Genomic DNA, 966,125 nt, shown 5'->3' on the forward strand with positions numbered 1-966,125 from the left:
TGTACAGTGCTATTTAAGTCTAGTAGTGCTATAGAAATTATAAATAGTAGTATTATTTATTTATGGTTCATTTATACCACACATTTTCCCACAAATGCAGGCACAATGTGGCTTACATGAATTATAAAGAAGAAAAGCACAATACATGAAGTTTACAGAAGAATATGGATACAACGCTAACAACAATTAGGGGACTAAACAGCAGAGGTACTAAGGGAGTATGTTTTTTCAAAAAATACATATAAAACACTGAAACATAAAAACACGCGTATTTGTTCAAGCATATACATATGACATATGATTAGGTAGAGTAGGATGATGAGAGACAGTATAGAATATTGACTTCTTATGTTTTAGTAGTAGGATAATCTGAATTAAAGCCCTCACAAAGGTTTGCATTTCCATATTCCTTCTTATTTATTTATTCCATTTATAGTCTGCCTATTAGCTAAGCAGGTACCAATAAAAACATTCGCAATACAGAAACAAAACATAAAAAGTCAATATTCTATACTGCCTCTCATCATCCTACTCTACCTAATCATATGTCATATGTATATGCTTGAACAAATAAGTGTGTTTTTTATGTTTCAGTGTTTTATATGTATTTTTAACCTCCTCTTAAACTCAGTCACAGAAGACAGAAGATGCAATCTGCTTGGTAATATGTTCCACAACAGAGGCCCAACAATGGAAAGAGCAGTGGATGTCTGAGTAATGAATCTTCATCAACGAAGGCATTACTAATTGCTGTGAACCCAAAAATCTAAGACAGCAGACTGGGTCATAAATCTGGAGCACTTGCATCTAGTACAACAGAACAAGGTCTGACAAAGTTTTTAAAAAAGCAGAAGCAATTTAAATTGTATTCTTAAATCGCACTGGGAACCAGTGTAAAGCTTTTATAGAAACAGTAACATGATTGAACTATCAAACGCTTTGCAGCATGCTGTGTAACTTGTAAAGCCTTGCAACATGAGTGTGTAACACCCAGGCATAAACTGTTGCAATAGTCTAATTTATACAAAACCAAACTTTGCACCACAATTCGAAAATCCAATCTAGATAACACTGTCTTAATTTTACTCAGAACATGCAGTTGATAAAAACAAGTTTAACAACTTTAGCTACATGATCGTTCAAATTCAAATGTGAATCCAGTAACACTCCAACTCAGGATCTGATTTTTAATTGCAATTCTACATTCTTGAAATCTCATAGTTTCAAAAACTTTATCATCACCTGGCTATAATAATTTTTGTTTTAGATAAATTCAAGGCAAGCTTGCTTTCATTCAGCCAGTGTTGTATCTGTTCCAAGCAGTAATGTCCTGTTAAAAAATTGTCAGCTGGAAAAAGAATTGAACACCATCTTCAGGTTTTTCCTGTGGCCCTCCATTTCTCATTGTCCTCACTTGCTTACAGATGAGGCACAGGCTCCCTTACCTTCTCTGTCCTCCCATATAAGCAAGTACTGGGAAAGTCAAGGCCAGTGCAAGGGTGGAGGCATAGACTAATGGTTCAAGTTAGAGAAGATAGGGTTTGAATCTCACTAGGGCCCCTTTTGATCTTGGGCAAGTCATTTCACCCTTCATTGTCTCTGGTATAACCATAGGGGCACTTTTACTAAGCTGAGGTATGGTAAAAAGTGACTGGCAGTAGTGTGGACGCATGAAATTGGTGCACGTTGGGCCAATTTTTACCACGGCTATGAAAAAGGGCTTTTTAAAATGGGGGCAGTAAATGGCCATGTGGTAAAATCAAAAGTAGTGCATGGCTATTTACTGCCTCAGCCCTTACCACCATCTATTGACCTAGCGGTAAGGACTCACAAGCTACTCATGAGGTAATCAGGCAGCGCGCACCAATGTAGCTGTGCTGCCGATTAACGTTGGGAATGCCCCCCCCCCCCCCCCGGCAGTAGAAAATAGAAAAATATTTTCTACCATGGGAAACAGTGCATTCAAAACTACTACAGGGCACCAGCACTATCTCTGCGGTAGTGCTGATTTGGCACGTGATACCCACACGTTAGCCCTACTGCTTAGTAAAAGGACCCCTTAGATTGGATTGGATTATATGGAAGGAGGGATAGATCAGAGGGGAGAGGAATCCCAGGAGGGAGGAGAATCATCTATGGAGTAGGAGAGTTCCAAGGCAGGGACGGCCAGCTCCTGAGGGTTTGGAAGGGTGTTGGAGGTGAGAGAAGCCTGCTTTATTGAAACCCTGATGTATTTGGAAACCTACGTTATCTACCTGCCTTATTGAAAGCCTGATGCATTTGGAAACCTGCTTTATTTACCTGCTTTATTGAAAGCCTGATGCATTTGGAAACCTGCTTTATTTACCTGCTTTATTGGAAGCCTGATGTATTTGCAAGCCTGCTTCATGTACTTGCTTTATTGGAAGCCTGACTTATTTGGAAACCTGCTTTATTCCCCTGCTTTATTGGAAGCCTGATTTATTTGGAAGCCTGCTTTATTTACCTGCTTTACTGGAAACCTATGTGGTTGGAACCTGTTTGTTTGGGGATAACCTATGTACTGAAGTTTGTGGCAGCTGTTATTGGCTTGATAATAAAAATCGTTTGACCTAACCACTGTCTGCAATTGTGGTGAGATCTGGAGAATCGGCTGGTGGACGGCTCCACCCTGCTGGGAAGCAGTGGGCCCTTTTCATTATATATATATAATTATTACATTTGTACCCCGCACTTTCCCACTCAAAGCAGGTTCAATGCGGCTTACATAATAATATGGATTACAGAGTATAAGAGAAAATGTAAGTTATTTATAGCAGAATAATAAAAGAGATAGGTGGGTAGAGATGGGCAAGGGTGAAGGAAGTAGGAGAGGTATGAGCAAGGGGCAGGTGAGCATTAGAAGGGGGTAGAGAAGGCGGGAGGGGGGAAGGGACAGACTGAAGATCCATTAAGCCCAGTATCCTGTTTCCAACAGTGGCCAATCCAGGTTATAAGCACCTGGCAAGATCCTAAAACAATAAATAGATTTTATGCTGCTTATTCTAGAAATAAATAAATAAATTCTTTGGCAGGAGATCAATGCGGATGGAGAGAGACTGTACACACTGGTTATTCCCTGGACAAAGCTGCAAATGCGAAACAGGCACCTGTCGGGACTACAGTTATACCTGAGATCACACAAAGATAAGTGACATTAACTTGTCTCATGTCTCTAGCATGAAAATATGTGAAAATTAGTGCAGTCATATTATCTGAATATATGAGAGATATATAGACGTGCAAATTGTTGCGGGGACCATAGCTGTATGAAGTTGCTCCGGCATTGGAAAGCACAAAGATAAGACAATAAGAGTGCAGTCATGTGAAGACGTGCAGCATATACAGAAATTCCTAATATTAACAAAATACCAAAAAAATATTGCAAAAAAAGATTAAAAGGATTAAAAGGATAATAGCAAAGAAAAGAACGCAAGACACAGTTGCACGTTTCACTATATCACGGAAGGTTGGAGGTTGTCGATGTTTATAAATTGTCATGCTCACCTGACTGGTGGTAAAAGCAGTAGCCTAAGTGACTGAATGAGACTTCTCCAATACCACTTAATAATTATTGGCACTGTGAGTCTTATGCTGTATCCATAGGCGCCCAGTATAAGAGGCTTGGGCAGGCTAAGCCTCCCCTACTGTGCTCTGAGGGGTTTAAATTGTTGATTTACCTCCATCCTCACAGCAGGAGCTGCAGTGAAAGCCCTCTAGCCTTGTGTAACCAGTTGTATAAATTGGTTTATAGTTTGTTTACCTTACTGCTGGGAGAGCAGGGGAGGGGGTGTGTGGCTGGAGGTGTCCTATGTTGCCAGGGAGATATTTAAGAAGGATGACTTCCTGACCTGCACTGAGAACAGATAGCAGCAGATACTGGGCCAGCATGATCAGAAAAAAAGTCACCAGACAACAAAGGTAGAAAAGATCATTTTATTTTCATTATAGTGTTTGGAATATGTCCACTTTGAGAATCAGGTGTTCAACATTAAAAGTTTATATTTATTTACTTATTTATGGCATTTTATCCCACATTAAACATGAATTAGGGTGTTTTGTGGCTCTTCATGAGAATTGTGATATTATGATCCCTTGTTTCATATTGTTGACGGTCTGCATTTTCCGTATGGGTGGTATATTGGTGTATTAGGTTCTGCCTAGTGTAATATTTATGGTACAGTAAGGTTCTGAGTGTGTTTTTGCACAAAGTTGTGCATAGTGTTTTGCAGTTGAGCGATTGTGCATAGAATATGCTTTGAGCAACCACCCCACTTATTGTACTCAGATCTGATATATATATATATATATTTTTTTTTTTAATTTGTGTGCACACAATAATGTTACCGGTGTATCAAATCTTCGCTAGCATCACTGCTCTCTTGCGTTGGGTACCTTGGTCTTCTCCACATCCATGTCTCCTCGGTTGGCGAGGTCAGCTCACCGGCTCGGGAAGTCCAGGATACCTACTGCTCTGACTCAAAGAACTAAAAAATATGAAAATCCTGACTCCATGTGCTCGTTGTGTGTGCTAACCTCAATCAGTATTTTCTTTGGCAAGGGACCTTGTGGACTAACTAAATTCAAATAAAAATAAGCAAGGGAAATTCCTATCTAGCCCTCTGAATACATGACCCCTTTCCTTTTATTTTGTTATACACCCTCTACTCAAACTGATGGACTGCTAAACTAAACCTCCTAGAGGCAGGCCCTTAACTGCAGGCACTCACAGGGCTCGAGGCTTAGGCTGGGCAGCTCCTTCCCCAGGGCAGGCTCGCTTAGGTGTGGACACTCAAACTAACAGGCTTCTGTTCTGGATCCTCCTGAGGCAGACACTCACGCTGGCAGACACTCTAAAAAAGTTCCTTTGGAGTCTGGGCACTCAGTGTGGAGTGGGGGGGGGGGGTCTCTCTATCTCTCTCTTTCTGGGGCTTCTTCCCTTTCCGGATAGGCCTCTTCTTTACAGGACAGGCAGTCACATGGCCGGCTTTCTCCTCTCTGGACAGGCAAGCACACACACGGAGGGATGCGCTGGGTGGACTTCTCTGGGATTCAGGGCCCTTGCCACGCTGTTCTCTATTCAGCTCTGCACTGCTCCCAACACGTCTCAGCTCCCCAGTGTGGTCCCTCTTCCTCCTCTGCTTCTCTTCCTGAAGAATGGCCTCTGTGGCTACTGCTACAGCTCCTCTTCTTGGCCCCAGCTCACCTGTTGCCCTGCAGCTCGTCTCCTCTTTTTCTCCCGGCTCGCTCTAGACCCCCTTCTCCTCCTCTGTTCCTGTCTGCTTGGGTGCCCGGCCCCTTACAGGACTCAACCAGTTCTCTCTCTTCATCTGGGGCTTGTCAGTGGGTCCTTCTCTTCCAGCCTGCAGCTCACTCCTGCTTGGGTTTGATCTTCTTCTCCTCCAGCCCGCAGCTGCCTCTTTTTGCCTGAGCTTGCCCTTCTCTGCCCCTGCTTGCAGCACACTCCTGCCTGTATATGATCATCTCCTCTCAGAGCATGCTTTCAGCCTTCTCTCTTTGCCCAGGCTTGCCTTTCTCTTTCCCAGGAGGTTGCCTCTGGGCTGCTATTCTTTTTCTGCTGTTCCACCCCTCCTGTCCCCTGGATTGGCTTGAAATTCACGCCAATCTATGGGTCAGGCTGCCTCCTCATGAAAAACAGTATGAGCTGCTATTCAAAATCAGGTAAACTAATACAGAAAAAAAACCTGAAAAGCAGCAAAACACAATCCAAAGGGTTGTGTAAAATGAATAGTAAAATGAGAAAAGGGGGAAAAAACCCTCAGAAACCCAGGCGCAACCAGGGTCTGATCAGCAAGACACCTTTCAAAGACTGGCTTGAGGGTGAAACGAATCTGGCCACGTTGAACGAATAGAAATAAAATAAAAGTGGGAGGACGACCAAGGATTCCAAAGACTGAAAGGATATATAATAATAAAGATGTTTATTGAGGTATAAAGACTCGACACAACGTTGTGTTTCGGCCGTTAGGCCTGCATCAGGAGTCTTAATGCCGAATGCTTTTGAGAACTATTTGATGAAGGCAAATCCTCAACAAAGGGAGGTCTTTAGAAAGACCGTTGTGAAGGTGAGAGTGCTTCGTTGTCTCCTCTGACACAACGCTTGTATAGAATGCTGCAATAACAAATACCAGCAGTTGACATGAGGGGTTGCCATGCCAGTCTTTGAAAGCTAAGTTTATATATGCTACGCTGCAGTCTGGTGCCCTTATCATTCAGTTATTGTTGATAAAACTTGAGCTCTTATGTATGGGCAGTTTTGAATGAGAATTGGAGGGAACATTAACCCCATGAAAGAAATCAGATCACTGGCACAAAATCTTTTATAGATAATGGTGTCTTGCTGATCAGACCCTGGCTGCGCCTGGGTTTCTGAGGGTTTTTTCCCCCCCTTTTCTCATTTTACTATTCATTTTACACAACCCTTTGGATTGTGTTTTGCTGCTTTTCAGTTTTTTTTCTGTATCAAGCTGCCTCCTGCCACCTCATTGGTCCAAATTCATGCCTTTTACAAGATCCTGGCTCCTATTGGCCACCTTCCACACTGCCCCTCAGGCTTGCCTCACATGCCCCTCAGGCTCCCAGCTTTCCCTGGGGCCTCAGACAGCCAATCAGGAGCCTTGTAACAGATTTCACCGCACATCCCCCCACAGTTACAAACAGTGTTGCCAGGTGGGCGGTTTTACCGCCCAATTGGGCGGTTTTCCGCGACCCGCCGCGGGAAATTTTTGCCCGCGGCGGGTTGCGGTTTTTTGGGCGGTTTTTAGGGCTTCCGGGCGGCTTTTTGGGCGGCTTTTTGATTTTATTCGGCCGCGGGGGGCGGGGTTAGTGACGTTTTTGGGCGGGGTTAGTGACGTTTTGGGCGGGGCCGATGACGTGGGAGGTGGGGCCGATGACGTGGGAGGCGGGGCCGATGATGGGGAGGCGGGCCCGATGACGTGGGAGGCGGGGCCGGTGACGGCGGGGGCGGGGCCGGTGACGCGGGGGTGGGGGTGTCAGGGGCGGGGTTTGTGTTTGGGCGGGTTTTGGGCTGGTTTCTGGCCTGGATTGGGCTGGAAAAAAAATTTCTACCTGGCAACCCTGGTTACAAACTTATAAAATTTAAACACACCTCTAGCATCGATGAGCACCTGATTTCTTAGTTTTATAACAGTGCTGGAGCATTTTAAACACTTTAAACATTTTAACTAAAAGGTGTCAGTGCTGTTACTGGGCTGCCCTGAGCTCTCTGTACCTCCCTGTCCTCTGCAAGGTGACCCCCTCTCTGGGAAAGGGGGGCAAGGTAAAGGCTTCTTTTTTTCTATATTTACATTATATTTACTCAGTCAGTCTAAACTGAGGCTTCCTGTGCCTATTAGCTGTGTTTTGTACCGATACTATAGTAACTGTACAAAAAAAAAAACCCACTAAATACTTGCCCATGGAACTGTAACAGAAATAGGGTTACCATATGTCCGGATTTACCCGGACATGTCCTCTTTTTGAGGATATGTCTGGGCAACCGGATGGGTATTGCCTGTTTGTCCGGATTTCTGGACAAACGGGCAGGCTGGTGGGCGGGACGTCCTATAGGAGATATGCATCTCTATGCATATCCTGGATAATATTCAGTTGGGGCCCATATACCGTATTTTTCGGACTATAAGACGCACTTTTTTCCCCCAAAATTTGGGAGGAAAATGGGGGGTGCATCTTATAGTCTGAAGGCAGCGATTTCCCTCCCTCCCGCCCTCCCCCCGAGTTCGGGATCGCCCTCCCCCGGCCCTGTCACCACTTCTCCCTACTCACATCACGCGATCTTCCCTGGTGGTCTAGTGACGTCGGGGCAGGAAAGAGCCCCCTCTTTCCTGCCCAGCGCACTGCTCTCCGTCCTCCTGTATGCAGCCTGACGGTCTCGGCGACATTCAAAATGGCCGCTGAGACTTCAATTCTCGGCGGCCATTTTGAATCTCGCCGAGACCGTCAGGCAGCATACAGGAGGACGGAGAGCAGCGCGCTGGGCAGGAAAGAGGGGGCTCTTTCCTGCCCCGACGTCACTAGACCACCAGGGAAGATCGCGTGACGTGAGTAGGGAGAAATGGTGACAGGGCCGGGGGGAGGGTGATCCCGAACTCGGACAAGACGCACCGGAGCACCTAGGTTTTAGAGGAGGGAAAAAGGAAAAAAAACTTTTTCCTATTTCCCTCCTCTAAAACCTAGGTGCGTCTTATGGTCCGGTGCGTCTTATAGTCCGAATAATACGGTAACTATCTACTTGGCAATAAGAGAAGGAATGAAACCTGGATGTTGGATTTAGTGTTGAATCACAGAGGAAGATAAAAAGGCCTAAAATGATCTTCTAGTAAATGTGTTTTCTGCCACTTTACACTAGCATTCTATTAAGAAAAGTTGGCAAATCCTTTTCATAATAGAATAAGATTGAAATAGGTACAACCAGTGCTTTTGGTAGGTGCCCTGTCATAAAATGACCCTCTATGTGTGTTTTCCTGATTTTTCAACAGCAACACGTGCAACAGAGATGCTAAGGGTGAATCATCCAAAAGAGTGAGATTTACTACATCAAAGAGTGAGATTGAAGGCCAAAGAGTGACATTTTTCTAGACCAGGGATTCTCAACCCAGTCCTCAGGACACACCTAGCCAGTCAGGTTTTTAGGATACCCACAATGAATATGCATGAAATATATTTGCATATAATGGAAGCACTGCATGCAAATGTCTATCATGCATATTCACTGTGGGTATCTTGAAACCCTGGCTAGGTATGTCCTGAGGACTGGGTTGAGAACCCCTGTTCTAGAGTGATTTAAGTGTATGAATCAAGGCAGCATTAAATGATATTGGCTTTTCTTTGGAGCCTCTGAAAGAATACAGTCATAGTGGGGAGCAATTTAGGTACATTTTCTGAGCTGAAAATTGTCTTCCAAGCAGTAGTTAAAAGTATGTATATTGTTTTCAGAGTACATGGAAAAGAGTCAGGGCAAGTAATTTGGCTGGAAGGTATGCTCAGATTTCTTCTTACTGGTTGGACCAGTAGTGTAGCCAGGAAGTTTTAACAGGGGGTGTGTCTCCTGCACCCCCCATCCCTCCCCTGGTACCTTAAAATCACCTTCGCTTCACTCCTGTCTTCGCTGGCACTTATAGGCTCCCTGCTGCCTGCACTAGGACTTTTTCTCTGAATCAATCCTCCCGCCCTTCACAAAACAGGAAGTTGTGTCAGAAGGGATGGGACTGTTCCAGTGTTGCCAGGTGGGCGGTTTTACCGCCCAATTGGGCGGTTTTCCGCGACCCGCCGCGGGAAATTTTTGCCCGCGGCGGGTTGCGGTTTTTTGGGCTGTTTTTGGGCTTCAGGGCGGTTTTTTCGGCCGCGGGGGGGGCGGGGTTAGTGACGTTTTTGGGCGGGGTTAGTGACGTTTTGGGCGGGGTTAGTGACGTGGGAGGCGGGGCCGATGACGTAGGAGGCGGGGCCGATGACGTGGAGGCGGGGCCGATGACGTGGAGGCGGGGCCGATGACGGGGAGGCGGGGCCGGTGACGTGGGAGGCGGGGCCGATGACGGGGAGGCGGGGCCGGTGACGTGGGAGGCGGGGCCGGTGACGGCGGGGGCGGGGCCGGTGACGGCGGGGTTGATGACGGCGGGGGTGGGGGTGTCAGGGGCGGGGTTTGTGTTTGGGCGGGTTTTGGGCTGTTTTTTGGGCTGGATTGGGCTGGAAAAAAAATTTCCACCTGGCAACCCTGGACTGTTCATAGGAAGTCCCAGTGCATACCACAGGCAGCCTTGAAATGCCAGTGCTGGAGCAGACTGGAGCAGAGATGATTTTAAGGCACGGACAGGGGGCCAGATCTGACAGGGGGTGCATACACAACACAAACACTTTGAATAAATATGCCACTAGGTTAGACAACTTGGTTTACTTCTCTAAGGCTTGCTTCTCATGAAAGCAGCTATCAGGATCAGTGCACTAGTACCAAAGCTCTGCTGAATGAGAAATAGGGCTCAAAGTTTGAGATTGAAAAAGCTTTCAAATGAATGTGACACGCTCCTAATGAGTGAGACTTGGTATCTCTGCATGCATACCTTAAAAAAAACCAACTAGATGTCAGCATTTAATTTGCTCTGAGGGACAAATGTGTCAGCTAATTCTTTGTTTAGATTTGAGGTTCACAGGAGTAATTGAGGGGATAATCAAGGAGTGAGATTGAAGGCCAAAGAGTGAGATTTTTCTAGACCAGGGATTCTCAACACAGTCCTCAGGACACACCTAGCCAGACAGGTTTTCAGGATACCCACAATGAATATGCATGAAATATATTTGCATACAATGGAAGCACTGCATGCAAATGTCTTTCATGCATATTCACTTTGGGTATCCTGAAACCCTGACTTAACATCATATCTAAAATCCACAACCTAGAGGGCCTGGTATGCAAATGATTTACGCTCCTAACTTTGAGAATCATGCTCTTAAATTGGCTTCTTCAAAAATGTTGTAGGACTGAGTGCCTAAATTTATATTCAATGCAGTGGCATACCTAGCATATGTGACACCCGGGGCTGATCATTTTTAACACCCCCCCCCCCTCTCTATATGAAAAAATTATTTTTAATAATAATCCACGAGTCACACAACCTAGGAAAAGGCAACATCTTAAACATTGCAGTGAGCACTAGAACATCAATACACTCACTGCAAAACTAAACAAGACATTAGTAAAAATGATCCTGCCAACACAAAACCATGCTTTTTCACAAAGAACACAGATACATCCTCGCCAAGTATAGAATAAGTAACCACAAACTAAAAACAGAAATATGTAGACAAAAATTAAACAACCCCCAATAAGTCAGATTCTGCATGCAATTCAACACCACAGAAACAGTGATGCATGTCCCCTAGTACTGTGCAATATAAAGACAGCAGGTGTAAATTTGAAAAAACTGACAAATACCAATCACCATTTTACACATTAACAAACAGAAATAAAACAGACAAAAAAATGGAAAATAAGATGATACCATTTTATTGGACTAATACATTTTTCAATTAGCTTTCAGAGGCCAACACCTCCTTCCTCAGGTCAGTATGTTACGGTATCCTGTCCTGAGCTGAGGATGGGGTTTTGGTCTCCAAAAGTTAGTCAAAAATGTATTAAAATTAGTCTAACAGAAAAATCACAGGCTCATTTTCTATTTATCACCACAACTACAATACTACTTTATCTTAAAGCAAAAAAATAAAATAATAATAAATCTTTTTCTACCTTTGTTGTCTCTGGTTTCTGCTTTCCTCATCTTCTCTTCACTCTCTCCCTTCCATCCAGCATCTGCTCCCTCTCTCTCCCCCTCCCTTCTATCCAGCATTTGCCCACTTTCTCTGCCCCACCCAGTGTCTGCCCTTTCTCTCTCCCTTCCATGCAGCATTTGCCTGCTTTCTCTGCCCCTTCCATTCACTGTTGCACTCTCTTCCATTCTGTCTGCCCTGTCCCCCTTTCCACTGGTGTCTGCCTGCTTTCTCTGCCCCCAACCAGCATGTGCCCCCTCTGTCCTTTTTACTTGATGCAGTCCAACATCCTCCCCTCCATCTTTGTCTCTCCTCTCCCCATCCATCTTCTGCTTTCCAGTATGTATCTCCTGTATATTTTACTTTTCTCCTTCCTTCGTGGTATCACTTTCCCTCCTCTTTCCATCCTTCTTCCCCCTTCCTCTGAAGTCTGGAATCACTCTCTGCCTCTCCATCCCCTCTTCCCCTTCGGTCTAACATTGCTTTTCCTGCTCTGTCCACCCTCCTTTTCCCTTCCCTTGAGGTCTGCCTTTACTCTCCCTCCTCTCTCCACCCCTTTGGACTGGCATCGCGTGATCTTCTTCCTCTCTCCACCCCCTTTTCCCTTTCCCTGCGGTCTGGCTGACATCGCGACGCTCTCTTCCACGGTCCACCTCGGCTCTATCCACCCCTACCCCGCTCTGCAGGCCTCCAAGCTTTCTAGCCCCACTGGCACACAGCATCAGCGATGTTAAGAGCTGCCTTTAGCCTGCCCCGGAAGCTTTCTCTGTACAGCTTCCCACATAGGCGGGACGTTGTACAGAGGAGGCTTCCGGGGCTGGCCAAAGGCAGCGCTCATGTCGCTGATGCACGCTGCCGGAGTTGTCAGAGTTTAAAGGCCTACTACTACTACTTAACATTTCTAAAGCGCTACTAGGGTTACGCAGCGCTGTACAATTTAACATAGAGGGACAGTCCCTGCTCAAAAAGCTTACAATCTAAAAGACAAATGAACAGGCCTGCAGAGTGAGGGTGGAGAGAGGAAGGAGAGCATACAATACATCGGAGTAATCGAAGAGGGGCAGTTCTTGGACGGAACCCTTATTTATCGCAGCAGCACCACAGTACATCCCAGCAGCACAGTGGCGTACCAAGGGGGGGCGGTGGGGGCGGTCCGCTCCGGGTGCACGCCGCTGGGGGGGTGCCACGGCGCGCACCTGTCAGCTGAGTTCGCTGACTTCGCTAACTTCGCTGCAACTCACTCTGCCCCGGAACAGGTTACTTCCTGTTCCGGCCGGGGCAGAGGGAGCTGCAGCAAAGTAAGCGAAGTCAGCGAACTCAGCTGACAGGCGCGCGCCGCAGCACCCCCCCCCAGCGGCGTGCACCCGGGGGAGGGTCATTTCGCCGGGGGGGGGGGGGGGCGCTGCACCCCGGGGGGGGGGCACATCGGCGATCCGCCCCGGGTGTCATGCCAGCTAGGATCGCCACTGCAGCAGCATAAGCACCGCATCACTCGGAGGAGGAGGGGAAGATGCCTATGGCTGCCGCAGCACCCCCTTATGACTTGCACCCGGGGCGGACCACCCCCACCGCCCCGCCCTTGGTACGCCACTGATTCAATGGGCCAGATATTCAGCTATGAGCAGTCAGTATTTTGCTGACTGCTACTGGTGTTATGCCTGGAAATTCAGTTCCGAGCCATGTCTGGGCTTCAGCATTGAATTTCCAAATTTGCAGAGTCAGCTAATGCACATCCAATTAAGTGCAATATTCAGCATTTAACCAGCTATGGGTTACTGCATAAAGATAGGACTGACTTTTATGCGATCCTATTTATGTGGTTAACCTGGCCAGTTAAGTTCTGAATATCAACACTTTACCGGCCAAGTGCCGACTCCACTCCCAGAACACCCGAAAAAATAGCCAGTTTTGAGTTTGGCGCTAACTGGTTATTTTCAGAGGCACTAACTGGTTAAGTGCCATTGAAAATTAGCAGTTAGTCCCGAAAAGATGATTTAACCGGCCAGGAGCTGTTTATGGTTGCTTATATTGCTTTGAATATCAACCCGAGTATTTCACTAAACTCTTAAATGTAGGAGCATAAAATGAGGGTGGCAATAGGACGAGGAAAAGAAGTTAGGAGCCTAGCTCTGATTTTTTGCACTAGGCTCATAAATTAGGCTCATAAATCTAGCAAGTTAATGGCAGGCCTAAATTTATGGATGTAGGGTCAACATTCAAAATGACTTCACCAGCCAGAAACGGCTTCTAGCTGGTTAAATCACTTGTGCGGGGCTATCCACTGATATTCGGCATACAGCCCAACTGAAACCAGGCTCTTTGGTTTCTACTGAAAAATATGTGACCGACATTGGCCTCTCAGTTTCAGCAGAAAATGAAAAGGAAAACAAACCTGCTCCCCCAAGCAGACCCCACTCCCTCCCCATCCCGACCAAAAGAGAACCCTCCCAAGCCCACACACCCCTGGAAGCAGACCCTTTCTGAGCCCCCACCTCAGCAGCATCCCCTCCTACCTCATTGTTGGTGTGTAGTGGGCATGGCAGCCTCCTCACTCGCTCCTATGCACAGCTGATTCCAGAAGAAATGGCTGCCGAGACTTCTAGCAGCAGCCTCATGAGACATTAGCTGCCAGGACCTCCCGCAGCAACCTTGTGAGACTGCAACAGGAGAATCTGGCAGCCTTTTTTAGATTGGAACCAGCATAGGCAGAAGACTCGCTCCTGCCCATGCTAGTTTCAATCTCAAAATGGCTGCTGGCATAGCTAAAACTGAATGGGGTCCGGGTAGAAAAACTGAGATGGGTCCCCTATAACACCATCTTTCCCAAGGTGGTGGGGAGCAGGGAGAAGACACCCTTTAAGAGCTCCGGTAAGCAAACCTAGCAAAAAACTCCTATCACAGTACTGGAAATTGAAATGCAATTTCCCAAAGCTGTCATATATTACAATTAATAAGTTTAGAAACAAAAAATATTTTTTCTACTTTTGTTGTCTGAGCATTAGTTTGGTCCCAGTGTCTCCTCTTCTATGTTCCTATCCTACTCTGTCCAGCATCCCCCTCTGTGTCACTGTCCCTCCCCCTGTATCCAGCTTCATCCCTTTGTGTCTATGTTCCCTCCATGTGGAAAATGAGCAAGCAGATCAGTATATTGTCCAAAATATTTTATTGAAGATACTGTATTTAAGACAGCTGCCCGACACAGGCTGTGTTTCGCCTACAAAAGGGCTGTGTCAGGGGCTAGTCTGTATCTCTACGAATAAGAACAATTGCAAATTGCATATCAGGACAAGGAAAAAGGAAATGAAAAAAAACCCAGCACAAACAGCGTGTCCTGTTGTGTTTCCAAATCACCAGCAAGTAGTCTGCTATCAAAGCTGGAAAAAATATTTTGGACAATATACTGATCTGCTTGCTCATTTTCCATGTTGGATTTCGCAGATCGTTTGCCTTGCTGTTTTCTGGGACCTTCTATGTTCCCTCCATGGCTAACATCTCTTCTCTGTCTCCCTCTCCCTTCCCATGTCTTCTCTCTCTTCCCTTCCTTCTGTAACCCCCAGTCCTGACCTCCTCCCTCCATGGTCCAGTGTATCTTCTTTCTTTCCCTTCCTCCTTAGTCCAGGGGCTCTCTCTCTCTCCCTTCCTCCTAGATCCATTCTTTCTTTGTCCTTCTCCCCCCCCCCCCTCCTTGATCCAGGATCTCTCTCTCTCTCTCTCCACCTTCTTCCTTGGTCCAGGGTCTCTCTCTCTCACCCTCCCTAGTCCAGGGTATGAATGTGTGTGTGTTTCTCTCCCTTCCTCCCTCTCCCTCCTTAGTCCAAGGGGTGTGTGTGAGTGTGTGTATGTGTGTCTGTCTGTCTGTCTGTCTCCCTCCCTCCCTCCCTCCTTCCTTGGTCCAGCGTGTCCCTCTCTATCCCTCCCGCCCTCCAGGGTCCAGAATCCAGGGTCTCTCTCTCTCTTCTCTTTGCTTCTTCCCTTCCCCCCCACCCACACCTTCCCTCATGGGTCTAGGGTCTCCCTCTGCAAGACTGGGACACTGGGCATCCAAATGGCAGATGACATGTAATGTGAGCAAGTCCAAAGTGATGTATGTGGGAAAGAGGAACTCAACCTATAACTGCATGATGCAAGGTTCCACATTAGGAGTCACCATGTGTAGCAGCGGCTAAGAAAGCAAACAGAATGTTAGATATTATTAGGAAAGGAATGGAAAACAAAATGAAGACATATTTGTATTCCTCCATGGTGCGACTGCACCTCGAATACTGTGTGCAATTCTGGTCACTGCATCTCAAAAAAGATATAATGGAATTAGAAAAAGTACAGAGAACAGCGACAAAAATGATAAACGGGATGGGACGACTTCTCTATGAGGAAAGGATAAAGTGGCTAGGGCTCTTCAGCTTGGAGAAAAGACAGCTGAGGGGAGATATGATAGAGATCTATAAATCGCTTGTTTACTCTTTCCAAAAATACTAGGACTAAGGGGCACGCAATGAAGCTACAAAGTAGTAAATGTAAAACAAATCAGAAAATATGTCTTCACTCAACATGTAATTAAATCCTGGAATTCGTTGTCAAAGAATGTGATTAAAGCAGTTAGCTTAGCAGGGTTTAAAAAAGATTTGGCTAGCTTCCTAAAAGAAAAGTCCATAAGCCATTATTAAGATGGACTTGGGGAAAATCCACTGTTTATTTCTAGGATATGCAGCATAAAATGTATTGTACTGTTTTAGGATCTTGCCAGGTGCTTGTAACTTGCATTGGCCACTGTTGGGCTTAATGGACCTTCGGTCTGTCCCAGTGTGGCAACCCTTATGTTCCTCCCTCTCCCCTGTGCCCGGGTCCAGCACCTCTCACCTGTCCACCAGTTCTGCAAAGGCCACAGCAGAGAATGCTGAAAGCTGCCCCTCTCTGACCGGTGGGGTCTTTCTTCCGTTGAGTCCCGGCTCTCTAATGCAACTTCCAGTAGGTGGGACCCAGCAGAGGAAAGGCCCAGCCAGTCAGAGAGGGGCACTTTTCAGTTTATAATAGTGGATGGTTGACAGAGTCACTAGGGAATTTGTGTGGAACAGACCTCCAAAGTACACTTGGGTCAATATGCAAAAGCACTTGTCCAGATGCTGACTGGGGGAGTGCTAGATGTGGTGTACTTAGGATTTTAGTAAAGCCTTTGACACATAGGCAACTGATAAATAAACTGAGTTCCCTCAGTCTGGACTGAAAAGTGATTAACTATGTTAGAAACTGGTTATGTGGAAGGAGACAGAGGGTGGTGGTAAATGGTGTTCACTCTGAGGAAAAAATGGTGCACCACAGGGATCGGTCCTTGTCCTGGTTGCTTTTAACATCTTCATGAGTGATATTGTGGAAGGGCTGTCAGGTAAGATTTGTCTCTCTTTGCAGATTGTACAAAAATCTGTAATAGGGTAGACACCCCTGATGGTATGGATAGCATGAGGAGGGATCTAGCAAAGCTTGATGTATGGTCCAGAAATTATATTTATTGGATTCCCAAGTATAAAGATTGAACTAAGGTTTAATACCAAAAAATGCAGGGCCATGCACTTGGGCTACAGAAACCTAAGAGAGCAGTACCATTTAGGTAGGGAAGTACTTCTGTGCTTGAAAAAAAGAGAACCTTAAAAAAAATAAAATTAAATTAAAAAAAAAAAAAAAATATATATATATATATATATATATATAAACAGGCTGAAGACAGTCCAGAGAGTGGCTACTAAAAAGGTCAGTGGTCTTTGTCAGAAAGCATGTGGAGACGCACTCATAGTCCTCAATATGTATACTTTGGAGGAAAGAAAAGAGATAGGAGATATGATTGAGACATTTAAATATCTCTGAAGCATAAATGCACAGGAGACAGATCTCTTTCAACTGACAGGAAGCTCTGGAATGAGAGGGCATAAGATGAAGTTAAAAGGGGATAAACTCAGAAGTAATCTAAGGAAATACTTCTTTATGGAAAGAGTGGTGGATGAGTGGAATGACCTCCCAGAGGAAGTAGGGGAGACAAGGACTATGTCTGATTTCAAGAAAGCATGGGACCAAGTGGGATCTCTTTGAGGGAGAAAGAGATAGTGGATGATATGGATGAGCAGACTAAAGGGCCATATGGCCTTTATCTGCCATCAATCTGTATGTTTCTCAATACATAAAATCAGAAGGTATCTGGGCACCATTCATGGAATATCTGATAGGCATATGACCAAAGGCGCACTAAGCAAATAAGGAAAAAACAGCAATACCATAAGAGAAAGGATAAGATGTACCCTGTGAGGGGAACTCCTAGCAGAAAGGGACCTGACTTGGAGTGCAATGTGAGGAGGACAGAAAGCAAGGAATGGAATTGAATTGAGGGGATAGACAAAATGGAGGAAGGAAAGAAGAAAGGAGGAAGAGAGTTGGAAAATATAGTTATATAAATTGTTAAAACTGAATTGACATGAATGATTTGCTGTAACTTTTCAACTTCACTAATAATGTAAGGTTCTAACCTTTGAACTATAGCAATATTAAATGGGGAAAAAAAGATGAATATGTGATTGCCTAGCTCTGATTTATTGTTTTGTTCCTGGGGGTTATATTTTCCTTTTTTTTTCCATTTTCATTCTCCATATTTGAACCCCTCCTTGCCTAAACAATATCCCAAGTGACTTCAGACAATCCTCAGTGGCTTAAGAGCTGGATGTTGTGCAACTCAGCCCCTTCCTATTGTCGCCTATTCTTATGGATTATACGGGTCATTATGTTCACATCATTTGTTACCACAATCTTTGGAGGTTTGTGTACACTGCCTTGATGTCTGTACGAATGGCAGGTTAATAAATATCGGGCTCTTTTTACAGAGCTGCACTACCGATTAGCAGCGCGCTAAGGGGTCTTTTTATCAAGCCTCCGGAAAAAAGGCCCTGTGCTAGCAGCGGAGGCTGCTTTTCCCGTGCACCAGGGCCCTTTTTACTGCAGAAGGGAAAAAGAGCCCCCAGACACACACGGCCATGCGGCAGAGAGCCCTTACCGTCACCCATTGAGGTGGTAAGGGCTCCCGTGCTAACACAGCAGTAACTAGGCAATGTGCAGCGATGCCTGATTACCGCTGGATTACCACCACACAAGTCATTTCTGGGTGTTTCTTTTTCCCCCAGCAATGGTGCACTTGGGCTAGCGGTACATCCGAAAGAATGAGTGGTAAGCCCATGTTGGGCTTTCTGCTGCTCTGTAAAATGGCCCCTAAATGTGAAGAAGCCCATTCTATTCCCATGGGCTTGTTTGCACTCAGTGCACCACTAATGGTGGCGCAGTTTTGTAAAAGGAGGCCATCGTTAATCACTCGCATTGAGCTACAACTGAAAAAGAGCATGAGTCAAATTCAAGTAAATAAATAAACTCTAGTGCTGCTCTTTGGTCATCTTCCCTCTGAAGGTTTGAATAAACCACCACATCTACTTCATGTCCAGGTGCAACACACAGAATGATCTGAATCTGGCATGTAACACTATGCCCTAAGACGTGTGGATTTTTGAGCATGCATTTGCTGGACTATAGGTTTATTAGATAATTGCTGATTTTATTAATTTCTGTATGTTTCTTTTATTATTATTATTATTTTGTGTTGCAATTATTTTAGTTTTTATTGTTAAGATTTTTGCTTAAGCTCTGTAAACTGCTTTAAAACTCTATTGTATTAAGCGGTATATTAAGTAATCAAATCAAATCAATCTGGCTTGGTCTTTATTATTGCATATTAATCCCTCAGATTTTGTTTTTATGTTTTAATACAAAACAAATGGAAGTTTTGGCTGTCCCAGGTGTTGCTGTAATTGAGGTGTTTATTGTTGCTCTTTGTGTCCAAAGTCCACCCATGCTAATTCCATGATGTAATATTAGCCGATTACATTGAACTGTAAGATGAGTCACATAAGTTAGGAATACTGCCCACAGGATTTCTTTACCTTATCCATGTCTTTATTTGGTCCGCATTACTAAGTGAATTAAACATACAGTAGTAGGAATAGCTTATAATCAGGTTCCCACGCTGCTTTATACTGCAAGTGTTGTTATGTATGTGCTTATGTACACTCTCAATAACAGGGGAAGGTGAGAACTGGGCTGGCATGGCAGAGGCATAGTCATATCTGACAACTTTTTGTTTGTTTATTTGTTCTTATATCCCATATTATCAGAAAATTAATTTCAGTTCAATGTGACTTACATTTAATGGAACTTAATTACATTAACAATATACTAAATAAAGTTACAGTTAACAAGAATCAGTCATAAATATACCAGTCTCCAATTTTACAATCCAATCTTAATTAAAGAATTTCTTAAAAAGATACGTATTCAGGTTTTTGCGAAATAGTAATTATTTATACATCTTATTTCCCCTTATTTATCTATCTGCTTCTTAAGGGGCAGTAAATTTTAAATTTTATATTCTGTTCACCTTGAAACTGATTTGGATTATTGGGGCAGTGGCTGGGAAGGAAGGGAGGGGATGAGAAAGATTGTGCATGAACTTTCTCTCCCTCTCCCCATGCAGATGCTCTCTCTGCGTATCTTTCACACCAAACACATAGAGGGGCATTTTCGACCGGGGACGCTCATCTCTAAGTGCGCCCATCTCCAAGGACGGCGCCGTGAAGGGGCGGGGCCGACCGTATTATCGAACGAGATGGGTGTCCATCTTTCGTTTCGATAATACGGTTGGGGGCGCCCAAATCTCAACATTTAGGTCAACATTAAAGATGGTCGACCTAAATGCTGAGATTGCCGGATTTAGAGATGGGCGCCCTTGGTTTTCGCCGATAATGGAAACCGATGGCGCCCATCTCAAAAACTAACAAATCCAAGGCATTTGGTCATGGGAGGGGCCAGGATTCGTAGTGCACTGGTCCCTCTCACATGCCAGGGCACCAACCGGGCACCCTAGGGGGCACTACAGTGGACTTTGCAAATTGGTCCCAGATGCATAACTCCCTTACCTTGGGTGCTGAGCCCCCCAAAACCCACTCCCCACAACTATACTACTACTACTACTACTATTTATAATTTCTATAGCGCTACTAGATGTACTGTGATAAAGTCACATCCAGGATAGTTGGGTTAAAGCAGTTTCAGTCTGAAATACAAGTCCCAGAAGGCATTGCAGGCAAGGAGCCAGAGGGTGAGATGAAGAACCCGGACTGGACTCCTAGCTGCAATCGGGGAAGACATGGGTATAAGCTGGCAGGTTGTGTAGAGTGACTGCCACTAGGAGGAAAGAGAGTTAGGAAACCCTGTGTGCAGGAGCTCATCATTGGTCTCATTAGTCTAATGTTTAACTCAGCTGGTATGGGTGTGGGGAAGCTAATGGAAGGAGAATGATTGGTTGTGGTAGCTGAAGCCAGGGATTGATTAGGCAGGTGGGAAGGAGTCTCAGGAAGTTCAATTCAAGAGAGAGAAGCATAAGGAGAGAAGCATTTGCAGGCTGAAAACCCTTGGGCAGGGAGGTCCCTAAAGTACTGAAGCAGGCTGAAATTCCTTGGGTGAGAGGAATTCCCAAAAGTATTGAATTTACTGTGAAGCTGATGCAGGGGAAAACCCTTGGGTAGAGGGAGTCCCTAAAATATTGAACTCTCTTGAAGGTAAGGAGGATAGAAGGTAGAAGCTGCTGCTTGGTGACTGAACTGTGATGATGACTTGAAAGAACTGTTTGTCTTGGGAATTGAACTACTGTTTATGGTGCACTGGATAAAGATCCCAGACTGGAGCTGACTGTAAAACCTGTATTGAATCCTGGTATGTGCTGATAGCCTGCTGCTTAAAGGGGACTATTGGCCACACACTTTCAGGTGGCTTATATGTGTTTAAGATTGAAGGTGAATGCTGCTGTTGGAACTGTATACTAGAAATCTGCATGGAATAAAAATCCTTAAGATTAAAGTTACTGGTGGACATCTATTTCTTCACTGTACCGGTAGCCTGTGGCTGGAGGAGATTGTTCTATCCTTGGCTGCACATGAAAGGTACCTGTACAGTACGCAGCGCTGTACACTTGAACATGAAGAAACAGTCCCTGCTCAACAGAGCTTACAATCTAATTAGGACAAACAGGACAAACTACCATAGCCCTAAGGGGTGAAAGGGGGCACCTACATGTGGGTTCTGGGTGGGTTTTGGAGGGCTCCCATTTTCCACCACAAGTGTAACAGGTAGGGGGGGATGGGCCTGGGTCCCCACCATACATGCGCAGGTGCCTTCCCGCCCAATGCTTGAGCATAGGACCAGCAATACAGTACTAAAGCTAAGAAGACAACTCCAAGGGGAGGTGGGAGGGATGTAAGAATATATGCCTGCTGTCCTCAGAGAACACCTGCTACAGGTAAGTAACTTAGGGCCTCTTTTATCAAGCCATGCTAGTGGTGCCTGGTGTGGTAATGCCGACAAAGCCCATTCACTTTCAATGGGTTTCTTCAGCATTGCCACGCAGGAATCGCTAGAGCGGTTTGGTAAAAGAGGCCCTTAGCTTCCTCTGAGGACAAGCGGACGTAATATTCCCACATGTGGGACTCACTAGCTACCAAGCTCACAACATAAATGAATTTTTGGCAACTAAGTGGTTAGTGAGTCTGGTGGGAAAAAAAGATAATATGCTAGAGCACGCTTGAAGTCTAAGGTATGCAGGATTGCTTCTACAGGATGAGAGTGTGGCTTAGGGAAGAAGACAGGAAGTACAATGGATTGATTGAGGTGGAACTCCAATATCACTTTCAGGAGGAATTTGGGGTAGGTTTGGAGTACAATCTGGGAATTTTTTGTGTTAATAATGCACTCTGGGTTCCCATCCCTTGGTCTGATCACAGCAGGCTAGTATTCACACTAAACTGGATGGAATCTGCTAGACCTGATCAGCACTGTTATGATCTTCAGTCCAATTATTCAAGGAGTAAGATTGACATGGTGAAGTTCTGGTTTGCTGTCTTCGATAGACATCAGCTCCCACTGGCTGATTCAAAGGATTTCATGTCCAAGTGGGACGATCTATGCAGGTCTATCTTTGATAATATAGCCATGTTAAAGGTTAAGTTTAGACCAATGCATATGTTGTCACCTTGGTTTAATCAAGATACTCTTCAATTGAAGCAGAAGTGCAGGAGACATGAGAGGAAATGGTCTAAAGTTTGCTCAGATGAGTAGATTACTATGGAGAAAAGCACTCAGAGACTATAAAAATGTTATAAAAGAAGCAAAAACTAACTACTATAGCAACCTGGGTGGTGACTTCTTGAATCTTAGAAAGCTTTTTAATCCAATTGGTAGTCTTTTCAATACCAAAGATCTAGCAGCTGTTATTGAAATAGTTCCTTCTGCTGATCAGCTTGCCACTTACTTTGAGCAGAAAATCTTGAAGATCAGATGTGGTGTATCGACTCTCAAGAGTAATGATGAGGAGCACTTCAGAGAACCTTCAACCTTATGCAGAGGTGCAACATTCTGGGGAAGGGGGAGCCTATTCTGAAAGGATGGGCTCCACCTTAACCAGGGTGGGCCCAGGCTGCTGGCATTGGCATTTAAAAAGGAGATAGAGCAGCTTTTACACCAGAAACTAGGGGAAGGCCAACAGTCACTCTAAAACGCATGGTTTGGAATAAGACATCTTTTAAAGATATCACCAAAACATGGAAGATAGGGTATCTCGATAGTGAGGTTGCAAAAGAGACCATAGTAGATCAGGTGTCCTTAAATAAAGATAAAAATCAGAAAAAAAGACTGTAATTTAATATTGTCAAGTACTGAGCATGATGTAAATAAAAACAACAAACATAGTTTGAAATGTCTATATGCGAATGCCAGAAGCCTTAGAAATAACATGGGAGAGTTAGAATATATTGTACTAAATGAAAAATTAGATATAATAGGCATTTCTGAGACATGGTGAAAGGAGGATAACCAGTGGGACTCTGTCATACCAGGGTACAAATAATATAGTGACAGGGTGGATTAAATTGGTGGAGGGGTAGCATTATATGTTAAGGAGGGCCTTGAATCAAATAGATTGAAAATTCTACATGAAACATAACACATCTTGGAATTCCTGTGGATTGAAATTCCATGTGTAAAGGGGAAAAGGATAGTGATAGGAGTGTACTACCGTCTGCCTGGCCAGGATGATCAGACAGATGTAGAAATGTTATCGGAAATTAGGGAGGCTAACAAACTGGGCAACACAATAATAATGGGTGATTTCAATTACCCCAATATTGATTGGGTAAATGTAACAGGACGTGCTAGGGAGTAAAATTCCTTCACGACATAATGGATTGCTTTGTGGAGCAGCTGGTACAGGAGCCGACAAGAGAGAGAAAAATTCTAGACCTAGTCCTTAGTGAATCGCATGATCTGGTGCGGGAAGTAATGGTGATGGGGCCGCTTGATAACAGTGATCATAATATGATCAGATTTGATATTAGCTTTTGTCACGTCTGTGGCCGTGACCACCCTCAGACTTACCTCATTTCTGGGGGCCAGCAGCTCTGCTGGCTTCTGTCTGTCTTTGTGCTAGTCTTGTCTCTGGCTCTGTGTGCTGATTACTTCACTAGACCTCACCTGTGTGTGCTATGCCTCTCTGGGGAGCCAGCATCTAAGATGGCTGCCACCGGCTCTGTGCCAGCTTCCAAGATGGCTCCTGCTTGTCTTTCCTGTGGGCTCACTTCCTATGTGTGTCAAGCCTCTCTTTGGGGTCTGTGTACTTCCTGCTTCTGCCCTACTGCTGGTGACTCATCAGTGAGAGCCTTCATAAGGAAGTGCTGTGCTTGCAGTCTGGGCCTTTGCAGAAGTGTTATGCTCTTAGGCCAGGTCATAAGTACATAAGTAATGCCATACTGGGAAAAGACCAAGGATCCATCGAGCCCAGCATCCAGTCCACGACAGCGGCCAATCCAGGCCAAGGGCACCTGGCAAGCTTCCCAAACATACAAACATTCTATACATGTTATTCCTGGAATTTTGGAGTTTTCCAAGTCCGTTTAGTAGCGGTTTATGGACTTGTCCTTTAGGAAACCGTCCAACCCCTTTTTAAACTCTGCTAAGCTAACCGCCTTCACCACTTTCTCCGGCAACGAATTCCAGAGTTTAATTACACGTTGGGTGAAGAAAACTTTTCTCCGATTTGTTTTAAATTTACTACACTGTAGTTTCATCGCATGCCCCCTAGTCCTAGTATTTTTGGAAAGCGTGAACAGACGCTTCACATCCACCTGTTCCACTCCACTCATTATTTTATATACCTCTATCATGTCTCCCCTCAGCCGTCTCTTCTCCAAGCTATATAGCCCTAGCCTCCTTAGTCTTTCTTCATAGGGAAGTCGTCTGCTGCACTACTGCTTAGCCTCTCTCTGGGTTCCAGCCCAGCTTCTTTCTGTGTCTGTGTGTCTGTTGTTCTTCCGTGGGGGGTCTTCCCTGCCACTGTCTGTCTGTGGACTGCGGGTCCTTCCTGGCTTACCCTGTGTTGGGGTGAAGCCTGTGTTCCTGGTTTACCCTGGGTTGGGGTGAAGCCTTTGTCCGGGTTTGTTCTCTGTCTGTATACGAAGCCTCGGCCTTTGTGGGTTCCCCAGTCAGTGTGTGGAACGGCTGTGGCTTCAGACCCTTGGCCTGTTCTTCCTGGTTACTCTGTTTGCTGTGCTGCCTGCCCAAGACCCTTGGCCTGTTATTCCTGGTTTGCTCTCTTTACCCTGAACCCTGCCTTGCCTAGCCTGTGTGCCTACCCTGCTTGTATATCCTGAGGGTTTATCCTGAATCCTGTATCTGTCTGGCTAGTGTGTATTTCCTGGGTGTTTATTCCTGTATCCTGTCTCCACCTAGCTAGAGGGTGTACCCTGTGTGTATTCCCGGATCCCTGTTCTGCCTAGTGTGTTGCTGCCCTAGTTCTTGCTCCTGCTAGCTTCTGTACGCCTGGTGTTCCTTGGTTTGTCTTCTGGGTCTTGCTAGTGGCTGTGCAGCAGCACACTGTCTGAGTCTAGTTCCGTGCCCTGTCGCCTTTGTGTATCCCAGACCCAGGGTGGGTCCTCTGGATCTTCAGTTCCTGCCTTATTCTGCAAGTCCTGCCGGCCGCCTGCACTTCGGAGCTCAACTCCGGAGGAACGGTGGCTAGGTGCAGGTGAAGCTGTTCCTGTCTCATCTGTTCTAGTTGCCTGCCTTGTTCTACTCCAGTCCAGAGTTCCAGTACTGCTCTTCTGTGTTTCCAGTCTCGAGGTGGTCTTGCCTGCCGCTGCTGCTCCTCGGCAGTGGCCCAAGGGCTCACGAACTCCAGTCCTGCCTCGAGGACCTGACACAATGCCAAGGCCCTCGAGAATGCAACAGCTTTAGAGTAAGTAAAAAAGGAGACTATGATAAAATGAGAAGAACGGTGAAAAACAAACTTAGAGGAGCGACTGCGAGGGTCAAAAATTTACATCAGGCGTGGATGTTGTTCAAAAACACCATCCTGGAAGCCCAGGCCAAATATATTTTGCGTATTAAAAAAGGAGGATGGAAGACCAAACGTCAGCCAGCATGGTTAAAAAGTGAGGTGAAGGAAGCTACTAGGGCTAAAAGAAAATCCTTCAGAAAATGGAAGAAGGAACCGACTGAAATTAATAAGAAATAGCATAAGGAATGTCAAGTCAAATGCAAAGTGCTGATAAGGAAGGCAAAGAGGGAATTTGAAAAAAAGATTGTGTTGGAGGCAAAAACACATAGTAAAATTTTTTTTAGGTATATTAAAAGTAAGAAGCCAGCAAAAGAATCGGTTGGACCGCTAGATGACCGAGGGGTAAAAGGGGCGATCAGGGAAGATAAAGCCATAGCGGAGAGATTAAATGAATTCTTTGCTTCGGTCTTCATAGTGGTTTTTGTCTCTGCACAGAAGCTGGACGGATTTGGGAGCTCTCAGATAAGACTATTTTCTGATTACCCCTACCTTACAGTTGTGACTCTAGGCAACTCTCTCCCCCCCAATCCTAGTCTGTCACTGTATTTCTATTATTCCAGGAAAAAAAAAAACCAAAAAACCCTATTTTATCTGCTCAGCTAAACTTGTGATCTCATAATCTGTTTCCTAACTAACTGCTTAGTTAGTTGTGTTTCCTAACTAACTGCTATTTCTAATTGATATCTGTATTCTATGTAACTGATTTTAAAACTGCTTATTGGCTATTTGTATTTGATAGTTGATAATCTGAGAACTGGATTTAACAAGTGCTTTAAAATCGGTAGTAGTTTCTCTTGTGTTTTTTTTCCTTCTGCTTCCATAGTGTGTGGAGCCCCTCCCCTCCCCCATCTGCTTTTGTTGTAAGGCATTAGCATAGCACAGGTGGAGCTTCTCTCCACGTGGTTTTTGTCTCTGCACAGAAGCTGGACAGATTTGGGAGCTCTCAGATAAGACTATTTTCTGATTACCCCTACCTTACACTTGTGGCTCTGGGCATTTCAATGCTATTCTAGAGATAGGTTACAGCAAACACATTCCATAGGTCTTAAGGTTAAGCCCACCCACCCCAAGACTGATACTTCCTATATAGCTTTCCCAAATATACTACATATCATAAATTAACCCCACCCTAATTACAACCCCATCGTAGTACACCTGTTCATACCCATTTCAACAAATCAGGATGACTTTTATTCTCTGTAATAATTGTGGTGCTTTAGTTTCAAGGCCAAGCATCTGGAGACTTAAAGCTTGTCCTATCTGTCTTCAGCTCGCTAGTTTAAAACAGGAGCTCAGCAAAGTAAAGCAGGAATTGAATGCACTTAAAGCAACTTCTAGGACAGCACAAAATCATACTGCACAGAATCATACCAAATTCTCACCACTGCCTCAAAGGATAATACCACCTAAGAATAGATGGTTCACAGTAGGCTCAGGCAGGCTTCGTTATGTGACACAGAAGCATCCGCCCTCACAAGTGTTGCCCCTACAGAATTCTTTTGCTCCACTACAGCACTGTGATGTTCCTGAAAATAAAACTGAGGCGGAAGAAAAAGAAAAAGCAAGGAAGGTGGAACAAAAAGATATGAAGGTACCCAAAGAGAAAAGACACCCCCAAATCACTAAAACCGAAACACATACTAGGAAATGTAGATGGAAAGCGATGACCACAAATGCTCGCAGTCTAAGCAATAAAGTTCATGACCTTCAAGCCCTGATGTTGGAGGCAGACTTGGACATTGTTGCAGTCACAGAGACATGGCTCAATGGTTCCCATGAATGGGATGCAAACATACCAGGCTATAATCTTTTTAGGAAGGATAGAGAGGGGCGTAAAGATGGAGGAGTAGCTCTGTATGTGAGAGATGATATCACAGCAACTGAAATGACAGGGAACTGGGGAAAGGAAGAAGCGATATGGATCACCTTAAAAAGAGAGGATAGAACCTCTGTCCACGTGGGTGTTGTTTACAGACCCCTGACACAATTGGAGGAGTTAGATAAAGATCTGATCGCTGATATTCAAAAGTTGGGGAAGAAAAGAGAGGTGCTGTTGTTGGGAGATTTCAATATACCAGATGTAGATTGGAAGGTTCCATCTGCGGAATCGGAAAGAAGTAGAGAGATCGTGGATGCTTTTCAAAGTGCTTAGCTCAGACAAATGGTGATGTAACCCACAAGGGAGGGAGCGACGCTAGATCTGGTACTCACAAATGGAGATAGTGTATCAAATGTCTGAGTGGGTGCCCACCTGGGCAGCAGTGACCATCAAACGGTTTGGTTTGATATGACGGCTGAAGAGGAGGGTGGCCACTCAAAACTGAAAGTCCTGGATTTCAAGTGTGCTGACTTAGTAAAATGGGGGAATACCTGAGGAAGGAGCTGATGGGTTGGGAGGACGTACAAGAAGTGGAAGGGCAGTGGTCCAGGCTGAAAGAAACTATAAATAGGGCCACAAACCTCTATGTAAGGAAAGTAAATAAAAACAAGAGAAAAAGGAAACCGATATGGTTCTCCAAGCAAGTGGCTGAGAAAATAAAGGCTAAAGAGTTGGCGTTCCAGAAATACAGAAAAACTCAAAAAGAGGAACACGGAGAGGAATACCGGATGAAACTGAAGGAAGCCAAGAGAGAGATACATCTGGCAAAAGCGCGTGCGGAAGAACAAATGGCTAGAAATGTAAGAAAAGGTGGCAAAAATTTCTTCAGGTATATTAGTGAAAGGAGAATGACTAAAAAGGGAATTGTGAGACTGAAAGATGCTGCGAACCGCTATGTAGAAAATGATGAAGAAAAGGCAAATTTACTAAATAGATACTTTTGTTCTGTTTTCACAGAAGAAAATCCTGGAGAAAGGACCGAGATGGACTGTGTACATGTGAGAGTGGAGTGGATTTAGCACCGTTCACGGAAGAGAGTGTGTATGAACAACTAGGAAACCTAAAGGTGGACAAGGCCATGGGACCGGACGGGATCCACCCCAGGATATTGAGGGAGCTCAGAGAGGTTCTGGCTGGTCCTTTTAAAGATTTGTTTAATAAATCCTTGGAGACGGGAGAGGTTCCATGTGATTGGAGAACGGCGGAGGTGGTCCTGTAGGAGTGGAACACCGGATACTACCCGAATACTACTGCCTACCAGAACAACCTCATGTTTTGTGCCTATTGATGGACTTATACTTATGTATTCTACCTCTGCTTTTGGCTTTTAGCCATACTTTATCACTGCACTGGACCATTGTGCCTTACTCAGTTTTATTGTTTACTAATGTAAGACAGAATGCAGGGCTATTAGACATATAGCTTGTAACTGTAACTGTAGTAGCAAGGCGTATACGAGATCAGCTTGCACGTAGATGCCCCATGAATAGGTGGCCTTGGAGGGTGCTAACACCCCCCCCCTGCATCTCTGAGCCGACGAGTCTTATCTCCTGTGCTAGAAAGGAGCATTGTGTGTATGTAGAATAAGCTGCTAAGTTTCGTTTCTCTTGCCAGTATCTTTTCAGTATTATGACGTGTGTACGTACTGAGAACTACAATTATGCACTGTATGAACTACAACTGTTTACTGCGCATGCCAAAAGTGACGTGTAAGGGGCCTAGTGCGCAGGCCCAGTAGGGAAGTATAAATGTAAGTGTCAGGTGATTTGCGACACACAGTGTCCTGAGACTACTCGGTACTGTTCACTTGCTAGCAATAAAGTTGCCTTGTTTGGAACCAAATTTGGCCTTTTGTCTTCTGATTTACTAGCCTGTTTCATTGGCGAGCCAGCCAGGAGTGTTATCAAAAGGGAAATCGGATTATATTCTTCCCCTCCCCCACTGCGGTCGGATCGGGTCATCGATCCCCTTCCGAGAAGGTGGTGAGTGGCCACCGCTGATTTCAGCGTCCATCTCCCGGAGGAGGGCCGATCAACTCCGCCCGACTGTAGAGGGGGCTGTGTGGTTCCGGCAAGGCACCTTTTTCTATTTCAGAGAGAAGCGTACGACGGCGCGGCCTGCGACCCCGGCGGACAGGCGAGTATACTCTACGTAGTGACCGGCCCAGTAAGGACCGAAGAAGAGGCGTGATCACCCTCTTTTAGCCAGTGACTAATACGGACTATTGGTATAAGACTAGGTCCCGAAACTCACTAGGCTCCGACGACGAAACCGAGCGGCGAACGGGAGGGTTTCTTGTGGCGTATGAAAGTGTGTGAATGGGCTTGCAGTTCCAGGCCGGGCGACCGCGATCTGGTCAGGCCGAGTGTTGAACCTTTTGCGTCTGGTGGAACGAGACCCCTTACTCCTCCACCACCCCTTTCCCCCTTTGTCCGTCACCTGTCCTTTGGCACTCAGGTTAGGATGGGCGGGGGTGGGTCCACACCGTTAGATTTAATGACGAAACACTTTAGCGAAGTGTTCGATCAAGATAAATGTAGCAGGGCCGGGATGATACAGCGATGTCAATTTATGTGGCCAGGGCTAGGGATTGCTGAATGGCCCCCGGGAGGGTCATTTGAGTATGAAAAGGTGGCGGCGGTCATGAATATTGTCATAGTTGAAGGGAACCCAGGCTGCCCCGAGGACATTCCATACATCCAAGCCTGGTTGGATGTGGTCCGGGATCCGCCGGCTTGGGCCCAACGGAAGGTAGAGAAAGCCGCCCTTATGGTGGTGAAGCAGAGGAAGGGCCGGAAAACTAAACTTAAAGCCCTGCCGACCTATGCCTTCGCTCTCCAAAGCCCGGCAACCGTTGCCGTTCAGAAGGCCGCAGGGACCGCCCCTATACGGCCGACCGCCCCTAGCGTAGAGGCCACTGAGACCACGCCCCCTGCTACCATTGTTAAGGCAGAAACCACGCCCAGTACTACCAACACACTTTCTAGAATGAAAACCCCGAAGGAAACCCGAGGGAAAGTTCAGGGTTTGCCCGAAAAGAAGCCCCCAAAGGCCCCGATACTTGCTACGACGGAAGCATACGAAGACGATATTGCGCCACCGCCATATGCCCCTATGTACCCCGGCTTCGCGGGCCTAGCAGAGGGCCCGGATAACGCCGGAGCCTCCGGGTCAGAGTCGGAGGCCGAAGAGATTCCCCGACCAGCCTCACCTGAACCAACGGGCCACGCGACTACCCGGAAGAGTACACGGGGGGTGAAGAACATTACCCGGTTTCCCCAATTAAGTCCACAGAAGGCCATCCCTCCCGGCCGTAAATGGGGGCCCATCAATATATACCCAGTCCGACTATCTACCACTTTTACCCCAAACCCGACAGAAGAAGGGGGTCAGCCCATTGAATCAACAGTTTATAGCCACGTTCCCTTCTCCAGTGCCGACTTGTACAATTGGAAATTGCATGGGCCATCTTACGACCAGAAGCCCGAGCAGTTGGTAGAATTAGTGGAAGGCATTATATACAGCTATAATCCTACGTGGGGAGACCTTAGACAATTAAGCGCCCATATTCTGACCACGGAAGAACGCCGTCTCTTACAACAGAATATGGAGCAAGCTGTTCGGGATGCAAACCCGACTCATGCTAACTTACAGAATCTAATAGAAACGGAGGCGCCCCTCGCTGCCCCTGCGTGGGATTACCGGACCGTTGAAGGCCAGGCCTTTATCCGCCGGTATCAGCAGGCGTACCTGGCAGCCTTGAAGAAGGGGAAGCAGAAGGTTACAAATATGGGGAAAATCCATAGTGTAGTCCAACTGAAGGACGAGAGCCCGGGGGACTTCCTTGAACGACTTATGGAGGCATTCAGAAGGCACAGTCCAATAAACCCTGAAGATTCCAAGAACCTCCCAACCGTGGTTATGAGTTTTGTTAGTCAGTCAGCACCAGATATCCGAAGAAAGCTGCAGAGAACGGAGGGGTTTGAAGGGATGAGCATCAGCCAACTAAAAGCTATAGCTGATCGCGTATTCGGATATCGCGACCAAGAAGAGAAGACGGAGGCCCGGAAGGAATCGACCAGACGGATGCGGGAGAAGGCGGATGTGTTGGCCACGGTACTGGAAGAGCGCCTGAGGTCTAGACCAAAGGGGAGGGGCAAAAGGGACAAGAGGAACACGGTCCCCCATAGGACGTAACCAGTGTGCAAATTGTCGGCAAGAAGGGCACTGGTGGGCTGACTGCCCAGAGGAGATACGGGACCGCCCGAGAGAGGAGGAACCATGGGACCGCCCGAGAGAGGAGGGGACTAACGACCGCACAGGGGGCCCCAGACGAGGCCGGGGCAGAGGCCGAGGAGGTCGAGGATGGGATGACCAAAGGGAATGGCAGATGGCTGTTGACGCTACCCGGGACAGTACCGCATGAAGAGACCGGGAGGGCAGCGTCCCCACTGACCCTCTGGTGGAAATTCGGGTGGGGACGCAGTTAATGAGAGCTTTACTAGACACGGGGGCCCAACGATCTGTAATCACCACTGCCATAGCCCCGGCCACAAAAGAAACCATACCAATTGTGGGGGCCTCCGGGAAGTCCCTTGCAGCGCCCCTCCTCAAGGAACGCCAAGTTCAGATCGGAGGGACGATGGTGTCTCATCAGTTCATACACATCCCCGGATGCCCAGTCCCCTTGATTGGTCGAGACCTACTCTGTAAGCTCCAGGCCACCTTGAAGTTCAAGACCACGGGGGAGGTGGAAGCTAGCTTTGAAGATCGGCCAGTAACACTTGTCTGCCCAGTGAGAGAAGAATGGAGGCTACACGCCCTCCCAACTGTAGGGGCCGGCGACTGTCGGTATGACCAGAACACCCCTTTTGCCCAGCAGAGGCGGGCCCTAATGGATGAAGTGCCTAATGTATGGGCAGAAGTGAACTCAGGCGGACTGGCCGTAAATGCTATCCCCATATGGATTGAACTCAAACCAAATGCCCAAGTCGTTAACCAAGGACAATACCATATCCCTTATGCGGCCCGGCATAGTATGCAAATTCACTTACACAAACTTCTTCAACAGGGGGTCCTTAAACCGATCAGATCCGCGTGGAACACCCCATTACTGCCCGTTAAGAAGCCAGGCACATCAGAGTACAGACCCGTCCAGGACCTGAGGAAAGTCAACAACCAGGTAGCCGACATAGTTGCCCTCGTACCGAACCCTTACTCCATTCTAGCCCAAGTGCCAGCCCACAGCAAGTGGTATAGTGTCATTGATCTGAAGGACGCCTTCTTCTCCATCCCCCTTGCTGCCGACAGCCAGAAGTTGTTTGCCTTCACGTGGGAAGACTTACAGACTGGAAATAAACAGCAACTCACATGGACCCGGCTCCCCCAGGGGTTCAAGAATTCACCCACCCTCTTTGGTGACCAACTTGCCCAGGACCTGAAAACGTACCAGGACGAATACGGGCCGGTCGTCCAATACGTGGATGACTTATTAGTGGCCCGTGAAACGTACACGGACTGTGCAGAAGCTACCCTTTACCTCTTGAAAACCCTGGAAGCCCAGGAGTACCGGGCCAGTCGCAAGAAGGCACAGATATGCGAGATCGAAGTCGAGTATCTGGGGTTTCGCCTCCGAGAAGGAACCCGAAGGCTCGGTACCCCCCGAACCCAAGCTATCCGCAACCAACCCACTCCTGCAAATAAGAAGGAACTACGGGCACTCCTCGGAGCCGCTGGATACTGCCGGCTCTGGGTCATCAACTTCGCTGTCCTGACCCAAGACTTGTACGCCAAACTGAAAGGACCTGAACTCGAGGGCCAAAATCTCCAGTGGGAGAAACACGAACTGAAAGCCCTTCAGGACCTCAAGGAGGCCCTTGTGGCCCCACCAGCGCTCGGACTGCCAGATGTGACTAAGCCGTTCCACTTGTTCATCGACGAAAAGAAGGGATTGGCACTTGGAGTCCTCACCCAACTGGTCGGCACCTGGCAACGCCCTGTAGCATACCTCTCCAAGGGCATGGACAACGTGGCACGAGGATGGCCGGGCTGCCTCCGAAGCATTGCGGCGGCCTGTCTGTTGATACACGAGGCCAATAAACTCACGTTTGGCCAGACACTCTTTGTGACCACACCCCACGCCATCCGCGGCCTACTCGAGAGTCACGGACCCAGATGGATGACCAACTCCCGATTGGTTAAATACCAAGCCCTCCTGTGCGAAAATCCGGAGGTGCGGATCCTGGACACAACTAACCTCAATCCCGCCACTCTCCTTCCGGCCCCTGAACCACCATTCCACGACTGTGAGGAGGTAATGGCCACTGTGCATTCTAGCAGACCTGACCTCAAGGACCAACCCTGGCAAGGGGGCATTACCCTGTTCACCGATGGAAGCAGCCAAGTAATAGAGGGAAGTCGAAGAGCTGGCTATGCTGTTGTATCTGAGGATCACGTGATCGAGGCTATGGCCCTGCTGCCCGGAACGTCAGCCCAGAAGGCGGAGCTGATCGCCCTCACCAAAGCCCTCCTGTGGGCTGAAGGAAAAGTTGTTAATATCTACACCGACTCCAAATACGCCTTCCTCACCCTCCAGGTGCATGGAGCCCTGTACAAGGAGAGGGGATTTCTGACAGCTGAGGGAAAAGGACTCGCAAATGCCACCGAGATTTGCCAACTACTCGAGTCAGTCTGGAAGCCAAAGAAAGTAGCTGTGATGCATTGTAGGGCCCACACCGGCCGGACGGACCCTATCGCCCGTGGTAACCAACGGGCGGATGATGCCGCAAAAAGGGCAAGTCAGCTCCCTTACTCATCTCATCCTTCTGACCCCGTACTCGTCGTCCAGCTCCCCGCAGAGACCCCTATCTACACCCCCCAAGAAACGGAGTGGGCCCGACAAGAGGGCCTGGAGTCACGCAATGGATGGTGGATACTACAGGACGGGCGCATATGGATACCCGAAGCCCTGGCCTGGGCAGTGACCAAAGAGGCTCATGATCGCACCCACCTGGGCAGGGACGCTCTGGGGCGCCTACTTGAGAAGACCTACTACATCAACAAGCTGTCTCTGTGGACCAAAAACGCTTCCAGTCAATGTGTAACTTGTGCCCGGAATAACCCCCGAACAGGACCCAGTCCTGCGCCAGGACACGTGCTCCGGGGCACTAGCCCTTTTCACGTTTGCCAGATTGACTTCACGCATATGCCCCCGGCCCGGGGCTACAAAGCCATCCTAGTCGCAGTGTGTACGTACACCGGATGGATTGAAGCCCAGCCCACTAGAACGGAAATGGCTAAAGAAGTCACCTCCCTACTGATTCATCATATCCTACCCAGATACGGTCTCCCCAAGCAGATAAACTCCGACAACGGGCCAGCCTTTGCCAGTGAAGTAACTCAACAGCTCAGTACAAGACTGGGCCTCGATTGGAAGTTGCATTGTGCCTGGAGACCCCAGAGCAGTGGAATAGTGGAGAGAGCTAACCGATCCTTGAAGAACCAGCTAGCCAAGCTATGTCAAGAAGCCAAAGCCAAATGGCCCGACCTGCTTCCACTGGCCTTGCTACATCTCAGGTGTACCCCCAAGGCTAGCGGCCTTACCCCTTACGAGATGATGTACGCTAGGCCACCGCCACTACCCTCTTTCCCCGACTCCCTGCAGATACAGGGCGAGAATTCCTTAGTGAGACAGATGAAAGCCTTACACGAGGTAGTGCAGAACATCCAGCAATACACTGAGAGAGTAGCTCCCCTGGTTTTTACCAGTCCTATACACCGGTTCAGGGTAGGAGAGGAGGTGTGGGTGAAAGAGTGGGATGACTCTGACTGTCTGAAACCCAAATGGAAAGGGCCCTCCCTTGTTCTCCTAACGACCCCAACCGCTGTTAAAATTGCAGGAAACCCAGTGTGGATACATTGGACCCGATTGAAGCCTGCTGCTCCTACTAGCAGCGCCCCGAAGCGTTGGACTGCGCATCAACATCCTGACGCTCCACTACGGCTGACCCTAAGAAAGACGTGAACCGACAGATTCATGCCTGCCTCGCAACAGGAGCTCAGCTTTTGGACCCACTGCGTCTTTGGCTCTGTGTTCATTGCAGCCTTCATCGTGGGCCTCATTGTCTTCTTGCTGCAAAGGCTCGGATACCTCCCACCATATATATAATGCTGAGCCTACTCCTCCTCCTTTGCTCAGTCCCGAGCTATCCTACCACCCTGAGCCAGAATTGCACTGAATGCTTGCGCCTGGTGCGCCATCGTATAGAGGGAGGATATCACCTAGTTACCACCCTCATCCACCAGACGCAGCCCCCGGAAGGTAATTGCAAGCTCCTTCCGGCGTGCGCCATCATCACCCCGGATGGCCTCCAACAGTTCCACAGATGTCTCCAAGGCAACCTCACTGTCTGCCATAGTCCCACCAAGCCAAGATACTACAATGTCACCCTCAGTGTAGGACTCCCTGCGTATGTGGCCGGGCCCCCGGGAGTTGAAGGTGATGGCATTCTGTATTACGTAAATTCCACTCGCATCCTTGCTGGCGGTATCCCAACTGTGGCTACACTCACCTTCGACGTTTGCGCCGCCATGGACAAACACCCTTGGTCCCGTAAGTGTGGAAGCCAAAGTTGGCGTCAGGCATATGTGAACGACCACAAGTATGTCTGCCCCTTCAGTCCAGATATGAGATGCTGCTCCCCTTGGGTTTGGCTCCCCTGTGCCGGCGACACTCGAGCCTCGGGCTGGGAACGAGTATGCGCTTATACGGGAGGAGGATATGCCGGATGCACCGGCCTGGGCGAATTTCGTCGAGGTTCTGGTAACTATGTGTCCCTGGACTGGCCCATCCGAGGCCACGACATGCCCTGGAGAGGAACGTGGGGCCTTGGCATTGACGGCGGAGGGATGGATCCGCTGACGTATATTACCATATATCAAAGCCTTGAAACAAAGCCTCCCACGCACTACCAGACTACTGTCGTTGGGTACCAAGAGGTATTCGATGAAATCGCTCGCGCTGAAGAGGCAGCGACTAAGTTCCCCATCTCCACAGAAGCGCGGAATATGTTCCTCAACCTGGCCGAAAACATCGCCTTCTCCCTGGGAATTACCAACTGTTTCGTCTGTGGAGGCACGGACATGGGTGAGCAATGGCCTTGGGAAGCGAAGGAGGTCCGACAGCAAACATGGGATGCGCTCAACACTACTAACATTACCTTTCCCCAGCGCCCGAAGCCGTACGAATGGGCCCTGAGAACCAATATCATCGGTACCCTCTGCGCTAGTCGAGCGCCATCGAAGCGTTATTCTGTACCCGTGGGAGATTCCGCTTGCACGGGGGTCCTTCAGTTTAACGGCAGTCGACATACCTGGTGGCAGACGGACCGCCTGCCCGCCCCGGAGCCCATCTGGACTGAACCCACCTTGAACGCGACGTGGACGCACGGAGGGAATGCCTCTCTTAAATGGGTAGCCCCGGAGGGCTACTACTATATTTGCGGGCGCAGGGCCTATGAACAGCTCCCGGCCCGCTGGTACGGTACCTGTCTCTTAGGCACCGTCCGACCTAGTTTCTTCCTTCTGCCCCTGCGAGTCGGCGAGACGTTAGGCATCCCCCTGTACGTGGAAAAGGGACCTGATAGCATTGCCAGACGCAAACGGTCTCTTCTAAGCACCAAACCTAAAGTCCAAATTGGAGACTGGAAAGACAACGAGTGGCCGCCAGAACGTATCATTCATTACTATGGACCGGCCACCTGGGCTGAAGATGGCACATACGGGTACCGTACTCCTATCTACATGCTGAATCGCATTATCCGCTTGCAGGCAGTGCTCGAGATCCTTACCAACGATTCGGCACTTGCCCTCAACATTTTAGCCCGACAGAACACTAAGCTCATTACCGCAGTTTACCAAAATCGCTTGGCTCTCGACTACCTCTTAGCCCAGGAAGGCGGGGTGTGTGGCAAGTTTAACCTCAGTAATTGCTGCTTACAGATTGATGACCAAAGCCAAGTCATCAGCGAGATAACTGACCGTATGGTCAAATTAGCCCACGTCCCCGTCCAAACCTGGAACAGCGCTTGGGATTGGACTTCCTCCCTTACCAGCTGGTTGCCAACTTCCGGGAGCCTGCAAGGCCTCCTGGTCATGGGTGGCCTATTTCTGCTGTCCTGTTTACTAATTCCTTTGTCTCTTCCCTTAGTTTTCAGGTGTCTCCGCTCCACCATGGAAAGTATCGCTGACCGCCGGGCTGCTGCCCAACTTATGGCTCTCCAGGTGTATTCCCCCATTCCCCAGGCTGACGAAGAAGAACCTTGTGGCTGACGCGGACTTCTGTCCTCCCGAATCAGTTTATGAGCCAATACCCTTGTGCCAGCATAAGACCGGCTACAAAGGGGGGGGGATTCCACTAGGGGCCCTCCGTCTCAACCCCGGCGAAGTAACCAGCGGCTGCACAAAGGCTTAGGGCTCCTTGTGACCTCCTTGCTAATACTTCTTGTCTCTCCTTTCTGTTTTAGGGTTCTGGAAATGATACTCTCCATCAGAATGACTGTCTAGTATCAAAAGGGGGGAATTGTAGGAGTGGAACACCGGATACTACCCGAATACTACTGCCTACCAGAACAACCTCATGTTTTGTGCCTATTGATGGACTTATACTTATGTATTCTACCTCTGCTTTTGGCTTTTAGCCATACTTTATCACTGCACTGGACCATTGTGCCTTACTCAGTTTTATTGTTTACTAATGTAAGACAGAATGCAGGGCTATTAGACATATAGCTTGTAACTGTAACTGTAGTAGCAAGGCGTATACGAGATCAGCTTGCACGTAGATGCCCCATGAATAGGTGGCCTTGGAGGGTGCTAACACCCCCGCCCTGCATCTCTGAGCCGACGAGTCTTATCTCCTGTGCTAGAAAGGAGCATTGTGTGTATGTAGAATAAGCTGCTAAGTTTCGTTTCTCTTGCCAGTATCTTTTCAGTATTATGACGTGTGTACGTACTGAGAACTACAATTATGCACTGTATGAACTACAACTGTTTACTGCGCATGCCAAAAGTGACGTGTAAGGGGCCTAGTGCGCAGGCCCAGTAGGGAAGTATAAATGTAAGTGTCAGGTGATTTGCGACACACAGTGTCCTGAGACTACTCGGTACTGTTCACTTGCTAGCAATAAAGTTGCCTTGTTTGGAACCAAATTTGGCCTTTTGTCTTCTGATTTACTAGCCTGTTTCAGTCCCTCTTCACAAAAGTGGTGATAGGGAAGAAGCTGGAAACTACAGGCCGGTAAGCCTCACTTCGGTTATTGGAAAAGTAATGGAAGCGATGCTAAAGGACAGGATAGTGAATTTCCTGGAAGCCAATATGTTGCAAGATCCGAAACAACATGGTTTTACCAAAGGGAAATTGTGTCAAACGAATCTCATTGAATTCTTTGACTGGGTGACTGGAGAATTGAATCAAGGACGTGCTATGGACGTGATCTACTTAGATTTCAGCAAATCTTTTGACACGGTTCCCCATAGGAGGCTCTTGAATAAACTGAACAGGCTGAAGATAGGACCTGAAGTGGTGAAATGGATTAGGAACTGGTTGACAGACAGAAACCAGAGGGTGGTGGTGAATGGAATTCGCTCGGAGGAGGGGAAGGTGAGTAGTGGAGTGCCTCAGGGATCGGTGCTGGGACCGATTCTGTTCAATATATTTGTGAGTGACATTGCCGAAGGGTTAGAAGGTAAAGTTTGCTTTTTTGCGATGATACTAAGATTTGCAACAGAGTGGACACCGGGGAGGGAGTGGAAAACATGAAAAAGGATCTGCGGAAACTAGAAGAATGGTCTAAGGTTTGGCAATTAAAATTCAATGCGAAGAAATGCAATGTGATGCACTTAGGGAGTAGAAATCCATGGGAGAAGTATGTGTTAGGCGGGGAGAGTCTGATAGTTACGGATGGGAGAGGGATCTTGGGGTGATAGTATCTGAGGATCTGAAGGCGACGAAACAGTGTGAGAAGGCGGTGGCCGTAGCCAGAAGGTTGCTAGGCTGTATAGAGAGAGGTGTGACCAGCAGAAGAAAAGAGGTGTTGATGCCCCTGTATAAGTCGTTGGTGAGGCCCCACCTGGAGTATTGTGTTCAGTTCTGGAGGCCGTACCTTGCTAAGGATGTAAAAAAAATGGAAGCGGTGCAAAAAAGCTACGAGAATGGTATGGGATTTGCGTTACAAGACGTATGAAGAGAGTCTTGTGGACCTGAACATGTATACCCTGGAGGAAAGGAGAAACAGGGGTGATATGATACAGACGTTCAAATATTTGAAAGGTATTAATCCGCAAACGAACCTTTTCCAGAGATGGGAGGGTGGTAGAACGAGAGGACATGATATGAGAGTGAAGGGGGGCAGACTCAAGAAAAATGTCAGGAAGTATTTTTTCACAGAGAGAGTGGTAGATACTTGGAATGCCCTCCCGCGGGAGGTGGTGGAGATGAAAACGGTAGCGGAATTCAAGCATGCGTGGGATAAACATAAAGGAATCCTGTGCAGAAGGAATGGATCCTCAGAAGCTTAGCCGAGATTGGGAGGCGGGGCTGGTGTTTGGGTGGTGGGGCTAGTTCTGTGCAAGAGTTCTACAGTCTGTGTCCTGAAAATGGGGCTAGTTCTGGGCAAGACTTCTACGGTCTGTGTCCTGAAAATGGCAGATACAAATCAAGGTAAGGTATACACAAGAAGTAGCATATATGAGTTTATCTTGTTGGGCAGACTAGATGGACCGTGCAGGTCTTTTTCTGCCGTCATCTACCATGTTACTATGTTACTATGTTTCACCAAGAAAGATTTGGGAGAGATACCGGTGCCAGAAATGGTATTCGAAGCTGACGAGTCGGAGAAACTGAATGAAATCACTATAAACCTAGAGGATGTAATGGCGCAATTTGACAAATTGAAGAGTAGCAAATCTCCTGAACCGGACGGTATTCATCCCAGAGTACTGATAGAATTGAAAAATGAACTTGTGGAACTATTGTTAGTATTATGAAATTTATCTTTAAAATCAAGCATGGTACCAAAAGATTGGAGGGTAGCCCATGTAACGCCGATATTTTAAAATGGTTCCAAAGGGGATCCGGGAAATTATCGACCGGTGAGCCTGATGTCGGTGCCCAGCAAAATGGTAGAGACTATTATAAAGAACAAAATTACAGAGCATATTCAAAAGCATGGATTTGTCAGGTTCTCAGGTTCAGAGCCCGCGGGGCTGGGCTCTGGAGCAAACGTGAGCCCTTGGGCTGCTGATGAGGAGCGACAGCAGCAGGCAAAACCCACCAACCAACACTGGGTAAGCACACCAGCAGGGACTGCAGGCACTGCCCAGCGAACCGGAACACCTGGACTGGAATCCCCCGGACTGGAGGACACAGGACTGGAACACTGGACTGCAATCCCTCGGACTGGAACACACACCGGACCGGAACACACTGGACTGGAGCACACCAGACTGGAACACACACTGGACCAGAACACACTGGACTGGTCCCCCGGACTGGAGGACACAGGACTGGAACATGGGACTGGAGCACACTAGACTGGTCCACACAGCTTCACCTGCACTTAGCTACTAAGCCCCCCAGAAGTTGAGCTCCTGGGTTCGAGTAGCCGACAGGACTTACTGGATACCGGATGACATAGGGACCAGGACTGGAAACAGAAGTGCTCCTAAACCTAAACTGATCTACTTGCTCCCAAGCCCTAAACCAGCAGGAGTGTTCCTAACAGTAAACTGACAAAAGGACTTCCTAAGCCCTATACTAAACAGGAGCTCCTAAGCCCTGCTCAAGAAAGGGACTTCCTAAGCCCTAAACTAACAGAGCAGGGTACTAAATACAAAGCTAACACAGGTGCTACTAAGCACCAAGCTACAAGCAGAGCTTTACACTAATAAGCTAAACACAAAACTAAACCAGCTACCTAAGCACTGCTCTAGCAAGCTAGATACAACTAACAAGGTGCTTCCTAAGCACTACTCTGGCAAGCAACCAGAAGAGCTCCTAGCACTAAAAGGGAAGACAGGGGAGCCACAAGGAGGGAAGCTAACACATAAGCCAAAAGTGCTTCTAAAGCACCAAACACCAACAGCAAAGACTGCAATGCTCCCAATAGCACAATCCCAGAAGTACTTCTAACAGCAAACTCTGCAGTGTTCCTAACAACACCAAACCATGAAGTACTTCTATCAACAACAGAGCTTCCAAAGCCCTACACACAGCAATGCTTCCAAAACCAAGAGGGAAAAGCAGGGGGACCAAACACACAAACACCAGTGCACACTGCACTAACACTAACCTGGACCTTAGCAAAAGCAAGCAGGGAAACTAGACACAACGTCAGAAGTGCACACTGCACCACCCTACCTACAGCAAACACCACTGTTGCGAAGGCCCTGAAGGAAACAACACCACTTCCTTATCAAGGCCCTCCCTGATGATGTCACACTCCCTAGACCTAGGCAAAAGCACACTGACCCAGAGAGGCCCAACCCACACCAATGCAAAACCGTGAAACACTTGAAGCCAGTACACCCAAAGAGAGTTAGAGCAACTCAGACTACCCACACAGGTGCAGTATAATGAAACAATTAGAGCCCTGCTGCTGGAAGCTGCAAGCACAGAGAGACAGAGCCAGCTCAGAAAGGACAGAGAAAGAAACAGAAGCCAGCTAAGAAGCTGACTCCCAGGAAAGAGGTAAGTTTGAGAGGGGTTCAGACCCCAATCATAACAGCCTGATGTCGGTGCCCAGCAAAATGGTAGAGACTATTATAAAGAACAAAATTACAGAGCATATTCAAAAGCATGGATTTGTCAGGTTCTCAGGTTCAGAGCCCGCGGGGCTGGGCTCTGGAGCAAACGTGAGCCCTTGGGCTGCTGATGAGGAGCGACAGCAGCAGGCAAAACCCACCAACCAACACTGGGTAAGCACACCGGCAGGGACTGCAGGCACTGCCCAGCGAACCGGAACACATGGACTGGAATCCCCCGGACTGGAGGACACAGGACTGGAACACTGGACTGCAATCCCCCGGACTGGAACACACTGGACTGGAGCGCACCAGACTGGAACACACACCGGACCGGAACACACTGGACTGGAGCACACTGGACTGGTCCCCCGGACTGGAGGACACAGGACTGGAACACGGGACTGGAGCACACTGGACTGGTCCACACAGCTTCACCTGCACTTAGCTACTAATCCCCCAGGAGTTGAGCTCATGGGTTCGAGTAGCTGGCAGGACTTACTGGACGACACAGGGACCAGGACTAGAACAAGCTGTAACTGAAGTGCACCTAACTCCTAAATTGACCAAAAGTGTTCCTAAGCCCAACACCAACAGAAAAGCTCCTAAGCCCTCCACTAACAGCAGTGCTCCTAACAGAAACTAACAGGGGTGCCCCTATGCCCTACACTAACAGAAGTGCAGGGAAACCACAAGGGAAAAGGAAGGGAAGACAAATGCCAGACCTAACACTGATACTTCCTAAGCACCAAGCTGCAGCAGCTAAACATGGGTTCTCACCCTGGTGCTTCCTAAGCACCCAGCTACAGCAGCTAAACACAGGTCAAGAGGAAAAGCGGGGCAAGCACAAGGAAACAAGCAGGAAAGCCAAATACCCCAACAACAAAAGGTGCTTCCTAAACACTTACTAACAAGGGTGCTCCCAGCCCCAAACTCCAGCACTGCACCAACAGCAGTACTACTCACCGTAACCAAAGGGAAAAACAGGGAAGTCAAACACACAAGTCACAAGTGCACACTGCACTAAACTAACCTGGACCTAAAGCAAGTAGCCAGAAGCAAACGTTGCGAAGGCCCTGAAGGAAAGAACCCACTTCCTTATCAAGGCCCTCCCTGATGATGTCACACTCCCTAGACCTAGGCAAAAGCACACTGACCCAGAGAGGCCCAACCCACACCAATGCAACACTGTGAAGCACTTGAAGCCAGTACACCCAAAGAGAGGTAGAGCAACTCAGGCAACACACACACAGGTGCAGTATAGTGAAACAATTAGAGCCATGCTGCTGGAAGCTGCCAGCACAGAGAGACAGAGCCAGCTCAGAAATGACAGAGAAAAGAAACAGAAGCCAGCTAAGAAGCTGACCCCCAGGAAAGAGGTAAGTTTGAGAGGGGTTCAGACCCCAATCATAACAGGATTAATGAGACAAAGAGGGGCATAATCAAACGGGGCATCCAAGTTTTCCTGACGACGTCCTCGCAGAACGTCCGGCGAAGGGGCGGAGAAACCCATATTATCGAAACAAGATGGGTGTCCATCTTTCGTTTTGATAATACGGTCGGGGACACTCAACATTTAGGTCGGCCTTAGAGATGGTCATCCTTAGAGATGGTCGGCCCCGGTTTTTGGCAATAATGGAAACCAAGGATGCCCATCTCAGAAACGACCAAATCCAAACCATTTGGTCATGGGAGGAGCCAGCATTCGTAGTGCACTGGTCCCCCTCACATGCCAGGACACCAACCGGGCACCCTAGGGGGCACTGCAGTGGACTTCAGAAAAAGCTCCCAGGTACATAGCTCCCTTACCTTGGGTGCTGAGCCCCACAAAACCCACTCCCCACAACTGTACACCACTACCATAGCTCTAAGGGGTGAAGGGGGGCACCTACATGTGGGTACAGTGGGTTTGTGGTGGGTTTTGAAGGGCTCACATTTACCACCACAAGTGTAACAGGTAGGGGGGGATGGGCCTGGGTCCGCCTGCCTGAAGTGCACTGCACCCACTAAAACTGCTCCAGGGACCTGCATACTGCTGTCAGGGAGTTGGGTATGACATTTGAGGCTGGCAAAAAATATTTTTAAAGTTGTTTTTTGAGGGTAGGAGGGGATTAGTGACCACTGGGGGAGTAAGGGGAGGTCATCCCCGATTCCCTCCAGTGGTCATCTGGTCAGTTCGGGCACCTTTTTGAGGCTTGGTCGCAAGAAAAAATGGACCTAGTAAAGTTGGCCAAGTGCTCGTCAGGGATGTCCTTCTTTTTTCCATTATCAGCCAAGGACACCCATGTGTTAAGCAGTGGCGTAGCCACAGGTGGGCCTGAGTGGGCCAGGGCCCACCCACTTAGGGTTCAGGCCCACCCAACAGTAGCACACATTTAGTGGTAGCTGGTGGAGATCCCAAACTATATCAGCTGAAAACTTCCCCCTGATGGTAAGCCAAGATGGAAAGAAGTGTTTTCTCGCCAGCTGAGATATTTTTTTTGTGCTGGTGGGGGAGAACACTTGGTGCCCACCCACTTCTTGCCTAGGCCCACCCAAAATCTATTGTCTGGCTAGGCCCCTGGGGTTAAACATGCCCTAGTCCAGCCTTTGCTATGCTTCCGACACGCCCCAGTGAACTTTGGTCATCCCGGCGACAGAAAGAAGTTGAGGACGCCCAATTATGCCGTTTTGGGCAACCCTGGGAGAAGGACGTTCATCTTGCGATTTGCGTCGAAAGATGGGCGCCCTTCTCTTTCGAAAATAAGTCTGAAAGCCAACATGGATTTATTGAAGGGAAATTTTGCCTTGCCAATCTATTACATTTCTTTGAAGGAGTGAACAAACATGTGGATAAAGGCGAGTTGGTTGATATTGAGGGGCATAATGGAACAGAAACGCCTATCTCCATGGGCGTTTATCTCCGAGAACGGGTCCGTGAAGGGGCGGGGCGGATCGTATTTTTTAAAAGAAAAAGACGCCCATGTTTTATTCGTCAAGGTGTGAGCTGGGCGTTTTTGCTTTTCAGCGATAATGGAAAATGAAATCGCCCAGCTCAAAAACGAATAAATCCAAGGCATTTGTTCGTGGGAGGGGCCAGGATTCATAGTGCACTGGTCCCCCTCACATGGCAGGACACCAACCGGGCACCCTAGGGGGCACTTTTACAAAAACCAAATAAAAGGTAAAAGAGCTCCCAGGTGCATAGCACCCTTCCCTTGGGTGTTGAGCCCCCCAAATCCCCCTCAAAACCCACTGCCCACAAGTCTACATCATTACTATAGCCCTAAGAGGTGAAGGGGGGCACCTACATGTGGGTACAGTGGGTTTGGGGGGGTTGGACGACTAGTAGCATTAAGCAGCACAATTGTAACAGGTAGGGGGGGGGATGGGCCTGGGTCCACCTGCCTGACGTCCACTGCACCCCCTAACAACTGCTCCAGGGACCTGCATACTGCTGCTTGGGAGGAGGGTATGACATTTGAGGGTGAAAGTAAAAAGTTGTGAAACATCATTTGTTGTGGTGGGAGGGGGTTAGTGACCACTGGGGGAGTCAGGGGAGGTCATCCCCGACTCCCTCTGGGGGTCATCTGGTCATTTAGGGCACTTTTGGGGGCCTTATTCGTCAAAAAACAGGGTCCAGGAAAAGTGCCCTAAATTCTAGCTACAAACGCATCCATTATCGGCGAAGGGCGCCCATCTCTGTTCGGGTGATAACCACGCCCCAGTTCCGCCTTCGACACGCCTTCGACACGCCTTCGACACGCCCCCGTCCACTTTGTCCGCATCCGCGACGGAGTGCAGTTGAAAGCGACCCAAATTCGGCTTTTGATTATACCGCGTTATTCGTTTTTGTGAGATAAACGCCCATCTCCCGATTTAGGTCGGAACTTGGGCGTTTTTCTCGTTCGATTATAAGCTGGATTGTGTATCTGGATTTTCAAAAGGCGTTTGACAAAGTACCTCATGAAAGGCTCCAGAAGAAATTGGAGACTCATGGGATAGGAGGTAATGTCCTATTGTAGATTAAAAACTGGTTAAAGGATAGAAAACAGAGAGTAGGGTTAAATAGTCAGTATTCTCAATGGAGAAGGGTAGATAGTGGGGTTCCTCAGGGGTCTGTGCTGGGACCGCTGCTTTTTAACAAATTTATAAATGATCTAGAGATGGGAGTAACTAGTGAGGTAATTAAATTTGCTGACAACACAAAATTATTCTAAGTGGTTAAATCGCGAGAGGATTGTGAAAAATTACAAGAGGATCTTATGAGACTGGGCGTCTAAATGGCTGATGGCATTTAATGTGAGCAAGTGCAAAGTGATGTATGAGGGAAAGAGGAACCCGAACTATAGCTACTTAATGCAAGGTTCCACTTTAGGAATCACCATCGTTGTTGATGATACGTTGAAATCCTCTGCTCAGTGTGCTTAAGCGGCTAAGAAAGCAAATGGAATGTTGGTATTATTAGGAAAGGAATGGAAAACAAAAGTGAGGATGTTATAATACCTTTGTATCGGTCCATGGTGCGACCACACCTTGAATATTGTGTTCAATTATGGTCACCACATCTCAAAAAAGATAGAATGGAATTAGAAAAGGTACAGAGAAGGGCAATGAAAATGATAAAGGGGATGGAATATACTTAATTTATACTTCTTCATCATTACTCTGTAATCCCTGTTACTATGTAAGCCGCATTGAACCTGCTTTGCTCTGGCTTCCCCTCCTTAGGAAGGAAATCGTGTGCAAATGAGCTAACAGCGAGCAGCTCATTTGCATGCGATTTCCTTCATGCATGCCCGTTCCTTTCCGAATCGCTAAGGGATCGGTAAGGGAAGGGCTTTTTCCGTTCAGTTAGTGCATCAGTTAGTCCACTGCAGTGCCCCATAGGGTGCCCAGTTGGTGTCCTGGCATGTAAGGGGGACCAGTGCACTATGAATGCTGGCTCCTCCCACGACCAAATGAGTTGGATTTGGTCATTTTTAAGACGGGCGTCCTCGGTTTCCATTATCGCCAAAAACCGGGGACCACCATCTCTAAGGTTGACTTAAATGTTGAGATTTGGGCGTCCCCAACCTTATTTTCGAAACGAAAGATGGACGCCCATCTTGTTTCGCTAATACAGGTTTCCCCACCCCTTCGTGAGGATGTCCTGTGAGGACACCCTCAGGAAAACTTGGGCGCCCTGTTCCATTATGCCCCTCCACGTAACTGATGCTGTCACTGAGAGTGTCAGAACTGCATACAAGAAGTCCTGCTGGTATATTTGTGGAAAAGAGTGATGCCGGATCCTCAGGGGGAGAAGGAGGGGAGAAGTTGCACTTCCATTACGTCCCAAAGGATCAGTCCAAATGGATTGTGACCATCCATCAGCAGGTGGAGATAGAGAACTCTAATGAGTTGTGCCTCATAAGCTGCTGTGCTTAGCAACCAAGCCAGTATTCTCTATCTCCAGCAGGAGGGATAGCACATAAGCACATCCTATATAATAAAAAGCACCTCCAACGTTCTGAAGCTGACTCCGTAAAAGTGAAGCTTTGAATGGTTCGTGCTCCTGCTGTATCCATCTCCTGAATTACTACTACTACTTATCATTTCTTTAGCGCTACAAGGCATACACAGCGCTGTACACCATACACAAAAAGACAGTCTCTGCTCAAACAGCTTACAGTCTAGATAAGACAGGTAAGCAGACAGTACAATTAAGAGTAAGGGAATAAAGATGTGAGGATAAGAGGACAGGAATAAAGAGGTGAGGATAAAAGGACAGGGCAAGTGAGTAGTGGTTAGGAGTCAAAAGCAGTGGTAAAGAGGTGGGCTTTAAGTTTGAACTTGAAAACGACCAAAGACGGGGCTAGACGTACGGGCTTGGGAAGTCTATTCCAGGCGTGAGGTGCAGCAACATAAAAGGAACGGAGTCTAGAATTAGCAGTAGAGGAGAAGGGGACAGATAAGAGAGATTTATCTACAGAACGGAGTACCCGAGGGGGGGCACAGGGACAGACAACAGTGGAGAGGTACTGGGGAGCGGCAGAGTGAATGCACTTATAGGTCAATAAGAGAAGTTTGAATTGAATGCGGAAACGGATAGGGAGCCAGTGAAGTGAGTTAAGGAGAGGGCTAATGTGAGCATAGCGACTTTGGTTGGAAATAAGTCGCACAGCAGAGTTTTGGACTGATTGAAGAGGAGCGAGGTGGCTAAGAGGGAGGCCGGTGAGAAGCAGGTTACAATAATCAATTGACGTCACGTACTTCCGGGTTCGTCACAAACAGCATTGACCAACCACTGGAAGGGAACGCTGCAGAGTTGCCAGGCAACGGAACGCGACGTCACACGCATGAGGGTGTCATCATCCCTCCCTTCCTCCCTCCCTCCCTTCTAGTTCCAGGCCCCCTCCCTCCAAATTTTAAAAGTCATCTTCACTTACCAAGTCGGGTTTACGGCGGCCATACCATCAGGGACATGCAGGCTCGGCCCTTCTCTCTCTCTCTCAGCTCTGGTCCCGCCCTTGCGAAAACGGGAAATGAGGGCGGGACCAGAGCTGAGAGAGAGAGAAGGGCCGAGCCTGCACGTCCCTGATGGTATTTTCGAAAATACGGGTTTCCCCGCCCCTGGATTTCGTCGTTTTGCAAGGACGTCCAAATCGCAACTTGGACGTCCCTTTTGAAAATGCCCCTCAAATTCTAAAAATTGCACCATCCTCTTAAAACACATGCTGGTAAACTGAATTTTCTCAGGACAGGAATTTAATCAAATAACAAATTGATCTAATTCTTTTTCATCGCCTTGCCAGATTAAAAAAAAATATCATCAATGAACCGTTTCCAAACAGCCATCTTAGAAATGAATGGTGAATTTTTGATCCATTTTTTCTCAAAATTGGTCATAAATAAATTTGCAATAGATGGAGCAAACATTGCCCCCATCACTATTCCTGTAATCTGTAAATACAGCTCATCTTGAAATAAAAAATAATTCTCCATTAATGCTAACAGTTAATTTCAACAAAAATTCTGTCGGAATTCTTGATTCCAATACCCCTGATACTATCTCCAAAGCTTCTAATTGGGGAATGGAGCTATATAATGATGTAGATTTACACATATTCTATATACTGCGCACAGCAATGAAATTTACCCGAATGCTCATACACGTATGCTTGGACTTAGGTGTATTCGCACATAAGTGTGGTAGAACATGCCTAGGTGGAATATTTTACTGTGCACAATATTTAGGCATGATATATAGAATCTAGTCCTGTACAGCGCTGTGTATGCCTTGTAGTGCTATAGAAGTGATAAGTAGTAGTAGTAGTACTGTATATGCCCTTATTTTTGCTTATGAGGACAATAAAGATATTTCTATATAAAAACAATAGCAAACGCTTATGACTGCCTGTGTGGATCTTTGTTATTTGATAGCTTTTTTAAAAAATTTATTTTAAAGGTTCCCATATGCGAAGTCAGCGAACTCAGCTGACAGGTGCGCGCCGTGGCACCCCCCCAGCGGCGTGCACCCGTGGCGGACCGCCCCCACTGCCCCCCCCCCCTTGGTACGCCACTAGTCCTATATGCCTTTATTTTTGCTTATGAGGACAATAAAGATATTTCTATATAAAAACAATAGCAAACGCTTATGACTGCCTGTGTGGATCTTTTTTACTTGATAGCTTTTTTAAAAAATTTATTTTAAAGCTTCCCATATGTACATACATAAAAATGGAAGTCACTAAACCAGCAAAAAAATTATTGTAGCTGGTAGTAACAGTAGTAATAAACTCTCTGTATTTTGTGCTCATTTTTCTACACTGTTCTATACAATCCAGTAATACATGGCCAAATCTCATTGAGGATATCCTGTTTCCTGATGGGTTCATCTTAATTGTTGTTGTAATTTGCCTTGAGAAGCCTGGTGTTATGAAGAAGGAATATATTGAAATTAAATGGAAGTAAAATTAAACTCTCCTTTCTTTGGGGCACATGAAATCATATTGTTGCTTTATTTCTTTTGTAGGAGATCACATTTTAGATGCACAAATGGATTATTCTGTTTTGAGCATATTTCAGGGACAAGTGGTTTTATAAATTAAAATAATAAAAATAAATATTTTGGTTTTAAGCAGATCTAGCATTTGTTTAGACATAACTAAATAGGCTATAAGCCCCTAATGCAATCCATTGGTTTTCTTATATTTTGTTCTTGTGCAGACTTATACTGTACCAAAACTGAAAAATCCTATCCATTCTTTCTGGACAATAATAACATCATGACAGCAAGTCAATGGATAGGTCTGAAACATTTAACAATGTTAAGATTAGCATATCTACACAACCTGGCATTTAAAAGTCTATCCTTTAATGATGCCGCATGTTCAGAAATCACAGCCATAAGTACACACTTACGCAAGCATTATCACATGAACACCAGAACATACTTTGCAAAAGTAAACAGCAACTTCAACAGAGTACATTCAAAATTATTTTTCTTTCCTCTTTTTCATCTTCCAAAATTCCAGACAGTAGATATACAGATCAGTAGGTCCCAAAGCAGTCCAAAACAAAGTCAGACAAAACACTGTTTATATCTAATTGTTCAGAGTCACTTAACCCTCCATTGCCTCAAGTACAAAATTAGATTGTGATCTCTCCAGGGACAGGGAAAATGCCTAGTGTTCCTGAATGTAACTCACCTTGAGCTACTACTGAAAAAGGTATGAGCAAAATCCACATAAATAAATAAAACAGCCCTTAGGTTTTGCCTTTAGTTTAAAAAGCAATACCATGTGCATGTAAGGTCCGGATAAGTTAATTAAAACCATAATAACATAGGGGGCCTTTTACCAAGCCATGGTAGGGTTACTACGGGCTTTGAACTCGACGATTCGGCCCTACCGCCGGGCTAAAGCAGGAGCCAAGTGATTGTGTTGATTCCCACTGCGAAAAAACTATGATCAGTCTCCCAAACACATAATATATTCAAACCAGCTTCTCAATATCTAGCATCATCAATGGACAAATAAACATAAATTTTTTTGATATCCGGGGATCTTCAGATATTTCAAAAGTTTCCACCATACGGGACTTTGCCCCAAGCTGTAAATGGTGTCATTTGCATCTTCATAGATCAACCCGCAAATTTTTATCTTTTTCTTGCGTTTTTACTCTTTATATCTTAAAAACTATATACAGTGGTGGAAATAAGTATTTGATCCCTTGCTGATTTTGTAAGTTTGCCCACTGACAAAGACATGAGCAGCCCATAATTGAAGGGTAGGTTATTGGTAACAGTGAGAGATAGCACATCACAAATTAAATCCGGAAAATCACATTGTGGAAAGTATATGAATTTATTTGCATTCTGCAGAGGGAAATAAGTATTTAATCCCTCTGGCAAACAAGACCTAATACTTGGTGGCAAAACCCTTGTTGGCAAGCACAGCGGTCAGACGTCTTCTGTAGTTGATGATGAGGTTTGCATACATGTCAGGAGGAATTTTGGTCCACTCCTCTTTGCAGATCATCTCTAAATCATTAAGAGTTTTGGGCTGTCGCTTGGCAACTCGCAGCTTCAGCTCCCTCCATAAGTTTTCAATGGGATTAAGGTCTGGTGACTGGCTAGGCCACTCCATGACCCTAATGTGCTTCTTCCTGAGCCACTCCTTTGTTGCCTTGGCTGTATGTTTTGGGTCATTGTCGTGCTGGAAGACCCAGCCACGACCCATTTTTAAGGCCCTGGCGGAGGGAAGGAGGTTGTCACTCAGAATTGTACGGTACATGGCCCCATCCATTCTCCCATTGATGCGGTGAAGTAGTCCTGTGCCCTTAGCAGAGAAACACCCCCAAAACATAACATTTCCACCTCCATGCTTGACAGTGGGGACGGTGTTCTTTGGGTCATAGGCAGCATTTCTCTTCCTCCAAACACGGCGAGTTGAGTTCATGCCAAAGAGCTCAATTTTTGTCTCATCTGACCACAGCACCTTCTCCCAATCACTCTCGGCATCATCCAGGTGTTCACTGGCAAACTTCAGACGGGCCGTCACATGTGCCTTCCGGAGCAGGGGGACCTTGCGGGCACTGCAGGATTGCAATCCGTTATGTCGTAATGTGTTACCAATGGTTTTCGTGGTGACAGTGGTCCCAGCTGCCTTGAGATCATTGACAAGTTCCCCCCTTGTAGTTGTAGGCTGATTTCTAACCTTCCTCATGATCAAGGATACCCCACGAGGTGAGAATTTGCGTGGAGCCCCAGATCTTTGTCGATTGACAGTCATTTTGTACTTCTTCCATTTTCTTACTATGGCACCAACAGTTGTCTCCTTCTCGCCCAGCGTCTTACTGATGGTTTTGTAGCCCATTCCAGCCTTGTGCAGGTGTATGATCTTGTCCCTGACATCCTTAGACAGCTCCTTGCTCTTGGCCATTTTGTAGAGGTTAGAGTCTGACTGATTCACTGAGTCTGTGGACAGGTGTCTTTCATACAGGTGACCATTGCCGACAGCTGTCTGTCATGCAGGTAACGAGTTGATTTGGAGCATCTACCTGGTCTGTAGGGGCCAGATCTCTTACTGGTTGGTGGGGGATCAAATACTTATTTCCCTCTGCAGAATGCAAATAAATTCATATACTTTCCACAATGTGATTTTCCGGATTTAATTTGTGATGTGCTATCTCTCACTGTTACCAATAACCTACCCTTCAATTATGGGCTGCTCATGTCTTTGTCAGTGGGCAAACTTACAAAATCAGCAAGGGATCAAATACTTATTTCCACCACTGTATCTTCAATTAATTTTTCAAAAATATTGCTTAAGCTTAACTTATCTTAAAGCAAGTAGCAGCAGCGATTTCTTCCAGCTCAAACCTCTGCCGACATGGCCAGGTTTCGTTACACTTCGTCAGGGAAGATATTGAGAAGCTGGTTTGAATATATTATGTGTTTGGGAGACTGATCATAGTTTTTTTGAAACATTCCCCACACTAGAAGTTAGGTTTCCTTAATTTGATTCCCACTGCGAGGCATTTCCTGCACCAAAAAATTATTTATCATTTTTTAGCATTGTTCCAATTTCCAGATCATTTATAAATATGTTAAACAGCACCGGTCCCAGTACAGCTCCCTGCAGTACTTCACTATTCACCCTCCTTCACTGCAGGGGTGACCCAACCATTAGGTCACCTGAGGTGGGGGTCTCAAGCGGCACTCGTTCAGGAGTGGCATCTCTCCTTTCCTTCCTCCACCCCCTACCCCAATTTTACCTTCTTTTTATGTTTTTAAAAATCTGGCAGTCTTACTGTGGCCACCTCTCTGATGTAACTTCCTGTTTCCTCAGAGGCAGCCACAGTAGAGAAAAGGCCGGTGCCAGGGCAAGGCAGCGTATGGGAATTGCTGCCGCCACTGGCTTTTTAAAAAATGTAAAAAGAAGGCAAAATCAGAGAACAGGGTGGAGGAAGGAAGGTGGGAGATGCTAGAACTTGGCCTTGGGGGGGGGGGGGGGCAGCATCTCAGCCCTGCCTCAGGCAGCATCTTGTCTTGGGCTGCCCCTACTCCACTGAGACAAATGGCCATTTAACCCTACCCTCTGTTTTCTGTCCAATAACCAATTCTTAATCCACAAAAGGACATTGCCTCCTGTCCCATGTTACACTTACTGGACCGCCATTTCCATTAAAAAAAAAAAGTCCTTTTATCAGCGGTGGTAAAAGGAGGCCTCGGCATGTGGCAAACACATGCGCTGATACCACCTCAGGGGTCCTTTTACCGCCACCTGATAAAATGTCCCCACAGTATATATAGTAACAAAGTAGGTAGATGACGACAGATAAAGATCTGTACGTTCATCAAGTCAAAGTTTAAGGCAAATGCCCAAAATATGTAATACTTGATAGCAATAATGAAACAGTGATGGATTACTCACATTGTTTATCAAATTTTGTATGGCTTATTACCTTGCTACAAAGCCTGATAGAACTGCCTTTACGAAAAGCTTTTCCTACATCTAGGGACAATCTCATCCTTCATTACCCAAGTTGTAAGAAGCTTCATTATAAATCTATTCATAATGCAGGCTTTACCTATCAAGGTATGAAGACATGGAATTCTCTGCCTAATCCATTAAGATACGTTACCGATTACCTCTTATTTCGTAAGCTGTTGAAATATTTTTATTTAGTAAATAAATCCCTTACTCACACTGGTAATTGTTAGCTCTTGGGCATGCTTGGAACCCTGTTCTTTTTATTCAATAGTAGTGAAGTTTATGTATTGTATTATTACTATATATGCTATTACTATTATGTATGTATCCCGTATATGCGGGATGCAAAGAACAGATGTTAAGGAAACTCCAGACTGCGCAGAACACAGCAGCTAGACATTTTCGGAAAGACATGATTCAAAAGTGTTAAACCCCTATGCGAAATACTGCACTGGCTACCAATCAAGGAACGAATAGCCTTCAAAATTTGCACTGTGGTCCACAAAATAATCCATGGTCTGGCTCCAACCTACATGACCGAACTTATCGACATAGGCGCCCGGTATAAGAGGCTTGGACAGGCTAAGCCTCCCCTGCTGTGCTCTGAGAGGTTTAAATTGTTGATTTACCTCCATCCTCACAGCAGGAGCTGCAGTGAAAGCCTTCTAGCCTTGTGTAACCAGTTGTAGAAATTGGTTTATGGTTTGTTTACCTTACTGCTGGGAGAGCAGGGGAAGGGGGGGGGGGGGGTTGGCTGGGTTGCCAGGGAGATATTTAACAAGGATGACTTCCTGACCTGCACTGATAACAGATAGCAGCAGAATCGGACAACCAGACAACAAAGGTAGAAAAGATCATTTTATTTTCATTATAGTGTTTGGAATATGTCCACTTTGAGAATCAGGTGCTCAACATTAAAAGTTTATATTTATTTACTTATTTATGGCATTTTATCCCACATTAAACATGAATTAGGGTGTTTTGTGGCTCTACATGAGAATTGTGATGATATGATCCCTTGTTTCATATTGTTGACAGTCTGCATTTTCCGTATGGGTGGTATATTGATGTATTAGGTTCTGCCCAGTGTAATATTTATGGTACAGTAAGGTTCTGAGTGTGTTTTTGCACAAAGTTGTGCATAGTGTTTTGCAGTTGAGCGATTGTGCTTAGAATATGCTTTGAGCAACCACTTTATTCTTTGACATATGATATATATCTAATATCTAAATTTAATAAAAGGTATTAATTGTGACTTTTATTTTTATTTATTTTTTTCTGTGTGTTATCAGACAATTATGGATTTAAGCCCCACCCCTGGCCCCACCCCTAACCCCGCCCCATTTAGCCTCCCCAAACAGTTGGGCCACCGACCACCTATGCTTATCGACTTACCAACTAGAAACATCATCGAAACATCAAGAACATTTCTAAACCTGCATTACCCAAACTGTAAAGAACTAAAATACAAATCAACATATGCATTCAGCTTTTCCCACATTTGCACCCAGCTCTGGAACACTTTACCTAGAAACATTAGAACTGCGAACACCCATCTAAAATTTCAAAAAGACCTCAAGACTCACCTCTTCCAGAAAGCCTACCCAGTAGACCCGAACTAATTCATGAACAATGCATCATATCTTTTGATCTAAGAAATGGAACAATACCCCTTCCACATAATCCTATTACTTGAAACTGTACGAATTTTACCACTCCAGTTATAATTAAGTGTACTTCTACCCTTATCCTACTCTGTATTGTTCACTAGAAGCTGTAGTCTCATCCCCAGAGACTTATCAGCCTCATTGGGATTACTTTTCTCTATATGCTACTATATATTCGTCCCAGAGTTGTATTCTCTTTTCTGGAAGCTTATCAGCTTCCTTGCACCTACTGTTACTCTATTTTCCACTCTGTATATATTCCCGGAGTTGGTACTCTCCTCTCAGGAACCTGTAAGCCACATTGAGCCTACTGCTATGCGGGAAAATGTAGGATACAAATGTAATAAATAAATAAAAATTACTAATTGTATTGTACTTTTTGCAAATGTTTATTGTTAGCCACATTGAGCACAAACTTGTTTGGGATAATGCGGGATATAAATGTTATAAATAAATAAATAAAATAGCAGGCGACCACCCAATTTATTTTCCACTTAAAATTATTATCTTTGTGTGAACCTGACGGCTAATAGTGTGCTGCTTGCTATTTTGTAGTTTGGTGGTGTATTGTTTGCCTGCATAATATAATCGCACTTGCAAATATTTTAAGCACCTGATTTCCGACCAGATCACATTCATATATGTGACCTGACAAAACAGAGAAGATCACTGTGTAGTGTATCTAGATTTTCAGAAAACTTTTGATAAAGTTCCTCATGACAGACTCCAGAGAAAATTAGGCAAGATTCTGGTGTGGACTAGGAATTGGTTACTGGACAGAAAACAGAGGGTAGGGTTAAATGGTTATTTCTCTCAGTGAAGGAAGGTAAACAGAGGAGTGCCTCAGGGATCAGTACTAGGACTGGTGCTATTATAAATGATATGAAAATCAGAACGACGAGTGAGGTGATTAATTGCAGATGACACAAAACTATTCAAGATTGTGAACACATGTGCAGACTGTGAAATATTGCAGGAAGACCTTAGGAAATTGGAAAACTGGGTATCCAAATGGCAGATGAAATTCAGGGTCCTTTTTAAAAGGGAAGTACTGCCGGGCTACCGCAGCAGCCCAGCGCTAGTTCCCTCCCACAGAGCGCATTTCTAGCACTGCAAAAATATTTCAATTTTTGTAGTGCCTATGTGTATCTGGCGGTAATCGGGCAGTTACGCATGCTGCCCTGTTACCACTGGGTTAGCGTGGGAGCCCTTAGCGCCATCTCAATGGGGTTCATGCAGGAACCCTTACCGCCACCTTAATAAGTGCTCCACCCTGAAATGGCCGCATGACAAGTCATGGTCACTTGCCGCATGGCCATTTCTTTAAGAAAAGGGAAACCTGTCTTTTACCTGCTGTGGTAAAAGCGGGCTTCGGCGCACGTCAAAAACACCTGCTGATGCCGGTATAGACCCCCTTTTGCCGCAGCTTTATAAAAGGGCCCCTTAATGCAAGCTGATGCACATTGGAAAGAATAATCCGAAACACAGTTACCTGATACTAGGGTCCACCTTGGGGGTCAGAACTCAAGAAAAAGATCTAGGTGCCATTGTAGATAATACGCTGAAATCTTCTGTTCAGTGTGCGGTGGTGGCCAAAAAAGCAAACAGGATGCTAGGAAAGGGATGGTGAATAAGACCGGAAATAATATAATGCCTCTGTATCGCTCCATGGTGTGACTGCACCTTCAGTACTGCATTCAGTTCTGGTCGCCGTATCTCAAAAAAGATATAATGGAATTAGAAAAGGTTCAAAGAAGAGTGACCAGAATGATAAAAGGGATGGAACTCCTCTCACATGAGGAAAGGCTGAAGAGGTTAGGGCCCTTCAACTTGGAAAAGAGACGATAAGGGGAGATATGATTGAGATCTACAAAATCCTGAGTAGTGCAGAGCAAGTAGAAGTAAATCAATTTTTTACTCATTCTAAAAGTACAAAGACTATGGGGCATTCAGGGAAGTTACATGGAAATAGTTTTAAAACAAATAGGAGGAAATAATTAACCATCAACCAGCAGGGGGAGATAGAGAGCACTCTTCACAGTGCCTCATGGCCAGCTAGCTCCACTGCCTCTTCAGTATTTGAAGTTTCCAAAGCAGTATGGCAAACCGCAATGGGAATAACATCCTCATTTTTGTTTTCCATTCCTTTCCTAAAAATTCCTAACATTCTATTTGCTTTCTTAGCCACCGCTGTACACTGAGCAGAGGGTCAACATATCAACAATGATACCTAGATCCTTTTCCTGGGTGGTGACTCCTAATGTGGAACCTTGCATCACATAGCTATAGTTTGGGTTCCTCATTCTCACATGTTTCACTTTGCACTTGCTCATATTAAACGTCATCTGCCATTTGGATGCTCAGTCTCCCAGTTTCGTAAGGTCCTCTTGCAATTTTTCACAATCCTCTTGTAATTTTTAACAACTTGGAATAACTTTGTGTCATCAGCAAATTTAATTACCTCACTAGTGATTCCCATCTCTAGGTCATTTGTAAATATGTTAAAAAGTTGCGGTCCCAGCACAGACACCTGGGGAACACCATTATCTACCCTTCTCCATTGAGAATGATGACCATTTAACTCTACTCTCTGCTTTCTATCTTTTAACCAGTTTTTAATCCACAATAGAACATTGCCTCCCCCAAGGCTTTTTAATTTCCTCAGGAGTCTTTCATGAGGTACTTTGTCAAATATCATTTGAAAATCCAGATGCACAATATTGACTGGCTCACCTTTATCCATATGTTTATTCACCCCTTCAAAGAAATGTAGTTATCAGGGGTCCTAAAAGGAAGTATTCTATGTAAATGGCTCTACCCAAACGTAACACAGAATATATCACATTTTTCTGTAAAAAAACTGATAAGCCCAAATGGCGTCTCTCTCACCTTAAAACTCTTTGCTGACAAGCAAAGGATCTTGCAGTTTTCAATTATCAAAGTATTTTGGGTTTTCCCATCAGCTCCTTCGGCATTCTAAAACTTTGCAGAATTGTTTTGTAGTGATGAAAGGAATTTTCAGTTTTCTGTCTTCTTCATGTTATGTTGTCACTACAAGGACTGAAAGGAGGTGGATCTTGAAAGTCTATATTTTAATATATATTTGATTTTCCTTCTGGCTATGTAAATACTGGGTCATCCAGTCCTACTGTAAACAGCTGGAGCTCTGGGAGAGGACTTTTAAGACTCAGCTCAGTTAGTTAGTCTTACAAAGAGGAAAGAAAACACACACAAACACTTTTCCCCTTGTTTTCCCCACATCAGCTGACAGATACATATACACCCCCTTTACATTTATTAGCATGTTTAGAAATATGTGCACACATCTGCAGCCCCCTACACATAGACAGATACACAGATATATCCAGTGGTGTGCTGGAGCCGGCTCGCACCGGCTCGCAAGAGCCGGTTGTTAAATTTTCTTCCGGCTTGCGAGCCGGTTGTTGAAAATAGCGAGCCGTCTCTGGCTCTCCTCCCTCCCTCCTCCCTCCCTCCGGATCCGCCTCACCGCCCGCTTGTTTCGTGAATTCTTCGGGGCAGGCAGTCTTGCCTGCCCACTTCCAGCGCTGACTGTCCTCCCTTGCCGATTCGCCCTTTAAAAATGGCCGCCGAGACTTCCAGAGGCGGCCTCGCAAGACTTCGGCTGAAGTCTCGGCGGCCATTTTGAAGCGCGAGTCGGCAAGGGAGGACAGTCGGCGCTGGAAGCGGACAGGCAAGACTGCCTGCCCCGAAGAATTCAAAAAACAAGCGGGCGGTGAGGGACCGGATCGGGAGGGAGGGTGGGAGGGAGGAGAAGAATTCACGAAACAACTCGGGAGGGGGTGGCAGGGGGGAAAAGGGAGTCGCTGCTGGGCATGGGTGGATGGAGTGGGTCCCTGGGTATGGGTGCATGCAGGGCAGGGGAGAGGAGGGTACACTGCTGGACATGGGTGCATGCAGGGCAGGGGAAAGGAGGATCACTGTTGGACATGGGTGCATGCAGGGGAGAGGAGGGTCACTGCTGGACATCTGGGTGCATGCAGGGCAGAGGAGGGTCGCTGGGTATGGGTGCATGCAGGGCAGGGGAGAGGAGGGTACACTGCTGGACATAGGTGCATGCAGGGCAGGGGAAAGGAGGGTCACTGCTGGACATGGGTGCATGCAGGGGAAAGGAGGGTCACTGCTGGACATGGGAGCATGCAGGGGAGAGGAGGGTCACTGCTGGACATCTGGGTGCATGCAGGGCAGGGGAAAGGAGGGTCACTGCTGGACATGGGTGCATGCAGGGGAGAGGAGTGTCACTGCTGGACATGGGTGCATGCAGGGGAGAGAAGGGTCATTGCTGGACATCTGGGTGCATGCAGGGCAGGGCAGAGGAGGGTCGCTGGGTATGGGTGCATGCAGGGCAGGGGAGAGGAGGGGAGAGAGAAGAAATGCTGGACATGGATGGAGGGGAGAGAAGAGTGAGGAAGGAGATGAGATGAGGGAAAAGGAAGAGAGGAGAAAAACTGCACATGGATGAAGAAAATAGGCAGAAGCTGAGGACCAGAAATGAAGAAGAAAGGAGGAAAGAAATAAATGGAAAGGAAGCCCTGGAAATGGAGTTAAGAGGACAGATAGCAGCAGAATCGGATACTGGGCCAGCATGATCAGAAAAACAGTCACCAGACAACAAAGGTAGAAAAAAAATAATTTTATTTTCATTATAGTGTTTGGAATATGTTCACTTTGAGAATCAGGTGCTCATTAAAAGTTTATATTTATTTACTTATTTATGGCATTTTATCCCACATTAAACATGAATTAGATTGGAACCTGGGATCATTTAAATTTTTTTTCTGGAGAGAGTAATGCATTGCCCCCCCCCCCACCACCCCGGCTATAGCCAGCTCTGCAATTTTGGGGGGGCGCCGAGGTGGACGGGGGGCGCAGTGGTGGACTGGGGAGAGAGCCTGTTGTTAAAAATTTACCAGCACACCACTGGATATATCCCCCTTTCCTCACATCAACACACAGGTGCACATATACACTACACTCACAAATAACCCCACAGCCAGAACATCTACATTCCCGCAACCCCTCACAGACCTACACACACCAAGACAAAGATATGCATGCACACAAACATATTCTTCTCAGATACACAGAATAAGAAAAGCAGTGTTTACTGACTACAGATTGAATCATCTGGGTTTGATTTCTGAGCTACTGATGTTCCCATTGAGTTCCCTAAAAAAAAAAAAAAATCAGAACCACAAGCCAAGCATGTAATGGGGTAAAACCAAGAGTGGATCAACCTACTAGTGGACCATGGAAGAGATAGCAATTCTTTCCTCTACTGGGTCAAGGCTAGGGATGCTGCAGAGAAAACTTTCACAGCTCCTGGGAGGGAGGAAGGTTTACTCAGTTATTTTACAACAGTGATACCTATTGTCCAGACTTGAGGTACTACTGCATTTTGTTATGGAGGAGCCATGGTCTGTGGCTAAGGATTCATTCTAAAATGGCTGGGTTAGGAAAGATCATAGAATAGGGGAAATACTGCAAATGAAGGCCAACAGAGGCCCTGTTTTGATTGAAACTAGAAGTCCAACTCATTTCAAAAATCAGTTGGCAAGGTCTTCTACAGACTAGGACTGGCTACTGATCTGGAATAGAACTAAGGGTGATTTTCAATGTCCTCAGAACCTTCACCAGACTTTTGTCATGAAAGAGAATTTTGATCCACAGGGACCACCCAATGGGCATGTCTTATAGTATTAAACAAGGAGATGCTGGTTGTTACATTTTCGCGAGGAGACTGTGAAAATCTGGAACTGGATGATTTCTCATTGGATGTTCCTTTCAGCATCCCACTCTCAGGAAAGCAGAATATCATTGTAGAGACAACTAGCATTCTGCACCATTGAGGACAACAGAGACCTCTAGTGGCTTTACTAAAGCACTGGACTTGGACTTGTAAATACCCCACAGCTTTTGGAACAGGGAGGGCTCTCCTGACCAGTGGTGGAAAGAGACCCTTCTTGGAGGGAAGCTGTGGCTAGCATATAACCTCAGCAACTTCTGAATTCTTTGTCTTTGGCTTCTATATCCCTGGCCATCTTACCACAAAGGAAAGAAGGTCGTTGGCTAACCCCACCATAGAATGAGGAAGAAAAAGTAACAAATGGCAGCTAAAGGCCAGCATGGAGCATCTCTAGTCTGCCCAGTAAGGTGGCTAGAATCATACCAGCCACTCTATGCAGTACATGCAGGTTTCCTCCTATGCTTTTGTCTAGGGTTATACCTGCCATTCCATGCAGGTTACACTTCTTTGTGTCTTTTCTGAGGTGTGAAGTTACTGTTTTGCTTTAAACCCCTCATCCTACTATATATGGATCCTCTGTGTTTATCCCATGCCTTTTTGAATTCCATCACTGTTTTTGTTCCCACCATCTCCATTTGAAGGGCATTCCAGACATCAGTGACAGAGCAGCAGACGCTTCTCCACTAGCCATTTGTTGTCAGCAGGAATGGGGGACCAGCCCATCACTACTCCTGAAGAAGAAGATAAGGAAAGAGACTGCAGGGGAAACTGAAGGAATACAGAAGATCCGAACCAGAGAAGCAGGAAGGGACAGGGAAGAAGTCCCTGGGATCTGCTGAGTTAAAGAAACTTAAAGAGAAGCTCCTGTCTGGGGAAGAACCCATCCAGGCACATGTACTACAACTGAGAACTTTCTCAGAAGCCTCTAGAGCCCTAAAGAAGCTGACTGGAGACTGTGTTATGATGAAAATTCTGTTTTCTGCCTCTGCCTATAAATATTGTAGCTGTTGAGAAGTTCTCCCTTTTTTGTTTAAAGATTTCCATATAAGTAACCAAATTCTGACCTGGACTGACTTATTGTGTGTTGAGGAGTGTGGAGTGAGTGGGTTGCTAGTGCCAACAGCCTCTCAGGGCAAACTGGTCTTGGCCCTGACCCAACGAAAAACCTTGTAATTTTACCAAAAGTAACCCAAGAAAGTTACATAATCATGGACAAATGCAGCTGATGTCTGGAGCCTCATGAATGGTCCTCACACTAGGAAATGCTAGAGGATTTATCAGATTCACTATGGTGTACTGTAGGGCTTGGTATTAGCTCCCTTACTCTTTAACATCTTCCTGAATCTTCTTATGAAGTTAGTACAGAATCACAGAATTAATGCCTTCAACTATGCCAGTGGTTACCAAACCTGATCCTGGAGGCACCCCAACCAGTCAGGTTTTTGGGATATCCACACTGAATATTCATGAGAGAGATTAGCATGCACTCCACTGACTGGCTGGAATGTCTTCAGGATCAGGTTTGGAAACCACTGCACTAAGCTAATGACATTCTTCTCATCTCATCTCTTATGTTGACTCTCTTTCCCCTACAATCTTACCTGTCTGCTGTTCCAACCTGGCTTAATGAAAATTGTCTTGTACTCAGTTATTCAATAACTATAGCTATATGGCTCACCAGTCAGCTCTCATCCCCTTCTCTCTGCCCATCAATTAATTGGAAGCCTATCGCCTTAGTTGATCATTTCAAATATCTAGGAGTTTATTTTGATAGGTAATTTTCCCTTTGATATGCAAATTTCAATAGTTGCAAAAAAATGCGTTTTTGCCATTGGTGTGCTGGAGTGGGCTTTCATGGGCTTGTGAGAGCCATTTGTTGTGGTCCAACATAGCACTCAAGAAAAAAAAATCTAGGTGTAATTGTAGACAATACGCTGAAATCTTTTGGCCAGTGTGTGGCGGCGGCCAAAAATGCAAACCGGAAAGGGATGCAAAATAAAACTAAGAATATTATAATGCCTCTGTATCGCTCTATGGTGTGACCTCACCTTGAGTATTGTGTTCAATTCTGGTCACCATATCTCAAAAAAGATATGGAGGCGTATTTTCAAAGCACTTAGCCTTACAAAGTTCCATAGGTTACTATGGAACTTTGTAAGGCTAAGTGCTTTGAAAATGAGCCCCATAGTGGAATTAGAAAAGGTTCAAAGAAGAGTGACCAAAATGATAAAGGGGATGGAACTCCTTCCATATGAGTAAAGGCTAAAGAAGTTAGGCCTCTTCAGCTTGGAAAAGAGATGGCTGAGGGGGGATATGATTGAGATCTGCAAAATTCTGAGTGGAGTAGAATAGGTGAAGGTGAATTGATTTTTCACTCTTTCAAAAAGTACAAAGACCTGGGGACACTCATGGAAATACTTTTAAAACAAATAGGAGGAAATATTTTTTCACTCAAAGAATAGTTGAGCTCTAGAACTCGTTGCCGGAGGATATGGTATCAGAGGTTAGCGTATCTGGGTTTAAAAAAGGTTTGCGACAAGTTATTGGAGGAAACATCCATAGTCTGTTATTGAAATGGACATGGGGGAAGTAACTGGTTGCCCTGGGATTGGTAGCATTGAACTGTAGGCACAAAACAAGCACTATATACAGAACTATCCCCTGGATTCTATATAAGGCACTTAAATTTCACTTGTTGATCACCAAATAAATTATGTGATTGCATTACATTTCTTTTGATTATCTGTGCCACCAATTCCTCTCCCGTAGTGAATTGCACTACAAATGTAGTTATCTTATCAAGAGAATCCTCTTGTTGCTCTTTTTTTTGTAATAGTAGTTCTCTATTATTACATTTTGCTCTTCAATAAGCAGATTTAACCACATTTAATGGATATCCTATTTTTTCCAAGTGTTTTCCAAATTGTTTAGCTTGATGTTTAAAATCATTCTCTCACACAAATTCTCCAGAATCTCAAGAATTGTGAAAAGGGCAGGTTGTTTTTCAACTTCCTCGGATGACAGCTTTGATACTGTAGAAATGTATTCCTATCTGTAGATTTGCAGAGTACTTTTGTCAACAGTTCTTGTCATAAGTACATAAGTCCTTCAATTGTTATCTCAATGGGGCTCATTTTCAAAAGAAAAGGACGTCCATCTTTTGACATAAATCGGAAGATGGATGTCCTTCTTCTCCCAGGGACGTCCAAATCGGTATAATCGAAACCCGATTTAGGACGTCTCCAACTGCACTCCATCGCAAAGACGGCCAAAGTTCAAGGGGGCGTGTCGGAGGCGTAGCGAAGGCGGGACTTGGGCATGCCTAACACTTGGACGTCCTTGACCCATAATCGAAAAAAACAAGGACATCCCTGAAGAACACTTGGACGTTTTCACCCGGACCTGTTTTTCTTACGACTATGGCACAAAAAGGTGCCTGAAATGACCAGATGACCACCGGAATCGGGGATGACCTCCCGTTACTCCTCCAGTGGTCACTAACCCCCTCCCACCCTCAAAACACATCTTTCAAAATATGTCGTGCCAGCCTCTATGCCAGCCTCAGATGTCATACTCAGGTCCATGACAGCGCATGCAGGTCCCAGGAGCAGTTTTAGTGGGTACTATTGTGCATTTCAGACAGGCAGACCCAGGCCCATACCCTCCCTACCTGTTACATTTGTGGAGGGAACAGCGAGCCCTCCAAAACCCACCAGAAACCCACTGTACCCATATATAGGTGCCCCCTTCATCCGTAAGGGCTATGTTGGTGGTGTACAGTTGTGGGTAGTGGGTTTTGGGGGGCTCAGCACACAAGGTAAGGGAGCTATGTTCCTGAGAGCAATTTATGAAGTCCACTGCAGTGCCCCCTAGGGTGCCCGGTTGCTGTCCTGGCATGTCAGGGGGACCAGTGCACTACAAATACTGGCACCTCCCATGACTAAATGGCTTGCATTTGGCCGTTTTTGACATGGACATCTTTGGTTTCTAAAATCGCTGACAGTCAGAAATGTCCATGTCTAGGGACGACCAAATCTAGGGACGTCCAAATTTAAGGACTTGGACATCCCTGACGGTATTTTCAAAATGAAAGATGGACATCCATCTTGTTTCAAAAATACGGGTTTCCCCGCCCCTGGATTTCGCCGTTTTGCAAGGACGTCCCTTTTGAAAATGGCCCTCAAAGTCTAAAAATTGCCCCATCCTCTTAAAACACATGCTGGTAAACTGAATTTTCTCATAACAGGAATTTAACCAAATAACAAATTGATCTAATTCTTTTTCATCGCCTTGCCAGATTAAAAAAAATATCATCGTTTAACCGTTTCCAAACAGCCATCTTAGAAATGAACGGTGAATTTTTGATCCATTTTTTCTTAAAATTGGTCATAAATAAATTTGCTATAGATGGCGCAAACATGGCCCCCATCGCTATTCCTGTAATCTGTAAATACAGCTCGTCTTGAAATAAAAAATAATTCTCCATTAATGCTAACAGTTAATTTCAACAAACATTCTGTTGGAATTCTTGATTCCAATACCCCTGATACTATCTCCAAAGCTTCTAATTGGGGAATGGAGCTATATACAGGTAATGATGTAGATTTTCACATCAAACATATAAATGACAAGTGACCGACTCACCCGCAAATGCGCAGTAGAGACTTCCCTCTCTGTCCCGCCCTCGCGTCAAGACGTGATGATGTCAGAGGGCGGAGCAGAGAGGGAAACAGACGCTGCTGCTGCTGCTGGAGCCTGGAGATGAAGCAACATCGCCGGCGCACCAACCTCCACCCCCCCATCCCCGACGTCGCCGCTCCCACCCCCTCCGTATCAGGCCCACTGACATGAAAGCACCTCTCACCTCCATGTGGAAGCGCTGCAGGCAGCAGCAGAGCGATCTGCTGCTGCCTGCAGTGCTTTCACACAGAGGTGAGAGGCGCTCTCATGTCAGTGCAGGGGGCCCGGCATGGAGGGAAGAGGGAGCGGCGACGAGGAGGGTAGCTGGACATGGGGGAGGGCAGGGGGGAGAGAGGAGGGTTGCTGGACATGGGGAGAGAGCAGGACAGAGAGGAGGGTTGCTGGATATGGGGGGAGGGCAGGGGAGAGAGCAGGGTTGCTGGACATGGATCGATGGAGGGGAGGGCAGGGGAGAGAGGAGGGTTGCTGGACATGGGGGAGGGCATGGGAGAGAGCAGGGTTGGTGGATGGGGGGGAGGCCAAGGGAAAGAGGAGGGTTGCTGGATATAGGGGGAGGGCAGGGGAGAGAGGATGGTTGGTGGGCGGGGGGAGGCCAGGGGATACAGGAGGGCTGCGGGACATGGGGGGAGGGCAGGGGAGCAGGGTTGCTGGACATGGATGGATGGAGGTGAGAATTATTACATTTTGCAAAACACAAATCTCGCCCGTTTTAACGGGCTTAACGGCTAGTATTCTATATACTGCGCACAGCAACGAAATTTACCCGTATGCTCATACCACATGTAGGTTTACACGTATGCCTGGACTTAGGTGTATTCGCACATAAGGGTGGTAGAGCATGCCTAGGTGGAATATTTTACTGTGCACAATATTTAGGCATGATATATAGAATCTAGTCCTATACAGTGGCGATCCTAGCCGGCATGACACCCGGGGAGGATCGCCGATGCGCCCCCCCCCCCCCCCCCCGGCGAAATGACTCCCCCTCCCGGGTGCACGCCACTGGGGGGGGGGGGGTGCCGCGGCGCGCGCCTGTCAGCTGAGTTCGCTGACTTCGCTGCAGCTCCCTCTGCCCCAGCCGGAACAGGAAGTAACCTGTTCCGGGGCAGAGGGAGCTGCAGCAAAGTTAGCGAACTCAGCTGACAGGAGCGCGCCGCGGCACCTCCCCAGCGGCGTGCACCCGTGGCGGACCGCCCCCACTGCCCCCCCCTTGGTACGCCACTAGTCCTATATGCCTTTATTTTTGCTTATGAGGACAATAAAGATATTTCTATATAAAAACAATAGCAAACGCTTATGACTGCCTGTGTGGATCTTTTTTACTTGATAGCTTTTTAAAAAAATTTATTTTAAAGCTTCCCATATGTACATACATAAAAATGGAAGTCACTAAACCAGCAAAAAAATTATTGTAGCTGGTAGAAACAGTAGTAATAAACTCTCTGTATTTTGTGCTCATTTTTCTACACTGTTCTATACAATCCAGTAATACATGGCCAAATCTCATTGAGGATATCCTGTTTTCTGATGGGTTCATCTTAATTGTTGTTGTAATTTGCCTTGAGAAGCCTGGTGTTATGAAGAAGGAATATATTGAAATTAAATGGAAGTAAAATTAAACTCTCCTTTCTTTGGGGCACATGAAATCATATTGTTGCTTTATTTCTTTTGTAGGAGATCACATTTTAGATGCACAAATGGATTATTCTGTTTTGAGCATATTTCAGGGACAAGTGGTTTTATAAATTAAAATAATAAAAATAAATATTTTGGTTTTAAGCAGATCTAGCATTTGTTTAGACATAACTAAATAGGCTATAAGCCCCTAATGCAATCCATTGGTTTTCTTATATTTTGTTCTTGTGCAGACTTATACTGTACCAAAACTGAAAAATCCTATCCATTCTTTCTGGACAATAATAATAACATCATGACAGCAAGTCAATGGATAGGTCTGAAACATTTAACAATGTTAAGATTAGCATATCTACACAACCTGGCATTTAAAAGTCTATCCTTTAATGATGCCGCATGTTCAGAAATCACAGCCATAAGTACACACTGAAACTGTACGAATTTTACTCCAGTTATAATTAAGTGTACTTCTACCCTTATCCTACTCTGTATTGTTCACTAGAAGCTGTAGTCTCATCCCCAGAGACTTATCAGCCTCATTGGGATTACTTTTCTCTATATGCTACTATATATTCGTCCCAGAGTTGTATTCTCTTTTCTGGAAGCTTATCAGCTTCCTTGCACCTACTGTTACTCTATTTTCCACTCTGTATATATTCCCGGAGTTGGTACTCTCCTCTCAGGAACCTGTAAGCCACATTGAGCCTACTGCTATGCGGGAAAATGTAGGATACAAATGTAATAAATAAATAAAAATTACTAATTGTATTGTACTTTTTGCAAATGTTTACTGTTAGCCACATTGAGCACAAACTTGTTTGGGATAATGCGGGATATAAATGTTATAAATAAATAAATAAAATAGCAGGCGACCACCCAATTTATTTTCCATTTAAAATTATTATCTTTGTGTGAACCTGACGGCTAATAGTGTGCTGCTTGCTATTTTGTAGTTTGGTGGTGTATTGTTTGCCTGCATAATATAATCGCACTTGCAAATATTTTAAGCACCTGATTTCCGACCAGATCACATTCATATATGTGACCTGACAAAACAGAGAAGATCACTGTGTAGTGTATCTAGATTTTCAGAAAACTTTTGATATAGTTCCTCATGACAGACTCCAGAAAAAATTAGGCAAGATTCTGGAGAGGACTAGGAATTGGTTACTGGACAGAAAACAGAGGGTAGGGTTAAATGGTTATTTCTCTCAATGAAGGAAGGTGAACAGAGGAGTGCCTCAGGGATCAGTACTAGGACTGGTGCTATTATAAATGATATGGAAATCAGAACGACGAGTGAGGTGATTAATTGCAGATGACAGAAAACTATTCAAGATTGTTAACACATGTGTAGACTGTGAAATATTGCAGGAAGACCTTAGGAAATTGGAAAACTGGGTATCCAAATGGCAGATGAAATTCAGGGTCCTTTTTAAAAGGGAAATACTGCCGGGCTACCGCAGCAGCCCAGCGCTAGTTCCCTCCCACAGAGCGCATTTCTAGCACTGCAAAAATATTTCAATTTTTGTAATGCCTATGTGTATCTGGCGGTAATCGGGCAGTTACGCACGCTGCCTGGTTACCACTGGGTTAGCGAGGGAGCCCTTAGCGCCATCTCAATGGGGTTCGCGCAGGAGCCCTTACCGCCACCTTAATGGGTAGCAATAAGTGCTCCACCCTGAAATGGCCGCATGACAAGTCATGGTCACTTGCCGCATGGCCATTTCTTTAAGAAGAGGGAAACCTGTCTTTTACCTGCTGTGGTAAAAGCGGGCTTCGGTGCACGTCAAAAACACCTGCTGATGCCGGTGTAGGCCTCCTTTTGCCGCAGCTTTATAAAAGGGCCCCTTAATGCAAGCTTATGCACATTGGAAAGAATAATCCGAAACACAGTTACCTGATACTAGGGTCCACCTTGGGGGTCAGAACTCAAGAAAAAGATCTAGGTGCCATTGTAGATAATACACTGAAATCTTCTGTTCAGTGTGCGGTGGTAGCCAAAAAAGCAAACAGGATGCTAGGAAAGGGATGGTGAATAAGACCGGAAATAATATAATGCCTCTGTATCGCTCCATGGTGTGACTGCACCTTCAGTACTGCATTCAGTTCTGGTCGCCGTATCTCAAAAAAGATATAATGGAATTAGAAAAGGTTCAAAGAAGAGTGACCAGAATGATAAAAGTGATGGAACTCCTCTCACATGAGGAAAGGCTGAAGAGGTTAGGGCCCTTCAACTTGGAAAAGAGACGGATAAGGGGAGATATGATTGAGATCTACAAAATCCTGAGTGGTGCAGAACAAGTAGAAGTAAATCAATTTTTTACTCATTCCAAAAGTACAAAGACTATGGGGCACTCAGGGAAGTTACATGGAAATAGTTTTAAAACAAATAGGAGGACTATTTTTCCACTCAACGAATAGTCAAGCTCTGGAACTTTTTGCCGGAAGATGTGATAACAATGGTTAGCATATCTGGGTTTTAAAAAGGTTTGGACAAGTTCCCGGAGGAAAAGTCCACAGTCTGCTATTGAGACAGACATAGGGAAGCAACTGCTTACCCTGGGATTTGTAGCATGGAATGCTGCCATGATTTGGATTTCTGCCAGGTACTTGTGACCTGGCTTGGCCACTGCTTGGAAACAGGATACTGTGCTAGATGGACCACTGGTATGACTCAGTATGGCTACTCTTATGTTCTTATGTTATGTGTTCGAATTCGGGTAATTACTGAGTAAATGCTGTTATCTCATGCATATACATTGTGCATATTTGGGGAAAACATTGGTGTTACGGTACTTGAGGTTGGGCAGGCATGTTTCTAAACATAACTGGCTCTGAACAGCCCTCTTCCATGAAGATAGCTCTTCCCTCATTATTCATTAAATAGTAGTAATAAAAAATATCTAGTGAACATTTATAATATACCACTGCATTCCACAACACACAAGGAGCATGTTCTCACTTTCCATCTGTCTCTTTTGATCTAGGCACAAGGGGGGGGGGGGGGGGAGATTTTAAATACTCGACAGCTTTTTAATTTATTTGAAAACTTCCCATATATGTAGATATAAATATCATGAAACCAAAACTGAATATACACTGTTCTATATAATACAGTAATACATGGCCAAATTTTAGTGAAGATATCATGCTTACTTTTGGAGTCATCTGAACTGTTGTTGTAATCTACCTTGGAAAGCCTGGTGCTATAAAGATTGAAAGTAAAATTAAACTCTTCTTATTGGGGCACATGGAATCACATCTTTTTACCTCATCTCTTTTGTACAAATGGATTATTCTGTTTTGAGAATGTTTCAGGGACACGTGGTTTTCATAAGACAAAATAATAAAAATAAATATTTTCTTTCATGCAGATCTCTCATTTGTTTAAACATAACTAAATGGGCTATAAGCCCCTAATGCTGTCCATTGGCTTTCTTATATTTTGTCCTTGTGATGACTTATACTGTGCCAAAACTGGAAATACAGTGAGACAGAATAATAGAATTCAGTAACATCCAAAACATATTCACATAATTGTGTTCTTATTTAGGTAATAACTGAGAAAATGCTGCTGAAAATGACTTGAAGAAGAAATATAAATATATATCACAAAACTGGAAAATGCTGACACATTTAGACTGGACAGTTCTGAACGAAGGAAATCCTTCCCTCATTATTTAATATCTTTCATTAAATAGTAATAATAAACAATATTAAGTGCATTTGTATAATATACCAATGCATTCCACAAAACAAAACGAGCAAGATCCCACAAACTATCTTTCTCTTTTGATCTAGGCACAGGAAATAAAAAGATTTTAAATGCTCCCCTAATTTATGTTTAATGTGGGATATAAATGTCATAAATAAGTAAATAAATAAATAAATAGAAACGCTGAATGTTGAGCACCTGATTCTCATAACATGATGTCTGTTTTAGTGGCCCTTTACCAGGGGAAAAAAATCTCTGCACGAATATAATAACCTGCCCCTCCAACTGACACACTGATTAAGATTTATAACAAACTACTTCCTCTGTGTACATCCGTATGCTGCACAAGCTGGAATGTTTGAAAATATAAATGAGATTAAAAATAAAAATGCTGCAAACAATAAAGAAGAACGTGGATGAAGCAGCTATCGGTTTGCTTTGTTTTGAGCGAACGCAGAACGACAGCTGCACGAAGAAGGGGAAACACAGATTAACCTAAGTGGCTTCTACTATTGACGTCACTTCATCTTCTGTTCTCAATGCATCCTCTTTGCCGGTAGGTGAGCTTGGGAACGTCTTGGTTCCCTATATTCCCCACGCTAATAGGGCTAAAGGAAAGAGGGTGGGGGGGGGGGGAGTTATGTTTTTCGCTTCTGATTGGTCAGAAGTCTTGGAGGGGGCGGGAGAAAGTAAAGTCTTTCTTCCTTGTCAGGCCTTAGCTGGAATGGTCGTGGCGGGAAATTATGAACGGGCGGGTTCAGTTCTGTCTTGGATGAGGAAGCCGAACTAGGCGTTTTTTGCATCATCAAAGTCGGTTTCCATATCGTATTTTTGCTACTGCGGGATTAATTTTCTTTTAGTTTCTAAATCTACCTCGCCCCCTCCGGTTAAGGTACCGCTATGGCGCCGCAGTTGCGGGTGTCTGCCACTGCTATAGCGCAGGAGCTGCAAACGTTTGGCCTGGAGCTGGAAGAGGGGGAAGAGGAACAGACCTTGCTGGAGAGAAGTGAGTGAGCCATCAAAGGGGTAAAGCCCTCCTCCCATAGGTCTTTTAGGGCACTCTTTTAAAATCTCTCTTCCTCCAATCATTCATCTGTTGTGGAAAGCAAGCAGTCTTGTATGTTTGTGAGACACGTTCTTTTCACATTATCACCTTTTCTACATTCTGTGCTATTACTCTTATGCTTGCTGGGTTTGGAGACGAACATTGGGCAAAGAAGACAGGGTGGTAAGGTGTCTATTATTGTCCCATCTCCCATTATTATTTAATCTAGACTTGGAGCCTCTCCTAGCCAAAATTAGACAAGATCTCTGTATTACTGGCATTCAGTTTAATCATTAAAGTTCAAATTATCAGCTTATGCTGATGAGGGTTTGATAAGTATAAAAATATGTCAACAGTCATTATCTACCCTTACTTAAATTGTTTCATTCTTCTCCATCTCAGGCTATATTGAATATTCCTTTTAATGATCTTTGCATCCCATTTACTATTCCCAATTGCCAATTTAAATGAGTTATTTTCTCTATTAAATAACTGGGTATTTACTTTGACAGAGAACTTGCTTCCTCAGCGAAGACCAACATGGACAAAATCCTTTCATGATAGGACCTTTTGGATTCCTTAAAAATGGTTATTGCCCTTAAAATATTATATTGTCTCAATATGTTCCCTATTTTATTTCCAGCTTCCTTTATACCTCATTAGAAAAAATCTTGTCTAAATTGTTGTTACTATCACCTGGTATGGCCTTACCTCATAAGGATATTAAGTATTGCCACACTGGGACAGACCAACGGTCCATCAAGCCCAGCATCCTGTTTCCAACAGTGGCCAGTCCAGGTCACAAATATGTGGCAAGATCCCAAAAAAGCTCAATACATTTTATGCTGCTTATCCCAGAAATAAGCAATGGATTTTCCCCAAGTCCATTTTAATAATGGTCTATGGATTTTTCCTTTAGGAAGCTGTCCAAACCTTTTTAAAACCCTGCTAAACTAACTGCCTTTATCACATTCTCTGGCAATGATTTCAAAAGTCTAATTACACGTTGAGTGAAGAAAAATTTCTCTGATTCGTTTTAAATTTACTACTTTGTAGCTTTACTACATGCCACCTAGTTCTAGTATTTTTGGAAAGAATAAACAAACGATTCACATCTACCCATGCCACTCCACTCATTATTTTATAGACCTCTACCATATCTCCCCTCAGCTGTCTTTTCTCCAAGCTGAAGAGCCCTAGAAGCTTCAGCCTTTCCTCATAGGGAAGTCGTCCCATCCCCTTTATCATTTTTGTCACCCTTCTCTGTACCTTTTCTAATTCCACTATATCTTTTTTGAGATGCGGCGACCAGAATTGAACACAATATTGGAGGTGTGGTCGCACCATGGAGGCATACAAAGGCATTATAACATCCTATTTTTGTTTTCCATTCCTTCCTAATAATACCTAACATTCTGTTTGCTTTCTTAGCTGCCGCAGCATACTAAGCAAATGGTTTCAATGTATTATCAACGATGACGCCTAGATCCCTTTCTTGGTCTGTGACTTCTAACGTGGAACCTTGCATTACGTAGCTAGTTTCATTTCTAATCCGATTGTCAAAATTACTTACAACCTCCTTAAAGAACTGGACAAATGTATGGATATCCTTGTCTCAATCTCTACAATACTCTCTTTAGTTTAATTCCAATATATTGATTTGTGCTCAATATCGTGGCCTCATTGGCAGCATATATTTGGGATATTAATGACGTATTTGACTCTGACTCAGTTGGAAATCATTTGCCACTTTACAATCCCAATTCAGTCTTCCTGACACTGCTGTTTATCAGTGGCTTCAGCTATCACATGCTATTAAATCTGGCATTTCATGCTCCAGTCTCCCTGCCACGCCTTCTTTACTCTCCCACTGTAAGCAGTTTATGGCTACAGGGCATGCAACGTCCTACTTTTATAGGTTGCTACAATCATTAAATTATGTTAAATTGAATAGCTTGAAAAAGATTTGGCAGGAAGATACTGATTTTACATTACATGATAAAGACTGGAACTCCTTTTGGTGTATTAATTTCAATGCATCTTGATCTGCAAATGTTACGCAATCTGTTCTTTTTAATGCATAGAGCTATTTGGACCCCCATAAGATCTCACCTGATTAACCCTTCCCTATCTTAAAAATGCTGGTCTTGTGACAAAGAATTGGGTTCCCTGAAACATCTTTTATTTGAATGTCTTCACCTTCAGATGTAATGGTCCTTGCTATAAAGTGTTATTTACATTTTAAATATGTTATACTGAAATCTCTTTGCTTTCAAGATTTGTTAATACAATCTGAATGCTCTTTACTGTATTCTTTGCAGTCTCTTGCTCTAAAAATTATTTTAAATTTGTGGAAGAATTTATGTATTCCTCAGCGACCCTCCAGACCGGTCAAGACGCTTGGATTATGCACGCCTAGCCAGCAGAGGGAGATTGAGAACAATAACCTTTAACTGTGTACATATAACCTGTGGCCTAACCATATATATCCAGTATATCTCAGTCTCCAGCAGAGGGTAGACATGCAGCCTGTGCAGCTTGTCCGGTCTGCTAGGATTTAGATAATTTCTCAGGAGATTAGTTTAATTTTTTCTTCCCTAGGGAAAAGAGGAAATCCCTGTGCCTGGAATACCTTCGTGTGCTAGGGGTTGCTGGGTCCAGTGGGGCCTGCCATTGTCCCCTTTGGGGTGTCACACCCGGGTGGCCAGGTCCCTCCCCTGGCTGGCTCTCCCTTTTTGGGCAGCTTTGTGCCTCGGCTACAGTGTAGTGCTGCAGCCTTGAGTGCCTGGTAGTCTTTAGCAGTGGGGCTCAAATAAGGTTAAAAAAAAAAAAGAGACAAGTAAGACGAGCTACAGGAGCTGCACCCCGTTTTTTCCGGGGTTGGTCAGATGGCCTCGGAGAGCGAGGCTTGCAAGGTTTCTGGTAAGGTGTTTGTTTGCCTTTACTATTTTTGCGCTTTTAGTTTGGATCAGCTGTTTCTTTTGTGTTCGGGGCATGTTGGGGGAAGCTCCTTCGCTGTCGGTCTTGTGCGCGTCGGGGTTTAGATGCAGTGGGCAGTTTGTGCCGGGTTTGTGGAAAGCCCAAGTCTCAAGCCTCCGCGCCGCCAGTGTTAGCGGCGGAGGTTCCCGTGGCCGGTCTACATGAGGTTGAGGAACCTCATGCGGGAGTTTCAGCGGCGGTTCCGATTTTGGTGGGAACCGCCGCCATCTTGGATTTGGCTCAAGCGGGAGCTGAGCGATCGTGGCACCACAGGGAATCCCGTTTGCGGGGCAATCTGCAGGGGTGGAAGCCTCTGGAAGAATGGGGTTTTCCTATGGATTTTATATGGAGTATGTTTCAAGCCTGGAAGGTGGGCCGTCGCGGAGAGGAGCCCCTTAGTCTAGTACGGGGGGGGGGGGGGGGTGGGCTCGCTAAAAGACCGCATGTGGAGTGGTCTGAGGAGAAGGAGATTTTTTCTTCCTCAGATTCTGAGGGCGATTTTAGTCCACTGGAAGAGGCGAGTGGTCTCTGGAAGGACAAGATAAGGAGCTTGCGTTGCAGGAGAGGACCCTTCGGTTTTCGGATTTTTCACAGGGATGAATTATCTGAACTTATTGATCAGGTGTCTGCTACCTTAAAATTTGATCCTGCGGAGGTCCCGCTGGGGGATGGGAAGTAGGTGGACCCGTTGGTTAAGGGAATCACTACTACTACTACTAATCATACCAGTCGTACAAAGTGCTTCACAACTGAACATGAAGAAAAGACAGTCCCTGCTCAAAAGAGCTTACAATCTAAATCAGGACAGACAGGACAAATAAGGGATAAGGGTAGGACAGACAGACAGGACACATAGGGAAAAGGGACTATTGAAGAGAGGAAGACAAGATAAAGGTTATGAGCAGGTGACAAGTTAGGAATTAAAAGCAGCATCAAACAGGTAGGCCTCTAGCCCGGATTTGAAGGCGGTCAGGGATGGAGCTTGACATAATGGCTCAGGAAGTCTATTCCAGGCATAAGGTGTGGTGAGATGAATGGAGTTTGGAGTTAGCAATGGAGGAGAAGGGTGCAATTAGGAGAGATTTGCCTAGTGAACGGAGTTCCTGGGAATGAGTGTAGGGAGAGATGGGGGGTGGAGAGGTAGTGAGGGCAGCAGAGTGAATGCACCTATAGGTTAATAAGAGGAGCTTGAACTGTATACGAAAACGGATAGGGAGCCAATGAAGTGACTTCAGAAGAGGGCTGATATGGGCATAGCGACTTTGGCTAAATATTAATCGTGCAGCAGAATTTTGAACAGATTGAAGAGGAGAGAGATGACTGAGTGGAAGACCTGTGAGAAGCAAGTTGCAGTAGTCCAAGCGAAAGGTGATGAGAGTGTGGATGAGGGTTCTGGTAGAGTGCTCAGAAAGGACGAGGGCGAATTTTGGCGATATTATAGAGGAAGAAACGACAGGTTTTAGTAATCAGTTGAATATGTGCAGAGAAGGAGAGGGAGGAGTCGAAAATGACCCCAAGGTTACAAGCAGATGACACAGGAAGAATGAGGGTGTTGTCGACAGAAATAGTGGGGGAAGGGGAGAGCTTGGTTTAGGTGGGAAAGATAAGGAGCTCAGTTTTGGACATATTGAGCTTCAGGTGGCGGTGAGACATCCAGGCAGCAATGTCAGACAGGCAGGCAGATATGTTGGCCTGGATTTCTGCCGAGATTTCTGGTGTGGAGAGGTAGATCTGGGAGTCATCAGCGTAAAGGTGATTATTGAAAACTGTGGGCTGAGATTAGAGCAGCAAGGAGGAAGTATAGATGGAGAAAAGGAGAGGTAGAATCAGGCGGGTATCCGCTCTTTACCCATGAACGCAGACCTGAGGGACATGATAAAGCAGGAGGGTATTCCCCGGAGGCTCAGTGTAAAGTGGCTCGGGCCATAGCTAAGCTGTATCCTGTTCCCCAGGAGGACAGAGATTTTTCTTAAGCCCCGGCCGTGGTGACGTCAGTGACTAAGGCTACAGCTATTCCGGTGGATGGTGGGGCTGCGTTGCGGGATCCCCAGGATAGGAAGTTGGAGACCTTTCTGAAGCGGAGTTCGATTTGTCTGCTTGGTGTTACAAGCTTCTATTTGTGGAAGTCTGGTACCTCGTGCATGTTTCCGCTGGGCTGGGAGGCTCCTCGATAGCCCGCCGTCTGATATGGCCTGCTGGATTCAGGATTTGGCAAAGTTGGAGATGGGGGTCATCTTTTTTGGCGGATGCGCTTTATGACTTGTTACGGGCATTGGCAAAGAACATGACCCTAGCGGTGGCAGCTCATCGGGTCCTGTGGTTGCGGGGCTGGGTCACGGATGCGACCTCTAAGTCAAAACTTTGTTCGCTCCCTTTTAAGGTTCTTTGCTTTTGGGGGAGGAGTTGGACAAGTTGGTGAGGGGGCTTGGTGATGCTAAGGTCCCTCGGCTTCCGGAGCCTTCATCCTAAGGCTTCTAGGGGGTCTGCGGTGCGCGGACGGTTTCGAGAAGCTAGGCGGTATCAGCCGGGTAGGTCTGGTGCGGACTAGGGTCATTTTTTTCCAGAGAACTCAGTCCTTTCGGGGTGGCCGCTGTGGAGGGCACGATCCTCTTCGGGAATGGCCGGTACGACCCGTGTTCTCAATGATGGTTTGGGGGCCCAGTCTCTGGTGCGCATGGGTGCTCGGTTACGCTTGTTTTGCCAGAGGTGGGTCCAGATTACGTCAGACCCAGTGGGTGCTGCAGGTAGTGAGAGATGGTTATGCGCTAGAGTTCGAAGGTCCTCTCTCCGATTTCTTCCTCCTGTCTTCTGTGCATTCGAGGTGTCTGATCGATTTAGGAGCTGTAGTTCCCGTTCCTCCAGGGAAAGGGGAACGGGTTGTTATTCCATTTATTTCGTGGTTCCCAAAAAGAGGGCTCATTTCGTCCCATTTTAGACCTCAAGAGAGTCAATGCAGCTCTAAAGGTTCCTCCTTTCGGATGGAGACTTTACGATCAGTAATTGTGGCGAATCAGAAAGGGGAATTTCTTCGTTGGACCTGACAGAGGCTTACTTGCACATTCCCATTCAGGCGGCGCATCAACGTTTTCTGCACTTTGTGGTCTTAGACGTTTCCAGCTTTGTGCGCTTCCCTTCAGTCTGGTGACAGCTCCTCACACCTTTTCCAAATTATGGTGGTTGTGGCCGGCAGCTCTGCGCTTGCAGGGCATTTTGGTTCATCCTTATGTAGACGATTGGTTGATTCGAGCCAAATCAAGGTCGGAGAGCGAGGAGGCCACCTCTCGTGTGGTAACCTTTTGCAGTCACTGGGCTGAGTTGTGAATCTGGCCAAGAGTCAGCTAGTACCTTTGCAGTCCCTAGAATATCTGGGGGTGCGTTTCGATACGAAGAAAGGCCGGGTGTTCTGACAGCTTCCCGCATTTCCAAGTTGCAGAAGCAGATTTCGGCAGCTCTGTGCACAGAGGGTGCCCTCGGCTGTTGTGCGTAAATTCAGGTCTTGGGTCTGATGGCGGCAATAATAGAGGTAGTTCCTTGGGCCAGGGACCATATGAGACAGTTGCAGGGAACTCTGTTGAGTCGTCGGTCTCCTCAGTCCCAGTGTTTGGAGGAGAGATTTCTTCTGCTGGAGGTACTCAATGCAGCTCCACTGGTGGCTTCACTCTCTGAATCTAGCGAAGGGCATGCCGCTAGACAATCCGAATTGGGTAGTGCTTACCACGGATACGAGGTCCGAGGGGCTGGGGGCTCATTGTCTGTCAGGTAACCCTTGGATGTTGGAGGAAGCGTGTTGGTCCATCAATCGCCTAGAGACGTGAGCAATTCGGTTGGCTCTTTGGTCCTTTCAGGGTCTTCTCAAAGGCAAGGCAGTCAGGATTCTTTCCGACAATGTCACAGCCGTTCGCATATGTAAATCGGCAAGGGGGAACGAGGAGTCAAGCACTAGTTGTAGAGGCAGCAGAGTTAGTGTTTTTGGGCAGAAAGAAACTCATCTTCAGGCTCTCTCGGCGGTACACCTAGCAGGGGTAGACAACGTGAGCGTGGACTTTCTGAGCAGGCACACGTTGGATCCCATAGAGTGGTATCTCCATCCCTCAGTCTTGATCGTATGGTGTTGGATCTAATGGTGTCGGCCGATAATGCTCAGGTCCCTCGATTTTTCAGTCATTGAAGGGATCCTCAAGCCGAGGGGATTGACGCATTGGTGCTCCCGTGGCCGGATCAAGAATTGCTCTACGTGTTCCTGCGTGGCTGCTGGTGGGGCGAGTAGTGCAGTGTATCGGGCGTCATTTGGGACCCAGTGATACTGGTAGTACCCAATTGGCCTCGTCGTCCATGGTTCGGAGATCTGCTACATTTGCTAGTGCAGGAACCGATTCCGTTGGGGCCCGGGGTGAGATTGGTTCAGGGTCCGATCGAGATGGCTGACCCCTCTCTAGTCTCGCTTACAGCTTGGCTCTTGAGAGGCACAGATTAAGGAAGAAAGTGTCAATCACCCTGGCAGAAAACCTATGTTGCGGTCTCATAAGAGGTCTACTTCTTTGGCTTATGTGCGTGTGTGGCGGATTTTCAAGAATGGTGCCAAGAGCGGAGTTATCTTCCTTTGCGTGTTTTGATAGCGGAAGTTTTGTTTTTGCAGGACGGTTTAGACAGGGGTCTCTCGCTGTCTTTCCCTGAAGGTACAGGTGGCAGCCTCAGAGGTAAGTTCAGGGAGTATCCTTAGTGGCCTCTCCGGATGTGGGGCAGTTATTGAAGGCAGTGAAGTTGCTTTGGCTGCCACCATCGTCCAGTGGTTCCTCCTTGAGATTTGAATTTAGTTTTAGAGGCACTGGTAGGGCCTCCGTTTGAACCTTTGGCTTCCAGCACTCGTAAGGATCTTACTCTGAAAACAGTTTTTCTGGTGGCCATTTCTTCGGCGCGTAGAATTTCGGAACATCAGGCTTTGTCTTGTAGGGAGCCCTTCTTGTCTTTTGCTAGAGAGAAAGTTACTTTTACGGACGGTTCCTTCCTTCGTTCCTAAGGTGGTGTCCTCTTTTCATATAAATCAGGTAATTTTGTTGCCAGTGTTGGGTGATCGTTCGGGTGATCGTTCTCAACGTCGTTTTAGCTAAGTTGGATGTTTGACGCATTTTGCGTTCTTACTTGAGCAGAACACAGGATTTTCGAGCTTCTGTTAAGTTGTTTGTAGGTCCAAGAAAGGTACAGCGGCCTCCAAGGCAACTCTGGTGCGATGGTTTAAAAGAGACTATTGCTTCGGCATACTTGTTGAAGCGACTTGCGGTGCCTCCGATGCTTAAGGCACATTCTACTCGGGTGGTAGCCGCTTCCTGGGCGGAGAGTAGTTTTATTCCTCCGCAGGACATTTGTAAGGCAGCGACATGGTCTTCCATTCATTCGTGAAGCATTTTAGGATTGATATTCAAGCAAGAGACGATGCTGGCTTTGGAGCTGCAGTGTTGTCTTCTGGGTTTCAAGGTTCCCACCCTTAATTTTATACTGCTTTGGTACTTCCCAAGCGTCTTGACCGGTCTGGAGGGTCGCTGAGGAAGGTGCAGTTAGGCCTTACCTGCTAATTTTCTTTCCTCTAGACCCTCCAGACCGGTCAAGAGCCCGTCCATGTCAGACGTCTTTTTTGAGCCGTGTTCTGCTATGGCTATTTCTTTACTGTTTGAGTAAGTTTGGAGAAGTCTTTTCTCTAATATACTACAGAATGGGGTGCTTTGTTGTTCCGTCTGTTTCGGCACACTGTTGGATTTTATCTGTTGGGTTTCCAGGTACAGGGGTTTTGGGGTTAGATTTTTTTTCTCTGCTTTGCTAAGCGTATACTGGATATTTATGGTTAGGCATAGGTTGTATGTACACAGTTAAAGGTTAGTGTTCTCAGTCTCCCTCTGCTGGTAGGCGTGCTTAACCAAGCGTCTTGACCGGTCTGGAGGGTCTAGAGGAAAAAAAATTAGCTGGTAAGGCCTAATTTCACCATAGTCATTATTATCAATGGTGGTGCTTGTTATGCACCACCTATACATTTGAAGCATTATCTAGCAAAGAAATCAGTAAGATACATAAATACACAATAAATGGTCTCCTATTTCTTCTTTTGTTCAAGATACTGCCTGACTATATTTATGTCTCATGTGCATCACGATTCAAGGCTCTGTTGTTCTGTTTTGCTGTTTCTTGTTTTTCCTTTGTATTTTGCAAAATCTTTGAATAAAGAAACTTAGACTAAAGGGGTCTATATGGTCTATATCAGGGTGTCCCACCTCTGTCCTTTGAAGGCTGCAACCTAGTCAGGTTTTCAGAATTTCCCCAGTGAATATGCATGAGATCATTTGCATGCACAGACTCCATTGTATGCAACTAGAACTTATTAATTGTGGAAATCTTGAAAACTCAGCTAGGAGGGCTGAGGTGGGCCACCCTGGTCTATTCTTGAGCAATGGTTCTCAATGCAGTCCTCGGGACACACTTAAGCAGTCAGGCTTTCAGGATACCACAATGAATATTTATTTGGATTTTGCTCCCACCTTTTTCAGTAGTATTTCAAGGTGAGTTACATTCAGGTACACTGGGCATTTCTCTGTCTCTGGAGGGCTCACAATTTAATTTTGTACCTGAGGCAGTGGAGGGTTAAGTGACTTGACCAAGAACACGAGGAGCAACTGTGGGATTTGATCTGGTCACCTCTGGATGTTAAGGCTGGTGCTGTACCGACTAGGCTACTGCTCCATGGGAGAATTGCATAGGCTGCCTTTATTGTATGTAGATCTATCTCATGCATATTTATTGTGGGCATTCTGAAAACCTGACTGGCAAGGTGTGTATTGAGGACTAGGTTGAGAACCCTTTATTCTAGATTTAGCACATTTGTCCAGTCCAAAAGTCACGACTACATAGCTTTTCTATTAGGTGACGGTACTGCGTTTTGGATTAAGGCTAAAGCCGTAGCCGTAGGAGTTTAGTGGATTAAGTGTCATTAAAAAAAAAAAAAGTGGTGACAAGGCATTTTCCTGAAATGCCTTGCTGAATCTTGATGTTAGGCATGACAAACTGTCCCATCTTCACACTTCAGCTGGAGTGTGGCTACCCACACTTTCATGATGAATTTGATGTACTTAATCAATCCAGAGTTATATATATATATATATATATATATATATATATATATCAAAGCAGTTTATTATCTGTAAGTTGGGATCCTATCAAAAGCCAAAGGAGGGGTGAGAGAGCAAGACAGAAGGCTTCATTTCTCATCTGACCTCAGACAGTTCAAGAGTCAAAAGCCTCAGGCGCAATTTTGAAGAGAGGATGGCCATAGACTAACAGCATACTTTGAGGGGGAGGACGGAGGCCTGTTGATTGCTGCAGGGCTGTGCAGTGGCATGTTAAGGTCCTGATTTACTTAGTAAATCATCTTAATGAGCTTGAGCAAACCTATGCCCTATTGCACTACTAGTGTATAAGGAAAGAGAGTCTTACCTGTCATAAGTTTTGTGCTAGTTTATTTTTTAAAATAATTTTCTCAAGCCTTGGTAGATACTACACTAGAGGTGATCATAAGTAAAATCCCTTTCTGTTGAATGTCTGTCTGTTTCCCATGTGGGGGTCCTTGTGCTATGAGCTGGCGTAGATTGTAGTATGGTATATTTCAGGGATTTGTGCCATTCTCTCCTTCTGAGTTTAAACCCTGGTTTTCACATCTTTATTTGTTTAGGATTAGTTGGTGGTTGGAAAGTTTAGTACTGGTGGAGCAGGGAATACTTTTTTCAGGGACTCAGCTTCTCGGAACGTTGGCTGTAGGTTTTCTCTCATTTTTTTTTCTGTTTTTTTCGATCTCTAGATTGTATAGCATCAGAATGGGGTCTCTGTCTTGCTCTCTCTCTTATTCTCTGTGATTCCTTTGTTCTACAGTAGTAGAAATTCATCAAATATGAGGACCTTCCTTATGCTCCCTAGTGTAGTTCATATTATTCAGTGCAGAAAACGAGGAGAGGGATGCTGCAGTGGTGACACAGGCTGGAAACAGAAGACAGTAACAAATTTGCACAGATATGAGGCTATTGAAGCAAAGCACGGCAGTAGTTCCTTTACTACCTTCTGCAACAATAGCTCTATGATCAGGATACTAAAATGAACATTTAGTACTGTCAAAGACCATAAAAAATTCAAAATTAAAATGATCAGACACTTCAAAAACAAACCTGGAGGGTAACATGACAAGCTCTTTGCATAGATAAAATAGCCCTGATTTCCACAAATGACATGCTTTCTTATTGCCCAGATATACAGCAGTAAAAATACACCACCTTGTTAATCTTTGTGGGTATTTTTTCTGCCGATCAGTATTAAAAGCACTTGGCATCAATGTGCTTAAAAATGTGCAGTTTCACCTGATGAAGCCTGTCTTGGTGAAACAGGTCCCCGTTGGGATCTGAAGAAGAAAACACAAGTTAAAGTACTTTTTTTTTTTTTTATTGCTGTGTGACTGATTGCAGAAATATGAACTGATTAAGAGTTTTGATACAAGACTTTTGGTGTCTGAGGATCTGAAGGTGAAGAACAATGTGACAAGGCGACGGCCGTGGCCAGAAGGATGCTAGGCTGTGTGTAGAGGGGCGTAACCAGCAGAAGAAAGGAGGTGTTGATGCCCCTCTACAAGTCATTGGTGAGGCCCCACTTGGAGATTGTGTTCAGTTTTGGAGGCCGTATCTTGCTAAAGATGTAAAAAGACTGGAAGCAGTGCAAAGAAAAGCTACAAAAATGGTATGGGATTTGCGTTGCAAACCGTTACAAGGAGAGCCTTGCTGACCTGAACATGTATACCTTGGAGGAAAGGAGAAACAGGGGTGACATGATACAGACGTTCAAATATCTGAAAGGTATTCGCAAATGAACCTTTTTCGGAGACGGGAAGTCGGTTAGAACGACATTAATTGAGGTTGAAGGGGGGCAGACTCAGGACTGATGTCAGGAAGTATTTTTCATGGAGAGGGTGGTGGATATGTGGAATGCCCTCCCGCGGGAGGTGGTGGAGATGAAACGGTAATGGAATTCAAACGTGTGGGAATAAACACAAAGGAATCCTGTTTAGAAGGAATAGTTCCGCTGAATCTTAGCGGAGATTGGGTGGCGATGCCGGTAATTGGGAAACAAAATGGGAGCTTGGCAGACTTCTACGGTCTACGCCCTGATCGTGGACTGAATAGATAGGGATGGGCTGGAGTGTAAATTTTAAGGGGCTTTGACGCTAGCTCCAGAACTTAGTACAAGAACAGTGCTGGGCAGACTTCTACGGTCTGTGCCCTGAGAAAGGGAAGGACAAATCAAACTCGGGTATAGATATAAAGTATCTTGTTGGGCAGACTGGATGGACTGTACAGGTCTTTATCTGCAATCATTTACTATGTTACTATTTTAGTGGCATTGCACTGTATGGCATTGAATTTCGTTGGATGATGATGAAGAATTGAGCATGCAAATCTGACTTGCATTTTGAAAAATCAAGGGCCCTGTTTACTAAGTGCACTGTAGGCACACTAAGGGCCCTGTTTACTTAGGCGTGCTAGCGTTTTTAATACGTGTTAACCATGTACATGCATAACTGTGTACACGCCTACACTATTCCTATAGGTGCCTACACAGCGTGCACACTAATTGTAGGCCACGTTAAAAATGCTCATGCGTCTTAGTAAACAGGGCCCTAACTTTTTAGCACGCGCTAATGATGGACACCCATAGATGTCGCTAGCATTAGCGCGCCTAAAAGTTGGGCACCTACAGTGCAGCTTAGTAACAGGGCCCTAAATAAATAGGCTTTATCATAATATTTAAAATTAAAATTGAAGTGAATTTGTTTTGATTATCATCAAATATTTGGGAGGTTAGGGTTTGATTCCATTGATGTTTTAATTTTTTTTTTTGTTTCACAGTAATGAAAACAAACCCACAAGCAAAGTATTTTTTTCATTACTGTGCAAGTCCATAGGTTAAAATTATACATGGGTTCCACTGGAACCTGCAGAGGTTGATTATTGCCTCCAAAAGGACAGAGACATTGGAGGGGCTGATATTCAGAGCAGCTTCTAGTTGTATAAATGGCATTTAAAAAAAAATGTGGGGCGTTTTTATATGCATAAAAGTTGTGTACTTGAGCAGGAAGGGCTAGAGATTTGTGACTCATTTGTATGTTTAGGTAACATCATTCTGTTCCTTTAGCTTTGCATCCCCTGAAAGTTGGTCCAGAAACAAGATGTTCCCTTTAATATACGTATAGATTGTTGTTTTTTTTTACCTTTTTTCAATTTAGCGAGATGCGACTTCCAAAACTGAACACAATACTCCAAGTGGGGCCTCACCAATAACTTGTAGAGGGGCATCAACACCTCCTTCTTCTGCTGGTCACGCCCCTCTCTAAGCAGCCTTTAATATATGTATAGATTTTTTTTTAACCTTTTTTCAATCATATTATTGTAGACTAACCCAGAAACATATTACTTTATCTGAAATGTTATGTTACTACCTAAGTGAAATACATAGATTTAATCGTATCAAGAGATTGAATTCCTAGTTATGGTGCAGGACTCTTTTCTACCCATTTTACAATTTAGCTTAAGGCACGTTTTTGTGATCTCTTTATGGTTAACTTTTGAGTGCTTAACTCAAGCTGTCAGTCTTATCTTATCTTTTTTCTGTTCTTTTTTTTTTCTGCCAGTGGTAGAACTGTGTTCGATGTACAGTTTAAAAGAAGATGACATTGTAAACGAATGGATTGCTTTCAGTACGACTAAAAGGCTTTCCCTCACTGTGGACAATCTAAACGTCTTGGAGCATGAAGTAATTATGGGCAAAATTATATTTTTATTTGCATTGTACTTTTTCCTTTTCCCATTTGGCTTTCATGTGGTTTTCATGGGCAGTCATTGGCAATGACTGCCGTGTTCTTGAAAGCAGGGTTTTTGCTAACCATCAAGCATATGTGGAATTGGCTAGGTAGTCACTTCTGGGAGTTCTTTTACATAGTTGCCGCTTTGGTATATCAAATACAGGAAAACTATATGAAATTTGCTGACGGACTTAAGACCTATTTTGAACAGGCCTTTAATTTGGCCAATTATTAATAGGGGACAGAAGTGGCTCACTTGGGGGCCCTTTTACTAAAGAAATTATTTTCTAGCGCAGGGGCAGCACATAATCATCGCCACGCTCTGCTGATTACCACAGAATTAGCATGTGAGCCCGGTGGGAATAACACACCAATTGTGAAATTAGCACACGGCCATTACTGGTGCAAATTACAATTCCAAATGTCATGCTAGAAAGTGGCCAGAGAGAGTGTGGCTGACCCAAGCGCTAATTGCAACGCTGGCCACTTTCTATTGCAGCTTCGTAAAAGAACCCCTTCTTTTAAATTTGGTATGAATGTGTACTTTTCTTCTTTTACTTGATGTTCTTTTCCTTTATTTTTGTTGCTTGTGAACAGCTGTGACCTGTGTTCACAAATGTTGGTATAGCAAACATAAATAATATAATACTAGCATCCTCCTTTTCCACTGCGCTGGTGTAGCTGCTTTATGACTCATTTTCTGCCATCATAATTTTCACCGTAAAGTAAATGAATAATGAGCTTGGGAATGATCATAGAGGTGGTGAAAGGCTGTGGCATTAGTGTTAATTGCATAGAGTGTTTTATAATTGGCATACTATGAAAACCATCGTTAATACATGCTTGGAGTCACATTAAAATTTTCAATGTTGCATTTATAAGGCTGCAAGGTTCAGTTAGGATGCTTTACAAGTGTTTCCCTTTGTACATAGTTGTACAGTTAGCCAAGTCTATCTGTGTATTTCTTCTAGGTTCTCAGTAAGAAAGCTGCTAAGACTCAGGCTTCAGTCAAGAAAACCCAGAACTTGGGAACTCTGGATTTCAGCACTCTCCAAGAACTGTATCCTTCAAAGCCAAGGCACATACAAAGCATTACACCTTCCAGTACCACAACTCCTAGTAGGTGTTACCTGAAGGCACTGATGACTGCAGAGGAAGAAGGGAATTAATTTTTGTCATCTGGTCACCCTTTTCAGTCTTAAATTGTTGGGCTAGTTGCTGGGCTGCCACACAACCAGTACAGTTTAAAAAAGCACCGTCCTCTTTCTGCAGTGAAGTTATCTCCTTATAGTTGGAATGTGAGGAAGGGAACCTGTACAAGAAGGATTGGAACATGTCATGTGTGTTAGACTTGTATGTCATGTTCCTATGGCAGAGCTTCCTAAACTGTGGTTTGGGACCCCAAATAGGGTCACAAAACCCACATTTGGGGTTACACCTTAGTGAGCTTTCCTATAGATGGATCGTTATTCTTCGGGGGGGGGGGGGGGGGGGGACGGACAGTTTTTTATTTTGTCACAACCACAAAAACATTTAGTACTGTCTAGTGTGTTCTGCTGTTAACACATTCCAAGGCTTGTGGCAAGTGATGTTAGGAGAACTGGATAACCAGTCAGTTTCATGTTATTGAAACAGTAGATAAAGGTAATTTTCTACATGTAAGATGAATCATGTTCAAGGTTCCTTACCCCTTACCACCATAGTACACTATGGGGGTCTTAAAGTGCGCTAGTGTTTTTAGCTCCAGCTAACATCAGCTGGCTCTAAGTGCTGAGACACCCTTATATTCCTATGGGCATCTCTGCGTTTAGCACAGCTTTTTAGTGTGAGCTAAAAACGCTTAGAGCACATTAGGTAAAACAAAACCTATAAATTGCTGCTTTTAAAAAATGATTATTAAATGCCAGCTGCAGAGACTAAATAAAACACAGATAGGTCTGTGGAGTTGGTACACCAAACCTTTGGTTCTGACTCCTCACTTTTTCTACTGTGACTCCTACTATGTACTTTTGAGGGGCATAATCGAACGCGAACGCCATGTGTAAAAACGTCCATCTCCGGAGACGGCTCCACGAAGAGGCGGAGCGAACCGTAAAATCGAAACGAGGTGGCCGTCCATCTTCGGTTTCGATTATATGGTTCGGCCCGCTGAAATCCCATCATTTGTGTCGACTCTAGAGATAGACGACACAAATGGTGAGATCGCTGGACCTAGAGATGGCCATCCGCGGTTTTCAGCGATAATCGAAACCGCTGCCAGCCATCTCAAAACGGACCTAATCCAAGCCATTTGCTCGTGGGAGGGGCCAGCATTCGTAGTGCACTGGTCCCCCTGAGCATGTTTTTTTTTTTTTTTCTTCCGATTTTTTGCTGTCTGCATGGGTCCCGCACAGCACCTACTAAACTAAAATTGCTCGGGGGACCTGCATACTGCTGTCATGGAGCTAGGTATGGTATTTGAGGCTGACATAGAGGCTGGAAAAATATTTAAACAGTTTGTTTTTTAGGGTGGGAGGGGGTTAGTGACCACTGGGGGAGACGGGAGATCATCCCCGATTCCCTCCGGTGGTCATCTGGTCAGTTTGGGCACTTTTTGGAAGCTTGGTTGTGAAAAAACAGGACCAACTTTGTGTGGGCTAAATGCTCGTCGGGGACGTCTTGCTTCTTTCCATTATCAGGCGCGGAGGTCCATCTGTTAACCACGCCCTGAAACGCCCCCTGCCCCGCCTTCACTACCGTTCGGCCACCCCCCGAGAATTTTGCCTGTCCCCGTGACGGAAAGCAGTTGGGGGCCGTCCAAATTCAGCTTTCGAGTATACCTGTTTTGAGACGGACGTCCATCTCCCGATTTGTGTCGGAAGATGGGCGTCCGTCTCTTTCGAAAATAAGCTGGTTTGTATTGTTGTTTGAATATTTTTACTGCTGTAATTGTCTATTGCTCTTGTTTGATTTATTCTTACTATACACCACCCTGAGTGAATTCCTTCAAAAAGGCGGGGAAATAAATCCGAATAAATAAATGCCCTCAAATCTGGTCTAATTATTCTTAGAGCAGAGAGCAACCTCTCAACACTGACTTGGGTTGGTGGTAAAGCACTAACCAGAGCAACATCTCTAACAATTTCAGGATATAATAGAATGGTATTTTGCACTAGTTTTGATAAATGATCACATTTTTCAACTTTTTAGTTTGATCCAAATATCCCTCAGTTGATGTTAAGTAGATACTGTCCCAGCTTATGACTTGATCAATAAATTCCCCTTTTCCGGCACATCCCATCAAAATGGAAACAACTTTGTGTGTTCTGGCAGCAATAACTATATTCCTTACCTTGCCAATGAGGTTTCGTTGCCAGCTGCAGCGTGTGCACAACTGTCTATAAAGTTTTCTGATTCTTATCTGGCTGGAAATAACTGGGCATTGGCTCATTGCTTTTGCTGTCATCTTTCTCACTCGCAGTTTTAAATACTTCTGGATGAAAGTGCTATAAATGTCTTTTGAGATTGGAAGCTCTCATAGGAGCATTTTTATCACTGACTGAATATATCCTGATCTTAGTATGACAACATTTGTCTTCATCTGGGACCTGTGTCATACACTGACACACAAACTATTTTCCATCTTGAATTGTGGTGAAATGTTCAAATACAACTGACTTTATGGAAAGCTTCTTTGATATTATGAATTTATATTTTTAAATTACAAATCTGTCTCCCCTTCCTTTTGGTTACAAACTGAAAAAGCTAATGCCTGACTGAAGCTATCACCAATGGAGAGTGTGTCACTTCGGGTTGGTAAATTCCTGTTGATTAATGGCCCTGGAAAAAGCGAATGGATATTAGGCTTTAACAGGACAAAAAAATATATAGGTATAAAATGATAAATTTAACCATATATTATGTAAGTTTTTATTATGAAGATGAAATCTGAGTTGGTACCTTTTTAATGACTCCCACACAAAATTGTTTCTGACTCCAACTCCACAGCTCTGGTGCTGGTATCTGGATTGAAGCTGGCACCGAATATCCTTTTCGTGTAGTCGACGCTGGTATTATCAGGATAGTGGACAATATTCAGCCGTTTATCCCGCATAGGACATAACTTTATCAAATTAGCTATCTGGATAAAGGGTAAATATTAACACTTCCTGGACAACATCACTGCTGTACCTACACCACCATTGTGGAACTATCCAGGTAATTCTGAGGCAGCTGTAAGGTATTAAACCATACAATTGCATAATGCCTCTAAAGTGGCGTTATCGGATATTACCCTTTGAATATTCATCCTTAAGTTTTCAAAATGTTTTTTCTGCCAGACCATTTTTAGCATAACTAACACACTTAGATGTGTATGTAGTACACTGAGTTTTACTTTTTTTTTTCCTTAACTAATATCTTAAGCATTGAAGCAGAAACAGAAGAGGAGAGCCTATTGGATTCTTATACAACACCGGCAAAAGTATGTTGTGGTGGGGATTAGACATATATAATGAGACAGGCAAGGAAGCCTCGTGGCAAGAGGTTCCTGGCAGAAGCGATGTCTTTGCTGCTGTTTTCTGATACGCCTCCTGGAAAATTTTAGGCATATATAAGTGGTTTCTGTTTATACGTTATGATCTACACCATTCCCCTACCCCTCCCCTCCCCCCCCAAATTATAGTGGTTTAAAAAAATCTATATGAAGCCTACCCACATAGTTACCCCTCTGATTACAAAGAATGCAACAAACTCCCAAAACCTGGGGGAAAATCTTTCAAAAACAAGGGACAACCCCCCCCCCCCCCCCCCCCCCTCTGTTCTTCAAATTTGCCAAAGGATCTAAGTTCCTTAGACCTGGCACCTCTCAGGTCTTCAAATTTCCCAAAGGGGCTAAGTTTCCTCAGAGCTGGCACTTCACATCTACATGCTTTCTTTTGGGGTAGAAGCTGACTGTGGCACCTGGAACAAAGACCACCCAAAGGGCTTGCTGTGACCTTTAGGCACCACAGGTGATCAGGACAAACAGGGTCAGCAAGATAGACTGGATCCAAATTAACTGATGCTTTATACAGCAGGAGCAACAGACAGATGAAGAAATGTTTACAGAGATTAGGAAAGCTGGCAAATTGGGCAACACTATAATAATGGGTGATTTCAGTTGCCCCAATATTGACTGGATAATGTTACATCAGGGAGTGCCAGGGAGATAAATTTCTAGATGTAATAAACGACTGCTGCTTGTAGTAACTGGTCCAGGAACCAATGCGAGGGGGGAGCCATTTTGGATCTGGTCCTTGGTGGCAGGCCAGGGCATACTACTACTACTTATCATTTCTATAGCGCTACTAGACGTACGCAGCGCTGTACACTGAACATGAAGAGACAGTCCCTGCTCAACAGAGCTTACAATCCAATTAGGACAGACAAACAAGAGATAAGGACTATTAAGGTAAGGATGATAAAATAAGGGTTCTGAACAAGTGAATAAGGGTTAGGAGTTAAAAGCAGCAATCAAAAAGGTGGGCTTTTAGCTTAGATTTGAAGACGGCCAGAGATGGAGCTTGACGATAGTGCAAGAGGTGTCTATTGGGTCCCCTGGGAAACAGTAATCGTAAACATATTCAAGTTTGAGCTACTATCTGGGATGAACCCGCAAAGGAAATCTACTGTAGCTGTATTTAATTTTCAAAGGGCGGCTATAGTAAAATGAGGAAAATGGTTAAAAGAAGCTAAAAGGATTGGCTGCTAAGGTTTGGACACTAAATCGGGTGTGGGTGTTATTCAAAAATACTATCTTGGAAGGCCAGACCAGATGCATTCCACGTATTTGCAAAGGTGGAAGAAAACAGCCAGTATGGTTAAAAAACGAAGTGAAAGAGGTTATTAGAGCCAAAAGATTGTCCTTCAAAGAATATAAAAAGGACCCAAATGAAGAAAATAAGAAGCAACATTAAGCACTGGCAAGTTGGATGCAAAGCATTAATAAAGAAGGCTAAAAGAGAATATGAAGAGAACTTGCTGCAGAGGCTAAAACTTGCAGTAATAACTTTTTCAGGTACATCAGAAGCAGAAAGCCGCAAGGGAATCCGTGGGACTGTTAGATCTCGAAGGAGCAAAAGGGGCATTCGGGGGAGGACAAGGCCATAGCAGAGAAACTGAATGAATTCTTTGCTTCGGTCTTTACGGAAGAAGATGTAAGAGATCTGGCAGTACCAGAAATGATTTTCAAGAGTGACGGTGCGGAGGAACCGAAAGAAATCTCGGTGAACCTGGAAGATGTACTGAGACAAATTGAAGAGTAGTAAAACACCTGAACCAGATAGCATACATCCAAGGGTACTCGAAGAACTCGAGCTGTGAAATTGCTGATCATCTGCTATGATCTACTGTTAGTAATATGTAACCCTTCGATAAAATTGTCCGTAGTACCTGAAGATTAGAGGGTGGCCAATGTGACATGGATTTTTTTTTAAAGGGTCCAGGGGTGATCTGGGAAATTCAGACTGGTAAGCCTGATGTCGGTGCCAGGCAAAATAATTACAGAACACATACACAAACATGGTTTAATGGGACAGAGTCCGCATGGGTTCAGCCAAGGGAAGTTTTGCCTGTACCAATTTGATTCATTTCTTTGAAAGTGTGACTAAACATGTGGATAAAGGTGAGCCAGTTGATGTAGTGTATCTAGATGTTCAGAAAGCTTTTGATAAAGTTCCTCATGAGAGACTCCTGAGAAATTAGTCATGGGATAAGAGGCAAGGTTCTGGTGTGGACTAGGATTGGTTATTGGACAAAAATCAGAGGATAGGGTTAAATGGTCATTTCTCTCAATGGAAGAGGGTGGTGTGCCGCAGGGATCAGTACTGGGACCGGGTGCTATTTAATATATTTATAAATGATATGGAAATTGGGATTATGAGTGAGGTGATTAAATTTGCAGGTGACACAAAACTATTCAAGGTTGTTAAAATACATATGGACTGTGAAATATTGCAGGAGGACCTTAGGAAATTGGAAGAGTGGGCATCTGAATGGCAGATGAAATTTAATGTGGATAAATGCAAGGTGATGCACATGGAAAGAATGATCTGAATCATAGTTACCTGATGCTAGGGTCCATCTTGGGGGTCAGTACTCAATAAAATGATCTAGGTGTCATTGTAAATAATATGCTGAAATCTTCTGCTCATTGTGTGAGTTTTGGCCATAAAAGCAAACAGGATGCTAGGAATTATGGGAAAGAGATGTGAATAAAACCGAAAATACTATAATTCCTCTATCGCTCTGTGGTGTGACTGCACCTTAATTATTGCATTGTTCTTTCACTGTATCTCAAAAAAGATATAGCGGAATTAGAAAAGGTTCAGAGAAGAGTGACCCAAAATGATAAAAGGGGATGGAACTCCTCTTGTATGAGGAAAGGCTAAAGAGGTTAGGGCCCTTCAACTTGGAAAGAGCATGGATGAGGGGAAATATGATTGAGGTCTTCAAAATCCTGAGCGCTGTAGAAGTAAATCAATTTGCTTGCTCTGGGATTTGTGGTATGGAGTGTTGCCATGATTTGGGTTTCTGCCAGGTACTTGTGACCTGGCTTGGCACTGGGCTAGATGGACCATTAGTCTGACCCAGTATAGCTGTTCTTATGATTGAACAGATGGGTCCCAACTTTTTTTTTTCTGCCAAAGGTTTAATAGTTCTGTTCTGAAGGGCGGTATAAGTGCTTTACATATCAAGGAGAGAGACCTAAGCACAGTGGATTTGAATTTAGCTTGGTGCCTTTTCAGTAGTAGCTCCAGATGATCTACATTCAGTTACAGTAGATATTTTTCTTTTCCCAGAGGGCTTACAATCTAAGTTCCTTTTCTTCATACTAGGACAGTCCAGACGGAATACTAGCAGATCGCATGGTGCACCCTGGAACTTGTCAGTACTTCTCTTGCTCCAGTAGATGGTGCGGGTGGGATCAGTACAGCAAATTTCTTCTGTGCATGCCTGATTTCCCTGGGCACAGTCCATGGCCTATGCCTCAGTGGTAGTCACTTGGTTGATGTTGGCTTCTGGGGTTAGTCCATGGGCCTTCTCTTGATAGTCTAGAGGAAGCCACCTCTCCTGAGCCGTTAGTCTTAGCTTACAGAATTTCACTTTCGTGTGGTTTGCTGTCAAGGGTTCCATAGAGTGGTGCTTTTTTGTTTTGTTTTGCTTCCTACCCCTCCCTACCACCACCCTCCTTTGGGGGGGAGGGGGAACTATACAAAACATTGAAAAAAAAACCCAAATTTTCTAAGACTTTAGAAGCCTAGCTCCTCAAAGTTAGTTCAGAAATAACTAGAAACCAAAAGTAGTAGAGGAACAGGTCAAGGCAGAAGCTGAGGGACTTCCCAGCCCTGCTAAGGGCTGAGTGGATTCTGTGAGGGGTAATAGCCAGCATTTGCAGTCCTGTTTTGAATATTGAGTGACAAACACTATGGGGCTTGTGGGATCTGTTGGCTTACTACTGCTGCCAGATCTTACTATCCCATCATGGGAGGAGCAGCAGATACAATGGCTAATGGTGCTGGGTGTTCCCAGTAATTGAGATGTCTGCTGTGACAGTGGGATTGGCCTCAGCTGGGCTGGTTTTGATAGGCACAGAGCTATTTTAATGCTGGTCCACTAAAATCTTGTGTCATCTGAAGTGGGACAAACTTAAACTAATTTGGTGCTGCAGAGCCCTGCTGGACCTGAGGCTTTAGTTTTACCATGCTGTCACTGAGTGCCTGTGCAGAGCACATTCAGGGCTCCAGGGTCTGGCTCTGCAATGGGGGGAAGGGAGTGAGGTGGAGGAGGCCCAGGGCCTTTATGGGGGTCTAATCAGGGAATGAAGCATCCCAGAGTCCCTACTGAGGGCTCAGAAGCTGAATAGGGTTTTGCATTTGCTATGGAGAAGGCCTACCTTAAAGAGGATGGCAGAGATGAGGGTGCCTCACCCGAGTTGGGGGAGCTTTCTTGCAGAGGGTGTGAGAGGAATTGCCGTTCCTCATAGATTGGGTGCTATCAATTCTTCATATTTCTGCATCGGTTGCAAGCAGAGGTCTTGGATGGGGGAATCCCGTCTTAGCCTGCGGAAGACTCCTAAAGCCTTTCCTCTTTATAGAGCATCTAATAGATGGTTCCTCTCTTAGGCAGTGGGAGGCTAATTAGCCCAGACTATTATGTACAGCTCCTATGGGTTTCTGCACTTCCTTACATTACTTTTTAAATTCCAAACACAATAGACCATTCTTCTAATTTTTGTACATAACTTCTTATGTTGTGTATTGCCTCCAGGATATCCAATCTGTTGCAAATCTTCATTTCACCCACAAAAAGGCAAAGTTTTCCTTCTAAACCTTGGCAATGTTGAGCTCGGACGTATTCAATAAAATTGTCTGTAGTAATGATCCTGAGACACTTCCAGTACTCTCCTTTTTCCTCTGAGTGAATTCCATTCATCACTACTGTCCATCAGTCAGCCAGTTTCTAATCCAGTTCACCACCTTGGGTCCTAACTTCAGCCTGGCCAATTTATTATGGTTCCTCATAGGAAGCTAATAAATAAAGGCTGTGCTGAAATCTTATCTGTCAGGAAGCAGTTGGCTTGGTGAGACCTTCCTGGTCATCTAAAGGGTGTGTGTCCTTGGATCCCCTCAAACTGGGTGATAGTAACTATTGATGCAAGCCTGGGGGGCCCACTGCCTAAGCCGCATTGAGCAGGGGCAGTGGTTGAAGTTTGAAAGCATTGTGGTCTATCAACTGTTTTGGAGACAAGGGCCATTTGTCTGACCCTAGTACAGTTCATCCTGCTGGCACAGTGAAAGGTGGTGTGAGTGTCCAATAATGCAACTGCAGTGGCATGTATGAAAAAGCGGGGGGAGGGGGGAGTGAGCTGTGCAGCTGGGTGGAGTCTCATCTCTTAGCATTATTGTGGGGGTGGACAATATCAAGGTACACTTCTCAGAAAACTGTTTTTGGATCTAGGGGAGTGGGAGCCGAGTCTGTGGCTTTCCAGCTGGTGGTGGACATGACAGTGGAATTCAAAGTACTCTCACTTCTTGAGCTGCAGGAAAGAGAGAGACTCAACAGATGCATTGTTGTAGCACTGTATGTTTTCTCACTGTGGCCTCTAATCAGTTGGGTCCTTCAAAGGATTTCGAGATATCAATTTCTTGTAATTTTGGTGGCTCTGGGCTGTCCTCGTCTGCCTTGTTACACTGATCTAATGCAGTTAGTGGTGTGCTCTGTGTCTTCTGAGGCAGTGGCTAGTTATAATGGAAGACCTGGATCACTTCAGACTTAGTCTGGCCTTTGACAGAGAGTGTCTCAAACGCAAGGGTTATTCTTCATCCCTCAGCAGGGTATTTATTACAGCCTGCTAAAGTTCTATGTCTTTGGCAATTTATCCAGGAGTGCAGTTCATCCACAAGGTGGGTAGAGTTGCTGTCTGTTTTGGTGTTTCTGCAAGGTGGAGGGTTACGACAAATGACTAACTCTTCTCTCAAGGTCAGGTGGTAGCTTTCTTACTTCAGTGATAAAATGAATGAAGTTTCCCTAGTAGGTCTTGTGTGTTGTCAAATGTATTTGGCCACTGTGCAGTCAGTAGTACTGCAGTGGGATCTTAACTTGATTCTGAGTGCTCTGGTAGGTATTCCCTTTGAGCCTCCTTTGAAGAATCTTTCATTGGCTGTTTGCTCAGCCAGAAGTGTCGGAGTTGCAGACCTTTATTGTACACTGCTGAGATTCTGTGTGTCTTCTCCTAGTGTCTGTCTTGACTAAAGTGGTGTGCTACTTCCACCCTCCTTCCTTCCTTTAATATAGATCAGGTAGTCTTTCCTGGCATTTTTCAAAGGATTCTACTATGGAAAATTCTTCAGCACACTCCATAAACAAAAGTTCTCATTCAGTATCTGGAGCTAATAAACTCCTTCAAGAAGTTTTGATAGGCTCTGTTTTGTTTCATGTGCCAATCAAGAGGGAGGTAGCTGCTATAGATCTTCATTGGTGTACTAGATTAAGGCAGTGATAGAGGTGGCAAACATTCTCAATCAAAAGGTGGTTCTACAAGGCTTCAGCGCTCACTCAATTAAATCTCACGCAACCTTCTGGGTGGAGGCCAAGTATGATATCTGTAGGGTGGTGACGTAGTTGTCTCTAAATTCTTTCATCAAGCAATACAAGATTGATGTCTGGGCCAAGAATGAAGTGCCTTGCCTTTTGGCAGAGCAGTTCTGCAGGGAGCCTTGCGTTTCTCCTGCCCTGTGAGATAAGCTGGACTGGTCTTGTAGGATGAAAAGGTAAAACGTAGTCCCATCATTGCAAATCTTGTGATGCGGTGGGTGGAGGCCTAGAGCATTCTCAGTAGACTCACCAGGGAAATTCAGGCATATTCGCTGTTCATAATCGGTCCTCTTTACCTGCCTTCAAGCAAGCCCTGAAAACCTCTCTGTTCTCGCTGGCGTTTCCTCCCTCCTCCTGATGTCTCTGACCCCTTTTCTTCCTATTCTTGGATTTTCTCCTGCTTTTGGTAGTTTTTATGCTCTAACTGCTTCATGCTTTTTATGTACTGTTTTTATGCATTGTTAACCGCCTCATGCCTTTTTAAGGCCATAGCAGTATATCAAGTATGTTGAAATAAGTAAATGATGTCAACCGACAAAGCCTCAGGTGCTGGATTAGCTCAGTAGCTCAGAGGTCTACAGAAGACGAGGGTTCCTGCGCTACCGCAATCTCCTTCCTCCCCTTGGTTCTTAACATTCACAGACTGCACCTGATGTTCTATTGATCTCTTCAGCGGTTTTGTTTAATATAGAACTTAGTTTCCTTCAGTATCTGGAGTTTATTGTAGGTTAATCTGCTGTGAGTCTTTTTTGAGTGTCTTCAGCATCATGGCAGTACGCAGTACTTGCAGCGGTTTCCCCAACAATCACCTCAGCTTAAGGGTACAGTCCTCACAGAAAATAATTCGAAATATAAAATAACCCCACAGCAAGATAACATTGTGCACATTGTGACCGAGGATACTGAATCTTAAGTCCTGCTTACTCAGGACTCTAAATCTGCCCCCCCCCCCCCCAAATTCCTTCTGCAGCTATGAATCCTTCAGAAAATTATGATATAAATCAACCAGGTAATCATGAGGGGAAAAAAAGAAGCATTCTTCCATCAGTGAATAATCCCGATATAGGAAATGTCGCTGCATTGCTTAGAAACAAGCATGGAAGCAAGGGTAAGCAAACAACTAACATGAGCATTTCTAAAAGTCATGCCCTAATCCTGATGGACCACCCCTAAAACAGCAAAAAACATCTAAGGGCCATGTCACTTCTCATTCCAGCAATTCAGGCTCAACTAGCCCCTTCTCCTCAAGATGCAAAATGCTGTAAAAACTGAATTAGGGCAGAGCTGGTAGTAAGGGACAGTGCTTCCATTTTGCAATTGACTGAGGACCCCCCCCCCCCCCCCCAACCAGTCTTTTCAAATTGAAACAATTCACCTGCTACAGTTGCTTCACTACCTCTCTGGTTTACACAGCGATCACCAGATTATATGAGCTCCATCAATAGCTCTCACTGCTGCCACCACTGGGACATCCCAGTAAATTCCAGTACCTCCGGCTCATTGCGTTCTTTTTCTCGTTGTTCTCCACCACCACAGGAATCTCAACCAGAGCAATCTGCTAAAGAATTTTTATACTTTAAATTTATACAAAGAATTTTTAAAGATCTTGCCTTGTGCAGTTCTCAGCTCCAACGTAACAGCAAAGATATTAAGGGGCTCATTTTCAAAGCACTTAGACTTACAAAGTTCCATAACTTATAGAACTTTGTAAGCCTAAGTGCTTTGAAAATAAACCTCTAAATCTATCCTACAGGCTTGTGCTGTAACTAAAGAAGTGATAGCTCTACAAATTCATGAAGTTCTTCAGGAACTCCAGTTTAAATATATGGGAAAACTCCTTCCTCCATCTCACCAACTTCCAGATATCTAGAACTTTGCTATGAAGTCTCATCGGTGCCTGGTCATGATTAGAATCAACTTTTCTTTTCATTCTTTAGAATATGAGGCAGCTATTGAAAAGCACAAGATAACAGATGCAAATCTATAGTCCTCTAGGGAAAAGCAACAAACTCATAGACTTTATAGAAAAGAAAGTATATCAAAGCTCCATGTTAACCCTTAAAATGATAGCACATCAATTGCAGATATTACATTAGCAGCATCCCAAACTGCAACGTCCACATTTTTCCCTCAGATCCGTTTGTCAGCTTCCAACCAAACCTTCAAGAATCCACTTACCATTCATTTGAGCTACCTATGATATGGTGGCAATAGCAGTTATTTCTGGACATTGCACAGTTTGGCTAAGAGCCTCAGCTCTCAGAGATGATATCCATGATAAATTAGCTGACATGCCATGCTTGGGTGATAGCCATTTTGGAGAAAATTGAGATGAAGAATGGTCTTTAACTTGAGAGACTGCAACAATTGGAGAACTCGCCACTCAACCTCAGGATAACGGAGCCCAATCTAAGAAGGTTTTCAATATTGATACTGTTGTTTCTTATCAGTACCAGTCAACAATTCTATCCCGGACAAATATATAGCCGTATACAAGACAGCCACTTCAAAAGCAACCTCAGCAACTATATTTGGAGATAACGACCAAGAGAGTGTAAATTGCAAGCACTCCCAGAAGTTCAGCCAAACCTTCCCATTCTTTTGACTCTTTCCCAGTGGGTGGCAGGCTTCAGCATTTTTATCAACCAGTGGCCATCACAGTGCACTGTTGAGTTCTTCAAATTATTTCTTAGGATTGCAGACTAAATTTCATTATAATATCTGCTTGTTATACTACTATCATGTTTTACCATTATAATGTTAACCATGATCCTTCTGTAATACTAAATGTCTACTTTCTTATATTTCCACCATTCATGATGTATTGTAAGCCACATTGAGCCTGCAAAGAGGTGGGAAAATGTGGGATACAAATGCAATAAATAAACCACTATTACAAGTTTCTGTATGGACCCCAAACCCATCTTGCCATATTACAAGAGGCGGTCTCGCTGTTGTAAGCAAATGACATTTGTAAAATTCTTCCTCATCCCTAAAAAATCAGGGGGTCTCCACCCATCCTAATTCTACATGACCTCAATTACTTCCTCAAAGAGAAGTTCAAAATTAACTCTCTTGCCACTATCCTTCCTCCGTTAAACCAGAACGAATGACTTGCCGCCCTACCCGTTTCCCAATCCATTCCAGCCACTGACAATACTTAAGATTTGCTTTTCTTCATCTCCACTTCCAGTACAAAGTTCTCCCTGTCTTTTGACCCTTTAGGTTTTTACAAAATGCCTAGCTCTCGTGGCTGCAACTCTTAGAAAACAAGGCCACTGTGTCTTTCTGTATCTAGATGACTGGCTTCTCTCTGCACCTACCCACTTGGTGAAACATGTTATGATAGTGTTGGTGCACTGCAGCATCAGGGATTCCTCATAAATGTTCAGAAGTCAACATTAAACCTCACTCAAACCTTGCAGTTCATCAGAGCCTGTCTGAACACAATGGAAAAAAAGCCTTTATGTCAAAGGACAGGTTAGATACCTTGCAGCATATTACTTCTTCAAATCTACACAGGCATTTGCAACCTCAGCCTGCACACCTCTGTGGTTCTTGGGTCATATGGCAGCCATTGTACACATGGCACCACTAGCCAGAATGCACATTTGTCACTTGCAGTGATATCTGAAATTATAAACTCTCAGCAGATCTGTCCAGCTTCTGTACACTGGTGGCTACATTGGCCCAATCAAATATTGGGATGTTTTTTTTTTTTTTAGACTCGCCTACCTCAGTTGATATTAACAACTGATGCTTTAGAAATTGGTTGGGGGAGCCCACTTACTACAGTAGTGAGTGCAAGGCTACTGGAGCCTTTTCAAGTGAACCTTCCACATCAACCTATTACAAGTCAGAGCTGTGTACAGTGCTAAATGTTTTCACAATGAATTCACCCAAATTCTTATCAAAATAGATAATCAAGTAGCCATGTTCTACATAGGCAAGGAGGATCAAGTTCTTTGTTGATAAGCTTTAAGAATTTGGAACTAGCAGTAGTATTAAACATTAGTCTGGGCAACAAATCTTCTAGGTCAGCTGAACTGTGTTTTTAATCTACCCCTCTATAGACCCCCGTGGGATCCTTCCACACGGAGGTGTACAGAGGGTCTGTTCTTCTATGATCTTGTGGACCGCCTCCCTGAATTCCAGTGACACCCTTTCCCATGGGTATCGCCGCTGGGGAGGCATCAGAAGGCGCAGTTCTAGTCTAATTCCCATGACCACAGCTTTCTGTCTTCTTGGGTCTAAATGAATCTTTGGCCATTTATGTTCCCACATATATTCTATTAAAGATCAACCCCAGTTGGTTCAGTGAGTGAATCTTACTTGTGTGTGGATTACTTTGTAGAATAAATGACAGGTAAAGAATGAATAGAAACGAAGACAGAAATAGTTTACCGAAATAAGGTATTTATTCTTACCAAAATCGGAACATCAATCTGGTACATTCATCGGACAGATTCGAGGCTCAATTGGACAGAGCTTTGCCCTCGGAGAGACGTTGGGAATGTTCCAAAAATCTGTCTAATTCTCATCTCTTTTATAGGAGTTGGTCTCAATACAAGTCTATGGCAAGACACTTTTTTTTCTTAATCTTGCATAACCTCTGAATCATACTCAACTGCCGGTCAGGTGCCCACCTCTCCTTCCGTTTTAGTATTGCAACTTATTGTGCAATTTCCCTTTTTGTAAACAACTCCTTGGAGACTAATATCCAAACATGGGCAAATCTTTCTCATATCATCTTGTGATCTGGGTGCCATCTTCTAAAGACAGACTCCATGTTATGAACCAAACTTCTATCATTTCTGTCTTTAATTTCTTCATTTTAGGTGTTACACTCAATTTAGAAGTTGCACCAGGTTTCTTTAAGACTCACCAAGCAGTCCTGCTCTTGCAGGCTCTCTGCTATAAGGCCATCAACTGCTTATCAGGCCTAGTCAGTGCTTTTCAGCTGGTTAAAGCTATGTAGCTTGGCCCACCACTATTCCAGTAGATAGGCCCCAAGCTTGATCACATATTAACATTCCCCTCTTCACCCTATCTCATAGGGTGATACCAGGGTTAACATACCATGATACCATCCATTCCAGAAGGTATCCTATCGGTTTATTGCATTTGAAGAGTCTAATCGAAAACCTGTATAGTCCAACTTGTTTGAATTGAGATTACCACGCAGACACTATTTCTGTTATTTCAATCCTTCTTGGGACTTACTCTTATCTGCAGTTGAGTGACATACCATAGTTACAACAATAATATTTTTCAACCTATTAATATGCAGGTTCTATCTTATTCTTACCTATGTGTGTATATATTGCTAACAATCATTCATTCTTTGGTTATATACTGATTATATCCTGAGTATACATTTGTGTAGATTACATAATCATATTGAATATTGATTACATTGTTTCATAAAGCTTTACGTTATTGTATTTGTATCCCTGTGTGCTACTACCTGATTATACAGTTGCAGACATTTCTACAGTGTCTCTAGCGTTTGCATAGCGATTGGTCCATCTCATAGGGAGATAGTCCAATGTGTTGTCTCCTGTGGTGTTGGGAAGGAGATTTTCGTACAGGGCATATTGTCCTGCGGTTGTCTTTTTTGTTATTGCAGTTTCAATTAAGCGTTCTACTAAGCCTCTAGCACAAGGGATTATGCAGCATCCTACTAATACAAAAATTGCAACCACTATGATTATGGTGGTAGCTGCAGAAATGATAAATGTCTTCCATTTACCAAAAGCTTTATCCATCCAACCAGTCCAAGATGTGTCAACACCAGAATTCTCTGCCAATTCTTGTGACAGTGAGGTAAGACCTTTCAAAGCTCTGGTGATCGATCCATCTGGAGCAGTATTGTTGGGGATAAAAGTACAACACTGTGTACCTATTTTGTGGCACACTCCGCCATCTGCTGCCAGAATCTGGTCAAGCACTAATCGATTTTCTAACGTCATTCTGCTAGTGGCGTCTAACTGTGCTGCAATTCCTTGAACCGCATCTCTCGTGTAATTTACAAATCTCTGCTGGTTGTAATATATATAGTTGATCCAGTCTACATTTTTGTTAATAGTAGCCCACCAGGAGGGAAGTGACGTCACCAACTAAAATGGACGTCTGAGAGCAGAGCTCCCGCTACCCCGCAAGAAGTTTGATAATAAAATCGAGCGAGCAGCTGCAAACGAAGCTCAGCGGGTCTGGATACCCGCCTCCTCAATCGGCAATTTTGCTAAAATGAGTCAGAAAACGACGGGGGTGGATCTAGCTCGCTTTGCCTACCCGAGCGGAGACGGCGCGCCAAGCTCCAAGATGGCGACGGCCCGTGGAGAGCAAGAGAAATGGGAGGAGAAACACCAGCGCCGAAGCGAGGGATCGCCTGAGCGCCCTGTTTTGGAGGAGGCAGACGGAGAGATCGCTCCAGCGCTAAAAAACTGGCTGCAGGAAATCAGCTCAAACTTGAAAGCGCTACGAGCAGAAGTGGCCACGCTTGGAGCTGACCTTAGAGGTGAAATATGGGAGCTGGGGGCGCGCCTAGAGGAAACAGAGAACCAGGTGGAAGGCCACAGTGAAGCTCTGGGTCAGATGGAACAACAATTTACAGACCTGCACAAAGAACAGCAGCAACTATGGTCCAAAGTTGAGGATTTAGAAAATAGGGGCCGACGGAACAACCTGCGTTTTCGTGGGCTGCCAGAGACGCCCATGTATCAAGACAGCACAGCGGTGACCCAAAAGCTGGTGGCAGAGCTGATGGCAGCGAATAATACGGCTATTGAAGCAGAGGCAATCCAAATAGAAAGGGCCCATAGAGCGCTGGGCCCGAGTCGCAATAACACATCAAAAGATATAATAGCCTGCTTCACGAGCTTTAAGTTCAAAGAACAAGTCCTAAAAGCAGCACGTCAAGTCACAGATTTTAAATGGGACTCATATAGAATCGAAATTTACCAAGACGTGGCAGCAGCGACGTTAAAGAGAAGAAATGAACTGAAACCTTTTACAAGAAGGCTGCGTGACCTAAACATACAATATAGATGGCGATATCCCTTTGCCTTGGCATTCTACAAGGATGGCAAGCTGCATCAAGTGAGATCGCTAGAGGAGGCCAGACTGACCTGCCCGGAAATGGAAATGGAAGCGGACTTGGCTGCTCCCAGCGGGGATAAGAGAAATGCAACGCAATCTGCACCAACAAAATGGAAAAGAGTGGGAAAAGGCCCTCGGAGACTGCAGCGACAACAATCTGCTGCTAAAATCACATGAGACTGTGGGACGAGACGACCCAGAATCAATAGAAGGTGAAAAGCCGCTGGATGCCAGAGTAGCGGCTCGGGACCAAGACGAAAGACATGTTTAAGTACTGTTAGTTTGCTCATGTTACGTTAATTGCTGTTTAAGGGGTATGCGGTAAATGATTGGTGAGTCACTTTCTCTTTACTTGGGTGCCTGTCGATATTGAGAGACACCCAACTTGCAGAGGGGGGGGGGGAAGGGTGGGAAATGGGAGGGAGAGGGGAGAAGGGAGAGGAATGAAGACGATATAGTAAGAGAGGCGCATGGTGTGCATCAGGGTACAGATGAAGTGAAGAGGCGAGGAATGACAACTTGGGGTAATTATGGCTGATATAACATGGCTGTCATTAAATGTAAAGGGGCTAAACATTCCCAGAAAGCGACAATTGTTATTCAGGGAGCTTTGCCGCCTACAGGTGGATGTGGCTTTAATCCAGGAAACCCACCTTAAGCCCAGATATGAGAGACTCTGCACGCATAGACAATACCCTCATATATATTTTGCTTCTTCCAGTGCGAACACAAAAAGCAAAGGGGTTCTGATAGCACTTAGTAATTCCAAGCCCTGGGTGGTGCGGAAAGTAATACGGGACAAAGATGGGCGATACCTGATTGTGAACCTGCAACTAGCTGGAAAGGTTTACACGGTTTTAAACATTTATGGGCCCAATGCCAATCAGGAGCAATTTTTTCTAGAATTAGACCGACAAATCACACAACACATTGAGGGATCCCTATTAATAGGAGGAGACTTCAATATCACTTTGCACCCACATTTAGATAATTCCATAATGGGAGTCACATATGGCCAACAGGGTAGACGCCAATTTAGAGAGCTACTCACAAGGTGGCAGTTAATAGATTTGTGGCGTAGGGATAACCCCTCAACACGCAGCTACACATTTTTCTCCTCAGTACATCACAGCTTTTCTCGAATAGACAGGTGGCTGGGAGACGTAACGATATCGAGTATGGGGACCACATCCCAGATACTACCGCGTATATGGTCGGATCACTCCCCAGTGCTGTTGCGCTTTTCTAACGTGGGGGTGCCACGGAAAGAACGCATATGGTGCCTAGATGACACATTATTAATGAGCCCAGATAATCTACTCTCAATTGAACAATATATTAAAGAGTATCTCACCCATAATGACAATGGGGAGATATCCCCGGCTACACTCTGGGAGGGGCTTAAGGCAGTGCTGCGAGGCCAACTGATAGCGTTGCGCTCACATTGCTGGAAAAAGAGAGTTGCGGAGGAACAGAAATTGCGGGAGGAATTGCTGCGGGTGGAAGGGGAAGTGCAGCAGAGGGGTGCACAGCCCGGTTCAACATTGTTGAAACAGGCACAGGAGATAAGAAACCAGATCCTAGACCTGGAATTGGCAGACTTGTCGGTACAACTGCAGAGGGTGGGTCAAACACATTTTGAATTTGGTAATAAGCCCAGTCGGTTATTAGCATATAAATTAAAGCAAAGAGCTGCTAGAAATGGAGTAGGAAGTTTAATTGATGAACAGGGTGAGCTCCACTCAGATTTGGAATCAGTAAAGTCCATTTTTAGATCCTTTTATCAACAACTGTACACCCCAGAGACGACCCCAAACCTAGAAAATATAACGGAGTTTTTAGCGGGAGTTGAGCTGCCATCTCTGTCTGAGGATGCTCAGCAAATACTATCAAAGCCCATCACGCTAGAGGAGGTCCAATACACAATTAAAGCGCTGGCTCCCCACAAGGCGCCGGGCCCCGATGGATATACAAATCGATTTTATAAAATCTTTGGAGGGTTGTTGGCCCCCATTTTGGTGAGGGTCTTCAACTCTATAGATACAACCACGGGGTTGCCGCCGACTTGGGATCTTGCTACGATAACTGTGATTCCCAAAGCAGGCAAGGACCCACAGAAATGTGGCTCATATAGGCCTATCTCCCTACTAGGGGTGGACTACAAAATATTTAGTAAAACACTGGCAACCAGATTACAAAAGTATCTTCCGAAATTGGTTCATGAAGATCAGGCTGGGTTTGTAGAAGGTCGACAGACTTTTGACAATATCAGAAGAGCCATTTTTATGGTTCAGAATGCACAACTTCATAACAGCACCCTATGTATATTATCCCTGGACGCCGAAAAAGCGTTTGACAGGGTGAGCTGGCCCTTTTTATTTGAAGTATTAAGGCAGGTAGGCATTGGAGGGCGGTTTGGGTCCTGGCTACATACAATATACAAATCCCCAAAGGCGGCTGTGCGGGTTAATGGCCATCTTTCTCAAACATTCCAGCTGTATAGGGGCACCAGGCAGGGCTGCGCGCTATCCCCGCTATTATTCGCCCTAGTAATGGAACCGCTGGCTATTCAAATTAGAGCCCAAAGAGAGATCAGGGGCCCAAGATGGGGAGGAATAGAGACCAAAGTTCTCATGTTTGCTGATGATATATTACTCACACTAGTGGAACCCTTGGTCTCCTTTCCAAAAATAAATGAGATTATACAAAGATATGGGAAGGTGTCCGGGTTTAAAATTAATTTTGACAAATCTGAAGCATTGGAGGTGGGGATCCCTGGAGTACAGCTAACACAGCTCCAACAGCAATTTCAGTATAGGTGGGCGACCAAATACATTCGCTACTTAGGGGTCAATATTCCACGTAGAATAGAAGAAATTTTCAAATACAACTTCCCGGATAAGGTGCAAGATCTCTTTTTGGAGATGGAATGTTGGGAGGGCCTGACTCTGTCATGGATGGGAAGAATCAGTGCAATAAAAATGATAGTTCTCCCCAAACTTCTATATCTTTTCATGGCGCTGCCAATTGCTCTCCCAGAGGGCTTTCTGCGAAATTTGCAGAGGAAGGCATTTGCGTTCATCTGGAAGAAGAAACCTCCGAGAGTGCGGAGAGAGGTGTTATATCAATCGCATAGACGGGGCGGGATGGGGGTCCCCTCTTTTAAGACATATTATCAGGCGGCGCACTTAAAAATATTAGCCGCATGGCAGCAGAATCCGGTAAAGATAGGCATTAAAATGGAACAGAGATGGGTAGATCCCATACCCTTGAGAGCGGTGCCGTGGCTGCCGACACATCAATTAGACGAAATAATTAAGAGAAGCCCCCCAGTGCTGCAGTGGCCCCTTATGACCTGGAGAAAGATACGGAAACAGCACTTCCCAGAAAGGACATACTTTACACACATGTTTCTTAGATTCGCTCCACAATTTGGGCCGGGTCAATTAGACGGGGCATACTTAGAATGGGAAGAGCGAGGCTTGTGTGAACTGGGACAAATGTGGGAACAGGGGGTAGTGGCCTCATACACAGAATTATGCCAAGAACATGGACTCTCCCCCCGGCAAGCTTTCCAATTCTACCAAGTTCGTGACTTTATAAAGAAGAGAGTGGCAGAAGAGCTTAGCCTAACGGAGACACTACTGGAACAAAGTCTGACAAAGGGGGGTACATAAGTACATAAGTAGTGCCATACTGGGAAAGACCAAAGGTCCATCTAGCCCAGCATCCTGTCACCGACAGTGGCCAATCCAGGTCAAGGGCACCTGGCACGCTCCCCAAACGTAAAAACATTCCAGACAAGTTATACCTAAAAATGTGGAATTTTTCCAAGTCCATTTAATAGCGGTCTATGGACTTGTCCTTTAGGAATCTATCTAACCCCTTTTTAAACTCCGTCAAGCTAACCGCCCGTACCATGTTCTCCGGCAACGAATTCCAGAGTCTAATTACACGTTGGGTGAAGAAAAATTTTCTCCGATTCGTTTTAAATTTACCACACTGTAGCTTCAACTCATGCCCTCTAGTCCTAGTATTTTTGGATAGCGTGAACAGTCGCTTCACATCCACCCGATCCATTCCACTCATTATTTTATACACTTCTATCATATCTCCCCTCAGCCGTCTCTTCTCCAAGCTGAAAAGCCCTAGCCTTCTCAGCCTCTCTTCATAGGAAAGTCGTCCCATCCCCACTATCATTTTCGTCGCCCTTCGCTGTACCTTTTCCAATTCTACTATATCTTTTTTGAGATACGGAGACCAGTACTGAACACAATACTCCAGGTGCGGTCGCACCATGGAGCGATACAACGGCATTATAACATCCGCACACCTGGACTCCATACCCTTCCTAATAACACCCAACATTCTATTCGCTTTCCTAGCCGCAGCAGCACACTGAGCAGAAGGTTTCAGCGTATCATCGACGACGACACCCAGATCCCTTTCTTGATCCGTAACTCCTAACGTGGAACCTTGCAAGATGTAGCTATAATTCGGGTTCCTCTTACCCACATGCATCACTTTGCACTTGTCAACATTGAACTTCATCTGCCACTTGCACGCCCATTCTCCCAGTCTCGCAAGGTCCTCCTGTAATCGTTCACATTCCTCCTGCGACTTGACGACCCTGAATAATTTTGTGTCATCGGCGAATTTAATTACCTCACTAGTTATTCCCATCTCTAGGTCATTTATAAATACATTAAAAAGCAACGGACCCAGCACAGACCCCTGCGGGACCCCACTAACTACCCTCCTCCACTGAGAATACTGGCCACGCAATCCTACTCTCTGCTTCCTATCTTTCAACCAGTTCTTAATCCATAATAATACCCTACCTCCGATTCCATGACTCTGCAATTTCTTCAGGAGTCTTTCGTGCGGCACTTTGTCAAACGCCTTCTGAAAATCCAGATATACAATATCAACCGGCTCCCCATTGTCCACATGTTTGCTTACCCCCTCAAAAAAATGCATTAGATTGGTGAGGCAAGACTTCCCTTCACTAAATCCGTGCTGACTTTGTCTCATCAGTCCATGTTTTTGTATATGCTCTGCAATTTTATTCTTAATAATAGCCTCCACCATCTTGCCCGGCACCGACGTCAGACTCACCGGTCTATAATTTCCCGGATCTCCTCTGGAACCCTTCTTAAAAATCGGAGTAACATTGGCTACCCTCCAGTCTTCCGGTATTACACTCGATTTTAGGGACAGATTGCATATTTCTAACAGTAGCTCCGCAAGTTCATTTTTTAGTTCTATTAATACTCTGGGATGAATACCATCAGTAGTAAAGGGGGGATAACTAGAATCTATGGGGCCCTTCTAGCTAAGGATAACCCGATAGAACATTACACTACAAAAGGGGAGACAGCAATGGGTTCCACCTATGACCCCTCTCAATGGGCGCAGGCCTTTCGATCACTACTAAGGGTATCAATCTCTAGTGCCATGATAGAAAACGGGCACAAGATGCTATAGTGGTGGTACTACACCCCTCATCGGCTAGCCACAATGTATAAAAAGGGCTCTGGTAACTGTTGGAGGCAATGTGAGGTAAAAGGGGATATGTTTCACGTGTGGTGGGCCTGTAGACATGCTCAAAAGTTTTGGACCGAGGTGGTGGATTTCCTGTGTGAAGTGACGAATCAGATATATCCCATGGGGGTGGAAAGCTGTCTGCTTCACTTTAAACCTCCAGGGATTAAAAAAATTACACACAGCTTAGCCACTCAGCTTTTTGTGGCAGGCAAATTGGTCATGGCTTCAGCTTGGAAGAAGCCCACGATTCCGGGGGTACACACAGTCCGAGAAAGATTGGATAGAATACAACTAATGTCAAAACTTACAGCCATGAGAAACGGTCGAATCATACATTACCATAAAATATGGGATCCATATATTAAATGGAAAGCAACTACTGTAATATAAGACTTGTTGCACACCCAATATGACAAGGGGTGGGAGGGTTTAAAAGGAGGGGGACATGGTTAATCTAAGCAGAGGTGTATATCAGTTCAGTTGATGTATTTTGATGATGTTTGAAATCTATATGTTGTTTTTTGAAGCCAAACATCTACAGAGCTAATGTATAGTTGTATACTGTGTTTCCAAATGTTAAAACTATAAATAAATATTTGAAAAAAAAAAATAGTAGCCCACCAAAAGAAGGCGGATTCGAACCCTGCAGCAATCTGGTTCCTGGCTTTGAACTCATCAGGGACCCCTCTTGGAACTCCAATTGCATCTATATATACCCGATCATCAAAGGATCCAGGCATTGCATGTCTCTTCACTCGTGAGGAAGAGCTGCTATGAGGAGGAATCAAGGATGCTATAATAATTGGAATTACCAATTTGACTAGGGCACAGCTGCCTGTCCAACTTCTATGAAGTGTATGGTGGATGGTGTGGGTTCCACAATACCACCATACATCTGCTCTAGCCTGTGAGAAGTCTGTGAGGTTCAGACCCCTCAGAGCTCCTTTTGCTAGGGAACTATTGCAATTGGTCAAATTACCCAAAAACCGTGAATTTTTCACTCCATATCGTTCCAGACATATATGATATCTGGTACCAGGATCTGGAATCCTGAATGCAGGAGGTCACAAATTAAACCTACCATGAGGGTTCTAGATTCCAAAGTAGTTCAAGTACAGTGGTTGAACTCCGATGATGGATCTAATTGCATCCTTGGACAACACACGGATGTTCTTTCTTCTGTTCTTTTTATTTAACTGGCAGTCAACCCCTAACAGGATAGCATCAGATGCATCCACAATTTATTGGAATCAAGGTCTTCTCTACACTTTTCCATATTTTCCTCTTCTGTCCAGAGTCCTTTAGAAATTCTATGCAAGCAAGGCACAAGTAATCCTGATTGTACTTCATTGGGCCAGATAAAATTTGGTTTCCACGCCCATTGGGCATGTCTGATCAACCAATCCCTCTTGGTAGTCATCCATTCCTGCTGACACAGAAACAAGGGCAGATCTTGCACCCCAATCTCATCTGCCTGCCCCTCACAGCTTGGAGATTAAGCGGGACGTAATAGGCCTAAACCCTTATCTGAACAAGTGCAGCAAGTGCTCCTAGAGTCCAAGAAGCCAACTTACACACAAGTCATATTATTGTAAATAGCAGTACTTCTCAATTGTACAATGAAGATCCCTTTTCATGTTCTCCAGCCATTATTCTTTCCTACTTAATCTTGCTTATCCACCGCTACCCTAGCTGAGATTGTATTCATGCATCTTTCTGACTTCACATGCAATGTTCATTAAATTACTTCTTTTCTAACTCCTGTTACTCAGTCGTGTGTTTCATCTTTGCTTACACCCTGTGCTGTCTATTAAAATGTTTTCCTGCATATTGTGTTGATATTATAAGTAGTTTTCCATATTATGTACTGTTGTTTACATATATTTACTGCTGTAATTGTCTGTTGCCTATACTAGACTTTATCTTGCTTGGGTGAATTTCTTCAAAAAGGCAGTAAATAAATCTCTCAGAATTGGGTCTTCAGATATTACCAGCCAGCATGCATCATTCACCTGTTCTTCCCTCCATCAAGGGAAAGCCCTGACTGTCTTCCTGTTGTCTCCTGCTTCATGAAAGGCCTCAAATGAAACTACCAGTCAGGTCACTGCCTCTGAGCATGGGAACTCTGTGTTGTCCTAGCCAAATCTTTTAAGCCTTTGGAAGTTGTGAGGAATCTTGGGCATTGTGTCTTGCTTTCACTTCTTTGAATTAAGTTTGGTGCTCTGCAGAGAGGGTTCCCTTCAGTATAGTTCCTTAGTGTTTGTACATATGATTTTTGGTTAATACTAGCTTTGGTATTTACAAGTTTAGGTTGCACTACTTATAGTTAGTTTTACTTAATTTGATATATTGCTTACATTTACATATCAAAGCATTTTACAAAACAAACGGGGGAAGAAGAGAATATTAAGGTGCAGACCTGGCCAGCACCACCAGCCACAACATGGATTCAATTTAATTCTGCCATGACACTCGGCTAGTATGACCCATCATCTTGGAAGGAAGAGCAAACAGCCAGATTTTCAAACCCATTTTGAAATGTTGATAGAATGATTCAGGCTGAAGATAGAGGTGTTGAGTTTCAAATATAACAGTGATGTCACTGGACTGTTCAGCTTGTCTGCCTATCGGGATAGATTGGTCTAACAGTAAGACTAAATTTCACTTTTGTACCTGAGGCAATGGAGGGTTTTAAGGGTCCTTTTACTAAGGTGTGCTGAAAAATGGCCTGCGGTAGTGTAGACGTGTGTTTTGGGTGCACGCAGAATAATTTTTCAGCATACCTACAAAAAGTGCCTTTTCTTTTTCTGAAAACGGACATGTGGCAAAATCAAAATTGCTAAGCGTCCATTTTTGGTCTGAGACCGCCAGCCATTGACCTAGCGTTTAAAGAATCTGGGCGGTAATGACCTACACACATCAAATGCCTCTTGGTGCGCGTCTGTAAATAACAAATATTTTCAGACGAGCGTATTGGACGTGTGCCAAAAATGAAATTACCGTAAGAGCCATGCGGTAGTTGGGCGGTAACTCCATTTTGGCGCATGTTGGGCACGTGTAAACACATGGCTTAGTAAAAGGGCCACTAAGTGATTTGCCTAAAGACACAAGAACATTAGTGGAATTTGAACCCTGGCTTCCCTGGTTCATGGCCAACTGCTGTAACTACTAGGCAGATACTTCACTTCACATTACAATAAGCAATCCTATTTGTGATCAGAGAATGGGTAATAGTAGCCAAATCCTTCCTTTTGCAGTAAAAGGCTGAGATAAAGGGTAAGACACAAACCCCTAAAGGTTGCCTTAAGAACTGATGAAATTTGAGTGTCCAAGATCACATTCATATTTAAGGTAACTCCCAGATAACCACTGTATTTTTCAAAGCAGACTGTGCATAATATAATGCGAAGCAAAAAAAAAAAAAAAAGCCAATGTTCTGTCAGCTTTATTGATCCAAAAGACCTTGAACTTCTTAGAATTCAGTTTGTAGAATATTCCAACCAGGCAGTTGCTGTTAAGCTTTTCAGCCACAGTTGACTGAGTTTTGTCAAAAAAGAAAATGTGCAATGATAACTATTAAGGGGTGCGAATGGATGTTTAAGACAGGTGAAACTACAGACTTCTGCAGCATCCCATGCCCAAGTGCAGCCAGGGCAGCTACCACACTGAGTGTGGTTCTGTCAAAAAATGGCTGATCCCATTTCCAAAATCTTTCATGCGGCTCAGTAACCTGTAGCCCCTCCCAGTAGGAGGCCGAGGTCAATAATAATGGCAGCTGCAGACAGGTCAAGGAGGCCTACTGCATCATTTTCCCCATTATCCAAGATTTGAGCTTGTCCAACAGTGCCATGTGCACCTTCTCAGTACCTTAACCCAAAAAAAGTGGTTGGGGTATTGGACAGTAATGGTCCAGATGCCAAGCGTCAGTTTTAGTTTCTTGAGGAACAGATGTACAATAGCTTTTTTAAGAGCAAATGACAAATAACTTGAAAGAATGGTATTCATCAGTTTTGTCAGCTAAGGTTAACTTTTGAAGTTAGCTGCACAGACCTGAAGGTTTTGAATTTTCCATCCTCGTATGTGCATAAAAAATAGTTGCATAAGTAGAGGCGGGAGTAGAGGTATTCCTGGGTGTGTAATAACTGTATATGTCCAGAGCCAATATCCAGCGTTAACCTCAACATTAGGCACATACGACTAGTTGTAAATGTTTGTCTCAAGTTAACTGAATAATGTTTAAAATGTTATCTGTAGATATTCATAATCATGTATATGTTTGTAAATTCAGGTATGTAAATATCTTTGTCTAGTTAATTTATGCTACTTTTTTTTTTTTTTGAAGAATTGGAGGGTGATGAGGTTTCAAAGGCACTAAGAGCAGGAAAGGCTGTCAAATTCCTTGATTCCTGGGTCAGTAATGCTTATTAGCATCAATGTGCATGATTCTTATGTAAGGAGTGTCCTAATTAATTGGTGGCACCAACAAAAAGGAGTGAGGAAACAAAAAAACAAGAAAGCCAAAGCTGAGTAATTTTTAAAAACTTTGTTTATTCCAACGTGCTGTAGGTGTACATCAAAGGACTCAACACTGCCGTGTTTCAGCAAACGTGCCTTCGTCAAGAGCCCTAAAAATATAAATAAATACAACAAAGAATATGAATAAAATACCAGTGACCAAAATATCAATAAAAGGCAATACAATTGAAGTTAAAATTTAAGTTAAAAAAGATAAATTCATAAATAAATGAATAATGGAGCACAATTAAGTATAACATACTATAAAATACAAAAATACAGAATAAGTAGCTTGAAACATACACCATAGAACTCTATAAAAGGTAAAAACGTATACTAATTATAGCAGTCACAAAGTTGGCAAATATAAATTGCGTCTACAGATCCAAAAAAGAAGCAAAATGGTTACAAATACTGTGAAGATAAGACTTGCTGAAATAGCATGTATAAAAAACAGACTTAAAATGAATGGAATCCAATATGCAAAATTATATAGAAAATGATGAAGCAGCAATGGTATGATGATAATTGAAGTGAAACCAATGCAATATGCTAAAATACGTAATGAGTGATTGAATACAGGTGACTATATGCTCAATAAAATACTGTATATTGTACTACAGGCAAGCGAACAACTAAGGCAGGATTTTATGCGCGTGATGTCAAAATAGATGTGAACTATAGAAACGCTTTCATACGTGGTCCATATGGATTCATACCCTAGGGCTCCATGGAACATCTTTTTCTCCTAGTCCTTTCCCCTTTTTGCTCAATGTATGCACACCTTCATTTAAGAAACAGGTTCTATCTGGAGCAGTAGGATTACTCTAAGGCCCTGGTATAGAGATCCTTTCAAATAATGATTCCTGACAGATATAATCTATTGCTTACTATTGATTTGCTATACTTTATGGGATGCTTCAGTTCTGTTTACTGAAAGTATGTGCAAAATGGTTGTTGCTTTGAAATAGTCTTTTTGTTCTGAGATTGTACAGCATTTCACTAAATTAATACTCATTACATTATAGGGCAAGTAAACTCTCTCTGTTTCTTTGATAACCAAAATAAATAAGGAAAAAGACTTCAGAAACTCCGCGCCAGCTGGTCCTAATGATAACCAGACCACTGATAACACTGCTCAGCGTGGCTCAATATTGAGCTTACGCTGGCGAGAATCCTCATTAGTCTATTTCCTCTAACACACTAGCAGTAATCATTTTACATTTTTCAATTTATTTGTACATGCTGTGTGATATGAGTACTAAAAAAGTACTTAGCTGTGGCTGTGCTTGAATAATAACGAATGTCCGTGCCCAACAGCAAGCTCCTGTTTCGCTCTACGCTTCTTAAGGAGCCAGACCTTGCATCTTTTCACAGCACCTGCAATAATGAAAACATTTTCTTACTAACGGTTATCCTTCCAGAGAGGGGAGCCCTCACCTATCTCTGCCTACATGGAACTGGTACCTTCCAAAGAGCCACCAGCTGCTCCAATCATCACTATTAGCAAGGACAATTTAAACTATTTCCGGATGGTTATCCACCAATCCTGACTGAATCCCCTCTAAATTAAAAACATTTTTTTCTTTCTGGGATCCACTTCTACCCAAATTTTTCCCAGTATGGATGATCTCGTACATAATGCCTTCTCTGGTAGTGCAGCTTTTGAATGGGGCTTCTCTCGCTTGGTTCCTTTGGCTTGAGGGTCAATTTGCTGCTCCACTCCTTAATTAAATACAGGCAGATGGGTGGGTAAAACTGTTATCCTTTACATTTATTTCACACTGGACACAAATTCAAAAGTCAAGGGAGGCTTTGTAAAACATAAACTAGGTGCCACAGCTGAACCTTAGAAACACACTGCTATTGAAAAAATCTACCACACTCTCTCTAGAAGTCTCAGACTTATATAAAGGCAGGCAGAACCATAGTAGCAATCCCAGAAGGGGGAGATATGCTTTAATCAAATGACATGCACCTCTGCTCTAACTATCTATGGACTTGAATGCAGAGCATACTGGGTACAGATCTTTCAGTACTTAAGTAGAAACAAAGGTAGAAAAGTAAACATTATATTTAGTCAGTTGGCATAAACTTAAGGATTCAGAGTCCACATAAGACAACTTTCATCCTCCATTTCCATATCATCAAGCTGATCAATCCATAGACTGGTGGGTTGTGTCCATCTACCAGCAGGTGGAGATAGAGAGCAAACTTTTGCCTCCCTATATGTGGTCATGTGCTGCCGGAAACTCCTCAGTATGTTCTCTATCTCAGCAGGTGGTGGTCACACACAGCAGCAGCTCTGGCTAGGCCTCCAAGCCTAATCCTTAGGTTTTGTTGAGGCCTGGGGTTGAGGGCTCTTTTGAGCAAGTGCAAACCTGGTGGTGCCAGGTCCCTCCTTTTCTCCCCCCTCCCGCTGGCTCCGTTTAAAAAAAAAAAAAAAAAAAAATGTTTAAACGTCTTTAAAGGCGTTTAATTCGACGTTTCTTTAAACGTTCATTGCAGCTACTCACTGGGACACCAGTTCGTTACAGCTCGGAGCGGCAAGCAGGTAATTTTACCTTTTTATAGCGGGCAGGGGGTTCCCAGATTCTTCTCCTCGTGGCAATGGCGTCGGAGGGCGAGGGCGCAAAGGGTCGCTCCCCGGATCGCTGGAGCGCTTCTAGAGGGGATGCGGGGGTTTTACAACCTGATTCGCCCTTGATGGGTGATAGTTTAGTGACCGATGAATGTCCCGGTCGTTCCTCCGGCGTGGCGGTTTTTTCCCGCCATAAACGCCCATCCCCCGCTCCTCGCCTCCGCCATCTTGGCCGGCCACGCGGCTCGGACGGCTTCTTCGGGGCCGCCCTTGAGGTTGGAGACATTAATGCCATGAACGCCCTTAATTTGGGCGACGGCACAAAGCGGCTAAAGTTAAGCGCCGTTCTTCCCGCGCGGCTCCTTCACGGAGTTTCGCGCCGGACGCCATTTTGGATGCGCAGCATGTCTCTCCCCCGCTATTGCGAGCGCCGGTTGAGAGTGCGTCTAGGGCTGTTGCCCAGGCTGCGGAAGTGCACAGTCTGGGGGGTTTCTCCCCCGAGTTTGTTTTGCTGCTGCATCGGGCCTTCCTCATGCAAAACGCTGCCCCTGCTCCCTCTTCGGATAAAGAGGTTGAGGTTCCCAGAGGTAAACGCCCTCGGGTTGATTTCCAGGCCTTGGAGGACTTTTGTCTCCTCCGATGTAGATGAGGGCAGCGTGTCTGAGGTCTCCCAACGATCCTTTGCGGATTCCTTGGAGGAGATAGATCCCCGCTCGGATGGAGCGGATGACCCCTCTGCAGCGCGGCTTTTTAGCCCAGAGGATTTGCCCAACCTGTTGTTACAGGCCATGGACACTTTGAAGATTTCCTCTCCGGAGGACGTCTCTCCCTCAGCCCCTGTTGGCTCTGCCATTATGCTGGGGACGAAGCGCCCGCCTAGAACCTTCCACGTGCATGATGCCATGCACACCTTAATTGCGGCTCAATGGGTTGTCCCGGAAACGAGCCTTTAAGTGGCTAGGGCTATGTCCCGCCTCTATCCTTTGGCTGTGAGTGAACGTGAGGCCTATCTGTGGCCTACCGTGGATTCTTTAATCACTGCGGTGACTAAGAAAACGGCGTTGCCGGTGGAAGGTGGCACGGCCCTAAAGGACGCCCAAGACAGAAGATTGGAGGCGGCCTTAAGGTCGTCCTTTGAGGCAGCTGCTTTAAGTTTGCAGGCCTCAGTTTGCGGCTCCTATGTGGCCAGGGCGTGCCGGACTATGGTGCAGCGGGCTTCCCCCTCGGATCATTCCTTGAGGGCTGATTGGCCGGCCCTGGAATCGGGCTTAGCCTATTTGGCAGACTTGCTGTATGATGTCTGGAGAGCCTCAGCTAAAGGCATGGCTCAGACAGTCTCTGCGCGGCGGTGGCTTTGGCTGAAACATTGGTCTGCTGACCACGCCTCTAAATCCCGCCTGGCTAGATTGCCTTTTAAAGGCAAGCTGCTCTTTGGGGTCGAGCTGGACAAAATCGTGACCGATCTCGGCACGTCTAAGGGCAAGAAATTACCAGAGGTCAGGGCTCGGGTTAGTACTCGTCCCGATACCTCCAGAGGACGGTTGCAGGAAGCCCATCGGTACCGCCCGGGCAAGTCTGGTTCCTCTGCCCCCTCTTCCTTCAAGAGGAATTTCTCCCCCAAGCAGCATTCCTTTCGCAGAGACCGCCGTCCCGGAGGTGCTCCCTCCGGTCCTCCCCCAGGGTCTCGTACCCAATGACGGGGCCTTGGTCCACGCCCCAGTGCAGATTGGAGGACGGCTGTCCTCGTTTCTGGGCGAGTGGACCACTATAACTTCAGACGCGTGGGTGCTGGAAGTCATCAGAGACGGCTACAAGCTAGAGTTCTGCCAACCCTTAAGAGACGGGTTTGTACTCTCTCCCTGCAAGTCTCCGGTCAAGCTGTGGTAGTGCAGCAGACCTTGGACAACCTGATCCGCCTGGGTGCGGTCGTTCCGGTGCCAAAAAATCAGATTGGCAAGGGACGTTACTCCATTTACTTGGTGGTTCCAAAGAAAGGAGGTTCTGTCCGGCCTATCCTCGACCTCAAAGGGGTCAATCGGGCCTGGAAAGTGAGGCACTTTCGCATGGAGACTCTCCGCTCTCTTATAGCGGCAGTGAAGGCAGGAGAGGTCTTGGCTTCCTTGGACATCAAGGAAGCGTACCTGCATATTCCCATCTGGCCTCCTCTCCAACGCTTTCTGCGTTTTACAGTCCTGAGACGACACTTCCAGTTCAGAGCCCTCCCTTTCGGGTTGGCTACTGCTCCGCGGACCTTTTCCAAAGTAATGGGGGTCATAGCGGCCTTCCTGCTAAAGGAAGGAGTACAAGTCCATCCTTATCTGGACGACTGTTTGATCCGAGCCCCCTCTTATGCAGAGTGCGGCAAAGCTATGGACCGGGTAGTTGCTCTTTTGAACTCCCTGGGATGGATCATCAACTGGAAGAAGAGCCAGCTGCGCCCGACTCAGTCCCTGGTGTATCTGGGAGTTCGATTCGACACCCAAGTGGGCAGAGTGTTCCTGCCAGACAATCGGATTGTCAAGCTTCAGGCTCAGGTGGACTAGTTCCTAGTAGCCTCTCCTATTCGGGCTTGGGACTACGGGCAGCTGTTGGGCTCTATGACGGCCACGATGGAAGTAGTGCCCTGGGCCAGGGCTCATATGAGACCACTACAGCTATCTCTGCTGCTGTGCTGGACTCCGATGTCGGAGGATTATGCTGTGCGCCTTCCCGTGGACCCAGCAGTGCGCAAGGCGCTGAGCTGGTGGACGCAGACAGACCAGTTGTCTGCAGGATTGCCTCTGGTGACCCCGGAGTGGATTGTCGTCACGACAGACGCCTCTTTGATGGGCTGGGGAGCCCACTGCTTGGGAAGGACAGCGCAGGGGCTCTAGTCTCCTGCAGAGGCAAGTGGTCTATCAACCTCCTGGAACTCAGAGCCATTCGGTTGGTGTTATTGGAGTTCATCCCGGTACTGGTGTTGAAGCCTGTACGGGTCCTGTCGGACAATGCCACGGCTGTGGCCTATATCAACCGCCAGGGAGGTACCAAGAGCGCCCCTCTAGCCAGGAGGCTATGAGTCTTTGCCAGTGGGCGGAAGCGAACCTGGAGCAGCTTTCAGCGGCCCACATTGCCGGAGTCATGAATGTCAAGGCGGACTTTCTCAGTCGCCATACCTTGGAGCCCGGAGAGTGGCAACTATCTGCTCAGGCGTTCTTGGACATCACGAAGCGCTGGGGCCAGCCGAGCCTAGATCTGATGGCGTCATCGGCCAATGGCCAAGTGCCGCGCTTTTTCAGCAGAGGACGGGACCCTCGATCCCTGGGAGTAGATGCTCTTCTCCAACAGTGGCCGACACAAGAGCTCCTCTATGTGTTCCCGCCCTGGCCCATGTTGGGCAGGGTGCTAGACTGGGTTGCAAAGCATCCCGGCAGGGTAATCCTGGTGGGTCCGGATTGGCCCAGACGTCCCTGGTATGCGGACTTGTTCAGGCTCTCAGTCGACGATCCTCTGCGCCTGTCAGTGGAGCAGGGCCTGTTACCTCAGGGTCCCGTGGTGATGGAGTATCCCTCTCCCTTTGGTCTTACGGCCTGGCTATTGAGCGGCAGCGTCTGAGGAAGAAGGGCTTCTCAGACAAGGTCATCGCCACTATGCTGAGAGCGAGGAAGCGCTCTACTTCTACTGCTTACGCCAGGGTTTGGCGTATCTTTGCAGCATGGTGTGAAGCAGGCTCACTTTCTCCCTTCACTGCTCCAATTTCTTCAGTGTTGGCGTTCCTGCAAGAAGGTCTGGAGAAAGGCCTGTCGCTCAGTTCCCTTAAAGTCCAGGTAGCGGCTCTGGCTTGCTTCAGGGGCCGCCTGAAGGGTGCTTCCCTGGCTTCGCAGCCAGATGTGGTGCGCTTTCTCAAGGGAGTTAATCACCTGCGCCCTCCTCTGCACTCAGTGGTGCCTGCGTGGAATCTCAGCCTGGTGCTAAGAGCATTGCAGAAGCCGCCTTTGGAACCCTTGTCGAGGGCATCTCTGAAAGACCTGACGTTGAAAGCAGTCTTTTTGGTGGCTATCACTTCAGCCAGAAGGGTTTCCGAGCTCCAGGCGCTCTCATGTCGAGAGCCTTTTCTGCAGTTCACTGAGGCAGGAGTGACTATTCGCACAGTGCCTGCCTTCCTGCCCAAGATTGGTTCTCGCTTCCATGTGAATCAGCAGCTCTGTCTCCCTTCCTTTCGTAGGGAGGACTACCCAGAGGAGTACTCCGCTCTTGAATATCTGGATGTGAGACGAGTCATCATCAGATACTTGGAAGTGACCAATGATTTCCGGAAATCGGATCATCTGTTTGTCCTGTTTGCAGGTCCTCGTAAGGGTCTGCAGGATGCTAAGCCTACAGTGGCAAGATGGGTCAAGGAAGCCATTGCAGCGGCTTATGTGGCCGCGGGGAAGGTGCCGCCTATCCAGCTGAAGGCTCACTCCACGAGAGCTCAGGCGGCCTCGATGGCAGAGGCCGGATCCGTCTCCTTGGAAGAGATATGCAAGGCGGCAACGTGGGCTTCGGCTCATACATTCTCCAAGCATTACCGTTTGACTGTGGCTGCACGGGCGGAGGCCCGGTTTGGAGCTTCAGTGTTGAGGTCAGGGATTTCTATGTCCCGCCCTGGGTGAGTACTGCTTCGGTACATCCCACCAGTCTATGGATTGATCAGCTTGATGATATGGAAGGTAAAATTATGTATAATCATACCTGATAATTTTCTTTCCATTAATCATAGCTGATCAATCCATAGCCCCTCCCAGATATCTGTACTGTTTATATTCTGGTTGAATTTTAGGTTCAAGTTTAGCCTTCAGTTACTTCAGGAGGACTTCGTGTTCAAGTTCTTCTTTCACTTGGATTCTTCAAGAGTTGAGACGAGTTTGTGTTACAGTGAGCTGCTGCATTCCTCTCCCCTCCGTTTTACGGGGCTGGATTGAGACATAAATTCTGCCGGCACTCCCTCCCGCTTCGTGCGGCTGTAGGGCAGCTTTGTACCCCTCCCGCTTCGGCGGTGTTAGGGTCAGTCAGCTCCTCCCGCGGTTGCGGTTGCAGGATAAGCCAGATCCCCCCGCATCGGCGGGTGTGGTGTCCCTCCCCCACTCCGCGGGGATGAGCTGGACGGATTCCCCTCCCCCACTTGTGTGGGGATGAGCTGGGTTAATTCCCCTCCCCCGTTTCGGCGGTGGTGAGCTGGGCAGAGTGTCCCTTCGTGGGTGTAATTCTCTAAGTGCTGAGTCCTGCGGATGGAGCTTTGATATCGACATACTGAGGAGTTTCCGGCAGCACATGACCACATATAGGGAGGCAAAAGTTTGCTCTCTATCTCCACCTGCTGGTAGATGGACACAACCCACCAGTCTATGGATTGATCAGCTATGATTAATGGAAAGAAAATTATCAGGTATGATTATACATAATTTTACCTTCTTTTTAGCATATTTCTTCTAATTGTTTGGTTAGCCCTGCCAAACTTTGCTGTACCTTAATAATATTTTCCATGTGATAGCAGTAGAAGCTTGACTATGTTTAGGAGCTCATGCCTCCTCTTTTTTCTCAGCTGGGAAATGTAGCCAGGTCAGCCAGCTTTCTGTGATGTTTTCTTTAAGCTACTCGGAATTAGGTGTTTTAATATTAGAATGTAGTGATTCTAGATTTTTCTTTGTGAGATTCTTCCCAGGCTGAACCTTTCTTTTCCTCTCTTTAGTTGAGGCCCTCTAGGGAAGGCGAATGGAGTGGACTTGCAAGCTTGTCCACCAGTGCAAATTCTAATTTCTCTTTCTGTTTTAATGTGCCGTAGAGCTCCCAGAAGCGAAGTTTGAGCACACCTGAGAATTCCCAGTCAAAAAGAGTCCTGTCTATTTCCCGGAGTCCACACATCTTGTTTTCGCCATCCAGTTTCTCACCGAGGTATTTTGTGACTTGGATGAAGTGGCTTTGTTCAGATTTTCTACTGATAGGTGCAAATTTATGGATCACTGCTGGCCTGTGACTTGAAGTGGAGCTGTGAAGACCTGTTGGTGATATTTATTACAAAGTGTTAAATTCATTACCTTGTCAGTAAATGTAGTAAAATATTTATAAACTCTGCTGCTTTTCAAAGTTAAATTTTATGATTATGCTTTTCTGTGAAGCTTAGGCAGATCAACCAGTTAGACATGGGACAGATTTTGGACAAAATGGTAAAAAAATGTGGTGGACTTGAATGAGACAACACTGTGCTATATACCTGTGCCCCACCTTCTGGAACTTCCAGGCACTGAATGTGGCTTGGATGAATTTATAGGAATCTGTCCTCATCAAAAGAAATGTTGACAGGCACTCACTTGCCTAAGGTTCACAATTTTAGGACTCATTACTGTGAGCAGAAGAGCTGCAAGCCCACACACTGTTTTCCAGGTAAAACCAGGATTGATATTTTGACTACTGAAAGGTACTAGTCAGCCTCCCAGTCTTGATACCAGAAAAATTTCCTGTGGGGAGGAGGAGGGGGGGAATATTTTGCTAACCATTAGTATGTTGTAACTTCAGGCAGTCGAGTTCCTGTATCATAAGGAACAGTTATGTATTCCTTAGTGTCTTGTGGGCTGTACCATCTTGAACAAGTAGGTGTTATCCCTGCCAGCAGATGGAAATTGAGAAACTGCTCTTTTCCCATGACATCACTGCCTGGAAAAATTCAGTATTTCTCTACTTCCAGCATATGGTAGATTTTTCAGGCTGGTGCTCCTGGTCCCTGACCTAGCTCCCAGCAGTGCAAGCAAGTGATGCACTGTTTGCTAGAGCCCAGCAACTGACTCCCAGGTTCCTGGATCTGGTTGAGCATGGAGTGCTGCTCCACTTCCCTAACTTGTCACATACAGCTCGGCCCCTCGGGGCACTGCCATAGAACTGTGTGGGTTTTCATCCCCCCTTGCTGCTTTTGCAACTTTTTGGGTACTCTTCCCCCTCCTTCCCCCCATTCCAATCAAGGAGGACCACAAGCACTCTCTGTTTTTATGTTCTGGGGCACCATCTTCAGTTTCAGACTCTGCCCATTGGGTTGGCTACTGCTCCTCATACCTTCTCCAAGGTGATGGTGGTTTTGGTGGCCCATCTGCACCACCAAGCCATTCAGTTCTATTACCTGGAAGATTGGTTGATTTGTGCCAACTCGGTGGAGGATTCTGTAGGTGCCACTGCTCACCTAGGTTGAATGGTGAACTGTACGAAGAGTCACCTGGCTCTCACTCATTCCCTGGAGAATCTGGGAATCCGCTTGGACACAATGCAAAGAGCAGCTTTCCTTTTGGAGAGGGGCACGATGAAACACCAGGCACAAAAGTGCAGCCTCAGGGGACTATCTTTAGCTCTTGGGCTCCATTGTGGTGACCCTGGAGGTGGTATCTTGGGCATAGGATTTTCATTTTTATTTTTCATGTATCACCATTTATAATCCGCTCTTATCCAGAGCTGAGCATAATATACACACACAATAAAATTGTGTCAGTCAGAAACGTACATAAAAAATAGTTGTCACAGCACTGTCCCCATTACACTGAAATCAGCTCAGAGCCCTCATCAAAAAATGCTGTTTTAATAGTGTCTTAAACAGAACCAAGTTCTTCTGCCTCCTTAGGGTAACTGATAGTTTATTCCACTCCATTTGACCCTCTATGGAATAAATCCTCCCCCTTGTGACTCCATTTGAACCTCTATGGAATAAATCCTCCCCCTTGTGTATTCTAATTGAGAGAGCTAAAACTTGGGCACAAGAGTTCACAGAGCAAAGTGCACATTTTGGCTGATATCTATGAAGGGGGTCTAGATAGATTCCTGAAGGAAAAGTCCATTGATCGTTATTAAATTTGGGGTTTTGCCAGGTTCTTGGGGCCCGGATTGGCGCTGTCGGAGACGGAGTGCTGGGCTTATGTGCCAAGACAGGCCAATAATTATCGAGACGATTCCTGATAAACACTCCAATGCACCATCACTAAAAGTATAAACTTAATCCAATCTTGCACAGATAGCCACTGCAACTTCTGAAGAATAGGAGAAACGTGTTCATGTTTGGACAAACCATATAACAAATGGACTGTATAATTCATCACCATCAGCAAAGAATGAATACGCACAGCAGGCAATTCAACATAACCAATATTATAATAATCAAGGCCTGACAAAATTAAACTCTGCAAAGCTTGTTGAAAGTCACTTTTCGAGGTCAACAGGCACAACTTGCAGAACAGACATAACTTAAAAGGACTTCTTAACCACAAATTGGATTTGGGCCGAAAAGGACATTGTGGAATCCAAAAAGACCCCCAAATTCTTCACCACAGAAGAGATCTTAACAGTATGAGAACACAATTTCACATACACACTCTTCAGATAACTGGCTACCACTTCCATCCATTCTGCAGAGCTCTCTGGACTGCTGGAATAATCCCAGTCACCTTCAGGGAGTCTTATTGGAACTACTAGATTGGGTGGTGGTCACCACAGATGCAAATTTTCTCAGCTGAGGAGCTCACTGTGGGCAAAGTGGTGCAGGGATATTGGTCCTCTCTGGAGGGTGCTTAGTCTATCAACCGCCTGGAGACCCCAGGTGGTCAGGTGAGTTGGTGGAGTTCCTTTCCCTGATTCAGGGGACAGCGGTCCAAATAACAACAGATAATGTCAGAGCAGTGGCCTGTATCAACAAACCGTGGTGGCCCTGGAACCGCCAGCCCTTTGTCATTGGGCAGAGGTGAATCTGCTGGTCTTGTTGATGGTCTACATAGCTGGCAAAGACAACATTCAGATGGACTTCCTTAGTCCATGCCTGCTGGATCCAGGAGAGTGGAAGCTGAAGCAGGCAGCCTTTTATCTTCTCTTGGACCAGTGGAGGCAGCAAGCCGACAGCCTCATGGCCTTGAGTAGCAATGCTAAGGTGGAGCATTTCTTCAGCTGTCAATGAGACAACCTCATAGGGGATAGATGCACTGGTTCAACAGTGGCCCAAGTAAAGGTCCATGTCATGTCTTTCCACCCTGGCCTCTTGTAGGGCAAGTGCTATGCAGGATAACGTGACATCCCTTTCTACTGCTTCTGATGGCCCCAAATTGGCCTTGAAAATTACGGTACTTGGATCTGGTTCATCTGTTGGTAGACGATCAGCAGGGGCTTGCTCAGGCAGGGTCCAATGACCGTGGAGGATCCGGGTTCCTTTTGGGCTATGGTTTAGTCTTTGAAAGACAGCATTGAGCGAGGAGCGGGTTTTCATCTGCAATGATTTCCACCTTGCTTAGGGCCCACAAGTCTTCCATTTCCCTGGCTTATATCCAGATTTGGAAGGTTTTTGAGAGCTTCCATGGTCAGCATTTGCTTTCCTCTCGGAAAGCACAGGTTTCTGAAGTTCTTGGGCTCCTGCAACACGGGTTCTACCAAGGGTTGACGCTGAACTCGCTTATTCTATTCTATCTGCATTATGTATACCGCAATTTCTCCAACAACGGATTCACAGGGGTTAACAGACAAGATGACCCCTACAGTTGAGGGATATACAGTTAAGAATACAATCAATAATTAAGCATCTAAATTATTCAAATAAGTAAATTTTTAAAACTTTCCTAAAAGACAAATATGATGGTAAATGTTTCGTTTTCATTGGTAACATATTCCAGAGCCTAGCCCCTTGGAATGGGAAGGAATGTTCAAAAATGGACTTTAAGCGTATATTTTTAAGAGTTGGGAGCTCTTGTTTTTGAGGCAAAGTCCTGGGCATCACTCAGTTTCTGAAGGGGGAGGGGTCATTCATTTGCATCCTTCTGTATGTCTGTTTCTTCCCTCTTGGGTTTTGAATTTAATGCTGAATGTTCTTTTGGCTCCACCCTTTTAGCCTCACTCTGAAAACAGTTTTCTAGGTAGCAATTTCTTTGGCCAGGAGGGTGTTAGAGTTTCAGGCTTTGTCTTTTCAGGACACTTATCTCGCCTTCTTGGAAGACTGTTCTTCCCAAAATGATATCTCCTTTTCATGTGAACCAGAAGATATGTCTGCCCTAATTTTGTGGATGGTGGATTGGACTGTTCTGCCAGGAGGATGCATAAGCTTGATGTCTGAGGAGTCCAACACTGGTACTCGTGGAAGATGAATGAGTTTCGGCTTGCTCATCATCTTTGTTTTCTTCCATGGCCCTAGGAGGTTCAGGTGACATGCAAAGCCCTCTGTTGCACTTTGGATCAAGGTGACCATTGAGACTGCCTATATTTGCAGCAATAACAAAGTGCCTTCCAAATTGAGAGCTTGCTCGACTCAGAAGCAGGCAACCTCCTGGGTGGAGGCCTGTGCATTTTCTCCAGAACAGCACTATCTAATTCTTTAGTTATTTCTCAGCGTAATGATGCTAAAAAATGGAGGAAAACCTCAAAAGGTATTGGGGTCACTCCATTGTCAACAGCTTCCCAGCTTATCAACCTTAGAGAGCCCCCCCCCCCCCCCCCCCCACTCATCACTGGCATAAAAACTGCCAACTGTTCTTATGAATTACTTATGTTTTAACAAAATTATCCAGACTTTTATTATTTTTCAATCTGAACTTATCACTGCAGTTGCACAGTCTTGTATAGCTATCCACGACCAACTTTGGCCAAGGTTTCGGGTCCTGCTTCAGGGTCCGTGGCGTACTCGACTGTCTTCTGTGATCCTTTCCAGCTCTGTGTTTATATATAGAGCAGTTTCTCCAGAGGACATCTGCCGGGTGGTGACATGGTTGTCACATCATTCTTTTATGAAGCATTATAGACTGGGTATAATAGCCAGAGGCTGTTAGGACTTTGGTAGAGCTGTCATTCAGGGGCCTTCTTTCATCCAGTCTGCTTGGGTACATCCCGTTTGTTCAGGATGGTTTAGCCCCAACATTAAGGAATGTAAAATTTTAATCTTACCCTTTCCTTTCTGTATCACCCTGAGATCCTCCCTCAGAAGACTGTGGTTGTCAAGACTCTTGAGGATCAGTACTGTTCTAAACTGGGGGATCATGCAGGCACTTTATGGGATTTTCCACTGCTTTGGCAGAGGCATACTGAATTTTTCCAGTCAGCACCAGCCCTCCTTATACAGGTGATGTCGCTGGACCAGATCAATTTCTTTACCTCCATCTGCTGGCAGGAGGGGATAATGGCTGCTTGTTCATGATGGTACAACTCAACTAAAGGAAAGGAAATAGCAGGTAAGACTAAATTTCACCTAATGTTTGTTGGTGCTTTGCCTGTTAGCTCACATATAGAGAATTACATTAGTCTCCCTCCACCCCCACCCCCCACCCCCCCCCCAAAAAAAAAAAAAAAAATTGAGCAAATTTCAGATTATTCAACATACTGTGGTTACTCTGTTGCTCATTGGGAGATGGTTACACATCTGTTTCTTGACTGTTCTTGTGGGACCGAATGTGGTTCTTTTCATGGAGATAGACCTAGTTGCCAGAGAGATTTCAAAATGCACCTCAAGTCAGGAGAGTGTTCAAACCAACAGCTTAATTTGGCTTTATTAAAGCTCCTAGGTTTGAAGGAAATAATGTTCTTGAAGGGGTGAGGGTTTCTTTGCTTCTTTTGCCTTGCAGATCTGGCAGCAGAGCCTAGGCAACACTGCTTTCTCTGTGGTAAGCTGTGGGGGCAGTTGCACAGATTCCACTGCTGTGGATCCTGCTATAGGGATGGTGGAAAACATGGTGCTGGCAAGAGCAGGACTTTCCCGCGTGCACTGCCCTCTGCAGGGAGATGTAGCGCCCTCTGTGGCCATTTTGTCAGTGGACCCACCCCCTGCTTCGGGGCGTTTGCCCTCCAGGGGGGCTGTGGATTTGGTTGTTCCCAGATTTTCAGTGGTCTCTTGACGCGGGGGCAGGGGATTTGGGAACTGTCGGAGCAGGGACTCTGTTTTCCCCCTATTTTGTCCTTTTGCTTTATCAGGCATTTCTGATGACGCAGGCTTGGCAGCAAGTGGGGATTCTTGGGCAGGGCAGCCTCGTGGTCCCTGTGCAGCCTTTGTCACTGGACCCCATGGGGAAAAGGTGGCAGCTGGGTTCTCCTGCATCTGAAGTGGGGTCATTGCCCCCCCCTCCCCTCCCCATGATATGGAATTGGCGCTGGCGGTCAGTTTCAACGGGAATGACTTGGAGGAGAGTGACAACTCCTCAGCCATCAAGAATTTTCATATGGAAGAGATGCCCACTTTTATTGTCCAGGTCTTTAATATTTCAGTGGACAACTACCTGCACTGGCTGTGTCAAACCCTAAGATAGCGAGCACCAAGCGCCCGGCTAGATCTTTCCCGGTACATGAGGCTATCAAGGGACTCATGGCACAGTGGGTCACATCAGATGTGGGGCTCAGGGTGTCAAAGGCCATAGCACGCCTGTATCTAGTGTCCCAGACCTACTTGGAGAAGTTGCAGCTCCCATAGATGGGCGCCCCAGTGGTGGCAGTCACCAAGAAGATGATGCTACCGGTGAACAGTGGCATTGCCCTGAAGGTTGTGCAGGACCAGAAACTGGAAGCATCCCTGATGCAGGCCTTCAAGGTCTTGGTTCTTTTGCTCCAGGCCGCCATATGTAGTTCCTGTGCGAGAAGAGCTTGTCTTTCCTTGGTGTAGCAGGCGGTGAACTTGGCTTCCAGGGAGGAGCAGTCGGGGACTGATTTCCCGTCCCTAGAATCGGGCTTAGCCTATTTGGCAGATGTGCTGCACAACCTTGTGTGTTTGTCTGCTAAGCAGATGGGGTTTGCAGTACTACTATTACTACTACTTATCATTTCTATAGTGCTACTAGACCCAGTGGCTGTTAGCAGTGGCTTACCAAGCTCCCCTTCCGGGGCCGTTGTTTTGGGGAAGACCTGGAGAAGCTGGTCAAGGATTTGAGTAATTCAAGACACAGCGCTTGTCGGAGGACCGGAGGAAGCCGGTCTTCAGAGCGGGGGCAGCACAGCCTTACTTTAAGGAGGTCAAGGAGTATTGGCCATGCCAGGGGACTTTAAGTGTCTCCGGTTTCAACAGCAGTCTTCCTTTCTTGGTGGCGAGCATGGTTTGGGGACCGGATCCTGGGCTGACCTTCCAGGACATCTGTCGGGCAGCCACCTAAATCTCCATACACGCTTTAAACATTATAGATTGGATATGGCAGCAGGGGCGTAGCCAGACTTCAGTGGGAGGGGGGTCCAGAGCCTGAGATGAGGGGGCACATTTTAACCCCCCCCCATTGCTGAACCCCACCAACAACAACAACTTTGCCTCCCCCCCTCCCCCCGCTGGCGACCCTCTCAATCCCCCACCGCTAACCCGCCGTCGCCTACCTTTGCTGGCGGGGGACCCCAACCCCCGCCAGCCGAGCCAAGGTCCTCTCTTCCCAATCCTGCGCAAGGCTTCGTTCTAGTCTGAGTGACGTTCTGCATGTTGTATGTGCAGGATGTTAGACTCTCACAGAAACAGGACGAAGCCTTGCAAGGCTTCGCTCTGTTTCTGTGAGTCTGACAATCGTGCAGGACGTCACTCAAACTAGAACAAAGCCTTGTGCGGGAGTGGGAAGAAGAGGATCTCGGCTGGCGGGGGGTTGGAGTCCCCCGCCAGCAAAGGTAGGTTGGCGGCGTGGGGGGGGGCCAGGGGCAAATCTACGGGGGCCCAGGCCCCCGTGGCCCCATACTGGCTACGCCACTGTGTGGCAGTGTGGCGTGAGGCTCCTTTCACAGCGGTGGTTCTGTCCATGGGGTCGTTGGACCCCCCCCCCCCCCCCCCCTTTTGGGGACTGTTTTGTTAAATCCACTTGCTCCTGGATTCATCTGCTGCTGTTGATATGGAAGGGAAAATTTATGTCTTACCTGATTATTTTCTTTCCTTTAGTCGCAGCATATGAATCCAGCATCCTTCCCAATCTGCTGGGTTTTCTTTCTTGGTTTTGGATGTAGGTTTCTGTCATGAGCAAGACAACACAGCTTTCACAGTTTAGTACCAAAAAACAAAACACAGAACACATGACCAGACAAGACAATACTGACAAGAGTACAATTCCGCTTGTGCCCTCTCATGTACAGATGACTGGGGAAAAGTGGTCTATCATTCAGCTTTGGGCCAACGGGCCTAGGCAATGTGTTGTGGCTGAAACAGAGGTTTGTAGCACTGATCATGGACCAAGTAGGCCATCCCAGTGAATGCAGGGAACTTGGAGGCCTAGCTCGGGGGGCTGCTTCAGTAGATGACATACTGAGGAGCTAGCCGTGCTATATCACGGTGTGAAAATCAGTGATCTCTATCTGCACCTGCTGGTAGACGGACACAACCCACTTGTTCCTGGATTCATTTGGTGCGGCTAAAGGAAAGAAAATTATCAGGTAAGACATAATTTTCCCTTCTCTTTTGCAGACCTAATTGTTGAAACTTCTTTCACCACAGGAAAGGAATAGAGCACAAAACAGACTATCACAATACAGCCGGTCCAGTTTGCTAATATATACCAACTGTTAAGCTATAAAATCTCTTTCTATGTTTTAGAGATCCTCTGTGCTTGTCCAGTGCTTTCTTGAATTCAGATACAGACTTGTCTCCACTACCTCCACAAGGAGGCCCTTGCACAAATCAACCATTCTTTCCATAAAGAAGTATTTTCTTAGATTACTTTTGAGTCTGTCCCTTTTCATCTTATACCCCATTCTTCCAGAGCTTCCTTTCATTTGAAAGAAGTCACCTCCTGTGCATTTTGCCACAGAGGTATTTAAATTAGGGCTGCATTTTGATTAACACTTTAATTGTGCAATTAATGGTATGTTATGTTTTTGCCTTGTGACCCTGGGCAAATCACTTAGCCCTCTATTTCCCAGAGTCACATGAAGCTGTAGTGGAGGAAACAAAACTAATAAATGTACCTTTTAATTGCACAATTAATCATGATTACAAATTTTAATGAAAATGCAGCCCTAAAAAATTAAATAAGTAATGAATAACTATGAACAGCTTTATAGTTTTCACAGCCTACTTCAGAAAAGCAAACCTAATTTAAATCCCATCTTTCTTTCAAGTATACCTATTGAGAGCTTTAAGTCTGTCCCCTTATGCTTTATTACAGAAATCACTGACCATTTTAGTAGCCACCGTCTGCACTGACCTGTCCCCTTTTTAAGGTGCAGTCTTCAAACTTGTGTGCGCATTTGATTACCCTGTTTAAACATACCTATGACCATAGTTTGCATAATAAAATAGAAAATGAGGTGTTAGAATAATATAGATTTGTAAACATATTGAATAAAACTGACCTGAAAACCAGCATGGTTCAGTACATGATACGGGAGCCTGCTCAGTGGCAGCACAGCGCAGTTTCATGCAGTTAGTCCTGGCTTTGATCCCAGAATTGGATCCTTTTGCTCCCTAGGTTTGAAAGGGCTGCTGCTGGGGGGGGAGGGGGAAAGTTAGAGCCTATGATTGCAGGGTTCTGGAAGGAGCCCTGGTTCATGGCTCCTGGTCGAAGGCTATCACTGTAATGAGAAAACTAGATGTTCTGTGATGGAGAGGAGGAAGAACTGTTATAAAACAGGAGAAAAGTCTATGGGCATTTGCAAATGAAATCTTGTATACTAAAATCCCTGCTGTGGTTGAGATCTGAACTGGAAACCCAAAGTAACGAGAAGATGAGGTCAGAATCCCCCTAAAAAATGCAGTACATGACATTGAAGTTGCCATTTTAGCTGCATGGGTTTTTGTCCTGTACAGTCTGTCCTTATGATTCTGGTCTCATGTCCCTTATGCAGTGCCACTCCGTCCCAGAAGTACAGCTCACGCTCTAACCGAGGGGAGGTGGTGACATCCTTCAACATGGTACAGGGCACATCCTGGAGCGGGTGTGGCAGCCAGAGTGCCGACGTGGAGCTTTTTGTGTCTGCTGAGGAACCACTATCAAAGACTTACAAATTCATGTTCCAGAAGCTGCTGGATATCAGGGAAGGTAAAACAGATGTGACTAGTGTTCGGCTCTTAAAAGCGCTGGTGTGTAAATCAGATTCTTCAGGTCTAGCTTAGTTTGAATGGAAGGATGACGAGCAGAGGGGAAAAGATTTTGTCGTACTATACCAGGGAAAAGGCAGACTACTTTTCATCTCTAATGCAGCTGCTATTTCAACCACTATTCTTAACTTGTTCATATAGTGCAGATCGGGAACACACATTCTGTTGGCCTAATATTCAAAAACTACTTATCTAGGTAGCAGCACATGCTACCTAGGTAAGTGCTACTGACCAGGGCCGGTTATTGATTTTCAGTGGCATTATCCAGATAGTACTGCTGAAAAGGAATGCATTCCTCCCCAGCATTATCCAGATAGCGTTGTGGTGAATCAGAGAGCTATCCAGATAGTGGTGGCCTTTAGTGCCTTTATATGGATAACTGTCCAGGTAGTGTAGGATGGAAAAATAGCTGTCCTAAGTTGTCTGGATAGTTATCTCGATAGTGGCACTGAATATTGCTGTAATCCAGGTAACTTAGGTGGTCTGTGGCATACCCAGATATTCAGAGATGCAGAGTTTAAAAATTCACCAATATATTTCTAGTAGCTTTAAAAAAAAAAAAATCTTGTTAAGGATGTAAAAAGACTTGAAACTGTTCAGAGAAAAGCAATGACAATGGTAGGGGTTTTAGGCAGCAATGCCATACATGGAGAGATTTGCTGCCCTAAACTGTTCACTTTCTGTCTTGCCTCAGAGACAGAAGTAACCTTCTGGAGATCTCCTGGCCTTGAGTAAATCTTTACTCCCCCAGGCAGAATTCCAGGCAAGAAAAACTCTGGCTACTAAATAAGTGTTAGACATAATAAATGTTTATTCAAATTGTCAAAGAAGCCAATCAGTAATTATTGCAATAGTAACAAATAAACTCCCAATACAGTATAATATGTAGCACATAAAAACAGAGTTTTCCCTGGGAGCTGTCAGTATGTCCACCTGCTAGTGACACACTGAGGCTCGCCATCCTCAGTTCTGTTTCCTCTTAAATACTTTTTTCTTCCTTCATTATCTTAATTATAATTACCCTTCCTACGTAATGAATATGCATCTTTCCAGAATATTCTGTTCCTTTTATGGTAAGATCCTGTTCCAGCACATTCTATCATATTCCAACTTCTATTATTTATTTGACAGTTTAAAACCTGTCATATAAAGCATAAGTTTTCATTTGATATGGGTTGACCTATGTCCTTGGTATTCACAGTCATCATACCTGCCTTCTCCACCCTCTTCCTAAGGCTATAATTTTTACCCACACCCACTTACTTCTCCTTTTGATTGTGTATCTGAATACTGCACATGTCCTTAGTCATAGGAGCCTCTGGCTCTTAGTTGCTGTCCAGCAACTTATCACAAGTTAGCATAGGTCAAATGTCAGACCACAACCTTAGGTATTTTTCAGAAAAAGCACATTTATAACTCTCTTGCAACTCTTAAGTCTGCTCCCAGCTCAAGAAAAGCAAAATAGCTATATAAAATAAAACTAGAAATATGTATGGTTTGCACCTTTTCATGGCCTTTATGATATACAAAACGTGTATACACTGGAGGAAAGGAGAAACAGAGGTGATATGATACAAAGGTATTAATTTGCAAGCAAACCTTTTCCAGAGGCAGGAAGGTGGTAGAACTAGAGGGCATGAATTGAAATTGAATGGGAGCAGACTCAGGAATAATGTCAGGCACTATTTTTTCACTGAGAGGGTGGTAGATAACCGGATTGCTTTCCTGCGCGAGGTGGTGGAGGAGATGAAAATGGTAACAGAATTCAAAAATGCGTGGGACAAACACAATGGAATCCTGTTTAGAAGGATCAGACCCAAAGAAGCGTAGGGGAGATTAGGTAGGAAAACCGGTGCCGGGCTGACTTCTATGGTCTGTGCCCTGATGGAGGCTGAGTTGATTTGGGTGGGCTGGAGTGGAGCTTTTCGGGTGCTTTGACAACCACTTCAGAAATTTAGAACAAGGCCAGTGCTTCTACGTTCTATGCCCTAAAAATGGCAAGGATAAATCAAGAGCAGGTATACATATGATGTAACACTTCATACCATATATAATGAGTTTATGTTGTTGGGTAGACTGGATGGGACTGTACAGGTCTTTATCTGCCGATATCTACTGTGTTACAGTGAGGCTCATTTTCAAAGCACTTAGACTTACAAAGTTCCATAATAACTTATGGAACTTGTAAGTCTAAGTGCTTTGAAAACATGCCTCTGTGTTATTTAGCATTCCCCCCACTCCCAATGAGTACTACTTCTGCCAGTGCCCTGGTGACTTTCTTTTCTGTAGAGTGAAGTGCTTGTGTGTGGTTTTTTTTCTCTCTGGGCCTTATTTAGTTTTGAGCTGTAAAATTGAAGAGCTTGGCTGTGCCCTGAAAGAGCATTTTGGCATCGAGGAGTTTTCTTCTGTCTCATTGCCTGTGCAGGTAAGTGCAATTAGTAATACATTAAAAAAGAATTAGAGAGTAGATGATAAATGTTTTTAGCTGCTGTTCTGGTTTTGTTTTTATGTAAAATCTTTTTATTGACAATATCACATGTACAAACAAATCAATAAATTACCCAAAAACTTTACCATAGCATGTCATATATGAGAAACAGAAAATAGTAGGATTTTTCCCTACCAAACAGTTCTTTTGTTGTTCATTTTCTTCTCCCCCCCCCTCCACTTCCCTCTTCCACCTCAACCTACCCTCAACCAACCAGAACAACCTGGCAGTGAACATATGCTTATATTGCTTTTATAACAACTGAGAATGTGCTGTCTTATGGCATGGGGCGTTGGACTCCTGTACTCCCCTACCCTCTAAATGACCTGCCTGACTGTCCCACCATTTCCAAACCAACCCCCTTACCTTCTATGAATATTAAAGAGACTAGGGGAAAACCAGGATAATGTGGAAGTCCCCCCCCCCCCTAAACCCACACCCAAGTGCTCCATGCTAGATGGAAATGAGAATCAAGCTGCATGCCCTAGTCACCCCTGCTTTCTGAATTAAAAAAAACAAACAAACAGTTGCCCTGTTCTGTATTCTATGTGCCTCATATTTATCCAGAATCAGGCCTGCTGGCAAAAACAGAATAGCTGCCCTACCAACCTTTCCAGATATTGTATTACTGCCTGCCAAAAAATGTTTACTTTTGGGCAATTAAAGAAAGCATGAAGAAAAGAATTGTTGCCTTGCTTGCATTTAAGACAAGCTGGGGTGACAACCCTGCCTGACTTATAGGCCTGTTCCTGAGTAAAATAGGCTCTAAGCATGACACAAAATTAACACATTCTCAAATCCGCACTCACTGAAACCTCCTGGATTCGTTTAATGAATTGGCAAAAATCCAGCGATTTCCTGTTATATTTTTTTATTATTGCTTCTTGCCTGGTCAAGAGACTCCTGGCTTCACTGATTTAAAAAAAAAAAGCCTGGATGTAATGATGTATGACCAGTGATGTAATGATTAACGTTAGTCAGCCTGACATCATCACTGTGTGCAACACAATTATCACAAAGCAACAAAATCTGACGCTTTTGTGCCCGCATTCTAGTGTCTAACTTCTTTAGCCACTGCTTCCAAATTTCCCCAGTCATCCATGAATTTGTATTAGCTTCATATGACTCAAGAAGTCGCTTAACATTCTTGAAGTAACGGGGCTGTTTGCTCTTTCCAATGACAAGTGGTTCCAACTTCTCACTCCTGTCCATATTGCAGCAAAGGAGGATCGTCAGTCGGTCCTTCAACGTTTTACTTCCTGTAGTTTCGGCTTGTTTGAATGCAAGTGTTCCATCAGGAATCACTTGCCAGTAGAGACCGTTTTCGTCAGCATTGAAAATGTCATGAGGTGCAAACTCGTTCAAGATAGCAGGAAGAACTGAAGCAACCCAATTTTCAGCACCAAAGTCATCAGCATCTTGTTTCTCACCATGCTGTTTCTTTGAATTTTATGCTGTTCCTTTCCTTCCATCTTTCTAACCATCCAACAGTGGCTTTGAATTCAGTTAGTCCAAGACTTTCAGCTAGCTGATTAGCTTTCTCCATAAGCAGTGGACCACTGACAGGAAACTGTCTGCTCCTGACTTGAGAAAACCACCAAAGAAGAGCATCTTCTACCTCCTCAGCTTTTCCCGCCAGTTTTCATTTCTGTTGTGGATTTGTATTGTTTTGCCAGTCTTCCAGAAGCTGGTCTTTTTGCTTCAAGATACGTGAAATTTGACTGGGATTGACACCATATTCTTTAGCAATAGATGCTTGACTTTGTTTTCTAATTTTTTAAGAACTTCTATTCGTTCAGCCAGTGTTAGTCTTACAGTTCCGCGACGACGAAGACGACCCCAGTGTACACTCTAACAATATTCTTTCGCTTATTCTGCCTGTGGCAGTTCAAGGGGCGGTAAATTTGAAATCTTGTTGGTTGTCACGCGCCAATCGGCTTCCATACTCGGTGCGTGCGCTTATGCGGAGTCTTACCTGTAGAGGAGCAGTCTTAAACCATGCATAAAAGCAAATCTTGCAATTATCAGTGGTGCGCTAAACCAAAGTTTGTCCCCATAGAAATTGATGGTGCCAAAAATGGGACCGAAGTATGGCATGCAAGTAAACAGAGCATGCGCTTATCCGATGTGCACTTAAGTGGAGTGCACTGCATATATATACACATACATACATACATACATACATCTCATCACTGGTCATGTATAACTACATCCAGGCTCTTGTCATCAGCTGGAGAAGCACCGTGTTTACAGCAATAGCCAGGAGTCTCTTGACCAAGAACGGTCTCTGCGCGATACGTCTACCCACAGATGAGCTTCTGATTTCACTATAAGAGGCCTACCGTTTTATTAGGTTTAGAACTCATTTTCAGAGCTAAGGAAAATTAGACTGTGCGTGAGCATTGTGGTCACATGTTTTTTCTGTCCAGGTGGCCAGCCTGAACTCGAAACATGATCCACCTCCCCTGCACATACCAAATTAATTAGAGCTGTGCCTTATCTTCTTACATTCCAACTTGTTTTTTGAACGAACAGTGAAAAACAAGAAAAAGTTATTTTTGGTCAAATAGAGTGTACTGTTGGCCAAAGCAGAGTTGAAAAACAATCTCCAAAATCTTTCCATTATTGATGATACGTTGAAATCCTCTGCTCAGTGTGCTGTGGCGGCTAAGAAAGCAAATAGAACGTTAGGTATTATTAGGAAAGGAAAACAAAAACGAACACATAATGCCTTTGTATCGGTCCATGGTGCAACCGCACCTCGAATATTGTGTTCAATTCTGGTCACCGCACCTCAAAAAAGATATAGTGGAATTAGAAAAGATACAGAGAAGGGCGGCGAAAATGATAAAGGAGATGTGACGACTTCCCTATGAGGAAAGGCTGAAGTGGCTAGGGCTCTTCAGCTTGGAGAAAAGACGGCTGAGGGGAACTATGATAGAGGTCTATAAAATAATGAGTGGAGTGGAACGGGTAGATGTGAATCTTTTGTTTACTCTTTCCAAAAATACTAGGACAAGGAGGCATGTGATGAAGCTACAAAGTAGTAAATTTAAAATGAATTGGAGAAAATTTTTTCTTCACTCAACATGTAACTAAATTCTGGAATTCGTTGCCAGAGAATGTGTTAAAGGCGGTTTGCTTAGCGGGGTTTATAAAAGGTTTTGGACGGCTTCCCAAAAGGAAAAGTCTATAGACCATTATTAAAATGACTTGGGAAAAATGCACTTCTTATTTCTGGGATAAGCAACACAAAATGTATTGAATTTTTTTTTTTTTAATCTTGCCAGGTATTTGTGACCTGGGTTGGCCACTGTTGGAAACAGGATGCTGGCTGGGCTTGATTGTCTGTCCCAGTGTGGCAATACTTATGTACAAATGCTAGGTAGCTCAAAAAGAATTAATAGACAAATGTTCTTAGCAAAGATTCAGAGAAAATGCATACACTCCCTGTAAATTGGACCACAAGCTTATTACCCCACAACAAGAGCAGAGCTTGTGCTTATACAACCTCAGGATGAAGGTGCAGATCAGCAGGATAGTCATGGCTCCAGGACATGCTCTGAAGTGTTCTGCGATGGAAAGATGAGTAGAGTTGTTCAGTGGAGTGCACAAGCTGATAGGAACACCAGATAATGACAGCTTGGATTTGATAAGAGCACCAGATGACTTTTTGTCCTGGGAATACCTCTTTTTATATAGTTCTGAGAGGGACACTGTGCTCAAAGATAAGGTAAAGAAAAAGTGCTTATCTTTGCACAAGATATTTGATGCAATGGTTGCAAAGTGATTGCATCAGCTAAGTGGGCCACCAGTATTTTCTTGCTGAAATACAGGCCTTTTGTAGATTCAAAGCAAAGTTCATGCTGTGTGAAGCACTGTCTGAAGTATGAATTGTCAGAGGCTTGTTAACCAAGCTCTATTTGAATTTATATAGACAGGGGCCTGTGCCCCTACAGGTTCTCATATTCTTAACCGCTGTGTGGCCCCTAATGAAACCTGCCTGAGCCTCCGCTATCTGTGATGGTAAGACTTGTGCTAATCTGTTAGCTAAAATGTTTGCAAATAATTTCACCTCAGCATTTAATAGGGATATTGGTTGTAGGGGATCTTTCCCTGACTTCAAAAGCACTATGATTTAGAACATAAGAGTAGCCATACTGGGTCAAACCAATGGCCCTTCTAGCCCAGTATTCTGTTTTCCAAACAGTGGCCAAGCCAGGTCACAAGTACCTGACAGAAACCCAAATTGTGGCAACATTCCATACTACAAATCCCAGGGCAAGCAGTTGTTTCCCATGTCTGTCTCAATAGCAGACTATGGACTTTTCCTCCAGGAATTTGTCCAAACATTTTTTAAACCCAGATATGGTAACTGCTGTTACCACATCCTCCGGCAAAGAATTCCAGAGCTTAACTATTCATTGAGTGAAAAAATATTTCCTCCTATTTGTTTTAAAAGTATTGCATGTGGGAGGAAGTGACATCATCAAACAACCCTGCAGCAATCTTCTTCGCAACCTATGTAATCGAGAGTAATTCTCTTCTAACTTTGAATATTTGCTGCAGTTATCGCTGTACAATGCTGACTGGATGAGTGGCAAGCAACGATTGCAAAATTTAACGGAGTTTGCTTACACCAAAAAAACAGGGCCACACCGCATGGTGGAGGTGGGTGTCGCTCCAGCCAGTTCGGTGGAGCTAGATATATCGCGTCTCAGATGGAACTATTTACGTTGCATGAGACAGTTGAAGCGCCTGACCAGGATCCGATTTCAGAAATTCAGGACTGGATGAAGGAAATTAAATCTGGCATAAAAGCAGTGCGGGAGGAGTTGACGGCCCTGGGTGTTGACCTACGCAGTGAGATTAGAGAGAGGTCACAGGGTAGAAGAAGCTGGCTGGAGATCGTGAAGAGACCTTGGGCATGTTGGATATAAAAGTAAAGTCTACTCACACGGAAGTACAGCAAATAAATGAAAAGCTAGAAAACCTCGAGAATCAGAGTCGCCGCTGCAATTTGAGATTTCATGTCATTGCTTCCTGAAACTCCACAGTATAACAGTGACGAGGTGGTAAATGTGAGCCCTCCAAAACCCACCAGAAACCCACTGTACCCACATCTACGTGCCCCCCTTCACCCATAAGGGCTATAGTAGTAGTGTACAGTTGTGGGTTTTGGGGGGCTCAGCACACACGGTAAGGGAGCTATGCACGTGGGAGCAATTTCTGAAGTCTACTGCAGTGCCCGGTTGGTGTCCTGGCATGTGAGGGGGACCAGTGCACTACGAATGCTGGCTCCTCCCACGACCAAAGGGCTTGGATTTGGTTGTTTCTGAGATGGGCATCCTCAATTTCCATTATCGCCGAAAATCAGAACGACCAAGTCTAAGGACGACCATCTCTAAGGTCGACCTAAATTTCCAGATTTGGGCGTCCCCGACTGTATTATCGAAACGAAAGATGGATGTCTATCTTTGATAATATGGGTTTCCCCGCCCCTTCGCCAGGACGTCCCGCGAGGATATTCTCAGGAAATCTTGGACGCCCCTTTCGATTATGCCCCTCCACGGGATCCTGTAAAATTTTTTGGCATAGTTTGCAGCTGGATATATTGCAAGGATGTGTGCCACTCTTTGAGTTTCTATTGGGAGCTTGCTTCTCACTAGTTTGTGTTTTAAGTTGGGTGGCTGTCGGAAGGCGAGCACTAGTGGGGATGGGGATTACTCTTTCTGTAGTTCATCCTCCTGGAGTAGTGGCTGTAGATCTTTTATGATTTTTCTCAATTTTTCTAGCTCTGGGTTTTATGTCATTAAAAAGGGGATTCTGTCTGTGGCTTTCTTTTCCTTGTACTCAGATCAATCCAGATTCTCCCTGAGTGTTTTTGTTTTCCAAAAAGCAATGTATTAAGGCATTACAGCAATAAGGGATTGTGAGATGAAGTCATTTCTCCGGGGGAACCTCACTCGCTCATTTTAAGTGAATGTAGTTTCTGTTTGTGTTACAATTGTGGTCGTGGCCCCTCTCAAATTTACCTTATTTCTGGTGGTCAGCTTCTTAGCTGGCTTCTGTCTGTCCTTCCTAAGTTAGCTCTGTCTCTGTATGCTGGCTGCTCCCAGCATGGTTCTAATTGCTTCACTATGCTGGCTGCTCCCAGCATGGTTCTAATTGCTTCACTATACTGCACTTGTGTGTGTTGCCTGAGTTAGCTCTGCCTCTGTCTTTGTGTGCTGGCTGCTTCCAGCGTGGCTCTAATTACTCCACTATACTGCACCTGTGTGTGTTGAGCCTCTCTGTGCTTCAGTATGCTTTCTGCCTGAGTCCTGTAGCTGTGACATCATCAGTCAGGCCCTTGATAAGGAAGTGGTGTTCTTCCATTCAGGGCCTTTGCAAACGCCAAAGGTCCAGGTTAGTGTTTGGTGCTGTTAGCACTTCTGCCTTGTCTTGCTTGCCTTGAATCCTATCCTGATTCCAGTCCTGTTGGCTCCCTTTCCCTCCTGTCTGAGAAACCTGTATTTTGGTGCTGTTAGCACTTCTGCGTTGTCTTGCTTGCCTTGAATCCTATCCTGATTCCAGTCCTGTTGGCTCCCTTTCCCTCCTGACTGAGAACCCTGTATTCCTGGTGCAGTTAGCACTTCTGCCTTGCTCTTGTCTGGGTGCCTGGTGGCACTTCACTTCTGAATCCTGTCTGCTTTTGGCTTCCCTTCCCTCCTGTCTGAGTACCCTGAACCCCTGTCTGCTTGCTTTTGTCTAGGTGCCTGTGGGCACTTCTGAACCCCTGTCTGCCTTGCTTTTGTCTCTGTGCCTGTGGGCACTTCTGAACCCTGTCTGCCCTGCTTTTGTCTAGGTGCCTGTGCTCACTTCTATCCTGATTCCTGGTGTTCCAGCCTGCTAGTTCCAGTACCAGTTTTCCTCCAAGCCCTGCCGGCTACCTGCACCCGGGGGCTCAACCCCCGGGGAATGGCGGCTAAGTGTAGGTGAAGCCTAGGTTCTGTCCAGTGTTTTCCAGTTCAGTGCGTACCAGTCTGGTGCGTTCCTGTCCAGTATGTTCCAGTTCAGTGCATACCAGTCCGGTGCGTTCCAGTCCAATGTGTTCCAGTTCAGTGTGTACCAGTCCGGTGCGTTCTAGCCCAGTGTTGGTTGGTGGGTTTTGCCTGCTGCTGCCTCTCCTCGTCAGCAGCCCAAGAGCTCAGGATTACTCCAGAGTCCGTGCCTGCATGTTTTGAACCTGAGAACCTAACAGTTTGGATATGGGGTGGGTGGGAGGGAGAGCAGGGATGGATAGGGTGTGAACAATTCATCGTTGACCTCCCATCCGAACATGGTCCACTTTCTGCAGGGCTGGGGGGAGGGGTGTCAAATCTGTTACAGCCTTCTTTGGGGCCCAGCTAGCCACAGTGGGATCTTAACTTGGTCTTGTGGGGGCCTTCAGGTGGCTCCTTTTGAGCCCTTTCAGGGCTATTGGTTGCTATTGTGTCGGCTTTCAGGGTTTTGGATCTTCAAGCTCTCTCTTGTCAGGATCCTTTCTTGGTCTTCACAGAGGGGGCTGTTTCCATGTGGTTCCCTCCTTTCTACCTAAGGCGGTTTCTTCCCTCCACCTCAGTCAGGTGGTGCTTCCTTCCTTTTGTAGGGTAGGTTATGGGTCTGACTTTTCCTGCCTTCGTCTGCTAGACGTTCGGCAGCCTTGTTGCGCTACCTGGCAGTCATGAATGATTTTCAGGTGTCGGACCATCTGTTTGTGCTGTTTTCGGGGCCTCGGAAGGGCCATGCGGCATTCAAGGCCACAGTCTCCTGTTGATGGAGGAGGCGATTGCTTCGGCCTATATTGCTTTGGGAGCTGTCCTTTCGGGGGCTCGTGGCATCTCTTGCAGAGTCCTGAGTGGTGCCACTGGTTGAGATTTACAGATCTGCTACCTGGTTTCGCCGCATTCTTTTGCAAAGCACTACTGCCTGTATGTGGTGGTGTTACAGGACGCTTCTTTTGTAGCATCGGTCTTTCTTACGGGAGTGGCCAAGTCCCACCCTACGTGAGAATTGCTTTTGTGCATCCCACTTGTCCTGGATTGATCTGTTGCCACGCTAAGGAAGGAAAAATTAGTTTCTTACCGGATAATTTTCTTTCTCCTTTAGTGCAACAGATCAATCCTGGAACCCTCCTTTCGAAGATTCTGCTTATTTTGTAGTGTTTTTTTTCTGGCTTCCCCTGACTGTTTAGATGTGGATGGGCAGCCTATTGAGGGCTCTGAAGATAGAGGAAGGAGATCCATCTACAGTAGGGTTACCATATGTCCAGTTTTACCCGGACATGTCCTTTTTTTAAGGACATGGCCGAGCAACTGGGTGGGTTTTGCCAGCCTGCCGACAAACGGGCAGGCGGGCGGGCCTAGTGATGTTCTATCCTCCACTTCCCTTACCTTACTATACTACCCTGGTGGTCTAGTGACCTCTAAGGGGCAGGAAAGAGCCCCCTCTTTCCTTCCCGGAGCGCCTGCATACTACTTCCTTGCTGACGGTCTTGGCGCCAATTCAGCATGGCCGCTTCAACTCTCGGTGGCCATTTTGGATCGGCACTAGGACCGGAGTCAGCAAGGAGCAGTATGCAGGCGCTCCAGGTAGGAAAGAGGGGGCTCTTTCCTGCCCCAAAGAGGTCACTAGACCACCAGGGCAGTATAGAAAGGGGAGGGGAGGATAGGACACACTTAGGGGTGTGTGATGGGGGGAGGGGTTGTGAAAGGGGTGGGGCAGTATGTGACAGGGGGCGGGTGGGGTGTGTGAAGGGGGGTGAGGCATGTGTCCTTTTAGGGTGGGGGAGCAAATATGGTAACCATAATCTACAGGGCTGTTTTGTGGTTTGGCTTCTTTTCCTCTGCTTTGTTACCAGTGTACCGGGAAGTGATGCTGAGCATTGAGGCTTAAGGCACAGTGAAACTATGTCCTCTATCTCCACCTGCTGGTAGACAGGCATAACCCACTTGTCCTGGATTGTTCTGTTGCACTTTAGGAAAGAAACTAATTTTCACAATAACACTTCATGGTGCGCTCACACCTTGAGTATTGTGTGCAATTGTGGTTGCCACTTCTCAGAGATATAGTGGAATTAGAAAAGGTACAGAGATGGGTGATCAAAATGATTTAAGAGGATGTAATAACTCTCATGAAGAAAGGCTTAGGCTTAAGAGGTTAGGGGTCTTCAACTTTGAGAAGAGATGGCTGAGGGGAGATACAGAGGTCTACAAAATCCTGAATGGAGTGGAATAGGTAAGTGCAAATGGATTATTTACTCTTTCAACAAATACAAAGACTAGAGGACACTCCATGAAGTTACATTTGTTTGTTTATTGAAACTTATTATACCACCCTTTCTGTACAGGGAAAGGGAAATGGGACTTGATATACCACCTTTCTGAGGTTTTTGCAACTACATTCAAAGCAATTTACATATATTCAGGTACTTATTTTGTACCCGGGGCAATGGAAGGTTAAGTGACTTGCCCAGAGTCACAAGGAGCTGCAGGTCAAAGTGGTTTACATTGTATAACTAGGAAAAACAAATAAAAACACAGAAAGGAATTCTATTAGTGATAGGAAAGAAGCAAACAATCCAAGAGAAATCATGTTTAAATTTAAATTACAACAGTCAAACTCTGAACACAAGACAGATCACTGTTGTTGGATGCCAAAGGCTCAGGAAAAATAAAAAGATTTAAATAGGCACTTAAAAACCTTAAATGAAGACTCGGACCATATAAACGGTGGAAAGTGATTCCAAATTTTTGGACCCAAAAAATAAAAGGCAGTGTGCTGGGTAGATTCCAAATGAGCCAGTTTGGGAGTAGGAAGAACTAACCGGGTGGGAGTGTAGAGAACACAATTGCCTAGGAGTGTATGGAATAGTCAAGAAAGAAAGAAAAGCAGGAAAACCAGTGTGATAGGCTCTGTGAACCAAACAAAGAACCTTGAAAAATACCCTATAAGGAAAGGGCAACCAATGGAAACGCAGAAATATCAAGGATGTTGATGCTTTTTAATCTGTTTTTGTGCTTGAACATGTGTATTTTTGAGTGGTGATACAATGATATTGTGAATTTTGATTAAATTATAGAAGTTTTCTAAATAGTGGTTTTGAGGCATATTTTCAAAGCAGACTTACAAAGTTTAATAGGTTACCATCCAGCTCATTTTCGAAAGTGATCGCTGGCTATTTTCCGACATAAATCGGGAGATGGCCGGCGATCTCGGAAAAGCAGCCAAATCGATATAATCGAAAGACGCTTTTTTGGCAACATCGCCGATTTCCCGTCACGTCACCAGCCAAAGTTCAAAGGGGCATGTCGGAGGCGAAGCGAAGGCGGGCATGGGCGTGGCTATCAGATGGCCGGCTTTTGGCGATAATGGGAAAAAAAAACGGCGATAAGCAGTATATCGCCGGGTTTACTTGGTCCTTTTATTTTCACGACCAAGCCTCAAAAAGGTGCCCCAAATGACCAGATGACCACTGGAGGGAATGGGAGATGACCTCCCCATATTCCCCCAGTGGTCACCAACCCCCTCCCATACTAAAAAAATAAAACTAAAAACCTTTTTTGCCAGCCTCAAATGCCGTACCCACCTCCATGACAGCAGAATGTGTTCTATCCTCTGACAGCCTTTCCCTGGTTGCGATGCGGCTCTGGGGAGTGTGACACCTTTTCTGTTAGGTGCCCTGCAGAGTCACATCAGCAATGCATTGTGGTGGGTGTAGGGTACTGGGCTGTACTCCCATGGTGCTTTTCCCCCCTGCTAACTGGGTCAGTGTGTGCCCTGTTTTGTTTCCGGTAGTCCATGAGGAAGTGGCCATTTTTGTAAGCCAGTTTTAGATCCCTTTCATGTGTCACCCACGTTAGAGAACGTTATTACCTTGAATGTGGCTGAAAGAGGGCATTGTACACCATTCTGCCAGCTCTGACCTACTGCTAATCTCAGTACCAGGTAGACTCTTTGCCAATGGGGCACAACATCTGATCTGCAGTTAACTGTGAGTAAACGTGCTTATTCAAATAAAGGACTTTTTCAAAGAGATTAGCCTTCAGGTGTCAACTGGTGTGCCAAGGTTATACAGCAGCAACAAATCCTAGAGGCCTGTGTGTATGCAGGTCCCTGGAGCACTTTTAGTGGGTACTGCAGTGCACTTAAGGCAGGCAGACCCAGGCCCACCCCCCCACCTGTAACACTTGTGCTGGTAATGGAAGCCCTCCAGAACCCACTGTACCCACATGTAGTTGCCCCCTTCACCCCTAAGAGCTTTGGTAGCGTTGTACATTTGTGGGTAGTGGGTTTTTGGGGGGGTTGGGGGGCTCAGCACCCAAAGTAAGGAAGCTATGCATGTGGGAGATTTTTCTTAAGTCCACCGCACTGACCCCTAGGGTACCCAGCTAGTTTCCTGGCATGTCAGGGGGACCAGTGCGCTACAAATGCTGGCTCCTCCCACGACCAAATGCCTTGGATTTTGCATTTTTTCCCATTATCGCTGAAAAACAAACCCGGCCATTTCAAACCCGGCGAGCTCCAAGGCATTTGGCCGGGCTAAACCGTATTATCGAAGAAAAAAAAGATGGCTGGCCATCTTTTTCGATAATACGGTTCCCGCCAACATAGATCGCCGGCGATCTTTTTGGCTGGCGACGTTCGATTATGCCCCTCTATGTAACTTTGTAAATCTAAGTGCTTTCAAAATGAGCCCCTTTGTGTGCTTTTTATGGTAGCGCAAATTGGGATCACAGATTAGTGGGCCTTGAATTAAAGGAAACATTGAAACTTCCCTAGATGAGGTTGCTGCTCATATTTATGGGGAAACATGTCTGATAGCTGATATGATTGTTCCCCTCTTCCCCCAGGAGCCAGTCATAGTGCTGGGACAGATTGGGTGTGATAGCAATGGAAAGCTGAATTCCAAGTCTGTTATCCTGGAGGGGGACCTGGAGCACTCGTCAGGAATGCAGGTGCCAGTGGATCTATCAGAACTAAAGGAATACTCGCTCTTCCCAGGACAGGTAACAGCCAGTCATAGCAGTAATTGTTTTGGAGAGATTGTGGACATCTTCCTTCTTGCCTTCCTTCCCTGTATTGGAAAGACAAAACCGCAACCTACCGAACACAGCATAGCCAAGTTGAGGTGCATGGACTTCGGCTGACTATTTCTTATCTAAATTTGATTTCAGGTTGTGGTGATGGAGGGCATTAACAGCACTGGTAGGAAACTGATTGTGTCCAAGCTTTACGAGGTAATAATCTGGCAGTGTGTAAGTCCCCTACTTATTACTAAAATATGCCATGCAGTGCAGGGAGTTTGTAGTGTGTTCTCTGAGGAATCTTAGTTCTGTCTGGGGCAAAGACCAAAAGTTGATGGACTGGTTTTGATAAAGCGGAAACATTTTTTAAAATATTTGTTTATATATTTCTTCTTTTCATAGGATAAGGTGTTAAGTTGGTTAAATATGAGGTATGAAGTATGTTATGCAGAATAATAAATATTCAGGTATAAATACATTAATGACTCAAGAAAACTGTGTAGAATAATTGTGTGTAAAGATGAAAAGTACTCTGGATACAAATATGATGCAAAATATGTTTATATCATAAAAACTAAGCTTCTGATCCTGTCCCACATGGGAGGTTCATGAGTAAACTGAGCAGCCGGAGGATGGAACCCAAGGCAGTAGGTTGGATTAGAACCTGGATGGGTGAGAAAGAGAGGGTAATGATTAATAGATGATCGTGGAACACCTTAGGGTTAGGTCCTAGGGTTGATTCCATTCGGTGTCTTGGACAGTGATATTGTAAAGGAATTGGAAAAAAAAATTTGCTTTTTCTGGCAGGTGCCACAAAGATGTGCAATACAGTGGTTAACTCTGAGGGAATAAACATAATGAGAAGTGGTAAAGACCTGGTAGTTTAGTACAAATAATCTCAAGGTTATTCATTGGGTGTGCAGAAACCCAAGGGCCCAGTACACCAGGTGAAGAGATACTAATGTGCACAAAGATAAGGACCTTAGGGTGATTGTATTAGATGCTGTAAAGATAAAAATGAAGCGGTAGTGATGGCCAGAGCTGGAAGAATGCTAGAGGGCATATGTAGAGGTTTAACTAATAGAGGGGCCCTTTTACTAAGCTGTGTAAGGCTCTACATGCACCCAATGCATGCCAAAATGGAGTTACCACACAGCTACCACATGGCTCTTGCGGTAATTTCATTTTTGGCATGCAGCCGATATGCGAGGCCAAAAAAATAATTTTTATTTTCGGACGCGCGCCAGGTGGCATTTGGCGCACATAGGTCATTACTGCCTGGTTACCGCATGAGACTTTACCGCTAGGTCAACGGCTGGTGGTAAGGTCGCAGACCCAAAATGGACACGTAACAGTTTTGATTTTGCTGCTCATCCATTTTTGGCAAAAATATTTTAAAGGGGCTTTTTTACAGGCACATTGAAAAATGGATCGGCATGCACCCAAAACCCACACCTACACTACTGTAAGCCATTTTCCAGTGCACCTTAGTAAAAGGACCCCGGAAAGAGGTGATGATGCAGTATGTATGAGGTCTCATCTAGAATGTTGTATCCTGTTTTGGAAAAACAAGGGAGGTAGGGTGTCTGATATCTTAGAGGTGTGTTTTACTGCAATAAACCAGACTAGGCACTTCCAGCCCAATGAACAAAACGAGAGGAGTCATCGGACACCCTACTCCCTTGATTTTCCTTGTGACTTTCCATAATGGTGTCCTGGTTCCTCCACCTTTGGTGGTGTTTCTCCAGTTTTGGAAACCATATGGTAAAAGGATATCAGCAGGCTGGAGATGGTCCAAATGCTATAGGATCTGAAGGACCTCAATACATATGTCTGAGAGTAGAGATGAGGAAGAATAAGATGTCTAAGGTATACCTACACAAGTTGCAAACATTTTTTTTTCATAAAATGAATGCTGTTGAACTAAAGGTAGTGGTATGAGGCTTCAAGGAGGCAGACTTAGAGCAAATCAGCAGAAAAATCTTCATGGAAAAGGGGTGTATGGAGACAGTGCGGAATAAGAATTTCTTTTTTCAAAATTTCATCTTTGCAATTCTAGACGTATCACAACAAAACAGAGATAATCTAAAATCACAATACAATTGGAAACAGAGTTCAAGAAAGCCTGAATAAGCATAGATGGATCCCTAGATGCAAAAAGCCAGAGATCCATTGGGCTCTATGAAAACGTACCAGGAGGACATGGACAGACTAAGAAGGGTCTTAATAGTCTTTATCTGCTGCATTTTTTAAATATTTGTGTTACTCCTAGCCCCTATTAACACAGTATAAGTCAAAGAGAATATAGTTGTGTATAATTTGTATAAAAGCACTGTCCTATAATGACTCAGGCACATGATTGCAGGGAAGTCAAAGGGTTACTTATTTGTGTGAAGGTGTTTGGGCAGGTGCAGTTCCTGTACAATTAATTTGAAAAGGAGCTGTGCTGAAGAATTTGACAATAATTTGTCCATATTTTTCTTCTCATTAGGGAGTGCCGTTACCTTTCTACAAGCCCATTGAAGCTCTGGAAGGCAAGTTCTGTTCAACTGTAAAACTGTGGGGGGGTGAGGAAGAGAGTAATCCTTGTTGAATGTGGTGATAGCTGTCGCTGTATATGCTGTTCTTGATTAACAACACTTCTACCTGTCGATATAAAACGTTGATTGTGGTTCCCACTTCCACAGTAAGGCATACTGGCTTCTTTCCAGGCAGCTTTTTCTGCCAGTTCCTCTGGTTGGGCTGTATTTCCTGGAGTGAAAAAAAAAGGGGAGTTACAGTATTATCATACCCTGTCAGTCAAAAAAAAATCAATATTGTGTTTACATTTACTGTATATCTGTTGTAACAAACATTGCCATGTCAAAAGCATGCTACTGTGATACTGATTCATTGCTTCAGCAGCAAGGTTGTATACTTACAGAAATACAGTTATAGCAGTCTACCCATCTGTACCAACTACTAAGCTCTACAATCCTTTTTCTGCTCCCTCAGATTCTCCATTCTTGACTCATGCTTTCTCAATTCATATGCCGTTCTTGTTGTGACCTTATTCAGTGGGAGACTCTGTTCGTGCATCTGCTATCTTTTCTTTAAAAAAATATTTCCTTAGGATGAAGTGAAAGCGGTAGTATCTATGGCCCCCTTGTTCTGGAGTTTCCATTCAATTGTAACAGGCCCGTCTCCTGTTCATTTGTTGTAGATCTTTAAATGTTTCTATCATACTGAGATTTTTAGGTCGTTCCCATATGCTTTGACTGCTGACCATTTGAGTAGCTGCTTTCTGGAACAACTGCACCCTGTTAATATTCTTTCAATGGTGTGGTCTCCAGAATTACATGCTGTCATATTGAGTAGTTAGCTTTTGATTGCCCAGAAATAATGGAGGCATATTTTCAAAGCACTTAGACTGTACAAAGTTCCATAGTAATCTATGGAACTTTGTAAGTCTAAGTGCTTTGAACATAAGCCCCATGGTATACTAGAAAGAACCAATCCTTTAAAAATACTTGAGACCTTACAACTTTTTTAAATTTAATAAATAAATTTTGTAAATGAAGATGGGAATATTCAGTATAAAGAGCTGTAGGTGAGTGGAACTTTCAATGGAACACACCGCTGTATACGGTTCACCATGAACACTTTACATCATTAATTCCCTCCTCTTTAAAGTGGTATATCCAATAAATGGTGTCGTTATTGTCAGTGATTCCTCCTCTGCATGCAAATCTATCTTATGAATCATTCATTGTGGGTATCCTGAAAACCGGACTGTCTGGGGTGCTTCCATTACCAGGTTTGGGAACCACTGTTTTATGTGTTTGCAGTAAATATCTTAAAACTGCCGAAACAGTGAATGTTTAGTCTCCTGGTAGTGTTCAACTACCACAAAAATATTACTATTAAAGCTGCTGTAGAATATAGCATGCCACAACTTCAACAAATCAGCATTGAGAGTACTCATCAGACAATAATAAATGTCGATCAATGCTGTCTGACAGAGTACTTCGTCAGGGACATGAACATGCTTCAAAAAATTTGCTTCTAAACCTTCACAGAAAAAAAAAAGTGCGATATATTCCTAGTACATTGTTCAGCCTGGTGACCATTGCTTCCTGGGTTTCCAGCAGCGGTCAGCAACGTGAGCAGATGTCCTCCATTCAGCCCTGAGGGCTTCATGGACGAAATCCGCTCGCATTTCTGACCGCTTCAGGGGTTGCCATTTGCTGAAGATTGTATGAGGAATATGTTGTTGGTGTTTTCTTTTTTTTTGTTGTTTTTTTTGTGAAAGTTTAGAAACAAATTCATTTGAATCATGTTCGTGTCCCTGAAGAAGGAGGGATTCTCTGAAACAGAGTACTCTGTTGGACAGTAGTGATTAGCATTTGTTTTTAGATAAGTACTCTGCTGATTTTATTGACATTGTTGACATGTATATTCTACAGCGGCATAATATAATTTTTTTTTTGAGGTGATTGGATACTATGGATACTAAATATTTACTGTTTAGGAAGTTTAAGAAATGTATTGCAAACACACAAAGGCACTGTTTATAGATACTAGTGGACCATGCCCGTTTCCTCAACAATGAAACGGGTCCCTAGGAAGGGTTTTTTTTTTTTTTTTTTTTTCTTCTCTTCCCTCCCTTCCCCTCCATGGCGATTCTCCTCTTCCCTGCCCTCCCATCTGTGTCCCGTGATTCTCTCCTCTACTGTCCTCCCATCCCATCCATTGCCCATCAATTCTCCTCTGCCCTGCCCCTCCCTTCCCCTTCCCTTCCCTTTCTCCCTCCCTCTCCTCGATTTCCCGCGTTTCTCTCCTCCCCTTGATTTGTACCTGAATGTCTCTGGCTGGCTGGCTCCGTTCCGTTCGTAACATCCCTCCTGACGTCAGCTCGCCTCCAGTGTCACTCCCTCTCACTGTTCCACCCTATGATGTCATTACGTCTTGACGCGAGGGCGGGACAGTGAGGGGGAATGGAACGCTGGAGGCTGGTTGACGTCAGGAGATGTTACGAACCCAGGCAGCCAGACGTGGAACGTTGGAGGTGCAAATTATTATATAGGATATCACTTAAAGAGGAGGGAATTAATGAGGTAAGAAAGTGTCATGGTGAGCTGTTTACAGTGGCATTTCCACTGAAAATTTCACTCGGCTGCTGGTGCAGCTCTTTATACTGAATATTCCCTCCTTTAGTTACAAATGTATTGATTTTAAATTTAAACATTGTGAGGTTTCTTGAGCTTTTTAAGGGATTGGTTCTTTCTAGTATATTGTTAACTCACCTCTCCCAGTTGGTTGTTTTGTTTGGGGGTCCCCCCCCCCCCCCCTGGAATAATGGTGGCTATTTAGTGTATTGAGCCTGCAAAGAGGTGGGATAATGTGGGATACAAATGTAACAAATAATAAAAATAACTCAATGTATGTTAGGAGCAAGCTAAACTGAAAAATAAACCGTCACATCTATATTCAAAAAGCCACTGAACAGCATCTTAAATGGATTTTTAAAAACTCACAAAAAATAAGAGATGAGATTTTATCCTTATGTTGGCTGAATGTACGTGGCTAGACATGTGGCGATCTTTGTGGATAGATATCCTTAAGCTGCGTCAGCCAAAATCATTCACTGCTAAGCCCAAGTGGCTATGAATTAATGTGTGCCGGTATGCAAAAAAATGTGGTAACTGCACATAGCACTATCTCCTCTGAATTCAATATCTACAGATAGTTGGAAATATCTGGATAATGGCGCTGATAATACGTATATTTAAGCTGCCAACTGATTGGTTCCTTTGTGGGACTAATCCCCTCTGCCAGTAGAATGAACATCTGGCTAAGATGCTTGCTTACTGAAGGCATGAAAATGTTTATGAGGAGGAATTTGAGCAACTAGCCATATTGATGCTGCAACATAAAGAAATGCTGTATTCAACATCATCTGGCAGAGCATCCAAAGGAAGTTCCTGAGATAAGTTTTGTGTGTTTGTTGGGGGGGGGGGAATAGCATGTCTACACACTTCTGCAGGTGATATGTGGGATTACTATAATATATGTGATTTATGTATAGTCCTTCAAAATCGCAATTGGGGCTCATTTTCAAAGCACTTAGACTTACAAAGTTACATATGTTACTGTGTAACTTTGTAAGTCTTAATTGCTTTGAAAATATGTCTCATCTGGTAAGACGGTGTCTATCTTGAGTGAGGCTCCTAATAGTACTGGAGGAGTGGCCTAATGGTTAGTGCAGCGGGCTTTGATCCTGGCAACCTGGGTTTGATTCGCACTGCAGCTTCTTGTGATCTTGGGCAAGTCACTTAACCCTCCATTGCCTCAGGTACAAAAAACTTAGATTGTGAGCCCTCAAGGGACAGAGAAAAGTACCTGCATATAATGTGTACAGTAGTAGTAGTATCTGGCTCCATGGAAGAGATTCTGTATATGCCACCTAAAAAATCAGTGCTGAAATCAGTGCCAACTAAGTATATTCTATAATAAACGCCTAGATTTTAGGTGCCGATTATAGAACACGCTTTGTTGATATCTCGGCACCTAAAACTGTGTGCATCCATTTACACCAACAAAAACGTGGCATAAATCCCGACGCATAGACTTATATTCTATAACTGTGCACATACATTTCGGAACCCATGAACAGCCCATTTCCTCGTCCATAACATGCCCCTTTTTGCCTGCGCGTGTTAGAAGTTCAGCACACTTCGTTACAGAATACGCTTAGAGAGTTGTGCACGTAAAGTCTAATCAGTGCCAATTAGTGCTCATTGATAAGAGCTGTTATGAGCACTGATTAACTTAAGCCAATTAAGTTATGTACGAGAAAAACTACATTGGCTCCCAATCAAAGAGCGAATTGCATTCAAAATTTGCACCCTGGTTCATAAAATTATTCACGGCGAGGCCCCAGTCTGTATGGCAGACCTTATAGACCTACCAACCAGGAACACAAAAAGGTCAGCACGCACATACCTAAATCTCCACAACCCTAGCTGCAAAGGACTAAAATATAAAGCAACATATGAACCCTGCAACACAATTGAAACTGTTACCAGAACTGGACAAAACTTAACTCTCTCTCCTTGAATACTTAATATACTCTGTCATCTATGAACATTAACTCTTGACCACTCTGTATTTCTCTTACTGGAATTGGCGCTCGCCATCGCAGCACTATGTAAGCCACATTGAGCCTGCAAATAGGTGGGAAAATGTGGGATACAAATGCAACAAATAAATAAAATAAATACATTGTTATAGAATCAGCGTGGATCTCTAGGCACGCTATATAGAATCCGGAGGCATATACCCAACTCTCTGTAATTCAACCATTCCTTATAATAAGAGAGCATTTAGCATGTATATTGAACTGTAAAACAAGGGACCAGGTCTTGAACATGACCAGCTGAGTGGTCATTGTGGCATTGCTCTGTGCCTACATCAGAGTACTATGTGCATTTTCAGTGACAGATATTGGTTTGGGGAGGGGGGGGGGGTTCAGAACAAGAGATCTGTGATATTTGAGATGAAGGACCAATGTGACAAGTACCAAGGCACAATGCTATCTATCCTAACAGAAATTGTATGTGTTAAATACACCCACATCAAAACTTTTTGAAATTTGCCTGTGAAGACTTAAGAAAAAAAAACACCTAAAAAACTGAGCCTCAACTGCCCAAAGCTGCTTTTCAAGTATCAACTTGAACAAGTTCATCGGGCTACTGTCATTGGCTCCATGTAATGAATTGCAAAAACTTCAGTGGGAAGCAACTCTCACCAATTGGAAGAAAAAAAACCACTGTGTGACCTTTTGTTAGTCAATTTTCAGCAGCTGATTATGTCGCTCCTCGTTGGCACATAGGAACTATTGCTGTGGAGCGATCTTAGCCCTTTGCTGGTGTGAGCACCATTCAGGCAAGCAGTCGCGTATAACATTTAAAATGTTCAGGTGGTTCCCCCTGAAGAAGGGAAGCAAAATGCGGTCCAGCATTTAAGAGAGAAAAATGTAATGCGGTTCAGCATTGGGGAATCAAGTTGTTTGTAACTACCCTGTGGAGGGCTTGCCCATTGTGAAACCTATGCAATGAAAGCCACAGGACGAACTGTCTGCCTCATCAATGTGATGAAGCAGGATTTTTTTCATGTATAATGGTTTGATATTTAAACTTCTAAAGACATTTTAGATAACTAGTTTATAGGGTGAGAGTGGTGGTTGAAAGATGATGAATGAGTGGTTTAATGTTTAAAGTTTATAGCTGATAAAAGGCCAAAGTATTTATAATAAAGAGAAATTTGCATATATAAGTTGTTTAAATTCCAACTTCCATTGGTTCTTAAACCATCTTGAATTCTCACATTGTTTAGTGGACTATAAACTAATATAATTATGGAATAGTGGTACTATATTTGATGGCAATATTGGTGTATCTAATCAAAGATGATATCTTTGTATATAATGAAAAATTAATAAACAAAGTTAAATATATATAAGTTGTTTAGTGTGGTGTAATGTTGTTTATATACTCTGACTGAATTGGTTTTTCTCCCCCTTTTTTGTAAGATTAAATTTTAACTGGCAGACCTTCGACCATTCTTCTAATTTTTGGAGACCTCTTATCATGGTCTCCGCTTCCTCCGGGATATCCACTCTGTTGGCTGTCTTTATTCCATCCACAAAAGAGCAAACTTTTCCTTCTAACTACAGCTTTATTTTGTGAGTTTGTGTGGCGGGGGGGGGGGGGGGGGGTTAATTTTTTTTTATATCTTTTATATGCTTACTGTTTGGCATTTGGTTTGCTACACAGATGAAAGTTTCTGTTTTAAGAGTTATCTGTATTAGGGTTGATGGTCATTGTTCGTGGATATTATGTATGTGTAATTGTAACCCGCCTTGGTTAAAATAAATAAATAAAAATGTCTTTCACAAATATATTAAACAGAATCAGCCCCAGTACCAACCCCTGAGGCACGCCACTACTCACCTTCCTTTCCTCTGAGTGAAATCCATTTTTCTCCGAGGACAAGCAGGCTGCTTGTTCTCACTGATGGGTGACGTCCACGGCAGCCCCTCCAATCGGAACACTTTCTAGCAAAGTCCTTTGCTAGTCCTTGCGCGCCGATGCGCATGCGCGGCCATCTTCCCGCCCGAACCGGCTCGTACCGGCCAGTATTCTTTTGTCCGCGCTCGGTACAGTCGTGTTTCGCCGTTCGCGCCCCAAAGTTGACCTCGCGCGTCGTTTATCGACTTCGTTCTACAAAAAAAAAAAAACGTGTCGGAAGGAGACCTTTATGGTTTTCTCCCTTCCCGTACTTCTAGTTTTGCCCGGTAAGTTTTCTTTCGTCGTCGGGGTAGGCCCTATTTAGGCCTCGGTCGAAGTTTTTCTTCCCCCTATTTTTGTGGTGCCATTTTCGCCATTTCGAGTTTTGATCTCGCCGGCGCGATTTTTCCGCCCATGACATCGAAGTCTTCCAGCGGCTTCAAGAAGTGCACCTAGTGCACCCGGGTAATCTCGCTCACTGACAGGCACGTGTCGTGTCTTCAGTATCTGGGGGCTGGGCACCGCCCTCAGGCCTGTAGTCTGTGTTCTCTTTTGCAAAAGCGGACTCAGGTAGCAAGATTAGCCCAGTGGAACGTTTTGTTCTCGGGCTCTTCGTCGGCATCGGCACCGGGAGTATCGACTGCTTCGACGTCATCGGCGCCCGGACCTTCCTCCTCGCCCCTGATTGCATCGAGGCATCGGCCCTCTGCATCGGGGCGACATCGGAGGGCTGCGTCGGCGTCGGTGGTATCGAGACCTCCTCGTCTGCTGATGTCGTCGGACGGTGGTTCTTCGTCTGGAGTGCAGGTGAGGGCTGTCCATTCCCCTGCTGGTGGCAGTGAGCCTTCGGGTGGGTCTCCCCCTACCCTGAGGGCTCCTGCGGTACAGCCCCCCCGAGACCGACCTTCTTCGGCCTCGGCCCCGAGGAAGAGACGGCTGGATTCTACGTCCTCCTTGTCGGTGCCGGGAAGCTCCGGTGACGTGCTTCATTCCAAAAAATCGAAGAAGCATCGTCACCGGTCCCCTTCCCGTGTCGGCACCGAGAGCTCTGGGTCGCCGAGGGAGTAAGCATCGGCACCGAGAGGACCGCTCGCCCTCTGTTCAAGAGGTGTCGATGCGCTCCCCTTTGGACAGCCTGGAACAGCCTCCACGCCCGGAACAGGTTCTGATATCGACTCCTGCATCGGCTTCCATGTCTTTTTCCACAGCCGCTCTGCACGAGAGCCTCCGGGCCGTTCTCCCAGAGATCCTGGGAGAGCTGTTGCGCCCTACTCCGGTACCGGGGGTGCTTGCGCCACCGGTACCGTCGAGCGAGGCGCCGGCTGGCCCATTGTCGGGGTGAGGTCTCCGACATCGGTGCCGCTTGCGGTACCGAGTGCGGTAGCCTCCCAGGAAGGCTCCCCGACTACGTCGGCGGAGGGAGCTTCGCCGGTGCGGGCGAGGGAGTCTACCTCTCGACGCTCCCACCGTGGCCGTGGTTCCACGGAGGTCGAGCGGGCTACGGTTGCAGACACAGGTCCGTGAACTTGTGTCTGACACCGATGGTGAGGCCTCGTGGGAAGAGGAAGAGGACATCAGATATTTCTCTGACGAGGAGTCTGAGGGTCTTCCTTCTGATCCCACTCCCTCTCCTGAAGGCAGCTTTCTCCTCCTGAGAGCCTGTCTTTCGCTTCCTTTGTCCGGGAGATGTCTACGGCCATCCCCTTCCCGGTGGTTGTGGAGGACGAGCCCAGGGCTGAAATGTTTGAGCTCCTGGACTATCCTTCTCCACCTAAGGAAGCGTCCACAGTACCCATGCATCATGTCCTCAAAAAGACATTGCTGGCGAACTGGACCAAGCCTCTAAGTAATCCCCACATTCCCAAGAAGATCGAGTCCCAGTACCGGATCCATGGGGACCCAGAGCTGATGCGCACTCAGTTGCCTCATGACTCTGGAGTTGTGGATTTGGCCCTAAAGAAGGCCAAGAGTTCTAGGGAGCATGCTTCGGCGCCCCCGGGCAGGGACTCTAGAACCTTGGACTCCTTTGGGAGGAAGGCCTACCATTCTTCTATGCTCGTGGCCAAGATTCAGTCCTACCAGCTCTACACGAGCATACACATGCGGAACAATGTGCGGCAGTTGGCGGGCTTGGTGGACAAGCTCCCCCCTGAGCAAGCCAAGCCATTTCAGGAGGTGGTCAGGCAGCTGAAGGCGTGCAGAAAATTCCTGGCCAGAGGGGTGTATGACACCTTTGATGTTGCGTCCAGGGCCGCTGCTCAAGGTGTGGTGATGCGCAGACTCTCATGGCTGCGTGCCTCCGACCTGGAGAATAGAATCCAGCAGCGGATTGCGGACTCGCCTTGCCGTGCGGATAATATTTTTGGAGAAAAAGTCGAGCAGGTGGTAGAGCAGCTCCACCAGCGGGACACCGCATTCGACAAGTTCTCCCGCCGGCAGCCTTCAGCCTCTACCTCTACAGGTAGAAGATTTTTTGGGGGAAGGAAGACTGTTCCCTACTCTTCTGGCAAGCGTAGGTACAATCCTCCTTCTCGACAGCCTGCGGCCCAGGCTAAGCCCCAGCGCGCTCGCTCTCGTCAGCAGCGTGCGCCTCAGCAAGGCCCCTCGGCTCCCCAGCAAAAGCAAGGGACGAGCTTTTGACTGGCTCCAGCAGAGCATAGCCGGCATCCAAGTGTCAGTGCCGGGCGACCTGCCAGTCGGAGGGAGGTTGAAAGCTTTTCACCAAAGGTGGCCTCTCATAACCTCCGATCAGTGGGTTCTCCAAATAGTCCGGCAAGGATACACCCTCAATTTGGCCTCAAAACCTCCAAATTGTCCACCGGGAGCTCAATCTTACAGCTTCCAACACAAGCAGGTACTTGCAGAGGAACTCTCCGCCCTTCTCAGCGCCAATGCGGTCGAGCCCGTGCCATCCGGGCAAGAAGGGCTGGGATTCTATTCCAGGTACTTCCTTGTGGAAAAGAAAACAGGGGGGATGCGTCCCATCCTAGACCTAAGGGCCCTGAACAAATATCTGGTCAAAGAAAAGTTCAGGATGCTTTCCCTGGGCACCCTTCTCCCCATGATTCAGGAAAACGATTGGCTATGCTCTCTGGACTTGAAGGATGGAGCTACTGAGGTTTGTGATAAATTATCCAAAGTCCCATCTTCTCCCAGTGCAGAAACTCGAATTCATAGGAGCTCTGCTGGATTCTCGGACGGCTCGCGCCTATCTCCCAGAGACGAGAGCCAACAACTTGTTGTCCCTCGTCTCGCGGGTGCGAGCGTCCCAGCAGATCACAGCTCGGCAGATGTTGAGATTGCTGGGCCACATGGCCTCCACAGTTCATGTGACTCCCATGGCCCGCCTTCACATGAGATCTGCTCAATGGACCCTAGCTTCCCAGTGGTTTCAGGCTGCTGGGGATCTAGAAGACGTGATCCACCTGTCCACGAGTTTTCTCAAATCCCTGTATTGGTGGACGATTTGGTCCAATTTGACTCTGGGATGTCCTTTCCAAATTCCTCAGCCACAAAAAGTGCTGACCACGGATGCGTCTCTCCTGGGGTGGGGAGCTCATGTCGATGGGCTTCACACCCAAGGAAGCTGGTCCCTCCAGGAATGCGATCTGCAGATCAATCTTCTGGTGTTACGAGCGATCTGGAATGCTCTGAAGGCTTTCAGAGATCGGCTGTCCCACCAAATTATCCAAATTCAGACAGACAACCAGGTTGCCATGTATTACGTCAACAAGCAGGGGGGCACCGGATCTCGCCCCCTGTGTCAGGAAGCCGTCAGCATGTAGCTCTGGGCTCGCCGTCACGGCATGGTGCTCCAAGCCACATATCTGGCAGGCGTAAACAACAGTCTGGCCGGCAGGTTGAGCAGGATTATGCAACCTCACGAGTGGTCGCTCAATTCCCGTGTAGTGCGACAGATCTTCCAGGTGTGGGGCACCCCCTTGGTAGATCTCTTCGCATCTCGAGCCAACCACAAAGTCCCTCAGTTCTGTTCCAGGCTTCAGGTCCACGGCAGACTGGCATCGGATGCCTTCCTCCTGGACTGGGGGGAGGGTCTGCTGTATGCTTATCCTCCCATACCTCTGGTGGGGAAGACTTTGTTGAAACTCAAGCAGGACCGAGGCACCATGATTCTGATTGCTCCTTTTTGGCCGCGTCAGATCTGGTTCCCTCTTCTTCTGGAGTTGTCCTCCGAAGAATCGTGGAGATTGGAGTGTTTTCCGACCCTCATCACACAGGACGAAGGGGCGCTTCTGCATCCCAACCTCCGGTCCCTGGCTCTCACGGCCTGGATGTTGAGAGCATAGACTTTGCCTCTTTGGGTCTGTCAGAGGGTGTCTCCCGTATCTTGCTTGCTTCCAGGAAAGATTCCACAAAGAGGAGTTACTTCTTTCTGTGGAGGAGGTTTGCCGTCTGGTGTGACAGCAAGGCCCTAGATCCTCGCTCTTGTCCTACACAGACCCTGCTTGAATACCTTCTGCACTTGTCTGAGTCTGGTCTCAAGACCAACTCTGTAAGGGTTCACCTTAGTGCAATCAGTGCATACCATTACCGTGTGGAAGGTAAGCCGATCTCAGGACAGCCTTTAGTTGTTCGCTTCATGAGAAGTTTGCTTTTGTCAAAGCCCCCTGTGAAGCCTCCTACAGTGTCATGGGATCTCAATGTCGTTCTCACCCAGCTGATGAAACCTCCTTTTGAGCCATTGAATTCCTGCCATCTGAAGTACTTGACCTGGAAGGTCATTTTCTTGGTGGCAGTTATTTCAGCTCGTAGAGTCAGTGAGCTTCAGGCCCTGGTAGCCCAGGCCCCTTACACCAAATTTCATCATAACAGAGTAGTCCTCCGCACTCACCCTAAGTTCTTGCCGAAGGTTGTGTCGGAGTTCCATCTGAACCAGTTAATTGTCTTGCCAACATTCTTTCCCCGTCCTCATTCCTGCCCTGCTGAACGTCAGCTGCACACATTGGACTGCAAGAGAGCATTGGCCTTCTATCTGGAGCGGACACAGCCCAACAGACAGTCCGCCCAATTGTTTGTTTCTTTTGATCCCAACAGGAGGGGAGTGGCTGTGGGAAAACGCACCATATCCAATTGGCTAGCAGATTACATTTCCTTCACTTACGCCCAGGCTGGGCTGGCTCTTGAGGGTCATGTCACGGCTCATAATGTTAGAGCCATGGCAGCGTCGGTAGCCCACTTGAAGTCAGCCACTATTGAAGAGATTTGCAAAGCTGCGACGTGGTCATCTGTCCACACATTCACATCTCATTACTGCCTGCAGCAGGATACCCGACGCGACATTCGGTTCGGGCAGTCAGTGCTTCAGAATCTGTTCGGGGTTTAGAATCCAACTCCACCCCCCTAGGCCCATGTTTGTTCTGTTCCAGGCTGCACTCTCAGTTAGTTGGTAAATTTTTTAGGTCAATCTCAGTTATGTCCTCGCCGTTGCGAAACCCAATTGACCATGGTTGTTGTTTTGAGTGAGCCTGGGGGCTAGGGATACCCATCAGTGAGAACAAGCAGCCTGCTTGTCCTCGGAGAAAGCGAATGCTACATACCTGTAGAAGGTATTCTCCGAGGACAGCAGGCTGATTGTTCTCACAAACCCGCCCGCCTCCCCTTTGGAGTTGTGTCTTCCCTTCTCTTTGTCTTGCTGCATATGAGACTGGCCGGCACGAGCCGGTTCGGGCGGGAAGACGGCCGCGAGGACTAGCAAAGGACTTTGCTAGAAAGTGTTCCGATTGGAGGGGCTGCCGTGGACGTCACCCATCAGTGAGAACAATCAGCCTGCTGCCTCGGAGAATACCTTCTACAGGTATGTAGCATTCGCTACCACCACCCTCTGTCACCTGTCAATCAACTAGTTTACAATCCAGTTCACCACTTTGGGTCTGTCAGGTTCTCAGGTTCAGAGCCCGCGGGGCTGGGCTCTGGAGCAAACGTGAGCCCTTGGGCTGCTGCCGAGGAGCGACAGCAGCAGGCAAAACCCACCAACCAACACTGGGTAAGCACACCAGCAGGGACTGCAGGCACTGCCCAGCGAACCGGAACACCTGGACTGGAATCCCCCGGACTGGAGGACACAGGACTGGAACACTGGACTGCAATCCCTCGGACTGGAACACACACCGGACCGGAACACACTGGACTGGAGCACACCAGACTGGAACACACACCGGACCGGAACACACTGGACTGGAGCACACCAGACTGGAACACACACCGGACCGGAACACACTGGACTGGTCCCCCGGACTGGAGGACACAGGACTGGAACATGGGACTGGAGCACACTGGACTGGTCCACACAGCTTCACCTGCACTTAGCTACTAAGCCCCCCAGAAGTTGAGCTCCTGGGTTCGAGTAGCCGACAGGACTTACTGGATACCGGATGACATAGGGACCAGGACTGGAAACAGAAGTGCTCCTAAACCTAAACTGATCTACTTGCTCCCAAGCCCTAAACCAGCAGGAGTGTTCCTAACAGTAAACTGACAAAAGGACTTCCTAAGCCCTATACTAAACAGGAGCTCCTAAGCCCTGCTCAAGAAAGGGACTTCCTAAGCCCTAAACTAACAGAGCAGGGTACTAAATACAAAGCTAACACAGGTGCTACTAAGCACCAAGCTACAAGCAGAGCTTTACACTAATAAGCTAAACACAAAACTAAACCAGCTACCTAAGCACTGCTCTAGCAAGCTAGATACAACTAACAAGGTGCTTCCTAAGCACTACTCTGGCAAGCAACCAGAAGAGCTCCTAGCACTAAAAGGGAAGACAGGGGAGCCACAAGGAGGGAAGCTAACACATAAGCCAAAAGTGCTTCTAAATCACCAAACACCAACAGCAAAGACTGCAATGCTCCCAATAGCACAAACACCAGAAGTACTTCTAACAGCAAACTCTGCATTGTTCCTAAGAACACCAAACCCTGAAGTACTTCTATCAGCAACAGAGCTTCCAAAGCCCTACACATAGCAATGCTTCCAAAACCAAGAGGGAAAAGCAGGGGAACCAAAGGGAAAAGCAGGAAAGCTAAATACACAGTCACCAATTCACACTGCACTAACACTAACCTGGCCCTTAGCAAAAGCAAGCAGGGAAACTAGACACAACATCAGAAGTGCACACTGCACCACCCTACCTAGAGCAAACACCACTGTTGCAAAGGCCCTGAAGGAAACAACACCACTTCCTTATCAAGGCCCTCCCTGATGATGTCACACTCCCTAGACCTAGGCAAAAGCACACTGACCCAGAGAGGCCCAACCCACACCAATGCAAAACCGTGAAACACTTGAAGCCAGTACACCCAAAGAGAGTTAGAACAACTCAAGACTACCCACACAGGTGCAGTATAGTGAAACAATTAGAGCCCTGCTGCTGGAAGCTGCCAGCACAGAGAGACAGAGCCAGCTCAGAAAGGACAGACAAAGAAACAGAAGCCAGCTAAGAAGCTGACCCCCAGGAAAGAGGTAAGTTTGAGAGGGGTTCAGACCCCAATCATAACAGGGTCCTAAGTTCAGTCCTCTCAGCTTATTCAGGAGTCTTTTGTGAGGAACTGTATTAAAGGCTTTTACTGAAATCCAAGTAGATTACATCTAGCACATGTCCTTTATCCAGTTCTTTGGTCACCAATCAAAGAAATCAATCAGATTTGTTTAGCAAGATTTCCCTTTGGTAAAGACATGTTGCCTCAGATCCTGCAACCTGTGGATTCTAGAAAGTTAACTTATCTTTTCCTTCAGCAATTCTATTATTTTTCCTACCACCAACGTGCAGCTTACCAGCCTGTAGTTTCCCACTTCATCCTTTTGTAAAGAGGGACCACATCTGCTCATCTTCAATCTCATGTAAACTCTTCTATCTCTAAAGATCTATTAAATAAATCCTAAAGAGGTCCTGCCAGGATTTCTCTGTGCTGCTTCAGAAGGGCAATAAGCAAGAAACCAGGCAAATACAAGATTTTTTTTTCTTTTTAAAACCAATGAGCAGTGCACACACTACACAATTAGTATCTCAAATATTGCAATAGAGAAGGCAACAAGAGAGCAAGGCGAGAGTATCTCAAAACAGCAGTAGAGAAGGTTAAGCTGCAAAGAAACAAGGCAGAACATTTTTTATTTCTTTGGGAGAATAAGCAGGGAAAACACAATACAGGTAGCAGATCAACTTATTCCTGGCTTTAGACTTCAAGTTGTGGCTGTAGTGAAATCTTTTTTTTTTTTTTTTTTTTTTTTTGCTTTGCAGCAGATTCCTGCAGTGAGCCCTTTTGCTTTAAGATCTTCATATTCTCTTCTTTGTGCTTCTACTTAATTTGCTGAGCTACTTCAGTTACATACAGGATTAAATTTGGGGTCGCTACTGTCTTCCTTGTTGGGCAGAATAGTTCTATGAACTAAAACAATCATGTAACCCATCTTGTAGTCAGCCAACATTGGCTTTAAGTTGCAGTTCAAGATTCTTCTTTTGCTCATAGCTGTCTCCTCAGGCTGACCTGTTTTTGTTTTGTTTTTTAGCAGCTGGATCACTCTGTTCCAGGGGCTTAGCCAGACACCAACATTTGGGTGGGCCTGGGCCCAAGATGGGTGGGCAGAAGAACTCCGCCCTGTCCCACAAGTGATTTGGTCTCTCACTCTCTTGCCTGCATGCCATATAGTCTCTCAAACATCCCCCTACCCTGCATATCTTTTAAATAGCAGATTTTCACCAGCAGCGAGCAGCAACTAATATACACTGCTCATGCCCCACAGTCTTCCCTCTGATGCAGCTTCCTGTTTCCACATAGGCGGGAATACATCAGAAGGAAGGCTGTTATGCAGGAGGGACAGTTGTTGGGAGTTTTCAGCTGGTGGGGCTTGGGGATCCCTGCCAGCCACATCATAGGTGTGCTGCTACTGGGTGGGCCAGGGCCCACCCTTGGCTACACCACTGCTCTGTTTCCAGTATTTATTATTTGGATTTTGCTCACACCTTTTTCAGTAGTAGCTCAAGGTGAGTTACATTCAGGTACACTGGATATTTCTCTGTCCCAGGAGGGCTCACAATCTAAGTTTGTACCTGAGGCAATGGAGGGTTAAGTGACTTGCCCAAGATCACAAGGAGCAGTAGCGGGATTTGAACCGGCCACCTCTGGATTGCAAGACCGGTGCTCTAACCACTAGGCCACTTCTCCAACTTCCCTTACCAGCTTCTGCTGTAATCCAACTGAAATCTGCCCAAGGGTCTGATTTTAGTTGCCTTACCCCTTCTTATTGGAATGTATTGCCTTCAAGTTAATCTTTTCCTATTTGGATAGGTATTTTGAGAATCATCCTAATGCATCTGCCTGGATTGAGTCCACAGTCTGCAGAATATGTGTCTCTATTTAATGTTTAACTACTTTTGACTATTTTTGATCAAAGGGCAGAGTATCAAATATTTTTTTAATAAAGTAAGATGTCCCAGAACCAGTTGTGAAGCAACAAAACATGGCACCATGTTGAATAGCTGGTTAGATTGATGGATGAACTTTGGTTGTTAGTAGACAATTAAGTTACCTTCTTTTGTTTAAATCATTTTCATTAGGAAGACAAGCCAAAAGCATAAATAATAACTTATCATTTATCATCATTCGAAAATCATGCTACATTCATCACAAAAAATATGTTTAATATGATGTGAATTTTGAAACAAGTGAAATCATACCTTCCCCTGGACACCTTTCGGAACCTAGTACAATCCACAGTACTCACGCACGCAGATTACTGCAACAGTGTTTTCTTAGGATGTAAGACCCTAATGCTGAAGAAACTTCAGACTACCCAAAACACGGCAGCCAGACTTATCTTTGGCAAGTCAAGATTCGATGGTGCAACACCTCTTCGAGAGAAGCTTCATTGGCTCCCCATCAGAGAAAGAATAAATTTTAAAGTCCCACACTCTGATTCATAAGATCATATATGGAGAATCCCCTAACTACTGTGAATAACCTCATCGACCTCCCAACCAGAAATAGATCATCGTCTTCTCGTACTTACCTCAATTACACCTTCCCAACTGCAAAGGTATTAAATACAAGACCTCCTATGCATCCAGTTTCCCATTTTGGGCAGCCAGCTTTAGAACGCTCTGCCAAGATCCATCCTAACAATCAACGACCATCTACCATTTAGAAAAATATTGAAGACCCAGCTCTTCAAGAAAGCTTACTCTAATGACCCAACTTAACTTTTTAAGGCCCACCCACATGATTTCTGCCCCGCCGATTATTATATCTTGACCATGTCTCACAATCTCCTTTATGCTCATTCCTCAATCTATTCCTCTCCATCCTTCCCTACTCCCAATCTCTTCTCCTTTTGCTCATCCTATCTCTTGTTACCTCTCCATGCTCAATTTACATATCCCTCAAAACCCCACTACTACTATGTTTACTACAACTTGTAACATTCTCCTTCAAGACTTTGTAATTCTATTTACTATGTAAGCCACATTGAACCTGCTATGTGTGGGAAAGCGCGATGGTACAAATGCAATTAATAATAATAAGTAATAAAAGCACGTAAGCAACAATATCTAAGAATCATAGTCTTTCCTGAGAGGAAGACAGCCAACAGTAACATGGCATTCCAATTCAAGTCATTCCTTGCATGTCTTCCCACTTTTACTATATCAAAATAACGCTCTCCCCCTCCCACCCACCCCCAATACCCCTGGGATGCTGTCCTGATTACCTAAGAAATCATAGAATGTCCAACAAGTTCAGAGATGCACTATGGGATGTTCAAGATCCGGCTACATGCCCACGGGGGTGAGAGTGACCCAAAAAGGTTCCCAAATCTACTGCAGTGCTGCTACTTTAACCAAAGCAATGTATGCAGTCCTAATACCTCTCCATGGTGAGCAGATATATCATTTGAGCATGCCACAGCAAGTTACTTTTTAGTATGCATAAACAATTTTCTTCAGAAATCAAGATGACCAACAAGCGATGAGGTCAGTATCACAGAGGTATGCTTTTGATATAATGATCTTCATTACAATATAGACATGATTTAGCATGCTGATTTGCAGTAAGTGATAGATGTAAGGTTGATTTTATTGTTTTGATTTTATTCGAATTTTTACCTCAATTTTATGGCCTGTTCTTTTAATATTGTATTTCAGTCCATGGTTTCCTGAAAGTTATGTAGTTCTCCAACAATTACAGACTTTCCACTCTGTTTATCCTGTTCTGTAACATGAGAAACAATATTTGGTTATAGGGAGAGATTGAAGGGAGTAGGGGAGTCTTGGTTCTTATTTTTTATGATGCTTTTTCTCCCTTAGATATAACAAATAAGTGCAGGTTTGTAACCCTCTGCCTTTGAAGTTTAATTTGTTCATTCTGTGCTTCTATTTTACATATACTGAGTAGCCAGGGTGGCTTATTGATAACAATAAGCATAGGAGTGCCATGACACTCATCTAACTAAAACAAGACAGGATATGTAATTGTGAGGTGCTCTGACATTAGAAACCCCTCAGAGAACTATTGGTCTTATTTTGCATTTCCTTATCAGATAGAATTGATTTTCTATAAACTCTTTTCTTCTTTTACCTTTGTCTCTTTCCTACAATCCACACCCTCTGCTACTTTAGATTCAGGTCCTCAAATGGTTCTGGTTGCCTGTGGACCTTACACCACTTCTGACAGTATTGCCTATGAGCCTCTGAGGGACCTGATAGACACATTAACAGAGACAGACCAGATGTCTGTATCCTGGTAAGATATAATACGTTAGAATGTTGAGACATCTCTGTGACATTTATTTATGTATTTATTTATTTATGACATTTATACCCCACATTTTCCCGCATAAATTCGAGTTCAATGTGGTTAGCAAGCTACAAGAAGACAGTAAAAAAATGTGAAATAAAAACCATAATCCCACACACATCAACAAGGAAAAGAATTGTATATACATATCCAATTCTTGGGGAGGGGGGGGGGGGGGAGAAAAAAAAAAACTAGGCATCAGCATCAATTAACAGAAATTTTTTAAAAAGGAAAGATTTAAAAAACTTGCAAAAACCAAGTAATCATGCTGGGACCTTTTGTGTTTCGGCAAGGAATTCCCACCACGTAATACCTTGGTAAGAAAAAGTAGCAAAATAAATTGACTTACAGACTACTTTCTTACAGGTAGGAAAATGAAAACACAGGTAGTCTCTCGCATCATAGGTTGCATTGCAAAAATGCAAAGTGAATCAGCGGTGGGGTAGCCCTTCTAAAGCGTGACACTTGCAGGACTAACCTGGCCACATTATTCTGGGCAGTTTGAAGCTTCCTTAAAACACACTCTTTGCAACCAGCGTAGATAGAATATAATAATCAAATTGGGCCAACACTAGAAACTGGGCAAATAACCTGAAAATATCTATTGAAAAAAGGGGCCTGATTCGCTTCAGCTTCCAAAGTACCTTAGAAGATTCCCCCCCTCCCCTCCCCTGTTTACTAAGCTGTGCAGTAATGCCGACATAGCCATTCACTTGAATGGGCTGTGTCGGCATTGCTGCAAGGCAAACAAGGGGGTTAGTGACTACAGAGGACACCTGAGATTCAAAGGATAAGTGCCAATCAACAGCCACCCCCAATATTTTAAGAGTGGTTTCCAAGGAATAAGTAATGCAGTCAGTGCTAAATTGCTGTAGGATCGTGGTCAAACGGACAGGTTTAATACCAAAAATTTAGTCTTATCCCGATTTAATTTAAGCCTAAAATCAGAGGCCCAGCAATCGGTTAAATCAAGGCCCGATTTAATTCTGTGGAGAATTCCAAGGATGCCACCTCAAAGGGGATGTAAACAGTGACATTGTCAGCATAAATACAAAAATGGAATCCCATAGACTCTAGTCTGCCTCCTCGCCCCCCCCCCCCCCCCCCCCCCCCAAGCAGAGCCATTATGACATTAAATAGTATTGGAGAAAGAGGAGAAGCCTTGTGGTACACCACAGTCAGGAGACCAAGGTAGAGATAAGGAGCTTGACATCTTTACATTGTAAGACCTTGACTTCAGGAAACTCTGGAACCAGGACATGACTTTCCCACAAAGCCCAAATTGGTTTAATAAATTTAACAGAAGATCATGATCCACCACATCAAAGGCACTTGACATGTCGAATTGCATAACCAGAACCTTCTTCCCTAAGCATATTTCTTTCCTAAAGTCAGAGGACTAAAGTGGCTAGGACAGTCTCAGTACTATAGCAAGCCTGAAGCCAGACTGGGAAACATGAAGCGGGGTGAAAGGTGGAGAGGTAGTGAGCTGGAATGCAACAATTCCTTCTGTCACTTTGGCTAATGAGAGTATTGAAGCAGCTGGTCTATAATTGGCAACATCACTTAGCGAGCCCAAAGGATTCTTAGGTATAGGGATTAATATAATTGAACCTTTCTTGGACTGGGAAGAGGCCCCTGAATGAACAGAAAAGAGATATGCTCCCCAAGAAGCTAAAATGAACAAGCAGAGGGCTTCTTCAGCATATAACTTGGACAAGCATCAAGAATACCATAGGACAAGGAATACTTTGAAAGGAAGAGAACTTAACTGTATCTGAGGAGGGCAAACTGAAAAGAAGACAGAGTCTGTTGGCAGGTATTCCAGCCCAATGCTCAACCCCTTGGACACAGGAGGAGCAACACTGTATCAGCAAACTGAGCAAACTGCCTCCTCCCTAATTTTGCTATTTTCAACTCAAATGCCAGGGCTGGGAAAGTTCTTAACCTTCTGCTTTGTTTTACCTGATTGATATTCCCTTCTCCTCAACTTGGTTTTTTGTTTTTCCCGTTGTAGCTTGGACCTTCTAGATGCAAAAGCATGAACAAGTTGAGGTACGGTCAAGCAAGTATCAGTAATTAACAAACTGCATGATAATATGGGCTTCAAAGGAAGGGGTTCGGTGCCTAGATCAGGGATGCTCCTTATTGTACAGAATAACTAGAGTTAATCCTTGAATCTTTTTTTCCTTTTGGGGGGGGGGGAGGGGGGGGTTGAGGTATACAGTGTTTTACTATTGATGTACAGAAGATGCTATTAGCCTACTTGACCAATGCAAAATTCTTTCTTTTTGTAAAAAGGAAACGGTACAATATACAGTTTAAGGATTTTTCAATATGTTAATTTTTCTCCATAAATTATCTTAAATTTCAGGATTTTGCAAGGTAGCTTCATTATTAATGGTGAACTTTTTTTTTCACCTTTTTGCTTAAATCCCTGGGGAATGGGTTTAGAATGAAACCATGTTGTGACTACTAGGCCATAGATGTTGGCTTGTGTTTTGTTAGAGATAACAATATGTTTCAGAGCCCTTTCTGGCCTCCTGGTATTGCTGGAATCCAGATATGTCACCATGTTCATTTGCACTGTGTTGCTGGTTACCAGTGATTGAGGTCCTTACAAGCTTTCCTCTTTCCTTTCAGACCTGTAAGCTTACTGCATCTTTTGAAGATGTTTTCAGACAATGCTTGAAAATGATCATTGAGGGAACAAGAAGGTAGGCTTCCTTCCACCTGCAGTCTTTAGACAGTGGAAACAGATTTTCTTTTTTATTTTAATTGAAATCTTTATATTGCTGTGACTTTCAGATTCCTGGTTTCTTAGTTCTATAAAATGAAAATGATTGCCTATGTAGAATAAAGATGTTAATGTGGTATAAAGAAACTGGGGGGTCCTGTATTACCTAGCCCATAATGCACCTTTAGTACAGGTGCTGCGTGATCTGAAATGATTTTTACTCTTACAAAGATAATTTTTAGTTAGTTTTTGGTCTACAGCCCAATGGTTCAGCAACAGCCTGTGTTTAATTTCCAGTTTAAATGTTTGTTTCCTGGGACAGACAGATTTGGATGTGGATGGATGGACTTCTCTGTTGCGAAAGAAACCCTCAGGCAGTGTAGAGAACAGATGGTGACTAGACTTTTTAGATTGTTAGACGTTTGCCTTACTTTGTCACTGGGGTTTTTCTTTTGCTATGCATTGAACACCCAGGAAAATCCTTAGTTTGGTGCTTTTTGACAAATTTGTAAGCACAGTAAGTTGGAATTGAGCCGTCCTTCACCTGAGATCCATGTATAGCACTCGTAGGAACTTTTCATCTGCTGTTCTAAGAGCACATCCTCAAAGGGGGCCAAAACAATCACTCTCATCTGTAAAAACTACTTCTATTGCAAGATCCTTGTACTGAATGTTTTTTGTATTAATGGCATCATTCCCAGCTACACTGAACTTTGTGTACTGAAAGCAGGTTTGTATTCACTTAAATACTGGCTATCATTCAAGCATTGTGCAGCCTCCTGTTCCATACTGGACTTCAGTTTTGTTTTACTGTGTTGGGTTTTGCTACTTGCTTGTCCTTCTTTAGTGGCATGGTTTAAGTTTCACAAACCTAAATTAGCAATCTAATCTCAATAAGAGGTTTATGAATTCTACTTTGTACAAGAAAAGTTGTTTGTGCTGTGTGTGCATACAGACTCAGAACTGAGTCTGTATGCACACACAGTTTATTTATAAGTTTATTTATGATGATATTAGAAACAAAGTAGTCAAAATAGTATATACAGATACAGAAGAAACAAAATAGAAGAATTCAGATTCAAGTAACAATGATTTTATCTTCTTCTGAAAATGGATTATTGAGCATAGCCTGTGTCCTCAACACTTATTACATTCTAAGACTGTTACTTTATAGTAATTTTGCCATTTTGTTTCTCCTTCATGATAGCTCTGACTCTCAGCTTGTGTTTGTCCCTTCAGTGAGGGATGTGCATCAGGAGTATGTGTATCCGCAGCCGCCGTTTAACTGCTATGAGCCACTGAGGGATGACAAAAAGGTGAGCACTCAAATGAGCTGGGCTATAATCATGGTTGTAGCCTTGGGTACACAGGTGGTTCATAAAGACTCCTTTTAGAGGGATCTTGGGGTGATAGTATCTGAGGATTTGAAGGCGACGAAACAGTGTGACAAGGCGGTGGCCATAGCTAGAAGGTTGTTAGACTGTATAGAGAGAGGTGTGACCAGCAGAAGAAAGGGAGTGTTGATGCCCCTGTATAAGTCGTTGGTGAGGCCCCACCTGGAGTATTGTATTCAGTTTTGGAGGCCGTATCTTGTTAAGGATGTAAAAAGAATTGAAGCGGTGCAAAGAAAAGCTACGAGAATGGTATGGGATTTGCGTTACAAGACGTATGAGGAGAGACTTGCGGACTTGAACATATGTATACTCTGGAGGAAAGGAGAAACAGGGGTGATATGATACAGACGTTCAAATATTTGAAAGGTATTAATCTGCAAATGATCCTTTTCTGGCGATGCGAAGACGGTAGAACGAGAGGACATGAAATGAGATTGAAGGGGGGCAGACTCAAGAAAAATGTCAGGAAGTATTTTTTCACGGAGAGAGTAGTGGATGCTTGGAATGCCCTCCCACGGGAGGTGGTGGAAACGAAAACAGTAACGGAATTCAAATATGCGTGGGATAAACATAAAGGAATCCTGTTCAGAAGGAATGGATCCTAAGGAGCTTAGCCAAGATTGGGTGGCAGAGCCGGTGGCGGGAGGTGGGGATGGTGCTGGGCAGACTTATACGGTCTGTGCCACAGCCGGTGGTGGGAGGCGGGACTGGTGGTTGGGAGGCGGGGATAGTGCTGGGCAGACTTATACGGTCTGTGCCAGAACCGGTGGTGGGAGGCGGGGCTGGTGGTTGGGAGGCGGGGATAGTGCTGGGCAGGCTTATACGGTCTGTGCCCTGAAAAGGACAGGTACAAATCAAGGTAAGGTATACACAAAAAATAGCAAATGTGAGTTTATCTTGTTGGGCAGACTGGATGGACCGTGCAGGTCTTTTTCTGCCGTCATCTACTATGTTACTATGACCCAGTATCTGCACTTGCATGTTTGTTTTTTGAATACTAGGTTAAGTGGACCATTGACCTGATCCAATGTTGAACTTGTGCTTTTATGTTTTGGGGATTTCTTTTTATTCCTCTAATTGTGGTTCTTATTTTGTGGTTTCTTTTTTCTTTTCTTCGATGATTTCTTTTCTTAAAAATGAAACGTGAATCTCATTTGGCTCTTGCTGAGTCTGAAACAGCCTCTACTACATTGTCATTCATAAAAACCCAGGATTTTGCCATAACTTGTTTTTTTGTAAGCCCTAGTTAAGCTCAGCCATCACAGTGAGGCCTTCATTAGGGGCTACAGACTGAGGCTCCTTCAGGAAATCGGTATGCATGCATCATTGACAGTGACTCTGCTGAACAATATCTTCAGAGCTTTCTACAGAAGTGCTTATATGCCTTCTGGACAGTCACAGTAACTTCCATGCTCCCACAGCATGCTCCAGTCTGTGATTTTGTCCATTTGTTTTTAGATATCCCTCATTCTCTGAGGACAAGCAGGCTGCTTGTTTTCACGACTGGGTTGACGTCCACGGCAGCCCCCACCAACCGGAACAAAAACTTTGCGGGCGGTCCCGCACGCAGGGCACGCCCACCGCGCATGCGCGGCCATCTTCCCGCCCGTGCGCGACCGTTCCCGCTCAGTCTTTTCTTTTCCGCGCTGGAGAAAGCCGTGTTTGTCTCTCTGTCAGCCCCGGAAACCGGACCGCGCCTTAGACGCGAGTTTTTTCTTCATTGTTTCTTTGATTGTTTTCTTTTGTTCTGTTTTTAAAAAAAAAAAAAAAGAAAACTTTTTCCCCTCGTATTTTTAGCGGGGGCACCTCGTTGCGGCATTGTGGCCACACGGTCGATTTATTTTTTGAGGTGTGATTTTAACCGCCACCATCGACGACTTTGACTTCGCCGACGCGATTTTTCCGTCGATGTCCTCGAAGGCCTCGAGTGGATTTAAGAAGTGTGGTTGGTGCGGCCGGCATATCTCGCAGACCGACACTCACGCTTGGTGTCTCCAGTGCCTCGGGCCGGAGCACGATACCAAGACGTGCACCTTGTGTCTCGGGTTACGGAAACGGACACAGGTGGCGAGGCAAGTTCTTCGGGACCGTCTTTTCGGAACTTGCGCCGGCCCCTCGACGTCGACTTCGACAGCATCGGTGTCGACAGCCGGATCTTCGGTACCGATGTCCACGAAATCGGCACCGACGGCATCGACCCAGGAGCACAGGTCCCGTTGGACCGCCGGTCTTCCAGAGATGGCAGAGGTGAGCGGCTGCATGGGCAATCGGCCCCGGTCACTCCCTCTACCCAGGGCCCTCGGGACCGAACCCTGTCGGACCCGATCCCTCGAGGCCGAGGGGGATCTACCTCCTCCTCTTCGGTACCGCCGAGCGCCGATGACGGGCACCGGAAGAAGGCTAAAAAGCACCGTCATCGGTCGCCCACGGCGCATGTGGCTACCGGCTCCAGAGATGACTCGACGCGGAGGAAGCGGCAGCGCCGGGAGGAGCGTTCCCCCTCGGTGATAGAGGTATCGCTACATCAGGGAACCAGCACTTCAGTGCCGTCTCCTGGACCTGAGCAGATTCTGGCACCTCTACCGGCCCCCTCGTCTTTCCCGACAGCGGGCCTTGACGAGTGCCTCTGAGCCATCCTTCCGGGGATCCTGGAAGGGCTGATGCGCCAGACTGTGCCGGCGCCGGGGGTGCTTGCGCCTTCGGCGCCGTTGATGGAGGCGCCGGCGTGCTCTAGCCTGGTGCCGAGGCCTTCGACGCCGACGCCGCTTGTGGTGCCGGTCTCGACCGCCACGCAGGTGGAGTCCCCGTCGACGTCGATGGAGGGAGCTTCATCCCCGCCGGCGCGGGAGTCCACCGCTCGACGACGCCACCGAGGACTCGGTGCCTCGATGTCGAGCCGGGCCCGGTTGAGGTCTGAGCTACAGGAGCTCATGTCCGACACCGAGGAAGAGGCCTCGTGGGGGGAGGAGGAGGACCCCAGATATTTCTCCTCAAAGGAGTCTGTGGGCCTTCCCTCCGACACCACTCCTTCACCGGAGAGGAAGCTCTCGCCACCTGAGAGCCTCTCCTTTGCCTCCTTCGTCAGGGATATGTCTATCTGCATTCCCTTCCCCGTGGTCTCTGTGGACGAGCCGAGGGCCGAGATGCTCGAGGTCCTCGACTATCCATCACCACCTAGAGAGTCCTCCACGGTACCGTTGCACAATGTCCTCAAAGAGACACTGCTTCGGAACTGGTTGAGACCTTTATCTAACCCCACCATCCCCAAGAAAGCGGAGTCCCAATACAGGATCCACTCAGACCCAGAGTTAATGCGGCCTCAATTGCCTCATGACTCGGCGGTCGTGGACTCTGCTCTCAAGAGGGCACGGAGTTCGAGGGATACTGCCTCGGCGCCCCCGGGGCGGGAGTCTCGCACTCTGGACTCGTTTGGGAGGAAGGCCTACCAATCTTCAATGCTCGTGACCCGCATCCAATCCTACCAGCTCTACACGAGCATACACGTGCGGAATTATGTGAAGCAACTGGCGGACCTGGTCGACAAGCTCCCCCCGGAGCAGTCCAGGCCTTTTCAGGAGGTGGTCAGGCAGCTGAAGGTGTGCAGAAAGTTCCTGTCCAGGGGTATATATGACACCTGCGACGTGGCATCTCGTGCTGCGGCCCAAGGTATAGTGATGCGCAGGCTCTCATGGCTGCGTGCCTCTGACCTGGACAACCGCACCCAGCAGAGACTGGCTGACGTCCCTTGCCGGGGGGATAATATTTTTGGCGAGAAGGTCGAGCAGCTGATGGACCAACTGCATTAGCGGGAAACCGCCCTCGACAAGCTCTCCCACCGGGCGCCTTCAGCATCCACCTCAGCAGGTGGACGTTTTTTCCCGGGCCCGGCAGGCTGTGCCCTATGCCTTTACCAAGCGTAGGTACACCCAGCCGGCCCGAAGGCCTCGTCAGGCACAGGGACAGTCCCAGCGCGCTCGTTCTCGTCAACAGCGTGCGCCTAAGCAGCCCCCTGTGCCTCCACAGCAAAAGCCGGGGACGGGCTTTTGACTGGATCCATGGGAACGTAGCCGCCCTCAAAGTGTCCGTACCGGACGATCTGCCAGTCGGAGGGAGGTTAAAATTTTTTCACCAAAGGTGGCCTCTCATAACCTCCGACCAGATACGCCCTGAATTTGGCCTCCCCTCCACCAAATTGTCCTCCGGGAGCTCAATCCTTCAGCTCCCATCACAAGCAGGTACTTGCAGAGGAACTCTCCGCCTTTCTCAGCGCCAATGCGGTCGAGCCCGTACCACCCGGGCAGGAAGGGCAGGGATTCTATTCCAGGTACTTCCTTGTGGAAAAGAAAACAGGGGGGATGCGTCCCATCCTAGACCTGAGAGGCCTGAACAAATTCCTGGTCAAAGAAAAGTTCAGGATGCTTTCCTTGGGCACCCTTCTGCCAATGATTCAGAAAAACGATTGGCTATGTTCCCTGGATTTAAAGGACGCATACACTCACATCCCGATACTGCCAGCTCACAGACAGTATCTCAGATTCCGCCTGGGCACACGGCACTTTCAGTATTGTGTGCTGCCCTTTGGGCTCGCCTCTGCCCCACAGGTGTTTACTAAGTGCCTCGTGGTGGTAGCGGCGTATCTACGCAAGCTGGGAGTGCACGTGTTCTCATATCTCGATGATTGGCTGGTCAAGAACACCTCGGAGGCAGGAGCTCTCCAATCCATGCAGTGCACTATTCAACTCCTGGAGCTGCTGGGGTTTGTGATAAATTACCCAAAGTCCCATCTCCAGCCAGCCCAGTCTCTGGAATTCATAGGAGCTCTGCTGAATACCCAGACGGCTCAGGCCTTCCTTCCCGAAGCGAGGGCCAACAACCTCCTGTCCCTGGCTTCACAGACCAGAGCGTCTCAGCAGATCACAGCTCGGCAGATGTTGAGACTTCTGGGTCATATGGCCTCCACAGTTCATGTGACTCCCATGGACCCTAGCTTCCCAGTGGTTTCAAGCCACCGGGAATCTAGAAGATGTCATCCGCCTCTCCACCAGTTGCCACACTTCACTGCACTGGTGGACCATTCAGACCAATTTGACCCTGGGACGTCCATTCCAAATTCCACAGCCCACGAAAGTGCTGACGACGGATGCATCTCGCCTGGGGTGGGGAGCTCATGTCGATGGGCTTCACACCCAGGGACTGTGGTCTCTCCAGGAAAAGGATCTTCAGATCAACCTCCTGGAGCTCCGAGCGATCTGGAACGCACTGAAGGCTTTCAGAGATCGGCTGTCCTGTCAAGTTATCCAAATTCGGACAGACAATCAGGTTGCAATGTTTTACATCAACAAGCAGGGGGGCACCGGATCTCGCCCCCTGTGTCAGGAAGCCATCGGGATGTGGCGTTGGGCTTGCCAGTTCGGCATGCTCCTCCAAGCCACATACCTGGCAGGCGTAAACAACAGTCTGGCCGACAGACTGAGCAGAGTCATGCAACCGCACGAGTGGTCGCTCCATTCCAGAGTGGTACGCAAGATCTTCCGAGAGTGGGAACCCCCTCGGTGGACCTTTTCGCCTCTCAGACCAACCAAAAGCTGCCTCTGTTCTGTTCCAGACTTCAGACACACGGCAGGCTAGCGTCGGATGCCTTTCTCCTTCATTGGGGGACCGGCCTCCTGTATGCTTATCCTCCCATACCTTTGGTGGGGAAGACCTTACTGAAGCTCAAGCAAGACCACGGCACCATGATTCAGATAGCGCCCTTTTGGCCCCGTCAGATCTGGTTCCCTCTTCTTCTGGAGTTGTCCTCCGAAGAACCGTGGAGATTGGAGTGTTTTCCGACTCTCATTTCGCAGAACAACAGGGCGTTGCTGGACCCCAACCTTCAGTCCCTGGCTCTCACGGCCTGGATGTCCGGGCGTAGACTTCGCTTCGTTGGGTCTGTCTGAGGGTGTCTCCCGTGTCTTGCTTGCCTCTAGGAAGGATTCCAATAAAAAGAGTTACTTTTTCAAGTGGAGGAGGTTTGTCGTTTGGTGTGAGAGCAAGGCCCTAGAACCTCGTTCTTGCCCTGCACAGAACCTGCTTGAATACCTTATCTGGCCTCAAGACCAACTCAGTAAGGAATCACCTTAGTGCGATTAGTGCTTACCATTATCGTGTGGAAGGTAAAGCCATCTCTGGAGAGCCTTTAGTCATTCGCTTCATGAGAGGCCTGCTTTTGTCAAAGCCCCCTATCAAGCCTCCTACAGTGTCATGGGATCTCAACGTCGTCCTCACCCAGCTGATGAAACCTCCTTTTGAGCCACTGAATACCTGCCATCTGAAGTACTTGACCTGGAAGGTCATTTTCTTGGTGGCAGTTACTTCAGCTCGTAGGGTCAGTGAGCTTCAAGCCCTGGTAGCTCATGCTCCGTATACCAAATTTCATCACAACAGAGTAGTGCTCCGCACTCACCCAAAGTTCCTGCCGAAGGTGGTGTCGGAGTTCCATCTTAATCAGTCAATTGTCTTGCCAACATTCTTTCCCAGACCGCATACCCGCCCTGCTGAACGTCAGTTGCACACATTGGACTGCAAGAGAGCATTGGCCTTCTACTTGGAGCGGACACAGCCCCACAGACAGTCCGCCCAATTGTTTGTTACTTTTGACCCTAACAGGATAGGGGTCGCTGTCGGGAAACGCACCATCTCCAATTGGCTAGCAGATTGCATTCCTTCACTTATGCCCAGGCTGGGCTGGCTCTTGAGGGTCATGTCACGGCTCATAGTGTCAGAGCCATGGCAGCGTCGGTGGCCCACTTGAAGTCGGCCACTATTGAAGAGATTTGCAAGGCTGCAACGTGGTCATCTGTCCACACATTCACATCACATTACTGCCTCCAGCAGGATACCCGACGCGACAGTCGGTTCGGGCAGTCGGTGCTGCAGAATCTGTTTGGGGTGTAAATCCAACTCCACCCTCCAGGACCCAGATTTATTCTGGTCAGGCTGCACTCTCAGTTAGTTGTTCTTCGTAGGTCAATTTCTGTTATACCTCGCCGTTGCGAGGTTCAATTGACCTGGGTTCTTGTTTTGAGTGAGCCTGAGAGCTAGGGATACCCCAGTCGTGAGAACAAGCAGCCTGCTTGTCCTCGGAGAAAGTGAATGATACATACCTGTAGCAGGTGTTCTCCGAGGACAGCAGGCTGATTGTTCTCACCTACCCTCCCTCCTCCCCTTTGGAGTTGCGTTTCATCATTTTTGCTTGTCATTCAACTGAGCGGGAACGGTCACGCACGGGCGGGAAGACGGCTGCGCATGCGCGGTGGGACCGCCCGCGAAGTTTTGTTCCGGTTGGTGGGGGCTGCCGCGGACGTCACCCAGTCGTGAGAACAATCAGCCTGCTGTCCTCGGAGAACACCTGCTACAGGTATGTATCATTCACTATACTGCCAGCTCACAGACAGTATCTCAGATTCCGCCTGGGGACACGGCACTTTCAGTATTGTGTGCTGCCCTTTGGGCTCACCTCTGCCCCACGGGTGTTCACGAAGTGCCTCGTGGTGGTCGTGGCGTATCTACGCAAGCTGGGAGTGCACGTGTTCCCATATCTCGACGATTGGCTGGTCAAGAACACCTCGGAGGCAGGAGCTCTCCGGTCCATGTAGTGCACTATTCACCTCCTGGAGCTGCTGGGGTTTGTGATAAATTACCCAAAGTCTCATCTCCAACCAGTCCAATCTCTGGAATTCATAGGAGCTCTGCTGAATTCACAGACGGCTCAGACCTTTCTTCCCGAAGCGAGGGCCCACAACCTCCTGTCCCTCGCTTCCCAGACCAGAGCGTCTCAGCAGGTCATAGCTCGGCAGATGTTGAGACTCCTAGGTCATATGGCCTCTACAGTTCATGTGACTCCCATGGCTCGTCTTCACATGAGATCTGCTCAATGGACCCTAGCTTCCCAGTGGTGCCAGGCCACCGGGAATCTAGAAGATGTCATCCGCCTGTCCCCCAGTTGCCGCAATTCGCTGCACTGGTGGACACTTCGGACCAATTTGACCCTGGGACGTCCATTCCAAATTCCGCAGCCCACGAAAGTGCTGATGACGGATGCATCTCACCTGGGGTGGGGAGCTCATGTCGATGGGCTTCACACCCAGGGACTGTGGTCCCTCCAGGAACAAGATCTTTAGATCAACCTCCTGGAGCTCCGAGCGGTCTGGAACGCACTGAAGGCATTCAGAGATCGGCTGTCCTATCAAATTATCCAAATTCGGACAGACAATCAGGTTGCAATGTATTACATCAACAAGCAGGGGGGCACCGGATCTCACCCCCTGTGTCAGGAAGCCGTCAGGATGTGGCGTTGGGCCTGCCAGTTCGGCATGCTTCTTCAAGCCACATACCTGGCAGGTGTAAACAACAGTCTGGCCGACAGACTGAGCAGAGTCATGCAACCTCACGAGTGGTCGCTCCATTCCAGAGTGGTATGCAAGATCTTCCGAGAGTGGGGCACTCCCTCGGTGGACCTTTTAGCCTCTCAGACCAACCACAAGCTGCCTCTGTTCTCTTCCAGACTACAGGCACACGGCAGACTAGCGTCGGATGCCTTTCTCCTCCATTGGGGGACCGGCCTCCTGTATGCTTATCCTCCCATACCTTTGGTGGGGAAGACCTTACTGAAGCTCAAGCAAGACCACGGCACCATGATTCTGATAGCGCCTTTTTGGCCCCGCCAGATCTGGTTCCCTCTTCTTCTGGAGTTGTCCTCCGAAGAACCGTGGAGATTGGAGTGTTTTCCGACTCTCATTTCGCAGAACGACGGAGCTCTTCTGCACCCCAACCTTCAGTCTCTGGCTCTCAAGGCCTGGATGTTGAGGGCGTAGACTTCGCTTCGTTGGGTCTGTCTGAGGGTGTCTCCCGTGTCTTGCTTGCCTCTAGGAAGGATTCCACTAAAAAGAGTTACTTTTTCAAGTGGAGGAGGTTTGTCGTTTGGTGTGAGAGCAAGGCCCTAGAACCTCGTTCTTGTCCTGCACAGAACCTGCTTGAATACCTTCTGCACTTATCAGAGTCTGGCCTCAAGACCAACTCAGTAAGAAATCACCTTAGTGCGATTAGTGCTTACCATCATCGTGTAGAGGGTAAAGCCATCTCTGGAGAGCCTTTAGTCGTTCGATTCATGAGAGGCTTGCTTTTGTCAAAGCCCCCTGTCAAGCCTCCTGCAGTGTCATGGGATCTCAACGTCGTCCTCACCCAGCTGATGAAACCTCCTTTTGAGCCACTGAATTCATGCCATCTGAAGTACTTGCCAACATTCTTTCCCAGACCGCATACCCGCCCTGCTGAACGTCAGTTGCACACATTGGACTGCAAGCAAGCTTTGGCCTTCTATCTGGAGCGGACACAGCCCCACAGACAGTCCGCCCAATTGTTTATTTCTTTCGACCCCAATAGGAAAGGGGTCGCTGTCGGGAAACGCACCATCTCCAATTGGCTAGCAGATTGCATTTCCTTCACTTACGCCCAGGCTGGGCTGACTCTTGAGGGTCATGTCACGGCTCATAGTGTTAGAGCCATGGCAGCGTCGGTGGCCCACTTGAAGTCAGCCACTATTGAAGAGATTTGCAAAGCTGCGACGTGGTCATCTGTCCACACATTCACATCTCATTACTGCCTCCAGCAGGATACCCGACGCGACAGTCGGTTCGGGCAGTCGGTGCTGCAGAATCTGTTTGGGGTTTAAATCCAACTCCACCCTCCAGGACCCGAATTTATTCTGGTCAGGCTGCACTCTCAGTTAGTTGTTCTTCGTAGGTCAATTTCTGTTATACCCTCGCCGTTGCGAGGTTCAATTGACCTGGGTTGTTGTTTGAGTGAGCCTGAGAGCTAGGGATACCCCAGTCGTGAGAACAAGCAGCCTGCTTGTCCTCGGAGAAAGCGAATGATACATACCTGTAGCAGGTTTTCTCTGAGGACAGCAGGCTGATTGTTCTCACCTACCCTCCCTCCTCCCCTTTGGAGTTGTGTTTTTTTCCTCATTCCTTTGCTTGTCATTCAACTGAGCGGGAACGGTCGCGCACGGGCGGGAAGACGGCCGCGCATGCACGGTGGGCGTGCCCTGCGTGCGGGACCGCCCGCAAAGTTTTTGTTCCGGTTGGTGGGGGCTGCTGTGGATGTCAACCCAGTCTTGAGAACAATCAGCCTGCTGTCCTCGGAGAACACCTGCTACAGGTATGTATCATTCGCTGAGCTGCTGGCTCCAATTTTTGATTAAAAACAAAAAAAGAATTATTTGCGTGCCTTAGTGTGGATTTGGATTTGAGAGTTACTCTTCTTTTTTTAAATCCATGCTCAAGGCGAGTTAAATTTAGGTTATTTCCCTGCACAGGTGGATTATTCTGACGCAATAGAGGGTAAAGTGACTTGCCAAGATCACAAGGGGCCATCAGTGGGAGAAGTAGGATTTGATCCCTGGCTTTCCTTTTTAATTACTTTCATTTTCTAGGTTTTGCTTTTGTGTTGGTGCCTCTTTGTAGTGTCTTCATTTCATCTTTTGATTTCAATTCAGTTGTTTTCTGACTTGGTTGAAAAGGTGCCCAGTGGCTTAAGATGGGCCTGTATTGTGGTTAGAGATGTTTGTCATCTTCACTCGACCTGATATAAATGCCTGGGAAAGGTCCATGGTGATGCCAAGTGCAGTCCAACATATCTCCTGAGGGTTCTGTAGGGATACGATTGAAAAAAAATCTGACATTGAAAGGTAAACCCAGTTTCTCGGGACTGGCATCGATGTCCACAGAGCCATGCAAACTGTTTACAAAAGGATCCTTAGACTCTTTTGGCAGTAAGTTCTGCTAGTAGATTCAAAAAATTCAGACTGACAACCTGAGGACTTTGAGCATGGACAATTTACAGAGGAAGACAATCTCAGGACTTCACTATCAGACCCGCTAAAGCATTTGTGCTCAGGAGATGGTCTCATACACTTAAATCTCCTCAGGACTTTCCTAGGAGTAATAAAACAACACACAGGTGTCCATGCGGAAAAAGGTATTATAATCTAGAAAAATAGGGTTATTACAAAAATGTATAGCACTTAGGACAGAACATTGTCACAAAGCTGCTTCTATGTGTATCTCATTGTCTATACCTGTCCCTCTGATTCTGTGTAAGTGAATGAGACTGTTCAGGTCTGAGGAGGAGGTAGTGTGCAGAATGGCTATCCGAGAATGAATTTCTGCATATATGCAGGGGTGTGTAATGTCTGATATGTGTGTATGTCCGGTGTGTGAATGGCTGTCCCTCTCTGGGTTAAATATCTGAATTCTCTTTTTCTATGTATAATTTGGTTTGTTTAATCTGATATTTCATGATTACCAAGGAGGTGTGAATTCCTTTGAAGGCCCTGTTCTTGGAGAACCAGTTGTCTGTTGTTCTTCCTGAGCACTGATCCTAAGACATGTAAACGAAGGCCCAGAAGGGTAGGAGACATCCTACCTGTCTACCCACAGACATCACCCAAGGATCAGACAGTGGGGGGTGGGGGGGGGGGAGCCTGTATCTAACTCTCTGGTTAAGAGCCCTTGAATCCTTAAGTTAACTTCCTTATCGTCTTCTCCAGACCATTCCTACGAGTTGGGTATATGCACTCCTACCAGCAGAGGGATACTGAGAATTATTGAATAGCGCTCCTGTATAAGGGACTGTGCAACACTGAACTGCTCAGTATTTCTCAGTCTCCCAGCAGAGGTTGGTGCTGTACAACCCTGCTCCATGTTTTTTGGTGGGTGCGCTGGTTTTGGCACCTTGTGTTTTAGTTAGGCTTACAGGTTCCCTTAGGGATCTTGCTTAGTGGTTTAGTAAAAGAAAAGGAAAATAAAGAAATCTCCATGGGAGAGAAACAGTTGCATTGGTCTCGGGCTCTTGGCCCCTGTGCCTCTTTCTGGGGGGTGTACACTCCGGGGTACCCTCCCCCTCCCTCTGCCCTTAGCAGTGCACCTCGGCCTTCTCCCCCCTTCTCTGGGGAGAAGTTCCTTCAGGCAAGGCCCCCTGGTAGGAACACAGCACCGTTCTCTTTCAAAAAAAAGACACCAGAACCAAGACAATCTAGGAGGGATGGCAGGGAGTATGGCAGTGGGATGCTATTCCTGGTCCCCACAAGGGTGGCTTTTCTTCCCCGCCCTTCCTCCTCCGATGGCGGTGCAGTCTGAGAAGCCGCGCCATTATGCGGCCTGTTCAGCGTGCCGTGTTGTCTCCATAGCACCGGTTTGTGCAGGGTTTGTTAGGAGGTGAGGCCTGGTTCTGGGGAGGAGCCGGATTTGGGTATTCCTTCCGGTGGCGGTAGGGGCAGCTACGATTCCTGGGCCGACAGCTGAAGGGTTGGAGGTGCAGAGAGCTCCTTCCCATGGCGCGACAGATGCGGTTTTGGCAGGAACGTCCGCCAGGTTGCTTTCTCCGCCACTGGTCCCTTCTTTCTCTGAGGAGCCGCTGGTGATGTCACAGCAGGAGGACTCAGGGGCTTCAGCAGCTCCATTTTTCCCAGAATTTGTGCTGCTACTACATCACTTATTGCCTTGAAGAGAGGAATTTCTCCTGATGTTGCAGAAGGTTCTCCGGCCCCTCTTCCACAGGATGGGCCCTTGGGGTCCTGCAGTTGAGGCACCCGGGTCCAAGAGGCCATGTCTGGCTGGTGTGGAGGATCTGTGGGAGGCTCTCTTCTGGTTCAGACCCTCCAGTAGATGCGGAGGGGGAAGGGGGAGAGTTTTGGAACACAGGATCCCTGGATGAACCATCAGAGGCTCCCATAGGTGAGGATCCTTTGGTAGTACGCATTTTTAGAGTTCAAGAGCTGTCCTCCCTGTTGGCAGAGGTACTTCAGACACTTAAATTGTCAGATGATCCCCCTTAGGTGTCCCGGAAAGGGGACCCGCTCCTTAAACCTCCACAAACCTTTCCTTAACATGAGGATTTGAAGGGAGGTGGAATGACTAGTTCCCGATTCACATTTATGAATCGGTCGTGGCATGGCTCGCCTTTATCAGCTCCCTCAGGCAGATCTGGAGGCCTTTCGGGTCCCCAAGGTGGACCGCGCTGGTTACAGCGGTCACCAAGAAGTCGGCTATCCCTCTTGAGGGTGGTGGCGTCTCTCAAGGGACCCGCAGGATCGCAGGTTGAGGCTTTGTTGAAGTGCTCCAAGGTTTCTGCCTTGGTCTTGCAGGCGGCCATCTGCGGGGGCTATATGGCTCGGGCCTGTTTTGGTTGGGATTAGCGTCTGTCTCATCTTCTCATTCGGGCTGCCGATGCCATTAATCTGAGATGGGCACCACTTTTCTTGCAGATGCCATGTATGACGTGGTTTCTGGCCTCTGCGAGGCATCTGGAACCCGTAGTGTCGGAACGTCGTTTCTTGTGGCTTCCGTCCACTGGGCGGTGGAGTATCATCCAAAGTACATCTGAGTCATCTTCCTTTCCAGGGTAAGCTTCTTTTGGTGATGAGTCAGAGAAACTTGTCCAAGAGTCTGGGCGAGTCCAAAGGGGCTCAGCTTCCAGAGGATAGGTCCTACTTGGCTTCTGGTCTGCGACCCGAGGGCGCGTCAGGGAGGCTCGCAGATACAGGCCAGGTAGATGTGCTGGTTTCTCAACATGCACAATTTCTGGAATAGAGGGTCAGTCCTTTCAGCCCTTTCGGGGTAACCGTAAAGGAGGTCATGACGGAGGCACCGGGGAATCCAGCAGTGCCAGAACCTCCCAATGAAGGTGCGTGGGCCCAGTCTCCGGTTCTGGCCTAGGAGGCAGGCTTCAGCTGTTTTATCGGAGCTGGGTCCGGGTAACTTCATACCAGTGAGTCTTAGATATAGTCAGGTACGGGTATGCCCTACAGTTTCGCCATCCGCTTCCAGATGCCTTTCTCGTTTCTCCTTGCAAGTCACCGCTGAAGGCCAGGGCCGTGCGTCAGACCCTGGATCGTCTTCTGGCTCTGCGGGCCGTGGTTCCCGTTTCTTCAGGCGAGAGAGGTTCTGGCAGATATTCTATTTGTTGTGCCCAAGAAGGAGGGGCTCCTAGCGTCTGATTCTAGACCTAAAAGGGTGAATCGGGCTTTGTGGATGTTGCCCTTCTGCATGGAGAATCTCAAGTCGGTTTATCGTAGCAGTTCAGCCGGGGGAGTTTGTCACGTCCTTAGTTCTTACGGAGGCGTACCTTCACATTCCTATTCTTCATGACCATCAGAAGTTTCTTCGCTTTACAGTCCTGGGAGATTACTTCCAGTTTCGAACAATGCCCTTCAGGCTTGCTACAGCACCACGGACCTTCTCCAAGGTGATGGTGGTGGTAGCGACTCAGTTGCATCGAGGACAGGATCTTGGTGCATCCATACCTGGACAATTGGTTTAATCAGGGCAAAGTCGGCAGAGGAAAGCCGAAGAGCCTCAGGCAAGTGGTTGTCCTCCAGCAGTTGGGGATGGATTGTCAATGCATCCAAGAGCTCGCTGGTTCCCTCTCAGTCTTTGGAATTCCTGGGAGTGCTTTTTCAATACTTGCGAGGGCTTGGCACCTTCTGGCAGTGCACATCCTGAGATCCATTTTCAGGTGCATCGGTTGCTGGCGATCCAGGCTCCGTCAGCGTGGATTTTTGCAGGTGCTGACGTCTATAGCGGTGGTCTATCGAGGTAGAGCCGGTGGTGGGAGGCGGGGCTGGTGGTTGGGAGGCGGGGGATAGTTGCTGGACAGACTTATACGGTCTGTGCCGGAGCCGGTGGTGGGAGGCGGGGCTGGTGGTTGGGAGGCGGGGATAGTGCTGGGCAGACTTATACGGTCTGTGCCAGAGCTGGTGGTGGGAGCGGGACTGGTGGTTGGGAGGCGGGGATAGTGCTGGGCAGACTTATACGGTCTGTGCCCTGAAGAGGGACAGGTACAAATCAAGGTAGGGTATACACAAAAAGTAGCACATATGAGTTTTATCTTGTTGGGCCAGGCTGGATGGACCGTGCAGGTCTTTTTCTGTCGTCATCTACTACGTTACTAGGAGGTGATGCCGTGGGCACAGGGACATATGAGGCCTCTTCAGGCGGTCCTCCTGGCTCGCTGGCCCCCTCAGGTGGACTCTCTCATGCAGAGTTTCTCTCCGTCATCCAGTGCAGCTCAGCCTTCAGTGGTGGCTGGATTAGCATCATCTGAGCCGGGGCATGCCTCTCGACACTCCAGACTGGGTGTTAGTAACAACGGATGTCAGCCTGACTGGGTGGGGAGCCCATTGTCAGGGACAAGTTGCTCAGGGCTCCTGGTCGGCAGAGGAGTCTCACTGGTCCATCAATCGTCTGGAAACCAGGGCAATTCATCTTCCTCTGTTGCATTTTCAGCCGATGGTCCTATTTCACGATGTCTGAGTTCTCTCCAACAATGTGGCAGCAGTTGCTTACGTCAATCATCGGGGGGGGGGGGGGGGGGGGGGGGCCAAAAGCTCTCTCTTAGCACAGGAGGTGGCGTTAATCATGGTCTGGATGGAGCAGAATGTCAGGCTTTTCTTGGCAGCACATGTTGCGGGAGCATCCACCATACAGGCGGATTATCTAAGTCAGCATCATCTGGATCCAGGGGAGTGGGCATTAGCCCCGTTCGCCTTTCAGCTGATTGTTGATTGGTGGGACACCCCAGAAATGGATCTGATGACCATGGCAGAGAATGCCAAGGTTTCACGGTTTTTCAGCCACAGAAGGGAGCTGTTGTCGGAGGGTCTCGATGCTTTGGCACAGCCCTGGCCTCATTGAGTCCTCTTGTTTGTGTTTCCTCCATGGCCACTCTGGTCTGGTTCTTCAGTGTATCCAGGGTCACGTCGGTTGTGTGATTGGTGGCTCCCGATTGGCCGTGTCGGACCGTGGTATGCAGATCTCGTGCGATTACAGGTGGATGCTTTGCTTCCTCTTCCCTTGGAGGAGGGTCTGTTGGTTCAGGGACCCGTCCAGATGCCCGATGTGACTTGATTCTCGCTTACGGCTTGGCTGTTGAGCGGGCACAACTATTGAAGAAGGGCTACTCGGTTTGCAGTGGTGCGTACCCTTCTGAGTTCCAGGAAATGGTCCAGTTCCTTGGCTTATGTTCATGTTTGGCGTGTTTTTTGAGGCTTGGTGCGAAGAGCTGGAGGTGCAGTCATTGAGGGCCTCCGTTGGTCATCTACTAGAATTTTTACAGGGAGGTCTGGAGAAAGGATTGTCGCTGTCCTCCCTTCGGGTTCAGTTGGTGGCACTCGTCTGTTTTTTGGGGTCCGCTTCATGGGAAATCGCTAACCCTTCATCTGGATGTGTCTCGTTTTTTTCCAGGATGTTAAGCGATTGCAGCCTCCCATGCGCCCAGTCGTCCCTCCTTGGGACTTGAATTTGGTGCTGTTGGCTTTGGTTCAAGCCCCGTTTAAGCCCTTAGGGGAGGCTGTGCTTAAGGATCTTACGCTTAAGGTGGTCTTTTTGGTGGCTATCACTTCGGCGCGGTATATTTCTGAGTTGCAGGCTCTGTCCTGTCGTGAGCCATTTCTGGTCCTTACCAAGGAGAAGATGGTGTTACGGACGGTTCCTTCCCTTCTTCCTAAAGTGATGTCTCCATTTCATGTCCAGAACACAGCAGCCAGGCTCATCTTCGGAAAACCTAGATACGAAAGAGCAAAACCACTACGAGAGAAACTACATTGGCTTCCACTCAATGACCGCGTTACTTTTAAAGTCTGCACATTAGTCCATAAGATCATTTACGGCGAAGCCCCAGCGTACATGTCTGATTTAATAGACCTACCACTCAGAAACGCTAAAAGATCATCCCGAACTCACCTCAACCTCCACTACCCAACCTGCAAGGGCCTGAAATACAAGACGCTACACGCGTCAACCTTCTCCTACAAGAGCACGCAATCTTGGAATACACTACCGCGCAACCTAAGAATGATTAACGAACAAGCCTCCTTCCGTAAACTACTGAAGACTCACCTGTTTGAACAACCTACGGAAAGAGCCAAAACACATAGAGACCACACTCACTGTTCACCAATGCAATGCACATCCACTTCTTATCCCTCATCCCGCTATCCAGTCAATCATATATTTATCCACAGAACTATATACACCAAATGTCTTGGTGTCCAACAATGAATGTTTTTTCCCATTGTCTCTTTCCAATGTTTCTAAGTTGATGTCCCATTGTTATATTCCCAATGATATTCGAATGTCTCGCACAACCCTGTTCAATGTAATCCATAACCTAGTTGTAACCAATGTATTTCTATTATTCATATCTTATTGTAAGCCACACTGAGCCCGCAAATAGGTGGGAAAATGTGGGATACAAATGCAATAAATAAATTAAATGTCAACCAGTCTATTTCCTTGCCTTCCTTCCTGGGGGATGAGTCCCCTCGATTGTATAAGTTGGATGTTCGTCGGGCATTACGGTGCTGTTTGTGTCGGAAAGCGGACGTTGGAAGTCTGACCGCCACTGGGTCTTGTTCGGGGGACCTCGAAAAGGGGAGGCGGCTTCCAAGGCTTCCATTGTGTGTTGGATCAAGGAGGCAATTTCTTCCGTGTACCTGCTGTCGGGGAAACAGGTGTCCACGGTTCTTTGGGCGCCTTCTACGCATACGCAGGCTTCTTCCTGGGCAGAACACTCATTCTGGCACAGGACATTTGTAAGGTGGCGATTTGGTCCTCACTGCATTCCTTCAATCAAGCATTGCAGGTTGGACATGCAGGCACAACGGGAGCTTCCTTTGGGCATCCATCTTGCTATGGGGGCATTTCCACCCTCGGTACTTCCCACTTCTAGGGAATGGTCTGGAGAAGACAATAAGGAAGGAGAAATTAGGTCTTACCTGTTAATTTGCTTTCCTTTAGTCTTTCCAGACCATTCCAGAGCCCACCCAGGAACGGTGGGATCATTGTGATTTCTTCCGTCTGGGATTGCAACTGCATCTGTGTTTTTAATTAAAGTTTGTTCCAGTTACTCTTTTTGGTGCTCTTTTCTTTCTGGGAGCTCAATTTCTGGTGGTGTTTTAAGTGTTCAGTTCCTTGTGGTTGAATTTTTTTTTTTTAGGTGTTGCTTGGCTATTCGAACTACTGAGCAGGTCAGGGTTGCACAGTTCCTTATACAGGAGCTCTGTTCAGTAATTCTCAGTCTCCCCCTGCTGGTAGGAGTGCATATTACCCACTTGTATGGAATGGTCTGGAGAGACTCAAGGAAAGCAAATTAGCAGGTAAAACCTAATTTCTCCTTTCAGTTGACAGTGTCGACTCCGAGTGTTCACAAAGTGTTCAGCAGTAGTTGTGACATTGTTCCGCAGACTGACTGAGTCTGCCTTCCCCGATGAGTAAACTTATCAGGAACACATCGAGGAAAGGTGCTCACTTGTCCATACACAGAATTGAGTGTTGGGACTCCTGCAGTTTCTCATCAACTACCCTGAGTCCCACTGGTGCATTGCAGCCCTGGTGGACATAGTGCAAGTTCAGGCCATCTTGCCTCGAGCTAGGATGAATGCCCTCATCACAGTTGTCATTTAGGTCTGCAGCAGCTAGCAGGTTGCAGCTAGACAGATATTTAAGTGGCTAGGCAACAAGATCCCCACATTACATATTACGTGCCTACTCTTCAGAGGCTTCCAATGGACCCTAGCTTCCCAGTTGAAACAAATTAAGGAAAACCTAGAAGAAATCATCCAGATCTCCCCAGAGCTGTCTTAGTCATTCCTTTAGTGCACATTACAGACCACTTTAATCCTGGAATTACCATTCCAAATTTCCACAAATGCATCCAGTCTGGGCTGGGAGGCCCATGTAGAAAGGCTTCACACCCGGGGGACTTGGTCCGCCTGTGAAGCAGAGTACCAATTCAACCTCTTGGAGCTCTGGGCAATTTGAAATGCACTGATAGTTGTAGAGATCAGAAAAGGTTCAAAGAAGAGCAACCAAAATGATAAAAGGGACGAAACTCCTCCCATATTAGGAAAGGTTAAAGTTGTTAAGGCTGTTCAGCTTGGAAAAGAAATGGATGAGGGGAGATATGATTAAGGTCTACAAAATCCTGAGTGGTGTAGAACACGTAGAAGTGAATTTGATTTTTTAACTACTTCCAAAATTACAAAGACTAGGGGACACTCAAGGAAGTTACATGGAAATACTTTTAAAACAAATAGGAGGAAATATTTTTTTCACTCAATGAATAGGTAAACTGTGGAACTCTGCTGGAGGATGTAGTAACAGTGGTTAGCGTATCTGGGTTTAAAAAAGGTTTGGACAAATTCCTGGTGGAAAAGTCCATAATCTGCTTTTGAGACAGACATGGGGAAGCTACTGCTTGCTCTGGGATTTCATGGAATGTTGCAACTATTTGGGTTTCTGCCAGGTACGTGTGACCTTGCTTTGGCCACTGTTTGGAAACAGGATACTGGGCTTCATAGACCATTGGTCTGACCCGGTATGGCTTTTCTTATTTATTTGTTTGTTTGTTTGTTTGTTTGTTTGTTTGTTTGTTGCATTTGTATCCCACATTTTCCCACCTATTTGCAGGCTCAATGTGGCTTACATAGTAACGTAAAGGCATTTGCCAAGTCCGGTAGAGAAACAAATACATGGTGATATTGTGGTCGATTAAGGTTCAGTCTGTTTTCCAACCTTATCTCTCAGAACAAGGGGTCTCTTCTACATTCCACTTTCCACTCGCTGGCCCGGATGGTGGGAGCATATTCTTTGCCTCCTTGCAGCTGCTTGAGAGTATCTTCAAGGTCTTGCTGGCTTCCTGAAAACATTGCAGCAAGAGGTGTAAATTTTCAAATGGATGATGTTTGCCATCTAATGTGGAGACAAGGCCCCTCCTACCTTCCCTGCACAAAGACTACATAAATACCTCAAACACCTCTCTGAGTTTGTTTTGAAGACTAGAGGCAGATGCACTAAAGCTTAATGAGCCTTTAATGACCCTCCAACGAGAAATTTTTGATCCGTTGCATGCATCAAAGGGCTTTTACCGAGGAAGCTAGCAGCTAATGAAAACGGAATGGAGATGAGCAATTAGTGTAAAAACCCCATTGAAACGAGATGCACTAACCTTTTCCGATTGCCTTTACGCAGGAAAAAGGCAGGAAATCTAACGAGAGGTCTGTACCTCTCGTTAGGGCTGTCAGCTACAAGTTTAAAAGTGAAATGTATTTTAAAAAATAACTAGGGGGGCGAAAATGCGCGTCAGGGGCGTCCTTTATTGACGCCCCAGGTCGCTGCTGCTCCCCTCTCCCTCAGCACCAAAGAAAAAAAAAATCGGGAGGGGGCAAAGGCGCTCGTGAGGAGCGTCCTGTATGGCCGTCCTTGCCCCCCCCCCCCCCCCCCAACGAAAAAACTCAAATTTTAGCAGCCCCGGGCCGGCCCTCCTCTGTAAGGTTTCACCTTAATATGAGCAATGCTTATCACTGTCTTGGGGATGGACCCATACAGTGGTGGAAATAAGTATTTGATCCCTTGCTGATTTTGTAAGTTTGCCCACTGACAAAGACATGAGCAGCCCATAATTGAAGGGTAGGTTATTGGTAACAGTGAGTAAGGTTTCACCTTAATATGAGCAATGCTTATCACTGTCTTGGGGATGGACCCATACAGTGGTGGAAATAAGTATTTGATCCCTTGCTGATTTTGTAAGTTTGCCCACTGACAAAGACATGAGCAGCCCATAATTGAAGGGTAGGTTATTGGTAACAGTGAGAGATAGCACATCACAAATTAATCCGGAAAATCACATTGTGGAAAGTATATGAATTTATTTGCATTCTGCAGAGGGAAATAAGTATTTAATCCCTCTGGCAAACAAGACCTAATACTTGGTGGCAAAACCCTTGTTGGCAAGCACAGCGGTCAGACGTCTTCTGTAGTTGATGATGAGGTTTGCACACATGTCAGGAGGAATTTTGGTCCACTCCTCTTTGCAGATCATCTCTAAATCATTAAGAGTTCTGGGCTGTCGCTTGGCAACTCGCAGCTTCAGCTCCCTCCATAAGTTTTCAATGGGATTAAGGTCTGGTGACTGGCTAGGCCACTCCATGACCCTAATGTGCTTCTTCCTGAGCCACTCCTTTGTTGCCTTGGCTGTATGTTTTGGGTCATTGTCGTGCTGGAAGACCCAGCCACGACCCATTTTTAAGGCCCTGGCGGAGGGAAGGAGGTTGTCACTCAGAATTGTATGGTACATGGCTCCATCCATTCTCCCATTGATGCGGTGAAGTAGTCCTGTGCCCTTAGCAGAGAAACACCCCCAAAACATAACATTTCCACCTCCATGCTTGACAGTGGGGACGGTGTTCTTTGGGTCATAGGCAGCATTTCTCTTCCTCCAAACACGGCGAGTTGAGTTCATGCCAAAGAGCTCAACTTTTGTCTCATCTGACCACAGCACCTTCCCCCAATCACTCTCGGCATCATCCAGTGTTCACTGGCAAACTTCAGACGGGCCGTCACATGTGCCTTCCGGAGCAGGGGACCTTGCGGGCACTGCAGGATTGCAATCCGTTATGTCGTAATGTGTTACCAATGGTTTTCGTGGTGACAGTGGTCCCAGCTGCCTTGAGATCATTGACAAGTTCCCCCTTGTAGTTGTAGGCTGATTTCTAACCTTCCTCATGATCAAGGATACCCCACGAGGTGAGATTTTGCGTGGAGCCCCAGATCTTTGTCGATTGACAGTCATTTGTACTTCTTCCATTTTCTTACTATGGCACCAACAGTTGTCTCCTTCTCGCCCAGCGTCTTACTGATGGTTTTGTAGCCCATTCCAGCCTTGTGCAGGTGTATGATCTTGTCCCTGACATCCTTAGACAGCTCCTTGCTCTTGGCCATTTTGTAGAGGTTAGAGTCTGACTGATTCACTGAGTCTGTGGACAGGTGTCTTTCATACAGGTGACCATTGCCGACAGCTGTCTGTCATGCAGGTAACGAGTTGATTTGGAGCATCTACCTGGTCTGTAGGGGCCAGATCTCTTACTGGTTGGTGGGGGATCAAATACTTATTTCCCTCTGCAGAATGCAAATAAATTCATATACTTTCCACAATGTGATTTTCCGGATTTAATTTGTGATGTGCTATCTCTCACTGTTACCAATAACCTACCCTTCAATTATGGGCTGCTCATGTCTTTGTCAGTGGGCAAACTTACAAAATCAGCAAGGGATCAAATACTTATTTCCACCACTGTATCTGTATATCTTTTAATTGTTCTCTTCATGTGACATTTCCTATTACTATTAGTATACTATACACGGCTTCTATACTTCAGTATTTCCATATGGATTCAGTGAGGTTTATAAAAAGAGGAACATCCCAGCCGGATAGAATTACATAGTATAGGTAAAATCGAGGACGTTGCAGCGCTAAAACATAACATATAAACCTTAAAATATATCGTAGGTCAGTCATTATCTATATTTGAGAACAAATAAGTCTTCATTTTTTTCTGTAGTCAACAGATTTCATACAACTCTGTATCCTGTTCCAGACTTTCGCAGCTAAATATTTAAGAGGATTATAAATATCACTTTAGTTTCAGTCCTTTACAAACCGGAACTATCAGAGTATAAGAATGAACTAATCGAGAAGCTCTTCCATTAGATAATAAGACAGTACCTTTTAAACTAACAAAATTTTGAGCTGCAAGTGATTTTAAAAGCCATACAAGCAATCATAAAATTTATATGAAAAGAAGCTAGAAGCCAGTGCAGCTTTTTGAGAAGAGATGCTGTCTCAAATTTATTCAATCTAAAAATCAACCTAGTTGCTGTATTTTGAAGCAGTTATCTATTCAGTAGTTTCACAGTGACTCCCCCATATAAAGAGTTGCAATTGCAGTAATCCAAATAAGATAAAAACTGCCTGTGTCATGGGACCTTAGTGTTGTTCTCATGCTGCTGATGGAAGCGCTTTTTAAGCCACTAGATTCCTGCCATCTGGAGTACCTGGCCTGGAGGGTCTCAATTTTAGTGGCGGGCGCTTCTGCTCATGGAGTCGGTGAACTTTTAGCTCTGGTGGCGGATCCGCCTTAGATGCAATTTCATCACAACAGGGTAGTGAAATTCCTAAATTCCTTCCTAGGTTGTTGTCAGGCATCTAAATGGCAGATGACTTTTAATGTGAGCAAGTGCAAAGTGATGCATGTGGGAAAGAGGAACCCGAATTATAGTTATGTCATGCAAGGTTCCACGTTAGGAGTCACGGACCAAGAAAGGGATCTAGGTGTTGTCATTGATGATACATTGAAACCTGCTCAGTGTGCTGCAGCGGCTAAGAAAGCAAATAGAATGTTAGGTATTAGGAAAGGAATGGAAAACAAAAATGAGGATGTTATAATGCCTTTGTATCGCTCCATGGTGCGACCGCACCTCAATATTGTGTTCAGTTCTGGTCGCTGCATCTCAAAAAGATATAGTGGAATTAGAAAAGATCCAGAGAAGGGCGACAAAAATGATAAAGGGGATGGGACGACTTCCCTTTGAGGAAGGGCTAAAGCGGCTGGGGCTCTTCAGCTTGGAGAAAAGGTGGTTGAGGGGAGATATGATAGAGGTCTATAAAATAATGAATGGAGTTGAACGGGTAGATGTGAAGTATCTGTTTACGCTTTCCAAAAATACTAGGACTAGGGAGCTTGCGATAAAGCTACAATGTAATAAATTTAAAACGAATCGGAGAAAATGTTTCCTCACTCAACGTGTAATTAAACTCTTGAATTCGTTGCCAGAGAATGTGGTAAAGGCGGTTAGCTTAGCGGGGTTTAAAAAAGGTTTGGACGGCTTCCTAAAGGAAAAGTCCATAGATTATTATTAAATGGACTTGGGGAAAATCCACTGTTCTTGGGATAAGCAGTATAAAATGTTTTGTACTTTTTTGGGATCTTGCCAGGTATTTGTGACCTGGATTGGCCACTGTTGGAAACAGGATACTGGGCTTGATGGACCTTTGGTCTTTCCCAGTATGGCAATACTTATGTACTTTATGTACTTCCATCTTAATCAGTTATTCATCCTACCAACATTCTGTTCCAAACCTCATGCCATCCCGGTGAGAATACGCTCCATACTTTTTTTTTTTTTTTTTTTACCTAGGAGGACTAAGGCCTTTTGGCAGTCTACCCAACTTTTTAATCTGTACAGATCAGGGGCAGACATTAGTGAATGCATGCTGTCCAGTTGGCTTCCAGATTACATTTATTTCACTTCTGCACAGGCGGGGATGACTCTTGGAGGGTCATGTCTTGGCTCACATTGTCCTTTTTTGAATGCATTACATCACCGGTGTTCACATAGAGCAGAGCACAGTGACAGGTTTACACATGAGCACTGCAATCGATTTAGCACAGGACCATTCTTTATTACAATATATATGACCAGTATTTCCAACAATATATAATCACAGGTTTGATGACCCCTGAAGCAGGCACACACGCCAACACGGCCATATTGGGTCCTTGAGCTTGGAATCCTCCTTGTATTCGCCTCACTATTTGTTTACTGTCTATACTGCTGTGAGGGTTTGGATTTTCTCGTCCTTTTTTGCTTTTTTTTCACATTGTCGGAGCCATGGCTGCATCACTACACCTATTGAGGTAAAATAAATTAGATTTACGAAGCTAGGATGTGGGCTTCCGTCCACACATTGAATCTCACTTTTGCCTTGAGCAGAGTTCTTGGCATGATAGCTGATTTAGACAGACAGTTCTGCAGAGTTTGGAGTCTAGAATCCAACTCCACCCTCCTAGGCCTGTTTTCTTCTATCCCAGGCTACACCTTCAATGCCAGTACGTATATAGTATTGGGTTATAATCTTTTCCAAAGGTTTGTCTTTGCAAGTTTGTCTTGGCCTAAAGTTATTGCTTTCAGTGAGCCTGGTAGCTAGGGATTCCCACATGTGAAAAACAATGTCCTGCTTGTCCTCTGAGAAAGCGAAGTTACTTACCTATAGCAGGTATTCTCCGAGGACTACAGGACATGAATTCTCACATCCCTCCACCTGCTCTTGGAGTTGTAGTCCTTCAGCTATAGTATTGTATTGCAGGTTCCACACTCGCATGTTGGGCTGGAAGGTACTCACGCATGTGTAGTGGGACATTGCCAAAGGCCTCTTAAAAGAGAGATTATTCTGGGCAGCGTGCCTCATTGGGCTCTGTCGATGATGTCACCCATATGTGAAAATACATATTCTGTCCTCAAAGAATACCTGCTACAGGTAAATAACTTCGCTATAACCAGCATAGCAATTTTCCCATTAATGTAATTATCCACGTATGCAAAAAGTTTGAACAGTCAAGGAAAATTCTCTTCCAAGCATACATGTACCAAAAGATTGCATGTATTTTTATGTAGACTAGGTGTAGTTCCCGGGTGTATAATTTTGGTGGAGCAGAGACACAGTTGCAATGTATGCATCTACTTTCTAAAATATGTGGATACATACACAGTGCATGCATATATTTTATATCCTCTTCAGAGCAGGTGTAAAATTTGCTATTGGGGCTGATTCTTGGATCCTAATTTTATAAAGGCACGTAGGCGCCTCTGTTGCCTTTATAAAATGTGACCATCTCTGGGAAAAGGTAATTAAGTTGCCAGAAAAACACACACAAAAGAGATTTTAATGAAATCTACGAGAGCAAACCCCATCCTCATGTGTGAAAAATAGAAAAGTTACAGAAGTTTAAAAATGTAACTTCTTCAGACTGCTTATGGACTCATGACATGAAAAATCAGCCATTCTCAACATTTTGGATCTTCTACTTTAGTCACCTTTTCCCAGAGATGAGCTTTACATCTAGATACCATATTCTAAAATTACGCTCATTATGGGTCAGCATCTGTGTAGCAGTTTACCACACAGGCTCATAAGCCATCTGGGAAAAGGGGGTTCATTGAGATATATTGCCTTACACGTGTGACTAAATTGTCCTAGGATTACTAACCTGTAAATGGTGGTGGTCTGTCTTTCTGTGAGCCCACTGCCAGTGAGAAGCCAGGCAGACCCTGAGAGCATGACATATCTCATCAGAAGAGAGATCTCTGGATTTGTGCATGTATGTAGGTTTCTAATGGTGGGTGGAAGTAACTTAAAGTAGCTTTCTTGAGCTTCAAGAAACAATCCTAATATTATTGAAAACATTTTGCCAACTTGACAGATTGGTGTTCTTGTGGCAACTGAAGAGAGATTGACACAGATTTATTTTTCGCTCTTCCTCTCAGCGGGTGCATTTCATGTCTGATCCCTGCACACTGAACATCAACAATGTCGTGTTTGGTGTGACAACGACGGACCTGCTTTTCCATATGGGGGCGGAGGAGATTGGCAGGTAACAATGAGATAGATGCACATCAGAGAACTAGGATTAGTTAGAAGCTGGGAGCAGCAACACTGCAGTCCCCATCTATTTACACTACAGCAATGAGACAAGTTAACAGATTTTTTTAAATAAGCTGACAGGTAAAAGCAAAGATAACCTGAAGAAGGACCTGTCTCTTATCACTCACTCACATATGAGTTCCAAACACTTTGTGTGGGGCTGTCTTGTCATTTGGAACCTAGTGTAGGGAAAATTCTTTATTGAGCCTGAAAAGTTTTTGCTTTTTTTTTTCTTCTCCCTTTAATGGGTCTTCTAACTCTGTTGCGTTTGCACGAATGCCTGGCACGCAAATAATTGCAAAACAAAGGTAATTTGGCTACCAAAAAACTGTTTCTTTTCTATTTCCTTAACCCCTTTTGCTCCCCTATAGGGCCAAAAAGAAGAAGAAAAACTGAATTGCAGTGAGTTGTATGGGTTTTTACTCTAGGATATATATTTGAGGATGATGAAATCCGTTGTATCTTCTGTAATAAGTTTAAAATCTGATGAGCCAAACAATTGGAACTGGGTGGGTTTGAGTGGTGCAAATTGCAGTGGACTGCATTTTGTGGATTTTTTTTTTTTTGGGGGGGGGGGGGGGAGAGGTGGACTCCAGTGGTGGGTGATGGTGGGGGTTAGGCTGTGTGTCAGGCACACTGAAGGAAAGGAAAATGTCTGTAAATGTATGTTGGACATAGAGCTGGTGATGTGCCTTCCTTGTTTCAGCATGTGCACCCCCAAGTGTATAAACCCAAAATCTACTGAATTAGAGGACAATGTTGCCTCTGAACATCAGTATGGAGCTGGGCTCGGATACCCTTGTTTTAAGTGTCATAATGGCAGAATTTGAAAGCTAAGACTGTAAGGCACATATATTCTGCCCAATGTAAGTACTTGTTGCAGTGCCATAAAATCTGCCTGATCTGTCATATTCTTTGTAACAGTCAAAGTAGGAGCACACTGAAAACAGTGGAACATCAGTATGTCAAAACTGCATCTATTAATGAAAAGACCTGGCTCAGCCAAGTTTCAGCAGTTGCCTGCATCAGGGTATAATTTCAGCATTGCACACAGAAAGGACTTCCACCCTAAGTGAAAAACAAGACCTCTGTCTTAAAAGTAAATGATCAACAACTCAGTCAACAGCTACACAGACTGGCGGTACAGAGGTTATTGGTTAATAAACACTGTTTTACCATACTGGTGTTCCACTGTTTTTAGCGTGCTCCTAGTTATTGACTGTTCTGGTAATTCTTGCCTTTTCTTTTGCTTATATTCATCATAACTAAAGATCCTTTCTCTTTATCCCAGGTTGCCTTGAGTTCTTTTACTGTCTATATCCACCACTTCCCTGCCTCCTTTCTTTCTGTGACACAGCTTCTGATTTTAACCTATGCCCTTGGAGCCTTGTATCATGTCCTTTTATTCAAGAAATTCCTTTCTCATTTAAGTTTAAAAATGTAGCACCAGATTGGTAGATGAGGTTTAATCCAAGGCAGCAGCAGATATAGTACCACTAAATGAGTAAATAAAATCCATGCTACTGCAATGCCTCTTTTAACACCTTTTTAAAATGGTTCTCACATGGGCCACCCCATTTCCATATTTTGCCTTTAATCCATGCAGAGACAGTGAGGAGCATGTTTGTATCGGCCTTTGGCATTCCAGAGCTCACATTGTAGCAGTCACATATTTTCAGGGCACAGTGAGGTAAAGGAAGCTATTAGAGGTAAAAGAAAATCCTTCAGAAAATGGAAGAAGGAACTGACTGAAATAATAAGAAACGGCATAAGGAATGTCAAGTCAAATGCAAAATGCTGATAAGGAAGGCTAAGAGGGACTTCGAAAAAAAGATTGCGTTGGAGGCCAAAACACATAGTAAAAATTTTTTAGGTATATTAAAAGCAGGAAGCCAGCAAAAGAATCGGTTGTACAGCTAGATGACCAAAGAGGTAAAAGGGGCCAATCAGGGAAGACAAAGCCGTAGCGGAGAGATTAAATGAATTATTTGCTTCGGTCTTCACCGAGAAAGATTTGGGTGGGATACCGGTGCCAGAAATGGTATTCGAAGCTGATGAGTCAGAGAAACTTTATGAATTCTCTGTAAACCTGGAGGATTTAATGGGGCAGCTCTACAAACTGAAGAGTAGCAAATCTGGACAGGATGGTATTCATCCCAGAGTACTGATAGAACTGAAAAATGAACTTGCGGAGTTATTGTTAGTAATATGTAATTTATCCATAAAGTCGAACGTAGTACTGGAAAATTGGAGGGTGACCAATGCAATGCTGATATTTAAAAAAGGTTCCAGAGGAGATCCAGGAAATTATAGACCAGTGAGTCTGACGTCGGTGCCAGACAAAATGGTAGAGACTATTGTAAAGAACAAAATTACGGAGCATATTCAAAAGCATGGATTAATGAGACAAACGGGCATTTTCGAAAGAGAAGGGCGCCCCATCTTCCAGCACAAATCGGGAGATGGGTGTCCTTCTCTCAGGGTCGCCCAAATCTGCATAATCGAAAGCCGATTTTGGGCGTCCTCAACTGCAGTCCGTTGTGGGGATGACCAAAGATCATGGGGGCGTGTTGGAGTCGTAGCAAAAGGCGGGACTGGGGCGTGCTGAAGAGATGGGCGTCCTCGGCCGATAATAGAAAAAAGGGCGTCCCTGACAAGCATTTGGTCGACTTTACTTGGTCCATTTTTTTTCACGACCAAGCCTTAAAAGGTGCCCAAACTGACCAGATGACCACCGGAGGGAATCAGGGATGACCTCCCCTTACTCCCCCAGTGGTCACCAACCCCCTCCCACCCTAAAAAAAAATTTTTTTTGCCAGCCTTAAATGCCATAACCAGCTCCATGACAGCAGTATGCAGGTCCCTGGAGCAGTTTTAGTGGGTGCAGTGCCACTTCAGGCAGGCGGACCTAGGCCCATCCCCCACCCCATCTGTTACACTTGTGTTGGTGAATGTGAGCCCTTCAAAACCACCCCAAAACCCACTGTACCCAATGTTGGTGCCCCCCCCCCTTCACCCCTTAGGGCTATGGTAGTGGTGTACAGTTGTGGGGAGTGGGTTTTGGGGGGGGGGGGGTTGGAGGGCTCAGCATCGAAAGTAAGGGAGCTATGCACCTGGAATCAATTTTTGAAGTCCACTGCAGTGCCCCCTAGGGTGCCCGGTGGGTGTCCTGGCATGTGAGGGGGACCAGTGCACTATGAATGCTGGCTCCTCCCACGACCAAATGGCTTGGATTTGGTCGATTTTGAGATGGGTATCCTCGGTTTCCTTTATCGCCGAAAATCGGGGACGACCATCTCTAAGGTCACCCTAAATGTTGATATTTGGGTGTCCCCGACCATATTATCGAAACGAAAGATGGACGCCCATCTTGTTTTGATAATAGCAGTTTCCCCGCCCCTTCGCCGGGATGTTCCTAGAGATGGGCACCCTTAGAGATGGTTGTCCCCGTTCGATTATGCCCCTCCACATCAACATGGATTTAGTGAAGGGAAATCTTGCCTCACCAATCTACTACATTTCTTTGAAGGGGTGAACAAACATGCGGATAAAGGTGAGCCAGTTGATATTGTGTATCTGGATTTTCAGAAGGTGTTTGACAAAGTACCTCATGAAAGACTCCAGAGGAAATTGGAGAGTCATGGTAGTGTTCTATTGTGGAATCAAAAAGTGGTTAAAAGATAGAAAACGAGAGTAGGGTTAAATGGTCAGTATTCTCAATGGAGAAGGTAGTTAGTGGGGTTCCCCAGGGGTCTGTGCTGGGACCGCTGCTTTATAAACATATTTATAAATGACCTAGAGATGGTGAGTAACTAGTGAGGTAAGTAAATTTGCTGATGACACAAAGTTATTCAAAGTCGTTAAATCGCAGGAGGATGGTGAAAATTACAAGAGGACCTTACGAGACTGGGCGTCTAAATGGCAGATGATGTTTAATGTGAGCAAGTGCAAAGTTGTCATGTCCCCTACCTCAACGCCAGCGGCATCCTCGGGCTGCACGGGGTCCCGTCAACATGCACACTTGACTGGTACAGCCCTGAGCCATGTGTGTGTAGTTCTTCTCTGGCTGCAGGCTCCTTGATTGCTTTGCTTCCACGCACCTGAGTCTACTCTCTCTCTCTCTGCCTGGCTTTCCCTTGCTTCTCTCCTATTGGTCTTCCGGTTCCTCCTCCCCCTGCTCTTGTCCTATGCCTGTGCTCCTTCTCCCTGCTGGTCCCTGCTGATGTCAGACGCCAGCACTTTATCAGCTGAGCTCTTCCTGGACTCCATGCTTCGGCTTCTACTTTGGTAGGTGTTAATTGCTCAGTAGTGTGCTTCTTCTCTATTTTGTCCCTTGTTGCTGACTTTGCCTGTACCTGGATTACTCTCCTGACCTGCTGCCTGCTTATTGACTCACCTGTTCCTGGATTACGCTCTTGCCTGTTGTTTGCCTATGACATTACCTATACCTGGATCACTCCCCTGCCTGCCTGTTGACATTACCTGTTCCTGGATTACTCCCTTGCCTGCTGCCTGCCTATTGACTTGCCTGTACCTGGATCACTTTCTTGCCTGCTGCCTGTCTGGCCGTTATGTTCACCACCCCGCTCCGTCTCTTAAGTCCTGCAGCCCGCACCTAGGGGCTCAACCTCTGGGGACAGCGGTCAGCGCAGGTGAAACTGGGGTGTCCAGCCGCCAAGCGGAACCTGGTCCGAGTACCGGGCTTAGCAGCACTACTTAGTAAAAGAGCTCACAAGTCTGAACAAAAGTGATGTATGTGGGAAAGAGGAACCCGAATTATAGCTACATCATGCAAGGTTCCACATAGGAGCACAGACCAAGAAAGGGATCTAGGTGTGTCGTTCATAAGTTGAAACCTTCTGCTCAGTGTGCTGCTGCGGCTAAGAAAGCAGATAGAAATGTTAGGTATTATTAGGAAAGGAATGGAAAACAAAAATGAAGATGTTATAATGCCTTGTGGTTATCGCAACATGGTGCGACCGCCCTCGAATATTGTGTTCAATTCTGGTCGCGTATCTCAAAAAAGATATAGTGGAATTCGAACAGGGTCCAGAGAAGGGTGACGAAAATGATAAAGGGGATGGGAGACTTCCCTATGAGGAAGTCTAAAGCGGTTGGGGCTCTTCAGCTTTGAGAAAAGGCGGCTGAGGGGGGAGATATGATAGAGGTCTATAAATAATGAGTGGAGTTGAACGGGTAGATGTGAAGCGTTTTTTTTAATGCTTTCCAAAATACTAGACTAGGGGGCATGCAATGAAGCTACAATGTAGTAAATTTAAAATGAATCAGAGAAAATGTTTCCTCACTCAACATGTAATTAAACTCTGGAATTTGTTGCCAGAGAATGTGGTAAAGGCGGTTAGCTTAGCGGAGTTGAAAAAGGTTTGGATGGCTTCCTAAAGAAAAAGTCCATAGACCATTATTAAATGGACTTGGGGAAAATCTACTATTTCTGGGATAAGCAGTATCAAATGTTTTGTACTTTTTTTGGGATCTTGCCAGGTATTTGTGACCTGGATTGGCCGCTGTTGGAACAGGATGCTGGGCTTGATGGACCTTTGGATTTTCCCAGTATGGCAATACTTATGTACTTATGTAGCATTTAAGCATGACTAGTTTACATACAATGCTATATGTACTGTGGCAGTAGTAAATCTTCTGCATCTGAGAATGGCAAAGACAAACATATAAAGTATCACATACCATGTAAAGGAGTTTATCTTGTTAGGCAGACTGCTGGACCATTCAGGTTTATCTGTCATCATTTACTATATATATATAATATATATATATATATATATATATATATATATATATATATATATATATATATAGTCCAGTATTGAAAAGCATTGATGGGTTGGTTGCTGTCAGTAGAAAATGGAGGGAGAGCCCTATGGGGGTTGAAGGTTAGGGGTGTGAATTAAGGATGTATGAGAGCGATAACATGAAGATAATGGGGAGCAGATGAATGTAGATGAGTGAGGAAGGAAAATCTGTGGATGTAAAACAGATTAAGCATGATGAAGAAGACACTGGAGAGGGTTCAAGACTTGAAGAGTGATATTAATAAGGTGAGAGTGGAGGACCTGGAGGAATCTCTGCCATCATCCCCACTACTGGTGCCTGTTCTCTTCACATCTACTGGCCCTGGCAGCGGCAGAGGATGTCAGAAGCAGTGGAATTCTTGTCTGCTACAACAGGTGCTTCCAGTGTTTTTCTAACTCTGTGGCATTATGGGTGAAACTGGGGGATAAGCCTTTTTAGTTGTTGTGATGAAGGGAAAATGTCTCTCTCTCTCTCTACAGTGTGCACTAGAAACACTGCAATTAGTGAACCTATACTGGACCCATTGGCAAGCTTCTCACCAAACTAGACCCTTCACTAACAGGGCTCAAAGAGGAGCCTTCCTTTTCCAGATCTGCCGTAAGCACAGCAGGTGAAGCCGCTGGACACGGGGGAAGGTTGATGTCTGGTGGAGATGATGAAACCTCCAACCCCAGAGCGGAAGACGCTTCTCTGTTGACCGCAGGAACAGAGCTTTCAACAGACGTTCTTGTGGGCATACTGGTCCGAATCTGTGAGGGACCTACCCGGACCAAACCTTTTCTTTTAGTATGCTCTGCAATCTTTCTTACAGAAGAAACCTCAGTAAGCTTGCACAATTGACCCAGAATACCATTTAATACACTCTCCATCTTGTTAACCACAATTAACACATCTTTCAGTGAAGTTTCAGAAACTGTTCCAGCCACAGAAAATATTTGAAGGGTCCCTTTACTGGAACAGGCAGAGGTAATTTATTCCTAGCAAGAGAAACATTTTATAATAGTTGAAGTGACAGGCCCAAAGGATAAACACTTGTGAGCAGAGTTACCAGATGTCTGAAATTTCCCCAGCCCAATTTGTGGCCAAAAATAGCCCAACACTCAAAACAGCTTCCTGAGGAGCAGGGGTGTCCCCCTCGAGGTGACAAGGACAAAAAAAAAAAAAACACCCAAAAGAAGCACCTGCTCATGGTGAATTTAAAAGAGCCACCCAACAGAGTTGGCTACTCTGCTTGGGAGCTAAGCCCATCGTCTTTGATGGTCTCAGACCTATCCTTTAACAAAGCAGGTTGAGGGGTGAGGTTCACTCATCTGACGTGAAAGAGGCCTCGGAGGGAGAGACAGTACTTACAGATGGTCCAACTCCCAACTGTGATTCAAGATGTTGCTCCATAGGTCCTTGCACGGAGGCCATGCTAAATGTCAATTTAGATGTTTTTAATCCTTTTCCCCTGCTTTACCATGATATAAGTATAATGGGCCAAAATCTCCCACTCCTTGCTCCTCTGTAAGTTCCCAAGGGGCATGACATGCCCCTTTGGCCCCACACCCGATTCTGCGGCAGGGCTTCCACAACCTGCAAAGTCATCAGTTGCAAGGATCTGTCAGCACTAAAGAATCTCTTGGCCTTCCCAATTTTCCCAGTTGTCCCCTATCACACATTATCAGATATGGAAAATTTTGGTCTTAAGTGCCAATTTCTTTCCTTGAGTCCAACTAGCATAGTCCAGAACACGTGTTATATCCATCAGCCAGCAGATAGAGACAGACTTAAGAGCTGTGAGCTCTGTGTTATAAAAGTTTTCACATAGACACAGCACACCAGTTAATCTATAACGAGATAAACTAACTGTGATGAAAATTCATACAAAGTTTCAGGATGTTAAGCTCTGGAACTCTTTGCTGGAGGATGTAGTAACAGCGGTTAGCGTATCTGGGTTTAAAAAAAGGTTTTGGACAAGTTCCTGGAGGAAGAGTCCATAGTCTGCTATTGAGACAGACACAGGGAAGCAACTGCTTGCCCTGGGATTGGGTAGCATGGAATGTGCCACAATTTGGGTTTCTGCCAGGTACTTGTGACCTGGCTTGGCCTCTGTTGGAAAGAGGATACTGGGCTAGATGGACCATTGGTCTGACCAATATAGCTACTATGTTTTAAGCCATCAATCACTGACTGAATAAATAAATTCAAAATCAATTACTGGGAAGGGTTGGAAATATTAACACCATCTGACAACACAAGACTCAAATAATAACAAAGCTGCAAGCATCCATCTCAGACCTGTTCATTTTCTAGTTTGAAGCCTGTTAATGAACTGGACTGTTATTTATGTTTAAGTGATGCCTACAAAGATATTTTGATTTTTTGGAAAAACAAGCAAACATACTGGCCACAGCTAGCACAATTTGCATGGGAGATCCTGTACATCCTGCTACCAACACATCTTCTAAGAAGACAATTTCTATTCCAGGAAGGACTGTGGAAGACAGGAGAGCTAGATTGAATCCTGAGATTGTTGATGATTTCTTATCTATCCACAGATTTAAAAAACATAACAGTGCTTTATAGGGCATATTTTTCCCCTCTAGGGCATATAGAACGGGTTGTATTTTATACCCCTGGACATTTTAACAGTGTGAATTAGGATTCCTGGTGTAGTAGAAATCACCTATTGTTGGGGTTGGAAGGGTAGAGGGTGGTGGTGGGAAGGAGGGTTATTATAGCTGCTCATTGTTATTATTGTTCTCTATTTGTAATTTATACACAACAGTTGCACAGCATATGTTCCTTTTTATAGTTTAATAAAAAGATTTAAATCTAAAATCATAAGTGTTCAAGGCTTCTGCAGATGAGGACAGAGCCCCGGGGACAGGAAGGGGACGGGGACTGGGCGGGGATGGAGACAGGGCCTGTGGGGACGGGGACGGAGACAAACTTTGTCCCCGTGTCATTCTCTACGCAATACTCAAGATGAGGTTGCACTATGGAGCGATACAGAGGCATATTATTTTCGGTCATATTCATCATCCCTTTCCTAATGACCCAAGAGCTGTGCTTTCTGCCTCTTTGAAGACAGCTCTTTTGGGGCTTGTGTCTTTGAGATCAGCTCACAGGAATACTTGAAACATTTCATTTGTTTATATACTTCATGTCTTGTTTGAGAACATATTGTACAGTGAACTAACCACACAGTTCCTCTGGTATGTTTGGTAGTCTGCTAGTCTCTGAGGCAGTTTAAAAACTTTTCTATGGTGATTTGCAGGATTTCTTTCTATGTACTCCTGTATTTCACCCTTGGAATGTATTTTGATTCTATTTAGCTCATTTTGGAATCTGCCTGGCTTTTTCCAGGTTTCTCTGCACCCAAACTCGTTCCACCATCTTAACCACTACTGAGTAACCATGCATTAAAACCAGTGAGGGGCACCTTGGTCTTGTTCCCTTTGATGTAATTTTTGCGTTCAGAAATGGGTCCTTTTTTTCACTTCTGAAAGATTTGTTTTGTTACATTTGTACCCCACACTTTCCCACTCATGGCAGGTTCAATGTGGTGGGCAACGGAGGGTTAAGTGACTTGCCCAGAGTCACAAGGAGCTGCCTGTGCCGGGAATCGAACTCAGTTCCTCAGGACCAAAGGCCACCACCCTAACCACTAGGCCACTCCTCCACTTGATTACTTGAGTGACCTTTTTTCTTTTTTAAGTCCCTGAGGCCTGGAAAAGGAAGTCACCTGAGCTTTAATCCACTTTTAGATTGCTATGCAGGTGTTCAGTGAATGTCTAATATTTCACTCCATGTTTACCAGTTAGACTTAACCTTTTTTGTTACTCATTTTCTGCAGAGCAACAGTGGAATAGTAAACTAGGGCTGTGATCTGAATAGAGCTGATGTGATCAGATGACATGGTCTTTGTCAAGCAATCCCCTTTTATCTGGCATTTGGCTCTCTCAGGTTATGGCATACCCACATCTTTAATGATGCATCTCGAGATCCCTTAATATGTGCTTTTTTGCTAAATGGCAAGCATCACTGGATGGTTTCTCTTTCAAGCTTCTGGTTCTGCACCAGTGAATGGCTTGCTCAGTTGGATATACAGTATGAGGAAGCTGGTTGTGGTGGGGGGTTTTCTTTTTTTTTTTTTTGCTTGGTACAGGCCTCTGTCCTCTGGATAATGCTGCCCTTGCCCTGCCAGTGTTGAAGTAGTTGCTCATACTGTTTTGATGCCTCCAATGATTTGGCTTGGGCATGTGGTGAAGTTGGATTACAGTCCCACCAAGTGACAGGAAACCTGCAAGCAGCTGGATCTGAAAGTTCAGCTAGACTTGGGCATCAGAGCAGGAACAGGGTCTTCTAATTTGGGTCTGGCTATTTTGTTAAGATTGGCCAGTGTCGCAGAAAGGATATTAGTCTCCAGAACCGGCAATAGATGGCAACCAGGCAATTGCCGTGGATCCCCATGCTTCAAGCTGAAGGAGACAGCCTGAAGGTGGGCTTTGGGGTGCCCTCCATATTTAACACTGGCTTTCCTGGGCTCAATGGACTATTGATTTGACCTGGTATAGCAGTTCTCATCAGTTCTGCCATTTTGGAGCACAGTGGATTTCATAGTTCGTTCTTCTGGCAGAGACTTTGTTATTGGGTTCCTGAAGGAGTTTTCATCTGAAATAGAGCTCTATAGAACCAAACCTGGAGTTCACATCATAGCAGTATTAATCAGATAAGTTGCCTTTATGTTAGAGAAGTTAACTTTTACTGATTTTTCACCTAGCAGGGCATATATTATGAAAGCTCACCTTATAAAACTATCCTAATCACTCCCTTCCTTCTTCCCTCCTCCCTACCTGATCGCTTCACATTAGTAATTGTATCTGTTATCGTGTTATGACAATGTCAACAAACCTATGTAAGCCACATTGAGCCTGCAAATGGTTGGAGGAATGTGGGATACAAATGCAATAAATAATAATAATATATAGCTGAGACATATCTATAGGACCTAACTTGGTCTGTAGTAAGAATGTTACATGTGAGCACCTGAATATTGGAACATTTTCATATTATTTATTTTCGACACAGTTCGTATGTGGTTTACTTAAGGATGTAAGTTGGCAATTAAATGATAGCTTATTAAGGCTTATTCAATGAAGTCATGCTGCCCTATTACCGGAGTAGTAGTAACTTTCACATTATATATTTTGAATGTTTTACACTCTTTGCTTACCTCGGTTGTTACTTTCAGAAAACTTCATTACTAGCCGTCTGGAATTTCCATATTTATAGGATTTTACCTTTTAAACGATTTGTCCCAGAGTTGTATCTTTCTCACTCACTGCAGGCACCATCTCTGTAGCCCATCCCCAGCAGCAGGCCAGAAACCACTAGCTTCCACCAGATGGTGCTGTTGCATTGGACTCTTCCCTCCTGAAGCGCAGGAATTGGGCTTGTGAGCATGCTTCTGATAAAGCCTGGTAGGGAATTACTGGTTTCTCATCTCAAGCAATAATGGATGGGCAAGAGAACAGCTGGCATAAGGAGAAGGAGAGAAATATGAAGGGCTGTAAATTTTTTTTTTTTTAAGAACAGTTGCATAGCCTGTTTTCACTTCAGTTGACAGGAACACTATTTATTGGGATTTATTAACCGTCTTTATGAAGAGATTTCACCTAAGGCGGTGTACAGCAGGTACAGTTTACATACAACTTACAATTTTGTAACAACATGACAATAGTAAAAATGACCAAATATAAATGTCCTATATAATAATTCTCACCTCCAACGTTCTATCTTGCTGCCTGTGTCCTTGCTTTCTTCGCAGTTGGTCTGCTAGGCTCCGTAGATCAGGCTGACGTCACGTAGAACGCCAGAGCTGGAGGAGGAGGGGCACAGGGTGCGAAGGCGGAGCTTGAAAGAAACAGAAGCGTTGAGGGGCGGAGTAGCCGACAGCGTCGCGACCAATGGCAGGGAAAGAAAGGTCGGAGTCCTGGAAGCACTTTAGAGAAAATGTGGTAGTGTCAAGGAAGAGGAGCCTAGCATCAGCATCCCCACCATGTCGTTGCTGTTGGAGAACAGCCTGGAGTCCACGCTGGCCTGGATCCGGAGCTGTGGACGAACAAGAGAGGCTGTAGAAAAGCAATTGGTGCTCCCTTGGTAGGGGGCGTTGCTGATCTGAGGCTGGCAGGGCCTGTAACCCAAGGACCTTTGGGGCAGCCTGGAGCCACTATCAAGCAGCAGGGAGACCCCCCCAGGAGAGAAATGAGCGGAGGGGGCAGAGCCACGGAGTGTGTGCTGCTGTGCCGAGCCAGTGCGCTCCCGCTTCCCTGCACGGGGTGGGGGGGAGACCTCAGGAGTCGGAGCGGGCGCCAAAGAGGAGGAAAACATGCGACCACTGTGGCTGCCCCTCCGGACCCCATGGGAGGGTGTGTGGGCAGCCGCAACGACTCGGAGGGAGGGAGGACCCTGAAAGTCGGAGGGGGGGAGGGACCCTGAAACTCGGAGGGAGAGGGACCTTGAAACTCGGAGGGAGAGGGGTTCTGAGGGAGGGAGGGGGGACCCTGAAAGTCGAAGGGAGGGAGGAGAAGGTAACGACCCTGAAAGTCGGAGGGAAGGGGGTGAGGGGGCCCTTGGCACACACTCGCACCCAGTCTCTCTCTCACAGACACACTCGCACCCAGTCTCTCTCTCTCACAGACACACTCGCACCCAGTCTCCCTTCCCCTCTCTCTGTCACACCCACAGTCACTCTCACATACACAATCTCAACATACATACTCCGAGGAAAACAATAAATGAGGTAAGCTTGAGAACAGCAAACTAAAACCTAATAGGACTACCACATATACACATTTAACGCACTGAAATTCAAATAACAGCGATATAATGCAGTGTCAACATAATGCTAATGAAGCATCTGATAAGTACATATTTCACTTTTTAGACTTTTAAAAAATATTTAAAAAGATGACAGAGTAAGTCTGTCATAGAGTAGAAATCTTGATACTTCAGCAAAGCTTTTACCAAGGTAACATTTAGCACTACCACATATATTCCTCACTCTCCACAATTGATTCTTGTACCCTAAAAAGTCCCCGTGTTCTGTCTTGCAGTTCCTTTTGGATTTACTGTACTTTCTCTCGAGGACAAGCAGACTGCTTGTTCTCACGAGTGGTTGACGTCCACGGCAGCCCCCACCAACCGGAAGAAAACTTCGCGGGCGGTCCCGCACACAGGGCATGCCCACCACGCATGCGCGGCCGTCTTCCCGACTGTGCGCGACCATTCCCACTCAGTTTTTTTCCATTCCGCGCTGGAGAGAGACGTGTTCCCGTCTCTCTCTTAGTCAGCCCCGGAAACCGGTTTGTGGCCTAGCCGCGTTTTTTTCTTTATTCGGTACGCGTTCGCGTTTACTTTCCTTTCTAAAAAAAAAAAAGAGAAAAAGAGTTTTTCCTCGTTGTTCTTAGCCGCGAGGGCGCTTCTTGTGGCTGTGCAATCGTTTCTTCTTTTTAGGGTGTGTTTTTCACCACCACCATCGACGATTTTGACTTCGCCTACGCGATTTTTCCATCAATGTCCTCGAAGGTCCCGAGCGGATTCAAGAAGTGTGGTTGGTGCGGCCGGCAGATCTCACAGACCACTCATGCTTGGTGCCTCCAGTGCCTTGGCCCGGAGCATAATTCCAAGACGTGCACCTTGTGTCTCGGCTTAAGAAAGCGGACACAGGTGGCGAGGCAAGTTCTGCGGGACCGTCTTTTTGGAACTTGCGCCGGCCCTTTGACGTAGACCTCGACGGCATCGGTGTCGACGGCCGGGTCTTTGGTACCGGTACCGGTGTCGACGACGTCGGCACCGATTATGGCATCGACCCCAGGAGCACAGGTACCTTTGGCCCGCCGGTGACAGCGGTGGTGAGCGGTCACAGCGGGCAGTCTGCCCCGGCCACTCCCGCTGCTCAGGGCCATCGGGACCGAACCCTGTCGGATCCGATACCTCGAGGCCGGGGGGGGCTCCACCTTTTCCTTGTCTCTTCCACGGAGCGCCGATGACGGGCATCGCAAGAAAGCCAAGAAGCACCATCATCAGTCACCCACGGCGCACGGGACTGCCCAGCTCCGGGACATTGAGGGACGACTCGACGCCCAGGAAGCAGCAGTTCCGGGAGGAGCGTTTCCCTCAGTCGAAGAGGTGTCGCTGCGTGGGTCCGCGGGTATCTCGGTACCGTCTCCTGGACCCGAACAGCTTCCGGCACCGGGCACCCACACCGGCCCCCCTGCCTTTCCCGACAGTGTGCCTTGACGAGTGCCTCCAGCCATCCTTCCCGGGATCCTGGAAGGGCTGATGCGCCAGGCTCTGCCGGCACCGGGGGTGCTTGCGCCCCCGGCGCCGTTGATAGAGGCACCGGTGGGCTCTGGCCCGATGTTGAGGCCTCCGACGCCGCTTGCGGCACCGGGTGTCGACCGCCACTCAGGTGGAGTCCCCATCGACGTTGATGGAGGGAGCTTCGTCCCACCGCTCGACGCCATCATCGAGGACGTGGTTCCTCGCAGTCGAGACAGGCCCGGTTGAGGTCTGAGCTGAGAGAGCTCATGTCCGACACCGAGGAGGAGGCCTCGTGGGGGGAGGAGGAGGACCCCAGATATTTCTCCTCAGAGGAGTCTGTGGGCCTTCCCTCCGACCCCACTCCTTCACCGGAGAGGAAGCTCTCGCCTCCTGAGAGCCTCTCCTTTGCCTCTTTTGTCAGGGATATGTCTATCAGCATTCCCTTCCCCGTGGTTACTGTGGATGAGCCGAGGGCGGAGATGCTTGAAGTCCTCGACTATCCATCACCACCTAGAGAGTCTTCCACGGTGCCGTTGCACAATGTCCTTAAGGAGACACTGCTTCGGAACTGGTTGAAGCCACTATCTAATCCCACCGTCCCCAAGAAAGTGGAGTCCCAATACAGGATCCACTCAGACCAGAGTTGATGCGGCCTCATGACTCGGCGGTCGTGGACTCTGCTCTCAAGAGAGCATGGAGTTCGAGGGATACTGCCTCGGCGCCCCCTGGGCGGGAGTCTCGCACTCTGGACTCGTTTGGGAGGAAGGCCTACCAATCTTCCATGCTCGTGACCCGCATCCAATCATACCAGCTCTACACGAGCATTCACATGCAGAATAATGTGCGGCAACTGGCGGACCTGGTTGACAAGCTCCCTCCGGAGCAGTCCAGGCCTTTTCAGGAGGTGGTCAGGCAGCTGAAGGCGTGCAGAAAGTTCCTGTCCAGGGCTATCTATGACACCTGTGATGTGGCATCTCGAGCTGCGGCCCAAGGTATAGTGATGCGCAGGACTCTCCTGGCTGCGTGCCTCTGACCTGGACAACCCGCACACAGCAGCGGCTGGCCGATGTCCCCTGCCGGGGGGATAACATTTTCGGCGAGAAGGGTCGAGCAGTTGGTGGATCAATTACACCAGCGGGAAACCGCTCTTGACAAGCTGTCCCACCGGGCGCCTTCAGCATCCACCTCTGCAGGTGGACGTTTTTCCCGGGCCCGGCAGGCTGCTCCCTACGCCTACAGCAAGCGTAGGTACTCCCAGCCGGCCCAAAGGACTCCTCAGGCACAGGGACAGTCCCAGCGCGCTAGTTCCCGTCAACAGCATGCACCTAAGCAGCCCTCTGCGCCTCCACAGCAAAAGTAGGGGGGCGGGCTTTTGACTGGATCCATGGGAACATAGCTGCCATCAAAGTAGCCGTGCCGGACGACCTGCCGGTCGGGGGGAGGTTGAAAGTTTTTCACCAAAGGTGGCCTCTGATAACCTCCGACCAGTGGGTTCTCCAAATAGTGCGGTGCGGATACACCCTGAATTTGGTCTCCACTCCACCAAATTGCCCACCGGGAGACCAATCCTTCAGCTCCCTTCACAAGCAGGTACTTGCAGAGGAACTCTCCGCCCTTCTCAGTGCCAATGCAGTCAAGCAAGCCCGTACCACCCGGGCAGGAAGGGCTGGGATTCTATTCCAGGTACTTCCTTGTGGAAAAGAAAACAGGGGGATACGCCCCATCCTAGACCTGAGAGGCCTGAACAAATATCTGGTCCGAGAAAAGTTCAGGATGCTTTTCTTGGGCACCCTTCTACCCATGATTCAGAAAGACGATTGGCTATGTTCCCTGGATTTAAAGGACGCTTACACTCACATCCCGATACTGCCAGCTCACAGACAGTATCTCCGATTCCGTCACTTTCAGTATTGTGTGCTGCCCTTTGGGCTCGCCTCTGCACCACGGGTGTTCACGAAGTGTCTCGTGGTGGTTGCGGCATATCTACGCAAGCTGGGAGTGCACGTGTTCCCGTATCTCGACGATTGGCTGGTCAAGAGCACCTCAGAGGCAGGAGCTCTTCGGTCCATGCAGTGCACTATTCACCTTCTGGAGCTGCTGGGGTTTGTGATAAATTACCCGAAGTCCCATCTCCAGCCAGTCCAATCTCTGGAATTCATAGGAGCTCTGCTGAATTCTCAGACGGCTCAGGCCTTCCTTCCCGAGGCGAGGGCGCAGAATCTCCTGTCCCTCGCTTCCCAGACCAGAGCGTCTCAGCAGATCACAGCTCGGCAGATGTTGAGACTCCTGGGCCATATGGCCTCTACGGTCCATGTGACTCCCATGGCTCGTCTTCACATGAGTTCCGCTCAATGGACCCTAGCTTCCCAGTGGTGCCAAGCCACCAGGAATCTAGAAGATGTCATCCACCTGTCCATCAGTTGCTGCAATTCGCTGCACCGGTGGACAGTTTGGACCAATTTGACCCTGGGACGTCCATTCCAAATTCCGCAGCCTACGAAGGTGCTGACGACGGATGCATCTCGCCTGGGGTGGGGAGCTCATGTCGATGGGCTCCACACCCAGGGGGTGTGGTCCCTCCAGGAACAAGATCTTCAGATCAACCTCCTGGAGCTCCGAGCGGTCTGGAACGCACTGAAGGCCTTCAGGGATCGGCTGTCCTACCAAATCATCCAAATTCGGACAGACATTCAGGTTGCAATGTATTACATCAACAAGCAGGGGGCACCGGATCTCACCCCCTGTGTCAGGAAGCCGTCAGGATGTGGCGTTGGCTTGCCAGTTTGGCATGCTTCTCCAAGCCACATACCTGGCAGGCGTAAACAACAGTCTGGCCGACAGGCTGAGCAGAGTCATGCAACCGCACGAGTGGTCCGCTCCATTCCAGAGTGGTACGCAAGATCTTCCGAGAGTGGGGCACCCCCTCGGTGGACCTTTTCGCCTCTCAGACCAACCACAAGCTGCCTCTGTTCTGTTCCAGACTACAGGCACATGGCAGACTGGCGTTGGATGCCTTTCTCCTCCATTGGGGGAACGGCCTCCTGTATGCTTATCTTCCCATACCTTTGGTGGGGAAGACCTTGCTGAAGCTCAAGCAAGACCACGGCACCATGATTCTGATAGCGCCTTTTTGGCCCCGTCAGATCTGGTTCCCTCTACTTCTGGAGTTGTCCTCCGAAGAACCGTGGAGATTGGAGTGTTTCCAACTCTCATATCGCAGAACGACGGAGCGCTTCTGCACCCCAACCTTCAGTCTCTGGCTCTCACGGCCTGGATGTTGAGGGCGTAGATTTTGCTTCGTTGGGTCTGTCTGAGGGTGTCTCCCGCGTCTTGCTTGCCTCCAGGAAAGATTCCACTAAGAAGAGTTACTTTTTTAAGTGGAGGAGGTTTGTCGTCTGGTGTGAGAGCAAGGCCCTAGAACCTCGTTCTTGTCCTGCACAGAACCTGCTTGAATACCTTCTGCACTTATCAGAGTCTGGTCTCAAGACCAACTCACTAAGGAATCACCTTAGTGCGATTAGTGCTTACCATTATCGTGTAGCGGGTAAAGCCATCTCTGGAGAGCCTTTAGTCGTTCGCTTCATGAGAGGCTTGCTTTTGTCAAGGCCCCCAGTCAAGCCTCCTGCAGTGTCATGGGATCTCAACGTCGTCCTCACCCAGCTGATGAAGCCTCCTTTTGAGCCACTGAATTCTTGCCATCTGAAGTATTTGACCTGGAAGGTCATTTTCTTGGTGGCAGTTACTTCAGCTCGTAGAGTCAGTGAGCTGCAGGCCCTGGTAGCTCATGCTCCTTATACCAAATTTCATCATAACAGAGTAGTACTCCGCACTCACCCTAAGTTCCTGCCAAAGGTGGTGTCGGAGTTCCACCTTAACCAGTCAATCGTCTTGCCAACATTCTTTCCCAGACCGCATACCCGCCCTGCTGAACGTCAGTTGCACACATTCGACTGCAAGCGAGCGTTGGCCTTCTATCTGGAGCGGACACAGCCCCATAGACAGTCCGCCCCAATTGTTTATTTCTTTCGACCTTAATAGGAAGGGGGTCGCTGTCGGGAAATGCACCATCTCCAATTGGCTAGCAGATTGCATTTCCTTCACTTACGCCCAGGCTGGGCTGGCTCTTGAGGGTCATGTCACGGCTCATAGTGTTAGAGCCATGGCAGCGTCAGTGGCCCACTTGAAGTCAGCCACTATTGAAGAGATTTGCAAGGCTGCGACGTGGTCTTCGGTCCACACATTCACATCACATTACTGCCTCCAGCAGGATACCCGACACGACATTCGGTTCGGGCAGTCGGTGCTGCAGAATCTGTTTGGGGTTTGAATCCAACTCCACCCTCCAGGACCCGATTTATTCTGTTCAGGCTGCACTCTCAGTTAGTTGTTCTTCGTAGGTCAATTTCTGTTATGCCCTCGCCGTTGCGAGGTTCAATTGACCTGGGTTTTGTTTTGAGTGAGCCTGAGAGCTAGGGATACCCCAGTCGTGAGAACAAGCAGCCTGCTTGTCCTCGGAGAAAGCAACTGATACATACCTGTAGCAGGTGTTCGCCGAGGACAGCAGGCTGATTGTTCTCACCTACCCTCCCTCCTCCCCTTTGGAGTTGCGTTTTACTCATTCCTTTGCTTGTCATTCAACTGAGCGGGAACGGTTGCGCAGAGGCGGGAAGACGGCCTCGCATGCGCGGTGGGCGTGCCCTGCGTGCGGGACCGCCCGCAAAGTTTTCTTCCGGTTAGTGGGGGCTGCCGTGGACTTCAACCCAGTCGTGAGAACAATCAGCCTGCTGTCCTCGGAGAACACCTGCTAGAGGTATGTATCATTCGCTTTACTGTCATTAGTGTGGCATTGTTGATTCCTTGTGGACAAGTTGGATGAACAGTCCCATGTGTGGGTGGACATCAGATGGCACCATATAGAGACAGTGTTATAGCACTGGCTGGAAAAGCCTCAAAGGCTTTTGTGCATGTCCAGGGGGCTTTGCAAAGCCAGCTATGAACAAGATCGCCATTTTTTCTGTGAACCTAACTGGATGTGTTCAGCTTGCAACTTTTTAAACCTCTTCAGTCAGAGAGCACTCTCCAAGTTTTTCTGTCTTCCCTTCTTAGCCTCCTCTTGAAGGAATAGAAGGAAAATGTACCTGCTTCTAAAATTCTTTTAATTTGGAAGAAGCAGGGCTAAAATTTGTGTCACAGAAACATTGTGTTTCACACCCAAGGTAGCATATACATTCAAAGTGTAAAAAAAAAAAAAAAAAGGAAGAAATCTGTTCGGGACGTCCCTTAGTCTCCTGGCTCCAAAGAATTTGCCAAACTATACTGGAGCCCATCTCTTGTCTTTTCCAAATGCAAGCTCCAGCCTCAGGATTTTTCCTTACAGTTCACTTTCTGAAATCTTCCCTGCAAACGAAAACCATGGAAAATATGACACAATAGCTGCTAGATCTGAGTATAGGCTCTGCACCTGCAGTTCAGTCACCATGATTGCAAGAGGTGCTTAAGGGATGATGTCCAGAGCAACTGACCTTTCAGGAAGCCTGAGCAAGACCGCAAGCCTCCATAGGAGGCATCCAGCCAATGAACTGCAGGGTATACTCTATTGATGCCTATGCAGGCTATTGATGCCTATGCAGGAGTACCTCCCCTTGGGTTGGCATCTGTCCACTAAGATCAGCATGGTCGCCTCACCTCAATGTTGGCCACGAGGAAGCATACTGATTTTGTTCCTTTGACCTGTAGCTTCAAAGCTTTGGCTACTAGCATCCAGTTATTCTATCCTTATTTGGGCTCAGGTCTAACTCTGCATATAATTTTTGCATTGACACCCTCCTGGTACATGCTTAGATTGCTTTTCAACCATCTTCTTCAGACATGTTCCTGTTGCAGATCTTGGTGCTGTTTGCAAAAAGCAGATATTTTATAATCTTGCTGCAGTATCCAAAGCTAACTTAAGGGGTGACCCAGTGAAGCACTGGCTTGGGTTATCCAAATTTAAGTGCATCAAATCCTTCCTCACTGACTTTGTCCTCCACAGCAGTGGAAGCTTGGTGCTTTTTGTTGCTGCTGCTCTGCACATCTTTGTTCAGCTCTGCTGGCCACCACAGGAGGATTTTAAATGCAAGAGCAGATGTCTTAACTTCTACAGTGCCGGCAGAGCTGGATGCAAATGTACAGAGTAACGGGAATATAATTCTTCAGGGAGGTGAAAGGTGAGGGGGCTGTGAGTTGCATGCATAAATGGCAGCATCACCCATGCCCTGCCTAAGTGAATGTCCCCCTTGCATTTGTATGTTATGCTGCTTAAAGTGCACCCTTACAGAATAGCGCTTAGTTGCATTGCTGCCACTTTCATCTGTAAGGGGTATAGCCCACTGCCAAGATTTAAAGTGTGTATCATAGAGCTTACCACAGGCCAAAGTTATCAATATTAATTCCATGGTCAGAGGCATTCACTGCTATTCATCAGCCAAGAATGAAGACTCTGATCCTGAACCTGGAATAGAGTATGCTGATTATGTAGTGGCTCAGTACCATGTTGCCCAGACAGAGAAAAGGAGAATTCTACCCTATATCAAGATACCTGAGGCTGATGTAATCCAGTGCCCTGGCCAATATTTATCCTGGGAGTTATTAGACTTTGGTGGCCAAGTAAATGTTCCTTGCACGTCTCTCATGCCTCTGCACCCCTCATGTAGGCCGCTTAATGGTTGGAGAAGTGGCCTAATGGTTAGGGTGGTGGACTTTGGTCCTGAGGAACTGAGTTCGATTCCCAACTTCAGGCACAGGCAGCTCCTTGTGACTCTGGGCAAGTCACTTAACCCTCCATTGCCCCATGTAAGCCGTATTGAGCCTGCCATGAGTGGGAAAGCGCGAGCGCGGGGTACAAATGTAACAAAAAAAAAAAACTTAGTAGTTGACCTGCTCATGAATGAGTCCACTCTACCAGCAAACCCCTTTGGGAGAGAGAGAGGAAAGGGAGCGTCTGTGTTCTGTCAGACTCTGGATCTGGTAGATCCCTGGTGCTTACAAAACCATGACACAACGGTTTATACACATCTATCTAGAGCACATGGCTCCTTTTCCGGCATTGACTAGGTCTTGTTATTGACGCCTTGCTTTGCCAGGGTGTTGGATTCAGGAATTGGGGCCATAGCAGTCTCTGACCATGCACCAGTTCTCACTTTGGATGCAGTCCCCTATTTCCAACAAGTCGGCTTATGTTGCTTCCCCTCCTACTTGGCTAATGATTTAGAGTGTGACCTTTTTGGAGGCCCAGTGGCAGGATTATTGCACTAATAATGAACAACATAAGGATACTCCGATTTTTGCTCTGGGATTCTGCCAAAGGAGTCCTTCAGGGATTTATTTTCCTATGTTAGTGCTGGTAATAATAAACACACTTCTAGTATTAGTATCTTGGAGGAAGCCCTTTGTAAGGTACACAGGGATTATGCCAGAGGTCCTCAAGGCAGCTAATAAGGAACATTTACTTGGCCACCCAGGCAGCCCTTTCATAGTAGATGGACGGCAGACAAAGACCTGTATGTTCCATCCAGTCTGCCCAACAAAATAAACTCATTACAAAAGATATGATGTGGTACTTCATATGTATACTGATCTTGTTTTGCCCTTACCATTTTCAGGGCATAGACCGTAGAAGTCTGTCCAGCACAGTCCTTGTTCTAAAACTTACTACTACTAATCATTTCTGTAGCGGTACTAGATAATGCAACGCTGTACACATTATATACAGTTACTTTCTCTGTTCCTAGAGGGCTCACAATCTAAGTTTTTGTACCTGGGGCAGTGAAAGGGTTAAGTGACTTGCCCAAGGTCACAAGGAGCTGCAGTGGAGTCGAGCCCAGGTTGCGGGATCAAAGCCCGCTGCACTAACCATTGAGCTACTCCTCCACTCAAGAATATTTGTTGTCATCTAAGCTCCTTCTCTGTACCTTTTTCCAGTTCCACTATATTTTTTATGCAATGACCAGCATTCACACAATATTCAAGGTGTGGTCGCACCATGGAGCAATACAGAGACAATTTAATATTCTTTGTTTGATTCTCCATTCCTTTCATACTAATTCCTAACATTCTATTTGCTTTTTTTGGTCATGATGACAGCAGAATATTTCAATGTGTTGTCTATCATGAAACTTAAATTCTTTTCTTCAGTGGTGACTCCTAATGTGGAACCCCCCCCCCCCCCCACCACCAAAAAAAAAAATTATTGTTACATAATGCTAGATTCCAATGTGCATCACTTTGTACTTCTCTGTATTAAAGTTTCATTTGCCATTTGGATACCCAGTCTCCCAAGGTTCTCCTGCATTTTCTGGCAGTCCGCATGCAGCTTGACAATTTTGAATAGTTTTGTGTCATCTGAAAATTTGATCACCTCACTTATCAATTCCATTTCCAGATCATTTATAAATGTTATAAGCATCTATCCCAGTACAGATCTTTGCAACAGTCCACTATTCACTTTCCTCCATTAAGATAGCTGGCCATTTAAACTGGCCCTTGTTTTTGTCTTTTGACAAGTTCTCAATCTGCAACAGAAGATTGCCTCCTATCCCATGGCTTTTTAATTTTCTCAGGAGTCTGTCTGAAAATCTAGATACACTACATCAACTGGGTCACCTTTATCCACATGTTGATTCAATTCTTTCAAAAAATGTAGCAAATTGGTTAGGCAAGAATTCCATTGGTTGAATCCACGTTGACTCTGTCCCATTAATCTCTTTGTGTTTAGTAATTTTATTTTTTATAATAATTTGCCATTTTGCCAGGCACTAACTTCAGGCTTACCGGTCTGTAGGTTTCCAGATTACCCCTGGAAACTTTTTTAAAATTGGCACTCACAAGAGATTAGACTCGTAATTCTGACTCTGCACTGACTTAATGTTTCAGCAAAGACCTCTGCAGCGTCCTCAGAGGCACCTGAGCCCATAGCGCAGCTTAATCGTGGCTGCCATGGACTCCAAGACATGCATGTAATCCAACGCTCAAGGTGCGCATCTCCCAAGAGGGCCCTCATCCTGGCCCCGAATCTTGAACACTTCTGCATGCTCAGAAACCCTTTCCTCTGAGTATTAAAGTGGACTCAAGGTAATTGCAGACACTCTAATGGCTCCAAGTTGCTCTTCTCAGAGTTCATCACCCAGCTGTAAGAACTAAACCACACAAGAAGTGGAACATCTACACTTTGTTTCTGACCGTATTCTAATGAGCCCAGTTGTCCAGATGTGGCTTGTACGCATCAAGATGCTGCCCTTGGCGTAAGGCTGCTATGATAATCACCACTTTGAAAAGACCGGGCTTGGGACTGGAAGTGACATCCTCCCCCCCCCCCCCCCCCACCAATGAGGTCTAAAGATGTGAGAAATTCCTCTGTTGCACCACCACAGTTAATGAATGCAATGTTCCATACAGAAATAGGGAACATGCATCACCAAGTTGATACCCTTTAGATCTGGAATCGGGCGAAAGAAGCTGCCTCTTTGGAACAACAAATAGAGTATCAGCTTTGCCTACTTCGCTTTGGGCATGGAAACTACTGTCCCCAGATGCAACTACTTCTCCACAATGCCCTCTTGGCCGGAGCTTGACAGTGAGAAACTATAAAGGAATGTGCAAGAGCAGGAAACCTGTAGTGCATAACTCTGCCTCACCACATCTAGCCTTCCAGCTATTTCTCATCTTCTGTTTACATGCTGTATTGCCTCATACCTGCTCCTCTTGTCTATCCTGTTGAAAAGTAATTTTATGAGTTCCTTGGGTTTTTTAACACCATTATCTTTGAGTGATGTGGCGACCCACACCTTGATTAGTTTAAACAGTTAGTAAGGTGTGATCTGAATTTCTCAGGAACCAGTTTCCTCTCACAGGGCAGCCTATATCTTTTATTGGTCTGTGTATGGGTACAACTTCCAAATATACCTAAAACCCTCTTTGTGCTATTTTTTGGGTCATATTGAAGTTCATAATACAACATAGCCCTCCTGCTTGTCTTTAAAAGAAGCAGAAAATTCTATGATCTCTGCCTGGTGCCTTTTCTTCTACCGTCTCCCACTTCGCCCCTGCTGAACTACACTGACCCAGTTTTTAGCCAAGTCATTTAGTGCCCAGAAGAGCTGTGGCATCTACTTCTAAGTCCCCTTTTTCCCCGTAGACAGCATTTTTTTTTTTTTTTTTTTTTTAGTTTTTTTATTTATAGTTTTTCCATAACCATATAACATCAACATTAAACAGTTTACTTTTCACAAATTAAATAACTTTTGGAATGATTGCTTTTTACAATTCCATATCTCTTCAGCTATTACATCATTATGCTAATCTCCATCTCCCCCCTCCCTCCCCCCTCTCTCCCCCCCCCCCCCCCCCCCCCCCCGCTTCCTTATTAGCAGTCTCTATGTCCTTGTATGTTCACTGATGATGCCGACCAAGTGAGATATGATTCCCATATCTTTTGGTGTTGGGCCATCGTCCTTATTCATCGCTGTGAGCTTGGACATCAATTGTATGTATTTCAGTTTTTCCTGTACCACTAAAATGTCAGGTAGGCTAGGTTTTTTCCATGATGCCGCCAGCGCTAATTTACCTGCCACAACACTTGTGTGCAAACTGATGCACATGTAGTTGGATTGCCGGCGGTTTGAAGTGAAGTAGGCAACATTCTGCCTTCAGCTGGTAGTGTGCGGCAGTCACTAAATTTAAATAGTCCACCAATTGTCTTCCAGTATCCTCTGTGGTGTACACATGACCACCATATATGATACATATCACCCTCACATCACATTCCCGCCAGCATTGGGAGGAGCCCGACCCAAACATCTTGACCAAGCGACTTGGGGTGTGGTACCAACCATATAGGATCTTATGCCCATTCTCTACCATAGCGCTAGAGATTGATACTCTAAGTAGGGATTGAGCGCCCTTTTCCATTGTGCTGATCATACATGGTCCCTATGCCATCTCCCATTTGTGTGTATATTGTTCTACTGGGTTTTCTCGGGCCAAGAGGGCTTTATATATTCTAGATATACCTCCCTTGTTCCCCCCACTGTCATTCCTTTTTCTAGTGTGTCTCCGGTCAACTCAAGTTCTTCTCTCGCTTACATTAATAAAGTCCTGTACCTGGTGGTAATGAAAGGCCTGTATGGGGGAAAGCCCATGTTCCTGGCATAACTGCGAATAAGAGGGGATCTCGCCCTCTTCACACATTTGTCCTAATGCATACAATCCCATATCCTCCCAGTCCTTATACACATTGTTTAAGTTCCTGGGCCAAATTGGGGGGCATATCTGAGATATGTATGTTGAAGTATTTACGTTCGGGGGAAAAATTGTTCTCTAACCTTATACCAGATTTTTAATGGGCCCCTGCAAAAGAGGGGGACTTTCTCTAATCAGGCCTCGTAAAGTGTGTTTTGGTAGCCATGGTATGGCCCTAAGTGGGTATGGCTCCAGCCAACTTTGTTCTATGTCTGTCCAGATTTTCCCCTGAGTTCTGGGACAACTTGCTAAGATTCGTAAGTGGGCTGCAATGTGGTACTCTTGGAATGATGGAACCCCCATGCCCCCCCCGCTCTCGGAATTGATACATCACTTCCCGCCTTACCCGGGGTGGTCTTTTTTTCCAGATAAAGGAGAATATTCTGCCTTGTAAGCCCCGGAAGAAGGTATCTGGTATTTCGATTGGAAGGGCCGTGAATAAGTACAGCAATTTTGGGAGTATTATCATCTTTATTGCATTGATTCTGCCCACCAAGATATTGTCAGTCCCTCCCATCGTTCTAGTTCCCGGAAGAGTTCCCGCACCTTACCCGGAAAGTTATATTCAAATATTTCTTCCATCTGGCGTGGTACATTGACCCCAAGATATCTGACATACTTAGTAGCCCATCTATATGGAAATTGTTTTCTCAATATATCTAGAGAGGTTTTAGGTAGATTTATATCAAGCGCCTCAGAGTTTTCGAAATTAATCTTGAAGCCTGATAGTGCTCCAATGTTTGTATTTCATCCTCCAGAGCTGGAAAGCAGCCAGGGGATCCTTCAATAGAAGCAGGATGTCATCTGCAAAGAGTAGTATCTTTGTTTCAACACCCCCTCCCATGAGGCCTCTTATTCCCTGGTGTGCTCGTATCCTGATTGCCAATGGTTCCATTACTAGAGTGAACAGCAGGGGCGATAATGCGCACCCCTGTCTGGTGCCTCTATATAGGGGAAAAGGACTGGTCAATGTACCATTAACCCTCACAGCCGCACTGGGAGCCTTATATATTAGATGTAGCCATTCCGCAAAGCGCCCTCCCACACCAGCCTCTTCTAGTACTGCAAAGAGAAACGGCCAGCTGACCCGGTCAAAGGCCTTCTCCGCGTCTAAGGATAATATACATAAAGGTGATTGGAGTGTTCGGGCCCCCTGGATGACCTGCAGGGTCCTTCTAATATTATCAAATGTCTGTCGTTCGTGAACAAAACCTGCCTGGTCTTCATGTATAAGTTGTGGGAGATATCCCTGAAGCCTAGTGGCCATAATTTTGGAAAATATTTTATAATCTACTCCTAACAATGAGATGGGTCTGTAGGAGCTGCACAGCTGGGGGTCTTTGCCTTGTTTATGAAGAACCGTAATCGTAGCCAAGTTCCACGTCGGTGGAGGCCTGTGGTTTCATCCAGTGAGTTAAACACCCGCATCAATAGGGGGGCCAAGTGTTTTCCAAACGTTTTATAAAATTTGTTTGTGAACCCGTCTGGCCCCGGAGCTTTATGCATAGATAACCCCTTGATCGTTTGTTCTACCTCTTCTTGTGTTATAGGTTTCCCTAGTGTTTGATTTGCCGTGTCTGGGAGCCGTGGGAGGTCCACACTCGCTAGAATAGGCCCTGATTTCTTCTATTTCGCTGCTCCCCTCGGTGCTATATAAGTGCTGATAGTATCTGCTAAAGCTGTTTCTAGAAATTCTGATTCAGTATGTATCGTTCCCCCTGCATCTCTAAGGCCACTTATCATGTTTCTGCTAGTGTGTTGTGCTAGTTTATGAGCCAATAGTCTACTAGGTTTGTTCCCAAATTCAAAATATAGTTGACGCACCCGTTGTAATTTTCTGCCACATCTGCTAGCTCTAGGTCCTGTATTTGTGTGCGAATGCTATGTGCCTGTCCCCTGAGTTTCAGTGGGTTCTGATCTTTCCCCTCTTGGAGCAACTGCTCAGTCTGAGTAAGTTGTTGGCGCAATTAATTTCTTTAGCAACATCTCTCCCTCCATCTCTTTGATCGCAAGGCTATCAAGTGTCCTCTCATTACCGCTTTAAATCCCTCCCAGAGCACTATTGGGGAGACCTCCCCGTTATCATTAAACTGGATATATTCCTGAATTTTCATTTCTATCTGGGATATGTTAGATGGGTCCGCCAACAGGGCGTCATCAAGGCGCCACTGTCGTTTATTTTTATTAGGGTCTGGCCCCTTGATTGTAAGTATCACCGGGGAGTGATCCGACCAGGTGTGAGGAAGTATGGATTGCTCTCCCACTGATCCCAACAAGGAGGCATCCCCCAGCCATATGTCTATTCTAGAAGAGGACTGATGTACCATGGAGTAGTATGTGTATGCTCGTTGAGAGGGGGTTATCTTTTCGCCAGTAGTCTATAAGCTGCCAACGTGTTATGAACTCATGAAGTTTTCGCCTATCTTGTTTGGCATAGCTCGCCTTACAGGTTGTGTTGTCTAGCAAAAGGTGTAGAGTAAGATTAAAGTCTCCTCCCACCAACAAGGATCCCTCAACGTGCCTAGTTAGGACTTGGTCCACTTTTTGAAGAAAGTCCCCCTGGTTTGTGTTGGGGCAGTATACATTCACCAGTGTATAAGTTCTCCCCCCTAGTGTAAGTACTATCATCAGATATCTCCCTTCTTATCTTTTATGACCTTTTTTATCTCCCAAGGCTTACCACTACGAAATGCCACCAGTACCCCTTTGCTTTTTGTATTGTCTATACTTGAGGCAAAATGGATGATAGGGTATTTCTTGTTGGTACACAAGTATTCGTATCTAGGTTTTAAGTGGGTCTCTTGTACCAATCCTATGTCTACCCCAAGTCGCTTTAGCTCACGAAACAACAGTTGTCGTTTCTGGGTATATTTAGCCCCCTGACATTAAGCAGCATGCATTTAATATCCCCCATTACCACTTAACGTGTGATCTTCCGCCCCTCTACCTTGCTTTTATTTTGGCCAGCATCATGTGTCTTGTCTATTACTTGTACCATACAAAGTTTGCTTTTGTTTCCGTCTATCCCCCCCCCCCCCAACATTCCCCCTCCCCCCTCCCAACCTCTCCCCATACATTCTAGGCATCACTTTACAACCCTTGTATGTGCCTACTCAGAAGGAAGGAACAGCTGGCGCTTCCTCGGGGCCTCGCCGCAAAAACATATTTCAAAACTACCTCATGTCCAATCTGGAGTGGTGCTCCACACAATCAACTTCAACTTCAACAGCAACTTTAAAGTATTAGCATTCCCTGTGGCATGTCTTGTTTCTCATCAAGTGATCTGCGATGCAGAATGTTGGCGTTGTAGTCTTTTCGGGCCCTTCCCCACCCGCTGCCATTTCGGCGGGAGGGTTCGGGTGCTGGGTCTTTCTCCTGGGCTTGCCTCCCGTCTCTCCTCCAATTCAGCTGTTTCTGGGCAGATTGCTCTGGCTTCTGCGATTGACCGAATTTGGTGCATTTTTCCATCTTTGTAAAAAACCAGGGCAAAAGGGTGCCTCCACCTGTATTGAATTTTAAGTTCTCTGAGGTGTCTCGTAAAGGGTCTCAGATCTCCTCTCCGTCGTAGCGTCGCCGCTGCCAGATCTTGGTAAATTTCAATGGTGTAAGAGTCCCACTTGAAGTCCCGGGTTTGCCACGCCAGTTTCAATATTTGTTCTTTTAGTTTATAGCTAGTGAAGCAGGCTATGATATCTTTGGGTTTATTGCCTCTTATCGGTCCCAGCGCCCGGTGTGCTCTTTCCAGCTGCACTGTCTCATTTCCATCGCGGCCCCGTTCTTAGTAAACAATTCTTGTACAATTTGTTGAACTACTTGCTCGCTATCTTGATAGTGTGGTGTTTCGGCCAAGCTTCGAAACCTCAGATTGCTACGGCGGCCTCGATTCTCCAGATCCTCTATTTTGTCAAATAGCAGTTGTTGATTGCCCCGCATTTCAGCGATGTTCTGATCTAGCGAACCCAGGGCCTCGTTGTGGGCCTCTACTTGCGTCTCTGTTTCCTCCAGCCGTACTCCCAGCTCCCTGATCTCGCTTCGTAGATCAGTGCCCAACTTTGCCACCTCTGTGCGCAGTGCTTTGAGGTCCGCGCTAATGTTTTGCAGCCATATTTGCAGGCCTGGTTGCTCCTCCTCTATTGGGTCTATTACTGATGTTGTTCCACCGGCAGCTCCTGTATTTTAAGCTTCTCCGTGTTCGCCATGTCTTTCACTTTTTGTGCGTCCGCCATTTTGTTTTTTGGCGTTGTCGCGCTTCCCGCGAATGCGAACCGTTGAAAGATCAGCTGCTGTCCGACGATGATTCATACGCTATCGTGGCACCGTTACACAGGTTAGTGCTGCTGATGATTTTAGCTCTCCAGCGCTGTTTAAATTGCGATTGTAGTCGTTTTCGCCGCGGAGGCCACCGGAGCTATCAACTCAAGCGTCCATGCTGCTTGGTGACGTCACTTCCTCCCCGTAGACATGCAATTTTGAGTGATTTTATTCTGATAATATGAGTAAAGCCAGAGGCTGAGAACTTGCCTTCTTCTGCGGGTAAAACAATCCACACTGTTTTCACACCACATCTATCCTTACCTTTGCTGAAAAAGAAGTGAGAAGGGCAGATCCAGTAGGCACAGGGATTTCATTTTCAAAACCTCGTGTGTGGTTTCAGCACACATATTTCCCTACTACAAAATGCATTCAGGCCCAGATGCATCAACCAAACGTTAAAAATAAGAATCGTAAAAGTGCTTAACGATTTTTAAAAAACGAGGCATGCACTACAAAAACACTCCAGAAATGTTCGGATCGGTATTGCAAAGTAGGATGTATCACAGAATCGTTAAACCCGTTGTTAATCAGCGCCTAAAGCATGCGCAAAGCAGCCCAAGCGTTATGCTGGCTGCTCTGCGCATGCCACAAAGGCCCAGCTGTCAAAACAAAACAAAAAACCCACAAACACGTGTGTTTCGGGAGGGGGCAAAGGCACTCGTCATGAGCGTCCTGTATGGACGCCTTGCCCCCCCCCCCCCCCCCCGCATGAAAAATCTCCAATTTTAGCAGCACCGGGCCGGCCCTCCTCCCTTCCTGTATTCTCCCACACTAGCTCCGCCTCCTGCCATGCTCCGGTCCTGTGCCCCGCCTCCACCGCCCCCCCTTTGGTCGTGGCTGCCGCTCCCCCCGTCCAACGACCCACCCTTTGCCTTACCGGCCCGTGCAGCGCCTCTCATCTCTGCTGCACGGGCAAGAACAGCTGATCGGCGAGTCAGAAGGCTTCCTCAGATGTCCCTTCTTTCTTCCTGGGCCCGCCCTCCTCTGACGTAGGTAAACTACGTAGGGGGCGGGGCACAGGACCGGAGCATGGCAGGAGGCGGAGCTAGTGTTGGAGAATACAGGAAGGGAGGAGGGCCGGCCCGGGGCTGCTAAAATTGGAGATTTTTCGTGCGGGGGGGGGGGGGGAAGCGGGGAGCAGCGGGGGGGGGGGGGGGCAAGGCGTCCATACAGGACGCTCATGACGAGTGCCTTTGCCCTCTCCCGATCCTTTTTTTTTTTTTTTTTTGGTGCTGAGGGAGAGGGGAGCAGCGGCGACCTGGGGTGTCAATAAAGGACGTCCCTGACGCGTTTTTGCCCCCCCCCCCCAGTTATTTTTTTTATTGGATTTTGTTAACTTCTAGCAGACAGACAGCCCTAACGAGAGGTACAGACTCTCGTTAGATTTCACGGTGTTCTCCTGCGTTAAATGAATCGGAAACGGTTAGTGCATGTCATTTCAATGGGATTTGTAGAAGAATTGCTCATCTGCATTCAGTTTTCGTTAGCTGCTACTGTCGTCAGAAAATAGGCTTTAGTGCATGGAAAGGATAGGAAATTCTTCCTTGAGGGCTCATTTAACGATGAAAAACGTTTAGTGCATCTAGGCCTCAGTGTCTGCAGGTTCAGCACATTTAACAAAAACATGGGCTAAATCTTTTCCATTGCAGGCCCCACTTTTTGACATTCTATGCCCTGAACTTTGGCAGATTTGACAAACAATTTTTCAGAAAACAGTGAAGACACCCTTATGGAGCCACTTATACTCAAAATTATATACTATTTACTCTTATTCTTTTCAACCCAATGGATGCATGACACACACAGAGTCAACACAATATAAATATACACACACGCACACTTACATGTATATTAACGTGTGCACACATGAACACACATGCAAGCATTCCCACAAGCATGCACTGACACACAAACACATTGGACCTCAAGGTATGTCCTTTGAAGTCCTCAGCTGACATCCCTGTGCTTAACTAGGAGCTAGTTCACCTAGGTCAAGAGCTAGCCCATCTGACTAATCTAAGAGCAGCAGAGCACATCTTCCACCTGCAGGAGATAGAAAAATACTGAATTGTAGGAGCTGCGCACAGAACTAATAGAGCACAGCACAATTCTGTGTTTTCTATGTCCACCTGCTGGATGAGGTGGACATAATACCTGCAAATTCTGGACCATGCATACATGCACTACACATGCATACATATGAACGCCCACAAAGACATACAAAACAGAGAAAACACAATCTACATGTGTGTGCACACAGAGGTCAGAAAGAATTTGAGCCATGCTTTGCATGGTTTTCCCATGTATATTTGTATGTTGAAAGGCCTCATTTGTTTTCCGTTTTTTGTTGTTTTAGAATTTGTATATTGTTACTTTGTGTGTGTGTGTGTGTGTGTGTGATATATTTTATTTTATTTTGGGGCTATGCTGAGTAAGATGTGTTTTTTAGGATTAGTGGAATAAAAATACCCATCAGTGCAGCCAGCCCTGAATTTTCAATGAAACATTTTACAGGTTTCCCTTTTATCTCCCCTTCTATCCAAATGTGCTATCCCCCCCCCCCCCCCCCTCACTTGAATGGCTTTGTTAAGGGATCTTTAACAGTCCCTAAGTTTTTGTATACAGTGGGTGTTCTTTGTTACCACTTCACATGTCCTTGTCTGTTTTTTAGTGCCATTGAGGCAATTTTATATGGATATCACTTGTATGGTGGGAGGGATATGTCTGTGTCACGGGTCTTATTCTACAGATTTCACTGTAACCCAGCTATTCATGGTTCTTCCAATCCTTTGAGGGAGCAAAGAATTCTTTTAAATTTAAAAACAACCTGTTATTCTTGTATCCTTGATATAATTATCAAGGATACAAGAATAACAGGAAAAAAAAGGATTTCAGTACAACAAACAGCACCATAACATGGCATACAAAGTAATAAAATAGAGCCATACCTGAGAAAACAAACTAGGTGCAAACATCCAGCAAGTTGAGTTTACACCTTGGCTCACATTTCTGTGTAAATATTCACAGAGAGCAACCTCTAACTTTACTATTTTTAAACATTAACCCCCCCCCCACCCCCACTTCAAAGAAAACAGTGGGAACAGGTAGGGGAGCAGAGGATGATTGTTATGGAAGGTGTATGTGTTAGCCAGTTCTTCCTTACCCTAAGTTAATTCCTGCACTGCAGAGAGCTGCAGAAAAGAGTATGAGCTCTGAAATCTGGATGGTTTGCCTGAGTACTTGAGTCTCAGTTACTCCACTGTGTCAAATATTCTGTTTCATTGTGAGCCACCTGTATTTTAAGAATCCCTAACCCATTATTTTATGTATTAGGATTTATTTACTGCCTTTTGAAGGAATTCACTCAAGGTGGTGTACAGTAAAAATAAACAAACATGAGCAATATACAATTACAGCAGTAAAAATATTCAAATAACAATACAAAGTATGGCATAGTATACTACTTACAGTATCATTAGATTATCATTTAATTTTGAAAGATTTGAGAGAGGTCTGAACCCTGTCCTTGGAAGACTATAAACAGAGATAAAGTTGAATGGACACTTGGCCCTCAGTCAACCAAAGCAAAGCAGAGATAGTCCAGAGGAAGAAGGAGTCTCAAGTTCAGCTTCAAATAAATTTATTAGAAAATGACCCGACTTGGCCAAGTTTTGGCACAACAGCCTTTGTCAGGGAGCACAAATCTTCATTATCACATAAAAAGCACAATTATGCGTACATCCAGCACTGAAGCAACGGCAAGCATACACCGACGCTGACAGCATAGCGTATACTCACCATTGCTTTAGTGCTGGATGTACGCATAATTGTGCTTTTTATGTGATAAGATTTGTGCTCCCTGACAAAGGTTGGTGTGTTGAAACTTGGCCAAGTCGGGTCATTTTCTATAAATTTATTTGAAGCTGAACTTGAGACTCCTCCTTCTTTTGGTCTATCTCTGCTTTGGTTGATTGTGGTGTTTTGTTGTGCTTCTGTTTTTGTTACTCTTGGCCCTCAAACCATCCTTTTAAAAAGGATGGCCTTATGGACAAGTGGGCAAACCCATTTTTCACACCTGAAGTGGTTAGACCAGTTGTCCATTTGGCCAGAGGGGGATAGCTTGTTCAATAAGGTACAAAAATCTGCTAAATTCATTGGTTTTTTAGCTTAGTCCACTTGTCAGTGGATAAATGTTGATATCTTTATGCATTAGGTCAAAAAGCAGCAAATCGGCAAAATTGAGGGTTTAGCATACTTGTCGGTAAGACTTTCCACCTAATGATCTACTTTTGTATACAAATGCAGTTAAGATGCCTACACACACACAGTCCAGCTTGGAAAACAAGGACAATTTTTTCTAGATATGACACCCAGATATCCTGGAACATAATGGCTACTTCCATGTCAGAAAGAAATGGCTCCCTACATTAACTTTATGGATGGTTACTGAGTTGTTGTTTTTTTACTTTGTAAAAAATTTTTATTAATGCAACAGAAATTACAAAGTCGTGTAGAACAATTCTCCTTCAGAATTCAAAAATAAGGAAAAAACAGTAACATTCAAGCTTTAACAGTCATTTTCCCCCTGGTTACTGAGTTTTGTGGTCTTAAGCCACAGGCACATTTGGTGCATCAGCCAAAGAAACTTATGGAGGACAGAATACTTTATTAATTTCTTTCTCTCTGATTTTGTTCTGTCTTTCAGCTTTTCAGGTGCTTCTGACAGATTTAGTAGAATCCTCAAGCATGTTCTGACACAGAGAAGGTAAGTGACTGTCTGGAATATCCATTTATTGCTAATTGCATTTCTCTTGCAGAACTGAATGGCAAAACTAGAATGAGGTCTAATCTATGATTAGATATGAGATTCTGCACTTGTCCCTTGAGTCCTCCAGCCTATAGGTGGCAGGGTCTCTTCAGACCCCTGGTGCCCTAACAGTGAAGCTGAGTTAATCACTATCTCTGTTTCTCTCTAGTTATTACCCTCTGTACCCACCAGCTGAAGAGATGAACATTGATTATGAGAATTTCTATCAGTACGCACAGATGCCAGTCACGCCTGATATATTTGTTGTCCCATCGGAGCTCCGATATTTCATTAAGGTATTCTATGTACCTGCCATTTCTTTTAATTGTAATTCATCACTATCATTCTTTTGGTTGCAACCTAGCTGGTTTTGGTTAAGGGAGGCTGTTAATGGACAGGATCTATAAATTGTGAAGGTAATTGCTCGTATTCTTTCAGCCACTGCCCTCCGCAGAAGTAGGTCCACATTCCCTTCCTCCTCCTTATCCCCTCAAATCGCCCCTCTCTCTTTCTTCCTGTTGCTGCTAATGCTTAATTCCCCAGTGGAGACCTTTCTCCTATGAAGCAGGGAATGGCCTATGACAACTCTAGTGGCGGCAGTAGTGGCATGTGAAGTGTCAGGGGACAGTCTGTGTTCAGGCCTTACCACCCATCTGGAAACCACAAGAAGTATGGAGTGGACCTGGAAAAAGAATATGCACTGACTGTCCTAAGGGACTACCACAGATCCAAATATACCTGTGGATCCTTTCCAACGTGTTGCTGTTGTCGCCGCCTTAGTTGAATGCTTGGAAAATTTTTATAAAACATTAGTAAGGTCTTGGACCTGTGTTTGATGAAGCAAAGGCTTCATCAAAAGTTCTTGAGGTGAAAGGAAGTGTTTGGAGGAAAGAAAATCCATGGATCGGATTTAAATTTCCAATCTTGGCAACTCTGTTGGGAGAAGGGGTGTCCCACAGTCGTGTGACCCTACTGCCATTTTTTAAGCTTGCATTTCATCCTTCTCTCTTCACCTCTGTCCCAAAATAAAATTTGTATGTAGTGTCATGTTCACACCAGATTTTTAGGACTTTGCAGGGGGCCCAAGGGGATTTGACAGGACTATTTTTTATCTGTACAAATCCCCAAACACACGTGTTCTGGAAAGGCTCCATTAATTCTACTTGGACTTGTTTTAATTGTGCTTTTAGTGTGGCAGTTTCTTCCTATAAGAATATGTAAGGACATAAGAGTTGCCAAAGGCCCATCTAGCCCAGTATACTGTTTCTATCTGCAGCCAATCCAGGTCACAAGTACCTGGCAGAAATCCCCCAAAGTAGCAGGATTCCATTCTATCAACCCCCAGGGATAAGTAGGCTTTCCTCAGGTCTAGGCTAATAAGTTTATTGACTTTGTCCAAATCCTTTTTAAAACCCTGCTCATTTTAAAACCCTGCTATGCTAATTGCTTTTACCACATCCTCTGGCAACAAGTTCTAGAGCTTAACTATGCATTCTGGGAAATAATACTCTTTGTTTTAAAAGTATTACTATGTAACTTCATGGCATATAACCTGTTTTTTGTTTTGTTTTTTATTTTGTTGGGTTTTTTTACTTTAAGCTCAATCACGATCAGTACTGGGCTGTGGTAGTTTGAGCTTTTATTTACAATTAACTAGGTTTTTCCCTTATGTTGTTATAATCCAGATAACTGAACCATTGAAATGACAGCTATTAGTCCAAGGACATGTATCACACCTTTGTTCCAGACCCAATATATATACACCCTAAATTTGGCCAGAGCATGTCACTTTTGAGAGGTGGCTGAGACTCCCTCTCCAGGGAGTAGAATCCATATTGTTCACATGATACCGAGCCAAGCCATCATGTGTTTCTAATGGAAGCCATGTTAGAGTGGAGTGAATTTTAAACCAATTTGTTTTATCCATCCATCTATGAAGACTGAAATTTAGACATGACTGGGACCTCCACATCAAGCTGTGAAAACATTAAGAGTGGGACCGGATTTTTAATCTGCTGGTCTGCCCTGCTCAGTTATGGATAGAGAGTTTTTTAGCAATGGCTTATTGGGCTTTTACAGTTAAACCAGTGTTGGGGAGCTCAAAGTAACTTAAGGACTCGCCTGTCTGAACCATACTTTTGTTCCCATTCAGGACGTCCTTGGCTGTGTCTGCATCAACCCTGGACGGCTCACCAAAGGCCAAGTTGGTGGGACTTATGGACGCCTCCTCATCAAACGTGAAGCACTTAGCATGGAGGAACGAAAAAGCCCTTGCATTTCTGCTCAGGTTGTCAGAATCTGAGAAACCCCTTTCTGCTGTAGAAGAATAAGAGCATTCTTTTAACACTTTCCATGATGCTTGGATTTTGGGTAGTTCCCAAGGGGCAGCTGATAGACTTCTCGCTGCTTGATTTATTAAAAAAAAATAGTTCTAACTTGACTTCTGGCGAAAATGTTTTGGTGGAATTTTTTTCCTTTTTTCATTCAAAATTTCAGATTAAGAGAACACAACGTTTTACCTGTGAGCTGGATCTAAAGAGCCTGCTGGAGGAATAGTGTGCTGTGGTTTTCCATGGACTGCCTTTTGCTTTCTGACAGCTTCATTGGGAAAGACTATTTGCAGTACTGCCTATGATGAAAAAAACAAAGTGTCTTTCTCTAAATTCTGACCAGGATCCCTCTGCTGTGTACATATGAATCGGCATTGGACACTGAGCTCCTACATTTAGTATAGGAGAGGCTAATGCCAAAGGTCCTCAAAATATGATTGGTTTCATTTTGCTTTCCAGCATGGTGCTCAGTGTGTCAGTGGCACTATCTTTACCATGTACTAAGGAACACATCCCAAGCGTTTTATTCTCTTGTTCCCTTGCAGTAACTAAGTGAAAAGAGGGAGAAAGAGCTGCATTTATGTTCAGGTGATTTACAGTTTCATCTTTGCTGAACAGTTTATAATTGGAAAGGGGAGTTTTGAGGATTTGAAAACTGATCAGCCACTCTCATACACCTCCATGGAAGTTGTACTTTCACTCTAGGAGGCCAATATCTTTACACGATTATGAATAAATCAGTTTCCCAATACCAGTGTAATTCCAGTCATTTAATCATTGTCTCAGTGCTCAGACAAGATGTTTGTTTGTTTGGGGTTTTTTTTGGGGGGGGGGGGGAGGGAGTTAGTTGCACCCATAGAAATTCTCAATTTGCAATCAGCAGACCCTTATTGAACCACCAAAGATTTTTCAGAAGGAGCCTTCCCTTCAGCTCAGAGCATCACTGCTATGGAAAACATGACTACCTTCTAGAGCAGCAGTGCCATTTGGTCCCCTTTTTGAGGCACCACAGGGGTCTGTCCTTTATAGCCTGGAGTGCCTAGCTTCCCTTCCCTCTGAGTAGCAGCACCTGCTGTCCATATAATGGCTGATTGTAGATTATATGCACTGTTCCTGGGTTTGGCCACTTCTACTGCATGGATAAAAGGAAGGGCAGACACAAAGCTATATGTGATGTGTCACAGGAATGGCAATCTGAATTACAAATGTGGGAAAGTGTTTGCTCATAATCAGAAATTTAAGGGCAGCTTTACTACATCCTACCCTAAAGGATCTTTATTTTCTCGTTTCAGTGTTTGGAATATTTATTTATTGCACTCCTAATAACCAAATACTCTATGCAATACACTAAGAATAAAAAGTAGTAAATCAAATAATAAACATATGAAAACAAACATTGTAAGTATAATACAAAGCAAATATAAAACATAACTCACATTAAAACGTAACAAACCTCCTACTCATCCTATCTGCCTTCACAGATGTTTAAAGCAACTCAGGTAGCCATTAACTCCATAAGCTTCCCGAAAAAGAAATGTCTTCAGATTATATAGAAATGTCAAATACATTTCCGATAGCTTGATACCTAAAGGCATATGGTTTGTAGTCCTCGACCTTGAAACATCCAGCTTAACATCATGCATAGTAGTGTTGACCGTCAAACAACACTGAGCGCAGTGTGGGGCTCTGCTCAGGGTGTATCTGTGCAAATTGTTTTGCAGATAACACATTCTATCGAACTGAAGGGCTTTATGAACTAAACAGAAATGCTTTGAAATGTATTCTTTATTCTAGTGCACAGTCTCTAGTGAATGATTATGTTTATGAATGCAGCATCCTGTCATCTGTGCTTCAGAATTTTGAGCCAAAAACAAGAAGTGGGAACTGGATCAGGCTCTTCAAAACAGACCACGGACTCACAATGTGGAATTAAAGATCTACTATAATAAAACTCACCCTCAACGTTCTGAAGTCACTCAGTCACTCACTGAAGGGTTCATGGATTCATGGTGGTGAAGCCACAACACTGACCATGTCTCTCTGCCCTGCCCTCGCATGACGGACCAATCAGAAAAAACACCCTCAACATTCTGAAATACAAAGGACCATCACAACACCGTTCCCAGGCAACACTAGGCAACGTAAGACGGACCAATCAGAGGAAACTACGTGACAATAAGGGAGGAGCATTCCCCAGCAGAATGGCTCATTATCTGTGCAGCACGGAGAGCACAGAACCACCGCTGGAACGAGAGAAGAACATTTCTGCTGTGGGTATGTGCAAAAATAGACCGGGGGAGGGGGGGGGAGAAATTTTTAAATGCCTAATGCCAGTACTGAAGAGTGCCACAGGGCCTATAGCACAGACTATATTTGGGATCGCTTGACATGGAGTCAGAGGAGCCGGAAAACAATGTGCCCGTCACCATCTGGGACGTGGGCAAACAGGAGAAGCTGCGGCCCAGCTGGAAGGATTACCCGCGACCCAGCCAGCAGCAAACAGCGACCAAGGAAGGGGGAGGAGTACTCGTTCCCTGCCTAGGAATTGCTGGAGACTGGCTGCCAAACTAACGAAACAACCACACACCGACGCACCACCTCCATCATTCGAAAGGCATCCACTCTTTCTTCAACAGAAATGCAAACTAATAATAAAAAACAAAGAATACATGGTTTCTCAGGCGGCTGCAGGTAACTCCCCACCCCCTTCCTCTTCCCCTTTTGCTGAAGCGGCCAAGGACGTGCTCAACCATCCCCAGCCTCAGGCAAGCTGTCTCCCACCTCGGGGATTCCCCGAGCACCCGGAAAAAGACAGCGCTGATTCCTGCAGCGCATAAATGTTCCAGCATTCTCCTGCAGCCGGCCTGAAATGGACCAAACATACTGGATCACCCCCCCCCCCCCCCGACGGCCCGAGACCGTGCTCTTCTCCCTTCCCCCAACTTAAAACAACCATCCCCGTCCTCAGGCAAGCCGTCACCCACCTCCAGGATGCCCAGAACCCCAGCCCAATGGAAAAAGATGGCGCTGCTTCCAACAGCACATTTCTCTTCCAGCATTCCCCTACAGCAGCCCTGAAACGGCCAAAAAATACCAACAGACAAAGAACGTGCTCCTCTACCTTCCGCCCATCTAAAACAACACTGCTGCCTCAGCACAACACACAAAAAAAAAAAAAAAACGCTTAACAAAGGCTGACCCCCCTACAACCACATTTACATTTCAACAACAGAAAGACCCCCCTCCACAAACCTCCTTGACAGAAAAAACCACACACACACAATACAACAGAAACACACCCTCAAAGCCACACACCAATCCAACCCACTTTGCCAGCACAGCACATCCCCCAACCCCCAAGCAAAAAACAAAACAAAAAAAGACACACCTCAACAACCTGCACACACACCGCACCCTCACACACACACACACACACACACACAAAATAACTCTGTGACACATACACACACACACAAAAAAAAACCACATGCTAGCGCCCGTTTCATTGGTTTCGGAAACGGGCCTTTTTTACTAGTGTTTATATAAGATGACTCGACACAGTACCATGTTTCGGCACACACGTGCCTATCTCAGAGTAAAAATGTGTATAGCATATAAATGCTAGCATTACAGCGACATTTATGTGCTATACACACTTCTTCTCTCATTAACTGTCTTTTTCAAGACCAGCTTATGTTTGTATTGCAAGACATTTTACCAAGGATAGATGTGATTGTCAAATATATGCATCAAGACTCCTGAGGCAGGCACGTGTGTGCCGAAACATGGTGCCATGTCAAGTCAACTTAAATAAACGTCTTTAATTCCACATTGTGAGTCCATGGTCTGTTTGGAAGAGCCTGATCCAGTTACCACTCCTTGTTTTTGGCTCAGAATTTTGAGCAATCTGTAGACTCTTTTTAAATAAACCTTTCTCAGCTCTTGCAGTTAATAAGTTAAAGTAAGAAAATAATCTTTCAGAATTGTGAAGCGCTGCATACGACTGGTAGTGCTATAGAAATGATTTATGGTAGTAGTAGAATATTAGAAATATGATCCAAATACAGTTTGTCATTATAACAAATAAACATTAGCCAAATAAAATATACAACAAGGTATAAAGGTCCATCACCGTGGTCCAGAACATAGAGCCAGTTTCTGTAAACAAGTTTGTTGTCAAAATTATTTTCGCACTCCTGCAGTCTTGACTATGTCAGCAATGTTCCTTTCACTGCTGAATAGGTTTGGGCCTACTAAGCTTTATTGGGGGTGGTAATTGGTAGTCAACTGTGGTCTATGTTCCACCTTACTTAGGGAGAGCTGCATTCTGTAATAGATTTGTGAATGGCCGCTTCTCAGTGGGCAGTCAGCTTGTTCTATGGTGGCTCAGTGATGTCTGATCTTCGGGTATATACCCTGAATGTTAATAGCCTCAACTTGTCGGGTAAAAGACATTCTTTGTTTAGAGAGTTGATTTGTCAGAAGATGCAGATTGCTTGTTTACAGGAGACACACTCCTGTAGAAATTGTGAACATATGCTCCACCATAGAGTGTACCCCCATATTTTGCTTGCCTCTGATCAGCAGAACTCTTTAAAAAAAACGGGGGGGGGGGGGGGGGAATTGCACTTCTGTTTCACAAAGGCTTAAGGTTACAAATTTTGAAAGTGAAGCGAGACTCCGAGAGGAGAGAGATTTTTGCTCAGTTTCTCTTTCATCAAGTTAAATTGATGGTGGCACTCTCCTCCCCCTCCCTCTGATCCTGCAGTCTGGCATTTCTCCATCTGCCCTGCCCCTGCCTCCTTGTAAGTCTGTACTCTCACTCTCTCTCTCTCCCACTCTCCCCCCCCCCCCCCCAAGTGTGGCAATGGTATCCCCCTCTCCCCCCACATGTTTAGCGCTGCTCACCTTCTGCTCCTACCCATGGTCCTTCAAACACGGTAAGGCACCAGCAGTGAGTAAGACACACTGTTTGTTTCTGCCAGCCTTGGAACCTTCTCTGTGCTGCTGTCCCGCTCACAGGAAGTTGCATCACAGGAAGCGAGACAGCAGCAGAGGAAAGCCCCAGGACAGCCGGAAGTAAAGAGTAGTTACTTACCTGTAACAGGTGTTCTCCGAAGACAGCAGGCTGCATATTCTCACAAGTGGGTGACGCCACGTCGGCCCCGGAGGATTTTAAAGCAAAATCTCAAAATCTCTTTACGGCGTTCCGTCGCGCGAGCGATCGTACTGCGCATGTGCGCACACCTATTCCCGCTCGCCGAGCGGACACGCCCCTCAGTTATATCCAAAAGATGGAGGAGACAACTCCAAAAGGGGAAGGTGGGAGGGTTTGTGAGAATATGCAGCCTGCTGTCTTCGGAGAACACCTGTTACAGGTAAGTAACTACTCTTTCTCCAAAGACAAGCAGGCTGATATTCTCACAAGTGGGGTATCCCAAGCTTTCAGGCTTACACAACAAACAGTGGTCAATAGAGTCTCGCAACGGCGAGGCCAGAATAAACATTGACCTGAAATATCTAAATGAGTGTAGCCTGGAACAGAACAAACATGGGCTTAGGAGGGTTGGAGTTGGATTCTAAACCCCAAAGAAGTTCTGCAGCCCCGACTGCCCAAAAACCGACTGACGCGTCGGCTATTCTGCTGAAGGCAGTAGTGAGATGTGAATGTGTGGACTGATGACCACGCCACAGCTTTGTAGATCCCTTCAATAGTGACTGATTTTAGATTAGTCACCGATTCAGCCATGGCTCTAATTTTGTGAGCCGTGACATGGCCTTTTAGAGTCAGTCCAGCTTGGACAAAAATGAAGGAGATGCAATCTGCCAGTTAAGAAGAAATGATGCGGTTTCCGACAGCAACTGGCATTAAAAGAAATAAACAACTGGGCGGACCTTCCGAGGGAGCTCGTCTGCTCCACGCAAAAAGTGCGCAGCTTGCTTTCGCCAGGGCTTGTAAGAAGAGGGAGAAAGCATGTTGGCAAGACAGTTGACTGGATCAGATGGTACTCTGATACCAGCGCCAGTAAGAACCTTGGCTGCATGCGGAGAACTACTCTGTTAAGATGAGAAGTAAGGTAAGGAGCTTGAGCTACTAGAGTCTGAAGCTCACCGACCTTTCGAGTTGAAGGAACAGCCACCAAGGAAAATGACCTTCCAGGTCCAGATGACAGGAATCCAGTGGCCCGAATTGAGCTTGCAGCAGCTGGATGAAAATGACATTGAGACCCCAAGATACTGAATAAGGATTGATAGGGGCTCTGACCGAAGCATAAGAGCCAACTGTAAAAATTATTGGGGGTGCTAAGCCCAACAGAAATAATCCCCCTTAGACACATACAAGGAATTCTCTCAATACTGTGGGAGAAGTAAACGTCATGAAGTGGACAGCTAAAGGCTGACCTTTACACGTTGATGATAAGCTCTTATTGCACGAAGATGAATACTGACCGAGTTGGTCTTGAGACCAGATTCAGACAGGTGTAGAAAGAACTCAAGCAAGGTCTGTAAGAGACTAGAGGCAGGATCTAGGGCCTCGCTGTCACACCAGACGGCAAACCTCTTCCATGAAAAGAATAACACCTCTTTGTGAAATCTTTTTCTGGAAGCAGGCAAGAGTCGGGAGACACTCTTCTGGAAAAGTCAACGAAACCTACACTCTCAACATCCAGACCGTGTGAGCCATAGATTGGAGGTTGGGATGTAGAAGTGCCCCCTCGTTCTGTGTAATGAGAGCTGGAAAACATTCCAACTCCAGAAGAAGAGGGAATCGTATCTGACGTAGCTAGAAAGGAGCAATCAGAATCATGGCTCCACAATCTTGCCTGAGAATCAGCAAAGTCTTTTCCACCAGATGTATGGTAGGATACGCATACAGAAAACTTGTCCTCCAAAGAAGGAGAAAGGCATCCGAAGGTAGTCTGCCGTGAACCTGCAGCCTGGAACAGAACTGAGGGACTTTGTGATTGAACTAAGTTGCTCAGCCTGTCGGCCAGACTGCTGTTTACGCCAATTAGAAAAATGGCTTGGAGAAAACAAGCCGCGTTGGCGAGCCCACCGCTACATCTGCATGGTATCTTGACTCAGAGGACAAGATCCAGTACTCCTTTGTTATCGAGTACATCACAACCCGATTGTGTGGTTGATTAAAATAATTAGGTTGGATAGCCAGGAGGGATGCAACCTTCGTCAGCAGCTTTGACTGAGTAAGGTGGACTGGACACCTCAGAATCAAAATGGAGAGAATTAACCACCTCTGAGGGGAATTCCAAAGACTGGCGAACAGTTGGGTTACATCCTCTAGATGTGCAAAAGTGTCAAGGGAGTGACGTGAACTGTGGAAGCCATGTGTCTAGAAGTCTCAATATTACTGTGCTGTAATCTGTTGAGACGGGCAATCAACGTGTTAAGGGAACACTTGCACTCCCAGTCCATGAAGATACGCTGCAACAACAGCTAGGCACTAGGAAAAACATACTCTGGACGCAAAGTGAGTAGAAGAATCTTGTAAGTCCAGAGAGCATAACCATTCGTCTTCCTGAAGAATGGGAAGAAGGATGCCCAGGGAAATAATCCTGAACGAAATCTGTTGAGGCCCCTTATGTCTATGATGGGACGGAACCCACAAGGAAGGACCTGGGATAGAAACTCAATCCTTCTTACCCTTGTGGAACAGGCTCGACTGCATTGGTACTGAGAAAGGCAGAGAGTTCCTCTGCAAGTACTCACTGTTGATGGAAGCTAAAGGATTAAACTTCCAATGAACAATGTGGAGGGTTTGATTCTAGATTGAGAATGTATCCTAACCGGACTATTTGAAAAAACCCCCCGGTTGGAGGATATAGAAGTCACCTGTGGTGGAGAAAATTTGAACTTCCCCCCGACAGGCAGATTGGCCGGTACGGACATTTGTTGTTTTTTATATACAGTGGCTATGCTGAATTGGAGCCACTCCAAAACCCCTCTCTGGTTCCTGTGGAATAGCTGTAGGAGCCTGATTAGGTGCACGCCGCTGACTAGAACGAGCGTGCTGATCTCTTTAAAGAAGTTCCGAGATGAGGAAGTGTATGCACAGCATATCAGCAATTTTCTGCTGAGTCTCCTCCTCCAGGTGAGAGGCACACAGTCATGAGAGTCTGCGCATCACCATACCTAGAGCAAAAATCTAGGTGTTACAATACAAGTGATGAAAACGCCATTGGACAGGAACTTGCGACACTTGGAAAAAAGATGTAGCCTACTCCGGTGGGAATACTCATAAAGATCTGGCAGGACTTGGTCTTGGACGCGATCATGCCAGCCTGGTACGCCATTCTCCAAAGGAGGCTAAGGAAGTATGCTCTGGCCTCGGGGGCGCCGAAGCAAGTTCTTAGAACTGCTATCAGTTCTAAATTGAAGATGGTAGTCCAGGACCTCAAGCATCTGGGCTGATTGACAATCTCCATTGTAATGTGTCAAGACAAATAGAGGAGCTAGAGGATTCTCAGCGGAGAAACCCCCATGACCTTCATGTTCATCAGATGAACCATCATTGAACTGAGCCAACTACTCAAACAGAGCAGCTCAGATGCAAACATTGACCAGTATAGAGCAACTGTCATACATACAATTCTACAGAACAGCTATGGAAAAATATGTTCTCCTATAGCAAAATGGCTGTTCTTAACATGCATTTCTGGGCCTGGAAGCCAAGGTATGGAGGCGCGGTAAGTTCTACGAGCGAACACCCATACCAGAGGTAGCATCGGTGAAGGAGACTAGTTGAAAAGCTAGATGCCGCGGGAGGCGGTAGCATCCATGGCATCCAATGGTACCCATGGTCTCGAAGCCAAGGACAACATCTGGCAATGCAAGGGAATCGAAACCAGACTGCCAGATGACTTCCATAACAGAGATGTGACCGATGATACTGATAGTACTCATGGCACCGACGGTGCCGATGATACACATGGTACCGATGACCCCCGGTACCCATGGAACCCATGGTACTTGGTACCGACCTAGTACCGAAGGGACCCTTGACATGTGGTACCGATGGTACCCATGATATTCGGCACCAACAGCACCGACGGTACCTATGGTACACATGGTATCGACGGTGCTCAAGACACCTGGTACCAATGGCAGCCATGGCACCGATGGTACCTGGTCATATTTGGTATCGACGATACTCATGTACCGACGGTATGCATGATACCTATCCATGGTTCCGACGATACCCGACACCGATGGTACTCGTGATACTCGGTACCGATGGGCGATGATACCTGTGATCGATGGTGCCCATGATACCTGGTGCCGACGGTGCCCATGCACCGAAGACACTCGGCACCGATGGTACCCATGGTACCGATGATACTCGGTGCCGACGGAATCCATGGTACCGATGGTACCGGCACCGACGGGACCCATGGCACCGACCATGGTACCAATGTTCCCGGTACCGATACTCCTCGGTACCGACGCACCGGTGACATTCGGCACCGACGGCACCCATGGTACCGATGATACTCGGTACCGACGGTACCCACGACACCCGGTACCGATGATACTCGGCACCGACGGTACCCATGACACCCGGTACCGATGATACTCGGTACCGACGGTACCCATGACACCCGGTACCGATGATACTCGGTACCGACGGTACCGATGATGCCCGGTACCGACGGCACCCATGGTACCGATGATACTCGGTACCGACGGCACACATGGTACCGATGATACTCGGTACCGACGGTACCCATGACACCCGGTACCGATGATACTCGGTACCGACGGTACCGATGATGCCCGGTACCGATGCGGTGTATCGACGTCCAATGCCAGGATACCTCCATAATAGAGGGAGCAACGCTCTCGGCACCGACTGATGTCTGAAGCCCAAATACCTCCATAACAGAGGGAGCAAAGCTCTGGGCACCGATGGTACCGACACCCGCTGATGCGCCCGAATGACCTGCCAAGCAGGAGGCGCCGAGGCAGGTGGAGACCTACTTGATGCATAACTATACCCAGCGTGCATCGGTCTCTGTCGGACTCCCTGGCAAGTAGCATAAGTCTCGTCTTTGAGACACTACTTGCGCTTCACAGGGAGATGATCCGGTCCTTTGGGCATCCCTGGCAGAGTAGAATACGTCTCGGTACTTTGAGACACTACTTGCGCTTCACAGGGAGATGATCCGGTCCTTTGGGCATCCCTGGCAGAGTAGAATACGTCTCGGTACTTTGAGACACTACTTGCGCTTCACAGGGAGATGATCCGGCCCAAGACACTTCCGCCGATGCGTCCGAATGACCTGCAGAGCAGGAGACGCCGAGACGGGTGGAGACTCACTTCAAAGGTTACACCACTGATATTGTGTCACCAGGCTGCCCATTCAGTGGCTGACCAGGGATGTACCTGCTTATGTGACATACACCTTCACCACTTGTGAGGCTTAAAGACAGTAGTGTGCTGAAGCAGGCTCTCACAGCTCTCGAGAGCAATTTGTTTAAGTTTTAATAAATGGATCAAAAAATGTGGGCTTGTTTTATTTGCTGGCTAGAGAGAGCCCACAGATAACAATATACCAGCACTTTCAAGAAAAAAGAAAAAGAGAAGCCTATAAGCTTCGTTGAGGCACAGCCCCTTGTGACTCTGGCAATTACTTAAATTTTTTCTTGCCTCAGGTACAAAAAATACCTGTATATATAAGCCACAATGAGCCTGCCATAAAATGAAAAAATAAAAAAGAGATTTACTCCGAAGACCTGAAGAAAACACGAAGCCCTAACGAACTCCGTGTCTCCTCAGACGCGGAAAAAGAAAAACTGAGGGGCGTGTCCGCTCGGCGAGCGGGAATAGGTGTGCGCACATGCGCAGTACGATCGCTCGCGCGACGGAACGCCGTAAAGAGATTTTGAGATTTTGCTTTAAAATCCTCCGGGGCCGACGTGGCGTCACCCACTTGTGAGAATATCAGCCTGCTTGTCTTTGGAGAATGTGTCTTACTGCTAGTGACTCGCTGCTTTGGAGGACCACAGGGAAGAGGAAAGATGAGGTGCTGCTGATTGCTGAACCTACAGAAGCCTGGGATGAGGAGAGAGATACATAGATCTCAGCTACTAGACTCGAAGGAAGAAAGAGAAATAGCTGCCGGACTGCAGGAGACTGAAGGCACAAAAAAGGCTTTTCTCTTGCCGTTTTTAATGCTCTTTTGGCATGGGGCAGAGTCGTGGGTACCCTTGACCCAGAAATGTTCCCATGCCGGTAAAGGAAAGCACTCTGGGGTTTGTGGGACTGGGCTCCGCTAATCCTATTTCCCAACATTTTTCTCACGAGCTCAAAACAAAGGTTTTCCTCGCATCTTTTATCAGGACCTAACTTCTCGAGCTCCAAACCCTTGAAGCTATTAAAACCAAAGATTTTTAACCAATTTCTGCCAAAATCCTCCTACATTCCTAGCTGTACTCTCTCACACCTCTGCTCCTCTACTGATCTCTCATCAACTGCCTTATGGTTGTTTCTTTTAATGACATCACTTTCTCTAAGCAGACTCCTGCATGTGAAGGCATTCTAAGCCCCACACATGCTACAAAGTCCCAGCGCAACTCTTAAACATTACAGAATTAAAAACTTCAACTTCTAATAATCACAAGCTTTAAAAACAGCATTTCCAAATAACATTTTGACCCACACTCACACTCCAGAGCTCTGACACTCATTCTCTGCAATTACACATGACATACACACAAGCAAGAGTCCCAACCCAGTTCTACTTCTCCCATCAATTTTTTCCTCTCCACAACTCCTGCTCCTTTCCAGCAGCTATCAAATCATAGCTCCAACAGCTCACCTCAGCAGCCTCTCATACCAGTCATACTGCAACTGCCCCAATGCAGTCTGCTTCCTCTCTCTTTCAGCCCCATGAATGCGCTCCCTGGTGCGACTGTCATCCGGTGCACTCACTCCTGCTGCCCCCTGAAGTTTCACTAAGAACTGCAAGAGGAAATATAAATATTTTAAAAAAGCAGTTTCTTTGGATTAAGCTTAAGAAGGAACAAATAGATCAAAGCACAAGTTGAACTTATTTGGTGTTAAAGCAGGAGTTATAATAGTTTGGTCTGTAAAAGATATTTTTTAGTTTAATGGAAATGCATTTTAATTGTTAAACGAAGCTATGACTTTCTTTTTTTAAACTGTTATTAACCAAACAAGCACTAGATCCAGTTAATGTTTTTATTATTTAAAGTACACTTGCAATAATGAAATGTGTTAATTTGTAAAGGTTTACAGGATCCCTTCATTGCCTGTCACCTGTATAGTTGTTGCATTTGCTCTATCGTCTGCACAGATCTATTTAAGTGGTTGTAGTGTTCAGGGTGGAAGTGTCATGTTTCAGGCAAAAACAACCTCTACCCCTGATTAATAATTAGGTCTGCCACCTCTGTTGTGCAGCGGAAGCCATAGGCATTCTACTATCCTGCAAAGGATTCCATGTTCCCTCCAAATACTTAATTACCCCAACCTTGTGTCTGCTCATGACAGAGTTACACGGTCTGGGCAGTAGCAGGTTCCTTGATTAGAAAGAAACCCGGTAGTCAGTAGATATAATAATATAGTTTATTAGCATTGGTATCTTACCCAAAGACAATGCAAGCAGTTCAGGCATTCATATGGTGGAACAGCACTTCACGACACGTCTGTCTCCAGCCTTCTGAAGTCTTCTCTGATTCTAATACCCTTCTGACTGCCCTTTTTATACCATTTTGACCCTATTCATTCCAATGGACCCTAGCTTTCTCACCAGAGCTCTTGGCCCTTATCAGTTGATCAGAATGACTTCATATGTTCCTAAAACCTAACTATAAACAAATGATGTGACATCTTTCCAAGTCCCTCTCAGCCCCCACCCCTGTTTGCACCTGACCCACTGCTATCTCCCATTAACCATAACATCTATGCCTGTGACTCTTGTTGGTGCCCTTCTAGCTGTTATGTACAGAGCAGATTCTCCCCTCCCTCTATCTGCTCCCAATTACCTCATTTCAGCATTTGCTGCAGTGAAATGTATTTTGTATCAGAGATGATTTTTGATTTTAAGACGCCTAGCTCTTAGCCTGAGCCATTGGCCTGTATTTCACTGAGAGCAAGTGACAGTATATTTCTACACCCCTGACCATTATAACCAATAGCCAGCTTTGTTATTGCATAGAAACAAGTCAACTCTGAAGCTTAGGGGGTGCTACAGAGCCGTTTTTGGTATCACAGGACAGCATTTTGGGGTCTCAAAGTGGGTGCTCATTCCTGCAGATGAAGGTGACAGGCCCTTGGAACAACACTCGGTTTCACAAAACATCAAAGGTGCAGTAAATTCTAGTGTGAAAATATGGTAAATCAATACTAATATTGAAAAACACTAGTTGGAGTGGAGGAATGGCCTAGTGGTTAGAGCACCAGTCTTGCAATCCAGAGGTGGCCAGTTCAAATCCCACTGCTGTTCCTTGTCATCTTGGGCAAGTCACTTAACCCTCTATTGCCTCAGGTACAAACTTAAGATTGTGAGCCCTCCTGGGAAAGAGAAATATCCATCGTACCTGAGTGTAACTCACCTTGAGCTATTACTGAAAAAGGTGTGAGCAAAATCTAAATAAATAAATAACACCAAGCTTATCCAAAGCTAAGTGCTGTTGTTTCATTGCTTTGGCACTTTTGATCACCTTATTTTTTGTGTATATATAAAAAAAGATTTTTTTTTAAGCACAGTAAATGATAGCACAAAAAAAACTATATAAAACAAGGAGTTCTGACCCCAATGATAGAAACGAGACAATGGCTTAAGTTGATGCCGTTCACAACCTAGGATTTTTATCCAATTGGTTTCTGAGGGAGCTTTCTCCTTTAAATAAATAAGGGGGTCACGTGATGCTAGGCTAGCAGGAGGAAGCCACAGGGAAGAGCTCTGCAGCCCCCATTGTAAAATCTGACAAGCGCCTTGCAGACTATTGCAGTTACCCGTTCTGGATGACAGGATAATCAGAGAAGCATTGCTGAGGGGGACAGTGGTGGCGATACAGATTTGCCAGCGATTTTATGGTGACAAAGTCCCACCAAAGGGAAAGTGCACGGGGCCGCGCCAGGGAGGCTCCGCGGAAGCACCAACAGTAAGCTGTGCTTGGGCAGTGGAGATCGCGGCAGAGGTCTCGGCACTTTTATAATCATCGGTTGACCAGAAACTACAGCGTATCGCTGATAAATTGAAAAAAATAGATGGTACATTGGGGGATCTGAAGACAGACCTCACAGAATACCAACAAAGGCTTTCAGATGTGGAAGATAAAAACTTACAGCATGAGGCCGCATATCAAGCCCTGCAAAAAAACCTGGAGCGCCTTGAATCTAAAGTTGAAGACTTGGAAAATCTTTCTAGACGCAATAACTTACGATTAGTGGGGCTCCCAGAATCGATTAAGGAAACAGAATTACGAAGCTTTTTGGAATCTTGGCTGACTACGGCGCTGGATTTACAATCAGCGGAGGGCCCCATTAAGATTGAGAGAGCCCATCGTTTGGGACCATTGCGTTCGGGGGAATCCAGGCCAAGATTTGTAATTTTCAGACTACTACACTATGCACAGAAGATGGAGATCTTGTGGGCAATCAAATTGGTGGGGTCGCTAAATTGTGAAACGAAGCATATATTATGCTTCCAAGATTTTTCCGCAGCAGTGGCCGCACAGCGGAGGGCTTTTCAGCAACTTGTAAGGTACTATATTCTAAGAAAATCTCCTTTGCTTTGTTGTATCCGGCGCGGCTTCACATTACGCACGGTAATAAAACTCAGCTTTTTATTTACATCACCAGAGATGACTGTGAAGTTTGTGGCTCAGATAATTCCGGAGAATAGCATTGGGACCTCTGGTGAAATGTGAGATGTATTGATGCAGACAACGGAATATTTGTACAAAATCTCAATGAACGGCAGTAGGAACTAAACATAATGGGTAACTACGGCCCAACTATGGACAGCACTGACTAATATACAGGTGATAGTATGTTTCATTTTTTTTTTTCTTTTTCTCTTCACTCCGGGGACTTTTGGCACCACAATGGAGATGGAAATGACTGCCACGTGAGCATATTACTAAGTATGGCTGATTGCAGACAGGGTGGAAATAGAGTCTAAAATCTTTTGGAGACTGTTATGAGGCTCGAGCTACAAGTGGTAGTGAAGCGTTCAAGTGCATTGGGATTACAATAAAGACATATGGAATTGGTACTGCCAGGAGACACACCTTACCACTGCAGAGCATGTTAAATTCCAACAGAGGTGGGTCGGGCAAATAATAGAAGCACCGGCGGTACGGAGAACAGCGGACATAATGATCCTTTTTCATCGAGGCCTAGACGTCATTAAAACGAGATCAGGGGGGACGTTATGTCTTGGCTGAGGTACAGTTGGAGGGGACTCCTCTCGTTTTGTGCAATGTTTATACCCCCAATGTCTTTGATAAACAATTTTTCAGTAGGTTGATTGCTCTATTAGCCCCCTTTCAGGGTGGTAATATATTAGGGGGAGATTTCAATATAGTTTACGATCCACAAATGGATAGATCCTCAGCGGCATCTCAAAGTTCGAGTCACTATGCCCGAGGATTGCCTTTTTTGTGCAATACTCTAGATTTAGCAAATGTATGGCGGGTGTTGAACCCAACTGTTAGAGATTACACACATCTCTCGCGGGCACACTCAGCACAATCACAAATTGATTATTTTTTCTTCTCCAGGCAATTGTTTTCTCGGATACCTCAGGCGGAAATTGACCGTTATGAAATATAAGACCACGCTTTAATTTGGGTTCAGTTAACCGGGGCAGAGGGTCACAACAGAAGGGGTGCTGGAGGTTCCCCTTAGATTTATATTGGGACACCAAGTTTCACTCCTTCCTTTGGGAGAAATGGGAAGACTATGTAAGAAATAGAGTGCATTTACAGCAGTACATTTTCTTCTGGGAAACCACCAAAGTGGTGCTAAGAGGAGAGGTAATTAGTTATTGTGTCCATGCCCCTAAAATGAGAGACAGAGAAATTTTGAGATTGGAAAAGATTATACGACAACAACGCCGAACGATGGGTGCTGGAGAGGCACTTCTGAATTCCCAGAGAGAGTTAAATGGGTTATTACATCAGAGAGCGAGAAAATCACAATTATACTACCAATATCAGCTTTTTCGGCATGGCAATAAGGCAGGAAGCATGTTAGCCAGATTAATCAAAAGGAAGAGGGGCACAACTTGTATAACGCAGCTGCGAGATTCTACAGGTCAAAGGATTCAAAAGGGCACAGAAATTGCAGCTCATTTTTGGGACTATTATAAATTGCTATATCAGGAACCCACAGATGGGATGTCGGATAGTGATCTGTACTTAATCTGACATTACCGACGATTACGGTGGCACAAAAAGAATTTTTAAATGCCCCTTTCACAGAGGGGGACCTTTTACTTGCAATGCAACAAAGTAAGCTTCACCAGGCACCAGGGCCAAATGGGTATGGGGTGGAATTTTACAAATTACTCTATGAACAAATAAAATCTCCCCTGTTGAATCTCTTCAACTCAGTGGTGACATCAGGGGCCTTGCCAGTGTCTTTTAAAGTGGCACAAATGATTGTTTTGTTAAAACCGGGAAGAAACCCAGAGGATGCAGGGTCATACCGCGCTATCTCTTTGCTAAACTGTGATGTTAAAGCATATGCAAAAGTTTTGGCAAATAGATTATCATGCATCCTCCCAGACTTGATTGATTTTCCCCAGGTGGGTTTTGTAAAGGGCAGGTCGGTGGCCAAGAACATTAGAGCAATTTTGGCGTCCTTAGAAGTGGTAAAATGGTCAAAGGTACAGTCCTTGATTAGTTTTGATGCAGAAAAGGCCTTTGACCGGGTTTCCTGGCACTTTGTTTGCAGTGCTGAAGAGGGTGGCATAGAGGGATTCTTTAGTGAGGCGGTAAAGGTGCTATATACGCAGATCCAAAAGCATTTGTTTGGGTGAATGGAGAAAGATCGGCAGCATTTCCAATTCGGCAGGGGTGCCCGCTGTCGCCATTGCTTTTTGTACTTTCATTAGATCCCCTTATTAGAGAAATTGGCTCTCATCTGCAAATTTCGGGAGTGGCTATTTTGGAATTCCTTTTTCAAAATCTCAACATTTGCAGATGACTTGTTGATCCATATCACTAACCCTCGCAAATCTTTGGCGGACGTGCTGGATCTTTTTCAAGAATATGGAGATTTTGCGGGTTTCAAACTAAATCTTTCCAAGTCGCTAGCCCTAGCCTCTATGATGCAGATAAAGCAGGAATGGGACACGGAAATTCCACTCAAATGGGCACAGGAGTCTTTCCAATACCTAGGCATTAAACTTACAATGAAAATTTTATCCCTATACCAGTTGGACATCTCATGTTTGTTAGGACGATGGAGCACCTCACCAGTTGGAGATCTTTGCCTTTGTCCCTACACAGATGAATACATCTATTTAGAATGATTGAATTTCCAAGATGGCTATATGTCCTTCAAATGTTACCACTGAGTATCCTTAAAAAAGATTTAGCATTGTTATACAAACACCTTCGCAAATTTGGGGTGGAGGCAAATCTAGAATGCCCTTTCACCTCTTGTTTGGGTCATGGAAGGAGGGAGGATTGGGGATTCCTAATTTAGGATGCTATAATCAAGCCTGTCTGCTTCAGCATTTAGGAGATTGGATATTAGACAGGCAGGAGTATACCCCAAGGGAGTTAGAAAGGGTTTTCTTTAAGCCCTATCACTTATATTATTTGTTGCAAGCCCCCAGGAAGGATATACCATCCAATATAAGCATGAGCTTGTTGCTACGGCCTTTGAGGGAAACGTGGAAAGATCTGACTAAGTACTGGGGAATTTCACAGGTGGCCTCTGACTTATTGCCCATATGAGGTAACCCAGGCTTTCCCTCCGGGCTCTGACAATCCGGTATTTCGAAGATGGGAGATGTTGGGCATAATGAGATTGGAGCATGTTCTGGACTCAGGGTGCGTTGCTATCCCTGGGAGCTTTGGATATTGGGATTAACTCCAGTAACACGTATGCCTATATTCAATTGGCCCATTATGTTCATACAATTAGTACAGAGTTGCGGGGAGCTGCATATAGTAGGCGTCTGAGAGCTATTTTTCACTCTATTCTGGGTGAGCATTTGTCGGTTTCTGGACTATATAAAGCACTAACATTATTGGCTCCTCGTAAGATATAAGAGCTCTATAGGGATTGATGGGCCTCGGATTTGGGGTGCATAGATCTGACATTGGATTTTGATCAGCTTTCAGCTGCCATTCCATCTCTTACTGTCAATGCGGACTTGCGTACATGTGAGTATCGTATTTTTCACAGAGCATTTCTTACGAAGGTCCAAATTTTGAATATGGGGGGAGCAGAGGAGCCTTTGTGCTCCAAATGCAGACGACAGGTGGGGAGTTTTTTTTCACTCTCTCTGGGAATGTCCGATGATCCATAAGTTCTGGCTGGCAATATTTCACTTTTTGGAAAAACTATTGAGGGTGCCAATTCCTTGCCTCCCTCTTGGAGTTCTTGTAGATAAATACAGACTTTTTGCTCTGCAGAGTAGAGGTGCTCAACTTTTAGCCAGAAAGGCGTGTCTCCTGGGCAAATGGCTTATTATGAGTGCTTGGACTGGGGTTCAGCCACCAGACTTTTGGCACTGGCGCAATCAGCTGCATGAGCTTTTGCTGTTGGAACACAGGTTGGTGGGAATGTCCCCAAAAAAGAAGAAATGTTTTTTGGAGATTTGGGATCCATATATTCATTATGTGTCATTGAGGGCTCGCAGTTTTATCGTGAACTCTCTTTTGGGATGATCTGCGGAGGAGGAGGACCCTTTTTTTTCTCTTGGGGGGGGGGGGAGGGAGCTAGAGTAGGGAAAGGGATAGCTGGTTTAGTGGTTGAGATTGATAAGAGTTTTGAGGTTAAGGAGTTTGCCTCCAGTTTGGTTGGGGTGGTATATTGGGTAGAGCATCAATTGTATTGGGTGTACAGATCTGGAGCTGCTTCAGGTTGGACATTTAAAGTACGGTCCTGCTGAATTAGGGGGGGAGGGGAGTCAAATAAGTCCATACTGGAGTGGAGAATTTAACAACACAAGACATTCAGTGGAATCATGATATGTGTTCTGATATTGAAGGTACCCCTTGGGCTTTAGGACTTTGTGTTCTTTTTGTACAAGGGGCAATAAAGGTTGCAGGAGCTGTTATGGTAATATTTAAACCTCGATATTTTGCAATGGAGGGAGGGATGGGGTAGGGGGGTGCGGGTGGGAAAGAAAATGTTTAAAAGTGGATGATATAAGTGTTTGCACATATTTGGAACAGCAGATATTACGGTTTGTGTTTTAAGATATCACCAATAAAAACGTTGAAACAAGTTTTTAGCTTTGACGTTAACTAGTGTTTTTCAGTATTAGTATTGAACAAAACTCGGTATCCCTGTAGAGTTTGGTGCTCCCCGAAGACAGCATGGAGGATTGGGCCCAGGCTTTGAGAGAGGAATGGCAAGCTTATCGGGAAAGGTTACAACAGCAGGAGGACAGAGGCAATGGAAGCAAAAAGAGCTGTGGTGAAGAGATGAGGAGCCGAGGTGAATTCAAGAGAAGCGGAGAAGAGAACAGCAGCTGATGGAGCAGCTCTTAGAGGGTCCCCGAGCTACAACTGCCATGTATATTCCAAGGGACAAGAAAATTCCAGAGTTTTCTGGAATACCAACTTCACAGTTGAGGAGTTGGATAGAGAGGACCAAAGCTGCTCTTAAAATCCTCCAAATTCCTCCTAAGAATCGGTTGGAGATAGTGAAAGATCACCTGATTGGGCAAGCCAGAGACACCGCCTGATTTGTTGCCCCAGGAACACAAAAAACAGTGGATGACTTGATGTACCGGTGACAGTTCTTGTAAAGGAGTTTCTCCGAGGACAAGCAGGCTGCTTGTTCTCACTGATGGGTGACGTCCACGGCAGCCCCTCCAATCGGAACACTTTACTAGCAAAGGCCTTTGCTAGTCCTTGCGTTCTCATGCGCACCGCGCATGCGCGGCCGTCTTCCCGCCCGAACCGGCTCGTGTTCGTCAGTCTTCTTTTGTCCGCGCTCGGTACGGTCGTGTTTTCGCCGTGTCGTGCCCCGCAAAGTCGACCTCGCACGTTCTTCGTGTTGTTTTAAAAAAAAAAAAAAAAACATTCTGTGTGTGGAAAGAGACTCTTCAGTCTCTTTTCCCCCCGCTATTTCCAGCTTTTTCGCCCCGGTAAGTTTTCTTTCGTTGTCGGGGTAGGCCGCTTTTAGGCCTCGGGTCGAAGTTTTCTTCCCCTTGTTTTTCGGGTGCCTTTTCCGCCATTTCGACTTTTGATCTCGCCGGCGTGATTTTTCCACCCATGACATCGAAGTCTCCCAGCGGCTTCAAGAAGTGCACCCAGTGCGCCCAGGTCATCTCGCTCACTGACAGGCACGCGTCGTGTCTTCAGTGCTTGGGGGCTGGGCACCGCCCGCAGGCCTGTAGTCTGTGTTCCCTTTTGCAAAAGCGGACTCAGGTAGCGAGATTGGCCCAGTGGAACGTTTTGTTCTCGGGCTCTTCGTCGACATCGGCACTGGGGGTATCGAGTGCATCAACGTCTTCAGCGTCCAGACCTTCATCCTCGGCCGCCAGTGCATCGAGTGCATCGAGGCATCGGCCCTCTGCATCGGCGCTGAGACATCGGACATCTGCATCGACGTCGGTGGTACCGGGACCTCGTCGGCTGATGTCGTCGGACGGTGGTGCTTCGTCTGGAGTGCAGGTGAGGGCTGTCCATTCCCCTGCTGGTGGCGGTGAGCCTTTGGGTGGGTCTCCCCCTACCCTGAGGGCTCCTGCGGTACAGCCCCCCCGAGACCGACCTCCTTCGGCTTCGGCCCCGAGGAAGCGACGGTTGGATTCTACGTCCTCCTCGTCGGTGCCGGGAAGCTCCGGTGACATGCTTCGTTCCAAGAAGTCGAAGAAGCATCGTCATCGGTCTTCTTCCCGTGTCGGCACCGAGAGCTCTGGGTCGCCGAGGGAGTCGGCACCCAGTAGGCATCGGCACCGAGAGGACCGCTCACCCTCTGTCCAGGAGGTGTCGATGCGCTCCACTCTGGACGGACCGGAACAGCCTCCACGCCCGGAACAGGTTCTGACGTCGACGCCTGCATCGACATCCATGCCTTTCTCTGCAGCCGCTCTGAATGAGAGCCTCCGGGCCGTTCTCCCAGAGATTCTGGGAGAGCTGTTGCGCCCTACCCCTCCGGTACCGGCGGTGCTTGCGCCACCGGTACCGTCGAGCGTGGCGCCGGCTGGTCCATCGCCCGAGGTGAGGTCTCCGGCGTCGGTGCCGCGTGCGGTAACGGCTGCCGCCGCCTCCCAGGAAGGCTCCCCGACTACGTCGGCGGAGGGAGCTTCGCCGATGCGGGCGAGGGAGTCTACCTCTCGACGCCCCCATCGTGGACGTGGCTCCACGGAGTCGAGTCGGGCGAGGTTGCAGACACAGGTCCGTGAACTTGTGTCTGACACCGAGGGTGAGGCCTCGTGGGAAGAGGAAGAAGACCCCAGATATTTCTCTGACGAGGAGTCTGAAGGTCTTCCTTCCGATCCCACTCCCTCTCCTGAGAGACAGCTTTCTCCTCCCGAGAGTCTGTCTTTTGCTTCCTTTGTCCGGGAGATGTCTACGGCCATCCCCTTCCCGGTGGTTGTGGAGGACGAGCCCAGGGCTGAAATGTTTGAGCTCCTGGACTATCCTTCTCCACCTAAGGAAGCGTCCACTGTACCCATGCACCATGTCCTAAAAAAGACATTGCTGGCGAACTGGACCAAGCCTCTAACTAATCCCCACATTCCCAAGAAGATCGAGTCCCAGTACCGGATCCATGGGGACCCAGAGCTGATGCGCATTCAGTTGCCTCATGACTCTGGAGTTGTGGATTTGGCCCTAAAGAAGGCTAAGAGTTCTAGGGAGCATGCTTCGGCGCCCCCGGGCAAGGACTCTAGAACCTTAGACTCCTTTGGGAGGAAGGCCTACCATTCTTCTATGCTCGTGGCCAAAATTTAGTCCTACCAGCTCTACACGAGCATACACATGCGGAACAATGTGCGGCAGTTGGCGGGCTTGGTGGATGCGCTCCCCCCTGAGCAAGCCAAGCCTTTTCAGGAGGTGGTCAGGCAGCTGAAGGCGTGCAGAAAATTCCTGGCCAGAGGGGTGTATGACACCTTTGATGTTGCGTCCAGGGCCGCTGCTCAAGGTGTGGTGATGCGCAGACTCTCATGGCTGCGTGCCTCCGACCTGGAGAATAGAATCCAGCAGCGGATTGCGGACTCGCCTTGCCGTGCGGATAATATTTTTGGAGAGAAAGTCGAACAGGTGGTAGAGCAGCTCCACCAGCGGGACACCGCATTCGACAAGTTCTCCCGCCGGCAGCCTTCAGCATCTACCTCTACAGGTAGAAGATTTTTCGGGGGAAGGAAGACTGTTCCCTACTCTTCTGGCAAGCGTAGGTACAATCCTCCTTCTCGACAGCCTGCGGCCCAGGCTAAGCCCCAGCGCGCTCGCTCTCGTCAGCAGCGTGCGCCTCAGCAAGGCCCCTCGGCTCCCCAGCAAAAGCAAGCGACGAGCTTTTGACTGGCTCCAGCAGAGCATAGCCGACATCCAAGTGTCAGTGCCGGGCGACCTGCCAGTCGGAGGGAGGTTGAAAGCTTTTCACCAAAGGTAGCCTCTCATAACCTCCGATCAGTGGGTTCTCCAAATAGTCCGGCAAGGATACACCCTCAATTTGGCCTCAAAACCTCCAAATTGTCCACCGGGAGCTCAGTCTTACAGCTTCCAGCACAAGCAGGTACTTGCAGAGGAACTCTCCGCCCTTCTCAGCGCCAATGCGGTCGAGCCCGTGCCATCCGGGCAAGAAGGGCTGGGATTCTATTCCAGGTACTTCCTTGTGGAAAAGAAAACAGGGGGGATGCGTCCCATCCTAGACCTAAGGGCCCTGAACAAATATCTGGTCAAAGAAAAGTTCAGGATGCTTTCCCTGGGCACCCTTCTCCCCATGATTCAGGAAAACGATTGGCTATGCTCTCTGGACTTAAAGGATGCCTACACACACATCCCGATACTGCCAGCTCACAGGCAGTATCTGCGATTTCAGCTGGGCACACGTCCTTTGGGCTCGCCTGTGCGCCCAGGGTGTTCACAAAGTGCTTGGCTGTAGTAGCAGCGGCACTTCGCAGGCTGGGGGTGCACGTGTTCCCATATCTCGACGATTGGCTGGTGAAGAACACATCCGAGGCAGGAGCCCTGCAGTCCATGCAGATGACTATTCGCCTCCTAGAGCTACTGGGGTTTGTGATAAATTATCCAAAGTCCCATCTTCTCCCAGTGCAGAAACTCGAATTCATAGGAGCTCTGCTGGATTCTCGGACGGCTCGCGCCTATCTCCCAGAGGCAAGAGCCAACAACTTGTTGTCCCTCGTCTCGCGGGTGCGAGCGTCACAGCAGATCACAGCTCGGCAGATGTTGAGATTGTTGGGCCACATGGCCTCCACAGTCCATGTGACTCCCATGGCCCGCCTTCACATGAGATCTGCTCAATGGACCCTAGCTTCCCAGTGGTTTCAGGCTGCTGGGGATCTAGAAGACGTGATCCACCTGTCCACGAGTTTTCTCAAATCCCTGTATTGGTGGACGATTTGGTCCAATTTGACTCTGGGACGTCCTTTCCAAATTCCTCAGCCACAAAAAGTGCTGACCACGGATGCGTCTCTCCTGGGATGGGGAGCTCATGTCGATGGGCTTCACACCCAAGGAAGCTGGTCCCTCCAGGAACGCGATCTGCAGATCAATCTTCTGGAGTTGCGAGCGATCTGGAACGCTCTGAAGGCTTTCAGAGATCGGCTGTCCCACCAAATTATCCAAATTCAGACAGACAACCAGGTTGCCATGTACTACGTCAACAAGCAGGGGGGCACCGGATCTCGCCCCCTGTGTCAGGAAGCCGTCAGCATGTGGCTCTGGGCTCGCCGTCACGGCATGGTGCTCCAAGCCACATATCTGGCAGGCGTAAACAACAGTCTGGCTGACAGGTTGAGCAGGATTATGCAACCTCACGAGTGGTCGCTCAATTCCCGTGTAGTGCGACAGATCTTCCAGGTGTGGGGCACCCCCTTGGTAGACCTCTTCGCATCTCGAGCCAACCACAAAGTCCCTCAGTTCTGTTCCAGGCTTCAGGCCCACGGCAGACTGGCATCGGATGCCTTCCTCCTGGACTGGGGGGAGGGTCTGCTGTATGCTTATCCTCCCATACCTCTGGTGGGGAAGACTTTGTTGAAACTCAAGCAAGACCGAGGCACCATGATTCTGATTGCTCCTTTTTGGCCGCGTCAGATCTGGTTCCCTCTTCTTCTGGAGTTGTCCTCAGAAGAACCGTGGAGATTGGAGTGTTTTCCGACCCTCATCACGCAGGACGAAGGGGCGCTTCTGCATCCCAACCTCCAGTCTCTGGCTCTCACGGCCTGGATGTTGAGAGCGTAGACTTTGCCTCTTTGGGTCTGTCAGAGGGTGTCTCCCGCATCTTGCTTGCTTCCAGGAAAGATTCCACTAAGAGGAGTTACTTCTTTCTATGGAGGAGGTTTGCCGTCTGGTGTGACAGCAAGGCCCTAGATCCTCGCTCTTGTCCTACACAGACCCTGCTTGAATACCTTCTGCACTTGTCTGAGTCTGGTCTCAAGACCAACTCTGTAAGGGTTCACCTTAGTGCAATCAGTGCATACCATTACCGTGTGGAAGGTAAGCCGATCTCAGGACAGCCTTTAGTTGTTCGCTTCATGAGAGGTTTGCTTTTGTCAAAGCCCCCTGTCAAGCCTCCTACAGTGTCATGGGATCTCAATGTCGTTCTCACCCAGCTGATGAAACCTCCTTTTGAGCCACTGAATTCCTGCCATCTGAAGTACTTGACCTGGAAGGTCATTTTCTTGGTGGCAGTTACTTCAGCTCGTAGAGTCAGTGAGCTTCAGGCCCTGGTAGCCCAGGCCCCTTACACCAAATTTCATCATAACAGAGTAGTCCTCCGCACTCACCCTAAGTTCTTGCCAAAGGTTGTGTCGGAGTTCCATCTGAACCAGTCAATTGTCTTGCCAACATTCTTTCCCCGTCCTCATTCCTGCCCTGCTGAATGTCAGCTGCACACATTGGACTGCAAGAGAGCATTGGCCTTCTACCTGGAGCGGACACAGCCCAACAGACAGTCCGCCCAATTGTTTGTTTCTTTTGATCCCAATAGGAGGGGAGTGGCTGTGGGGAAACGCACCATATCCAATTGGCTAGCAGATTGCATTTCCTTCACTTACGCCCAGGCTGGGCTGGCTCTTGAGGGTCATGTCACGGCTCATAATGTTAGAGCCATGGCAGCGTCGGTATCCCACTTGAAGTCAGCCTCTATTGAAGAAATTTGCAAAGCTGCGACGTGGTCATCTGTCCACACATTCACATCTCATTACTGCCTGCAGCAGGATACCCGACGCGACAGTCGGTTCGGGCAGTCAGTTCTTCAGAACCTGTTTGGGCTTTAGGATCCAACTCCACCCCCCGAGGGCCCTGTTTGTTCTGTTCCAGGCTGCACTCTCAGTTAGTTGGTAAATTTTTTTAGGTCAATCTCAGTTATGTCCTCGCCGTTGCGAGGCCCAATTGACATGGTTGTTGTTTTGAGTGAGCCTGGGGGCTAGGGATACCCCATCAGTGAGAACAAGCAGCCTGCTTGTCCTCGGAGAAAGCGAATGCTACATACCTGTAGAAGGTATTCTCCGAGGACAGCAGGCTGATTGTTCTCACAAACCCGCCCGCCTCCCCTTTGGAGTTGTGTCTTCCCTTGCTTTGTTTTGCTACTTATGGGACTGACGAACACGAGCCGGTTCGGGCGGGAAGATGGCCGCGCATGCGCGGTGCGCATGAGCGCGCGAGGACTAGCAAAGGCCTTTGCTAGTAAAGTGTTCCGATTGGAGGGGCTGCCGTGGACGTCACCCATCAGTGAGAACAATCAGCCTGCTGTCCTCGGAGAATACCTTCTACAGGTATGTAGCATTCGCTTTATGATCAGAAGCAGGCTCCGGGAGAAGATATCCAGGCCTATGCATACGGATTACAAGAAAAGCTGTCACAAATAGAGGCGATTGATGCTAATTTGCTAGTAATCCCCAGAAAATGCTCAAAGAAAGTTTCATGCTTGGAATCTGGAAAGAAAGTTTGAGACGTGAAATGAAGAAAAGAATTGAACTAGCCCCTGAGTTAATGTTCAATACATTGTTTCAGGAAGCTGTAAAATGGGTGGGAGGAAGATGTCCCACTAGACTGGGAGGAAAGGCCTTCAAGATTGTTTAGAACATGAAGTAAGGTGTCTTTCCGAGGTGCAAGCTTGCACACAAAGGTGGAGACAGAACTTAATGACCTGAGGCAGATGGTGAGGACAGATTACTCTGCTCCACAACATTCCTGGGAGAGGGAGGAGAATTTTGAATGTAGAATGAACAGGGGTAATAGTTGTCAATTCGGCAGAGGAAGTGGCACATTCCCTGACAAACAGATGAGGGAGAGAAGAGCACCCTTACTGAATGAGTAGGGCTAGTTGGCATGCTATAGGTGTTCAGAGCCAGGATGTGGCTCGGGAATGCTGGAGTGAAAAGATTGGGGCTAACGTTCCGAGTGCAGTCTATATCCAGTGCCATACCCAGTATGTTGCCGTGTGCAGTACCTTGTGCAGCACCCACAGTTGTCACTCGAGAAAGGAAAGAGGCTCAAGCAGAGGTGTCGGTAGTTCCAGCCACCTGAAAAACAACCACTACTTCAATGATCAGGGCGCAGCAGAACTGTTACAGAACCTGGGAATAGGTGCAGTAAAACTATTGGTGCCAGTCCAGTGGTAGAAATCCACATGGAGAAGTAACAGTGCAATGCTGTGTGGACACTGGGTCGGAGGTGTCTACCGTAGCTGCTAGCTTCTTTCAGACGTATCTGCAAAATAGTGTGGAACTGGTGAGAAGTGGACCATCTTAATCAACTGTTGCAAATTCAGACGAAGATGATGATGATCAAACTAAGGAATCTCGTATGGACATATGGTTAGAGGTTGTTAATTTAAAAAAAGAACATAGAAATTATCTTCATTTTAGCACTATTTTAAATTATTGCAGGACTAAAAATACCCAGAGACGTTAGGCTTTCTAAGGCGCCCGCAATGTTTCTAGATAACCAAGAGTTTTTAGATAAAGTGGTGTTCACTTCTTAATACATGTAGTTTGGATCTAATGATTTTAATTGCATAAACCTCCAAATGTAAGAGTAGTTGTTACATGAAACACTTGATGTCAAACTCAACACTCTACATATTCAGGCCCAAATTTTGAGACTGTGTTACAGGATATTAATCGCAAATAGACCAATTTAAGAAGGTAAAGGAAAACAAAAGTCTCAAGTTTAAAAGAGACGAAGCAGATTACAGGTGAGGTTCCATTTATCCCTTCTTGAAGGCAAAACCATATCATCCACAGAAGGAAGTATGTAATTTTCTATCCAATGCAAATGAAAATATACATAAAGAGAGAAATACAACTAATTTTAACACCCATGCAACAAAGAAGGAAGAGGGTAAAGCGATTCAGACGACCTGCATACCTCTCCACTGGGCAGTCCAACTGAAATTTCATCTCCACCATTATGTCCTCTAGACTCTTCAGTCCTCCTGGATTACTCCCCTTTATTGCCTCAATGTTGACAAAGGCAAACTGGCCCGTCAGCCCACCCTGATTCTTTTTTAGAACAGCTTTGGCAGAGAGACAACAAGGAGTTACCAGCTCATCACAATCAATATTATCCATATCACCGAGAAAGATATCCTCCACAAGGGAGGGACAGGGGCAGTACTGCAGCAGAGAGCAACACAGAATGAACAGTTGGAGATGAGTATTCCAATTTTTAATCTTTCCAACACTCCACTAACCAAAGCAGAATATGTGGTTCTACAAAAAGGGCTTTCTTTTGTTCCAACAGTTAAATATAACACATTTCAGACCAGAACAGATTTATTCAAATTCAGCCCCATTGCAGATTATCCACATGTTTTCTTATACCTCCATTCCCCACATTGACATATCTATTGTTAAAAACCCTTCATCATGGATTCCTCCTGGACCCATCAATCCACTTATACAGGCTTTCAATTCATGCATTGAAGAAGACCTGAAGAAACTAGAAAAGAAATCCATGTTTCTATAACATGACCAAGATTGAGCAAGAGGCCCTCGAGACTTCAGCCAGTAATCAAGAAATTGTGATCAAGCCTGCAGACAAGGGAGGCAACATAGTAATTATGAATTGTGGAGATTATATTAATGAAATAGAGAGGTAACTTAATGACCGACAGTACTATATTCCACTACACTGTGATCCTACTGAGGCAATACAAAAGGATATTATTGAGATTATCGATATTTCTTCAAAAATAGAATTTCTTACTTCAAAGGAGGAGGATTTTTTTAAAGTACAAAACCCGGTTATTCCCACAATATATGTGCTACCGAAGATAACACAAGTCTCTCATCAATAGTCTTCAGTAACAGTTCCATCTTAGAACCGTTATCAATTTTTGTGGACTTTTTCTGAGGTCATTTGTTCCACTTATCCCATCGTATGTCTGTGATACAACTCATATGATTAATATACTACAGGACTATGACATTTCACTCACAGATACCATCATGGTTAACTTAGACATCAAATCTCTTTACACCAATATTCCCCAACTTGAAGGAACATCTTGATGGTAATCCTTTTTTGCAACACATTAAGATCTATAAGAGGTACACAGATGACTTATTTATTCTGTGGCAAAGTAAGACACCCTTGAATCATTTTACAACTGGCTCAGTACAAAAGATCCTAATCTTTATATGTTTTTTACATAACAAAGGATAATTTTATTCTAGCACATATTGGTTTATCAAGTACTACACTATTTTCAGACAGTAAAATTGTGCATGTTTGTTTCATGTTTCACTTTTTCATCTCTTATACATATAATCATTGCACTCTTAGCATTTATTTACTGTATTGCTGTTCCCGATTTCAGAATATATAGCCTACTATCAATGCATACTCATCCATGTTTTCGTATTATTTTTTATATGCATGTGCGTACTTTTGGTCCTTTTTTCAGCGTCTTTTGAAATATGTCACCAGTGCTGTGCATTACTAGGCATTTTGCTGTTTACTTTTGCAAGAGCGAGTACCTTCAGTTTTGTGGTACTTTTGGAAAGGTCTTTTTCAAGGTAAAGTATGTGTATTTTTTTATTAGTATCTTGGTTGATTGTCATTCTTCCAAAGATACCAGACCACACAGCGGTTGACAACCAGTGCTCTTGTTTTAGAAACTTTAGTTTTATATAGACATTCTTTCTATAAATTATATTCCGCCGCTATAGTTTGTTTTTTACCATACATTTTAGCATCACCTATATCAAGTGAGTTTCATACTCTCCACACTGTTTATTATTCACTGTCAGTCTAAATCTGGCGGTGTTCACTACGCCAATTAAGAATATTCATATTAGACTTGCTCTGCAGACTGGTATTTATATCCCATTGATAGTTTATGTATATGGCGCACCGTCTAATAATTCTTCACTTTGATGGTTCCCATATTACATTCACTCTTTTGAGTTGCTTGAAATTGTTCACATACACTGTTATTTTGTACACACAACACCCCGCTTAGAACATAAGAGTAGCCATACTGGGTCAGATCAATGGTCCATCTAGCCCAGTATCCTGTTTTCCAAAATGTGGCCAAGCCAAGTCACAAGTACCTGGCAGAAACCCAAATCGTGGCAACACTCCATACTACAAATCCCATGGCATGCAGTTGCTTCCCATTTCTGTCTCAATAGCAGACTATGGACATTTCCTCCAGGTATTTATCCAAACCTTTTTTAAACCCAGATACACTAACCACTGTTACCACATCCTCTGGCAAAGAATTCCAGAGCTTAACTATTCATTGAGTGAAAAAAAATATTTCCTCCTATTTGTTTTAAAAGTATTTTTATGCAACTTCCTCAAGTGTCCCCTAGACTTTGTACTTTTGGAATTTATTTATTTATTACATTTGTATCCCACATTTTCCCACCTATTTGCAGGCTCAATGTGGCTTACGTAGTACCATAAAGGCCGTAAAGGAATGAGTAAAAAAAATCAGTTTACTTCAACTCGTTCTACACCACTCACGATTTTGTAGACCTCAATCATATCTCCCCTCAGCCATCTCTTTTCCAAGCTGAAGAGTCCTAACCTCTTTAGCCTTTCCTCATACAAGAGGAGTTCAATCCCCTTTAACATTTTAGTCATTCTCCTTCGAACCTTTTTTAATTCCACTATATCTTTTTTGAGATACTGCGGCCAGAATTGAATGCCAATACTCAAGGTGCGGACGCACCATGGAGCGATACAAAGGCATTATAGTATTTTCGGTTTTATTCACTATCCCTTTCCTAAAAATTCCTAGCATCCTGTTTGCTTTTTTTGGCCACCACTACACACTGAGCAGAAGATTTCAGTGTATTATCTACACGACACCCAGATCTTTTTCTTGAGTTCTGACCCCCAATGTGGACCCTAGCATCAAGTAACTGTGATTCGGATTATTCTTTCCAATGTGCATCACCTTGCATTTGTCCACTTTAAATTTCATCTGCCATTTGGACGCCCAGTCTTCCAAATTTCTAAGGTCTTCCTGCAATACTTCACAGTCCACATATGTTTTAACAACCTTGAATAGTTTTGTATCATCTGCAAATTTGATCACCTCATTCATCGTTCCAATTTCCATATCATTTATAAGCATGTTAAAAGCTGCTCTATCTCCTTTTTAAAAATTAGCACCAGCAGCCTCATTCCATTCCGTTTCGGAACAGTCTCCTCCTTTCCAAGAATGTCACCCAGTTCCTAACAAATGTAAATCCCTCATCCCTGCACCATCGTCTCAACCATGCATTGAGACTTCCGAGCTCTGCCTGGCTTTTGGGTCTTGCACGTGGAACGGGGAGCATTTCTGAAAATGTGACCCTGGAGGATCTGGACTTCAGCTTTCTACCTAAGAGCTTAAATTTGGCTTCCAGAACCTCCCTCCCACATTTTCCTATGTCATTGTTACCCACATGTACCAAGACAGCCTGCTCCTCCCCAGCACTATCTAAGATCCTGTCTACGTGACACGTGAGGTCCGCCACCTTCGCACCAGGCAGGCAAGTCACCAGGCAATCCTCACTTCCACCAGCCACCCAGCTATCTATATGCCTAATGATCGAATCACCAACTACAACAACTGTCCTAGCCCTTCCCTCTTGGGCAGAATTTGGCGACATATCCTCAATGCAAGAGGATAGTACATCCCCTGGTGGGCAGGTCCTGTCTACAGGAGTACTTCTTACTTCACCAGGGTGGTGACCTCGTTCTAGGAGACCTCTCTCCTCCAAGGCAGCACAGGGGCTACCAGACTGGAAGTGGGACTTTTCTACAACATCCCTGTAAGTCTCCTCTATGTATCTCTCTCTCTCCCTCAGCTCCACCAAGTCTGCTACTCTAGCCTCAAGAAAACGGACCCATTCTCTGCGAGCTAGGAGCTCTTTACATCAGGCATGCACATATAACTGCTCACCAACTGGGAGATAATCATACATGTGACACTCAATGCAAAAGACTGGATAGCATCCCTCTCGCTGTTGGACTGCTGACTCCATCTTAGTATTTTTTAGTTTTTCAATAATTTCAAACTTGCCTAAGGTATTAAGGATATTAGCCTAATATAACAATTTAGAGGGGCATTTTCCAACAGGGACGACAATCTCTAAGGGCGCCCATCTCTGAGGATGGCGCCACAAAGGGGCAGGGCAACCCATATTATTGAAACAAGATGGGCGTCCATCTTTTGTTTTGATAATACGGTTGGGGGCGCCCAAATCTCAACATTTAGGTCAACCTAAATGTTGAGATGGTCAAGCTTAGAGATGAGCGACCTCGGTTTTCGCCGATAATGGAAACCGAGGACGCCCATCTCAAAAATGACCAAATCCAAGGCATTTGGTCATGGGAGGAGCCAGCATTCGTAGTGCACTGGTCCCCCTTACATGCCAGGGCACCCTAGTGGGCACTGCAGTGGACATCAGAAAAAGGTCTCAGGTGCATAGCTCCCTTACCTTGTGTGCTGAGCCCCCAACCCCCCACCCCCCCAAAACCCACTCCCCGCAACTGGTACACCACTAGTATTTTAGGGATGAAGGGGGGGCCACCTACATGTGGGTACAGTGGGTTTCTGGTGGGTTTTGGAGGGCTCACATTTACCACCACAAGTGTATCAGATGGGGGGGGGGGGGGGATGGGCCTGGGTCCGCCTGCCTGAAGTGCACTGCATCCACTAAAAACTGCTCCAGAGATCTGCATACTGCTGTGATGGAGCTGGGTATGACATTAGAGGCTAGCAAAAAAATTTTTTTTTTTGGGTGGGAGGGGGTTGGTGACCACTGGGGGAGTAAGGGGAGGTCATCCCCGATTCCCTCCGGTGGTCATCTGGTCAGTTTGAGCACCTTTTTGAGACTTGGTCATGAAAAAAAGGGACCAAGTAAAGTCGGCCAATTGCTTGTCAGGGACGCCCTTCTTTTTTCCATTATCGGCCGAGGACGCCCATCTGTTAACCACACCCCCGTCCCGCCTTCGGTACACTGCCGACATGCCCCCATGAACTTTGGTCGTCACCACGATGGAAAGCAGTTGAGGACGCCCAAAATCGGCTTTCGATTATGCCGATTTGGGCTACCCTGAGAGAAGGACGCCCATCTCCCGATTTGTGTCGAAGGATGGGCGCCCTTCTCTTTCGATTATGCCCCTGATGGTATATTGTTTGATTTATTTAGTATTTTCTTCTTAGATGGTAATGAAATGTATTTAAAACTCTGTAAGAGCACTCCTTGCTTGTTATCCTAATTACAGTACCTGCTGTAAATGAAGTGTTGTGCTAGGGGTGGGCAGGTGTTGGGGACAGTGGGTGGAGCTAGGTCCTGCAGTGCCTTTCTAGAGGCTATCTGCTGTGGTACAAAGTTCAAGTTTTAAAACTAGGGGGAAAATAGTATGGAGATTAGTTGGTAAAGTTTGCTTTTTTAAAATATTTTTATTCTGCCTATCACTAACCTACAATTCCTCCTTTAAACCCCAATCTTTTAGTTCCCAAAGCACAAAGCAAAATAATGTTCACTTACCAATGTCCTCTTCTCTCAGAACTTCTCATGACCCTCCTTTTTTCAGCTGGCTTCTATTAACTATTTGTTCTACTGATAAGTCTTATATATATGTCACTTCCTCCGATATTGTTTTCTTTTTTGATGGTTTTCATATCATATTCATTCTTTGAACTGGCTTTCATTCCAACTGTTGTACTGTGATTTTACATACTCGACACTTTGCTTTATATACTTGTTCTCTGGCTGCACTCTATACACACATTATGATGTTCCTGGCATTGAGTAACTTTTCTTTTCTTTTTTATTATTTATTTATGATAATTTTACAAACTTACAAGTCATACACTTGTCAAACAGAAACACAGCATACAATAAGCAAATAAAGGAAACATTGTATCGCAAAATAAAGTCAGCTTTCTTAGACCACCATTGATTGGGAAACATGGCTGGATCATAGAAGATTTATCGTAAGCAACTTCAAATATAAACATAAAGGCTACGTGTGATTACCTCACCTATATTACTATTTCCAACATTATTGTAACTTTTTTTAAATCAAGAAAAGCTTTTAGTTGCTCTGGGGAATAAAAAATATACTTTGTCTCTCCAAATCAAACCAAGCATTTACATGGGTAAGCATGGAAAAAGTCCCCCCCCCCCCCCCCCCCCCGTTTCAATGTTTCCTGTTTCATAGCCAAAAAACTTTTCTCCGTTCTTGAGTCAATTTGGTGACATCCGGATAAATCCAAATTTTCCCTCCGAACAAAAGCACATTTGGATGTTTAAAGTAAAGTCTTAAAACGGCATTAAGATCTTGTTCAAACACAAAGGAAACTAAGTGTGTCTCTCTCCGTAGCATTTTCTATCGATTGCTCCAAAATAGCAGATATATTGTTCATGTCAATATTTATATTTTCTGCGCCTCCACCTTCTCCTTCTTTCTTCCTTGGACTCTTAGGCAAATAAAATATCTTATTAATAGGGGGAATAGCGTCCTGTGGTGTCTTCAAATTTCCAACCAAATATCTTCTAAATAGGAGTAACTTTTCTAATTTGCATGTTTGATACGTATATAATATATTCTCATTGGAATATCATTCTCTGTACATTCTCCTAACACTAATGCACTTATAGTGAGTTTTTCTACCCTTGTGTGAGTTTATTCTTTTGCTGTGTTCTCTTTTCACGTCTTTCACATGAGTGTTTACTTTCAATATGTTTTTCACAGCACTTATGCACCACATTATTGCTTCTCTGTAAACTGGCATTGATTAGCATGCCTATAAAATATCACCCATTATCTTCCCTCGACCTTAGAGCCGTTCAGGCACTAGCTTTTGAGTCTCTCCTTTTATCCATTCATCTTTATGGGCCTTTTTAAAAATACTTTCCCCGTTCAGTACACTTTTTTTGCCCTTCTGCTTTTAGGCTTAGGTGTTTAAAATTCAAATAATTTTATTATTTTCTCACAGGCTTCTGTCCCCATGTCTGTATATAAATGTAAATGTGTTTTTGTTTTGTTTTTTACTATGTAAACTTTTTTGTTTATGGTTAATTTCACAAATGCCTTTGATACTTTTGCACAGTGTTCTATTCTTTCTCCCCTACTTTTCAACCTCTTCCTAAGTCCTCTAGCCACACTTATTCAGTCATTTGGGATCTCCTGTTATCTGTATGCAGCCTACATTCTGCTGCTTTGGCCTACCCCAACCATAACTCCCCTTCAAAATTGTTTAGCCTCAGTATCAAACTGGCTTGGGGATCACACACTTGTTCTTAATAAACAGAAAACTGTAGGATGCTGGTTTTCAGGAGGCATTCCCCCCACCCCCCAAAAAAAAATTCCATTACTTTTATTTGGAACTCTCATTCACCTTTTCATATCTTTCGCTATCTTGGTGTTCTGGACTCCAAATTGTCTTTCATGGCTCAAATCTCACATATTTGCAAAGCCGGTTCTTTACTCTTAGACAGCTTAGACTTCTTCATTGCTACTTAGACCACGGCTTCTTAATACTTTCATTATCCTTATTCACATCAAAAATAGACTATTGCAATATAGTTTATCTGGGTTGTACCTGCCTCCAATTGTAAAAGATCCAAACCTTACAGAATATTGCTAAAAGACTCCAGTGTAATGCTCATCGTTCAGACCATATTTCTCCTCTTCTCAAATCTCATCACTGGCTTCCCATAGAACAAAGTATTACTTTTAAAGTCCTCCTTGCTTTCAAAGCTTTCCGTATTGGCCTACTTCTATATCTTTCATTTCTCACCATACTTTATTGCCCTTCTTGCACACTCAGCTCCCTCAATGACCACTGTGTCATCCTCCCAAGCCCAAAGCAATATGTTCTTCATTCAGATGCCAGGCATTTTTCTTTGCTGCCCCAGCTCTCTCAGACTCCCTGCTCCTTCCCATTAGAGCAGAAACATCCTTGAAAAGATTCAAATCGCTTATTAAATCTTGGCTTTTTCAACAATCCTTTCCTATTTCTTAACTCTGGCTGCCCCCAGTACTATCTCTATGAGAAAGACCTAGTCAAGACCTAAGGAGATAAATTTTAAAATTTGTCTTGTGACTTTTGCTGCCTCACCTTTTTGTCTCATCTGAATGCATGGTTATCTTATCTTTTCTTTCCTATTATGAATTATAGTTCTTTTCTAACACGTTTTTTATGTTATACATTTCTGAATTGTAAACCGCTATGAACTGCTTGCTAGAAATGGCAGTATAGTAAGCCTCTATAAATAAATACAATAAATAAATATTGGGCTGCATAGAAACTGATGTTACCTGCTTGGGACAAATGGTGAGGCATTGTGGAATACTAATTGTCAGGGAGGATGCTACCTACAACCGGGTGAACTGGGTGCCGGGCATCATAAACATGAATATACTCCAAGAGTTGGAACTGGGTTCTGTTGGCAGAAGACTGGCTCCGTATCCAGAAGGAAGTCCAGAATAATGAGAGGTTGGGTTTGTCAAGCTGGTGGACAGGAGATAGGAAGAAGATAGTCATGCCTCCTCTAACAGAATCTGTGGGTCCCTTACATAAGTGGGCATATACCTGACATCAAAATGTCTTTTGGGAAATATGAACTCTTCCCTGAAATCACAGTTCAGGAACCTTAGAATACAACTAGATTCAACACTTAACTCTGATCCCCCAAATCCAAGCAACCTTGAAGAGCAGCTTCTATCACTTGCGCAACAACGCCTCCTGTCTCCTTCCAGTGAGTGGGCAAGTCTTGTCTCAGTTGTGCATGCCATGATAATATCAAAACTGGATTAATGTAATGCACTCTACACTGGTCTTACAAAGGGTCTGCACCAACTCCAATTGATTCAGAATGCTGCAGCAAGATTAATAGAAGGTGTGACGAAACAATGGGTTTCTGAGCCTATGAACTGTATTGTTTTGCTGATGACATGTATGTCTCCTGGTTGTTTTGCTGATGACATGTATTTCTCCTGGTTGGCCACAGATGGTGATTTGTTTTTTTTTTAAGTTGTAGCAGAAGTGAGAGTTTTCTTTTTCTCACCAAACTGTGAGGTAATTTGTTAGTCTCAGTTTGGAAGTAGAGGGAGAAAGACCTCTCTGCTGAGATTCTGTGATCAGTTATATTCTGTATCTTGTGAGCAGCTATATTTCCTGTACTTCCCAGGCACTATTTAGGTAGTAATAAAATGTTTAGATAGTGTTATAATTGATCTATATTCAGTTACCTGTTCTTATGTGCTGTTTTTGTTCCATCTGTTTTATGGTTCACTGTTCAATATTTTTCATGACAATAAACCTTTGGTTTATTGCCTCTGCTTGTCTGGACTGACTAAGAATCCTGGTGGTTTGTGTGTTGGGTCTGTGAGTGCTTTCTAGGAATTGTGGGACCACTGGGAGTGTGGCCCCAGTGTCCTGGAAATCACAGCAATAATGCAGGTGGCTAGGCGTTTTGTGACAGAAGGTTGTAAACGACATGACCACATTACACCATTTTTACAAAACTTTCACTGGCTACCAAATTTAAAACTGGGCTAAATTTGGCTAAATTTAAAACTGTTCAATCTTCAAGCCCCTTGAAGGAAAAGGCCCAGAGTACTTGAACAGGATTTCCCTCTACACTCTTCCAAGGTCACTAAGGTCCTCCCAAGAAGTATCCCTAACCAATCCCTCTCCAAAGGACATCACACAATGTGATACCTGCAAGCGATCCTTCTCTAGAATAGCCCCCACACTCTGGAATGCACTCCCTGAAAGGCTTTGTCCATCTTAATAATGGCTTATGGGCTTTTCTTTTAGGAAATTATCCAAGCCTTTTTTTTAAACCCTGCTAAGCTAACTGCTTTTACCATATTCTCTTGCAATGAATTCTGGAGTTTAATCACATGCTGAGTGAAGAAATATTTTCTCCGATTTGTTTTAAATTTACTACTTTGTAGTTTCAATGCATGCCCCCTAGTCCTAGTATTTTTGGAAAGAATAAACAAGTGATTCATGTCTACCCGCTCCACTCCACTTATTTTATAGATCTCTATTATATCTCCCCTCAGCCATTCGCCAAGCTGAAGAGCCCTAGCTGCTTTAGCCTTTCCTCATAGGGAAGTCATCCAATCCCTTTTATCATTTTCGTCACCCTTCTCTGTACCTTTTCTGATTTCCACTGTATCTATTTTGAGATGAGGTGCGGGCGCACCATGGAGCAATACAAAGGCATTATAATGTCCTCATTTTTGTTTTCTATTCCTTTTCTAATAATACCTAACATTCTATTTGCTTTCTTAGCTGCTACTGTGTGGGGAAATCTTGCCTGACCAATTTACTTAAATTCTTTGAAGGAGTAAACAAACGTGGACAAAGGGGAGCCGGTTGATATTGTGTATCTGGATTTTCAAAAGGCGTTTGACAAGGTACCTCATGAAAAGCTACAGAGGAAATTGGAGGGTCATGGGATAGGAGGAAATGTCCTATTGTGGATTAAAAACTGGTTGAAGGATAGGAAACAGAGAGTGGGGGTTAAATGGGCAGAATTCACAATGGAGAAGGGTAGTTAGTGGGGTTCCTCAGGGGTCTGTGCTAGGACCGCTGCTTTTTAATATATTTATAAATGATTTAGAGATAGGAGTAACTAGCGAGGTAATTAAATTTGCTGATGACACAAAGTTATTCAAAGTCGTTAGGCAGCTAAATGGCAGATGATGTTTAATGTGAGCAACTGCAAGGTGATGCATGTGGGGAAAAAAGAACCCGAATTATAGCTACGTCTTGCAAGGTTCCACGTTAGGAGTTACAGACCAAGAAAGGGATCTGGGTGTCGTCGATAATACACTGAAACCTTGGCTCAGTGTGGTGCTGCGGCTAGGAAAGCGAATAGAATGTTGGGTATTATTAGGAAAGGTATGGAAAACAGGTGTGAGGATGTTATAATGCCATTGTATCACTCCATGGTGCAACTGCACCTTGAGTATTGTGTTCAATTCTGGTCGCCGCATTTCAAGAAAGATATAGTAGAATTGGAAAAGGTGCAGCGAAGGGCGACTAAAATGATAGCGGGGATGGGATGACTTCCCTATGAAGAAAGACTAAGGAGGCTAGGGCTTTTCAGCTTGGAGAAGAGATGGCTGAGGGGAGACATGATAAAGGTATATAAAATAATGAGTGGAGTGGAACAGGTGGATGTGAAGCATCTGTTCACGCTTTCCAAAAATACTAGAACTAAGGGGCATGCGATGAAACTACAGTGTAGTAAATTTAAAACAAATTGGAGAAAATGTTTCTTCACACAATGCATAATTAAACTCTGGAATTTGGTGCCCCCCTTCACCCATAAGGGCTATGGTAGTGTGTTTTTGGGGGGGGGGGGGGGGCTCGGGCTCAGCACACAAGGTAAGGGAGCAGTGTACCTGGGAGCAATTTATGAAGTCCACTGCAGTGCCCTCTAGGGTGCCCGGTTGGTGTCCTGGCATGTCAGGGGGACCAGTGCACTACAAATGCTGGCTCCTCCCATGACCAAATGGCTTGCATTTGGTCGTCCTTGGTTTCCATTATCGCCGAAAATCAGAAATGACCAAGTCTAGGGATGATCATCTCTAAGGACGACCAAATTTCAGGATTTGGGCATCCCTGACTGTATTATTGAAACGAAAGATGGATGTCCATCATATTTTGAAAATACGGGTTTCCCTGCCCCTGAATGGGGATGTTTTGCGAGGATGTCCAAATCGAAACGAGGACGTCCCTTTTGATTATGCCCCTCATTGTGGGCAGGGCCGTGCCGATGCGGTAAGCGAGGTAAGCGCCGCAGGGGGGCGCCCACCTCTGGAGGGCGCCGCCGCGGTGCTTACCCTCGCCCCGCGCCGCAAAGGCCTTTAAATATTTTACCTGGGTCGCAGCAGCGTCAGTGAAAGCGCTGCCGACCAGCAAGGGCGGGGCGGGGCGGTCCGCCCCGAGTGTCATCAGAAAGGGGGGTGCCGCCGCTCCCGCTGCTCTTCTTCCTGGCAGCCCCTCCCCCGCACCAGCCCTTTAAAAATAAATTGCCGACGCGAATAGCGAGCGCAGCACCTCGTGTGCAAGTAAAAGAAGCGGATCCGATTATCTCATTGGGCCTTCCCTCACTGTCCCGCCCTCCTCTGACGCAACTTCCTATTTCCTCTAGGGCGGGACAGTGAAGGAAGGCCCAATGAGATGATCGGATCCGCTTCTTTTACTTGCACACGAGGTGCTGCGCTCCCTATCGCGTCGGCAATTTATTTTTAAAGACCGGGTGGCAGGGAGAAGACGAGGCAGGGTGAGGGTGGGGGACAGATGGGGTGAGGGTGGGGGGGACTCGGATAGCAGAAGGGACTGGGTGGGAGACAGATGGGGTGAAGGGGACTCGGATGGGCAGAAGGGACTGGGTGGGAGACAGATGGGGTGAGGGTGGGGGGCACTTGGATAGCAGAAGGGACTGGGTGGGAGCCAGATGGGGTGAGGGGGACTCGGATGGGCAGAAGGGACTGGGTGGGAGACAGATGGGGTGAGGGTGGGGGGGCATTTGGATAGCAGAAGGGACTGGGTGGGAGACAGATGAGGTGAGGGGGACTCGGATGGGCAGAAGGGACTGGGTGGGAGACAGGGTGAGGGTGGGGGCACTTGGATAGCAGAAGGGACTGGGTGGGAGACAGATGGGGTGAGGGGGACTCAGATGGGCAGAAGGGACTGGGTGGGAGACAGATGGGGTGAGGGTGGGGGCACTTGGATAGCAGAAGGGACTGGGTGGGAGACAGATGGGGTGAGGGGGACTTGGATGGGCAGAAAGGGACTGGGTGGGAGACAGATGGGAGAAGGGGCATGGATCTGGAACTGGGGTCTGAAAAGTGAGCAGGAGGGAGAATGGGGTCATGCCTGGGGCAGGGGTGGATGGGAAAATCAATGGATCTGGAACTAGGGGCAGCCGCAGGTGGGAACTGGGAGCCGAAAAGAGGGGGCATTGAGAGAGGGGGGATAGATCCTGGATGGAATGGGGAGTGAGAGGGAGGGCAGACCCTGAATGGATGGGAGGGGGAAAGAGAGAGGGCAAATGGTGAATCGAAGGAGCAGAGAGAAAGGGCAGACAGTGGATAGAAGGGAGTGAAAGAGCAGACAGTGGATGGAAGGGGCAGAGATAGAGGGCAAATGCTGGAGGGAAAGGAGAGAGAGAGGGCAGATGGTGGATGGAAGGGGGAGAGAGAGATGGCAGACTGGGGCAGATGGTGGATGGAAGGCACATTAGAGAGGGCAGACACTGGATGGCAGAGAGAGAGCGAAGACAGATGCTGGATGGAAGGAAGACGGTGAAAAGAAGATGAGGAAAGCAGAAACCAAAGACAACAAACTGTAAATATATATTTTTATTATTTTGCTTTAGGATATAGTATTTTAGCTGTGTTAATAAATGTTTATAAATAGAACATGTAAATAAGGTAATCTTTTTATTGGACTAATTTTAATACATTTTGACTTAACTTTCAGAGAACAAAACCCCCTTCCTCAGATCAGGATAGGATACTGTAACAGCACTATACTGTATTGACCTGAGGAAGGAGATTTTGGCCTCTGGAAGTTAAATGTATTAGTCCAATAAAATGGTATTATTTTATTTTCTGTATTTGTTTTATTTCTATTTGTTAATTTGTAAAGTGGTGATTGGTATTTGTTAGTTTTTTCAAATTTACATCTGCTGTCTTTATATTTTGCACAGTACTAGGAGACATTTTCTGTTTCTGTGGCGTTGCATTGTATGCAGAGTCTGGCATTGGGGGTTCAGTTTAATTTTTGTCTAAATAGAAAGTTTATGATTACTTATTCTATAGTGGATTAGGGTGTATCTGTTTGTGAAAAAGACATGGCTTTCAGTTGGCATTGACTGTGCAGGATCGACGATCTGTACTATTCTGTCTGGTTTCGTTTTACAATAGGTGAATTGATGTTCTAGTGCTCACTGTAGTGCTTAAGATGCTTTCCTTTTCCTTGTGTGACTCATAGAAACGACTGCTTATGGTATGGTAAAATTGCTCTATAGGTCGTGTTTTGTATTCTCGGTATGCCTAGTACTGGATTTGGGGGGGGGGGGGGGGTGTTAAAAAAATGACCGGCCCCGGGTGTCAACTACCCTAGCTACGCCACTGCTGCCGACGTCTCCCTTCCCTTGCACTCGTTGGTTCCCTCAGTGTCCCGCCTTCTTCTGACGTCAGAAGAAGGCGGACACTGAGGGAACCAAGAGCGCAAAGGGAAGGGAGATGTCGGCAGCGCTCCGCTTTCACTGACGCTGCTGCGACCAGAAGTAAAAGATTTAAAGGCCCCAGGGCGCGGAGGGAAGGGCAGAGAGGCATGGATGGGAGGGCAGAGAGGCATCGATGGGAGGGCAGGGCCCAGGGAGAGGACAAATTGCTGGAAGGGGAGGGGAGAGAGGATTGCTGGCTATGGATGGAGGAGGGAAGGGCAGAGAGGGACAAGGATGGACATGGGGGCCCAGGGAGAGGACAAATTGCTGGAAATGGAGGGGAGGGGAGAGAGGAGGATTGCTGGCTATGGATGGAGGAGGGAAGGGCAGAGAGGGACAAGAATGGACATGGATGGGAGGGCAGGACCCAGGGAGAGAGGAGAAATTGCTGGAAATGGATATAGAGCAAGAAATGAAGAAGAAAGGAGAAAAGTAAAGAAATAAATGGAAAGGAAGCCCTGGAAATGGAGTTAAGAGGACAGATAGCAGCAGAATCAGATACTGGACCAGCATGATTGAAAAAAGAAAGTCACCAGACAACAAAGGTAGAAAAAAAATCATTTTATTTTCATTTTAGCATTTGGAATATGTCCACTTTGAGAATTTACATCTGCTATCTTATTTTGCAATGTATACCAATTTGTTTCTAAGAATATTGCTGACAATTCCTTTCAGTGTGGCAAGTGGTGAGCGATCATTTTCATGGGGGGGGGGGTGATCATTTTCACGGGGGGGGGGGGGGGGGGCGCCAATTGATAGTCTGCAGGGGGGCGCCAGAGACCCTAGGCACGGCCCTGATTGTGGGCAGGGACATGATGGGGAAAAATACAAAATTGTATTTTTTCAAAAGAAGGACTGCATTTGCTGAGATCTTTACCCTGAGTTCTTGGAGATCTGTTCCAAGCCAACAACATGTGATGTTACCAATGACTCAATCCTGCGGGTCGACTGAATAAAAACTTGTGGGCAATGTTAGCTGCTTTGTTTTTTCTTTAACACCTGAAGAGATGTTATGTATCATCCAGTGTTTTCTGGTGCACTGTTACTCCTTTTGTTGGTACAGATTATCTGTTTTTATTATAGGGTTTTGAATCCCATGTCATTGCATGTGGGCAGGTCTGGTAACTGGTTGCAAGGAGGGGAGGAGATGCCAGTGAAAAAGACAGTGTTGACCACAGAGCAATTTTATTTATTTGGATCATTCACTGACTGTACTGCACTTTGAGAAAGCAGAGCAGTGTACAATCATAAACAAGATATATATATATAAACAGTGACACAAAGAATGTATGTTTTAACACAACAATTACCAACCAGAGACGTTATAAATTATACAAAAGGGTAAACATAAATTATAATAATAATATATATCTCCTACTTAATTAAAATTACCATGTTAAAAAAAAGCTTGCCTAAATAACCAAGCCTTAATCAATACTTTAAATTTCTGAGTGGAAGTTTCCAAATGGGCTTTTAGGGGTAAAGAATTCCACAACTGTGGTGTGTGATGCATTACAGCTAAAAATTATTTTTCTCGATTCATCCAACCAAAGTTGCTTATGCGATGTGGTATGACCAACAGATTAATCTGAGATGATTGTAAGGCACACAAAGATTGATAAGGAATAAACAAATGATGGAGATGCCCTGGACTACCAGTATAAATAACACCCCCCCTGGGTTTACTAAGCTGCGCTAATGCCATTTCGAATGGACTGTGTTGGCATTGCTGCACAGCAGTCACTAGCACAGCTTAGTAAACTGGGGACAGTGAGCAAGTAACAAGATCTTCTATACATTACAAATAAGGAGTGTTGTTCTTGTAACAGAGGCTGAACATGATCACTCCTTTTTTAAATCATAACAATCTTATAGCTGTGTTTTGAATCTGCTTGATTTAACAGAGTGGACAGCCTATAAGCAAAGAGTTGCAGTAATCAATACTTATCACTAAGAATGCAGAAAACATTTGTTGCTTTAATATCCAAGAGCTTTTTGAGAGAACTTATCTTCCTCAAGTAGTAAAAAGACCTCTGAATTATCTGAAATATAAAAGGAAAAGGTCAGTTGCTGACCTAAAATTACTCTCGAAGATGTAATTGCAGACCTAAATGATTATTTATCTTAGGGACAAATGGAGGAGGTGCTCTGAGTTGGGATGGGTTCCACCAAGGAGAGGCTGTGTTATGTATTAGTCCAATGTGTTTCCCTGTAGGGAAACATGCCATACAACTAATTGGCATTACATGCCCGGAGGTGACTCCTTGCAGGGCCGCCAAGAGACTAGGCCGGGGCAAGGCCGCCCTGTCGCCGCTGCAGTCCACGGTCTCACCTGCCTGCCTCCACGGCTCTGGGCCCCCTTCATTCAAAGCGGCAGTCGCAGATCGTGTCTCTTCTGGCCTTCCCTCCCTGTGTCCCGCCCTCGTCTGATGTAACTTCAGGTTTCCGCGAGGGCGGGACACAGGGAGGGAAGGCCAGAAGAGAGGCGATCTGCGACTGCCACTTTGAATGCAGGGGGCCCGGAGCTGAGGAGGCAGGCAGGTGAGACTGGGGACTGCAGCGCTGGCGGCCTGACCCCGGCGCTGGGGAATTCCCCCCCCCCCCCGCCCCCCACCTCTCAGCGGCCCTGACTCCTTGTAAGATTTAACAAAGTTAGACAAACAGTTATTTTAGGGAGTGTGCAAAGGTTAAGGTCTGCATAAACTAATTAGTGATTCTTGCATCAGACTGCATTTCTTACCTTTTCCTGCCCCACTAAAAAAGTAAAACCTGTTTCTTCACATTGAGCACCTGCTGAAATTTGGTCTGATCCTAGTCTTCTACTCCCTAAGAACTGGTGGCTTTTATTTCAAAGGAAAGTGTCCAGCCTTCACATTTAGGGTGCTGCTTGCATATGGAAATTAGGCAAACAGTACAAGTCAAGGCTATATGGACTTTATTATGTTAGTTGCCTAATCTTGACACTTTAAAGGACACATTCCACTAGCACAGGTCAAACAATGGTCTTTAAGTTCCTGTGAGAAAGAGCCTACCTAGAATTAAGGTATCATATGAGTAGAAGGAAGGAGTCTATCTGTTGCTTAGGATCACCTAGCAAGTCATGGGGGAGGAGTGGTGTTGCAAATCATTGTCATGCTTTACCAGGATGAAGGTTTCAACAGGATGAAACCAGGATTAAGTGTCTAAGGAGGTGGAGCATTTTTTTATTTTCTTTAAGTCTGGCAATTCTTTGTGTTCAGTTACCCTACACTACAGGATCCTTTCCTCCAACCCATGTTTGTTTGCTGGTGATTAATCTGGTCTGGCGTCAGCAGCTGGGCACAGCGCCTGGATTCTGTCATATAATTTTGCTAAAAATGCTTGCAATTTAACTCTACAGCGTATAGCATGTTTGTAAGAGAATGGGTGTGGCTTTTGTGCTGTCTAAACGATGCATGGAGATTGTCAAGTCTCTCTCTTGTATTTACTGTTGAGAGAATTTGTAGACATTGTCAGCAGTCTCTTAGGAAATAGGCTCTGCCAATGATGTCTTAGGATGTATAAATCCCAATTACGTATAATGTAAAATAAAAACGTTCAGGCCTACAGCAACAGGCTCTGAGATGATCGTTCCTTCCTGTTTAGAAAGGAAAGGCAACCTTGTGGGAATTGCAAGCTCCCAGAGAGCCGAAGGTTTAATGTTTATATACCACACCCGCTCCCTTTTTTTTGTCCCAAGAAGCTCAGGAGGCATTGGGTTGTGGGAGGAAAGATCACAGTTTTCATGCAAGTGTTACTGTTTTTCATTATATTTTTTTGGGGGGGGGGATGGGGGGGTTGCTTCACTGTATTAGGATAGAATAGAAGCACAAGCCAAACTTTTTCATGTTTAGGAGAGAAAAAAAAAACATTGACCATGACTGCACCCACTTTTTTAATTTAAAAAATCTGAACATAAAATTAAGATGACTGCTAATTTTTAAACAGACAGGATTTGACTTGGTGCCATATAGCAAAGGCAGATGAAGAATATGGAGAGGGAAGGGTGTGTGCTCAGCAGTTCGTTGGGATACCTGAAGAGGCTATGGTGACAGTATAGAAGCCTGAGGCTCATGCCTAGGCTGTTGAGTGTGAGGATCAAGGTGGGGATGAGCAGGCACATTGGAATCTTATTAGTAAGGATGTCTGCTAGGGATGTAGTGATGTCCATAACTGTAACACTCTGATTCTGATAAGACTAAGTCTGAGTAAAAGGCATGAGTATAACAGACTTTTTAAAAGCAGAAATAATTATACTTATTTACATTAAGCTTTTGCTGTAGTTTGTTAAAATATTTGAAAATGTTAGCTTAGCTGCTCTGTTTGCTATGAAACAGTAAAAGCAGAGTGCTGCTGTGCTGATTGTCACCATATTGTCTCCCCCCCTCCCCCTCCCAGCAAGTTTCTATGGAACTTTGGAAGGCTAAGTGCTTTGAAAATATGCCTAATAGAATATGAACATAGTGCATGCAGCTGAAGAGCTGATTTTCCTCAGATCTCCTTGCAAAAGTTAAATAGATATATGTGAATGCAGCAGACAGCTGAAGAAGATACTCTGGAAAACAGCTTTTTCCTCCCCTAACTTAAAAATGTGTTTAGAAAATAAGCATAAGAAAAAACACCGGAGAATAAGATAGTAAGCGTCAGAAGTCAAGAAACCAAGCAAATTGGTACTTTTAACACAACAGCAGAACCATGGTTCTTTAAAAGTGTCTGCTGCTGAGTGGTCTGAAGCACAGGCATGTACAAGTGTACAGATCTATAGTTGAGGGTGACACTTGAGATGATTATAGAAATGAGCAACTGTCTCCACAAGTCCATTTTAAGCAGACTTCGTTCTAATGCCCTTCATCGTACAGGAAGACTTTTGGGGATTCGCTAATATGGAGGCCATGTTATTTGTCATATAAAAGAAGCTGCATATGAGGAACAGAATTATAAATTTCTATTCTGCCATAAAATGTAAGAATGTACTTCTGAGGCATAGATAAATGTTGGATTTTGAGCCTTTGCTGTCCATTACATATAAAATGGTTAGATAGAACTTTAGTTTTCAAACATGTACAAGTCTAAGATTTAACAAACATATAGTTCTTAGCATCTAAATTTTCCAAAGAGTCAGCATTTAGGCCTTTTTTTTGGGGGGGGGGGGGGACCTGGCTGCAGAAGCAGAATAGCATGCTTATGGGAATAGTTGCAGGGGGTGTGGAGAGAGAGGATGCCATAGCTCCCCTTCCCTCCACCCCCTCCCCCCCCCCCAAAGTTATTTTGGGTACTCCCCTCCCTCATAACCAAGTTGTCAGCAAATATCAACTAGACAAGCTCCAGCCACAGAGATCAGTTTCAAAGCTAGAAATTTTAGGAATGAAGCTGAAGAATTGGATTTGTTTCCCTAAGGACTGGGACATGCATTTCATGCCCTTAGCAGTATTTGAAAGGAGAAGCCATGTGCTTTTTAAAAACTACATAATAAATAACTTGTATGTGATAGCAAGAATCATTTTTACTGTTGACTAATAAAGCTACAATGTCAGCCATCCCCTCCAAGAAAGGGAATGGTGTGTCAGGTGCTGATAATGCTTTTGTGGTCAACTGTCGTACTGTACCAAACCATAGTTACTGTCAACTAGGTTCTTGTGTTTCTCTGAAACTGCATACTGATTTGCTTGGTTGTGCTCATCTTCCAGTGTGTTATACGGAGGGATCAGTGAGCATAAAAATAAGTCTTGGCTTTATCCCTGTGTCTTACTGAAAATATAATGCTCTACCACTCTAGATTAGGGCTGCATTTCGATTTTTAAGGTATTGTATTGTATTTACTTTTTTATGTATTTCCCACTGCAGCTCCTTGTGAAACAGGTGGGAAATCAGGAGACGAAAGGCAAATTTTGGTTCCAAACAAGGTAACTTTATTGCTAGCAAGTGAACAGCACCGAGTAGCCTCGGGACACTGTGTGTCATAAATCATCTGACGCTTACATTTATACTTCCCTACTGGGCCTGCGCATTTGGCCCCTTACACGTCACAACTGTCATGCACAGTAAACATTTGTAGTTCTTACAGTACAAAATTGTAGTCCCAGTACGTACACACGTCATAACACTGAAATGATACTGGCAAGAAAAACGAAACTTAGCAGCTTATTCTGTACACACACACAATGCTCCTTTCTAGCACAGGAGATAAGGTGCGGCTCAGGAATGCAGGGGGGTGTCAGCACCCTCCAAGGTCGCCTATTCAGATGGCGTTGCTACGTGCAAGCTGGTCTTGTATAGGCCTTGCAAACTACTGTTACAAGCTATATGTCTAATAGCCCTGCATTCTGTCTGTACATTAGTAAACAGCAAACTTCTTTTGTTAGTAAACAGTAAAACTGGATAAGGCACAAATGTCCAGTGCAGTAATAAGGTGTGGCCAAACAGCCAAAAGCAGAGGTAGAGTGCATAAGTAAAAGTCCATCAGTAGGCACAAAACATGAGGTTGTCCTGTTGCTCAGTAGTATTCAGGTAGTACCGGCGTTCCACTCCTTCATTCCCCCCTTTTGATACTTGAACATCCATTCTGGTGGAGAGTATCACCTCCATGAACCCTGAAAAGGAAAGAAAGGACAAGGATAGTTAGCGAGGGAGGCAACAAGCGAGCCCTAAGCCCTTGCACAGCCGTTGGTTGCTTCGCCGGGGTTGAGACGGAGGGCCCCTAGTGGAATCCCCCCCCCTTTGTAGCCGGTCTTTTGCTGGCACAAGGGTGATGGCCCATTGAGTGACTCAGGGGGTTCGAAGTGCACATCAGCCACAAGGTGCGTCATCGTCAGCTTCATCAGACTGGGGAATGGGGGAGTACATCTGGAGAGCCATAAGCTGGGCAGCAGCACGGCGATCAGCGATGCTTTCCATGGTGGAGCGGAGACACCTGAAAACTAAGGGGAGAGACAAAGGTATTAATAGGCAAGACAGCAAGAACAGGCCACCCATGACGAGGAGGCCTTGCAGGCTCCCGGAGGTTGGGAGCCAGCTGGTGAGGGAGGAAGTCCAATCCCACGCACTGTTCCAGGTCTGGACGGGGACGTGGGCTAGTTTGACCATCCGGTCAGTTATCTCCCTGATGACATGGCTCTGGTCATCAATCTGTAAGCAGCAATTACTGAGGTTAAACTTGCCACACACCCCGCCCTCCTGGGCTAAGAGGTAGTCAAGAGCCAAGCGATTTTGGTAGACGGCGGTAATGAGCTTAGTGTTCTGTCGAGCTAGGATATTGAGGGCCAGGGCCGAATCGTTAGTAAGGATTTCGAGTACGGCCTGTAGGCGAATAATGCGATTCAGCATATAGATAGGGGTACGGTACCCGTATGTACCATCTTCAGCCCACGTGGCCGGTCCATAGTAGTGAATGATGCGTTCAGGCGGCCACTCGTTGTCTTTCCAGTCTCCAATTTGGACTTTGGGCTTGACGGGTGGGAAAGACCGTTTGCGTCTGGGCGAGGTATCAGGCCCCTTTTTCACGTATAGGGGGATACCCAGGGTTTCGCCGACTCGCAGGGGCAGAAGGAAAAAACTAGGGCGGACAGTGCCCAAGAGACAGGTACCGTACCAGCGGGCCGGGAGCTGTTCGTAAGCCCTGCGCCCGCAGATATAGTAGTAGCCCTCCGGGGCTACCCACTTGAGGGAGGCATTACCTCCGTACGTCCATGTCGTGTTCAAGGTGGGTTCTGTCCAGATAGGCTCCGGGGCGGGCAGGTTGTCCGTTTGCCACCAGGTCGTCCGGCTGCCATTATACTGAAGAACCCCCGTACAAGCAGAGTCTCCCACTGGGACAGAGTAACGCTTCGATGGCGCTCGACTAGCGCAGAGGGTACCTATGATATTTGTTCTCAGGGCCCATTCGTACGGCTTCGGCCGTTGGGGAAAGGTAATGTTAGTGGTGTTGAGTGCATCCCATGTGTGTTGTCGGATCTCTCTCGCTTCCCAGGGCCATTGTTCACCCATGTCGGTGCCTCCACAGACGAAACAGTTGGCAATTCCGAGGGAGAGGGCGATGTTTTCAGCCAAATTGAGGAACATATTTCGGGCTTCTGGGGAAATGGGGAATTTAGTCTCGGTCTGCTCAGCACGAGCAATTTCATCAAATACGTCTTGGTAGCCGACAACAGTAGTCTGGTAGTGCGTAGGAGGCTTCGTTTCGAGACTCTGATATATGGTAATATAGGTCAACGGATCCATTCCTCCGCCATCAATGCCGAGGCCCCACGTTCCTCTCCAGGGCATGTCGTGTCCTCGGATGGGCCAGTCTAGGGACACATAGTTACCAGAACCTCGACGAAATTCGCCCAGGCCGGCGCATCCGGCATATCCTCCTCCCGTATAAGCACATACTCGGTCCCAGCCCGAGGCTCGAGTGTCGCCGGCGCATGGGAGCCACACCCACGGGGAGCAGCATCTCATGTCTGGACTGAAGGGGCAGACATACTTGTGGTCCTTAACGTATGCCTCTCGCCAACTCTGGCTACCACACTTGCGAGACCAAGGGTGCTTGTCCATGGCGGCACAGACGTCGAAGGTGAGGGTTGCTACAGTTTGGATGCCACCGACAAGGATACGAGTAGAATTAATGTAATACAGAATGCCATCTCCCTCGACTCCCGGAGGTCCGGCCACATAGCAGGGAGTCCTACGCTGAGGGTGACATTGTAGTATCTTGGTTTGGTAGGGCTGTGGCAGATAGTGAGATTTCCTTGGAGGCATCTGTGGAACTGTTGGAGGCCATTCGGAGTGATGAGGGCACAAGTCGGGAGAAGCTGGCAATCGCCTTCCGGGGGCTGCGTCTGGTGAATGAGGGTAGTGACTAGGTGATATCCTCCCTCTATACGGTGGCGCACGAGGCGCAAACATTCAGTGCAATTCAGGCTCAGGGTGGCAGGATGATAGCTCGGAACTGCACACAGGAGAAGGAAGATGGTCAGCATTATATATGTGGTGGGAGGTATCCGAGCTTTTGCAGCAGGAAGATAATGAGGCCCACGATGAAGGCTGCGATAAAGAGAGAGCCAAAAACGCAGTGGGTCCAGAAACTGAGTTCCTGTTGCTGGGCAGGCATGAATCTGGTGGTTCACGTCTTTCTTAGAGTCAGCCGTAATGGAGCGTCAGGATGTTGGTGCGCAGTCCAACGCTTCAGGGTGCTGCTAGTGGGAGCAGCAGGCTTCAGTCGGGTCCAATGTATCCACACTGGGCTTCCTGCAATTTTAACAGCGGTTGAGGTCGTTAGGAGAACAAGGGAGGGCCCCTTCCATTTGGGCTTTAGGCAATCAGATTCATCCCACTCTTTTACCCAGACCTCGTCTCCCACCCTGAACCTGTGCGTAGGATTGGTGAGGACCAAGGGAGCTACTCTTTCAGTGTACTGCTGGATGTCTTGCACTACCTGGTGTAAGGCTCTCATCTGTTTCACTAAGGAACTCTCACCCTGTATCTGCAAGGAGTCGGGAAAGGAGGGTAGTGGTGGTGGCCTAGCATACATCATCTCGTAGGGAGTAAGGCCGGTAGCCTTGGGGGTACACCTAAGATGCAGCAAGGCCAGTGGAAGCAGGTCGGGCCACTTGGCTTTTGCTTCTTGGCATAGCTTGGCAAGCTGGTTCTTCAGGGATCGGTTAGCCCTCTCTACTACTCCACTGCTTTGGGGTCTCCAGGCACAATGCAACTTCCAATCGAGGCCCAGTCTGGTACTGAGCTGTTGTGTTACTTCACTAGCGAAGGCGGGGCCGTTGTCAGAGTTTATTTGCTTGGGGAGGCCGTATCTGGGTAGGATTTGATGAAGCAGTAGGGAGGTAACTTCTTTAGCCATTTCCGTTCTAGTGGGCTGGGCTTCAATCCATCCGGTGTAGGTACACACGGCGACGAGGATAGCTTTGTAGCCGCGCGCCGGGGGCATGTGTGTGAAGTCAATCTGGCACACGTGGAAAGGGCTGGTGCCTCGGAGAACATGTCCTGGCATAGGGCCGGGCCCCGTTCGAGGGTTGTTCCGGGCACAAGTCGCGCATCGGCTGGAAGCGTTTTTGGTCCACAGGGATAGTTTGTTGATGTAGTAGGTCTTCTCAAGTAAGCGCCCCAGGGCGTCCCTTCCCAGGTGGGTGCGGTCGTGAGCCTCCTTGGCCACCGTCCAGGCCAAGGCTTCGGGTATCCATATGCGCCCATCCTGTAGTATCCACCAGCCATTGCGTGACTGTAGACCCTCTTGTTGGGCCCATTCCGTTTCTTGGGGGGTGTAGATAGGGGTCTCCGTAGGGAGCTGGACGACGAGTACGGGGTCAGGAGGGTGAGAGGAGTAGGGGAGCTGACTTGCCCTTTTTGCAGCGTCGTCTGCCCGCTGATTTCCCCGGGCGATAGGGTCCGTTCTTCCAGTGTGGGCCCTGCAGTGCATCACAGCCACCTTCTTCGGCTTCCATACCGACTCGAGTAATTGGCAGATCTCAGCGGCATTTGCAAGTCCTTTCCCTTCAGCTGTCAGAAATCCCCTCTCCTTGTACAAGGCTCCGTGCACCTGGAGGGTGAGGAAAGCGTATTTGGAGTCGGTGTAAATGTTGACAACTTTCCTTCAGCCCACAGGAGGGCTCTGGTGAGGGCGATCAGCTCCGCCTTCTGGGCTGATGTTCCGGGCGTCAGAGCCATAGCCTCGATCACATGGTCCTCAGACACCACCGCATAGCCAGCTCTTCGAATTCCCTCTATCACCTGGCTGCTTCCATCGGTAAAAAGGGTGATGCCCCCTTGCCAGGGTTGATCCTTCAGGTCAGGTCTGCTCGAGTGCACAGTGGCCATTACCTCTTCACAGTCGTGGAGTGGTGGTTCAGGGGCCGGAAGGAGGGTGGCAGGATTGAGGTTGGTCGTGTCCAGGATCCGCACCTCCGGATTTTCGCACAGGAGGGCTTGGTATTTGACCAATCGGGAGTTGGTCATCCATCTGGGTCCGTGGCTCTCGAGTAGGCCGCGGATGGTGTGGGGTGTGGTCACAAAAAGTGTTTGGCCGAACGTGAGTTTATTGGCCTCGTGTATCAGGAGACAAGCAGCCGCAATGCTTCGTAGGCAGCCCGGCCATCCTCGTGCCACGTTGTCCATGCTCTTGGAGAGGTATGCTACAGGGCGTTGCCAGGTACCGACCAGTTGGGTAAGGACTCCAAGTGCCAATCCCTTCTTCTCGTCGATGAACAAGTGGAACGGCTTAGTCACGTCTGGCAGTCCGAGCGCTGGTGGGGCCGCAAGGGCATCCTTAAGGTCCTGAAGGGCTTTCAGTTCGCTTTTCTCCCACCGGAGATCTTGGCCCTCGAGTTCAGGTCCTTTCAGTTTGGCGTACAAGTCTTGGGTCAGGACAGCAAAATTGATGATCCAAATGCGGCAATATCCAGCGGCTCCGAGGAGTGCCCGTAATTCCTTCTTGTTTGCAGGAGTGGGTTGGTTGCGGATAGCTTGGGTTCGGGGGATACCGAGCCTTCGGGTTCCTTCTCGGAGGCGAAACCCCAGATACTCGACTTCGATCTCGCATATCTGTGCCTTCTTGCGACTGGCCCGGTACCCCTGGGCTTCCAGGGTCTTCAAGAGGTAAAGGGTAGCTTCTGCACAGTCCGTGTACGTTTCACGGGCCACCAACAGGTCATCCACGTATTGGACGACCGGCCCATACTCGTCCTGATACGTCTTCAGGTCCTGGGCGAGTTGGTCGCCGAAGAGGGTAGGCGAGTTCTTGAACCCCTGGGGAAGACGGGTCCATGTATATTGCTGCTTGGTTCCCGTCTGCAAGTCTTCCCACGTGAAGGCAAACAACTTTTGGCTGTCGACAGCAAGAGGGATGGAAAAGAAGGCGTCCTTCAAATCAATGACACTGTACCACTTGGTCTGAGATGGCACTTGGGCTAGGATGGAGTATGGATTTGGTACGAGGGCAACTATGTCGGCTACCTGGTTGTTGACTTTCCTCAGGTCCTGGACGGGTCTGTACTCGGATGTTCCTGGCTTCTTAACGGGCAACAATGGGGTGTTCCATGCGGATCTGATTGGTTTAAGGACTCCCTGTTAAAGGAGTTTCTGTAAATGTGTGTGCATACTATGCCGGGCTGCATAGGGGATGTGGTATTGTCCTTGGTTGACAACTTGAGCATTTGGTTTGAGCTCAATCCAGATGGGGATAGCGTTAACGGCCAGTCCGCCGGGGTTCAATTCTGCCCATACTTCAGGCACTTCATCCATTATGGCTCGCCTCTGCTGGGCGAAAGGGGTGTTCTGGTCGTAACGGCAGTCGCCGGGTCCTACAGTTGGGGGAACGTGTAGTCTCCATTCTTCTCTTACTGGACAGATAAGTGTCACTGGCCGATCTTCAAAGCGAGCTTCCACTTCACCCGTAGTCTTGAACTTCAAGGTGGCCTGGAGCTTACAGAGTAGGTCTCGACCAATCAAGGGGACCGGGCATCCAGGGATGTGTATGAACTGATGGGACACCATCGTCCCTCCGATCTGGACTTGGCGCTCTTTGAGGAGGGGGGCCGCAAGGGATTTCCCGGAGGCTCCCACAATTGGTATAGTTTCTTTCGTGGCTGGGGCTATGGCAGTGGTGATAACAGATCGCTGGGCCCCCGTGTCTAGTAAGGCCTTCATAGATTCTGTCCCCACCCGAATTTCCACCAGAGGGTCAGTGGGGACTCTGCCCTCCCGGTTTCTTCATGCTGTGCTGTCTCGGGTAGCGTCCACAGCCATCTGCCATTCCCTCCGGTCATCCCGTCCTCTCTCTCTTCGGCCCCTTCCACGGCCTCGCCTAGGGGCCCCCGTGCGGTCGCCGGTCTCCTCCTCTCTCTGCCGGTCCCATGATTCCTCTTCTCTCGGGTTGTCCCGTATCTCCTCTGGACAATCAGCCCACCAGTGTCCTTCTTGTCGGCAATTTGCACACTGGTTACGCCCTATGGGGGACCGCGTTCCTCTTGTTCTCCTGCCCCTCCCCTTTGGTCTAGACCTCATTCGTTCTTCCAGCACCGTGGCCAACACATCTGCCTTCTCCCGCATCCGTCTGGTCGATTCCTTCCGGGCCTCCACCTTCTCCTCCTGGTCGCGATATCCGAATACGCGATCAGCTATAGCTTTCAGTTGGCTTAGGCTCATCCCTTCGAACCCCTCCGTTCTCTGTAGCTTTCTTCGTATATCCGGTGCTGACTGGCTAACAAAACTCATAACCACGGTTGGGAGGTTCTTAGGGTCTTCGGGATTTATCGGGCTGTGCCTTCTGAATGCTTCCATAAGTCGTTCAAGGAAGTCCCCTGGGCTCTCGTCCTTTTGTTGGACTACACTGTGGATTTTTCCCATGTTGGTAACCTTCTGCTTCCCCTTCTTTAAGGCGGCCAGGTACGCCTGCTGGTATCGGCGGATAAAGGTTTGGCCTTCGGCGGTTCGGTAGTCCCACGTGGGAGCAGCGATGGGCGCCTCCGTTTCTATTAGGTTCTGTAAATTGGCATGGGCCAGATTCGCATCCCGGATGGCTTGCTCCATATTTTGTTGTAAAAGGCGGCGTTCTTCAGAGGTCAGGATGTGGGCGCTCAACTGCCTAAGGTCTGCCCAAGTTGGATTATAGCTGTATATAATGCCTTCCACCAGCTCTATCAGCTGCTCGGGTTTCTGGTCGTAGGACGGCCCATGGAATTTCCAGTTATACAAATCGGCACTTGAGAAGGGAACGTGGCTATAAACTGTTGATTCGATGGGCTGGCCCCCCCCTTCCGCCGGGTTAGGGGTATAGGTGGTGGACTGTCGAACTGGGAATAAGTGGGAGGTTCCCCCTTTTCGGCTGGACGGAAGGGCCTGTTGCGGACTCGATTGGGGGAACCGAGTAATGTTCTTCACAACCCGTTTACTCTTCCGTGTGGTTGCGAGGCCAGGTGACTCAGGTGAGGCTGGGCGGGACGTCCCCCCGGCATCCGACTCTGACCCGGAAGTCTCGGCGTCAGCGGGGCCTTCTGCTAGGCCCGTAAGGTCAGGGTACATAGGAGCATAGGGCGGCGGCGCAATGTCGTCTTCGTATGCTTCCGCCGTAGCAAGTATCGGGGCTTTTGGAGGCTTCTTCTCGGCCGAACCCTGAACTTTCCCTACGGTTTTCTTTGGGGGTTTTTTCCTAGAAGGTGTGTTGGTAGTACTGGGCGTAGTTCCTGCCTTGACTCTGGTAGCAGGGGGCGTGGTCTCAGTGGCTTCAGTGCTAGGGGCGGTAGGCCGTATGGGGGCGGTCCCTGCGGCCTTCGGGACGGCAGCGGTTGCCGAGCTTTGGAGAGCGAAGGCATGGGTCGGCAGGGTTCTAAGTTTGGTTTTCCGGCCTTTTCTCTGCTTTACCAACATAAGGGCGGCCTTTTCTACCTTCCGTTGGGCCCAAGCCGGCGGATCCCGGACTACATCCAACCACGCTTCTATGTATGGAATGTCCTCGGGACAGCCTGGGTTTCCCTCAATTATAACAATATTCATGACCGCCGCCACTTTTTCATACTCGAATGACCCTTCCGGGGGCCATCCAGCAATTCCTAGCCCTGGCCACATAAATTGACATCTCTGTATCATCCCGGCCCTGCTACATTTATCTAGGTCGAACACTTCGCTAAAGTGTTCCGTCATTAAATCTAACGGTGAGGACCCACCCCCGCCCATCCTAACCTGAGTGCCAAAGGACAGGTGACGGACAAAGGGGGAAAGGGGAGGTGGAGGAGTAAGGGGTCTCGTTCCACCAGACACAGAAGGGTCAACACTCGGCCTGACCAGGACGCGGTCGCCCGGCCTGGAACTGCAAGCCCATTCACACACTTTCATACGCCACAAGAAACCCTCCCGTTCGCCGCTCGGTTTCGTCGTCGGAGCCTAGTGAGTTTCGGGACCTAGTCGGATACCAATAGTCCGTATTAGTCACTGGCTAAAAGAGGGTGATCACGCCTCTTCTTCGGTCCTTACTGGGCCGGTCACTACGTAGAGTATACTCGCCTGTCCGCCGGGGTCGCAGGCTGCGCCGTCGTACGCTTCTCTCTGAAATGGAAAAAGGTGCCTTGTTGGAACCACACAGCCCCCTCCACAGTCAGGCGGAGTGGATCGGCCCTCCTCCGGGAGATGGACGCTGAAATCAGCGGTGGCCACTCACCACCTTCTCAGGTGGGGGTCGATGACCCGATCCGACCGCAGTGGGGGAGGGGAAGAATATAATCCGATTCCCCTTTCTACTTCTGTCCCATCTGGGTCGCCAATGAAACAGGTGGGAAATCAGGAGACGAAAGGCAAATTTTGGTTCCAAACAAGGTAACTTTATTGCTAGCAAGTGAACAGCACCGAGTAGCCTCGGGACACTGTGTGTCATAAATCATCTGACGCTTACATTTATACTTCCCTACTGGGCCTGCGCATTTGGCCCCTTACACGTCACAACTGTCATGCGCAGTAAACATTTGTAGTTCTTACAGTACAAAATTGTAGTCCCAGTACGTACACACGTCATAACACTGAAATGATACTGGCAAGAAAAACGAAACTTAGCAGCTTATTCTGTACACACACACAATGCTCCTTTCTAGCACAGGAGATAAGGTGCGGCTCAGGAATGCAGGGGGGTGTCAGCACCCTCCAAGGTCGCCTATTCAGATGGCGTTGCTACGTGCAAGCTGGTCTTGTATAGGCCTTGCAAACTACTGTTACAAGCTATATGTCTAATAGCCCTGCATTCTGTCTGTACATTAGTAAACAGCAAACTTCTTTTGTTAGTAAACAGTAAAACTGGATAAGGCACAAATGTCCAGTGCAGTAATAAGGTGTGGCCAAACAGCCAAAAGCAGAGGTAGAGTGCATAAGTAAAAGTCCATCAGTAGGCACAAAACATGAGGTTGTCCTGTTGCTCAGTAGTATTCAGGTAGTACCGGCGTTCCACTCCTTCACTTGTGACTCTGGGCAAGTCACTTAACTCTCCATTGCCCCAGTTACAAAATAAATACCTGTATATAATATGTAAACCACTTTGATTGTAACCACAGAAAGTCAGTATATTAAATGCTATCCCCCTTCCCTTCGCTAGATAATCCCACTCCCTGCCATCCGCAGATCCAACATCTCTCCCTTTCTATTCCTTCCCCCAGGTCCGTTATCTCTCTCTCTTTTTCCCTCCCTCCGTCCCCTCTACCCTCATTAGCAGCAATCCAAACTTGCTGGTGAGCAGCACCAAGCTTTTCTTGTGGTTGCTGGAACTCACTGCCTCGGCCATAGCTTCCATTGCTGGCCCCTGCAGTTCTGCTTGCAGGTCTGCAGCTTGCTCCCTTCCTCCACCCAGGGTTTAGCATCTGCCCCCTCCATCCCCCCTCCACCAGTCTACCTTAAAGGTGGTCTTCTGTTTGCCTCCAGCAGTGGCAGTGTTGCACATATGTTGCCTGCAGCCTGCTCTGAAGCTCTCCCTCTGGCTCATCCTATTTCTGCATAGACAGGATGAGTCAAAGGGAAAACTTTGGACCCGGCTGCAGGCAGCATTTGTGCAATGCTGCTTCTAGCAGGGATCAATAGAAAACTACCTTTAAGGTAGATGGGTGCCATGGGAGGGTTGATGTTGAATCGCGGATGGGGGGGAGGGGGAAAGATATCAGATTGCACCATGGACAGGGGTTGGGAGTAGAAGAGAGCAGAAGACATCTTTGTAGAAGATGCTGCAATGTGATCAATTTTTATAATCGTGATTTAATTCTTTTATTACAATTAATGATTAATGCATTAATCACAGAAGTAACTGTGATTAAAATGCAGCCCTACTCTATATAGATAAACATATAAATTCATATGTAAAAACCAACACCATCTCCTTTCCCCAGCCCACCCCCACCATCCATCCCACTATCCGTGTTTCTACTTCTGCCCAGGGATCAGTACTGGGACGGATGATTTATAACATATAAAATGATCTGGAAGTGGAACGAGTGAGGTGATTACATTTGCAGTACATAAGTATTGCCATACTGGGAAAGACCAAAGGTCCATCAAGCCCAGCATCCTGTTTCCAACAGTGGCCAATCCAGGTCACAAATATATGGCAAGATCCCAAAAAAGTGCAAAATATTTTATACTGCTTATCCCACAAATAGTGGATTTTCCCCAAGTTCATTTAATAATGGTCTATGGACTTTTCCTTTAGGAAGCCGTTCAAACCTTTTTTAAACTCCGCTAAGCTAACTGCCTTTACCACATTCTCTGGCAACGAATTCCAGAGTTTAATTACACATTGAGTGAAGAAACATTTTCTTCGATTCGTTTTAAATTTACTACATTGTAGCTTCATTGCATGCCCCCTAGAACTAGTATTTTTGGAAAGCGTAAACAGACGCTTCACATGTACCCGTTCAACTCCTCTCATTATTTTATAGACCTCTATCATATCTCCCCTCAGCCGCCTTTTCTCCAAGCTGAAGAGCCCTAGCCGCTTTAGCCTTTCCTCATAGGGAGGTCGTCCCAACCCCTTTATCATTTTCGTCGCCCTTCTCTGCACCTTTTCTAATTCCACTATATCTTTTTTGAGATGCGGCGACCAGAACTGAACACAATATTCGAGATGCGGTCTCACCATGGAGTGATACAAAGGCTTTATAACATCCTCATTTTTGTTTTCCATTCCTTTCCTAATAATACCTAACATTCTATTTGCTTTCTTAGCCGCAGCAGCACACTGAGCAGAAGGTTTCAATGTATCATCAACAACAACACCTAGATCCCTTTCTTGGTCTGTGACTCCTAACGTGGAACCTTGCATGACGTAGCTATAATTCAGTTTCCTCTTTCCCACATACATCACTTTATTTATTTTATTGCATTTGTATCCCACATTTTCCCACCTTTTTGCGAGCTCAGTGTGGCTTACAATAAGTTGTGAGTGATAGAAATACAGTTTGTTACTACTCGGTTATGGATTACATTGTGAGGAGATAGGCGAGACAAACTCAGAGTATCATTTAGGAATATAACAATGGAAAAGAGCAGTTAAACATTGGGGGAACAACGGGAAACTAAAAGGGCAGTACATACAACAAGAAAGCATAAAGGCATACATTTTCTGTGAGTAGAGGTATGAGTGTGGTGAGAGTACAGGGGATGAGAATTCAGAGTGGCTGTATTGAAGCATTATTGAACCGTGGGTGTGGGCTTTATGTATTTTGGTTCTTTCCATAAGTTTTCTCAAAAAGATGGGTCTTCAATAGTTTGCGGAAGGTGGATTGTTCATAGGTCGTTTTCAGGTTGCGCGGCAGTGAGTTCCAGAATTGCGTGCTCATGTAAGAAAAGGTTGACGCATGCAGCGCCTTGTATTTCAAGCCTTTGCAATTAGGGAAGTGGAGGTCGAGGAAAGTTCGGGATGATCTTTTAGCATTTCTGGGTGGTAGATCTATTAGATTAGATTAGAGCACTTGCTCACACTAAACGTCATCTGCCATTTAGATTCCCAGTCTCGTAAGGTCCTCTTGTAATTGTTCACAATCCTCTCGCGATTTAACGACTGAATAACTTTGTGTCATCAGCAAATTTAATTACCTCACTAGTTACTCCCATCTCTAGGTCATTATAAATATGTTAAAAAGCAGCAGTCCCAGCTAGAGAGTTGCACGGGAACAGAAATCTTACCCATCCCCGCCCGTCCCTGCTGGAATCTTACCCGTCCCCACCCATCCCCACTGGAATCTTACCTATCCCCACCCATCCCCGCAAAAATTTAAACCATCCCAACCCGTCCCCACCCGTCCCCGCAAGAATTTAATCCATCCCCACCCATTCCCGTAAGAATTTAATAGTACATAAAAGAAAGTTCCAGTCAGCTCCCTCAGTCTCTCTCTGGATTTGAGCCACAGCACTGTAGGCAAGGAAGGAACGGAAGTTGGAACTTGGAACACTCTGGTGCGCACATGTAAGATTTGTCTCTGATTCACTGGCAGTGTGTGCTGAGAGGTCGCCACATGCACGCGCCAGTAGGTCAGGTGACATCTGATCCTCGTGCCTGCATCAGAGCTGAGGTCTGTGCACCAGCCTGGGAGCAAAGAGGATTAATAGTAACATAGTAAGTGACAGCAAATAGACCTGAACGGTCCATCCAGTCTGCCCAATAGTAACACTCATGATCAATTCATCATTAAATCAACGAGTGTGATATTATATACTTGATTATGGTCTTTCTTTCGTGTTTCTGGAACAAAGACCACAGAAGTCTATCTGGCCCCATCCTTATGTTCCAACTGCTGGAGTTGCCATCGAAGCCCACTCCAGCCTATTCATGTTCTCATTTGTGGGACACAGACCATAAAAGTCTGTCCAGCACTGTCCTCATGTTCCAGCCACTGAAGTTGCTGTCTAAGCCCTTTCCAGCCCATCCTACACCAGATTGCCATGTATGAGACACAGACCATACAAGTCTGCCAGGTATCAGCTCTAGTTCATCACAGCCAGAGTCGCCATCTAAGTGTCTGTCACTTGACATATCCACACACATGCAGTCATTTAAGGTTAGCACGCCTTTTTGAATTCCGTCATCATTTGTGACTCTACCACCTCCTTAATGGAAGACTTTCCACATTTATGCTGTTAAAGCAAGGAAGAAGAGGAGGAGGAGGAGGAGACAGCACTCAAATAAATTGGTATTCGGTAGATGAGAGGCTGGTGCAGGTGCAGCTTACACTTCCACGGGAAGCCCACAGAACTGGTTCCATCCCCGCGGGAACCCCGCAGGAACTGCCTCCGTCCCTGCGGAAACCCCGCAGGAACTGCCTCCGTCCCCGTGGGAATCCCGCGTGGACGGAAGCCGTGCAGCTCTCTAGTCCCAGCACAGACCCCTGAGGAACCCCACTAACTACCCTTCTCAATTGAGAATAATTACCATTTAACCCTACTCTCTGTTTTCTATCTTTTAACCAGTTTTTAATCCACAATAGAACATTATCTCCTATCCCATGACTCTCCAGTTTCCTCTGGAGTCTTTCATGAGGTACTTTGTCAAACGCCTTCTGAAAATCCAGATACACAATATCGACTGGCTCACCTTTATCCACATGTTTGTTCACCCCTTCAAAGAAATGTAGTAGATTGGTGAGGCAAGATTTCCCTTCACTAAATCCATGTTGACTTTGTCTCATTAATCCATGCTTTTGAATATGCTCTGTAATTTTGTTCTTAATAATAGTCTCTACCATATTGCCCGGCACCAACATCAGACTCACCAGTCTATAATTTCCCGGATCTCCTCTGGAACCTTTTTTAAAAATCGGCATTACATTGGCCACCCTCCAATCTTCCGGTACCACACTCGATTTTAAGGATAAGTTACATATTACTAACAATAGCTCCATAAGCTAATTTTTCAGTTCTATCGGTACTCTGGGATGAATACCACCCGGTCCAGGAGATTTGCTACTCTTCAGTTTGTAGAACTGCCCCATTACATCCTCCAGGTTTACAGAGAATTCATGAAGTTTCTCTGACTCGTCAGCTTCGAATACCATTTCTGGCACCGGTATCCCACCCAAATCTTCCTCGGTGAAGACCAAAGCAAAGAATTCATTTAATCTCTCCGCTACGGCTTTGTCTTCTCTGATCGCCCCTTTTACTCCTTGGTCATCTAGCGGTCCAACCGATTCTTTTGCTGGCTTCCTGCTTTTAATATACTTTAAACAATTCTACTATGTGTTTTTGCCTCCAATGCAATATTTTTTTTCGAAGTTCCTCTTAGCCTTCCTTATCAGGGCTTTGCATTTGACTTGACATTCTTTATGCTGTTTCTTATTATTTTCAGTCGGTTCCTTCTTCCATTTTCTGAAGGATTTTCTTTTAGCTCTAATAGCTTCCTTCCCCTCACTTTTTAACCACACCGGCTGTCGTTTGGTCTTCTGTCCTCCTTTTTTTAATATGCGAAATATATTTGGCTGGGCTTCCAGGATGGTATTTTTGAACAGCATCCATGCCTGATGTACATTTTTGACCCTTGCAGCCAGTCCTCTAAGTTTTTTTTCACTGTTCTTCTCAATTTATCATAGTCTCCGTTTTTAAAGTTAAACGCTAACGTATTTGATTTCTTATGTATACTTACTTCAAAGCTAATATCAAATCCGATCATATTATGATCACTGTTATCAAGTGGCCCCAGCACCATTACCTCCCGCACCAGATCATGCGCTCCAATAAGGACTAGGCCTAGAATTTTTCCTTCTCTCGTCGGCTCCTGTACCAGCTGCTCCATAAAACTGTCCTTGATTTTGTCAAGGAATTTTACCTCCCTAACATGCCCCGATGTTACATTTACCCAGTCAATATCAGGGTAATTGAAATCACCCATTATTATTGTGTTGCCCAGTTTGTTTGAGTCCCTAATTTCCTTTAACATTTCTGCATCCGTCTGTTCATCCTGGCCAGGCGGACGGTAGTACACTCCTATCACTATCCTTTTCCCCTTTACACATGGAATTTCAATCCACAGTGATTCCAAGACGTGTTTTGTTTCCTGCAGAATTTTTAATCTATTTGATTCAAGGCTCTCATTAATATACAATGCTACCTCTCCACCAATTCGATCCACTCTATCACTACAATATCATTTGTACCCCGGTATGACAGTGTCCCAATGGTTATCCTCCTTTCACCAGGTCTCAGAGATGCCTATTATATCTAATTTTTCATTTAGTGCAATATATTCTAACTCTCTCATCTTATTTCTTAGGCTCCTGGCATTCACATATAGACATTTCAAACTATGTTTGTTGTTCCTGTTTACATCATGCTTAGTACTTGACAGTATTAATTTGCAATCTTTTGTCTGATTTTTATTTTTATTTAAGGACACCTGATCTACTACGGTCTCTTTTGCAACCTCACTATCAGGATACCCTATCTTCCCTGTTTTGGTGATATCTTTGAAAGATACATTATCCCGAACCATGCGCTTCTGAGCGGCTGTCAGCCTTCCCCCCGTTTCTAGTTTAAAAGCTGCTCTATCTCCTTTTTCTCCGAGGACAAGCAGGCTGCTTGTTCTCACTGATGGGTGACGTCCACGGCAGCCCCTCCAATCGGAACACTTTACTAGCAAAGGCCTTTGCTAGTTCTCACGCGCTCATGCGCACCGCGCATGCGCGGCCGTCTTCCCGCCCGAACCGGCTCGTGTTCATCAGTCTTCTTTTGTCCGTGCTCGGTACGGTCGTGTTTTCGCCGTGTCGTGCCCCGCAAAGTCGACCTCGCGCGTTCTTCGTGTTGTTTCAAAAAAAAAAAAATCCATTCTGTGTGTGGAAAGAGACTTTCAGTCTTTTTTCCCCCGCTATTTCCAGCTTTTTCGCCCCGGTAAGTTTTCTTTCGTCGTCGGGGTAGGCCGCTTTTAGGCCTCGGGTCGAAGTTTTCTTCCCCTTGTTTTTTCGGGTGCCTTTTCCGCCATTTCGACTTTTGATCTCGCCGGCGTGATTTTTCCGCCCATGACATCGAAGTCTCCCAGCGGCTTCAAGAAGTGCACCCAGTGCGCCCAGGTCATCTCGCTCACTGACAGGCACGCGTCGTGTCTTCAGTGCTTGGGGGCTGGGCACCGCCCGCAGGCCTGTAGTCTGTGTTCCCTTTTGCAAAAGCGGACTCAGGTAGCGAGATTGGCCCAGTGGAACGTTTTGTTCTCGGGCTCTTCGTCGGCATCGGCACCGGGGGTATTGAGTGCATCGACGTCTTCAGCGTCCAGAGCTTCATCCTCGGCCGCCAGTGCATCGAGTGCATCGAGGCATCGGCCCTCTGCATCGGCGCTGAGACATCGGACAGCTGCATCGACGTCGGTGGTACCGGGACCTCGTCGGCTGATGTCGTCGGACGGTGGTGCTTCGTCTGGAGTGCACGTGAGGGCTGTCCATTCCCCTGCTGGTGGCGGTGAGCCTTCGGGTGGGTCTCCCCCTACCCTGAGGGCTCCTGCGGTACAGCCCCCCCGAGACCGACCTCCCTCGGCCTCGGCCCCGAGGAAGCGACGGTTGGATTCTACGTCCTCCTCGTCGGTGCCGGGAAGCTCCGGTGACATGCTTCGTCCCAAGAAGTCGAAGAAGCATCGTCACCGGTCTCCTTCCCGTGTCGGCACCGAGAGCTCTGGGTCGCCGAGGGAGTCGGCACCCAGTAGGCATCGGCACCGAGAGGACCGCTCACCCTCTGTCCAGGAGGTGTCGATGCGCTCCACTCTGGACAGCCCGGAACAGCCTCCACGCCCTGAACAGGTTCTGACGTCGACGCCTGCATCGACATCCATGCCTTTCTCTGCAGCCGCTCTGAACGAGAGCCTCCGGGCTGTTCTCCCAGAGATTCTGGGAGAGCTGTTGCGCCCTACCCCTCCGGTACCGGCGGTGCTTGCGCCACCGGTACCGTCGAGTGTGGCGCCGGCTGGTCCATCGCCCGAGGTGAGGTCTCCGGCGTCGGTGCCGCGTGCGGTACCGGCTGCCGTCGCCTCCCAGGAAGGCTCCCCGACTATGTCGGCGGAGGGAGCTTCGCCGATGTGGGCGAGGGAGTCTACCTCTCGACGCCCCCATCGTGGACGTGGCTCCACGGAGTCGAGTCGGGCGAGGTTGCAGACACAGGTCCGTGAACTTGTGTCTGACACCGAGGGTGAGGCCTCGTGGGAAGAGGAAGAAGACACCAGATATTTCTCTGACGAGGAGTCTGAGGGTCTTCCTTCCGATCCCACTCCCTCTCCTGAGAGGCAGCTTTCTCCTCCCAAGAGTCTTTTTGCTTCCTTTGTCCAGGAGATGTCTACGGCCATCCCCTTCCCGGTGGTTGTGGAGGACGAGCCCAGGGCTGAAATGTTTGAGCTCCTGGACTATCCTTCTCCACCTAAGGAAGCGTCCACAGTACCCATGCATCATGTCCTCAAAAAGACATTGCTGGCGAACTGGACCAAGCCTCTAACTAATCCCCACATTCCCAAGAAGATCGAGTCCCAGTACCGGATCCATGGGGACCCAGAGCTGATGCGCACTCAGTTGCCTCATGACTCTGGAGTTGTGGATTTGGCCCTAAAGAAGGCTAAGAGTTCTAGGGAGCATGCTTCGGCGCCCCCGGGCAAGGACTCTAGAACCTTAGACTCCTTTGGGAGGAAGGCCTACCATTCTTCTATGCTCGTGGCCAAAATTCAGTCCTACCAGCTCTACACGAGCATACACATGCGGAACAATGTGCGGCAGTTGGCGGGCTTGGTGGATGCGCTCCCCCCTGAGCAAGCCAAGCCTTTTCAGGAGGTGGTCAGGCAGCTGAAGGCGTGCAGAAAATTCCTGGCCAGAGGGGTGTATGACACCTTTGATGTTGCGTCCAGGGCCGCTGCTCAAGGTGTGGTGATGCGCAGACTCTCATGGCTGCGTGCCTCCGACCTGGAGAATAGAATCCAGCAGCGGATTGCGGACTCGCCTTGCCGTGCGGATAATATTTTTGGAGAGAAAGTCGAACAGGTGGTAGAGCAGCTCCACCAGCGGGACACCGCATTCGACAAGTTCTCCCGCCGGCAGCCTTCAGCATCTACCTCTACAGGTAGAAGATTTTTCGGGGGAAGGAAGACTGTTCCCTACTCTTCTGGCAAGCGTAGGTACAATCCTCCTTCTCGACAGCCTGCGGCCCAGGCTAAGCCCCAGCGCGCTCGCTCTCGTCAGCAGCGTGCGCCTCAGCAAGGCCCCTCGGCTCCCCAGCAAAAGCAAGGGATGAGCTTTTGACTGGCTCCAGCAGAGCATAGCCGACATCCAAGTGTCAGTGCCGGGCGACCTGCCAGTCGGAGGGAGGTTGAAAGCTTTTCACCAAAGGTGGCCTCTCATAACCTCCGATCAGTGGGTTCTCCAAATAGTCCGGCAAGGATACACCCTCAATTTGGCCTCAAAACCTCCAAATTGTCCACCGGGAGCTCAGTCTTACAGCTTCCAGCACAAGCAGGTACTTGCAGAGGAACTCTCCGCCCTTCTCAGCGCCAATGCGGTCGAGCCCGTGCCATCCGGGCAAGAAGGGCTGGGATTCTATTCCAGGTACTTCCTTGTGGAAAAGAAAACAGGGGGGATGCGTCCCATCCTAGACCTAAGGGCCCTGAACAAATATCTGGTCAAAGAAAAGTTCAGGATGCTTTCCCTGGGCACCCTTCTTCCCATGATTCAGGAAAACGATTGGCTATGCTCTCTGGACTTAAAGGATGCCTACACACACATCCCGATACTGCCAGCTCACAGGCAGTATCTGCGATTTCAGCTGGGCACACGTCACTTCCAGTACTGTGTGCTACCCTTTGGGCTCGCCTGTGCGCCCAGGGTGTTCACAAAGTGCTTGGCTGTAGTAGCAGCGGCACTTCGCAGGCTGGGGGTGCACGTGTTCCCATATCTCGACGATTGGCTGGTGAAGAACACATCCGAGGCAGGAGCCCTGCAGTCCATGCAGATGACTATTCGCCTCCTGGAGCTACTGGGGTTTGTGATAAATTATCCAAAGTCCCATCTTCTCCCAGTGCAGAAACTCGAATTCATAGGAGCTCTGCTGGATTCTCGGACGGCTCGCACCTATCTCCCAGAGGCGAGAGCCAACAACTTGTTGTCCCTCGTCTCGCGGGTGCGAGCGTCACAGCAGATCACAGCTCGGCAGATGTTGAGATTGCTGGGCCACATGGCCTCCACAGTCCATGTGACTCCCATGGCCCGCCTTCACATGAGATCTGCTCAATGGACCCTAGCTGCCCAGTGGTTTCAGGCTGCTGGGGATCTAGAAGACGTGATCCACCTGTCCACGAGTTTTCTCAAATCCCTGTATTGGTGGACGATTTGGTCCAATTTGACTCTGGGACGTCCTTTCCAAATTCCTCAGCCACAAAAAGTGCTGACCACGGATGCGTCTCTCCTGGGATGGGGAGCTCATGTCGATGGGCTTCACACCCAAGGAAGCTGGTCCCTCCAGGAACGCGATCTGCAGATCAATCTTCTGGAGTTGCGAGCGATCTGGAACGCTCTGAAGGCTTTCAGAGATCGGCTGTCCCACCAAATTATCCAAATTCAGACAGACAACCAGGTTGCCATGTACTACGTCAACAAGCAGGGGGGCACCGGATCTCGCCCCCTGTGTCAGGAAGCCGTCAGCATGTGGCTCTGGGCTCGCCGTCACGGCATGGTGCTCCAAGCCACATATCTGGCAGGCGTAAACAACAGTCTGGCCGACAGGTTGAGCAGGATTATGCAACCTCACGAGTGGTGGCTCAATTCCCGTGTAGTGCGACAGATCTTCCAGGTGTGGGGCACCCCCTTGGTAGACCTCTTCGCATCTCGAGCCAACCACAAAGTCCCTCAGTTCTGTTCCAGGCTTCAGGCCCACGGCAGACTGGCATCGGATGCCTTCCTCCTGGACTGGGGGGAGGGTCTGCTGTATGCTTATCCTCCCATACCTCTGGTGGGGAAGACTTTGTTGAAACTCAAGCAAGACCGAGGCACCATGATTCTGATTGCTCCTTTTTGGCAGCGTCAGATCTGGTTCCCTCTTCTTCTGGAGTTGTCCTCCGAAGAACCGTGGAGTGTTTTCCGACCCTCATCACGCAGGACGAAGGGGCGCTTCTGCATCCCAACCTCCAGTCTCTGGCTCTCACGGCCTGGATGTTGAGAGCGTAGACTTTGCCTCTTTGGGTCTGTCAGAGGGTGTCTCCCGCATCTTGCTTGCTTCCAGGAAAGATTCCACTAAGAGGAGTTACTTCTTTCTATGGAGGAGGTTTGCCGTCTGGTGTGACAGCAAGGCCCTAGATCCTCGCTCTTGTCCTACACAGACCCTGCTTGAATACCTTCTGCACTTGTCTGAGTCTGGTCTCAAGACCAACTCTGTAAGGGTTCACCTTAGTGCAATCAGTGCATACCATTACCGTGTGGAAGGTAAGCCGATCTCAGGACAGCCTTTAGTTGTTCGCTTCATGAGAGGTTTGCTTTTGTCAAAGCCCCCTGTCAAGCCTCCTACAGTGTCATGGGATCTCAATGTCGTTCTCACCCAGCTGATGAAACCTCCTTTTGAGCCACTGAATTCCTGCCATCTGAAGTACTTGACCTGGAAGGTCATTTTCTTGGTGGCAGTTACTTCAGCTCGTAGAGTCAGTGAGCTTCAGGCCCCTTACACCAAATTTCATCATAACAGAGTAGTCCTCCGCACTCACCCTAAGTTCTTGCCAAAGGTTGTGTCGGAGTTCCATCTGAACCAGTCAATTGTCTTGCCAACATTCTTTCCCCGTCCTCATTCCTGCCCTGCTGAATGTCAGCTGCACACATTGGACTGCAAGAGAGCATTGGCCTTCTACCTGGAGCGGACACAGCCCAACAGACAGTCCGCCCAATTGTTTGTTTCTTTTGATCCCAATAGGAGGGGAGTGGCTGTGGGGAAACGCACCATATCCAATTGGCTAGCAAATTGCATTTCCTTCAGTTACGCCCAGGCTGGGCTGGCTCTTGAGGGTCATGTCACGGCTCATAATGTTAGAGCCATGGCAGCGTCGGTAGCCCACTTGAAGTCAGCCTCTATTGAAGAAATTTGCAAAGCTGCGACGTGGTCATCTGTCCACACATTCACATTTCATTACTGCCTGCAGCAGGATACCCGACGCGACAGTCGGTTCGGGCAGTCAGTTCTTCAGAACCTGTTTGGGCTTTAGGATCCAACTCCACCCCCCGAGGGCCCTGTTTGTTCTGTTCCAGGCTGCACTCTTAGTTAGTTGGTAAATTTTTTTAGGTCAATCTCAGTTATGTCCTCGCCGTTGCGAGGCCCAATTGACCATGGTTGTTGTTTTGAGTGAGCCTGGGGGCTAGGGATACCCCATCAGTGAGAACAAGCAGCCTGCTTGTCCTCGGAGAAAGCGAATGCTACATACCTGTAGAAGGTATTCTCCGAGGACAGCAGGCTGATTGTTCTCACAAACCCGCCCGCCTCCCCTTTGGAGTTGTGTCTTCCCTTGCTTTGTCTTGCTACTTATGGGACTGACGAACACGAGCCGGTTCGGGCGGGAAGACGGCCGCGCATGCGCGGTGCGCATGAGCGCGCGAGGACTAGCAAAGGCCTTTGCTAGTAAAGTGTTCCGATTGGAGGGGCTGCCGTGGACGTCACCCATCAGTGAGAACAATCAGCCTGCTGTCCTCGGAGAATACCTTCTACAGGTATGTAGCATTCGCTTTAAATGGCAATGCCAGCAGCCTGGTCCCACCCTGGTTAAGGTGGAACCCATCCTTTCAGAATAGGCACCCCCTTCCCCAGAATGTTGTCTAGTTACTAACAAATCTAAAACCCTCCTCCCTGCACCATCGTCTCATCCACTCGAGACTCCAGAGCTCTGCCTGTCTCTTGGGCCCTGCGCATGGAACACGTAGCATTTCAGAAAATGCTACCCTAGAGGATCTGGATTTGAGCTTTCTACCTAAGAGCCTAAATTTGGCTTCCAGAACCTGTCTTCCACATTTTCCTATGTCATTGGTACCCACATGTACCGAGATAGCCGGCTCCTGCCAGCACTATCTAAAATCCTATGTAGGTGACGCGTGAGGTCCGCCACCTTCGCACCAGGCAGGCAAGTCACCAGGCGATCCTCACGTCCACTAGCCACCCAGCTATCTATATGCCTAATGATCGAATCACCCACTACAACAGCTGTCCTAACCTTTCCCTCCCGGGGAGCACTTGGAGACATATCCTCAGTGCGTGAGGATAGTACATCCCCTGGTGGGCAGGTCCTGGCTACAGAAGTACTACCTACTTCACCAGGGTGACACTCTCCTTCTAGGAGACCTCCCTCCTCCAAGGTAGCACAGGGACTACCAGACAGGAGGTGGGACTTCTCTACAACATCCCTGTAGGTCTCCTCTATGTACCTCTCTGTCTCCCTCAGCTCCACCAAGTCTGCTACTCTAGCCTCAAGAGAACGGACACGTTTGAGAGCTAGGAGCTCTTTGCATCGGGCACACACATATGACATCTCACCAACTGGAAGATAATCATACATGTGACACTCAATGCAAAAGACTGGATAGCACCCCTCTCGCTGCTGGACTGCTGACTCTATCTTAGTGTTTTTGAGTTTTTCAATAATTTAAAACTTGCTACAGTATTAAGGATATTAGCCAGTGGTGTGCTGGTAAATGTTTAACAACAGGCTCTCTCCCCGGTCCCCCTCTGCGCCGCCGCCCCCCCCCCCCCCCCAGTTGCAGCGCTGACTATAGCCGGGGAGAGAGGATGGGGGGTGGCAATGCATTATCCAGGAAAAAAAATTAAATGATCCCAGATTCCAATCTAATTCATGTTTAATGTGGGATAAAATGCCATAAATAAGTAAATAAATATAAACTTTTAATGTTGAGCACCTGATTCTCAAAGTGAACATACTCCAAACACTATAATGCAAATAACATGATTTTTTTTCTACCTTTGTTGTCTGGTGACTGTTTTTCTGATCTTGCTGGCCCAGTATCCGATTCTGCTGCTATCTGTCCTCTTAACTCCATTTCCAGGGCTTCATTTCCATTTATTTCTTTCCATTTCTCCTTTCTTCTTCATTTCGGGTCCTCAGCTTCTGCCTATTTTCTTCATCCATGTGCAGTTTTTCTCCTCTCTTCCTTTTCCCTCATCTCATCTCCTTCCTCACTCTTCTCTGCCCTCCATCCATGTCCAGCATTTCTTCTCTCTCCCCTCCTCTCCCCTGCCCTGCATGCACCCATGCCCAGCAGTGACCCTTCTTTCCCCTGCCCTCCATCCACCCATGCCCAGCAGTGACCCTAATCTCCCCTGCCCTCCATCCACCCATGTCCAGCAGTGACTCTAATCTCCCCTGCCCTCCATCCACCCATGCCCAGCAGTGACCCTCCTCTCCCCTGCCCTCCATCCACCCATGCCCAGCAGTGACCCTCCTCTCCCCTGCCCTCCTTCCACCCATGCCCAGCAGTGACCCTCCTCTCCCCTGCCCTCCATCCACCCATGTCCAGCAGTGACCCTAATCTCCCCTGCCCTCCATCCACCCATGCCCAGGGACTCCCTTCTCTCCCCTGCCACCCCTCCCGCGTTGTTCACCGGCGACTTCTCCTCCCTCCCTCCCGATCCGTCCCTCACCGACCTGACTCTTCTAATTCTTCGGCGGGGCAGGCAGTCTTGCCTGCCCGCTACCAGCGCTGACTCACCCCTGCCGGTTCGCGCTTCAGAATGGCCGCCGAGACTAGAAGCCTCGGCAGCCATTTTTAAAGTGCAAACCGGCAGGGGAGAGTCAACGCTGGTAGCGGGCAGGCAAGACTGCCTGCCCCGCCAAAGAATTAGAAGAGTCAGGTGAGGGACCGGATCGGGCGGGAGGGAGGGAGGGAGGAGAGCCGGCTCGCAGTGGGAAACAACCGGCTCGCAAGTCGGTACAAAATGTAACAACCGGCTCTTGTGAGCCGGCTCCGGCACACCACTGATATTAGCCTAATATAAAAGCGTCTTTTAATTTATATAGTATATTGTATGATTTATTTAGTGATTCCTTCTTAGATGGTAATGAAATGTATTTAAAACTCTGTAAGAGCACTCCTTGCTTGTTACCCTAATTACAGTAACTGACTGTAAATGAAGTGTTGTGCTAGGGGTGGGCAGGTGTTGGGGACAGTGGGTGGAGCTACTACTACTAATACTACTTTAACATTTCTAAAGCGCTACTAGGGTCCTGCAGTGCCTTTCTAGAGGCTATCTGCTGTGGGACAAAGTTCAAGTTTTAAAACTAGAGGGAAAATAGTATGGAGATTAGTTGGTAAAGTTTGCTTTTTTAAATATTTTTATTCTGCCTATCACTAACCTACAATTCCTCCTTTAAATCCCAATCTTTAAGTTCCCAAAGCACAAAGCAAAATAGTGTTCACTTACCAGAAAAATGTCCTCTTCTCTCGGAACTTCTCAGAAAGAAAGTTCAGTGGGACCTTTCCTCTTTATTGTTAAATCACATGTAGACTGTGAGAAATTACAATAGGATTTTAAGAAATTGAAAGACTGAGCATTCAAATGGCAGATGAAAAATTTAATGTGGACAAGAACAAAGTGATGTGCATTGTGAAGAATAATCCAAATCATAGCTATTTGAGGCTAGGTTCCATATTAGAAGTCACCAATCAAGGAAAAGATCTAGGTGTCATTGTGGACAATACTTTTAAATCTGCAGGAACAGAAAATATGACAATATTATGCCTCTGTAGTGCTTCATAGTTCAACCTCATCTTGAGTATTGTGTGTAATTCTTGTTGCCCTATCTCAGAGATATAGCGGAATTAGGAAAGATTCAAAGAAGGGTCACAAAATGATTAGGGGGATGGAACTCATATGGCTTATGGGATTAGGGATCTTCAGCTCGTAGACATGCCGGCTGAGGGGAGATATGATAAAGGTCTACAAAATCCTGAGTGGAGTAGAATGAATAAACTTGAATCGATTGTTTGCTCTTTCAAAGCATACAAAGGCGAAGAGACATTCCGTGAAATTACATAGTTTTTTTTTAAATCTTTTTATTAATAACAAGCAGAGCATATTAATACAAACACTAGTAATACTTTAAAAACAAATAGGAGAAAATATTTTGTCACCCAATGAATAGTTAAACTCTGGAACTTGTTGCCAGAGGATGTAGTAAAAGTGGTTAGCGTATCTGGGTTTTAAAAAGGGTCTTGAGCCAGAGTCCAAGATGGCTGCTTAGTTTGTGGCTGCTCTTTTTAGAGTCTTTGTATCACCATTGATCCTTTTTTTTTAAGCATTGCTATCCTTTTTGGTGCCATGGTGGCTGCCTCAACCAGCAAGAGTGTGAAGGGGGGACCAGAATTATATGATCACCTCAACTTTAAAGTGACATAAAACTGACACACACATCCCACCCTCCCCCCACTGCCAGAGAAAAGTGGGCCACAGAAGGAGCATAATGCAACCACTGAGGCAATTACAGAGGAGCTGTGCAATATAAACGTTTTACTACAACAGCAACTAGATGCTTCGTTCTATGTGTGTTATGGTAAAACATACGCTTTTCTTTTTTTGTTGTTTTTTCCTTTGTTGATGGTTGCTTTACTGTTTTTATATGGTGTTTAAGGTATACTTTCTGATTCTTAGCAGTGTTACACTTAGTAACATTATATTTGTTGAGGCAAAAATGTGATCTTTTGTTTTCCTTCTTTAAATGTTGCGCATTATTTTCTTTGAATGTTAATGGTGTGAATCACCCTCTGAAGCATACAAAAATGTTTCAATATCTTAAGGAACATGTGGATATGAGGTTGATACAAGAGCCTCATCTCTCATTATGTGATTCCACTAAATTTATTCCTGGCCTTACATAAAAAGAATGGGGTGATCGCGTTGTTCAAATCTGGTTTATCAGTAAATATTTGTGCTCAACTTTCAGATACAGAAGGCAGATGGATGATATGTGACATTTTGATTACTGACATCAAATATGAAATTTGTAATATATATGCACCGACAGCTAATACTCATTTTTGTAATGATTTGTTTCAAACCTTGGCATCTTACCTTGGATCCTTCTTGATTGTGGGAGGCGACTTTAACCTGTCTCAAGACATTGTGCTTGATGCTCAACACTTAGGCCAGCTACATCTTGAGCATGATTCTTATTGAAGAGCATTATGGTTGATTTTGTGTTGGTGGATATATGGAGATTGAAATTATATGGTTATTTTTGCTCTCCACATTCTTCATATAGTCAAATTGATTATTTTCTTATTTCCAAATCTTTGTCAGCTGATGCTCACTGCTTTCATTAGACCTATTGTTATTTTGGACCATACAGCCATTGGTTTCGATCTGAATATACTCTATCCTGGAACATCCAGTCACCTCGTGCTTGTTGATAGGTGGAACAACCCTATGCTATTCCAGCCTTCTAGAAAGCTTAACTCAGTTGTGCCATCAATGATAGTAACATAGAGGGGCATAATCGAATGGCGCCGGCCATCTTCAGGGCCGGCTCTGCAAAGGGGCGGTGCCAACCGTATTATCGAAAAAGATGGCCGGCCATCTTTTCTTTCGATAATACGATTGGGGCCGGCTAAATTTCAACATTTAGGTCAAATGTTGAGATCGCCGGGTTTGCAGATGGCCGGCTTAAAAAAAAGTGGAAAAAAAATCAAAGTGCTCGTCAGGGACAGCTTTGTCAGTAGTACCAGTGGGATTTGAACCGGCCACCTCTAGATTGCAAGACTGGTGCTCTAACCACTTGGCCACTGCTCCACTTACTTGGATGTTCCTCCCTTTTGATTATGCCCCTTCAGGTCTCTCTCAGCCAATCAGACAGGGGTCTCTCTCAGCCACTGACAGCTAAATGCGCTGTGATTGGCTGAGAGACCCCTGTCTGTGACTGGCTGAGAGAGACCTGAAGGGGCATAATCAAAAGGGAGGGACATCCAAGTAAGTGGAGCTGTGGCCAAGTGGTTAGCGCACCAGTCTTGTAATCCAGAGGTGACCAGTTCAAATCCTACTGGTACTACTGAAAAAGCTAAACAAAAATAGTTTTGATTTAGGACGTCCCTGACTTCGATTTTTGTTTTTTGGGGGGTGGGAGGGGATTGGTGACCACTGGGGGAGTAAGGGGAGGCCATCCCTGATTCCCTCCGGTGGTCATTTGGTCAGTTGGGGCTCCTTTTTGAAGCTTGGTTGTGAAAAAAAAGGGACCAAGTAAAGCCGGCGAAATGCTCGTCAAGCCTGGCTTTTTTTTTCCCATTATCGGGCGAAGCCGGCCATCTCGTGAGCACACCCCCGTCCCGCCCCCATTACCCTACTGACATGCCCTCTTGAAATTTCGCCGGCTCTGCGACGGAAAGCAGTTGAAGCCGGCCAAAATGGGCTTTCGATTATACCGATTTGGCCGGTTTCAGGAGATCGCCGGCAATCTCCCGATTTGTGTCGGAAGATCACCGGCGATCTCTTTCGAAAATAAGCCTGATAGTAACATAGTAAATGACGGCAGATAAAGACCTGAACAATCCATCCAGTCTGCCCAACAAGATAAACTCATTTTACATGGTATGTGATACTTTATATGTACACCCAAGTTTGATTTGGCCTTGCCATTCTCAGGGCACAGACCGTAGAAGTCTGCCCAGCACTGTTCTTGGACTAAAAGTTCTGAAGCTAACATTGAAGTCCCTTCCATATCTATTCAGTTACGATAAGGGTGTAGACCGTAGAAGTCTGCCCAGCACTGGTTTTGCTTCCTAATTGCCGGCAGTGCCATTCAATCTCCGCTAAGATTCCATAGATCCATTCCTTCTAAACAGGATTCCTTTGTACTAATCCCACGCATATTTGAATTCCATTACCGTTTTCATCTCCACCACCTCCCGTGGGAGGGCATTCCACGTATTTACCATCCTTTTCGTTAAAAAATACTTCCTGACATTACTCCTGAGTCTGCCCCCCTTCAACCTCAATTCATGTCCTCTAGTTCTACCACCTTCCCGTCTCCAGAAAAGGTTTGTTTGTGGATTAATACCTTTCAAATATTTGAACGTCTGTATCATGTCACCCCTGTTTCTCCTTTCCTCCAAGGTATACATGTTCAGGTCAGCAAGTCTCTCCTCGTACGGTTTGCAACACAAATCCCATACCATTTTTGTAGCATTTCTTTGCACCACTTCCAGTCTATTTACATCTTTAGCAAAATACAGCCTCCAAAACTGAACACAATACTCCAAGTGGGGCCTCACCAATGACTTGAAGAGGGACATCAACACCTCCTTGCTTCTGCTGGATATACCCCTCTCTATGCAGCCTAGCATCCTTCTGGCCACAGCCGTCGCCTTGTCAAACTTACTAATCTCTTCCCTCCTATTTGGTATCACTCTTTTGGGTTTCTGCACTTGTTGCCATTAAATTTTAACTGCCAGACTCTCGACCATTCTTCTAACTTTTGGAGATCCCTTCTCATTATTTCTACTCTCTCCAGGGTATCCACTCTTGGCTATCTTCATGTCATCCGCAAAAAGACAAACCTTTCCTTCCAGCCCTTCAGCAATATCTCTGACAAATATATTAAACAGAATAGGCCCCAGCACCAACCCCTGAGGAACTCCATTGCTCACCTTCCTTTCCTCTGAGCGAATTCCATCTACCACCACCCTCTGCCACCTGTCGTTCAACCAGTTTCCTATCCAGTTCACCACTTTCTGTCCTAAGTTCAGCCCTTTCAGCTTATTCAAGAGTCTTCTATGGGGGATCGTATCTAAGGCTTTGCTGAAATCCAAGAAGATTACATTTAGCGCATGTCTTTCATCCAGTTCTTTGGTCACCCAGTCAAAGAAGTCAATAAGATTTATTTGGCAGGATTTTCCTTTGGTAAAGCCATGTTGCCTCGGGTCTTGTAACCGTTGGCTTCTAGGAAGCTAACTATCCTTTCAGCAGCGACTCCATTATTTTTCCTACCACCGATGTGAGACTTACCAGTCTGTAGTTTCCCACTTCTTCCCTGTCTCCACTTTTGTGAAGAGGGACCACATCCGCTTGTCTCCAATCTCACGGAATCTCTCCTGTCTCTAAAGATCTAAAGATACTGAGCTTCCTCAATATCCTCGGATATATCCCATCCGGCCCCATAGCTTTGTCCACCTTCAGATTATCCAGCTGTTTATAAACTCTTTCTTCCGTAAACAGCGCAGTATCCACTCCATTCCCAGTTATTCCCTCGGTAGCCAACCGTGGTCCTTCACCAGGATTTTCCACCATGAACACTGAAGAGAAGTAATTGTTCAGCACATTTGCTTTATCCTCCTCACTCTCCACATAGCCATTCTTATTGTCTTTCAGTCTTGCAATTCCATTCCTATCTTTTCTCCTTTCTCTTATATATTTGAAAAAGGTCTTGTCACCTCTCTTTACATCTTTACCCATTTTTTTCTTCCGCTTGTGCTTTCACTAGCCGTATTTCCCTCTTCGCTTGAGTTTAATCCATTAATCTTTTCTGTGATCCTCATTGCGTTTTTTTGCATTTCTTTAACAAAGCCTTTTTTGCTCTTATTTTTTCTGCTACTTGTTTGGAGAACCATAAAGGCTTCCGCTCTTGTTTTTGTTTACTTTCCTTGCGTAAAGATCAGTTGCCATATTTATAGCAGCCTTTAGCTTTGACCACTGATTTTCCACTACTCCTATGCCTGCCCACGCCAACAGCTCTTTCTTCAGGTATTCCCCCATTTTATCAAAATCAGTACGTCTGAAATCCAATACTTTGAGTTTTGTGCATCCACACTCCACCTTTGCCCTTATATCAAACCATATAGTGTGATGATCACTATTACATAGGTGGGAACCCACTCAGATATTGGAAACACTTCCTCCATTCGTGAGCACTAGATCCAACATCAACCCTTCTCTCATGGGTTCTGTCACCATTTGTCTGAGCAAGGTACTTTGACACGCATCCACAGTCTCCCTACTTCTTTCCAGTTCTGCAGACGGGATGTTCCAATCCACATCAGACAAGTGGAAATCTCCCAACAGTAGCTCTTTTATACCAATCTTTTGACTATCTTTCTAGCTTCTCCGTTTGTGCCGGAGGTCTGTAGATAACCCCCGTGTGGATACAGGTTCCATCTTCTCTTTCCAGGATGATCCATAAAGTTTCTTCCTTTCCCCAGGTTCCCCGCATTTCAGCCACTCTGATATTGTCTCTCACATACAGTGCCACTCCTCCACTTCTTCGGCCCTCTCTATGTTTCCTAAAAAGATTATAGCCCGGTATAGTCACATCCCATTCATGGGAATCATCACCGAGGAAGATTTGGGAGAGATACCGGTGCCAGAAATGGTATTCAAAGCTGACGAGTCGGAGAAACTGAATGAAATCTCTATAAACCTAGAGGATGTAATGGAGCAATTTGACAAATTGAAGAGTAGCAAATCTCCTGGACCGGATGGTATTCATCCCAGAGTACTGATAGAATTGAAAAATGAACTGGCGGAACTATTGTTAGTAATATGTAATTTATCTTTAAAATCAAGCATGGTACCGGAAGATTAAAGGGTGGCCAATGTAACACCGATATTTAAAAAAGGTTCCAGAGGGGATCCAGGAAATTATAGACCGGTGAGCCTGATGTTGGTGCTGGGCAAAATGGTAGAGACTATTATAAAGAACAAAATTACAGAGCATATTCAAAAGCATGGATTAACGAAACAAAGCCAACATGGATTTAGTAAAGGGAAATTTTGCCTCACCAATCTATTACATTAATTGAAGGGGTGAACAAACATGTGGATAAAGGCGAGCAGGTTGATATTGTGTATCTGGATTTTCAAAAGGCATTTGACAAAGTACCTCATGAAAGACTCCAGAAGAATTTGGAGAGTCATGGGATAGGAGCAGGGGCGTAGCCAGACACCCAATTTTGGTTGGGCTGGACCCAAGATGGGTGGGCAGAAGAACCCCACTCCATCCCACAGGTGATTTGGTCTCTCCTTCTCACACCTGCATGCCATATGGTCTCTCAAACATCCCCCCTCTCCTGCATACCTTTTAAATAACAGATTTTCACTGGCAGCAAGCAGCAACTAATACACACTGCTCATGTTGGCCCCACAGCCTTCCCACTGATGAAGCTTCTGTTTCCGCATAGGCGGGAATATGTCAGAGGGAAGGATGTGGGGCTGGTGTGAGCAGTATGTATCAGTCGCTACTTGCTGCAGGTGAAGATATGCTGTTTACAAGGTATGCAGGAGGGACAGTTGTTGGGAGTTTTCCGCTGGTGAGGCTTGGGAATCCCTGCCAGTCACATCATAGGTATGCTGCTACTGGGTGGTCCTGAGCATAAAGTGGGTGGGCCTGGGCCCAGCCAAGCCCACCCTTGGCTATGCCACTGGATAGGAGGTAGTGTCCTATTGTGGAATAAAAACTGAATAGAAAACAGACAGTAGGATTAAATGGTCAGTATTCTCAATGGAGAATAGTGGGGTTCCCCAGGGGTCTGTGCTGGGACTGCTGCTTTTTAACATATTTATAAATTATCTAGAGATGGGAGTAACTAGTGAGGTAATTAAATTTGCTGACGACACAAAAAGTTATTCAAAGTCGTTAAATCGCAAGAGGATTGTGAAAAATTACAAGAGGACCTTAGGAGACTGGGAGTCTAAACGGCAGATGATGTTTAATGTGAGCAAGTACAAAGTGATGCATGTGGAAAAGAGGAACCCAAACTATAGCTACATAATGCAAGGTTCCACGACCAAGAAAGGGATCTCGGTGTCATTGTTGATGATACGTTGAAACCCTCTGCTCAGTATGCTGCGGCTGCTAAGAAAGCAAATAGAATGTTAGGTATTATTAGGAAAGGAATGGAAAACAAAAGTAAGGACATTATAATGCCTTTGTATCGGTCCATGGTGCGACCGCACCTCGAATATTGTGTTCAATTATGGTCACCGCATCTCAAAAAAGTTATAGTGGAATTAGAAAAGGTACAGAGAAGGGCAACAAAAATGATAAAGGAGATGGGACCACTTCCCTATGAGGAAAGGCTGAAGCATCTAGGGCTCTTCAGCTTGGAGAAAAGACGGCTGAGGGGAGATATGATAGAGGTCTATAAAATAATGAGTGGAGTGGAACAAGTAGACGTGAATCATTTGTTTACTCTTTCCAAAAATACTAGGACTAGGGGGCATGCGATGAAGCTACAAAGTAGTAAATTTAATAGGAATCGGAGAAACTTTTTCTTCACTCAACATGTAATTAAACTCTGTAATTCGTTGCCAGAGAATGTGGTACAGGCGGTTAGCTTAGTGGGGTTTAAAAAAGGTCTAGACAGCTTCCTAAAGGAAAAGTCCATGGACCATTATTAAACTGACTTGGGGAAAATTAACTGGATGCTGAGCTTGATGGACCTTTGGTCTGTTCCAGTGTGGGCAATACTTATGTAGTTAACAATATCCAAGTTTTCTTCAATGGGATGTAACCATGTTTGCTCTGTGCAAGTTATCCCATACTACTGGGAAGCCTCATAAAACTGAATTGCCACTTTCTGTTTATGAATTTGTATTCTCCCTTCTTTTCCTCTAAAGGTTTATATGATGGAGAAATACTAAAGCATCCTTTCTAATTTTTTCAGTTTTTTATTTCTCTCCTCCCCTTACCACTGTGTTCTTTGTCTGCTCCGTGCAAATTTAAATTCTTTCTCGGTTTTGGTTGTTACCTCTGCCAGAAGGCTCTTCTAGGCATCTGTTCTACTCAATATGGAAGTATTTTCTGATTTATCCTCTGAATCTTTGAAACTTTATTCCTACATCTTCAAACTTTGGAGACGAGACAATTGAGTGAGATTACAATAGAGGGCTATAAAATCATGAGTTGGGTGTAACAAGTAAATAGAAAACATATTTACCCTTTTAAATAGTACAAGGACTAACGGAATGGGATTTGATATACTTCCTTTCTGTGGTTATACACTCAAAGTGGTTTACATATTTACTTATTTTGTACCATGGGCAATGGAGGGTTAAGTGACTTGCCCAGTGTCACTAGGAGCTGCAGTAGGAATCAAACCTGGTTCTCCTGGTTCTCAGGCCACTGCACTAATTTTTAGGCTACTTCTCCATTCTACTTGAAATAGTACAAGAACATGGTGTCATTCCATGAAATAGGTACCAGATTTAAAACAAATTGGAGAAAGTATTCTTGTTTCACTCCATGCACAATTGAGCTGTGGAATTTGTTGCTGGAGGATATGGTCAAGGTATCTAATTTAGTTGAAGTTTGGATAAGTTTTGGAGAAAGTCCATAAGCTATTATTAGCCAGGTAGATTTGGAGAAAGCCACCACTTGGTTGTAGATTTGGATTTTAGATTTATGATGACTTTTTAAAAAACCTGATGTGGAGGCATGGCCTAGTGGTTAGAGCACCAGTCTTGCGAGCCAGAGGTGGCAGGTTCAAATCCCACTGCTGCTCCTTGTGATCCTGGACAAGTCATTTAACCCTCCATTGCCTCTGGGCAAGTCACTTAACCCTTCATTGCCTCAGGTACAAACTTAGATTGTGAGCCCTCCAGGGATAGAGAAATATCCAGTGTACCTGAATGTAACTCACCTTGAGCTACCACTGAAAAAGGTGTGAGCAAAATCTAAATAAATAAAGGTAATTTACATTCAGTTATTCCCTTCCCCAAGTGGGTTGCCAATTTCATGAATCTACTCCTTGGAGTCCACTGGGTACTCCTAGTGACCCAGCTTCTCCACAATGTTTTGAAACCAGATGCTGGTGGGAATCAGCATGGCATGTCTTGTATTCTTATACAGTATCATCTTGTCCTCGCATTTACTTGTCTATGAATGAATATATATATATATATATATATATATATCTTCCAGTATTTATTGAAGTCTGTTAAACACTTGAATGTTTCATTCATATCCTCCAAGTGGCTTTTGAGTATTTTAAGCATTTCTTTATAGGATTTGTTGCAAGCTCTGTGTTTAGTAGCCCCCTCTTCGAAACACTTCAATTCCTTGATGTCCTTATGAAGGTCTGTCCTCCAGAAATGAATAATACTTGGATTGCAGGTCACTAGTGAGAGGCTGTTACCTCTATTTTTCTGCTGTAGATACTTCTGCTTATGCACATGAGCACACTGTTTGCTTTCCCAGTTGCTTTAGTGCACTGACTGGCTATATTTGTGAGACATCTGAGATTATTATGCCTAGACTTGGATTTTAAATGTCATTGTTTACCTTCCCACATCAAGACAAGTTGCAATTAGGTACAGTTGGTAAGTAGTTCCTTTTCCAAGTAAGCGTATAATCCAAGGGCTAGATTTACCAACCTATGTTTGCATTTAATGAGTATTATTGCAATTAACGTGAGTTAGCACACAGACCCCATTTACAATAATGGGGCTTGTGTTACATTGCATTAATGTGCAATAAAACACATAATTAGATTAGTAAATGTTGCCCCAAGTTTGCTCATGAAGCAACAGATTGTAAGTGACTTTCCCAATGTCACAAGAAGTATCTGTGGGGGATGTTTGTTTTGAAATCTAGCTTTTCTTTTCTCAACCTGCTTTAACCACTAGGTCACTTTTCACATTACAATCTTTAGATATGATCGCAGTTCAGATTCTGCTCTTGTTTTGTGTACAGAAGAACTTCACCTCTTTATGGTACTGCTCCTTAGGGTTTTTGCAGTACTAAAGATTTAGTTTGCCTTCTACATACCTTTCAGTCCCCGATGATCCTCTTGAGGAATATCGCTGTCTGTACTCTAGTCAAAAGAAATTGCACGATGTGATACCCGCCAGTGAGCTTTCTAAGTAATAAGCCCCACACTCTGGAACTCGCTTTCAGAGGGCTGCTGAGTTCAAGAAGCTTCAGGTGAAAGTCTGGCTCTTCTCCCAAGCCTTTAATGTATGTGGTGACAGAATATCCACTCATTCAGCACCTTGGCTAGCTTACTTCACACCCTGTAAGTTAGACTAGTTTCGTATGTCTTATTCAACTGTACATATAATTTGCCTTCAGTTTGTCCTGTCTATATATCTCAACTGCACTTGCCACTTGCCTTTCTATTAGGATGTTTCATTGTATTTTACTAACAGTGTTGGCATAATGTTATGTGAATGTTCTTCCATTATTGTATCATTTGTATTTTGATGGCATTTTACAGTGCTGTTAAATGTGTATTGTGAGGAATACGGGGACAGGGAAGGAGAAGAGGTCAGATGGGAAAGGTATAAGGCAGGGCGAGAAGAAGGGGAGTCCGCCTACAGGCAAGGGAGAACCCGTTTCCTCACTGAAAGGGACCAGCCAACCTGGGAGAATAGGGAAGTTCTGTCCCCGAGGTACAGGAGTCGGGGTAAAAACTACCCCTCTCTTCAGCTCTTGAGGGAGACATACATTAAGAACTCAGACCGCGATTCTCAGAGAGACCTGAAGGGGGGCCGCTCACAGGGTTAGGGACTTCCCTTCCCAAGAGCCCCTGGAGGGAGCTCTAGGAAAGGCAACTGAAGGTAGCTTGCAATATAAGGCCCGGAACGGGGAGTGGAAGGAGGATGGGAGCCAAGATAATCAGGGGAACGGAGACCAGCTAGGGAACAGGTGGGGGGAAGAGCCCATGGAGTGGCAAGGGGTGGAGAAAGGGGAATCAGAGGAACTGATGGAGATTGCAGCCCTGGCAAAATCACGGGGGAAGGAATTTGGAAGGGAAGTAATTGCATGGTGTGAAGGTTTGGTGAGAAAAGGAAAGCGATGGTTACTGTAGAGTTTTTGCTTTCACTAGGGTCAAGGAGGGTGGTGGTCAAGGTAGAAGCTGACAGGGAAAGGGTGGGACCCTAGAACTCTCCTTTGGGGGGGGGGGGGAGCATTTCTTATGTTTTGAACTGCTGTACTTTAAAACTGTAGTACTTTTGCCATGCTAGGTTTTGAAATGCTGTGCTTTAACTACAGTGCTTTTTGGCCAGGTTATGTTTGTGAACTGCTGTGCTTTAAAACTGCAGTGCTTTTTGCCATGGTATGTTTTGGGTTGCTGTGCGTTAATCTGCGGTGCTTTTGTTTGAAATATTATGTTTCAAAGTGCTGCGCTATTGAACGGCTAGGTTTTTGAACGGAGATGTTTGAACAGGGGGAGGGTTTTAAAACTGTAGTGCCTGAAAACTGATATATATTAAAACTATGATACTTGTGCACTATCGTGCTGTGGAGAACAGTTCTATTTTTTTCTTCTTTTCTTTTGTCTCCCTTTTGAACTTCCCGATTCTGAGGCAGTAGTTTTGGTGCCCTACCTGGGGGGAGCAGGGAGCGACCGCCTAGAAGATTACAACCCTTTCCTTTGCCATGGTGGGTTACAGTAAGGGACCAAGGTGAGCCTGTGGAGGACCAGAGCTCGTGCAAGAATGCAGGTGGAAAGAAGCCTTCCATGGAGGAGAGCCTTTACAGTATATTCCTGACATTGTATTATGTTATTCCTATTACTAGGATTCAATTTGCTATCTCCAATTGATCATATTTATATTTGGTCATTTTTACTATTTATACTACTAACAAAATTGTAAGTGTTATATTAACCTGTATCTGCTGTTTGCTGCCTTGAATCTGTTCAGAAAGGCGGTTAATAAATCCCAATAAATAAATAACACATGATCCTACATTCTTTATATTAAATCGTAGCTGGCTTAGAACATTTTGCCATCTTGACCGACTTTCTCCTATGTTTCCTCCTTCCATGGAATCTACCCTAAATTTTTCTTGTTTCATAATTTACAGTTTATGGGTCCAAGTAGATTGTTTTACAATTTCTTGGCCATGCTTTTTTTTTTTTTTCCTTTTTAAAAAGAATTTTCTTGGGGTTGGAATTTATGGTGTTTGGCTATACTGTCAACTTGCATTTTAGTGCCTTCTGCTTCCACTGAGTGAAAGCTGCAGTGAGTTGATTTAAGAGCAGTTGTGCCCTGTTATCTGTAGTATGCAGTCATGCAAAGGGAAAGCAGAAGACAACTTTATCCAGTGATGACTTCTCCCCTCCCCCAACAATCTGTTTTCCATCTAAAATATGGGCTGTAGAGCCACGTTGGATTCAGCACTGATCGACTTCTGGGCGCTTTCCCATTATTTTTATGGAGCTTGTAGTTCTGTCTTTCACATGAAAATAACAAAAATTGTTGTACTGTGTCAGCTCAAAGGTCCATAAAGTCCAATAGCCTGTTCCAACAGTGGCCAGGTCATAAGTCTTTATTTATTTTTATTTATTAGGATTTATTTACCGCCTTTTTGAAGGAATTCACTCAAGGCAGTTTACGTTAAGAATAGATCAAACATGAGCAACAGGCAATTACAACAGTAAAAATATTCAAATAACAATACAAAGTATGGCACGGTATACTACTTCGTAACAGAGAGAGGGGGATCCAAGTACAGAAAAAGTCCCAGCAAAAAAAAAACAGCACAAAGAGCCTTTAAAAACAAAAGGGAACAACGTTCTTTCATTAAAAAAAACCTTTTAATAGTGAACTTCCTTCAATCAAAGTTCACTATTAAAAGGATTTTATTTTTATGAAAGAACGTTGTTCCCTTTTGTTTTTAAAGGCCCTTTGTGCTGTTTTTTTTGCACGGTATACTACTTACAATGTCAACACAATACGTAACAGAACATTATAATTGATAGTGAAGGGTAAAGCAAAGATGGAACATATAGGTAAGAGAGTAGGAAGAGGTAGAAAGTAATGTGACTGATTGAAAGAAAGTTGCACATGAGGTAGATGGTTAAATATCTCCGCTAGGGCAGGAGTGGGGCAGGGGGAGGCCTGCACGATGGCAGCATGTAGACCAGAGTGCTGTTGGCTGAAGCAGGTAGGAAAGAGAACTGTTCTTGCCACCGGAGGACCCCTGCAACTGGTGGGGCTTTGGGGATCCTCACTAGCCAATAACGAGTGTGCAAGAATTTTGAGAAGGCCTGAGCCCAAAGTGTGTGGGCCTGGGCCCACCCATGGCTATACCACTGGGTTAGGAGGGACTGTGCTTAAGGCTCTGCAGGACCAGTGGGTGTGGGTCCTGTTAAAGCAAACATTTGAGGGTCTATACCAGCCTTGCAAGCAGCATTCAGTGGTGTCAGTGGCCCACATGTATTGTGGTGGCTCAGAGCCCTCAGATGGTTTCTTGGAGGTGGCACCAGAGCCATGTTTTGGGTGGACCCAGAGTTAACTTGGATGCCTTCACTTCCCCTCTCCCAATTATATAAAATACAAGTTTTTTTTTTAACCATCCCTTTAACACCCTACCCTGTGTATCCAATATCTCTCCCTCTCTCTCCAATCCTCCACCTATGCACTGACAACTCCTCCCCCCCTCTGTCTCTCAAAGACCCCCCCCCCCCCCCCCCCCCCCACTCCATCCCTTCCCAGTGTACCTTAAAGGAGAGGCATCCATTGCGGCTGCAGAAATTCAGTTTTGCTGCCTGTGCTGGCTACCTTCTGCTGTGTCCTGCCCTTGCTCACATCACTTCTGTTTCCTCACTGGTGGAATGTGACACAAAAAGCCTGCAGGGCCAGCACAGACAGCAAAAATGAATAACTGCGGCCACCATGAATGCCTGAGACAGAGGGCACATACCAGGCTGCCAGCGGAGGAGAGGAAGTGTGGTACAGCTGCTGCTGAGTGGGCTTGTGGCCACCGAAACCCACCTGTAGCTATGCCACTTGGTGACATACTTGCAGTCAAGTTCCACATTTTCGGTGGGTGCCTTGTATGATTTGATACGGGTTTCAGCGAAAAATATGGCCACAGTAGTGACAGTGCATTGCCTGCTATAGCTAAAACAGTAGTCAGTGAGTGTGGCTTCAGACATGCTGCTCAGCAAACTCCCTTTTAAAAGTAAAATGCTGGTAACATAGTAACATAGTAGATGACGGCAGAAAAAGACCTGCACGATCCATCCAGTCTGCCCAACCAGATAAACTCATATGTGCTACTTTTTGTGTATAACCTACTTTGATTTGTATCTGTCCTCTTCAGGGCACAGACCATATAAGTCTGCCCAGCACTATCCCCACCTCCCAGCCACCAGCCCCGCCTCCCACCACCGGCTCTGGCACAGACCGTATATGTCTGCCCAGCACTGTCCCCACCTCCCAACCACCAGTCCCGCCTCCCACCACTGGCTCTGGCACAGACAGTATAAGTCTGCCCAGCACTATCCCCACCTCCCAACCACCAGTCCCGCCTCCCACCACCAGCTCTGGCACAGACCGTATAAGTCTGCTCAGCACTATCCCCGCCTCCCAACCACTAGCCCCGCCTCCCACCACCGGCTCTGCCACCCAATCTTGGCTAAGCTCCTGAGGATCCATTCTTTCTGAACAGGATTTCTTTATGTTTATCCCATGCATGTTTGAATTCCGTTACCGTTTTCATTTCCACCACCTCCCACGGGAGGGCATTCCAAGCATCCACTACTCTCTCCGTGAAAAAATACTTCCTGACATTTTTCTTGAGTCTGCCCCCCTTCAATCTCATTTCATGTCCTCTCGTTCTACCGCCTTCGCATCTCTGGAAAAGGTTCGTTTGCGGATTAATACTTTTCAAATATTTGAACGTCTGTATCATATCACCCCTGTTTCTCCTTTCCTCCAGAGTATACATGTTTTGGTACGCAAGTCTCTTCTCATACGTCTTGTAATGCAAATCCCATACCATTCTCATAGCTTTTCTTTGCACCGCTTCAATTCTTTTTACATCCTTAGCAAGATACGGCCTCCAAAACTGAACACAATACTCCAGGTGGGGCCTCAGCAACGACTTATACAGGGGCATCAACACCCCCTTTCTTCTGCTGGTCACATATCTCTCTATACAGCCTAACAACTTTCTAGCTACGGCCACCGCCTTGTCACACTGTTTCGTCGCCTTCAAATCCTCAGATACTCAGATACTATCACCCCAAGATCCCTCTCCCCGTCCATAACTATCAGACTCTCCCCGCCTAACACATACGTCTCCCGTGGATTTCTATTCCCTAAGTGCATCACTTTGCATTTCTTTGCATTGAATTTTAATTGCCAAACCTTAGACCATTCTTCTAGCTTCCTCAGATCCTTTTTCATGTTTTCCACTCCCTCCCGGGTGTCCACTCTGTTACAGATCTTTGTATCATCCACAAATAGGCAAACTTTACCTTCTAACCCTTCAGCAATGTCACTCACAAATATATTGAACAGAATCGGCCCCAGCACCGATCCCTGAGGCACTCCACTACTCACCTTTCCCTCCTCCAAGCGAATTCCATTCACCACCACCCTCTGGCATCTGTCCGTCAACCAGTTCCTAATCCAGTTCACCACTTCGGGTCCTATCTTCAGCCCGTCTAGTTTAAGAGCTTCCTGTGGGGAACCGTGTCAAAAGCTTTGCTGAAATCTTAGGTTATGTCTATAGCTCGTCCCTGATTAAATTCTCCTGTCACCCAATCAAAGAATTCAATGAGATTCGTTTGGCATGATTTCCCTTTCGTAAAACCATGTTGTCTCAGATCTTGCAACTTATTGGCTTCCAGGAAATTCACTATCCTTTCCTTCAGCATCGCTTCCATTACTTTTCCAATAACCGAAGTGAGGCTTACCAGCCTGTAGTTTCCAGCTTCTTCCCTATCACCACTTTTGTGAAGAGGGACCACATCCGCCATTCTCCAATCCCTCAGAACCTCTCCCATCTGCAAAGATATATTAAACAAATCTTTAAGAGGACCCGCCAGAACCTCTCTGAGCTCCCTCAATATCCTGCGGTGGATCCCGTCCGGTCCCATGGCTTTGTCCACCTTTAGCTTTTCAAGTTGTTCATATACACTCTCTTCCGTGAATGGTGCTCTCTATCCACTTCATTCTCATTTGTACTTTTTCCAGTCCATTGCGGTCCTTCTCCAGGATTTTCTTCTGTGAAAACAGAACAAAAGTATCTATTTAGCAAATTTGCTTTTTCTTCATCATTATCCACATAGCGGTTCGCAGTATCTTTTAGTCTCACAATTCCCTTTTTAGTCATTCTCCTATCACTAATATACCTGAAGAAATTTTTGTCACCCCCTTCCTACATTTCTAGCCATTTGTTCTTCCGCTTGCGCTTTCGCCAGACTTATCTCTCTCTTGGCTTCTTTCATTTTCATCCGGTATTCCTCCCCGTGTTCCTTTTCTTGAGTTTTTGTGTATTTCTGGAACGCCAACTCTTTAGCCTTTATTTTCTCAGCCACTTGCTTGGAGAACCATATCGGTTTCCTTTTTCTCTTGCTTTTACTTACTTTCCTTAAATAAAGGTTCGTGGCCCTATTTATAGCTTCTTTCAGCCTGGACCACTTTCCTTCCACTTCTTGTACTTCCTCACAGCCTATCATCTCCTTCCTCAGGTATTCCCCCATTTTACTAAAGTCAGCACGCTTGAAATCCAGGACTTTGAGTTTTGAGTGGCCTCTCTCCACTTTAGCTGTTATATCAAACCAAATTGTTTGATGGTCACTGCTGCCCAGGTGGGCACCCACTCAGATATTTGACACAATCTCTCTACTTCTTTCCGATTCCGCAGATGGAACCTTCCAATCTACATCCGGCAGATTGAAATCTCCCAGCAATAGCACCTCTCTCTTGTTTCCCAACTTTTGAATATCTGCGATCAGGTCTTTATCTAATTCCTCCAATTGTGTCGGAGGTCTATAGACAACACCCACGTGGACAGAGGTTCTATCATCTCTTTTTAAGGTGATCCATATTGCTTCTTCCTTTCCCCAGGTCCCTGTCATTTCGGTCACCGTGATATCATTTCTCACATATAGAGCTACTCCTCCACCTTTACAACCCTCTCTAGCCTTCCTAAATAGATTATAGCCTGGTATGTTTGCATCCCATTCATGGGAACCATTAAGCCACGTCTCCGTGATTGCAACTACGTCTAAGTCTGCCTCCAACATCAGAGCTTGAAGGTCATGAACTTTATTGCTTAGACTGCGAGCATTTGTAGCCATCATTTTCCATGTACATTTCCTGGTATGTGCTTTAACATTTGTGATTTGGGGTTGTCTTTTCTCTTTGGGTACCTTCTTATCCTTTTGCTCCAACTTCATTGCTTTCTCTTCTGCCTCAGTTCTATTTTCAGGATCATCACCATGCTGTAATGGAGCAAAAGAATTCTGTAGGGGCAACACTTGTGAGGGCGGATGCTTTTGTGTCACATAACGAAGTCTGCCTGAGCCTACCGTGAACCATCTATTCTTAGGTAGTTTTATTCTTTGAGGCAGTGGTGGAAAGATGGTATGATTCTGTGCAGGCGTAGAAGTTGCTTTAAGTGCATTCAATTCCTGCTTTACTTTACTGAGCTCCTGGACAAGACTTAAGTTTCCAGATGATTAGCCTTGAAACTAAAGCACCACAATTATTACAGAGAATAAAAGTCATCCTGATTGGTTGAAATGGGTAAGAATAGGTGTACTATGTTGGGGTGAACAGTCTGTAAGATTGCCTGTGATGACTGATGAGTAAAGTTAATGCGTTAATGGTTGGAGACCACCTGATGAAGCTACCAAAGAATCTTGGAAAGTCTAAGGTTCCTAAGCTTCCAGAGGACAGCCCTCAGGGATCTGACCATTTTGCCAGGGTGAGGAAATGCTTTTGGGACGTTCCAAATTATAGTCCAGGGAAGCCATCAGTGCCCCAGTGAACTGGTTCCTTTCCACAGGACAGCCCTTCCAGGATGGTTGCAAAGGAGGCTGGAATGGGGCTGTTTGGAGCACCAGCAGTACCCAAAGTGCCCATTGTTCGGTCTCACTGGTGGGTAGGTATCTCAGGCACTTTAACAAGAGATGGCCACAAATCATGTCATACTAGTGATTGCTCAAGGGTATGCCCTTCAACTAGCATAGCCCTTTTCTGATACTTTTATGGAGTCTCCCTGCTAATCCCTTCAAACAGCAGCAGAGATCAGGTTGAGACTGGTCTTAGAGCCTGTTGTCACAGTCCCTTCATAAGTGGATCTTCAGCAGGAATGCTATTTTTGTGGTTCTCAAAAGGGTGGGAATGTTTCATCCCTCCTTATATTGAAGCAAATCAGGACTTTGAAGGTTCTGAGGCTCTGGATGAAGACTTTGTGGTTGGTGATGATGGCCATCTGTGAGACTTATCTGCGTGTTTCCATTTGGTCAGAGTATAACTACACTTCACTGTCTTGGGGGAGTACTTCCAATTTTGAGCACTTTCTTTTGGGTTAGCCACATCACTGAGAATCTTTTCAAAGATAATGGCACTGGTGGCAACAGTGTGTTGGAAGCAGGGGTTGTTAATGTGCCTTTACTTGGACAACTGCCTAATCTGGATGATGTTATAGAAAAAAATGGCTCAGGTAATATCTTTCCTGAAGGAGTTGGGATGGCTTTTCAGTTTTGCCAAAATCAAGTTGACACCATCCTAGTCTCTGGAGTATTTTGATGTAATTTGACAGATCACTGGGAAAAGTGCTCAAGAATGAGTTGAGACATCAGAAGTTGGTCACAGATACAGGGTGTGCTTTGAGTGAATCAGATCAGGGTCTGGTGTCTGATATTACCTATAGGTCCTGGAATCGATGAAGGCAGCCTTAAATTTGTTACTATCAATGAGGGCCCATATGAGTCCATTGTAGAGATTTATTCTGTCCCAGTGGTCCAACCAGACCTAGAATTTTTGGGTAACATTTTCCCTAAGGGGAGTGGCAAGATTATCATAGCTAGATGATTGCAGAATGTCAACATGAGGAAGGGAGTGGATCTGGAATCTTCAGAGTGGACTATAGTGATAGATGCAAGCTTGCCTGGCCTGCACAATGTGGCTGAGGGTCAGTGGTCCACAGTGTATGGGTGATTGTGTATCAACCATCTGACAACAAGGGCCATTCATCTGGCTTTCCAGGCATATCTACCATTGGTATGACAAAGCAGTATCATGCGTGAATTGCCAAGATGGAACCAGGAGTCTGCATATAGCAGAAGAGGTGAAGCCTCTTCTGAATTATGTGGAATAGCATCTGACAGCTTTAGGCAACTAATGTGTCCAGGGTAGTGAATATACAGGCTGACATCATCAGCAAGAATGAACCAGACCCAGAATAGTGGAGGTTAGTGGACAAGGCCTTCAAATGCATCGTCCAGTGCTTGGGCTTCTTGGTCCTGGATTTGATGGCAATAAGCAAGAATTTGAGTCCCCAGGTTCTTTAGCCATAGCAGTGAGCAGGGCTTGGCTGATATAAATACTGTGGTATGGATGTGGCCTCAGGAAAATCTTCTTTATCTGTTTCCCTGTGGCCCCTGGTAGGCAGAGTGATCCAGAGAATGAAGCATCACCAAGGTCTGGTAGCATTGGTGGCTCTGGATTATTACAGGTAGCTGTGGTATGGGGATCTTATAAGGCTAAAGGTGGGAACTCTGTTGCCATTTCCGGAAGCAAAGGACCTTCTTTTTCAACTCCCGATTCATGTGCCCTTGACAAAATTGCAGGCTTCATTTTGGGTAGAGTTTAGTTTAGTTCTGCTACAGGAGATTTGCAGAGCAGCAATTTAGTCTTCATTGCATGCCATTGTTCAGCATTGCAACTGGATGTTTAGGTTAGGCAGGACATGGTCTTTGGGGCAAGCAATAGTAGAGATAAGCTTGTTTAGGCTCCTCCCTTATTAGATACTGCTTTGGTACTTTTGATGTGTCTATACGGATCTGGAAGAATGAAGAGGAAGGATGAATTAGATCTTACCTGCTAATTTCTTTTCCTTGAATCCCTTCTGACTAGTCCAGAACCCACCCAGCAAATGTCACAGTAGTCCCCTCTAATCCTAGCTCCTGACACCTTTCTTACCATACACAGTGACATTTGTGAGCCCTTGGCCCAGGGGTGGCTGCATGAGAATCACTCAACCACCTCTGGGTAGACGGAGTCCTGTAGAGACAAGAGTATCCGAAAGAACTGGACTGGATTGCAAGTGGAGGTGAACTAAGGTAGCTTTAATGGCAGCAAAAGGAACACAAGGCAAAGGGCAAACAAACGGCTCAGCAATAACGTAAGAGAAGAGAAGACAATAAGCAGCCTAGCTGCACATCCTAACACTAGCTAAAGCAAAACATCAAGCATACAATATTGGCAAAGGGTAAGACAGCCTAGCTGTACAAGGAAAGCAAACACAAGAGACTAAGCAAAGGCCCACCCTGGCAGGCAATGGAAAGCAGTAGCACTTCACTGGAAGCGGTGAGACCGCTGGCAGTCAGATAAAGGTTCATTCTGTCAGGACTCTCACGTAAGCCGCGGGACCTCCATGGCAAGCTGTCTCAGAAGCAGGAGATGAGTAGCAGCAAAGCAAAGGAACTTAAAATAGTCACCGCAGGTAGGGAACTTGAACGGTCCACTCCGCTCACTGAAGGCAAAGAAGAAAACATTCACAGAGGCGCCCGAGCCGAATGCTCCCAGGGCAACCTGGTTTAAACAAAGCAATGCCTGAGCCAATGCTCCCAGGGCAAACAAGGTTTAGCAAACAATGCCCAAGCCAATGCTCCCAGGGCAAAAGGGTTTGAGCAAAGCAATGCCTGAGCCAATGCTCCCAGGGCAGGCAGGTCAGTAATAGTCTCTGAAATGCCCCAGCCAAATGCTCCCAGGGCAAAAGACACACACAGGCACAGCGCAGCAAACAGGAACCAGGAACAGCCCATGAGGATCCCTCCGCGCTTCAAGCACAGCCATGCCGTCCCATCACACACAGTCCAAAACTCAACACAGAGCCTACTCACTGCAGCCAGGGACTCACTGGGGACTCAGCTGAAGGGCAAGAAACTCTCAGGACTCCAAGGCTTGGAAGCAGGCTTCACTGGAATAGAGCAAGAAGAAGAAAGCTGCAGCAATGCTTCAGGCCACAGCCTGACAAAGAAACAGCAGATGGAACTAGCAGAGCATCAGGCAGGACTGAGCTCAATCAGGAATTATTGCCAGAACACTGAGTGTATGCAGAGAGGCCAGTTTAAGAAGGGCTCAGCACTGATTACATCACCAGCTTGGCCTCCACCACCACTCTACAGTGACCCCACAGTTCACTGTCTAGAACTGCAGGTAAATCTAATAATGGGTCTAGATGGAGCAGGGCACTGAAGAGCAAGGCATGGATGTCGACAATCGTGACAACTAGAGACATTTAGTCTTGAGTATTGCATTTACTATATTAGTGTAAATGGTTATAAGTGGGCCAGGATTAACTTTGGTTTCAGTTGATTCTTCACCCTCTAAGTGGGCATTTCTTTTAGGAGCCCCAATTCTGTGCAGTGACATTCTACTCTATAATGACATTTGGAAGATGAAATTTAATGGACAAATGCAAAGTGATGCACATTGGAAAGAATAATCCAAATCATAGTTATATGATGCTAGGGTCCACCTTAGGAGTCAACACTCAAGAAAAAGATCTGAAGAATAGGATGATCCTCCACACACCGCCAAGGACACTAAGGTCCTCCCCAAGGACTTTCACTAACTACACCCTCTCCAAAAGACATTACATGATGTGATACCCGCAAGGGAGCTTTCTCCGGAGTAGCCCCCACACTCTGGAATGCATTGCCTGAAAGGCTCTGCTTAACACAAGACTATCTCTACTTCAGGAAGCAAGTGAAAGCTTGGCTCTTCAACCAAGCCTTTAATGGAAGAAGTAACTAACTTGTTAGTCTCACTCACACACATAAGGAGTGACTCGGGCTGCACATACTGCAGTGGGACATGTTTATCCACTCCTCCATGTGCAACTTTCTTCAAATCAGTCACCTTACTTTCTAATTCTGCCTACTTGCTTACCCATCTATATGTTACAACTTTGCCTTACCCTTCACTACCAATTATAATGTTCTATTACGTATTGTGTTGACATTGCTAGTGTACTATGTCATACTTTGTATTGTTTTCGAATATTTTTTACTGCTGTAATTGCCTATTGCTAATAATAATAATAATCCTCTTCAATAGGGTGATTCAGGCAGTTGGCCTGTGTCTGTGAAATTTTAGGGAGGAGTGGGCTCTCTAAGTATGTACCTGAGTCTAAGCCTTCCAAGTCTTCTGCCGCAAAAAGGTGTTGATAATAATTTTTGAAGATAGCGTCTATTACTGTTTCCCTTGCGGATACAGGAAATTGTGGCGGGACCAGAGCTGAGAGAGAGAGAAGGGCCGAGCCTGCACGCCTTTTACCACTGCTGCCGGCCGCCGTAAACCCGACTTCATAAGTGAAGATGACTTCTAAAATTCAGAGGGAGGGGTGCTGGAACTGGGAGGGAGGGAGGAAGGGAGGGACGACGTCACCCTCATACGTGTGATGTCGCGTTCTGTGGCCTGGCAACTCTGCAGCGTTCCCTTCCAGTGATTGGTCACTGCTGTTTGTGACGAACCTGGAAGTACGTGACGTCAATTCAGGAGATGGATACAGCAGGAGCACGAATGCTTCAAGGCTTCACTTTCACGGAGTCAGCTTCAGAACGTTGGAGGTGCTTTTTATTATATAGGATAGATGTTCTAACTTGTGGGGAATAGATGATTTTGATGTAAAGTTGGAAGTTTTGTTTTATGTACAACTTAATCTTGTGTTATTTAATACTAACAACATTTTATACAGGATATTCATATGTGCTACTTATATGTATGATATTTTTACTTGATTTGATAATTTAATACTGGTTTGTAATCATTCAATGGCTGTTTTAGAGTATTATTTATTGTCTTATGATTAGTTTTTAGTTTTTAAATTTTAAGATCAGTAATTGCTATATAGGTAGATTATGGTTTCAATATGTTACTTATTTATCTATTATATAAATTTCAGTTTAATGTATAAAATTTTAATATTTCAGTTTTTATCAGCCATTGGCTCCTTTAGATTGATATTTATTATTTGTCATCCACTATTTATATTTGTATAACAAGTTGTGGCTTTCATTGCATGTATATTGCTTTAAACATTTTGAGGGTCGCCGCAGTAATGTTTTTAGGTGGTAAATGCCAAGATGCCCATTATATTCCTATGGGTGTCTTAGCATTTTCCAACGCGAGCTAAAAATGCTACTGCAGATTACTAAGGGGTCCTTTTACTAATGTGCACTGAAAAATGGCCTGCGCTGGTTTAGATGCGTGTATTGAACATGCACAGGTCCATTTTTCAGCGCACCTGCAAAAAAGGCCTCTCTTTTTGGCCGAAAATGGACGTGCGGCAAAATAACAATTGGCACATGTCCATTTTGGGCCTGAGACCTTACTGCCACCCATTGACTTAGCAATAAAGTCTCACGTGTTAACCGGGCAGCAATCGTCAGCACGTGTACACTGCAGATTACTGCCCAGTTAGCGCAGCGTGCCAGAAGGACGCCCAGGTCATGCGGTAGCCGGGTGATAGTTCCAAATTGGCGAATGTAGGCGACTACGCAGCTTAGTAAAAGGGCCCCTAAAAGACTCCTTTTATTATGGAAATCAATATTTTTTTTCCCATCAGCTGTTATCATTTTATAGGCTTGCTTATTGAAATCTTGTGTTCAGTGAGTGTTTTGACCATAGAAATAGGTTCCCAGTGGCTTCCTTGATGTGCCCTGATACTGATGACGTCATTGGAATGCACAAAATGGTCACTGGAATACATGGAATTTTCCAGCACTATTAGCGATGTCTGAGCAATTTAAGTGGCAATTAGGCTTACCGCTGCTTAGAAAAAGAAGCCCATACTTTGCTGCTTTCATCACTTGGTCTGCTCTCTATCTGTTCTGCATCTGCAGATCAATGCCTCTCATCTTTTCTGTTCTTATGGACAGCCTGACAAAATAATAGCCATACTGGGTCAGACCAATGGTCTATCTAGCCCAATATCCTGCTTCCAACAGTGACCAAACCAGGTCACAAGCAACATTCCATTCTACAGATCCCAGGGCAAGTTGTGCCTTCCCCATGTCTATCTCAATAGCAGACTATGGACTTTTCCTCTAGGAATTTGTCCAAACTTTTTCTAAAACCCAGATAATGCTAACCCGCTGTTACCACATCCTCTAGCAACAAGTTCCAGAGCTTAACTGTTCATTGAGTGAAAATATATATCCTCCTATTTGTTTTAAAAGTATTTCCATGTAAATTCATTGAGGGTCCCCTAGTCTTTGCACTCTTTGAAAGAGTCAAAAATCAATTCACTTTTACCCATTCTACACCACTCAGAATTTTGTAGACCTCAATCTTATCCCCCCTCAGCCATCTCTTTTCCAAGCTGAATAGCCCTAACCTCTTTAGCCTTTACTCGTATGAAAGGAGTTCCATTCCTTTTATCATTTGGTCACACTTCTTTGAACCTGTTCTAATTCTGGTACATCTTTTTTGAGATATGGTGACCAGAACTGAACACAGTACTCAAGGTGAGTTCGCACCATGGAGCAATAAAGAGGTATTATAATAATATTGGTCTTATTTTCCTTCTTTTCCTCATAATTCATAATATCCTAAAATTTAAAAAATAAAAAATAATTCATAATATCTTGTTTGTTTTTTTACTCACTTCTTTCTCTTTGGTTTTGTAATCACTGTTGAGTTATATGAATTACTACTTGTCCAGTGATTAGATTAGACTGATCCTGTAGTAGATTTTGCAATCATGGCTGTCTCCTTTCTTGAAGATGAGGACTATAATGGCCCCTTCCATGTGCTTGATATTTGCTCAGACATCCAAACCAACTGAATTAGTGAATGCAGTCATAGTAATGTGTCAACTGATTTCATGCTGCTGAGGGATTCTCAAGCATCTTGTTGTGTGGGGAACTTAATGCACTACTGTCAACTTCACTTCCACTGAACTAAAATAAACTTTATCCTGCTTCTTCCCTAATCACACATTTCTCTATTTGCATAGGTAAATACAAGTTTTCTTTGTGAAATCTATCATACAAAGCAGTCGTGTATTATCAACAACTTCAAAGTACTGGCACTTGTACAGATCTGCTGTGCAAAATGTGTGTTGCTCATTGTGACTTGAATCCAATCATCTTGGTATCCTGTGCTTCCAGGGCAGTACTGGCTCTTCAATGCTTAGATTACTTTGCTTGCTCTTTTGTTTTTGATCAGAATATATCAAAATTATTTCTTGGGGGAGGAGCTTGTGAGCCAGCAAAATGGCCACTTAATTCATCCTCTCTCCCTACATTCAGCACATATAAATATACTCTTGTGTAACTGGAATGCGCCTTTTTTTATATTTTTTTTTTCATATGTTATCTTTATTTTTTTTAGAACTCTGTGATTGTTGCACTCAAAAAATTTTTGAAGTTCTTGTGGCCTTTACTTGATAACGGCAGTCTTGAATTGTGTGGGCCAGTTCTGCGTTGTCACCAGAGCTGCAAACGTTTTGTGCCTTATGGTCTAACTACTTTGAAGCACTGCTTTTCTCTGAGGTAGGAACTCAAGCCATCTGACAATCATTTCACACATTAAAGGCTCACTTCTTTAAAACCTGGCTGTGAGTTAATTGCTAAGAGCTACTCCTTTCTGTTTGCTGCATCATTGTTCTCTCCCCCTCCCACCAATGCTCTGAGGGCCTGCTTATTCAGGACTGGTAGTCTCACTGGTGATCATAAGTAACTGATTTGGGCTCCATAGTCATACTAGCCCTCAAAACTCAGCACTACATGGACAAATAGCTGAACAATTACAACCATCTGCATTAAGCAGATTATATCTGTTTCATCTTTTTTGATAGTCATTCAACTATTGTATCTACAGGGTTTTTTTTCTCGTTTGCCTCCTTAAAAAATATGGAAGGGAAAGCTAATTCTGCTTCAGTTGCAAGCAAACTTTCACGCAGTCGCAATTAGCAGAACCAGCTGCTTTTGTATCTTCTCAGAGAGAAATGCGGTCTTCTCAAAATACTTTGCTCCAGTTACTAAAGCTAACATTCTAGACTAATGGGTGAAATAAAATCCTTCAGGTTGGATATGTCATCAGCGATCAAAGATCTTAAGAATGAACATCTATCACTGGATGAGCTGGTCTCCCACAATGAAATCAGTATTGGGGAACAGTGATGGAATCTGTTAATAACGAAATCGCAGAAAAGCAGGATGACATGGAAAACTGACAAAGACATTGTAATGTTAATATTTTGGGCATCCCTGAAAAAGAAAATGAGAACTTGTTTCAACTAATACATGATCACTACATACACTGTTGCTCCAGAAGCCAAATACACTCCTCCATTGATAAATTGAAAGGGTTCATCAGATATCTATCTTCACTGCCAAGAACCTTTTGCATCCTAGAGCAATTATAATTTGCTTTCATTACCTCCAGGATAAACAGATTTCGATGTCACATATTTGCAATCAAGACTCCATTATTTTTCAGGGTGCAGAACTAAAACTTTTCTTTGACTTTTCACAATATACTTTACAAACTTCTAAATGTTTCAGACCACTGACACAGCTCCTGAGGAATTAAATATAACTGGTGATTTCCTTTTGCACTGGTGTTTGAATGGGAAGGTCAATGACATCAAATCACAGACATGGAAGAACATGCACTGTGGATGTTAGAGAAATTCCCACCTCATTCTTCCCCCAAGAATGATGATTTTACTTTGTGTTTAAATACACCCAAAAGAAGGAAAACCTCAAAGAATCATCATTTTGTATATAAATGCTCATCAAGACAACTCTGATGCTATTGTGTATCTGGATTTTCAAAAGGCATTTGACCTGTTCCAGTCACCTTTTAAAATCCGCCCCCGCGCGCTTCGTAACAGATATCACATCCCACATAAACTTCAAGCTCCAACAAGGCCTCTTCCCAAAGGAGAATGGCAACATTCTATTCACCCCCTTACCAAAAGATACCAAAAAGAAAACAAACAACTTCACCAATTACCGCCCAGTAGCATCCATCCCACTAGCAGTCAAGTTGATGCAAAGTATGGTAACCAAACAACTGACCGACTACATACACAATTTCTCAATACTACATGAATCACAATCAGGATTCCGACCCCGCCACAGCACTGAAACAGTGCTAACCACCCTCCTGGCCAAATTCAAACAGGAAATCGCAACAGGCAAAAGTATACTTCTCCTCCAATTCGACATGCCCAGTGCATTCGACATGGTGAACCATAGTATACTGCTCAGACTCCTAGACTACTTCGGGATCGGCGGAACCATACTTAGCTGGATTAAGGGTTTCCTAACCACCAGAACCTACCAAGTGAAAGTGAACTCACCCATATCATCACCCTGGAAGGCAGATTACAGAGTACCTCAAGGATCACCACTATCACAATCCTTTTCAACCTAATGATGACCCCATTAGCCAAGTCCTTATCCACTCAGGGCCTTAACCCATTCATCTATGCAGACGATGTCACAATATACATCCCTTTCAAACATGATCTAACAAAAATCACCAATGAAATTAACCTCGGCTTCCACATCGTGAACTCATGGCCAAACGCATTCCAACTAAAACGCAATACAGAAAAAACACACTGCCTCATCCTTTCATCCCAACACAACACGAATATACCCACAAACTTAGTCACCCCGGACTACGCCCTTCCCGTCTCAGCCTGAAAATCCTTGGTGTCACAATTGACCGTAACCTCACACTCAAGACCTAAGTTAACTCTACGATCAAGAAAATGTTCTACTCAATGTGGAAACTTAAATGCGTGAAACCATTCTTCCCGAGGGTAACTTTCTGCAACCTGATACAATCAATGGTATTAAGCCATGCTGACTATTGCAATGGACTGTATGCAGGATGTAAAGAACTACTCATAAAGAAACTACAGACTGCTCAAAACACAGCAGCCAGGCTTATATTTGGTAAATCCCGATTCAACAGCGCCAAACCCCTACGAGAAAAACTGCATTAGCTCCCAATCAAAGAACGTATTACTTTCAAAATCTGCACCCTGGTCCACAAGATTATCTAGGGCGATGCCCCGAGTTATATGGCTGATCTCATAGACCTACCAACCAGAAACACAATTAGAACATCACGAACATACCTAAATCTTCACTACCCTAGCTGCAAGGGACTCAAGTACAAATCAATTTACGGATCCAGCTTCTCCTATATAAGCATGCAACTATGGAACGAATTACCGAAAGCCATAAAGACAATGCAGGATCACCTCAATTTCCGGAAATCACTAAAGACCGATCTGTTCAAAAAGGCATACCCTACTGATCCAACTTAAGCAACTGAACTCAGCAACACAACGAAGCCATAACCTGCAATGAACAATATATCACTCTTCGTCTCTTGATTCTCTAATGTTCTGTAACAACATCACTCTGTATTTGTTTCATCACTGGAGGTGGCTAACACCTCATGGTACTATGTAAGCCACATTGAGCCTGCAAAGAGGTGGGAAAATGTGGGGTAAAAATGCAACAAATACATAAATAAAGTACCTTGCACATTATTATTGTGTTTCTCAGTTTGCTAGCCTCCCTAATTTCTGTTAACATTCCCACATTGTTGTTCATCCTGGCTAGGTGGACGGTAGTATACTCCTATCACTATCCTTTTCCCCTTTACACTTGAAATTTGTCTGTTTTCAGACTATCCGTAATTGATATATTCATTAGGTTTAATATGCATACTGTTGGGCTGAGTATCATGTTAATTTGCATATTATGGTTACCTTGGAAATAAAACTCAGCTTACTTCAGGGCCAGGGAATTGAGTTTAATACAAGGGAGAGAAATGAGAGACATATGAGGGAGCCTCAGGCAAATAAGTGTGCAAAAAAAAAAAAAAAGATGATCAGTAGCAAGGAGAGATCTGATAAAGGCACAATTTTAAATGTTTTGTTCTACCCTTCAGGAAATTGACCAAAGCCAAATTGCATTCAGCTTCAATATAATCTTAGTTGATATCAGATTGTGATTATTCTTCCTATTGGAAGCTTTAGGTGAACATAGACTTGAAGCATTACTGTTATTACTTTTTTACATATTGAGGTGTAATAGTGCATTTGTTGGACTCTCAACTGTCGATTGAATGGAGATGAAAGCAGTCTAACTGCTGTAGTTTATTTCTCCCTGAAGCCTACAATTCAAACTTGGGCTGCTGTCATATGGAGCCTTTGGTGGGTGCTGAACATCCCAAATTTTAAGCAAGTCCCTTCATTGTACCCAAGCAGGGATAATTTGTGTTTTGTTTAGCATCTCTAATCTTTTTGAAATGTTGGCACCAATGGCTGCTGCAATACAATGGGATGGTAAACAACGCTGGCACTATAGGTGGCATTAGTGAGCACAGAATGCTGAGAGGGCTCTAGCGCCAAAATGGAGTTACCGCCCAACTACTGACTAGGTCTTGCGGTAATTTCATTTTTGGCGCGTGTCCGATACGCACGTCTGAAAAATATTTGTTATTTTCGGGTGTGCGTAACATGCCCGCCAAGTGGCATTTGGCATGTTTAGGTCATTACCACCTAGTTACTGTGTACCGCTAGGTCAATGGCTGGCTGTAAAATCTCAGACCCAAAGTGAATGCGTGGCAATTCTCATTTGGCTGCATATCCATTTTCGGCAAAAATGTTAAAAAGGCCTTTTGTACAGGCAAGCTAAAAAATGGATCGCTGCGTGCCCAAAACCCATGCCTACACTACTGCAATCCATTTTTCAGTGTGCTTTTGTAAAAGGACCCCAATGTGCACACCAAAGATTAGTGCAAATAGCATGTAAATGTAGTCAAACGGATGTTAATCAGGTCATCTCCTATTTTAGAACAAGGACAGTTCCAGGCAGACTTCTATGGTGTATGGCAAGGACAAATCAAGATCAGGTATATATATGAACTATCACATGCCATATGTAATGAGTTTATCTTGAAGCACGCTCACCTTCACAACGGTCTTTCTAAAGACCTCCCTGTGTTGAGGATTTGCCTTCATCAAATAGTTCTCAAAAGCATTCGGCATTAAGTCTTTGGAATCCTTGGTCGTCCTCCCACTTTTATTTCATTTCTTGTTGTTGTCCGTGGGCCGTCTAGAGTTCTCCGCCTTCTGGCGGATATTTTTTCTCTTCTCTTGGGCAGATTGGATGGACCATACGGGTTTTTATCTGCTGTTGTATACTATATGTTACTATACTCAGAGAACAGCCCACAAAACAAAGCCACCCTTACTGCTGAAAACCTAATGCTAGCTCAGAGCATGCGTTGGGTTGTTTGAAGAGAAGATTTCCCACATCCTTTAAAAGCTACCAATTTTTATTTAATTTGAAAGCAGAAGGAAGCCTGGCTGCCGCCGCTGCACACTACAAGCCCCCACGTGGCCCTGGTGGTCTGTCTAGTGGCTGCTGTCACTATTCTTCCTGGTTGCACTGCTGTGTTTGCAAAATGCCTGCCAAGGTGGGAAGTATTGGCAGCCATTTTGTAAACACGGAACTGCGCCGGGTAGAGTAAAGGCAGTGGGTGGGCAGGAAAGAGGGGATTTATTTTCTGCCCCCGAATAAGCCACAGCCGCTAGACCACCACCAGGGCCCTTCAAAGTAGGGAGGGAGGCAGCATGGTGGTTTGGGGGTACTGGTGGTGGTGGCAGCATTATGGGGGGGGGGGGCTTTTGCAGTCGCAGTGCCCCGGGGGGAGGGGGTAGCCCAGAGTACTCTCAGTCTGCCCCTGGTGCATATCATTTGCATCTTTTTACAGTTGAGCATTGGGGAGCTATTTTTCAGCTCTGCTCCCACTATATTGATTGAACGCTGTATCAGATAGTGCCGAGTTCTAAGCATAAGTTTGGTGCCGGTCAGGCTGCTGGGTAGCAGGCTTGCCTTTATTTACCCTGTAGTTACACCTGCATTGGAGCTGACTCTGTGGGTGCTGCGGGTGCTTGAGCACCCCCAATATTGAGAACATTCCTTGTATGCGTCCAGGGAGGGGTTATTTCCATTAGGCTTAGCACCCCCAATAATTTTGAAAAGTTGGCTCCTATAGCCTTTCTTGTACTTCTGATTTCCTCTACTCGCTTTCCAAAGCTGTCGCGTAAAACGTCATGTCTAATTAAGGCTTCCTTCTGAGCATGCTGGCCACACCTCCTTAAAAAAAAAAAAAAAACTCCGCTCCCCCCTCACTCGACTATTTAAAACAAACAAAAAGAGAGGGAGGGGGGAGTGAGTGAGTTGTAAACTGCCTCCGGAATGGCTTAGTGTGGCCGGGAGAAAGATAGTTGGAGGGGGCTGATTGGCTGAGTTGCGGGCGGGGTGGGGCGCTGGGCAGGGCAGGGCAGATGAGGGTTGCGGCGGGAGAGGGGACCCGCTCAGGAGGGGTAATGGTGGTTCTGATGAAGGCTGTGGTTTTTTGGTTCGTTTCTTGGGGTTTGCATGTGTGATGGGTGGACAAGAGGTGCACAATTAGACTCCAAACACACCTTCCTATCCACCTCCACCCGGCGCTGAACTCGGGTGAGTATTAGGAGGTGGGTGCGCCCCACAGCCTGCGCTTAAGCAGTTGAGTCATCTGTAGCAGCAGCAGAGGGGAGTTGGAGGGGGGTAGGGGTTATTGTCTGTTATTTGTCCTCTCCCTAGTTCTGCAGACTCCCTATACCTGTGTTCCGACTTCAGATTCCCTAGAAGCATGGTGTTTTGTGCTCCGTTGTGGGGTCTCATGGTATCTAATTATGAAATGCAGATAGGATGGCGATAAGCGACCTTCCCCCCACTGTGCCCCACCCCTTCATGAATCCCCTTTTGGTTCCTTTCCCATTTGTTGTCATAATACTCCCAGTCATACGTGGTGCTACCAGTATACGGAAGAGACAGTTCTGCTCTGTAGAGCATACAAGCAGGTCAAGATATCGAGGGGGAAATGCATTTAATAACAAAATGGTTAAAATCAACAAGGCTATGATTATGGAGAGCCAGGGTTTAAAAGATAAGAGCAGCGTGAAAAAGGTGAGGTTTAGATTATTTGAACATGACTGATACCGTAGGGCAGCATGGTACACCCCCAGGAAATCTCTTCCCAGTGTAGGATGCAACCAGGTGGAAGCCAAGGATGGAGGACACCAGCACAGATAAAGTGCTTACCCCACGGATGGACGTCACAAGGAGGAGTGGAGGTTAGGCAAGAGAACATAGGTAATTCAGGAGCTGCACAGTGACTTTATTAGTAGGTGGGTAAGAGAAGTGGATGGAGAACTGATCTAGTGCTTGAGGAAAGGGTGATACTGGCACTGGATGAAGATAAATTATACAGATGAATTTCAGATAGATTGCAATAAATGGGGCACTTGTGATCTATGCAGAGAAAGAGTTGAATATGGATTAATGGAGTGAAGGAGCAGCTGGCTGAGAACAAGGGGAACACAGTTCTAATCACCTGCAGCTCCTTATAATTTGGGGCAAGCCACTTAACCCTCTAGTGCCTCAAGTGCAAATTCATGAGCCAATGCTCAAAATGTAATACCGATGCTAGAAGTGATTAGTGCAGGACTAGTGCCGGTGTTAGTGCAGAATGATCAGAGGGCTCTAGCACGGGGAGACAATGTGCACACCAAAAATTAGTGCAAATAGCACACAAATGTAGTCAAACGGATATTAATGAGGCCATTTCCTATTCCCACCCAATGCTCAGAGAACAGTGCACAAAACAAACCCGCGCTTACAACTGAAGAGCTAACACTAGCTCAGAGCAGGCATTAAGGTGTCTGAAGAGGGTTTCTCATGAGCCTTTCTGCAAAATCTGCCTGTTTTTATTTAATTTGGAAGCAGTCGCAGAAGGAAGCCCGTTCAAGCCCTAAGTGCTGGTAATGAGAGACGAATGTATGCAAGTCAGAGTAAACTCAAAAGTAAAAGCACACATTGGCGCCTGTTTCCTACACTTAAATATAAGCCTTCCAAGTATTTAAACAAAAAATGAAAAGCTTATACTGAAAGGTGCAGAAAACAGGAGCTATGTGCTTCACTTTCAGGTTGGCCTGGTGCACACACACAAGAGCTGAGCTTACAGCAAAACTTCTGTGCATGCTCCAAGCACATTCCCCTCCTTGTTTTGGCTTTTACAGTGCGCATATAATTTGAATACCATTTCCTTTGAGCATTGGCGAACTTCATTTCTATGTTGTTCTGGCGATATGGGTTCTGTACTGTCAGCTTTACCACTGGAGTTCTTCTGACCATCAGATTGTGAGCCCTTCCAGGACAGAAAAATACGTACTGTTCCTGAATGCACTTTGATAGCTTTTTGACTAGCAGCCCATATATGAGAAAGAAAGAAAAACATCTTGGTAGAACCCAAAATCCTGCTGTAACACTAAATGTCTATTTTCTGATATATTTCCATTACTCATGATGTACTTGTAAGCCACATTGAGCCTGAAAAGAGGTGGGAAAATGTGGGATTCAAATGCAATAAATAAATAAATAAACCTTCAGAAAGGAAGGGACAGATTTTGGTGATACACAGAAAGAAATAGCATGTCTTCAGCAATGTTTTGGATGTAGAGAAAGATGGTTGAAGATGACCCCAAAATTCCTCGGACTGGGAGGATGATAGTGTAATGTACAGAAAAAGCAAATAGGAAAGAGATGCTCTGCCTAAGATTAGGGACTGATTGTTGTGAAATTTTCAGAGCAGTAGGATGTGGAAGTGATCAGCAATTTGATACTGAAAGCAGGAGGCAACAAGAGGACAAATGGACCAAGTGCAGAGAGGAGAAAGCCCTGAGGTGAACCACAGTCCTGGTGGAAGAGGGTCCACTAAAATTGTGATTGGGGAGGTTGGAAAAGACTAAAGAGACAGCACAGTCCCAAAATGCAAGTGAGGGAAGTGTCACTGAGCAGACAGTGATTAACAGCATAGCAAGCAGTTGATAAGTCCAGGAAGATAAGATGCAGAGATCCCTCCTGATTGTAGTGGTTGTTTTATGAGGACAACAGTTTGCCAGTTGCCTAGTCTCTTTCTCCCCTCCTCCCAATCAAAGCTATTATATAGAGCTGAGGAACACCATGGGTTTTTGGCAGCACAAGTACTGCCAAACTAGTAGGCTGATTCTCAGAAATCCCATGGTAGAGCCAATAGCACACACCCGATACCACCATAACAGTTCCAACAGCACACACCCTATACATAGTAACATAGTAAACATAGTAACATAGTAGATGATGGCAGAAAAAGACCTGCACGGTCCATCCAGTCTGCCCAACAAGATATGCTCTTATGTGCTACTTTTTGTGTATACCCTACCTTGATTTGTACCTGTCCTCTTCAGGGCACAGATCATACAAGTCTGCCCAGCACTATCCCCGCCTCCCAACCACCAGTCCCGCCTCCCACCACCGGCTCTGGCACAGACCTTATAAGTCTGCCCAGCACTATCCCCTTCAAGGGAAAGGAGAATAAGCTCCGGGAGTTCTTCCTTTCTAAACAGTCTAGCTGCCGTGGGGTCATCCCCTTCATCTGGTGGCAATTCCCCCTCTTCCAGAGGATCCACGCCAGCAGAAAGGGAGGCTTCAGAGAGAGAGCCATCCGCAGCCTCCGAATCACCAAAGGCCCTATCAGACTCTTGAAGACATTCCAAGTGCTGCCTCTTAGGTAAATGTGCTGGTGGGGGAGAACGAGATCTCTGAAGATCGATACCCTGTCCTCACTTGGATTCCAGGGCTCTGTCCTTTCCTGGTTCTCTTCCTACCTCTCCCTCCGCACCTTCAGTGTTCACTCTGGTGGATCCTTTTCTACTTCTATCCCTCTGCCTGTCTGCGTACCTCAGGGTTCTGTTCTTGGTCCCCTCCTCTTTTCTATCTACACTTCTTCCCTTGGTTCATTAATCTCATCCCATTGCTTTTTCTATCATCTCTATGCTGATGACTCCCAAATCTACCTTTCTACCCCTGATATCTCGCATCCAAACCAAAGTTTTAGCGTGCTTGCCTGAAATTGCTGTCTGGATGTCTCAACGCCACCTGAAATTAAACATGGCCAAAACCGAGCTTCTCATTTTCCCCCCCAAACCCACCTCCCCGCTCCCCCCATTTTCTATTTCTGTTGATGGCTCTCTCATTCTCCCTGTCTCCTCAGCTCGAAACCTTGGGGTCATCTTTGACTCTTCTCTCTCCTTCTCTGCTCATATCCAGCAGATTGCCAAGACCTGTCGTTTCTTTCTTTACAACATCCGTAAAATCTGACCCTTTCTTTCCGAGCACTCTACCAAAACCCTCATCCACACCCTTGTCACCTCTCGTTTAGACTACTGCAATCTGCTTCTTGCTGGCCTCCCACTTAGTCATTTCTCCCCTCTCCAATTGGTTCAAAACTCTGCTGCCCGTCTCGTCTTCCGCCAGGGTCGCTTTACTCATACTACCCCTCTCCTCAAGTCGCTTCACTGGCTCCCTATCCGTTTTCGCATCCTGTTCAAACTTCTTCTACTAACCTATAAATGTACTCACTCTGCTGCTCCCCAGTATCTCTCCACACTCGTCCTTCCCTACACCCCTTCCCGTGCACTCCGCTCCATGGATAAATCCTTCTTATCTGTTCCCTTCTCCACTACTACCAACTCCAGACTTCGCGCCTTCTGTCTCGCTGCACCCTATGCCTGGAATAAACTTCCTGAGCCCCTACGTCTTGCCCCATCCTTGGCCACCTTTAAATCTAGACTGAAAGTCCACCTCGTTAACATTGCTTTTGACTCGTAACCACTTGTAACCACTCGCCTCCACCTACCCTCCTGTCCTCCTTCCTGTACACATTAATTGATTTGATTTGCTTACTTTATTTTTTGTCTATTAGATTGTAAGCTCTTTGAGCAGGGACTGTCTTTCTTCTATGTTTGTGCAGCGCTGCATACGCCTTGTAGCGCTATAGAAATGCTAAATAGTAGTAGTAGTAGAGCGGGCGGCAGAACCCTGAGGGTTCACTGTTCCTTTCAACAAAAAAGCTTTGTGCATTAAAAGAACAAATTCTGGAGAAAAAGGGAGCCAGTCTGATAATAAAGCTCCTGTAGCATCCCCCAAAGGCTCCAACTTAAAAGAATTTGGCAGACTAATTGGCTTCTGAAAGCCCAAGACAGTCGGTGGTGCTGTATGCTGATAAGGGGAAAAAACCACAGCTGCCGATGCACACATCCCTGAGGAACCTGACTTCCCCACCGAAAAGGACTCCATCACTGCTGCTACTTCAAGAGTGGGCCACTCGGATGACTCAAGTGGCTCGGCCTGTGCTGACCCCTGCGCACAAACGTTGCATGCCCCGGACGCCGCTCTCCGGTTTCCATACTCAGAGGGATTAGACATGAGCTGAGCTGGAGAATGCTAACAAAATCGCAGCAGAGCCCCCCAAAAATAACACTGCCAAGAACCGGTTCCAACTTGACTCACTTTGTTTTTTAAAGGAAAACGCTGCCTCTTACCTCTGGTCCTTTTCTTTTCTTTCAGACAGGAGAGGAAAGAGTAGTAGAAAGAAAAGCAAGCACTCCTCTGAAGCCTCAGAGAATAGTGGGACTGACGCGGGAGGAAAGGGAGGGACCCAGCACCACCGGGTGTACCCAGTAATACGCCTCAACCCCAAAACCAGGTTGCTACTACTCCCGGGGTCCGGGAAAGGATCCGGTCAATTCAGAGCTACACCGTTGTAACCTTCCACCTGCTAGATAGAGAGAATACTGAGATTCTGGCAGCTGCATGTGACCACACATTCCAGAACAGTGCAGAAAAATAGCTCTTCAGTGCTCTAAGGAAATTATATTCAAATCAGTGGAGTGGCCTAGTGGTTAGAGCACTGGTCTTGCAATCCAGAGGTAGCCAGTTCAAATCCCACTGCTGCTCCTTGTGATCTTGGGCAAGTCACTTAACCCTCCATTGCCTCAGGTACAAACTTAGATTGTGAGCCCTCCTGGGACAAAGAAATATCCAGTGTACCTGAATGTAACTCAGCTACTACTAAAAGAGGTGTGAGCAAAATCCAAATAAATAAATAAATATGCACCCTGTAAAAGCAAGGAGAAGGAACATGCTTGGTTCATGAGTAGAAGAGTTTCATGGTAAGTGCAGCTTTTGTGTACATGTGCCACGCAAACCTGACCTTCGAGCACACATCAGCGCCACTGTTCTGCGCCCTTAAATAAATATAACCTTTAAAAAAATTTTTTGTTTTTACTTGGTTTATATTTAAGCACAGAAAACAAGGCGCCAATGTGTGCTTTCACTTTCAGATTGCCTGGGCTAGCGCACATTTCTTTCTCAGTACAGGCGCTTACAGGCTTGCTCGGGCTTTCATCTGCTTCCAAAAGAAATCAAAACTGGCAAATTTTAAACTGGAAATCAAAAGAAATCCTCTCTTCAAACCTTCCAGCGCTGAGATGGTGTAATTTTTCCAGTGATAAGAGCAGGGTTTGTGCGCTGTTCCCAGAGCATCGAGAAAGCATAGCAAATGACATCATAACATACATTTGACTACTTTAAAATGCAATTTGCTGCCATCTCTGCTGCGCACATTTTCCCGTGCTAGAGCCCTTTGTGCATTCCACGCAGATTTATATGCGCACTATTCCCACGCTAACTGGCCTTACTGCCAGAAGTAGGTTTTCAGAATCGGCCTGGTTGATAGTCAAGGACTTCTGGCACCAAATATGGTCACCTAATCCAGTTTTTTTTAATCTTTCAACTTATATCTTCAGAGAACCTGGTTACAGGTAAGCAATTTTGCTTTGTAATGCAAGCCCTCTGCTGTGTTATAAAACGTCTTTCACACGTGCTTCCCTCATCATTTTGCAGGATAGGTTTGCAAAATGTAACAATCATTTCACATTCTCTTCTGTTAATTTTATGGATATTATCTTATTTCACACCCCCCATGAAGAATTTGAGGGTTACATTATCCGGTATAGTAGAGTGACATGAGGTGTGGGGTACAGTTTTATGTAGTGACAGTTTTTGCCCTTGTTAATATCTCTGTGACAGGCAAAAGTGTGTATGTACATATATGTATATGATTTCTCTACAAATACTATTCAAGCAGGGGTGTAGCCAGATGGCCAGTTTTGGGTGGGTCTGAGCCTAAGGTGGGTGGGCATGGAATTTGGCCCCCCTTGGGTTTGCTCCTCTCTGCACCCCTCCCTGCCCACAAACCCCAAATATTAAATACTTGAGCTGGCAGGGATTCCCAAACCGTGCCAGCTGACGATTTCCTCCTCATCGAGCAGCCAGCACTCTTCCAAACGGCAGCTGGCAGCACTTGCTTCAAACTGATGCTGCTGCTGGTAGGCCGTGCATGCTCAGTGTTTTTGCATGTGTGAAAACTGATCATGTGCAGAAGGGCCAGTCTCAGCGTCAGCTCAAGGCAAGTGCTGCTGGCTGACATTTGGAAGAGCACTGGCTGCCCAAGGAAAGAAAATCTTCTGCTGGCAAGGTTTGGTGATCCCCACCAGCCACAGCAAGAGTGTCACAGTTTTGGGTGGGCCTGAGTCCAAAGTAGGTGGGCCTTGGCCCACCCAGGCCCACCTGTGGCTACGCCACTGTATTCAAGCCCTCTTTCCAAAGCTTGGGTGAGTTCACATATTTCCCAGTGTAAAATTATTTATTTATTTATTTATTTGCTGCATTTGTATCCCACATTTTCCCACACATTTGCAGGCTCAATGTGGCTTACATTATGCTGCAATGGCGATACCCATTAACGGAATGACAGTACAGAGAAGAATTACAATTAAGGTATATAAGAATATCAAGCAAATTAGATGTTAAAGATAGAAAATCAAGTGAATTAGAAGAAATAAATAAATAAATCATAACAATATAAGAACAAGGACAAGGTAAAACTTTCAATAATAACAGTGTAATTAAAGTAACCAGTTGTGCTTACTCCTTGGTTTCCAGAATGAGACTATGCAGGGAAAAATTGAAATTGGGTCGGGGGGGGGGGGGGGGGAGTTAAAAGGGTCTGACCTTAAACCACTAAGCATTCAGTTTCTGGATTAATTTATTCTTCTCCACCCCTCCACCCCAATAGCATACAGCTGTGACCAATAATTTAAGGCTGTGGAGGAGTAGCCTAGTGGTTAGGGTGGTGGACTTTGGTCCTGAGGAACTGAGTTCGATTCCAGGCACAGGCAGCTCCTTGTGACTCTGGGCAAGTCACCTAACCCTCCATTGCCTGCTGCATAGAGCCTGCCATGAGTGGGAAAGCGCGGAGTACAAATATAACAAAAATAAAATTTTGTGTGTATGTTGTGTTCAAGGATAGCCAATTAAAAGAGATTAACAGGAATGAGAGAAAAGGACAGGAAAATGAAGTTTTAGTCTTCACTTTTTGGTTTCCAGTTGCAGCATTATCTCACAGCGTCCCACCCAGGTTTTCATAACCTGTGCTGTAGCCAGTTTTCCCAGCTGGGAGCCATCAACAGGCCATTCCTCACTCAGATTTCCTTAGACAAGATAAACTTCAGGGGAAGATGAGAAGTGGAAATGTCTGATGTAATAAACTCAGCTAATCTCGGTGTATCAGTTTATTTCTGGTTACCACTGCGTTATATTGGAAGTAATTGTAAGGTACAAAAAAATCAGTACTAAACTGAAAGTAAACCACCCTGCTGACCCTAGCACAATTAGCATGGAAATGCATGTGGATTGTATTTTGAATTTCTTCTGATGCAGCAAACTGTGTGTTAATGGTTAGCTCAGTTTTTTACTACCCCAGTAGCAGTGCAATTTCACCTCTTGAAAGCAAAGTAAAGTTTCAGGTTCCCACTGACACCAATAAAAGTAAATGGGGAAGTAAAAAAAAAAAAATGAGCTTGGGCTCTCCAAATTAGGATTCCTTAGAACTGAACTGGCTTTCCTATATTGGAGACCCACAGCACTAGAGCCATGGGACCCCTTACACTGGAAGGCCCTCGGATCAGAGAGCCCCCAAATCACCTGCCCCTCCTCCCTCTAAAGGACTAGCAATACTTAGGTGATCTGAGGAAGCTTCCTCCCAGACTCTCCTCCTGCTGCTATCTTGGACTGTGGGAGCAATCTGGCAGCAGAAATAGAGGAGCCTGGGTCTAGGATGACCCACTGGATTGGCCAATATTGCTAATCCTTCACTGAGGACAGGTGATTTGGGGGCTCTCTGGTTCAAGGGCCTCTCTGTCTCAACACAGAGGATTTCCAAAGTCAAAATGGAGACAGTTAACTTCCATTTTTTATGGTGAAGCTAAAATTAACGTAAAGTTTACTTTCCTTTTTGCTATAACGCAGTACTGTGATTTGCTGTTAGTCAAGTTTCACCTTGATATACAGTGGGGGAAATAAGTATTTGATCCCTTGCTGATTTTGTAAGTTTGCCCACTGACAAAGACATGAGCAGCCCATAATTGAAGGGTAGGTTATTGGTAACAGTGAGAGATAGCACATCACAAATTAAATCCGGAAAATCACATTGTGGAAAGTATATGAATTTATTTGCATTCTGCAGAGGGAAATAAGTATTTGATCCCCCACCACCAGTAAGAGATCTGGCCCCTACAGACCAGGTAGATGCTCCAAATCAACTCGTACCTGCATGACAGACAGCTGTCGGCAATGGTCACCTGTATGAAAGACACCTGTCCACAGACTCAGTGAATCAGTCAGACTCTAACCTCTACAAAATGGCCAAGAGCAAGGAGCTGTCTAAGGATGTCAGGGACAAGATCATACACCTGCACAAGGCTGGAATGGGCTACAAAACCATCAGTAAGACGCTGGGCGAGAAGGAGACAACTGTTGGTGCCATAGTAAGAAAATGGAAGAAGTACAAAATGACTGTCAATCGACAAAGATCTGGGGCTCCACGCAAAATCTCACCTCGTGGGTATCCTTGATCATGAGGAAGGTTAGAAATCAGCGTACAACTACAAGGGGGGAACTTGTCAATGATCTCAAGGCAGCTGGGACCACTGTCACCACGAAAACCATTGGTAACACATTACGACATAACGGATTGCAATCCTGCAGTGCCCGCAAGGTCCCCCTGCTCCGGAAGGCACATGTGACGGCCCGTCTGAAGTTTGCCAGTGAACACCTGGATGATGCCGAGAGTGATTGGGAGAAGGTGCTGTGGTCAGATGAGACAAAAATTGAGCTCTTTGGCATGAACTCAACTCGCCGTGTTTGGAGGAAGAGAAATGCTGCCTATGACCCAAAGAACACCGTCCCCACTGTCAAGCGTGGAGGTGGAAATGTTATGTTTTGGGGTGTTTCTCTGCTAAGGGCACAGGACTACTTCACCGCATCAATGGGAGAATGGATGGGGCCATGTACCGTACAATTCTGAGTGACAACCTCCTTCCCTCCGCCAGGGCCTTAAAAATGGGTCGTGGCTGGGTCTTCCAGCACGACAATGACCCAAAACATACAGCCAAGGCAACAAAGGAGTGGCTCAGGAAGAAGCACATTAGGGTCATGGAGTGGCCTAGCCAGTCACCAGACCTTAATCCCATTGAAAACTTATGGAGGGAGCTGAAGCTGCGAGTTGCCAAGCGACAGCCCAGAACTCTTAATGATTTAGAGATGATCTGCAAAGAGGAGTGGACCAAAATTCCTCCTGACATGTGTGCAAACCTCATCATCAACTACAGAAGACGTCTGACCGCTGTGCTTGCCAACAAGGGTTTTGCCACCAAGTATTAGGTCTTGTTTGCCAGAGGGATTAAATACTTATTTCCCTCTGCAGAATGCAAATAAATTCATATACTTTCCACAATGTGATTTTCCGGATTTAATTTGTGATGTGCTATCTCTCACTGTTACCAATAACCTACCCTTCAATTATGGGCTGCTCATGTCTTTGTCAGTGGGCAAACTTACAAAATCAGCAAGGGATCAAATACTTATTTCCCCCACTGTATCACCGATTAAAAGGTTATCTAGGCAGTTTACGAGCTAGTAGAGAAAAGTACATGCTAGAAGTGAATAACAGAATTACAAAGCTGAAAATGAAAGTTTACTTTGAAATTAACTTTGCTTTTTGCTATAATGCAATTCTGTGATTTGTTGTTAGTTTTGTTTGTTTCACTTTGATATATCACCGATTAAAAGATTATCTAGCCAGAGCTAGCAGAGAAAAGTACATGTTAGAAGTGAATAACAGAATTACAAAGCTGAAAATGAAACAAAAGAATTACAATCAACAACAAGAAAGGAGAGAGTCATGCTGCTGTGGGCCCCAGGCCCCAAAAACCATATTCAAGGGGCTGCATTTGAAAAGCAGGTGCTGGTGTCAATGCAAGATGTCCCTGAGGGACTGATAGCACTGATAATAAATGTAATCCTGCTGAGCACAGGGGAAATATCAGTACATATGGCACCAGTACATCTCTAAAGGACTCTTTTTACTAAAGATTAATGCGCTCTAATGGACATTAGTGTTTGCTAAGTGCCAGGTGGCCCATAGATATAAAATAGGACATGCAGTTTTAGAGCACACTAAGCTTTAGTAACAGGGTCCCTAAGATAACTGGAAGAACCATCATGTAGGGTCTTGAAACAAATGTCAGCCACTGACATAATTTTTATTTATTACATTTGTACCCCGCACTTTCCCACTCAAAGTAGGTTCAATGCGGCTTACATAGTAAAAAGGGATTACAGAGCATTCATAGTGAAAATTGATAGAGAAAACTGAGAGTTAAGTATATCAGAATAGTAAAAGATATAGGAAGTAGAGATGTGCAAGTGTTGGGTAAAAAGGTGCATAGGATTAGTTTAGGTCATTTGGGTAGGCTTGCTTGAACAGATGGGTTTTTAGTGATTTCCAGAAGGGTAGGTGGTTCCTGATTGATCGGATAGGTCTGGGGAGGGCATTCCAGACTTGGCTGCCTAAGAAGGAGAAGTTGGATCCATAATAGGTTTTGTACCTGAGTCCCTTGCAATTTGGGTAAGTTTGCGAGGTTTCAGACATGTTTCTGGTGGGAAAGTCAATCAGATTAAGCATATAGTCTGGAGATTCACCGTGAATAATCTTGTGGATCAATGTGTGGACCTTGAAGATGATTCGTTCTCGGATAGGGAGCCAGTGAAGTTTTTGTCGAAGGGGTGTTGCGCATTCAAATCGTGGTTTGCCAAAAATGAGTCTTGCTGCTGTATTTTGGACAGTCTGAAGTATTTTTAGGATATGGGTCTTGCAGCCTAAGAACATGCTATTACAGTAGTCGGCGTGGGTAAGTACCGTGGATTGCACCAGGTTCCAACACTTAAATGAGCCACACGTGTTTTGGGCTAAGGCAGTTTTAAGGGGCGAGATAATTGCTTATACAGTGGCGTAGGATAAGCATGTGGCACGGAGCATACAAAACTTAGAGCTGCAATTACACAGAGCAAAGCAGGTCACACCACTAACCTAAAATATTAATATATTAATTTTTAAAAGTCAACTAAAACAGAGGCAGTGCTTATCCATGGAAATGAGCTATGAGAAAGTGATCGTAAGTATGAGGTTTTACTTCACTGCCCTTTCCTTATGATTAGCTTATTACACTGAAAGTGAAGTAAAAAGTATTAAAAATAAAAAAATAAAATTGTTTTACAATGCGAATGCAGATTTTTAATGTGGTCTTATCGCTCGAGGTTGAAATGGCGTAACTTTGAAGTTTTATGCAATATGTGGTGACTTTTGAAATTAACTTTCCTTTTTGCTATAACGCAATACTGTGATTTGCTGTTAGTTTTGTTCAAGCTTCACCACTGCTGAAACTTAGTTGGTAAGATTTTGTCAAAGTACTTTTTGTTGCTGGTTTTCTGATGTGAATTTGGCAGAAGGAACCGCACTCATTTTGTGTACATGGCGACTTGCTTAGGAAAGGTGCTGTACTGAATGGAAATTGCTTTTCTGATGAGGGATATGAAAGTTTCTCTGGGATTTATGTACCTGGGGGGGAAAGCCTTTTTGTCTGTTCCTTCCTCCACCCAATTTGTATGTTTTGAGGTGTGAGATACAGCAGGAGATGTACGTGCCAAGGAAAGAAATCATGCACGCATGTCCCATCTTATGCCCCAACCCATGCAGTCCTCTCGCTCCCTATTCTGATTCTCCCCTCTCTCCCCACTCCATCGTCTCCTTTGAAACCCCCAGTTGGTGCTAAAGATGCCTCCTTTTGCTTCTTCCATTGCCTAATCAGGACCAAGTTGCTGTTTCCCTGGCTGAGAAAACTGGACAATTGTTACTTTTTGTGCAGATGTAGTAGTTTGGGTGATGCTTAATTAAGTTCAGGCCTGGGCATAGAAATTGGCTCTTTCTGTCTTCTTTCTGTTGTTTTTGTATTTTTTTCGACCTGTTTTATTTCTTGCTGTTTTTGGTAGAATATTTTAATGTTATGGTAGTAACCAGCTGTTGAATTTGGGGCCCTTTTACTAAGCAGTGGTAAGCACTAACACGTGCTTACTGCACGCTAAAGGGCACTACCACAGGATGCTTTCAGGCGTCTTGCAGTAGTTCTGGGATCAGCATGCACCAATCCCACTATAAAATATATAAAGTATTTTTCCTTGTCACTTGCAGCAGATGAATCCAGGAACTAGTGGGTTAAGTCTGCCTACCAGCAGGTGGAGATAGAGATAAACAAACTAAAGGCAGTGATGCCAGATGGCCAGCTCCTTCCTCAGTTAGTATGTCTCTATCTCAGCAGGTGGTGGACTGGACTCACTGCTTTTCTCCAGCTCCTGGGCCCAAGGCCTCTGAGAGTGCTTCTGGGCCGGTGGCCAGTTTGAGCCGGGGGTGGCATCCCCTTTGGCATCATACGCAGTCCCTGCTGCACCTCAAATTCCCTCTGAACAGGTTTTTGTTGTTCCTTTCCTTCCCTGTTTGTTTCTGCCTCCAGAGAACCATAGAATTTAACCACAGGGAAGTGTGTTTTTGCTGGGAGCAGGTTTGTGTTACTGCTGTCTAGTCCTGTTTTCTGTTGCCTGCTTGTCTGAGCCTGCCTTGAAGTGGAGTCAGAGAGTTTTTTTCTTTGGCTCAGCTGTCAGTTCCCGCACTTTCCCGGTCCCGGGTAAGTCCTGCTGGGTTCCTCTTCGGGGACGGGCGATGGCAGCGGAGGTGGTAAAACGCTGTTCCCGATGCGGGAAACGGCGTTCGGCGGCGGGCCTTTGCAGCGTGGGGTGTGCTGATTTGGCGGAACTCGACAGAGTGGTGTCTCCCCCCCTAAGAGCGTGCTTTCCCGACCAGAGCCTGGCGATTCTCGCGCCATTTTGCGATCAGTCGCGGTTTTGGGCAAAGCTTCTTCTCCGCTGGTAGGGGAGTCGGGGGGGGGGGCGTCAGTAGTGGTGCAGGTGCCATGGCTGCGACCTCCATTGTGGGGGAGGGGTTTTCACCAGAGTTTATTTTGCTACTCCATCAGGCGTTTTTGTTGAAAAGGGCCTTGCCCCCCCCTCACGTGGCTGCGCCAGCTTCGGCCTTTGATTTTCTCAGGGGGTGAGGGGGGGGGGGTAACCAAGAGATTTTGGGTCTTCCCCCAGAGAATTTCTCCTCCCTTAAAAAGCCTAGGCTTTCTTTGTGGTCTGAGGAGGGGTCCTGAATACGGTCGCCTGCAGCTTCCTCCGTGGTGGCTCTCTCGGAGCAGATGGGGGTAGAGGACGTGGAGGACGGTGTCCTCACTGACGAACCGGAGGACTCTTCCGCCATGAGGATTTTCCATAAGGAGGAATTGTCCTCCTTTATCTCTCAGGCATTGGAAGCCCTGAATATAGAGGATCCTGAGGTTGCGGCTTCTCGGGCGGTCAACCCCAAGATAGCTAGTACCAGATGACCTTCTAAGGCCTTTCTGGTACATGAAGCGAAGCGTTGATTTCGGCCCAGTGGGCGGATCTGGATGGGGGGCTGAAAGTAGCCAGGGCTATGGCCAGGCTGTATCCGGTTTCAGCAGACTGTTTAGAGCAGTTTGCTCTAACTAGGGTGGATGCTCTGGTGCTGGCAGTCACTAAGAAAACTACTCTTCCAGTGGAAGGTGGTGTGGCACTTAAGGATATGCAAGACAGACAGCTAGAGGCCTCTTTAAAACGTGCCTTTGAGGTGGCCGCTTTGACACTTCAAGCTTCTGTTTGTAGTTCTTATGCGGCTAGAGCTTGTCTCAGTTGGCTACATCATGGATTCGATTTCAGAGTCTGATATGCCGGGAACTCCTCAGATGTCGCTGATGGATATTGGGCTGGCATACTTGGCGGATGCCTTGTATGATTTGGTCCGTGCTTCGGCCAAACTCATGGCCTTGACCGTTTCCTCTCGGCGTCTTCTGTGGCTCCGTCATTGGGCCGCAGATATGGCCTCTAGCAACGGCTCATTAAATTGCCTTTCCGAGGGAAATTGCTTTTTGGGGAAGACCTAGAAAAAATTGTTAAAGATTTGGGGGATTCCAAATCTCAGCGTCTTTCGGAGGATAGACCCAAGTCTACTTCCAGGCAGGGAGCCTCGAGGTCACGTTTCAGAGAGACGCGACGGTATCGCCCGGGGCGGTCCAACGCAGCCTTTCAGCGTCCTCGTTTTGGGTAGCGTTCTTCCTTTCGCAACGAGAAGCATCCGGCTGGACCCCCCTCTCATCAGGGGGCTCCTTCTCGGGCCTCCCAATGATGGGGCGCAGGTCCACTCGGGAGGAGAGCAGATCGGTGGTCGGCTTTCTCTGTTTCTTCCAGAGTGGGCCAGAATTACTTCGGAACAGTGGGTCCTCGATGTGGTGCGAGAAGGTTACAAGCTAGAATTCTTCTCTCCCGTTACAGGCTTTTTTCTGGAGTCCCGCTGTGTATCACGGGCCAAGAAGACAGCGGTTCTGCAGTGTTTGTGAGACCTGCTAAGGATAGGGGCTATCGTGCCTATTCCTTCTCTCGAAAGGCGCACAGGTTGGTACTCCATCTTCTTTGTGGTTCCAAAGAAGGGAGGGGCTTTTCGGCCTATTCTTGATCTCAGAAAAGTAAGCCAGTTTTTGCGGGTTCGTCACATCCGCATGGAGACATTAAGGGCAATTATTGCTGCCGTTCAACCAGGCGAGCTTTTGACGGCTCTCGATTTGAGGGAAGCTTACCTGCACATTCCCATTTGGCAGCCCCATCATAGATTTCTCAGATTTGCGGTGCTGGGTCAGCACTTCCAGTTTCGGGTCCTTCCTTTCGGAATGGCTACTGCCCCACACACTTTTTCCAAGGTCATGGTGGTGGTGGAGGCATTCCTATGGAAGAAGGGGATTTGAGTGCATCCATATCTCGACAACTGGCTGATTCGGCCGACGACAGCAGAGGAGAGTCGAGTGGTCACCGACCGAGTGATTGCGGTGTTGCAATCCTTAGGCTGGGTGGTCAATATGGACAAGTCATCTGGTTCCTACTCAGTCTGGAGTATCTTGGAGTGCAATTCGATACAAAGCGGGGGAAGGTGTTTCTCCCCGAGGGGCGAAGGATCAAATTGCTTTCTCAGGGACTGACCTTATTGAGTCGTTGCGCTCCTCGAGTGTGGGACTATGTTCAGCTCCTCAGTTCCATGACGGCGACCTTGGAGGTCATTCCATGGGCAAAGGCTCACATGCGGCCTCTTCAGAATTTCCTTTTGAGCAGATGGTCGCCGACGTCGCTGGATTATCAACGACACCTTCCTTGGTCGAGCCGGGCCAGGGACAGTCTCGTGTGCTGGCTCCGGTCAGCCAATTTGCAGAAGGGTGTTTCTCTGGCGTCTCCCAATTGGGTGGTAGTCGTGACGGATGCCAGCCTTATGGGCTGGGGAGCCCAGGGATTGTGGACCCCTCTCGAAGCGACTTGGCCGATAAATCATCTGGAGTTGCGAGCAGTTCCACTAGTTCCTGGATTCATCTGCTGCGTTAAAGGAAAGAAAATTATCAGGTAAGACATAATTTTACCTTAGCGCGGGGAACATGTTTGGGGGCGGAGAATAGGCATGCTCTGTGCCAATTGGCAAATTGCCACATGCTGCCAATTAGCGCAGGAGCCTAGTAACTAGGTGGCGGAAAGGGATCTCATGCTAAGGCCACGTGCTAATTGGGAAATTAGCACGTGGCCATGAATTGGAAAAAAAGAAATTGCATCCATTTTACAGCTGCATTAAAAGTGGCATCAGCTTGTGGGAAACCAATCTGCTAAAAATAGCTCAGGCCACTTTAGTGCAACTTAATAAAAAGACCCTTTTGCTGTTTATATGTATTTTAATCTGCATAGTTTTCTGCAGTATATAAGTGCAATAAGTACAATTTTCTGCATCAGCAGCATACTGCAGAACAGTGGCCAATCCAGGTACTTGTGACCTGAATTGGTCACTGTTGGAAACAGGATACTGGGCAAGATGGACCATTGGTCTGGCCCAGTATGGCTATTCTTATGTTCTTATATGATATGGTGTGCTATGTAAGGTCCTGAATTGTTTATAGGGATTTTTTAAAATCAAAAAATAGGTATAGCTCCATGAGCACTAGTGTTTTTGTTAATTTTATATTTTTGAAGATTATATATGTTTCCTGTGTTCTCTGCCTTGGCCCAGGTGGATTATAAATCAATAAACTATAACAAGACTCAGAACCTATATACTAACATTGGTTGTGCTTACTGCAGCAGGACTTGCTTACGGTGCATGCACTTTTTCTGACTCCATGTGCAGCTTTTCCCTATATTAGTCACCCTTATTTCTGTCCAGCTCCTGTTACTCTCTTATGTCTGATTACAACCTATGTTATTTATAAGTAATGCCATACTGAGAAAAGACCAAGGGTTTTAATGTAGCATAATATTTCTCCTTACAAGAACTTTGTAATTCTATTTACTATGTAAGCCGCATTGAACCTGCTATGTGTGGGAAAGCGCGGGGTACAAATGTAATAAATAAATAATAGAGTATGTACTGTTTGAAAAAAATGTGTATGTCAGTGGCGTAGCAAGGGCGGGGCAGTGGGGGTGGGCCGCCCCGGGTGTCCGCGGGTGGGGGGGGGGGGTGCTCCATCGCGTCGCTTCTCCTGCCACCGCCTGCCTTTTTTTTTTTTTTTTTAAATCCGTGCAGCCGTTCGCTTATGCGGACGACCTGCTCTTGACCATAACAGATCCCAATACCTCCTTAACGGAAGTACTAGAAAGGGTGGAGCGATTTGGGGGACTCTCAGGGTTCAAGTTAAACTACACCAAATCCTATGTGCTCCCGGTGGTAGAGTCAGGCTTGGAGCAGCACAGGGGACCCCGGCAGCTGACCTGGACTAAAGGACCGATTAAATACTTGGGAATTTGGCTTCCAGCAGACCTGAACACCATGTATAGTGAAAACATCAAAAGATTGCTGAAAGAGACTGCTGAGAGATTGAACATGTGGAGGGCTCTACCGGTGGCGCTACTGGGACGAATTGCCTTATACAACATGTGCATTGTACCAAAATGGTTGTACGTGTTCCAAACGACGCCATTATACCTGACAAGAAAGGATGAAAGGAAGTTAAATAGACTCTTGCACTCATTCCTGTGGCAGGGTAAGAAGGCGAGACTCTCAATGGCAATTTTGACAACTCCAGTGGAATACGGTGGATTGGGCCTATTAAGTGTGAGATACATGACAGTGGCATGTGGAATGCGCCACATCAATGATTGGTTTCGAGGGACTGAGAATTTTTCTAACACGAAATTAGAACTCCAGATGATACCTGAACTGCACTTTACAAATTATTTACATGCAAGAGGGGGACAGATCCCAGATATTTTGAACTACTCAATGATAATGCCAATGGCAAGAGCGACTTGGTCCTGGGTATGTCGTCTCCATAAATTTTCGACAAAAATAACACCTTTGCTGACCATCTGTGGGAATGCACAGTTTGCGCCTGGGATATTGTATCCAGCATTTCAGAAGTGGAGGCGTAAAGGAATGATATATTTACAACATGCGCTGGATCGGGAAGGCAAGATCAAATCATTTGTGGAATTACAATCTGAGTTTGACCTTCCAGACACAGACAAATTTCACTACATGCAGCTCAAACACTACATTACATCCTTGGGATGGGAATCGTTGGCAGAGGATGTGCAAGAGGAATTGTCATCAGCATTCTCGTTGACAGCTCAGCAGGAGGTTCCACTCACGTATCATCATAGACACATTAGAGACACGAGAGAAGAGCCAAACTTCATTAAATTAGCAGCACAATGGAATAGTGAACTACACACCAATGTCTCAGCCGCGCAAATAAAATCGCACATAGTATCTATTAGACATGTCAGTGCGGCGGCGAGCCATTGGGAAGTTCAGTATAAATATGCAATGAGAATCTATGTGGCTCCCAGACGAGCGTTTCACATGGGAATGTCTCCGTGGGGTGAGTGCCCCAAATGTGGAGAAGCTGGAGCCACATTAGGCCATATGTTTTGGACATGTGTGGTGGTGGAGAAATTCTGGAAATTACTGTTGTTGGTGGTGTCCAAACTGTGGAATACAAAATGGTTCTACGATGCTGGGCTATTGCTTGGAAACCCTAGACTGTTGAAGCCCAGTCCTAAAGGATTTAAAAAATTTGTGACTAAAGCGACAATCATTTCCAAACAAGTCATCTTAGCAGAATGGATTTCGCATAAAGCGCCTAAGCTACAACAATGGCGGACTCGCATGTTACTATTGATGCGCCTAGAACGGGCTGGACTATATGACTTGGAATCGAAAGAAGGGAGGGATTTTCAGCAGTGCTGGGGTCCCTTCTGGATGACGCTCACGCCTAGAGCACGTGGCCATCTGTTGAATCTATAATTGTAGAGAAGTGTATATAACAGTAAGGTTGGTTAAGAGAAGATGTGTCCGGCTGGGGAGACAAAAGGGGGGGGGGGGGGGGGGGAAAGGGGGGGGGGGGAGACAAAGTTGTTGTAAAATGATTGATGGTTGTCTGTGGTGTTGTGCAAATTTACAGTTTGTAATTTCGGAATGTTGTTCATCAATAAAAATGATTTAAACATAAATCCGTGCAGCCACGCAGGCAGCGCTTCGCGTCTGCCCTGCGTGTGCTGTGAAAGAAGTAAATCGCCAGCGCTGGCTTCGGGCCTTCCCTCGATGTCCCGCCCTCATGAGGTAACTTCCTATTTCCTCGAGGGCGGGACATCGAGGGAAGGCCCGAAGCCAGCGCTGGCGATTTACTTCTTTCACAGCACACGCAGGGCAGACGCGAAGCGCTGCCTGCGTGGCTGCACGGATTTTAAAAAAAAGAAAAAGGCAGGCGGTGGCAGGAGAAGAGGGCTCTGTGGCTCTCAATGGAGGGGGGACGGGACTGGGTCAGGGGGGAGCTCAGAGGGGAAAAGGGGATTGGAGAGGGGGTGGGGGAGTTCAGAGGAGGGGTGCTCAGAGGGGAGAAGGGGATTGGAGAGGGGTGGGGGTGCTCAGAGGGGATTGGGGAGGGTGGGGGAGCTCAGAAGGGTACTCAGAGGGGAGAAGGGGATTGGGGAGGGGTGCTCAGAGGGGAGAATGGGGATTGGGGAGGGGTGTGGGTGCTCAGAAGGATACTCAGAGGTGAGAAGGGGATTGGGGAGGGGTGGGGGAGCAGAGGAGGGATGCTCAGAGGTGAGAAGGGGATACTGAATATGTCTAAGACTGAACTTATTGTCTTCTCACCCAAACCCACTTCCCCTCTCCCTTCACTCTCTATCTCAGTTGAGAACACCCTCATCGTCCCCGTCTCATCTGCCCGCAACCTCTGTGTCATCTTCGACTCCTCCCTCTCCTTTTCTGCGCACATCCAGCAGATAGCCAAGACCTGTCGCTTCTTCCTCTATAACATCAGCAAAATTCGCCCCTTCCTCTCCGAGCACACCACCCGAACTATCATCCACTCTCTCATTACCTCTCGCCTTGACTACTGCAACCTACTCCTGACCGGCCTCCCACGTAGCCATCTACTCCCCCTTCAGTCCATCCAGAACTCTGCCGCACGTCTTATCTTCCGCCTTAACCGATATACTCATATCACCCCTCTCCTCAAGTCACTTCACTGGCTCCCAATCAGATACCGCATACAGTTCAAGCTTCTCTTACTCACCTACAAATGCACTCGATCTGCGGCCCCTCCGTACCTCTCTACCCTCATCTCCCCTTACGTCCCTACCCGTAACCTCCACTCTCAAGACAAATCCCTCCTTTCAGTACCCTTCTCCACCACCTCCAACTCCAGGCTCCGTCCCTTCTATCTCGCCTCACCCCATGCCTGGAACAAACTCACTGAGCCCATACGCCGTGCCCCCTCCCTACCCATCTTCAAATCAATGCTCAAAGCCCACCTCTTCAATGTCGCCTTCGGCTCCTAATCACTATACCTCTTCTCAGAAAACTTATCTACCCCAACTTGACATTTCGTCCTTTAGATTGTAAGCTCTTCCGAGCAGGGACCGTCCTTAATTGTTAATTTGTACAGCGCTGCGTAACCCTAGTAGCGCTCTAGAAATGTTAAGTAGTAGTAGTAGTAGATTGGGGAGGGTGGGGGTGCTTAGAGGGGAGATTGGAGAGGGGTGGGGTTGCTCAGAGGGGATAAGGGGACTTGGGAGAGAAGTGCTCATGGGAGAAGGGGTCTGGAACTGGGGGCTGAAAAGGGGCAGGGGCTGAAACTGTGGGGACTGGGGGCTTTAAAGGGGACAGGGAGAACTGGCTGGGGCTGAAGCTCAGGACTGGTGAGAGAAAAGGGCTGGGGTTGAAACTAGGGCTGAAAAGGGGGCAGGGAGAAGTGGCTGGGGGCTGAAGCCCAGGACTGATGGGAGAAAAGGGCTGGGGACTGGTGGGATAGTGGGGCTGAAAAGGGTGGCAGGTGGGAGATGTGGGCTGGAACTAGGTGCAGGTGGAAAGAGGGGGCTGAAAAGAGGGGGCAGAGAGAGGGGACAGACCCCGGATGGAAGGAGGGGGAGCGTGAGGGAGGGCAGACCCTGGATGGATGGGAGAGGGAGGGCAGACGGATCGAAAGGGCAGATGGTGGGTGGAAGGGGGAGAGAGAGAGAGGGCAGATGGTGGATGGAAGGGGCAGAGAGAGAGAGGGCAGACACTGGATTTCAGAGAAAGAGCGAAGACAGATGCTGGATGGAAGGAAGACAGTGAAAAGAAGATGAGGAAAGCAGAAACCAGAGACAACAAACTGTAAATAAAATATATATTTTTTTATTTTTTTGCTTTAGGGTATAGTATTGTGTCTGTGTTAATAAATGTTTATAAATAGAACATATAAATAAGGTAATCATTTTATTGGACTAATTTTTAATACATTTTGACTTAACTTTCAAAGAACAAAACCCCCTTCCTCATGTCAGGATAGGATACTATAACAGTACTATACTGTATTGACCTGAGGAAGGAGGTTTTGGCCTCTGAAAGCTAAATGTATTAGTCCAATAAAATGGTATTTTATTTTCTATATTTGTTTTATTTCTATTTGTTAATTTGTAAAGTGGTGATCGGATTTGTTAGTTTTTTCAAATTTACATCCACTGTCTTTATATTTTGCACAGTACTAGGGGACATTTTCTGTTTCTGTGGTGTTGCATTGTATGCAGAGTCTGGCATCGGGGGTTCAGTTTAATTTTTGTCTAAATAGAAAGTTTATGATTACTTATTCTATAGTGGATTAGGGTGTATCTGTGTTTGTGAAAAAGACATGGCTTTCGGTTGGCATTGACTGTGCAGGATCGACGATCTGTACTAATCTGTCTGTTTTCGTTTTACAATAGGTGAATTGATGTTCTAGTGCTCACTGTAGCGTTTAAGATGCTTGTGTGACTTGTAGAAATGACTGCTTATGGTATGGTAGAATTGCGCTATAGGTCCTGAGTGTTTTGTATTCTCGGTATGCCTAGTACTGGATTTTTTTTTTTTGGGGGGGGGGGGGGTGTTAAAAAATGACCAGCCCCGGGTGTCAACTACCCTAGCTACGCCACTGGTGTATATGTGTGTATATATATATATATATATATATAATTACTACTTAAATGCTCATGTTCAGCTTATTCTTCCTGTACCAAGCCTTGGGTGAGTAACTTATAAAAGGTGGTTGGTAAATAAATAGCTCTGGTAAAATAGCATCATTTAGCTTCTGAGTCTTCAGGCTAAAAGCCAAGTGTAGGGTCTGAGCTGTGAGATGAAGATGGACCCTTTGTGATCTTTTGGCTGAGATTGAGAAACTCTAGTTTAAGAAGAGGAGGGTGCAATTAACACCCTGCCATCTGACCCCCTTTGGGGATATGATGTTGCAATGACCTTTGCCAGATGGGAATGAAACAGCCTGCACCTTTAGCCACATGAAATTCTCTCTGGGTTCATCTCACCGTCATTCTAGGAGATGGGGGATGTACGAGGACACTTGCAAGTATTAAAACACTAAGCTTAAGGCTCTAGAAAAGGGAATTGTTACCACGCAAAGTGTATAGGTTTAGGGGGGTCTATGTAGTAACCTGTTGGTTTTAATGCATCTGATATATATTGTTATATACTACCTTCCTTGTACCACAGATCGATTCAAAACATTTTACATCCGATGAAACCAGTAATTCAGTATGCTATTGTCATCCAGATTTTTTTTCATTACATTTGTACCCGGCACTTTCCCACTCATGGCAGGCTCAATGCCGCTTACAAAGGGCAATGGAGGGTTAAGTGACTTGCCCAGAGTCTGTGCCTGAAGTGGGAATCGAACTCAGTTCCCCAGGACCAAAGTCCACCACCCTAACCACTAGGCCACTCCTCCACTTTATGTTTGAAAGGCACATTCTTCCCCTAATGATTTTGCTGGTATGTTTCTTTCGTACATCATCCATAACATGCATTCAGACATGCAGTCAGTCATCTATTGTTCTCATGAATTCTTCTGCCGATGCAGTAAGTCAGGGTCTGCACCACACAGCAGCATTAGATTGGTGGGGGGATGCATATTGGTCAGCCACACTTTCCTCATTAGAAGCTTGAGGGAACCTCTACTCTTTCCACCATAGATCTCCTCCCAACGAGCCTCAGGAAACTTCAAAACACCTGCTCTCCTAAGAAAATGGTTCTACGATCATCAGTGGCAGGAAGAAGCCACTTTCCCGCTGGTGATGATCACGCCTGATCTAAAGTCTTGCTTGTCTGATATTGACAGAACAAGACACATTTTATTTATTTATTTATTTATTGCATTTGTATCCCACATTTTCCCACCTTTTTGCAGGCTCAATGTGGCTTACAATACATCTTGGGAAATAGAAGACATTTAGTATTACAGAGGAATCTTGGGCAATATGATAATGAAAAAGCAAGATGATAGTATAACAAGCAATATGCTTATAATAAAGCAAGATAATAGCATAACAAGCAGATATTATAAGACAGTACTGAATATATATGGAGGATATGTGGGCACATGACCAAAAAACAAGAAAACTACATCTATTTCAAGGATTTTTATTAAAACAAGTCAACCTATGTTCTCCCTGGCATCCATATTAAAATTCGGCATAATGGCGGAATTCTGTAAAAAGGATTAATCTATTATTTCACAGTTCAGATCTCCTTTAAAACATGTCAGGCATTAGTATTCATGATAGTGTTAGTTTTATTTTTATACTGGTTGGAAGCTGACCTTAACCTGTTTCACCCTTCTGTAAAGTGAAGGTATTCCTAACTACAGTGATCCTTCAACACAGATTATTTCACTTCGTAAATCACAGTGTCACATTTTGTATGTCTTATTCTATAATGAGAGTGGACAACCCTACGTTGATTTTCTTCTGCTACAAATTTGTTCTGCCTCTGTGCTGTTACATATATATGAAAAAAGCATAAGGCGCTGATCTTTTTTAAAAATTTATTTACAGTATCATTACTACTGTCCTGGCACATTTGATGGGGTGAGCTAAGTGTTCAGTATCATGTCACCGTGCTGCATATCTGTCATGTCTATGGTTTGGAAAATGGATGCATACTTAAACTGTTTCCAGTTTTAATTCTGGCTCGACCAGGAAATGTATACTCTGACCCTCCCTGTGAAGTATGTGCTTGTGGTTAGCAGAGACTAACTTAATGGGTCTATCAAAAGTAGTGTGGAAAAATTATATATTTTATCTTATTTTTTGCTTCTAGTAGATAGTTTTTCTGTCTTTTCCTGTGTGCAGATTATAGTGATGGGCTTCTATGTTAGGCTACAAAAATGTTAAAAATGTTGTAAAAGGATCAAGATGGCGGCGCTAACGGTTGTGTGAGCCCTGGGCTCCGCGGTTCCAGCGATCGTAAAAGCAGACAGAAGTTCTCTTTCCGATTAAAAAATGGGAAAGAGAAAGGGGAAAACGCAGACCCCTACCTCCATGGTGCCAACGTCGACTCCAATCTTGAAGCAAACGACGTTGGAGAGCTTCGGAGTCAGGACTCCGGGCGAAAGAATGTCTACTTCGATGAGTTCGACTCCTTCGGGAACCGAACGCAGCGCTGAGGGAGTGACGCTGAGTCCTCCCGATTCCACCCCCCCTCCACAACCCGGAAGTGTGATGGCGCCGGCAGGACCGCAGCAGTTGGTGAATGCAGCCGAGCTGTTTGCGGAAGGAGGATCTTTCGGCGCACAGACTCCTGTGATGGAAACAACGAGTCGGGGACAGACGCTGGACGCTGCCCCTAGAACCCAGGATCTACCTTCCGAGGATATTGGAGGTATGAAGAGACCAATGAGGGTGACAATGGAGACACTGTGGGAGGCAATCCAGGGGGTGAACAAGACATTACTGCAGATGAATGTTTCTCTTTCTGGCGAAATTAAGGACTTAAAACAATCCTATCAAACATTGACTAAAGATGTACAAGAACATAAAGGGCAAATTGAGGTGATTGAAAATGAAGTAAAACAATTAAAGAATTTAACAACTACTTTGATTAAAGATAAAGAAACCCAAGAGAGAAAAATAGAATATCTGGAGAATAATGGGAGAAGAAATAATCTGAGGTTTCTGAATTTCCCCAAGTCACCCTTAATCTCAGCAGTGGATATGCTCAAGAAATATTTCAGTGATATATTGGGGATTCCTATGGAGGGATATCCCCCTATAGTGAGGACCCAATATATTTCAGGGATAGCGAAACACCCGATTGAACAACCACAGATAACCCCAAGTTTAAACTTGACTGAGTTTCTTGAAAACTCTCTGGAGTTCGTAACAGAGAGAACCACGCTGATTGTATCATTTGCTCTTGAACTTGATAGAAATAATATTCTGAGACTTTATTTTCGCCATTTAAATGAAATTTTTCTGGGACAAAAAGTTCAAATTTTTCCTGATATGGCAAGAAGTACACAAAAAAGAAGGAAAGAATTTCTTTCTTATAGATCTAGAGTTGTTAAATTGGGTGCTACTTTCTTGTTAAAGTTTCCCTGTAAATGTTTTGTAACTTTTGAAATGAATAATTATATATTTTTTTCCCCTTTGAAATTGTTAGAATTTATCTCATCTAAAGAAAATGTTAAGTCGCCAACTGTGTTGCTTCCCTAATTACAGTGCTGTTAACGTCGGCTGTAGACATCCATAGCCCCTCCCGTTTTATTTTTGATTAATTATATAGATTTAAATTTCCTAGTGTCTTGATCCACTTATTGGGGACAAATGTAAACTATTTTTTCCTGTATAATTTAACCTGTTTAGGTTATTGTAATTTGATTACCTTTATTTTATTGCTGATATTTCAAGTTTATATTATTGGATGTAAACAAAAAATTATAAATAAAGAAATTAAAAAAAAAAAAATGTTGTAAAAGCTTGCTAGAGGGAAATTTTGATATAAGGAAAGATAAAGAAATAGTTTGAGGTTCTGATTCATGAAGGCTGTTCTTCCGTCCTTTGTCTCTGTACCTCCTCCCCAGTAAACCTTTTTGTCTGGCGTAATGTCCACATCAGATTTTCAGCACATGCTGAGGGGAGAACATGAAGTTCTTTATTTTTTTTTTTAAGGATGCATGCATGTTGCTGATATGTGGTCATGTCAGAAAGAACGTAGTAAACGACAACAGATAAGACCAACTGAAAAATGCTCTTGTTACAGAACAATATTCTGTTAACTAGTAAAAAAGGCCCGTTTCTGACAGAAATGAAACGGGCGCTAGCAAAGTTTTCCTCAGAGTGTGTATGTTTGAGAGAGAGAGTGTGTGTCAGAGATGGAGTGTGTGCGTCAGAGACAGAGTGTGTGTGTATTTGTGTGAGAGACAGAGTGTCTGTGTGAGACTGTGTGTGTGTGACAGAGAGATAGAGTGTGTCAGAGAAGAGTGTATGTGAGAGATAGTGAGTGTGTGCCCCATCCCCACCTCTCCGGTGTCAGGACTCTCTCCCCTCCCCCTCTGCTCCTCCTCCAGCCACCCATGTCCAGCGACCCTCCCCTTCCCCCTTCCCCGGCGCATCAAACCCCCTTGCCACCCACAGCTGCCACTGGTAACGCTGTCTGGCCGCTGCTGCTTCTCCTGTTGAGCAGCAGCGGCCGCTACAAAAAGAAAAAAAGCAATAAATGTGTTTAAACATCAAACGCGGCACCGTAGACAGCGATCAGGCATTGGCTGTCGGCTCTGCAGCCGCTCCTCCTCTCGCCTCTCACGTCGCTGCGCTTCTCCGGGGTCTTACTCCAGGGGCAGTGACGTGTACTGCTACTTTTCAAAGATAAGTGGACTTTTTTGATGAGTGCCCAGTTACGAGAATGCAAAGTTATGAGCAGTGTAATAATTATAAGCATATGCCCAGATAAATTTGTGAAGCACATAATTTTTGCATACGGTTGAAGCACAAATTTTGAAGCACACTAATTCAGAGGGCCCTACAATTGACATAGCGCTATTGAATTCAGCAGCTTAAAAAAAAACAGTAGTTGCAAAAGGGTCTACATTCCTTTCTGAGGATCCTTTACACCTTTTATTATTTGGGGGTCATTTAAATCCCTAGGGCATTATCGCATATGATTTTTAAGTGCTGAATGGTTTTGGGAGAGTCTCACCACCAACGTTCTAAAGTAGCTGCCTGTGTCCGTGGCTCCTGGAGTTGCTGAGCTATGCTCCGTAGCCAGGCTGATGTCACTCACAGCTGATTCCCTGGCAGGTTTCCCTACTCCTCCCCCTGACTGGGAATCAGCTGTGAGTGCGCCCCCCCCAGCACATCAAACACCCCCCCCCCCCCCCAGAAACACATCAACCCCCTCGCCACCTGTACCTGCCACTGGTAACGCTGTCCAGCCGCTGCTGCTTCTGTTGAGCAGCAGCGGCCGCTACAAAAAGAAAAAAAATAATAAATGTTTTTAAACCTCAAACGCAGCACCGTAGACAGCCATCACACATCCGGCTGGCTTTATACAAGAGTGCATCGGCGTCAAGGGTGCTTGCGCCAGCTATGCCTCATGTTGCAGCCCCGCTTGGCCCTCAGCTTGAGGTGAGGTCTCTGATGCCGGTGTCACGTGTGGCCCTGGCATCGACTGCTGCCCACATCGGCATCCCTTTGACATCGGTGGAGGAAGCTTTGCTGGAGTCAATGTGGGAACCGATGACTAGACGCCCCTCACAAGGACATGGCTCTTCTAGGTCGAGGCAGGCTTGGTCTCAGACTTCTCCACAGGAGGTCTTGGATGACATTGATGAGGAGTGCTCTTGGGAGTCAGATGATGACTCTCGATACGTCTCGGAGGAGAAGTCTTATGAGATACCATCTCACCTCTGCAGGAAAGGAGAAAGTCTCCTCCAGAGAGCCTTTTTTTCCCCTCTTTTGTAAAGGAAATGGCGGCTGCCATTCTGTTTCGTTTAGAAGTGGAGGACGAACCTAGGGCTAAGATGCTTGAGCTTCTGGACTACGAATCCCCTCCTAGAGAGGCTGTGACAGTCCCACTTCACGAGACCTTGCAGGATGTTCTTGTGTGGAATTGGGAGTCCCCTCTGTCGGTCCCACTACTCCCCCCAAAAATTGTTACTGTGCATCAGATTCATAGTATCCTTGGGTTTGATAGGCCTCAGCTGCCTCATCATTCCCTAGTGGTCAAATCCACCCTCAAAAGGGCCAACATTTCTAGAGACACTAGGCTTTGGCACCCCTGGGCAGCGAAGCTAGAACCTTTAACTCTTTTGGGCATAAGATGTTCCAGGCCTCTATGCTTGAGTCCTGCATTCAATCATACTAGCTCTTCATGAGCTTATACTTGTGGAACTCGGTGTACACTTGCTAGATTTGACAGACTGTCTCCCACTGGAGCAGGCCAGATCACTTCACCAGTTGGCCAAGCAGCAGAAGGTGTGTCGCTAGATCTTGGGGCACCTACAACTCTTTTGATGTGGTTTCCAGGATCTTTGCTCAAAGTATAGCAATGCGCAGACTCTCATGGCTGCGTGTCTCTGACTTGGAACTGGCTCCAGGAGAGCATAGCTGCAGTATCAGTGACCATCCTACATGACTTACCGGACCCAGGTGGGGGGGGGGGGGGGAGGAGGCTGAAGCTTCTCCAAGAAAGGTGGTCTCTTGTAACCTCCAACCGGTAGGCTCTTCAAATAGTCCATCTCTGTTATGCCCTGCATTGGCAACGAAGACCACCAAATTGCCCACTGAGAGCTGATTACTTCAGCTGTCAGCTTGAGCAGGTACTTGCAGAGGAACTCTGAGACCTTCTGAAGGCCCATGCAGTTGAGCCCGTTCTACCAATGCAGGAGGGGCAGGGATTCTAGTCAGGTACTTCCTTGTGCAAAATAAGACGGGGAGGATTTATTCCATCCTAGACCTAAGTGCTGTGAACAAATTCCTGGTCAAAGAAAAGTTTGTTTCCCAGGGCACTGTTCTCCCCATGATTGAGGAAAACAATTGGCTATACTCTCTGGACTTAAAGGATGCTTACACACACATCCCGATACTTCAGCTCACAGGCAGTATCTCAGATTTCAGCTGGGAACACAACAATTCCAGTACCGCATATTGCCTTTTGGCCTCGTAACAGCTCCCAGGGTATTTACCAAATGTCTAGTGCTAGTCGCAGCATCACTATACAGACTGGGAGTCCATGTGTTCCTGGACGATTGGCTGGTGAGCACATCTCAGAACTGTGCTCAGGAGTCCATGCGGTGAACTATTCAGGTGCTCGAGCTACTAGGGTTATATCCTCGCTGTTGCACAGCCCAATTGACCAGTGCTTGTCAGTGAGCCTGGGTGCTAGGGGAATCCCACTGGTGAGCATTATGGCCTGCTTGTCCTTGGAGTAAGCGAAGATACTTACCTGTAGCAGGTAATCTTCGAGGACAGCAAGCCTTATATCCTCACAAACTCTCCTTCCTCCCCCCTCCCCTTAGAAGTTGTCGTCTCTTCACACTTAGCAGTGGAACGTGACTTGTGCTCCACAAAGCTCTATTAAGCTTATCATAAGCTCTGGACTGGGTAACGTGGGTCGAGTTATTTATTTTGTTACGTTTGTACCCCGCGCTTTCCCATTCATGGCAGGCTCAATGCGGCTTACATGGGGCAATGGAGGGTTAAGTGACTTGCCCAGAGTCATAAGGAGCTGCCTGTGCCTGAAGTGGGAATCGAACTCAGTTCCTCAGTTCCCCAGGACCAAAGTCCACCACCCTAACCACTAGGCCACTCCTCCGCTTGTGAGAATATAAGGCCTGCTGTCCTTAGAGAATACCTGTTACAGATAAGTATCTTCACTTTACAGAATAGCATACTTCCATCTCCTCATGGCCTGCAAAGTGGGAATGTTGGTGTCTGCTTTTGATAACTACGCCAGCACAAATAATCTTTTTCTGCACAGGGGGCTGGGATTGTTTTTTTTTTTTTTTTGGTTATAATTGCTGCCCCCCCTCTCTTTTTGTAAGGGCTGGGGTTAGATGCAACATTGAGGTTTTTTGTTTTGTTTCTGAATGAGTCTGTGGTATATATTTTCCTCCTCCTAGTTGGTCTTGTTTTGTTCAGAACTTTTTTCTTGTATATTTTTTAAAAATGCATAATAAAGCTGCCATTCATAGTAATTTTTAGACCTTAGCTTATTAAGTTCCAAAATCATTGCAAATAAAACATGCCACTCCTAAAGGTTTATATCCTGTAGTGTTTAAAGGTCAAATATCATGCCAGCATAGAGTCAATATCCTTATCTAAGGGTTGGGCTTCCAGTACTTCTGAGACAGCCCTGTTACAGCAATCAACACTGAACTGCAAAGGGAGGGCTTGGCAGGAGGAACTTCCAGAGAATAAAGGAATGACAGTTAAAATTGAAAAGCAAACTGAGTAACCTTGATTTTTGCTTATTCTAATCTATGGTCAAATTAACTAAATGTGTGTGTATGTTAGATAAACCGGGCATGCTCTTGTCCTAGGATATCGCATCACAAGAAGTTTCATGTCTACAGCTGTAGCGTATCATCAACTGTGGCGGATTTTCAGTAGATTTTATTTTCTTGGCTTTCTTTTCCTACCTTTGGCACAAACAAAATGTCTTCTCCCCCCTCCCCCCCAAAGTGTGAAAATTCTTCATGCCTTGCAAAAAATGGGCTGAGATCTTTAGAACAGATGACTAAGCTGGAATGGAATGAATGTTGAAAAGTCATAAAACAATGTGCAAGCTGAGGAAGTGCCTTATTGCAGCTGTAATACAGATGAATGAAGGAGGTGACAGAACAGCACCACCATCTTCAAATGTATGTACTGAAAATGGAATGGTTTTCTGTTTTTATATAGTAACATAGTAAATGACGGCAGATAAAGACTTGTCTAGGTTTGAAAATTTGCAGTTAACCAAGTACTGGTTGCTAATGTGGTATTGCTAATATGAGCTAAATGTCTTCGCTGGTATGCAAAGTGATGCTTGCAGTAAAATACTTATTCTTCAAGGACAAGCAGGCTGCTTGTTCTCACATGTGGGCCAACATCCACGTCGGCCCGGGAAACCGGCAAATTTTGCAAGCAAAATATTTAAAAAATCTTGCCAGAGTCTTCTGGCACGTGCGCACCGCGCATTCATGGCCATCTTCTCGCCCGTTGCGTGAGCGTTCCCGCTCAGTTATTTTTTCTCTGCGGTGAGGTGCGGTCGGGTTTTTTCCCGCTCCTCGCAGGCCCGGGAAAGAGTTTTCTGCGTTCACTTTTTGTCTTTTTCTTTCTTTTTTGTTACTAAAAAGAATTTACAGTTAAAAAAAAAAAAAAAAACACTCCCGTAGTTTTTCTTTATTTTTTTGCCCCTTAGTTTCCTTTGTTTTTCAATGCTTAGGCCACACGGTCGGGTGGCTCCCTTCTTTCGTGCCCTTTTTTCTTTTAACAGGCACGATTGCGTCTTTTTTGATTTCGCCGAAGCCGTTTTTTCTTCCATGTCATCGAAGACACCCAGCGGCTTCAAACGTTGTACTCGGGGCAACCGGACTATCTCGGGTACCGATACCCACGCTTGGTATATCCAGTGCCTTGGAAACGGACCCAAGCGTCTCAAGAGGCCCAACGAGAGAAGCTTTTTGGGGCTCAGTCCGGTCCTTCGACATCGGTACTGAGGTCGGCGGCGTCGACATCAAGGGACGCATCGACGTCGGGAGCGAAGGTAACAACCAACTCGTGCTGGGAGCAGTGAGGCATTGAGTGGGTCTCCACCTGTCTCGAGGCCTCCTATTATGCAGGTCCCCTGGGACCGACCTTCGTCAGACCTGGCCCTGAGGAGACGTGAGGATTCAACGTCTTCCTCATTGGTACCGAGGAGTCTCGATGATGGGCGTCAAGCGAACACGAAGAAGCACTGTCATCATTCTCCTTCGACACACAGTGCCGGGAGCCCCGGGGCGTCGAGGGATTCGGCACCCGAGAAGCGTCGGCACCGAGAGGATCGCTCCCCCTCTATTCAGGAGGTGCCGATGAGTCTGTCTAGCAGCCTGGTACCTGCTCCCGAGCCTCGACAGATTCTGCCACCGGCTCCTATCCCGACCCCGCAGCCTTGTCCGACGGCGGCTCTTGACGATCGCATCAGGGCCTTGTTTCCAGAGCTTCTGGAAGGGTTACTGCGCCAGTCTGCTTCGGTGTCGGGGGTGCTTGCGCCTTCAGTACCGTCGTCTACAGCGGTCTCTGGCCCTTCGCCTGTGGTGAGGTCCCTGACCTCGGTGCCGCCTGCGGTATCTGTGTCGGCTGCCACCCAGGTCGACTCTCCTATCGACGTTGGTGAAGGAAGCTTCACCGGAGTTCAGGCAAGCGTCGACTTCTCGGCACCGCCATCGAGGATGTCGTTCCTCGACGTCGAGGTAGGCTCAGTTTCGGACTGCTCTGAGAGATGTCTTGTCCGATACTGAAGATGAGTGCTCGTGGGAGGAAGAGGAGGATCCCAGGTACTTTTCTTATGACGAGTCCTATGGGATTCCTTCTGAACCTTCCCCTCCACCAGAAAGGAGACTGTCTCCACCGGAGAGTCTGTCCTTTACCTCCGTTGTTCGGGAAATGGCTGCGGCTATTCCCTTCCCTATGGAGGTTGAGGATGAGCCCGGAGCTGAGATGCTCGAGGTCCTGGATTATCCTTCTCCACCTAGAGAGACTGCAATGGTTCCTTTGCATAATGTACTGAAGAAAGTCCTTATGCGAAACTGGTCGTTCCCTCTGTCTAACCCTGTGATCCCGAAAAGAGGGGAACCTGGATTGATGAAGTCTCAGCTACCTCACAATTCCATGGTGGTGGACTCCGCTGTCAAAAGAGCCAAGAGTACTAGGGACTGAGTCTCGGCGCTCCCAGGCAGAGAATCTAGAACCTTGAACTCTTTTGGGAGGAAGGCGTATCAGGCCGCTATGCTTGCTGCCAAAATTCATACCAGCTCTTTACGAGCATCCACTTGCGGAACTCGGTGAGGCAACTGTCTAGCTTGGTTGATGTGCTCCCTCCGGAGCAGGCTGAGCCTTTTCTCCAGGTGGTCAGGCAACAGAAGGCATGTCAAATTCCTGGCCAGGGGTAAGTTCGACACTTTTGATGTAGCATCCAGGATCGCTGCCCAAGGTATAGTGATGCGCAGACTGTCATGGCTGCTGTCTCTGACCTGGATCATTCGGTCCAGCAGCGGCGGATGTTCCTTGCCGGGGGGGGATAACCTTTTTGGTGAGAAAGTAGAGGATCTGGTTGACCAGCTCAAAAAGCACAATGATGCTATGGATTCTCTCTCCCGCCGGGCGTCTTCTGCTACTACCTCCTCATCTAGGAGGTTTTTTGGAGGGAAGAGGAGTGCTCCCTATTCCTATGCTAGGCGTAGGTACACTCCTGCTTCTCGGCAGCCTGTCCAGGGTTGGCCCCAGTGCACTCGTTCTCGTCAGCAGCGTGTGCCTAAGGCCTCTGCGGCTGCCCAGCAAAAGCAAGGGACGGGCTTTTGACTGGCTCAAGTTCAGCATAGCCTCAGAAAAAGTGTCTGTGCCGGACGACTTGCCGGTCGGGGGGAGGTTGATATTTTTTCACCAAAGATGGCCTCTCATAACCTCCAATCGGTGGGCTCTTCAAATAGTCCGGTCAGGATACACTCTCAATCTGGAATCCAAACCTCCAAATTGTCCACCGGGAGCTCATTCTTACAGTTCCCAGCACAAACAGGTACTTTTAGAGGAACTCTCCGCCCTTCTACAGGCCCAAGCGGTCAAACCTGTTCCACCAGGGGAAGAAGGGCTGGATTCTATTCCAGGTACTTCCTTGTGCAAAAGAAAACAGGGGGGATGCGTCCCATCCTAGACCTAAGGGCCCTGAACAGATTTCTAGTCCGAGAAATGTTCAGGATGGTTTCCCTGGGCACCCTTCTTCCCATGATTCAGGAAAACGATTGGCAATGCTCTCTGGACTTAAAGGATGCTTACACCCACATCGTGATACTCCCAGCTCACAGGAAGTATCTTTGATTTTGGCTAGGAACACAGCACTTTCAGTACCATGTACTGCCTTTTGGGCCTGGCATCTGCGCCCAGAGTGTTTACCAAATGCCTAGCTGTAGTTGCAGCGTCGCTACGCAGACTGGGAGTGCATGTATTTCCTTATCTCGACGATTGGCTGGTGAAGAGCATCTCAGAGGAGGGTGCTCTGGAGTTCATGCGAATGACTATTTGGGTGCTAGAGCTACTGAGGTTCATCATAAATTATCCCAAGTTCCATCTCACCCCACTCCCAAAAATTTGAATTCATTGGAGCCCTGTTGAACACTCAGTCAGCTCGAGCTTATCTTCCCGAGGCAAGTGCAAACAATCTTCTGGCCCTAGTGTCCTTGGCTCCGATGTCTCAACAGATCACAGCTTGGCAGATGTTGAGACTTTTAGGGCACATGGCCTCCACAGTGCATGTAACTCCCATGGCACGTTTACATATGAGATCAGCTCAATGGACCCTAGCTTCCCAGTGGTTTCAAGCTGCGGGGGATCTAGAAGATGTAGTTCAACTGTCCACCAGCTTTCGGAATTCTCTTTAGTGGTGGACGATTCGATCCAGTTTGACCATGGGGCGACCATTCCAAGTTCATCAAACACAGAAAGTGCTGATGACGGATGCATCTCTCCTGGGGTGGGGAGCTCGTGTAGGTGGGCTCCACACTCAGGGAGCCTGGTCCTTTCAGGAAAAAGGTCTGCAGATCAACCTCCTGGAATTAAGAGCGATCTGGAATGCTCTCAAGGCTTTCAGAGATTGGCTGTCCAACCAAGTCATCTTAATTCAGACAATCAGGTTGCCATGTACTACACCAACAAGCAGGGGTGCACCGGATCTTGCCCTCTGTGTCAGGCATGTTTCTCCAAGCCACTTATCTGGCAGGTGTAAACAACAGTCTGGCCGACAGACTGGGCAGGATAATGCAACCTCACGAGTGGTCTGTAAACATGGACGTAGTCCGTAACATCTTCCGAGCGTGGGGCACCCCCTCAGTGGATCTTTTTGCCACTCAGATCAATCACAAGGACCCTCAGTTCTGTTCCAAGCTTCAGGCCCACGACAGACTAGCGTCAGATGCCTTTCTCCTGCATTGGCAGACAGGCCTTCTGTATGCGTATCCTCCAATACCTCTAGTAGGGAAGACTTTGCTGAAACTCAAGCAAGACCACGGAACAATGATCCTAGTTGCTCCCTTCTGGCCTCGTCAGATTTGGTTCCCTCTTCTTCTGGAATTGTCCTCCGAAGAACCGTGGAGATTGGAGTGTTTTCCAACACTCAGAACGAGGGGTTGCTTCTACATCCCAACCTCCAGTCTCTGGCTCTCACGGCCTGGATGTTGAGAGCTTAGAATTCGCCTCCTTGGGTCTTTCAGAGGGTGTCTCACGAGTCTTGCTTGCTTCCAGGAAAGATTCCACAAAGAGGTGTTACTCTTTCAAATGGAGGAGATTTGCCGTCTGGTGTGACAGCAAGGCCCTAGATCCTCTTTCTTGTCCTACACAGATCCTGCTTGAATACCTTCTATACTTGTCAGAGTCTGGTCTCAAGACCAACTCCGTAAGGGTTCACCTTAGTGCGATTAGTGCTTATCACCACCGTGTAGAGGGTAAGCCTATCTCTGGACAGCCTTTAGTTGTTTGCTACATGAGAGGTTTGCTTTTGTCAAAGCCCCCTGTCAAACCTCCACCAGTGCCATGGGATCTCAACGTCATTCTCACCCAGCTGATGAAAGCTCCTTTTGAGCCACTGAATTCCTGCCATCTGAAGTACTTGACCTGGAAGGTCGTTTTCTTGGTGGCAGTTACTTCAGCTCGTAGAGTCAGTGAGCTTCAGGCCTTGGTAGTGCATACACCTTATATCAAGTTTCATCACAACAGAGTAGTCCCCCCGCATGCACCCTAAGTTCCTGCCAAAGGTGGTGTCTGAGTTCCATCTGAACCAGTCAGTTGTCTTGCCAACATTCTTTCTCCGTCCTCATACCCTCCCTGGCGAAAGCAGTTTGCACACCTTGGACTGCAAGAGAGCATTGGCCTTTTACGTGGAGTGGACGAAGCCCTTTAGACAGTCCGCCCAGTTGTTTGTCTCTTTTGATCCCCACAAGTCGCCATCGGAAAACGCACAGTCTCCAATTGGCTAGCAGATTGCATATCCTTCACTTATGCCCAAGCTGGGCTGACTCTGGCTACGTCAGTGGCTCACTTAAAGTCAGCCTCCATTGAGATTTGCAAGGCTGCAACGTGGTCATCAGTCCACACATTCACATCTCACTACTGCCTCCAGCAGGATACCCGACGCGATAGTCGGTTTGGGCAGTCGGTGCTGCAGAATCTGTTCAGGGTTTAGAATCCAACTCCACCCCCCAGGCCCATTTTTGTTCTGTTCCAGGCTGCACTCTCAGTTAGTTGTTTATGGTTTCAGGTCAATCTTTGTTATGTCCTCGCTGTTGCGAGGCCCAATTGACCATTGTTCATTGTTTTGAGTGAGCCTGGGTGCTAGGGATACCCCACGTGAGAACAAGCAGCTTGCTTGTCCTCGGAGAAAGCGAAGATACATACCTGTAGCAGGCTGATTGTTCTCACAAATCCGCCCACCTCCCCTTTAGAGTTATTTGCTTTTTGATTAAACTGAGCGGGAACACTCATGTGACGGGCGGGAAGGTGGCTGCGCATGTGCAGTGCGCGCGCGACAGAAGACTCTGGCAAGATTTTTAAATATTTTGCTTGCAAAATTTGCCGGTTTCCTGGGCCAACACGGACGTCAACCCACATGTGAGAACAATCAGCCTGCTGTTGAATATAGCTAGCATGTGTGGGTACTGTTTTAGATGGTTCATTAATACTAGTTCTTGGAAGGACAGGATTACATTTTATTCAGTACGAATCTGTTAGGAGGTCACATGTCCAAATTCCTTCAGAAAGAATCCACAATGAGGTCTTTAATAGTTTTAGACGGAGGAGTTTTTGCTATCAGGTGTGACACTAAGGCTCTGGATCCCTCTCTTTGCCGCTAACCCTCCCCTCCCCAACAACTGCTGAAATACTTTGCTGCCTGGATGTCTCAGCGCCATCTGAAACTAAACATGACCAAGACTGAGCTCATCTTTCCCCCTAAACCAACCTCTCCTCATCCCCCATTCTCTATTTCTGTGGATAGCACTCTCATCCTTCCTGTCTCATCAGCTCGTAACCTTGGGGTCATCTTCGACTCCTCCCTCTCGTTCTCTGCACATATTCCACAGACTGCTAAAACATGTCATTTCTTTCTCTATATGATCACCAAAATTCGCCCTTTCCTTTCTGAGCACACTACAAGAACTCTCATCCACATTCTTCTCACCTCTCGCTTAGACTATTGCAACGTGCTTCTCACAGGTCTCCCACTTAGCCATCTCTCTCCTCTTCAATCTGTTCAAAATTCTGCTGCACGACTAATATTCCGCCAGTGTCGTTATGCTCATATTAGCCCTTTCCTCAAGTCACTTCACTGGCTTCCTATCCGTTTCCGCATACAGTTCAAACTCCTCTTATTGACCTATAAGTTCATTCACTCTGCAGCTCCTCAGTACCTCTCCACTCTCATCTCTCCCTACATTCCTCCCAGGGAACTCCTTTCACTGGGTAAATCTCTCTTATCTGCACCCTTCTCCTCCACTGCTAACGCCAGACTCCGTTCCTTTTCTCTTGCTGCACCATATGCCTGGAATAGACTTCCTGAGCCAGTACGTCAAGCTCCATCTCTGGCCATCTTCAAATCTAAGCTAAAAGCCCATCTTTCTGATGCTACTTTTAACTCCTAACCCTTATTCACTTGTTCAGAACCCTTATTTTATCATCCTCATTTTAATATTCCCTTATCTCGTTTGTCCTGTTTGTCCTAATTAGATTGTAAGCTCTGTCAAGCAGAGACTGTCTCTAAAGGTCCAAGTGTACAGTGCTGCGTACGTCTAGTAGCGCTATAGAAATGATAAGTAGTAGTAGTAGTAAATACTTTCTACATCTTTAGGAGTCTGGCCTGAAACTAAACACTTGCTGAATGAGTACATTATAACAGCAACACAAGTCTATGTGTGTGATTGAAGGGTGACTAGTGCATAAATATGTGTGTATGTCTGTGTCTCTAGTGACAACAATATACTATCATTTCCCTGGGCTGCAGTAGAGAAGTCCAGTGCCATAAATGTATGATCTAAGTGGAGTGGAAGGGGATGGGACTTAATATACCGCCTTTCTGTGGTTGCATATTATATATAGGTACTTATTTTGTACCACAATGGAGGGTTAAGTGACTTGGTTAGCCAGGGAGTCTCAAGTTTTATGAATCGGTTGTTTGTTTTCAGAGAAAGCAAAGTTACTTACCTGTGAAAGTTCTGCCCTGTGAGAGTTCTCTGAAGACAGCAGTGTACAAGTCAGCGTGCGTCCCTTCATCCTCCCCTTCAAACGTGTTGTCCTAATTAAAAAGATGTCATACTAGAGTACAGAAGCTGTGATGTTCCTTTAGAGGAACTGGATCATGTAATCCAGGAATAGCTTGTTGCCTGTTCATAAAACTCTAGAAGAATTTGTCTTTTTGATGCCAGCTGTGGTGACGTGATTTACACGTGTGACTGGTGAACCATCACCAGTGCTTTTTGATAGCTGAAAATAAAAAATGTACTGTGTTTCGATGGCACAGTTTTTGGTAAGCCAGAGGGATACTGTGCTAATTTTTCTACAGAAGAGTGTCAGGTTTCCAAAACAAGACTACCTAGGGAATCTGTCTCTTGCTCTGCGTAGCTGCCTTAGAGAGTTGTGGCAACATTTTTGGGGACCCAACTTTGAGCCAAGTGAGGAATGTTGTGCTCTTGTCTTTTTTATTCAATAATGTAACATGTTATCACAAGATAGGCCCTCATCCCTGCAAGAACAATGTAGGTAGAGAATTTAAATGGTTAATGTGCTGTGAGCAACGACTGCACTCTGACCACCACCTCCTCAGCTGGCTTGTATTCACTCCTGCCCCTCAGTACTGTTCAATTTTAACCCCTCATCTTCAAAGCCACTAAAATATTTAATGATGTTATTAAAACCTTTAATGACGTGCTTTCTGCACAGACAAAATATCTGTGGCTCCTAGTGATTACAGCATCTGATTATCGCAGACTGTAAAAGCTAGCGTGTTCTCGTTCATTTACTACTATTCATTTAAAAGAAACACATTTTTTTGAAACTGGGAGTCACGGCATTTAACCAACCCTTGTATTTGTTAGATATTTCTATTAAAACTTCCAAGTACTGTGCTAATTATGTCTTGTGTTCTTTTTAGATTAAGTGGCATGGTGCAAAGAATGGCTGGCAGAGATGGTCAGCACCACCTTTGTAGCAACTGCTAGAATGAGAAGCAGCTTCGCCCCTCCAGCAGCCTTTGTTTCTGCTTTGGTTTTGGCTTGTACTACTCCAGGGATCTTACGCAACTTGTTTTCTGCTTTTCTTCCTTAAGCTCCAAACTGAAGGACAGAACTGTCTGGACTCTGAAAAACAAAGCTGATCTCTGAAAAACAAAGAAAGCTATCAGTTCTTCAAATGATTATTTATGGCTTTGCAATCTGCACCAAATATTAAGTTTTCCTAGCACTTGGATCAATTTTTAATTCTGCATTACAATCTTGTCTTTATTTTTGGTGCATGGTCGATGGAATTTGACTGCAGACATGTCCACCAAAGTGCCAATCTATCTGAAACGGGGCAGCAGAAAGGGCAAGAAGGAGAAACTAAGGGACATCCTGTCATCTGATATGATCAGCCCTCCTTTGGGTGACTTCAGGCACACAATTCATATTGGCAGCGGAGGGGAGGGTGACATGTTTGGGGATGTGTCCTTCTTGAAAGGGAAGTTCCACCTATTACCCAGGACTAAAGTGAGTCTGAACTCTCAAGAAGGCAGCCAGTACGAGACACCATTTGAATTTTCAAGGACTGTGACTGTCTGCAGCCATAATCAGGTAGTAACGGAGAAATCATCTCCCTTGTTGAAGAATGCCATTTCGCTACCTGTCATTGGTGGGCCACAGGCCCTTATGCTGCCCTCTACCCAGGCACCACCAAAACCTCCCAGGCTGCACTTGGAAGATAAGGTGCCATTGTCTCTGTCCGGACAGTCAGAGGACATGACTGGGCACAAACAGCCGGATAAAGCAGCTTTGTCCACCGACTACAGGATTTCTGGGCAAGAAGCACAAAGCACCAAGTTGGAAGAGGAGCAGACACCCAGCTCACAGAATGGCTTTGCCACTGAGGAAAACACTAATGAGCCGTTCCTCTCCCATGCTGGTTCTCTGCTGTCCCTACACGTGGATTTGGGGCCATCTATCTTGGACGATGTCCTTTGGATAATGAATAAAGGTGAAGATGATGCCAGCAGAAAAGATCTGCTGGTTACAACAGACTTAGGAACATGAAGCTTGCAGAAGGTTTAAAACCTATATCTTGTAGACCGAACTAGTGAGCAATAATGCCCAACACAGAGCGGGTTTAATTGGAAATATGTATTCTCAGGCCCTGAGTGCTTTCTATACACCATTACAAATAATGATGGTAAAGCAGCTATGCATATTAGTTGGAAATGTTTCCACCTGTCCTAAAGTTAGAATAGATGTGTGTATTGCTGTAAAGTGCAAGCGTGGGCACTGATCTGGGATATTTTGGGATACTAAACAGGGTTGGGCCTGACTTGGAGGAGAAACCTCCAGGAAACACTGAAGTGGTACTGGTACCTCAGAAGAGATCACGGTCAGCTTCTGAAGCAATGACCCAACATGGTATTGTGTACTTCTCCCTCTGAGCCAGTACTAACCCAGTGTTTCAGTGTGGTGTTGAGGGATTCTCTTCCCTCTGAGCCAATATTGATCCTAACATCATACTGGGACACTGGACCTGTAGTGGTTCAGAGAAGGTACACCTGTGTCCTAGTATGGTGTTAGGGGATACACCTCTGTACCAGTACTAATCTAGTGTCCCAGCACAGTATTAAGTGGATGCTCCGAGTTCATTCTGAAGGTGTCCCAGTAAGGTGTTAGGGGATGCACTGAGCCAGTATTGACCCATTTTTAGCGGATTCTGGCCCCTCTGAGCCAGTACTGACTCGGTGTCTCAGCATAGTGTTAAATTGATGTTCTGAGTTCATTCTGACCTGGTACTGACTTGGTGTCCCAACATAATGCTAGGGGACGCTATTCTGGCGAGGATACCAAGTGTGAGATTCTGGCTGCTTTGTGAATAGTAAAGATCCCAGGGCTGTTTACACAAGCATAAATGTATTCATTAAACTGTCATACCTGAATTCTAGCCCTGGCAGCACTGCCCTGCATTTGCTGGAATTCCTTTTCAGAGAGAAGTCTGTTCGGTTTAGAAGAATCTCATCTTGGTCTGCTGTCCTTATCCCTTGTAGCCATGTAGTTTTGTGTAAAAAAAAAAAAAACCCCTGGAAATGAGGCAGTACCAATTAAACAATGCTATACTTTATTTTAGAAGCAAATAACTATGTATGCTGTGAAAAGGTGGTTTCAAACCAGTTAGACTGATCGATTTTCCTAATATCTTTATTTCTGAGGTTGAACACTTTGTAAATCCACCCCTTGAGGTTATTGGATAGCATAGTGCATGTTCATTGGGAGGTGGAAGGCATAGCAATGAGCTAAAGCAACTGCTTTAACCACAAAGCACTTCCATCCCTGTTCGATCAACTTGATGCTGTTTATAGAAACTTAATGAAAAGAAAATCAAGCTAAACTGAATTCTGTTTGTAGTGGATTTTGTTTACAGTGGGACTTTGGAAGAGTTTTATGCTAGCTGTATATATAAACACATTGGTTACAGAATGGAGATCTCAGCCATCTGGATGGCTGTGTTCTTGTAATTTCTTACTGGACTTGGGATTCAGTGAGTCAGTCAGAATCTTGGAAGCTAAACTGCTTGGATTTATGGGATAAATAGAAACAACCAATTAATGTGAAAAGCTCAGCAATCCTCTTAATTTTCCTAAACCTTACATTTTTGACATTGGAAAGAAACTTTATTAATAAAGGGCACACTCAAGCCAGTTAGATTTTCAGAATATCCACAATGAGTATGCATGAGAGAGATTTGCACACACTACTGCCTTGTTATTCAAATCTATTCCATGCATAGTAATCATGGATATCCTGAAAACCCAATTGGCTGGGTGCCTCAAGGACTGGGTTGAGAACCACTGTGCTAGTGTACTCACACGCTTGTGTGGGTTATTGCTAAAAATCCATAAAGCCATATGAGAAACTTAATAAATTCCTTTCTGTTTCTCTTTTACCAGTGAAGTGTCAGTACTTAAGGTTGCTTTGAATCACAGGTCATGCAGAAGAGAGAGACTAACTTCTTGCTCCTCTGAGGAGGAAAGCTGCTAGGTAGAAATGGATTCCCTTCAGGAGATGTGTGTCTGCTCTGCGACTCCCATTTCAGATCTGCCTCAGTTTACTAGTTTGCAGGTCACTTTGTTACTGTGTTACTGCAGTGGCACTGGATGAGGAAACACAGAATGAGGTGTTTGTACCAGTGGCGTAGCCAGACTGCCAATTTTGGATGGGCCTGAACCCAAAGTGGGTGGGCACAAAATTTTCTCTCTACCCCCCTCCCCCAGCAAAATTTAGTCACTCTAATCAGATGCATTTGTCACACAGGGTAAAGTGCTGCTTTTCAGTGCATCAGATTTCAGAAAATTTATTTAATAGCCTAACACCCTTTTCAGTGAGCTTTCAGAGGCCAAAACCTCCTGCCTCAGGTCAGTATAATGCTGTTACGGTATCCTCGCCTGACCTAAGGAAGGAAGTATTGGTCTCTGAAACTTCATTAACACAGGTACCATATTACTTTATCCTAAATTAAAAATAAAATTATTTTCTTTACCTTTCTTGTATGGCCATTTACTTTTGCTCATTGTGTCGCTCCCAGTCTCTAGATTCTGCTTTCCTTCGTTTTCACTTAACTCTTCTGACACGGTTTCCTGGCCATTTCTCATTTTTCTCTCCTTTTTCTTTGCTTTCTTCAATATTTTTCTGCCTCTCTCTCTCTCTGTCCTGATTTAATTCATTCTTACTATCCATTCTTTAATTTCCTTCATCTACTTATGGCTTTTCATCTTTTTCTCACCCTTGTTCTCCCCATGCCCCTTCCTCTTATTCTCCAGTCTTTCACTACTCTCCTTTTCCATCCAGCAGCTCTCTTCTTTCTCTCCCCATCCTTCCAGTCTCCCCTCTCTCGCCCCATCCTTCCAGTAGTCTCCCCTCTTTCTTTCTGCATCCTTCTGTCCAGTGTCACCTCTTTCTCCCTACCCTTCCATCCAGCGTCTTCCCTCTTTCTCTCCCCATCCTTCCATCCATCTACCCTCTCTCCTGATCCTTCCATCTAATGTCTCTCTCTCCCTCTTTCTAACCAGTGTCTCTGTATCACTCTACCCTTTTCTGTTCAGTGTCCCTTCTCTCTCCACATCCTTCCAGTCTCTCCCCTTTCTCTCTGCATCCTTCCAGTCTCTCCCCTTTCTCTCCCCATCCTTCCATCCAGAGTCTCTCTCCCCATCCATCCATTTCCCTCTTTCTCTCTCCATCCTTCCATCTGTTTTCCCTCTTTCTCTGCCATCCTTCCATCTGTTTTCCCTCTTTCTCCCCATCCTTCCATGTTTTCCCTCTTTCTCTGCCATCCTTCCATGTTTTCCCTCATTCTCTGCCATCCTTCCATCTGTTTTCCCTCTTTTTCTCCCCATCCTTCCATCTGTTTTCCCTCTTTTTCTCCCCATTCTTCCATGTTTTCCCTCTTTTCTTCGACGAGGCCCGCCCTGCATGCCAGCGTCCGCCCCAGCTCCCATTGCCGGCCACTGCTGCTTTTCCTGTTGAGCAGCAGGGCCGGCGCTACAAAAAGAAGAAGCGCTAACGGCGCTAAGGAAGACGAAAAATGTTTAAAAAAAAAAAGCGCGGCACCGGCAGGCACTGTCTAGGCAGCCTTGAGGCATTGGCTGCTGGCTCGCAGGCTCCTCCCCTCTCTACGTCACTGCAGTGACGTAGGAGACGGGAGGAGCCTGCGAGCCAGCAGCCAATGCCTCTTGGCTGCCTAGACAGTGCCTACCGGTGCCGCGCTTTTTTTTTTTTTTTAAACATTTTTCGTCTTCCTTACGCCGTTAGCGCTTCTTTTTGTAGCGCCGGCCCTGCTGCTCAACAGGAAAAGCAGCAGTGGCCGGCAATGGGTGCTGGGGCGGGCGCTGGGCGGGCCTGGGCCAAAATTGGGTGGGCCTGGGCCCAGCCAGGCCTACTCGTAGCTACGCCCCTGGTTTGTACAAGAAGAGGAAGATTAAATGTGATTTCTCAGGGTGCTTCACGGCATTTGGACATAGGCTGGTGGGGAGGGAGCAAGATCTGAGAGCTCCAAATTCCCATAGTAACATGGTAGATCATGGCAGTTAAAGACCTGTAGGGTCCATCCAGTCTGCTCAAGATAACACATAGCATAAGGTATGATGCGATGCAACATATGCATACTTGATCTTGATTTGTCCTTGCCATTTTCAAGGCATAGATCATAGCAGTCTGCCCAGCACAGGCCTTGTTCCCCAACTGCTGAAGGTGTCATCGAAGCCCTACTCAAGCCCATCCAAATCTGTCTAGCCGTGGTCAGGGCACAGACCATAGAAGTCTGCCTGGTACTGGCTTTGATTCCCAATCTAAACACTGCTAAGTTTGGTTCCATTCTCTTTCCATACAAGATTCCTTTGTTTATCCCATGCGTTTAATCCCATTACCGTTTTCATCTCCACCACCACCTCCTGTGGGAGGGCATTCCAGGTATCTACCTCCCTTTCAATGAATTACCACCAGGAGAGGTTTGACAAGTCAGCTATTGGGGGGAAGGAAACCTCCAGTGGCTGGAGATTGGAAATAGGATTGCATTTTGAAGGGATGCATAGGGTGGTAAAATACAGGGTATTAGCCCTATGTAAAGGGGGAAAGCGAATGGGATGCGATTAGTGTACAGTAAAACTAAACTGGGAAGCTCAGGATATGGGACTTGATATACTGCTTTTCTGTGGTTTTTGCAACTACATTCAAAGTGGTTTACATAGTATATATAGATACTTATTTGTACCTGGGGCAATGGAGGGTTGTGACTTGCCCAGAGTCACAAGGAGCTGTAGTGCTTTTTCTATGTCTGATTTCACAAGTCTTTATTGATATTACCAAAAGACACATGCTGATCTTTGTATTTGTTTCCTATGCAGAATAGTTATAGGCAGACAGAACATTTATGGAATGAGCTACACAGCTGGCTGAAATGCCCAAATTTTACACAGTGAGTTTTATTTTTATTGCTTAACTTTTAAACCTTGTACAGCATGTTTTGGAATAGCAAAGATGTAGGAAATGCTGTAGCTGGTTAATGGGACGACATCATTTGTAAAGATGGGGAAGCTACTTTTGTACTGATCAAGTTTTGAAAATTATTATGAAAGTAAATCTGTTTTTTGACATAATTGATGTGTGACTCAGAGTAGTGTATATACATTGAGGATTATACAGTTTTGGTATAACCTGCACCCATTTAAAATCCCCACCTACCCTACATTGGGAGACAAAAACACTTGCACCTGCCAGAATCAACGGCTGCTGATTGGTCAGCTGGAGGGGGAGAGCTCAGGGGCTGCTAGCCTGGGCCAGAGTAAGGACTTTGGACATGGTTAAAACCTTTAGCAGTGCCTGGGGCACAACTAAGGCTTGGCCTCAGGCAGCGATACTGGTTTGGTCTACAGCATGTTGCTCTTTGTTCTGCCACATACCGTGCACACCTCTGGCCACGGTGGTCCACTCCACTCCAGCATTCTTCTGTACTGCAGCAGCTATTTCTGGTTTCTGACTATATCCCATAAGGAATACAAAGGTGCAGACTATGTAAAACACCTTTTACATAAACGCTGATTTTCCACAGGTGTGGGTTATACCTGTGTGCAGGGTTTATATGCAAAAATAAGGTACTAGTGGAATGGCACAGTACACTGATTTATAGTTACATAGGCTTAATTTGTAGATTAAAACATCTGGAAATATGAAAAGAGTACAGGGAGCAGGGATGGATGTGAACTGTGGGGGGGGGGGGGGGGGGGCAAGGGTGTTGTATCCAGGGCTCCAAATGAGCTGGCTCCCGCAAACACTTGCTCTTGCCTTCTCTTACACAGGTGCATGTTTGTGTGTGTGTGTATCTATCCATCTATCTATCTTAAGGCACAAACAAACTAGGTACATGCCTATGATACACACATTTAAGACAGCCCTATTTCAAGTGCTAATTCAGATCTATGCCCAGGTGTACCATTCCCACAGTCCGCTCCTTTACCTGCATAAATGAGCTCTGCATCAGGTTCAGAGGAATCAGACATGGTGCATGCTGTCACCTTGGCTTTGCTTTGTCAAGGGTTCGAAAAAAGGTGGTGAAATGCTAATACAAGATGATTTATTAAAAATTGCCCTGTGTGTGCTGCCTATTGGGTCAGAAGCTAATAGCTTACAAAAAATGTAGCATAATTACTCATTTGATGCATGTGTGTTTATAAAACATACAGTTCTGACAAAAAAAAGAAAGCCAAAGGAAAGCAGGATGCAGCCACGTCGGGAAGTTGGCCGTACCACCAGCATTCCCGGGATGGACGATGCCTCAGACCTTAGTCACACAGGCGAAGGAGAGCTTGGGGCCTCTAGCGGGGCAGGGGCAGCACGCGATCGCGCCTCCATGGCCATATGGGATAGGATGGGGTTACCCCCCACAGCCACCATACTATGGGGCATGGCCAGGATTTGCCCCCCCCCCCCTTACCAGCCATGGCAAGCGACGGGTGCTGCTCAACACCCGGCGCACACAGGGGCCTCAGGCAAACCAGACCCTAGTCACTGGGGCATGAACCCGGGTAACCCGATATGGGACCCTACTAAGAGGGACGATACACAGACGATGGACACTGCAGGTATGTCCAGTAGCACACTTGAGAATGTAAATGTTGATGTGAAGGAGGGGGAGAGAGCGGGTGTGTCAGAAGGGAGTAATGCAGCGAAGGTAGGGGAGCAGGGCGCACACACGGAAAGAGAGGGCACAAACACAAGTCAAGGTGCGCATGCCAGTGAGGTCAAGACTACAAATGACAAAAAAGCTAAGAAGAAAAAGAAAGGGAAAGGAAAGAAAAAGGCTAGACGAGGAGACTCCGACTCGGAGAGCAGTTCGAGTTCTTCGTCCTCATCTTCCTCTTCATCGGATGGGGACGACGAACCACAGAGCGCGGAGTTAGCGACAGCGGGCGCCAGGGACGAACGCCCACCCCCCCTAGCAGCGTTACCACACATATGGCGGCTAGTGCCCAAGTCCATACTGAAAAAGATAAAGAACAGGAAATACTTTGACATGTTTCAGGTGCTAGAGGGGAGGAAGAAGAGTAAGATAAGGAGCAAAGATGCAAAAGAAAAGACAGTTACACGAGCAACCAGTACACCAAGATCGTACCTTTATTCTACCACAATATCACCTTGTATTTGTTTCTCTACTGGACTTGGTGAATGCCTTTACGGTAGTATGTAAGCCATATTGAACCTGCAAATAGGTGGGAAAATGTGGGATACAAATGTAACAAATAAATAAAATAAATACAAATAATGAAAGGAGAAATTAGGTCTCACCTGATTAATTTTCTTTCCATCAGTCCTTCCCACTATTCTAGAGGCCTGCCCAAGGTTTCTGAGATGTTTAGTTGGTGAAAAGTAATAGATGACATAATGACTATCACCTTATATGATGCTTCCTGTATATCGCTTATTCTCTACAAGTTGTTCAGAGATGAGAGAGATCCACACATATTTGCTTGCCTGGTTAATGTTAGGTTAGAGAGTGTTAAGGTTGTTATGTTTATTCTGAGTTTATCCTTACTTCTTGTATATGAACATACTGAGGAGCTGAACTGGATGCCAAGAGAGATATGTCTTAATTCAGTTTTCTATTTCCACCTGCTGGCTGACAGACACAACTATCCCACAGGTTCTGAAATAGTGGAAAGGACTAATGGAAAGAAAATTCAGGTAAGACCTAATTTCTCCTTTCCCTAGATGTTACGTAATGAAAGCCTTTAGCAAACTAGATCCAGAAGTGCCCTCGAGTCAAGCAGACCCCTTGTAACCCCAAAATGAGGACCTACTCTCATGGTTTGCTTGGCATAATACCGGAGTAGTTTTTTTATATCACTTTACCCCACAGTGTGGAGGTATCATGGTCTTACTGTGACTTCCCATGATTGCCTGAGACCTTGCTCAATGGCCCGGGCGCTCAGTCCGCTGCGCAATGGCGTTCCTCAGAACCAACCGAGCACCTCAGGCACATTCCCAACATCTTCCCCGGGCTGGTGTGCATATGCACTGCGTTGGAGATGACATCATGACAGCGGGACATTTAAACTTCTTCCCAACTGAGGCTTGGCGCCTTTGCATCGTTGGCTTCCGTTCCTGCTCTGGTGATGCTGCCCTGCTTGAGAGGAGGGTTTCTGAGGTGTCTATCTTCTCTGTGTGAGTGAGTTCCTGAGACGCCTATCTTGTCTGTGTGTGTGGGTTCCTGAAATCCCTTTCCAGTAAATTCATAGTTAGCTACTGCCTGAACTGTGATTGGAGGCTGGAGTTGCAAGTGAACCCTGCTATTTGGTACCTTTGTTCCTTGCCTGGAGAGGCAGAACTTGTTCCAGTGGTCATCTCTCTCTCCTTTTCTGGAGACCCATCTTCTGCTTCTGTCCAAGAATTCCCTACCCAGTCCTCACTATCCTGTTCCAGTGCTGCTAACCTGGTGCCTGAGATAGCCATCTCCTGATGCGCTCTGAGGCTACGCCCATGGACTCCACACCTATCGGCCTCCTGTGTAGCTGGTGACTCGTCTACCAGAGCTCCTTATATTCCTGTGGTCCAATGGCTCACAACTTCAATCATAGCAGGAGGGTTAAATATCAGCCATGAGGAACTGCCACAGCATAGGAACTTGAGATTTCCAGTTCTCACCCTGTTGCTCTGACCAGTAGTCTACTCCCCCTACCGCAACAATTCCTGGACCTTTAAATGGGGCAATACTTACCATCTTCTCGATAGAGCTAGCAGGTCTGCAATTAGCTCAATATCCTCCTTATTGCTATTGCTGCCATTCTACCGTGCCTCTCATGGTCTTTGCTGGTGAGGCCACTTCCTCCTATCCCAATATTCTCCCTCTTTACACCACTCAACAATTCTTCCCTCTCTGCTTGACCACCTCGCCACAGTTACCCCACTGGAACCGGCAGCTGCTCGCCCATCACCTTACCAAAACAGGCTCATCCTCCCTTGGTGTCCATAGTTGCAACTTTCAGTGGCATGGTTTGAGTTAATTGCACCTTGGGCCTCCTGCGGTACCTTTGAAAACAAGATATAGCTCTTCTGCCTAGGTGGTGTTAGTAGTTATTAGGTACTAGCAAGTTATGAAAAAGTATGGACCTGGCTCCCATATGTCATCCTGGAACCCTTAGTTCTGCTACCCCCAAAGGACACCTTGCTAGCTGGAGGAACAACAAATCATCTCCTGGACATCCCAGTATACATTCTGGTTGCTGCTGCCACTGGGCACAATATTGGTGAGAAGAATTTCTCTAGGATCCCAAGCTGTGTCAGCTGGGAAGGGTTTAGACCGCTCATCTGCAGTGCTGTGACTGGCTCATTGAGCTTTGACCTGGGCCTCTGGTATTCTCAAAGCATTACACTAACCACTGGGCTGCTCCTACACTCTGATCTTGGGACGCATTTGCAGGGGCCATGTGAATGATAGTTACTCGTAACTTGCCAACCAAGGCCACCAGCACCCAAGGTCAGTAGTCTCCTCATGGGATGTCACTGTTGGGGAAATCTTAGGCCTGCGGGAAATCTTAGGCCTGCGATGCATCTTTATTCCGCACCAAGCTGATTCTCAAATTAAAAAGTGTCTGTACTGTCAGAGAATTCTGGCCGTGGGAGCCGCTGCTGTGAAGTTGGTGTGACAGATGACTGCAGTGGCTGCAGATGAATTTGTAAAGGAAGGCCCCATTGGCAACTTTGAGAACTGCTCCACAAAAGGGAAGCAGCTGTCAAGGAGTCAGAGTGGTGGTGGTGGTGGGGAATGTTGTGGTGCTATGCAACACTGAGTTGATGCAAGATCCAGACAAGGGAACCTGTACTGGCAAGATTTCTCTGGCGTGGTGTGCTGGGCCAGCAGTGAAGGAAAATAGGGCTGAGGGGGAGGGTTCAGAGCAGTGGAAGGTGCACAGACTACAGGGACAGCCTGCAATGGGAAGAGCCACGGCATCACAAAAAAACTGAAGTGGTGCAAAGAAAAGCTACAAGAATGGTATGGGATTTGTGTTACAAGACTTATGAGGAGAGACTTGCTAACCTGAACATGTATACCCTGGAGAAACAGGGGTGATATGATACAGACGTTCAAATATTTGAAAGGTATTAATCCGCAAACGAACCTTTTCCGGAGATGCGAAGGCGGTAGAACTAGAGGACATGAAATAAGATTGAAGGGGGGCAGACTCAAGAAAAATGTCAGGAAGTATTTTTTCACGGAGAGAGTGGTGAATGCTTGGAATGCCCTCCCGCGGGAGGTGGTGGAGATGAAAACGGTAACGAAATTCAAACATGCGTGGGAAAAACATAAAGGAATCCTGCTCGGAAGGAAGGGATCCTCAGGAGCTTAGCGGAGATTGGATGGCAGAGGCGGGGCTGGTGGTTGGGAGGCGGGGTTAGTGCTGGGCAGACTTATACGGTCTGTGCCCTGAAAAAGACAGATACAAATCAAGGTAAGGTATACACAAAAAGTAGCACATATGAGTTATCTTGTTGGGCAGACTGGATGGACAGTGCAGGTCTTTTTCTGCCGTCATCTACTATATTACTATGAGAGGAAAGCAGCTCCTGTGGCACCATAAAGAAATATCAAAGTAAAAGAGGAGGGGGAGATGGGAGGAGGGATAAAGGCAGCAGATGAGCACTGGAACCAGGGGAAGGAGGTGCCAGGAGGCTGGGGGCCTGAACTGAAAGGAAGTCATGTGGGGAAAAGTCTGAACATATGTGTGAGACTTATCTTGCTCCCTTTTAATCCCTACCTGCTGCCCACCTGCTGCCTGGTTGGGTCCACCCTTGTCCTTCCCTGGCCCAATTGCCAAGTGGCAAAGGGGGAGCCACCTTTTCCTTCAGATAAAACCGAGGAAGAAAGGGCGGAGGTCCTCCCCTTCCCCCTCACGGAGGGGCAATGCTACCATGTTACCATCGCCTCTCTGGCCACTCCGGCCCAGGGTCTCCTCTTTCCAGCAGCAGGGGCATACAAACTTGCATACAGTGAAACATAGCAGTTAAAGAATTCCTCCTTCCAAACTACTTCTCTCTGCTGTCTACTGTCCCTGCCCCCAAATGCTAACCACCCTGCAACTGCCCCAACCACAACTACCTCATGCACCTGTTCTTACCCAGTTCTCCAAATCTGCTTCCTCCAACTGTCCTACCACTCTGTAAACTACTCCCACAACCTTATATACCCCCCCCCCCAACTGCTTCCGCCACCCTGTAAACAAACCCACCTCCAAAAACTACTCATAACTTGCTCACCCCCCACCAACTAACCCCCCATGAATGCTTCTAGGTACATATGTAGGGGCATTGGAAAGAATAATGAGCAATGTTCTGTATGCTTTCTTCACTTGTTTCAGTAGGCATATAAGGTCGAGAGTGGTTGTGAAGAATGTAAGCAGAATTAGTGCTGACCAAAGATCGTAAATGATTACTAGCCCCTTCATTTTACAGTGCTTTAGACTAGAGAGTTGCACGGGGACAGAAATCTTACCCATCCCCACCCGTCCCCGCTGGAATCTTACCCGTCCCCACCCATCCCCACTGGAATCTTACCCATCCCCACCCATCCCCGCAAAAATTTAAACCATCCCAACCCGTCCCCACCCGTCCCCGCAATAATTTAACCCATCCCCACCCATCCCCGTAAGAATTTAATGGTACATAAAAGAAAATTCCAGTCAGCTCCCTCAGTCTCTCTCTGGTTTTGAGCCACAGCACTGTAGGCAAGGAAGGAATGGAAGTTGGAACTTGGAACACTCTGGTGCGCACATGTAAGATTTGTCTCTGATTCACTGGCAGTGTGTGCTGAGAGGTCACCACATGCACGCGCCAGTAGGTCAGGTGACATCTGATTCTCGTGCCTTTGTCAGAGCTGAGGTCTGTGCACCAGCCTGGGAGCAGAGGATTAATAGTAACATAGTAAGTGACAGCAAATAGACCTGAACGGTCCATCCACTCTGCCCAATAGTCACACTCATGATCAATTCATCATTAAATCAACAAGTGTGATATTATATACTTGATTATGGTCTTTCTTTCGTGTTTCTGGAACAAAGACCACAGAAGTCTATCTGGCCCCATCCTTATGTTCCAACTGCTGGAGTTGCCATCGAAGCCCACTCCAGCCTATTCATGTTCTCATTTGTGGGACACAGACCATAAAAGTCTGTCCAGCACTGTCCTCATGTTCCAGCCACTGAAGTTGCTGTCTAAGCCCTTTCCAGCCCATCCTACACCAGATTGCCATGTATGAGAAACAGACCATACAAGTCTGCCAGGTATCAGCCCTAGTTCATCACTGCCAGAGTCGCCATCTAAGCGTCACTTGACACATCCACACACATGCAGCCATTTAAGGTTAGGTTTTTTATAACTTCCATTTTCTAATTAGAGATCCTCTGTGTTCATCCCATGCCTTTTTGAATTCCGTCATCATTTGTGACTCTACCACCTCCTTAATGGAAGACTTTCCACATTTATGCTGTTAAAGCAAGGAGGAAGAGGAGGAGGAGACAGCACTCAAAGAAATTGGTATTCGGTAGATGAGAGGCTGGTGCAGGTGGAGCTTACAATTCCATGGGAAGCCCACAGAATTGGTTCCATCCCTGCGGGAACCCCGCAGGAACTGACTCCGTCCCCGCGGGAACCCCGCAGAACAGCTTCCGTCCCCGCGGGAACCCCGCAGGAACTGCCTCCGTCCCTGCGGGAATCCCGCGGGTTTCCCGCGGGGACGGAAGCCGTGCAGCTCTCTACTTTAGACCTTGTATTTTGCTCGAGCAGAAATTACTGAAATGTCCTAAGCCAATTCTTTAGCTATAGCAGTAATGATAAATCTGTAGAGGCCTTGCAATTCTGTGCAAAATTACACAGGATGGAGTGTCTGAGCAATGCCAAGGGGAACATGAGCGAGATATTTATTTTTGGTCCTAGGCTACTTTTGGAATTGCAGCTGAATTGAAACTGGAGCTGTGTGGGGCTAAGCACTTTCACTCACTATTACCCGGGGTTTTCCTTTCATGGTCTCTCATGGGCATTACTCCCTAGCATCCATTGGATGGCGCTCTCTTTGCAATCAGCAGCACGTGTCTGTAGCGATCTCATTATCTTTATAATGGTTGGGACATCGCCATACTGTTTGTCCACTTTTTAATTCTACATCTCTGAAAACAATAATAAGAAAAACACACTATAAGAGACAAATGTGTGCCACCAACACATCAAAGATGATGACATGTGCTTCATCTCAAAGTACCATCTCTATGGGTATTTGTCCGCCCCCAATATTGAGTACACGCTTTCAGCCTGCCTGGCTGCGCAAGGGTGGGTAACTTGGAAAGGAAAATTTGGCTCTTCTGTTTCAGCTAAACATGCTATAGCTTTTGTATGAGGTGATTCCTCAAACAACTGTTTTTATATGCTATTAAATATGTTAAAGTGATAACCACGGGGGAGGGGATGCTCTGACAAACAGCCCTACCGTAAAACACATACTACACAGGATATCAAGCCGCCCGTAACCGAGCGAAATGGAAGTTTGAAATTACACACAGGTCAGAAGAACCACAGCGCCCCCTTCTCGTCCACGCTCTCTTGTGCAAGCGTACTGTGTATATCCAGAGGAACGACACGTCACACGACCAAGGACTGGAGGTTGAAGACAGCAGGAAGGGATGACGTCAAAATGTTGAAGCTAATTTTGTTAGTCGCTGTTTCTATTCCCCATGCGCAGTCGTCATCTAGTACACTCAGAACAAAGCAACCAGCTGCTTCCTCGTTGTCGTTCTTTATTGTTGGTAGCATTTTTATTTAACCTCACTTATATTTTCAAACATCCTGGCTTATGCAGCATATGGACAGGGCCTGCCAAGGGTCTGTGGCGCCCCCCGCAGACGAACAGTTGGCGTGCGCGCGCCCCCTCCCCCCCCCGTGAAAATGATCGCTGCCCTCCCATCCACGCTCCTCTCTCCCCTGCCCTCCCGCTCCCATGTCCCAACTGCCCGCCCTCTTCGCCCCCCCAAGATCCCTTTTAAATTTACCTCCGTCCGGCAGCGAAGGCGCAGCGTCAGTGAAGGAGGTGGCGCTCCCGACGTCTCTACTAGTCTTCGCTCAATGTCCCGCCTTCTGATGTCATTTCCTTGACGTCAGAAGAAGGCGGAACACTGAGCGAAGGGAAGACTAGTAGAGACGTCGGGAGCGCTGCCTCCTTCACTGACGCTGCGCCTTCGCTGCCAGACGGAGGTAAATTTAAAAGGGATCTTGTTGGGGGGGGAGAAGAGGGCGGGCAGTTGGGACATGGGAGCGGGAGGGCGAGGTAAGCATGGTGTGGCGGGGCGCCCCCCAGAAGATGGTGCCCTCCTGCCATGCTTACCTCACTTACCGTGTTGGCACGGCCCTGCATATGGATGTACACAGAGGAAGTGTTAGTTTCATCGGTTAGAGTAGAGAGGTGTGGTAGCCATGTTAGTCCACTCTTAAAGGTTATCAATAGAAATCAAACAAAATAAAACATGGAAAAGAAAATAAGATGTGTTTTTAATTACCCCTCTCTAGACCCCCGCAGGACCCTTGCCCACGGAGGTGGAGAGAGGGTTTCAGAAGGCTCATAATAAGTCTCCTAAATATGACCTCTGTTTTCTGGCTCCTAATTTCCAAGGACATCCTAGGGCATCTATTCTCCCACATGATGTACTAGAGTTTAAAAGATAGTCTATTTATGTGATATAAGGTGTGAAATGAAACAGAGAAATTAACACAGAGACTAGAGAATATTGAGATAGAAATAGTCTTTTATTCTCACCAATCAGGACTTCAAGTTGGTACACACATCAGTCAGATTCTGGGTCCAACCGGCCAAAGCTTCGCCCTCTGAGATTCGTTGGGGAAAGACTCCGAATTCAACTCAGATTTGCATTTCTTATATAGTATTTGGTCCCCATACAAGTCCACCTGTTTCTTAATCTTTTTCCTGTCTTGTAAACAACTCCTAATATGGTCAACTCCTAATATGGACTGTTCCTAATCTTGTGCAACCATCTCTTCTAAGATGAAGAGATCAGTTCCATATCTTGTGACTCTGGCTGCCATTTTACCTGTATCAGCCTCCATTTTGTGAACTTAACTTTTTAGGATTTTAGCCATTAATTCTTTGTTTTTGGCTTTTGTACTGCTTTTGAATGTCACACTAAATTCTAATAAGGCTTACCAAGCAACCCTGCTACTGCAGGGGCTCAGCAACCAGGCCGTCCTAAGTTTTTCAGGCCTAGCCAGTGCCTTTTAGCAGTTTAAGCTGTTTAAGGTATGTAAATTGACCCACCACTATTCCAGTGGATGGATCCCAAGCTGGGACACATATTAACTTGCTGGAAAAGCAAGTCCTTGCTCAGCCAGTCATAGATTTTTAAACCTAGCTGGTATTTTTACAGCCTGAGTCCTAAAATCTGGCCTTCCACCCTTCCGGTGGGCATCCAGTGAGGGCCTCTTGCTGTACTATAATTATACATATGATACCTTTTTTATTGGACATAACTTAATACATTTCTTGATTAGCTTTCGAAGGTTGCCCTTCTTCATCAGATCGGAAATAAGCAAACGTGTTAGCAGATAGTATATATGAGAAACATCAAAGCATACCCCCACCCTCCCACTCCGTCAGACTGTCAAAGTAATGCTTTGATGTTTCTCTTATATATACTATCTGCTAACACGTTTGCTTATTTCCGATCTGACGAAGAAGGGCAACCTTCGAAAGCTAATCAAGAAATGTATTAAGTTATGTCCAATAAAAAAGGTATCATCTTATTTTCTTTTCCATGTTTTATTTTGTTTGACGTCTATTGATATCGGTTAGAGTACTAATTTGTTTCTACATTTTAGATCATTGTGTCATTTGGAGGGGCTGGTTATAGGCACTCCCTGTATTCATGCTGAGATGTTTTCACGCCTAGAAGGCCACCAAAACAGACATCATGTTATGAAAATCAGGTGCTTAACAATCAGACTTACTATTTATAAGTACAATTTTTTTAAAAACCTAATTAGATTGAAACTGGGAGCATTTAACATCTTTTATTTTCCTATTCCTACATCAAAAGAAAAAGATGGCATGTGGGAACTTGCTCCTTTTTTGTTTTGTGGAATGTAGTGGTATATTATAAAAATGCCCTTGCATATTTTTTTTATTACTACCATTTTACAGATATGCATTGAATAATAAGGTAGGGGCTTCCTTCATGCATAAGTTCTGTCTAGAGGCAGTCTAAATGTGCCAGCATTGTCCATTTCAACACACTATTAGCAGCCAAGTTCATACAAAGTTAATTATGTTCAATGGAAAATAAATCTGCTTGCTATGTGAATATTCCTTCACTGTTTCATTATTCATACCAAGTATTACATATTAAGGGCATTTGCTGAAAACTTTGTTTTAATTCGTTTATTCAGTCCTTTCATGCACATAGTTTTGCTTTTTAAACCCAAAGGTTAATCCTAAGGGCGATTGAACAATTAAGTATATACTGTGTTGTTGTTTTTTTTTTTTTCACTTTAACTTGTTTTGAACTGCTTTGGGTCCTGCGGATCTGTACATCTACTCTCTTGAATTTTGGAAGATGGAAAATGAGAAAATAAAAATTACATTTTGGATGTACTCTGTATAAGTTGTTTACTTTTGCAATGTGTGTATGGATGCCTGTTCTGGTGTATGCATGTGATAATATTTGAATAACTGTCTATACTTATGGCTATGATTTTTGAACATGTGGCATTATTAAAGGACAGACTTTTAAATGCCCAGCTGGGTATATATGGAGGCATATTTTCAAAGCACTTTGGGAGGCTAAGTTCCATAGGTTTCTATGGAACTTTGGGAGGCTAAGTGCTTTGAAAATGAGCCTAATGGTAATCTCATCTTTTGTTAATGTTTCAGACATATCCATGTACTTGCTCCCAAGATATAAGAATTCTATTATTCTGTCTCACAGTATTTTCAAATGTAAGCCACATTGAAACCAAGTTTGCTTGGGATAATGAGACAAAATGTAAAAAAAAAAAAAATCCTTTATCATCCACCTTTTAAGACACTGCCTATCTAGCTGGATGGTGATGTCGCAATGAAAGCAAGGGGCCCTGTTGACTAAGCCATGAAAGTTAGCGCACCTATAGCACAGCTTAGTCAACAGTGCCCCAAGTTTGGTCCAGTGAAGACTAACTCAAAATAACCTATTCCTTAGCTGGGATCTAGTATTATCATATTGAAAATGTGACCATACCATGCCGCTGTGGTTATGTTCCATTAATATGTTAAATGATTAACTGGCTATAACCTTTGGATGCATGATTAGGGCCACAAACCTACACTTATTTATTCGATATCACAATTCCTCATGTACAGCCAGAAAACAACCTTTTAGGGTGGATAGTGTTCATAATGAGCGCCTTTTATTATTGACCAGATAGAAGAGATAAGAGTTTTCAGTTCTGGCACAACATAAGTCATCAAAAAACAAAATATAAGAAAACTAATGGACTGCATTAGGCAGTGGCGTACCAAGGGGGGGGGGGGGCAGTCCGCCCCGGGTGCACGCCGCTGGGGGGGTGCCGCGCGCCTGTCGGCTCTTCGTTTTCCTGCTCCCTCTGCCCCGGAACAGGAAGTAACCTGTTCCGGGGCAGAGGGAGCATGAAAACGAAGAGCCGGCAGGCGCGCGGCACCCCCCCCCCCAGCGGCGTGCACCCGGGGGGCATTGCTGTTCCAGGGGCCGCTGCACCCGGGAGCGGGGCGCATCGGCGATCCGCCCCGGGTGTCAGCCCCCGTAGGAACGCCACTGGCATTAGGGGTTTACAGCCCATTTAGTTATATTTAAACAAAAGAGATCTGCATGAAACAAAATATTTATTTTTGAGACTTATAAAACTACTTGTCCCTGAAACATGCCTAAAAACAGAATAATCTATGTGTATATCTAAAATGTAAACTTCTACACAACAGATCAGGTGAAGATGTAATTCCATGTGCCCCAATGAAAGTAGAATTTGATTTTACTTCCATCTAATTGCAGTCTATTCCGTCTTTATAACACAAGGCTTCTCAATGCAGATTACATTTGAAATGAATCAGTCAGGAAACAGGATATCCTCACTCAAATTTGCCCATCTGTATTTGTATAGAACAGTATAGAAAACTGAGCACAAAATACAGAGTTTATAACTGCAGTTTCTACGAGCTACAATAATTTTGTAAGCTCTTTTAGTGATATTCCAATTTTTATTTCACAATATTTATATCTACATATGGGCAGCTTTCAAATAAATTAAAAGGCTGTCAAGTAAAAAAAGAAAAAAAATTCCTTTGTCCTCCACGTTTTAAGGCAGATCAGGTTTAGACTTTTTACAGATTAACCACGCATAAGCAGTCCGTTATTTGTAATAATCTCTTGCTATTGTTTTCAATAGCATTTGATATTGTTTTGAGTGAACTAAAACGGCAGCAAGCTCCTTCCGTAGACTAGATAGGAACAACCCATCTCCTGTCCTCTCCTCTCCTGCTGTTTTCTTCAACCTCCTGAGAGCGTGACTGCTGCGCCGACTCCCGACGAGGAGACGGGAATGCAAACTCCGCATTGGGCACACACACGTACAGCGACGTCATGGTCGGGATGTGCGCGCGCATGCCCAGGGAGCGCGGGACGGGAAGATGGCGGCGGCAGTGGAGAATGTGGTAAAGCTGTGAGTCAGGGTACCGGGAAAGGGAATGGGCAATGCAGGGTGAACAAGGGGCCATGGTGTTCCCCTCATTCTGTTTCTCTGCCTCTTTCCTCCATTTTCCTTTCTTTAACACCCTCTCCCCCGCCTCTTTTGTCTCTTTTTATTATGTTCACCACCGCTTCTTCCTCCGTATCTTAGTCACCCCACTCATTCCTTCTTTCCCTTCTACTTTCTTCTTTTCTTCTCTAGCATATCTGCCTGTTTTCTGCCTGCCACTCCTTTCCACATTTCCAATAACTTTATTTTTTAGTATGTTCTTAAATATCATAACAGAGAGATGATAGTTATAAAGTTTGCACAGATCTTACACCCCCTTCTCCTTTTACATAGTTCTAATTTATCAGTTGAGTTTGGCCTCAGAATTATTATTGTTATATTTGTTATTTTTATTGTAAACTGATAATTATTGATTTACACTAAATGGGGGTAATTCTATGAAGGTGGCCTAAAATTAGGTGCTAAAATGCTGGGCACTAATCACAAATTCTATATTCACAGTTACATGTGTAAGTCTGTATTTCAGCTCCTAACTTTAGTTCATGAGCCCTTATCCCATGGCAAAGGCCTGTGTAAATGCTCGCACCTGACAGTATTCTATAACCTTAGCACCTAAGTGTTGGACATGCTTCTCCACATCTGCACCTAGCACTAAGGGGAGTAACCTATGCATCAGTTAACTCCAATTGTCTTATTGGTGGTGCTAATTTGTACCAAATTTAACAATTAAGATACATAACTGCCATTATTCTCAACATAGTAACATAGTAGATGACGGCAGAAAAAGACCTGCATGGTCCATCCAGTCTGCCCAACAAGATAAACTCATATGTGTATACCTTACCTTGATTTGTACCTGTCTTTTTCAGGGCACAGACCGTACAAGTCTGCCCAGCAGTATTTCACGCCTCCCATCACTGGCTCTGGCACAGACCGTATAAGTCTGCCCTCCACTATCCTCGCCTCCCAACCACCAACCTCTCTTCCCCCACCTGCTCCGCCACCCAATTTCGGCTAAGCTTCTGAGGATCCATTCCTACTGCATAGGATTCCTTTATGCATATCCCACGCATGTTTGAATTCCGTTACCGTTTTCATCTCCACCACCTCCCGCGGGAGGGCATTCCAAGCATCCACCACCCTCTCTGTGAAAAAATACTTCCTGACATCTTTTTTGTGTGCAAGATTGTATAGTTAGGGGGGATTGTTAATAAATAGCATGTAAAAAAAAGAACAAACATCTAAACAAGGATTTGAATCATTGTTGATGTCAATACAAAAATTATGTAATATCAATATAGTAAATCCGTTTATGTTGAAATCTTTTTTATTGAAATTTCAAAATTATAATATTCAACAGAAATAAAGGTACAACTTACCAATCCCCCCCCCCCCCCCCTCAAGTCAGTTCAAAGCTCAGGGTTAAGTATTTATCAAATAACTCCAGGCTTTAGAAGATAACATGAGCCAAAGCGGTTCCCAAGTGTCATGAAACCGGAGACCTGGCCCCGTTCCAGAGATGAAATCCGTTGCCTGTCTATGCACATCTGTACCAATAATAGAGTTCTCCATTGTGACAGCGTTGGTCCAGAGTCTGTCAGCCAATTCAACAAAATAGCTTTGATACTAAATAGAATAGCTTGCTGTGTAAAGCTCTTAAAGCCAGTCAGTGGTGGGTATGTATAGGTATAGCTATTAATATAAATGGATCATATAAATGACAGTACAGTTCCAATATGTATCCACCGCCCCAAGCATTCGTCTCCAAAAATTTTCTATAACGGGGCATGTCCAAAACATGTGTCCAGGAGTTGCTGATGCTGCCCCGCACTTTTTACACCATGAAGTCTGCAACACACCTGCCCTGAACGTACTATTTGTTGCAAAATGAAGTCTTAGAAAAAAATTTGTAGAGCATTTCTCTCGGCTCCACAGACAAATGTCTAGAGTGTAATTGCTGTATGTATCATTTACAATTCTCTATTACCGTGCACCTCATGTCTTGAGACCAGCGAATCGCCAATAGCTTATAATCTAGCTCGGGCGTGGTGTCTTTCAAATGTTTGTGGTGGAATTTTAGTGGCATCGACTGTTGAGACCCCGACGTATAGACCTCCAATAGTGTATCTACGACATCTTCCTTGAGATCAGTCCAAACCAAAGAAGACACGTAATATCGAAGCTGTATATAAGCAAAGTAGTGTGTAGGTAATATCTTATAAGTCTACTGGAAATATTTAAAAGATCTCATACGCCCTTCCTCAGTCACAACTTGTGCTAAATATTGAAGAACATTCAATGCCTACTGTCTAAACGTACTCTTACCCTTTCCCGGGGAGAAGGCAGGGCTATTACAGATAGGTAAATATGGGGTTACCTGCAAAGAAAAATGATTTCTCCTGCGTATCAACTTCAACACTGCTCTTGAGGATTTAAGCATGGTATAATTTTGTAAAACATTTGGAGGTAACCTGCCTGAGGTATGTAGGACATGACTAAAGTGTATCCCAGGGACAATAGTTTCAAGACAGGTAACTGAGAACTCCTCAGTGCCTCTAAACCAGTTGTTAATGTGACACATCCCACAGGCCATCATCAGGTATCTTAAATTCAGGATCCCCATTCTCCCTTGACTTATAGGGGTTTGATTAAGTGTCAGTGGCATTCTAGGCCTCCTCCCTTTCCATAAGTACACTTGTAAGAATTTACTGATCTTCCGCTCTTCCCTCACTTATAAAACAGGGGAAGCTGTTGAAATAGGTATACCCATTTAGCGGCGAGGATCATATTAAAAAGGGCAACTCTTCCCCATAAAGAGAGAGGATAAGCCTGCTAGAGTGCAAGTCTATGCCTCGTTTCTTCTAACAAAGGGGAAATATTTATTGTATATAAAGTAGAAAGATCAGCTGGAATAAGGACCCCCCACCCCAGATATTTCAGTGCTGTCTTCTCCCACGAGAAAGGGAAATCTCCCCTCCAGCCTGCTTGCTTCACCTCTGGGTCCAATGCAAGCACTTTAGACTTCCATAATTTTTATTTATTTATTTGTTACATTTGTATCCCACACTTTCTCACCTATTTGCAGGCTCAATGTGGCTTACATAGTACCGGAGATGCGTTTGCAGACTCCAGTGTAAACAAATACAGAGTGATGTTGAGATAAGATAAAGTTCATGTGGTACAGCCACATTGAGGGAAAACCCTGAGAGGGCACAGAAATGTTGCAGTATGGATCACATGGGAGGAAGTGAATCTTGTGGTGAAGTAAGCACTAGTAATATGTCATCAGCATAAGCGAGCAGATCCTGGATCGTCACGCCTTTCACCTGTGGCGAGTCATTCAGCGTTCATAACAGGGACTCTAGGGAGTGATTAAACAAGTGGGGACAAGGGGCAACCCTGGCGAGTACCTCGCTGTATATCAAAACCCAGAGATTTGCTACCATTTACTAGTATGTGGGAACAAGTATGCCCAATTGACCTGATAAAATGCTTTGGCGGTGTCCAGACTGACCAGCATGGTTGGTATTTTATTTACCTGACAGTGGGAAATGGTCAGAAGAACCTTTCTAATATTTATTACAGAATGCCGTTTTGAGACAAATCCTACCTGAGGAGGTCCAATCAGCTCAGGGGGGAATCTAGCCAGCCTGTACGCCAGTACCTTGGCCAGTATTTTAATGTTGACATTTAGTAGTGAAATCGGCCTATAGGCATCCGGGGATTTCCAGGTTTGGGGGAGCAGTGAGATCAATGCCGTATTTTCGTGCGGTGGGAACGTCCCCTTCTATCACCGATTGATAATAGTCTAACAGGGGACCCAAGAGTGAGATTTGCAAAATCTTATAGAAATCCCCAGAGAACCCATCAGCTCCAGGTGCTGAATGGGACTTGAGACGTTTAATCACGCGTTGAAGTTCCTTAAGATGCAGTGGGGCCCCCAAGGCTTCTACAGCCTCCTCCGACAACCGTGGCATCTGTGCCCCCGCTAACAAGGTGTCCACCTCCCCCTCAGCTGAGGCCGGACATCTCTTGTAAAGATTTTGAAAGTGTTCTCTCAGGATTTGCACCATCTTGTCAGTGTGGTTAGTTATTTGCCCTGTTTTGTCTCATAATGCACTAATTGTATGATTCTCTCCCGCCCCCCCCCCCCCCCCCCCCCCCCCCCAGGATTTCACTACTTGGGCCAACATTCCCCTGGGTTGTTGCCGAACGCGTGAAATCGATATTTTTGATAACGCTACGTTGTGTCTGCTCTTGCAATAGAGAATTTAAAGTCTCAAGTGACAGGTAGGCCTCTTTAGTACTGGCCATGGGATGCCTTACATATGCTTGCTTTGCTCTGTGTAATTGCAGTTCTAAGTTTTGTATGTTCCGCGCCACATGGTTATGCTACGCCACTGTATAAGCAATTAACTTGCCCCTTAAAACTGCCTTAGCCCAAAACAATTGTGGCTCATTTAAGTGTTAGCGATTATGATTTAAAAATGACTCCCACTTAGCAGTCAGATAAGCCTGAAATTCTCTATTGCAGGCTAAATATCTAGGGAACCACCACCCTACGGACACTTGGTCTGCCGGTGTCTCTAAGTCAGTCCACACGGGGGAGTGGCTCAGACCACCTCAATCCCTATCTGCACCTCGGTGACAATGGGAAACAAATTTGAGGAGACCAGAATATAATCTAACCGGGTGTGCGAGTCATGTGCCCTAGATCTATGTATGAAGTCCCTCTCACTGGGATGCACAAGAAGATTCATATTTCCCTTCACTACTAAGGCATTACCTTGATAAGGCAATAACTTATCCAACAAGGGAAAAAACACAGGGTCATAAGGAGTTGGGCCATATAAAGTTAGCAGATATACTTCCCTACCCTGGAGCCACAATTTCAGTAAGAGAAATCTCCCCCGCTCATCTTGTAGCAAAATGTTTGAGGTGCAGGCTAGGTGTTTATGAATTAGTACCTCCACTCCTCTCTTCCACCCACTCGAGGACGCAAAATGCACTGTGCCCACCCAGGACTGTTTAAGTTTCTGGTGCTCACTATCTGAGAGACAGGTTTCTTGAATACAATATCTGCTCTTTGCCATTTTAGTTCAGTTAAAACTTTTTTCCGTTTCATGGGGGAGGTTATCCCCCCAACATTCCAGGTTATAAGCCTATACTGTGGCATTGACATTCCTGTTGCCCATAATGTTAAGTGTCTTGCTACTTTCCATTTGGTCCAGGGAGCCCAGCCTCCCCCCCTCCCCAACCCTCCAGATGACATTCTGCTTCAATAACCCTGCAACCCTTTGGAGCCTGAGAGGCGTCCTTTCCCCCATTGCACCATGAATTCCCTCCCCCCGACAGTCCCGCTTTGAATAGTCGTAGTACCATATGAAACCTTGTATTTAGATATTCATACCCTTGACACCCATAAACTCCCCCCCGCAAAACAAACAAACAAAAAAACTGTAGGACCCCTTAGCGGGGACCAATTATCTAAACACCACCAAGACCTAACACCTCCCCCCCTCCACCTTCACCCAGTCGCCCACAGATAGACAGCGCTCCTCCCCCATCTCTGCTTGGCAGTTGTCGTGACAGAGAATGATCACAAAATGATAGGTCCCTCTCCCCCCCCAGGTCAAAAATGTATTCATCACAGAGGGCAGTCTGATGTTGACTCCACCTGAAATCTCTGGACTCATGGGAAGTGTGGCCGTGCAAAGTACCATAGAATGGGCCAAATCAATTGGAAGAAAATCCTTTTATAATCCAGCATTCGAGATTGTACGTGCCAATCCCTTACTGTAAATCCATCTAAGGCGTGATCACACTTTCCCTTCTTCTGCAAGCATGTTGAGGTAGTCCTGTGAAGCTGACACGGTGTCACAGGAGACCCACTTCCCGGACACATTCACGTTTAGGAGCGCAGGATATAGAAGCATTAATCGGACCTTTTTCTCATATAACATAGTAACATAGTAGATGACAGCAGAAAAAGACCTGCACGGTCCATCTAGTCTGCCCAACAAGATAAACTCATATGTGCTACTTCTTGTGTATACCTTACCTTGATTTGTATCTGCCATTTTCAGGACACAGACCGTAGAAGTCTTGCCCAGAACTAGTCCCACCACCCAAACATCAGCCCTACCTCCCAATCTCGGCTAAGCTTCTGAGGATCCATTCCTTCTGCACAGGATTCCTTTATGTTTATCCCACGCATGCTTGAATTTTGTTACCGTTTTCATCTCCACCACCTCCCGCGGGAGGGCATTCCAAGTATCTACCACTCTCTCTGTGAAAAAATACTTCCTGACATTTTTCTTGAGTCTGCCCTCACTCTTCACGCTGTGCAAATTGGCTAAAAGCACCTCTGGTTCTCCACCACTGCAGTCGAGTAGTCTTGAAAAAGTTTAACTGGATCTCAAAATTCAAAGCGTCCCTTTTAAGTTTATAGCCATTATAAGTTTATAGTCATTATAAAAATTAATAATTGCTTGCACAAAACAGAAATATTACTTCATCTCAGCCATATCCGGGCTCTGCTGTGTCTTCTGTGTCTGAGACCCGTTTCTCTAAAGCAGAGGTTCTTTTGGTAAACTCCGTCAGCATAGCTTCCATTTTGCTGAATTGTTTGGTAAGAAGTGCAAAGCAGGGCTCCAGTGCAACACCCACCGCTGTGTTTATCTGCCCCAGCTGCTGCTCTGAGAACTCTGTGTCCAGTTGTATGAGCCCATCCACCTTCTTGGGCTCCGTGCCTCTTGCTTTTTCTTTTTCTATCTTAGTACCTCTTTTTGATGTTGCAGATGGCATTGGCACCATGTATTCTTCCATAAGATGGTCCCATGGCCTTCATTGCTCAATTCGAGAAGCAGAACGTTAAGCTTTTAGTCAGGAAAAGAGAGAGGACCCCGGAGCAGTACTACAGCTACTGCTCTGAAAGCATCATGTTTCTTGTAAATCCATTTATAAATCTGAACATTTCAAAAACTGACAATGACATAAACCTTTTAAAAGATTTTGGGAATCTGTCAAGCTTTTTAATAAACTTTACAAAAACCTAACAGTGAGAAATATTATTATGTGTTAGTGTGTAGTGTGTATCTCACATTATTTATTGGCTTTTGCTCCCCTCCCTGGACAGTATGCCTCCATTAACATTTTATGTTCGTGTGCGCTAGAAGTGGTCCAGGACTTACTCTTTCATCACCATATACTCCTGGGGGATTTTGTGCACAGTATTTGAAAATTTGGCAAAATTCGGCACATTTTATTTGTAACTTTCTTGTGCAGATTTCCCCAATTATCACTGCTGGCTTCTCCCTCCAGGCATGAAATACCCCCACCACCGCGACAGCAGTGTCCCTCCACAGGTTCCACTTTCTCCATTTCTGTCCTAGTTTGTATCCCTTTCCCTGTTTAGTCCCCAACTTTGTCTATTCTTCTACCTCCAAATTTTCTCCCATTCACTCCTTTTGTGTTCACCTATTCTCTACGCTGTAGCAGCACTCAGCCTTCTAGAGTTTTTTGTTCACTACCCTCCCTATGCGCCGCCCCCCAGCTTCCAGCAAGACCCTTGTTCTGTCCACCCCAAGGTATCTTCCCCAGGCAAACCCCACTCTCTGCCCCAGTCCCCATGGCACACACCTCCCCTATCCACCTTTCTCCATCCCCCATGGCACACACCTCCCCCATCCACCTTTCTCCATCCCCCATGGCACACACCTCCCCAATCCACCTTTCTCCATCCCCCCCATGGCACAGATTACCCCATCCACCTTTCTCCACCCCCTACCCCCGTGGCACAGATTACTCCATAAACCTTATTCTAGCCCTCTCTCCTCCCATGGCACATTGTACTCCATCCACCTTCCTGCACTCCCCCCTCAACATGGCATCCACAACTCCATCCACCTTTTTTCCAGGCACCCCCTACCCTCCCTTCCTCCCTCCCTGCATACACACACTATTCCAGTGTTAGAAGGAGCTGCACATCGGGCTAGAGGCCGATTGAATGTTGGTTTCAGATTCGGCACTGAAATGGGACCGAAATCCAAGTTTGAATTTTGTCTGAAAATAACCTGAGCATTTTCAGCTGAAACCTGAAACTCCTCCCCCCCTTGCGATCACTTCCCTCCTCTCATCCCACCCGTAGGCTTTCCCTGGGCCTACCTTAGGAAGGTCTAGTAGCTTTTGGGGCACGACAACCCCAGTCATTCTTGCCCTGTACTGCACTCCATTGCACTGGCTGCCAAGACTTCCCGTGGCAGGCCTGCGAGGTCCCTGCGGCCATTTTGTGAGTGGAACCAGCACAGACAAGAGTAAGTCTCCTCCCTGTGCTGCTTCTAATATCAAAATGGCTGCCAGGACCTTTTGTGGAGGTCTTGGCAGCCATTATGGTGGAATAGCTGCACGGTCCAGGAACAAACCACCAGGCCTTCCTATGGTAGGCCTGGGGAGGGTCTAATGGTGGGATGGGGGAAGAAGTGATTGGGGAAGAGGAGGGCTGCCGCTGGGAATGGGCCAGGCCAGCTCGTGAGGGGGGACGTTTTTGTTTGGAAGCTGAGAGGTGGAGGGGTTGGTTTATGGTTTCATTTTCAACTGAAACTGAGCAGCCAGTTTTGGTCAGAGATTCGGTTTCAGGCGAAACCAAAGATCCTAGGTTTGGTCAGGCTCTACATTGAGCTGCTTCCTACTCTTCTGCTGTCCCAGGCCCAACTGTTCTTTTGAGCTGTGTGAGCCTTCATACAGCCATGTGGCTTAAAGGAACTGTCGGGGACCAAGTCGGCAGAGAAAGTGGAAGCAGCCCAATATGTAGCTGGGTAGCTCCTCTTACTGCTCTGAAGTGGTGTGTGTGTGCAGAGAGGGAGGTAGGGAGACAACTGGAATTGAAGCATCTATGTTACACTGCATTGCAATAGCAGACCACAGAATATTGTGTGGGAAGGGCAGAATTCTGCCCAGTCTGCGGAGGTGGGGAATAATGCGCAAATTCTGCATTGCGTAGTAGCGCAGGATTCCCCCAGGAGTAATCATAGGCCATCTTCCTTCTCTTTCGTTTCAAGTGAATCATTATTGTGGCTCACCTGGACCATCCCCAGTGCTGTTGGACTAGTTTTGTAAAAACTATAGGATGTCCATTATTGTTTTAATTTTTGCAGGTTTGTTTTTTCTTTTTGGTTTACCAGGTTGCTAAAAATAATAATTTCCCCCCATATAGGGAAGTAAGAGATCCCTCTGAAGTCACCATACCCCTTTTCTCAATCCTCTTTCAAGTAACAATTCTATATAGTTCCTTAATGTTAGCCTTCCTCTTTTTTTTGGTCACAGAGGTACCATATGTTTGGCTCTTATTGTTCCATATCCTTTCTTTTTGTTTTCCAAACTTTTTATAGTTTTGTTCTCCCTTTGGACTGCAAGGTGTATACTTTTTCTTATGAAGCTCAAAGACATGTCAAGTGTGATGGGATAGCTGTGCAAATAGCATTTCCTTTTCGTCCGTACCAGACCAGTCCAGAATGAATGGGTTATGTCTATTCACCAGAGGAAGGAGACGAGAAATAAGTAGTTTCAAGTGATTTACCCTTTAAGGGTGTCATGCAGCATAGAACATTCAGTATTTTTCTCCGGCTTCAACTCCACTCCTTTCCTGTATGGCAGCTATAAGTGGTGAAATGGGGCTACAGTTTGTGGTCTTATTTGACCTCCTGTGTGTGACAGTCTATTTATTGACATATAGAGGTAAGTAGTATTTTGTTACTCATTGTCCATAGTTTTTCATAAAAGAAACAGGGTCTCTGTGGTTTAGCAGGTTAATATTGTTTGTAAGTTCCAACCGTAGTTGAGTGGTGAGAAACATTTGCTTTCTGAGCCCCTTAAGTCCTGGCATGTTCATTTTATTTCCCTTTTCTGAAGAATTACAAAGGAATTTCTAAATATATTAAGCAGAACTGGGGTTTGCATGCTTTATCACCTGCTGGTTTATATTTTCAGCAGGGCCATTATTATGAAAGCCTACCTATTTTGGGGCAGGTGGGCTGTATTTCTCTTTTCTGTTCTGTTGCAAGCTAACTGAACTTTCTTGCCTCCAAATCTCAGTTTATTTTGCTCCTCGCAGCTGAGTTATCTTTGAGTGCTGGATTGACACTCTGGAGTATATATTCCCTAAGCCAGGGGTAGGCAACTCCGGTCCTCGAGAGCCACAGGCAGGTCAGGTTTTCAGGATATCCACAATGAATATGCAGGAGATAGATTTGCAAGCACTGCCTCCTTGGTATGCAAATCTATCTCCTGCATATTCATTGTGGATATCCTGAAAACCTGACCTGCCTGTGGCTCTCGAGGACCGGAGTTGCCTACCCCTGCCCTAAGCCAAACTCCTTTTCTTCTAGTTGACTACCTGGCTCCCATTTCCTGGAATTTAAAAAAATATATATTCCATATCATCAAGCTGATCAATCCATAGACTGGTGGGTTGTGTCCATCTACCAGCAGGTGGAGATAGAGAGCAAACTTTTGCCTCCCTATATGTGGTCATGTGCTGCCGGAAACTCCTCAGTATGTTCTCTATCTCAGCAGGTGGTGGTCACACACAGCAGCAGCTCTGGCTAGGCCTCCAAGCCTAATTTTTAGGTTTTGTTGAGTGCCTGGGGTTGAGGGCTCTTTTGAGCAAGTGCAAACCTGGTGGTGCCAGGTCCCTCCTTTTCTCCCCCCTCCCGCTGGCTCCGTTAAACAAAAAAAAAAAAAAAAAAAAAATTTTAAACGTCTTTAAAGGCGTTTATTTCGACGTTTATTTAAGCGTCTATTGCAGCTACTCACTGGGACACCAGGTCGTTACAACTCGGAGCGGACAGCAGGTAATTTTTACCTTTTTATAGCGGGCGGGGGTTCCCCGATTCTTCTCCTCGTGGCACATGGCGTCGGAGGGCGAGGGCGCAAAGGGTCGCTCCCCGGGTCGCTTGAGCGCTTCTAGAGGGGATGCGGGGGTCTTAAAGCCTGATTCGCCCTTGTTGGGTGACAGTTTCGTGACCGATGAATGTCCCGGTCCTTCCTCCGGCGTGGCGGTTTTTCCCGCCATAAACGCCCATCCCCCGCTCCTCGCCTCCGCCATCTTGGCCGGCCACGCGGCTCGGACGGCTTCTTCTTGGGCCGCCCTTGAGGTTGGAGACATTAATGCCATGAACGCCCTTAATTTGGGCGACGGCACAGAAGCGGCTAAAGTTAAGAGCCGTTCTTCCCGCGCGGCTCCTTCGCGGAGTTTCGCGCCGGACGCCATTTTGGATGCGCAGCATGTCTCTCCCCCGCTGTTGCGAGCGCCGGTTGAGAGCGCGCCTAGGGCTATTGCCCAGGCTGCGGGAGTGCACAGTCTGGGGGGTTTCTCCCCCGAGTTTGTTTTGCTGCTGCATCAGGCCTTCCTCATGCACAACGCTGCCCCCGCTCCCTCGTCTGGTAAAGAGGTTGAGGTTCCCAGAGGTAAACGCCCTCGGGTTGATTCCCAGGCCTTGGAGGAATTAGTCTCCTCCGATGTAGATGAGGGCAGCATGTCTGAGGTCTCCCAACGGTCCTTTGCGGATTCCTTGGAGGAGACGGATCCCCGCTCGGATGGAGCGGATGACCCCTCTGCAGCGCGGCTTTTTCGCCCAGAGGATTTGCCCAACCTGTTGTTACAGGCCATGGACCCTTTGAAGATATCCTCTCCGGAGGACGTCTCTCCCTCAGCCCCTGTTGGCTCTGCCATTATGCTGGGGACGAAGCGCCCGCCTAGAACCTTCCACGTGCATGATGCCATGCACACCTTAATTTCGGCTCAATGGGATGTCCCAGAAGCGAGCCTTAAAGTGGCTAGGGCTATGTCCCGCCTCTATCCTTTGGCTGTGAGTGAACGTGAGGCCTATCTGTGGCCTACCGTGGATTCTTTAATCACTGCGGTGACTAAGAAAACGGCATTGCCGGTGGAAGGTGGCACGGCCCTAAAGGACGCCCAAGACAGGAGATTGGAGGCGGCCTTAAGGTCGTCCTTTGAGGCTGCTGCTTTAAGTTTGCAGGCCTCAGTTTGCGGCTCCTATGTGGCCAGGGCGTGCCTGACTATGGTGCAGCGGGCTTCCCCCTCGGATCATTCCTTGAGGGCTGATTGGCCAGCCCTGGAATCGGGCTTAGCCTATTTGGCAGACTTGCTGTATGATGTCTTGAGAGCCTCAGCTAAAGGCATGGCTCAGACAGTCTCTGCGCGGCGGTGGCTTTGGCTGAAACATTGGTCTGCTGACCACGCCTCTAAATCCCGCCTGGCTAGATTGCCTTTTAAAGGCAAGCTGCTCTTTGGGGTCGAGCTGGACAGAATCGTGACCGATCTCGGCACGTCTAAGGGCAAGAAGTTACCAGAGGTCAGGGCTCGGGCTAGTGCTCGTCCCGGTACCTCCAGAGGACGTTTTCAGGAAGCCCGTCGGTACCGCCCAGGCAGGTCGGGTTCTTCTGCCCCCTCTTCCTTTAAGAGGAATTTCTCCCCCAAGCAGCATTCCTTTCGCAGAGACCGCCGTCCCGGAGGTGCTCCCTCCGGTCCTCCCCCAGGGTCTCGTACCCAATGACGGGGTCTTGGTCCACGCCCCAGTGCAGATTGGAGGACGGCTGTCCTCGTTTCTGGGCGAGTGGACCACAATAACTTCAGACGCTTGGGTGCTGGAAGTCATCAGAGACGGCTACAAGCTAGAGTTCTGCCGACCCTTAAGAGACGGGTTTGTACTCTCTCCCTTCAAGTCTCCGGTCAAAGCTGTGGCAGTGCAGCAGACTTTGGACAATCTGATCCGCCTGGGTGCGGTCGTTCCGGTGCCAGAAAGTCAGCTTGGCAAGGGGCGTTACTCCATTTACTTTGTGGTACCAAAGAAAGGAGGTTCTGTCCGGCCTATCCTCGACCTCAAAGGGGTCAATCGGGCCTTGAAAGTGCGGCACTTTCGCATGGAGACTCTCCGCTCTGTTATAGCGGCAGTGAAGGCAGGGGAGTACCTGGCATCCTTGGACATCAAGGAAGCGTACCTGCATATTCCCATCTGGCCTCCTCATCAACGCTTTCTGCGTTTTGCAGTCCTGGGCCGACACTTCCAGTTCAGAGCCCTCCCGTTCGGGTTGGCTACTGCTCCGCGGACCTTTCCCAAAGTAATGGTGGTCATAGCGGCCTTCCTGCGAAAGGAAGGAGTACAAGTCCATCCTTATCTGGACGACTGGTTGATCCGAGCCCCCTCTTATGCAGAGTGCGGCAAAGCTGTGGACCGGGTAGTTGCTCTTTTGAGCTCCCTGGGATGGATCATCAACTGGGAGAAGAGCCAGCTGCGCCCGACTCAGTCCCTGGAGTATCTGGGAGTTCGATTCGACACCCAAGTGGGCAGAGTGTTCCTGCCAGACAATCGGATTGTCAAACTTCAGGCTCAGGTGGACCAGTTCCTAGTAGCCTCTCCTCTTCGGGCTTGGGACTATGTGCAGCTGTTGGGCTCTATGACGGCCACGATGGAAGTAGTGCCCTGGGCCAGGGCTCATATGAGACCACTACAACACTCCCTGCTGCAGCGCTGGACTCCGATGTCGGAGGATTATGCTGTGCGCCTTCCCTTGGATCCAGCAGTGCGCAAGGCGCTGAGCTGGTGGATGCAGACAGACAAGTTGTCTGCGGGAATGCCTCTGGTGACCCCAGAGTGGATTGTCGTCACGACGGACGCCTCGTTGTCGGGCTGGGGAGCCCACTGCTTGGGAAGGACAGCGCAGGGGCTCTGGTCTCCTGCAGAAGCAAAGTGGTCTATCAACCTCCTGGAACTCAGAGCCATTCGGTTGGCGCTTTTGGAGTTCATCCCGGTACTGGTGTTGAAGCCTGTACGGGCCCTGTCGGACAATGCCACGGCTGTGGCCTATGTCAACCGCCAGGGAGGTACCAAGAGCGCCCCTCGAGCCAAGGAGGCTATGAATCTTTGCCAGTGGGCGGAAGCGAACCTGGAGCAGCTTTCAGCGGCCCACATTGCCGGAGTCATGAATGTCAAGGCGGACTTTCTCAGTCGCCATACCTTGGAGCCCGGAGAGTGGCAGCTATCTGCTCAGGCGTTCTTGGACATCACGAAGCGCTGGGGCCAGCCGAGCCTAGATCTGATGGCGTCATCGGCCAATTGCCAAGTGCCGCGCTTTTTCAGCAGAGGACGGGACCCTCGATCCCTGGGAGTAGATGCTCTCCTCCAACAGTGGCCGACACAAGAGCTCCTCTATGTGTTCCCGCCCTGGCCCATGTTGGGCAGGGTGCTAGACCGGGTGGCAAGGCATCCCGGCAGAGTAATCCTTGTGGGTCCGGATTGGCCCAGACGTCCCTGGTATGCGGACTTGATCAGGCTCTCAGTCGACGATCCTCTGCGGCTGACAGTGGAGCAGGGCCTGTTACATCAGGGTCCCGTGGTGATGGAGGATCCCTCCCCCTTTGGTCTTACGGCCTGGCTATTGAGCGGCAGCGTCTGAGGAAGAAGGGCTTCTCAGACAAGGTTATCGCCACTATGCTAAGAGCGAGGAAGCGCTCTACTTCTACTGCTTACGCCAGGGTTTGGCGTATCTTTGCAGCGTGGTGTGAAGCAGGCTCTCTTTCTCCCTTCACGGCTCCAATTTCTTCAGTGTTGGCGTTCCTGCAAGAAGGTCTGGAGAAAGGCCTGTCGCTCAGTTCCCTTAAAGTCCAGGTAGCGGCTCTGGCTTGCTTCAGGGGCCGCCTGAAGGGTGCTTCCCTGGCTTCGCAGCCAGATGTGGTGCGCTTTCTCAAGGGAGTTAATCACCTGCGCCCTCCTCTGCACTCAGTGGTGCCTGCGTGGAATCTCAACCTGGTGCTAAGAGCATTGCAGAAGCCGCCGTTTGAAACCCTTGTCGAGGGCATCTCTGAAAGACCTGACGTTGAAAGCAGTCTTTTTGGTGGCTATCACTTCAGCCAGAAGAGTTTCCGAGCTCCAGGCGCTCTCATGTCGAGAGCCTTTTCTGCAGTTCACTGAGGCAGGAGTGACTATTCGCACAGTGCCTTCCTTTCTGCCCAAGATTGTTTCTCGCTTCCATGTGAATCAGCAGCTCTGTCTCCCTTCCTTTCGTAGGGAGGACTACCCAGAGGAGTACTCTGCTCTTAAATATCTGGATGTGAGACGAGTCATCATCAGATACTTGGAAGTGACCAATGATTTCCGGAAGTCGGATCATCTGTTTGTCCTGTTTGCAGGTCCTCGTAAGGGTCTGCAGGCTGCTAAGCCTACAGTGGCAAGATGGGTCAAGGAAGCCATTGCAGCGGCTTATGTGGCCGCGGGGAAGGTGCCGCCTATCCAGCTGAAGGCTCACTCCACAAGAGCTCAGGCGGCCTCGATGGCAGAGGCCGGTTCCGTCTCCTTGGAAGAGATATGCAAGGCGGCAACTTGGGCTTCGGCCCATACATTCTCCAAGCATTACCGCTTGACTGTGGCTGCTCGGGCGGAGGCCCGGTTTGGAGCTTCAGTGTTGCGGTCAGGGATTTCTAGGTCCCGCCCTGGGTGAGTACTGCTTCGGTACATCCCACCAGTCTATGGATTGATCAGCTTGATGATATGGAAGGTAAAATTATGTATAATCATACCTGATAATTTTCTTTCCATTAATCATAGCTGATCAATCCATAGCCCCTCCCAGATATCTGTACTGTTTTTGGTTCTGGTTGCATTTCAGGTTCAAGTTTAGTCTTCAGTTACTTCAGAAAGACTTCGTGTTCAAGTTTTTTCACTTGGATTCTTCAAGAGTTAAGACGAGTTTGTGTTACAGTGAGCTGCTGCATTCCTCTCCCCTCCGTTTTACGGGGCTGGATTGAGACTTAAATTCTGCCGGCACTCCCTCCCGCTTCGTGCGGCTGTAGGGCAGCTTTGTACCCCTCCCGCTTCGGCGGTGTTAGGGTCAGTCAGCTCCTCCCGCGGTTGCGGTTGCAGGATAAGCCAGATCCCCCCGCATCGGCGGGTGTGGTGTCCCTCCCCCGCTCCGCGGGGATGAGCTGGACGGATTCCCCTCCCCCACTTGTGTGGGGATGAGCTGGGTTAATTCCCCTCCCCCGTTTCGGCGGTGGTGAGCTGGGCAGAGTGTCCCTTCGTGGGTGTAATTCTCTAAGTGCTGAGTCCTGCGGATGGAGCTTTGATATCGACATACTGAGGAGTTTCCGGCAGCACATGACCACATATAGGGAGGCAAAAGTTTGCTCTCTATCTCCACCTGCTGGTAGATGGACACAACCCACCAGTCTATGGATTGATCAGCTATGATTAATGGAAAGAAAATTATCAGGTATGATTATACATAATTTTACCTTCTTTTCTGTTTCAGTATGTTTCCACAATACAGTAGTAGTTCAGCTAGGTTTTTTCAGCTGCACTGTTGAATGCTAATTTGGAATGTTACTCATTTGTTTTCCTAATGTTGCTTATATTGCTTGCCCTTAAATATTCAGTTCTCAGCTGGAATCAGCTACATCCTAAATTGTTAACCAATGATTTTCCAGTCTTCTGCCCATTTGGGTAGATTTTACATTCAATTCTGGTTCACTACTGATTTAAGACAAATAATTCACAAGAGCAGGAAACTATTAAATTAGAATATCAATAGCTAAATAAGTTTCCAAAAGCAGACCACAGTCACTCCATCTATCATCACACTATATACTGTGGGTCTGCTTTTGGACACTTAGGGGTCTGTTTACTAAGCTGCACAGCATTGCCGACAGCCCATTCAAAGTGATTGAGCTGTGTTGGCACTAGTGCACAGCCAGCCGCACTAGCAGCTTAGTAAACCCGTTATTTAGCTATTGATGTTCAGTCCTGATTTAGCCAGAGTTTATATCCCCTACATTGCTTTCTTGTATTACAGATGATCAATAGAAATAAAATAAAACATAGAAAAGAAAATAAGATGATACCTTTTTTATTGGACTAACTTAGTACATATTTTGATTAGCTTTCGAAGGTAACCCTTCTTCATCAGATCCGAAATAAGCAAATGTTGATAAATAACAGTATATATAAGTGAAACATCAAAGAATTTCAGTGACAGTCTCACAGGATGAGGGTGGGGTGGGTTAGATGAGAGACAGGGAGAGCCGGGTGGATGAGGGACAGGGAGATGTGCATGGTGATAAGAGGGTGACAAAGCAGTAGAATTTTATTTATTTGTTATATTTGTACCCCACATTTTCCCACCTATTTGCAGGCTAAATGTGGCTTACACGGTACCGTACAGGCATTCGCCAGTCAGTTGATGATAAATACAGGTTATATTGTGGTTGAAGTGAGGTAGGTGTGTATCAGGCACCATGAGGATGGAAGGGATGAAGATTGTATATTGTTCAGTACGATCATTGGTTGTGTTGTGTTGCTGGGTGTAGGGATTTACGTTGGATCGGTGGGGTAAGCCTTTTTGAAGAGGGTGGTTTTTAGTGACTTCCTGAAGTTTAGATGGTCATGGATTATTTTCACAGCTTTTGGGAGTCCATTCCATAGTTGTGCGCTTAAGTAGGAGAAGCTGGATGCATAAATTGTTTTGTATTTCAGTCCTTTGTAATTTGGGTAGTGTAGGTTTAGGTATGATCGTGATGATCCGAATCTGTTTCTGGTTGGTAGATCTGTGAGGTCTGTCATGTATTTATTTATTTATTTGTAGCATTTGTATCCCACATTTTCCCACCAATTTGCAGGCTCAATGTGGCTTACATTCGCTGTAATGGCAGTTGCCATTTCTGTATAACAGATTACAAGTGGTAATGCGTTAAGTTGCATACATACATGGTAACATACATTTAGCATAACATATATATCATGTGCATATACATGGTAAGGAAGAATAAATTATGGTAATACATGAAAGTTCCTGAGTAAGAAATTGGGTTGTATCATACTTTAGATCATCTACTATGGAGTGACCATATTCAACATAAAGTTTGAAGTGGTAATGCTTATTAATTAATTGCAGAGAGGTTAATCAGTCAAGTGATAGGATTCCAGTTATGTCTATGTCGTGTAAAGTCTTAGTATCCTGGGACTATGCCGTAGATAATTTTGTGAACCAAGGTGCAGATTTTGAAGATGATCCGTTCTTTGATTGGGAGCCAGTGTAGCTTTTCTCGAATGGGGTTTAGCGCTTTTGAATCGTGTTTTACCAAATATCAAAATACCAAAATATGATTTATAATGGGCTAGAAAACTCAGATCTTTGTTAAGTCCTGTCTGGTGGGTGTCAAAATATTTAATCATTCTGACTTCAAAGGTCTTACGTTCCTGGATTGTCTTAAATTGTATTACAGAAGGGAATTATATCCTTTATTAACATCTATAGCTTTCTCAGATTTATTTTGTTACCTTCAGTGTTATTCTTTACACCAGCTTCCTGTATCCAATCATTGCAGCTGTATCCATGCCCTTACAGCAATTCCCTTTAGCAGTCGTCTGTGAGGCTGTCACAGTCACCTCACCCCTGGAAAAGTGGGGCAGGTACTGAGGGAACATACAAATAATGACAAAATATAGTAAGGTAGCACTCTGCGATTTAGATCATGTAACGAACGTCCCTCCAATTACAGACCCAAATTCATTACAGCCCAAAAATACACACTGAAAAGAATGGGACACAAGGCTCAGATATCTATATAAATAATTCTCACCTCCAATTCTGAAGCTCACTGTGTGCCACGGAAACACTGAAGCCCTGTACTGTTGTAGCCTGTCAGCACCACTCACTCTCACTCATACACCCGCCCTCAGCCACGCCCCATCCAGACATAATTCGCAGCCCCAGCGTTCTAATGAAGACCCCAAGCTCCACCCACTTCCGTGAAGGGTTTGTTACTTCATGGTGGTGAAGCCTCTCCACTGCCCATGTCTCTCTGTCACACCCTCGTGTCGAACGTGATGATGTCCAGGGCGCAACAATTTCCATCAACGACAGAAAGGGAACTACGGAAAGGGAGGCGCTGACAAAAACAAAATGGCGCCGAAAACGAGCGTACACACACGCCACAAAACCGCTTCGGGGGGCAGGCAGCCAGACAGACTCAACGTCGGAGGGTGCGAAGGAGGGACTTACATTCATGCCGTCCCACGAACACCTCAACGACAACGTGGATGCAGCACCTCACAGGTTTGCTTTCTTTTGAGTGTATGCCGATGACGGCTGCACAGGGCAGGGGAAACAGAGATTAACCAAATTCCCTTCCTTGCTTACACTGCACTACATAGCCTTATCTCCACTCCGTCTACAAACAGAGGGGAGGGAGGACCGCATGCAACTCGGAGGGGACACAGGGAGAGACCGGGGAGGGGGGGAACCTTGCTAGCGCCCGTTTCATTTCATACAGAAATGTTTTTTTTTTACTAGTAAAAATATAAAAGCTGATTTATTATATTTGTAGCAGAAGAAATAGTGTAAATCAGAGAATGCACTTATGCAAAATTACCTAAAATGATGGTAAAGCAATGAGTGCTTATGCACTTGTTAAGGCAAGGAAAAGAGAATGCACACTTTACCCTGGTCTCTCAGGCACTATAAAAGACAGTTACAACCTGAATAATGATGAAAGACTCTCCCACTCTTACGGACACCAGAGATAGAAGCAGTCAGGGAACTGATGAGTGCTCTTTCATGGGAAGGACAACAGGTGCAGTAACAGAAAAGTCACATTGCAGGCCGGAGCAGGGAGGAGGTCATCAGGTGCTGTCTCTCTGGCAGAGGCTGGAGACCAGCAAGCAGGACCAGATAACAGGCCATCAGCTGTCAGGGTAACTGCTTCAGATAACACCCAGATAACTTAATAGTTTTTTTAGAGGCTGCTTATACCCTTTTCTTGGGTAAAGCGAGCCTCCCAGTCTAGAACAACAGGTTTGGGAATTTCCAGTTTTGTGATTTGGAGAACCAAAACACCAGGCCATAGGCGGTAGTAGCAAAGTTATTCTGTCCATGAGGTCACAGTTTCTGTGAACAAAGTTATTGTTGAAGTTGTTTTTGCTCAGATACAGCCTTGGCAATATTTAGCAATGCTCTTTTCCCTGCACGCAAGTCTGAGGCCTATACATTCCCTAACACGAGAGCTGAAGTTAGCCCGAGTCTGTATCTTTTAAAATCAGGTTCATAGTGCTGAATAGTGCATCCTGTAGGGTCTTATGCATCCTGTAGGGTCTGCTGTGTTCTTCCAGCATCTTCTGTGATGCCTTGTGGTAAAATTGTTGTAGGATGCTTGGTCAAGCAACTTTCTGACATAGCCTAGTGCTTAGAACAGCCTGTTGAGTCTAGATCAGACATTCAGGGTTGCTGGTTCAAGTCCCACTGCAGTTTTTATAGCAAATTTTTCGGCTGAATACTAACATCAACCTTTCATTCTGCATGGTTACAGTTACCTTTGTACTCAGCAGTGGCGGTAACGTTTATGCGGACAGCAACCGCCTGTCCTGCACAAAAACAGCAACTTCTTGTGGTGCAGTAAGTCAAAAACCTTCTATGCGAAATAGTAGGAGCAGTAACATAGTGCCAGCGTCCTTTTGTGCTGCGTTGTGGCAGTATTCTCCGGTGCTGTGTCACGACAACATACTTCTGGGCTGCTTGGTGGCGACAGCCTCCTCTGCTATATAGCAGCTTCCTATGCCTATAGTGGTGGCATCTTCCTATGTTGCACAGGTGGAACAGCCTCTTGAGCTGAACACTCTCTGTGCTGTGCTGTGGTTGCTCCCTGCTGTGGGGTCATCTAGAAGCAAGGGGATCTTGGATTCTCTACAAGAAGAATTGTTCCAGCAGCTGGTAATGGAACCAACGTGGAACGAAGAGTGTTTCTGATGTTACGGTGGGCTATCATTTGGCATCTAGCAGTCACTGGATGGTGTGGTTCAGTATTAAGACACATGAAGAGAGGGCTTATTTAAGATTGAAGGTTCTAGGCTTCAAAAGAACTAACTATGCCAAGATGGAGGAATACCTCAAGGAAGAGTTAGTTGGATGGGAACAGCTGAAGGAAGTGGAACAGCAGTGGGCAAAACTGAAAGGAGCTCTTTTAAAGGTGACAAAACGTCATGTTAGAAGTACATAAAAGTAAGAGGAAAAGACAACCGTTTTGGTTCTCAAATGTAGTAGCTGTAAAGGTAAGGGAAAAAGGTCAGCCTTTGTAAGTCATAAGACAACGCAGAAAAAGGGAGACAGGCAAAAGAATCTGGAAAAGCTGCCAGGAAAGCAAAGATACAAATGGAAGAAAAGATAGCCAGTACGGTAAAATTTGGGGACAAGACATTTTTTAGATATGTAAGTGCCAAAATAGCACATTAAGGCTCAAGGGTGAGGGGGAGGAATATGTAGAAGCTGATAAGGATAAAGCTGAACTGCTTATCAATTATTTCTGTTCTGTGCTCACGGATGAAAGGCCGGAGGTAGGTCCACAGAAAACAAATGCTAATGGGAATGGATGTTCGGTAGACCAGGACCGTTTCTCAGAAGATTGTGTTCTTGAGGAGCTAGTTAAAATAAAAATAGACAAAGCGATGGGGCCTGATGGGATACATCTGAGGGTACTCAAGGAAGTTCTGGTGGCTCCGTTGTCTGACCTCTTCAGTGCTTCCTTAGAGTCTGGAGTGGTCCCGGAGGACTGGAGAAGGGTGGATGTGTCCCTCTGCACAAGTGTGGAAGCAAGGAGGAGGTTGGGAATTACAGACCTATTAGTCTGACCTCAGTGTTGAGTAAACTAATGGAAACGCTTGTAAAGCGGAGGACTGTGGAGTTTCTAGAGTCGAATGGACTGCAGGACCTGAGGCAGCATGGTTTCACTAGAGGCAGGTCTTGTCAGACAAATCTGATTGATTTTCTTTGACTGGGTGACAAAACAGTTGGATATGGGAGTGGCACCAGTTTTGGTGAGCTTGGATTTTAGCAAAGCCTTTGACACGGTTCCGCACAGGCAACTGATAAATAAACTGAGTGCCCTCGGTATGGGCATTAAAGTGACTGGCTAAAAACTGGTTAAGTGGAAGGAGATTGCTCTGAAGAGAAGAATGTTATCAGTGGTGTACCGCAGGGGTCAGCTCATGGGCTGGCTCTTTAACATATTTGTGAGTGATACTGCAGAAGGACTGTCTGGTAAGGTTTGTCTCTTTGCAGATGATACCAAACTCTGTAATAGGGTAGACACCCTGGAGGGTGTGGATAGCAGATGGAGGGATCTGGCAAAACTTGAAGAATGGTCCAGTAATTGGCAACTCAGATTTATTGCTAAAAAAATGCAGGTTGCAAAATCCAAAGGAACGATGGAGTATAGGGGGTGAAGTACTTTTGTGTATGACAGAAGAGTGGGACTTGGGGGTGATTGTGTCTAACTTCAAGGTGGCCAAACAGGTAGAAAAGGCAACAGTCAAACCCAGAAGGATGCTTGGGTGCATAGGGAGAGGAATGGCCAGCAGGAAAAAAAGAGGTGATAGTGTCTTTGTATAAGTCTCTGGTGAGGCCCCATTTAGAATACTGTGTGTAATTCTGGAGACTGCACATACAGAAAGATATAAACAGGATGGCGTCAGTCCAGAGGGTGGCTACAAAATTGGTCAGTGGTCTCTGTCATAAAACGTATGGGGACAGACTTAAGGATCTCAATATGTACATGGTGGGTGCTAGGTGTTTTGTGACGGTATATTTTGGAAGAAAGATGGGAGAGAGGGGATATAGTATCATAGTAACATAGTAGATGAAGGCAGAAAAAGACCTGCACGGTCCATCCAGTCTGCCCAACAAGATAACTCATATTTGCTAATTTTTGTGTATACCCTACTTTGATCTGTACTTGTGTTCTTCAGGGCACAGACCGTATAAGTCTGCCCAGCACTATCCCCGCCTCCCAACCACCGGCTCTGGCACAGACCGTATAATTCTGCCCAGCACTATCCCCGCCTCCCACCATCGGCTCTGGCACAGACCGTATAATTCTGCCCAGCACTATCCCTGCCTCCCAACCACCGGCTCTGGCACAGACCGTATAAGAATTAACAGTAAGCACAGATTATTAAATCACGCCAAAAAAGACAGATATCATTAACAATTGAATCATATTTTGTCATTATTAAAAGCAGTATTCATCAAAGCACTTAGACTTAATATGGAACTTTGTAAGTCTAAGAGCTTTGAAAACGAGTCTCAGCCTACTAGGAAGTTTAGGTAATGAATTCCATTTCTTAGTGCTTTGATAGGAAAAGCCTACAGTATGAATAGATTTATAGATAACTTTCTCACAAGAATAGTCAAGAGATGATAAGTCTCTAGAAGTAGCTTAAGAGTATTTTGCTTAGGCAATTTAAAGAGGTTTTGCATGTGTGAAGGAGACATACCATAGAAGACCCGGTATACAAATACATATAGTTTAAAGGTAATTCTGGCCTTTAACGGAAGCCAATGTAACTTTCAAATAACAGACAGCAGTATTCTGTGCTGTTTTGAAGTTTTCTAATTTGAAAATACACCCACTGCCTTCGGAAGGAAACTTTTCCTATAGTCTACACTGAAAACAGAATGAGCTGAGAAATGTATATGGGAGAAGAGGATGATCCCACCCTTTTAACAACGCTTCTCCCCCCCTGCCCCAAAGGAGATGTGCTAGAGACAAGGCTACTGCCCACCCCTACAACACAACATCTAAGTGATCCCCAAAGATCAGAAGTCTGCCAGTCTGAGAACAGGTCAGTCGCTGCATTCTCTCACCCGGCTGCATCTTGTCATCCAACATTAAACCCCCGGCAAACTCCAATCTCATATATGATAAAGACGTTTAAATACCTCTGTGGCATTAATGTACAGGAGATGAGCCTCTTTCAAATGAAGAAAAACTCTGGAATGAGAGGGCATATGATGAAGTTAAGAGGTGTTAGGCTCAGAAGTAATCTAAGGAAATACTTTTTCATGGAAAAGGTGGTGGACACGTGGAGGTGGTGGAGATGAGGACTGTGTCTGAATTTAAGAAGGCGTGGGACAGGCACATAGGATCTCTTAGGGAAAGGAGGAGATAGTGGTTGCTGTGGATGAGCAGACTGGATGGGCCATTGGGCTCTTACCTGTTGTCATGTTTCTATGTTTTGTTTTCTAGACTGCACAGTAGCACCATCAATCTGTGTTGCACGATAGTAGTGATTGCAGTGTGACAACTTCCTCAGGTGTGGCATGGGCACACTTCTTCCTGTGTTGTACAGTAGTATCAAATACACGGTGGCTACAACCTTCTGAGTTTTGTGGTTGCAGTTGTTTACTATGTTTCTCAGCTCCTCCACCACCTATATGGCTCGCTTATAGCTTCTCTCTCTATAGCTCTCTTTCTGTGATTCTTGTTTCTTCTTTGAGGTGCTCTTCTATTTTGCTTACCTGCAACATTCACGTTTGCTTTATTGCTGCCATGCTACAGGTATTCTACAGAGGCAAGATTGCAATGTATTCTGCAGCTCAAATACCCACCTGGTGCAGTTGGAGGCATGTCTTAGCTTCCCAAGACGACTTTGTGTCTTATTCCAGGAGTTAGCTTTATAATATGGCAGTTTTGGGGGCAGGTGTGTACTCTGGTTGCAGTGACCTCTAGGGGGACTTTTGCCTATATTAGTGTTTTCGAAGTCTGTCCTGGAGTACTCCTTGCCTGTTTGGTTTTCAGGATTTTCACAATGAATATGCATGAAAGAGATTTGCATACAATCACATACATATTCATTGTGGATATCCAGGACAAACTTGGGAAGCATTGGCCTATAGAACTCGAAAGGCAGTGGCTGTAGTTATTACTCTGAGGTAACAGCTGCCTGTTTGGGTACACATGTAGCATCCACAGGTGTAGCTGCAAATGCAGCGTCCTCAGGTGTGGCTTCAAGATGCTCCATGCTCAGATGTTGATTGGATAAGCATGTTCATGATTGTTCCTTTCACATAGTTGCAGATGCACTATTCACAGATATAGTTTTGAAGGCGGCATTCACAGGCATGACTTAAGATGTAGCATGCATTGGCGTGACTTCAGTTCTGGCAGCCACAGGCGTGGCCTCATCTACTACAGCCTTAGGCATAGCTTCAGATGCAACAGCCACAGGGCAACAGGAGCAACAGCTACAGGCATGCATTCAGATGAGGTGTTTATAAAAGTGTCTTCAGATACAATGGCAACCTGTATGCCGCCGATTGTTATGCAACAGCAGCCGTCTGTATGCTACCTGTTGCTGCAGCCAGCAGTGCACCACCAAGTTCTATGGCCTCCTCTACAGTATCTTCTATTGGGCCCTCCTGTATGGAACACCTACTATGCCAATCTTTATCAAAATTTTGCTTCATATACACTGTGTTCAGCTATGACATTATCTAAATCAAGTACTTCAATTCTATTTCAAAGTTTATAAAAGTGGGGAGGAAAAGCCTCAGACAGCGCAGGACATTTTCCAGTTCAAACTGTATATATGAGTCTGCTGCGTCGATCATCGGCAGAAAAAACATCTCCCATCAAAATGCATAAACATTTATATCGATTGTATTAAATTACTTTTGCAAACTTTTCTTCAAAAAAACATTTTTAACATTTCAACAGCAGCTACTTAGCTTAAAGGCAGCAATTCTTTGCAATTGAAGCATTCACCCCTAGGTGAGATAAATTAGCATGCAGTGGAGGCAGTGCATGCAAATCTATCTCATGAATATTCATTGTGGATATCCTTAAAACCTGACTGGCTGGGGTGCCTCCTGGACCAGGTTTGGGAACCACTGGGTTAATGGATATAAAACAGAGGGTAGGTTTAATTGGCCATTTTTCTCAGTGGAGGAGAATGTATAGTGGAATTCTGCAGGGATATGTACTGGGCTTGGTGCTATTTAACATATTTATCCCCTCCGAAGGGACACCACCTTGTAGTGGTGGAGGGGCTTTTGTGTTTCAATGACTCAGAGGGCTATGCTGAAGGGTTTCCCATATCAGACAGGCCTCTGAGGAGAAACCAGACAAAGAGTGTCCCAAAATAGGGAGAGTGGAAAGATGGTGACGTGAAGCTTGTACGCTCAATGGCCCAGCTGTCCTCTGAAGTTCTGTCTTTGTTTACTTGAAATTTCCTCTTTGCATTTGCAGTTACCTTAACTGAGAGGAAGGGGACAATGGGCGGTCAGCCGTCGATGACCAGCGTTTTGTCCCCTGTGCAGCAAGTGTGGGACCGCTGCGTGACGAGCTGCCCACAGATGACTCCTTTGATGAGTCCTTTGATTAACGTCAGCGCTCTTGGACCTGGAAACAACTTCCATCGCTCCCAAGTCATTTAACCACCATGTCCAGAGGAGTGAGTTAGGAGTGTATGCTGAAACGGAAGTCGTTTACAGCTGAACCCGTGTCGGCGGTGCCACTCCTAAACCCGTAAGAGCTATTAGCTTGGAGTTTTTGGCTCCCGTGGAGGTTACATTGAATATCATCTGGAAGGCGCTCCAGGACCTAACGGTGGTAGTATTAATTTTGCTTCAGATAGAGTGAGCCACATGGATAATCTAATCGAATCCTTTGAGAATGAAAAATTGATACAGCAAATGAAGTGCTACAGGAGTAGGAAACGGTTAAGATTTTGAAAATAATAGACCAGAAAAATTTGAACAAAATGAATATTATTACAGATGATTAATATTGAGATTGTTGTTTTCCTAGAGTTCCGGGTATGACTCCTAAAGTTTTGTCCTCTGAAATGATTCCTCTTAGTATATTAATTCAAAAGGAGTGAAGCCTGTTAAACTGGAATTACCTTAATCAGTGGGAATTGGATTAGAGACTCAAGTGTTTGTATTGTTAAATAATTTCTGGTTTTAAAAGAGAAAAAAATGAAATCAGGTTATTATTTCCACTAATATTGGACAATAAGTATGTTTCCAACGAAATTAGTTGACTATACACCGTCTTGGTTTTGAAGAAGCCAACCAGACGATCAATGTGGAATAATGATTCAGATAAATAATAACTGGGGATAATCAGGTTAATACCACGTTTTCTTTGTTTACTGTTGTTTAATTGATCTCCTTGTCTTGTTTCACTCTCCCTATTTATTTTGTGGTCTAAGAAAGAGAAAGATTGTATATAATCCATTTATCTAGTTGAGATTGTTTTCCTCTAATATTGTATTAATGTACAGTCATCTCTGTATTACTGTTTGCAAGTGACCCTTATAAAATGAAAAATTATAAATAAATGATTAAAAAAACCAAAAAACATATTTATAAATGATCTGGAAGTCAGAACAAGTGAGGTAATTAAATTTTGCAGATGACTCAAAACTATTCAAATTTGTTAAAACGCATGTGGACTGTGAAAAATTGCAGGAAGACTGGGCATCCAAATGACAGATGAAATTTAATGTGGACAAATGCAAAGTGATGCACATTGGGAAGAATAATCCAGATCATAGTTACTTGATGCTAGGGTCCACCTTAGGAGTCAGCACCCAAGAAAAAGATCTAGGTGAAATTGTAGGCAATACACTGAAAATTTTAGAACATAAGAATAGCCTAGTATCCTGCTTCCAACAGTGACCAATCCAGATCAGAAGTACCTTGCAGAAATCTTCTGCCCAACATGCGGCAGCAGCCAAAAAAGCAAATAGTGCTAGGAATTAATTAAGAAAGGGATAGAAAATAAGACAAAGAATATTATAATGTCTGTGTATCATTCCATGTTGTGACCTCACCTTGAGTATTGTGTGTAGTTCTGGTTGCTGTATCTCAAAAAAAGATACAGCGGAATTAGAAAAGGTTCAAAGAAGGGTGACCAAAATGTTAAATGGGGATGGAACTCTGCTCATTGGAAGAACGGCTAAAGAGATTAGGGCTCTTCAGCTTTGAAAAGAGATGACGGGGGGGGGGGGGGGGGTAAAATTAGTTGTTGGGTTTTTTTTTTTTTTTTTTACTCTTTCAGAAATTACAAAGACTAGGGGACACTTGGTAAAGTTACCTGGTAATACTTTTAAAACAAGTAGGAGAAAATATGTTTTCACTCAGTGAATAGGAGTGGAGTAGTGGCCTGGTGGTTAGAGCACTGGTCTTGAAATCCAGAGGTGGCCAGTTCAAATCCCACTGTTGCTCCTTGTGATCTTGGGCAAGTCACTTAACCCTTCATTGCCTCAGGTACATACTTAGATTGTGAGCCCTCCTGGGACAGAGAAATATCCAGTGTAGCTGACTGTAACTCACCTTGAGCTACTACTGAAAAAGGTGTGAGCAAAATCTAAGTAAATAATAATAATAATAAGCTCTGGAACTCGTTGCCGGAGGATGTGGGGGTTAGCATATCTAGATTTTAAAAAGATTGGACAATTTCCAGGAGGAAAAGTTAATAGCCTACTATTGAGATACACATGGGGGAATCTGCTACTTGCCCTGGGATCTGTAGCTTAGAATCTTGCTACTATTGTAATCTTCCTGATCCCTTGCCCATTGGGAGGGGAAGACGCTTCAGCCCTCAGAGATAAACTCCTTGTCTGGAATAAGAGAGACAATCAGAGTTGGATTTTGGCACAACCAAGTAAAATCTTTATTGGTATTTCTCTAAGTCAGTACAAAAAGAATTGTTCCCTCTGGAACAGAGTTGGCACTCAGCCAGCAAGACGTTCAGGCTGAGCTACAAGGCTGCTCAGACTGGCTTTCTTATTCTGCACTTATATACTATTTCATTTCTTCTAAATCATGTGATTTTCTTATATTCTAACTTATTCATATAAGGATATTTCCTGTTCCTGTTTTCTTACCAACCTCTACTGCTCCAATCACATGCACACTTTGTGGTCATTGGCCATTTCCTTATCCTATACACGTGATCTCTAGCAACAGCAAACAAGTTGCATTAAACACCTGGCTTCTCTTTTCCCTAAACACATATTTGTGGAGGAACTTTGAGAGGCCTCAACCTCACTCACCATCAAGGTTATATTGATTTTTGTCTGTCATATATGAGCTGCGTAGCATCAGTTCCTCATGTCCTCCTCCTTGTCATGTGATTTACCAGAAGTGCATAACAATATTTGCTATTTACTGGAAAATAAAGCCTATGCACTCAATGTACAGGCAATAGGGAGAAACGAAAGTTATGCTCATGACAGCAGAGGAAGGAATATATACTATTTGGGATTCTGCCTGGTACTTATGACCTGGAGTGGCCACTGTTGGAAACAGGATACAGGGATAGATGGACCATTGATCTTATCCAGTATGGCTATTTATATTCTTATAATTGTGACAGAACAGTGTGTTTCAAGCCTGTAAAAAACTGCTTGCCTCGAATCACGTGATGCCTGCTGCCTGAGATGACGTGGGGGAGAGTGGCTCCTCAGGAGATCTGCTAATTTCAACTAAAAAAGTCAAATTTACTGGCTGTGACTGACCCCTGAGAGTGCTGGGTGGTTGAGCACGGAGTAGAGCCCAGAAAAAGATAAAAATCTGAGCAGGTCCTTGCGGTATGCCCACAAAATCGCAGCGGGGAGCCAAAGCCTCGGACACCTGGGGGGAAAAAAAATGGCGGCGACACCAGTGCAGTGAGCGCGGAGCGAGATCGAGCTGCTGGCAAGAGAGTGGATTGCGGAAATCACGCGCTCAGTGTCAGAGGCATTAGAAAATCGGTTGGACAAACTACAAACAGTGGTGGATGAAATTAATGGCAAATTTGATGCACAAGCCCATCGCATAGCCGAGGTGGAGAAAAAGGGTAGCATTGGGAGAGGACGACATGCGGAGTATGGCGGCCCAGATTTCAGCGCTCCAAAAAGAAATGGGAGACCTGCGAGAACGCCTGGAAGAGCAAGAAAACAGAGCAAGGAGGAATAACTTGCGAGTTGTCGGTCTTCCTGAGGCGGTGTTGGATAAACAACTATACCATTTTTTTGAATCTTGGCTCCCAGAACAGCTGGGCATCGCAACGGACAAAACTAAAATATGTTGTGACAGGGCACATCGGATTGGGGCGTGCAGAGATGGGAATGCCAGAGCTAGAACTGCAATTGGCCAATTTACCAACTGGCAGGCGAAAGAGGAGATACTGAGGGCTTCCCGCTCAAAGAAAACATTGTCTTATGAAGGCCAAAGATTGCTCATCTTTAATGATTACTCCACGAGAGTAGCAGTGTTAAGGAAAGCCATGGCGCCCACGTGCACTGAACTACATAAAAAAGGAATCAAGTTTGCCCTTCTCTACCTGGCGCAACTAAGGGTGTGGTATGAAAACCGGGCGATTTACGTTAGTGAGCCGGGAGAAGCGAAGGCGCTGCTGGAAAATATCAATGCGGCTGGCGTCCATGAGGAGAGACAGGAGACTTGAATGCAGCGGACCAGCATTGCAGCAGGACTGGAAACCTCAGCTACAAGCAAAAACACGTGCTCCCATTAAGCGACTGGGACTACTCTGAGATATGAGTAACTGGACATGCTATTTGGTGGCAATGAACTTTGAGAATCAGTTGGAACAAGGAATGGAAGGTGGTGTAAATAGCGGGGAGAAATGTTTGTTTCCTTGAGTTGTTTTTGTTTGGTTACAGCCCTATGGTGGGGTTAGCTTTAAGGTTATAGCGGGAATGGGTTTTAGTTGTGAAACTTAATATTAAGTTTACGGATAGATTACTGTTATAATACTCTTGGTAAGAGGAGCTCCTGGGGAGGCACTTGATGCTCTGTGGGTATCGGGTAGGAGAAGGATGGGAGGCATGGAAGGGAAGGGATTGAGCCGGAGGAATGGAGGGAGGGAGGGAGGGGGGAAAGTGAATGGTTGTAAAAGCAAGGGGGTGTGGATGTGGTCGATGCATTTGAGGGGCGGGAGGGAGGAGGGAGAGAGGGGAGCTCGAGGGTTGGGGGGGACAGGAACATGAAAACTACAATAACTGTGACAGTCTGTTTGCCAGAAGGGCAGAAGGCAGATACTCGCTGGTCGGGCTGGGAGGCTGGCAGGATGTACTGCACTTATATCCATGGCACTAACAGCACATACTATGACTATGGTTAATCTGAAAATAATTACTCTAAATGTGGATGGCATGCACTCACCGGTTAAGAGAACTAAATTGCTCTCATGGCTGCGGAGGGAGGGGGCGGACATAGCATTTTTGCAAGAAACCCACCTGTCAGCTATAGAACATCAAAAATTACGAAGGAGCTGTGTGGGGGAGGTGGGATACTCCTCCTTTACATAGTAACATAGTAGATGACGGCAGAAAAAGACCTGCACGGTCCATCCAGTCTGCCCAACAAGATAAACTCATATGTGCTACTTTTTGTGTATACCCTACCTTGATTTGTACCTGTCCTCTTCAGGGCACAGACTGTACAAGTCTGCCCAGCACTATCCCCGCCTCCCACCACCAGCTCTGGGTGAAAATCTTTTAATTTCTAGTCATCATTATACAAAAATACCTTTTTTGTATAATTCTAGACAAAGGGGAGTGGCCGTGCTAATACATAAAAACATACCCTTCAACACCCATAAAGTGGTTCAGGACAAAGAGGGGAGATATGTATTAATTCTGGGCGAACTATGAGGACAACACATACTTTTGTGTAACATATATGGGCCTAATACTTATTCCCCCAAATTCTTTTCGGAAATCGTGGCTAAAGTAGTGGCATTTCCTGACTGCCTAATAATGATGGGGGGAGACTTCAATGTTGTGGCTGACCCTTCAATAGACTGTAAACCCCCGAAGACCAGGGGAGGGACGTGGGAGAATAAGGGGGTGAAGTTTGTGACCTCTCATCTGGGGCTAGTGGACATCTGGCGTCTGATGCACCCACACGATAGAGAATATACGTTTTATTCCCATCCACACATGTATACTCTAGGCTTGATTATATGCTGGTTACCTCTCCCTGGTTGAACAGACTCTCTAAAGTAAGTATACTTGACACGGTACTGAGCGATCACTCTGCAGTCACCTTGAACATATCATTCGCGGCAGAACCAGAAGAGAGGGTGTGGAGATTCTTGCCAACATTATATAACAATAGAGACTTTCATGAGTTTCTAAGAAACAAGTGGCTTGAATACCAGAGGCACAGTCAGACATCAGGAGTGGATGCGGGTACATATTGGGAGGCCTCGAAGGCCGTGCTGAGAGGCGATATCATAGCATGTACAGCAGGGCAGAGGAAAAAACGGGAGGCTGACCTCTTAAGGCTGTCTAAAGAATATCACCAACTACGGAGAGCTCATATGGGGTCACTGTCTGCAGCTGGTAAAACACAGCGCAGATTCGGAAACAAATCGATGACATCTTGACCCAGAAGGCGGAGAGAGAGAACTATTTCCAGCGTTTTAGGTTGTTTAAATGGGGCAATAAAGCAGGGAAGCTACTAGCCAACTTGGTTCGACCGTTCCGGAAAAGGCAGATTATTACCACCATTAAAGATCAGGTGGGGAGGGTGTATACTGAAGAGGTACACATAATGCAGCAATTTGTAAACTTTTATAGCTCCCTATACCAGCTCGGTTATTCGACCCTGAGGCGTGCGAGAGGTTTTTTCAAACAATACACCTCCCACAACTCACTGAGGAACAGCTGCACGTTCTAAATGCACCCATTCTGGGGCAGGAGGTTAAACAGGGCATAAAAGCTTAGAAGCTGACTAAGGCTCCGGGACCGGATGGGTTTGGCCCGGAGTACTATCGCATCTTGGCTGACCTTGTTGTGGAACTGCTGAGAGATTGGTTTAATGGGATAGTAGGAGAGGGGTTGGCACTTCAGCGCAATATGGCCCATGTGGTATTACTGCCAAAACCAGGAAAAGACACTGCGCAGGTAGGATCATATCGCCCCATTTCGCTTTAAAATCAGGACATCAAATTACTGGCGGCCATAATGGCCAAGCGGTTGAATGTGGTAATCCCATCCCTGGTACACGAAGATCAGGTCGGATTTGTCCCGGGGCGATATGCATCCATGAACATTATGCGGTCCACGCTGACAATTCAGGAATACAGAGAGAGAAGGGAAAGGAAGCCATTGTGGGATTGGATATGGAGAAGGCTTTTGATAGCATCTCATGGCGATACCTATTTTGGGTCCTGGACCGGTTTGGGATAATGGAGCCATATTTATCTTGGATTAAAGCCCTCTATACGAAGCCCCTAGCTAGGTTGTTAGTCAACGGGAAACTTACAGAGAATTTCGAGCTACACAGAGGCACCCGACAGGGGTGCCCCCTATCGCCCCTTCTATTTCTACTAGCAATAGAACCGTTTGCCATAAAATTAAGAAGCAGCAGGACGATCCAGGGGCTGTGAGTGGGATGCAGGGAATTCAAACTTAATTTATTTGCCGACGATATCTTATTGTATGTGGCACATGCCCCTACGGACTTGCCAAAGGCCCTGGCCATAGTGGATGGATTTGGGGACTTGTCAGGGTTGCGGGTAAACCGCTCCAAATCGGAATTACTTCTTTTATCAGGGCAAAACGGGGACCCGGGAGTAGAGGGCCTGCCAATTCCATATGCCAAGGGTGCAATGCGCGATTTAGGCATTTTCTTAAGCACCAGTGTGGGGACGTTTTATCGAAAGAATGCACTAGACCCAGTGGAAAAAATTAGACAGCTGTGTGCCCGCTGGAAGGACCTGCCGCTATCCTTAATGGGGAGAATAGCTCTTGTAAAAATGGTCCTACCCATTACAAGTGGCTCCTATCTGGCTCTTACGGAGGGAGGAACGTATGTTCCGATCTATAATCCGCTCTTTTATTTGGTGTGGGAAGGGGGCAAGGATAGGACATCAGAAACTCTCGTATAACAAGGGGGCAGGGGGTCTTGGGTTACCTGACCTGCGAATATACAATGTCGCAGCACTTATGCGTTTCATCTTTGAAGGGTTGGCAGATCACTATCGGTTCTTACCAAACGGAGGGTTGGAAGATTGGTGCCAACTGTGGTCCTTTGTAAACTTAATTCACATGCGGACAAGTATGGACCCTCAGCTAAGTGAGCAAGCTGGCTTTTTTGAGACCATTCAGGAGGGCGTGGTTTTGGTGGAGAGGGCATCAACATAGGTCACCTGATGCGTCCCCTTTTTTTGGGCCTTGTGGGCAATGCGGAGTTCCCAGCGGGTATGGGATACTCGATGCTTACGAAGTGGCAGCAGAATGGTGCAGGATACTGGGCCATCTCTTGGTAGAGGGAGGGGATACTATGGAATCCTTCGATCAAATAAAAGAGAGATGGGATATCCCTAACAATAATTTGCTGCATTATATTCAGGCGAGGCACTACTATTCTTCTCTCAAGGGGGGAAGTATGAGGACCAGTGGCAGTGGGGCCTGCTGGATAAGATTCTGCTCCGAACTCCATTTAAAGTTAACAGCCTTTCCACATGGTATAAGATCTTACAAATACATATCCCCACAGGGGGGATGGAAAGGCTGATAGGGCAGTAGAATAAGGAACTGCACACGAATTACACACTCCAAACATTCAACCGGCTTTTCACCACACTATATGCAATGGTCAAAACAGCAGACTTACAGGAAACACAATATAAGATATTGTATAGAGCCAATATTACCAAAGCCAAAGGGGCAGTTATGGGTTTATGGGGGGATGGACAATGTATTAGATGTCATCGGGGAGGGGGAACTTTTCTCCATTCGTTTCTGGAATGCTCGAGCCTCTCCATCTGGAACGAGGCATTCCAACTAATATACCAGGTCACTCAAAAGCAGATAGAGTGGGACTATATAACGTTGTTGGGGGATCAAACCCTTTTGATAGCGCAGGGACTATTGAAACCATATAGGAGATTTATATACATGACATTACTGCTAGTTAAGACTATCCTACAATTTTGGACCTCCTCTGAGAGCGTACCAATCGAAGCATGGAGGGCCAGGATGTAAGAAGTAGGCAAGCATGAGAGCCAAATCCATAAAATCCATGAACAAACAATACTCGAAGGTGTGGACAGATTGTTTACAGCAGTTAGGCTAAATAGGTAAGGGAGGGGGAGGGGATGGGAAGGGAGGGATGGGAGGAAGGGAGTGTTGGTGAAATGAATGAGAGAAGGAGTGGGAATGACAGGGATGGATGAGATGAATGGATGTGGGGTATTCGAAAAAGCCGATACACACATGGGGTTGTAATGGCTTTGTTATTGGACTTTTTGCTTAGAATCGGATGTTGTTTGGGATACACGTTGTATTGAATTGCATCTGACAGCGTTTGCAACATTGTGAGCATTTGCAACATTGTGGTTGTGATTATATATTGTATTGATGACAATAAAAATTAATTTTAAAAAACTGTCTTTATTAAATCTTGAAGTGCATTTCTCTAGTTTGGCCAACAGGTGGTTTTTGTTATGTTTTAAGCTGTTACAAAGAACCGACCTTTCCGTTCTTCAGTTAATACAGATAAAGGAAATGCCTGTAGTGGTGCAACTAGCTTATTTTTAAATGCTGTTGATTGGATTGGCCCAGGAGCGCCTTCATTTGAACTGTACTGGTTTTTTTCCCCAGTTTCAGCCCGGGAGAAGAGAGAGAGAAAGCTCTTTGCTGAAGCCCTGTAAAACAGTTTTATTTGATAACTGGTGAGCAGCTATATGTCTTGTTCTCCCCAGGTAATTTCTAGGAAGTAAACAAATGTTTAGTTAGTGTTATAATTGATCCCTGGTTAACCTGTTATTGTTTGCTGATTTCACATTTTCTGTCCACTGTTCAATATTTTTTATGAGAATAAACACAGTTGTTTGTCTGGACTGATAAAGAATCCTGGTGGTTTGTGTGTTGGGTCTGTGAGTGCTTTCTGGGAACTGTGGGACCACTGGGAGTGTGGCTCCAGTAACCTAGAAATCACTGGGGATAATTTGAGAGCGGGAGACTCGCCCAGAAGCAGTTGGGACCCAGTTGATGTGAGGAGGGTGCTAGTGTAGAGCACAAGCGGCAGGTGCAGGTGGACCCCAGCTGTGCTGGGGATAGACCCTGTAAGTGACCGTGGAGTAACCCCAGGAGGGTGGCTAGGTGTTTTGTGACAATGATGAAGTTGCTTAGTTGATGCCAGTCATTGCTTTGGTCTCCATGTTTATACCTACCGCATCCACCTCTATAGCACTAGCTACAGCAGCTGCCCCTATGGCACTAGCTACAGCAGCTACCTGAATGGCAATTGTAGCTGCCAGTATGGTTTTGGCTACATGCTTTCTTCTTGTTACCTCCTTCAGTAGTGGCCTGTTTTTTCTCCATTTACAGCTCCCGCTTTTATAGCTCAAATTGTTGTACTCACTATATCTCTGCTCTTTCATTCTCTGAAGGTAACTGGCAGGTCCAGCGATTGTTTGGCTGGATGTCACCATTTGTCTAGATATCTGATTACTCTGGTCTCCTGTTTGTTTGCTTTTCAAGTCTACTATATAGATTCTCTTGCAGAGACCACCTATTCTCTGTGTCTATGGTTAGCTGCCTTGCATAGCTCCTTTCTTTGACATAGTAACATTAGCCATCAAGTTACATGTCTTTAACTGTTCAGATCTGGGCTGTGCCATTTTATTCTGAATCTAGTGGGCTGTCATCTTTATTGTTTCTGTGTCTCTCAGAATTTTGAGGAATGTTTCAGGGCTCTTTCTCTTTTCTTCTTAGTTGGAAGTTAAAGATTTTGTAGTTGCGTATGGCTTGTATGATGATGTCAGTATCTAGCCGTTTTAAACAGTCTGTTCTTCCTTCTCCTCACTTATGGTGAATTCTTCAGTTTGTCTTTTGTAGCTCTTGATTCCTTCTCTTATTTTTTTCCTTTATTTATTTAAACATGTATAGTCTGCCTTAATTCCAAATCGGATTCTGGTAAAATATATATATTATACTTTTTAAAAGTTTCCTTTTCTGTAAGGTCGGTGCCAGCAAGCAGTAAACAGAACAACAAATATTACAACAAACACATATACAAAACAATTATACTTCACCTTGTCCGTGTACCTACAAATACACAATTAAAAGTAGGGTTACTACATTATCACTTCAACCTGAGTGAGCCTGCATAAAATAAAAGATTTTCAAAAGCTTTTCAAACTGTGAGACTGATGCACAAAGCCTCAGATAACCAGGAAGTTTGTTCTACAGCAAAAGTTCCGCCAGGAGAGGGCACGAGTACGAGTTTCTACATAATGGGACTCAGTAGTAGCTGCTGGGATAGCCAGTTGTTTAGACACCTCGGACTGCAATTCCCTTCATGGTTTGTACACTTCTAACACCGAGGAAACATAAACTGGAACCATCCCTTAGATCCTTTGGTTAATCAACAATCCAAGTTTATACTGCAGTCTATAAAATATTGGTAACTCTGCTCTTCTGGCACTTTCTTAAAGGATGCTACATCCATTTTATTAGTTTTCCTTGGTCTTAAGTGGTCACCTTCTGAGGGTCTAGGCATGAGACCTTCAGTTCTAGCTCTAGTTTGATTCTCTCATATCTTGCATATTATCTTCTGAGGGTCTAGGCATGAGACCTTCAGTTCTAGCTCTAGTTTGATTCTCTCATATCTTGCATATTATCACTATTCATTTGTTTCAGAAAGGAAAGTGGAGCTAGGTTTCTTTACAATTAATTTTTAGGCCCACCCAAATAGGGACACTGCTACCTTCCATTTGTTCTAGCCTTGCCTAGTCTGGTATGGATGAAAAGGAAAGAAAAATTACGTCTTACCCGATAATTTTTTTTCCTTTACTCCTACTAGACCAGTCCAGAAACGTTTGTGATTTGTTTTTCATTGTTGCTTCTGCTTTTCCATTTTTCATCATTGCTTCTGGTTTTCTGTTTCTGTAACATAAATGTAACATCTCCAGACTTAGTGAAACACCTTCATGTCAGTGGTATATATGCCTCAATACTTAATCAAGCTAAGGCCCGATTGGCACATTGGATCTCGGGTTTTTTGAATTGGCGAAAATAGAGGTCATAAGCACCACTACTTGGTTACTAGAAATACTGAATATTTTAAGCTGCACAATATATAGTTAAAGGATCAATCACTTGGAACTACTTTGTTTCCTATTTCCTTTCGCTGGTAGATGGACGTAACCCATTCATTCTGAACTGGTCTGATAGGACTAAAGGAAATAAAATTATCAGGTAACACACAATTTTTCCTTTGTGTCTTGGCCTGAGCTCTGCCAAACTAAATTAATGACCAAATATTTGCCAGGCAGTAGCACAAAACACCATGGATAGCCAGACTAAGCAAAACTGTGAACTGTACATTTAAACATGAAACTGAAACTTCAGACTTTTATGCACCTGTTATTATGCACCAAACTGTCCTGTTAAGGAAAGGATGATAATTTTCCATCCTTGATATGTTTATTTTACCCCCATTGCTTCCTCTTCTAGTTTCCTTAATACATCTTGACAATTTTTCAAATTGGAATTTTTCATAAATTCCAACCATTATTTAGTGACTAGCATGCACTTTTCAGGCTGTGCCCCATAAATGAGTCATGTTCTTGAGCCTCTTGTCCTGCAGTGTTGTAGTCATTTCCTTTCTGTAAAGGGCTTTGACATGCATTTGTGTGTAAAGTGTTGTATGAATATGTTTCTCTCCCCTACCTCTTTGATCTCCAGGCTTGGGGAGCAGTACTACAGGGATGCCATGGAACAGTGTCACAATTACAATGCACGTCTTTGTGCAGAGCGGAGTGTGCGCCTACCTTTTCTGGATTCACAGACCGGTGTTGCTCAGAGCAATTGCTACATTTGGATGGAGAAACGCCATCGGGGGCCAGGTAGTGGTTTCTTTTCTCATCTCAACCTGTCTTGGACGTCTTCTCATGCACATGAAATTGCTATACAAGTGAGAAATGATATTTATGACTGATGAAATAGCAGAACTGATTGGTCTGCAGAAATTTTTTTTTTTTTTTTTTTAATGATAGGTGCCTTTGGTATATCCTACCTTCCTAAGGGCTCCTTTTACAAAGCAACACTACAGATTGAAGCCCATGGGAATTGAATGGGATTCTTTGCATTCAGCGCACACTGATCGGTAGCACCACTTTGTAAAAGTAGCCCTGAGTGACCAGCGTGTGAACCTCATTTATTATGCTTTCTGCTGCATAAGTAGCTGATGGATATAGGTCTCGTGCCTGTGACCATTTTTGCTAGCACGTTGAAAATCCGTGAATGTATCGCTTGGAATCCCTGCTCTATCTCTGGCTTCCCCTTATAGGGTGAGCACGAGCTCCAACTTTTTAGCTCCTCTTTTTCAGTCAGCAGTCTACATGGAAAGCAGGCCTTTGGGGCTAGTGAACTTCCAGCTTTCACTAGCCCAAGTCAGAAATGTAATGGGTCTGGGCTACTTCTAGTCTGAATCCCTGATTGAAGAAGTAATCTACCACTGAATGGGGTAATAAGTTTGCCCCAGTGTCAGGGTGGGGGCAGCTGGGATTCCTAGTCAGAGTATGAAGCAAGGTTGTGATAATAACAGACTTCTGTGATAAGGATTTTGATCTACGAAAGAAAATCCTGTTAAATTTTCTTCTAAGTAACATAACATAGCAACATCATAAATGATGGCAAATAAAGTCCTTCACGGTCCATTCAGAGGTGGCTAGAGCTGTACCCACCATTCCATGCTGGTTACACTCCTTCATGATTAAATACTGGCATCATAAATGGGGCAGGTTTTTTTTTGGAGCTGTGCATCTACATTAATTGATCAGTTGCTAATAATTGGTTTATTTTGAAGTGTACCTCCGTGAAAGTTTTGGTTGACTGAGTATGTTGGTTTACAGCTTTATGGCCTTTAATAATAAAAAACCCAAACCCTACAACTTTGTCATTTTGGGGTTTTTTTAGTTGCATACGATTTCCTCTTCTTTATTTTTTTACTGGAAGGTCTTGCGGCTGGTCAGCTCTACTCCTACCCATCTCGTCGCTGGAGGAAGAAACGCAGGGCACACCCACCTGAGGACCCAAGGCTCACTTTCCCATCTGTGAAACCAGGTACATGGATCAAGTAAGCTATTTATAGCTTCTGTTGCATCAAGTTCAGCAGTTGAAAATTCACAGGGACCCATGGCAGACAATGTTGATGAAATGCTGCAGCTATGAAAACATAGGCATATATTGTGACACTGGTGTACAAGAATTCAAGTGGTTTGGAAAAGTGTCTTTCGAGAAGAGAAGTGTTGGAGGAGGGAGGATCAATCCAGAGTCACCAATGTTGCATTGAGGCATTCACATAATACTCGGAATGGAACTGCCTTGTGACCTCTTATTTGTATTTGATGAGTTTATTGGTGAAAATAAGTTTCTGCTCATTTTTGTGCAGCAGAGTACATAATGTTGCTGATACAATGACCTCATACCCCAAAGAGCTTACAGTAGTTCAGTGTATACCCCTAAGTGGCGTGTTCAAGTGCACAGTGAGTACTGGAGCAGATGCAGGATTCGAATGCTCCTTTTTTTTAGCTGCTAGGCTGTCCGTACTCTTTCCAGTAAAAAAGACAATTTGGAAAGAAAATGTTTATTAATTATGGATGACAGTCCTGAAATCATTAACCTGTTCAGTCACTCTCATTTTTACCCAGTTCCCCACTCTTTTTCTCTCTCCAGATACTGAACAAATCTTAAAGAAAGAGGGGATAATCTCTCAGGACAGCAGCAGTCTGGAGACCCTGCTGCGTACAGATACTCTAGAGAAAAGGGGCATCTCAGACCCACGGGATGATGATAGTCTGAGCGAGTTCCCGGCCGTCAGCAACAGTCGTGCACGGAAGGTACAGCTGAGAGAGGGAGCCTGGTCCTATGTGGCTCGGGGGAATTTCATGGTAAAACCCACAATGGTCCTTAGTTGTCATCCTTTCCTGTAGAACATAAGCATGGCCATACTGGAACAGACCGAAGGTCCATCAAACTCAGTTTCCTGTTTCCAACAGTGGCTAATCCAGGTCACAAGTACCTGGCAAGATCCCAGAACAGTAAAACAGATTTTATGCTGCTTATTGTAGAATATGCAGTGGGCTTTCCCAAGTCCATCTTAATGGCTTATGGACTTTCCTTTTAGGAAATTATCCAAACCTTTTTAAAACCCTGCTAAGCTACCTGCTTTTACCACATTCTCTGGCAACAAATTCCAGAGTTTAATTACATGTTGAATGAAGAAATATTTTCTCTCATTTCATTTTAAATTTGCTAGCTTCATTGTGTGCTCCCTAGTCCTAGTATTTTTGGAAAGAGTAAACAAGCGATTCACATCTACTTGTTCCACTCCACTCATTATTTTATAAACCTCTATCATATCGTCTTTTCTCCAAGTTGAAGAGCCCTAGCCGCTTTAGCTTTTCCTCATAGGGAAGTCGGCCCAACTTCTTTATCATTTTCATCGCCCTTCTCTGTACCTTTTCTAATTCCACTATATCTTTTTTGAGATGCGGTGACCAGAATTGAACACACTATTCAAGGTGCGGTCACACCATGAAACGATACAAATGCATTTTAACATTCTCAGTTGTTTTCCATTCCTTTCCTAGCAATTCCTAAATTCTCTTTGCTTTCTTAGCCACCATTGCACATTTTTTTTGTCTCCCGTTGAGTTTTTTTTATTTGCGTTCAATCCTTTCCTTTTCTCCCTTTTCTTTGTAATGTGCATGAAACCGGGTTTGAGCTGCTTCCAATCCGGATCGTGAAAGTGGATGTTGTTCAGGTGCTGAACAACCCCTTATCCACCGCTGGGTTTCAAAGAAAGGTAAAGAGTATTGCAAACCTGTTGTCGTCCATAAAGGACGTCCTTGGCATGCGCAGAGCAGCCAGCATAACGCTTGGCTTCTCTGCGCATGCTCAGCTGGCCGACTGACTTGAAAGGAAATCGCATGCAAATGAGCTAGCAGCGACCAGCTCAATTGCATGCGATTTCCTTGATGCATGCACGTTTCTTACCGATTCGCTAAGGAATCGGTAAAGGAAGGGCTTTAACTTTTTTGTTAGTGCATCAGTCACTTACAGTTGTGCTGAGATGGATTAGGATTCTGTGATCAGCCCCTCTCCAGAAGGGAGAAACATCAGTGACTGGTGCTTGAAATACAGCACTAGCAGTACCACAGTACAGGTAACTGCACAACAGCCACATAGGTAAAAAATCACCGTGAATTGCTACCCTGAGAGGAAAAAACAAGCAGTAGTTCAGAGCTACCATGTCACATGCATTTGGCGTGTGACATGCTTTCAACCCCTGACTCCAGCTCACAACCAAAAGCATCCTCCTCTCACGCATTGAGAGGAGGTGTCGCGTCCCGCGCTTCTACCTGCTCTCCCGCCGCGGGGGACGGGAGCCAGCGTCCTCCGCGGCGCGAGAGGACGGCCTGGGGGTTCCTGCGTGGGGGCCGGCGCTGCCGCGGGACTGGCGGGTCAGACCGGCGGCCGGCGACGGCGAACGCCGGTCTCTTGGTTGCAGGAGGTCAGGACGAGGTTCGCGCCGCCCAAGATGGCGGCGCCGGTATGCGGGGGCCGACTCGCCTACCTAGCACCGGATTGGAGGGCCAAGGCTGTGACTCCGCCTGGGAGATCGGGCAGAGCCAATCCGAGGGGCTCTGCCGACTCCCAGGGCCGGATTGATGGGTTTCTCCCACGAGGGCGGTGTGGCTCGATATTTAAAGATGGAATCTAGCTGACACCCTTGCTTCAGGTTCTGTTCCCGAAGCCTGCGCAGTGGTTCCGTGTTGCGTCTTCTTGGACCTGCCCAGAGACTGTGTTTTGTATTTGACTACTGATTGCTAGCCGCCTATCTAGAGTCTGTGCTTGTACTTGACTACGGATTGCTAGCCGCCTGCCCAGAGACTGTGCTTTGTATTTGACTACTGATTGCTAGCTGCCTATCCAGAGACTGTGCTTGTATTTGACTACTGATTGCTAGCTGCCTATCCAGAGACTGTGCTTGTACTTGACTACGGATTGCTAGCCGCCTGCCCAGAGACTGTGCTTTGTATTTGACTACTGATTGCTAGCCGCCTGCCCAGAGAGTTGCTCTGCGCCTGACTGCTGTTTGCTGATTGCCCGTTACTCCCGACTCTAGCCAGGTCAGTCCGTCAACCCCGCGGTTCCAGCAGTCCTGCTGACCGCCTGCAGCTGGGGGCTCAACCCCTGGTGAATGGCGGTCGCCGCGGGTGAAGATTTGGGGTTGCACGGCTGTCCTCTGAGGTCCTTCGGGGCCTTGCGGGACCTAAGGGCTCACTGACCTTGAAGACAAGACAGGAGGGGATTATGGCATGTCGTTGGGCAAAAGCGATTTCCCAATCGCTGCTTTCTGTGCTAGCTCTGTGGTTTAAAATGGTGACTACAAACTCTTGTAAGACTACTGCGAGAGTTCGCAGCTGCCATTTTTAACTTCAGAGCCAGCACAGGAGCAGCAACCGCAAACTCTCGCGAGTCTACTGCGAGAGTTTGTAGCTGCCATTTTAAACTTCAGAGTCAGCACAGGTAGCAGCTGCCTGAGAGTACCTTAGACCACCAGGACATCGTGATGAGAGAGGGCAAGGAGTGAGATGTCAGCACTACATTGGGTGAAGTGGATAAGGAATGAGAGGTCAGTGCTGCATCGAGGGAGGGGAAGGGCAAGGAATGAGAAGTCTGTTCTGCATTGTGGGGAGGGCAAGGAGAGTTGGGTCCTGCATCGGAGGAGGGTAGGGGGCAAGGATAGAGAGGTCAGTGCTGTTTCGAGTGGGAAGGAGGGGCAAGGAGTGAGAGGTCAGCGCTGCATTGGGCGGGAGGTGGCAAGGAGTGAGAGGTCGGTGCTGCATCTGGAGATGGGGCAAGGAGTGAGAGGTTGGTGCAGTGGAGGAGGGGGTAAGGAGAGGTCAGTGCTGCATTGAGTGGGCAAGAAGGGAGAGAGTTGCCGGACAGGTGGGGAAGAGAGATCCATGGAGAGGGAAAGAAATGTTGGACTTGGGGGAGAGGAGGACAAGGAAAGAGAGAGGTACCAGGATCTGCAGGGGATGAAGAAAGAGAGAACAGGAGCGAGGGAAGAGAGGAACACTTGCTGGACCTCTGGGGTGGGGGGGGGGGGAAGAGAGGGAGAGATGCTGTCAAGGAGAGAGAGGGAGGCTGACACGTGGGGTTGGGGAGAATAGGGACACAGAGAGGGGAGACGCTGAACATGGCGAGAAGACAAGGGTGATACTGGGTCAGATAGATAGGGATGCAGAGAGAAGATGGATGGTGGACATGGAGAGAAAAAAATTACCAAATGGACAAGGAGACTCTGGCAAGACAATTAAAATAAGAAAGCAGAAACCAGAGATTAGGACCAATACAATAAGAAAAATGAAATGACCACACAACAAGGCTCGCGAGAAAAATCTCACTCATTTGGCCGTCAATCTCCAGCATTGCGATGGTAAATCTCCAACATTGGGATGAACCACCCTTGGCATCTCTGGTAGTTTACTGCCTCAGGATGGGAGGGTTCATGCCCTCTACGCACTGGATCTAAGACCTAGGGTACAGCTTCCATCTTTCTTCCTCCTCAAGAGAGCAGTCAGAAGGAGGGGGGAATTCTGTTTGTCCCAGCGTGCCCTGAGGTAAGCAGTAAAAAGAAGTTGCTTACCTGTAACAGTAGTTCTCCTTGGACAGTTTATCATCTAGCCACATAGCCGAAGTGATGTCTGGATGATGTTACTGACCCAGCCTTCCAATAGCACAGAAAACTCAAGAGCTCTCTGCACATGCCCTAACCTTCCCACCTCTGTAATACAGTATAAACATTGTACATGCCCCCTGTCAACTCAGTTAAATACTCAAGCTGGCAGCAACTCAGGGTGGGAGGGTGGGTCTGTGTGGCTAGATGATGAACTATCCAAGGAGAACTGCCGTTACAGGTAACCAACTTTTTTCTCTGTGGACAGTGTGATCATCCAGCCACACAGCTGAAGACTCCCAAGCTAAAGAAAAAATACATAGTAACAGTTAATTACAGAATTATATGTAAGTTATTGAACTGTTACCGGAGTTGGTGGAGGTGGTGCCTCACAATGACGAGGACAGAACCAATTTTCTAAACAAGTCAGCTGCTGATGCATCATCTGTTCAGCAGTGTTTCATAAAGGTGTGCATCGATGACCATGTAGCAGCTTGACATATATCCAGAGGAGTGGCAACTTCTAAAGCACTTTGAAGAAGTGCTGTAGAAGTCACCACAGCCCACAAGTGATGTGCTGTGGTGTCTCCTCGCCGGCTTGCCCTCTCCCACCCCGTCTTAGCGCCTGCATTTAATGCTATTGGCGCTGCCTCCTCCTGTACTTCACAGTCTCCGCCTCCCACCCCTGCGGCAGCGCTTGTAATTTGCTCGGCGCTGCCTGACAGCCGACAGACGCGGCGCGATGTGCTGTTCTGGGGCCTTCCCTCTGCCGCGCTGATTCATCTTCCTGTTTACGCAGGGTGGAATGCACGCGGCAGAGGGAAGGTCCCAGTGCAGTTCATCGGCGCCTTGTCTGTGAGTTGATCAGGCAGCGCCAGTAGCAAATTGCAAGCGCTGGTGGGAGACTGTGAGGTGCAGGAGGAGGCAGCGCTGATAGCGTTGAATACAAGCGCTGCGGCGGGGGGTGGGATAGAGTGAGGAAGACAGTGGTCTCTGCTGGCTCTGCAAGGGGAGGGGGCTGCCCAACAAGATAAACTCATATGTGCTACTTTTTGTGTATACCTTACCCTGATTTGTACCTGTCCTTTTCAGGGCACAGACCGTATAAGTCTGCCCAGCACCATCCCCGCCTCCCGCCACCGGCTCTGCCACCCAATCTCGGCTAAGCTCCTTAGGATCCATTCCTTCTGAACAGGATTCCTTTATGTTTATCCCACGCATGTTTGAATTCCCTTACCGTTTTCATTTCCACCACCTCCCGTGGGAGGGCATTCCAAGCATCCACTGCTCTCTCCGTGAAAAAATACTTCCTGACATTTTTCTTGAGTCTGCCCCCCTTCAATCTCATTTCATGTCCTCTTGTTCTACTGCCTTTGCATCTCCGGAAAAGGTTTCAAATATTTGAATGTCTGTATCATATCACCCCTGTTTCTCCTTTCCTCTAGAGTATACATGTTCAGGTCAGCAAGTCTCTCCTCATATGTCTTGTAACGCAAGTCCCATACCATTCTCGTAGCTTTTCTTTGCACCGCTTCAATTCTTTTTACATTCTTAGCAAGATACGGCCTCCAAAACTGAACACAATACTCTAGGTGGGGCCTCACCAACGATTTATACAGGGGCATCAACACCCCCTTTCTTCTGCTGGTCACACCTCTCTCTATACAGCCTAACAACCTTCTAGCTACGGCCACCGCCTTGTCACACTGTTTCGTCGCCTTCAAATCCTCAAATACTATCACCCCAAGATCCCTCTCCCCGTCCGTATCTATCAGACTCTCCCCGCCTAACACATACGTCTCCCATGGATTTCAATTCCCTAAGTGCATCACTTTGCATTTCTTCGCATTGAATTTTAATTGCCAAACCTTAGACCATTCTTCTAGCTTCCTCAGATCTTTGTTCATGTTTTCCACTCCCTCCAGGGTGTCCACTCTGTTACAGATCTTAGTATCATCCGCAAATAGGCAAACTTTACCTTCTAACCCTTCGGCAATGTCACTCACAAATATATTGAACAGAATCGGCTCCAGCACCGATCCTTGAGGCACTCCACTACTCACCATTCACTCCGAGCGAATTCCATTCACCACCACCCTCTGGCGTCTGTCCATCAACCAGTTCCTAATCCAGTTCACTACTTCGGGTCCTATCTTCAGCCCATCCAGTTTATTTAAGAGCCTCCTGTGGGGAACCTTGTCAAAAACTTTGCTGAAATCTAAGTAGATTACGTCTATAGCTCGTCCCTGATTCAATTCTCCTGTCACCCAATCAAAGAATTCAGTGAGATTCGTTTGGCACGATTTCCCTCTGGTAAAACCATGTTGTCTCGGATCTTGCAACTTATTGGCTTCCAGGAAATTCACTATCCTTTCCTTCAGCATCACTTCCATTACTTTTCCAATAATCGAAGTGAGGCTTACCGGCCTGTAGTTTCCAGCTTCTTCCCTATCACCACTCTTATGAAGAAGGACCACCTCCGCCGTTCTCCAATCCCTCGTTAAACAAATCTTTAAGAGGACCTGCCAGAACCTCTCTGAGCTCCCTCAATATCCTGGGGTGGATCCCATCCGGTCCCATGGCTTTGTCCACCTTTAGCTTTTCAAGTTCATACACACTCTCTTCCGTGAACGGTGCTCTATCCACTTTAATCTCATTAGTACTTTTTCCAGTCCATCGTGGTCCTTCTCCAGGATTTTCTTCTGTGAAAACAGAACAAAAGTATCTATTTAGCAAATTTGCTTTTTCTTCATCATTATCCACATAGCGGTTCGCAGTATCTTTTAGTCTCACAATTCCCTTTTTAGTCATTCTCCTTTCACTAATATACCTGAAGAAATTTTTGCCACCTTTTCTTACATTTCTAGCCATTTGTTCTTGCGCTTTTGCCAGACGTATCTCTCTCTTGGCTTCTTTCAGTTTCATCCGGTATTCCTCCTCGTGTTCCTTTTCTTGAGTTTTTTTGTATTTCTGGAACGCCACCTCTTTAGCCTTTATTTTCTCAGCCACTTGCTTGGAGAACCATATTGGTTTCCTTTTTCTCTTGCTTTTATTTACTTTCCTTAATACTTGGGGTGAGGTTGCACCATGGAGCGATTGAGACATTATAGTATTCTTGATCTTATTTACCATCCCGTTCCTAATAATTCCTAGCATCCTGTTTGCTTTATTGACCGCTGATACACATTGGGCAGAAGATTTCGGCATATTGTCTACAATGACATGTATTTATTTATTAGGATTTATGTACTGCCTTTTTGAAGGAATTCATTCAAGGCGGTGTACAGTAAGAATAGATTAAACATGAGCAATGGGCAAGTACAGCAATAAAAATATTCAACTAACAATACAAAGTATGGCATGGTATACTACTTGCAATGTCAACACAGTACATAATAGAACATTATAATTGGTAGTGAAGGGTAAGGCAAAGTTTTAACATATAGTTGGGTAAGAAAGTAGGAAGGCTTGGTTGCTTTCACCTGCTTCCTGAAGTAGAGATAGTCTTGTGTTAAGCGGAGCCTTTCAGGCAATGCATTCCAGAGTGTGGGGGCTACTCCGGAGAAAGCTTGCTTGCGGGTATCACATCGTGTAATGTCTTTTGGAGAGGGTGTAGTTAGTGAAAGTCCTTGGGAGGACCTTAGTGTCCTTGGTGGTGTGTGTAGGATCATCCTGTTCTTCAGATACTCTTCAGATCTTTTTCTTGAGTGTTGACCCCTAAGGTGGACCCTAGCATCAGATAACTATGGTTTGGATTATTCTTTCCAATGTGCATCACTTTGCATTTGTCTATATTAAATTTCATCTGCCATTTGAATGCCTAGTCTTCTAGTTTCCTAAGTTCTTCGTGCAGTTTTTCCACAATCTTCATGTATTTTGACAAATTTGAATAGTTTTTTGTCATGTGCAGATTTAATCAGCTCACTTGTTCTGATTTCCAGATCATTTATAAATATGTTAAATAGCTCCAGTCCCAGTACAGATCCTTGCAGTACTCCACTATTCACCCTCGTCCATTGAGAAAAATGTCCATTTAACCCAACCCTCTGTTTTCTGTCCAATAACCAATTCCTAATCTACAGAAGTACATTTCCTCCTATCCCATGACTTTTTAATTTTCTGAGTTAAAATTTTTGATGCAAGTTAAGTGGTGTCGTTATCTCTCCCCCACCTGTAACCATCCGGCATTGCACTGTCTACCCCCTCCCAGTATGAGCACTTCAGGTTTCTTGGACAATTCTGTCTTCCTTTTGTTTCTCCCAGCACCTCTTCTTACCTCTCCCTGCACTCCTACAGCCCCTCTCTTCTGCACGCTCCTTCTTTCTTCTTCCTGCTCTTCAGGGCCCTCAGCTTTGATGCTGTAGTGGAAGCACACTGCGCAAACTTCCTGTTACAGGGAGAGACTTCAGTTTAACTGGTTATGTTTTGGTGGCCAAAAATGAAATCAGATGTTCAATGTTGGTTACCGGCATTGAATATCTGGGGTCACGTTGACTGTGGAATTTATGTGGGCGTTCTCCCACTGGCTGAATATTGACCCCTCTATATTTTCTAGCCCTTGGTGACATTCAAGCACATTTAAGGGCCTTTTACTAAGCCGCGTAGGTGCCTGTGTGTGCCCAGTGCGCGTCAGTTTTGAGTTACCAGCCGGCCTTTTTTGGTAATTTCATTTTTGATGTGTGTCTGCTATACGCGCAGGAAAATATTTTTATTTTCTGGAGCGCGGGCAGTAATCAGCATTTTACTGCTTCAATCCGGTTTTCGCCCCCTACACTCGACAGAAACGGCACTATCTAAGGTCTGCAATGACCTGTTCCTTGCCAAATCCAAAGGTCACTACTCCATCCTCATCCTCCTCGACCTATCTGCCGCTTTTGACACTGTCAATCACAACTTACTTCTCGCCACACTGTCCTCTTTTGGGTTCCAGGGCTCTGTCCTCTCCTGGTTCTCCTCTTATCTCTCCCACCGCACCTTCAGAGTACACTCTCATGGCTCTTCCTCCACCCCCATCCCGCTCTCTGTTGGAGTTCCTCAAGGATCTGTACTTGGACCCCTTCTTTTTTCAATCTACACCTCTTCCCTGGGCTCGCTGATCTCATCTCATGGTTTCCAGTACCATCTTTATGCTGATGACACCCAGCTTTACCTCTCCACACCTGACATCACTGCGGAAACCCAGGCCAAAGTATCGGCCTGCTTGTCCGACATTGCTGCATGGATGTCCAACCGCCACCTGAAGCTGAACATGGCCAAGACCGAACTTATTGTCTTCCCACCCAAACCCTCTTCTCCTCTCCCTCCACTCTCTATCTCAGTTGACAACACCCTCATCGTCCCCGTCTCATCTGCCCGCAACCTTGGTGTCATCTTCGACTCCTCCCTCTCCTCTGCGCATATGCAGCAGATAGCCAAGACCTGTCGCTTCTTCCTTTACAACATTAGCAAAATCCGCCCTTTCCTGTCTGAGCACACCACCCGAACTCTCATCCACTCTCTCATTACCTCTCGCCTCGACTACTGCAACCTACTCCTCACTGGCCTCCCACTTTGCCACCTATCCCCCCTTCAGTCCGTTCAGAACTCTTGTGCATGTCTTATCTTCCGCCTGGACCGATATACTCACATCTCCCCTCTCCTCAAATCACTTCACTGGCTTCCGATCAGGTACTGCATACAGTTCAAGCTTCTCCTCCTAACCTACAAATGCACTTGATCTGCAGCCCCTCCCTACCTCTCTACCCTCATCTCCCCTTATGTTCCTACCCGTATCCTCCGCTCTCAAGGCAAATCCCTCCTTTCAGTACCCTTCTCCACCACCGCCAACGCCAGGCCCCTTCCCTGCCCATCTTCAAATCCCTGCTAAAAGCCCATCTCTTCAATGTCGCCTTCTGCACCTAACCACTATTCAAGAAATCCAGACTACCCCAACTTGTCATTTCGTCCTTCAGATTGTAAGCTCCTTTAAGCAGGGACTGCCCCCCTTTTTTGTTAAATTGTACAGCGCTGCGTAACCCTAGTAGCGCTATAGAAATGTCAAGTAGTAGTAGTATGCGAGTAGACCATTACTGCCCGGTTACTGCGTGAGACCTTACTGCTAGGTCAATGGCCGGCGGTAAGGTCTCGGATCCAAAATGGAAGCACGGCAATTTTCATTTTGGCACACGTCCATTTACGGAAAAAATTTTTAAAAGGCATTTTTACAGGTGCACAGCAAATGATTCTGCGCTTTCCCAAAACATGCGTCTACACTACCGCAGGCCATCTTTCAGCGCACCTTTGTAAAAGGGCCCACTTAATTCCATTTTTGTGTTGAGACACTCCCAAGCTATATGGACGGTCGTCACATTTTAAACAGTTGTTTGAATCCTGGTTTTCTTTTCTTTTTTTTTTTTAAAGCTGTTATGTTTTTTTCAATAATACTACAGAAAAATTCAAGTAATAGGAGTACAACAGTATAGGCAGTAGAACAACAAAATGAACAAACTTCAGTCATCAACCCTTCCCCTACCTAACACCCTTCTCTCAGGAATGCAACAATCAAATAAAATCAAAATTCCAAAAGCGATGTGGTTCTCCAGGTTTCGTAAGCACACCAAAATTTTGAGAGAGCCACCACATGGCCATTCCATAATGCTGTCAGTTTAGACATCTGAAAGACAAAATCCAACTTTTGAATAAGATGTGACATCAAGGGCAGTGAGGATTGTTTCCGGGACTGAGCCAGCGCCAACTTGCCAGCTGTAAAGACCTGTGTTGCCATTTTATGCTGGTCCACTGTAATTTCTGGAGGTTTAAGACATAGAAGGCAACACTCCGCTCGCTGGGGGTATGGGGCTTGCAAAATTTGGCAGACCAAATCCATAATGGAAGTCCAATAAAGCTGCACTTTTGGGCAGATCCACCAGATATGGAAAAAAAGTACCTTGATTATCACAGTTTATCCAGCAACGATTAGAAGCTTGTGGGTTCATCTTAAGCAACCGATCAGGAGTGTAATACCAATGATAGAAATTTTTCTGACCCTTTTCAACTAGATTTCTAGCTATGGAGACTTTCAAAAGGTATTTAAAGCCCCTTTCCCAACACTACATATCATAAATGAGATTAAGGTCAGCTTCCCATTTAGAAATATAGTTTTGCAAAGTAGTGGAATAAAACAGCAAAGCCAAATACAAGCGAGACACATTTCCCTTGCCCCTCCACCCCTAATAGCTAATGATAAGTAGTAGTAGTAATAGCTCTTCCATATCATCATGCTGATCAATCCATAGACTGGTGGGTTGTGTCCATCTACCAGCAGGTGGAGATAGAGAGCAATCCTTTTGCCTCCCTATATGTGGTCATGTGCTGCCGGAAACTCCTCAGTATGTTCTCTATCTCAGCAGGTGGTGGTCACACACAGCAGCAGCTCTTGCTAGGTCTCCAAGCCTAATCTTTAGGTTTTGTTGAGTACCTGGGGTTGAGGGCTCTTCTTGAGCAAGTACAAACCTGGTGGTGCCAGGTCCCTCCTTTTCTCCCCCCTCCCGCTGGCTCCGTTTAAAAAAAAAAAAAAAAAAAATTTTGACGTCCTTTAAGGGCGTTTATTTCAACGTTTACTGCTCACTGGGACACCAGTTCATTACAGCTCGGAACGAGAAGCAGGTAATTTTACCTTTTTATAGCGGGCAGGGGGTTCCCCGTTCGGTCTCCACGTGACTTATGGCGTCGGAGGGCGAGGGCGCGAAGATTCGCTCCCCGGACCGCGTGTGTGCGTCTAGCAGGGATGCGGGGGTTTTCAAAGCCTGAATCGCCTTTGTTGGGCATCATTTTGGAGTCCGGTCAGTGTCCCGGTTCTTCCTCCGGTACGGCGTTTTTTCCCGCCATAAGCGCCCATCCCCCGCTGCTCGCCCACTCCTTGTTGGCCGCTTCTTCTTGGGCCGCCCTCGAGCTGGGAGACGTTAATGCTATGGTCGCCCTTGATTCGGGCGACGGCAAGAAAGTGGCGAAAGTTAAGTGCCGTTCTTCCCACGCGGCTCCTCGGAGTTTCGCGCCGGACGCCATTTTGGATGCGCAGCATGTTTCTCCCCCGCTCTTGCGAGTGCCGGTTGAGGGTGCGTCTAGGGCCGTGGCCCAGGCGGCAGAAGTGCACAGTCTAGGGGGTTTCTCCCCTGAGTTCTTTTTGCTGCTGCATCAGGCTTTTCTTATGATAATCGCTGCCCCGGCTCCCCGCTCTGATCAAGGGGCTGAGGCCTCCGGAAGCAAACGCCCTCGGGTGGACTTCCAGGCCCTAGAGGACTCGGTCTCCTCTGATGTAGATGAGGGCAGCGTATCTGAGTTCTCCCAACTGTCCTTTGGGGATTCCTTGGAGGAGACGGATTCCCGCTTGGATGGAGCGGATGAACCCTCTGTAGCACGGATCTTTCGCTCAGAGGATTTGCCCAACCTGTTAGTGCAGGCCATGAGCATTTTGAAGAGTTCCTCTCTGGAGGACGTCTCTCCCTCAGCCTCTGTTGGCTCTGCCATTATGCGGGGGACTAAGCGCCCGCCTAGAACCTTCCACGTGCATGAATGCACACCTTTATTTCGGCTCAATGGGATTTCCCAGAAGCGAGCCTTAAAGTGGCGAGGGCTATGTCCCGCCTCTATCCTCTGCCTGAAGGTGAACGGGAGGCCTTTCTTTGGCCTACTGTGGATTCTTTAATCACTGCGATGACTAAGAAAACGGCGTTGCCAGTGGAAGGTGGCACGGCCCTAAAGGACGCCCAAGACAGGAGTTTGGAGGCGGCTTTAAAGTCCGAGGCGGCTGCTTTAAGTTTATAGGTCTCAATTTGTGGCTCCGATGTGGCCAGGGCGTGCCTGACGCTTGCACAGCGGGCTTCCCCCTCGGATCCTTCCTTGAGGGCTGATTGGCCAGCCCTGGAATCCGGCTTGGCCTACTTGGCAGGTTGGCTGTATGATGTCTTGAGAGCCTCGGCTAAAGGTATGGCTCAGACAGTCTCTGCACGGCGGTGGCTTTGGCTGAAGCATTGGTCTGCTGACCACGCCTCTAAGTCTCGCCTGGCTAAGTTGCCTTTTAAAGGCAAGCTGCTCTTTGGGGTCGAGCTGGACAAGATTGTGACCGATCTCGGCACGTCTAAGGGCAAGAGGTTACCGGAGGTCAGGGATCGGGCCAATGGTGCCCGCCCCGGTTCCTCCAAAGGACGGTTTCAGGAAGCCCGTCGGTATTGCTCGGGCAAGTCGAGCTCCTCTGCCCCCTCTTCCCTCAAAAGGAATTTCTCCCCCAAGCAGCATTCCTTTCGCAGAGACCGCCGTCCCGGAGGTGCCTCCTCCGGTCCTCCCCCAGGGTCTCGTACCCAATGACGGGGCGCTGGTCCATGGCCCAGAGCAGATTGGAGGACGCCTATCCTCGTTTCTGGGCGAGTGGACCAGGGTAACTTCAAACGCTTGAGTGCTGGAAGTCATCAGAGACGGCTACAAGCTAGAGTTCTGCCGACCCTTAAGAATCGGGTTTGTGCACTCTCCCTGCAAGTCTCCAGTCAAGCTGTGGCAGTGCAGCAGACTTTGGACAATCTGATCCGCCTGGGTGCGGTCGTTCCGGTGCCAGAAGATCACCCTGGCAAGGGACGTTACTCCATTTACTTTGTGGTACCTAAGAAAGGAGGTTTTGTCTAGCCTATCCTCGACCTCAAAGGGGTCAATCGGGCTTTGGAAGTTCGGCACTTCCGAATGGAGACTCTCCGCTCTGTTATAGCGGCAGTGCAGGCAGGGGAGTTCCTGGCATCCTTGGACATCAAGGAAGCTTACTGGCATATTCCCATCTGGCCTCCTCATCAACGCTTTCTGCGTTTTGCAGTTCTGAGGACACTCCCAGTTCAGAGCCCTCCCTTTTGGGTTGGCTACTGCTCCACGGACCTTCTCCAAGTTATGGTGGTCATTGCGGCCTTCCTACGCAAGAAAGGAGTACAAGTCCATCCTTATCTGGACGACTGGTTGGTCCGAGCCCCCTCTTATGCAGAGTGCGGCAGAGCTTCAGACCGGGTGATTGGCCTTTTGAGCTCCCTGAGGTGGATCATCAATTGGGAGAAAAGCCAGCTGCGCCCAACTCAGTCCCTGGAGTATCTGGGAGTTCGATTAGACCCCCAAGTGGGCAGAGTGTTCCTGCCAGACAATCGAATTGTTAAGCTTCAGGCTCAGGTGGACAAGTTCCTAGCAGCCTCTTCTCTTCGGGCTCGGGACTATGGGCAGCTGTTGGACTCTATGACGGCCACGATGGAAGTAGTGCCCTGGGTCAGGGCCCATACGAGACCTATACAGCTCTCTCTGCTGCAGCGATGGACTCCAGCTTTGGAGGATTACGCTGTGCGCCTTCCCTTGGATCCAGTGGTGCGCAAGGCGCTGAGCTGGTGGCTGAGGCCAGACAAGCCGTCCGCAGGAATGCCTCTGGTGACCCCGGAGTGGGTTTTCGTCACGGCGGATGCCTCTTTGTGGGGCTGGGGAGCCCACTGCTTGGGAAGGACAGCGCAGAGGCAGAATGGTCTATCAACCTCCCGGAACTCAGAGCCATTTGGTTGGCGCCTTTGGAGTTTCTCCCGGGCCTGGCGCTGAAGCCAGTACGGGTCCTGTCGGACAATGCCACGGCTGTGGCCTATGTCAATCGCCGGGGAGGTACCAGGAGCGCCCCTCTAGCCAAGGAGGCCATGAAGCTATGCCTGTGGGTGGAGGCAAACCTGGAACAGCTGTCGGCGGCCCACTTTGCGGGAGTCATGAATATTGCTCAGGCATTCTTGGACATCACGAAGCGCTGGGGCCAGCCGAGCCTAGATCTGATGGCGTTTTCAGCCAATTGCCAAGTGCCGCACTTTTTCAGCAGAGGACGGGACCCTCGATCTCTGGGAGTAGATGCTCTTCTCCCACAGTGGCCGACACAGGAGCTCCTCTTTGTGTTCCCGCCTTGGCCCATGTTGGGCAGGGTGCTAGGCCGGGTGGCAAAGCATCCGGGCCGGATAATCCTGGTGAGTCCGGATTGGCCCAGGCGTCCCTGGTATGCAGACTTGATCAGGCTCTCAGTGGACAGACCTCTGCAGATGCCAGCAGAGCGGGGCCTGTTGCATCAGGGTCCCATGGTGATGGAGGATCCCTCCCCCTTTGGTCTTACGGCCTGGCTATTGAGCGACAGCGTCGGAGCAAGCAGAGCTTCTCAGACAAGGTCATCTCCACTATGCTGAGAGCGAGGAAGCGCTCTACTTCTGCTGATTACGCAAGGGTTTGGCGTGCCTTTGCATCGTGGTGTGAGGCAGGCTCACTTTCTCCCTTCACTGCTCCAATTTCATCAGTGTTGGCATTCCCGCAAGAAGATCTGGAAAAAGGCCTGTTGCTCAGTTCCCTTAAGGTCCAGGTAGCGGCTCTTGCTTGCTTCAGGGGTCACCTGAAGGGTGTTTCCCTGGCATTGCAGCCAGATGTGGTGCGCTTTCTCAAGAGAGTTATTCACCTGCGCCCTCCTCTGCACGCAGTGGTACCTGCGTGGAATCTCAATCTGGTGCTAAGAGCCTTGCAGAAGCCGCCTTGTGAACTCTTGTCGAGGGCATCTCTGAAAGAATTGACGTTGAAAGCAGTCTTTTGGTGGCTATCACTTCAGCCAGAAGAGTTTCCGAGCTCCAAGCGCTATCATGTCGAGAGCCCTTTCTGCAGTTCTCTGAGGCAGGAGTGTCTATTCGCACAGTGCCTTCCTTCCTGCCCAAGATTGGTCCTCGCTTCCATGTGAATCAGCAGCTCTGTCTACTCTCCTTTCGTAGGGAGGACTACCCAGAGGAGTACTCTGCTCTCAAATATCTAGATGTGAGACGGGTCATCATCAGATACTTGGAAGTGACCAATGATTCCGGAAGTCGGATCATCTGTTTGTGCTGTTCGCAGGTCCTCGTAAGGGTCTGCAGGCTGCCAAGCCTACAGTGGCACGATGGGTCAAGGAACCCATTGCAGCGGCTTATGTGGCCGCAGGGAAGGTGCCGCCTATCCAGCTGAAGGCTCACTCCACTAGAGCACAGGCGGCCTCGATGGCAGAGGCCGGGTCCGTCTCCTTGAGATTTGTAGGGCGGCAACTTGGGCATCGGCTCATACCTTCTCCAGACATTACTGCTTGACTGTGGCTGCTCGGGCGGAGGCCCGGTTTGGAGCTTCAGTGTTGCGGTCAGGGATTTCTGTGTCCCGCTCTGGGTGAGTACTGATTCGGTACATCCCACCAGTCTATGGATTGATCAGCATGATGATATGGAAGGTAAAATTATGTATCATACCTGATAATTTTCTTTCCATTAATCATAGCTGATCAATCCATAGCCCCTCCCAGATATCTGTACTGTTTATATTCTGGTTGCATTTCAGGTTCAAGTTTAGTCTTCAGTTCCTGTTCAGGAGGACTTCGTGTTCAAGTTTTTTCAATTGGATTCTTCAGGAGTTGAGACGATTTTGTGTTACAGTGAGCTGCTGCATTCCTCTCCCCTCCGTTTTACGGGGCTGGATTGAGACTTAAATTCTGCCGGCGCTCCCTCCCGCTTCGTGCGGCTGTAGGGCAGCTTTGTACCCCTCCCGCTTCGGCGGTGTTAGGGTCAGTAAGCTCCTCCCGCGGTTGCGGTTGCAGGATAAGCCAGATCCCCCCGCATCGGCGGGTGTGGTGTCGCTCCCCCGCTCCGCGGGGATGAGCTGGACGGATTCCCCTCCCCCACTTGTGTGGGGATGAGCTGGGTTAATTCCCCTCCCCCGTTTCGGCAGTGGTGAGCTGGGCAGAGTGTCCCTTTGTGGGTGTAATTCTCTAAGTGCTGAGTCCTGCGGATGGAGCTTTGATATCGACATACTGAGGAGTTTCCGGCAGCACATGACCACATATAGGGAGGCAAAAGGATTGCTCTCTATCTCCACCTGCTGGTAGATGGACACAACCCACCAGTCTATGGATTGATCAGCTATGATTAATGGAAAGAAAATTATTAGGTATGATACATAATTTTACCTTTCAATTAAGGTTTCCTTTAGGCTAAGGTCGCCTCAGGCCCTACGTGATATAAAGTTCCGAATTGAAATGGTATTGAAACAGCTCTATTACCTCTGAGCCATATTCATCTTGTAGATCTGAAAAGGAGACAAGCTCTCCCTCCTCCCAGAATTGCCCTGAATTACACAGGTCATTAGATGCCCAATGCCTAGATTGGCTCCCACAGGAAGCCACCCAGGGGTAAAGAGGGAGGCATATTGAAGTGCTGTGTGGACTCTGGAGATGGTATCGAGAATCTGGGAAAAAGGTGGTACAGGCCATGCATCAAGTAGCAAGAGGGTGATCATTCTGAATCCTGATTTTCTAATGTTGAATAGCGCTTTGGCTAAGTCGAACTAAATTTTGTCAAGACCTTGTCAACCTTCACAAAAGATTTCTACAGCTGTCTGTTTTGGCAATTGTAAAAAAACCTGACAGTGTAAGACATGCTCATGCAGAAATAGGATGAGCATGCTCAGGCACAACAACTAGACGTTTCTAAACTCTTAGACAAAGGACCGAAATGGCTTTGTCAGGTAGTGACATCAACCATGTGTGTGGCTGTTGTGAGCCTGCTTGTCCATGATCCATGAAGAATCCGTCTCACCCTGCAGAGAAACAACACTGGTCAGGAGCGCTAATATAACAGAAGTCAACCACATTATGCTCAGCTACCCATTCTACAATCTTCCCGGGCTTTTACTGTACACAGATTTAAAGCAGCAGCATTGAGGGGCAGAAAGGACTAATAGCAGAATATTGATTAAAGATAGAAGCATCTGGGATTGTGAGGAACCTATATACAGACAGTGTTGTAGACCATAGAATGCAGAAAAATATGAGGTCAATATTCAGCAACCACAAAGTCAAAGAAAACCAGCTAACTTTATTCTCTTAATGTTTTCCAGACCTGTTAAGCACACATTTATCTAGTTAGATGCAGATGAATATTTGGCTAAATTTGATCACACAATTTGTACAGCCAGATACAGGTCTCTATTTGGTTGCATTTAGGAAGACAGACTGAGTCAAATTTAATGCTGAATATCTTATTAACAAGCTAAAGAAAAGCATAAACTGAACGTGCCTGATTCCTTTTTGTGCAGCTAAATCTGTGTACATTGTGGACAGTAGAGGGGGATTTTTCACCAGTTACATGATTAAAATTCAATTGTAGCTGCATAAATCTTTTCAATATCAACACTTCATGTCTTTCAGGATTTATTACCTCAATAAAAGTGGTATCTCCATTCAACCACTGGTTTTCTGCTTGCTGCTAATAATTTTGCCAGATTAAGGCCATTTCACCCTCCTGTTATCTTCTAGGTCCATGATCTTTAGCAGAGCACAAAGTAGAAACTGTTATCATTCTTAACCTGTAAAATATGAGTGTGTTTTTATGAGATAGGGAGGGTGGCTGCATGTGGGTGAGATGTCCCCTTCTCTGTATGTTTGCAGTAATGTTTTGTTTTCTTCTAATAGCGCATCTTGGAGCCAGATGACTTCTTCGATGACCTGGATGATGAAGACTATGAAGAAGATACACCCAAGAGGCGAGGAAAGGGAAAGGCCAAGGTGAGAGTGTGAAGATTGAACTGAATTGGCACAGTCTGTAGGTTTCTTTTGGAGGGATATCTCCATTTCTGCTAACTGCTGTATCTGTACTTTGGTGGTGGGGGGGTATGAAATTTGCGCTGCTGCTGCTGCTCTTCCTCTTGCTGTACCTGTTCTGTGCTGACACGTTGTGTGTATATATGTAAGGGAAGTCCACAGTGGTTATGTGGGGGTGTGAATTGAAGGAAGCTTGTAACTGCTATTGCGGCACCTGTATATTGATGAGGCAGTATCTGTATGTGTGAGGAAACTACATAAGTAATTCCATACTGGGAAAAGTCCACAGGCCCATCAAGCCCAGCATCCTGTCCCGACAGTGGCCAATCCAGGTCAAGGGCACCTGGCAGCTTCCCAAACGTACAAACATTCTATACATGTTATTCCTGAAATTGTGGATTTTTCCCAAATCCATTTAGTAGTGGTCTATGGACTTGTCCTTTAGGAAACCGTCCAAACCCTTTTAAAACTCTGCCAAGGTAACCGCCTTCACCACGTTCTCTGGCAACGAATTCCAGAGTTTAATTACGCGTTAGGTGAAGAAAAAATTTCTCCGATTTGTTTTAAATGTACTACACTGAAGTTTCATCGCATGCCCCCTAGTCCTACTATTTTTGGAAAGCGTTCCAGGAAACACACCAATTTAAGACATGGCTTTATAGAAAAGAGCCAGCATGATATTAGCATAAGGAAGTCTTGTCTTTTTGATCTATTAGTGTAAGTGAACACCTGGATAATGGTAGGCTGGTCAGTATGATGTATCTGGATTTTCAGAAGACATATGGTCCTTCCTGAGAGAGTTCCAGTAAATCAAAAAGTCATGGGATAGGAGGCAGTGGACAAGAGTAGGACTGAATGATGAGTCTACAGTGGTGGTGTTTAACATTCATGATTGATCCAGAAAGGGGTAATCAAGTTTGAGATGATACAATTATTTAAAATGGTTAAATCAAAAATGGATTGTGAAGAGCTACAGAAGGATCTTCTTCAATTTTGGTTGCCTTATCTCAAAAAAGATTTAGCAGAACTAAAAAAGGTTCAGAGAAGGGTAACAAAAATGGTAGAGGGGGTAGAACATCTCCCTTATGAAAAAAAAAAGCTAAACAGATTAGGGCTTTCCATCTGTGGAGAAAAAGAGGTGATATGATAGAAGTTCATAAAATCATGAGTGGAACGGGAGAGATTAAATGGAAACAGGAGATTTTTTTTTTTTATTCGGCAAATAATTGAGCTATGGAATTTGTTGTCACAGAATATTGTCAAGGCTAGTAGCATAGCTGAATTTGAAGAGTTTGGACAATCAAGGGCGACCAAAACTGTGTTGTTTTTTTTTGTTTTTGTTTTTTTTTTAGCCAAAACTGAATGTGTGGCAGAATTTCGTTTCCTGGTTTCGGCCTAAGCCAGAACTGAAACCAGCAACTTCCCCCCCCCCCCCCCCCCAAACAGATGCAGGCCCTGCACACATCCCCACAGGCCTGCTTTGCAAGCGATGATAATCTAGTGGTCCTGTTGGGGCAGGAGCAATCCTCAGTTGCTCCTGCCCATGCTGGCTCCGTAGTCAAAATGGTGTTGCAGGAGACTGGATTGGAACCAGAATGGGCAGGAATGACTTGGATCACTTCTGCCCCAATGAGGCCACAAGACCACCGGAATTTAGACCCATTTTTGTTTTGGGGGGGGGGGGGGGGGCAGAGTGGGGCTCTTTTTTGTTCAGACCGGGGGGGGGGGGGGTAGAGTGAAGTGTTGGGAGGGAGGCGTTTTGGTTTCATCCAAAAATGCACTGGCATTTTTGGCCAAAACAGAAACAAGGCCAAATTTGAATTTTGGGCCGGTTTCAACACTGAAGCTTAAAATGAACTTCGGTCGGCTTCTAGTGGAGAAATGTATGGAAAACAGGCCTATAAATATTAGGTATAAATATCTCCACTGCTTACTTCTGAAAGTGAGCAATATGCAAGAAACTTTCCTATTGGGATCTTCTGTCCCACCATGGCTTTACTATACTGCTTCTACCTTTGCTACACCTGTTTTGTGGTGGGACAGTGTGTCTGTGAGAAGCGTGTGCAACTGCTGCAGCTGCCTGGTCTGTGGTGAGACACTTTCTGTGAGCAAGGAAGATTCATGCTATTGCTGCTGCTGTTGCGTTTGCTGTACTTGTTCTGTGGTGTCTGTGAAGGAACCTTAATGCTACTGCTGCTACCTTTTGCTGTACCTGTTCTGTGGCGAGATGTGTCTTTGTGCATAATGCTCATGTTGCACTTGCTAGTCAATGTGGTGAGTATATAAATGTGAAGGAGTTCCATTCTCTTTTTCTCAGCCTATAGAGGAAAAAAGCCTTTAATCAGCCCAGATTTCTGGGGAAATGTTTTTGCAATGGATGCCCACTTGATGGCTGGTGACGTACTTATCACTGGAAGGCCAAGTAGTTTTCACTGCAAGATCACTACTGAAATGTGGATTTTTTTTATTTTTTTTTACTCTTCAGGGAAAAGGTGTGGGCAGCACCCGTAAGAAACTGGATGCTGCTGCGCTGGAAGATCGTGACAAACCATATGCTTGTGACAGTGAGTCTCTTTCCTGTTCCTGTTAAATGGTATCTCTGACTGTGCCCTCCTGCCCCTGAAGGGGGAGCCTTGCACAATCCAAAATCATCTGTATTTTGCAAGCTGTGTGTAGGCAGGACACAGGTGTGCTGTCCTTGTTATCACTGAACGTATTGCCATGCTCCACCTATTGTCTGTGCTGGCTGTCAGAGGTGTATAGTGTCATTGTGTTGCATAGCATTGTCTGAGAAAAGTCATAAGTCTATGTTCTTTGTTTGGAGAGCTCAATCTACATTTCAATTCAGGGAAGACGCGGTTCATTTTAACTATTATAAAAAAAGAAAAGACATTGTCATGCTGATTATCACTTGGTGTGTGTCACATATCCCTGTATGCTTCAAAGCAATTCCAACTAACAGTGTAAAACAGAGAGGATCTTCTCCCCTTTTTAGTGAGCAAGACTGGTTGGTGGCTTCTGACAGATGCTGTGTACCAAATTTTCTCTCTAGTTTTGAATTCAATGTTTTTATTTAACTTCAACATGTTTGGGTCCACCTTTACACAGAGACTGAATGCAGTGCTAAAAACTCTGGAGATAACGTGGACCTCAGTGTTGACCTCAGATCTTAGAGCACTTGAAAGCACATTAGGAGCTGTCTTGGCTAGCAGCCTCGTATCTCTCTGGCCTGTTATTTTGATGTTTCAGTCAGTCTCCCTCCTCCTTCAGTGAGATGTTGCCTCCCTGAATTTTTAGGGCAGTTTGACATGCCCAGCAGTCCTTTGTATAATGGCTGGATAGAGCCAGACTGTTAGATGTAGAAACAGCTTGAGGAGAAGCAATTCCTTCCAGGACTACAGAATTAGTTTCTCAGACCATTTCTTGCTATCTCTTAATTTGAATATTGCTATGTCTAGAGAACATCTAATGTTAAAAGTTGAAACTGTTATAACTAGAGGAAAAATAGATAAGGATCTGTTCTGGCATTCTTTTTCTGAAATTGAATCAAATTATCAAGATGATCCAAGCCAATTGTTCATTAATTGGAAAAGTGCAGGAATTGAAACATTGGATTAGGTTGCTCCTTTAAGGGTGCGAACTAAAGTAGTTAGGAAAAATGCTCCTTGGTATAGTACTGTTTTGCAGAAACAAAAGCAAGAGTGCCATCGATTAGAAAGATCATTGCGTAAGTCTAATGAGGACATTAAACAAGTATGTAAATTAAAGATGGAGCAATATAAGTTTAATGTTTCAAGAGTCTAAAAAATCTTATTATTCTTTAATTCAAACTTCCTTAGCGTCCCTCCAGACCGGCCCAGAATGTAACTGATGGGATGTGCACACCTTCCAGCGGGTGGAGACTGAGAACTGAGACTCTAGAGAGAGAACCAATAAAAGCCCTTGCCAGCTAGAGAAAGATCTAGTATTAATTAGAACAAAGTGCAGTGCGCTGTAGTGAAAACGTATAGAATAATACAAAATAAACACTACAGCCTAGATCATAAATGTTGTGTTAGTGTTGGCAGAGAAAAAGCCCTCAGAAACTGCTGGCCAAAAAGGTCTGCGGTTTAGTGCAAGGTTATGTTTGAATCAGTTCATAACTCTTGCAGCGTTTCTATCATTGGGCAAAAAAACTCTGTAACCACAGGGCTATATTTAAGCCTCAAATGAAATAAGACTGACTAACAGCAATGATTTATAAATCGTCAGGCCCTACTAATGGCCCGAAACACATCAGCAAATCAGCAAAAAAAGAAAACTTAGCTTTTAAAACTGAAATCAAAGCACTCGTCTTTTTCCGTTCGACGGGGATCACCGTTTCACCTAAGAACGCGGCTTCATCAGGAACGGAGTGCTAGTATGCTGAAGTTGAGTTGAAGGCACAAACTCTTTCAAAATGGCGCTTGGTGAAACGGTGATCCCCGTCGAACGGAAAAAGACGAGTGCTTTGATTTCAGTTTTAAAAGCTAAGTTTTCTTTTTTTGCTGATTTGCTGATGTGTTTCGGGCCATTAGTAGGGCCTGACGATTTATAAATCATTGCTGTTAGTCAGTCTTATTTCATTTGAGGCTTAAATATAGCCCTGTGGTTACAGAGTTTTTTTGCCCAATGATAGAAACGCTGCAAGAGTTATGAACTGATTCAAACATAACCTTGCACTAAACCGCAGACCTTTTTGGCCAGCGGTTTCTGAGGGCTTTTTCTCTGCCAACACTAACACAACATTTATGATCTAGGCTGTAGTGTTTATTTTGTAAAGATCTAGTATTCTCAGTCTCCAGCAGGTGGAAGCTGGTGAGCTCTTCAGTCTCATTCCTTATTTTCCTTCCTTTCCTGTTCTTTGCCTTTCTGGTTCTGCTGGTTAATGGAGGCTGAGGCCCGAAGGGGTCTCTGGTAGCGTCGGGGGTGTCACATCTGGGTGGCTGGGTCCCTCCCCCCCCCTTGTCCTCCCTGGCACCGAATTGAGTCCTTGGTGTGCTGTTTTATTCCTCACTCTCTTCAGGGGAAGAGTAGTGCAGGCAGGGAGAGGCAGCCTCTAAAAAAAACCCAAACCCTTAATTAATACCACAGCGATCAGCTGTTTTATTAGTGCAAGCGGGCAAGATAGCTCCCTTCCTATTTGCTGTGGCTGACTTTCTCTGTTCCTTTTGCCATTCTAACTATGGCACAGCGTGTTTAAAAAAAAAAAAAGTGGCAGAATCATGTCAAAGAAACTCCACCGCTGTTCTGTATGTCAGCAGCGGGGTTTTGGAGCAACTGGCTCTTGCAAGTTCTGCATTGCGCTGGATACTGCGTTTGAGGCAGGGAGATCTAATTCGACGGTTCCGGGGGGGGGGGGGGGGGCAATTAGGGCGTGGCAGGTGCAGTTCAGTTGACTCTGGTTTTGGTGGGAACCACCACCATTTTGTCTCTCTCATTGAACTCTGTTTCCCTGCCCGCGGTTTCACCGGTGCTTTTGATGTCAAGTAGTTCCTCAGTAGTGCCGACTGTGTCTGAAGGGGGGGGGGGGGGTGGGATTCCCTCCTGAATTTGTGTTGCAGATGTACCAGGCGTTTTTCTTCCACAAATTTAGCCCTGTTGCAGATTCAGGTAAAAGGCTTCTGGAGAGTCAGTTGGTCTCTGCTAAAAGGGTCAGGCAGTCCTTGTACCTGGAGGAGGATCTAGCCTCTGATCCAGACCGGGACATGCCAGTTCTGGTAGAGCCAGGGTTTCTTTCTGAGGATCAGATGGCTGAGGACTTTGATCTGGGAGAAGGGGGAGCTGAGGCTCTCCCGCCTGGAGAAGACCCTTCTGTAGTCAAAATATTTCACAAGGAGGATTTGCAAGAGTATATCTCCCTGGTGTCTTCTACGCTATGCGTTTTGAGGAGCAGGAGTCCTCTGTGGTGGAGAGTAGGAAGTTGACCTTCTGGTGAAGGGTGTTCGTCGCCTGGGTAAAACCTTTCTGATGCACGAAGATATAAGGAACATTATTCAAGCGCAGTGGAATGTTCCATATGCGGCCTTTCACCCCACTAAGTCCATGGTTTGTCTCTTGTGAGGTCACTGGTGGTGGACACAGTGGTTTTGGCTGTTGCAAAGAGGAACACGGTTCCCGTGGATGGTGGTAAAGAAGCCTTGTTAAAGAGTACCTTTGATGTTTCAGCATTGGTGGTTCTTCTTCCCCCGACTAGTATTCTCAATTTACAGTCTCACATTCGTCTGTTGTTGCAGTCCTCGAAGCCGAGGGTGAAGGATTACCTTCAGGTCCTGGGTTCCATGGCGGTGTTGATAGAAGCAGTGCCCTGGGCGAGGGCTCACATGCCGCCTCTTCAAAGATCTCTACTCTCCAGGTAGTCACCATAGAGGGATTCTGTAGAAGCGAGGTTGTCCCTGCCGATTCAGGTGAGGGGCAGTCTATGCTGGTGGCTCCGAACATCCCGTCTCTCCAAGGGTATGCCCCTGGAACAGCCAAATTGGATAGTGGTCACAGCAGCATACTGAGCAGAAGGTTTCAACGTATCATCAACGACGACACCTAGATCCCTTTCTTGGTCCGTGACTCCTAACATGGAACCTTGCATGATGTAGCTATAGTTCGGATTCCTCTTTCCCTCATGCATCACTTTGCACTTGCTCACATTAAACGTCATCTGCCATTTAGACGCCCAGTCTCGTAAGATCCTCTTGTAATTTTTCACAATCCTCCCACTATTTAACAACTTTGAATAACTTTGTGTGAATAGCAAATTTAATTACCTCACTAGTTACTCTCATCTCTAAGTCATTTATAAATATGTTAAAAAGCAGCGGTTCCAGCACAGACCCATGGGGAACCCCACTAACTACCCTTCTCTATTGAGAATACTGACCATTTAACCCTACTCTCTGTTTTCTATCTTTTAATCAGTTTTTAATCCACAATAGAACACTACCTCCTATCCCATGACTCTCCAATTTTCTCTGGAGTCTTTCAGGAGGTACTTTGTGAAACGCCTTCTGAAAATCCAGATACACAATATCAACCGGCTCCCCTTTATCCACATGTTTGTTCACCCCTTCAAAGAAATGTATTAGATTGGTGAGGCAAGATTTCCCTTCACTAAATCCATGTTGACTTTGTCTCATTAATCCATGCTTTTGAATATTCTCTGTGATTATGTTCTTCATAATAGTTTCTACCATTTTGCCCGGCACCGACGTAAAACTCACCGGTCTATAACTTCCCGGATCTCCTCTGGAACTTTTTTTAAAAAACGGCGTTACATTGGCCACCCTCCAATCTTCCGGTACCACACTCGATTTTAAGGATGAATTACATATTACTAACAATAGCTCTGTAAGTTCATTTTTCAGTTCTGTCAGTACTCTTGGATGAATACCATCCGGTCCAGGAGATTTGCTGCTGTTCAATTTGTAGAACTGCCCCATTATATCCTCCAGGTTTATAGAGAATTCATTCAGTTCCTCCAACTCGTCAGCTTCGAATACCATTTCTGGCACTGGTATCTCACCCAAATCTTCTTTGGTGAAGGCCAAAGCAAAGAATTAATTTAATCTCTCCGCTATGGCTTTGTCTTCCCTGATCGCCCCTTTTACTCCTCTGTCATTTAGCGGTCCAACCGATTCTTTTGCCGGCTTCCTGATTTTATGTTTAAATCTTTTTTATTGATAACAACGAAACTTGTACATTTTACACTGAAAGTAGGTAAATCCAAATATCAACGTGATAACTCAAGTCAGTTTGTTAAGGTTTTAGCTTTATCCCCCTTCCCACCCCCTCTCCCCACCCCCCTCCCCCCTCAAGTTGTGCACACCCCCAACTTCATACAATGCTACCACCCATAGGATATACTGTTCAGGGTATTGATCATAGGAATACTCTTCATTATGAGACAGTAGTTTAAAGGCAAGATCTGCCGCACCGGGCCTTGTTTCTTATAACCCTTCATCTTACTTCTCCGTCTCTTACATGAACCATACAGCTTTATTTCCAACATCAGCACCCATAAAACTAACACATTTCCCTATAGTCAGTTGTCGGTGGTATTTGTCTCAGAAATATCCCCCATCCTCTTCCCTCCCTCTCCACCCTTCCCCCCCCCCCCCCCCAGCACTTCTCCCTTCCTCACCATTCGCTCTATCTCCACAGTCATCCCCATTCACTCCAACTCATTCAACACCTGACTTCTCACTCTGGGCGCTACTACATTCAAATATGCTGTCCAAATTTTTATGAAATGTGTCCTCCTTTTGGGGGTGGAACGAGCACCTCTGGCCTCCCACAGCATAAGCGCATGCAATTTGTTCCTCCAATACCAGTAGGAGGGCGGTATGTCCATTAACCAATGATTCAATATGCATTTCTTCCCTAGAATGCAAGACTTACTCAGGAATAGCTTCTCTTCTTTTGTTCCCCGTGTCCACACTTTTGGCGAGCTAAACATGACTCGCTCGAAAGTGAGCTGTATTCTACACCCCAAGATCCTTGACACAAACCGGGCGAGAGCTGTCCAGAAGCCCCGGATTCGCTGACACTGCCATAATCCATGTGCCAAAGAAGGCATGCCCACTCCACACTTCCGGCATCTATCAGCTTCTACTATCCCTGCATGCCATGCCTGCTTGCCCGAGAAGTATGCTCTATGTATTGTTCTAAAGTGACATTCTTGTAGTTCTGCACTATGCACTACTCCTGTCATCCCTTTTAGTGCTGTCATCACCTTCTCTATAGCAAAAGAACTTCCCATCTCTTGCTCCCATCTCCCCACTACCTCTTTGACATCTTTGGGGGGTTTTAAATCCCTCAGCGCCTTGTGAAACCAGGAGATTGATGTCTGTTCTACTTCATCCCCTTTCAGGAACTCCCGAACCTTCTTCCCAAACTCCAGTGTGAGTGCAGACCTGGGTAAGCTTCTGAAATAGTGTTCCAGTTGTAAATAGGCCAATCTCGCCAGTGGACCTCCCGCACACCTCCTTTCAAATTCCCCATAGGGCAGCAGCGACCCATCCACCTGAAGAAAACTCTCCAGTAGTATCACTCCCTGTCGCTCCATGTCTTTAAAAATTCGGTTCTCCCTACCCGCCTGGAAATCTACATTCCCCACTAGCGTTAGCAGCACACTGGCCTCCGGGTCCTGCCCCCAGATGCCCAACAACAACCTCCAGGCGTAACGTAGAGGTTGTAATAGTACACTATCTTGGAAAGGAGTTGGTATCTTCACTTTCCTAGTGTGTAATAAGCAATTTAAAGACCATGGTCGAAACAAAGCTTGTTCCCATCCTATATCAGTGTAGGTTGTCAACTGCAAGACCCAATCTCGCAAGTGTCTGGCCATACAAGCCCAGTTATATTCTTTTAAATCAGGCATGCCCAACCCACCCTCACGCTGAGTCCCAAACACATATTTCCACTTCATTTTCGATTTTTTCCCCGCCCAGCAGAACCATGCTATGTGCCTCTGCAGAGTTTTCAAATCTCTGACCAACAGCCTGATAGGCAAGATCTGCAACATGTACAGCCATTTCGGGAATATGACCATGCGATATAGATGGATTCTACCTAGAAAAGACAGCGGCAGAGAAACCCAAGCTGTCAGTTGTATTTTAGTTTCCCCAATTAAATGAGGGACATTAATTCTATATAGTTGTGCTGGGTCCATTGACAGTTGCACTCCCAAATACTTAAATTCCGTGTGTGCTTGGCGGATCTGTGACCGACTCCATATCCCTGGGTCTACCCCGGCACTGACTAGGGCTTCTGATTTCTCTAGATTCAATTTGAAGCCCGCAAAGTCCCCGTATTCCCTCATACTTTCCAACAACCGAGTCAACGATTTCTGCGGATCCGTTATTAGTGCCAGTAAATCATCTGCAAATGCTGCAGTTTTAAATTCCTGATCCAGGATCCGAACGCCTTTAATTTCTACGTTGTTGTTAATTTCCCGCAATAGCGGATCCAGTGTCAATACAAATAGTAGCGGCGAGAGCGGGCATCCCTGCCGGGTTCCCCTTCCTATATCAAACCAGTCGGAGAATAACCCATTGACACTAATTCGTGCCTTAGGATTTGTATATAACGTCTTTACAGCTTTTCCAAAAAAACCTTTTATGCCATAGGCCTTTAAGGTCTCAAACATAAAGCCCCAGTCCACTCTGTCAAAGGCCTTTTCGGCGTCAAAGCTTATTAACATGGCTTGCAAACCTTCATCCCTCACTCGTTCCAGTGCCCCAAGTATTCGTCTCAGATTCCTAACCACTTTACGACCTTGCACGAAACCCACCTGTGATTCTTCCAGCAATGTCGGCAAAAACCGGGCCAGTCTATTCGCCAGAATCTTAGCTAAAAACTTCGTCTCCGAATTCAGCAAAGATATAGGTCTGTAAGATTCCGGTAAGTGTGCCTGCTTATGTGGCTTCAGTATTACCGTAATATTAGCCTTATTCATATGTTCAGGCATCTGCCCCCTCCTGACCACCTCATTGAATACCTCCGCTAGTTGTCGTCCAATTCCAGGCCTAAGTAATTTATAAAATTCGTTACTGAGGCCATCCGGCCCAGGTGCCTTCCCCAGGGAGCTCTGCTGTACTACCCAATCTACTTCATCCTCTGTTATTCCTGCATTTAAGATCTTTAATTCTGCAGTTTCCAACTGTGGTAGATCCACACTACCAAGATATGCTGCGCTCGGAGTTACCACCTCTGATTGCAGTTTATACAGTTGTTCATAAAATTGTCTAAAGATCTCAGCTATCGCCCTATCCGTGTGTTTCAGCTCTTTTTGGCTATTTTCCTGATTTTAATATACTATGGGGCTCATTTTCAAAGCACTTAGCCTTTCAAAGTTACACAGGTTTCTATGGAACTTTGGAAGGCTAAGTGCTTTAAAAATATGCCTCTATTTGTTTTTGCCTGCAACGCAATCTTTTTTTCAAAGTCCCTCTTAGCCTTCCTTATCAGCGCTTTGCATTTGACTTGACATTTCTTATGCTGTTTCTTATTATTTTCAGTCGGTTCCTTCTTCCATTTTCTGAAGGATTTTCATTTAGCTCTAATAGCTTCCTTCACCTCTTTTTAACTATGCCGGCTGTCGTTTGGTCTTCCGTCCTCCTTCTTTTTTTTTTAATGTTTCATCATTTTTATTGATGACAGACACAATACAAAGTATGCAATTACTGACCAAGACAAAAATGCCAACATTGTAACTTCCACAAGCGAACTATAAAATGGATTGCGTCATCAAACATTTTAACAATTCCCCCCCCCCCATCCCACCCTCCTTCTCCTCCCTCCCACCCTCCCCCATTGTCTTAAATGGTAAACAGGTGTTGATACTACATCATACTAATCATTACAAAAGACTATTCCACAGAAAGTACATATATCTCGATAAAAATGTTTATCAGCATCTCTTCAACTGTTGCAGGAGGAACTCCCACCCCCATCTACTTGGAGCAACCTAAACATCATCCACATCCCAGAGTTGAATACCACTGCTGAAGCTGCTCACCTCTGGGGTGAGCCTTAGGGCCTGTACTCTGATGACCCTCTCCCCCATCTCCGAACAGCTCATCTCTGGGTGCGGTCAGTTATGTACATGACCAGTATTCAACACCCTCCTCCGACTATTCCGCAACCTAGTAGCGACTATGTACAGTTGGATGTATGCGTAAATCACATGTACTTAGCCATCCTTACTACTACATTAACCTCGATTGATTCCCCTTCCCTCCCTCTCCCCCTCCATCTAGTAGAGAAGGAGTCTGTTCCCTCCCCTACCCCTCTCCCCCCTCCCAACTCCAACATTAGCCATTCTAAAAAAAAAAAAAAAGAAAAAGGAGGAGACCCCCATCTTGTGATGAAGATTACAGATGATTTAAAATAAAGCTACAAGCTTTTGGTGCCAAGGATTGTATGTACGGTTCCCAGATTCCCAAGAACACCTTCCTTCTCTTGAGGGAAGATCCCACCCTTCTCCGCTCCAACATCAACAGCTCATGTAAAGTATTCCTCCAGTGCTGGAGATTCTGTTTTTATCTAAGCATTTAAGATCAGTCTCTTACCCACCATACTCGCTTTCCGTATAAACTGCCGAGCTCCCCGTGTGTGCTGTGCAAATAGTTCATACTTATCCAACAGGAGACCCACTGGGGAAAGCGGAATCCCTTCCTGCAGCACCGTCTCCAAATACCCTACAATTTGTCTCCAAAAGATTTTGATCTTGTAACATTCCCAAAGGGAGTGAAATAGTGTGCCTTCCCTCTGTCCACACTTAGAACACAGAGGATCTACTGTTCCCCCAATTTTAGATATCTGGATTTTTGACATATATGTCCGATGTAGTATTCTGTATTGACATTCTCTCAGGGTAGCATTCCCTGATAAAGAGGGTATCCGAGCCACCAACTTTTGGAAATCCAGTTGAAAATTTGGATGTTTCAGATCATGAGCCCAGTTCCCTAATATTCGCTTTGTGTCTTTTCCCCCACTGTACTCCCCTAAGGCTTTTTGCAACCCTGAAACTGATAAACGCTTTCCTGGCATGGAGTTAAAGAACTCCCTGATGCGACACCCATGCCCACGTCTCAATTTCCCTGATTCCAAGGATCTAATATAATGTGCTAACTGGCAGTGGGCGTATTGATAATTCTGATTAATACCAACCCCCAGGGCCCCTAGATCCAACAGCTGCCCCTGAGAACCCAACACGTGTTCCAGCCTAGTAATCCCCATCTCTGCCCACCTACGGAATACCTTGCTCTCCGTACCAGGCTGGAACTGGGGATTCCCCTGTAGTGGTATAAGGTCCGAGACATCTGATGCCAATCCCCAGGCCCTAGTTAACTCTCTCCATACCTCTCTCAGGGAGCCTGCCAGTACACTATGACTCACCCAGGCCGGAAGTTGGTGACTTGGACACTGCAGTAGAAAGTACAAGTGATATGGGTGGAAGTAGTCCTGTTCTAGCCTACGAGGGGTATAATCCTGTCTATCTAGTAGCCAATCCCCTAAGTGACGCAGCAAACTGGCTTGATTGTAACGACGTAGGTTAGGAAGTCCCATGCCCCCCTCTCTCCAGGACCCCATCAATAGTTTCAAAGGGAGTTTAGGCTTAGAGCCCCTCCATATAAATTTTCTTACATGCTTATAAATCTGTTTCAAGTCCTTGGCCTTTAACCGGATGGGGAGCACCTGAAACATGTAAAGCCATCGAGGGAACTCCACCATTCGGAACAGATGAATTCTCCCATGCAAAGTAAGCGGCAGTATCATCCATTTGTCCAATCTCTCTCTCAAGGCGGAAACCATATTGGTGGTGTTTATGAAGTACAACTCTGATGTTTTCATTGGAATCCGTACCCCCCAGATACTGGAGGGATTCCGAAGCCCAACACAATGGGAATGCGTCTCCCCATTGCCACCTCACTTCCTGGCTAGCTGCGAGCGCTAGAGACTTTGAGTGATTTATCCGTCCTCCTTTTTTAATACGCGAAATATATTTGGCCTGGGCTTCCAGTATGATGTTTTTGAACAGCATCCACGCCTGATGTAAATTTTTGACCCTCACAGTCGCTCTTCTAAGTTTTTTTTTCACCGTTCTTCTCATTTTATCATAGTCTCCTTTTTTAAAGTTAAACCCTAACGTATTTTATGTATTTATTTGTTGCATTTGTATCCCACATTTTCCCACCTATTTGCAAGCTCAATGTGGCTTACATAGTACCGTGAAGGCATTCGCCAAGTCCGGTAGGGGACAAGTACAAAAGATGTTATGGTGGAATAGGGAAGATCAGATTCAGGCACGTGGGGTTAAAGGTAAGGAGGGTTTGATAATGTCCAATACTATCTTTGGTAGTGAAGTGTTGCGGAGTTGAGGCATTTAAGTTGGGTCAGTCGGGTATGCCTTTCCGAATAGATGAGTCTTTAATGATTTTCTGAATTTTAGGTGATCATAGATTGCTTTCACAGCTTGTGGCAGTGCATTCCACAGTCGAGTGCTTATGTAAGAGAAGTTGGACGCATGGGTTGTCTTGTATTTAAGTCCTTTGCAATTTGGGTAGTGGAGATTCAGGTAGGTATACTTATTTCAAAGCTAATATCCAATCCGATCATATTATGATCACTGTTATCAAGCGGCCCCAGCACCATTACCTCCCACACCAGATCATGCGCTCCACTAAGGACTAGGTGTAGAATTTTTCCTTCTCTCGTCGGCTCCTGTACCAGCTGCTCCATAAAGCTGTCCTTGATTTCGTCAAGGAATTTTACTTCCCTAGCGTGCCCTGAAGTTACATTTACCCAGTCAATATCGGGGTAATTGAAATCACCCATTATTATTGTGTTGCTCAGTTTGTTTGTTAATTTCCTCTAACATTTCTGCATCCGTCTGTTCATCCTGGCCAGGTGGACAGTAGTACACTCCTATCACTATCCTTTTCCCCTTTACACATGGAATTTCAATCCATAGTGATTCCAAGACGTGTTTTGTTTCCTGCAGAGTTTTCAATCTATTTGATTCAAGGCTCTCGTTAATATACAATGCTACCCCTCCACCAATTCGATCCACCCTATCACTACGATATAATTTGTACCCTAGAAAGACAATGTCCCACTGGTTATCCTCCTTCCACCAGGTCTCAGAGATGCCTATTATATCTAATTTTTCATTTAGTGCAATATATTCTAACTCTCCCATCTTATTTCTTAGGCTTCTGGTATTCGCATATAGACATTTCAAACTATGTTTATTGTTCCTATTTACATCATGCTCAGTACTTGACAGTATTAATTTGCAATCTTTTGTCTGATTTTTATTTAAGGACACCTGATCTTCTACAGTCTCTTTTGCAGCTTCACTATCGGAATACCCTATCTTTCTCTGATTTGGTGATATCTTTGAAAGATACCTTATTCTGAACCATGCGCTTTTGAGCGATTGTCGGCCTTCCCCCAGTTTCTAGTTTAAAAGCTGCTGTATCTCCTGTAGCATAGTGGTTAGTGCAGTGGACTTTGATCCTGGGGAACTGAATTCGATTTCCACTGCAGCTCCTTGTGACTCTGGGCAAGTCACTTAACCCTCCATTGCCCCTGGTACAAAATAAGTACTTGAATATATGTAAACTGCTTTGAATGTAGTTGCAAAAACCTCAGAAAGGCGGTATATCAAGTCCCATTTCCCTTTTTAAATGCAGATGCCAGCAGCCTGGTCCCACCCTGGTTAAGGTGGAGCCCCTTTCGGAATAGGCTCCCCCTTCCCCAGAATGTTGCCCAGTTCCTAACAAATCTAAAACCCTCCTCCCTGCACCATCGTCTCATCCATGCATTGAGACTCTGGAGCTCTGCCTGTCTCTTGGGCCCTGTGCATGGAACTGGTAGCACTTCAGAAAATGCTACCCTAGAGGTTCTGGATTTGAGCTTTCTACCTAAAAGCCTAAATTTGGCTTCCAGAACTTCTCTCCTACATTTTCCTACATCATTGGTACCCACATGTACCAAGACAGCTGGCTCCTCCCCAGCAATATCTAAAATCCTATCTAGGTGATGCATGAGGTCCGCCACCTTCGCACCAGGCAGGCAAGTCACCAGGCGATCCTCATGTCCACCAGCCACCCGGCTATCTATATGCAGTGCCTGCTAGAGTCTATCTGTTAATGTTGTGGTACAAAGTTTTTAAAACTAAGGGGAAAAGACTATGGAGATTAGTTGATAAAATTTGCTTTTTTATATTTTTATTCTGCCTATCACTAACCTACAATTCCTCCTTTAAACCTTAATTAAGTTCCCAAAGCACAAAGCAAAATAGTGTTCACTTACCAGAGAAATGTCCTATACTTCCCCACACCTTAGTTAACATCTAATTGAGGTCACTGGACGTGCTACCTCTCAAGCAACCAAAGAACAGAAAATAACTGCCTTTTAGAACTAGAGTTTTTGGCTGTTAAGTTTTTACCTCTAGAAAAGGTTTCAGTTTAAAACTATGGGAAAAATGCCTATTTCTAGAGAAAATTTCAGTTTAAAACTATGGGAAAAGAGTTGTACACTATGGCAACTAGTTAATGCTTGCTTTTCTCTCTCTCTCTCTTTTTATTCCCCCCTTAATACTAAACTAGGTCCTGCTTGCTTTTCCCTCTCTCTCTCTCTTTTTTTATTCCCCCTTAATACTAAACTAGATCCTGCAGTGCCTGCTAGATTCTATCTGTTAATACTGTGGTACAAAGTTCAAGTTTTAAAACTGAGGAGTGGCCTAGTGGTTAGAGCACCAGTCTTGCAATCCAGAGGTGGCCGGTTCAAATCCCACTGCTGCTCCTTGTGATCTTGGGCAAGTCACTTAACCCTCCATTGCCTCAGGTACAAACTTAGATTGTGAGCCCTCCTGGGACAGAGAAATATCCAGTGTACCTGAATGTAACTCACCTTGAGCTACTACTGAAAGAGGTGTGTGCAAAATCTAAATTAATACTAAGGGGAGAAGGCTATAGAGATTAGTTGATAAAGTTTGCTTTTTTTATATTTTTATTCCGCCTATCACTAACCTACAATTTCTCCTTTAAACCCCAATCTTTAAGTTCCCAGAGTACAAAGCAAAATAGTGTTCGCTTATCAAAGAAATGTCCTCTTCTCTCAGAACTTCTCAGAAAGGTAGACCATTTCTATTTTGCTTACTAAACTTGCTGATGTGGGTATTTCTGGTAGGGTTTATGCATGGTTTAAAGAGTTTCTGATCAGTCTTAGTTACTTTGTGTTGAAAAATGGAGATTTGAACTCCTGAATGTGGGGGCCGCAGAGGTCACCCCTTTCTCTTACATTATTCAGCATTATTATGTTCATTGAATTCCATTATTTTACTGTCCGGAGCTCGTTCTTTACGGATAATATTTTTATTTGGATACCTGCACAGAACAGTTTAGACCTGACTTATTCTGTCGTTCTTTCTTGCATAGCTGGCATTAAGAACTGGGCTACTAAACATATGTTAAAATGGAACACTGATAGAATGAAAGATTTTGTGGTTTATTTATTTGGATTTTGCTTACACCTTTTCAGTAGTAGCTCAAGGTGATTTACAGTGGTGGAAATAAGTATTTGATCCCTTGCTGATTTTGTAAGTTTGCCCACTGACAAAGACATGAGCAGCCCATAATTGAAGGGTAGGTTATTGGTAACAGTGAGAGATAGCACATCACAAATTAAATCCGGAAAATCACATTGTGGAAAGTATATGAATTTATTTGCATTCTGCAGAGGGAAATAAGTATTTGATCCCCCACCAACCAGTAAGAGATCTGGCCCCTACAGACCAGGTAGATGCTCCAAATCAACTCGTTACCTGCATGACAGACAGCTGTCGGCAATGGTCACCTGTATGAAAGACACCTGTCCACAGACTCAGTGAATCAGTCAGACTCTAACCTCTACAAAATGGCCAAGAGCAAGGAGCTGTCTAAGGATGTCAGGGACAAGATCATACACCTGCACAAGGCTGGAATGGGCTACAAAACCATCAGTAAGACGCTGGGCGAGAAGGAGACAACTGTTGGTGCCATAGTAAGAAAATGGAAGAAGTACAAAATGACTGTCAATCGACAAAGATCTGGGGCTCCACGCAAAATCTCACCTCGTGGGGTATCCTTGATCATGAGGAAGGTTAGAAATCAGCCTACAACTACAAGGGGGGAACTTGTCAATGATCTCAAGGCAGCTGGGACCACTGTCACCACGAAAACCATTGGTAACACATTACGACATAACGGATTGCAATCCTGCAGTGCCCGCAAGGTCCCCCTGCTCCGGAAGGCACATGTGACGGCCCGTCTGAAGTTTGCCAGTGAACACCTGGATGATGCCGAGAGTGATTGGGAGAAGGTGCTGTGGTCAGATGAGACAAAAATTGAGCTCTTTGGCATGAACTCAACTCGCCGTGTTTGGAGGAAGAGAAATGCTGCCTATGACCCAAAGAACACCGTCCCCACTGTCAAGCATGGAGGTGGAAATGTTATGTTTTGGGGGTGTTTCTCTGCTAAGGGCACAGGACTACTTCACCGCATCAATGGGGAGAATGGATGGGGCCATGTACCGTACAATTCTGAGTGACAACCTCCTTCCCTCCGCCAGGGCCTTAAAAATGGGTCGTGGCTGGGTCTTCCAGCACGACAATGACCCAAAACATACAGCCAAGGCAACAAAGGAGTGGCTCAGGAAGAAGCACATTAGGGTCATGGAGTGGCCTAGCCAGTCACCAGACCTTAATCCCATTGAAAACTTATGGAGGGAGCTGAAGCTGCGAGTTGCCAAGCGACAGCCCAGAACTCTTAATGATTTAGAGATGATCTGCAAAGAGGAGTGGACCAAAATTCCTCCTGACATGTGTGCAAACCTCATCATCAACTACAGAAGACGTCTGACCGCTGTGCTTGCCAACAAGGGTTTTGCCACCAAGTATTAGGTCTTGTTTGCCAGAGGGATTAAATACTTATTTCCCTCTGCAGAATGCAAATAAATTCATATACTTTCCACAATGTGATTTTCCGGATTTAATTTGTGATGTGCTATCTCTCACTGTTACCAATAACCTACCCTTCAATTATGGGCTGCTCATGTCTTTGTCAGTGGGCAAACTTACAAAATCAGCAAGGGATCAAATACTTATTTCCACCACTGTTACATTCAAATACACTGGGTGTTTCCCTGTCCCTGGAGGGCTCACAATCTAAGTTGGTACCTGAGGCAATGGAGGGTTAAGTGACTTGTCTAAGATCACAAAGAGCAGCAGTGGGATTTGAACCGGCCACCTCTGGATGTATAGTAATTCTTTGAACACAATTCTACCTGTGGTCCCGTTAGAGAATTTACAATCCTTACCAGTTGTTCAGAGATCACTAGTTTGGGGTATCCTTTTTGATTCACAGTTATTTGAACATCAGATAAATAATTTAATGAAAAAGGTATTTTTTAAGTTAAGACAACTAAGATTGATACAGCCTTACTTCTTTGAGGAGTATTTCGCACTTGTAGTGCAATCATTTGTACAGTTCTATCTTGATTATTGCAACTCTGTTTATTTTGGGTTACCCAAGAAACAATTGGATAGATTGTAATACAATTACTTCAAAATACTGCTGCTAAATTGATTTTTAGGAGCAAAAATACAATAGGGTTACACCTTTCTAAAATTACTTTTTCTCCGAGGACAAGCAGGCTGCTTGTTCTCACTGATGGGTGACGTCCATGGCAGCCCCTCCAATCGGAAACTTCACTAGCAAAGGCCTTTGCTAGTCCTCGCGCGCCCATGCGCACCGCGCATGCGCGGGCCGTCTTCCCGCCCGAACCGGCTCGTGTTCGTCAGTCTTCTTTTGTCCGCGCTCGGTACGGTCGTGTTTTCGCCGTGTCGTTCCCCGCAAAGTCGACCTCGCGCGTTCTCTTCGTGTTTAAAAAAAAAAAAAAAAAAACATTCTGTGTGTGGAAAGGGACTCTTCGGTCTCTTTTCCCCCGATATTTCCAGCTTTTTCCCCCCGGTAAGTTTTCTTTCGTCGTCGGGGTAGGCCACTTTTAGGCCTCGGGTCGAAGTTTTCTTCCCCTTGTTTTTGTGGTGCCTTTTCCGCCATTTCGACTTTTGATCTTGCCGGCGTGATTTTTCCGCCCATGACATCGAAGTCTCCCAGCGGCTTCAAGAAGTGCACCCAGTGCGCCCGGGTCATCTCGCTCACTGACAGGCACGCGTCGTGTCTTCAGTGCTTGGGGGCTGGGCACCGCCCGCAGGCCTGTAGTCTGTGTTCCCTTTTGCAAAAGCGGACTCAGGTAGCGAGATTGGCCCAGTGGAACGTTTTGTTCTCGGGCTCTTCGTCGACATCGGCACCGGGGGTATCGAGTGCATCGACGTCTTCAGTGTCCAGACCTTCATCCTCGGCTGCCAGTGCATCGAGTGCATCGAGGCATCGGCCCTCTGCATCGGCGCTGAGGCATCGGACTGCTGCTTCGACGTCGGTGGTACCGGGACCTCGTCTGCTGATGTCGTCGGACGGTGGTGCTTCGTCTGGAGTGCAGGTGAGGGCTGTCCATTCCCCTGCTGGTGGCGGTGAGCCTTCGGTTGGGTCTCCCCCTACCCTGAGGGCTCCTGCGGTACAGCCCCCCCGAGACCGACCTCCTTCGGCCTCGGCCCCGAGGAAGCGACGGCTGGATTCTACGTCCTCCTCGTCGGTGCCGGGAAGCTCCGGTGACATGCTTCGTTCCAAGAAGTCGAAGAAGCATCGTCATCGGTCTCCTTCCCGTGTCGGCACCGAGAGCTCTGGGTCGCCGAGGGAGTCGGCACCCAGTAGGCATCGGCACCGAGAGGACCGCTCACCCTCTGTTCAGGAGGTGTCGATGCGCTCCACTCTGGACAGCCCGGAACAGCCTCCACGCCCGGAACAGGTTCTGACGTCGACGCCTGCATCGACCTCCATGCCTTTCTCTGCAGCCGCTCTGAACGAGAGCCTCCGGGCCGTTCTCCCAGAGATTCTGGGAGAGCTGTTGCGCCCTACCCCTCCGGTACCGGCGGTGCTTGCGCCACCGGTACCGTCGAGTGTGGCGCCGGCTGGCCCATCGCCCGGGGTGAGGTCTCCGGCGTCGGTGCCGCGTGCGGTACCGGCTGCCATCGCCTCCCCGACTACGTCGGCGGAGGGAGCTTCGCCGATGCGGGCGAGGGAGTCTACCTCTCGACGCCCCCATCGTGGACGTGGCTGCACAGAGTCGAGTCGGGCACGGTTGCAGACACAGGTCCGTGAACTTGTGTCTGACACCGAGGGCGAGGCCTCGTGGGAAGAGGAAGAAGACACCAGATATTTCTCTGACGAGGAGTCTGAAGGTCTTCCTTCCGATCCCACTCCCTCTCCTGAGAGGCAGCTTTCTCCCCCCGAGAGTCTGTCGTTCGCTTCCTTTGTCCGGGAGATGTCTACAGCCATCCCCTTCCCGGTGGTTGTGGAGGACGAGCCCAGGGCTGGAATGTTTGAGCTCCTGGACTATCCTTCTCCACCTAAGGAAGCGTCCACTGTACCTATGCACCATGTCCTAAAAAAGACATTGCTGGCGAACTGGACCAAGCCTCTAACTAATCCCCACATTCCCAAGAAGATTGAGTCCCAGTACCGGATCCATGGGGACCCAGAGCTGATGCGCACACAGTTGCCTCATGACTCTGGAGTTGTGGATTTGGCCCTAAAGAAGGCTAAGAGTTCTAGGGAGCATGCTTCGGCGCCCCCGGGCAAGGACTCTAGAACCTTAGACTCCTTTGGGAGGAAGGCCTACCATTCTTCTATGCTCGTGGCCAAGATTCAGTCCTACCAGCTCTACACGAGCATACACATGCGGAACAATGTGCGGCAGTTGGCGGGCTTGGTGGATGCGCTCCCCCCTGAGCAAGCCAAGCCTTTTCAGGAGGTGGTCAGGCAGCTGAAGGCGTGCAGAAAATTCCTGGCCAGAGGGGTGTATGACACCTTTGATGTTGCGTCCAGGGCCGCTGCTCAAGGTGTGGTGATGCGCAGACTCTCATGGCTGCGTGCCTCCGACCTGGAGAATAGAATCCAGCAGCGGATTGCGGACTCGCCTTGCCGTGCAGATAATATTTTTGGAGAGAAAGTCGAACAGGTGGTAGAGCAGCTCCACCAGCGGGACACCGCATTCGACAAGTTCTCCCGCCGGCAGCCTTCAGCATCTACCTCTACAGGTAGAAGATTTTTCGGGGGAAGGAAGACTGTTCCCTACTCTTCTGGCAAGCGTAGGTACAATCCTCCTTCTTGACAGCCTGCGGCCCAGGCTAAGCCCCAGCGCGCTTGCTCTCGTCAGCAGCGTGCGCCTCAGCAAGGCCCATCGGCTCCCCAGCAAAAGCAAGGGACGAGCTTTTGACTGGCTCCAGCAGAGCATAGCCGACATCCAAGTATCAGTGCCGGGCGACCTACCAGTCGGGGGGAGGTTAAAAGCTTTTCACCAAAGGTGGCCTCTCATAACCTCCGATCAGTGGGTTCTCCAAATAGTCCGGCACGGATACACCCTCAATTTGGCTTCAAAACCTCCAAATTGTCCACCGGGAGCTCAATCCTACAGCTTCCAGCACAAGCAGGTACTTGCAGAGGAACTCTCCGCCCTTCTCAGCGCCAATGCGGTCGAGCCCGTGCCATCCGGGCAAGAAGGGCTTGGCTGTATTAGCAGCGGCACTTCGCAGACTGGGGGTACACGTGTTCCCATATGTCGACGATTGGCTGGTGAAGAACACATCCGAGGCAGGAGCCCTGCAGTCCATGCAGATGACTATTCGCCTCCTGGAGCTACTGGGGTTTGTGATAAATTATCCAAAGTCCCATCTTCTCCCAGTGCAGAAATTCGAATTCATAGGAGCTCTGCTGGATTCTCGGACGGCTCGCGCCTATCTCCCAGAGCCAACAACTTGTTGTCCCTCGTCTCGCGGGTGCGAGCATCCCAGCAGATCACAGCTCGGCAGATGTTGAGATTGCTGGGCCACATGGCCTCCACAGTTCATGTGACTCCCATGGCCCGCATTCACATGCGATCTGCTCAATGGACCCTAGCTTCCCAGTGGTTTCAGGCTGCTGGGGATCTAGAAGACGTGATCCACCTGTCCACGAGTTTTCTCGAATCCCTGTATTGGTGGACGATTTGGTCCAATTTGACTCTGGGACGTCCTTTCCAAATTCCTCAGCCACAAAAAGTGCTGACCACGGATGCGTCTCTCCTGGGATGGGGAGCTCATGTCGATGGGCTTCACACCCAAGGAAGCTGGTCCCTCCAGGAATGCGATCTGCAGATCAATCTTCTGGAGTTACGAGCGATCTGGAACGCTCTGAAGGCTTTCAGAGATTGGCTGTCCCACCAAATTATCCAAATTCAGACAGACAACCAGGTTGCCATGTATTACGTCAACAAGCAGGGGGGCACCGGATCTCGCCCCCTGTGTCAGGAAGCCGTCAGCATGTGGCTCTGGGCTCGCCGTCACGGCATGGTGCTCCAAGCCACATATCTGGCAGGCGTAAACAACAGTCTGGCCGACAGGTTGAGCAGGATTATGCAACCTCACGAATGGTCTCTCAATTCCCGAGTGGTGCGCCAGATCTTCCAAGCGTGGGGCACCCCCTTGGTAGATCTCTTCGCATCTCGAGCCAACCACAAAGTCCCTCAGTTCTGTTCCAGGCTTCAGGCCCACGGCAGACTGGCATCGGATGCCTTCCTCCTGGACTGGGGGGAGGGTCTGCTGTATGCTTATCCTCCCATACCTCTGGTGGGGAAGACTTTGTTGAAACTCAAGCAAGACCGAGGCACCATGATTCTGATTGCTCCTTTTTGGCTGCGTCAGATCTGGTTCCCTCTTCTTCTGGAGTTGTCCTCCGAAGAACCGTGGAGATTGGAGTGTTTTCCGACCCTCATCACGCAGGACGAAGGGGCGCTTCTGCATCCCGACCTCCGGTCCCTGGCTGTCACGGCCTGGATGTTGAGAGCGTAGACTTTGCCTCTTTGGGTCTGTCGGAGGGTGTCTCCCGCATCTTGCTTGCTTCCAGGAAAGATTCCACTAAGAGGAGTTACTTCTTTCTATGGAGGAGGTTTGCCGTCTGGTGTGACAGCAAGGCCCTAGATCCTCGATCTTGTCCTACACAGACCCTGCTTGAATACCTTCTGCACTTGTCTGAGTTTGGTCTCAAGACTAACTCTGTAAGGGTTCACCTTAGTGCAATCAGTGCATACCATTACCGTGTGGAAGGTAAGCCGATCTCAGGACAGCCTTTAGTTGTTCGCTTCATGAGAGGTTTGCTTTTGTCAAAGCCCCCTGTCAAGCCTCCTACAGTGTCATGGGATCTCAATGTCGTTCTCACCCAGCTGATGAAACCTCCTTTTGAGCCACTGAATTCCTGCCATCTGAAGTACTTGACCTGGAAGGTCATTTTCTTGGTGGCTGTTACTTCAGCTCGTAGAGTCAGTGAGCTTCAGGCCCTGGTAGCCCAGGCCCCTTACACCAAATTTCATCATAACAGAGTAGTCCTCCGCACTCACCCTAAGTTCTTGCCAAAGGTTGTGTCGGAGTTCCATCTGAACCAGTCAATTGTCTTGCCAACATTCTTTCCCCGTCCTCATTCCTGCCCTGCTGAACGTCAGCTGCACACATTGGACTGCAAGAGAGCATTGGCCTTCTACCTGGAGCGGACACAGCCCAACAGACAGTCCGCCCAATTGTTTGTTTCTTTTGATCCCAATAGGAGGGTAGTGGCTGTGGGGAAACGCACCATATCCAATTGGCTAGCAGATTGCATTTCCTTCACTTACGCCCAGGCTGGGCTGGCTCTTGAGGGTCATGTCACGGCTCATAATGTTAGAGCCATGGCAGCGTCGGTAGCCCACTTGAAGTCAGCCTCTATTGAAGAAATTTGCAAAGCTGCGACGTGGTCATCTGTCCACACATTCACATCTCATTACTGCCTGCAGCAGGATACCCGACGCGACAGTCGGTTCGGGCAGTCAGTGCTTCAGAACCTGTTTGGGCTTTAGGATCCAACTCCACCCCCCGAGGGCCCTGTTTGTTCTGTTCCAGGCTGCACTCTCAGTTAGTTGGTAAATTTTTTTAGGTCAATCTCAGTTATGTCCTCGCCGTTGCGAGGCCCAATTGACCATGGTTGTTGTTTTGAGTGAGCCTGGGGGCTAGGGATACCCCATCAGTGAGAACAAGCAGCCTGCTTGTCCTCGGAGAAAGCGAATGCTACATACCTGTAGAAGGTATTCTCCGAGGACAGCAGGCTGATTGTTCTCACACACCCGCCCGCCTCCCCTTTGGAGTTGTGTCTTCCCTTGCTTTGTTTGCTACTTATGGGACTGACGAACACGAGCCGGTTCGGGCGGGAAGACGTCCGCGCATGCGCGGTGCGCATGGGCGCGCGAGGACTAGCAAAGGCCTTTGCTAGTGAAGTTTCCGATTGGAGGGGCTGCCGTGGACGTCACCCATCAGTGAGAACAATCAGCCTGCTGTCCTCGGAGAATACCTTCTACAGGTATGTAGCATTCGCTACATTGACTACCTGCCAATGTAAGAATTATTTTTAAGATATCCTGTTATTTAAATCATGCAAGGTCTGGCTTCTGTACATTTGTATAATTTGCTTCATCCTTCCTCTTCTCAATTGACGTTGAAGCTTAAAAATAACATTCTTCTCTATCCTTCTGTACAAAATTTGTCATAAAAAAGGAACTATAATCAACCTTACTCATACTTAGCTGCCTTATATTGGAATTAAGGATTGTGAACTTTTACAGTTTCGTAAAAATCTTAAAACCTGTCTGTTCAACACATATTTAATTGGTTGAGTTGCTTGTATTATTGTTCCTTGATGAAAAATATGTTACTGATGTATTTAATTTAGATTTGGCAATATGGATACTTGTATTACTGTAATTTTGTAAACCGCTTTGAACCTTTATAGGGATTTGGCGGTAAGTAAATCCCAGGATTAGGATCTAAATAGCCTGTGCAGCTGCAAAGTTGTAGCTAATTTTGAAAGAGTATGCACAGGTAGTTTCCTTCTGAAAATTGCTTTTAAGATCCAGGAGCTAGATAAAAACAGAAAAATGAAGGCATATAAAGACCATATGGCCTATCCATTCCATCTACTATTTCTTCCTCTCCCTTAGAGGTCCTATGTACTTGTCTCAAGTTTGCTTGAATTCAAATTCAGTTGTCATCTTCACCTCCTCCACCAGGAAGCCATTCCACAAATTCATCACTCCTGAATCTGTCTCTTTTCACCTTCATCCTATGTCTCCTCATTCCAGCGCTTCCTTTCAATTGAAAGAGACTTGTCTCCTGTTCATTTTTGCTATGGAGGTATTTAAATGTCATAATCTTCCCTCTGATGTGTTTCTTCCAAAGCATGCATTTTGAGATCTGTCCCCACACGCTTTATGACAATTCTGTGCCTTTTTAGGGTTACACTAGTGGTACCATGTCCCTCCTCCCCCTCCCTCCACTGCTTTCCATCTCCTTCCTTATTAACACCCCCCCCCCCCCCCCCCCCAGTGTTTCACAGTGGCTTTACTGTTCCTGTGGGGGTAATTCACTGCATTAGCAGCAGTTTACTGGAGAGTTTTTGTTAGTGAAAAAAGGAAGAATGTAACTTTCTCTATGGTAAACTTTGATTGCAATAGTTCAGTGCCAATGATTACACCTTTACATTTTTACTATTTTTAAATCTGCTTCTCTTAATTACCATGGTTTGTTTCTCTATTCTGCTGTGGTAGCTGAAATTGTGGAGAATGGAGACCAGTGGTGGGGTAATGTTCCAACTGTTTGCTTGCCACTGAAAACTTCATTGGGCATCCCCAGCTCTCTTTCGGCTCACGTGGGTGTAGGAACTTTGAGGTCTTCTCAGTCATTGGTTTCAGTGACTTTGGAGACTGTAGGAACAGTGGCCATTTTGGATTCCCGCACACCTCTCTTGGTGGCAGAAAACCTTGGAGTTCATATTCAAAGTGATGTAACCAATCAGAATTGACTCCTGGTCTGCTAAATCACTTGTTCGAGGCTAGTATTCAATGGCACTTATCCAGGTGGTGCTGCTGAAAATGTCCAGTTAGCACCCAATATGAAACTGGCTATTTTGGGGACGTTTCGGGGGCAGAGTGAGTACTTGGCCGGTTAAATGCTGGTATTCAGCACTTAACTGGCCAAAGTAACTTCATAAATAGGACCAAATAAAAGTTGGTCCTATCTTTATGCGGTTTTCCATAGCCGGTTAAGTGCTGAATATCGCATTTAACTGGCTATGTATTCGCTGGCTCTCGAAACCTGGAAATTTAGTGCTGGAGCCTGGACATGGTGAAGCATTGAATTTCCAGAAATAACCCTGTCAGCAGTCAGCAAAATTCCGATCTCCACCAACTGAATATCGGGCCCATTGTACCTGCACTTCAGCTGGCTCGGAATGTATCAGTAATGACTTCTTTTCCTTCTGTTTCTGCCTCCTCAAGCTCTCTTTCAAATTCTCAGGCCCCCTATTCTCCCAAGTTTGTTCTTCTCTATCAGGCTTATCTGTTGAAAGAGCTCAGTTTCCTGATGTTTCTTACGATTCTCCACAGCAACTTCAGTCTAATTTAACTGCTATGAAAGGTTAGATATTCTTCTAGAATTGGATACTGAGTCTGTTCTTTCAGCTCCAAGGTCTGAAGATGCTCTCTCTACAGTATCTGCTCACTCTGTTTTTCTAGGTTCCTTAGAGGAAGGAGAGAGCTTCCTGCAGATGAAGCTGATGATCTTATTGCGGTTAGGATGTTTTATAAAGAGGAACTATTGTCTTTTATTACTAAAGTCTTGGAAGTTCTCATTTTCTGAGGACAAACAAGCCGTTGTATTCTCACAGCTGAATGACATCATCTGACGGAGCCCAGTGTTGACGCTAACTAGCGAGATTAACTTAGAACTTTCTAGCAGCGTCCCACCACTCATGCGCTGGTGCCTTCCCGCCCAACGTGCAAGCATGGGTTCCTCAGTCTTCATTTTTCCATGGAGCAGGGAGGATGCATCACTGTGTTCTCCTCTCAGTGCATATTTTCTCTCTTGTTCGCAGTGCCTTCCCATGTGGATATTTTTACCCTTTTTTGAGTATTTTTCATTTTTTCTTCATTTGTTTCCCTTTAATTTTAATATTTTTTTCAACTCTTAAGATTTCATTTCCTTTTTGCGAATTGCTAGGACTGTTTAGGCTGGAGCACTGACCTCAGTTTGAACGCTGGCTCTTTTGTCTATTAACAACTGAGGAGTTTAATTTGGCTGCAATTCTTTTCTCGATCTCCCAGTAGACCCCCGGTGGCTTCAAAAGGTGTGCCCAATATAATCGGGTGATTTCCATGACAGACCACACTCTTGATCCATCAGGTGCCTTGGGCCTATTCATGAGTCTAACTCTTGTTCGTTCTGTTTGAAAATGCAATTGAGGACAGAGGTAGCATCAATGTTGGCACTGAAAGCATCAACCTTGATGGCTGCCAAGACTTCGGCCTCCACTGAGAGTTCACCGGTATTGAGAAGGTCTCCACCTCTCTCTACATTGGGCACAGAGTAGGCCCCAGAACTGGTCGACATTGAACCCAACACTGAGGGCATGTAGGGTTTGATGTTGTCCTCTTCGGCATCAAAGGACTGTGATGCAGAGCATCTGGGGAGGCCCAAGAAGCATAGGCATTGGGCCTCTTTGACACACAGTGTTGAGGAGCATCAGGGCATCAGCACCACTGATACCTGAAAAGCGCCAGCAACGGGAGGAGTGCTGTCCCTCTTTAGAAGAGGTGTTGGTGCACAAATTTCCAAGCAGCCAGGCCCCACTACCAGTTCAACACTGACACCGTCTCAAGCTGACTCTTTTGTGGCTTGCTCGCCTACTTTCGATGAGTGGTTCTAAGCTATGTTTGGGGAGGAGCTGGCACAGATGCTGCAGCTGCAAACTGCTCAGGCATTGAGGACGCTTGCGCCAGCTGCAGATCAGCCACAGATTCTTCTTGAGGCTCCATCCATGCCTGTGCAGACATCCTTGACTCTGGCACCTCAAAGGGTGTTGACATAAACACATACAGTACTGCTCCCGACATCTGGGGAGGAAGCGTCCCCAGAATCCGAGGGTAGGGCTGTACCTTGGAGCTCTTCGAGGTTTGGCATGGTTCCTCTGAGCCGAGGCAGGAACAGACTCACTCAGCCCGGCCTGATTATGGTGAAGAGTCTGAATGGGACCGTTCATGGGACATGGAAGAGGACCCTCGTTACTTCTTGGAGGAGGAGTCTTATGTGATACCTTCTGATCCTTCCCCACCTCGAGAGGCATAATTCTCCACCTGAGGGTCTATCTTTCACTGGTTTTGTTAGGGAGATGGCTTCTGCCATCCCATTTAAGTTAGAGACTGAGGAGGAACCCAGGGCAGAAGTGTTAACTGTTGTAGACTATGAATCTCCTTCTAAGGAAGGGGTCACAGTAGCATTGCACTCTATCCTTAAAGGATGCACTGACGAAAAACTAGGAAACTTCCCTCTTACTGCAGGTCATACCTAAGAAGGCGCAGTATTGTATCCAGAAGGCTCCCGGATTCAAGAGAGCTCAACTGCAATACCACTAGTGGTTGAATCCACCTCAAATGATCTAGGAGCTCCAGGGCTCATGCCTTGGCACACCCCAGTTGAGAGGCTTGGACACTAGACAGTTCTTGATGCTCATTGCCAACATCCAGTCCTACCACCTCTATACAAGCCTTTTCTTGCAGTCTTTGGTCTGCAGTACATTAATTCTTGCGGATTCTTTCATACAAGAGCTGGCTGCAGAGCTTCGCCAGTTGGCCAGTAAGCAGCTGGAGTGTAGAAAGTATCAGGCTAAGGGCATGTATGATTCTTTTGACATAGTGTCCATACTCTCCGCCATGGATGTGGGGATGCGCAGACTCTCATGGCTGTGTGTCTCTGACCTAGAACCAACTGTTCAGGAGAAATTGGTGGATGTCCCGGGGAGAAGGGGGGAATGCTGGGTACGAACTGTCCCGATGGCAACTCGTCAGATACCAAAATACTAGGACTATGGGGCATGTGATGAAGCTACAAAGTAGTAAATTTAATATGAATCAGAGAAAATGTTTCTTCACTCAACGTGTAATTAAACTCTGGAATTCATTGCCAGAGAATGTGGTAAATGTGGTTAGCTTAGTGGGGTTTAAAAAAGGTCTGGATGGCTTCCTAAAAGGAAAAGTCCATTGACCATTATTAAATAGACTCGGGGAAAATCCACCTCTTATTTCTCTTATGTGTCCCGCATAGGTTAGAAGAGCATGATGGTGAAACACCCCAGGTACATGGGATCAGATGGCATGAAGAAGTGAGTAAGGGTGGTAAGATTAAAAGAGATCTGTTTCAATAGACCATGGCGTAGACTTCTCCAAACCCTGTACCGAAGCCTGAAGATGCCATAAGAGGCATGCCTGGCTGTATCTCCGAATATCAGGGATCCCCAGTCCACCACTAGCCCGGTTACCTAACATAAGGTCTAGTTTTAGCTTTGACTTCCTCCCCTTCCAGCAGAATTTCTCCAAGGCCCGATACAGGATCCAATGATCCTGTTTTGTTACCTGGAGGAGGAGTTGACGAAGGACTTATAGCCACCTGGGAAAGGCAATCATTCGGAAAAGATTGATGTGGCCATACAATGATACAGTACAATGATACAGGCAAGCTAGACCAGACTGCCAGTTGTTGAGATGTACTACTCAAAAGAGTGGGAATATTAGAAGCATAAATGTCTCTCGGTTTAGATGATAAGATTTTCAAATATCGAAAGCCTGCAGCCACCCCTTTTTAAAGGAAAAACCCCCACCCATCCATTTCGAAAGGACTGAGCAGTAACAGCTCCCTCAGATTTATACATATTAAACTTAAACCCTGAGAATGCTCCAAATTCTGTAAAGCTCTCTAAAAGTACTGGTAAAGATTCTTGAGGTTTAGCAATATAAAGCAGAATGTCATCTGCAAAGACAGATCTTAAATTCGGATTGCCCAATCCGGGATACCCCGAATTTTGGGATTGGCCTGAATCTCCTAGATGAGAGGATCCAACATCGAAGCAAAAAGTAATGGAGAAAGCAGACAGCCCTTCAATGTTCAGTGAAATATTGGGAATGGAGGTGACATGATATTGTTCACTGACACCAGGGCAGAAGGGGGAGCTATATAAAGCCTGAATAGCATCTGCAAAAAAAAACCCCTCCACGCCAGTTAACTCTGTCAAATGCCTTCTCGACATCGAAGATGATAAGCAAGGTTGGGGTATGAGATGTCCAGGCCACCTCCAAAGAAGCTATGATGCTTGCAATATTTTCACCACGTGGCGGTCCCGAATAAACCCCACCTGGTGTGCTGCTATAAGAATAAGAAGAACCCTAGCTAGCCGAGTGGATAAGAGGGTAGCAAGAAGCTTAGTCTAATAATTGATCAAAGATATGGGCCAATAGTATCCCGGAAGGGTGGGATCCTTCCTTGGTGTAGGAAAAACTGTTAACCTTGCGGTTTCTAACAAATGTGGAAGACATTTAGTTTGAACATGGCTATAAGGGGTTGGGTGATGTCTGGTTGAAGTAATTTGTAAAACTCTTCCCTATAACCCAGAACTTTATAAAGAGGGCTGTTCTGAATAGCCCATTTCACCACCTCCCCCTCAATGGTCCAGTTCACTTTAGTGGCTTGGGCCAATGAAAGTTTAGGTAAAGTCAAACTCTAAATATATAGCAGAATCTAAGCCCTCAGAGTCATGAGTAGTGTATGGCTGCTGATGGTACGCTTTAAAAATACAATTAATCCCTTTATCACTATGAACTTTTATCAGTATGAACTCAGTTTCCAGTAGTGTTTTTAATAGTCAAGATCTTAGGATAAGAGACCCTTGGGTTAGCTAACCTAGCCAACAATTCGCCCGCGGTATGGCCATGCTTGTAAAGCTGATATCAGTAGTAAGTCAATGACTTTGTACATAACACGACTTCAACATAACACGAGCAAATTTACCACCATCAACACACCAAAATTAAACTTACCAATTTCGGATACCTTGAAAATCCTTGGAGTTACCATCGATTGGCACCTAACACTTGAGAATCATGCGAAAAACACAACCAAAAAGATGTTCCACTCAATGTGGAAATTAAAAAGAGTAAGACCATTCTTCCCGAGGACTGTCTTCCGTAATCTAGTACAATCATTAGTACTAAGTCATCTAGATTACTGCAACTCACTCTACGCTGGCTGCAAAGAACAAATACTTTAAAAAACTCCAAACAGCCCAGAACACGGCAGCCAGACTCATATTTGGGAAATCAAAATACGAGAGTGCAAAACCCCTACGAGAGAAGCTACACTGGCTCCCATTCAAAGAACGCATCACGTTCAAAGTATGTACCCTAGTACATAAAATCATCCATGGCGATGCCCCAACCTATATGTCAGACCTGATAGACCTACCATCCAGGAATGCTAAAACATCTTCTCGCACATTCCTTAATCTTCATTTCCCCAACTGTAAAGGTCTAAAGTACAAATTAATGCACGCATCAACCTTTTCTTATATGAGCGTGCAATTCTGGAATGCATTGCCACGTAACCTGAAAGCGACCTACGAATTGACCAACTTCCGTAAAGTACTAAAGACCCATCTCTTTGACAAGATATACCACAAAGACCAAAGCATGTGAAACTCTCACATATATCCAGAAATGTAAATTAGTGCCTTCTGTTTTATCATCATCATGTATTCCATTACCATGTAACCCAAAATCCTTCTGTAACACCAAATGTCTACTCTCTTCTCATTTCCAATATCCATGATGTATTGTAAGCCACATTGAGCCTGCAAAGAGGTGGGAAAATGTGGGATACAAATGCAATAAATAAATAAGTTCATTCAATGCGGTTTGGGTGGCCAAAAGTTGTGTTAGTAAGGAAGCAGTAGGAGTAGCACCACAACAATAAGCTGGCGTTCTAAAGTGTAAGATGGCCTGATCCGTTTGTTTCTTTTTTGAGCTGCTATATGAGTAGTAAATTTAAAAAGAACATAGGAACATAAGAGTAGCCATCCTGGGTCAGGCCAGTGGTCCATCTAGCCCAGTAACCTGTTTTCCAAAAAGTGGCCAAGCTAGGTCACAAGTACGTAGCAGAAACCCAATAAGCAGCAGCATTCAATGCTACCAATCCTGGGGCGAGCAGTTGCTTCCCTATGTCTGTCTCAAAGGCAGACTATGGACTTTTCCTCCAGGAATTTGCCCAAACCTTTTTTAAACCCAGATATGCTAACCACTGTTACCACTCCTCCAGCAAAGTGTTCCAGAGCTTGACTATTTTTTGAGTGAAAAAATATTTCCTCATTTGTTTTAAAAGTATTTCCATGTAACTTCCTCGAGTCTCAGTGCCAGGAGGACTACTTCCCCTCCATACCGATGTGTGGGTGCCGATGCATGGGTCTCCACACAGCCAGGACCAGGCACCCGCTTCAACCTCGCAGATTCAGCAGCCAGATTCTACACCAGCACCCCAGCCTTTCCTGATGTCAGTCCTTGATGACCACCTCAGGGCCTTGCTCCCTGAGCTTTTGGCAGGGTCCTTGCAGAGTGGATCAGCGTCTGGGGTGCTTGTGCCAGCCTTGCCTCTTGCTACAGGCCTGCATGGCCACCAGCCTGCGGTGAGGTCTTCGATATCTCTTGTGGTCTCGGCATCGACTACTATTATTACTACTTATTTCTATAGAGCTACTAGACATACACAGCGCTGTACACTTGAACATGAAGAGACAGTCCCTGCTCGACAGAGCTTACAATCTAATTAGGACAGACAATCAGGACAAATAAGAGATAAAGGAGTTACTAAGGTGGGGATGATAAACTAAGGGTACTGAACAAGTGAGTAAGGGTTAGGAGTTAAAAGCAGCATCAAAAAGGTGGGCTTTTATCATAGGTTTGAAGACGGCCAGGGATGGAGCTTGACGTACTGGCTCAGGAAGTCTATTCCAGTCATATGGTGCAGCAAGATTAAAGGAACGAAGTCTGGAGTTAGCAGTGGAGGAGAAGGGTGCAGATAAGAGAGATTTACCCAGTGAGTAGAGTTCTCGGGGAGGAGTGTGTGGAGAGGTACTGAGGAGCTGCATAGTGAATGCACTTATAAGTCAATAAGAGTTGTTTGAACTGTATGCGGAAACGGATAGGGAGCCAGTGAAGTGACAGCCACCCGTGTTGGCACACCCTCAACATTGGTGGAGGAAGCTTCACCAGAGTCAAGGCCGGAGCCAACACCTTTATGCCCTTCTCGATGTCATGGTACCTCTACATTGAGGCGGGCTCGGTCTCAGCCCTCCCACAAAGAAATCTTGGCTGACACCAATGAGCTCTTGGGACTCAGAATAATATCCACGGTACTTCTCGGAGGAGGAGTCCAATAGCATCCCATCTGATCCCTCCCCTTTACAGGAAAGGAAGACGTCTCCACTTGAGAGCCTTTCCTTCCCCTTTTTTGTAAAGGAGATGGCGGCTGCCATCCCAGTTTCTTTGGAAGTGGAGGACAAACCCACGTCTAAGATGTTTGAGGTCCTGGATTACGACTCTCCTTCTAGAGAGGATGTGATGGTTCTGCTTCACAAGATCTTACGGGACGTTCAGGTGAAGAACTGGGAATCCCCTCTGTTGGTCCCTCTTCTTCCCAAGAAGATTGACACCATGTACCGGGTTTAGTCTTCCCCTGGGGTTTGATAGGCCCCAGTTGCCTCATCATTCCTTGGCGGTGGAATCTGTGCTAAAAAGGGCCAGGAGTTCTAGGGACTATGCTTTTGTGTCCCCTGGCAGAGAAGCTAGAACCAGTCGACTGTCTTGCCTGCATTCTTCCCCTGACCTCATGCCCATCCTAGCAAAAGCGCGCTGCACACCTTGGACTTCAAGCGAGCATTGGCCTTTTACTTGGAGCAGACTACACCCTATAGAAAGTCCACCCAATTTTTTATTTCTTTTGATTCTAATAAAGTAGGGGTTGCAATCAGGAAACGCACCATTTCCAGTTGGCTGGCAGATTGCATTTCTTTCACTTAAGTCCAGGTTAGACTGACCCTTGAGGGTCATGTCAGGGCTCACAATGTCAGAGCCGTAGCTGTTTCGGAAGGCCACTTGAGGTCAGCCTCCGTTGAAGAAATTTGCAAGGCTGCAGCATGGTCTTCGGTCCACACATTCACATTACTGCCTTGAGCAGGATACTCGATGTGACAGTTTCAGCAGACACTGCTAAAGAATTTGTTTGGGGTCTAGAGTCCAATTCCACCCTTTTAAGCCCATTTTGTTCTGTTCCAGGCTGCACTTTCACCCAGTTGTATATAGTTTCAGGTTAATTACCTTTTTGCTCTCACCATTGTGAGGTCCAATTGACCACTGGTGGTTGTTTGTGATGAGCCTGGTAGCTAGGGATTCCCATCTGTGAGAATTATAGGCCTACTTTATTCTCCGAGGATAGCAGTCCGTATATTCTCACATACCCTCCCACCTCCCCATAAGAACATAAGAATAGCCATACTGGGTCAGACCAATGGTCCATCTAGCCCAGTATCCTGCTTCCAGCAGTGGCCAATCCAGGCCAGAAACCCAATTAGTAGCATCATTTCATGCTAACAATCCCAGGGCAAGCAGTGGCTTCCCCCATGTCCATCTCATCTCCCCTTGGAGTTGTCTCTTTTTTTATTATGCTTTATATTGTGCTGCTGGTCCCGTGCTCTCATGGTGGGCGGGAAGAGACTGGAGCACATCTCGTGCTCAGAAACCTTTTTTTTTTTTTTATAAAGCTCGTTACAAGTTCTGGACTAGCATTGTGGACCCATGTTACCATCTGTGAGAATATAATGCCCACTGTCTTCGGAGAATACCTGCTACAGGTAAGTACCTTCACTTTTCTTCAGGATGATGCCAATTTACCACTAACCACTGTCACCTTCCACTCAACCAGTTCCTAGCCCAGTCAGTCGCTTTAGGGCACATACTGAGGGCACTCAGTTTATTTATAAGTCATCTATGTGGAACCATGTTAAAGGCTTTGCTAAAAATCTAATTACACTACATCTAGTGCTCTCTGGTGAGCCAGTTCTCTGGTCACCCAGTCAAGGAAATTAATCAGATTTGTCTGACAAGACCTGCTTCTAGTGAAACTGTGCTGCCTCAGATCTGCAATCCATTGGGCTCCACAAACCTTACTATTCTCTGTCCATTAATTTGCTTACTACAGAGGTCAGATTAACTGACCTGTAGTTACCATCTGCCTCCTTACTTACCCTTGGACTTTGCATATGCAATTTATGAGGCAAAAATATACTGTAAAATAGCACAAGAAGATTTGAAAATCAAATTTACACACATTTCCCTAACCTGCTTGCTCTTGCCCCTAGAAATTCCCTGTCTGAAAAGAGTGTGCTATGTGGAAAATGCTGTGTATATTGTTTGGTGGGAGGCAGTTTTCCTGGGTAAAGGACTCTGAAAATAATCACAGAGAGGCAATGTGTGGTCTTTGGGAAGCAAGGGCCCTACCCTGACTGGAATCAGCCTTACTGTATCCCCTACATGATAAGAAAACCTGCAAACCATGCAGTGTTAAATCCAGAGGCCTTCTGCAAGGCAGACTTTGCAACTGCAGCACTATAAAACCAAGGAGCCGGTCTGAATACTTAGTCCAGCTGATTAGTGCCAGATCCTAGCTTGCACACACCTTTTGAGCTAACCAGGCTGCATATGTATGAAGGATTCACCACAGTTTGTCCCTTGCACATTGTAAATTATAAGTTATGAATCTGTTGATTATTGTATATTTTGTTTTATATTACTATTTGATGTATCAGATTGTGAATGTTGAGGTGTAATCCGCCTAGAATCCCAAAGAGAGTGTGGAATAGAAAATTTTAAAATAAATTAAAAATTAAAACTCCCTTGTACAAAGATCCTTTAAGAAGCTATTGATATTCAGGTTTTCATCTGAGGACAATCTGGTAACATTTTATTGAGGTTTCAGAGGGTTCTCCTGTCAGTATGTGGGAATGGTGTTAGCTTACTTTCTTTTGATGATGGAGGAGTTTGACTTTTATGTTTGCAAGATATGGATCATCAGTTTGTATGTAAAGGTGTGATACACATATTAGCAGGACAGTATCTTGTATAGTCTCTGGTTGTTGGGGTCTTCTGGCCTTCATTTGTATGAGTGGTAATTTCCATGTTACCTCATTTTTAAAATGGATTACTGGTCTTTGTCATTTTGAAGCCTGGCTGCAGCAATAGCACATAAGAGGAGGGAAGCATTCTTTCATGAGATGTAGTACCTGAAAGTTGTTGTTTTCTATAAGCAGCAGGTGTGTTCATTTTTTGACAGACTGAGAAATGCTTCTGAAGAGAGATTAAATGTCTTTTCTAACCCATACTCAACATCTGCCCAAACCGTTTCTGACTGGCTGGCACTTTTATGCCAACAGAACATCCTAAATTGTAGTGGCCTAGTGGTTAGGGTGGTGGACTTTGGTCCTGGGGAACTGAGGAACTGAGTTTGATTCCAGGCACAGGCAGCTCCTTGTGACTCTGGGCAAGTCACTTAACCCTCCATTGCCTGCCGCATTGAGCCTGCCATGAGTGGGAAAGCGCGGGGTACAAATGTAACAAAAAAAACCAAAACTTGATTGACTCTAGCTGGATGTTGGAAATTGGAGTATGCCCCATCTTTGGTGAAATGGATGAACAAACTGTGGTACATATGTGAGATGGAGAGGCTTACAGCTAAATATAGGCACTCTTTGCTTAAATGAGAAAAGACCTGGCTATCCTTTTTATCTAAAAATTGGTAATATATATCTGCTTGTGTCTTGCAAGTTTCCTGAGACTTAACACAGTTTAGGTTGACCTGCTGTAGAGGGTAGGAGGGTGGGGCTTTTGGTTAAAACTTAAGAGAGATGTTGCTAATTCTTGCTGTGCTAGCCTGTTTGCTAACTTTCCTAGGTAAGGCATGGAATATTAGCGTTTTCTGTGTATGATTTGTCTGTTTACACTATTATTTATATTTTTAAGAGTGGTTTTACTGTTGACATTGTTTCATGGTATTTGTTTAATAAAGAGTTCAAATAAATAAAAGAACACCCCTAGCTAGATACTAGCCTCTCTGTTGGATCTATTCCACAATCTTTGGTCTGGTTCTTTCAACATTCTCTTTTGTCCTGATGTGTGTTTCTTGTATTGTCAAATATTTACTTAGAATATAAAAGGTATCACTATTATAGGCATGTGCAAACTATTTGTGCTGTATTCATGCTTTATATTTATTAGTGTATTGCCTGCATGGGGTTTTAATCAGCTGTGCTGTCTGTATTCGTGTTTTATATGTGTCAGTATTATGCCTGCATGGAGCTTCAAAGGGCCTTTTCAGGTGTCTCTGCTTAGTCTTGCCTTGTGTATAAGTGTGATGCGTGCATGGGGTGCTGGTCAAGATCCACTCTTCAGCTGTTTGTGTTGTATTCATGCTTAGCGTATGTCAGTGTGACGCCTGCATTTGGGTGGAGAGTTTTCTGATAATGATCAGCACAGCTACATCCCTCTTGATTTGCATAGAATCCTAATAGGTAGACATGGATTCCAAGCCTTTTTCTAAAACTTTGACAAAAAGATACAGTGAGGTCTTGTAATGATCTCGTATTTGACTTGTTAATTAAATAATGAAACTTTTGGGTGACTAGTCCTACTGTTTTAAACCCCATACCTTCTCTGTCTCAATCCTTAATGTCTGTGGTAATGACACTATTCTGTCCTTCCTAGATTAAATGAGAGCAGGCTTTGCACTTTCCTTCTCTCTGACTTCCTCTGCTCTCTTGCTCACTGTGCATGCATGCATGTGACCTTTTACAGTTTTTATATCTCTCTCATTCTTTTTTTTCTGTCTTTCAGATAGTAGCAAACAAAAGCATACCTCGAAACCTTCTGAACGAGGTAGTCCAGCCTTTCTGCTTTTCCTTTTATTTCTGCCTCCTTCTCCTTTACCCTTGTCCCAATGTGTTTTAAGAATCTATAGTCTTGGGAGTGGTTCAGAGATTACACTGATTTCACTGAAGAAACTGTCTCTCATTCATTATGTTTGCTTGAAAGGTGTATGGGATCATGGCCTTTTCAGTTGGGTGGAGGGGAGGGCCGGACAAATGAACTGTTTCACTGCACTAAGGCAGAGGGAGGTCAGGGAGCTTTTGCTGGTAAACAGGGTTTCTTTGTTGGGGGTAGGGAAGACTTTAATAGAATTCTTGGGTCATTCTTAAGGTAACTGGTGCCATGCCTAGATCCTCCTTTGATGTAAGAAGTATTATCGGTCCTTATGGCTGATAGCTGGTATAAACTGGTAGAGATCTTCACCATATAGTAACATAGTAAATGACGGCAGAAAAAGACCTGCACTGTCCATCCAGTCTGCCCAACAAGATAAACTCATATGTGCTACTTTTTGTGTATACCTTACCTTGATTTGTACCTGTCCTTTTCAGGGCACAGACCGTGTAAGTCTGCCCAGCACTGTCCCCGCCTCCCACCACCGGCTCTGGCACAGACCGTATAAGTCTGCCCAGCACTATCCCCGCCTCCCGCCACCAGCTCTGCCACCCAATTTCAGCTAAGCTCCTTAGGATCCATTCTGATCCATATGGTCAGACTGTGTGCTCTGAGAAGCTAATTGTTGGGAGTAGCCTTTAGTATTTGTAGGTAAGGATTTGGGGGGGGGGGGGGGAGAACTCTAGGTATAAGAAGAAGCGTGTGAAGTATGCTTGGGAGAAGGAACTTTGGAGACTGGTTAATATTTTACAGCAGGGGTTAGATGTATAACTTTAAATACCCAAATATCAGAGCCCTGTCCTCAACAGATTGGATGTCTCTTAGGGCACCTGGCATATTTTGATGCACCTCTGGAAGCAGTCAGTCACTTTTAAGCCTGTTCTTAGCTACAGCAGAGTGCCTCACTAGGTAGCTAGGTTTACAGCCAAACATGTTTCTAAATCTTTCCAGCGAAAATCTGGCAACTGAGATTCAGGTCTCCTATTTCTGCAGCTAGTTCTTAGCATTGAAAACCTCTGTTATCTACCAGACCAGTCCAGACAAATGGGTTTTGCCCTCCTACCAGCAGATGGAGACAGAATGAAATTTTGTGAGCCCTGTTCTCTTTTGGGCACTGTGCAGTCAGCTGCTCCTCTGGTTTTGTCTGTCTGTAGCAGATGTTCATCCTTTGCTGCTGAAGTGGACAATTCCCAGGATATACCACTGGGCCCAGTTGGAACTGATCACTGAGTTTTGGTACTGATGAATGGGTTGGGATGAGGGGTATGAACTCTTTTTCTTAGCATCTAGGGTCCCTCTCCTAGCATACCCATTTTTATTAGTCCCCGCCCCCCCCCCCTTCTCTTCTCCCCCTTTCCTTGCTTAGCCTCTGAGGTAATTTGAAAAAGATAAAAAGAAAAAGGATAGCAGTGTAATGAATAGGGATTTGGGAGGGGAGACTTTGAGAGCAAGTGGCAGGTCAGGTTAGGACTGTGCTCACATTGGGGTGGTCTGTTGAGCTGAGAGGCATAGTGTGACAGACAGTGGTGGAGGTGAGTGTAGGAGGGAGCTTCTTCTGGGGGCTGAAGGTGAGGCAGCTGTGCTTGCTGGGAAGTGTTCTCAGTGTGTGTAGTGGCAGACATTCAGAGTGGCACACAGTTGATGTAGCCTTCTAGGAGCATTCAAAGTACTTCTTCTACTATAGCAGCCGTTGAAACAGCTCCAGTTGGTGTGACTCTTGCACAAACTCTGGCAGTGCTTTGAATAGTTCTGGCTGCAAGAGAGTGGTTTTGGATCCACATTTGCTGACAAGTTTTGGGTGATCCAAATGGCTGTGGGTTTCCCACTCAGGGAGTTGCAGGTGAGCATGGCAGCCATTTTGAGCCCAATTTCTCAGGAGGCGCTCCCCCAATCTCCCCCTTCCACTCCAGGGTGGGCCTCAGAGGTGATTACTTGGCCAGTATTTGCAGGTTCAGGGCCCTGGGGGGATTTGTTTTCTGCTGCATTCGTGTTTTTGTTGCACAGTGCTTTCTTGTTGTGCCAATCAGGGGTCTTTAGTTGGTATGGACCTGGGGTTCTTTTCTCTGACCCTGTGGAATCAGGCCCTTCAAAAAGGGCATATTTTGGTAGTCAGAATGTCTGGGAAGCATGATTGGTGGTCTTCATGGGCTCAAGCCACTGGTGTTCTTTCACCCTGGTCCTTCTGCAAGGCATTGGAGGAGGGCAAACTTCATTGGTAGTTCAACTTTTCCAGAGGGAAGAGAGGCCCTTGATAGCCTGTAGTGCAGACTGTAGAGGCACTTATCATTTTGGAAAATCCAGGGAAGCCTCTGGAGATCCTGTTTAGAAGGACTGCAAAACCCCACTGTCTTTCCAGTTCAGCAGGCAGTTGGGGCCCTGATATCGGCAGAGTGGAACACTCCAGAGTTTTGTCTCAGGGTTGGTAGAGCATAGGTGAGCTGTATCTCCTGGCTTCAAAGGAAAAAGAGAGGTACAGCTCTTTAGGGGGAATTCTTGAAGAAATTAAGGTTTTGGGAGAGAGCAGACATCAGAGGCTACCGGAAGACAAACTAGAGGGATGTTTGATTAGTAGTTCTGCTTTCCTGACAGGTCCGTAGTCCTTTCATCCTGACAGGAAAGGAAGCATGATGGGTTTTAAGTCCACCAGCACCTCCAGAAGTGCCCGGTGATGGACAGGGGTCTTCTGGGATGAGCAAATTCAGTTTTCATGAGGTGTACACCTGTGTTATGTTGGGCCAGTAGGTTCTTGATGTTGTAAGGCAATGCTTATGTGTTGGAATTTTCTCTTCATATTGCAGATGCCTCCCTGTTGAGCTTCTGACAAGAGGGCAGTGGTAGAGGCCATTCTGGATTTGCTGAGGAGGATGGCTCTTGTACCGGAGAAAGAGTGGGGTAAAAGCAGATAGTCCACTTTCTTTGGAACTATGAAGTAAAAAGGTTCCTTTCTTCCCATTCTGTACCCGAAGAGCAGGAACTTGATTGTGTTTTGATTTTCAGGATGGAGATCCCGTGTTCATTAATCCTTGCAGTTAGGCAAGGAGCTTTCCTAAAGTCCTTGGATCTAAAAGAGGCTTATCTTCATATTCTGATTTGGCAGGAGCACCAGAGATAGCTGAGAATCTTGACCCTTAGAGGTCATTAGTTCCAAGGCTTGCCTGTCGGCCTCGTAACAACTTCATGCAAATAACATTTTGGTAAACCTATATTTGAGCAACTGGCCCATCAGAGCAAAGTCAAATATGGAAAGTTTTGTGGCCACTGCTCTGATTGTTCAGCTGTTACAGATCCTTGATCCTTGTCTGGGTTGTCAATTTTGGCATGAGCAATTTGGAGCCATCTCAGTTTTTGGAATACCTAGGAACCTGTTTTGGCTCTCAGAAAGGAATGGTTATCTTAAGCAGAGAGTGTACAAAATTTAGGAACAGGTGAGGTCTTTTGGTGAAAAATGCTTATCGTGTATGGGACTGCTTGCAAGTTCTGGGGTCCATGATGATGATCAGGTTGGTTCCATGGGTTTGGGTGCATATGAGGCCGCTTCAGATGTCTCTGTTAAGTGTTAGTCTCCGGAATCCGGGATCAGGCTAGCTTTTTGGCCAAGAGCCCAGAACTTAGAAAAGAGACTAGATCTGGAGCTACCCAACTTGATCAGGATGACAACAGATATCAGTTGTGGAGCCCATTGTCAGGACCAGGTGGCACAAAGACAGTGAATTGCATCCAGTGCCAAGTGGTTGATAAATTATCCATTTGAAAGGTACTGCAGGCCTTTGAGCCATTGGTTTGGAGGAAGGCTGTCAGATTTTTCCAACAATGCAACAGTAGTGGCATATGCACTTTGGCCATAGATTTGTGAAGGTCCCTTGCTTCTTCATCAGAGAAAAGTGTGGAGATCAGCTGGTCTAAATGCTCTGGCAACATTAGCCTTGGTATGTGTCTTTTATGTGTGTTTCCTCATGACCAGTTTTGGATCAAGTCCTGTAACGATTGTGTTACACCTAGGCCTGTTCATTCTGGTGGCTCAGGATTGGCCCTGGAGACTGTAGTACACTGATTTGTTCAGACTCAAGGTGACAAAGAGTCGTCTTGTACAGGGCTTGATTCTGATGGAGAATCCATCTTCCTTGTGTCTTATGGCTTGACCCTCGAGAGAGATCGGCTGAAGCATAAAGAATACTCGGCTGATGTTTTGTGACTCCTCTGTAGGTATGAAAAAGGTCTACAAATTTGGTTTGGTGTATGGTTTATTGAATTTCCTCTACCATCTTTCATGGTAAAATAACAAGGCGGTTTACAAACTAAGATGGAGATAGAAAAGAACTTCACATGTGAAAGGAAATAGAACAGAAGAGAATCATAGAAATCAGTATTACAGGATGTAGCAAAAATGTTCATAGGCTAAATATAAAAGAGAAAAACATATCACAGAATCACAAGATGCTGGGTATCTCAGCCTAATAGTCCATGCCACTCTACCACTGCTCTGAAAGCCTTTGTGAAAAGAGATGTTTGTAGCACAGTCTTAAATTTTTTCAAAGATGGGTCCAAATGGGAAAATGATGGCAGAGCATTTTGGAGCAATAGTGCAATGCATTAGAAAGCACTGTGACGATTGGTATCTAGTTGTGCATAAGAGACAGGAGGAATATGAAGATGGGAATGCAATGAACGTAAAGATCTGGCTTGAAAATACAGTGAGACTGAATAATAGAATTCAGTTATATCATGGGAGCAAGTACATGAATATGTCAGAAACATTTAACAAAGATGAGATTACCATATATCCACAGCTGGACATTGAAAAACCTAACCTTTAATGATGCCACATGTTCAGAAATCATAGCCATAAGTATAGACAGTTGTTCAAATATTATCACATTCATACACCAGAACAGGCATCCATACACACATTGCAAAAGTAAACAACAACTTTACAGACAGCAGATGTACAGATCAGCAGACCCCAAAGCAGTCCAAAACAAGTTAAAGTAGAAAAAAAAACCCAAGCAAACAACAACATAGTTTATACCTAATTGTTCAACCACCCTAAGGATCCCCCTTTAGGCTTAAAAAGCAAAACTATGTGCGTGTAAGGACTGGATAAACGAATTAAAGTTTACAGCAAATGCCCTTAATTTGTAATACTTGTTGTCGATAATGAAACAGTGATGGAATATTCACATAGCAAAAAGCCTGAACCAACAGATTTATTTTCCATTGAACATAATTAACTTTCTATGTACTTAGCTGCTAATAGTGTGCTGAATTGGACACTGCTTCATGAAGGAAGCCCCTATCTCATTATTCAATACATATCTGTGAAACAGTAGTAAAAAAAAAAAAGCAAAGACATTTTTATAATATACCACTTCATTCCACAAAACAAAAAACAGCAAGTTTCCACATGCCATCTTTTTCTTTTGATGTAGGCACAGGAAAATAAGATGTTAAATGCTCCCAGTTTCAATCTAATTAATGGGTTTTTTAAAAAATTGTACTTATAAATAGTAAATCCGATTGTTAAGTACCTGATTCTCATAACATGTCTGTTTTGGAGGCCCTTTATAAGGTGAAAACATCTCTGCATGAATACATGGCGTTCCTATAGCCAACCCCTCCAAATGACACATATCATCTTATAGTGTGGAACGCACTACCAAAAGCCTTGAAAAATACAAACAACCACCTAAACGTTCGGAAAACACTAAAAACTAGCCTGTTTAAAAAGGCATACCCTACCGATCCAACATAAACGCCCGATCTCTGCAACACAACAAAACTAAAGTACGGTATGGACATAACACAATTCTTCCGTTGCACGATTCCCTAATGTGGCTGTGCCACATGAGTTTTATTTTACTGCAACATCACTTTGTATTTGTTTACACCGGAGTCCGCAAGCACTCTCCGGAATTATGTAAGCCACATTGAGCCTACAAATAGGTGGGAAAATGTGGGATACAAATGCAACAAACAAATAAATAAATAGTGACTTTATAACTTTACGATTTTTCAGTTCTCCCAATCCTCTAGTCAGACTACTTCCTTGTGTCTTGCAATCTCACAAGCTTAAATCCTACCTGGTAAAGATGGTCAATCAGTTTTTAGCCTCCTGGATCCCCTGAATGCAGAGTGCTACAGGGTTCACAGTATTACCCATATTATTCAATGTAATGATGGCTCCACTCGGCAGAAAATTAGAAAAAATTGGATTTAACCCATTCATATACGCTGATGATGTCACCATATATGTACTGTTTAATGACAATATTGCAGAAATACTGGATAAAGTTTAAAAATGTCTGGAGATTATGGAAAACTGGACCACAACTTTCAAACTAAAATTAAACAAAGATAAAAACCCACCTGTTCAAGAAGGCATACCCCACAGAACTGACATAATTACCGAATATTGAAATATGGCAATTTAATCAGGAAACTGACAGTAACTCAACCCTGATGCATGATCACCCTGACATTTTGTCTGAATCATCCCAACCTATTTACCAATACTTCTTTACTGTATTTGTCACTGTAATAGTACCCCTACACTGTATTTGTTCACATTGGACCACCTCTCCGGAACTATGTAAGCCACTTTGAGTCTACTAATTGGGAAAAGGTGGGATACAAATGTAACAAATAAAATAAAATTCCTAGTTCTGTCTAGTTCACGCAATCCCACTTCATACCAAAACTTCTGAGTCGACCAACAAACATACCCAATCGAAACACAACTAAAAGTATTAGAAATTATCCTCGACAAACATCTGTCGCTAGAAAATCAAGTCTCAGCAGTCACCTCAAAGTGCTTCAGAATAGGATTACCATATGGCTCCAGTCTGGGTTTTGCGTCCATTGAAAGCAATGGAAGTAAAACCCAAACTGGCTCAATCTGTCCTCCTTTTTCTGGAGCTATATGGTAACTCTACTTCAGAACCCTATGGAAACAGAAGAATCGGAGATTATTTTCCAAGACAATCATTTCGGCTACTAGTACAAATGCTAATAATGTAATGCAGCATACATAGGGTGCAAAGAAAACACTCTAAAATCTCTTCAGACTGTTCAAAACACGGCAGCAAGACTGATATTCAAAAAGTCAAAATATGAAAGAGTAATCCCACTACTCGCAAAGCTGCACTGGCTACCAATTAAGGCCAGACTGTTTTTAAAGCTAGCACGTTGATTTTCAGAATACTGTTTGGCATGTCTCCTGATTACATTCTAGACCTGATTGAACTGTCATTAAGAAATGCAAGCCTAGGAACCAGCAGCTACTTACTGCTACACCTACTCAACTATAAAAACTTAATCTACAAATCCATGAATACAGCTGGATTTAGCTATCTGGGTTCCAAATGGTGGAACTCAATTCCCAAGGTCATAAGAAACATTGCAAACTATCTTCAATTCAGAAAAGAGCTAAAAACATACCTGTTCAATAAATGGTATGCCTAATCACACGAATTACTGGTGTCAACACTTGTTTTTAGATAACTGGGGTACAAGAATAAATAAATACATAAATAAAATAAAGTGATAATCTAATAAAGTTGCTAATACAAGAGTACTCTCTCCTTTGCAGACTTCCTTTCGCCTGAAAACTTCACAGGAAACTTCTAGATTGTCATAAATATCTGGCAAGACAGGCCTTTGATGTTTCTTCATGCATTTCCGCCTTAGAAATAGCAATGCGGCATCTTTCCCGGCTTTAGGGTCTCTGACCTCAAATCTGCTGTCGACGAGCATCTAGCACAGTGATGGCGAACCTATGGCACGCGTGCCAGAGAGGGCACGCAGAGCCCTCTCCCTTGGCACACACGCCGGTCGCTGGTCCGCTCCGCCCACTCTCCCTCTCTCCCTCCGAGTATCAGGCTGGCCTCACTCCCACCAAGCACCACGCCGCTTGCCCTCGCTCCCTTCCTCTTCCAAACAAGCATCAGCCCACCCGTTTTCCCCCCTCCCTCCCAGCACCAGGGCCCCCTCCCCCTCCTCTGAAATTGAAAAAGCGTACCGGGTTAAGGCAGCAGTGGCAACGAAAAACGTGGTCTTCACTCGGGGCGCTTCCCTTCTGTCTCTCATGGGCGGGACCAGAGCTTGAGAGAGAAGGGAAGCGCGCCGAGTGAAGACCACGCTTTTCGCTGCCACTGCCGACGCTGCCTTAACCCGGTACGCTTTTTCAGTTTCAGAGGAGGGGGGCCCTGGTGCTGGGAGGGAGGGGGGGGGAGGACGGGCGGGCTGATGCTTGTTTGGAAGAGGGAGGGAGCGAGGGCAAGCGGCTTGGTGGGAGGGAGGCCGGCCTGGTGCTGGGTGGGAGGGAGGTAGACCTGGTGCTGGGTGGGAGGGAGGCGTGATGCTGGGTGCTGCTGCGTGGGAGGGAGGCCTGATGCTGGCTGGTGCTGCTGCGTGGTGGGAGGGAGGGAGGCCTGATGCTGGGTGCTGCTGGGTGGGTGGGAGGCCTAATGCTTAGTGCTGGAAGGGAGGGAGGCCTGGTGTTGGGTGCCGCTGGGTGGGAGGGAGGGAGGCTTGATGCTGGGTGGGTGGTTGGGAGGGAGGGAGGCCTGATGCTGGGTGCTGAGTGGGTGGGAGGGAGGGAGGCCTGGTGCTGGGTGAGAGGGCGGCCGGCCTGGTGCTGGGTGGGAGGGAGGCCTGGTGCTGGGTGGGAGGCCTGATGCTGGGTGGGAGGGAGGGAGGCTGGGTGCTGGATGGGAGGGCTGGCGGCCTGATGCTGGGTGCTGGGAGGGAGGGCGGGGGAAGAGGAGGGTGGCTGGAGAGGAGGGTGGCTGGACATTTGTGGCTGGAGGGGAGAGGAGGGTTGCTGGACATGGATGGAGGGCAAGAAATGAAGAAGAAAGGAGGAAAGTAAAGAAATGAAGAAGAAAGGAGGAAAGTAAAGAAATAAATGGAAAGGAAGCCCTGGAAACGGAGTTAAGAGAACAGATAGAGAGCAGCAGAATCAGCGACTAGGACCAATATGGATAAAAAACAAAATCACCAGACAACAAAGGTAGAAAAAATCATTTTATTTTCATTTTAGTGTTTGGAATATGTCCAATTTGAGAATTTACATCTGCTGTCTTATTTTGCACTGGGTATACTGGAGCTGTAACAACTTACAGAAATGATTTATAATGAAAGAAAATCATGTTATTTTTTTCTCCTATACTAGTATAATATTTTCAATGATGTCTGTTTATATGCACCGTGGCTGGTGTAAGGGGGTGTGGCTATCATAGGGGTGGAGTCATATATGGTGACCCCGCCTATAATGAGTACCGGCACTTCGCGATAAATAATTAGATTTTGGGTTGCTGTTTGGACACTCGGTCTCTGAAAGGTTCGCCATCACTAGCAGATGTCCCTTGTTGTGGAGATAATTTGTTTGGTGATAAAGTCGAGGAAGTGGCTGACTTAATTAAAAAAGTACAGATAGTATTTTGTGTCCAGACCATAGACTTCTGCTGTCTCTTCTAGAAGATTTGCAGGAGGTTTTCAGCACACCAATTTTATATTTCTAAGAGTTGTTAGACCCCCACTCCTCCATCTGAAAGAACTACGCCCCAAAGCTCATGTCCATGACAGCAACAGGGACAGAAATCACAGAATCCTTCTCAGTCTAAACAACAACCCAATTTTTGACTCCTTCCTATAGAGCATTGTCCACCGTCCAGTTGTCCGTGCCAAGTGACCTGCCAGTAGGAGGCAGACTTAATACTCTTTCAACAGAGGTGGCCCCTCATAACCTCCGACTCTGTGTTGGGGGAAGAAAGACCTCCTGACCATCCACCAAGAGAATCTCGTTTCAAATCCTTCCAAATGATAGTACTTCGGGAGGAGCACTCTGCCGTCCTCCAGCAGAATGCAGTAGAACCAGTTCCTCCCTCAGACAGAGATCGAGGGTTTTACTCCAGGTACTTAAATTTGCTGATGACACAAAGTTATTCAAAGTCGTTAAATCGCGGGATGATTGTGAAAAATTACAAGAGTGCTTTACGAGACTGGGCGTCTAAATGGCAGATGATGTTTAATGTGAGCAAGTGCAAAGTGATGCATGTGGGAAAGAGGAACCCGAATTATAGCTACGTCATGCAAGGTTCCACGTTAGGAGTCACGGATCAAGAAAGGGATCTAGGTGTCGTCGTTGATGATACGTTGAAACCTTCTGCTCAGTGTGCTGCTGCGGCTAAGAAAGCAAATAGAATGTTAGGTATTATTAGGAAAGGAATGGAAAACAAAAATGAGGATGTTATAATGCCTTTGTATCACTCCATGGTGAGACCGCATCTCGAATATTGTGTTCAATTCTGGTCGCCGCATCTCAAAAAAGATATAGTGGAATTAGAAAAGGTGCAGAGAAGGGCGACGAAAATGATAAAGGGGATGGGACGACTTCCCTATGAGGAAAGGCTAAAGCGGCTAGGGCTCTTCAGCTTGGAGAAAAGGTGGCTGAGGGGAGATACGATAGAGGTCTATAAAATGAGTGGAGTTGAACGGGTAGATGTGAAGCGTCTGTTCACGCTTTCCAAAAATACTAGGACTAAGGGGGCATGCGATGAAGCTACAATGTAGTAAATTTAAAACGAATCGGAAAAAATGTTTCTTCACTCAATGTGTAATTAAACTCTGGAATTCGTTGCCATAGAATGTGGTAAAGGCAGTTAGCTTAGCAGGTTTGGACGGCGTCCTAAAGGAAAAGTCCATAGACCGTTATTAAATGGACTTGGGCAAAATCCACTATTTCTGGGATAAGCAGTATAAAATGTTTTGTACATTTTTGGGATCTTGCTGGGTATTTGTGACCTGGATTGGCCACTGTTGGAAACAGGATGCTGGGCTCGATGGACCTTTGGTCTTTCCCAATATGGCAATACTTATGTACTTATGTACTTCCTTATACCAAAAAAGACTGGGGGAGTTTGACCAATTCTTGACATCCGAGATTTAAACAAAATTCCAACTCAATCCATGATTCAAACTTTCCTCCTAAATTGAAGGAGCTGTTTGCAGAATAGATTGCTGGGAAAGTCTTCAAGTTTCCTTGGTGGGACACACATCTGCACTTCAGGTGATTGTTCTCCCCAGACTACTTTGTTTATAGTTATTCCACTATCTGTTCTGAAATCCTTTTTCTTAGCCTTAAAGAAAAAAGCATTTGCATACATTTGGAAATGGAAACTCCCAAGAGTGGGCTGCCGGACTTTTTATATCAGCTAAAGAGCAATGGAGGTATGGGAGTACCTCGTTTTGAACTTTATCACCAAGCGGCATTACTGCAATCTGGCAACATGGCTCCAGTAATCCATGGGCTAGATTAAATCAGCATTTCCCAAGACTGCTCCTTCTATGGGCTCTTTCCTGGCTTCCCTTACCACACTTGAGATAATTGCTGACTAGGCTGGGTTGCTTGATGAGGGCTCCCTTATTAATTTGGTTTAAGATACAATCTCTGTTCTTCCCAAACAGACAATGTCACTGTAATACACCTATTCAGCATGCCCCTTATTTTGTTCCTGGGTTGACAGACAAAATATATGCTCATTGATCTGCCAGATCTTTGCGCACCCTGGAAGAGGTTTGGGTTGAGGGTGAACTTCTGAACTCCAAGATGAGTATGAGCTGCCCAACTCTGACTTTTTTCACTATAGATGGCTAAGAGACTTCCTGCTCCATAGAGCTAAGGATGATCTATCTTTGGCTGAAACCTCTGTAGAATTGGCCAGGTATGGGAAAAGGGGGGTCTCTAAACTGCACAAAGCTCTGTTACAGGATTCTACATGGGTTCAGACATATATTGCTCAATGGGAAACACTTTTGTCATACTTATGACCCCAACCAATAGGAAAAGATTTTTCATTATCTGTTTAAGATTTATATTGCCACCCCTGTGATCAAAAATGGCTATGAGATCTTTTACCAGTGGTATTATACTCCATAGAGGTTATTTCGGATTTACAAAATTGGCTCTCCACTGTCTTGGCTTAATTGTGGGGAGTAAGGGTCGTTCTTTCATATCTGATGTGTATGCCCAGCAGTACAGACTTTCTGGACAGCTTTATTGCAGAAACGTAATACTTTTTTGCCGGTCTCCTACCCACTGCGTGCTGATTGCTGCTTTTTCATTATAAAGTTGTTGGCATTCCGAAAGACATACACTCTCTGGTGACACATGTCTTCACGGTAGTCAAGACCGTATTGGCACGACTTTGGAAGCAATCTGCAGTTCCACCACTTGAGACTGTATTGAAAAAAGTGCATTATTATTGTTTGATGTCCCAACTCACGGCTCACAAATGTAATCGTCTAACATCCTATCACAAGATAATGGACCATTTATATGACTTGGACTGCTGCTGCCTCAACCTCCTAGACTATATTGCCTTTCTTCTGCTTCGCTTTACATTAATGTTCCATGGTCCTAGCTCCACTGTGGACTCTAGTTCCTCATCTGGGAGGGGAGGGGGGTGTTAAACTTTGTTCAACTTTGTTTAATTATGGTAAGCATTCATAGAATGTACATGGTTATGATGTTCTCTGTTTTTATTGTATTGAGTTCCCAATGCGTTAATAATATGTTAAAAAAAATTCCTACTCAAACAAAAATTTTGCATGGTTTCTCTGGGATCACTTCTTCCCATGATCCAACTCGATGACTGGCTTTACTCTCTAGATTGCATACTATCCTCCCTGCCCATAGAAAGTTCCTACACTTCTGCTGTGGAACTCAACATTATCAGTACAAGGTCTGACCATTCGGCTTGGCTTCGGCTCGAGCCTTCACAAAATCCCTGATAGTAGTAGCTGCAGTACTCTACAGGTGGGGAATACACGTCTTCCCCTACCTCGATGACTGCTTAATCAAGGCAGCCTCCCGAGAGGTGGCACAGACTTCAATTCTGTCAGCCATAAGGTTCCTAGAACTTGTGGTAAATTACCCCAAATCACATCTTCAGCCTGTCGAACCTTAGAGTTCTTTGGGGCTCTCCTGGACATCAAGGGTTGAGCCTTTCTCTCTCAACCAAGAGCAGACAACATAATGCATCTCTCTTCTCAGATTTCCAAATCCACCCAGGTATCTGCTCGTCAGATGCTCTGCCTCCTCAGTCACATGATGTCAACAGTATATGTAACACCATTGGCTCGACTCCATTTCCAAATTCCTCAGTGGACACTCTCCTCCCAGTGGTCCCAAGCCATGGTATTACTGTCAGACCGTATTCAAGATACCCCACAACTACGACACTCTACAGTGTTGGATGATTTCCCAGAATCTTACATGGGGACTTCTGTTTCATCCCGTTCCACATCGCAAAGTCCTCACCATGGATGCCTCCATGGTAGGTTGGGGGTACTCACCTCGATAGTTTCCACACACCAGGTTCTTGGTCCCCACAGAAGAAGCTACATCATATCAATCTCATGAAATTGCAAGCAGTCTGGAATGCGCTCAGAACTTTCCAAGACCACATCAGATAATACTCGTTCGCACAGACAACCAGATTGCAATGTATTACCTGAACAAACAGGGAGGAACAGGTTCTTACTACCTCTGTCAACAAACAATCCAGATATGGACTTGGACAGCTTCTCAAAACATCTCCATAAGAGCTATTTACCTAGCTGGCAAACAGCTTTGGCAGACAAATTGAGCAGAGTCCTTTATCCTTACAAATGGTCCCTCAGCATGCCTGTAGCTTGCCAAATAAAACAGAGGGAAACCCCAGCGATAGACCTGTTCGCCTATTTTCAGAATCATAGGCTTCCCCACTTTTGTTCCAGGCTCTGTGTTGCCAATCGTATAGCCTCAAATGCCTTCTTTCTCCACTGGGGTACAGATCTTCTATATGCCTTTCCCCTACTGCCTCTCTTAGGGAAAACTCTTCTCAAACTACATCCCTACTGGCCATGTCAAATTTGGTTCCTTCTTCTCCTAGAATTATCGTCCAAGGAACCATTGAGGTTAGATCCTTTTCCAACTCTGACAGTTGGTTTTTGACGAAGTAGACTTAAGTTTTTTAAACCTTCCAGAAGTCATCTCTAGAATATTGTTAGCCTCTAGGAAACCTTCTACACAGAAATGTTACTGTTTCAAGTGGAGAAGATTTTCCCTCCGCTATACAGCCAGAACACATGACCCAGTTACATGCTCTCTTTCTACCCTTATGGAGTATCTTCTCCACTGCTCTGATTCTGGCCTCTAACTCACTCAGAGTACACTTAAGTGCCATTAGCGCTTTTCACTCTAGAGTTGATAACAAGCCAATTTCCATTCATCCCTTTATAATTAGATTTATGAAAGGTTTATTTCATACCAAACCTCCTATCAAAGCACCTCCGGTGGTGTGGGATCTCAGTGCTATTCTCTCATGAAACCTCCATTTGAGCCACTCATTCCTGTTTTCTGAAGTTCCTCACATATAAGGTAGTGTTCTTAATAGCACTTCTATCTGTAGTACAGCAGAGAGAGGGAGCAGAGTACAAAAGGAAGTCCAAACAACAACAAAAAAACAGCACCAGGGACCTCAAAAAAGGGGACACAATTCTTTAATCATACACTTTAAGAGAATAGTCTTCAAAAAAGCAAGAAAATGTGCAGATAAACTCAGTAGAAATACTGGATGCTATGTGTGGCAGCGATATATATTCCTCCACACGCGTAGTAAGATAGTAATGCTCTCCTAATGCTCTCCTTCAATATTGTTCTACAATATTGAAGGGGAGCATTACTATCTTACTACGCGTGTGGAGGAATACATATCGCTGCCTTACATAGCATCCAGTATTTATACTGAGTTTATCGACACATTTTCTTGCTACCATCTTGACCTCTGACGCAGGCGCTGTGCGCCGAAACACGGCCCGTGTCAGGTCTTTTTTGAAGACTGTTCTCTTAAAGTGTATAATTAAAGAATTGTGTCCCCTTTTTTGAGACCCCTGGTGCTGTTTTTTTTGTTGTTTGGACTTAATAGCACTTCTACCAGAAGAATCAGCGAACTTAAAGCCCTTGGGGAAGATCCTCCAAGTTCTACCGCAACAGGGTTGTGCTCCAAACCTACCCCAAATTTTTCCGTAAAGTGGTATCAGACTTCCACCATAATCAGTCTGTTGTATTTCCTGTCTTCTTCCCTAAGCTATACTCTCATCTCCTGGAGAATCGGCACTGCATACCTTAGACCTCAAGCATACTCTAGCGCATATGATCTAGAGTGTACTAAATTCATAAGAAGTCTTCCTAGCTTTTTATATCCTATGACCCTAACAGATTAGGTATTCCCACCACCAGAAGAACTGTCTCTACTTGGCTGGCTGACCGTATCTCCTACATGTATGCTTAGGCTGGGCTTGACCCTTCATGGCTGTGCTACTGTTCACAGTGTATTTATTTATTTGTTGCATTTGTATCCCACATTTTCCCACCTTTTTGCAGGCTCAATGTGGCTTACATTATGCCATAATGGCGATCGCCATTTCCGGAAAGAGAAATACAAAGTAGTATTACATTTAAAGCTCATAAATGTTAAAATAAATTATAAAGTAAGTTAGATAAACAGTACATTTCAGGCGTGAGAGATAAGGGGGTAATGCATTAACGTTCATTAGTGACAAATTGATTGAAGCAAACAGGTATAGAGGGTTCGATTTTGTCTGGTTCTGGTAGAGTTTTGATGTCAGGTCATTTATGAAGGATCATCATGGTATGTCTTTTTGAACAGTAACATAGTAGATGACGGCAGAAAAAGACCTGCACGGTCCATCTAGTCTGCCCAACAAGATAAACTCATATGTGCTACTTCTTGTGTATACCTTACCTTGATTTGTATCTGCCATTTTCAGGACACAGACCGTAGAAGTCTTGCCCAGAACTAGCCCCATTTTCAGGACACAGACCGTAGAAGTCTTGCCCAGAACTAGCCCCACCACCCAAACACCAGCCCTGCCTCCCAATCTCGGTTGGTCTTTAGTAATTTCCGGGAGGCTGCCAGGTCGTGCGTTGTTTTATGGCATTTGGTAGTGCATTCCATAGTTGCGTGCTGATGTAGGAGAAATGGTGGCTTCAGTAGCCCATTTCTGCGCACCTCCATTGAAGAAATTTGCAAGGTGGCAACATGGTCTTCTATCCACATCTTCACTGCTCACTATTGTGTAGAGCATCATTCTAGGTGGAGTAGCTGGTTTGGTCAAGCAGTCTTGCAGAATATTTTTTACCACTTTAGTGTAAACTCTGCCCTCTGGCTCTTTTTTCTTTCCACCAGGCTAACTTTTTTTTTTAGTTACCAGATTCATTTAAATTGTGAGCCTGGTAGCTGGTGAGCCCCACATGTGAGAATATTATGCCTGCTTGTTTTCGGAGAAAGCAAAGTTACTTACCTGTAGCAGGTGTTGTCTGAGGACAGCAGGCATATATTCTCACATCTATCCTGCTTCCCCTTGGATCTGCCTTTTTAGCTTTAGTATTGTACTGCTGGTCCTGTGCTCGAGCAGGAAGGCACACAAGCATGTGCAGTGGGGGCTCTGCCTTAAAATTTAAAGTGACAGTTCACTATGGCAGTGTCCACACCAAGCTCCATGGATGATGTCACCCACATGTGAGAGTCAGGAATAATGTCTGGAAGTATTTTTTCACTGAGAGGGTGGTAGATACCTGGAATGCCCTCCTATGGGAGGTGGTGGAGATGAAAACTGTAATGAAATTCAAAAATGCATGGGATAAACACAAAGGAATCCTGTTTAGAAGGAATGGATTCACAGAAGCTTAGTGGAGATTGGGTGCTAACACTGGTAATTGGGAAGCAAAGCCAGTGCTGGGCAGACTTCTACAGTCTGTGCCCTGATAATAGCAAGGACAAATCAAGGTCAGGTATACATATGAAGTATCATATACCATGTGTAATGAGTTTGGTCTGTACATGTTTTTATCTGCCGTCGTCTACTATGTTACTATCAGGCTCATTTTCGAAAGAGATGGACATCCAAAAAGAGACATAAATCGGCACTTGGACGTCCATCTCACAGAGACGTCCAAATCAGTTTGTGTTTGAAGGTTTCACAGGCTTCCACTGCTTTGTTTGTGAAGTACTGAAGTCTAAACTACATATAGCCCTTATAGGGCAGTCACATTTCAGAGTTTTTCTATCTCCACCTGCTAGCTATTGGGCCCAACCACCACAAGTTCTAGACTGATTTCATGGGGCTAAAGCAGCGGTTCCCAAACTGTGTGCTGTGTCACCCTAGGGTGCTGCAGCGAACTCGCTTGGGTGCCACAACATGTTTTCTTCACTTTCCTCCCACCGTCAGCCAAGCCGCTGCTAGTGCTTCTCTATGAGCAGCAGCAAAACAAGCTTGTTCTTACCGGTAATCTGGGAATTAACTTTCTTGTTCTGTGTTGCAGGATGGTTTGTTATGCTGTGCTCCAGCTCTTAGTAGCAGTCTTACTGCGGTGCACAGTTTGGGAACTGCTGCATTAGATTGCTACTGAACCACAGCATAATAAACCACCCTGCAACCCGCAACAAGAAGGTTAGTTTCCTGTTAAGGTGGAGGGGAGACACTTTTAAGCTTGCTTTGTTGCTGCTATTGTTCTAGAGAAGCAGCAGGGGTGGGGGGGGGGGGGAGAGAGGGTATAGAGGAGGCAGATGCTGGATTGCCGGGGGGGAGGGATGGGTTTAGGCTGGAGGGAAGAGAAAGAAGACAAGCTGAGCAGAAGGGAGTGAGGAGACAGGCTGGATGGAAGGGGGAGGGAAGGTGGACAGAAGCTGGATGGAGGAGGGAGAGAAGCGGGGCTGAAGCTGGATGGAAGGGGGAGAGGTGGATAGAAGCTGGATGGAGAAGGGGGGGCTGAAGCTGGATGGAAGGGGGAGAGGTGGGTAGAAGCTGGATGGAGGAGGGAGAGAATGTGGGCACAAGCTGGATGGAAGATAGGACTTGGTACCATTGGCTGCAGCAGCAATGGGGGTGGGACTTGAGAAGAAATGTGTAGCCTAGGGGCGCCGTGACCCTAGAAAGTTTGGGAACCGCTAGACTAAATGAAAGAAAATTAGCAGATAAGATCTAATTTCTCCTTTTTTCTGGACTGGTCTGATAGTACTCAAGGAAAAATGAGCAAATGTTGCATTATCTGATTCATTTCTACTCCAACTAAACTCTGCCTCCTCCCTCCCCTGGGATCTCCTACTAATAGAGCAATTAAATATAGTAGCCTTGATTTAGCTGATTTGTGGTTTGAGGGATGGAGAAGGATTTTTACTACTACTACTACTATTTAGCATTTCTATAGCGCTACAAGGCGTACGCAGTGCTGCACAAACATAGAAGAAAGACAGTCCCTGCTCAAAGAGCTTACAGTCTAATAGACAAAAAAATAAAGTAAGCAAATCAATTCATGCGTACGGGAAGGAAGAGAGGAGGGTAGGTGGAGGCGAGTGGTTACAAGTGGTTACGAGTCAAAAGCAATGTTAAAGAGGTGGGCTTTCAGTCTAGATTTAAAGGTGGCCAAGGATGGGTCAAGACGTAGGGGCTCAGGAAGTTTATTCCAGGCGTAGGGTGCAGCGAGACAGAAGGCGCGAAGTCTGGAGTTGGCAGTAGTGGAGAAGGGAACAGATAAGAAGGATTTATCCATGGAGCGGAGTGCACGGGAAGGGGTGTAGGGAAGGACGAGTGTGGAGAGATACTGGGGAGCAGCAGAGTGAGTACATTATAGGTTAGTAGAAGAAGTTTGAACAGGATGCGAAAACGGATAGGGAGCCAGTGAAGCAGCTTGAGGAGAAGGGTAGTGTGAGTAAAGCGACCCTGGCGGAAGACGAGACGGGCAGCAGAATTTTGAACCGACTGGAGAGGGGAGAGGTGACTAAGTGGGAGGCCAGCAAGAAGCAGATTGCAGTAGTCTAAACGAGAGGTGACAAGGGTGTGGATGAGGGTTTTGGTAGAGTGCTCGGAACGAAAGGGGCGGATTTTACGGATGTTGTAAAGAAAGAAACGACAGGTCTTGGCAATCTGCTGGATATGAGCAGAGAAGGAGAGAGAAGAGTCAAAGATGACCCCAAGGTTTCGAGCTGAGGAGACAGGGAGAATGAGAGAGCCATCAACAGAAATAGAAAACGGGGGGAGCGGGGAGGTGGGTTTGGGGGGGGGGGGAAATAAGAAGGATCTAGCCATGTGGGTTCCTCTTAAAAACCATCCTTCTGTAACCGTCCTACATCGAGGTGGTTCCCTGAAGTCCCAGGACTCTCATCCTGTTTTATGTGTGGTTTCCTATTACAGAAGTACAATTGTCTGTCAGGCTTTGAAAATTAAAGCTGGTTAGATTGCCTGACCAGGAATGAGGAACAGACTGAGGAGTCCTACTGAGTTTGGGATGATGAAATGTTAATACAGTCAGGGCTATTCATTAAAGCATGGTGGCCCAGGTAAATGTTTTGAAGTTAAAGAATCACTTATTAAAAAAAAAATGGTCCACAGTGATTGTGTGTTAACCCACTTTATAGTTTGCATGGTTTGCTGTGCTTTAGTGAATAGACCCGAACATAAGAAACACAGACTTTGATGGAATCTCCTCTGGTCAGTTCTTGCATGTATGTGCAAGGAGAGACTCCTTGGTATATGGTCATTTTTTTTGTACCTGTGCAGGGAACTTCCTTCTGGGGTTGTAATCATTTCCTACATATGACAAAGTAGAACTTTCTGTTCTGTGGTAGGTCATTCCTGGGCCTGGGGAGTTGGGACTTTTTCTCATGTTTTATTAAACTATAAATATATAAAACTAGTAAAAAAAAGGCCCGTTTCCGAAACCAATGAAACGGGCGCTAGCCTGTGGTTTTTTTTGTGTGTTTGTGTGTATGTGTCACAGAGTTATTTTGTGTGTGTGTGAGTGTGTGAGGGTGCGGTGTGTGTGCAGGTTGTTGATGTGTGTCTTTTTTTGTTTTGTTTTGTTTTTTGGTTGGGGGTTGGGGGATGTGCTGTGCTGTGCTGGCAAAGTGGGTTGGATTGGTGTGTGGCTTTGAGGGTGTGTTTCTGTTGTATTGTGTGTGTGTGGTTTTGTCTGTCAAGGAGGTTTATGGAGGGGGGTCTTTCTGTTGGTGAAATGTAAATGTGGTTGTAGGGGGGTCAGCCTTTGTTGAGTGTTGTTTTTTTTTTCCATGTTTTTTTTTTTGTGTTGTGCTGAGGCAGCAGTGTTGTTTTAGATGGGCGGAAGGTAGAGGAGCACGTTCTTTGTCTGTTGGTATTTTTTGGCCGTTTCAGGGCTGCTGTAGGGGAATGCTGGAAGAGAAATGTGCTGTTGGAAGCAGCGCCATCTTTTTCCATTGGGCTGGGGTTCTGGGCATCCTGGAGGTGGGTGACGGCTTGCCTGAGGATGGGGGATGGTTGTTTTAAGTTGGCGGAAGGGAGAAGAGCACGGTCTCGGGCCGTCGGGGGTGATCCGGTATGTTTGGTCCATTTCAGGCTGGTTGCAGGGGAATGCTGGAACATTTATGCGCTGCAGGAATCAGCGCCGTCTTTTTCCGGATGCTCGGGGAATCCCCTAGGTGGGAGACAGCTTGCCTGAGGCTGGGGATGGTTGGGCACGTCCTTGGCCGCTTCGGCAAAAGGGGAAGAGGAAGGGGGTGGGGAGTTACCTGCAGCCACCTGAGAAACCATGTATTCTTTGTTTGTTTTGTATTATTAGTTTGCATTTCTGTTGAAGAAAGAGTGGATGCCTTTCGAGTGATAGAGGTGGTGCGTCGGTGTGCGGTTGTTTCGTTAGTTTGGCAGCCAGTCTCCAGCGATTCCTAGGAAGGGAAGGAGTACTCCTCCCCCTTCCTTGGTCACTGTTTGCTGCTGGCTGGGTCGTGGGTAATCCTTCCAGCTGGGCCGCAGCTTGTCCTGTTCGCCCACGTCCCAGATGGTGATGGGCACGTTGTTTTCCGGCTCCTCTGACTCCATGTCAAGCGATCCCAAATATAGTCTGTGCTATAGGCCCTCTGGCACTCTTCAGTACTGGCATTAGGCATTTAAAAATTTCTCCCCCCCCCCCCCTCCCCCCCCCCCCCCCCCCCCGGTCTATTTTTGCACATACCCACAGCAGGAATATTCTTCTCTCATTCCAGCGGTGGTTCTGTGCTCTCCGTGCTGCACAGATAATGAGCCATTCTGCTGGGGAATGCTCCTCCCTTATTGTCACGTAGTTTCCTCTGATTGGTCCGTCTTACGTTGCCTAGTGTTGCCTGGGAACGGTGTTGTGATGGTCCTTTGTGTTTCAGAATGTTGAGGGTGTTTTTTCTGATTGGTCCGTCATACGAGGGCGGGGCAGAGAGACATAGTCAGTGTTGTGGCTTCACCACCATGAATCCATGATGAACCCTTCAGTGAGTGACTGAGTGACTTCAGAACGTTGTCTTCAGAACGTTGAGGGTGAGTTTTATTATAGTAGATTTCAGTTTTGCTGAGAAATATATAAATCCCTATATAATTTATGCTCAAAACATGATTATATCCTAAACCCTAATGAGAGAGAACTATACCCTTTTTGTTTTGTTTTTTTCAGTGGGGTTATATTTTGATTATGCGACAATAAATATCTTTGTGTGAAAAAGTATGCAAAGCCCTTCATCCAATAACTGGTGACAACTCCTTGAATAGCAATAGCTTCAACTGAATGTTTGAAGGCTAGATTAGTGAAAATTGAACAGCTAGTCTTAGAAGAGTTCTTGTAGATTCCCCCTTCCCCCATATAGTGAAATTAAGCCTACTTCAGCTCTCCTATCCTTTAGCTAATAAATTTAAAGAAAACATTTCATACCCACATGTCCAGTTCATCTTTGTGTTCTGTTGCTGGGCATTATGGAGTTTGTTTCATGCTGTATTTTTATTTCCTTTTCCACACAGTTTGCGGAAAGCGCTACAAGAACCGGCCTGGCCTTAGCTACCACTACGCTCACTCACACTTAGCTGAGGAAGAGGGAGAGGACAAGGAGGATTCCCACTCTCCCATACCTGTTTCACATCGATCTGAGGAGCAGAAGTGTGAGTTGACCCCCATCTCCCTTCTATCACAGCAAGTGGATCTGCACCTTGGTTTCATTTCTAGATACTACAGTTCCTGCCAGCCTCACAACTGCTGGCATTACAGTAGCTCTGCAACTTTACTTGTAGGCTAACAGTAAAAGCACTGATCCCTTGCCTCACTGATAACTGGATGTGGAATTTTGTCATGTTACAAAAGAGCTGTAACCCTGTGCCATCCCCCTGGGCATATATTTTAACGTCACCTGACATCTGAAAGAGTAACATCTACTTTTTTGTATTTCTGTTGAATAGCTAAGAAAGGACCTGATGGTTTAGCCCTGCCCAACAATTACTGTGACTTCTGTCTGGGAGACTCCAAAATCAATAAGAAAACAGGGCAGCCAGAGGAGCTGGTCTCCTGTTCAGATTGTGGACGATCAGGTACAGTTTAGTACGGGCAGTGAAATGTCTTTCAGGGCTGTGACTGACACTTGTGGCAAACTGCAAAATAACTCAGTAGGCAGTTTTGAAAAGGGTTTTTGTCTTTTTTAAGGTTCTGTAATGGACTTGTGCTGAAGTGTGATCTAATATCTATCATCTTTTACTTCCTTGATGCTCAACAGTTGCTACCATGTCAGATGGATTGTGGCTTGCATGAGCACAAACCTGGAACATTTATTTTCAAGCCATATTAGCCGATGTGCAGTGCATGTTGCATTGAGATCAGTATTCAAAGAGGCTAAGTAAAGACTTAGCCAACTAGATCAAAGCCTTTAAAAATAGCTCAAGCTAAGCTACATTTACCTGCTTAAATTTTACTTGGTGGCTAACTTTAGCTGGTCAAATTCTGATTAGGCTGGGGGGAAAGCTAGGCAGCTAATGTTGATTTTCAGCACCAGCATCCTAACTTGGACCCAGATGCACAAAACCTAATAAGGCAGCAACTTGGTTTTTAAACCATTTATAGCAGGTTTAGCGAGCATAGAGTTCAGCAAGACATGCACAAAGGGGTTCTGCAGGCTATTCTACTGTCGTAGCAGCTAACGATAATTGCATGCTAAGAAATTAAAATGAGCTACTTACCATTTAAATGTGCATGCGAAACGATGCACAGCCATTTTTACAGCGATGTACAGAAGCAGCCCCTATCTTTACCATAGGAAATTTAACAGGTGGTCAGGAGCTGCCAGTACTGCCTGGAATGACAGCTGAAACAGTGGAGGGATGAATCAGCAGAAGATCAGGACCTTTGCTGAGCAGCTCCTCTTATTTTCCACTTCCTCATCATGCCAGGAGCTGAAAATTGATGTCCACCTCCCCCACTCGTCCCAAACCAAAACAAGGCAAAAGTGGAGCTGCGAAGCTGTTGTTTCCAGTATCCACATTGCTTCCCCAGTATTCCTATGTGCCTTCCCTTCCCTGCACTTTCCCTTCCCAACGGATGGGTGACCTGTTCTCTAGGGTTGCTCCCTCTCCTGTTCCTGCACGCCTATCTGCTTGTTTTGTCGCGTTCAACCAGATAAGAAGCACTCCTTGCATTATGGCATTTTGCAGGCAGCCAGTTTACAGTATGTTTGATGTGTTCTTTTAAGCTGATTTGTACACACATTCTCTAGTTCACAAAGGCATCACACACAGCTGCTGAAATTACATGAATTTAACAGCCATGCCACTAGCTCTCATGACAGACCAGGCACATCAGCTTCTTTCTCTGTTTCTGATCTAGGTAGGACCCCTTCGTGCTCCGATCCCTTGAAAACATCTACACTCTGGACCTTCCAGTGTTCCCTGATGCCCAAGGTCATAAGCAGAGCAGCTTTCTGGAGAAATACTTCTGGACAGCTTGAGCTGCAGAGAGTGGGGTTAGAGAGACGTTACATGAAATGACACAGTGCCTACTGTATCAACCCAGCACTTGTGCTTGCAAAACCAAAAAAAGACTACCTGTACTGCTTTCTTACACGCAGCATGTCTGCATGTATGAAAGTCGTCTGTAGCATACGCAGAGCAGCCGTGCTTAGCGATTGGCTGCGCATGCTCAGTTGACCAACAAATGCAAATGAGCCTGTTCGCAAAAGTATCAAGCAGCTCATTTGCATGCGATTCGCTTTGTGAGTTGCTCTGTATTTCCAAATCAGTAAATTGAGGTGGAAATACAGACGGATTCTTTACGGAGACCTTTGTGCATCTGGGCCTTGGCTGGCTAAATCTAAGCACTCCAGAAGTAGGCCTAAATCTGAACGGTTCCCCTGTCTTCTGGCATTTAAAACTTTTTTTTTTTTTTAAATAGTGTGTTCAGCACACCAGGCACTGTTCCTGATCACCTCCAGGTGTTAAAATAAATGAAAACACAACCCTTCATCTGTTAAAAAAAACAAACAGCAAACAAAGTCTGAACTTTCACTTCCCAGCTAGAAAAGGGCAGTCTTATTTCATCCTGGCTCAGCTGAACATTGGTGTGAGCAGCTAGGAGAACCAGCTGGCACTTAAATATTTAATTTATTCACTGACAAGAAGGGGATTGGTATCTTTTTGACAGCACAGTGAATACACATATACTAAATTTGAGCAGCTAGCTGGATATTCAGTGAAACATTTAACTCTTAAGAACAACCAAAAATCCATGATGCCTGCTGAATCTATGGATAAAAATAGCCAGGTTATCTTTTAACTGCACTAATGCTTCTGAATATTTTCCTCATAGCAAATATGTATTGTCTGTTATGTTTATAAATGGAGCCTCCACCTTTCAGTGCCAGGGGAGCGAGAGGTCTAATGTTTGCAGTCATATGAACATCCAGTACCAAATTTAAAATAAAATCCAACTGAAGAACTTGGAACATGTTATGCAAACAGTAAAAGCCTCTGTCCATGTACAGGGCACCCTTCCTGTCTCCAGTTCACCCCAGTAATGATGGCAGCAGTGAAGACATATCGCTGGCAGTGCATTGAGTGCAAGTGCTGTAACATCTGTGGGACCTCAGAAAATGATGTGAGTACCATTTTGCCTGGACTGGCAATAGGAGAGAGTGCGATGGGATGGAACAGTGAAGGTGGTAACAATACCTAAATCAAGCCTATAGTTCTACTGAACTAGAATAGGATTGCCAACTGACTAGTTCTAATAGAAGGCCAATGGCTGCTCGGGATCTTAAAACAGCAATACTATTGGCATTCCACCACCATCCCCAGGAGTAGACATGTTCCCTTTGTTCATGTTGTCCATTGGTGCCACTGCTTTTCTTATCAGGAAACCAGCAACTTAGTGTGTCAGTGGGGAAAGATGTACTTGAGCCCGGGGCCTGTGAAACCAGCATAACTCTTCCTCCCAACCCTCCCCCACAATTCTTTACAACATGGAGCTTTTATTTATTTATATTTATTTTAGCGCATTTATATCCCACATTTTCCCACAAGCGCAAGCACAATGGTCCTGTGCTCACTTGTTTTCTAATGCTGGCACCTCACATTCCCAGCTGAAGGCAGTACATAAAGCTAAAGTAAAAAGGTGAAGAAGGAGCTGAATTTTCGGGATGGGTTAGTCTTTTTTTTTTTTCAAGGCCTGATTTGAGAGCTGGCAGCTCTGTCAGTGGCATGGTAAGTAATATATTATTGCCACTCACCATCTTCCTAAAGAGAGATGTCCAGGGAAGAAGAAAACAGCACCAACAGCAAATAAGAAAGTACAATACATCATCAGTGGGAAGCATGTATCCTCGACTGGAACCAACCTCTAGTATTCCTAGCCATGGGGAAGTGTATGCACATCACAAGCAGAGGTTACTTGATTGCTGCTACATGGGATGAATGAATAATGCAAAACTGCTCCACGCTCACCCTCCCACCTGTTGTTACCGTGTGCCTTACCAGCCCCCACTACTGTTGAAGCCACTTCCCCTTCCACCCTGAGAGCTTACACTACATTACCATTTGGGAGCGGAGGGTGGAAGAGTTGGGCATGATCCCTGAACACCAGCCCTGGATAGAGCCAAGAGAGCTGGCTTCACTACGTGGTGCCTGATAGGAAAGGAGAGCCCTCCTTTCTGCCTTCATTTTGAGTATTCTAGCCAAACAACACAGGCTGCATGGCTTCTGAGCATGTGCAGTTTTACCAGTTCCTATGACTCCCTTCTCACTCTACTGGTGCACTTCCTATTTCAAAGTGGAAGTGCATGATAGTAGGGTGAGAGGACCACAGGGCTCAGCAGCACTTTGCATCCTTTGAGTCCCTGTGGACCATGCTGTTGGCTGTGCACATAGATGGGGAGAAAGATAGAATGGAGCAGGAGGGTAGAAGGAAGATGGAAAGGAATGAGATTGAAGACAGTGGGAGAGAGTCAGAGGAAGGGAAGGCAGCAGGAAAGAGGTAGTGGGGATGTGAAGGATAAAGAAGAGAGATGAACAGTGATATGGGTGAAGATGAAGCAGGAAAAGCCTGCCAGAAAATAAGTGATGAGGGAGTAGAGAGAGGAGCAGTATTGGCAAGGCAGGGGTAAGAGATTGTGAGGGAAATAGGGCAGGAAGAATCTTCTGGACAATGTTAGCATGGGAAAGGGCAGGGGATACTGATGCTGGATAAGGTGGAGATAGGGTGTGACAGGCAAGAAAGGAGTAAGGATCGGGGGAGGGGTAGAAGAGGGATTGCTGATAGTGGGTGGAAAGGGGTTTAGGGTAGGGGGTAGAAGGGGAGGAGAATGGAGTTGAGGGAACAAGGAGTGGCAAGTCAGGGGGAAGAAGGGAAAGTTACTGGGTGTAGTGTGCTTGGGGGGGGGAGAAGATAAGGGAGATTCTGGGTGGGAACAAAAGGGGTGGAACAGAAAAATAAGAGAGGGGGGAAGCTTCAGGGCACAGTGTTCAGAAGACTTGCAATTCAGGTGATGGGCAGAAGGTAAATGGAGGAGGTACAGGTAATGTTGATGTGAGGGCGGCTCTGTATTGGAGATGCCAAGCCCCTGTTGCTTTTGTGGAGGAAAGGAAGTGGTATGTTGCATCCTTCCACCCACCACAGAAACACTACTATCAGTGGTGGCTGGCAATTTTGTTGGTGGTCAGGAGGTGTTAGGTTAGAGCTGCCAAACCCCTATGTTTTTTATTTATGTTTTGTTTTTGTTTTTTAGAGGGAAGGGAATACTGTGCTGGAGCCTCCCATTATCCCTCCCCCCCCCCCCCCCCCCCACACACACAAAAAAAATCAAAACCACCAGTACTATATTTGTGGGGATGAGATGTTAGGACAGCAGACATACCCTTTTTAGATAAGGCAGCCACAATCTTCCCTCCTCTCAATGGTTACCTCACAGTTTGGGTTCCCACCTGCTTCCATTACTCCTTTCTCTTTCAAAATTATTGGTTAAAAATTAGTTGTGGAATGTTTTGCACAGCACTGGGGTCTTGTTGAGGATACTTGTACAAATTATCGGAAGTCTGGGGTACTTGCTGTTTAAAAAATTGGGAAAGGCTGATGTACATTATGGATACTATCTATTCCATTTCTTTGGACCAAATGCATGTACCAGAATATAGCCCTGAAAGATCTGAGGTATTTCAGATGTGTGCATGTTTTCTTCCTATTTTTCTGGCTAGGGATGTATGAGGAGGGGGAGAAATTCCTTTTTGTACTTGCATGAAATCCCCCTCAGTATTTTCTCAGGAGATGGAGGCAATGGGAGAGCACTGATGTTTTCTCCCTGAGCAGTACTGTCTAACAGAAGCTGTGTGTCTTTTTCTTTCTGTGTGTGTAGGACCAGTTGCTGTTCTGTGATGATTGTGATCGAGGATATCACATGTATTGTCTGACCCCTCCCATGTCTGAGCCCCCAGAAGGTAACCTCTGCTTTTTTTTTTTTTTTTTTTTTAACCTTGTGTTAGTGCTTTGAGAGTAAAGTTTTTCTCTTTCCATGCCTAAGCACTGTATCATAAAGTCCTTGAACAGAAATGGACTGTAAGATAATAGGAGCATGAGAAAGTGGGAGGTCTCTTAATTCAGCACCCTCTAAATTCAGCCTCAGAAAAGGACAGTTTTGTCGTAATACAGAATTATGGGTACAGTTTCTATATTATTTATATACCACCTACAAGCACGAAAACTATTAAAGCAGTGTGAATTCAGATACAGTAGGTATTTTTTCTGACCTTGGAGAGCTCACAGTCTTAAGTTTGTACCTAAGTGACTTGCCTGAAGATCACAAGTTGCCACAGTGGGATTTGAACCAGGCTTCCCTGGTTCTCTGCCTATTGCTCTAACCATTAGGTGGCTACTCCACTCCTTCTTTTAAATTGAAATATATTGGCAGAATAAAATCGTAAATTTCATCCACATGCCAGTTTCCTATTCTTATCCTGCTTGAGGCAGACCCAATTGGTCTTTAGCGTTTCCATCTCCCCCCTCCCCCCATCTTTGTCCTATGCTTAAGAAATCTTAGTCTCTACCATCTCCAGTAGAAGACCACTTCATTATTTATTTATTCATTTGTGTTTATCTCATGCCTTTCCAGTAGTGGTAAATATTTCTGTGATCCCAAGGACTTAGTCTGCTTGTACCTGAAGCAATGAGGGGTTAAGTGACTTGCCCAAGCACACAAGGCATTTCAGTGGGATTTGAACCTGACTTCCCTGGTTCCTAGTCTGCTGTTCTTACCATTTGGCTGCCTTCCTACTCATTGACCAACCACACATTTTGATGGAGGAGCCCTCCCATTTTGGTCTTATGGCCGGGCACTTGAGCGGGCCCCGTTCGGACGGAGGAGATGATTACTATCCTTTTGTATGCGGGTAGATATTCGACGTCAGCAGCATATGCCAGGGTTTGGAAAACTTTTGAGCATTGGTGCGGCAAGCGGGCCATTGCTTTGTTTGATGCTTCCCTGGCTCACGTTTTTCCTTCAAGATGAACTTATGAAGAGATTGGCACTTAATTCTCTTAATGTGCATGTGGCCACTCTGGCATGTTTCCGGGTGCGTCTGGAGAATTTGTTCTTTGCTGCACATCCAGATGTGGTTTGTTTCCTACAGGGAATCCTCCGTGGAAGCCAGTTTGGCCAGAGTGGAGTCTTACCTTGGTGCTGAAGGCAATGCAGAGGCTACCTTTTGAACTGCCATACAAGGCCTTGCTTAATGATCTTACTTTGAAGATCGTGTTTGTGTTTGTTTTTTTGTTGCCATGTCGTCGACCAGACAGGTTTCTGAGCTGCAGGCTTTGTCATGTAGGGTTCCGTTCCTCCAGTTTTTGAAAGCAAGCGTGACCATCCTGGCTGGGCCCTCTTTTCTGCCCAAGGTGATGTCCTTCTTTCATGTCAATCAACTGGTTTTCCTCCCATCCTTTTGCAGGGGTGATTGTAGGGCAGAGTTTGCCTCCTTGCATCTCCTAGATGTTCGACACGCTCTCCTTTGCTAATTGGAGGTTACTAACGATTTTTGCCTTGGATCATCTTTGTCCTTACTGCGGGCATTTGGAAAGGAATGAGGGCCTCTAAGGCTACCATTGCCTGCTGGCTTAAAGAGGCAATCTCCTCCTCCTACCCGTTGTTGAGGAAGAGTATGCCTCAATCTGTGAAAGCGCGCTCGACCAGGGCACTGTCGATGTCGTTTGTGAAAGTGTGGACTGTTTCTGTTGAAGAGATTTGTCGGTCTACCACATGGTCCTCCCGTCATATGTTTTTGAAGCATTATTGCATGGATGTTGTTGCTCGTTCGGACGTGGCCTCAGTGTGGGTTTCTGTGGCCCACCCAACTTGACTGCGTTTTTACATCCCACAGATCTGGACTGATCTTTGAGACATAATGGTAGGTAAAATTAGTTCTTACCTCATATTTTTCTTTCCTGTAGTCTCAAAGGATCAGTCCAGAGCCTGTCCTTCTAGTCTGTACCTGTTGTTTGTATGTTTTGCGGTTTGTAGGCACTAAAGTTGTTCTTTGCATCCCGCATAGATTCCATTGCAATAATCTGCATGGCTTAGGAACATTGATTGTATTAGTTTGCGAAAGGTATCCCTCGGGAAGAAAGGTTTTATTCGTTTGAGTAGAACATTTTCTTTATTACGGCTTTTACTTGGCTCTCGAGAGTGAGGTTGCGGTCGATTGTGACTCCGAGTATTTTTAGGCTGTCTGAAATAAGGAGTGTGTGTTCTGGGGTGTTTATGGTTGTGGGTTTGTGGTTGTTATGTTGAGATGAGAGGATAAGGCAGTGTGTTTTTCAGTGTTCAGTTTCAGTTGGAATGAGTTTGCCCAAGAGTCCATGATGTTCAGGCCATTATTGATTTCATTGGTTATTTCAGTCAAGGCATGTCTGAAGGGAATGTAGATTGTAACATCATCTGCATAGCTGAATGGATTAAGGCCTCGATTGGATAAGGATTTTGCCAGTGGGATCATCATCATGTTGAAGAGTATTGGTGATAATGGTGGCCCTTGAGGTACTCCACAGGCTGCTGTCCGCGGTGGTGATATGTTTGAATTTGATTTTACTTGGTATGTTCTGGTGGTGAGAAAGCCCTTGATCCAGTTGAGTACGTTACCAACAATCCCGAAGTGGCCAAGGAGTCTTAATAGTATATTATGGTTTACCATGTTGAATGCGCTCGACTTGTCAAATTGAACAAGACTTTTTGTTGCTGGGGAAGATTTCCATTCCTGGGGCTGCCATGGACGTCACCCAGTTGTGAGAACAAGAAGCCTGCTTGTCCTCGGAGAAAAAATGTTTTGTACATTTTTGGGATCTTGCTGGGTATTTGTGACCTGGATTGGCCACTGTTGGAAACAGGATGCTGGGCTTGATGGACCTTTGGTCTTTCCCAGTATGGCAATACTTAAGTATGCTTTTACCTATGGCTATTTCCTGTTTGAATTTGGCCAGGAGAGTGACTAGGACATTTTCGGTACTATGGTGGGAGTGGAATCCTGATTGTGAGTTGTGTAGTATTGAGTGCTTGCCCAGGTATTCCGTAAGCTGTTTGGTCACCAAGCTCTCCATCAATTTTACTACTAGAGGGATAGACGCAACTGGGTGGTAGTTGATGAGGTCGTTTTTTTTTCTTAGTGTCTTTTGGTAGTGGGGTAAGTAGGATGTTACCATATTCCTCGGGGAAGAAACCTTGTAGCGTGAAGTTTAGGTGGGATGTGAGGTCTTCTATGAATTGGCTGGGGGCGGATTTAAGTAGATGACTGGGACATATGTCCAGTTTGCAGTGGGTGTTGGCGAATCTATGAGTCGCTTGTGTAACTGATTCAGTGGTGAGTAGATTGAATGTAGACCAGATACGGTCAGCTGGGTATCCGCCCGGGAATAGATCTAGGTCATCGAAGAAGTTTTCTATGTCAGTGTTGTGATGAGGAAGAGTACTGCGTAGTTTTGTTATTTTGTCCTTGAAGTAGGTAGCCAGTTTGTCTGCGGATGGGATGTTTGTGTTGGATGTAGTGACAGGGGTGGTGTCTAGTAACTTATTTACGAGTTGAAATGGTTTCTTTATATCTTTGTTATCCGGTCCTAGTTTAGTCTTGTAGTAGGACCTTTTGGTTTGTCTAATTGCATATTTGTATTTTCTGTGTATTTGTTTCCATGCATTGAGTGTATGTTTTTTGTTTTTTTTCCATGCTTGTTCAAGTTTTTTGGATTGTGTTTTGAGTTTTTTTTAATTCATCAAGGGAAAAGTCTATTGAACATTATTAAATTTTTTTTTCGGGGGGGGGGGGAGGGGTTGCCGGGTTTTTGAAGCCTGGATTGGCCACTGTCGGACACAGGATGCTGGGCTTGATGGACCCTTGGTCTTCCCCAGTATGGTGGTACTTATGTATCATTGAACCATGGTATTGAGTTTTGTCTTTTTGATATTCTTGTCTTTAAGGGTGCTATTTCGTTTAGTAAGCTCCGACTCATAATACCCAGCAATAAAGCAAATTACACAAATATCCTTGAATGTCTGGACCCAAAACCCGGGGAATACCCAGCAGATCGATCATGGACCAACTTCGACACACTTTCATTAAAGGAAATCTCACGCTGGATTGGAAAATATGCCAAATCACAATGTAAATTAGACATCTGCCATAGCAGTCTAATAAGATCAGCACCCAAACAATTCAAAATAGACATCACGAATCACGTAAATTATAGACTTCAAAATGGACTCTTCCCCACGGACAAAGGAAACATCCTACTTACACCGCTACCGAAAGATGCTAAAAAAAGTACAATGGACCTAACCAACTATCGACCAGTAGCATCTATTCCACTCATAACCAAACTCATGGAAGGTATAGTAACAAAACAACTTACTGAATACCTAAATAACCATTCAATTCTCCACGAATCTCAATCAGGATTTTGGTCAAATCACAGTACCAAAACTGTGCTAGTGTCTGCAATGAACTCATTTAAACAAGAAATAGCAAGGGGCAACAACATACTCCTCCTACAATTCGACATGTCCAGTTCCTTTGACATGGTTGACCATGAAATACTATTACATATACTAGAATACTTCGGAATAGGAGGCACAGTTCTCAAATGGTTCAAAGGATTCCTGACCACAAGATCATACCAAGTAACAACGAAAGCGGACAGATCACCCCCATGGACACCTGAATGTGGAGTACCCCAAGGATCCCCCCTCTCACAAACCTTATTCAACCTGATGATGATACCTTTGGCTAAACATCTAGCAACTGAAAACCTCAACCCTTACATATATGCAGATCTCCATTCCGTTCAGACACGATCTAAATGAAATTACTAACGAGATTAACCAAAGCCTCCAAATAATGCATTCCTGGGCAGATGTATTCCAACTGAAACTAAATGCAGAAAAAACACAATGTCTTGTTCTCACCTCACAACATAACACAAAAAGCTTTCCTACCATAACCACACCATACTGTTCTCTGCCTATCTCTGAAAACTTGAAAATTCTAGGAGTAGCCATAGATCGAAACCTCAGTCTCGATGCTCACGTGAAAAACACGATGAAAAAGATGTTCTATTCCATGTGGAAACTCAAAAGAGTAAAACCTTTCTTCCCGAGATACATATTCCGCACCCTGGTACAGTCAATGGTGATAAGTCATCTCGATTACTGCAATGCACTGTACACAGGCTGCAAAGAGCAGAACATCAAAAAACTCCAAACTGCCCAGAATACTGCGGCCAGACTCATATTTGGAAAAACCAAATATGAAAGCGCAAAACCCTTAAGAGAGAAACTCCACTGGCTCCCACTTAAGGAACGTATTGCATTCAAGATCTGCACAATAGTACACAAAATCATTCACGGAGACGCCCCAATCTACATGTTAAACCTTGTGGACTTACCTCCCAGAAACGCCTCAAAATCATCCCGCAAATTTCTCGACCTGCACTTCCCCAACTGCAAAGGATTAAAATACAAGACGATGCATGATACCACCTTCTCCTACATGAGCACAAAGTTATGGAACGCACTACCTAGAGACCTGAAAACAATCAACGAAACAACTATCTTTCGCAAATCCCTCAAGACATATTTCTTCAACAAAGCCTACAATGAAAACCCAGAACCTTACTAATCCACCTCTGAAAACCATCGTCTAATATACCTATTAAATTCTTTCATTCTTCTCTCTACTTCTTCCCTTAATTAATCTCTGCACAACAATAATTGTACCTGACATCCAGGATTAACTGTATGTAAGAAAATTATGTAAGCCACTTTGAGCCTGCAAATAGGTGGGATAAGGTGGGATACAAATGCAATAAATAATAATAATAATAATCTAGCCTCCCAGTGGTTGAGATAGTGTATGGAGTCAGTTCGTGTTGTCCATTCGTTGTCATATATCTGTTGCCAGAATATTTTGGATCTTTTTGCCCTCTCATAGTGTAAGTTGTTTGTTCTAGTGTACGATTTGAGCCCTTCTTTCGCCAATTTAGGGATAGGTTCAGTTTGTGGTGGTTCCAAGGTGCTTCTGACCATTTTATATCTGTTATTGATAGGTTATGATCTGTGGACAGTTTGTGTGATAAGAGGTCCAGTGTGTGTCCCTTGGTGTGGGTAGCTTGCATGTGAGGCCATGTGAGATCCCAAGACTGTAGGAAGTCTTTGCATTCGCGTGCATTGACTGAGTTGGGGTCTTCTAGGTGAAGGTTTATGTCGCCTAGTATTAGTGTATTGGAGTTGTTTGCACAAGTGTTTGAGATAAAATCCGTGAAGATAGGCTGGCTTTTGTTCCAGTTACTGGGCGGTCTGTAAAACAGGATGCAGGTCAGTTGATCAATCAGGGATTTGTTTTGGATTCTGAGTGAAGCAATTTCTAGTTGGGGTGTTACGGACTCGGCGATGGTTTCGGTAGTGAATTGTGCTCGGTAGATTAACGTGATGCCTTCACCTCTCTTATCCAGTCTGGTCCAGTGAGTGATTTTGTAACCTGGGGGGCGCATAGTTCAAGGATTATGGGGTCCTTTTGATTGTGGATCCATGTTTCATTGATGACGATAAGATCGAGATTTTCTGAATTAATCTAGTCTGATATTGTTGTTGTTTTGTTAACTACGGACCTAGCATTAATGTAACCCACTTGGATATTTTGGTATTGGGCTGCTAGGTTTGATGTTGTGTGGATTCTTGTAAGTTGTCGTTTGTTGGATGGTGGTTTGTTGTGCTATTTCCTTCTGTTGCGTTGGTAATGACTGTAATTAGATAATCTTCCTTTACTTTGGTGAGTATCAGATTGGTGGAGTGTGGAGTGTTTGATCAGTCTTTGGTGTTTTTGAAGGATGGGTATGATATTGTATTCTGTAAGTGGGATGGATAGTGTTACGTGGGTCAATGTGAGGGAATAGATTGCTAGGAGTATTTTGATTGTATTCATTTTGGTGGCGATTTGGGATGTTTAGATAACTCACAGTCAAATGCTTGAGAGTGATGTCGTGGGCACAGTGCTCTGTAGCTCTGGACACCGTCGCCTTCCTGTTCCTTCCTATGAGCAGCTTAGTGCCGCAGCGCCGGTCAGAGGTCGTTTGTTCCTCGCACTGCGCCTCGTGGTCGTTGTTGGCCTGCTCCTCGTAGCTATCACCTGTCTCTCTGTGCGCTGCTTCTTTCCGTACACTGTTCCTTGCTCTCCTGTTCTCTTGTGAGCGTGCCAGACCACCTTCCAGGATGTGCAGTGCACAGTTAGAGGATCAGAAATATTGCCCCAGGGCCAATGGCTGCCTGGAAAAGTCCTTTGGCGCCATCTGTATGGCAAGAATCAGCCACGTGGAGTGCACATGGTTTTGCGTTTCAATCCCAGAGATGAAATCCCAGGGGTGGTGGATCAATTAGGCATTAACTGTGTTGTTTTGGACTGTCCTGGGTGCTGCAGGTCTATACATCTGCTGTAATTACGCTAGGAAGAAGGGCTTTCCTCGGATGCCTGCAGTGCCGGTGGACTCCCGAAGTCTGCCGGGTCGCTTTCTCGGTGGGCACGGTCCACTCAGAAATCAGCGGTAGCAGCTGGCGTGTGAAGCACAGGATAGCGTTGTCTGGTCGTGAGTCGTTCAGGCCCCATGCTGCATGCCCCAGGGGTCGCAGGCGCAGCTGGTCCGAGCCTACTCCGCTCTGCAAACCTTTACTGCACCGCAACCTCGCTCTTTGGCCGTGTGTTCGGTGTTCCCGTCTCTCTTCCTCGGTCCACCATCACGTTTATGAAGCCCCTGTACCTCTTCCCCCCCCAGGGGGGGGGGGGCAAAGGGTGAATCACCGATGGTCTGGTAAATAAAATTCTGGACATGCCACAGATGTCATTGGGAGATATTTATTTATTTAGATTTTGCTCACCCCTTTTTCAGTAGTAGCTCGAGGTGAGTTACATTCAGGTACACTGGATATTTCTCTGTCCCAGGAGGGCTCACAATCTAAGTTTGTACCTGAGGCAATGGAGGGTAAGTGACTCGCCCAAGATCACAAGGAGCAGCAGTGGGATTTGAACCGGCCACCTCTGGATTGCAAGACCGGTGCTCTAACCACTAGGCCACTCCTCCACTCCACTACACACAGATTGATGATCAAAAAGCAAGAATATCTGGGAATGTCCAAAACATGTGACCCATATCAGTCTTAGTTTGCACACATTAGGGGCAAGTATCATCCTCCCGCAGGGTTGCTCTAAAGGCTCTGTATGGAGTAAAGTATAATCTCATGATGAATTTATATTGAAATTCCTGGTAAGTGATATTTTTGATGTTAGCACGCGTACCAGTCAGACACCGCTTGAGATGTTTCAAGTACCTCCTGCGATAAGTCAGCTTCCCAAATTTGTGCCAAGTTGTCATAGTCCACTTCAGGCAATTTGCTTTTTAATTATTTGTGGTGGTAGGAGAGCGGCACCTTTAGTTGAGAGTCTAAGTGTAATGCAAGTGTCAGGGCTTCCTGAATCTCCAGGCTTATTGAGGCCCAGTCCAGTGTATTCACATAAAGTTTTAGCTGTATGTAAGAGATGTCTGTTGGTCATAACTGAAATTCATTCTGCAAATCCGAAAACTTATTAAAAACTCCATCTTCGAAAGTGTTTATTAGTGTTCGAGAAAATAGACGAGATCAAACCTGAAAGTTCAATAGAGTTAATCGCTGATATTTGGCTGTGAGTAGTGCGCATGTTGCTGCTCTTAGACTAAAAAAGTATTTCCATGTTTTTCAAAATGTATTCCTTGTGTCTTGCCACAACTTTTATTGTGGTCTAAAAGATTTTGAACTATTTCCTTTGTTAAATAACCTAATGGTCATTTATGTTTTCTTCTTCCTGACATTTAAGTTGTATGACTGAATGTAATATAAACTCAATAAAGAAAAAAACAAACAAAAAAAAAAACTCCATCTTCGGCGAGAGATCATGTGATGCGGTGAGGAGCGTCGGACATGTGTGCCTGGAGCTGCTCATGGATCCCCTCCTCAATCCCTTTCCATCAGCGGATTAAGCATTTAAATTGCACACATTTTTGACATGCAAGGATTTTCTAAGTTATGTGGACAAATTTTTGACTTCCCCAGCCGTGATGGCGTCTAAATCGGCTAAGAAGGGACCAGAACGTAATAGACACGTTGAGGACAAGATGACGGATCCGATACAGGCCCCGCAGTTAACATGCATGGAGGTGGTGATTGCTGAGCTCACCGCGTCCGTGGTACAGGGTTTGGACTTGCACCTTCAACAATTGTCTGAACAAATTGCGGGCATCTCGCAAATTACCTCTGACTTGGCTCTTAGAACGGGAGAGCTGGAGTGTAGAGTATCAGATCTGGAGGGCAGTGCGCAGGCCAGTGGCGCGGAACTCGTGCGGCTGACAGAGTTGGTCAGTTCCCAGCAGATCAGGCTTGAGGACCTGGAGAATCGTGCATGCAGGGATAATTTACAGTTTGTGTGAATGCTTGAACGGTGGCTTGGCTCTTTGTTGACTTCAGCGGAGGAGCTGGCACCAGTGCATCTGGAGAGGGCACACTGATTGGGATCTAAGCAGATTGGTGATCGGAAGCCTAGAGTTGTCATAGCTAAGTTTCATAATTCAGCACAGAAAGACTCTTTTCAATATTATTGGTTGCACAGGGAGGAGGTGCGATACGATGATGCGCAAGTGCGTGTATTTCAGGATTACTCTGCCGCACTCAGCATGACGAAGGCTGTTTTCTCCAGTGTGTGCGCGACTTGTGGAAAGAATCATAAGTATCAGCTGAGGTATCCCACAGTCTTGAGAATTTTTAACAATGGACAATGGCGCTCATATGAATCCCCAGAAAGTGTGTCTAACTGGCTAAATGGTGTGGTCTCGAGTCAGTCTTAGTCAGGCGCTGTGCTGGAGGAACACTATAGTTATTTTGCGACCTCTGTTAGCCGCTCGAGAGACTTCTGTGACTCTTGGAATGGCGCCACGAACCCCTGGTTAATCAGTTTGTGCCTAGTGTTGGTACAAAACAGAGGGGGAGGGGCATTAGACAGAGTGAAATGTGCATGTAGCATACGGTGTGTGTGTGTGCAGGAACTATGTGTAATATCCTAGTTCTGTCTGCTATTGCTGTACTATCAAAATATTAATATATATATATTTTTAAATGAACAATGGCACTCATATGAATCTCCTGAAAGTGTGACTGACTGGTTAAATGGGGCGGCCTTGAGTCAGTTCTAGTCATGCACTGTGAGTGAGGAGCATTACAGATATTTTATAAAATGTCCAATGCCCGAGAGACCTTTACGTGTCTTGGAAGAGAGCCACGATTACTATGACTAACCAGCCTGTGTCTGGTGCTGATACAAGGTTGAGGGGGTTATTGATCATGACAGTGTGTAAAATTCGTGTAACACAAGGTATATGTGCGTGTGGAAGTTGCGTGTGATAACTTAGTTATGTCTAAAATTATCGTATTATTAAATATATTTTTTTAATGCGAGGGGTGGTCTCCTCAAGGCATTGTAGCGTGATCACTTGACCCTTCGCTTAGTAATGTGGAGGGCTGGGTTAAGTCGGTTGGGGAGGGGTGAGGGTGGTGAGGGGGAGAGGGAGGATTTTGTTGGGATGGGGATAAGGTGGGGGGGGGGGGAGAGCTACAGTTTGGGAAGTTCGTGGTATGGATGTTGGTATTGGTTGGGGGACTTGTTGTGCCATACATAGGTTGGAAGCCTTCTGGTCAAGGTCCCATGCATAACGGGTTTACACAGGTGAATTTGGATTTCAGGGTGAGGGCTGGGCACCCGGGAGTTTTTGGGCTTTAAGCTTTATAGTTTACACTGTGTCCTGGGGTTTGGACCCTGGCTAAATTTCCGGTTCCTAGATTAATCTGTTGGAATGTATCGGGTATCACCTCTCCTGTAAAAAGGACAAAAATGTTGTCTGCGCTACAACGTCACAAGTTTTCTCAAGAAACTAAGTTTTCTGATGCAGAACATTTAAAGTTAAGACAGCGGTGGGTGGGGGAGTGCTTTTTTTTTCTCGGTGCAGGGAAGGAAGGGGGGAGTAGCTGTCCTTATTCATAAAAACCTATGCAGAGCCCGGGTGGTAGCTCAGGATGGGAATGGGCGTTATATGCTTTTGCATTTGAATATTATGGGTCAGGAAGTTTTCCTGCTCAGCATCTATGGGCCTTATGTGTATGACCATTCTTTCTTTCAGCACTTGGTGCGTTTGGGTATTCTGCACTCTACCGCCCCTTGGATTATCTTGGGAAATTTCAATCAAGTGATGGATGGGCACCAGGATCGGTCCTTCCCATTGGCAGGGGTGGTAGAGGTCTGCCGTATCTTTGTAAAGCCCTAGATCTGGTAGACACCCGTGCACAAAGAATTGTTCTGGGAATAATACAGTTGGAACACAAGTACAAGTAGGCAAAGCGTGCGTTCTTTGCGGCGCCGTCTCTGCTGGCTTGGGAGGCGATGTTGTCGACTTTGGCAGCCTTAAATTCCCTGATTCTTGAACATACCGAAAAGCAACTTTTTCATTGCTCCTTCTCTTTTCATAGGTTCGGTAATAAGTTGGGCAAGTTGTTGGCAAGGGTCACTAAGACTTGGGGTGGTAATAGATTTATTCCTTCCTTGATAGCGCAAGATGGTACACGGGAGAGTCAATCAGCTGGTATTGCTCAGATCTTACATGATTACCATGCGTCTTTGTATGCTGCGCCGGAGTCTCAGCCTGGGCCTTCTATGGTTGACTATTTGGAGGATTGTGGCCTGCCACGCTTTTCCTCGGAGTCCTTGTCTCAGTTGAATGCCCCCTTGAGAGCCAAGGAGATCCAGAGAAGGTTAAATCCCTTAGGAGGGGCACTGCTCCGAGACCGGACAGATACGCAACGGAATTTTATCAGCTTATGTTTCCACAAATTTGTGACCCATTGACCGCTTTTTTCAAAGCCTCGATTTCTGTGGGCTTTTTCCCTAGGGATTCTAACGAGGCATTGATTACATTAATTCCCAAGCCAGGCAGGCCGCAATATCGCCTGGAATCATACAGGCCGATCTCACTTATTAATGTGGATTTGAAGATTTTATCTAGGGTCTTAGCAGATCGACTTGCTCCACATATTCCATCCTTGGTTGGAGAGGGACAGGTGGGGTTTGTGTGTGGCCATCACTCTTCCATCAATGTGCACAAGGTTTGTTTGGCAATTGCACACAGCCACAATACTAAGGAGCTCCTGCTTTTGGTCAGCCTAGATGCAGAGAAGGCCTTTGATAAGGTGCGCTGGGATTATCTCTCTTTTGTGTTGAAGTATGGGGGAATAGCAAGTTGGTTTTTACAAGCAATTGCTGCACTTTATTCCCAGCCAAGAGCATCACTAATGGTAAATGTGCTGCGCTCCTCTTCGTTCTCGGTGTCTCGTGGAACGCGGCAGGGGTGTCCATTATCTCCATTGCTATTTCTTCTCTATTTGGAACCCTTGTTGCTTAGCATCCAAATGGATTCTGAAATTTCAGGTATTACTCTGTCCTCGCTTTTGGTCAAGACGTTAGCATTCACGGATGATATTTTAGTGACCCTGATGAGGCCTCAGCAGTGGCTACCTAACAATGCAATTGAGGAATTTAGTTATTTTTCTGGTTTTACCTTAAATTTACAGAAATCAGTAGCCCTCCCTATTCAGGCTAGGATCAGAGAGACTTGGGAGGGCAAGTTCCCCCTTTCTTGGATTTCTGGACCTTAGAAATATTTGGGGGTCCTTATTCCTTCTGACCTGTCGCTTCTTTATGAGCTAAATATGGACCCCTTATGATCTAGTACTAGACAAACATTGCTGATTTGGCAGTCGTTGCCTCTATCTATTTTGGGCAGAATAGCTCTTTATAATATGACTAGTAAAAAGACCCGTTTCTCACACAAATGAAACGGGCGCTAGCAAGGTTTTCCTCGGAGTGTGTACGTTTGAGAGAGAGTGTGTATGTTTGAGAGAGAGAGAAAATATGTGTGAGAGATGGAGTGTGTGTGTGTGAGAGAGAGAATGAGTGAGAGAGAGACAGACAGAGTGTGTGTGTGTGTTAGTGTGAGAGAGGGAGAGTGTGAGAGAGACAGAGTGTATGTGTGTGTGTGTGACAGAGATAGAGTGTGATAGAGAGTGTGTCAGAGAGAGTGTATGTGTAGAGTGAGACACAGAGATTGTGAAAGACAGTGGGTATGTTTTAGAGAGTGTGTATGTTTGATAGAGAAAGTTTGTGTCAGAGAGAGTGTATGTGTAGAGTGAGACACAGAGAGTGTGAAAGACAGTGTGTATATTTGATAGAGAAAGTTTGTGTGAGAGAGAGTGTGTGAGTGAGAGAGAGATTGTGTGTGTGTGACATAGAGAGAGTGTGTGTGTGTGTGTGTATGAGAGAAAGACCCCTATTTTTCAGTTGATAGAGTCTGAGAAACTATATCAGAACATGACTGCAGCCTGTCGACATCTGTTCAGTAGTCTTGTAAACCCTGTCAGCTGTATCGGGACGTCAGCGGCGAGTTGTCGTGCGAGATCAGCGCTTGCCCGATGTATTTTGAGGGGCACAGTATTCGGAACGTCAACGGATAGTTGCGGCGCGAGTTGCTGCCTCATGGCCATTCTCAGTTTTACTTAGCGCTTATTATCACGTACATGCTCTGAGTTCCATGACCCCCTCCTTCCCTCCCTCCCTCTCCTCCCCTCCGAGTTCCAAGCCCCCTTTCCGTCTGAGGTCCATGCCCGCCCCCCTCCCTCCCCTGCAAGTTCCATGCCCCCCTCCCTCCCCCCTCCCCTGCAAGTTCCATGCCCCCCTGTCTTCGAAGTTCCACACCCCCGCGCCTCCCTCCCTCTCTCTCTCAGTGGCAGCCCGACCTGCGTTGGCCGCCCTCTTCTTGCAGTCCTGCGCCTGCCCCTCATCTTCCTGCATGCTGGCTGTAATTTAAAAGTTGTTACCTCGCGGTCCGACAGCAGCAGTATAAGTCGAACAGGCACAGCGCTTCAGCCTGCCTTCCCTTCTGTCTCAGCTCTGCCTCTGGTCCCGGCTTCATTTCCTGTTTCTGGAAGGGTGGGACCAGAGGCAGAGCTGAGACAGAAGGGAAGACAGGCTAAAGCGCCGTGCCTGCTCTACTTTCACTGCTGCCGGCGTACACCGAAGCAAGAACTTTTAAATTACAGCCGGCACGCAGAAAGGTGAGGGGCAGGCTCAGGACTGCGAGAAGAGGGCGGCCAACGCAGGTCGGGCTGCCACTGAGAGAGAGAGAAGGAGGGAGGCGCGGGGGTGTGGAACTTCAAAGACAGGGGGGCATGGAACTCGCAGGGGAGGGAGGGCCTGGAATTCGGAGGATAGGGGGGAGGGGCGATTCTCCGTCGATTGAATCCTCACCTCCAATGTTCTTTTGTTGGCTGGTGCTGGTTTCCCTTTCCTCTCATTGATCCGCCCTCTGACGTCATCACGTTCCGATGCGAGGGCGGACCAATGGAAATTGTGTTACGAACCCAGGCATCCAGACGTAGAACGTTGGAGTTGCAAATTATTATATAGGATGTTGGTACCTAAGTGGACATATCTATTACAAATGCTGCTCATATTCCTTAATCATAGAGATGAGCGGCTTGTTACACGTTATCTTAGGCAGGGCAAGAGACCTAGGGTACCTGCTTCTCAACTTTTTCTTCCTCGGCTACAGGGAGGTATAGGGTTGTTGAATATCAAGTTATTGTCAGTGGCAAGCAATATGCGTCACCTCAACGACTGATTTCGGAATACAAATTACTTTTCGTGTACCACGGTGGAAACGGGGCTGTTTGCCCCTTGCCATTTTAGCGCCAGTTACATGCATTGCCGAGGAGGCTGCATATGCCTGTAGCATTTGCCTCTCTGTTGTTACCTCTAAGGAGGACTTGTCATTGGATTTGTCGCTTTTATGGCCTCTCAGCAGTGTCCTCTCCCTTGCTACCTTTGCGAGGTAATGTAGACTTTCCACCAGGATCTACTTCTTTGAACTTTACTATTTGGGTGTCAATAGGGATAATATACCTACATCAGTTATACACAGAGGATGGAACTCTTAAGTTTCTAGAAAACCTGCAACTAGAGTTTAAGTTGGAGGGGAGAGATTTCTTTTCTCTGTTTCAGCTATGCCATTATATCAGGTCTCTCCCTCCTGCTTCTCTAGCGCCAGAGACATGGGAAAAGTTTCTCACTATTTTAGGGCTGGATTCCCAACTGTCAATCCCACTCAAATATTATCATACTGGCCTTCGGGAACAATTGGGGGAATATGATTATGAAAAATTAGCAAATAAATGGAACAGAGAATTGGCAGTCGGTCTTCAGGGAAATAAGCTGAAGACATGTCTTTTGAGCATTCAAAAGTTAACAGAAAATGTGACGTTGAGAGAGACCCACTATAAGTTTTTAATGCGGATGTACATATCCACACACGGTTTTCATGGCAACCATGAGAGAGGATGATATGTGTGCAAAATGTGCCTGTTCTCCTGCAGACTTGGGGCACATGTTTTGGACTTGCTGACCTATTTTAGAGTTTTGGAGGCAAGTGTGTCTGCATGTCTCACACCTTTGGAGGTTTACTTGGCAACCGAGTCCGTCCCAATTGTTTGATGTCTTTAGGGTTTCCCCGTTTTTGCCCAAAGGGTTGAAGCCATTTTTAAAAAGGGCAGTCCTCATTGGTAAGAAGGCCATTCTTCAACCTTGGATAACCGCAGAGCTGCCAATTCTGCAACAATGGCGCTCTAAGTTGATTTTTCTCTGTTCATTAAAACGCAGAGGTGTTGGTGACCTATCCTCCTCCAAGGGAGATCATTTTTGTCAGATCTGGTCCCTGCTCTGGGATTCTTTAACGGCAGTAGCATGCAGCAGAATCCTGAATTCTTAGGCTTTATGGGTATGGCATGCTGGAGGGATGGGGGGGTTGGGTGTAGTCTATTTTGTAGCAAGGTAGAATTATTGTTTTAGCAGTGTGTAGCTAATAAGACTGTTATATGAATGTTGCTAGCAAACTTGGTTTTCATCTAAGAAATGTCAGTTGCAAGTGAACAAAGTATTTGTATTTGTTGTACCTTTTGGTAAGTTGTCATTCTGCAAATAACAATAAAAAGATTGAAACAAAACATTCAAAATAAATTCTTTGTTTCTACAAAAAAAAAAAAAAAAACCAAAAAACCGCCATCTTCGTTGAAGAGCTGATAAAGATAATGCAAGCCTTTGCTTGCTTAGTCTTGAAAAGCTTTAGTGATTGTACCTGGAAGGGAAGCCTTTATTATCTTAGATTGGGAGAAAAGTTGTAAATATACACAAATGTTTATGAATTTTACACAGCCATTTCCAGACTTGATGTATAGGCTCACAGAATACACAGTTTTTAATGTTAGAAGCTAAATGCTCCAAGGGTGCATGAAGCATATAGCCAAAATGTTCTTTAGATACTATGATTTCCAAAGAAGTGAACAAGAACTCTGATGTGCCTCTATACCAGTCATTAATGTGATGCATTCCACAAGCAAAAAATAATTTCACACTCAATAAATAATTTCACACTCAATTTCACACTCCCATATCCCTTGGAGCCCATCACCCTAGAAATAGATATCCTAGGTCTTTCCCCTTGCCAAATTAACCTAGTAAGATATTTATTCAACAGTTTTTCCTCTCAAACAGGAAAATACAAAGGGAGCATTTGATATGTGTATAACCATTTGGGAACCATAATCATATTATAAATATATACCCTACCCATTAAAGATAGGATTGCCACATCTGCATTTTCCTTTTCCTTAGCGTCCCTCCGGACCAGCCCAGAAAAACACTGATGGGTTGGCACTCCTTCTAGCAGGTGGAGACTGAGAATTCTGACTCTCTTGAGAACCAATAAGAGCCCTGGCTTGCTATAGTAAGATCCAGTATTCTCAGTCTCCTGTAGGTGGAAGTTGGTGAGCCCTTCAGTCTCATACTTTTTCTAAATGTCTCATTTACTTAAAAAAAATAATAAAAAAAGGATTTCTATTATTCATTTATTCCTTATTCTGTGCAACTGTGTTAAAAAAAAAAAAGGCTGGGGCCCGTGGGGGTTCTCTTCAAGCCTCGGGAGTGCTACACTCGGATGGCCGGGTCCCTCCTCCCCAACTACCTCACGACTTTGAATTTAAGTGCATGTTAATATTATTGGGTCTTCGTTGCTGCACTAACCTCAGCCCCTTCAAGGGAAGGGTTTCCTGAGGATGGAGGGACAGGGAGAGACAGGGGCTGTTTGGTGCCGAAAATGAAAAAGAAAGAAAAGAAAACTGCCATGTCTGTGCTTCACTGGTGTTTATCTCTCTTAGTTTTTTTTCGGGAGTTTTCTTTCTCTGCCGGTTTTATTAAAAAAGGGTGGGGAGCTTTCTTTCTCTGCTGGTTTTATTGAAAAAAAAAATGGCACAGCATGACTGAGAAGCTACTGTGTTGCATGGTATGTCAGCGCAGGGGCCGCATGGCATCCAGTACTTGTAAATATTGTACTACCAAAGAGGCTCTGGCGCTTAGTTCTGACTCTGGTTGTGATATGGGTGCTCTGTTTTCTTCTCCCGGGCAGTCAGCTATTCTTCCTCAAGCGCCAGTTTTGGTGGAAAGCACCACCATTAAGCAGTCACAAATGGCAAGCACTGCCATTAGGCAATCATAGCCTACCTCATCAGAGCTCAGTTATTTGGCTACAGAAAAAACCCCAGAGGTTTCTTTCTTGCCTGGGTCGGTGCAGGGGGGGGAGAACTTCAAGGGGGCTTTCCTACTGAATTTGTGGTGCAAATGTAAAGGGCATTTTTAATGTATAAGTCGGATCCCTCTCCGGTGCTTCCTTCTGAAAGGTCATGGGATCTTAAAATTCACTCAAAAGACCTAGGGTTGCCTGGGATGTGGAGTCAGATACTGACATGGATTGGGATCCAGAGATGCCTTTCCTTCAAGAAGACCTTGGGATAGGAGAAGCAGACTTTTCTGAGGAAACTATTCCTGGTGGTTCAGTATCAGACACTCACCCTCCTGGGGAGGATCCTTCTGTGGTACAGATTTTTCAGGAGGAAGGCTTGCAGGAGCTCATAGCTTTGGTCTCTTCTACATTAAATTTTGAAGATTCAGTAATCATTCAGGAGCACAAGGTGGATCTTTTGGCTAAAGATATTAGGAAAGCTGGTAAAACCTTTCTTATGCATCAAGATATCAGAGATATTATCTGTGCCAGATGCTGCTTTTCGTTTCTCAAGGTCTATGGTTCGACTTTACCCCATTCCTGATCCAGACAAGGCTATTGTTAAACCTTCGGTAGTTGATGCGGTGGGTTCTGTTGTTACCAAGCGCAATACTGTTACCATGGATGGAGGCACAGCGCTAAAAGATGTACAAGATCGGCAGATGGAATCTGTTTTGAAGTCTTCTTTTGATGTCTCTGCTCTGGCAGTCCAAGCACCTATCTGTGGTTCTCTGGTAGCCAGGGCTTGTTTAAGATAGTCTGAACAGGTTTTGGATAGGTCCGCAGGTGACCTCTCTCTGGTGGACGCTGAAGTGACAAAGATAAAGATAGGATCTGCTTTTTTAGTTGATACCATGTATGATTTATTGTGGGCCTCTTCCAAGTTTGTGGCATTAAGTGTTGCGGCCCATCATTCTCTTTGGCTTCGAGGTTGGTTTGCTGATGTGGTTTCTAAGTATAAACTTAGTAAATTCCCTTTTAAAGGATCTTTTCTGTTTGATGATGAGCTGGATAAATTAGTTAAAATTTAGGGGATACTAAAGTTCCTCGTCTTCCTGAAGATCGTCCCAGGCCTGCCAGTCATGGGTTTCTTTCCAGTAGGGAATGTGGCAGAGATTTTTGACATCTTCGGCTGGGTAGAGTGCCTTCTCTCCAAAAGTCTTGCTATTTTCAACGGTTCCAATGCTTTCGAGGTGCCCACCATAGAAGTAGAGAAGCAGGTCCATCCTTCCAGTCCTCTGGTCGTCCGGCACAATGAAGGTTTCCAGGCCCAACCTCTGCTTCCACTGGGAGCTCACTTAGCTCAGTTTTATGGGAGGTGGGCCCAGATTACCTCTGATCAATGGGTTCTCGAGGTGGTCAGCCCTGTTCCTCCTTCAGAGATAAGAACAGGCTGTTATTTCATTTACTTTGTAGTTCCCAAAAAAGAGAAGTCTTTTCGTCTCATTTTGGATTTCAAGGCCATCAACGGGACGCTCAAGTTCACCAGTTTTCATATGGAAACTCTGCTTTCTGTCATTGTTGCGGTTCATTCAGGGGAGTTTCTGTCAGCTCTAGATTTGACAGCTTACTTGCATGTCCCGATTCGTCCTTTCCATCAGAGGTTTCTTCGCTTTGCAGTTTTAGGCCAGCATTTTCAGTTTCGAGCTCTTCCTTTCGGTCTTGCTGCGGCGCCTCTTACCTTTACAAAGGTCATGGTAGTGTTGGCAGTGGCTCTCAGAAAAGAGGGCACTCTGGTCCATCACCTGGACGATTGGTTGATAAGAGCAAAACTATATCGAGAGTGTACATGCCATGGAGTGAGTGGTTCGGTTTCTTCAATGACTTGGTTGGGTAGTCAACCCACTCAAGAGTTGTCTGGTGCCGTCTCAGACTCTTGTATATCTAGGAGTTTCCTTCGACACTCTGCAAGGTCAAGTAGTTTTGCCTCAGAACAGGATTGTCAAACTTCAGGATCAGATACAATCCTTTCTTTGCAAACCGGTCCCATGTGCGAGAGATTATCTTCTAGTCTTAGGATCCATGGCAGCAACAATTGAGGGAGTTCCTTGGGCCAGAGCACACATGAGGCCTCTTCAGAAATCCCTTTTATCCCATTGGTCTCCGCAGACAGATTCTCGGATGGTCAAACTGATTCTCTGGACTCGAGAGTAAGGGGGTCTCCGTTGGTGGCTTCGGACACAAAATCTGGTCAAGGGAGTTCATTTAGATCTTCCTCAGTGGATCATACTAACAACCGATGCCAGTCTCAGGGGCTGGGGAGCTCACTGTCTGGGTCAGGTTGCTCAGGCTCTTTGGTCTCAGGAGGAGTCACCCTACTCAGTGCTCTATCTTTTCAGGCAATTCTCTGTTGATGGGGATTGCCAATCATGGATCTGATAGCCACAGCACACAACTTCAAAGTGCCCTGATTCTTCAGTCATTGGAAAGATCTCAAAGCCGAGGGAATAGATGCTCTTCTTCAGGCGTGGCCAACAGATCTCCTTTATGTGTTTCCTTCATGGCCTCTTTTGGGGCATCTCATTCAATGGATTGAGACACATCCAGGTCAAGTGATTCTTGTAGTGCCCAGTTGGCCTCGCAGACCTTGGTGTGCACATCTCATATGTCTCGCAGTCTACTCTCCTCTAAAGCACCCCTACTCTCTGGACCTTTTAGTTGAAAGACCAATAGTTCATCCAGATCTGGCTGAATTTTGTCTTATGGCTTGGCTCTTGAAAGGGCTCGGTTGACTAAGAGAGATTATTCTTCTAATGTCATAGTTACGATGCTATGTTCTCGTCGGTCAACTTCTTTGAATTACATTTGCACTTGGCATATTTTTGAAGCTTGGTGTATCGATCAATCTTAGTTGTCATTTCGGTCATTGGTGGTCCACATCTTAGATTTTTTACAGGAAGAATTTGATAAACGCTTGGCAGTTGCTTCCCTTAAAGTGCAGGTTGCAGCATTGTCTTGTTTATGAGGTAAGGTTAAAGAACAGTCTTTGGCTAGTCATCCTGATGATGTTCGTTTCCTTAGAGGTGCAGGATTGCTTCATCCTCCATCTAGGCCAAATTTTCCTGCGTGGGATCTCATTATAGTTCTTTCAGTCCTTACTAGGCCATCTTTTGAACTGTTGTTGGCCTGCTCTCTAAAAGATTTCATGCTAAAAGTGGTATTTTTAGTTGCTAAAGCCTCAACTAGGCGAGTGTCCGAATTGCAGGCATTTTCCTGTAGGTCTCTTTTTTTTTTTAGTTTTCCAAGGAACGCATGATTTTGCACCCTGTTCTTTCTTTTCTTCCTAAGCTTTTATCCAGGATTTATTTGAACCAATTGGTGGTCTTACCAGTGCTAGGCTCTTCTACATGGTCAGTAGAGCGGCACAGTTTGAGGAAACTCAATGTCAGTAGAGTCCTTAAACATTATTTACAGACTACGGAAGATTTCAGGCAATCAGATTGACTTTTTCTGCTCATTGGAGGTGCCCACAAGGGTTTAGCGGCCTATAAGCCTACCATTTAAAGATGGTTAAAAGAAATGATTGCTTCTGCTTACCTTCTATCTGGGAAACCAATTCCAGAAGGGGGTAAAAGCTCATTCTACTAGAGCACAAGCAGCATCATGGGCTGAGTGCTTCTTAGTGCCGCCTTTGGATACATGTAAGGCAGAAATGTGGTCTTCCTTGCATTCTTTTTCTAAGCATTACAGATCGGATGTACAGGGTCGTCGGGATGCAATTTTTGGAGCAAGAGTCCTTACGGTGGGATTACTTGGGTCCCTTCCTTAGGTGTACTGCTTTGTTACTTCCCATCAGTGTTTTTCTGGGCCAGTCCAGAGGGACGCTAAGGAAGGAGAAATTAGAGCTTACCTGCTAATTTGCTTTCCTTTAGTCCCTCTGGACTGGCCCAGAACCCTCCCTGCACTGTGGTCTCTTGACCATTTTATTCTGTCTGTCCTTTTAACACTAATAGAAATGGTATGTTACTTTCAGGAGTATTGAGCTGCTTTGAGCATTTGTAGTCAGAAAAAAGAGAAAAAGAAAAGAAGACCCACATACTTCTATATGTGTGTATCTGTTTAAACCTGTTGCCTATTTGGCTTTACCAGTTGCACAGAACTTCCTTCCTTTCCTGCTTTATGTTAATACTGGATCTTACTATAGCAAGCCAGGGCTCTTGTTGGCTCTAACGAAAGTCAGAATTCTCAGCCTCTACCCGCTGGAAGGAGTGCACAACCCATCAATACTTTTCAGGACCAGTCTGGAGGGACAAAAGGAAATCAAATTAGCAGGTAAGATCTAATTTCTCCTTAGTATCTTCAAATAGGGGTAATATATTAATGATATATAGGGAGGACAGATGCCTGGGAATATAAACCCCCAGATATTTAAGTGCATCAGTTGCCCAGCTTAATGGAAAATCACCTTCCCATGTCGTTCTACTTCCTCTTGTCTTCTGTAAGTTTATCTTAAAACCAGAATGTTTCCTAAAATTGGATATTAGCTCTAAAGATCTTCGGAAAGAGCTTTAGGGGGTGAGTACCAGTAAAATATCATCAGCAAACGCCAGGGCCTTAATTGCAACCCACCCCTTCATAACACCAGATGCTAGCACATCTTAAGAGCATAAGCGTTATCACACTGGGACAGACAGAACATCCATCAAGTCCAGTATCCTGTTTCCAACAGTGGCCAATCCAGTTCACAAGCACATCATGTCAAGATCTCGAAACAGTAAAACCAATTTTATACTACTTATCCTTGAAGTAAGCAGTGGATTTTTCCAAGTCCATCTTAAAAATAGCTTATGGACTTTTCTTTTAGGAAATTATCCAAACCTTTTTTAAACCCCGCTAAGCTAACTGCTTTTACCACATTCTCAGGCATCAAATTCCAGAGTTTAATTACATGTTGAGTGAAGAAATATTTTATATGATGATTTGTTTTAAATTTACTATTTAGTAGCTTCATTGCATGCCCCCTAGTCCTTGTATTTTTGGAAAGTAAACAAGTGATTCACGTCTTTCTGCTTCACTCTACTTATTTTTTAGACCTCTCTCATATCTCCCCTCAGCCATCTCTTCTCCAGGCTGAAGAGCCCTAGCCTCTTTAACCTTTCTTCATAGAGAAATCGTCCCATCCCCTTTATTATTTTCATCATCCTTTTCTGTACCTTTTCTAATTCTGCAATATCTTTTTTGAGATGCGCTGATCAGAATTGCACACGGTATTCGAGTTGCAGTCGCACCATGGAGTGAAACAATGGCATTATAATATTCTCATTTTTGTATTTCGTTCCTTTCCTAATAATTTCTTTTTTTTTAACTAATTTATTTATAATTTTTCATTTTACAAGGGTCACTTGCAAACAGTAATACAGAGATGACTGCACATTAATACAAGATCAGAAGAAAACAATCCCAACTAGATATATGGATTATACACAATCTTTCTCTTTCTTAGACCACAAAGTGAAGAAAAATAGGGAGAGTGAAATAAGACAAGGAGATCAATTAAACAGTAAACAGAAAAAAGAAAACATGGTATTAACCTGATTATCTCCAGATATTACTCAACTAATTCATTATTCCACATTGATCATCTGGTTGGCTTCTTCAAGACCAAATATGGTGTATAGTCAATTCATTTCATTGAGAACATACTTATTGTCCAGATTTTAGTTAGAAATAATACATCTGATTACATTCTCTCTCTTTTAAAAACCAGAAATTATTTAACAATACATATACTTAAATCTCTGATTAAAGCAATCCCAGTTTTCACAGGCTTCACTCCTTTCAAAGTAATAATTAAGGAAATATTTCTGAGGAAAACTTTAGGAGTCATACCTGGAACTCTGGGAAAAACAATAATCTCCACATTAATCATCCACAATAACATCCACCTTATCATTCAAAGTTTCTGGTCCATTATCATTTTCAGGATCATAACCACTTCTAGCTTTTCTAAAATTTTTTGTTTTTGTTTTTTTTGTTACATTTGTACCCCGCGCTTTCCCACTCATGGCAGGCTCAATGCGGTAGGCAGTGGAGGGTTAAGTGACAATTTCTAACATTCTATTTGCTTTCTTAGACTCTCTTGCACACTGAACAGAGGGTTTCAATGTATCATCAATGATATCTAGATCCTTTCCCTGAGCGGTGACTCCTAATATAGAACCTTGCATCACGTAGCTACAGTTTGGGTTCCTCTTTCCTTTATGCATCACTTTGCACTTGCTCACATTAAATGTTACCTGCCATTTGGATGTCCCGTCTCCCATTCTTGTAAGGCTCTATTGCAAGTTTTCACAATCCTCTTGTAATTTAATAACTTTGTGTCATTAGCAAATTTAATTACCTCACCAGTTATTCCTATCTCTAGATCATTTGTAAATATGTTAAAAAGCAGCAGTCCCCCCACAAACCTTGAGAGAACCCACTATCTAGCAATCTTCATTGAGAATATTGACCATTTAACCCTACTCTCTGTTTTCATGAGATACTTTTGTCAAATGCCTTTGACAATCCAGATAGACAATATCGACCAGCTCATCTTTATCCACATATTTATTCAAATAAATATAGTACATTGATGAAGCAAGATTTCCCTTCACTAAATCCATGTTTTCTTTGTCTCATTAATCCATGCCTATGTATATGCGCAGTAATTTTGCCTCTGTTGTTTTGCCTGGCACAAATGTCGAGCTCACAAGTCTATAATTTCCAGGATCACCTCTGGAACCTTTTTTAAAAATTGGCATTACATTGGCCACCCTCCAGTCTTCCAGTACTATCCTTGGTTTTAAAGATAAATTACATATTAGTAACAGTATCTCTGCAAGTTCATTTTTTAGTTCAGTCCATATTCTGGGATGTATCCCATCTGGTCCAGGTGATTTAATTTATCAAATTGCCTCATTACATCTCCCAGGTTTACAGAGATTTGTTTCAGTTTCTCTGATTCATCAGCATTGAGTACTGTTTCTGGCACTGGTATCTCTCCCACGTTTTCCTCAGTGAAGACTGATGCAAAGAATTAATTTAATCTCTCCACCATGGCTTTTCTTCCCTGAGTGCCCCTTTTACCCTCGATCATCTAGTGGTCCAATTGATTCTTTTACCAGCTTTTTGCTTCTAATATACCTAAAAAAAGTTTACTATGTGTTTTTTGCCTCCAGTGCAGTCTTCTTTTCAAAGTCTCTCTCTACCTTCCTTATCAGTGCTTTGCATTTAATTTGCCGTTTATTATGTTGTTTCCTATTATTTTCAGTTGGATTTTCTTCCATTTTCTGAAGAATGTACTTTTAGCTCTAATAGCTTCTTTCACCTCACTTTTTAACCATGCTGGCTGTCCTTTGGCCTTCCTGCCACCTTTTTTAATACATAGAATATATCTGGTTTGGGTTTCTAGGATGGTATTTTTAAATAATACAGAAAAGAAACAGGTGGAAAAAACAACTTCAAGAGATCAATCCAAGGCAAGAGGTGAGATGCTCCAGAAAAACTTTATTAAGGACCCAACACGGTCCGTGTTTCGGTTTTTAAAAAAACCTTCATCAGGGGTCTATAACATAACAACAAAAGAACAGAAAAACAAAACACATATATAATAAAATGAGAAATGAATGGAAACAAATTAAATCGAATGTATTACAACAAATTTCAATATAATATAAAGATTGAAAAATATAACAAAATATTAAAAATATTAAAAATTATTAGAATATTAAAAATATTTAAAAATATTAGTTATGCCTAATATAGATTAAATTTTCTGACATATAATCTGATATATTACCAAAAACAATACTATTACTATACCATCAGACAAACAACCAAGTAGGTAAAAGATAAAAGGTAAATAGACTCTATGTAATTTAATTGGCAGTATAGGGATCTATTTCCAGTAAAATCCAATAGAACAATACATAGTTGTGCATGATATGTGGTGAATTACTTTCAATAGGAAAGGTGATAATAGTTACCATGTTTCAAATAGTAACATATTAAACAAATGACAGAACATCAATAGCAGAAAATTTCTTAATCCATACATATAAAATAGTAATAAAAATAGTAATAAAAATGAATATACAAATAAAGGTAAGATTAGACATGAAATAAAATTAAACATACCAATCAGTAGTTGCACAGAGGATATACTGACAGACAATGGAGCTCATAAAATGTGGTCTCTATTAAAATTGTATAAATGAGAAAATTATTAAATATTGAAAAGATAATAAATAATTAATAAACGAATTATATCAAAACGTATAACGACCAATATCATAAGGGTACAAATAGTTATTACTCAAAAAACTTATTAAATATTAAATTTTCAATAACAGCACAGCATAAAATTTAGAAGAGTCATATTTAATAGGAGATGCATGGTTTAAAATAAGTGGTGAATCTTACATCTATACAAAATCGTAAGATAGAAATCAAATGATAGAGAATGTTTTAGAAAATTTTTAGAAAATTTTTGTGTATCCAAGTATCTATATAGAAATACATATAAATAGATAATTGATTTTAGGCATTACAAAATTTATCAAGAGCCTAGCCATCAGAAAGAACAACAGAACGAAACAAAACAAAAACCGGCCGTCAGATAGGGAAAGGAAAGGGAGTATACATACCATAAAAGACGCTAGAAAAAAGGGGGGAACATGTAAACATGAGTAGTGGTATATCTTATATTCTCCGAGGACAAGCAGGCTGCTTGTTCTCACTGATGGGTGACGTCCACGGCAGCCCCTCCAATCGGAAACTTCACTAGCAAAGTCCTTTGCTAGCCCTCGCGCGCCCGCGCGCACCGCGCATGCGCGGCCGTCTTCCCGCCCGAAACCGGCTCGAGCCGGCCAGTCTTCTTTTGTCCGCACTCGGTACGGTCGTGTTTTCGCCGTGTCGAGCCCCGGAAAGTCGACCTCGCGCGTCCAATTGTTTGAACGTGTTTTTTTCCTTCGGGAAAGCTTTGTCCTAGTCGGGAAGTGCTCCGGAAACCCCCCGCCGGGTTTCGTGTAAATCCTCCCCGTACTTCCAGCTTTTTTGCCCCGGTAAGTTTTCTTTCGTCGTCGGGGTAGGCCTCTTTTCGGCCTCGGTCGAGATTTTTTCTCCCTCTAAATTTGGTGCTTCAAATTTCGCCATTTCGGCTTTTGATTTCGCCGGCGTGATTTTTCCGCCCATGACATCGAAGCCTTCCAGCGGCTTCAAGAAGTGCACCCAGTGCGCCCGGGTTATCTCGCTCACTGATCGACACTCGTCGTGTCTTCAGTGTCTGGGGGCCGAGCACCGCCCTCAGAACTGCAGTCTGTGTTCCCTGCTTCAAAGGCGGACTCAGGTAGCGAGACTAGCCCAGTGGAACGTGTTGTTCTCGGGCTCTTCGTCGGCATCGGCACCGGGATCTTCGAGTGCATCGACGTCGTCAGCGTCCAGACCATCTTCCTCGGCCGCCCCTGCATCGAGTGCATCGAGGCATCGGGCCTCTGCATCGGCGCCGAGACATCGGATAGCTGCATCGACGTCGGTGGTACCAGGACCTCGTCTGCTGATGTCGTCGGACGGTGGTGCATCGGGTGGAGTGCAGGTGAGGGCTGTCCATTCCCCTGCTGGTGGCGGTGAGCCCTCGGGTGGGTCTCCGCCTACCCTGAGGGCTCCTGCGGTACAGCCCCCCCGAGATCGACCTTCTTCAGTCTCGGCCCCGAGGAAGCGACGGATGGATTCGACGTCCTCCTCGTCGGTGCCGGGGAGCTCCGGTGACATGCTTCGGAAGAAATCGAAGAAGCATCGACACCGGTCTCCTCCCCGTGTCGGCACCGAGAGCTCTGGGTCGCCGAGGGATTCGGCACCCAGCAGGCATCGGCACCGAGAGGACCGCTCACCCTCTGTTCAGGAGGTGTCGATGCGCTCCGCTCTGGACAGCCCGGAACAGCCTCCACGCCCGGAACAGGTACTGACGTCGACGCCTGCATCGACCTCTCAGCCTTTCTCTGCAGCCGCTCTAAACGAGAGCCTCCGGGCCGTTCTCCCAGAGATTCTGGGAGAGCTGTTGCGCCCTACCCCTCCGGTACCGGCGGTGCTTGCGCCACCGGTACCGTCGAGCGTGGCGCCGGCTGGCCCATCGCCCAGGTTGAGGTCCCCGACGTCGGTACCGCGTGCGGTACCGACCGCGGCCACCTCCCAGGAAGGCTCCCCGACTACGTCGGCGGAGGGAGCTTCGCCGATGCGGGCGAGGGAGTCTACCTCTCGACGCCCCCATCGTGGACGGGGTTCCACGGAGTCGAGCAGGGCGAGGTTGCAGACACAGGTCCGTGAACTTGTGTCTGACACCGAGGGTGAGGCCTCGTGGGAGGAAGAGGAAGATCCCAGATATTTCTCTGACGAGGAGTCTGAGGGTCTTCCGTCTGATCCCACTCCCTCTCCTGAGAGACAGCTTTCTCCTCCCGAGAGTCTGTCTTTTGCCTCCTTTGTCCGGGAGATGTCTACGGCCATCCCCTTCCCGGTGGTTGTGGAGGACGAGCCCAGGGCTGAAATGTTTGAGCTCCTGGACTATCCTTCTCCACCTAAGGAAGCGTCCACTGTTCCCTTGCACCATGTCCTGAAGAAGACATTGCTTGCGAACTGGACCAAGCCATTAACTAATCCCCACATTCCCAAGAAGATCGAGTCCCAGTACCGGATCCATGGGGACCCAGAGCTGATGCGCACTCAGTTGCCTCATGACTCTGGAGTTGTGGATTTGGCCCTAAAGAAGGCTAAGAGTTCTAGGGAACATGCTTCGGCGCCCCCGGGCAAGGACGCTAGAACCTTAGACTCCTTTGGGAGGAAGGCCTACCATTCCTCTATGCTCGTGTCCAAGATCCAGTCTTACCAGCTCTACACGAGCATACACATGCGGAATAATGTGCGGCAGTTGGCGGGCTTGGTTGATGCTCTTCCCCCTGAGCAAGCCAAGCCTTTTCAGGAGGTGGTCAGGCAGCTGAAGGCGTGCAGAAAATTCCTGGCCAGAGGAGTTTATGACACTTTTGATGTTGCGTCCAGGGCCGCTGCTCAAGGTGTGGTGATGCGCAGGCTCTCATGGCTGCGTGCCGCCGACCTGGAGAATAGAATCCAGCAGCGGATTACGGACTTGCCTTGCCGTGCGGATAACATTTTTGGCGAAAAAGTCGAGCAGGTGGTAGAGTCTCTCCACCAGCGGGACACCGCATTCGACAAGTTCGCCCGCCGGCAGCCTTCAGCTTCTACCTCTACAGGTAGACGATTTTTCGGGGGAAGGAAGACTGTTCCCTATACTTCTGGCAAGCGTAGGTACAATCCTCCTTCCCGACAGCCTGCGGCCCAGGCTAAGCCCCAGCGCGCTCGCTCTCGTCAGCAGCGTGCGAATCAGCAAGGCCCCGCGGCTCCCCAGCAAAAGCAAGGGGCGAGCTTTTGACTGGCTCCAGCAGAGCATAGCCGACATCCAAGTGTCAGTGCCGGGCGACCTGCCTGTCGGAGGGAGGTTGAAAGCTTTTCACCAAAGGTGGCCTCTCATAACCTCCGATCAGTGGGTTCTCCAAATAGTCCGGCAAGGATACACCCTCAATTTGGCCTCTCAACCTCCAAATTGTCCACCGGGAGCTCAGTCCTACAGCTTCCAGCACAAGCAGGTACTTGCAGAGGAACTCTCCGCCCTTCTCAGCGCCAATGCGGTCGAGCCCGTGCCATCCGGGCAAGAAGGGCTGGGGTTCTATTCCAGGTACTTCCTTGTGGAAAAGAAAACAGGGGGGATGCGTCCCATCCTAGACCTAAGGGCCCTGAACAAATATCTCGTAAAAGAAAAGTTCAGGATGCTTTCCCTGGGCACCCTTCTCCCCATGATTCAGCAAAACGATTGGCTATGCTCTCTGGACTTGAAGGATGCCTACACACACATCCCGATACTGCCAGCTCACAGACAGTATCTGCGATTTCAGCTGGGCGCACGCCACTTCCAGTACTGTGTGCTACCCTTTGGGCTCGCCTCTGCGCCCAGGGTGTTCACAAAGTGCCTAGCTGTGGTAGCAGCGGCGCTTCGCAGGCTGGGAGTGCACGTGTTCCCATATCTCGACGATTGGCTGGTGAAGAACACATCCGAGGCAGGAGCCCTGCAGTCCATGCAGATGACTATTCGCCTCCTGGAGCTACTGGGGTTTGTGATAAATTACCCAAAGTCCCATCTTCTCCCAGTGCAGAAACTCGAATTCATCGGAGCCCTGCTGGATTCTCGGACGGCTCGCGCCTATCTCCCAGAGGCGAGGGCCAACAACTTGTTGTCCCTCGTCTCGCGGGTGCGAGCGTCCCAGCAGATCACAGCTCGGCAGATGTTGAGATTGCTGGGCCACATGGCTTCCACAGTTCATGTGACTCCCATGGCCCGCCTTCACATGAGATCTGCTCAATGGACCCTAGCCTCCCAGTGGTATCAGGCCGCCGGGGGTCTAGAGGACGTGATCCACCTGTCCACGAGTTTTCTCGAATCCCTGTATTGGTGGACGATTTGCTCCAATTTGACTCTGGGACGTCCCTTCCAAATTCCTCAGCCTCAAAAAGTGCTGACCACGGATGCGTCTCTCCTGGGATGGGGAGCTCATGTCGATGGGCTTCACACCCAAGGAAGGTGGTCCCTCCAAGAAAGCGATCTACAGATCAATCTTCTGGAGTTGCGAGCGATCTGGAACGCTCTGAAGGCTTTCAGAGATCGGCTGTCCCATCAAATTATCCAAATTCAGACAGACAATCAGGTTGCCATGTACTATGTCAACAAGCAGGGGGGCACCGGATCTCGCCCCCTGTGTCAGGAAGCCGTCAGCATGTGGCTCTGGGCTCGCCGTCAAGGCATGGTGCTCCAAGCCACATATCTGGCAGGCGTAAACAACAGTCTGGCCGACAGGTTGAGCAGGATTATGCAACCTCAAGAGTGGTCGCTCAATTCCCGTGTGGTGCGACAGATCTTCCAGGCGTGGGGCACCCCCCTGGTGGATCTCTTCGCATCTCAAGTGAACCACAAGGTCCCTCAGTTCTGTTCCAGGCTTCAGGCCCACGGCAGACTGGCGTCGGATGCCTTCCTCCTGGATTGGGGGGAAGGTCTGCTGTATGCTTATCCTCCCATTCCTCTGGTGGGGAAGACTTTGTTGAAACTCAAGCAAGACCGAGGCACCATGATTCTGATTGCTCCCTTTTGGCCGCGTCAGATCTGGTTCCCTCTTCTTCTGGAGTTATCCTCCGAAGAACCGTGGAGATTGGAGTGTTTTCCGACCCTCATCACGCAGGACGAAGGGGCTCTTCTGCATCCCAACCTCCAGTCCCTGGCTCTCACGGCCTGGATGTTGAGGGCGTAGACTTTGCCTCTTTGGGTCTGCCAGAGGGTGTCTCCCGCATCTTGCTTGCTTCCAGGAAAGACTCCACTAAGAGAAGTTACTTCTTTCATTGGAGGAGGTTTGCCGTCTGGTGTGACAGCAAGGCCCTAGATCCTCGCTCTTGTCCTACACAGACCCTGCTTGAATACCTTCTCCACTTGTCTGAGTCTGGTCTGAAGACCAACTCCGTAAGGGTTCACCTTAGTGCAATCAGTGCATACCATTACCAAGTGGAAGGTAAGCCGATCTCAGGACAGCCTTTAGTTGTTCGCTTCATGAGAGGTTTGCTTTTGTCAAAGCCCCCTGTCAAGCCTCCTACAGTGTCATGGGATCTCAATGTCGTTCTCACCCAGCTGATGAAACCTCCTTTCGAGCCACTGAATTCCTGCCATCCGAAGTACTTGACCTGGAAGGTCATTTTCTTGGTGGCAGTTACCTCGGCTCGTAGAGTCAGTGAGCTTCAGGCCCTGGTAGCCCAGGCCCCTTACACCAAATTTCATCACAACAGAGTAGTCCTCCGCACTCACCCTAAGTTTCTGCCAAAGGTTGTGTCGGAGTTCCATCTGAACCAGTCAATTGTCTTGCCAACATTCTTTCCCCGTCCTCATTCCTGCCCTGCTGAACGTCAGCTGCACACATTGGACTGCAAGAGAGCATTGGCCTTCTATCTGGAGCGGACACAGCCCCACAGACAGTCCGCCCAATTGTTTGTTTCTTTTGATCCCAACAAGAGGGGAGTGGCTGTAGGGAAACGCACCATATCCAATTGGCTAGCAGATTGCATTTCCTTCACTTACGCCCAGGCTGGGCTGGCTCTTGAGGGTCATGTCACGGCTCATAATGTTAGAGCCATGGCAGCGTCGGTAGCCCACTTGAAGTCAGCCACCATGGAGGAAATTTGCAAAGCTGCGACGTGGTCATCTGTCCACACATTCACATCTCATTACTGCCTGCAGCAGGATACCCGACGTGACAGTCGGTTCGGGCAGTCAGTTCTTCAGAACCTGTTTGGGCTTTAGGATCCAACTCCACCCCCCGAGGGCCCTGTTTGTTCTGTTCCAGGCTACACTCTCAGTTAGTTAGTAAATTTTTTAGGTCAATCTCAGTTATGTCCTCGCCGTTGCGAGGCCCAATTGACCAATGTTGTTGTTTTGAGTGAGCCTGGGGGCTAGGGATACCCCATCAGTGAGAACAAGCAGCCTGCTTGTCCTCGGAGAAAGCGAATGCTACATACCTGTAGAAGGTATTCTCCGAGGACAGCAGGCTGATTGTTCTCACAAACCCGCCCGCCTCCCCTTTGGAGTTGTGTCTTCCCTTGAAGTGTATTGTCTTGCTACATACTGGACTGGCCGGCTCGAGCCGGTTTCGGGCGGGAAGACGGCCGCGCATGCGCGGTGCGCGCGGGCGCGCGAGGGCTAGCAAAGGACTTTGCTAGTGAAGTTTCCGATTGGAGGGGCTGCCGTGGACGTCACCCATCAGTGAGAACAATCAGCCTGCTGTCCTCGGAGAATACCTTCTACAGGTATGTAGCATTCGCTTTCCAAAATGTACGAGCGTATAGGGTATAAATGAATGTATGAATATATATATATCTCTATATATATATGCGCATATCCTTAACGATAGGAGCGCCTGAGGTACTAGTAAAAATAAGGTGGTAGCGCGTATAATAGTCAAATTAATCAAAAAATATTGAAAAATGTATATATTGCTAATACTGTGTCATTAAAAACAATGGCGCCGTGTGAAATATAAATAAATATAAATATATATATCTCTGAGTAAAAACGACGTAGGGACTGACAGAAATAAATGACTGAATGAAAACTAACTAGAAATATATCTATAAAACCATATCGGGCAATCGTGATAAGCTAAATAAGATCAGAAAGTGTTGTCTCGTACCGACAAATTCAATATGGAATAATATCAAAAATGGCGTCAAAATACAATCGATCTCAATAGCGCTGTGGTGAAACGTGGAATCCATTCATAGGATACATCAAATTTCAAAATAAAGATTGACTTATATACTAACTAGTAGAATGCCAGTGACGGTTATATCAGCTGGTAAATGAAGCAGATCCTATAAAAGAGAGGGTGGTGGCGCAAATATTAGTCAAATAAATCAAAAAGAATTGGAAAAATATATATATTGCTAATAATGTGTCAGGCAGTCATAACAGTTTAGTAAAAAAATTTAAAAACAATGACGCTGGGATATACCCAATACTAATATGTAAAATGTGAATAAATATAATTATATATATCTCCCTAACAGAAAACGCCGAAGGTACTAACAGAGATAAATAGCTAAATAAAAACTAACTAAAAATGTATCAATAATGCCATATCAGGCATTCGTGATAAGCTAAGACAAATCAAAAAAAAGGAAAACTACCTTACCTTGAATGAATTAGGAATGGTTGCCTCGTACTGACAAATTCAATATGAGATAGTGTCGAAAAAAACGCCAAAATACAATCGATCTAAATAGCGCTGTGGTGAATCGTGGAATCCATTGATAGGATACATCAAATTACAAAATGAAGATTGACATATATACTAACTAGTAGAATACCGGTGACGGTTATATCAGCTGGTGAGTGAAATAGATCAGATTACTGAGTAATAAAACATCGCACAATAATTTAAAAGGACCAATTGACTGAAGTTAATATGACTTGGATAAAATTAATAAAAATGCTATGTCCTAATTATATCAACCAATTATATAAAAAGACATTGAATAAAATGCTCACAGGTCATAGAAATTAAGACAACCAATTGGAAAAAATTAATCCGACTTCAAAACACTCACCAAAAAATATATGTTTCAGAGGTAGCGATAAATCAAATAATTAAAAAATTATTAAAATGATATAACAGCCCAATATTTGATCTAATGTTTAATCAACCGGTACTTCATTTGATAAATTAAATAAAAGTAATATATAAATATCGAAGCTAATGACCGGCAGAAGATAACACCCGTGAGCTGACTGTTTATATGAAATCTTACAAAAGAGTTTTAAATAAATGACTGGTATATAGTGAAAGAGTCGTTGAAAGACATAAAAAACGTTCAGATTGATAAATAGACTAAAACGTATTATATTACATTAAATGTCTTTCTCAATTGGAAAAGTAAATATAAAAGCTATTAAGGACATGTGAAGAAAAAATAAATAAAAAATAAAAATGAAAAAAGTGAAATAAAAATAAAAATAATGATAATGAGGTGATGCTAGGATTGCCATCTCACTCAAAATTAAAGGTATATTTTGAAAAATATTTTAATACCTAAAACTATAATATGATTACATTATAGGATAAAATAATTTAATAGGAAATAATTATTTTTAAAGAAAAAGGTTTATACTCCATATAAGTATTTAGATACGCATAAACAAAAATAACTAGTCCATCCTAATATAAAAATATTTTAAAAGATATTTGGATACACATAGAACGAAATTGCTACTATAAAATGATGCTAGTAAAAATGATGTCAATAAAAATAATAGAAAATCGATACTGGTCGTTCCGTAAAGATATGGATAATACTACAAATGTAAAGATGTGTATATATATATACCGTCTCAAGACTAAAAACATTTTTAAAATGGAATAGCAGAGAAATTTCTCAGAGAAAATGTAAATATTCAATTTCTTTATTGAGACCTTTTGGGGCTACACATTCGGCTTGGTATATTGCACGTTGTTCTGCTCTTAGCAATGCCTGATCAATATTTCCCCCACGAGGATTTGGTTTAATGAGTCGTAACACAAAAAATTTTAAATCATCAGTGCTGTGTTCAGCATCAATCCAGTGTTCAACTAATGGAGCTGATTTGATCTGCCTTCTGATGCAGCTACGGTGTTCAATAATGCGAGTTTTTATTTTCCTTTTAGTCTTGCCAATATAAATCAGATTGCAAGGACATAAAATTACATAATTTATATTGGCAAGACTAAAAGGAAAATAAAAACTCGCATTATTGAACACCGTAGCTGCATCAGAAGGCAGATCAAATCAGCTCCATTAGTTGAACACTGGATTGATGCTGAACACAGCACTGATGATTTAAAATTTTTTGTGTTACGACTCATTAAACCAAATCCTCGTGGGGGAAATATTGATCAGGCATTGCTAAGAGCAGAACAACGTGCAATATACCAAGCCGAATGTGTAGCCCCAAAAGGTCTCAATAAAGAAATTGAATATTTACATTTTCTCTGAGAAATTTCTCTGCTATTCCATTTTAAAAATGTTTTTAGTCTTGAGACGGTATATATATATACACATCTTTACATTTGTAGTATTATCCATATCTTTACGGAACGACCAGTATCGATTTTCTATTATTTTTATTGACATCATTTTTACTAGCATCATTTTATAGTAGCAATTTCGTTCTATGTGTATCCAAATATCTTTTAAAATATTTTTATATTAGGATGGACTAGTTATTTTTGTTTATGCGTATCTAAATACTTATATGGAGTATAAACCTTTTTCTTTAAAAATAATTATTTCCTATTAAATTATTTTATCCTATAATGTAATCATATTATAGTTTTAGGTATTAAAATATTTTTCAAAATATACCTTTAATTTTGAGTGAGATGGCAATCCTAGCATCACCTCATTATCATTATTTTTATTTTTATTTCACTTTTTTCATTTTTATTTTTTATTTATTTTTTCTTCACATGTCCTTAATAGCTTTTATATTTACTTTTCCAATTGAGAAAGACATTTAATGTAATATAATACGTTTTAGTCTATTTATCAATCTGAACGTTTTTTATGTCTTTCAACGACTCTTTCACTATATACCAGTCATTTATTTAAAACTCTTTTGTAAGATTTCATATAAACAGTCAGCTCACGGGTGTTATCTTCTGCCGGTCATTAGCTTCGATATTTATATATTACTTTTATTTAATTTATCAAATGAAGTACCGGTTGATTAAACATTAGATCAAATATTGGGCTGTTATATCATTTTAATAATTTTTTAATTATTTGATTTATCGCTACCTCTGAAACATATATTTTTTGGTGAGTGTTTTGAAGTCGGATTAATTTTTTCCAATTGGTTGTCTTAATTTCTATGACCTGTGAGCATTTTATTCAATGTCTTTTTATATAATTGGTTGATATAATTAGGACATAGCATTTTTATTAATTTTATCCAAGTCATATTAACTTCAGTCAATTGGTCCTTTTAAATTATTGTGCGATGTTTTCATTACTCAGTAATCTGATCTATTTCACTCACCAGCTGATATAACCGTCACCGGTATTCTACTAGTTAGTATATATGTCAATCTTCATTTTGTAATTTGATGTATCCTATCAATGGATTCCACGATTCACCACAGCGCTATTTAGATCGATTGTATTTTGGCGTTTTTTTCGACACTATCTCATATTGAATTTGTCAGTACGAGGCAACCATTCCTAATTCATTCAAGGTAAGGTAGTTTTCCTTTTTTTTGATTTGTCTTAGCTTATCACGAATGCCTGATATGGCATTATTGATACATTTTTAGTTAGTTTTTATTTAGCTATTTATCTCTGTTAGTACCTTCGGCGTTTTCTGTTAGGGAGATATATATAATTATATTTATTCACATTTTACATATTAGTATTGGGTATATCCCAGCGTCATTGTTTTTAAATTTTTTTACTAAACTGTTATGACTGCCTGACACATTATTAGCAATATATATATTTTTCCAATTCTTTTTGATTTATTTGACTAATATTTGCGCCACCACCCTCTCTTTTATAGGATCTGCTTCATTTACCAGCTGATATAACCGTCACTGGCATTCTACTAGTTAGTATATAAGTCAATCTTTATTTTGAAATTTGATGTATCCTATGAATGGATTCCACGTTTCACCACAGCGCTATTGAGATCGATTGTATTTTGACGCCATTTTTGATATTATTCCATATTGAATTTGTCGGTACGAGACAACACTTTCTGATCTTATTTAGCTTATCACGATTGCCCGATATGGTTTTATAGATATATTTCTAGTTAGTTTTCATTCAGTCATTTATTTCTGTCAGTCCCTACGTCGTTTTTACTCAGAGATATATATATTTATATTTATTTATATTTCACACGGCGCCATTGTTTTTAATGACACAGTATTAGCAATATATACATTTTTCAATATTTTTTGATTAATTTGACTATTATACGCGCTACCACCTTATTTTTACTAGTACCTCAGGCGCTCCTATCGTTAAGGATATGCGCATATATATATAGAGATATATATATATTCATACATTCATTTATACCCCATACGCTCGTACATTTTGGAATATAAGATATACCACTACTCATGTTTACATGTTCCCCCCTTTTTTCTAGCGTCTTTTATGGTATGTATACTCCCTTTCCTTTCCCTATCTGACGGCCGGTTTTTGTTTTGTTTCGTTCTGTTGTTCTTTCTGATGGCTAGGCTCTTGATAAATTTTGTAATGCCTAAAATCAATTATCTATTTATATGTATTTCTATATAGATACTTGGATACACAAAAATTTTCTAAAAATTTTCTAAAACATTCTCTATCATTTGATTTCTATCTTACGATTTTGTATAGATGTAAGATTCACCACTTATTTTAAACCATGCATCTCCTATTAAATATGACTCTTCTAAATTTTATGCTGTGCTGTTATTGAAAATTTAATATTTAATAAGTTTTTTGAGTAATAACTATTTGTACCCTTATGATATTGGTCGTTATACGTTTTGATATAATTCGTTTATTAATTATTTATTATCTTTTCAATATTTAATAATTTTCTCATTTATACAATTTTAATAGAGACCACATTTTATGAGCTCCATTGTCTGTCAGTATATCCTCTGTGCAACTACTGATTGGTATGTTTAATTTTATTTCATGTCTAATCTTACCTTTATTTGTATATTCATTTTTATTACTATTTTTATTACTATTTTATATGTATGGATTAAGAAATTTTCTGCTATTGATGTTCTGTCATTTGTTTAATATGTTACTATTTGAAACATGGTAACTATTATCACCTTTCCTATTGAAAGTAATTCACCACATATCATGCACAACTATGTATTGTTCTATTGGATTTTACTGGAAATAGATCCCTATACTGCCAATTAAATTACATAGAGTCTATTTACCTTTTATCTTTTACCTACTTGGTTGTTTGTCTGATGGTATAGTAATAGTATTGTTTTTGGTAATATATCAGATTATATGTCAGAAAATTTAATCTATATTAGGCATAACTAATATTTTTAAATATTTTTAATATTCTAATAATTTTTAATATTTTTAATATTTTGTTATATTTTTCAATCTTTATATTATATTGAAATTTGTTGTAATACATTCGATTTAATTTGTTTCCATTCATTTCTCATTTTATTATATATGTGTTTTGTTTTTCTGTTCTTTTGTTGTTATGTTATAGACCCCTGATGAAGGTTTTTTTAAAAACCGAAACACGGACCGTGTTGGGTCCTTAATAAAGTTTTTCTGGAGCATCTCACCTCTTGCCTTGGATTGATCTCTTGAAGTTGTTTTTTCCACCTGTTTCTTTTCTGTGTTGGATTTTTGTGGAAATTTTTGGACCTTTTTTGGGGATTTTTAAATAATATCCATGCCTGTTGTAAATTTTTGATCTTTGCAGCTGCTACTCTAAATTTTCTTTTTTTTTTCTTTATCATTATTTTCCTCATTTTATCACAGTCTCCTTTTTGAAAGATTTCCTTTGTGTACTTATTCCAAATATTATATCAAATCTGATCATGTTATGATCACTGTTTTCAAGTGGCCCCAGCAGCATTAGCTCTTGCACTAGATCATATATTCCACTAAGGACTAGGGCTAGAATTGTTCTCCCTCTTGTCGGTAATCTGATTCTAGCCTTAAAATGTCAAGGGCAAGGGTATTCTCTTTCTTTCTGGTGAAACCATAATTAGAGGGAAGCACATCATTCAGGGACCTCCATGGTAGAAAGATTGGCAGTCATACCTCTGACCTGGCGATGGCTGCTTTGCATACTAAGCAGCAGAATAGGGAAGACTTAATACCTGCTGAATGACTTTATAACCCAGCCCGCAGTTTCTCACAGTCTGTGGAGTTGGTGGCCATTTTAGATCCACATTCTGCCTTTGTCTGCACCTTACAACTCACTGAGCTGCCTTGTAGTCCTCCCTTAGAAACTGTGGGTTCAGCAGCAATTTTAGGTGTGTGTACAACGTCTGTCACTGCCTCCGTGGTGTCTGAACTGCCACCTTCTTAACAAGTAGGTGCTTCTGGGTTGCCTTCTACAGAATGCTTTTGTTCTATTTTCTCTCCAGATTTTATTTCATCACTCCACCAAGTTTATTTGCTAAAGAGCAGTGAGCTTCAGACTGCCTCTATGCCTCTCCCAGGGCTCTGTGACACAATGGCTCCAAAAAGGATCTGTTTGGAACAGAGTCCTTACATTTGGAGGTTTCAGTACATGCTCTTTCAGTTACTTCCAGGGCTTCCTTCCTAAGGGACTCTCAGAGGAGTGGCCTAATAGTGCAGCGGGCGTTGACCCTAGCAACCTGGGTTTGATTTCCACTGCTGCTACTTGTGACCTTGGGCAAGTCACTTAACCCTCCATTGCCCCAGGTACAAAAACATAGATTGTGAGCCCTGTAGCAACAGAGAAAATACCTGCATATAATGTGTACAGCGCTGCATACGTCTAGTAGCACTATAGAAATCTTTAGATTATTTAAGAAAGAACTCCTCTTAATTACTCAGTGTTTGGAATCCTTGGATATTTTAATGTCTTCTCAGCCTCCTTTGCTGTAGGGAGTCTATTATGTGAGGTCATGAGGGCCCACCAAAAGCCTTTTCAATTCATGAGACTATTCAGGATCTCATTACAGTGGAATTGAATTTCCCCTGACGCAGGTCTTAAGGTAGGCAGGACTATATCTCAATTGTATTCTTTGCTTTGGGCTGAGAAAAGGAAAGTTTTGGCAGCCAAAAGTGGATGCTTTAGTCACTGCGGTCACTAAGAATACTACAATACCTGTGGAAGGTGGTATTGCCTTGACAGCTCTGCAAGACTAAAGTGAAAGCAGCACTTAAACATTCCTTTGAAATGGATGCCTTAGGGCAGAGGTTTCCAAATCTGGTCCTAGAGGCACCCTAGCCAGTCAGGTTTTCAGGATATCCACAATGAATATTCATGAGAGATTTACATGCACTGCCTCCACTGACTTCACAAAACAAGGGTAGATACATTTCAGTATATTTGTAACCTATTACATATGATATACTACCCAACTATGAATTATTACAAAATCTTTATTCCATACTTCAAAATTTATATTAAAATACTATGAAAATATAAAATCACATTCTTATAGTGCTGTTTTCAACACAATCTAAAAATGTATCACCACTATCCTGTGAATTATAGCAAATGCTACCCGCAACCCTGCTGCTCAACGGGATAGATGCAAATCTTCACAAAAAATAATGTACTTATCTCAACAGTCCTCCAATAGTTTGTTCATATAGGAAGTCCACGTTGCTCCGCAGCATACTGACCCAGTGCAGTGGTTATATATCCAGAACATACTCCATGATCCGTGTATTGATCAGTTGAGTCAACTTTCAAAAATATAACAATCCCCAAAATGTCATAAGCAGTAGGGTGCCATGACATTAAATGTCACCATACAGCAAGAGCAATAGTGCTAGAACTTGAGCCCATCTCCAGAAATTACCAGACCCAACATGTTTCACTCCAAAAGGCATCATCAGGGGTTGGATATCTAAATGCAAAATAACAGGCACTATGAACTATCCCCCATCCCACATATACATTCAATACAATCAAACATTTTTCACATACACTTAAAATACTGTACCTTATATTGTTTTATAGACTAATGGACGGTAGAAGACTCCATTCCAGGATCACACATAACCCTGCGGGTCTACCAAAAGATGCCAACACATGCGTATTCATTGTGGATATTCTTAAAACCTGACTGGCTGTGGTGCCTCCAGGATCAGGTTTGGGAACCACGTCTTAAGGCTTCAAGCTTTTATTTCTTGCAGTTATATGACAAGAGTCTGTCTTTGTTGGATTCAGAAGGCTCGGGATTTAGACAAAGCTCAGTATCCAGATTTGTCTCGAATCAGCAAACCCGTTCGGAATCAGGTCTTGTATATTGGCTGAAGCACTATAGGCCCAGTGGTTCTAATTATGCTCAGAGGCCACATTTTCATAGAAGACAATTTTCCTCTTGTCCTGGCAACAGGTCAGGATCTCAGGGAGTTTGTGCAAACAGTGTATCAAGAGCTAACTAGCAATGGGTCCACTTCTCAAGGTTGGCAAATAGGACTGCATCTAACTGGCTTCCTCTAGGACTGGACCTGGATAACATCAGACCAGTGGATACTGGAAATAATTAGAGACGGTTACAAATTCGAATCTTGCTTTCGAAGAGCTGGGCTATCCTTCTAGAGATTTCATAGATTGTTTGTCATCTTTGGGTAAGATTAAGAAAGGTGAGACAGCACCTAAAGCTACTGTTGCTCATTGGTTAAAGATTTGATTTCTTCAGCATATACAGTGGGGGAAATAAGTATTTGATCCCTTGCTGATTTTGTAAGTTTGCCCACTGACAAAGACATGAGCAGCCCATAATTGAAGGGTAGGTTATTGGTAACAGTGAGAGATAGCACATCACAAATTAAATCCGGAAAATCACATTGTGGAAAGTATATGAATTTATTTGCATTCTGCAGAGGGAAATAAGTATTTGATCCCCCACCAACCAGTAAGAGATCTGGCCCCTACAGACCAGGTAGATGCTCCAAATCAACTCGTTACCTGCATGACAGACAGCTGTCGGCAATGGTCACCTGTATGAAAGACACCTGTCCACAGACTCAGTGAATCAGTCAGACTCTAACCTCTACAAAATGGCCAAGAGCAAGGAGCTGTCTAAGGATGTCAGGGACAAGATCATACACCTGCACAAGGCTGGAATGGGCTACAAAACCATCAGTAAGACGCTGGGCGAGAAGGAGACAACTGTTGGTGCCATAGTAAGAAAATGGAAGAAGTACAAAATGACTGTCAATCGACAAAGATCTGGGGCTCCACGCAAAATCTCACCTCGTGGGGTATCCTTGATCATGAGGAAGGTTAGAAATCAGCCTACAACTACAAGGGGGGAACTTGTCAATGATCTCAAGGCAGCTGGGACCACTGTCACCACGAAAACCATTGGTAACACATTACGACATAACGGATTGCAATCCTGCAGTGCCCGCAAGGTCCCCCTGCTCCGGAAGGCACATGTGACGGCCCGTCTGAAGTTTGCCAGTGAACACCTGGATGATGCCGAGAGTGATTGGGAGAAGGTGCTGTGGTCAGATGAGACAAAAATTGAGCTCTTTGGCATGAACTCAACTCGCCGTGTTTGGAGGAAGAGAAATGCTGCCTATGACCCAAAGAACACCGTCCCCACTGTCAAGCATGGAGGTGGAAATGTTATGTTTTGGGGGTGTTTCTCTGCTAAGGGCACAGGACTACTTCACCGCATCAATGGGAGAATGGATGGGGCCATGTACCGTACAATTCTGAGTGACAACCTCCTTCCCTCCGCCAGGGCCTTAAAAATGGGTCGTGGCTGGGTCTTCCAGCACGACAATGACCCAAAACATACAGCCAAGGCAACAAAGGAGTGGCTCAGGAAGAAGCACATTAGGGTCATGGAGTGGCCTAGCCAGTCACCAGACCTTAATCCCATTGAAAACTTATGGAGGGAGCTGAAGCTGCGAGTTGCCAAGCGACAGCCCAGAACTCTTAATGATTTAGAGATGATCTGCAAAGAGGAGTGGACCAAAATTCCTCCTGACATGTGTGCAAACCTCATCATCAACTACAGAAGACGTCTGACCGCTGTGCTTGCCAACAAGGGTTTTGCCACCAAGTATTAGGTCTTGTTTGCCAGAGGGATTAAATACTTATTTCCCTCTGCAGAATGCAAATAAATTCATATACTTTCCACAATGTGATTTTCCGGATTTAATTTGTGATGTGCTATCTCTCACTGTTACCAATAACCTACCCTTCAATTATGGGCTGCTCATGTCTTTGTCAGTGGGCAAACTTACAAAATCAGCAAGGGATCAAATACTTATTTCCCCCACTGTATGTGGGCAAGTAGACAATTGCTTACACCTGTGAAAGCGCAGTCCCTTAGAGGGTAGTTTCTTTTTGGGCAGGGTGTAGTGCGGATATCCTTCACATATTTGTAAATTAGCAACATTGTCCTCTCTACATACTGTTGTGAAGTGCTGTCGCTTGGATGTGGTAATTAGGGAGGAAGCCACCTTTAGAGTTTCATTTTTCAGAACAGGGCTGACTGATCTCTTTCCTTCTCCGAGGACAAGCAGGCTGCTTGTTCTCACGACTGGGTGACGTCCGCGGCAGCCCCCACCAACCGGAAAAAGCTTCGCGGGCGGTCCGCACGCAGGGCATGCCCACCGCGCATGCGCAGCCGTCTTCCCGCCCGTGCGCGACCGTTCCCGCCAGTCCTTTCTTTTCCGCGCCTGGAGAGAGTCGTGCTACTGCCGCTCTCTCTTAGTCAGCCCCGGAAAACCGTCGCGTTCTTCGCGAATTCGTTTATTTTTGTTTCTATTGCCGCGCGCTCCAGTTTTCCTTTTTTTCTTTACAAAAAAAAAAAAAGAGAGCACGTGCTTTATTTTCCCTCGTTTTCTAGCGAGGGCGTCGCGTTGCGGCCTTTTGGCCGCGCGGTCGATTATTTTTCGAGGTGAGATTTACCGCCACCATCGACGACTTTAACTTCGCCGACGCGATTTTTCCGTCGATGTCCTCGAAGGTCCCGAGTGGATTTAAGAAGTGTGGTCGGTGCGGCCGGCCGATCTCGCAGACCGACACCTACGCTTGGTGCCTCCAGTGCCTCGGGCCGGAGCACAATATCAAGTCGTGTTCTTTGTGTCTTGGTCTCCGGAAACGGACTCAGGTTGCGAGGCAAGTTCTGCGGGATCGTCTTTTTGGAACTTGCGCCGGCCCCTCGACGTCGACCTCGACGGCATCAGTATCGACGGCCGGTTCTTCGGTACCGGTATCGATGCCCGAGAAATCGGCACCGATGGCATCGACCCCAGGAGCACAGGTCCCGTCGGCCCGCCGGTCCTCTGGTGAGGGTAGGGGTGAGAGGCCGCGTGGGCAATCGGCCCCGGTCACTCCCTCGGCCCATGGCCCTCGGGACCGAACCCTGTCTGACCCGGTTCCTCGAGACCGAGGGGGATCGACCTCCTCCTCCTCCATTCCACCCGGCACCGATGACGAGCACCGCAAGAAGTCTAAGAAGCACCGTCATCGGTCGCCTTCGATGCATCCGGCGCTCTGTACCGGCGAGGAGTCGACGCCAAAGCGTCCGCGTCGAGAGGAGAGATCCCCCTCGGTAGTGGAGGTACCGACGCGTCAGGGTCCCAGCACTTCGGTGCAGTCTCCTGGACCCGAGCAGCTTCCGACACCTCTACCGGCCCCCCCGCCTTTCACGGCAGCGGGCCTGGACGAGTGCCTCCGAGCCATCCTTCCGGGGATCCTGGAAGGGCTGATGCGCCAGGCTGTGCCGGCGCCGGGGGTGCTTGCGCCCTCGGCGCCGTTGACTGTGGCGCCGGGGAGCTCTAGCCCGGTGCTGAGGCTGTCGACACCGCCGCCGCTTGCGGCGCCGGTCTCAACCGCCACGCAGGTGGAGTCCCCGTCGACGTCGATGGAGGGAGCTTTGTCCCCGCCGGTGCGGGAATCCACCGCTCGACGACACCGAGGCCTCGGTGCCTCGACGTCGAGCCGGGCCCGGTTAAGGACTCAGCTACATGAGCTTATGTCCGATACCGAGGAAGAGGCCTCGTGGGGGGAAGAGGAAGACCAAAAGAAAAAAGCAACACTGGGCCTTCAAGAATGGGACAACAAGGAGTACTTTATTAGCCAAAGACCCGACACGGGCCGTGTTTCAGCGCCCAAAAGGCGCCTGCCTCAGGGGTCAAATTTGTAAATATGGCGATCGTTCAGAATTGAGGTTGTAAATGCCTTAAAAAAGCCTGGGTGACTTGCATTGATTTCGCTATAGCGCGAAAAAGGGGGCTCCGGCGAGGGAGTCTTTGGACTAAACAGGAGAAGGCTCCCTCGCCGGAGCCCCCTTTTTTCGCGCTATAGCGAAATCAATGCAAGTCACCCAGGCTTTTTTAAGGCATTTACAACCTCAATTCTGAACGATCGCCATATTTACAAATTTGACCCCTGAGGCAGGCGCCTTTTGGGCGCCGAAACATGGCCCGTGTCGGGTCTTTGGCTAATAAAGTACTCCTGTTGTCCCATTCTTGAAGGCCCAGTGTTGCTTTTTTCTTTTGGTTTCTCTGATTGTATACTGTATTACCCTCTCTGTCTGTGGGAAGAGGAAGACCCCAGATATTTCTCCTCAGAGGAGTCTGCGGGTCTTCCCTCGGACCCCACGCCTTCACCAGAGAGGAAGCTCTCGCCTCCTGAGAGCCTCTCCTTTGCCTCCTTTGTAAGGGATATGTCTATTTGCATTCCCTTCCCCGTGGTCTCTGTGGATGAGCCGAGGGCTGAGATGCTCGAGGTCCTCGACTATCCATCACCACCTAGAGAGTCCTCCACGGTGCCGTTGCACAATGTCCTCAAAGAGACACTGCTTCGGAACTGGATGAGACCACTATCTAATCCCATCATTCCCAAGAAAGCAGAGTCCCAGTACAGAATCCACTCGGACCCAGAGTTAATGCGGCCCCAATTGCCCCATGACTCGGCGGTCGTGGATTCTGCTCTCAAGAGGGCACGGAGTTCGAGGGATACCGCCTCGGCGCCCCCGGGGCGGGAGTCTCGCACTCTGGACTCGTTTGGGAGGAAGGCCTACCCAATCCTCCATGCTCGTGACCCGCATCCAGTCGTACCAGCTCTATACGAGCATCCACATGCGGAATAATGTGAAGCAACTGGCGGACCTGGTCGATAAGCTCCCGCCGGAGCAGTCCAGGCCTTATCAGGAGGTGGTCAGGCAGCTGAAGGCGTGCAGAAAGTTCCTGTCCAGGGGTATCTATGACACCTGTGACGTGGCATCTCGTGCTGCGGCCCAAGGTATAGTGATGCGCAGGCTCTCATGGCTGCGTGCCTCTGACCTGGACAACCGCACCCAGCAGAGACTGGCCGACGTCCCTTGCCGGGGGGATAATATTTTTGGTGAGAAGGTCGAGCAGCTGGTGGACCAACTGCATCAGCGGGAAACCGCCCTCGACAAGCTCTCCCACCGGGCGCCTTCAGCATCCACCTCAGCAGGTGGACATTTTTCCCGGGCCCGGCAGGCTGTGCCCTATTCTTTTGCAAAGCGTAGGTACACCCAGCCGGCCCGAAGGCCTCGTCAGGCACAGGGACAGCCCCAGCGCGCTCGCTCTCGTCAACAGCGTGCGCCTAAGCAGCCCCCTGCGCCTCCACAGCAAAAGCCGGGGACGGGCTTTTGACTGGATCCACGGGAACATAGCCGCCCTCAAAGTGTCCGTACCGGACGATCTGCCGGTCGGAGGGAGGTTAAAATTTTTTCACCAAAGGTGGCCTCTCATAACCTCCGACCAGTGGGTTCTCCAAATAGTGCGGTGCGGATACGCCCTGAATTTGGCCTCCCTGCCACCAAATTGTCCTCCGGGAGCTCAATCCTTCAGCTCCCATCACAAGCAGGTACTTGCAGAGGAACTCTCCGCCCTTCTCAGCGCCAATGCGGTCGAGCCCGTACCACCCGGGCAAGAAGGGCAGGGATTCTATTCCAGGTACTTCCTTGTGGAAAAGAAAACAGGGGGGATGCGTCCCATCCTAGACCTGAGAGGCCTGAACAAATTCCTGGTCAAAGAAAAGTTCAGGATGCTTTCCTTGGGCACCCTTCTGCCAATGATTCAGAAAAACGATTGGCTATGTTCCCTGGATTTAAAGGATGCATACACTCACATCCCGATACTGCCAGCTCACAGACAGTATCTCAGATTCCGCCTGGGCGCACGGCGACTTTCAGTATTGTGTGCTGCCCTTTGGGCTCGCCTCTGCCCCACGGGTGTTTACAAAGTGCCTCGTGGTGGTAGCGGCGTATCTACGCAAGCTGGGAGTGCACGTGTTCCCATATCTCGATGATTGGCTGGTCAAGAACACCTCGGAGGCAGGGGCCCTCCGGTCCATGCAGTGCACTATTCAACTGGAGCTGCTGGGGTTTGTGATAAATTACCCAAAGTCCCATCTCCAGCCAACCCAGTCTCTGGAATTCATAGGAGCTCTGCTGAATACCCAGACGGCTCAGGCCTTCCTCCCCGAAGCGAGGGCCAACAACCTCTTGTCCCTGGCTTCGCAGACCAGAGCGTCTCAGCAGGTCACAGCTCGGCAGATGTTGAGACTTCTGGGTCATATGGCCTCCACAGTCCATGTGACTCCCATGGCTCGTCTCCACATGAGATCTGCTCAATGGACCCTAGCTTCCCAGTGGTTCCAAGCCACCGGGAATCTAGAAGATGTCATCCGCCTCTCCACCAGTTGCCGCACTTCACTGCTCTGGTGGACCATTCGGACCAATTTGACCCTGGGACGTCCATTCCAAATTCCACAGCCCACGAAAGTGCTGACGACGGATGCATCTCGCCTGGGGTGGGGAGCTCATGTCGATGGGCTCCACACCCAGGGTCTGTGGTCCCTCCAGGAAAAAGGATCTGCAGATCAGCCTCCTGGAGCTCCGAGCGATCTGGAATGCACTGAAGGCTTTCAGAGATCAGCTGTCCTGCCAAATTATCCAAATTCGGACAGACAATCAGGTTGCAATGTATTACGTCAACAAGCAGGGGGGCACCGGATCTCGCCCCCTGTGCCAGGAAGCCGTCGGGTTGTGGAGTTGGGCTTGCCAGTTCGGCATGCTCCTCCAAGCCACATACCTGGCAGGCGTAAACAACAGTCTGGCCGACAGACTGAGCAGAGTCATGAAACCGCACGAGTGGTCGCTCCATTCCAGAGTGGTACGCAAGATCTTCCGAGAGTGGGGCACCCCCTCGGTGGACCTTTTCGCCTCTCAGACCAACCACAAGCTGCCTCTGTTCTGTTCCAGACTTCAGACACACGGCAGGCTAGCGTCGGACGCCTTTCTCCTTCATTGGGGGACCGGCCTCCTGTATGCTTATCCTCCCATACCTTTGGTGGGGAAGACTTTACTGAAGCTCAAGCAAGACCGCGGCACCATGATTCTGATAGCGCCCTTTTGGCCCCGTCAGATCTGGTTCCCTCTTCTTCTGGAATTGTCCTCAGAAGAATCGTGGAGATTGGAGTGTTTTCCGACTCTCATTTCGCAGAACGACGGAGCGTTGCTGCACCCCAACCTTCAGTCCCTGGCTCTCACGGCCTGGATGTTGAGGGCGTAGACTTCACTGCGTTGGGTCTGTTTGAGGGTGTCTCCCGTGTCTTGCTTGCCTCTAGGAAGGATTCCACTAAAAAGAGTTACTTTTTCAAGTGGAGGAGGTTTGTCGTTTGGTGTGAGAGCAAGGCCCTAGAACCTCGTTCTTGCCCTGCACAGAACCTGCTTGAATACCTTCTGCACTTATCAGAGTCTGGCCTCAAGACCAATTCCGTAAGGAATCACCTTAGTGCGATTAGTGCTTACCATTATCGTGTGGAAGGTAAAGCCATCTCTGGAGAGCCTTTAGTCGTTCGATTCATGAGAGGCTTGCTTTTGTCAAAGCCCCCTATCAAGCCTCCTGCAGTGTCATGGGATCTCAACGTCGTCCTCACCCAGCTGATGAAACCTCCTTTTGAGCCACTGAATACCTGCCATCTGAAGTACTTGACCTGGAAGGTCATTTTCTTGGTGGCAGTTACTTCAGCTCGTAGGGTCAGTGAGCTTCAAGCCCTGGTGGCTCATGCTCCGTATACCAAATTTCATCACAACAGAGTAGTGCTCCGCACCCACCCAAAGTTCCTGCCGAAGGTGGTGTCGGAGTTCCATCTTAACCAGTCAATTGTCTTGCCAACATTCTTCCCCAGGCCGCATACCCGCCCTGCTGAACGTCAGTTGCCCACATTGGACTGCAAGAGAGCATTGGCCTTCTACTTGGAGCGGACACAGCCCCACAGACAGTCCGCCCAATTGTTTGTTTCTTTCGACCCTAACAGGCTAGGGGTCGCTGTCGGGAAACGCACCATCTCCAATTGGCTAGCAGATTGCATTTCCTTCACTTACGCCCAGGCTGGGCTGGCTCTTGAGGGTCATGTCACGGCTCATCCATGGCAGCGTCAGTGGCCCACTTGAAGTCAGCCACTATTGAAGAGATCTGCAAGGCTGCGACGTGGTCATCTGTCCACACATTCACATCACATTACTGCCTCCAGCAGGATACCCGACGCGACAGTCGGTTCGGGCAGTCGGTGCTGCAGAATCTGTTTGGGGTGTAAATCCAACTCCACCCTCCAGGACCCGAATTTATTCTGGTCAGGCTGCACTCTCAGTTAGTTGTTCTTCGTAGGTCAATTTTCTGTTGTATCCTCGCCGTTGCGAGGTTCAATTGACCTGGGTTCTTGTTTTGAGTGAGCCTGAGAGCTAGGGATACCCCAGTCGTGAGAACAAGCAGCCTGCTTGTCCTCGGAGAAAGTGAATGATACATACCTGTAGCAGGTGTTCTCCGAGGACAGCAGGCTGATTGTTCTCACCTACCCTCCCTCCTCCCCTTTGGAGTTGCGTTTTCATCTTTTTGCTTGTCATTCAACTGGCGGGAACGGTCGCGCACGGGCGGGAAGACGGCCGCGCATGCGCGGTGGGCGTGCCCTGCGTGCGGACCGCCCGCGAAGCTTTTTCCGGTTGGTGGGGGCTGCCGCGGACGTCACCCAGTCGTGAGAACAATCAGCCTGCTGTCCTCGGAGAACACCTGCTACAGGTATGTATCATTCACTATCTTGAGCACTGGTTTTTTACATTCCACATCTGGGACACATGACAAGGAAGGAGAAACGAGATCTTACCTGCTAATTTTATCTCCTTTAGTTGTACCATTCAGGTCCAGCTCCCTGCCCTTATTTGTTTCTCCATATCATTAAAGCAAAGTTTTTATTTTGCTAACTTCCTGTTTCTCTTGTTATCCTGGATAAACCCTTGTCAAATTATGTCTGTAGTCAAAAAAGTGTGACTTCTTGGCTATATCTTCACAAAAATGAAGACATCTATCTATGCCCTGATTACATTTTGTTTTGACTACTGCAGTATCATTATGCAGGACTTCCTCAATATCCTATCTGATGACTACAGACCATTCAAAACACAATAGACTTCTTACTTATGCCAAGAGATGAGATCGAGTCACCCCTCTCCTTATAAAACAACAATATTGGTTATTAATACAATTCCACATCCAATTTGAAATACCCTTGCTCATAAAGGTCTTCATTTAAATTCTCCTTATCTATCTTTGTTGATTATTTTACACATTCCAGCTAGGACTGTCTGTTCACTGCATGATGGTTGTTTATTTGTTCCCCCCCCCCCCCCCCCCCCCCCGAGTCTGTCGCCCTTCAACCTTAATTCATGTCCTCTAGTTCTACCGCCTTCCCGTCTCCGAAAAAGGTTCATTTGCGGATTAATACCTTTCAAATATTTGAACGTCTGTGTCATGTCACCCTTGTTTCTCCTTTCCTCCAAGGTATACTTGTTCAGGTCAGCAAGTCTCTCCTCGTATGGTTTGCAACGCAAGTCCCATACCATTTTTGTAGCTTTTCTTTGCACCGCTTCCAGTCTTTTTACATCTTTAGCAAGATACGGCCTCTAAAACTGAACACAATACTCCAAGTGGGGCCTCACCAACTACTTGTAGAGGGGCATCAACACCTCCTTTCTTCTGCTGGTTATGCCCCTCTCTACGCAGCCTAGCATCCTTCTGGCCACTGCCGTCACCTTGTCACATTGTTTCTTCACCTTTAGATTCTCAGACACCAGCACCCCAAGGTGTCTCTCCTGAGTCGAGCTTACTAATCTCTCCCCTCCTATTCGGTATCTCTCTTTTGGGTTTCTGCACTCCAAGTGCATCACTCTATACTTCTTGGCATTAAATTTTAACTTAGATATAATATTCACCCCAGTATATAATGCCACACCTTCTACTCTTCAAATATTTGCTATTTTTTGTTTTGTAATATGCAGTGCTCAATGTTTGCTATTGTGCCAAGTTACCGTGGTATATGGTAACAACATGCAGCACAACAACCCTAAACCATCACAGCACTCTTCCTGCCTGCCTGCCTACCTCTTTTAAAAGAACGTATAGATAGAAATCACAGTCCTTAGAATATTATAAGTAGGAGTAGCACTTATCTCTTAGGCGTATTCTGTCCAGTGCAGGATCTTGTTGTGCTGTTGCTGATCAATACACACCCATGTGTTGGTGCTCAAAGTGTTTAAAATCAATTTCCCATTGTTATTCCCAACTTGGGGCCACGTTTCACCGTGGCAGCGTCTTAAAGGGAACGTATCTACAAAACTACAGAACACAGAAAAATAGCACATAATTGCTCTCTTTTCTCCTAGTACAACTTTCTCAATCCTGAATACATTCCAAACTATGTGTCCAAACGTTTCTTGAATTATGTTTTTTTGAATTGTATCTTTTACGGTCTTACTGGGAGCAAAACCGTGTCAAGTTCCTCCCTGCTTTCAGGAGCCTAGCGCATGATGTGAAGACAGCTATTTATATAGAAACTCAGCTGACAATAGTCCTTTTAATTGCATTAATCGTGCTGCTTTGTCAGGGTGTTAACCACTCTATTTCCTTGTTGAGTCCTCTTGGTTGTACCGTGTCCCATCGATGAATGAATTTTTGTTCTAGCTGGATTAATGATGCAGTTATATCCCCCCCATCGCAGCTACACTTGGGCCAAAATGACATATTTTAAGTCTGATTCCAGATGACCTTGGGAAGTCCAGTGTGCTACTAATGGTGCGTCCATTTTTTCAAACGTAAGTTACTAAGATGTTCTACCATATGTTCTTTAACTTTACGTTTGGTTTGCCCTATGTACCATTTCTGGCAAGGTCATTGGATGGCATACACTACTTGTGCCGTGGTGCAGTCAGTTTTTGTTCTCAAATGAAATGAATCCCATTGGTGGGATTGATGACAATTTTTACTTCCATATCATGTGTGCAGTAAATACAGTTTAGACAGCGCTTATGCCCCCATTCCTCTTGATCAGACTTGGGGACTAGTATACCTAAAAATAGACAGTACAGGAACATTAGCTCAACACATGAACCTCAACGAGCTCAAAATCAAAACTGATGTAAAGAGCTGTTAAAGATCAAAACGATCTCACATTTGTTCATCATCAGCAAAAAACTTTCAGCTTCTGAATTTGCAAGAGTATCATATCATATATACATCTCACAGGCACCTGGGTCTGGGCTAGGCCATTCTCCCTCAAACTCTCTATCACCATATTTGTCTCTCCATATTTATTCTGTATCCAAAGCAATAAACAAATGAACCAAACTAAGCTTCCATTCTGCACTTGAGTTCCAGCCATCCAGGTTCTGGCATAATCCCCCTGTCCAGTTCAACCTTAGCGAACCTTTTCCAAAAACATCTTCAGATCCTGTGATTATACAGACAACAAACCATGATTCCCATGAATGACCCTTATTATGGCTGAGTACTGCAAGAAAAATCTCATGCATTTGCTTCTGTGACTGCTCACACTATGGAGCTATGGTGCATCGCTGCTCTGACACCTTATTAGAGTAATCTTGAAATAATAGAGGCCATTTACCTTTGTACTCCAAAGTCTGCTGTTTTTTGTATAGCTCCATCACTCTGCTTATCTGCATAATTGAGTAATCTGGCTATCACTTTGCCTCGGTCTCCTGTTTTCCTCATTGCCAGCCCCCACACAATGCACCCACTCAATCCTTACTGGTAACTGCACTTGCTCCATGCCCAAGGCTTCCTGGAGCCACCGTTCCATGATCTCCCACAGTTCCTGGGCCTTAGCCATTTCAGGCAGGCCAACCACCTTTGTTTTTGTTTTTTGCAGTTTTGGTTTTCTTGATCATCTTTCTCCGTTAGTTGCTTTTATTTTACTTCCAGTGTCCACAGCTGTATCTGTTTCCTCTGTTCAGCCTTCTTGCCTAGTCAGGCGTTCTTCAACACTTTGAAGATAATTTGCTTGATGTTCTAAACTTTTATATCCTACTACTACTACTACTACTTAACATTTCTAGAGCGCTACTAGGGTTACGCAGCGCTGTACAAATTAACAAATAAGGACAGTCTCTGCTCAGAAGAGCTTACAATCTAAAGGACGAAATGTCAAGTTGGGGTAGTTTAGATTTCCTCCAAGCTAGCTGTTGTTCACAACTGAAGACATTCTTTGTTAGCTCACAAGCAGCTTCCTCCTGCAAAGTGACAGCCACAGCATGTCCGGATTTGCCACCATCTTGCTACCTACGACCATATAGTTTCTTTTCCTGCACTGCTTCTGCTATCTTTATTGGTTGCCTCCCACTCTCGGGCTATGGAAAAAACACAAACCACTGCTGCTGCTGCACTGTCACTCTTGCGGATACAGGGAGCTCTCAAATTGCTTGAAGGGGGTAAATAAGATGATGATAACAATTTAGAGGCACTGGGAGCAGAGCCAAGCCAATGGGCTTCTGATCAGCACCTCTGTATGAGGTGCTGCTGCTCTCCCGCAGTCTCCAGATTATTGTTTCTGGAGTATGATGTGGAGATACAGTGGGGGGGGGGGGGGGGGGGTTGACTGCTGCTGCCTCCCCACTTACTGGATACTGATCTGACCCCTCATTATTTTTCATATATTTTGATCATCTCTGAAAACTGAGCCACTGCTCCATCTGACATGAGTTTGGGTAAAACTGATCAGGGTCTTGCAGGACTTGAAGTTGTCTTTGTGTCTTGAAATGTCAGTGGTTGTGATTGATCATGCCCAGCTTATAATTAAGTACCCTTTCAGTATTTATCACCTGTGTTTGCTGTTGTGCATCATCTATGACAAGGGCTCCTTGTCTCTTGTGAAGCTGCCTGGCCATGGAATCATGGAAATGAGCCACTGGATTAAGCAAGTATAACTATACTGTATTCCTCTAATTCATCTTATTGCCTCCAAGATGATGCAGATCTGACTGGCAAAAGGAAGAGGGTACTGTGGTGCATCTGGCCATAATCCAGTTTGCATTTGAGCCACACAATGCTACAGTGCCCTCCATGGTCCAAAGAATAAGTTAGTCCTGGATGCTGCCATGATATGCTTCTGTTCCTCTCTTCCTACCATCTGGCTGGATCAGTTTGGGGGAGGAAGTGCCTAGAGGAGGTTGGGAGGGGAAAAGTACAAATTGAAAAGAGGAAAAAGAACATTAGGAGTGATTGGTAGGCTACAAGGGGCTGGAAAGGTGGAGAGAGAAGCTTAAAAGTTGTGAAGAAACTAAGGGCTTGTGAGGGGATCGGTTGGGGGTAATTGAAGGAGAGAGTGGATTGGGGGAGCACTGGTTTGAAATGGGCTGGCAATGTGAGGAGGAACTTGGGGATAGGTGAATGAGGATTGGTAAAGTGGATGTGAGAAAGGATCAGGGAGTGAGTTCAGAGAATTGATAGGTGAGGGGATGAAAGAGGGAGGTCAGAGCTAGGGTCTGTGGGAAAGAGGATATATTGGGGAGAAAAGGGCAAGAGATAAGGGAAGGAAGGAAGAGGAATACAATAAAGAAGGAGCAGGACTGGGGCCAAGGGAAAGGACATCTTTCTGCCTCTCGGTCTTGGTCTTTTGATCCTTCTCCCTGGTGGCTGGAGAATCCAGAATTATCTCAACCTCCCTCCCTCCTCCCCAAACTCTTCTCTTTTCTCTCCATATCAGACCCTATTCTGCCCCCTTCCCCCCCCCCCTCAAATAAAAAATAAAACTCAAGCCACCCTATGTCCTGCACTATTGAAGGTCTTTTTGCCAATCAAAAAATGAATTACACAAACACACAGAGTTGACAAATTACTGTACTTTTATAATGTAAATTAAATATGAACGTAAATATGAAAATGTATGCAATAAACCACAAGCAATGCAGAATTTCAGAACTCTTGAATTCAAAATGTTTTCTGAGCTGCTGTAGGAAACAGGAAGGCTGTTCCTGTGACAAAGCTGTCTTATTTCCTTTTTCTTGTAGTGATGTCCTGTCTTTGTCTGTTTTGGTCTATATTTTCACTTAGCTTCACGCCATTTCTCTTTCCCAGCTCATCTCCCATGATACTATCTTCACATACTTATCTTTGCTAGAAGAGTAGTTTAATGGTTAGAGCAATGGTCTGAGAACTAGGGAAACCTGGTTCAAATCCCACTGCAGCTCCTTGCGAGTATGGGTAAGTTGCTTAACCCCTCCATTGCCTCTACAAACTTAGATCATAATCCTTCAGAGGAAAGGGAAATACGTACTGTACCTGAATGTAACTTAAGCTACTGATGAAAAGGTGTGAGCTAAATATATGTGTGTGTGTGTGTATATTTATATAAATAATTCCTTGCTTACTGTCTTTTGCAGGAAGCTGGAGTTGCCATCTGTGTTTGGATTTGCTGAAAGAGAAGGCTTCAATTTACCAGAACCAGACCTCCTGATTCAGGCGGGGGAGGGGGGGGGAACAGGCTCAGTGCTGGAGACTAGCAGAGACATTTTGGTAATCCTATCTATCCTCTTAACATAGGCTTCACTTGCCTCCCAGCATTGAGTTCTTAGGTTAGACTTTTTAGATTAAATAATGGCTTCACTTTTCTGTTACACGGTACAGCTTGACTGTCACCATTTTCCGAATTAACTGGGGTTGGCGAAGGTTGTTGGGGTATCATAACTTTAACTTACAGTTACAGTAGTTAGCAACTGGGGCCCCAGATTACATGAAAACATTTTCTAGGGCAGCTGGAAATTAATATGCTTTCTAACCTTTTGATGCTGGAGGTGGCCTCTGAACATAGAAAGATGCCTTCAGCCAACCCATTATCAATAGACTCTGAAGTTGATGCAGAAAGCCACATGGTAAAGCCATGTGCCGATGGCCGATTTCACAGCTTCTACCACAAAATTAATGAGATGTTCCATGGCGATGATGTAAATTCAATAATTATAGATCTCACAAGCCAATCGGGGAAAGCCTGTCTGGCCAGTGTGCACAAAGGTTCTGTGGTAAGGGCACCTTCACTGCGCACATGTCCGAACAACACTGTGCCAGCACACATCTGCGCATGAACTGGAGTGTTCTGCACATAAATATTAGCCTTGCAAAAATTTTTGTGAGGCAAATGATGTAGAGGAGAACATTCTGCTTTATTTGCAGATGTGTGTTGGCATTTCTGTTTTTGTTCGGACACACGCACAGAGCTGATACACCCATTCTTTCCTTTAACATTGCAACAAAAAGAAAAAGGAGGCATTCAAACCTGAAAAACTGGCATTAAATTGTGTCAGACACCTGTTATATTCTGCATGTGACCTGGCAATAATTTTCTCTTGCTGTGTGTGAATTAAAAACCCCTGTTTACTTCTGTGTATTGTGGAATAGCTAATGGCCTTATTGCCATTCATTTTAATATAGTGTGCGCCCATGTCTACTGCATCATGTGGTCAGTAATGTGCACACAGAATGCTTGTTAAGCATGTGCTTCTGCCCATGGTAGCTTTCTGCATCAGCCTCTCTGTGATATGACTTCAGTTTTTAGTGGGACAGCCAGATGACGGTTTGGTGAGAATGCCCCATAACGTGAAAGGGATGGCATATTCAAGCCATTTATAGTAAGTCGTAGCCTCCTGCAGTCTCAATAGTTCCTCAGTAGCAGACCACCTGAGGACATTTATCCTGGACTGTGTCTGTATCTGCTGGCCAGGTGCCCCTCACAGATCCAAGGAACTCTTGGAGGACCATGCCTGCGACAGCCAGAGATGGTGTGGGATTTTCTTTACTATTAAAAAGTGCATTTGCTGGGAATTCTTTGACAGTTGGAAAAGGTGCCTATTTTGTAAGTTACTTCTGCAAACCTACCTCTGCTTTTGAGCTGTTTGTAAATGTTCTGTCCCAGTTATTCCCCTTTTTTTTCCCTAGTGCTGCTGTCTTAAAATGGATCTTAATTAATTGTGTAGCTTTTGGTTTAGTCCTTTCTTTGTAATGTCTCACTGAGTTCTCCCTACTCACCGAAGGTTACATTGCTCTGACATCATCTCCCCATGCTTCCTCCAGCGCGGCTCATGGCCAGAGGAGGCATTGCTATGCCACAGGCACTAAGATTGTGCTGATGTGGGGCTCTGGCAAGGGAGTAGAGTCACCCACTTCCTGCCTGCCTATCCTCTAAACCAAAGTAAAACAGATGGAATAACTAGAACAGCAGTGGCTGCTGTAGCCCCAAGATGGCGCTCTTCTACTATATATATTGAGTTTTCCTGCATAACGGAAGACTGCTTTTGAAGAAAGTTGCATTTTATAGGTAAAAAGACATGGTCTCATTTTTTTATGACCTTGATGCCACATCATCTGTTTTTGCACTTGGTAATGTTGGTTTCCCAAGTCATCCTCAGTTCAACTCATTGCATGAATGAGAAGCAGTCAAGAGCCACCTGTGCTACTTCCATGTTGACTACTCATTATATTTTTGCCAGCGGAAGGGGCCAGCAGCAGTGCAAAGGGAGCAACTTGCCATGGCTGGGGTTAAAGTTCTGGTGAAGTCGGGTGTGTCCATGGCAGATCCGCATTGTCAGCCATTAGTATGGGGTATGGCTTGCAGTTTCCTTTGTGCCCTGGGCGAGGAGCAGGGTGCTATTCTATTTTGTAAAGTCACTGCATTATTACAGTAGTAAAATAAACATTTTTACACACACATGTCTCGGGGAGATTTGCTTGGGGCCTCTTTTCTTGGGTGTGGGAGGGGGAGGGGGAAGGGAAAGAGGGAAATTTTCGTTTAGAAGCTCCATTCCCCGCTTCACCAAAGATTGACTCATCAAGGATCTTCTCTCTCTCCTCAGCTATGTTCTAGCCATGAAATATAACTAGGGCTTCTATTAAGGTATTTTTGAATAAATTGTGGCGTGCACATTTTAGGTAATTTGAAGTTCAATGAGGGTACAAACTCTCTCTCTCTTTATTGGTGTTTTCACATGCTATTGCTGGATACTTTTTCTGGTGTAATTAAATATGCACATTTTTCACTAAGCATCAGTGCAGAAAAATGTACAAGAACTGAGGAGAAGGCTGCAAGACAAGCCATGGAAAGGGTGAGAGTACGAGGGCAAGTGGGATTTTTCTGGTGTTTATCAAATAAACATCAATTTTTATTTATTTATTTAACCTCAAATTAGAAGCCCAGGTTATAACCAGCTTTAGCAATTAGAGTTTGCCTAACAGCTTCTGAAGTCAGAGAGAAGGAACAAATGTATGAAGTGAGGCACTGGGAGATGAATTGATGTGCCTCATCTCTCACACAGTAGCCAAGCTGGGGATTAAAATGTCTTCTCTTCCTTGTGTTTGTGACTGGCAGTGGTCAGAGTTGAAGCATTCAAGCAAGTGTTTTTGCCCATCTGTCTTCTCGTGGAGCAATAGTAATGAGCTGCCAGCGGCATCTTGATTTTTATTTCCAGCTCATTGACACAAAAGAACCAACTGTATGCTGCCAAGACCCCCCCCCCCCCCCCCCCCAATGTCATCGTGTCTGAAAAGGGGAAATACTGCTTTTTATTTTCTAATTTTTAAAAATAAAACTGCCAACACTGCAGTGTTTGAGTTTTGGAATAAAGGAGGGGGAGCTAGGCTGAACCATGCATCAGCTAGAAAGCCAACAACAAAATTAACAGGCGGCTGGGGTTTTAGATCCAGCATATCAGTAGGAAGACTTTTTTGACAGTGCTTGGAAAGGGGGAGGGTAGATGGTTCACATTTCTTATCTGTGCCAGGTTTGTTTGAAACCACATCACTGTTAATAATCTGCCTAAGGAACTGATCTTTAACTCGCATCCTGAATCATTTCAGCATGTTCTAAAAGTTATATATCGTCCTTGCAGCCCTCCTCATGGTGTATGGTCCTGGGAGGTGGAAGGTGGCAGGAGCTTATTGTGCCAAGAGTCAGGTTCTTCTTTTACCCAAGTATATCCAAGGCTCATATCCTCTGCCATTCTTAAGAAAATCAGAAATACATACACTTGCATGCAATGGGGTAAAAGCAGGCTTGAATCAAACAGCCTTAACTATGTCACTTCCTTGGGTGCACACTTAGATGGCAAGATTTTGGGGGCCTTATCTCAGTTCTGTATGTCCCTGGTGCTTTATAAATATGTATTCATAATGTGCATCACCTTCCTGATGTGATTGAAGTAAAGCAGGTGCATGGCATACGTCAGATAGAAGTTGCTTATGTTTCAGACCTAATTTAGTATAAAACTCCCTCTGGAAGAACCCTAGTCAGAGCAGTTCCTCTACCTATTACCTGGCAAGCAAGACAGTAATTAACCAAAACATTTTGAAAAGCCATGACCTAATCTGACCTATGTGATGGGAGCCCTCCATGCTTAAAAAAAAAAAAAGATGAGAAGCATTTTGGTGTGGTATGTTCAACCTGTTACAGCTGCAATCTCTTCAGTATTTCATGATTTTATTATAGAAGATCTTTAAAAATTGTTTTGCTTTTGTGCATCCTTGGGAGTTAATTCTCATGTATTCAGAAGTCACAGTAGGTGATGTGTTTTATTTGACAGACATAAACATCTATTACAATGGTAATAGCCATATAATATTAAAAGGCAGAAACAGAAGGGAAACACATTTATACATCTGTGGTAGCTCTTACACCTTTCTGTAGAGCCAGAGCTTGGGTAGTGACCCCCCTCCGGAAGTGGTGGAGACAAAAACAGGTGATGGAATTCAAAAAGGCATGGGCGAACCACAGAGAGGATGGAGTCAAAGTAATAGAGTATTTCCACTAAAACTTAAAAGACTTAAACACTTCAAAATAGACTGGGGTAACCTGCACAGTGGTACGTGCAACCCTTGCCATTTTACCGAGCAGACTAGATGGGCCACACTGGTCTTTATCTAGCATCATTTACTATGTAATAGATAATAGAGGAGTGCAAAGAAGCTGGGCAACAGCAATTAAATAAGATAGGAAAAAAAAGAATTAAAAATCTTATATAAATTCAAATAAAAGGAATGATGGAAACGTGGAAAGAATGAAACTTGAAAGAGTCCTGAAAGAAGCTCTTCAGTATCGACATGAAAAAGAAAAAAAAGGTAGAGTTAGGGGAAGATGGAGTGACAACGGTGATCTGTAAGAAGCAGCAACAGGTCCTGTGCTGAACCTGGGGAGGAGGAACAGCCCAGCTTTACATCCAAATTATTCAGATGTGCTTGCTATAGATCACAGTGTTGTGTGCATCTTAATATTTTTAGTTTAATATTACCTTGTCAGCATGAAGGAAAACATAGGTTGACACTGACAGTCCAAAAGATATAACTGCCTAACATTGGGAGCTGATGTCTCCATTCCTTCAATCTCACTCAGCACCTAAATTTAAGTTCTTGAAAAGATGGGGTAAAACAGGGAGGTACTTCTCTATGCCTGCTCCTTGGCTTTCTTGTGATACCGCCTCCTTGTCTCTGAAGAAAGAGCAATGGTGTTAGGACAACCAGAGTAAACAGGCTTCCAGATTCCACTTTCTCAGGACCACAGAGTGGCCTTGCTCAAGCCTTGTGAAGCGTTTACACTCAGCTTATGTGCCAGCAGCATTAATCAGTCTTTTGCTAGGTTGGGGGTGTCATACATTGGTCCAAAAGAAATGTCAGATTTCACCCTAAACTGCTTTATTTGAATTGCTTCCCATAAACTAGAAAACTGCATGCTTCTCAGGAGGGGTGGGTTCATAACTTCCATGGGGGCTCAAGAATCTCAGAACCAATATACAGCAGTCTTTGCTATTTTCCTCACCTCTGTGAGTCATCAGCCTCCATCCTGTCTGCTTCTCATCAGGCATAAGCCCTTCCAAACCCGTGTCCTATCTTGCTTTCTTATCTGGCTGTCATCAGTAGAGATCCTCTTCATCCCTTCCTCCCTCTTCCCATCCCAGGTGTGTGTGCTCTCCTAAAGGAGTCTCCTTGCCTGGTGACTCATTAGACATCACTCCTCCCGGGTAACTTTAGGCTGCAGTAACTTGCACTGTAGAGGGCTTTAAAGCATAATAGTAGTTTGTTTTGTGCTTTATTTATATCATCTTAGTGTGGATAGATAAATAGCATTTACACCAGTGTGGGTCAGACTGTGCCTGGAAATCTTGGGGTCTCTTCCTTTTCCCAGGAGCCAGACCTCAAGTAAAGGTGCAGAGTGAGATGATATGAATGACTTATTGGCAGAGAAGGCCTCAGCTTGTATTATATACTGGACTTATCTGTGGGAAGAGCATATGTGTGGCTGAGGTCTGTACACAATTTTGTTTGTAAGCATCTGTCAAAGAGCTGTTTGAGAGATGGCACTTCACTTTATGTGAAAAAGTAAAGACTTTCTGGTGGTTAAGCAATCAAGAACATTCATCGCCAGCAGGACGATTAACATAAGATGCAACTAGTGGGCAAGGCCTGTATCTGCTCAGCTGAAAGCTGCATTCAGAAAAACAGTTTTCCTGCATGTTGCTACCTACTATTCTTTAAATAGTAGGAAGGTTACATATGTGCCCCCCCCCCCACCAGCATATACACTTATAAAAAGACTTATTTGTTCTTTCATTACATTCTTTTTAATCAAAAAGATTTTATACTGTAAATTGCATGAGGCCACTTGCTATTTACACTTCCTAAAGGGATTGATTTAGAAGGATCAGTTCTTGAAGGAGCAGGACGTGAAGGGCTCATTGATACAGAGGGGGACATAACACTTATCATAAATAAAAGTGTAACTTCACAAGCTGCATACATCTGTACCCCACGTTTGATGCACATAGATGTATGTTTCAAGGTAGGAGAGAAAACCCAGAGTACAGAGATGATGGAGGAGGGGTGAGTGCTACAGGAGACTTGCCCTTTCTTCAGACTAGAATCAGTTTGTGCATTGTTAAAGCTGGAATTAGCATAAGTAATGTGTAAACAGATCCTGTCCTTTATTTGGATTGGAATCGGAAGGTGTGGCTTTGTGGGGAGTGGTGATGATTTTTGCAACTGGACTTGGGATGTATAATGTTACAATAAGAGTGACTGTTCCTCTGAGTGTGAAGTTTCTTGTGAGATACAGTACAGTATGCATCATCACTTCCTTACAGTGGTGGAAGAATGGTTATATTCCATTCTTAAATTCTGCACCTGTATTCCTTAGCCCTCCTTGTATGCTGGTGACATCCATCACCTGAGAACCCTATGAATAGAGAGCAAATAATGAGTTCATGAGAATGACTGGTGCTTCTCTTGCTGGGTCTGCATGTGTGCTGATAAGCACAGGCACCACATGGCATGCACCCCCTTTCCAGGCATAGTCTTTCCAGCATTGGTATTGTCAACATCGATCCAGGTGGATGTTGGCATACTCATTTAGGGAGGAGTATCGAGGTAGGGGAGGGAAGCAAAAAATCAAAGCATTAGAGAAGGTCATATAGCAGCAGCAGAGCTGAAGAGAGAAACAACTGCAGGCATAAATACACAATAACATTTCTTTTAGTTTGTAATTTCAGGGGTTTATAGGTGATATCTCTCCCCATCACTCTGCCCCAAGCCAACACAATGAAGTCCAAATCCTTCTCTCTGGCAGTAGCAGTCACATTTGCCTTGCTCAGAAGCTTGCCCCATTGCTTCCTTGTCCATAACCTACGGAAGGGATGAAATGGAGATGCTGAGTACGATTTGTGCTAATGTATTGTTTATGCTATTATGTGCTATAATGAAACAGAAGAAAATGAAAGAAAACCAGAATGAAATAAAAAGAAACAAGATGGAAAAAAATAAGTGAACAATTTTCCTCAGCATATACACAGACCCTTTCTTGTCCCCTATATAGCAAATACAGTGGATATTCTTAGTTCAGGGTTGACCAACATGTGTTAATGGCTAAAGAAGCAAAACCTAGGCTGGGAAATAGAGCCATAGATTTAGGAAAGTGCCTAGGGAACATAAAGTTGCTATTTGCTAGAAACTGGTGATTTCCTTGTTTGAAGCAGAAAAGGTTTGTGTACCCTTTGTGTTTGAGTAAACGAGCACCAGGTCTTCTGCTCCCATGACTTTTACACAATTCTCAAATTTGTTCCTGTCACTGTCTTCTATATCTGTCCCAAATATGGTTACATTCCATTGCATTCCTGGCCTCCACAGTCTCTGTTCTTACGTAAATACAAGCCTTATCAACTTCCTTTTTGTTTCTTATAAATCCTATGCTTAATCCAGTGCCCAGGTCTCCTCCCATAAGCATTGGCAAAAGGTACCAACCTGGTTGTTCATGAGGTTGCAGTGAGGCTTTACTGAAATGTGGATCGCAGTTGAAAACCCCTAAACTCATTAGATTCTCCTGATATGTTGTTACTCATTTCAGCTATGGACATACCTGCCTTTCTTAAAGTAGAAGGCACATTAAATCTGGGCAAGTCTTTAAGTTAGTGTAGACTGTAGGTTCTGTTTGTGGGAGGGTGAAGAGGATCCCCTCAAAATGCCAAATTCAAAACTGCAAGTGGTAAGGTAATTGAAAATACAAACATGCTTTATAGACAACAGAATGGAGCACAGACAGCTGGAAGAAGACCTCTTCTATACATCAGAGTCTGTACACTTAGCCATAAGAGCTCTTTTATTGATAACAGGCTGTGTGTGAGGGAGTGCAGGAAATTCGAATAGTTCTTCTGTTGATCAGAAGCTGTAGGAAGGCGCATAGACATCTGAAGCATTATCTCAGGGACTGTGGAAGGGAGCAGGGGCAGCTGGGAATGTTCTATTAGACTGTGCAAAGGTTTGCAGCATATTGCTGAGATAACTGATATTCAGATATGCAATTAGCTTCTATTGCTGCTGGAGTGTGTGCAACTTTGGAGTGTGGGGTTAAAAAGATGAGGTGCTGATAGCTCACCATCCTACAATTTATCCTTGGCTTCACCTAACTTCAGTGTGATGGAGTTCTAAAGAACAAGATGGGATGTTTATGGCTCTTCCATTTCCGCTTGTCCCACTGGCAGACTAGAAGCATCTTGAAGGTAGTACGGAAGGACTTGTTGCAGAGTGCATAGCACATAGGGTTGACAGTGCTGTTGACGTAGCAGAGCCAGTAGCCCAGTTCCCAGAGGCGAGCTGGTACACAGTCCTTGCAGAAAGTGGACACCAACACCATGATGTTATAAGGTGTCCAGGTGAGGATAAAGGCCAGCAGGATGGCACTAAGTGTCTTGGCTGCCTTCTTCTCCTTGATCAACGATAAGCTCTTTCTTTTGGAAATCTGATTCTTGGTTGCGGCTGACTTGCCTTTTATAGCAGTGGAGTTCAGAGGTAGGGATTTGTGCTTTGGCAGTCTCTTGATTACTTTAGCAGAGTTCATGTCCATTGGTGCTTTGCCACTTCTGTTCTTTTCTGTATTACTGGAGTTAGCCATATCTCCCTGCACATGCTTGGGGGCATTCTCATTTAAGGCGCTGGTGGCTGTCATAGCTGGTGGTTGAACCACAGAGTTGATCATGGGCAATTTGATGACGACAGAACAGATGCTTTTCATCTCAAAGGCTTGGTCCTCTCCTTCTGATGAGGTCAAGGAGTCAGGCAATTCTCCTTCCTCTGTGTTACTCAGGCTCCCATTGCTATGGTCCAGGTAGGATTTCAGGGCTGGCGGGCCCTGTTTCCAGTTGGGGAAGCAGCAGGCCTTTTCCCTTTTCTGGAGGACCACCACAGTGTGTGTTTCTACTTGCTGGGATTGCTCTGAGCTGCTGCTGCTGCTCTTGGTGCTGCTTGGAGCTGGCTTAATGATGGTTTTTGTCTCTGACCCCTGCAGGCCTGCTAGCTCCCTGGCTCGGTTTTCTGTTTCCCTGTAAATCCTCCAGTAGAGGATAATCATGATTGTCACAGGCAGGTAGAAGGCAGCAATGGCTGTGCCAAAGGTGATGGTGGGCACTTCAAAAAACTGGATATAGCATTTCCCTGCACTGACTGTGCGCTCCCCCTCAATATATTGCCAGAACAATATGGCAGGGGCCCACACGATAAAAGAGATGGCCCAAGCTAGGCCAATCATAATGGCTGCCCTCTTGGGTGTCCTTTTTGCCCTATAGGTCAGAGGACGAGTAATTGAAAAATAACGGTCAAAACATATGATCAAGAGGTTCATGACTGAAGCATTGCTGGCCACGTAATCCAGAGCCAGCCAGAGATCACACAGTACACTGCCCAGCATCCAACGGCCCATGATGATGTAGGTGGTGTAGAGATTCATGGAAATTACGCCAATAATCAGGTCTGCGCAGGCCAGGCTGAGAAGGAAATAATTATTCACTGTCTTTAAGTCGCTGTTCAGCTTGAAAGCAAGCAACACTAGGAGGTTGCCTATAATGGTGACTAGTGATAAGATCCCAGTGGTGAGGACGATCAGGATAACCTCCCACACAGAGTGGTCCCCCAGGGGGTCCAAACTTAGTATTTCAGAGCTGTTGGGGGCCAGGGAGGGAGCAGTGCTGCTCATAGTGGGGCTCCAGGCACTCCTTGGGGTTGTTGTCTTATTGCAGCATAATGATTTGAAAGCCACAGGGGGCTCCAGCCAGATCAGGACCAGAAGGGGGTGGTGAATGGAGATTGATTCTTTCTAGCTTAGGGCAACATCACCTAGAATAAAACATGACAGAGAAAACTGGATTAGTCACTGGGGGTGTTAAAGCAATGATTATCCACAGTCGTTTGCTGTAATGTTAGCTACTAAAAGCATCCCAAAATTAATTTTAAAAATATATTGTGTTTCAAACAGCAATATGTAACCACTGAAAAAGATGAGGATCTACTTTGATTTTTTAAAACTATAATGTCATTGTCATAATTGTGTGTTTGGGGTGGGGTGATAGGAGGGTAGGAAAGTGTTTAGTGTGTGTCTGGGTTCTGGGAAGGGACATTGGTATATGTATTTATGGTACAGAAATGAGTGTTTGGGTGGGTGTTAGGTTGGAAAGGAGAGAGAGTGTGTGTGTGTGTGTGTGTGTGTATTTAGAGCATTGAGAGTGGGTGACAGGAGTGTGTGCGTGCTTGCGTTTGTTTGGGAACGTTAGAAAGATTTGAGCCTGCAAACAGGTGGGAAAATGTGGGATACAAATGCAACAAATAAATAAATAAATTCTCAGGGTGGAATGCACATTGAAGGTATATGCTATTTATTTGTAATTGGTCCGTTGATTTCTTACCCACTACCTTTTAATCTGTAGTATTTTCTTTCATGCAGTGGTGTCTGACAAAATCATTAAAAACAACAGATCAGGACACAAAAACAGATAGCACAGCACCTGTAGCAGTCAGAATGCAAGCACCAGGGCTCAGGATCTTTGGTTCAAAGTTCACTTTATTTAGTATACCGCAAATAATACAACTATCTAAGCAGTTTACATTAAAATTTAAGAAGAATAAGGGGAGAAGAGGGAAAACAAAACAATGGTAGGCTTAGGTTACATTAATCTATTAATAAAAGGTGAAAGGAATGAATTTAAAAGGAATCTAAATTAACAGTCATACTAAGACACAAAAGGAAGGGAGGGAGTGAAATGTAACAAGACAGTGGAAGTGATGCCATAATGGGATAAAATCAATTATCTAATGGTAATTTATAAGCTACAATGAAGTAATAATGCCTTAAATATTTTAAATGATAATTTGGAATGAAGATCCAGAGGCAGAGAGTTCCATAAAGTTGGTGCAACAACACTAAGCAGGAGGAATGGGCGGAATGTGAACATATTTGCAAGAAAGAAGGAACAACCAAAAGATGCTGATAAGCAGAATGGAGGGATCACAATGGAGTATAGGGAATAAGAAAACTAAAAAAAAAACAACAACAATGGAATTCCAGAATGTAAGATCTGGTAAGCAGGACTGGAACCTATAAAAAAATAGGAAGCCAGCGTTCTTTTATCAGAAGAGCAGAGGCACTATCATAAATTTTTGCACCTTAAATCAATTTAACTACTGTATTTTGGACCACTTGTAATCTACAAAGCTAATAATGGGTAGACTGCAAAGAAAGGAATTACAGTAGTCAAGAAGGGACATAATTAAAGAGTGAATCAGTAGTTGGGTGGCGGCTAAATCAAGAAGAGAGTGAGCTGCACATATTTGAGTGTATAAAATGATTTCTGTATCAGTGATGAGATAGGGGGAGTAAATGTAAGATAATTATCTAAGGTAATGCCAATGATTTTAATTGTGTCTTTAAGTGTGATGAGGACATTATGAGTCATTGGAAGGAAGAGAAGTGTGGCAGGGCCAAAGGAAGGAAAGGTTGGTTGACTTCCTTTTGCCCAGTCACTTAGAGAATGACACGGGGACAAAATTTGTCCCCATCCCCGTGGGTTCCGTCTCTGTCCCCACCCCATTCCCACCCCGACCCTGCAGGTTCTGTCTCCATCCTCACCCAATCCCCATGGGCTCTGTCCTTATCTGCAGAAGCCTCGAGCACTTATGATTTTATCTTTAAATCTTTTTATTAAAGTATAAAAAGGAACAATATGCTGTTTAACTGTTATTTATACATCACAAATAGAAAACAATAATAATGAGTAACTATAATAACCCCACCACCACCTTCTACCCTTCCAACCCCAACAATAGCTGACTTCTACAACCCAAAGAATCCTAATCCATCCTGTTAAAATGTCCAGGGGTACAAAATACAACCCGCTCTCTATGCCCTATCAGAGGAGAAATATACCCTTTAAAGCACTGTTACAATTTTTAAATCTGTAGATGAATAAGTCATCAACTATCTCAGGATTCAGTCTAGCTCTCCAGTCTTCCATAGTCCTTCCTGCAATAGAAGATGTCTTCTCAGAAGATATGATGGTAGCAGGAATGTACAGGATTCCCCCATGCAAATTTTGCCAGTTGTGGCCAGCATGTTTGCTTGTTTTTCCAAAAAATCAAAATATTGTCTGTATCACTCAAACATAAATAATGGTCCTCAAAGTAGAGAATGACACAGGGACAAAGTTTGTCCCCCGTCCCCACAGGATCTGTCCCTGTCCCCTCAGGCTCTGTCCCCATCCCATCCCTGTGGGCTCTGTCCCCGTCCCGATCCCCACAGTTAGCGCTGGTCCCTGTCCCCGTGTCATTCTCTAGTCTCATTTGCTTCCTCTCAAGCCAGTTAGCAAGGGTGTAGGCCTTCCACTGTTCCTGGATAGTCTTAACTAGGGACCTGCAGAAAAGCACAAAGACTTGGGGCAGATTCTCCCACCTGGAGAAAGATGCCACACAGCACATCTTCCCTGTGCTGCCAAATGTGCTGGCATCAGCTCAAGAACAAGCACCGACCGCTATCTCTGTGCTATACCTAAGTGCAAGAACATGGCTTTTAACCTGTAAATTCACTTGCCTGTGCCTCCAGAGAGTGGTTTCACCTTTCTCCTTTCACTCCTTATACCTTCAAAATCTAAATTAAATTCCAAAGGCATTGTCTGTTCTGCCTGAAGAGTACTTGAAAGTTACATTCTTAATTCATACTAAAGAAGGCAGATTTGCAAACATATTGCTTACAGGCGAAATTCAGGAACTTATGCATGAAAAATGCAAACACCCTGCCTTCCAGGAGAATTTTTCATGTGCCTGCGGGAACTCCTGAGTAACTTGTTAGTTTCAATGGAGAACACATTTCTAGGGGTGGAAAGAAGCCCACCCCTGCTCAACCTGCATCATAGACCTGCTCCACTGTGATCCAGAGGCCAGTAATCACAGAAGATGAATGTTTTCTGTGCTTCCTGAATGAGACACTGTGAGAGAAACGTTTGTGCTTTGGTTGTGATTACGAGGTGTTTAATCTGAGTTTAGGAACATCAGAAGCAAATGCCTGCATTGGCTAGACCTTCATCTTTTGCTGGGGCCTGCCCCAAACTCCACATAGCCTTCTCCCTCAGCAACAACCATGGCGAAGGAAAGGATTTCTGAAATGTCAGAACTGGTCCATTTGATAGAACTACTTTAAGAACACACCTGTAATAAGATCCAGAAAGCTAGAGAGGCCCAGCGCAAGAAAGTTTTAGCACTAACTCCGGTCCATTGATGTTAGCATCAGAATCATTGGTTCTGATGGGTGCTAGAGCTGTTTCTGACACTGGGAGTGCACTGGCATAATGGAAGTGAGAGACAGCCCTGGGACCAGTCAACATTGAACTCAACACTGAGGAGGCGTGTGGATTCCACATCCTTTTCATCGGCACCAAGGGATCCCAATACCAAGCACTGAGCAAAGGCAATGAATCATTGGTATCAGTCCCTAGAGCTCCAGGGCATTGGCCAGGAGGACCACTCCCCCTCTGTGCTTCTGGTGCCAACTCAGCAGTCTCCACATAGCCAGGACACCACTTCTGATTAGATACCAAAATATTTGCAAGGCTGTCTCTATTCTGACACTGGCCCAGCCATTACTGATGCCTGGTTGCTCTGAGCCATGCTCACAGAGGAGCTGGCAGAATTGCTGCAGCAGCAAAGTTCACAGGCATCGAGCATGGGCATAGCCACAGGTGGACCTGGGCCACATCCACCCAGCAGCAGTGTACCCTTGACAGTGCCAGTGTGGGAGGAAGCAGGCTGGGCTCCATGGCTATCTCTCTTTCTTCCTTAACATTAATCATTGTTCTCCTCACCAACTCCAGATTAGAGGCAGGCAGCATGTAGGAATCATTGCTGCGGACCCACCAACGAGAGGGGAGACATACTGTAGGGTGTGGAGGAACTGGAAGAGAGGGGATGTGTGTGAGGTGGGGGAGGGAAGGAGAGGTGCAGCATGGTGGGGGTGAGAGAGGGAGAATTGTACAAGGGGGTGGAGGGGAGGAAGGGAGAGATGCAGAAAAGAAGTAGAGAGGGGCCAGAAAAGCAGAAATCTTGTATATGGAGATGGAGAGATGCTGCATTGAGGCAGAGAGGGTCAATATAGGGAGAAATGTTGGACATAGGGGTGAAGGCGAGGGAGAGATGCTTGACATGACAGTGGAGGGGAGGTAGGGAGAGATGCTGCATGGGGGTGGGGGGAGAGATGTTGGACCTGGGGCACAAGGGAAAGAGAGAGAGATGATGGAGAGTGGAAGGGAGGCAGAAAAGTTGGACGTGGGGGAGGAAGGGAGACAATGCTGCATGGGAGGGAGGGGGAAGAGAGATGTTGAATCCGGGGTATAAGGGAGATGGAGAGAAGATGGACAGCGGGAAAGAGGGAGATATGTAGGACATAGGGTTGGATGAGAGGCAGGGAGAGATGCACAGGAGATGAAGAGGGGAGAGAGGGAGATGGATCTAGGAGCAGATGGGAGTGAGGGAAGAGACAGTGAGAAATGATGGACCATAGAGGTCTGGCAGGAGGGAAGAGAGAAGGGACAGGGAGATGTCAGGCTATGGGGGAGCGGAGGAAAGAAAGAAGGAGCAGATGCTGGGCTACAAGGGTGGAGGAAGGAAAATGTTGGGAATGGTGAAACCATGAGGAAGAAGCCAGGAGGGGGAGGATGATGGTAGCAAGGAAATGGATGAGAAGATAGTGATTTACAGAGGGTAGAAATAACATGGTAATGGGAAGTAAATTATAGATGAAAGGAAATGGAAGGCTGAGGAAGGAGTGAGATGGGGAATGGGAGAGCTAGTGGGTGAGAGAAGAAAATGGAAGTAGCTGAAAAGTAAACAGGAGGAGACAGGTGAGAAAGAGGGTTAAATTTGAGTTGACAGAGAGACAGAAAAGAAAAAAAGAGGAAAGAGCTAAAAAGGAACAATATGTTAAAGGTAGGTGTAGTAAGGGAATAGACAGCAGTGAAGAGAAAAGATAAATGGACAGCAGCCAATTGAAGGAGAATTATTAGATGACAGACAGGAAATTGGAACCAACATAATGGAAAAATAAAATGTCCAGACAGCAAAGGTAGAAAAAAGCATTTTATTTTGAATGTTTTAAATGGAATATGTTAGCTTTGGGAAATGAGCATAGCAGTAGAAAAGGAAATGCATTTCCGTTTTTATTTCTCCAGTGTTGTAGTACATGTTAAGTTTCACTTCTTGGAGTTCTCAATTCAATTTTTATCTAAATATTTTTACTTCTAATTTGTGATCCCTTGTTCTGTATTTGTTGAGGGTCTGTCGTGTGATAGTAATGGCGCGTGGGGAAATCATAGGGGAGGCAGGGAGGAGATAGGATTGGGGATGGTGCCCGCTTTTATTTTCTGACCTGGGCCATAACATGTCTAACACTGGCCCTGACCCTTGCTATATAGATTGTGAGGATCCCCAAGCATCACCAGCTGAGGACCTTCTCCGAAGGTTGCCAGAACGCTCTTCTACTATTTTCTGCAGTCAGCGACAGCATCCTTGAGTCACCAAAATTTTCTCTGCTTTGCCCTATCCCACACCTCAAAATATAAATACTTTAGTTAATGAGGATCCTCAAGCTCTGTCAGCTTAAGGCTTCCTCTGAAGATGGCCAGAACTCCCTTTTATCAAGCTTAGCAGGCAGCAACAATGTACCTAAGCCACCGATGCCAGATCCCATACATGCTTAGACCATAAAGAGGATTAAAAGACCAACCAGAGAAGTGGAATCAGATCAAGAAGATCTAATTAGACTGTGCTTATAGTAACAGACATTGGACTTCTTTAGAGTTATATACCGTATTTTTCGAACTATAAGACGCACTTTTTTCCCCCCAAATTTGGGAGGAAAACGGGGGGGGGGGGGGTGCGTCTTATAATCCGAAGGTAGAGATTTGGCCGGCTGGCTGGCCGGCTGGCAGGCCGCCCACCCTCCCAGTTCGGGATTGCCCTCCCCCCGGCCCTGTCACCACTTCTCCCTACTCACGCGATCTTCCCTGGTGGTCTAGTGACGTCGGGGCAGGAAAGAGCCCCCTCTTTCCTGCCCAGCGCGCTGCTCTCCATCCTCCTGTATGCAGCCTGACGGTCTCGGCGAGATTCAAAATGGCCGCCGAGACTTCAATTCTTGGCAGCCATTTTGAATCTCGCCGAGACCGTCAGGCAGCAATGCATACAGGAGGATGGAGAGCAGTGCGCTGGGCAGGAAAGTGGGGGCTCTTTCCTGCCCCGACGTCACTAGACCACCAGGGAAGATCGCGTGAGTAGGGAGAAGTGGTGACAGGGCCGGGGGGAGGGCAATCCCAAACTCGGAGGGAGGGATTCGGACAAGACGCACCGGAGCACCTAGGTTTTACAGGAGGGAAAAAGCAAATTTTTTTTTTCCTATTTCCCTCCTCTAAAACCTAGGTTCGTCTTATGGTCCGGTGCATCTTATGGTCCGAAAAATACGGTAAGTTCTGATACTCAATTGGTTACTAAGTAAATATGATGAAAGAAATTCATGATAACATGTAACAAGCAATAATGTAATAGAAAATGGTCAAAGGGGAATTCGTTGTTAGCAGGTGAATGAATGCAAGTATAAGTGGCAGTATGTAAGATAAGGAGGTAATGAAGTACTATCAGTTTGTAAAGATACATATGCAAAAAGATTAATAAAAGTTAGCGACTTATAAAAATACTAGTAAAAAAGCCCCGTTTCTGATGCAAATGAAACGGGGGCTAGCAAGGTTTTCTTCAGAGTGTGTGTCCCTGCCCTCTCCCCCTCCCCCCTCTGATTCCAGTCCTTCAGTGTTAAGTTTCCTGCTGTTCTATGTTTTTGTTACAGAGAGAGTGAGGGCATCTCTCTCCCCTCCCCCCTCTGAGTCCTTCACTGTGTGAGATTTCGTGCTGTGCTGTTTTCCTTCACTCATGGGGAAACAGGATATCTCTGGCGCTTCACACTTCCGGCTGGAGGCTTCATAGAACGTTGGTCTTGCCTTTTATATATATAGATGTTTGTAAAACTGTTACTGGATTTAAGATTGTAAAGGTCTAATCAGTTAAAAGACTAGCAGGCTCATTTTTGAAAGAGAAGGACGCCCATCTTTCAACACAAATCGGAAGATGGGCATCCTTCTCACAGGGTCGCCCAAATCAGTATAATCGAAAGCCAATTTTGGGCGCCCCCAACTGCTTTCCGTCGCAGGGATGACCAAAGTACATGGGGGCATGTCAGAGGCGTAGTGAAGGCAGGGCTTGGGCGTGCCTAACACATGGACGTCCTCAACCCATAATGGAAAAAAAAGGGTGTACCTGACGAGCACTTGGACGACTTTACCTGGTCCTGTTTTTCTTACGACCAAGGCACAAAAAAGTGCCCGAACTGACCAGATGACCACCGGAGAGAATCGGGGATGATCTCCCCTTACTCCCCCAGTGGTAACTAACCCCCTCCCACCCTCAAAAAATATCTTTAAAAATCTTTTGTGCCAGCTTCAAATGTCATACTCAGGTCCATCACAGCAGTATGCAGGTCCCTGGAACAGTTTGTGGGTGCAGTGCACTTCAGGCAGGCGGACCCAGGCCCATCCCCCCCTACCTATTACACTTGTGGTGGTAAATGTGAGCCCTCCAAAACCCACCAGAAACCCACTGTACCCACATCTAGGTGCCCCCTTTCACCCGTAACGGCTTTGGTAGTGGTATACAGTTGTGGGTAGTGGGTTTTAGGGGGGGTTTGGGGGGCTGGCTCCGTAAATGGGTGGAGCCAACCATATTTTCAAAAAAGATGGCCGGCCATCTTTTTTTTCGATAATACGGTTGGGGCCGGCCAAATCTCGACATAAATGTTGAGATCGCCAGGTTTGAGATGGCCAGCTTCAGTTTTCGCCCATAATGGAAATCGAAGCCGGCCATCTCAGACCTGGCCAAATCCAAGCCACCTGGTCGTGGGAGGGGCCAGTCTTTGTAGTGCACTGGTCCCCCTGACATGCCAGGACACCAACTGGGCACCCTAGGGGGCAATGCAGTGGACTTCAAAAATAGCTCCCAGGTGCATAGCTCCCTTACCTTGGGCGCTGAGCCCCCCAAATCCCCCCAAAACCCACTCCCCACAACTGTACACCACTACCATAGTCCTAAGGGGTGAAGGGGGCACCTAGATGTGGGTACAGTGGGTTTGGGGGGGGGGGGTTGGAGAGCTCAATATTTACCACCACAAGTGTAACAGGTAGGGGGGGATGGGCCTGGGTGGGACAGGGTTGGTGACCACTGGGGGAGTAAGGAGAGATCATCCCCGATTCCCTCCGGTGGCCATTTGGTCAGTCGGGGCTCCTTTTTAAGCTTGGTCGTGAAAAAAAAGGGACCAAGTAAAGCCGGCGAAATGCTCGTCAAGGCCAGCTTTCTTTTTTCTATTATCGGGCGAAGCCGGCTATCTTGTGAGCACGCTCCCGTCCCGCCTTCACTACCCTACCAACACGCCCCCTTGAAGTTTGGCCAGCTCCGCGGCGGAAAGCAGTTGGCGCTGGCCCAAATCGGCTTTCGATTATACCGATTTGGCTGACTTCAGGAGATCGCCGGCCATCTCCCAATTTGTGTTGGAAGATGGCGGCGATCTCCTTCGAAAATAAGCTGGATTGTGTCGCAAGTGTCTAGGTATTTTTATGTTGGGTCGGTAGGTATGCTCTTCTGAACAGGTCTGTCTTTAGTGCTTTACGAGAATTTAGGTGGTCAAGCGTAGTTTTTTAATCAGTAATTCAGAAGTACATAACTACAAAAGTACTGCCCTACTGGGACAGACCAAAGATCCATCAAGCCACCTAGAAATAAGCAGTGGATTTTCTCCAAGTCCATTTTAATAATGGTCTATGGAATTTTTCTTTAGGAAGCCATCTAAACCTTTTTTAAACCCCACTAAGCTAACTACTTTTACTATGTTCTTTGGCAACGAATTCCAGAGTTTAATTACACGTTGAGTGAAGAAAAAATTTCTCAAATTCGTTTTAAATTTACTTCTTTGTAGCTTAATTGAACAACCCCTAGTCCTTGTGTTTTTGGAAAGAGTAAACAAGCGATTCACGTCTACCCATTCCACTCTACTCATTATTTTATAGACCTCTATCATATCTCCCCTCAGCTGTCTTTTCTCCAAGCTGAAGAGCCCTAGCCACTTTAGCCTTTCCTCATAGGGAAGTCATCCCATCCCCTTTACCATTTTCATCACCCTTCTCTATACCTTTTCTAATACCAATATATCTTCTTTAAGATGCAGTGACCAGCATTGAACACAGTATTCGAGGTGCGGTCGCACCATGGAGCGATACAAAGGCTTTATAATGTTCTCATTTTTTTCCCATTCCTTTCCTAATAATACCTAATATTATATTTGCTTTCTTAGCCGCTGCCACACACTGAGCAGAGGGTTTCAACATATCATCAACAACGGCACGTAGATCCCTTTCCTGGTCGGTGACTCCTAATGTGGAACTTTGCATTGCATAGCTATAATCTGGGTTCCTCTTTCCCACATGCATCACTTTGCACTTGCTCACATTAAACATCATCTGCCATTTAGATGCCCAGTCTCCCAGTCTTGTAAGGTCCTCTTGTAATTTTTTACTATCCTCTTGTGATTTAACAACTTTGAATAACTTTGTGTCATCAGCAAATTTAATTATCTCACTAGTTACTCCCATCTCTAGATCATTTGTAAATATGTTAAAAAGCAGCGGTTCCACCTTAGACCCCTGGGGAACCCCATTATCTACCCTTCTCCATTGATAATACTGACCATTTAACCAGTGGCGTAGCCATAGGTGGGCCTAGGTGGGCCAGGGCCCGCCCACTTAGGGCTCAGGCCCACCCAACAGTAGCACACATTTAGCGGTAGCTGGTGGGGATCCAAAGCTCCGTCAGCTGAAGACTTCCGCCTAATGGTAACAAAAACCCTACTCTCAATGGTACCAGAACCTGCGAATGCTCAGTTTTCAGTGCATGCCTTCTGCAGACTGTCAAGGTGGAAAGAAGTGTTTTCCTGCCAGCTTAGATATTTTTTTGGTGGTGGTGGTGGTGTAGAGAACACTTGGTGCCCACCCACTTCTTGCCTAGGCCCACCCAAAATCTGTTATCTGGCTACGCCCCTGCATTTAACCCTACTCTGTTTTGTATCTTTTAACCAGTTTTTAATCCACAATAGGACACTACCTCCTATCCTACGACTCTTCAATTTCCTCTGGAGTCTTTCATGAGGTACTTTGTCAAACGCCTTTTGAAAATCCAGATACATAATATCAACCAGCTTACCTTTATCCACATGTTTGTTCACCCCTTCAAAAAATATAATAGATTGGTGAGGCAAGATTTCCCTTCACTAAATCCATGTTGGCTTTGTCTCATTAATCCATGTTTTTGAATATGCTCTGTATATTTTGTTCTTTATAATAGTCTCTACCATTTTGCCAGGCACTGATGTCAGGCTCACCAGTCAATAATTTCCCGGATCTCCTCTGGAACCTTTTTTTAAAAAATTGGCGTTACGTTTACCACCCTCCAATCTTCTGGTACCATGCTATATTTTAAAGATAAATTACATATTACTAACAAGAACTCTGGAAGTCAATTTTTAAATTCTATCAGTACTCAGGGATGAATACCATCCAGTCCAGGAGATTTGCTACTCTTCAATTTGTCAAATTGCACCATTACATCCTCCAGGTTTATAGAAATGTCATTCAATTTCTCCAACTCGTCAGCTTGTAATACCATTTCTCGCACCGGTATCTCTCCCAAATCTTCCTCGGTGAAGACCGAAGCAAAGAATTAATTTAATCTCTCCACTATGGCTTTGTCTTCCCTAATGGCCCCTTTTAACCCTCGGTCATCTAGCGGTCCAACCGATTTTTTTGCCGGCTTCTTGCTTTTAATATACCTAAAAAAAAATTTTACTGTGTGTTTTTGCATCCAACACAATTTTTTTTCAATGTTCCTCTTTGCTTTCCTTATCAGCGCTTTGCATTTGACTTGACATTCCCTATGCTGTTTCTTATTATTTTCAGTCAGTTCATGCTTCCATTTTCTGAAGGATTTTCTTTTAGCTCTAATAGCTTCCTTCATCTCACTTTTTAACCATGCCTGCTGTTGTTTGGTCTTCCTTCCTCCTTCCTTAATACACGGAATATATTTGGACTGGGCTTCCAGGATGGTATTTTTGAACAGCATTCACGCCTGATGTAAAATTTTGACCTTCACAGCTGCTCCTCTAAATTTAATTTTCACCGTTCTTCTCATTGTGTGCACAAATTTGGTGACTTTTACAGAATTAGGAGGAAAATGTCTTGCCATTGGCTCAGCATTGCTACCCAGATTGGAAGTTCAGGTATTTCCCTGTCTAGATGATTGGCTGATCAAGAGCATAACCATGGAAGATGCCCAGGAATCAATGCAAACAACTATTTGGGTACTGGAGCTACTAGAGTTCATCATCAGCTACCTCAAGTCCTACAGCAATTAGAATATTGTGAAAAATAAATAGGGATTTCCACAAGTGAGAAACAATGTCCTGCTTGTCCTGGAAGAAAACAAGGTTACTCACATGTAGCAGGACATTTACTCACACATACTCTCCCACCTCCCTAGGAGTTGCATTCTTTTAGCTATATTATAGTACTGATGTGCCCGCGCTCGCGAGTCAGGTGGGAAGGCACCTACACACGTACAGTGGGACACTGCCAAAAGCCTCTTCAAGAGATATTATGATGAGCAGCGTCTGCACCGGGGATCCATCTGATGACATCACCCAGATGTGAGAATACATGTCCTGCTGTCCTCAGAGAACATCTGCTACAGGTGAGTAACTTCACTTTATAAGCACACTCCCCTTATAAAAACATCTTTGCATAGCCCATGGCATGGTGTCCCTTCATATGCACCAGAGTTTCAGGACAGGGCAAATGATTGCTTATCTTTCGCTCTGCAATTCACAGTGTACTCCAGGACTAAGCCCCAGCAGCCAAATTGTCGCCTAGGGGTGGCCAGGAAGGGAGGTTGCCATGTCTGCCTCTGCTAGGCTTTGACTTGGCTGTGGTGGATGTTCATTTTGCACGTGAAACCTATTTATGAGCTTCGTGGTTTTGATACGGTGTTTGCTGAGCTCTGCTCTATTTGTGTTCAGTAATCCTTCTGATGGGATCCCTGACTGCTATACTTGGGACAGTTGCTGGGAAGCATCGGCTGAATGCTCCACACTTGATAACCAGCTGGTTCCATTTGTTTGAAGAAAGGCAGATCTGGGCTTGGTTTTATTCCACCCCACCTCTGCATGCACACATTTGTTCTGGTTTCCTGCATGTATGACTATTAAATCCAAGACTATCTCTCAGTCTTGCTTGCAAACTTGGAACCAGCTGACCCCACCACAAGGTTGCCACCTCAGCACCTGGTCAAACAGGCTGATGCAACCCTGGTTTTACCCCACTGCATGCATGCATATATTCTAATTTTCCTGTTCATATCCCTAAAAAAGCAAAAGAGAATTAAAAAACCATATATGCAGTGGGGCAAACCAGTACAGGATCAGCCTGTCCAGTGGAGTTAGACCGACCTGAGAACCTTAGAGTTTGTGCATCAATGATCTAATGATGGATACTTGTTCAAAGGGGAAGGGGGTGCTGCAGAGGAAGAACGGTAAGAGGTTTAGTTTTTTTTTTTAGTTTGTTTGTTCCTTGTATGTTTCTTGACTGTGGAGGTCATTTTATAAGGGCGTTTCTCAACCCAGTCCTTGGGCACAGCTGGCCAGTATGGTTTTTAGGATATCTGCATGAGAGAGATTTGCATGCCTCCTTGGTGTTCAAATATATGTTATGCATATTCATTGTGGATATCCTTAAAACCTGATGGCACGGTGTGCCTTCAAGGACTGGGTTGTGAAGCACTGGTTTAGATGACATTTAAAATGCTAGTTTAAAGGGATTAATATCAATTTTTGAAAAACTGCTACTTATTTATTTGGATTTTGCTCACACCTTTTTTCAATAGTAGCTCAAGGTGAGTTACATTCAGGTACACTGGATATGTCTCTGTCCCAGGAGGGCTCACAGTCTAAGTTTGTACCTGAGACAATGGAGGGTTAGATGACTTGCCCAAGATCACAAGGCGCAGCAGTGGGACTTGAACTGGTCACCTCTGGATGTCAAGACCAGTGCTCTAACCACTAGGCCACTTCTCCACTACTTAAGAGGCCCTATTACTAAGCTGCACTAAAAGGTGGCCTGTGCTATTACTAGTGTGTGGGTTTCCCGCCCACTGAGACCTCCTTTTAATGTGGGGGGTAAAATGGCTGATTTTTTTATATTGGCAATGATAGCCACAAGCTAATTTTTCCATTAACGAGTGAGCCCTTAACTATACCTATTTTCTAGATGGTAAGGGCTCAAGTGCTAATCACGCTGTAATGGGTTAGCATGTGGCAGTGCTAAACACGCCCACTCTCTGCCCCCATACAAGCCCCCAGCACTAAAAAATACAAATAATTTTTTTTTAGTCTTTGGGAAGCACACATACATACCAAAACTACCGTGGGGCATTTTAAAGATTCGGTAAGCATATATTAGTGCTTACCACAGCTTAGTAAAAGGGCCCCTAAATTTGTATATTCACAGCATGTTATGGGTGTACTTGAGATTCCATGTCTGTTATAGCAGAACTCAGTTTGGCATTCACCTACCGTTCATCGATTCAAAGTTACTTTTTCTGGACTGCATCATTTACATTCTCCGAGGACAAGCAGGCTGCTTGTTCTCACTGATGGGTTGACGTCCTCGGCAGCCCCCTCCATCGGAAAGTTTACTAGCAAAGGCCTTTGCTAGTCCTCGCGCGCCCATGCGCACCACGCATGCGCGGCCGTCTTCCCGCCCGAAACCGGCTCGAGCCGGCCAGTCTTCTTTCGTCCGCACTCGGTACGGTCGTGTTACGCCGTTCGTGCCCCAGAGAGTCGACCTCGCGCGTCCTTTTCGACGTGTTTTTGTCCTTTTTTTCCTTGAAAAAGTTCGGGAAGCGCTCCGGTAGTGTTCCGGAAAACCCTTTCGGGTTTTCTGCCCTTCCCGTATTTCTCAGTTTTTGCCCCGTAAGTTTTCTTTCGTTGTCGGGGTAGGCCTCTTTTGGCCTCGGTCGAGATTTTTCTCCCTCTAAATTTTGGTGCTTCAATTTTCGCCATTTTGGCTTTTGATTTCGCCGACGTGATTTTTCCGCCCATGACATCGAAGCCTTCCAGCGGCTTCAAGAAGTGCACCCAGTGCGCCCGGGTAATCTCGCTCACTGATAGGCACTCTGCGTGTCTTCAGTGTCTAGGGGCCCAGCACCGCCCTCAGAACTGCAGTCTGTGTTCCCTGTTACAAAGGCGGACTCAGGTAGCGAGATTAGCCCAGTGGAACGTTTTGTTCTCGGGCTCTTCGTCGGCATCGGCACCGGAGGCATCGAGTGCATCGACGTCGTCAGCGTCCGGACCATCTTCCTTGGCTGCCGCTCCATCGACTGCATCGAGGCATCGGACCTCTGCATCGGCGCCGAGGCATCGGGCGACTGTATCGACGTCGGTGGTACCGAGACTTCGTCTGCTGATGTCGTCGGACGGAGGTGCATCGTCAGGAGTGCAGGTGAGGGCTGTCCATTCCCCTGCTGGTGGCGGTGAGCCTTCGGGTGGGTCTCCTCCTACCCTGAGGGCTCCTGCGGTACAGCCCCCCCGGGATCGACCCTCTTCGGTCTCGGCCCCGAGGAAGCGACGGATGGATTCTACGTCCTCCTCGTCGGTGCCGGGGAGCTCCGGTGACATGCTTCGGAAGAAGTCGAAGAAGCATCGACACCGGTCTCCTCCCCATGTCGGCACCGAGAGCTCTGGGTCGCCGAGGGATTCGGCACCCAGCAGACATCGGCACCGAGAGGACCGCTCACCCTCTGTTCAGGAGGTGTCGATGCGCTCCACTCTGGACAGCCCGGAACAGCCTCCTCGCCCGGAACAGGTTCTGACGTCGACGCCTGCATCGGCCTCTCAGCCTTTCTCTGCAGCCGCTCTAAACGAGAGCCTCCGGGCCGTTCTCCCAGAGATTCTGGGAGAGCTGTTGCGCCCTACCCCTCCGGTACCGGCGGTGCTTGCGCCTCCGGTACTGTCGAGCGTGGCGCCGGCTGGCCCATCGCCCAGGTTGAGGTCCCCGACGTCGGTACCGCGTGCGGTGCCGACCGCGGCCACCTCCCAGGAAGGCTCCCCGACTACGTCGGTGGAGGGAGCTTCGCCGATGCGGGCGAGGGAGTCTACCTCTCATCGCCCCCACCGTGGACGGGGTTCCACCGAGTCGAGCAGGGCGAGGTTGCAGACACAGGTTCGTGAACTTGTGTCTGACACCGAGGGTGAGGCCTCGTGGGAGGAAGAGGAGGACCCCAGATATTTCTCTGACGAGGAGTCTGAGGGTCTTCCTTCTGATCCCACTCCCTCTCCTGAGAGACAGCTTTCTCCTCCCGAGAGTCTGTCTTTTGCTTCCTTTGTCCGGGAGATGTCTACGGCCATCCCCTTCCCGGTGGTTGTGGAGGACCAGCCCAGGGCTGAAATGTTTGAGCTCCTGGACTATCCTTCTCCACCTAAGGAAGCGTCCACTGTTCCCTTGCACCATGTCCTGAAAAAGACATTGCTTGCGAACTGGACCAAGCCACTAAGTAATCCCCACATTCCCAAGAAGATTGAGTCCCAGTACCGGATCCATGGGGACCCAGAGCTGATGCGCACTCAGTTGCCTCATGACTCTGGAGTTGTGGATCTGGCCCTAAAGAAGGCTAAGAGTTCTAGGGAGCATGCTTCGGCGCCCCCGGGCAAAGACCCTAGAACCTTAGACTCCTTTGAGAGGAAGGCCTACCATTCTTCTATGCTCGTGGCCAAGATCCAGTCTTACCAGCTCTACACGAGCATACACATGCGGAACAATGTGCGGCAGTTGGCGGGCTTGGTTGATGCTCTTCCCCCTGAGCAAGCCAAGCCTTTTCAGGAGGTGGTCAGGCAGCTGAAGGCGTGCAGAAAATTCCTGGCCAGAGGAGTTTATGACACTTTTGATGTTGCGTCCAGGGCCGCTGCTCAAGGTGTGGTGATGCGCAGGCTCTCATGGCTGCGTGCCGCCGACCTGGAGAATAGACTCCAGCAGCGGATTGCGGACTCGCCTTGCCGTGCGGACAACATTTTTGGAGAAAAAGTCGAGCAGGTGGTAGAGTCTCTCCACCAGCGGGACACCGCATTCGACAAGTTCTCCCGCCGGCAGCCTTCAGCCTCTACCTCCACAGGTAGACGATTTTTCGGGGGAAGGAAGACTGGTCCCTATGCTTCTGGTAAGCGTAGGTACAATCCTCCTTCCCGACAGCCTGCGGCCCAGGCTAAGCCCCAGCGCGCTCGCTCTCGTCAGCAGCGTGCGCCTCAGCAAGGCCCCGCGGCTCCCCAGCAAAAGCAAGGGGCGAGCTTTTGACTGGCTCCAGCAGAGCATAGCCGACATCCAAGTGTCAGTGCCGGGCGACCTGCCGGTCGGGGGGAGGTTGAAAGCTTTTCACCAAAGGTGGCCTCTCATAACCTCCGATCAGTGGGTTCTCCAAATAGTCCGGCAGGGATACACCCTCAATTTGGCATCAAAACCTCCAAATTGTCCACCGGGAGCTCAGTCTTACAGCTTCCAACACAAGCAGGTACTTGTAGAGGAACTCTTCGCCCTTCTCAGCGCCAATGCGGTCGAGCCCGTGCCATCCGGGCAAGAAGGGCTGGGATTCTATTCCAGGTACTTCCTTGTGGAAAAGAAAACAGGGGGGATGCGTCCCATCCTAGACCTAAGGGCCCTGAACAAATATCTCGTAAAAGAAAAGTTCAGGATGCTTTCCCTGGGCACCCTTCTCCCCATGATTCAGCAAAACGATTGGCTATGCTCTCTGGACTTGAAGGATGCCTACACACACATCCCGATACTGCCAGCTCACAGACAGTATCTGCGATTTCAGTTGGGCACACGCCACTTCCAGTACTGTGTGCTACCCTTTGGGCTCGCCTCTGCGCCCAGGGTGTTCACAAAGTGCCTAGCTGTCGTAGCAGCGGCACTTCGCAGGCTGGGGGTGCACGTGTTCCCATATCTCGACGATTGGCTGGTGAAGAACACATCCGAGGCAGGAGCCCTGCAGTCCATGCAGATGACTATTCGCCTCCTGGAGCTACTGGGGTTTGTGATAAATTACCCAAAGTCCCATCTTCTCCCAGTGCAGAAACTCGAATTCATAGGAGCCCTGCTGGATTCTCGGACGGCTCGCGCCTATCTCCCAGAGGCGAGGGCCAACAACTTGTTGTCCCTCGTCTCGCGGGTGCGAGCGTCCCAGCAGATCACAGCTCGGCAGATGTTGAGATTGCTGGGCCACATGGCCTTCACAGTTCATGTGACTCCCATGGCCCGTCTTCACATGAGATCTGCTCAATGGACCCTAGCCTCCCAGTGGTATCAGGCTGCTGGGGGTCTAGAAGACGTGATCCACCTGTCCACGAGTTTTCTCAAATCCCTGTATTGGTGGACAATCTGGTCCAATTTGACTCTGGGACGTCCTTTCCAAATTCCTCAGCCACAAAAAGTGCTGACAACGGATGCGTCTCTCCTGGGATGGGGAGCTCATGTCGATGGGCTTCACACCCAAGGAAGCTGGTCCCTCCAGGAACACGGTCTACAGATCAATCTCCTGGAGTTGCGAGCGATCTGGAACGCTCTGAAGGCTTTCAGAGATCGGCTGTCCCATCAAATTATCCAAATTCAGACAGACAACCAGGTTGCCATGTACTATGTCAACAAGCAGGGGGGCACCGGATCTCGCCCCCTGTGTCAGGAAGCCGTCAGCATGTGGCTCTGGGCTCGCCGTCTCGGCATGGTGCTCCAAGCCACATATCTGGCAGGCATAAACAACAGTCTGGCCGACAGACTGAGCCGGATTATGCAACCTCACGAGTGGTCGCTCAACTCCAGAGTGGTGCGCCAGATCTTCCAAGCGTGGGGCACCCCCTTGGTGGATCTCTTCGCATCTCGAGTGAACCACAAAGTCCCTCAGTTCTGTTCCAGGCTTCAGGCCCCCGGCAGACTGGCATCGGATGCCTTCCTCCTGGATTGGGGGGAGGGCCTGCTGTATGCTTATCCTCCCATTCCTCTGGTGGGGAAGACTTTGTTGAAACTCAAGCAAGACCGAGGCACCATGATTCTGATTGCTCCCTTTTGGCCGCGTCAGATCTGGTTCCCTCTTCTTCTGGAGTTGTCCTCCGAAGAACCGTGGAGATTGGAGTGTTTTCCGACCCTCATCACGCAGGACGAAGGGGCTCTTCTGCATCCCAGTCTCCGGTCCCTGGCTCTCACGGCCTGGATGTTGAGAGTGTAGACTTTGCCTCTTTGGGTCTGTCAGAGGGTGTCTCCCGCGTCTTGCTTGCTTCCAGGAAAGATTCCACTAAGAGGAGTTACTTCTTTTTATGGAGGAGGTTTGCCGTCTGGTGTGACAGCAAGGCCCTAGCTCCTCGCTCTTGTCCTACACAGACCCTGCTTGAATACCTTCTGCACTTGTCTGAGTCTGGTCTCAAGACCAACTCTGTAAGAGTTCACCTTAGCGCAATCAGTGCATACCATTACCATGTGGAAGGTAAGCCGATCTCAGGACAGCCTTTAGTTGTTCGCTTCATGAGAGGTTTGCTTTTGTCAAAGCCCCCTGTCAAGCCTCCTACAGTGTCATGGGATCTCAATGTCGTTCTCACCCAGCTGATGAAACCTCCTTTTGAGCCACTGAATTCCTGCCATCTGAAGTACTTGACCTGGAAGGTCATTTTCTTGGTGGCAGTTACTTCAGCTCGTAGAGTCAGTGAGCTTCAGGCCCTGGTAGCCCAGGCCCCTTACACCAAATTTCATCATAACAGAGTAGTCCTCCGCACTCACCCTAAGTTCTTGCCAAAGGTCGTGTCGGAGTTCCATCTGAACCAGTCAATTGTCTTGCCAACATTTTTTCCCCGTCCTCATTCCTGCCCTGCTGAACGTCAGCTGCACACATTGGACTGCAAGAGAGCATTGGCCTTCTACCTGGAGCGGACACAGCCCCACAGACAGTCCGCCCAATTGTTTGTTTCTTTTGATCCCAATAGGAGGGGAGTGGCTGTAGGGAAACGCACCATTTCCAATTGGCTAGCAGATTGCATTTCCTTCACTTACGCCCAGGCGGGGCTGGCTCTTGAGGGTCATGTCACGGCTCATAATGTTAGAGCCATGGCTGCGTCGGTAGCCCACTTGAAGTCAGCCTCCATTGAAGAAATTTGCAAAGCTGCGACGTGGTCATCTGTCCACACATTCACATCTCATTACTGCCTGCAGCAGGATACCCGACGCGACAGTCGGTTCGGGCAGTCAGTTCTTCAGAACCTGTTTGGGCTTTAGGATCCAACTCCACCCCCCGAGGGCCCTGTTTGTTCTGTTCCAGGCTGCACTCTCAGTTAGTTGGTAAATTTTTTAGGTCAATCTCATTAATGTCCTCGCCGTTGCGAGGCCCAATTGACCATGGTTGTTGTTTTGAGTGAGCCTGGGGGCTAGGGATACCCCATCAGTGAGAACAAGCAGCCTGCTTGTCCTCGGAGAAAGCGAATGCTACATACCTGTAGAAGGTATTCTCCGAGGACAGCAGGCTGATTGTTCTCACAAACCCGCCCGCCTCCCCTTTGGAGTTGAGTCTTCCCTTGAAGTGTATTGTCTTGCTACATACTGGACTGGCCGGCTCGAGCCGGTTTCGGGCGGGAAGATGGCCGCGCATGCGCGGTGCGCATGGGCGCGCGAGGACTAGCAAAGGCCTTTGCTAGTAAACTTTCCGATGGAGGGGGCTGCCGAGGACGTCAACCCATCAGTGAGAACAATCAGCCTGCTGTCCTCGGAGAATACCTTCTACAGGTATGTAGCATTCGCTTTCACCAGTCACCAGTCTTTTTAAAGACTTGATTTGGTATGTTCTTCCATGCATAATCCTCTGGTTTTACCTTCAAGTTACATTATACACAGACTCCTGAGGCAGGCATTGCTGCCGAAACACGGTGCTGTGTCAAGTCCCATTTTATTTACAATTAAAGAATATTTTTCTACACTACATCTCCTTGGCTTTTTGGAAGAGTCCTGTTGATCATGCTACTCTTCTGTCGTTGCATAGGTGAAAATATGCATGTATTCCTCACTTTATAAAGGATGCATGTATATTTCAAAACATTTCCCCAATTTTCAGTTACACCTCCTCTGAATCAAGCATAAGTGTGAGCTAACTGCTCATTTGGACCTGGAGCTTCATGGAGTTGGTGAGGGGATGATTGTGCTTACCTCTCTGTCAAGGGCAGCCTGACCATTCGGGCAACCGGGCAGTGCCTGAGGATGCAGAGATTCTAGGGGGCCCAGCAGCTCTGCCAAGATGCCCACAGCATACTACAGCCCTCCCTGGTACTACCTTTAAAGGCGCACCACTGGTGATCTAGTGGCCTCTGCGGGGGGGGGGGGGGGGGGGGGGAACATGTTCTTTCCTGCCTGTTGTACTGCTGCTATTTCCCCTGCCTGGCACCACCGTACTTTAAAAATGGCGGCTGAGACTCTCTGTGGAAGTCTCGCAAGACTGTCGAGAACCACGAGACTACTGCGGGAAGTCTTGGCCGCTATTTTGAAAACAGAGTGGTGTCGGCAGGTGGGGGAATAGCGGCAGCACAGCAGGCAGGAAAGAACATACTCCTCCCCTCCTCTGCAGAGACCACTAGACCACCAGAGCCCTTCAGGTAGGACCAGGGCAGCGTGGACGTCAGCTGCAGCAGTAGAGGGGCAGCAGCGAAGTAGTAGGGGGTGTATCAGGTGGGGGGCCCAGACCACCCTCAGTGTCTGGGGGCCCAGGTCACTCTCAATCCGCCCCTGTTCTCTGTCTTTAAAAAAAACACCCTAAAAAGGCAAAAAATGTGATGTTTCGAACTCAGATTCTTAATCAGAGTTAACTGCCTTATCTTCTACATGCAGTTTTGTGCAATCAAGCACTTACATCTATATAACATGTAACATCTCAAGTGAAGTCAAGTGACCAAAGTACTAGATTGAGCACATGACCTGGAAGTGGTCTGCTTGATTTTCAGCATAGCCTTCAATACTGTGCCTCATGGGAGGATCATGGATAAACTGATCAGCCTGGGGTTCTGGGGCAATGAACTGGATTAAAAATTGGTTGACAGAGGGTAGTGGGAAATGGAATTCACTTGGAAGAAAGAATGGTGAGTAGTGAAGTGTTTCAGAGATCGGTCCTGAGACTGATTCTCTTCATGTGAGTGATTTTACCAATGGGTTACAAGGAAAAGTTTGCATTTCTGTGAATGACATGAAGATTTACAATGCAGTGGATACCCTGAAGGGAGGAGACAACATGGGAAGTGGTCTACAAAGTCAGAAGAATGGTTGAATGCTTAGCAGTTAAGCTTTAATGTGAAGAAATGCAGAATGATGTAACTGGGGTGCAGAAATCCAAAGGACATGTATATACGATAGGGGGCCAGAGACTGATGTGCCCAGTCCTGAAGGAAGACCTCAGGTGATAGATTCTGAAAATCTCACGGTTGCAAAACAATGTGGGATGAATTGCCTCTTTATCTAAAATAAGAAACAAATGATCTTCGCTTTGGAGACTATTGAAAGCATGGCTGTATGTTCAGGCATTTGGAGAAGAATTTGTTTAGTTTTGATATTCTTTTATATTTGGTTTTCAATGTATTATGTACTGTAATTTTATTTGAGTTGGTTCAGTATTTTTATTATTTTTTGTGTATTTTATGCTGGATAATGTATTATGTTTTGTATTTTATGGGGTAATCAGCCTGCAGCAGTCAGCGGATTTAAGCTACTGACAGGTGCAGGCAGAACTGAGCTCATATAGTCAATGTCAGGCCATGTCCAGGCTCCCGACATTGAATATCTGGGTATCTGTGGTTACCTGGAAGTAACTGGGCACCAGCTGATATTCAGACCGGTGCCCAGTTAGCTTGAGTATAGTTAGGATGACCTTTTTGCTGCCCAGTTAAAGCTCTTTGAATATCAACCCCTATGTTTTTGTAACTCATTTTGATAACTTCCAACAGATCAATAACTACTCAGTAGATAAATATAATCAGCATTAGATAACTATTTTTTAAATAGCCAAGCTTTTGAAGCCATTCTACATTGTATACAAGATGTCATCAATCTGAACAAAAGCAACAAAATCTACTATAATAAAACTCACCCTCAACGTTCTGAGGACACTGATGTCAGTGAAGCCAAGCTCTGACTTCCTTCAAAAAAGGTTTGAAGGTTCATGGTGGTGAAGCCACCAAAATCGCCCCAGGCCCCGCCCTTGAGGGCGGAGCAATGGTAGAACAACAAAGGGGTTGGCAGGGAGGGAGGCGGGGGGGAATCGCTCCGGCCCCGCCCTCGAGGGCGGAGCAATGGCAGAACAACGAAGGGGTTGGCAGGGAGGGAGGCGGGGGGAATCGCTCTGGGCCCCGCCCTCGCATCAAATGTCATGACATTGGGGGCGGAGCAATGCCAGAACAACGAAGGGGTTGGCCAGGGAGGGAGGGAGGGAGGGGGGTGTTGGCGACGAAAACCTTGCTAGTGCCCGTTTCATTTGCTCTGAAATGGGCTTCTTTTACTAGTATTCCATAATCTCAATGTCTTAGCCAAAATGCCTTTCTTTCCGAACTACTCTTAAAAAATTTTAGGGGTCCCTTTACTAAGCTGCGGTAGCGTTTGTAGCTTACAGTAGAAATCAGCTGGCAGTAAACGTTGAGACGCCCATCTCAGTATTTACTGCCAGCTGATTTGTACCACGAGCTAAAAACACTACCTCGGCTTAGTAAAAGGACCCCATAGAAAGTGACAGTGAGATCTTTAGGATCCCTTTTATAAAAGCACGTTAGTGTTTTTAGCGCACGCTAAAAATAAGCATGCGTTAAATGCCAGAGTCACCCATGTACTTCTATGGGTGTTTCTAGTGTTTAGCACACATTAAAAACGCTATCGTACCTTTATTAAAAAAAACCCTTAGTGTATGATTTGAGGTATACAAATAAGTGCCTGATATTCAGCTGGCAGCAATCAGCATTTTTCTGCCTGCCACCTTGAATTTCTGGGTTTCCGGAGACAGATAACACATAGAGGGTATAGCGTCTAAATCCAAATTGAGATGTTTTGCCGAAAACGTCTCAATCCAAAATCTAGGGAAGGGAAGGAAATGGGACTTGATATACCACCTCTCTGTGGTTTTTGCAACTACATTCAAAGCAGTTTGCATAGTATATACAGGTACTTATTTGTACCTGGGGCAAAGGAGGATTAAGTGACTTGCCCAGAGTCACAAAGAGCTGCAGTGGGAATTGAACCCAGTTCCCTTGGATCAAAGTCTGCTGCACTAACAAAGACTCTTCCACGCAGCAATAATCAAACCAGAAAAATGTCTACATTTCTGATTCAATTATGGCTGAGATAGACATTTTCAGGCTGAACACGTCCATCTGTAAGTACCATTTATGAAAAAACAAATGTCCCAGGGAAAAACATAGAAAAAGTAAGCCATAGGGCATCTGTCTGACAGCATTCCTAGTAAACTGGCCGCACAGACATCCCAGCAGTGCAAGGGACTTCACAAAAAAAGGACCTAGGTACAAATCCCACTTAAACCCCTTCATATTGACCCTTCCTCCCTTCTCACCCATTACTTCCCTCACCCGTAACTGTCTTGTCTGTATTATTTAGATTGTAAGCTCTTTTAGCAGGGACTGTCTCTTTGTATCAGGTGTTCAGCGCTGCGTGCGTCTGGTAGCGCTATACAAATGCTAATAATAATAATATTCTCCGAGGACAAGCAGGCTGCTTGTTCTCACTGATGGGTGACGTCCACGGCAGCCCCTCCAATCGGAATCTTCACTAGCAAAGTCCTTTGCTAGCTCTCGCGCGCCCGCGCGCACCGCGAATGCGCGGCCGTCTTCCCGCCCGAAACCGGCTCGAGCCGGCCAGTCTTCTTTCGTCCGCACTCGGTACGGCTGTGTTTTTGCCGTGTCGAGCCCCGGAGAGTCGACCTCGCGCGTCCATTGTTTTAATCGACGTGTTTTTTCTTCGGAAAAGTTCTAATTTCGTGCGGAAAGTGCTCCGAAAACCCCCTTGGGTTTCGTTTGCCCCTTCCTATATTTCCAGTCTTTGCCCCGGTAAGTTTTCTTTCGTCGTCGGGGTAGGCCTCTTTTAGGCCTCGGTCGAGATTTTTCTCCCTCAAAGTTTTGGTGCTAAAATTCGTCATTTCGGATTTTGATTTCGCCGGCGTGATTTTTCCGCCCATGACATCGAAGCCTTCCAGCGGCTTCAAGAAGTGCACCCAGTGCGCCCGGGTAATCTCGCTCACTGATAGGCACTCTTCGTGTCTTCAGTGTCTGGGGGCCGAGCACCGTCCTCAGAACTGTAGTCTGTGTTCCCTGTTACAAAGGCGGACTCAGGTAGCGAGATTGGCCCAGTGGAACGTTTTGTTCTCGGGCTCTTCGTCGGCATCGGCACCGGGGTCATCGGGTGCATCGTCGTCATCAGCGTCCAGACCTTCATCCTCGGCCGCCAGTGCATCGAGTGCATCGAGGCATCGGCCCTCTGCATCGGCGCCGAGACATCGGATAGCTGCATCGACGTCGGTGGTACCGGGACCTCGTCTCCTGATGTCGTCGGACGGTGGTGCATCGTCAGGAGTGCAGGTGAGGGCTGTCCATTCCCCTGCTGGTGGCGGTGAGCCTTCGGGTGGGTCTCCCCCTACCCTGAGGGCTCCTGCGGTACAGCCCCCCCGGGATCGACCTGCTTCGACCTCGGCCCCGAGGAAGCGACGGATGGATTCTACGTCCTCCTCATCGGTGCCGGGGAGCTCCGGTGACATGCTTCGGAAGAAGTCTAAGAAGCATCGACACCGGTCTCCTCCCCGCGTCGGCACCGAGACCTCTGGGTTGCCGAGGGAGTCGGCACCCAGCAGGCATCGGCACCGAGAGGACCGCTCACCCTCTGTTCAAGAGGTGTCGATGCGCTCCACTCTGGACAGCCCGGAACAGCCTCCACGCCCGGAACAGGTTCTGACGTCGACGCCTGCATCGACCTCCATGCCTTTCTCTGCATCTTGGCTGGAAGTGGAACTAGGAACGGACTCAGCATCTTGGCTGGAACCGGAGCTAGGAGCAGGGTCAGCATCTTGGCTGGAACTGGAACTTGGAACAGACTCAGCATCTTGGCTGGAACTGGAACTTGGAACGGACTCAGCATCTTGGCTGGAACTGGAGCTCGGAGCAGGGTCAGCATCTTGGCTGGAACTGGAACTTGGAACAGACTCAGCATCTTGGCTGGAACTGGAACTTGGAACGGACTCAGCATCTTGGCTGGAACTGGAGCTCGGAGCAGGGTCAGCATCTTGGCTGGAACTGGAACTTAGAACAGACTCAGCATCTTGGCTGGAACTGGAACTTGGAACAGACTCAGCATCTTGGCTGGAACTGGAGCTAGGAGCAGGGTCAACATCTTGGCTGGAAGTGGAACTTGGAACAGGAGTTGAACCGGGACTGGGACCCGGACTGGAATCAGAGTCTTGACTGGCAGGGCCCCTCAAACTGGACTCAGGAGCTTGGCTGGGAGCGCCCCGCGAACTGGACTTTAACTGAGGCTTGGCAGAACACACCCTTTGGACAGGGATCGGAGGCTCGAGCGGAAGCGCCACTCGAACTGGCCTTCGGAGCTTGATTGGAGGTACCCTCCAGACTGGAAGCGGAGGTGCCACCTGAACCACCCTGTGGACTGGCATCGGAGGCTTGGTTAGAAGCCCCCCTCGAACTGGACTCAGTGGCTTGACTGGACGGGTCACTTGAACAAGAACCGGAGACTTGACCCGAAGCGCCACTTGCACAGGAATCTGAAGCTCCATCGAAGGCTTCCCTCGGACTGGACTCGGAGACTTCAAAGGGCGTGCCATTTGAAGGAGGACTGGAGGCTCGACCCGAAGCGCCACTTGCATAGGAATCTGAGGCTCCGTCAGAAGCACCCCACGGACTGGACTCCGAGACTTCAAGGGGCGTGCCACTTGAACGAGGACTGGAGGCTCGACCTGGAGCGCCACTTGCATAGGAATCTGAGGCTCCGTCAGAAGCACCCCACGGACTGGACTCGGAGACTCGAATGGAAGCGTCACCTGAACTGGCATCGGAGGCTCAGTCAGAAGCGTCCCTCGAACTGGACTCTGAAGCTTGGCTGGACGTGCTGCTCGGACTGGATTCAGAGGCTTGTCTGGGCGCGCTGCTTGAATGGGACTGGACCCCTGCTGGGCCCAGAGCATGGAATTCCCAAGACGTCTCCTCTCTGCGACAGCTTCAGGAGTATCCCACAAAGCTGGATTCAAGACCAGGCTGTGGCGATATTCAGCGAGCGTGATAAAAGGGTCCATATCTGAAACTGGGTTTTCAGCGATTCCAAGCCACCGGACACGTTTTCTCTCAGCTGCCGCTTCAGGGGTCTTCTTCAAAACAGGATGAGACAAAAGTTTCCCACGATACTGACGAAGAGTCATAGAAGGATCAAGAACAACGATGGAGCTGGACCCCAGCTGGGTCAGCTGGGTGGGGGTTCTTGCCGGGCTCATGGCCTTTGCATTCTGTCAGGCTTCTCCCCCGAGAGCACTGGGTTCGTGAGCCCATGGGCCACTACCGTGGAGCGGCAGTGGCAGGCAAGATCACCTCCAAGGTAGAGATGAGACAAAACTGGACCGGAACCCCGGACTGGAGTTCTACACCGGAATACTCAGAACTGGAACGCACCGGACGGGTGCGCACTGGAGTGGGGCCCGCTGGACTGGACACACTGGACCTAGGCTTCACCTACACTTGACTGCCTTCCCCCTCGGGTTGAGCCCTCAGGTACTGGCAGCCGGTAGGACTTACAGGAACCGCAGGAATGAAGGTCCAGGAGTGCCCCCTGGCCCCTAGGCGATGGCAAGGCAGACAGGCAGGGAATGTCCGGGTTCTGGCAATAGGTAGGTTCAAAGCAATGGTCACAGAAGGGCTGGAAACCCACAGAGCAAGAACACAGAAGGGCAGGGAACCTACAGAGCAATAAACACAGAAGGGCTGGAAACCCACAAAGCGATAAACACAGAAGGGCTGAAAACCCACAGCGCAATAAACACAGAAGGGCTGGAAACCCACAAAGCGATAACCACAGAAGGGCTGAACACCCACAGCGCAATAAACACAGAAGGGCAGGGAACCTACAGAGCAAAACACAGAAGGGCTGGAAACCCACAAGCGATAAACACAGAAGGGCTGAAAACCCACAGCGCAATAAACACAGAAGGGCTGGAAACCCACAAAGCGCTAAACACAGAAGGGCTGAAAACCCACAGAAGGGTAGGAGACCCACAGAGCAAATAACACAGAAGGGTAGGAAGCCCACAGAACAATAAACACAGAAGGGCTGAAAACCCACAGAGCAAAAGACAAGGAAAGCAAACGGTGCTAACAGCACACTAACCTCGGGACCTAAAGCACTGCGGAGGGAATGGCAATGCAAAGGCCAGGACTGTAGTCTTCAGGTGACTAATAAAGCCCATCAAGACCAGAGCCACAGCTGCAGCAATCACCTTGCAACCAAACAGAGGCTTGACACACAAAGCAGTCATTCCATAGGAAGGAACAGCGGGAGCCATCTTGGAAACTGGCAAGGAGGAAGAGGCGGCAGCCATCTTGGAAGAGGCATAGCCCACACAGGTGAAGTTCAGTAGGGCAATCAGCACACAGAGCCAGAGAGAAACTAAGACAGAGACAGACACAGAGACAAGCAGAAGCCAGCACAGCCACTGACTCCCAGAAACAGGGTAAGTATGAGGGTGGTCACGGCCACAAACGTGACAAGACTCCAGCAGCGGATTGCGGACTCGCCTTGCCGTGCGGACAATATTTTTGGAGAGAAGGTCGAGCAGGTGGTAGAGCATCTCCACCAGCGGGACACCGCATTCGACAAGTTCTCCCGCCGGCAGCCTTCAGCCTCTACCTCTACAGGTAGAAGATTTTTTGGGGGAAGGAGGACTGTTCCCTACTCTTCTGGCAAGCGTAGGTACAATCCCCCTTCTCGACAGCCTGCGGCCCAGGCTAAGCCCCAGCGCGCTCGCTCTCGTCAGCAGCGTGCGCCTCAGCAAGGCCCCGCGGCTCCCCAGCAAAAGCAAGGGGCGAGCTTTTGACTGGCTCCAGCAGAGCATAGCCGACATCCAAGTGTCAGTGCCGGGCGACCTGCCGGTCGGGGGGAGGTTGAAAGCTTTTCACCAAAGGTGGCCTCTCATAACCTCCGATCAGTGGGTTCTCCAAATAGTCCGGCAAGGATACACCCTCAATTTGGCCTCAAAACCTCCAAATTGTCCACCGGGAGCTCAGTCTTACAGCTTCCAGCACAAGCAGGTACTTGCAGAGGAACTCTCCGCCCTTCTCAGCACCAATGCGGTCGAGCCCGTGCCATCCGGGCAAGAAGGGCTGGGATTCTATTCCAGGTACTTCCTTGTGGAAAAGAAAACAGGGGGGATGCGTCCCATCCTAGACCTAAGGGCCCTGAACAAATATCTCGTAAAAGAAAAGTTCAGGATGCTTTCCCTGGGCACCCTCCTTCCCATGATTCAGGAAAACGATTGGCTATGCTCTCTGGACTTGAAGGATGCCTATACACACATCCCGATACTGCCAGCTCACAGACAGTATCTGCGATTTCAGCTGGGCACACGTCACTTCCAGTACTGTGTGCTACCCTTTGGGCTCGCCTCTGCGCCCAGGGTGTTCACAAAGTGCTTGGCTGTAGTAGCAGCAGCACTTCGCAGGCTGGGGGTGCACGTGTTCCCATATCTCGACGATTGGCTGGTGAAGAACACGTCCGAGGCAGGAGCCCTGCAGTCCATGCAGATGACTATTCGCCTCCTGGAGCTACTGGGGTTTGTGATAAATTACCCAAAGTCCCATCTTCTCCCAGCGCAGAGACTCGAATTCATAGGAGCTCTGCTGGATTCTCGGACGGCTCGCGCCTATCTCCCAGAGGCGAGAGCCAACAACTTGTTGTCCCTCGTCTCGCGGGTGCGAGCGTCCCAGCAGATCACAGCTTGGCAGATGTTGAGATTGCTGGGCCACATGGCCTCCACAGTTCATGTGACTCCCATGGCCCGCCTTCACATGAGATCTGCTCAATGGACCCTAGCTTCCCAGTGGTTTCAGGCTGCTGGGGATCTAGAAGACGTGATCCACCTGTCCACGAGTTTTCTCGAATCCCTGTATTGGTGGACGATTTGGTCCAATTTGACTCTGGGACGTCCTTTCCAAATTCCTCAGCCACAAAAAGTGCTGACCACGGATGCGTCTCTCCTGGGATGGGGAGCTCATGTCGATGGGCTTCACACCCAAGGAAGCTGGTCCCTCCAGGAACGCGATCTACAGATCAATCTCCTGGAGTTGCGAGCGATCTGGAACGCTCTGAAGGCTTTCAGAGATCGGCTGTCCCACCAAATTATCCAAATTCAGACAGACAACCAGGTTGCCATGTATTACGTCAACAAGCAGGGGGGCACCGGATCTCGCCCCCTGTGTCAGGAAGCCGTCAGCATGTGGCTCTGGGCTCGCCGTCATGGCATGGTGCTCCAAGCCACATATCTGGCAGGCGTAAACAACAGTCTGGCCGACAGACTGAGCAGGATTATGCAGCCTCACGAGTGGTCGCTCAACTCCCGAGTGGTGCACCAGATCTTCCAAGCGTGGGGCTCCCCCTTGGTGGATCTCTTCGCATCTCGAGCAAACCACAAAGTCCCTCAGTTCTGTTCCAGGCTTCAGGCCCACGGCAGACTGGCATCGGATGCCTTCCTCCTGGATTGGGGGGAGGGCCTGCTGTATGCTTATCCTCCCATTCCTCTGGTGGGGAAGACTTTGTTGAAACTCAAGCAAGACCGAGGCACCATGATTCTGATTGCTCCCTTTTGGCCGCGTCAGATCTGGTTCCCTCTTCTTCTGGAGTTATCCTCCGAAGAACCCTGGAGATTGGAGTGTTTTCCGACCCTCATCACGCAGGACGAAGGGGCTCTTCTGCATCCCAACCTCCGGTCCCTGGCTCTCACGGCCTGGATGTTGAGAGCGTAGACTTTGCCTCTTTGGGTCTGTCAGAGGGTGTCTCCCGTATCTTGCTTGCTTCCAGGAAAGATTCCACTAAGAGGAGTCCATAGGAAGGAGGTTTGCCGTCTGGTGTGACAGCAAGGCCCTAGATCCTCGCTCTTGTCCTACACAGACCCTGCTTGAATACCTTCTGCACTTGTCTGAGTCTGGTCTCAAGACCAACTCTGTAAGGGTTCACCTTAGTGCAATCAGTGCATACCATTACCGTGTGGAAGGTAAGCCGATCTCAGGACAGCCTTTAGTTGTTCGCTTCATGAGAGGTTTGCTTTTGTCAAAGCCCCCTGTCAAGCCTCCTACAGTGTCATGGGATCTCAATGTCGTTCTCACCCAGCTGATGAAACCTCCTTTTGAGCCACTGAATTCCTGCCATCTGAAGTACTTGACCTGGAAGGTCATTTTCTTGGTGGCAGTTACCTCAGCTCGTAGAGTCAGTGAGCTTCAGGCCCTGGTAGCCCAGGCCCCTTACACCAAATTTCATCATAACAGAGTAGTCCTCCGCACTCACCCTAAGTTCTTGCCAAAGGTCGTGTCGGAGTTCCATCTGAACCAGTCAATTGTCTTGCCAACATTCTTCCCCCGTCCTCATTCCTGCCCTGCTGAACGTCAGCTGCACACATTGGACTGCAAGAGAACATTGGCCTTCTACCTGGAGCGGACACAGCCCAACAGACAGTCCGCCCAATTGTTTGTTTCTTTTGATCCCAATAGGAGGGGAGTGGCTGTAGGGAAACGCACCATATCCAATTGGCTAGCAGATTGCATTTCCTTCACTTACGCCCAGGCGGGGCTGACTCTTGAGGGTCACGTCACGGCTCATAATGTTAGAGCCATGGCTGCGTCGGTAGCCCAATTGAAGTCAGCCTCAATTGAAGAAATTTGCAAAGCTGCGACGTGGTCATCTGTCCACACATTCACATCTCATTACTGCCTGCAGCAGGATACCCGACGCGACAGTCGGTTCGGGCAGTCAGTTCTTCAGAACCTGTTTGGGCTTTAGGATCCAACTCCACCCCCCGAGGGCCCTGTTTGTTCTGTTCCAGGCTACACTCTCAGTTAGTTGGTAAATTTTTTACGTCAATCTCAGTTATGTCCTCACCGTTGCAAGGCCCAATTGACCATGGTTGTTGTTTTGAGTGAGCCTGGGGGCTAGGGATACCCCATCAGTGAGAACAAGCAGCCTGCTTGTCCTCGGAGAAAGTGAATGCTACATACCTGTAGAAGGTATTCTCCGAGGACAGCAGGCTGATTGTTCTCACAAACCCGCCCGCCTCCCCTTTGGAGTTGAGTCTTCCCTTGTTTCTCTTTTGCTACATACGAGACTGGCCGGCTCGAGCCGGTTTCGGGCGGGAATACGGCCGCGCATGCGCGGTGCGCGCGGGCGCGCGAGAGCTAGCAAAGGACTTTGCTAGTGAAGATTCCGATTGGAGGGGCTGCCGTGGACGTCAGCCTGCTGTCCTCGGAGAATACCTTCTACAGGTACAGTGGGGGAAATAAGTATTTGATCCCTTGCTGATTTTGTAAGTTTGCCCACTGACAAAGACATTAGCAGCCCATAATTGAAGGGTAGGTTATTGGTAACAGTGAGAGATAGCACATCACAAATTAAATCCGGAAAATCACATTGTGGAAAGTATATGAATTTATTTGCATTCTGCAGAGGGAAATAAGTATTTAATCCCTCTGGCAAACAAGACCTAATACTTGGTGGCAAAACCCTTGTTGGCAAGCACAGCGGTCAGACGTCTTCTGTAGTTGATGATGAGGTTTGCACACATGTCAGGAGGAATTTTGGTCCACTCCTCTTTGCAGATCATCTCTAAATCATTAAGAGTTCTGGGCTGTCGCTTGGCAACTCGCAGCTTCAGCTCCCTCCATAAGTTTTCAATGGGATTAAGGTCTGGTGACTGGCTAGGCCACTCCATGACCCTAATGTGCTTCTTCCTGAGCCACTCCTTTGTTGCCTTGGCTGTATGTTTTGGGTCATTGTCGTGCTGGAAGACCCAGCCACGACCCATTTTTAAGGCCCTGGCGGAGGGAAGGAGGTTGTCACTCAGAATTGTACGGTACATGGCCCCATCCATTCTCCCATTGATGCGGTGAAGTAGTCCTGTGCCCTTAGCAGAGAAACACCCCCAAAACATAACATTTCCACCTCCATGCTTGACAGTGGGGACGGTGTTCTTTGGGTCATAGGCAGCATTTCTCTTCCTCCAAACACGGCGAGTTGAGTTCATGCCAAAGAGCTCAATTTTTGTCTCATCTGACCACAGCACCTTCTCCCAATCACTCTCGGCATCATCCAGGTGTTCACTGGCAAACTTCAGACGAGCCGTCACATGTGCCTTCCGGAGCAGGGGGACCTTGCGGGCACTGCAGGATTGCAATCCGTTATGTCGTAATGTGTTACCAATGGTTTTCGTGGTGACAGTGGTCCCAGCTGCCTTGAGATCATTGACAAGTTCCCCCCTTGTAGTTGTAGGCTGATTTCTAACCTTCCTCATGATCAAGGATACCCCACGAGGTGAGATTTTACGTGGAGCCCCAGATCTTTGTCGATTGACAGTCATTTTGTACTTTTTCCATTTTCTTACTATGGCACCAACAGTTGTCTCCTTCTCGCCCAGCGTCTTACTGATGGTTTTGTAGCCCATTCCAGCCTTGTGCAGGTGTATGATCTTGTCCCTGACATCCTTAGACAGCTCCCTCTGCAGAATGCAAATAAATTCATATACTTTCCACAATGTGATTTTCCGGATTTAATTTGTGATGTGCTATCTCTCACTGTTACCAATAACCTACCCTTCAATTATGGGCTGCTAATGTCTTTGTCAGTGGGCAAACTTACAAAATCAGCAAGGGATCAAATACTTATTTCCCCCACTGTATGTAGCATTCGCTATATTGTATGATGAATCCTCCAGGAACAGAGAGAACCTACTGTACCTAAGGTCCACAACAGTCCTCAGGCTGCATACGTCTAGTAGCGCTATAGAAATGATAAGTAGTAGTAGTAGTCCTCAGGCTTGCAGGTCACACACACACACACACACATATATATATATATATATATATATATATATATATATGTATGTATGTATGTATGTATAGGAGGCATTTCTGTGTTCCAGACGGCTCACATACAATGAAACCTCGGTTTTCGTCGATAATCCATCTGAAAACAATCGGTGAAATCTGAAACCGACAAAAGCCTAGGCAATTAACGAGGATGGCCAAAATCGGGAGAAGGACGTCCATCTTCCGATACAAATTGGGAGATGGACGTCCTTCTTTTTCGACGAAATCCAACAAAAACCGAGACAAATTTCTAGTCGAAAAAATCAACGAAATCCGAAACCGATGAAAACTGACGTCAACGAAAAACGAGGTTTCACTGTATTTGTATTGAAATGAAAGAATTATTGTGGGCATTTAACCTGGGTCCCGTTGTTCACTGTCCACTTGCTTGCTACTTTCTTAGGCATGGCCACAATATCTGGAGCTGTCATAGAGCTTGGTATATTGTCACATCTTTGGGGGAAAGGAGGCGGTCAGTGACCACTGGGGGATTAAGGGCGGGTCATGCCTTCATCTCTCCAGTGGTCAGCTGGTCAGTTAGGGCACCTTGTTTCTGACTAGTCATGACTGAAACAGGCCTAGATTTAAACAACAACAAAAAAAACTACTTCTTTTCTACCCTGGACCTTTTTTCTGTTCCATTATTGCTGAAAATGTCCAGATTGCAAGTCTGCCCAAAATACACTTCCAACACACCCCCTTGCTATTTGAATGAACTCAGTAATAAACATCCCAATTCTGCCATTTTAAAAATTGCGATTTACATGTTTTGGTGAGAAAAATGTCCATCTGGCACTTTGTGTCGCTTTTGAGATGTTTTTCTATTTTGAAAATGAGTGCCACAGCTGGTTAAATGTGATATTCGGCACTTAACCAGCTACGGATTATCGCCAAGTGCGGACTCTGCTCCCGGAACATCCCCAAAATATCCGATTTTCATTTCAGTGCTAACTGGTTATTTTCAGGGGCACTAACTGGTTAAGTGCTGCTGAAAATTAGCGGTTAGCCCCAAACAGGCAATTTAACTGGCCAGGAGCCATTTTTGGTCGGTTAAATCGCTTTCAATATCAACCCTTAAATGTTTAAATTTAGTCCTTGCCTTAAGAAGCAGTTGGTAGAGTTGACACAAAAGAGGTGCCACACTTTCCCATCTGAAAACTCCAAATATTTTTTATTTTATTTTAGTTACATTTGTACCCCGCGCTTTCCTACTCATGGCAGGCTCAATGCGGCTTACATATTGTATACAGGTACTTCATTCTTGCTGCTGAATTCTGCATAATTTGTAGTCTGGCAAGCTGATAATTTGGCAAACCAAGCAAGGCCATATTACATTATTCTAAATAAAATAAAATAAATAAATTCATAATATTTGCCTGTACAATCAATCTCAAATGGTCTGCTGAGAAATAGACTTTTATTTGCTTTCCTTTGGTGCCTGATATTTGCTTTTCTTTGATACCTTGTAAAGGTTATAGACAGAATGGAGGCATTATGAGACAATTTTCAAAGGAATTTGCACAGACAACTTGGCAGTTACCTGGGCAAATTTTCCAACCTGAAAACTGCCCTCCATTCAGAGATGTTTCACTGCACATAAGAGCCAACGTTTCATTATGATTGGGGGTGCTAAATCCAATGGAAATGACCCCTCCATGGAAACAGTCAGAGAGTTTGATCAATACTGGGAGTGCTCAAGCACCCACAACACCTAAAGAGATGCCCCTCTGTCACTGCAAATGTCTTTGTTAGTGCAGAGATAAAGGATGGGGCAGGAGAAGCAAAGGTGTGTTCAGGGTTCTTCCTTCTACTAGTATAGACACCTGGCTTTTCTCTTCTCAGGCTTTACACTACCACTGAGACTCTGATGAGGGAAAGTGAGAAGAGGGCCTCAAAGACGAGAGTGAGATAGCCTAATGAGTGAGAGAAGAGGCTCAGAGTGTGAGAAAGCCTTCAACAGTTACACTCTCCTATTGCGTGAGAGTAGAGCCTCAGAGAGTGATTGAGTGCCTTTAAATGAGTGTGATCTATTCCTAATGAGTGAGAGAAGGGGCTCAGAGTGTGAGAGTCAGAGAGCCTTCAACTGAGAGTGATACATCCCTAATGAGTGAGAGAAGGGGTTCAAAACAGTGGCGTAGCTACGGGTGGGCACTGGCCCACCCATTCTTGCCACAGGCCCACCCAGTCTAGTGGCCCACAAAACACCTCTGGCAGTGCCTCACTCCTCTCTCTCTCTCTCTTCTACGCTGGTGGCACAGCAACTGCCCATCTCTCTCAGAACCCCCTGCCCCCCCCAGTCTACCTTTGAGCCATCACCTGCAGCAATTCCTGTAGGCAACTGCATCAGTCCTGCAAGCTTCTCTCTACAGCATCCTGCCTTCAATGATATCACTTCCTGTTTCTTCACTAGCAGGGGATGTGGTAGAGGGAAGCTTGCAGGTTGCCTACAGGAATCGCTGCCGGCAATGGCTTGGAGGTAGACCGGTGAGGAGGGGTTTCAGAGAGAGACAAGCAGATGCTGGGGCGTGGGGTGGGGGGGGGGGGGGAAGAGAGAGGAGCATATGCTGGGCAGAGGGGGAGAAGGATTATGATATGTGGGACAGGGGCAGAGGGAAAGGTTAGAAATAACTGTATTGTATGTAAGGGGTGGGGTAGGGGTGGGAAGGGCTCAACCAGGTTAACTTAGGGCCCACCCGAAATGGCAGGTCTGGCTACACTCCTGGTTCAAAGAGTGTGAGAGTGACTTGCTCATAATGAAGGAGAGAAGGAGCTGAGAGTATGAGAGTGACTTCAAATAAGTGTGACACACTCTCCTAATAAGTGAGAAAAGAGGTTCAGAGTGTGACATATTCTCCTAATGGGTGAGAGAAGAGGCTCAGAGCATGAGAGCCTTCAAATGAGTGTGACACACTCATAATGAATAAGAAGGGGAACTCAGAGAGTGAGAGAACTGTCAAATGAGTGTGACACATTCTTAATGAGTGAGATGGCATCTCTGCATTTTACTGGGTAGACTGGATGGGCTAAGCTGATCTTTATCTGATGTTATTATGTTGTATGACGTTGTGGTTGCCCCTGCAGTACACCCTCGGCACAACAAAACCCGGACCTCGGACCCTGAATGAGTGAGACGACTCTCCCACAGCAGAGAAGGGCTCCCGCTGAGCACTGTGATCCTCTTGTAGATTGGCCCATGACTGCTGAAGCGGGTCCCAATGACGTCCCACCTGCGCTTGCCGGGAGGCCGGTACCAGCGATGGACCTGAGCAAAAACCTGTAAGCTGGCTCATAATAATAGAAGATGCTGAACAGCAGATACGGACTCCTGGATCCGCTTGCTGAAGCCGACATCACTGAGAGCAAGACGCAGGAAGAATAACCTGGACATCTGGTGAGGACCAAAAGAGCTTCATAAACATCTAGATACATAATCACATATGTAAATTCGAGAGTACCTGGAATCTTAACATTCCTCCTAAGCTCCTAGGTTTTCCTTTTAAGCACTCAAGACTTCTTCGGATGTTTTTAGCTAATACAGCAGTGATTTTCACCATCTAACACAGAAACACCCCCACCCCCACCAAAAAAGAAACCCCCACATATATATATACAAATTGACAATAAAAACACACTGGGCTTGCCTACTATGGCTAGTCCTCCTGGGCTTCCCCAACAGGCTATCACCTCTGACAAAGACCCCAAGCACAGGAGAGGGAGCTTTCCATTGACTAGAAGCCCGGCTGACTGCACCGACATGCACCGATCTCAGTTTGTAACCAAACTTGGAAGCACACCAGGACATGGACATCCATCTCACAAGAAATCAAGCTACCTAAAACCAATGAAATGAGTCCTGTCTAGTTCTGCTATTGTTGACATTACTCCAGCACCTTTCAATTACATCAATGCCAGATCAATAGGTAACAAATTGCAATTATTGAATGATCTAATTATTTCCCATGACCTGGGACTGGTGTTTGTAGCCGAAACCAGGTGATAATAAATTGATAGCCCCCTTATACCACACCTCTGCCCACAGGGATACAAGATTTTAAATTCCCCCCATTTGGAGTAGAGGAGTGTGGTAGCCGTGTTAGTCCACTCTTAAGGTTATCAATAGAAATCAAACAAAATAAAACATGGAAAAGAAAATAAGATGATACCTTTTTTATTGGACATAACTTAATACATTTCTTGATTAGCTTTCGAAGGTTGCCCTTTCCGATCTGACGAAGAAGGGCAACCTTCGAAAGCTAATCAAGAAATGTATTAAGTTATGTCCAATAAAAAAGGTATCATCTTATTTTCTTTTCCATGTTTTATTTTGTTTGATTTCTATTGATAACCCCCATTTGGAAAAACCAGGTGGAGGATTGACCATAATAAAGCTTTTTTTTTTTTTTTTTTTTACCTCACCCTGGTTAAATCTATGGTCTCTCCAGAGATTTAACTAACGCTATGCAACCTCCAGGACGAAGCAGTCCCTTCTAAATCTATCGGTCTACTTTTCATATAGCGACCACCTGGTTCTTGGTCCAAGGCAGAACCTATACTATTAGAAATTGTGTCCCAAGCTTTCTGCCAATTTTCTTGGGTATCATTCTAGGCATCTAAACTTGCATATGGAAGACAATACAGATCCCAATGTAGTAAATTTCAAAGCTTTCATATCATCCTGGTAACTGTCCTTCTCGAACACAGGGCCCACACACGAAAAAGGCCACACACTTGACTTATTGGGAGCATTTCCTCCACATACAGTGGGGGAAATAAGTATTTGATCCCTTGCTGATTTTGTAAGTTTGCCCACTGACAAAGACATGAGCAGCCCATAATTGAAGGGTAGGTTATTGGTAACAGTGAGAGATAGCACATCACAAATTAAATCCGGAAAATCACATTGTGGAAAGTATATGAATTTATTTGCATTCTGCAGAGGGAAATAAGTATTTGATCCCCCACCAACCAGTAAGAGATCTGGCCCCTACAGACCAGGTAGATGCTCCAAATCAACTCGTTACCTGCATGACAGACAGCTGTCGGCAATGGTCACCTGTATGAAAGACACCTGTCCACAGACTCAGTGAATCAGTCAGACTCTAACCTCTACAAAATGGCCAAGAGCAAGGAGCTGTCTAAGGATGTCAGGGACAAGATCATACACCTGCACAAGGCTGGAATGGGCTACAAAACCATCAGTAAGACGCTGGGCGAGAAGGAGACAACTGTTGGTGCCATAGTAAGAAAATGGAAGAAGTACAAAATGACTGTCAATCGACAAAGATCTGGGGCTCCACGCAAAATCTCACCTCGTGGGGTATCCTTGATCATGAGGAAGGTTAGAAATCAGCCTACAACTACAAGGGGGGAACTTGTCAATGATCTCAAGGCAGCTGGGACCACTGTCACCACGAAAACCATTGGTAACACATTACGACATAACGGATTGCAATCCTGCAGTGCCCGCAAGGTCCCCCTGCTCCGGAAGGCACATGTGACGGCCCGTCTGAAGTTTGCCAGTGAACACCTGGATGATGCCGAGAGTGATTGGGAGAAGGTGCTGTGGTCAGATGAGACAAAAATTGAGCTCTTTGGCATGAACTCAACTCGCCGTGTTTGGAGGAAAAGAAATGCTGCCTATGACCCAAAGAACACCGTCCCCACTGTCAAGCATGGAGGTGGAAATGTTATGTTTTGGGGGTGTTTCTCTGCTAAGGGCACAGGACTACTTCACCGCATCAATGGGAGAATGGATGGGGCCATGTACTGTACAATTCTGAGTGACAACCTCCTTCCCTCCGCCAGGGCCTTAAAAATGGGTCGTGGCTGGGTCTTCCAGCACGACAATGACCCAAAACATACAGCCAAGGCAACAAAGGAGTGGCTCAGGAAGAAGCACATTAGGGTCATGGAGTGGCCTAGCCAGTCACCAGACCTTAATCCCATTGAAAACTTATGGAGGGAGCTGAAGATGCGAGTTGCCAAGCGACAGCCCAGAACTCTTAATGATTTAGAGATGATCTGCAAAGAGGAGTGGACCAAAATTCCTCCTGACATGTGTGCAAACCTCATCATCAACTACAGAAGACGTCTGACCGCTGTGCTTGCCAACAAGGGTTTTGCCACCAAGTATTAGGTCTTGTTTGCCAGAGGGATTAAATACTTATTTCCCTCTGCAGAATGCAAATAAATTCATATACTTTCCACAATGTGATTTTCCGGATTTAATTTGTGATGTGCTATCTCTCACTGTTACCAATAACCTACCCTTCAATTATGGGCTGCTCATGTCTTTGTCAGTGGGCAAACTTACAAAATCAGCAAGGGATCAAATACTTATTTCCCCCACTGTATAGTGAAAAATCCTGTCTGGAATGTGGTGCCTTGGTTGGATCATTACTTACTGAAGGCAGTACTACATACGTGTTTATCTCCAGACAGACTCGCCAAAATCCCCCTCCTGAGGCAAAATCAATGAAGAGGCCTTCTGGCTTGAAATGTCTCAGAATGAGAACAACTTGCCTCTGGAACCCACTAAGATGAAATCCCATTGGAACTCATTGGCCACCTCAGCGCTAGGCAGGATAGCACCACTAAAAATGAGAAACACTATTAAAAGGAAATCTGTTCCGTGGTTTTACCTAGATTTTGGCAAATAAATTTGTTCTGATTCAACTAGGGCCCAAGCCACTTCTTGGGCAGAAGCCCGAGAAATTTCCCAGAGGACATTTGTCAAGCTGCAACATGTTCTTGCCTTCATTCATTTGTGAATCATTATAAGTTGGATCTGTGGGCCAGAGGCAATAGCAGCTTTGGCAGGGTGGCTGTGCAGGGAACAGCATCTTCCTCCTACCCAGATGTATAAGCTTTTTGGTACACCCCAATGGTGTGGACTGGTTTAACTGGATGATAAGGAAGGGGAATTTTATTATTACCTGTTAATTTTATATCCTTGTGTCCAGCTAGACCAGTCCACCATCACACCCAAGAAGATGGGGGGGGGGGGGGGGGGGGGAAGAAGAGAGATTTGGGTAGTGCCCCACTGTTCATTTTTAGCTGTGGGTGGTATTATAAGTTTGGAGTTTATTGCTTTCTTCTTTGGGGCTTTGTTAGCTAATACTGACTAGCTCCAGGCTGCACTTGCTGTTATACCAGTGAAGTGTTCTTTCTCCACTTCCATCTGCTAGTCAGGGGATACAACTCACCAGTGTGGACTGGTCTAGCTGAACTCAAGGAAAGGAAATTAACAGGTAAGAATAGATTTCCTCTTTTTTAACCACTTTTTTTTTTTTTTACTTTGGGAAGACATGCAAAAGTTGTCAAGCCAGGAAAGGTACCCTAATCAGAGAGAAGGAGAGAAAGGAAGGAAGGTGAGAGGCTCAGGGACTTTTTTTTTTATCTGGAGCTGTGACAAATAATGTAATAATAATAATAATAATATTTGATGCTGAGTCCAGGAATGCCATTTTTTCATATCAGCAGGTCTCTCGGTTCCTGCAGGGATTCATAATAAGCTTAACAGTAGGAGGCAGCAGAGAAACGGCGCAGACCACACAAACCAGATTAGAAGGTCATGTTCAATTTCTTGTAGCAAATGGTCAAAAAAAGCAAACATCTGATGTGGCCACATTTTGCCTGTGTCAGGGGTAACTAACAACTGTCAACCAGATGTAAATTAAAATTTGACAATCATAACTTATAATTATATAAATATAAAAATTATATCTTAAACCATAACTCATTCATCAGTAAAACACATATAAAAAATAGTAAATTTAACAGTACATGTATAAAAACAAGTAATAAAACAGCCACTGGCTGAACACAAGGGACAAGAATTTGAGATTTCAAATTATGTCTAGTAAAAATTAGGTTTCTTTTTTAGATATCAATGTAAGATATAATAATACCTTTTTTATTACCTTACATCTTAAACCAACTGATGTAAATAAAATGTTACACTAGAACAGTTGTCGCAGTCAGTCACTGAAGAAAAACTTACCCTACAGCCAGTTTCTGAGAATCAGAAGGGTTTGCTCCATGAAAAAAAGATCTATTTGACCAGGTTCAGATCATGAGGAACACATTCAAAGAAAGAGGGTATTAGAGATGGCTTTAAGGGATCAATTACATAAGCTACAATATATTGCATATGACCTTCTAATCTGGTTCATGTGGAATTCATAATAAGATGTAGACAGAGTGACATTTTACTTCATGGTCTCTATTACAACAGAAGATACAGGAAGTGAGATACATTTTCACATACTGTTATAGGTATAAGAAGTATTTTCAAGCCCCCTTCCATCCCAGAGAACTTCAATTTGGGCAGGGAAGATGTGTGGGGACAGAGAAGATACACTGCAAAAAGAAAATAGCAAAGGTACCTCTGTATTCAAAGCTTTATTTCCATATATGGTTGGAAGGGAGTTCTGTGTGTAACTGTCTATTTCCCTGTGCACACCTAGTTGTCTACAAAATGTTGGGTTGCAAACACCGCTTTCCCACAGAATTGGGTGGCTTTTATAAGTTGCCTGTGGGCACTTTTTAACTGTCATGGGTTGCAACATTTTAGGTGGTTTCCGGATCTGTCTCCTATTGGTCAAATTTGGTGCTGGAATGAGGCTTAGTACCTCTTAAGCCTCATTCTGGCTCCAAATTTGACCAATTTGAGGGCGAGGTGGGTGATGAGGTCATCAGCTGATGACTCATCATCAACCATGTGAGAAGGGTGAACAGTAACCACATGGGATTGGAGAAGGAAGCAGAGGAAGCAGCCACACAGTAGTGACCATGGGGGACCCCCCCCCCCCCCCCGCTCCTCATTCAGCTTGGGCTATTTTGGGCTCCATTCAGGTGTGGATTGGGCTGGGAGAAGTTTTGTAATCTGGCAACCCTTAATCTTTTGAATACAGTAGTTAAACAGTATAGCTTTGCAGGAGACGGGAAATGCCCCCAGCCTCCTGGCATGTTAATCCACCCTTTTATAATGTTTTTTCTTTTAAGAGTAGTTTTCTTTCTTGTAGGGAATGACCTCATATTTCCATACTACCCAGAACAGGCTGAGTCAATTTTGGTTTTGCCCCAAACTACATTGGGACTTGCAGCTGTGACTGCCATTGACAAGTTTCAAAATGCCATGGAGTTAAGTCCAGGCTCAGTCAGTTTGTTACTTTAGATATGGAACCATCTGGTGACCTGATGCTTTCATTAACGACTGCTCTGAAGAAGGCATGGACTATAGCAATAAGGCATATGGAACGAATTTTAAAAGTTTGGGGCAGGATGGGAGCAGCCACAACAGTATTGGATAATTTAAAAAGAGGAGGTGATACAGTTGAGGAAAGGGCATAAAACAGAAGTGGGAATGAGCTATACAATGGGTGGAGGGCCAAACCCCTGAAGTCATACTCCAAACTTCCCAAACCTGTCTTGGAAACCCCACTGCCAGTCAAGTTTTTAGTGAATATGCATGAGATAAATTTGTGTGACCCCCCCACCCTGAAAAATGCCTCAGCTACAGGAAGAAGGTGGGAGGATTTTCAGGGAGGTCACTAGGGCAAAAGGGGCTGGGATTGCCAGCCTGGTGGGTGGATATGGGAAGGGCCATCCATAGTGGGCAGGGCCAAGAGGTAATAAAAGAGATTGTATTGAGAAAATTCTAGTCTTTGGTTGCCCAACTCTACTGAGACCCAAGCACCGAGGGGGAAGTCCTGGACACAAAGGGGGAGAACTTCTGCAATATCCAGTTGATGAAGCCCCTGCTACAGGACAGAGGGCGCCTGTGGGGAGTTCCTGACTTGAAAACAAAAAGGAGTGCTCAAGGAGAAGACACCCCGGGTAGGAGAAGTGGGAGCAGGGGAGCCTCACTTCTGGCAGCACATTCAATGTTGGTTCAGAAAGAAGTCCAAAACCAGGATGGGACAGGAGTAAAAGAAAAACCATGCTACTGATGTACAATGATTGTTCATGTTAATTTTGGCAATGAAAGGAGACTGTGGTTTAAAACTGTTATATGCTCTGACGATACATGTCAATTTGCATTTTGAACTGTTTTCAAGTTGCTGTTAAGTAAAAACCAGCTTGAAGTTTAATCTAACGATTACTGTTTTTTGTATGAGAGTGGACTTAAGAGTGCCCAGAGAAGGGTACCTTTGGCCTACCAGGATTTAGCCTGGCCCCGGCCTGAGTCCAGCTTGCTTGAAGTCTCTCATCTATTTTATGAACCCTGGTCCCGGGTACCTGACCCGGGGAGCTTAGCCGACAGCCCTGACTGAAGGGCAAGCCATGGAGACCCAACATATGCAGCTTTATCTAATGCATATTCATTGTGGATAACTGAAAACCTGACTGGCTGTGGGGCCCCCAGAACAGACTTGAGAAACCTTGCCATACTCCTTGTATGAATCTCAGCCCTACTGGATCAGAAGGCATGAGGTCACAACCTGCAATTTTCCCTCCTCCCTGCTCAAAGCACAAAGAACAGGGCAGTCAACTCAAGCAGCATTGATTAAATGTGAAAGGCTCATAAATAACCCAGCAAAAAGCTTCTTCCACCCTGAGGCTTGGCATCCAAAAATAGGTGAAAGAAACTGCAGCCCATTGCCAGAAAAACATGTCGCTTGGCTTGCAGCATACAAAATACCCACTTCTAAGGATGATGTAAATATATATAATTTGTTTGTTCTTGGGTGTATACAACACTGAATTCTTTAGCTCATGTACTGGATACTGTTGTCAAAATAGTTTTGACATATTTCAAGTCATTTTGTTTGGATTTTTTTTTTTTACATGTTTTCACATTGTGCTACTGAACTCTGATATGCAAAAATGAAAGGGACCTGAGTTGCACTGTAGTGGTCCATCTCTTTTCTCACCTAAGGATTGTATTCCTGAGCTCTCCAGTTCTTGAAATAACACTATAGCTCTGCATCCATGCCGTGAGCCCTCCAGGCCTACAGGTGACACTTTATAGATCTGTATCTATGACTTGAGTCCTCTAGCTTTAGAAGTGACAACAACTTTGAATCCCTTCAGTCCTAGAAGTGAAAGTCTTTCTCTTGCTAAATCAATTTTCAGGTGACTGAAGACACCCAACTTTTCACATTATACCTGACAACTTCACTTGCCCACCCTCAGTTTGTCCTGCTGCTGAAGTGACCAAACCTGGCTTTACTGCCTAGTGTCAGCTTTTCCTGTGTGAGACCTAAGCAGAAATGATCGAAACTTTCCCTACAGGCCTGGGGATCTTTGAGCTCTCTGAATCTTGAGGGAGTATTGAGAGCAGATGAGGTCTCTGTGGGTAAGCGAACATTGCTTTGCTTAGAAATTTGGTGACTTAAAGCTTGGGATAGAAGGGACATTGCAGGTTTGTTGATAAATTGCAGGTACTGGTGCTGAATATCGTTACTTCCAGCTTTATTTTAGCTCCACCCTAATTATGCGAGTAGCAAGTTTTAAATGTAATTAAAAAGCAAAAATGAGGTATTAACTTGTTTAAAGGGTCTACGTTCAATGGACCCAATGCTCAAAGCTCTGGCACCGAAGTGAACAGTGCCAGCCCATACCACAGAAACATAGCCCTCCAATGCAGGGGTGTAGCCAGACAGCAGATTTTGGGTGGGCCTAGGCAAGAAGTGGGTGGGCACCAAGTGTTTCCCCCCCCCCCCCCCCCCCAAAAAAAAATATCTGAGCTGGTGGGAAAATGCTTCTCTCCACCTTGGCAGCCTGCAGCAGGCATGCGCTGAAAACAGAGCATTCGCAGGTGCCAGTATCGTGGAGCACACCATTTTCATTACCATCAGGGGGAAGTCTTCAGCTAGTAGAGCTTGGAATCCCCATCAGCTACTGCTAAACATGTGCTACTGTTGGGTGGGCCTGAGCCCTAAGTGGGTGGGCCCCGGCCCACCCAAGCCCACCTGTGGCTACGCCACTGCTCCAATGCCCAAAGAATGTTTATCCATGCCTACCCTAGCTGAGATAATATTTAACCATCTCTCTGACCTCATGTGCACCTTTCTTTAAATTAGTCACCCTACTATCTAACTCCTCTTACTCTCTTACCTATCTATATGTTCCACCTTTGCTTATACCCCTAACACTGTCAGTTAAAATGTTCTATTACGTATTGTGTTGATGTTGCAAGTAGTATACTATGCCATACTTTGTATTGTTATTTTAATATTTTTACTGCTGTAATTGTCTATTGCTCATGTTTGATTTATTCTTGCTGTACACTGCCTTGAGTGAATTCCTTCAAAAAGGCAGAAAATAAATCCTAATAAATAAATGGCATTCAAATTATATGCACTTTGTAAAAGCGACAGCCAGGAAGAGGAACATGTGTGGTACATACACAGATGTCATAGTAAGCAAAAACCCAAAAGCGAGGCACACATTGGTGCTGCTGTTCTGCACCTTTAAATATAAGTTTCTCAATTTTCTTTCCACTTGAAAGGCTTATATTTAAGCACAGAAAACAGGCACCAATGTATGCTTTCACTTTCGGGTTTGCTCGGACTTGCACACATTTATTTTTCAGTACCAGCGCTTAGAGGCTTGCACGGGCTTCCTTCTGCTTCCAAAACAAATGAAAATCAGCAGATTTTAAAGAGAAAATCACAATAAATTTTCTCTTCAAACCCCCCAATGTCAGCTCCAAGCTGGGGTTATTTTTCAGGTGGTAAGAGCAGGGTTTGCTTGTAAGCTGTTCTCTGATCATTGGGAGGGAATAGCAAATGACCTCATTCATCCATTTGGCTACATTTAAATGCAGTTTGCGACCATCTTTGGCGCACATGCTGTTTCCTGCTCTTGAACCCTCTGAACATTCTGCGCAGATTAGCGCCAATGCTAGTCCAGCACTAATCGACTCTAACACCAGTGTTAGGTTTTGAGCATCGGGCCCAATGTGACCCAGCTTTAATCTTTTTTTTCACACCCTACCCCAGGCACATCACTTAACTTATACTCAGTTATCTCAATTAAGAGGACAAAGAATATTTTAATCAGCAAATGATTACCCCTTAGCAACGATGATTTGCAGTCCATTGAGAAGCAAACAAAATAACATCATAAAATACACCAAATAATCTTAAGAGCCTACTTCCTTAGCAACTCCAAATAACTAAACAACTCAGTCATACTAAAATGCAGATAGCAGTCCAGCAGCACCAGCAGCAAGATGGAGGCTATTCAGTCTTCTGCATTGAGTGTCACATGTATTATTCTTGGGGAAATTCTGCGCAACTGCACAATGCAGAATAACTGTGCAGACTTCTGCACAGACACCGGTGTTGGCAAACCTCCTCTATCCCTCCTTCCTTCCTTCCAGAAACTGCAGTGGCAAGAGGAGGAGATGAATAGCTGCATATTGGGTTGCATCCCCCTCTTTGTGGTTTTTGAATTTTGGTGGTCTTTTCAGGCAGGGACTAGTGACACCACAGGAATAAGGAGCTCATGCTGTTTATTCAAGTAATTCGTTTAACAGAAGTGACAGCATTCTGTTCCATGGCAAGAGAGAGTACAACCCTGCAGTGGATGTGCACATTCTATTATCTATAACTACTTTTGTTTTCTTCAACCCCTGATGCAGGCGTCTTATCACCAAAACACGGCCCGTGTCGGGTCTTCTTAATGAAGATCTGCCATTGTCCTGTTTCCAGAGATCCACTTGTGCTTTTTTCTGCTGTGATTTTTTGGTGTGCTTGGAGCCCTCTTTTTGATTGGCCATCATATCGACCTGCCACATCAGTGGATTGCAAGCGTGGGTCTACTATGACCCAAACAGTCAGATTTTCAAAACCAGAGTGGCTCTCTGAACTCACCCAAAGTTATTATCTAAAGTAGCATTCAATTTCCACATTAAATAGCTATTACTCCAAAGAATTAGCAACAGACCATCACAATTGTTCCTGTGATACAATACTAGTAATGTAAGCATTCCAATTACTAAAAGGACACTTTCTACATGAATTTCAGAATTATTTTGTCTTGCTATAAGCAAGTGAATGCTAACCTTTCTGCCAAAAAACATTGCTCATCAATTTAGTCACAAAGCACCTCTTTTATCAAGCCATGCTAGTAGCTCCCGGTGTGGTAATGCCAACAAAGGCCATTCATTTCAACGTGCTCCATTGGCACTGCCGCGAGGAACCGCTAGCATGGCTTGATAAAAGGTGCCCAAAATTAGTCCTCCAAATTTTTATTCACTCTTTGATCATTTCTAACGTGGATTATTGTAATAGCTAGTTGCAAGGAATTAAAGCCTCTGAATTAAAACAATTACAATTACTCCAAAATTCTGCAATTAGGCTCCTTGTCAGTTCCAAAAAATTTGATCATGTTACCCCCCTCCCCTTTTTGGTGAAGAACATTGTGTGCTGTTCTAGGCTAAGTGAGGTGACAAAGTTTCAACATCACAGTGAAGAATTTGGGAATTGTCCAATGGATTTGACTAATAAAGATTTTAGTGGACATTCTCAAAGTATCACATGTATGGATAACAGAGCACGTCCCAGTTTATGTACATGTACATAAGTATTTCCTTACTGGGAAAGACCAAAGGTCCATCGAGCCCAGCATCCTGTTTCCAACAGTGGCCAATCCAGGTCACAAATACCCAGCAAGATCCCAAAAATGTACAAAACCTTTTATACTGCTTATCCCAGACAGGGCCGGTCTTAGCAAGTGCGGGGCCCTATGCAGACCAATTTGACAGGGCCCCACCCTAGCCCTGCCCCACCCTAACTCCGCCCCACCCTAGCTCTACCCCCACCCTAGCTCCAGAGCCGGCCACCCCTCCCTCCGAGCTCCAAGGCCCCCAGCTCCAGGGCTTGTCGATCCTACACAGTCAATGCCAACTGAAAACCATGTCTTTTTCACAAACACAGATACACTCTAATCCACTATAGAATAAGTAGTAATATTTAAACTTTCTATTTAGACAAAAATTAAACTGAACCCCCAAGATGCCAGACTCTGCATACAATACAACACCACAGAAACAGAAAATGTGCCCTAGTACTGTGCAAAATATAAAGACAACAGATGTAAATTTGAAAAAAAAAACTAACAAATACCAATCACCACTTTACAAATTAACAAATAGAAATAAAACAAATATAGAAAATAAAATAATAGCATTTTATTGGACTAATACATTTAGCTTTCAGAGGCCAAAACCTCCGTCCTCAGGTCAATACAGTATAGAGCTGTTACAGTATCCTATCCTGACCTGAGGAAGGGGGCTTTGTTCTCTGAAAGTTTGTCAAAATGTATTAAAATTAGTCCAATAAAAAGATTACCTTATTTACATGTTCTATTATAAACATTTATTAGCACAGCTACAATACTATGTCCTAAAGCAAAAAAATAAAAATATATATTTTATTTACAGTTTGTTGTCTCTGGTTTCTGCTTTCCTCATCTTCTTTTCACTGTCTTCCTTCCATCCAGCATCTGTCTTCGCTCTCTCTCTGCCATCCAGTGTCTGCCCTCTCTGCTGTCCCCTTCATCCAATGTCTGCCCTCTCTCCCTGCCCCTTCCGTGCACATCTGCCCTCTATCTCTGCCCCTTCCATTCTATCCCTTCCATCCACTGTCTGCCCTTTCTCTCTGCCCCTTCAATCCACCATTTACCCTCCCTCTCCCATCCATCCGGGTCTGCCCTCCCTCTCCCTCTCGCTCCCCCTTCCATCCAGGATCTGCCCCTCTCTCTGCCCCTTTTTTTCAGCCCCCAGTTCCAGCCCCACTATTCCACCAGTCCCCCGTTTCAGCCCCAGCCCTTTTCTCCCACCAGTCCCGAGCTTCAGCCCCCAGCCACTCCTCCCTGTCCCCTTTTCAGCCCCAGTTTCAACCTGTCCCCAGCCCTTTTCTCTCACCAGTCCAAGCTTCAGCCCCAGCCACTTCTCCCTATCTCCTTTTCAGCCCCCAGTACCCACAGTTTCAGCCCCTGCCCCTTTTCAGCATCCAGTCCCAGTACTAGACCCCTTATCCCACCTACCCTCCTTTTCAGCCCCCAGTTCCAGCCCCCTTCATCCACATGTCTTGTATTAGAGCCCCTCCCGTTCAGCCCCAGAACCATTCTCCCACCTGACCCACGCATGCCCCATTTTCCCACCAGCCCCATGCATGGCCCCCATTTCCCATATGGCCCCTTCTCAAACCCCAGTTCCAGCCCCCTCCTCCCATCTGAGAACCCCCATCCCTCACCTTCTCCCACCTGAGTCCCCCTTCCCCCCTTCCCCCAACTGAGAACCCCCATCCCACATCCTTCTCACATCTGAGTCCCCCTTACCCCCTCCCCCCAACTGAGAACCCCCATCCCACACCCTTCTCACATCTGAGTCCCCCCCCCGACCCGACCCACCTACCAACTCTTTTCTCCTGCTGCACCCACTAACTTAAAAAAAAACTTGAGAAGCGCTGAGTAGCAGGCAGAGCCTCGCATCTGCCCTGCTAGTAAAAATCTCCTGCACGTCGTCGGGCCGGCCTTCCTGCATTAAGTCCCGCCCTCCTCTGAGGTAATAGGCTCTTCCCGCATTAAGTCCCGCCCTCCTCTGAGGTAATAGGCTATTACCTCAGAGGAGGGCGGGACTTAATGCGGGAAGAGCCTATTACCTCAGAGGAGGGCGGGACTTAATGCGGGAAGAGCCTATTACCTCAGAGGAGGGCGGGACTTAATGTGGGAAGGCCGGCCCGACGACGTGCAGGAGATTTTTACTAGCAGGGCAGAAGCGAGGCACTGCCTGCTACTCGGCGCTTCTCAATTTTATTACATTACAGCGATCGATCGTAGGGGGTGGGAGCAGCAGGCGGGGTGACCCCAGGCGTGCCGCGCGGGGCCCCCTTGAGCGCGGGGCCCTATGCAGCCGCCTCGGTCGCCTCGCCCTAAGACCGGCCCTGATCCCAGAAATAGTGGAATTGTGCATTACAAGCATTACAGGGCATCAGCAAGTACTTAATGTAAAAGTAAAGCAGAGTTAAAAGTGCATTGTCTTAAAAAACTTCTAATTTGTGACCTCAAGTGAAAATGTAATATAATTAACTCTAAAGCCAGCCTCAATCCTAATTTGAAACTGGAAAAGTTGTCAAATTGCATTGCCTTAAGAGATTTGGGGAAATTCTTTTAATGATTGGCTAGAAAAGAGAAACTAGCTAGATCCGTGTCAATCTGGATTCAGACCTGGTTATGGAACAGAAACAGTCATCGTATCCCTACTAGATGATCTTCACAGAAACCGAGACAAAGGATTCACCTTGATGTTAGTACTGCTTGACTTCTCAGCAGCTTTTGACACCATGGATCATGATATCATGCTAGCACAATTGACAGAAACAGTATCAATGGAACAGTACATGCTTGGTTAAGATCCTATCTATCAGACAGGCAACAATCCATAATGTTTGGCAGCAACTCACTGCCACCATGGGCACTGACCTGTGGGGTACCACAAGAATCAATACTGTCACCTATTCTGTTCAATATCTACCTCAAGCCACTAGCTGAGCTGATTCGGTCAATGGACACTCAGTTCTACATCTATGTGGATGACGTGCAGCTACTCATACCCATTGAACCTGATTTACCTACAGCCTTGAATAACCTGATTACCTGTCTAACATCAATTCAAGAATGGGCTATATACAACAAACTTTGCCTGAACCCAAGTAAAACCAAGCTCCTCTGGGTCCCTAACACAAGTGGATACATACCTGACATTAAAATACTCTTTGGGAAGTACCAACTCACCCTCAAATCAGTTGTGCATGCCATGATAAGATCAAGACTGGATTACTGCAATGCACTATACAATGGTCTGACTACAAAGGGTCTGCACCAGCTCCAGTTGATTCAGAATGCAGCAGCAAGACTCATAGAAAGTTGCAAGCGATGTGACCACATCATACCATTTTTGCAAAAGCTTCACTGGCTACCAGTATAATACAAGGCTAAATTTAAAACTCTATGCCTGATCTTCAAGGCCCTGAAATGAAATGTCCCTGAGTACCTGAAAAATAGGATGATCCTCCACACACTGCCAAGGACACTAAGGTCCTCCCAAGAACTTTCACTAACCACACCCTCTCCAAGACATTACATGATGTGATACCCGCAAGCGAGCCTTCTCTGGAGTAGCCCCCACACTCTGGAATGCACTTCCTGAAAGGTTCCGCTTAACACAAGACGATCTCTACTTCAGGAAGCAGGTGAAAGCTTGACTCTTCAACCAGGCCTTTAATGGAAGAAGTAACTAACTTGTTAGTCTCACTCACACACACAAGGAGTGACTCAGGCTGCACATACTGCAGCAGGATATGTTTATCCACTTCTACCATAGCTGAGATAATATTTAACCATCTCTCTGACCTCAAGTGCAACTTTCTTTAAATCAGTCACCTTACTTTCTAACTCTTCCTACTTTCTTACCTACTTATATGTTACTTCTTTGCTTTACCCTTCACTATCAATTATAATGCTCTATTATGTATTGAGTTGACATTGTAAGTAGTATACTATGCCATACTTTGTATTGTTTTTGAATATTTTTACTGCTGTAATTGCCTATTGCTCATGTTTGATCTATTGTTACTGTACACCGCCTTGAGAGAATTCCTTGAAAAAGGCGGTAAATAAATCCTAATAAATATGAATAAGTAAATTATGGTTCAATAATTTTTATTGGAGAAATCATAAAACATCATTAGCATGCATGTGTTTCTACTTAGTTATCTAACTCAGTAATCTTAATGCTGTTAACAACAAAACTCATTATGTTTCACACATCAACAATGAGCTTGCAGCTGTCTGGTCTACCTAAATATCTCTCCAGTAACTTTTTACATTTTCTCCCCCTATATTTCTCCCCCCTCTCCTCCCTCCCTATCAAACAACCCCCCCCCCCCCCCACCCTCTTGCACCCTTTGGTCACAGTCCTCACACTTCAGCTAGTATGGTAGCAGCTGTTACACATTTATGTTACATGTTCCTTATGTGCCCCCTAGCATAGGGTGTCAACATAAGCCAGAACAGCGTCCAGCAATTCCAAAAAGACTTGACGCCCAATGGCCTCCGGGTTCGCAAGCTAGTTCTTTCCGTGCGCAACAGGTAGATCATCTGTCCTCTCCACTGGGATATCGTTGGGCCCTCCGCAGACAGCCATGCCGACAATATTGTTTTCTTCGCCACCATCACTGCTCGGATGGTAAAGGCTCGACATCCACTCGGAGTGGGGCTAGAAATTCGCAAGTAGCCAAAAAGAAGTCGAGCATCCATCTGCCAGCTTACATTCCAAATAACGGCCACCTGCTTGGTCAGGTCCTTCCAAAACTTCCGAATCCGCGGACAGGTCCAAAACATATGGCCCAGCGTTGCACCTTCCGCTGCACATTTAGGACATGCCCCATCTGCTGATACTCCCAGTAAATTATAAGAAAGTTGTGAACTGTTGCTGGTCATCTTTGCAACAGGAGCAGACATCATGGAGCCATAGATTCCTTTGCAAAGAGTGCAAACCCGCATAAGCAATTAACAAAGCCAGGAGCAATGCACAGAAGTAGAAGCTGAACACCCTGCCCCTATCTTTGCTCCAGCAAGCAAAAGTATCTATTTGAGCTTACTCAGTTCATGACTGCTCTGAAAAGCATAGAAAGTAGAAATCTAACTTTAAGGATGCCACAGCAATCATGAAACTCACTCCAGTGTAAAAGATGAACCTGATGATGAAGTGATTGGGAACTGAGTCAGTCAACTGTGTAAAGAGATTACTAGATGCATATTTGCATGATCCCTCATAAGGGTACAGTTAGTTAATTTATAGCCTGCTAATACCATTTAAATAGTTCATAGTTGATTACAGCTATGATACTTGATCATAATAAGCCTAGGATGTAACAATATTGATACAAGGTTGCCATAAGTATTAATATCACACAATTCACACAAACACATGGTTACTAAAATAACTGCAGTTTATTACTTTCTTAATTACATGTTTCTAAACATCCCTTCTTAAAAGTATCATAACTAAAAGTATGCCTTAATTTAAGTGGCAGAGAGTTCCATAAAACAGCAACCTGATATGCAAATAAAATGATATCGCAGCGACTGAAATGACAGGGAACTGGGGAAAGGAAGAAGCGATATGGATCACCTTAAAAAGAGAGGATAGAACCTCTGTCCACGTGGGCGTTGTCTACAGACCCCCGACACAATTGGAGGAACTAGATAAAGATCTGATCGCTGATATTCAAAAGTTGGGGAAGAAAAGAGAGGTGCTGTTGTTGGGAGATTTTAATCTGCCGGATGTAGATTGGAAGGTTCCATCTGCAAAATCAGAAAGAAGTAGAGAGATTGTGGATGCTTTCCAAAGTGCTCTGCTCAGACAAATTGTGACGGAGCCCACAAGGGAGGGAGCGACGTTGGATCTGGTGCTCACAAATGGGGATAGTGTGTCAAATGTCCGAGTGGGTGCACACCTGGGAAGCAGTGACCAAACGGTTTAGTTTGATATGACGGCTGAAGTGGAGGACGGCCACTCTAAACTCAAAGTCCTGGATTTCAAGCGAGCTGACTTCAATAAAATGGGGGAATACCTGAGGAAGGAGCTGATGGGCTCGGAGGACGTACGAGAAGTAGAAGGACAGTGGTCCAGGCTGAAAGAAGTAATAAATAGGGCCACAGACCGTTATGTAAGGAGAGTAAATAAAAGCAAGAGAAAAAGGAAACCGATATGGTTCTCCAAGCAAGTGGCTGAGAAAATAAAGATTAAAGAGTTAGCGTTCCAGAAATATAGAAAATCTCAAGAAGAGGAACACGGGGAGGAATACCGGATGAAACTGAAAGAAGCCAAGAGAGAGGTACATCTGGCGAAGGCGCAAGCGGAAGAACAAATGGCTAGAAATGTAAGAAGGGGAGACAAAAACTTCTTCAGGTATATTAGTGAAAGGAGAAAGACAAAAAAGGGAATTGTAAGACTAAAAGATACAGCAAAACGCTATGTAGATAATGATGAAGAAAAAGCCAATTTGCTAAATAGATACTTTTGTTCTGTTTTCACTGAAGAAAATCCTGGAGAAGGACCGCGAGGGACTGGCAAAAGTACACCTGAGAATGGAGTGGATAAAGCACCGTTCACGGAAGAGAGTGTGTATCAACAACTTGGAAAGCTAAAGGTGGACAAAGCCATGGGACCGGACGGGATCCACCCCAGAATACTGAGGGAGCTCAGAGAGGTTCTGGCGGGTCCTCTTAAAGATTTGTTTAATAAATCCTTGGAGAAGGGGGGAGGTTCCGAGGGATTGGAGAACGGCGGAGGTGGTCCCTCTTCACAAAAGTGGTGATAGGGAAGAAGCTGGAAACTACAGGCCGGTAAGCCTCACTTCAGTTATTGGAAAAGTAATGGAAATGATGCTGAAGGAAAGGATAGTGAATTTCCTGGAAGCCAATAATTTGCAAGATCCGAGACAACATGGTTTCACCAAAGGGAAATCGTGCCAAACGAATCTCATTGAATTCTTTGACTGGGTGACAGGAGAATTAAATCAAGGATGCAGGGGCGTAGCCAGACAAAAGATTTTGGGTGGGCCTAGGCAAGAATTGGGTAGGCATCGAGTGTTCTCCCCCCCCCCCCCCGAAAAAAAATTTATCTCAGCTGGTGGGAAAATGCTTCTTTCCACCTTGGCAGCAGGCATGCACTGAAAACTGAACATGCGCAGGTGCCGGTGCCATGGAGAGTAGCGTTTTCGTTACCATCATGGGAAAATCTTCAGCTTGCGGAGCATGGGATTCCCACCAGTTACCACTAAACATGTGCTACTGTTGGGTGGGCCTGATTCATAAATGGGTGGGCCCTGGCCCACTCAAGCCCACCTGTGGCTACGCCACTGCAAGGACGTGCTATGGACGTAATCTACTTAGATTTCAGCAAGGCTTTTGACACGGTTCCCCACAGGAGGCTCTTGAATAAACTAGATGGGCTGAAGATAGGACCTGAAGTGGTAAACTGGATTAGGAACTGGTTGACGGGCAGATGCCAGAGGGTGGTGGTGAATGGAGTTCGCTTGGAGGAGGGAAAGGTGAGTAGTGGAGTGCCTCAGGGATCGGTGCTGGGGCCGATTCTGTTCAATATATTTGTGAGTGACATTACCAAAGGGTTACAAGGTAAAGTTTGCCTTTTTGCGGATGACACCAAGATTTGCAACAGAGTGGACACCCCGGAGGGAGTGGAAAACATGAAAAAAGATCTGAAGAAGCTGGAAGAATGGTCTAACGTTTGTCAATTAAAATTCAATGCGAAGAAATGCAAAGTGATGCACTTAGGGAGTAGAAATCCAAGGGAGGCGTATGTGTTAGGTAGGGAGAGCCTGATAGACACGGACGGGGAGAGGGATCTTGGAGTGATAGTATCTGAGGACCTGAAGGCGACAAAACAGTGCGACAAGGCGGTGGCCGTAGCTAGAAGATTGCTAGGCTGTATAGAGAGAGGTGTGACCAGCAGAAAAAAGGAGGTTTTAATGTCCCTGTATAAGACGTTGGTGAGGCCCCACCTGGAGTATTGTGTTCAGTTTTGGAGGCCGTACCTTGCGAAGGATGTTAAAAAAATGGAAGCGGTGCAAAGAAAAGCTACGAGAATGGTATGGGATTTGCGTTCCAAGACGTATGAAGAGAGACTTGCTGACCTGAACATGTATACCCTGGAGGAAAGGAGGAACAGGGGTGATATGATACAGACGTTCAAATATTTGAAAGGTATTAATCTGCAAACGAATCTTTTCAGGAGATGGGAAGGTGGTAAAACGAGAGGACATGAAATGAGATTGAAGGGGGCAGACTCAGGAAAGATGTCAGGAAGTATTTTTTCACGGAGAGGGTGGTGGATGCTTGGAATACCCTCCCGCGGGAGGTGGTGGAGATGAAAACGGTAACGGAATTCAAACATGCGTGGGATATGCATAAAGGAATCCTGTGCAGAAGGAATGGATCCTCAGAACCTTAGCTAAAATTGGGTGGCGGAGCAGGTGGGGGGAAGAGGGGTTGGTGGTTGGGAGGTGTGGATAGTGGAGGGCAGACTTATACTGTCTGTGCCAGAGCCGGTGATGGGAGACGGGACTGGTGGTTGGGAGGTGGGGAATACTGCTGGGCAGACTTATACGGTCTGTGCCCTGAAAAAGACAGGTACAAATCAAGGTAAGGTATACACATATGAGTTTATCTTGGGCAGACTGGATGGACCCTGTAGGTCTTTTTCTGCCGTCATCTACTATGTTACTATGTTAAACGAGTAAACAATTTCCTCAAGGTAATCCCGAGGGCTAGAAAAAGAAAGTGAGAATGAACTTTGAGCATTATAACATCGTCCTACATTTGAATAGCATACAAGATAAATCAAATATTGAGGAATCAAGCCACATACCATCTTGAATAGTAAACGTCCTAATTTAGATAATATCTTATCTTCAATAGGAAGCCAATGCAGCTTAATAAAATATGTTGTAATTCTGTCTGATTTCTTATGAGAAAAAAATCAGGTGCACAGCCACATTTTGGATGGTTTGAATTTTTCTCAACAGCTGCTTTGACAAACCAAGGTACACAATATTACAATAATCTATTTTACTGAGAATCAATGCTTGTACCACTCATCTAAACAAATCTTCTGGCAGATATTTCAGGATACTTCTCGGTTTTCTTATAACATAGAAAGAGCTCTTTACAAGTGAATTAACCTGATGGTCCATAGATAATTTATCATCCAACATCAGAGCCTAGGACCTTCCCATTAGGCAAGTCATGTATGGCCTAGTGCATCTCATCTAATTCTATTGGTTTAGAAAGAGACATTCTCTCAAGGTATGCTAAACAGGGCAAGGTCAATCCCTCCATATATCTGTGAATATCAGAATCAGTGGGGTGGATATCAGGGGTATAAAGATGTTCATAACAAACCACAAATTCACTCTGTATCTCCCCAGTCTTAGTATATCGGACCCTATCCCCTCCCTGGATCCCAGACACATAATTACAGGTTGCTTGCTTTTTCATTTTAAATGCCAGAAGGTGACTAGCCCAGTTCCTAAACTCTAAATGTGTTTGACATATGCTTTGCAAGTGCTTAGAAATATCAGCAAAGGAAAGCTAATTAATCTCAATACGTAATTGATGGACCTGGTTTTCTAAGTCAACCGATCCTCCTCCGCACTTGCTCCGTGTCTCCAGTTGGTCTAGTTGGCTTCATAATTCCTGTTCTCATGAGAACTGAGTTTTAAGCAGGTGGGCTTACAATGCAATAAACTTACCTCTCATCACTGCCTTGAGACTTTCCCAGAGGACCAGAGGAGTGACCTCCCCATTATCACTAATTGGAAGGTATTCCTGGAGGTCTTTCTCCAATTGAATAACATGTATTGAGACAGCTAAGAGGACATCATTCAGGCACCAGTAAATCAAGCCCCTAGGTTCCCTAGTAAAGCATAATTTAAGAACCACAGGTGTATGGTCCAACCAAATTCATGGGGCAATATGTTGATCAATAAGAAGTTGTGTTAATAGAGGATGCCCTATCCAATAATCTATACGTGAATAGGTGTCATGCACTTGGGAATAGTAAGTGTAATCTCTCTCAGTGGGATGAGAATTACGACAAAAATGAAGCAAAGTCCACCGAGAAAAAAAGTTAAGAACAAAGCCCTATTTTTTTGAGCATATTGAATTGACCAAACCAAGTTACCTATCTTGGGATTTAGCATATGGTTAAAGTCCCCCCACCCCCAGTAGGAGTGTATCTTCCAAAGCTCATTAAGGTGGTCTAAAAAAGCAGCAGAGTCTGCATTAGGTGCATATGTGTTTACTAAAGTATATAGTTGGATATCAATCTTCACTACTATCTTTTATTTTATTTAAATCATTTATTTATAATTTTTTCATTTTACAAGGGTCACTTGCAAACAGTAATACAGAAATGATTGCACATTAATACAATATAAGAAGAAAACAATCCCAACTAGATATATGGATTATATACAACCTTTCTCTTTCTTAGACCACAAAGTGAAGAAAAATAGGGAGAGTGAAATAAGACAAGGAGATCAATTAAACAGTAAACAGAAAAAATAAAACATGGTATTAACCTGATTATCCCCAGATATTACTCATCTAATACATTATTCCACATTGATCATCTGGTTGGCTTCCTCAAGACCAAATACGGCGTATAGTCAATTCATTTAATTGAGAACATACTTATTGTCCAGGTTTTAGTTAGAAATAATACATCTGATTACATAACTTAATACATTTCTTGATTAGCTTTCGAAGGTTGCCCTTCTTCGTCAGATCGGAAATCTTATTTTGTTTGATTTCTATTGATAACCTTTAAGAGTGGACTAACACGGCTACCACACCTCTCTTTTAAAAACCAGAAATTATTTAACGATACATATACTCAAGCCTCTAATTCAAATCCCACTGATTAAAGCAATCCCAGTTTTCACAGGCTTCACTCCTTTCGAAGTAATAATTAAGGAAATATTTCTGAGGAAAACTTTAGGAGTCATACCTGGAACTCTGGGAAAAACAATAATCTCGACATTAATCATCCACAAAAACATCCACCTTATTATTCAAAGTTTCTGGTCGCTACTATCAAAAGGTATTGTCCTACTTTATCCTGCATCACTTTGTCACTTTCCAGGGTCTAGACATATGTAAAGTGACAAGGATGCCAATCATTTTGACATCAGCTGAATTAGAAGCAAAATAAATAGATGGAAACTTTTTATGCCAACAAAGATGAGACGGTTTAAAATGAGTCTCCTTAACAAATGCGATGTTGGCTTTTAAGCAAAAGAATTCCTGAAAGAGGAGCTGCCGCTTAGAGTATTTAGCCCCTTGGCATTAAGAGTCACTAAGGTATAGGCATCCACTAGTTATGTAAGGCTAAACCTTCAAAAAAAGAAGGGGGGGGGGAGAGGATACCTCCCCCATCCAAGACGCTGAAATCCATGGCGGAAATGGTCTCCTTCTTCACCTCAGTTACCTCTCCTAACCCTGTGCCACCACTGAATCCATCCCATCCCTCCCACTTCACCCCCTCCCTGCCAAACCAGCGATATCCTGTAGCAGAGAGCAAATCACCATAAGGAGAAAATGCATCCCGACAATAATGTCCCAGGCAGCTGAAGGATGCTAAATATACTCTCAGGGTATAAAAAGCCAACCTGACATGAGCATGCACATTCCCACCTTTATAATATAAAGTCAAAAGTCAAGATATAGTAGCCACTGCAAATCTGTGGTGGAATGAGCACCCCTGCGGAGCCAACAGCTGTTGATGTCCAACCAAGATGGGTCAAAACAAGGCTCATGTGAGGCATATGTCTGATTGTTGCCACTGTAGCCTCTTATGTCCTTTTGCCACTCACTGCCATTTAAGTCTCTCCCGCATCACCAAGGAAGAGGAAGATGAAGGCTGAGATGGCTGCGAGTTAGGCACCGGGCCCCTCCAACTCCGGGAACACTTTCCGAGTCTCTTCCAAGGTGTGAACCTGATATATGCATTACCTACAGCCCTGAAACCCATTGATGAAATAACTAACTTTCGCAAATCGCTGAAGACACACCTCTTCAACAAGGCCTACAAAGAGAATCCATAACTTTACAAAACTACTTCACCAACCCACCCAGTTATTAAAGGCCACCTTCTACACTATCCTGCTCAACACCTTCCTTCTCTTTTCCCTTACTTTATATTTGCACATTACTAATTGTAAGTGTACAGATACTAAGAGGCATATTTTCAAAGCACTTTGGGAGGCTAAGTTCCATAGGTTTCTATGGAACTTTGGGAGGCTAAGTGCTTTGAAAATATGCCTCTAAGTGTATCTGACATCCTGGAATGATCATGTCATAACAAAACTCTGTAAGCCACATTGAGCCTGCAAATAGGTGGGAAAATGTGGGATACAAATGCAATAAATAAATAAATAAATATAATTTCCCATCCTTGTAAAAGAGCAAAGCAAAGGGATGTTGCCATTTATACTTTATTCCCTGGGCGCATAAGAAGCAATGAAGGGTCTCAGATCAGAGCAGTGCTTCAAAGTCGCCGCTGCCAGATCTTGGTACACCTCAATCAGAAACGAGTCCCACTGAAAGTTCTTTGTGCCTCTGGCTGCCTGGAGTGCTTTCTCTTTTAATTTTTAGTCACAAAAACAAGCTATAATGTCTTTAGTTTTATTATTTATTTAGATTTTGCTCACACCTTTTTCAGTAGTAGCTCAAGGTGAGTTACAGTCAGGTACTCTGGATGTTTCTCTGTCCCAGGAGGGCTCACAATCTAATTTTTATACCTGAGGCAATGGAGGGTTAAGTGACCTGCCCAAGATCACAAGGAGTAGCAGTGGGATTTGAACTGGCCACCTCTGGATTACATGACCAGTGCTTTAACCACTTGGCCACTCCTCCACTCCATTTGTGAGGACTGCCCAAGGTTCTATTGGCCCTTTCAAGCAATAAAGTAGCTGGGTCCACCTGTTGCATTCCTGTCGACAGCAGAGCACTTAAAATTTGCTGGACCACAGATTCACAGTCTGCATAGGTTGGAGTTTCGGGGACTCCCTGGAACTGAAGATTTTGGCGCCTGATCCAGTTTTCAAGATCTTCTAGTTTGTTGGAAAGCTGCTGCGCCTCATCTCAAACCTCACGGAGTGTGTATCCAGTGTCCCAAGCGCATCCGCATGCTTCTCTAGATGCGCCTCAGCATCCTCTAGTCTGTGTCCAAGCTCACAAATTTCTCCACTTAAATTTCTTGCAGCAATGAGCACAATCCTCCTAGTAGATTTTGATCTGTGTCCACCATCGGGATGCCTAAAGAGAAAACAGCTGGTGGAGATATAGTCTGTGAAGGCACTGAGTTGGAACCGCCATATTGAGGCCCTCCACGCGGCACTCCACAGGTTTTCCCGCATAAGCGAATGCCGCCAAATCCAAGAGTCATGGCATTGAACCTATCACTGCAAATCCAGACCTCCTCTAGCAAGTCGGGGAGACAAAAGAATGCAGTGGGAATGCTGATTTGCTTGAGAAAAGCTATGTATTTGTCTGGGGCAGTACGGAGATCAGCATTTAAGCTACCATACTGCTAGGTGATGTCCAAAACAAATGTAACAATTGAGGCAGACCTTTATGTAATTAGCTATCCTGAAGATTCATGAAGTCCAGTCATCCAAAAAGTCACTAGATTTTCTCCTGTTCTTCCACCATGTTTAACCAGATAGATTTTATGCAAGGGTGGCATGGTGGGTTCTGGAAAATTCAAAACATCCTTCAGATACCTATAAAATAGTTTTGTAGGTAACACAGTAAAAACTTGTGGAAGGTTTAGAATACAGATATTTAAATGCCTGGCGGCATTCTCCATATTCACTATTTTACTATGAATAGAAGTTTTGTCCACAACTAATGCATTTTGCACTGTCCTCAAGTTTTTAACCTCCTGTCCCATGCTCTCAACCTTGGAAATAGTTGTTCTGGACACTGATTCCTCTAAATTAGTTTATCTTGTTGGGTAGACTGGCTGGACCGTACAGGTCTTTATCTGTCGTCATTTACTATGTTATGTATGTTACGTGGGATTTAGCTATCAACTGCGCCAAAAACTGAGCAAATAAAGTAAAGACCTTGTGGATAGAATCTACTGCCATCCAGATGTCCTCCATAGAGATCTCCTTCCTCCGAATCAACAGCAGCACTGTCATTAAGGGGTAGGGGTGGGGGGATATTCCCAAAAGAGAAAAGTGTAGCTTCTGTCCCCCCTTCAGTTCGCCTAAAAGGGGAATCTTGGCGCTTTTCCTAGCGGGACAGTCCTCCACCTCCAATCGGTGACATCTCATCCCCACTGGTAGAATCTGCTCAACGCTACTCCTCCCCACAGGCCACGGCTAAACCCCGCTGGGTTGCCTGCATCTGAGCTGCTTCAGCATTGCAGGTGGCTAGCAGAAGTCCCTGTGTGTTGGGACTGTTTGATACCTCACCGCCTCGGGAGGATCTAGTCTCTGGCATTGCTCCTCCAGCAGGTACTTCCTGATTCTAGGTTGTCATGAAGCCCCTAATAAAGTGTTGTTGAGCATCCAAGCTAAGTGTCAAGGTCGGGGGGGGGGGGGGTATCCTCACCTTCCCTTTCCTCTTATACACGCTTGAAGAACTGAAGAAGCAAAATTCAAAATGGAAAAAAGTAACCCAGAACGGAGCTTCCAAATAGTGTGTCGGTTAGATTGCCATCTTGGATCCTCTTCACAGTTGGGATTTCTGTGCGAGTTAAGACCCAAGCTGAAACCCTTACTACATTGCTATCCAACTGTAAAAGTGTGTTAAAACTGTGGTAATTGTGTGGGAAGCTTTCTGCATTGGCCCCCTAGTTGGCTCTGTCATCAGTGACATCACCACTGTGTGACTATAGGATCCACTGTCCACAGAAAAACCTTGTTAGGGAAAGCATTGTAGATAATAAACACAGTTATGCACCCTGGAGTGGAGTCAAAGGGCAAAGGCCATAAATCGTGAGGCCCAGGAACTTATGATCTGATATGATATCCTTACGGGCAAACAGGCCTGGGAAGGGAGGAAGCATAAACAAACACGAGAATGTGGTTTAGCAGGTGAGGGAAACCAGATAGTTTTAAAAGAAGACCAGATGATCCTGAGTAAGATAACTGGCTGAAGCCTTGTAAATCATTGTTAAACTTAAGTGTATAAAAATAGCTGTTTCAGTTCAGTATGTTGGAATGATAGATATAGAGAGCATATGTATGCAGCAGTTCTATCCTCCCATGAGAAAATATTAATTGTATCAATACTTGGTAAGTAAATAAATTACTTTTCTCATAAGTGGCAGCCTTGGTCTTTTATCTCTACAAATTGTGGGTAACTGGTATATGAAGATTTGTAAAGGTGGTAAAAAGACCTAAACATTTACAGTGAATCAATTAATTCATTGGTGACTCCCCGACGTAGATTAGAGGGGAGCTTAATGGTGCTCAGATTCAAGCTGCAGGAATCCCGACACGCCAACTGTGTTGTTTAACACGAAGATTGGTAAGTGACATCTTTAAATTATTTCCTGTTATTACTGCTAGGTCCTAGGTCTGAACTTTGCACGCAGGCTAGATGTTTTAAAATAGTATTGCTAGGTCCTATGTCACTATTGTCTGTCTAGGTGTTTTAAAATAGCTTTGCTAGTCAGCATTTACACTTTACTACAGATAACCATTCTCTCAGTTTTCTGTAAGTTTATATCTAGACCATTCACCTACTTCACTTGTTGCTCCTTTTCTTATTTCAAATCATTCATAAATATGCTAAACTGCATAGGTTCCAATACAGACCCTTGGGGTGCTCCACTTCTGACGTTTTTCCATTTGGAAAACTGACAGGTTAGTCTTGTTCTGTGTTTCCTGTCTTTTAACCTATCATAGTAACATAGTACATAGTACAGATGATGACACATAAAGATAGTACAGTCCATCCAGTCTGCCCAACAAGATAAAACTCATAGCAAAAAGTGTGATGCGATACTACATATGCATACTTAATCTTGATTTGTCCATGACATTTTCAGGGTACAGACCATAGAAGTCTGCCGAGCACTGGCCTTGTTCTCCCAGTACTGAAGCTGTCATCGAAGCCCCACTCCAGCCCATCCAAATTTGTCCAGCCACAATCAGGGCACAGACCATAGAAGTCTGCCTGGCACTGGCCTTGCTTCCTCATTGCTGGAGTTGCCATCTAATCACCACTAAGTTTGCTTTGTTCCACTTAATAGGGCATAGCCACCTAGACTTTGTCAAATGTCTTCTGAAAATCCACATTTACTCCATCAACCAGTTCCCTTTTATTATGTTTGTTTAGACCTTCAAAATATTCTAATAATTGGTAGGGCATGACCTCCCCTTTGTTAAAACCATGCTGAGTCTTTCCCATTAAGTCATATCTATCTATAAGGTCAATAATTTTTTTTTTAAAGAATAGCTTCTGCAATTTTGTATGGCACTGATGTCAGGTTAATCGGTCTGTATTTTTGCAGATCACCTCTGGAGCTGTTTTTAAAAACTGACATTGCATTGATCACCCGTCAGTCCTTGGGTACCATGGTTGTTTTCAATGATAAGCTATAGATTTCTAGTGGCAGGTTAGCAATTTCTCATTCTGATGTTTTTGGACTTTTAAAACACACAGAAGCTTCAAAAGCCACAGTGGCATAATGCATATTTTACAAGTAGACGTACACTTAGGCAGAGTCTGGCGGAGTGTGGGTGGGACTTCCACATGCACATCTCACAGAATATTGTAAGATATGCAGGTATCACCGGAACTCAGGCACACTCACACTTGCACCAGTTCTATGGCTGCTATTAAGTGCTCACACCTAACCTACAGGCACATATTTTTGCTGTAAATGCTAGTATTCTATAAAGGAAAGTGGAGGCCTATATTCCTCTACAGAATAGGCTCATATCAGGCACCCAGTTGTAGAATTACCTCCAAAATTAGAAAACAATGGGACCTCAAGTTCCAATGGAATGGTGTATTCAACCTCTGTGCTCTTCAGCTTCAGACCATGTTACAGTGCTAGATGTGTGAAGCCAGATTGATAAAAGGTGTCCCTTTAGTGCCACTGGAATTTTTTTTTGCATCCTGACAACAGCTGCTTTCAATGACAGCTGGACAGCCCTATTTCAACCCATTTTTTATACAGGAAACCCAGTTGAAAGCTGGAAGAAAACTCTGTATCAGTTAGCTAGAATTGAGAACAATTTTTTATTTCCTCTGAATGTTTGCCCATTTTCTTCAGAATCAGTCAGTGCTGATCCAGATGGTCAAGTGGCTGTGTTTTACATCAGTAAGCAAGGAGGTGCGGGTTCTCTTTGACTATTTGGGACTTTGGAATTTCCAGTCTTATACAAATTCAAGCCTATTACATACTGGGCAATCAAGGCTATATAGCAGACAAGCTCAGCAGAGTTCTTCAGTCCAGTGTACAACCTCAAACAATACAGGATATTTTTTTGAGTCTGGGACACTCCCTGTTTGCCAGCAGTGAAAATGCAAAGCTGCCCTTCTGATGTTCAGTGTATTCATTTCCAGATCATCGAGCATGGAATGCACTAGCAATAAAATGGACTGAGCCCCTTGTTTACACTTATCCACCAAACCCTCTGATAGCAAGAGCTTCAGAGCTTTGCACATGTTTCATGGAAGGCCAGTACATGGATTTTCATAATTCCATGTTGGTCTCAACAAAACTGATTTCTTCTTCTCAAAAGACTGTTGGTTCTTCATCTGTGAGGCTCCAAGCCTTTAGGACTTTGATAACCTGGAATGAGTAGCTCCCTTCCGTATCCCAGCCTCCATTTGCTAGCACTGACAGTGTGGCAAATAAGCAGTGTCTATCACTTAATTCAAGAAATCTTGGTGAAAACAAGCCATCCACCAAATGTACATATGTATTTAAATGTAAAAGGTTTTCAGTTTGGCATTTCACTAGTGGTAAAGACTAATATGGCCAGATGCTTTATATACCATCATTCTGTATTGCCTAGGGCTGCATTTTGGCACTGCCAGTTTATCATGACCCTATAGATGAGGTTCCAGCTTCCAAGTGTCCAGTTGTTTCCAGAATCATGACAAAGCTTTTTCATGGGCCCTCAATGCCATTCTTATATATCTCATGAAATTGCCCTTTAAGCTTATGAGTCCCTCATCTCTCAAGTATCTAACTTTGAAAGTACTTTTCCTAATAACAGTTACTTTATCTAGAAAAAACAGCAAAATTCAAATTTTAATCATGTATGGACCTTGCACTTAGGATGAATATTGAGTACTACTTTATTATAATGAAACTAAGTTCATGACAAATGTAGTTACTTCACTTCATGTGAATGAAGAAATAATGCTCTCCACATTTTATCCTAAACCACACAAATATCCATGTAAGAAATCCCTCTACCCTGTGGTCTACAAATAGGCTATCACTTATTATCTCAAAAGAGCAGAATCCATCAAAAAGTCTACACAGATATTCACCTTTTTTGACCCCCAACAGACTTGACATTCAAGTGAACCCCAGCTAATTGCTAGTTTTGTGTATTTCTTTCTGTTGTGAGCAGACTAGTATCCTCTAACAGCAGAATCAGACTTCTTCAAACCAGAATCACTGCAGCTACAATAGTTCTTTAGAAAGCTGCTTCATTTGATATATATGCAAAATGGCTACTTGGTCCTTGGTTCATATGCTCATTTCACACTATTACAAGGACTGGTACTCCATCAAAGACAGTGAATTTGGTTGAGCAATACTGACCTGGATGTCTTTGTGATCTGTGTAATTCTTGCATCGTGATATGATTGGACAGCTTCTCAACAATGGAGAGTCCTGAGCTTAGGACCAGGAGGGTGGGGGGCAGAGGGAGAAGTGCTGGACTTGTCGGGGGAGGGGCTAAGATGAGGGACAGGTGCTGGTCTTTCAGAGGAGAGGCTGAGGAAAGGTGAGAGAAAGATGTTGGACATGGGGGAGGAGGCTGAGAGCAAAAGAGAGAGAGAGAGGTGCTAGACTCATAGGGGGGACTAAGGAAGGAAGAGGCAGAAGTGCTGGATTTGTGGGGGGCTGAGGGAACAAAAAGCAGATGTGCTGGACTTGTGGAAGACTGAGGGAGGAAGAGGCAGAGATGTTGGACTCACCAGGTGGGAAGGCTGAGGGAGGCAGAGGTGCTGCACCCGCAGGAAGAGGGAGAGATGTTGCACCCGCAGGAAGGGGAGGGAGGTGCTGGACCCATGGGGGATGGAATCTTTTTAGAAAGGATAGAGCGGGCTGAAAGGGTGGTGGAGTGGCACTGAGGCAGCCTGGGCAAAGAAATCATATTAATTTGATGTTTAACTTTTCAGTCCTGTAAAGTGATGGAATGCCATCTGGTTTTAATTGCTCAAAAGTCTAGCTTTTGCTAGACTAGAGGTTAGAAAGGTCAGTGAGAAATGAAACTTTCTTTGTCCCTTTTGAGTGATGAATTGTTCATAGGTATTATTTACCACATCTGGATGCCATTATGAGTAAGGCATACTGGACAGTTTCGCAGGCAGTTTAAAGGATTAGACTGAACGCTGGTTAGAAGAAGATAGTGTAGGTTTAAATAATTCTAGATGATTTAGATTTTGTCTTATAAGGAATTCTGATCTTTGCTTATTTTAAAATATGTTTTATTCTGTTTAATTAATAAGTTCTATTTCTATGTAGAATATCTTTTCAATCCAGTGTCTGATTTTCAAGTGAGCTTTGTCTGCAGTTTAAGAGGTCATCATCTGGTTTGAATTATCCACAGTCCTAGCTAGGTGAAAGAGGTCAGGACAAGTCAACTCTCTTCTCCTTGATTGATTAGCTAAATGTAGGACTGGTCTCCTGAAAGTAATAACAAACCATGTCTGTGTGCCATTAAGCAAGATTAGCCCCTCAATGAACCCATATGACCGGGAATCTGATTATGAGAAATAATAATAAAATGCAGGAGATAGGTGCCACATTGTCTAGTTTGAGAGGCCCCAGGTCATAGGTCAGTTTAGGAAATATCTCAAACCTATGTAACTGATATTTTTAAGTAATGTGTAAGTAATAATTAGTTCAAGACAGGGTAATCAATCTATTCTTTACCATCTGGTGAGAAAGGGGGGCTAGAGAGGTGTAGGACCCTATATAACTGAGAGCAGAAGCAGCTTACGTTAGAAGAGAAGGAGCTGAGATGAGAGAGAGCTCAGAAGAAGAGACACAGAGAAAGCTAGAGCTGATGTCCTACTTTGTTTGCTGGCAAATAAAGAAGATTTCTCTCTCATTCTGGTGTGTGGTGTTTGATTCCTGAAGTACCACAGATTCTGCTAACAATAGTGGTAATTCCTGCAACAATTCCTGGTGTCAGAAGTGGGATCCCGGACCCTGCATCAATTTCTGGCACCCAACTGACTGAGGAACATTGGCCGGGTATGTATTCTGTATTCTGTATTGTAATCCTAGCGAGGAAACTGTAAACCAGCCCCTCAAAAGTTGAGGGAAGGGGAGTCTGATCAACTCTCAGCGAAGGCCTTAGTACCTTCTAGTCTAGTGGGGACTAGCAGGGAAACCGCCAGAGCTTACCTGTATCTGAGAAATCTGAAATTGTTGGGTGGGATTTTTTGTACAGTATGTATGTGATGCATGAATGATTAAATGAGTGTGGACTTCTTATAGCTGCGGTTCCAGTTAACGCGAGTTCAACTGGCCAGCGACGGAAGGAAGCGATTGTTATTTGTTTACCTTGTGTCTCTGGATGTGTGGACCCCTTACCACACTTCCAAAAATTTCCCTTCCTTTCTGTGTGTTGTAACTGTAAGCATTATGGGAGGGACATCATCTAGTCAAACTGCTACTCCCCTAGATTGTATGCTTAAGAATTTTAAGAAAGGATTTTTAGTTAATGATTATGGACAGACTTTAAGCTTAAGTACTCTAAGAACTTTGTGTGAAGTTGAGTGGCCATCTATGGGAGTGGGGTGGCCCCCTGGTGGCAGCTTAGATATTGAAGTAATCCGGAAGGTCTACAGCATAGTAGTAGGAGAACCGGAATATCTTGAACAACTCCCCTATATAGATTCCTGGGACAGCCTTGTTACTGACCCTCCCTCTTGGTTGAAAACTTATATGGGATCCCCAGTAAAGTTCATGCTGGGCCGCGTTCAAAGAAAGATTATTAGAAAATCTAAACTGGAAGAGGGAAAGAGCCCCAGGAAGCCTACCACTCAATCGGTGGCTTCCGCCCCTACCCTGTCCGAGAAACCCATACTCTCTGATGACCCCTCAGATCTTGAGCCACCACCTTATGGCCCATTGTTGGGGTTCCGTTCCACCCCCAGAGATCCACGGCGTCCAGCCCAAGCCTCTCCAGCACAGGCTTCTCCGGATAGTTCCTCCCCTTCTGTGCAAACCCCGCCACATCCTAGGTTGGACTTTTCAGCCAGCATTTACCCTTCTCTGCCACATCCTTCCCTGCTAACCTCCCATGACCCGCTTTGGGCCCCACTCCCTGACTCCTCAACTCCCGACAGTCCAGCCTTTCCCTCTAGTACCCCTCCCCACTCATCAGGGGCCCAGCATCCCTTTCAATGGACTGAATCACCTGTGATCACCTCTCAGCCTATGAGTACCCCTCCCCATCCCTCAGGGGTTCAACACACCTCCCCTGAATGGGTTAGACCTGCTGCAATCACCTTTGAGCATGATAAGGGGGTAGCTCCTAGCTCTACCTCAGGTTCCATTCCCACCTCCTCGAGAGCTCTGCCACTCCGACAGGTAACCACCACTTGACCGGATCCTAATAATCAGGGTCAGGTTATACAGGCACAGGCCTACCAGTATGTACCCTTCACAACCACCGATCTCCTGAATTGGAAGACGCATTACCCCTCTTATACTGAAAAGCCTCAGGCAGTGGTGGACCTAGTGGCTAGCATTATGGCCACCCATAACCCAACTTGGACTGATTGTCAACAACTTCACCTGACCCTCTTCACAACTGAGGAGAGGCGGAAGATTTTACAAAATGCTGAGGCCATCACGCGAGCGCGTGTTCCCGAGGGGATACAGGACCCAGAGGAATGGGTTAGAACTCGGTTCCCTCGTGCAGCTCCAGCTTGGGATCCAAATAATGAGCAGCACTATGAACTGTTGTCTGGCTATTGCTGGGACTTGCTGGAAGGTATGAAGAAAGGCATAAAGAGGCCTATTAATCTGGCAAAGGTCTCTGAAATTCTCCAAGGGGCAACTGAATCCCCTGGGGCCTTTTTAGAGCGACTAATTGAAGCCTACAGAACATACACCCCATTTGACCCTGAGGCACTAGAAAACCAGAGAATGGTGAATAGTGCATTGGTGGCCCAGAGTATGCCAGATATCCGGAAGAAGCTGCAGCGTCAGGAGGGATTCGCAGGGATGAATACCACCCAGCTAATTGAGATTGCAACAAAGGTTTTCGTTAATAGGGATCAGGAGATGCGCCGAGAGGCTGACCGGAAGATGCAGAAGAAGGCCGACCTTTTGGCGGCAGCCATTACTAATTCCACCCTTAACCGAGGTCGACCTCTAGCCAATGGGAAGCCAAAGTGGGACCCTGGACCGCCAGCCCGGCCTCGAGATTCCTTCAATCAATCCCGGCCACAAGGGGAGAATCCCAGACCACGATTGGAGAGGGACCAGTGCGCCTACTGCAAGGAAAGAGGGCACTGGAAAGATGAATGCCCCCAGATGCGCCAGGGACTGAGAAGGGGACCAGGAGATCGAGGAAGCTGAGGCCGAGTTCGAGAGGGAAGGTATGAGCCTTCTGAATCTGACATCATTGGGATAGCCGAGATGGCAGAATGGGATGAATAGGACAGACCGGGTTCCTACAAACTGGGCTCCCAGGAACCCATGGTCAAGCTAACCATAGGGAGCCGCTCAATTCCATTCATGATTGATACAGGAGCTGAACACTCTGTTGTGACGGAGCGATTAGCGCCTGTGTCTGGAAAAACTGTCCGAGTGGTGGGAGCCACGGGGGTGCAGAACCGGAGGCCCTTCCTGACGACCCGTAGATGCCAATTAGGCTCACATACAGTCGCTCATGAATTCCTGTATATGCCAGACTTCCAATCCCTTTGTTAGGCCGGGACCTGCTGTCCAAGCTTAGGGCCCAAATTTCCTTTGACTCTGATGGCCAGACTTCGGTCTCCTTTCGGCCCCCGACATCCAGCCCTAAGGGCATATTGAGTTTCTGCTGCCCCCTTGAAGAAGAATGGCGGCTGCATCAGTCGCATGGCCAAGTTGACCTACCCCTGGCCGACAGCTTCCAGGTCAATGGGGTATGGGCAGAAGATAATCCCCCAGGGTTGGCCCGAAATATTCCCCCTGTTCATGTAGATTTACTTCCGGGTGCCCGGCCAATCCGTCTTCGTCAATACCCAATTCCCCGAAAGGCTCTGGAAGGGATTCAAGCACATCTGAATCGTCTGTTATCCCATGGAATTATTCGACCTTGCCAGTCTCCATGGAATACGCCACTGTTGCCAGTCCAGAAGCCAGGGACTGAGGACTACCAGCCAGTCCAAGACTTATGAGTGGTCAACAAATCCACTATTTCATTACACCCTGTAGTGCCTAATCCATATGTCCTGCTTGGATTGATACCTTCTGGAGCTACCCATTTCACGACACTGGACCTAAAAGATGCCTTCTTTTGTATTCGGGTGGCCCCCGCCAGTCAACTGCTTTTCGCCTTTCAATGGGAAAACCCAGTAACAGGACGGAAGCTTCAGTATACATGGACCCGCCTGCCACAGGGGTTCAAGAACTCTCCCACCATTTTTGGGACTGCCCTAGGACAAGACCTTAAGACTTTTAAATCTGAGCCTTCCAGGCGAGTCTTACTCCAGTAGGTAGATGACCTCCTGATTGCAGCAGTGACCCAGGAAGAGTGTTTCGAGGCTACCAGAGAATTGCTGGAGTTACTCTTGGATGCGGGCTATAAGGTCTCACGCTCGAAGGCCCAACTCTGTCAGTCAGAAGTGAAGTATCTGGGTTTCTGCATTTCCCAGGGAAGTCGGAGACTGGATGTCAGTAGGAAGCAAGCGGTTGCTGCAATTCCCCAACCCAAGTCCAGAAGGGAAGTTAGGGAATTTCTGGGAGCAGCCGGATTCTGCAGAATTTGGATTCCGAATTTTGCACTGATGGCGAAACCCCTTTACCAGGCCACAAAGGGGGGTGAAAAGGAACCATTTGAATGGGGACCTATTGCTCAACAATCCTTCATCGCTATAAAGAAAGCCCTACTCCAAGCCCCTGCGTTAGACCTTCCTGATGTGGAGAAACCTTTCTCACTGTATGTCCACGAGCGATAGGGGGTTGCTCTGGGTGTGCTGACCCAGATGATGGGATCCTGGCAGAGGCCTGTTGCATACCTGTCTAAACAGCTGGATGGAGTGGCTAAAGGATGGCCAGCCTGCATGAGGGCCATTGCAGCAACAGCCTTACTGGTCCAGGAAGCTGACAAGTTGACCTTGGGGCAAGAACTGGTTGTCAAAGTCCCCCACGCAGTTCTCACCCTCATGGAGTACAAGGGCAACCACTGGTTTACAAATAGCCGCATGGTTAAGTACCAAGCCAGCTTATGTGAGAATCCACGGATACACCTGGAAACAGTGGCTACATTCAATCCCGCCACTCTTTTGCCAGCATCTGAGGGACCACCGGATCATGACTGTATCCAAACCATGGATGAAGTGTACTCCAGTCGACCAGATCTTAAAGATGTTCCTTGGAGGGATCCAGATGTAATTTATTTCACAGATGGAAGCAGTGGAGAACTCCAAGCAATTGGCAGGCTATGCTGTGGTGACAGAGGACAAGGTGATAGAAGCAAGGGCCCTGCCCCAAGGAACTTCAGCCCAGAAAGCAGAACTTGTGGCCCTCATACGAGCTCTGGAGCTAGCAGCAGGACTGGTGACCAACATTTATACTGATTCCAAGTATGCCTTCACAACTCTACACGCTCATGGAGCTTTGTATAAGGAAAAGGGACTCATAAATGCCGCAGGCCAACCTGTTAAGTATGGACCCGAAATACTTCAGTTGCTAGAGGCCGTTTGGGCCCCTAAAAAGGTAGCTGTCATTCACTGCCGGGGACACCAAAGGACAGATACTCCAGTGGCCCGAGGGAACCGCCATGCTGATCGGGTGGCCAAGGAAGCTGCTCAAGGACCCCCAGCAGGTACTGTGACCCCCCTGTTCCAAATTCGACTGCAAGAATGGACGCCTATGTACACCCAAATGGAAGAGAAATGGGCTCAAGAAGAAGGGGCAGTAAGGAGACCTGATGGTTGGTTACATCTCCCTGATACCAGAGTTCTGGTGCCACGCCACCTAGCTTGGCCTGTAGTGTCTCAAGCTCATGACCTGTCACACTTAGGGAAAACAGCACTAGCCCGCCTACTCAGTCGAGTAGTGGTCCTGGAAGGATTGGATAGTCTGGTTGCCACTGCCTCTGCCCGATGTACTCTCTGTGCCCAGAATAATGCTCGTCAGGGACCCCGTATTCCACCAGGAGTTCAGTCCAGAGGACTAACACCCTTTGAGTCCCTAGTCATAGACTTCACAGAAATGCCCAGGAGCGGTAGGCTCCGATACCTCTTGGTCATGGTCTGCACTTTCTCTGGGTGGGTGGAAGCATACCCTACAGTCACTGAGAAAGGCACAGAAGTAGCTCGAGCCCTCCTTAGGGATGTCATCCCCAGGTATGGACTGCCCCTTGCCATAGGCTCAGATAATGGTCCCGCCTTTGTTGAAGCCACACTTCAGGCCCTGTCCCGCGCATTGCACATTACCTAGAAATTGCATTGTGCCTACCGTCCCCAGAGTTCAGGGCAGGTTGAGCAGGCAAACAGAACCTTGAAAAATAGCCTTGCAAAGATTTGTCAGGAAACTCAACTGAAATGGCCACAGGCACTGCCACTAGCCCTCTTCCGCCTCCGATGCACCCCAACTAAAGGAACGGCCCTCTCTCCTTTTGAAATTGTGTATGGGAAGCCCCCAGCCATTTTGCAGGGAATTAAGGGAGACATAGGGACTTTAGAGTCTGCCCAGGTGCAGGAGCAGGTAGCCCTCTTGGGCCGGATAATTTCTGAGCTTCAGTCTTATGTGAGAGAAATAAACCCTGTCCCCTTCCAGGCTCAGGTACATTCCTTCCTGCCAGGGGATAGAGTTTGGGTAAAAGACTGGAGGCTCCAGCCCTTGGGGCCCCGGTGGAAAGGACCTTTTACTGTTTTGCTTTCTACCCCTACAGCTGTGAAGGTCGCAGGGATAACTCCATGGGTCCATTGGTCTCGAATCAAGTCTGCTGACCAGATTGAGCCCAGCACGGATCAGACGGAGCCTAAACAGTGGAGAGCAGAAAGTGATCCCGCGGAGCCATTGAAGCTGCGCTTGACCCGAACCAAAGAATCTACTAGCTGAAAAGAAGGGTCAACTGCATACCGCAGGAGCTGCTGGAATTCGGCTTCATACTGAGACTCTTTCTTGCCCTGATTTTGGCTTTCCTGGAATTCGAGAGCTTGATCCTTGTCAGTTGAGGTTCTATCCCAACTGGTATAAGAACTCAAAGACTGAGAACATTATATTAGAGTAATCTGTGACTAGCACAGACTGTTGGGAGGTATGGAGTTGGGATCACTATAGTCCCCAGAGTTTGAGTTTTGAGACTTATCTCTGCATAAGCTGATTTTAGTTTCAAAGGGGGGAATGAGGCAGCCTGGGCAGAGAAATCATATTAATTTGTTAATTCTGTTTAAGTTTGGTTCAGTCCTGTAAAGTGGTAGAATGCCATCTGGTTTTAATTACTCAAATGTCTAGCTTTTGCTAGACTAGAGGTTAGAAAGGTCAGAGAGAAATAAAACTTTCTTTGTCCCTTTTTGAGTGATGGATTGTTAAGGCTGGTTCATAGGTATTATTTACCAAATCTGGATGCCATTCTAGCAAGGCATACTGGACAATCTCGAGGGGATCAGCAAGCAAGCTGTTTTAAAAGATTAGGCTAATGCTGTTTAGAAGGAGATAGTTTAGATTTAAATAATTCTAGATAATTTAGATTTTGTCTTATAAGGAATTCTGATTTCTGCTTATTTTAAAATATGTTTTATTCTGTTTAATTAATAAGTTCTATTTCTATGTAGAATATCTTTTCAATTCAGTGTTACATCTTTGTCTGACTTTTCAAGTGAGATTTGTCTGCAGTTTAAGAGGTCATCATCTGGTTTGAATTATCCACAGTCCTAGCTAGGTGAAAGAGGTCAGGGAAAGTCAAGTCTTCTCCTTGATTGATTATAGCTAAGTGTAGGACTGGTCTTCTGAAAGTAATAACAAACCATGTCTGTGTGCCATTAAGCAAGACTGGCCCATTGGCCCCTTAATGAACCCAGCTCAAGTTATGAAGTTAACCGGGAATCTGAGAATTTAATAATAATAAAATGCAGGAGATAGGTGCCACATTGTCTAGTTTGAGAGGCCCCAGGTCATAGGTCAGTTTAGGAAATATCTCAAACCTATGTAACTGATAATTTTGAGTAAATGTGTAGAGATAATTAGTTCAAGACAGGGTAATCAATCTATTCTTTACCATCTGGTGAGAAAGGGGGGCTAGAAGGGTTTAGGACCATATATAAATGAGAACAGAAGCAGCTTACGTTAGATGAGAAGGAACCAAGACAGGAGACACAAGACACAGAGAGCTGAAGAGAAGGAGAGAGCTAGTGCTGATGTCCTACTTTGTTTGCTGGCAAATAAAGAAGATTTCTCTCTCATTCTGGTGTGTGGTGTTTGACTCCTGAAGTACCACAGATTCTGCTAACAATAGTGGTAATTCCTGCAACACTAAAGCTCTAGAGGTTATCTGGAGTAAGTGGTTGACTTGGGGAGCTGAGTTAGCACTGACCCTAGTGCCTTCTCCAAAAATAGATTTGGTGGTAACAGTTTTGGCAAAATGCCTCCTCCTTTATTAGTGCTGAATCCAGCATAACTCTCTCCTTTTATCAACTATCCCCTTCTTTCTCCTTCATTCTCTGCCCAGCACCGTTATCTCCCCACTCCCCGCTTTCCCTGGCCCACATGATGTGGAAGGATATAGGAGTGACACACAACTACAGCAATACCCCCTCATTCATGGTGCCCTGCACAGCCAGACAGGTCATACACCCCAAAACAGGGGTGTAAGGCAGACAGCCAATTTTGGGTGGGCCTGAGCCCAAAGTGGGTAGGCACAAAGTTTTCTCTCTGTCTCCCCCCCAGCACCTCCCAACTCAAAATATAAATCCTTTAGCTGATGAGGCTCCCCAAGCTCTGTCAGCTGAAGACTTTCTCCAAAGAAGGCCAGAACTCCATTATACCAAGCTTGGCAGGCAACAGCAACTCCTTGAGCCCCTGATGGCGACACCCCTCACATGCTTAGTTATTGGTGGCTCAAGGATATTGCCTTGTCTGCCGAGCTTAGTAGAAGGGAGTTCTGGTTACCTTCAGAGGATGACCTTAGCTGGCATGGCTTGGGGATCCCCACCAGTTAACAGCAGGGTTAGGGCTGGTGTTAGCCATGCTGGGGCCCAGGGCAGAAAGTAAACAAGTTCTCCCCCCACCAATTCCCTCTCCTCCCTGCCTCCCCTTTAATCTCCCCATCTACCATTATAATCACACCAACAGACCCTCACCAAATACAGAACAAGGGATCACAAATTAGAAATAAAAAATGTGTAGACTCTATAGGATGTGACAACAACAAGTCTTAGCATTTTTACTAGTAATTTTGGGTGACAAGAGCCATCTTTGGTGGCCCTTGCCCCAGAGTCTACTTTCAAATAGGGCCAGACACTTTGCAAAATAACACAAAACCCTACAAAAAGGATTTAAAAACCTCTATAGCAAACTTAACCAAACCATTACTGCCCAACCCACCTATGAAAGGATAGTGCTATAAATAATACACAGGCCCTAGAGCACCAGTATACCTGCTACCAAGAAACTAAAAAGATATACTGTCACAGATTCTTATATAGATATTACATGCTAGCAGAATCCTTCGCCTCAGTTGCACATGCAGGACATAAGTACATAAGTACATAAGTAATGCCATATTGGGAAAAGACCAAAGGTCCATCGAGCCCAGCATCTTGTCCACGACAGCGGCCAATCCAGGCCAAGGGCACCTGGCAAGCTTCCCAAACGTATAAACATTCTATACATGTTATTCCTGGAATTTTGGATTTTTCCAAGTCCGTTTAGTAGCGGTTTATGGACTTGTCCTTTAGGAAACCGTCCAACCCCTTTTTAAACTCTGCTAAGCTAACCGCCTTCACCACATTTTCCGGCAATGAATTCCAGAGTTTAATTACACGTTGGGTGAAGAAACATTTTCTCCGATTTGTTTTAAATTTACTACACTATAGTTTAATCGCATGCCCCCTAGTCCTAGTATTTTTGGAAAGCGTGAACAGACGCTTCACATCCACCTGTTCCACTCCACTCATTATTTTATATACCTCTATCATGTCTTCCCTCAGCCGTCTCTTCTCCAAGCTGAATAGCCCTAGCCTCCTTAATCTTTCTTCATAGGGAAGTCATCCCATCCCCGCTATCATTTTAGTCGCCCTTCGCTGCACCTTTTCCAATTCTACTATATTTTTCTTGAGATGCGGCGACCAGAATTGAACACAATACTCAAGGTGCGGTCGCACCATGGAGCGATACAACGGCATTATAACATCCTCACACCTGTTTTCCATACCTTTCCTAATAATACCCAACATTCTATTCACTTTCCTAGCCGCAGCAGCACACTGAGCAGAAGGTTTCAGTGTGTTATCGACGACGACACCCAGATCCCTTTCTTGGTCCGTAACTCCTAACGTGGAACCTTGCATGACGTAGCTATAATTCGGGTACTTTTTTCCCACATGCATCACCTTGCACTTGCTCACATTAAACGTCATCTGCCATTTAGCTGCTCAGTCTCCCAGTCTCGTAAGGTCCTCTTGTAATTTTTCACAATCCTGTCGCGAGTTAACGACTTTGAATAACTTTGTGTCATCAGCAAATTTAATTACCTCGCTAGTTACTCCCATCTCTAAATCATTTATAAATATATTAAAAAGCAGCGGTCCTAGCACAGACCCCTGAGGAACCCCACTAACTACCCTTCTCCATTGTGAATACTGCCCATTTAACCCCACTCTCTGTTTCCTATCCTTCAACCAGTTTTTAATCCACAATAGGACATTTCCTCCTATCCCATGACCCTCCAATTTCCTCTGTAGCCTTTCATGAGGTACCTTGTCAAACGCCTTTTGAAAATCCAGATACACAATATCAACCAGCTCCCCTTTGTCCACATGTTTGTTTACTCCTTCAAAGAATTGAAGTAAATTGGTCAGGCAAGATTTCCCCACACAAAAGCCGTGCTGACTCGGTCTCAGTAATCCATGTCCTCGGATGTGCTCTGTAATTTTGTTTTTAATAATAGCCTCTACCATTTTCCCCGGCACCGACGTCAGACTCACCGGTCTATAATTTCCCGGATCTACCCTGGAGCTTTTTTTAAAAATGGGCGTTACATTGGCCACCCTCCAATCTTCCGGTACCACGCTCGATTTTAAGGATAAGTCGCATAGCACTAGCTCCGCAAGCTCATTTTTCAGTTCTATCAGTACTCTAGGATGAATACCATCCGGTCCAGGAGATTTGCTACTCTTCAGTTTGCCAAACTGCCCCATTACGTCCTCCAGGTTTACCGTGAAGTCAATAAGTTTCTCCGACTCGTCCGCTTGAAATACCATTTCCGACACCGGTATCCCACCCAAATCTTCCTTGGTGAAGACCGAAGCAAAGAATTCATTCAGTCTCTCCGCTACATCTTTGTCTTCCTTGATCGCCCCTTTTACCCCTCGGTCATCCAGCGGCCCAACCGATTCTTTTGCCGGTTTCCTGCTTTTAATATACCGAAAAAACATGAACAGACTCTCACTTGATATAAAATAGGGGACCACAAAAAATCATGCAGATGAAAACAGACTCCCTACCCCACCCAAGAAGGCCAGGCAGCAGACTGGTAAAAGAGAAACAGAAATGCATTTTCTCCTGTGTTCTGCAAAATACAAAAATGTAAAAGATGTACATTTCACAAAGCGGACACATCCCAGTCCTTAATAATATATTTTCTTTTCTACCTTTGTTGTCTGGGCATTTTATTTTTCTAATTGGGTTGGTCTTTTTTTTCCACTTTCCTAGTGTCAGTCTTCTTCTAATTATTGTTCATATAGGCCTTTCCTGTCTTGTACTGATTTTTCTTTTTTTTTTTTTTCCCATTTTTCTCTTCTCTGCATTTATATCCACCCATTTGACTTTATTCTTATTCTTTCTTTCTCTAGTCCTTAGTCTCCTTTCTTTCCAATCTACCTATTGGCTTTTCCCATTTCACTTTTATCCCATCTCCAGCACTCCCATTGCCCTCTCTGTCTCTCTTCTTCTCCAGTCTCCTATCCCCCCCCCCCATCTTTCACTCACTGCCTAGTCCCCTATTTCTATCTTCTGAACTAACCCTCTCAGTCCTCATATACCCTCCACGGCCTCTCAACTTCTCACCAGCCCCCACACCATCGATGTCTCTCCTTTACCTTGCCTCCAGGCCATTCTTCTCTTACCCTGTACCCCATCTCCTATTGCCTCTCTTTCACCATCTTTTTAACCACATTTCTGTGCTCGCTCAAGTTCTTTTCCCAGGACCCCTACCCTTTTCAATGGCTGTCATCCTCCCTTATTCTTCCTGATCTTTCACACTATGTCTCAATCTTTCCCCACACTTCATCCTTTTTTTCTTACCCTCCATTTCACACCCTTACTGATTCTCCCAGTCCATCAACATTCCCCCACTCATACCTATCAATTGCCAAGTACTCAATATCCTCTCAAAATTCCCCTCTATCTCTCCAATCCATAATTCCCTGCTTTTCTCCCCAACACTCTCCCATTCAAATCATCATGTCCAAGTCATCTTCTAATCTGTTCCCCTACCCCTCCCCTACCACCAAGTTCTAGTCACCTTTAGCTCTGTGCCCTTCTGTTCCCTTTCTCCCTTCACCCAGTCCCATCCATGTTTTCCTCCATTCCCCCTTCTCCACCCCCCAATGTCCTATCCATGTTTTGCTTTGTTCCCCCTTCTATTCCGCCCACTCCCTACTCACATCTGTCAGGATTGCTGGAAGTCAAAATTATTGCTGGACATACTTATATTAATATGAAACCAGCTTGTCATAATACTAAACCAGCTTCTGACCTCTGAGAACTTCCCCCTCCCCCTCAGGAACCACTGAGGATGACATGGACCAAATGGCCTAAATAGCCCTGGGTTTAATTGCTCTTGATCAGCAGAGCTCTCTCTAAGAACAAAGGAGGCCAGACATAGAGGCTCCATGACTAGTAACTTCAAAAAGGACAACTGGTGAAATTGCTCATCTCTCCTGTCTTCAAAGAAAAGTAAACTGGAGTTGGCTGGGAAAGAAGATAAGTTTTATGATCCCTTTGTTCTGGAGGTATAAAAACAGAGCACATGGTACTCGGGGAGCCCCCCCTTCTCTCTGTCCAGGGCACTGCTCTCTGTCCGGGGGCATCTCTGCCCTCTTTCCCTGCAAGCAGAGCACACCGGGCCCTGCATGCACTACTTCTCTCTCTCTCTCTGTCTTTCCCCCTGCACACATAAATACCTCTTGCAGCACAACCCCAAGGCTTCTCTCTTCCTCTGAACTAACACCCTATCCTTTCTTTCTCCCTCTAAACACACACCCAGAGACAGCCTTGTACCCTTTTACCTGTACCAAGTGCTGTGAGCCTATACCTATATGAAAATATAATATACTTTATATATATCTGTTGCAGGAATTGAGATAGGAATTTGTGATACTTCAGGAGTCAGACAGCACACACCAGTATGAGAGAGTAATCTTCTTTATTTGCCAGCAAACAAAGCAGGACATCAGTTCTAGCTCTCTTCTCTCTCTCTCAGCTCTCTGGATGTTATGGCTTTTGTCTGTCCTCTTCAGCTCTCTTCTCTTCTGTCTGTTCCTTCTGTCCTTCTCTTTCTTCTGAGCTCCTTCTGACGTAAACTGCTTCTTCTCCTACTTAAATACTGTTCTATCTAGCCTAGCCTAGCCTAGCCCCCTTACTCTCCAATTGGTTAAGGAATTGATTGGCTACCTTACCTCAACCAATCATTACTTTTGAAATATCAGTTACATAGGTTTGATATTTCTCAAACTGACCTGTGACCTGGGGCCCCTTACACCAGACATTTGGGCTCCAGTCTCTTACATGTTATTATGATTGATTTCTCATATTCCTAGTACTAACTGCTAACTAAACTCTGGCATTCATTAAAGGGGTCAAAAGCCAATCTTACTTAATAGCATACATATCAGGTTATCACTTTCAAGACCATTTCTACATTTTACCTATAATTAATCAAGGAGAAGAGAGCTGACTAGTCCTGACCTCTTCACCTATCAGCTTATACATTGAACCAGCCAGAACTATGGCTAAGTCAAACCATATGCTGATCTCCTCAACTGCAGTCTTAAACAGCAGACAAAGGATCATTTTAAAAGTAACACAGAGTTGAACAAACATCCTACATAGAAATTACAGAGAATAAAACATATTCTAAAATACACAGAATCAGTATTCCTTATAAGCAAGAACTTCTAAATTCTAATCTATTGCCTCTCTCTCTAAATAGTATTTTCTATCTAAGCATTTTTCTATTTAATCCTAAACAAACTGCCTGCTTACAAAACTATTCAGTATGCCTAATAATGTACAGATGTTGAGCCAGCTTTCATCATTCACCAGGGTGAAAGAAATTCCTGTCTCTGACCTTTTTAACCCTTTTGCTCGACAGCTAGAGTTCTAGTAATTAACTCCAGCCTGCATTCCTTCACTACTTGCAGAGTAAAGAGTTGAAATTTGAAATAAGAATTCAATTCAAATACCAAGCTTTTAACAGAATTAACCCTTCATATGATTTCTCAGAATTATTCTTTGCTCACTGCCTCATTCCCCCCTTTGAGACTAAAATCAGCTTATGCAGAGATAAGTCTCACATCTCAAACTCTGGAGATTATAGTGATCCTAACTAGGAATAGACTTGTGAATCACCATTACCCTACTTGTTAAGGTTCGACGGCATACTGCCGAAGCACATGAGGCCAGGAAACAAAACAAAAACCCTGCTAAAACTAAGACTATTAGGGAAATGAACAAAGGACGTATCCAGGAGGTCAATGACCACCACCAGGAGGTAAGGTCTAATCCTCCTCGGTAATCTTCCACATTAAGGCTAGCCAACTGTAGGACTTTATCCATGGCATGCCTAACTACATGCGTCCTATTTATGACAATAGTACAGCACTCTGAAGAATTTAGCACTGTGCAGAGGCCACCCTGGGCTGCAAAGAGATAATCAAGACCCATACGGTTATACCGAGAAACTATACTTAATTCATTAATTTGATCCTGCAATGCATTGACTACCACGTTCAGCTCATGAACTAAAACATGGAGTAGGGACTGAAGTCTCCGGGTAGCCATACCTAGTTCAGTAATACCCGCTACCGGGCCTCCAATTGGAATCCAGGCTGTGGCAGAAAGGGCTACAAGTCTCTTTTTAGTCAGAGGATAAGTAGAATTAATATACTGGAGGGCTAATTCAATCGCCTCATCCTCTGTGGCAACGGAGGAGGGTAAGGACAAAGCCTCTTGCTTAGAGCGGTGCGGGGATAGTGGCTTGAGAGGAATAACTTTAGGAAAATAATTCAAGGTTACCAATACACAAAAATCATATGTGGAGGGAAGAATCATGTGGAGGACATTATCACAGAGCCAGTAATGACCAAGGAGAGGGTGAGGAAAGTTCCCAATAAATGTTGGCTCAGGCTGGACAGGGTACTTAGGGTGCCCATAATGCGAGCCCCTATCCCAGGGGGAACGAAGACGAAATGGAGACTTTGCACACCATAGGCGCCAATCCCCAATTGTGACAGGCGGCTCATTTGTTAGTAACTCTTCATACCCCGGGGACTTATGAAAGTAGAAAATAAGCTTGGACACTATAGTCTTCTCAGTGGTACGCTTAGGAGCCAGATAATCACCTGGGTCATAATCTACAGGTATGGTAGCAGGGCACATAGGAGTACCTGGAGAAACTACCCACACAGATTCTCCTTTTTCTGGGAGAACATTAGTATAGTTACAGGGAATGGGAAGAACAGTTGAGATGCTTCTTGTTAAACAAAACACTCCAGAGGCTGGATAGGGAGACGTAAAAACTGGCCTTAGAGAAGAATCAGAGGGGGAAGTAGCATTATAAAAGGACCACCAAGTATAATCCTGGCTCCAAGGACCTGAACTCGAAAAGTAGGGAGGTATAAGAGCTGGGAGTTGCACAGGGACAGGAACAGCTGGGACATCTGTGGTATAAGGAGAAAATCGGGAACACACAATACAAGGGGAAGTAATCTTTGCCTGGCTAATTAGTTCCTGGACAGAGTGTAACCAAAGGTTGGAGCGAGTTGGGGTATTAGGAACAAGGAGGCAAGGAGTAGAAAACAACAAAAGCATCCAAACTACTAACATTTTCTTTCTTCCTAATCTAAAACAAATACAGCAAACTAATTAAGCAATAATATTTCAACAGTCTGTGCTAATCACAGATTACTCTAATATAGTGTTCTCAGTCTTTGAGTTCTTATACCAGTTGGGATAGACCCTCAACTGACAAGGATCAAGCTTTCAAATTCCAGGAAAGCCAGAATCAGGCAAGAAAGAGTCTCCGTGTGAAGCCGAAGTTCAGCCGCTCCTGCAGTATACAGTTGACCCTTCTTTTCAACTAGTAGATTCTTTGGTTCGGGTCAAGCGCAACTTCAATGGCTCCGCTGGATCTCTTTCTGCTCTCCACTGTCTAGGCTCCGTCTGATCCGTGCTGGGCTCAGTCTGGTCAGCAGACTTAATTCGAGACCAATGGACCCATGGAGTAATCCCTGCGACCTTCACAGCTGCAGGGGTAGAAAGCAAAACAGTAAAAGGTCCTTTCCATCGGGGCCCCAAAGGCTGGAGCCTCCAGTCTTTCACCCAAACTCTATCCCCTGGCAGGAAGGAATGTACCTGAGCCTGGAAGGGGACAGGGTTTATTTCTCTCACATAAGACTGAAGCTCAGAAATTATCTTGCCCAAGTGGGCTACCTGCTCCTGCACCTGGGCAGACCCTAAAATCCCTATGTCTCCCTTAATTCCCTGTAAAATGGCTGGGGGCTTCCCATACACAATTTCAAAGGGAGAGAGGGCTGTTCCTTTAGTTGGGGTGCATCGGAGGCGGAAGAGGGCTAGTGGCAATGCCTGTGGCCATTTCAATTGGGTTTCCTGACAAATCTTTGCTAGGCTATTTTTCAAGGTTCTGTTTGCCCGCTCAACCTGCCCTGAACTCTGGGGACGGTAGGCACAATGCAATTTCCAGGTAATGCGCAATGCGCGGGACAGGGCCTGAAGTGTAGCTTCAACAAAGGCGGGACCATTATCTGAACCTATGGCAAGGGGCAATCCATACCTGGGGATGACATCCCTAAGGAGGGCTCGAGCTACTTCTGTGGCTTTCTCAGTAACTGTAGGATATGCTTCCACCCACCCAGAAAAGGTACAAACCATAACTAAGAGGTATCGGAGCCTACCGCTCCTGGGCATTTCTGTGAAGTCTATAACTAGGGACTCAAAGGGTGTTAGTCCTCTAGACTGAACTCCTGGTGGAATACGGGGTCCCTGGCGGGCATTATTCTGGGCACAGAGAGTACATCGGGCAGAGGCAGTGGCAACCAGACTATCCAATCCTTCCAGCACCACTACTCGATTGAGTAGGCGGGCTAGTGCTGTTTTCCCTAAGTGTGATAGGTCATGAGCTTGAGACACTACAGGCCAAGCTAGGTGGCGTGGCACCAGAACTCTGGTATCAGGGAGATGTAACCAGCCATCAGGTCTCCTTACTGCACCTTCTTCTTGAGCCCATTTCTCTTCCGTTTGGGTATACATAGGTGTCCATTCTTGCAATCGGATTTGGAACAGGGGAGTCACAGTACTTGCTGGGGGTCCTCGAGCAGCTTCTTTGGCCACCCGATCAGCATGGCGATTCCCTCGGGCCACTGGAGTATCTATTCTTTGGTGTCCCCTACAGTGAATGACAGCTACCTTCTTGGGGGCCCAAACAGCCTCTAGCAGCTGAAGTATTTCGGGTCCATACTTAACAGGTTGGCCTGCAGCATTTATGAGTCCCTTTTCCTTATACAAAGCTCCATGAGCATGTAGGGTTGTGAAGGCATACTTAGAATCAGTATAAATGTTGGTTACCAGTCCTGCTGCTAGCTCCAGAGCTCGTATGAGGGCCACAAGTTCTGCTTTCTGGGCTGAAGTTCCTTGGGGCAGGGCTCTTGCTTCTATCACCTTGTCCTCTGTCACCACAGCATAGCCTGCCAATCGCTTGGAGTTCTCCACATAACTGCTTCCATCTGTAAAATAAATTACATCTGGGTCCCTCCAAGGAACATCTTTAAGATCTGGTCGACTGGAATACACTTCATCCATGGTTTGGATACAGTCATGATCTGGTGGTCCCTCAGATGCTGGCAAAAGAGTAGCAGGATTAAATGTAGCCACTGTTTCCAGGTGTATCCGTGGATTCTCACACAAGCTGGCTTGGTACTTAACCATACGGTTATTTGTAAACCAGTGATTGCCCTTATACTCCATGAGGGTAAGAACTGCGTGGGGGACTTTAACAACCAGTTCTTGCCCCAAGGTCAACTTATCAGCTTCCTGGACCAGTAAGGCTGTTGCTGCAATGGCCCTCATGCAGGCTGGCCATCCTTTAGCCACTCCATCCAGCTGTTTAGACAGGTATGCAACAGGCCTCTGCCAGGATCCCATCATCTGGGTCAACACACCCAGAGCAACCCCCTGTCGCTCATGGACATACAGTGAGAAAGGTTTCTCCACATCAGGAAGGCCTAACGCAGGGGCTTGGAGTAGGGCTTTCTTTATGGCAATGAAGGATTGTTGAGCAGTAGGTCCCCATTCAAATGGTTCCTTTTCACCCCCCTTTGTGGCCTGGTAAAGGGGTTTCGCCATCAATGCAAAATTTGGAATCCAAATTCTGCAGAATCCGGCTGCTCCCAGGAATTCCCTAACTTCTCTTCTGGACTTGGGTTGGGGAATTGCAGCTACCGCTTGCTTCCTACTAGCATCCAGTCTCCGACTTCCCTGGGAAATGCAAAAGCCCAGATACTTCACTTCTGACTGACAAAGTTGGGCCTTTGAGCGTGAGACCTTATAGCCTGCATCCAAGAGTAGCTCCAGCAATTCTCTAGTAGCCTCAAAACACTCTTCCTGGGTCACTGCTGCAATCAGGAGGTCATCTACATACTGGAGTAAAACTCGCCTGGAAGGCTCAGATTTAAAAGTCTTAAGGTCTTGCCCTAGGGCTGTCCCAAAAATAGTGGGGGAGTTCTTGAACCCCTGTGGCAGGCGGGTCCATGTATACTGAAGCTTCCTTCCTGTTACTGGGTTTTCCCATTGAAAGGCAAAAAGCAATTGACTGGCTGGGGCCACCCGAATACAAAAGAAGGCATCTTTTAGGTCTAGTGTCGTGAAATGGGTAGCTCCAGAAGGTATCGATCCTAACAGGACATATGGATTAGGCACTACAGGGTGTAATGAGATAGTGGATTTGTTAACCACTCGTAAGTCTTGGACTGGCCGGTAATCCTCAGTCCCTGGCTTCTGAACTGGCAATAGTGGCGTATTCCATGGAGACTGGCAAGGACGAATAATTCCATGGGATAACAGACGATTCAAATGTGCTTGAATCCCTTCCAGAGCCTTTCTGGGAATTGGGTATTGGCGAAGATGGATTGGCCGGGCACTTGGAAGTAAATCTACATGTACAGGAGGAATATTTCGGGCCAACCCTGGGGGATTATCTTCTGCCCATACCCCACTGACCTGAAAGCTGTCTGCCAGGGGTAGGTCAACTTGGCCCTGCGACTGATGCAGCCGCCATTCTTCTTCAAGAGGGCAGCATAAACTCAATATATCCTTAGGGCTGGATGTCGGGGGCCGAAAGGAGACTGAAGTCTGGCCATCAGAGTCAAAGGAAATTTGGGCCCTAAGCTTGGACAGCAGGTCTCGACCTAACAAAGGGATTGGACAGTCTGGCATATACAGGAATTCATGAGTGACTATGTGTGAGCCTAATTGGCATCTACGGGTTGTCAGGAAGGGCCTCCGGTTCTGCACCCCCGTGGCACCCACCACTCGGACAGTTTTTCCAGACACAGGCGCTAATCGCTCCGTTACAACAGAATGTTCAGCTCCTGTATCAATCATGAATGGAATTGAGCGGCTCCCTATAGTTAGCTTGACCATAGGTTCCTGGGAGCCCAGTTTGTAGGAACCCGGTCTGTCCTATTCGTCCCATTCTGCCATCTCGGCTATCCCGATGATGTCAGATTCAGGAGGCTCATATCTTCCCTCTCGAACTCGGCCTCGGCTTCCTCGATCTCCTGGTCCCCTTCTCAGTCCCTGGCGCCTCTGGGGGCATTCATCTTTCCAGTGCCCTCTTTCCTTACAATAGGCACACTGATCCCTCTCCAATCTTGGTCTGGGATTCTCCCCCCTTGGCCGGGATTGATTGAAGGAATCTCGGGGCCTGGCTGGTGGTCCGGGATCCCACTTTGGCTTCCCATTAGCTAGAGGTCGACCTCGGTTAAGGGTGGAATTAGTAATGGCTGCCGCTAAAAGGTCGGCCTTCTTCTGCATCTTCCGGTCAGCCTCTCGGCGCACCTCCTGATCTCTATTAATGAAAACCTTGGTTGCGATCTCAATTAGCTGGGTGGTATTCATCCCTGCGAATCCCTCCTGACGCTGCAACTTCTTCCGGATATCTGGCATACTCTGGGCCACCAATGCGCTATTCACCATTCTCTGGTTTTCTTGGGCTTCAGGGTCAAATGGGGTGTATGTTCTGTAGGCTTCAATTAGTCGCTCTAGAAAGGCCCCAGGGGATTCAGTTGCCCCTTGGAGAATTTCAGAGACCTTTGCCAGATTAATGGGCCTCTTTATGCCTTTCCTCATACCTTCCAGCAAGTCCCGGCAATAGCCAGACAACAGTTCATAGTGCTGCCCATCATTTGGATCCCAAGCTGGAGCTGCGCGAGGAAACCGAGCTCTAACCCATCCCTCTGGGTCCTGTGTCCCCCCGGGGACACGCTCTCGCGTGATGGCCTCAGCATTTTGCAAAATCTTCCGCCTCTCCTCAGTTGTGAAGAGGGTCAGGAGAAGTTGTTGACAATCAGTCCAGGTTGGGTTATGGGTGGCCATAATGCTAGTCACTAGGTCCACCACTGCCTGAGGCTTTTCAGTATAAGAGGGGTAATGCGTCTTCCAATTCAGGAGATCGGTGGTTGTGAAGGGTACATACTGATAGGCCTGTGCCTGTATAACCTGACCCTGATTATTAGGATCCGGTCGAGTGGTAGTTACCTGGCGGAGGGGCAGAACTCTCGAGGAGGTGGGAATAGAACCTGAGGTAGAGCTAGGAGCTACCCTCCTATCATGCTCAAAGGTGATTGCAGCGGGTCTAACCCATTCAGTGGAGGTGTGTTGAACCCCTGAGGGATGGGGAGGGGTACTCATAGACTGAGAGGTGGTCACAGGTGATTCAGTCCATTGAAAGGGATGCCGGGCCCCTAATGAGTGGGTAGGGGTATTAGAAGGAGAGGCTGGGCTGTCGGGAGTTGAGGAGTCAGGGAGTGGAACCCAAAACGGGTCTTCAGAGGTTAACAGGAGAGGATGTGGCACAGAAGGGTAGAGACTGGGTGAAAAGTCCAACCTAGGGTGTGGCAGGTTTGGCACAGGAGGGGAAGAACTATCCGGAGAAGCCTGTGCTGGAGAGGCTTGGGCTGGGCGGCGTGGATCTCTGGGGGTGGCACGGAACCCCAACAATGGGCCATAAGGTGGTGGCTCAAGGTCTGAGGGGTCATCAGAGAGTATGGGTTTCTCGGACAGGGTAGGGGCGGAAGCCACCGATTGGGTGGTAGGCTTCCTAGGGCTCTTTCCCTCTTCTAGTTTAGATTTTCTAATCTTTCTTTGAACTTGGCCTAACATGAATTTTACTGGGGATCCCATATAAGTTTTTAACCACGAGGGAGGGTCAGTCACAAGGCTGTCCCAGGAATCTATATAAGGGAGTTGTTCAGAATATTCTGGTTCTCCTACAACTATGCTGTATACCTTCCGGATTACTTCAATATCTAAGCTGCCACTAGGGGGCCACCCCACTCCCATAGATGGCCACTCAACTTCACACAAGGTTCTTAAAGTACTTGAGCTTAAAGTCTGTCCATAGTCATTAATTAAAAATCCTTTTTTAAAGTTCTTAAGCATACAATCTAGGGGGGTAGCAATTTGTCTAGATGATGTCCCACCCATAATGCTTACAGTTACAACACACAAAAAGGGAGGGAATTTTTTTGAAAGTGCAGTAAGGGGTCTGCACTCTCGAGACACTAGGTAGACAGACAGCAATCGCTTCCTTCCGTTGCTGACCAATTGAACTCGCGTTAATTGGAAATGCAGCTATAAGAAGTCCGCACTCAATAATCATTCACGCATCACACATTCCATACAGAAAATCCCACCCAACAATTTCAGATTTCTCAAATACAGATAAGCTCAAGCGTTTTCGCTTCTAGTCCCCGCGACTAGAAGGTACTAGGGCCTTCGCTGAGAGTTGATCAGGCTCTCCTTCCTCAATTTACTTTGAGGGGCTGGTTTACAATTTTCTAGCTAGAATTACAATACAGAATACAGAATACATACCCGGCGAATGTTCTCCAGTCAGTTGGGTACTGGGATTAATGCAGGATTGATCCCACCGCTGCCACCAAGAATTGTTGCAGGAATTGAGATAGGAATTTGTGATACTTCAGGAGTCAGACAGCACACACCAGTATGAGAGAGTAATCTTCTTTATTTGCCAGCAAACAAAGCAGGACATCAGTTCTAGCTCTCTTCTCTCTCTCTCAGCTCTCTGGATGTTATGGCTTTTGTCTGTCCTCTTCAGCTCTCTTCTCTTCTGTCTGTTCCTTCTGTCCTTCTCTTTCTTCTGAGCTCCTTCTGACGTAAACTGCTTCTTCTCCTACTTAAATACTGTTCTATCTAGCCTAGCCTAGCCTAGCCCCCTTACTCTCCAATTGGTTAAGGAATTGATTGGCTACCTTACCTCAACCAATCATTACTTTTGAAATATCAGTTACATAGGTTTGATATTTCTCAAACTGACCTGTGACCTGGGGCCCCTTACACCAGACATTTGGGCTCCAGTCTCTTACATGTTATTATGATTGATTTCTCATATTCCTAGTACTAACTGCTAACTAAACTCTGGCATTCATTAAAGGGGTCAAAAGCCAATCTTACTTAATAGCATACATATCAGGTTATCACTTTCAAGACCATTTCTACATTTTACCTATAATTAATCAAGGAGAAGAGAGCTGACTAGTCCTGACCTCTTCACCTATCAGCTTATACATTGAACCAGCCAGAACTATGGCTAAGTCAAACCATATGCTGATCTCCTCAACTGCAGTCTTAAACAGCAGACAAAGGATCATTTTAAAAGTAACACAGAGTTGAACAAACATCCTACATAGAAATTACAGAGAATAAAACATATTCTAAAATACACAGAATCAGTATTCCTTATAAGCAAGAACTTCTAAATTCTAATCTATTGCCTCTCTCTCTAAATAGTATTTTCTATCTAAGCATTTTTCTATTTAATCCTAAACAAACTGCCTGCTTACAAAACTATTCAGTATGCCTAATAATGTACAGATGTTGAGCCAGCTTTCATCATTCACCAGGGTGAAAGAAATTCCTGTCTCTGACCTTTTTAACCCTTTTGCTCGACAGCTAGAGTTCTAGTAATTAACTCCAGCCTGCATTCCTTCACTACTTGCAGAGTAAAGAGTTGAAATTTGAAATAAGAATTCAATTCAAATACCAAGCTTTTAACAGAATTAACCCTTCATATGATTTCTCAGAATTATTCTTTGCTCACTGCCTCATATCCAAACCCATGTGGACTGTGTAATCTTTGAGAACCCACTGCCTCTGCGAACTGGACCTGGGACCAACCCTAGACAACGATTGCTGACATCTTCTGCTCTTTCCAGGATCTCCTGCCCATTGTATATTTCTTCTTTCTCCATGTCCACCATCATTCTTTCCATGTCCCTCACTGCCATGTCCAGCATCTCCTCTCTATGTCTCTGTCTCTCCCTCTGTGTCCAGCTCCCCCTTCCCTTTCTCCTGCACCTGCACCCTGGGGCCAACATCTCTCCCCTGCCTTCCTCCCCATTGTACAGCATCTCTCTTTCTCTCTCGCTCCATAGTCGTTTCTCTCCCACTCTTCCCCCTCAGGATATGGTCTCTCACTATTTTTCCTATATTTACACCCTGCCCAACCCAACATCTCTGTCTCCTCCTCTGTGGATCCAGCATGTCTCCCCTTTTTCCCCTCTCCTCCCCACCCTACTTCTATTGGCTGCCATCTCTTTCCCTCCTTCCTGCCATGAGCTGGCATCTCCCTCCCTCCACTCCTCCCCATGATCTTGCAGTTTTTTTTCCCTTCCCTGTCTCCTCCCCACATCCACAGGTTCCCCCCCTGCACAGTCCAGTATTCCCCCCCCCTGCACTGCAGTCCTCCAGCATTCTGACATAACTAATTTAGGCAGCCTCACCTTCTGCTGACCTTAGAAGCCTTCCCTCTGCTGTGAATTCCTGTTTCCACAATGGCAGAAGGAAGGCAGGGGTCAGCAGGAGGTGAGACTGCCTTGATTGCTAATGTGGTCAGAAGGATGGAGAACTGCAGCATGGGGGCGGGGAAGGAGGGAAGGGAGAGAGATACTGGACTATGTGGGGGCGATTAGTGTAGCAAGGTATTTTTGGGGTGGCACTTGCCACATCGTGCCACCTCATAGCGACGCCTATGCCTCTGCGCTTAATGCAGGCTTTACCCCTCATTTCCTCTGGGGGCTGAAGATCCTGTGTGCTTATTATGCAACAGTCCCACTCCCAGAAACTACAAATAGCCCATCACCCCACAAACTGCTCCACCCCTAAAAACTACCCTCCACAACTCCTCATCACCCTGCAAACTGGCCCATACCCAAAGAATACAATCCTGCAGCTGTCCCACCCCCTTGCAATTTGCCCATCTCCAAAAACTATCTCCTGCAACTGCTCCACTAACCCATAAACTGCCATGCACCCCAAAAGGCTACTCACTTGCAACTGGCCCACCACTCCAGAAACTATCCTACCTCCCAAAAGGGAAGGGGAAGGGAAATGGGACATGATATACTGCCTTTCTGAGGTTTTAGCAACTACATTCAAAGTGGTTTACATATATTCAGGTACTTATTTTGTACCAGGGGCAATGAAGGGTTAAGTGACTTGCCCAGAGTCACAAGGAGCTGCAGTGGGAATTGAACTCAGTTCCTCAGGATCAAAGTTGACTATACTAACCACTAGGCTACTCCTCCACTCCGAAAGGACCCCACAACTCTCTCACTACCCTAAAAATTGCCTCTGTCTCCAAATATACCCCACACAACTTCTCCACCAACCTGCAAACCCACCCCCAAAAAACTACCCTACTACATCCACATCTGCACAGAAAAACATATGCATGCATACAAAGGGATTACAAATAACTCCCTAGCTAAAATGTACTGCATTTTAAGTTATTCAAATATATTTAATTTTCTTTGGTGTTTCTACTCTGAAACTTGCTGACTGAATTGAACTGCTTCCTCGTTAATTTCTATGTGAACCGCCAGCTAATATCTGTTACCACAGGCAGGACCAGATAGGAACATATATAGGTTTAGCACAGCTTTGTCAGATATGCTCAAGACTGCTGCTTTTGGCTCCTAGCCACTACTCAGTTGCCTTCCCCTTGTCCCTTCCTTCCTTCTCACCCTGTACTTCTCTCACCCGTAACTGTCTTGTCTATCTGTATTATTTAGATTGTAAGCTCTTTTGAGCACGGACTGTCTCTTTGTGTCAGGTGTTCAGCGCTGCGTGCGTCTGGTAGCGCTATACAAATGCTAATAATTAAGACTCAACTCAGAAGGTTAGGATTGGTAGCTCCCTGTTTCCAACAGTGGCCAATCCAGGTAACAAATACCTGGCAAGATCCCAAAAAAGTACAAAACATTCTAGATACTGCTTATCCCAGAAATAGTGGATTTCCCCCAAGTTAATTTAATAATGGTCTATGAATTTTTTCTTTAGGAAGCCGTCCAAACCTTTTTTAAACTCCACTAAGCTAACCGCCTTTACCACATTCTCTGGCAATGAATTCCAGAGTTTAATTACACGTTACGTGAAGAAACATTTTCTTGGATTCATTTTAAATTTACTACATTGTAGCTTCATCGCATGCCCCCTAGTCTTAGTATTTTTGGAAAGCATAGACACTTCACATTTACTCGTTCCACTCCACTCATTATTTTATAGACCTCTATCATATATCCCCTCAGCCGCCTTCTCTCCAAGCTGAAGAGCCCTAGCTGCTTTAGCCTTTCCTCATAGGGAAGTCATCCCATCCCCTTTATCATTTTCGTTGCCCTTCTCTGCACCTTTTCTAATTCCACTATATCTTATTTGAGATATGGCAACCAGAATTGAACACAATATTCGAGGTGCGGATGCACCATGGTGCGATAAAAAGGCATTATAACATCCTTATTTTTGTTTTCCATTCCTTTCCTAATACTACCTAACATTCTATTTGCTTTCTTAGCCGCAGCAGAACACTGAGCAGAAGGTTTCAACATATCATCAACGACGACACCTAGATCCCTTTCTTGGTCTGTGACTCCTAACGTGGAACCTTGCATTACATAGCTATAATTCAGGTTCCTCTTTCCCACATGCATCGCTTTGCACTTGCTCACATTAACGCCCAGTCTCCCAGTCTTGTAAGGTCCTCTTCTAATTTTTCATAATCCTCCCGCGATTTAACGACTTTTAATATTTTATTTATTAGGATTTATTTACCGCCTTTTTGAAGGAATTCACTCAAGGCGGTCGGTGTACAGTAAGAATAGATCAAACATGAGCAGGAGGCAATTAGAGCAGTAAAAATATTCGAACAACAATACAAAGTATGGCATGGTATACTACTTGCAATGACAACACACTATGTACTAGAACATTGTAATCGGTAGTGAAGGGTAAGGCAAAGTTCTAACATACAGATGAGTAAGAAAGTAGGAAGAATTAGAAATTAAGGTGATTGATTTGAAGAAAGTTGCACGTGAGGTCAGAGAGTAGGTTAAATATTATCTCAGCTAGAGTAGGAGTGGATAAACATGTCCTGCTGCAGTATGTGCAGCCCAAGTCAATCCTTGTGTGTGTGAGTGAGACTAACAAGATAGTTACTTCTTCCGTTATAGGCTTGGTTGAAGAGCCAAGCATTCACCTAATTCCTGAAATAGAGGTAGTCTTGTGAATAACTTTGTGTCATCAGCAAATTTAATTACCTCACTAGTTACTCCTATCTCTACGTCATGTATAAATATGTCAAAAAGCAGCGGTCCCAGCACAGACCCCCGGGGAACCCCACTAACTACCCTTCTCCATTGAGAATACTGACCATTTAACCCTACTCTCTGTTTTCTATCTTTTAACCAGTTTTTAATCCACAATAGAACACTACCTCCTATCCCATGACTCTCCAATTTCCTCTGGAGTCTTTCATGAGGTACTTTGTCAAACGCCTTCTGAAAATCCAGATACACAATATCAACTGGCTCAACTTTATCCACATGTTTGTTCACCCCTTCAAAGAAATGTGGTAGATTGGTGAGGCAAGATTTCCCTTCACTAAATCCATATTGACTTCGTCTCATTAATCCATGCTTTTGACTATGCTCTGTAATTTTGTTCTTAATAATAGTCTCTACCATTTTGCCCGGCATTGACATCAGACTCACCAGTCTATAATTTCCCGGATCTCTTCTGGAACGTTTTTTAAAAAAGTGGTGTTACATTGGCCACCCTCCAATCTTCCGGTACCACGCTCAATTTTAAGGATAAATTACATATTACTACCATAAACTCCGCAAGTTCCTTTTTCAGTTCTATCAGTACTCTGGGATGAATACCATCCGGTCCAGGAGATTTGCTACGCTTCAGTTTGTAGAACTGCCCCATTACATCCTCCAGGTTTACAGAGAATTCATTAAGTTTCTCCGACTCGTCAGCTTTGAATACCATTTCTGGCACCAGTATCCCACCCAAATCTTCCTTGGTGAACACCGAAGCAAAGAATTCATTTAATCTCTCCGCTACGGCTTTGTCTTCCCCGATCACCCCTTTTACTCCTCGGTCCTCTAGTGGTCCAACTGATTCTTTTGCTGGCTTCCTGCTTGTAATATACCTAAAAAAATGTTTACCATGTGTTTTGGCCTCCAATGCAATCTTTTTTTCAAAGTCCCCCTTTGCCTTCCTTATCAGTGCTTTGCATTTGACTTGACATTCCTTATGCTGTTTCTTATTATTTTCATTCTGTTCCTTCTTCCATTTTCTGAAGGATTTTGTTTTAGCTCTAATAGCTTCCTTCACCTCACTTTTTAACCATGCCGGCTGTCATTTGGTCTTCCGTCCTCCTTCTTTAATACGCGGAATATATTTGGCCTGGGATTCCAGGATGGTGTTTTTGAACAGCTTCCACGCCTGATGTAAAATTTTGACCCTCGCAGCCGCTCCTCTAAGTTTTTTTTCACTGTTCTTCTCATTTTATCATAGTCTCCTTTTAAAGTTAAACGCAAACGTATTTGATTTCCTATGTATACTTACTTCAAAGCTACTATCAAATTCGATCATATTATGATCACTGTTATCAAGTGGCCCCAGCACCATTACTTCCTGCACCAGATCATGCGCTCCACTAAGGACTAGGTCTAGAATTTTTCCTTCTTTCGTCGGCTCCTGTACCAGCTGCTCCATAAAGCTGTCCTTGACTTCATCAAGGAATTTTACCTCCCTAGGGTGCCCCGATGTTACATTTACCCAGTCAATATCAGGGTAATTGAAATCACCCATTATTATTGTGTTGCCCAGTTTGTTTGCATCCCTAATTTCCTTTAACATTTCTGCATCCTTCTGTTCATCCTGGCCAGGTGGACAGTAGTACACTCCTATCACTATCCTTTTCCCCTTTACACATGGAATTTCAATCCATAGTGATTCCAAGAAGTGTTTTGTTTCCTGCAGAGTTTTCAATCTATTTGATTCAAGGCTCTCGTTAATATACAATGCTACCCCTCCACCAATTCGATCCACCCTATCACTACGATATAATTTGTACCCTGGTATGACAGTGTCCCACGGGTTATCCTCCTTCCACCAGGTCTCAGAGATGCCTATTATATCTAATTTTTCATTTACTGCAATATATTCTAACTCTCTCATCTTATTTCCTAGGCTCCTAGCATTCACATATAGACATTTCAAACTATGTTTATTGTTCCTATTTACATCATGCTCAGTACTTGACAGTATTAATTTGCAATCTTTTGTCTGATTTTTATTTTTTATTTAAGGACACCTGATCTACTATGGTCTCTTTTGCAACCTCACTATCAGGATACCCTATCTTCCCTGTTTTGGTGATATCTTTGAAAGATACCTTATCCTGAGCCGTGCGCTTTTGAGCAACTGTCGGCCTTCCCCCCGTTTCTAGTTTAAAAGCTGCTCTATCTCCTTTTTAAATGCCAATGCCAGCAGCCTGGTCCCACCCTGGTTAAGGTGGAGCCCATCCTTTCAGAATAGGCTCCGCCTTCCCCAGAATGCTGCCCAGTTCCTAACAAATCTAAAACCCTCCTCCCTGCACCATTGTCTCATCCACACATTGAGACTCCGGAGCTCTGCCTCAGAGCTCTGCCTGTCTTTTGGGCCCTGCGCATGGAACGGTTAGCATTTCAGAAAATGCTACCCTATCAGATCTGGATTTGGGCTTTCTACCTAAGAGCCTAAATTTGGCTTCTAGAACCTCTCTTCCACATTTTCCTATGTCATTGGTACCCACATGTACCAAGACAGCCGACTCCTCCCCAGCACTATCTAAAATCCTATTTAGGTGACGTATGAGGTCCACCACCTTCGCACCAGGCAGGCAAGTCACCAGGCGATCCTCATGTCCACCAGCCACCCAGCTATCTATATGCCTAATGATCGAATCACCAACTACAACAGCTGTCCTAACCCTTCCCTCTCGGGCAGCAATTGGAGACATATCCTCGGTGCGAGAGGATAGTACATCCCCTGGTGGGCAGGTCCTGGATACAGGAGTACTTCCTACTTCACCAGGGTGATGCTCTCCTTCTAGGAGACCTCCCTCCTCCAAGGTAGCACAGGGGCTACCAGACTGGAGGTGGGACTTCTCTACAACATCCCTGTAGGTCTCCTCTATGTACCTCTCTGTCTCCCTCAGCTCCACCAAGTCTGCTACTCTAGCCTCAAGAGAACAGACACATTCTCTGAGAGCTAGGAGCTCTTTGCATCGGGCCAGTGGCGTAGCCAGACAGCCAGTTTTCGGTGGACCTGAGCCCAAAGTGAGTGGGCACAAATTTTTCTCTGCTCTGCCCTACCTCCACCTCAAAATATAAATACTTTAGCTAATGAGGATCCTCAAGCTCAGCCCGCTGAAGACTTTCTCTGAAGGTGGCTAGAACTCTCTTTTACCAAGCTTGGCAGGCAGCAGCAATGACCCTAAGCCACTGTTGCTAGCACCCCACACATGCTTAGCTGTCGATGGCTCAAGGATGCTGTTGCCAGAGCTTGGTAGAAGGGAGATCTGGCCACCTTTGGAGGAGGTCCTTAGCGGGGATGCCTGGGAATCCTCACCAGCTATACAGCAATGGTTAGGACTGGTGTTAGACCTGCTTGGGCCCAGGTCAGAAAATAAAGGAGGGTTCCCCCCCCCCCCCCCCCCCCGATTCCCTCTCCTCTTTGCCTCCCCTCCAATCTCCCAACTGCCATTACTATCACACCAACAGACCCTCGCCAAATACAGAACAAGGGATCACAAATTAGAAATAAAAATATTTAGACAAAAATTGAAAGGGAACCCCAAGAAGTTAAACATAGCATTACTGCCACACTGGAGACATAAAACAGAGATGCATTTCCTTTTCTACAGAACATAATACAAAGACATTTGCTATGCACATTTCCAAAAGCTAACATATTCCATTTAAAACATTCAAAATAAAATGCTTTGTTTCTACCTTTGTTGTCTGGACATTCTATTTTTCCATCTTGCTGGTTCCAATTTCTCTTTTCTGCTTTCCTCTCTGTCGTCTGCTAATTCTTCTTCAAGCGGCTGCAGTCCATTTGTCTTTTCTCTTCTCTCCTGTCTGTTCCCTCACTATTCCTGCCTCTGACATATTGATCATTCCTTTTTATCTTCTTTTCTGCCTCTCTCTCACCCTTCTTTGTCTCCTTTTTACTTTTCAACTACCTATCAAATTTCCATCTTCTTCTTTCACCCACTAGCTCTCCCATTCTCCATCTTACTCATTCCCATCCCTACTTTCTCTTTTATCTTTAATCTACTCCCCGGCCATTACCATATTTCTACCCTCTGTAATCACTATCTCTCATTCATTTCCTTGCCATCCCCTCCTCCCCCTCTTGGCCTCTCCCACAGGGTTCCACCATTCCCATCGTCTTCCTCCCTCTACCCTTCTAACCAGCATCTGATCCCCTCCCCACCCACCCTGGAAGCCTTATATTTTCCTTCCCCTTCTCTCTTCATTCCTATCCTCTCCCCCATGGCCCAGCATTTTGCCCCCTCACTATCTACTGTGTACCTCTTCCTCCCTCTCATCCACCCCCATGTCTATCTCCCCCTCTCTCCCTCTCCTTTGTGTTCTGGGTCCAACATCTCTCTCCCCTTCCCATACAGCATCTCTACCTTCCTCCCCTCTACCATCATGTCCAATATTTCTCTCTCCCTCTCCCTTGTGTTCTGGTCCAACATCTCTCTCCCCTTCCCATGCAGCATCTCTCCCTTCCTCCCCTCTACCATCATGTCTAACATTTCTCCCTTCCCTCCACCCCTATGCCCACCATTTCTCCCTCCTCTTCACTCCTCTGTTCAACATTTCTCCCCCTCTCACCACCTATCCTCTCTCTATGCAGCATGTCTCCCTCCCCTCCACCTCATATGCAGCCAAGACTTCTCCCTTCCTCACCCCTCCACCCCTTTGCTGCATCTCCCCCACCCACCATGCCTCATCTTCCCATCTCCCCCTCCCCATGCAGCATCTTTCCTTCCATCTTCCCTCCCCCCTGTGCAGCTGCTGTCCCCAGTCTTCCTTCCCTTGTGCAACATCTTTTCCCCATCATCCCTTCCCTCCTGCAGCAACTTTCACCCCATCTTCCCTCACCTTCCTTGCAGGCCCGCCCAGCAGCAGTGTTCCTGTAGCTCGCAGTGATTCCAGTCGCAGGCTCGGCTCGCGATTCCCACATGCTGCCTGCCGGCTGCCACTCAACAATCTCCTTGCGGCTACTAAGCGCTAACCCGGAAGCCTCTCCTCTGCCACAACTTCCGGTTTCTGCCCAGTCAAGATGCGGCAGAGGTGAGGCTTCTGGGTTAGAGCTTAGTAGCTGCAAGGAGATTGTTGAGCGGCAGGCTGCGTGTGGGAATCGCTGCGAGCCGAGCCTGTGACCAGAATCGCTGTGCAGGAACACTGCTGCTGGGCGGGCCTGACCCCAAATTGGGCGGGCCCAGGCCCACCCGGGCCTGCCGTGGCTACGCCCCTGCATCGGGCACACACATATGACATCTCACCAACTGGGAGATAATCATACATGTGACACTCAGTGCAAAAGACTGGATAGCACCCCTCTCGCTGCTGGACTGCTGACTCCATCTTAGTGTTTTTGAGTTTTTCAGTAATTTAAAACTTGCTACAGTATTAAGGATATTAGCCTAATATAAAAATGTCTTTTAGTTTATATAGCATATTGTATGATTTATTTAGTGTTTCCTTCTTAGATGGTAATGAAATGTATTTAAAACTCTGTAAGAGTACTCCTTGCTTGTTTAGGGTTACCATATTTTGTGCTCTGAAAAAGAGGACACATGTCACGCCCCTGCCCTGCCCACACCACCTGCCCCGCCCACACCACCTGCCCCGCCCACACCATGTCCCTTTCGGATCCTCGCCCCACTCTTTCTTGCTCTCACCCCGCCCCCTGTCACATATTCCCCTCCCCCCGGGTCACATATTCCCCTCCCCTGCCCCCCGTCACCTCCGCTCCCCCTTGTCACATATTCCCCTCCCCTTACTTACTTTCTACTGCCCTGGTGGTCTAGTGACCTCTTCGGGGCAGGAAAGAGCCCCTTCTTTCCTGCCCAGAGCGCTGCCTTGTCTTGCAATCTTCTCAGTCTCGGCTCAGGATTCAAAATTGCCACCGAGAGTTGAAGTCTCAGGAGGCCACTTCAACTCTCGGTGGCTATTTTGAATCCCGAGCCGAGACTGAGAAGGATGCAGGGCAAGGGCAGGCAGCGCTCCGGGCAGGAAAGAGGGGGCTCTTTGCTGCCCCGAAGAGGTCACTAGACCAACAGGGCAGATAGTAAGTAAGGGGAGGGGAGACCCAAGGCACCGTTCGCCTGCCTGCCCGCCCATTTGTCCAGAAATCCGGACAAACAGGCAGGCGGGCAAAACCCGCCGGACGCCCCGGACATGTTCTCAAAAAGAGGACATGTCCGGGGAAATCTGGACATATGGTAACCCTATGCTTGTTACCCTAATTACAATAACTGGCTATAAATGAAGAGTTGTCCTAGGGGTGGGCGGGAAGGCTAAACTAGATTCTGCAGTGCCTGCTAGAGTCTATCTGTTAATGCTACGGTACAAAGTTTTTAAACTAAGGGGAAAAGACTATGGTGATTAGTTGATAAAATTTGTTTTTTTACATTTTTATTTTGCCTATCACTAACCTACAATTCCTCCTTTAAACCCCAATTTTTAAGTTCCCAAAGCACAAAGCAAAATAGTGTTCACTTACTGCCGATCTCTTATCCTCTGTGGTGTCAGTGAGCCTAGCCTACCCTGCCTGCTTCCAGGGTAACTTATAGGAACCAGCTAATGGGAAGGGTGTGGGGGTGCAGCACTGGAGGGCTGCTGCAAGGGAGGTGGAGGGCCCTGTGCTTTAGAAATGAAGATTCTGCATGTGTTGGGAGATGGAAGAGAAATTAAACCACTATCTAAATAAGAAAAGCAATTCTAACAGCTGCGAACATTGATTCACAGTAGCATACTGATTACGCAATTGCACCCTTCAAACAGTTCCCCCATTTCCTTTCCTGATCACAGACACATGAGAACCAACACAGTTATAAATAAACATATATAATAATATGCCCATTCATTGACACACACATGCAAGCATGTACACATACAACTATACATTCACTAACACACAAACATAAGGCGCATATGAACACATACAGACATACCAGCCCACAAAGATAAACACACATACATACACACACAGAAATAAAACATATACACACAACACAGATAAACATATGAAACATATACACACACAGGGAGAAAAAAAATGCAGATACAAGTCACATATGTGCACACACACTGTGATAGAGTCACATCCAGGATAGTTGGGCCTCAGAAGGTATTGCAGGCAAGGAGTCAGGGGGTAAATTCCTTCTGGAAAATGCATTTACGTAGAGATTTCAAACATAATTAAAAATTCAGTCTTTGGTTAATTACATTGTATGAACACTGAGCATAGTTGAAATGCATAGAATAAACTTTTGATCCATGGACTAGACAAAGATTCATTTCTAGATCAGTGAAACTCATGACATGCGTATGTTTGTGAAGAACAGGTGACTGTAATTTGTGACACATGGGTGTGACAGGAGCTATTCACTGTAACTGTTTACAGGTGTATAACAGGAGCTGAGCACTGTAATACACTGCATTGGTGTGGGTTAGGAGCAGGTGTGGAGTGGAGGAATAGCTTAAGGATTAAAGCAGTGGGCTGAAGCCCAGGGAAGCATGGTTCAAATTCCACTGTTGTTGTTTGTGATCTTGGGTAGGTCACTTAACCCTCCATTGCCCCAGGTGTAAGCCCTCTGGGGACAGGGAATTACCTAGTGTACCTGAATGTAACTTGATCTACTCTCCCTATCACTCCCTTAGAGTGATGTACTTGTCACAAGATCTCTTGAATTCAAATACTGTTTTCATCTCCACCAGGAGGCTGGTACACGGATTCACCATCCTTTCTGTGCAGTGTTTCCTCAGGTTGTTTCTGAGTCTATGCCCTTTCACCTTCATTCTATGCCCCTTCGTTCCAGAACTTCCTTTCAATTGAAAGAGACTCAGCTCCTGTGTATTTATACCATAGGTATTTAAATGTCTCTATCAGGATAGGGTAGGAGCTTGTCACTAAAAGTGTGGGCCCCCTGAGATTCACAGTGGCAGCTGAAGTGATCAGGTGATCATCACTCTGGCTGTGAATTGTGGGAACTGCCTGGGTTCTCCATGGGCTCAGAGAATCTGGGAACTGGCATTGAATATTCAGGTCTTCAGCAGACTCAGAGGTTTACACGGGTGTTGGTGGATATTCAGTACCATCACCTGCATATTTAACCAGGCAAAGAAAGGACTGCTTTTTATGTGTTCCTATCTGGTTAGTTATGTAGGCATCTGCAGTGAATATCACACCTGCCCGCTTAAGCCATGCTGATTATCAACCCCTAAATAACACCCTGGGATCATTATATGCACTGGAAGCCCCAGATGTTTGGGAGCTAACCCTGCACTTGGGTGTCCCTAGACCAGATGTTTAAAAAACATAAGCAGATCAAGCAGAGGAGTAGTTTAATGGTTAAAATAGCAGGCGGAGCCCCAGGGGAACCCAGTTCAACTCCCAATGCTGTCCCTTGTGATCATGGGTAAATCACTTAAACCTCCATTGCCTCTGATACAAACTCAGATTGTGAGCCTACCAGGGACAACAAAATGCCTACTGTACATGAATGTACACTGCTTTAATGGCTTGCAGGTGAATACAAATCCCAGAATGCAGTGGGGTGGGAAAGAACCCATGGAGTCCAGGGTTGGATTTAGCAATGACAGCTCCTCATGCTAACTGCTTTTCTTGCCACCATGTCTTGTATTACAAAAGATCACAGAGAGGGGATTCAAAAGACTTGCAAGATTGCTGTTCCCTCTCTAGCCTTCTTTTCAGATTTTTGTGCATGTAGTATGTTAGCAATTTTGATTTATAAGGCTCCTAGCAGCAACACATCGAAACCAAAGTACGCAATGGTCATTACACAACCCTTCCGCCTTATGATACCCCAATAAGACTGTTCCACGGGAACCTATCCTTCCACAACATCATTTTGTATTTGTGTACACCGGATTCTGCGAACGCCTCTCCGGTACTATGTAAGCCACATTGAGCCTGCAAATAGGTGGGAAAATGTGGGATACAAATGCAACAAATAAATAAACCAGGGTCCCAAGCACGCTTTGTAACAAGAAGTTGCAGAAATGGGCATGGAGTCATCTCCGTGGGGATTCACTAGGATGGCTTTATGACAGATATTAGGAGGAATAAGGGAAAAGGAATAATGTCAGTGGTTATCATCATTCAGTCACAGCTCAGTAAACTGCAGTACAATAAGGTAAAGTGACTTTACTTGTCCAGAGATCACACACAGTTGTTGGAAACCTCAGGCACAGGGAAAGTGACCCTAAACCAGACACCAAGGATTTCACAAGGATTGACACAAGGAGCTGTGTCAAGCTTCTATCCCTTGGACCAGGTCACCTACCTTCTTCCTGAATGCCCTTCTGCCCACTCAAACTCCCCTTCCAGTAACATTCAAGGGTTTCTAAACAACACAACGAGGAGATTATTCCATTTTCTGATGGTCTGTTACGAACCGAGAATGTGGCTAGTCTTCCCTGACTGTTTCAGTTTGTGATTTAGATCTGTGCGTGACCATTTGGTGGGGAGGGGGGGGGGGGGGGAGTTAAGTGAAACTACTCTATAGCGTAACCTAAGGATTTTGGTTCCTTGTCTTGTTTACTTGTGGTTGCTGGTTTGTGAACTTAACGGGTGTTTTTTTGTTGCTGCTGAAGAAGACAAACAGTGAAGTTCCTCGGAGAAGGGTGTGGGCTACTTTCTCTTTGCTGGAGATGACTTGCTGCTTGTGTGGGTGGGGGAAAATGAGGATCTAGAAGAGAAATAAGCAGGCAGACTATCAGAAAATAAGCAAGAGTGCAACCGCTGCAAGCCTCCTTGTGTCTGGATTTTTGAACGTATTACTCTTGTTTGTGACTTCTTTTTACATTTTATTTTAGTGTTTGGTGTGCAGTTATAGGTGGGCAACTTGTGGATTTAATCAGGCTCAGGGTAACTGCCATCCTGAAAATACATATGAACAAAACAGAGGGAAAACAGCAACACAAAAGAATAATCAGCAGAATACATGTGGTTGGCCACAAATGGATTTGGAGGAGACAATATGATAAAGAAACATTTGAATGAGGAAGCAACATTTATTGATTGAAAAACTGCAGCCTCTGTTTTCGTGGATTGCTTGCGTCAGAAGTCTAAAACATACAAATAAAACAAGAATATATTTACAAATGTCCAAATATATACACAACTATAAAGATGAAAACAATGTATTAAAAGAACATCGTACAACAAATCTCACTGATTCAAATATTGGCAGAAGTCATTCCAAAACTAAATACACATGGGAAACATTTCATCAGGGAGACCTTTATATGGTATTTGTTGTGTGATATTCTTTTTATGCATTGTTTCATTTGTTAAAGTTGTGTGCATGTTTGGTCATATTTTTAAGTATTCTTGTCCTTTTTTTATTTTTTTAATATCTTAAGCCACCTTTTTTCTCCCATTTCCATGTGCCTAGGGACTATCAAAGGAATAGATATATCTTTGTGAAAGCACTGGATTTTAGAGTCATTTTTTGAATAGAAAGTTTCTAAGTAGGACATTTCCTATAAATGGACTAACAGAAGAAATGAGCTCTGATTTATTTGATGGGTGTTGTCTGTTTAGTTTTGCTTTCCTGAAATGGTCAGTGATCTTCATCATGTGAAAGTGTGTGAGGACAGACTTAAAGATCTAAATATGTATGTTTTGGAAGAAAAGCGGGAGAGTGGAGATATGATGGAGACATTTAAATACCTGTGTGGCATCAATGCGGAGGAGGTGAGTCTCTTTCAATTGAAAGGACGCTCTGGGATGAGTGGACATAGGATGAAGGTGAAAGTGGACAGACTCAGAAGTAACCTGAAGAAATACTTTTTGATGGAAAGGGTGGTGAATTTGTGGAACAGCCTCTGGTGGAGATGGTGGAAATGAAACCGTATCTGAATTCAGGAAAGCTTGGGACATAGTAACATAGTAGATGACGGCAGAAAAAGACCTGCACGGTCCATCCAGTCTGCCCAACAAGAAGAAGCGGGAATCAGATCTGTCTGGCTAGTAAGGTGTGATCAGAATCACAGTTCCCAGATCCTGCTTGAGTTTTAGGAGATTTCAATATGAGGGGCACTGGAGGATACAAGTACAAAAGACCTTGCCCCATCTGAGGAGAAAGGCATCCAAGGCAATTTTGATGTGTGATCCCAATCTGAAGCAGAAAGGGGGGGGGGGGACTATTTTTTTTGTGGCAAAAAGGTCTATCGAGAGGGTGCCCCACTCTAAAAAGATCCAAGTACAGTCAGCCAGTTAGCCCGCCAGACAGCCTGCTCGGCTGCCCAGAAACCCGGATAAACGAGCAGGCTGGTAAAAGCCACCTGGAACCCCGACAGTTCCCTGAAAAAGAGGACACATCCGGGGGGGGGGGGGGGGGGGGAATCTGGACATATGGTAACCCTACTCCCAGATCCTGATACAGAAGAGCTAATTTGTATATAATGCAGCAGTCTGTGAGAGAGACTAAGAAACTAATTTGCATGCTCAAGAAACTATAGCAGGTTGTTTTCTGTTCATCCTCTGCCAGAAGGCGTCTAAGAAAATACTGAATAATAAAGATATTATTTTGTCTCAATGAAGGAATAGTGCTGAACTTGTGCAAGCTGCAGTTTACCCAGTGGTGAGGAATTTATCCTGAGTGAGGCCCAGATGCAGAAAACTTTAACGACCCTTTAACGACCCTCTAAGGAGGAAAATTTGAAACCTAGCATGCATTAAAGGCCATTTTCCAAAGATGCTAGCAACTAACGAAAACGGAATGCAAACGAGAAACTACCATTGAAATGTGGACAATTTGGAATGCACTAACCATACCGACGATTGCAACGAATCATTTTCCATGAGAAATTTAACGTCAGCTCAGACCTGTCGTTAAGGCCTGAGCTGTCATCTCCCCGCTTCCCCCTGCACCATGAAAATCCAAGCTGGCATGTTTAAAAACAAAAGTGAAATAAAAAAAACCACTGGGCTCCCTGCTTCCCTCTGCATAAAATAAAAAATGAACACAAAATCGAAAAAGGATCGGGAGAGGGCAAAGGCACTCATCAGAAGCGTCCAGTATGGACGGCCTTGCCCCCCCCGCCCCCCCCAAGGTCGCCGCTGCACCCCGCTTCCGCTCGTATAAAATAAAAATTTAAAACAAAACTAAAAAGTTCAGCAGCCCCGGTCCCCCTCCCTTCCTGTCTCTGTACTCCTTCTCCCAAAGCTCCGCCTCCCGGCATCCTCCACCCCCGTGCCCCACCCCCCTGAGCTGGTCGCCGCCGCTCCCCCCTCTACCGGACCCCCCCTCCGCTTTACCGGCCCGCACAGCGCCTCTCACCTCTGTGTGAAGGCGCTGCACGGGAATGGAACAGCTGATCGGCGATCACTGCTGCCTCCGACGTCTCTCTCTGTTCTTCCTGGGCCCGCCCTCCTCTGACGTCAGGGCATGGGGGCTAGTGCATTCTAATTATTATTATTATTATTAGCATTTGTATAGTGCTACCAGACGTACGCAGCGCTGAACACCTGATACAAAGAGACAATCCCTGCTCAAAAGAGCTTACAATCTAAATAATACAGACAGACAAGACAGTTACGGGTGAGGGAATTAATGGGAGCTAAAAAGCAGCAGTGAAAAGGTGGGCTTTCAGCATAGATTTGAAAACAGGTAGAGATGGAGCTCGATGTATAGGTCCAAGAAGTCTATTCCAGGCATAAGGTGCCGCGAGAGAAAAGGAGCGAAGCCTGGAGTTAGCAGTGGAGTAGAAGGGGGATAACAAGAGAGATTTGTCCAGCGAGCGGAGTTCACGGGGAGGAATGTAGGGAGAGATGAGAGTAGAGAGGTAATTACTACTACTACTCCTACTTATCATTTCTATAGCGCTACTAGATGTACGCAGCGCTGTAGCATGTGCTAACTGGATAATGTAGATTTAGGGCCCTGTTTACTAAGCTACACTATAGTTGCTAGAGACACCCATAGGAATATATGTCTCTAGCATTTATCGTACGCTAATTTTTAGCACACGCTAAAAGCGCTAGTACACCTTAGTAAACAGGTAGCAAACACAGTACTTCTTAAATAGGAAGTGGTAAGTGCTTCTGTATTAAGTTTTTGCAAGTCTTGCTAATGGCAACATTAATACATGACCTTCAAATTAATTTTTAAAAATCCCGAAAACGTGCTGCTTTGCATCAGGGCTTAGCCTGTAGGAAAGTCTCATGTTAGAATGTGTTACGCCCAGATTTTACCACATTTTAGTGAAAGGGCCCCTAAGTTTGTACCTGAGGCAATGGAGGGTTATGTGATTTGCCCAAGATCACAAGGAGCAGTGGTGGGATTTGGACCAGGATTCCCTGCTTATCAGCTCTAACCCTACTCTTGCACTCTGTGCGATGGTCTTTCTAGTCTGATTTCCTATGGACAAGTGTCTACATTAAATAATGTATATTAAATGAAAAAACCTATACTCTCAAATCCAGTTCCAATTGTCTCCCTGTCTGTCTTCAACCTCTGAAAGGTTCATTTCACTTTTCCTATCTAATTTTCAATTTATCTTCATGCCCTAATGATTTGCTGTGCGTCATCCCTCCTTTAAGGCAGCACATGAATGACAAAAAGTAAATGTAAATAAAAGCCAAAGAACAAGCCCAGGGTGAAGTGGAGATGCCAGATGGCTGCTGTCAGTTACAGATGCCGGTATAAGTTTTCCTCTGGCAGATGATGGCGGATTTGGGGTTTTTGCATCGTGCAGGACATATTTTAGATATGGTATTAGTTTCAGATGCATGGTATGTGCAGGCAGTCTGTACTTAGAGCTGTTGTCCTGGTCTGATCTGATCATGCATTAGTCCAGTTTGTTACAGAATGGGAGGTGCTTTTTTTTGGGGGGGGGGGGGGGAGGGGGAAGTTGTATGCCAATAAGTGTGACTTTGAGGAATTTAGCAGGGACTGATATGGAATTATTGTATAAATTGGGGGATGGGATAAAGGGGATAATTCTATACAGCAGTCACTCCCCCCAGTATTGAGTCGGCGGCAGGCAGCACTGGCCCCGGATATTCAATGCCAGCCTGTATCCGCTGACCGGCGTTGAATATCTGGTTTCAGTTTTGGTCGCGGTAACTTAACCGGCCAAGCGAATATTCAGCGCTAGCCGGTTAATAGCGGTTAAAGATAGGCCTGCTATTTAAGCAGCCTATCTTAACTGCTCAACTGAGCCAGACTAGCGCTGAATATTTATGCTGGCTATCTCACTCTGAATATTAGTGCTTAACCAACTAAGCCTTATTCAGCTGGCCAGGCGATGTTCCTGGCCAGTTAAATAGAGCTGACTATCTGGCCCACTAACATTTATGTACTGAATATATGGATAAATGATCAGAATAATGGCTTATACACACTTACCCTCGGATTCTATGTAGCACGCCTAGAGATCTGTGCCGAAATCCAGGTGTATTCTATAGCAGCGCATGTAACTTAATTGGCTTAACAAGCTAATCGGCATTGATAACAGCACTTAACAAGCAATACTAAGCACTATTTGGTAATAATTAGAATTCACGCGCACAACTCGCTTAGCATATTCTGTAATAAACTGCACCTAAATACTAATGCGTGCCCATCTCTCCTCGGCCAATAACCACACCCCAGTCCTGCCTTCGCCATGCCTCTAACACGCCCCCGTCAACTTTATTCGTTCCTGCGACGGAGTGCAGTTGAAGACGCCCAAAATCAGCTTTTGATTATACTGATTTGGGCACCCGCGAGAGAAAGACGTCCATCTCCCGATTTAGGTCAGAATATGGGCGTTTTTCTCTTTCGATTATAAGGTGGTTAGTGGGCTATACGATTCAAGGGACAGAAGCTCAATTTTTGTTGTACAAACCCAGGGCTTTCCGCCCCTTGCCTAAGCACGCCAGTATTTTGTGCCGTAAATTAAGTCTAGTAGCCCGAAAAATGGTAATCACCGGATCCTTCAGCTTTCTGGCACTGGAGGAATCAGATACACCTTTGGGTCACTTGGGAGGCCGGGTTGGCGAGGGGATCCCTGGGACACAAGAAGAAATTTTTTTCAGATTTGGGACCCTTATTTGCAGTCTCTCAGTCCTCTGAGTCGCAGCTTAATAGTGAACAAATTATAAAGTTAAGATCTTCATGAGCAAAAAAGTTGCTGTCCAGCTCGGTTTGAAAGCTTCAGCTATGAGATACTTGGAACACCAGGGGGGAGGGGGGAAGTAAGATTGGTGAGAGGGTGGATAGGGAGGTGGGGGGTTGTATGAGTAATTGGGAGGCCCTTCTAGTGGGAAGAGGAGTGTAAGGAGTGGGGGGGGGGGGGGGGGGTAACTCCTGAGGCTAGGAAGGGATGTTAAACCTGTTGAATACGAGACCCTTGGGTCGGGTTACTGTTTTTGGTACATGCTAGGAAAGGAATGTTTGTAACCCCATGTTAGTATTAACATTGGGAACTAACAAATAAGGACGCATCAAGCAACAGGGGATTATGTAATATTACAACTTAATCAGTACGATAATTGCAGCTCACCTGTTATTGCAGGAATGGGTTTATACATTACCATAAATTATAAAGGGGGGGGGGGGGAATAAAATGATAAAAGTTTGACAGTTTATAATATTTGAGCTTCAGTGGATACAGTTTAAGTTTGTTGAGTATTCAATGGAGAAATCGCTACCTTTGTACTGTCTTTAATAAAAATGTTGAAACATAAAGGGGCTTATTACCTGCTGCGGTAAAAAGGGTTCTGGCACGCTGGAAAAATGGTCCCCACTGCTACAACTAGCAAAATTTGCATGGAGGATCCTGTACATTTGTTATGATTGGGGTCAGAACCCCTCTCAAACTTACCTCTTTCCTGGGGGTCAGCTTCTTAGCTGGCTTCTGTTTCTTTTGTCTGTCCTTTCTGAGCTAGCTCTGTCTCTCTGTGCTGGCAGCTTCCAGCAGCATGGCTCTAATTGTTTCACTATACTGCACCTGTGTGTGTTGCCTGAGTTGCTCTACCTCTCTTTGGGTGTACTGGCTTCAAGTGCTGTGGGTTGAGCCTCTCTGGGTCAGTGTGCTTTTGCCTAGGTCTAGGGAGTGTGACATCATCAGGGAGGGCCTTGATAAGGAAGTGGTGTTGTTTCCTTCAGGGCCTTTGCAACGGTGGTGTTTGCTTTAGGTAGGGTGGTGCAGTGTGCACTTCTGACTTTGTGTCTAGTTTCCCTGCTTGCTTTTGCTAAGGTCCAGGTTAGTGTTAGTGCAGTGTGCACTGGTGACTGGGTGGTTAGCTGCTGTAGCTGGGTGCTTTGGAAGCACCAGGGTGAGAACCCATGTTTAGCTGCTGCAGCTTGGTGCTTAGGAAGTACCAGTGTTAGGTCTGGCATTTGTCTTCCCTTCCTTTTCCCTTGTGGTTTCCCTGCACTTCTGTTAGTGTAGGGCGTAGGGGCACCCCTGTTAGTTTCTGTTAGGAGCACTGCTGTTAGTGGAGGGCTTAGGAGCTTTTCTGTTGGTGCTGGGCTTAGGAACACTTTTGGTCAATTTAGGAGTTAGGTGCACTTCAGTTACAGCTTGTTCTAGTCCTGGTCCCTGTGTCGTCCAGTAAGTCCTGCCGGCTACTCGAACCCATGAGCTCAACTCTTGTGGGGCTTAGTAGCTAAGTGCAGGTGAAGCTGTGTGGACCAGTCCAGTGTGCTCCAGTCCTGTGTTCCAGTCCTGTGTCCTCCAGTCCGGGGGACCAGTCCAGTGTGCTCCAGTCCAGTGTGTTCCGGTCCGGTGTGTGTTCCAGTCGGGTGTGCTCCAGTCCAGTGTGTTCCGGTCCGGTGTGTGTTCCAGTCCGGGGGATTGCAGTCCAGTGTTCCAGTCCTGTGTTCCCCAGTCCGGGGGATTCCAGTCCATGTGTTCCGGTTCGCTGGGCAGTGCCTGCAGTCCCTGCCGGTGTGCTTACCCAGTGTTGGTTGGTGAGTTTTGCCTGCTGCTGTCGCTCCTCGTCAGCAGCCCAAGGGCTCACGTTTGCTCCAGAGCCCAGCCCCGCGGGCTCTGAACCTGAGAACCTGACAACATTCCTGCTCCAAAACATCTTCTATTGCAGGAAGGACTGTGGAAGACAGTAGGGTTGGACTGAATCCTGAGACTGTTGACTTATTATTCATCCACAGATGTGCTTCATAGGGCATATTTCTCCCCACTAGGGCATACAGAACGGGTTGTATTTTGTACCCCTGGACATTTTAATGGGATGGATTAGGATTCCTTGGGGTAGTAGAAGTCAGCTATTGTTGGGGTTGGAAGGGTAGAAGATGGTAGAAGATGGTGGTGGTGGGGTTGTTTTCTATTTGTGATTTATAAACAGTTGGTACAGCATATTGTTCCTTTTTATACTTTAATAAAAAGATTCAAATATAAATATGTTAAATAGCACCGGTCCCAGTACAGATCTGTGCGGCACTCCAGAATTCACCCTCTTTAACTGAAAAAAAATGTCCATTTAACCCTACCCTTCTTTGAAGGTGTAAATAAACGTGGATATAGGTGAGGCAGTTGATATAGTGTATCTAGATTTTCAGAAAGTTTTTGACAAAGTTCCTCATGAGAGACTCCTGTGAAAATTAAAATGTGATGTGGATTAAGAATTGGTTATTGGACAGAAAACAGATGTTTATCAATTGGCTTACCTTTATCAACATGTTTATTCATGCTTTCAAAGAAATGAAGCAAATTGGTGAGGCAAGACTTCCCTTGACTGAATCAATGCTAACTCTGTTTGCCACGGCCACTGCCGTGAAACTAAGCCCAATCAACTCCTACTTTTGCGGGGGGGGGGGGGGGGGGTGCCAGGGTTAGTTTCCATGGCCCCCTGCAGGGCCTTGGGCCTTCCTGCAGCATGTCAGGTCAGTGTCACTACCTGCACAAAGGGCCAGCATTGGGAACCCTATGGAGGCATCTAGAGATGACATCACAGGCTTAGGGCTAGTTAAAGCAGCCCTGGTTCATCCAGCACTGCCTTTGCAACAGGTCGCCTAGTCGCTGCTTGTTTGCCTTGTCTCTAGTCCAGCATGCCCTGCCTGTCTTCAGCTCCAGTCCAGCCTTGCCTCAGCTCCTGCCGAGTCTTCAGCTCCAGTCCAGCCTTGCCACAACTCCTGCCGAGTCTTCAGCTCCAGTCCAGCCTTGCCTCAACTCTTGCCAAGTCTTCTAGTACAGCCAAGCCTTGTCTTTAGCTCCAGTTGGGTCTGGTGCCTAATTCTGTCTGTCCTGTGCTCTGTCCGGGTGATTTGCCTGTTGCTGGTCAGGCCCAGCTAACCCTCAGGTTGACCAGGTAGTGCCAACTTGGCTGCAGCCTAAGAACTCACCTTTCCTGAATCGTGACACTGTCCCATTAAACCATGTTTGTCTGTGTTCTATAATTATACTCTTTATAATAGTTTCCACTATTCTGCCCAGCACTAAAATCAGGCTTACCAGTCTGCAATTTTCTGGACCACCCTTGGAAACTTTTTAAAAAATTAGCGTTACATTGGCCACCCTCCAATCTTTAGGTACTATGGATGATTATAATGACAGGATACAGATCGCTAACAGCAAATCATCAATTTCATGTTTGAGTTCTTCCAGTACCCTAGGGTGCATACTATCCTGTCCAGGTGTCTCAAAATTGTCAGCTAAGGTTTAATGCTAAAATTTGCAGGGTTATGGATTTAGGCAGCAAAATAATAGAGAAGACAGAAAAGCAGGACTTGGGGGTAATTGTTTCTGATGATCTAAAGGTGGCTAAATAGGTAGAAAAGGTGACGGCAAAAGCAAGAAAGATGTTTGGGAGAGAAATGGCCAGCAGGAAAAGGATGGAGATAGTGCCTGTATAAGTCTCTGGTGAGACCTCATTTACAGTACTGTAAAACTCTGGAGACTACATCTTAAAACAGATATAAATAAAATGGAGTTGGTCCAGACTGTGGCTACTAAATTGTCAACCTCTTTGTCATAAAGTGTATGGGGACAGATTTGTAAGAAAGGCAGGAGAGGAGAGGAGAGATCTGATAGAATAATATTTAAATACCTGTGGGGCATAAATGCACAGGAGGCAAATCTCTTTCAGCTGAAAGGAAGCTCTGGAATGAGGGGGCAGAGGATGAAGGTAAAAGGGGGTAGACCTAGGAGTAATCTAAGGAAATTCTTCTTTAGGGAAGAGGTGGTAGATGTGTGGAATAGTCTCTCAGTGAAAGTAGTGAAGACAAAGATTGCAGGTGGTATAGGTGGGCAAACTGAATAGGCCATATGGCCTTTATCTGCTATCATTTTCTATGTTTCTATGGCCTATTTCATTTGTGGACAATCTTGATCTGTCTGACTTTGTGGAGTTCTTTCAGGATATTACTACTAAACAGGTCATAATATCTATGTTAGTTACATTTACCTCTGAGAAGCAGAAAGTATTGATTCTTAATTCCTTTTTATACAGAAAAATATTTCCTTTTATGGTCAACAGATTAACATATTTCCTGACGTGTCCAGAGTGACACAAGTAAATAATATGGCATTTCTAGGGCCCAGGGTTTTGGCTAAGGATCCTATTTCTTTTTAAGAATTCCTTGTGTCTGGTTACTTATTCAGCAATTAGGTATATTTATGTTGATCCTACCAATTTGGACATATTTTTTTGTAAGATTATGGTGCTACTTGATATTTCTGTATTTATGTTGGGTGGATGCTATGTATGGTACTTGTTTCCTTGTAAATATTTTTGTTTAATTTCCTTTGGTTATGGTGGAGTGGTATACTTTTCTTGAGTTTTGCTGTATTTCCAATTACATTTGCCTTATATTTATGATTAATGATTAACGTAAATTCTACTTAAAGATTTCACTAAAATAAGAAAGGTTGCTGTCAAATTATTGTCCAGTCTCTCTCCTCCCCTTCGTCAGAAAAGTGATGGACAAGGCAGTTTATTTCATGTCATTTATTTGTTCAGTTACAGACCACCTATCTAATGCAGTCCTAATTGGTGAATAATAATTATAAACAGCACTGCAAAACATGACTAAAGGAAACAGACTGACCTTAGCATTTTTATTACACTTTTTTGTTGTTGTTAGGAATCACTACTGATGTGGTTTCTTTTAGCTGTTCCCACTGACCTCATTGAGCCCAGTTCAAGCAATATTTATGCTCTGCATGTCCTATAGTGAGGTAACAATATTCCTTCATTTTTTAAATTTATTCATGTATTTATATATATTGCATGTTTTAACATTGACTCCCCCACCTTTTACAAAGCCGCACTAGCGGCTGCTGGTGTGTATTGCCAACACAGCCCATTCAAAGTGAATGGGCTGTGTCAGCATTGCCGTGCGGTGTTCTGTATGCACATGGTATGTTATGTTATGTTAAATGGCATTTATAATTCACCAATTCTCTTGAAAAGGCCCACAGCGAATCACAATAAATAACTGTGAAGCAGCTATAGATAATAATAGTTATTTACTGAATAAAATAAAAACATAGTCAAACAGCTACATCCAAGTCCAAGTTTATTAAGTAACTGTTGCTATCAGTAATACCAGTTAGGTGGCGTACAGACTAATTTAAAAATTAGAATGATAGAGAAAACAAAGACACACCGAACAGAAGGGGAAAGGCAGGGGGGAGCTACAATATTCAAGACAGGAGAGTGGGGGATAAGGGGATATACATGAGGGCAGGAACAGGCTCAGGGTAGTCAAAACCTGCAGTGGTCGCTATGGGAATGCTTGCTGAAATATGTAGGCCTTCAAATCAATTTTAAATCTGTTCAGGAATGACTGAGTACATAGATGTTCTGGGAGCTGGTTCCAGAGCTCTGGGCCCTGTACTAAAAAAAAAAAGCAGAACCTTATTTTAGCATGAACGATATCTTTATGTGAGGGAACAATCAGGCGTTGTTGCGTCTGTGAACAGAGAGAGCGTGCAGGGGTATATGTGCAAGGAAGGCAGGCTCTCTGGTGGTCTTAACTTTGAACACCAAAACTAAAATTTTGTAGGCAATGCATCGAGGAAGCGGTAGTCAGTGAGATGATTTCAGAAGGGGAGTTGAATGATCATATTTCTGGGCCCCATGGATAACCTTTATAGCCGTATTCTGGATAAGTTGTAAGAGGTAGAAATCCTTGGACGTAAGGGATGTGTAAAGTGAATTACAATAACCCAATTGTGAAATGACTAGGGAGTGAACGAGGACATTAAGTGCCGATGGCAGAAGGAGGGAACGGATAGAGCGGATCAGCTTCAATTTATAAAATGAACAACAAATGACGTGAGAGAGTTGCTGATGAAAAGCCAGATTGTTATCCAGGTTAAATCCAAGAAAGTGCACACTGGAAGCTAGTGGAATAGGAGTATTGCATAGAAGAATGGGTGATACAAGAGGAAGGTTTGTACTTCCGCTGAAGTAGAGAAAGTTCAATTTTTTGGGGTTTAGTGCCAACTTATTTCCATGGAGCCAATCGGTAAGATGTGTAAGTTTGGTATTAAGAGATGTCTTCAGAACTTAGGAGGTGAAGGACATAAAGTAGCTGAATATCATCTGCATAAATGAATGTAATGAAGCCAAGGGAATGTGCAAGGAACAAAAAGGGCGCAAGAAACATATTAAACAGTAGAAGTGATAAAACTGATCCTTGCGGTACACTGGAATCTGAAGAAAAAGGGCCGAGTCAGATGGGGAAGATTGTACTTTCACTTGCCAAACAGGACTACTTCACCCATTTGACTAATTCCCTCAGTTCTAACCCTCGACTTCTTTTCGCCACACTGAACTCTCTTCTCAAAGTACCTCCGTCTCCTAGTCCCCCTTCTCTCTCTCCAGAGACTCTAGCTGATTACTTCCATGAGAAAATCCGTAAAATTAACCTTGAATTTTCATCCAAACCCTCCCCACCTCTCTCTTCCTTAGTCCACACCCCTCTCTCCCTTAGTCCACACCCCCTACTCTCCTTCCTCTCCTTCTTTCTCCTCCTTCTCAGAAGTTTCTACTGAAGAAACTGCCCTTCTTCTTTCCTTCTCTAAATGTACTACCTGTTCCTCTGATCCCATCCCCACTTACCTACTTAACACTATCTCTCCTACTATCATCCCTGTCATCTGTCATATCCTTAATCTTTCACTCTCCACTGCAATTGTTCCTATGACCTTCAAACATGCTATTTTGTCACTCCACTCCTTAAAAAAACCCTCACTTGACCCTACCTGTCCCTCCAACTATCGCCCCTTCTCCCTTTCCAAATCACTTGAACGCGCTGCCGTTCACTGCCGTTGTCTTGACTTTCTCGCTTCTCAACCTATTCTTGACCCACTTCAATCCGGATTTCGCCCTCTTCACTCTACTGAAACTGCACTTACTGAAGTCTCTAATGATCTGCTTCTGGCTAAATCCAGAGGTCTCTATTCCATCCTCATCCTTCTTGACCTTTCTGCTGCTTTCGACACTGTTGACCACACATTACTCCTTGATACACTGTCCTCGTTTGGATTCCAGGGCCCTGTTCTTTCCTGGTTCTCTTCCTACCTCTCACTCCGTACTTTCAGTGTTCACTCTGGTGGATCCTCTTCAACTTCCCTCCCGCTTTCAGTAGGTGTGCCTCAGGGTTCTGTCCTTGGACCACTCCTTTTCTCCATCTATACCTCTTCCCTTGGTGCCCTGATCTCATCCCATGGTTTTCATTACCATCTTTACGCTGATGACTCTCAGATCTACATCTCCACCCCTGAAATCTCAACTTTAATCCAAGACAAAATCTCTGCCTGCTTGTCTGACATTGCTGTCTGGATGTCTCAACGCCATCTCAAATTAAACATGTCTAAAACTGAACTTCTCATTTTTCCCCCTAAACCCTCCTCCCCTCTTCTCCCATTCTCTATCTCTGTTAATGGCTTTCATATCCTCCCTGTCTCCTTGGCTCGTAACCTTGGAGTCATCTTCGACTCTTCTCTCTCCTTCTCTGCTCATATTCAACAAATCGCCAAAACCTGTTGCTTCTTTATCTTCAACATTAGCAAAATTCGCCCCTTCCTTTCTGAACACGCCACCAAAACCCTTATTCACACCCTTGTTACTGCTCACTTGGACTATTGCAATTTACTTCTCACTGGTCTTCCACTCAATCATCTTTCTCCTCTCCAATCTGTTCAGAATTCTGCAGCTCGACTTATTTTCCACCAGAATCGCTATGCCCACACTAGCCCACTTCTCAAGTCTCTTCACTGGCTCCCTGTCTGCTTCCGTATACAGTTCAAACTTCTCTTACTGACCTTTAAATGCATCCACTCTATGACCCCTCGTTACCTCTCCTCTCTCATTTCTCCCTACATTCCTCTCCGTGAACTCCGCTCTCTGAGCAAGTCTCTCTTGTCGTCCCCCTTCTCCTCCATCGCTAACTCCAGACTTTGTTCCTTCTATCTTGCTGCACCTTATGCCTGGAACTGTCTTCCTGATCCCATACATCTAGCTCCATCTCTACCTGTTTTTAAATCTATGCTGAAGGCTCACCTTTTCACTGCTGCCTTTGGCTCCTAGCCGCTACTCATTGCTCTCCTCTTCCCCTATTCCTCTTTACCCTGTAATTCCCTTGCCCGTAATGTCTTGTCTGTCTGTTTTACCTAGATTGTAATCTCTTTGAGCAGGGACTGTCTCTATGTCAAATGTTCAGCGCTGCGTGCGTCTGGTAGCGCTATATAAATGCTATTAGTAGTAGTAGTAGTAGTAGTACTATGTAGGAGCGATGAGAGAGGTAGAAAGCAAACCAGGTATATGCCATTCCACGGAGCCCTATCTAGTATAGCCGAGAAAGCAGAATGGAACGATCAACCAAGTCGAATGCTGCAGTAAGGTCTAACGAAATAAGAAGGACTGAGTGAAGCTGGCTAAGGTGGGAAAACATTGTTGTCATCAGGCCTAGTAGGGTGGTTTCTGTATTGTGATTATGGCAAAAAAAAACGGTTTGGTGGGAATGTAAAATCTGAGTACCAGAAATAAATGTGATTTGCTGGTGAACTATAGTTTCAGTGGGTTTAGCTAGAAAGGGAAGATTAGCTATGGGATGGTAATTTGTGGGATCGGTGAGAGAATTAATCGGATCTTTGAGTTTAGGATGGATGAGTGCATTTTGCAAGGCATCTGGGACACAATAAAAACTATAGTAGGTATTTTCTAAATAAATTGAACTATTTAATTCTACTACTACTACTTATCATTTCTATAGCGGTTCTAGACGTATGCAGCACTGTACACTGAACATGTAAGAGATAGTCCCTGCTTGACAGAGCTTACAATCTAATCAAGACAAAGAGGACAAATAAAGGATAAGGGAATTAGTTAAGGTGGGGATTAATAAAACAGACATGGTTATACAGTAGAGAAGGAAAGAAGAGTAAACGTAATTCTACAGCATGAGTAGAAAAGTAAATAGATTCATCAGATACTCTAGGCTTGTTCTCTTAAAAACTTTAATGATCATACATAATAGTTTAAAAGCAACTCTAGCGTTGAGAGGCAGCCAATGTAGCTGGATCAAGGAAAGGGAAGCTTCATCAAATTTTGTGAAATGAAAAATAATTTTTGCAGCTGTATTCTAAAGAAGTGTCAATTTGAAATGGCCCGAGTATAAACTGTTTCAATAGTCTAGGGGTCTAATTTTCGATAAAGAAAAACATTCAAAAAGTAGTATAAAGTAGCATTTGGACATTTTGCTTGCCAAAATGTTCAAATCACTATTTTTGAAACTCATATTCTAAACATTTTGCTATGCAGTTCATCAGCAGTACATTCAAATCACAAGGGGGCGTGCCAATTTGGGTGTTCCTAAGACTTGGACATTTTTCTGCCATAATGGAACAAAACAAAAATGTTTTTAGTCTAGACCTATTTTTAATCACAAACAAGTCAGAAAAAGGTGCCCTAAATGACCAGATGACCACTGGAGGCATGACCCCCTCCCACCCCCCAGAGATGTGAAAGAAACAGCCTCTATGACATCTTCAGATGTTATAGCCAGTCCTATTTGAACAGCAAGCAGGTCCCTGGAGTAGCCTAGTGGCCGGTGCAGTGTACTGTAGAGAAGGGGTTGAAGGCCCATATCCCACTCCAACTGTTACACGTGGTGGAAAATGTGAGCCCTCCAAAACTCACCAAAAACCCACTGTATACACATATAGATGGCTTGAATTTGTCTGTCTTGCACTTGAACTTTTTTTTTTCCAAAAAAATGGTCCAAAAAGATAGACGCACTGAGCACAAAAACATCTTACAAATGGCCATTTTGTTTTTCTGTTTCGCAAGCCACTATTTTTGCTACTTGAATTTAAGAAGTTTTGAGCAAAATTTTCAAAGTCTGATTTAAACATCATATTGCGAATGCCGTGCCACATCTGACAAAATTAGTCTGCTATTCAGACAGACATAGGGGAAACATTGCTTGCCCTGGGATTGGCAGCAAGGAAGTTTGTTACTATTTGGGTTTCTGCCAAATATTTATCACCTGGATTGGCCACTGTTGGAAGCAGGATACTGGGCTACATGGACCATTGGTCTGACCCAATATGGCTACTCTTATGTTCTTAAAATAAGAGAATGGACCAAAATTTAAAAATGTTCCTCACTAAAAAGTAATCGCATATTGCGTAACTGATGTAATTTCAAAAATACCATATTAACAACACGATTTATTAGGGGTTCAAAGGACAAGGTTGCATCTAGTAGAACTCCTAACACTTTGGATACAGTTTCCACTTTGATAAAAGAATTGTCTTGAAATGTCAAATATTCTAGAATGTTACTTATACTGTGGCTGAACCACAATATTTTCATCTTGTTTGTGTCCACTCTAAGGGCCCTGTTTACTAAGCCACGTTAGCTTCTTTATCACACGTTAGCCATGTACATGCGTTAACTGTGTATGCACCTACAGTATCCCTATAGGCGCCTACAAAGTTAGTGCACGCACTAATTGTAGGTGCGTTAAAAATGCAAACGCACCTTAGTAAACAGAGCCCTAAATCTGAATTTCAGTTTTTATGTCCATAGTATCTACGATTTTATGACAATTATTTTTTCAGATTGTATATATTTGTTCTGACGTGTGTTATTTGTCCCTATAATAAGAACCTAATGTGCCCCTGATGCAGGCAGTTTGCCACCAAATCATGTCGGGCTTTTTTAAACACATCTGTGTGTGTGGTAGGACAGTACAAACACACTGTTCTATCAAAGGTTGCTTTTTAATAAATGTTTTTGGACTATTCAGCCACTGGTTTGTTTGGCTGCTTCTTCTTGGATGTTTGGATTGTTGCTGCAGCTTTTCTGTGCCTCTTTTTTTTCTCCTGCATGAACAATAATTATAAACAGTACTGAAAAACATGACTAACAGAAACAGATTAACTTACCCAGAAGACAAGGCAAATGCCACGCTAAATAAATGTGCTTTACATTTCTTTCTGAAAAGAAATCAGTTTCCACTCAACTTTGCTGTTGGTAGAGAATGCCAAACTGCAGGATGAGCAACAGAAAACATCTGCATTCCTGTTATCACTTTCTACACCACTGTAACCACCAGATATTATAATACATTTTGCTGACTAGACTATAGATTATGGGCAAGCAGATGGGCATTTGTTGAAGAAGAATTTGAACAGGAGAAATACCTCTCAACTTCAGCAGTTTTCAGAGTAGTAGAAATAAAGGGGTACTTTCCCTTCTTCAGTCAGGATTTTGAACAAGGCATGACACCAAGACAATGTTGGTATCACCAAGAGTAGGAGATGATGGCTAGATGCTGATCATGTTAGATCAGTTGTCAGCATTTGATAGTGTCAATCATTATATTCTGGTGTCTCAATTGTGGGCAATAGGAACGGGGGGGGGGGGGGGGAGTGATTTTCTAGTGGTCCACTTCCCTTTTTCTCAAGCAGGACCCAGTCAATGGTGTGGGATGGGGGGCAGTCCACTGTCAGGCATCCTTCTCTTTCGAAAATAAGCCCATCTTTCAACACAAATCGCAAGATGGGCGTCCTTCTCACAGGGTCGCCCAAATCGGTATAATGGAAAGCCGATTTTGGGTGTCCCCAACTGCTTTCCGTTGCAGGGACAACCAAAGTTCCCGGGGGCGTGTCGGAGGCGTACCGAAGGTGGGACTTGGGCGTGCCTAACACATGGGCGATCTAGACCCATAATGGAAAAAAAGGGCGTCCCTGATGAACACTTGGATGACTTTACCTGGTCCTTTTTTTCTTACGACCAAGGCACAAAAAGGTGCTCGAACTGACCAGATGACCACCGGAGGGAATCGGGGATGACCTTCCCTTACTCCCCCCAGTGGTCACCAACCCCCTCCCATCCTCATAAAAAATTTTAAAAATATTTTTTGCCAGCCTCTATGCCAGCCTCAAATATCATACCCAGCTCCTTGACAGCAGTATACAGGTACCTGGAGCAGTTTTAGTGGGTGCAGTGCACTTCAGGCAGGTGGACCCAGGCTCATCCCCCCCTACCTGTTACACTTGTGGTGGTAAATGTGAGCCCTTCAAAACCCACCAGAACCCACTGTACCCACATCTGTGTGTCCCCCCTTCACCCATAAGGGCTATGGTACTGGTGTACAGTTGTGGGGAGTGGGTTTTGGGGGGCTCAGCACACAAGGTAAGGGAGCTATGTACCTGGGAGCTTTTTTGATGTCCACTGCAGTGCCCCCTATGGTGCCCGGTTGGTGTCCTGGCATGTGAGGGGGACCAGTGCACTACGAATGCTGGCTCCTCCCACGAGCAAAGAGCTTGCATTTGGTCGTTTCTGAGATGGGCTTTCTTAGTTTCCATTATCGCCGAAAATCAGAAACAACCAAGTCTAAGGCCGACCATCTATAGGGATGACCTAAATGTTAGGATTTGGGCGTCCCCGACCGTATTTTCGAAACGAAAGATGGATGCCCATCTTGTTTCGATAATACGGGTTTCCCTGCCCCTTCACCGGGACGTCCTGCGATGACGTCCTGAGGAAAACTTGGGCGCCCATTTCGATTATGCCCCTCTGTGTGGACCATAAAATTTGGGGTTCCACAAGGCTCTGTACTATTGCCTTGTCTCTCTAATATCTATGTAGTGCCTGTTGTAGAGTGGCCAGGGACTTTGGAGTAGTTGCCATCTTCCTGTGCATGACATTCAGTTATGGGTCCCACTTAAGAAAGATACAATTTTACAGTATGCCATCAGCAGTGGCAGGTTGGTTGACCAGTGCAGAACTAAACCTAGAGCCAGATAAGAGTCAGCTGCTCTAGGTAAGAATTCAGGATACTTCCTAAGATTCCAAATCACACTCTTCGCCCTAAGCAAGTGGGTTAGAGTTTGAGGTACATATATCGATGCTCATTTATCTATGGTTGATACTCTATTATTGGGACTCTCCTGTTTCCCTATCATTCCCCTTTTACCGTCTCCATAATCCTCTGCCCCATTCTGTTTCCTTTTCCTCCTTTTGGTTTCTTCTCTGAATCTCTTATGTCATTTTGTGTGAACTGTTGTGCTATATGCTTAGGCATCTACAGTGGTATATCAAGCATGTGTAGAAATAATTAAATAAATAGGCAAATGTTACGTGTGGTGAAGTCCTCCTCCTCATCATCTGGATTGAGATTTATTTTCCAAATGTGGGCACTGGTGGATAAGAAAGATCTGTGTGTGTTGGTTGAAGTATTCGTGATCGGAAGGATTGATGATTGTAGTAACCTTTATCAAGTTAAAATGTTGGTGTTTGTGTAAAAGTGTCTCTACCAGATCGGTCCCATTTACTTGCCAGCTCTTTTTTTCTATGTATGTGTCTAGCAGAGTATGAGAACTGCAGAGCAGGCTCCACTGGCTGATCCTGCTTTCCTGAGGTATAGTTGACAGGTACACGGAATAGCCTCAGGGCTAGACAGGAAAATGAAGAATGAACTAAACTCCCTTTGGTGCTGTTCTAAAAAGCGCCAGAAATTCTGAGCTGCCTATTTGGATTTTTGTATGAGATTATGGACATATTGGATCATCCGAGATGGAGTTTTTCCAAAGCTTTAAGTTCCCAGTTAAATCCTGTTGTTCTACAGTGGTGGTTCTCTTCCAGGACGCTGATCTGAAAATGTATCCCCACTTAGACATGGTTTTGCATATTTCTCAGAACTTGACTTGTTTGGAATTTGTGATATTTTACCTCTCTGTTTTGACTTATTTTTAAGGGACAGCAGCCATTTTTCTATTGCCTAATTTGTTTGTTCGCTTATTTGCCATCTACCTTTCCTTTTTTTTTAAATGGCAGTCTTTGTTTTAACTCTGCTTGGTTACTATTTGAATGGGATAAGTCATGACTGCCTCTTTAATTCTTGTATTGTTGTCTGAGACCGTATTGGGTTCTCTTTGTGATGCTATCATGACTGCTTCTATAATTGAGGGGTCTTTGTTTTCTATTTTGGTTATATGCTTTGTTTCCCCACCACCACCCCATTTTTTGTTCTCTTTTTTTCTCTTCTCTTATATATATTGTTCTGTACTATGCTGATCATTTATGTTTCCTTCTTTAGGTGGGACTCATAGTTTGGAAGGATTATGATCTTTTGAGGAGGATAAGGGATGGGAGGGTTTGATTCTCATATTGACCCATGTCCTAATGGTAAGATGGTTAGAGACAGTTTTTGTGAGAGGGCAGAGAATGGGTTGGGTGAGAAGGGAAGGGGGGTTATTTTGGGTTTTTTTCTTTTGGCTAGATTTTGAATTCTTCTGTTTCTTTGTTTGCTTTTCTATTGTTTTCTTTCTTGTTTTTCCATTACATTAGTATGGACTTTGGGGAACTGGACTATGTAGGCTGTTCCTTTTTTCATATGGTTGGAAGAGTGAGGGACCGCTGGCTGGGACGGCCCTCATGCCTTGTAAGACTCAGTATCTTCTTGAGTTTTTATTGTTCCCAGATGGTTGACTCCTAAGGCCTCTTAAATTATCTTCTTGGAACGTAGGAGGGGTCACTTCTATTAAACATCAGAAGATTTTGCAATGCTTACATAGGTGCCAGGTGGACATTGCAATGCTGCAAAAGACCCATCTTTCCTCATCAGAACGTTAGAAATTCCAGAAATGGTGGGTGGGTGGGCTCTTTTTTAGAGTTTTCTGCCATTCGAAGGAAAGCTGAAGTCCTTGTTTTGTTCAGAAAATCACTGGATGTCCAGATACATTCAGTGGTCCAGGACACTAAGGGTAGTTTTGTCCTAGTCAAAGTGACTATTAACAAGCATTCTGTGGTTTTGTACAATGTATATGCACCTAATACTTACGATAAAGTTTATTTTTGCTCAGTTCATTAATGCCTTGCTGCCTTTTGTGAATGACAATATTGTTCCAGGTGGTGATTTATGGGTTCATTTAACTAGGGGCATACCCCTGCTCTGCAACACGCTAGATCTTGTGGATTCATGGCATTTGTTTCATACGGGGGCACAGGATTATACCCATCTTTCCTGGGCACAATCTACTCTGTCAAGAATTGACTATATTTTGGTTTCTGGCTCCCTCTTTAAATATTTAGTTACATGAAAGATCAGACCATATGGCATTTCAGACCATGCCTTGATTTGGATCTCCTTATACCTATTACCTGTGGACCGACCTCCGTCTTATTGGAAATCTCCTATTGCATTATATTGGGACCCATCTTTTCGGTCCTTTTTACTGAAAAAATGGTCTGATTATAAGTTGAGAGGAGACAGGCAACCAAACAGCAGCAGCAATCCAAGGAAGGATAAACACAGCAAGAGTTTATGTAAATGTCAACTTTAATGGAAACAGGACCCAACCTGGCCAAGTTTTGGAAAAACCTTTGTCAGGGGTCACATAGGTTTCCACAATACATGTACCGCAATACCTGCACAGGAAAAGCTCTGGTACAATTCCAAAAGCTCTTTACACCATGGCATTTTTATTACAGGTGCCTCGAAGTATGCTCCCTTCTAGGTTATGGGGCAGTATTTTATTAATTTCTCCGGAAATTATATCAGGTTCTTATGAGACATTGGGGCTTGTCCCCCCATGTCTTAGTCTTTCTCCCTATTTGGGGCAACGTGGAATTCTTACCTATGGTAGAGAATGGGGCCTTTTGGCGTTGGGTGGATTCAAGGCTTACGCTTTTGGAACATGTCCTTCATCCAAATGGGTCTTTATTACCTTTATAATCGTTGGGGAGAGGCTCTTTAACACAACTGGCAGATGTCTTTGCTTATCATCAGGTGTGACATTATGTTTCTGCTCTGGACAGGACTGCACTTTCTGGAGGTCATAGCGATCACTTGATTTCTCTTTTGGGTTTGCATGATAGAGACCATCTGTCTGTTTCATTGCTCCATAAGGCAATTTGGGCATTTTCTTCTCCCAGGAATACCTATGCTTTATTGGATAAATGGGAGGCAGATTTACAGTGGCCTTTGGTTTCTGTAGATATTGGCAGACTGGTTGCTAGGATCCCAGCTTTGATAGTAGCAGCAGATTTTTGTGAATGCCCATTCAGGGTATTATATAGGGCCTTTATCTCTCAACCACAACTCTTCAGGTCAAGGGGGGCACCTAGATGTGGGTACAGTGGGTTTGTGGTGGGTTTTGGAGGGCTTGCTGTGTCCTCAACAAACATAACAGGTAGGGGGGTATGGGCCTGGGTCAGCCTGCCTGACGTGCACTGCACCCACTAAAACTTCTCCAGGGACCTGCATACTGCTGTGATGGACCTGAGTATGACATCTGAGGCTGGTATAGAGGCTGAAAAAATATTTTGAAAAATGTTTTTGAGGGTGGGAGGGGGTTAGTGACCACTGGGGGAGTAAGGGGAGGTCATCCCCAATTCTCTCTGGTGGTCATCTGGTCAGTTCGGGCACCTTTTTGTGCCTTGGTCATAAGAAAAACACGACCAGGTAAAGTCGTCCAAGTGTTCATCAGGGACGTCCTTGCTTCTTTCAATTATGGGTCGAGGATGTCCTATGTTAGGCATGCCCAAGTCCCGCCTTCGCTATGCCTCCGATACGGCCCCTTGAACTTTGGCCGTCCCTGCGATGGAAAGCAGTTGGGGACGTCCAAAATCGGCTTTCGATTATACTGATTTGGATGACCCTGGGAGAAGGACGTCCATATTCCGATTTATGTCGAAAGATGGGCGTCCTTCTCTTTCGAAAATGAGCCCAATAGTAACATAGTAAGTGACAGCAGATAAAGACATGAATGATCCATCCAATCTGCTCAACAGTCACATTAATTCTCAATTCAAGATTTAATCAACAATGAACGTGATATTATATACTTGATCATGGTCTTTCTTTGCTGTTTCTGGGACATAGACCATAGAAGTATGCCCGGCTCAGTCCTTATGTTCCAACTACTGGAGTTGCTGTCAAAGCCCATTCCAGCCTATGTGGATCTGTCTTTTCATTTGCGGGACACAGACTGTAAAAGTCTGCCCGGTACTGTCCTCAAATTACTGGCGTTTCTGTCGATGCTGTCCATCTTAAACTGAATTGCTACACGTGGAACTCAGACCATACAAGCCAGTCCAGTACAGGCCTTAGTTCATGTAGCCAGATTTGGCACTTTGCAGGGGTCTTTGGTTGCCTGCAGCAGGTCTTTGGATGCCTGATGGTCCCCTGCCACTGCCCTGGAGAAGTAAAGAAGAATCCCATTTTAAGAGAAGAAACCATTGGCTGTAAAGAGGAGTTGTGGCTGAGCAAAACCACAGATGTGACAGAGGAGAGCTAAGGGTGGGCAGAGGAGAGACCCAGCCTGGGAGTGTGGGATAGGAGCCATGGAGTGCCCATCCCAGGACCAAGGCGAGTCAACACAAAGGTCACCTTGGAGGGGGTTTAGACCAGGAGGGTCTGAACCTGTAAAAGTGAGGAGCATAGCCTTTGGGACAATATTTTCTGGGATAGGCACAGAGAGCATGGGTGTAGATTGGGGGGGGGGGGCAAGGGGGGCATTGCCCCCCCCCCCAACGACGACGGCTTAGTCTTCTTACCCGAAGTCGCAGCAGCGAACTGGCGGGCGGGGCACCAGTAGTAAAAGCAGCAAGCAGGCAGGCTCGACTCCGTCCTTCGCTTCACTGCCCTCTCAGCATCCCGCCCGCCCAAAAGGAAATGACATCAGAGGAAGGCAGGATGCAGAGAGGGCAGGGAAGCGAAGGACGGAGTCGAGCCTGCCTACTTGCTGCTTTTACTACCGCCGCCCGCCCGTTCGCCGCTGCAACTTTGGTACTAGAGAGTGGAGTGGAAGTGAGCCAGCCTATCTAGTCCACTGTAAGGAAGGAAGCAGGCATTTGGTAAATCTGTCTGTTTCCACTGCCCCGCGCAACCGTCTCCCTTCACTCAAAATACAGCAAGCAAACCTGTGAGCTGCTGCCTGTATCCACGTTGTCATTCGTTATTGTTGGACCATCTTTTTAACAAGTCTAACACTGTTTTTGTTGGGTAGTCAGTGCCTTATAAGGTGGAGGAAAAAATAAATAATTGAAAATCACTAAAACAACTTCAAAAATTATTGCAGCTAGCTAGAAACAGCAATTATAAATTCTGTAGTTTGTGCTCATTTTTCTTCACTGTTATTCTATACAATTCAGATGGCCAGATTTCAGTGAGAATATATTCTGTTTCCTGATGGGTTCATTTTAACTGTCTGGTTGTAATCTGCCTTGGGAATCCTAGTGTTTATAAAGATGATGGATTATATTAAAATTCAATTTATATTGTTGTTACCACAGTGACATCAAAATTAAGATTGTTTAGGGTGTGGCTTTGCGATTGCTAAGGAAGAGGAAGGAAATCTAGTACTTCTATTCTGAACCTGTTGGATTTCTCTAAATATGGGGAAATACTACTGGGGAGGAAGAGGGAGTGCTGGGTAAGGAGGAAAGAAGGAAGGAAGGAAGGGAGGGAGGGAGGGAGGGAGGGAGGGAGGGAGAAAGAGCTGTTTTTCTTTAGGAATAACCCTACTGAATATGTATTAACTATAAATGTATGCAAATGAATATGCTAATGTGCCCCGCCCCATCCTTTGCCCCCCCCCAAATTAAAAAGTTAAACTACGCCCATGATGGAGAGAGCCTTGTGAATAAGAATATAGCCCCTGAAAGAAAGTGCCTCTATAAATATGCCTGAGGAGAATAGTGGAAAAGGCATTCCCTCTGGGAATAACAGAAGTCTGGGATTGAATTGTGCTGAAGTTATTAAGTGACTGTAAGAAGATTAAATTTAAAAGGCTGCCTGTTGCAGAGGTTGCAATAAAAGTTAAGTTTGTTATTAAGCCTTCTGGAATACAGTGTGGTTCCTGGACTGAAGAGCTGAGTGGAACCCAGAATTGAAAAGTGTTTCCCAAACCCCCAGATCAGCATTCTGGACCATTGACCCACCCTAGCTCAACTGTAAGTGGACTGGAAATCAGGTGTGTGGTAAGAGTGGCCTGAGAGGAACAAAGACTGTAAAGTATGTGTAAAGGATTCTTTTGTGACCTGGAGCCAGAGCTAGTGCACGGGTGAGACCCAGGTTACATTTACATACAATTCATGCTAATTCCAGCCCGAGGAAAGAGGCAGGTCTTCAATTCCACCAACATGCTGATCCCAGGTCTGTTTACATACCTTGTATCCTAATTCTACAGTGTGAGGAAAGAGCAGTTCTCCTCTATATACTACAGCTACTGATTCCAGCCTAAAGAAAGAGGAGGTTTTCTTCAATGCCCCACACAAGTACGCACTATACAAATCATGATAAATTCCAGCATAAAGAATATCCAGGTATCCTTTACATACTAGACATCCTGATTCCCACTACAGCCTGAAGGAAGGTTAGTTCTCCTTTAAGATAAGACATTCAGGGGAGCATAATTTCAATTTTTTCCTACAACATTGACAGCGCCTGTGTTCCCTCTGCCTAGGGAAACTGAGCAGACAGCCTACAGAGATCCGCTCCCCCCACCCATGTCATCTTCAGCCACAAGACATCCTTAAAAGCCCTCCTACTTCAAAGGGAGCCTAAGTAAACAGAGAAGGAGGGAATTGGCCTGCTCAGCAGAATCTTCCAATCTCTTTCAGGCTTTCTACTCCATATTTCTTCAGATACTAAAAACTCTCTATAATCCTCCCCTCTTCCATTTCCTCCCATCTTTTATGTTCTCTCACCCAGTATCCTTCCTGCTGTCACCCTCCTTTTCAAACCTCCCTCCATGGCTAGCATTCAAGCATGCTCTTGCTACCCTCACAAAAAGTCTCTTCCATTACCACCTGGTCCTCTAGCAAGTCTCTGTATCCTGAGCTTCTTTAGGCTCAGGAAACAAGAAAGCTTGGGCACAAAGGTACAACCAGTAGAAAATAAGAGGTAATAATGCCACCATACATATTACTGGGGAAACTGGAGTAGCCTAATTGTTAGTGCAGGTGCCTGAGAACCAGGTTCAGTTCCCACTTCAGCTCCTTGTGACTCTGGGCAAGTTCACCCTTACTGTCCCAGGTACAAAAAATAAGCTTCTAGCATTTGTATATAAACACCGAGTAAAGTGGTGTGGTAGTGTTAGTCCACTTTTAAAGGTAATAAATAGAAATAAATCAAAACAGAGAAAAGAAAATAAGATGATACCTTTTTTTATTGGACTAATTTGATACATGTTTTGATTAGCTTCTTCAGATCGGAAATAAGCAATGTTGACAAATATCAGAATATATAATTGAAACACAAAAGCATTCCAATGACATTCTCACAGGGAGGGGTAGGTTAGGTGAGAAACAGGGAGAGCTGGGTGGATGAGAGACAGGGAGAGATGGATGGCTGAGTGACAAAGCAGTCGAATTTTATGGTTTATAGTGAGGTAGAAAGCCCAGATTTTTGTTAAGTCCTACCTAGTGGGTGTCAAAGGTCTTACATTCCTGGATTGTCTTAAAATTTCCTTTTAGTATTCTTACCATAAGATTATTGATGCAGTTTTCTGGTTTTGTAAAATGCTGTCCAACAGAGGTGGCATCCTGGTTGCCATTGGAATGTTTAATATTGTGTCACTTTTACTAAGCCGTGGCAAAAAGTGACCTGCGGCAGTGCGAGCATGTCTTTTGGGCCTGCACCGGGCTAGTTTTTACCGCGTCCTGGAAAAAGGGCCTTTTTTTAAGGGGCTGGAAAATGGATGTGCAGCAACATAAAAACCAGTGCGCATCCATTTTCGGCCTGAGACCTTATTTATTTATTACATTTGTATCCCACATTTTCCCACCTATTTGCAGGCTCAATGTGGCTTACAAAGTACAGTAAAGGCGTTCGCCATGTCTGGTAGAGAAACAAATACATGGTGATGTTGTGGTCGATTAAGGTTCAGGCACAATGGGGATCGAAGAGAGGAGAGGCTATATAGTGTTCATTACGAGCTTTGGTTTTGCTGTGTTGCAGAGTGTAGGCATTTATGTTGGGTCGGTACGGTATACCTTTTTTAACAGGTTGGGTTTTAGTGATTTCCTGAAGTTTAGATGGTCGTAGGATGTTTTCACAGCTTTTGGCAGTGAGTTCCATAGTTGTGTGCTTATGTAGGAGAAGCTGGATGCGTAGGTTGCTTTGTATTTGAGTCCTATGTAGTTTGGGTAGTGGAGATTTAGGTATGTTCGTGATGATCTGGTTGTGTTTCTGGTTGGTAGATCTATGAGGTCTGTCATGTAGTCTGAGACGTCGCTGTAGATAATTTTGTGGACCAGGGTGCAGATTTTGAAGGTAATATGTTCTTTGATTGGGAGCCAATGCAGTTTTTCTCGGAGGGGTTTCGCACCCACTGTCACGTCTGTGGCCGTGACCACCCTCAGACTTACCTTGTTCCTGGGGGTCAGCTTCCTAGCTGGCTCCTGTTTCTTCTGTCTGTCCTTTCTGAGCTAGCTCTGGCTCACTGTGCTGGCTGCATCCAGCAGCATGACACTAATTGCTTCACTATACTGCACCTGTGGGTGTTGCCTGGGTTAGCCCTTTCTCTCTGTGTGTGTGCTGGCTGCTTCCAGCATGACTCTAATTGCTTCACTACACTACACCTGGGTGTGGGAAGCCTCTCTGTGTTTCACTGTGCCTTCTGCCTGCTCTGTGGTTTGTGCCTGAACAGCCTCCGTAGTTACTTAGAGATTGCTGCAGCTGCTCCTCTGGTGTTGAAGGGCTTTATTAAGCACTTAGAGACTGCAGCCTTTGCCTTTGCATCGTATAAGGTCCCTGGTATGCTAGAGTGCTCTGTGCACTGCTACATTGTCCAGTTCTTTGTGATTGCCTAGTGTTTGACTAGTTAGCTTGGGCACAGCCTTGCTTGGTAGCCTATGTACAGCTTACTAGTTCTTCTGTGTTTGCTCTGTGTGAGTTCCTAGTGTTTGCCTAGTTAGCTTGGGCACTGCTCTGCTTGTTAGCTTGTGTACAGCTTCTAGGTCTCCTGAGTTTAGCCTCTGGTTTTCCCCGGTGGGGTTTCCTTGGTTTCTGGAGCTTCAGCCTTAGTCTTATCCTTTGCCAGTTCTCCTTGTTACTGGAGCTCCAGCCCTAGTCTTGCTATTGGTTCTGACCCTTGCCTGTACCTATCTGCTGCTCTGCTAGCCACCTGCCAGAGACTCCTGCTTTGAACCTGACCACGTCTGTCTCTGCCTATTGCCTATACTCAGTTATTCTCTGCCAGCCACCTGTCTCTGCCTATTGCCTGTACTCAGATCTTCTCTGCCAGCCACCTGTCTTGGACTATTGCCAGAACCCGGCCATTCCCTGCCTGCCTGTCTCACGATAGCCTAGGTACCTGGGAGCACTGCTGGATCCTGACTCCGGTTGTTCCTGTTGCTGGTTCCAGTTCTGGTTTTCCTGTAAGCCCTACCGGCTGCTCGAACCTGAGGGCTCAACCCTCGGGGAAAGGCAGCTAAGCGTAGGTGAAGCCTACTCCAGTGTGTTCCGGTCTGGTGCGTTCCAGTCCCGAGTGTTCCAGTGCAGGACTCCAGTCTGGGGTTCCAGTCCAGCCTTGTCTCTTCTCTGCTCCGAAGGTGATCTTGCCTGCCACTGCTGCTCCTCGGCCGTGGTCCAAGGACTCACGTACCCAGGGTTCCCGGGGAAGAAGCTTGACAGAATGCCAAGGTCCTCGAGAACACGACACCCACTGACTTAGCGGTAAGGTCTCATTCGCTACCCAGATGGTAGGCATGCTGCGTGCGTCCACTGCCGTTTACCGCTAGGTAAGTGCCACAAGGTAGAAAACAGAAAATATTTTCTACCACGTGTTTTTGGCACTCGCCAAATTCAGAATTACCACCGGGGCATGTGATAGTTGGGCAGTAATGCTGATTTGGCACACGCTGGATGCGTGTAGGCTCTTACAAACCTTTGTAAAAGGGCTCCTATGTAAATTGAACCTCGTCTTTAGCATCTGGCTTGTTTCTCCAGTATAGCACCCTTCTTCACACTTTCAGCATAAGGGATCCTTCACATGCTCATACAGATGTTCAAATATTTGAAAGGTATTAATCCGCAAACAAATCTTTTCCGGAGATGGGAAGGCAGTAGAACGAGAGGACATGAAATGAGGTTGAAGGGGGGCAGACTCAAAAAAGATGTCAGGAAGTATTTTTTCACAGAGAGGGTGGTGGATGCTTGGAATGCCCTCCCGCGGGAGGTGGTGGAGAAGAAAACGGTAACGGAATTCAAACATGCGTGGGATATGCATAAAGGAATCCTGTGCAGAAGGAATGGATCCTCAGAAGCTTAGCCGAAATTGGGTGGCGGAGCAGGTGGGGGGAAGAGGGGTTGGTGGTTGGGAGGCGAGGATAGTGGAGTGCAGACTTATACGGTCTGTGCCAGAGGCGGGACTGGTGGTTGGGAGGCGGGAAGTACTGCTGTGCAGACTTGTACGGTCTGTGCCCTGAATAAGACAGGTACAAATCAAGGTAAGGTTTACACATATGTTTGTCTTGTTGGGCAGACTGGATGGACCGTGCAGGTCTTTTTCTGCCGTCATCTACTATGTTACTATGTTACATGCTCATCGTCAAATGTGGTATATATCATTCAATGCAAAAAGTGTGAAGAAGGGTGCTACACTGGAGAAACAAGCCTGATGCTAAAGACAAGGTTCAATTTATATAGACACAATATTATTCCAATGCTAACCAGTGGGACAGCACTTTATAAAATGAGAACACTGCATCAATGATCTTATGGTAAGAATACTAAAAGGAAATTTTAAGACAATCCAAGAACGCAAGACCTTTGAAGTCAAAAATATTTTGACACCCACCAGACAGGACTTAACAAAGATCGGGCTTTCTATCCCATTATAAACCATAAAATTCTACTTCTTTTGTCACTCTCTTATCAGCCATCCATCTCTCCCTCTTCCTGTGAGAATGTCATTGGAATACTTTTGTGTTTCACTAAATACAGTGGTGGAAATAAGTATTTGATCCCTTGCTGATTTTGTAAGTTTGCCCACTGACAAAGACATGAGCAGCCCATAATTGAAGGGTAGGTTATTGGTAACAGTGAGAGATAGCACATCACAAATTAAATCCGGAAAATCACATTGTGGAAAGTATATGAATTTATTTGCATTCTGCAGAGGGAAATAAGTATTTGATCCCCCACCAACCAGTAAGAGATCTGGCCCCTACAGACCAGGTAGATGCTCCAAATCAACTCGTTACCTGCATGACAGACAGCTGTCGGCAATGGTCACCTGTATGAAAGACACCTGTCCACAGACTCAGTGAATCAGTCAGACTCTAACCTCTACAAAATGGCCAAGAGCAAGGAGCTGTCTAAGGATGTCAGGGACAAGATCATACACCTGCACAAGGCTGGAATGGGCTACAAAACCATCAGTAAGACACTGGGCGAGAAGGAGACAACTGTTGGTGCCATAGTAAGAAAATGGAAGAAGTACAAAATGACTGTCAATCGACAAAGATCTGGGGCTCCACGCAAAATCTCACCTCGTGGGGTATCCTTGATCATGAGGAAGGTTAGAAATCAGCCTACAACTACAAGGGGGGAACTTGTCAATGATCTCAAGGCAGCTGGGACCACTGTCACCACGAAAACCATTGGTAACACATTACGACATAACGGATTGCAATCCTGCAGTGCCCGCAAGGTCCCCCTGCTCCGGAAGGCACATGTGACGGCCCGTCTGAAGTTTGCCAGTGAACACCTGGATGATGCCGAGAGTGATTGGGAGAAGGTGCTGTGGTCAGATGAGACAAAAATTGAGCTCTTTGGCATGAACTCAACTCGCCGTGTTTGGAGGAAGAGAAATGCTGCCTATGACCCAAAGAACACCGTCCCCACTGTCAAGCATGGAGGTGGAAATGTTATGTTTTGGGGGTGTTTCTCTGCTAAGGGCACAGGACTACTTCACCGCATCAATGGGAGAATGGATGGGGCCATGTACCGTACAATTCTGAGTGACAACCTCCTTCCCTCCGCCAGGGCCTTAAAAATGGGTCGTGGCTGGGTCTTCCAGCACGACAATGACCCAAAACATACAGCCAAGGCAACAAAGGAGTGGCTCAGGAAGAAGCACATTAGGGTCATGGAGTGGCCTAGCCAGTCACCAGACCTTAATCCCATTGAAAACTTATGGAGGGAGCTGAAGCTGCGAGTTGCCAAGCGACAGCCCAGAACTCTTAATGATTTAGAGATGATCTGCAAAGAGGAGTGGACCAAAATTCCTCCTGACATGTATGCAAACCTCATCATCAACTACAGAAGACGTCTGACCGCTGTGCTTGCCAACAAGGGTTTTGCCACCAAGTATTAGGTCTTGTTTGCCAGAGGGATTAAATACTTATTTCCCTCTGCAGAATGCAAATAAATTCATATACTTTCCACAATGTGATTTTCCGGATTTAATTTGTGATGTGCTATCTCTCACTGTTACCAATAACCTACCCTTCAATTATGGGCTGCTCATGTCTTTGTCAGTGGGCAAACTTACAAAATCAGCAAGGGATCAAATACTTATTTCCACCACTGTATATATTCTATTTGTCAACATTTGCTTATTTCCAATCTGAAGAAAAGGGTTACCTTCGAAGGTTAACCAAAAAATGTATGAAGTTAGTTCATTTAGGGCTTGGTGATTCTGAGGGAGCTGAGGACACTTTCAGCGAGACAAGCGTGCCTTTAAAAGAGCCTCTGTACTGCATCTGATCAATCCAGAGGGGCTAAGCTTGCAAACAGAGCAGATTAATCAGAAAGCCAGTTAATCAGAACCAAGTTGATCAAACCAGAAAGGAAAATTTAATCGGGTAGCTTTGATTGAATCAGCCTGGACGTTGACTGGTCTGCACACAGGTGAGCTCTTAGCTAATGAAAAGCAATATTTGGGACTGATGAAGTGTATGTACTGGAAAAGATGTTTGAGAAAATGTAAAGATTTTGTGGAAGTTTAAAGCCAGTGTTCAAGTGCTAGCATCCCTCGCTGACCACATTCCAAGAATAACTAAATCAAGTGCCTTTCCATTGTCTTTCAAATACCTTTCCCTGACCAAAAGCAACCCCTCCCCTCTGGGCGACTTGCTAGTAATCAAAGGCAATCAAAGAAATTGGAAGAAGAAACTGGTCTTTGTACTGGCAAATCTATGAACATTGGCAACCCATGAACACTTTAACATCTTAGGCAAGCATAAGAACGATTAAGAACTGAAATTAGCAACAAGTGACCTCTGTAGAACAGATCAGAAACTTGGAAGCAGGATATCAGAGTGAGAAGAATCCCCCAAACTGAGTTCTCTGTTTGAAGGTATGACACCTCCCTGCTAATTACCTTGAAGATACTCTGAAATTGGAATCTTCCAAGTTGAGTGCTGTGTTGCATGTGTGACACCTCCCTGCTAACTACCTTGAAAATGCTCTAAAGGTTCCCCCCACCCCAGCCTCCTCTCTGTCTCCAGCCAAAGCCAGAAATCAGTGCCTAAGATTCTATGGGCAAGGAGGGTGGGAAGCAATTAGTTGCTATGATACAGATCAAAGGAGGACCCTGATTCAGAGCTACTCTCCCCCCTCCCATCTCCTCTGCTTATTAACTTATCATTGAAACTGGATCCAATACTGACCTCACAGCTAAAAGGCAAGCTGAAATTACACACAAGACCAGAACACCAGACTCCATACCAAAGAACAAAGTCCTATCACGCACCCAATCATCAGAACACGTTCTCATTAGTAGCCCACAGTGAACTGAAACCAAAATGAATACCTTCAAACTACTCCTAATAATCTACTCCTTAACACTGATCCACTTAACATTAACCACCCCACTTGCAGAAAGTAACATTATACCCATACTACACAATCATCACTGACTGTTCAGATACACCACACTTCATCAAACTGACAACATCTTAAACAAAGGAAGAACACCAACATGCGGACAACCACAACAGAAGGAAAAGAAGAGTCCTAACAAATTCACCTTAATAAAAGTCCACACAACACCAAACACAGACCATACCACCATACCAAACAATCCAAGTGGGCTACATCAACGCCAGGTCCACTGTAAACAAAACAGCAATACTAACAGACTGGATTATGTCGGAAACCCTTGACCTACTTTTCATCAATGAAACCTGGATTCATGACCAAAAGGACCCTATAATCCTAGACCTGTGCCCTCCAGGATACAAAATCACACACTGGACCAGAAAGGAAAAGAGGCGGAGGCATAGCACTAATCTATCGATCCCACTTTACCACTGAAACCACCGCCGAGTCCATAACGCCTCAACTTGAAATTGCCTCAATCAGAATTCACAACAAAGCCCTATGCGATCATCTGAATTGTATCTTGTTTTACGGACCTCCAGGTAATCGGAACATAGTAACATAGTAGATGATGGCAGAAAAAGACCTGCACGGTACACCCAGTCTGCCCAACAAGATAAACTCACATGTGTCATTTTTTGTGTATACCTTACCTTGATTTGTACCTGTCTTTTTCAGGGCACAGACCATATAAGTCTGCCCAGCACTATCCCCGCCTCCCAACCACCAGCCCCCCCCCTCCCACCACCGGCTCTGGCACAGACCGTATAAGTCTGCCCAGCACTATCCCCACCTCCCAACCACCAGCCCTGCCTCCCACCACCGAACGAAGCCCAGACCTACTTCATGGACTTCATTTCAAACACATGTGTAACCAACTCCAATATACTAGTACACATCAACCTTCACTTAGAAGACTCAAACTCTATCAATGCACGAGAATGTAAGGAATTCCTCCACCTATGGGATCTCAAATGGCCACAAATGCAAGCAACCCACGTCAAAGGGCACACACTCAATCTCATCTCACTCAAACTTTGAACAGACCAAAACTTAATAATAACAGATATTAAATGGACAGAAACACCCTGGACCGATCACTACAAACTAAGCTTATCCCTACACTGGCGGAAGAAGGGCTTACACCGAATACAAGAACACACATCCTACAGCACAACAGGTCAAGTAGACACGAAAACATTCTGGCAACCGATATACAATAATGAATGGACAGCACAAACGGACTCCGCATACTACCTCTTAGAATGGGATAAAAGATGCAAAAGCATACTAGATGAAATAGCACCCTTACGAACAAGAACCTCGCGTAAGCATAACTCGATACCATGGTTCAACGACGAACTGAAAAAGCTAAAAACTCAATCCAGGAACCTCGAACGAGCATGGAAAAAAACAAAAGATGAACATACACTCAATGCATGGAAACAAATACAAAGAAAATACAAATAAGCAACAAGCCAGACCAAAAGATCATACTATAAAACTAAAATAGGGACAGATTACAAAGACATGAAGAAATTATACCAACTCGTGAGCAAACTCCTAGACACCAACATGTTCACTACAACGAATACAGACATCCCATCTGCAGATAAAATTGCTAAGTATTTAAATGAAAAAATTGTAAACCTATGCAACACGCTACCTCAGGACAACTTCCTTAATGAGCTGGACCCAACCATTGGAAAATATCCGGCTGACCATATCTGGTCAAACTTCGCCCTCCTCACCGTCGAAACAGTTACCCATGCGCTTAGCAGGCTCTTCAACACTCACTGCAAACTTGATACCTGTCCCAGCTACCTAATGAAATCCGCCCCTGACCGCTTCATAACAGACCTCACATTCCACCTAAATTACATGCTTCAGCAAGGTCTCTTCCCCAAGGAAAATGGCAATATCCTACTCATCCCGATACCAAAAGATACCAAGAAAAATACAAACTAAATCACTAACTACCATCCAGTAGCATCTATTCCATTGGTAGTCAAACTGATGGAAAGCATGGTAACCAAACAACTTACAGATTATATAAACAAATTCTCAATACTGCACGAATCACAGTCACGATTTCGCCCCCTCCACAGCACTGAAACAGTACTACTCAATGTCCTAGCCAAATTCAAGCAGGAAATAGCAATAGGCAAAAACATCCTTCTCCTCCAATTCGACATGTCCAGTGCATTCGACATGGTAAACCATAATATATTAATAAGAATACTAGATAACTTCAGGATTGGTGGAAATATACTTAGTTGGATCAAGGGTTTCCTAACCACAATAACATATCAAGTAAAATCAAACTCAAACATATCATCACCGTGGAAAGCAGACTGTGGAGTACCACAAGGATCACTGCTATCTCCGATCCTCTTCAACCTAATGATGACCCTACTAGCCAAGTCATTATCCAACCAAGGCCTCAACCCTTTCATCTATGCAGACGATGTCACAATATACATTCCTTACAATACTAAATTGACAGAAATCAGCAACGAAATCAAGCTCAGCTTGAACATCATGGACTCATGGGCAAATGCATTTAAACTAAAACTCAATAAAGAAAAAACACATTCTCATCCTCACATCCCAACACAGCGTGGACAACCCCATAAGTATCAACACCCCAGATTACACCCTCCCTATCTCAGAAAGCCTGAAACTCCTCGGTGTTACAATGGACCGTAACTTAACACTAGAGAGCCAAGTGAAATCCACAACAAAGAAAATGTTCCACTCAATGTGGAAACTCAAATGCGTGAAACAATTCTTCTCAAGGGATACATTTCGCAACCTGATACAGTCAATGGTACTAAGCCACGTCAACTACTGCAATGGAATTTATACGGGATGCAAAGAACAAACCTTAAAGAAACTTCAGACAGCCCAAAACACGGCAGCTAGACTTACATTTGGAAGAACACAATTTGAAAGCGCAAAACCCCTCTGCAAAAAACTACACTGGCTCCCAATCAAAGAACGCATTGCTTTCAAAATCTGCACCCTGGTTCACAAAATTATCTACGGTGAAGCCCTGGAATACATGACAGACTTGATCGATCTATCAGCTAGAAACACATCCGAATCAACACGAACATATCTAAATCTGCACTACCCAAGCTGCAAAGGACTTAAATACAAATCAACTTATGCATCCAGTTTTTCCTACATAAGCACACAACTGTGGAACACATTACCGAAAGCCTTGAAAACGAAATACGACCACCTCAACTTCCGGAAAACACTAAAAACTAACCTGTTTAAAAAGGCACACCCTACCGATCCAACTTAAATGCCTGATCTCTGCAACACAACAAAACTAAAGTACGTAATGGACATAACACAACTCTCCCGCTGTACGATTCCCTAATGTGGCTGTGCCACACGAACGTTACCTACCACAACATCACTTTGTATTTGTTCACACCGGTGTCGGCAAACGCCTCTCTGGTACTGTGTAAGCCACACTGAGCCTACAAATAGGTGGGAAAATGTGGGATACAAATGTAACAAATAAAATAAATAAAAAAGATATCATCTTATTTTCTTTTATGTTTTGTGTTTTTTTCCCTTGCATCTACAGGCTGCTTTGAAGTTGACAGGGATAATTTGCATCTTTTACTCTGTTCTCCCTTTAAACACTCCTGGCTTTCTTTCGCCATTATTGCAACCTTTCTATCAGTATTCCCTAAAGATCCTGTTTCAATAGTATCCTTCAAAGATGCTCCATACTGAACCACACACTCATGGGTGACTGTCGGCTCCCCCCCCCCCCCCCCCCCCACAAAGTTTTGACACAATGTTTTTATAATCGGAGCACTGCTAGAAGTCTTTTTGCATTCGGAAGTAAGACTAGCTGGGGAACATATATATATATATATATATATATATATATATATATATAGCACAGCATATTTTACTGAAGGGGTCACAGAGAGTGACAAAGCCGGGAATCAGGGCCACACAGTCAGCGAAAGAGCTGGGAATTTGAATTGGAAGGCAGGCAGCTAGAATAATCCTCTCTAGGGTTACACACAGTCAGTAAAAGAGCTGGGAATTAGAACTAAAGCACAGCGTGATACAATGACTTGCTCCTCAGGTCATACTCTGAGTTAATGGGAAGAGCCTGGAACTGGTATTTTGGCACTTTCCTACTTCACTGATCTACTCTTCAACCAGTAATCCTCACCTCCTCTCTAATCATAAGTTATTTACCTAAACAGTAAGTATCTTAAGCCCTCCATGGAGCAGAAAATGAAGCAGACCTTACATAGCATGCATTTTTTTTATACAAACCAGCCATATATGGGCTATAGGAGAGCACCCATCCAGTGATAGCATACATGGCATGATCACATCTGTGCCTGGTTGGAGACCAGAGCTCAGCTGCACAGCTTTCTTCTTGGCTGTGTGCAGACTGCAGAAGTGTCCTGTGTTACACCCCTCTGCCCTGCCTCCTGTTTATCTCATAGCCTTGCCGCTACCATGGCATTTCTTTCTGTCAGCTCTGTTTACTCTGCCCAGCTCCACTTCCAGATCTCTCTTTCTTCTCTATCCCAGAATACTATTTAATAAGCACTGGCTGAAATGCATAGAAAATGACTTGACAATGGAAAGAAAACACCTTGACATCCTGGCAAGCTGCGGTCCTAGTCCTTCATCAGCCAAAATGTTGTCATGCTGATTTGGAAGGAGCAAGAAATTATTTGAAAAAAAGTCAAATTGTTTAGTTTCAAGCTCAAGTTTACTTCATTTTGATATACCACAAATAATCAAAGTTGGCTAAGTGGTTTACAATGCTGTACATAAGAAACATAAGTATTGCCATACTGGGACAGACCAAAGGTCCATCAAGCCCAGCATCCTGATTCCAACAGTGGCCAATCCAGATCACAAATACCTGGCAAGATCCCCCAAAAGTACAAAACATTTTATACTGCTTATCCCAGAAAAAGTGGATTTTCCCCAAGTCCAATTTATTAATGGTCTATGGACATTTCCTTTAGGAAGCCATCCAAACCTTTTTTAATCTTCTAAGCTAACCGCCTTTACCACATTCTCTGGCAATGAATTCCAGAATTGAATTACATGTCGAGTGAAGAAACATTTTCTCCAATTCGTTTTAAATTTACTACTTTGTAGCTTCATCGCATGCCCCCTAGTCCTAGTATTTTTGGAAAGCGTAAACAGATGCTTCACGTCTACCCATTCAACTCCACTCATTATTTTATAGACCTCTATCATATCTCACCTCAGCCGCCTTTTCACCAAGCTGAAGAGCCCTAGCCGCTTTAGCCTTTCCACATAGGGAAGTCGTCCCATCCCCTTTACCATTTTTGTCGTCCTTCTTTGCACCTGTTCTAATTCCACTATATCTTTTTCGAGATGCGGCGACCAGAATTGAACACAATATTTGAGGTGCGGTCGCACCATGGAGTGATACAAAGGCATTATAACGTCCTTATTTTTGTTTTCCATTCCTTTGCTAATAATACCTAACATTCTATTTGCTTTCTTAGCCGCAGCAGCACACTGAGCAGAAGGTTTCAACTATCATCAATGACGACACCTAGATCCCTTTCTTGGTCTGTGACCTTGCATGACGTAGCTATAATTCAGGTTCCTCTTTCCCACATGCATCATTTTGCACTTGCTCACATTAAACATCATTTCCCATCTCTAGGTCATTTATAAATATGTTAAATAGCAGCGGTTCCAGCACAGACCCCTGGGGAACCCCACTAACTACCCTTCTCAATTGAGAATACTGACCATTTAACCCTACTCTCTGTTTTCTATTTTTTTAACCCGTTTTTAATCCACAATAGAACACTACCTCCTATCCCATGACACTCCATTTTCCTCTGGAGTCTTTCATGAGGTACTTTGTCAAACGCCTTCTGAAAATCCAGATACACAATTTCAACCGACTCAACTTTATCTACATGTTTGTTCACCCCTTCAAAGAAATGTATTAGATTGGTGAGGCAAGATTTCCCTTCACTAAATCCATGTTGACTTTTTCTCATTAATCCATTCTTTTGAATATGCTCTGTAATTTTGTTCTTTATAATAGTCTCTACCATTTTGCCCGGCACCGACGTCAGACTCACCATTCTATAATTTTGAGGATCTCCTCTGGAACCTTTTTTAAAAATCGGCATTACATTGGCCACCCTCCAATCTTCTGGTACCATGCTCGATTTTAAGGATAAATTACATATTACTAAAAATAGAAGAAGGCCCACTAATATGTAATACAGTAGTTAAAGAAGAAAAAGAAGAGAAATGAAAGATTACAAATCACTATATAGGAAAAAAAAGTTAGAGAAAGCAAATTGTGAGCCGTGCTCTGCTATACATCCCAGAACCCACCATTCCCATCAGCCCAACTCGCTGGATTCAAATCCTATGAATAGAAATTCTGTAGGAAAAAATGTATCTTAAGGGCAGCTTCAAATATTTGATATGTGGATTCTAGCTGTAAAGATTGAGACAGATCATTCAACAACGATGGGGGTCAAATAGTATCCAGTCTAACATAATGGCAGTTCTGACAGCGTCTTTGCTATATACTGCAGAGTTGAGCAGTTCAGTTCTCTACAGAATTGATGTTTGCACCAACTCACATAAGATATCCTCTTTTGAGTGAGCGACTCCTGAGGCAGATGGGTGTTTTCCATTGAAACAGGGCCCCATGTCGGGTCTTATGAAAGAGTGATGCCTTTTAAAGACTTGCACATTACCCGTCTGGCTGGAAGTTTCTAATTGGTTCACCTCTACTCCTGTGTTTTTCTGTTCTACATATAGGGATTTCTTTTCCATTTTTCATGGTTGTGTTATGGTTAATGTAATGGAAAGACAGGACCTCCAAGAGATGGTGGTGTTAAGAATGAAGGGTCCTGGGAGAAATATAAGAGATTAGCATACGTGGAAAAAAAAAAAAGAGGGATAGGAACTGAATGGATTCACAGTCTAATCAATAAACCCGAGTGAGAGCCTGGCTGTTTAGCAAAATTTGTAATCAGCAAAGCAGAGGTGTCAAACATATGGCTGTGGACTGTTTCTGGGGAAGGTAACATGGAATTTACTAATTTGGGGATTCTGTCAGGTACCTGTGATGTGGATTGGTCAACATTAGAAAAAGGATATTGAACCAGATGGACTAGGGCTGCTGAGAGACAAAGCTGGGCCCAGGGCAAACAATCTTAAGGACCCTGTTGCGGCTATTACCGCCCCCCCCCCCCCCCACACCATCAGTCAAAAGTAAAGTAATTGGCTGGCAGGCAGTAGCGATCAAGAGAGACTAGTCTGCCGGCTATGGGTCCTTCTTCCTGCTGTGTCCCACCTCCTGTGAAGTAACTTCCTGTTTCTGAATAGGTGGGCTGCAGTAGGAAGAAGGACCCTTGGCCAGCAGAGCTGTCTCTCTTGATCGCTGCTGCCTGCCAGGAAATGACCCTGAGGCAAGTAGAGGAATGGAGGGGGGAATGACACCCACCTCCATGGTGCAATGATACCCCCCTCCACAGCGCATCAAGCCCCTCCCCCCGGGTGCATTCTTGGCTGCTGGAGGATGCAGAGAGCAGCTGCGCACCTGTCAGCTCCACTGGCTCCCTGCTCCCTCTGCCCCGGAACAGGAAATAACCTGTTCCGGGGCAGAGGGATCAGGGAACCAGCGGAGTCGACAGACGCGCAGCTGCTCTCTGCATCCTCCAGCAGCGTGCACCTGGGGTGGACCGCCCTCACCGCCCCGCCCTTGCTAGGCCACTGTGTGTGTGTGTATATATATATATATATATATATATATATTTTTTTTTTTTTTTTTTTTTTTTTTTTTTTTTGTGTGTGGCCCTGGTTGGCAGAACAATTACATAAGAATAGCCATACTGGGTCAGACCAGTGGTCCATCGAGCACAGTATCCTGCTTCCAACAGTGGTCAAACCAGGTTAAAAGTACCTGCCAGAATCCTGCATTTCTTCGCCCCTCAGAAAAGAGGCACCCAAGGAAAGCAGGATTGCTACTGATTTAGTGAGACTGCACATTGCAGACCAGGAGCAGTGGCAGATGTGGCAGCGACTCTTCTCATCCTTCTTCCACCCTGTGACAGCCCATTTCCAGTCAGTTGGAGGAGCAGAAGGAAGATGACAATAATGCACGCCTCAGGCCGCATCCTCTTTCTCTGCTACCTAGGCTTGCAGTATTACACTTTGTACCACACAGCATTGCAATGTCCTGTGCAGGTCAGAACTCACTGCAATAGGCCTGAGCAGCAAAAGAGAAGAAAGAAGCCTGAGGCACTGCACCACTGCTGTCATCCTCCTCCTAATGAGCAAGTTGGAGCTTGAGGGAATGACACCTGACAATATTTATTTATTCAGCATTTGATATACTGCCTCATCCCACAAGCTTCACAACGCTGTACCATCCCAAAATGAGAATCAGCACAGCAAACAAATAAAACCACAGATATGGAGTTCAAAAACAGACCATAATATAAAGACAGGATGAATAGTAGAAGAATATATACCTTTTACAATGAAGCACAACTGAAATATGAAAGGTTCTTGGGGGGGGGGGGGGGGGGGGGAAGATAAGGAGCAAGACACTAAGGGATCTGGGGAGGTGTTGTGAGGAGAGACTGCGGGTGAAGAAGCAGAGAGTAAGTGGGTGTATGTGGTGGGGACAAAAGAATGAGTAAGAGGATGTAGATGGGGCAAGAGTGAAGGGGTCTGACATGCTGCAGGATGAGGGGGCTAGAGTGGGAATATATATGGAATGAGGATCAGAAGGAAGGAACATGGCAAGGTGGAGGGAGAGCATGTAAGGGGATTGGCGGTGCTATGAATTTTGAATGAGGGAAATAGAGGGGGACACAGATGGAGGAGGTGTGGGAGGTTGGAGAGAGAGAGTGAATAAATAGATATTGGAAGTAGGGAACTGGAATAAAATGAGAGGACCACAGGGGCTGTGGGGAGTGAAGAGATCACCTCTTTCTCCTGTTCCTGAATCCCTTCCCTCTATCCATGATCCCCTCTTTCTCCTTTCCTCTCTCATTCTCTCTTCTTCTGTTTTTTCTGCACACAGATTTCCACTATCCTTCCCACCCTCCCTCTGTACCTCCGCTCCCTCCTTTGTCCCTTATCTCTCTGGTCCTGCTGTCTGAGATTCCTTCTCAGATTTGCCCCTTTGTGATGGGCCAAGTTAGCTGTTGTGTAAGTCTCTATGATCTCTCTAGGAAGTGGAGGGTGCACCTGGGTAGAATACCAGAGCTGCCAAAGGGGTCAGCTTTTTCAGCAGGATATTTAGTGCATGCCCCTAGCTCTGGCCAGTCTCACCCCTGACACACCTTGCTGTTGTGGCTTGCTGCAACAGGAGACACCTTAATAAAAGGTCATCTCCTGCGTGTCACAGGACCAGTCCCACAGCTGTTATCGCAAGACTAGTCCCGCGACAGCAGGAGATGACATTTTATTAAGGTATCTCCTGCTGCTGCTGGAAGGGGAAGCGACTCAGCAGGAGATCAATGTGGGAGACTTGGCATTATTTCCTGTTGTTGTTGTGAGTTATAAAAAGTGAGCAGTTAGACTCATAGGAGTCAACATTTTTTAATTTATTGGGGGTGCTAAGCCCAGTGAAAATAACCACTCCCTGGACATATACAATGGATTTTCTCAATATTGGGAGTGCTCAAGCACCCACAGAGTCGGCTCCTATGGTTAGACTGTTTATCTAACTTGAAAGTGTTTGGATATGTTGCATGGTGTGAGAAGTAAATTAGCCATGGAAAGTCATACATCAATTCCACTTCCGCTACCCATGAGTTTGGCAGGGGATTGTGCTATGAATTTTAAGGGTTTCAAAAGCCAGTTGCATAATTATGAAATTGCAACTGACCTGGAGGAACAGCTGATGAAAAACACTCTGCCATTCATTGGTGTGGAAGCATATGAGCTGTATGACCTTTAAGAATGAGGCTGACAAAACAAATGTGAACAAACTCCTAGACGCTTTCAAAAATTACTGCATCAGAGAAACAAATCTGACTTATGAAAGGTATGTCCTGAATAAATGGCTGTAAGAAACCAATGAAGTTAAGCGTCTAATAAAGTTGTGAGAGTTTAGAGATTTAAAGAACTCAATCATATGTGATAGAATTGTTATTGGCATCAGGGATGATGCTACATGGTGGAAGCTTTACTAGATGATGTCCTTGCAATATGCCATGCAAACGAAGTTGCCTCTAAGCGCATGAAAGATATGATCGGTGAGGGAAATGTGCAGCAGCTGTCCCAACCCAAGACAGATCACAGGCAACCGCAAGCGCGCTGGGACTTCAGGCAACTAGAAGCCAACCAGAAACTGCAGTAGCGGCACGCGGAACTAATCCCAGATACTCCATTCTGGGGTATGTGCGGCTCCCAGCTTTGAATATCTGGGTAAATGCACTGACCTGGAAATTAAGTCGGCACCAACCAATATTCAGACCAGTGCCCGGTTAATTCAGGACATAAAGTTAGGGCAGCCATTTTGTTGTCCTAACTTTACGCGCTTATTTAACTGGTTAGCACATCAAATATCGCAGCTAAGTTGTGGCTCCACCCAAACTCGGTCCTTGGACCGTCCCTAGCCTAGCTGGTTAGGAAATGACTGGTTAGTGGAGATATTCAGCAGCACTACTCGGTTAAGTGATGCTGAATATCGGCAGCCAGTCAGCCAGCTTGGCTGTGTTTAACCGGGAGGGAGCCTACCCTCACACCCAAGTACTTCCTGCTAAATATGATCTTTAGAGATGGGACCACCCTAGGCTAAAATGCCTGATTCTAATCTTAAAGTGGCCAAGACCAAGGGACTTCCCTTTCTAGTATAGTGAAGGATATGGTGTTGGGTTACTTAGGGGTGCTGTTTTTATCTTGTAAAACCACAATCAGAGGGATGCGCAACATTTAAGGGTCCCCATGCCGTGTCTCTGTTTAAATAATCTTCCTTTGTTTCTAGTTTTTCTCTTGTTCCAGAAAGCTACATAGTGGCTCCATGACTTGAGTGGTCCTGTGTTGGGTCCAGCATGCCCTGGATTAGGCCATGGTGAACCTGTTGCAGGTAACAGGATGAAAAAAAAAGGTCTTGAACATTCTTATGCAGCACTTCACAGCTTCCGGATAGATTCATGGCTGGTGAGGCTTGAAGGATGGACGTAAGACATGCTAGAAGTTCCTTTGGTTAGATCCTTCATATTGCTTGGCTGGGGCTAGTTCAAGACAGGTTCACAGTGTGCACAGTCATGCTTTTTGGGAGACATGACAATCTCAGTCTTCTTGTGTAGTATCACCCTCTCCAAGAGATGACAGTCTTTTGGAAAAATCCTAGGACCCAAATTCAGCAGTTGATTGGAAGCTCTTATGAGAGACCTCTACTCTCTTCTGCCTATCCCCCCTCCCTCCTCAACATTAGTTCTGGTCAATCCAGTTTCAGAGGCCAAGAACAATACTACTCAGGCAGCTACCTCAGTTCCTCAGAAATATAGTCTTGAATGCGTGGTTTGATTGGAAAGGACCCTGCCTTGTTGTAAGCTGCTGTGCTCTGGCTGTGTTTCTTCGTGGTAGTACTTGGAGTCTTCTCACTGGACACTACTCAGTTCCCTTCATTCTGAGTGAAGGCTACTGCAATGAACCACAAGGGTCTGGGGCTTAGTCTCTCCTTCAAAAAGAGGTCAGGGCATAATACTTTTTATTTTAGGTTTCTGGAAAAAAAGGGTCTGTGAGTCTACCTGTTCTTAGAGTCCTCATGCAGAATGGTGGACCTCTTCTCAGGTAATTTCCTCTCATGAATACACAGAGACATTCCTTCCAAGGGTTATCACCAGACATTTTTCAGATTCAGTATTCTGGATTCCTCACCGACAGTTTCAGACTCTTCTATTGTGCAAACTGTGGCTGCAGTTAACTGTCGCTCAAGGGGTAGTAAACTCAGATATCTGTCTATTTAAGGCTGAGGTAGCACAAGAGAGTTCAGCTATGAAAAATAATTTTGTTCTTCTTAGTCTCTGTCATGTCCCCTACCTCAACGCAAGCGGCATCCTGGGCTGCGCAGGGTCCCATCGACATGCACACTTGACTGGCACAGCCCTGAGCCATGTGTGTGTAGTTCTTCTCTGGCTGCAGGCTCCTTGATTGCTTTGCTTCCATGCACCTGGGTCTGCTCTCTCTCTGCCTGGCTTCCAGGCTCCTTGATTGCTTTGCTTCCACGCACCTGAGTCTGCTTTCTCTCTGCTTGGATTCCCTTGCTTCTCTCCTATTTGTCTTCCGGTTCCTCCTTCCTCTGCTCTTGTCCTATGGCTGTGCTCCTTCTCCCTGCTGGTCCCTGCTGATGTCAGACGCCAGCACTTTATCAGCTGAGCTCTTCCTGGACTCCATGCTTCGGCTTCTACTTTGGTAGGTGTTACTTGCTCAGTAGTTTGCTTCTTCTCTACTTTGTCCCTCGTTGCTGACTTTGCCTGTACCTGGATTACTCTCTTGCCTGCTGCCTGCCTATTGACTTTACGTGTGCCTGGATTACTCTCTTGCCTGCTGCCTACCTATTGACTTTACGTGTGCCTGGATTACTCTCTTGACCTGCTGCCTGCCTATTGACTTTACCTGTGCCTGGATTATTCTCTTGCCTGCTGCCTGCCTACCGACTTTGCCTGTACCTGGATTACTCTTGACCTGCTGCCTGCCTGGCCAATACTTTCACCACCCCGCTTCCAGCTCCGTCTTGCAAGTCCTGCAGGCCACCCGCACCTAGGGGCTGAACTTCTGGGGAACGGCGGTCAGCGCAGGTGAAACCCGGGGTTGTCCGGCCACCAAGCAGAACCTGGTCCAAGTACCGGGCTCAGCAGTGCTCTACTTGGTACAAGAACTCACAAGTCTGACAGTCTCTGGAGTATGGGGGAACACTCTTTTTTGTTTCTCCTAAGAAGAACCTGGCGTTATGGACTTGGGCATCAGAGACTCAAAGTTTCACTCCCAGTGTCCAGATCTCTAGTTTCCACATCCATCCTGTGAATGGTTCTTTCTGCAGATTTTAGGCTCTAGGAAAGTGAACCTGTATGTAGTACGTTGGACTCAGATCTTTTATGCATCTCTCCCATTTCAGTCTCTTTTAAGGTTGACCTTCATTAGCCCAGTGGCACAAGACTACTTTATCTCTTTCTCTAAGGAGGCTGAAAGTGGCCTGAGCAGGTGACTTTTCACAGCTGTCTCTGGCAGGGGATGGATTGGGATTCCTCTACAAGGTTATTTTGCACCATAGAGATGAGCCTGATAGGCTGGAAGGGGAGTTGTGGTCTAGGACAGCTGAAGCAGTGATTGTGGTCCTAGTGGAGAGCCAACAGGTCCAAGCCTGGGCTGAGGGGCAGAGACAGCCATCTAGCACTCTAGGAGTCCTAGCCTTCAGCTTGGGAGAAGACAGTCCAGGTGGCAGCAGACAAGACAATGCTATTTGCTGATAGTATCAAGATGAGGGAAACTAGTAGTCCTCAGATTCCATGGCAAGTGGATTAGATTTGGTCTGGGATAAAGTTCTCCTGCAGGACCTGGCAGCAGCACACATAACCGACACCATCATGGCACAAATGCATTTTTTTAACCAACCCCATTTGGGATCCTGAACTGGAAGAACTAGAAATGACAGTGGCACTACTAGGGGTCAAGTGGATCATCTCTAGGGAGTGGACCTTAGATTGACTCAGTGAAACTGCAAGACAAGAAAATTCTTCATTAAAAAAAAAATAATAAAAAAGCAGTAGCCAGGGAGCTGGATATCCTAGCAGAATGCAGGACAGGAAATTGTAGCAAAGGGAAGGCTTCTGGGGCTGCAGAAAGGCAGTCTACTTTCTTCACTGACACTGCTGGCAGGCCAAAATATTGAAGGAGGGCAGCGGTGCAGGGAGCGGGAAAGGAGAGAGTAGTACTGGATCCCACTGGGGGAGGGGGTGGAGGAACTACATCGCCAGGGATCAGGGAAGGGAAGGGAAGGATAGAGATGCCAGACTGCAAGGAGAGGGGAAAGGGGAAGGAAAGGATAGAGGTGCCAGACAGCGAGGGGGAGGAGAAGAGAAGGAGAGAGATGCCAGACTGTGAGGGGAAGGGAAGGAGAGAGATGACAGACCATGGAGGAGAGGGGAAGCAGAAGAAAAGAGATGACAAACCATGAGTAAGAAGAGAGATGGTACACTGTGGGGTGAGGAAGGGAATCAAAGAGATGCCAGATTGTGGGGGGTGGGAAAGGAAGGGAAAGAGAGAGGAGACTGTGGGGGGAAGGGGAAGGAGAGAGCTGACAAACTGGGGGGGGGGGGGGAAGGTGAAGGGAAGGAGATTGATGCTAGACTGTGGGGGAAGGGGAAGGGAAGGAGAGAGATGACAGACCATGAGGGGAAGGGGAAAGGAAGGGAAGGAGAGAGATAACAGATCATAGGCGGGAGGAAGGGGGAAGGGAAGCAAAAGAAATATGCCAGACTGCGGGGGAGGGAACAGGAATGAGAGATGCCAGACCATGAAGCAGGGGGAGGGAAGGGGGAGGCAAGGAGATTGATGCTGAGGGGGAAAGGGAAGGAGAGTGATGACAGACCATGGGGGGAAGAGGAATGGAAGAAAACAGACCATGGGATGGGGGAGGGAAGGGAAGGGGAAAAGGAAGGGAAGGAGAGAGATGACAGATCTTTGAAGTCAGAATGATTAAATATTTTGACACCCACCAGACAGGACTTAACAAAGATCTGGGTTTTCTAGCCCATTATAAACCATAAAATTGTACTGCTTTGTTTGTCACCCTCCTGTCTCCATGCATACCTCCCTGTCTCTCACCTATCCACCCCCATCCTGTTAGACTGCCACTGAAATGCTTTGATGTTTCACTTATATATACTAGTATCTAGAGAAATAGGAGATTCTATATGTAGAATGATGGCGTGTAAAGCTATAACATTGATTATTTGACCGCCATTTTGATTCCTCATTTCTACATCTAGAGCCTGTATATTTCTAAGATCCAAAAAACAGAAGAAACCAGTCTTCGCAAAAAAACAACAAATGGCAAAACAGCGAAGATGACTAACAAAAACAACAAATAAAAAATATAAAAACATAAAAATAATAAAACATATATATATATTTAAAAATATAAATACATAAAAAAGACAACACTTTTTCGATGTGAAAATTAAAAAAAAATATCCTTTATTAACCATAGAAAAGTAGGAAGAAAAGGACTCGACACAGCTGTGTTTCGGCCGTTCAGGCCTGCGTCAGGAGTCTTCTCACCATGTGATGGTTGCTTATTCTATTCATATATCAAAGGAATTTATATATTTCTTTTAAAATGTTGTAGTGCTAAAATACACTCGAAATAATATAGAACGGAGAAGCTCAGAGCAGCGTCTCATACTTATGATTTTTATTGTGTTCAGTTCTGGAGGCTGTATCTTGCTAAGGATGTAAAAAGAATTGAAGTGGTGCAAAGAAAAGCTACGAGAATGGTATGGGATTTGCATTACAAGATGTATGAGAAGAGACTTGTGGACCTGAACATGTATACCCTGGAGGAAAGGAGAAACAGAGGTGATATGATACAGCCGTTCAAATATCCGAAAGGTATTAATCCGCAAACAAACCTTTTCCGGTGATGGGAAGGTGGTAGAACTAGAGGGCATGATATGAGATTGAAGGGGGGCAGACTCAAGAAAAATGTCAGGAAGTATTTTTTCACGGAGACAGTGGTGGATGCTTGGAATGCTCTCCCACGGGAGGTGGTGGAGAGGAAAACGGTAACAGAATTCAAACATGCGTGGGATAAACATAAAGGAATCCTGTTCCGAGGGAATGGATCCTCAGAAGCTTAGCCGAGATTGGGTGGCAGAGCCGGTGGTGGGAGGCGGGGCTGGTTGGGAGGCGGGAATAGTGCTGGGCAGACTTATATGGTCTGTGCCAGAGCCGGTGGTTGGGAGGCAGGGATAGTTGGACGGTTTCCTAAAGGACAAGTCCATAAACCGCTACTAAACGGACTTGGAAAAATCCAAAATTCCAGGAATAACATGTATAGAATGTTTGTACGTTTGGGAAGCTTGCCAGGTGCCCTTGGCCTGGATTGGCCGCTGTCGTGGACAAGATGCTGGGCTCGATGGACCCTTGGTCTTTTCCCAGTATGGCATTACTTATGTACTTATGTACTTATGTCTGTGCCCTGAAAATGACAGATACAAATCAAGGTAAGGTATACACAAAAAGTAGCACATATGAGTTTATCTTGTTGGGCAGACTGGATGGACCATGCAGGTCTTTTTCTGCCGACATCTACTATGTTACTATTTGATGTGCGGTCATACCATGGAGCGATACAAATGCATTATAACATTCTTATTTTTGTTTTCCATTCCATTCCTAATAATTCCTAACATTCTATTTGCTTTCTTAGCCACTGCTGCACACTGAGGAGAGGGTTTCAACATATCGTCAAAGATGACACCTAGATCCCTTTCCTTGGCAGTGACGCCTAATGTGGAACCTTACATCACATAGCTATAGTTTGGGTTCCTCTTTCTCACATGCATCACTTTGCAGTTGCTCTCATTAAACATCATCTGCCATTTGGAATCCCAGTCTCCCAGTATCGTAAGGTCCTCTTGTAATTTTTCACAATCCTCTTGCGATTTAACAACTTGGAATAACTTTGTGTCATCAGCAATTTTAATTACCTCACTAGTTATTCCCATCTCTGGGTTGTTTATAAATATGTTAAAAAGTAGTCATCCCAGTACAGATCCTGGGGAACACCACTATCTATCCTTCTCCATTGAGAATGATGACCATTTAATCCTACTCACTGTTTTCTATCTTTTAACCAGTTTTTAATTCACAATAGAACATTATTACAATATCTGCTTGATATACTACTATCATGATTTTTCATTATCATGTTGCCCAAGATCCTTCTGTAACACTAAATGTCTATTTTCTAATGTATTTCCACCACTCATGATGTATTGTAAGCCACATTGAGCCTGCAAAGAGGTGGGAAAATGTGGGATACAAATGCAATAAATAAATAAATAAATAAATAAAATTACATCCTATCCCATGACTTTCTAATTTCCTCAGGAGTTTTTCATGAGGTACTCTGTCAAATGCCTTTTGAAAATCCAGATACACAATATCGATCAGCTCACCTTTATTCACCCCTTCAAAGAAAAGTAGTAGATTAGGGAGGCAAGATTTCCCTTAACTAAATCCATGTTGGCTTTATCTCACTCATTAATCCATGTTTATGTATATGCTCTGTAATTTTGTTTTTTATAATAGTCTCAACCATTTTGTCTCTTTAGATCTGTGGGCAGATGTTAGTAGTGTTGTACAGTAGTCAGTGCATTTTGTCTAGCAAAAAAGGTGCCGGTACTCAAATGCCAGGCCACCCTTCAGGGGTGGAGTGATCATTGAGGGACCCACCCTACAATAGACAGGACCCCTGCAACCAGTCATAGAATCTATGACAAGGAGAATTTGTATGTAGAACCTGAGCTCTTTCATTAAAATATGAGAACCATGGGTCAAGTTTATTAGACAGTGGAAAAGGTGCCGGTACTCAGTACCCCCAAGTACCCCCTCAAAAAAGCCCTGACAGTAGTGTAGTTCAGAAGCAAATGCGGGTGCTAAAAGCTATTAGCAGCAGATTATCGCCCTCATTTGCTAGTGGGGAATGCTGAGAGCTGATGAGCATGTGAAACATCGAGCTTGCTGGATCACAGCACAATGAGCGTGCAAATGCATGCTGATTAGGTCATTCGCCATTCCCCTCCAATGCTCAATGGACAGCGTGCCACACAAGGGCGCACTTTCCACTGTAATCCCTACGCCAGCTCGGAGCTAGCGTTAGGGTGTCTAGAAAAAGGAGAAGCAAAAAGATTAGCAGGTATACTCATTGGTTGTATAAACCTTTCCCAAGAGCAGTTGAGGCAAAGGAATGGAGGGGCTGGTAATTTGGCTGTTTCTTAGGTTGTCCATAATGTGGATTGTAAGGCTATGATTATTTCCAGTGCCTGGAGCATTCACATATAGCATGGCTCCGAAGAGAGAGGTGAATGCAAGGGGTGGCAGAGGGCCACCAGTGCCCGGGAAGATTTCTGGCTGCTTGGGGTTCTGTGCCTGGGTTGGGTCACTCTCCCTCCCATATTGTGCCTGGGTTGAGGGCTCTCACTCCCATGCTCTTCCTTACTGATGGGATGCCTCCTTCCCCCCTTTGGCATTCTGGGCATGCACTCAAGAACTGTGCTTAACGCACAAGTCTTGAGCACAGGCACCATCCACTGAACTCCCTAATGTTCAACACTATGAGTGTGCCTATATTTGCATCTCATTAGCTTTGAGCATTAGGGAGCTGTTCTTTTACTCTGTTCCAGTGCTATTTCTCAAAGTTTTGGGCACCTACCTGTAAGTAAATGTAACTAGTTACTGTAAATGTTTTGTCACTTTTACTTCTAAAGAAGTACAGGAAACATTTGTTACTTTTACTAAAGTAATTTCACCAATTTTTACTACTTTTACCTAGTTGCTTATGATGCTTGCAGTTAAAAGTAAAAACTAATATTAGAAGAGAGACCCAAATGATGATTCCTGTAAGAAGGAAGAGGCTGTCCTACTCTGGTTAGGCCCCTAGAGGGCGCTGTACCCCTAAAATGTCCAGGGAGAAGGGCTGGGTGAGTCTCTAAAGGGAGCCAGAAAGGGGAGGTATAGCTGGAGGTCGCTAGGACCGGGGAGAGTCCTGGAGGTGGAAACAGGTGCAGCCGGTTAAGGGCTGGGTCCTGTTGGGCCAGTGACTACTTAGTACCCCGCCTGAGGGAGAGGGGGAAAAGGAAGAGAGCTGGCAGCTGAAGAAAAGAGCTAGTAGCTGGAGCTGGGAGCTGGAGCTGGGAGCTGGAGATCCCCATGTGAAGTACTGGCTGAGCCCTGTTGGCTGGTGATGAACTGTGTGCAAAGCAAGGAAGCTGGCTGGGGTAAGAAGGCCCTAGATAACCAGGTAGTAGAACTGTGTGTTCTGAAGAGGTACTGTGTGTCCAGGAACTGAGTAAAAGACTGTCGGTCTAGAACAGTGAAGAGGAACTGTGTGTCCGGGGACTGTGGGTCCGGGGATTGAGTTTGTGTCCGGGGACTGTGGGTCCGGGGACTGTGTGTCCGGGGACTGAGTTAGTACTGAGCCCAAATGCCTGTGTGAGAGGGCTCAGGGGGAAGAAATCTATGGATAATGAACTGTGCAAGAAGAAATGTTTCAAAGGGAAGATTGCACGGAGTAGGAAGAAATGAAATGGTTAAGCTGGAAGAACTGTTGAAGCTTGTAGCTTGTGAAAGTGTTTTAAGCTGAAAGAAGTGTGCCCCAGAGGCTGGAATAAAGATGTGTATGAAAATAGCCTGATTGGTGAAACCTGACTGTGTTTGTTTTTTTGAGAAGCAGGTCACCCTGAGCAGAAAAGGGTGGTAGATTAATTTGCATAAATCTGCATACTGAGAACCAGCTCACCCTGAGTGAAAGAGGGACCTGGGATCCTGAGGTGGGAGCTTCACCATCTGCACATTAGCCTCATCCTTTTTCACATTCTTCAATAAACCAAATGAAACAGCAAATCCTGGAACAGGATTTTGCTGTTGCAAACCTCATCATGCAAACAGTGGATCATCTCATCTTAAATTTTTGCTGTTCAGCCAGGGAATATAGCCTATGAGTTGCCTGCATTTGTTGAATTGGTTACTGGTCACCAGCCAAACAGAACAGTAATGAGTTTGGTCACTTTGAAGTGGAGATGAAGCTGAAGCTGGTTACGATTCTTGGAAAACAGACATATGTCTCTACCATAACAGACCTGCTGGTCATCCCGTGGAAAATCTTATACTGGGGTGACTGTCCACTGGATTGAAAGAGTCTTTGGAGAGGAAGTCTGTTTGTATGGCCTTAAGATGGAAAGGTTTTCATACATTTGACATTCTTGCATTAGTTTTTGAAGATATTCAAACAGAGTTTTACATCAGATGAAAAATTGTTAGAACAACAATAGACAATGATTTCAACTGTGAAGGCCTTCTCTGTAATTGGACAGCATGACAATGATAACGAAGATGAAGAGGCAAGTGATGAATTAGACAGGACTACTTCTAATGCAGATGATAACAACGATGATGATATTCTTTGTTGTAAGGAAGTTTAGTGTTTCAGATAGAGTTAAGACAGAGATTCCCTTGATCAATACCTCCAGACCCTGTTAAAAGGCATCAATAATACTGTAGTCTGGCATGATTTGAAGAAACTTTTTACCAGACTGAACAATCCACTTCCTGCTAGAGAAATTGTTGAACACCTTTATAGCTGTGCTGGATTTATAACTCACAATTGCACTCACATGAGTGACAGTCATTTTCAAAATTTTAGTTTTACTAAAAGCTAAGTGGATTGAATTGTAGAGCAATAAAATTGTTGGGGTAAGAATGTTAACAATAGATACATCCATTGTAGTTGTGGTACTTCTACTTTTTACTCAAGTTTCCGAGTTTATTTAGAATTTACTACCCCATCCATTGGCAGCCTTCAGGGCAGTTTACAGTCTAATACAGAAATAAATGAATAAAATAACATAATACAAACAAATAGAATTTAACGGAAAGGGTAGAACTACAATAATGATAGAAAAGAAACACGGAAGCACAAAAGGAAGGGGAAGCTCTGTAAAATCAGTGCATATCCTGAATAGAATATAAACAGCAAAAGTCAGGAAAAAGCATCTTCAGAAAGATAGATCTTAAAATCTATCTTAAACTTTGTTAAGAATGGTTGTAATCTTAAAGAGCCTGGAAGGGTATTCCAAAGTTGTGGTCCTTGGACGGAAAAAAATAGAGTGCCTAATATGTTCATGAACTGTAATACGATAGGTAGGTATTATAAAGCTGGTTTTATTGAGCAGACCGGAGAGTTCTTGAAGGACTATAGGGAATTAAGTCACTGGAGAGATACAGTGGTTCTTCAGTGGCCAATATCTTGTGAATTAAAAGTAAAATTTTGTAAGCTGTATGATGGTTAATCGGTAGCTAGTGAGCGTTTTGAAGGTGTGATGAGACAAGATCATATTTCCTTATATTAGTAATCAAGCGGATTGCAGTATCTTGAATAATTTGGAAATGTCTGAGCTCTTTGACCCAAAGTCCTTGATATAGTGAATTACAATAATCAAGTTGCATGATCACTAAAGAATGGACTAAAATATTAAGAGCTGAGGGGAGAATCAAAGAGTGAATGAATCAAATTGGACAAAGCTTGTAAAAACAGCTTTTAATAATTCAGGATATTTGAGGTTTAAAAAAGAGATTGGAATTGATCAGAATGCCTTGAATTCATACTGTATCTGCCAGGGAAACTAGACTGTTCAAAATAAGAATGCATATAAGTAGTGAAACATTCACTTTATTAGAAAACTAGTAAAAAAGGCCTGTTTCTGAGACCAAAGAAACGGGCGCTAGTAAGGTGATGACTTTCTGCCATTAATGTTGTAAATGGAAGTGTTAGGATCTTACCACACTGCAAATACAGGAAAATATGAGTACACTGGAAATACAGAGAAATAAATCAGTCAATCTTGTAGTTCCAGCGATGTTCCTGTCCTGCATGGTGCACATAAAATGACCCCTTCTCCATCCTGACACTCCTTCCTTATTCCCATACACTTACCTCTGATAGGTCCCTCGACGTCACGTACTGTTGCGTGGGAACTGTGCACCGTTGACTCAGAGAAAATGAGCCCTTCTCCTGACGGTCCTCCCTTCTTCCCATACACGTCCCTCTGATTGGTCCCTGGATGTCGCGTACCGTTGCCTGAGGCTCCTCCCTTCTTCCCATATATTTCCCTCTGATAGGTCCGTCGACATCGCATACCGTTGCCTGGCAACTGTGCACCGCTGCCTTCACTAACTGAAAATGACCCTTCTCCTGACGCTCCTCCCTTCTTTCCATACAGTTCCATATGATACGTCCCTCGACGTCGTAAGTGTGCACCGTTGCCTTCACTCTCACTGTTCCGCCTTCGACGTCATCACGTTTTGACAAGAGGGCGGGGCAGAGAGAGATGTGACAGACTTACGAATGTTACGATGTTATGAACCCTGTAACGATGTTTCAAACCCTTCACTGAAGCCACGGAGTCAGCTTCAGAATGTTGGAGGTGCGTTTTATTATAGTAGAAAAGACAAACCTAGATTTTGAGGGACTGAGAACAAGGTTATGATCTCCAAGCCAGCCAGTAAGCTTGAGAAGCAGGGCCGGTCTTAGACAGAGGTGACCGAGGCGGCCGCATAGGGCCCCGCACCTAAGGGGGCCCCGCATGGTGCGCCTCAAGTCTGCCTCGCCTCTCCGACCACTGCCACTGCTCGCCTGCCCTCCATGCCCAGCGACGCGACTCTCCAGTCCTCGTACCCCTGCTCCACCTCCCTCCAGCCATCTGAGCCCCTCCCCTGTCTGAGCCCACCTTGCCCGACCCGCCAAACGACCCTCTTCTACCACCCGACCTGCTGGCACCTCACCTGACCCAGCATTTTTAAAAAATCTACAAGCGGCAGTGCTTGGCGTCTGTAAAAGAAGAAAAATCGCTTCGTCCATTGGCCGACCTTCCCTCATGTCCCGCCCTCTGATGTAACTTCCGCAAGGGCGGGACATGAGGGAAGGCCGGCCAAAGGATGAAGCGATTTTTCTTCTTTTACAGACGCCAGGCACTGCCGCTTGTAGATTTTTTAAAAATGCTGGGTCAGGTGAGGTGCCGGCAGGTTGGGTGGTAGAAGAGGGTCGTTTGGCGGGTCGGGGAGGGGGGGGGCTCAGGTGGCTGGAGGGAGAGGGAGCAGGGGAACGAGAGTTGCGTCGCTGGACATGGAGGGAGGGCAGGGGGCACAGGAGGGTCGCTGGACATGGGTGGATGACAGGGGAGGGGGTTTCTTGACATAGGTTGAGGGTAGGGGCACAGGAGGGTCGCTGGACATGGGTGGATGGCAGGGGAGGGGGTTTCTGGACATAGGCTGAGGGCAGGGGCACAGGAGGGTCGCTGGACATGGGTGGATGGCAGGGGGGGGCTTCTGGACATAGGTGGATGGCAGGGGAGGGCAGGGGGCACAGGAGGGTCGCTGGACATGGGTGGATGGCAGGGGAGGGGGTTTCTGGACATAGGTGGATGGCAGGGAGGGCAGGGGGCACAGGAGGGTCGCTGGACATGGGTGGATGGCAGGGGAGGGGGTTTCTGGACATAGGTGGAGGGCAGGGAGCACAGGAGGGTCGCTGGACATGGGTGGATGGCAGGGGAGGGGGGTTTCTGGACATAGGTGGATGGCAGGGGAGGGGGGTTTCTGGACATGGGTAGATGGCATGGGAGGGGGTTTCTGGACATAGGTGGATGGCAGGGGAGGGCAGAGGGGACGGGGGTGTTGCTGGACATAGATGGATGGCAGGGGGGACAGGAGGGTCGCTGGACATGGGTGGATGGAGGAGAGAGAAGAAATGCTGGACATGGATGGAGGCGAGGGAAGAGTGAGGAAGGAGATGAGGTGAGGGAAAAGGAAGAGAGGAGAAAAAGTGCACATGGATATAGAAAATAGGCAGAAGCTGGATCCACTGGACAGTCAAGTCTGCGGAGGACCCAGCTTTTACTTACGGATGTAGGGCAAGAAATGAAGAAGAAAGGCGGAAAGTAAAGAAATAAATGGAAAGGAAGCCCTGGAAACGGAGTTAAGAGGACAGATAGCAGCACAATCGGATACTGAGCCAGCATGATCAGAAAAGCAAAGTCACCAGACAACAAAGGTAGAAAAAAACTATTTTATTCAGGATTTATTAATTGGAATATGTCAGTTTTTGGAAATGTGCATCTGTGATATTTTTCATGTACGTTTCAATTTTTGTAGTATTGCTGCATGCTGAGTCTGACTTCTTTGAGGTAACTTTCCAGTTCAGTATTTTGCCTTCATGTGTTTTTCAGGTGTGATCAAAGAAGGTGCAGTATTCTGCTAGCGTATAGTTTGAATCCCTTTTTGTTTGTTTTTTTTCACTAGGTTGTGCACTGGTGTTTTAGAGCCAGGTGTAATTACAGTTGCCTTTCCACGCCACGCATAAGGTTGTAGCTCGTTCTGTCCTTGGAATTAGTGCTGTTTATGGTTTGTTAAGGTTATGAGTGTGTTTTTGCACAAGTTTGTGTATAGTGTTTTGCAGTGGAGAGATTGCGTGTTGGCCTTACTAAGGTTGCACCAAACATCAGAAAGGGTGTAGAGCCTAAATCATGACACACTACCTCTAAAAGGGTGTTTTGTGGCTCTACATGAGAATTGTGATATTATGATCCCTTGCTAGCTTCATATTGTTGACGGTCTGCATTTTCCGTATGGCTGGTATATTGGTGTATAAGGTATTAATTGTGACAATTTGTTTTTACTTATTTTTTTTCTGTGTGTTGTCAGACAATTATGGATGACAGAGTCGGAGTCTTCTTGAGTCAGAGAGCTGTGGTATATATTTTAAAACAATTTTAATACCTTGGTGGTCTATATGTTTTTATATTGTACATTATATTTCACACATCACTTTATTTTATTGTATATCTTTTCATTTCATTTTTATTTTATTGCATATATGGGTTACAGAGTAATAGGGGAATTTGAAAGTACTGAATCTTTTCTTAATATTTTTCCTTTACTCTCCTTTGTTATGAGAATTGGAACTACTAATTGTAGTGGACTTGAACTGAATAATTTCTGGGGAGGGGAGGTTTCATGATAGCATTGTGCTTATTATTTCAATCAGTTTTTTTGTACAAGTTTAGCTTCATTTGTCTTTATTTGAAATTTCATAAATAAAAAATGTTCTAAAAATGGAATAATCTTATCAATGGGGTGGAGCTAGGGTAGGGGCGGGGCTACGGTGGGGGCAGGACTACGGTGGGGCGGGGCTAGGATGGGGCCCCACCAAATTGGTCTGTATAGGGCCCCGCACTTGCTAAGACCGGCCCTGTTGATAAGCTTCTGATTTAATGCATGAATCTCATTAATATCGCATGTTTCTAGAGTGTAGAGTATTTGAATGTCATCTGTGTAAATAAATGTCTTCAATTCTAAAGTTTGGGCCAAAGTCAGGACAGAGGCCAGAAAAATATTGAATAGGGTAGGTGAGAGAATGGATCCCTGAGGAACACCGAAGTGGAGTCTGAAAGGATCAGAAGTAGAGACATGAGAAATAACTGTATAAACTCTATTGGCAAGATAGGAGTTGAACCATTCGAGTGCTGCACCTGAAAGACCAATATCGCTTAGATGCTGTACTAGATTCTGTAAATCTGTTTATCAAGCTAAAGTTATAAAGCATCTTCCTGGTAGTCTGAGCCACCTGATTCTCAAACATAAGACCAGAATCAAATAAAATATCTAAAATCCTCATTGAAGTATGTAACAGTATCTGAATTCCCTCTAGATCTGGAATCATTGTACAGTGGCCAACCACCTATAACAATATTGTTTCATCCAGGCTAATTTACAATTGATTGATTGCCATCTATCATTTCACCTGGGCAAACAAGGTGGCCAAAAACTCATACACATAACTGAGAGTGAATCAAACTGGCATAATAATGTCATCTGCAAATGAAAAATTGGTAATATCTAGGTTACTTAGGAGCAGTTCTATCTGGGTACCCATAAATAAATGCCCACAGGGTGCCTGATTGAAGCCAATGAGAGGTTATGGCAGCCATTTTGTGGAAGCTGCTGCTAGGGGCAGGAGTAAGTGGGCTTTACTCCTACCCCAATGCCTCTACTGGACCACCAGGGATAGTAGGTAGGCCCGAGGAGGGCCTATGGTGATGGTGGGCCTGGAGAAGGGGGTTGTTTGAATGTTGGGAGGGGGATTGGAAGGATCCTGCTGGTTTGAGGGAAGAGGGGGATCAGAAGGGGCCTGTTGGTTTGAGGTGGGGGAAGATTGGAAGGAGGATCATAGGATTTTAAAGTTATATGGGTCCAAGTTGATATTTAGCCAGGGCCCACATAACTGTCATATGCGGGCCCCAGTTAAATATCAGCTGGGACCCATATAAGTTCCAAAGGACAGGACACCCAACATTAGCACCACATATTCAGTGCCGATGCCTGCACATGGCGCAGCAGTGAATATATTCTGTATGCTTTGTGTGTAAGAGTGAGCCCCACCCATAAGAACATAAGAATAGCCATACTGGATCAGACCAATGGTCTATCTAGCTCAATACCCTGCTTCCAACAGTGGTCAATCCAGGTCACAAGTACCTGGCAGAAACCCAATTAGTAGCAATATTCCATGCTACCAATCCATGCTACCCAGACTTTGCCTATGTAAAATGTACACTATCAGGCTTATTTTCGAAAGAGAAGGACGCCCATCTTTCAACAGAAATCGCAAGAAGGGCATCCTTCTCATAGGGTCGCCCAAATCGGCATAATGGAAAGCCGATTTTGGGCGTCCTCAACTGCTTTCTGTCGCAGTGACAACCAAAGTTCACGGGGGCATGTCGGGGGCATAATGAAGGCGGGACTGGGGCGTGCCTAACACATGGGCGTCCATGTGTTTTTCCATAATGGAAAAAAGAAGGGCATCCCTGACGAACACTTGGACTTTACCTGGTCCTTTTTTTCTTACGACCAAGCCACAAAAATGTGCCCTAAATGACCAGATGACTACCGGAGGGAATCGGGGATGACCTCCCCTTACTCCTCCAAAGGTCACTAACCCCCTCCCACCCTCAAAAAAATTTTTTAAAATATTTTTTCCAGCCTCTATGCTAGCCTCAAATATCATACCCAGCTCAATGACAGCAGAGCCATAGCGAGGGGAGCTGACACCCGGGGCGGGTCGCCGCTGCGCAAACCCCCCCCTGGGTGCAGCACGGCGCACCCTCCTCCCGCTGGAGCGCACCCCCCCGGAGCGCATACCTCCCCCCCGGAGCGCATACCTGTGGCGAGGGACGGGCGGGAGGGTCGATCCGCCCCGACTGCACGTTGCTGGGGTGTGTCGGCTCCACGCTGGTTCACTGCTCTCTCTGTCCCGGAACAGGAAGTAACCTGTTCCGGGGCAGAGAGGGCAGTGCACCAGCACGGAGCCGACACCCCCCAGCGGCGTGCACCCGGGGCGGACCGCCCCCCTTCCTACCCCACTGAATGACAGCAGTATGCAGGTACCTGGAGCAGTTTTAGTGGGTGCAGTGCACTTCAGACAGGCGGACCCAGGCCCATCCTCCCTGTATCTGTTACACTTGTGGTGGTAAATGTGAGCCCTTCAAAACCCACCAGAAACCCACTGTACCCACATGTAGGTGCCCCCCTTCACCCCTTAGGGCTATAGTAGTGGTGTACAGTTGTGGGGAGTGGGTTTTGGGGTCTCAGCACACAAGGAAAGGGAGCTATGCACCTGAGACCAATTTGTGAATGTTACGTCTGTGCTTTCCTCGCCCTCTGGTGGCCAGTACAGGTGGCTGCTATGGACCATCACCCATTCCAGATTTTAGCAGAGTCCGGTCTGGATCTTCCAGGCTGCCAGGTTTGCTTGCTTGGATTGAGCCTGCACAGCCACCATAGCTTCCTGGTGATTGCTGCAGCTGAGTCTTTCCTGTCTGGGCTTATTAGCCATTTTGAAACTCTCTGGCTTTGCCTTTGCATCGCGTCTAAGGCCCTGGTATGTTGGGGTGCTGGTGCACTTCTGCTGAGTCCAGTTTCTAGTTTGGTTTCCTGCCTTGATTCTTGTCTGTTCTAGTTAGTCTGTGGATAGTTAGATTAGCTTGTTGTTTGTTTGTTTGTTTGTTAGTCTTGTCTCTGGGTTATAGTTTTGTGTGTAGTCCTTGTCTGTTTGTATCTTAGTGGCTGCTCTGCAGCTTTTAGTTTTGTGTCTTGTTAGTCAGTATTTTGCTCCCTGTTTTAGTGGCTTTTTTCAGCTGTCAGTCCTGTCCTTTATTTTACCTTTTCCTTGCCCTGCTGCACCTGTATGTTCCTTTCCCCTCTGACCCTCAATCCCTGTTCAATCTAGTTGGGATCCTGTTCCTGCCCTGTCCTACAAGTCCTGCTGGCCACCTGAAGCCAAGGGCTCAACCTTTGGTGAAAAGTGGCCAGGTGCAGGTGCAGGTGAAGCCTAACTGTTCATTAAAGCTCTGCCTTGTCACTGGTGTGGGGTGGTTTTGCCTGCCGCTGCCGCTCCTCAGCAGTGGCTCCAAGGGCTCACAACCTAGTTTCCTGTTTTCAAAACGTGACAGTGAAGTCCGCTGCTGTGCCCCCTAGGGTGCCCGGTTGGTGTCTTGGCATGTGAGGGGGACCAGTGCACTATGAATGCTGGCTCCTCCCACGACCAAATGGCTTGGATTTGGTCGTTTCTGAAATGGGCGTCCTCGGTTTCCATTATCGCCGAAAATCGGGGACGACCATCTCTAAGGTTGACCTAAATTTCGCGATTTTGGTGTCCCCGACCATATTATCGAAACGAAAAATGGACGCCCAACTTGTTTTGATAATATGGGTTTCCCCGCCCCTTCGCCGGGACGTCCTGCGAGGACATCTTCAGGAAAATCTGGGCGCCCCTTTTGATTATGCCCCTCCACCTAAGATATATGTATATTTATAGAATAGTGCTGAGACAGAATTTTGTTATTTACCTGTGTATGTGCACATAAATATTAGCACCCAGTTAATAAAATAATCCCCATAGAAGCTGACTCTGTGGGTGCTGGAGCACCCCCAATATTGAGAAAATTCCTTGTATGTGTCCAGGGAGGGGTTATTTCCATCGGGCTTAGCACCCCCCACCAATAATTTTGAAAAGTTGGCTCCTATGATCCCTGTAATGTCTGTATGAGTGAACTGAATAAAATATTAAATAGGATATGGGACAGAAGAGTTCCTGGGGTATTCCACACCTTATAGACTATTTCTCAGACAGATTTCCTTTCTATTTTACCCTCGGAGTTCTATTGCAATAAAATTCTCCAAACCAATGCATAATCACACTTGCAATTTCCAAATTACAAACCTTCTTTAATAAAAGGTCACGGTCAACCAAATTAAATTGAACTGAAAGATTCATCTGCCCACTGATGCTTCTCCTCCTTTATCCATTCTCTGTCTTAGTTTGGACAGCAAAGTGACTATCACTGTTTCTGTGCTCTGCAAACTACGGAAACCTGATTGCACCTCACCAAATAGACCATAGTTATGAAGATGGCACTGCAACTAAATAGCCAACACTGGACCCAGAATAGGAGTACTGGCTGTAGGCTGGTAGCTACATTCAATTTCATCTAGGTCCTTATTTTTATTCTTTCCAACCCAACAGAAGTTGGAAAGAATTATACAAACAGGCATGGCAAAGTTTGTCTGTCCTTTTGTCTATCGTCCAACAATTTAATTGAAAGGGATGAGACTTGGCATGTGGGAAAAAATGGTGGTGGTGGTGGTGGGGGGGGGGGGGGGGGAGTGTCACCACACAATCATCAATACGTGTTACACTTGTGGAGGAAACTTTGAGCTCTCCAAAACTCACTAGAAACCCACTGTACCCACATATAAGTGCCCCCTTCACCCGTAAGAGCTATGGTGGTGGTGTACAGTTGGGGGTAGTGGATTTTGGGTGGGTTTTGGGGGGCTCAGCAGACAAGGTAAGGGAGCAAGGGTGAGATGTGTACCAGGGAGCATTTTACAGTCCACTGCAGTGCCCCCTAGGTTGCCCTATTGCTTTCCTGGGGTGTCAGGGGGACCAATCTACTAAAAATATTGGCTCCTCCTACATCCCAATGGCTTGATTTTATGAAAATGGACCAAAAAACAAAACGTCCAAATCATAAAACATTCTATTTTCGAAAACAAAGACAGACATTTTTCTTTTTTGAAAATGACCTTCTTTCCTATTTAGATTTTGAGCGTTTTTTGCAAAACGTCCAAAGTTGAACTTAGATATCATATCAAAAATGTCCCTCTATGTCTCATTACATACAGGGCTAGAAATGGCCCACATTCCTGTCTGGAGAGGAGGAGTAGCATAGTGGTTAGTGCAGCGGGCTAAGAACCTGGGGAACTGGGTTTGATTGCCACTGCAGCTCCTTGAGACTGGGCAAGTCAATTAACCCTCCACAGCCCCAAGTATGATACTTAGATTGTGAGCCCACTAGGAACAGAGGAAGTCCCTGTATATAATAATTGTAAACTGCTTTGCTTGTACCACAGAAAGATGGTATATCAAATCTTATTACCTTTACCTCCTCCCCCCCAACCCTGTAAATTTCTGTCTCCATGTTTCACATCTCTCCCATAAAAGCTCTTTGTTATGCAGCCCTCTCAGGGCTGGTGTTACATATGCTAGGGTCCAGGGCAAAAAATTGGAAAGGGGTCCAAAGCCTACTGGCATACCTTGCCTCGTTAAGCTTTGGAAAGACTTGGGTCTCCTATGGCATGGGGGCTAAAGGCAATTACCCTGATGGGTTTTTAGCCTGTTTAGGTCTAAGGTGATAACATCAGAGTGAAGTTAAGAGAGATGCATTAGACAGGTGTACACTCAAATCCCACCCCTCAAATTACTGACTCCTTAAAATATCATGAATTCTGAGTAATCACTGTCAATACCTCTATCAAAACTTCCTTCCAATCAAGAAATGTATAAATAAGCAGTACGCCTAGCTTGTTCTCAGAACTAAATAGGATAAGTCTTACTGACATTTAACATGTCATAGAAAGACAAATACATATTAATACACCAGACTTTTGTCATGAAAGAGACCTGCAGCAGAGCACCAACTCAATCACACTCAAGAGCACAGCTGAAAATTTGCCTAGGGCATCCGATTCCCATGGGCCAGCCCTGCCTGCATTCCTCATTTCACAAAGGGAATACCTGCTCAATGGTATATATAGTAACATAGTAACATAGTAGATGACGGCAGAAAAAGACCTGCATGGTCCATCCAGTCTGCCCAAGACAAACTCATGTGTATACCTTACCTTGATTTGCACCTGTCTCTCCCAGGGCCCAGACCGTACAAGTCTGCCCAGCAGTTTTTCCCGCCTCCCAACCACCTGTCCCGCCTCCCATCGTAGGTTTTAAAATAGTGCTTGTAGGGATTTGGGGAGTCATTCTCTAATTCCATATAGTTGTTGTCCACCTCCAAAGTGAAACTACATTAAAATTGGGGTCTCTCTACTTAATTTGTGGCAATTACACGCAGTAGCGTACCCAGCACTGCAATTTTGGGAGTGCCCAGGGGTAGACTGGGGTGGGAGGAGGCATCGCATTCCCTCCCTTTGCTGGCAGGAATGTTGAGGCCTCCCCAGGCAGATAAACACAGTGCCGCCACTTCCGTCCTCCTCACGCTGCTTCCTTCCTGCTGTGAGCATCTGCAAGAAATCCTGGCATGCTAAGAGCAGGAAGGAAGCAATGCGAGGAGGAGGGGAGTGGTGACACTGTATTAATTTGCCTGGTGGGGCCTCGGCATCCCCAGCAGCAAAGGTAAAGGGGTACTGCAGTTCTGGATGGGGCCCAAGTCTAAAGTGGGGGCCCAGGCCCCCCATGGCTACACCACTGCTAACACATATAGGTTTATAAAATGGGGTAGCTACTTGTGAAGTGCAGACACCTCCATATGGAAGTGGCTGGGTTCATGCCATTACTTTTTTTCCATGTGTACAACAGTATATTTGTAAAACGGCTACTCCCATTGCACCTACTGGCACATACACATTTACTCCTGCAGGCATTTTAAAGAGGCCCTATAACAGCAGATCCTTTTATAAATAGCACCAGAACTGATCACATCCTAATCTGGAAGTCTTAATTCCAATCTACGTTCTGTGTAACATACAGCTTCACATTTCCTGAATGATTGCACTCCTGCACCTCCACAGCGAAGGGTAACCTCTCTATTTTCGGGATCAAAAACAGCAAAATTAGAAGACAGAATATAAACATGATGATTACCTGTAATTTTTAAAAAACTTTGTTTTAGAAGTCCATGGCAGCAGCTTGTGTTAACCACCCAGGAAACAGGTGAAATCCAGGATGAAAAGAAAAGAGGGGATTTTTTGATTTGACTCCTTAAAACTCTTTGCTGACAAGCATAGGATCTTGCAGTTTTCCATTGTTCAAAGTATTTTGGGTTTTTCTATCAGCTCCTTCGGCATTCTAAAACTTTGCAGAACTGTTTTGTAGTCATGAAAGGAATTTTCAGTTTTCTGTCTTCTTCTTCATGTTACCTTGTCCCTGCAAGGACTGAGAGGGAGGTGGATCCTGCCAGAGTGATCTTGCTTTTCTTCAAGAACGTCTATATTTTAATATATATTTAATTTTCCCTCTGGCTATGTAAATACTGGGTCACCCGGTCCTACTGTAAACAGCTGGAGCTCTGGGAGAGGACTTTTAAGACTCAGCACAGTTCAGTCTTATAAAGTGTGTGGCGGCGGCCAAAAAAAGCAAACAGGATGCTAGGAGAGAGAAGACAAATAAGACTAAAAATATTATAATGCCTCTGTATCACTTTATGGTGTGACCTCACTGAGTATTGTGTTCAATTCTGGTCACCATATCTCAAAAAAGATATAGTGGAATTATAAAAGGTTCAAAGAAGTGCGACCAAAATGATAACAGGGGAAGGAACTGCTCCCATATGAGGAAAGGCTAAAGAGGATAGGGCTGTTCAACTTGGAAAAGAGACAGTTGGGGGGGGGGGGGGGGATATGATTGAGGTCTACAAAATCCTCAGTGGTGTGGAGCGGGTGGAGTTCAATCGATTTTCACTCAGTCAAAACGTATAGAGACCAGGGGACGCTCAATGAAATTGCATGGAAACACTTTTAAAACAAATAGGAGGAAATATTTTTTCACTCAAACAATAGTTAAGCTCTGGAACTTGTTGCCAGAGGATGTGGTAACGGTGGTTAGCATATCTGGGTTTAAAAAAGGTTTGGACAAGTTCCTGGAGGAAAAGTCCATAGTCTGTTATTGAGATGGACATGGGGGAAGCCACTGCTTGCCCTGGGATTGGTAGCATGGAATGGTGCTACTAATTGGGTTTCTGTCATGTACTTGTGATCTGGATTGGCCACTGCTGGAAGCAGGATACTGGGCTGGATGGACCATTGGTCTGACCCAGTATGGCTATTCTTATGCTCTTATTAAAGAGGAAAAGAAACACACACAGGTAGACAAACACACAAACACTTTTCCCTTTGTTTTGCACACATCAGCTGACAGACACATATACATCCCCTTTACATTCATTGGCATGTTTAGAAATAAGTGCACACATCTGCATCTCCCTACACATAGGCAGACACACAGATATATCCCCCTTTCCCTCACATCAACACACAGGTGCACATATACACTGCGCTCACAAGTAACCCCACACACACCAGTGCACAGGAATGTTTACATTCCCGCAACCCCTCACAGACCTACACACACCAAGACAAAGATATGCATGCACACAAGCACATTCTTCTCAGATACACAGAATAAGAAAAGCAGTGTTTACTGAATGCAGATTGAACCATCTTGGGTTTGATTCTTGAGTTACTGATGTTCCTATAGACTTCCCTTAAAAAACCCAAAACAATCAGAACTACAAACCAAGCATGTAATGGGGTAAAACCAAGAGTGGACCTGGGAAGAGATGGCAATTCTTTCCTCTACTGGGTCAAAGCTAGGGATGCTGCAGAGGCAGCTTTCACAGCTCCTGGGAGGGAGGAAGGTTTACTCAGTTATTTTACAACAGTGATACCTAGTGTCCAGACTTGAGGTACTACTGCATTTTGTTATGGAGGAGCCATGGTCTGTGGCTAAGGACTCATTCTAAAATGGCTGGGTTAGGAAAGATCAAAGAATAGGGGAAATACTGCAAATGAAGGCCGACAGAATCCCTGTTTTGATTGAAGTCCAACTGAGTTCAAAAATCAGTTGGCAAGGACTTCTACAGCCTAGGACAGGCCACTAGGTCAGACCAATGGTCCATCTAGCCCAGTATCCAATAGTGACCAATGCAGGTAATAAGTACCTGGCAGAAACCCAAACAGTAGCAATATTCCATGCTACCAATCCCAGGGCAAGCAGTGGCTTCCCCATGTCTGTTCCTCCAGGAACTTGTCCAAACCTTTTTTAACCCCAGATACACTAGCCATTGTTACTACATCCTCTGGCAAAGAGTTTCAGAGCTTAACTATTCATTGAATGAAAAAAATATTTCATCCTATTTTTTAAAAATGTGTTTCCATGTAACTTCATTGACTGCCTCCTAGTCTTTCTGTACTTTTTGAAAGAGTAAAAAAATCAATTCACTTCTACTCGCTCTACATCACTCAGGATTTTGTAGACGTCAATCATATGACCCCTCGTCTGTCTCTTTTCCAAGCTGAAGACCTCTTCAGTCTTTCCTCATATGAGAGGAGATCCATCCCCTTTATCATTTTAGTCGCTCTTCTTTAAACCTTTTCTAATTCTGCTACATCTTTTTTGAGATACAGCAACTAGATCTGAACACAATACTCAAGGTGAAGTCACACCATGGAGCGATACAGAGGCACTATTGTATTCTTGGTCTTATTTACTATCCCTTTCCTAATAATTCCTAGCATCCTGTTTGCTTTTTTGGCTACTGCTACACACTTTTTCTTGGGTGCTGACCCTGAAGGTGGACCCTAGCATCAGGTAACTATGATTCGGATTATTATTATTAATTTTTTTCCCCACATGCATCACTTTGCACTTGCTCACATTAAAAGTAATCTGCCATTTGGGTGCCCAGTCTCCCAGTCTCGTAAGGTCCTCTTGCAGTTTTTCACAATTATCTTGTGATTTAACAACTTTGAATAACTTTGTGTCAACAGCAAATTTAATTACCTCACTAGTTATTCCCATCTCTAGATCATTTATAAATATGTTAAAAAGCAGCGGTTCCAGCACAGACCCCTGCGGAACCCCACTATCTACCTTTCTCCATTGAGAATACTGACCATTTAAACCCTACTCTTTGTTTTCTATCTTTTAACCAGTTTTTACTACTACTACTTATCATTTCTATAGCGCTACTAGACGTAATGCTAAATAGAACACTACCTCCTATCGCATAATAGAAAAATGTTTACATCCAGTAACAGTTCCACAATTTTCTATTATATCTCTCTCTCTTATTTTAATAAAAGATGACATCTCAATAGTCGATGACCTAACTTATGCTACAACTCATTTTATCACTTAGAAACCTCTATACAATACCATAATGCAATCCTCTGTACCATGTATGTATACAAATAAATGTATTACCATTTGAAATTCTGTACCCGGAAATGGCGATCGCCATCACGGCATAATGTAAGCCACATTGAGCCTGCAAGTAGGTGGGAAAATGTGGGATACAAATTCTACAAATAAATAAATAAATAAATAAATAAATAAATACTTTCTTTACTCTGCTTATACTTATACAAACTTAAAACAATACTTCATGCCTTGCTATCTCTCATTCTACCACACCACTCATACACATTCTGTCCTCTTGATGGGGTCCCTTTTAACCATTTTTTGTATTACATTACAACATAGTACATAATTTCTTATTCATCTACTTCCACCCATTATATTTGTTTACTACATGGATATCTGATCTTTTTTACATAATAAAGTCCAATGTCTATTAATGTAACATACATAGTAGATGACGGCAGAAAAAGACCTGCATGGTCCATCCAGTCTGCCCAACAAGATAAACTCATATGTGCTACTTTTTGTGTATACCTTACCTTGATTTGTATCTGTCATTTTCAGGGCACAGACCGTATAAGTCTGCCCAGCACTATCCCTGCCTCCCAACCACCAGCCCTGCCTCCCAATCTTGGCTAAGCTTCTGAGGATCCATTCCCTTGGAACAGGATTCCTTTATGTTTATCCCACGCATGTTTGAATTCCGTTACCATTTTCCTCTCCACCACCTCCCGCAGTAGAGCATTCCAAGCATCCACCACTCTCTCCATGAAAAAATACTTCCTGACATTTTTCTTGAGTCTGCCCCCTTCAATCTCATATCATGCCCTCTAGTTCTACCGCCTTCCCATCTCCGGAAAAGGTTTGTTTGCGGATTAATACCTTTCGGATATTTGAACATCTGTATCATATCACCCCTGTTTCTCCTTTCCTCCAGGGTATACATATTCAGGTCTGCAAGTCTCTTCTCATATGTCTTGTAACGCAAATCCCATACCATTCTCGTAGCTTTTCTTTGCACCACTTCAATTCTTTTTACATCCTTAGCAAGATACGGCCTCCAGAACTGAACACAATACTCCAGGTGGGGCCTCATCAACGATTTGTACAGGGGCATTAAAACCTCTTTTCTTCTGCTGGTCACTCCCCTCTCTATACAGCCTAGCAACCTTCTACTTATGGCCACCGCCTTGTCACACTATTTCGTCGCCTTCAGATCCTCAGATACTAGCACCCCAAGATCCCTCTCCCCATCGGTACCTATCAGACTCTCACCACCTAACACATACATCTCCCGTGGATTTCTACTCCCTAAGTGCATCACTTTGCATTTCTTCGCATTGAATTTTAATTGCCAAACCTTAGACCATTCTTCTAGCTTCCGCAGATCCTTTTTCATATTTTCTACTCCCTCCCGGGTGTCCACTCTGTTACAAATCTTTGTATCATCCACAAAAAGGCAAAGTTTACCTTCTAACCCTTCAGCAATGTCACTCACAAATATATTGAATAGAATCGGTCCCAGCACCGATCCCTGAGGCACTCCACTACTCACCTTTCCCTCCTCCGAGCGAATTCCATTTACCACCACTCTCTGGCGTCTGCCCGTCAACCAGTTCCTAATCCAGTTCACAGCTTCGGGTCCTATCTTCAGCCCATCCAGTTTGTTCAAGAGCCTCCTGTGGGGAACCGTGTCAAAAGCTTTGCTGAAATCTAGGTAGATTACGTCTATAGCACATCCCTGATTTAATTCTCCAGTCACCCAGTCAAAGAATTCAATGAGATTCATTTGGCACGATTTACCTTTGGTAAAACCATGTTGTCTCGGATCTTGCAACTTATTGGCTTCCAGGAAATTCACTATCCTTTCCTTCAGCATCGCTTCCATTACTTTTCCAATAATTGAAGTGAGGCTTACCGGCCTGTAGTTTCCAACTTCTTCCTTATCACAGTCTTATAAGATTTTCCTGATCTGTATTCCACTTATCTGGTTGATGAACTGTTTAGTCCTCTTAATGATATAATGAGTAATCCATCGTTCTTTCACGCAACAAAATGTCTCTTTCTTTCCTGCCAGAATGGTCCACTTTTTTTTTTTGACATTGACTATGCACGCGTAGAGTTGGGAGACTAGTCAGTTGCCATTTCCTGATTACCGGAGAGTAGACCATTCTGGCAGAAGCCACAAAATATGTTATTAACAAGCAGTAAGAGTCGATGCCAGTGATGACACTAAAACGCGTAGGGCCTTGACAAGTTTAATAAACCGTTAGAAGTTGGTATCGAAACAAGTCTACTTAATCGCCAGGACCATCGGTAAAGAAGAAATGTTTTAACATTAAGGAAAGAAAGAGACATTTTGTTGAGACATTTTGTTGCATGAAAGTATAAAAAGTATATAATTAAAGTATAAAAAGGATCAATATGCTGTGCAACTGTTGTTTATAAATCACAAATAGAAAACAACAAGCAACTATAATCACCCTCCCATCTCCACCCTCTACCCTTTCAACAATAGCTGACTTAGAAATCTTAACCCACCCTATTAAAATGTCCAGGGATACAAAATACAACCCATTCTGTATGCCCTAGTGGGGGAGAAATATGCCTTGTTATGATTTTTTAATCTGTGGATGAATAAGTCATCAACAATCTCAGGATTCAGTCTAGCTCTCATGTCTTCCACAGTCCTTCCTGCAAAAGAAGATGACTTCTTAGAATATGTGCTGGTAGCAGGAATCTACAGGATCCCCCCATGCAAATGTTGCCAGTTGTGGCCAGCATGTTTGCTTGTTTTTCCAAAAAATCAAAATATCATCGCCTATATCACTCAAACATAATTAACAGTCCAGTTCATTAACAGGCTTCAAAGTAGAAAATGACACAGGGACAAAATTTGTCCCTGTCCCCATCCCTGCTCCATCCCCACAGGCTCTGTCCCCGTCCCCGCAGTTACTGTGGATCCCCGTCTCTGTGTCATTCTCTACCCTACTCTCTCTTTACTATCATTTAATCAGCTCTTACTCCACAATAGGAGACTGCCTCCTATCCCATGACTTTCTAGTTTCCTCAGGAGTCATTCATGAGGTACTCTGTCCAAAACTAAGGTGTACATCCAGTGAAATTCCTAAACTCTTAACCGCTGGTACAGCTTGCAGAGGAGACTCATTCAGAATAAGTTGAATATGCAAGGAATTAATGTCATTTTGGGTTTAGAGAGGACACAGATTTCATCCAGTGTGATGACCTTAATAAAATCTTTCAGATCATCTGACAGAGTGGTACATTTTCATTCATCTGAATAGCATTGGAAACTGAGGCCTTGTAATCTAATGATGCGTAACAGAGGACAAAAATAAATATTGAACACCACCGCCCATAGCCTTGGGAGCAGAAAACACTTCAGTTCAGAATACAGATTTAGTACAATTGGATAGAAAACAGTCAAACTAGTGAAAGGACCTTGTCCCCACACCAGCATCACAAAGCTTTGATAAGAAGACTGTGTGATCTATTCTGTCTAGACTGTTTATATTCTGTACACTTGTGCTACTCTTCAAACCTGTGACATGTAATTCTATTACTTGAACTAGATAACCTTTGTCTGCAACCGTTGAGCCTACAGGTCAGAAATCTCATTTATGGTTAAGTCCCCCTTGTTCCATTTCTTTACTCAGAATATAATCTGTATCCTATTTGGTCGTATTAGGGAAGTTGTTTACTCTTAGTAGTCTCCATTGCAGACAAAGGACTCTGAACTGAACCCTGCAGCTATTGGTCTCCCTGAGACTCCAAGAACGCATTATCTTTTTTTCACACTGAATTAAATCAACCAAGCATCCAGCAACCTTTGATATCTGATTCATTTTACCATAAGTTCTATGTCTATTCAATTGTTCTGTAACTGAATTGATTTAGAAGTTAAAAGCAAGTTGCTGAATATTTTAAACTGAGTCATATGTTTAACTACCTTACCATAGCTGCACTGCAACATATAGAGTGAGGGCAGAACAGATCAGTGGGGTTAAACAGTTGTTAGGTTGTAAGGACCAAACAACCACAAAGAAGGGCGGAACAGACCAAAAGGCCCAGACTAAAAACCGATAGTAAGAGCACCAAAAATAATTGTATTAAGACCCTACACGGTCCGTGTTTCGGCCAGAGAGGCCTTTCTCAGGGGTCTTCAAATTGACTTATACAAATGTAGCCTCCAAAGTTGCATAGAATAAAAACAACTGAGTACAAAAACGCTGGTGCTATCTAGAACAAAACCTAGACACAGTGGGTCATTCCTACACGCTAAAGATATTTTTACCGCTGGGAAATGGCCGATTTTTCTACTTTCCTTATTAATGGCCATGTGCTAATTTTTAGATAACTACAATGATGATATGTCCCACTACTTGATGTGTATCTACCAAAATCTTATAATATTCCTTACTTTCTGGAAGGAAAAGGCCTCAAAGAGCTCTTTGACGTATTATATTCAAATAAGCTAAACAGATGTTATTGATCCTCTCTTCATCATTGGCCAGAAAAACCTTCCTTGTCTTATGTAGTTTTCTATTTCAAATATTTCTATCGTTATTAATTGAAGATTCTTATGTGCTTGTACTTTAGCAATGCACAATCCTACATAAAACATATGACTCTGATTGGCAGGTACAATATATCAGCTGTTTAGGTTTACTGAGAGTGTATTGTGAACCACTTAGCTTTCAATTGTCCAATTTCTTGGTCAATGGCATCCAATTATAGTCCTCTGTCTCTATATGTTTAGCATCACACTTTTCTAGTCCTATCCGTTGCCCTCTTTTCCCTTCTGCCTCCAGGCATGTGCTAATTTTGCCATTAGCATGTGAGCTCATAATGTCATCTGTTATGTAGGCTGTAAGGGCTCACGTGCTAATCGGTTAGCACACAGCAATGTAGCTGCGCGAACTTGCCCACTTCCAATATTACCATAGGACACCTTGGCGAGCCCCGTGGTAAGCTATTGTGTGCAGCGGTAAACACACATTCACGCTTACACAGCTTTGTAAAAGGGCCCCTTTGTTTTCAGTAGCAGAGACAGAATGAAACAGGATGATGGGATGGTTATTTTAAAAGAATCCTGAGGTTTTCCGGCCATTCCACCGAATGATAGTGTCTTTCTTTGTGAGGGTTTTGTGCTGTGAGGGCACGTGATAAGAGTATTATTTTAATACTCTTTCATAATGATGTTGCATGAATTATATTGTAAGCTGCCTTGAGTTTCCAAAGGGAGACAGCATATACGCTGAAGCATTAAATAACTAAATATATCTACGGCTTCTGCATAATGATAATTGGATGATTTATCTGCTTCTCTCTATGGCCGATATTAAATAGCCCTAGCTGTTTAAGTAGGGCAGCTGAATATGCAGTTCTAAAATGAACTGGATATCTTATGCATTTACATCAGGACTGCTATCTGTATAGTCCACCACTAAACAGATACCTTTATCTGGATTGTGGCTGATCATCATTGCTGTCTGGATCAATGTTGGTCCTGCCTCCAGAACACCCCTGGTCCTTCCTTCGAGATCAATAACTTTTACCCAGAAATTGAGTTGTCCAGCCAAACATTATCCGTTTGGTGGGCCCAAATTTTTAACCCAAAGCTGTTTTTGCAATTAGTATGTTCTGCTAATGGCGTAACTGCTATTAAACATTGACCCCACAGTTTTAGCCTGACAGTGCTAGATGCTAATAGGTCACCAAGTGCTAGAAGAGCCCTTTTTAACTTCCCTACATTCGAACAAAGAAAATTGTTTTTCCTCCCCATTCATCAATACTTTCCATTGATTTTTTCCAGTGTTAAATTAATTAAAAAAGAATCCCTCAGACAAGGCAATAAAAGTGCATATGGAAACTGCTGATAACAAGGGTTGGAGTCACATAGAAAACACTGAGCAAGAGCCAGACCCTGTGTGGAAAGACAGATGCTATCACCGGGATTCACCTTACTCATCTGGCTTCCATGCTCAGGATTTTGTTGTTCTCCGATGTTAAAAAGTGTCCCCTCCCAATCTGTGTGCTTCTTCACAGAGAGGGGACTTATGCACATCCAGGGCTGGTGTCAGATGTGCAGGGACCCAGGGTAGAAACTGGGGTGAGGACTGCAAAGCCTGCCTGCAAATGATGTCTTCTTTAGTTTGAGGCAGTCATTGGGCCCCTTTGGCATGTCAGCCCAGGGCAATTGCTGTTGTTTCCACCCCCTAACGCTGACCCTGTGTAAATCAGGTATGGGAAGAGGATCCTCATTAGTTGGAGATGGAGAGGAAGTGGCAAAATCTGGAATGGACACTAGGATCCTCAGTAGTGGAATGTGGGGTAAGCCTTGGGTAGGCACAGACTGGCACAACAGTATTAATCTTTTGAAGTAATAACCAGTTTGCATCTGAATCACCAGTTTGGACTGAGAGTTCATGCTGCACTCTACAGCTGGCGTCCCAGTGTGCTTGCAAGCATGACATGAATGAGATTACCAGAATTTCGGCAGTTAGCCATCAACTCCTTTGCTCCAGCAGAGTGGCTAGCCCCTCCCCCACTATGCTTTCTCTGCAAAACTGTGCCTTCTCAGTCACTTAATTGTAGGTAATCCTCTTAACTTTTTCATTAACTTCAGTGACTGTAGTGGGTCCATGAACAAATCCGAAACGTATCCTTAGCAGCTGTGTTAGCTTTATCTGCAATATCTCCACTACAGCTACCACTTTTTTTAAAAATTTAAATTATGATTAATAAGAAGACTAAAACCTGAGAATTTTAGAATGGTTCTTCAAAGTAATATCACTTGTTTTGATTAATGATTACAGACAAACATGGTTTAATGGGACAGAGTCAGCATGGTTTTAGCCAAGGCAGGTCTTGCCTCACCAATTTGCTTCATTTATGTGAAAGCGTGAATAAACACGTCAATAAAGGTGAGCTGGTTGATGTGGAGGAGCATTTTCGATATTACATCTAAGTCGACTTTGGATGTTTTGCAAAAAACGTCCAACATCTGAATAGCAAAGAAGGTCATTTTCAAAAAACAAAAACGTCTATCTTTTTTTTTTTTTTTTTTTTGAAAATTGAAGGTTTTGTGATTTGGACGTTTTGTTTTTTGGTCCATTTTCGGAAAAAAAAAGTTCAAGTGCAAAATGCACAAAATCAAGCCATTGGGATGTCCACTGCAGTAGACTTTGTAAAATGCTCCCAGGTAGACATCTCACCATTTGCTCCCTTGTCTGCTGAGCCACCAAAAACCCACTACCCCCAACTGTACACCACTACCCTAACCCTTACAGGTGAAGGGGGCACCTATATGTGGGTACAGTGGGTTTCTGGTGAGTTTGGGAGGGCTCACAATTTCCTCCACAAGTGTAACAGGTAGGGGGGGGGTAGGAGCCTGGGTCCACCTGTCTGCAGTGCACTGCACCGCACCCACTACCAGACTACTCCAGGGACCTGCATACTATTCTGATGGACTTCAGTATAACATCTGAGAGTGGCACAGAGGCTGGCAAGTAATGTTTTTCATCACATTTTTGGGGGGTGGGAGGGGGTTAGTGACCACTGGGGGAATAAGGGGAGGTCATTCCTGATTCCCTCTAGTGGTCATCTGGTTACTTAGGGCACCTTTTTGTGCCTTATTTATTGTAAAAACAGGTCTAGCTCAAAGTGTCTAAGTTTTAGTCCTGGATGGGTTTTGTTCCATTATGGCTGAAAAACGTCTTAGGAATGCCCAGATTCTGCCCTGAACACTTCCCTGGCATGCCCCCTTGAGATTTGGGCGCACTACTGATGAACATCAGAGAAAAATAGGTTTCAAAAATGCTGATTTGGACGTATTTGTGAGAAAACGTCCAAATGCAGACTTATGCCACTTTTTGGATGTTTTTCTCTTTTGAAAATGAACCCAATAGTGTATCTAGATTTTCAGAAAACTTTTGACAAAGTACCCCAGAAGAGATTCCTGAGAAAATTAAAGAGTCATGGGATAGGAAGCAACACCCTTCTGTGGATTAAGAATTGGTTATTGGACAGAAAACAGAAGGTTGGGTTAAATGGCCATTTTTCTCAATGGAGAAGGGTGAACAGTGGAGTGCCGCAGGGATCTGTACTGGGACCGGTACTATTTAACATATTTATAAATAATCTGGAAATCAGAACAATGAGTGAGGTGACTAAATTTGCAGATGACACAAAACTATTCAAAGTTGTCAAAACAAATGCGGATTGTGAAAAATTGCAGGAAGCCCTCAGAAAACTGGAAATCTGGGTATCCAAATTGCAGATGAAATTTAATATAGACAAATGCAAAGTGATGCATATTGGGAAGAATAACCCAAATCAGTTATCTGATGCTAGGGTCCACTTTAGGAGTCAGCACTCAAGAAAAAGATCTAGGTGTCATTGTAGACAATACGCTGAAATCTTCTGCCCAGTGTGCAGCAGTGGCCAAAAAAGCAAACAGGATGCTAGGAATTTTTAGGAGAGGGATACAAAATAAGACCAAAACTATTATAATGCCTCTATATAACTCCATGATTTTATTTATTTATTTAAGGTTCATTTGTATCCCACATTTTCCCACACATGCAGGCACAATGTGGCTTACAGAAAATTAGGAAAATTACAAATTAAGAAAATGCAGTTAAAGTTGACAACGGAAAGATCAGGGAAGTAGAAGCTAACGGTAGGGAACTAAGCAGGGTGGGGGAGGATAAAGGGGATATTAATCATCAGAGTAATTAGGGGAGTACGTTTTAACAAAGAAATAAGTCTTTAGCATTTGTTTGAAGAGGGTGTGGTCCATTTGCATTTTGAGGTGTTGTGGAAGAGCATTCCAGTATTTGGGACTCCAGTAGCGAAAAGAAGAGGTGAAAATCAACTAGAATTTTGATGGGTGGCAATCGATATGCACAGGAGAAAAAGAGTGAGGAGAACTTGGGGAGGATATTCAAAATTTTTTTTATGTTTGTCAGAATTAAAATCTTTTTGAATATCCTCCCTGAGTTCTCCTCACTCTTCCTCCCGTGCTCACATTTGCGTGAGGGACTTTTCCTCCTCTTTTGTTTTGTTGGTAATCGATATGAACATGTTTCTCCTATTTTATATATTTCAATCTTTTTTATTAAGGCAAAGAACAATAACTAGAGAAACACCAGAAATAAGCAAATGCCTGGTATAAAACATTAACTAAACCCCTACCCTCCCTCCCAAACCCTTGACTTAAATGTTTAAAAGTCGACTACGTGTTGCTGGTGTGAGTGTGTTCCAGAAAGGGGTCCATGTCCACTGAAAGTGTAATCCTGGTGGTGATGCAATGTCTCGAATCCCAATGCACTCCATACGAGGCAAACCAATCATATGCGCTCGCCACTGTGACAATTAGGGGTCTCGGGTCGAAAACCAATTCACAAGTATTGTTTTCTTTGCCATTAGTCTAGAGCGAAACATGAAAGTTTTCATTGCCTCTTGGTACCTTCAAGGACAGCTGTGCGCAACCAAAAAGTAGCCCAGGATCATAGTGCCAACCATGTGACCAAAGCTGAGAAACTCAGCACAGCAATCTGTGCCAGAAGGTAGCCACTATCGGACATGTCTGTGGCCCAGTGTCACTCCAGGAGCTTTACATGTCAAACAATCACCAGTGAAAGAAAGACTTATGTGAAAGGCATGTCTTGGTGCCACATACAATCTCAAAGCAAATTTGTACAATAGTTCCCAATGGGTTGTAGCTGTTTGTCGTCTAAGTGAAAGAACATGTCTCTTAAACTGGGTCAATGATACTTGAGTAAAAAGATCAGCACTGCAAGCAGTGGCTAGGTGGGCATATTCCATTTCAGGTACAGAGTCTCTAATATGACGATGGTGATATGAAAGGGGGACTTTTGTTGCACCTCAAGTGTGAAGGCCAAGGCAATCTCCTCTTGGACATCTTCTGCAAGAGCTTCCAAAGGCAAACTGTCTACATAGTGATGCAGTTGATGATAGTAAAAGAGATCAGTAGCAGGCAATGAGAATTCTCATTGGAGAGTCTGAAAGGATTTCATATGTCTGTCATCCTTCACCATCTGTAGCAAGTAGATAATGCCTAATTGACCCCACTTTTGGAAGGTAGGATAAAGACTTCCTGGAGAGAATGCAGGGTTGTGGCATATGGCCAAGAAAGGAGTTACTCTAGAAGAAAAGTGATGCAGTCTACAAATCCAACACCATACTGCTTTAGCAGAGGAAAAGATGTCCGCCAACCGAAGAGTTGGGGGAATCCTACCCCCTGAAGTAAGGAGGAGACAGCTGAAGTGAATATATGTTGACAACTGAATCTCCAGACCAGTGTCCGAGAAGTCATATGCAGTGTGAAACCAGTCATTAATGTGTCTCATTCCACTGGCAACAGTGAGATAGCGCAAGCTCAATAAACCTAACCCTCCATATTCTACAGGTATTTGCATAGAAACCACTGGTAAACGTGCCCTCTTCCCCTGCATTCCAGCAGTTCAGACCAATCTTGCAAGGTTTCCGGCAGGCCTATTATCCGAAGGTTCCCTCTCCGAGACTGGTTTTCCAACTTATAACCTGCATGCTCCTATACTTGTTTTTGAAGTGCCTATATAGTACTGGCTGTGTTGGTCCCCGAATCCTCCACCACTGAGAGCCGTTGCTCCATCTTGCCTGTTTGCCTCGTTGTATCTGCTAGAAGCAACTCCACATTAAAAAGCTGGTTTAAGAGTTGACCCAATTTCGGCTCCATAGCCCTCTCCACCGCTGCCATTAGCTGACTGAGCTGCAAGGCCAAAAAAACGGGAGCTGCGGTACTTCCCGCCACTGCCATCTTGGTGTCTCTGCCACCTCATGACTTCTCTGGATCTTTTTGGAAGATTTCCTGGGTATAGTAGAGTCACTGTGTGTTACAAAGTTGTCCATACACCAATGAACTAGGAGCAAAAATGGTAATCCGGATTGCTGTTCAATAAACAAATGTTAAGGCGCGGGAACCCCAGAGAGGAACTGGAGCATGTCTGTTCCCCTCAGCACATCACGTGGTCTCCATTTCTCCTATTTTAAAATAGTTACACTGGTTGCCAGTTGATTTTAGAATAAAGTTTAACATTCTTTGCACAATTTTTAAAGTGCTCACAGGTCAGCAATACTATTAAACTTCACATTTATCAGCCTAGATGGACATTAAGGTCTTCAAATAAATCTTTTTTAGATGTTCCAACCTATCAAATGATTAGACTGGAGGATTACAGAAATTCCTACTTTGGAACACCTTACCCATGAGATTGAGAGAAATTCAGGGTTTAAGAGAGTTTAAGAAAGAACTTAAAACATATTTATTTTTGCAGGTTTATGAGGGAGGATAAGATACTGCATGCCATTTATTTTCAAATAAGAGGCCAGATGAAAAAGGTGGAAAATAATTGAAAAAAGGTAGGAGAGTTTTGTATACATGATTGTGAGATGTTGTAATTTTGTTTCTATTTGACTGATACTGTGTTTTATTGATTGTTTTAGTCTGCCTTTGTTATTAAGTATGTTTAGAAGTGTAATTCACCTAGAATTTTTGCGACTATGTGGAATATATGTTTTTTAAATATTTATTTTTATTTATTAGGATTTATTTACCGCCTTTTTGAAGGAATTCGGTGTACAGTAAGAATAGATCAAACATGAGCAGGAGGCAATTAGAGCAGTAAAAATATTCATAAGTACATAAGTAATGCCATACTGGGAAAAGACCAAGGGTCCATCGAGCCCAGCATCTTGTCCACGACAGCGGCCAATCCAGGCCAAGGGCACCTGGCAAGCTTCCCAAACGTACAAACATTCTATACATGTTATTCCTGGAATTGTGGATTTTTCCCAAGTCCATTTAGTAGCGGTTTATGGACTTTTCCTTTAGGAAACCGTCTAACCCCTTTTAAAACTCTGCTAAGCTAACCGCCTTCACCACTTTCTCCGGCAACGAATTCCAGAGTTTAATTATACGTTGGGTGAAAAAAACTTTTCTCCGATTTGTTTTAAATTTACTACACTGTAGTTTCATCGCATGCCCCCTAGTCCTAGTATTTTTGGAAAGCGTGAACAGACGCTTCACATCCACCTGTTCCACTCCACTCATTATTTTATATACCTCTATCATGTCTCCCCTCAGCCGTCTCTTCTCCAAGCTGAATAGCCCTAGCCTCCTTAATCTTTCTTCATAGGGAAGTCGTCCCATCCCCGCTATTATTTTAGTCGCCCTTCGCTGCACCTTTTCCAATTCTACTATATCTTTCTTGAGATGCGGCGACCAGAATTGAACACAATACTCAAGGTGCGGTCGCACCATGGAGCGATACAACGGCATTATAACATCCTCACACCTGTTTTCCATACCTTTCCTAATAATACCCAACATTCTATTCGCTTTCCTAGTCGCAGCAGCACACTGAGCAGAAGGTTTCAGCGTATTATCGACGACGACACCCAGATCCCTTTCTTGGTCCGTAACTCCTAACGTGGAACCTTGCATGACGTAGCTATAATTCGGGTTCTTTTTTCCCACATGCATCACCTTGCACTTGCTCACATTAAACGTCATCTGCCATTTAGCCGCCCAGTCTCCCAGTCTCGTAAGGTCCTCTTGTAGTTTTTCACAATCCTGTCGCATTTTAACAACTTTGAATAACTTTGTGTCAGCAGCAAATTTAATTACCTCGCTAGTTACTCCCATCTCTAGGTCATTTATAAATATATTAAAAAGCAGCGGTCCTAGCACAGACCCCTGAAGAACCCCACTAACTACCCTTCTCCATTGTGAATACTGACCATTTAACCCCACTCTCTGTTTCCTATCCTTCAATCAGTTTTTAATCCACAATAGGACATTTCCTCCTATCCCATGACCCTCCAATTTCCTCTGTAGCCTTTCATGAGGTACCTTGTCAAACGCCTTTTGAAAATCCAGATACACAATATCAACCGGTTCCCCTTTGTCCACATATTTGTTTACTCCTTCAAAGAATTGAAGTAAATTGGTCAGGCAAGATTTCCCCACACAAAAGCCGTGCTGACTTGGTCTCAGTAATCCATGTCCTCGGATGTGCTCTGTAATTTTGTTTTTAATAATAACAACCTCTACCATTTTTCCCGGCACTGACGTCAGACTCACTGGTCTATAATTTCCCGGATCTCCCCTGGAGCCTTTTTTAAAAATCGGCATTACACTGGCCACCCTCCAATCTTCCAGTACCACGCTCGATTTTAAGGATAAGTTGCATATCACTAGCAGTAGCTCCGCAAGCTCATTTTTCAGTTCTATCAGTACTCTAGGATGAATACCATCCGCTCCAGGAAATTTGCTACTCTTCAGTTTGCTGAACTGCCCCATTACATCCTCCAGGTTTACCGTGAAGTCAGTAAGTTTCTCCGACTCGTCCGCTTGAAATACCATTTCCGACACCGGTATCCCACCCAAATCTTCCTCGGTGAAGACCGAAGCAAAGAATTCATTCAGTCTCTCCGCTACGTCTTTGTCTTCCTTGATCGCCCCTTTTACGGATTTAGTGAAGGGAAGTCTTGCCTCACCAATCTAATGCATTTTTTTTTTTGAGGGGGTAAGCAAACATGTGGACAATGGGGAGCCGGTTGATATTGTATATCTGGATTTTCAGAAGGCGTTTGACAAAGTGCCGCACGAAAGACTCCTGAAGAAATTGCAGAGTCATGGAATCGGAGGTAGGGTATTATTATGGATTAAGAACTGGTTGAAAGATAGGAAGCAGAGAGTAGGATTGCGTGGCCAGTATTCTCAGTGGAGGAGGGTAGTTAGTGGGGTCCCGCAGGGGTCTGTGCTGGGTCCGTTGCTTTTTAATGTATTTATAAATGACCTAGAGATGGGAATAACTAGTGAGGTAATTAAATTCGCCGATGACACAAAATTATTCAGGGTCGTCAAGTCGCAGGAGGAATGTGAACGATTACAGGAGGACCTTGCGAGACTGGGAGAATGGGCGTGCAAGTGGCAGATGAAGTTCAATGTTGACAAGTGCAAAGTGATGCATGTGGGTAAGAGGAACCCGAATTATAGCTACGTCTTGCAAGGTTCCGCGTTAGGAGTTACGGATCAAGAAAGGGATCTGGGTGTCGTCGTCGATGATACGCTGAAACCTTCTGCTCAGTGTGCTGCTGCGGCTAGGAAAGCGAATAGAATGTTGGGTGTTATTAAGAAGGGTATGGAGTCCAGGTGTGCGGATGTTATAATGCCGTTGTATCGCTCCATGGTGCGACCGCACCTGGAGTATTGTGTTCAGTACTGGTCTCCGTATCTCAAAAAAGATATAGTAGAATTGGAAAAGGTACAGCGAAGGGCGACGAAAATGATAGTGGGGATGGGACGACTTTCCTATGAAGAGAGGCTGAGAAGGCTAGGGCTTTTCAGCTTGGAGAAGAGACGGCTGAGGGGAGATATGATAGAAGTGTATAAAATAATGAGTGGAATGGATCGGGTGGATGTGAAGCGACTGTTCACGCTATCCAAAAATACTAGGACTAGAGGGCATGAGTTGAAGCTACAGTGTGGTAAATTTAAAACGAATCGGAGAAAATTTTTCTTCACCCAACGTGTAATTAGACTCTGGAATTCATTGCCGGAGAACGTGGTACGGGCGGTTAGCTTGACGGAGTTTAAAAAGGGGTTAGATAGATTCCTAAAGGACAAGTCCATAGACCGCTATTAAATGGACTGGAAAAATTCCTCATTTTTAGGTACAACTTGTCTGGAATGTTTTTACGTTTGGGGAGCGTGCCAGGTGCCCTTGACCTGGATTGGCCACTGTCGGTGACAGGATGCTGGGCTAGATGGACCTTTGGTCTTTCCCAGTATGGCACTACTTATGTACTTATGTACTTATGTACCCCTCGGTCATCCAGCGGCCAACCGATTCTTTTGCCGGCTTCCTGCTTTTAATATACCAAAAAAAAATTTTACTATGTTTTTTTGCCTCTAATGCTAAATTTTTTTTCGTAATCCCTCTTGGCCTTCTTTATCTGCACCTTGCATTTGCTTTGACACTCCTTATGCTGCTTCTTGTTATTTTCAGATGGTTCCTTCTTCCATTTTTTGAAGGCGTTTCTTTTAGCCCTAATAGCTTCCTTCACCTCACTTTTCAACCAGGCCGGCTGTCTTTTGGACTTCCGTCTTTCTTTTCTAATTCGCGGAATATGTACGGCCTGGGCCTCCAGGATGGTATTTTTGAACAGCGTCCACGCCTGTTGTACAGTTTTTACTCTCTCAGTTGCCCCCCTAAGTTTTTTTTTTACCATTCTTCTCATTTTATCATAGTCTCCTTTTTTAAAGTTAAATGCTAACGTATTTGACTTTCTGTGTACAGTTACTTCAAGGTCGATATCAAAACTGATCATATTATGATCACTGTTATCAAGCGGCCCCAGTACCATAACGTTCCTCACCAGATCATGCGCTCCACTAAGGACCAAGTCTAGAATTTTTCCTTCTCTCGTCGGCTCCTGCACCAGCTGCTCCATAAAGCTGTCCTTGATTTCATCAAGGAATTGTACCTCTGTAGCGTGTCCCGATGTTACATTTACCCAGTCTATATTTGGATAATTGAAGTCACCCATTATTATCACATTGCCCATTTTGTTCGCGTCTCTGATTTCTTTTATCATTTCTGCGTCTACCTGCTCATCCTGGCGAGGCAGACGGTAGTACACTCCTATCACTGTTTTTTTTTCCCTTTTATACATGGAATTTCAACCCACAATGATTCAAAGGTGTGATTTGTGTCCTGCTGAATTTGTACTCTGAGTCAAGGCTCTCGTTAATATACAATGCTACTCCTCCACCAGTCTGGTCCACCCTATCACTACGATATATTTTGTACCCCGATATGACAGTGTCCCACTGGTTATCCTCCTTCCACCAGGTCTCAGTAATGCCTATTATATCCAATTTTTCATTTAGTGCAATATATTCCAACTCTCCCATCTTATTTCTTAGACTCCTAGCATTTGCATATAGACATTTCAGAGTATGTTTGTTGTTCCTATTTGCATGATGCTTAGTACCTGACACTTTTGATTTGCCATCTTTTGTCTGATCTTTAGTTGTATTTAAGGGCACCTGTCCTACCACGGTCTGTTGTGCAACCTCACTATCCAGAAACCCTATCTTCCCTGTTTGTGAGGTATCTTTGCAAGATACCTTTTCCCGAACCATGCGCTTTTGAGCGACTGTCGGCCTTCCCCCCATTTCTAGTTTAAAAGCTGCTCTATCTCCTTTTTAAATGCCGATGCCAGCAGCCTGGTCCCACCCTGGTTAAGGTGGAGCCCATCCTTTCGGAAAAGTATGACATGCTATACTACTTGCAATGACAACACAATATGTACTAGAACATTATAATTGGTAGTGAAGGGTAAGGCAAAGTTGTAACATATAGTCAATAGATGTAGAACTGAGTGTCCATTGACCGGCTCAGCTCAGCTAGTGGCTTGAGGTAGATATTGAACAGAACAGGTGACAGTATCGATCCTTGTGGTACCCCACAGGTCACTATCCATGGTGATGATGAGTTGCTGCCAATCATTATGGATTGTTGCCTGTCTGATAGATAGGATCTGAACCAGGCAAGTACTGTTCCATTGATACCTGTTTTTGTCAGTTGTGCTAGCAAGATTTCATAAATTAATAAACTCTCTCTAGCCCTAGTATGGAAGCTACAGATGGACACCTTTTTATCTTAGGTGACATGCAAGGATGTATTCTTCCTTTTCTTTCCAAACAATAGCAATGTTGCCTTGCTGAGATTTGGTAAAGATGTTATACAGCAGGCTCACCACGTGAAAGTACTCAGCAAGACTTGAGGAGAAAACTTTATTCTCTTCCTCTCTGAGATGCACAACAATCCACCAGCTGCTGCTCCACTTGAATTTTATACTGTGCTCCTTTCCAGCTCCTCTTTTTTTTTCTCTGCAAGAATTGTGCCCTCTCACCTTGGGGGACCTGTGTGCAGTATACTTGCCTTGAGGCACTAGTCCATGTTTCTGCAGCCCTATAGGGTAGCCTCTGAGTCTTGCACTAAGCTCAAAGCCTGTGAGCGAATGATTGAACCCTCTGATTTAGAAAGCTTCCTAACCATATTAAGCTTGTTTGCATTATAGTTTCTCAGGAACATGCACATTCTTTCCAGGAAAAGGCTTATATAATGAGAAGGCAATTTAGTTTAGGAAATAATAAAAGAAAATAAGAAAAGATAAGAAACTTTAATCCTATTAGATTAAGGATGAGCTGTGCTGGTTATCGACTTCCAAAGTAAGAAGGTTTGAATGAACAGGTCTGCTCAACTGGTGGATTTTCTTGGCAGCAGACACTGATGGGGTCTGGGATGTCACTCTTATTTTTTGGATTTGACTGTTGCCTTTTCAATAACAGTTCAAGTGAAGTTATATTCAGGTACTGTGGGTGTTTCCCTGTCCGCAGAGGGCTTACAATCTAAGGGGCTGATGTAGAAATCTAAGCATTAGAGAAGTGGCGTACCTAGCTTGGCTGCTATCTGTCACCCTCTGCATTTGATACTGTTTGACATGAAGTTTTATTGTAGTTTTCTTATATTATGGGTGGCTGGTTTGCATTCCATTTGATGAACAGAGAGATGACTATAAAATGGGCGGGTTCAGCTGCTGATATCTTTGGGATGAGTGCAGGGGTGCCTCAAGGGTCCTCATTATCGGCTAAGCTGTTCAATTTTCCCCAAATTCTATATATGGTGCCTTAAGTTGTGTACGTTAATTTGGCCACAGTGCCAAATTGCGCACACAACTTAATTGATTAACAAGCCAATCAGTGCAAATAATTGCTACTTAACCAATTAGCGGCACTAATTGGCTTTAATTAGAATTTATGTGCACAACTTTCTAGGCGTGTTCTATAACACGGTGCACATAAATTCTAATGCGCACAATCAAAATGGGGGTGTAGCTATGGGCATGGAGTGGGCATTTCAAAAAAAAAAACTATGCGCACTATTATAGAATACACCCGTTCTGTGCCTAACTTAGGCATATCTGACTTTACTGAAGACTGAGGTGATGCATTTGCATTACCATCATAACGTTTCCCATCAGCTCTCCTACTGTGATTCTCTGCCCTTCTTTCTCCCTTCCCTCTGTTCCCACTTCACTCAGTGGTATGCTTTCCTTCCCCCAATCCCTTTTCTTCTTTTCCTTTCTTTGTTTTTTTAGTTTTTAAAATTTTTTATTTATTTATTTTGTAAACCGCATTGAAGCCTATGTTAGGCCACATGCGAAGCATGTGAAATAAATAAATAAATAAATGTTGTTAAAAGGGAGGGGGGAGTACTGGAATGCTGACTCCTGTTCAGTTTTGCAATGCTACTCTGGTTATTTAGGAATAGTTCACTAGTTTGGGAGTGTTAGTTTATAGTTTACTAAAACTTGCTATACCACCCAAATGACTCGCAGATCATGGCAGTTTACAATCTAAAAATAACAGATAAAATAAAAGGAAAACTGTAAAAAAACTACAATATATAGATAGGACATGTGCTTCCATTCAACAGAGAGACATACATCCAGGAAGAAAAGAAGGAAAGGGAAGAAAGAAATGAATGGTGGAGATCGTGCAACACACCCCACCCCATCATCCAATTAATTATATTAAATGTCAGTTCAAATAACCAGGTTTTAAAGGCTTTATAAAATTTTTTGAAGGAGGATTCTGATCGGATAAAGAGCGGAACAGAATTCCAGCAGAACGGAGCCTGAAAATAGAAAGCTTGATGGCGAGTAGATTCTAGTTGAGCTTGTTTTAGATTTGGAAGAACTAACCGGTGATCATTAATGGACCCTAAAAGACGTACAGGAGAGTATGGAATAGTGAAAGTAGATAAATTGTCAGGGAGGCCAATTATATGTACTTTAAATGTATGAATCAGTAGTTTGAAAAGAAAACATTTTTCCATAGGCAGCCAGTGAAGTTGCTGAAGCAGAGAAGAAACATCATCAAATTTGTGTGCATGAAAAATGAGTTTAGCAGCTGTATTTTGTATCAGTTGAAGTCTCTTAACATTGATGTTTGAACAGCCCAGGTACAATTTAACTTTAACTGAACTTTAATGCTCATATTGCTAGAGTTGTTCAGATATACTTTATCAATTGCATATGTTAAGTAAGATCAAACCCATGATTTCAGCATCAAATATTTGTGTAGTGCTGCAAAGTCTTGTTTTGATTAGATTAAGCTATTGTAGTAGCCTGTTGGGCTCATTTTCGAAAGAGGATGCCCATCTTTCGACATAAATCAGAAGATGGGTGTCCTTCTCACAGGGTCGTCCAAATCGGTATAATCGAAAGTCGATTTTGGACGTCCCCAACTGCTTTCCGTCGCAGGGACAGCCAAAGTTCAAGGGGGCATATCGGAGGTGTAGCGAAGGCGGACCATGGGCGTGCCTAACACTTGGACGTCCTCGACCCATAATCGAAAGAAACAAGGATGTCCCTGACGAGCATTTGGACGACTTTACTTGGTCATGTTTTTCTTACGACCAAGGCACAAAAAGGTGCCTGAAATGACCAGATGACCACCAGAGAGAATCGGGGATGACCTCCCCTTACATCCCCAGTGGTTGTTAACCCCCTCCCACCCTCAAAAATATCTTTAAAAATATTGATTGCCAGCCTCTATGCCAGCCTCAGATGTCATACTTTGGTCCATCACAGCAGTATGCAGGTCCCTGGAGCAGTTTTAGTGGGTGCAGTGCACTTCAGGCAGGCGGACCCAGGCCCAACCCCCCCACCTGTTATGTTTGTGGAGGAAACAGTGAGCCCTCCAAAACCCACCACACACCCACTGTACCCACATCAAGGTGTCCCCCTTCACCCGTAAGGGCTATTGTAGTTTACAGTTGTGGGTAGTGGGGTTTGGGGGGGGGGGTGTTGGGGGGCTCAGCACACAAGGTAAGGGAGCTATGTTCCTGGGAGCAATTTATGAAGCCCACTGCAGTGCCCCCTAGGGTGCCCGGTTGCTGTCCTGGCATGTCAGGGGGACCAGTGCACTACAAATGCTGGCTCCTCCCATTACCAAATGGCTTGCATTTGGTCGTTTCTGAGATGGATGTCCTTGGTTTTGATTATCGCTGAAAATCAGAAACGACCAAATCTAGGGACGACCAAATTTAAGGATTTGGACGTCCCTGATGGAATTTTTGAAATGAAAGATGGACGTCCATCTTGTTTCAAAAATACGGGTTTCCCCACCCCTAGATTGGGACATTTTGCAAGGACGTCCATATCAAAACATGGACGTCCCTTTTGAAAATGCCCCTCCACATATGGGATTGTCTTTTTCCTGTTTGCAGGCTTTGGAGATGATACAACATGCTGCTGTGAAATTAATCGTAGGATTGGGATGAATTGATCATATGATCGATGAAAGCTCTACATTGGTTCCCGATACAGTTCAGGGCACAGTACAAACAGGTGACACTTGTTTTTAAGACTCTGAATGGAATAGTTCCAGACTATTTCATGCAAACTTTGCAGCTTTACGACCCCATTTGTTCACTGTGGTCCACCGGTGCTAAACAATTAATGGTGCCTCAGGGGGTATGCTATATAATTACTAGCCAAAGCAGGATTTCAATTACTGGATCTTCATTCTAGAATAAACTTCCTGGTACTTTATGTCTTTTATCACCCTTTGATGAATTTGAACAGATATTTATATTTACTTTTGAATACACTTGATGGATTGGCTAGCTGATGATAGTAAATTTTACTGTTGGATGTTTGATTTTATACTGTTTATACAGTCTTCTGATTTTATGTATGTTTTTGTTACCTGCTTAGTTGTAAGTGGGATATAAATATTAGAAATAAATAAATAAAATAAATAAATAAATAAATAAATACATACATACATACATAAATCAGTAGAATTAGTTGTGGAACCAGTCAGTGTTCTTGGGGGAAGGGGGGAGATTGTTGAAAAGGAGTAGAACTGAAGAATGAGGAAAAGTGTGAAGGGTCTGCTACTCAGCTGAGGAAAAGAACTGGCAGCAAATGCCAGAATGTTACATGATGGTGGGGGAGGGGGGGGAGCACTGCCTCAATGAGAACATGAAGAGCAGAACAACTCTTGAAAAGAGCACTAGAGAGTGCATGCACTTGTGTGTTTCTGTGTCCCTGGTGAGGACAGACTCGTATAAATAAAGCTTTCATTTGAAAATCTAGGCTGGAACGGAGAAGTTCCTTGGTACAAATGTACCTGTGACATATTAAGTGAACGGAAGTTTTCAGCCCAGAGAATTTACCCTGTTAACCATTAAATTATTTGGGCAAATTCCTCTGAACACTGTTCTAATACTGCCTCCACTCTGCCTATATGCTTTCAGAAGCATCAAAAAAGCTAAATATTTGATTTATTTATTTATTTTCCATTTGTGAATCTTTTTTTCATACACAAAACTTTGTACATTTATATCTTGAATACTTGTCCCCCCCCCCCCCCCTCCGATATTCAAAACTATTTAACTGGCCAGGAATGGCTTCTGACTGGTTAAATAGCGTTTAAGCGTCAAACCGTGGATATTCAGCGGGAGTAGTGCTATAGAAATGATAAGTAGTAGTAGTAGTAGATAACCAGATATCTCCTGCTGAATATTCTGGTTAGTGACTAGCCGCTAACCAGCTATTTCGTGCCACATAGTCAGTTACGCACATATTCAGTGCCAAATCGGCTATGTTGAGCAGTCAAAATAGCATGCGTACCTTAAATAGCAGGCCTATCTTTGACCGCAAAGAGTTAACTGGTTAGTGGTGAATATTGGCATAGCCAGTTAACTTTTTAGCGGCCAAAATAAACCTGGATATTCAATGCCGGTTGCCAGATATGGCCTGGCACTGAATATCCAGGTTTAATGCCGGAGGTGGATAGCAAAGGAGATGCTTGCTACTGGCTTCAGTGGTGTAGCCAGACCTGACATTTTGGCTGGGCCCAGAGCTAATATGGGAGGGCACTATATATATATATATATATATATAGTGCCCTCCCATATTAGCTCTGGGCCCAGCCAAAATGTCAGGTCTGGCTACACCACTGAAGCTTATATATATATAAGCTCCTCATTGCCCTAGGCAGTGAAACGTCTACCCCCAATCCAGAAGCCCACCACCAGACCAGAGCGATCATTTTGTCATTTTGATTACAAGCGTAATCAAAACACTGGCTGGTCATGGTGGTAGGCTTCTGGGTGGGGGTGGACTCTTCACTGCAGGGCAAAAAAAAAGGTATATTTTAATAATTAAATATATACATTTTTTGCCCTAGGCAGTGAAGTGCTTACCCCACCCAGAAATTCCACAAATTAGCTTAATTAAAAAAAAATTACATGATGATATTAAAATGATATGATGTAAAAAAAGCATTTACAAAAATACAATTTTATTACCTGCTGCTGGGCTGGGCTGGGCTGGACTGGCAGCTGCTGCTTGGCAGTAAAGTTACGATCTGGATTAGACTGTCACTGGAATGATCTCGATTTATCGTAGAACCTTTCTTTAATAATTCCCACATTTCTTCAGGGCAAGGCAGGGCCAGGCTGAGGCTCGCAGTCGCACTAATCAATAGTCAATCCCCCCCCCCCCCCCCACGTGCCGTGCATGCATGCACGTGCAGCTAGCTATGCCCTCAGATGCCACGAGCATGCGGAGCGAGAGCGAGGCTGAGCAGCACGCCCGCCGCTGCGCACAGCCACGTCAGCTGAGCCTGAGTGGGTGCCCCCGACGTCTATGCTAGGCTGCTCTGCTCTGCAGGTGCAGTCAGTAAGTATATTGTGCGTGCGCTTGGGTGGTGCCGTGGTCGTGGTGGGTGGGCCTGAGCCGAAATCGGGCTGGAACGGAAGGAACCTGGTCCTGGAGAGAGATCAGCTTAGCCAGAGCGTGAGCGGGTGCTGCAGTGTGCAAAATTTGCATGCGCTTGGGTGGGCGGGCCTGGGCTGAAATTGGATGGGCCTGGGCGGGACCAGAGCTTGAGAGACACAAGCGAAGACCGAAGGCGCGCCGAGCAAAGACCACGCGTTTCGCTGTAGCTGCCGACGCCTTTTCAATTTCAGAGGAGGAGGGCGAGCGCTGGTGCTGAGGTGCTGGGAGGGAGGGCGGGCGGCCTGGTGGCTTTTCGTTAGTTGGAAGAGGGAGGGAGGGCGGGCGGCCTGGTGCCTTGTTGGTTGGAAGAGGGAGGGAGGCAGGCAGGCATGCCTGGTGCTGGGTGGGTGGGTGGGAGGGAGGAAGGCTTGGTGCCACTGGGTGCTGGGTGGGAGAGAGGCCTGATGCTGGGTACTACTGAGTGGTGCTGGGAGGGAGGCAGGCAGGCCTGGTGCTACTGGGTGGTGGGAGGGAGGTCTGGTGCTGGGTGGGTGGGAGGGAGGCCTGGTGCTGAGTGCTACTGGGTGGTGCTGGGAGGGACGCAGGCAGGCCTGGTGCTGGGTGGGTGGGTGGGACGCAGGCAGGCCTGATGCTGGGTGCTACTGGGTGCTGAGTGGGAGGGCGGCCTGGTGCTGGGAGGGCGGGCGGGAGGGCAGGGGGGAGAGGAGGGTGGCTGGACATTTGTGGCTGGAGGGGAGAGGAGGGTTGCTGGACATGGATGGAGGACAAGAAATGAAGAAGAAAGGAGGAAAGTAAAGAAATGGAAAGGAAGCCCTGGAAACGGAGTTAAGAGAACAGATAGAGAGCAGCAGAATCAGCGACAAGGACCAATATGGATAGAAAAACAAAATCACCAGACAACAAAGGTAGAAAAAATCATTTTATTTTCATTTTAGTGTTTGGAATATGTCCAATTTGAGAATTTACATCTGTTGTCTTATTTTGCACTGGGTGTACTGGAGCTGTAACAGCTTACAGAAATGATTTATAATGAAAGAAAATCATGTTATTTTTTTCTCCTATACTAGTATAATATTTTCAATGATGTCTGTTTATATGCACCATGGCTGGTGTAAGGGGTGTGGCTATCATAGGGGTGGAGTCATATGTGGTGACCCCACCCATAATGAGTACCAGCACTTTGCGATAAATAATTTGATTTTGGGTTGCTGTTTGAGCACTCAGTCTCTGAAAGGTTCACCATCAGTGTGCTAGATTATCTTCAGACACATGGGAGAGTTCATCATCCCCATTTTGAATAATTGTGGTCGAGTAAGATAGACTCTGTGCAAAACACAAAATTGACACTCTCTATAATTGGCGTTTACAGTGAGGCTCGGGATCCTAGCAAGTAAAGAATAAAAATCAAAAGAAGCCTGGGAACACTGCAGATCTCTACACCATCTCGCTAAAAGGACTGACAAATCAGATTTAGGATAAATGCGTGAAAATGAACTATGTAAAATAGATACTGAGAGGCGATCTGCACTAGCCATAAGGAGAAGGTCCTGAAATTTAAGGTAACAAGGTCCCAAGGGCTGGACTTCCCTATTTTATTGTAGTTCTTTTTCCTTTTTCTTCAACATAAAATCCCAGCACCCAGCGACACAGCATAACTAATGATCGTACTGCACAATTTATAATCTTCACCTCTTTCGACCCCTTGATACCTGATCCAAACCTACCTCATCTGATCACAATATAACTTTATATCGGTTACCAACCGAATTGGCAACAGCCTCTAAGGTACACGTAAGCCACATTGAGCCTGCAAATAGGTGGGAAAACGTGGGGTACAAATGTAACAAATAATAATAATAATAATAAGTGCATTGCAATCCACTTATATATTGACATTATGTAGAGCGGTATAGTGAATTTAATAGACTATAAATTTTAAACAATTAAAATGTTCTATTACCTACTGTGTTGACATTATACTCTATGATGTCTATTAAAAGGTTCTATTACGTCCTGTGTTGACATTGTAAGTAGTAAACTATGCCATACTTTGCATTGTTATTTGAATAAATATATAAATGTCCTTTTTGAAAAAATTTACTCAAGGTGGTGTACAGTAAGAATAAATCAAACATATTGCTTTTGTTTGATTTATTCTTACTGTACACCGCCTTGAGTGAATTCTTTCAAAAAGGCGGTAAATAAATCCAAACAAATAAACTATAATTCCGCACTCATATTTCAGTGTGGAAATGCATTCCAATGGATGCAAGGTGCTAAAATGGGGCAGGAGTGGAAGATCGGCGTGGAAATACACTTACGTTCCCAGTTCTAGGATAGTGCCTAAATGTATCTGCGTACAACTGCAAAGAGGGAGTTCCCATGGGAAAGGCATGGGCATTCTGGAAAATTGGGTGCAATATTATAGAATACCACAGATGCATGCCAGGATTTACACCTGGTTTCAGTTGGTGTAAGTCCTTGTGCCCAAAGCTGGGTGCAGAATTCAGCAACCAACTATATTCTATAACGAGCACTCATCCCGGAGCGTCCTTTGTAGAATAGCACTGGGCATTATTTACTAAATCAAGCCCTTTGTGTGCAGATCTTGCCCCTTCTCCCCACTGAATCCCAAATGTAGGTGTTGCTGTAATATGTTTAGAATGCTTACTCCCATCTTGGTAGAGAGGTGTGGTAGCCGTGTTAGTCCACTTTTAAAGGTAATCAATAGAAATAAAACAAAATAAAACATGGAAAAGAAAAAATGCAACGAAGGCTGTTACATTGGAGAAACCAGTCAGATGCTAAAGAAGAGATTTAATTTACATAGACATCATATGAAAAATGCTAGTACCAATTAAAATGTCACGCCTGTGGGGCAGCACTTTACAAAACCAGAACACTGTACCAGTGATTTCATGGTAAGAATCCTAAAAGGGAACTTTAAAACAATACAGGAACGTAAGACCTTTGAAGTCAGAATGATTTGACACCCACCAGACAGGACTTAACAAAGATCTGGGGTTTCTAGCCCATTATAAATCATAAAATTGTACTGCTTTGTCACCCTCCTGTCTCCATGCATATCTCCCTGTCCCTCTTCCTGTCTCTCACCTATCCACCCCCATCCTGTTAGACTGTCACTGGAATGCTTTGATGTTTCACTTATATATACTGTCGTCTACCAACATTTGCTTATTTCCGATCTGACGAAGGGCAACCTTCGAAAGCTAGTACATAAGTAATGCCACACTGGGAAAAGACCAAGGGTCCATCGAGCCTAGCATCCTGTCCACGACAGCGGCTAATCCAGGCCAAGGGCACCTGGCGAGCTTCCCAAACGTACAAACATTCTATACATGTTATTCCTGGAATTGTGGATTTTTCCACAAGTCCTTTTAGTAGTGGTTTATGAACTTTGTTCTTTAGGAAACAGTCTAACCCCTTTTTAAACTCTGCCAAGCTAACCGCCTTCACCACGTTCTCCGGCAACAAATTCCAGAGTTTAATCAAGAAATGTATTAAGTTATGTCCAATAAAAAAGGTATCTTATTTTCTTTTCCATGTTTTATTTTGTTTTATTTCTATTGATTCCCATCTTGGTAGACACTAGTCCTACCCCCAAGTTATTACATATGAATATAAGAAATGCCATGTGCCTAAGTCCAAAGGAACATCAAGCCCAGTATCCTTTCTCCAGCAGTGACTGATATAGGTCACAGTTCCCTGGCAGATCCCAAGGAGTAGATTCTTAATTTTCAATTAATTATACCAAGAAGAAAGGACGGTTTGGAACCACATGTCAAGGCAAAGCGCTGAGGCCTAGAAACAGACAACATGGGGCCAATATTCATTCTGCAGCAGCCAGTGTTTTTTTTTTTTTAAAGCTGGCTGCCAAGTATCCAAATCTACTAGATCTTCAGTGCCACTATCTGAATACCGGCTGGTGCTGAATATTCAAGAATCAGCGTCAACCAGTGGTACTATCTGATTAGCGACGATATTCAGTCCTCTAACCAGATAAATTTAGGGTAGTCTTTTTGCTGTCCTAACTATAGCTATCTGATTAGTGGTCTGAATTTCACCACTAATCAGATGACTTCCAGCTATGCTCAAGGACCGCCCCGGCACTGTCTAGATAGATGCCAAGGTAGTCAGAGGGAATATTCAGAGGCACTATCTGGTTACCAGCACCTTTGAGTATCAGCCAGCATATGTTCTGAGACAGTTAGATAGACCTAGAAGTGATGGCAAAAGCTGATGAGGGGTTTATGATCAGCCAACTGGTCCCTTTTAGCCTCTTGCTGCGCACAGGCATTCTGTTTCATGTGGTGAACACTGTTCCCTCTAAGCTGAGCTTCTAACTGCATTGCTGCCAGTAGGGGGTGGTGCTTCAATATTGTGTTTTCAATCGCCAGGGACAGGCAGGTTCCCTGGAGTTCTGTAGAGCTTGCCTATTCCTATTTGAAAACGTGATAATGAAAGAGCACCCCCCACTGGCAGGACTGTAGGTGGAGGACTCTCGATCAGCTTAGAGGGAACAGTGGTGGTGAAGACCCTGTTAAGCAGGGTAGGGGGCTCCCGGCAATCACTATAATATCCCAAGGATGTTCGCTCTCTCTGAATGCTCTTATAGACAGTGACACTTGATTTCTGTATAGGTCCTGCTGTCTCCTGGCAAGATGTGTTAAAGACATACTCTGCCCTTCCAATGGCAGAATGTGCCCAAGAAAAAGAGAGCAATGAATAGATTAAGAGTGATTATTTATTTATCTATCTATTATTAAAATCTGATACATTGCTGTTCCATGATTAGACCAAAGTAGTAAGCAACAGAACAGTGCAGTTGAAAAAAAAAAACACAATGCTGAAAATCCCCAACCCCTACAACAATGCAGTCAAAAAAACTGAGAAGAAAACCAGGATTTAACTCCTTTAATACCAAATAATTAATTCCTGGCTTATTTCCAAAACAGCTAAATTGACACTTCCTCTCACAGCTAAGCAAGCAAGGCTGGTTGGAGGGATGACTAGAAACTTCTGTGACAAGCAAAAAGCTTGACTTGGCTGATAAAGGGTAACAGATTGGTTAAATAAATTGGCCCCAAGTGGCATAATGATTTATACAGTAGAATAATGATCTTAAATTTGATCTGCCACTACACTGGCAGCCAATGAAGCTCTGGTCAGATTGGCAAGATACGATCCCAACTCTTTTTCCTGGTCAAAAATCTTGCTGCAGTATTTTATAGGAGCTGAAATGGTCACATACTATCTTTGGCAGACCCTCAAACAGATTATTACAGTAACCCACTCGATTAGTTATCAGAGCATTAATGAAGATGAGGATGATCTAGAATCTCTGATATGTTCTACATGATGCTGATGGAGTGTTTCTATGTAATACGCAGAAGTACGTGCGCGTGCGGAAGAACAAATGGTTAGAAAGGTAAGGAGGGGTGACAAAAATTTCTTCAGGTATATTAGTGAAAGGAAAACGACTAAAAAGGGAATTGTGAGACTGAAAGATGCTGCGAACCACTATGTAGAAAATGATGAAGAAAAGGCAAATTTACTAAATAGATACTTTTGTTCTGTTTTCACAGAAGAAAATCCTGGAGAAGGACCGAGATGGACTGACAGAAGTACATGTGAGAGTGGAGTGGATTTAGCACCGTTCACAGAAGAGAGTGTGTATGAACAACTAGGAAACCTAAAGGTGGACAAAGCCATGGGACCGGACGGGATCCACCCCAGGATATTAAAGGAGCTCAGAGAGGTTCTGGCTGGTCCTCTTAAAGATTTGTTTAATAAATCCTTGGAGACGGGAGAGGTTCCATGCAACTGGAGAAGGGTGGAGGTGGTCCCTCTTCACAAAAGTAGTGATAGGGAAGAAGCTGGAAACTACAGGCCGGTAAGCCTCACTTCGGTTATTGGAAAAGTAATGGAAGCGATGCTAAAGGACAGGATAGTGAATTTCCTGGAAGCCAATAAGTTGCAAGATCCAAAACAACATGGTTTTACCAAAGGGAAATTGTGTCAAACGAATCTCATTGAATTCTTTGACTGGGTGACTGGAGAATTGAATCAAGGACGTGCTATGGACGTAATCTACTTAGATTTCAACAAAGCTTTTGACACAGTTCCCCACAGGAGGCTCTTGAATAAACTGGACAGGCTGAAGATAGGACCTGAAGTGGTGAACTGGATTAGGAACTGGTTGACGGACAGAAACCAGAGGGTGGTGGTGAATGGAATTCGCTCAGAGGAGGGGAAGGTGAGTAGTGGAGTGCCCCAGGGATTGGTGCTGGAACCGATTCTGTTCAATATATTTGTGAGTGACATTGCCGAAGGGTTAGAAGGTAAAGTTTGCCTTTTTGCGGACGATACTAAGATTTGTAAAAGAGTGGACACCAGGGAGGGAATGGAAAACATGAAAAAGGATCTGCGGAAACTAGAAGAATGGTCTAAGGTTTGGCAATTAAAATTCAATGCGAAGAAATGAAATGTGATGCACTTAGGGAGTAGAAATCCACGGGAGAAGTATGTGTTAGGCGGGGAGAGTCTGATAGTTACGGATGGGGAGAGGGATCTTGGGGTGATAGTATCTGAGGATCTGAAGGCGACGAAACAGTGTGACAAGGCGGTGGCCGTAGCCAGAAGGTTGCTAGGCTGTTTAGAGAGAGGTGTGATCAGCAGAAGAAAAGAGGTGTTGATGCCCCTGTATAAGTCGTTGGTGAGGCCCCACCTGGAGTATTGTGTTCAGTTCTGGAGGCCGTACCTTGCTAAGGATGTAAAAAAAATTGAAGCGGTGCAAAGAAAAGCTATGAGAATGGTATGGGATTTGCGTTACAAGACGTATGAGGAGAGACTTGCGGACCTGAACACGTATACCCTGGAGGAAAGGAGAAACAGGGTGTCAGGTTCTCAGGTTCAGAGCCCGCGGGACTGGGCTCTGGAGCAAACGTGAGCCCTTGGGCTGCTGACGAGGAGCGACAGCAGCAGGCAAAACCCACCAACCAACACTGGGTAAGCACAACGGCAGGGATTGCAGGCACTGCCCAGCGAACCGGAACACTGGACTGCAATTCCCCGGACTGGAACACACACCGGACCGGAACACACTGGACTGGAGCACACCAGACTGGAACACCCTGGACTGGTCCCCCGGACTGGAGGACACAGGACCGGAACATGGGACTGGAGCACACTGAACTGGTCCAACAGCTTCACCTGTACTTAGCTACTAAGCCCCCCAAGAGTTGAGCTCCTGGGTTCGAGTAGCCGACAGGACTTACTGGATACCGGATGACATAGGGACCAGGACTGGAAACAGAAGTGCTCCTAACCCTAAACTGATCTACGTGCTCCCAAGCCCTAAACCAGCAGGAGTGTTCCTAACCGTAAACTGACAAAAGGACTTCCTAAGCCCTATACTAAACAGGAGCTCCTAAGCCCTGCTCAAGAAAGGGACTTCCTAAGCCCTAAACTAACAGAGCAGGGTACTAAATACAAAGCTAACACAGGTGCTACTAAGCACCAAGCTACAAGCAGAGCTTTACACTAATAAGCTAAACACAAAACTAAACCAGCTACCTAAGCACTGCTCTAGCAAGCTAGAAACAACTAACAAGGTGCTTCCTAAGCACTACTCTGGCAAGCAACCAGAAGAGCTCCTAGCACTAAAAGGGAAGACAGGGGAGCCACAAGGAAAAAGAAGGGAAGCTAACACATAAGCCAAAAGTGATTCTAAATCACCAAACACCAACAGCAAAGACTGCAATGCTCCCAATAGCACAAACACCAGAAGTACTTCTAACAGCAAACTCTGCAGTGTTCCTAACAACACCAAACCCTGAAGTACTTCTATCAGCAACAGAGCTTCCAAAGCCCTACACATAGCAATGCTTCCAAAACCAAGAGGGAAAAGCAGGAAAGCTAAACACATAGACACCAGTGCACACTGCACTAACACTAACCTGGACCTTAGCAAAAGCAAGCAGGGACCCTAGACACAATGTCAGAAGTGCACACTGCACCACCCTACCTAAAGCAAACACAACTGTTGCAAAGGCCCTGAAGGAAACAAGACCACTTCCTTATCAAGGCCCTCCCTGATGATGTCACACTCCCTAGACCTAGGCAAAAGCACACTGACCCAGAGAGGCCCAACCCACACCAATGCAAAACCGTGAAACCCTTGAAGCCAGTACACCCAAAGAGAGTTAGAGCAACTCAGGCAACACACAGCTGTAGTAAAGTAAAACAATTAACCCCATGCTGCTGGAAGCTGCCAGCACAGAGAGACAGAGCCAGCTCAGAAAGGACAGAGAAAAGAAACAGAAGCCAGCTAAGAAGCTGACCCCCCGGAAAGAGGTAAGTTTGAGAGGGGTTCAGACCCCAATCATAACACAGGGGTGATATGATACAGACGTTCAAATATTTGAAAGGTAATAATCCACAAACGAACCTTTTCCGGAGATGGGAGGGCAGTAGAACGAGAGGACATGATATGAGAGTGAAGGGGGGCAGACTCAAGAAAAATGTCAGGAAGTATTTTTTCACGGAGGGAGTGGTAGATACTTGGAATGCCCTCCCGCGGGAGGTGGTGGAGATGAAAACGGTAGCAGAATTCAAGCATGCGTGGGATAAACATAAAGGAATCCTGTGCAGGAGGAATGGATCCTCAGAAGCTTAGCCACTGGTGTTTGGGTGGTGGGGCTAGTTCTGGGCAAGACTTCTACGGTCTGTGTCCTGAAAATGGCAGATACAAATCAAGGTAAGGTATACACAAGAAGTAGCACATATGAGTTTATCTTGTTGGGCAGACTAGATGGACCGTGCAGGTCTTTTTCTGCCTTCATCTACTATGTTACTATGTTTTGTAAGCCACATTGTGCCTGCATGAGTGGGAAAATGTGGGATATAAATGCACAATAAATAAATAAATAAATACTGTGGTTATTTTTCTGGGTGTAGAACTCTAGTGGGCTCCCATAAAAATATAAGCATTGCCATATAGGGACAGACTGAAGGTCCATCAAGCCCAGTATCCCGTTTCCAACAGTGGCCAATCCAGGTCACATGTACCTGGCAAGATCCCAGAACAGCAAAACAGATTTTATGCTGCTTATAACACGTGTAATGGATTCACCTGTTGAGTGAAAGAAATATCATTGTGTATTACATATGAGACTCTTCCTCACTTTAGTCTAAACAGCTCTTAAGATTATTATATTTGCATTTACACATTCTGTGAATATTTTTTGATATTTTGCTTTATGGGACAGAGTGACGGTCTAAAATTATTTAACAGTTATCCTAGAAATAAGCAGTGGATTTTCCCAAGTCCATCTTAATAATGGCTTATGGACTTTTCTTTTAGGAAATTATCCAAACTGTTTTAAAACCCTGCTAAGTTAACTGCTTTTACCACATTCTCTGGCAACGAATTCCAGAGATTAATTACAAGTTGAGTGAAGAAATATTTTCTCCGATTTGTTTTAAATTTACTACTTAGTAGCTTCTTTGCATGCCCCCTAGACCTAATATTTTTGGAAAGAGTAAATAAGCGATTCACATCTACCCATTCCACTCCACTCAGTATTTTAAAGACCTCAATGATTTTTCCCCTCAGCCATCTCTTCTCCATGCTGAAGAGCCCTAGCCGCTTTAGCCTTTCCTCATAGGGAAGTCATCCCATCCCCTTTATTATTTTCGCGCCCTTCTCTGTATCTTTTCTAATTCTACTATATCATTTTTGATACAGTATTTGAGGTGCGGTTGCACAATGTTGGGCCTTACTCTCCTCCTTAATTAACTTTCCCGCTCCTAGCCTGCAGCCCTTCCGCTTCCCTCAAGAATTTTGGGGGTAAATATTCAACAGGCGGCAGTGAGCATTTTGCTGAACGGTGCTGGCGATATTCCCGGATATTCAATGCCGCACCATGTCCAGGATTTGGCACTGAATATCCAGTTTATGCGGCGCCAGCTAACATATAGCCAGTTAAGTCGATACTAAGAACTTAACCGGCCATGGGCTGCCACATAAAGATAGGACTGCGTTTTATGTGGTCCCATTTATGTGGTTACCTTGGCCGGTTAAGTGCTGAATATTGGTGCTTAACCGGTCAAGTGCTGACTCCATCCTTCTAACGCCCCTCAAATAGCCAGTTTTCACTTAGGTGCTAACTGCTCATTTTCAGCAGCGCTATCCGGTTAAGTGCAGCTGAAAATTAGCGGATAGCCCTGAACAAGATATTTAACCAGTCAGTGTCTGTTTCTGGCTGGTAAAATCGTTTTGAATATCGACCAGCATATAATTCAACTCAATAATCATGATCATTCTATTAAAATTGCAGGTTAAAGTGTTTGCTGATGGTTCTTTGAGTTTGTGCAGCTGTCAGGATTTATTGCTTTGCTTTGACTATAGCTGTTGTTTGCTGCCCCCGTAAGAAGCTGCCCCCCCTAGGTGACTACCTAGTCTTGCCTAATGGTTGCGGTGGCTCTTCATAAAACACTGTTTTCCCTACAATTTTCAGCTGACTGGAGTAAACTGGCAAATAGGAAGAACTGAGGTAAGAGGCTAGTTCGGTTCTGCAATGTAAGGGGTCCTTTTACTAAGGTGCGCTGAAAAATGGCCTGCGCTGGTGTAGACGTATGTATTGGACGCACGCAGGTCCATTTTTCAATTTTTCAGCGTACTTACAAAAAAGGCCTTTTTTGGGGCCGAAAATGGACGTGTGGCAAAATGAAAATTGGCGCGCATCCATTTTGGGCCTGAGACCTTACCGCCACCCATTGATTTAGCGGTAATGTCTCAAGGGTTAACTGGGCACTAATCGTCAGCACGCATACAATGCCGATTACTGCCTGGTTAGTGCCGTGTGCCAGAAAATTTTCCGGTGCATGTAGTGGATGTGCATAAAAAATGAAATTACCACCCAGGTCATGCGGTAGCTGGGTGGCAGTTCAAAATTGACAGGTGTAGGACCCACAGACGTACCTATGTGGCTTAGTAAAAGGGCCCCTAAATGAGCAAAAGAAACCCATCTGTTCAAAGTCTAGTCTTTCAAATTCTACAAGATGTCACAACGGAACTACAGATTAATATCTCATCCATGTATACAGTTCATTCCCGCAGACTGAAAGAACAATTGACCTTAGTTTCACTGTTCCATAAGGGAATCCGATTCCAGAAGACCTTTAGATCACTCTTCCCTGTATCAGGAATCTCTCCTATGAACTCACTCCCCTCTGGCATCAGGTCAGAAACTAACTACCTCATCTTTCAAAAGAGGCTAAAAGCTTTCTTCTTCCCAAACTCTTCTACATGACAACCACTTCTCCATATGTTCCCTTCACTAGCCTCAAAATTCATTAAGCCAAACACATCGACTACTCTCACACTCTATAATTTTATACAAGACTGATTTCATCTAACAAGTTTTTAAAACTGTTTGCAAAACTGTATTCAACAAATGTTCACTGTATCAAACCAAAGTCCCACTTAGTATGTAAACCGCAATGAACTCTGAATGGGGGATATTAGCTGTATATAAGACCTGAATTGAATTGAACTGAATCTGCACCGAGACCCCTCACAGTGCTTGATTGTACGTTCGCTGCATGCCTGTGCAGCTAAGAGGGTAATAGTGCAATATCTTGCAAGGTGAGAACATGTTTATTGTCTGACTTCAAGCCTCTGTAAAGACAATATACTCAGAGATGACCAACTAAAAAATAATCCTGAACCATTTGTTCATAGTAGTTCTGGAAGAGGTAGGCATAAACCTTGCACAATGTAAGATATTTTTATTTATTTATTTTGGCATTTTATTTGATTGTAGCTGAAGATTTGGATATATACAGAGCTACCACATTTCTGAATGAGGTTTCAGCACTGCGGGGTGTACAGAGGAGAAGCCACAATCATTAACAGCTTGCTGAATTGATGCCAGCAGCAGGAGGAAACGTCATTAATATTGTATGGCGCAGGCCATCTTCAAATGGTTATCCTGTTATAGGCAATTAAATCGGAGAAAAAAGGTCTGAGCTGTGTGAATGGTTCTGACACTAAGGTCAAGTTAGTTAATAATAAGAGACCTGCCCTTTCCTCAGACTGAAGTCAAAGTGTGTTTTGTGGAAAGGAGACTTGCCCTTTAGGTTATTTATTTATTTATTTATCAATCACATTTATACCCCGCATTTTCCCACATGTTTGCAGGTAAAATGTGGCTTACAATATACCGAAAAGGCTATCGCCAGTCCAGTAGTTACACAAATACAATAAATTGTGGTAGTCAGGGAGGATAGAAGAAACAGGGTATAAAGGGAAAAAAGGTAAAGGTTTATATGCTGTTTTGAAGGACTTTAGGTTTTATGTTGGACCCTGGGGGTAGGCCTTTCGGAATAGGCTGGTCTTGAGTAATTTCCTAAAGTTGAGATGGTTTTGAGTAGTTTTGACAGCTTTTGGCAATGCATTCCATAATTGGGTGCTGATAAAGGAAAAAGAGGAAGCGTAAGTGGATTTATATTTGAGGCCGTTGCAGGAAGGATAATGGAGATTTAGGAATGAACGAGACATGCTTGATGTATTCCCGGCTGGACGATTGATTAGGGTATTGATGTATCCTGGGGCTTCTCCATAAAGGATTTTGTGGACTAAGGTGCAGATTTTGAAGGTTACCAGTCATAGGTCCAATATTCAAAGCAAATTATATGTTTGGCGAGTGGTAAATGCATAACTTGCTTATCTAGACATTTTCAAAAATCATATGGATATTGTTGGGGCTGTTGTCTCACATGAGGGTAGAGTCAAGAAAGTGCCAAAATTTAGGTGCATGGATAATGTGTGCTAATTGCAAATTCTATGACGACAGTTCCACATGGAATACTAACCTAAGTCTGCAGTTTTATGCCTAACTTTAAGTGCGAGCATTAATGCCATGACAAAAGCTGGTGTATCTGCTCAAGCCTAACTGTTGGAAGCTAGGCACGTAACTTGTATAACCTGCACACTTACCCCAAATTCTATAAATGGCACCTTAAGTTATATGTGGGAAGGTGGTAGAACTAGAGGACACGAGTTGAAGTTGGAGGGGGGCAGATTAAGATGTAATGTCAGGAAGTACTTTTTCACGGAAAGGGTGGTAGATATGTGGAATGCCCTCCGCGGGAGGTGGTGGAGATGAAAACGGTAACGCAATTCAAACATGCATGGGATAAACACAAAGGAATCCTGTTTAGAAGGAATGGATCTACGGAATCTTAGCGGAGATTGGGTGGCGATGCCAGTAATTGGAGAGTAAAACCAATGATGGGCAGACTTTTACAGTCTGTGCCCTGAGAAAGGCAGGCACAAATCAAACTTGGATATACATTTCAAGTATCACATACCATGTAAAATGAGTTTATCTTGTTGGGCAGACTGGATGGACCGTTCAGGTCTTTATCTGCCGTCATTTACTATGTTACTATGTGCTAATTTGGCTACACAGTCAAATTGCATGCACAACTTCATTGATTAACAAGCCAATCAGCACTAATTGGTACTTAACAACCAATTAGTGGTACGAATTGACTAATTGGAATTTATGTGCACAGCTTTCTAGATGTATTCTATAACATGGTGCACGTAAATTCTAATGCGCACAGCCGAAAAGGAGGGGGAATGGGAATGGGGATGGAATGGGCAGGTTATGGGAGTTTCAAAAAACTATGCACACTATTATGGAATACACCCAATCTGCATTTAAGTTAGGCGCAGGTATTTAGGCCTGGTTTTAGATGGCCTAAATGGGTGCGTCTAAATTTTAGTCACAAGAACAGCCGCTAAATGTATTCTATAACCTACACGTAACTTTAGGCATAGTTTACAGAATCACTAAGCGCGTGGTTTTTCAACGTTTTTTATGGTTCCATTTATAGAATTTGACCCTTACTCCCTAATTCCATAAAATTCATCAAAAATTGCACACATAAATTTGGGTGTGTGCCCAATTTAATTGAATGAGCCAATTAGCACCAATAATTGGCTTTTTAACAAGCAATTGTTGGCACCAATTAGATTTCATTGGCATTTACACGTGATCTGAAATGGGTGGAGTATGGGCATAACAGGGTGTTCCTAAAATGAATGTGCATTGTTATAGAATAATGGGGATATGTGTCTAATGCAATCATGTACATTTGCACCACGTTTCAGCTGGTGCAAATGGCTGCACCTAAAGTTAGGCACGATTCCTGAGTGTAAGCGCTAATCTATAAACTGCACCTAACTTTAAGTGAGGCCTATAGATTTTATGTGCACCATCTATAGAGTCTAGCCCTTAACTCCTAGGCACAGACCTGACATGCCCATACCCCTCCCACCTCCATGCCCCTCAAGAAGTTGGGTGCGATAGAAATTGCATGCACAACATCTAGAATAGCAACTAAAGGCAGTTGGGTACACCAGTGGCATATCTATGGGGGGCCACGGGGGCCTAGGCCCCCAAATTGGTTCTGGGACCCCTGGTTTGGCTGGTGGGGGATGGGGACCTCCGTCAGCTGAAGTCCATGTTGGTTTCCACCGCATTGCCTACCCTGCTGTTCCCCTCACATCTCATACATGCTCATTTTAATGAAATTGAGCATGAGTGAAGTGTCGCACATGCTAATTTTCACTAAAACGAGCATGCATGCGACGTGAGGGGAAGAGTAGGCCAGGCAATGCGGCTGAGACCAGCTCTGGACAAACGCTTCAGCTGACGGGGGTTGGGAACCCCTGCCAACCAAGGTATGTGAGGAGGCGGCGGTGGGGAGGCGGGACAAAATGTGCCCCCTCAGTTTGGGCACTGGACCCCCTCCATGTCAAGGTCTAGCTACGCCACTGGGATGCACAATTGCTAATTGGTGCTAATTAGCACCAATTAACAGCCAATTATAAATAAGGCAACTGACCTTATTCTAAAAATTGCTTGTGCAAATTTGTGCACTAGGCATACATTTAGGTGTGCACGTTTATAGAATTAGGGGGGTAAATGACCAGATATTATTCGTATAAAATGGAGCTGGGTTAGAGGAGGGCGGAGGTGGTCCTTTTAGTGGCAGTAAGTTAACCATGAATTAATTAACTACAAGAGCTTGATATATGGCAAGGTGTCAAGTTGACTTCTATGCGCTTTACAATGAAAATAGAACTGCCCAATGAAAAAGGTACACTTCAGAGAAACACACACAACATTATTGATTGGAAGAATAGGTAGAAGTGAAAAGGTATGTTTTCAGTGCTGCTTTGAACTGAGTTTAAGAGATTTACAGACGGAGTTGGACAGGAAGTGAGTTCCAGAGCCAAGGTCCGGCCTAGCTAATGGCAGTAGAACAAGTGATATCAAAACGCATAACAGAGGGAGGGGGTAAGCACAGTAAACCTGATGCAGAGGAACAAAGCTGTCGGGAGGGTGCATACGGTATGAAAATACGTGACAGATAATCCGGCTTAAATGAAATGAATAACTGCTGGTGGTGGTCACTGTTTAATCATAATGCCACTGAATAAGGGCCACTCTTGCCAATATCGGGCCCTGTGTGTAACCTTTTCTCAGGCTGGTGTCATCTTGTTTTCTATTTTAAGGGGACCCTCTCTTTCCTTTTGTTGGAATTCAGTGTGTGCACCAGAAAGATATAAAAACAAAAAACACTTCCTAACAAAAATATTATGAGTAAAGAAGGGATCCTCAGACACAAAACAGGGTGAATATTTAACTCTACAATGTCAGACATAGAGCAGTTGTCAGCAAATAATTGCCAATCACCATAGGTGAATATAAAAATAACAGCCCACTTCTTCCCCAATAGTGTCCTCATTTATCTCTGCACTTCACATGAGACAAAATATGATCATGTGGGATTACATCATTGGATAAGATAATAGGGTTAAATATTTACCCTGCTCTGTGTCTGAGGATCCCTTTCTTTACCCACAATATTTTTGTTAGGAATTATTTTTGTTTTTTTGACACTGGTTTACTCCTGCGGTGTGAGTAATTGTGGTATATATTTTGGAGTGACATACCACAAAGTTGGCATGCAGCATTATGCACTCGTGCCCCATGTCGCAATAAAATGTTTCATGCTAGGAACACACAATGGGATAGAAATATCCGGCCTCCAGAGTCTTACATTATTATAGACTGCTCTAACCTTTATTCTAGGCGGTTTACAAAAATGACATTCCTAAGAAAAAAAAAACAATATCTTCCATACAAAGCCAATTACTAAAACAAGAAACTAAAATAACTCTCAAAGCAACTAACACCACCCATCAACAATTAGCCCATAAATAGGAACTTTCAATGTAAAAAGTTTTAGATATGATATCCTCCAATCTAAACTGTTTATAAGAAGGGACAGTTAATAACAGTTTATCAGTAGATCTAAGAGGTTGTGGTGGGCTATAAATTCTTAAAGCTGTAGCTAAAGGGATAGGAACCTCACTCTTTATAAGTCTGTAAATCAAACTCAAAGCTTTAAACTGAACTCTCACTTCACCGGTAACCAATGTAATTCATACAAAACTGGCGAAATGTGGTTAAATCTAGAAACCCCTGAAATTAATTGGGCTGATGCATTTTGGGTTAACTGCATAAGTTTCAACAAATAGAGAGGTAAACCCAATGTGAGGGAGTTTATAGAACACTGTCCTTCACCCTTAAGAATAGTCACTCAGATTATGCTTGAGCCATCTTAAGGTCATGGATCCCACCTTGGGAGGAAGTGCGCCAGGAGGGATGGAGCCAGTACCAGGGAGTTTTTTAGACAGGCCAGACTGAGGCTAAGGAGGACCAGGGAGGGCTGAGTTGAAGCCCCAACATATGCCGCTGCAGCACCTATGTAATGATTGTGACCTGGCTGAGGAAAGTCACTTTTGCTTCTTAACTGAGAGTTACAAACCTTGCTTTGAGATCTGGCAGAAACCAGACCTGGAACTAAGAAAAGAACCAAGAGCTTACAGGCTGTGTTTGGGACATGGCATCCCCAGCAGCTACAGACTGTGTTTTGGGCCCGCCGGCCAAAGTCCACTTAAGACTGTTACTGAACCACAGAGGTTTTTCCACCTTATGTTCCTAGGCCTGTAATGTAACAGGCCTCAGGATTCTGTTAAATAAACACATGTTTTGTTTATATCCCCTTTGTCTGGCTGTGTTATTTCACGAGCCCACCCACAGGGCCGTGCCAACTCGGTAAGCGGGGTAAGCGCCGCAGAGGGGCACCTGCCTTCAAGGGCGCTGTCGAGTTGTATTTAAAAAAACAAAAACAAAAACCTTACCGCGTTGGCGAACTGGCGGGCGGGGCGCCACCAGTAGTAAAAGCAACAAGCAGGCACGCTCGTCTCCGTCCACTTCCCTGCCCTCTCAGCGTCCTGCAGGGATCTGGCACAAGTAGCGTAAAAAACCCGAACCGAAATCAAAAGAAGCAGTTTCAGTAGTCTTAACTAAGCACTTATCCTGGATTAATTAGGGGAGGTTTCTAAAACTTCCCAGCTAGTAGTTAAAATCTTTACCTTCCCCCAAACTTGAAAGGCTAATGTTTCCTCACAGGAAATGAATGAGTCAGCAACATCCGACACCAGTGACCAGTCCAGTGACCCCAATTTTAATTCTGCTAAGCTTGGAAGCCTGGGAAACGTGAAGCCTGCTCGCAACGCCCCTTCCCTTTCCAATCCAGCCACTTAAAAAAAAAAAAGCAAGCCCAGTCCAGTAGTGCAAGAAAGCCCATTGCACAGAAGCCACCACGCTAACCATTGAGGATAATTCCTTTAGCAAGCTTTTCTCTTTGTTACAAGCGTTACTGAGTCATCAGAATTGTGTAGAAAGCCTCTTTTTGATATTCATGGAGCAAAACTTCTCCGAGACCACAACCAGGTAAAAACTACAAACTGTTTTCTTACTTGAGCCATTGCTTAAAAAAAAAAAAGTTATGCGATGTGCTAGTCAAAACGTTGATACTTGATCTTTAACAGATGCGCCCAAATCATCAAAAATTGCAATGGTTACTACGTATAACTAAAAAAATAAAATATATATTTTTTTCTTATGGCAGACTTATTTATAAAAGTTTTTTCAATGTTTTCGCTAGTTTGAACGTATTACTCTTTATGTGGGACAGCTACATGTTGAAGTATCTAATAGGACCGCCCCTCCTCCTCCTCTTGCCTCACCCAGCCACGGTTAGCTTTCCTCTGCGAGCCAGGTCAGCATAGGAAGGTGGTCTCTACTTAATAACCTATTGGCAAATTTATCGTTGAAGAGAACAGAGGAATTTTCCGGCCAAATGTACAAAAGGGTTTCGTTAACTCAATTTAATGACTCCTTAAGTCATGAATTATGTAAATGTGTGTGTGTAAGTAGCTCTGTCTATACAGATATATACGCACACATATTCAACCGATGTCTTTGTGAAACCAAGTAGGTGAAGGACAGGTACGGGCGCATTTTTTTTTGAGAAGGCAACTAGATGATTAATGGGATCTTTTAAATCAATAGGTCAGACGGGATGTCACTACCACTGTTAATTTTTTTTTCTAGGGTGACGGGTTAAGCATTTGTTGTCACCCGAGGAGCAAACGAGATAGACAACTACATTTTTTTTTAATCCATGGAGTGACCTGCGACCTAAAATGGGTCTGGAAAGGGCTAACTTAGCATTCCTACGATGAAATCTCCGTATTTTGTAGAAGTACAGGTGCATGTTGTTTGAACGCGGAGCTCAGGAAAAGTAAAAAGCTGCTCGGTTTATGCTGTGAGTCAAATAATGCAATCTCCTTCTACCCCGAGAAAAATTTCTGGGGCCTTACATATGTAAACGTGGCCAAAATGCGAGCTTTCTTTATTAACTTGGTTTTGCATGTTCCAGACTTTCAGTTCTTTCCAAACCTGAAGAACAAGGTGAAAGTAAATCCTCTCTTCCCTGCTCGTCCAGTCCTTGGAATTTGTGCTGTTATGGTTTAGTAAGGATATGAGTGTGTTTTTGCACAAGTTTGTGTATAGCGTTTTGCAGTGGAGAGATTGTGCGTTGGCCTTACTGAGGTGGCACCAAAACAGCGCTCAGCTCTTTGGCACCACCCAGCTCTTCCACGCGCCTTGGAGCCAAGCAGGTCCGGGGGGGGGGAGGAGGGCCAACTGATAGTCTGCAGGGGGACGCCAGAGACCCTAGGCACGGCCCTGCCCACCCAAACCCTTGCTCAGGGCATCATACCCAAGAATAACAAATTACAGTAGTCAAATAAAAGGATCACAAACAATCGTACCACTGTCCTGAAATTCAAACTTGAAAGCCGGTCCTTCAATCTACGCAACGTTTTCAACTTTTAATCTTTTTCACTAACATTTTAGTATGAGACAAATGATAAGGTTGATTCTAGTGTGACCCCCAAATACTTGATCTCACGCAAGATTTGAATAGTATCTCCATCTATCTTAAATTCAGTAGGAAACTCCATCAAGGAGGAGTAAGACAGAGCCAAATACATTCAATTTCAATCTGATAGCATTCATCCAAGAGTTAATAGTTTGCAAACATAACCACAAAGAAAAACTAAAGATTTCTCTAAAGAACCAGAAATTGGTATAAAAAATTGAATGTCATCAGCATAAATCTTATGAAATAGTCCCAATTATGACAACAATTTATAGAGAGAAAGCACATACATGTTAAAAAAGCACTGGGGATAAAGCACACCCCTGTGGGACCCCTGATACTACTTTAGCTCAAGAAGATCTGTCCCGCAACACCTCCACTCGAAAAAATCTGTCACTAAGAAATGGCATAAACCATTTCAAAACTTGCCCCTGAATTCCCAATGATTCTAACCTCTGAATCAAAAGGCTATGATGGACAGTGTCAAAAGTTGATGAAATATCAAGGGTATCCAGGAAGTATGATTCACCCCTATCAACTCTTAAAACTATCACATACTGAAATGAACAAAGTTTTTGCTGAATACTTTGGGCGAAATCTAAATTGTCCTGAATCTAAAATCTGATATTGATCCAAAAATCTTGCAACTGATAATTTTCCCCCCACATTTGCTAGAAAAAGAAGTGAGAAGACAGGATGATAGTTCTTAACTTCAGACTTGTCTAACGATTCATTTTTTAACAAAGGATGGATTATAGCTTTTTACATGGATGAAATGAGACAGCACATACTGGAGTTTTGATATCTTAAACAGTAAGAAGTGCAACACATGCAGGGTAGGATTAGCCCTATGGTAAGTCCTATGCAAAGTAACAAGCTTGTTGGGTCCCTCATTGTAATGGAAATACATGTTAAAAATTCCCACAACCAGGGTCCTATGTGGTTCTGACAGCAGAGGAAAACCGGAAGAGGAAGAAGTAGTAGGTGGAAGGGCGACGTCTGCCAGGTAATACCAGAAGACGTTGCAGCCAGAAATCCAGTGCATGCATTTGGTAACTGGATATGTCAGGATCATAGGATAACGAATTGTGACACTTTGTGACTGTCCTGGGTCTTGATGAGGTAGTGAAGCAATGCTTGTTTACTGTCAAGGATGTGAGGGAAGAAAATCAGAAAGAACATGAACTGAGTCTCCAATATTCATATCAGTCTTTGGAAGAGACTTAGGATGAGTGTAGAGCACAACTTAGCCAAAATGAAACTGTGTGTATGGGGATTAACAGATCACTGCTTGAAGTTCACCGGTTCTTTGGACAGACCTGATAGTGATAAAGAATAAGGTTTCCCAGGGGGAAACTAAGTAAAACTGTAACAAGGGGTCAAACAGAGGTGGGTTGCTGAGGGATCATATTTAGATGATTAGATCAATTGTTTCTTTAATTTCCATCTGAAAAAAAAGGTGAAGTCTTATAAGCAGGCCCCATTTATATGGAATGTATTACCTTCCTTCATTAAATATGAAATGAACTACTTATTATTTAGGAAATATTTGAAAATGTTTCTGTTTTGGAAGTTTTTTTACTCTCTATAAGCAGTTAGTTATTTTATTCTTCTCATAGCTCATTGTTAGGAATCTCCGAGAACTTGTTATTTGTAACCTAGTTTATTTAAAAGTCATTTGATTTGCCAGTTTGGCATGTTTATGCTTTACCTTCTGTTTTCCTGAGTGTTGACTCAGGAAACACTGATTTGTAATCTGCTTCAAGCTGTATAGGTAATGGCAGAATACAAGTTTTTAATGTAATATAATGTAGATCTCATGAGGCTGTAGATTTATGAAAGGGAGGTTTAAGGTTGAAAAAGCCTCTGATGAATCTAGATTCAGAAGGGTGGAGGAAGATGGATGTCCCATACATTAGAGAGGGATAAGCCAAAATGGTATAGAGGTGGATTTGGACAGAGGTGATTTGCCACACAGATTTGGAGAGTTTGTAGAATTAGTGGAACTGGACAACTAAATGTTTTTTTGTAGTATGAATCGACATGTTGTAGAAGCTCCTACATTTAAGATTATAGGATTTCCTGGTAGACAACATTGAGGGGCAGTGGCGTAGCCACACAGCCAATTTTGGGTGGGCCTGAGCCCAAATTGGATGGGCACAACATTTTTTCTGCCCCTGCCCTACTCCCACATTTCACCCCTCTCCCAGCACCTCACAACTCAAAATATAAATACCTTAGCTCATGAGGATTCCCAAACTCTGTCAGCAGAAGACTTCCTCTGAAGGTGGCCAAAATTCCATTTTACCAAGTTTGGCGGGCAGCAGCAACATCCCTGAGCCATTGATGTCGGCAAAATATGCATTCACAGTTGTCAGTGACTCAAGGATAGGAAAGGAGGAGGAAGAGAGATAAATGCTGGACCCAGGGCGCAAGGAAGGGAGATAGTGAGAGTGATGTGGACAGTGGGAGAGAAGAAGGAGGGAAGAGAGGTTGGACATGGGGATGGAGTAGGGGAGGGAGAGAGCTTTGTAGAAGGGAGTTCTGGTTGCCTTTGGAGGAGGTCCTCAGCCAGCCATGCTTGGAGATCCCCACTAGCTATAGCAAGGGTCAGAGCTGGTGTTAGACGTGCTGGGGTTCAGGTCAGAAATTAAAGGAAGGGGCCCTCCCGATCCCTGCCTCCCCTCCGATCTCCCCACTTGCCATTACTATCATACCAACAGACCCTCACCAAATGCAAAACAAGGGATCACAAAAATAGAACTGGGAACCCCAAGAAGTTAAACTTGGAATGTACTGCAACCCTAGAGAAACAAAAACAGTGATGCAGTGTGCACATGTCCCAAAGCTAACATATTCCATTTAATAGATTCAAAATAAAATACTTTTTTGTACCTTTGTTGTCTGGACATTTTATTGTTCCATCATGCTGGTTCCAGTTTCCTCTTTTCCTGTCTTTCTGCTAATTCTCCTTCAACTGCTTGCTGTCCATTTGCCTTTTCTCTTCTCTCCTGTCTTATTCCATTCCTTCACTACACCTATCTTTGACACATTGATATTTCTTTTTTAGCTCTTTCCTCTCTGTTTTGTTTCTTTACTGCCTCTCTGTTCACTCAAATTTCACCCTTGTCTTCATCCTTCTCCTTTTTAGTTTTCAGCTATCAAATTCCATTTCCTTCTCTCACCCACTAGCTGCCCCATTCCTCTTCTCAGTCCTTCCCCCAGCCTTCCATTTCCTTTCATCTTTAATCAACTCTCCATTACCATATTTCTGCCCCGCCAATCACTATCCTCCTCTCATTTGTTTCCTTCCCACCTCCCCTTTGGCCTCTCCCAAATAGTTCTACCATTTGCAGCATCTTCCTCCCTCCAACCTTCTAGCCCAGCACACCTGCTCCCTTTCTCCCCTCCCCACCCTTGTAGCCTAATATCTCCCTGTCCCTTCCACACACACACACCCCAGCATCTTCCAGCCCCCCCTTCCCTGTGGTCCAGCATTTCTTCCTCTCTCTCTTTCCTCCCTCCAATTGTCCAGCATTTCTCCCTCACTCCCTTCTGTCCCTGGATCCACAATCTCCCTCTTTTTCTCTTTCCTTTCTAGTGTATATCCCTCCCTCTCATCCATCCCCATGTACAACCTCTCTTCCCTCCTTCTTCTCTCCCACTGCCCACATCACTCTCAGTATCTCCCTTCCTTGCACCCTGGGCCCAACATCTATCTCTTTCTTCCTCTTCCTTCCCCTTATAGCATCCCTCCCATCCCCATACAGCATCTCTCTCCGTCTCCTTCCCTCCTACTTCCATGTTCAACATTTCCCCTTTTCTCTTGCTGTGCATCTGTCCCTCCGTCCACATCCAGCATTTCTCCCTCTCTCTCCCCATGCATCTCCCCCCACCAACTTTTCTCACCTCCCTCTCTCACCTCTACCTAGCATTACCCCTTCACCCCAACAGTGCTCCTGTCTCTCCCTGTCTCCCTGCCACCAGCTAGCATGCTGCCTCGGTCTTCCCCGCCGGCGCTGCCTCGGTCCCTGACTCCCTGCAGCATTCTTGTTTTCACCCATACCCGTCGCTGTCAGTGCTGCCATTCATTGTCACAGGCAGTTCTGCTCCCGCTACCCTTTGCCACGTCCTCCGGCTCTCTCTGATGCACTTCCTGTTTAACAGGAAGTGCATCAGAGAGAGCCGGATGAGTGGACGTGGCAAAGGGGAGCGGGAGCAAAGCTGCCTGTGAGAATGAATGGCAGCGCTGATGGCGACGGGTACGGGTGAAGACAAGAATGCTGCAGGGAGGGACCGAGGCAGCGCCGGCGGGGAAGACATGATTAAGCCTAGGGCAGGCAAATTGCGAGGGTATGTTGAGTGGGCGGGCCTGGAGGGAAAGTGGCTGGGCCTGGGCCCATCCAGGCCCGCCCGTGGCTATGCCCCTGTTGAGGGGCCCTTTTACTAAAGGCTTGCTGCGGGCCAGTCTGGAACTACTGCCAGGCTACCACAACAGCCTGGTGGTAATTCTGCTTCCAGTGCATGCCATTACACTTGTGATGGTAAATGTGAGCCCTCCAAAACCCACCAGAAACCCACTGTACCCACATCTAGGTGCCCCCCTTCACCATAAGGGCTATGGTAGTGGTGTACAGTTGTGGGGAGTGGGTTTTGGGGGGCTCAGCACACACGGTAAGGGAGCTATGCACCTGGGAGCAATTTGTAAAGTCCACTACAGTGCCCCCTAGGGTGCCCGGTTGGTGTCCTGGCATGTCAGGGGGACCAGTGCACTACGAATGCTGGCTCCTCTCACGACCAAATGGCTTGGATTTGGTTGTTTCTGAGATGGGCGTCCTCAGTTTCCATTATCGCTGAAAATCGGGGACGACCATCTCTAGGGATGACCACCTCTAAGGCCGATCTAAATGTTGAGATTTGGGTGTCCCCGACCGTATTATCACAACAAAAGCCCATCTTGTTTTTTCCCCGCCCCTTCAGGGGGACGTCCTGCGAGGACGTCCTCAGGAAAAACTGGGTACCCCGTTCGATTACGTCCCTCATTGTCAGCTAGACATTTGTCCAACTTATCTAGTGTCACTGCTCCTATTAAATTTAGGGCCCTGTTTACGCATTTGGGTGACTATCATTAGCACACGCTAATTTTAAGCGTGTGCCAAAAACGCTAGCACGCCTGTAGCGCAGCTTAGTAAATAGGGCTCTTAGATTGTTGGTTTTGGAGTGGATCCAATCTATACTTTCTAATGGTCATTTTCTAGAAAATTTAGGAGGTATTATTATTACTCCTATATTGAAAAACCTGAAGGATTCTATTCAACAGGTTTCAAACGATTTTTTTTATGGAACCATAACATTTTACACCAGTCTCAGTCGGGTTTTCGAGCGGGCTATAGCACGGAAACAGTGTTGAGTTCTTTATTGGACAAGGCAATGTCTTTGCTTCAGAATAATTATAAAGCTTTGATTTTACAGTTCAACCTCTCAAGTGCCTTTGACTTGGAGGACTATGAGCTTATGTTGTTAGAATTGGAGAAAACTGATGTAAAGGTTTTCTTCTCTTGAGATCTTATAGAGTTAGCAAAAATCAGATTATTCTAATTCTTGGAGTAACCCCTGTGGTGTTCTGCAGGAATCTCCACTGTCACCAACATTGTTTAATATCCTTTTACATAACCTAGGTTCACTTTCAGAATCTCAGGGATTTCTGTGTTATATCTATGCTGACGACATTATTATCACGATCCCTGTTTATCAGACTGTAAGTCAGGCTACTCTGTTAGTTGAGAATTGTTTAGATCAGTGGTTCCCAAACTTTTCAGTTCACAGCACCCTTAGTGTTCAATCAATGTTTTGCGGCACTCCCCCCACCCTAGCCACATAGGTCTCCATCCCCAGCCACACAATTTTTCCACTACTCACCTTCACCTGGAGCAGCCCTGGGGGGGGGGGGGGTGCTCCTTTGCAGTATCCAGATAAGCAGCAGCAGTGGTAAAACAAGCTGCAGCCATGCGGGACTGGACTCTCCATACATGCGCTGCTGGCTTTGCCCCGGAACAGGAAGTGATGTTCAAGGGGGCAGAATTATCAGCACGTGTATGAAGAGTCCAGCCCCATGTGGCTACAGCTAGTTTTGCAGCCGCTACTGCTGCTCATCTAGAGAAGCGGTAGGGATGGGTTTGGGTGGTGACAGGAAGGAGGTCAGGATTTGCCACAACTCCCCTGAGAGTTCGCTGCGGCACACCAGGGTGCCGTGGTGTACAGGTTGGGAACTGCTGGTTTAGATCTTATTTCATCTTGGATGATGAATTACAAACTTCAGTTAAATACAGAGAAGACTAAATTCTTGCTATTATCCAATAATATTGGATCCTTTATTAGACCATATTCAGGTCAAGCAAACTAAATACACTTTTTCCTCAGTAATCTAAATTTTAGGGGTTTATGTGGCTAGTATTCTCTCTTGAATCATATCAATGCTGGAGTTAAAGGCTTGTTTTTCTTATTAAGAAAACTGAGATGGGCGAGATGCTTTTTTGAAATTGGCAAATTCAGACTTCTAGTGCAATCACTGATATTGTCAAAGCTATATTATTGTAATTTGATTATTCTGGGGAGTGCAAAGTATAAATTAAGAAAACTTCAGACAATACAGAAAGGTGAATTTAATTTTTTCTTAAAAAAATAAAATCAGACAAGATCTCAGGGTATTTTGTAAAATTACACTGGTTGCCAATAGAGGCCAGGGTTTTGCTCATGTTTGCTTGTCTTTTATTTATGGTTTTAGATGGAGCTATTCCAGCCTAGATGTTGGATAACTTTCAGTTCACATCTTCACTTAGGGGCCCTTTTACTAAGGTGTGCCGAAAAATGGCATGCGCTGGTGTAGGCACGTGTATTGAACGTGCACCGGTCCATTTTTCAGCACGCCTACAAAAAAAGGCCTTTTGTTTGGCCAAAAATGGACGTGTGGCAAAATAAAAATTGGTGCGCGTCCATTTTGGGCCTGAGACCTTACCACCACCCATTGACTTAGCAGTAAGGTCTCACGCATTAATCAGGCGGTAGTCGTCAGCACGCATGCACTGCCGATTACCACCTGGTTAGCACCACGTGGTAGAAAATAAAAAATATTTTCTGCTGCGCGTATCGGACACACGTAAAAAATGGAATTACCACCCAGGGCATGCGGTAGCCGGACGATAGCTCCAAATTGACGCACGCCTAAGCACCTTAGTAAAAGGGCCCCTTAGATCCCAAAGAACCATAAACAATTCTCCTTTTAGTTATCCTTCAGCCAAAGGTTGCAGGAGATTGAAAATTCATGAACTATTGTTGGCTTATCAAGCCCTAAATTTTGGCAAGAACTCTCACTATGTTTTACGTGGAGGGGCATAATCGAATGGGGTGCCCAAGTTTTCCTGAGGGTGTCCTCGCAGTACATCCCCGCGAAGAGGCGGGGAAACCTGTATTATCGAAACAAGATGGGCGTCCATCTTTCGTTTTGATAATATGGTCGGGGACGCCCAAATCTCAACATTTAGGTTGACCTTAGAGATGGTTGACATAAATGTTGAGATGGTTGACCTTAGAGATGGTCGTCCCTGGTTTTTCGCCATAATGAAAACCGAGAACGCCCATCTCAAAAACGACCAAATCATTTGGTCGTGGGAGGAGCCAGCATTCGTAGTGCACTGATCCCCCTGACATGCCAGGACACCAACTGGGCACCCTAGGGGCCACTGCAGTGGACTAACTGATGCACTAACTGAACGGAAAAAGCCCTTCCCTTACCGATCCCTTACTGATTCGGAAAGGAACGGGCATGCATGAAGGAAATTGCATGCAAATGAGCTGCTTGCTGTTAGCTCATTTGCACATGATTTCCTTCCTAAGGAGGGGAAGCCAGTGCAGAGCAACCAAGCGTTATGCATGGCTGCTCTGCGCATGCCAAAGATGGCTTCATACATGCAGACAAGCTACGTGTATAATAGCCGTCTACAACCTTAAAAAAACACAAGTCCAGGTGAAAACGTCCAAGTACTTCTCAGGGACGTCTTTTTTTTTTTTTTTATTATGTCCAAGTGTTAGGCGCCTTCACTATGCCTCCGTCCCTGCGACGGGCAGTTGAGAATGTCCAAAATATGGATGTTTCTGTGAGAAGGATGTCCATACCTTTATCTATGCCTCCGACACTCCCTTTATTTTTTTATTTGGATTTTGGATCACAAGTAGCAGCAGTGGGATTTGAACCAGCCACCTCTGGATTGCAAGATCAGTGCTCTAACCACTAGGCCACTCACTCCTCCACTCCACTTCCTTGAAATTTGGCCATCCCCGTGGGGGGGGGGGGGGCAGTTCAGGACGTCCAAAATGTTTGAAAGAAGGACATCCACGCCTTCGCTGACACACACATACCTCCCCCCCCCCCCCCCCCCCCAGGGACTTGCATACTGCTGCGATGGACCTGAGTATGATATTTGAGGCTGGCAAAAAAAGTTTTTAAAGTTGTTTTTTTCAGGGTGGGAGGGGGTTAGTCACCACTGGGGGAGTCAGGGGAGGTCATCCCCGATTCCCTCTGGTGGTCATCTGGTCAGTTAGGGCACCTTTTTGAGGCTTGGTCGTAAGAAAAAAAATGGACCAAGTAAAGTTGGCCAAGTGCTCATCAGGGATGCCCTTCTTTTTTCCATTATCGCTCGAGGACGCCCATGTGTTAGGCATGCCCCAGTCCCGCTTTCACTACACCTCCAACACGCCCCAGGGAACTTTGGTCATCCCCGCGACGGAAAGCAGTTGAGGACGTCCAAAATCGGCTTTCGATTATGCCGATTTGGGCGACCCTGAGAGGACGCCCATCTCCCAATTTGTGTCAAAAGATGGGCGCCCTTCTCTTTCGAAAATAAGCCTGCTAGGCTTACTCCTATGTTTTATTTAGGAGGAATCTTAAAACTTATTATTTTTTTCTATGATTTGAGTGTTGTAATTCCTGGGAGATTGTTTCTTAGCGGATATTTTGAACTACTTAGAAATTTGCGGTTATAGCAGTATGTATATACCATGTTATGTTATGAGGGTCAAGGTAGGAAGAGGGATGAGGAAATGTGTCAGGGTAGGGAAGGAGATAAGAGGTACTAACCCTACAAGACCAACACTGCACTTCCCTAAGGGATGTGCTGAGGCTGGGTATTCAATGCCAGTGCCCAGATTAGGTCCAGCATTGAATATCTGGGTCAAATGCCCATGGCGATTTTTAAGGCTCTGACTGCTATTGGTGAATATTGGATCTTTAACAAATGAATGAATGAAGTAGTGCCATGAGTAGAAACCTTAGTTGCATATGTATATATAACATAAGAACATACTGGGTCAGACCAATGGTCTATCTAGCCCAGTATCCTGTTTTCCGAACAGTGGCCAAGCCAGGTCACAAGTACCTGGCAGAAACCCAAATTATAGCAACACTCCATACTAAAAATCCCAGGGCAAGCAGTTGCTTCCCATGTCTGCCTCAATAGCAGACTATGGACTTTTCCTCCAGGAATTTGTCCAAACCTTTTTTAAACCCCAGATACACTAACCGCTGTTACTAAATCCTCCGGCAAAGAGGTCCAGAGCTTAACTATTCGTTGAGTGAAAAAATATTTCCTCCTATTTGTTTTAAAAGTATTTCCATGTAACTTCCTCGAGTGTCCCCTAATCTTTGTACTTTTGGAACTAGTAAAAAAAAAAAAATCAATTAACTTCTACTCGTTCTACACCACTCAGGATTTTGTAGACTTCAATCATATCTCCCCTCATCCATCTCTTTTTCAAGCTGAAGAGCCCTAACCTCTTTAGCCTTTCCTCATACGCGAGGGGTTCCATTCCCTTTATCATTTTGGTTGCTGTTCTTTGAACCTTTTCTAACTCTGCTATATCTTTTTTGAGATACAGTGACCAGAACTGAATGCAATACTCAAGGTGCGGACTAGAGAATGACATGGGGATGGGGACCCACAGTAACAACGGGGATGGGGATTGGGACAGAGCTTGCGGGGACGGGGTGGGAACAGATCCCATGGAGACAGGGCGGGGATGGGGACAGATACCATGGGGATGGGGCAAGAGCCCACAGGGACAGGGAAAACTTATAAATAAAGTTTTATTATTATTACTAGTAAAAAAGGCCCGTTTCTGTTAGAAATGAAACGGGCGCTAGCAAGGTTTTCCTTGGAGTGTATGTTTCAGAAAGAGCGTGTGTGAGAGATGGAGCGTGTGTGTCAGACAGAGAATGTGAGAGAGAGAGAGAGAGAGAGAGAGAGACAGAGTGTATGTGTTTGTGCAAGAGAGAGAGTGTGTGAGAGACAGTGTTTGTGTTTCTGTGTGACACTGTGTGAGAGAGAGGGACAAAGACAGTGAGTATATGAGTGAGAGTGTATGTGGCAGACAGAGAATGAGTGACTGCGTGTGTGGTGTGAGGAACCCCCTCACCCCCTCCCTCTCCCCTGCCCCCTTGCAGCCAGGAATGTGCAGCGACCCTCCTCTCCCCGTGTTCCCCCTGCAGCCACCCATGTCCAGCATCCCCCTGCAGCCACCCATGCCCATCAACCCTCCTCTTCCCCTGCTGCGTCCTTCCTGTCTCCCCTGCTCCCCCTGCAGCCACCCATGTCGTCTCAGGCCCCCCCCTCAGCATCCCTCCTGTCCCCCTGCAGGCATGCACGTGCAGCGTCTCTCCTCTCTCCCCTGTCCCCCCTGCAGCCAGCCATGTCTAGCGACCCTTCTGTCCCCCTGCCCCCCCTGCAGCTACCCATGTCCAGCGACCCTCCTCTCCTATGCAGCCACCCATGTCTGAGGACACTCCTCTCCTTTTTCCCTGTTCCTCCCCTGTGGCCAGCCATGTCCATCGACCCACCTGTCCCCCCTGATGACCACCAACCCTTCTGTCCCACTGCCCGCTCTGCAGTGTCCGTCCTGTATCCCCTGTCCCCCTTGCAGGCACCCATGTGGTGTGTGGAGCCCCATCCCTATCTCCCTGTTCCCTGCCCCCCCTGCAGCCATCCATGTGCAGCGACCCTCCCCTCCTCTCCCCCTGCTTCCTTCCAGCCACCCATGTCCAGCGAGACCCCCCCCTTCCCCCCCAGCCGGCGCAGCACCCAAAGAAAGCCCCTTGTCCCCCCTTCGCGCATCACCCGACCCCCCCCCCACTGTGGCACATCACCAAGCCCCTCCCCCCTCATCAACCCCCTCGCCACCCGCAACCGCTAATACAAACTGTGTCCGGCGGCTGCTGCTATTCAGTAGCAGCAGCCCGTACATAAAGAGAACCAAAAAAAAAAAAAATCCTCCTAAAACGCAACTCCGTTGAGAAGCATCTCACATTGGCTGAAGTCTCAACATGCGCTCCTCCTCTCCCCTCTGACGTCTCGGCGTTTCTCCGGGGTCTTCCGGCAGGGGCACTGACGTTGAGGGGAGAGGAGGAGCGGCTGCAGAGACGTCAGCCAATGTAGGATGGTTCTCCACGGAGGTGCGTTTTAGGAGGTTGTTTTTTTGTTTGTTTTCTTTATGTACGGGCTGCTGCTGCTGAATAGAAGCAGCAGCAGCCGCCGGACAGAGTTTGTATTAGCGATCGCAGGTGGCGAGGCGGTCGATGGGGGGGGGAGGGGCTTGGTGAAGCGGCGGGGGAGGGGTTTGGTGATGCGACGAGGAGGGAAGGGGGGTAGGGGCTTTCTGATGCCCCCTTGCACAGGTTGTTGTGGCGATGCGGCGGGGGGGGGGGCACTTAGAGGTGCACCATCGAGGCTGTGTGTGTGTGTTTGTGTGTGTGTGTGTTTGCGTTTGCATGTGTGTTTATGTGTGTGTGTGCGCGTTTGTGTGTGTGCGTTTGCGTTTGCATGTGTGTTTATGTGTGTGTGTGCGCGTTTGTGTGTGTGCATTTGTGTGTGTGCGTTTGTGTGTGTGTTTATGTGTGTGTGTGTTTGCGTGTGTGTGTGTGTGTGTGTATGTGTGTGTGTATGTGTGTGTGTATGTGTGTGTGTTGGTGTGTGTGTTTGTGTTGGTGTGTGTGTGTTTGCATTTGTTTGTGTGTTTATGTGTGTGTGTTTGCGTTTGTGTGTTTCTGTGTGTGTGTTTCTGTGTATGTGTTTATGCGTGTTTATGTGTGTGTATGTGTTTGTGTGTGTGTGGGGGGGGGGGGGTTGCTGGTGGCTTTTGTGGTCGTGTGGTTGTGGAGTTTGCCAGCAGTCTGTAGCGATTCCTAGGCAGGGGGAGGAGTACAGAAACACTCCCCCTGCCTGGGTCGTTGTTTGTTGGAAGGGGTTGCCAGTTGGTAGGGGTGCCTTTATGGATCTCTTTACTCTCTGTGTTCCGCCCTCGAGGGCAGGGCAGAGAGACATGGTGAGTTGGATGGCTTCACCACCATGAACTTACGAACTGTTTAGGGATTTTGCAGATGGCTTCAGCAGGTTGTCTTCAGAATGTTGAGGTAGCATTTTATGTACAGACTAGTAAAAAAGGCCCGTTTCCGAAACAAATGAAACGGGCGCTAGCATGTAGTTTTTTTTTTCTCCTGTAGTTTTTTCTTTGAAGAGAAAAGCACTGTATGAAGCGGCGCTGTCTTTTCCCGGGGTGATTGAGGTCGGGGAATCCTTGAGGTGGGTTAGGGGTTGCCTTATGCCGGGGATGTTTTTTGTTGGTTGGCAAGAGAGCAGCACTGTCTGGGGCCGTCGGTTTTAACGGTATTTTTGGTCCTTGTGGCAAGCAGCGGTGTCTTGTTTTGGGTGGTGTGGATTTTTGTGCTTCTCTGCCTTGGAGTGAGCTTCAGAACGTTCAAGGTGGGATTTATTAATATAGATTGTCCCCATGTCATTTTCTACTTTGAAGCCTGTTAATAAACTGGACTGTTAATTATGTTTGAGTGATGCAGACAACAATATTTTGATTTTTTGAAAAAATAAATAAAAATGCTGGCCACAACTAGCAAAATTTGCATGGGGGATCCTGTACAGCCTGCTACCAGCACATCTTCTAAGAAGACTGTAGAAGACAGGAGAGCTAAACTGAATCCTGAGCTCATCGACAGATTAAAAAATCATAACAGTGCTTCAAAGGTCATATATCTCCCCTTTAGGGCATACAAAACGGCTTGTTTTTTTGTACCCCTGGATGTTTTAATAGGGAGGATTAGGATTCCTTGGGATAGTAGAAATTAGCTATTGTTGGGGTTGGTGAGGACGGTTATTATAGCTGCTCACTATTATTATTGTTTTCTATTTTTAATTTATACACAACAGTTGCACAGCATATTGTTCCTTTTTATACTTTAATAAAATGATTTAAATATAAAATCATAATTGTTCGAGGCTTCTACAAATGAGGGCAGAGTCCACGGGAACGGGGCGGGGATGGGGACAGAACCGGCAGGGATGGAGAAAGAACCCATGGGGTAGGGGCGGGGATGGGGACAAACTTTGTCCCCCGTGTCATTCTCTAGTGCGGATGCACCATGGAACGATACAAAGGCATTATAGTATTTTTGGTCTTATTCACCATCTCTTTCCTAATAATTCCTAGCATCCTGTTTGCATATTTGGCTGCCGCCACGCACTGAGCAGAAGATTTCAGCGTATTATCTACAACAACACACAGATCTTTTTCTTGAGTGCTGACCCCCAAGGAAGAGGTAATCTAATCTAATCTGAGATTTGTAGACTGTGCTACTCCCAGAATGAGGTTTAAAGCAGTGAACAAAGCAAAATGACTCACAAGACCTGAGTACATAAAAACAATCTACAATTTGTCAACTAAAGTTGATTTTAATTTCTTTCTCAACTGCATATAATTTAGCTCAGAGCAAATACAGGGGTCCTTTTACTAAGGTGTGCTGAAAAATGGCCTGCGGTAGTATAGACGCGTGTTTTGGGCGCGCACAGAATTATTTTTCAGCGCACCTACAAAAAATACCTTTTTCAAATTTTTGCTGAAAATGGGCGTGCGGCAAACTGAAAATTGCCGCGCATCTATTTTGGGTCTGAGACCTTACCGCAAGCCATTGACATAGTGGTAAGGTCTCACATGGTAACCAGGCAGTAATGGTCTACACGCATCAAATGCCACTTGACGTGCGTAACTGCCACGCTTCAGAAAATAAAAAATATTTTTTGGACACACGTAGCGGACGTGCACCAAAACTGATATTACCGCAAGGGCCATGCAGTAACTACAATTTGGCACGTGTTGGGTGTGCGTAGGCGCCTACGCGGCTTAGTAAAAGGGCCCCATGCTGAGGAAGCGCATTCCAGATCATAACCGCTTGGAAAAAAAACAAAGCCTCAAAATGAAGCTTCAATCGAAAACCATTAAATTCAGGAAGTTTTAAGACATAATTATCTTGTAATCGAGAAGAAAAAAGAAAAAGGTCTGAAAAAGATAAAATAAGCAACTCCGAAATGGTAAAATTATGTATCATACCTGATAATTTTCTTTCCATTAATCATAGCTGACCAATCCATAGACTGGTGGGTTGTGTCCATCTACCAGCAGGTGGAGATAGAGAGCAATCTTTTTGCCTCCCTATATGTGGTCATTTGCTGCCGGAAACTCCTCAGTATGTCGATATCAAAGCTCCATCCGCAGGACTCAGCACTTAGAGAATTACACCCACAAAGGGACACTCTGCCCAGCTCACCACCGCCGAAACGGGGGAGGGGAATTAACCCAGCTCATCCCCACACAAGTGGGGGAGGGGAATCCGTCCAGCTCATCCCCGCGGAGCGGGGGAGGGACACCACACCCGCCGATGTGGGGGGATCTGGCTTATCCTGCAACCGCAACCGCGGGAGGAGCTGACTGACCCCAACACCGCCGAAGCGGGAGGGGTACAAAGCTGCCCTATAGCCGCACGAAGCGGGAGGGAGCGCCGGCAGAATTTAGGTCTCAGGGGAGAGGAATGCAGCAGCTCACTGTAACACAAAATCGTCTCAACTCCTGAAGAATCCAATTGAAAAAACTTGAACACGAAGTCCTCCTGAACAGGAACTGAAGACTAAACTTGAACCTGAAATACAACCAGAATATAAACAGTACAGATATCTGGGAGGGGCTATGGATTGATCAGCTATGATTAATGGAAAGAAAATTATCAGGTATGATACATAATTTTACCTTCCATATCATCATGCTGATTAATCCATAGACTGGTGGGATGTACCGAAAGCGTACTCACCCAGGGCGGACATAGAAATCTCTGACCGCAACACTGAAGCTCCAAATCGGGCCTCCGCCCGAGCAGCCACAGTCAAGCGGTAATGCCTGGAGAAGGTATGAGCCGATGCCCAAGTTGCTGCCTTGCAAATCTCTTCCAAGGAGACGGACCCGGCCTCTGCCATCGAGGCCGCCTGCGCTCTAGTGGAGTGAGCCTTCAGCTGGATAGGCGGCATCTTCCCCGTGGCCACATAAGCCGCTGCAATGGTTTCCTTGACCCATCGTGCTACTGTAGGCTTGGCAGCCTGCAGACCCTTACGAGGACCTGCGAACAGCACAAACAGATGATCCAACTTCCGGAAATCATTGGTCACTTCTAAGTATCTGATGATGACTCGTCTCACATCTAGATATTTGAGAGCAGAGTACTCCTCTGGGTAGTCCTCCCTACGAAAGGAGGGTAGGCAGAGCTGCTGATTCACATGAAAGCAAGAAACAATCTTGGGCAGGAAGGAAGGCACCGTGCGAATAGACACTCCTGCCTCAGTGAAATGCAGGAATGGTTCCTGACATGATAGCGCCTGGAGCTCGGAAACTCGTCTGGCTGAAGTGATAGCCACCAAAAAGACTGCTTTCAACGTCAGGTCTTTCAGAGATGCCCTTGACAAGGGTTCAAAAGGCGGCTTCTGCAAGGCTCTTAGCACCAAATTGAGATTCCACGCAGGCACCACCGAGCGCAGAGGAGGGCGTTAGTGATTAACTCCCCTGAGAAAGCGCACCACATCTGGCTGCGAGGCCAGGGAAGCACCCTTCAGGCGACCCCTGAAGCAAGCCAGAGCCGCTACCTGGACTTTAAGGGAACTGAGCGACAGGCCTTTCTCCAGACCTTCTTGCAGGAACGCCAGCACTGAAGAAATTGGAGCAGTGAAGGGAGAAAGTGAGCCTGCCTCACACCACGATGCAAAGGTACGCCAAACCCTGGCGTAAGCAGTAGAAGTAGAGCGCTTCCTCGCTCTCAGCATAGTGGTGATGACCTTGTTTGAAAAGCCCTTCTTCCTCGGACGCTGCCGCTCAATAGCCAGGCCGTAAGACCAAAGGGGGAGGGATCCTCCATCACCACGGGACCCTGATGCAACAGGCCCGGCCCCGCTGGCAGCCGCAGAGGGCCGTCCACTGAGAGCCTGATCAAGTCCGCATACCAGGGACGTCTGGGCCAGTCCGGACCCACCAGGATTATCCAGCCCGGATGCTTTTCCACCCAGTCTAGCACCCTGCCCAACATGGGCCAGGGTGGGAACACATAGAGAAGCTCCTGTGTCGGCCACTGTTGGAGAAGAGCATCTACTCCCCAGAGATCGAGGGTCCCGTCCTCTGCTGAAAAAGCGCGGCACTTGGCAATTGGCCGATGACGCCATCAGATCTAGGCTCGGCTGGCCCCAGCGCTTCGTGATGTCCAAGAACGCCTGAGCCGATAGCTGCCACTCTCCGGGATCCAAGGTATGGCGACTGAGAAAGTCCGCCTTGACATTCATGACTCCGGCAATGTGGGACGCCGACAGCTGTTCCAGGTTCGCTTCCGCCCACTGGCATAGATTCATGGCCTCCTTGGCTAGAGGGGCGCTCTTGGTACCTCCCTGGCGATTGACATAGGCCACAGCCGTGGCATTGTCCGACAGGACCCGTACTGGCTTCAACGCCAGTACCGGGAGAAACTCCAAAAGCGCCAACCGAATGGCTCTGAGTTCCAGGAGGTTGATATACCACTTTGCCTCTGCAGGAGACCAGAGCCCCTGCGCTGTCCTTCCCAAGCAGTGGGCTCCTCAGCCCGTCAAAGAGGCGTCCGTCGTGACGACAACCCACTCCGGGGTCAAAAGAGGCATCCCTGTGGACAACTTGTCTGTTCTCAGCCACCAGCTCAGCGCCTTGCGCACCGCTGAGTCCAAGGGAAGGCGCACAGCGTAATCCTCCGACATTGGAGTCCAGCGCTGCAGCAGAGAGTTGTAGTGGTCTCGTATGAGCCCTGGCCCAGGGCACTACTTCCATCGTGGCCGTCATAGAGCCCAACAGCTGCACATAGTCCGAAGCCCGAAGAGGAGAGGCTACTAGGAACTGGTCCACCTGAGCCTGAAGCTTGAGAATCCGATTGTCCGGCAGGAACACTCTGCCCACTTGGGTGTCGAAACGAACTCCCAGATACTCCAGGGACTGAGTCGGGCGCAGCTGGCTTTTCTCCCAGTTGATGATCCACCCCAGGGAGCTCAAAAGAACAATCACCCGGTCTACAGCTCTGCCGCACTCTGCATAAGAGGGGGCTCGGATCAACCAGTTGTCCAGATAACGATGGACTTGTACTCCTTCCTTTCGTAGGAAGGCCGCGATGACCACCATTACTTTGGAGAAGGTCCGCGGAGCAGTAGCCAACCCGAACGGGAGGGCTCTGAACTGGAAGTGTTGGCCCAGGACTGCAAAACGCAGAAAGCGTTGATGAGGAGGCCAGATGGGAATATGCAAGTACGCTTCCTTGATGTCCAAGGATGCCAGGAACTCCCCTGCCTTCACTGCCGCTATAACAGAGTGGAGAGTCTCCATTCGGAAGTGCCGAACTTTCAAGGCCCGATTGACCCCTTTGAGGTCGAGGATAGGCCGTACAGAACCTCCTTTCTTTGGTACCACAAAGTAAATGGAGTAACGTCCCTTGCCAAGCTGAACTTCTGGCACCGGAACAACCGCTCCCAGGCGGATCAGATTGTCCAAAGTCTGCTGCACTGCCACAGCTTTGACCGGAGACTTGCAGGGAGAGTGCACAAACCCGTCTCTTAAGGGTTGGCAGAACTCTAGCTTGTAGCCGTCTCTGATGACTTCCAGCACCCAAGCGTCTGAAGTTACCCTGGTCCAGTCGCCCAGAAACGAGGACAGGCGTCCTCCAATCTGCACTGGGCCATGGACCAGGGCCCCGTCATTGGGTATGAGACCCTGGGGGGGACCGGAGGACGCACCTCCGGGACGGCGGTCTCTGCGAAAGGAATGCTGCTTGGGGGAGAAGTTCCTCTTGAAGGAAGAGGGGGCAGAGGAGCCCGACTTGCCCGGGCGATACCGACGGGCTTCCTGAAACCGTCCTTTGGAGGAACCGGGGCGAGCACCACTGGCCCGAGCCCTGACCTCTGGTAACCTCTTGCCCTTAGACGTGCCGAGATTGGTCACAATTTTGTCCAGCTCGACCCCAAAGAGCAGCTTGCCTTTAAAAGGCAACTTAGCCAGGCAAGACTTAGAGGCGTGGTCAGCAGACCAATACTTCAGCCAAAGCCAACACCGTGCAGAGACTGTCTGAGCCATATCTTTAGCCGAGGCTCTCAAGACATCATACAGCAAGTCTGCCAAATAAGCCAAGCCCGATTCCAGGGCCGGCCAATCAGCCCTCAAGGAAGGATCCGAGGGGGAAGCCCGCTGCACAATCGTCAGGCACGCCCTGGCCACATAAGAGCCACAAACTGAGGCCTGCAAACTTAAAGCAGCCGCCTCGAAGGACGACCTTAAGGCCGCCTCCAATCTTCTGTCTTGGGCGTCCTTTAGGGCCGTGCCACCTTCCACCGACCATGCCATTTTCGTAGTCACTGCAGTGATTAAAGAATCCATGGTAGGCCAAAGAAAGGCCTCCCGTTCACCTTCAGGCAGAGGATAGAGGCGGGACATAGCCCTAGCCACTTTGAGGCTCGCTTCTGGGACATCCCATTGAGCCGAAATCAAGGTGCACATGGCCTCATGCACGTGGAAGGTTCTAGGCGGGCGCTTCATCCCCAGTATAATGGCGGAGCCAACAGAGGCTGAGGGAGAGACGTCCTCCGGAGAGGAAATCTTCAAAATGCTCATGGCCTGCACTAACAGGTTGGGCAAATCCTCTGAGCGAAAGATCCGCGCTGCAGAGGGGTCATTCGCTCCATCCGAGCGGGAATCCGTCTCCTCCAAGGACTCCCCAAAGGACCGTTGGGAAAACTCAGATACGCTGCCCTCATCTACATCAGAGTCCTCTAGGGCCTGGAAATCCACCCGAGGGCGTTTGCTTCCGGAGGCCTCAATCCCTTTATCGGACAAGGGAGCAGGGGCAGCATTTTGCATAAGGAAAGCCTGATGCAGCAGCAAAATGAACTCAGGGGAGAAACCCCCCCAGACTGTGCACTTCTGCAGCCTGGACGCACCCTCAACCGGCGCTCGCGAGAGCGGGGGAGAAACATGCTATGCATCCAAAATGGCGTCCGGCGCAAAACTCCGAGAAGGAGCCGCGCGGGAAGAACTGCACTTAACTTTGGCCGCTTTTTTGCTGTCGCCCGAATCAAGGGCGACCATAGCATTAACATCTCCCACCTCGAGGGCGGCCCAAGAAGAAGCCGTCCGAGCAGAGTGGCCGGCCAAAATGGGGGGGGGGGGGGGGCCAGCAGCGGGGGATGGGCGTTTATGGCGGGAAAAACCGCCGCACCGGAGGAAGAACTGGGACACTGACCGGCCTCCCAACTGATGCCCAAAAAAAGGCGATTCAGGTTTGAACCCCCCCGCATCCCCGCTAGATGCGCACACACAGTCCGGGGAGCGATTCTTCGCGCCCTCGCCCTCCGACGCCATAGGCCACGTGGAGACCGATCGGGGAACCCCCTGCCCGCTACAAAAGGTAAAAATTACCTGATTTCCGCTCCGAGTTGTAACGAACTGGTGTCCCAGTGAGCAGCTGCAATAAACGCTGATATATATATTTTTTTAACGGATCCAGCGGGAGGGGGGAGAAAGGAGGGACCTGGCACCACCAGGTTTGCACTTGCTCAAGAAGAGCCCTCAACCCCAGGTACTCAACAAAACCTAAAGATTAGGCTTGGAGACCTAGCCAGAGCTGCTGCTGTGTGTGACCACCACCTGCTGAGATAGAGAACATACTGAGGAGTTTCCGGCAGCACATGACCACATATAGGGAGGCAAAAGGATTGCTCTCTATCGCCACCTGCTGGTAGATGGACACAACCCACCAGTCTATGGATTGATCAGCATGATGATATGGAAACAGCCATTTAAAACTTGAAAAATCACACAAATTGATTTAAAAATAATTTGGGCCTTAACTGGAAGCCAGTGTAATTTTCTAACTTATTGAGGATCTATAGTTTGGGACAGGGGTGTAGCCAGACATCCAATTTTGGGTGGGCCTGGGCCGAAGATGGGTGGGCAGAAGAACCCCACCCCGTCCCACAGGTGATTTGGTCTCTCCTCCTCTCGCCTGCATGCCATATGGTCTATCAAACAACCCCCTCTCCCACATACCTTTTAAATAGCAGATGTTCACTGGCAGCGAGCAGCAACTAATATACACTGCTCATGTTGGCCCCACAGCCTTCCCACTGATGCAACTTCCTGTTTCTGCATAGGCGGGAATAAGGCTGTGGGGCTGGAGTGAACGGTATGTATCAGTCGCTGCTTGCTGCAGGCGAAGATCTACTATTTACAAGGTATGCAGAAGGGACAGATGTTGGGAGTTTTCAGCTGGTGGGACTTGGGAATACCTGCCAGGCACATCATAGGTGTGCTGCTCCTGGGTGTGCCTGAGCTCAAAGTGGGTGGGCCTGGGCCCACCCGGGCCCATCCTTGGCTACTCCACTGGTTTGGGACAGGGGTGTATGAAAAAAGGGAACAGAGATAGGGAAGATTTGAAGAGAAAATACTTTGGGGTTTGTTTACTAAGCTGTGGTAAAAAGTGGCCTTAATGCGCCCTCATTCGGGGTTTTACTGCAAACTAAGACCACTTTTACTGCAGCCAGAAAATGGCTGATTTTCCATTTTCCTGTTGCTAAAAGTGCATGGCCTTTACCCCATATTAATGTGAGAGCCCTTACCACTACCTATTTTGAAGGTGTTAAGGGCTCATGTGCAAAATTGGTAATGTGGCAATGCTAACAGATTCATATTGTCACGCCCACTCTCTGCTCCAGACACACCTCCTCAGAGAAATATAAAGAAAACTATTTTAGTGTGTGGTTTGCGGAAGCACATTGGACTTTTACCGCAAGATGGTTCGGCGCATCCCATGGTAAACTCTTATAGACTATGGTAAGTGCATGCTAGCGCTTATCGCAGCTCAGCGAAAGAAGCCCTTTGTGAGCTGACAGGAATGAAGAGGTGCAAACGTCCTGTCCAGTCAGCACAAGTGGGAAGAATGGGCTGACCTGAAGGAAGAGCAGAGAACTGTGCCAGAAAGTTGTAACAAGCTTTGAAAGCATTTTAGCCTTCTCTGGGCTTTTAAGAGGAGTAGTTTTGCTGTTGCATCATTATACTTTACTCAACACTTATCTTGCTTGTCTGCAGAGAAAAAAAAAAAAGCTCTGCTTGCTGATTCCTCCTGCCAAGTGGAAGAGAATGCACAGTGGACATGCGGAGAATAGACAGATCACTGTGGGCAGTGCTGGCCTACCCATCCCCCCTTTTGCACCCCACATGCTATTCTTTCAGCCAGCACCTGACTTACCAGGTCAAAAATCTGCCTTTGGAGCTATTGAATTACATATCTGAGGGGGTGCCTCTAGTCAATGGGGCCCTAGGCAAATACCTTGTTTTCCTATACATTTCTCCTGCTTTGATGTTATCAATAGAAATCAAACAAAATAAAACATAGAAAAGAAAATAAGATGATACCTTTTTATTGGACATAACTTAATACATTTCTTGATTAGCTTTCGAAGGTTGCCCTTCTTCCTCAGATCGGAAATAAGCAAATGAGGTAGCAGATAGTTTATATGCTTTGATAACACTGTCATATCACATGGAACATGGCGCTGCATGCTTGCTAGTCTCTTACCCTGCATATATGCAGTGTGTGTAGTGGGGGAAGGGGCATCCTGAAAACCTCACTTTCAGACCCCTTTTTTAGCCAGGTAGGTAGTTCTCTCCTTTCCCAAAGGCATCATCTGCTTGCACAGATTAACCTACTCAAACAAATCTGCCCTGTCAGAGAACTGTGCAGAGATTGCCCCTGGGCACATCTGCTGAGATACTTTTAATTAACATTGCTACGTCAGAGGGTATTGGTAAGCCATCACATACACACTTTTATTTATTCAGGATCTAATCAAATTTCCAAAGAAAGCACTGTTAAAAAGCATAAGGACAAAGGTCTCACTTGAGTTTTAGAGTTCTCAAATTGTAATACAACACATAAAGCAGACGTACAGCACAGATCGCTGAAGAGTGGATTTTCATCAAAGCTCCATGTAGGTATCATAGTAAGCACGGCAGGAAACTCCCTGGGATAAGAGTGAACAGGGCTCACTTCAAGGAACCCTTCTCTTGAGGAAGGCAAAAGGAGTCAGAAAATAGAGGGGGGGGGGGGGGGGGGGGGGGAGAAGTTGTTGGGAGGTGCAACACTTATGGGCAAGGATAGACAGAAAGCAGATTGGAGATGGTTAACCAGTGTAGAGAAAAGATGGAGCCTGTAACAGACCAATTGTACATTGTCTGACTTAAGGCGACAAAAGCAGGAAATAAATGTGTCTTATAGATAGAGAGTGTCAGTAGCTTTGGAGGATTGCAAGTGAACTCTGAGACTATGGCGCTTATTTTCAAAGCATATGGATATCCCAAAATGCTGAAACAGACGTCCATGTGCTCGAAATGTCCAAATCTCAGTTTTGCAAAGGCAGGATTTGGATGTCCAACACTGCCAAAAGTCCAAAGAGCAAGGGGGCGTGTTGTGGGAGTATTTTGGGCGAGACTAGGGAGGGCCCAACATCAGAACATCCAATAGTGATTACCAAAGGGGAAGAAACATCCAAGTCTAAAACAAGGACATCTTTATTTAGACTTGCTTCAGGAGTATACAGGATACAAAAAGGTGCTCTGATTTTGTAGCTGTCCACTGGAGGGATTAAGACATGAGACCTCCTTAATCCCCCACTATTTACCCAGTCAATATCGGGGTAATTGAAATCACTCATTATTATTGTGTTGTCCAGTTTGTTTGCGTCTCTAATTTCCTTTAACATTTCTGAATCCATCTGTTCATCCTGGCCAGGCGGACGGTAGCACACTCCTATCACTATCCTTTTCCCCTCTACCCAAGGAATTTCAAGCCACAGTGATTCCAAGAAGTGTTTCGTTTCCTGCAGAATTGTCAATCTATTTGATTCAAGGCTCTCCTTAATATACAATGCTACCTCTCCACCAATTCGATCAACCCTATCACTACGATATAATTTGTACCCCGGTATGACAGTGTCCCACTGGTTATCCTCCTTCCACCAGGTCTCAGAGATGCCTGTTATATCTAATTTTTCATTTAGTGCATTATATTCTAACTCTCCCATCTTATTTCTTAGGCTCCTGGCATTCGCATATAGACATTTCAAACTATGTTTGTTGTTCCTATTTACATCATGCTTAGTACTTGACAGTATTAATTTGCAATCTTTTGTCTGATTTTTATTTTTATTTACGGACAACTGATCTACTATGGTCTCTTTTGCAACCTTACTATCAGGATACCCTAGCTTCCCTGTTTTGGTGATATCTTTGAAAGATACCTTATTCCTGAACCATGCACTTTTGAGTGACTGTTGGCCTTCCCCCCGTTTCTAGTTTAAAAGCTGCTCTATCTCCATTTTAAATGCCGATGCCAGCAGCCTGGTCCCACCCTGGTTAAGGTGGAGCCCATCATTTCGGAATAGGCTCCCCCTTCCCCAGAATGTTGCCCAGTTCCTAACAAATCTAAAACTCTCCTCCCTGCACTATCCTCTCATACACGCATTGAGACTCCGGAGCTCTGCCTGTCTCTTGGGCCTTGCGCGTGGAACGGGTAACATTTCAGAAAATGCTACCCTAGAGGATCTGGATTTGAGCTTTCTACCTAAGAGCCTAAATTTGGTTTCCAAAACCTCTCTCTCACATTTTCCTATGTCATTGGTACCCACATGTACCAAGAGAGCCGGCTCCTCCGCAGCACTATCTAAAATCTTATTTAGGTGACGCGTGAGGTCCGCCACCTTCGCACCAGGCAGGTAAGTCACCAGGCGATCCTCATATCCACCAGCCACCCAGCTATCTATATGCCTAATGATCAAATCACCAACTACAACAGCTGTCCTAACCCTTCCCTCCCGGGCAGCACTTGGAGACATATCTTCGGTGCGAGAGGATAGTACACCCCCTGGTGGGCAGGTCCTGGCTACAGGAGTACTTCCTACTTCACCAGGGTGATGCTCTCCTTCTAGGAGACCTCCCTCCTCCAAGGTAGCACAGGGGCTACCAGACTGGAGGTGGGACTTCTCTACAACATCCCTATAGGTCTCCTCTATGCACCTCTCTGTCTCCCTCAGTTCCACCAAGTCTGCTACTCTAGCCTCGAGAGAACGGACACGTTCTCTGAGAGCTAGGAGCTCCTTGCATCAGGCACACACATATGACATCTCACCAACTGGGAGATAATCATACATGTGACACTCAATGCAAAAGATTGGATAGCACCCCTCTCACTGCTGGACTGCTGACTCCGTCTTAGTTTTTGAGTTTTTCAATAATTTAAAACTTGCTACAGTATTAAGGATATTAGCCTAATATAAAAGTGTCTTTTAGTTTATATAGTATATTATATGATTTAGTTAGTGTTTCCTTCTTAGATGGTAATGAAATGTATTTAAAACTCTGTAAGAGCACTCCTTGCTTGTTACCCTAATTACAATAACTGACTATAAATGAAGAGTTGTCCTAGGGGTGGACGGGAAGACTAAACTAGATCCTGAAATGCCTGCTAGATTCTATTTGTTAATGCTGTGGTACAAAGTTTTTAAAACTACGTGGATAAGACTATGGAGATTAGTTGATAAAATTTGCTTTTTATATTTTTATTTTGCCTATCACTAACCTACAATTCCTCCTTTAAATCCTAATGTTTAATTCCCAAAGCAAAATAGTGTTCACTTACCAGAGAAATGTCCTCTTCTCTCAGAACTTCTCATAAGCAGATTGTGAGGAATCGCAGGACAACCATGCCAGATTGAGGATCTGGGATCTAAGGGGGGAAGTTATCCATATATGTTTTCACCGCTCACTGAAGACATGGTTGTTTCAAAAGTATTTTACATGATTTTTATATTGAAGAGGAATATGTAATTTTTATTTATATCTGAGATTTGAGACTTTGTATTCGTGGATGAATATATTTGATGTAAGCATTTTATGATATTATAAGATGTACTGTTAGGGGTTTCTATCTGTAAACTTGTACAGCGCTGCGTAACCCTGGCAGCGCTATAGAAATGCTAAGTAGTAGTAGTAGTATCTGTGATCCACCTAGAATTTGTGGTTAAGCGGAATATAAATGTCTCTATTAAATTAAAAAATTAATTTATGAGCAGCTCACTATACTATGGGGCTCATTTTCAAAGCACATAGACTTACAAAGTTGCATAGTAACCGATGGAACTTTGTAAGTCTAACTGCTTTGAAAATATGCCTCATGTCTCTATTCTGCCAACCTACTGTCAAAGATTTGATTACTAGGAGGAGGGGTGGCAGAGGAAGGTTGTTTTTTAAAATGTTTTTTTGGTACAACTTTTACCAAGGGGCTGCCATGTTTTCTGGAGATGCTTTGGTGACTATTCCTGAGTCATGAGGAGACTGGTTGTGTAGCCTCCAGAATACTCAAGAACAATGGTGAAGTTGTCTCTTTTACTAGCAAATTGTCTTCTCTTTCTTACAGGCTATATTTTAATAGCAAAGTCTGGATTCAAAACAAGCCCCACTATGCTGGCTGTACATGTCCCCTCCCCTCTCATGCTGGTCTTTTTTTTCCTATCCAGAACCAGCTCCATACTAGAGAACGGGGTGAAAGTATTTATATTCTTTTCTGATGGATGGAGGTACTGTGGTCTGGTTGTTCTCAGCCTGACTGACTGAGGATGGCAGGGACCGCCACGTGCTTTCTGCACACAGGCCATTAAACATTCCTCCGTGATTGCCGTCTCCTTGTTTAAACGGGTTTGGGGAGGACGCTGAACAGTGCTAGCATAACATCCGTCATTTCAAAATGCCTCTGGCTTTGTGCTTTCTTAACACTGCAGGTGTCGGGATGTAAAGCTTGCTGGGTTCAAATGAAAAGGTGGCTGCATTTTTATTCAGCTTAAACTTTAGAAGGTTATGTGGCATTTCAGAGTTGCCTTAGCACCTCTAATGCATGTAGGTATTGTGGAAGAAAATGATCTGGGTAGGGAATAGAAAGTGGATTGTACAAAGAGAAAGGGAAATGGGACTTGATATACCGCCTTTCTGAGGTTTTTGCAACTACATTCAAAGCGGTTTACATATATTCAGGTACTTATTTTGTACCAGGGGCAATGGAGGGTTAAGTGACTTGCCCAGAGTCACAAGGAGCTGCAGTGGGAATTGAACTCAGTTCCCAAGGATCAAAGTCCACTGTACTAACCACTAGGCTACTCCTCCACAAAGCAGCAGTATACATAGCACCCCTGTTTTGGAGTGGAAGTAGAACTCCAGTGGAGGGACTGAATATCAGCACCAGCTCTGTCCATAGATCCTCTATATTTCATGACATTTAATAATTCTGGTTTGCTGTGTTGGAAGGGTTGTGAATTACAAGGTTTAAACAGGGCCGGTGCAAGCATGAGGTGTCCTAGGCAAACTGTCAGCTTTGTGTCTCCTTCTGATTAACCTAAGGCTCCTTGACTCCTATTTTAATATTGCCCACCCTCCCTATTGGTAAAAGGGCTTCCTGTTGTGGCTGTCATAACCTATTCTCTTACATTCAGTGCAGCTGCTCTTTAGTCCCTCCCCCAGAAAAAAAACAGAAACATAGGGGTAAATAAGGAGGAAATGGAACATTGAGACTGAGGAGATATTCTCTTGGTCATCAAACCCCCCTTCAAAAATTTGAAGCAGAGCTCAAATTTTTTCTATTCTCAGAGGTATACTCCTAATTCTCCCTGCATACTCAATTCTCTACTCATTGACCGAGGAGAATGAACCTGACTGACCCTACAGTCTTAAATCACCTCCTCCATCTTTCCTATCCATATTGTAGTACTGCCCTCTTCCCATCGAGTCATATGTGGTAACTGTAAATATATGTTATTCTATTTTGATGTAATTGTTAGTATGTAAGCCGCCTAGACACATGCCTTGATAGGTGGGATAGCAAACCCTTAATAAAACTTGAAACGTGAGATAATCAGCCAGTGGTGTTCAGTGTTTTCTTTAGTTGCTGCTGGTGTTATTTCCAGATATTCAATGCTGAGCCATGTCTGGGCACCAGCATTGAGTATCTGGGTTATGCGGCCAGGTATCTATTATGCGATTAATGTGCAGCACTTAACTGTCGTAAGTCAGTGGTTTTCAACCCAGTCCTCAGGGACCACCTGGCCAGTCAGGTTTTCAGGATACCCTCAATAAATATGCATGATATGTATTAGCATGCAATGGAGTAAGGGCATGCAAATATTTCTCATGCATATTCATGGTGGGTACTCTGAAAACCTGACTGGCCAGGTGGTCACTGAGGACTGGGTTGAAAACCACTATTTTTTTTTTTGTTACATTTGTACCCCGTGCTTTCCCACTCATGGCAGGCTCAATGCGGCAGGCAATGGAGGGTTAAGTGACTTGCCCAGAGTCAGAAGGAGCTGCCTGTGCCGGGAATCGAACTCAGCTCCTCAGTTCCCCAGGACCAAATTCCACCACCCTAACCACTAGGCCACTCCTCCACTCTTAGTGACACTACTTAAAGACACAACTAATTTTTTGGCTGCTCAACTTAGGGGTCCTTTTACTAAGCTGCAGTACAAGGGGACCTGCACTAGCGTATGTTTTTGACATGCACTGAGGCCTTTTACCGCCACCCACTGAGATGGCGGCAAAGGCTTCTGAGCTAACCCAGTGGTAACTGGGCAGCGCCGATTACTGCCGATTAAGTTCCGGTGCTAGAAAAATCTAAAAAATTACTGTAGCACCAGAAATGGCATGCGCTGGAGGTGGGAACTACTGCTGGGCTCCTGTGGTAGCCTGGCAATAGTTCTGGATCAGCGCACGGCAAGCCCGTTGCTGCTTGCCAACCCTTTGGTAAAAGGGCCCCTTAGGTGGGTAAGTGCTGAATATCGGCACTTAACTACAGAAGTGCCAACTCCCCCCCTAGTCCTTCCTCAAAATAGCCAGCATTCACTATATGTGGTGATATTCAGCAGTAGTAACTGGTTAAGTGCCGCTGAATATCTGTGGATAGCCCTGTACAAATGCTTTAACTGGCCAGGAGCCATATTTGGCTGGTTAATTCACTTTGAAAATCAACCCCATAGAAAAATTGTCACCCCAGGCGCCTGCCTAGTCATGCTAATGGTTGGGCTGGCCCTGGGTTTAAATTTGCATATGTGGTGGAAATGTGTATTTGTCCAGTAGTTTCAGAATATGGTAGAGCACTGTTGAAGCAATGTAACTTTTCTCCCCTTGCTGTGTCTGCTTCAATGTTCAGAAGAAGATCTGTCCCCTGGGAATATTTACAATGTTGTGATTCAGTTAATGCATGCAGCCCGTTGGACTATTGCCTTTAATTGGAAAACTGTCTCCAATGGAGTTTTGGAGGAGCAGTGTTTCAGATGTGGCTTCTCTTGAATATTTATTTAATGCACACTTTAAAAGTCTGGAAAATTTACTGATGTGGCAAAGGGGTAAGATTTATTAAAAAAAAAAAACCAGTTTGCACTGATTTGACAGTTATATAAATATCAATTTGGAAGTAAATATATTGATGAGAATAAGGTATAATAATAAAATCTCCTGTGGTGCTCCTGTCCCCTGTTTAATAGGACCTTTACATCGATGTCTTTGCACTTTTAATATGCTGATATGTTTGTGACCGCACTTCTGAGCCTTCCGTGCTATGGCTCCGATTCCTGCAATCTTTGTCTTGAAATGAATGATTGGTAATCCTGAATACACAAAGTTTACCATCAGGCAAGGATGACTTCAAACGGAGTACAGCACTTGCAGGGCCCTCCCAAGGGTTGTGCAAGCTTATGGCACAAGAAAGATGGATGGAAAAATCGCTCCCCATCCACTGTCTCCCCTGCATTGAGGAGGGGGGCCAGTAGGTGCATGTCACACATGGCATGATTCTGGCTCGGGATGCTCCTGAGCACTTGTGACAGCACTCCGTCCTTCTGCATTGCCACTGGTGCTTTACGACAGCATATGTTAGAGGAACACTCAGCAGTGGTGTAGCTGGGGGGGGGGGGGGGGCGCGCAAGGGGAGCAGTCACCTCCCAAATAGATTTTCAAAGAAAATATGCCAAACCAGAAAAACAGTTAGCCATCCATCATTACAGGGGGGGGGGGGGGGGGCTAGGAATAGAGAGAGAGAGTGCACCCCACATGGAGTGGAAGGAGAGAGAGGTGCTGCACCATGCATGGTGATGGAGGGGGGAGGAATGGTAAAAGAGATGCAAGAGAGGTAGGGAGAAAGATGCCAGCGGACCACAGGGAGGAGGGGGAGAAGGGGATGAGAGAGAGAGAGCTTGGCCCATAGGCAGAAAGTGAGAGATGCTGGGATGGGAGGGGTTGAGCGGAGGGAAAACAAAAAAAGATGGGATGGGTTGGGGAAGAGTGGGAAAGATGTTGGAACCAGAGAGAAAGAGATGCGGTACCACAGGGAAGGGTCAGGGGGTAATGGAGTACAGGAGAAAGGGAAGAGAGAAGAGGAGGAGGAACTGAACAAGGGAGGAACATGGACACAGAGGGCAGATATGGAACATAATGGAACACCAGTTCCAACTAATTCAGAATGCTGCAAGAAGGTTGCACATCACACCATTTTTGCAAATATTTCACTGGCTACCAATACAATACAGGCTCTCCCTGCTTGTTCCAGTCCGCCTGATCCGGCTCCTGCCCGCTTGTTCCAGTCCGCCTGATCCGGCTTCTTCCTGCTTGCTCCAGTTCGCCTGATCCAGCTTCTTCCTGCTTGCTCCAGTCCGCCTGATCCAGCTTCTCCCTGCTTGTTCAAATCCACCTGATCCGGCTCTCCCTGCTTGTTCCAGTCCGCCTGATCCGGCTTCCGCCCGCTTGTTCCAGTCCGCCTGATCCAGCTTCTTCCTGTTTGCTCCAGTTCGCCTGATCCAGCTTCTTCCTGCTTGCTCCAGTCCGCCTGATCCAGCTTCTTCCTGCTTGTTCCAGTCCGCCTGATCCAGCTTCTTCCTGCTTGTTCCAGTCTGCCTGATCCAGCCTCTTCCTGCTTGTTCCAGTCTGCCTGATCCAGCTTGTTCCAGTCCGCTCGATCCTGCTCCCCCTGCTTGCTCCTGTCCATCCTGCTTGCTCCAGTCAGCCTCATCCAGCTTCTTCCTGCTTGTTCCAGTCCGCCTGATCCAGCTTGTTCCAGTCCACCCGACCCTGCTCTCCCTGCTTGCTCCAGTCCATCTGCTCCAACCTGTTCCAGTCCGCTTGATCCAGCTTCTTCCTGCTTGCTCCAGTCCATCTGCTCCAACCTGTTCCAGTCCGCTTGATCCAGCTTCTTCCTGCTTGCTCCAGTCATTCTGCTCCAGCTTGTTCCAGTCCGCCTGATCCAGCTTCTCCCTGCTTACTCCAGGCCTTCTGCTCCAGCCAGCTTGCTCCAGACTGCCTGACTCAGCCTGTTCCAGTCCGTCTGCTTCAGCTTGTTCCAGCCTGTTCCAGTCTGTCTGCTTCAGCTTGTTCTAGTCCGCCAGCTCCTGCTTCAAACTATTCTAGCTTGTTCCAGTACTGCTGCTGTGCTCTCCACTGCACTCACCTGCTCCTGCCTACCTGCTGCCCAATCCACCTGCTCCTGCCACTCAATCTGCCTACTAGCCAATCACCTGACTGACTACCACCCACCCTGAAACCTGCCTGCCTCCCAGCCCATCTTCCTACCAACTCATCACTCCCCTGCCCAACTGCCTGTCTCCCAGCCCACCCACCTGCCCTGTGAACACCTCAGTCACTACTCATGGCCCCCATTCACATCCTATTCTTCGCCCTGTCCCTCCCTAATCTTTTCCCCCTCCCACCGCTGTATACCACACGATCTCACTACCCATCCCTGTCCTCTTCCGTCCTGCTCACTACTGCAATACCCTACCTACCCCTGTACCCCACCTCCTCACCATCCCTACTGTCGTCCTCCTCCTTCCTAGTTCTCAACCTTCAACACCTCCTTCCTGCCATCAACCCTTCCCCTTTCCTCCTAAGCGCATCCCGTCTTTGTCGCCCTTCCTCATCCACCTTTCTCCGCACTCTCTTGCTCCTTCTCCTGCTATCCGCGGGTGACATCAATCCCAACCCAGGTCCCCCACACCTGTCCTCATCCTCATCTCATCTATGCAAACGTTCCCGCGATATCTCCAATCTCATCTCTATTCCCCTCCTCCCCCCTCCTCTTCTCGTGCGCCCTGTGGAACGCCCACTCGATCTGCAACAAACTTCCCTTCATCCACGATCTCTTCATCTCCCATTCCCTTCAACTGCTCGCCCTAACTGAAAACTGGCTCACCCCTGACGACTCTGCCTCAATCGCAGCCCTATGCCATGGAGGTTATCTTTTCTCCCATTCCCCCCGCCCAACTGGCCGCGGTGGCGGCGTCGGGCTACTACTTTCGCCCTCCTGCAGTTTTCAACCTCTCCACCTACCTCAGTCTCACTGCTTCTCATCCTTTGAAGTTCACTCCATCCGTCTATTCCACCCACTGCCACTCAGAGTTGCAGTCATCTACCGCCCCCCTGATAAATCCCTCCCTTCCTTCCTTACCGACTTTGATGCCTGGCTCTCCGTTTTTCTTGAGCCCTCATCCCCATCCCTCATTCTTGGTGACTTCAACATTCACACTGATAACCCATCCGATTCATATGTTTCTCAGTTCCTCACTCTTACCTCCTCCTTCAACCTCCAACTGAGCCCCACCACCCCTACTCACCAATCTGGCCACTGTCTTGATCTCGTCCTCTCTTCTACTTGCTCTCTCTCCAATTTCTGCGTTTCAGCTCTTCCTATCTCTGACCATCACCTAATCACATTCACACTTCAGCACCCTCCCCCTCAATCTCGCCCAACACTAACTACTACGTCCAGAAATCTCCAGGCTGTTGACCCCCCCACCTTATCCTCTAGTATCTCTGATCTCCTCCCTTCCATCATGTCCTCCAAATCTGTTGACAAAGCTGTCTCCACTTACAATGCCACTCTCTCCTCTGCTCTAGACACCCTTGCACCGTCCATCTCCCGTCCCACAAGGCGTACCAATCCCCAGCCCTGGCTGACCCCTTGCACCCGTTACCTTTGCTCCTGCGCCCATTCGGCTGAACGCCTCTGGAGGAAATCTCGCGCCCATACTGACTTCATTCACTTCAAATTCATGCTATCCTTCCAATCCTCCCTATTCCTCGCTAAACAGGACTATTACACCCAATTGACTAATTCCCTCAGCTCTAACCCACGTCGTCTCTTCGCCACCCTCAACTCCCTCCTCAAAGTGCCCTCCGCTCCCACCCCCCCTCACTCTCTCCTCAATCTCTGGCCGACTACTTCTTTGACAAGGTCCAGAAGATCAACCTCGAATTCACCACCAAACATTCTCCTCCTCTTCATCCTATAACCCACTCTCTCAACCAACCTACCCAGGCCTCCTTCTCCTCTTTTCCTGCTATCACCGAAGTGGAAACCGCCCATCTCCTCTCCATCTCGAAATCCACCACCTGTTCCTCAGACCCCCATCCCCACCAACTTACTTATCACCATCACTCCTACTATCACCCCCACCATCTGTCATATCCTCAACCTCTCCCTCTCCACTGCAACTGTCCCGGACACCATCAAGCAAGCTGTGGTCACACCACTCCTCAAAAAACCATCACTTGACCCTACCTGTCCCTAAAACTACCGCCCCATTTCCCTCCTACCCTTCCTCTCCAAGATACTTGAATGCGCCATTCACAGCCGCGGCATTGATTTTCTCTCCACTCATGCCATCCTCGATCCGCTTCAATCCGGCTTTCGCCCCCTACACTCGACAGAAACGGCACTAAGGTCTGCAATGACCTGTTCCTTGCCAAATCCAAAGGTCACTACTCCATCCTCATCCTCCTCGACCTATCCGCCGCTTTTGACACTGTCAATCACAACCTACTTCTTGACACACTGTCCTCCTTTGGGTTCCAGGGCTCTGTCCTCTCCTGGTTCTCCTCTTATCTCTCCCATCGTACCTTCAGAGTACACTCTCATGGTTCGTCCTCCTCCCCTATCCCGCTCTCTGTTGGAGTTCCTCAGGGATCTGTCCTTGGGCCCCTTCTTTTTTCAATCTACACCTCTTCCCTGGGCTCCCTAATCCCCTCTCATGGTTTCCACTATCATCTTTATGCTGACGACACCCAGCTTTATCTCTCCACACCAGAAATCACTGCGGAAACCCAGGCCAAGGTATCGGCCTGCTTATCGGACATTGCTGCCTGGATGTCCAACCGCCACCTGAAACTGAACATGGCCAAGACTGAACTTATTGTTTTCCCACCCAAACCCACTTCTCCTCTCCCTTCACTCTCTATCTCAGTTGATAACACCCTCATTGTCCCCGTCTCATCTGCCCGCAACCTTGGTGTCATCTTCGACTCCTCCCTCTCCTTCTCTGCGCATATCCAGCAGATAGCCAAGACCTGTCGCTTCTTCCTCTATAACATTAGCAAAATTCGTCCCTTCCTCTCCGAGCACACCACCCGAACTCTCATCCACTCTCTCATTACCTCTCGCCTTGACTACTGCAACCTACTCCTCACCGGCCTCCCACTTAGCCATCTATCCCCCCTTCAGTCCATTCAGAACTCTGCCTCACGTCTTATCTTCCGCCTTAACCGATATACTCATATCACCCCTCTCCTCAAGTCACTTCACTGGCTTCCGATCAGATACCGCATACAGTTCAAGCTTCTCCTATTCACCTACAAATGCACTCGATCTGCAGCCCCTCCTTACCTCTCTACCCTCATCTCCCCTTACGTCCCTACCCGTAACCTTCGCTCTCAAGACAAATCCCTCCTTTCAGTACCCTTCTCCACCACCGCCAACTCTAGGCTTCGCCCTTTCTGCCTCGCCTCACCCCATGCTTGGAACAAACTCCCTGAGCCCATACGCCAGGCCCCCTCCCTACCCATCTTCAAATCATTGCTCAAAGCCCACCTCTTCAATGTCGCCTTCGGCACCTAATCAGTACATCTCTTCTCAGGAAATCTCATCTACCCCAACTTGACATTTCGTCCTTTAGATTGTAAGCTCTTCTGAGCAGGGACCGTCCTTATTCATTAATTTGTACAGCGCTGCGTAACCCTAGTAGCGGTCTAGAAATGTTAAGTAGTAGTAGTTAAATTTAAAACTATGTCTGATCTTCAAGGCCCTTAAAGGAAAGGGTCCCGAGTGCCTGAAGGATGATCCTCTACACACCTCCAAGGACACTAAGGTCCTCTCAAGGACTATCACTAACCAAACCCTTTCCAAAATACGTTAAACGATGTGATACCCGCAAGTGAGCCTTCTCTGGAGTAGCCTCCACACTCTGGAATGCACTCCCTGAAAGGCTCCGCTTAACACAAGACTATCTCTACTTCAGGAAGCAGGTTAAAGCTTGGCTGTTCAACCAGGCCTTTAATGGAAGAAGCAACTAACTTGTTAGTCTCACTCACACTCACACACACACACACACAACATTCCTACCCTAGCTGAGATAATATTTAACTATCTCTTTGACCTCATGTGCAACTTTCTTTAAATTAGTCACTTTATTTTCTAACTCCTCTTGCTCTCTTAGCTAGCTATTTGTTCCATCTATGCTTAAACCCTACACTGTCAATTAAAATGTTCTATTATGTATTGTGTTGATATTGTAAGTAGTGTACTATGCCATACCTCATATTGTTGTTTGAATATTTTTACTGCTGTAATTGTCTATTGCTCATGTTTGTTTTATTCTTACTGTATAGCGCCTTGAGTGAATTCCTTCAAAAAGGTGGTAAATAAATAGGGAAAGGGACACAGAAGGGAAGTGTTGGACATGGCAGATAGGGACAGAATGTCGGTGGACATGAAGAGAAAAGAAATGTCAAATTGGAGACACTGGAAAGCAGAAGATGGATGAGACTAGGGGATGAGGGGAGGGGAGCAGAGCAGAAATGGATGGGACTAGAGGAGAAGGGGGACAGATCAGAATATGCCAGACTTACTAATTGGATGAGAGAGTGTTAGGCAGCAGAGCAGGAAATTATAGATAGGAGAGATGGCATGGGAATTTTGAGGGAATATGTGGCATTGATAAGTATGAGTGGGAGTATGTTGATGGGTTAGGAAAAAGAATGAGGTTGTGAAATGAGGGATAACAGGGGCAAAAAAGGGGATTAAGTTTGGGGGAAGTTTGAGACATATGTAAATGACCTGCAAGACTGGAGAGGATGAGAGGCACTGAAAAGGGATGGGGGTACTGGGGAGGGATATGGGTCTCTGAAGGAACTGAGTAAGGGTTGACATGAGGTTAAAAAGATGGTGAAAGAGAGGCAGTAGAACATGGGGTATAGGGTAAGAGATAGAAGAATGATACATAGAAAAATGTAGGCAGATAAAGACCATGGGGTTCATTTTTGAAAGAGAAAAACATTTAAAAAGTGTCATAAAGCAGCATTTAGACAAAACATTCAAATCGCTATTTTCAAAACTATTTTGCAGATGTATATCTATGCATTTCATCTGCAGTGCATCCAAATCACAAGAGGGCATGTCGGGGGCGTGTTGGAGGTGGGATTAGGATGTTCCTAGCACTTGGATGTTTTTCTGCCACAATAGAACAAAATCAAAATGTCCAGGACTAAAACTAAGATGTTTTGAGCTAGACCTGTTTTAATAACGACTAAACCACAAAAAGTGCCCTAAATGTCCAGATGACCACAGGAAGAATGACCCCCTCTTATTCCCCCATTGGTCTCTGACCCTCTTCCACCTTCCAAAGATATGAAAGAAACAGTACATACCAGCCTCTATGACAGTTTCAGATGTTAAGACCAGTCCTAGTAGAGCAGCAAGCAGATCCCTGGAGTAGCCTAGTGGTTGGTGCAGGACACTGTGAAGAAGGGGACTCAGGCCCATAATCCATTCTGTTACACTTGTGGTGGAAAGTGTCAGCCCCCAGAACTAAGTTATGTACCAAAGCATTATGTTATCCCTCTGAGTTTTAAAGTTAATATTGGCTCTTGCTAAGCAGTTTTATATAACGCATTCCACCTAATACTGTTACAGTACTTTTACTGTTTCACAGTAAGCCACTTGCCTGAATACTCATTCAGAAAATGTGCGATATAACTACAAATAGATGGAAATGGAAATATAAGTGACACTTGCAGCCATAAGAGCTATTGTAGTGGTGTATAGCTGGGTTTTGGTGGGTTGTGGAGGGCTCCCCATACAATATAAGGGGGGTAACGGCGAGATGTGTACCTGGGAGCTTCTATGTGAAGTCCATTGCAGTGCTACCTAGGGTGCCCCATTGCTCTGCTGGGATGTCGGTGTGGCCAGTCTACTAAGAATGCTGATCCCCCCCCCCCCCCCCTGTACATCCCAAAGGCGTATTTTTGTGTTTTTCTCCCTTGAATGTTTTTCTTTTTTCAAAAATGATCCTAAAAGATAGACGCATTGAGCACAAAAACGTCTAGCAAATGGCCAAATTTGCAGTGCCCCCCTAGGGTGCGCCCCACTGCTCTTCTGGGATTTCTGTGTGGCCAGTCTACTAAGAATGCTGGCTCCTCCTACATTCCAATGACTTGATTTTGTGTGTTTTTCACTTGGATGTTTTTTTTTCCCGAAAATGGACCAAAAAGATAAGCACACAGAGCACAAAGACATCCAGCAAGTGGCCATTTAAAAAAAAAAAAAAGAAGATGCTTTGCTGTTTCAAAAATCGCTATATTCACGATTCAGATTCTGGATATTTTGAGCAAAACCTCCAAAGTTGGACTTAGACATCATATGTAAAATGCCCCTCCACATGGCCTATCCAGTCTGCCCATCCATGCCATCTACTCCCCCTATCACTCCCTCAGAGATCCTATGTACTTGTCCCAAGCTCTCTTGAATTCAGATACTGTTTTTGTCTCCACCACTTTCACCGGGAGGCCGATCCACGAATTCACCACCCTTTCCGTGAAGAAGTATTACCTCAGGTTATTTCTGAGTCTATCTCCTTTCACCTACATCCTATGCCCCCTCATTCCAGAGTTTCCTTTCATTTGAAAGAGACTTGCCTCCTGTGCATTTATGCCACGTAGCAATTTAAATGTCTCTATCATGTTACCTCTCTCCTAATTTTCTTCCAAAGAATATATATTGAGATCCTTAAGTCTGTCCCGATACACTTTATGATGAAGATCACTGACCATTTTAGTAGCTGCCCTCTGGACTGACTCCATCCTGTATCTTTTTTTGACGGTGCGATATCCTGAACTGTACACAATATTCTAAATGAGGTCTCACCAGAGTCTTATACAGGGGCATCATCACCTCCTTTTTCCTACTGGCCATTCCTCTCCCTATGCACCCAAGCATCCTTATAACTTCCTCCATCGTCTTTTCTATCTGTTTGTCCACCTTAAGATAATCGCATATGATCACAACCAAGTCCTTCTCTTTCATGCACAAAATTTCTTCACCCCCTAAACTGTACCGTTCCCTCAGGTTTTTGCAGCTCAAATGTATGACCCTGTATTTTTTAGCTTTAAATCTAAGCTGCCAAATTTCAGACCATTCCTCTAGCTTTTCTAAGTCCTTCCTCATGTTATCTATATCATCCAGGGTGTCTACCCTATTTCAGATTTTGGAGTTATCTGCAAAACCTTATCAACGAGCCCTTCAGCAATACTGTTTACAAAAATGATAAAAAGAATCAGTCAAAGAACCAAACCTTGCGGCACCCCACTGGTAACATCCTTTTCGTCATAATGAGCTCCATTTACCACTATCCTCTGTCGTCTCCACTCAACCAGTTCCTAACCCAGTCAGTCACTTTAGGGCCCATACTGAGGGCACTATGCGGAACTGTGTCAAAGGCTTTGCTAAAATCTAAATAAGCATTATCTAGTGCTCTCCTTCAATCCAACTCCGTGGTCACCCAATCAAAAAAGTCCATCATATTTGTCTGACAAGATCTGCCTCTTGTGAAACCATGTTGCCTTGGGTCCTGTAATCCACTGGATTCCAAAAACTTTACTATTTTCTGTTTTAAAAGTGTTTCCATTATGTACTTACCACAGAAGTCAGGCTTACTGGCCTGTAGCTCCCAACTTCTTCCTTACTTCTGCTTTTGTGGAGAGGGACCACATCCCAACTCTAGAGAAGCATTGAAAGGTCAGCCAGCGGAGCCACTAGAACTTCCTGAAGTTCCTTCAGTACCCTCGGATGTATGCCATCCAGCCCCATTGCTTTGTCCACCTTTCGTTTAGCCAGCTCCTCATGATCACAGTCCTCTGAAAATCATTTAGGGTCTACCACCCCTCCATTCCTATTTGTATTTTGCAGTCCTGCTCCTGGCCCTTCAGCTGTGAACACAGAACAGAAATATTTGAGAAGAAATTCCGTCTAACCTTTATCAGCTTCTACATATTCCTCCCCTTCACCTTGGAGTTTCACAATGCCACTTTTGAATTTCCTCCTATCACTAACATATCTAGAAAATGTCTTGTCCCCCCGCCATTTTACTGTATTGGCTATTTTTTTTCTTCCGTTTGCATATTTGCTTTCCTGACTACTGTACCAGCTTCTCTTAGCTTTTCCCTTTATGTAGTTTATAAAGGCTAATCTGTTCTTCCTTAACTTTTCACCTACTTCTTTTGAGAACCAAAGCGGTCTCCTTTTCCTCATACTTTTATTTACTTTCCTTACAAAAAAGGATTGTTGCCATTATAATAGCTCCTTTCAGTTTTGCCCACTGCTTTGCAGATCTTCCAGATGTTCCCGTCCTGACAGCAATTCACTAAGGTAATCCGCCATCTGAATAAAGTTAGTTTTTTTGAAGTCTAGAACTTTCATTTTTGAATGAACCCTCTCCACACTTCTCTATTTTTTATTTATGCAATTGTATAATACATAACACAAGCATTAATTTGCTTACGTAATACAGACAGAAAACATCCAAATGAAAACAAAGGAAAAGGAAAATATTTAGTCTTCCTTAGACCACCGACAGTGGAGGGGAGATAAAAGCAAGGATAAGGAGATCCATTTAAGGCAAAAAAATAAAAAAAAAAGCACTAGCATGATACACCCACAATCATAATCTATATTAAGAAAAAAAATCTTACAGTAGAATTTAGTTTTCGATGAAACCCTTAAGTTGATCCAGAATAAAGAAAACATATTTAGTTCCACCTAGCCTGACCAGACGTTTGCTAAAAGTTGCTCCAAGATTTTTAGTTTCATGTTATAGCGCCAAAAACGCCTTCCTTCTCTCTCGCATAGCCTTTGTAATACCCAGATAAATGCAGATTTTCTGACCACAGAATAAAAGTTGTGAATTCCTGAAATTCATTAGTAAATTCAGGTCTTGTTCAAACACAAAATGGACCAAAAGAGTGGCACGCTGAGATACTTCTGAAATGGAATCTATATATATAAAGCTCACCCTCAACGTTCTATTGTCTGCTGATATCACTGAAGCCAGTTCGTATGTTCGAAGCTCTGAAGCCACGAAAATCACAGTCTGTGTGCCCCGCCCTCGTGTCAAACGTTATGATGTTGAGGGCGGAGCAGATTCTCACCTCCAACGATCTACTCAGGCCACAAACTCCGGATTTCCACACTGTAGCTCTGCTCCGCCCTCGCGTCAAAATGTGATGACGTCGAGGGCGGGGCACGAAAACCGCCACCCACACAGAGCTACAACGGAAACAGCACTGCATGCCACGAACCAGGTAAAATCGCGACGAGCCATGCAGCCATTAAACCCTTGCTAGCGCCCGTTTCATTGCACTCAGAAACGGGCCTTTGTTTACTAGTCTTCTAATATTGCTGAAATATTATTTAAGTCCATTTGGACTTTCTGACCACTTTGAACTGCCACCACACCTTGGGAATCTTTTGAGGCAATAGGCAAATAATAAATTCTATTTAAAGGTGGAATAGAAGATTGAGGTATTTAAAAAATTTCCAAAAGATACTTTAAACAAGTCAAGGGGAAGCATAGCAGGATACACAGGAAAATTTAACTAATGAAGATTAAGGGCCCTGTTTACTATGGTAGCGTGCACTAAGAACGCTAGCGCGCCTATAGCACTGCTTAGTAAACAGGGCCCTAAGTCTCCTATTGAAATTTTCTATTTTTTCTATCTTCCTCTGAACCAGCAACTTATTCTTGACCACAGCAGACTGAAAATCCTGAACAGTTTTCACTTTCTCTTGAGTTTGCTGTATCTGACCAGTGGTCCCTTTTAATTCCATCTATCATTGACGTTAACAAATCCACTTTAGAAACTAACCCAGTTCCACCTTGTGATGTCTTAAAAGTAGTAACTTTCAAGTCCTGGAGGAGCTTCCATAGAATATCCATAGTCACCACCATGGGGGGCACAGACACCTCGACCATTGCTCCTTCGCTGATCGACAACCACACAGTGTCTCTCGGTGTCTCATCTGGGCCTGTGGCCAGGTCGGCCATTCTCTGACCCTGCTGAGACTGCCAATGATGTCGCCAGACACGATGGGTAATTTGGTTCTGTAGGAGAAAAAGCAGCATTGTGTCCCAAGGGGGCAGCAGCTCCTCCATGCTGCCCCATAGCAGGACTCTCCACTCCAGATGACATTGTGGTCCCAGTGATGAATTTGTCCATCTGTAGCTGAAGCAGGGAAGAACTGGTCAGCCCAGGCTTTTCATCCCCTTACACTTGGTGAAAGGCATCGGTAGAGGTAAAATAGAAAGGAAAGACCAGTGAAGGATAGTACTCCACCAGTCTTTACCAGCCAGGAGACATGCCTCCACCTTTACCACTCCCCCCCTCTCCACACCTCTCTTAATATTAAACCACACCATCTGGTGATTACTGGATGCCAGATGACCATCTACTATAACTTCAGAAACACTGTCCCCATTAGCAGTGGCGTAGGAAGGGGGGGCGGGGGGGGCGGTCCACCCCGGGTGCACGCGCTCGGGGGGTGCCGGCCCCGCTGGTTCCCTGCTCTCTCTGTCCCGGAACAGGTTACTTCCTGTTCCGGGGCAGAGAGAGCAGGGAACCAGCGGGGCCGACGCAGCTCCGAGTGACGTGCACTCGGGGCGGATTGGCCCTCCTGCAGGTAAGAATGCGGTCCGGGGGGGGTTGCGCAGCAGCGACCCACCCCGGGTGCCATTAGCCCTCGTTACGGCACTGCCCATTAGTAAGAATTAAGTCCAGTATTGCCCCCATCACACGTGGGTTCCATTACCAACTGCTGGAATAGTTCCTCTTGTAGACAATCCAGATCTCCCTGCTTCTAAAAGGCCCCATGATAGGGATACAGCAATCAACAACAGGCATATTAAAATCACCTATTAGTAGTAGTTCCCCTTTCACAGCTATATTTTGAATGTCTTCAATTAAGTCTCTGTTCACTTCTATCTGTGAAGGAGGCCTGTGTATCACACCAATGTAAATACATAGGTCATTCCCTCTTTCCATATTGACCCACAGTGCCTCTTCCTTACCCTGTAGGTCTTGCAATTGTGTGGCTTTAACATTATCTTTAACATATAATGCCACTCCCCCTCTCTTTTTCCTACATTGTATTTGCTGAACCTGGTATAACTATATCAGAGCTGCCAAGGGGTCCCAATTTTTGAGAGGGAGATTTTAGTACACGCCCCCAACCCGCACCACTTTGCCTTGGCCGCACCCACTCTACATGGCCCCGCCCCCGGGCACACCTCAAACCCACGGCCATTTCAGAAAATATTTTATTTAATAGCCTAACACCCTTTTCAATTAGCTTTCAGAGGCCAAAACCTCCTGCCTCAGGTCAGTATAATGCTGTTATGGTATCCTCTCCTGGCCTGAGGAAGGAAGTGTTGGTCTCTGAAAGCTAATCAAAAATGTTTTAAAATCAGTGAAGGTATCACCTTTTTTTCTATTTTGTGTTTTATTTGCATTTATTAAACTTTAACACAGCTACATTACTTTATCCTAAATTAAAAATAATTTTTTTTTTACCTTTGTTGTCTGGCCATTTACAAAAAAAAAAAAAAGATTAATTAGGCTGCTTTGTTCCTTCAGTGTTGTACTGGGGGAATAAAGTTGAAAAAAAATAAAATCACAAGGAGCATAAGACAGCCTTTATTGTCAATATTCCAAACTGCTGGGTGAGCAGGAAGCAGACTTTCTCAGACACAAAGAGGTGAGTTCAGGTGCAGGGATGCAAGAAGAGGAATATGTTTCAGGTATACTCAGCCCTTCTGCACTGTCCTTGCTGCTTTACAGCAGGATATGTTAAAGGATCATTTAGTCCTTCTGCATGGTCCCTGCTGCTTTACAGCAGGATATGTTAGAGGATCACTCAGCCCTTCTGCACGGTCTCTGCTGCTTTATGGCTGGATATGTTAGAGGAACATTTAGCCTTTCTGTTTCACAGCGTGCTGCAGGAACACTTAGTCCTTGCATTGCATCCAGTTACTTCATGTTATAAGATTTATGCCACTGTTGGGATCTAATCACCCTATGCAGTGTGTGTCTGCTCCATCAACTGGGATATCATTGCTAGCACAAACCAATCAAAAATAGGGGGCTGGCAATGACATCACAATTAAGGGAGCAGACACACCTGTATGAGGTGATGTAGAAATCACCCTACTTTGCCGAGATCTAAAATGTTGCTATCCATTACAGTGTCAGCATTAGATTGACTCTCCCTTGCCTTGTGGTAAGGAAGCAGGCCCCTGTCCCATTGCATTTCAAATACATATTGACATACATGGGAAGGTTGTTTGTTTAATGACCAGGGTGGTCATGGGATAATCCCACTGGAGGGTGTGACAGCCGCAGAGCTGCTAACACAGCTGTGTTTGGCATAAACACCAGTGTATTTTTTCTAGCAAAAAAGGTGCCGGTACTCAAATGCTAGGCCACCCTTCAGGGGTGGAGTGATCACTGAGGGACCCACCCCACAATAGCCAGGCCCCCTGCAACCAGTCACAGAATGTATAACAAGGCAGAATTGGTGTGTAGAGCCTGAGCTATTTCATTAAAACTTGGGGTCCATGGGTCCATTTTAGCAGACAATGGAAAAGGTGCCGGTACTCAATACTTCTAAAGACCCCCTCAAAAAAAGCCCTGATAAACACACACTACATTCACTGAACTCTCTAAAGGAGGCCCGCTCTTTCAGTATGCATGTAGTAGATAAACAAGGCTTCCTTTTCTTCAAGCTGAAGTCAAAATATGTAGTTTATAAAGGTGAGCTGCTCATTCTTCAGGATAAAATCACCGTGTTCAGTGTGGAAAGAAAACCTGCCCTTCCAATCTGGAATCAGCATGTGTAAGTGTGTAAAAGAGATCTGCTCTTTTCAGGATAAATTCAACCTGTATAACGTGCAAAGGAGACCTGCTCTTTCTTCAGGAAAATTCAACCTGTATAGTGTGTAAAGGAGATTCGCTCTTTCATTCTGGAATCAGCTTGCACAGTGTGCCAAGGAAAACTCTCTTTCCTTACTTGAGTGACCAAGAAATTTGGCATGAAGGCCTCAGAGGCCACACCTGCTTTGGCAGCCAACTCTGTGCTGATAAAGGCCTAGTTTGCATCAGGTGGCTCTGGGTTCCAGTCCTGACAGCTGACTCCTGGATGGATGAAACAGAGAGCCAGTGGCAAAGTGGCCTTTTCAGTGTTTTTGTTGGCTGGTTTTTAAAATTTGCTGCATAACAGTCATCCATTGTTTGTTTTGGTCAATGGTTAGAGTAAGGCTGAAAACCAGCAAAGATCGGTTCAAAGCCCATTGTGGTTCCTTGTGATCTTGGGAAGTCACATAAAGAGCAATTCTATAAGCTGGTACCTAATTGTTATGCACTAATCCCCTAAGTCTATAAAAGTTGCTCAACATTGCGCACACCCAATTTGCATGTACAATTTAATTGGATATCAAACTAATTATTAATTGAAATGTACATATGTACATTTAGGCATGGGATCTGCACGCAAATTTTACGTGCGAGTCAAAAAAGGGAGTGTGGAAATGGAAGGGTTATGGGTGGGTCATGGGCGGATCGGGGGGGGGGGGAGCATTCCTTTAAGTTGCATGCGTAGTTAGAGAACAAGGGAATCCACACCTAAATTTACGCACAGGTATTTGCACCATGGTTTAGTTGGTGCAAATGGCTGTGCCTAAAGTTAGGTGTGATTCCCCGGCATAAGTGCTATTCTACAAACCACACCTAAGCACGTTTTGTAGAACAGCACTTTTTCAACACCATTTTGGTGCTATATATAGAATTTACCCCCAAATATCCACGTGGGTTGTAGACCTATGAATGTCATTTGTGCCGAGAATTGTCATTTACAAACATAAGTGCTATACGTTGTTCCATAAATTACGCATCAAATTTGCTTAGAAGGGAATTCAATAAACAGCGCAGAAATATAGGTGCTGAAAATTCAGCGCTAAGTGCTATTCTATAAAAGGAGGGCACCTTATATAGAATAGCGTTTAGCACGCATTCCGCACCCAACGTTTGGTAGCCGGACTTACGCTTGCCAAAACCTGGTGTAAGTGCAGTAGTCTGTAATTCTACGTGCAACTTTTCAGAACGCCCCAGACATGCCCATGGCCACGCCCCCTTCTGAGATACGCACCATGGGAGTTAGGCGCTGTGCCTTATAGAACGTGCATCTAGATGCGAGCGCAAATTTTAATATGTGCCAATTAACATCGATAATTGATTGTTAGCACCCAATTATTGATGGTTCAGAGCTCATTATCCAATTTATTTGTGCGCACATCTTTGGGCGCCATATATAAAATGTTTGATGATTCCATCTTTTTGGACCTTTTCACCTGGAAACTATCTCCCAAATTCTATATATGGCGCCTTAAGTTGTGCGCAGTAATTTAGCTGCGTGGCCAAATTGCGTGCACAACTTAAGTTGAATAGTGCCGATAATTGGTACTTAGCCAATTAGCGGCACTAATTGGTTTTAATTAGAATTTATGCACACAACTTTCTAAGTGTATTCTATAACATGGTGTGCATAAATTCTAATGCGCACAAAAAGGGGCATGGGCATGGAATGGGCAGGACATGGGCATTTCAAAAAAATTATGTGTATTAATATAGAATACACCCAATTAGCGCAGATATTTAGGCCTGGTTTTAGGTGGCCTAAATGGGTGCACCTAAATTTTTAGTCGCAAGAACAGCCGCTAAGCATATTCTATAAACTAAGCCTAACTTTAGGTGTAGTTTATAGAATTGCGCTAAGCACATGGTTTATCGGCACCGATTTTTAAGGCACCATTTACATAATTTGGCCCTATATGCACTAAGTTGTTTAGTGTTGCTGGTCCATCTTCCTGGAATGAAATGCCATGGTACTTGCAGCTGGAGGTGTCCTTCATGTATTCAAGCTTCTCCTTAAATCATACCTATTTCAGGAAGCTTTTGGGATCCCATTATGATGAATTTTCAGGCTTTTTATTAGTAGATGTTTGCTGGCCCTTCGACTGGGCCAGAACTGTCAGCACTGAATGTTTATATTATCTATTTATCTGTTCAGGTGCAGTTTTTATTCTTTTCTGTTTTTGATATGGTGTTTTTTTATTTCATTTATATGATTTTGAATTGTAAACCACCCAGAAGGTTATTCCCATGGGCGGTATATCATCATTTTAAATAAAAGTTTTAAACTTGAAACTTGAGAATCGAGGGGTCTATAAAATACTGAGTGGAATGGAACGGGTAGACGTGAATCCCTTGTTTACTCTTTCCAAAAATACTAGGACTAGGGGGCACGTGATGAAGCTACAAAGTAGTAAATTTAAAACGAATCAGATAAAATATTTCTTCACTCAACTTGTAATTAAACTCTGGAATTTGTTGCCAGAGAATGTAGTAAAAGCAGTTAGCTTAGCGGGGTTTAAAAAAGGTTTGGATGGCTTCCTAAAGGAAAAGTCTATAGACCATTATTAAAATGGACTTGGGGAAAATCCACTGCTTGATAAGCAGCATAAAATGTATTGTACTATTTTGGGATCTTGCCAGGTACTTGTGACCTGGATTGGCCACTGTTAGAAACAGGATGCTGGGCTTGATGGACCTTCAGTCTGTCCCAGTATGGCAATGCTTATATACTTATGTAGTGCTTCCTGGAATGGGGTGTACATGTTGTCGGCGCATGGGTGGGCCATGGGCATATCACCATGCGACACACGCAACTTCCAGAATATTATCAGTTACACATGTTGCATGGTGCACGTAGGCAAGCCAACTTACACCAGCCATTGACCTGCTGTACGTGGGCACACCAATGTTTCAGCGAACCAACAAGCCTTTATGCAAGTATTCTATAAATGCATAGGCATACCGCAACCATTGTGGCACCTATATCAAGACGCCACCAAGTTATAGAATAGCCTCATTAATCCTCCAAACATAGAGCAGTTCTATAACTGGGCATGTGCAGTTATGAGTGCCTTGAACACAGAAATGGGGCCTTAATTAGCACTTATGCGCCTAAATGCACTACCGCCCGATATTTAAAATCATTTAACCAGCCAGGTACAGCTCCTGGCCAGTTAAATGGCACTTAACTGGCTAACCGGCAATATTCAGCGGGAGATCGCCAGTTATCTCCGCTGAATATTGCTGGTTAGTGCTTAGTGGATAACTGGTTATATCACGCAATATAACTGGCTATCCACTAATACTCAGCACATCACTAGTTAAGTTTGGCAGTCAAATTATGCTGCCAAAATAGCAGGGGTATATCTTTGGCCAGTTTAAACTTTATCTGACCAGTGCCGAATATCGGTTTGACCGGTAAAATAAACCGGATATTCAATGCCGGTCACCGGAAACGGCGTAGCATTGAATATCTGGGCTCAGTGCCGACCACGGAAGGCAGCCCGGCTAATTCCCACAGTCTGAACACTGGACCAATAGAGCGTAAGTGCTGTAGTGCATAGTGGGTGCATAAGTTGCACTTGTCTCACTGATCGGACTGGGGCTGATTCTGTTTACATGTAATATATTTGTGAGCGACTTTGCTGAAGGGTTAGAAGGAAACGCTTGCCTTTATGTGAATGGAATGAAGATTGCTGACAGAGTGGACACCCCAGAAGGAGCAGAAATCCTGAGAAGAATGGTCTAAGGTCTGGCAGTTAAAATTTAATGTGAAGATATGCAGAGTGATGCACTTGGGATGCAGAAAGCCAAAGGAGATATACGAGATACCAGGAGACAGAGTGATGAGCACAGCTCAGGAGAGAGCTTGTGGTAATAGTGTCTGAGGATCTCAAGGTGGCAAAACAACGTGAGAAGGTGATGACCATGGCCAGAAGGACGCTAGGCTGCATAGAGAAAGAAATAATCATCAGAAGAAAAGAGGTATTATCGCCCTTGTACAAGTCATTGGTGAGGCCCCACTTGGAGTATTGTGTTCAGTTTTGGAGGCCATATCTTGCTAAGGACATAAAAAGACTTTGAAGTGGTTCAGATAAAAGTTACGAAAATGGTATAGGGTTTGTGCCTCAAGACGCATGAGGATTGGCCATTGTTGGAAACAGGATGCTGGGCTTGATGAACCTTTGGTCTGTCCCAGTATGGCAATATTTATGACCTGAAGGTATATACACTGGAGGAAAGGAGAGATAGGAGTGATAATGATACAGACATTCAAATATTTAAAAAGTATTAATATGCAAATACTTTTAAAAACACATTTTTTTGCCTCGCCTTTGGTCATGACACAATCACACCTCGGCGATGAGCTTGGCGTCCTGCATGCACGGTCCTTGGCATCTCAGTGATGTTGCTTGGTATGAATGGCTTCTTGGTATGTGTGATCTTATGCTATTTAACTATGGCAATCTTTTATACTTTTTATGTTATTTTAATATGTATAAACCACTGTGATCAACGCTGTTGCAACAGCGATATATCAAGTTTTAATAAACTATAAGGTGGTAGAACTAGAGGACATGAATTGAGGTTGCAGGAGAACGACTCAGGAATAACATCAAAAAGTACTTTTTCATGGAGAGGGTGATAGCTACCTGGAATGCCCTCCTGCGGGAGATGGTGGAGATAAAAATGGTAATGGAATTTAAAAAATCCTTTATGTATGGAATGATATAATGGAATCAAACAAATTTAACCAAACTAAGTGGTGCTTAGATGGCAACTCCAGTAACTGGGAAATAAAGCCAGTACCAGGCAAACTTCTACAATTTGTGCCTTGATCATGGCTAGACAGATCTGGATGGGCTGGAGTGGGGCTTCGATAGTAGCTCCAGCATAGGCGGTCGGTGGCCCAACTGTTTGGGGAGGCTAAAGGGGGTGGGATTAGGGGTGGAGCCAGGGGTGGAGCTTAAATCCATAATTGTCTGATAACACAGAAAAAATAAATAAAAAAGTCACAATTAATACCTTTTATTAAATTTAGATATTAGATATGTATCATATGTCAAAGAATAAAGTGGTTGCTCAAAGCATATACTAACCACAATCGCTCAACTGTAAAACACTATGCACAAATTTGTGCAAAAACACACTCAGAACCTTACTGTACCATAACACTAGGCAGACTCTAATACACCAATATACCACCCATATGGAAAATGCAGACCGTCAACAATATGAAGCAAGGGATCATAATATCACAATTCTCATGTAGAGCCACAAAACACTCTTTTAGGGTGGCTAGTGTTCACAATGAGCTCCTTTTATTAACAACTATATGTAGATCCTTCAAGAGGTAGTCGTGATTTAGGCTCTAAAACCCTTTCTGATGTTTTGGTGCCACCTCAGTAAGGCCAATACACAATCTCTCCACTGCAAAACACTATACACAAACTTGTGCAAAAACACACTCATAACCTTAGCAAACCATAACAGCACTAATTCCAAAAACAGGACGAGCTACAACCTTATGCATGGAAAGGCAGCACTGTAATTACACCGGGCTCTAAAACCTAGTGAAACAAAAAAAAACCCCAAAAGGGCTGTAAATACTACACACTAGTAGAATATTGCACCTTGATTACACATGAAAAACACATGACACAACAGATATGAAAGCAAAACTGGAAAGTTACCTCAAGAAGTCAGACTCAGCATGCAGCAATACTAGAAAAATTGAAACTTACATGCAAAATATCACAGATGCACATTTCCAAAAGCTGACATATTCCAGTTAATAAATTCTGAATAAAATACTTTTTTTTACCTTTGTTGTCTGATCATTTAGTTTTTCTATTCGCTTTGGCCCCAGTGTCTTCTTTCCATTTGATATTTGTTCTCTCACCATGTCCACCATCCTCCTGTGTCCTTATGCGTCCTTGTGTGTCCTTATGCGTCCTATCCTTATCCTTTCTACAGTTTCAGCATCTGCCCTCAAAGTGTTCCGATCCAGCCCTTAAATTCAGCAATTTCCCCTCCAGCCATATCCACCATTTCTCCCCTCCCCTCCATCCATGTGCATGTACTTCCTTTGTCTTTTCTTCCCTCCATCCTTGTCCAACATTTCTCCTCTGTTCCCTGCCCTCCACTCCATCCATGTCCAGATTTCTCCTCTCTTCCCTCCCCTCCATCCATCCATCCATGTCCAGCACCTTCCCTCTTTCTCTCCTACCCTTCCATCCAGTGTCATCCCTCTTTCTCTCTCCATCATTCTACCCATTACCCTCTCCCAATCCTTCCGTCTATTGTCTCCCTCTCCTTCCATCCATTGTCTCCCTCTATATCTCCTTCCTTCTAAACAGTTCTCTCTCTTGACCCTTTTCCATTCAGCATGTCCTCTCTATCCCCATCCTTCCAGTGTCTTTCCTCTTTCCCTCCCTACCCTTACGTCCAGTGTCTTCCCTCTTTCTGCCCCCTCCTTCCAGCTTTTCCCTCTTTCTCCCTCCTTTCATTCAGCATTTCTCCGTCTGACAGCTAGGGTCTCCCCCAGTTTCTCCCCAGCAGCTTCTCTCTCCTGCCCATGTCCCCTCTTTCTCCCCCCATCTTTCCACTAATCTCTCTCTCTTTGTACCCCTCTTCCATCCAGCATCTTCTCTCTGGCTCTCCCCTGCTCTTTTCCATGGCCCCTCTTTCTCTCCCCATCTCTCTCTGGCTCTTCCCTGCTCTCTTCCATGTCCCCTCTTTCTCTCTCCATCTCTCTCTGGCTCTCCCCTGCTCTTTTGCATGTCCCTGGCTCTCCCATGCACTTTTCCACTTTCTCTCTCTCTCCTCCTGCGTCCTCATGCATCTCTCCTCTCCCTCATGCATCCCACCTTTCTCTTCCCTCCCCTTCTTGCTTCCATCACTCTTACTCCTTTCTCCACCCCACCCCCTTTTCCCATTCCCATGCCCTGCCATTGCTTTCCTTCCTCCCTCTTCCCCTTAGATGTGGCATCTCACATCCTCCTCTCTCCACCCCCCTTTCCCTTTGGTCGGTCTGTCTGTCTGGCATCGCTTCCCCTCCCCCCCGGACTAGTGCAGTACCGTATCGCTCTCCACCTCCGCTCCTGTCACGTCGTCTTTCAACTTCGAGGCTTCCTTCCCGTAGCAGCAGCAGCAGCAGCAGCAGCAATGATGTAAGCGCCGTTGCTTTCAGCCTGCCCCGGAAGCACTCTCTGTACAGCTTCCCGCGTAGGTGGGATGCTGTCCAGAGAAGGCTTCCGGGGCAGGCTGAAAGCAGCGGCGCTTACATCATTCCTGATGCTACAGGAAGGAAGCCTCGTTGAAAGACGACATGACAGGAGCGGAGGGGGAGAGCGGCACCGCACTAGTCAGGGGGACGGGGGGTAAAGATTGGGACCGGCACGCACCAGTCAGGGGGGGGGGAGGGAGCCGGAAGACAACGTGACAGGAGCGGAGGGGAAGAGCGATACCGCACGAGTCGGGGGTAAAGATCAGGACCGTCGCGCATCAGTCGGGGGGGGGGGAGGGAACCGGGAGGGAGATGTTCACGAGCTGCACCCGCCCCGCCCTTGCTGCACTTCTGGCTGGGGAGCCCCAAGCCTCTTATACCGGGCAGGCTTCTACTGTCTGCGCCCTAATCGTGGCTGGAGAGATTTGGATGGGCTGGAATGGGGCTTCAATGACAGCTTCAGTAGATGGAGAATAAGGAAGACTTCCATGGTCTGTGCTCTGAAAATGGCAAGGGCTATTATTATTTATTATTATTTATTGCATTTGTATCCCACATTCCCCCACCTATTTGCAGGCTCAATGTGGCTTACATAGATTTGTTAACATTGTCATTTCAGGATATTAAGTCGGATTCAGTTAGTAATGTGTACTGATTAGGAAGGGGAAAAGAGGAAGGAAGAGAGTGATTAGGGTAGTTATAGAAAGTAAGCGTTCATAATTGAGTGGGTTGGTGAGGTGTCTTAGTGAGGCTGTAGGTTCTCATTGTAGGCCTTGTTGAAGAAGAATGTCTTCAGAGATTTTCGAAAGATAGTTGTTTCGTTGATTGCTTTCAAGTCTGTTGGTAATGCATTCCATAACTGCGTGCTCATGTAAGAGAAGGTAGAGGCATGCATCAGCTTGTATTTAAGTCCTTTGCAGCTAGGGTAGTGCAAGTTGCGAAAGTTGCGGGATGATCTTGTGGCGTTTCTGGGAGGTCAGCCTACGAGGTTTAGCATGTAGATTGGGGCGTCTGCATAGATGGTTTTGTGTACAATCGTGCAGATCTTGAACGCAATGCGTTCCTTAAGTGGGAGCCAGTGAAATTTCTCTCGTAGGGCTAATCAAGATCAAGTATATACAGGGGCGCCGAGAGACTGAGCTGGGCCTGGGGCAGGGCTGCTGCTGCCACCACCCCAGGGTGCTGCATAGCCAGACCACAAAAATGGGGGGGGGGGGGGGGGGGAAGGGGGCACATTTTGCCCCACCTCCCTGCCCCTCAACGCAACTCCACATACCTTGGCTGGCAGGAGTCCCGAAGCCCCGTCAGCAGAAGGCCTTCCTCCAGCGCTGTTCTCCGCCACATTGCCTGCGCTGCGGCTGCTTTTCCCCTCACGTTACATGCACAATGTGAGGGGGAAAAGCAGCCATAGGGCAGGCAATGTGGCGGAGAAGAGCGCTGGAGGAAGGCTTCTACTGATGGGGCTTGGGGATCCCCGCGGCCCCGCCAGCCAAACCAGAGGCCCCGAAGCACTGTGTCTCCTTCTCCCCACCCTCTAAGGGGGGGGCCCGGCGCTGGAATTCTCTCTCCCCTGCCCCTGTCTCGTCAGGAGCAGCACAGACCTGATGCAGGCCCCCCTTGGAGGCCACGCCTGGCAGAATCTTGGCTCCCCTTCTCAGCGGCCCTGAGTATATATATGTAGTATTACATCATACTTTATACTATGAGTTTATCTTGTTGGGCAGACTGGAAGGACCGTTCAGGTTTTTATCTGCTATCATCAACTATATTACCATGCTGCATAGTGCATTTAGGTGTGCCAACTCACAATAGCCATAGACATGGTGTAAGTGGGTGCACCTAAATATAGGCATGCTGATGCTAATTTTTCGCCAGGGTACCAACATACAATTATAGAATTGATGGTCAACATGCGGTATCAATGTGCCTAACTTGAGGCACCATGTTACAGAATTACCCCCTTAGATTGTAAGTCCTCCAAGGACAGGAAAATACCCACTGTACCCGATTATAAATTGCTCTGCATTATTACTGAAAAGTTACAAGCTAAACCCAACCCAGCTGACTCCCTCACAAAGCAATCCTAGGGGTGCTCTTTCCTGAAGCACTTATAGACTTTACCAAATATTTACTAATTACAAAATTATTTAAAATTAAATCCAGGAGGGGTGATGGATCACATTATTTCTATTAGTTTGTTTTGAAGGGGGGGGATTAATATGTGAATGATATCACCAGCACCTTCCCTCCCCGTCACAGCTTGACAACTGATGCAGAAATCCCTCTCATTGTTCCTTGGAAGCCCTAGTTCCCGTGAATACTCCCACGCACAGCTGCAAGCTTTGTCCTTCTCTGTGCTGTCTATCCACCCACTTTCACCCCAGCCCCAAGCTGCTTACAGAAACACAACAGAGTTCTCTACTAACCTAGCCTGACATGCCACACTAGGATATGTCTCTGACGGTATAGCCCTCTGTCTCACCTCTGCTGCTGGCCAGGCTTGGAGGTACACCTGACAGCCATATGCCTGCCTAAAATCATTTGCCTATATGTCAGTTTTGGATCTGCCTATGTGAAAAGTCAGTGTTGCAAATGTAATGTACCCTAATGCCAAAAAAAACTAGTGGTTGGTTGTTTCAGACAAGTCTCACTTAAGGGTTTATTCATTAACTTGTATTAGCAGTTTAACATGGGTTTTAATGCGTGTTAAAATAATTTTTTTAATGCACATTAAAATGAAAATTAGACTGCTGACATGGAATTTTACTTAAATGTGAGGAAGGGGTGGGAAGGCGTGGAGATAAAGGTCAAGGGACCCTATGCATTAATATATGTTAACACTAATGGAGGATTTACTGTGGAAATTTCTGTACTCCCAGAGGTCTAGTTAGTGCATCTGTGCTAGAGAACACTTCTTAATGTGGTGGCTGTTTCCCCCCTGCATGCTTGGCATGCCCCATTTTACTTTAAAACATTACCGGGCATGTCTCTTCTTTATCTGTGTTAATAGTGAAGAATTAGTGCTATTTAATAATTGGTCCTCTGAATCTGGTGGCTATTTGAATTATAACAACATTTTTATTACTTTTTAAATTTTTTTTTATTACCCTGTGGAAAATGACGCAGAGGATGTCAGACTTTCAGCCGTATTATGAATATAACGGAGAATCTAGAACATCCATTCCAGGCATTGCATCTGTTTGGGAACTGAGCATAACCATGCTGAATGCAAGCACTGTGGAAGAATGCCTTTGGGGTCCTTTTACTAAGCTGCGGCATGTTTTTGATGCACACTGAGGTCCCCTTTTAACGCTGCGGGTAAAAGGCTATTTTTTTTAAATGATCATGCGGCAAGTGAAGCACTGACCAAGTGGCCATTTTGGAGGGAGCACTTACTGCGCTATCCCATAAGTACATAAGTATTGCCATACTGGGAAAGACCAAAGGTCCATCGAGCCCAGCATCCTGTTTTCAACAGTGGCCAATCCAGGTCACAAATACCCGGCAAGATCCCAAAAATGTACAAAACATTTTATACTGCTTATCCAAGAAATAGTGGATTTCCCCCAAGTCCATTTAATAATGGTCTATGGACTTTTCCTTTAGGAAGCCGTCCAAACCTTTTTTAAAACTCCGCTAAGCTAACCGCCTTTACCACATTCTGTGGCAACGAATTCCAGAGTTTAATTACACGTTGAGTGAAGAAAAAGTTTCTCTGATTCATTTTAAATTTACTACATTGTAGCTTCATCACATGCCCCCTAGTCCTAGTATTTTTGGAAAGCGTAAACAGACGCTTCACATCTACCCGTTCAACTCCACTCATTATTTTATAGACCTCTATCTTATCTCCCCTCAATATATATATCCCGGCGGTATATTTGTAGTGCTGGAAATGGAATGCACTGGGGGTTTAGTGGTACTTCCGGTTTAGTGAACGGTAAGCCTGCTGTTTAGTAAAAGACCCCTTTTGTGAGCCCAGAAATATTGCTTCAATTGTTTCCGTAATCATATTCTAAGTGCTAGTCTGTAACTACGCAAATAGATTACAGTTGGGCATACACAGGGGGCAGGATCTGGGCAGGGCACAGAGTTACATATGTAACTGACAGAATATTTTATTTATTTATTGGGGATTTATTAACTGCCTTTATGAAGAGATTCACCCAAGGTAGTGTACAGCAGGCACAGTTTAGCATAAAACTTACGATTTTAATAACAGCATAACAATAGTAAAATGACTAAACATAAGCATAAACGCAATCAATAAGATAAACTTGGAGATAGCAAATTGAACCCTAGTAATAGGACCAACATGAAACAGTATCAGAAATATACACACGTAACAGTACTGTAGAACATCAGAAATATAATAAATGTTGTACAATATAAATGGTCCCATAATAGACAGCATAGAAGAACATTCAAATGATATAGATATGATACGATGTCAGCATAATACCAATGAAACATCTGATAGGCATGCATTAGAACATTCAAAAAACATAGATATATTAAAATTGTGACAAGGGCTTTACCCCTTACGTTTTCTCAAGGAAGGCTGAGCAACTTTGTTCACTAGTAGTAAAAGGGAAGGAATGTGGAAAATACATGGTCCAAGGAACCTAAGATATTTTCCATACAGCATCAAGAACTCCTGCAAGGGGTACTGGTGCCCGGAGAGTCATCTAGCTCTGGGCTGTGTAGGCCTTAGATATGATGTACAAGAAAAACTTGCTGATGTGTCATGCCATGGAGAGAATCTCTTGAGAGATAAGGTGCAGGAGGTTGCTACCCTAATCAAGCAGCAGTGTGTGACACTTTCACGACCCTTTCCAGGCCCACCTCTGAATCTGCCTCCTCATCTAGAATGTACAAGAGTGAAGGGCAAAGGAGTAGAAGGCACAGCTATTCTCCTTCCTCCTGCTCACCCCAGAATGCTGTAAGTTAGGCACTTATCACTGGGACTTCACACATCAGCTCTATGAATGGTGTAAGTGCTCATGTTTAAATTATACGGGTGTATTAGTGCATTTTTTCTAGCAAAAACAGGTGCCAGTACTCAAATGCTAGGCCACCCAGGGTGATCACTGAGGGACCCACCCCACAATAGCCAAGCCCCCTGCAACCAGTCACAGAATCTATGACAAGGCAGAATTGGTGTGTAGAGCCTGAGCTCTTTCATTAAAACTTGGGGACCATGGGTCAATTTTAGCAGACAATGGAAAAGGTGTCAGTACTCAGTACCCCCAAGTACCCCCTCAAAAAAAGCCCTGCCTCTTACACTAATATTCTATAAAGGAAAATAAGCAAGTATGTTCCTTTATAGAATAGGCTTTTATTAGGCAATCTCTGGCTGCCTAATTATTGATGCATGATTATAGAATTACCTCTGTAATGTCTTCAACACCTTTTCTATAATTACCAATTTTGCCAGTGCTGGTATATGAGAAGACCTGCATGTTAGGTTGGCAGAACAATTCTGCACCAGAGTTATGCTTTTTAGTGACAAGATTAAGGAGACTGCATATATTATTCAGGGTAATTTTTTCACTCAAAGAATAGTTAAGCTCTGGAACTCATTGCCGGAGGATGTGATAATGACGGTTAGAGTTTCTGGGTTTAAAGAAGGTTCCTGGAGGAAAAGTCCATAGTTTGTTATTGAGATGGGGGAAGCCACTGCTTGCCCTGGGATTGCTAGCTTAGAATGGTGCTACTAATTGGGTTTCTGTCAGGTACTTGTGACCTGGATTGGCCACTGCTGGAAGCAGGATACTGGGCTAGATGGACCAGTATGTCTATTCTTATGTTCTTATGTACTTTATAACATCCTTTTGCTATAGTTCCAGAATTTTCATCCTCCTCTAGATCAAGGCTGCCAAGAGGAGAGGTGGGAGGGAGCAAGATTTCCCCAGGCCCGGCCACCAAGGGAGGCCTGGCACTGGCAGCCTAGGTGAGATCTAGCATTTTTCTCTCCTTTCCAACCCCACCCCCCCCCCCCCCCCCCACCACCATCACCACCACCACCACCACGGTCCTCAACTTGCCTGGAGTCATTGAATGGCAGGCAGCAGTGATCAAGAGACACTGCTCTGCCGGCCATGGGTCCTTCTTCCTGTTGCATCCCATCTATGCAAAGACAGGGAAATATTTCACAGGAGGCGGGATACAGCCTTAACATTATTTGCTCAGGACCCAGTTTTGTCTGTTGGCGGCCTTGATCAGGGGTTCTCAACCCAATCCTCAGGACACACTTAGCCAGTCATATTTTTAGGATACTCACAATGAATATGCCCAAGAGATATTTGTATACAATAGAAGTAGTGTATGCAAATGCATCTCTTGTATATTTACTGTGGGATATCTTGAAAACCTACCTGGCTAGGTGTGTTCTAAGGACTGGGCCAAGAACTCTGCTGCACATCTTATCTTCCGCCTGAACCGATACACTCATATCCCCCCTCTCCTCAAGTCACTTCATTGGCTTCCGATCAGGTACTGCATTCAGTTCAAGCTTCTGCTACTAACCTACAAATGTACTCGATCTGCAGCCCCTCCTTACCTCTCAACCCTCATCTCCCCTTATGTTCCTACCCGTAACCTCCGCTCTCAAGACAAATCCCTCCTCTCAGTACCCTTCTCCACCACCGCCAACTCCAGGCTCCGCCCTTTCTGCCTCGCCTCACCCCATGCGTGGAACAAACTCCCCAAGCCCATACGCCAGGCCCCCTCCCTGCCCATCTTCAAATCACTGCTTAAAGCCCACCTCTTCAATGTCGCCTTTGGCACCTAACCACTACACCTCTACCCAGGAAATCTAGACCGCCCCAAGTTGACATTTCGTTCTTTAGACTGTAAGCTCCTTTGAGCAGGGACCGTCCTTCTTTGTTTGATTTGTACAGCGCTGCGTAACCCTAGTAGCACTCTAGAAATGTTAAGTAGTAGTAGTAGTAGTAGTAGCTATAGACAAACATGCACAGTACAGTACAGAAGAAGATTCTACTCTGAAAAAAAAGTTTCATACCCTTCCCCAAGCAACCACACAACAGGCCCAGCGTCAATTTTATGCTACGTCTTGCCAAAGCGAGAAAAGCAAAGCCAGAATCCACTGTGCAGCCCAAACAGATTTCTTCTTTTGGACTGCATTGTCCAAACACTGTTAGTGCCTTTCATGAATACACAATTTGCCCTACTTGTAGAGGGCTGGGTACAGTTCAGGAATGGCAGAAGTTAAGAATGGATTCATGGATATTCAGCACTTTAAAATCTAGCCATCTCAGATTGCTGTCAGTTCCTCTTGAAAGACCCCTGATTTGGTTTCAACTACCTCAAACCCACTCCCTCCTCCTTTACAAAGAAGTTTTACTTTTACAAAGCAATGCAACTAAAATTGTCCCAGCACAGACCACTAGAGAACCCATCTACCCTTTTCTATTGAGAATACTGATAATTTAACCATACTCTCTGTTTTCTATCTTAACCAGTTTTTAATCCACAATACGACATTACCTCCTATCCCATGATTCTAACTTCCTCAGGAGTATTTCATGAGGTACTTTGTCAAATGCCTTTTGAAAATCCAGATACACAATATTGACCAGTTCACCTTTATCCACATTTATTCACCCCTTCAAAGAAATGTAGTAGATTGGTGAGGCATGATTTCTTATGTATATGCTCTGCAATTTTGTTCTTTATAATAGTCTCTACCATTTTGTCCGGCACCAACATCAGGCTCACCAGTCTACAATTTCCCGGATTACCTCTGGAACCCTTTTTAAAAAATTGGCATTAAATTGGCCACCCTCCAATCTTTCAGTATCATGCTTGATTTTAAATATAAATTACATATTACTAACAATAGCTCTGTAAGTTCAATTTTCAATTCTATCAGTCAGTAATCTGGGATGTATACCATCCAGTCCTAGCAATTTGTTACTCTTCAGTTTGTCAAATTGCCCCATTGCATCTTCCAGGTTTACAGAGATTTGTTTCAGTTTCTCTGACTCATCAGCACTGAATACCATTTCTGGCACTGATATTTCTCCCACATCTTCCTCGGTAAAAGACTGAAGCAAGGAATTTATTTAATCTCTCTGCTACCGCCTTGTCTTCCCTGTTTTACCTCTCGGTCATCTAGCAGTCCAACTGATTCTTTTAATGGCTTCTTGCTTCTAATATACCTAAAAAAGTTTTTACTATCCGCCCGATATTCAAAAGTATTTAACCAGCCAGGAACAGCATATGGCCAGTTAAATACCCTCAAGCTGGCTATGCGCCGATATTCAGTGGGAGATACTCGGCTATCTCCCGCTGAATATCCCAGTCAGTGGCTAGCCCAGTCACCGCTGATTTGCAGTGGCTGACCATTAAGTTTAGCAGCCAGATAGACCCACAAAAATAGCAGGTCTATCTTTGGCCGTTAGAACCTAGCCAGTCAGCTGATGAATATCGGTTTAACCCAGTAGTTTCCAAACCTGGTCCTGGAGGCACCCCAGCCAGTCAGGATTTCTGGATACCCACAATAAATATTCATGAGAGAGATTTGCATGCACTGCCTCCATTGCATGCAAATCTGTCTCATGAATATTCATTGTGGAAATCCTGAAAACCTGTCTGGGTGTCTCCAGGGGGAACCACTGGTTTAACCAGATGTTGGCAGTGCTATGAAAAACCCTGGAAATTCAATACTGGAAGCCGGATACGACCCTGACATTGAATTTCCGGGTTTGCCGGCGACAGAGGGAGTTAGCTGATCTAACTCCCACTGTCTCAATATCAGGGCCTATGAGCTTTGCCTCCAACACAATCTTATTTTCAAAGTCTCTTTGTTTTCCTTATCATCACTTTGCATTTGACTTGCCATTTCTTATGCTGTTTCCTATTATCTTCAGTCAGATCCTTCTTCCATTGTTTGAAGGATTTTCCTTTATTCTAATAGCTTCCTTCTTTGGCCTTTCTTCCTTCTTTCTTAATACATGGAATATATCTGATGTGTGCTTCCAGGATGGTATTTTTGAATAGCATCCACACCAGATGTAAAGTTTTGATTTTTACAGCTGCTCCTCTAAGTTTTTTTTTTTTTTTTTTACCATTCTCCTCATTTTATCAGTGTCCTTTCTGAAAGTTAAATACTAACTTACTGGATTTCCTGTGTGTATTTACTCCAGATATTATATCAAATCTGATTATGTTATTGGGTCATAATGGCCACTACAGTGCATGCTGTACTTTTTACTTGCCTCAAAATGAGAAAACCACAAGGGACTTCAAATTGCAGTAGAATCAGGGTACCACCCTCTTTCTGCGTGACCATTTTTTGCTCATGAATAACAAAGTAATATTCCACAGATAGACATTTATGGCTCAAAGCTGGGATAATATCCTCAAAGTATGACATGAATAGCAAAGCAAAAATGATGGCTCAACTCCTCTTTATCCTATCCATGTTACCAGTTATTAGGAATTCCATAAATGACCATACAGCAGCAATACTACATCTCCTGCCCCTCTCTATCCTACTACAAACAAACTTTCATATTAAAAGTGTTTTTCGAGGTGAGGAAGACAGAGGTTGGAGGACCAACAATTCTTTTGGTAGTGAAAATGAAGCAACAACATTATTTACGGTCCATTCTGTTTTCTTGAACGCTCTTGAAGAACTAGTCTAAATGGGGTTGATATTCAAACCAAAATGGCTATTGGCCATTTAAGTCATTTGTCTGGGGCTAATTGGCCATATTCCGTGGTCACCACATCTCAAAAAATATATAGTGGAATTAGAAAAGGTACAGAGAAGGGCGATGAAAATGATAAAGGGGATGGGACAACTTCCCTATGAGGAAAGGCTAAAGCGGTTAGGGCTCTTCAGCTTGGCGAAAAGACGGCTGAGGGGAGATATGGTAGAGGTCTATAAAATAATGAGTGGAGTGGAATGGGTAGACATGAATTGCTTGTTTATTCTTTCCAAAAGGACTAGGGGGCACGCAATGAAGCTACAAAGTAGTAAATTTAAAACAAAATCAGAGAAAATATTTCTTCACTTGACATGTAATTAATCTCTGGAATTTGTTGCCATAGAATGTGGTAAAAACAGTTGGCTTAGCAGGGTTTAAAAAGGTTTGGAGAGCTTCCTAAAAGAAAACTCCATAAGCCATTGTTAAGATGGACTTGGTGAAAATGCACTGCTTATTTCTATGATAAGTAGCATAATATGTATTGTACTGTTTTGAGATCTTGCCAAGTATTTATAACCCAGATTGGCCACTGTTGCAAACAGGATGTTGGGCTTGATGGACCTTTGGTCTATCCCAGTATGGCAATTCTTTTGTTTTTATGTTCACTTAATTGGATAGTGTCGCTGAATAAGCCTGGGTAGCGCCTATACCAACACTGGCTATTCTGTGGGCAGTCCAGAGGTGGAGTCGGAACTTATGTAGTTAAGCGCCAATATATAGCACTTAACCCTCTATCGCCTCAAGTACAAATGTAGATTGTGAGCTTTCCAGAGACAGGGAAATACCCAGTGTACTTGAATGTAACTGACCTTGTGCTACTACTGAAAAAAGTGTGAACAAAATCCAAATAAATAAATAAGGTAACCACATAAAACACAATCTACCTTTATGTGGTTCATTGTAATCATTTAAGTGCTGAATATTGCACTTAACCACATATGTGTTAGCTGGTCGTGTATGCCTGGATATTCAATGACTGTGCTTGGACATGGCCCAATATTGAATATCTATGGATGACGCTGGCGACAGCCAAAAAATGCTGACCACTGCTGGCTGAATTTCTACCCCTATGACTTTAAAGCTACTTTGCAAATTCCTTCCACAAAAGGCCACTTCAACCATTTGTAAGCATGAGCAATCGGAGCTGTGTTGAAAGGTGTGAGTTACTAGCAAATATTAAGTGAAAATGAAAGGAAAAGTAAAACTTGTATTCCAAAAAATGATTCTGGAATGGAGCTGTAGCATCTCATGCGCCAAAACAGAATAAAGCTGTACAAAAATTCCAAGAGAGTGACACCAAAGTAAGTGAAAATAACGTACATGTCGAACAGCCGCATTAATAAATATGTACATATCAAAGTCACCACTTGTTTCCTAATGATGTACCTAAGTTGAAATGCATACACTCTGAGACGCAGGCTCCTGCTTTCTCATAATATGGGTGATGTCACCTGACAGAGCCCAGCACGGATGTGCTCTCAGCATTCTATTATTACGAGCCTCTTGAAGTGGTCACTGCACATGTGCATACCTCCCTGCCTGTGACCATTGTTCGGGACCAAGGTAGTCATCTTTTTTTCCTGTGGAGCTCTAAGTATTCTGTTTCAGTTTCTCCTCAGTCAGCTCTCCTTTTTTCTGGTGACCTTCCTCACGGTGGTTTGTGTTTCTTTGGTATAAGTTGTGTGGGACTTCCCCTCTTTCTCTTAGTTTTAGTGGCACTTAAGTTTTTCTAATTTTTCTATGGCTCACTTGGCCCCCCCTTAGGCCTGAACCCTCTGTGTAGATTTTCTTCCCTCCCTTTTTTTCTGTCATTGAGCTGTTTCATTTCGCTGTGGCTGTTTTTTCTGACCATGTTATTAAAAAAAAAAATCTATATAAATAATTCTCACCTGCAACATTTTGAAGCTCACTCTGTGGGAGGGAAACACTGAAGCCCTGCAGTGTTGGTAGGCTAGGCTGTCAGCAACACTCACTCTCACTTATGCACCACTCACTCTCACTCAGACCCGCCCTCAGCCATGCCCCATCCGCACTTAATTCACAACCCCAACGTTCTAAATAAAGCCACCACCGGAAGTTGAGGAGTCGAGATATCCACTTTCCCCATGAGTGTGTGCCCCGCCCTCGCCTCACTACGTGATGACGCTGAGGGCGGAGCACTGACACTCGACGAAACGCCATCTCTCCCTGCCCCTCGGCGGCCATTTTTCCGACGGAACCCGCATCACGGAGCGCCAGCAGCAGACAGGTGCCTGGAGGGGGGCTGAGGGACAGCTGGGTCTGTGGCCATGGGTGGCTGCAGGGGGGCCTGGGGAACAGGAAGCTCGCAGGACAACAAAACCTTGCTAGGGCCCATTTCATCTCTCACTGAAACGGGCCTTTTTAAGGTTTCAACATTTTTTATTGATGACAACGTAATATCATACATTCATGACCACACAATAAATCCAGTGAGGAAAACATTTAGCTGGTAAAATTGCATGGCCTCCAGTCATCAATCTTTTTCCCCCCTTATAATTACCTCCCCTCTCCCTTACCCTGTTAATGCAAGAGACCTCTTACTCCCCTTTGATTAATCAACATATAGACCAACGTACTAACCCCCCAGAAATACAAACAACTTTCCCAGGCAACTATATAACAGATGAACCAAAAACACTGAGCTAGAATCAAAGGATGATGCTAGATCAAACACCCCAGAAACGGGCCTTTTTTGCTAGTTTGTTTTAAAATGTTGTAGTTTTTTTCAAGGTCATGTCCCGCACAGACTTGCACAACTGGTGCTTGTTGTAACTGGGACCTGATTATAAAACTTCTGTATGCAAACGCTGTTCATAGATGAGAAGGAAGTCCAAAAGGTCAAGAGGAACAGTGCATAATTATTTTTGGTGCTCAGAAGACTGGTCCATTGACTTTGGCAGTGATTCTTGTTTGCAACCACCTGTCTCGAGGCCTACTGCTATGCAGGCCCCCCGGACACGGCCCCGAGGAGGCATGAGGATTCCACGTCCTACTCATCGGTACCGAGGAGTGTCGATGACGGGCGTCGACTGAAGGCTAAGAAGCATCGCCATCGATCTCCTTCCCACGGTACCGTGGGATAAACATAAAGGAATCCTGTTCCGAGGGAATGGATCCTCAGAAGCTTAGCCAAGATTGGGTGGCAGAGCCGGTGGTGGGGGGGGGGGGGGGGGGGGGGGGCTGGTTGAGAGGTAGGGATAGTGCTGGGCAGACTTATATGGTCTGTGCCCTGAAAATGACAGATACAAATCAAGGTAAGGTATACACAAAAAGTAGCACATATGTGTTTATCTTGTTGGGCAGACTGGATGGACCGTGCAGGTCTTTTTCTGCCGTCATCTACTATGTTACTATGTTAATGCTACTGTGCAGATCGCTTAGGATGTTTTTATGTCATAATGGAACAAAACAAAAACATCCAGGGATATAAGTTGGACATTTTGGTCTAGACCTGTTATAAACCACAAAAAGTGCCCTAAATGACCACTGGAGGGAATCAGGGATGACCTCCCCTTACTCCCACAGAGGTCAATAAGTAAGTGGGTATTAACTGCAAACCATAGAGCCACTTAGGAAATAGTCATGTGAAATAGGCAGATCCTGCCACTAAGGGATAATGGCGAGCCCCTCCAATTACATCAAAAGAAGTGCAGTTAACCAGAGGAAGGGATATAGGAAGCAAACTTTATTGGTGACCCAACAAGAGCTGTGTTTCGGCATTTTGCCTGTGTTAGGTGTCATCAAAACAGTAGAAATATGTAGTGTATTGCTTCCTTAATTCTTGTCTCCAGAATATTAAACCAATATTTTATTCCTTATCTACGAAGTAATGTATTAACAGGCAGTTTTCAAGTATACCATGACCATCAATTCACCGAGTAACTTTTCATGAAATTAACCAATTGATTCAGCTCAGAAACAAATGTCCATGCTGATCAGTGGCGTCGCGAGGGCAGCTGACACCCGGGGCGGGTCGCCGCTGCGTACCCCCCCCCCCCTGGGTGCAGTGCGGCGCACCCTCCCCACTCTGGAGCGCAACCCCCCCCCCCGAGAACATACCTGGAAGGCGGTGAGGGGCGGGCGGGAGAGCCAATCCGCCGAGTGCACGCCGCTGGGGGGTGTCGGCGCCTCGCTGGTTCCCTGCTCTCTCTGCCTCCGAGGCACCGACACCCCCCAACGGCGTGCACCCGGGGCGAACCGCCCCACCACCCCTCCCTTCCTACGCCACTGATGCTGATGTGTGCATTTTAAGTAAAATTTCACCTTTAATTGTGGTGAAATATTTGGGCCTGATATTCAAAGGATTTATTTTCCTAACTTTGAATGTTATGCTCCTAAACTGGCCTCTTGGAAAATTAATTAAGAGTGCCTAAATTTGTACTTAAATTTCACTAAACTCCTAACTTTGGTGAGGCTACTAGCATTGGTCCCTGTGTGGTCCCCATCCCTTCCATAGCTCCCTTTCACCAGTTAAAAAAAAAATTGTAGGTGTCTCTTACAACTCTGCTGACTTCCAGGATAGATTCCACTCAGAGGTGCTATACTTTAAATGGTGAAGGTTTGGTGTGAGGGCGAAGCCCTAGATCTTATTTGCCCTACACAAAAATTGCTTGAATACCTCCACACCTACACCCTACTCCTACACCCACATGCGTGGGATAAACATAAAGGAATCCTGTTCAGAAGGAATGGATCCTCAGGAGCTTAGCCGAGATTGGGTGGCAGAGCCAGTGGTGGGAGGCGGGGCAGACTTATACGGTCTGTGCCCTGAAGAGGACAGGTACAAATCAAGGTATACACAAAAAGCAGCACATATAAGTTTATCTTGTTGGGCAGACTGGATGGACCGTGCAGGTCTTTTTCTGCCGTCATCTACTATGTTACTATTTATGTGCTCTCATATACTGCCTATCATTGAACAGATAACATGGCAGTTTACAAAGAGTCACTAAGAATTGCCAAGCTTTAAAATCATTGACAAAGGATGCAAAAACAGATAGACAAGGTAAAATCACAAGTAAGGAGTAGAAGTTATAATTTTGTAGACAAGAGTAGGTGGACTGTGAGGGAATGGATGGTATAGGAAAAAGCACTCCCTCACTGTTGATACAGTTCATCCACCTTGTAGTAGGTGGCGCTAGTCCGCCAACGTGGAGGCTGAGCTTGAGTCAGCAGGCATCAGGCCAGGAGGGCAATGGATTCCCTGAGCCAGAACAGTTCAGAGAGGCCCCGATACAGAGGTTTCCAGGAGGGAGCTCCAGGAATGAAGAAGAGGATTTCACTTTAAGCTAAGCTGCAGTACCATAGGAGAGGATCAGGGAAACAGTGTGGCTCATCCTCTGGAGAGTATGTGGGGAGACCAGTGCATCTTTTCTAGCGAAAGAGGTGCCGGTACTCAAATGCCGGGCCACCCTTCAGGGGTGGGGTGATCACTGAGGGACCCACCCCACAATAGTCAAGCCCCCTGCACACGGTCACAGAATCTATGACAAGGCGGAATTGGTGTGTAGAGCCTGAGCTCTTTCATTAAAACTTGGGGTCCGTGGGTCAATTTTAGCAGACAATGGAAAAGGTGCGGGTACTCAGTACCCCCACGTACCCCCTCAAAAAAAGTCCTGAGGCAGACTATCAAGGTAAGAGAGAACCTGGAAGACCTTGTTCTGATGCATGTCCAGAGGGAACCCAGGAAGAGGTTAATGGACATTGTTGAGCTAGGCCGGGAGCCAGCCCTACAGGGAGAGTGCTGACAGTCATATCTGAGAAAACAGAGACTGTAATTGTGCTGGACTAAAACTTGTGAAGTAACAGGGGCTCACATGTTGAGTGAAACAATAAAATATGTTCCTTTTTTCTTGCAAACCCTGTGTGTCTGATTGAGTCTGTGCCCGAACCAAACCACACCTTGACCACATTACCACATGGACATAGAAGAAGTTAGACTACAGCTTCTATTGGCCTGGAACTAATGTATCACCAAAGGTGGCTAGCCATGTGTTAATTTCATCCTTGAATTATGATAGTGATTAAACATCCTACCTCACTCTCTCTCCCTTTTTTCTTCAAGGAAGTATCACACTGAAACCATTTGAGTACAGCACAGATGGTTGCAGACAGTGACGAAGGACTACGGTTGGCTTTCTCACCCAGATAAACCAGGAGATCCTAGTCCAGTTCCAGTTTAGTTCTACTTTGATTAGGGAAATCAAGAATACAAATCTGTGCATCTAATAGAGCTGTACTGAATAGCATATTTTACTATTCAGCTGAATATGAATAATGAAAAATACTTTGATTGGCATTGAGCTTTAATATAAATAAAAAAAAAGCAATGTGAAATCGGAGATCAAGTGTTTATTCCAGTAGGATTTAGCATAGTACAGCCCTGAATTATATCAAATTTAGGGCCCATTTTACCAAGCTGTGGTAAAAGGAAGCCTGCGGTAGTGTCCGCACATGTTTTTGATGCGCGCCGACTCCGAGGCCCCCTTTACCACAGCGGGTAAAAGGCTGTTTACAAAAAAAAAAAAGGAAATGGCCCTGCACTAATCACAGGGATTGGTGCTTGGCCATTTCCGGAGGAGCCCTTCCTGCCTATTTAGGTGATGATAAGGGCTCCTTGCACTAGCCTAGTGGTAACCGGGTAGCGTGTGGCACTGCCTGATTACTGCTGGGCAAGCTCCAGTTTGTAGCACCAGAAATGGCATGCACCCTTTGTAAAAGGGCCCCTTAAGTCGCTGTTCAGCCAAATACAAATAATATACTTGGGGCACTATTTGGGCCCGAATCAAACTGAATACGGATATTCGGTACAGCCCCTATCATCTAATAGGATGAAACCTGGACTAGATCAGCATGTTTCCTAGACGAGGTATTAACCTTTGAAAGGACAGGTTGGAAAAGAAGGGGCATTGCCATAATAAAAAGAGAATCACACTCCTCTGGTTCCAGCTGCCCCTTTTTAGCATTTAATTAAAATAAAACCCAACCTCAGCTGGTGTTTTAATGCTATGAGACTTCATCTGGAGCTATCTAGGCACAAGGGGGGATGGTCCCTCATTTTTATTCCCCTTTCTCCCTGTCCAGTCCAAGCATTACTGGTGAGAGGCACACATCACATCTCCCACTTCCAGCTTGGCACAGGCACATTCTCTCATGCAATGTGCCAGGGACTCTCCTTTTCTAGTCCAAATGCTATGCTGAGATTTTAATACTGAGAGTGTGATTTTCTTCAAATTTCTTCAAATTTTCTTCAAATTAAGAATTGAAAGAGTGTAGAAAGCTAAATAAAAAATGCTTGGGCAAAAAAAAAAAAAAGACCAGACCAAGAAAAGCAAGAATGCTGTAAAGCCAAGAAGCAAACAATTAACTTATTAAAATACTGAACATTCATTATTTTGGGGGACAAGATTTTCACTAGGTCCAACCTTGATGTGCAAGAAGAAAAATCTTCAAAACATTTCTCAGGAAGTACTTCTTAAGAAGCAGCAACAAGCAACTTTATACTCTGATTAAAAAAAAAAAAGTGTCACTATCCAAATAATAGTCTGAACCTCAAACAAAGCAGCCTGAAACTGTGCCCACGGGATGAAATCGCTGAGGACAAAACTGGAACCTAACTCTGCTCTGTCTTTCTTACGCAAGCAGTTAAATCAAGAGAGCTGTGCCCACCAGTAAGGGGTAGGGTGAACAACTTCTGAGATCCCCTCCGATCATAAGTACTACTGTACCACATAAGAACTCGAGAAAGGCAGAAACCTCCTTCTCTCTGAAAAACTGAACCCAGCTGCGCAGAAAGTCAAGCAATAAACCCCGAGAAAGAAGGGGGGTAGAAAGAAAGTGGAACATATGTATCCAATCCCATTACCAAGGTGAAAAAAAAAGTCCTTACCTTCCTTACGTGTGTCAAGTCCTCTTGATCTAGAGGCTCTGGCCGTGATATGAAGGTCAAATTCCATAGCAAGCACCTGCATTCTCTTGTTGCCAGATATACGTGTATGTCTGTCTGTCTACATATTAGGTTTTCTCCCCTCTTTTTTAAGGTCTCTTGTAAGTGTCTGCTCTCGACACCTGCTAGTTGCACAGTGCTGCTGTCACTCCGGGTTAAGCTGACAATAAGGGACAGTCTCTGCAGCTCCCTCTAGTAGCTGCACACTGCGCCTACTCTTCTCACTGCTCGGGAGGCAGAGCGATGCCAAGATTTTTTTTTCTTTTGCTTATTTTTTTTGTCCAAAGCCCCCTCCTCTAATCTTTGGTATGCTCATCAGCTTTTCTTTTTAAATCCAAACAGGGGTAAAGGGTGACGTGAACTCTGGCGAAACTAAAGTTACCAGTTAGCTCTGTTTCTGCTGGTCAGGTTGATCTTGTTTTGGGTTTTCCTCTCCCTTCCCCCACCAAAAGCAAGTCCAAGTGTGTGGCAGGCTAAAACCAGGACTGGACTCGCATATCCTTCCTGACCTGCAGTTATCTGATTATCTTGGTTTATCTGTTATTTCTGCTGTCCTGGCAATCACATTCTGTGTAAAACTGAAAATTGTACCTTTAAGCTAACAGGAGTCTCAAGCGCAGCTTCCCAGAGAACCCGTTCAAGGAGGGAAGCATTTGGCTGGTTCTGGTTAACCGGGGCATTGTGGTGTTTGTTTGTAATTCCCTTTTCTAGCATATGAATTCAGCACCACAGGTACCAGAATGGATCAGAGCATACTAGTGCTGTCAAAAATCCAGGACGGACCTAAAATCTCCCTCCGTGAACTGGGTCACTTCATATCTCTGCAGACAAGAAAGTGTGATAAAAGGGCCTTGCAGGGACCACATTTCTGATGAGAGCCAGATGGAAAGAAGAACTGAAGTCTTGTAAGGGAGAGGATCCCTAATGAGAGCTGGGTAGGAAGAAATGAGGACTGGAGCCAGGTGAGAAATTTCACATAAGGTCAGAGTCATGATAAGAAATAATGTAATGAGGCCTTATTTTTAGAGCCCCCTCCCCCAACACTGAATGGCAAATAGTAAAAAGGCCTTGCCTAGGGGATAGGAGGGGAGGGGGAGGCTCAAACCATTGGACTCCCAGTCCCAAGCTGTTTTCTCTCCTGTCTTCCATTTGCTCTTGCTGCTGTCACTCCAGGTCACCTGGGATATTAATACTGTTACTTCAGGTGGGGGAGGCTCTGCCTATGATGCTGTCTCTTTTATCTTCCTGCCCTCTGGAATACCTATAACATTTCAAGCAGTGGAGTGGTAGCAACACAGGGAGGTGGAAGGGACAAGCTCACAGTTCTCACAATGCCTCTCCTCCATGGTGCATTCATGCATTCAAGTAATTCAAAAATAAAAGGGAGTATAAACACATTAAAGTCCCATGCAAAAAAAAAAAACAACAACTGAAAAACAAACAAACCTAAAACTCATCAAAAACTAGTGAGTTTTAATAATGATACAAAATAACAAAGTGAAAGTGTAACTATATTGAATGTGCTCATATTCTAAACTTCACTCACTGCACAGCTGAGACAAGTAAGGAATCATCAGAGCACATTAAGTTCCCTCTTAAGCGTCAAAGTGCTCCCTCTGACAGACAGATCCATATCAACTTCACATAACTCAAAAATATAGTAAAACGTATCTGAATAGCTGTTCCAGCTTGAGGGGGGCAGGCTGGAGGTTCAATCCAAATAAAGTTAGTAAGATAAACCAACTTAAATTGTCCCACGATGTTCCCACACCAGTGATTTCAAACTGCCCAAAACCATTCCTGATCAAGTATCAAGCAATCCTCCACTCAGATCTGGGTTTTGTTAGAACTTTGTCAGGGGGAATCACTGCAACTAAAGATAAAACTATTTATAGTTCAATAAATCAGTGAGTGGGAGATGTCACCAACGCCAAAACCTGGGCTTACCCCAATGCATGCAGGGACTTGTACCCTTGCTTTTCTTAGGAATCTAATGGGGAAATCAGAACCATAAGTCCTGCATGTAATGGGGTAAGGCCTGGAGTGGATTAACCCTGTCAAGTGAATCTGGATCTAGTTGGCAACCCTACTTACAGTATTCTTTTTCCAGGGCATTAGATACTGGCAATCTCACCCTCTGACCTGAACATGCTGATTTCCAAAAGCATCATAAGATGACAGAGACAGTAAGTTACATATTAGATGAGGTACTGTTGAGCAGTGCTTCCCAAGTCAGTCCTGGAGTACCCCCTTGCCAGTCAGGTTTTCAGGATAGCCACAATGAATATGCCTGAGATTGATTTGCATACATTGTCTCCATTGTATGCAGATTTCTTTCATGCATATTCATTGTGGCTATCCTGAAAACCTGACCGGAAAGAGGGTGTTCCAGGACCGACTTGGGGAAACACTGTTGTAGAGGTTAGAACAGTTGGCTTGTAATGCTTGAAAACAGAACAACGATGTACCCAGGCTGCTGCCCTGTGTACCCTGTATCACTTGGTTACTGTATTGGTACTCTTGGGAGGCTCTGGGTTCATACCTATACACCTTCTCCCCACATCTGCCAAGTTACCCATTCTAGGAGAGAGACAGACCTGTTGGCCAGTCCTGAATTTCTCACTACCTTATCCTGGTGCAGTATGGGACCTGCAGCACTGATTGCCATGGATAGAATCATGGACTAAAAATGCTACCTTGCATTGGGATGTTATTTTAAAGCCAGAAGCTGCCCAAAAGTCTCCCTCCTGGAATGGGTAACATGGTAGCTCTGTCTCCCCCACAACTGTAAGTCTGTTTCGAAACTGGGAACCTCTGTGCCACAAAAGATGAGGACATGCGGTAGAGAAAGCTAGGTCCAATACACTCGCCCCCTGCTTCAGCTGAGGCAGAGTCGGCACAAAGCTGCTGAAAGGAGGGAAGGGAAGGGAAATGGGACTTGATATACCGCCTTTCTGAGGTTTTTTTGCAACTGCATTCAAAGCGGTTTACATATATTCAGGTACTTATTTTGTACCAAGAAAGCAGTAGGAAGGGGGTCAGGCTCATATAAGTTTGTGATGCTCCACCCCTGTATCTCTGAGGAAGGTTCCCCAATTCTAGAACCTTCCAACTGCTGTTCTGAGAAGATATGGCTGCCCAATGCTGAAGCTCCTTCAGCATTGGGAAGCCCTATCTTGTCAGAACAGCAGAAGGGAGGTTCTAGAATTGCTTGCAATTGAAGTAAAACCTGGATTGATGCAATTGGTTCTCCTTTCTCTGGATCTCTAATCAAATAAAAGAGAATTTTTACAACCATTTATAAATAATGATATACCAAATACAAACTTTATTACATTTTTCCAACCCTTTCAAAAATTACCGTATTGAATGTATTAAAAAAGTACACACACAAATTTCACCCCAAATCCCCTTAAAACATTTTGTACAGTCCAAGCCAGACCATTATATATATTGTCTCTAAAACAATAACATCTTCCTTATCTCTAGTCCATAAGTATCCAGAACAACAGAGTCCAAAGTCATTATGCTGCATAATTAGTCTGTTTTCTCATTCCAGCCCTTTCTCATTCCAGTTCGACACAGTGCTGTGTTTCACCTCTATGGCATCTTCAGGAGCTATGTATCTGCATGTACAATTCCATACAATTAACAATATAAATACAGTCGCAGTAAAGAAAATTGGAAAATTAAGTGTATAATCAACTCTCTATCTTACCAAATAACAAATATATAACATTTGTAACCAGAAATAGCGCAAAGGTCTCCAAGTTCCAAGATGTATCTGTCATTCAGCTTATCAGAAACAGTAACACATGTGTGTAGGCTGAGTTACACCTCTTCTCGGTTAAAAAGTGTCCCCACAGGCGTAATCTTTTAAATAATTATGCCTCAATCTACCTCTCGATTTAATCTATTAGGTTCAATTGTATTCAAGGAGTATATTAATCTTTTTTGTATGCGCAGAACCCCACGAGAAGTATCACCACCTCTGGGATTGAATAATTGATACAACACAACATAACGTAATTCGTCAAGATCATGTTTTACCTCCAACCAATGCAAAACCATAGGGGCCTCTCTCTTTATTATTCTAATATGACTTAAATGCTCCGTTATTCGCACCTTTATTTTTCTCATGGTTTGACCTATATACCATTTATTACAGGGGCATTGGATACCATACACAACTTCCGCTGAGTTGCAATCTGTATGTTTTTTAAGATAATATATCTTCTGAAATCCAGAAAATGAAACCCTTTCTCTGGAATCATATGGTAACCCTAAGCTTACAGCACAGGTGTCCTGTTCAACAGGAACCGAGTTGAAGAGAAAATAGCACCAATACTGTTTACAGTGCCCACAGAAATCAGCTTCAGCACTAAACAAAACAAACCACACATGTACCTCCATGTAGTGAAGCAGAACAATTTGCTGCTCATTCAGGGGTTACTGTTTCAAATCCCACCACTGGTACTTTTCTCTTGAGTTCTAGACAAACATAACACCAACAGTAGTCTAGAGTCAGGCTCCAAAATAGTAAGTTTGGAGGCAGGGCTAGCGTTGGGGGGGGGGGGGGGGGGAGGGCAAACAGGGCAGCTGCCCTGGGCCCCACAGTCCAGGCATCTCTTCCCCTTCTCCCCACCACAGTCCGTCTCCTCCTTCCTTCCTGATCTTTTTTAAACATTTATTTCCCTTCTCAGAGGGGCCCTGGCGTGGCAGCCATTCTCACAAAATGCCAGCAGCAGAATACTGGCGGCATCTGCTGCTTCTGCAATGGACCATGGGACTGGGATGCATACTGTGAAAAGTTTGATGGTGGGAATATACACTTAACAGTGTTAAAAATGTGAGATATTGTAAGGCTTATGAAGAGGGCCTCAATTCCCTCCCCATCCACCACTCACTCACCCACAGAACACAGCTTGAGTGCTTGCTAAACAAGGATAGTGTATATCAGGGACAGAGAGAGATATTCAGAGTGTTTTTTCCAGCTAAACCAGAAGTTAGGATCCCTCGTCTGGCTGGGGCCCATGGGGTAAAGAGGTGTGGGGTTTATGAGGTGGCATAGTGAAGGCTGGGGTCACATACAGTCACCATTTGTCAACTGTATATAACAAATATTCCCACCCTCTTAGCCCAAAATGTCTGGATGAGGTTCTCTCTCACTTGCTGGCCTCCCTGGTGAGGCAGCAGGTCCCCCAGATGGGGTTCCTTCTCTTCACTTTGATTCTCCTCCTCCCTGGCCTGTTGCCCAGGTCATGGCTCTGGCTCTGGCTCTGGCATCTGCCTTCTAAAATAAAGATTATGCAGCTTGCAGCAGGCTGTAACAATGTCACATACTTTGGTAGGACTGTATAATAGCTCATCACCAGAGTGGTTGAGACAGCGGTATCTTGTTTTGAGATGCCCAAATGTTTGCCTTATGACCGCCCTGGTAGCACTTTGTGCCCTATTGTCCCAAACCTTCTCTGGCCTCTAGGGTTGACAATCAATCATTAGAAGCATGTAGGGACTGTAAAATGCTCCTTACCTACTAGCCATCTGCCTCTGATTTCCCACTCTGGAAGGCCTCAGGGATGCCCGAGCGTTAAAGCACATAGGAATCGTGGCAACACCCAGGATAGTTGGCACAGATATCTCTAATCTCAATTATTGCGTTGCAGGTACCTGCACATTGATGGAATGGCATGCATTCTTTTGCCATATTTGGCCTCATTATTAGCAGATGGCCTGAGGGCCATATGAGTCCCATCAATGGTGCCAAGCATGGAGGGGAAATGAGCAATGTCATAGAAAGATGTGATTGATTTCTGCTGTTCAGCTTCATGCATGGAAGAACAGATATACATGGTGTCTTTATTTTTCAAGAAGGCCTCCAGAAATTGGCTAATGATTCGGGCAGCAGCTGGCTGGATGATCCCTGCTGCAGCTCCTAGTGAAGTCTGGAAAGTTTCAGTAGCCACAAAGGCCAGGGCTGTGGTGAATCACACATGCACTGCCAGGGCATGCCCCCTCCAAGCAGTAGACTCCAGGTCTTCAGTAGCTCCTCACACAAGTGTTCAATTTTCTACTTATTAAAACTAAACCCAGACATACACACTGCTCATCTGTTAGGTCCTGTTAGGCTGTTCCTTGCTGCAGCTCCTAGTGGAGTCTGGAAATTTCCAGTAGCTAGAAAGGCCAGGGCTGAGGCCTAGGAGCCAGGGCCGGCAGAACTCGGTAAGCATGGCAGGGGGGTGCTGACCTCTGGAGGGTGCCACAAGCCATGCTTACCACCACCCGGGCGGATCACCTGCAGGCAGCTCTCGATCCCACCTGCCTGCCCTCAGCTCCCCGACAGCCCTCCTTTCGTTCCTGCCTCCCTGGGAGGTTTTAATTTTTATTTTACCTCAAGTTGCAGTGGCGGCAGTGAAAGTAGCAAGCTCTGGCTCGCCTCTAGCCTTCCTTTCCCTCTCAGTGTCCCACCCTCATCTGATGAAATTTCTTCTTTCCGCGAGGGCGGGACACTGAGAAGGAAGGCTAGAGGCGAGCCGGAGCCTGCTGCTTTCACTGCCGCCGCTTTGACTTGAGGTAAAATAAAATATTTAAACCTCGCAGGGCGGCAGGAACGAAAAGAAGGATGTTGGGGGAGAAGAGGACGGGCAGGTGGGGCTGGGGTCAGAACTGGAACTCGAATGCTGAAAAGGGGGGCAGGTGGGGGCTGGGGCGAGTCACTGGACATGGATGGGAGAGGAGGATAGGGGGCAAAGGAGAATCGCTGGACATAGAGGGGAGGGCAGGGGAGAGAGGAGGAATCGCTGGATATGGAGGGGAGGGCAGGGCAAAGGGAGAGAGGAAAAATCACTGGACATGGAAGGGAGGGCAGGGGAGAAGAGAATTGCTGGGCATGGATGGATGGAGGAGAGGGCAGGGGAGAGAGGAGAGTTGCTGGATGTGGATGGACAGATGGAGGGGAGGGTAGGGGAGAGAGAAGAGTTGCTGGACATGGATGGAGGGGAGGGCAGGAGAAATTCTGGACATGGATGGAGGGGAAGGAAGGCAGAGGAGGAGATGCACATGGATGGAGGAGAGGGAAGAGAGAGGAAGGAGGTGCATATGGATGGAGGGGAGAGAAGAGAGAGGAAGTAGATGTATTTTGATGGAGATGAGGGAAAAGGAAGAGAGGAGGAAAACTGTACATGGATGGAGAAAATAGGCAGAAACTGGATCCACTCTATACCTCCTCCAGTTAAGTCTGCGGAGGACCCAGCTTTTACTTATGGATGTAGGGCAAGAAATGAAGAAGAAAGGAGGAAAGTAAAGAAATAAATAGAAAGGAAGCCCTGGAAATGGAGTTAAGAGAACAGATAGAGAGCAGCAGAATCAGATACTGGGACCAGCATGATCAGAAAAACAAAGTCACCAGACAACAAAGGTGGAAAAAATCATTTTGTTTTCATTTTAGTGTTTGGAATATGTTCACTTTGAGAATTTACATCAGCTGTCTTATTTTGCAATGTATAGCAATGTGGTTCTTTCTGTTTTTCTGGTATTGTGCTGCATGCAGAGTCTAACTTCTTAGGATTTCAGGTTAATTTTTGAAAAATTTGAAGAGGGGCTATTACTGTTCTGCAGGTGTGACTGCACGGCGATGTGTCTGAATAGGGATCAGTTTGTTAGGTTCTGAGATTTTGATAACATATTGTTTCAAGTTTGGCAAGACTGTTCTTCTAATTCCTGGTCTGTATGCTAATTTGTTTTGTGTCATTTTGGGTATACTGGAGCTGTAACAGTTTACAGAAATTATTTATAATGAAAAAAAAAAACAGGTTATTTTTCTGCTCCTACACTGGTGTAATATTTTCAATGATGCCTGCTTATATGGGTCATTGCTGATAAAAGGGGTGTGGCTACTGTGGGTGTGACTACTGTAGGGGCGGAACCATAGTGATCCCACCCCTGGATGGGTAGGGGCGCTGACTAATAGGCTGCAGGAGGTCGCCAGAAAACCTAGCACCGGCCCTGCTAGGAACTGTGGGTAGTGATTTAGATTTCCATTGTATCTACTGCTCATCCACTTATGTAACCCTGTACAAGTTGAGTGTTTGCCAGACAAGGATAGTGTCTACCAGGGACAGAGTGAGATTTGTGTCACATCTTGGGACCTTGTACCATAGACCGTGCCCATTGAGAGTGTGTTTTCCATTAAACCAGACATTTGGACCTCTCTTCTGCCTGTGGCGCAAGGGGGAAAGATGTGTGTGGAGCATCATTGTTTTGTTCTCAAGCTGTATTCATTGATTGTGTACTAGTGGGCCAGTATTTTAATCTGCCTTATATCATCTGTTGACATTTTCAGACCCTGTTATCTTGTATCAATGCGTGTTCTGATTTGCATGATTGCGGAAGGTCAATACAGGGCTCAATACCTCTTTACTCATTCTATCAATTTGTGTTGATATGAATTTGGAGGGCCTGGGCCCAAGGCCGGACCAAGGCAAGATGCCGCCCCCCCAGGCCGAGATGCTGCTCCCCCTCCCGGACCAAGATGCTGTCCCCTTCCCACCTCCAGCCCTTTCGCGGCGTTTACCTTGTCATATTCCAAACCCGGCAGCGGCAGTGATTCTCATATGCTGCCCTGCCACCGGCACCGGCCTCCTCCCTTTACTGCAGCTGCCTGAGCCTCTGACGAAACATGAAGTTACATCAGAGAGGCGGTCGCAGTAAAGGGAAGAGGTGGGGACTGGCAGCAGGGCAGCGTGTGGGAATTGCTGCCGCTGTTGGGTTTAAAACATTACGAGGTAAAACGCTGTGAAGGGGGAGATTCCGCTCCCCTAAGAGTGGGGAGATGCTGCTCCTGAAGAGTGCTGCTTGAGGCCCCAGCCTCAGGTGGCCTAATGGTTGGGCCGCCCCTGCCTGGGCCCACTGAGATCAAGTATTGCAGATCAGAGGTGTCACAAGTTCACACCATCCCTTGGAGAAGCAGGACATTGTGACAGGACTCCTTATCCTGCTCCACCTGCACCAGCACCTGTCCCTGGAACCACACAAGCCTCAGCTTGCTATCTTGGGGAGGATAGGGAGACATGTGGGAGGCCATTGTTCTCTCCAGAGGAGATCTTCCCCTCTGGAGGGAGGTCCCATTACTCCTGGGGTGGGGGAGAGTGGATGGGGTATGCAGGATGGAGGAGGGGCAATGTTGGGCTTTGGGGGAAGCTGCTTCTCCATCTTTTTCCTCATTGTTTTCTCCCTCATCATCAGCCTCAGCTAGTGGCTGAGCTACAAAGGTGGGAAACAAAGGTTTAATCATGCTCTCCATCACTTGCACAGTTGCGGTGTCTATATAAATTTGTGAGTTGAGCATGGGAGTTAGGGACCAATCTTTGCCTCTTGGTTAGACAATGGCACCTATTGACTGCCATAGAGATGAGTGAGTAGAGAGGTTCAATGATACCGAAGTGTTAGTCACCTACCTTGGCACATAGCTCAGCATGCATCCCCTGGAGGAATGCCTGGTCATGCTACCTCATGTAGCTGCCCCTCTTGCGGAGGTCCTCCATCTGTATGGAGACAGGGGGTGAGGTGGGGTGGGAAGGGAGATGGAGAAGGAGGTTGAGTGGCATGTATCTGACAGATTTTGCATACAGCTCTTTCACATGACAAGCCTGCTCCTGCCTCCACCTCCATCTCACAGTATAGCATGCCATGTCAATGTCTACATATATGTGTCATGACATGCATAGAGAGGCTAGTGTGATTGTCAGTCACCAGTGAAGGAGGTGGCAGAGTGGTTAGAACACTTTCTGGGGTTGAGAGCTCAGATCCTGACATTGGTGCCTGCTCCCCTCCAACTGTGTGCATTTTGCACTTGACTCCTCAGGGACATGGGTTGTCCCCTTGCCATGGGGAGTGCTCCTTAAGGAAGGAGGTGGCAGAGTGGTTAGAACACTTGCCTATCAGTGGTGCCTGGTTCATCCCCCCCCCCCCCCATCCTGTATGCATTTTGCACTTGGTTCCTCAAGGAGACAGGTTTTCCCCATGCCAGAGGGATTGCTTCTCAAGGAAGGAGGTGGCAGAATGGTTAGAACACTTACCTTACCTTTCTGGAGCTGAGGGTTCAAAGCCTGTCACTGCTCCCCTGCCTACATGCATTTTGTATTTGACAAAGGTTTTCCCCTTACCAGAGGATTTGCTCCTCCAGGATGGAGGTGGCAGAGTGGTTAGGACACTTGTCTTATCCTTCTGGGTGGGGGACCCCAACTCCTGTCACTGGTGCCTGCCCCCCCCAACCTCCATGCGTGCACATATCCTGTCACTAGTGCTTCCAACCAGCACACACCCCACACAACTTGCCCAATAGGCATCCCTAAGCAGAGGGGGGGGGGGGGGGGATAAATGCCTTGTAGTGCTATAGAAATGATAAGTAGTAGTAGTAAACCACTTGAATCATAAACATAACTTGTGCTGAGTACTTGGTATACTTCATCCCTGGGCATGGAGGCTTGGGGGTTATAGCTAGCAGTGAGCCTCTCCCAGTCCCTTCTGTAACAAAGTTGGGCTGTCTCCTTCTTGAACTCAATTTGGTCAATGTCCTCGCACATGTGATATGATATTTTGTATGCACTGACGTCACATCAGCACTGATCAGTTCCCATACAATTTGCAGACTTTTAGGCATATTCTAAGTACTGTGCAGAACAGTTTACTTTCTTGAAGTAATCAGTCATAGTCCTCTGTACACTCTTGTGTCTGTGAGTTCCATAGACTACGTCTGTCAGACGGTAAAAACTGTCATAGCACTGACATCCAGTGGCCTCCAGATAGGCCCGCATGGTGTTGAGACTCTCCAGTGCTCTTGCAAAAGTGACAGGAGGTTGTTGAATTTTGTCAGCATGTGCCACGCTGCTCATTTCATCATCAGCTGTTGCCTGCGTGTAGGCGCATATCTGGACATCAGTGCTATCGTCAGCTGTTTGTAGATCGTAATCAACAGCTACGTAGTGATGAAACTCCTCTTCAGTAACACCGGCTGGGATGTCAATAGCCTGTTCATCTGACGTGTTTGCAACAGCTGCATTTGTTTCGTCCCTCTCCACATCCCTAACAAAGCTTGCCCGCTTGTAGCAGTTCACAATGGTTGCCTGTGTAATATGATTCCAGGCTTCTTTCTGCATATGTAGGGAATCCAACAGTGATAGATTATGAGCCAGTTCAACAGCACGTTTATCCTTGCCAGTCTGGTCATCCATAACGCTCATCAGACGACGTAGCACAAGAGCCCGATAATGTTGTTTAAAATTGGCTATTATGCCCTGATCCATAGATTGGATCAGAGAGGTAGTGTTTGGTGGCAGGAAGACCACCTTGACGTTAGACAGCCTGACATCATCACTGTGCAGCACAATTATCACAAAGCAACAAAATCTGACGCTTTTGTGCCCGCATTCTAGTGTCTAACTTCTTTAGCCACTGCTTCCAAATTTCCCCAGTCATCCATGAATTTGCGTTAGCCTTGTATGACACAGGAAGTCATTCTTGAAGCAATGGGGCTATTTTCTCTTTCCAGTGACGAGTGGTTCCAACTTCTCACTCCCATCCATATTGCAGCACAGAAGGATCGTCAGTCGGTCCTTCGAAGTTTTACTTCCTGTACTTTTGGCTTGTTTGAATGCAAGTGTTCCATCAGGAATCACTTAACAGTAGAGACCATTTTCGTCAGCATTGAAAATGTCACAAGGTGCAAACTCGTTCAAGATGGCAGGAAGAACTGAAACAACCCAATTTTCAAAGTCATCAGCGTCTTGATTTTCACCATGCTGTTTCTTGAATTTTATGTTATTCCTCTCCTTCCATCTTTCCAACCATCCAACAGTGGCTTTGAATTCAGTTAGTCCAAAACTTTCAGCTAGCTGATTAGCTTTCTCTATAAGCAGTGGACCACTGACAGGAAACTGTCTGCTCCTGACTTGAGAAAACCACCGAAGAAGAGCATCTTCCCGCCCAGTTTCGTTTCCGGTGTGGATTTGTATTGTTTTGCCAGTCTTCCAGAAGCTGGTCTTTCTGCTTCAAGATACGTGAAATTTGACTGATTGACACCATATTCTTTAGCAATAGATGCTTGAATTTGTTTGTTTTCTAATTTTTTAAGAACTTCTATTCGTTCAGCCAGTGTTAAAGTCTTATAGCTCCGTGATGACGACTCCTCCAGTGTATTCTCTAACAACATTCTTTCGCTTCTTCTGCCTGTGGCAGTTAACCAACGAGATTTCAAATTTACCGCCCCTTTGTCTTATTCCATATTCCACGCGTGCACTTATGCGGAGTCTTTCCTGCAGAGGAGCGGTCTTAAACCATGCATATAAGCGAATCTTGCACTTATCAGTGGTGCGCTAAACCGAAGTTTGTCCCTATAGAAATTGATGGCGCCAAAAACGGGACCGAAGTATGACATGCAGTTAAACAGAGCATGCGCTTATCCAACGTGCACTTAAATGGAGTGCACTGTATTCTATATACTGCGCAGAAACTTTCTTAGCATATTCTGTAAGCGGTGCACAGATTTAGGCGGACTACAATTTAACATGCTGAGTGGCATTCTGTAAACGCCATACATTCTTTATAGCAAACACTGTCCCCGAGCCACCTCAGCCAATCAGGTTTTACAGAATATGCACAATGAATTCTCATGTGAGAGATTTGCAGCCACTGCCTCCACTCCATGCAAATCTCTCTCATGAATGTTGTGAAGAGCAAAGAAACTACAAGCCCCAGAAGGCACTGCAGCACCAGAGAGATTCAGAACCAAGAAACTACAAAGCCCAGAAGGCAGTGCAGCACCAGCAGACAGATCAGGTGAAGGGAGAAGAATGTATGCAAGGGAGAGAGGAGCCGGGGTGTGATTGGGAGATGGAATCAGATGGGGGAAGGGAGGAGCACCTAGACCGAGAGGAAGGGGAGGAGAGAATGGAACTGGAGGAGGAGAAAGGAGGGGAGAATGAGGAGGAAATGGAAGTGCTGGTGGAGGGCTCTTAAAGTGAGTTATGAACTGAACTGGAGAGAGTGAATGAAGCCTTGGTGAATTGACCCGGTGGGTGGATGTCAGGTGGTTTTGTGCTGACAAATGAGGGAGGTGGGTCATTAGGTCTAAGAGTGAGAAAGTGACTTAGACCATATTGCCATTGAATTGAACTGTTTAATTTCATTTCTAAGATGAACTGTGTTTGAAGGCAATGCTAAACTAAACTGTGTTTGAAAGCAGTGCTAAAACTGAATTGAGGAGGAAAACATTGCTAACTGAACTGAATTGTGAGCAGTGCTCATTAGCTGTGGGAAAGAGCAGTGCTACTAAGTACTGGATTAGAAGCAGTGTTGGAGAAAATCATATTGAAAGCAGGGCCAAAGTGAACTGTATTGCAAGCAGGGCTCCAATGAACTGTGTTTAAAAGTGGAGCTACACTGAGGAGAGGGGAAGGCCTGTGAAGCCTTAAAGCAGAGTAAATGTACTCAGGAGATAATAAAGCACTTCTGGTGATTTGCCTGTTGTCCGGAGACCCTGATTGCAGACTGTTGACTCGACTCGGGAGTGAAGGGCGTGCTTGGTAAAGAAAGGAAGAGACTGAAAAAGAGTGGTGTGGATCTGGCGGCTGAGCATGACAATGTTCATTGTGCATATCCTGAAAACCTGACCGGCTGGGGCAACCAGGACTAGGTTGGCAACTACTGGTGTAATTGTCTGTCATATGCCTTGTGGTCTATGTGTGACTCCAGATTCTCTCCAGGTGTTGTTCCTTCACTTTTCCTCAGAGCTGGTGATAACACTTAGCTGTTTTATCAGGTAGGAATAGCGACCAGAGTGCCATAAGTCCCCAGCCTCTCTGGGAGTGCCCAGTGGTTGTAGAATTCAGGAGTGCCAGCTGATCCAGATGCAGGTCACACTGGCGATCCAGTCCTGGGAAGATCCCACTGCATGCTGGGATCTGTAGTCTACCATTTGCTAGAGGATGCAATGTGGAGATGTGAACTTTCAATCCCAAACCTGGTCCTAGTGCCTCCACAGCCCCTCATGTGTTCAGGATATGCGCAACAAATAATCATGTGAGAGAACTGCATGCACTTCATCCACTCCAGCAAATCTCTCTCATGAATGTTCATAATGTATATCATGAAAACCGTACTGGCTGCGGAGCCTCAAGGACCAGGTTTGGGAAACACTGCTCTAAGTCTCCACATGAAAGCTGTGAGATCCAGGACTGCATCCTCCCTGTTGAGTAAATCTGGAAGCCACTTGCCAAGCCTAATCTTGGTACATGTCTTCAACTTAGCCTATTTTGCAATGGAAACAGGTTTTTGCACGTTTGCTGCTAGCTTTCATAATCCATCAGACACAATTGCTGTTTACAGCAGAAGGGATAGTGCATGATATAGATCAGACACCATGGATTCAGTGTATGTGCCACAACTAGCTAGTCAGCTGTGTCAGGATATCTCCATTGATTTTAATGGGGAAATTCTGGCAACTATGACTGGCTAGGTTTACCACGAGGAGTGGGTGTCCCAACCTCTGATATACACCTATTGTCCTCTTGAGTATGGTAGGACAAGTGCTTTTGATTTCATGTTCCACCAAGCTCTTCTACCTTTGGAATGTTCCCCTAATAGCTGCCTAACCCTTATTGTGGACAGAATGACAGCGGTGGAGTTGGCAGCTTGGTGCTTGACATCTCATCCAAAGGTGTCTGTAGCTATTGTGGCAGCACGTATCAACCATGGGTGGGGAACACCCTCAAGTCCTCTACAGGACACTAACGGCAATGTGTCTTTTGGGTGGTGGTGTGGGAAAGCAGTGTATGACACCGTGCACAGTGTCTGTTCTCAGCATATAGAGTATTGGCCATAGGTTATTGCTTCATTGCAGACCTCACTGCTATAGAATGTGTTAGGATGGTATGATGCCATCATTCTTCAATTTTGTCTACTTCCTTCCACATACATGCAAAGCAAAGCAACCAAGCCACATCTTATAGGAGGAATGCTTATTGGCCGGACATGAATTTGTCCATACCTCATCCTGGTGCGTTATGCCATCTGCAGGACTGATTTCCATTGAGGAAATCATGGAATCCCAATACCACATTATATTGGTATGTAATGGCAAAAGCAGGAATGGCTTTATGGTCACCATCCTGGAAAGGGGAACTTGGCAGCTCCCCATCCAGAGTGTGTCAGCCTCGTTTGAACACTCTGGCATAGATCAGAGGATCAGCAATAATCTGGGCAGCAATGCAGGCCCTGAACATCTAAAGGCCCATCCAGATTGGCCAAGCATGTGTGTCCATTTGCGGATAATGTGTACAGTGGTCATTGGATATACATGTCTTTTCTGATCTTCCCTGAAACCTCATGTTTGTAGCTTTGGTAGTAAGGTGTTCTAAGGTCTATGCTGCCAACAGTCACTTCTCCTGTTGCTTACGTTTCTCTCCACAGATATCCTTTTATAACTTTTTTTTAGGGGCGGAAGGGTTCTCATGACCTCAGGGCCCCAGTCAGCAAAATAAGAATATGCAATTTGACCTTTGCACTTAACATAAGTAGGAGTTAAGGACGGCCAAATAGTTTAGGCTCCAAATGATGTTGGCTAATGTGAACATAATGTGCAGGGGGAGGATAGGCTCTCTGTGTGGGATGAATTGTTTTGGAAGTGATACCACTGAAAAGTTCCTAATAACAGCTCTTTTGGGAAATGTGTATGTTGTCTCTCATACATGATGTGAAACTAATATTCATTCCTCTATTGGCACAGGTGACGCAGGATATGGCTGTCGCAGCCGACTTCTCACTCCACTGTGTGAACCTGTAACACCAGCAGAGGTGGCATATAATGAGGCCCACAGAGCCACTCGTGGGGTCATTGAGTGCACCTTTGGCATGTTAAAAAGTCGCTTCAGGTGTCTGGATAGGACAGGTGGTGCCTTACAGTATGGCCCCGAGACAGTCGCTGAGATTGTGCTGGCCTGCTGCATGCTGCACAATATTGCTGTCAGGCATTGTATCCCAGTGGAAATTAATCTGGATCTACCACCCGATCCTCCATGTCACTTTGCAAGTGTCCGAGCAAAGACAGCGAGTGGGAGACAAGTGTGGCAACAGGTCATCGAGGAATACTTTACATGTAAGTTTGAACAAGTAGCCTACAATGTATTCAGGTGTGGAGAAGTTGGAAAAAACATTGTGTTCAGAACTGTGTATTTAGGCCTTGCCATCTGTTCTGCTGCAGAATGCGCTGTTCCTGTTGTACCCTGTGCACTCTTGTCATGGATCCTTCAAACACCGGCAGGTGAGCAGAAGGAGATATCCTCTACAATCTTTGTCTCAGTGGGATAGTCACTGTATGACTGTTAGTGACTGGGATGCCACACTCAATGAGCCGTTATATATGTGGTGGGTTTCTTCTGGCCTTGCCTATACAGCATTTTAGCATTACACCTATTCATATGCCTGGCATGGGCCTACATTTTCAGAAGGGGTTTGCAAAGATACAAATTTGGGTGTAACATGGGGCCCATACCTGCCGGGACCTAGCTTTTATTGAGTGGTGCAGCTGTCGCTTGCAAGTCAAGCATATCACAATTGTCTAAGTATATGTTATTTTTTCACCACTATCACTGGATTTGCCACTGTTTGCTAAACTAGATCCTCAGCCAGTTTGGGTATCAGGATATCCACAAGAATGAATCATGACAGCAAATTGCAGGCAGTGAAGGTAGCATATGGAAATTGTTCTCATTGAATATGTACTGTGGATATCCCGCAAACCTAACTACCTGGCCTGTTTCCAATACCAGTTGTGGACCACTCATGTGTATTCAGTTTGTGAGCTGTTGTCTGTATCTCCAACACCTCAGGTGGGGGATACACAGTGAACTGGTGTGGGACATTAGGCATGAGTGTCTGATTGTGTCATAGGTGGGGTGTGTATCCTAACCTCTACGTGCCAAACAGATCAGTGTATAGCACCTTGCATTACTATTATGTGATAGTTAATTGAGCATAGGTGTATATCGCCCAAATGCTCTGTGGAGAGCTATCACCTGCAAAATTACATAGTCTATGTGTGGGGTTTGGGGATATAGTTATGTGCACCTAGGATGATGGTAACTATCATGCTGTCCGGCCCTCTGATTCTGTACTGGTGCCTCTATAATGGATGTCATTGACCAAATGAACATTTGCAGGGTTGTTTGTCAGCTCATGATGTGTTTATTCACATGAGAGGGTGTAAGCCCATGACAAGCCTAGGGCTTCCATTTTGGCACACCATTCCAGGACACATACTTTTTCTTTTTTTTTCAGTTCTTTATTTATAAATTTTTCATTTACATCAAACGATATAAATACTGGCAATATCAGAAAATAAAAATAAGGAAAGAATATTCATTTATATCAATACTGATATAACTTACAGAAAAGAAAAATATATAAATTTTGACCTCAATAAATTGAATCAAGATACTAGGAAATATTTAACAAGGAAATAGATAATAATAAACAAAGTTATTTTAACGGGAGGGACATAACAGATGTCTGCAGCCAACAAAACAGCATCTTTAACTAGGGAGGCAAATCTTCATGTGATTTAACACGTTCCTTCGAAATAATAAATTCTAACAGCTTCGAGGGAGTAAAGAATATATAATTAACCAATTCAAAGGTAATATAACATTTGCAAGGAAATTTTAACAAAAAAGTAGCATCCAATTTAAGGACTCTAGCGTTATACATCAGAAATTCTTTTCTCCTCTTTTGCGTACTCCTTGCCATGTCTGGAAAAATCTGAATCTTTTGGCCCAAGAAGACATCATTTAAATGGCGAAAATATAATCTAAGAATATTATTTCTGTCCATTTCCAGTGCAAAAGTCACAACGAGTGTTGTTCTCTCTGTAATAATTTCCAGAGAGATCTCAAGAAATTCAGTCAAATTTAGATTTGGAGTAGCCTGAGGTTGCTCGTTAGAAGATTTAGAAACATCAAAGATATATTGGGCCCATGTTATAGGGGGATAACCCTCTATTGGGATTCCCAATATATCACTGAAATATTTTTTTAGCATGTCCATTGCTGTAATTAGAGGTGATTTGGGAAAATTTAATAGTCTCAGGTTATTCCTTCGGCCATTATTTTCCAAATTTTCTAGTTTCTTTTCCTGAATTTCTTTAGGTTTTGTAGTTTTGTAGTTTTTCAACTTCAGCTTCCATCTTTGTAATTTTTTTTCTTTTTGTTCCTGAAAAATATTAGACAGATTTTGACTAGTTTGTTTTAGTTCCTTAATTTCACCTTTAATAGAAATGTTCATCTGGAGTAGTGTATTATTCACCCCTTGAATTGCATCCCATAATGAGTTCATAGTCACGACTGCTGGTCTCAATAGTCCTCCATTGCTCTTGGTAGTGGAACCTCGGGCGACAGGAGCATCGACCTGCAATTGCCCCTGTTCTGTTGTTTCCTTCCCCGGGGTTGAAGTGCTCGAAGGTCCTTCTCCCAACGGCGTTGAGGATACAACTTCCAACTGCCGTGAGCATCACAAGCGGGGTAGTCGGAGCACACTTGATGGGGGAAGAAAGCAGTACCTGCATCGAGTGCGCTTCAGGATTCTGGTCTCTGGACAGGCTGATCCCTGTATGGCTAATGTCCCAAACTGAGGACAGGGATATGCTTCATCTTTTAGGGTGTGAGGAGCCCACAAGGATAACTTATCATGTGGAGCCCTCTGCCACATGTACGGTTGGTAGGTCCCAACCTTTGCCCCATTCTCTGATCTTAAACTCTGTGGCCTGTAAGTTGATATCCAAAGTCTCTGGTTATGAGCTTATTATAAAGGTACAAATGTTCATACTATGATGTCTGTAGAGATGAGGCTTATCCTGGCCTTTCTATGTGTTTGTGTTCCAAATGTGCAAGTGATGCCAGTCAGTGGAGTATGTGAACAGTAAATCTCATTAAATGTGACAGGGTGGTGGTGTTGTCAGTGCTGTGTGTTCATTCCTGGGGGGTGTTATGGTAGTGGATGGGGATCCCCCTCCACAAACACCTGAATGTATTCACCAACTCCACATTTGGAAGGTTTAGAGGTGCAGCTGCTAAATGTCTATTTTTATGTGGGTTTTGCTCACACCCTTTTCAGTGTGAGCAAAAGCTCAAGGTGAGTTATATCCAGATATGCTGGGTATTGCTCTGTCCCTAGAGGGCTCACAATGTATTTTATACCAGAGGAAATGGAGAGTTCAGTGAATTGGCCAACATTACAAAGAACAGCAGTAGGATTTGAACTAGTCACTTCAGCATATTAAGTCTGGTGCTCTAACCAGTAGGCTACTCCTCCATGGCAAAATATGGTTCTCCAAGCCATAGAGCAGATGCAAAGCATGTGTCAGCCAGAGCTGTATCATCTGAGTAGGGTGTGACATTGGTAAACCCTGCGTCTGCATATGGTTCACCTCTCCCACCCCTCTCTTCTATCTATAAATGGTCTGACTTCATCACTTATCTCCTGCTGTATAGTGCAGGGCCGCCGAGGGGGGGGGGCAGGGGGGACAAAATTCCCCGGGCCTCCAAGGGGGGGCCCGGCGCTGCAGTTCCCGGTCTCACCTGCTTGCCTCCTCGGCTCCGGGCCCCCTGCATTCGAAGTGGCAGTCACAGATCGCCTCCCTTCGGGCCTTCCCTCCATGTCCCACCCTTGCGGAAACTGGAAGTTACATCAGACGAGGGCGGGACACAGGGAGGGAAGGTCAGAAGAGAGGCGATCTGCGACTGCTGCCTTGAATGCAGGGGGCCTGGAGCCATGGAGGCAGGCAGGTGAGACTGCGAACTGCAGCGGCGGGGGGAGCGACAGGGGGCGGCAGCAGCGAGGGGGGGGGCGGAAGCGGGGTGGCCTTGCCCTGGGCCCGGCCTAGTCTCTCGGCGGCCCTGGTACAGTGGATTTCCTTTGCAATTTTGTCTGCTGATGTCTTTGTGTCAGATTCTGGCCATTGTATTGTTACAGGTGAGGTTTACCTTAGCTGAGCAGAAGTGCTGTTCTCAAGTCTACAGCAAGCCTACCCTGCAGATTCTGTGTGAGGTATATCATATTTAAAGGAGAGCTATGTAGGCTGTGTTTGACGAATTGGTGGTAATGTCCTACTGCACCTGTATTATTCTTACTTTCTCTTGAAACATGGTGAGGCTTGCAATTGTTTTCTGCCCTTTCTTATAAACAAAGGTCCCTTTCAAAGACTACTAGTGGAAAGTTGCAACACTGTTTCATAAAGGTGAGGGGAAAGTGTTTATTTGGATGAGGTGTTTGGCCAAAGGGTCCTGCCTTTGTTTGTAATTGGTTATGGTGGCTCTAGCCTGACCCCTGTCTATGTCAAGGAGCAGAAATGTTGGTGGCAATATTTAAAAAAAGGCTGCTGTAACATGTTGTGGACAGCTCTGAGTCTGTAGTGCAATTCCCACCTTGTGGTGTGATATTCCTTGACTTTGACACTGCACCACTCCTCCAAGGTCCCAAAAGTTTTGTCATTGCCCAAATGTTACTCAACTAGAAGCAGGAAAACCTGCCTGACAACCTTAAAAAGGGCCAGTTAGAGTGATAGAGTGGTTAATGCACTGTCTATATTATGCTGGGGTGGTGGGTTCAAATCTGTCTCTGATGCTGTCTGTCTGTCTGACTTCAGTGCAGCCCCATTTTGCATCATATACATTCCCAACACACCCCATAGGAACATCTGGCTACAGTCCAAGCTTTCTGCATGTTCCCTGCATTGCAGATAGTTGATGTGCAGTGACTGACACAGCCACAGGCAGGGCCGTGCCGATGCGGTAAGCGAGGTAAGCGCCGCAGGGGGGCGCCCACCTCTGGAGGGCGCCGCCGCGGTGCTTACCCTCACCCCGGCGCCCCAGCCCAATCGTCGACTTCGGATGTCCCTGCTGCCCTCACAAGCGTAGCGCTTTTGCGAGGCAGCTCGGGCTCTCCCTCCTTCCTTCCTTAGTTCCCGCTCTGGCTCCCCGATCAGCAGCCCCCCCCCCCCGCGTGTTTTAACCTTTACGCGATGTCAATCAATGAAGAACGCACACCAGATTCGTTTCCAGCTTCTCTCTTCACACAGTGTCCCGCCTTCAGCGTCAGCGATGATGCATTCCCTGTTCCCGCGAGGGCGGGACACTGTGTGAAGAGAGAAGCTGGAAACGAATCTGGTGTGCGTTCTTCATTGATTGACATCGCGTAAAGGTTAAAACACGCGGGGGGGGGGGGGGGCTGCTGATCGGGGAGCCAGAGCGGGAACTAAGGAAGGAAGGAAGGAGGGAGAGCCAGAGCTGCCTCGCAAAAACGCTGCAGCCTGCCACATGTAGGGGGGAGGGCAGGGGAGAGGAGAATTGTTGGCCATGTATGGATGCAGGGCAGGGAGAGAGAAGAAATCACTGGACAGAAGGGGAGAGGGCAGAGCAGGGGAGAGAATTGCTGACAGGCATGGATGGGAGGACAGAGAGGCATGGATGGGAGGGCAGCAGCAGGGCCCAGGGAGAGGACAAATTGCTGGAAGGGGAGGGGAGAGAGGAGGATTGCTACCTATGGATGCAGCAGGGAAGGGCAGAGAGGGACAAGGATGGACATGGGGGCCCAGGGAGAGGACAAATTGCTGGAAATGGAGGGGAGGGGAGAGAGGAGGATTGCTGGCTATGGATGGAGGAGGGAAGGGCAGAGAGGGACAAGAATGGACATGGATGGGAGGGCAGGACCCAGGGAGAGAGAAGAAATTGCTGGAAATGGATATAGAGCAAGAAATGAAGAAGAAAGGAGGAAAGTAAAGAAATAAATGGAAAGGAAGCCCTGGAAATGGAGTTAAGAGGACAGATAGCAGCAGACTCAGATACTGGCCAGCATGATCGGAAAAAGAAAGTCACCAGACAACAAAGGTAAAAAAAAAATCATTTTATTTTCATTTTAGCGTTTGGAATATGTCCACTTTGAGAATTTACATCTGCTATCTTATTTTGCAATGTATAGCAATTTGTTTCTAAGAATATTGCTGACAGTTCCTGTCAGTGTGGCAAGTGGTGAGCGATCATTTTCACCGGGGGGGGGGGGGGGGGGCGTGATCATTTTCACGGGGGGGGGGGGGGGGGCGCCAACTGATAGTCTGCAGGGGGGCGCCAGAGACCCTAGGCACGGCCCTGGCCACAGGTAGGTGTTTACAAACTATGTTTCCTTTTCAGCCTGACAGCTCAGAAGTGTTGCATGGTCTGGACCTGATGGTTGTCTGTTGTGACTCAGTATGACAGTATTATAGTTCTGTGCGCATCCCTTAAGTGTCTCTAGAACTATGGTCTTGTGTGATCAGTACAATATAGAAATGGCCTGCTTACGGCATTGGCAGAGGCTCCCTAACACTACTATGTACATATCAGAGATGGCCTCATTCAGCTGAGACATCATAGATCTTGTTTTGGGGGTAGCCTAAGGATGGATTTGTAGGTCAGGCTGTGACCTTAGTTAAGAGATTTGCCTTTCATAGGGATGGTTTAGCTCTGTCAGTTTGCCACTAACGTTGAACTTCCATGTTGTGGTTGTCAAGAGATGTCCAGAGCACAAAAAGCACCAACAGCCTTCACAACTGGGACAAAAGCTTTTATTTCACTGTGTACGGTCAGCATGTCTACACAGTAGAATAGAAGCATTTGTCCCATTTTTCAAGGCTCTTGGGACTTTTTGTGCTCTGGATTGTGAACCCTCTCTGTGTCGTATGTAAAGAGATGTCACCACACACAGCCTGCAGAGTCATGGTCTCACACCTAGAATCATCAAGGTAGTAGGCATACGGATTGTCATCACATTACTCATAATTTTGAGGAATATATCATTCAGTTGTGCTCGGGCATGCTGCTATTGGAAGTTGGATGCACATATACAGCAATGTGTGATATGATACAAGGGTACCATTGTGATTAGAACTGTGTCAGATCTACAGGTTCTGGACCTTGTGTGCAGAAGTGACCCTGGATTGATTCTACTTTCACTCCCAATTTCACATCTCTGAACCTAATTACACTCTGAAAGCTGGAGCAGGTTGGGCCTGCATGAATTTCACCTTGAACCAGAGAAGATTGACAGTGCAGTGGTGAACAAACCTGAACCCGGAGGTACCTTAGGCAGTCAGGTTTTCAGGATATTCATAATGAATATTTATGAGAGATGTACATGCACTTGCTCCACTGTAGGAAAATCTCTCTCATGAATATTCATTGTGGATATCCTGTAAACCTGAGATGCCTCCTGGCAGGGCTGGCCAAAGGCAAGATGCCACCTGAGGCGGAGCTTACATGCCGCCCCCCACCCAGCCAAGATGCTGTTCTCCTCAGACATTTTACCTTGTCACGGTGACGTTCCAAACCAGGCAGTGACAGCGATTCCCATACGCTGCCCTGCCGCCACCAGCACCCACCTCTTTCCTTTACTGCGGCTGCCTGAGTAAAACAGGAAGTTACTTCAGGTGGCATTAGTAAAGGGAAGAGGTGGGTGCCAGCAGCGGCAGGGCAGTGTATGGAAATTGCTGCCACTGCCGGGTTTGGAAAGTTACCGTGGTGAGGTAAAAAGCTGTGAAGCCACCCCCAAGATGCTGCTCCTGAAGAGTGCTGCCTGAGGCCCCCGCCTCAGGTGGCCTAATGGTCAGGCTGCCCCTGCCTCCAGGACATGGTCTGGGAAACACTGACTGTGTGAAACAGAACATCATAATTGGCCACTTTTCTCTGGACCTCAGCTAATGTGGCAACACATCAGGGTATGTTATCTCAACATACTACTCCAATTACATTACAACAAGAACACATTGCACTGTAGATCGTGTGCTCATACATACATGTTTGTTTTATTGAATCATGTCTCCATATGACCCTCTATAGTTTTAAGTAGGTATCGATGGGGGGGGGGAGGTTTGGTTGAGGGAGGGAGCAGGGGCGTAGGCACGGGTGGGCCTGGGTGGGCCTAGGCCCACCCAGGAATGGTGCACCCCGAGTCGCAGTAAGAGACCCCGCGTGGCATTCCTCCTTCCCTCCCTCGCCCGACCGTCAGACTTCCTCCGCTCCTCCTCCGTTCCCCCCCTCAGTTCCGTCCGTCCGTCCGCCGCCCCCCCCCCACGCAAATGTTTTTAACCTGTCCTTTTTGTTTAAGCAGCGACCGACGTGAAGACACTGCTTCAAGTTCTCCCTTTCCTCTTCGCTCAGTGTCCGTCCCGCCTTTACGATGACGTATTTCCTGTTTCCGCGAAGGCGGGACGAACGATGTGTGAACAGGAAAGGGAGAACATGAAGCTGGCGAGCGTTGCAGTGCCTTCACGTCGCTCACTGCTACTGAAAGAAAAAGGCCAGGTTCGTGTGCGGGGGGACGGAGAGGACTCGGAGGACCCCTCCCCTCCCATCCCACCCATGGCCAGCGAGTCTCCCTGCCCTCCCTAAGTTCCCCAAAAGCCCTCAGAATCCTCTCCGTTCCCCTCTCCCCTCCCACCCATGGCCAGTGAGTCTCCCTGCCCTCCCTCAGCTCCCCAAAAGCCCTCCGAGTCCTCTCCGTCCCCCCCTCCCCTCCCACCCATGGCCAGCGAGTCTCCCTGCCCTCCCTCAGTTCCCCAAAAGCCCTCCGAGTCCTCTCCGTTCCCCCCTCCCCTCCCATCCCACGCATGGCCAGCGAATCTCCCTGTCCTCCCTAAGTTCCCCAAAAGCCCTCCGAATCCTCTCCATTCCCCCCTCCCCTCCCATCCCATCCATGGCCAGCGAGTCTCCCTGCCCTCCCTCAGCTCCCCAAAAGCCCTCCGAGTCCTCTCCGTCCCCCCGCACACGAACCTGGCCTTTTTCTTTCAGTAGCAGCGAGCGACGTGAAGGCACTGCAACGCTCGCCAGCTTCATGTTCTCCCTTTCCTGTTCACACAGTGTTCGTCCCGCCTTCGTGGAAACAGGAAATACGTCATCGTAAAGGCGGGACGGACACTGAGTGAAGAGGAAAGGGAGAACTTGAAGCAGTGTCTTCACGTCGGTCGCTGTTTAAACAAAAAGGACAGGTTACTACTACATAAGTACATAAGTACATAAGTAGTGCCATACTGGGAAAGACCAAAGGTCCATCTAGCCCAGCATCCTGTCACCGACAGTGGCCAATCCAGGTCAAGGGCACCTGGCACGCTCCCCAAACGTAAAAACATTCCAGACAAGTTATACCTAAAAATGCGGAATTTTTCCAAGTCCATTTAATAGCGGTCTATGGACTTGTCCTTTAGGAATCTATCTAACCCCTTTTTAAACTCCGTCAAGCTAACCGCCCGTACCACGTTCTCCGGCAACGAATTCCAGAGTCTAATTACACGTTGGGTGAAGAAAAATTTTCTCCGATTCGTTTTAAATTTACCACACTGTAGCTTCAACTCATGCCCTCTAGTCCTAGTATTTTTGGATAGCGTGAACAGTCGCTTCACATCCACCCGATCCATTCCACTCATTATTTTATACACTTCTATCATATCTCCCCTCAGCCGTCTCTTCTCCAAGCTGAAAAGCCCTAGCCTTCTCAGCCTCTCTTCATAGGAAAGTCGTCCCATCCCCACTATCATTTTCGTCGCCCTTCGCTGTACCTTTTCCAATTCTACTATATCTTTTTTGAGATACGGAGACCAGTACTGAACACAATACTCCAGGTGCGGTCGCACCATGGAGCGATACAACGGCATTATAACATCCGCACACCTGGACTCCATACCCTTCCTAATAACACCCAACATTCTATTCGCTTTCCTAGCCGCAGCAGCACACTGAGCAGAAGGTTTCAGCGTATCATCGACAACACCCAGATCCCTTTCTTGATCCGTAACTCCTAACGCGGAACCTTGCAAGACGTAGCTATAATTCGGGTTCCTCTTACCCACATGCATCACTTTGCACTTGTCAACATTGAACTTCATCTGCCACTTGCACGCCCATTCTCCCAGTCTCGCAAGGTCCTCCTGTAATCGTTCACATTCCTCCTGCGACTTGACGACCCTGAATAATTTTGTGTCATCGGCGAATTTAATTACCTCACTAGTTATTCCCATCTCTAGGTCATTTATAAATACATTAAAAAGCAACGGACCCAGCACAGACCCCTGCGGGACCCCACTAACTACCCTCCTCCACTGAGAATACTGGCCACGCAATCCTACTCTCTGCTTCCTATCTTTCAACCAGTTCTTAATCCATAATAATACCCTACCTCCGATTCCATGACTCTGCAATTTCTTCAGGAGTCTTTCGTGCGGCACTTTGTCAAACGCCTTCTGAAAATCCAGATATACAATATCAACCGGCTCCCCATTGTCCACATGTTTGCTTACCCCCTCAAAAAAATGCATTACTACTACTACTATTTAGCATTTCTATAGTGCTACAAGGCATACGCAGTGCTGCACAAACATAGAAGAAAGACAAACATTTGCTTAGAGTTCTCCACTCCTGTGGTCAATCCACTTCCACTCATGCGATGTGCTTGAAACTCTTACAGTCATCCGATATACCCCAGACTCTACACAGCCTGTGTTTCGCTACATCCGCGTCATCAGGAGTCGGGTCTGTGTAAACTTGTAAATCCCTTATGGCTGCAAGACGGTGGGGATTCTACTTCCACCTCACATCTGCCTACCAAACGCTCATGCTTATTTATGAGAGATCTGTACTAATTTCTCTATTGTATTTTGAACATTTAATAAAGTGTGATTTATTTAAAAAAAATAATTCATAAACACAACTGAAGGAAACAAATGACAACAGTCCCTAGAGACCCCTTAGGGATCCAACTTTGGATATTTCCTGGGCCATCCACGGTGCAAGAGGGAAGTGTACTGTGTTGGTGGTGCTGCCTCTGCTACTACAGGCCTCTCTAGATGTGCTCATGGCTGCCATATCCTGTTTCTGTTTGTGATCTGAGGCTGGTGGTGATGGCTGCCTCAGTCCCAAGCAGCTGCACCTCCAGTTCTGCCTTTTCTGCAGGGCTTGCAGGATCTCAAGAGTAGCTGCACTTGCAGCTGGGTCTGGTACTAGTGCAGGTGGCTGGGGTGGGGGCTTGTGCCCAGCTCAGGTCAGGCTGATCTTGGGCCTCTCGAGGCAGTGGTAGACTCTCCTTCGCCTGTGTCCTCAGGAGCATGGGCACACAGAGCCTGGTGGACTGCTCCTCACAGAAGAGGGACAGCTGGTGTCAGATAGATGGAGGCTGTCATAGTCCTCCTCCTCCTGCTCCTGTGCCTCTGGTTGTACTGAGGCCAGTGTAGGTGCGGGTCCAGGTAGGCTGCCACTTGCTGAATCCAATGCCTCGCCACTGGGTCCTGTAAAAGAGGATGTAACTAACAACTTTCAGTCCTCAAAACATTAACTGCTTTGGAAAATTAGTTGTATGACATTTTTGAGTACTGCTCATATATAATTAACATGATATAGTCTGTCATCACTGTATTAGCAGGTAGGTAAGGACTGACGTTTTGTGGAATTACTGGCAAGGTCTGCCAAAACAAATGTTGATGATTGGAAACCAAGCAAGAGAAAGGTTAGTTGAATTGCCATGACACACATGGAGCACAGGAGGAGGGGCATTGAACCTAGGTTGCCAAGGTCAGAGGTGGTTGTGCTAACCACTGTGCTATGTCTACAGTCCCTTAGGGTGTATTCTCCAAGTGGTTACGTACAACAGATTTGTTCTATATGCTACAGGCAGGGAAGACCCTGGAGGCTCGGTTCATTTATCAAAATAGCAAGCATTGATATATCTCCCATCTACCTTGTGAGGTGGCATTTCATGCCTGACATCTGACCATCTCTAGGGGCTTTGGAGGAAGGGTGTGGGCACAGGTCATTCATATTCTGAACTTCATGTGGGAGTCAGGCAGGCGTTTTCCAAGGTAGGGTTGGAAAGGTATTCAGCTATCTCTGCTATATATCAGTGGTGTGCTGGAGCTGGCTCGCTCCGGCTCGCAAGATCCAGTTGTTGAATTTTCTTTGGACTTGCGAGCCGGTTGTTAAAATGGGCGAGCCGGCTCTCCTCCCTCCCTCACGGCCGGTCCGACCCGACACGGTAAGCATGGCAGGGGGGCGCCATGCTTACTGCCACTTATCTGCCCTCCCTGGTGCTCTTCTTCCCCCGAGGATCATTTTTATTTTATGTTTTAACGGTTTTTATTGATGAATCAAAAAGTACAAATCCACCTCATCACAACGATTTCAGTACAATATTGCAACACTCACGGTAGTAACACAGCAAATATACACCACTGCTTACAGTCATCAAACTTTTTAACATTTTTACCCCCCCCCCCCAACTATACTTTATATTCATGTTTCAACAGCTCTTATTAATGATATTATACAGATAACAATTATCATCGATGTTGTAGTAGAACACCCCCCTCCCCCCCTACCAGCATTCTAAAACAGTCTCCTTTAAACTCATATGTTCCCCAAACCCATATCAAACTTCTACCACTCTCAAACTTTAATAAGGAACAGAATGTTACCAAAAATTAGAACAGTAAACCAAACCATGAAATCCTTCCCTCCCCCCCCTACCCCCCTCCCCTTGTTGAGAGATATCCATACTTCCAACTTCTTCCCACAAAAGATGGTCTGACTTCAATATATATTTAAAGCGAGTTCACCACTAAACTCCGTCCCCTAGGAGACAGGCTGTGAATATATGGTCCCCAAACATCCAAGAACCGCCTCCGCCGCCCAGGGGAGCTGCCCACACCTCTCCTCTCAAACAACATAAACTCATGGAGCTTGTTGCGCCAATGCCAGAAGTCCGGAGGGGTCTCCGCCACCCACTGGCTCATTATTAGCCTCTTACCAATCAAAAAGGCCTTCCGAACCAATTGACGGGCCGAGCCCCCCTGCAAAAGAAAAACTTCATATTTGTCTAACAGAATTCCCATCGGAGAGCACATGATTCTCGAGTCCAAAAGATCCGCCAGATATTGAGCAATGGAGTCCCAAAAATGTCTCACTTTATAGCAGCTCCACAAACAATGAAAAAGAGATCCCGGAGCCCTCCCACATTTCCCACATAAGGGTGTAGAAACCCCCCCCCCCCATCTTGAATATCTGAGCCTTCGTTAAATAGGCCCTATGAAGAATGCGATATTGACACTCTCTAAGCCCTGCACTCCCCGCCAAACTCCGTATCCTAGCCGTCAAAACATCGAACTCTAAAGTAATATGTGGTCTCTCCAAATCTCCTGCCCACCTCTGTCGAATATACTCCCGATCCTTGGGCTTCAAAAACTTCCCTAACACTTTGTGCAACCCAGAAATTGAAAGACGTTCACTCTGTACCGAATGGAAAAACTGTCTCAAAAGACGACAGTGCCCAGAGCCTAGGGCCTCTGTATCTAATGAATCCACATAGTGTTTTAACTGGGCATGGGCAAAAGCACCTCCCATATCATACCCTAGCCCCAGTGCTCCCAGGTTCAACATGTAACCTTGCCGGTTCAACACATGCTCCAACCGAGTTATCCCATGTCGCGCCCAGATCCGAAAAACCGCATTCTCCAAACCCGGCCGAAACAGCAAGTTGCCTTGAATAGGCAGAAGATCCGAGGTGCATCGACTCAGGCCAAACATCCGCATCATATCTCTCCAGAGCATCCGCAGAGGGGAGTACTAGTATACTGGAACGCAAATCAGGAGGAAGTGACTTGCTGGGAGCCTGCAAAAGAAAGTGGAAATGACACGGCGCATAGTATTGGCTTTCCAACCTCCTCCAAGTGTAATCATCTCGCGCCAAAAACCAATCGCCAAGATAACGCAGGAGACAAGCCCAATTATACCTCCTCAAATCCGGGAGCCCCAGGCCTCCTTCTCTCCATGTCCCCTGCAGCATGTGTAATGGTAATTTTGCCTTCTTACCTCCCCAACAGAAACGCCTTATCTCCTTTGTCAACAGATTCAAATCCCTTGTTTTCAAATAAAGGGGCAGCATATGTAATAGGTATAACCACCTAGGGAATTCCACCATTCTGAATAACTGAATCCGCCCACTAAGAGACAGCGGCAAAGACTGCCAAGCACGCAGTCTCTCCGTTGTGGCTCTCAACAATCTAGAAACGTTCAGGCTATACAATTCTGAGACTTTCATTGAGATATGTAGACCGAGGTATTTAAAAGATCCCGACGCCCATCGAAGAGGGAATTCCTCGCCCCACGCCTGCCTTAGGTCCTCCATCGAGGACAATGCCAATGATTTACTGTAATTGAGACGGAACCCCGCAAAATCCCCAAACTCCGTAAATAGTTCCAAGAGAGCCGGTAGGGAAGAGCGCGGCTCCGTAAGATGTACAAGCAAGTCGTCTGCGAAAGCAGAGAGCAAGAACTCGGAATCTCCTATCTGTACACCCTTAATCTCCGGGTGCTGTATCATTTCACGGAGAAGAGGATCCAAGGAGAGAATGAACAAAAGGGGAGACAAGGGACACCCCTGCCTCGTCCCTCTATAAATCCGAAAGGATCTCGAACGTTCTCCATTTACCCACACATAGGCCTTCGGCTCCGAATATAAGACCTTGATAGCCTCTAGAAAAAAACCCTCAAACCGTAAGAGCGTAAAACAGCAAACAAATACGACCAACTGACCCGGTCAAACGCCTTTTCCGCGTCAAAACTAACTAAAAGCGATGGTAGGCGTTTCCGGGCTACAGCTTCCAGAGAGGTCAATAGAGATCGAACATTTTTCACTGCCGTCCTCCCCCTCACAAAACCCACCTGGGACTCCTCAACCAGGGGTGGCAAGACTAAGGCTAATCGATTGGCTAAGATTTTAGCATATAATTTCGCGTCCACATTGATTAGAGAAATGGGTCTGTAAGATTCAGGGTCCACCACGCTCTTCCCCTCTTTAGGTATCACAACAATTTGAGCCTCCTGAAATGTACCAGGGAGCGCCCGCGTGGACACCATTGAGTTGAACAAAGTCAACAAAGGCCCCTGAACCTGATCAAAAAACTGCTTATAAAATTCTACTCTATAACCATCAGGCCCAGGAGCCTTGTGAGAAGCACTCTGTTGTAAGGCCAACATCAGTTCCCCCTCAGAAAATGGTGCATTCAAACCCTCCCTCTGCCGCTCAGAGAGGCTAGGTAAAACCAAGTTGTCCAAATACAGAGTACTATCTAACACTACATCCTGATCCGAGGCATATAACGCCTCATAGAACTTACCAAAAGTGTCTGCAATATCCCCAGCCTCTTTCATCATCCTCCCGTCCTTGGCCTTTAACTGTGAAACCCGATTGACCCCCTCCTTCCTACGAACCATCCTAGCCAACATGCTTCCTGCCCTATTACCATATTGAAACAAACGGTATTTATAATAGAGCTGAGTCTTGGTCGCCCGTTGATGCAATAGCTCGTTCAATTCTTTTTGCGCCTCCAACAGCGCCGCTCTACGTGTAACTGTAGGCGAATGCCCTTATGTTCTCCGCAGCCTCTGGACCAAGCCTCCCAGACGAACAATTTCCTTATCCCTCATTCTCCTCCTGTGTGTTGTGTAGGAAATAATATCTCCTCGTAACACAGCCTTTGCTGTTTCCCAAAACAGGGCTGGTTGATCTGCATGAGCTCCATTGTGATAAACATAGTCCCCCCATCTATCTAACAGGTGTTTATGAAATCTCGGGTCTCTTACCAGCTCCAAGGGGTATCTCCACATCCAGTTACCCTGGCCCTTCAACCGACCCGTCAATGTCAGCCATATCAAGGCGTGGTCAGAGACTGCGTAGGGACCAATCTCCGCCTTTTGTACCTGAGAGAATAAGGAATGTGAGACAAACAAATAATCCAGGCGGGACTGAGAACCATGTGCTCGTGAAAGATGGGTGTAGTCCCTCTCAGACGAATGTAACATCCGCCATACATCTACTAGCGCCAGGGCTTTACATAGGGAGGTCAGCGCTTTACGACTCCCCCCCAGACTCTGGCAACCTGGGGTGGAACGATCCATGAGAGGGTCACATACCAAGTTGAAGTCTCCACCCACAATCAACTCCCCTTCTGCATGCGGAGACAGCCTTTTAATCAGATCCTGAAAAAATTTGCCATTAAACACATTAGGGGCATAGACATTGCAAAAGACCAAAGGGCGGCCATTAATCTCCACCTTAGTTAAAACCCACCTACCCTCCGGGTCGGCCCAGACGGAGCTGATCCGAAGCGGGATGCTTTTCCGAAAGAGAATCAGCACCCCTGCCTTCCGACCCACCGCCGGGGCTTCCACTAAAGACCCCACCCACCCTCTTTTAAATTTAGCATGTTCTCCAGAGGAGAGATGTGTCTCCTGGAGCAAGGCCACGTCGGCCCTCTGCCTCTGTAACTCCTGCAAAACTTTAGTTCGTTTAATAGGGGAGGAAACCCCCCCCCACATTCCACGAAACTATTTTAAGTGAACTCATAAGTCCAGTAATCATGCATTTGAATAACAATGTTAATTTCACCAAAAAGCAAGAGAGAAGGCCCCCCAGCCCTTAGGCCCTCCCCCTTTAACCATCCATTCCAGGTACTCTTCCTCCCTGTTCCTTCCAGATATCTCCACAATCCCTCCCACCCCCCCCCAACCCCTCGTCTATCCCCTGTATAACCCTTCATGGCTCCTAAAAGAGAAGCCCAATCACGCGAGCTCCCCCCTTACCCATGTATACCCCATTGTCAGTCACACTTCCCATGTCCCCATTATCATCCAATCCATATATGGCTCATGTACTCAGGTCTTAATCCCTCGGCTTCTCCCTCACCACAGAATTATCCTCTGATTACCTATATAATCCCCAACTGTTTAAAAGAACAAAACAATCATTTATCAAGTCCCCATCTTGAAGGCCCTGAAAAACAATACAAATAGCATCACATTATATCGCATAGTGCACCAAGGTCTCTTCAGTACGTTCTTAGGAACGCCAAGCTCCAGACAAACATCAGGCAGCTAAATCATGCAGTCCCGTTAAATTTCAAAAGTTTTTGTCTACCAGACCGGGTCGCTCATGCTGGTCCCTCAGCTCTCACAGCCTGCTGCGCAAACTTCGACGCCTCCTCCACCGTGTTAAAGAACTGCTGGGACCCTCTATACCAAACCTTCAGTCGGGCAGGATAAAGTAGAGCAAATTGAATCTTTTTCGTGAACAACAGTTGGCACACATCTCGATATGCCCTCCGCTGCTGAGACACCGCCGTGGAATAATCTTGAAAACAACGCACCACAGAGTTCTCATATTTCAGCTGCTCCACTTTCCTGAGCGCACGAAATATCTCCTGTTTGTGTGCAAAATTAAGCACTTTAAAGATCACCACTCTGGGCCTCTGATCCTCTTTTCTCAGGGGGCTCAGCCTGTGGGCGCGTTCTATTCGCAGCGGACCCGTTGCCAATGTCAAGTGAAGCGCGGTGGGAAGCCAGGATTCTAGAACAGATCTCAGATCAGCTTCTTTGATAGTTTCCGGAAGACCTATCATCCTGATATTGCTCCTCCGCGCTCTATTTTCGAGATCTTCCAATTTAGCCTCTAGACGTTCCACTTTTTGTTTCAGGGTTTTATCTGAGTGTTCCTGCCGCTGCACGAAGTCTTCTACATCGGATAGCCGCTGCTTGTACTGAGCAAACTCCGTCTGGATGCCGCCCAACTTATCATCTATCCCCTGCAGTTGTTCTGTAATCCGTTGCAATTTAAAATCCACGGAAGCCTCCAGCATCAAGGATACCTCTGCTGCTACCTCTGCAGTCCACGCAGAGCTCACCGTCGGAGGACTCCCGCTCCTTGCGTCCGCCATCTTGGATTCGAGGATCCGGCTTCTCGTTCCCTCCTTTTTCCCCGATTTCGCTGCCATCCGCCTGTTTTATTCACGTTCCGTCAGCGCCAATGTTAGCTTGGTATCTCCCCTGTATTCCGGGTGAATCACCGATTTCGCCGACGTGTTTTACCGCTGTAATAGCTTAGGCAAGGAGGGAGCTCTGCACGACGACAGCCACCTTCTAGCCGTGCATCACGTGATCTCATCATTTTTATTTTAAATTTACCTAACCTCCTCCGTCCGTCCGTCACTGGAAGTGCTCCTCCCCTCCCAAGTCCCGATATCTCTAGCAGAAGCTTACTGATTCGTTCATTCTCATTGTCCCACCCTCGAGGGCGGGACACTGAGAATGAACAAATCAAGAAGCTTCTGCTAGAGACTGTAACCAGGCACCTCTCTTGAGCAGCCAGGGATAGAACAATCTCCTCTAACTACAGGCTCCAGGTACAATGAAAGAAATAGATGTCCACCAGTAACTTCCAACTTAAGGACTTTATTCCATGCAGGTTTCTAGTACACAGCTCCAACAGCAGCATTCACTTTCAATCCTAAGCACCTATAAGGCACCTGAAAGTGTGTGGCCAGTAGTCCCCTTTAAGCAGAAGGCTCTTAGCACATGTCAGGATTCAATATAGGCTACAGTCGGCTTCAGTAGTCTAGGCTCTTTATCCAGTGCACCATAAACATTAGTTCAATTCCAAACTGCAGCAGTCCATTCAATTCATCATCATAGTTAAATCACCAAGCAGCAGTTATACTTCTATTCTCTTCACCCTCATAATGAGCTCCATATTTTAGGGACTTCTCACACCCAAGGGATTCCCCCTGCAACAGCTTCACTAGTAAGGTCACTACTTTAGGAACTTCTTACCCCAAGGATTTTCAGCCTGCAGATACTTCCAAGACTTCAGTACTTTAGGGACCTCCCTGCCCAAGGGTTTTCAGCCTGCAACTGCCTCTCAGACTTCAGTACTTTAGGGACCTCCCTGCCCAAGGGTTTTCAGCCTGCAACTGCTTCTCGCCTTCCTTGCTGCTCTCCCTGAACTGAACTGCTGAGACTCCTTCCCACCTGCCTAATCAATCCCTGGCTTCTGCCTTCACAACCAATCATTCTCCACTCATGAGCTTCTCTACACACCCATACCAGCTGAGCTGAGCATGAGCCTAATGAGGAGCTCCTGCACACAGGGTTTCCTTTCCCCCTAGTGGCAGCCAATCTACACCTCCTATTAGCTTACACCCATGTCCTCCCTTCTTGCAGCTAGGAGTCCAGTCCGGGTTTTCCATCTCACCCCTTGGCTCCTTGCCTGCAATGCCTTCTTGGACTTGTAGTTCAGACTGAAGCTGCCTTAACCCAACTATCCTGGAGGTAACTTTATCACAAGATGTCGGGACTCGGGAGGGGAGGAGCGCTTCCAATGACGGATGGATGGAGGTTAGGTAAATTTAAAATAAAAATGATCCTTGGGGGGAGAAGAGGGCGCCAGGGCGGACAGGCAGGCAGGCAGTTGGGCAAGAGAGAGAGGACCATCTGGACATGGATGGCAGGGCTCAGGGAGAGAGGGGAATTGCTGGATAGGGATGAATGGAGGGGGCAGGGGACAGATAGGCATGGATGGATATGGATTGCAGGGCAGGGCTCAGGGAGAGAGGGGAATTGCTGGATAGGGATGAATGGAGGGGCAGGGGACAGATGAGCATGGATGGATATGGATCGCAGGGCAGGGCTCAGGGAGAGAGGGGAATTGCTGGATAGGGATGAATGGAGGGGGCAGGGGACAGAGGAGCATGGATGGGAGGGCAGGGCTCAGGGAGAGAGGGGAATTGCTGGATAGGGATGAATGGAGGGGACAGATGGGCATGGATGGGAGGAAGGGCTCAGGGAGAGAGGAGAAATTGCTGGACATAGAGGGGAGGGAAGAGAGATGAAGGAGATGAAATGAGGGAAAAGGGAGAAAAACTGCACATGGATGAAGAAAATAGGCAGAAGCTGAGGACCAGAAATGAAGAAGAAAGGAGGAAAGGAAAGAAATAAATGGAAAGGAAGCCCTGGAAATGGAGTTAAGAGGACAGATAGCAGTAGAATTGGATGCTGGGCCAGCATGATCAGAAAAACAGTCACCAGACAACAAAGGTAGAAAAAAAATCATTTTATTTTCATTATAGTGTTTGGAATATGTTAACTTTGAGAATCAGGTGCTCAACATTAAAAGTTTATATTTATTTACTTATTTATAGCATTTTATCGCACATTAAACATGAATTAGATTGGAACCTGGGATCATTTAATTTTTTTCCTGGAGTAATGCATTGCCCCCCCCCCCCCCCCAGGCTCTCTCCCCGGCTATAGCCAGCTCTGCAATTTGGGGAGGGGGCGCAGAGGGGGACCGGGGGGGAGGGGGTGCAGTGGGGGACCGGGGAGAGAGCCTGTTGTTAAACATTTACCAGCACACCACTGTATATATGTGATATGGATGGGAACTTGATGCAAACAGTCTTCCTGAATATGCATCTGCTAGCAATGTGTTACCATAATGTACTTGTCCCAAAGACATAGCTACACATGGATTTGTGGCAGCACAGCAAGGTTGTGTGAATTTAAAGGCTGCAAACTTATACTACAGGATGAATGCACACACAGGTTAGGCATACATTGAACATCAACTACTTTGATGGGAGAGTTGTAGGAGCAATTCACACTGCAACATCTTTGCCTTCTATGCCATTTCACTACAGAGCATGGCCAACTTCAAACAGTGGGTACCATGGTGGGGCTAAACAGAGCTTATCAGTTCTGAAGGCAGAAGAGCTTCATGTTGTGGTTCTGGATGACAGACTGCATTATGCAGAGCAAGATGTATGATGTAGGTACTGTGTTGTTGTGATTATAAAATAGAGTTCAGAGACATTCTGGCTATGGACCCAGATTATTGCCAAATGCCAGTAGAATGGAGGCTGATGGAGTGTACACATGCCTGCTAGACCCACACATCTCTAGGAATTGTGAGATCAGTCAGGCAATAGCAAACACTTTGTATTTGTTTACACCAGAGTCTGTAACGCCTCTCCGGTACTATGTAAGCCACATTGAGCCTACAAATAGGTGGGAAAATGTGGGATATAAATGTAACAAATAAATAAATAAAACACACTGTGTCCCCCCCTTGGAGGCCCGGGCCCAGGGAATTTTGTCCCCTCTGCTCCCACCTCTCGGCAGCTGTGGCCTCATCCACCTCCTGTTATACTGGTCCTTGTCATAGGACGTGGAAAATCCAGGAAACAGGCTGTTCTCATCATAGGAACCAACTTTTGAAAATGATTGGGGGTGCTGAAATTTTTTTTTTACAGGTGGTGCATTCCCCCCTCTCCCCGTCCCCCCTCCCTCTGAGTTCCAGGGTCCCCCCTCCCTCCCTCTGAGTTCCAGGGTCGTCGTCACTCCCTTCCTCCCTCTGAGTTCCAGGGTCGTCGTCACTCCCTTCCTCCCTCTGAGTTCCAGGGTCCTCCTTCCCCCCCTCCCTCTGAGTTCCAGGGTCCCCCTTCCCCCCCCTCCCTCCGAGTTCCAGGGTCCCCCCTCCCTCCCTCCGAGTTCCAGGGTCGTCATCCCTCCCTTCCTCCCTCCCTCCCTTCGAGTTCCAGGCCCCCTCCCTCCGAATTTTAAAAGCCATCTTACCTCGTCAGGGTTATGGCGGCAGCAGTGGTAAAAAGTGTGCAGGCTCGGTGCTTAGTTCAGTTTTCCCTTCTTGCTCTCTCAGCTCTGGTCCCACCCTCATTTCCTGTTTCCGCAAGGGCGGGACCAGAGCTGAGAGAGAGAGAAGGGAAAACTGAACTAAGTGCCGAGCTTGCACACTTTTTCCTGCTGCTGCTGCCACCGAGGTAAGATGACTTCTAAAATTCAGAAGGAGGGGGCCTGGAACTGGAAGGGAGGAGGGAGGGAGGGAACGAACTTCCGGTGGGTGAAATATTGGGGGTGCTCGAGCACCCACAGCACCCACGGAGTCGGCGCCTATGGTTCTCATGCTTCAGGAGAAGCTCAGCTAGGAGATGGAGGTCCTGGTGGGAAAATCGTGGCACATTGCCATTTTTGCAGTGTATGATGTGAAAATGAAAGTGAAAATAACATAGTGGCACATGTGAGTCTTGTATGCACTTACCTATAATTCCTAGTGGACTGTACACTCACAGGCATACCTTAAAATGACTCTTTTTACCCTCATTCTGGTTTCATCCATTGACCCACCACTTTCAAAGCATAGCTGAAAGGAGCTTGAGGGGGACTTGAACCCAGAATGCTGATTTCACAAAGAGATGCATTACCCATTAGGCCACTGTAGCAGTGCAAGGTTTACCTTTGTGGAGGTATATGTGAACTTAATAGTCAAGTAAGTGCGCGCACAGTTATGGAACGCATTGCCGCGCAACTTAAAAACGATCTACGAACTAACGGACTTCCACAAACTACTGAAGACCAATAACATGGCATACCACAACAATCAACCAATGTGAATATACACAACTCCCCCACATATAGTCAGAACTGTTTTACAATATATGCTTGTTATATTACTACCATGTCCTATCACTATCATGTTACCAAAAATCCTGCTGTAATACTAATTATCTATTTTCTAATATACTTCCATTATTCACGATGTATTGTAAACCACATTGAGCCTGCAAAGAGGTGGGAAAATGTGGGATACAAATGCAATAAATAAATAAAGTGGAAGAATTGATTCATGAAGTGTTGCTTAACACAATGTAACGGGTTTTCATTTGTGTATGTTTGTAGGGAATGATATTGTGTGCCTTTTGAGAAAGTGTTAATGCGAAACTTGGCCAGAGTCAAGGACACACATTAGCAATGACTTTGTTTTAAGCAGAGGATGGACACTTCACAGGGCAGCCAGGTTAACCTTTGAAAGCCTTGGGGTTAACTGATTGGATTACAATTATTTAGATTTTGCTCACACCTTTTTCAGTAGTAGCTCAAGGTGAGTTACATTCAGGTACACTGGATATTTCTCTGTCCCAGGAGGGCTCAAAATCTAAGTTTGTACCTGAGGCAATGGAGTGTTAAGTGACTTGCCCAAGATCACAAGGAGTAGAGAGGGATTTGAACTGGCCACCTCTGGATTGCAAGACCAGTGCTCTAACCACTAGGCCACTCCTCCACAATTTTGATTATTTATGCTTAACCATGAAGAAACATAGTGCAGCGGGTTGGATTTTGGAAATGGTGATGTTCAAGCTCAGTGATCATAAGTGAATATAAGGGCAATTGAGTCCGAGGGAGCTTACGACAGACACACCATTTCCATTGGAGAAGGAGCATCTGATCCTTAATCTTTAAAAGGACGAAGTGCCTTGGTTTGTTTATGAATTTCGATGGTTTGGGTGGATCTCATGAGCGATTGATTGATTCACTAAGGGTGTAATCACGTGAGGCGTCCATTACTTTGTAGAGCGGAGTTTGTAATTACAGGTGTATAAATAAATAGGACTAATATATATTATTACGAGACTACATGTTGAGTTCCATAAGCAATGTTTTAAGCATAAGTAACCTTCAAGAGTTTCAATTTTTCCACTCAGTACAATGGGAGTAAATAATTTAAAATGGTGAAAGAGGAGTAATATATATATATATCAAGTCCCTGTGGGTTATATATGACAAGTTAAAATTTAATGCCAAGAAGTGTAGAGTGATGCACTTGGGGTGCAGAAACCCAAAAGAGAGATACCAAATAGGAGGGGAGAGATTAGTAAGCTTGACTCAGGAGAGAGACCTTGGGGTGTTGGTGTCTGAGGATCTAAAGGTGAAGAAACAATGCAACAAGGCGATGGCCGTGGCCAGAAGGATGCTAGGCTACATAGAGAGGGGCATAACCAGCAGAAGAAAGGAGGTGTTGATGCCTCTCTAGAAGTCATTGGTGAGGCCCCACTTGGAGTATTGTGTTCAGTTTTAGAGGCCGTATCTTGCTAAAGATATAAAAAGATGGGAAGCGGTGCAAAGAAAAGCTACAAAATGGTATGGGATTTGCATTGCAAACCGTAAGAGGAGAGACTTGCTGACCTGAACATGTATATCTTGGAGGGAAGGAGAAACAGGGGAGACATGATACAGACGTTCAAATATTTGAAAGGTATTAATCCACAAATGAACCTTTTTCAGAGACGGGAAGGTGGTAGAACTAAAGGACATGAATTGAGGTTGAAGGGGGGCAGACTCAGGAGTAATATCAGGAAGTATTTTTTCACGGAGAGTGTGGTGAATATGTGGAATGCCCTCCCGCGGGAGCTGGTGGAGATGAAAACGATAATGGAATTCAAACATGCGTGGGATAAACACAAAGAAATCCTGTTTAGAAGGAATGGTTCCACCGAATTGTAGCGGAGATTGGGTGGCGACGTTGGTAATTGGGAAACAAAACGGGAGCTGGGCAGACTTCTACGGTCTGTGCCCTGATCGTGACTGAATAGGTAGGAATAGGCTGGAGTGTAAATTTTAAGGAGCTTCAACGTTAGCTTCAGAACTTAATACAAGAACAGTGCTGGGCAGACTTCTACGGTCTGTGCCCTGAGAAAGGCAAGGACAAATCAAACTCAGGTATACATATAAAGTATCACATATCACGTAAAATGAGTTTATCTTGTTGGGCAGATTGGATGGACTGTACAGGTCTTTATCTGCCGTCATTTACTATGTTGCTATACAAAAAGATGTTAAGCGCTTACAAGGTAGTTGAAATATGGAACAATCTTTCACTCGCAATAAGACAGCAGCTTTCTTATCATACTTTTCGTAAGCGTCTTAAAATCGTCTTGTTTAAAAAGTTCTTGACTTAATGTCAGTTGTTTTTCTTAGTTGTTTTAATAATTTTTAAAATTTTATTGTGTACTGTGATTCCTATATTTTTGTAAATCACCCTGGACTGTCTTGGGGAAATGGCAGTATAGAAAGGTTAGATTAGATTAGATCAAAACCCATTCTTATAGTGTCACAAACTGAAATTAATAGTGTCTCAGTTAAAAATTTAGGTCGAAAACCAAATTGGCAGTCATCCAAGATCTTATATTCTTCCAAAGAATCTTGTAATTGATGTAAGGCCAATTTCTCAATTATCTTGGCCAAAAATAAATGGGAAGAAATTGGGCAATAATTATCAGGAACAGAGATGTCTGTTTTCCCATTGTTCAGGGAAACAACCCTTCCTGAAAAGACCTGTTAATCAGGTTTACCACCAAAGGTGTAAGATCCTCTCTCAAAAATAACAGTCACTGGTGAGCAAACATCTAACCTATCAGAAGTAGGTTTTAGACTTCTTGTTACCTCTGAGACTATTGAGCTGAGACAGGAAGAAATCTGTCCAACATTCCTGTTTCTCTATTTGATTCAGAATTAGAGGGATCCCTTACCCCCAACAAATCCACAACTGAAAAACTCTTTTTAGAAAGCATCTGCAAATTGCTGACATGATAAAACGGGTTGACAGGCATGTCCAGAACAGTCCTGCCCACTAAAATCCCCTGGGGTCGCCTAACCTCAATATTCAGTGACACTAAACTGAGCAGTGCCACTGAATATCGTCTTTGACTGCCACCAAAAACAATGGGCAGATCGGGGTGAAACATGTTGGATTATTTGTAGTAAATAATTTAGCAGATTTTAGTACACACAGCTTCAGCTTTAGAAATGTTAATTTCTTTCTTCATCTCTCTCTCATTCACCCCTGAATAATTCACTGCTGAGTCACTTTAAAGTTGAAGTAACAAAACATCTGTTTACTCACAGTTTGTAGTTAGATTATAATCAGACAGGCTTATATTTACATATTACTATACATTTGTATTATCAGCTCCTTCCATGTGCTTAGATGGCAATGGATGCTCACACCACCATAGATCCTCTCAGGTTAGGAGAGATCATGAGCTCCATGTGCTCCATGTGCTGCATGTGCAGTGTCTATCCCCCACAGGAAGTTGCATAGCTGTGTGACCTCTCTAAGTAATTCACATCAGAGGTCACAGAGTAATCACAGAGAAATAATAGGTGACAGGCAATGCATGTAAAATACAATTACATTCCAACAAACCCCTTCTCATGCATAACTGTCATGCAATTATTTATTCATACAAAGTCCAAGCTTTATACGCAGATCCACAAAATGTTCTCTGGGTAACGGTTTGGTCATGATGTCAGCTGTCATCTCACTGGTGTGACAATAGTGTAGACTGATGACCCCTTCTTTCGCCAACTCTCGCACGTTGTGGTATTTCGTTGCGATGTGCTTGGTGCGTGACTGAACCTTGTCATTCTGTGACAGTCGGATGCAGCTCTGATTATCTTCCATTATCTGGATTGGTCTCTTTTCAGCTATTCCGAAATCCAGCAAAAGTTTTTTCAATCCACATCAGTTCTCTGCACGCTTCCGATACGGCCACGTATTCAGCTTCTGTAGAAGACAAACTCACAATACTTTGTTTATGACTGGCCCATGAAATTTGTACATTTCCATACATAAACACATATCCACTTGTGGATTTATAGTCAGAATGATCCCCTGCCCAATCTGAATCACAGTAACATATTAGTTTTGGATTACTATTGGCTGAAATCTTTAATTTACAATCAATGGTACCCTTTAAATACCTTACCATCCTTTTAACTGCAGTCCAATCTGATTTGGTAGGTGAGCTGACCCTTCTGCTCAAAATTCCTACTGCATTTGCTATATCAGCCCTGTAGGTGGTAGCTAGATATAAAAGCTTACCTATGGCTGATCTATATTGGATGTTATCTGGTAAAGGTTCTCTTACTGTTTCATCCTTCAGAAAATCAGTGATCATGGGAGTGCTTACAACTTGGGCATCTTGCATACCTAAACTTTCAATAAGCTCATTTATTTTCTGCTTCTGGCTTAGAAGATAAGAACCATCATTTTGTTTCTCAATTTCTATACCAAGATAGTATGACACATTACCCAGTTCTTTTATCTCAACATTGTGGTTTAAACACTTTACAATGTCCTTGTACTCTTGCTCACTTTTGCTTGCAATGAGCAGATCATCAACAAAAGCTAAAATGTATGCATATTGTCCATTTGTGCACCTAGTGTACAAGCATTTATCTGCTTCACCTTGCTTAAATTCTAAATTTGTCAATATTTCATGCAATTTATCATTCCAACATTCTGCACTTTGCTTTAATCCATAAAGACCTTTGTTTAATTTACACACTAGCTGTCTTTGTTTTGTATTTATGAAACCTGTTGGTTGTTCCATGTACAAGTCTTCAGTTATGTCTCCATGAAGAAACGCTGTTTTCACATCAACGTGTTTGACTTGCATGCCTTTTGAGACTGCAATGCTCAGAAGTGTTCTGATTGTCGTGTGTTTCACTACAGGTGCAAACACTTCATCAAAATCTTCTCCATATTTTTGAAGATATCCCTTTGCCACTAATCTGGCTTTATACCTTTCCACTTTTCCTTGTGCATTCCTTTTTAACTTGAATACCCATTTGCATCCTATAGCTTTCTTGCCAGGAGGTAATTTTGTAAGAATCCAAGTATTATTTTTATCCAATGCATCAATTTCTTCTTGTGCAGCTTTATGCCATTCAGCAGCTTCTTCTGCTGGCATTTTCTCAATCTCATCCCATGTTAAGGGCTCTTGAGCTTCTGCTGACTTTGTTAGGTAAGACAGTCTTGGGGGTGGAACACCTTTGTTTTCCCTGGATGAGCGTCTGACAACAGGTTGGTCTGACCTTTCTGCATCCTCTAAATCTGAGAGTCCTTCTCCAATTGATTCCCCTTCTCCAACTGTACTGTCTTCTTCAATGATCCTTTCTGTGTCTGCTTCCTCTGCCTGTTCCTCGTTAGATACAGATGAGTTGCTTTCAGACATCTGCCTTGGTATGGCATTTATATACACTGGCATGTCTATTATGGTTCTAGTTTCATATTCTGGATGATAAGGCTCATCTGGGATAATCCAGCCTTTATCAACCCTTTTGTTTTCATCAAAATATGTAACATGTCTTATGCCAACAATGCCAGTTTTCAGATTCAAAATTCTATATCCTTTGTGTCCTGGAGTATAGCCAACTAAAATGCCCCTTTCTGTTGTGGAATCCAGCTTATGCCTTCTTTGCTTTGGTATATGAGCATATGCTGTACTTCCAAATGTTCTTATGTGTGACAGGTTTGGCTTCCTACCATGCCATGTCTCATGTGGTGTGCGCTCAGCGCCTTTAGTTGGCATTCTGTTTTGTAGGTACACTGCTGTGAGAATGGCTTCCCCCCATAGTCTTTTAGGGAGATTGCTATCTGACAGCATACACCTGGTCATTTCCACAAGTGACCTAAATTTTCTCTCTGCAACAGAATTTTGCTCTGGTGTATAAGCTACTGTTGTGATATGTTGAATGCCTTCTTGTTCTAGAAATGTGTGCATGCTTTGTGAAGTGAACTCACCACCATTGTCGGTCTGAAGAACCTTTGGTTTTCTTTCAAATTTATTGCTCACCATGGCTACGTATTTCTTCAGCATGTCTGTGACTTGACTTTTCTCTTTCAGCAAATAGGCCACACAATATCTAGAAAAATCATCCAAGAATATTAGCACAAATCTGTTATTTCCCAATGATGGGATATTAAACGGTCCACATAAGTCACTGTGTATTAAGTCCAGCACTTTATTACTCCTATTTCCTGTGTATGCAGGAAATGAGGGTCTCACACCTTTTTGAGTAACACAGTCTATGCATTTCTCCATTTTACCAGCATCTGCACTTATCTGAATGCCGGTGGCCAGTTGCTTACTGTAAAGATCCTGGATCACCTTAGAATCACGATGTCCCAGGCGGCGGTGCCAGATTTCCAGACTACATTTACCATCATTCTTCCTTACTTGCGCCATATGTGAGGCTTCACCTGAAATGCTCAGTTTATAAACATCATTATGCATAAAAGCTTCAGCATACACTTCATCATTTTTAGAGATTGTGCACTTACTGTTTTCAAAATGAATCACAAATCCCTTCTTATCTAATGTAGATACACTAAGCATATTACAAACTGCTTGGGGAATATACAAGACATCACTTACAGGAATTTCTTTAACTTCATTAGACACTTTGCATTTTAAGAATCCAATACCTTTTGCTTGGATCTTAGCAGTCCCTGCGTTTGCAGTTTTAAGAATACCTTCCTCTGGACACATTTCCTGAAAGAAATCCTTACAATTGGTTAAATGGCATGTGCTCCCCGAATCCAAAATCCAAGTACTTTCATTTGAATTATTATTTACCATAGTCAAAGATTTTTCTGCCATTAGAAAGCCCTTGTGTTTATCTTTGTCCTTCATACATTTCCTGGTTTGAAAATTCTTTAGTTCCATTGGCTTAGGTGAGCTAGAGGGAGTGTTTTGTGTTTCCTTACACCATTTAGATACATGTCCCTCCTTTCCACATGAGTAGCAAATCAGCTTGCCCTTGGGTGGAGTTTTCCCATAGCTCCGCCTTCCTCTGTTCTTTGCCAAGAAATTTGTTTCATTTCTCTCTGACTTGCTTTGAGAACACATCTCCTCAGAATCATTTATTATGCATTCCTGCCTTAGTTTTGATGTTGTCTGTTCAAAAGATTGCCCTTCAATGGCCTCATTTACAGACCTAAAAACATCAAACTTCTTTGATAGTGAGGTAAAAAGAAATGCTCTTTTCAATGCATCACACATGGGAATTCCAGAAAGTTCTAGCTTTTGAAATGAAGACATAAGATGCATAATGTGATCATTACATTTACTTTTATCCCTTAATTTGGTTTCATTCAACTCTGCCAACCAAATTGGTTGCTGCTTTGCATATGTAGTTGCATACATAGTTCTCAGCTTACATAAAATGTCCTTTGGTGTATCTTTTCCCTCTACTAATATGGCTTGTTTCTCTGAGAGAGCTTCCAAAAGCATGCACTTCACATAATAGTTTGCATTGTCCCATTCAGCCATATTTTCAGCTGTTCTGTCTTGATCTAAGCATATATATAATCCTTTTGCTCGAAGGAGACATATGAATCTTAGTTCCCACTGCTGATAATTAAACTCAGTTAATTTAGGCACCTTGAGAGAATAGAAAAATGGTGAATTTCTTCCCTCAGCCATTTTCTTAGCCTTCTGTCTGCTGTGTGGGGGGAGAGAGAGACAGACTGAATCTTTCCTTTAAAACTTAAGAGAAAAATGTGGCCTTTTTTTTCTGCCTGGTAATATTTCTCTTCTTTTTCAATTCCTGGCCCCTGGGCCCATAACCCTTTTGTTGGATTATTTGTAGTAAATAATTTAGCAGATTTTAGTACACACAGCTTCAGCTTTAGAAATGTTAATTTCTTTCTTCATCTCTCTCTCATTCACCCCTGAATAATTCACTGCTGAGTCACTTTAAAGTTGAAGTAACAAAACATCTGTTTACTCACAGTTTGTAGTTAGATTATAATCAGACAGGCTTATATTTACATATTACTATACATTTGTATTATCAGCTCCTTCCATGTGCTTAGATGGCAATGGATGCTCACACCACCATAGATCCTCTCAGGTTAGGAGAGATCATGAGCTCCATGTGCTCCATGTGCTGCATGTGCAGTGTCTATCCCCCACAGGAAGTTGCATAGCTGTGTGACCTCTCTAAGTAATTCACATCAGAGGTCACAGAGTAATCACAGAGAAATAATAGGTGACAGGCAATGCATGTAAAATACAATTACATTCCAACAAAACAGGGGTTGGCATTAGGGAGGAGCCCGGGATTATGCAGGTGCCGCTGCTTTTTAGCATATTTATAAATGACCTAGAGATGGGAGTAACTAGTGAGGTAATTAAATTTGCTGATGACACAAAGTTATTCAAAGTTGTTAAATCGCGGGAGGATTGTGAAAAATTACAAGAGGACCTTACGAGACTGGGAGACTGGGCATCTAAATGGCAGATGACGTTTAATGTGAGCAAGTGGAAAGTGATGCATGTGGGAAAGAGGAACCTGAATTATAGCTGCATCATGCAAGGTTCCACGTTAGGAGTCATGGACCAAGAAAGGGATCTAGGTGTCGTCATTGATTATACGTTGAAACCTTCTGCTCAGTGTGCTGCTATGGCTAAGAAAGCAAATAGAATGTTAGGTATTATTAGGAAAGGAATGTAAAACAAAAATGAGGATGTTATAATGCCTTTGTATTGCTCCATGGTGCGACTGCACCTTGAATAGTGTGTTCAACTCTGGTCACCGCATCTCAAAAAAGATATAGTGGAATTAGAAAAGGTGCAGAGAAGGGCGACGAAAATGATATGGGACAACTTCCCTATGAGGAAAGGCTAAAGTGGCTAGGGCTCTTCAGCTTGGAGAAAAGGTGGCTGAGGGGAGATATGATAGAGGTCTGTAAAATAATGAGTGGAGTTGAATGGGTAGATGTGAAGCGTCTGTTTACGCTTTCCAAAAATACTAGGACTAGGGGGCATGCGATGAAGCTACAATGTAGTAAATTTAAAACGAATTGAGAAAATTTTTCTTCACTCAACGTGTAATTAAACTTTGGAATTCGTTGCCAGAGAATGTGGTATAGGCGGTTAGCTTAGCTGAGTTTAAAAAAGGTTTGGACGGCTTCCTAAAGGAAAAGTCCATAGATCATTATTAAATGGACTTGGGGAAAATCCACTATTTCTGGGATAAGCAGTATAAAATGTTTTGTACTTTTTTGGGATCTTGCCAGGTATTTGTGACCTGGATTGGCCACTGTTGGAAACAGGATGCTAGGCTTGATGGACCTTTGGTCTTTCCCAGTATGGCAATACTTATGTACTTATGATCAGGCGAATAGCAGTGTTTTGAAGACATTGTAGTTTTTTGAGTGATGACTGAGGTAAACCAGCTTAAATGATATTGCAATAATCTAGACGAGAGGTTAAAAGAGATAAAACAAGGGGATGGAACTGCTTAATATAAAAATAATGACGTAGCACCCTCAGTCTTTGAAAGTTTAGAAAACTAACCTTGGATAGTTGAGAGATTTGTGGAATTAACTGTAATGCTGAGTCAAAGATGATTCTTAAATAGCGGAGAGATGAAATAATAGCGGAGTAATAGTGGTGTGAAACAAAGGAATAGGAGAAGACAGGGGTGTTAATGCATCAGAGAACCGACAGGCAACTGTTTTTCTGTATTGAGTACTAGATGATGATCTTCATGTTGCCACTGCATTAAGACATGATATAATAGGTCCAAGTGAAGGTGACAGAGGGGATGTGGGGATCAGTAGAGGAATGTCATCTGTGTATACATGCACTGAGATACCAAATGATTGGATTAGAGTGACCAGTGGACTTAGAAAGAGGATGAACAATAAGGGAGAAAGAATAGATCCTTGGAGAACACCACAGTGTAAGTCTTGTTTTTGTGAAAAGGTATCAGAGGTATGAACCTGGAAGGATAGTTTCGACAAGAATGATGAAAACCATGCTAACACTGAACCAGAGAGACCTAAAGAGGCTAAATGGGAAATTAGGAGAGAATGATTGACAAGGTCAAAGGTTGCTGACAAGCCAAGAGAAATGGCAAGAACAATTTCTTTTCATAAGTGGCTTAGGCTGTTATGGTTTTGTAAGTTTGCTGTATAGATCTGAATGTCTTTTTGCAGGGATTTGTGTTTTACAAAGATGTCCAAATTCGGAGGCGGGGAGAAGGTCATTTTCAAAAAAAGATGGACGTTCATCTTTTGTTTTGAAAATACCAAGGACGTCTTTGTGAGTTGGACATCCTTGTTTTTGGTCCATTTTCGAACAAAAAACTTCCAAATGCAAGTTAGTGCAGCGGGTTTTGATCCTGGCAACATGGGTTCAATTCCCACTGCTGTTCCTTGTGACTTTGGGCAAGTCAAATGCACAAGGGGCATTTTTGGATATGACATCTAAGTCTGAATTTGGACTTTTTTTTGTAAAATGTCCGAAATCAGAACAGGAAAGGTCATTTTCTACAAAAAAAGTCTATCTTTTCCTTTTGAAAGTGCTGTTTGGAAAAATGTTTTGTGATTTGGGGGAGTAAGGGAAGGTGATCCCCTAGTCCCTCCAGTGGTCATCTGGTCATTTGGGGCCCCTCTTGTGTGGAGTAGAGGAGTAGCCTAGTGGTTAGTGCAGCAGACTTTGATCCTGGCATAGTGGGTTCAATTCCTACTGTAGCTAGTGGAGGAGTGGCCTAGTGGTTAGGGTGGTGGACTCTGGTCCTGAGGAACTGAGTTTGATTCCTACTTCAGGCACAGGCAGCTCCTTGTGACTCTGGGCAAGTCACTTAACCCTCCATTGCCCCATGTAAGCCACATTGAGCCTGCCATGAGTGGGAAAGCGCGGGGTACAAATGTAACAAAAAATAAATAAATAAAAACAGGTCTAGCTCAAAACCTCTAAGTTTTACTCTTGGATATCACTGAAAGACGTCCATGTGTTTGTTGGTGGTGGTGGTGGTGGTGGTGTTGGCGGGGGGGGGGGGGGGTCGGCAATGACGAGGGGGGGTCGTCAGCGCTTGGCGGGGCTAAAATGTGCCCCCTCATCTCGGGCTCTGGACCTTCCTCCCGCCGGTCTGGCTGGGCCCCTGGTGTAAATCCCGATGCCTAAATTATGAGTGGACCAGGTGTATTCTATAACAATGCACATAGATATTAGAAACACTCATGGCCCGCCATTTTCACGCCTATGACCACTCCCACTTTTCAACTACATGACTTAAAATTTACGCGCACCGCATTAGAGAATACGCTTAGGAAGTTCTGTGTATAAATTCTAATTAATGCCAATATGCTTATAATTGGTTGTTAACATCCAATTGTCAGCATTGATTAGCTTGTTAAACAATTAGCTTATGCGCATTGTTATAGGATATGCTTCAATTTCCGCCAGAAATCTCAGCGTGATATATAGAGTCCCAGGGTATATTTGTATTTTGGATGTCTGAAAACTGGCATTTAGACATCCATATTGCATGGACATACAATCCTGATTTTATAAAGCCAGGGTGGTCTGGGTGTGTTTTGGGCAGGTCTAGTAAGGGGCCAAAATATGGATTTCCAACTCTGATTTCAGAAGAGGTAGGGGCGTCCATGTCCAAAAAGATGGATTACTATATTAGGCATGCCCAGGTTACAGAAGGGTGTTCTGAATAAACAGTTCTCCCCTGGAGGGAGTAAAAGAAATCATAGTAGGTATTTTTCTTATCTCTGGAGGGCTCACAATTAAAATAAAAGAAAACTAGAAGGGGCTACAGTGAGATTTGACCCAGCATCCTCTGGTTCTCTTCCCTGAGTCTTAGTGAACCATTAGGCTACTCCTCTACAGGGACGCTTATAAGACCATTTTATAACATAGACACTCCTATGCTGTTCCTTGTTTTGCCCTGTTTGTAATATCGATGTGTATGCTCGACATAGCCAACACTTGGATGTCAATATCTCATGTATTTTAGAACAGACTGTATGTGAGTAAATCCTGTTCTAAAATACATGAGAAATGGACATCCCTATGTGATGTACTAACTTGGACCTCCTTATTCTGATTTGGAAGTCCTTTCTAAAATTTCTAGGACACAGATCAACCCTAAAAATGACAGAGATAAGGATATATAAACAAATGTAACCATATGGTTTATGGTTTATTTAGTTTTAATATACCGCCATTCAAAAGCAAAGTTTAAGTATCAAGGCGGTGTACAATAATTCAAAATCCAATTACGATAGAAAAGAACTCCCTTATAATGACAAGATAGCACACAATCACAGAACAAATAAAAACAGGATAAAACCTATAAAAAAGATAGATGTACAAATTAAACAAATACAATAAAGTTAATTAATAACTAAAATAAAGAAATAAAGAAATTCAAAGGCAACAAAAAAGGACCTGAGCCTCACCATCACAGTCACACCTCAATATCAAACACTCTACTAAACAAATGTGTTTTCAAAGTGGTTATAGATCTAGGAAATGAAAGTTCTTGCTTAGCTCAAGCAGGCAAAACGTTCCATAATGGTGAAGCGATACAGTAAAATGCAGAGGCACAAGTAGAATCAATTTGAGCATGAGATAAAGATGGGATATATAAGTGATATATAGAGAGCTTTAATAACCATTTAAAATACCCTTTAAAAGAGGAAAGGGAAGGTCAAAATAAATCAAAATAATAATACCAAGCATAGTGAAAAGAATTATAAGCAAGAAAAACTAAAAGCATCCACCATCCCCTGGATTCTATATATGGTGCCCAAAATTGCCCATCCAAATGGGCATGCAACTAGTAATGAGCTGTTAACTAACAATCATTGGGAGCTAATAACCAATTATTGGCGTTAATTGGCAACAGTTTGGATTTGTGTGCACATCTTGCTGGGTGCTATTCTATAAAGATCCACTGGCAAATCTTTGGCACGCAACTGAAAGGGAGCCAAAAAAAGCAAACAGGATGCTAGGAATTATTAGGAAAGGGATGGTAAATAATACTGAAAATACTATAATGCCTCTGTATCGCTTCATGGTGCGACCTCGACCTTGAGTATTGTGTTACGTTCTGGTCACCGTATCTAAAAAAAGATATAGTGGAATTAGAAACACTTTATAACAGATCTAACGAAACACGTGAATTTTATGCTACAAAATGGACTCTTCCCAAAGGAGAAAAGAAACATTCTACTCACCCCCATACCCAAAGATGCAAAGAAAAATGGGAGTGAATTAACCAACTATAGACCAGTAGCATCCATTCCCTTAATAACCAAAATAACAGAAGGGATGGTAACCAAACAACTCACAGACTATCTAAACAAGTTCTCAGTTCTATATGACTCCCAGTCAGGATTTCGTTCTAATCATAGTACTGAAACAGTACTAGTTACGCTCATGACAAAATTCAAACAAACGATTGCAACCGGCAAGAATATATTCATTCTACAATTCGACATGTCATGCACCTTCGACATGGTTGATGATGGAATCCTACTACACATCCTTGAATACTTCGGTATCGGAGGCAATGTTCTTAATTGGTTTAAAGGATTCCTAACCACACGCTCATATCAAGTGACATAAAATTCGATTACATCAGCCGCATGGACACCTGAATGTGGAGTTCCACAGGGATCTCCCCTCTCACCGACTATATTCAACCTAATGATGACACCCTTGGCCAAGCTACTATCAAACCAAAACCTTAACCCATACATTTACGCTGATGATGTAACGATCTACATCCCATTCAAACAAGACCTAAAAGAAATTTCCAATGATATCAACCAAAGCCTACATATCATGCACACCTGGGCAGATGCCTTTCAGTTAAAACTCAACGCAGAAAAAACCCAATGCCTAATACTCACCTCTCAACACAACACGAGCAAATTTACCACCATTAACACACCAAAACTAAATCTACCAATCTCGGAATCCCTGAAAAGTTGGAGTTACCATTGATCGGCACCTAACACTTGAGAATCACACGAAAAACACAACCAAAAAGATGTTTCACTCAATGTGGAAATTAAAAAGAGTAAGACCATTCTTCCTAAGGACCGTCTTCCGTAATCATTAGTACTCAGTCATCTAGATTACTGCAACTCACTCTACGCTGGTTGCAAAGAGCGATTACTCAAAAAACTCCAAACAGCCCAGAACACGGCAGCCAGACTCATACTTGGAAAATCAAAATACAAAAGTGCAAAACCCCTACGAGAGAAGCTACACTGGCTCCCACTCAAAGAACGCATCACGTTCAAAATATGTACCCTAGTACATAAAATCATCCATGGCGATGCCCCAACCTACATGTCTGACCTGATAGACCTACCATCCAGGAATGCTAAAAAATCATCTTGCACATTCCTTAATCTTCATTTCCCCAACTGTAAAGGTCTAAAATACAAACTAATGCACGCATCAACCTTTTCCTATATGAGTACGCAATTCTGGAACGCACTGCCACGTAACCTAAAAGCGACCTATGATCTGACCAACTTCCGTAAACTACTAAAGGCCCATCTCTTCGACAAGATATACCACAATGACCAAAACATATGATACTCTCAAATATATCCAGAAATGTTGATAATGCCTTCTATTATATTACTATATTGTATTCCATTACCATGTAACCCCAAATCCTTATGTAATACCATATGTCTACTCTCTTCTCATTTCCACTATCCATGATGTATTGTAAGCCACATTGAGCCTGCAAAGAGGTGGGAAAATGTGGGATACAAATGCAATAAATAAGTAAGTAAGTAAGTAAATAAATAAATAAATAAATAAAAGGTTCAAAGAAGAGCAACCAAAATGATAAAGAGGATGGAACTCCTCTCATATGAGGAAAGACTAAAGAGATTAGGGCTCTTTAGTTTAGAAAGAGACGGATAAGGGGAGATATGACTGAGGAAGTGTAGAACAGGTAGAAGTAAATTGATTTTTCACTCTTTCGAAAAGTACAAAGACTAGGGGACACTCAATGAAGTTACATGGAAATACTTTTAAGGCAAATAGGAGGAAATATTTTTTCACAATGAATAGTTAAGCTGTGGAACTGTTTGGCAGAGGATGTATTAACAGCAGTTAGCGTATCTGGGTTTAAAAAAGGTTTGGACTAGTTCCTGGAGGGAAAGTGCATCTTCTGCTATTGAGACAGACATGGGGAAGCCATTGCTTGCCCCTGAATTGATAGCATGGGATGTTGCTACTAATTGGGTTTCTGCCAGGTACTTGTGACCTGGATTGGCCACTGTTGGGTAATGGGCTAGATGGACCATTGTGGCTATTCTTATGTTCTTACGAGGCATGGCCATGGGAGGGGCATGGGTGGGTCAAGAGCATTTACTAAAGATGCAAGCAGTATTACAGAATACTGGGGATCCACATTTAACTTATGCACTGGGATTTATACCTGATTTCAATTGGTGTAAATCCTCGTGCCCAAAGTTAAGCACAGATTCTGGTTCCAAATGCTACTCTGTAAAGGGAGCCCATCCTGGAGTGACCTTTTTAGAATACCATTCAGTCCTGATTTTTTTTCTGAGACAAATTTTGAGCGCCATTTACTGAATCTAGTCCCATGTGACTATAAAAAGCATTTACCTTTCCCAGATACTTCAAAGGCTGCCTATGGAGAGCTCTCTGAGCTCCGTGTGTACTGTTAAAAAAAAAAGACTTCATATAAATCATCAAATATGAAAATTATCAAATAAAACTATTGTCACAGTAGCCACTCCTAAAGAACAATTTGATATTAAAAGAGTCATTTAGTACTGACTTATCGTCAAAAAGACCATGGCATATCAAAACAAAAGCAATAGCTTGCAAGGACCATCTAATACAGGTCTCACATAAGAAAATCCCAGAAACAGTAGCACCATCTCTTACAATTTATTAATAAAGGATAGAGAATAATAACTAATCAAAAGGGTCATTTGGTGCTGACTTCATCATTAGAAAGACCACTACATATCCAGGGATAGTCAATCAAACAGCTTGTAAGGACCATCTATTGCTGGTCTCACATAAAATTCCAAAACAGAATAAAAACTGAAAGGTCAGTCGTTGAAAAACTATATGGAAACTTGCCAGAATTTACAGTTTAAGGACCTAAGTACATAAATCTAGTAAAACATTGAGCACTCCCCCCAAAAAAATGGAGGCAGAAGGGACAGTTATAAGCCCTTTCAAACACTATCAAAATTGCTAAAAAAAAATTGCTTTTAAAAATCCTGATTTTAAAAACATAGTACATAAAAATTAGGGGGTTCATATTCAAATGGTTCAGTCAGGCAGGAGAGGCTCCAGTTAAACCCTGCTGAGCTAGCTGGGGGCATAGTTGGGACAGAGCACCAACTTAGCTGGTCAGCAGCGATATTCAGTCTTACCAACCAGCTAAGTAAGCGCATAAGGTCCTAACTTTATGTGCTGAGTTAACCAGGCACTGGTCTGAATCAGGGGCATAGCCAGACTTCGGCAGGTCCAGAGCCAGAGGTGAGGGGGCACATTTTAGCCCCCCCGGTGCCGCTGACCCCCCCCCACCATTTTTGACCCCCCCTGCCGCTGCCAACTTTGACCCCCCCCCAGCGCCAACCTTTTCGACCCCCCTTCCCACCGCCACCAACCCTCCACCGCCATCACTGTCACCGTCGGGTACCTTTGCTGGCGGGGGACCCCAACCCTCACCAGCCGAAGTCCTCTTCTTCTTCTCTGGTGCTGCTGGCTGATCTGCAAGGCTTTGTTCTGTTTCTGTGAGTCTGAGGTCCTTTTACTTGTAAAGAAGTATAGGAAAATGTATTACTTTTACTTTTATGGAAGTAATAATTTTACCAATTTTTACTACTTTTACGTAGTTCTGATGCTCACAATTAAAAGTAGAAAGTAAAAGTGACAGAGAGACCTAAATGATGATTCCTCAGTAAACCAAATGAAACAGCAAAAGCTGGAAAAGGATTTTGCTATTGCAAACCTCATCATGCAAATAGTGGATCATCTCATCTTAAATTTTGGTGTTCAGGGAATATAACCTAAGAGAACAGTAAAGTTGCCATTGCTTGTTTAACTGGTTACTAGTCTCCAGCCAAACAGAACAGTGATGAGTTTGGTCACTTTGAAGTGGAGATGAAGCTGGTTACAATTCTTGCAAGCTTATTTTCGAAAGAGAAGGGCGCCCATTTTTCGACACAAATCGGGAGATGGGCGTCCTTCTCTCAGGGTCGCCCAAATTGGCATACTCGAAAGCCAATTTTGGGCGTCCCCAACTGCTTCCCATCGCAGGGACGACCAAAGTTCCTGGGGGCGTGATGGAGGCGGGACTGAGGCATGCCTAACAGATGGGTGTCTTTGAGCGATAATGGAAAAAAGAAGGGCGTCCCTGATGAGCACTTGGTCGACTTGGACATCCTCAACTGCCCTCCCCCACCAAATTTCAAGGGAGTGGAGTGGAGGAGAGGCCTAGTGGTTAGAGCACTGGTCTTGCAATCTAGAGATGGTTGGTTCAAATCCCACTGCTGCTACTTGTGATCCAAAATCCAAATAAATAAATAAAGGGGGTGTCAGAGGCATAACAAAGGCATGGGCATCCTTCTTACATTTTGGACGTCCTCAACTGCTGTCACAGGGACGGAGGCATAGCGAAGGCACCTAACACCTGGACGTCCTTGACCCATAATGGGAAAAAAACCATGTCCCTGACGAGCACTTGGACGTCTTCACCTGGACTTGTGCTTTTTTAAGGTTGTAGATGGTTGAAGCCGTCTTTGGCATGCACAGAGCAGCCACGCATAACGCCTGGCTGCTCTGCACTGGCTTCCCCTCCTTAGGAAGGAAATCATGTGCAAATGTCCATCTCTAAGGTCGACCATCTCAACATTTATGTCGACTATCTCTAAGGTCGACCTAAATATTGAGATTTGGGTGTCCCCGACTGTATTATCGAAATGAAAGATTGGCCTTAAGACTGAAGAGTTTCCATACTTTTGACATTCTTGCATCAGTTCTGGAAGATACTCAAACAGAGTTTGCCATCAGACGAAAAACTGTTAGGACAACAACACTTTCTAAAAGCCTTCTCTGTAATTGGACAGCATGACAATGATAACAAAGCTGAAGATGAAGTTGCAAGTGATGAGTTTACACTACTACTAATGCAGATGATAATGACTAAGATAATGATAAAGCATTCTTTGCTATAAGGAAGTCAAGGGTTTCAGATAGAGATTCTTTTGATCAATACCTGCAGACCCAGTTAAAAGGCATCAGTAATATTGCAGCCTGGCCTGATTTGAAGGAACTTTTTATCAGGCTGAACAATCCACTTCCTGATAGTGCAATTGTTGAACTCCTATTGAGCTGTAGTGGACTAAAGACTCACAAGCGCACTCACATGAGTGACAGCCATTTTCAAAATTTTGTTTTACTAAAAGCGAAGTAGATTGAATTGTACAGCAATAAAATTGTTAGGATAAAAATGTTAACAATAGTTGCATTCACTGCAGTGGCGTACCAAGGGGGGGGGGGCGGTAGGGGCGGTCCGCCCCAGGTGCACACCGCTGGGGGAGTGCCGCGCGCACCTGTTCCAGGGCAGAGGGAGCATGGAACAAACGAAGGACAGGTGCCCGCAGCACCCCCCCAGCGGCATGCACCCGGGGGGGGGGGTCTTTCGTGGGGGGGTGTCCTTTTGCTGGGGGGGGGGGGGTTGCGCTGCATCAGGGGGCGGGGCGCATCGGCGATCCCCGGGTGTCAGCCCCCCTAGGAGCGCCACTGATTCACTGTAGTTAGGGTACTTTTTCAAGAAGTGTTATATTAGGCAGTAACTTTTTAACTTTCACTTAACTAAATCTTTTAATGTGTTCTTCATTGTACTTTTACTTAAGTATTAAAATATACATTTATTTGTACTTTTACTTAAGTACTTTGACCTAGGGGCCCTTTTACAGAACGGCAGTAAGCCCAATGCGGGCTTACTGCTCACTCTTTCGTGATTACTGCCGACCCAATGTGGCTGCCAGCAGTAGTCCCACCCCGAGCATGCATCATTTCAGGGAGAAAAAGACCCCCCCCCCCCAGAAACAGCTTGTGCGGCAGTAACCTGGCGGTAATTGGGCATCACTGCGTGCTGCCCAGTTATCACCGGCTTAGCGCGAGAGCCCTTATCACCACCTCAATGGGTGGCGTAAGGGCTCCCCATTGCATTGCCATGCAGTAAGAGCCATGAATGCTGGGGGCTTTTTTACCCGCTGCAGTAAAAAAGGCCCTGGCACGTGGGAAAAACGGCCCCCGTCGCCAACGCAGTGCCCTTTTTCCCATAGCTTGGTAAAAAGGCCCCCCAGTACTTTGAAGAATATTGAGGATAGGAATCCCTAGAATTCTACTCAAGAGAAGTTTGAGTTATTATTTTTATTTTTTTATTAGGAGTTATTTACTGCCTTTTTGAAGGAATTCACTTAAGGCGGTGCACAGTAAGAATAAATCAAACATAAGCAGTTATAGCAGTAAAAATATCCAAATAACAATACAAAGTATGACGTAAACAATGTCAACACAATATGTAATAAAACATTTTAATAGGCTGTGTAGGGTACAAGCAAAAATGGTAAGAGGTAGATAGGTAAGAGAGTCAGAAAATAAGGGGACTAATTTAAAGGAAGTTGCACATGAGGTCAGAGAGGTAGGAGTGGATAAACATGTATTTATTTATTTATGTATGTATGTATGTATGTATTGGGATTTATTAACCTCCTTTATGAAGAGATTCACCCAAGGTGGTGTACAGCAGGTACAGTTTAACATAAAACTTAGAATTTTAAGTGATGTAAACTTGAAAACAGTAAATCGAAACCTAATAATGGAACTACAGTGAAACAGTGTAAAAAATATACACATTTAACAGCACTGGAATTCAAATACCAGAGATATAATACAATGCTAACACAATACTAATAAGGATGTATTAGAACATTCAACTAACATAGATATGATGCTAAAGAGTTTCTACAGTATGGCTTACCTGAGCCATGCTGTGTCAAGAGCAGATATATAGTGGGAACAAGATGCGTGGTACAGAGTCGGTTGGGATAATTTGATGGTTAGCTAAACTCAAGGCAAACTGTTTGTATAGTTAAGCAAGAGATAAGGAAGTGATCTAGTTCAGGTGCAGAATGAGTGTATAGTCAGTCACCGTATATATTAAAGGCTTGGGAGAAGAGCCAGGCTTTCATCTGCTTCCTGAACTATGAAAATGTAATTTATGGAATGGATCTTTTCTTTGCAGTTGAATTGGAGAGACATTGCCTCTCTTATCTAAGGTATTCTAAATTCTGACAGAAAATACTTCCCTGGCAGCATTGTCTGTGACACAGAAATTGAAATTGTCATCATCTGAGGGCATTCACAACAAGGGGTCTTTATTAGTTACATTTCTTTTGGCACAGATGAGAGCTCAGCCATGCATCTGTTTTTAAATTTTTTTTAAAGATCAGTCAAGTTTTTACTCTTACATGACTGTTCCTTTATATATATATACTAGCCTTTGAGCCCGTAAAAACGGGCTATTATAGGAAGGGGGGGTTAAAAGCCCCCCCCCCGGAGTCGCTGCTGCTGCCATCCACCTTCCACCCGGCCCGGTCCCTCCGCTATTGAAACAGCGAAGGTCCAGGAATGCAGCACTGAGCTCTGCTGAGCAGCCGACGTCGGCCTTCCTTCTTCTTCTCTGCCTGTGTTCCGCCCTCGTGTGACGTAACATCGTCGAGGGCGGGACACAGGCAGAGAAGAAGAAGGAAGGCCGACGGCAGCTCAGCAGAGCTCAGTGCTGCGTTCCCGGACCCTCGCTGTTTCAGTAGCAGAGCGAGGGCCCGACGGGTGGAAGGTGGGTGGCGGCAGCGGCGACTCTGGGTGGGGGCAGCGTTAGCGACGGCGGTGTCCCTCCCTCGCAAATGCGCAGTACAGACCCTCTCTGTTCCGCCCCCGTCATCATGTATTGGGGCGGGGCAGAGAAGGTCTCTACTGCGCATTTGCGAGTGAGTACGACACTCGCCTTTTATATATATTGATACACACACACACACAAATTTTTTTTTTGCATGCTCTGTGTTATACTGCCATCTGATGGTTGTGTTAAGAACTTGGATTACCTGTTAGAGTATCATCATCAATAGAAATAAAACAAAATAAAACATGGAAAAGAAAATAAGATGATACCTCTTTTATTGGACATAACTTAATACATTTTTTGATTAGCTTTCGAAGGTAGCCCTGCTTCGTCAGATCGGAAATAAGCAAATGTTGGTAGACGACGGTACATATAAGTCAAAAATCAAAGCATTTCAGTGACAGTCTCACAGGATGAGGGTGGGGTGGGTTAGGTGAGAGACAGGGAGAGTCGGGTGGATGAGGGGCAGAGAGATATGCATGGAGATAAGAGGGTGATAAAGCAGTACAATTTTATGGTTTATAATGGGCTAGAAAACCCAGATCTTTGTTAAGTCCTGTCTGGTGGGTGTCAAAATATTTAATCGTTCTGACTTCAAAGGTCTTACGTTCCTGTATTGTGTTAAAGTTCCCTTTTAGGATTCTTACCATAAAATCACTGGTACAGTGTTCTGGTTTTGTAAAGTGCTGCCCCACTGAAGTGACATCCTGGTTGGTACTAGCATTTTTCATATGGTGTCTATGTAAATTAAATCTCTTCTTTAGCATCTGACTTGTTTCTCCAATGTAGCACCCTTCACTGTTAGAGCATGTAACTATAATCCAATAAATCATAAGAGCACGACTATGTGTAATCTGTTCCTCTGTGATTGGATGTATCCTGCTTTCCATTTTCTGACATAGAATTTAATATTTTTCCCATTTGGTTATCTTTAGAGACTCCAAACCATTATGGGAAAGTTGTTTTCACATTCAAATACGGTCCACAAATAAACTTGATGTAATCCCTGTAAAGGCAAAAAACATGAATTTAAAAGTATAGAAAATTATTTCATGTTGTTTTTTGATCATAATTCAAAACCCTCAATTTTTATGCTTTCTTATAATGTATCTTTAGTGAATATTTCAAAACATTCTTGTGATCAAGTCTATCATCCAATGTTTTTTAAGCTATACAATCACAGGTTCAACACTTATCTTAAATGCTCACACTTCAATCAAGTCCATAAATAGGTGTGTCCCATCCTGATGCTGGAAACATTGCACTAACACAGTGTTTCCCAAGTCCAGTCCTGGAGTATCTCTTGCCAGTTAGGTTTTCAGGATATCCACAATGAATACACATGAATTTGATTTGCACAAACTGCCTCCATTATGAGAAACACTGCACTAACACATTGCATCGGGGAATCATTATGGAACAGATTGCTGCAAAACAAAAATCATACATTATTCCATAGATACATACAATGGTTATCGTTCTTCTACATCTCATGTGTTTAACAATACTGAGCAACAGAGCTCCTAGTTGCCAAAGTCTAACACATTTATGAATGCTTGTCTCCTGGCAAAGTGCTGCATTAAAATAGTTTCCAATAACATTCTAGTCAATCACAGTCCATAGCTGTAGATGGTTAACCATCAGTCAGCACCCACTGATGCACTGTGTTAGTGAAATGTTTATTAGCATCGGAATGAAACGCATTTATGGATCTGATTGAAACATAAGCATTTTATTAGTGTCATCATAAATAGCATGAGGTAGATAATCCGAACAATTTAATTGAACAGTAGAGGCTCCTGGCCAGTTAAATTGTGGTGAGCTGCCATCCCTGGATATTTGGCATTTAACTGGATAGAGCTGCCGAAAATCCAGTTTGTCTGCTGCGGCACTACTTGGGTAGTGCTGTAGTAGTCTGGAGAGGAGTCAGGGTGGCAACGGGATTTGTCCGATTAGCAGAGCTATTCAGTCCACTAACCGAGTAAGGGGCCTTTTACCAAGCGGCGGTAATCCCAACACGGGTTTACCGCTTGCGAAAAGGGAAGTATCACTGGGCTACCACAGTAGCCCACTGGTAGTTCCCTCCCCCAGCGCACACCATTTCCAGTTCTGCAAAAATATTTCAATTTTTATAGTGCCGGTATGTACCGAGTGGTAATTGGGTAGTGCTGCATGCTGCCCAGTTATGGACGGGTTAGTGCAGGAGCCCTTACCACCACCTCAATGGATGGTGGTAAGCACTCCCTGCCCCCCTGAAATGGCCTCGCCTCAAGTGCTTCACTTGCTCCAGGGCCGTTTTTTGAAGAAAACAGAGACCTGCCTTTTACCTGCTGTGATAAAAGGGGGCCTTGGCACATGTCAAAAACATGCGCTGATGCCAGCGAAGGCCCATTTTTGCCATAGCTTCATAAAAGGACCCCTTAGTGGCTGGAAAAAGTTAGGGCAGCAAAAAGACTATCCTTAATTTATCCAGGCACTTATTTGGGTACTGGTCTGAATATTGTCGGAAGATGGATAAATTTGAATAACCTAGATATTCAATGCCAGTGCCTGGATTCGATCTGGCATTGAATATCTGGTAAAATCTTAATCCTAATAGGAGGTACCTAAAACATCAACAACAAACAGTACTCCTGTATAAATTACAAAATCTTTATTAATGAAAACATATCAGTGCATTAAAAGAATTACTAAATTTAGTAATTATTTTAATGCACTGATTTGTTTTCACTAATAAAGATTTTGTAATTTATACAGAACAGGAGTACTGTTTGTTATTGAATATCTGGGTCAAATTCAGCCTATGGTAGTCAGTGCCATTGGTGCTGTGGTAGAGGTGGTAGTGTTGGGGGGGGGGGGGGGTGCCAGATTGGTATACTGAGTGGTGGAGGAGCTTGGTTAGTGATGATGTAGCGCGTGTAATTAAACTCTAGAATTCATTGCCAGAGAATGCAGTAAATACAGTTTGCTTAGCGGGGTTAAAAAAGGTTTGGATAAATTCCTAAAAGAAAAGTCCATAAGCCATTATTGAAATGGACTTGGGGAAAATCCACTGCTTATTTCTAGGATAAGCAGCATAAAATGTATTGTGCTGGTTTGGGATCTTGCCAGGTACTAGTAACCTGGATTGGCCACTATTGGAAACAGGATGCTGGGCTTGATGGACCTTCAGTCTGTCTCAGTATGGCAATACTTATGTTCTTATGCTATGTTCTTATGTTCCTCCCACTCCTTCTTCTCCTTAGATCTTACAGATGGCTCTGTTGACAAGAAAAATGCATTTCTCATCCTTGATGCAGTAAGAAACATGTTAGAAAGCTGTGCTAACCCAATGCAAAACTGTGGGATCTTGAGTGATCTCTAGTGAAGTGAGGTCCTACACTTCACCTCAAATAACCTGTTTGCTCCTGCACTGCCTCTTTATTCCTGCCTGAGTTGGTGAAAAGATTCTGGGGCTACCTTCTTTCAAAATGGAGGCAACACACGTCTCATTTTTGGGGTGGGGGGAGCGGTGGAGATTAAAATGAAACTGAATGAAAGGTGTGCTGGTTAGAAAGACCATTTACCATTTAGAAAGAGAAACAAACACTAGCCCTCGCCCTATCCTTGTGATACAGCACATCAATGAGAAGGAGACCTCCCCTCTCATCAAGAACAGAACTCGTACATAGCTTTAGCCTTCAACATCACAATACTTAAAATTTAAGATTTCCATCTCTACATACAAAGGCTGATGGAAAGCCATGGCCATATCACAGTCAAAAGAGGCACAAAGAACAAGCTACAATCTATGTCATCCTCCCACCCTCCTTACAGGCATTCAGCATACAGCAATTTCTGCTCTGACCCTTGCCTACTTGGTGAAAATTGCACTTTGGGCTGGCAATTACTGTTTAACCATTCTGTAATCACCCCTCCCTTTTCCTCAGCTTGGCAGAAGCCCAGTGACTCCCAAAGTTCATTTGTTTCAGCAAATCTGGTATAAGTCCTCTCCGGTTCTGTATTGGCTTCTAAAACACACCCAACCATGTGCATCTTTTTCCCATGTGGTGTCCACCATCCTTTGGTCTTGCTCTCACTACCTAGTCTCCTTCTCCTAGTTTCAGTTAAACAGTCATTTTTATACATTTTCTCTACATTAAACCTAATGTGCTAATGCACTTTGCTGTGTGATGTGTGAATGATGCTGATAAGGCGACATGCCAACAACCTCCATATTGGATTACTGTGCCCTGGTCTTTCTAGGACACTGGTATCTTCTACTGGATACTGTTGCAGCATGTTGGAAAGGCAGTATGACTTTTACCATTACCATGTTTCTGGTAGTAAATTACGGCCTGATTTGGATCTTCTTGTTTATTTATTTATTAGGATTTATTTGTTTGTGTCAGAGTCTTTAGCTTTAGCTCCTATCAGTGTCCCTATCTTGCCATCTTATGACTGGAAAATGACCTGCTTTTCTCTGATGTTTGCACAAAAGCAACTTGTTTGTCTTACATGGATGGAGTCGATCCAGAGGACGGCTACAAAATTGGTCAGTGGTTTCTGTCATAAAGCATATGGGGACAGAGTTAAGGATCTTATCATGTGCACTTTGGAAGAAAGGCAGGAGAGAGGGGATATGATAGAGACATTTAAATACCTCTGTGGCATTAATGTACAGGAAATGAGCCTCTTTCAAATGAAAGAAAACTCTGGAATGATGGCATAGAATGAAGTTAAGAGGTTATAGGCTCAGGAGTAATCCAAGGAAATACAGTTTCATGGAAAGGGTGCTGAACATGTGGAATCATCTTCCAGTGGAGGTGGTGGAGACAAGGACTGTATCTGAATTTAAGAAAGCATGGGACAGGCGCATGGGATCTCTTAGGGAAAGTAGGAGATAGTGGTTGCTGTGGATGGGCAGACTAGATGGGCCATTTGGCTCTTATCTGTCACCATGTTTCTATGTTTCTATGAAGTAAACATGTTGAAGACTGGTACTTTCCAGTCAAGCCAAGGAATTTTCCTATTATTTTTATTTATTTAATAAATTTATACCCCACCTATCCCTAGGCAGTTTACATTAGAAAACGTATATAAAAAATACAAAACAGCAAACTATAGTATTATATTATATTATATTAATTCCATCCCAGCACAAGGCCATACATTATTCCTCCTCTGCATATCCAAGGGAAAGCATCCGAGGACGTGCAAATAACAATGGCAACCAAAATACATTAAGGATATGGTATTGATGGCAGATGCCCCCTTTACAAAATATGTATATATATATTAATTCCTATAATTCAGTTTGGAAAGATGCATACATTTTAATCATATTCAAATAAAATTATGCCAAAAAGTGATATAATCAGTTCTCATTAAACTCTAAATAATTAATCTAGTTTTCATTCACAGTAAATATAATTATTTCTATAACTAATGCCAGTAATTAATTTCTGACTTATATAAATCCTTATTATCAAACAGCATGCTAGTATACTCTGCACCCTTAGAACTGTTACAAATTTGGACACTTCCAAAAACTGCAGTTCGCCAGATCTTCCAGGTCCTGTTTAATTCCATCCAACTCTGTAGATCTTTTTTAGGTGCCATAATATATGAATCAACTTTGCCGAGTTGTGTTTCGAGAGATTCAAATCTTTCCTGAAACACAGACATTTTATAAGCTGGAAATTCAATCAATTTGGTTACATAGCATCTGGTGACTCATAGACTGGAGGAAGGGCAATTGTATACTGGTGTGTGGTAAAAGACACACACAGAACTTGGGTTTACCTTGAGAAGTGTCTGAGCTAAGTTGGGCATTTTCAGACTTGGTCTGATTGTTAACTGAGGCTACCTGAGTCCCCTATCTGTTCCACTTGTGGTGGTTAATGTTGAGCCCTCCAAACCCCCCCAAAACCCACTGAACCCACATGTAGGTGCCCCCCTTCACCTCTTAGGGCTATGGTAATGGTGTAGAGTTGTGGGGAGTGGGTTTTGGGGGGAATTTGGGGGACTCAGTACCCAAGGTAAGGGAGCTATGCACCTGGGAGCTACTTTTATTTATTTTTTAATTTCTAGAAGTGCCTCCTAGGGTGCCCGGTTGGTGTCCTGGCATGTGAGGGGGACCAGTGCACTACAAATGCTGGCTCCTCCCATGACCAAATGCCTTGCATTTCGCCGGATCTGAGATGGCCGGGCCCGGTTTCCATTAAGGCTGAAAAACGGAGCCGGCCATCTCCTCTATACCCGGTGATCGATTTAGCCGGCCCCAACCGTATTTGAAAATACGGTTGGCTCCGCCCCCTTGCGGAGCCAGCCCCGAAGATGGCCAGCCATCTATTTGGCCGGCGCCGTTCGATTATGCCCCTCTATGTATCATACTATTCTACCACCTCCCAGGAAGCTGGACAAACGCCCAAGAGGATTTTATGGACTTTGTATTAAACATCTGCACCAACCACCCAAATGTCCTACTAATAGGAGACATAAACCTGAACCTAGAAAAACAAAATGACACAAACACCAGAACCCTAATGAATTTTATAAACCAATAGAATTTCACATCTGCACAAGGCAATTCATCACATGTAAAAAGTCACCTATTAGACATACTAGCTTAAAGATTCTCAACAAATAACAATCACATATTAATAAACCACAAATTGGAAGAGGTACTATGGTCAGACCACAGTAAGCTCACCTTCACACTACAATGGAAAGAAAAAAAGCAAGAGAACCAAGAATCCCATACACATTGACAACCAGAGGGAAAGTGGACAACTGTACCTTCTGGACAACATTCTTGCTGCTTGGTGGGCGCACTGGCATTCTCACTGTTTGTGCTGGTCCCACAGGTGTCCTTGGCACCTGCAGCAATTCATTCTCGCTGCTTGCGCTGGAATTCTTGCTGCTTGCGCTAGTCCTGCATTCTCGCTGCTTGCACTGCGCTCCTGCATTCTCACTGCTTGTGCTGCACTGGTATTCATGCTGTTTGCACTGGTCACACTGGCATTTTTGCTGCTTGTACTGGTCCCGCATTCTTGTTGCTTCTTGCTGCTTGCGCTGGCATTCTCACTGCTTTCGCTGGTTGCGCTGGCATTCTTGCTACTTGCATTGGTTCCCGCATTCTCACTGCTTGCTCTGCGTGCCTGCATTCTCGCTCTTTGTGCTGCACTGCATTGGCATTCTCACTGCTTGTGCTATGCTGGTCTCGCTGTGCTGGTCCCGCAGGATTCTCACTGCTTGCACTGTGGTCCTGCATTCTCATTGCTTGTGTTGCACTGGTCGTGCTGCGCTGCTTGTGCTGCATTCTCACTGCTTGTGCTACTTGTGCTGCACTCCTGCTGGTCACGCTGTGCTGCTTGCGCTGTGCGCCTGCATTCTTGCTGCTTGCACTGCACTGGTCATGCTGCGCTGTGCTGGTCCTGCGCTGCATTCTCACTGCTTGCGCTGCACTGCATTGGTCCCGCAGGCTTCTATCTGCCATGTCCAGTCCTTGCTGACATCATTGCCTCTTTCCTATCTCGTGGAACGAGGCAGATGGAAACCTGTGGGGCCAGCTCAAGTAGCAAGAATGAATCGCTGCAGGCATCAAGGATAACTGTACCGACCAGTGGCGTAGCCAGACCTGAGGTTTTGGGTGGGCCCAGAGCTAATATGGGTGGGCATGCACTGTCTATACAAGTATGAGTAGTGTCTCTTGGGATCCTACAAAATAATGCCTAAGAATTCACTTGATGATGGATTTCTAAGTAGTCTGCCCAACAGCTGCCCTGCGTCAGTATAACCACATACATACTTAATGGAAAAATTGATATTTTTAAATATAATTACATTATCCCACAATCTCTCCACTGCAAAATGCTATACACAAACTTGTGCAAAAACACACTCATATCTTTAAAACCATAACAGCACTAATTCCAAGGACAGGATGAGCTACAACCTTATGCTTGAAAAGGCAGAACTGTAATTACACTAGGCTCTAAAACACCAATACACTACCTCGTGAAAAAAAGCAAAACAAAAAGGGCTGCGAATACTACATGCTAGCAGAATACTGCACCTTGATCACACTTGAAAAACACATGACACAAGTCAGACTAAGCATGCAGCAATACCAGAAAAATTTAAACTTACATGCAAAATATCACAGATGCACATTTCCAAAAGATGACATATTCAAATTAATAAATTCTGAATAAAATACTTTTTTCTACCTTTGTTGTCTGATCTATTCGCTTTGGTCCCAGTGTCTTCTGTTTTACGCAGTGTCTTCTTTCCATTTGATATTTTTTCACTCACCATGTCCACCATCCTCCTGTGTCCTTATGCGTCCTGTCTACCATCTGTAGCCCTGCCCCTATCCTTCCTCGAGTTTCAGTATCTGCCCTCAACGTGTTGCAAACCAGCCCTTAAACTCAGCAGTTTTCCCTCCATCCATATCCAGCATTTCTTCTCACTCCCCTCCATCCATGTGCATCTACTTCCTCTGTCTTCCCTCCCCTCCATCCATGTCCAGCATTTCTCCTCTCTCCCTTCCCCTCCATCCATGTCCATCTCCTTCCTTTGTCTTTCCTTACCTCCATCCTTGTCCAACATTTCTCCTTTCTTCCCTGCCCTCCACTCCATCCATGTCCAGCATTTCTCCTCTCTTCCATCCCCTCTATCCATGTGCACCTCCTTCCTGACTTCTCTCCCCTCCCTCCATCCATTCGTCCAGCAACTCTCCATTCTCCCCATCCAGCAAATGTCCTCTGTCCCCTGCCCCCTCCATTCATCCATCCATGTTCAGCAATTCTGTCTCCCCTGACCTCCCCTCCATCCATCCATGTCCAGCAACTCTCCATTCTCCCCTGCCCTCTCCTCCATCCATCCATCTCCAGCAAATTTCCTCTCTCCCCTTTCCGCTCCATCCATCATGTCCAGCAATTTTCTTCTTTCCCCTGCCCTCCGCTCCATGTCCAGCAACTCTCCATTCTCCCCTGCCCTCTCCTCCATCCATCCATCTCCAGCAAATTTCCTCTCTCCCCTTTCTGCTCCATCCATTCATGTCCAGCAATTTTCTTCTTTCCCCTGCCCTCCGCTCCATGTCCAGCAACTCTCCATTCTCCCCTGCCCTCTCCTCCAGCCATCCATCTCCAGCAAATTTCCTCTCTCTCCTTTGCCTTCCATCCATCCATGTCCAGCAATTCTCCTCTTTCCCCTGCCCTCCGCTCCATCCAGCAACTCTCCATTCTCCCCCTGCCCTCTCCTCCATCCATCCATCTCCAGCAAATTCCTCTCTCCCCCTTTCCCCTCCATCCATCCCTGTTGTCCACCTCTCTCCCCTGCCCATCCTGTTTCTGTCCCATCCCCTCCCCCCTCACAGCATCTCCCAGCCACCTGTAAAGAATGACAACTTCAGTTCCATTCTACTCCCGAAGTCGCAGCGACGAACCGGCAGGCAGCGCTGCGGTAGTAAAAGCAACAAGTCGACTGGTTCGACTCTCCGTCCTTCACTTCCCTCCCTCTGCGTCCCGCCTTCCTCTGATGTCATTTCCTTTCGGGCAGGATGCAGAGGGAGGGAAGTGAAGGACGGAGAATCGAACCAATCTCCTTGTTGCTTTTACTACTGCAGCGCTGCCTGCCCGTTCGTCGTTGTGACTTCGGGTAAAAGTCGCCGTTCCAGTCGTCGTCGTTTGGGCGGGCCTGAGCCAAGATTGGGTGGGCCTGGGCCCACCCAGGCCCACCCGTACCTACGCCCCTGGTACCGACACCGGGGAGGGAAGGGATTCAGAGACCGGAGTGCAGATGCCGGGATGCCACAGAGGAAAGGGAGGAAGAGCAGTGTGGTGCTGCAGCTGGGTGGGCCTGAGCCAAGAATGGGTGGGCCTGTGCCCACCCAGGCCCACCCGTAGCTACAACACTGAATATGGCAGTCGGCAACTTAGAAAAATGTATGATGGCCAGTATGGGGCCTTGAGCATCAATGCATGCTCAAGACCTGTCAGCTCCCATCCTTTTTGAAACAGGAAGTTTGGAGGGGGTGTGAGCTGGCAGGGCTTGAGCATGTGCTAATGCTGAAGCCCCCACATTAACCATGATACATCTTCTACAGCTGCCAACTTCTGTGTGTGCCCTAGGGGAAGGGAGGTAAGGCTTGAACATCTCACAAGGCAGAAGGGGATGATAAGGAAGGGAAGAGAAACTGTGATACTGTGAAACTGGACCATCTCTCAGAGCATAACTCTCAGAATAACATACCTGGTAGTGAAGGACAATGGCCTTGCAGACAGGCTGAGCTATGTACTCCAACCCTAAGAGTGGATTCAAGGATAGCAAAGATGATCTTTCATGAGAACACCAACAATGTATCTCTTTATGTATCCTGAGAATAGAAAATTACTTCAGTTCTGTTCCATCAAAACTTACCTCGCGTGCCTTCTCACTAGGTGGTGTGTGTGTGTGTGTGGGGGGGAGTCTTCTCTATGTATATCCTCCAATTCTGCTCATAGGGTAGACACTTCTAGAACTCATACAGTATCAGGGCAAGCAGGAAGCTTGGGTTGATCAGTGCTGTGCTGGGCACAAGCTTTCCTGTCTGTAGGAGGTGCTGTGTGTCCCCCCCCCCTTCTTATTTTTTATTTATTTTTTGTTACATTTGTACCCCGCGCTTTCCCACTCATGGCAGGCTCAATGCGGCTTACATGGGGCAATGGAGGGTTAAGTGACTTGCCCAGAGTCACAAGGAGCTGCCTGTGCCTGAAGTGGGAATCAAACACAGTTCCTCAGTTCCCCAGGACCAAAGTCCACCACCCTAACCACTAGGCCACTCCTCCACACTCCTATGTTTCTAAATGGGATTGGTTTTGTCTGTCTCTCATATGTCCTGTCCGATTGGCCCTCGCTGGATCCAGCCCTGAAAACAGGAGTTTAAATGCCATGCGTGAGGGCTGAACCAGCATTGGGTCATTACCTGTGGTACCCATGATCATAGGAGCGAGCTCTGTGGGTGTTGTAGGTGCTTGAGCACCCTCGGTATTGAGCAAGCTCCTTGACTGTGCTCAAAGACATGTAATTTCCATTGGGCTTAGCATCCCCAATCATTTTGAAAACTTGACTCCTATGCCTGTGATATCAATGATTATCTGTGATGCCCATGCTCCTTAGTCCTTGTTTGTCTCCTGAGTTTCCAGCTGGTCTGGCCAGGATCCATGCTTCCTGTACTTGTGCTCATGTTCTTGTCTTACATAGTAACATAGTAGATGACGGCAGAAAAAGACCTGCATAGTCCATCTAGTCTGCCCAACAAGATAAACTCATATGTGTATACCTTACCTTGATTTGTACTTGCCTTTTTCAGGGCACAGACCGTACAAGTCTGCCCTCCACTATCCTCGCCTCCCAACCACCAACCTCTCTTCCCCCACCTGGTGTCTAAATTTCAGCTGGCTGTGTCTTATGTATACAGGGAATTCATGTCAGTGCTCCTGCTTATGGATTATGCTTCATGTTCTGTGCAGACCTATGGACTCCTGCAAAGGTTGAGTGATGGAAACTTGCCTACTGTACCATAGATCAGTGTAAATTTAACCCATGTATTGTGAGGCTAGTGAGGATTAAACTTGTCTGGAACTTGTAGTGATGTGGATTGCTTATTACAATGGAACAGTTCCTTGTGACCACACATGCTCCTGCTGGTTCCCTTCACAAACAGGATGAGAGGACTATATATTTTATTATTATTATTAGCATTTGTATAGCGCTACCAGACGCACGCAGTGCTGAACACCTGATACAAAGAGACAGTCCCTGCTCAAAAGAGCTTACAATCTAAATAATACAGACAGTTAAGGGTGAGGGAAGTAATGGGAGCTAAAAAGCAGCAGTAAATATTTATTTATGTTCTTTATTTAAGAACGTAAGAATAGCCATACTGGGTCAGACTAATGGTCCGTTCAACTCAGTATCCTGTTTTCAACAGTGGCCAATCCTGGTCACAAGTACCTGGCAGAAAGCCCGCGCTTTCCCAGTCATGGCAGGCTCAATGCGGCTTACATGGGGCAAGTCACTTAACCCTCCATTGTCCCATGTAAGCCGCATTGAGCCTGCCATGAGTGGGAAAGCGCGGGGTACAAATGTAACAAAATAAAATAAATAGTAGCAACATTCCTTGGTACCAATCCCAGGGCAAGCAGTCGCTTCCCCATGTCTATCTCAGTAGCAGACTAGGGACTTTTTCTTCAGGAACTTGTCAAAACCTTTTTTAAAACTAGATTTGCTGACCACTGTTATCACATCCTCTGGCAACAAATTCCAGAGCTTAACTATTCTTTGAGTGAAAAAATATTTCCTCCTATTTGTGTTAAAAGTATTTCCATGTAACTTCATTGAGTGTCCCCCTAGTCTTTGTACTTTTTGAAAGAGTAAAAAATTGATTAATTTTTACCCATTCTACACCACTCAAGATTTTGCAGACCTCAATCATATCTCCTCTCAGCTGTCTCTTTATAGTCCATAGTTTATAAGAATAGTACGGGTTATAACAAATTTAATAGACCACTCTTCTTGTTAAGCATAACAGGGCAGTTTACAAATAAAAATTCTAGAGAGAAAAGTGTTAGGGAAATGGAGCTCACTCTGAGGAAAAGGACATTACCAGTGGTGTGCCGCAAGGTTCGGTTCTTGGGATGGTTCTTTTTAACCTTTTTTAAGTGATATAGCTGAAGGTCTGTCTGGTAAGGTTTGCCTCTTTGTAGATAATATCAAATTCTGCAATAGGGTAGACACCTCTGATGGTGCTTGAAGAATGGACCACAATTTGACAGCTAAGTTTTAATGGTAAAAAAAGCAAGGTCTTGCATTTGGGATATAAAAACCCGAGGGAACAGTACAGTTTAGCGGCTGAAGAACTTTTGTTCATGAAAGAGGAGAGGGACAAGGGTGTGATCGTATGTAATTATCTTAAGGTGGTCAAACAGGTAGAAAAGTTGATGGCAAAAGCTATAAGGATGCTTGGGTGCATTGAGAGAAGAATGGGCAGTAGGAAAAAGGAGGTGATGATGCCCCTGTATAAGACTCTGGTGAGACTTCATTTAGTATGTTGTATATAATTCTGGAGACTGCACCTTCAAATGGATATAAATGATGGAGTTGGTCCAGAGGGCAGCTACTAAAATGGTCAGTGGTCTTCATCATAAAGCGAAAAGGGACAGATTTAAAGATCTCAATACGTATACTTTGGAAGAAAGGTGGGAGAGGGGAGATACGAGAGAGACATTTAAATACCCACATGGCATAAATGCACGTGAGGTGAGTCTCTTTCAAATGAAAGGAAGCTCTGGAATAAGGGGACATAGAATGAAGTTGAAAGGGATAGTCTCAGAAGTAAACTGAGGAAATACTTTTTCATGGAAAGGGTGGTGAATTCGTGGAACGGCCTCCAGTGGAGGTGGTGAATATGAAAACTGTATCTGAATATATGAAAGCTTGGGACAAGTACATAGGATCTCTAAGGGAGAAGAAGGGATAGTAGATGGCATGAATGGGCAGGCTGGATAGGCCATATGGTCTTTATCTACCTTCATTTTCTTTCTCTGTTTGTATGAATTAGTTGAGACTCTAGAGCATCCAGTTGGAATGGGGTAAAGGCCATATGTCAGTACAATATATAAAAGATTCAGAATGGAAGCTAGGTTTCAGTTCCGTTTGGAAATCTTGATTGATAGTTGCTATATTTTGCCACTAAACTACTGGTTAATTCTTCAAATGATGGGGTAGAGTACTGGGATCCCTTAAGGGCAGTAGAAATTAAGTCTGACAGTACCAAGAAGAGTGTTTTGGAGCAATTGACATCGTTAGTATCATGGCAGTGTAATACAGTCTTTTAGATTACTTTTAACTTTGTTATAGTAGTATCTATAGCCACTTTTATAATGAAATCGGAATTTAGGGGTCCTTGTTTTCCTCTAAAGTTTTTCACTATTTTACACTTGGCATTTCAGAAGATGCAGGCCACTATTGGAGAGTGTACTATAGAATGTGGCGGGGCTTCAGTGGTTATGATAGATTTCAGAACACAGTCCAAAAGTTCAGCTTGCTCTGACAAAGAAGACTGGGAGTCAAAATAAGAGGGAAAAAGACAGCAGAGAGGAGTCAGAATCCACATGCTCAAAATTCCTAGAATATTGTAGTAATGGTAGTTTCCTTAAAAGGCTTGGCTTGATAACCCAAATTTCAGTAAATGATGATCTGTCCATGAAAATGAAAACTTTGGCCATTTGGATTATTGGGATAATCTTTGAAAGCTAAGTTTTGCACATATTCTGTTTTTTGAAAAATCACTTACACAGGCTAACTAGAAAAATGCATAACAAAGAAAGGTTTTAATGAGTTATAACTGGAAAGTTTTTATGCCTATGATGAAAACTAGACCCCAGTAAAAATCCTGCCATCCAAAAAAAGTTATAAGAGGTGGAGGGAGGGGATCTGAGGCTAGTTCCTTCAGGTTAGCTCATACTCTGCATCAGAATTATTGTAGTTGAAAAAAATCGACATTGCTGCATTTTTAAATAGATAAGATTTTCTGTTTGATTCTCTTATATTTGGTACATGGAAATGGTAGGGCAGAAAAATTACTAAGAGTAATAGGACTAGGGCAGGAGTCAAAACAAAGTCCAAGGTATGATCAGCAACTTGTGTTGGAAGCAAGATGTGCAATGTGAGGCTAAGGTCAGAAATAAGAGTGAAGTGTCAACATGGACATTAAAAACACCAAGAACTAACAGATTTGAAAAATAAATAACCACTGCTGACAGTGTTTGTTTCCAAGTTTGTGCAAGGAAATCCCAAGAAACAGTATCAAAGAGGAAGGGAAATAAAGTAACAGGAGATGAATAGGTGACGAGAAAGACAGTCTCACAAGTAACAACTCTGGATATGAAAACAAATCAGTTGGGAGCTCAACAGGATCAAGCAAGTTTGCCACTAAGAGTGCCACTCCCTCTCCTCTGCGCGAGGCCCAAGAAGTTGAAAGGCAAAAAATTAGGTGGAAGACTGTGAGCGGGAATGGGTTCCTCCCCGTTTTTCAGCCAAGTCTCAAATGTACAAAATCAAGATAAAAAACAAAACAAAATATTGCTAATGAAATGAAGTACAATTAAAGCAAAATAAAGCTTAAAAATTTTAAATCAAATCATCAGAAATTGAGTGGCAGAGCCGGTGATGGGAGGCGGGGCTAGAGCTGGGCAGACTTCTACAGTCTGTGCCCTGAAAATGGCAGATACAAATCAAGGTTAGGTATACATATAAAGTACCACATATGAGTTTATCTTGTTGAGCAGACTGGATGGACCGTACAGGTCTTTTTCTGCCGTCATCTACTATGTTACTCTTGTTACTATATAAAAATAATACAGAAGGACACAAAATCATCCTAATCACTATGGCAGTGTTTAAGAATCATCGGGAAACCATCATGAAGCAAAGGCATGTTGGAAAAAAACCTTTAAATTGTTTCCTAAATAGTTCAGTAGGCAAAGTATTCTACAACATTGGGGCAGCAACTGAGAAAACATGCTTTCTGGTCTCACTCAAATGGATCTGTTGGCAAGATGGAACATTCAATAAACTAGGGGTGGGCAACCCAGGCAGGTTTTCAGGATTTCCCCATTGAATATGCATGAGATCTATTTGCATTAGGGGTGGGTAATGATAAAAAATGTTAATCCAGATCAATTGTGCGATTAAAATTTGTGATCGTGTGATTAATCGCTTTATCACGGTGTTGCCATACCAGCTTGTTCCATGTATAGCACATTCACTTCAGCTTTCTGTCAATGCTGCAATTAAAACAACCAACCTGGAAGTTAGTCTACCAAAATGCAGAAAAATCGTTGGGCATTTCAAACATAGTCCATCTAACAACACAGAGTTAAATAAACAGCAGAAATTGAAAGGTCTTCCAGAGGAAAATTTGATATAAGATGTGCCTACACATTGGAATAGCATCTACTATATGCTTCAGCGACTTCAGGAATATAAGGATACAGTCATTGTGGTACTGTCTGAACAGAAGCACTCGCTTACCACCTTGTCAGCAGCTGAATGGGAGAAGATGATGCAGCCATGCAAAACATTGACAGAACTCCTTGGATGTGAGAAGTATGTTTCATGTTCTGTCGTGCTACCAACAATGTCACATCTGGAGCATGAGTACACAAATTCCGAAGGTGATCCAATATACATTATAAAATTCAAAGAAGATTTTTGTGCTGATATGAATTCACGAAAACAGAACTTTAACTTGGATTGACTAAAATTTGCATCTGCCTTGGATCCAAGATTTAAAAAATTGACCTTTCTAAATCATGAAGATTGAGAAGCACGTGGAATACTGTCTTCAATAACTCAGGTTGAAACTGCAAAAGAATTGAAAGAACCACCCCTAAAGAAAAGGTGTCTGTTCAATTTGCCGCTGCATTCAGACGATCAAGATGTAGGTCATCAAAACAGTGCAGATGCCGAAATTTTACGTGAGAAGTTCCAACCAGCTTTTTCTGCAGAAGATGACATTTTGATCTGGTGGAAATGAAGGATGTTCAACTATCCAGCCTTGTCAACTTTAGCAGTCCCATATCAGTGACAACACTGTACGGCCTACAGTCCTTTGCAGTCCAGCAGGCTATAGCATCTTTAATTACGTTGTTTTGAGCTTTGCTGATTGGCTTCTTCTTGTAAATACAAGTAGATATTGGCTACAAAGAGGAATGTCAGAGCATATTCATACCTATGTAAGAGGTTCTATACCTAATCTCAGCACATAAAGCAGAATAAAAATCTCAATATAACTTAAAATCTAACTTTGCTTTTCTCATTACATCTTATAGTGTTTCAAATCTGTTTCCTGTCAGTAAGGGCCCCTTTTGCTAAGTGCACACCAAATTGGAGTTACTGCTTGGTTACCATGTGGCCCTTGCGGTAATTTCAATTTTGGTGCAGCGGACACACGCCAAGTGGCATCTGATGCGCATAGGTCATTACCGCCCAAATTCTTTACCACCAGGCCTATGGCTGGTGGTAAGGTGTCAAACCCAAAATGGATGTGCGGCAATTTTGATTTTGCCGCACGTCCATTTTCAGCAAAAAAAAAAGAGGCATTATTTGCAGGTGCGCTGAAAAATGGTTCTGCGTGTACCCAAAACCTGCGCCTCTACTACTGTTCTGTCCTTCGACAGCCTCGCACTAGTTTATAACGTGATCCTAAAATGTGTGTAATGCCTTTACTGTTATTCTTAGTCCCAAGGACTATCATTGCTGCAGTTTCCCCACTGGAAAAATACATGAGCAATGCACTGTGGGTAATGTAGTTCACAGGCAGTGCAACCACACTTGTTTGGCTGTGTAAGAACTGCTATCACTGGTTGTGAGGCTGCTCAGACCTTCTCTCTCTCCCTCTCTCTCTGCCAAGCTTGGCTCTTTTGTCTTCCTGCTCAGTCTTACTATTCTGTCCACAGAGGTCAGCCAGGTATGACCTTTCCCTCCTATCTCTAGGACTACCCCTTGCTATCCGATAGCAGGCTCTGTCCCCATTGGTCTCTATCTGCTCCTCCCTGTGTGAAGCCCCAACACTTCTTTATCCTTTCAGCCACGAGGGGCTTCTTCCTCCATTACAGCCAGGGACATGGAGCCAACACCATCACGCTCCAGACAGCTCTGTCCTGATCAAACTCCCTGTAACGAACCTGGATTTTTTACCCTGTAAATATCTTCTTCCAAATGAGATATTGCACATTGCAGTCACCCAGCTTTGGACTATTTCTACCTGTTCAACTACTTTCCCCTCCCCCTGCAATACAACTACCTCTCTTCAGATCTCCACCTCCCACAGCCTCCAGATTAAGAAGTCTCTGTATCCTGAACATCTATCTGCGAGTAAATTATCTGTGATTTATTCAATAAAAGAGACTTCATAAAATAATAGAGACTTCAGGTGATTGCTGTGCCAGGGTTATACTCCATGATATTGGGGCTTCTTATTACCAAGCTCCAAGAGTCATGACAACTACCGCAAGCCATTTTTCAGCATGCCTTTGTAAAAGGACCCCTAAGGAAACAGGATGTGAGCACTAAAACACAGAAGCAAGCAGACTTAATTTAAAATATTATTTCATTTCAGCAGTACTCAGGAAACTTCACTTATTATCAAAGTAAGTTAAGATTGACATTCACTCTAGCATATTTCAAACAATAGACATTAATTGTATAACTTTCAACCATAGTTACAATTTACCAGAACTCAAAAGTTTCTATTTATTTCATGTTGCAACAGAGATCAAAGTACTTCCTCAAATCTATTCTAAACAGGATGACAACATGAAACTTCATTCACACATAACAGACTTAAAATTGAGAAAACATCATATGTTAGACATTTCAGTTCTTTCTTTCTTTCTTTCTTTCTGCTTAACTAATTTCCCTGGGTGGAGCCCTCACTGTAATGTAGTTTCTATAATCCGTAAACCCAGACAAATGCAAAGACAACTACATTCCCCAGAATCTCAGAAATTAACAAGAAAAAAAGAAAAAGAAAACTGAGTCTTTTGACACATTCCTTTAACAGACAGATTCAAGGAAATACAAATACATTATCCTAAATCATGAGATTCTGTAGTTCCATATTCTTGCTCATGTACATCAAATACACATCAAAGCAAAGCATTAGCAAATACAGTAACATTTTCTCTTACTGCCTACCGTTGAACTGTGAAGGAATTTACAGCTCCCACAAATTACATAGCTTAGAATCATTTTCTCCATTTCACTTACAGATCGTTTAGCTGACTTCAGTTGCAAAGCATGGCATGGCAAAGTCATATTATTTTAACCCTTCTTGCTAGGAAAGAGATACTTCAAGACAATGTGTTAACAATCATTCTTACTCTCTCCTTAAAATTCTACACATTTAAATAGAGCACCAGGTGTCATTTTAGCTACATAATTTTTATTACTTCCTTTCCTGTACCACTGGGAGGGAGAGACAGACAGACACTTAAAGGACAGCAAACAGTGTTAGACAAGAACATGCCAGCATAAGACTGCAGTCAGCCTACAGTTCCCTAAACTGGCCACACAAAACTTAACAGCTAACAGACCACACTGGAGACATACATATAAACAGGACACTGTCTGCAGGCATAAAATTCTGAGCAGATTTTTAAATTTAATTGGGAATGTCTGACAGGCTGGGCTGAGTACTCAAGTTCTGCTCCCTCTGCACATAGATATCCATTAGATGGGAATCCTCCAGTATTCCCTTTGAAGAACACAATTTAGAATGATCAAAAATCCTTAATTACAATGCATTGTTTTCTCTAGTTTATTTTTCAGTTCCACTGCAGTTCTGACAAACAGTAGCATAAGTGAAACATGTCCCTAAACTGAATAATCTTTTTCATTTAGCAACAGTGCACTTAAACATTTATCAGCTCTCCTTCCATAGCCATGTGGTTTCCTGTCACCACAAATTCTACCAGTCATAGCTTTTCCGATTAATTGCATGACACTCAAACGGCTGGGTTGCCAGACACAAAATAGCTGCCATGACCCTAATGCCGACTGGTCCCAGCTATTCCTAACCCATGGCTCTCTTAATCATCTTAATACTTCCTCAGCAGTTTCCTTTAAACAATCAGAACCAATCCATGGTCCTATCTGAGTCCTGAGTGAATGCGTGTGTGTCTGTTAACAATTCCTAGAGAAAAAGAAGTCCGAGGGAGTGGCACAAAAACTGTTTGCCTAAGACCCCATCAGGGCAGGATGAATACCAGGCTCTTTACATCAATCTCTAGGAGGCCAAAGGAAAGAAATCCACATACACACCACCAATAAAAAAAAATAGATCAAAGGCCTTTGGGAGAAAGAATGGAGGGTCTCACATAATGGCAATGAGGCCACCCAGAACTGTCTCAAAATCCCTTAGGTCCTCTGCTCTTTTATTAAGAATGCATCAAGTCATAGATCAACTGGGTACATGACAAATCATGGGACACAAACTTTGAAATATCATTGGCTAGATTATAATCTGCTTACATCTGCAAGTTCAGGGTACTTTCCAAAACTGCTAGTGGTTCCAGTGAAAATCTAACATTTATAGGATTGCGGAACTATCATACATTATTCCATGCATCATCTGTATGCTCAGACATCTGCATGTATCACTTCCATGTTCTCTTACAAACTTGTTTATGTCTAATAAAAGTTTCCTGCATCTGGTAAAGACAGTATTTAGTAATTTTCCATCTTATTTACTATACTAACATTTAACCGCTAATATTCCTCTCTATGAAGGGGGAGGGCATTATTTTCAAATATAACCTTAATATCATCAAAGGTAGTAGGGATATTAGATTTATATAAAGAGCCTTAAGATTATATGGTATAATATGTAATTTATTTAGTGTTTGCTTATCAGAAACTAATTAAATGTAATTAAAACTCTAATGAAAACTCTCCTTTTGTTATCCTAACTAGAATAATTGACTATAAATGAAGAGATGTGCTAGGGGTAGTTGGGAGGTGGGGGTGGGATAGAAGACTGAACTAGGTCCTGCTGTGCCTTCTAGAGGCTGTTAATGCTGTGGCAGAAAGTTCAAGTTTTAAAACTTAATATTTGTTTTTTTTAATTCTGTCTTTATCGGTAACCTACAATTCTTCTTTTAAACCCCAATGTTTAAGTTACCAAAGCAAAGAGCAAAATAATGTTCATTTACCCAGAGAAACGACCTCTTCTCTCATTTGTACACTTCAAGTTTGGGAGATTGCTGAAGTTGAAAGTATTTTTCTAGAAGGAATACACTAGGTATTTCCTGGTCCCTCTATAAAACCTAGTGTATCTGAATGTAACTCATCTTGAGCTACTACTGAAAAAGATGTGAGCTAAATAAAAAAAATAAATAAATATGGGTTCATACTAGTTATCGAAAGGCAAAGTAAATAATGGTCAAATATAGGTGGTTCTGTCTGATAGGTGATAATGCAGTAGTTTATGTATTTCATATAAATGAAGATATTGTCGCGTCTCTCGCGCTCTCAAGGACCTTGGCATACCTTCAGGCTTCTTCCCCGGGAGCGCGGGGTTTGTGAGTCCATAGGCCACTACCGTGGAGCGGCAGTGGCAGGCAAAATCACCTTCCAGGTAGAGAGGAAACAAGACTGGACCGGAACTCCGGACTGGAGTGCTACACCGGAACACTCGGAACTGGAACGCACCGGACGGGTGCGCACTGGAGTGGGGCCCGCTGGACTGGACACACTGGAGTGGCCCCACTGGACTGGAACATACAGGAGTGAAACCCGCTGGACTGGAACACACTGGAGCGGAACCCACGGAACTGGAACACCCTGGACCTAGGCTTCACCTACACTTGACTGCCTTTCCCCGAGGGTTGAGCCCTAAGGTTCTGGCAGCCGGTAGGACTTACAGGAACAGCAGGAATGAAGATCCAGGAGTGCCCCCTGGCACCTAGGCGAAGGCAAGGCAGACAAGCAGGGACTGTCCGGGTTCTGGCAGTCAGCAGGATTCAACACAATGACTAGTAAACTGTACCCAGGCTAATAGGAACGCTATACCCAGGCAAACCAGTCATACACAGGAACATACACAGAGCAAACTCAGGAGACTTGGAAGGCTATACACCAGCTAACCACTAAGCTGTGCCCAAGCTAACAAGTCATGCACTGGAAACAAACGCAGAACACTAGCAAAGCTTTACACAGGCTACAAGCCAGACGGTGCCTAAGCTGGCTAGTTTGTCACTAGGAACCAACACAGAACTAGCAGAGCTATGCACAGGCTACAAGCCAGACGGTGCCTAAGCTGGCTAGTCTGCACCAGGAACAAACACAGAGAACTAGCAGAGCTATGCACAGGCTACAAGCCAGACGGTGCCTAAGCTGGCTAGTCTGCACTAGGAACAAACACAGAGAACTAGCAGAGCTATGCACAGGCTACAAGCCAGACAGTGCCTAAGCTGGCTAGTCTACACTAGGAACAATCATAGTCTTGGGATAGTGGCTAGCAAGGGTGGCTAGTCTAACACTAGGAACAAACACAGAGAACTAGCAGAGCTATGCACAGGCTACAAGCCAGACGGTGCCTAAGCTGGCTAGTCTACACTAGGAACAATCACAGTCTTGGGATAGTGGCTAGCAAGGGCGGCTAGTCTAACACTAGGAACAAACACAGTCTTGGGATAGTGGCTAGCAAGGGCGGCTAGTCTAACACTAGGAACAAGCACAGTCTTGGGATAGTGGCTAGCAAGGGCGGCTAGTCTAACACTAGGAACAAGCACAGTCTTGGGATAGTGGCTAGCAAGGGCGGCTAGTCTAACACTAGGAACAAACACAGTCTTGGGATAGTGGCTAGCAAGGGCGGCTAGTCTAACACTAGGAACAAACGCAGAGAACTAGCACAGCTATGCACAGGCTACAAGCCAGACGGTGCCTAAGCTAACTAGTCATGCACTGGAAACAAACACAGAGAACTAGCAGAGCTATGCACAGGCTACAAGCCAAACGGTGCCTAAGCTAACTAGTCATGCACTGGAAGCAAACACAGAGAACTAGCAGAGCTATGCACAGGCTACAAGCCAGACGGTGCCTAAGCTAACTAGTCATGCACTGGAAGCAAACACAGAGAACTAGCAGAGCTATGCACAGGCTACAAGCCAGACGGTGCCAAAGCTAGCTAGTCTACACAAACATAGAAACTCACACAGAACAAACACTGAAACTGTGTACAGAGCACTCTATACACCAGGACCTTGAGATGAGATGCAAAGGCCAGGACTGTAGTCTCCAAGTGATTAATAAAGCCCTTCAACACCAGAGCCACAGCTGCAGCAATCACCTTGCAACCAAACAGAGGCTTGACACACAGAGCAGTCAGCCCATAGGAAGGAACAGCGGGAGCCATCTTGGATACTGGCAAAGAGGAGGAGGCGGCAGCCATCTTGGAAGAGGCATAGCCCACACAGGTGAGGTTCAGTAGGGCAATCAGCACACAGAGCCAGAGAGAACCTAAGACAGACACAGACACAGAGACAAGCAGAAGCCAGCACAGACACTGACTCCCAGAAACAGGGTAAGTCTGAGGGTTGTCACGGCCACGGACGTGACAGTATCCCTTCCTCAAGACCCCCCTCTCGGTCTCCCGGAGGCGGTCGGGTATCCAGGGGTAACTATGATGAAACTTCCTGATAGGTCTCAAAAGCCAGACATAGATCACTGGGCTGGAAGTCACAAGGAAGTTCAAAACTGGCAGACAAAAGTAGAACTTGTGACCAGGAAGCTCCTTCGAGTCACCACGGGGCAACCTCAGGAACATGGATGCATCAAGAGGAACACAATTCAAAAGTAACCCTCCCCTGAGGGAACCCACAATGTCCTGAACCTCTTGGCAAATCCATGAAATGACAGGAACAGGGCTGGAGTCACTACCCCAGCTGACATCAGAAGTTGGGCTGAGGCTCGAAGTGGCATTCCCATCTTGACAGGAGCTAGAAGTCTTAACAGAAATGGATCTGGAACTAGCACCCGGGTTGGCATCCAACATGGAGCCGGGATAGGAACCCGGACTGGCCTCAACCCCTTGACTGGAACTGGATTCAGGAGCCTGACTGGAATGGGAACTCAGCAGAAAGTCAGCCTCCTGACGAACACTGGAACTTAGGACGACCTCAACATCTTGGTCGGACCTGGAACCGGGAAGAGATTCAGCTGCAAGGCTGGACGCACCCCTCTGACCGGACTGGGACGTCTCTCTAGCCTTAGCTTCAGGAATATTCCCCAGGGCAGGATCAGAACAAAGTTTATCACGGTACCCTTGGAATGTCATCTCATCCTCAAAAGCAGACTCAATATCTTGGCTGGCCTCTGCACTCGGTGCAGACTCAGTATCTTGACTGGAACTACAACTCGGTCCAGACTCAGCATCTTGACTGGACTTGCAACTCGATCCAGACTCAGCATCTTGACTGGACCTACAACTCGATCGATCCAGACTCAGCATCTTGACTGGACCTACAACTCGATCCAGACTCAGCATCTTGACTGGACTTGCAACTCGATCCAGACTCAGCATCTTGACTGGAACTGCAACTCGATCCAGACTCAGCATCTTGACTGGACTTGCAACTCGATCCAGACTCAGCATCTTGACTGGACTTGCAACTCGATCCAGACTCAGCATCTTGACTGGAACTGCAACTCGATCCAGACTCAGCATCTTGACTGGACTTGCAACTCGATCCAGACTCAGCATCTTGACTGGAACTACAACTCGATCCAGACTCAGCCTCTTGACTGGACTTGCAACTCGATCCAGACTCAGCATCTTGACTGGAATCGCAACTCGGGACGCCCTCTGCCTCCTGGCAGGGACGGAACTTTAACTGAGGCTTGGCAGAACACACCCTTTGGACAGGGATCGGAGGTTCGAGCGGAAGCGCCACTCGAACTGGCCTTCGTAGCTTGATTGGAGGTACCCTCCAGACTGGAAGCGGAGGTGCCACCTGAACCACCCTGTGGACTGGCACCGGAGGCTTGGTTAGAAGCCCCCCTCGAACTGGACTCAGTGGCTTGACTGGACGGGTCACTTGAACAAGAACCGGAGACTTGACCCGAAGCGCCACTTGCACAGGAATCTGAGGCTCCATCGAAGGCTTCCCTCGGACTGGACTCGGAGACTTCAAAGGGCGTGCCATTTGAAGGAGGACTGGAGGCTCGACCCGAAGCGCCACTTGCACAGGAATCTGAGGCTCCATCAAAAGCTTCCCTCGGACTGGACTCGGAGACTTCAAAGGGCGTGCCATTTGAACGAGGACTGGAGGCTCGACCTGGAGCGCCACTTGCATAGGAATCCGAGGCTCCATCGAACGCCTTCCTCGGACTGGCCTCGGAGACTTAAGCTTCCTCGTTACTTGGACTGGAATTGGGGGTTCAGTATGAAGCATCCCCTGGACTGGACTCAGTGGCTTAGGAGGCAGCGCTACTTGAACTGGGGTCAGGGGCTTGGTCCGACGCCTCACTCGGCCCGTCTTCACAGACATGGTCAGGACTGTCCCTCGGCCCGAACTCAGCGGCTTAGCTGGAGGTTCCACTGGACTCCCTCCTCGAACTGGACTTGACACAGGTGGACTGGGGTCGTAAAGAAGAGCTAACCCACCATAGGACGACCGACTGCTCGGCTGAGGTGGCTCGAGCGGAGGAAGTCCCCGGCGTCTTCTTTCGATCTCAGCCTCCGGAGTATCCCGCAGAGCTGGGTTTTCCAGAAGTCTGAGGCGGTACTCGCAGAGCGTGATAGCCGAATCCATGTCAGAAACTGGGTTATAGTGGACCAGACTCCAGTAGACACGCTTTCTTTCCGCTGCTGCTTCAGGAGTAGCCTTAAAGGCTGGATTCGACAGAAGTTCCTCTCGGTACTCCCACAGCCTTAAATAGGGATCCAAAAAAGAAACTAGGCTGTCCTTGGAATAAAAAAAAAAATCAGAAGTTCCCCTCGGATTGTCCGTAGGGCACGAACTTATGGGCATGAAGCCCACCTGGACCGATGATCTCGCCGAACTCATGGCCTTTGCATCCTGTCGCGTCTCTCGCGCTTGCCGTGCTCTCGAGGACCTTGGCATACCTTCAGGCTTCTTCCCCGGGAGCGCGGGGTTTGTGAGTCCATAGGCCACTACCGTGGAGCGGCAGTGGCAGGCAAAATCACCTTCCAGGTAGAGAGGAAACAAGACTGGACTGGAACTCCGGACTGGAGTGCTACACCGGAACACTCGGAACTGGAACGCACCGGACGGGTGCGCACTGGAGTGGGGCCCGCTGGACTGGACACACTGGAGTGGCCCCACTGGACTGGAACATACAGGAGTGAAACCCGCTGGACTGGAACACACTGGAACGGAACCCGCGGAACTGGAACACCCTGGACCTAGGCTTCACCTACACTTGACTGCCTTTCCCCGAGGGTTGAGCCCTAAGGTTCTGGCAGCCGGTAGGACTTACAGGAACAGCAGGAATGAAGATCCAGGAGTGCCCCCTGGCACCTAGGCGAAGGCAAGGCAGACAAGCAGGGACTGTCCGGGTTCTGGCAGTCAGCAGGATTCAACACAATGACTAGTAAACTGTACCCAGGCTAATAGGAATGCTATACCCAGGCAAACCAGTCATACACAGGAACATACACAGAGCAAACTCAGGAGACTTGGAAGGCTATACACCAGCTAACCACTAAGCTGTGCCCAAGCTAACAAGTCATGCACTGGAAACAAACGCAGAACACTAGCAAAGCTTTACACAGGCTACAAGCCAGACGGTGCCTAAGCTGGCTAGTCTGTCACTAGGAACCAACACAGAGAACTAGCAGAGCTATGCACAGGCTACAAGCCAGACGGTGCCTAAGCTGGCTAGTCTGCACCAGGAACAAACACAGAGAACTAGCAGAGCTATGCACAGGCTACAAGCCAGACGGTGCCTAAGCTGGCTAGTCTGCACTAGGAACAGACACAGAGAACTAGCAGAGCTATGCACAGGCTACAAGCCAGACGGTGCCTAAGCTGGCTAGTCTACACTAGGAACAATCACAGTCTTGGGATAGTGGCTAGCAAGGGCGGCTAGTCTAACACTAGGAACAAACACAGTCTTGGGATAGTGGCTAGCAAGGGCGGCTAGTCTAACACTAGGAACAAACGCAGAGAACTAGCAGAGCTATGCACAGGCTACAAGCCAGATGGTGCCAAAGCTAGCTAGTCTACACAAACATAGAAACTCACACAGAGCAAACACTGAAACTGTGTACAGAGCACTCTATACACCAGGACCTTGAGATGAGATGCAAAGGCCAGGACTGTAGTCTCCAAGTGATTAATAAAGCCCTTCAACACCAGAGCCACAGCTGCAGCAATCACCTTGCAACCAAACAGAGGCTTGACACACAGAGCAGTCAGCCCATAGGAAGGAACAGCGGGAGCCATCTTGGATACTGGCAAAGAGGAGGAGGCGGCAGCTAGGGTTACCATCTGTCCGGATTTCCCCGGACATGTCCTCTTTTTGAGGGCGCCGTCGGGAGTCCGGGCGGATTTCATCCTTCCGATCATTTGTCCGGGTTTCTGACGTCCGACCTGTCACATGACTCCTCTGATGCAAGCGCGGCGGTGTGGGCCGACGCAGGCAGGCTACAGGCAGCGTACGTGCTGTGTGTCACGCCTGCCTGCATCAGCTGATGCAATTTGTCGATCCTGCACGCAGGCCCAGTTTAGCTACTGCAGCCGCCTGCCTGCCGCCTTTTTCTCCCTATATAATCGAGTCGACGATGACTGAGGCTGCAGCGTGCAGCGTCTGGAGTCTGTCTGTGTGTGCCCTCCTTGCTGCCCTGCTACTTAGCCTGCTGGCCGGCGCCATTACCTGAGAGGCTGAGAAGAAGGACAACGAGGTAAGAAGAATCAAGATTTAAGATTTAAATAATTTATGTGTGTGTCCGGGAGCTAGTAAGATAAAAGGCTACTTCTCTGCTTGAATTTGAAAGGAAAGGATTAAGGAAGGGGTCAAAGGCGGGAGGGTATTCTTGTTGGCGGGGGAGGGGAGGAACTGAAAACACATGGCTCTCCTGTTCAATCATGTGTTGATCGGGAATAGAGAGAAGAAGAGCATTTTAAAACACAAAACAGAGGGAGGAATAATATGGTGTAATAAATCCTTTCAGCACTGGAGTGTTTTCTGTGTGTGGGGTGCGCTGCTGAGGTTTTTTCAGGGCTCTGCAGGATTTTCGGTGGGAATGAGTTGCATATTGTCATTAAGATTGGATTGGGACATTGCTATCTGCTTTCCGAGGCACTCCCAGTGTGGTTGCTACTGCTACTTTGCAGGAGGAAACACATAGAATCTTACATACAGCTTGCATCTCTCAATTACAATTATTTTATGCTGGGGTTGTGCCCTCCGCCAGTCACAGTGTATCAAACACCATGCTGTGGAGAATTTGTTTTTAAATTTTCTCTGGAGTTGTTCAAAGGTTCAATCTTTTTCTGGCAAGCTTTTGGTGAAGTTTTTGACCCAGTCTTTTTGACACAAGTAGGGAGCCCTCAGGAGATTGGGGAGAAAGGCCAGGGGAGGTTTGTTTGTTTCGCAAACTGTGGCTTGTGGGTCTCAAAATGTATTATGCAAACCTGGGTATCAGCAGACTCACCTCCATTTTGGAGTTGGAGGAACCAGATACATATATTGGCTATTTGGGAAACTAGGGATGCCTCAGTTTCTCCTAAGCGTACTCATCATTTTTTTTTACAAATTTGGGATTCTTATTTTAAAGTCTTATCTCCCATAGGCCACAGCCTTTTGTTGAATAAACTGGATCTCGGGTGTTGGAGGAGGGGTGTGTGGGCGGGGCGTGGGTGGGGCGTGGGTGGGGTGTGGGCGGGGAAGAGGTGTGCCAGGGGGGCGGGGTATGTGTCCTCTTTTTTCTTAGGGCAAATATGGTAACCCTAGCGGCAGCCATCTTGGCATAGCCCACACAGGTGAGGTTCAGTAGGGCAATCAGCACACAGAGCCAGAGAGAACCTAAGACAGACACAGACACAGAGACAAGCAGAAGCCAGCACAGACACTGACTCCCAGAAACAGGGTAAGTCTGAGGGTTGTCACGGCCACGGACGTGACAGATATCTTGTTTTAATTAGGGCTGCTGTTTGCTTAAAAATTCTAATCCTGCGATTAAATTTTTTAATTGTGCAATTAAAAAAAATGGGACGCAGGGAAAACTTCAAAGAATATTATTTAATTATTTTACTATCTCTCTTCCCTTCTGCCCTCACCCCCCCATCCCCCGACTGTGTGCTGCCTGCCTGTATCAGGGGCGTAGCCAGACACCCAATTTTGGGTGGGCCTGGGCCCAAGATGGGTGGCAGAAGAACCCCACCCAGTCCTACAGGTGATTTGGTCTCTCCCTCTCTTGCCTGCATGCCATATGGTCTCAAACATCCCCCCTCTCCCGCATACCTTTTAAATAGCAAATTTTCACTGGCAGTGAGAAGCAACTAATACACACTGGTCATGTTGGCCCTACAGCCTTCCCACTGCTGCAACTTCCTGTTTCCACATAGGCGGGAATACGTCAGAGGGAAGGCTATGGGGCCGGTGTGAGCAGTATGTATCAGTCGCTGCTTGTTGCAGGTGAAGATCTGTTATTTACAAGGTATGCAGGAGGGACAGTTGTTGGGAGCTTTCAGCTAGTAGGGCTTCAGATCCCTGCCCACCACATCATAGATGTGCTACTACTGGGTGGGCCTGAGTCCAAAGTGGGTGGGCCTAGGCCCACCCAGGCCCACCCTTGGCTACGCCACTGGTCTGTATGTCTCATCTTTGAGTCACAGATCAGGCCAGATGAAGCATGGCGCACACAATCTGGGGAGGGTGGGAAGGGCAGGAGGGAACAGAGATACAGTCACTGTGACTGCACCACTATTCCCTCCTGCCCTCCACCCTCCCTAGTCTATGTCCTGCCTGCCTAATCTATGATTAATGAGGCATTCAGGCAGGCAGCACACAGTCTTGGGGGGGGGGAGGACTTGGGGGAAGATAGATGCAGTCACTCAGAGTCTGTGTGACTGCATCTCTTCCCTCCTGTCCTCCCTCTCCCTCCCCAGACTGCCTGCATGCTTGATCTGGCTCACATATCAGGCATGCAGGCATGAAGCTGTGTGGGGATTTTGATGAGACCCTGACTTCGTGGGAGGGGGGAGGGGATCCAGGAAGAAGCCAGATCTCACTGAGGGGAAAGGGGATCCGGGAAGAAGCTGGACCTCATGGGGGGACGGGGGACCCAGGAAGAAGATGGACCTCGTGGTGGGAGAGGGGAGGGAAGGGAAACTGGGAAGAAGATGGACCACGAAGGGTGGAGGGGGAGGGAGGGGGAACCAGGAAGAAGTTGGACCTCTCAGGGGGGGGGGGGGGGGATGGATGGGGACCCAGAAAGAAACCTCATGGGGGGTGGTGGAGTTGGGTAGATACAGGTAGATATTCAGCTAGCAGTGGAGTTTTTTTTTTTTTTAAAGTAGTGACTACTGCAGGCAGAATTAACCCTGGATATTCAGTGCTGAGCCATGTCCGGACAATAGCCCTGAATACCTAGGCTAATTTTTTTTATCTACTGGCTGCTGGTGTTTATGTGGATCCCGGCTAATGTTCACCAAGGCCCAGGCTGAGTATCCACCAGGACCAGCATAAAGGATGAAGATGCGCTCTGGTGCCCTTTAGTCTCCAATTCTAATCCCACCCTCTCCCCCCCAGAACAAAATGAAGCCCCCCTCCAATCCTCCTTCCCTCCCACAGCTGCCGAGAGACACAGCCAGGCCCAGGGCAGGACCGCCAACCACTCCCCCACCTAGGTTGCTGCGCCACTTGGGCTGGCCCACCCGTACCTTCCTGTGTCTTGGTCTGTCATTTCCTCCTGCTCCTGTGTGCCGGGATCCTGATTGCATTGATGCGATAACCTGGGTCACCCGAGTTATCACGTTAATACAGTTATCTCAAGCAGGTAGGTAGGAAGACATTTTCCAGCACTGGGCCCCCCCCCCCTTGGAGGGCGGGCCCAGGAAATTTTGCCCCTTCCCTCTTGGTGGCCCTGCTCCCTCCC

At 45.5% G+C, this 966,125-nt stretch overlaps 4 protein-coding genes across 11 annotated transcripts; 3 read left to right on the forward strand and 1 right to left on the reverse strand.

The window, feature by feature from the left end:
* Positions 1-72,638: 72,638 nt before the first annotated feature.
* On the forward strand, positions 72,639-237,189 carry POLA2 (DNA polymerase alpha 2, accessory subunit). The gene is given in 20 exon segments (XM_030219771.1): positions 72,639-72,924; positions 86,651-86,772; positions 87,793-87,881; positions 91,226-91,283; positions 123,484-123,593; positions 133,428-133,621; positions 136,017-136,105; positions 148,042-148,197; positions 148,366-148,428; positions 150,707-150,749; positions 168,889-168,975; positions 168,978-169,004; positions 169,327-169,346; positions 171,098-171,121; positions 171,710-171,783; positions 173,011-173,119; positions 199,399-199,505; positions 233,991-234,050; positions 234,262-234,388; positions 236,245-237,189. Coding segments are annotated over 20 exon segments (1,815 nt in total). The 5' UTR covers positions 72,639-72,818; the 3' UTR covers positions 236,395-237,189.
* Positions 237,190-341,286: 104,097 nt separating this feature from the next.
* CDC42EP2 (CDC42 effector protein 2) lies at positions 341,287-394,698 on the forward strand. Of its 2 annotated transcripts, none has more exons than XM_030218010.1 (3): positions 341,287-341,435; positions 381,073-384,332; positions 394,687-394,698. In XM_030218010.1, exon 2 carries the CDS (start codon positions 381,458-381,460, stop codon positions 382,202-382,204), a length of 747 nt encoding a protein of 248 aa, XP_030073870.1. In that variant the 5' UTR covers positions 341,287-341,435; positions 381,073-381,457; the 3' UTR covers positions 382,205-384,332; positions 394,687-394,698. The 2 variants fall into 2 exon arrangements, with proteins under 2 accessions (XP_030073870.1, XP_030073871.1); XM_030218011.1 differs by lacking the exon at positions 341,287-341,435 and adding an exon at positions 372,523-372,562.
* Positions 394,699-400,839: 6,141 nt separating this feature from the next.
* DPF2 (double PHD fingers 2) lies at positions 400,840-584,745 on the forward strand. 4 transcript variants are annotated; one of them, XM_030217954.1, is made up of 12 exons: positions 400,840-400,909; positions 439,504-439,664; positions 440,776-440,883; positions 441,496-441,710; positions 460,002-460,094; positions 462,616-462,694; positions 498,624-498,665; positions 520,626-520,763; positions 521,058-521,186; positions 523,625-523,737; positions 526,487-526,568; positions 582,426-584,745. In XM_030217954.1, exons 1-12 carry the CDS (start codon positions 400,878-400,880, stop codon positions 582,497-582,499), a joined length of 1,266 nt encoding a protein of 421 aa, XP_030073814.1. In that variant the 5' UTR covers positions 400,840-400,877; the 3' UTR covers positions 582,500-584,745. The 4 variants fall into 4 exon arrangements, with proteins under 4 accessions (XP_030073814.1, XP_030073816.1, XP_030073815.1 ...); XM_030217956.1 differs by having other exon boundaries at positions 441,496-441,659; XM_030217955.1 differs by lacking the exon at positions 498,624-498,665.
* A 1,855-nt stretch (positions 584,746-586,600) lies between these two features.
* On the reverse strand, positions 586,601-876,695 carry CHRM1 (cholinergic receptor muscarinic 1). Of its 4 annotated transcripts, none has more exons than XR_003943806.1 (3): positions 876,090-876,695; positions 590,314-592,677; positions 586,601-589,698 (listed from the first exon to the last, which is right to left on the reverse strand). XR_003943806.1 is itself a non-coding variant. In XM_030218916.1 (3 exons), exon 2 carries the CDS (start codon positions 592,535-592,537, stop codon positions 590,978-590,980), a length of 1,560 nt encoding a protein of 519 aa, XP_030074776.1. In that variant the 5' UTR covers positions 592,538-592,677; positions 876,090-876,695; the 3' UTR covers positions 586,601-589,698; positions 590,945-590,977. The 4 variants fall into 4 exon arrangements, 3 of the variants coding, with proteins under 3 accessions (XP_030074776.1, XP_030074773.1, XP_030074774.1); XM_030218916.1 differs by having other exon boundaries at positions 590,945-592,677; XM_030218913.1 differs by having other exon boundaries at positions 586,601-592,677.
* Positions 876,696-966,125: the final 89,430 nt, after the last annotated feature.

The sequence above is a fragment of the Microcaecilia unicolor genome, chromosome 11, assembly GCF_901765095.1.
Source record: "Microcaecilia unicolor chromosome 11, aMicUni1.1, whole genome shotgun sequence".
Classification (NCBI taxonomy): domain Eukaryota; kingdom Metazoa; phylum Chordata; class Amphibia; order Gymnophiona; family Siphonopidae; genus Microcaecilia; species Microcaecilia unicolor.

Excerpts from the sequence above, each read along its gene's own strand:
- CDC42EP2 (XM_030218010.1), top strand. The coding sequence starts at position 381,458 with ATGTCCACCAAAGTGCCAATCTATCTGAAACGGGGCAGCAGAAAGGGC.
- DPF2 (XM_030217954.1), top strand. The coding sequence starts at position 400,878 with ATGGCGGCGGCAGTGGAGAATGTGGTAAAGCT. Across the intron at positions 439,665-440,775 it reads GAAACGCCATCGGGGGCCAG|GTCTTGCGGCTGGTCAGCTC; the intron begins GTAGTGGTTTCT and ends TTTTACTGGAAG. Across the intron at positions 460,095-462,615 it reads GAGGAAAGGGAAAGGCCAAG|GGAAAAGGTGTGGGCAGCAC; the intron begins GTGAGAGTGTGA and ends TTTACTCTTCAG.
- CHRM1 (XM_030218916.1), bottom strand. The coding sequence starts at position 592,537 with ATGAGCAGCACTGCTCCCTCCCTGGCCCCCAACAGCTCTGAAATACTA.